A 1047311-nucleotide genomic window follows, 5' to 3' on the forward strand; every position below is an offset into this window, starting at 1 on the left:
CTTTAATAACTTATTTGCCAATAATAGTACAAGTTAATTGCTTAAAGAGAAAATGATGACTATTACATTCATGCTCTAGTGCTCCAAAGTGATGATTTGTAATTATCTGTGGGATAGCTGTAACAAGAAGCAGTAACTCAGATGGGTGGATGGTAATGTAATGCTTTTCTGAAAGAACTGCTTTCTCAAGTCACCACCACCTAACTGCATAGGGTGAGAACTGCCACCTGACTTAATTCAAGAAATTAGTACAACAGCACTTTGTTCAAAATTAATGACACTAAAACATAATGTCAATAGTTATGTTAATATAATCCAATCATATTTATGACATTCATGTGCACTGTTATTTGACCTGTGGTAGTAATTGAAGGCACCTTGAATACTATGATCTATGTGAACGTAACTGCAGACCACCTACATGCCTTAACCATATTCCCTGACACTGAAGGCACCTTCTAGCAGGGTAACTGTTTGTGTCATAAGACCATAATCATACTAAAATGGTGTGAGAAATGTGGTAGTGGACTTCAGTTGATGTGTTGGCCACCAAACTGACCTGCCTGGAAGTCAATGGAACACATTTCGGATGCCGTCAGGCATGAGTATCAAGCCCACATACCATCGGCCTGTAATTATGGGAACCTCATGACCAGTGCATAGACATCTGTGGCCACATGCCTCCAAGAACATACCAACATCTTTTCAAACCCATGCCAGGCAAAATCACTGCTGTATTGCATTCCAGAGGTGGACCAACATGCTATTAAACATGTGGTCACAATGTCACGATCCATCAGTGTATATTGCTGTAACTCATCACTGCCTTAGCTTGATGCTGCTTCCCATAAATAGAAGCCTCAAATGCCCTGCCCTGATTAAAAGAGGGGACTTTTTATTGTTGCAATGAACAACTCAAGATATTGCTATGTTTTGTTGTTTGCTTTTGGTTCTCTTAGAACAGAAAGTTTTTTGCAGAGGCCATCTATGTTGAATGAGAAAACATATACATTTATTTTTTGAAATGGTGTTTTATATAAAAGTAGTTGCAAAGAGGAATAGTAGATATATGAAACTGTAGACATTCTACAATTTTACTAGTATTTCGGCTCTGATATAATTTAGAGATATGTCTTAGCAATAAAGGTAATATTTAAATATGATTAATATTCAGGTGATTAGGAAAAGAAATAAATTCACAGTTAATGAGGTATTTTACCGATTTTTCTATGTCAACACTCAAAATTTTCTGTATGACAAAAGTGGGAATAGAAATCATGATGATCTCATTGCAGGCAGATGTGAAGATAATAGTGTATGGTGGAATATTTAGGAGTATTATTTCTATGCTAAAGAACTAACCACCTACCCAGCCAATAATTGGAGATTTCAAAGCAAGACACACATGTCACTTACAGTAGCAAAGAGATATTCAATGTCTTGCATTTGAAAACCCTGGATTCATAAATAAGAAATAACATAGCATGTTTCAAAAAGAGTCATCCCATTTTTCATGAATAAAGCTAATAACTTGGATTGAATTTTAACTTTTGTATAAAAACTAGAAGTTTACCTCTGCTTCAGCCTGTTGGTGGTGCAGCTAGCTCATTCTCTGATTTATTGCCCAATGTGTGTTGAGTCAAGATGGTGATAACACAGCAATGAAAGGCATGTTGCTCTCTCTGCTTCAGAATTTGTAATTTAGTTACAGCTGTGCAGCGTCCATTTTATCGAGAGTATGCCACAGCACCTCTTCACTGCCTCAGTGATGAATCAGCTGCAGAGAGTGTACAGGTCTCACATTGCAGCACTGGCCTCCAAGTTAGCCCGATCTCATGTTATGTGATTCTTAAACAATGGAAAGTCTAGGATGAAATAACAACAGGAAGAATTGAGTTGCAGACTGGCACAGTGAAAAAGAATGCTAGGAATATTTCAGCTGTCGGATGAAATTCATCTTCAGATGTAGAAAACACACACACACATTTGCTCATAAACAACTTGCACACACATGGCCACTGCATCTGGGCATCAAGTGCCAAATGTGAATGACACTGGTGTGAACAAGATTCTAATTGGGTTGAATAGTGGAGGTAAGTGAGAGGCATGGGATTGGGATGGGGAGGGACAACAGGGTGGGAGGGGGGGGGGGAATCTGCTATTTCTGCAGGGATGTGGTGGGGTGCTATAGTTGAGTCAGTGTAAATCAATACCTGACATTTGCAGTGAGCTGGGCATGGCAGCTTAACGAGCCTACCTCAACCGATAACATTATGCAGTTTTGTAAATGTCTCTATGGCAATGCCTCAGGGAGGGAAGAGGAGAGATATAGAGGAGAGAAATGCTGAAAAGACTATGTAGATGCATTGGTGGGTTAGAAGATGTCTGTAGTGCTGGAGTGAGAGCAGGGAAGTGTATAACCAGATAGAGGACAGGAAGTAGTGTAGCATATGTTGTATGGAGAGTTCCCACATGAACAGTTCAGAAAAGCTAGTGTTGATTGGAAGAATACAGATGGCACAAACTGTGAAGCAGTCATTTAAGTGAAACACATCTCTTTGGGTAGCGTGTTCAGCTAATGGATGGTCTAGCTGTCTCTTGGCCACAGTATGCTGGTGACCATTCCTGGAGACAGACAGCTTGTTAGTAGTCATGCCCATGTATAATACAGTACAATGGTTTCAGCTAAGTTAATAGACTACATGGTTGCCTTCACAGGTAGCCCTGCCTTTGTGGGGTAGAAGATGCCTGTTACAGGGTTGGAGTAGGTGGTAGTTGAAGGGTATGTGGGACAGGTTTTGCATCTGGGTGTACAGCAAGGATATGACCCAAGAAGCATGGGGTTGGGAGCAGGGTTGGAGTAGGGACAGACAAAGGTATTGAATAGGTTGGATGAGTGGCAGAAGACTGCTGTGGGAAGAGTGTGGAGGATGTTTCACATTGTGACTGTATAGAAAGAGCTTGTTGTGGAATGGGTGACAGCTGCCAAATTGGATGAATTGTTGGCAATTGGTAGGTTTGATCTGGATGGAGATACTGGTGTAGTCATCCTTGAAGTGGAGATTACCTGCACCTTCCTATGCTAAACAATTTATAGGTCATCTAGAACAATCCTTCCTAACAATCCAGAATCCTCTAGCCGCTCAATGGTTCAGATTCACTGATGACATCTTCATGATCTGGACGAATGGTAAGGACACTCTATCCTCATTTCTCCAGAACTTCAACACCTTCTTCTCTATTTGCTTCACCTGGTCTTCCTCAGCACAACAAGCCAACTTCATTGATGTCAATTACCACCTCAAGGGTGGCTACATCAGTACCTCTGTCATCATCAAACCTACCAACCACCAAAAGTACCTCCACTTTGACAGCTGCCACCCATTCCACAACAAGAAGTCCCTTTCATACAGTCTAACCACCCATGGCCTTTGCATTTGTAGTGATAAGCAGTCTGTCTCCAAATAAATATGTCAGGGATCTAACAGTGGCCTTCACAGACCAAAATTACCCTCCCAACCTTTTCCAGGAACAGACGTCCCATGCCTCATCTCACTAGTCACCTACACTCCACCATACATCCATTGTCCAGCCAAAAAAGAGCATTCCTGTTGCAACTCAGCCCTACTCCACCCCTGCTTCCAGTGTTTTGCCTCATGGCTCATATCCTTGTGTGCCTACAAGAGACGCAGTAAAATGTAAACTCTGTAAAAAGTATAGATACACTTTGAAATAACTGATCTTTTGTTTTCAGTTGTTTATCTTTTCCATTGCAACTGATATCACAACATATATATGTGCATTCACAGTAGTTTCCTTTGCGTGTTGCTAAATAATTAAAATTGGTGAGCCCAACACATTTGTGAATACACATGAATCCTTCCAGTCATCATCCCAATTTTACTCTGACTATTTAATAGGTCTTTAAAGGAAAGGTCGCCATCAAATGACACCAGTAAGCAAATATCACATGAGGTAGTGAAAATACCATCTTTCTGGTGAAAAAATGTAAATATAGGCAAGTGGAGACCCAATTTACTACCACTAACATTAGCAAAGAGATGACAATGTATCATTACAATGTGGGATCACTTGATAACAGAGTTACTGAACTAATTCAGATTTTGTGTCCAAACCATTACCAGACTTAAGAAAAACATATTATCACAGAATTTGAAGAATCAGAATCATAAAAAGCTAAAAAATTACTAACCAATGTAGACCTAGGAGACAAAAAGATATGTACTTTGCTCCAAGAGATGTGTATTCTAGCTGACATGCAAGTAACTGATGACATTTTAAGAGGTATATTTCTTCAGTGACTACCAATCAAATGCATGTTCTATACTTGCAGCTAATCAAGATGTAAGTATCAATGCAATGGCTTCTGTAGCTGACAAAATTGTAGAGATTACAATGCCCAATCAGTTTATAAATAACCTTACAAGGTGACAGACTTTCTTCCCAACTGGAAATATAGCTTTTGGAACTAACGACCCAGGTTCAGGAAAAAAAATATAATACACACATGTGGTGAACAACTATTGAACCTCAAAATATGCTTCCAAAGAAGATTTCCATGACCATTTCTTCTCATAGGTGTTTGCCAACCAATTGTTGCTACTGATCTCCTTAGCCATTGTCGTCTGTTGCTTGATTCTAAACCAAAAATGTTACTTGACCAAGAAACTTTAATCACTAGTACAGGCTCTGCAAAAGAATCAACTGACAGTTTAGATTGACCTACAGCACAACTATCGAGACTTTCCAAAGAGACATCATGACATTCTCATGTAGAAACTTAATTTCAGTTTTCCTGAACTTGATGTGCAATACACAATCACAACATGACCTCCAGTCCATGTACAGATCAGACACATGTCATCAGAAAAATTAGTGCAAGCAATTCTTGAATTACAGGAGATGATCAAGCTTGGCATACATCAGCCTTCTAAAAGCTGCTGGCCTAATCTTCTCAGTCTATTCCAAAGAAAGATGGAACTTGGCATCCCTGTGGATATTATAGAGCTTTAAATGCTGACACACTGCCAGACCCTATCCAGTACTCCATTTACAAGATTTCAACTGCCAGATCTCCAACAGACCCCCCCATGAACCATGGACCTTGCGTTGGTGGGGAGGCTTGCGTGCCTCAGCGATGCAGATAGCCGTACCGAAGGTGCAACCACAACAGATCTGTTGAGAGGCCAGACAAACATGTGGTTCCTGAAGAGGGGCAGCAGCCTTTTCAGTAGTTGCAGGGGCAACGGTCTGGATGATTGACTGATCTGGCCTTGTAACACTAACCAAAACGGCCTTGCTGTGCTGGTACTGCGAACTGCTGAAAGCAAGGGGAAACTACAGCCGTAAATTTTCCCAAGGACATGCAGCTTTACTGTATGATTAAATGATGATGGCGTCCTCTTGGGTAAAACATTCCGGAGGTAAAATAGTCCCCCATTCAGATCTCCGGCCGGGGACTACTCATTATCAGGAGAAAGAAAACTGGTGTTCTACGCATCGGAGTGTGGAATGTCAGATCCCTTAAATCGGGCAGGTAGGTTAGAAAATTTAAAAAGGGAAATGTATAGGTTAAATTTAGATATAGTGGGAATTAGTGAAGTTCGGAGGCAGGAGGAACAAGACTTTTGGTCAGGTGAATACATCGTTATAAATACAAAATCAAATAGGTGTAATGCAGGAGTAGGTTTAATAATGAATAAAAAAATAGCAGTGCGGGTAAGCTAGTACAAACAGCATAGTGAACGCATTATTGTGTCCAAGACAAACACAAAGCCCACGCCTACTACAGTAGTACAAGTTTACATGCCAACTAGCTCTGCAGATGACGAAGAAATTGAAGAAATGTATGATGAAATAAAAGAAATTATTCAGATAGTGAAGGGAGACGAAAATTTAATAGTCATGGGTGACTGGAATTCGAGTGTAGGAAAAGGGAGAGAAGGAAACGTAGTAGATGAATATGGGTTGGGGGGAAGAAATGAAAGAGGAAGCCGCCTGGTAGAATTTTGCACAGAGCACAACTTAATCATAGCTAACACTTGGTTCAAGAATCATAAAAGAAGGTTGTATACATGGAAGAAGCCTGGAGATACTGACAGGTTTCAGATAGATTATATAATGGTAAGACAGAGATTTAGGAACCAGGTTTTAAATTGTAAGACATTTCCAGGGGCAGATGTGGTCTCTGACCACAATCTATCGGTTATGAACTGTAGATTAAAACTGAAGAAACTGCAAAAAGGTGGGAATTTAAGCAGATGGGACCTGGATAAACTGAAAGAACCAGAGGTTGTACTGAGTTTCAGGGAGAGCATAAGGGAACAATTGAAAGGAATGGGGGAAAGAAATACAGTAGAAGAAGAATGGGTAGCTTTGAGGGATGAAGTAGTGAAGACAGCAGAGGATCAAGTAGGTAAAAAGACGAGGGCTAGTAGAAATCCTAGTGTAACAGAAGAAATATTGAACTTAATTGATGAAAGGAGAAAATACAAAAATGCAGTAAATGAAACAGGCGAAAAGGAATACAAACGTCTCAAAAATGAGATCGACAGGAAATGCAAAATGGCTAAGCAGGGATGGCTGGAGGACAAATGTAAGGATGTAGAGGCTTATCTCACTAGGGGTAAGGTAGATACTGATACTAAAATGTAAACTTTCACGGCCGGAAATATCATGTTCATTATAATTATCCGGGCTGTTATGCCGTGGTCGGTTGATGAATTCTGAGGTGATTCCCAACGTTTCGTCTCCGACTGCGGGAGACATCTTCAATGCGGTCCGTAGCTTGATGGTCCAACACACACACTGGCTCGCTACTGACTGCCGCTAAATTCCGTGCCCGCGGCGTGACGTCACGTGTTTTGAAAACGTCAGTGCAATTGGCCGCTGTCCGTCGCCGTCGATCGCCGTTGCCATTACCCAGTAGTGGACGAGTGGTACACATCTTCTTTAACACCGGCATCCATATACCGTTTAATTTGACGCCCTCCTCCTTTCGGTTGAAATTATTTGAGTGTTTAGCGATTTCGATTGCCTCCCTGTAGAGCCTTTCGTAGTATCCGCTCGTGGCCGCTAGTACTTGCGTCTCCTCGAAACGAATATTGTGGTTCCCTGGCTGGAAAGCATGCTCCGCAACAGCTGATCGTTCCGTTTCTCCTCTTCTACAATTTCCCTTGTGCTCTTCGAAACGTTTAGAAACAGTTCTTTTGGTGGTACCCACATAAACATCACCACAGCTGCATGGGATCCTATACACTCCAGATTTTTCCAATGGTTTGCGAGCGTCCTTGGCAGGCCTAAGGTATTCCTGTATCTTCCTGGTGGGCTTGTAAATTACGGTAATATTCCGCTTCGTCAAGATCCGCCCTATTCTTTCCGTTACATTTTTAACAAACGGCAGGAAAACCTTAGATTTTGCAGTAGCCTGTACGTCAGTATGATTTCTGCGTGGCTGCCTCAACGCACGTTTTATTTCGGCGGACGAATATCCGTTCTTCGTTAGTGCATTGTGGAGATGTTCCATCTCAGCGTCGAGCAACTCAGGTTCACAAATATTTCTAGCTCTGTCCGCTAACGTCTTGATAACACCCCGCTTCTGTTGTGGGCGGTGGTTCGAATCCCGGTGCAAATAACGGTCCGTGTGCGTGGGTTTGCGGCACACTGAGTAGCCCAAACTACCATTTTCGTTTCTAAACACAAGCACATCGAGGAAATGTAGTTTTTCGTCTACCTCCTCCTCCATAGTAAACTGAATTCTTGAGTTTATACTGTTCAGATGTTCGTGGAACCGGCTTAGTTCCTCCCTACCATGTCTCCACAACACAAACGTGCCATCCACGTATCGGAACCATATATTTGGTTTCTTGCTGGCAGTACCTAAGGCCTGTTCTTCGAATTTCTCCATAAAGAAGTTTGCAATTACAGGACTTAGTGGGCTTCCCATAGCTACGCCATCCGTTTGCTCATAAAACTGTTCATTCCACTTGAAGTATGTGGTCGTCAAACAACACTTAAACAGCTCTAAAATATCGGCAGGAAAAATTCGGTCCAGCTGTTCCAATACATCATTAAGTGGAACCATGGTAAACAGCGATACCACATCGAAGCTGACCAATATGTCCTCCGGCTGGACCACTATGCCATTCAATCTGCTGATGAAATGTGTCGAATTCTTTGTATACGAGTCCGAACGGCCCACATGTGCTTTTAACAGCGTAGTCAAAAACTTGGCTAACGAGTAGGTGGGCGAACCAATGGCACTTAGTATCGGTCTTAACGGAACATTTTCTTTATGAATTTTGGGCAATCCATAAAGCCTCGGTGGTAGCGCAACCGAACTGCAGAGACCTTTCTGTACACTCTCTTCAATGGAGGACTTTTTTATTAACCGCGACACAGTTCTGAGAACGTTGTTAGTGGGGTCCTTATTCAGCTTCCTATATGCTTGCGAATCCAGTAGATCCGTAATTTTTCGCTGATAGTCGGCCACATCCATAACCACCGTTGCGCTTCCTTTGTCAGCTGGGAGAACCAAAATACTGTCGTCGTCATTCAGCAGTTTTAAAGCTCTTCTCTCACCCACAGTTATATTACATTTCGGCGGTTTTGCATTGGCTAATATTCTCACTGTTTCTATACGGATTTCTTCAGCTGTTACAGAATCTACACTGCGAATTCCTGCTTCTACATTGGCTATAATTTCTTCCGTGGGCACAAAACGCGGACTAACAGCAAAATTTCCTCCCTTGGCAAGCACAGATGTCTCATCGTCAGATAACGAACGTTTGGACAAATTTGCTACCTAATCAGACTGTTCGGCATTTAGACGTTTCCCGGACCGTTATCAATTTGTCCAAACGTTCGTTATCTGACGATGAGACATCTGTGCTTGCCAAGGGAGGAAATTTTGCTGTTAGTCCGCGTTTTGTGCCCACGGAAGAAATTATAGCCAATGTAGAAGCAGGAATTCGCAGTGTAACAGCTGTAACAGCTGAAGAAATCCGTATAGAAACAGTGAGAATATTAGCCAATGCAAAACCGCCGAAATGTAATATAACTGTGGGTGAGAGAAGAGCTTTAAAACTGCTGAATGACGACGACAGTATTTTGGTTCTCCCAGCTGACAAAGGAAGCGCAACGGTGGTTATGGATGTGGCCGACTATCAGCGAAAAATTACGGATCTACTGGATTCGCAAGCATATAGGAAGCTGAATAAGGACCCCACTAACAACGTTCTCAGAACTGTGTCGCGGTTAATAAAAAAGTCCTCCATTGAAGAGAGTGTACAGAAAGGTCTCTGCAGTTCGGTTGCGCTACCACCGAGGCTTTATGGATTGCCCAAAATTCATAAAGAAAATGTTCCGTTAAGACCGATACTAAGTGCCATTGGTTCGCCCACCTACTCGTTAGCCAAGTTTTTGACTACGCTGTTAAAAGCACATGTGGGCCGTTCGGACTCGTATATAAAGAATTCGACACATTTCATCAGCAGATTGAATGGCATAATGGTCCAGCCGGAGGACATATTGGCCGAAGTGGCCGTGCGGTTAAAGGCGCTGCAGTCTGGAACCGCAAGACCGCTACGGTCGCAGGTTCGAATCCTGCCTCGGGCATGGATGTTTGTGATGTCCTTAGGTTAGTTAGGTTTAACTAGTTCTAAGTTCTAGGGGACTAATGACCCCAGCAGTTGAGTCCCATAGTGCTCAGAGCCATTTTTTGGAGGACATATTGGTCAGTTTCGATGTGGTATCGCTGTTTACCATGGTTCCACTTAATGATGTATTGGAACAGCTGGATCGAATTTTTCCTGCCGATATTTTAGAGCTGTTTAAGTGTTGTTTGACGACCACATACTTCAAGTGGAATGAACAGTTTTATGAGCAAACGGATGGCGTAGCTATGGGAAGCCCACTAAGTCCCGTAATTGCAAACTTCTTTATGGAGAAATTCGAAGAACAGGCCTTAGGTACTGCCAGCAAGAAACCAAATATATGGTTCCGATACGTGGATGGCACGTTTGTGTTGTGGAGACATGGTAGGGAGGAACTAAGCCGGTTCCACGAACATCTGAACAGTATAAACTCAAGAATTCAGTTTACTATGGAGGAGGAGGTAGACGAAAAACTACATTTCCTCGATGTGCTTGTGTTTAGAAACGAAAATGGTAGTTTGGGCTACTCAGTGTGCCGCAAACCCACGCACACGGACCGTTATTTGCACCGGGATTCGAACCACCGCCCACAACAGAAGCGGGGTGTTATCAAGACGTTAGCGGACAGAGCTAGAAATATTTGTGAACCTGAGTTGCTCGACGCTGAGATGGAACATCTCCACAATGCACTAACGAAGAACGGATATTCGTCCGCCGAAATAAAACGTGCGTTGAGGCAGCCACGCAGAAATCATACTGACGTACAGGCTACTGCAAAATCTAAGGTTTTCCTGCCGTTTGTTAAAAATGTAACGGAAAGAATAGGGCGGATCTTGACGAAGCGGAATATTACCGTAATTTACAAGCCCACCAGGAAGATACAGGAATACCTTAGGCCTGCCAAGGACGCTCGCAAACCATTGGAAAAATCTGGAGTGTATAGGATCCCATGCAGCTGTGGTGATGTTTATGTGGGTACCACCAAAAGAACTGTTTCTAAACGTTTCGAAGAGCACAAGGGAAATTGTAGAAGAGGAGAAACGGAACGATCAGCTGTTGCGGAGCATGCTTTCCAGCCAGGGAACCACAATATTCGTTTCGAGGAGACGCAAGTACTAGCGGCCACGAGCGGATACTACGAAAGGCTCTACAGGGAGGCAATCGAAATCGCTAAACACTCAAATAATTTCAACCGAAAGGAGGAGGGCGTCAAATTAAACGGTATATGGATGTCGGTGTTAAAGAAGATGTGTACCACTCGTCCACTACTGGGTAATGGCAACGGCGATCGACGGCGACGGACAGCGGCCAATTGCACTGACGTTTTCAAAACACGTGACGTCACGCCGCGGCGCAGGGGCGCGCGGACACGGAATTTAGCGGCAGTCAGTAGCGAACCAGTGTGTGTGTTGGACCATCAAGCTACGGACCGCATTGAAGATGTCTCCCGCAGTCGGAGACGAAACGTTGGGAATCACCTCAGAATTCATCAACCGACCATGGCATAACAGCCCGGATAATTATAATGACCAAGGTAGATACTGCCTACAGGAAAATTAAAGAGACATTTGGAGAAAAGAGAACCACTTGTATGAATATCAAGAACTCAGATGGAAACCCAGTTCTAGGCAAAGAAGGGAAAGCAGAAAGGTGGAAGGAGTATATAGAGGGTCTACACAAGGGCGATGGTACTTCAGGACAATACTATGGAAATAAATGGAAAAGGTTGTAATGAAGATGAAATGGGAGATATGATACTGCTTGAAGAGTTCGACAGAGTACTGAAAGACCTGAGTCGAAACAAGGTCCCGGGAGTAGACAACGTTCCATTAGAACTACTGACGGCCTTGGGAGAGCCAGTCCTGACGAAACTCTACCATCTGGTGAGCAAATTATATGAGACAGGTGAAATACCCTCAGACTTCAAGAAGAATATAATAATTCCATTCGCAAAGAAAGCAGGTGTTGACAGATGTGAAAATTACTGAAGTATCAGTTTAATAAGTCACAGCTGCAAAATACTAATGCGAATTCTTTACAGACGAATGGAAAAACTAGTAGAAGCTGACGTCGGGGAAGATCAGTTTGCATTCCGTAGAAATGTTGGAACACGTGGGGCAATACTGACCCTGCTACTTATCTTAGAAAATAGATTAAGGAAAGGCAAACCTATGTCTCTAGCATTTGTAGACTTAGAGAATGCTTTTGACAATGTTGATTGGAATACTCTCTTTCAAATTCTGAAGGTGGCAGGGGTAAAATACAGGGAGCGAAAGACTATTTACAGTTTGTACAGAAACCAGATGACAGTTATAAGCGTCGAGGGACATGAAAGGTAAGCATTGGTTGGGAAGGGAGTGAGACGGGTTGTAGCCTCTCCCCGATGTTATTCAATCTGTATATTGAGCAAGCAGTGAAGGAAACAAAAGAAAAATTCGGAGTAGGTATTAAAATCCATGGAGAAGATGACATTGTAATTCTGTCAGAGACAGCAAAGGACTTGGAAGAGCAGTTGAACGGAATGGATAGTGGCTTGAAAGGAGGATATAAGATGAACATCAACAAAAGCAAAATGAGGATAATGGAATTAAGTCGGGTGATGCTGAGGGAATTAGATTAGGAAATGTGACACTTAAAGTAGTAAAGGAGTTTTGCTATTTGGGGAGCAAAATAACTAACGATGGTCAAAGTAGAGAGGATATAAAATGTAGACTGTCAATGGTAAGGAAAGCGTTTCTGAAGAAGAGAAATTTGTTAACATTTAGTATACATTTAAGTGTCAGGAAGTCGTTTCTGAAAGTGTTTGTTTGGTGCGTAGCCATGTATGGAAGTGAAACATGGACGATAACTAGTTTGGACAAGAAGAGAATAGAAGCTTTCGAAATGTGGTGCTACAGAAGAATGCTGAAGATTAGATGGGTAGATCATATAACTAATGAGGAGGTATTCAATAGGATTGGGGAGAAGAGACGTTTGTGGCACAACTTGACTAGAAGAAGGGATCGGTTGGTAGGACATGTCTGAGGCATCAAGGGATCACCAATTTGGTACTGGAGGGCAGCGTGGGGCATAAAAATCGTAGAGGGAGACTAAGAGATGAATACACTAAGCAGATTCAAAAGGATGTAGGTTGCAGTAGGTACTGGGAGATGAAGAAGCTTGCACAGGATGCATCAAACCAGTCTCAGGACTGAAGATCACAACAACAACAACAACATATCAGCTTCTTATATATATTTCTCCGAAGGCCAACAGAAAGATATTCTCATCATGATTTAACTTTTTGTATTCCTATTTATATAATATTCTTGTTTCTAGAGCATGAGATGAAGAACATATAGTGCATCTTGAGTGACAAGATAAATTTCACTTTAACAATAAAGAGGGAAAATGCTTTTTTGAGATATTCTTGAGTTATGTGTCTTATCAAGGCATTTCACCAATATAAGAAAAAGTGAAGGTTGTCAGATAGTAGCAGAATGATGCCATTCTTTAGGATTGGTGAATTTCTGCAGATGTATGTTACCACATACTGCAGAAATCCGACAACCTTTGTGTAACTCGTGCAAGAACACCAAGAAGAATGATAACAATACTGTTACATGGACTGACAAAACAGACAAATCATTCAAGAAATCAAAAGAAGAAATAGCTAATCCAACTCAGCTTGCTCATTCCTCAACAAAGCTATCACTAATTTTGTTGGTTTAAGCTTTGAACTATTTCGTAGGTGCTTCCTTACACCAAATGCAAGAAGTAACACCTGTGCCACTTGCATTTTTGTTCAGGTCTTTCACCAACACACAACATAACTGTAGTACCTATACTACAAATTGTTGGCTGAATACTTGGCAGTCAACCATTTCCATTATCTTTTGGAAGGCAGAGAATTCAGAATATTCACAGACTACAAGCCAGCAACATTTGCCTTTTAACAGCATAAAAAAAAAAAGAAATAAAATAAAATAAAAAAACAGCACCCATGTAACCATGCCATCTGGAATTTCTCTGGAAGCTGACAACAAATATTCAATACTTTCCTGGAGGGGAGAATTTTCCTGCTGATACAAGTTCCGGAGTTGCAGACAATTATGTTGTCAGTCAGCATTTCATATGGAGATATTGTTAATGCACAAAGCAGTGACCCATAACTGTTCCTTAGCATTTTTAATAATGTTGTTACGTAATGGATCACAGCTATATGCTCCTCCATCATACCACCATCAAGTGTTCCAAGTATTACTTTGTTTGGCTCACCTTGGCATCAAGGATACAGTAGACTTGATTCAACAGTGCTTCATCTGGCCTTCACTGAAACAGGATAATTTGTAATATATTTATGTGAAACATGTAATTACATGCAAAGCAATTGGTAACACAATACAACAGTATACAATCTAAATTTACTTTATAACAGGAACTTAAGAATGTAGTCCAAATTATTTGACATAATAATACTGTAGATTTTAGTTTCTACAGAAGGCTATAGAAGCACTGCTCAACGAGCCACAATGTTCGATGTTTTTGAATGTCTCTCCAGTTATTACCTTCAATTCATTTGGCAGAGCATTGAAGTATTTTGCTCCATTAATATATGGACTGTTTGCTGTTGTTGTTGTTGTTGTTGTTGTTGTTGTTGTTCCCCCCTCCCCGTCTTCTGTTTATCATATGGTAATTTTGCACTTGTCTAGTATTGTGATCATGAATTCCTGCATTACGCCATGTATATTTCTTATCTTCTACAGTTAATAGTATTGTTTCAAACATACACATAGAATAGATAGTCAGAATTTTAAATTCTTTAAACAACCCCTTACATGATGTTATAGCATATTTTTTGCCTAATATTTCCAATGCTCTCTTCTGGAGTTTAAATACTGGGGCTACATGAGTTTTGGAAACCCCACCCCACAATGAAAGACCATATTCTAGAAATAGATGTATTAAACCAAAATGCATCATCCTCATTGTTTGGTTATTGACGTATGGAGCTATTCTTCATAAAATATATAGGCTAGATGACAGCGTTACACATACATTGACAATTTTTTGTGTCCATAGTAGTTTGCAATCTACTCATATACCTAGGAATTTACACTCACTGCAGATTTTCCCTAAAATATTACTATCTTGAGAATCAATACAAGTTTGCAAATCACCAACATTGAAGGGGACTACATTTGATTTTTGTAAGTTGACTTTTAGACTGTCATTTTCAAACTTTTCCTTTGCAATATCTATATTTTTTTTTACCTCTATGCTGAGATTAAGAATACCATTTCCCCAACAAAGGCCTGAAGAGTCATCTGCATACATTGTAATGAAGTTATCATTTTTTACTATATTTGGGAAGTCATTAACATAACATATAAAAAGGGAGGGATCAATTATCAATCCCTGAGGCACTCCAAATTTAATATTACTGACCCTTGATGTATAACTTTTTAATGTTTCTCCATTATTATGTGAGATTGAGGAACACTGTCTTCTGTTCTTTAAATATGATGAGATGATGTGCAATAGTTTTCCATTGTGAGCAACAGCGTGTGTTCGCTGTCAACAAGCAAAATTTCAAAACAAACAATCAGTGCTTGTGGAGCTTTCAGTGAAGCTGACAGACATTTATGACATATACACATTGATTTAGTGGAACCATTACCTTGCTCTCAAGCCTTGACCTATCTCTTAACACTGATCGTCAGGTTTACACACTGGCTAGAGGCAGTTCCACTGAAGGACATATCTGCAGAAAGTATTGCCGGCACACTCTTATTATCAAGTATCACATGCCTTTTAAGTCCCAAAAAATCACCCTCACTGACAGAGGGTGGCAGTTTAAGTGTCAACTGTTCACTTAGCTCATAAATACCCAAGGTATACACCACATCAAAACCACTGCTTATCATCCATCATTGAACAGCAAAGTTGAACATCATCGTGTAAAGACAGCATTAAGAGTGCAGCTTTCAGATGACAACTTACCAACAATTTTAATGGGTCTCCCAGCTTATGTGATTCCAGAATATAAGGCCATCACTACAGAAATTCCCTATGGCATGACAACTAGACTTCCAGCTGATTTATTTGATCCTATATTAGAGCAGTGTGACATTCCAACTTCCATTTTTAACTTAAACCAGCAAGTGGAGTTGCTTAAACCAATAAATGTTCAACTTTATATTACAACGTCTGTCCTCAGCCAGCCTGGACTTGTGACACATTCTCTTGTACCCATGAGATGATGCAAAGACAAAACCTCTACAACCCATCTATAATAGACCATATCTGGTACAGTACATTCTTGATGCTCCAAAAACCACTCTGTTATTGAAATACCTCATAGTCAGAAGATCATATCCTCATCAGACCCAAGCCAGCCTTTCTGCTGAGAGTATGGATCCCAGATGACCCATGTCAGCTTCATGTAACCAACCAGCTCCAGTCATCAAAACTCCAGTGTCATAAGCCAATCCAATGAGCTACATGATCTAGATGTACAGAGCACTTCCCAAAGGAGTACCTTAATGTAAACTTCGTAAAAATTTTAGATACACATTAGAGAAACTGATCTTTTGTTTTTAGTTGTTTAGTGTTTACATTGCCACTGATTTTAAAGAATATATGTGTGCATTCATGGGGGTTTATTTCATGTAGTGCTAAAAAACAATTACTTTTACAAGAACCTACATCTGCAACAGACCCAGATGCAACACCTGTCCCATACATACTCCCACTACCGTTTATTCCAGTCCCATCACAGCCATCTCCTACCCCATCAAATGCAGGGCCACCAGTGAAAGCAGCCATGCATTCTGTCACTTAGCTGAAACCACCATATCACATTCTATGTGGGCATGGCAACTAATAAGCTTTCTGTCCACATTAATGACCTCCACTCTACTGTGGCGAAGAGACTGCTGGACCACCAGTTGCTGAACATGCTGCCCAACATGATGCATCTCACTTAAATGACTGCCTCACAGATTGTGCCACGTATTTTCTTCCCACAAACGCCAACTTTTGTTAACTACTCAGATGGTAGCTCTTTGCATAATATATCCCTTGTTCCTGTAACCCCTCTGGGCTCAACCTTCACTGGTTCCTGTCCTCTACCAGCCTATCCCCTTCCCTGCTCCCAGTCCAGTACTGCGCACATTTTCTGTCCTGCCATCACACCTAATAGCCTTTTCTCTCCTCTACTTCTCCCTTCTTCCTCCCCCCACCCCCCGTACCCCCATCCTCCCTCACCAAACCAACCTCCCTTTTTGCACCTAGCAATCCTATCCTGTCCCCACCACATCATTGTTTGCTCCTGCAGGCAACACTAGCATCTTCCCCATTCCTACCCTTCTATCCCTCTCTCTCCTTGCCACATGCCTTTTTTGTTATCTTCACTACCCATCCCAGCTGCTGCTCAAGTCAGAGGCAGTCGCAGTTGAGCATTGATGCCCAGAGACTGCCCATTTGTGTTGAGTTGTCATGTGAATGTGTGTGTATATTTTGTACTTCTGAAGAAGAACTTTGTCCAAAATCTGAAATATTTCTAGCCTTGTTTTTCATTGTGCCTCTCTGTGACTCAACACCTCATCTTTCCTTTGAGTATCAATCTATCCTTTCCATATTATTATGTGATCTTTCTTTTTTCCTTTTTTTTGGGGGGGGGGGGAGGGGGTGAAAGACTGTCTATTTGCCTCCCCTTCCAACAACTTTGAATTAACTGCAACAACACATAGAAACAGCAGCTAATTCAGTTAACTCCATACATGATTGCAAAAGTATGGGATGAGTTTGACTATCATTTAGATATATGTTATGCATCTAGTGGAGGGCACATAAAACATGTATAACAGGTAAGTGGATACTTTGCTCCTAAGTGTAAAAAGTACCCAAAGGTTGTATGTGCATGGCTCTGAGCACGACGGGGCTTAACTGCTGTGGTCATCAGTCCCCTAGAACTTAGAACTACTTAAACCTAACTAACCTAAGGACATCACACACATCGATGCCCAAGGCAGGATTCGAACCTGTGACCGTAGCGGTCGCGAGGTTTCAGACTTTAGCACCTTTAACCTCTTGGCCACTCCGGCCAGCATATGTGCATGCAAGTAAGACATTGTACCCTTGTGAAACTTAACTGTCTTTTTGAAAAAAAAACTTTGTTGTCCAATGCATAAGTTAAAATGTACCCATCTTTCTATCTTCATTCATGAAGAACATACAGACCTCATGAAATGGGATGAATCTTTTTGAAACACCCTGACTGTTTTTTAAAAGGTAAACAAAATGAGAAAATTATACAGAAACTTGTTTGTATTTTATACCTGAAATATTTTATATTTTTCAGTTATTACTACTCTGTAAATACTTTAGGATTAAAGGAGGCCACTCATACAAAAGCAGAAACATTGAGTTGACAGTAGGTACACACAAAAGAAAGGAAACCTGCTAGCTTTTGGTGTTACCTCTGACAAATTAGATTGAGCCCAGGATGATCATGGGAGCAGAGGATGAGGAAACTGTTGTACCATGGGTTACCTGAGACTGAGGCCAGGATGATCATGGGAGCAGAGAATGTGTTCCTAATATCCCAAAACTCCCAAAACCTAGTCTGGTTCAGGGTCATTGACGATATCTTCATGATCCAGACTCAAAGCCAAGATACTCTGTCCACATTCCTTCACAACCTGATACATTTTCTCCTATCTGCTTCACCTGATCCTCCATCACCAAACACACCACCTTCCTGGACATTGACCTCCAACATCCTGATGGCTCCATCCACACCTCTGTCTACAGTAAACCCACCAATCACCCACAGCTACCATCCCTTGAACATCAAAAAATCCTTCCCATACAGCCAAGCCACCCATGGTCATTGTATCTGTAGTGGCAAGAACTCCCTTGCCCAGTATGCTGAAGGCCTCACAAAGGCCTTCACTGACAGGCAATAACCCCCCAAACCTACACCACAAACAGATTTCCCTGCCTGTATCCTCAATCACCCCATATCCTCCCACCACCTGCCAAGAATCCACTACAAAGGAGCACTCCAATTGTCACCCAGTACCAGCCTGCACTGGAACAACTGAACCATGTCCTTCACTAGGATTTTGATTATCTCTCATCCTGCCCAAGATCCTTCAGACCACTCCTAAAGTGGTGTTCTGCCACCCACCCAAATTACACAAAATCCCAATCGATCCCTATGCCATTCACACTCCCAACCCCTTGTCAAAGAGATCATATCCCTGTGGCAGACCAAGGTTCAAGACCTGCCCAATCCACATACCCAGCACCTCCTACTCCAGTCCTGTCACACACTAATCTTACCCCATCAGAGGCCAGGCCACCTGTGAAAGCAGCCAAGTCATACACCAACTCGGTTGCAAACACTTCACATTCTTTTATGTTGGTGTGACTACCAAGCAGCTGTCCACCAGGATGAACGGCCACATGTCAAACAGTTGTCAAGAACTAAGTTAACCACACAACATGTAGCTGTGCACAACAAGCTCAGTTCCAATGGCCTCTTTACAACCTGAGCCATCTGGATCCTTCCCTCCACCACCAGCTTCTCTGAACTAGGAAGATGGGAGTTATTCATACAATGCATTCTTCACTCCTGTAAGCATCCTGGCATCAATCTCGTGTAACCAACTGTCTCCACACCCACTACCCTTCAGTTTTCCAGTTCTTTATCTTAGCATTCCTTGCCAGTTCACAACACCTTCAGTGTGTGCCCTTCCCACTCGCTGCTACAATTGTGCCAGCTCATGTACCTGCCACCCCTCCCTCCTGCATTCCTAGATAGCAAACTAGACTTCCTCTGAGCTGCTAGCCACCCACCTACAGTCCCCTGCCCCTGCCTTCCACCACCATCTCCCTCTACCCACCCCACCTGGCATGTGCGCTTGCACGCTCATCAAAGGATAACTCCAAAAACTAGCAAGTTTTCCTTGTTTTCTCTGTGCCTATCAACAACTCAACACTTCTGCTTCTTGATGAGTAGTGTCCTTTAACCCTAATGTATTTACATTCTACAAGGACTTTCTGTAACATTTATATTACTCACTAACATGAAACATGCACTATAGTAAATACTACAAAATTAATCAGTACCATCATATCATTAACTCATTAACATTTTAACCATCATCAGTAATTGTGAAGGAAACTGGTTCAGGCTTTCAGTAGAACTATTTATTATTCTCACAGTTACAAACTCAGAACCATCAAACTTGTGTTTTTTTATGAGGAGAACACACAAGACTACTCTCCAATATTCTGTTTCTCTGTCATGGCACTAGTCTCATCGACAGGAAAACCCTTAAATCCCCAGTCTAATCCTACATCCAGTCATCCTGACATTCATCTGACTCAGTTGATGAGTAGTACTTGGCCAGGGTTGCATCAGTTCAGCACATGTTGTTGTTGTTGTGGGATCCTCTTGGTGACCACCATCTTGGCCCCCCCACGTCATAGGAATCATTTCCTCTAACTTTTGCAACTCATTAGGGAGCTAGATTCTTGGCCTTCAGCTTTAATTTTGGTCCAGTTTGTGTTCATTTTTATTGCCAGAAGGTCGCCAACTTTGTACTTGAAAGATTTCTTTCAAAATTGGTTGAAGCTAGCACAGTTTTCTTCTTGCACCTTGCTGATTTGTGGCTTACCATCCTTCTTCAAATGAATTAATAAGTTGTTCTAATAATTTTGTGATGTGAAGGTCAGTCTGTCTTAAGTTCAAATGGTGTTTTCCAATACTGTTGCAGTATGTTGAATTCATTTCACATTGAACCGATAGTACCACCTTATACCATTCATCAAAGTTATCAATGCTAAGATTAGCAATGATCACAGCCGAAGGAGAATTGATCCTCTCAAACCATTGGCTTACAGAGTCCTGTCATTATTAAAATGTTTTCATTTCCTTCTGTAATACAGTACTCCTTGAATTGTGGACATGTAAAGCAAGTCCCTCCATCAGTAATTACTTGGACTAGATTCCCAAAATTAGTTTTCTTTAATTCCATCTTAGTATTTGCATCTGCTGATTTTGTAGTTTTTATACAGCTAGGTAAACTTGATATAGCCACATAAACTTTGTGAGTTGATTGAAGTGGTCCAATATGATCCATGTATACAATGGCTCACCTTCTTGAATGAGGGATGGAGGAAACCTTCCTTCCTTCCTTCCTGCTTTTTTATTCTCAATGAAACATTTTACAAACTTGAAATTGATCTTTTCATCTTGTCAGTCCAGTCTGGAATATAATAATCCTCTATTACTTCCTTTTCAGTTTGCTTAACTGCAAAATATCTGAAGTGCAGTACTATGTGCAGCATAATGCTGCATGTAAGCGATAATTATTTTAATGATTATCTTTGGAGCAATCACTGAGTTATGCTTTCTCTTTGTTTTATATATGTGTTATTCTGTTGTTGAATGTGCTATTTAATGGAGTCTTATGAGTTAAGGTTTACTTTCCTTATGTTGCAATAAAACTAATTATCTAGTCCTGTAACAATTGGTGGCTCCGACGTGATCTCTGGTGGTCACTGATGTTAGATTTGGCAGTCATTAACGCTTTGCATTGTGCTAAGTATGTACATCCACAACAGCCACATCGGGCATCTTCCGCACCCCAGTTCATCATAACTCCATGATGTCAGACCTGCCACCAACTCTAGACGTGTCTACTGGCACAGTGAGTACTCACATGACAGTAAAGCTGTCACAGTTTTGGTAATAGAAACCTGTGCTGTGATTTGCCCAACTAGAAAGTCAGTTTGTGTTTGTACATATAACTGCAGACGATACGAAGTACAGTTATGTAGTTGCTGCACTCAGTGAAGACATGGGCACAGAAGTGCAAGACATTCTGGCACAACCACCAAACACTGTCCATTTCTTTACCATCAAGAAGGCCCTGATTACCCAGCTCTTGCAGTCCAAAGCAAAGAAATCAGAGAAACTACTCCACACTGAAGAGCTAGCTGATCACACCCCATCACAGCCAATATCCGATTGTGTACAATGGTGAGCACTGCAGTCAGTGACAACATTCTGCAGAGTATTTGGTTACTGCACCTGCCACCCAACATGCAGAAGATATTGACAGTGTGTGCTGGTGATCTAGATGCACTCACGCAAACTGCGGATCACATAGTGGAAATGTATCCATCTGCGTGTGTCACAAGTGTTTGCTCTCAGCCGCAGGCAGATAATCCCTCTCCAGGCTATAAGCACGGGTTGCCAAGTGCATCGTGCAAGTTTCTGCATTACGGACCCAGACTGCCAGTCACCAATCTCGCCGCCACCGCTCACTGGGAAACTGCAGCTGCTCACCTTCATCAGCAAGAGTTTGTCAGTACCACCGACGGTACGGTTCCGAGGTGTGGAAGTGAAGCCCTCTGTGCAAATGGCAAACTCAGCAGGAAGTCAGTGATCATGGCCACTGGCTCTCCAGACCAGATGACAGCTGTTGACTATTTGTAACAGAATGTGGCACAAAGTTACAGTTTTTGGTAGACATTGTGAGGGTACTGATGTGTAGTATATGTAAGTGGTTGTTCTTTGGAGGGCGACAATGCCCAGTGCCGCAGAGAGTCGCAAGCAGAGGCAGTTGTTGAGAATCTGTGAAAGGTGTAGGCTGCGTAAGCCAGAGGCGGTTCCGTAGCAAAGGATTTATCTCTATGTTTAATAGTAGTGGCACAGAGTTTGAATAATAGTGTGTTTATGTTTGTGCAGTGTGATAAAGGAAATAAATTAAATTTTACCAGTTCTTAATGTACCTCTATCAGTTAGTACCACACCATTGCATTTAACAATGAATGAATTCTCTATATACACGGTCAACTACAACAGGAGGATTGTAACATAATAATCATTAATTAACCCATATAATCTCCAAGGAGACAGGAGCTTATATTTGGCGACACGAGTGTCGGACATCGATTCCTTCGCAATCTTCGGATCGTCGAACAAGACGGCACAACAAACAGTGAGTGAAGCAGCAAACTGTGACCACAGCGCTTCGTTTCTAATTGTTATCCACGTTGCACAGGAGAAATTAGGAAAGGACCTCTGAACTATGTTAGAGACTGTGATATTTATAATACGATCTTTTAAATTAAGTGTTGGAACTAATTATTAACGGACAGTGATTTTTGTGAACATTGTTAACATGGCGGACACAACACAAAACAACAGTGAAGTTATTAATGAGGAGGGACAAGTTAATGCCTTAGTCAATGTAGAATGCGAGTTTGCACTTGAGAATACCACACTTAACGTAACGGAAGATAGTGGTGTAGTTAGTTTCAATTCAACGACGCCTAGTCCAACACCAGTGAGTAGTCAACAAACAGGAACGAGTGTTAGCACTAACGATTTGATAGTGTAGATGTTGAGAGAAATCAAACAGGAAAGTAGGAACACCAATGAACAAATAAAGAAATTATCAAACACAATGGTTAACTTGCGAATTGAGCCCACTAATTCACTTAATCAGAAACATAAGGAGCCCCAAAAGGAGTGTGAGACCAAACATGAAGAACTTGAAAATAAAATGCAAGATCTTAATACAAAAGTTAATGAACAAGGTAAACAATCGAGCACGTTAGTTAACAAAGTTCAAGAAACATTTAAAGCTCAAAATGATGAAATTTTTAAAATTAACAGTACATGTAAATGCAACAAAGAAATAATTCCAGAATGAGATTTTCACTCTGCAGCGGAGTGTGCACTGATATGAAACTTCCTGGCAGATTAAAACTGTGTGCCCAACCGAGTTCGAGTCTCGGTCGGGCACACAGTTTTAATCTGCCAGGAAGTTTCAAAGAAACAATTGTTAAGTTAGTTCAAGGTGTACAGATGCAATGTACTGAACTGAGTACCGAAGTAGGAGAAATTCACCAAAAGGTAATGTCATCCGAGAATGGTTTGAAGAATGTCAATAAAGACCTTATACATCAGGAAATCAAGGCAGCATCACGCGAAGTTGATAACAGTATGGTTAACGTACCTCAAGTTATTGTAGATAATGGATTGAGCATACGCAACTTTCAAGATTACGATCCAAAACAAGGTATCCATGCAGTTGCCTTATTAAGCAATTTAAACACGCGTTTCCAAGACATTATACGGAACATGCGAAAATTGATACGTGCATTAGCCACATCAAAGACGAAGCACATATCTTGGGCATCAGTGTTTCAGAAAATTATTCACAGTACAAAGAATTTGAATCTGCGTTCTTAAGTAAATTTTGGTCACGAGAAAAACAATGGGATGTAAAATCAAAGATTCTTACACCGCCGAACTATGCAAGACATTATGGAACAATGCGTGAATATATGCAGAAATTTGGGAACGACAATGCCTATCTTGATGATCCGGTCAAGGAAGAGGAATTGATGTTAATTTTGATACAGAAGCTATCTTTCGCGGTACGTGAAAAGTTATCACTCACTCCAAAATTTAACATGGAGCAGACCTGCCTTATGATCAATAGAATTTATGTACTTAACCATGAACGCGAACAGCGTGAGAGAAATAATGACTATCGTCATTCGCGTGGTAATGGCCCACTGCGACAAGAATTTATGAGTAATGAAAGACCAAGCAGATTTGATAGAAGAACAAGAAAGGAGCCCACAGCGTAATCCACAGGAACATGGACCGCTAAACTAAGTCAAGTTTCGAAGACGACCCGCTCCGAAACTCAAGTTACATGAAATGGGTCGGATGTAGCGATTAACGCAATCAAGTGTGAACGAGTAGATGATATTAAAGACGATTTGTATCGAGAGGATGAAAATAATGATCAAGAAATCTTAATGCCTTTTGTAGAGGTGGAGGTATGCGGAATTATTGTGGACACACTACAGGACTCAGCGAGCGAAGCGAATGCAATTTCAGAAAATCTGTTTTCACAATTAAATAATCTGGTGGCATTTCCAACATTCCCCATGAATGGCATATGTATTGTCAGTACTGTAGGTAATAGAAGCAAACCCATTAAAGGTCAAGCTCTATTGAAGTTTAGAGTCGATTAAGACGAGTATGAGCAGACCGTATTAATTGTTGGATCTCTTAATGTTGGATTAGTTCTTGGAATTGATTGGTTGAGTGAAATGAGGTGCAGTATTGAATTTGAAAAGGGTTGTCTGCGGACAAGAATAAATAATGTCAAGAAGAAGATAATGTTTAAACGATTTATTAATGAAGAAAATAAGGGCGCTGCGTGCGTGAAGATGAGGCTAATGCATTTCCGAGGAGAAGAGGAACTGGCGACTTATGATGATTCTGAGGAAGATCCTGCTCTGCGACAGAAGAATAATGATGAAGATGCTCTGACTGGTATTCGAATCAAGATTCAGATGTCAGTGAACTTGACGGAAGCAAAAAGAGAGGAATTAATGGAAGTGCTGAGACACGAAGTTGACCTGTTTTCAAAATTACCTGGATTAATTAAAGGATGTGTTTGCAAAATTAAAGTCAAGGAACATGAACCATTTCTCAGCAAATTGTATGCAATACCTTTAGCGAAGAGAGAAGCAGGAAAAAGGAAGCAAGCCCATGATAAAATAGTGAAACCTATCATGTACAAGGTTGGAGATCTGATCCTAATTCGGACACACACAGTCATCTAGTGTGAATGAGGAGATAAAAGGACCAGTCACGGTTAGAAAACTGGTTCACCCAAATTCAGTGGAGGTAGAAGTGATTAAATCAGGCAAATATCATAGCCTACAACATGTTCAGAACATAAAGTTATATAAGTGTCCTGAACTATCACAAGGAAGTGTCAATTAGTGAACCGTGTATAGTTATAAATATGCTACGTTACTGATGGACAAACCTTTGGACAATAGTCGGTGGCTATCGTGAGATGTTGAAGACTGTAGTTGGTAGCTGCAGTGAGTGCATTTATTCTCTGTGTTTGATATCATGTGACTTTCTCTTATGTCCTGTGACAGGCGCAGCAGTGGACAACGGAGCGACGCTTGTAGCATGTGTTTTGGTTTTCAGGAAGCAGGCAACAGTGCACAGCTAAGCACACAGCATGTTAGTTACCTCACACTGCCGTAATGTAATTTTATTGTTTTCATGCCTGACTGCCAACGACCTTCAACGCCCGGCGTGCTACGGTTTGGGGTGGAGGAGGTGGCTGACGTCACGAACAGCTGACTGGCATCCAGCACTTGTCAACATAATGGGAACGTGCCACTGACGAACCATACGGCGGAATGCGGTGGTTCTTTGTGTGCATAACAACAGCTCCTAGATCTTCCTGTCTCCAGTGGCGTCAATGTCACTCTTCTCTTGCATCAAATGTTGTAACTGCGTGTGACGACCAGCTCAACACATAGGACAGTGATAAAAGCAGAGTAACAAGTGCTGTGTTACGTATAGTGCTTGTGAGACCTCAGCAGCGACGATGGCACTCCCCCTAGTGACATCATGTGAAGTTCTGCTCAGCTTATAGGTAGGGCCCCAAAGCAGAGTACCCAATATTTCCTTATGGTGTGAAAAGTGCTCAAGCCAACAAAATGTCTTTTGTTTATAAATGATTCACTCAATGTAACTTGGTTGTGAATGGAAAATATTTTTTTTTAAAGGTATGTACTGATTTTTGTATAAGTAGTCTGTGTGCTGTGTGCCAATTCACAAATTTCAATAGTTAATTGATAAAATGTTTTATGCCTGTAACTGTAGTTTTGACAGATGCATAGTGTCAATGCTTTGGTGTATACAGGTTTTACATTTGTATTAGGTTATTTAAAATTAGGCTCATTTATTCAGATTCCATTCCTTAGTGTCAATTATGTTCTTTACTGTGATTCATGCGTGTAATTAAGAGTAACCTTTACTAATATGCTTGATATCTCCAACAAAAGGGAAACTGTGTCAGTCATATTATCTTATCTTTTTTACATTTTTCTTGCTGATTAACAGACAGTTAGTAAATTATGTGTAAAGTTCTTGCTGTCATTAAATAATTTTCAAATTGCTATACTCATTGATCATGTTTTATGTGCGTGGAGATAAGGTTAATTAACATTAGTTATACCTTGAGTCATTTGTTCTCAGGGTCAGATACCTATTGCAACTACTTTGACATGAAATACTAATTAGTGTAATTTTCAAATTCTGATTTTTTTGTTGTATAACTTTCACTAGGACTTCTGAGTCCCCTCAAAAGGTAACCTAGCTCTAGTTTTGTTTTGGTGGGGATGTGAAGGTACTGGTGTGTAGTATCTGTAAGTGGTTGTTCTTTGGAGGGCGACAATGCCCAGTGCCGCAGAGAGTCGCAAGCAGAGGCAGTTGTTGAGAGTCTGTGAAAGGTGTGGGCTGCGTGAGCCACAGGCGGTTGCGTAGCAAAGGATTTATCTCTATGTTTAATAGTAGTGGCACACAGTTTGAATAATAGTGTGTTTATGTTTGTGCAATGTGATAAAGGAAATAAATTAAATTTTACCAGTTCTTAATGCATCTCCATCAGTTAGTATCACACCATTGCATTTAACAATGAACAAAGTTTCGATATACACGGTCAACTACAACAAGGGGATTGTAACATAATAATCATTAATTAACCCATGTAATCTCCAAGGAGATGGGAGCTTATAACATGAGGGCTGATGTCTCAGTCTATCCATCCACCCATCTGCCATGACACACCTGTGATGACTGTCTCCTTTTTTCCATCAATGGTTCTACAATAACACCATACAGTCAAGTCACTTTCATGTCAAACTTAGGCTTATGATGATAATTTGAATGGCAGTTCATCATTGCAGAAGTGACATACCCCGTACTTGGTACGGACTTTTAATCCCTCTATGGACTCCTGCTTGACCACCATCACCAATGCCGTCTCACACTGATACCAACCTAACAAGCCAAGGTGGAGTGCTTTGTGTGGAAGACACAGCAGTTTGCATGATTACTGGTGATTCTCTGTTCATAGAGCTCCTCAGTCAGTTCGCAGAGATCACATGTCAGACACCCACACTGGTACCTGTACAGCACTTGACAGTGCACTGTATTTTGACTACATGTGGACCACCACTTCGTGTTTGACCATGCCACTTGACGCCGCAGAAACTGAAGACAGTTAAGCAAGAATCCTCATCAATGCTTGCACTAGGAGTCTGTCACACATCAAGTAGTAGCTAGTCATCTCAACCACATATGGTCCCAAAGAGGAATAATGGGTGGCATCAGTGTGTCAAGTGTAAACAGCTAAATGCAGAACCATTCCAGACAGATATCCAGTACTGCAAATCGAAGATTTTACGTTCAGTGTCCATGGTGAGCACATCTTTCCTACATTGGTCTTAGTTTTTGCGTTCTACCAGATACCTGCAGCACCAAATGATGCTGCTAACTTCGCCATGTGCACACTGCTTGGACTATTTCAATTTACCTAAATGCCTCTTGCAGTTTGTAATGCTGCCCAAACATTTCAACAATTCATGGATGAAGTCACGTGGGACTTAGATTTTTGTTGTGTGTATATCAAGACATCTTGCTCACATCAGACTCTGAGGCAGAACACCTATCACAGTTATGACACTTGTCTACATGCAAGTGGCCTGCTCATCAACCCATTGAAGTGCATCTTTGGAGTAGCCGAAGTACAGTTTCTATGCTTTCAATGCACAAGGCATACGGCCACTGCAAGGGAAAGTAGAAGCTATACTTAATTTTCCACAGCCTACAACAGTTAAATAATTATGATGATTTCTTGGCATAACAAACTTTTGCCATGGGTTTGTTCACAATCATGCCCTAGCTGCAGCACTGCATAAATTCTTGCATGGTTCGCTGAAGCGAAAGGACAAACTCAAGTGGCATAGTGAGGTCAAGTTGGCGTTTACCAAGCTGAAGACTGCCATCCCAGAAACTACAGTGTTAATGCATCCAGTTTCGGGTACCTCTCACCTTGATGGTTGACGCATCTGCCACTGCAATTGGTGCTGCACTGCAACAGCAAATAGTCAAGCACTGGCAGCCCTTAGCCTTTTTCAGTAAAAAAGTTATCACCATCTGAACAGAATTGGTCCACCTATGATTGCAAGCTGCATGCTGTCTGTGCTGGTATGAAGAAGTTTTGTCACATGCTGGAGGGACAGCAGTTCACTCTCATCACAGATCACTGACATGTGCTTTCCATCAGCATCCTGAGAAAGTGTCTCCTCATCAGCTATGACATCTCGACTGTATAGGATAGTTCATTACCAGTATTGCTCATGTTGGTGGAGAACTGAACATGGCAGCTGACACTCACTCTTGGATCGAAGCAATCACTGACGCATTTGATTTTGAAGCTCTCACCACAACGCAACAATCAGATAGTGAGCTATGAGATTTGTTAGCACAACCGTCAGGCCTACAGCTCTGCTGTATTAAACTGCTAACATCAGCTGCGCTGCTCTGTTGTGACATCAACACTAACAAATTGCAACCGTTTGTGACTATTGACTTTTGCCAACAGACAATGGCCTCTTTACATAACGTGTCACATCCTGGAGCACAAGCCACTACCAACATGGTGAAGCGAGCTTTCGTCTGGCCAGGCATGAACAAAGACTGCAAACAATATGTGAAACAATGTGTGCCCTGTCAATGAAATAAAGATAGCCAGCACTTGAGGTGACCTCTTTACATGTAGCTTCCTCCAAGTCACAGAGTTGAACATGTCCATCTAGAACTCTTATGACCTCTCCCACCACCAGAAGTATACACCTACTGCCTTAAAGAGACTGATTGTTTTGCACATTTGCCTGAGGTGTTCCCAATTGCTGACACTACTGCCAAAACTGTTGTGACTGTATTCTTCTGTGGATGTGTTGCTCATTTCGATGTGCATCTATCAATTACAACACACCAGGGAAGACAATTTGAGTCATATCTGTTCAAAGAACTTACCGTCCTACCGGGTACAAGGCACATTAGAACCACAGCTTACCACACAGCAGGGAATGGTTTAATTGAATTCATGCACTGCCAACTGAAAGTGTCACTTCGATGTCATGACTCACAATGATAGACAGAGAGAGTGACCATCATCCCTCTGGGTGTCCATGCATCCCTGGAAGGTATCAAAGCTGAATGTTAAGTCAGTTTTGCCAGATCATGTAACAATTCTCTGTAAAGCTGTAACTTTAAGTAACATAATTTTGTAGGTAATGTAATGTACTATTTTAGACTCCTGTAAACTGTATATTTGTATTGACTTATCCCATATCAGTTGTACAAGCCATTGTACTGATTTGATCTATGGGACAAATAATAAATAAATAAATAAATAAAGACCTGAAAGCCACAGCTTCAGAACTTGTTTATGGCCAGCCGATATGACTGCTTGGTGAGTTCTTTTCCAATGTGCCAGACGACTGCATTGACCCGTCAGATTTTGCACAAAAGCTGCATACACAAATCCGACAACTACATCCCATTGTTCCAAGGGATCAGCAGACCTGTTGCCCTTTTGTTTTGGATGAGCTACAGGAGCGACATCATGTTTTCATACGGCACGAAACAGTATGCAAGCCACTGTAGCCACCCTATGATGGACCTTACTGTGTTATAAGTAGTAAAGACACGACATTCAAAGTTTATGAGATGGGCACGCCATCTATCACTGTCAACAGGCTTAAACCTGTTTTTCACACACCCTATATTTGTACGGACTCATCTTTACACCACAACTTGACAAACACTCCAGCCGCGTGACTGCCAGTTACAGATCAGCTGCAACAAACATGTGAGTCAATATCCAATATGCCATCAGAAGCCTGTGCTTGACCCATTGTTACCTGATCCAGATGACACATCCAACTCAACATAAAATATAGTTGACACTAAGATGGAATTGGTGGAGTGCAGTTTCAGGTGCAGAGTAACACTACATGAAAGTAATAACTATTTTAGTGATTATCTTTGGTGCATTAACATACTTACATTTTCTCTGGTGCATTCACAGACATGTGTTTTATATATGTTTTACTCTTTTGTTGAATGTGCTATTCAATGGAGTCATGTGAGTGTTTCCGTTTTTATGTTGCAATAAAGCTAATTATCTAGCCCCACAACACGTCCTTTCTCTGAACAAGCTTGATGACCTCATGAACAAGCTTGATGATTTCACATTGAATAATGCATGGGACGACTAAAGTCCCTCTTCTGTCACAGAACTTGAAAAGAATTCCTTCTATCGTTAAAAAGTTTTTATAAGACCATTCTTTTATAATGCTCTTCATCGCTGCCAACCCATCATCCTTCTCTTTTAGATTTCATTTTAGCTATTAAACCATCTGTGAAGCCTAATAGTACACTTACTTAAGGTATCTACATATTTCATTCTAGAACTAGATTGGTATTCAATGATGTAAGAATACACTTCCAAGATTAAAGCCATCTCGCTATTCTTGGTGACAAGTTCTTTTTATCCATAGACTTTTGAAATGCAGTGCAGTCCATCACAATTTTAAAATGTACTCGTAGTAAATACAACTGGAATTTCTTTAATGCATTAACAACAGCTAAAAGTCCATGCTCATAAGTACTGTATTTTTCTTCTTGAGGTGTTTTTTTTTTTTTACTCATATATGAGACCAGGTGGAAAATGCCATCACTTGGATATTTTTGTAATAATACTGCTCCAAAACTTTCTTTGCTTGCATCAGCATGCAGTTCAGTTTCTTGTTGTAGATTTTTAAAATTGTAATAGATGACAGGATATCTCTGAGCATCTTGAATGTTTGCCTCTGCTCTTCTTCAAATGTATATTCTCAATTATTCCTCACTGAATCACTCAGAGGTTTGGAAATTACAGAATAATTTAAGATGAATTTCCTAATGTATCCTGTTAATCCTAGTAAATTATGTATTGCTGCAGTAGAGTTCAGTTCTGGAAAGTTTTTAACAGCTACTGTCTTCTCAGAAGGAGGTCAGATTTGCCCACACTGTGTAACATACACAAGAAACTCAACTGTTCTCTTCAAGAACGGAAATTTTGCAAAATTAATTTCCCAGCCTTATTCTGATGTAGACTCAAAGAAGTTCCCTCTACAAAATTTTTGGGAATTACAGTTGACAATAAGGTCCAATGGAGACAACATAAAGACACTGTCTGTCGTAAATTAAGCACTGTAATATTTATTATGAAATAGCTTGCACATTATGCTAACTAAAGACTTCTGTGTACAGTGTACCATGCTCTACTTGAACCATACTTGCAGTATGGGAACATTGTTTGGGGAAACTCTGAGCAGACAAAAAGAATTTTTGTGTTGCACAAAAAAGTGCCATTATGACTATTTTGAATAAAAAACAAATGAACTCATACAGAACTGCCTTCTATAATCTAAAAATATGTATTTTTCAACCAACATACACATACAGAACAATAACAAATACATTACTAGAGAAAAATGCTGATGTTAATTCATATGACACAAGAAATAAGGGCCAGTTAAGAAATATACAACACAGACTGAGGCCTGATGAAAAAGATCCTCATTACTCAGATGTACAAGTGATAAAGCATCTTCCTAATAGTCTACAGGACTACAGTGAAAAGACATTCAAGAAATTTCTAAAGCATTACTTCAAGGAAAGAAAATTTTATATACATTTAGCCTACTCAGGTATTTCTCTTTTTGTCACAATGTTTAAAATTTCTCCTTGTGCCACTCTGAAACTGTTAATCAGCGGTTAAAATGTGAATCCTCGTCATACACCAAAATCAAAGAAATGTTATACTTCATTGGAAGCAAAATGATGCTGAGAAAAGTTCATTGTAAATGACATAAATTAACTGCATTGTTACTTGGTTACTAGATTTCAGACAGAGTCCCCAAAACTTGTAGAAAAGCAGTTCTAAATTTCATGTAGAACTGTGTATTATCCTCACAAACTCTAATACTGAACAAAATTTAATTTGTTTCTCTGTGAACACACAAAACTAATCTCCAGTATTCAGTTTCTTCGGAGTGTCACCTATTTCATTGGCAGGAAAACCCTGAACCCCTTTCCCCCTCCCCATCCAAATCCCGTAATATCATCACTTGTGTTTCCCTCATTACGTGCCTCTAATGAAGTGAAATCTTCATGATAGACAGACAGGACAAATATCAAGAAATCCAACATACTTATTTTCCTTACGTACCAGTACGCTACAGGTACTATATTATTGCAGTGTTAAAAATTGTCCACAGTAACCTCCGTTAACAGTTTAAATTCAGGTTGATTGTATAGCTTATCTTCATTAAGTGTGATCTTACAGATGAGAAATTGTAGTTTTGAATGCTACAAGCAGACCAATTGAATAACAGGGTATTCATCATCTTTCATTGTTTTAGAATCACAGTATTCCATTCCATAGACAACAAAAGCATTCCTTCTTAGATTTGTGTAATTGTATTCTTCCAACTGAATAGTATGCATGAAACTCCATGTTTAAAGGAAATTAAATTAGGCTTTTCATCTAATTGTTTGATGTAACAACGTACGACGTGTGAAAGAAGAAGCAAAAAGTGTACCTAACATCAGAAAGGGCATGTTGAACTTAAAAATCTGCTTAACATAAATGCAAACAACTCTTGAAGATTAAATAAAATAAATAAAGTAGAAAGAAAGATACTGGAGAAAGTAAAGCTACAACGGCAGGCATGAGTCACATCTGGCTAGCTCAGTCCTGTTCTGACACACAGTTTTAATCTGGCAGGAAGTATAATTTTGGACTGATTTTCACCTAATTTTCAGAAAAAAAACTATTGATTAAATTGGTGACATCATCAAGCTATTCAATGTGTGTTTTTCGGAAAACATCCACAAAGCTCTGAATTTTACTTGCTACATGAACTTATGTCACTGTTGTACAACTATTAACTGAGACACTTGTGCAGGCTTCTGACGAGAGTTGCTTTCCACATGTGCATAAATGAGAAATGTTTTACTGAAAATGATGCAAATGGGAGATCTAGCTCAAAATCTGGAAAAACTGAAGTGGGATAACCACCTTCAGTTAGAAACTGGAAGGTCTTGCAGATTTTCCAAGGTGGGTAGCCATAATCTTCAAAACCATTTTGAGCTGCTTGAGTTTTTTTGTAGATGGGCCTTACCACCAATCATATGTGCCCTGTGTAAAAGGACACTGAGGACACCATTGGTCTGTGCACAGGACAGTGACAGCTGTCTGCTTGCAGGTACAGATCAGTATGTGTCAGCTTGCAAAAGAAACGATGTCCACAGTGCCATCAGTAAACTGGATGTTCCCATAAATGGCACCCAGATGGATACATCCCTTGGATGTGCAGTTGGCTCAACCTACTAGTATATAAGGTGGATGGGAGCACTTTTCCATCGGTCTTTATGGTTCACTTCAAAGATTGCTGGATGGTTTACAGTTGAAATATTAGCAGAAGACTGCTAGTGGTTTTAAGATCATTTGATGATGTAAATTTGGAACTTGTGCATTTTTTAAAGAAATTCTATTTAAACCTAACTAACCTAAAATATTGGAGTGGGCATAGTGGGGGTCTTGCCCCAAGAAATTTTCTATATTTTAGATGAAAAATTGTGAGTTTTAAAGTTTTTTAAGCATTTCAGAGTCATATGAGCAACAGTAGAACCCCGAACACTGGTCTCTTGATAACTCAAGCGAATATTTACGCCCAGAATATTTTTTTTTAATCGCGCGCCTTTCCGACAGCATCTTACTATAACAGGCACCTATTTTCGTGCATTTTGTTCAAATGAACTAAACTTGTATTCCTGTTAGGAAATTATTTAATCATTAGTTACGCTTAAACAATTATTATTTAACAAAAATAGTTTTTTGTACTGAAATCTAACATTTTGTGAATAAATCTCACGGTTTTAAACATAACAAAGAATTGTGCCGTATTTCGGCGAAATACTTGTAAATTACGATAATCTTAGAGTCTTAGCTCAACTCTGGAGCGAAAGAATAAAGTATTTATAATAAGATCCTATCAGTAGTCGCAATTGGCGACAATAATCGAATGATTAATTCCTAACAGGAATACAAGTTTAGTTCATTTGAACAAAATGGAAGAAAACAGGAGCCTGTTAGCGTAAGATGCTGTTGGAAAGGCGCGCGAGTAAAAAAAAAAAAAAAATAGAACAAAACATACATAATAATGATACGTCGCTCACATTATTCTGGGCGTACATATTCGCTGACTTCCACTGCAGTTCACTGACTTAGTGCTTAAATTATATCGTTAAATCTTAATACTTCAACAGAAAAAGAAAATAGTATGTCATTACGTCACGGGCAGGGCACAATATTATATCGCCCCCCGGACGGGAATTCAAAAACTATTTTCAATATTTTGAAATTACTGTTCATCTTTGTTAGTAATAGATTCTCTGATTAGTTATTGACAGCTATCAGATACTTCAATTCATCACAATTATAGACAGGTATCACATACTTCAACTCATCATAGGGTTTACGTTCCCTTTTCAATGTCCACTGTTTAGCCTCCACTGGCTTCCTATCACTATCATGTGCACCCTCATATTTTGATTACGGTTTTGTTAAATTTCGACAGGCTCACCCATTGGAGGGTCCAGGAAAAACAAAACCACTTAAAAAAAAGCCCCCATGAACCGTCTACTAGCTATGTTACAATCAGGTTTTTATGATATTTTCAAATAGTAGTTAGACATTGCATTTGTATTGTATTCTATGTTAACCAGGGGGCTAGAAACGACGGAGAAGCTCTGTCCCCACTGCAACCGCAGTGGTCCACAACCCCACGACGACTACCGCAGTCCACTTCACCCCTCCACTGCCCCACACTGAACCACTCTTTCAGGGTTATTGTGCGGTTCGGCCCCCGGTGGACCCCCCCCCTCCCCCCCATGAGGCGTTTCACACCAGACGAGTGTAACCCCTATGTTTGCACGGTGGTGTACACGTACACGGAGAACTTGTTTGCACAGCAATTGCCAACATAGTGTAGCTGAGGTGAAATAAGGGGAAACAGCCCGCACTCGCCGAGGCAGATGGAAACCCGCCCAAAAACCATCCACAGATTGGGCGGCTATTCAGACCTCGACACAAGTCCACCAGGCGGATACGTGCCGGGGACCAGGCACTCCTTCCCAATCTGGAAAGCCGTGCGTTAGACCGCGCGGCTAACTGGGTAGGCAGACAATGCATTACTATTGAGGTTTTCAATATTTTTTTTACATTGATATTAACAAACATTTAGTTTGCACTATTTGGAAGTTATGCTTTTATAGAATATTACCAGGTAGTAAATATTTAAAGTCAATTCGTTGAACAAGTGTTCGACTATGCTGATATCTTATGAATCCTTAAATATTCCAAATTAAATCTCAATTAATTACTTTATCACAGAATAATAAATATACTTTTTGCTATTAATGTAATATTAGTACGGAAAAGGATACTCCTCTGGATTATGATTACACAATACATCATAAATTGTAAAAGGAAAGATCTTAAATATTTCAACAAAACAGTTGCATTAAAATTTGTATTACTGTGGATTGTGTGTGTTGTGGTCTTCAGTCCTGAGACTGGTTTGATGCAGCTCTCCATGCTACTCTATCCTGTGCAAGCTTCTTCATCTCCCACTATCTACTGCAGCCTACATCCTTCTGAGTCTGCTTAGTGTATTCATCTCTTGGTCTCCCTCTACTATTTTTACCCTCCACGCTGCCCTCCAGTACTAAATTGGTGATCCCTCGATGTCTCAGAACATGTTCTACCAACCGATCACTTCTTCTAGTCAAGTTGTGCCACAAGCTCCTATTCTCCCCAATTCTATTCAATACCACCTCTTTAGTTATGTGATCTACCCATCTAATCTTCAGCATTCTTCTGTAGCACCACATTTCGAAAGCTTCTATTCTCTTCTTGTCTAAACTATTTATCATCCACGTTTCACTTCCATAGATGGCTACACTCCATACAAGTACTTTCAGAAACGACTTCCTGACATTTAAATTTACTCGAAGTTAACAAATTTTTCTTCTTCAGAAACGCTTTCCTTGCCATTGCCAGTCTACATTTGATATCCTCTCTACTTCGACCTTAATCAGTTATTTTGTTCCCCAAATACCAAAACTCATTTACTACTTTAAGTGTCTCATTTCCTAATATAATTCCCTCAGCATCACCCGACTTAATTCCATTATCCTCGTTTTGCTTTTGTTGATGTTCATCTTATATCCTCCTTTCAAGACACTGCCCATTCCGTTCAACTGCTCTTCCAAGTCCTTTGCTGTCTCTGACAGAATTACAGTGTCATCGGCGAACCTCAAAGTTTTTATTTCTTCTCCATGGATTTTAATACCAACTCCGAACTTTTCTTTTGTTTCCTTTACTGCTTGCTCAATATACAGATTGAATAGCATCGGGGAAAGGCTACAACCCTGTCTCACTCCCTTCCCAACCACAGCTTATCTTTCATACCCCTCGACTCTTACAACTGCAATCTGGTTTCTGTACAAATTGTAAATAGCCTTTCGATCCCTGTATTTTACCCCTGCCACCATCAGAATTTGAAAGAGAGTATTCCAATCCACATTTTCAAAAGCTTTCTCTAAGTCTACAAATGCTATAAACGCATGTTCGCCATTTCTTAACCTAGCTTCTAAGATAAGTCGTAGGGTCACTATTGCCTCACGTATTCCAACATTTCTACGGAATCCAAACTTATCTTCTCCGAGGTCGGCTTCTACCAGTTTTTCCATTCGTCTGTAAAGAATTCGCGTTAGTATTTTATTAAACTGATACTTCGGTAATTTTCACATCTGTCAACACCTGCTTTCTTTGCAATTGGAATAATTATATTCTTCTTGAAGTCTGAGGGTATTTCACCTGTCTCATACATCTTGTCACCAGATGGTAGAGTTTTGTCAGGACTGGCTCTCCCAATGCTCTCATTAGTTCTAATGGAATGTTGTCTACTCTGGGGGCCTTGTTTCGACTCAGGTCTTTCAGTGCTCTGTCAAACTCTTCACGCAGTATCATATATCCCATTTCATCTTCATCTACATCCTCTTCCATTTCCATAATATTGTCCTCAAGTACATCGCCCTTGTATAAACCCTCTATATACACCTTCCACCTTTCTGCTTTCCCTTCTTTGCTTAGAACTGGGTTTCCATCAAAGCTCTTGATATTTATGCAAGTGGTTCTCCTTTCTCCAAAGATCCCTTTAATTTTCCTGTAGGCAGTATCTATCTTACCCCTAGTGAGATAAGCCTCTACATCCTTACATTTGTCCTCTAGACATCCCTGCTTAGCCATTTTGCACTGCCTGACGATCTCATTTTTGAGACGTTTGTATTCCTTTTTGCCTGCTTCACTTACTGCATTTTTGTACTTTCTCCTTTCATCAATTAAATTCAGTATCTCTCCTGTTACCCGAGGGTTTCTACTGGCCCTCGTCTTTCTACCTATTTGATCCTCTGCTGCCTTCACTATTTCATCCCTCAAAGCTACCCATTCTTCTTCTACTGTATTTCTTTCCCCCATTCCTGTCAATTGTTCCCTTATGCTCTCCCTCAAACTCTGTACAACCTCTGGTTTAGTCAGTATATGCAGGTCCCATCTCCATAAATTCCCACCTTTTTGCAGTTTGTTCAGTTTTAATCTACAGTTCATAACCGATAGATTGTGGTCAGAGTCCACATCTGCCCCTGGAAATCTCTTACAATATAAAATCTGGTTCCTAAATCTCTGTCTTACCATTTAGTATCTCCAGGCCTCTTCCATGTATGCAACCTTCTTTCATGATTCTTAAACCAAGTGTTAGCTATGATTAAGTTATGCTCTGTGCAAAATTCTACCAGGCGGCTTCCTCTTTCATTTCTTAGCCCAAATCCATATTCACCTACTATATTTCCTTCTCTCCTTTTTCCTACTCTTGAATTCCAGTCACCCATGACTATTAAATTTTCGTCTCCCTTCACTACCTGAATAATTTCTTTTATCTCATCATACATTTCATCAATTTCTTCATCATCTGCAGAGCCAGTTGGCATATAAACTTGAACTACCGTAGTAGGCATGGGCTTCGTGCCTATCTTGACCACAATAATGCGTTCACTATGCTGTTTGTAGTAGCTTACCCATACTCCTATTTTTTTTATTTATTATTAAACCTACTGCTGCATTACCCCTATTTGATTTTGTATTTATAATGATGTATTCACCTGACCAAAAGTCTTGTTCCTCCTGCCACCGAACTTCACTAATTCCCACTATATCTAACTTTAACCTAACCATTTCCCTTTTTAAATTTTCTAACTTACCTGCCCGATTAAGGGATCTGACATTCTACGCTCCAAACCGTAGAACGCCAGTTTTCTTTCTCCTGATAACGTCCTCTTGAGTAGTCCCCGCCCGGAGATCCAAATGGGGGACTATTTTACCTCCGGAATATTTTACCCAAGAGGATGTCATCATGATTTAATCATACAGTAAAACTGCATGCCCTCGGGAAATTTACGGCTGTAGTTTCCCCTTGCTTTCAGCCGTTTGCAGTACCAGAACAGCAAGTCCATTTTGGTTAGTGTTAAAAGGCCAGATCAGTCAATCATCCAGACTGTCGCCCCTGCAACTTCTGAAAAGGCTGCTACCCCCCTTCAGAAACCACACGTTTGTCTGGCCTCTCAACAGATACCCCTCCATTGTCGTTCCACCTACGGTACGCCTATCTGTATTGTTGAGGCACTCAAGCCTCCCCACCAACGGCAAGGTCCATGGTTCATGGGGGGTACTGTGAATTAACAAGGTCTTAATAATGGTACTTAAAACTTTACTGCGTATAGTGTATTATTGTGGGTATTTTATTTTTCATAACAGCTTTCTATTTAATTCTTCATGTGGTGGGATGACGAATAACTTGATTGAAGTGTTGGTTGAGGTGATGGAAAAAAATTTCGACGCAACGGAACGGCCGCCGGAGGGGACAGTCAGGTAGAGTTCTCGCCCCCTGGATGTAAGTATTAGGTCCGAATGGGCCTGCTGTGGTTCACCGACGGCTGCTGACTGTTACTTTCATCCTTCGTTCCTCGGACAGGAGCACTTGCATTTCTTTGGATCGCGGCCCGTTATGGGATGGCAGATCGCTGTAGGTAGTCATGAAAAAACCCGAATACATGTTTTAATAGCTGTATTTGTAATTTATCGTCCTGTAAGGTGTTTTATTAGGCAGGTGCCGAGTCCTGTATCTTGCCGTTCTTCCATAATATTTCACAGAATGTGGAGCGCGATTAATAGCTGTTGCGTGCGAAGTCCCTCCACAGGCGGTTCGGCAAACATTAGCTGGCTTCGCACGGCGCTGCGTAAACTTTTCAACATTGGTTCAGACGACGCTAGCGGCGGTTTGCGAGTTTTCATGCCAATGCAAGAACGTTGACTCAATGTTCCGACAACACACACGAAACATTGTCTTTAACAAGTCGAGAAGATTTTCAGTTCCCGGGCGGGTTCTGTCCTATCAATCAACTTATTTGCGGTTTTGGTCGCAGTAAAGCGCATAATTAAGATATCACGTTCTGTCTGGTTGCAGTTTATGGCCACTGAATGAAGCACTTCACACAGTTCGCATGCAGTGATGTATGGGGAAATGTCACCAATTGTCGTGTCTTGGAGAAAAATCCCCACACAAAACCTGACGTGGTATCACTGTTCACTAAATAGCATTATCCTACACACAGTCCGTTGTGACAACCATTGCTTTTTATATATGTTCCTGTAGTTCCAACACAGTTCAGAGAAAAATACGATGACGCTCTATTTTAAAAGTCTGAGTCAACGTATTCACTATGGACAAGTTTTATAGTCACAATATCTACGTATTCTTTGAAACACAGTTCAGCGTTGTGTACATTTATTTATACTCGCATCGGAGGTTCATATACTGAATTTCGCAGTAATGGTCACTGATCAGAAGATCATGATGACTGTCCATAAAGAATTATTGAAATTAGAAGCATAAACTTCTCAAAATTCAGTTAAATGTAATCATTTATATATTCACAGGAAAGAAAGCATAACTTCCTTTCTCATTCAAATGATACTCGTTGCTCGGCCAAGTAGAGAAAATCTCGCGATTTTACGTCCCACTTACGAAAGTAAAATTGCAACGAAAATTAGTAAAAAAGCTATTACATATACATCAGAGGGATGTATAATCTAATGGTTTAAGCACGGTAACACCTTTGATTCCCTGGAGACTGTCTAGCCTAGTGTTTTATATACATACATTGAAAATAACACATTAGCACAAAAATCGAAATTATTTCAAAAAATGGTTCAAATGGCTCTGAGCACTATGGCACTCAACTGCTGAGGTCATTAGTCCCCTAGAACTTAGAACTAGTTAAACCTAACTAACCTAAGGACATCACAAACATCCATGCCCGAGGCAGGATTCGAACCTGTGACCGTAGCGGTCTTGCGGTTCCAGACTGCAGCGCCTTTAACCGCACGGCCACTTCGGCCAGCGAAATTATATCATAAATAATTGGAAAAATGATGTTTACTATTCATTAAGTGAGTCAAAGTTTGAGTTTACTCATTGACTTTGTAAATAAAGTTCAAAAGGTTTCTTTAACTTTATTTCTGACATGACTAGTTATTCATATCCATCAAAGCAATAAATAACGTTTGAAGAAGTTCTCTTTGAAAAATTATCTTTGATTACTGAATGAAGTTATTTACTTAACTAATTCAAAAGGAAAAACTTATAAGCTAAATACTGAAAGAAAGAGATTCACATTAGTTATACAGGCTTCATGAAATCTATATACAAGTCACATACCTGGTAAGGTTGTTTACATACCAATACTAAAAAAATGGTTCAAATGGCTCTGAGCACTATGGGACTCAACTGCTGAGGTCATTAGTCCCCTAGAACTTAGAACTAGTTAAACCTAACTAACCTGAGGACATCACAAACATCCATGCCCGAGGCGGGACTCGAACCTGCGACTGTAGCGGTCTTGCGGTTCCAGACTGCAGCGCCTTTAACCGCACGGCCACTTCGGCCGGCACTTACCAATACCAGCACACATTAAACAAAGATCGTTACTTCAAGTGGGTAAGTAGTACTTTGTCTACTAACGTTTGATCAAGCGTAATACTTATTTAAATCTATCTGGTTGTAAAGTCCCTTGACTTCATCACTGAACGGTATTTCCAATAGCTTCCTTCATGTGGATTTACGCTGTTACAAAAGGGTCTGCGGGCAAGTGCTCTACCGACTGAGCTACCGAAGCACGACTCACGCCCGGTCCTCACAGTTTTACTTCTGCCAGTATCTCGTCTCCTACCTTCCAAACTTTACAGAAGCTCTCCTGCGAACCTTGCAGAACTAGCACTCCTGAAAGAAAGGATACTGCGGAGACATGGCTTAGCCACAGCCTGGGGGATGTTTCCAGAATGAGATTTTCACTCTGCAGCGGAGAGTGCGCTGATATGAAACTTCCTGGCAGATTAAAACTGTGTGCCCGACCGAGACTCGAACTCGGGACCAACTGAGCTACCCAAGCACGACTCACGCCCCGTCCTCACAGCTTTACTTCTGCCAGTACCTCGTCTCCTACCTTCCAAACTTTACAGAAGCTCTCCTGCGAACCTTGCTGAACTAGCACTCCTGAAAGAAAGGATATTGCGGAGACATGGCTTAGCCACAGCCTACAACTTAGAACTACTTAAACCTAACTAACCTAAGGACATCACACACATCCATGCCCGAGGTAGTATTCGAACCTGCGACCGTAGCGGTCATGCGGTTCCAGACTGAGGTGCAATCACTTTGTTGTTGTCTTTAACATGCATTATTTCCAGACGATACTCTTGTAAAACTAGGGCCCACTGTTCGAGTCGCGTGTATAACAATTTACATGATAGCAGAAAGCTAAGAGCCTGATGGTCACAATATATTCGTATACGTTTCCCATCCACGTAATTGTGAAACTTCTTTAAGGCCCATACAACAGCAAGATTCTCAAGTTCAGTTACCGGGCATTATTTCCAGACGATATTCTTGTAAAACTAGCTCCCACTGTTCGAGTCGCACGTGTAACAATTTACATGATAGCAGAAAGCTAAGGGCCTGATGGTCACAATATATTCGTATACGTTTCCCGTACACTTAATAGTGAAACTTCTTTAAGGCCAATACAACAGCAAGAGTCTCAAGTTCAGTTACCGTGTATGCCATTTCGCATGCTGACAAAGTTCTGCTCGCAATTCCAATCATTTTTCAAAATGGCTCTGAGCACTATGGGACTCAACTGCTGAGGTCATTAGTCCCCTAGAACTTAGAACTAGTTAAACCTAACTAACCTAAGGACATCACAAACAGCCATGCCCGAGGCAGGATTCGAACCTGCGACCGTAGCGGTCTTGCGGTTTCAGACTGCAGCGCCTTTAACCGCACGGCCACTTCGGCCGGCTCCAATCATTTTTATATCGGTCTTTTCTTCGGTTTTAACGGTTTGGAACAGACACGCCCCCAAACTGCAAAAAGAAGTATCAGTTGCAATGCAAAAATCCTGAAGCATGTCCAGATGATACAATAACTTTGCATTTACAAGTGCTGTTTTTATTGTCGAATCCAGTTTGACATTGATAATTCCAGATCCAAGAATTATTCTTCTGTAGAAGTGATAAAAGATTTTCTTCATTCAATAATTGTTTGGGTACGAAACGTCAGAAAAACGAAGCAACTCTGAGAAAAGACCTTAGCAGTTTTTTGGTTGTTGGTACAGCGAAGTGTTCAATAGCGTCCAATTTTCCAGGCTCAGGCAGGCATATAATTCCTTCGGGCAAGATAATGTGCCCGAGTAATTTTATCTCCAATCTCCCAAATTTGGATTCGGATAGGTTGGCAGTTATCCCCGCTTCGTTGAATTTGCGGGAAATGGCTGGCAGTATCTCAATGCGTTCATCCCGCGTAGCAGTGGCTACTAACAAATCGTCTATGTACGTCATGACTGTATTGAGAAGCGTGGGGCCCAGAACCTTGTCTAATGCTGCAATGAAAACTCCCGCACTGACGTTCAAGCCAAAGGTTAGTACCTGGAATTGGTAACTGAGTCAGCAAAAATGAATGCAGTGTCTTTTCTAGACTTTTAGCTTCATAGAATTTGCCAGTACGGTTATCGGAGATCAAGGCTCGAGAGGAAACGAGTGCCATAAAAACGTTGTAAAAGTTCCTCTAAATTTTCCGGTCTGGTTTGGACTGGTATGATAATTTTGTTTATGTTTCGTGCATCAAGCACTAACCTTATCTTGCCCCCAGTTTGGATACCGCTAAAAGGGGACTAGAATATGGGGAGTCCGATGGTTCGATTATTCCCCAGTCTAACATCTGACCTATTTCCGTCTTTACAGCCTCCTTTTTACTCCACGGTACGGCATATGATGCCCTACAAAAAGTTTCGTGTGGGGTAACCTCCATGTTATACACAAAATTCTTTATGATGCGAGGTTTATTAGTAAATATAGGCATATAATCTTCAATGAGATTTGCGAGTTCTTCCTTCTGTGTTTGGTTCAGATAGGTCGACTCTGAGACTTTTGCTAAAATTGTTTCTGAATTGCAAGGTACTGCTGCACTGTTAACTTCCGACTGCAGAAATTCTGATGTCTCGCAATCCTCAGAAATATGGAGTATTCTTGGGTCGACCAATTTAACAATAACATTATGACAGTATCTATATGCATTTGGAGTCCTAATTAACTGTAGTGCAATTCTTTTGCCTTTGTTTGTAACCACGCATTTTCCCGTAGGTAGATCAATCTTTGCATTTCTACCCCGTAGAAAATCCCATCCCAGGATGCAAGGAACCAATAAATTTTTAATTAGTTGGAAGTGGCACGTAAGTTGCTCGTTTTCTACATAGCACCTGTTGCTCAACTATCTGTGTGGTAGCTCCTAATGCGCCAGAAACTAGGCAATTTTGCACGGGCAATATAAGTAATCTCTTTAAGCGATTAATTTGGTCGAACAAGGTCTGATTTATGACACTGTAAGTGGTAGCAGCATCAGTGATTGCTTCCACATTAATATCACTAATAGTGACCATAGTTGCAGCATGTACTATGTATTCATCGTCATGTTTACAGACATCAATTTCTTCTAATAATTCATCCCTGATGTCGGCACCGTCGTTGTAACGTAGTCCTTTCAGGTTAATTTTTGGGTTACCTCCGCTTTAGATCCGGCCCTGTTCGGAAGGACGTTCAGAACGGTCGGCTCTAGTTTGACTGTTGCTGTTGGCCGGATTGTTCTGCGACTTCGCATACTCGCGCCGTAGTAGAACGACTACTGTCAATAAGATTTTGACTGTTCGTGCTTGGAATGACGGGCACAGCTTGCATTATATTCGGCGTCTGGTTACCGAACCATAAAATTGGTTGCTGGTCTGACCATTGATCGCCGTTATTACTATTTGGGTATTGGTTCTTGTTCCGTTCATTTGTGTTTGACTGATTCGGAGGACCATTGTTGTTGCACCGTTGATTTCCATTCGGCTCTTTCCATGGTGTCGTTTTATTGTGGTTAGCGTCATGGTAATTATTTCCATTTCTGAACTTGTGCTGACGGTTCGTGCCATTTCCCGAGTTACTGTCGCCATAAATCCATTTATGGGCTACATAACCGGTATTCGCATCATTCGAAACATGGTTCGGATTATTGTTGTAACCAGGCACATTCGTTTCGTCGTATTGACTTTTCCTGTGCTGATTACGTTTACTCTGTTCATTACTACTCGGATTATCAACACTGTGACAATTGTTGCAGTTATTCATGAATGCTTGGTAGGAATTTGTGTCTTCTTGGATTATGTCTAAGGAGTCGATCACCGAAAGGAAATGCTCCAAATCTTCATCTGGTGCATTTCTCCCTAAAGTTGATCGGTAATTTTGTCTTTAATATGCGTAGTACTTCTTTGTGTGAGATACGCTCAGATCAGTATCTCGTTTTCGCAATATATCGTTCAAAATACACTCCTGGAAATTGAAATAAGAACACCGTGAATTCATTGTCCCAGGAAGGGGAAACTTTATTGATACATTCCTGGGGTCAGATACATCACATGATCACACTGACAGAACCACAGGCACATAGACACAGGCAACAGAGCATGCACAATGTCGGCACTAGTACAGTGTATATCCACCTTTCGCAGCAATGCAGGCTGCTATTCTCCCATGGAGACGATCGTAGAGATGCTGGATGTAGTCCTGTGGAACGGCTTGCCATGCCATTTCCACCTGGCGCCTCAGTTGGACGAGCGTTCGTGCTGGACGTGCAGACCGCGTGAGACGACGCTTCATCCAGTCCCAAACATGCTCAATGGGGGACAGATCCGGAGATCTTGCTGGCCAGGGTAGTTGACTTACACCTTCTAGAGCACGTTGGGTGGCACGGAATACATGCGGACGTGCATTGTCCTGTTGGAACAGCAAGTTCCCTTGCCGGTCTAGGAATGGTAGAACGATGGGTTCGATGACGGTTTGGATGTACCGTGCACTATTCAGTGTCCCCTCGACGATCACCAGTGGTGTACGGCCAGTGTAGGAGATCGCTCCCCACACCATGATGCCGGGTGTTGGCCCTGTGTGCCTCGGTCGTATGCAGTCCTGATTGTGGCGCTCACCTGCACGGCGCCAAACACGCATACGACCATCATTGGCACCAAGGCAGAAGCGACTCTCATCGCTGAAGACGACACGTCTCCATTCGTCCCTCCATTCACGCCTGTCGCGACACCACTGGAGGCGGGCTGCACGATGTTGGGGCGTGAGCGGAAGACGGCCTAACGGTGTGCGGGACCGTAGCCCAGCTTCATGGAGACGAATGGTCCTCGCCGATACCCCAGGAGCAACAGTGTCCCTAATTTGCTGGGAAGTGGCGGTGCGGTCCCCTACGGCACTGCGTAGGATCCTACGGTCTTGGCGTGCATCCGTGCGTCGCTGCGGTCCGGTCCCAGGTCGACGGGCACGTGCACCTTCCGCCGACCACTGGCGACAACATCGATGTACTGTGGAGACCTCACGCCCCACGTGTTGAGCAATTCGGCGGTACGTCCACCCGGCCTCCCGCATGCCCACTATACGCCCTCGCTCAACGTCCGTCAACTGCACATACGGTTCACGTCCACGCTGTCGCGGCATGCTACCAGTGTTAAAGACTGCGATGGAGCCCCGTATGCCACGGCAAACTGGCTGACACTGACGGCGGCGGTGCACAAATGCTGCGCAGCTAGCGCCATTCGACGGCCAACACCGCGGGTCCTGGTGTGTCCGCTGTGCCGTGCGTGTGATCATTGCTTGTACAGCCCTCCCGCAGTGTCCGGAGCAAGTATGGTGGGTCTGACACACCGGTGTCAATGTGTTCTTTTTTCCATTTCCAGGAGTGTACTTGCGCAACTCCCTTTTTCGGATTGCACAGTTCCGGGGTATAAACTTCCTTTCGCAAACGTTCTTGGATTCCTGTGGACCAATATTTTGCGAGGAAAGCTTTTTCGAATTCAGCGAGCATATTGCATAGTTAAGCGGTTTCGCTGGGCCATAGTGCCGCGTCACCGGTGATGTGTGACATCACGAATTGAATCTCTTGATATTCAGACCAGTATCTGGGTAATATATTCCTGAATGCGCGTATAAATACAATTGGATGAATGGACTTCTTGTCCTCGGCAAATGTTTGAAAATGGCGATACTTGAGTAGACTTTGCTCAATCTTCGCTGAATTCATTATACGTTCGTCTTCGTAATTAGCTTTTGCTGGCGACAAGTCGGGCGTTTGGAATATTCTTTGATTCCCAAATGTCGTTTTTCGTGCATTGTCGTCGTTCGGCGGTTGCATAGGAAAACTGATTTCCGTCCTGCCGTCCGTCGAAACGGCTTTCATCTCCCGTCTCCACATAGGGATTTCTTCGTTTGGTTCTTTTTGTTCGTCTCGCGCATTGTGCGCGGCGTCTGAATTCGCTTGTGCGACAGAACGTATTTCTTCCCGTAAGCTGATGGAACACGTGAGGCAATACTAAGCTTACGACTTATCTTAGAAGAAAGATTAAGGAAAGGCAAACCTACGTTTCTAGCATTTGTAGACTTAGAGAAAGCTTTTGACAACGTTAACTGGAATACTCTCTTTCAAATTCTGAAGGTGGCAGGGGTAAAATACAAGGAGCGAAAAGCTATTTACAATTTGTACAGAAACCAGATGGCAGTAAAAAGAGTCGAGGGGCATGAAAGGGAAGCAGTGGTTGGGAAAGGACTGAGACAGGGTTGTAGCCTCTCCCTGATGTTATTCAATCTGTATATTGAGCAAGCAGTAAAGGAAACAAAAGAAAAATTCGGAGTAGGTATTAAAATTCATGGAGAAGAAGTAAAAACTTTGAGGTTCGCCGATGACATTGTAATTCTGTCAGAGACAGCAAAGGACTTGGAAGAGCAGTTGAACGGAATGGACAGTGTCTTGAAAGGAGGATATAAAATGAACATCAACAAAAGCAAAACGAGGATAATGGAATGTAGTCAAATTAAATCGGGTGATGCTGAGGGGATTAGATTAGGAAATGAGGCACTTAAAGTAGTAAAGGAGTTTTGCTATTTAGGGAGTAAAATAACTGATGATGGTCGAAGTAGAGAGGATATAAAATGTAGACTGGCAATGGCAAGGAAATCGTTTCTGAAGAAGAGAAATTTGTTAACATCGAGTATAGATTTAAGTGTCAGGAAGTCGTTTCTGAAAGTATTTGTATAGAGTGTAGCCATGTATGGAAGTGAAACATGGACAATAAATAGTTTAGACAAAAAGAGTATAGAAGCTTTCGAAATGTGGTGCTACAGAAGAATGCTGAAGATTAGATGGGTAGATCACATAACTAATGAGGAGGTATTGAATAGGATTGGGGAGAGCTTGACTAGAAGAAGGGATCGGTTGGTAGGACATGTTCTGAGACATCAAGGGATCACCAATCTAGCACTGGAGGGCAGCGTGGAGGGTAGAAATCGTAGAGGGAGACCAAGAGATGAATACACTAAGCAGATTCATAAGGATGTAGGCTGCAGTAGGTACTGGGAGATGAAGAAGCTTGCACAGGATAGGGTAGCATGGAGAGCTGCATCAAACCAGTCTCAGGACTGAAGACCACAACAACAACAACGCGCTGTACAGCGTTGTCAACGGCAACATTAATTTTTGCATCAAGTTCCGTCTCTTTAGTAGTTATCCAATTGGATATTCCAATATTTATTTGCCTTTTGTGAGATTCTAGCTGTTCGTCTAAAATCTTTTGGTTATTTATTTTGAGATTTGTAATGGCAGATGTTAAATCTTCCACATCCGACTTTATTGCGGAATGCGAAGTTTGTAGATTTTCAAAATCACTGTCCAGTATATTAACTTGGCTCAAAATTGGTGCATAAGGTTGCTTCATATTCAGTAACTCGGACCTGATGTTTCCTAGTTCGGTTTTTATTTCATTTTTTAATTCTTTATCTCTCTGGTCCTGTTTCTTTTAGCGTAAACCTTCCCTTTCTTTCTCCCGCTCATCGTGTTCGCGACCGTGCGATTCCAACTTTTTCAGGAAAGCAGAAACCAGGTCAAGTGCAATACTGTCTTCCGTCGTTTCATTAGATTGATCCGTATCCGCTGCAGTTTCATTAATCGCAGTGGTCGGACGACCGTTTTCGTTATTTGTGCGATCTCCTAATTCACGGTGGACATGTTCAAGTCCGGGGTTTGATTTTCTAACACATTTGCAGTAAAATCTATGATTGATTCATTTACATATACCGCTTCATTTTCGAAATCTGATGGTGAAGCCATGGTTTCAATTGGTAAATTCTCTTTTTTACCGACTTTGACCATAATATGAAATTTTGAAATGTTAATACTTAACAGTTATATACGTATATAAATAACAGTAAATAATATTAATACAATAAATAATTTTCCTGACTACGATGCTCTTTTATCATTGAACGACCAAATCGGCCATTTTATGTTCTCTACCTTCATATGCAAAACAATCTTACGTCGATTTTTGCAAATTTGGATTTTTCTTAACACACCTTTCCGAAATCACTGAGCCAAACTACGACTAACTACGGTTTCACTTTCTGTAGAAAATCAAAGGAAAATAATGCTACAGAAGAAAATTACGATCTTGACAGAACAAAAATTCATTTGAATGAGTTTTTACCTTAAAGATGTACAATTTGTCGTAAATAGTATGGTTGATTACTTCCACGTCATGGTACAATGAAATAGAAACACACATTTTGCATTAGTAATTGCAATTCAGATTTTTACATAAATTTATTCTTACGTTGTGGCCCCACGTTGGACGCCAAATATACTAAAGCATTAACTACGGTATATTATAGATGTGGGTGGATATGATTATGGAATTATGGATATTTATGCTTCGGCTAACGTAAATTGTAATGGATGTAAAATAAATTTAAATATATTCATATATTTGTAATAATTCAGCAGTTGAAAAAATATTTCAAACTAATTATGTCTCAAAATAGCAGATTGACGAAATCTCAAGTTCTTATCGTAAGTCGTACAAATTAGCATTTTGTGATTATTGAGCAGAATTTCTTCAACTTAATGTATCCCAATTGTTCTTGATTTTTTATTTTTAAATATGAGCATGAGACTGGTTATTTTTATTACTTAAATATCACACACAACTATTGGTACGTGGATTAATTAGAGGTATCACTTATTATCATCAACTAAAAGTAAATGAATTAAGTATTTCACATGCCACTTTTTAGTTTTTAGAACAAAAATTATTTTTATCAGAAAGTGCACACAATACAATCGAATGCATAAGACAATCACTTCACTTCTTAGTTTATTCTGCTCTTTTTTACCTTTTATTGCTTGAAGTGAAGACGAGTAGACCTGTAGCGTGCTGAAAAGCGTTTAATTTGTGTTTTTGTAATCTCAAGGAAATTTCTAACTAGCTTCTCGCCTCGCGAGAGCTTCAGAATGATTTAATTTAATCTCGTGAGCATCGCGTTGCCATCGTAAGAAAAAATGTAGTATAAAAAAAATATATAATATTCATAAATTGTGATTGCTACTACGAAGTGAAAGTAGAAATGTTAAATTAAACAATTATCATTTAACAAAATAAGTTTTTTTACTGAAATCTAACATTTTGTGAATAATTGTCTCTGTTTTGAACATAACAAAGAATTGTACCGTATTTAGGCAAAATACTTGGAAATTACAATAACCTTAGCGCAACACTGGAGCGAATAAAGTATTCATAATAAGATCATATCAGTAGTCGCAATTGGCGACAATAATGGAATGATTAAATAAATTCCTAACAGGAATACAAGTTTAGTTCATTTGAACAAAATGGAAGAAAATAGGAGCCTCTTAGATGCTGTCGGAAAAGATCAAATGGTTCAAATGGCTCTGAGCACTATGGGACTCAACTGCTGTGGTCATAAGTCCCCTAGAACTTAGAACTACTTAAACCTAACTAACCTAAGGACATCACACACATCCATGCCCGAGGCAGGATTCGAACCTGCGACTGTAGCGGTCGTGCGGTTCCAGACTGTAGCGCCTAGAACCGCTCGGCCACTCCAGCCGGCTCGGAAAAGATCGCGATTAAAAAAAAAAAAAAAAAAAAAAAAGAAGAGCAAGAAAAGACGGGCGCTCGTTCTTATATAGAACAAAACACAGATAATAATGATACGCCGCTCACATTATTTAAGTGCAGGCTCTTGTGTAATGTACTTTCTTACACAATGCATGTTTTTTAAGACCAGTCGTTTTTTATTTGCGATATCGGCTAACATATTCAAGTGTAAACGCAGTCTCTCAATGTCTAGGTCATTTTTGAAAAACTCGGTTGATTTTTCCAAATTTGTTTCACCTCTATTTACTAAAAGCAAGCACTCTTGTACAACTGCAGTGACCTGTGTGAGTCCAGTTGAAGCAAACCGCACAGTAATGCAAGATTGCACCGTTTCACAAACTTCAATGTAATTAGCTTTGTAGTGTTCCTTTTGGGTTTTGAAAGTGGTCGGTGAGCCGACTTCGCTGTTTTCATACTTCTTTGGTACACTTCGATTCCGAGGAAGCGAAGGATCATCAACTTGTGAAGGTTAATCTTTTAAACACAATTCCCAAAAGTGTTCAAAACTATCACGCCTTCCATTTAATATACAAATCAAGCCATCATATATTTTTTTCCAGGTCAGCAACACTTAGATGAGGGCACTGAATTTTTTCGCTGACACCCACTACTAGGCTCATGGCATGACAATAAAGACGTAAAAAGAAATAAGTCTTGAATTGTAACATTGACTCGAGGTAGCCTGCACATTTGTAACATGCCTCTGTTTTGTCCTCTCCAGAATATGTTTTAAAAAACTCTAGAAGTTCTTCAAAGTTTTCCAATATTCACAAGATAAGAGTACTAGAAGCTCGCATAGTCCATCAATTCGAGCAAAGGGGTCGAAGACCAGCTTGGTCGTTGGCACTCTCAGAGTGTATGCCTCTAAAAAGTCCCATCCTTTTGTTGGATTCCCTTGCTGCATTTTTATTAAGTCCTTGGCTAAAACAATAATATCCCTCATAGACGTAGGACGGCAGAGACTGTCTACAACTGCCAAGTCTAAACTGTGAGCAGTGCAGTGCAGTGCACATAACATGCTTTTGGTTGTATATCCAAAACTAACTTTTTTAGTCCTTTGAACTTACCTTATATCCGAGTCACCATCATAGCACTGTCCTCTTAAGTTATCCATTGACAAATCAAGACGAGCAAAAAAATTTTAAAACACTAAGCAGGGTTTGTGATTCAGTGTTGGGGGTCTTGTATAAGCCAATAAAATCTTCGTTGATGATTAAGGAATCATTGATAGTATGAATACAAAATGACACTTGTTCTTGAATCGAAGAATCACTTGTTGCATCATTCATAATAGAAAAACGTCCAGTCTTCTTGATTGAAGCCAATACCTTTCTCAACACAGACTTTCCTAGTACATCAATGATCTCGTTTTGAATATTGTGAGATGTCCACCTATACTCCAAACGCCCTAACCAATCTTTAAACTGAGGTATGTCATTCTTTCGGAGTTCCAACAACTGAAAAAAATTTGAGTTTACATCTTCGTGCCCTCTAACTGCTAATCCTTGTCGGCACAGAAATTGCACGGTAGTAAAAATTGTCCCAAGAACTAAACGGCCTTTCTTCATATCACTATCTAACTGTTCTTTCAATATATATAACAGAGGGGAACATTCCATGTGGGAAAAATATATCTAAAAACAAAGATGATGTGACTTACCAAACGAAAGCGCTGGCATGTCGATAGACACACAAACATACACACAAAATTCAAGCTTTCGCAACAAACGGTTGCTTCGTCAGGAAAAAGGGAAGGAGAGGGAAAGACGAAAGGGTGTGGGTTTTAAGGGAGAGGGTAAGGTGTCATTCCAATCCCGGGAGCGGAAAGACTTACCTTAGGGGGAAAAAAGGACAGGTATACACCCGCGCACACACACACATATCCATCCGCACATACACAGACACAAGCAGACTTTTGTAAAGGCCTTTACAAATGTCTGCTTGTGTCTGTGTATGTGCGGATGGATATGTGTGTGTGTGCGAGTATATACCTGTACTTTTTCCCCCTAAGGTAAGTCTTTCCGCTCCCGGGATTGGAATGACTCCTTACCCTCTCCCTTAAAACCCACATCCTTTCGTCTTTCCCTCTCCTTCCCTCTTTCCTGACGAAGCAACCGTTGGTTGCGAAAGCTTGAATTTTGTGTGTATGTTTGTGTTTGTTTGTGTGCCTATCGACATGCCAGCGCTTTCGTTTAGTAAGTCACTGGATATATTTCGTAAACCACATCAAATACTGACGAACCGATTCCACAGACCGAACGTGAGGAGATGGGCTAGTGTAATTGTTTAATACAAACCATACAAAAATGCACGGAAGTATGGTTTTTAACACAAACCTACGTTTTTTTAAATGGAACCACGTTAGTTTTGTTAGCACATCTGAACATATAAACAAATACGTAATCAGTGCCGTTTGTTGCATTGTAAAATGTTAATTACATCCGGAGATATTGTAACCTAAAGTTGACGCTTGAAAACTCCGACGTTCAGTTGCGTGTTGTGACAAACACGGGCCACGGTCGGCGAGCAGCATCTACAGGGACATGTTTACGATGACGACCGTGTTTACGAGTGTGGCTGTAGTGCACTATTGTGGTTTGGTCTAACTGTCGCAGTGTCCGCATGTAGCGCTTGCTGCTATTGTTATTCTGCATTCGTCTCCGCACGTAGACCAACTGTAGTACACCGTGTTACCAGACGTCTGCGATAGTGTAGTGTTGTAGGAACTGTGACCATGGTGTATTCGAACTCTGAAAAGGCGGAGATTATACTCATCTATGTCGAGTGTCGACGAAATGCAGCTGAAGCCTGCAGGCTGTATGCAGAACGGTACCCGGACAGAGAGCATCCAACGTGCCGCACATTGCAAAACATCTACCGCCAACTGTATGCAACAGGTATGGTCTTAGCACGCAAACGGGTCCGTAACAGGCCCGCCACAGGAGACGCGGGTGCAGTTGGTGTGTTAGCTGCTGTTGCCATGAACCACACATGAGTACACGGGACATTGCGAGAGCCGGTGGACTGAGTCAAAGTAGTGTCATGCGCATACTGCATCATCACCGCTTTCACCTGTTTCATGTGTCGCTACATCAGCAATTACATGGTGATGACTTTAATCATCGAGTGCAATTCTGTCAATGGGCATTAACAGAGAATGCGTTGCAGTTCTACCTGTTTACTGATGAAGCGATTTTCACAAACCACGGGGCAGTGAATCTACGGAACATGCATTACTGGTCCGTGGACAATCCTCGCTGGCTCAGACAGGTAGAGCGACAGCGACCGTGGACTGTAAATGTATGGTGCGGAATCATTGGCGACCACCTCATTGGTCCTCACTTCATTCCAGGGGCCCAAACAGCTGCAACATACATTGCGTTTCTACAGAATGATCTGCCAACGTTGCTCGAAAATGTCCCACTGGAAACGCGTCGACGTATGTGGTATCAGCATGATGGTGCACCTGCACATTCCGCAATTAACACTAGACTGACCCTTGACAGGATGTTCGACGGGCGTTTCATAGGACTTGGAGGACACATAAATTGGCCAGCCCGTTCTCCTGATCTTACACCTCTGGACTTCTTTCTGTGCGGTATGTTAAAGGAGAATGTGTACCGTGATGTGCCTACAACCCCAGAGGATATGAAACAACGTATTGTGGCAGCCTGCAGCGACATTACACCAGATGTACTGCGGCGTGTGCGACATTAATTACGCCAGAGATTGCAATTGTGTGCAGCAAATGATGGCCACCATATTGAACATCTATTGGCCTGACATGTCGGGACACACTCTATTCCACTCCGTAATTGAAAACAGAAACCACGTGTGTATGTGTACCTCACCCCTCATGGTAATGTACATGTGCGTCAGTGAAAAAGACCAATAAAAAGGTGTTAGCATGTGGACGTAATGTGCTGTTCCAGTCTCTTGTGTACCTAAGGTCCATCACCGTTCCCTTTGGATCCCTACGTAATTCGGTGCTCTCCGATACACACGATCGAACAGCGGAGGAGTGGTACTCAAGCGTCAACTTTAGGTTACAATATCTCCGGATGTAATTAACATTTTACAATGCAACAAACAGCACTGGTTACGTATTTGTTTATATGTTCAGATGTGCTAACAAAATTAACGGGGTTCCATTTTAAAAAAAAAATGTAGGTTTGTGTTAAAAAACATACTTGCGTGCATTTTTTTATGGTTTGTATTAACCAATTACACTAGCCCCTCTCCTCACGTTCGGTCTGTGGAATCGATTCGTCAGTATTTGATGTGGTTTACGAAATATATCCAGCGGTAATGTTAGGTGGCTCACCCTATATATATATATATATATATATATATATATATATTAGGAAAATTGTAATAGATTTTTAGCATTTGCCTCTTTGCAGGTTTTGCAGTAAACTTTTTCGATCGACGCTTCATATTCTAGCCATGTATATTTGATCAACCAAGACTTCTGAAATGATCTTCCCTTACCGGATTGTCCAGGTTTCGGCCATGAACGGTTCTCGCCTGAAGTCGGCGAAGCAATTGATGACACAATAATTATTAGAGGTTGCCTTGCAGTTTAATCAACTTCCAAACGCGCCTTTTTGGTAACAAACTTATCCATTGCAAATTTAATTCACAAAACACTAAGAGACTAAAGTAAACGAATAAAATATAGTCATATAAAATAGTCCACTAGGGACGAAAGTCAGAACACTAAACACGTCTGCAGCATGCACTGAACGAAACTATCCACGCTGAATGACTGTGACAGCAGGGTGGACTTTATACAGCCGCGGTATTGTAATGTCTCGAAGCATCAAGGCGACGCGAGGCGGTGGGTTCCAGGCGCTTCTGCTCCAGTCTTTTTGATGTCGCCGCGGCCACAGTGCTGTCCCGCCGGCGCCAAACATTACCCAAAGGTACGCGCACCGGGCAAATTCTAAATGTGTACTATCATTATTCACACCACCCATTTTCAGTTAACCTGCCTACTGCTGTAATAATTATTCGTCTTAACTTATTACTGAATGTATTTGAAAAGGTAAATAATAATAATAATAATAATAATAATAATTTTACTGTCGTTCAGCTGATTACAGCAATAGACAAAGTCAAGAGCATATATTTCTACATAAACTACTAGCCTATATCGAAGTGAATTGGTTTACATAAAATAGGTACACGTTAGAATATAGTATTTTCATCTTCAAAGAATTCATCAATGGAGTAAAACGGATTGTTCACTAGTAGCTTGTATAATTTAGCTTTAAAGATATTTACAGGCAGTTCTTTACAGTCAGCACTTAGTCTATTAAACATCCTTAGTCCAAGAACTAGGTAAGAGTTATGCGATTTTGATAATCTATGATATGGTACGTCTACAGATGTTCTGTTTCTAGTATTATGGCTATGAATATCACTTCTCAACACAAAATTAGACACATTGTTTCTAATGTACATTAAAACATTGTAGATGAATATGTTTACTACTGTAAGACACTGCAATTTAATAAACAGAGGTTTACAATGTTCTGTTTTATCAGAATCCGTTATTATTCTTATTACTTTCTTCTGTAAAAGTAAAATGTCATTTACATGACAGCTACTACCCCACAGTAAAATTCCATAAGAGATGATGCTTTGGAAGAAGGCAAAATATGCTGATCTCACATACTCATTGGGAACATGTCTTTTTAAATTTCTAATTAGATAAATCACTCTTGAAAGCCTAGCCAATATATTCTTAATGTGTGGTTCCCACGTCAATTTATTGTCAATAGTAACACCTAAAAATTTAACAGTTTGTAATTCCTGGTAGTTAGGAATCTCTCTGAGGCTAAAGTAAAGTGTCTGGGTTTTGGTTTCATTTAGCAAGAAGCCATTAGCTTTGAACCATAATGAGGACTGAGCAAGGGTATTTTCGGTCAGTGTTTTCAGTGTACCTAGATCAGAGCTTTTATGTAGAAAAGTTGTGTCATCAGCATATAATATTGTATGAGATTTTATGAATAAGGGCAGGTCATTAATCATTAGTATAAACAGTAAAGGTCCAAGCACCGACCCTTGAGGCACTCCGCACCTAACATTAACCAAATTTGATTTCTCCCTACCAATGCACACAACTTGTTGACGATTCTCTAGAAAAGACCTGAACATATTTATACTGTTGTCATCAAAACCATAGTAAACTAGCTTATTCAGCACAGTGTCATGCTCTACACAGTCAAAGGCTCTGCTCAGGTCACAAAATGTAGCCTGGGCATAGTCCCTAGCCTCGAACACATCTAGGACTAATTTTACGAGGGAGTCCATTGCATCTGTTGTGGATTTACCTTTCCTAAATCCAAACTGTTTATCACTAATTATATTTAGTTTACCCAAGTAGGCACTAACTTGCTCATACATAATCGTTTCTAAAATTTTTGAAAAAACTGGGGTCATGGATATAGGTCTGTAGCTAGCGGGACAGTTCTTTTCCCCTTTTTTGTATATGGGCACAACTCTAGAAATTTTTAGTATGTCGGGGAACTTACTTTCAACTAGGCATTTGTTAACACAAAAGGTTAAAGGATAAATCACACAATCAATAACATCTTTCAACAAATTACATGACATATCTTAGTAATCAACACTAATTGAAGGTTTGAAATTTTTCACTATTTTTAGGATATTATTTGGGCTCACTTCTGTGAAAGTGAAGGTGCTTGGGGGAAGCTTTTCAAAGCAGCTGTCCATAATACTAAGTGCATTTTCAGGTGGTTTGATTATTGAACTACTAATTTCTTCAATAGACTGAATGCAATATTTATTAAATTCTTCTGGGGTAATGGTAATTTCCTCTTTGTGTTTAGTGTGTGCAATGGAGTTTATTACACTCCAGGCCTTCTTGCATTTATTGTTAGATTTTTCAATGTTTACTATGTTATGCAGTTTCTTTGCTTCATTTATTGCCTTCCTGTACTTGCATTTAGCTTTAGCATACAGGTCTTTATACAGTTCTGATTTACTGGTTTTGTACAGACTAGAATACAGCATAACAGTATTTTTCAGTTGCCCTAACTGTGGAGTATACCATTCCTTCGTTTTCCTTCTCTTGTAATTAGTACTAATATTCACTATACATTTTTTCAGAGGGATGCTATTTTCAAATACATTTAAAAAGATGGAGAAAAACTTTGTGAATACAATATCAGCTGAACAGTGTTGAAGCCTAATAAAACATATGTCCCAACTGAAATAAGTGAGGGCATGTCTAAACCTATCCATCCTCTCTCTGCTCACTGGTCTAGTAATCACAGTTTTAGATTCTGGTTTGGTGCAGTCTGAAGTTACATTATTAAGACTAAGATATACTGCATCATGATCTGAGAAAGGGAAACTAATTACATCAGTGGACATACAAGTTCTCTTAACATTTGTAAATATATTGTCTAGACAGGACGAGCCTCTGGTAGGTTTGCAGTTAACATAGTACAGGTTAAATTGTCGAAGCACATTTTTGAGCTCTGTCACAGTTTTTCTGTCCTGCAGGACATCAAAACTTGAATTGATATCCCCTCCAATGACAACATTGTATTTTTTCCATTTCGGTATACATATGTACATTAAGAGTTCCTCAAGTTTCTCCAGAAAGATATGGGGGTCACCACTAGGTGGCCTGTACACTACTACTACCATTAGCTTAAGGTTCTCAATTACTATACCTGACATTTCAAAATGCATTTCATCACAAAGGGTATTGAGATCTATCCTGCCACAGTTTGGTGCGAGAGGTGTTTTTGCATATATTGCTACCCCACCACGTAAGTGCTGTTTTCTGCAATAGCAACTACGTAGTGTGTAATCATCCAATACTTTGTACCCAAGCTCATCCTCTTTACACCAATGTTCACTTAAACATAGAATATCTATCACGTTTTCATTTGAAAATTCGTTGACAATTAAGTTTTTATCTGCCATGCCCTGAATATTGAGGTAGCATATTTTAAACTCTACTTTAGGCATTTCTTTTTTTGCGTATTCTCTTAGTTGACATGACCTACTGTTACTGCATGAAAGTTGACCAGGTTGTGTCCTTATGTTACTAGAACACCCAACCTGGTCTATGCATACAAGTTTTTTGTCATCTCAGTTGAAACATAATCCAAACACATTACTGGTCTTTTTTCCTTCTCTAGCTTATCCAATACTATTCCGATAATTGTATCACTTAAAACACGTTTACCTAGATAACTGAAATGTTGACCATGCTTGGTATGCCATTCTCTGCTACAACTACTGGTGTTAATTAAGGAAACATTCCTAAAGTGCTTACAGATAGCTTTGTACTCCTTGTTTGTCTGCTCCACTTCCTTATTCACACATGACCACTGGGGCAAATCATGTCGATGTGGCACATTAACAACAATCACGTTGGTGTGGGTTAACATTCCGAGAGTCTTCTTCAGTGTCGAAGTAGCAATCTTCCTTTCGTTTCTGCTGACGTCGTTTGCTCCGGCCATTACCACTACCAAGTCTCTGTCCGCGAGGACTGTGCTTTCTTTCTTGATTGATGTTGAAACATCTCGTAAACCAGCTCCTGATTTAACAGTACCTTCTATTTCAAACTCGTTAATCACACGAGGTCCGCTTTCCGTTAACATAGCTGCTAGTCCTCTGGCGTAACTGTCTGAATAAATCTTGATTTTACGTTTTTTCTTATACCTTCCTTGGCTGTTCGCTAAATTTTGAGAGTCCTGCACCACCTTATCAGATGAGTGTGCTGATACAGTTTCTATGTCATCTGTGTTTTGAAGCGAATTATATTTGTTATTTAATGGTAACACGAAGTCCTGCCTATGTTTATTGTTAATATGTTTGTAAGCGCCCCCCTTCGATTTTACAGTTACCCATCTACTGCTAGGCCTGTTGTGAGCCGTTTTAGTCGTAGCTTCACTTTCTGGCAATCCTTCCATAGGTTTGGGGATATTAAGACATACCTGATGACCAATCTCTTCCAATTGAAGCTTGAGTCTTCTGTTTTCATCACTCAGAATTTTTGTGTCCTCTCGTAGCTCAGCAATAATTAACAACAGATCATTTTCAGAGGATGAAGCACCGATTTTCACATCTTTGGTTTTTGTTTTACCACGCCATTGCTCCTACTTTTGTGGATTTAGTTCATATTTCTCGTACAGTATTTTTAATTCGTCCTGTAAGAGTCCAATAATTGCAATATATGATAGATTTTCCTTTTTGATACTGTCGGTCTTCCTTGCTGCATCACACGTACACGTTTCTTGACCATTAAGGGATGCAGCCCTTTGTTTACAATCCGCACAGTTCCACATAGTCGCACAATTATCGTCGCTTCTCAGTGAAGGATCAACCTTTCCGCAACGAAAATGAAATTTATGGTTACACTGGACACAGACGAAGCCACTTTTAACAGGTTTCGTGCACTTTTTGCAAGATAGACACTGTAAAACACTATTTTCGCGAACTTCTTTACAAAGCATAATATAACTAATAATTTTCTTGAATTATTGGGGGAGGGGGCTCTGCACCCCAAACGAATTTTTGAGGGGGCTCGGGCACCCTCAGGCCCCATGGAGTCGACGCCTGTGCTGACTGGTCATGGAAATTCTTATTATTCTTATTACTGACAGCTATACTTGACTCCTTTCTCACGTAGATGGTTAAAATTATCAGCCACAGCAAATTTTTTAACAGTGGAAGGATTAATGTTTTTGAAGATGACAGAAGTGGCCATCCATCTGTAGTCAGCAACAAATTGGAACATAAAACTGACAAAACATTTTGTGAAAATTGCATGTCACAATATCTGAACTGTTGGAAAACTTCCACAGATTTCTTGGTGTTTTGCAAGAATTCATGACTAAACTATTGGGGTACAACAAGTTCTGTGCTCTTTGGGTTACCAAACACCTTCTTGTAAAGACAAAACTCAAAGGACGACTGCTTCTCTAGACTTTCTTTTCCATTACTCTGTGGAGGAAGAAAGCCTATTTAATGCAACCATTACCGGTGATGAGACACTGTCTTCCTACGTTAACACAGAGAAAAAGTAGCAGTCAATGGTAAGGGCCCACACCACCTCACCCAAAAATAAGGCACACCAAACTATCAGCCACAAAATTTGTATATGTCTATTGTTTTTCTTTTTCCAGTGGCGTGGTTGGAGGTTGGTTGGGGTTGGGGGAGGGGGGGGGATGGTAGATGGGGGGTTAAAGAAATCTTATTTGAGGATTTTATGAAGTGTAGAAAGTCAAACAAAACTGAAGCCTACTGTGAGACATCAAGAAAACTAAGAAGAGCTATTCCGAATAAGTGACACAGTCTCTTATCTATAACTCATGTTTTTGTGCTATACTCAGTGCCACATTATTCAGCAAACATGAAAAGTTGTTCAATCCGTTAAAATGGGACTTATTTTAACAATCCCCTACAGCCTATATGGGCTCCAAGTGACTTCCATCTCAGTATGCACATGAAAAATTGCCTTGGCTCCCAACATTCTGATTCCAGTGCAAAACTTCAACATGTTGTCATGAGGTTGCTGCTGTTTCTGACACCAAAATGTTATGCAAAGAGAATCTGTCAACTCATTAAGAGGTATAATAAATGCTTAACTCTGAATAATGATTATGCAGAGACGTAATGCAAAGGTGTAGTCAAAGATTTTTATAATAAATTTGTTTTAATTATTCCAGTACTTTATTTATAGCATTGCTGAGGTTACATTACATATGGCTGCCATAGTATATTTTATGGATGGTAATGTGTGAGTATACGAATGGAAAGGAAAGTGGTTGTGTCAAGAAGCTCAAGAACTCTCAAACTGTATCCTCAAAAAAGTTAGATTAATGAGATAATAATCAAATTTTTTTATTACTATTATGTCTTACAGACTTATTTTGGTTTGAGAAGCAATCATAGAATGTGCTTTAATCATTACCAGCCATAGACTGGCGATTTTTTTCTTTTAATCTGTTACATCTTACAGTAAACACAAGGTGTTTCGACTGCTGGCCCAGTTGAGGAGCAGGCTGAGTAAAAAATAAAGCTTTGGGCTATTCATGGTATTCTGATGAATAATATACACTGACTAACAAAAAAAGTGAAGCAACCAGAAGACATAGTCATAGGGCAATGCAGCTTTATACATGTACACTCTGCTGGAGGGTACGTAAATGGCTAGAGATGCAATTACTGAGACAGGTAACACAGTCACCAAAGTGCACTAGTGTCATTTATGTTTAGCATTATCGTCAGATCAGTAATATACATAAAGCATGAGAACATAGTCACATGTTGAGTGATGACTGTGAAGGACAAGGAGATGCCACATACTTGTGTGAGACAGCATTATCAAGCATTTGACAGTTTGAAATGTGCCTAACAGAGTTTCTTTGGCCAACTGGTCCAGTCGTGCAATATCCATATTTTTGGGACATTCAGATGTTACAGTAAACTGATGTTGGGCTGCATAGGAACAGGAGGGCAGGTACAATCATTGTCAAGATTCTGGTTGAGTACGCCTACCACCACAAGGGAGCATCATCAGATTGTTCACCAATAATATTGTCAACATCTGTCACGTTTTTGCATGATGCTCAGTCCCACATGCCCAGCAAATACAACAGTTGTCGAATCAGTTAAAATGGGATTTATTTTAACAGTCTTCCTACTGTCCACATGAGCTCCAACTGACTTCCATATTATTGTGCAAGTGAAAAACTGGCTTGGCTCCCAACACTTTCAACATGCTGTCATGAGCTTCCTGTCATTTCTGACACCAAAATTTTATTCAGAGAGAATTTGTCAACTCAATAATAGATATAATAAAGGCTTAACTCAGAATAATAACATATGACACTTCACATTTGTGCTGGCCATTTGAGTACAAGTAACAGGCTCCATACAACATTTTGTGTCATCACATACCACAGTTCGGACACTAGCAGCAGCTGCACTGGGCAATTACTGTCACATCCATAGACTGCCATTATTAGCACAAACCAAATGGCTTGTTTGGAGTGGTATCATAAACCGGGAGCATGGACCGCTGATGAGTGGTATCACATTGTGTCCAGCAATGAATTGCAGTTCTGCAGTATCCCAGACGACCATCGTCAGTGAGTATGGTGGTGATCTGGGGAGAGGTCCCATTCTTCCAATGTTTTGGAGAGGCGTGGCAGTGTTACTGCTGGCATCATCGGGTATGACAAACGATTTTATATTCCGAGCATCCACAGCTGTTGAAAGGTGTGATGTTAGGAAGAACTCTGCTCACAGCTGGTAAAATTGTTGTTTATTAAAACGTGACCAGTTATGTGGCTTTAAGCTGCACCATCAAGTGAACAATGTTAAAAGATCATAGACATACCCATCGAACTGAGTCAAAATTAATTAATTATTCAATTATTCAGAGAACATCATCAATACTATGGGGAGTGAAAGAAGTGACCTATTCTTTAAAATTTGACTGCATCAGTATGACACAGGGCAGCTCAGTGTAGGGCAAGGCAAAAGTGTCTCTTACGAACAACAGAGAGACTGACTGTGTGATGCTGAGGTACTCCTGCCAGCAGCAAGCTCCCCAAATCTGCCCATGAAAGGTGTTGGGGCCAGCTCTGATGTCAACTCCATCCTGGAGCCAGTATCCAAAATATCAAGGATCAGTCACAACAGTTAACAGTTGTGAATAGCTTCCCTCAAGAGAAGAAAACAGCTTTATGACACCCTTCCCCACCAAATCAGGACACTCATCCAGGCCAAAGGGGTTGCAATGTCAAACTTATATTCTCTGTAAACTTGACTTGATTTTGTAACCACTGAAATAACATCACATATCCTCCCAAACCATGAAATTTCATTCCATTCTCTTCTCCCCTTCTGTTTTGTTAGGCAGTGTATGTGCGAGCTGGCTGGTAATCACCACCATACATTGTACAGGGGGGTGGTGGTGGCAATCATTAATTTATTTGTCCATATTAATACCAACATAAAAATGTGTATCAGGATAGTGGTTAGAACTGATATGAAAGTCCTGGCACGTGCTCTAGAATCAGACCCACAAAGTGTCATGGGCCCAAATGAGGAATAAGCAAACAAATTGATAGAAACCGAAAGATCATCATGGTTCTTATAGTATTTCATGAATGTCCCCTGAAATAACCTGCAAGGTTGTAGTGAAATCAATAGATTTATTCTTGATATCGTAATACAAAGCACTCTTCGTAAAGAACAGTGCGTGTACTATCAACAATACTATGAAAAGGACAGATTGTTATTCTCCATAAATACGACGCATTGAGTTGCAGACAGGCACAACAAAAAACCTGTTACACACTGAGCTTTCAGCCAAAGCCTTCTTCAGAAAAGAAGAGAAAACACATTCACACAAGCAAGCACACTTTGCGCAGATATGGCCACTTTGTCCCGCCGCAGAAGCCAGAGTGCAATGGTCTACTGTCAAGCTGAAGCAGCAGTCTCGAGTGGGGTGAAGAAAGGGGAAGGATAGCAGGATGCAGGATACAGGATGGGAGGGGGTGGGGGGAGGAACCAGCACTTCCTGACAAGAGTGTGCAGGGACAAGACGGTGGCTGCCTGGCATGGCATCGGGAGGCTGTGGAGGAGAATGGAATGGGAGCATGGGGATAGGGGTGAGGTGGGGGGGGGGGGGGGATCAGAATAGGAGAGCAGAAAAGAAGTGAAAAGCTGGTGGCATTTGCAGAGAGCAGAGCACAATAGGGGGGGGGGGGGGGGCATGAATTTGGAGGAGGTGATAGACCAGAGATGGCAGAAACTGTTGGCTGGAGGGTGTGGGGGCAGTAGGTTAGCTTAGGTTGAAGCCGGGATGATTTTGGGAGCAGAGAATGTGTTGTAAGTATAAATGCCATCCACAAAGTTTGGAAAAATCTGGTGGTGGAGGGGAGGATCCAGATGTTACAGGTTGTGGAGCAGCCACTGAAATGAAGCACATTATGTTCGGCTTCATGTTGTGCCACAGGTGGTCCACTTTGCTCTTGGCCACAGTTTGGTAGTGAACATTCACCCTGGTAGACAGGTAATTACCGTATTTACTCGAATCTAAGCCGCACTTTTTTTCCGGTTTTTGTAATCCAAAAAACCGCCTGCGGCTTAGAATCGAGTGCAAAGCAAGCGGAAGCTCTGAAAAATGTTGGTGGGTGCCGCCACAATTAACTTCTGCCGTCAAATATATGTAGCGCTACACAGGTATGCTTTGTAGGCACAAAGATAAATACTGGCACCATAACCTCTGCGTCAGTAAATAAATTTTAAAAAAAAGGTAAAGATGAGCTTTTTTCTCCGCCTCGAGTTACGACCACTGCATTTTCATACATTATCCAACGAAGTAAATACAAATTCCGTATTGTTCATCTCTGAATGTAGCAGCATTTCAATGCACTACGAAAATCCGACTGGCAAGACTGTTTGGAATGTTTGTCAACATGTCCAACTCTATATTCTGAATTTTTTCCTACCTGTGAGAAGAGATGGTTGCTAATAGGAACCAACTTTTATGAATTGTGAATCACATGCGGTATTCTCTTCACCATAAGAATACTACGAATATAAACATTTTGCCATGTATTGTTTCATGTTTGCTGCTATCTCATTTAAATCCTGTTTACCTAATAAACTTCGAAACTAGAGTGAGACAACAGCAAACGCGGAAGAATATACATATCATGTCATGTTTGTATTTGTATTATTCTTATTCCTAATAGTGATACAGTCAGAAGTGAAGCACGGCAATTGACTAGATTTTTTAATCTAAGGTGATTCTAATTTCTGTGCAGAATATAATGTACTAAAGAGGCGCCTGCAAAGATTTTCAAACAGAGAAAAATTTTCACTAAGCTCTCGTTCAGAACATCTTCTATCATACGTAGTCTATTATTTGGTTCTTGTTGATCTTTATCAAAGAAAGCAGCAGTGTAAGTAACAACAAATAGCAGTTTCTTGCCATTGTTTCGCTAATGAGACGATTCCTCTCTTCTTTTTTTTTTTTTTTTTAAAATTGTAAGCGGCGGTAGCGAGCACAAAAGCAAGCCATGCCGCGAGCGGCGACAGGCCGTAAACACGCACTATCAGAATGCGACAAACAATGCATGACACAGTACAGTAATGCATTTTCAGCTTAGAGTGACATAAACACCTATAATAAAGAAATCGGCGCTTATCAGATCAAAGAAAAATAAGCAATCAATTCAAACCAGACAAAGCACGTGAAAAAGGAAGGGCACCCGTATAAATACGGATGGAGCGCCTGACGCATAGCAATGGCTACCTGGTAAAGCTTAACTGCTAAGCCTACGACTCGAACCAAACTACTGTAGCTGTATCGTCATTCATTCGACCTAAATTGTATCTCATATTTCAATGGACCAACTTTGTTTCGATTTGGAGATGCGGCCTAAAACTTTTCTCTCCCCTTGAATTTCGAGTCTCAAATTTCAGGTGCGGCTTAGATTCGGGAAAATTTTTTTTCCTTGATTTCGAGTCTCATTTTTCAGGTGCGGCTTAGATTCGAGTGCGGCTTAGATTCGAGTAAATACGGTAATAGTCATACCAATATAAAAAGCTGTGCAACAATTGCAGCTTTCACAGGTGGTTGGGCCTCTGATGGTGGCCTGCGAAAAGACTGGAGTAGAAAGCACTGGGTAAGTGGATTGGGCAGGTCTTGCACCTGCGTCTTCCACAGGGATATGATCCTTGTGGCAAGAAGTTGGGATTGGGAGTGGCATACGGATGAACTAGGGTGCTGAAGGTTCACTGGGCAGTCGAGCATCACTTTAGGATGTCCCTAAGTTCAGAGCATGATGACAGATAATCACAGACCTGACAAAGGATGTGGTTCAGTTGTTCTAACCTGGGTTGGTGTAGGGTGACGAAGGGGGGAACACACTTGTAGCTTGTTGTTGGGGGTGGTGGGAGGATTGGGTGTTTTTGGGGGTATGGAATGGGAAACCTGTTTGCAGACTAGATCTGGGGGTAGTGACTGGCTCTGAAGGCTGTTGTGAAACCCTCAGCTTTGGGCAAGAGAGTTCTTTTCACTGCAGATCTACTGCCCCCTGCTGGCCAGGCTGCACAGGAGGGATTTTTTGGTTTGGAAGGGATGACAGCTGTTGAAATGCAGGTAATGTTGGTGGTTGATGGATTTAATGTGGACAGCGGTGTGCATGGAGCCATCAGAGAGGAGGTGGTCAATGTCCAGGAAGGTGGCATGCTGGGTTGGGGTGGACCAGGTGAAGCGGGTGGGAGAGGTGATGAGATTGTGAAGAAATGAGAGTTGGGTGTCTTGGCCCTGAGCCCAGATCAAGACAATATCATCAATGAACTTGGGGTTTTGGAAGGCTCAGAAGGTTTCCTCTAGATTGTCCATAATAGGTTGGAATAGGAGGATGCTATGCAGTGCCCTTAGTTGTACTGTGGATTTGTTTGTAAACCTCCCCTTCAAAGAAGAAACTGTAGTTTATTAGGATAAAGTTAGTAATGTGTATGAGGTGTATGTGTGTAGTATAAACTGCGTGTTATTCACTTCCTTTTTGCTATCTGTAGATCTCCTGAACAGGAATTTGTTCCATCGTATCCATTTTTTTTTTAAATTAAGATTTTGGTCACATTAATTACAATATAAAGTCAAAGTGAATCTTCCATGCTTGTCATAACAAATCAACAGAAAATTAGGTCATGTGAAACACCACCACTGCTGTGTTTCGAGACAGCAGTTCTAACTCTTACAATTTGGTGTGATCCTTTGGAGTTAAACTATTTACCTCAATACCTTCAAGCAAAATTCCCATCCCAAGCAATGTGTTTCAAAACCAAAATTCTACTTTCTTGTGTCAAAATCCAAAGCTTTAGAATCCATTCCTGTCACTTTGCATGTTAATCAGACTTACTCTGAAATGTTTTTCCATTTCATACACTTCAAATAACAGTCATTGGTTTACATCAGGTTCACATGTGCTATCTTTTTGCCAAACTGCCATCTCACCTCAGTGTAGTGAAGCAATACATTCTAAACTTTTGTAACTGAAAACTTTGAGAGTTATATGTAAATTAATAGTGATAATATGGAAATGAGGATTTATTAAGCTACCTGCAGCAGACAAATATGACAACACACAATGAAATAAGCAGTTGTGGCCGGGACTAACTAGTAATTCCTAACATAACTCCAACACGGGTGAGTATAGGCTTCCACGGCCATTGCAGTATTCAATAACACTTTGCCATATACATGACCACATTGTCATGTTCTTCTACAGATCATTTCAGCCACTGGTGCAAATGTTCTACATCATCAGGGTGGTAAGTTGACTAAAAAGTACACCACCCTGAAGAAGGCTATTTACAATGCTGTCAATCAGAATTTATTTATTTATTTATTGAAACAGCTAGTAGGTTATGAATTTAATGGAGGAAAGGAGGCAGGGGTGAAATTGATATCATGAAAGAATCAGAGGCAATATTAGGCTAACAGCTGATTAACTGTGACAGATTCAAAGGAACAAAGTTTGAACCAAATCACTGCCAGTCAACCATTTTGTGATACTGCTATACATTAAGCAACTACCTTCTACAGTCAATAAAATCAAATTAAAAAGCATTTTGTGCATTTTCACTTAATGTAAATTCATATTTCATTTCTGTGAAGACCTATAACTCATGAATCTTATCAGTCTTCTGTACGACATATAACTTGACTCAATACTTAGTCCAGTTAATACTAAATACTCAATATTGAGTAATGACAGGTAAGTCATCCTTGTATCACATAGAAAATTATGCAGGGAGAACGTACAAACCATTTTTAAAACTTTTATTTCACAGTAAGATATTACATACATGAGATTATGACATGATCAACAATATTATGTACATCATTTAAAATGACATTTCATCATTTTAACAAATTTGTAAATGCATCTCTATGTAGCTTTCCCCTCACTTGTTTTTTCCAAGCTCCGCGGCACGTTTTGTAGCAGCTTCAACAGCCTCCATTAAGGTGCTCCTGTAAACAGAATGTGTGTTAAAAATGTTTTCTCAGTACAACAAACCATTAAGTCACACAGTGAAGCTAAGAATGAATATTCCCACAAAACAGTTTTTTGTGAACACACACAACATGAAGGCAAGAGATACTCTATGCACAGAATTGTTCTCATTACGATACCTCTCCAACAAATGTGGCAACAAGTGATTATAATATTTTTAAAGGGGGAAAAAATCTTTAATATCATGGTACTATTTTAGCATAGTGGGAGACTTTAGTTTCTCTTGGCATGTAACATATTTTAAACAACTTATAAGAATGCAGCCAGTTAATGTCTTTGTCAACTGCCAATATTTTGAAAGATGAACAAGCCGTCATTTGCAAGGCCCAAATCCAACAAGAGAGTGCTGTGCAAGGATATTTAAACCCTTGGTAGGAGCCTAGCTGGCCAGAAATCATAATATAGCATATGCCGAAAGACAACAAGCACGCCATAAACAAAGTGCCACCACACACCCCAAAAATTGCCCATATCGGAAGCTAAGGATGACCCTGACCAAGGCAACATTCTGCAATAACAAATTTTCTCAGACATTTTAAGTGTGTGTAACTCTTGCACTCTGTACACAGGTCTTCTCCAGTCCCGATGGCTTTGGCCAATGTATGACATGCCGCAACTGCTTGGGATATGCCAAACCAAGGTCATCCTTTACAGACCCTGAAATGACCCTAATTTTAGATAGTTAAAAATGCACTTTACATCATTTTTCTGCAGAATACAACTGCTCTTGATGGAAATTCTATTGAAGTAGGACAAAACGGCAGCATTAACATCTCATTATTTTCATCAGTCACCCAATATGTGGTTGGTCAATAGAGCACTGTGTGTGTGTGTGTGTGTGTGTGTGTGTGTGCGCGCGTGTGTGTGTGTGTGAGAGAGAGAGATATGTCTTACACTATAAACATTTTTGCAGAATGCAAACTTTCAATGTGTGAGATTATTTAGACCCTGTGAACCAAGGTACAGTATACCCCTTCATGCTGAGTCAGATGGTGACAACTATCAGCCTGAAGACACAAAGTAGTACGAGTTAGCTTCCTATAAATGGCATACCTTAATATACCATCAAATTTCCTTCTGATCAACATGTCAAGGAAAGGAAGGTGGCCATGAGTCTGATATTTTAGTTTGTTCTGATGTGACCTCTCTCTTCACTCACTAAAAGTAACCTATTTCAACATGAATTGCCTACCACTTACTTTTAATCAATGACCAGTTTTATGAGCTGAAAGATGGAGTTTCAGTGGGGTGCACATTGTCACCTACTAACATAGTTATGGAAGACTTTGAGGAACATGCCCTGGAGTCATTGCCATGAAACATGTATGCTTGTGTAACTACGTAGATGAAACTTTTGTGGTTTGCCTCATGGCAGTGAGATTGAGAACAGTTTTTTAGAACACTTGAATTCAATCCAGCCAAATGTTTGTTTCACTATGGAGGTGAAAAAGGTCAGCTGATTTCCATTCCATGGTGCGTTATCGGGAGAAAGGTTGATGATACATTTCGACATGCTGTTTATAGAAAGTCAAATCTGATTTGTATCTTTAAGGTGACAGTTGTCACCATCTCAGGACCTGAAAGTTTATCAGATGAGTCAGACCATCTTGCCATCACTTTTCTCCAGAATGAAAAACAGTGAAAGACGCATGTTGCGTGAATCACAAAGTGGCACTTAAGTCTATGGTCTCTTTGGCTTATGCAAGTAGCATGTTCAACAGGATTGGTCATATTTTGTGGAAACTCCCTGTGAAAAGCATTTTTTGAACACCATCTTAGCTTACGGCCCTTTTGGAGTCTGTAAAGGTGAATGTCTACCTTATTTCATGTAGTTGTGGTACATAATAAATTTATCAGATCATCATGTATAGAGCATGAGCATCACACACACTTACAACATCCTAACAATTCTGCTGCTAAAGAACACTGAATGGGTAGCAATCATTCTTTGGAATGCGACAGCGATTCTGGTGTGCATTTCCAACTATCAAGCAGGCAGTTGAGACTGAGGCGTTTGCTTAAATTCTGTTTGGAATCCTGCTCTCTCCTTGATCAAACAATAGAGGAATAAAGTTTATCATTGTTCACCCTTTGGTAACTAATATTCACTATAAACAACTACTGACATTGCCACATTTCATTGTGAAGTGGCACTAGTTGTTTATGATGTGTGTGTGGGCTTTCTGTATATGCCATTATATTTTTCTTGGTCAGTGAAGCCCTGTCCAGGATTTAAACATCTTTGCACAGCACTCTCTCATTGCATTTGTGCCTTGTGAAAGACCAAGTGATCACCCATCAAAATATTGCCAATTGTCTAAGATATCATCCAGCTGCATTCCCGTAAGTTGTTTTAACATTTGCCAGCACGTTTTTACATCAGTAGAAATTGTTTAGGTCATGCAACAGTTCAATGCAGTAAGCTTATCTAAAATTCTTTCAGAAGAGATGAGGGAGCACTGCGGAGGAATGCATGCCTGAAGAATTGAAATTCTTTTATTACACTCACTCTCCCTCTCCCTCCCCACTTCTCTCCCTTTCCTTGCCTCAGTCTCAACCTCAACCTCTACCTCCACCCCCCCCCCCCCTCCCTTCCACCAGTCGTGTAAAAAAATTGAGAAACTTACCAGGTACAAAACTTTATTGTAAAATAAAAGATCACTGTAAGCACTGAGTTTGGTATCCATTGCTGAAAGAACACTGTAAATGCTAAAACAATAACAAACATACCAGAATCTTCTGTGGCCTCACAAAGCATTTCTACTTAATAACACTACTCAACAGCCATTTTGCATCTGGGATGTGATACATCAACTAGTATGTATTTTGGTGTGTAGAATCCGAATATATCTTTCAAAATGTTCTAACATGTACCATTTTTGAGTTTTTAAACGTTTTTTATCTTTCGTATTCAGTATTTTGCTTTTTGCTGTTCTTCTGTTTTGATGTTTAACTGTTCGTTTTCATTTCCAGAGGAGAGCTAGAAGATCTACAAATCGTCAGTAAATGGTTGGTGTGGTAATCCAGTGGTGTGAAAGAGATCCTCAGTGAGTGTTTCCTGTGAAAGATAGTGCAAACTTTTTCTGTTTAAAACTTACACTAAGAAAAATGGCAACTAGTAAATCTCATTGCTGTCTAATCCACCCCAACAACGTTCGTCGTGTGTGCGAAATTCACTCCAAAAGCCCAAATAAAACCAATCACTGATTTGAGTGAGAAGGCATATTGCCTGCATAACCTGTACTACAACCTTAACCGAGTCATTGAAAGGAAAACACCAAGCCATGCCATTCGCTGTTCTGATCGTGTGGTGTGAACCTGATGACTGTTACTTCTGTCTTACAAATATTTTGGGACATTCGAGCAAAACTAGACATAAAATAAAGTATCCAAATGTATCTTCAGTGCATTTGGCTGTGCCCTATTATGAGGGACTGCCTGTTCCTGTCTGTAACTTGAAATCCATGGAACCAGACACGATGTTAAGTGAATCAGAAAGTGTTGAACATATAGAAGAGTACTGTCCTCAATATCCTGACACTTCGCCTCAGTTCTTTAATCAAAAGGAATTGAACGATTTGGTTCATGAACTATAACTTTTGAAACAGCAAGTTGAACTCTTGGGGACGAGACTGCAACAACGGAACCTTCTAGCTCCAGGGACAAAAATTTCCTGTTTCAGATCAAGAGGTGCTTCCTTCGCTCAGTATTTCGATATGCAGAATTCAATGTGTGTAAGTAGAGACGTCAATGGTCTGATGATGCAGCTAGGTGTACAACATTATCCACAGGAGTGACAACTACTTATTGACTCCAGTAAAACCAACTTGAAAGCAGTACTACTGCATAATGGCAATGCATTTCCATCGGTACCTTTGGCTTACACAGCAGAAATGAAAGAAACTTATGAAACCATGGCTTTCCTGCTAGAGGCAATCAAATATAAGGATCATGAATGGCAGCTTTGCTGTGATTAAAAGTTGTTGCACTCCTTACAGGTTTACAGGCTGGATTCATGAAATACTGCTGCTTTTTTTGTCTTTGGGACAGCCGTGACACCAAGAACCACTATACAGTCAAGGAATGGCCTTTAAGGAAGTATTATGTTCATGGTAATGTAAATGTGAACAATACCCCCTTGGTTGAGCCCGGTAAAATCATTTTGCCTCCCCTTCATATCAAGATGGGCCTTATCAAGAACTCCGTAAAAGCTCTGGATAGAGAAGGTGAGGCCATCAATCACTTAAAAGAAAAGTTTCCCAAAGTAAATGAGGCAAAACTAAAGAGGTATATTGGTTGGACCACAGATAAGAAAATTTCTGAAAGATCCAACCTTTGATACCAAACTCGCAGATATCAAATTAGCTAATTGGTCTTTTTTTTAAGCAATTGTGCAGGGCTTTTTCGGTAACAGAAAAGACAAAAACTATGTTACCATTGAGAATGATCTGGTGGACAACTGTAAGAACATGGGGTGTAGAATGTCACTTAAAATTCACTTTTTACGTTCTCACCTTGATTTCTTACCGGAAAATTTGGGAACCGTAAGCAATGAGCATGGTGAACGCTTTCACCAAGACATTCTTGCCATGGAACACCATTACCAAGGCCATCGGAATCCTTTGATGATAGGTGACTACTGCTGGGATCTTGTTAGGGAGAGTGATGAAATGGCAAACAAAAGAACAGCTCCGTCACAACATTTTTCAAAAACCAAAGACGATTAAAGGTGAAAATATCTTCTGAACTAATTTTGACTTTTTATTGGCATCATGCCCATATATACACACAAAATAGTATTTATTTCAAACATTCTGAATGTGTATTTTTGTTTGACTTAATTGTATCAATTTTCGCTATTATCATTTTTTTATTCTGCTGTGTATCTAGGAAATGCGATATCACAGAGAAAAACTGATTTTACCAGTGTACTCAGCACCCCAAAATTAGGTAAATCCATCCATTTACAAACCAGATGCAGAAAAAAAAGTTTAAATTTGTTAATTAGTGTAATTCATGCCTTGTATATAACAGGACTAAAAACAAGAAGAAAGAAAGCAACACAATTCTCTCCTACAGAAATCTTAGTACTAAATGGGAGAGTTTATGACTGATGAACTGATAATAGTAAGGCACTCACATCATTCATACTCTTATGGGATGCTAAACTCCCATATTTAATATTTTCCAGTGATTTATAGAATTTATTTTCCTTGAATAACTCAGTTTTCAATATTACATCAATGTTAGGCTTCTATGTTGCCAATAAATATATTTAAGTATGAATCCTCCTTGTTGTTGTTGTGGTCTTCAGTCCTGAGACTGGTTTGATGCAGCTCTCCATGCTAATCTATCCTGTGCAAGCTTCTTCATATCCCAGTACCTACTGCAGCCTACATCCTTCTGAATCTGCCTAGTGTATTCATCTCTTGGTCTCCCTCTATGATTTTTACCCTCTACGCTGTCCTCCAGTACTAAATTTGTGATCTCTTGATGCCTCAGAACATGTCCTCCCAACTGATCCCTTCTTCTAGTCAAGTTGTGGCACAAACTTCTCTTCTCCCCAATTCTATTCAATACCTCCTCATTAGTTATGCGATCTACCCATCTAATCTTCAGCATTCTTCTGTAGCACCACATTTCGAAAGCTTCTATTCTCTTCTTGTCCAAACTATTTATCGTCCATGTTTCACTTCCATACATTGCTACACTCCATACAAATATTTTCAGAAAAGACTTCCTGACACTTAAATCAATACTCGATGTTAACAAATTTCTCTTCTTCAGAAACGCTTTCCTTGCCATTGCCAGTCTACATTTTATATCCTCTCTACTTTGACCATCATCAGTTATTTTGCTCCGCAAATAGCAAAACTCCTTTACTACTTTAAGTGTCTCATTTCCTAATCTAATTCCCTCAGCATCACCCGACTTTATTCGACTACATTCCATTATCCTCATTTTGCTATTGTTGATGTTCATCTTGTTGTTGTTGTTGTGGTCTTCAGTCCTGAGACTGGTTTGATGCAGCTCTCCATGCTACTCTATCCTGTGCAAGCTTCTTCATCTCCCAGTACCTACTGCAACCTACATCCTTCTGAATTTGCTTAGTGTATGCATCTCTTGGTCTCCCCCTACGATTTTTACCCTCCACGCTGCCCTCCAATACTAAATTGGTGATCCCTTGATGCCTCAGAACATGTCCTACCAACCGATCCCTTCTTCTGGTCAAGTTGTGCCACAAACTCCTCTTCTCCCCAATCCTGTCCAGTACCTCCTCATTAGTTATGTGATCTACCCATCTAATCTTCAGCATTCTTCTGTAGCACCACATTTCGAAAGCTTCTATTCTCTTCTTGTCCAAACTATTTATCGTCCATGTTTCACTTCCATACATGGCTACACTCCATACAAATACTTTCAGAAAAGACTTCCTGACACTTAAATCTATACTCGATGTTAACAAATTTCTCTTCTTCAGAAACGCTTTCCTTGCCATTGCCAGTCTACATTTTATATCCTCTCTACTTCGACCATCATCAGTTATTTTGCTCCCCAAATAGCAAAACTCCTTTACTACTTTAAGTGTCTCATTTCCTAATCTAATACCCTCAACATCACCCGACTTAATTCGACTACATTCCATTATCCTCGTTTTGCTTTTGTTGATGTTCATCTTATATCCTCCCTTCAAGACACCATCCATTCCATTCAACTGCTCTTCCAAGTCCTTTGCTGTCTCTGACAGAATTACAATGTCATCGGCGAACCTCAAAGTTTTTATTTCTTCTCCATGGATTTTAATACCTACTCCGAATTTTTCTTTTGTTTCCTTTACTGCTTGCTCAATATACAGATTGAATAACATCGGGGAGAGGCTACAACCCTGTCTTACTCCCTTCCCAACCACTGCTTCCTTTTCATGTCCCTCGACTCTTAAAACTGCCATCTGGTTTCTGTACAAATTGTAAATAGCCTTTCGCTCCTTGTATTTTACCCCTGCCACTTTCAGAATTTGAAAGAGAGTATTCCAGTCAACATTGTCAAAAGCTTTCTCTTAGTCTACAAATGTTAGAAACGTAGGTTTGCCTTTCCTTAATCTTTCTTCTAAGATAAGTCGTAAGGTCAGTATTGCCTCACGTGTTCCAACATTTCTACAGAATCCAAAATTATCTTCCCCGAGGTTCGCTTCTACCAGTTTTTCCATTCGTCAGTAAAGAATTCGCGTTAGTATTTTGCAGCTGTGACTTATTGAACTGATAGTTCGGTAATTTTCACATCTGTCAACACCTGCTTTCTTTGGGATTGGAATTATCATATTATTCTTGAAGTCTGAGGGACTTTCGCCTGTCTCATACATATTGCTCACCAGATGGTAGAGTTTTGTCAGGACTGGCTCTCCCAAGGCTGTCAGTAGTTCTAATGGAACGTTGTCTACTCCAGGGGCCCTGTTTCGACTTAGGTCTTTCAGTGCTCTGTCAAACTCTTCACACAGTATCGTATCTCCCATTTCATCTTTATCTACCTCCTCTTCCATTTCCATAATATTGTCCTCACAAACATTGCCCCTGTATAGACCCTCTATATACTCCTTCCACCTTTCTGCTTTCCCTTCTTTGCTTAGAACTGGGTTTCCATCTGAGCTCTTGATATTCATCCAAGTGGTTCTCTTCTCTCCAAAGGTCTCTTTAATTTTCCTGTAGGCAGTATCTATCTTACCCCTCGTGAGATAAGCCTCTACAGCCTTACAGTTGTCCTCTAGCCATCCCTGCTTAGCCATTTTGCACTTCCTGACGATATCATTTTTGAGATGTTTGTATTTCTTTTTGCCTGCTTCATTTACTGCATTTTTATATTTTCTCCTTTCATCAAATAAATTCAGTATATCTTCTGTTACCCAAGGATTTCTACTAGCCCTCGTCTTTTTACCTACTTGATCCTCTGCTGCCTTCACTATTTCATTTCTCAAAGCTGCCCATTCTTCTTCTACTGTATTTCTTTCCCCCATTCCTGGTAATTGTTCCCTTATGCTCTCCCTGAAACTCTGTACAACCTCTGGTTCTTTCAGTTTATCCAGGTCCCATCTGCTTAAATTCCCACCTTTTTGCAGTTTCTTCAGTTTTAATCTACAGTTCATAACCAATAGATTATGGTCAGAGTCCACATCTGCCCCTGGAAATGTCTTACAATTTAAAACCTGGTTCCTAAATCTCTGTCTTACCATTATATAATCTATCTGATACCTTTTAATATCTCCAGGGTTCTTCCATGTATGCAACCTTCTTTCATGATTCTTGAACCAAGTGTTAGCTATGATTAAGTTATGCTCTGCGCAAAATTCTACCAGGCGGCTTCCTCTTTCACTTCTTAGTCCCAATCCATATTCACCTACTATGTTTCCTTCTCTCCCTTTTCGTACTACCGAATTCCAGTCACAGATGATTATTAAATTTTCATCTCCCCTCACTACCTGAATAATTTCTTTTATCTCATCATACATTTCATCGATTTCTTCGTCATCTGCAGAGCTAGTTGGCATATAAACTTGTACTACTGTAGTAGGTGTGGGCTTTGCGTCTATCTTGGCCACAATAATGCATTCACTATGCTGATTGTAGTAGCTTACCCGCATTCCTATTTTCCTATTCATTATTAAACCTACTCCTGCATTACCCCTATTTGATTTTGTATTTATAACCCTGTAATCACCTGACCAAAAGTCTTGTTCCTCCTGCCACCGAACTTCACTAATTCCCACTATATCTAACTTTAACCTATCCATTTCCCTTTTTAAATTTTCTAACCTACATGCCCGATTAAGGGATCTGACATTCCACGCTCCGATCCGTGGAACGCCAGTTTTCTTTCTCCTGATAATGACATCCTCTTGAGTAGTAACCTACATATGCCTTTTTTCTCAGTTATGTTTAATTATCATTCATCATTGGTGTAAATATGACTGTATGTAATTTCTTTGAAATAAATTCTAATTGTTTGTTCTCTTATTGTGGTAGCATGTCATTTTTGAATAGCTGTTACAAAGATATCAATCCAGTACTCCAATAAAACAGTAATGCGCTTGGTATATCTAGATATAGGATTGTTCCTATGTCAAAATTAGAAGTGTCACTAATATATCCAACATATAATGCTTTTGTTTTTGATACTAAAAAATGGCCTAAGGCTGCAACTGTACAATGATACATGAAATAAAGACAATAGCAACTGGAGGTACCATGAAACCATTCACAAAATTCATCACAGTGGCAGACACTGTGGCACTGAAAATCTTCTCAAAATCTGACCCCTACAGAAGTCTCAGTCTTTTTAATCCCAAATAAAGGTTTTGTTAGTTATTTGTATGTTGCATGGATTATATCTCTCACTGTAAAGTGGAATAAGTCTGTCTTCCCAATTTCAGTACACTTTCCCAATAACAAATGGGCAAAATTCTGATTATTTACACAACTGTCTTAAGCAATTCTTTCTTAGGTACTGTGTTTTATGCACTAATTGCACACTCCAAGAGATATTTGTCATGACATGTGATGGGAATAACAGAACTGATATAAGTCACTTGGTATATGAATTTGAAGTGACCAATATTCACTTGTTTCAGGTCATTACCAACCTTAGCCCAATGTACAATGTAGCATAAACTGATATCGTCACCATATTGTGTTGTCTTTGCTGTGCTAAATTTTGTTTTGTGTGATGTTAACTTCACAGCTCAACTCTTATTAAGTCAGGCTATGTTGGCAGCAAAAGGGTCTTCAAGGAGTATGCAAATAATATACTAAATATCTCTCTCGGTATCCCTCTCACTCTCTGTAGCAGGGGTAGACAGGGAAACGGATAGCAGGTAGAGATGCGGGAAGATGCTAGTAATGTCTGTGGGAGCATGCAGGGACATAGTGGGAACAGTGGACAGCTAGGTGCAGCATTGGGAGTCTGTGTAGGGGGGAGAGCAAAGGGAGGGGAGAGAAGGAGAAAGGACTATGACTATGCAGGTGCACTGTTGGGATATAAGGTGTTCGCAGGACTAGAGTGGAGTGCCTACCCTGCTGCACACCCCAAAAAAAAAAAAAAAAAAAAAAAATTGCTGCTCACGCAACCACAGCTGGGCCATGGCACCCGAAGGCAACAGTGTTTATGTGTTTGTCAATTATGCTTGTATGAATGTATGCGAGTTATTCTGCCTATGTCTGATGAAGGATTTAGTCAAATAGCTGAAAATACCTAGCAGTCTTTTTTTATTGTTCCTGTCTGCCATGTACTACCTCCTCTATATGTTGAGTAGCTAGCTATTCTTTTCATATTATTATTATTATTATTATTTCTTTCTTTTCTCAGACGTTATGTCTGGTCAAAAATGAAAAGTGACGCGGACCTTGATCAAGCGTGACTTCCTTTTAACTGTACGGTATATGTTATATTGCATTTATGAACTTTCGGGTGATTGAACATGTATCAATAATTACGGATTTCTGTAGTTGTATATATAAGTTTGGATGTAGCTGTATTGCATTGATGTACTGGTGGATATTGTGTGGTATGACTCCTGTAGTTGATAGTATAATTGGTATAATGTCAACTTTATCCTGATGCCACATGTCCTTGACTTCCTCAGCCAGTTGGATGTATTTTTCAATTTTTTCTCTTGTTTTCTTTTGTATATTTGTTGTATTGGGTATGGATATTTCGATTAGTTGTGTTAATTTCTTCTTTTTATTGGTGAGTATGATGTCAGGTTTGTTATGTGGTGTTGTTTTATCTGTTATAATGGTTCTGTTCCAGTATAATTCGTATTCATTATTCTCCAGTACATTTTGTGGTGCATACTTGTATGTGGGAACGTATTGTTTTATAAGTTTATGTTGTAAGGCAAGCTGTTCATGTATTATTTTTGCTACATTGTCATGTCTTCTGGGGTATTCTGTATTTGCTAGTATTGTACATCCGCTTGTGATGTGATCTACTGTTTCTATTTGTTGTTTGCAAAGTCTGCAATTACCTGTTGTGGTATTGGGATCTTTAATAATATGCTTGCTGTAATATCTGGTGATTATTGTTTGATTCTGTATTACAATCATGAATCCTTCCGTCTCACTGTATATATTGCCTTTTCTTAGCCATGTGTTGGATGCATCTTGATCGATGTGGGGCTGTGTTAGATGATACGGGCGCTTGCCACGTAGTGTTTTCTTTTTCCAATTTACTTTCTTCGTATCTGTTGATGTTATGCGATCTAAAGGGTTGTAGAGGTGGTTATGAAATTGTAGTGGTGTAGCCGATGTATTTATATGAGTGATTGCTTTGTGTATTTTGCTGGTTTCTGCTCGTCCTAGAAAGAATTTTCTTAAATTGTCTACCCGTCCATAATGTAGGTTTTTTATGTCGATAAATCCCCTTCCTCCTTCCTTTCTGCTTAATGTGAATCTTTCTGTTGCTGAATGTATGTGATGTATTCTACATTTGTGGCACTGTGATCGTGTTAGTGTATTGAGTGCTTCTAGGCCTGTGTTACTCCATTTCACTACTCCAAATGAGTAGGTCAATATTGGTATAGCATAAGTATTTATAGCTTTTGTCTTGTTTCTTGCTGTCAATTCTGTTTTCAGTATTTTTGTTAGTCTTTGTCCATATTTTTCTTTTATTTCTTCTTTAATATTTGTATTATCTATTCCTATTTTCTGTCTGTATGCTAGATATTTATAGGCATCTGCTTTTTCCATCGCTTCTATGCAGTCACTGTGGTTATCCAATATGTAATCTTCTTGTTTAGTGTGTTTTCCCTTGACTATGTTATTTTTCTTACATTTGTCTGTTCCAAAAGCCATATTTATATCATTGCTGAATACCTCTGTTATCTTTAGTAATTGGTTGAGTTGTTGATTTGTTGCTGCCAGTAGTTTTAGATCATCCATGTATAGCAATTGTGTGGATGGATATGTGTGTGTGTGCGCGCGCGAGTGTATACCTGTCCTTTTTTCCCCCTAAGGTAAGTCTTTCCGCTCCCGGGATTGGAATGACTCCTTACCCTCTCCCTTAAAACCCACATCCTTCCGTCTTTCCCTCTCCTTCCCTCTTTCCTGATGAGGCAACAGTTTGTTGCGAAAGCTTGAATTTTGTGTGTGTGTTTGTGTGTCTATCGACCTGCCAGCGCTTTCGTTCGGTAAGTCACAACATCTTTGTTTTTGGATATGTTAAATAATTTAGTTAGATGTGAATGTGTTGAGGTGAACTTCTTTAGCCAGAAATTTGCTATTTTATCTTTTCCAGGGTCTTTCCAATTGTGAGTAGAATTAATTGCTTGGATGACTTCATGTTGCAAAATTATCACTTCAGGCATTTGTGGTATCATCTTGTATGTATCTATTTCTGCTTGTATCCACCGTGCATGCCTGTTAAGTTGTACTGGGTTTGACCATATGTTGCTCCAGAAGTGTTCCATGTCTGTTATGTTTGGTGGATTGTCTATTTTAATGTGTGTGTTATCTATTGTCTGGTAAAATTTCTTTTGGTTTGTGTTGAATGTTTAGTTTTGTTTCCTTCTATTTTCACTTTTTTTTTGTATTTTCTAAGTCGTTTGGCCAATGCTTGTAATTTCTGCTTCTTTTCATCTAATTGCTCCATCGCTTCTTGTTGTGAGATTTTACCTAACCTTTTTCGGTTTTTTTTTTCTGACATTTCATTTCTTATAAATTGTGTTAGCTGTCCGATGTCTTTTCTCAGTTTTTCTATTCTGATCTGTAGCCTGTGTTGCCATGCTGGTTTTGTGGGTTTCTTCTGTGTGTTGGTTGGTTCTGATCTCTGCCTAGTGTGTATATTTAGTGTAGTGAGTGCTCCTATATAAACCAGTAGTTGTAACTCTTCCATAGTTGTGTTTTCATTTATTTTGTTGTGTATGATTGTGTTGATAGTTTTTATTGTTGTTTCGACTTGTGGGTTATTTGGCGGTCTATGCAAGAATGGTCTAATGTCCGTATTTGTGTCTTTGTATTCTATATATTTCAGCTGAAATTTTTCATCTGTATCTAACATGTGTGTCACTTCGTGTTCTATTTGTGCTTGTTCTGGTGGCTGTCTTAAGATTTCGTTTTCCTCTGACTGTTTAATTGATGCGTGTTGTTCTTTGTTTGTTTGCTCTGGGATGTTTGAGTCCATTACTCTATTTTCTTCTTCTTCTGTTTGCACATTATTTTGTTCTAGTATTTGTTGAACTTGTTGTTTGATGTTTTCTAATTCTGACTGGGGTATCCTGTTATTTTTGATTATTACACGGATCTGATCAGCTAGTCGTTGTTCTGTTAAAAATTTTAATTCTGGGTATCTGGTGATAAATGTTGTGTATACTTGTGATCTGTATCCAGTTGTGTTGGTTCCTAGATTTGTTGCTTGGTAATAACAGACCATGAGGTGTCGATTAACTTCATCTGACCATCTCATCCTCTGTCTTTGTTTTCCTTCTAGGGTGGTTGCAGGACGCATATCCTGCAAAACACCTCTATTTGGATTTAAATCATTTTCCAGTTGGCTAGCAGTGTCGTTACCATTGTGGGCGGGCATAGGGTTCAAGCGTCGTCCCCGACCGCTTGTCCGAGGCTTCTTTAGTTCTGTCCAGAACCAACTAATCACAATAAAAGGGGGGGTTAGCCCTATTAGTGGTTTGTTCTTTTCGTCGCCTTTTACGACTGGCAGAACATACTGGAGGCCTATTCTTTTATTATTATTATTATTATTATTATTATTATTACATTCTGGATTTTCCACTGAGTGCATCCCGTGTGTGCGTGCATAAAGCTGCCAAGTAGGTGGTTAAAATTTTTTATGGCTAAATCCTTCATTTCTTTCTGGGCTACATTAAGGTAGTTGGCTATCATGTGCTCATGTGCTAGAGCACACTGTAAATATCACATTAAAATTATGTCTTTCCTCTTTGAATGCAAATTGGAAATCACACTAAAATTACACCATTTCTCTTCAAAAATATGCAAATAAAATGGACAGTATGTTTTGCAGCTCTCTCTCCACAGTGATCAGAAACCAGTGTTGAGTGCTGACACGATGGTCAGCTGCACTATGCTCAACTCAGAGAAGAGAGGCAGCAGTATTTTAAAGTGTTAATGCTCTGAAGTGACGTTATCCCTTCTGGCACTACAAATGAACCTTGCCCACAGCATCAGGTCAATATTTTTCTCTGAAACTGCATGTAATGTACTGTGCAAGTATAGAGAATGAGTAGTTTTGGAGGAGCAATGTTAAACAATAAACTGTAAAATTTAAATATATTTAAACAGTTCAATTTATAATATAAAATTAATATCTTCACTTTAACAGTATTATGAAAAGGATAGCTGCTACCCACCACATAGTGGAGATGCTGAGTTGCAGATAGGCACAACAAAAAGACTGTCAGAAAGTGAGCTTTCAGCGAACAAGGCCTTCATCAAGATCAAGAAAAGGCATCACACACACACACACACACACACACACACACACACACACACAAAACCACCACAGTCTCCGGCTGCTAAGGCCATACTGCGAGTAGCAGCACATAATGGGAGAAACAACTGGTTGGTGGTGGTGGTGGTGGTGGTGGTGGTGGTGGTGGTGGTGGTGGGGGTTAAGGAGAAGGCTGGGGCAGGGAGGGGGAAGGATAGCAGGCTAGGGGTGGGAGATGGCAAACTGCTGCTTATGTGATCATACAGGGACGAGCAGGAGAGAGGCTAGGGCAGCTAGGTGCAGCCGGTTGGTTGGTTGGTTTAAAGAGAGAAAGGGACCAAACTACGAGGTCATCAGTCCCTTGTTCCTAATAAAACAATGCCACAAGGGTGAGAAAAGAATGGACAAAACATATAACACAAAACGGAAAGAAAGGAAAAGCCACAAGAATGAAGGGAAGGCAATGAATACTAAAAGGAATAAAAGAGGACAATAAAAGAAGTGAGAGACACTAGAAACAGAAGGGAGTAAAACATGAAAGCAGATTACAGTGGCTGGCCAACCATGAGAATAAAAAGGGAAAGCCAGCCACTCTGCAACACATTAAAACCTCCACCCTAAAAGCACTAGGGTGGAGGACACAGAGGTACAAAGGATATGCCCTAAAACCTACATAGAAGTATAAAACCCACTCTCACAGATAAAATGTAAAACTAAAGCTGTGGTGGAGGCATTGTCACTGAACACCGAAGGCAGGGTGCTGGGAAAGTTAAAAGTTGGCCGCAGAGCGGTTAAAAGTGGGCAGTCCAGCACGAGGTGGAAAGCTGGCATTTGGGAGCCACAGCGACACTGGGGTGGGTCCTCGTGATGGAGTAGGTAACCATGCGTTAGCCATGTATGGCCAATGCGGAGCTGGCAGAGGACAACTGATTCCCTGCAAGAGGCCTGCATGGAAGACTTCCATACGTTCATAGTCTCCTTAATGACATGCAGTTTGTCGTGGGCGCTGTTATGCCATTCCGTCTCCCAAAGCCGGAAAACCCTGTGGTGTAACAAAGAACGCAGGTCAGCTTTGGAGATGCCTATCTCCAGAAGAGGTTTCTGCATTGCCTGTTTGGCCAGCCTGTTGGCAAGTTCGTTGCTGGGGATTCCGACGTGTCCTGGGGTCCACACTAACACCACGGAACAGCGGGACTGTTCCAGGGCATAGATGAACTCCTGAATGGATGCTACCAGAAGGTGGTGAGGGTAACACTGGTTGATAGCTTGTAGGCTGCTCAGTGAGTCAGTACACAGGAGAAATGACTCGCCAGGGATGAGGCGATGTACTCAAGAGCACAAGATATGGCCGCCAGCTCGGCAGTGAAACCACTGCAGCCAACTGGCAAGGAGTGCTGCTGAACATGTCCTCCATGAACATATGCGAAGCCTACGTGACCATCAGCCACTGAGCCGTCGGTGTAAATCACTTCAGAGCCCCGGTACACGTCAAGAATCGAGAAGAAGTGACAGCGGAGAGTGGCGGGGTTAAAGGAGTCCTTAGGGCCATACAAAAGGTCCAGACGAAGCTGCGGCCAAGGCGTACACCATGGAGGCATATGTGAACGGCCCCGATCTGGGCCGCCGATGCGGGAGATGGACGGCCGCAGGCGGGAAAAGGAGACGGTAAATTGGATGCTCAGGGGAACTATGAATGTGTGCTGCGTAACTGTGAGCAGTTGTGCACGTCTGATCTGCAGTGGAGGGACACCAGCCTCCACCAGTACACTGGTCACTGCACTTGTCCTAAAAGCTCCTGTCACTAATCAAACCCCACAGTGGTGCACAGGGTCGAGTAAATGCAATGCTGAAGGTTAGACGGAGGGCGGGGTGGGGGAGAAAGACTGTGGGTGTGATGGTGGAATAGAGGGCTGTGTAGTGCTGGAATGGGAACAGGCAAGGGGGCTAGATGGGTAAGGACAATGACTAACGAAGGTTGACACCAGGACGTTTACGGGAACATAGGATATATTGCAGGGAGCTTTCCCACCTGCGCAGCTCACAAAAGCTGGTGTTGGTGGGAATGATCCAGATGGCAAAGGCTGTGAAGCAGTAATTGAAATGAAGAACACAGCATTGAGCACTGTGCTCAGCAACAGGGTGGTCCAGCTGTTTCTTGGCCATAGTTTGTCGGTGGCCATTCATGCAGGTAGACAGCTTGTCATGCCCACATAGAATACAGCACAGCTGTTGCAGCTTAGCTCATAAATCACTAGACTGGTTTTGCAGGCAACCCTGCCTTTGATGGGATTGGAGATGCTCGTGACCAGACTGGAGTGGGTGGTCGTGGTGGTGGTGGTGGTGGTGGTGGTAGTGGTGGTGGTAGGGTGTACAGGACAGACCTTGCATCTAGGTCTATTCTACATTGGCATGACAACCAACAAGCTGTCTGTCAGCATGAACAGCCACCAACGAACTGTGGCCAAGAAACAGCTGGACCACCCTGTTGCTGAGCATGCTGCACAACACAATGTTCTTCATTTCAGTGACTGCTTCATAGCCTGTGCCATCTCGATCCTTCCCACCAAAACCAGCTTTTCTGAAATGTGTGTACTCTCCCTGCAATATATCCTACATTCCCATAACCTCCTAGCCTCAACCTTATCCATATGGCCCCTTCCCTGTTCCCACTCCAGCAATACACAGCCCTCTAGTCCACCAATGCACCCACAGTCTTGACTTCTCTCCATTTCCACACTCCCCCCCCCCCTCCCACCAACTTCCGTATAACCTCCTGACTGCACCTAGCTGTCCTACCCTCTCTCCACCTCGTCCCTGTATGTCCCACAAGCAGTACTTTACCATCCTCCATCTCTACCCTGCTATCATTCCCCCTCCCCACCCCAGCCTCCTCCTCACTCCAACCACCCAGTTGCCTCTTCCATAATGTGCTGCTGCTCACAGCCAGGGCTCAGCAGCCAGGGACTGGTCGTGTGTGTGTGTGTGGGGGGGGGGGGGGGGAGGAGGGCGTGGTATGCATTGTCTATTTCTTATTTCTGACAAAGACCTTGTTGGCCGAGAGTGCACTTTCTGAGAGTCTTTATGTTGTGCCTACATGCGATTTAGCATCTCTGCTATATGGTTATTAGGAACTTAATATCATGTTCCTAACACTGTTATATTCCGTACTGGATTTTCCATTGTCTGATATATTCAACTGAGTATGGTTACAGTTAAGTCAGACGGTTACAAGTCATTTCTCCTTCGAGTATTTCTGAATGATACTGTTGTTTTCAAACAAACAATAATTGCTAACAACAAACTTCATTAGGGAGTAAATGTACTGTGGGCTGTTGTCAGTGTGCCCAATTGCTTAAAGAGATGCTTACAAGAGCTCCTGAAGTGGACACATCATGTTAATCCTATTACATGCTTCTGTGCAACAGACATTTTTGCCTGCCCTCTCCTCTAAGCTGTGTTACCCCAGAATATGATGCCAAACGACATTTGTGAATGAAATTAGGAAAGGTAAGTCAATTGTTTGACATTTTCTGCTCCACTATCTCTTATTATCAATAATGTCAAAGTTGCAGAGCTTAGACATTTAATAAGCTCTGTAACATGCAACTCCCAGTTCAGTTTCTTATCAGTAAAACACACACAAATTCAGAATATCAATTTCATTTATTAGTTTACTTTCATGCATTGTTTCTAATAGTGTGGCCAGTTCTTGTGTAGTACAGAATTGCATGTCTTCTGTTTTATTGTAGTTCAGTGCCAGTTCATTCACAGTGAACCAGCTATTAATTTTCTAGTAAATATTATTCACTTTTTTCACGAGCAGAACTGGGTATGGAAGGAGTGACCCATTTTACAACTCTTGGAAGCAGAAATGCCAAACACTGTCAATGAGCAAATCACTTGCCAAAGCAGGCCAATATTCGCTCACTTCACATCAGACTTTGCTTAATGAACCCCCGTGTCAGGGCAGTTAATTAGACATACAATTTATTCTTGGTCTTCTAGATCAAAATAGGAGTTTTCAGAGGACCTCACATTTATGTCCCTTTATGTGGTGAATGATTTACCAAGAAGAATAATTCACTAACAAGGACAATGGAATGAAGATTTCTTTAAAAGAAGTTAGGAAGAACTTTGTTGGTATAAAAATGTAGCCCAACTATGCGTATTTGACTGGAAGAATGATGGCTTTTCACAAGCTTTGGATTGCACAGGTGTGATTATATATTTTCTCAACAGTACTCTGGTTCAACTCCTGGCTACACTGAGGCCATTTCTTTGAAAACAAAGTATTACATTAAGAGCTTCATACTGTGGAACATCATTATACAGGATAATGAAACAAGAATATATTGGATGACTACTATTGATGCATTAAAATAAAAGTACCCTGAACAAGATTACAAACATAAAAGCTGGAAATGTAAATTTTTACATGGACAGTATGTCTGCACATTTTCTTCTCATTGCCTTCATTATGTTTATATTAATTTCCTATTACCATTCAGACTACAAGAAAATACAGATAATAACAGACACATCTTATTACTTCAAGAATACTAGTAAAGGAAAACACTCGCCACGGAGTGGCTGCACTATTAGTCTGAGACACACATGCTGAATATCAAGATCTGACTGGTGGCACAGTTGGTGGGGCACGATTCTATAAGCCGTCGGCCAGCCAGTAGATTGCACTACGGAGATGCCGTGCACGCACCTGAGAGTGAAGGAACCTGCGATATCCATGGCACGCCATACCACTGTGCACCCAGGTTGTGGGTGTGAAATCTTACGTGGGCCACTACAATTGTAATAAATAAATCTTTCATACTCCAAACAAGTTTCTTCCATGTGTCCTTGTTTATTAGGACAGAACTGCTTATTTTTTAAATAAAGGAAGGAAACCTCTTATGTGCTGATAGTATTATAGTCAGTCTGTCAAACAATTACCACAGTGGGGGAATATCTGAGGTTGTATTGCAAACAAACAACAGATTGTGCCAAAACTGACTCCAGATATTTCATGTCTTGAACCAGTTCAAAACAACTAGTTCATAACAGAGGTATGGTATCAACATCAAACTTTTATTCCACAGTGTTACCCATTCATTTAGTTACTTCTGTACTAATACAGCTAACAGCACTGAACTGTGAAAACTGAATCTGTGAATGTGAAAGCTTTGTAAAAGCGTTTCCAACATTAGCTACTACTGTATAATAAGTGATTGTACTGCCAATATGATTATATATTCAACTGTATTACATGAGAGATATGTTGAAATTTATTTGTTCTCTTACTGATGTTTGAAGTACCTGCATCATCCACATAAGTAGCTGCTAGAGGAGTTTTCTAGACTTTTTTGAAACTGGGTAAGTAATATACAAGTCAGATTACACCACATTAGATCAATTTCCTCTCTCTCTCTCTCTCTCTCTCTCTCTCTCTCTCTCTCTCTCTCTCTCCCTCCTGTTCAACATACCTGACACCTCCCTTCTCCAATGCATGGATACCACAAATTGTAGTACCTCCAGGTGAGCACACTTCATCTTTCAACTGCCCTGGATGCTTCCCTGTCTCTAGCACCATTTTCGCAGCACCTAGCACTGTCTGAGAAGCAAACTGTGTCGCCATAGCTCGAGGAACACCCATCTTCACTGCACCATCAGATAATGCTTCAATAATGAGGTACACCTATTAAAAATGAAAGCCTTAGTATGTGATAACATATAAAAAATAGACATCAATAACTTTCGTGAAACAACTAATTAAAATGACAATCCAAGCAAATATTTACACCCTAGTATTAAGAAACAATGACAGTGACTAAGCTATTTACTTAAAGCTGGCACCATGTAGGGGCATAGGTGTGTGTGTGTGTGTGTGTGTGTGTGTGTGTGTGTGTGTGTGTGTGTGTGTGTGTGTGTGTGTGTGCGCGTGTGTCAGCATGCACACGTGTGTGTGCGCACTGTAGCTTGTCAAAGGATAACTCGAAACCTAGCACGTTTTCCTTCTTTTGTATGTGCCTTTCGATGACTTGACATTTCTGCTTCTCACTGAGAGATCTCTTTTAGTCCTTATTTTTTAAGTATTTACTTGAAGTAAAAGGTTTATGTAAATGTTAACAACATTTTAGCAATTTAGTATTGTTTTGTGAAGCACCACAATTAACCCAAAAGCTGTGCACTCTGCTCCGCTAAAGAAATTGAGTCCTCAATAATCGAAGCTGCAATCTACTGACGTTGGCACTCACAACTGAATTAGTGCTGCAGAAAAATATGTATAAACTTACAAAAATATTAATTTGTTATTCTCCACAATTTAAGGAAAATCTGCTTGTTTTATGAACAATCAATTTTGTAAGGTAATAAAAACAATGCAATATCACAAATACTTACAAATTTTTAAATATATTTAATTAGTGACTGATCCAGGAAAAACCTAGGATACTGAAAGTACTGAAGCACTGCATAAGAAATGGGGAAAAAGCTGCAGCTGTTCTTTTTGCGAGTTTGAATGAATGAAAACATGATTGGTGAAATGAGAACTTCCTTCTGACATGCTCTTCTTAATTAACAGAAGTCTCCTCTGTAGGAAGAAAGTGTATAACCATGTTATGTTGCTGGGTGAATTTCAAAATAGAAGAGAATCTTCACTGTGTTTGTATACTTGTTTTTTGAAATGTCATGATCAATGTCTTGTTCTGAAGTTAATAAATTTGCACAGCTAACAAACTTTTCAGTTGCCAACTGAATTGAGAGCTTTATTAGCTTGTCATTTTCCAAGAAAGAAATATGAACTTAATCCACCATCACGCTATTTCACTACCATCATTATACAGATATATAAGATGCGCAATGCCGAGATTATTTCTCACACAATTGTTAATAACATAGTTGCACCAGCAACAGCAGCCTACTCTCTAAGCACTTACCAATGCTAAACATCATCACAGGGCAACGCAAGTGTGGTACACAGAATGCTATGAATATTAGAGATCAAGAGCAGCAGTGTTGATCCACAGCAGCAGCTTTAAATCAATAACTTATGTTAAATTTTAATGTGACCTCTCTATACAGGTGTTTCTACATTCTTTGGAAAGGAATGTGGTATGGTGTAATAGTTGGCCTGACACAAAGTATCTCCTGTAATATAAAAATATGCACTTACTATCTAACATAGCCTCCTTTTATGTCAGGGTACATCAACCAACATTTTTTCCCCAGAGGATAAATTCCCTCCATGAAGTACAATTATGGAAGATGTGCAAAATGCTGATCTATGACTGCCATAATCTCTTCAATAAACTAAGAAATTTTCAAAGAAAAATTACTGCAGATGCAGCAATAGGTGGAAAAGAAAGTGTCAGCTCTGGAAAATAGGCTGGACAATCTGCAGCACATCAATGGTGCTAGAAATATTACTGCCACATAGCTAGCGGTTTACTGTTGATACAGCTTAATGCGCCAATTTCTCAAATACTTAAAATAAATTTGTACTACAGACAATTTAATGAGCTGTATCTATGAATTTCAAATGAGTGATATCTGGAAATTGCCCTTATGTATGCTTACAGTATAATGCCAGCTGATGTAGTACCTGTCATAGAGCAAATAAATGTAATGTAATGTAATGTAATTGGATGGATAAAAAAATTTACTCACCAAGTGGCAGCAGACCACCACCGCGATCAGATTAAAAATGATTTAGAAACAGGGGTAGAAACCAAATGTGCAGTAGTTGTAGAGGAAAAACTGGTAAAAGTAAATAAAAATGTAGATTCAAAATTGGCTGAAATAGAGGAAAAATTGGAAGAGGTATAAAATCTAAAGCAAAGTGTAAGTGGCAGTGGATCTGATTCTGACTGTAGTTGTAATGATGATAGCAATGACGAATCCGGTAGTGATGAAAATGGAGTATTTGAATTTATAATTGATAAGTAGTGCAATGTATTAAGTAAAAAAAGAATAAAGGAGGATAATGTTAGGCCTAATGAAGAGTTAGAGAATGGTAATGAGAAACAGAGCCATGCTCTCTGTCGTACGACTGTGTCTGATGATAATTTTGGTAAGCACGATGATAAGTTTTTGCAAGGATAGGATTAATGAGGATTTGTTGTATGAAGAAGATCATATGGTAAGTAAAAATGAAGTGTAGCCCACTGTAATAACAGCAAGGGTACAAGAGATACATGTTAAGTGTTTACTGGACAGTGGCAGTGGCAGTGACTTGACTGGCATTTTACAGGAATTTTTTGAACCTATTATCAACACAGACAGTATAGTAATAACGCATGTTTCTGGAATAAAAATTGTTGGTGTTACTGGTAAGCTACCAATGAGTGTGGAACAAGAGGTACTATTAACCGTGGAATTGGCACGACAGCTGTTGGACTGCAATTTCTTGGTAATTCAAAATCTCAGCATTGATGTAACATTTAGGACTAATTTCTTGTGCAATTAGCACAAGGATTCAACATTCTGTGTTGGATTCATTATGAGGTGATAATGATTACCCCAACTGTCTGTCTCATTTTTCATGTTTCCCGAGGCAGTCAAACTCTTCTCCTACCCTATCTGTAGTTTTTAAGTGAATCGGAAACATTCTTTCTTTGACTGCCATGTGATTTTGTACAGCAGCATACACTATCTACCCATAGAAGTGTCATGGTACAGCCTTTTCTAGCATTAAGGAATTACCACTGTAAACATAGTCACCTGGAGTAATGTGTGTGGAAAGAATAAGCAAGGTTTGTAAATATATCGCCCTTTAGGCTAGAATCCTACGTAATTCGATGGAATACGTGTAAGAATAGTTTTTCTGAACGATAATTTTGTCTGATCAGTAATGAGAGTTATGTTTGCCTTGGCGTAAAGATCTGTTACTGTGGAGTGTTTTTCAGTAGAATCAATTTTGCAGTAAATAAGTAGAGCAGGTGTTTATTTATTAGATAATGAAACAATAATGAAATAATAAAATAATGAATAATGTTAGGGTCTTAAAGGTTAGGAAGCCTGTCTCTGCAGTAGGGATATTTTTCGAGAACGCATTCCACTAGCTAACGAGGTAAGAAACGTAAGCAAAATAATTGAGCTGACAGACACGACTAATGAAAAAAAATAACTGTATTCAAACAAATTTGGTGTAACTGTGTTGATCTAAATTTTGAACTAGGCAATGTTGAGTACTGTGTATGTTGTGTAATTCATGACACTGCAGCTGAGAATGAGAGCTTAATATAAAGAGCATTATTTTTGTGAGGTACGAGTGATATAAGGCTGCATCATTGGATCAATAGGTTATCTGAAAACTTATTTGTATTCCGAGCGGTAATACTGGAATGAAGAAAAGTAATTTTGCTGATCAACCGATAACGGTGGTGCTACACTGATGTGAATATTCTGACAGGTAAACTATTTGGTAGCAATTTTGTGAGGATTTAATTTTCTGGTTGAATGAGAGTAATACTTAGAGTTGAGTGGAGAAGTAGGTCAATGATTTGGTACTATTACCATTCCCTTCATTTTGATTTGAGCAGTAATTAAGTTACGTGATGGTGACTATTCTTTTTTTCATAATGTAATGATCAAGAAATATATGCTACTGCACATCTTGAGTTTTTACTAGAGGTAATGCACACATTGAATTTTTGTTATTTTGCAAATAGAAAAGAAACCTGAGTCTTTCAGGTTTAACCAGTTTCAGACAGTTATGACTTAAAGAGTAATGTTTTGTAGTGTAATGTGCACTTGATTTAAAAAATTTTCCAGTCCACACCTTTTATACTATAGCAAAATTTATTGCTAATTATTGTAATGTTATGAGAACTATGTATTTAATTGTGAAGTAATGACTACCATTTTTGGTGTGAAAATTTTTTTTTTTAGGTTAAAGTTAGAAGTAAAAATAAGTGTACTAAAGTAGGATTTTTGTCTGAGTTTTTCATGTACTGTGGCAGAGGAGAACCATCTCCAAGGAACGTGATCGCAGTGCATTTCCTAACTGCCACTTGGACCTGTTGAAGGCATGGACAACTTGGTGAGAGAATGTGTAAAAGCTCATTGAAAAAGTGAAAGTGCTTGTGAAAATTACTAAACACTGAGCAAGTGAAATTTTTTGTCTAAACATGAACTGCAATGTGCAGTGTAATTTAACTTCTTTGCTAGCGATGAGGATTAATTTTTTGTTAAGCAAGACAGGACTCATATAAAATGACATGTATCTTTAAATGTAATCTTCGCTGAGCCAAAAAGGACATCACTTATGATGAAGATGCATAAATTTAGTTAAAAGAGTAACTTGTGGATATTTTATGTAAATGTATGATACACTGTATGTAAATATTTCGTATGGGGATTTTCATATGGCCAGTTCACATAAGTATAAATTTGATAAAACATATGTACTGTAGTTTTTGATAAGATTTTTTTTGTGTGTGTAGATTTTAAATTCAATTTCTGGCATCACTTGTAGTCACTGAATTGCCCAGTTAGCTATTTCCAATACCTATCTAGTCAATCCAATGAGAGGTCGATGTGACGAGGCAAGCTGGGATAATTTTTACTTCCCCTTTTGTTTTATCATCTGCCTCCTATGAATTCATTTTATTCTTAACTATTTACCATTAACATACATGAGCATAGTCTGCATTTTCATATAAGAGAAAGGCTGGCCCTCAGTTTTAAAGAATTTAACATCAGATCTAATTTAGTGCTTGGTTTGAATATAATAGAGGGAAACATTCCACGTGGGAAAAATATATCTAAAAACAAAGATGATGTGATGATGTGACTTACCGAACGAAAGAGCTGGCAGGTCGATAGAAACACAAACATACACACGAAATTCAAGCTTTCGCAACAAACGGTTGCTTCATCAGGAAAGAGGGAAGGAGAGGGAAAGACGAAAGGATATGGGTCTTAAGGGAGAGGGTAAGGAGTCATTCCAATCCCGGGAGTGGAAAGACTTACCTTAGGGGGGAAAAAGGACAGGTATACACTCGCGCACACACACACATCCATCCGTGTGTCTGTGTCTGTGTATGTGCAGATGGATGTGTGTGTGTGTGCGCGAGCGAGTGTATACCTGTCCTTTTTTCCCCCTAAGGTAAGTCTTTCCACTCCCGGGATTGGAATGACTCCTTACACTCTCCCTTAAGACCCACATCCTTTCGTCTTTCCCTCTCCTTCCCTCTTTCCTGATGTAGCAACCGTTTAGTGCTTGGTTTTACGTATGTAATTGATTTTCTAATTTATTTTAACTATTCCTAGTTAGTATCTCAAAAATGAGATCGACAGGAAGTGTAAAATGGCTAAGCAGGGGTGGCTAGAGGACAAATGTAAGGATGTAGAGTCTTGTCTCACTAGGGGTAAGATAGATGCTGCCTACAGGAAAATTAAAAGAGACCTTGGGAGAGAAGAGAACCACTTGTATGAATATCAAGAGCTCAGATGGCAACCCAGTTCTAAGCAAAGAAGGGAAGGCAGAAAGGTGGAAGGAGTATATAGAGGGTTTATACAAGGGCGATGTACTTGAGGACAATATTATGGAAATTGAAGAGGATGTTGATGAAGATGAAATGGGAGATAAGATACTGCGTGAAGAGTTTGACAGAGCACTGAAAGACCTGAGTCGAAACAAGGCCCCGGGAGTAGACAACATTCCATTAGAACTACTGATGGCCTTGGGAGAGCCAGTCGTGACAAAACTCTACCATCTGGTGAGCAAGATGTATGAGACAGGCGAAATACCCTCAGACTTCAAGAAGAATATAATAATTCCAATCCCAAAGAAAGCAGGTGTTGACAGATGTGAAAATTACCGAACTATCAGTTTAATAAGTCACAGCTGCAAAATACTAACGCGAATTCTTTACAGACGAATGGAAAAACTGGTAGAAGCGAACCTCGGGGAAGATCAGTTTGGATTCCGTAGAAATGTTGGAACACGTGAGGCAATACTAACCTTACGACTTATCTTAGAAGAAAGATTAAGAAAAGGCAAACCTACGTTTCTAGCATTTGTAGACTTAGAGAAAGCTTTTGACAACGTTAACTGGAATACTCTCTTTCAAATTCTGAAGGTGGCAGGGGTAAAATACAGGGAGCGAAAGGCTATTTACAATTTGTACAGAAACCAGATGGCAGTTATAAGAGTCGAGGGGCATGAAAGGGAAGCAGTGGTTGGGAAAGGAGTGAGACAGGGTTGTAGCCTCTCCCTGATGTTATTCAATCTGTATATTGAGCAAGCAGTGAAGGAAACAAAAGAAAAATTCGGAGTAGGTATTAAAATTCATGGAGAAGAAGTAAAAACTTTGAGGTTCGTCGATGACATTGTAATTCTGTCAGAGACAGCAAAGGACTTGGAAGAGCAGTTGAACGGAATGGACAGTGTCTTGAAAGGAGGATATAAGATGAACATCAACAAAAGCAAAACGAGTATAATGGAATGTAGTCAAATTAAATCGGGTGATGCTGAGGGGATTAGATTAGGAAATGAGACACTTAAAGTAGTAAAGGAGTTTTGCTATTTAGGGAGTAAAATAACTGATGATGGTCGAAGCAGAGAGGTTATAAAATGTAGACTGGCAATGGCAAGGAAAGCGTTTCTGAAGAAGAGAAATTTGTTAACATCGAGTATAGATTTAAGTGTCAGGAAGTCGTTTCTGAAAGTGTTTGTATGGAGTGTAGCCATGTATGGAAGTGAAACATGGACGATAACCAGTTTGGACAAGAAGAGAATAGAAGCTTTCGAAATGTGGTGCTACAGAAGAATGCTGAAGATAAGGTGGGTAGATCACGTAACTAATGAGGAGGTATTGAATAGGATTGGGGAGAAGAGAAGTTTGTGGCACAACTTGACTAGAAGAAGGGATCGGTTGGTAGGACATGTTTTGAGGCATCAAGGGATCACAAATTTAGCATTGGAGGGCAGCGTGGAGGGTAAAAATCGTAGAGGGAGACCAAGAGATGAATACACTAAGCAGATTCAGAAGGATGTAGGTTGCAGTAGGTACTGGGAGATGAAGCAGCTTGCACAGGATAGAGTAGCATGGAGAGCTGCATCAAACCAGTCTCAGGACTGAACACCACAACAACAACAACAGTTAGTATCTTTTGTTATAGGGTGAAACCAGTAATTGTTTCATAACTTCAATTCTATTGTTGATGTATAAACAAATATAAATTCTGTACCAATTATAAACATTTGGGGGAACAACTAATGGTAACCTTAAAGGATCTATTTGGCTCTATTCGAAAACATGTTGGCAAAACCAGCCCTTCATAATTCAGTAATTGTACTTCCTCAAGCCATTTGTCAGCCAGAAAGTACGTCGACACCGAGGACAAACAAATGAAGAGACAAATCAGGCGAACATTGTCACAACATATAATAGTTGTGGCCTGCACTAACAAATCTTGGCTAGCACAGGAGAGTTAATCTAAGTATCAATGGTACCATAAAAAATTGTTTGCCATTTGCAGTACAGTTTCATAGATACTGAAACAAAATACCACTTGTTAAAGACGACTGCACAAGATTAACTCATCAAATTTCTTTATCTACATTTAGTTAATATGAAAAATATTAATTAATATGAAAAAGATTATAATGTAACTGGACAGAAAAAAATCTACTCCCTAAGCAGTAGCAGGAGAACTCTCACATTCCTTCTCATTCCGTCTGATAAGTCTCCTCAGACCCGGGGTTCTGGGTTACTTTTCTTGAACTCTACCTCTTTTCCTAAACCTCACCAGTCCTTTTCCTTCACTCCCCTTCATTCCCCTTCAACTCTTCTGCTGAAAAGAGGAGCGACAGGCTCCGATAGCTTACATAGGATAAAACATTTCTTTATACGTGTGTTCTCCTGTCACCACTTGGTGAGCAGATTACTTTTGTTGAAATAGATTATTATGTTATACATACATATGCAGGCCCACATCCAGACAGACCACCAGCAGCATCAATCAAAGATTCTGAAATTTCTTGGCAAATGCCTCCAGTAGAGAGCATCATTTTCACTACTTCTGCATCCTTTTTAGTAGCTGTTGTGCCACAACTGAAAACTAATACATTAATTCTGCATTAGCAATTATTCAAAAATGAATCTTGTGCAATTACAGAGAAAATAGTGTCGGTTTACTTTTACATGAGTAAGAAAGGTAATAATTTCTATGGGGAAAATATAAAGGCAAAGAACTGCTTTACACAATTTGAGTCACCTAAGCTGTAAACCTTTCTGTAATCTGGTAAGTACCAGTAGTATAGAAGAAATTACTTTATTTTGATAATAGGAGTGCTTTGTTCCTAATAATTAATAGATTTATATCTTTTGGAGAAGTTCGTGATTTCATACCCAGTTAAGGAAATAAAATGAACTGGCTAGGGAGAAAACTTGTTACTACACCGCTGCAGTACCACTATAATAGGGATGAAGAAGAAACAGAGTTTGTAGTTTGACAGAACTTTATCATACATGAACACATAAGGCAAATATTTCTCTAAAAATGGATTTAATTTATTTTTGTCAATTACAATTTGTAATTAATTACAAAATGATTATGTTGCTTCATGATGAACAAGTGGGGCGGGTGTGGGGGGGGGGGGGGGGCAGACCTGAGCACAGCAGTTTTGTATACTTCTTTGAAAGCGAGCCAGCATGTCCAAGCATCATATTTAGCCAATAGTCAACAACTACAAGAAGATGCCACCATTCTGCTTTCATTCCTTGTGATCATTATTTAAGATGCTGTACTTGTAAACTGAAAATTCTTTTACTACACATGTTAAACTGGTTAGCTGCTTTGTGTATCTCATAGGAGAAAAGTGAATCACAGACAGGCAAAATGAAAGAAAATTGGCCAGGTGCGAGGTGGACTCATGCAGTGAGGGTTCCGTACAAACTTAATTATCTATATAGACAGTTCATCCGTTCCAGGAATCGAGATCTCTACCATTTATTCCTGTTACTGACATTTGATTTTGCAAGACAACAGTCTCACGGGTTGCAAGATTTTAGTTAATGTTTTAATTTTAATAATATAAATGTGACAAAGTCATGCAGGAGGCAGGCAACCATATCACTAGCTCTCCATTCAGGCTGACTGAGTCGCAATAGTGAAAGTCAAATATCATGCAATGAATGACTGTATTGTTCATATGACGTGTTTCAGAATGTATCCATAGTTAGATATCCAGGAGCAATTACTAGACATAGATATGGTGTTCCAAGTTGTATATGAAACAAACATTCACAAACTAGACTATGTGCAATAATTGCTCTTTGATACCTGATATCGATAAATTCTGAAATGTGCCATAAAACAATAAGTCATTCATTTACTTTTACTATTGTGACCTAGTCAGCCTGAATGCAAACCTTCCGACTGTTTTAGTTTCAAGTGTGAAGTCAGATAACAAATTACAAAAGAAATATGTTTTCTCATGTGATAATTACAAATCAACAATTTTCAGATTTTTTCCTTTGTTTTTACTGTGAAACCTTTCTTCTTGCCAAATTTAATGATTCTAGATAAATGGGAAATAGGTTTTGTTGAATGAGTTTGAAAGAATTAATATTTGTGACATAAATGACAAAATCATTTGATTGCATTTACTTGGAAGCTTCATGTTCTACACTCACAAGAGACCACAGATCTCATTAAATGACATAAATTACAACTTGATACATTTAATCACTCCTGAGAGAAAGATTTTTTTAACCATACCAATGCACTTAGCTTACACAGAAAGAAAACTTTCATCTCACTAGCAAGGGAGGGAGTTGGGGGGGGGGGGGGGAGTGCACCATCCCTAAGTGGCAAACCTTTTTAATTATATGGTAAAGCAAAGAAATGAATGAAGCAGCCTCCAGCTACAGTACCAATATTTTTGAAAGATCTCTTGCTTAGCTTTTATTATAGAAAAAAATTAAGATTCTTACATACAATTATATCGTTCTGCGATGCTGGTTGCTGGAGCAGACACATACATTTGTTTTTTAGCTCTAGGCAACATCATATTATTTCAAATAAGTTTTTATTTTCACTAAAATAATCAAGGCGACTGTAAAAAACTTTTAATGTATTAATTACAAATGTGATGGATCATGATATAAATGAAATTTAATAATCCTAAAGTTTTTGTGCCACCGAAGGACAGAGACTGACTGGATGTTCTGGACAAGGAAAAAACAATGGAAACAAGACAAGCAGTAAAAACTTTATTTAATTTCCATCCAGTCAGATTGCTTTCACGTAGAATAGGAATCCACAGTTCCCAACAAAGGGGAACACAAGATAAGATACTAACATACACACCACGAACAATTTGTAGAATATATGTTTTATGTAGTATATTAGGTAATTTTCAGCCAATGTTTCAGTACAGTAATTAAAACTCCTTAATTCATGCTTTTCTAAACTTAAAAGAAAACAGATTGCAGTAGGAGAATGGGGAACTAATTTCCCATTAAGGATATGTCACTTTGTCACATATAAATTAAAGGCACGATTAATAATTTAGTCAGTCTGTTCTAACATCCTAACTACGGGGCATGCAAAAGTTGCACCATGATTTCAAAACAATTCATAACTTGGAAATTATTACTTATAGAGAATTGTGGTTTGTTGTAAAACATTTAGCAGCTTTCAAAGTTTTTCCTTATTCCTTTGTCGAAGATTTTACTTGGAATGCAATAAATTGGTGACAGACCAGAAGAAGGCACAATGTGGCATCTGGTATGCAGAATTCAAATCTATGACAATGGTAATATGAAGTCATCCATGTCAGTATGGGAAGGCATGATTGGCAGAAACAAAGGAACTTTAAAGAGACAAGCAGTGTCAAAGAACATCCTCAACATGGACATCGCCATATGTCTCAAGCACATATTGGCAGAGTGTAATCTGCAGTTCAATGCAGCCCCTACAAAACAATTCATCGTACATCACAAAAATTGCAGGAAGTGCTGAATGACATTTTCTGAGAGGTGGATGGGTCATGATGGTCCCATTGTATGGCCCCCTTGCTCTCCCAAAGTCACAGGCCCCCTTGCTCTCCCGAAGTCACACCGTTACACTTCTTTTGTGGTGTTTTGTGTACACAACACTAGTCAATGACATTGTTCCCTTCATGCACGAATCAATGAAGCAATCAAAACTGTCACTGCAGCAATGCTGTCTTGCACATGGGCAGAATTCATAATACCATCTTGATGTTCTACAAGTGACAAGTGGAGCACACACTGAAATTCTAGCATAACAGAAAAGAAATTTGAGGGCTGATAATTGTTTTACAAAAATACATGATGTTTTACCTCTACAAGCTTCGATGATTTTCTGAAATGATAGCAGGATACCCTGTATATTTTTACTGATGTGAGAGATTTACCTGTTGCACAACTTACGGTGACAGCTTTAAGTGATCAGCACAAAACCAAACCACATGCATGTGCAATTACATCTAAGCTAGCATTGAAGATATAGAAATAGTACTTTGGTACTGGGACAAGTATTGAGCCTGAAAACAAGTAGTTACAGATAACCAAGCATGAGGGTGTTTAAGGGCTGGCTGGATGCTGGAGAGGGGGCACAATTTCGAATCACGCCAGAAGTACGTGGTAGATTATTCTGTATGGTGCATCAGCTGCATATTCAAGTTGTTACTTTCAGTTATTAATATGTATGCCCTCATAAACTGCGAAGTTTTTATTGCTGTGTCATGTTTTGGACTCTTAACTTTGTTCACAGAAGTTTTGTCGAGTTTACCAAACTTTTAATACTTCCTAGTTGTGGGTGCTGGTTGAGTGCTAGTTTTTCCAAGAGTTAGCAACAATTGGGGTTTTTATACATAAAGGAATTACAGACCTTGGCTACAAGCGGGCATTGATTGAAATCAAAGGGGAAAGTTGAAAATCTGTACCACCAGGATTCAAACCCAGGTCTCCTGCTCACTAGGCAGATGCTCTGACCACTGAGCCATCGGGACAGAGTGGTCACTGCAGCTGCACTGTCTATCCTAGCAAACCTCCCATCAGATCCAAATTCTCAACTTATCTACACACTACAAATATACTGTCCCAAGCACATTATCCTCTTGACTAGCAGCATTAGTTTATTATTAAGTATGGAGGTACCCTGAGTGTCACACGAGTGTGAACTTCTTTTTGATAATTTCATCAGGCAATGTGTCAGAGGATTGGTGCTGTCCTTTTTTTATTTTGCTGCATGCACATGTGAGGGTTTTGAATAGCTTCTTTAGTGTTGTGGGAACCAATTATTTATTACAATTTACACTAAATATAAAAAAAAATTATGCCTAGCCCTCCTGAAGTGCATGGCAGCCTGTACTTTTGTCATATTTTATGCCACTGTTCTCTGGGATAAACTTAATAATTAAGTCTATGTTAGTTTCTGACAATTCCGGTTAATTTGAACCACTGCATTATTGCAGCTTATGTAACAATGTCACAGGAATCTCTTCAATATGTCAAGCTGTTCTTTCTCCAGTGACCACAATTTTTTTTTTTTTTTGGCATTTGTGCTACCAATGTAATTTTAAACTGTGAATATTTATCTTAAAATTGACTTCTTGTTATTTTTTTAAAAGTGGTTATTTGGAAACATCTACACATCAAATTTCCTGTCTTATGTATCTACTAATTATGAGAGATGACTAATTATCAATGCTCTGGTAGAAACAAGAGTTGAATAATTACCATCCACAACTGATCAGTCATACCCACTACCAGATCCTACTCTTCCAAAGGGTACATGTGACCAGCCTAATGTCACTATGTACAATTAGCATAAGTGAAACATTTCTCCACTACTTCAAATGTGATTGGTGTCATGCAGCTCCATCAAGATGGAGTGATATCAGCCAGGTGTAACTTTTGTGTATCAGCAACTTTTATTTGATATTAAATTATGCATAAAATAGCAATCTCTCTCTTGTACAAAACAGACACACATTATGCTACAAATATAAGTACTAACTCCATTTTAAAGATTTTGAGCAGCTATTTCTACTGAAATTTCAGTTATCGTTTATTATATAGTCCAAGTTTTGGCATGAACTGTTATATAATAAAAGCTTGGAACCTAAAAACAGCTAATTTAACATAAAACTGATGTTACAGCTTGATTAATCTTATGTAAGACAGCCAATACTTGAGAAGAAAATGTTTCATGAAATTTTCACAAAGTGTTGAAGAGCTTGAGGATAGTGAGCAGAATACAATATAATATCAATTGTCTGTAAGTAAACACGCAGATGGTCCAAGGCAATGCATACCATAAATCTAATAGCGGTAATTTCATTAAAAGATGATATAGAAATTTTATTATTGTCAGAAATACAGAATCACATTGTGATAATAGTAAAACTTGATCAGAGCAGAATGTGTAGAATTCGGAAATCTGCCCAACCGTTGAAGTATTTCAGTCCCGATGCATTCAATGCACTTTCATATGCTAATTTTTTGTATGAAGCGGAACATGCCTAACACAAAAACAGAATGCAAATTTTAAGACTTGATTAATAATTCACTGTGTAATGCAGAAAAAGAGCTTATACTGTACTACCATATACAGTATAACTTAGTTATTCTCAACTCTACAAGTACGCTAGTTTTAACACAGAGACTGTACAGCCCTGACAATGCTGTTAAGAGGCACAAAACCAAGGAAAGAGGTTTGGTGGGACATCAAACCACGCAGCTCTGTGCAAAAATGAACAAGTTATGTGCAGTGTTGGCACAGCAAAGGAAACGGTTCATTGGTGAGCACTCCGTTAGCATTTCTCATTTTCCATTATGATTGACACACATGGGCCGACACTGAAACATTGGTGCACACCTATGAACACTCCACTGCAATCTGCATGAATGAGTGAATGAGGTGGGTGTTGTTCCATTAAACAATGATTTCACCCGGAAAAGTCAAGCACTTAAAGGAAATGCACTACCTGCATTATTTCCTGCAAGTTTCAGTTCACTAGTAGCACTTAAAGTGATAACATGATGCCAAACAAAAAGTGAGTTGCTAATACCTAACAAAAAGGTTAAGATAACGGACACAAGTGAGAAAGACAAACTCTCTCCACATGAAATAATAATGTGTTTAAGATGTGGTAAAATACAAGTTTATGATACTTTAAGAAACATGGATAATACACGAGATGAATGGATGAAAGGGGACAAAGAAATGAAAAGGAAGATGAATAAAAGGGGAAATGAAGAAATTAATGAGATAATGTGGGAATGGTTCAAAAGTGCCTGGGTAGAAAATATACCTTTGTCTGGACCCATGTTGCAGATTGAGACACTGAAAGACCTAAATTGCTTGTAAATGTGGAGGTGAAGGCTTCCACAGGATGGCTGGACAGTTTCAAAGCTAGGCACAACATTGTGTGAAATGATGTGTGCGAGGAAGCTAAGGATTTGCAGGAAAGTGTAGCAACAGAATGGAAGACAATACTATACAATCTAATTTCAAATTATGACCCAAGAAACTTGTTCAGTGCTGATGGAACAGGACTGTTCTCGTGCACTGCCTTCAAAATCTCTAGAAATTTGAAGAGAAAAGTGCACTGGTGCAAAAATGTCTGAGGAAAGACTCACTGTACTGCTGTGTAGAAACATGTCAGGTGAAATGGAGTAGAGCTGTTTGTGATTGGAAAGGTGGATAAACATGTTGTTTCAAAAACATAGACATCAGTAGGTTCCCAGATAGATGATGAAGCAATAAAAAGATGTGGATGGTGAGTGGTCTTATGGAAGATGGCTGATCTCTTTCAATGCCAAAATGAAGAAAGGAGATTGTGAAGTTGTTCTTTTCGTAGACAATGCAACCTGCCACCTGAAAGTCAAAGTTAGTAAACGTGAATTCAGCTTGGTTCCCACCAAATTCAACCAGCTGTTGCATGCATAATCAATGTTATGCAGTTTGCAGCATGCATCAATTCACCCAAGTTTTGGAACTATTGTATGGTGCAAAACATTGAGCAGAAAAAAAATAATTTCAGTTTTGAACAGGTAATTCAAACAGATGAATACACTAAGCAGATTCAGAAGGATGTAGGTTGCAGTAGGTACTGGGAGATGAAGGAGCTTGCACAGGATAGAGTAGCATGGAGAGCTGCATCAAACCAGTCTCAGGACTGAAGACCACAACAACAACAACAACAACAACAACTCAAACAGGTTTCCCTCCTCGATATGTGGCAAAAAAACATGAACTGTAGCACAAATAAATGTCAAAATAATATTATGTACACACAACATTAACGAATTTAAAGTTAGAATAAAAATACAGAAATGCCATATTGTTCATGAATTAATGTAAGTCTAGTGTTGTATTGTACAATATACAGTAAATGAACACCTACTGTACAGGAATGAAGGTAAATAAATACATAAATAATTACAAATTTACACTTTTATTCACGATACCTGACATTTTATGTAGCCTACTGAATTATGCGTGATCCGGAAACTTGCCCAATTTGGGCAATTATTTTAGTGCCATGCGATTCCGTTTTGAGCAAGTTTTACTGGAATAATAATAAGAAGAAGAAGAAGAAGAAGAAATTATGTCTCATACTATTTAAAAAGAAATCACTGAGTATATGCACTATCTGAACGGAAGTATCAGGACACCTACTAGTGGGCAAAATATGGAGGTGGTGTCCACCCTTCACCTTTATGAAAGCTTTAACTCTTCTGGGGACACTTTCAATAATGTATCTGAATGACTGGAGGAATGGTAATTTCTTCCTCAACAGGTGCTGAGGTGTTCTGTTGGGTTCAGGTCAGGACCCTGAGTAAGCTAGCCTATTTCAGCAATGTTATTGTCTATGAACTATTGCCCCAGAGATGTTGCTTCATGACTGGTATTGATTTAGGGGTGGTTGTTCTTTCGCATTTCCATTTCACAATCACATCACCAACAGTCGACTTGGGCAGCTTTGGAAACGTTGAAATCTCCCCAATTGATTTGTTTCTCAGAGGACATCCAATGACTAGATCACATTCAAAGCCAATAAGCACTCCTGATTGACCCATTCTGCTGTTACTGCTTCTCTACTAACAACACAATAACCCCCCCACCCCCAATCTTCCTTTATACTGGTAGGTCTACCTCTTGCGATAGCTGGTGGTCTACTCTACATTACAAAGAGGTGTCCAGATACTTTAGTTCAGATAGTGTATAGAGCAAAGTTTTCCAAACTTCTACACACTCATTTGATTGTTCACATTCAAGCCAGCATAAAAAACCATTAATACCTCTAACATTTGTATTTATCTTTTCATGTTTCTTTCAATACATTAGAAATATACCAATGCAAAGCTACATGTTATGCCATTATGAGACAAACAGCACAAAATAATGACACCAAACAAATGGCAGGAATTAAGAATGTCATTCGTCTTAACACCCAACAGAGCAAAAACATTCTTTTTTCCACGAGCTGTAATATATAATTCACAACTGTATAAAAGAGATAATCTCTTCACTCTCTCTAAGCTTTAAGGACTTGCGACTACTTAAGTTAAAATACCCTCTCCCAATTTAATTTTCACTACAAACTTTTGTCTTTGCAGCACCATTGATCAAACTCTTGTTATCCAGTGTACCATCCAAGCATTTAGTCTAATTCTGGTTATTCACTGTTGGACTACTTTCCATACGGGCCTGTTCTCCCCACTTTTTCCTACACAATAAAGTCCAACAACTTATACTTTCCTAAGTATATACAAAAGATAAGAGATTACAATCATACCCGAACAGCCTGCTCCAACTAGTACTGGTGTGTTTGGCATCACACGGATGACACGAGCATCTGGCACAATCCTATGAATTTTCTGAAAAATTTATGCTGTGTTACAGATGAGTCGACGCAATGAAATGTCAACATATGCAAATAAGATTATAACAAGTGAAAGTAAAAGATGTGACAGATAATGAAGAAATAAGACACCTGTTTTCCATTTCATCATTTAACGACACCAGAAATTTCTTTCCTCAATGCACTGAAGTGTCACTTTGTCTTTGATTTCTGTCCGAAACATATTTCTCAGCAGCCATTTTCACTGGGTGTAAATGGGTCTCCTCCTCATAACCTGACAAGTTTACATATCACATGCTGTTGCTGGTTCATAAAATCACCTATTCTTAAGTAGTAAAAGGAGAAAAACTTAATGGGCAAATAGCACTAAGAAGAGATGTTATAGTGGAAACAAAGGTAGGTAGGCTGTAATTGTCACAAAAGGGTGTCAAATGCGCTGAAACATAAAACTGAACTACAAATGTGTGAAACACATGGCGATGCTACTTACATTGAAAAGCATGCAATAAACTCTCCAAAGCAAAATTAAAAATCTTAGACACAAATGATATCAAACAAATCTTTGGATGCAAGAAAGAAAGGACATTTGTAACTAATAGATCAACAATCCTACATTCAAAATAAATAAAACTATGTTTCCAAACACAGTATAATAATAACTGTACTACTTCTATAGAATGTGCATGGGCAGATTTAAGTCGGTTCCAGTTCTGACAGGATTCAGTGTTTCAGTTTGTGAATTCATCTACTACATTCAAAGCAATATTACTTCAGCATGTTGCACTGAACTCTGTAAATGTCAATTTCCTACACATGTGTTTCACACAAAAACAAATAATTTTCAATACTTTTTGAAGAGCAGCTTTTGCCACAAAAATTTACACACATTAACATTTCTAAAAATACCACATTTTATATCAAAACCTAAACCTTCTGTGCTACTGTGTTTTAGAATACCACAATCACTTGTGTTGTAACAGACGTCTCATAGAAATACTTTTCATAATTTTCCACCAATAATCTTAACAAAAACAATGTACCTATCTTCATTATCGACCTGCTAGTACAAAATCAAAAATGAGCAATATTTAACAACCAATTGCACATTTAACTAATATTTACTAATGATTCCCTTTTTTTTAGTTTAATGAGTAACTGCTGAGGGCATTTAATGGGGGCTCTACCACACATTTTATACTGCCTGAGACCACCCGTCGACCTGTGTGATACCAGGGATGAGGTAGACCAAGACAGTTTTATGGGTGCCTGCCATGCGGTCTGCTGAAGGGCTCATCGTATCTCTCAAGTAGAACACTGGTTCTGGTACCACTTATAGACAGACACCTCAGACGACTACCACAGCAGATACTCAATCCCCCTCTCCTGTGTATAGTATTCATTTCATATGTTCCTGAGTTATGCTCCAATGTCATCCCCTTTTCATTCTTATCACTAAGGGATGTAGACTGTGGTTCTTAACCCCACAGAGCTACTTTCTACATAGTACGTACTGAACCATTCAGAGACAAGGCAAGCTGGTTTGGATACCAACAGTTTCCCTATACTGTATCAGGCATAGTAATGTGTTGCGTTTTTGGTGTTACCACGTTTTTGTCCACCATACACTGAGGTGACAAAAGTCATGAGATAGTGACATCAGCGTGTATAAGCTGACAAGGAAAAAAAATAAATTTCCATGTTTCCCGGTTAAAGTACACTTTTTCCCAGATAGAAACACACATTTTCCTAAGTGAAAATACACCTTCTCTGTGTTAAGTGACAGTACTGTAAAACTAATCAATTCTTTGAATGGTACAGTTTTTATATACCACTTGCCGGCACTTTAGGAAATGAAACCTAGCAAAAATATATCACATTTTGGAAAGATCTTTGCTGTGCAGCAACATGTATGCAACATATTTTTGTATTACAAAAGTATAAATACGAATTCCACCAAACACAGCACATTAGTTTACGAAGCACTGAAATACAGATTGTGATGTGCTTTTGTCAAGAAATCATAGCTCATGTCACGTTATCTCACCAGAAAATGAAAGTAGCTATTCACAACATACGACACTTATGTGCGCACGGTGTTTTTTTGTTGTATATGGCACATTTTCTTTGCAACTTAAATGTTACACTGGCCTTTTTCTCTCTTTTATGTTTTATTGATGCAGTATTATTCTACAGTAGTGGGCTAAAGTAAAATTCTTTGTTAGACTATCAGCTCCTACCAGCTGAAATTGCAAAAATTTAACTCAAAACTAAGACAATTACAAAATTCCTGGAATTCTAAAAAAATTCCTAGGTTTTTCCTGGTTTTTTCTCCGATAAAGAACTTCCCAGTTTTTCCCAGATTTCACGGTTGTCCCAGCGCATATACACCTTGGACATGTACATTTAGAAATGACGGTAGTATCATGTTCACAAAGTACAAAAGAAAGCAGTGCAGTGAAAATTGGCAGCATGACAGGAACACGGAATGGTTGCTGGAGCTGGACCCATGGGACATTCCATTTCAGAAATTGTTAAGGTACTCAATATTCTTAGATCCACAGTGTCAAGAATGTGCTAAGAATACCAAATTTCATGCATTCCTTCTCACCATGCATATCGCAATGGCCAGCTGCCTTCACTTAACACCCGAGAGCAGTGGGATTTGCACACTGTTGTCAGTGCTAACAGACAAGCAACACTCTGCAAAATAACCACAGAAATCAATGTGGGACATATGACAAACATATCCGTTAGGACAGTGCAGTGAAATGTGGTGTTAATGGACTATGGGAGCAGATGATCGACTCGGATGCTTTTGCTAATAGCACAACGTCACCTGCAATGTCTCTCCTGGGCTTGTAATTTCATCAGTTGGACCCTAGACAACTTGAAAATCTTGGCTTGGGCAGACGAGTCCCAATCTCACTTGGTACGACCTGATGGTAGGGTTCAAGTGCTACCACAAAGCCATGGACCCAGGTCATCAACAAGGCACCGTGCAAGCTGGTGGCTATATAACGGTGTGGGTTGTATGTACATGGAATAGATTGGGTCTTCTGGTCCAACAGAACAGATCATAGACTGGAATGGTTATATTAGGCTACTTTGAGACCACCTGTGGTCATTCATGGACTTGATGTTCCCAAACAATGGAGTTTTTATGGATGACAATGCGCCATGTCACCGGGCCACGATTGTTACCAATTGCTGGACAATTTGAATGAGTGATTTGGCCTCCCAGATCACCCTACATAAATCCTATCGAACATTTATGGGACACAAACGAACGGTTAGTACATGCACAAAATCCTACTCCAACAACACTTCTGTAATTATGGTTCAAATGGCTCTGAGCACTATGGGACTCAACTGCTGAGGTCATTAGTCCCCTAGAACTTAGAACTAGTTAAACCTAACTAACCTAAGGACATCACAAACATCCATGCCCGAGGCAGGATTCGAACCTGCGACCGTAGCGGTCTTGCGGTTCCAGACTGCAGCGCCTTTAACCGCACGGCCACTTCGGCCGGCTCTGTAATTATGGATGGATATACAGGCAGCATAACTCAATATTTCTGCAGGGGACTTCCAACGACTTATTGAGTCCATGCCATGTCAAGTTGCTGCATTATGCTGGGCAAAACGAGTTATGACATGATATTAGGAACTTTTGTCATCTCAGTGTACATACCATACATCATTTTTATAAGATATAAAGATGGCAAGCAAATGTTTCTAAATTTTTAATATGTTGCTGCCAGGCAGAAATTTGTGAACCTGTGTTTTTGGTACATAATGCATGGAATGAATGACCACACAATAATTAAGTTCTCTCTGATTCACCTAGAAACATCCTGAAAAAAACTGAAGACAACAGTCTCAGCAAGAGGTATATACATTTTCTTGAATACCTTTTGAAATGAAAATTGTTGATCAACTCATAAGAGCAGAATACACTATCAGCAAGGTTCCTACAAACTTAAGCTATGTGCACAATAATGAAACAATGCTTTTACAATTAACAGCAAGCACAAATTATCATTTCAGATACTTTTTTTCAGATTCATTATTAGCTGTCAAAGCAGCATTAGAATCTGAGTATTTTATACTTTGCTATGAACTTAATAATGTTGTGTATGTGCAAAAATATTTTTTCCTTCCACTGTGATATTTTAGCAATGGAAGACAAAACGCATCAATTCTTACATGTATATAACAACACTTCTAAGTTATTGTCAAGGATTGTAAATCTATTGCATAACAATCTTGACACTACTATAACTAGAGTGAAAACATTTTTCTTCTTGCTTTACCATTGACTATACATTGACGACAATGACAACAATGATGATGATTATGATTATAATCAAGCATTAAAAGGGGCTAAAGTACTGAGTTATCTTTTTCTCAGCTCATAGGAAAAGTGACAAAGAGACTTGTCAGCTACAGGGTCTGTGACCATGTCATTGCAGATGAAAACATGAGTGGCAGTAGCTCTCTAGCAGGATAGTTAGAAGTGAGAGGAGAACACAGGCAGCTAAAAACTAACTAGTCACTGAAGGATACACTAAGAAGGGTCATCACAACAGGAGTACAACTAAAGTGAGGCAACAAATTAAAATGAGGTAAGGAAATGCAGACAGTGTGGACTGGAGAGCTAATTATCTTAAATAGATAGATAAATAAAATAAACACAAAAGTGTAAAAATATATGACAATGCGGAGGGAGAAAGAAGCCTGAGACCACATGGGGCACCTGCCACAGCAAGAGGTACTCTGTCCACAACCAACCCAGACACCAAACATGAAGGTTTGTTAAATTTTGTTGTAAAATCTGTTTTCCCTCTGGAAACTTCGAACTTTGATAGCTGCTAACCCATCATCCACAAGTATCTAGGTAATGAGGTAAGCAAGTTGACAGCTCTTCTCAAACCAGCCAGCAGACCATACTTGACAAGAATACGGGCGGTCGTGAGAGGGCTACCAAAGCTGCGTTGAGGTGAGTCTTCCATACACTAAAGGAACCTGTGAGTAAGTCTGTTGTGGCCTACACACAGTCAGCACAGTACGATGGAAACTTTCTGAGAAACCTGAAGAGAAGTATGCCATACTTTGGTGGTGCTCTCAATTGCTCTCAGCTTGTTGAAGGTTGTGGCAGCCTGCCATCCCATATCCCAGGTTTTTGAAATGTGATGTCATAGTTACAATCTTGAGTCTGTGCCTGGTACTCAAAGTTTGTCTCCAGTGATATACAAGTTTGACTCAAGTAGTTGCTTATTTACTTAATTAGTCAGCAAGTTCATTTCCTGAAATACCCACATGGTTCAGTGTCAAGATGAATGTTACTGTCGTACCGGAGTTGTGGTTGTCAGCTAGTAGATCTTGGATGGTAGCAATCAAAAGGTTTCTGGGGTACTGTGATATGCCTGGTATACAGCTCATAGACTCTCTACAAACCAGGAAGTCCTCTGAGGCGAGATTTTTAAGGTACTGCAGAACCCATGATATGGTGTCCAATTCTACAGTTTATACACTCACACACTCTGCAGAGAATACTTCTCGTGCCCCTCGTGTGTGCAAAAGCAACTGCAGAGAATACATCTCGTGCCCCTTGTGTGTGCAAAAGCAACTGCAGAGAATACTTCTCATGCCCCTTGAGTGTGCAAAAGCAAAACTGGCCCAGTCATTATTTTCAGTCCATTCATGCAGATACTTGTCAAATACGGATAGTCAAAGAGAACTGAACAGAACAGGCATCTGAGAATGGTGGGATCAGCATTTTTCTTAGGGCCTCAAAAGAAGTCCATCTGAATCATAGGACTGGGTACATACCACAGAGGATGCCGAGAGGGGACTCCATGATCACAGACATGAGTGGACTGTTGGAGGTCCTTGCATAGAGCTTCCAATTGTATTCCAGTTGGTCTACCCATTTTTGGGTGATTCGTAAACAGTCTGAACTGCTGGTTGTGAAACAGAGTTGAATAACACGAATGGGTACGCTTCTGACAGATTGTGTCAGCATAGTTTGCCAGTTGCTGGTATCTGACCCTCAGTGGTGGCATACCAGTTTCCATCTGTAGACTATCTACAGGGCTTGTACCAAAAGCTCCAGCTGTGTTGGACAGGGTCTAACAAGCTCAGAACTGACGATGCTGTCAACTCGTAAGCAATACATTGTGACATGTGGAATACAATCAAAGCATTTTAGAACCACAAGAGAACTGTGCAGTCTGTGCACCATGTACTGGTGAGAAATTTGAGGGTATAACATTTCCCCATGCAAATTTGCCATGAGCTGACATACGTGAGGGTAACCATGTTAACTTATTGTCAAATATGAGACTAAGAAGTTTACAGTTTAAATGACTTCAAGTAACTGATTACTGAGGTAAAGTTCTGGGTGTGAGTGCACAGTCCTGACTCTACGAAAGTGTATGACTCAAATTTTCATGGGAGAAAACTGATACCCTGATTCATGGCCCAGTTATGTACTTTCTGCAAGGCCCCCTGAAGCTGACTCTCTGTGGTGCACCACGATGAAGATCTTTAAGACCAGCAAAGATTGTCCATATAGTCATACAATGATTGTGAGACCGATGATCCCATTGCAGCCATGATGCCACTGTGATGGCAAATAGAATTATGGTCAAAACTGATTCTGAGGGACCCCAGGTCCCTGCACACATTTGTCACTAAGAGCCTGTCTGGACCCAGAACAGTCATAGGGACAGAGAGTTCTGGATAATAATGGGTAAGCAGGCCTGGAGTCCCACTTGTGCAGATCAGACAGAATGTGATGGTGCCAGGTGGTATTTTACACCACCTGTACATCAAAGAACACAGCAACCAATTGTTGGCAATGTGTGAAAGCACTGCGCACTGCAGATTTCAGACAAATCAATTGGTCTGCAGAGGATTGGAATGCCCTTGAGCCACTGAAATTGCGATAAATTTCCTTCGACTTCCAGCAAACAACACGTGTCCACAGTTGACCATTTTTTTGAATAATTTTCGCAGTCCATTTGTTGGAGAGATTGGTTAATAATTAGTAAAAATTTGTGAGTCTTTTCATGGGGAGTAATAATACTCTCCCACCACTCGGGTGGGGGGTGGAAGGGGGCAGGGGTTGAGAGGGGATGGTTATCGGGGGGAGCGGGGGGGGGGGGGGGGGGGGGGGGCAGGGAACTCCCCTACCTGCTAAACAATGAAACGGAAAACCTCAAGAACATGTTTTATGGTGTCATTGCTAAGGTGTTTAAGGATTTGATTACGGATTTTATCGAGTCTATGCTCAAGTGCTACAGAACTCCAATTCACTAAATTAACACTGTGTGATTCAAGCATGTACATGGACAGATAAGTAGTTCTAATTTGCCATGCACATCCAGGTCAGGAAGTTAGGACGGTAGTTACTGCATCAGGGTACACGCACGGACAAACCAAATTCGTGGATTTTTCCCCGATTTCCTGGTTAAAAATGCACTCCCCCCCCCCCCTCTCTCCCTTCCACATGAAAACACACTTTATCCAAGGTGAAAATACACTTTTTCTGTGTTAAGCAACAGTATACTTTCCCTCAGAGCTGTAAAACATGTCAGTCCTTTAAATTTGTAAAGGTTTTATACATCAGCATAGAGCTTCCCAGGAACTTAGAAAATGAAACACAGCATAAAAACAATTTCTTTTGGAAAGATCTTTTATGCGCAGCAACAAGTACACTGTGAATTTTCTTATTATTGAAGTACAAACACGAAATCCAGCAAATACAGCGTATTAGTTCCCTAAGCACTGACATCTTAACTGCAATGTGCTTTTGCCAGCCAATCATAGCTTGTGTCACCAATCCTGCCAGCCAGTGACAGCAGATATTCAGAGCATAGGACACTTGATGTAGTCAGCCAATGACAAAAAAGTAGCATGAATATATGAATAGTAAAAGTTAATGGTTTAAATTAATATACATATAGTACAACAACAAGCAAATCCTGGCTTTCAGATGTAATACCAGTCCTTTTTTGCACGTTACCCTTTGAGATATAGCAAACACAAATGTGCCAGCAAAATTTTAAATGGCTGGTCTTTTGGGCTAGACATTTTTCTAAGTGGTTGGTCCTCAAAGTGTTAAGAACTGAAAGAAAGTCAAACACTTTGTGATTTAAGAAATTCATCGTACATTCTCACAAGTAACATAATTCATCCTGTGTCGGAGGAAATTTACTTTGAAAGTGATGCTTCCCAAAACACCATTTGAAATATTTTCCCTGACCTGTTAGAAATAGGTTTGTTTCAACAGTTGCCAGAGAACACCAGAAAACAGACATTACTACAAATGCGCAACTACGATGACACAGGAAGACCTTGTTTGGTGTCTGCTCTGCTCATATGCCTTTCAGTGCATTAGTGTTTGGAATTTCGTGCATAGCAGGGCACCACACATGACCATGTGCAGCACTGCAGCATGCTGTTCGGAGAGGACGTACATAGTTATTGTGCTTCAGGTAATAGTTTTATCATATCCTATCCAAATAAAGAATGCAAAATGAGAAAGCAGTCCTCGCCATAATATTCATTTCGTAACTGGACTTTAACATATATATATTAATTTTTTTTTTTTAAATTATGCTCTGCAGTACTGTTATCTAGCATTTCCAATCACATTTACACCCACACAGCACTGCAAAAAGCTAGTAAGAATGAATACAAATTTCATGCAAAAACAAAAAACAGTTGTTTGTATATGCCAGAACTAAGGACAATAAGTTTTTCATGACTTTTTCAAATGATATAAAATATTAGCAAAGTTATCTGTAAAGTCAGGAAACTGTAACTGGCAGAGCCTTGTGGGGAGTTACAATGATAAAACACAATGTGCTGCCAGACTTACAAATTACCGAAGAATGGCGTTCTGTAAATTTAAGATGTAAACAATACAAATTAAGAAATAACATCATGCCTAGAGAAGTTATTGAAAAATATTGTCTCTCACAGATGGTAGATTTGTGAAATTCTGCTAAACCCACCTATATATTTGTAACAAAACATTTTATTCAATACTACTGGCCAAATTTGCTTACTTAGTCATCTTCTAACGAACACTGACATATGTTTGTATGCATATAGCATTAACAGATCTTGCATCATGTCATAAAAGAAACAGGACATCAGAATACTCCACGAGCACTGGAATTTCGTAAACCATACTAAAATACATAATTTGGCTTAATGTGCACATTTGTATGTCCAGATTCACACTAAAGTAGGCCCCTGTCTGGTATTATGCTTTTCAGTGTGGTTCAGGATGCCAAATTTCTTGGAATACCAATACCATTATCTCATATTTAGTTCTTTATTATGGCATTATACCCTACGTGCCAAAAGACGAAAACATGCACTTGAAATTCTGTTAACAGTTGACACTAGCCAGTAATGTGGAATGAGACATTGTTTCAAATAAATTGTCTGCCTCTGCAGTGAAGATTAATAAAAGCGAAATTTCTTTAGCAAACCAACAAAAATAACTTCATTGCCCTGCAAGATGATTAATGCTCGATTGCCAATAATATGGAAATAATATAAAATATGAAAACCGAAACCAACAACATATTTTAGTTGTCCGTAATTATATGATTTATTTTAATCCACTTGGTACCTCCCAGCCACAGAAATCTCTTGTTTTCATTTGACATGAGAGCTGTAAATGAAGAGGAAACAGCAAAATCATGGAATGTGAACACAGGTTACATGGAGACACTAGTATCTGGCTGCTTGCTGCTACTGCTTATACAGCTACACTTCAAGTAGCCAGAAGCTAGAGGAGGCGCTGTTCATAAGCAACTCTGTGAATGCTTGTGAGCCAGCTGGTAATAGATCAAATGAAGCTAGCTACTGTAACAGTTGTGATGTCACACTCATTGCAGGCAGTTTCTTGTTATGAAGTTTCTTGTTATTAAGTATTGCATAGTTCTCTCCTAAAGCCTTTGACACATTTTACTGTCTGCATACACTTGTGTGTGCACCATGTTTTGTTGTAAATGGCACATTTTGTTTGCAATCTTAGGTTTCATTTTGGTGTTTCTCTCTCTTTTATGTTTTATTGCTACAGTATTATTCTGTACTAGTGGGCTAAAGCGAAATCCTTTGCTAGAGTAACAATCTTTATCAGACAAAATTACAAAAAATTTAACCAAAAACTCAAACAATGAAAAATTTCCAGTGTTTTAACAACACCCTGGATTTTCTCTGGTTTTTTCACGGATTTCCTGGTTGTCTCAGGCCGTATACAAACTGAGCATGTAGACAGTTTGACAAAATGTGCCACAAAACTTTAAGCAATGACTGCAGGATCAGTACAGATGTCGCCATTGAAGGAGATGCCAGGAATTACTGTGGATGGTGGGTGGCCACATATGTGGTGTTTAGTGCATACTCGGGATCATGGAATGCAGGCTCTCACAGATGATACACAGTAGAAACTGTGCCTTTACTCAAAGTCTCCTGAATGCTATTAAATGTTGTGCAGAAAGATGGAATTTGTGTTCTTGGAGAGCCTTTTAATGCTCTCCGATATCCACAGCTATTTCTTCACACCACCATGGCACAGGTTTCCTGTGAGAATGGCATGAAGAATAGGGTATAGCAGCATCTGAAGCATGTATAATTGTGGTAATAGTATCTTGTACCACTCCTTTGATATCATCATGGTGCATGTTCCATTGATCCGTGATCTGAGAAAGAGAGAGTGATTGGAAAGTGGTTGCTGTCACAGAAGTGGCCATGGATAGACCACTGGATCAACAGTGAAATGCTCAGGCAGCAGACAGTAAGATCTATTATATATGTTCCATTGGCCATACTGAAATGTGTTGCAGCTCCAGTATAAAGCTGGGAGACTTCCAGTTCTGTTCCGTTATTTGGCCCCTGCTAGATGTGCTTTGCTGCCCCACAGAGGATTATAGGCTGGAGCCTAGATGGAAGCAGCTGTTCCAGCAACTTCACCAGCTCCTGATACAGTATAGATCTGTCTGGAGGTAGATAGTAACACATACTGTTACCCTGTTACCCTGACAGGAAGACACGAACAGCCACAGCTTCTCAAGCAGAGGTTAGCAGCATGTGCTAACGGAAAGTGCCCGAGACTTCTCTAGATGCCCCCTCAGTGCTACTGCGATTTTTACACTAGGATTTATAGATTTCAATAGTAGGGAGTCAGATTCCTAAGAACTGTGGCACCTGAACTGCTACACGACTACATAATACATAGCCATTAGAGTTTCATCCAACAAACATCAGACTGAGATTTGAGAAAGCAGTGAATGGGAAACAGGAGTATAACCTACCTTAATGCTGAGTCATCCTCCATCTGAATTGAGAGCCTTCATTGATATTCAAGGGCTCAAGCTCTGGGGTAGGGGGACTAAGACGACGATACACCAGAATTTTATTATTTACCCTGTAATCTACCCTCCTTTTCTCTGTATAGTTTCAGTTTCCATGAGACTTCTCCTGTCTTGACTTCTGGGACAGGAGTACAGTTCTTTTTTATGACTCACAGCCTGTCGCTCAGTCAGTCACTGCAGTAACTGGTTGGTGGTAGACTGCTGGTCTGTTTCATCCTGGAAGGGGACACTTTGGCAGGTGTACTCTTCCCTGATCATGCCAGAGGAGAGTAAGGCACCTCTGGCTGCACTGATTGGGTGGTTACCACCAGTGCTGTGCATTACAGGTTTGAGGGAGCTGATGTCCCCTCCCTCAACGGAAAAACTGGCACTTGCATGTGTCTAGGGCCAGGAGTGTTCTTTTGAATCCACACCATTGTGCTAGGTGTGGTTTCAACACAACACTTAAAAATAGGCATTATATGGCACATGTGGAATCATTCAAACTTTTTCTTAGCATCTTGATAAGAAAGGACGTCAGTCTATTTTATATTCCTTGAAATTTAACATGTGGGAGAATGAGGTGGCGGAATTCTGGACAGTTTTCACATGTAGAGGCTGTTCACAAGGACTGCCTCATGCACTGTCCTAAGCCCCACAAGTAACCTCATTAGTGTAGGAGGAGAACATATGTCCAAACCTCTGGTACCTAAAACATCCCAGAAGAGGAGGAAAATGTGGCCTTACATCATACTTCCTCAGCTAAAATATTTTCATCGAAGGCTAGGATGAAAGCTCCAATGTATGCCGCATTACCCTTAGGTCCTATCTGGATGCGACGAATAAAATGGACTCCACACAACTAAGTCAGCATCAAGATCTTCATTTGTTTATAATGTCAGGTCCTGATGGAAAGTGACTCTGGAATCCTGTTCAGCTTGCTATGAGGAGAAATGGTAACTGGCGTATCCCCAAGCTTGTCACAGGTCTAACATCCCTCTCCTTGTTTAGCATTCAGTGTTTTGATCAACAAATATCCATTTCTCTTCTTGTATATTGCAGCAACATCTCCAAACCAATCCTCAACATTTTCATTTTCAATGAAAATCCATGACTTCGTTGTAGCAAACAATTCTGCATCGGTTCTGGAGCTTACCAAGAACTGGGCAGTCTGTCCACCTCCATTTTTCCTTTCCTGACTCACGCCAAGGCATGGCCAAAGATGGAAACACCATGGGGTTGTAAGCTTTTGCGTAAAAATATTGCTTTGTATCTGCTGAGACAGCGTTGCTGGCACAGATATGGATGTGTGTCATTTTTTTCATCGAAGATCATCCACCCTGATGCCACTCACTCCGACTGGAGGCTCTCCCAATGGGCACCACCCTGCCACAGCACAGGCTACCTGGAATAGTAGCCACTGCCCATAGTCCCAGCACCCTGGAATGGCCAGGCACTTACTCCTCACATACATGAGGATATTACAGCTCTGGCATCAACAGTGTAATCCCTGCATTATCAGGGGGCTACAACTGTGAGGATACATGATAACCACCCACCTGCCCAAAACAGATCAGCTACAGTAGTAGGTGCAGAGATCACAGTGCATGATGGGCAGATTGTCAATGTAAAAGCATCATTAGGTATAGGACTCCTTTTATTCACCTCTTATGACAGGCAAGGAATAATCGCAGATCGATTCTAGTCCTTGACACAGCAGGACTGACTACACATTCTGCAAGGATTTATTACCTCATACACTACTGAAAACACAAATAGATGCTCAGTACTGCCGAGTTACACAAAATAACAGTTGAAAAACCATTAGTTTTTTGTTCATCACAAAACGGACTGAAATGCACAAATAATTACAAAGGAGTGGGAGAGGTCAGCACCTTAAACATGAAAATAACCGATTTGAGATTTATGCAAATCAGTATTAGCCGAATACACAATGAAAATCCACCTTACCTCCTCAAGTACTTTCAATGGCACGCCAGCCAACAATGAAACAAAGAGTTTATTGCTGACCGGTTGTTTCAAAGTATTTTTTATGTCCACCAATGCTGCATCCAAGTAAATTGGTTTCATTGCGAGAAATATGACATCAGAATTTTCCACAACACAACCTGGAAATGATTGAAATAACTGTCAGGATCAAATTTTTCTTGGAAAAAAAAGTTTCTATGTCTTACGGGAATGTAAAATGTTCATAGTCATAATTTTCATGTATTACCTACAATCTCCAAAAATCAAGCATGGATAGTTAAAGGGCATAAACTTTGATCAAAGAACAAATACTTAAAATTTTATGTTGTTATCAAACAAAATGACACAAACATTGCAACAGTGTTTAATTCAGTTAATCTATGTTTTTCTTATCACATACCAAAATAATACGATAAATGATTTTTAAAAATGAAGTTGTAAGGAAACAAGACTCCTATTAAAAGGATGAAGACAACAACTGGTAATTATGTCACAGCAGAGATTTGACAGAAAAATTACAACAAATCAAACTAATGGAATGGAATCAGGAAATTTCTATGGCACAAAATAATAATTTTTACCCCTTTTGCACCTCATAGCTCATAACAATGTCATTTATTACATAACTCCAGGTGTGTTCCCTCTGAACATTAATCATTGGAATGCAATATTTATAGTAACAACACTTTTTTCACATGATTTAATTGTCTAGAATGAATTACCATCTGAAAAAAGCTGCAGAAATATTCCGGCAAATCTTGAAAAGTTTTCAAAGACATGTAAAACTAGACAACCAGCTTTAAATACTCAAAATACAAAATTGTGCACACCATAAAGCACAAAAACACAGTGTCCTATGACTACAATACCAATGACTAACAAATAGAATCAGTCAACTCATACAAGTATTTGCCTGTAAAAATGTTCACGAATATGAAATGGAATGACCTCGTGGGCTCAATTTTAGGTAAACCAAGTGGCAAACTGATTTATAAGAGAATACTGCACAGCGGCACTTATGCAACCATTCTTCCAGTGCTCCATATGCAAATCTAATGGGAAGAAACCCTACCACAGTACAACAGGAGTACCCTCCACCACACACTTCATAGTGGTTTGCACAGTATGTTTGTAGATGTTGATATTGCTATTTTCTTTGTACATTTTTTTAAAGCGCGATGTAAGGGAAAAATGTAGCCAGTGTAAAGAAAGAGATGGTTTGCAATATACTTTTGTATCCTATTGTAGCGATGCAAAGGGGCACCGAATTTGTTGTAAAAGTCTGCAAATTACTAAACGAACAGTATTTTTCAGTACAGGTATTTCATTCATTTCAAGCAAGTGTTGATTCGTGTTGTCATCATCCAGACACGAGTTGACTGTGATCTTGACCCGTTATATCAAACTAATAATTTCTCTCAGGCGATAAAACTTTATGGATTATGAAATACAAGTGCTTGAAGTTTATTCAGAATCAGAAATGTTTGATTAATAATTACATGCCATAATTTATTTGTTTAATATAAAGGTGTTTTGAATTTTGCATGCATAAAAAAGTGAATTTATGTGCAGCTTTTACTCTGAGACGAGTTATCACTTAGAGTGCTAAAAGTACAGTTCACTGATCTATGTGGTTAATTTTATTTTGTGATCTTCACCCAAATGGAGAGTAAATCCAGTTTCATTTAAACTTTACATGAGATAGACACATCACGTTATTACAGAAGAGTCGTTTAGCCCATTAGGGAAAAATGAAACCTGCATGCTCGATTTGAAATATGTTACACGTCGGTGCGTAATCGAGCTGTCCAGTAAATTGCATACAGTAGTTTCAAATGCAGTTGGACTTGATGCACGAAGTTGGAAATTAATTTTGAGTCAAGTGCTGATTTTGAAAAGAAAATGAACTGAAAGTTTATTCAAAATATCGAGGTCCAGTTTTAATTGAGACATGCATCACCTTCTTGATTACGTTGCCTAGCATCACTGTAAACCAGCTTAATTAATTCATTGTGACATATTAAGGCCCATTACACACACAAAATGTTACATGAAGTTTGCTGACTGTATGAGAGTATAAGAGTGTTTTTCTTTCCATAAATGCCAATAAACTGGCAGCTTCAAAAGTTAAATTATTAACTGTTGTGTAACTTCATTGATTGTCCTACACCACTACGGAACTTGTATCATGTCTCTTCACAAGAGATGTCAAGAAGCCGGAATAAACAAGAAGAAAAAGACTAAAGAAGAGGTAGCATCGGTATACTGTCCTAGAATTAGTTCAAATGCATGGAACTTATACTAAATAGGTCTACTAGGGGTAAAGAACATATATACAAAAGGCCAGCATCTATGGTGACAGGTTTGTATGACCCGTGGGAGTGTCACAGACATGCCGTAAAACCTGAACTGGCAGATGTTTAAAAATGGATGCCAGCTATCCCATTAATGGTTAACAAAGTTTTGAGAACCAGAATTAAATGGGGTATCTTTGACTATCGTTTCCAATATGGATCGAGACAAGACGATACTAACTGCCATATGCATGGAGACATTTAAGGATTTAAGGAAGCATTCTTCCAGTGTTCCATACACAAATCGAATGGAAAGAAACCCTAACATGGTAACCTCCACCACGCACTTTACAGTGGTTTGGTCATATGTATTTAGATGTTTATATTGCTATTTTTTGTGTAAATTTTGTTTAAGTGACGCAAGGGCTGAATGGATGAACTCCAATGACACATTTAAGGAACCAAACTACTAAGTCACTGGTCCCTCCATCGTGGGTTTGTCGAATCAATAAAATACTTCTAAACTGAAGAAGGTGGACAGGTAAAATGACCATTAGCATGTTCACTGAGGATAGAAAATGTAGAAGGACATAATAAAAACAGCTATAAAGGACAGGTAAAACCTGTATTGTGGGGATATTATGCTGACCAAAAACAGCCGAAAGCTTCCCAGGATGTGTCATGAGGTGAGAGCCACACTTGCGCATCCGACTGGCAGCCCCAGTCATTATATAAAACTGATCAAAAATAGTAGAAGTAAATAAGATAATGTCCTTATATCACATTGCCTGACAAAAAGGTCAAGAATCCAGAAGAGGAGGAGGAGGAAACTAAATGAAACTTCATGGGTTGAGATAGCAGGTGATGCTTCTTCAATGATTACAAAATTGAGTAAAATTTACAAAAAGCTTGACAGTATCAGCCTGCATACAGTATGACATTGCACCCCCTTTGACTTGAATGCATATACTAATTCTTAAGTTTGTTTCATCCTCTCTTGAGGCAAACTGGCCCACAACTGTTTTAATAGGTCCTTAATATACTGGATAATGGCAACAGAACAGAACTGATGTCTGAGCCGGTCTCTCGTGTTCTACTAGGGACAGATCTGGGTACCTTGCTGGCCATGGGAGTACCTCAACTTTGAGCAGACAGTTCATAGAGAGACGCCTCATGGGGACAAGCATTGTCCTGTTGAAAAACGAGCCCCGTGATAAAGTCATATGAGAGATAACACTCGAGGATGAAGGATGTCCGAGACATGCCGTTACGCTATCAGAGTTCCCTCAATTACTAACATCTCTGACGCGGAGTCTCATCCGATGAAACCAGGAGTAACACACTGCTGTGCTTCTCCGTAAGATTGGAAGACTAGGATCTCTTCCCAGGTCACTCACCGACAATGGTCATCCAGTGTAGTGCAGAACTGCATTTACTTTTAAGCACAATGCAATGCCATTCATAAGCATTCCACTCTTCCCAGTCACGGCACCACTCCAAATACAGACTTTTGTGTCTCACGTTAATGGTAGCGTAGACATAGGGTGGTAATTTTCTAGTCAGGCTGCTGCTAATCTCCAACCAATGATGCAGGATGACACAGAATTTTGCAAGGAGTCTGTTACTTGTTCTCAGGTGGGGAGCATAGACTTGAAGGTTTTACAGTGAGCTCGGTGCATATTACAGCAATCCTCACTTGTGGCAGTATGACTTGATGGACGAGAACCTTGACTAAGGATATGCCTGCTGTCACATCCTCATGCCGTCCACCATCGAGCCACTGTTATTAAGTCTAGACACTTCACAATTTGACTGGCCAGCTAGCAGATACTTACAATGAAGCTCCTTTCAGTCTCTATCGGGTATGTTAACAATGTCTCACACTAATAAGTTGTATCTCTGTCTCCATCACAATGGTCCCTTATATACCCTCCCAGGCCTACTAATAATACTAAAAGTGTATGACACTAATGCACTCTGGTGGCCAATCTACCTATCTCACAGAATTGCAACTGTAATGATTTCCCACTCACTATGAACTGTACTGTTATAACATGCCATTACTGTTATGCACTGTTTCTGATGTTTGTGCCGATGAGATGCCTTCTTGTTTTTGGCAACTAATGTTTTTGAAGAAACATCATGTAAAAAAGGCCAGTTTCATCAGCACTGCACAAGGCATCACAGTTAGATCTTCTTTCTCTATTATCACCTTTCCCCAGTGACAGTCAGCTGCCGCTTGCCATGTCATTTTTTCCAGTTTGACAGCCAACCTCCACTTGCTGCATACAAGTTACTGGCACCAACTTCTTTGTTAAATACAGCTGCTTTTTCCTGTATTATCAGGTCACTGGAATTCCTTTGCTGTGTTTTATGAACCATCTGTAAAGAGGAACATCCAGTCCTTCATTCTCACTCTACCGCATAGCCTTCCATTATGCCAACTCACTCTCCATCTGGGTTGCGTACCATCACATATCATCATCCTTCTTTTTGATGTCATATACAGTTGCTTGTCCAGCAATGTACTGAGCAGCAGTGACTTTATGCTACAAACCTTGGTTCAACTTATCTAAAATTGCAGGTTTCTGCTTGAGATCTAGCAAAATGTGTTTCCTTTCAGAAGCCATGCTACTGAACTGCAAAGAAAGGAACAATTTCAAATACATATAGCACTGTTTAACATTGTAATTAACTAACCACACTGTTGCGTTGCGTGCCATCATTCGTGGTTGTGCATGTCGTTGAAGCTAGAGTGACTAGAGGCGATGTGTGGGCCAGATTACTGAGAGGACAGTCTACTGAGTGTTGGATTAGTGAGAGTTTAGTGTAACAAGATGAACAAAACTGGATAATAGAAAATTGTAGTTTCCGAGCAGACTTTACCTCATCAGACAATATCACAAAGAAGCAGCAGAACACTGCAAGATGTAGTCTTTTACAGCAGTTAGCTAGTTAGTTTTGTTTTAGGGCGCAAAAACAAATGGAGTCAAATGTGCCCATGTCAGAACTGTAGAAAAAAAAAAAGAAAAAAAGAAGAGCTAAAAGTGACTACACGTTAAGCCCAATCAACAGAAGGAAAGACAGCTAAAACCAGCGACTTGAAACAGGGTTGACAGCTCACACGTCATTTGCTCAAACAGCCGATAACTCCCACGGCAAATAAATGAGAACATAAGTAGTTAAAAAGTGGGCATTCCATCAGGAAATGATGAACCATCAAAGATTGAGGGCGATGAGCACAAAGTGGTGGGGGAGCACCACTTAACAAATGGTGATGGCTAAAGAGATAGTGCCCAATACGGCGTCCAAGCCACTGGGAGAGGCTCCATTCCCCCGGAGCTTGTTCCCATGAACGGAAGACAAGTGGTGATGCCGAAGTGACACCACCTGCTGACAGCCGACAACAAAGAGATTATTGGAGGGAATGGAAGAACTAGCAGGCCGAGGTACAAGAACTGCATCCTTGGCAGCAGTGTCAGCGGCCTCATTTCCTGTCAGACCTATGTGACCAGGAAGCCACATAAACATCACAGGGGCTCAATCAAGCATGAGCAAGTGACGGCTTTCCTGGGTCTGTTGCACCAAGGGATGGACAGTGCATGACACACGGAGGGTCTGAGAGAGTTGGAGCAGATGACATAACTAAAAAGCCTGTATCTCTGGATGTACTGCATGGCCTGATACAGGGTGAAGAGCTCTGCTGTAAATACTGAGTAGTGTTCTGGAAGCAGATACCAAAAATTGTAAGTGCCAATGACGAAGGCACACCCAACAATATGTTCACTGTCAGTCCGAGAGCCGTCAGTGTACATGACTGTATTATCACAAAGTTACATGCGATGGTCGGTAAACTTATGGTGATAGAGCAAGGCTGGAGTAGTGTCCTTAGGAAGAGAATGCAGGCCAAAGTGAAAATGGGCCACCACACAAAGCCAAGGTGGTGAAGGGTTCACATGGTATTGGGAAAGTGGCAGGTAGCGTCAAGTTAAGCTGCTGGAGCAAGAGCCAAAAGCAAACTCCAGGAAGTAACAGAGAAGAGGGATGTGCCCAATACTGGTGATAAAAGAAGTCATCGAAAAAGGAGGCATAGGATGGGTGGCCAGGAACGGCAGACAAAAGGCATGCATACAAGAGAAAGTCACAGCAGTATGACAGAGGCAGTTCAGCAGCTTCTGCATACAGACTCTCAACCGGGATAGTGTAAAAGGCTCCAGTGGCCAAATGGATGTCACAATGGTAGTTAGTATCGAGGCGGCGTAAGAGGGACGGGACATGCAGATGCATAAACGAAACACCCATAGTCTAATTTCGAACGGACAAGGGACCAGTGGAAGCGTAGGAGGGTGGTCCAATCCGCTCCCCAGAAAGTACCGCTGAGGACATGTAGCACGCTGATGGATTGTGTACTGTGGGCAGCCAGGTAAGACACAGGGAAGGACCAAGAAAGTTTCCTATCGAGCATGAGCTCCAGGAATTTCATAGTTACAACAAACAAAAGAGCAACAGGAGAAAGATGTAAAGATGGTGGAAGAAACCAATTGCACCACCAGAAAGTCATACAAATGGTTTTGTCAGTGGAAAAACAAAAGCAATTTTCTTTGCTCCTTGAGTAAAGATGATCAAGACCTCACTGAAGACATCGCTCTTGAAGACTAGTCCGTGGAGAACTGTAATAGATCACAAAATCATCAACAAAAAAGGAGCCAGAGATGCCAGGCGGGAGACAGGCCATAATAGGGTTTATGACAATAGCAAAGAGGATGATGCTCAGGATGGAACCCTGAGGCACATTGTTTTCCAGGATAAAGGTATCCGACAAGGCAGAATCCACACATAACTTGCAAGGTCAGTCTTTTAAAAATTCCTGAAGGAAATGGGGCATGTGGCCAAGCAAGCCCCACATGTAGAAAGTACGGAGGATACCAATCCTCCAACAGGTGTCAAAGGTTTTTTCCAAATCGAAAAACATGGTCCCAGTATGGTATTTGAACAGAAAACCATTCATGAGATGAGTTGACAAAGTGACGAGATGGTCAACAGTAGAACAGGAAGCTCGAAATCCACATTGTGCAGTGGTTAGTAAATTACAAAACTTGAGCCACTACACCAGCTGGCCACCATACCATCACCTTGCATTACTTGGCTTAGGTATGGGTATGACAGTGGCTTCACGCCAGTGTATGGGAAATGTGCCCTCTGCCCAGATGCGATTGTACATATCAAGGAGAATGTGCTTGCCTGAAAGAGAAAGGTTCTGCAACATCTGAATGCCATGGGGCAGAGGATCAGGATGATGTGAGAGCATGATCTACCTTCCTCATAGTAAAAGCAGCATTGTAGCACTCACGATTCTAAGAAGAGAAGGTTCTCACCTGAGCTGCCTCTACTCATTTCTGATAGAGCAAGGCAGGATGATAGTGGGTGGAGCTCAAAATCTCCAGAAAATAGCAGCCCAAGGTGTTGGAGATAGCATAAGAGCCCACTATGACATCATCTGCTATGGTCAGACCCGAAACTGGAAAATGGACCTTGGTCCCAAAGATCTGTCAGAGGTGACCCACACAATGGAAGAGGGAGTGGAACTGTTAAAATAACTAGTAAAATAAATCCAGCTAGCTTTTTTTGCTATACCAAAGAATGCGATGACACTGTGCATGCACCTGTTTATAACAAATGTAGTTTGCCATCATTGGATGAGCACATCTCCATGCGAGAATTGTGTCGCAGCATGCCTCTGTCCACCAATGGACCAGGACATGGCACAGCAAAGAGGAAGTGCAAGGATTGGAATTTTCTGCAGTGCTACGGGTAATGTGTGTAAGATATTCTACCTGGTCATCACAACTGGGGAAATGTTGTTCATCGAAGGTTGCCAGGGAGGAGTCAAGCCTCCAATCGGCCTTAGAAAGCTGCTCCAGTCAGCCTCAGAAAGCTGCCATTTGGGTGTGCATATAGGTGGATTAGGAGTCAGCAAACGGATAGACTCAAGAAATGGCCACTCGAGTACATGTTGGAGAGAACAGACCACTCGAGATGATGGGGAAGCTGGGCAGTGCAGAAGGAGAGGTCCAAATGGCAATAGGTGTGTGTGGAGCCTGAAAAGAACGTGGGTACTCCCATGTTAAGGCAGATGAGGTTAAGTTGATTGAGAAGGTCAGCCAAGAGGGCACCTCTTGGACAGGTTCTGAGAGAACTCCAAAGGGGACGATGTGCAAGAAAGTCATCGAGCAGCAGAAAAAGATGAGGGAGTTGCCCAGAAAGCTGGAGGATTTCTGCCCAGGTGACACCGATTCACAGTGGGATGTAAACAGTACAAATGGAAAAGGTCAAATGAGGAAGGAAAATGTGTGCTGCAACAGTTTGAAGCTGTGCAGTGAGGGATATGGGTTGACTGGGAATGTCATCCTGGATGAGCAGCATGACTGCCCCACAAGATGGAATGCCAGCCTCGGTGGAAGGTCAAAACAGACTGGGAAGAAATTTGAGAGTTCAACGTGGTTGTGAGGATGCAATTTTATTTCCTGGAGGCAAGGCACAAGCGGACGCTGCAATTCAAAGAGCAGCTGTAGGTACTCTTTGTTGGATCAAAGGCTGCGAACGCTCAATTGGAGGAGAGACATGATATAGGAATGGGGAGGAGGGAAAAAATGAAAAGGGTGTCACCTCAGCACCTGCCAAGTACCAGCCTTCAAAGACTCACTGCTACAGGGCTCAGAGGCTGGAAGTTCCTGCTCCATAGATCTAAAGAGGCATTGAATTCTTCTTCTGTCAGTCTGTGGAGTCCAGGGCAGAAAAAAGGTTGGCAGTGCACACTGGCGACACGGAGGTCGGCCGGGTGAGGGTATCAAATGGCAACAACGTCACAGGGGATCTCCAACTCGGCAAAGGAGAAGACCGTTTCCCTTTGTTTGATTCCTTGAAGCTTTTCTGGTTTGCAGAGGAAGACTCAGACATTTGTTGGCTGGAGGGACTAAGAAGTCTTCACAGGAGTATTCCTTCTGTCCTTTTCACCTTGCTGGTTGTGTAGCAGCTGATTTCACCCCGTAAGGTGAAAGTTTGGTGGCTTGTTGCACAGCTGGAGGAGGAGATGGGGATGCTACTGTGACACTGGGCGACTGCAATGACACCCTGATCAGAGAGGTACATTTGGATTTCTGCCTCAGTCAGATCATCAAGCAGCCTAGCGTAAATAACACCACGGGAAGAATTCAGCATTTGATGAGCCTCGACACGAACAGGACAGCCGTGGAAGAGCTAAGCTACAAGCTGTTGTTGTGCTTAAGAATCAGACGTAATCTCCAAAAGCAAATTGCCATTCTGTAAGCGAGAGCAGGATTTCACAAGTCCAGAAATTGCACCAACACCTTCCTGAATAATAAATGGATTTACCATGCCAAAGGACTGACTGCCTTCAGTACGTGAAAGCACGAGGAACCATGGTGCAGCTGGGAGGGTCTTTGAATCATTAGTCACATTCCGTTCATGTTTAGTAGATGTTGACTGTGCAGAAGAAGATTTCATTGCGAGAAAATCCCCCGCGATGGCCAGTGTCTCTGATGGACGCACCTCCTACCTAGCCCCCCCCCCCCCCCCCTCAGAGGAGGACACACTTGCCTTCACACCTCAAGTCACACCTACCGAATACCTGACAGAGGGACCAATTGGCAATTTGGGAAGGTAGCTGCCCAGGCAATCACCCCTTCCTCGGCCTGACCTGTACCAGGGGGTACGCGTAAAATAGAGCTGTCGAACCAAGGCTGGGAATTACGCATTACCCAGTCACCCATTATGCATCACACACGTGGGCCATCCTTCAGAAGCGCACAAGGAGGAAGAAGAAAAAGAGGAATCTCGAACAACAAAGCAGAAGCAAGATAGGAGAAGTGGAATAAAGAGGAACGAAAAACGGTTGAGAGAATGTTCTGATATCGGCTACTGAAAATGCAGAACACATTCCCAAAAACATCCCAGACATATTCCCCAAGGGAGGGGAAAAAGAACAGTAAGAGGATGGACATGCAGCACAGAAGTGAAAAGATGCTGCAAAGGCTGGGGTCCCGTGGTAGCCAAGCATGAACCAGCTGAAGAGCGGCGAGCCCTCTGGGGAGTAGCTTGTTAGTGGTAGCTACAGTATAGCATACTTTTCATAACTCTGCAAGTTGTTGGGACAGAGTCTTCCATAACTCAGGACCTGGTATCTCTCATTCTAAGAGGTGCTTTTTGGTAGCATCCTTGGCATGATCTGCAAGTTTGTTCAATGTACCTGCAAATGGGTGAAAAACTTAAAAGTTTTATACAATAACACAAAAGCTCAGTGACTAACATTTAAAAATTTAAGAATCATTGACCTTCCCTTTCTTTCTTTCTTTCTTTCTTTCTTTCTTTCGGAAATAAAGAAGAGCAATGGCTAGGAAAGATTATCAAGACCTATAAATGTTTTAACATGAACTGATAATGCCCAATGTTATGGCATTAGCCCAAGCAGGCCACAGCAGCCATACAGGTAGCTTACCAATTACGGAATTCCAGTGGCCAGCCCTCTAATATTGCTACCTCGGAATCCTTCACTCTGCAGGCTGCCTAATGATAGGCTAGGTTGTGCTACACCATCATGTGGGTCAGTAATTTTCAGGCATACATGGCAGTAATTCCACCTGGACGAGTATACCTGGGGATTCAATCCAACCAAAGATCACTTACATTGGAGACTTGTGTCCACAGCCCATAGTCTAGTGGCTAGCGTTGCTGCCTCTGGATTACAGGGTCCCAGATTCGGGATTTTTCTGCCTGGGGACTGGGTGTTTGTGTTGTCCTCATCTTTTCATCGTTGTCATCATCCATGACAGTGGCTAGATTGGACTGTGCAAAAATTGGGGCTTTGTACAGGCACTGAAGACAGCGCAGTTGAGTGCCCCACAAACCAAATATCACCACCACCACCACGTGTTCAACCCAGGCCAGGCCCAGCCCAGGTAGCCGCCTCCCAGGCTACCAGCAACAATTGCAATTGCCAATTTCTTCATTGCGAGCTGTGTTGTCATGGCCTACCTCAGCAAGGTCACTCTGCCAACCGCTGCCAGCATTGCAGTTGATGCATACCACCACCTCAGTGCCATCTGGCCACAGCCGCTGTGAATAAAAGCTATTTATCTTCCAAGAGCATTCTCTGGCTTCACTGTTGCCATACTCCTGGATTACCCATTCCCTGAGGTTACTTGGCATCCAGATGGCCATTATCCTATCCTTGGATGACTACATAGTGGTCAGTAACCCATATCAGCACATTTTATGTCAGAAGTGCTGCTGGAAACCAGCAAGTGACATTGCAGGTAATCAGCTTATGACAACACTTCAGCTTAGTGAGTGCAATGCACTATTTTTTTTCACATTTGTGATTTTGCCATTTGTATTGGTACTGGTATTGTAGGCACAAGCCTTGCAATTTCCATACCAGTGGTAGAGAAGGTTACCATGGCAGAGGTAGTTCAGACATTGCTAAACCAAACAGATGCAGGCAAACTATGTGCAACCATGCAAGCAGCTAGAAGCATTAATGGAGGACAGGAGGGAAGAATCCTCACCCATTGTGTCAAAATCCTTCCTAGAGACTCCCTTCACTAGTTGGGAAATTAACCTGTCTGGCATACCAAATTAAACATTCTAGGAAATTTCCTTTGAAGCTGTTTGCAGCATGCTCTATTGGATTTGGTCAAGACCATGGCACAGTATCACAAGCCTCAGACAGTGCCTAATCCAGCTCTCAAAAGGCAGTTGATGACTCAGAATATTTTGATCTAAGTCCAACTCACTCTTCTCTATAGCTGTGCAATAGTGGCAGAACACTTTATCGTGGCTGACAGTGGTAGTACTCATCGCATAATGCTCTGTCATTGTCCGGGGATTCTTCAGGTATTGTTTGGGGACTCCCTTATTTCAGCACTGCTGTTTAGGTAACTGAGTTTACCACCAGTCTTCCTGTGAGGCTTCCCATACTTCTGTAGAATGCGTAGAGCAACAGAGAGAGAGTCCAGGAATGCACATCATGCTCTTTCTTGCTCTGCTTGATTATGTGACTAGCTTTGGCTTTTGCTACTTCAAAGGCTTTGAAATTTTCTGATGTTGAGCTGCACTTAACCTGTTGTGCTACACACTTCACGCCAACTGCTGAGCAGCATGCATCAATTCACCAAGGTACATGCTTGCTCCTTAAATAATGAGATGACTTTGAGATGGATAAGTTGGCGGCATGGTGGATCACACATGTGATGTGATCCACCCATCCCTGGGCACTGCCTCGGTGTTCAAACACAACCAGTCAGGCGAACAGCATCCATTTAGCTCTGCTGAACATCCATCTTGGTGGCTTCCTTTCAAATATTACTCCATTTGCTAGGTGGATCTGGAGTGAAAAGGGTCACACGAATAAGGTTAATAGTAACCTCGCACTGAGTAGAAGCTGTGGGGCATGCAGAGCAAAATGAGATATCTATGGCTGACGATGACCCAACAGCAGCATTGAAATGAGTGGGATTGCCCGCGATGAGGATGCACAGCTCCTGAGACATCATGAGGCTCTCTAAAACACCATTCCTGGGTCAAACAGAGTTTGAGCCCCGTAATACACTGTGGGCCTTGAAGTCTCTAAGTAGGTGAAATGTTTGAGGGAGTGTTCCATAAGCTCTCCGAAAACCTCAATATACCACACCCTGTGGTGGTAAATACAGATAACAGATGGTAATCTGTTGACCTACATGAACTTCAATTGCAACAACTGCTTACAGGTCAGTAATCAGGGACAGAGCAAATTGGTCCTTTCCCCAGTCAAGTCATCCTGCATAGTAGGGTATAGCCCCACAGCATAGGGGTGTCAGCAAGTTTCAAATGTGTTTCTTGTAAGCACAAACGTAGGGGATGTTCCTGTGCTTGGAGTTTCAGTTCCTAAACAAGCACCCTGAATGCACTGATGTTTCACTTTAGTATGGGAGCCATTTTATCGGCGAGATTTTTCTTTCACCCTATCTCTCCATCTGAATGGAGATTCTGCAGTGGGTGGAGGCTTAGTCTGGAGGCTAGATGGGTGCCCCAGGCAGACATCCCATTCCACTGTCTCTGAGGGAGAATCATTAGAACTGAAACTCCCTGGCAGATTAAAACTGTGTGCTGGACCGAGACTCAAACTCGGGACCTTTGCCTTTCGCGGGCAAGTGCTCTACCACCTGAGCTACCCAAGCACGAAACATCCCCTCGGCTGTGGCTAAGCCATGTCTCCGCAAAATCCTTTCTTTCAGGAGTGCTAGTTCTGCAAGGTTCACAGGAGAGCTTCTGTAAAGTTTGGAAGGTAGGAGATGAGGTATTGGCAGAAGTAAAGTTGTGAGGACAGGGCGTGAGTCGTGCTTGGGTAGCTCACGTGGTAGAGCACTTGCCCGCGAAAGGCAAAGGTCCCGAGCTCGAGTCTCGGTCCAGCACACACTTTTAATCTGCCAGGAAGTTTCATATCAGCGCACACTCAGCTGCAGAGTGAAAATCTCATTCTGGGTCATTAGAACTGTCATACAGAATGAGATCTACATGGTCTGACAATTAATGACCTGTCTTCCAAGGTTGATCCTTCCCTTTTGGCTCGTTTGTCAGAGGAGCCTTGTGAGAAATGTTTATGGCAGTTGTAGTGGCATTCCTGGCCTTTTTACTGAAGTCTGCCTGCCAAGATGCCGGAAGCTCTACAATGCAGCAACCGTGGCCTTTTTTGATATTCTGGGAGGAGCTACAGGCTTTGCAATAACAGCATTACTGCAACAGTATTTACAGATGCAGTTATTAGTGTTAGCACTATTAACCAACGTTGCATAGGGACATCGGCTTTCTGAACAGGCTTTTTGAGAGCTCAAGTGAAGGAAGTCTGTAAGTGGGAGGTTGCATTGTTTTATAGATTTTTTGCCTTGTCATACAGAATACACTCTGTTTTTAGCTCCTGTATCTTCCTTTCTTCAAGGCAGACACTGCAGTCGTAACTCCAGACAAGGTGATCCCCAGAGCAATTAATGCACTTCTCAGGTGATGAGCACCCATATGGGCACCCTTACAACATTTGCCGCAGGTGGCTTCTCCCTTACAAGCTACAGTTATGTGCCCAAAATGCTGGCATTTAAAACAGTGCATTGGGTTGCGTATTAGGCCTCAGTGTAAATGAATGAAACCTGCCTTGATATGTCCTGGAAGCATTATGCAACTGAATGTAAAAGTAAAGGAATATGATTCCACCAGTTTTCCATCTACTCTCTTCATAATAATTTGCACATCAAATACCTTTGCTAAACTCCAAGGTGCTGCACGTAAAGTTCAAGGTGATGTGTAGCTCTGTTTCAAAGGCATATTCCCCAAGGCATATAGCTGGGTCAATTTAATATGACACTTTCTGCAGCGCCATTAGTGCCAAATTTATTCTCAAGGCTTATTATGTGTTTGTAGACTGGCATGCAATGGCGACGTTGACGATACACACATCGACGAGGCATAGTGCTTCAATGCTGTAGCGGACAGAGCTCACAGAGGAATGGTTCCACTGGCATGCACTGCCTGCTTATATAGGGAGCAAACGACCTTGGTTATGTAACGCAGCTGATAAGGGACTTAGACTCTACAGGCACCAGCAGGCGGGCGTTATCCCGTACGTGCGCTGTAGGTGTTATAGCAGCACGCGTCTGCTGGTTCGCCGGCCTGGCGCCGAGACAAGCGGGTTGCGTAACCAGCAAGCTAAGCGCCCAGCGGGCAGTGTGGCACTATGCTTGATTAATTTTTTCAAACTGTTGCATCCTTGGGCCCCCGGTTCGCGATGTACGCTCCCCAGTTAATGGCTGACGCTACAGATCACACTTCATTAATAATTATAGTACAGGGTTACATCACCATGACATCTCAGTCGGTGAATGATTCCAATCCAGGTAAAGAGGCATTCTCACATCGGACAACAGCTAGAGTAAACCATCCACTTCCAGTACTCCCTGTGCCAGCATCAAGACTGAAATTAACTCGACATCCACGGAAAAAAATGGGTCCATTTAATATGCCACTTTGTGCAGTGCCATTAGTGCCAAGTTTATTCTCCAGGCTTATTATATGTTTGTAGACTGGCATTGTGGAATAGATGCTAAGTCCCAATCTAGACCTAGTTATGTATATAGTAATATGCCTTTTACATTGTATACCCGCTACTGTCGTAAAGTTTGTAATGATGAAAAAATACATGTATGTATGAAAGGACTTGGTGTACTTGCTGAAAATGTAACTCTAACTGGTGATGTAACACTGTACTATAATTATTAATAAAGTGTGATCTGCTCAGTGGTTGATGATGTCAGTGGTCAGAGATTAAGGAAGCAAAGTTAAAGTTCTTATACATGGAAAGCCGTATGGGACTTAGTCTCTGAAAAATTAAATTGTTAATAATTTGGTTATAATTAAAAATCGCTTGATAATAATAAGACACCTGCTTATTAGTAATTGCATGTTTCACTTAAGTGAAAAAAAGTTAAAATATAATGAGTTTGAAATTTGACGTTATCCCGTACGCGTGCTGTAGGTGCTCTAGCAGCACGCGCGTACGGGTAGGACCCACCAACCCACCCCCTACAACCGCCCACCCTGCCATTGCACAAAACATCATGCTGTTGCTAAATAATCATCATGGCAGCCAGTATAGTAAATTTTTAGCTGCGTACTGCTACCCGTACGCGCGTGCTGCTAGAACACCTACAGCACGCGTACGGGATAACGTCAAATTTCAAACTCATTATATTTTAACTTTTTTTCACTTAAGTGAAACATGCAATTACTAATAAGCAGGTGTCTTATAATTATCAAGCGATTTTTAATTATAACCAAATTATTAACCAGGGAACGTACATCGCGAACTGGGGGCTCAAGGATGCAACAGTTTGAAAAAATTAATCAAGCATAGTGCCACACTGCCCGCTGGGCGCTTAGCCTGCTCATTACGCAATCCACTTGGCTCGGCGCCAGGCCGGCGCACCAGCAGACGTGTGCTGCTATAACACCTACAGCGCACGTACGGGATAACGCCCGCCTGCTGGTGCCTGCAGAGTCTAAGTCCCCTATCAGCTGCGTTACGTAACCAAGGTCGTTCGCTCCCTATATAAGCAGGCAGTGCACACCAGCAGCCAGTTCTGCCCACAGCAGCCAAGCATCTCATCATTTTACAGCACACCTTGAGATGGAGAGCCTTTTTATGTAGAGATTTGTACCATCCTCGCAATCTAGATGATTAAGTCAAGTATCCATTACCATGACACACAACATTCCACCACTGTGCCACACTGTGGTCACTGAAGCACGTCCAGAGTTTACAGTTACAGAGGACTTGTGGCACTTACCAGTCCTATCTTAGGATACCTGAGTTCGCCATCCAGTGGCCAGAAAATGAATGCAAAGGTGCTTTTTAGAGTGACTTGGAGGGGGGCAGAGGCCACAGGTGGCTTTATCAAAAGTATTGTGGACACAGAAACAACTAGCAACACTTCACGATTCATTAGCATTTTTCGAGCATTAAAATCTGGGCAGTGAATGGTATATTTAGATGACATAAACGTCTTTGCAAAAGGGATGGAAAAGCATGTCTCAAGCCTAAAAGAAATCTTTAAGCATCTGTACACGGCACATCTAACTTTCAGTGTGGAGAAATGTCACTTGTGCTGGAGGAAATGCAGGACTGAGGGCATTTAATTAATTGTGTGGGTGTCCTAAGAGACCCCAGAATAATAAAAGGCACACGATTTTACAACACCACATATGGAAAAGGAACTGCAGCTTTTCTAGCATCAGTAAATTTGTATTGGAAGTTTGTACTACAGTTTTCAGAAGTTGGATGGCAGCTAATTCATATATTAAAAAAAGGAGTAAAATTTCAATAGCCAACAGAGTCTGAAGAAGCATTCAGATTACGGATAAGGTATTGGTTTTCCAAAATTATGAGAAGGAATTTGTGCTGTCATGTGACACAAGCAGTTATGTGCTCAGTTGTGTATTGAGCCAAGATCTAAAAGGGGCAGAACATCTGACTGCCTATGCATCACATTTGATTTAAACAGATCACAACTGAGAAGAAATTTTGTGTTTCATATACGGTTTAACATACTTTTGTTTTATTTATATGAAGGAAATTTAAAAGCCATTAATTTTATTTTGAGGTGATACATCAATCTGGTAAAAAACACAGAAAGGCAGGTGGCCTCAGTGGAAAGGTAAGTATGGTATGAAAGTGTGTCACACCGCTGCAGAGTGGCAGAAAGTGCAAGCTCAGGTGCCAATTGCAAGCTATTTGCAATGCAACCACAATTCATTGTGCACAAGACTGCTGTGTATGCAAACAAAACTCAGACCTGGCAAAGTATTACCTACTGTGTTGTGGAATGCAGTATTAAGACAGGGCATGAGGGTTTGGAGAATCCTGGAATGGCACATACTCAAGCAGTATTGGTGGCAAATATGGAAGAGGTTGTGAGACAACATGTAAAAGCAGTATACAATGCATGCAATGTGCTGAGTTAAGTCACTAACATATTACATAACAGCCATTACCAGAAGCCAATAAACCATTCAAGATGATCAGACTGGACATTTTGGATTCTTTTTGGCAAATCCCAGAGGGAAATTATTATTAGTTAACAACAGTAAATTACCAGAATGAGATTTTCACACTGCAGCGGAGTGTGCGCTGATATGAAGCTTCCTGGAAGATTAAAACTGTGTGCCCGGCCGAGACTCGAACTCGGGACCTTTGCCTTTCGCGGGCAAGTGCTCTACCATCTGAGCTACCGAAGCACCACTCACGCCCGGTCCTCACAGCTTTACTTCTGCCAGTATCTCGTCTCCTACCTTCCAAACTTTACAGAAGCTCTCCTGCAAACCTTGCAGAACTAGCACTCCTGAAAGAAAGGATACTGCGGAGACATTGCTTAGCCACAGCCTGGGGGATGTTTCCAGAATGAGATTTTCACTCTGCAGCGGAGTGTGCGCTGATATGAAACTTCCTGGCAGATTAAAACTGTGTGCCCGACCGAGACTCGAACTCAGGACATTTGCCCGCGAAAGGCAAAGGTCCCCCGGGTTCGATTCCCGGCGGGGTTAGGGATTTTCTGTCTCGTGATGACTGGGTGTTGTGTGCTGTCCTTAGGTTAGTTAGGTTTAAGTAGTTCTAAGTTCTAGGGGACTGATGACCATAGATGTTAAGTCCCATAGTGCTCAGAGCCATTTGAACCATTTTGTATGTTCCTTCAGGATAACACAAATTCATGGAGCACTGGGGTGGCTATATCACTATATGGTTGCTGACTGACATTCAGACACTGTTGACACATGACAGGTACAGAACTAATTTGGAGACTGATTGGATTTCAGTCCAGCAGTATGTCAACAGTTAGGTGGACAATTGATTCTGGTGTCTTGTTAGTGTAGTAATTGAGGGTTTGTTTTTGCTTAGCAACAAACTTCAGATGGCAGGAGATCGTGTTTGTTTCTTTTATGAATATAGTGTGAGTAAAGTAGCACATTTTCCGACTGCGTGGACACAGCTGTGGCCACATTTTTATTTTTGGAAGCAGCAAATGCACAGGAAACAGGAGTCTTTATAAAGTTGATCGAGAAATGAACTGTTATGGAGGGAAGGAGGGAAGGAGGGAAAGTTTGTTTAATTGTGTGTTGGCTAGACACTTGTATGGATTGATGACAGCAGAGAAGCTCAATCAGTCGGTGAGGGAGCAGGCAATGGTGTGTCCTTCCATGGTAGTCCAAACTGACAGGGGCACACATGCAATGAAACATTGGGGGGGGGGGGGGGGTGAGTGCTGATGCCAAGGCATGCCATGAGGCATGCTTGTAACCAAAGCATACTTTTAAAAAGTAGGAGCACATTGGGTATACCCTGTTTATCACTACTAGCTACAAGCAAGGGTGCACAAAGGGGGCAGACCAGTTACAACCACAGGACACTGGTTACTGCTGAACAAAATCCAATGACACACCTGGGGACCAACTTTACACAGCTTCCCATGGCAATATGAAGGACTATACTTTTTGAATTTACATATTCTCTGCCATATCAACCCACGATCCTTTTTAAATCTTACCATCAAAAAACCTAACCTACCTGAATGATAGCCTTGACACTATCATAATAAGTTCCTTCAAAAAGCTAACAGCAGCACACAATGCACACATTAGCCCAGAACAGTCATTACACAATATTCAACAGTATTGCAATGGGTACCAGTATAAGGCCACAGTAATGGGAACCTCGTCCTCTGGAATATTCTTAACCTAGGTTCTCATTTGCACTGCCTATCTCCAGTTCACTGGAGAACTAACTGCCCTACTGATCTCCCAATCCATTAGCTGCCAACCCAATGGCTCGACCACCAGGTGTGATCCGAGTGATTTGCACCAAAAGAGACTATGCTGTGAGTTCCGACTGAATAAGAGGAATAGAGAACAACCTGTACCCATTAAGTGTGGGCGACTAGAGCTGTAAATACAATAGAATCATTTAATTTTAGTACATTCACCAGTTCAGTAGCAGTCCAGAATTTGGAGGAACGAATTCTTCCCAAGGGGAGGAGGAATTATGGCACTGGCTCAAGTGGACCATGGCAGCTGGACAAGAGAGCTGCCAGTTACGTAATTCCTGTGGCAGGTAATGTAATTCTACTACATCAGCATACTGCACTTGCAGGTTGCCTTATAATGGGCCAGGTTGCTCCACTCCAACACCTGGGACAGCACTTTTCAGGAGTACATGGCAAAGAGTGGGGCTTTCCAGCCCAACACCACCAAGTGGACAAATATATCTGGTTGTCCAGCCGAGCCAAAGATCATTGCACTGGAGACTTGTCTCTCATTACTTGAAGTTAGACCTGTTACATCATACTGGGCCTCCAACACATCTACCTCTGGCATCGTGCTACACTTCAACTATGACCCTGACTTACTCCAGCCTCAGCTCTAATGCACTCTCCACACCAGCTGGCAGCCTCTGCAAGCTGCACCTACTACTGGATCCAGTCATAGGACTGTTAGCACCCACTAGCCAGATGCCCTCAGGTGTCTAACTGGAACCATCCCAGAGGGAACCACACATCAGGGCCTAGCACTCCATCAAGGCTGACTTTGGTGCCAATAAATGCTTCCAAGAGCATTATCTGGCTTTGCAGCTGCCGCAGACTCACAGTTACCCACTCCTGAGGTCACCCATATTCGACATCCTGATGGCCAGGCCACCAGCCTGTTGTAATTGGGTGACTATGTAGTGGTCAGCAACCCAGACTGCTACACCAGATCCCGTGTTGTGGCTTCACCTTTCTATTTCATCTTTTACAGTTCATTATACTTTTACTGCACCCATTCACACTATTCGCAGAACACAGTTAAGTTTCAAAAATATACATGTTGTTTTTTATGCTTACATCCATATTTGACACCATACTATCGTCGTTTTCATCTTCTTTTCAAATATTTCAAAACTTTTGTCTAATTAATATATTCTCTGATTTATGGCACTCCCTCTTCCTAACCTCTCTCTTCATGCCCACAGAGTAAAGCAAAATGTAATCTCATACATAGGAGTGAGTAGACTACTTCAAAAAAAATAAGACAATTTACATGAGAGCAACATAGTGAGCACTTGTCTTTCTCCTCATCTGCCAGATCTACATGGTACCAAAAATGGAAAATGAGGTTGCCCTGACTTTAATATTACAGCTTTTGCATCAGATACAGGCCAAGAATTACCAACTGAGTACGTAAGGCAATATGATCAAGAAATAAAGGGAAAACAGAGGAATACAATGTAAATGCAGTGATAAAGAACTGTCACTGCTAAAGCAGGATAATCAGTCTTTCTTAAAACTGTTACAGCTTCAGAATTTGTCTTTCACTCACTGCTATACAGTCATACCTGGAATTAGCTCCTACAGCTGAGCATTGATCTATTTTATCACACACCACAGACAACTTTAAGCTCCCAACCAAGGGCACTAAAATTTAAGTTAATTCCAAAACTTCATCTACTTCTGAGCTTAAATATTAGTTGCCTAAAGATCATGTGGCTAAACATTCCTTAGATATCTTAACACGTCATGACTGCAAAATTTACTGTTCTATTGAAATTCCCTTACAGATTAGGCTTTCAGATAATCCAGCACTGAGAGTTGATCCCAGTTACTTATCTGTCTGTACAAGTAAATGTTAATCTTCTTTATCAACACATTTCATACAGGCTTAGAAGAAATTTCATCTCACTGGTATCAATTTTAGGGCTTATCTTTTTTATAAGTAACATAACCAAAAAGTAACAAAAATGTCTTCTCTGGCTGTTAATGAAAGTTCTCTTAACACAGTTTATAAAATTAAAATACATATTGTTTATCTATGGCAGACTTCTTTTCATCCTGGAAAAAATATTCCATCCATAAATAACTTCATAACAACTTGAGTTAGTAGGGTATTAGCTGATACCAGATTCAAAAACTATCCATTTTCACAGATGGCACCTGTGTTACTGAAAAATCCACGATCACCAGATTTGACTAGCCACCAAATTTCAAGCTTAATTCACACAAAAGCGTGTTTTGTGTGCAGCAGAAATCCCACTTGAACACAAGCAATGAAGAAATCTGTGCTCTCTCTCTCTCTCTCTCTCTCTCTCTCTCTCTCTCTCTCTCTCACACACACACACACACACACACACACACACACACACACACACACACACACACACACCTTTTTTAAGCTATGCAGCCACTTTATCTGGAGGAATCCCAACTCATAAAACTGCAGTTACTGTGAAAAGTACAATTACTTAAATAATGATGAAAAATGAAAAACTGACGCTCATAAATTTTCCCTTCAGGACAGTTCAGAACATGACAAAGCAAAAATCACAACATTCTAACCATGACTGAAATGTGATACTGGTGAATCCTCTTCATATCCCTCTTCCAGATCTTCATCTGTGTCTTGGTGTGCAGCAGAAACCCCATTTGAACACAAGCAATGAAGAAATCTGCGTCGTTTCACTGAAGCACAATGATCATTATACAGTTGCTTCAAACTGTTCTGCACATTTTGTGAAAGACTCAGAAGCTAATATAAATCTTTGTTACAAAATATAAAATGTGTCAGCTTAACAAAATACAGAAGCAACACAACTAGGAAACAATACCGAAACTTCATCACTTTTATACTGTACTGATATCAAAAAGAAACAGTCAAAGCTGAATTTCTAAGGGGTTCCCCTAAAAATAAACAAACTGTTCAAGTCAAATGTCGGGTTAGTTTGTGAACATTTACAACTTTCAAAGTTTTCATACAATCTAAATCTAACTCTCAGTCTTACACTGATCATTTACAACTATTTACTGTGCCCATACATAATATCCTGGCTACAGACACCTACAAGTGTGGGTGAATTTCAATTTTTGTGCTTTAGAAGTTTAATTAAAATCTGTTCTAGTGAATTCTTTAAGGAAGCTGGGAATAAATATCAATCACTAAGACCCTTACACACACACACACACACACACACACACACTTCATCTCTGTGTTTTATCCTACAGCTTTGCTTCTTCATTTCAGGTTTTTGTTTTCTTCTTTTCTTCTAATTACTTACTATAAAAGTCATTAATATTCAACATCAGATGAATATTCCACACAGTTTGGGTTAAGGGGGCTGTAACAACAATACACATAATCTGTTGTTTAAGCTGTATTCTGAATTCAGGAACTTCTGGAAAGAAAATGTATGTGATCTTTGTAAATAGTTGCTTCCTCATTCATTCTGACAGGATACCAAAGGAAACAAATTGATCAGCTCTGTAGCACTCTACATTCTAATGGCAAAAAGATCAAAATAGGTTTACAGATGTCGTGAGGACAGTGGTAAAGTATAAAAAATTTGACAGATACAAGGTGCTCTCAAGTAAGCCACACTGGTTTACCTCACCAATTGTAGAGAAATATCTTAACATAATATACTGTGTCCAAATTATAAAAATAGGACCTACATAATAAATCTAAACAAAATATGGATTTGGTTTTACAGCCTTATACGAAGAATAAGTGACTCCAAATGGATAAGGCAAAGATGTCCTTGCCGGTTAGCACTCTAAAACACGGGATCATTGTCATGACCACCCAAAGGAATTAAATGCGTCTTCAATATCTTTGATTTTAGCCCAAACATAAGAATATTTTAGTGCATTGACATTAAAAATGATCTAGAGGAAATGGGCATACAACCAGAAGGCATACAAGACAGAAACATCCTCAGAAAGGTATAGTGACGTTTGGGACTTCTGATATGAGGAACAGCAATCAGTGCAAAATTGTTAGATAAGTGCTGTGCTACAATGTGTTGATGCAAAACATCTGGCTTCGACAAATAAACAATAAATGAGAACATTTGTCATGAGGATTTTAAGCTTACTGTGGCTCTCAGATGGTCAGCTAACAAAATAAACGATAATGGTGATGACAGTAATAATGCTGCTTTTGCTCTTCCATGTGGACATGATGTAAACTATGCCTGGAGTAAAAATGAGGAGGCAAGAACAAAACACATGCGAGAAAGAGGAAATCACACCAGTACATAAGAGGTGACTTTGACAATGGCATCAACAACCTTATCATATGCAATGCATCAAGTACAAGCAAAGCACTGGCAGAAGAGGGGCTGTACACAGTAATCTAATGGTTGCAAAGAGCAAGTCATCAAAGATTGTCATAATAGAGCCAGCAGCAGATAAAAAATTAATTTTAATGGCCTACCTAGATTACGAAAAAGCTTTAATTTCCATGGCATATACATGGATTTAGCAGTCCTAAGGATTTATAATAAGAACTGTTCAACCATCATCACACTCTTATCCATAATGAAGTGTTGGAGGACACATCTACGTATAAAAGGCAGGAACAAAACTACAATACTGAAGGAAATTAGGCTTAAGAGGCAAAAATTTCAAGAGGACAGTTTAAGCTCATCAGGGATGACAAAGCATATATCTCAACACAAGCACGCCATTTGGCTCGGACTTGCAAGAACCACATATCAACGTCTTTGTCCCACAAGATTTACAATTGGCTGTTAAGTCAACTAAAGCTATGAATCCATCCTAAGTAATTCCAAAGCATACAGCTGACTTATCTGATGTTAGAGATACTGCTGAAACATTGTTGCCAATGTACGCGTGTAAGATCTCCAAATGCAGTATGATCAAAGTGCCTCATATGCATCCATCTCAAATACCTATTAAACAGAAGAAAGATTGCTATTCACCATAAAGATGACATGCTGAGTTGAAGATGGGCACAACAAAAAGATTGTTACACATTAAGCTTTCAGCCAGAGCCTTCTTCAGAAAAGGAAACACACACACACACACACACACACACACACACACACACACACACACACAGGCGCATGCGTGCAAGTACACCTCTCACACATGCACGAGTGCTTATCTCCAGCCAGGCTTAATGTGTAACTGTCTCTTCGTTGTGCCTGCTCATAACTCAACATGTCATCTTTACGGTGATTAACAGACCTACCTGGACTTTCCATTGTTCCAATAGTTACTAAACATTCTTATTCTGAAACAGGAGAATGAAAAAATATCAACACATTCAAAAGAGGAAAGACTATGGCTGACATATGCCCTGCTGTACTTTATCTGAGAGACCTGCCAGGTTTATTCATTAGAAAACAACAACATGTTGACAATGTTGCCATTTCTTCTTCAACAGCACAAGGAGTTTTACAGTAAACTTCACAACATCTGATCCCAAGAATGAAGTGGTGTACGAAACGTAAGTCAATACTGACGGACCTTTCTTGCCCCGTGAATTTAATTTTGTTATTCTTTTGTAAAAAATTTAAAATAAACGTGATATGGTTGCTGTTACAACAGTTATACTAGTTGCAGAATCACTGCCATATTACTGTCCTTGTGTTACCACAAATAAAATTTGGTGCCTCTGTATTAATGATACTCAGAACCAGTTCCCTGTTACTCAGTAATTTATTTATTTTCTAATTTGTCTGATTTTTTTTTTGCAATGATGAGATGGGCAGCAGCAAAATTCTGTGTGTCTTAACCTCATCTCAATTTTTTGGATACAACCAAACTATACACAAAAGAGTTACATTTTTTTATTCTCTCGACATTTAGATGTTTTTCCACATCTGCTCTTCAAGTATTTAGGCATGCTCCAAAGAGGACAACTACGGCATAACACCACAGAAACCTGTCACAAAATATATCTTCCTGACTGGCTCACTTTAGAAGTCTAAACTTCTCACATCTGTAACTGGATAACTCGGGAAGCAATCCAGAGCAAAACACAGGGAATTCTGTCAAAGGTCATCCATCAAGCTAAACCAGCAACAGCATCCCAGATAAGAAAGGGGCCAGGAAGCCAACAGCTGCATGGAAAGCAACATTGGCATTGGAGCAGGATTTTCTCATTCCAGGAATCAATAGGAATACATTATGTGCTGCTCCATCTACCAGAAACATGTGGAACAGTAGCTGGGTCTAAAGACGATAAACTTTACACTAAGATGGTAATATGGATTAGAAAAGACCTGCGTGGGAAACATGCAATCTCAGGCATGCAGAAAGAAAAAGATTTCTAATAATGACTTAAGTTACATCATATGTGTATCCTAAATGGGATAGGAACAGGAGATAGCTGTAGGAAGTACAGCGAAACCATATGACATTACATACACATGTAAAACTCTGGTGCACTCCTATTTTGAAAATGCACGAGGTAGCCAAAATAATATACCATAAATAGGGGCACTAGCCTCAAAACAATACATACGGTCCTCTCACAGTTTTATGAAATACAAGTTTCATAATTTCCTGCTGTATAACTCATAAAACAACCATTTTCAACTGAACTAATATACAGATGAACAACAAAGCTGAGGAAATTGTCTTTCACCTAGCCATTTCTGTTCCCAGCACACACAATGTGTAAACCACCTGCAATAAGATGGCCAAATACCCAGCAAATGAAATGTGGAAACATAAATTTATCACATCGACCCAGTGGTAATACTGAACATCACATTAAACCAAAGCAAACAGTGAAAAAGTTTACAGAACACAAGAATGCATACATTCCTTTGTCAGCAACTGTACAAAACTTGTTACTCAACACCTGCAGAATAGTTCAAGATCTCTGAGACCATACTAATAACCTTTTTAAATGATCATCACATTGTCAATAGTGTTTCAAAATAAGCAAGTTAATAAATAATAATAATAATAATAATAATAATAATAATAATAATAATACAAGTATTATGGCCTTCAGTTATACACATCAGTTTTGCTCCTCCACGTAGTCTAATGTTATTTATTCACATTCCATCAGATTCTTGTTTCAATCTTTCCTTTCATCTTGGAATCCAGTTAAGAACTTCCTTGTTCCTCATATCATCCTACAGCTTGCTTACATGTCCTACCCACCTGCACTCATAATCACATCTTCCACTCCAGCATGTTTCCAGACCCATTTGTGTGGTTTTTTTTGTGACTTTCCCAGCAACTCACAATATTCATCTCTTCATGGCTCACTGAGCAACGCTCAGTTTCTGAACGGTTTTCGCATTCAAAGTTTATGTTTCTTTACCATAAGTTAAAATTGACAATATACAGTAACTCAAAAATTCCCTTTTCAGATACATTTAAACAGTTTTGAAAACCCTGTTTAGTTTACCTAAAGGGCGAAGTTGCACTTACAATCTCAGTGGCTTTTCTGGTGCAAGCTGCAGTTGGTAACTGTTTGTGCATTGAACGATACAAAGTGGACATGATGAATCATAAGTTGGGTAAACAGACAAGATGGCAGAACCAATGACAAAATAGCATTGATAAATGTCTTCATCATGTTGAGTGTATGAAATTCTGTGGTAGCATAATGCAATATGCTGTGCAGAATGCTGTTGTATAAACAAATACTTTGTACAGTTAAACTGTAATCTTAGGTTCTTGCCTAACCACCACCTTGGAAATCAAGACTTTCTGAGAGTACCCCACAAGGTTTAGAAACACTCATCAAGCTACGCTGCAAATCACTGCATCACCACAACCAGTTTTCATATGCTCACATTCACTGGCTTTGCCACTTCGCAACCAAACTAACATTTCAACCCAACCTAGACCTCAGGCTAGGCTACAGATCACTGTGTCTCCACAGTCAATTTTCCTCCAGTCACATATGTTGGCTTTGCCAACTCACAACAAAACTAGAACATTGTAATATGAAACAGTATACCAAGAAATTGTGCTATATCCTAAGAAACAAACAATACTACAAACAAAAAAAATACAAAACCAGTAAACAACCTCAACCTATAATAGCCACATCAATAATCGTCAATCTCTCACTCTCCGCGTTGAAAACATAGGAAATCAATTAATACCTTCCTCCAAAACAAGTCATTAAATTCAGCCATTCTCACTAGCTACCACATACTATCACCCAATTGGCTATGACCTATGGAAATGAAATGTCAAGATCAGCACAATGTGGAAGAGCCACAGACACCATAAGAGCATTTCAGCCAACTAAAAGCACTCCAGGGCACATGTGCTCTTCTGTTTATTTCTTTCCCTGTCCATCCAATTGTCTTCACATATCACACATACAAGAGTTCATCAGCAGGATTTATGGCCACTGTTAATTTGTATTACTTTCTTTTTGATGCTTTAAATACACATTTTAAGTCTTGTCGTAATTTTAGGCCTACTTTCAGTAATAAGTGCTTCAAATCATCTTTGAAATTTATCTCTGGTAAAAGCAAACAGTATGACGTTGTAAGCAAAATGCATCTGGTTAAATTGTATTTCATGTACACTTGGTAAAATCCTGAAAAGCATGTACGATTTCCTGTCTATTGTTAGTTTCTGTGGCGTCTGCCACAATAACTGATGAAATCTGTGTGCACCCAAACAACATGAGTGTGTTTTTTCATATTCTTACGTTATTTCTCTTAACAATTATCACTCTAGTGTCACTGCCTCTCTGAGACATGTCTAAATATTTTTATTTCACTTCTCATGGTCTCTCATCCTCCATTTACAGTTCACTGTAAGTTCTCAACATCTTTTGACGAGTTGCCTTGTTCCAAATGAGATTGTCTTTTCCTTTTAGTTTTTTCATACCTAAAACATCTTTTTAGTGCATTTCCTCAAATAATTGTCTTTTTGTCTCTGTTGATCTCATTTTCATTTTACAGAATTCTGAACTTGTTAATCATTTGGTATGATGCAATTTCCATTGTCACTCAAATTCTTATTTGTTTTTCTACTTTGTACCTGTTCTACTGTGTGCTTTCCTACTTTGTCAATAACTCACATACAAAAATTTGAACTTAGAAAGTGGTTTGAGACTGTTACAGGCTGCATAATTTCTTTACCATCTGATGACACATGGTTTGAAATGTAGTCCTACTTATATTCACATTGTTTGCGACTTATGGTTCTAGTATCACTTTTGTTATTCCATCCCTGGTTTTTCTTTTTGCAACCAAAATGTCAAAAGATAAAATACACTGCTAAAAACATAAAAGTTTTTATCTAAGTTTCTCACAAAGTCAACAGAGAAACTTTGGAAAGTTCATTACTACACCCAAATTCTAAATACGCAGTAACAAATATAATCATCATATTAACACTTTCAGATGCAAAATTTGCATATTTCTGTGTTATTTGTTTGAAGGTTTCTAAATGTTTAAAATTTTGCTTGTAACTTAACAAACTTTTAATTGTAGATGTTTGCCTACACAAAAATTTTAAATGAAACAAATTTGTTCTCTGTAACTGGTAACAGTACTAAATGTATGATACTGCATTTGTTGCACATACTCAATGGTTGAATGAAGTTAATTGCTACACTAATGAACTTTTTCTTATTATCTCCTTCAGCAAATTATTCTATGGAACATAGTCAATGAGAAAGAAAGAAATTCAAATTGTTTGAAATGTGGTATTACAGGAGACTGCTAAACATCAGTGGGTTTGAACGAGGACAGAATGAAGCTGTTTTACAAAGAAACAATGACAAAAACTTAAAACGCACAAATATAACTAATCACAGAGAGAGAATGGTAGGGCACATAGTACATCATCAGGTTTAGCAAAGAACAGTAGTTAGAGGGATGGTGGAAGGAAAGAATCACAGAGACAAGACTGAATTTGAGGATACAGGAGAGATAGATAATATGTGATGCACCAGCTACTGATGTGTAAACAATATCTGATACATGACAGGAATGGAGAACTTCATGAAATCACTCTCAGAACTGATGACTGAAACAATGATCATTCATGTTTATAACACTTATAACAAAAAGTTTCTATAGTTTAGTACCATTTTCTGTTGTAGTGTGCGTCCCAAAGTGAATCCAAGGCCCTTTGTTTGTATTTGAGGGGGACGATACATAGATGTTGCTTGCTTTCAATAGACCTGCAAAAAAAATTTTAATAAAATTTTATCACATAAAAATAAAAAGGATACTAAGAACACAGTACACACAATGAAAAGAAAAAAGAATGAATTTTATGAATAACCTGGAACTGAAAATTAATTCAAGTCCAACAGCTGTACGGTGCAACTGATACATATGTCCACAAACTTTCAGGCCAACAATTTCTTCTTTTGTACATGAGGGGAAAAAAGGAGCAAGTCTAGCTTCATTTCGTAACTGACGTATAATGTTTAAGTTGCAGTTAGCTTACTTTGCTTAAACACCCAATACCATGCATAGTATGATAGCAAAAAATCTCCTATTGTCAAGTCACATTAGTACAGGAAAAAAAAAAAAAGAATAGAAGTACAGTATACTCTTCAGTACTCTCCGCATGTCAGGATTGCAGTAGTCACAGAATGATGACTCCCTTCAAGGTGCATTTCTCTGTGGCTACATACTGACATGCCTTTCCACAAGTTGTCGTTATTTTGATCAAACTTATGCTACACAAGCCATGTGGGTGGAGTATTTTGTGCTACTGGAGAAAGCCAGTGAAAATTTGCTTCCCTTAATCTAGCCTTTTCCCTTCCAGTATGTTTGCTACATCATTTTATGCCACTAACTTGCAAAAAATTACACATCAATAACTGTTCCCATAAAATAATAAGAGGGTTTTTCACGAAGTAAACTTCGTTTTCATGAAGCACTGGAAGTAGTAAGATAAGAAAACAGCCGCTACTGAGACTCAGTATGTGCAGAGATGCAGCACTGTGAAATTCACTCAAACCGAGTATGACAATTTAGTAACCAGTCAAATGCAGAATACTTCATATAATATACTTTTTAGCTGCAAAAAAGTCATAGTTATTGACATTCCTTTTGAATTTGTGCCACACAGGCATTGAATCTAACACAAAAGGGTACGGTGCATCAATCATGTCATTTGTTCAGGAGTGGAAGGACAAATGCTTATGATGGTGACATAAGTGGACATGCACAAGCAGTTGGCAATGAACTGGTACACAGGAAATTGCCAAAAATGTTTATGAAAACTATTATTTCACAAGGTTCAACTGTCAAAAAACTTCCAGCATATTTTTTCTGAGTTGTTTACATATGACTGATTAAAACAAAATAGCTTAGCCTACTACAAGTTTAGTGCTCATTTGTTGCCAAAACCCTTTATCTGTGAATCACAAAAACTTGGCTGATTCTCAGAGCTTTCTTCTTTATAGCGGTGTGCTGCATTTTGGTTTCATTCGCTCACAATGAGAGAGCCTTCAGGGATGTAAACTATGTGAAGTTAAACACTGGGGAACACATCAATTTCTGTAAAATATACTAATAATATATTTTGACATTTGTTAATCTACTCACATAACTATGGGCATTACTTCTAGACCGCTTCATATACATGCATGAAAATTGCAAAAAAACATACTTTAAAAACTCAGTGCTCCAGTTCTGAAATTTCTAAGCTTCTGCTCTTGTCAACTACTTCATACTAAGCATTTATGTATTATTAATTATTTCAGAAGATGCTATCAGCTTTCCATAAAAAGGAAAAATTAAAAATCCGTGTAATATGAACAGAACAGTTAGCCAAAATTTATCAAGTTGTCTGTTATCCAAGACATGTTATATGAATTTACACTGCGGTTTTAGTTTTTATGAAGAAAAGTGTATTTAAATATAGCACAAAAATAAACTTATCACAGCCTTTATCTGGGATTCACATACTAGGCTTCGCCAGCTCTCTACCAAATCATCATCTTCCAACATAACCCAGACGTCAGGCTACACTTTAAATCAGTTTTTTCTGAAATAAAGTGTGTAGCGTTATGTGGAAGAAAATGGCAGACACATCAGAAACATGTCATTCTCAAATAGGACTTTTGGGCATATGGGATAAACATGTTTCAAAATGCTGCATAACTGTATTTCTTTCCATGAGAATATGTAAACAGGATTAAATAACAAAAATGTTAGATGGCATATAGGGTTCACAACAGTAGTCACTGTATGCCTAAGGTACAGATCCTCAGTGTTTACCAATTTAATTAGTAGACTCACATATCAAGCAGATTACATCTACAGCCATACTCTGCAAGCCACCTGGCGGTGTGTGGCGGAGGGTACCCTGATTACCTCTATCGGTTCTCCCTTCTATTCCAGTCTCGTATAGTTCGTGGAAAGAAGGATTGTTGGTATTCTTCTGTGTAGGCTATAATCTCTCTGATTTTATGCTCATGGTCTGTGATTTGTAGAAATGGGCACTAATTTTCCCATTCAACTGCCTCTGAAACCATCTTGTCGTTTTTACATTATGGTTCGTTTTCCAAGGGAATCGTTCATGGCTATGGGTACAAGCACTACTAGAAATCTCCTTTGTGTGACAATGTGATGAACCGACAAAACGTGCTTGTAACAGGATGTCCCTATATTGTTGTAGCGTGGTCGAGATGACAGTTTTACAGAAATCCTTCATGTATGTATACGATAACATTTGCTATCCTCAAATTGTAGACACAAAATTGCGGAAGGCGTCATGTAAATATTGTGACAGGCACAATAAAGGTGCTTAATTTTCTATACAGTAGACTAAAGCATAACCAACTGAATATTATGCTCACTAATTCTATAGCTTAAAAGTGACTGCTGAATAAAATTACCAGTCCGCAGGAGTGCTCCTCCGATAGCTTGTGCCATATTCCCGGCTCCCACGAAGCCAACCTTTCCCACGCCTTCAAGTGTCTTGCCTGCATCCATATTCTCTTGATATGAAAAAAATCTATTTAAGGAAAGGGAGACTGTCGCCGCAACGAAACACCGACAATAACAAGAAGCTAGATCAGCGGGGCTCCTCAGACAGTACCATCAGAAAACAATATGACTCCCACAATTCCCGTTCACAATATGCACCGTTACAATAAATAACAATGATGGTACTGCCACCACCTCTTCCACACCGGTAAAACGGTACACGAAACTGTCATAGCAACCACATGTCAATTAAATATACAGCGGTCTGTTTGTCATCCCCTCTACGACTCTGGTTGGCTATCTCTAGTGACGTTTACTTAGCATGTAAACACGTCAATGCCACCGATAAGGAAAGATGGCGGCGTGTTTACATGATCTTGTTAATCCGCAAGACCATGGTCCAAGTTGCTAATCGCACGGTAAATAACGCGTATTTGATGCCAACGAAATGTCTTATATGTCGCGAGAAAGTGATTAGATGTGTTAGACAATATATAGTAATGCAAAAATAGTGTAACTCAGGTTGTTTTGCCCAAAGGACAGTGTGTGGAGTTATGTGCTACAGGTGCGAAGCAGCTGTGGCATTGTGTGTGCAAACTTGAATTAAATGCCTTCGATTAAATCTGTCAAGATATAGATACTGTTAAAGACTACCCTACAATTTCGGAGAAAATGATGCAGTGCCGGATTAAACCCGTAGAAAATGCTATTGGGTTATTCCATGTCAAATCAACCAATTGTACTACACGATTTGAACCATGACCGCTCAGATTTGGACGAATTTTTTTCAGGTAATGTACCCACTAACACTAGTTTAAATTTGAGATTTCAAATTTTTCTGACCTATGATTTTTGAGTTTCAAGGGTTTCAAAATCAGAAAAACCTCCGTTTTTGATCAATCGATGATTGTTTTAAAATGATGTAGCTCAAAAACTATACAACCTAGAGAGCTCAAACTTGCACCATTGTTTTCCTCTATAAATTCCCTTCAATTTGATATGTAACATGACTATGCTACCTAAATATGAACATTTTAAACTATTCCAAAAAAACATTTTTTGAAATTTCCAAAATACGTACCCTCGGATTTTTTTTTATAAAAATTGTATGTGTTGTCCAGTCTAACTGACTAAATGGATGCAAAATTTCAAGATGGGATCTCAATGGGTTCTTGTATAAAATAATATTTTACTATCGCAATACACACTAGTGAGGTGAAAAGCAGACTATTTCTACGCTATGAATACTAAGGTAGGCCAATGAAATTCTAACAAACTTAAATTATTATGTTAGCCTTTTTATGCAACATTACCCTCTTATTCTTTGTCAATTCATTAAATGATATAGTGTTGTTTTAATTTAATGTTCATGATTCTTTTAACTATGCATCAGAAGTTCGTGAACACATTTTAATTGGTAATATATGTGCTAGTAGTTAAAATTTTCAATAAAGCCACTCACCCTCATCCTTAGTTGTAAATGGCAGAGATTATCTTTTTCTTGGTTTTCCATGTGTTATTTGTAATCATTTACAACAAGTTCCTTATATTAGAAATTGGCATGTAAGTAATTTCACATGGGAAAAAGATTAACTTATTGATATCTGCATGGATAGAACTGCATTTCGAATACCAAATGGTATTTACAAAGTTGATACACATTGTATTTATACAGCTTAGGGTTTAGTGAGGGTAAGTGTAAAATAATTTAAACATGCTTCTTTTATGACCTTTTATGATATTTTTCCAAAGCTTGGAAAGACAACTTCATTTCTTTAGCACTTAACATGTAGGTTCTTCCCGTAGCTGTTGTTGGATTCGCTGTTTGTAAAAGTGTGTTTCCTGGGACATCTACTATATCTGATGGTTGTGGATAGTAAAAAGCCTGGGCTGGACCCTTTGGGTGTAAAAAATTTACTCGGTACATGTCATTGTATTTTTCTTCAGTGCATCCAATCCACCTAGAGTCATCATATGCTACTGTCACAAAACCAGCAGTAATATGTGACGGTGTTATTTGGTTCAGTGTTGTCACATATTCAAGAGACTCACCCACACTAAAATGATAAGGCTTGACAGTAATTTTACTCTCTGTGCAGGGTTTATATGAGTGAAACTTTTGTGTTCCCACAATCGCTTTTGAGTCACTAAACCGCGGAAGTAAGTATTCTTTGACAGTTCATAGTCCTCTATTGTGCAATATTCATACTGCAGATGTTTTAGTTTTCCCTCCCATTTATAATATATGATGAAAGGATGCAGTGTAGCTTCCCTGTTACATCAAGGTGGCCATAAGTGGGGTAGTGGCCAAAACTAGAGCATTGACCCTATATGAAAATCTCACGTTTTTTTATAATAAAAAGAGAATGTCAAACAAAATCGTAAGATTCGTAAGTTATTATTTTTTATATATTTTATTCTTGCATTAAAATATCATTTAATGAATTAACAAACAATAAGAGGGTAATGTTGCATAAAAAGGCTAACACAATTTAAGTTTGTTAGAATTACATAGGCCTACCTTAGTATTCATAGCGTAGAAATAGTCTGCTTTTCACCTCACTAGTGTGTATTGTGATAGTAAAATATTATTTTATACAAGAACCCATTGAGATCCCATCTTGAAATTTTGCATGCATTTAGTCAGTTAGACCGGACAACACATATAATTTTTATAAAAAAATCTGAGGGTAAGTATTTTGGAAATTTCAAAAAATGTTTTTTTTGAATAGTTTAAAATTTCCATATTTAGGTAACATAGTCATGGTACATATCAAACTGAAGGGAATTTATAGAGGAAAACAGTGATGCAAGTTTGAGCTCTCTAGGTTGTATAGTTTTTGAGCTACAGCATTTTAAAACAATCATCGATTGATCAAAAGCGGAGGTTTTTTTGATTTTTAAACCCTTGATACTCGAAAACCAAAGCTCAGAAAAATTTGAAATTTCAAATTTAAACTAGTGTTAGTGGGTACATTACCTGAAAAAAAATTCCTCCAAATCTGAGATATCATGGTTCAGACTATTAGTTGATTTGAGATGGAATGACCCTATTTGCTTTACGCCTTAAAGTTTAGGATAAAAAATAAAAAGCAGTTTACAAAACATTTCTCAATTTAATTTCTGCAGACTTAGAGACAATACTAGTCAAATCAATGCCTCTACATAAATCACAAATGAATGCTTCTATGCAAATCACATCCTATGTTCATTAAGGGTAACGCGCACTGGTTATTGTTATCACTGTGACTGTTTCATCACACTTGTTGAGCCTGTTGATATATACGTAGATGCACACACAGAACACCAAAAAATCGGAAGTGCAAGACCCGTGTTAAAGGCCCGAAAACTGGCAAACTTATTTGCCACATGCACCCTTCCCCAGCCACGGATTTGTCAAACAAGCCCTTACACGTAGAAACAATGTTTGTCAGTTTCACTTCATTTTGAAGTAGATGCTGTTCATATGTGTATTTTGACAGTTGTAAGAATGGCCACAAATGCTGACAAAGCAGTCCTGGCAATGACTTTAATATTGTGTTTAAAGAAGAAGAAAACAAGACCTGGTCGAGAGAGATTTATCCATATATTTATAAGTTCGGAAATATTTTCTCCCAGAACCCAATGATTACAGCAACTTTCTTCGAATGGCCAGTAAAACTTTCAAACTCTTCTTAAGGCCCTTGTAAAAGAGGAAACTTGTCTGTTAAATTCGCTTTTGTCTAGCAACAGATGCGTCAAACAAGCCCTTACACGTACCAAGAAAGTTTGTTAGTTTAACCTTACTTGAAGCAGACGCTTTTCAAGTAATCTGTATTTTGATGCTAAAGCGAATGGCTGTAAATGCAGATAAAGCATTTCGAACAATGATTCTGGACCTGTGTCTAACGAAAAATAGGAAAACAAGACGATGACCCAGAGAATGGCTTAAAATGAGAAATATACACATGAAAACCTAGTAATGGAAAAAAGAACATATGTCATCGATTTTTTGCGGATGGTCGGTGAAGCGTTCAATAACTTGCTAAAGAGTTACTTCACATTCACCATGAAAATGAAGACACAAGTACTTGCCCCTCTAATGTCAGTTGAAATGCCATTTATTTTATTTCATTGCACTCCCGATCGTATGTTATACGTAAAATATTGCTTCTGTTCATTACCTCTTACTATGTAATACATGGCTGGAAAAGATGTGATACTTCTATACCATTTTCATAATTGTGAATGCTATTTTGTTTTTATACTTGATTGTAGATTACATAGTGTAGTTGTGGAAACTCACGACACAGTTAGACAAATGGTAATAAAATATTTTTTCACTAAACATATCCGGCCAGTCACTGAAACAAACAACGCCTACCATCTTGTCAAACTCTCCTGTCAATCAAAATTTCTTGCAAACAAGATATGTGCTTGGCAAAAACAGCACCGAACACGGTCAGACGTTCGCCAAACATGTTAGTTTGCCAAATTGTTTAATCGTGTAAAGTGGATTTTTGGAGACTAGGTTTGATTAAGCAGCTGCTAGGCTGCTACTTCCAAGCGCTAAAAAGACAGGCTTTCGAGCGCACGTGCAGCTACTGGAGCAGTCAAGCACTGTATATATATAGTGCAAGTTGAACAATCCGCCATTTTGAATCCCACGCTGAAGGCGCGCGTATAAGCACTTACACATTTTAATATGTTCTTAAGGCCATCGAAAGTACATTCCTTGCGCAGATAATATTACCGCATAGCAAATTTATTGGCTTAAATGTGACTTTAAGAGGCAGGCAAATTAAAGGGGTAGCTTAGACGAGTATTTTGCGATGTAATACATTCATCTACGTTCCAAGGACTGGAGGAAGATAGGGTTTAACGTTCCGTCGACATTGTGGTTATTAGATCTGGAGCACAAGCTTGGACTGTGTCAAGGATGGGGAAGGAAATCGGTCTTGTCCTTTCAAAAGAACCATGCCGGTATATGCCTGGAGCAATTTAGGGAAATCATGGAAAACCTAAATCTGAATGGCCGGTCACAGGTTTGAACCATCGCCCTCCTGAATGCAAGTCTAGTATGCTAACAACTACGCTATCTTACTCAGTGTCACTTGTGTTCCATGCAAGTCATACATTGCTGTTCTAAATATTTACCAAGTACAGTTAAAATGTTTTACCAGTATTGTGTTTTCTGATTTATATATGGTGTGTCTACTTAAGTTTACAGTAAGGAAGAGTTTCATTCATAAACAATTATGGAATAATGTTAAAATGGCCTGCAGTGCTTTATAAGATTTCACATAATTTTTTTCTGCTTACTTCATTTCTGCCAGCCTCCATAATTACTTGTTTCAATTGATATTATACAGATTGTTCCAGCTACTCTGGCATCTGCAATAACTTTCTTCATTTTTGTGTTACGAGGCACATTTAACAATTTTTTTTTCTCTGATGCCCTGATACTCTAACCTTTAAATTGTTTACTTGCAACTTTCTTAACATATTCTCATACTCTGTTTAAGTTGACCCTAAGTAATAGATGATAACACACTGAGGAATCAATCTGGGATATTTTGAACTTATTGTAACTTACGGATTAAGATAGTTCATTCACCAACTCATGGTTCTCTTATATATGCTTTCTCTTTGGCTGTCAACTGGAAGTGGAGGATTTGGCAAATCGAAAAGAGTAGGTATATAATTCAGTTTCAGCTGCTTCTTGTTGTCTGCCCAGTTTTGCTCAAGCTGGCTTTCTTCAAATTGGATGTGGAGTAATAAATGCAAATGTTAATACCAAAAAGTTGTGGTAAAGTACTATTAATTTACTACTTCTTTATAATTAACAGTTCGTTGGGATTACTTCTCGTTTTATACAGTTGCTGTAGATAAAATCAAGAAAAGTAGCTTACTTTAAACTTACAGTGTTCTGTCATGTTATGTAAACAAAACTTTCAGAAAAATTAAAATAAATGCATTGGTTATATATATAATTTCATTCCCACTGCTTTGTGAGCACATCTATTTCTAAAACAAAGAAAAAAAGCTTTTATACCTTCATTACACATGTAATGCTCGATTTTGGTGTCCAGTTTTGGCGCCTTAAATTTACAAGACACCTGTTACGCCAATCTATATCATATCTGAAGGAAACTGATAACGTTATAGCGACTGTGTCTACTGTTATCTGAGCAGCTTGGAGCTGTAAAACAATAAAATTAAGCAACATCCGCTGATTGACTTTCATATGCTACACGAAGCTTGCGATACTGTCTTCGGATTGGGATTCAAAATGGCGGATTGTTCAGCTCTGTATATCTAGTGCTTAAGCAGCTACGATGACGTAGAAATCCGTGTTTGGCCTTTACACTGCTTAAACGTTTCTTGTCCCATTTCTGATTAGATTCCTATGTATAGTGGTGAATAAACATCTGATTTGAATACCTTACTATTAACAATTAAGTGGAAACATGAAATAGCGGAAAGTGGGACCTGCAATAGCTTCGAAACGATTGAATAACGCGCCACAAACAAGTCACTTGAAGTGTACCCCGACTCTAACTAAGATTGCTATGCGCATGTGCAAATTTGACAACTTGGCAGCACTGTAAAAATTTTTCCAGGTAGATTCTGGCTACTTGCTCTCGCTGCTTATTCACCAAACAACCACATTCCAAGTAGTGAGAAGCGGAAAAAGACACTGATTATACGCGATTTCAGCTCTGTGCGTGCACGTCAATCTGTCTGGTGGCTGCTTAAACAAATGTACTGAAACAGGGAACGACAGCAGCGCTTCAAGTGGTGTGGCTGTGAACCTTGTATACGAGAAATATGCCTAGGAAATCAGTATTCTTGCTTTTCGAAATACAAGTACTAGATGGCAATATTTTTTCATTTATACTTTACGGTTGGATCTGGTAGTCTGGTGGTAAAGTACTTATTTGTAAAACCCAATATTGCAATTTCGGCCATGTGGCAGTTATCAAGTCGAAATTATGTTACTGATTACGAAATTCTTGTGCATATTGCACTCTTTGAAATGCAACGTAAATATATTGCTCATAATCTGCTTAATTTTTGCTCTCATCTGTAGTATTGGGTGGAGAAAATGATTCCCTATCTGCTTTCGTTTCATATGAAATAGAGACCAGTTTCATCATATGGTATTCTGTGGGCTTGTGTCTATTTGTTACTGCTTGTGGAGACTGTTCGATTTAAATGCTTGTATTCTACGTTATTGCTATTACCATCCGTTTTTCATACTCTCACATTTATTGCAGGCCACCAAAATTTTCATTGACTTCTGCTAAAATGGACTATTTGTACTACCTGTTAATAACGTGTGAAAAAATTTGCGTAACTACTGTCGCATATATAGCATTTGCAAGAATGCTCTAGTCTCCAAGACTACGAAGAATAAGGGCTTTTCATCTACATCCATATTCTGCAAAATGTGTTCAAATGTCTCTGAGCACTATGGAACTTAACTGCTGTGGTCATCAGTCCCCTAGAACTTAGAACTACTCAAACCTAACTAACCTAAGGACACCACACACATGCTTGCCCGAAGCAGGATTCGAACCTGCGACCGTAGCGGTCGCGCGGTTCCAGACTGTAGCGCCTAGAACCGCTCGGCCCATCCGGCCGGCCATATTCTGCAAGACACTGTAATACATAGCACTTCAGTGGCAAGAAGCAACACCATCCAAAGCAGAATTAGATACTCATTCTGTGGCAATATAAAATAATGTTGAATACCAATGTCAAAACCCACTAACCTGTGAGAAAGTGCAGAGAATGGATGCAAACAACAATAATGTAGAATATGAGCAGAATAGTTACAATGCAGTTCATACACACACAAACACACGCACACAAAACATACATGTAGAGTGCAAATATTGTAATGGAACAAGTTACCAACAAAATAAAAAAATGACACCACAGTACTCTATCAACAAAAGTAACTTCTGTTTTACACAAAATAAAAACAAATTTATCATCATTTACACCATTCAATATTACATATGCGAGAAGAATTCAATGAGAATATGAGTACCATATTTACAATGCAGTGGAAGAATAAAAACCAACCCATAAGAAATGGACTGTTAGACCTGTAGCACTACAACTGGTGTGGCAGTGAACCAAGGCTCTGTTACCATAGGTCCCTACATGGATCTTACACAATGTTGCCAGATCCTGTGACTTGTCAGAACATCTGATTTTTCGTGTTCTGTATGAAATACGGATTTTCCTCTGAAATTTTCTGATTTTGAATTTCTCTTTATAAATTAATTTTTAATGATGCAATACACATTATTACATAGATTGCATAATACCAATATCTCCTGCTTGTACTTGGTAATCGCTGATAATCGGAATAAAACAAAGCCAGTTGCAGTTGCGCACCATTTCGTTTTATTGAAAGTTTCTCAGTTTCGGTGGTTGAGCATTAAATAGTTAAATATGGATACAAGTAGTGATTACAATGCCTCATTGAGAGTGGTAAGAAGTAAAAACACAAAATATTTGCACGAAATATAATAAGGAATGAGAAAATGATACACTTTTTTGTGGGTGATTAAGTAAAAGTAACAGAGGTTCTTTTTTTTTTTTGTTATTGCTTCAAGTCGTGACCAACACTTCAGTTTCATATCCAGGAAGAGTGATCTGAAAAAACATATCACAGTGGAAAAAAAATGAAAAATAGTACTGCTGTCGCAAAACAGCTTAAATTAACTGAAACTCCTCCTGTGACCATTAAAACCAAAACAAGTAAAAGTGTCAAGCAAGATCAAATATGCTTCACTAGTTTTGTTTGCAAATGTAATCCACCAACAAGAGTAATCGAGACGTTTCCCAATCTGACAAAAATAGTGTGCCCAGATTATGAAACTGCAAGGTATATCAGATGCAGGAGAACAAAATTAACAGCCATTATAAAGAATGTGTCTGGGAAAGAAAGTCTGAGTTACCATGCTGAACTTCTCAAAAGAAACACATTTTCCCTAATTGCAGATGAGTGCACTGACAAGGATTGTATAAAGCATTTATGTATGGTAGTTTGTGCAATGACAAATGATAAAATCAATGATGAATTCCTTGGACTTATTCCTCTGAATGATGCTACTAGCATTGTTACATTTTTAATGACCATGACAGACCATGCAAAATAAACATGGTAGGTTTTGCTGCAGATGGTGGAAAAGTAATGATGGGAGCCCACAATTCGTTATGTTCATAGCTGAAGAAGGACATTCCACATCTTTTCACAATGAAATGCATATGCCATTCAGTTAAACTGTGTGCTTCCTACGCATGCCTCAAACTGGGTTGCACACACACCATCCATTTCTGTCCACATGTTCACTGGACTTTTTTCTTCCATTTCTACTCAGGTGTCTGTCCCTGCAGTTTGTAGTTTTTATTAATGTTCACCCTGTATGCAAGAGATTTCATTTTGATGACAATATATTGAAGGATTTGGAAGGTCTTGGCCCTAAAAATGTAAAGAACAAATCTGCTTCATCATTTACTAGACTTGCACCACAGTTTCTGAATTTAACTGGACACAAAGAATTACAATAGATAGGAACAGAGTGAAGAAAGCTGCGAAATACTGATGCTAACATTATCACCACAGTTCCAACACTGTTCTGGATTGTGGTTTGAGATATAAAGGGGACAGATATAACTCTGGAAACATTAGTTCTCCATCCCCTTTCAATTTTAATATCAGTGTTCCACAGCTTTTTCCTTTCTGTGGCTAGTTGTTGTAATTCTTCGTCTCCCAGTATATTCAGAAACTGTGATTCAAGTCCAAACAATGATGAAATACACTTGTTTTTAGTGCCGAATTGGCAGTACTTCATAAATACGATTTTAAGAATTGATCAGATTTTGTACAACAATTTAAAAATTAACGCTGGCCAGAAGGCGAGCAACAGTGACTTACACTTGACTTACTAGATCCAGGCCCTTACAATAGATGGTGGGGCCGGTTTAGAAAATACTTCAAGTGGTATTTAAACAGGAGAAAGCCGAATGACATACCCACAAGCGAGACTCACCTAATTCAGATGCTAATCAGCCACATGCCTGTACATGTGAGAGAGAAGATGATGGTTAAAGAGTGGAGGAAATCGGATGTTACCTTAAGTTATCTTCAACAATTAGGAATTTTGAACAAGAATAGACAAGGCAAATGCTTTTTGGGGGAATAAAGATGAGTTCAGTAGAGACTTAAATTTCGATCAAAGGAAGAACAATGACAAGTGTAACTGCTATTGTCAGGTGAAAAGGCACAACATGGAAGTTTTCACAAAGAGCAATGTTGGACTTAGTTCAAAGATGCGCAGATTGCAAGAGAATTTAGTTCTAGTGGTAAACGAACAACCATTATGGTATGTTATTATCGAAAATTTGGAAACTGAATGGGCCCCAAAGGGAGGACCAACCTCTGGGATGCCCTAGTATGAAGAATCTCAAACCCGTCATCATCATTTAGTAGAATGTTACGACAACAGAAATCGGCATGGAGATTTATCGTATGAAAACAATCGCTTTATGAGGAGCACAACTAGAAAGCCTCATTTCTGGAAGCGACTTTAGTATTCTTGTGAAAGAACGATATCATTTATAAGGAAACGGTGATGTCATCCTAGATTAACCATTACACGAATAATAATTATTGGAATTATAGGGCGCAACAGTCAAACTATGAATACAGAGGTTTTCCTTACTCTTCCTATTATTAAGGAAATGTTTACACATTCTTCTTGTAATATGTAATCTGAAAACATCGATACTAGTACGAACGGACTGGCTTCATAAGTATAAGGCAGCATTAGATTTTTTGAATTTCTGTGTGACAACACAAAAGGGTAAGGACAATATCACAATTGATTTATAGACCCAGAAGTCTAGAAACCATGAGTAGAAATTTCACTATCTGTGAACTTACTGGTGGAAAAAGAGATTAATGAGTAGAGTGTTTATGTGTGTTATTCTGTGAATAATGCTGCCTTAGCAATCAAGACAAAGTTCAATGAAAACAATTCTTTGTCAACAGAAAAGATAGAAGAATTAAAACCTTTGTTGTTAGAATTCCACCTAATATTCCCTGAAAAACCAAGGTTTATTAGAGAATATGTATGCAACCTAAAAATTGAGAATCGTGAGGCATTCTTCTAAGATTATATGCTATACCTTTAGAACTAAAAGAAACAACTATAAGAGAGATCGAGATATTGGTTACCAAGGCATAATTGAGAGATCACATAATGCATTTAATAGTCCATTATTAGCGGTAAAGAAAGCAGGAGTAATGTGCGACTGGTTTTGGATGCAAGGCTGCTATATCATATTATCGAAATTGAAAGAGGTCACCCTTTTCCAGTGTGTGGAGAAAACACAAGTGAGGGGTGTATTTCAGGAGATTCGTTACTTGATTTACATAACGTTTTCGTGTGATACTCAAGCACTGCAAATACGTTTTATTATGAAGAAGGATCATCATAAGATGGAAGTGTGTGTTTTAAGTGATTGACTCCTGTAAATTCTTAAACAATTAATTTGATAGGGTAGTGCATACTTCACCCTATTTTTGATATCGAAATAGCGTCAGCTCTCTCTTTGTCTCCAGCATCAGCCAATAGGAACACAGTATTCTGAGGAGAGACGAAAACCTCCGTCTGCGTGTTTTGAGACGTTGGTTCACACATACAAACAGGGAGTGGACTCTTGAGAGAGACTGAGACAGGAAGTGAGTCTGGTATTTCCAGATCAACAGAATGCTGCCACTTGATAATTTTGTTTGGGGGGCATGAGATCAAAGGAGGCCTATACCCAGTCTGTGATCGGTGTATTTAGTAATGTGGCCTCTAATTAGGACACTGGTTAGTTTGGACCTTCGTGGCGGCGCCTTGACGATAGACACAAACGCGTTATACCCCAAACAGAGGGTACTATACCGTACTTCTTTCCATTCATTATCTGTAGACCACTTTTTGCAAGGTTTAACTGTCAATGCAATATGACTACTGTATGTTTCTCGATCTGTACAAAATATTTGCTACAGTTCGACTCAACTGTGACCAACAGTGCAGGGAAGTCTGGCGGTGGTAAGTGGTATGTTACAGGAGTTGTCTGCTTGAGAGGGAGAGAGAGAGAAGAGAGAGAGGATGTATTTCAGCAGGAATTTCTTGGGTATCAAATATCAAAGGATTACCGCCACCTGAAGCTTTTGTTCAGGGGATTAGTGCAACTTCTGGTCTGTGCATTGCTCAAGTCGTCTGGCTGTGTGGCAGCTGACGTGACCAAGGTCGCGTGGATCCTGAGCAGGCTTCATGCTGCCTGGTGGATGGTGGATGGCACGCACTTCGCAATAAAGAGATTTTTAACAGTGTAATTACGTGTGATGAGTATTTCATATTCCTTCCTTGATAGGAGCAAAGAAGCGATCGATTTGATTAGTTTTTTCCGATGTATCTTCCAAGACCTGCATCTTCCCAAAAATCAGAGGCTGATGAGCAAGAGAGATCTAACACATGCAAATTGAATTTTATAAATAAACACTACACCCTTTGCTGTGTAATTGAATTCCCTGTCATGAGATCTCTCCTCTCCAGGACAGATTCGCCAATTTCAAGGTGGGATGGGTGGTAGGGGAGGGCTAGCGGATTTACCAGAGAGAGAGGCTTTAATTAATTGATCAGTTTAATTAATTAGTAAATCAAATTAATAATGGGGGAGGGGGCTATTCGAATAACTTATGCCAGGAAGTGTAATTGTGTCAGTGATGGAGAAGTGGGAGGGCTAGAGGTTTCCAGAGGCACTGGGAGGAGGAGAGGAAAGGGGAGATACAAGTTAGGTTTCTCATTAGGACCGATTATCCCCAGGGGGTCATAATCCACTTAGCAGAGCAATAGATTAAGGACCTGTCAGTCAAAAGAAAACAATAGGTTTACCCCTGAATGTATGCTAGACCCTGATGTAGGCAACATGCGTTAACAAGGAGCTTGAGTGAAATTGGTTATACATACTCACTCTGCTTACAAATGCCCGGTATTTTTTCTTTCTTTGTAGCAGCTGGCCATGTCTGGAATGTGTTCGTTATTTTCTCTCTCTCCGGCAGCACCATCCATGCAAATGCCATGGCTTGGGTACTGGGGATGGCGAAGCTTGCTTCAGCAAAGCAGGCTCAGTGAGGCATGCCTTGCCAGCAAGGGCACCACTAGTCACTGTGCGGGAAGCCGTCAGCTCTCCTCCTGCCAGCCCTGTTGCCGCTCCGCCACAGCCCCCAGAGCCACCCAGAACCAGTCTGGTATCCATGGACCACCCTCGGTCTGGCAAGCAGATCAGGCCTGCAGCTGCAGCAGCAACCGGGCTCCTCGCACTGACTCAATACTGAAGCATCTCCTCCTCCTCCACCACCACCTCATCCTCACAGATCTTGCAAGGTACGGCACATACCCCTCAACAACTCACCATAAGCTGCTTCCTCATGTAGTTGTAGTTACAGTATTAGTAATAGATATGATTCTGTGGCTAGCGGCATTTCTGTCTCCTGTACGTTTTGTGAAGGACATTGTATCAGTGACATTATACCATAGTTAGATGATTGCAGACTTCTTTGAGGAGCGAATCTCGTTCACAATGGTCGAGAATGCGCCAGGAGGGTACCGCAACCCTGTTGAGTTTCTAAGAGTGTGCCTTCCTGTCATGGAGAAGCAGCTCCTCAATGTCGTTAATGATCCACGGTGTCTCACCATTAAATGTGGTGCAGTGCTGTGCATCAAACTCTCAGACCCTGCCAAAGTTTCCTCTGGCATTGAAGAGTCAAGTCTTCATTGTCTTTGGATGGGGGAGGGGGTGGAGGGGAAGGCACGATAACGAGGAGTACATCAATCGCCTAGTGGTTTCATGAGTCCACCTTGAGAGCTATAATGGCCCCGTTTTCCGAGATAGAAGTTAGGGGGTCAGCTAAGGCACTTACCTGAATACTACACCTGGACATCCATACAAATGTCTATGATCCGGTAAATGGAGTGTCCAGTTATGTAGAGCTCCCTAAGGATACATCTAATAATGCCGACAATAAAACCTATCAGTCTTGTTTTGCATTGTCAATCTGGCTTGTGAAAGGAATTACGAGAAAATAGTGCAATGCACAACTCGATACGGCAGATACCTTGACGTACATAAATGTTATAACTTTGATAGTATTGAGTTCCTCCAGGATATACCTTAATTTGAATACCTGGAGAAGCAAAGCAAGACAAATGATCAGGACAAGTATATAGTCATCGGCCCCTTCTGATTCTCAAAATTTATTGGTGAGCGTAAGATGCGTGCAAACATGCTCTTATTCTTCAGTGAGAATATCCAATTATGTTTAGGTCAAAGACGTGTCGCAACTCCTATTCTCTCAATTGAGTAAACATGAGCATATGGAGCATATTTGCTTAAGGTCCCCCAGTGCCTTTTCCTCAGACAAGTGACTAGCAAAGCATCTAGTAGACCACGTTTCCAGGGGCCTGGTATGTGTTGTTATGGCTACTAAGAAAAATAAGTTCATAAAGTTTAAAAATGCACAGCATCAGGAGTGATGCCTCTTTGTAGTGAACACCGACTTTGAATGCCTCCTCGCTCCTGTGACCCTCTTTGAGGTGACCCTACAGTCTCACATACCACCATTATAGAAAAACACGTACCATATGCAGCAGCGTACCAAATTCTATCATCCTACAATTCAAGTCTTAACTGTTACAAATCTTATGTCGGGAATAATCCTGCCTTTTGGCTGTTCACTGAGCTTAAAACTTTCATGGGAAGTTGATAAGATTTACTGTGACAACGTTCCCAAGACCAAATCAAAGGAGAATGAAGACGTGTTCACTATTGCGGCTGACTCTCATATTTGTGGGCTGTAGTTAGACAGAAAAGCGGCAACCCCTCGCAGGGACCACTGTCATCTTATGGGGAAGTTCTGTGGCACAGCTCAGAATATTTGCAATTTGAAATACCAGCTACCAAGGCACATACCCATTTTCTTCCACAATTTAAGCAGGTGTGACGCTCACTTTCCTGTTGGGCACTTGGCTGATTTCGGCTGGAAGAAAAATCAAGTCAGTGTACTACCTGCGAGAGTTGAGAAATATATTTCATTTTCCAAATGAATTACGCCGAGAATTACGCACCACTTCCTTGACACGCCACGTTTTATGCAGACACCAATCCAGAAACTTGCAACTCTATCTCAGGAGGATATGCATATCACTCGAACTGCCTTTCCCGCCGAGGTAAAGTTTCAACTTTTGACTAGGAAGGGGGTCTTCCCATACGAGTATGTGGATAGTATAGCAAAATTCAACAAAACCAGGCCACCTGACATAATAGCATTCTCCATCCACCTTACAGGCGATGCCATGACGGATGCAGAGTACGAGCGTGCCATGAATGTCTCATTGGAATTCAACATCTCCACTTCAGGAGAGTATGCACTGCTTGACATGGACGCAGACGTGCGCTTGCTTGCGGCCGTTTTCGAGAAATACCTAAGTCTGTGCATGAGCACATATTCTCTGGATCCCATCTTTTATTACTTGGCACCTCGGCTGTCTTGGGACACAGTCTTCAAGAAAACGAAGTACAGCGGTGAATTACTGATCGATTCTGACGTGCTTCTTTTCTCTGAGCCAGGGATCCGTGGTATACTTCGCCAATGTGTCCATAGGCATGCCAAGGCAAATAACCCACAGATGGGTCACAGGTTCAATGCATCCCTTGATTTGAGTTACGTCATGTATTTGGATGTAACTAACTTACACAGGCACGCCATACAACGATCACTATTGACTGGTAGTTTCAATGGGCGCCCAAAGATGAATGCAAGAGATTGGGTGGAAAAATCGTGGAGGGTAAGGCGAGTGATTCTGATGTAGGGTATGTGGTGGAGGCAGATCTCGCATAACGTGTTGGTTTGTTTCATGCACACTCCGATTTGCCACTGTGTCCAGAGCAACTAGTTCTCTGAGAGACTCCATCCCAAAACTGATGACAATGCTGGGGAATAAGTGGAGATACATTATTCGTTATCATTATCTGCAGCAGTGTGTCAGCTTGGGGATGGAGCTGGTTTGAATCATCCAGGCTATCTCCTTCAAGCAGTTCCCCTGGCTGAAGGCGTATATTGATTTAAACACGGGGCAGAGAGGTTCCATGACACATGACTTTGAGAAAGTTTTTTATAAATTAATGAATAATTCAATTTTATTGATAACAAAGGAGATTTGAGGGAATGGCGTGAAATTTTGATTAGAACCGAATGGGATGGGCGCTATGGAGTAAGAAAATACAACGCCAGACCAAATTTTACGTATGTCACCATATTCAATAAGAACTTTGTTGCTGTAGAGATTGAGAAGACTGCAGTAGGGTTTACAAATTCTATTTATGTGGGGATGTGCATCCTAGGTCTATCCAAAATCCACACAGATCACTTTCATTATGAGTTCGCGAAAACTCATTTCACAGATCCTAAATTACTTTATATGGATACAGATTGCTTCATCTATTGGGTGGAGAACTGTGTGCCATATGATGTAACAAGGTACCACACCCTCCTAAATGGCCAATAATCCTTACGGTATTATTCCACAGAACAAGGAGGTTGTTGGCCTCATGAAAGATGACGTGAATGGGTTGCCCATTGTGGAGTTGGCAGGTTTACAATCAAAAATGTTTGCGTATTGCACACTGTAAGGCGCCACCCAGAAGCGGACTAAGGGTGAGCGTCATATAGCCTGGAGAGCCCTTTCTATCGAAGATTATTTACAGTGACTGTACAGTGGTGTTCATGGTGCTGCACTGCAGCCACTTCATATGGTACAGCAAACCAATATTCAGTGGAGAGGACACAAAGTGTACACTGTGCTGCTGCCTAAAATCGACCTGTCGCCTCATGATGATAAAAGGGTTATCTGTGATGATTACTCACTTGTAGCATAGGAAGTGGTGGGGGACTCTGATTTAATGACAGGGAGAGAATGAGTGTGTGTGCAGAGTAATATTGCCCTTTTATCATAGTGTGGGTAATTGTGTGTGTGTTTGTGTTGTGTAAATATTTATTTATTTGTTTTCTATGTGCATGTGTATGTACACACACCATGTGTGTAAAAAAGCATATATATATATATATATATATATATATATATATATATATATATATATATATATAGGGTGAGTCACCTAACATTACCGCTGGATATATTTCGTAAACCACATCAAATACTGACGAATCGATTCCACAGACCGAACGTGAGGAGAGGGGCTAGTGTAACTGGTTAATACAAACCATAAAAAAGTGCACAGAAGTATGTTTTTTAACACAAACCGACGTTTTTTTAAACGGAACCCTGTTAGTTTTGTTAGCACATCTGAACATATAAACAAATACGTAATCAGTGCCGTTTGTTGCATTGTAAAATGTTAATTATATCCGGAGATATTGTAACCTAAAATTGACACTTGAATACCACTCCTCCGCTGTTCGATCGTGTGTATCGGAGAGCACCGAATTACGTAGGGATCCAAAGGGAACGGTGATGGACCTTAGGTACAGAAGAGACTGGAACAGCACATTACGTCCACAAGCTAACACCTTTTTATTGGTCTTTTTCACTGACGTGTACCTATATATATATAGGGTGCGTCAAAAAAATGTATACACTCTTTGAACTGTCATAGACAATTTATTTCCCGTTCTACAAGATTAAATATCTGTGAGAAGGCAATGTTACGTTTCTTCAACAGGTGGCAGCAGTGGCAAGGAAGTAACTACAACATGGCGGATGTGCGTTTGAGCTTTGAAGCGCGGAAGCACATAATTAAGTGGTACTGGAAGTTTGAGAATATAGCTGCAGTTCGAAGACAGTGGAGAAGTGAGCGTGGTACTGAACCATCTTCAAGGTTAACAATTACACGTCTACGAGACAAATTCGAAATTCATGGAACAGTGTGGGATGTTGTGGGGCGGTGTGTGTTAGGAATTATATGATTGCTGTATAAAAGTTTGAATGTAAAATCAGTTCCTATTACTTTTAATGTTATTTATGCTGTCTTTCGCCGTTCTCAACACTGGCTCTCTAATTACACTTTAGCAACCAGAAAGTGATTAGCAAAACGTGAAGCCTGTAATTAGAATTCCTAGTGCCCACTTCATCTGAGAATACAATTATAGCTGCAGCTTATAGCTCTGAAGAATTAGGAGATTGTCCGGGATTTATAATCAAAAATGATATTCCAAAATAGTTGAGTATATTCTGAAAGTCACAGATGAAAAACACAAGTATCCATACAACCTAACTAACAGAGCAGTTCAGAGTCTAATGCGCTGATGCAACTATAAATGTCCGAATTAAATGTTAAAATGAATGCTCGCCATAATTTGATGATTAGGTTCATCAAACGCCACGCTAAATAATGGTAGAATGTCTGTCCCGCGACGGCACGTGAAAATACGACAATACGCAAACTGAAGCTAGATAATGAAAATCATCCCAGAATTAACACTTCACCTGAAAATGATTTCCTGGTTACGCGCATCTCGAGTAACTGAATACGGCATCCGAGGCTGTTTGTAGCAGTGATACCGACGCGACGCGACTCCCGACACAGATGGCGTGTTATTCAGCGTCTGGAGAGAACTGGGGCCTTACTTCCTCGTGCAGCGTTCTTATATATAAAGCCGCGGTGCGGACGGCTGAGGGAACGCCTGATCAAATCGGCTCTCCCGACTAGCCGCTGGGCTAGTAATGCACCACTTTAAGTTACCTAATAAATCATAGCTTCTCTTGCTGATGGCCAATGAAGCTCTTAATTTAAATGTGCATTCAGCACGCGGGTAAGTATTGATAATAAAATTTTGACGTGGCTAAGTTAAATATTTTGGGAGAGAGAATTAATTTAATTACACTGCACGCAGTAGACGAGCTCTGAACTGGCCCTTTGGAGATACGCTATCGCTATAATTTTATAGGTATTCAAATGAAACTTTTCACATCTTCATAGCTATAGCGGATCTCTAACCTATTTAAATCTAAACATCCTAGCCTTATTTATTAGCCTACTTAATCTATCTTGCTTCCTTAAGTTTTGAGACGAAAACCAGAAAATCATGAATTTCCACTAAAATTTTAATTTGTGAAATCCAAAGTACTGTTTTTATTAAATAATTATGAAAGATGAATTTAAATATAAATTTTGAAGTCTCTAGCTCTTTTCTGTTGCGCCAATTATTTTTACAGAAAAACGTCCAAATTTCGAAAATGACTTAAGTTATGGAACTGATATTCAACACACATTAATTTAGTATTACTCCTGACATGCTAGAAAAGTTTTAGGTAATTTGCTTGATTTTTAAAGTATTGCGCAACATTTATGACGTCAGAGCTAGTTACAACGGACTGGGCTGGCACACAATGTAAAGACTGATGTGAATTTATTACAGCGTGAGTAGGCTGCTTCCCTACAATGTGCATAAAGGTCGATCAGGGCGACCTTGTACAGGTACAAGTGATGATTCCACAACTGCGGTCTTGGAACTGTTTCAGCATTCGCCTCAAAAATCTTCAAGGCAAGCGGCACGTGAAAGTAATGTAAGTGCTAGTAGTGAGTTACGCATTCTGAAGAAAGGCAAGTTTCGTGTGTACATTCCAAGGCTGGTGCAACAGCTAAGTGACGACGATCCAGATCGAAGTTCAGAATATTGTGAATGGTTTCAGGAGATGGTGAGACGTGAACCGGGATTTATGGGTAGCATAATTTGGTCGGATGAAGCCCAATTCAAACTCAAAGGAACTGTCAATAGGCACAATTGTGTGTACTAGTCTGAAGATAATCCTCACATTACAGTTGACAAGGCTGTGAATTTGCCTGGTGTAAATGTGTGGTGTGGTTTGTCTGCAAGGGGACTCATTGGGCCTTTCCGCTTTGAAGGTACTGTTACTGGAGAAACGTACCTAACAATGCTTGCTGACTCCATATTCCCTGCCATTCGTGGATTATACGGTGATGATGAGTTTTATTTCCAACAAGATGGCGTCCCGCCGCACTATCATAGGGACATACGAGCATACCTGGATCACAATGTTCCAGACCAGTGGATAGGACGCAGGGGACCAATCGAGTTTCCTGGACGCTCTGCAGACCTCACGCCGCTGGATTTCTTCTTATGAGGTGCAGTAAAAGATTAGGTGTACAAACGTAAACCACGTAACCTGGACACACTTTGGAATGAGATTCAGGCGGTGTGCACAGAAATCTCATTGGACACTTAGGTACGATGTATGGAATCAGTGGTGACTCGTACTCAGAAATGTATTGATGCTGAAGGCCACCAGTTTGAACATTAATCACATTTGCAAAGTACATTTATTTTTCCAATTGGACTTTAAACTTTCCATTTCCAGAAATTTAACATTGTAGAATGGGAAATAAATTTTCTATGTCGCTTCAAAGTGTGTATACATTTTTTTGATGCACCCTGTATATATGCACACCATGTATGAAAAAAATGTAAAAAATGTTTTAAAAATGTAAATAAAAGCACAAACAAAAATAAATTTGTGTTATTAATTACTCATACACAGCATATTGATCTGTGTAAATATATATATCTATGCACCATGTGCATCATATAAACAGAACAGTTTTTAAGTTTCACCTGCTGCTAGCTGTCCAAGACTAATTAGTTTCTAAGTATACACAGAATTACTGTTCAATCTGTGCTATTGGGATTGTGGAATTTAGTTATGGTTGTAAAAAAGAATCTCCGCATTAGTTTTTAGCTCGTATTTATCAAAAAGCTGCAAAAAAACATCCTCACCCAATGCTACTGGAAAAAAATTGCAAAAAATATACTCATCCAATGATATTCTTGTGGTGTGTAAATTAAAAGTATCTCTGCACTGAAATAGCAGAGTCAAATTGTTTCTCAAGAACTGAACTGCATCTCAAAAATCAAACTGCATCTGTTTGAATCGAATAAATGAAAAAATTCGTTACCGTATATCTTTCTTGTTGTTATTTACAAGAAAAACACTGTCCCCTATTGCACTGTGTATAAATAAAGGATGTGCTCGCCTTAAATGATACTAGCTTTCCTGAAGTTATGTGCTATTAAGGAGGTGAAGTTCAATATGGAAGATAACAAAATGTATGGAATGGTTATATAGGATTACCCCTCTCATGCAGCATGAATTGGCTTATGGGAGCAGAAGGCATGTGACTGTGTCCACTTCCAGAGACACATAGCAAGCATGCCTCAAATTATATCTCCTGTTCTTGAAGAAAACCACAGACATAGTATCTGCATAAAACTGTATACTATCAAAGGGGGGGACAGGATGAAGAGAAATCATACTCAGGTCGAGAGGTAAAAATTCATTTACTTCTCATCAAACTGAAAATAGCTTTACATTTTCATAAGCAGACGCTGCAAAATTATTTTCACACATCTTCTTCTTGAGTTGATGGAGAGCAAGACACTCATAGAATTCCAGGTTCTTGAATAGCAGCAAATTTGGAGATCTGACACATCCATGAGATCTTCTCCTTTCCCTTCATGTACATGACGGTATCCATGTGGTCGAGTAATCGAAGTAACATCACCATGTCTTCACAGCTTATGCCAGGATCACCCCAGTGAATTCCATGGTAGAGATGTATTAACCACTTTGTATTCTTCTGTGTTTTAGTACACCTCAAGTGCTTGAAAGACCTTGGTGATGCAATGTTTGCTGAGAATGTCTCTAATATTTCAGCACCTTCTGTGTACATTACAGATGCAACATGTTTAAATATGAACCCTCTACTCTCGTCATCATAGAAACCCTGAGTATCTGCAACGATGTTCACAGCTTGATGTAGCATTGTGGAATGCTCTGGGTACGGCGCATCACCTGTTCATTTATACCACTCCTTGCATACCAGCAGTTAATCATACTGTCATACAGAACTAGAGCATCTGCTGCAGTGTGTTGCAGAAAATTGTCTGTAGATTCAAATTCAATTCGTACATCTATAGGTCCAGATTCAATTATCTCATTCTGTTTTGAGAAGTCTATTATGATGATTGGTGCCAGCTCTTTAGATTTCCGTGGACTGAGTAGACATCCCTTCGCTTCATAGTATGAAGCATCGAACCTTGCATACATGTGCTAGACTGTACACATTTGTGTTCCATTGCAGGTGTAAATTATCATGGGGGTAGAATTAAAAGTTCAGGTAGACACTGGCATTAGTTCACTTGCAGTGAACTTGGTGGAATCATTTGCTACATTCCATCTTCTGTTGGTCTGAAACGCAGGTATGATGAACTTGGGCTTCTCCAGCTGAGAGGAGATCTTAATAGACCACGTTTGTCTGCTTGCAGCCGGTAGCACTGGGTACTTGAAAACCTCCCATGAATGGAGGTAGAAGTACACCTACATTCAGAACTTTTAGAAGCTTCATACGCTGCTCGTCCAATACTGTGATGTGTGGCATCTTCCATATTGTTTTATTGATGGTGATCTCGTTCTCTTCTTGAGCTCCTTGAATGTATGAGCTGTTATCTGTTTCACTCCATACCAGAATAATTTCCTGTTCAGTATTCAGAACAATTTGCTACATGTCGTCAAAGTATCCCACAAGCAATTTTAAAGGTATACACTCAGTACATTTCTTGTACTCTTCTACTGTTCTATCTGGTGGCTCATCAATGAATCATCCAGCATTTTCTAAAATGTTCAAATCTGAGTGGGAGGCAGAGAGATACGTTTGAAGAGTTAATGTTATGCCTACATTGCGTGTATGGTCACTCTCGACCCTGTCATATCTCATGAAACAGGAACGCTAAAGCATTACATGTAAGGTTCAGTGCCACTGTAGCAGTACCATCCCTTTTCGGAAGTGATCCATCAAGATATATGAAACTCTTTCATGGGACGGTTAAGCGTCTTGGTGTTGAATGACAATCCTATCTTCATCATTCTTGTTAAATATGGTTGATGCATGATGTTTATGGGAGAAATATTTGTGGCATGTAACACACTCATCATATTTCACTGGGCTAGTTATATTGAACGACGTCATTGCGCGTCTTCTGACCTAATGATTTAAAAAATTCGTAGTTTGCACGTTATTATCTCCTTGTTGTTCCATTGTGTAGGGCCCCATGTGTGTTGTGCTCTTTGGTTTTATACCTTACAGCTAGATCTGTATTTGTAAGCAGTCTATCTGGTAGAATAGCTAACGGACCTTTTTTATCTGAGACCTAGTCCTTTTTTGTATGGCTTTGGGCATAGTACTTTACCGATTGCTCCTCCTTCCATCATACGGTTATGTCTTCTTGCTTCCTCCAGCTGCTCCTGGGAGCTCTGTGCGATATTCACTGTTCTGGCAACATCCGCAGCACCACCAACCAGTGAACCCATTGCTGAGAGACCTGCAAGGGCAGGAATGAGGAAGGAGATAAAGTCTATCTTCAAAATGGTTCAAATGGCTCTGAGCACTATGGAACTTAACATCTGAGGTCATCAGTCCCCTAGAACTTTTAGTACTTAATAGGACATCATACACATCCATGCCTGAGGCAGGAGTCGAACCTGCGACCATAGCGGTCACGCGGTTCCAGACTGAAGTGCCTAGAACTGCTCTGCCACACTGGCCGGCGATAAGTCCATCTGATGTCTTGTATATCGGCAGATGCTTATGTGCTTCAAGCGGTCATTTATGCTTCAGAGCACTTTTAGCTGCATAAATCACTGTCAGGATGTAGTTCTTTAAGCTCTGCTTCTTCTTCATCATCGTTATCTCCTTCTTCTTCAGTGCACGGCGTGCAGCGTTCATATCTTGCTTGAAATTCACATCCAAATCCAACTTAATTTTACCATGCATGGTTTTATCAACTACAAATACTGCAATGCGCCGTCCTATCCCAATATGCTTCTTCACATGTATTGTCTTGGCTTTATCAGCTAAAATTCAATCTGCAGTATGACATCCTGGGAGATCTTTACATTTTGCGTATGCAGTCTCATGTTCCAGACACGCCTCGCCAGGCAGATTAATCTCCGTATCACCACGAGCAAAACGTTTTCGAAACTTTGTACCAGGTACACTGTAATTATACCATAGAACATGCAATTCGACAGGAAGTTTGTCCAGAAAACCACAGCCTCCTACAATGCGTCTCCTATCATGCATGTTATGCTACTGTGCTGGTTGTGCTATGTGCATCCCATTATACAGCAAATCGTCAGCCCAAATCCAGTTGTTTTGTGTTGCAGGAAAACCAAGATATTTAACTAGTGCTCTACTGCCTCGACGTCTTATGACACAGTCTATGAGAAACACAAGTGGTTCTTAGCTCTTATGCATTTCCTTAGTGTAAAGTCATCCAGGAATTTCGGTGCCACTGCAATCCTTTAAGACGTAAACTCTGAGATGTGTTTTCTGCACTTTGGAAACTGTGAATATCTCACTCGAGCAGTTTAGGAGGTATGACTTCTCAAATGCTGTCCTGTGTTTTGAGAGACTTACTAAATAACCCATATTAAATTTCCGTTTTCGTGGACTGATCATTGTTATAGGATAGTACATCGTATCCATGAGCCCATTATCACAAACATCGATTGCTCTCATTTTTATTGTGCCATGTCTGGTTCGATTATATTGTACAACTATTTCTGGGCAGATATCTATCCACTTATATGAGCCGTGAAGATTAAAACGCATCCACATTTGATCTTTCATTGTTCAGTTCAAATGTTCCTCGATACTCTCCTTCAGGTGGGTAAACGTTGAGCGGTGATGTATTCCAGACCACTGCATCATGGTCTTCAAATACCTATTGTAAAACTATCCACCATGATCAGTTTGGAGGTTGTCCAGGCATCAATTCATTCGTGTCTGCAACAAATGCTCAGACACCTCCACGACATTTCTCCACATTTTTGGTTAAAAGGTAATGTGCAGGTAGATTTGGAGGATGTATCAATAACCATTAAAGTATATTTGAATCTATTACTCTCATGTGAATATTCCATCATATCTACAATATCTGCCAGCCATAAATCATCCAAACCTTTAATCATAACATGCCTATGAGGATATGTTTTGTTTATTTCCCAAACTACTGTCTCCATACTCATTCGATTACATATCTCTCTCTAAGCTCTGAAATTACTGACACAACCTCAATCAAATTAGCGGTATTGCCAGCAGCAGCTGATGCCATGAGCAGTCCTATCTTGTTGGTGTTGCTGTAGTATATATACTAAGGGTGCTGGTTGCTGACTCTTTTACTCTGAGCCGGCCGCGGTGGCTTTGCGGTTCTAGGCACTACAGTCCGGAGCTGTGCTGCTGCTATGATCGTAGGTTCGAATCCTGCCTCGGGCATCGGTGTGTGTGATGTCCTTAGGTTATTTAGGTTTAAGTAGTTCTAAGTTCTAGGGGACTGATGACCACAGCAGTTGAGTCCCATAGTGCTCAGAGCCATTTGAAACATTTTTTTTTACTCTGAATGTCAATACCGTCACACCTGCCATATGGACTGTCTAATAATAATGGTTTTATAATATTTCTGTGTTTCACACTGCATTAGTTTCATGCTGTCTGTGTACATCAGTCAATTGTATTATTTCACCATACATCTCCAGATCTTTGGGTGAAAATTTTGCTGTTTTGGAGAGTTTTAGGAAAATTTCGTTCAGTAGACCTGGTGTTCACGGGAATTCCCTATCGCCAATCTGTATTGGTTTTTCATTTAAAGCTATGTGCTGCATACCCAACATGTACAGTTTTTCACCATTGACACTGATTGTTTTGTCTGCCCTTTCATCACTATGACAGTTAATGAAACTGGCAATAGCGTCATCATCGTCGTTGTGTAATTTCATTGAGAGCTCATCGAGAGATCAGTAACTGGTTTCAACATTTCTCTGAGTGTCTTCTCTCATTCCCAATTTTCAAACCTTAGCAACTGTAACTTCTCTCGAACAGCCTTCCGTGCAGTGATGACCTTACACTTAGTTGATATCTTTACTTTCGAGAAACAGAAATTTTCCATCTACATACATATGCATTCTCTGTCTATGCACACCTATCCTCTGGGGCTTAATACCTGACATATGTGCAAACTTGCTATATACTGAGCAGGCTACTTTACAGGCTGCAGCTTATATAAATTTCACTCAACTTTTACAGTTAAGTCATGTACTTTCTTTTCAATTCCATCAACCTTTAAAGCTAAGTCATCTATTTTCTTTATCAGAATGATGTGAGTGTATGTTTCTGGTTCCTTAACCCTAGCATCCACGTAGCTGGTCAGTCTCAGAAGGGTCTGGGCATACGTCTCTAGCTCTTTAACTTTACATTCGAGAAACTGAAATTTTCCATCTACATACAGACGCATTCTCTGTCTATGCACACCTATCCTCTTGGGCTGAATACCTGACATATGTGCAAACTTTTCTCTGGTTTGATGTATACTAACATATAACTTTTTTCATAGCTGTATATATAGAAACTCCTGGAAGTTCCGTCTATACCTACCATCATTCAGCTTTCTTGATTTATCATTAACAAGAAACCCATACTCTGTGTGATTCCAACAATCTGCGCATACGGCGCCAAATGAAAATGATGGGTGCAATAGCTTCATAAGTAAAACTAAAAATTACCATGGAAAGTGCATAATGTGCGCAAAAATATGTAGTTATTGTGATAATACTTGTCTGACGTGCTATGTTACTAAAAAAATTGATAAAAGAAGAAGTGTGAACACTGAAAAATACGAAGATGAACTTGTGTGCAGCATCAAAGACCAACACGGAACATTTGCAAGAAAATGGAATGTATTCCCACTGCTATTGTGAAAAAAGTGCTGACAAAGGAATAATGTGTCTAAAATGTGAAACAGTTTACCACTATAAGTGTGCAAAGGTAAGTTCAAAACGAAAGACTTGGTACTGTTTGAATTGCTGTAAAGACGAAACGCACGAAAATGTAAACAGTAAAGACACTAAAGACGATATTATAGCGTTTCTATGAGATAAAATTCGTGGGTTGAAGCTAAAAAATGATGAACTTAAACAACAGTGCGAATCTCCATTGTACAATGATGCAGGAACAGAAAATTTGACTAGTAAAAATACAGGCGACAGGACCAACAAATACTGTCGGAAATGCCAGAAAACTGAGAGAAGTGGTGTTGAGTGCACCGAATGTGGAGACATATTTCATTTTCGATGTGGAAAAGTAGATCCCTCACTAAAGGGACCATAGATAACCTTAAAAAAACTGGAACTGTGACGACTGTAGATTGAAAACTATTAGGCCTAAAGTATGTAACATACCCAATTATAATGGACCTGAAGATAATGAAGTTCACACAAACACATCTGAAGCCAAACACACAACATGATTGTGGCACAAAAAGCGCAGACGTATTTAAATCATCGAATAAAAACCACTGCAAAAAAATCTTACAGGAACCCAGATTTGATGGTGCCTGTTTGGAAATTGAATAAAACAAACAATGTATCAAATGCAACAGATAAAGAACAAGATGGAGCACAAGGTCAAGAAATACAATGAGAAAAAAGAACACACATCAGAACCTACTCTGATGGTTTTGGAAGAGGAATGGCTATAAAAACAAAGACCCTGAAATTAAAAAAAAAAAAAACATTAGAATTGAATTCATAGTGCAACCTGGAGCAACATTCAACCAGATCCTCACCAACACTGAAGATTGCAGCAATTTGTCAAGAAGCGACTCTGCAGTTCTTATAGGTAGTTCCAATGATGTATACCATAATGAAACAGCTGCAGCAACAACTACTCTGAAGACTACACTGGGCAGGTTAACAAACACAAATGCTATATTATTTAAAATACCTCATTGTTACAATTTAATTGAAACATCATGTGTAAACAGAGAAATAACCAAAGCTAACAAGTATTTTCAAACAATTTGCAAACAGTTTAAAAACGTAATGCTTTTAGATATTAATGAATGTATCCATGAACCTTGTGACAATTGTAACTGCTTGAGAACTTGCCATACAAGACATGGTTAAGGCCTAAGTGGAATAGGAAAGACACTGCTGGCCCAAAAAATACTTATTATGGTAATTAACAAATTATCTTGTATCAGCAATTTGGAACATATGTCTCAAAACTCAGAACCAGATCAGGGAAATGTATAAGGCTGACTATGCCTGAAATGTATCAGACTTGGTCAAAACCTGAAAGGGACACCCAGGTGAGCTGTGCACCAAATGTAGGTGGTTGGACTTTGCTATATCAGAATGTAAAGAACTAGGCAACAAAATGTGTGATCTGGAAGTAATTTTAAACTGTAATCTTAAGAAGGTTTCTGTACTGTGTATCAGTGAGCACTGGCTTCAGGACACTCGCATTTGTGGAGCAAATATACCAGATGTTAGACTTAATAAGTAGCTTTTGCAGGGAAACACATAAATGTGTAGGTGTATGCATCTATGTTAGAAGTAATATTAAATCTAAAGAGGTAAAACGTAGGAAGGAGAAGTGTGCAGAAAAAGATTTTGAATGTTGTATTTGTGAACTTGCAGACTGTCAAACTATCATTGCTTGCATCTATAGGTCGCCATCAGGTGACTTTACCCAATTCTTATATAGACGATCTTTTAAATGAATTGAGAGGCAGGTCAAAATGCACAATAGCTCTTGGTGACTTGAACATTAATTTTAACAAAACTAATAAGAACAAGACACAATTATTAAATCTGTCAATACATACAACCTGCAACCTACTGTGCGGGAAATTACCAGATATGGGGAAGGGTCTGAAACAACACTTGATCAGATATTTACCAACAAACAAAGCTTTGAGTACAATATTGAAGTAAGAAATACAGGCTTTTCTGACCATATGGCTTTAAAAATGAAGGTAAGGAATGAGAACAATAAGAACTGCAGTCACTGAAAAATATGTACAAAGAAGACTTATTAATGCAGACAACATAAGGGTATTTAATAGTACACTAAAAAGAGTTCGTGGGGCATAGAACAAACTGATGATGTAGACAAAAAGTAAGACAGTTTTCTCAGTGATTATAAATATTGCTGCGATGTAGCATTCCCGTTAAAAAGAATTAAAGTCAGTGAGAAGACAAACACATGGGTAACCCAAGGGATTAAAAAATCACCAATCACCCTTGGAAACCTAAGCAAACATGCTAAAATAAATACAACAATAAAAACATAGTATAGGAAATATAGAAGGGTCTATAGGAAAGTTTTACGGGCAGCAAAAAGCCTGAGCAATTATTCATACATTTACAAGAGAAGCAATAAATCAAAATATTAATATTGCTTTCAGGACAGGGGTGTTCCCATCAACACTAAAACTCTCCATAATAAAGCCACTTCACAAAAAGGATACTACAGCTGACATAAATAATTATAGGCCAGTGTCATTATTGTCATGTTTCTCTAAAGTAATTGAGAGAGTAATGTATGAAAGGCTAGCTGACTTCCTGAATAAAAATAAATTATTGACTAATGCTCAAAGTGGGTTTAGAAAGAACAGATCCACAGAAATGACAGTCTTCCAATTCATGAAAATGGTCCTAAACGCCTTGGACAAGAATAAATTAATATACAGGATATTCTTAGATTTATCCAAACAGTTTGATCTAATCAGCCATGACTTATTGCTTATGAAACCAAATTGTATGGGGTCAGGGGACTTGCCTTCAAATGGTTCAAGTCTTACCTCTCTGATAGAAAACAGAAAGTACAAATATGTCATGAAGGCAAAGAGTATCTTTCAGACTTCAAAAAAAGACTAGCTATGGAGTGTCCCACGCTTCTGTGTTAAGCCCTCTGTTGTTCTTAGTGTACATAAACGATTTGCCAAACCATCTGACAGTTGCAGAAATGGTGATGTTCTCTGATGACACTAGCATTTTTATAAACGGATACACCAAGGATAATACACAGGAGACTGTCTCTAGATTAGATTAGATTAGATTAATACTAGTTCCATGGATCATGAATACAATATTTCGTAATGATGTGGAACGAGTCAAATTTTCCAATACATGACCTAATTTAACAACATAATTAAGTTAATATAACACCTTTTTTATTTTTTTGTTTTTTTATTTTTTTATTATAATTTTTTGTTTGTTTTTTTCTTTTTTTCTTAATTTATATCTAAAAATTCCTCTATGGAGTAGAAGGAGTTGTCATTCAGAAATTCTTTTAATTTCTTCTTAAATACTTGTTGGTTATCTGTCAGACTTTTGATACAATTTGGTAAGTGACCAACGAGTTTAGTGGCAGTATAACTCACCCCTTCCTGTGCCAAAGTTAGATTTAATCTTGAATAGTGAAGATCATCCTTTCTCCTAGTATTGTAGTTATGCACACTGCTATTGCTTTTGAATTGGGTTTGGTTGTTAATAACAAATTTCATAAGAGAGTATATATACTAAGAAGCTACTGTGAATATCCCTAGATTCTTAAATAAATGTCTGCAGGATGATCTTCGGTGAACTCCAGCTATTATTCTGATTACTCGCTTTTGTGCAATAAATACAGTGCAGAATTACCCCAAAATATGATGCCATATGAAAGCAATGAGTGAAAATAGGCGTAGTAAGCTAATTTACTAAGATGTTTATCACCAAAATTTACAATGACCCTTATTGCATAAGTAGCTGAACTCAAAGGTTTCAGCAGATCATCAATGTGTTTCTTCCAATTTAATCTCTCATCAATGGACACACCTAAAAATTTTGAATATTCTACCTTAGCTATATGCTTCTGATTAAGGTCTATATTTAGTAATGGCGTCATACCATTTACTGTACGGAACTGTATGTACTGTGTCTTATCAAAATTCAGTGAGAGTCCATTTACAAGGACCCACTTAGTAATTTTCTGAAATACATTATTGACTATTTCATCAGTTAATTCTTGTTTGTCAGGTGAGATTACTATAATTGTATCACCAGGAAAGAAAACTAACTTTGTCTCTTCATGAATATAGACTGGCAAGTCATTAATATATATTAAGAACAACAAAGGACCCAAGACTGATCCTTGTGGAACCCCATTCTTGATAGTTCCCCAGTTTGAGGGATGTGCGGATCTTTGCATATTATGAGAACTGCTTGTTTCAACTTTCTGCACTCTTCCAGTTAGGTACGAATTAAACCATTTGTGCACTGTCCCACTCATGCCACAATACTCGAGCTTGTCTAGCAGAATTTCATGATTTACACAATCAAAAGCCTTTGAGAGATCACAAAAAATCCCAATGGGTGGTGTTCGGTTATTCAGATCATTCAAAATTTGATTGGTGAAAGCATATATGGCATTTTCTGTTGAAAAACCTTTCTGGAAACCAAACTGACATTTGTCAGTACTTCATTTTTACAGATATGTGAAGCTACTCTTGAATACATTACTTTCTCATAAATTTTGGATAAAGCTGTTAGAAGGGAGATTAGACAGTAATTGTTGACATCAGATCTATCCCCTTTTTTATGCAAAGGTATAACAATAGCGTATTTCAGTCTATCAGGGAAAATGCCCTGTTCCAGAGAGCTATTACACAGATGGCTGAGAATCTTACTTATCTGTTGAGAACAAGCTTTTAGTATTTTGCTGGAAATGCCATCAATTCCATGTGAGTTTTTGCTTTTAAGCAAGTTTATTATTTTCCTAATTTCAGAGGGAGAAGTGGGTGAGATTTCAATTGTATCAAATTGCATAGGTATGGCCTCTTCAATTAACTGCCTAGCATCTTCTAATGAACACCTGGATCCTACTATATCCATAACATTTAGAAAATGATTATTAAAAATATTTTCAAATTATGACTTTTTATTCGTAAAGTTTTCATTCAATTTGATGGTAATACTGTCTTCCTGTGCTCTTGGTTGACCTGTTTCTCTTTTGATAATATTCTAAATTGTTTTAATTTTATCAGAGTTGCTGATTTCAGACATGATACACATACTTCTGGATTTTTTAATAATTTTTCTTAATATAGCACAGTAGTTTTTATAATGTTTGATAGTTTCTGGGTCACTACTCATTCTTGCTGTCAGATACATTTCCCTTTTCCGGTACAAGATATTTTTATACTCTTAGTATGCCATGGTTTGTTATATGGTTTCTTACGAGTATATTTAACTATTTTCTTGGGGAAGCAGTTTTCAAATGCATTTACAGGACAGTAAATGAAACAGGAAAGTGGTTTAGCGATAATGCTTTGATCACAAATAAGGATAAAACGGTATTGATGAATTTCAGTAATATTAAAAGTAAAGCTAGAAGAAGAGTAAAAGCTGAGTTAGGGAATTATGTTATTGCACAAGCTCCATACACAAAATTCCTAGGTATATGGGTGGATGAGCACTTGAGATGGGAAAAGCATCTAGAAGTTTTGAGTAAAAAACTAAATAAATGCTGCTATATGCTAAGAATGCTTTGGGAATGTTGCAACACTGAATCATTGCTGTGTGCCCATTATGCTTATGTGAACAATTTGCTTAGATATGGTGAGAAATACAGGTATGGCAAAACTAGCTTTCAAACTTCAAAAAAGGGCTATTAGAATAATGAAAGAGATTCGCTGCAGAGTGTCATGCAGGGAAATATTTAAAGAATTTAAAATAAAGACTCTTCCTAGCTTATATGTCTATGAATGTGTATGCATTCTGAAAACTCACCAGGAATTTTCAACATAATATAATCAGGTTCATAGCCATGAAACACGAAACAGGGATGATTTTCACAGACATACCCACAAAGGAGCGCTCTACCAATGAAGTGTAATCTATCAGCCCAAAATTCTTTTTAGCGCCTTGCCTTCTACAATAAAGAAAATTAAAGAATTTCATAAATTCAAGGTAGATATTAAACAATTGCTACCATCACAAAGTTTTTATAACATTGAAGAATAACTGAATATGGGAAAGTAATAGTATTTAATATACTGATATAAAATATTTGCATTTATTATTGAAGACTTTTTGAAACAAATTAAATATAAGGAACTATTCTGTAACTGACCACAATCATACAATGTATATTGTTAATGGATGATTAAAGAGATTGAATGACATGTCAGTTCCTACCTCCACCTTGTAAATGGGTTCTAGATTCAAATTGTTTTGTCTGAAAACTATAATGAGATTAAAATTATTCTTCACCAACTGTTTCGGTATTCTCGAATATGTCTAACTCAAATAAAATATGTAAACAGCCATATGATGACCAAAACAGAAGTATTGTAGGATTTGATCTAAGTTTTCAACAACAACATCCTCAGATACAAACATTGTGTTTGGCTTTACTTTTTCTGGTGGGGAATTTGACTGCTATGACTGAATGTATGTTACACCATCTATACCCTGCAAAATCTTTTGCAGCAGCTAGTACTAGAGCTGAAACAGTGTTCATGAAAATACACACACACATGCTCCAAGCAGACTCCATCCGGGTGTGTTAGTAGTGACATGAGAACATTTGACTTGCCACAGTTGGATGGACCTACAATTATCACTCATTTATCACCAGGTGGGAGTATACTATTCTTCTTCTTTTTCTTCTTCCGGTCTTCTTCTGCACCATCACAGGTCTAGTCACTTTCAACAAAATCCTGATACTTCTCCCACCCTTCCATGATACCGATCACATCAGGATTTGGTGTGCAATGGGCTTTTATAGACGAATGAACACTTGTAATAGTAATATATGTAACCAATATAGTACAGTCGTCTTACTGACGGAGCTACCACAGTTACTTTATAATGAGAGAGTTATGAAGATGAACAAAGAAATAATACACAGGATATATATATATATATATATATATATATATATATATATATATATATATATATATATATATATATATACACAGGGTGGTCCATTGATCGTGACCGGGCCAAATATCTCATGAAGTAAGTGTCAACTGAAAAAATTGCAAAGAACGAAACTTGTCTTGGTTGAAGGCGGAAACCAGATGGCGCTATGGGTGATCCGCTAGATGGCGCTGCCATAGGTCAAATGGATATCAACTGTGTTTTTTAAAATATGAACCCCCATTTTTTATTATATATTCGTGTAGTACATAAAGAAATATGAATGTTTTAGTTGGACCATTTTTTTCGCTTTGTGATGATTATCCCATTTTACCAATGGCCCTGGTAACCTTCCTCTTGCCCAGACAAGTCATGGTCCGATGTTAGGATGTAGTGCTCATGTGCAGGATAATTTGGCCATTTCGCCATGACACCACATCTCTAAAATGCCTAAAATTAAGGTGTGTATATGTAGCATTAGTCCACTCACTTCCAGAATACGCGATTTTATTGATTTCGCTCAGTGCTCATTTTCGGGCACTTTTTCTCTAATTTTATGTATTCTCAGTCAATTTCCGTGATTTTACTAAGTTTTCGCACTTTTATATATTTCATCGTATTTCCTTCAATTTTACGTATTTAACTTCAATTTTTCGTGATTAAGCCAGCTTTTCCTCTAATTTCACCGATTTTATGTCATTTTTCATTTCTTTCAAAAGATTTCCGTATGTATATGGTGATATTGCTGGCATACCTATGTGTAATTTGATTTTCTACAAGAACTTTTGCGCGTCTTATACACCATCCCACTAAAGAATACGAAGTCTACCTCTCTTCCTGATAATCCACCTGCATGCATTTTGGATAGGACGATCATGAAAAGTATAGTAACAGTCGATTTGTACCTGAGAGAGTGGTGATTTTATTATGAGCTTAACTGCTGGCAGTGTGCACCTGCACTTTCAGTCTGTTAACAGACACCCCGCATTATCATCTATACTCAGTGTCACAGTATTTGTGCGGAAGACCACTTCATTGAGAAGCAATATGATACCTCGATTTATAAAACTTGTATAGTTTTTAATATCGGTATCATTGGAGATACTTGTATATGCCTGTAGAACCAAAACCGCTTATTATACAGGGTGACAGTAACACACTCATTGTGATTGTGTTTTTAATACTTGATCGTATATAAGACGACTACTTCTATCTTCCTAAGATACAATGGTACAACTCTCAAGAAAAACAAATGGAGCATGTCTGTCCATCCCACAATATTATTTCGACCTATCTGCATTCAGTTACCGGCAAAGTATTATACTAACTAGGGAACACATGGTAGATTCACTGTGAACAGCAGACTTATAAAGTATGTGTTCTGATGTAAATTTACTGGGGTCAATGTTCCGACATGTGTAAACAAAATGATAATGTACAGTCGTAAGGGGGTATGGATTTGACGTGGAAAACAGCGATTTCAGTGCACCAATAGCTGTAAGGGCTATGAAACATTTTACATGGAAAATTATGACAGTCATAAGAAGGATATAGATACTGATATTTCCAGAACTGCAGCCGTCAAGAGGAGATATTTCCAATACTTCGCTCAGGGTCGAATGTCATCAGGTTGGGGCTGTAATCTTAATATTTAATTGTAATTACAGTGATAAATATGTGGTTTGTTTCATAGGACGACACGGTTTGGCATGCTGGGCGTGTGGCAGAGATAGCCAATGGGCACTCGCCATTGTGGCTTTAGAACATCTCCAACTGGCAGTTGCAGGACATCGAAAATTCACCGAAAATTCCAGCCAGTTTTCTGTTTTGCAGGACAGTGCTTCGAATTCTGAATCTGTTAGACATACTATCTGCTGTGTGTCTGTGCTTTTTTTTCCTTTCACGATCTGTTGTGGGTTTCGAAAAATGTCATTAACTTTTAAACATGTAATTGTTCTGATTTTCCCGTTTGTGCTGAGATACCTGTGTACAAAAAGTGAGAAAATAAAAAATAAGTGCCTTAACATCCCTGACTCCAGCAACAAATATAAATAAGTAAGGAGAGGGGAAGGGGAGAGAGAAGCAGGAGGAGAAGGGACCTGGTCAAGGAAAGCCCATAATGTCAACTAGGGGGCAGTAAATAAGAGATCAGTTAATTAATTTGATACCAATTTGGTATCAAAAGTGTCCCAGAACGAACTTTGCCCTATTACTGATGATATATTAGTTATAACAAAAACTCTGGAAGAGCATATTGCTGTATTACAAGAACCAAGAATTATTTTTAAGGTAAAAGGACAAACCTTCAGGTGTAAAAAACACTTCCTGGTCCCAAAGAATAGAAAGCAGTTAAAGCCTTCTTCAGAACGGACAATTTCTTTAGGTGTTTTCTGTCGGGAATGGATCTGACTAATGTGAATTTATTACCTCTATTTAAACATAACTCAATATGACACTGGGGAGAAGTGGAGAAGAACATTTTTAACCATATAAAACGTCACTTAGCCGGTGTAACAGTTCTGTTTCACCTAAATTTTGCTCAGGACCTAATAGTGTCCACATATGTGTCATATTATGGATTGTCAAGTGTGGCGTCTCAAGGAGAGTTAAATGATGATACAGGTTCACATCGCCCCATCACTTTTGTAGGTTTTTTTTAATAAACACGAAAGACGTTGTAGTGCTGCAGAAAAGGAAACATTTGTGATAGTGTGGCGTTTTCAAAGATCCCATGGGCTACTATCCAGATGGAAAACAGTAGTATCTGCAGTCCACCAAGCATTTATTGCACAATAGGTTGTTGAGATGGGTGCTTTGTCTACAGGGCATTAATTATGAAATAAGATTGTTATAGTTACAGAGAGGCATAGAACAAATAAGACGTTCGCTTTCTAGCTGATGAAAATCATAATAGAAAAATGATACAACATACTAACTCTATTGGGTTTGACCAAGTGTGAGAAAACCAACTAGGGAAGATCATCCAAAACCTTAGGGAACGGAAGGGAAACAGTAACAAACAATACCTGTGGTTACTGCATAATTATTTACTCTACTCGAAAGCCTCTAAAGACGATCGATTGTGGTGGATCTGTATACCTAACTCCATAATTGAAGAGCTAATCACATATCTCTATAAGGGATATGAGCATTTGGAATAGGAATGTGTATAAAGAGTCTTGTGACGTTCGTTAAGAATAAAACCGTCTTTAAGCGATTGGTGTTTCAAAATTTCTAGGTCTTCAAAGATATCGAGCCGGAGACCTTTTTTCTCGGAGTGTAGGACACTGGCATCTTGCACTTCTTTGGGTTTACGGTTTGTGATTAACAAGTGGCTGGCAAAGGATGAATTATAAATATTAGTAACCTTTTTTCTAGAAGATGTTCTCTAAATCTTACAAATATAGATCGCCCTGTTTGTCCTATGTAATAGGCTGGACAAGAGTCACAAACTATTTTATAAGCTCCTGACTTTTGCAAATGAGGCCGTGTTGAATCCAGATTGTGAATAAGATTTTTTTCTAGAGAATTATTGGTGGAAAAAGCTACTTTGCAATCATATTTGTTTTGCAGAAGACGCTGTATTCTGTAAGAGAGAGGTCCAAGATATGGTATAGAAATAAAATTTATCTTTTCATTTTGGTCATTAATGGAAATGCCCAGAGTGGTGATTATGTTCAAAATGTTACATACCATGGTGGTTTCATAGCCATTATTCATTGCAATAGCTTTGATCAAATTTATTTCTGATTCAAGATTTTCATAGGATAAGGGAATGGAAATACCTCTATGGACAGCTGATGGAAAAAGGCTTTTTTATGAGACTGGGAGTGAGTTGAAGTAAAAGGTATTATTCGATCAGTGCAAGTTTCTTTGCAGAACATATTAAAGGAAATTTTGTCACCTTCTATTGTCAGAGTAAGGCCGAAGTAGTGTAGCTGCCTGAGTTCGTTTTCAACCTTGCAGGTGAAAGTAATTTTTTCTTGAAGTTCGTTGAAAATTTTGCAAAGGTTAGAAATCCTGGAGTTTGGTCTCCTATTGATAATCAAAATATCGTCAACATATCTAGAATATGAAATAATGAATAAGGCAGCAGCTAAAAGTTTTAAAGTTTTTCTTCTAAGGAATTTATAAAAGTGTCTGCTAGGATTCCTGCTAACGGTTTTCCTAATGCAAGAACATCAAGCTGTTGATATCACTGTCCATTGAACTCGAAATAATAATATTTAACTACGATTTGAAGCAAATTCATGAAATCAGTTATTTGTTGGTCAGAAATGTCTTTTTTGAAGAGCTGTAATTTTTTTTCTGCTACGTCCAATGCTGTTTCACTGGCACATTCGTATACAGCTATTTAATGTCGAAAGAAATTAACCAGTTTTTATTATTAAAAATGTTACTTACTAATGGATATGAACCCAACATAGAAGGTAACCTTTTTTAATAATAAAATGAAGAATAGAACCACCACTCTGGGCGTTTCCATTAATGACAGAAATAAAAAGAAACATTTTATCTCTATACCCTTTCTTAGACCTTCTCTTACAGAATACAGCGTCTTCAGCAAAACAAATATGATTAAAAAAAATTTTTACACCAATAATTCTCTAAAAAGTAATCTTATTCACAATCTGGATTCAATATAATCTCATTTGGTCAGGAGTTTATAAAATCGTCTGTGACTCTTGTCCAGCCTATTACATAGGACAAACAGGGCAAGCTATATTTGTAGATTTAGAGAACATCTTCTAGGAAAATAGGGTACTAATATTTATAATTCATCCTTCGCCAACCACGTGTTAATCAGAGACCATAAACCCAAAGAAGTGCATATGTGAGTATCCTACGCTCCGAGAAAAAAGGTCTCCAACTCGATATCCTTGAAGAGTAAGAAATTTTTTAACACCAGTCGCTTAAAGACGGTTTTATTCTTAACAAATAATTGCAGTTGCTTAATAAAAACTTCTTTTACAGTATACAGCCACTACTTTTAACTGCCTGATTTTTGGAATTTTCCTCACAGAACCGTCGGGAATGTCGGCTTCCCTTATTCATCCGTTATTGTCAGTCTTCTACTTTATTTAAAACTGCCTATAAAAATCCTGATTTACTACTTTTGCAAACTGTCATATTGCCTAATATACGGGTACTATATGTTACTAATGTATAGCTACAGCTGTGTAATTTTGCTCTTAATGTAGATGTTTATACGTTTGTCATTGTGTTACTAGATGGTACTACTAATCTTCGTGTCCTTCTCATGGCAGAGTTAGCTACATGCCATTTAGTGTGATGCCCTTTGCTCTGTGTATGTGCTGGTATTAGCCAGCCACAGCAGTTAACTTGTGTTGCCGCTTGCAACTATGATTGTATTATTCTGTGATCACTATCTGTTTTTATATCATGACCTATATTTTTGACTCATCGAACAAAACCATGTCATTCGACGATAGCACTGTTGCTGAAAATTTAAAACTTGTCATGGGAATTCATGTAAGTACAGCTTTCAGGTTTTTATTTGAGAATTCTTACATATGTAACCAATTGATGTATATTGCCTGTACCTTATACACACAACTGGCCATTAAAATTGCTACACCAAGAAGAAATGCAGATGATAAACGGGTATTCATTGGACAAATATATTATACTAGAACTGACATCTGATTACATTTTCACGCAATTTGGGTGCATAGAACCTGAGAAATCAGTACCCAGAACAACCACCTCTGGCTCTAATAACGGCCTTCATACGCCTGGGCATTGAGTCAAACAGAGCTTGGATGGCGTGTACAGGTACAGCTGCCCATGCAGCTTCAACACGATACCACAATTCATAAAGAGTAGTGACTAGCGTATTGTGACGAGCCAGTTGCTCGGCCACCATTGACCAGACGTTTTCAGTTGGTGAGAGATCTGGAGAATGTGCTGGCCAGGGCAGCAGTCGAACATTTTCTGTATCTAGAAAGGCCCATACAGGACCTACAACATGCGGTCGTGCATTATCCTACTGAAATATAGGATTTCACAGGGATTGAATGAAGGGTAGAGCCACGGGTCGTAACACATGTGAAATGTAACGTCCACTGTTCAGAGTGCCGTCAATGCGAACAAGAGGTGACCGAGATGTGTAACCATTGGCACCCCATACCATCACGCCGGGTAATACGCCAGTATGGCGATGACGAATATACGCTTCCAATGTGCGTTCACCGCGATGTCGCCAAACACGGATGCGACCATCATGATGCAGTAAACAGAACCTGGATTCATACGAAAAAATGACGTTTTGCCATTCGTGCACCCAGGTTCGTCGTTGAGTTTACCATCGCAGGCGCTCCTGTCTGTGATGCAGTGTCAAGGGTAACCGCAGCCATGGTCTCCGAGCTGATAGTCCATGCTGCTGTAAACGTCGTCGAACTGTTCGTGCAAATGATTGTTGTCTTGCAAACGTCCCCATCTGTTGGCTCAGGGATCGAGACGTGGCTGCACGATCCGTTACAGGCAAGCGGATAAGATGTCATCTCGACTGCTAGTGATACGAGGCCATTGGGATCCAGCACGGCGTTCCGTATTACCCTCCTGAACCCACCGACTCCATATTCTGCTAACAGTCATTGGATCTCGACCAACGCGTGCAGCAATGTCGCGATACGATAAACCACAATCGCGATAGGCTCCAATCCGATATTTATCAAAGTCGGAAACGTGATAGTACGCATTTCTCCTCCTTACACGAGGCATCGCAACAACGTTTCACCAGGCAACGCCTGTCAACTGCTGTTTGTGTATGAGAAATCGGTTGGAAACTTTCCTCATGTCAGCACGTTGTAGGTATCGCCACCGGCGCCAACCTTGTGTGAATGCTCTGAAAAGCTAATCGTTTGCGTATCACATCATCTTCTTTCAATTAGTCAACAGTGCGGCCAGACGTTACTCACCAACGGCCGTACTAGACCGGAAAAGTCGGCAATTGCGGAACACTGCCTGAATACAGGACATCGTATGATTTGTGAAAAGACGGAAGCTTTATCCCTGGCATCATCTTCCTGGGACTGCGTCATTAAGGAAGGAATACATATCCGTACAGCCGATGATCTCATCAACAAGGATACGGGATTTCAACTAAGCACAGCCTGGAACCCTGCATTGGCTGCTATTAAACCACGACGCGAAAATCAAGATTCTTCGATAACAGACCCGTCATTACACTGGCCTAGTACGGCTGTTAGTGAGTAACGTCTGGCCGCACTGTTGGCAAACGCAGCGTACAGCACACGTGAGGGGGAGCCGCTCTACGATTTTCGGCAGAGTGAGTTTGAATAGGGCAAATCACTGCGCATGCGTGATTTCCGCGGCTGCGCGTTCTTCGCGCGCATGTTCTAAAAACGGGGCTTCGGTGTGTGGATACCGTCAGTCGTACCTAGCCACGAGCAAGGTTGAACCACCTGAAGATGTCGGACAGTTGCTCCGAGGAAATATTGTGGAATTTGCTCAACGTGATCCGGCGGCAAACCCGTGAAGACTATTTACATACCATGATACTGCTGGCGCCCATTGCAGAACTGTCCACTACAGTCACAGTCCAGCTACCTGTTCTACTTTGTTCCAGCCACTTCTGGTGGCGTGGTGCTGTGCACTGGCTGTGGTATAGCAGTGAAGGCTTGGAACAATGTGCGTTTTCAGGTGAGGTGTGCACCTCAGTTCACATAGTAGAATGTTGGCCACTTATCTTGTACAGAGATGCCCATGTGATTCTTTTTCCTGAATCTCCGAAGAGCTGAGCATTTAAAATCTTCAAGAGTTCTTTCTCCACCACCTTTGGCGTAAACAATGTTGTCTTTATGATTATAGATTTGATGCGTTGTCACCATTTCTTCGTACCGTAGTACGCCATCGTCCCACCATTTTCAGTGATGATTGTAGGTTAACCAGGTTGCTGTCTGGCGAAACTTGGCGATTTGCACTGTCCTAAATGCTTTGAGTGAAGCGACGTATGTTCAGAATGTTGTCAAAAATCATCCAATGTTTTCAAATGCAAGGAATGCAACATCTGTGAACACGAACTATCCACACTCGCCATACACGTCCGCGACAATGCTTATACTTTGAGGTGCCATCGTGGAGTATCTCTGGCGTGTAACAGTACCACCACATTTATACTATTTGCTGAACAGTTCGCGTGAGAGGCGAGTAGTTAATAATACAATCGTGCAAAAATAATACGAGGGGGTACTCAAAAAGAACTAAACTATATATTTTCACATTGATTACAAAACAACCGTATCCACTTCAAAATACTCTCCGTTACAACTAATACACTACTGGCCATTAAAATTGCTACACCACGAGGATGACGTGCTACAAAAAATGGTTCAGATGGCTCTGAGCACTATGGAACGTAACATCAGAGGGCCGGCCGAAGTGGCCGTGCGGTTAAAGGCGCTGCAGTCTGGAACCGCGAGACCGCTACGGTCGCAGGTTCGAATCCTGCCTCTGGCATGGATGTTTGTGATGTCCTTAGGTTAGGTTTAACTAGTTCTAAGTTCTAGGGGACTAATGACCTCAGCAGTTGAGTCCCATAGTGCTCAGAGCCATTTGAACCATTTTGTACATCAGAGGTCATCAGTCCCCTAGAACTTAGAACCACTTAAACCTAACTAACCTAAGAACATCACACACACCCATGTCCGAGGCAGGATTCGAACCTGCGACCGTAGCAGTCGCGCGGTTCCGGACTGAAGCGCCTAGAACCGCTTGGCCACCGCGGCCGGCTGACGTGCTACAGACGCGAAATTTAACCGACAGGAAGAAGATGCTGTGATATGCAAATGATTAGCTTTTCAGAGCATTCGCACAAGGTTGGCGCCGGTGGCGACACCTACATCGTGCTGACATGAGGAAAGTTTCCAACCGATTTCTCATACATAAACAGCAGTTGACCGGCGTTGCCTGGTGAAACGTTGTTGTGATGCCTCGTGCAAGTAGGAGAAATGCGTACCATCACGTTTCCGACTTTGATAACAGCTCGGAGACCACAGCTGCGGTTACCCTTGACGCTCCGTCACAGACAGGAGCGCCTGCGATGGTGCACTCAACGACGAACCTAGGTGCACGAATGACAAAACGTCGTTTTTGCGGATGAATCCAGGTTCTGTTTACTGCATCATGATGGTCGCATCCGTGTTTGGCGACATCGCGGTGAACGCACATTGGAAGTGTGTATTCATTATCGCCATACTGGCGTATCACCCGGCGTGATGGTATGGGGTGCACGTCTCGGTCACCTCTTGTTCGCATTGACGGCACTTTGAACAGTGGACGTTACATTTCACATTTGTTATGACCCGTGGCTCTACCCTTCACTCGATCCCTGCGAAACCCTACATTTCAGCAGGATAATGCACGACCGCATCTTGCAGGTCCTGTACGGGCCTTTCTGGATACAGAAAATGTTCGACTGCTGACCTGACCAGCACAGTCTCCAGATCTCTCACCAATTGAAAACGTCTGGTCAATGGTGGCCGAGCAACTGGCTCGTACAATACGCCAGTCACTCCTCTTGATGAACTGTGGTATCGTGTTGAAGCTGCATGGGCAGCTGTACCAGTACACGCCATCCAAGCTCTGTTTGACTCAATGCCCAGGCGTATCAAGGCCGTTTTAGGACCAGAGGTGGTTGTTCTGGGTACTGATTTCTCAGGATCTATGCACCCAAATTGTGTGAAAATGTAACCACATGTCAGTTCTAGTATAATATATTTGTCCAATGAATACCCGTTTATCATCTGCATTTCTTCTTGGTGTAGCAATTTTAATGGCCAGAAGTGTACATTTGTCCCACTGGTGCTTCCACTGTTCAAAACATTTTTGTAGTTATTTTTAGAAATGTCTGACCACTCCTCCCTCGTTTTTTCTTGACTTCTTTAATGTTACCAAATTGGTGTCCTTTCATGCCCCTTTTTATGCGTGGAAATAAAGAAAATGTCGAAAGAAGCCAGATCAGGCGAGTAAGTTGTGTGGGGCAGCGGAACCAAGCCATTTTAGCCAAAAACTGTCTAACAGAGATGGCTGTGTGTGCAGGTGCGTTCTCTTGGTGGATGAATCAGTCTCCTGTCTGCCACAAATTGAGTCTTTTTTTATGAACACTGTTGCGCAGTTTTCATACTACTTCCAAATGAAAGGTCTGATTGACGGTCCGACCAGGGGAAGCAAACTCTGAATTAACTACACCCTTGGCATAAAGAAAGAAAATCAGCATTGTTTTGATGTTTGATTTGACTCAACGACATTTTTTGGATTGGGTGACGATGACGTCCTCTATTGGCTTGACAGTTGTTTTGTTTCTGGGTCGTAACCATAGCATCATGACTCATCACCCTTGACAGAAAATCTGGATCAGTTTCAAGCTGTTGTTTCGAAGCACGACATGTTTCAACTCGGCGTTACTTTTGATTGTCAGTTACAACCCAAGGAACAAACTTGGCAGCACCCCTTTTCATTCCCAAATCTTCTGTTAAAATTCGCTGAACGGAGTTCCAAGATATCCCACTAATCGCTGACAGTTGATCAATTGTCTGTCGCCTGTGAGAAGAAGCTCTCGAGATTTTTTCAATATTTTCGTCGATTCGGGCAGTTGATGGACGTCCAGAATGTGGTTTGTCATCAATCGACATGTCGCCTTTTTTAGATCGAGCAAACCATTCACTTGGTAAGCTGTTTTCAACAACAGTTTTAGTAGGAAACAAAATTTCACAACTGCACGTCGTTCACCTAAGCTTGCCATCAAAAAAGGAAAAAAAGAACAAACCAGCGCTACCGAAAACAATAACTGTAGGTGAATAGAACAAGACAGATAGACTACGTAGGCGGCACTGAACTGCAATGAGTTGCGCTATTCACGCCTAGCAGCTACTACCCAAGCTCAGCCCACTGCAATGTTATTCCTATCTTACATATGCCACTGTGTTACATATGCCTCTTACATATGCCACTCTGTTTGGTGGGAAATTGCCTGGTGATTCAACTTCAGTGTAGACGTCTATAAACCGTGCGACTGCTACGGTCGCAGGTTCGAATCCTGCCTCGGGCATGGATGTGTGTGATGTCCTTAGGTTAGTTAGGTTTAAGTAGTTCTAAGTTCTAAGGGACTTATGACCACAGCAGTTGAGTCCCATAGTGCTCAGAGCCATTTGAACCATTTTTTAGACGTCTATAGGACTTGTCTTGATACTTCCATTATGCTTCGAGCAATCAATCACAACAACTGGTGCTAATTCTTTAAAATTCCCAAGTCATCGCCCTCATAGTAAGAAGATCATAAACTCGAGTACATATCGCACAGTAGACCGATATTGACATTGTTGTAGTCACGTTGAAGTTTATCGCATGGGTAATACACTGAATTCAGGAACACTTTTGCAGTGATTATGTTACAGCTATCGAATAGTCTGGAATCCTTAGTCATTTTCCCTCTCCTGTCTGTCTGCAGCCCCGGAATAATGAATCACCATGTTTCTAGTTGATTAGCTGTCTTAATCGCCCAAGTACGTCTGGAAGCCGTCGGTAAAGCTGGATACTCACAGCGTTCCCACAAAAAGAAATTTAATGGCACTTAAACTCTAGAATTTAGCACAAGTTAGAGTTTCAGGTGGGTCTCATCTGGTACAATAATGTGAGGTGCTTTCCACACTAATTTGTCCAAAACAATTTAATTTTCGACAGCTTGCGCTTATTGAATGTACGCTTTATTAGTAGAGGAACAGAGTATGATGTGGTGCATTTTGTTACTGCGAGTTGCCTACATCAGGGGCAGGTATGCACTCAGAGGCAGTCCTGTTATTCTGTTAAGTGCTTTTAAATGTCACTCCCATTTCCTTTTGCTTGACAGGTACTTAACCTATTGTTCCTCCCTCCCCCTCCCCCTCCCCCTACCTCCCTCGATGCTACAGGTAGACTTTCGGGTCTGAGTTACTGGAATTGGCCCCCTCTCAATCTCATCAATTTGATTGACTACTTAATTACATTGATCAATTAATTAACCTCTCTGGTGGGAAAGTGCCACACCCCTCCTGGAGGGAAGTTCAAATTCCATGAGGACAATGCAATCTCTACTAACCTAAGAAAACGGTGGGAAGATAGGTCACATTGACTACTTAATTAAATTGGTCAACTAGTTAACCTCTCTGGTGGGAAAGTGCCACGACCGCCCCCCCATCCGCCACGCCCCCTGGCGGGAAATACAAATTCTGTCAGATTTTCGCGAGTGCCACGCCCACCTGGACTTGGAAGGAAATAGTTAAAGGCTCCACCACGATCCTCAACCAACCGCTACATCCATTTAAAAGCCCATGCTGTCAGGCTAACATGTACTAACATGCACTAACGTGTACTAACGTGCACAATGCATTATGTCACCCTAAATGGCGTCCATGGCGTCACTGATGACGCAAGGGCCACACCCCCTGCCACACACCTCTGGCAGGAAGTTTGAATTTTGGTTGGAATGTGCCACCCCCCCCCTCCCAGGCAGGAAGTTCAAATTCCAACAGGACCTTGCAACCACTACTAACCTAAGAAAATCGCGGAAAGGTAGGTCACATTGACTACTTAATTAAATTGATCAATTAATTAACCTCTCGGTGGTAAAGTGCCACGCCGCCCTGGCACGCCCCCACTGGCAGGAAGGTCAAATTCTATCAGGACAATGCAACCTCCACTAACCTAAGAAAATGGTGGGAAAAAAGAGCACTTCCACTGACCTAAGTTATCCGACCACCACCTTTTCGTAGGAACGACAGGAAAAATACTCAGTTGATGGATTATTTGGAGGGTATTCGATGGCTCTCTATTGAATATCGTTTACATAATTTAGACAATGTATGGAATATATGGAAAGGGTATATTTTTATTTATAAAAAAAAATTCAGTTTGTGGAGGTTGAATTTCTGTTGCTCTTCATTCTCTGCTGTTTGGAAACATTTAGGTCTTGCAAGAAGCAATTACAAGGGCGGGCAAACATTTGCATAAGCTAATGTTCAGCGCTAGTACTCTGGGTGTCTTTACCTAATGTCTGGCCCTTTGTTCTGTTAAGTGGTTTTCCATGTCACTGCACTTAAACTATTTTACCACCTTTGATACGAAATTAAGTAATTAGGTATCTCCTCCACCATTTTCTGGTACACTTTTCGAATTTAACATGCTTTTGAACACAATTTCTGGTGCATCCTTCTGTCACCCACACCCTTAAACTATTGTACTGCATTTTACATAAAAACTATGCAAATTAACGTATTGTTCTGCACATAACCTGCTCTTCTGCTCCAAGTCACCCACTCGCACACTCCTTCCCGTTAACTACTGTACCGCTAACACAAAATTGATTTTTAAAAAAATTATGCAAATTAATTAAATCTGTATTCTTTTAATTTGCAGCATCCTATTGGTTGGTGAAATCGATCGAATATAGTTTAAACAAAAGACTGATAATAAAAAACACATCCTTCTACTCGATGCCCGACGCCGACGCCGCCCCGCCCCCGCCCCCGCCCCCGCCGCAGCCGCTGCCGACGAGAACCACTGCCGGAGGCAACACAGCGTGAGCCATCGCTATCACACCGCTGCAGGTGAAATCCAAGTCTATTTTCGTTTATACATTTATAATTCTTCGAGTGTTGTAGTGACGTCACTGAACTCCAAGGAGCGCTAACGCGATGACGCATAGCTGTGGTATGGTCCTAACTCCGAACGAGATGTTCCAATGCTCCCCAGAATAGCACAGGGTGCATTGTTCCTGGTGATCCTTTCGCTACTGTTTTCTGCAGACGAGACTTTCAGCGGTAAAATTATTTGCACAGATCGCTAAATTGCACTTACAGTTAAACACTGCAAAAGTTATCTACAATTATCAAATACATACAAGACTCACAAGAATATTGAAAGCCAAGAACATATTTACCAGTGTAACTACAATTAAATGTTACGACTGCTGCTACAGTCTGACATCGATCGATATACAGGTAATCTCTCCTCTTGACGGCTGTAGTTCTGGAACGAATATCAGTATCCATAGCGAACTCTCGCAAATTGAATAGTGTCCCAAAAATAGTTAACGTCCCCGCCTTTAGTAGGTGTTTTCGTGATGTCTCGGCTTCTATGCGCGGAAATTCCTGCCCTAACAGAACCTGTTACGAAAATAGCGCAGAATAACGTGGCAGCCCGTCCATCACGTGTTACCCTTCCTGCTTTCAACATACGCAAACGTTCTCACCGCTAAAAGCCTGTGCACGCTCGCGAAAACACCGTTAATCATAAAAGCATTCTTGTTGTTTGGAAAGAGAGCACTCTCTAAGCACAGACGAGGAAATCAGAACAATTACGAAAACAGAATTCGAAGCACTGTCTTACAGAAGAGGAAAAAAATGGCCGGAATTTTCGGTATCCTACAGCTACAGGTCTGGAGATGTCCTAATGCCAGAATGGCGGATGATCATTTTCGCGGTACTTCTCGATATCAAGCACTAGGCGGCACCCTACCGATCGCTAGCGCAACATAATTCCCAAGATATAGACTGGAAATTATTTCTCTACAAACCCCAGACTTTAGCGAGGTGCATAGTGCTGTAAACCACTGAGAAACTAGAAACAAATAGAGCAAACTGATATTTGAACTCTCGAACACCGATGTCGGTGATGTGAAAGATTCCAAATCACCCCTATAATTTACAGGCCAACTAATTGTAAGGTCTGCCCCATGTCTAGAGAACAGGTAAACGTATACACTGATATACAGAAAACAGAGCAAAGCACTCCAAATGTGGGCGTGACTGGGTACAATCGAGTACGGTGCTACACTACGGCTCCCGATCAGTGTATTTGGGCCTGGTGTTGGCAGTTGTGCTATATTTACAAGGAATTTTAGAACACTGAATGATAGGTTATGTCATGGTCGCATGGATAGACCTGATATAAAAAAAATCGATAGAATTGTGATAGATTATGGGAAATAGGTATAACTTGACCGAAATGCAGAGAAATGCGGGGAAATTGAGGAAGTACTTGCGTATCTTCTGCTTCACGCAGAAGCGTTTGTACGTGGGGGCAAGTATGCGGCAACAGGAGCAATCTGAGGACACGTCGACATGGTAGCGAAGGGACCCAGGGTAGCATTCACTTTTTTCTCCATCGAGGTAGCATTCTACTATATGTTTATTGAGGCACCAGTGATACACGCGAGTTGACTACTGTAATTCCTGCTTTTCAGGAAGGTAGAGAACCATCCGCCTCTAAACTTAAAGGATAACATAGAGTGGACAGGGTGATTGATTGAGATGGAGCTGTAACGATGTACGATTTAATGGTAGACCGATGATGCATTCTAGAGAGTGAGGGTAAAGTTGCTACAGGTCAATTTTTCCACTGTTCTGTCAGGATGCATCAGTCGCATGAAATAGCCTGCGTTCGACTCGTATACAGCCACGTGTTCTGTATGTGATTTAAAGCACCGTCTATTTGCGAACTTTAACGGTAAACCTCCGCGTCATCAGAGTAATTCCATCTCATGTGTGGTGAAGCGTGACATAATCCTCTAAACGAACTTTGATTTGTGCAGTGAACTCCAGCCCCCTGTCGCATCTTGGGTGTAAAATCGCGATTTCAGCTTCATAACTAAGTTAGCGATAGGTGCTTGTGAGGCACTGCAGTTCTCGTGTATACGTTTACCTGACAGATGTGCTGTTAACAGAGTTAGTGGCGGAATGACTTGTAATAATCACATGTCGGAAGCTGCTGCTATGCATTTATCTGTTTCCTTGTAAGAGGTGTTCCCCGTTACTGACGATCATTTTATATAGGGCTGAGGCATGCATACTACAATTTCTGAACCGTGATCGGAATTGAACGGTGGTCACTATACATCTCTGGAAAGCTATATTGTGCTCGTATCACACAGAGCCAATGTTTTAAGGGAGTACTTTTTTTATTTTACGGTTCGATAACATAGTTTATCGTAGAGATACATGGAAGAAGGATGTATGTCATGTGCTTGAAACATATTTCTTACATTGGGATATTATCAGCCCTACATTGCATACGAGCGATAGGTCGGAAACGCAAGCGATCTAACATTATAGCACATTTTAAGTGCAGAACGTTGTAGCCTTAGGAGTGCGTCTGTGTTTATGTTCTCTCTTACCTATACCCTCCAGGTAATGATCCTGCCTCTGGGATAATACTTTAAAATTGATAGCTTGGTTGATTCACTTAAAAATGCGTCGAACTCCATCCATCTGGAGCTCCATCGTGCACAAAAATCATGCATTTCTTGTTCTTCTTAACTGTTTGCTATTACATGACGACACTTTAAAATAAGTTAATATACATCGATAAGGAGTGCTAACCTCCTCGACATGGGCGCATCTCGACAAATATTGTGCATTTGGATGGGTGACGACTCGGCAGGCTTCATTCATTCACGAGACGTCGAATCTAGCGGTTTACTTTTGGTCGGTTGCAGATTAAATCGGTATCGGTGCTGCAGGGCGGGTGGTCAATGACAGTGTGAGAGGGGGGAGGGGGGGGGGGTCTTCGAGTGTCTAATTTTACCCTAAGACTGTGAGAATGCTCTGTGACTACCATCAGCATAGAGATAGATCATAAATTAAGTACTATGCTCGAGGTGTTACAAATATGTAGAGTGTTGTCTGATGTACTTTGATCATGTATGTGTTCGAGAATTAACAATGAATGGTCGTTCTGCACAATAATCTATTCACATTCACAATCATACTCGCAAAGTAATGTAAAAGGGGTGGTTTAGCTGTGATACTGAAATTGGGGGCCATGCTATCACATCATTGGTCAGTGTTGAAATTACTGTAAAAGTGTTAAAATTGTTCACACTATCAACTATGATGTTTATTATTAGAGTATATCGGTGGTGTCTTTTCCATCCCATCCGTCCGCTGACATGCTGTTGATTACGAAATAATGATTGAGTGACAATGCTTGTTTGAGGGAGAGTTTTGGTGGCTGGGCTATACCTTCTGGGGTGGATAGCACCAAAGCAGTAATCACGTTCATGAATGCAGTATGATGAATGAGTGGAAATGGAACGTAGAGTTATCAGCTATTCCGTCAGTGTGAGAGATAAGTCTAAATGTAGAGCTCGTGAATCACCTTCGGACTGTAATTTGGAGACTCTACACAATGCGAGCAAACTCTTCCTTTCCTTATGTTGTAGGTGTCTTTTATTTAAAATCGTCCGATGTGTGGCATGTTATAGTATCAGCCCTAAGAACGTGATTTACACCGTGTAAGGTCTAGTTTCCTGCGAAAGCCCATGGATCAGAACTTCTTAATGTCAGTTTAGAATCTGGCATAGGCCTCAAAGTCGTGGCAGAAAAACGAAATGTTTGGCAGTGTACAAACGGTGTTAGAAACAGTGTTTCAAACAACTAAACAGGACCACAGGGGGCGTTTCTTGCGATTTACAGTATAGTACGTGGGATACGATCATTCTCCTAGAGTAGAGGTGAAGAAACTTTAAACTAACCTCTGTAGAGTATCAATACGTGTGTATTTAATAGGTTCGTTCCACACAGGGAGCAGTAGCAGCAGCTGTTTGACAGGTAAATTCAGTGAGGGACGAAGTATGCCGTTAGGAATGCTTCGCTCTGTTTCTAGACAGGTTGCAGAAGGTGGTGGATATGGCTTTGTCCGACTTCTGCTCACTTCTGACTTAAAATGGAATGATCACATGCGCAAAGCTGCAGAAATGGAAGCAGTTGCAAGATGTGTAGGGACTAAGACCACGTTGGATTTTTACTGTAGCAGATAGGTTAGAGGAAGGTGACTCGTTTCGAGATATGAGAGCGCGAGAAATATGATTAACTTGTGGCTGTGATCCAGCACAGGTATGTGGCTGAATGGGAGGACCTGATTCCAAATCATAGACATCATTTCTAGCGGATAGCGTAACACTAGAGGTGTGAAAAGCTAGAGTACATTTCTTACGACCTCAATAAGCATACAATTTACTGCTGTTTGTGATCCTTCTCAGTCAGTCATCGCCTTTAACTCAGTGCATATATAACGGAATCTCTGACATGGTATCGACACAAAATATGGTACACATACCAGATAAATATCTAGCGGCTTGAGGGAGTTGCAAATACCGGTCACATACCGCGTTCCTTAGCCGAATGACTTCCAAAATTCACCGATTTTATCACGAGGTTGTATCGTGGGCTACGTGTTGGTCTGATAATACACATTCCTACGATCATCGTCTCGGTATTTGTCTGGACAAAAAACCACCTCATTCAGAGGTAATGTCATACACAGATTTATAAAACAAGTATATAACTTTTAACATGGATACTAGTGCACACCTGTAGAACCGTGACCGCTTGTGGCAGTAACATACAGTAGTTGTTGCGATCTGGTTTTTTTAACATCTGACCCATTAAGTCTATCTTTCCAAGACAGAGTGGTACCACTCGCAATATGTCGACCGATCACTGATTTTCTCTCAGTATTGTTCAGTATCGTAGACACTGAGTTATCGACGAATTATTATACTTAGCAGTAATAGGAGATGGGTGATTGTGTATCGAGGTGCGTATTCGCTGGACCATCGTTATTCCCTCCCATGTAAATTGTTCGGTTGACTGCTTCTACACATTTCGCGCCTTTATGTAGTTGAGAGAAGGTCGATTGTGGTGTGTGCATATAGCATGTGGAAGACACGTTTGCCTGTTCTCTAGACATGGGACAGACCTTAGTTGGCCTGTAAATTATAGGGGTGATTTGGAATCTTTCACATCACCGACATCGGTATTCGAGAGTGGAAATATCAGTTTCCTCTATTTGTTTCTAGTTACTCAGTGGTTTACAGCACTATGCTCCTCGCTAAAGTCTGCGGTTTGTAGAGAACTAATTTCCAGTCTATATCTAGGGAATCGTGTTGCGCTAGCGATCGGTAGTATGCCGCCTAGTGCTTGATATCGAGAAGTACCGAGAAAATGATCATCCGCCATTCTGGCATTAGGACATCTCCAGACCTGTAGCTGTAGGATACCGAAAATTCCGGCCATTTTTTTTCCTCTTCTGTAAGACAGTGCTTCGAATTCTGTTTTCGTAATTGTTCTGATTTCCACGTCTGTGCTTAGAGAGTGCTCTCTTTCCAAACAACAAGAATGCTTTTATGATCAACGGCGTTTTCGCGAGCGTGCACAGGCTTTTAGCGGTGAGAACGTTTGCGTATGTTGAAAGCAGGAAGGGTAACACGTGATGGACGGGCTGCCACGTTATTCTGCGCTATTTTCGTAACAGGTTCTGGTAGGGCAGGAGTTTCCGTGCATAGAAGCCGAGACATCACGAAAACACCTACTAAAGGCTGGGACGTTAACTATTTTTGGGACACTATTCAATTTGCGAGAGTTCGCTATGGATACTGATATTCGTTCCAGAACTACAGCCGTCAAGAGGAGAGATTACCTGTATATCGATCGATGTCAGACTGTAGCAGCAGTCGTAACATTTAATTGTAGTTACACTGTTAAATATGTTCTTGGCTTTCAATATTCTTGTGAGTCTGGTATGTATTTGATAACTGTAGATAACTTTTGCAGTGTTTAACTGTAAGTGCAATTTAGCGATCTGTGCAAATAATTTTACCGCTGAAAGTCTCGTCTGCAGAAAACAGTAGCGAAAGGATCACTAGGAACAATGCACCCTGTGCTATTCTGGGGAGCATTGGAACATCTCGTTCGGAGTTAGGACCACACCACAGCTATGCGTCATCGCGTTAGCGCTCCTTGGAGTTCTGTGACGTCAGTACAACACTCGAAGAATTATAACTGTATAAACAAAAATAGACTTGGATTTCACCTGCAGCGGTGTGATAGCGATGGCTCACGCTGTGTTGCCTCCGGCAGTGGTTCTCGTCGGCAGCGGCTGCGGCGGGGGCGGGGCGGCGTCGGCGTCAGGCATCGAGTAGAAGGATGGGTTTTTTATTATCAGTCTTTTGTTTAAACTATATTCGATCGATTTCACCAAGCAATAGGATGCTGCAAATTAAGAAAAACTACCCCATACATGTGAAGAATACAGATTTAATTAATTTGCATAATTTTTTTAAAAATCAATTTTGTGTTAGCGGTACAGTAGTTAACGGGAAGGAGTGTGTGAGTGGGTGACTTGGAGCAGAAGAGCAGGTTATGTGCAGAACAATACGTTAATTTGCATAGTTTTTATGTAAAATGCAGTACAATAGTTTAAGGGTGTGGGTGACAGAAGGATGCACCAGAAATTGTGTTCAAAAGCATGTTAAATTCGAAAAGTGTACCAGAAAATGGTGAAGGAGATACCTAACTACATAATTTCGTATCAAAGGTGGTAAAATAGTTTAAGAGCAGTGACATGGAAAACCACTTAACAGAACAAAGGGCCAGACATTAGGTAAAGACACCTAGAGTACTAGCGCTGAACATTAGCTTATGCAAATGTTTGCCCCCCTTTGTAATTGCTTCTTGTAAGACCTAAATGTTTCCAAACAGCAGAGAATGAAGAGCAAGAGAAATTCAACCTCCACAAACTGAATTTTTTTTTTATAAATAAAAATATACCCTTTCCATATATTCCATACACTGTCTAAATTATGTAAACAATATTCAATAGAGAGCCATCGAATACCCTCCAAATAATCCATCAACTGAGTATTTTTCCTGTCGTTCCTACGAAAAGGTGGCGGTCGGATAACTTAGCTCAGTGGAGGTGCTCTTTTTCCCCACCATTTTCTTAGTTTAGTAGCGTTTGCATTGTCCTGATAGAATTTGACCTTCCTGCCAGGGGGGCATGCCAGGGGTCATGGCACTTTACCACCAGAGAGTTGAATTAATTGATCAATTTAATTAAGTAGTCGATGTGACCTACCTTCCCGCGATTTTCTTAGCTTAGTAGAGGTTGCATTGTCCTGTTCGAATTTGAACTTCCTGCCTGGGAGGGGGTGTGGCACTTTTCCACCAAAATTCAAACTTCCTAAAAGGGGGGTGTGGCAGGGCTTATGGCTCTTGCATCATCAGTGACGTCACGTACGCCATCTGTGGTGACGTAATGCACTGTGTACGTTAGTACACGCTAGTGCAAATTAGTTCACGTTAGTACATCTTAGCCCAACAACATGGCCTTGTAAGGGGATGTGGCGGTCGGTTGAGGATCATGGTGGAGACTTTAACTATTTCCTTCCATGTGCAGGTGGATGTGGTATTCGCAGAATTGATTCTAAGTCCAGGTGGGTGTGGCACTCGTGAAAATCTAACAAAATTTGAATTTCCCACAAGGGGGAGTGACAGGGTGGGGGTCATGGCACTTTACCACCAGAAATATTAACTAGTTGATCAATTTAATTAAGTAGTCAATGTGACCTATCAGCCCACCGTTTTCTTACGTTAGTAGAGGTTGCATTGTCCTGATGGAATTTGAACTTCCCGCCAGGAGGTTGTGACACGTTCCCACTATATAGGTTAATTAATTGATCAATTTAATTAAGTAGTTGACCAAATTGATAAGAGTGAGAGGGAGCCTATTTCAATAACTCAGACCTGAAAGTGTACCTGTAGCAGTGAGGGAGGAGGGGGTTGGCGGAGGGGGATGTGGTGGGGTTAACAATAGGTTAAGTGCCTGTCAATCAAAGTTGGCTCTGAGCACTATGGGACTCAACATCTTAGGTCATAAGTCCCCTAGAACTTAGAACTACTTAAACCTAACTAACCTAAGGACATCACACACACCCATGCCCGAGGCAGGATTCGAACCTGCGACCGTAGCAGTCCCGCGGTTCCGGACTGCAGCGCCAGAACCGCACGGCCACCGCGGCCGGCGCCTGTCAATCAAAAAGAAATGGGGGTGTCACGGAAAAGCACTTAACAGAACAATAGGACTTCCCCTGAGTGCATACCTGCCCCTGATGTAGGCAACCCGCACTAACAAAATGCACCACAATATATTCTGTCCCTCTACTTTTATTATCAGTTGCACTTTAGAACGAAAAGCAGTTCCTGTTTAACCATGAAAATGGCTCTCTTATTGTTCTCAAAGAACCCCATAAGAAGTTTGAAAGGTATGCACATACTTAAGTGATGACTTATCGATCCGTCAATGAATCGTCTTGCGTTTTGTAGAACATTCAGGGTCAAATCTGATGGGGGGACATAAGTTTTGAGTGTTGTATTGATTCCAGTGTGTCTTGTTCGCTCGACCTCAGTGCCATTAAGTATATAAGCTATCTCTTGAAAAAGATAGATGAACACATTACCGTACGCATTAAGTCCCGATGTTTCTGCTGGAGTACTTCCATCGTTCTTCATAAATGTGCCTTCAAAGTATAAGAAATTACTTCTTGGAATTGTTAACTCATCTTCACGCTAAATCAATATTCGTATCTCTATTACTGAACGTCTCCAAAGCAAAAGGCTTGTGAAATATGTATTCCTGACGAGTGATTCGTTCGTCATATTGAACTGGTGTTGTTTTTTCGAGTGGTGTCATAGCGAGCTTTCAATCCCATCGACATGAAGAACTCATAATTCTGACATTCTATCGCCTTGTCCTTTTGCTGCAGAATGGCATACTGACTGGTACATGAGTTGTTTTATACCTTAATTCCTTGATGCTGCTGCTTCTAATAAAGACATATCACAATCTTCTGTCCTCAAAAATCAACAAATGTCCCTTCCTGAACAATGATGTTCAACTTGAGATAGTCTTATGTCTGAGCAGTCACAGGGAGATATTTTGGACTACTGGGAAGCTCAACGAGTTTGTCTCTAGGTGCCACTGCAGGAAAGAACCTGCAAATGCTATGTACGTATCAACCGATCATTGATGTACGAATTTGTACCGATATTACACTCGACACAGATCGAAGAATGTCCATTGGTTGATCTGACATGTAAATTTTCCCAGTATTATTAGTCAAAACCCGACTCCTCGAGAAACCGAGTATTGATATATTGAACCTTTCCGGTTAAGTTCTATTGTATATTTTGTCGCTTTTGTCTCTGTTTTAATTGTATTAACGTTTGCACATAAGTGAAATCCTTTTACAGGTCGTTTTATAGTTGCACTTAGATCATCACTGTCATACAAGCCACGAGAAATCCTCACAAACTTGCCGCCTGCTAGGTGAAGTGAATTGTTCGCCACTCAGTGATGTTTAGAATGCTGTTACAGGTTTCCAGACTAATCAGTGCCACATATCGCTCACCCTTTCTTAGATGTATTGGGTGGGTGGAGGGGGGGGGGGGAGGTGGCGGGGGGGGGGGGGGGGGTTAGGGAAGTAATTTGAACTCAATATAGACGAGCGCTCTTTTAAAGTCAGAGTGTGTGATATGACATCTCAGGTTCAACTGACTGGTGATACGCATGCTGCCTGTTTTTATGCATTTGCCAAGAGGCTCATTACATAGACATGCCCACAGAAGTATGAATCAAAGCCCTTGGTAGCGTCAAAAATTGCGATGTATTAGTGCATTTCTTCCGGCAGGTGTAAATCCCCATACAAATCAAAATATAGGGTATTATTCTATTTGCTCTTAACATACTTATCATACGCAGCCCCGTGCATTCCAGATCCTCCTGCAACGTCTAAATTTACAATACCACCCACCTTGAATTTCCAAATCTTATTCGGTAAAGTATTCCACATAAACACACCATGAAATCTTGGTATTTTAAGTTTCTTGACGAATTTAAGCGGATCAGAATTGATAAGTGGTCTTTTAGGTAGTATAATTACAGGGCTTTTTTTAATAAATGGCCCAATCCCTCTCTTATATAGTTTTAAATATAGGCCTTTACAGCCTCCATCGTCCTATTATGCCTTTTAGATTCTGTAACTACTCATGAGCGTTTTGAGCATTCTTCACAGTTCGGCCTATGGCTCCACCTGCGAGTAACCCAAATGCCGATAGCCCCACTAATGCCGGAATTAGAAACAGGATAATTCCACCAGATCTCGTAGGTACTAGGAGAGCCCTAGGTGTTTCAACATGACTTCTTCTTATACCTTTCTGCTTCTTCTTCATGACGTTTTTTGCTGCTACCGCCGATTGCACATAATTTTTTAAACCCCTAGTAGGTTTTTTTCTTCTTCAGTGCGATATAAGCTACATTCATTATTTGTGTGAAATTTATTCCAGCATGGAATTTAAGTTGGTAAGCATTGCTTTATCAACTGCTAATGCCGCAATACGTTGTCCTACACCTGTATCCTTCTGCGGCGCGTCTGCTTTGCCTTATCGGCTAAAATTCGAAGTGCAGCCGGACGTTCTACCAAACTTTGATATGCAGGGTATGCTAAATCATGCTCATTGCGTTCCTCGTCAAGTAGATTAATCCCCTTATCACAACGAACCAGACAGTTTTTCAATTTCTTTCCAGGTCCGGGAAGATGATGCTCGACTGTCAGTTTATTTGGTGATACACTTTCTACCACTCACGATACTGTACTCCACTGTCTGAGGTTTGCACGCCCTGTTGTACAGCAAATCACAAGAGTTCACCCAACTATTTCGTGATTCTGGAAAGCCAAACCATTCACTAACGTTCTGTTCCCATGACACATTGACACGTTTTTTAAGAAACATGTTCTGTTCTAAACTTTTCTGTGATTCTTCTGTATAAAAACTTCCTGTGATTTCTGCACCATGACTGTCCTTTAAGACGTAAGTTCTCAGGTTTTTCCTCTGTACTTTGGGCATTACAAGTACCTCCGTTGACCGGTTACGAAGGTAAGGCTTATCAGAGCTTTGTATTTGGAGGAAAGAAGGGAATAAGATTAGGTTTACCGTCCCGCCGACATCGAGGTCACTAGAGATGGAACACAAGCTCGCATTGAGTCAAGGATGGGGAAGGAAATCGGCCGTGCCCGTTTAAAGGCACCAAAGTGGCATTTGCCTGGAGCCATTTACGGAAACCACGGAAAACTTCAATCAGGATGGTCAGATGCGGATTTGGAGCGTTGTCCTCCCGAATGCGAGTCCAGTGTGCTAACCACTGCGCCACCTCGCTCGGTTTGTATTTCGATATACACACCTTACTTTACTTTTTCGTGTCCGGAGATTTGTTTCAAAGCCTTCCAGCCCAATGTCGGGCCAAGTCCAATGTTTCTCTCTCCTCAGGCCATAGTTCGTCAAGGGTACACCTTGTGGGGGGCAGACGGAACACTGTAGAAGGTGTTCCATATCCTGAACTTCACCACAGTCGCATTTGTTGTCTCCTTCGTCCTTGAAGCCCCATTTGACTAGGTTTGCTTTAACTGGTGCTACGCCTGTTCTGATGCGGTTCAGTGTTCTCCAAATCTTCCAGCTTGATGTACTGCCGCTGGGTATTTCTCGTGAGGCAGGGTAGTACTTCGGAGGCTCGTTCAATTCACTAGAGAGAAATCTCTTGCGGGATTTAAGTCTGCTACGTCCACGTGAAGAACCATGCAGCGGGTGGCGCTCGTTGAAAATCTGTTTAAGTTTTTCTGTATGTTCGTGCGCAATTGTTCGGGATTCAGGATGTGAGAATCCAGCTGCTTTGTATATTTTCCCAAGTGGAGAGGGTTTCATGCATCCTGTTGTTAGCCTGCATGTTTCATTAAGGACTGTAGTGACTTTTTTGGCATGTGTTGATCGGGACCATACAGGGAATGCATATTCTACCGTGGAGAAGCAAAGTGCTTGAGCAGTTGTTCGTAATATAGTCGGACTAGCTCCCCATTTACTATTCGTCAGTTTTCTTAAAATATTGTTCCTGGCAGCAACTTTTTGGCAGGTTTTTTCACAGTGATATCTGTACGTCAGTGATCTATCCAGCGCGACACCAAGGTATGTTGGTTTGTTCGTATGGTCCAGGTTGTTGCCATTCCAGGTGTCGTTCAGCTTCCTGTTTGCCTGTTTTGTGCGGAGGTGGAAAGCGCTAACCTGTGTCTTAGATGGATTTGGTTTGAGGGAGTTATCTTTATAGTATTCAGACATTACGTGTAGCGAGTTTTCTAATTTCCCTTCTACTTGCTCGAAGCTATTTCCTTGCGCTGTAATGGCCAGATCATTGGCATACAAGAAATGGGTAGTACGTTCCGGTGTTGGTTGATCATTGGTGTATAGGTTAAATAGTAGGGGGGCCAGCACCCTGCCCTGGGCGAGACCGTTCTTTTGTCGACGCCATCGGCTTTTTTTCCGTCCAGCATTATATAGAACTGTCTCTTTTGCAGCAGAGATTCAATGATTTTTGTGAACTGATGATCCTTAAATGTACAGTACAGTTTTTCCATGAGCTTTCTGCGGTTGACGGTGTCGTATGCAGAACTTAATAATGTTTTTTTTAATAATATTTTTTATCTTGCTTCTTTCCTTCTTTTTCCTTTTTTCTTTCAGTCAGTACGAACTTTGTTGTAGAACCTCTTATTTACGTGTGGTAATAAAAATTCATTTAGACAGAATTAAGTACATTTAAAATTACGTGAACTTAGTCAACCCTCTCATACTGATAAATTCATATTAACTGATTAAGAATATTTAGTTGAGAATTAAATCCTTTACATAATTCGGCCTTGGCACACATTTTCTAAATGCAGTGGTTTTTTTAAAATATTTACTGAATTCTTTCCTGGCGTTAGCTATGGAACACAAGACTGTCTCTATTAGCAGAAAATGGTTAAATATTGCCAAGCCGACGTTTAATTATCATTGATAAAACACATTTCACTATACATTTAAGTTATTTGAAAGAACCAAAATTGTTAAATTTCAACGTTAACTATCCGCCTATGAATGTACAAATGTGAAACTAGTAAATAATTCCGTCAGTCTCAGGATCGCTTCTTAATTCACTGCTAATTTTTATCTGCTCCCGATTTACGGGTTTGGTTAATTTTTCTTAGCGGAACAATTTTTTAAATGTGCCGCCGCTGCAAATCGTTCGGTCGCGGCACAGCCCAGCAACACCGCTAAAAATGCTGAAAATTCTTTAAAGAAATATTATAGATGACATGGGCAAGCTAATTTACATTAGTAATACACACTTTTGATAAATTATAATGTATTTAGACCACAACAATAATTCAATTTACATTAGTTTGTAATTTCTCCTCTAATGGCGGCTAACTCTAGCTACAGACAAAAGAAGTCTACCCATTCATAAAATGCTACGTCACAGGTTCCTCTCACTTTCAGCGCTCCAGGAAGACGACAAAGAATACACACTACGTGGTGCTTTTTATACTACTGCTGACCATTAACATCTCTTTGTAATCTTACAACATTATTTTCCTCTGTGGCTGAATTTTACATTTTTGCTATCGCAGATATTGACACATTTCGCAATTACGAGTATAGAAATATTACAATCATAAATACATCGAGAATATTACTACAGAAAATATTACAATAATAACGAATGTCCTTTACACAAAATTAAATAATATTTTTTGTTAAATAATTACAGTATATACAAATTGGTTCATAGCGGCGTATATAGTACAATTAAATTTTAGTTTATTAATACTGTGAGTGTTGCCAGGGAACGTTACAGTACACATCTCACACGGACTGACACAAACGTTCTTCAGGCTCGGCAACCCTTCAATTTATTACACTGAGTAACCTCAGAAGGGTTTCATTGGCTTCTTTCCGAGCTTACCTTTCCTCGGTATTTACAGGAGCGGACTTTTTAACTCTTGTAATGTTTTCTGAACCTTTACAGTCACTGTAAAAACCTCATTGATCTTTGTGTACATCGTATCAGTATAGGACTGATTGTATTCTATATCATTCAGCTGCTGCCCCTGAAATACACCTTTCGTAGCTGCTGCATTTATAATGTTTTCCAATTACGTTAAATTTGTCTTCATTGCTTACTCACTTCTCTGGATTCTATCATTCAGCTGAGATTCACCATTCGCACCCGCTGCCTTGACGCCGATATCCAATTCCGTTAATCCTGCGTTGGTATTCTCGATTTTTTACCAATATGTTCCCAAATGCAGCCCATAAAAACTGGATTTTCTGGTGCTCGTATCTCGGGTTCTATTGGTGATTGTGAGGTACGCTCAAGTGTTTTGGATAGCCCTTCGGCTAGGGATTATTTTTATATCCAACATAATGATCGTCCTAGTGACACTATCCTACAGTACACGGTCAAAATATGAATATTACACACTTCCTTCTGCTTGGGCAAATGGACCAAATTGGCTGGTTCTTTTTGTATTTGATGTGGTGTACGGTGGACGTGATGGGACTTACGGAGGCACCATTAGTTCCTGGGTGGTTCCTCGGAAAAAACCCAAAAAACATTTCTTTTTCCAAATGTTTGCCACTAACAGTTGACCAAAAGCCAGCCAAGAATTCCAAGACGGCTATGCACAGCAAATGACTAATACTTTTACGATATATTCCTAATATCCCAGACTGGAACAGCCTTGAAAATTTTCTTGATAACTTTATCCCTTTCCCAGGACAGAGGTTCAAAATTACCCTACCCGTAAACGTAAAATATGCTCGTAAAAAATTAAATAAATTGATTGATGACGGGTATACCAGTGATAAACCCAAAATTTAATTAAACTGACGGGTATACATCTCAATAAATGAATGAATGACAGATGCATTTGCGTAAATTCATGGGCGATTCCTGAGAAAAGCCCAAAAACAGCGTTTTTCACCATTTTTTCGCCGTCAGCAGTGGACCAAACGCCAGTCGAGGATACCAAGACGGCTATGCACAGCAAATGGCTGTAATATTTACGACGTGTTGCTAAGATTCCGGTCGCGAACAGCCCTGAAAATTTTCAAGGTATTTTTATCCATTTCCGAGACACACCCTACTTGTGCAAGTAAAACAAACACGTAAAATGCGGCGTGGAGCGGAAACGTAGTTTATAAAGTGACGTAGCACGGACAAATATGATGTAAAAGTGTCTCCGTTATCATCAGATGGGTTCTGGTAACTCCACGTTGTAGTACTAAAGCACATACAAAATCTTTTCCTATGTAAAATCCGGTCTGGAGTGCAAAATCAGTTTTTCGTAATTTCAATTTCACATAAGTAAACTATCAAAATTTTGCTGAACTATCAAGTTCTTTTCATGTAAGTGACATGCCCAGCTGTGGCAGGGAAAAGAAGTGAACCAGCGGAAATATGCTCCTATTGGAACATCAAAAAGGAAAATATGCTCCACTTTATTAAAAGATACCAGCTACCACGTTCTGCCTTCATCAGCACCTTCAAAAATTTTCGCAAAAGTATTGGCGTGCAAACATGTTCACACTTTTTTATCTCGAGAGAGAAGGAGACAGTGGCAGCGGGAAAGAGGTGAAAAAATATTAAATACTCGAAGATAATAGACACTGGTTGTGACATAGAAAGAGCAAAGGAGACAATGGTAGTCTGAGAGAAAGAGGGACACAGGTGCAGTGGAACGTAATATACATTGAGAGAACAGTGCTAGGAAAGGAGTGAAGGAGACAGTGCCAGCGGAAGAGGAATAAAGAGGGGGAGAATTTGAAAGTAGGTGACAGCCAGTGATAATTAGAGACCGAATCTATGACAATGACAACAGGGAAGAGAGAACAGTGACACTGAGAAGAGACAGCAGCAATGCGAAGGAATGAATGATATAGTAGCAGTAACAGAGAACGAGGGGGAGACAGTAGTAACAGGACAGAACAAAGGCGACTGTGGCAGACAGACAGGAGACAGTGTCAACTGGGGAGCCACAAAGAGATAATGACAGTGAGTTACACCGAATGACCGAGTGAGTATGAGCAATTGGGAGCGGATGGCTATGAACAACTTTCAGCAATGGACTAGTGGGTGTGAGGAAGTTACAGATAGGAGAGCTTAGGGGAGTGAGACATAATTTGCATGTTAAAAAGAGTGTAAATATGTTCGCATGGCAATATGTTTGGGAAAATTTTTAAGATGCTAAGGAAGGTAGAATGAGGCAGCTGGTACCCAACTTTTCAGTCAGAGTTTTTTTAATAAAGAGAAGCATATTCGCCTTTTTTGTGCCCCGACAGGAGCATTTTTCCGCTGGTAAATGTATATTTGGCTTGTGCTCCATCCCATCTGGATGAGCATACTCCATCTGTGCGAATTTGTTCTGAGCTACAATGTACTGATAGGTTTATGATTTGGTACACTGCCTTTTATGCGGAATGGCATCAAAGTTTCGTTTATATCGACCATCATTCAGTATCGTTGTTTCATAAATAATCAGAAATCCCTACTGCGAGTTATTCCAGCGATCCCCACCTTTGGTGACGAATTCGTTGAATGACATGTCGGTTGTTACATGGGCTTGGTAAATATGTTTCAAATACAAATTGTACTGTTTGAAAGCTAGAATAAGGTTTGCATTATCCCTGACAAACTGCTTTGGAATCCTTGAGTTTAAGTCTGGCTCATATAAAATATATCAGCTTGCATATGACGACCAAAGCAGAAATATTTCCTGATCTCATCCTGGTTTTCCAATGTGATGTCATCAAATATAAATACACCATTTGGCTTCACTTTTTGAGATGGCGGAGTATCACGGCTTTCGCTGAACGCAGGGTAAGTTATACCTTCAACGCCGTGCAATATATCCTTCAATAGCTGATATTTTGTCTGAAACAGGGTGTACAGAAAAATGTGTACATGTTCATAGTGGACCCCATCTTGATGTGTCAATGCTGTTAAAACTAGATAAGTCTTTCCATAGCGCAAAGGCGCTAAAAATGAAGCACGTGTACTATCAGGAAGTAATGAGGCATTCTCCTTCTTCCTGCTCTGGTCTCCAGCATCATTATTGCAGGACTACTCAGTTACCACAAGACTCTTGTGGAGGGGATATTTCGTTTCCATGGCGCAACTAGATGCCCACACTGGCATACAGGGTGTTTTATAGAGAACATTCACGTGGCACCTAAACTTTTATAAACAGTTACGAGCTGTAGGGTATATAAACAGAGTTAATTACGAGCATAGTTCTGTGCCTATATGTGGTCCACTTGGCTCATACATTTCCATCTTCGTTCAGGCGCAACAAGACTCAAGCAACTGAGGGATCGTTTCTTCCGATGGACACAAAGTACTGGGAGCAGTCTCTAACAGCTTACTCCGCAATATCTCATAGTGTCAGTGGAAGTACAGTTGACACCTTAGTCGGAAGTCTACAGCATAATTTATAAAATAACTTGTGTGCATTAGATTCTTAAACGTCTGTTCCTACATTGTATGCACTCTCTGCTGTTAAATACAGGGTGATTCAAAAAGAATACCACAACTTTAGGAATTTAAAACTCTGCAACGACAAAAGGCAGAGCTAAGCACTATCTGTCGGCGAATTAAGGGAGCTATAAAGTTTCATTTAGTTGTACATTTGTTCGCTTGAGGCGCTGTTGACTAGGCGTCAGCGTCAGTTGATGCTAAGATAGCGACCGCTCAACATAAAGCTTTTTGTGTTATTGAGTACGGCAGAAGTGAATCGACGACAGTTGTTCAGCGTGCATTTCGAACGAAGTATGGTGTTAAACCTCCTGATAGGTGGTGTATTAAACGTTGGTATAAACAGTTTACAGAGAATGGGTGTTTGTGCAAAGGGAAAAGTTCTGGACGGCCGAGAACGAGTGATGAAAATGTAGCACGCATCCAGCAAGCATTTGTTCACAGCCCAGGAAAATCGACTCGCAGAGCTAGCAGAGAGCTGCAAATTCCACAATCAACTGTATGGAGAGTCCTACGAAAAAGGTTAGTTATGAAACCTTATCGTCTGAAATTGGTTCAAGCGCTGTCTGCAGCTGATAAGATTAAAAGAATCGATTTCTGTGATTTTATCCTTTCGCAAATGGAAACTGATGAATCTTTCGTTTCAAAGATTGTGTTTAGTGATGAAGCAACTTTCCACACTAACGGGAAAGTCAACCGTCACAATGTCTGTATATGGGGCACTGAGAATCCGCGGGAAACAACTCAGTATGAACGTGACTCGCCTAAGGTGAACGTTTTCTGTGCCATTTCAGCCAATAAAGTTTTTGGTCCCTTTTTCTTCGAAGGTGTTACTGTAACTGGACTACAGTATCTGGAGATGTTAGAGAATTGGCTGTTCCCTCAGCTCGAACAAGAAGCACAACAATTCATATTTCAGCAGGATGGAGCGCCACCACATTGGCACTTATCTGTCCGTAACTACCTGAACGTCAACTACCCGAGGCGATGGATCGGCCGCCAGGCAGCCCGTGACAGAGCACTTCATCACTGGCCTCCAAGAAGCCCTGATCTTACCCCCTGCGATTTTTTCTTATGGGGGTATGTTAAGGATATGGTGTTTCGGCCACCTCTCCCAGCCACCATTGATGATTTGAAACGAGAAATAACAGCAGCTATCCAAACTGTTACACCTGATATGCTACAGAGAGTGTGGAACGAGTTGGAGTATCGGGTTGATATTGCTCGTGTGTCTGGAGGGGGCCATATTGAACATCTCTGAACCTGTTTTTGAGTGAAAAAAAACCTTTTTAAATACTCTTTGTAATGATGTATAACAGAAGGTTATATTATGTTTCTTTCATTAAATACACATTTTTAAAGTTGTGGTATTCTTTTTGAATCACCCTTTATATTAATTGCTCCAGGGAAGTCTCCTTCTATGATGCATGACCTCTCAGCATTACTGACGGTGAGTGAACGTTACTGTGGAACAATGCAGAAAAATGCACTGAGACATCACATAAGCGATACCGTTCATCCACAGTCAATAAGACTTTAGCGTCACAAAATCGGTGATTTTCAAATACACTCCTGGAAATTGAAATAAGAACACCGTGAATTCATTGTCCCAGGAAGGGGAAACTTTATTGACACATTCCTGGGGTCAGATACATCACATGATCACACTGACAGAACCACAGGCACATAGACACAGGCAACAGAGCATGCACAATGTCTGCACTAGTACAGTGTATATCCACCTTTCGCAGCAATGCAGGCTGCTATTCTCCCATGGAGACGATCGTAGAGATGCTGGATGTAGTCCTGTGGAACGGCTTGCCATGCCATTTCCACCTGGCGCCTCATTTGGACCAGCGTTCGTGCTGGACGTGCAGACCGCGTGAGACGACGCTTCATCCAGTCCCAAACATGCTCAATGGGGGACAGATCCGGAGATCTTGCTGGCCAGGGTAGTTGACTTACACCTTCTAGAGCACGTTGGGTGGCACGGGATACATGCGGACGTGCATTGTCCTGTTGGAACAGCAAGTTCCCTTGCCGGTCTAGGAATGGTAGAACGATGGGTTCGATGACGGTTTGGATGTACCGTGCACTATTCAGTGTCCCCTCGACGATCACCAGTGGTGTACGGCCATTGTAGGAGATCGCTCCCCACACCATGATGCCGGGTGTTGGCCCTGTGTGCCTCGGTCGTATGCAGTCCTGATTATGGCGCTAGCCTGCACGGCGCCAAACACGCATACGACCATCATTGGAACCAAGGCAGAAGCGACTCTCATCGCTGAAGACGACACGTCTCCATTCGTCCCTCCATTCACGCCTGTCGCGACACCACTGGAGGCGGGCTGCACGATGTTGGGGCGTGAGCGGAAGACGGCCTAACGGTGTGCGGGACCGTAGCCCAGCTTCATGGAGACGGTTGCGAATGGTCCTCGCCGATACCCCAGGAGCAACAGTGTCCCTAATTTGCTGGGAAGTGGCGGTGCGGTCCCCTACGGCACTGCGTAGGATCCTACGGTCTTGGCGTGCATCCGTGCGTCGTTGTGGTCCGGTCCCAGGTCGACGGGCACGTGCACCTTCCGCCGACCACTGGTAACAACATCGATTTACTGTGGAGACCTCACGCCCCACGTGTTGAGCAATTCGGCGGTACGTCCACCCGGCATCCCGCATGCCCACTATACACCCTCGCTCAAAGTCCGTCAACTGCACATACGGTTCACGTCCACGCTGTCGCGGCATGCTACCAGTGTTAAAGACTGCGATGGAGCTCCGTATGCCACGGCAAACTGGCTGACACTGACGGCGGCGGTGCACAAATGCTGCGCAGCTAGCGCCATTCGACGGCCAACACCGCGGTTCCTGGTGTGTCCGCTGTGCCGTGCGTGTGATCATTGCTTGTACAGCCCTCTCGCAGTGTCCGGAGCAAGTATGGTGGGTCTGACACACCGGTGTCAATGTGTTCTTTTTTCCATTTCCAGGAGTGTACTTCCAGAGGCTAGGACTCCCGGTCGAGTATCGTTCTGACGCTGACACATGTTCAGCCTTTGTTGTTTAAATTTTAGCTAACGTTAAACAACATAAATACATCATGTGGCAACTTCACTTCACCGGGTTTGCTATGCACCTCAAAATTTAGCCCATTTCCTGTTCTCTCACGATTAGGTGAGCTATTCATTGATCATTGTTTATATACATTTTTTACAATAATGTGTGCATTTAAAAAAAAAACAGAGTATAAAAGACGGATAGGCTTGCTCTACTGCCATTTCGTCGTCAGATTGAACAAGGCAATGATCATTTTGGAGTGACTGCTCGTCATTAAATGAGGACTCTGAGTGCATATTTGCAAGTCAGATCTGCCGCTGTGTCGGCCATTACATCGCTATTTGGGGATAATAGTGAATGCACAACTTAGATGTATACAACAAGACGACTTACCCCTTACGTTCTGGGTATTTCTGAATATATTACAACGATTCAACTGGAGGGTTATGAATTCCAATATGATGATCATGACTAGCGACCTGCGAGTGCCTGTTCCATGTTCTAATGAAATGCTTTCGGATGTTTACAGGAAACTTTCCGAAAAACGTAACAGTTTAAATGCTGTAGACTATTACCTGTTTCCGACATAGCTTATACCTCTGCTACGTGACATTCACACAGATTTAAGTGACTGCCTCACATCTTTAAAATTGATATGCTTCTTTCTATGTATGAACCCTGTTATAAGCATTATGAGGTGAGTGCACGATGTCAGTTTCATGAGCCTTCACCCGTTAAGGTACATTGTGTTGATTGTAAAACAGAAAATATTAAATGATTTTCTTCCACTAAGCATGTTTATTTCAATAGTATGTGCAGAAGCCACAAATCTTATTTCAATGAGAGACAGTTGCACCTCGATCACTCAGTCCATTGCTGTCATCTGAGCCACACACTCATATTGTGGGTGGGCATTTTGTCAGGATCCGATATACCACTTTCCTACAGCTTCCACTAAGGGAGCTTTATATCTGACACTCAATCAGTACTGATTGAAAGTGCACAGTCAAGAGATGGCTGTGTTCTGGCAGTTGGCAGTGGCATCCCTGTGGGCGGCTCTGGCATCACAGAGGGTAGTGGAGGTGGGGAGGGGGGGTATGGTGGCAGAGGCAGCGCATGAATGCTCTGACCTCGCTATGAGAAAGCTATATATTTCTTTAAATATGTTCTTGGATAGCAAAAAGGTGGGGAGGAGAGGGGCTGTGAATGAAACAACAACTCTTCAGGTAAAAAGCATACCATTCTTTATTCATTTTTAGGTACATAGCATAGTGGCAGCACGAAATATGGAAGAAGACTGCTGTATGTAGGCCTTAAACACATCCTGTATGGCTTTTAGCGCAACAGGCAGCATTACCCACAAAGGAATTCCCTCTGTGAACTCTTCCTCTACATTCTTTACAGGTACTACAGTTACACATTTTGGGACAGGAGCATACAGAAATTTATACACTGCTACACTTTGTTCATTGTACTATTATTTTTGTTCAAGTAATCTACAAACCCATAGTAAGCAGTGTTTACATATGGCTGCCAATGTCACAATCTTTCTGTAGTGATCGTTATTGCACAGTTGCATATCATCTAATTTCACAACACTTGAATGGTTTATGTATATATTTGGACCCTATGAAGCTAATTCTACTGTGGCTTCACCATACAGACCACCTATAGTGCTTTATCTCCTAACATTTGAATGTCAATAGGTGTATAGGAGGGATCACACTCATCCATCAGCTTATTATTTTCATAACGCATCATACTGCTCATATATTCCCACTCTTACCATGGATACTGAACTTTGAAATCAATTTTTTTGTGTGTTTTCGATTTCAATAACCACAGTAAAGTCATTATCTGGATCCAGGTCCACATTTACTCGTTTAGATCCTCACACTAACGTTATATGTGCTTCCAAACAGCAGTACTCCTGATGGGGGCCTGCCTGCAGTTCTGCAAGCTGTGGCAGCTGGTGCCACTGTTGCAGCTATGCTGGTGGTACATTATAGTTGAACGAAAATGGCTGCTGCTTTAGTGGTGCACCGTAATTGAAAGATATGACTTTCATTAAATTGGGAAGCCCATCTGTGGGCTGCTACTGTGGCAGTGTGGCCAGTTGTATGTGGGTGTCCTCCATTCTAGTACCAGTGTTTCAGGGGTATGTTATGCTGCTGGAACAGTAAAAAATCATTAGTATCTATGTTTGTTAATAACAACAGTAGTAATTATATTATTGTTTTATTAGGTACTTACTTTCATATCTAACAGTCTTATTCTTCTAGTGTCTGTGGTGCTGACTGGTAGCTGCTGGTGTTGGTGTTTCATCATTCTCTCACTATAAAATTCAGACCTCAAATGATGGGCACTCAGGTCACTGCATTCATAATATAATAAAGGGAGGGGAATGGAGAACTTGATACCTTTTCATCCATTGGTTTCCTGTCATTTTATATGCTCCCATTGATAGGGGGTTCTCGACATTTTTATGTCATGTAACCAGCATCACACAGTTGCCTAAGGCTTATGGTGGTTCCTGTGAGTGACCTTGATCAGTTCCCACAGCTCGTTGGTAGAAAGGGAGTGTGGGGGGGGGGGGGCTCACCAACGAGCCCAAGTGTGGAACTGGTACCAGATGTGTAAATTGACATCAGATGTGATAAGATCGACATATTGGCTTTAACTCTCCTTGATAACCTACTCATCGATATCTTGGCTTTAACTCTCCTTGATAACCTACTCATGTTAGCATGTGAACTGATGCCATATGCAGATTTTCATTGTTGACTCAGAAGTTACTAAACAGTTAATTAGACTGGTAGTATCAGGTGCCTCAACGGTGTGTGCCATTGCAGAAACCAAACTAAGTGTGTGGTGTTGTAGAATGCAGTATTAGACTTAGTTGGCTGTAGGATTCTAACATTCTCAAGTTACCCATAAGAGTCCTAAAATGTGTTGGAAACCGAAAAGTAGAAACAACTACTTTTCCAATGCCCCAAGCAGTTCATCGTACAATAACTGCCTTACTGATATTTAATACCTCTGTGATATACTCAGACAGGTCCTTACACCCCAGAATGCAGTTTTCAGCCTTGAAGAGCCTTACTAAGATTTTGTGGAGGCCCATAGACGAGTTTACCAAGATCACACCCTATCCTCACCTAACATACGTCGAGACCCATTAGATTCCTGCATATAATTACTATGCACTGCAGATCATTTATAAGTGAACTGCAGGATATCTTAGAGGAACTAGGTTTCGATGTGTTATTCGATGAACATTATATGAAGAAAGACCGCAATGGTTAGGCAACAGAATAGCAAGGCAGCAGCCTTCACTCTCAATGATAGCTGAGTCATGAAACAAGTCGTGAAACAATGCGACCAACATGCTGTTACATTTGGGGTGTGTACCATACAATTCAAGTCGATTATTACTTCCATATATGTATAACAATCTCACTTGATTCATCCAAATCAAGAGCTGTATGATGGTGGTGCATATCACAGAAGAGCAGCCAATGCCAACACTAAGTGGATGCATTGGCATGACAGAACGATATGCAAATGGAAACAGTGCAGCATAGTACCTTTACAAATAGATGTAGTCAGAGATCAATATAAAATTTTCCCTGTTAATCGGGCAACAGATAATAATACTACATTTTGAGAGGTTAGGAAGCACATGACCTCTAAATTCCATATTCTCATAACCTTTGATATCAGAACTATAAGTGAAAAGTCTCTAAATAGTGAAGGTGGTATGGAACTGAAAAGCTAGTATTTAAAAAGACCTAACTGCAGTGCATTTATTGGAGGAATACCTGCTCCCAACCAATACCATTTACTTGAAAATGTAAACTTATTGAACTTCTTCAGTGCATGCACACAAATCACACCTTAAAGAAGTTGTGCAGGCCAATTTCTGAGACGATCTGGAACCGGCAACACCGAGGAAGTACCAGCACACACTGGGAAACGGCGAAAGAGACATAAGGTTGAACAATACTGTAATCTTAAAACAGAATTTTCGAGAAACTAAGATCGAGTACTGGAATATTTTTAAATGATGAATTGAAATGTGATTAATGGGCTCAGCTATACAAATTTCTTTCTGATAACATTATGGGTAGCACCATACTGTCCACCCTTCCAAAGATTGATGGAACAACGACAAGTGGCTCTAGGGACTCTTTGGTAGATGACTCTTCAAACACAATGACCATCAGTCAGTGCTAGGAAGAAGTAGTGGTAGCAATAACCACGCTAAAATGTGGCAAAGCACTGTGTTCAGATAGTACCTGTGTGGGCTGGGTCCAGATAGCATCTGTTTGGAGGTGATACAAAAAGCAGCTTCAATCATAGTGTCATTTTAACCTGTCTGTCGAATGAGGCACTGAGACAGAGAAGTGCAGACATGGGAAACAGCACTTGCAGTTAAAGTAAAGAAAGGCTTTGATAAAGATCCCACAGAGCTACCGATCTACAGCCCTATCTATCTAATAAACACCATAGCAAACACTCACGAGTGGCTACTGTGCAACAGTCTTCAAGAGCACAGGGAGATCTGGAACTTATCCCATGCCACTTTGATTTCCAAAGAGTTAAATCAGTGATATCATAAATCAGGCTCTCCAATTTCCAGACAAGGCAAACAATAAATGCTGTTCAGAAATTAAAACTGATATTGTAGAAGCCTTTGACCATTTATGGTGGCCTGCAGTGGTGGCCTAAGATGTCTCATCATCCACTATGCGTTTGTGTCAGTTTCATTGGCCACTATAAAGGTCTCACAGCTGAATGGCTTGCTGGGCAGCATAAGGTATTAAACAAGATTGCCAATGGCTTATATAGGGCTCAATATTAGGACCACGATTGTAGGACATGACAACTAGGCTGCTGTTGGAATTGTTTGATGGGATTGATGAAGCAGATAGATTTGTGGCTTATTCTAACAATATCTTGACGGTGCCCTGTGGTTTCAAGACGGAAGCTTGAAGAAAATGTGAGTCATGTGTTCTCAAAGACGTAGCTCTTTTGCAGAAGCAATATATTAACAATCCCTGCCAATAAGATTACATATATGTCGGTTAAGGGTAGATGTTGTCTAAAGCAGACTCCAACCCATATGCTACGCAGTACCCTAATTACTCATAGTCCTGTCTAAAGGTATTTAGGTGTTTTTCTTGACGATAGAAGAAGTTTTTCAGCACAATTAGACACAGTATGTCAAAAGGCTAATAAAAGCATGCATGAAACTGCCAGCGCCCTCACTGTCAGATACAATTTACGTCAGAGACTAATACTGTAGACTCACTCTGTCTGATATGACATGGAGCCACCCTAAGATGTGCTCAGTGAGAGGTTCTCATAATGATGATGGAAGCATTTAGTGCTGTACCAGCAGAGGTTCTCATCGATCTTTTGGAAGTATGTCCCATTGACATCATAGTAAGACATATTACTACAACAGACTGATTACAACCAGATAGATAAGGTACAAAATATTATATATTCCAGAAAATATAATAAGTCAGATCTTCGAAACTGGACATTTGACAAATGGTAGTGGGATTTGGTCAGTATAAACACAGGATGCCATGTACACAGTCCCTTCAGAACATCAGAGAGAGGCTACAAATTACTCTTAATAGATATACAGTTGATTTTACGATAAGATGCGACACAACAAGCCAGTACTTATATGCAATAGTAAACAGGCCATCAGCATTGTGTGACTGTGGTGGTTTAGGATCCTCTGTGCATGTGGTTTCCCACATCTTCTGCATATGGAAACAAGGAGACATGAATTCTTGTTTTATCTGACATTTGGTCCATAAAAGCTTATACTTACGTACCACTTTGTGTGTTGGAAAATATCGAGACAGAATGTAGTGGACAGTTTATACAGTCGGACTAATTTAGGTGATTGTTGTTGTTGTTGTGGTCTTCAGTCCTGAGACTGGTTTGATGCAGCTCTCCACGCTACTCTATCCTGTGCAAGCTTCTTCATCTCCCAGTACCTACTACAGCCTACATCCCTCTGAATCTGCTTAGTGTATTCATCTCTTAGTCTCTCTCTACGATTTCTATCCGCCACGCTGCCCTCCAATACTAAATTGGTGATCCCTTGATGCCTCATAGCATGTCCTACCAACCGATCCCTTCTTCTAGTCAAGTTGTGCCACAAACTCCTCTTCTCCCCAATCCTATTCAGTACCTCCTCATTAGTTATGTGATCTACCCATCTAATCTTCAGCATTCTTCTGTAGCACCACATTTCGAAAGCTGGTACAAAATTTTTAAACTTTGTTCATTCGTAGAGAAACTAAAATATTAATGATACATAATTATTCTGCATGATACAGGTACTACCAGTATTGTTTTCTGTGGTAATTACTTTAAAGTAATCAGTGTTGTTTGGAAATCTATGTAACACAAATCAGATGATCCTAGCTAGCATTTTTAAATATAATTATCAGACGAGTAAAGCTGAAAATGTGTACATATTCAGCTAACTGACTGGCAGCACACTTTCATGCTACCAAATGTGCCTCGCACTTGTCCCTTAAATAAATGGCAGTATAATCACCACTCTCTTTCAAATTCTGAAGGCGGCAGGGGTAAAATACAGGGAGCGAAAGGCTATTTACAATTTGTACAGAAACCAGATGGCAGTTATAAGAGTCGAGGGGCATGAAAGGGAAGCAGTGGTTGGGAAAGGAGTGAGACAGGGTTGTAGCCTCTCCCCGATGTTATTCAATCTGTATATTGAGCAAGCAGTAAAGGAAACAAAAGAAAAATTCGGAGTAGGTATTAAAATTCATGGAGAAGAAGTAAAAACTTTGAGGTTCGCCGATGACATTGTAATTCTGTCAGAGACAGCAAAGGACTTGGAAGAGCAGTTGAACGGAATGGACAGTGTCTTGAAAGGAGGATATAAGATGAACATCAACAAAAGCAAAACGAGGATAATGGAATGTAGTCAAATTAAATCGGTAATGCTGAGGGGATTAGATTAGGAAATGAGACACTTAAAGTAGTAAAGGAGTTTTGCTATTTAGGGAGTAAAATAACTGATGAGGGTCGAAGTAGAGAGGATATAAAATGTAGACTGGCAATGGCAAGGAAAGCGTTTCTGAAGAAGAGAAATTTGTTAACATCGAGTATAGATTTAAGTGTCAGGAAGTCGTTTCTGAAAGTATTTGTATGGAGTGTAGCCATGTATGGAAGTGAAACATGGACGATAACCAGTTTGGACAAGAAGAGAATAGAAGCTTTCGAAATGTGGTGCTACAGAAGAATGCTGAAGATAAGGTGGGTAGATCACGTAACTAATGAGGAGGTATTGAATAGGATTGGGGAGAAGAGAAGTTCGTGGCACAACTTGACTAGAAGAAGGGATCGGTTGGTAGGACATGTTTTGAGGCATCAAGGGATCACAAATTTAGCATTGGAGGGCAGCGTGGAGGGTAAAAATCGTAGAGGGAGACCAAGAGATGAATGCACTAAGCAGATTCAGAAGGATGTAGGTTGCAGTAGGTACTGGGAGATGAAGAAGCTTGCACAGGATAGAGTAGTGTGGAGAGCTGCATCAAACCAATCTCAGGACTGAAGACGACAACAACAACAAAGGAAGCCGAGACACTCGTGCATATGATGAGATGTAATACAAAACATAAATAGCATGGCTGCTCCTTATTTAACTACAACAACAAAAATAATAACATCTGACCTATGACACTTGCCTCAAACAGACAAAAAGCCTTACATTTATCTCTTCAATACATTAACCCTACTTAGCCCAGATATCCAATGTGAATTCTAAGCCAACAACGAAACACATACGAAACCTATAGTAGTTTTGAATGAGATCTGTCTGTATTAGTGATGCATTGATGTACAAAATCTGCAAAGCCTTTACAGACAAATTTTATTATACAAAAGTCGTTCACTTGTGGCTACATGTTTGGTGACAATAAAAATATTCATCTAAGCAACTGAATGCTCACTCTGCTAGAAATTCCTATTCTATGCCTGATGTAAATGATCATTTCATGGGGCTAATTTCACTAAAATAAATGCCAGATGTGTGGAAAACACTGAATTCTAAATAAAAATATGAACAACTTGACTTTATCAATGGATTTAGCACAATGAATCATTTAAAAGCAGTGAACTAAGAAGACCACATGATAATCAGATTTTTGTAATTTTTTATATTCATGGTGTTTGAAATTCAGAACTCAAATATCAGTTTCCCAAAGTAGTTACTCGCAACTCGCAAAAAATCTCGAGGAGATCGACTCTGAATTTTTCCGAGCATCTCTGATACCCAAAATTGCAGTTGAACGATGTATAGGTAGCGAGGGTTTGTGGTAGAGTGCTTACATGCTGTAAGGGGGGGGCAAGTAAGCACAAAGATGAGTGTTGAATGAGCATTTCTATGAAGAATAATATATAAAAAGATCGAAAAGACAGTAGCATTATTATGTTTTTGCATTTAGTTGGAATATGCGTCCTTACAATATACAATTTGTCAACTAAATGCTAACTAATAAATATTTGTCACTTTTTATGGAAAATTCTGATTTCTAATTACATATTACATGCAAAAATCCAGTTTTTATAACAGCATAAAATCAAAAGTGTCAGTCATCTACAGAAGACTGTTAATAAAGAAAGTTTAAATTTTAAAAAATTAACAAATAGGCCTTTTTCCATCTTTAAGTGTTTCATGTTTCATGGAAATGAAGTATAGAGCAATGTTGAAAAAATGAGGGTTGGAAATTAAATAGTGGCAATTATTTATTCACAACCGATACAAACGAGTTACATGATTGCACCTGTTACTGACCCTCCAGGTAGTCACCAGCATTGTGTAGAACCCATTGCCAGAGATGTGGAAAGCGTAGTATACCATTAGCAGACCCTGTTCTATTGATGGTGCGAATGGAGCGGTCTACTGCCTGTCGAATCTCTGGAAAGCCATTCGGAATCAAATCAAAGTCACAAGGACTTAAGTCCAGGGAGTATGAGTATGGTGGAAGGTACAGTACTTCCCAGTCCCATCGACCGCTGTATGCGCCCGCACATCGTTGTGCAATATGATGGGTGGGTTGCACAGAAAGTGTCACCACTTCTTTCGCAAAGCTGGTCGCAGGTGATGCTCCAAAAACGAACAGTAATACTGTGCATTGACAGTCCGCCGTGGAGGAGCATAATGCTTTATGATAACGCCATCACAGTCGCAGACAAGAATCCCCATAACTTTAGACCGCTCCATTCTCACAACCAACATAATAAGCTCTGCTAACGGTATACTATGCCTTCCACATCGCTAGCAGCGGGTTCTACACAACGCTGGTGACTACTTGAAGCACGGTAATAGGTGCAAACATTTAACTCTTTTGTATTGGTTGTAAACAAATAGTTGCCACTATTTAAGTTCCAACCCTCGTATATCACAGTTAGGAATCAAAACTGGGTCACTCACATGTCAGGCAGGAACACAACCATAGTGACATGCAAACCTTATGAAAAACTATGTTGCTTTATATTATTAAAGACATTAAGACACTTGGAAAACTTCAAAGTCGATTTTCTCTAGACATTTATAGAGTTGTACATGGAACTGCTTTGGTAGACTGGTATCTTAGTTCTGAACTTCACATATATAAACACAAAAAATACAAAAATCCGATTGCCATGTAGTTTTCTTGTAAGTCAAATGCAATTTGCATCAATAACCTTGAAAAACAAAGTATTTATTTCATCTATTTTATTATACTGAAGAGTCTATATATCAATGCCACAGCTTCCACTAGACGTCATCAAGGTAGTGCGAAACTGAGAATTGATACCAGATACCATTTCACTACAAAAAAATTTCAGCAGTTGTAACAGGAGTCTTCAGTTTCTTACACTGAGAAAACAAATAATAAATCTGGTCTAATGGAACATATCTCAGTCGCCTTCATTTTGCTGATAACAGTGCTGTGTTTGCCTCTTATGCAAATAAACTTACTACAGCTAGTTTGAAAGTAGGCATGAAAGCCAATTTCAGTAAGATTACAGTAATGTCTAATCAATACTTTGAAACGAAAATCATACAATTAGTAATGAAGTCACAGTACCTGTTAAAGAGTATTTTATTTAGAACAGATGAAGACAAGGACTGAGTAGGCAACAACAGAATATTTAGAAAACTGAAAATGATATGTAATTATTTTGGTAAGTTGACTTTCTGACACATCTTCCGATTTGGCTGAGATGGCGACCTGGTACAAAGGAAGTATCTGATACTAAAGAAAACATTTAGGAGCAGTATGAATGTATGTAGTTGAAGACAGTTATGTATGGATTTGTCAAAGAGATCCTTTAGTCTTGCAGCGAATGGGAAATTACTGATCATGTGTTGCATGCATTGTAGACTCTCTTTGATAAAAATGTTAAGTCTACTTTTATTGAAAATCATTTGCTCATTTCTCGTAGTGGTTTGCAATAGAGTGCTGTCAACACCATGTCATGTCAGGATGAACTGTCCCATTAAATTTATGAGTGAAATTACTGTTTTACATATACAGATTTTAACTGCTGCATTACATGTGCATGTAATTGCTAGAGTGACTAGATACACCACATAATGTAGGGATGAGCTGTCCCATTAAATTCATGAGTGAAATTACTGTTTCACATATACAGATCGTAACTGCTGCATTACATATGCATGTAATTGTTAGGGTGACTAGATATTTTTAATACTATTAATTATATCTCTTCTTCCGAGGTTGTAAATGGCTGTTTGTGTTAGCAATGTAGGCAGCTATGGTTTGAGACAGACACAAATAAGTTATAATTGTGGTAGTGTTACTTTTTATGTACTTGTGTTTCATACATTTATCATGTGCAAGTAAACTCTCCCACGTGTTTTATGTTGTGATATTTGCCATTTTATATGAATTATATGTGTCGATTTTTAGTGTATTTTATTCATATTAGTTTGGTACTTTTGTTAGCAGTAATAAAAAGGAACTGTGTATGTTCTAAAACTGCATGCCATCATTTATGAAGATACCTAACAGCAAGCCACATCGCAAAGGAAGATGGTGTTACCTAAATTGTGAACAGCCATTGGCTGAAGCCAGGAGGCATGGCAGTCTGCCATCTTTTTGAGATCAAAACAAGGGTGTCTCCCTTAAAACCCTGTGTGAAACTTGCCCTCTTTACTTAAAGCCACTGAACTGACACTCACACCTTAGCATATACTTAGCTATCACATACTTTCAAGGAGGAATGCTCGTAATCAGACATTTGAGAACTTAAGTTGCTGATGTGAAATATAATTTTTTAAGCTTTGACTACATTGTGCCAAAACAGCCAAGTGTTTTAAGGTGAATTATTAGCTATAATAGTTAACAGTACAAATGGCGTAAGATCCTTCTGATCATTTCATTACCAAACCATCCAATTTTCAGAATGTAAACATTGAAATGACGCTTTTTAATCAGAAGAACATGCCATTACTGCATGAAAATTACTGATTGACCTTCCTGATTGAGTTTAGGTATAATTAAGGATTATCACTAAAATCAAAAGCGTACATTTAATGTCAAGTAAAGTATATCTTCGATTCTCTCCCTGATTTTTCTCCCATCTAAGAATTTTTAGGCCATTCTACACGCTACCAATATCATCTGACACTTTTGCACAGTCAAGAACATATATTTCAGTCGTAATTTTAACCTACTATTATAACGAGTAGTGCACATACAAGTATATTCAGTTGTAATATCTGTAAAAAGGAATTTGAATAACAGATGAGTTATACACTTAATTATCGCTTTATATGCAACACAAAAATACCCTAACACTTTGTGAAATTAAATCTTTATTTCACTTTCACAAACAAAACAGACTTACAGCTTATTAACCACTGTGTTTTATCACAACTCTAGTCACTGTCCTTCAAAGAGAATTAGATTACTGTATTTGCATTTACTTTTGTACCTATGACACTGCATGAGCCATTCTTGACTGTAATACCAAATGATTATCAAGTGTGTGGTGTCTCATGTGGGTCTTCAGGTTCAGAATAAATTTTGTTTGAATGCCTACTTATAGCTTCCTTAACCATTAAATCAATATAACTCTGTGCACATACATAATGTATCACTTACGAAACCAGATGCTCCAGTTCGCTACAATTTAGTGTTCTAGATTGTCGCAAGCAAGTATCAAATACAAACCTGACATAATCATATAATCTTGTGGACTAAAATTTAATGTAAAAGACCTCAAAGCTGAGTCACATTTTGTAAGAACGACAGGAAATGTCTTGGGAAGCTAATGTGACAACACTTCATATACACTTGATATAATGCTGATCACTGAAATAATCTTCAGCTATGTAATTCTTCTTCTGCACGGCTCTAATCACATGGCTCAAACGACTTTCCCCACCCTAGGCGACAATTTGGCTGCTGAAGAAACTTGATTTTATTTCTGTTTTTCACGTTTACCTCACACACAATGTACAATTTTCTCTGGAAATGAGTAACAATGTCGTGAGGCTGTGCATGTTGACAATGCTATAAAACAAATATATGCATAAATTGGCATTACATTTCAAAGCTTTTTATGCACATACATTATCGTTAGTTTCTGGAGCAGCAGTTCCCAAATTAAGAAAACTCTTCGAACATTAAAATTAACTCAGAGCCGAACAATGATGTATGCATTAGAAACAATTAACACAAAGAAAATTTTAAATGTATAATTTGTCTCCTAGTCACAACAGTCACTTGCTGGGTTATGGAATGTAAACATTTAAGTATAATACACAAGGCATATATATCTGCTGTGACACCAGCTGTCAACAGCAATGAAAACAATTTAACAACAGATTCTGTTAAATCAATAGGTACCATACAATCACTTACGAAAAATTTGCTTAAAATTACATTCTATATGTATAAAAGAAACGATTTAAAAAAGGCGAGGCTCTGATGCTAACACATGGCGTTGAAATTCGATAAAACTTAGCTGAGTGGAAACGCTCTGAAGATATTGTGCCACATTTTACTTATATGCTATATTTCGCTGCAAATCATTGATGCACAAGCTTTTCCATGCATTGTCCTTCATCAGTTTGCATACTGTAAACATAAGAGGCGAGGAGTGAAAACATTCAAACCAATAGTTCATATTTAGACTAAAATTTTATTTTAGCTAAAGAATTTACCTGTAGAAAGTAAAAGCAGACTCTCTGCCTCTCCCCTCCTGTTTATGCATCTGCAGGTAACACTAGAAACCATTTTTACACTGTTTTGCGTTCCTATTTCGATGAATAAAACTTCAGTACAAACACACTAAGCCCAATGGTTCGATCGCAAACACACACAGTATTACACATCAATAGTAGTAGTTGTTATAGTAGTAGTAGCTTTATTCATCTGTAGATCTCTTTTTACAAGGATATAGGACATGACAAAGTATTTACAAATTGAGATCAATTTAATATAAGCTAATTCCTATATACATATATTTACAGACTTCTAGTTACAGATAATCATTAGATTTACTCCTGCTATACAATACTTTTATTATAAATAACTTATTAAATATTGTAATGCCACATTGTTCACTCATATCTCACTATCAGTCACTGCACACACTACACACACATTGTTTCATAACACTTCTCTCACTACACACACACACACACACACACACACACACACACACACACACACACACACACACACACACACACACTGGTGATCTCTGGGCCATTTTCTGTACCGCAACTTCACATTTGCTATCCTGAAAAACTGAGGCAGCATCCCTCCATAATGAGTGAGATGTTGAGCTCTGAAAGAGGAAGACTTGTTAGTATTGTGCTATGCATAGCTTGGGGGTAAGTATTTCTAGAAAGGAAAAAAGAGGGAAAAAACATAAAGTGAAGGTGCTATGTGGAACGATGGATATTTTATAATCATATTATTATTATTTATTTGTATAACATTATTTATCAAACCCTTACTCTGTTTTAGAGTAATCCTTCAATGTATAAAATGTATTGCATAACAGTTACTTTTTAGCTGCCTTTTAAATAAGTGTATTTTGGCAATTTCTTTAATCTGTCTTTGTAATTTATTGTACAGTATTATTCCTTGGTAAAAAATGCTGTTTTGAATTTTATGTTTATTTTCTTGGTAAATGTAAGTTATGTCTATCTCTTGTTGTATGGTCACAGACAGAGCTGTTTGTGCAGTAATTACCAATGTTATTTTTTATGTGTACAACTGACTGGTAAATGTATTCACATGGAGCAGTTAAAATCCCCAGTGTTCTGAACAGATCTTTACAGTGACTCAACTATAATTTTTGGTTATTATTCTTATAGCTAGTTTCTGGAGTTTCAAAATTATGTTCATATTTTGTACATTTGTTCCCCTAAAAAAGAATGCCATAGCTAAGAATTGAGTGTACATGTGAATAATATGTAACTAAAAGACACTGCATGCTACACACTGATGATAGGATTCTAAGGGCATAATATGCTGATGACATTCTGTTTGAAAGTACCTTTGTGTGTTCACACCACTTCAAATGAGAATCAATATTCATTCCTAGAAATTTTGCATTTCTTACACAGTCTATAGAGGTGCCATCTACATTTAATATAAGATTGTCATTTTTCCTCTTCGAACTGAAATTCGTGGCATTAGTTTTCTTTATGTTCAATGTCACTTTACTACTTACTGACCAATCATAAACTTCCTTGAGAGTTTCATTTGCTTTCTCGGCAAAGAGTTCTCTTGTTTTCTCAGTGACTATAATATTGCTGTCATCAGCAAAGAGGATTTTTTCACCATGAGTAACACTACTGGGAAAGTCATTGATGTATATCAGGAACAATATTGATCCTAATGTGCTACCTTGTGGAACCCCTGTATTAATGTATTTTGATTCTGATAAGTGTTTTACTAAATGTTTAGATCTATTTGTACCCTATCTTTTAGGTGTGATCGAAACCAGTCATTAGCTTTCCTCTTATTCTTAATGCTTCTAATTTATTTAATAGAATCTTGTGGTCGACTGTATCAAACGCCTTAGAAAGATCCAAAAGTATGCCCGTGACACACTCATCTTTATCAAGAGCATCAAGAACAGCTTTTGTGAATTATACTATGGCTGACTTTGTATTTTTGCCACTTCAGAAAACAAACTGTGATTCGCTTAAAAGATTGTATTTATTCAGGTAATTCATTAGTCTATCTTTCATAATTGCTTCTATTATTTTTGAGAAAGCTGACAGCAGGGAAATTGGCTGGTAATTTTCCTATGTCTTCTGAATTACCTTTCTTAAGCAAAGGTACAACTCTTGCCTGTTTTAACTGCTCTGGAAATGTCCCTGATGTGAAGGGTTCATTTATTATATTTGTTAAGGGGCCTTATATAATCCCTACGCATTGTCTCAGTACATGCATTGGTACTTCATCTAAGCCTACTGACTTTTTATTTTTTAGATTTTGAACAATTTTATTGCCTTCACTCTCTGTGATTGGAAGTAACATCATTGTATTTAGTGCAACATTATTTACAGGTGCTATATTTGTTTTGGGGAATTTTTTCTGTAACTTCTCTGCAATACTTGAAAAATGCTCATTTACGTAGTTTGCTAAGTGCTGTGGATCATTTATTACTTTATGCCCCTCCCTTAGCAGTATGTTATCTTGTGTTTGTTTGCTTCCCTGTTTCCTTTTTTATAACATCCCAGACTGCTTTGCCTTTAATAAATGATGACTAACTGAAACTCTCAGCTGCCGACAGGTGTTGTTGATATATCTCGATGTGGACAGCTGAAAATTGTGCCCTGACCGGGACTCGAACCCGGGATCTCCTGCTTACATGGCAGATGCTCTATCCTTCTGAGCCACCGAGGACACAGATGAATATTGTGACTGCAGGGACTTATCCCTTGCACGCTTCCCGTGAGACTCACATTCCCAACTGTCCACAATTCTACTAATGTAATGTACTTTATAGACATTTGCCCATTCACTCATTATTCGCACATGCTTTGGCGATTCCCGTAAGAGTTTGGGCAACCTGTGCGCATTCGCACAGACGAAGGTCAATGCCTTTAACTATATATATATGAAGACAGTAACTGTTCTCGAATGAACAGATTACTGTTGTTGACCGTGCAGCTTTTCCCTGGAATAAATGATGACTAACTGAAACCCTCAGCTGCGGACAGGTGTTGTTGATATACCTCGATGTGGACAGCTGAAAAGTGTGCCCTGACCGGGACTCGAACCCGGGATCTCCTGCTTACATGGCAGATGCTCTATCCTTCTGAGCCACCGAGGACACAGATGAATATTGTGACTGCAGGGACTTATCCCTTGCACGCTTCCCGTGAGACTCACATTCCCAACGGGTTTCAGTTAGTCATCATTTATTCCAGGGAAAAGCTGCACGGTCAACAACAGTAATCTGTTCTTTCGAGAACATCTACTGTCTTCATCTATATATGCTTTGCCTTTATTCTCTGCATTATATATTATTTTGTCATGGAATGACTTTTTTGTAGCAATCAGCACCTTCCTATAGATCTTTTTGTATCTATGATAGAAATTTAAGAATTCTGGATCATTGCGAATCTTTTTCATGGAACTGAGGTGTCTAAGTGTTTGGGAGGACTTCTTAATACCTCCTGTTATCCATCTGTTTTTGTGAGATGTTGACACAGACGTGCATACTTTTGGAAATACCTTTTCGAAGTTCAGTTTAAACAATGTGGAGAATTTAGAGAATTTCATATTCACATTGGTTTCCTTATACACTTAATCCCAGCTTTGTTTTTCTAGTTCTTTTGAAAAATCTTTTATTTTGATTTCTGATAGATGTCGTTTGTAGGCTCGTAGTTTAGGGAATGATTCGATGCCTGACTTTACTGTTGTTATTTGACAGAGATGGTCTGATAGTCTAAGATCTTTTACAGCTACATCACACTTTTTCCTGTCCATATTTGTGGCCACATGGTCAATTACTGCTGAAGTCGTTGTGCACTATTGACCAATAGGGACATGCCAAAACTTTGAAGGATGTTTATGAAGGTGCTGCTGGATTCATTTATGATGTTAGTGTTGATGTTAATGTTCCCACACAGAATTATGTTGACCTTTGTACTTGAGGCTTTATCTAGAACTTCGGTTAACTTACTGAAAATGGTTCCCACACTACCACTGGGAGATCAATACACACTCAAAATGATTAATTTCTTGGTGATATCAGGCCCTGTTAATTCAAGAGCTGTTATTTCAAAGAGTTCCTCTACACTTACGGAACTGAGGTCATGTCTTGATTTGAACTGTGTTCCTTTTCTGTTATAAATGCATGATCCTCCACCCCTTGAAGAGTTCTGCAGTAAACGTTTGCCTTTTCATACAATGATAATACTACATGTTGGATTTCTGTGTCTCTACACCAGTGCTCAGTAATACAAACTACTGTGCAGTAAAGATTGGAGCTCAACTTCTAATGGTTGTACTTTAGTTTATATTGATTGCATGTTTTGATGGAGGATTGTTAGGTACGTGAAATGCCCCTTGTTACTCTTTCCAATGGTTTGTTTTTCTTTGTGACATCTAGTATACATGATGTTTGAGGTGTTAAAATCTGTCTTGTGAGTGACTGTTTCAGTATTTTTTTAAAGTGCTGGAGATACTCTTTATGCAAGGAAACTTGTTGTCTGAATTTATACTTTAAAAGACATACTTTTCCTACCTGTAACAACAGGTATTTGACCATGTGTGGCCCAAGATCCACCCCCTATACTTTCATGAATGAGCTGTACCAATCTTCCCTTCCCAGTCCTGTTTAGGTGTAGGCCATGCCTAGTGAAACCCCATCTGTTGATAGCTCGACAGGGACCAGAGAAGCATGAGCAAAGTTGACTGTCGTCAGAGCCATCCCTAACTCCACATTGATTCACCTCACAGCTCCATCAAGGTATGGTCGATCATGACGCTGGAACAGCTCAACAAAGTGTACATTGGTGTGGTGAGTCAGGGAAGCTATCTTTTCCAGGTCACCACCTTTGTCATAAGCCTCATCCCTATCCAAACTGTTTACCACCCCACACACTTGTAAAGTACTTACATAAAGACTCTAGGTCCTCTATCACATGACTTAGCCCTGCATTTGGCTTGAAGATACTGGTGGCCTGGCACGCTGCCCCTAAACTTTCCTGTAACTCAGGGCCTACACCTCGCCCATGGCTACTATCTAGCAGCAGCACTTTCTACTTCCTAACACTTTGTACATTCCTAGGCTTCTTAGCCTCGGTTGAATTATGCTGCACATTTCCTGCTCCTCGTTCTACCTGAGGCTCTTCTCCACTTAATTCTGGCAGTGGTAGATACCTGTTTTTCGTTTTGATGATAAAACTGTCAGATCGCGTTCTCTTTCTTCCTATCCTTCTACCAGCTGCCAGTTCCCAACCACCCTCCTCCCCGCTATCTCCCTTGATCCTTGTGAGTTCCTTCCTTGCTTCCACCAACTGTGCCTGAAGGGTACAGATTTTCCTTTCATGTTCCCCAATCAAAATGTTCCTACCGCATACTCTGCAGTTCCAGGAGAGAACCTCTTCTGTTCTCCCAACATTCTCCCCACTGCATCCTCCCCAGTGAAAATATTTCCTACAAGATTGGCAACAAATCCCTCTACTCACTAACTTATAACAGCTCCCACATTTCTCACTCAAGGTCAGTTTCGAAAGAATAATTTAGTTTAAAGAAGGTTTTAAATTTGTCAAGGACACAAGATTCGCTGTGTGTAAACAAAAAACGACACCTAGGTCTTATGTGCGGTGGTCGTTTTTTGTACTGATTTAGAGATACAGTGACAGATGCCTAAACATATGGCGACCTGCGTAATTCGCTGGCTGCACGTTTTCAGCATTAAAGCCCATTCCACATGGGACGTATGAGCTTGCAAGATTACCCATGATGCATCATTTCTGCCAGTGCCTACCATGTAGACGAGGCAACACGCACGAAATTCACGCCTACGATCGCTAGACAGCGGAACAGGATGGATGCCATAGATCATATATAACATAGCCCGCGTATGTCCCTATCTCTGGCGTGTTAAGGTTTGAAACCAACATCTAAGCCACGTGACTCGGGGCAGAAAACCAAGCTCCTGTCTTTACACACTGTGTGAAGTGGAGCTGATAGTTAGTTTTTCCCATTTATAGCTGAAATCAAGCATTTTGATTTTGACAGTTCAACGAAGTGTAGTACATGTGTTACATATGCAGCAGTGCAGTTATCGTAGTTTCTCTGACATCCCTGATAATAAACCAATAGCTATCGTTTTTAGTTGTGGTCAAGTTGAAACGTATTGGCAGTTCTTTTTAACAAGCGACAGAATAATTCTTGTTTAGTGAATACTCTTTTTTGGCACTGTGAATTCTTGTAGTTCACCACTTCCACAGGAGTGGATGACAAAATAATAATTCCGCATGCATCATTAGTTTTCTAACGATTCCACAAGAATGTGTGTGAAGTGTTATACACTTTTGTAAGAAAATTCGTTTATGTGTGTAATGTCAGGTATTTACACAAAATAACGTTTTCTGAATCCAGTACAGATACCAGAATGATATCATGATAAGAAGCTTAATATATTACAAAACGTTGATTGTACTTGTGCAGTGAGCTGTATATTAACAATATGTCGTCTTAAAATCCTAGTCAATCATCACGTTTTGCATCCAAAGACCAACATCCATCCTAACTTCAATTCATGGAAACACCTCTGCAAATATTTAGAAATACACACATCAAAAAAAGTTTTGCATCACCTCCATTCCAAGAGTTCTAGAACCTGTGGTGAAAATTGGAATAGAGATCAACATAATCATCATTTCTGCCCTTTTTATCGCTCATAAAAAACCATACGTTGCATGTTGTACCACCAAACAGCGAGACCCTCAGAGGTGGTGGTCCAGATTGCTGTACACGCCAGTACCTCCGATACCCAGTAGCACGTCCTCTTACATTGATGCATGCCTATATCGTTATGACATACAATCCACAATTTCATCAAGGCACTGTTGGTCCAGATTGTCCCACTCCTCAATGACGATTCGACGTAGATCCCTCAGAGTGGCTAGTTGGTCACGTCGTCCCTAAACAGCCCTTTTCAATGTATCCCAGGCATGTTCGATAAGGTTCATGTCTGGAGAACACGGTGGCCACTCTAGTCGAGCGATGTCGTTATCCTGAAGGAAGTCATTCACAATATGTGCACGATGGGGGCGCGAATTGTCGTCCATGAAGACGAATGCCTCGCGAACGTGCTGCTGATATGGTTGCACTATCGGTAGGAGGATAACATTCATGTATTGTACAGCCATTATGGCACCTTCCAAAACAACCAGCGGCGTACGTCGGCCCCACATAATGCCATCCCAAAACAGCAGGGAAGCTCCACCTTGATGCACTCTCTGGACAATGTATCTAAGGCGTTCAGCCTGACTGGGTTTCCTCCAAAGACGTCTCTGACGATTGTGTGGTTGAAGGCATATGCAACACTCATTGGTTGAAGAGAACGTGATGCCAATCCTGAGCAATCCATTCGGCATGATGTTGGGCCCATCTGTACCGCACTGTATGGTGTCGTAGTTGCAAAGATGGATCTCGCCATGGACATCTGGAGTGAAGTTGCGCATCATTCTGCCTATTGTGCACAGTTTGAGTCGTAACACGACGTCCTGTGGCTGCACGAAAAGCATTATTCAACATGGTGGCGTTGCTGTTAGGATTCCTCCGAGCCATAATTCGTAGGTAGCGGTCATCCACTGCAGTAGTAGCCCTTGAGCGGCCTGAGCGAGGCATGCCATCGACAGGTCCTGTCTCTCTGTACCTCCTCCATGTCTGAACAACATCACTTACGCTCACTCCGAGATCCCTGGACACTTCCCTTGTTGAGAGCCGTTCCTGGCACAAAGTAACAATGTGGACGCCATCGAACCGCGGTATTGACCGTCTAGACGTGGTTGAACTATAGACAACATGAGCCGTGTACCTTCTTCCTGGTTGGCGCTGCTCATGCATGGTTGTTTACATCTTTGGGTGGGTTAAGTGACATCTCTGAACAGTTAAAGGGACTGTGTCTGTGATACAATACCCACAGTCAATGTTTATCTTCGGGAGTTCTGGAAACCGGGGTGATGCAAAACTTTTTTCATATGCGTATTTCCCTTTCACAATTGAGATTATCATCCTTTTGTGAAGTGTGTATAGTCAAAACAAGACTTCTCTGGGCATATATTCACCGAAGAGCTGTGATTTTGTTGCTTGTAAACAGAACTGGCAGTGCATCACCCAGCCACACTTAAAAACTGTTACCATCGCATTCATGTTAGGAATTTAGGAGAAATCAGGTTAACTGCACTACTACATGTGTAATAGCAATAAGGCGAATTATTTTCTTCTTAAATTAAATCAATGCTTCATTTCAGCTATAAATGAGGAAAACTGTGTCAATTCCACCCCACACAGTGTGTAATAATAGAAATTCGGCGCCCTGCTCCAGTCACGTGACTTAGATATTGGCTTCAGTGTAATGACGTCACGTACAGTCTGCATTATCTGTGGTCTATGATGGATCTTATTCTCACGTGTATGTAGGTCCTTCACACATGGGCAAACGACCAAGTGGGAAGCACCTCTGGCAAATGGCGCGAAGTTCTATGTGAATTGTGTACCTCGCACCTGCTCAGCGAAGCGTAATACAGCAGATTGTTCGTCTCACAAAAGTTAACCCGGAAATATCTGCAATTTTCGGTAAGTATTATTTGAAGCTTTATCTCGGTTACACAATTTATCAAAAGCCATTCCTCTTCAGTTGTTGGAGCCCATAAGAAAGTAGAAATGAAGTGAAAGTTTTAACTTTTTTTATTTAGTAATACAGGAAACAAGTGCCTTCAAATACTTATCCCTCAAAGAGTCATGGATTTCACACCAAACTTCTATTATCGCTTTAGACAGACTCGAAACTGATATACGATGTGCAAACGACAGACTCTTGTAAGACTCGTCAGTCGTTAGAAATCGCAAAGTAACTGTTCATATGGAAAGGAATAAAATACGACAATTTTCAGCTAGTATCGTTGAGCAAACAATCGTATGAAAAAATATACATAAAAATTTAAAGTCTTGTTTTCTGATTGGCGAAATTGCTTGTCTCAGGGGAACGTTGGGCTCTATGAAGGATGACAGCTTGTCGAAAAAAACTGCATCCATTCTCACAAAATGTTAAACTGTAGTGGATCCTCCAGCCTTAACTCCTTTATCAGTAAGGATAAACAGTCCTTGTCCCCTTTCCTGCTTAGAAGCCACAGCCGAATCCAGCAGCTTCTATTTTTGCCGCGTCTTTATTCCGATTTATTTCTTTATGATGAAAGCCGCAGCTACGGTAATAAGACCAAGGCGATATCTTCTTTCATCCTTCTGAGCCTTGTCTTCTGAAAGAATTTAAACGGCTTTTATAACGAGGGTGTTTACACATCTGAGCGACGTGTAGTTTCATATAAACTGCGTGGAAACAATTAAATGCAGCACCGTAGTGACCATCTAAAGTACAAATAAATGTAGTGCCCTTAAAAATGATATAAAACACCCGAAAGTCTCGAAAGTGAACTAAAGCCGCCAATTCACCTGCTAGAAGATGTCAACAAGCACAGCAAACGAGTAAAGCAGAAGACGTGCCGTATAAAGGCTTTTTTGTGGTTGGACGTTATCCCGCTTGTAGTGCTGCAGTAGGCAACGACTTTCTTGTGAGATTCACACGTCTAGTGTAAAACGGGTTTAAGGATTCTGATTCTTGCGACTAAATCGCTGGCGTCATGTACTCAGTGATTATTCTCTCTCTGTTATGATCTGTGTGATTCATCTTTGGCCAGCGCAGTTGCTTCAAAATTCCACTGCAAGATGGCGAAAGTGTCGCGTCTGTGTAGCTTCGTGTGACGTCACGGTCAGACATGCAGTAGTTTTCATGTTCAAATCTGGGTAGGGTGTTGGGCTGAAAGTTGCAGTTAGTGTGTGGCTTCGTTTTATTGTGATTTGTTAGCATAGTGCAGTTTCGAACGTATAATGAATTGTGTTTTTTACTCGTGAGACGTCATGTTCCGTTGCATACCAATATTTAAAGGGTGTAATCGGCAGGTTGAATATGTTGACAAGCGTCACTGTTCACTACCGAATGTCCCCGAAGACATCTTGCGATACTCACGGAGTCTGGAAGAACTTTTACTCGATGCTAACCATATCCGCGATCTCCCAAAGGTTAATATCATTAGAGTTACGGCAAATAAGTAGGCAGGAGACCTATGTGTTATACAGAATGGTGGAGTCATAAAGTGTTTCTTGTTTCAGAACTTTTTTCGTCTGCATCGACTGAGAAAACTAGGATTAAGTGACAATGAAATTCATCGGTTACCTCCAGATATACAGAATTTCGAGAATCTTGTGGAATTGGATGTTTCCAGAAATGGTAAGTTTGATTAAGAATTCTCACGTTCGAAGTGTTTATGTTCTCTTACGCACAGGTGTCACTATTATCGGCTTGTTTATGTTTTGGTTTGGCCAAAAAGACAGTGATTCCATGTCTGCTCAATAGCATCATCCGTTTATTTTTGTTAGTTAAGAATAAAGACCGACAGTAAATAACTAGGTCACATAATAATTGAAATTTGATCCCATTTTATTTTATCATAGATGCAGTTGAGCCTTTTGTAAGCAGTAAGCAATTTTCAATACTGATGATTACACATTGGAAATTTGATTATGTTGTACTACCGATTGCTTCACTATTTATCTTTGTGACAATGGTGGTGATGCCTAATGCGTTGGTGTAATGACGGATTGTTAAATCCTGTCGGCATATAACTGCGTAGTGACATATTACACACAGATTTTCGTTATACGTCGCAGTATGATTATCCTGTATAACAGTAGTTTTTGGTTCATCATTCATGGTCAGTGTTTATGTTTTTAACAGTATTTTCCCTGCCATTAATCACTTCTCAACACCCCTGTACAATATTTTGTTGGTGAGCCGTAAATGTACGCGTGTTTCAGAACAATACTGAAATGTTGTACAGTTGTTTGTTAATAACTGACCTGTTTGGCAGCCTATAGTGCTTACGCTCATATTTTGTGACACAAAACTTGTAGTTTTGATGTTCAACTGCATAGTGTTGTGTTCAATGACATTTGATACTTTTAACCTTAGGATATCATACAGTTTACAGACTTTTGCTGCTGTTGTTAGTTAGGCATACATTAGGCAAGACTTGTCACATTTCTTCAAAATTACTCCTATGCACCTAGTCAGGCAATGGCATCTGTGTAATATTTCTTTGCCCAGTGACTAAATGTGATTGTAACAGTCCTTGAATTATCTGAAACTTCAAACTAATGCCAGATAGTGGTGTTCGATCTTCTGAACATGAAAACTGAAACTCCAAAGTTCTCTATCATGCATGTCTGGTGCAACTCTCTCTCTCTCTTTTTCTCTCTCAAAATGAAGTAGCTCTTTCTTCCACAAGTGACATGTCACATGCCTAGCCATATTAACGATCCAGTCAATAGGAAAAGTAACTCCTGAATTCTGAAAATCACTTAGAATAATGATTTAGGTGTATATTCATTTATATGATACATGAAGACTATTTGCATAGTGAGGGTAACTGCTTGTGAGAAAAGTTGTAACACATGTATGAAAATCAAGATAAAATATGTTGACTCCATATCAGGGAGGGCCACCACAGGACATCAAGGGTAGTGCAAACTGACAAATCAATCTTGCTGACCCACAGTAGAAAATCTTAGCTGGTGGGCACTTGAAGAGAGATGCCAAATATTTTATAAAACTTCTTTTTTCCATCAACAGTGGACGTACAATTATTAGAAAAATATTAGAGAAAACATGTACTACTGTATTGGTCACTTAGTGTGCTCACTTTGATTTATGAACACCTAACTTGGCCAATACAGATCATCTCACCAGTAGTGGATTTTAAAAGCAATTGGCTTGTTCTATTGATCTTTTGCCATAAAGATCAAAGGACAGATGTTAAGACAGACCCAGCTCTGGGTAACAGTTAATTGATGACAAATTTCAATTTGGTTACATACTTGTTCTGCCTTCCCAAACTGCAAGACAAGTCCAAAAACGAAGAAAATTCGTGATCTGCGATGGCATTTGACTGCAGCAGGGCATGTACAGCCTAATTTACTAAGAAAATTCACTTTGTAGTCTGCTAATAGATATATAAAAGTTGTTTGTGTCATTCATGTGGAAAGTGTACTGTGATGGCAAAAGCATTGATATGCAACAGATTTATCTGAAAAATTCATGTCTGAATCAGAATGTGTAAAAGCAAAATGGTGTATCAAGGATTTATTTTTATTTCTTTGATAATATTGTGGGCTGTAGGCATACTGGTAGCCTACACATTTCCTGGGAGAATGTTGTTGCTCTCTTCACCTGTATTGAAATAATTCAGTCAAATATTGTGAGGTTGTAGGTAGGAAAGATGATGCTGGTGAACCCTAAAAGTATTCTGAACATTTACTACAGTGACCCAAATTGGGAAAATAATTGCTTCATTCGCTGATATGAATCTAATACAGACACAATGCAAATTCAAGATTTTCACACAGGCTGTATTGCGAAAAGAAATATTTTATTAGGGACAATTCCAACTGCAAAGCCTTTAGAAAATTGTTTATATCGTTCTTTCTTTATTGAGGCTATGGTGCCTGGCAAGCAGAAAACTGTGAATAATGGTCCTTACCATCAACTGTTTTATAACCACTGCCTTGTGTGCTAGTGCTGAAATGTACAATGTTTTAATTTGATGAACCTATCTCATTCTAGAAAATTTTCATTGGGCACTGATGTTCGTGACTGACATTTCCTTTATGTAGTTTGTTCATGTTAGTGAGTCATTTGTTACCAGATGTTGTCGAGAACAGCTGCTTAGTTTATGACTTAGTAAGATGGTGACCTGTGAAACATGAGCCCAACTTTGAATTCATTGCAGCCAAATTGTTTAATTTTTTTCTATCGTTTGACTGAATATGTCTGGTTACTTTAACAAGACTGTTCTAATGACAGTAATGCTATATTGGTGTAATGTGTCTTCTGTTGGCCAAAGAAAGTGTTCAAAGTTGCCTGCAGCCACTCTTTTCTTGGTCATTATGTAGGTACTCACAGGGATGAAGTTGGTCGAAATATTTATTGTAACAGAAAATGAACACAAGTTTGATGAAAATATTTCACATTATCCCCAATATTCACATCCACATTGATTTCATCTGAAAGATTTTTGTGGCAAACTGATGATGGGTGCATGATGCAACTTGGATACATTTGTGTTGTCCTGTTTGAAAATAAATTATTAGCAATGAACATAGATAAGGCCTTGAATGAAAAATTTAATAAAAGAAGGCCATATTGTCACCAGAAGAAAAGGTCTTCTTTTATAATTTTATTCACAAAATAAATCAGAGATCATATATCTTTATTGCTGTATATTGTTTCAGCAGACAAAAAATCAAATTGTTTTGAATTTATTTATTGTAAACAACAAAAGATGCTTTTGTATTTTCATGAGGTTTGTAATGTTGTGTGTTTTCAAAGACTGCTTCATTATTATTATTATTATCATTATCATCATCATCAACTCACATGAGTTATTTGTGCCATTACTAAGCACATCATCAGTGGTCGCATCCTGATACAATAAACTTGTTAAGCCACGTAAGTACAGGGTGTACATAAAGTCCGGGAACACTTTCAATTATTTATCGCGCAAGAACCAAACATTGTACAGATACCATACTCGTGTCATTTTGAAGGGAAACCCTGAAGGTTTTTGTTTAGGTATGGAGCGAGCTTTCCGTGTGTTGGGAGTTCGACAAAAACAAGTGTGCTACAGCTGTTCAGCGGATGTTTAAAACCAAGTACAATAAGAAGCCACCAAAGGAAGGCCATTTACCACTGTGACAACAAATTCGTTACGAGTGGTTGCTTGTGCCCGCCAAAGAGAAGTGGGAGGTCCCAGTGTGAGTGGATGTGGAGCGCGTACGAGAGACATTCATAAGGAGTCGAAAGAAATCGGTGCGTCGTGCATCCCATGAACTCGAAATAGCTCCAATGACAGTGTGATAAGTCCTGCAACAGAAGCTGTCTATGAAACCTATCAAATTGGAGCTAGTGCAGAAGCTCAATGACGACGAAAAAGGCAAACGCTTTGAGTTTTGTTCGCAGTTGCAACAACTGAATGAGGATGGCATTGTTGATCGCTTAGTTTTTAGCGACGAAGCCACTTTTCACACTAATGGGGAGGTGAACAGGCATAATTGTCGAATCTGGGGTACAAAGCATCCACACGAATGCTTTGAATTTAAGCGTGATTCCCCAAAGGTAAATGTTTTTTTTTTTTCTGCTTTGTTACGTCGAAAACTGTACGGGCCATTCTTTTTCGCCGAGAGCACTGTCACCGGATATTCCTACTTGGACATGTTGCAACAATGGCTTATGCCTCAAATGCAGTGTGACTCTCCGTTCATCTTTCAACAGGATGGGGCTCCGTCCCATTTTCATCGTAAGTTCAAGGGTACCTTGACATGGAGCTGCCACATCGATGGATCGACCGTACTACATAAGGAGACAGCTTTTCATGAAATAGCCTCCTGGATCACCAGATCTTATTCCGTTTGACTTTTTTTCTGTGGGAACACATTAAAGATCTGGTGTATGTACCGTCTTTACTACCTGATGTAGCAGAGCTCCTGGAGAGAATACGGGAAGCGCCTGCCACAGTGGACTTACGCCATGCTGGGACGGGTATGACAAGAATTCGATTACCATATTGACGTCAGCCGGGTCACTCATGGTTCGCATATCGAATGTTTGAAAAAAAAAAGTTAGTTTCTCTTCAAAATGCAGTACGTATGGCATCTGTACAATGTTTAGTTCTTGTGCAATAAATAATTGATAGTGTTGCTGGACTTTATTATTTACACCCTGTATAGAGTGGTAAGGGAGTTCCCACAAACAGATATAATATGGCTTCTCAAATGAAGTTACTATGAGTGTACTTAAATTTGCTCATAGTTTTCAGTGTAAAAGTTCTGATGTACCTAACAAATTACATCGACGTCATTACATCATTTTAATTAGGATGTATTCACTAAATGCGAAAATAAAAGTATTCTTGAAAATGAATGATTATTTATAACATAAGCAAGTCCTGAAATATGCGGGCAATATTTCGGAAACTACAGCTATATTTGCTCAGTTTTAATGTTTACTTTTCTCCAAATTAAGACTAACTTGTGTCATTTAACATAAATTATTGTTACAACATATTGCCTATACAAAACTGTCAGATGACATGTCTTGAAATTCGGAGCATTAATTGCACGGTTGCGTGTAGCTAAATAGATACAGAGAGTGGAGAAGCAGAAGAGTGTCGTGACACGCTGTCACTGGTATTTTCGTTTTCCTCTTCTTGGGAGCCCCTATAATTCGATAAACCTTTCAACGTTGACTTTATTTCCACATGCCAAAATTTGTGTTTCAAAATTAGACTCCTTTTGTTCGCTTATTTACCCTGTTCATGAAGAAGGCTGGTATAGTGTGATGGATGTGCAGGTGTCAGCCTCAAATCTGTGATTCCGAGCTGTAGTTGTCTTTGCCAGTGCATTGTGAATTATGATTGTGGTTTGTATTCCATATATTATTTTCCTGTATTATGTTTCTTACATAGGTCGAATGCACAGGCGTACCGCACACTAATTTGAGCCATTCTGAATACAATCATTGAGACGTTGTAACTAACTTTCGAACTGTTAACACCTATACTAAGCGTAGGGTTTACTTCGCAGTTGTGCGGCACACATAGGTATTATCTCGATGCACTCCTACAGTTTTAAGATCAGCAAGGAACGAATTTCATACTTTCTGGCTACACGAAGCTCAAAGATGCTATGACAATGAAGCGGAGCAATTACTTCTTTCGCGGAATGAAACAACTTTGGCGTGTCTGTTGGGAGTAGGCCGTACAAAGTTATAACATTCCCTGCTGCGCTCATATGCCATCCCAGAACTTTCCTCATTTTCGCGCTTTTCTTGGCGGCTTCGGGAGACAGTGCGAATATATAACGGAATTGCAATTTTCATCAACCACATGTTTTACAGAGCTGGGTCTGTTTTTTAACAACCGACCATTTATTTCACTTTGGTAAACTTGCATGGTAAACGATCAGGTCCTGCTTAATTGGCTTCAATTATTTGTGTGACATGTCTTCAGATATAGTTTGTACTCTTCCAAAAAGTTAATCAGATTCTTTATAGAATGAAATATTGGGAGATTACTTGACTATGCTAGGATTTCAGCTTGGCCTTCCTGGTGCCCGAAGTTTGTGTCCAGATCTCCCCCTTTTCGGGTGTTATGACTGGACTGTTTATCGTACCGTTAGTCGCATAGCCTGGATATATACTTAGTCGCATAGCCTGGATATATACACGATCATTCACTACCAACAGCAGTTGGTAATGTGTGGGAAAAATTATCTGATCGTTCCTCGCGTTTTGCCCCAAACTGGAAGCACTGACACAGTGAAAAGAACAGTGCCGATCACTAGTAATACACACACTATTGCGGAGTGTGTTCAGAGGGTACTGTTGTTTTCCCACAACGGCAAGTCATGGCCCATTTATGCGAATGGAATTATGAAGGAACACACAACATACACCGCTGATACTACCTGAGATCCTTGGCCCTGCATTGCATAAACTTCTTTCTTAACGATAGTCCCCATTACTGCTTTAAGATTTTTTATTATTGTTATAATCAGGAACACTGTAAAAACTCAGTTGCCTGAAAGTTTGTGCAACTATTGGTCGACTTATTATCGCACCCGGGCTTAATCAGACGAAGAATTGGAGAAACCCAGATCAATTTTATAATAATTTTCCCTTCACTAAATTTCGAATACTAGTCATCTTGAGATTGTTTAAATAATTCACTACAACCTTGCCCAGTAAATATTGACAAATTGGCTGTTGGGATTGTCTCGGGTTCTTCGGCCGACTTTTGTTTAATAACTTTCCTGATGTTTCGCTAGCACGAATGGCTGACATTGTAAAAGCTTCACCCTTCATTGCTCCTGCTGGTGGTGGTGGATGAAGCTTCGGCAACGCCAGCCACTCGTGCTGCGAAACGTCACGAATTTATCAAACGAATGTCGGCCGAAGAACCCAAGACAGACGCCAACAGGCAATTTGTCGACAAGTGGCCAAGAAAGCCTTAACAATTCAGTGTGTACGGTTTACTTCTCGTTTTAACAGCGAAATAAAGAAGGTTGTATACGTGGCTGAGACCTGAAGACACCGGAAGGTTTCAGATTAATTATATGATGGCACGACTCAGGCGTTGTTGAGAGTTTAAGTGAGCGTAGGCAACTATTGACTAGAACAGGGGAAATGGAGTAGAAGACCAATAGGTAGCTTTGAGAGGTAAAATAGTGAAGGCAGCAAAGGATAAAATAGATAAAAAGACGAGGCCTGTTAGAAATGATTCAGTAATACAGGAGATAATCAAGTTAATTGATGAGAGGAGAAAAAATAGTACAGTAACTGAAGCACTCGAAAGGAAATACAAACGTCTAAAAATGAGATTGGCAGGAAGTGAAAAATAGCTAAGCAGGAACGGCTAGAGGACAAATGTAGTGATTTAGAAACATATATCACTAGAGGAGAGAGAGATGACCCTACAGGAAAATTAGACACCTTCGGAGAAAAGGGAAGCAACTGTAAGCAGCTCAGATGGGAAACGAGTCCTAAGCAAAGAAGGGAAAGTTGGAAGGAGTATATAGAGGGTGAACATGAAGTCAATATTCTAAAAATGGGAGAGCACGTAAATGGAGATGAATGGGAGATGTGATACTGCGAGAAGAATTTGACAGAGCATTGAAAGATCTAAGTCGAAACAAGGCCTTTGGTGTAGACAACATTCCTTCAGAACAATTGATAGCCTTGGGAGTGCCAGCACTGACAAAACTTTACCCTCTGGTGAGCAAGAGGTATGAGACAGGCGAAATACCTTCAGACTTCAAGAAGGATATAATAATTCCAGTTCCAAAGAAAGCAGGCGCTGACATGTGTGAATGTTACCGAACTATCAGTCTAACATGTCATGTTGCAAAGTACTGACACGAATTCTTTACAGAAGAATGGAAAAGCTATTATAAACCGACCTCAGGGAAGTTCAGTTTGTGTTCCAGAGAAATGTAGGAAGACTTGAGGCAATACTGACCCTGCAACGTACCTAAGAAGATAAGTAAAGATGGACATACCTAAGTTTATAGCATTTGTAGACTTAGAAGAAAAAGCTTTTGACAATGATGACTGGAATATTCTTTGGAATTCTGCAGGTAATAAGGGTAAAGCACAGGGAGCGAAAGGCTATTTACAACTTGTACAGAGGCCAGATGACAAAGGAAAGAAATGTAAGGGAAGTAGTGGTTGAGAAGGGAGTGATAAAGAGTGGCAGCCAATCCCCGGTGTTATTCAGTCTATACATTGAGCAACCAGTAAGGAAACCAAAGAAAAGATTGCACTAGGAATTAAAGTTCAGACACAATAGATAAAAACTTTGATGTTTGCCGATGGCATTGTAATTCTGTCACACAGCAAAGGACTTGGAAGAGCAGTTAAACAGAATGGATAGGTCTTGAAAAGAGGGTAGAAGATGAACATCAACAAAAGCAAAACAGGGATAATGAAATGTAGTCGAATTGAATCAGGTAGTGCTGCGGGAATTAGATTAGGAAAAGAGATTTAGGGCCGTCCGTCTCACCCTCTCTGTATGCAGACGACTTCTGCATTTCGTGCTGCTGCACCAGTTTACTGGTGTTGCTGAGTGGCGCCTACAGAGATTGTTTAAATAATTCACTACAACCTTGCCCAGGAAATATTGACAAATTGGCTGTTGGGATTTGTCTCGGGTTCTTCGGCCGACTTTTGTTTAATAACTTTCCTGATGTTTCGCTAGCACGAATGGCTCTGGAACGGTCCGGTCGTTCAGTGGTGTTGTGTGGCTCTCAAGACACGTCGGAATCCCGGGCAACGAACTTGCTGACAGGCTGGCCAAACAGGCTACACGGACACCGCTTATGGAGATCGGCATTCTAGTAACTGACCTGCGTTCATTTTTACGTTGCCCGGTTTTTCGGCTTTGGCAGACGGAATGGCATAGTCTCAGTACGCAGAACAAACTGCGTGCCGTTAAGGAGACTACGAATGTGTGGCAGTCCTCCATGCGGTCCTCTCGCAGGGACTCTGTGGATCTCTGCCGGCTCCGCATTGGCCACGCTTGGGCGACCCAGGGTTACCTCCTGCGCCGTGAAGACCCGCCTCACAATCACTGCCGATGCGGCGCCCGGTTAACAGTGGCCCATATTCTGGTGCACTGTCCCACTTTGACTGCCCTGCGACGAAATCTTCGGCTACCGGACTCGTTGCCGCTAATTTTATCTGACAACGCCTCATCGGCTGATTTAGATTTACGTTTTATTTGTGAGGGTGGGTTTTATCATTTGATCTAAATTTTAGTGCATGTCCTTTGTTCCTCTGTGTCCTCCCCCCTAGTGCTTTTAGAGTGGCTGGCTTCTCCTTTTTATTCTCACGGCCAGCCAGCCATGGTAATCTGTTTTCTCGTTCTAATCTCTTCTACCTGTTTCTTGCGTTTCTGTGGTTTTCTTCTCCCCTTTTTTTCCATTTAAGTGTTTGTTGTCCTTACGTCGTTCTTGTGGTTTTTCCTTTCTCTCCATTTTGTGTTGTCAGTCTTGCTGGTTTTATTCTCACCCTTGTGACATTGTTTTATTCGGAACAAGGCACCGATGACCTATCAGTCTGGTCCCTTCACCCCTCTTTTAAACCAACAAAAGGAGATTTAAAGTAGTAGAGGAGTTTTGCTGTTTGGGCAGCACAATAACTGACGATGGCCGAAATAAAGAGGATATAAATTGTGGACTGGCCATGGAACGAAAAGCGTTTTTGAAAAAGAGAAATTTAACTTCGAATATAGATTAAATGTTAGGAAATCTTTTCTTAGAGTATTTGTACGGAAGTGAAAAATGGACGATAAACAGTTTAGACAAGAAGAGTATAGAAGCTTTTGAAATGTAGTGCTACAGAAGAATGCTGAAGATTAGAGGGTGTATCATACACCTGAGGAGGGGGGGTACTGAATGGAACTGAGGACAGAAGAAATTTGTGTCACAACGTGACTAGAAGATGTGATTCGTTGATAGGACACATTCTGCGTCATCAAGGGATCACCAGATTAGAAGTGGTTGGGGGGGGGGGGTAAAAATCGTAGAGATAGACAAAGAGGATAATACATGCAGCAGATTCAGAAGGACGTAAGTTGCAGTAGTTATGCGGAGATGAAGATGCTGGCACAGGATAGAGCTACATCAAACCAGTCTTCAGATTGAATACTACAACAACAACTACGACAACTATCTTTATCAAATTCGAATAATCTGTCTTCTCTTTTTAATTCGATCTCTGCCTAGTCTTTGACGAGAACAAAAATGTATTTTTTTTTTATGGCTTTCAGAGGCCATAGTGCTGAGCACAGACTAAAATGCAATTACCGTACATTGTAGTTGAGAAAAATTGTATTATATTGTGGAAAATTATTTTCTAGTGATTTTCAGCTCTGATTATTAGTCATACCTGTGAAATCCAATCGGTTGGGTGAGGAAAGGAGGGAAGTCTTTGTCAGTTAGTTGCGGGACACTGAGCCCTTACAGACTACCCTCATTTTGCAGAGAATGTGATATTTTCCTTCGCTGCTGGCAGCCACACACAACCGTATATTATGTTTATGCAGTGAACAAAGAAATACTTTACGAAGTCGACACTACAGGGGAAAATTAGAGAGCACAACTGTTGCGAAATTGATTTCTCAATCGGAATCTTGTCATTCACAAGCATCAGATCATAAATCAGGATCAGTGGGGAGAATTGATACGTCTATTGCATAAACTGGAACAGTTCTGTTGACAATAACTGCAATCGTACCATCGCGTCTGGAGTCTTTGTTCACGCTGTGTTAGCACACGGTTTTATTACTTACATATGTTTGTTTGTCGGACAGGTTTCCTTACGACACAAAGAAGCAACTGCTTGCCATATGTTCGTTCTGTATACTGTAGTTGGCTATGGTTTTGTCATGACGGTAAAAGAACCCAGTCAGTTACGTGTTCCTCTACTGCTGACGCCGTTGCCCTTCATGCAGCCCAGAGAGTTGACAAATGTACTTGGCGACTAATGAGAAGTAAATAGTGGTCCAAGACCAAGCAAATAATTTCTGGTCTATCGTCGTGCCTACAATGGCCCTTTTGCTATGAGACACAGAACAGGTATCTCTGTAAGGTACCGTCATCGAAAGTAAGAAGAAAATCTCTATGATTGTGTAAAACCAGTGGGTTTCTCTACATGAAGGCCCTATTTCAATAGTTGTGTAGCTCCAGTTTTGTTCATTTCGAGATACTGATGGTTAAATGTAACTGAGTGAACAGCAGGAAACGGTAAACCTTTCAACAAGCAATGGGCTGCAATATTTTAGGTATCTCATTCATGGAATTGTCATCAGTCCGTTATATTTATGCCTCAGTATCCCGAAATAAAATAAAATTCAAGGTGTGCCATTATTGAAGTAAGGCCTTCATATACAGGGCGACCAAAAACAAGTAGTTCACAAACTGACATCTCACATTGGGCATGCAACAAGGATCGGTAATCACACAGGAGAACTTTGGGATCGCTTGACACCACGAGACTGCACTGAGGCCATGCGAGGGCGTTGCTGTACAAACACGAGCAGAACACACGCAAACCGTCGCTATTCACGCCGTGGAGCTTTGGGAGTAACATGGCTGGCCACTGTTGTTGTTGTGGTCTTCAGTCCTGAGACTGGTTTGATGCAACTCTCCATGCTACTCTATCCTCTGCAAGCTTCTTCATCTCCCAGTACTTACTGCAGCCTACATCCTTCTGAATCTGTTTAGTGTATTCATCTCTTGGTCTCCCTCTACAAGTTTTACCCTCCACCCTGCCCTCCAGTACTAAATTGGTGATCCCTTGATGCCTCAGAATATGCCCTGCCAACCGATCCCTTCTTCTAGTCAAGTTGTGCCACAAACTCCTCTTCTCCCCAATTCTATTCAATACCTCCTCATTAGTTATGTGATCTACCCATCTAATTTTCAGCATTCTTCTGTAGCACCACATTTCGAAAGCTTCTATTCTCTTCTTGTCTAAAGGCCACATGTAGCGCGAAATGGCTGAGGTGTATTTGATTTATGGCGCAGCCAACTGCAGTGGGCGAGAAGCCGTGCGATTGTGTCATGTGAAATACCACGATCAAAAGGTGTCGTAATCCTGTATCGCCAACTAACAACACAAACAGTTGCGGCGGAAGGGAAAGGAAATCGGCCGTGCCCTTTCAAAGGATCCATCCCGGTATTTGCCTGAAGCGATTTAGAGAAATCTCGGAAAACCTAAATCGGGATGGCAGGACGCGGGTGTGAACCTTCGCCCTCCCGAATGCTAGTCTAGTGTGCTAACCACTGCGCCACCTCGCACGGCCCGTCACCAAGTACACCAGGTGTATCCTGAGCCACTGATACGCCCCAACCGTCCGTCTGGCGCCTTTTGCATGACGGTTTGCATCCGTTTCATTTCCAACGCGTCTAGGCTTTGCAATGTGGGGACTACAACAAGCGCATGGGATTTGCGCGTTGGTTTCTGAAGGAATCTTCTACAGACCAAAGCTTTACAGCGGGTGTCCTCTTCACAGACGAAGCTGCATTGTTACTCGAGGGTGTGATGAACGTTTACAACTTGCCTACGTAGGCGCGGATGTGAACCCACATGCTACAGGTATCCATGCCCCAAAACGCGCATTTGCCCGTAACGTGTTGGTTTGCATCGTGAGGGTCTGTTCAATTGGGGTGTACACTCTCGGGCCGACTTGATGGTCGCACATCTCTCGTATTCCTGTGAGAGATTCTGCTGGCCATGCTGAATGATGTCCTCATGACTCCGTCGCCGCATTCGATTCCAGCACAGAACGCCCGCGCATTTCAGCAGACAAGTGAGAGCACGTCTGCAGGCAACCTTTCCCAACCGGTGGATGGCCGAAATGGCCAACAGCTTGGCCACCACCACCCCGATCTGTCACCAATCGTCTGAAGAGAAAAAAAAAGAAAAATACTTTGAGCATCCCCTGTAGTTGGCGTCCACTTGTAGCATATGACTAAATAATTGCAACTCCATTTAGTAGCCCCGGATGGCATTTGCGACCCCCCCCCCCCCCCAGTTCCTGTGTTGTATGCACTACGAGCAAGAGAGGGCTGCATCGGTAGCAGGGTCTTTGTGGCGTGGACTAGGTGGTTTTTTCAGGTTAGAGGGTCTCGGGGAAACACAGAAACGGCTTCAGTCTCAAAGAGTGCAGATCGAACAAGGAAGAACGCAGATACAGGAGCCATAGGTATAACAGTTGTAAGTTGTTGTAGCTGTGTAGGGAAAATACCAGAGCTCAAAGTGCTAATAGAAAACACTGATGCTCAAATCGTTATAGGCACTGAAAGCTACCTAAAGCCGGAATTATTGCGAAGAACCCAACGGTGTTCCGAAAGGATAGACTAAACACAGTGTGCGGTGGCGTCTTTTTTGCTGTTAGAAGTAGTTGATCTTCTAGAGAAATGCTTACGTATGTCACCTGTCTAGAGTCGTATCTAAACGTTTCAGGGGTCCTATATGACTCCAACTGCGCACTCCCCGCACCATTGCAGAGCCTCCACCAGCTCGAACACTCCCCTGCTGACATGCAGGGTCAATGGATTCATGAGGTTGTCTCCATACCGGTACACGTCCATCCGCTAGACACAATTTGAAACGAGACTCGTCCGACCAGGCAACATGTTTACACTCATCAACAGTCCAATGTCGATGTTGACGGCCCCAGGCGAGGCGTAAAGCTTTATGCCGTGCAGTCATCAAGGGTACACGAGTGGGTCTTAGGCTCCGAAAGTCCATATCGATGATGTTTTGTTGAATTATCCGCACGCTGACACTTGTAGATAGCCCAGCATTGAAATCTGCAGCAATTTGCGGAAAGGTTGCACTTCTGTAATTCTCTTCAGTCTTCGTTGGCCCCGTTCTTGCAGCATCTTTTTCCATCCGCAGCGATGCCGGAGATTTGATGTTTCACCAGATTCCCGATATTCACGGTACGCTCGTGAAATGGTGGTAAGGGAAAATCCCCACTTCATTGCTACCTCAGAGATGCTGTGTCCCATCGTTCTTGCGCCGACTATAACACCACGTTGACACTCACTTAAATCTTGATACCCTGCCATTGTAGCAGCAGTAACCGAGCAAACAACTGTGCCAGATACTTGTTGCCTCATATAGGTGTTGCCGACCGCAACGCCGTATTCCGCCTGTTTACATATCCCTGTATTTGAATACGCATACCTATAACAGTTTCTTTGGCGCTTCAGCGTAGTAATAGCACGCGTCTACGTTCATAGGTAGCGTGCAGCCATGTCTCAAATATGTGGTGGTTAAGTTTCCGAAATCGGACTACAGATGTTCAGTCCTGTCACATATAGAACGATGAGAGTTCTTTTGGTATGATGGCCAGTTTCTTTCGGTGGCTTTCGGAGCGTAGATGGCGTCGACAAGACCGCTGAACTCTTAGTAAAATATTTGGATTTGAGACGTACAGCTGCGCCAACAAGAGCGCAGTGCCAGCTGAGGACATGGGTGCTGTGGCATGCCGTCTGTTCGTTTCTTAGTAGTGGCTGCCGCCGTTTAGTCATGTGCTTCCAGTCGGCGCTCAGCTCTGCTGTGTCCTCAGTGCGACGTCTGGCGGCACAGATGCCGTCCCGCGGGTGGTCGCGTTAGTGTTGCACTGTGGACTTTCTGAAGCAGAGGCCTGTGATGTCATGGTCACTATGTGTCTCATCGTGTGCCACACAGTTATTTTGATCATTTTCAGTTCAACCAAATGAGTTTGTGCGTTGATTCAGCTCTGTCGATGAGTCTCATTACCCATATACTGCCAGAAGTGAAACAGCAATTGGTGAACCCAGTGACACAACGCCAAGAAGGAGGACAAATCTTTTTCCTGTGCTCTAAAGGTTATAGTCAGTGTTTTCGGGAATGTAAAAAATGTTTTCTCATTATTAAATTTCAAAGGGCGAAACAGATTTCAGCGAATACCATGCAAGTCGTGTGGACCAACGGCCTGAGAAAAAACGTCGTATAAGGAACGTTGCAAAAGAAGAAAATCATATTTCTTCAACACAATGCACCAGAACACGTATGTCCTGGTAAATTGAAAAAGTGGTCATTTGAAGCAAGGAGTTGTCGGAACATACCTTCTGTTAGCTGTATTCTGTGTGCTGTCTTCGCACATGGAGTATTTTATGGCTGGAAAACGGTCTTAGTCCAATGAAGAGGTCGTTGTTGTTGTTGCAGTCTTCAGTCCGAAGACTGGTTTGATCCAGCTCTCCATGCTACTCTATCGTGTGCAAGCCTCTCCCTGGTTTCCCTCTATGATTTCTACCCCCACACGCTTCCCTCCAGTGTCCAACCAACCGATCCCTTCTTTTGGTCAGGTTGTACCACAAATTTCTCTTCTCCTTAATTCTATTCAGTACCTCCTCATTAGTTACGTGATCTGCCATCTAATCTTCAGCAGTCTTTTGTAGCACCAAATTCCAAAAGCTTCTATCTCTTCTTGTCTACACTGTTTATCGTCCATGTTTCACTTCCATACTTGGCTACGCTCCATACAAGTACTTACACTTAAATCTATACTCGAAGTTAGCAAATTTCTCCACAGGAACGCTTTTCTTGCCATTGCTAGTCTGCATTTTATATCCTCCGTACTTCGACCATCATCAGTTACTTTGCATCCAAAATAGCAAAACTCATTTAGTACCTTACGTGTCTCATTTCCTAATCTAATTCCCTCAGCATCACCTGACCTAATTCGACTACATTCCTTTATCCTCGGTCCCAGGGGAGGTTCGATTCCTCCCTCGGGCATGAGTGTGTGTGTTTGTTCTTAGGATAATTTAGCTTAAGTAGTGAGTAAGCTTAGGGACTGGTGACCTTAGCAGTTAAGTCCCATAAGATTTCACACACATTTGAACATTTTTCCATTATCCTCGTTTTGCTTTTGTTTATGTTAATTGTATATCCTCCTTTCAAGATACTGTCCATTCGGTGCAACTGCTCTTCAAAGTCCTTTGCCGTTTCTGCCAAAATTGCAATGTCATCGGCAAATCTCAGTTTTATTTCTTCTCCATGGACTTCAATTCCTACTCCAAATTTTTCTTTAGTTTCCTTTACTACTTGTTCAATATACAGATCGAATAACATCGGGGATAGGCTACAACCCTGTCTCACTTCCTTCTCAACCATTGCTTCCCTTTCATGCCCCTTTACTCTTGTAACTGCCATCTGGTTTCTGTACAAATTGTAAATAGCCTTTCGCTCCCTGTATGTTACCCTCTGCCGACTTCAGAATTTGAAAGGGACTATTCCAGTCAACATTGACAAAAGCTTTCTGTAAGTCTAGAAAAATATAATGCTGTATAAACGTAGGTTTGGCTTTCCTTAACCTCTCTTTTGTGAGATGTAGGGTCAGTATTGACTCGCGTGTTTTACTTTTCTCCGGAATCCAAGCAGATCTTCCTAGATGTCGCCTTCTACGAGTTTTTCCATTCTTCTGTAAATGATTCGTGTTAGTATTTTGCAGCCGTGACTTATTACACTGATAGTTCGATAATTTTCACACCTGTCAGCACCTGCTTTCTTTGGAACTGGGATTGTTATATTCTTCAAGTCTGAAGGTATTTTACCTGTCTCGTACATCTTCTTCACGACATGGAAGCGTTTTGTCACGTCTGACTCACTTAAGGTTATCAGTAGTTGTAATGGAATGTTGTCTACTCCCGGTGCCCTGTTTCGACTCAGGTCTTTCAGTGCTCTGTCGAACTCTTCACACAGTATCGTATCTCCCATTTCTTCTTTATCTACGTCCTCTTCCATTTCCATAATATTGTCCTCAAGTACATCGCCCTTGTATAGACCCTCTATATACTCCTTCCACCTTTCTGCTTTCCCTTCTTTGCTCAGGACTGGTTTTCGATCTGAGCTGTTGATATTCATACCGGTGGTTCTCTTTTCTCCAAAGGTCTCTTTAATTTTCCTGTAGGAGTATCTTACCTCTAGTGATGTATGCTTTTACGTCCTTACATTTGTCCTCTAACCATTCCTGCTTAGCCATTTTTCACCTCCTGTCAGTCTCATTTTTAGACATCTGTATTCCCTTTCGCCTGCTTCTTCATGTACATTTTTTATATTTTCTCCTTATTCAGTATCTCTTGTGTTAACCAAGGATTTCTACTAGCCCTCGTCGTTTTGCCTACTTTATCCTCTGCTGCCTTCACTATTTCATCTTTCAAAGTTACCCATTCTTCTTGTATTGTATTTTTCCCTTGTTTTTGTCAATAGTTTCCTAATGCTTCCTCTGAAACCCTGTACAACCTGTGGTTCTTTCAGTTTATCCAGGTCCCTTCTCCTTAAATTGTTGCCTTTTTACAGTTTCTCCATTTTTAATCTGTAGTTCATAACCAATAAATTGTGGTCAGTCCACATCTGCCCCTGGAAATATCTTACAATTTAAAATCTGGTTCCTAAATCAGTCTTACCATTATATCACGTATCTGAAACCTTCCAGTGTCTCCAAGGCCACTTCCACGTATACTACCTTCTTTCATGATTCTTAAACGAAGTGTCAGCTATGATTAAGTTATGCTCTGGGCAAAATTCTACCGGGCACTTCCTCTTTCATTCCTTTCCCCTAGCCCATATTCATCTATTATTTTTCCTCCTCCTCTTTTTTCCCACTGTCGAATTCCAGTCCTCCCATGACTTAAATTTTCGGCTCCCTTAACCATCTGAATAATTTGTTTTATGTCATCATACATTTCCTCAATCTCCTCCTAATCTGCGGTAAGGGGAATGTTTTGCGGTCCTTCCTGTACCAAAAGCTAGGACGAAACAGAGAAATGTACGAGTTTGTGCGTTAACTCGAAAAGTGGATACGTTGAAAAGTAATTTTTTAAAACATAAAAGCACAATATCTCTCTGCCTGCCCCATTAACTTTCCATCTTAACGTCTTGCATGAACCATACAATTAATCACAATTTCTTATTAAATTAGCTTTCGTTGTTCTTTGTTTACAAGTAAGGAAAACAAAAAATGGTGTTAAATTTTTTGCAGTTCTAGATGATAATTGGTTCAAACACCAAAATTTTCAGAGTGCTGCTTTGGCCTGCATGTTGATACTAGAAAATGATGTGATATGTAGTACTGGCAGAATAAAAGAGCAGTGACATGACATTCTTCGCTGTGGTTGGTCGTTGTCGGATATCGGCGGACTACTTCAGAGAGAGAGAGAGAGAGAGAGAGAGAGAGAGAATGGGAGAGGGTGTTTTGGTGGGGGGGGGGTGGAGGGGGGATGGCACGAGAGCCGCGCGGCGTGTGTGCAGACAGACTGGTGCCGGCGCTGCGCGGCGGCTGCCGCCTTTGATCGAATTAGAGGCGACAGCGGCAGCATGACGCCCCCGGGTGCGCGCTCCCTCACCCGGAAGGGAAGGGAGGATGGCTGGAAGGCGGTGCCGGCGCACGTGCGCCTCGCTTGTCTGCACGTGCACACCGCGAGTCCTCTGCCAGCTCGTCACTGTACAAGAGCTCGTCGCGCTCGCATACCGCTACTCCCTTTGAATAGGTACTCTAGTAATAGCGCCTAGCTGTTACGAGGCCATTGGCAAAATGGACTGCGTCTTCCCACGCTAATGACCCGTTCGGTATTGTTCACAGTTGGGTCACTTTATGTATCCGAACAGACATACAATTATCGTTATTCACTAACGGTAACGCCAAACATGACTCAACATACAGTTTTCATAAGTAATTTCGTAGTACTTGAGCAATTTTTAAGCTATGTTATAAATTATATTTCCATTTTTTTATGTCTGCAGTGTAGTTTCGGTGCAGCTCATGCTTTCCAAATTACACATTATCGCGCCAAATGCCACACATATGTAACTTTTTGTTATTTTTTCTTTAAGTGATAGAATATCCTGATGCTGCAACGTTAATAATTGGCAGTCGTATTTCACTCGTAGTACGTTTTATGGGGTTCATCATTGGAGATAAATAAATTATAGGGCTAGGGCTTAATACTGTGCACAAAAGTCCAGTTACAGAAATGAGTGAAGACTGTTACTTCTGGCATCAGTTGCTGGTGTGCACAGGTAGAACCAGTCAAGTAATGCCCTTGCTGTGCCTCGGTGTTTCCACATCCTGCATTTTTTAGTTCTTTAATTATATGTGCCTCAAGATCGCTTTTACAGGTGGGAATACGCAGTGTTTAAATAAATTAACAAAGAACTTTTCGTGACTTGCAGCTCCAAAATCAGTCACGAAAAACCAGGATCAATATGGTAGTTTGTTGACTGGTTCTGAAATAATTACCATCATTTGCCCCTGTCTACTAACACAATTTTTTAAAAAGAAACTAAATCAATATCTCCAAAGGAGATATTGATTCAACTCACCAACTATAATTATTTACGTGTCTTATACTGCAACAGTGAGACTGATGATACGTTAGAAGCTAGCCAAAAATAGAAGTTTCGCGTTATTTTTGTATTGGCTGACCAAACTACCAAATTTACTTTCATTCAGTAGTAGGGATTTCCTAGAGTTTAAAGCGCAGTCGGCCGAGACAGTCTAGAACGTGCGAGAGTTTCGTCCCATCCTCCAGTCACGAACTTAACTGGAGCCAATTTTCCACGGCGCTGTTAAGAAAGATTGCTAGAGTCCGGTGTTGCCGTCGGCGTAAGTAGTCTGCAGTATGTGATATTCACTTTATTTCGATAATTCCGGACTGGTCTGCCTTTTGGGGAAAAATCATTTTCTATAGTACAGCTGATCCAATTTCATTGATGATTTAAACCCTCTCAGATAACCGTTGAAAATCTTTCCTGAAGTTTTAAACATGTGCGTATCTTTATTTTATTTTTCCCCTCTTTTACAAAGAAAGTTCAATGAGTTATGCAAAAGATACGTGACTTGAAATTAATCAGCGCCAGGAACTGTGTGTTCCAGAGTTACCCTTCCAGGGATTGAGTAACTTCCCTTGCTTTCACCGTAACTCTTACCACTCGGCTAGTATTGGTTGCTGCCCGAAGACAGATTATTTTCGGAAGTAATGTTTAATGTCTTATGAAACATTTAAGCATGCAGGAGACGATAATATGGCATGGGCTACATTTAGCATCTGACAAGTTTACCTAGCCTAATTACTTTTCATCATCGTTATCTGTTGCCAACCAGCGTACAATATTTGTAAAACAATGAGTAGTGCTGCAATTTGTTTACTATGCCGTAGGAAAATGCTGTGAAATCTGCAATCCATTCATTTGGCTGGCGGTCACTAGGTGTTTCTGTAACATTCTCGGATCAGCGCACTTTTTTCCTCGTCTATTTCTTCGTACTTTCCCGAATAACAGGTCAGTTGTCAGCCGTTACTAATTTTATGGCCCCTCACTGTCGAAGCAGTCAAGGAAAATATCTGTATATTCATACTTTTCAGTGAGTTTTTGGCTCCATTGCCAACTATTCTAAATCCTTAAATCGTAGACGCGAGTGTTTTGTGAAATTAATACTTGTTCAGTAAGTTACCAGTGGTGTAAACTACCAAAGAGAAAAAGCAAACGCCCATCCCAACCAGCAGTACTATTATAATAGACAGTATACTGTTTCGACCTGTGTGCTGTCGTTGAATGGTACAGGGTGGGCTTATTGTCCGTAACACCCCAGGAAGGTGTATTCACGTCTTCCCTGAAACTTCCGTGAGCAAGCACCATACCACAAATTCGTTGAGCGTCCTGAGCGACAAACAACGTGCAGCGGGCCTTCAAATTAAAAGTGTTTAGCGTGACCCTCGCATCGTTATTTACCAGAAAAGTTTACCTATAGAGCTCTGCCCAACAATCTGATTCATTAGAATCTCAGATACTTTATTGAATAATTCGATAAAACATAGTTATCTTATGTAGCGGTTTGTTTTCATTTGGCAAATACATTCTGCCGTATCTGCGTGCTGCTCGAGGAGTTAAGTCGGTCGCGAGACGCTGTGAGCTAAAGGGAAGCGTTGATCGATAGTTGGGAGCGGAGGGCGCACGCGAAACTTGCTCTCCCCGCGCGCCGTGTTAAATATTAATGGCGGCAATTTAAGTTCTCCAGGCCACCTAATACAGTTGAAAGCCATTCTTACTTCTCAAGATGCCAAGTACATGGTGCAGAGCAGGGCAAATTTCTCTTCTGCTGGAAAACATTTCCTTTTAAAAGCAATCGCGAAGTCGCAGCTTTTTTCCCATTCTCTTTTGTACAGTGACACCACCTGCGAAGATTCTCTGGCATGTACTGCACTTAAGAGTTTGTGCCGGTGCTGTATGTGAAGATTTATCTACCAGTCATTGAAGTTGAATATTGCTCCTTTCTTACGGCCTTTTCTGTTACCTCTGTTTACACTAGTAACATGTCACATTATGTATGCTTTTAGGATTTAGCTATATGTAAAGAAAAAGAAAGAAAAGAAAAGAAAAAAAAACTGTATCGAAACTTGACGCTCAATCAGTTTTCGCCTTCAAATAACATGACGCTGAACCTTAACTACTGTACAGTTACCACATGTGTTCCAAATATTTGGCTAGTGTTTCGGGCATTGCCAAAGTACTACTTCTCCTACTTTTTTCCAGATATGTTTTACAGGTGATGCATTTGGTGACACCAACATGTCAAGTGTCTAAAATTTCAGTGGTGTGTCTTAATCGGTTTCTTGGTGAATTGTATTGTTCTGACGGGACTGGAACTCTTTGTGGACATTACGCCAGCCACACAGGAGGCAGTGAAAAACACTACACATAAACATACGTCACCTTCATCTTCGCTGACAATACCCACACCTTTTCAGTGATTTTACATTGAAGTTCCAATGCCTAATGTCACCACATGGATGAAACTGACAGTCACAAACTATCCGACAATATGTGTAACAAGAAAAACGAGTTTTGGAAGGCCCTCTTCCTGCTCCTAGAGGATATCACGTATAACGTTCAAATGGCTCTGACCACTATGAGACTTAACTTCTGAGGTCTTCAGTCCCCTAGAACTTAGAACTACTTAAACCTAACTAACCTAAGGACGTCACACACATCCATGCTCGAGGCAGGATTCGAACCTGCGACCGTAGTGGTCGCACGGTTCCAGACTGTAGGGTCTAGAACCGCTAGGCCACTCCTGGTGAAACACAGAACGAGCACTCGGAGGTGTATACACACTAGTGTACATCAACGCCTTTAAAGAGCAAGTATTTACGAACACTACACTCCAAGCAATAACCATTAGAATAGAATTGAGAATGACAATCCATAGTATCTACATTCTCCCTGATCGAATTACTTACAGTCAGATTGAAGACCTAATTTAAACAGTTAGTCCCGCCTCTCATTTTATTGGGAGATTTTAATGCCCATGAAGACATGTGGAGCATCGAGATAAGACTTTAGTAAACGCGACTACTAGACAGACTGCTCAAAGATCTTGATCTCTAATGATAACTTCGGGAGCCCCAATCGAGTTGAGCACCGGTTTCTGTTTTGTAGTAGACTTGACAATCTGCAATCCTGACCTCGCACCTATGGCCCAGTGGAATGTTCAGGAAGACCTTCGCGATAGATTATTATATCGGCCGCAAATTTACAACCCAACGATTGTTTACCACGTTGTTCAGTGCGAAGAGCCATCTGGAATACTTTACCCTTAAAACATAGATCACAATACATACAGAGACGAGACTCAATGAAGTAGTATAAAGACGCAGCAGAAACGGTCACCCAAACTGCGAGCTCGAAAGTACCATTCTCCTCGTGTCATCGTAGATGGAAGCCTGTTACATGGTGGTTCAGAGAGGTCTCGATGGCGTTGGAGAACGACGCAGGGGCTCTACAACGTCATAGGCGCCATTCCTCGACCAAAAATTTAATTTTATTTAAAAGTTCAAGGGCAAATGCGCTTTTCTTAGAGGCAGAAGGAATGTTGTGAACTATGATCATATCATACGAGGAAGCTTGCGATTAGAGAAACCTTCCTGCACCACAGACATTGGATTTTAGTAATTTTTTGATTTGACAAGTTGTACGATATGTCTCGTTTTACTGGCTCTGCACCAGTGAGATTTTTCGAGGTTTTGCCTGTCTTCATAGAAAACTTTTTATCACGTAGACTGTATAGAGATAGGATGGGTACGACACTTAGTAACCAATACTAGCAGGAAAATAACGTCCCACAATCTTCAATTTTAATTCCCACACTATTTGCAGTTGCAGTAAACGGTATAATAGACACGGTAATACATAATCTTACCAGCATTTATCTCGATTATCTTTGTTAATGTTTTAGTTCCGTATCAGTTTTGTGTAGCAAAACAGCAGCTGCAGACAGATATACGAAGACAAAAAAATAGGCGTTAAACCATGGATACCGATTCTCACTAAATTACGCATCATTCACTTCCATAGAATACGGTCTGCCCATCCACATCCACAACTATACCTGTAAACAAGGCTATTGAAAGTAGTGGACCAATGCCATTTTGTATGATTTCTTTTTGATGATAAACTTCCATGGTTACCGTATATATAACAACTCAAGACTTCCAGCATGTTGAAACTCTATATTTTTTGCTTGGTAAGAGTTCCTGGGATGCGAATCTAACAATTTTATCCCGTTTGGACTATGAGAGCACTGTTCGTGGGTCAACAACACCGTATACCCTAGAAATATTAGACCGTGTACACCAGAATACAGTCGGTTCGGCAGCTGGAGCTTTCTGGACGAGCCCTGTCGATAGCCTTGTTGTAGAAGCGGGAGAATACCCCTGCAGAAAATACACTGACATGTATTTAACTGCGCAATAATGATTAATCAAATGTCAAACCACCCCAGCCATCTCACTATATTTCGCAATTCATGACTAGCAGCAGTAAGACTACTGGAGGAACTAAACGAGAACCTGTATGCAACATCACCAGCCGCGAACGCCTCCAAGGTATATTCACCAACCAGTAATAAGAATGGATCTATGATGCGGCACCGAAGATAATACAGCTCTCGAATTTTATCGCTGTGCATTTTATTCAGTCATCCAAGAGCATCCACATTTTAATCTCCTTTACACAGAGAGCTGCAAAGATAAGGAACTAGTCGACTGTACACACGTACTCAACGGGAATTAACGAGTGTTCGAGAGGACGGAATTTCAAATGCGTGCACGGCCAAACAGATTTAGGTTTTCTGTAATTTCTCAAAATCGCTTCAGGCAAATGCCAGGATGGTTCCTTTGAAAAGGCACAGCCGATTTCCTTCCCAGTTCTGGAAACAGTCCGAGCTTGTGGAACGCCACATTGAAAGAATAAGAAGACAAACTGTGGTAAATTACTATACAATCCGATAAATTGCGGACTGCCAAACACAACACCAAGGTATGGCAGACTTCGCTACAGAGCTCAAGAAGGGAAGGTATTGCTTTATGCCGTGCCAGAATTGGTCATTCCAGAATAACTCAAGAGCTTCTAATACGATAAGTAGTACTTTCGCAATGCGTCTGTGGAGAAACACTAATGGTTAGCCATAATCTCAAAGATTATACAGCTACCCAAGACATGCGACGTCAAAGGATTCAAGGACACAACCTGCCAGAGACAGTAGCAGATGATGAGACAGTCATAAGCTATGTTCTACACTTCCGACGAAGGACTTGATAGCACAGTATGATTTAAAGACAACACCGTTATATGTAGGTTTAGGGGGCGAGAGGGTGGGCCTGTCGCCGCCGATTTGGCCTCTTGGCGCCAACCAATCCGTTCTTCGCACTTGAACCCGCTGTGGACGACAAGTACATCTAATTCTATCATTGGAAGTAAGATGTTAACTACATATAATATGCTTTCATATTTACTTTCACGCAATGAGAGGAAAAAAAAGGCTCGGATCTACGTCTTCGGACGCCATGAGACGATGAAGAGGCTAAGAACCACGTAGTTGAGTCTCTCTATATTTGCAGTCATCATCATCATTATCTTTGCACCAGTGCAGTGGCATTTGGAGCGAACGATAACGAATATCAACATGTCTCCGTATATACTGTAATTTCTGTAATATTTTTATGGTCACTAATCGTCATATACGATGTAGGTAGCAGAAAAGTTGCGCAATCTGTCTCGAATACCGGTGAAGATGTGTTGGATTAGATTGTTACTGACGCAATTACGTGTAAATCTGATATTGTGAGAAGTGCACAATTTTGCTGCACTATTTTTACCTGCAATGACGTTTTACTGTTTGTTTTTGTTGTTCCGTTGTAGGCCGTTTACAAGACTCACTGTCTATAATTGTTTATGTAATCTGTATACCGGTTAGGTGGACTACATCGTATTGAAATTTGTAGCTATGAGGAGGACAGCGTGACGGACGTATGAAGCCATTTAATAGTGGGTGTGCGGCTGTGACCTCAGTTCGCTGGCTGGCTTGCGAAACACGCGGCGTGACGTCACCGGTAAACAGGCGTGCCGCGGAATGCCACGGCGGCTGACGTGGCTGCAAGGGTTCGCTCCTGACATTGGCCAGCCAGTCGTCATCACGTTCTTCTCACCGTCTGGTTGGGAATGGCTCGTGAAGGTTGCGTTTTTACGTGTTCATGGAACATTCTTGAGGGTTTCCCTTTTTTATTTCATTATAATCGATATATAGCTCGTAATTACAGATAGCAGCTTCGCAAATTTGTGTGCATGAGCATATCACTTGTGGCCAGAAAGCTACTCAGTTAAATTGGTAAATAATTCTTCTGTAATTATAACGCTTTGAAATGCAGTCTGAACTAGTATAACTGTTTTGTAAAATATAGTAAAAATGGTCGTTAAAAATAAGTTAACATTCCCAGTTATAAATTATTGGCTGTGTCGTAGTTTACTGTCGATTAAGCATCTTTTTACGTTGGTAGAGTAATCGCTGCAGCGCGTCAACGAGGTGCTCCGCGTCTTTTCTCAATTATAAAAACTTGTAATTATCGAAAAATGTTATGCCATGGTTTATACGTTTTGGCAACTTTTTTAATTGAAAACAGAGGAGCCACTTTGTTGCGTCTATACGAAGACGGCAGCGACTGCTCGTAGAGAAATAGTCGTAAGAGTAGTAGGAGGACCGATGTTTTCTGCATTACGCGTCGAAGAGCTGTCGTAGCTTAATTGCAGCGCTCTTTGTCTCTAAGAGATCTAAACATTAGACCAAACTTTTTTTCTTGTCACAAATTGGAAAATCATGTATTCAAATCCACCCAAGTTCATTGGCAAATTGACACACATGCAGTAGTTACGTGTCAGTCTACCGATCCAGAGGTGGTCAGTTCACACATTCGATCCAGTGATTTTACATCACGTACCGCGTCTTTGACCTCTGTGTAATTAATGATTTGTAAACGTGAAAAACGCCGAGTAGCACCGTGGTTCGAAGTCCATGTTGAATTGTATGTCCCCTGGTAATTGGCTAGGCAAGTTAGTTCGAAGCAGTGAGGAAAGGAACAGCATACCACTTCCAACGGGACGATGCGTATTGAAGCACTCTCGTGTGGAAGCCAAACTTCGGGTTATGGGCGGGTTAAGCTTTTATGGCACATGATATCGCGATAGGGAATCAGAACTAATTCAACAGTAACAGTGATTTCCGTGCTTTGGGGCACAAAAATAAGGCATTTTAGTATCTCTGAGTATATAATTGCTTTAGTATAATACGCATCCTTAATTTCATGAACCCATGGAGTAAAGCTGTCAGACGTCTTGAACTTAGAATTCTTCTTCTTCGATTGCTTACTTCAGTACTGACGACAAGAGACAGTTTCTGAAAGCGAATTTGTAACGCTAATTGGTTGTAAGTGCTCAGCCGTTTCAGGGCTGCTAACACTGGCCTGTATTGTATCCCGATTTAGAATCCTTACTGGCAACGGTTCCAGTTTCTTGCCTTGCACATACCGTTGTAGGCGCAGAGCCAGACAACATTCTGTTTATCAGAGGGAAATCATAGGAAATTCCGTGTTTTACTCTGGTATGTTACTGAAGTGACTTGTAAGTCAGGTCGAATTTTCGTGTATGAAATACTGCTGTAAAAAGAGCCACTTTAGATTCTGCATGTTATTGTTGCTCTCGGCAGCGTTTTATGAAAACAATAAATTACTACGGTGCATGACAGTTGCCAAATAGTCAACTGTGTTTGACTTCAGTAATACAAGACAGCTACTCGTAATTTTAACAGTTTAATAATCCGTTGTGCGGCGGCGGTTAAAGAGAACGAAGCAAAGCATAAAATCCTGTGACGTTATACTGATATTTCTGTAACTAACTGAAATGCAACGCAGTTCATGTAACTTTGTGTCTGCTTGTTATACTTGCTTCCCTGGGAAACTCAACGTAACTTCGTAATGCAAACGTACTCAAAGGTGACAAAAGTCATGGAATACCTACCAATATCGTGTCGACCTCTTTTTGGCCGGCGTAGTGCAGCAGCTCCACGTGGCATGGACTCACGTCTTTGGAGGTCCCCTGCAGATTTATTGAATCATGTTGCGTCTGTAGCCGTCCATAATTGCGAAAGTGTTGCCGGTGCAGGATTTTATGCGCGAACTGACCTCTAGATTATGTTCCACGACGGGCGATCTTGGTGCCCAAATCATTAGCTCGGATTGTACATAATGTTCTCGAAACCAGTCGCGTTCAATTGTGGCCAGGTGTCATGGCGCATTGTCATCCATAAAAATTCCATCATTTTTTGGGAACATGAAATCCATGAATGGCTGCAAATGGCCTCCAGGTAGCCGAATATAACCATTTTCAGTCAATGATCGGTTGGTAAGATCAGAGGACCCAGTGCATTCCAAAACAGCCCACACCGTTATGGAGCTACGACCAGCTTGCACAGTGCCTTGCTGACAACTTGGATCCATTGCTTCATGAGGTCTGTGCCTACCATCAGCTTATACCAACTGAAATCGGGAATCATCTGACCAGGCCACGGTTTACCAATCGCCTAGGGTCCAACCGATGTGGTTTCGAGTCCAGGAGAGGCGCTGCAGGCGATGCCGTGCTTTACAATTATTCGCAAATGCCACTGCTCCCGATCGTTAAGTGAAGGCTGTCGGACACTGTGTTGTCCGTGATGAGAGGTAATGCTTGAAATTTGGTAATCTTGGTATACTCGTAATACTGCTGAGCTCGGATTATTAAATTCTCTAACGATTTCAGAAATGGAATGTCTCGTGCTTGTAGCTCCAACTACTATTCCGCGTTCAGAATCTGTTACTGCCCGTCGTACGGCCATAATCATGTCTGACACCTTCTCACACGAATCACCCTGAGTACTTACGACAGCTCCGCCAATGCACTGCCCTTTTGTGCCTATTGTACGCGATGCTACCGCCTTCTAAGTATGTGCGTATCGATATCCCATGACTTGTCGCTCCAGTGTATAAGGTTCTCGTTATACAACTACCATTAAAATGAAATTTTTGTATCAAGAAAGATCACGCTTTCGTTTATTATAGCCACCCCTCCACACACACACACACACACACACACACACACACACACACAAATTGGCAACGCTTGGTTGGAGATAATGCTGAAATGATTCTCAACGCACATTTCTCCCAAAATCCAAAACAGGTTCTCGACATCATTCTTAGATTTGTTGTGACTACACTCATCTGTGTGTAAGTATACAGTTATTGGATCTCACATGAAATAGAATCTTATGAAAATGATTTGGATCATGCTTCTTCAAAATGAACATAGTCCGTTTCCTAAACCCTAGCGTCGTACATGGGAAAGTGCATGTCGAAGGACCGTTTACAGTCTATTGAACGTGTGATGCACTTCTCGATACAACGTAAAAGGTGAAACATTTTCTACGACAAATGATACGTCTAGCATTATCTCCAGTCCAATAAAAATGTTAAGTTAGTGTTTTTTTCCAATATGTGGTGTAATCTTGTTGTGTTTGCTATGCTGCGTGAGAAGTATTGCCTTGGTTCCATTGCTTTGATTTTCTTGAGTTACTTGTTGAATTCTGTTTCTTTGAAACGATAGTTCTGTGGTAGTTTTGTAGAGGAATCCTCTGTTACTAAAACTAGGAAGATTTAGTCTTTCGTCGTGGGTGATTCTGCTGATCGCCCCATTTATAACAATTTCCACACATTTGCATTTTATGATTATATGTAGGTTCTTTTTAAAAAGACAAGTTTCTTTTGCATTCTTTACTTACCCGAACTTGGGGCTGGTCTTTAATTCTTATGGCTGTTAACCAGAGTGTTCATTCGTACGAATAGTGGGCAATATCTGAGTTATGCTTCTATATTGGTTTGACGTTCTTGTTATTGGTATTTTGGTGCACGAGTCATACGTTAGTACCATTTCTGACAGCGTATTTGGTTTGTTGGGTGAGCCATCTGTCTATATGTGTGCAAAATATCAAAGTTCTTCTATAGTTTAGCAAAGGGAAGACGTTTATGTCTTTTTCTTGGAAGGACCATAATCCTCAAAATGACATTAGATCAGTTAATCAATTGTTAGATAATATCCATGAGTATACACCTGCAAATTGGGCATACTTACCATGCAGTGATAGTAAAACTTCACATACAGCAACAATTTTTCCTATCTTCTATGATGTCCTTGTTATCAAAACTAATACAACTAAGTAAAAAGTTTTCTGCTATGTCCCATTGTAATTCAAATACGTTCCATCCCTCTGTATCCCATCAGTCTTTGTAATGGAGGTTTGGAAGTTCTTATGTGTAGCAGAAAACCCAAAAACGCATTCGTATCCATACGGTCTGAATTTTGGGTATCACGAGATCCGTCAAACAACCGACAGATTTTCAGAAAGTCCACACAGCAAAGCCATTTACTAATTAATTAGATTAAATGCTAATTAATTCTGTCAGAGATGTTTCTGCATTAGTCAACCTAAAGGTCCTAGCTTATGCGGAATTGTGATAGTGTCCTCAGAAGGATACTTTTCATTATTTCATAGCAGCTCTGCTATCATTTGCAACTGGTTTATACAGCGATGAAGACAAACTTACTAACTAGATAATAGTATTGAAAAACGGCAAAGGTTAATGAGGCGTCGGATCCACGATAAAGTACGGAGGAACACAATGTTCGCGTCGGATGAAAACACGCCGAACTAGGAAACGTGACGGCGACGGGTGTGTACTTACACTCCACGAAACAAGGAGCAATGAAGGAATCGCCGCGCGCTTTTACGAGTAAATGTGCTGTAGTATGTCATTATATGACTGTAAATGAAAGCAAAATTAACACTAGTGCTGCTATTTTGCATTTTAAAGAAGTCCCTTTACATCATTCGAGAGATGTATATTTACTTTCTTGTTGCTTAATACTTACGGGAAAGTAATCTAGAAAGTAAAAGCGAAGTAATAAAATATATGCAGGGAATGAGAAGACTTTCATACCACCCTGTACCTAATTGGATACTACCTGGGAAGACGGGGTTGATGAGATGTTTACACTGATAAGCCAAAACATTATGACCACCACCCACCGCGACATTGGATGCCGCCTGGTGGCGTTGCGGGCACGTGTCGCGGTAACAAAAGTATGTAGGCGGAGCAGAAACGGACGTGGGATCCCCCCAAGTGAAGGTATGGGCTGCAGATGGGGAAATCAATTGAGATAAACGACTTTGACAAAGGGCAGATTATTACGCAGAGCCTGGGAACGAGTATTCCGAATAAGGCGAAGCTGGTCGAATTTTCACGTGCTACTGTCTTGAGAATCTACGGAAAGAGGTAGGTGGACAGTGAAACTACCACTACGCGGTAAGTTGTTGGACGTCCACGACTCTTCGCAGAACGTGGTGTTCGGAGGCGTGTCTGCTCTGTAAAGTAGGATAGATGACGAAAGAGCACAATGCTGGTGCACACACAAGTGTTTCGGTGCACATTGTTCATTGTACATTGTTGAACATCGAGCTCCGCAGCAGACCACCCCTACGCGCTCACATGTTGACTCAATGATATCGCCAGATACTATTGCGGTGGGCATGATACCATCGGGATTCGACTGTCGATCAAAGGAAACCTGTCCGCTCTTCGGGTAAATCACATATTTGCTACACGAAGTTGTTGGTCATCTCCACAAACGCCTTCACTGGGTGAACAGTTGCTCGAAACGTGCAGCGCGCCACGGACGCAGGCTGGTGGGAACAGTATTATGCTATGGGAGATACTTCCCTGCGCTTGCATAGAAACTGTGACAGTAATCGAAAACACGCTGACAGCTGCGAACCACCGACGGCGATGTCATTTTTCAGCAGTTTGGACAAGAAGAGAATAGAAGCGTTCGAAATGTGGTGCTACAGAAGAATGCTGAAGATAAGGTGGGTAGATCACGTAACTAATGAGGAGGTATTGAATAGGATTGGGGAGAAGAGAAGTTTGTGGCACAACTTGACTAGAAGAAGAGATCGGTTGGTAGGACATGTTTTGAGGCATCAAGGAATCACAAATTTAGCGTTGGAGGGCAGCGTGGAGGGTAAAAATCGTAGAGGGAGACCAAGAGATGAATACACTAAGCAGATTCAGAAGGATGTAGGTTGCAGTAAGTACTGGGAGATGAAGAAGCTTGCACAGGATAGAGTAGCATGGAGAGCTGCATCAAACCAGTCTCAGGACTGAAGACCACAACAAACAACAACAATTGTCAGTGTCTCGTAGCCAGAACCGTGCTACAGTGGTGTGAGTAGCATTATAATGAACTTACGTTAATATCTATGCGACCAAATTCGACAGTGTAAATCCTGTGGAATCTATCTGGTTCGCTATCTGGTGCCATTACCGTGCACGAAAATCAGCGGCCCGTTATTTACACGAATTATATGACGACCCGTATGTAGACATCTGAGGCCACTTACCTCCAAACAACTACTAACAAACTGTCGGATCCCTGATATGCAGAATCTGTGATGTATTTCGCTCCAAAGACGGACGGCCGAGCTATTAAGGTTGGTCATAATGTTTTGGCTGATCATAGTATTTTCTTTTGGTTTTACAGGCTTTCTCATTTTCTTACCGCATTATATTTCGTGGTAAACACTGTGTCACATAAGTTCGAAAGCGGAAACATTTGGAGGCCACCTTTCCAGTATATTTGTAATAGCCCTGTAGTCCTGTTTGCAAAATTCAGCCTTTCGGGGAAGAGAGTGTGTATTTGATGTAGGTCTCCATAATTCACTTCACGGTGCAGTTTCGTATTCCTAATTTTGTTCGTATCCCTGTCCGTTTTACCTTTACATTCCATGCACGTCCACTGTAGATGCGTATATTGATTGTGAAGAGCGTCAGACTGTTTGATTTTTCACCCTCTTTGGTAAGCATAATGGCTAGCCGTCGAGAGGACATTAAACTTTAATCAAAACCTGATACACGTTACGTAATGCCACTTGCGTATTCGTTGCGTGTGGTTGTATTTCTGTACAGCGCATGCGCCTGAGCGAGACAGCAGTTGGAGTAGCGCGGTTGCAGGTGACGGTAGACCTCTCTGCGGTGCTTGCCCGCCTGCACAGAAGGGGCTTCGCTGCTTCCGCCGGACGAGCAGCCTTGGTGTACGACATACCTTTCCCAGATCGCTGGTGTCCTCCCCTGTAGCAAACAGGCTGCTTACATGTGGTTCATCGGAATCATTTTCTCACGGTACGAAACGTTAGGCTGTATAATGACATCAAATACCATGCGTTCCTATCGCAGTACATAACTGTCAAATTCTTTATCACTCGTTACCACCGTATTACTTCCGGCTTGGTGGTCTAGCGGTAAAATGCGTGCCTGGAAATGGAAAGGTGCAGGAACGAACCCCGGTCGGACCACGGATTTTTCATTCTGCGTTTTAATTTGGCCTCCACATCTCAACGACGTGTGGAGTCACCAGGAACGACACATGTTTTGGATTGCATTTGAAACTGTAGATGCCGTTTCCCCGGTTGGATGACTGGGGTAGCGTGGGAACCTGAAAGTTCCCGAAGGCGCGTCTGTTTGAAAGACTTGCACCAGATCACTGAGCCACAAGAAGTTGTTATTACCACCATATTTAATCTACATCTACATTCGTACTCTACAGATCACTGTGAAGTGCATGGCAAAGGTTACTTAGCATGGTTCCACATGCATGGCTTTCTTCCCGATCCAGACGGCAAAAGAGCGCGTGAAGGGTGGCTGCTTAATGCCTCCGTGCATGTCAGCAAGTCTAATGTTATCTTAAAGGTCGCTACGGGAACGACTCGTAGGGGTGTGAAGAATATTTCCAGATGCTTCACTTAGTACAGGTTCATGAAATTTTATAAGTCGGCTCTTGCGAGATAATTGGCGTTTGTGTTCAAGAGTCTGGCAATTCATGTTTTTCAGCATTCCGACTTTTTTGAATCGTCCTTTCCAATTTCTTTCGTTATCACTGTCCGTAGTTAACCTTTCGTTATCATGAGTCTGTTTGAACTTAGACTGGTCGTTACTGGTAGTTTCCATTTAAATTCTTCACATAGCTTTTGTAATATATTAAGAATAGGTTTAGTACGCACATAAAACAATGGATGCATATATGAAATAAGATGTACTCCGCATAAGAAACTCTTGTGCAACAAAGAATCAGAAATTCTTCCGCAGAACGTATAATTCCCGTGTCTTCCGCGGTCAGTGCTCGAAGCAACTGAATTGTATAGTCACAACTCAAGAATCGCATTCACATCGCACACCACACACAACACAATTCTGAATACATCCTGTAGGATGTGACGAAGCCGTTTCTCCCTGAAATCCACGACTGCTAGTCAATCGACGTGTACAGAAAAGCTTGCGTGAGGTATGCGACAGAAGTACAAGCAGAAATTAAGCTGTGTGTAGTTCAGCTGGTAATAGTCTCGAATGGAGTCTTCAATCTCTCAGAAAGTTTTAAGACTGAACTCTATTTGCTTCCGTGTCAGGGCAATTCAAACAAAACTTGGGCACATCCTCCGTACGCTTAATCCCAAATCACGCGTTAACACTGTTTTGGTGACGTTTATGTTTCTTTCAGCATTTTCCGAAGCTCTTCAATCATTCGGTTATAGTTTTGCTATCGTCTTTAATTCAAAATTTTGTCGGTTTTCTCCTGCATTCGTTATCCTTCACTGCCTCAAACTTCATCAACAAAACCTACACTGAGGTGGCAAAAGTGGTGGGATACCTATTCATATCGTGCCGGACCTCCTTTTGCACGGCGTAGTGAATCAGCTCTACGTGGCATGGACTCTAAAAGTAGTTTGATGTCCCCTGCAGAAACAGAGCCGCGCTGTCTTACGCGTCTTGTCATTGTCCGCATGGCTTCCCCCGTCGGAGGTTCGAGTCCTCCATCGGGCATGGGCGTGTGTGTCGTCCGTAGCGTAAGTTAAAGTTAGATTAAATAGTGTGGAAGCTTAGAGACCGATGACCTCAGCAGGTTGGTCCCATAAGACCTTACCACAAATTTATATATAAAAAAGAAGAAATAAAGAACCATGCTGCCTCTATAGCCGTCTGTATTGCGAAAGTACTGTCTGTGTAGGATTGTGCACGAACTGATCTCTTGATTATCTCCCACAACTGCGATCTGGGTTGCCAAATTATCCACTCGTATTGTTCAGAATGTTCTTCGAACCAGTCGCGAACAATTGGAGCCTGATGCCATGGCATACTGTCATCCATAAAAATTAAGTAGTTTCTTGGAAACATGAAGTCCATGAATGGCAGCAAACGGTCTCCAAGTAGCGTAATATAACAATTTCCAGTCAGTGATCGGTTCAGTTGGTCCTGAGAAACCAATGTGTTCCATGTAAACACAGTCCACGCCATTATGGGGCCACCATCACCTTGCACAATGCGTTATTGACAAATCGGGTGCATGGATTCCTGGGATCTGCGCCACACTCGGATCCTAACATCGGCTCATACCAGATGAAATCAGAACTCATCTGAGCCCATTAACGCCAAATTTCACCTCTCTGTCCTAACGGATACGTTCGTCGTTCTCCCACATTGTTTTCAGCGGTTATTTCACGCAGTGTTGCTTGTTGCTTGTCTATTAGTACTGACAACTCTGCAAACGCCGCTGCCCTCGGTCGTTAATTGAAGGCCGTCGGGCATTGCGTTGCCTGCGGTGAGAGGTATTGCTTGAAGTTTGGCATTGTCGGCACACTCTTGACACTGCGGATCTTGGAGTTCGGAAATGGAATGCTCTAGCTCCAACTACCGTCGTGCAGCCGTAATCACATGAACCACCTGAGTACAGATGACAGCTCCGCACTGTCCTTTTATACCTTGTGTACGCGACTCTACCGCCATCTGTATATGTACATATAGCTATCTCATGACTTGTCACCTCATTGTAATGACTGTACTGTAGGGTTCAAACTGGCTGCTTACACGCTTTCAGGAGAGGTTAATGGAACCCTAATAAAGGAAAAAAAAATTCTATCTGTGAATTGCAGACTGTTGTCAAACTCTCCTTTTGTCCTTACATGTGATGGTTGTATTTACTGATAGCATTCCTTTTAGACGGAAATTCGTTAACATTGTTTGTAATCGCATTGTGCTCAGATTGCGCTACATGGAATGTTTGTGTCCATTGCACTGTTTGAAAATAGCGGTTGTCATTGAGTTCCAGAAGTGTTGCCTTTTTTTTTTTTACATATGGCTCAGAATGCTGACGATGACAGAAGCTGTTACGATCAACCTAAAGACATTTGAAAGAAAAATGCTGCTAAAACTTTATGGGCCTGTGAGAGAGGCAGATGATCGGCGAGTAAGATATAGCCATGAAATGCAAGAGCTTATACTAGAGAAACATATGATAAAATTTGTTAAATTTCAAAGAACGTGTTGGCTGACATTATCAACATAGATATCCGTTGATGGGAGAAACAGAAAACAGAGATATATGGAGGCAGATTGTTGAAGAAGCTAAGGGCCATCAAGAAGCAGCAAATGTTGCTATTTAAATATGCCATCATCGTCAATCAGCAAAATGACATCGGTTGCAGGAATGACCCTCCTTGAGATTTTCCCATGCGTTACTGTCTTCAGGTGTAGCCGTCTGTGTTACACCTGTATATATCGTAGTGTTTGTCCACCAGTCTCCAGTTCATCGGCGTTTCGGTCTTCCCGATCTCGTAGAATCATGCAACTTCCTGTCCATCTGACATTCATTCTACTGGCTGCATGTCCCGCCCACCTACTTTTCATTCTCATTACAGTCATCTATCACTGTTCCATTTGTTTGGTTTCCTGTCTTTGTTGGTAAATTCCAATATGTTTTTTTTCATTACTCGCTAAGAAGATGCCAATTTTTGGCTGGTAATGCGCACTACTTTCCGTTAAACTCTGTTTAGTTTACCATAAACATTTCAGCCCAAGTTTACTTTTTTTGCCGTCCATCCAATATGTATGTTCAACTCCCCGAAATAGGAAAAAAACCACCAGCTAAGCTGAATTGTTTGTACTACATTCTTAACTGCCCGAAATAGGAAAAAAAACCACCAGCTAAGCTTCATTGTTCGTATTACATTCTTTTCGATGTGGTGATACATTTACTCTAACTGTAATAGATTTTAAAACCTACTTTCAACATCCTCTGTTAACTTCATTCATTTGCTGTTACAGTTCATTTGCGATGGAGACAAACAGTACAATGTGATGAACAAAACGAAGTGAATCACAGGTGTTCAATGAAAACGTATTCGTTGTCCGTTTATTCAGTTTGAGAATATGAAACTTCGTTTAGTACTGCAACAGTTCTGGTGATATCGGTTCTTCCTATCTGGCATATCTTTAGATCCTGAATTTTCAGTTAGCGTCATAAGTCGAATGCAGTCTGTACTATTGACGTACATATTTTTTCGTATGATAACGTAAGTCAAATCATTGCCTCGTACTTCGAGGACCGTTTGTACAGCTTCTTTTGAAACTGAGTCAGCAGCTAACGCAAAAACTGAGAGCCAGGCGAAGTGGTAATTCAACGCCATTGGTCGGTTCCGCTAATTTCGTACACGACTTCTTGCATTTGGTATACACCCGCTGTTAAAGCCAACGTGTACCTTTGGATTTTTTATTTATATTTTATTTTTTTGCATTTGGTGTTAATTTTAAGTTACAGTGTTAGGATATAAAATACTCATCATAAATTCCACAAGCACACAAAATAATATAAGAGCAGAAAACTGTCTGAAAAGAGCCATCCAGAATCTCGGGGGCCGAAGAGAATTCTTGGAAAGTTTTAGTTTCACAATTCAGTATTCGTCATGTCAATTATTTATCTGTGAAGCAATCAGTGGTGGCATTGGCGCCTTTCACTGTTGTATAGCCGATTCGTAGGTTAGCGATGGAATTTGAACCGCGAAAATATTTTAAGAGAGTCTTGCTTTATCGTTAGTACCCTGTGTATGTAATAAACTGCGGTTTAAAAGTTTGCAGCTTGTATCGTTGCATCCTCGAGTATGAACTCGCATATTGAGCGTGTGTTTTGAAAAGCGTGATGTAACAGTAGAATTACTAAAAGTCGGTAGCGGTGTTGTCCTGCATGAACCAGAGCAACTGCTCGTGGATTCGGAGTTTGAATTCTGTAATGAGCAAACGCTATTCAACAATCAGTGATTGGCGGCTCCAAGTACATGTGAAGCGAAGTGCAAAAAGAAAGCAGGAGCGTTTATGCCACGCGTTCAAATTAGTTTTCGACCTGAATAAAGGTGTGAATAGGGATTTTGTGTTAGTAGCGTGTGAACCGCAAAAGAATTAGTGTTGAACTGTTAGAGGGATGTATGCAGGTAGACTTGGAAACAGCCTTATTCTTCGGACAACTTCTTGTTATGTTGTTTCTGCTCACGTAACAGAAAATGTTTGCTTAGCGGAGCATTGCGCACGCTGAAGGAACTCTGTCTCGTAATAAAAGGAAAAATCTCTCATGAATTGCTGCCCTCCCCCGCCCCCAACCCACCTACATACGTTATTCGTTCTCAGTCCAGGACCACTGAGACTATCGCTTGTCATTAAACATCGCACGAATGTTTACCAACGCCAACGTACTTTCGAAGTTCCCATGCGCCATAATTTTTGTTGTGCTATTTTTTCAAACAATAATAGTAAATGTCATCCCATAGTTATTAAAGTATACGTCCTTATATGATGTAATAAGATGCATGTTTGAAGAAATAACAACCGTGATGGATTGTACCAGGTAGGTTTTTCTCTGTTTAAATCAGGTGGTGATGTGAAGCGCTTTGACAAGTCGTTGCCTAGACAAACAGTAAAACGCCAGCCATCAGCACGTACCGGTGATTAGACGTCTGCTGGAACTTAATGAAACGCCTCCGTAGTTGGCGCATGTAGTAGTAGCTTCGTTTCAGGCTTGGCCAACTGGCAGCGTGTGGGCATGACAAGTCTGGCACACACAGAGTACTGGCTGACACGTTATCCAGTTCTCAACAAGGATGCACTTGTCTCATTTACAGATGCCTCATTTCGCCCTTGCGTATAATTGAGTGCAATGTTCCAAGAAAAATTGTAAGATAACTAGCTTGCGCACCTATTTGCAAAGTTTAGATTGTTTTACTGCAGCTTTCTCTTTTATGCGCAGAGTGCGTTTGATAAACCTGTGTAACTTAATCCTGACATCCTTCACGACTAAAGATATAAATTGTCAGTATTAGAAATATGTGTGGCTGTCTGTAGTTATTCTTATGACAGAGCTGGATCCACACCATCAGTTGCTGTACTTCAGTGTGCACTGGACTGAAGGCACCTTACCCACACTTGATATACAACTTTTTTGTGGCAAGTGCAGTATGCGAATATGCGAGCGTTTTATTCGTTCATTATCTGTGTAATATGTATTGAGTTATTCCTTTTTAGGTCACCGCATACCATTCTATCATAGTCTTCATTGTAACTCGTATGTTTCATTTGTTCATGAAAGAATATCCTTCAATTTCCAGCTCTTAAGGAGGTTGAAGACACCATGACAGGATTGAGATATCAGCTAGCGATGTTTCGGTCCATTTGGAAACCGTCTCTGCCATGGAACCTCCAGTCCGGCCCAGCAAACTAGGCCTTTGGAATCTCAGACGTTATTCACCCACCTGTGCTGAGGTGGTTTCAGTTTCCCACACTCAGCTATAGAGAGCATGGACTTCCTTGTACTTTGATTTCTATGTCCACAGTAATTACTGTCTAATTTGCATTATGTCTTTGGTGTCATACGCTTGTCATCACTGTCTTCGCGCCATCATTGTGTATCTCAAATAGTTCATCTGACGTAGAATAAGAGATTAATAGAGCGCCTCTTTAGATAAAAGGAACGCAAGAAGTAGAAAAACGCATGCAAAGCATTGTCTTGCTTTCTATTTCTGTGAACAGTCAAACAACGTCCAAAAATTTGTGTTTCAAAATTTGGTTCCATAGACTGTGTTAAATCACTCCCTGCTTTCAAGTTACTATAACTTAATTAACAATTATGTGCCTGTATCGAAATTCAGTAATTGCACAAACTAGGTTTTAGATACTTCTAGCTTCATGTTCAACGGTGATTGTTTCGTGTTGCTTAGTATTAATGATTTGATGTTTTCGTAAGTCGGCAGATCTCCACCCATCAAATGATTAGCAGTCTGTTGCATCACATTGTCGGGCACGGGTGTGTGTGTTGCCCTTAGCACAAGTTAAAGTTAGATTAAGTAGTGTGTAATCCTAGGGACCGATGACCTCAGTAGTTTGGTCCTATAGGAACTTACTACAAATTTCCATAACATTGGTGATTATACACCAATAAGCCAAAACATTATGACCATTGCCCACTCATGGCTCCTGGTGGTGTTGCGGGCATGTGACGCAGTAAGGAAAGAATGTAAGCGGAAGAGGGACGAATGGGCAGACGTTATAGTGAAGATATGGGCCGCGAATGCGGAAATCCACTGACACTAGCCGTTTTGACATCTCATCACAAAACTTAGAGTTCGGAGGATCCTCCACTACGTACTCCATGATAGGCAGCGATCTGTGGTATATCTGACGATAGAGCACAATGCCGGTGCAGGCACAACTGTTTCGGAGCACACCGTTCAAAAGCCATTGTTGAACATGGATCTCCACATCGCACAACCCCTACGTGTTCCTGTGTTGATAAAAAGACATCGTCAGTTATGATTGCAGCAGGCACAGTGTCAAGGAGGATTCACCGTGGATCAATACAAACGTGTCGCCTGTCGAATGAATCACATTTCTTGTTACACCAGGTCGATGGTTGGGTCCTTACACGCTGATATCCAAACGAATGGTTGAACGAAACGTGAGCCACACCACAGATGCAGGCCGGTAAGGGCAGACTTATGCTATTGGGTACATTGAGTTGGGCTTCCATGGGATCAGCAGTGAACTACGTGAACATTATTGCGGACTTCCTGCATCGACTCATGCTTGAGGGAATGACATATTCCAGCAGGATAACTATCCGCATTGCAAGGTCAGAATCGTGCTACTGTGGTTTGAGGGGCATTAGAGTGAACTTATATTGATTTCTTGGCCAGCAAATGTGCCTGATCTGTACCCATTGAAACACACATTGGGCGCCAGCTGCCTTCCCGTGAATCACTGTCCCATAATTTGCGGGAATTACTTGACCTACGGGATACATCTGGTGCCACGTACTTATGGAATCCTGTCAAGGACTTGCGGAATTCATGTCAATCAGAATTTATGTTGTACTGTGTTTGAAAAGTGGATCGACACGCCATTATATATGTGGTCGTAATGTTCTGGCTTATCAGTGTATGGGGTAGGCATGCTGTCATTTCTTCTTCATGTAATTGCCCTTAGCGAGGCAGGAATTATTTTATAATATAGGTGCATTTGGTTCCCTTTCGGAAAGTACGAGGGTTACTCCAAAAGAAATGCACACTTTTTTAAAAAAATCCATCTTTTATTCTACATGTTTGAAAGTTTTACAGTGTGTAGATACATCCTTTAGGAACAATATTTTCATTTCTCCACATAATTTCCATCCCTCTCAACTGCCTTACGCCATCTTGGAACCAGCGCCTGTATACCCGCACGGTAAAATTCTGGACCAACCTGTTGGAGCCACTGTTTGGCAGCGTGCACAAGGGAGTCATCATCTTCAAACCTTTTTCCACGAAGAGTGTTTTTCAATTTCCCAATGGAGCCAGGTCAGGACTGTAAGGCAGGTGTTTCAGTGATGTCCATCTGAGTTTGGTGATCGCTTCCATGGTTTTTTGACTGTCAACATCCTGGGAACCCACCTAGCACAAACCTTTTTTAACGCCAACACTTTCAGTATTCTGCAAACACTTCCTTTCTCTATCCCAACGTAGCGTGACAATTCGTTCACTGTGATGCGTCTGTCAGCAATCACCAAGTCGTTAACTCTCTGCACATTGTCTGGAGAGTCTGCAGTACGAGGCCTGCCGCTGCGAGCACAATCCTCAATATTGTCATGCCTGCTTTCATCACGTAACCTGCTTGCTCACCGACTAACTGTACTGCGATCGACAGCAGCATCTCCATACACCTTTTTCAACTCCTTGTGGATCTTTCCCACTATCTCGTTTTCACAGCACAGGAATTCTATGACAGCACGTTGCTTCTGACGAACGTGAAGTGTAGCAGCCATCTTGAAGACATACTGTAACGGCACCACTCACGGGAACAGGTTGAACTAAGTTTGAAAACAAACGAGAAGGATGAATCTACACACTGTAAAACTTTCTCACATGCAGAATGGAAACTGTATTTTTACAAAAATAGCGTGCATTTCTTTTGGAGTGATCCTCGTATAAATCATCGCTAGTGATCACATACTGCTCACATAAATCCGCATTATTACTACGTTGTCAATACAATGAGTAGCTTTCGATGTATTGCTTATGCCTCACCTGGCATTATGATTTTGTTACTGTTTGCTACCGTTACTTAAGAGCCGAAAGTGCGTTATTTTAGTGCGTTAGTGGTGAACTTACAGTTGTCCTTAGCAGGGAAGTATGTGTTACGTCTCGAATTTGTATTTTGTTGGGTAGCAAAGAGTAGTGCAGTGTTATATACACTGCCGGGAAAAAAATAGTACAAATGGAAAGACGACGTAGATTTTGATATGATGATGGCATATGCCATCTAGGGGATAATAGATGTACTGATAATTGAAACTTCCTGGCAGATTAAAACTGTGTGCCCGACCGAGACTCGAACTCGGGACCTTTGCCTTTCGCGGGCAAGTGCTCTACCAACTGAGCTACCGAAGCACGACTCACGCCCGGTACTCACTGCTTTACTTCTGCCAGTACCTCGTCTCCTACCTTCCAAACTTTACAGAAGCTCTCCTGCGAACCTTGCAGAACTAGCACTTCTGAAAGAAAGGATATAGCGGAGACATGGCTTAGCCACAGCCTGGGGGATGTTTCCAGAATGGGTACTGGGTACTGATAATTGTTTCGACGTCGTCCGCCGTCAGATAACTTAGTGGCGTACATACCAGAGCTCCATGTGTGTCTGCTTTTAAATGGGATTGCTCACAGCTAGATTATTCAGTGTTCGTGCAAACGTGTGAAAGAAGCAGGCAGTCATGCCATGGAGACGCACTCGTCCTTCCTATAGCCAACCGAGCGAATTTGAAAGGGGTCAAATTGTGACCTTCCGAGTGGCGGGATGGCGCTTTCGGAAGACTGCCACACAAGTTGGACGTGCTGCGTCAGATGTGCAACGATGCTGGTTTCAGTGGCCACATGAACATTCCCACACCCGTGGACGAGGTTATGGACGTACACGAATCACAGACGCCCGCCAATATCGTCGTATTGTAAGGGCAGCAGTGTCAGATCGTACAGCTACCACAGCACAGATAAGAGATCTTGTGAGTGCAGACGTGTCAACACGAACTGTTGCGAACCGATTATTGTCGGTGAGACCACGGGCGCACAGACCTCTAGCCCGTCATCCACTCACGCCACAGCATCCACATGCGCGGTTCGACTGGTGCCGCCAGAGGATCACTTGGAAGATTGGATGACGCATTGTGGACTTCAGCGATGAAAGCAGATTCTGCCTGCATGCAAGTCATGGTCGTTTGCGCGTACGATGTAGACTTGATGAGTGCTGTTTCGAAGAGTGCATTCGTCGAAGACTCACGTTCACCTTTGGTGTTGCTAGAGGGAACGCTAACCAGCAGTACGTGCAGAATACGGTTCTCGCAACAGGAAGGAGATGTGTTCCAACAGGATAGTTTTCGACCACACACTAGCCGTGAAACTCACTGCAAGACGTGTAGCAACAACGATCTCTGCATTTGTGTCTTGTCGATCACGTGTGGGGTATGATTGGCGAAAAGTGACTCGTGCGACTCATCCAACAACTCTTACAGAACTAAGTGAACAGGTCGAGCAGGTGTAAAAACGTATCCCAGGACAGTATTTGCCATCTGTACAATAGACTGGGTGCCAGAGTCAGCCCCTGCTTTGCCACCGGTGGAGGCTAAACAACGTGCAAATATGGATATTCCAACATGTGTCGACACCAGGTATCTCAGAACCGCTTGTGGTATTGATCTGTAAATGTAATCATTTCATGTACTCCATTTGCACTGTTGGAACAATAAATCTTTAGTGAATTGGAAATTTCTAAAAGGACGTAAAAATTTTTTTGTCCAGCTGTGTTCGTTAAATGCATGCTTACAGTGGATGTTGAACAACAGTCGCGTACGATAGCTTTCCATTGGTTGCTCTCGCTTTCTGGAAACTGATGCTGTTGCTTGCCATCAGTTAGTTCATAGCTTCTGCTCGGTATTTTTCCGGGGTGCTGCCAGTGCACATTGCGTGGTGGCCTGTTGACTGACAGTCGTCCCTACTGTTCCCTTCAGGGCAGTTAGGATACCGCTGTTTGCTCCCAAACTGTTTGCTGCTACGTCTGCATCTTAGAAATGTAGAGCGCTGCGGCGCTACTCAAATATACATCCTTACTGCGCATCGTACGGAATGAATTGCACGTCATCCAGTCGCTATTTAAAGTGAGTTACGACAATGTACGCAGTGTAATCTCAAACATCATTTGTATCTCTCAAAGAAACTGTAGTTATATAAATGGAGTGAAGACTGCGGTGTACGTCATTGGTCATAGTCGGCTGGTTATATCTTACTCTTGTAATATGCACATGTGATGCTGGATAGCTGATTGGGTGTTGGATTACGAATCTTAAGACTCAGAATTCAGTCGATGTTTCATCACTTCGCTTCCTTCACCTTTGGTTATGAATTTCTAATGTTTAAATGCAAAGTCTCACCGTGGTTCGGAGCTCACGTTAAACTGTAGGTCACCCTGATAACTAGCTGAAGTTCAGGAGTAGGAAGAAGTCAATGGCATACCGCTTGCAGCAGGGCCAAGCTCAAAACAACGTTTTTTTAACCTTGTCTTACGACATTATGATAAATTACTTCGTACAGTCTGATTAGCTGGGATGGCATGCAGTATAACATTCGTCTTATCTTATTGCGTCCGCTACTAGAGGTCACGGACTGTTTATTACCTAACTGGTTTCAGTGTATTCTGTCAGTGCCTTTTGTTTGCTTTCAGTATGTACAAACTATTTGACGCTGTCGTGCAGTGAATAAAAATTCACTACGTTTTTTTCTGTGAGGTAGCTATACATTTGTATTGTTTCTGACGCTACAGCTCGCAGAGTCGCATTTCGCGTTCTCTCTCTTTGCTCGATACCCTCCTTGCAGGAGCCACAGAATATGATTGGGGGTACGAGAAATGTTGTGATCTTATTCCTGTATTGAGATTGCCTGTAACTGCCAGATACTGTTTTATTATGCAGATCACTGTATTAGGCACAGCTGTGTGCACGATAATATGTCTTTCTTTTATGCTTGCACTCAATCGTCTTTTAGCGAACGTTGTAGACAACTACTAATAGCGAAGGGAAACGTAGAGGAATACACCCTGTGATTCCGACAGTTCGTCAGGATACCAGTCAGAAGGTATGAAGAGGAGCTAACGTAACCTTTCCAGTGCAATCATGGCACATATGAAATTGCATCGTGGCCATTAACAAGATCTATGTCGACTGGAACTGTTTCACGCCCTTCTTTGTACATGGGGAGATGAAGAATATAATTATGAACTTCGTGCTGGTAATACAGGGCGTCCCAGAAGTCTTGTTCTGATTACAAACATGCATAAGGCAGAAAATATGAGACATAGACATATCTTTTATCTTGAAGTGCAGGTAAAATATTCAAGTTTTGGTGCAAACACACACACACACACACACAAATTCTACGTATAGCGAATGTTAGTAAAAAGTTTTTTCTTCACACGGTTCTGCCACTAGGAGCGTTGGCCGTAACACCGGGTGCATTCTTGATTCGTAAGACGTCCGCGTGGGCGGCAGAGCAACGACCGATCGGTCGGCTGCTCGCTCGGGCGCGAAGCTCTGCACTCAGCGGTGCAGCGCCGCTCCACAAGATGCACCGCTGCCTTCACTCATCGCCACGTCCGCGCCCCTAGGCAGGCGTCGCCAAGTCCAAATGACCGGGACGCTGGAACTGATCGTAATTTCCATGTGCAGTTCTATATGCCCTCTGTAACACGGTGACTTCTCGTGGATTTACGTAGCAGTCATGATACCCAGGATGTCGGATGCTCTTGAACTAGATGCAAATTTTGTTAAAAACAATTTGTTTGCTTCCGTCTCGACTTTATCTCTGTTTTCATTAGTGTTGGCATCGATTCATTAAAGTTTAGAGTTGCTTCAAATGAATTAGTCCGTGGCTCCCTGATATCAGTAAAATTATGGGATGCTGACAGTTTCTCTCTCTCTCTCTCTCTCTCTCTCTCTCTCTCTCTCTCTCTCTCTCTCTCATATTTGTTGACCGTCTCCTGGGATAGCAGTGCCTCTGGCAGCCTCCCGTGCAGGCGCGGGGCGCCGTTTTCCCGCCTCCTTCACCCCGCGGGCAGGTGAGCGGCCGCCTAGCAGTCAGTGACCTCCGCCCGGCCCGGCCTTCTCGGTGCGCTGCAGAGCAGGTTTCTCTAACAGCGCGACGCCCAGGCTCATTGGTGGAGGCATACGACTCGTATTCACGAGCGGCATCCTTCTGCAAACAACAGACTGCGTGCAGCACTACTGCAACTACCAGCTTCCTTCCCTCATCCTTTACCACATGGAGCCCTCTAATCAGGACACGATCACCGTCTGGTAAATTTTAAGCGAAGTAATGCCTCGCCAGGATTTCAGACTTCTGCTGCTTTCACGTATTTTTATTTTGTTCCAGATTTTTCCACGTGCTGTTATTTACATTCGTTATACGTACCATTCATCAGCGACGTACTGTATCAAATGATTACCACAGATTTGTGTTATGACTTAAATAATTGTATTGGGTTGGTGCATAAGTTTGTAGCGTTTTTCCATAAGTCTAATGAACACAACAGTTACACATAAGAGACTTTAGTCATAAATCTATATTCTCCTTCACTGTTCACAACAGTTTGCCAACGCTGCGGTAACTTTTCGATTCCGCGACTGTAGAAAACATATCCATATGGTTTTGAGACGAAGAACTCGTCAAGCTATGTTCCGATCGCATTTTCATCCGGAAAGGGAAGTTCCTTGAGAGTTGTTCGATAGAGCGCGGAAAAGCTGAAGATTTGAGGGCGTAAGATCAGGTGAATAAGGTGGGCGCGGGATGACTTCCCAACCCATCTCCTGTATGTTTTTTGTCGCTGCAGGAGAATGCGGGTGGGCGTTAACTTGGAGTAGCATCGCTTCACGCACTCTTCCTGCTCGTTGTTCTTGGATTGCGTCTGCTTTGTATGGGCTCAACCATTCCTTCCTTTGTCTTATGTTATCATAAAGACATAATTTCTCGTCACCAGCAACGATACGGGGTAGGAATGGTCGGTGTTGTTCATGAGCCGGTTGATGACTAGCAAGCAGAGATATACATATGTTCAAGCGCTGTTTTTTGTGATTTTGGCTTAGAGCACTACACCCGATTTTTGAACATTCACCACTGCATATAAATGTCGCACGATGGTGGGCTGATCACAGTTCATCACATTTGCCAGTTCTCGAGTACACGTAGATCGTTCTGGATTAATGCTTTGAAAGGATCTTCATCAAACCCCTATTGTCTCTCTGAACGTGGAGAGTCACTAATGCAAAACTTCTCTCTTCAAAACGACAAAACCATTTTCTTGTAGTGCTCTCTGTGCAACGACATTATCGCCATACACGGCGCGAATGTTTCTGGCTGCCTCCGCTGCTGTCACCCGTCTGTTGATCTCAAACAGAAGAATATGTCGGAAATGTTCCGATTTCTCCACTTGGCACTCCATTTTCTAGCGTCCATAGCTCCACTCACGATCTCCAAATGCCACTATGACAATTTGTAAACTCGAATAGCAACAGTGAACTACAAACAAAAAATGACAAGCGATAAATACACCCATAGCAACCAGATTACAGACATTCTAGAAAGTTATACACCAACCTATTATTAAAGAGTACAATTCGTTATGAAATAACCGTTTTTTAATTTATTCACATTTGATGATGCTGAGTTTTGTTGGGGAACTGGTGTTAAAGATTTCTGAATGCGAATATATAACACAGAGTTACTTCCTCGTTGCCATACAACAAACGCAGAAATGACATATGATTGAAATAGCTTCTCCTCGAGTCGCGCTAACGAGTTAGTGTGTGTGTCAGAAGTGTAGGTGACCGGGGGACACATCCGGAGCATTGTGGTTGCGTGTTGTCTACTGCTCGTCCAGACCGTAAACCACGATATTATGGGACTGCAGGTTGCAAATTCTGGTACTTGGCGGCCTTCCTGCCGTCGTGTTTCATGCCATTCTTCATTCCAAGCGTTATATGCCCTCCGTTTCTGTCAGGGATAAGTGCCAATTTGGTATTGTATCCTTTGCTAGGCGGCCACGTACTCATTTTGTTGGAACGATTTGTGGGATGGAATCCAGCAAAAATTCACTTAAGTTCTTTATCGGTGCAGCTGGATTACCTTCTGCGTTCGTAGAGTCAATGTTGTTGTCTCCCAGTATAGCTAGGGTGTTCAGAGCTGATCGTACACTTAGTCGGACATGATGAAAAAACTTGCTCAGTCCATCAGCTTAACGATTTGGAGACCTGGTGGGCGTGCCGCTGCCTCCGCTGTACCCATGTGTTCAGTGGGAGGGACTGTGACCTTTCTGCGTGGAGACCAGGCCAAAAGAAGGCGCTACCCACTTAGGCTGAAAATATCTAATGAACCATATCAATGAATATTTTTGTCGACACGCCGTATAGCTTAGCGGGCAGCGCGCTAACCAGGGAGGCGGGGGAGGTGAGCAACATGCGGAACGCGCGGAGGATTAAGGCCCATTTCCAGGAAAAGCGACCAACCTGAGTAACTTTTAAGCCGTCTTTCACTCACATTTAGGCAAATGCTGACTTGGTTCTAAATCTCTGATTCAGAAAATACGACACACAAACGGTTAAAAAAACAGTAACACGCGAAATTATGTTCACATGCATTTTATAAAATACTTTACGGCTGTTGAACGTCACCTAATGGAAACATTACAGAGATGGTTTTAAAGAATACAAATTAATTAAAAATCGTCACTAAAGAATAGAATGACGGATGATAGCTTCGTGTATGAAAGGGTTTAGAAGTCAGCCGGACCTGTAGTATTATGAGTGATGTATGGAAGTAACTCACTTGTGTTGGAGTAAACACTTAGGCTAATTTTCCCAACGAGTAGTGTGGCCGCTTTCCCTCATCTGACTCAGTCGGCATCAGTGGTTCGCAGCTGAAACTATCAAACGGAAAGTAACACTGACGAATAACACTTGTAGGCCAATTTGATATTGTAAAAATTTAATTAACGGAATAAATTTCGTCTGTCACACACAGACAACGATGATGGCGTATGTTAGAATTAGTTTGCCCACTTCTCGACAGGCAGCAGCATTGTTCAGTGCAAAAAAAAATGAAATTTGTCACTTTTGCGACACAAACAACTTTGATGCTGACGGAGGGTGTTGAGCACCAAACCGACCAAAAGGAGAACAAATATGTCCATTATTGAGCAACTAAGTATACACAGGCGCCTTTCTTTCTGTGCCAACCAAAAAATTCTCCAGTTCTTTGGCCGTATTGTGAATAGAGTAGGAGGAACTCCAGAGAAAATAATCGTGGGATAGAGGGGAAGAGCTGCGAGCAGGGGGGTAGATCAGATCAATGTGACCTCTGGTCTACTCCTTCAGGAGGCTCTAAGCTGGTAACCGTTCGAGATGGAAACGCCTGGTTCGTGGGCCACGATGCTCGCAGTGAGCGCGGCGACTTATCATGACGACAGACAAACACGTTTATTCCACGATTTAGCGTCAGGATATGCTCTGGCGTACACGTTAATCAAGAATTGTGGATATAAATGTTCATCTCTTTTTAAATTTTTCGTATGAAATTTTAGACTTGCGGAAGTATATAGTATCGTAACTCACACATACAACTTAGACGGACATAGCGAGGTTTTTGTTCAGCTTATATTCGCGAACAAAAAGTTCCCTGTAAGTTGTACACTCAGTCTGACGCTACGAGTTTACTCTCGTGCCAATCGAAAAAACTTGATATATTGGCCGCCGCAGAGACTGCAGCAGGAGTGGAGCGCCGGAGCGCAGCGCCGTCAAACTGGCAGCAGCAAGAGGCCGTTGACCCGTGCCCGTCCGGTGCAATACGGCAAGCGGCACACCGCGACCACATCCCAGCGGGTGGCCACGCGGAAACCACCCCCGTCACGGTGTGTCTGCCCTTTATCTGGCACGGCAGGAGGCAGTTCCTCAGTTTCTTATGAAAATCATCTTAACTAATTCCGGTGGAACGTCCAACTTTTTTCCCAGACGACAGAGTATGGCAAATATTCCCAGTTACAGAACGAGTGAGTAATAAGAAAGCTGGTTCTCAGTGAAGCTATGCTTTGTATATCATAAGGAGAACTGAAAGACAGTAGAGACTGAGCTCTGCTATGACGGTGTTTTATATTTCTTTAAGTGCACTATTTGCAGAATTAATGAAACCTTAACTGCGACGAAATAACTAAAGAGGAGAATTTGTTAAATTAGAGAATTTCCACTTGTTTCTAAGATATTAGTTTCATCGTCAGGAACGCAAATTGCAACAACGTGACCACGCTAAAATTTTTAATATAATATATGTAGAAAGAAGGAAACAGCTCTCCACATAGGGAAGATAAATATTATAAGGAAGTATGTACGTGTGTTTTACAGGCGTCTTTATAGTTGGATTAAAAACTCCTTACTGTATTTCCGCACGTGGTATAGCCGGTATTGTAACTGGCGTCCAATAAAGATTACCTTTTCCAACTTTTTCTTTTTCCTGTAGGTCGCAGTTTTTACCGCTCTTCGATTGATTTCATGCAGTTTGCAATCCAAATGGAAGGCGATCGGACTTACAATTTTTGAAACCTACTGGAGGTACGTTTCAGTAAAATGAACAAATTTTTTCATGAATTATTCAGACAAGCACTGCTAAGCGTGCAGCTCATACGAGAGCTCAAAAATGATGACAGAAGGTAAAAGACGAGCGAAAGTGCTAAGTTTGTCAAGAGTCCTTTGACCTGTGTTATGTCTCGTAGCTTTCCTGCACTTATTTATACAACGTAACTATAGATTGTCAGAAAAAACTGTTTTTATACCACTCCTTGCACCATTTGTCATTACAATTTTCATCTCATTTTTCCTGTGCATAAATGACATCACAACTTCTACAGGATCGCTTGGTGTGTTTTGGCGGTTGCCCTATTGTCTGCGTTAAGCCATCTGAGACGGCAGTATTAGACTGACGATATGATTAGCAAAGCCGGAAGTCAGTTCAGAATTTCGAAATCAGAACTGCTATTTCACCGTTGAATACCCCTCTTTCGATGGCACCATTCCAAGGAACTCTATCAGCTATTATCAAATGAGCAGCATAATCTATGAGAGGACTTCAAAAAGTATCTTACACATCATTATGGCAAGCCAAGTAACTTACATTGAATGCTGCACTACAATGAGAAGTGTCTGTATATAAGAATCGGAAAGCTCTTCAAATCGTCCAATTCCTCGACGATAGAAAACTGATTCTTGGTGGAGGAGCCATTCGAAGACTGCTTTTTGGAGTACGCTTCCAATTTCTGCGCCATTTGTCTCACACTGTGATGATGAACCCTGTTACCCGTCCTACAGAACAACTCCCTGTGCAGGAAACGCGGAACATATACTTTTTCTGACAGCGCACCGCTCATGTTGTGCATCGGTATCAATGTGGGACTACATGGGTAGCTTTCTAAAGTCGGTACGTGCTTGTAACTTAAAACGTGACGGTTCGAAACTCGTAGCGTCGTTATTTGTTCTCAATAAATAGCGTTATTGGGAGCGTTTTTAGTTTATTGTAAGAGTTAACCTTTATAACTGTAAATAACACAGCTATTAGCATAAAAATATTTCTATCTCTTTGGAATATCAGTTGGTCTAAAATTGTAAAGTAATACTTCCTATTCCGCGTGTCTGCAATGTAAGTGGAAAAAACTGGTTCATGGCATTTTATTAGCCTCACGGCTACACAAAACTAACTCTAACTGCGATGACCAACGGCAAGTTCTTTGTGCCGTTAGGCGTATATGTCCTTACACTAATACGTTTTAGAAAGCCAATGCCTTACCAATTGTTGGACATACATTTGTCGGGTGAATGAAATGGTGGACACACAAAGAATATCGCAAGATCTGCCTGAAGGGTCGATCCTCAGTCGAATATCATATGCCATGTAAAAAAAGATAGGTCTTTCATCAGCCCGTAAGTTGGTTTTGAACCACACTGTTTTCGGAATATCTTCGTAATTTTGTGATTTGTTCCAGGAGTATTTGAATAAGAGGACACACTAAGATATACAGCACGACAAATGTTCCACAGAAACAAAAGTAACGTAGCGTGCGCTCCAAGGAAGTGTAACAAGGTCGTTATTCTTTTCAATATACGTAAACGATTTATCGGATAACATCAGCAGCACAAGAAGATGGTACGTGGAGGATGCACAGGAAAGTAGCGCCGTTGAACGAAGTCAAGGAACTGCAGGAAGACTGACATTATTTCTAATTTATGTGAATGACAGCGCTCATTTAATGTGGATGAAGACAGTACCTAGAAGAAAGAGAGAGAAGTGTTAAGTATCTAAGTACAAGATTAGTGGCGAACATCTAGAGCGAGTCACATCGTGTAGATATTTTGGAATAATGGTACTAAGAAGCAATATGAAAACGTAAAACGAATATTAGGGAGTGGGAATGGAAGAGTTTGGTTGTGGAAAGGCTCTGGAATGTGAAGGACACATGTAAAGCAAATATTTATTTATTTGCTATTTTCTTTTAGTCTGTTATACGGAGTGGCACACACAAAACTGGCCCCTGTCGCGAAAGGAATATGAATGAAGAAAATCAACGTACATCATCCTTTGTTACATTTTTATTGTACAGTTTCATTATTAACCATGTAATTAACAGTTTAAGTAACAGATTTACTGTTATTAGTTTAATAAGCATATTTTAGAAAGCAATTTAAAGTCTGTGTTCAACATGTTCTCCCCCAACATCCAAGCAAAGTTGTGCACGTCGAAGCATGATAAGGAAAACACTTTTCAGTACTCTTTGAGGAATGTTCTAAATTTCTTCACGTATGATGTTTTTCAATGTGCCGAGCGTTCTGGGATCGTTGCGGTAGACTCTAGCCTTTAGAAATCACCAGAGGTAAAAGTCACATGGTGACAAGTCGGGAGAGCGGGGTGGCCACAAGCCCTTACTAATGGTCCTCTCTCCTGTGAAATCAGTAAGGACAAATCCGATGTATGAGAAATTGCCTCATCTTACTGGAAATATGCACATTTTTCGTTTGGCGTTATGAGCCGAAAATCCATTGTAGAGTTGCAAGTAAACGTGTGTTGACAGTTTCGTTGAAGAACAATGGCCCGATAATTCTGTTACCAGTTCAGCACACCATACACCAAATTTTAAATCGTGTAACAGCTTTTGCAGTGTGCTATGGGGATTCTCTGTAGCCCAGTGTCTTGTGTATTAACGTAACCCGACAGATGAAACCAAGCTTCATCCGTCGAAAAAAAGCAGATCGGATCAAGATTTCCCCCAGCGACATCTTCCAGCAACCAATTACAGTAATGTGTACGGTTACTCTTGTCCGCTTCTTTTATTTGCTGAACAACACTCATGCGGTAAGGTTTCATTTTTAAGCCATGAATGATGCGTTGACATGACCTGCGAGATATTCCACATTGCTGTGATAATCGTCGTGTTGACTTGTAGGGACGTATTTCAATGCGCGCCGTCACGTTTGCCATAACTTCAGGTGTACGTACAGTCGATGCCTTATTTCTCTTTGAATTAACAACACTGCCTGTCGAACGCCACTTTCTCACTAGATCCTGAATCGTTGATTTTGCAGGAATATTAATTTCTGGAAACTTTTCATGAAGTGTCACGAACAACTTGAATGGATTTAGACCGCACATATTCTTCAACAATGAACACACTTTCTTCAATGGAGTAAGGCATGACAGTGAAATAAACGGTTTATAACGACTACTTTCCGTATGAACTACTTACACGCTAAGGCTGTTGGAAGGTGGCAAAGCAACTGACAAGCTAGTAATGCTACTCACGGGCGATCGCATACCGGTTCGGGCCAGTTTTATGTGCACCTCTCTGTATATATAACAGAACAAGCCGAATGTTGCACATGGACTGGAATGAATAATGCACATGATTTCAATTTTGTTAATAGGAACTAAGCATTATGCACGTAAAGCAAATAGCATACAAGACATTGGTGTGACTAATTCCAAAATATTGTTCCAATGTTTGGTGTCGTTATCAAGTACGCAGGACGTTAGTTTAAACGATACGAAAATATAACAGACACGCTCCTAGAACTTAAATGACAATACTTGGAAGATAGACGACTTTATTCTCTCGATACACTGTTAGCACATGGGTTCGAAAATGGCTCTGAGCACTATGGGACTTAATATCTGAGGTCATCAGTCCCCTAGAACTAGAGCCACCTAAGGACATCACACACATCCATGCCCGAGGCAGGATTCGAACTTGCGACCGTAGCGGTCGCGCGGTTCCAGACTGAAGCGCCTAGAACCGCTCGGCCATACCGGCCGGCGCATGTGTAGGGAATTTGTATTCGAAGAAGACTGTACTACGACCATTAGACTGCCTTCAAAATACAACTCGCACAGTGATCCATTCAACAGCAGTAGTTGTCAGTTGTAACGATTGATAAATTTCATATTATTAAACATTTATGATGTACACTGAGTAGCCAGAACATCATGACCACCGATCTCATACCGGTAGAAACCCATCCAGGCGATAGCAGCGGCACACACACACACACACACACACACACACACACACACACACACTGTGCTTGTAGCACCAGTGACCTTGCTGTCCGTGTGTAGAATGGGGAAGACGTGCGATCTATCTTAGTTTGGCCGAGAGCACCCTGTCATGCCACGGAGGCTCGGCACGAGCATTTCGGAAACTGCACGACTTGTGGAATGTTCGAGGAATGCTGTGCTGAGTGTCTACTTGTGTCGAAACCAAGGTGAAACCACGATGGGGTTGGGCGTCCACGGTTCAGAACGGATGTCGGACGTCGTAGGCTGAGCAAACTGGTAAAACAGGACAGGCGGCTAACTGTGGCGGAGCTAACATCAGACTTTAATACTGCGCACATTACAAGTATGTCTGAACACACAGTGCACCGAACATTCCTAACGATGGACCTCCCGCAGCCGGCGACCCGTGCATGTGCCAATTCATACCACGCCGTTGGCGACTATAACTGTAATGGGCACATGACCATCGGCACTGGACGTTGGCTCAGTGACAGAGCATAGCATGCCATAGTCTGATAAATCTAAATACTTTCATCATGCCGATTGGAGGGAGCGAATCCATCATTTTCGAGGGGGACAGCTCCTTGACACCTGTACTGCCGGTCAGAGACAAGCTTGTGGTGGCTCTATTATGCTCTGGGGAACATTCATGTGGGCATCCATGGATCCACTGGAGCTCGTGCAAGGTACCATGACATTTAAGGAATATCATACACTGGTTGCAGACCTCTTACAGCCTTTCATGACGATAATGTTTCCCCAACGGCTGTAGCATTTTTCAGAAAGATAATGCACTGTTTCACAAGGCCAGTAGTGCGATGGAGTGGTTCGAGGAACTCAGTGGCGAGTTACAATCTATGTACTGCTGCCCCCCCCCCTCCCCCTAATCACGCCAGATCTGGAACCGACCGAACACATATGGGATGCGATTCAACGTGGCGTCAGACATCATCGCCCCCCTCCCAGGAATTTACGAGAATTAGGTGACTTGAATGTGCCAACGCACTCCAGCGATCTACCAAGACCTCATTGCTTCCATACCACGACGCATCGCCGCTGTTATCCGTGCCAAAGGTGGACACAGCGGCTATTAGATAGGACGTCATAATGTTCTGGCTGATTGGGGTATATGTTTCATATTTACAAAAATTGTTTCATAGAAGTGCAGTCTCCGGTATGGGAAATAAAGTCAGGTGTCGCCGCATAATTTCGCAGACAGGCCATTGACTTGATCTATGGGTGTAGAAGCCTCGGAGCGTGCGAGGGCGGCGCGTGATGGCACCAGGAAACGGAAGCGGACCGTTAGCCGCTGTGCTCCCGCAAAAAGCTGCGCGCCTCGCTGGCGCGTGTCGCGCGCCAGCCGGCGATTGGCTTGCTGCCTGTCACCGCCGTGCCTACGGCGCCTTGCATTGTCCAATGCCTCTGTGCGGCCACGGTGTCATGCTTTTGTTATAAGTGGGGTAAATGGATCAGATCCTATTTACTCTCAAAAATTTCAGAGCTGCCATTCGAACGCATTAATGCTCTTACAATCAGGTGACAGTATTGCGATATTATTCGTTTCTTGCTTCAGATGTGCTGCGTCAGTTATTAGTTTAATAACACCATAGAGACATGACTGATACGTGGAAAAAAAAAAATAGAGAATGAGATGGGCGAACTGTCACAGAATAAGATTCGTCGGGGTCAACTGGAAGTGCTACATCCGCGATGTCTGCGCTGCGGGGCTCAGATTTTATTCGAAAGTGATTGAAGAAAATTAGTGTCCTTAGCGGATGGATTCACAATTTGCTTAGCAAATGAGACTAGTAATGTTATTGGAGTTCGTCCTTCTTCCCACTGTTCGTCTCTCTCTCTCTCTCTCTATCTCTCTCTCTCTCTCTCTCTCTCTCTCTCTCTCTCTCTCAGCTCAGAATACAGTGTGTTAACTTTGTTGGCCGATGAGATCCATAGCTCTGAGTCGGTAAAAGTCGAAAGCGTGACAGTACTGTTAGAGATAGTCCATGTTGTTTGCTGTGTTATACTTCCCTAGTTCGTATCGTTTCCTTTTGTGGTGATGAGTGTACGTACTTATTGCAGTACTCATTGAATCTGTCAATACTTAAGACAATTTCAGTTTTGTTTACGAACAACATTTAAGCGATGTTTATGCGCTTGCGTGATTTCTGCTTTCGCGGTACCATGAAATAAACGTCATGGTGCCACTACTGTGGAAGCAGACAGGGCTTGTCCACCGACACAGCTCCTCACCCCGTGGCGGTCTCTGTGTGGGTCGATCTCGCTTGCTCCCCTCCCAGCAACAGCGCCCCCCCCCCCCCTGTAACGAGTGACCAAAAATTGACACTTTGTGCGGGTAACTAGGCTATATCTATATATAAAAAGCAATGTCCTGCCTGACTGATTGACTCATCATCGCCCAGCCCAAATCGCTAAGGATAGAAGCTTGAAGTATGGAGAGGACGTGGATCTTGTACAGTAGACATCGTTTATGAAGGGATTGTGCGAAATTCCATTCCTAAGGAGCTGAAATGGGGATGAAAGGCTTTTAAAAATTATGTCGCTATTAAGAGAATTCTGAAGCTAGAACTACGAAAATTGGCATTTAGTTTCTCAGCTAGAAAATAAAAAATACGTGTTTAAACGTTTTTGGATATTCAACCATTAAGGGGGTAAGTAGTGGATGAAAGTTTTTTTGAAAATAAAAAATTGCTAAAGAACTATTAAAGGATTTTCAAGGTTACATATATTAAAATTGCTATTTGACTGCACGGTTAGAAACAAAAACAAAAATGTGTTCTAGTGTTTTAGTGTTTCTGGAAATTCAACCCTCGACGTAGTAAAATATGGGATGAAAATTTGTAAGAATATTTCGTTACATTAAAAAAATTTTAAAGCTAAATTTATGAAAATTGGTATTTCACTTCTCGGTTAGATATAAAGAAATATTTGTTTGTAGATGAAAGTTGCTATGGAAGTAACTCCACAAGAACGCAAAAGGTATGATTAACAACAGCTTTGGACTCCAGCTACCAGAATCGCTTTTTGGTCAGAAGTACATTTGGAAAAGACAATGTTGTATGGCCATAATTAGCGTGATAAACTTAGAAAGTGTTGCAATTTGTGAACAACATTAAAATTCGCTTAAATAAGAACAGAAAATAAAAATCTGTGCAGGCCATACAGTTTACGCGAGCGAAGCAGCAGCAGCCGCTAAGCCAGTCAGATATATGATGACTGATAGTATTGTACCTAATCTGGGCTTGCGAGAAAGAAAAGGCACTGCACTCGCAGACAATTCGTTCATTTACGGTTAGCGATTTGGAACAAACTGCACTGAAACACTTGTCCTACTACAGCATTTGGTTTGAAATGCCTTTTCGTCCTTATAAATCATTGTTACGAAATGATGCTTTACATTCGTCTTTTACAGTGGTAAATCATTGTTACGAAATGCTTTACATTCGTCTTTTACAGTGGGCACACTGTGAGAACAAGGGTAGGGTGCAATGTTATTTACCAGACAAAATAACAAAAGCCATAAATCCCAGTTGAATGTTAGACGTTTTGAAACTAGGGCATAAAACTAAAGTTGTTCTAATGTTTTATATCAGCATGTATAAATGATACCTTAACAAACCTAGCTTACAAGGTTGCTTTTTAAATACTTCAGAAAAAAATATCGACGTAAGATTATGTTCCGTAATTTACTGTATGTAGTAAGAACGGCGCGGTGTCCTCGTGGTAATCGGTTAGGTGCTGACTACGTTGTAATATTTGTGTCCCTATTTGACATAACGTTGTACCTGACAAGGCATTAAGTAGGTCTGTACAGTCCTCTACACTTAAAATGTCGGACACATGCAAGAGATAATTAGTGGAGAGAGTAGCTGTTGTTGAAGAAAAAGAAAAAAAAAAAAAACCTCACCAGCTCCAACCATTTGCAGTGCAGTAAAATGTTTTGCGAGTTAGGTAAACTGCCATACATCAGTTATCTATTTCATGAGCCCCACGTTTTTCGTTTGAAATTTTATTAAGTATTGTCACATCTATTGAAAATTCATAAGCACAGATTTTCAGGACTGTATAGGATTAAGAGAAGTTATTTCATACTACACTCCTGGAAATGGAAAAAAGAACACATTGACACCGGTGTGCCAGACCCACCATACTTGCTCCGGACACTGCGAGAGGGCTGTACAAGCAATGATCACACGCACGGCACAGCGGACACACCAGGACCCGCGGTGTTGGCCGTCGAATGGCGCTAGCTGCGCAGCATTTGTGCACCGCCGCCGTCAGTGCCAGCCAGTTTGCCGTGGCATACGGAGCTCCATCGCAGTCTTTAACACTGGTAGCATGCCGCGACAGCGTGGACGTGAACCGTATGTGCAGTTGACGGACTTTGAGCGAGGGCGTATAGTGGGCATGCGGGAGGCCGGGTGGACGTACCGCCGAATTGCTCAACACGTGGGGCGTGAGGTCTCCACAGTACATCGATGTTGTCGCCAGTGGTCGGCGGAAGGTGCACGTGCCCGTCGACCTGGGACCGAACCGCAGCGACGCACGGATGCACGCCAAGACCGTAGGATCCTACGCAGTGCCGTAGGGGACCGCACCGCCACTTCCCAGCAAATTAGGGACACTGTTGCTCCTGGGGTATCGGCGAGGACCATTCGCAACCGTCTCCATGAAGCTGGGCTACGGTCCCGCACACCGTTAGGCCGTCTTCCGCTCACGCCCCAACATCGTGCAGCCCGCCTCCAGTGGTGTCGCGACAGGCGTGAATGGAGGGACGAATGGAGACGTGTCGTCTTCAGCGATGAGAGTCGCTTCTGCCTTGGTGCCAATGATGGTCGTATGCGTGTTTGGCGCCGTGCAGGTGAGCGCCACAATCAGGACTGCATACGACCGAGGCACACAGGGCCAACACCCGGCATCATGGTGTGGGGAGCGATCTCCTACACTGGCCGTACACCACTGGTGATCGTCGAGGGGACACTGAATAGTGCACGGTACATCCAAACCGTCATCGAACCCATCGTTCTACCATTCCTAGACCGGCAAGGGAACTTGCTGTTCCAACAGAACAATGCACGTCCGCATGTATCCCGTGCCACCCAACGTGCTCTAGAAGGTGTAAGTCAACTACCCTGGCCAGCAAGATCTCCGGATCTGTCCCCCATTGAGCATGTTTGGGACTGGATGAAGCGTCGTCTCACGCGGTCTGCACGTCCAGCACGAACTCTGGTCCAACTGAGGCGCCAGGTGGAAATGGCATGGTAAGCCGTTCCACAGGACTACATCCAGCATCTCTACGATCGTCTCCATGGGAGAATAGCAGCCTGCATTGCTGCGAAAGGTGGATATACACTGTACTAGTGCCGACATTGTGCATGCTCTGTTGCCTGTGTCTATGTGCCTGTGGTTCTGTCAGTGTGATCATGTGATGTATCTAACCCCAGGAATGTATCAATAAAGTTTCCCCTTCCTGGGACAATGAATTCACGGTGTTCTTATTTCAATTTCCAGGAGTGTATTTAGCCACTTTTAAAAACGTTATATTGAAAGTGTTTATTCAAATCTTTATTTTCTACTTTTTAGTCTTGCGTACGTGAAATTTTTCAATCGTTTCTAAACATTTTGATGAGATTACAACAGATATATGTAGTAAATTTCAGGTTTCTTTAGTTTCTCTTCATCTGAGACAACCGATCATCCTCCGTATATCTCGCGAAAAGACCGCGAAGGTACAAGTTTGAGAGATTTGAGCTTACACGATGGTGTACCGACAGCCGTTCTTTCCGTGAACCATTCGCTACTGCAACAGGGAAAGGGGCAGATGGCGCAGGTACACGGGCTACACTCCGCCACACACCAGACAAGAAAGAGAGTTGTTATTGCATTTTCATTCAGTTCTGAGATATGTTGTAAGTTTAAAGTCTCTATCTCATCGGAAAGTTATTTTAAAATCAACTGCAAAATTTATACGTGTCATACAGACAAGAAGGCGACCTAATGATGTGTTCAAATGTAACATGCAAGATCGTCATCCGGTATCCACACCGCTAAATAATAATCTAGTATTAACTCGTCAAATGAACCGAAAGAAAGAAAGAAAGAGAGAGAGAGAGAGAGAGAGAGAGAGAGAGAGAGTGGCCGGGCAGTTCTAGGCGCTACAGTCTGGAACCGCGCGACCGCTGCGGTCGCAGGTTCGAATCCTGCCTCCGGCATGAATGTGTGTGATGTCCTTAGGTTAGTTAGGTTTAAGTAGTTCTAAGTTCTTGGGGACTTATGACCTCAGAAGTTAAGTCCCATAGTGCTCAGAGCCATTTGAACCAGAGAGAGTGAGAGGGGGGGGGGGGGGGGGGGGAGCACCATGAGGAATTCCCTATACATAGAAGCCGTTGGTAGTCCAATGTATGTGCAGGTATTAGACCAGGTCTTGCATATGCTATTGGAGTGGGGAGTCGGTTTAATAGCAACCCAGGGGTACCTTTCGGCAAGCTGTGAAAAGAATCCACCAATTTGTAAAGGGAATTGAAGATTTCATACTACAATTGTTTGAAGATGTAGATAATGAGATCTCAGGATACACTTATGCCTACCGGTTTGGGAACACCGCAGTTTGAAAATCGACCACCGGTTTCTTGTATATGTCACAAGGTGCTGTTATTTCATGGAAAAAAAAAACTATAATAGCTCTGTCGACTATAGAAGCAGAATACATGCCTGTCTTGGAGCATTTTGGCTGCAACGGCTACAAAGAGAAATGTCCTGTTTCCCAAAAGAGGGTCCAAGTTCTTGTGCGACAACAAAGGTTCAAGTGATCTGTCAAAGGCAAGTGGACAGAAAGGTTGCAATAAATAGACACCAGGCATCATTTCATCAGGGGGGGAAAAAAACTAACTTGAAAGAAATGATCGTGGAGCAAATGTCGGCGAATGGAATTGTAGCGACGGACGAGTGTAAATGATGAGTGGATGGTGCAGTAGATGATGATCACTGTTTGCAGCAAGGGATCATTATTGTGGCGGAACTTTCTTCCTTGTTATTCTTTGGTTTATCATTGCTGTTTGTTAGATGGTTACGTGAATAAAGCACGAGAAAAATCGCTTAACAGTTTCGTTCGTTCGCTACTATTATTCTCGCTAAAGAATGTTAGCAGACATAATGAAAAAGCCGCAGCCAAGTACCAGACGTCATCAACGATAAGAATTTGGACTACAGAAATGAAACACTAAGAGGTATTGCCTCTAGTGCAGATGTTGTAAATTATGAATTGGAATCCATGGCTCTACTAGAAAATCACCTTTGGTTCCGTTGCTACAACCGTTGCCTTGAACGCTTTTTTGTATGTGTTCTGTGCCTGTACGTTTTGTAATAGTTCGTTTTGCATTCGTTTTGTAAGAAAATAAACCCTTACTTCTTCAGTTTCACCTACAGAAAATGTTCAAGGATAACTAGGAACTGACAGATGTCGTGGACCATCTCTATGAAGACTCAGGAACAGATGGTTCAAATGGCTCTGAGCACTATGGGACTTAACATCTGAGATCATCAGTCCCCTAGAACTTAGAACTACTGAAACCTAACTAACCTAAGGACATCACACACATCCATACCCGAGACAGGATTCGAACCTGCGACCGTAGCAGTCGCGCGGTTCCGGACTACAGCGCCTAGAACCGCATGGCCACCACGGCCGGCAGTTTCAAATCGGAACCGGTTTTTTATTTATGGTTTAAAAACAAACACTTGAAAAATTCCATTTTAATCGCAGTTTCACAGAACAAAACAAATGTGTTGCATAGGTCCATGGCTTCTGTAGATCTGCCAAAGATGACGTTAATGAACTAGGCAAAGTTTTCCCGTCTCACACAGTAGATGGCGACGAGTGCCTGCACTAGTGTTTGGCAGGAAGGGTTAGCTTTAGGAAGCGATGCAACCCAGTGAACAGCACAGTAGGCCGGGCAGCGGGCATCCCCCGCGGTCACTGCCACGCGCTGGCGGAGCTCACTTCCTGTTATGGGTTTCCGCCGCCTTCTCACCATCATCGTTCTCTTGGCTGCCAGCCTAGCGGCATGCTCACAGATTACATCTCGCGTTCTTCGGCGCGGGAAACTGCTGCTTGTCTCAAGGGAACCAACTGGCTAGAAAATAGTTTGCTGGTCATGAAAATAACGAAACTTTGATTAATGTGCGCATATAGTATAGAAGTAAATGCATGATTAATAAGTTTCGGTGTCGCCGTATTCACCATATCAGCCAAAACTTTACACGGAGCTGCTGGCGTCTCTTGACATGCAAATCTCTCCGAAACGCACGACCGGATGTTTTCAACCGGTGAGAAATTCAAAGAACATGCTGGACAAGACAGCAGTTGAAAATCCATGTATCGAATAGGTCAGGACAGCGCAGGCAACGTGAGGCCGTCTGCTTTCTTCTTGGAAGCCAACGTCACTTAGACCTCGAAGATGGGGCAGAACCAACAGCCGTAACAGGTCTGAAAAGTAATTGTAGCTGTCCAAATTACATACTATCCAAAGCAGAGGTGATCGTATTGTGTAACCAATGGCATCTCATGCAATCACGTCAGGGGTCTGGCCCGTGTGACGATGACTGGAGTCTGGACTCGTTCTTTGTTCTCGGAACCTACACACATGGGTGTGTTAATGACTCTATACGCAGAACCCGAAGTCATTTGAACAGGCGGATCTGTTGTCACCCCAATGTACAGTGTTCTGTCGCTGGGCGCGCAACTGTCGGCGCCTTTCTCTACTGCCGCTGCTGCGTGAAGGGCAGCCGCAAGAATGGTCGCCGCGCTTACCTGTTCGTGGTGTTCCAGACGTCGTAGCATTGTCAATGTGGATACTCGTCTTGCGGCAAACAAGCAATTTTCTGACTCTCAGCAAGTGACGGGCCTGTACGATTCTGCACGACCGAAGGAACAGTATTCTCTCCGGCGAAATCCGCGCGGCTCCCCCCTCGGGCATGGTATGTGTTGTTCTTAGCGTAAGTTAGTTTATGTTAGATTAAGTAGTGTGTAAGCTTACGGACCGATGGCCTCAGCGGTTTGGTCCCATAGGCTCTTACCACAAAAAAAATTCGGGCGAAATTCGCACTGGGTCATTGAGGTCCTGCAAGGCGTGGAATATAGCTGTAATGAACAAAGTACTCTCATGACAGCCGTGGGATGCGGTACTGCAACGTGAGCAGTAGTATCGGTGGACGGCAGTTGCAATTTCGATAAGTCATCTAACACACAATAAACTGGGACGGATGTTAAAGTTACACTGCGCTTGGGCTTCGGCTCAAGGTTGTAAAGGTATTGTCGGCTATGTCGTCCATTGTATGTGGAAAATACTAAGAGAATGTGTTTTCGCGAAATAATTGAAGGCTGCGAAAAGCAAATGAGTGCTAAAGAGCGTAACGGGCGCCGGGAGTTGAACTTTATCAATAGCGGCGCGTCAGCAAAAGAAATTATATGGTTGTTGGAGTCCAGGCAGCGAGTATGCATAACACCACAGTTTGCAACACCTGAGGAAGTCGACTGAGTGGGAAGTCGAAGTATCGTGCAGATATAAGAGAATAAAAAATTACGTTGTGGATGCTCGAAAGCACGTTGCTAATCACCCTTCGTGCCCATGCTGTTCCCAAATGCCTGACAAAACGCCCCTTCGTAATCCTCAAGAAATTGTAACTCTTTGGTTAAACAAGTTGACAGAAGCACACAGCTCATGAGGTGAAGCTCAACTGTAACACACATTTTGACGTTCTTCGATAGGGCTAGTCTGTAACAGCAGAAAAGTTACTTCCCCGAAACAGTGGATTCAGCTTAACGTTCTACGTGGCAGAGTTTTAAATCATAATAAAGGGTCATTTCAGTATTAAATGAATCGATAAACAATCTAAGTGTTTTAAGAAATGCCTACCGCAGAAAAGAACGGATTACTATCGTTTCACCTGGAGGCTATTTTATCCGATGCTCCACGTGGGGTAATAGATATGGAACGTTTGAATATAGTTTTAAAAGTGGGGGCTAGACTTATTTCCGGTTTACAAGACCGGCGTTTTTTATATTTTCCTTTATTGGTTGATTTTGGTTGTTATTATTTTATATTTTATGTGTTTATAATTTTGGCTTTTTTAGCATTCATAGTATTAATTGAAACAATTAGAAATGTAATTCGACCTGGTACACTAGCAGTACGACTTACTTAATACAGCTATTCTTCTAGCCTCAGGAGTAACTGTAACATGAGCACACATTAAAATGAGCAGAAAAGTGTTTAAAACCTAATGAAGGTGCGTGCAAGAATTTTTTTTATCAGTATCTGCCTATGGCGAAAGAAATGTCCATAACAAGGTTGTTCGTCAAGAACGGATAAGTTAACTAGTGATTTGTATGAGTCACTCCCTTGTGTTTCTAAACGAGCCTTAGATTACAGGTAAAATTCCAGCCCCTTGCCTCGTGGCAGCGACAGTGCCGAGCAGTAGTGGTTGTAGCAGCAGCACAGTAGATGGGTCGGAGGGCCGCGGTAACAGTGGTAGCCGGGAGCGGGTCAGCAGGAGGTCGATATGGGCGGCGCTCCGGCACTGCCTGCCTACAGGTGGCCGCTCCGCCGGAAGTCACACAATGGAGCGCCGAGGCCGCATTCCGGACAGCCGCCCAGCTGGCAAGTAGCACATCCCGTGCCGCCAGGCGGCGGGTCCGGAGCACTCGGATCCAAAAACTGGCTGCATTTGTAGCTGCACGCTGCCTTTTACCTAGTTCGTAACTCGACAAGAAGAGAGCTGGTTTGCAAAACAGAAGGGGGGGGGGGGGAGCTGTACGCCGAAGCTGCTGAGAACTAAGGCATTTCTTTGGCAAAAGATCAGCGTCCTCTCGCTGGTTGAAATAAGGGATTGGTTCAGTAAGTAACTGTGTTAGAAGGAAGATGCGTTACTACTAATACCACTACCACTACCACCACTAGTTGGTGCTCCTAACTTTTGTCGCTAAAGTAAAGACCTGACCACATCTGAACGGGACCAGGGGAGATGTTAGCAGTCCTTGAAAAAGTGAAATTATTGTGAAAGTGCTAAATTTGACCGTACCGCTGATAAACAATAACACATATTGTGGAGAACTGCCCCCTTTACTTATTTATGGCTCTGAGCACTATGGGACTTAACTTCTAAGGTCATCCGTCCCTTAGAACTTACAACTACTTAAACCTAACTAACCTAAGGACATCACACACATCCATGCGCGAGGCAGGATTCGAACCTGCGACCGTAGCGGTCGCGCGGTTCCAGACTGTAGCGCCTAGAACCGCTCGGCCACCTCGGCCGGCCTCATTTATTTATAAGGGGTCTATAGACTTTGGCGAAACCACACAGTTAGTGTCTCTGGTTGTCATTTTGTAAATAATAGTGTACCTGATGTGCATTTTCAACTTTTTGCGGCGTAGTGAATAGTCTATTAAATTTCTGGCATGCAGACGCGCAAATAAAATTTCTTCCACTGATATTTCGGCCGCGTATCGTCCGGCCATCCTCTGAGTGAGACGCGTAAACGAAAATAAAGCGATTCATTTGGTTACTTTCTATTGGCAGCCATTTCAGTAAATTGTGATTAGTGATTTTCGCCGAGATGGGAAAACATATGACGACGTAAAAGCGAAACTGGATGCTGTTTATGACAGAGCTAAATCAGTAATGACAACAACTAGACATTAGTGCAGTGAATTTAAGCGTGGTTGAACATCTGGTTTTTTTTTAATGAGGATAGCTCCAAACGCTCGGCAGAATGGTTACCGAAGGAATGACGGGAAAAATGCCAGGACGCGATTCTCGCTCATTGTCGTACGGAAGTGTACGAAGTAGCGGGGACCGTAGGTTTTTCGACATGAATGTTAGTTACAATGCTGTACATGATAAGTTGACGATGGACAACAAGCAGGGTGGGGCTTTCAACTGCAAAACTTACGTTTGAAACAATTTAAGCGAAATCCGAAACACTTCTTTCATAGATTTGTCGTCCTCGATGAGGCATGGATAAATCATTACAACCCAGTGACTGCACAATAGAAGGAGGAGACTGTCCCAACAGCCGGAAAAGTTACGACGCGATCTTTCTGGGTGGGATGGGTGCCGATGTCATAGAATTCACAGGAAAAGATAAAAAAAAGTGATCGGCCAGTACTAGCAGATTGTCAAGTGGTCGCCCCTATGCGCTTTACACCGTCATAGAGAGCATTCAGACTACCCGCTTTACACCATCATAGCGAGCATTCAGACAGGGCGCAATAAGCCACTTGCCACTGATACTAAGAGTTCACTGGTATTTGCCCATGGCGCTTTGTTTACGTAAACATTGTCAAGCAGCTTTGTGTTTCTGTCCACTGCCAAGGGTTGGTCGTTAGTATACTGTATAATAAAGGCAATATGTGCGTGTTTTAACGACTTGCTGAGTTGGCCACAACATTGGGACTGTTCAGCTAATGGTTATTCACGACAAATAAAAAAAAACAACTGAAGCTTAAAATGTAAACTTCAGAACAGGTAACAAAATAAAATTGCGACTTCACCACCACAGGAGAACAAATATTGTTAAATAATATAAAAATTAACCCGTAGACAGATATTTAAGATACAAACACATACAACCGACATAATCTGCTGAAATTCTTTACAAGCTTAGTGAAAACTAGATAAAAATTATCTTCCTTGGTGAGTAGAAGCTTTAAGCCTTAAATTCCACAATACTATCATTCACGTCCGTTATTAGCGCGCATAGCCTGAGCCTCATTCGACTTGCTGTTTGTAATATCGCACTGCAAATTATGATCAAATTCTACTTCGTTCCGAGTACAGGCAAATACTTGAAGCACAACACAACATTTTATGACGTCTTCTGTGAACTCTAGGTAGACCATGAATGTTGACTTACATGCTTGTATGTATAAATTTATTACCAGTGCTAATAAAATTTTCTTCTTTGTTTTTTAATTTGAAGAATTTTTTAGGATATGCTGGAAATGTTCCTTCAAGGCAGAGGAAAGCTGTTAATCGTGAGATCTAATTTTTTTTAGTGATACCAATTCTTCCTCTTAATATTTTTCATTTCTTCATAATGACAGCGCTTCCAGAAATCGCAGCTACTTAGTCTACGGGGATAGTTTTGTCGATGACGTTTTTCCAACAACGCGCCGACAGGCGGCAGTTCAGATACGCGACATTACTTACCGTGAGCGGGACTCTTTGAGCGAAGGCTGCCTGCAGCAAGCGGCGCACTGCATCCAGATGCACGACATTCCGTGTGAAAGTGGTCTAAGTGCGAGTATTTCAAGGTCGCAATACTAGCACCTGAAAGAGTTCGGGCGGGGCAGAATGATCGGCATCCAGGAAAATGGATATCTCATAACTCATAATGCTGATCCGGCAGATGTGTGTGAAACGAAGAAGAAGAAGAAGAAAAAGAAGAAGAAGAAGAAGAAGAAGAAGAGGAGGAGGAGCAGCGTGGTTAACAGGGACTCCAAGGCACAGGGCATGCAGTGCGATGACATCTCGTATTGCCCGCATAGCTGTAATGTATTGTGGAATTTTGTCTACAGCATTGTCTCCATGCTGGTGCGCTGTAACGGCCATAACCCGTCTGTGTCGATGATTTGACGAAGTCTGCTGCGGTACAAGGGTAGCACACTAAATTAAATTAAGCTTCTGGACAATTACTGGTTACAAAATGTGGTGCCGTGTGGTCTTGGGTTGTGCTTAAAGTCACGACAGCCCCTACATCTACACCAACTCTCAAAAAGGCTAATAAAATGAAGTGTATTTATTACAAATAAACACTAGACAGATAGCATTTGTAGTGTCCGGAACCCGAAGCCTACGTTAGTGTGCGGCATAACGAGGTGAACAGACGTCCAGTGTGTGTGGAGTACCATTGGATACAGAATGCTGTCACGACTCCTACGTGCTTAGGTATGTTCTGAACAGCTACGAATACATCTAGGAGATTCAGAGCCCAAGTGATAGCTTCATGTGTCATATTTCAGCAGCGCTGTTCCCAGACAGAAGCGAGACGTGTGCAAGTCGTCTTCGAAGCGAGAATATTTTGTTCCAGTCCTAAGAACATGTTACGCACTCTGATTCTCCTAAATACAATAAAACTTGTGCTACGTTAACTATCTTGACCCAATCATTATTTCTGCTGATGATTGTCTACGGAATTTCCGAAGTACTCATGTCATTATCGAGAGTATTAATCAACATTTTGGTCGCGAGCGATGCTCCTTAAACAGCTGCAACTATACCACCACTGTTGTTGTTGTACACTAATCAGCCAAAACATAATGACCACTGCCCACCGTGACGTCGAGTGCCGTTTGGTGGCGTTTCGGGCACGTGACGCGGTAACAAAAGTATGTAAATGGAGTAGACATGGACGGGGGATCACCCTTGCTAAGATATGGGCAGCAGATGGAGAAATCCATTGAGATAAGCGACTTTGACAAAGGGCAGATTGTTATTACACATGGCCTGTGAACGAGCATTTCGAAAACGGCGAAGCTGGTAGAATATTCACGTGCTACTGTCTTGAGCATCTACGGAAACATGTAGGACAGTGAAACTATCACTCGGCGCTAAATGGTTGGATGTTCACGAGACTCTTCACAGAACGTGGGGTTCGGGGGCTTGTCTACTCTATAAAGTAGGATTGATGGCGATCTGTGGCACCTCTGCCGAAAGAATACAATTCTGGTTCACGCACAAGTGTTCCGAAACACACTATTCATCGTACCTTGTTGAACATGGGGCTCCACAGCAGACTACCCCTGTGTGTTCACATGTTGACCCAACGACATCGTCAAGTACGATTGCAGCGAGCACGGGACCATCGGGATTCGACTGTCGATCAATGGAAACGTGTCGTTTCCTCGGGCGAATCATATTATGGCTACACTAGGCCGATGGTCGTCTCGGGGTGAACGGCGGCTCGTGCTGCGCGCAATGGACGCAGACTGGTGGGAGCAGTATTATGCTATGGGAGACCTTTTCCTGCGCTTGCATGGAACCTGCGACTGAAATCTACATTTACATCATACTCCGCAGGCCACCTAACGGTGTGTGGCGGAGGGTACTTTCGGTACCACTATCCGATTTCTCCTACCCTGTTCCACTCGCGAATAGTGCTTGGGAAGAATGATTGTCCGCAAGCTTCAGTATTGGCTCTAATTTCTCGAATTTTCTCCTCGTGTATATTGGTGGTGGTGGGGGGGGGGAGGTATTATGTTTTCTGACACCTCCTGAAAAGTGCTGTCGAAATTTCAGTAGTAAATGTGATACACAACGCCTCTCTTGTAACGTCTGGCAGTGGAATTTGTTTAGCACCTCCGTAACGCTCTCTCGCCAGCTAAACGATCCCGTTACATAACGCGCCGCTCGTCCTTGGATCTTCTCTATCTCCTCTATCAGTCCTGCCTGACAGGGATCCCAGATAGATGAACAGTACTCAAGAATCGGACGAACAAGCGCCTTATAAGCCACTTCTTTCGTGGATGAGTTACGTTTCCTTAAGATTCTTCCGCTGAATCTGAACCTTCTGTCTGCTTTTCCCACTGTCTGTTTTGTATAGTCATTGCATTTAAGGTCGCTCTGGGTAGTTACGCCTAGATATTTTACGGCAGATGCTGTTTCCAGCTGTTTGTCATCATTAGTGGCCGGCCGGTGTGGCCGAGCGGCTCTAGGCGCTTCAGTCTGGAACCGCGCGACCGCTACGGTCGCAGGTTCGAATCCTGCCTCGGGCATGGATGTGTGTGATGTCCTTAGGTTAGTTCGGTTTAAGTAGTTCCAAGTTCTAGGGGACTGATGACCTCAGATGTTCAGTCCCATAGTGCTCAGAGCCAGTTGAACCATTTTTTGTCATCATTAGTGTAACTGTACAATAGTGGATTTCTTTTCCTATGTATGCGCAATATGTTACATTTATTTACGTTCAGGTTCAACTGCCAGAGTGTGCCCCATTCATCAATTCTCTGCAGGTCGTTCTGCAAATTATTTCTATCTTCTGGCCTTGCTACCTTGGTATAGACAATTGCATCATCTGCGAATAGCCTTAAACAGCATACGACGCTTTCTACTAGATCATTTATATAAATTGTAAACAGCAGTGGTCCTATCACACTTCCCTCCGGATATTACCTTTACATCTGTCGATTTAGTTTCGTTAAGAGCAACGTGTTGAGTTCTATCTTCAAGAAAGTCTTGAATCCAATCGCAGGTCTGCTCCGATGCTCCGTAAGCTCGTTTTTTTTGTTTTGTTTTTTTGTTTTGTTTTTTCATTAAACGGCAATGCGGGACGGTGTCAAATGCCTTATTGAAATCAAGGGACACGGCATCAACCTGAGCGCCGTTGTCCACTGCGCTATAGATATCATGGAGGAACAGAGCGAGCTGAGTTTCGCAGGTTCTCTGTTTGCGGAATCCATGTTGATATTTATAGAGGTGTTCATTTCCCAAGAACGTCATAGTTCTTGAGCAGTTCCATAATTCTACAACAGATTGGCGCCAACGATATAGGTCTATAATTGTGTGGATGTCGTACGGTCCTTCTTAAATACGGGAATGACCTGCGCTTTTTTCCAGTCGTTAGGTACCTTTCGTTGCTCAAGTGATTTACGATAAATTTCTGTTAGAAGGGGAGCAATCTCTTTCGCATAATCTACGTATAATCTTATATGTAGTTCCTGAAGCCTTTCCACTACTAAGCGATTGTAGCTGCTTTTCAGTTCCGCGATCGGTTATCTCAGTATTCACCATTTCGACATTCGCACGACTATTGAAAGGAGGGACAGTGTTACGATCTTCCGCGGTAAAACAACCGAATTCAGTATTTCGGCCTTCTCTCTGTCATCTTCCGTTTCGGTGCCGGAGTGGTCGCTGAGAGAATGAATAGATGATTTTGAACCACTTACTGATTTTACATACGACCACAATCTCTTAGGGTTTTTACTAAGGTCGGTTGGCAATGTCTTACTCTCAAAATCATTTAACGCTTCTTCCATTGCCCACCTTATGCTCATTTTCGCTTGTTTCAGCTTTTGTTTGTCACCTAGGTTTTTCCTTCTCTTGAATCTGAGATGAAAGGCTTACGTAGCGCTTTTCTACCATGGCTATTAAACCATGGATCTTTCCCGTCCCTTAAAACCTTACTGGAACATACATGTCTAGGACATATTGAACGATGCCTTTGAATTTTTTTCATTTGTTCTCCACATCGTCGTCCTCATCTCCGAATATTTGATGTGACTGCTGAGATATTCTTAAATTTGTATCCTGTCACCCTTATTGAGGAAATATATCTTCCTACCTTTCTTAATACTCCTTGTAGGACCCGTCATCATAGATGCCGTCACAGCCTTATGATCACTGATGCCTTCCTCCGCCTTAACTGATTCGATAAGTTCAGGTCCGTTTGTTGCCAGGAGGTCTGAGACGTTACCTCACGAGTTGGTTCTCTGTCTGCTCCAGGTAATTTTCGGACAAGACATCCGGAACAATGCCACACGGTTCCCTGTCTCTGCCACCAGTTTTGCTGGCGTAACACTCCCAGTCTATACCTGACAAGTTGAAGTCACACCCTATTACAACGGCATGTTCAGGAAAATTACTAATGACATTCTGCAAGTTATGGGGTCCCGGGTTCGATTCCCGGTCGAGTTGGGATTTTCTCTGTCGGGGAACTGGGTGTTTGTGCTGTCATCATTTTATCATCATCATCATCATTTGTGAGAGTGACTAGATTGGATTGTGAAAAAAAATGGACTGTGCCAAAATTTGGACTTTGTACGGGCGTTGATGACAGCGCAGTTGAGCGCCCCACTAACCAATAATCATCATCATCATTCTGCAAGTTCTGTCTAAAGCGCTCTACAATTACATATCCTGACCCAGGTGGTCTATAAAAGCATCTGATCACCATTTTTGACGGTTCTTTGATAATCAATTTCACAGATTAATTCACATTCGGAATCCGTGATAACCTCGATAGATTTTATCGAATTTTTTACTGCAATAAACACGTCGCCACCATTGGCGACTAACCTGTTCTTAGGATAAACATTCCAGTTTGAACTTCGGATTCCGTTGTCATTGACATCTGGCTTCAATTAGCTTTCTGTTCCAATGCTATCTGTGCATTATAACCTTCAATAAGCGATACTTATTCTAGTACCTTTCCTTGAATGCTCCTGCAGTTTACTAAAATCATATTAATCTTTTCTATCTCTGATCTGCGAGGACCAAGATTCTATGAGGTTGGTGTTGCTGATTTAACAGGCAAATCGTCTTTGCTCCCAAGGGAGGAGTCTAACCTAAAAAAAGCCACATGTGCACGCCACACGTACTCCGCTAGCCTAGTAGCCGCTTCCTGCGCGTTGTGCACGCCTGACCTATTAAGGGGGAACCCTACAATTCTGCACCCGATAGCGGAGGTCGAGAAATCCGCATCCGATACCGTTGCAAAGCTGTCTGAGCCTCTGCTCCAAACCAGAGGACCGCGATCAAACCTGAGTACGTTGCTACAAATAGACAGCTTAGCCTGCACCCCTCGTGCGTAGCTAGTTGCCTTCACCAAATCAGCCAGCCGTCGAAAAGAGCCGAGGATGGCCTCAGAACCCAAGCGACAGGTGTCATTCGTGCCACTACATGCAGCCGGTTGCACCCAGTGCGCTCGATAGCCGCCGGCAGGGTCTCTTCCATATCACGTATGAGACCTGCCAGCAGACATACCGAATGCACACAGGAATTCTTTCCCGCCGTGCCTGCTATCTTCTTGAGGGGCTACATCATCCACCTAACATTGGAGCGGGACACGCTGACAGCTGCGAACCACCTGCATTCCTTCATGCTTATGTCTTTACCGACGGCGATGTCATCTTTCTGCAGTATAATTGTCCGTCTCTCGGAGCAAGAACCGTGCTACAATAGTCTGAGGAGCATTATAATGAACTTACGTTGACGTTTCGATGACCAAATTCTCCTGATGTAAATCCTATGGAACAAATATGGGTCTCTATTTGGCGCCATCATCGTGTACGCAAATCAGCGGCCCGTTATTTACGCGAATTACTTCGTCTGTGCGTAGACATCTAATGCCACATGTCTCCACAAACCTACTGACAAACTGTCGGATCCCTGACACGCGGAATTAGTTATGTGTTTCGTTCCAAAGACGGTCAGACTAGCTGGTCATAATGTTTTGGCTCATTAGTGAATTTGCACATTGATACGGACAACTTGCTGTCGAAAAAGGTAGAAAGTGTGTCGTACAAAACATAAATTTATGTAGTAGTAGTAGCTTATGTATGCTAATGTATTTCTTTAATGTGGGTCAGTTGTGGACAAAAATGTTATAATTCTGTAACTGATTAGCTCTTGTATGTATGTTTACCAACACCATTCTGCCCACACAGCCATTACTCATCTTCATGCAGGCACACTTACACAAGTTTTTGGTTACATCACTGCACGGTAACTAACAAAACAAAGAACCGTCTCAAGAAATTTTCTTTGTACGAAAACCATAACAAATAAAGCACACACAATCTCTTAGAAAGAATAAAAGCAGTCTGTGGCCAAATCCATTGATGTTTTTACAATATGCGGCGGTTATTCCAACATGCGTACTATGCCTCTTTTAACAGTCAAGTAAGAACTTATTGCACAGATAATTCATATTGCACAACAACCAAATATTTCATTCTAAAATTACGACGTCCGAGATTCATGCTGCATGACATGTGGATTGAATTAAGTTTCTAATTTCTGTTGTGGTCGCTATTAACATTTATAAGGTATTTCGCTCAGTCTTGAAATTCTTGTCGTTGGTGGTATCTTCATAACTGTGGTCTTCTGGTTACTGTTAAGATGTCTCAAAAGATCCATTGCATGACAAAAAGAAAGTGAAGAACCGAGAAGGGTTGAAAAGGTAATCATGTTACTTAAGTGAGCACAAAATCGAGTCAAATTTGGAAAGAAATTGGACGTTTGAGCCCACTTTCGAGTTGTGTTCAAAAAGAATCGGGCATTTTCATTTTTTGGAAATAATTTTATTTTTCTATATTTAAGTTATCTCCTTCAAAGTAGTCCCCATTATATATTACACATTTATGCCAGAGTTTCTTTTAGTCCTTGAATCACTTCTGGAACTCGATCCTTGCGATAGCACTTAATTCTTACAGCCACGTGCTTCTAATCTCAGCTGTGCTTTTAAAACGACGGCATAGCAAGACTCTTTGTGTTTAGGAATAGAAAAATGTCACATGGAGCCATATCTGGCGAATATGGAGGCTCGAGCATCATAACAGTGTTGCTTTTTGCCAAAAATTCACAAACAAGCAGTTAAGTGTGTGTAGATACTTTTGGAAAAAAAATTTTGTTGTCTCGTGTTTCATACCTAAAACATCCGATAAGATTGCAGGGCATGAACTTTGATATGCCAAAATCATGAGCATCTTTCATTTTTTCCACGTTTTCATCGGTGGTTGTTGTGCTGGGGTGTCCAGAACGCTCGTCATTTTCAGTGTCTTCACGGTCATCTTGGAAATGCTTATACTACTCTTAAACCGTCGTCTTATTCGTAGATTCACCAAGATTTTTAAAACTTTGTTACATTTTACAGCAAAATTTAATGCAAGTTCTCTGATACATTTTTAATACAAATCAATAATCGCCAACCGTAACCAAACAAATGTAACGTTGTTGACATCTGACGACAGACTGAACATCCGTTATGGCTACCAGTGCACAGAGACGTTCAAAACATGTTTACCAACACAACGAAAAAAATTACAGTTCTCGATGCTTCTGGCATACACTTCACATTATGAAGTTGCACCCCGTCTGGCCTGAAAGCTGATTCGATTGGGAGGGGTGTCGTAAAGCTGTTGAATGCTTTCCTGAGGCAAGTGACCCACAGCAGTTGTAACTGGTCATTTATATCCTGGACACTGCTACTGGGACGAGGTTGAGTACAGTCCTGTCCCACCCATTTTGTATCAAGCACAGATCTGGGATCTTGCTGGCCACGTGAGTACCTCAACATCACTCAGACAATAACTTCTGGGTGAGCTCCACAGTCTCAGTAAATTTGAAGGACATTATTCCACCTCGCTGTGTTTTATTTTATTTGCATTAGTTTTGGAAACTGCCCGTTCTCAAATGCCTGTGTAGGTGATTACTGTGTTTATATAGCGCTACACCCAATGTAGTTTCATAAGTTCCGTGTTTTAGCTCTCATTTTTATGGTGTGTTACGATTATTAGATGCGCTTCAGAATGGTCACTGCCCGGAACTAGTAGCGCAGATAAAATAATTTAAAACACAGACTGGTCGAACAGTTCATGTCACCAAGACAGTTCGTAGACGTGCCATTTGCGACGAGCATTGTTGAGAAATGATATCATGGTACTGTTGCATGAGAAGAGATGACACAGAAAATAGTGATACCCAAGGGCTCCTCAGACTGTGGCGCAAGCAGCAGACTGCTCTGCCTTTCCAAAATTAGGATCTCTCCCCAGGTCGCCGCCATACTTCGCCATGGATGATCATCTGGGGTACTGCAGAACCGTACTTCATCGCTGAACACACTGCGACATCATTCATTCAGCAGGCCATGCTTTCCGGTCTCGGCAACACTCGTGAGTGGCCGTTTGTGTTAACGGCAACTAAGCATAGGATGGTAACTCCAAAGTCCGACAAGCTGCTGGTCTCCGACAAGCTGCTGTGCAGGATGACACAGAATGTTGCGTTCTCGGACGGCAGGCGCAGATGTGCATTGGTTACGACGTCCTTGTTGCTCATTGTCGCTTGTGGTAGTTAGATATGGTCAATCGTAACCTTGACAAGTGTTTCCATGGAACTACAACATCGGGCCACTGTCACATCCGAACGGCTCACATATTTCGGTATTGTATGGTTCGACCAGCCAGGCAAATGGAAGCACACTATTAGGCTCCTTTCAGACTGTCAAGTGCTGATAACGCTGTCTCAGATGACTACGTGTCGTCTCCGTGCCGTTCACAGTGATAACTAGACGTCTGACGCTGGTCACGCCCCTTGTAATACACTACTTAGCCTGGTAACTGCACTAAACACGAGCAATACTAATGCACTCTCGGTAGCCGTTCACCCTGTTACAGAGAATTGCAAGCGTAATCATTTACATTCCCGCCGACTGTGTGTACTTGACATCTGATCATGTGTTAGTGGGCTTAACTGTTATTTTGTTTCCAGGCAGTGTATGTCAATCATTATTGCCATTACGAGAATGTTGCGGACAAAGATTTCAGAAAATGAAATTGCCAGCTAGCTACGTGCCGTGTTGTGACTGATACGCGCTTTGTGTGTGTGTGCGTGTGCGTGTGCGCGCGCGCGCGATATTCGAGTGTGCGATATTCGAGTGTGCGATATTCGAGTGTGCGATATTCGAGTGTGCGATATTCGAGTGTGCGATATTCGAGTGTGCGATATTCGAGTGTGCGATATTCGAGTGTGCGATATTAGAGTGTGCGATATTCGAGTGTGTGTGATATTCGAGTTCAGATTAAGACTACTATAACAGAACCATTATTAGCTGCCGAAAATAAAGGGGCCTTGGAATACTAATTTCTTAACCTTCCAATGCAGAGAATGTCGTAAGAGGACGACTCCAGCATTTGAAATTTTTTCGGTAACATAGCGAAGTATGATGGACGGCCACTTAGCTATGGCCAGCTAGTCGGAGCAAAGCACAGTAAGGTGTAAGAAACTTGTATGGAAGGAAAGATAAGGAAATCAGAAGTATTTTGTGTGAAAAAGAGACTCTAGTTGTACACCTGACATCTTAGCAGATACGAAAGAAGTTGGACGTTCTAGAGAAGTGCGACAATCAAAACCTGAGCACCGCAAATCATTGGAGTCAACATGGAATGGTGATACGAGTGATTTCCTTCCGCCATCCAAACTAATTGGCTTTGTACAGCAAATCATTCGAGACTGTTTTAGTAATTTCTGGATTTCCAGTTATTGCGCAGTTGAGGAAGGAAGTGTGTGCTGGTTATGGATTTCCAGCAAGATGACTTTTAGCATAGTTCTTTAAATTTTGTTAAAGTGAGTGTATGCATATTTTAAGAAACGGTTAATTTTTGAGGAGGAACAAGCTACATTAATTGATATTTTCTGTTTGAGTCTGTATCACTAAAAGCTGTGTTGTTCTTTTGTCTATTGTATTACTAACTGATGAAAATCATTTCTCTTGCATTTATTTTCATGTTTTTTTCTGCGAACATTCCAAATCATTCGAAAACATAGTAAAAATGAACATTCAAAAAATTGTAAAAATATTAGTATGCAACACTAAAAACTACTCTCGAATACTCTTAAACACTCACCAGTACTCTTGAATCCAGAAGTGTTCAACAATGACCTGATTTGAAACAAGGTACTATGCCAGTCACTTCGTTATAGAACACAGAGAACCTTCTAAAAAATTCTAAAATCCAGAAGATTCAGTAATATTTTAGAACATTCGTTCACATTTAGAAACAACATAGATAAATCTCGAACTTTTTTCCCGTGAAATATACAATGCTGCGAAAGAGACGGAAGATGCCCTTGTGATCAGCACTACGTGATAGCGACCACTTCGCTCAGTCACATCTCCAGAAACATAACAGCTACCACAACCACTAAAGTACACAAGTGAATCAAGGGTAGCACCTGACACGAGAAACAGTGACTGGCGGTGAGTGGGTATACATCGGACCGTGAGATAATCGGAAAAAAAAGTCTCTTGAGTTGAAACGGCAGTTTGGAAGATATGAGTGGAATCCTCGGAATAAACACTGTTTCGGCTATAACTTTTCCTGATACTGTTTTTGTTTCAATTATGTTGTTTGATAACTGTTCACGACCAATTCTTGTTTTGAATAATTTTTAAATTAATATCGTCAAACACTTCATTTCCTACTGCTAAAATCGATCTTTCAAGTAATTAACTGTAGTAATTTTGAGCGATGTTTGGAAAAAAACTTGTATTAATTCATTTAGGCTTGTGACAGTGTTACATAAACCATTTTTAAGTTGAGTTTGGCTGTCACAACCAATTGAGTGAGTATTCCTACAATATGGTTAGTTGCTTCTTCAATGGAAAGCTGAACTCTCGTATTTGTTCATAATTGACTTCTTTGGAACAACGATTTAACTGAAATATATTGAGATCGTGATACAGACCACAAAAGTGTTTTAAATAGCTTTTTTCAATATAAACGAAATACTGTAGCTTTAGAATGTATGACATGATCGCGTAATGTGTAAGAATTAGTGACTGCTTTGGATTTCATTTAAGTCGTTCCAGAAAAGTCATAAGTTGTACTTCCCTCACACGAGCCCAAAGAAATAATTTCTTCAAACATGCATTGATTTCATCTGCTGGAGTTGACTCTATAACAGGTGGAAGTGTTCGTTGAAAATGACCAGAATATATAAGAAGCAGTGCACCTCCCATTAATTCCGTATTACCTCGGGAGATCTATAACATTTTTGAACATTCAGCATGTTCGGACATTCTAGAAGGACCATTCTGGCCATTCTCTTTTTCAAGCTGCTCCGTCGTCTTCCCATAGGGAGTCCACTGGTGGGATGCCCTCTTTTGACACCCGCGTCTTCGAATCCAATCTCTGCAGTTCCAAGCAAAGTCATCTTCGTGAATGAGGAATGGAGGATTACCACACTATAAAAACTCCATGGGGCTGTGGGTGTGTGTGGCGGAGTTACAGCAGCTTCCACGGAAAGACCACGCGTACACGTTATGTCGTCGCGAGTAAATGATGCCCTCTTGACGCAATCATATCTTCACAACTAAACCCTGCAGTTAAAAAAATCTTTCTTCGTGGGGCTGCGAAATTCATGTGCGAAGTTTTGGCGACACACACACACACACACACACACACACACACACACACACTTTTATCGTACAAATTTATTATAGATCTTTCGTCAAATAAATCTCCGTGAAAGTTTTCCACCATGTACTTCCTGGATATTCAGTTCGTATTCACGCAAATGTGTCAGTTTGAATATTAGCCGAATTATTTTAGAGCTCCTGGACTTGAAGGTAGGGCGTGTATGCATTCGGAATTTCTATCTACAAACCATAAATGTTGTTTGTAATTAAGTGAAATGTTGAGTTTTACTTTTTGATTTGAATTGTTTCACGCTTTCACAACCCTGTTGAAAAGTAACTTCGATTTTATGCTATAGATATATTCGATTCCTCTTTCTGTCTAGTAGAAGAGAGAGATAACTGGGCAATCAGCTAATATATGATGGTATGTGGAAATCTCCCTTCACGATTTCTTAGCTTGACTGCAAGCATAAGTGAGGGCTACTTACTTTTTTCTGTGGGTGAGGAATATACTAAAATTTATGGAGAACACGTTTGGTTACAGGATGCCTACTATTCTGCGGAAGTCTCACACGAGCTTTGTTAGTTTTGCTGGGAGTATCGCCAGTTATACACTGGTGTCCAAAATTAAAGAAACAAACGGAAATTTTGCAACAGTATAAACGGATGATAGTGAAGGAGAAACAATGTGAAGAATACAGAACATAAACAATTGCAACATGCATAACGGTAGACAAAAATGTTCTTCGTTTTTTTGCAACTTAAGATTTGCATACACATTCCGACAACTGGTTAATGTGCTGAGGATGGGGTGTGATCACCCCTGGCAGCAGTACAGAGCGGACAGCGAAGGGGCATGCTGTGACTGATGTCATCAATCTCATGTTGAGGCAATAAGCCCATTTTTGCCGCCGATCAGATCGAAAGTCTTGGAGAGTGGTTGGTGGATGCTGACGTGATGCAACCCGTCTCCTTAGTGCATCCCAGACGTGCTCTATGGGATTCAAATCGGAAGAACGAGCAGACTACGCCATGCGTGCAATATCTTCCGTTCTCAAGAAAACATCAACCACCTGTGTTCTATGAGGGCGAGCATATTATCATCCATCAGCACCCGACGACAACCGCACATGAGGGCCCAAGATCTCGTCACTGTACCTGACAGCAATTAAACCTTGTCGATTCACCCGTACAATTTCATAAGAGGTGTTAGGGTGCTCATCTTAATACCTGCCCACTCGATTAGGAATCCTCCTCGATACCGGTCTCTTTCCACAAAAACAGGTCTTCGACAATGAAGGCTACTCTGCCAATGCGTTCTGTACACCCTTTGCCTCGATACAACACGTCCAGCGGATGTTGTGAGGTCAGATGCCAGTTGCCGTGTAGTACTAAGGCGGTACCGCCGTGCCCTACAGCCAATTAATGGTATTCTTTCTCTGATGTCACACGTGGTCGGCTCTGCTCTGGTCTTCGGGATACAGTTTCGGTCTCTGTAAACTGTCGCCACATCCGAGAAAGAACAGAACGATTCACGTTAAGCCATCGGGCCACATCAGTTTGCTACTGCCCTGCTTCCATTCTTCCTATGACCCTCCACCGCAGTGTGTTTGGTAGGTGTCTTCCCTGTGCCATACAGCACCGTCTGTGACCATGTACACAGCAATTGTGGATGTGAGACTAACCCACAAACACTACACCGTTTGACAGGTGCGCTGATGTGGTTGTCCGTGGACCAGAATTGCATCTTCTGTGCAGAACACGTTCGTACGGGCATCAGTTGACAGTTTGTATGATTGTCGTGAATTAGACACAAGATGGGGAAATAGTGGTTTGTTGCTTTAATTTTGGACATCTGTGTATTTAGCTATGTAAGTGAGTTGGCATGATACGTAACATTGAAATATCATAGTCGGCAGCCGCATCTTGATATAAAATGAAAAGTGGCGGGGACAAATTTTTACAGGAAAATATTGTTTCTGGGGACAGCGAGTTGACGCGAATATTCTGTTTAGAGTGGTAACGATCATAAAATTTTAAAACCGTGGTGGAAGGTATTGAAAGGCAGTTGCAGAGAACAAAGTTTACAATTACTACACTCACTCCTCTACGAGGTAGTCAGTGAAAGAAACTATCATAGGATAATTTTATTTATCATGTTAACCATCCTATCACGGGACAGATCTGTTATCAGTCAGGTCAGGCTCGTTTGGTAATCTTACTCACTCATTTGCTACACTATCAAGCCACACATTGTACCACAAGAGTATACAGAAAATAGTTTCATATCACGATAAATGACTTAACAGTTGAAATATTCTGTAGACAACTGTACATAGTAAGCGTAATTGTTATTAGTATTTTTCTATTTTTCTGTTTTAACGAAACAGGTACGACACAATAGGGGCGAGTATGGAAAGCGGGTTTTTGCAGTAAGTTTCAGAGTGCGGTAAATGCAGGTTGTCGTTTTAGGTGCAAATAGAATGAGTTGTGTTAACCGACCGTTATGATTTTAACCTGCTCTTTAACCTATTGTAGCTTCAGTAAAGCTCTAATAAATGGTGCTACTGGTGACGGTTGCGCTGTTGCAGCTGTGAGCAGCAAATGCAGTAGCTGCAGCACGTGCGTGAGGAGCAGTGACACCGAAAGTCGCTTGTACGTGTAGCGCAGCGTGGCTGCACTGGGTGTGCGCCGCTCCTGGCCGTCTATCGACGGGACTCTGACGTCACTGGGTCGCCTGTGACGCCGCCGCTGCGATGACGTACGGTGGGGAGGGCTCTTCTCTCTCTCTCTCTCTCTCTCTCTCTCTCTCTCGAGATTGCATTCCCTGTTAATCTCGCTCTGCCTCACTGACGTCAGTACAGAGCAGCGGGTGAATGTAGACGATGGACCCAGTCGGTTGGTTGAAAGCCTTAAGCCCGCTATCACAGGGTAGCCGTGACGTATGCCACCTGAGTCTAGTCCGATGGATATCACCATTTGAGCATGCGTTATCTGCATATCGGGGTTTTACACACTAACCCAAGCAGAGAGCCAGGACTGGATTATAACAAAATATCTCAAATATTTTAATATACTAAAAAATAGTTTAGATCAATACTTACTGCATCGCTTAAGCATGATATTCAAGAAACTGCAGTTCAGAAAATTCATGATTTGAAAAGAATTTGCCCAAATATTTGAGAAGCACTCGTCTCATGCAATTAATTTAAGAGCTTTAATAGCTACAAACTTTCACAACTTTGACACAGTATGAAATCAAAGTCTGCCCTCACTGTTATGAGGCTTAGCCCTAAGATTGTGAATACTTATCTGCAGAATATTGCTATGCGAGTATGTAAATTTTTTTTTTTTTCATTCGAGAAAGTGTGTCCTTCTGGGTTTTTTCTTCCTTATTACAGCGTCTTTCTTGCCTGAGTCAACTTCCTGTGGTTTGCGTGTCCCACTTGTAGACTCACAAACCGTGTCAGATTTGCTGTTCGTAGCAGCTTCAAAATGGCTCTGAGCACTATGGGACTCAACTGCTGAGGTCATTAGTCCCCTAAAACTTAGGACTAGTTAAACCTAACTAACCTAAGGACATCACAAACATCCATGCCCGAGGCAGGATTCGAACCTGCGACCGTAGCGGTCTTGCGGTTCCAGACTGCAGCGCCTTTAACCACACGGCCACTTCGTAGCAGCTTCTGTCAGCTTGTGGCTGGCCACGTTTTCTTGGATGGAATCAATCCATGTGGGCCAGCGCCCCAGGAAAACAACATAAGCATTGTTTGTAATTTGTTAGTTTATTGTCATTTTCGCACTTTGTTTTCATTCTACCCTATTCTCCGTAAATTAGATGGAAAGTTATGCAAATTAATGTATATAAAAACATAAACGCAAAATGTTGTTTGGGGGGGGGGGGGGTTAGTAGGGGTGGTTATCATGATGCGTATGACGCTGCCCCCTTCTCAAATCCGCTATCAGCCGAACATGAAAACTGAAACGCATGACTCATAGCCAAATAATACGACATTTAGATATCTCCTCATTAAAAAGAGCCAGATTACACGGTTGTCGAAAAAGATTTTACCACTTATACGGGATTGACTTTTGTTTTATTACTTTTATTATTTATTATTACGTTACTGTTATTTTATTTTACTATAAAAACACACACTACGTAAATTCCAAATGAAGCTGGTACACTTTTTCGACCTGTACTCCTTGATGCTCAGTGCATGTACAAAGTTTTCATCTTACAGACCATAGCTCGTTCACACATTTCCGTACGTAGAGCGGACAACTTGTTTTATGTGTTCTTTAAGGCCATTAATGTCGGTAGGTCTGCAGCACACATGCGTTTTTTCACAGTTCGCCATAACCAGAAATCACGTGGAGTCAAATCGAATGACCGTGGTAGCCAAGCCCAAGATCCACCTCATCCAATCCAGCGTCAACCAAATGTTTCATCCAAGTGATGTCGAACCTTGAAGGAATAATGTGGTAGTGTGCCAAGATGCTAGAAGTAACCTGATGTTACTATACGGAGGGAAAGAGTGTCAAAAACAAAATTCTGCAACATATCTAGATAAGAATCTCCCGTCACAGTCTGATCCATAAAAAAAATCTGGGCCAAGAACTTCAAACTTCAAAATACCGCACTGTACGTTACCTTTCGGAGAGGATCTAATGTGCTCTCTTAGTTAAAGGGGATTGTCTGTACTCTAGATGACGCACTTGTACTTATTCACGTTGGCATGAAGTGTGGCTGTTTCCGACATAAAGAACTCAGCATTAGGGTCTGTGTGCATCATTTCCAGTAACACTACTGCAGCTCGTTCACCAGCAATTTTATCGGCGTCAGACAGAGCCTGCATCATTTGAATGTGATAAGGCTTCGTTCCCAGATCTAGATGGAGAATTATGAGACACTTGTCTGCGCGATTGCTGTTTCCAGTGCTAATCTCGTTCTTGAATCTCCTGGGCTCCTAATAATTGTGCTTTTGAACGTTTATGATACTATCTCCTGTTAGAATACTTTGTGGACGTCCACTGGTTCCTTCGCAGTCATTGGTCACAGACCTTGTGCTCACTAATTTCTCATGCAATCCAGAGAGAGTTAAACGGCTTCGCGGATCCTTAACAAACCATTGTTGAAATTTTTTTCTTACTATTAAAGCTGACCGAAACCCCTCCATCCAAGCTGCTACCTTCCTTCTCTTCCAACGTAAATCTGGTATCCACCTCTAGTCTGCAACAAAGTCAGATTTAAAATTATCTAGCACCATATGGGTGGTAACACCTTTTTGACAACCATGTATATCAGATTAAAATGACGTTTATTCTGTTCTAGTAGCTGATGTTTTGTCGAGTCTGAATCTCCAATAAGAGTTGAAAGAAAAGCAAGAGAAATTGTCTGCGATAATCCGTGGCTGTTGCAATAGTCCGTACATTCATAAGTTTATTTTGGATGTACATATCGGGTTTCAGACTTCCTATACATGTTGCTGATGATCGTACGCTTCTCTTTCGTGTTTATTTGGTGGAGTGCATTTGAATATACAAGGAACATGATTTCTGTTAAGAAGCGCAGCAAGACTTCAATCATTTAATACATTCCCTCACTTACTCCGAATAATTCACACTGCTTATTATGTCACTCAAAGTTATCCAATTTTGTCAGTGTAGGCAGGCATATTTAAACAGTCAACAGCGATGAGAGACCATTGATAACTGGTAACGAGGTTACTTTCAGCGGCACGGATAGTAAACACGGGATATTGTAATAAATGTGTATGGTGCATTGGACATCCAACCGTATGTCCGGAAACAAATACTTATTGAGAAATGGGCGATTGTTCCATGGGGACAGAACAGTCAGTATTGCGTTGTATTGCTACATTCCTGTTCACATTTATTGCACATTTCATATTGATTGAGTTCGTCCTCAAACTGATAAGCTCTCGTCAGACACAGCACTGGAAACTGCCATCATCACCCATCTCGTACGTATCGTTTTGAGGTTGTGCTGGGGTCGGAACACAGAAGTGTGTGTAAACAACGGAAATAGTCTTATTGTTCTACACAGGAAATGGCAGACATGGTGTTCCGCTGTGGCTTAGGCGTAGGCGGTAATCGACAGACATACGCCTCGTGTGCCAAACGACATCCTCGACGGCGCATTCTGTCTGGGAGGGTTGGCCCAACAAGTTGCAGACAAGGGTCCGGGGCAGGGCAGTAAATTTCGCGCGCCTGATACGAATGGGTGAGTGTCACGACGAGATCATGACGCTAAAACAAGAGCTGACATCATGCTCTTGCGCGATCAATTCTGTACTAGCAGTTACTGTACCCGTATCACGTACAGCTTGTTCAAGCTCTCAAGCCACTAGGCCACCATATAAGTTTTGCCAGTGGATTGTAAATAGCAGCACTGGAGACCCACAGTTCTCTGTTTGCATTTTCTCTACGGATGAAGCGAGATTTAGAGTTGGATAATAAATTACCATAATAACCTCATGTGGATGGATGCAAATCGTCGAGTGGTCGTAGAAACAGGGCATCGGATTCGGTTTAATATCATTGTGTGAGCAAGAATTGAGTCACATCATCTAGGGCCATTCATTTCACAGGGTTGATTAACAGGTGCTCTATATGTGCGCGACAAACTATCAGTGTTGTTAGAGAACGGTACTATTCCAGAAAGACAGTGGATGTTGCTTGTGCACGACGCGTCACTACCCCATTTTCTACCTCTCGCACGACAATGCCAAGCACAAGCGTTTAATGAGCAATGCGTTGGTCGACGAGGTCCAGCAGATGGCCTGCTCGTTCATCTATCCGTAGATGACTGTCCATGGTGAACATTTGAAGACCGTGTATTCCACACCCATTGAGGACGCGCACGCGTTACGAAAGTCTCTCCCGTACATGAGACCAAATTTTTGCGCAGCCAACCGTGTTCGCACGAGTTCGCGATTCCTTGAGTGGTAGTAGTAGTAGTAGTAGTAGTAGTAGTAGTAGGACGAGGAGGGAGAGGCTAAAGAAAAAGAGAAGAGAACGAATGGTAGCCACATGAGAAATCACTGTAGTATCAACTAATGCTTCTCTGTCTACGTGACATATTGCGCCTTATCTCAAAAGAATTTATTTCTGCACATGTATTTATGGGACTACTTCTTGTTTTGACTAGGAATCTCTACTATAAGAATTGGGACAGAACTGAAAAAAAAAATACGTATGTTTGAAGTGAGAAGGGTTAGTGGTCTCGAATGGAATTACAGGTCAGGCTGATGAGCGAAGTCGAGTATAAAGACAGAAGAATCAGTCTACTTCGACAGCTAGCACAAATAACCGACAGAAAGGCGGCTTTGAGTCTCATGAGGTATTAGCGAACTTGTTTTATAGTCTTGAGAGTAAAATAATCTGTATAACGTTTTTGTCTAATTCTAACTAGATCTTTCGGCGTAATCAAATGACCTTAAGATTCAAAAGTAGAACACAAAAAGCAAAACCCATAATTAATAACCGTCATTTGCGTTATTTGTAGTGATATTTGAAATAAATGTGTAACTACTAGGTTATCAGGCTACCAGGATATCTATTACAGGAGGAGGTTGCTGTGAGCGACGTCAGCTGGCGAGAGTCGTTGCAAGTGATAAATCATCACAAGCTCGACGATTGTATGTGAAAATGTCAGAAATTAGGATAAAATGGTAGAGCTAAATCTTACACGTGTTACTTTCATAATTATCCTTGGAGCTTCTGATGATTTCTCACTTGAAACGACACGAATCAGCTGACTTTGGTGGTAGGAATCATCCACCTCCTATTCAAAACGAAATTTTCATTCTGTAGCGGAGGGTGTGCTGATATGAAATTTCCTGGCGGATTAAACCTGTGTGACGGACCGAGGCTCGAACTCAGAACATTTGCATTTGCCTTACCCGCGAAAGGCAACTGTCCCGAATTCGAGTCTCGGTCCGGCACACACTTTAATCTGCTAGGAAGTTTCATCCTCCTCAATGTTCTTCAACGTTGTACATTTTGTTACATATTTATTTCATGTAAATAATGTGTATGGTAGTAGGTAATAATAATGGATTTTTCTTTACTTTATTCTGCTATTAAATCTGAAGATGCCCTTATTCGGTCTAAAGCAAATAATTGAAATTAACTGCGAGTTTTCTTCATGTTGTCAACCTTAAAAGTTCCTCCAAGGCTGATAACCTCGTTTGATGAGGATTTCAGACGCTAAAGAATCACATCGTTTTATTTTACGAGTGGTACTAGCAATACAGAAGGGTAAAAGCCTTGCTCGTTTGACTAATTGGTGGTAATTGTTAATAGTGTTCTCTTGAAATGGTAAATATACTGTGATGGTTGGTTGGGTTGATTTGGGAGAAGAGACCAAACAGCAAGGTTATATGTCTCACCGGATTAGGGAAGGATGGTGAAGGAAGTGCCCGTGCCCTATCAAAGGAACCGTTCCGGCATGTGCCTGAAGCGATTTGGGGAAATCATGGAAAACCTAAATCAGGATGGCCGGAAGCGGGATTGAACCGTCCTCCCGAGTGAGAGTGCAGTGTGCTAACCACTGCGCCACCTCGCTCAGTCATACTGTGATGTCAGATCTGTTGCAGTAAGCTTTGCGACGACTGCATAATTTTCAGCTTGCATCATTTGAAAAATGGAAATGCGTCACTTCGATGACCATAGATGAAATTAAACTGCAGAGACAAATTGTTTTTCTTACTGACAAAAAATAATTGCAATGTGTGTGTCTTCTAAACATTTTTCAAAAAATTGCATAGTTACCTACAATAAAGATAACCTATTACAAATACTCTGGTAGAGCTTTAGGACCAGATTAAATATCTGTCATATTGATCGCGCAAGTGTGTGTGTTTCTCGGGTTTCGCAGACAATTTCTTTCCATAAGAGGCAGCACAACGTTGATTGATCATTTCAATGCTTGCTCGCCGAAGCACTTCAAATAGCGCTATTGTTTATGATCTGAAGAGTTATGAATCGTAGCTTTGGTTGACAGGTCTATTGAGCTTCGTTTTGAAGGCTAAATAAGATTTCTTTCTGCGCCAGAGCCTCCTCTTGTTTGACTTTTCCCTGCTACAAGTTACATCCTGTTTCTTTGGATCACACTTAGTGTGGCACTGCTCTGTTCAAACCAATCTATGTTGGGGGTAGCAGTGTGTACTTAGAAATGCGAGGAGACAGATACAAATCGCTCTGTACTGTTTATGTAAGATTTTTCAGTATGTACTACGGTATGAAATTATTCGAAGGTTCATTTTCTTTTTTACAGTAATGACTTTTTTTTTGTAAAGTCCGCTGATTCTGAAATACTCAATATATTTCTGCAGCCCATTTTCCTTTTCGCTTCATTTTCTGCTGAGACTCGCATCTGATGAAACCGATTAGCGATGCTGAAAGGCATTTGTATCGAGGAATCCTGGAGTGATAGTATTTGTCCTTAAAGCTGTCATCAATTGGAAGGTTGGTTTGAACTCAGCTTTTCTCTACCGGACATGGTCCTCTTGAAAGTGACATGCCCTTGTTCCCAGCTGCCTTTGAATTGACTTACCCAGCCAGCTATAAGGAGATCTAAAATTTAACGTGGAGTACGAACAATGTTGCAAGTTGGCTTTTTTTCACATTAACAAGCATAGTCGGAGGTGAAAGAAATGCCAAATGACATAAAAATCCTGAGTCACAGGAAACTGAACCCCAGACCTTTAAATTCTTAAGAAAATAATGTACGTGTCATGCCAAATTAAACGCTACTGAATGTTGTATGTCACTTTCTGTTAGCTACATGCTGTTAAATTTCTCGACAGCCATCTCCGCCATGTTTTAAGTTCTACAAAAGTGAAATGTTTAGCCGTTAACAAACGTTGTTACCGAGCTGGTAGATGTAAGATCGCCTATTTGAGCTATCTTAACCTCAATGGCTGCGTCGTCGGGCACGCTGATTGTAAGGGCGAAATGATGTGTATTGTCTAAACGAGGGTTTCTTAAACTACGTGGGAAGTGAAGTAGTTCTTCGCGAAAAAACTCTGAATAACATGGCTGTTCTTCAACATTGACGATACTATTTTTTAAAAATTTTATTACATTTTCTGTGTAATGAGTTGTGATCTCAAATAGAAGTAATCACCGAATGAAACACGTTTTCTTTTCTCTTTTTAAAATGTTATTAACCTTCAAAATAGCCGGCCAGTGTGGCCAAGCGGTTCTAGGCGCTTCAGTCTGGAACCGCGCGACCGCTACGGTTGCAGGTTCGAATCCTGCCTCGGGCATGGATGTGTGTGATGTCCTTAGGTTAGTTAGGTTTAATTAGTTCGAAGTTCTAGGGGACTGATGACCTCAGAAGCTGAGTCGCATAGTGCTCAGAGCCATTTTTAAACAGTTTCTTGGCTTCTTTATATGGATCCCAGAGGAAGGTTAATAAGCTCTCGTGCAATATTGTTACACACTGCTGGATGCTTCCAGGCGCAGAGAAACACGAGGCGGTAAAGCGGTATATCGGTGATATTAAAGGATAAAAATTGCATTACGAACAGCTCACAGTATTAACCGCGCAGTGCGTCCAAAATGGTCCTAGTAAATAGTGTTTAGTAAAAGACAGACCAGGCTTTCAAGCGTCGACTAATATAGGTGTCTGATACAATTTTGTGAATACTTCGCAGGCAGCTTGAAGCACCCCATCAAACGAGGGTTGGAACTTAAATAGTGGCAACTATTTATTCGCAACCGATACAAAAGAGTTGCATGTTTGTACCTGTTACCGTCCTTCAAAGCAGTCACCAGCGTTGTGTAGAACCCGCTGCCAGCGATGTGGAAGGCGTAGTATTCCGTTAGCAGAGCCTGTTCTGTTGATAGCGCGAATGGAGCGGTCTACTGCCTGTCGAGTCTCTGGAACAGTTCTGAAGCGAATGCCACGAAGTGGTTCCTTCATCTTCGGAATCAAATCAGTCACAAGGCGAGTATGGTGGATGGTACAGTACTTCTCAGTCCCATCGACCGAACGGAGCAGCCACAGCTTGTGCTGTATGCGCCCGCGCATCGTCGTGCAAAATGATGGATGGGTTGCGCAGAAAGTGTCGCCGCTTCTTTCGCTAACCTGGTCGCAGGTGATGCTCCAAAACGAACGGTAATACTGTGCACTGACGATCTGCCGTGGAGGAAAAAATGCGTTAGGATAACACCATCACAGTCGTACACGAGAATCACCATAACTGTAGACCGCTCCATTCGCACCATCAACAGAACAGGCTCTGCTAACGGTATACTACGCCTTCCACATCTCTGGCAACGGGTTCTACACAACGCTGGTGACTACTTTGAAAGACGGTAACAGGTGCAAACGTGTAACTCTTTTGTGTCGGTTGTGAATATATATTGCCACTATTTAAGTTCCAACCCTCCTATGTTGGGCGATGCAACAATGAGTTGGAACACCTCATTTGCAAACAGAGCGTTTTTATTGAGAGAAAATCTTAAGACAATAAGTTGTTCCCACCGGGAGTGGTGTACATCAGGGAATGTACACGGAGCTGAGTTAATTTTATGAGAATAAAGATATTTGGCAGCAGAGGTGGCGGTGACTGGCTGACATTATGAAAACCCACGTCTAAGATTGTCGCTGTTGGACCAAGACAGCATTGCCAGATATCCGACCACAAATTGAAACCACGTCAAACTATGGTACAATCAAGTACATTATTGTAAGGGGGTCTAAGCGTTGTTCTTTTGGTATATTGAAATAGTGAGTTGGTTTAGGTCTAAAGAAGTGGAGCCTCTGAGTGTCTCCTTTATGGCTGCTAACCGTTTTGTATTACTGAAATACAACAGCACTGTGTCCCAAATTGGCGAGAGTAGTTAGTGAGCTGAGAATTATGTGCAGTTACTTAGTTGGATGAGAATAGGATAGAAAGACCTGAAGCGGCCTAGTAATTTTTGCTTATGCACAGTAGGGTGGCGCCTTCGAAAAGGTGTTCATTAGTGTTTTGTGGAGTAACCGTTTGATGAAAGCTGTAGGTTTATATGAGAATGAAATATTTAATTCGCTTAGAACGGTAAAAACTTTTGTATTTAAAATTAAAAGAAGAACTTTTAAATAAATAGCTAGCAACCGTAAGTGCCTATAATTGAATTTTGAAACGAAGTGGCTGATTTTACAAATACAAATAGTTACGAAAGAGTATTTCGTCATTAAAATTTCGAGTCTTTATAGTACCAAAATATTAACGAAAAGAGATTACTTTGTCCACTAAGCTCGGATTTGAATAAAAATAAGAAAATAAAAGTTTGAGGGTCCATATTTGTGGCTCTAAATGCATGAAGTTTTATTAATTACGTGCGTTTTAGCTGTTCACTGTAAATACAGTCGTTGGTGAAAAAGATCCCGATATTTGTGACATTCTAGCAGCAAAATCAGATTCTTTAGAGTTATACAGTCAGTTTACTAAAATAGTTATCAGGTGTGTAATATTCCGACTGAGGGGACTTAGTTTTTTTATTTAAATTTCGTGATGACTGGGTGTTGTGTGATGTCCTTAGGTTAGTTAGGTTTAAGTAGTTCTAAGTTCTAGGGGACTGATGACCATAGATGTTAAGTCCCATAGTGCTCAGAGCCATTTGAACCATTTTTTAAATTTCGTTACGTACAGAAAAGTAAGGCCAGAGAAATTTGCTGGCGCGAAATTGCAATAATAAGAGGACAGCGACTTAAAAATGTTATCGGTAGACGCAAGATTATCGCTTGGGCATGATAAATGCGTACGCTCACGAAGCAAACGCTCACCAAAGAGTAAAGAAATAACTATTCAGCTATTTATGTAGTAAATCTTGACTAGTAATAAGCCCTCCTTACTTATTTCTATGACGTACACGGGAAATAACAAAATGCTAATGCTGCATTGCCATATCAAGCAGTCAGTCACCGATTGAATTCACGAAGCTTAGCTCCCTGAGCCTATTGGTTATTCGTTGCGCTAATTGAAAGTAACATCAAGAAGAAAGGGAACTCAACAACATGACACGTACATCCAGTATCATGGCATGAGGTTTCTAGAGATGAGTTAAACTCCAGCGGACGATGTTCATGGTTTGCAGTCAGTCACTGCATGAAAGTTCTTCATACGGCCGACACTAATACTAAGAACGGCAAGGGAACTGTCAGTAACAACTAATTGCAGCTGTCATAAACCTAGTCATGTCATTCATGACGTGGAATTGGCGGCATTTGCAACTCTGACAAGGACACACGTATTACGACAGATTTAGGTTCGACAGCAAACTGTGTAGCTTCTCATTAGCCAGTGTGCGTCACTTAGACGAGGGAAAGATTAATCTCTGACATTCATAAACAGCTTGCATTGCGGCGTGATACTGTGAGTTGACACACATACAACGTTTTCGTTGAATGAAAGTCCACCTTAAAGACTGGTGGAGGGTGAGTGCCATAGTGCCTTGCCGTCGAGGCGTTAAACGCTCTACTAATACGGAGCTGTGCCGTTTGGTAATTGCGTGTATCACCTCTCACACTGCTTCCAGTAACGCGCTGTGGGTCGTCAGGACGTACAGAGATGCTCTCTCTAATACGCGCAGCTATATCCTGAGAACTCTCACACAATAATGATGGAGAACCTAATCGCGTGGGACGGTGACAAACTCGCCTTTTCTTAGCTGCATCAAATCTTTAGATCAAATTCTTGGGGTCTATTGGAGAACGGGATACAACCCGTCAGCTTTGACCAATGGCGTCAGAATTTGCCAGAGATCATTTATTACACAGATGTAACAGCTGAGAGGAATGTTCAGAAACAAAGGAATACAGGAGAGAAAAAATATGGTAGGCATATATCAAGGCGATGTATCCTGTTCTTCAGTTGACCATATTTAAATCACATCACTGTTAAATATGTCGCTTTTGTAGTATAGCTAGCACCAATATCCCGTCCTTCCGTTGAGCTGTATATGTCAACTGAAGTACGGGATACAAATTTTTACTTAAGTCCGTCTTTTCGCTTCAGTCTTGCTAGTATAGACTCGAAAAAATCGTAGTGATACTAGTGCTGGGAAAGGGAAGAAGAGCAACAGCTGCAAATCTTTTATTACGTACTGCAGTTGTCGAATATATATATATATATATATATATATATATATATATATATATATATATATATATATATACTCTCCTGGAAATTGAAATAAGAACACCGTGAATTCATTGTCCCAGGAAGTGGAAACTTTATTGACACATTCCTGGGGTCAGATACATCACATGATCACACTGACAGAACCACAGGCACATAGACACAGGCAACAGAGCATGCACAATGTCGGCACTAGTACAGTGTATATCCACCTTTCGCAGCAATGTAGGCTGCTATTCTCCCATGGAGACGATCGTAGAGATGCTGGATGTAGTCCTGTGGAACGGCTTGCCATGCCATTTCCACCTGGCGCCTCAGTTGGACCAGCGTTCGTGCTGGACGTGCAGACCGCGTGAGACGACGCTTCATCCAGTCCCAAACATGCTCAATGGGGGACAGATCCGGAGATCTTGCTGGCCAGGGTAGTTGACTTACACCTTCTAGAGCACGTTGGGTGGCACGGGATACATGCGGACGTGCATTGTCCTGTTGGAACAGCAAGTTCCCTTGCCGGTCTAGGAATGGTAGAACGATGGGTTCGATGACGGTTTGGATGTACCGTGCACTATTCAGTGTCCCCTCGACGATCACCAGTGGTGTACGGCCATTGTAGGAGATCGCTCCCCACACCATGATGCCGGGTGTTGGCCCTGTGTGCCTCGGTCGTATGCAGTCCTGATTGTGGCGCTCACCTGCACGGCGCCAAACACGCATACGACCATCATTGGCACCAAGGCAGAAGCGACTCTCATCGCTGAAGACGACACGTCTCCATTCGTCCCTCCATTCACGCCTGTCGCGACACCACTGGAGGCGGGCTGCACGATGTTGGGGCGTGAGCGGAAGACGGCCTAACGGTGTGCGGGACCGTAGCCCAGCTTCATGGAGACGGTTGCGAATGGTCCTCGCCGATACCCCAGGAGCAACAGTGTCCCTAATTTGCTGGGAAGTGGCGGTGCGGTCCCCTACGGCACTGCGTAGGATCCTAAGGTCTTGGCCTGCATCGGTGCGTCGCTGCGGTCCGGTCCCAGGTCGACGGGCACGTGCACCTTCCGCCGACCACTGGCGACAACATCGATGTACTGTGGAGACCTCACGCCCCACGTGTTGAGCAATTCGGCGGTACGTCCACCCGGCCTCCCGCATGCCCACTATACGCCCTCGCTCAAAGTCCGTCAACTGCACATACGGTTCACGTCCACGCTGTCGCGGCATGCTACCAGTGTTAAAGACTGCGATGGAGCTCCGTATGCCACGGCAAACTGGCTGACACTGACGGCGGCGGTGCACAAATGCTGCGCAGCTAGCGCCATTCAACAGCCAACACCGCGGTTCCTGGTGTGTCCGCTGTGCCGTGCGTGTGATCATTGCTTGTACAGCCCTCTCGCAGTGTCCGGAGCAAGTATGGTGGATCTGACACACCGGTGTCAATGTGTTCTTTTTTCCATTTCCAGGAGTGTATACACACACACACACACACACACACACACACACACACACACACACACACACGATCTTCAATTAATGTGACCAAAACTTCCTTCGTTCGATTGGGAACTACTTTAAAAACTACATGGTCACATTCTTAACCTGAAACTACAGCCCCCCCCCCCCCCAAAAAAAAACCATAATCCTACCGGAGGTTCTCCCGCGTTCTACTTCCTTTTGCCAAAATTCGACTCGTCGATTTCGACTATAAACCCCCCCCTCCCCCCAACAGCCCCCTATACTTTAAATATTATCCACAAATTTCCCTACAAAAAGAGTACCAATCTACAACTGTACGCTCGTTCGTACGACATTCATGCACACACAGCCACATAGGATACCTCAAACACCAACAGTGCGTAATTTCTATGATATCCCTCAAGGCGAGCTTAGATTTTCAAACCATGTTCCTCGTCTTATTGGACCGCCACGACCGATCTTTGCTGCAGCGCTATACGAATAAGTCGTGGTTACGGCGAGCGGACACACTTGTCAGGCGCATATGTTCGCCGCACTCATGATATCGAACGTAATCGGCAACAAGAACATACATTTGTAAAAATCGAATCGTGACCATCAGGTCTACGCCCATAGCCTTCTTTAAATCATCCAGATTAATTTCAATACTAATGAAAGCGAAAAACTAAAAATTCTCCTAAAATAAAAAAAAAACTATTAATCCAAATATTCTCAAACTCACTAAGAATGAAATTAAGTACCGAATGAATTGCAAACAACCAATTACTTAAATCAATGCACAAGAAAAAAAATTACGCAATATCTAGGGTTGTCTTCTAAAACCGCATTCAATTTTTTAATGTACAATGATGGCGCTCATCCGCAGCAGACAACAGATTTATTATCTATGGCTGGAAAGTAAAAACATTAATATCTATGAGCAACCTATGACGTCATTGGTCAAAGCCGACGGGTTGGATCCTGTGCTTCAGTAGACCCAATTCTCGTGTACATTCCATCCATCAAATAAGAAAAAAATGCATCTACTCTGAATTTATATTTTTAAAATTAGAAGCGTACACATTTTCAACCGCAAGGCTAATAACACGTTCTGTGGTGCACGAAAACTGTTAAGAAACACTCGTTATTGATAAATGTATTGATATCTTTCGTATTCTAGTTGTGTTCTGTTTACTCCGGTACTCTAAACTCTACTTAAATACACTCCTGGAAATTGAAATAAGAACACCGTGAATTCATTGTCCCAGGAAGGGGAAACTTTATTGACACATTCCTGGGGTCAGATACATCACATGATCACACTGACAGAACCACAGGCACATAGACACAGGCAACAGAGCGTGCACAATGTCGGCACTAGTACAGTGTATATCCACCTTTCGCAGCAATGCAGGCTGCTATTCTCCCATGGAGACGATCGTAGAGATGCTGGATGTAGTCCTGTGGAACGGCTTGCCATGCCATTTCCACCTGGCGCCTCAGTTGGACCAGCGTTCGTGCTGGACGTGCAGACCGCGTGAGACGACGCTTCATCCAGTCCCAAACATGCTCAATGGGGGACAGATCCGGAGATCTTGCTGGCCAGGGTAGTTGACTTACACCTTCTAGAGCACGTTGGGTGGCACGGGATACATGCGGACGTGCATTGTCCTGTTGGAACAGCAAGTTCCCTTGCCGGTCTAGGAATGGTAGAACGATGGGTTCGATGACGGTTTGGATGTAACGTGCACTATTCAGTGTCCCCTCGACGATCACCAGTGGTGTACGGCCAGTGTAGGAGATCGCTCCCCACACCATGATGCCGGGTGTTGGCCCTGTGTGCCTCGGTCGTATGCAGTCCTGATTGTGGCGCTCACCTGCACGGCGCCAAACACGCATACGACCATCATTGGCACCAAGGCAGAAGCGACTCTCATCGCTGAAGACGACACGTCTCCATTCGTCCCTCCATTCACGCCTGTCGCGACACCACTGGAGGCGGGCTGCACGATGTTGGGGCGTGAGCGGAAGACGGCCTAACGGTGTGCGGGACCGTAGCCCAGCTTCATGGAGACGGTTGCGAATGGTCCTCGCCGATACCCCAGGAGCAACAGTGTCCCTAATTTGCTGGGAAGTGGCGGTGCGGTCCCCTACGGCACTGCGTAGGATCCTACGGTCTTGGCGTGCATCCGTGCGGCGCTGCGGTCCGGTCCCAGGTCGACGGGCACGTGCACCTTCCGCCGACCACTGGCGACAACATCGATGTACTGTGGAGACCTCACGCCCCACGTGTTGAGCAATTCGGCGGTACGTCCACCCGGCCTCCCGCATGCCCACTATACGCCCTCGCTCAAAGTCCGTCAACTGCACATACGGTTCACGTCCACGCTGTCGCGGCATGCTACCAGTGTTAAAGACTGCGATGGAGCTCCGTATGCCACGGCAAACTGGCTGACACTGACGGCGGCGGTGCACAAATGCTGCGCAGTTAGCGCCATTCGACGGCCAACACCGCGGTTCCTGGTGTGTCCGCTGTGCCGTGCGTGTGATCATTGCTTGTACAGCCCTCTCGCAGTGTCCGGAGCAAGAATGGTGGGTCTGACACACCGGTGTCAATGTGTTCTTTTTTCCATTTCCAGGAGTGTAGATCTCTTGTTGTTCCTCAGCGGATCAAATAAATCCTGAAGCTGTGTAATACGAAACCTGCAGAATTTCTATCACGGAGCCCTACAAAGGCAGTTGTTGATGTTTGTAGCTGAACTACAGTAATTTTTACGTATGTGTGGATCACAAGGAAATTTGTGCCCCCACGTATCTCTAAAGAAATTTGAGCTCAGCATTAAAGCTTTGTTGCTGACTTAACTGTACTTCAAATGCTCCTTGTTTGAACCATGGGTTGCGTGTTATTTTATGTTGCACTATCGAAGCCTTGTGATTAGTTAACGCTGCTCAGATCAAGTAAAACATACTTCTGTTACATTTTAAAACAAGATTTCGGTTAAATCGTGAGGTATTAACACGATTCCTGTTCCGCGGGCGTTATTTCGCATGGATGTGTGCGATGTCCTTAGGTTAGTTAGGTTTAAGTAGTTCTAAGTCTAGGGGACTGATGACCTCAGATGTTAAGTCCCATAGTGCTTAGAGACATTTAGAGCCAATCTAGTAAGAAATTTGGGGCCTTTTCATAGCCGCAGTTAGCTCATGAACTTTCATAGCACATTGAGTACATAAAAAGAATTACTGTCTCTCTGAAATTAAATGGGGAAAATATAGCAAAAAGTATTACAAGTAACAGCCAGGGAAGTACCAGGAACTTAAGATTCCACCACTTTCGATTCGCTGTCATGATTATAGATATATCTCTGTTAGATAATAAATTCTTAAGCGCTTTTTGTGTGTTTTTTGTCTTTTACATTGTAAACAGTTCTAACATTCTGTTTTTGTTTGTGGTTTCAGGTGAGTTGTCCATCATTCCTGTTCAGTAAGTAAATACTAATCCTCTCATAAGGAGAGCCAGCGGATGGTTGCATGTTGTTAATAATGATTTGTGTATTAGTTACTAGGCATCAGATTGCCTTTTTCTGACTACATATGTGGTTTATAGTTAATGGGATCTATCATAAATGCCCTTTGTTGCTAATGTTATTGTTTATCACTTTGCTGGATTAGTAAACTCGGATATCAATAAAAGTGAGGTAGATGGCTCTTGAAGCCACATCAAAGGAAAATTCGTCATTGTATCTTTTCAGTCACTTACATAATTCAGAGAGTAGTTCAGCATTCCGCTGGAAAAGCATAGTTATACCTAAGGTCGTACGGAAGGCAGCCTTTAAAACGAAGAAAGGCAGTGAGCTGTTTCGTCAAAATTTAGTCTGAAAAGTAACAGCACAGCAACTTGTGCGTTGTTAACTTTGTCACAAAGGACGAGAGGATATCAGCATTTTGATGAAAAGCACGTGTTTAAATGGTTTGTTTTTATTGCGTTGAAGTAAAATTAAGTTTAAAAAGTACTGCAAAAAGCAAAGCTGATAAGCGTAAATGAATCATAAATATGGAGATCAGGAAAGTCAAAACATAATGAAAATGTAGTTAAATTTTTATGGAGATTGGCCTTCTTCGTCAAGGAGACAGAATGGAAGCACCGAAACTTGTGGTGAGTGGAGACAGGTCACATTAAAACACCAGGGACGGAGGCTGTTGTGCTAACGTCACATTTATGCTTTCATATTTTTCCTCAGCGCGTCTTTTTGTTTACGGCTAGCAACGTTCTGTTTACCAGCTGTAGTTACTTGTAATAATCTAATTTCTTTCGTATTGTGAATCTTTGCTGTGAAGATCTTTCTGTGCAAAAAGTAATGCAAAAAGTAATCCACGATGTTTAAGTACTTCTAAGTACGGTTCCTGGACTACGACATACTGTTCCGGACACGATGGCGATCAATTTAATTTTGACAGTTGTTACGTAGTTCCCTTTCGTACCTTAGTTAACAGCGCTTACATTAATGCTATTGTAGTCCACGAATCCGCTGGTCGTTTTAAGATGGCGGCTCAGCGTACGGCAGAAAGTGGCTAATCGGGATCTACACCGGTCGTATTCCAAATTCCTGCCCGAAACACTTCTGAAATTTTAAGTGGTTTTGCGAAGCCTTTTACGGCAGGTACATGTTCAGGCCCTAGTAAGTTTTTGATCCAACCAAAATCCTCCCTGACCCGAATAAGCGTCCTCTGGTGCACGGAGACAGTCGTGAAGCAGGCTGACGGGACAGGACGTCGTGGGGATCGCCGAGGACAGCGCTTAGCCGTTCGGCAGTGGTGGGCCCGCGAGTTGCCGGCTGGCCGCCCCTCTGTGCGCGCCCGCGGCCTAATTTCATTAGTGGCTCTGTTTAATCGCTTTAATGTATTTACTGTGTCTGCCCTGAAGGGTGCGTTGCGCCGCACTGCACTCGAGCCGATTGCGGCGGCAAGCGCCGGACCTCAACATGTGCTACCAAAGACATGTGTGTCAAGCTCTCTCAGAAGACTCCTGCAAACGCCATCGTGTTATGCATGTTAACTGAACCTTGACTGAAAGGTTTACACTGCATCTGCCAAACTGCGAAGAACTGCGTTCTCACGAAAGCTTGCTGTGCTGCAAGAAGGTGCTCTTGTGTGTATCGCTTGGAGAATGTCAGTTACGGAGGGTTGAATGAAAAGTAATGCCTCCACCTTTCGTTAATTTGGTTTGGGTAGGAATATTTTTATAAATCAAACGCAGAAGTAATCCTTAGAAAGTGATCATAATTACCAATATTCACTTTTCCACATAATAACCAGCCAATTGGATACATTTCTGCCAACGACGAACAAGTTTTTTGAAGCCGTCACGGAAGAAGTCGACACACTGTTTCCTCTACCACATTCTCACAGTTCTCTCAACGTCTTCATCAGAAGCTTAATGATGTCCTCGCAGATCGTCTTTCGTTATTGGGAACACATGGAAATCAGACGGTGCTAAATCTGGACTGTATGGAGGATGCCGTACGGTGGTAAGATTCAGTCTCTGAAGTTCTGCTGTGGCGGCACGTGAAGTGTGTGGTTTGGCATTGTCATGCTGCAGGAAAACATTTCCCTTTTCCTTTCGGACCCTTGTTAGCCGTCGTTCCAGAGTTCACAGCTTTGTGATGTAACGCTCTGAATTGTTCCACGATCAAGGAAGTCAACATGGATAACACCAACTGCGACCCAGAACACTGTAGCCATGATTTTTCCAGCTGTAGGCTGCGTCTTGAATTTGTTTTTCTGGGACGAGTATTTGTGTCGCTATTCCATAGATTGACGTTTTGTCTCCGGGCCGTAATGGTGTACCCACGTTTCGTCTCCTGTCACAATTGAATGGAGAAAGGTGTCACATTCATCTCATAACGCGAGAGGAGTTCCTGGCAAATTTCAAGTTTGTGCTCTTTCATTTCAGGAGCCAGGATCCGGGGTACCCAGCTTGCACAGATATTCGGATAGCCAAGCAAAGCAATAATGTGACCCACACGTTCTTGTGATATGCCAATTGTGGTTGCAATTTCTTCTCTCTGAGTGATACGACGATCGTCCTGAATCTATCTGTCAACATTTTGCTTGTGAAACTTGGTGGTTGCTGTCACAGGACGTCCAACTCTTTGTTTGTCATGCATGTCGGATGTTCCCGCCTCAACATCTTTAAACTTGCTCGCCCAATAACGCATAGTACTCACATCAACACAATCACCATAAACTGCTTTCATTTTCTGATGAATCTCGTTTCGGGTGACATCTTCTCCTGTCAAGAATTCAATGACTGCACGTTGCTTAAATCGCATTGACCGACCGTCTGCGTAGGGTTCCACACTTTACACTGTCAACAACACAATCGTTCAATGCTAAGGCCTCCCACGAACTGGAGCAGTAGAGAAGGGGCTACGGAACAAGCCAGTACATGGCGCATACCGATGCTGCCAACTGTTGAAGAGTTACGAAGGTGCAGGCATTATTTTTCAGTCGACCCTTGTAGCACAGTGAAGTTATGGATAACGTTATCCCACAAAGAAAAAAAATAAATTACTTGGCCGTGTAGGCGTTTGAGATTGTGTTCCGTGTAGGTGCCGCTACAATTGCTCGAATTATTTCTCTTTGTAGTTCTTTGTGGCTCACATTCAAATTTATTAAAATTCCTTGGCAATTCACATTTTCATTTCAATAACCCCACAGTAATTTTAATTTCAACCGTTCAGCCCACCATTCACTCTTTCAGCCCACCATTCACTCTTTCAGCCCACCATTCACTCTTTCAGCCCACCATTCACTCTTTCAGCCCACCATTCACTCTTTCAGCCCACCATTCACTCTTTCAAGTCTTCAGCTCCTCACAGCGCTTTAGAGAGCCGATACTATCGAAGTTGTAGAATTTATATCTTCAGCTGTTTCCTCGGTAACATCCGGCGGCAGATTAATATACGTCCGGAGTTTCTTGCAAGGATATTAACAAGGTCGTGTGTCCAGCAGAGATCAGAAATGAGCTCCGTATGCTCGCTTTAAACTCGCCAGTGAATCCTGTGACGTCATGTCTGAACTCGCTGTCTGTGTGGACCTTCAGCTCCGGTGTCTCCGCAGCTGCCCGCTCGTCTCGCTCAGAAAGGAAAGCGAGTACACGAGTTTGCAAGTATGACCTCGGCCTCGCGGCAGTCCCGCTACAACATGCAACCATTTTGAAAGAAATTTCCGCCATTGAACTGTAAATTACTATTTATTTCATACAGTCACGTTTCCGGCTTTATAGCCATTCTCAAGTGCAAGTCGAAATGTCACAAAATGTCCGACCTACCTAACGACAGAGGCGAGTATATTTCTATTCAGTGAATGTCTAACAATTACATTGACACACACACTTAAGAGGTGTTACCAAGTCTGTAACGACAGTACCAGAAAATGTGACCTAAGGATGAAGTGTAATCTCTAAACGGTGATTAATTATTAAAATAAATTATGGATGTGAATTATAAGGTACCAAACTCGCTGTTAGCCCATAAATGGAAGTTACCGTGGCCAAATGATTTCAGAAATGGCGAGCTCGCAGGGATATAAGAGTGGCGCTGTTCTGTGTCCAGTTTTCGTTTGGCGCAACACATGAGTTTTCTCGTGGTAGAGTTTGTTTGTATTGGACGAAATTTGTATGTTTTTCGTCTGGGGCGTGAACTACAGCGTGAAACTTATTCCAGATATCACTCCTCCTTTAATGGAACACATTTGCAGTTGTGTAGGTAGCATCACTTAATTTTCGTCTTAAACCCTCCACAGTCTCGCAAGACACAGCTTTGTTTAAGACCATCTGATCCCGACAATCGGTCCTTTCCGCATAATACATTTGTATTTCCTCCAGTGCTTCCACATTACATCCTCAAGGACACCGTAGTTTACTTTTACAGCTTATTCCCTGAACTGCTCCGTTCGAGTGGTTTTCTCCAATATATCGCAGTCGATTTTTTGCACCGATCGGTGTCCAGTCAGAGCTCGTGCTCTGCCTCTTATGCTCTCTATATCGATCGGGCCAGATCTGCCTTCTTACAACCTCATACTGCCATCACTGGTGAATTTACCTTATAATGCGATTCTTCAGTCGAAGTAGGAGTGTGTAGTGAGCAGCCACCCTTTTCTGGACTATCGTTTCTCTATAAGGTATCAACACTGCAGAGATAGCGGGCGACTTTAGATTTAGAAATCTCGCGTAGTTATCACTGTTAGCACCTTAGCGTTGGACGAGGGTCGATCCGAGACATTTAGTGTAGAATTGTCATGCGAGGCCCTGAACACGGGGAATTTCGTAACATGCAATCAGTTTCAGGATGAATTTTCACTCTGCAGCGAAGTGTGCGCTGGCATGAAACTCCTGGTAGATTAAAACTCTGTTCCGAATCTAGACTCGAACCCGGGGTCTTTGCCTTTCTTGGATAAGTGCTGTACCAACTTTTCTTTTTTCATTTTGGTCGGTATTGTTCGTTGCGTTCGGTCTGGGCGGACGTGATATGACATCCGGTCAAATTGATTGTTGATTCCTTTACTCAGATTTTCTTTATTACAAAGGGCAACCAGCCTCTGACCGAAAACGCTGAGCTACCGTGCCGGCACTGACTGAGTTACCCAAGCACGATGGGTCGTGAGTCTTGCTTGAGGAGCTCATTTGGTAGAGAGCACTTGCCCACGAAAGGCAAAGATCCACAGTTAAGAGTCTCGGTTCGGCACACAGTTTTAATGTGAAAGTTTCATGTATTCAGTTGTTTTCCCGTGTTTTTGCATCGGGTTTTAAATTAGTACTGTATTTTGTCTGATATTTCCTACATACAGACTTTGGAGTGATAGTCTTTCTGTTGTAAAGAATGAATGAGTGTACTGACACAAGACAATATAGGCATAACTGTGGGCCGAGGATCAGCGACCTGAAGAAGAAGAAGAAGAAGAAGAAGAAGAAGAAGAAGAAGAAGAAGAAGAAGAAGAAGAAGTGGTGGTGGTGGTGGTGGTGGTGGTGGTGGTGGTGGTGGTGGTGGTGGTGGTGGCCGCGGCAGCGCCAGCAGCTGTAATAAAATCAAGATAGTGAAGATAGTATTAATAACTTGTAATAATTTATACATGAAGACAGAACCTATCACAGCATCCATTAAGAAGAGACGATTGTTATTTTACGGTCATCTCATGAGAATGGACGGTGATCGACTAACAAAAAGAATATAGAATTTCATCCCATTTAAGAAAACAAGGCCGAGATGGTTCGAAGAATGTGAAAAAGATCTTAGGCAGATTGGTATTTCAAGGAAAGAAATTCCTGACAGGAACAAATTTAGAAGATTCGTGAACAACTACCAAGGTTTTAAATTGCCACCAGCGTCCAAAAGACGGAGATGACCGTTGTCCGAAGAGCATAAACAGGCACTTCTTGATAGGCTCAAAAGATACTGGCAGGAAGTCAAAGTAGGAATAAGAACAAGACCTAGACATTAAAATGGAATTGGTTGTTACCACGCAGTCCATAGAGGCTCAACTCGATAAAGAAAAAAGAAAAAAAAGAATAATGCCTGTTAATATTATAGAGGTATATTATAGGCATAGTAGTTGCTATCAGTAACCCTCATCTCCGATTGTTTATAGAAACGAATGTATAAAATAGCTACATTTTAAGATCAACTAGTTTTTCACGCGTCTGTATGTTTATGACGTCATATTACCTTAACTGTGTCTCGTACAATGATATAATTTTGCTGGTATGTTCACTAGTATATGCGTATAGTGTTTGCAAAATGTTTTGAAATAGTCAGTAGTACAGAAGGAATAAATGAAAATGTCATTTCCTGATGAGGAGGTTGTATTCCCTGAACAGTGAAAATGTAATAAGTGTTTAACTTTCTTCCCCTTTCATCATTTTTTTTTTTTTTTTTTTTTTTTGCAATGTCAGGGAGATAATTTCGAAAATGTTTGAAATTACCTGTAAAGTTTCTTGAAAGTGCTGCTCTCATTCTCAAATAGTGGATGAACATAATATGGGTAATTTGCGAGCCATGAGTTACTTTGCCTCGAGGCGTCTACACAGTTTCCAACTTGCCTTATTTAAATTCAGTCAGTTTCTTAAATTTCGCATGTGGCCTGTAGACCATAGTTACAGTCTGGTCCACGAACGATGGCGTTTCGTGCATGTCGAGGCACGGACGGGAATGGCATTGCTGACCATTGCAAGCGACAGTTACGGTACACGCGTACGTGTGCTTTCCGCTTGAAGGAAGTGTATATCCAGCAAATTCTCTCTCTCGCTTGCTTATGTAAAATGTATCACTACCATCAGAGGTGACGACTCGCAACAAATGAAATATAAATTCACTAAACAACTCGCCACAATCACGTTTAATGCTCGCATTAACTACGGCATTCACAGCAGAGCGCTCAGAACACTACTGAACGCTCATTAGCTGTCGGAGTAGCGCGACGTAGGTAGGCAGAACAAGCCTAAACTCGACCGCCATCGTTCGTGACTTACAGGCGCCACTCAGCTGAGGTGTGTAGAAATGTTTGCCTGTCACATCGGCGCCTAGGAATCAGTGAATTCTATCCCAGTTCAGGGACATTTTTGAAGTACCCATCAAAGGTGCGCGGATGGCACCGAGGGTGCTGCCGAACAGGGGGGAGGGAGAGGGGGGCGGACTCTTTAGAGGGGACTTTTGTATGGAGAGCGAATGCTTTGACATTTGTACGGAGCACAGAACACTTTAGGTAGTGGACCGTGTGTTCCCGAAGTAGGGTACACCGGTCTTTCCGCCGTTACCAGCGACGTATGCTGGGAAAGTTCCCTGTCCCCGCAGCAGTTCGTAGTAAGCGTGGCGTTCTCCCAGAGTTCAGTACTGCAGTTGGCCTCTGGCGAGTAGTGTCCCCTGTTTTAATTCTGAGATAATGGAGTTCAACGAGACCGCCAAAGGAAAGCCTTTACTGATTTACAACGAGCATCAGTATGCAGTGGACTATACATACAAGAAGTGGCCTACTGGCGTTGTGTAAACCTTAAAAAGAATAAATGCAAAGGAAGACTATCTACAGGAAATGACTCAGTTTTAAGGGAAAGTAGCCATGTTTGTTTTTTAGATGAAGCAGCAAATGAAATGCGAAAATTTTCGCTACTTAACAAGTCTGCAGCTACGAGGCTACGAGTGTGTCGATGTTTAGACTTATATGTCCATGCTGCTTTTTTACGCATTGGAGAGAACGAAATCCACCCATAGAAGCTCACTGACAGACTTCAACTTTCCAACTTGTCTTCGAATTAGCATTAGGCGAAAAGTGGTATCAAACATTGATTCTTTGGAGAAAACCAAAATAATTAATATTTAGTGAAATTTTGTGTATTCGTGTTTAACATTTAAATAAATTGGTAACGAAATATAAGTCAGTAAATTTAAATTTCGTCCTGAAATGATAGCATGAGGCTGCAACAGTCGTAAGAAATACCATGTTTCTTACTTAGCTGCCCACGTTCTACGCATCATCAAAATATTAAAAGAAATGTTTAATTTCATTGTCTCATTAATACAACACTCTTAAAAATAAATTTGCCTGTAAACGTGTTAATGATCCACCATAAAGCGATACATGGTTGCTGAACTGCTAAACTTCTTAGTGCGCCTGTACCTGTGAAAAGCCGGTTCGTCCGGCAAAAGCCCCAGGCTCCGTGCAAATGTTATTCTGTGCAAGTGTTCCAACCCCTTACGGGGACGCTTTGCTGTTTTATTCTTGCATGTGTCAATGTCGCCCCCCTCCCCCTGATCACGTTACCGTACCACAGCGTCACAAGAGAGCGCGAAACAGCAGAGCTGAAAAAGCATAAACACCCTATGCTACTTCAGATTTCTTTGAATGGTTCTGAAAGGTCTATAGTGTTTCCACACTGTATACCAGAACAAACATTGCGATCTTACTGCGTTGCAAACTGTCCAGATCACGTTAATGGGGTTGCAGTCTCATGACGTCCTTCGATAAGGCTTGAATCGCCGGTGGTAGAAGTACTGTCAAAGGTTGTCGGGAACGTCGTCCTGTAGCTCATCGCATTGCGAACAGTGTTTCGGACAGCGAAGTGTGTGGTAATCAACTCCCCAATGTGTTATTGACGCCCCTTACGCGGCATCCAGAGGTCTTCTGGTGTCGACTTTGAGTGGCAACGTGCGTCTGATATGGTTTATTTCGGACACCCATAAGGAAACCGCTTGGTTTCAGCGCTGGGCGTTGCGAATTCTACTTCCATCGCAAAGGCGTTAAAAGAAGGTGAAACGTGGGTAAGAGAGGGTGTGGCGACCCTCCCGTCATGCGACATGTCCACGGTGGCGTTGAACACAATTGTGGTGGGATTTGGTGCCAATGTGACATCATTAACGCACCTTACAAGTAACAGCTCTGTCCTTTTGTCCGCATGTGCCGACACCTTGCTGTTCAGACAGCACGAATTTGCTGTTCAGAGCACGAAGGTGCCCACGCTTGTGCTCCAGTACAATGGAAGGTTGTAGGCACCTTTGAGACAATTTCAAACATCTGCGTCTTATCGGGAGACAGTTACGAGATTTCCAAAAAGTGAACCATTAATTTTCTTGTGCATTGTGGTTTAAATAGACTGAACGTATAAAAACTGTACAGCGATTTTCTGTAACGTGAAAGATCTCCCGACTGAGAGCGGTAAACGATGCCATAGGGTAATTGCAGGTAGGGTAGCATATAGACAGTTATCGAAATGTTAGTGACAGTGGCAGAATTAACGAAAAGTAATATGATAATTATTGTAAACTTACACAATTTCTGTGTGTTAGACAGGCAACGCAGGAAGTTAAGTTTTTCTCTTCCATTGGAGCACAGTGACATATCTGCTGTAAAATTCTTGCCTTCAACAGATAGATGAAACTTGTGGTGGTGACGGATTTTATCTGCCTGGAATCCGTCTCAGTTCGTCACCAGTGATGGGATCTTTTCACAACTCGAGAGAATTGGGTATTCCAGTAATGTTCGTACGGCAGCTACTGAGTATTCAGCAACCCAACATGCATGTGTACATATGACGAAAGCTGACGGTAGTCCCTCCAGTTAGCATGTAATGTAATTTAGTACAGCTGTATTGTAGTAACAGTTATTTAACATAAGTGTGAATCTTTTGTTATCCTTTTTGTTTCATTTTTAGAGTTAGCGACAAAATTACGAAATTCGCACACAGTTATATACATTAACAACAGAAGTGAAGAAAACGGTGAAATTTTTGTGTAAAGATTTATCTGAAGTTAAGAAATAAAATATATTAGAGAAACATTGCTGTCCATGATTTCGGGCATTATTCAAAGGCGCATCAAACGTGTCTGTCATCTCATTTATTTCTTACTTTTAGGATATCGTTTCACAAAAGATTTGACCATTTTTCATTTTTTAAATTTTCGAGTTTTTTTCATAAATCATGATCGTTCTGCACCTCATGCGCTTTCCTCGCGTCTTCTGTACTCGAAATGTCCCGAGTATAGTACTTGATTCGAAGTAAGCCATTTGGACAGTTAAATATCGTACCAGTGTAACATTATATGCGCAAAATAGTTAGGCGTTAAAAAGCTCATCATTTTAAAGCCTATTGCTATGTAAAACGAAAAACCAGCCAAAGTTGGAAATTTAACTTTTTTTATTTACTCGATGACTAGTTTCGGGCCGGAACCCATTTTCTAATCATCCTACAGGACTGAAATCCATCTTTAAACACACATACATGTATTACCAAATTTTTAAACAAATACAAAAAATACATACAGTTTCAAAACATAATAAGTAGTCAGAACGATGTTTGCAAAACTGTATAATCATGTCAAAGTATATATAAGTGTTACGAAGTGCAAATGAACAATTACAGCGCGCAGAGATAACTGGTAGTCTACTCCTCCTGTCGAAGGAAACCTCGGGAAGATGGCGCAATATCAGAGTAGAGGAATGTTTTTATTAAAATATTCTCCAACCATACAAAATACAACAGGTCATAGAATAACAGTACAAGTCAACGGTAAAACTAATATCTAAAAACACTGAACTGTAAAACACAGCATCGCCGCATAGGGCGCGTATGACAAAGCTGTATGCCATGTTGGCACATGAAAATTATTAAATATGAACCACAACAGTGGTATTAAAAGAAAACGAAATAATAGTACATTAAAAAAATCTTAATCATATCCAACCCTTTACAAGAACAAAAACTATACCATAAGAAACTTTATGAATACACTAAGCAGATTCAGGATGATTTAGGTTGCAGTAAGTACTGGGAGATGAAGAAGCTTGCACGGGATAGAGTAGCATGGAGAGCTGCATCAAACCAGTCTCAGGACTGAAGACAACAACAACAAACTTTACAAAATATATAAAGATAAAACAGTTTTTCCTGACATTTCCCAGGTACAAACAAACATTAAACCACAAAGTTGTCTTTCACAAAGCACCAAAAATGTACTTGCCATCCTGGGGGATACATGGCATAAACACACTCATGGGCCCATGGAGCGGCAGTAGGGTTGTATGGGGAAGAGGGGGGGGGGGGGGGGAGAGCATAGAAAGAGGGTCAAATAGGCAACTTGACAAGAATGTAAATAACATATCAGTTGTAGTAAAATAGACTTACTGAAATTGGACCGTAAAAGACTATCTGCCATTTTTATAATCAATTAAATACTATCTACCATAGACCAACGGATTCAACAGAGGAACCAGAAACACATGGTACTCAGGAGTAATCAATCGTACAGTTAATATATGCTAACAAAAAAGAATCCGAACACATTTTTAAATTTAGTGATGAAGCCTACACAGTGAACCAGTAAACAACTTTGCTGTTTAATGTCTGTCTGTACCTGTGACATATCAGGAAAAAAAATTGTTTTAGCTTTATATGTTATGTAAAGTTTGTTATGATAAAGTTTTTGTTCTTGTAAAGGGTTGGATATGATGAAGATCTTTTAATGTCCAGTTTTGTTTTCTTTTAATACTAGTGTTGTGGTGCACATTTAATGACTTCTACGTGCCAGTATGGCATTCAATATTATCATACGCGCCGTTTGTGGCGCTGCTGTGTTTTAGTGTTCACTGGTTTTAAGTATTGGACTGTTTTTGGTAAAGATTTTAAAAGTATTAGTTCTATTGTTGTATTTTACTGTTATTGTATTAATTGTTGTATTTTTTGTGGTTGGAGAATATTGTAACAAAACAAAAAAGGTTTCCTATGCCCTGAGGTTCCCTTACGGCAGCAGGAGTAGACTGTGTTACCTATATGAACTGTAACTGTTAATTTGCACTTCGTAACACGTATATATTTTGACATGATTTTGTATTTTCTTGGAAATACCGTTTTGACTGTCTGTCACGTAAGTCTTGAAACGATATGTTCTGTATATTTGGCACGTGTTCCAAAATTTGGTAATACATGTATTGGACATAAGAGTGAATTTGGTTTTCTTTCCAATAGGATAATTTGAAAATGGGGCCCGACCTGAAACTAGTCATGAGTAAATAAGCAAAGTGAAATTTGCAACTTTGGCTGCTTTTCCGTTGTATTGATAAACGTAAGTTGCAATTATTCTAGCATGCTGGAAGTTAGCGCCTTATTAGTCTTCCTATTGTCTTCTGTTCACGAAATGCCCTACATTTAGCCCTTGATTTGATAGTAGTCTTTTTTGTTACGTACATATCACACCAATACAACTTCTTATGCGCAAAGTAACGAGTCCTTGAAGAGAGAAAATTTTTGACACTTTGCTTACATAGTTAGCAGCAACTGCTTGTGAGATATTTCAATTTTCCCTCAAATCAGTAATTTTTTCTTAGTTACTCTGATAACTTTCAAGTCATCAAATATTTGTATGCAACATTAGATCTCACACAGCTCAGTTTGATACCCCTTCTGTCCATTTTCCACTCTCTGTTTCACTACGAAAATTCGGACAAAAACTCATGAGTAATTTATATGGAGATTTGTTTCCACTCCGCTCACACACTTGACCAAAACCACGTATAAACATCCAGTAAAACACTTTTAAATAACAACAGCTGCAGTATCACCTTAATCCAGTCTCATCAATATAACGAAAAGTCCAAGTTTCCCAACCACACGACTGCTTCGGAGCCAGTTTAGTGTGGATCCAGCAAAATGCATAGCAAGCACGCATCGGACATTCTTTCGCCCCAAATCCTACTGTTTTCGTGCTACTTCACTGCAGTTAAACTTGATATCTTGCCGTTTCCAGCTGTTAATTATAGCAACAGGTCTACCTGTCGCACCTGAAGTTCAGTTTAGTGAGCGAGATTACTCGCGGAAGGTTGAACCCCGAAAGTTTAATTATTGGATTATCGACGTGGAAGAAGCCTTGCCGAGCTGCAAACGCCTGCTTTCTTTCCAGGGAGCTTCGTAATTGCAAGCACTTACTGATAGTCTGATGACGAAACTCTTAGGCTGGTCGGCGTGTTGTGTTGTTACACGAACGTTGAGGGTAACATCTTGAATTAGCGAGAATTCTTATCTTGGTTAGTACCGGAACACACTGAAGAGCGGTAGTCATAAATACAGTGGATACTTAACGTTTCTGCGACTTCCCTCTAGTTTGTTTAGGCCAAATTTTGATTATTTGAGCCGCATACCGTTGTGAGCCGCGAGGTGAAGTACTGTAGGCTACGGGGGAGCTGTCCGCGCTTAGTTACTAGCGGCGCAGGCGCAGAGTCTGTGGCGTGTCGTCCGCACCACGCCCCCCCCCCCCCCCCCGCCCTCACCAACATGCCACACTGTGTTTGGCTGCGGCCAACTGTACGTCCGGCGCGGCGCGCCAAATTGGCTTCGGGGTGCGCGCTAGGGAGCCGGCTGGCTACTGGCTGTCCGCCGTAAGATCGCGCCACCAAGTAGTAGGCGGAACCGCCTCGCAAGCCGGCACTATATCACTGCTTTGCTGTGGCTACCAGGGATCATAAATGAGCTCCGTATAGTCGCTTTTATGTCAGCTGGTATAATGAAGTCATTTCCGAACTCGCCGTCTCCGTAAGCTCGGAGAATCGCACGCGAGTCTCTGCTACTACCCATTTAAGAGCTAACTGAGTCGTATCGGGAGCAAGTGGTTTGGCCAGCGTAGAAAGAAGAGGAGGAGGAGGTAAGTGTTTAACGTCCCGGCGACAGTGAGGTCATAAGAGGTGGAACACAAGCTCGGATTAGGGAAGGAAATCGGCCATGTCCTTTGGAAAGAATCATCCCGGCCTTTGCCTGAAGCGATGTAGGGAAATCACGGGAAACCTAAATGCGGATGGCCGGACGCGGGTTTGAACTGCCGTCCTCCCGAATAAGAGTCCAGTTTGCTAGCCACTGCGCCACCTCGCTCGGTACGTAGGAAGAACAGCGAGTACACTAGTTCGCAAGCATAACCGAGGACTCGCGGTATTGTCGTTAAGTTAGCAATCGTTGGGCACGACTATAATATTCAGTACAAAAACTGATCGATTAGCAGTGAATATTGTTTTGTTTACAACTATACGTGATGGAACCCTGTCGGTTCACGCAAGGCTATTATACAGGGTGATTCACGAAGGTATGCAAACATTTAATATGTCATTCTACAAATAAAACTTCAGAAAAAAGTTCATATAAACATAGGGCCGCAAATGTTTAGTTACGGAGTTACGGCTAATAAAAGATTTTGCCTGAAATCCAGCAACTTTGCTAATATGAAGTCATCGCAAAACTGTCCAAGGTTAAAGTAAAGCACGATTTCAATTTATTTTGTTGTTACTGATCTGGTGAATCTAATAAGACACGTCCCAGACGTATATCTGCAATAGTTCTCCAGAACATCCAGAGAAGCTAAGACGTAATTTCATGAAATTTTTAATTTATTAACTACTTTGTCTAATTTGTTTTTTAAATTCCAGACAATCACAAAAAGTTTTCAACGGAAGTTGCAGGCAATTTAATTTTGGGAAAATGAGGAAAATATCGTTAACTGAAACGGTAGGAATGTGTTAGATCATCTACTTTTATTAATACCATAGCACAGGTGAGTTCATGTTAAACTGAAAAAAAAACAAAGCTCAATGTTAAGGAAATTATACAGTGCACATACAATTTCACATACATTCACAATAAATGTTCAAAAATGCCTCCACCGAGTTCAGTGCATTTAGCTGCACGTGTATGAACAGATTTTGTTGCTCGTTTCAGATTTACAAGGTGGTTTTTAATCTCGTATGTCACATTCATAAAGCGAGCAAGTAATGCAGATACACATCTGGGACATATTTTATTAGATTCACCAGACCAGTAACAACTAAATAAATGGAAATAGTGCTTTACTTCTACCTCGTACAGTTTTGCGATGGCTTCATATTTAGCGAAGTTGCTAAATTTCAGGCAAAATCTTTTATTAGCCTTAACTCCGTATCGAAGCATTTGCAGACCTATGTTTGTATGAACTTTTTTCTTTAGTTTTACTTGTAGAATAATATATCAAAATATTTTCACATCTTCGTGAATCACCCTGTATTTCAATCTTGGAGTTTCCAAGTGGCCATCATATCTCCTCTGTGGATTCACTTTCTTTCCTCAATCCACTGTTTCCCTGTTTTGGTGGTGATTTCATTCTCTGGAAGTACTTCCCATTTGCACTTTTTTACTCTTACGAGTTTACATGGCGCATTGTCATCCATAAAAATTCCGTCGTTGTTCGGGAACATGAAGTTGATGAACGCCTGCAAATGGTCTCAGAGTAGTCGAACATAACCTATTCGGCACATTTCATGAATGAGCTAAGCTCTCGCACAGACTGGCTATAAATGTCGACTTTTAGAAAAATTGTTTCCCAAGGAAACAATAAGAGAATAACAGTAGCAGTATTTCAGGTGCCCTGCATCACGCTCCAGGACCAATAGCGACTCGCGATATCAGCCGGCGGCACGTGAAGGCCGCCCCAGCACGTGTCCGTCGCGCGAACCCAGTCTCCTATTTCCACGGCAACTGCCGGCGAGGTGCAGCTCGTCGCTAGGAATAGCGTAGCGTAGCGCGACCCACAGCTCCCTGGCACTTGGTCGCACCGCGGCGCCACCGTCGCTGGAGGCTCCACCCGGGCATAAGTCTGTTTCATAGGAGCGACAGTGTGATGAAAATCGACTATTCCTGCTTGGTGCGCGTCACATCTAAGATAGTCAACTAGCGTCGTTAGTGAGTTAGTGACGTCATTGGCAATTCATTGTGTCGAGTGTAGAATTCTAAAATCCTTAGTAGGCTGAATGAATATTGCACACGCGCAGAAGGGGACAGTTGCTTCGTCTGCTAATATCAGACATTAAAACCAATTACCGCTAGGTTCACTCAAGTTATACGAGTAGTAATGAATTTTGTACTCTTCTGTTTTCTACGTCTACGTGATAACAAGGCGTTCACAATTAAGTGCCTGGCAAAGGTTTCGTCGAATCACATTCAAGCTACTTCTCTAACTTTACACACCCAAAAAGAGCGCGGGGAAAACGAACGCTTCAGTCTTTCCGAGCAAGCTCTGATTTCTCATATATTACTATGATGATCATTTCTCACTATGTAGGTGGGAGCCAACAGAGTATTTACGCATTCGGAGAAGAAAGTTTCGTGACTGAAATTTCATGAGATCATCTTGCCACAGCGAAAAAGTCTTTGTTTTATTGATTGCCGCCCCCATTCACGTATCACACCCGCGGCGCTCTCTCCCTTATTCCGCGATAGTAAAAAACAAGCTGCCCTTTTCTCGAATTTTTTCGGTGTCCTCCGTCGATCTTATCTGATGCTGGTACCACACCACACAGCACGACTCCAGAAGAGGCCATACAGGCGTCGTGTAGGCAGTCTTTTCAGTAGTCATGTTGCATTTTCTCAGTGTTCTGCCAATAAATCGTAGTCTCTGGTTTGCCTTACCCACAATATTATCTGTGTGATCGTTCCAACTTAAGGATTACAATTACGAATAACTTAAGTATTAGTTGAATTTGTAGCCTTTAGATTTGCGTGTTTTATCGTGTAACCGAAATTTAGCGGATACGTTTTGGTACTCATATGGATTACTCCACACTTCTCATTATTTACATTCAGCTTTTCGCACCATACAGATAGTTTGTCTAAATCGTTTTGCAATTGGTTTTGAATTCTTGAGGACTTTACTAGACGCTAATTTACAGCATCATCTGCAAACGATCTGAGAGTGTGGCTCAAATTGTCTTCTAAATCGTTTATGTGAATCAGACACAGCAGAGGGCCTACAATACTTTCTTGGAGAACGCCAGATATTCTTTTCTACGCCATGACTTTTCTTCATTTACTACGGACTGTGACGTTTCTGTCAGGAACTACGAATCCAGTGGCACAGCTTACACGATACACCATAGGCACGCAGTTTGATTAAAAGTAACTTCTTGGCAACTGTGTCAAAAATCTTCAGAAAATCTAAATATATGGAATCAATTCATCACCACTCGATAGCACACATTACTTCATGAGAATAAAGAGCTAGTTGAGTTGCACAAGAACGATATTTTCTGAATCTGTGTTGAGTTGTCTGTTAGTAGAATGCTTTCTTGGAGCTATATGTTCCAGAATCATACTACAAATCTACATTAGTGATAAGGGTCTGTAATTCAGCGGATTACTCGTATTTCGTTTTTTGAGTACTGATGTGGCCCGTGAAACTTTCCAGTCTTCAGGTATGGACCTCTCGACGAGCGAGTTGTTGCATTTTATGACCACGTGTTTACCACCCTATGGGCCCGGGGATTACAATAGGCCCGAAGTATTCCTGCCTGTCGTAAGAGGCGACTAAAAGGAGTCTCACACCTTTCGGCCTTTATGTGATGGTCCCCTGTAGGATTTGACCTCCATTTTTCAAAATTTTCCCGAAGAGCGAGCCTATTGGGAAAGGGCGCCTTACATGGTGCATCGTGTCCATCGTGCATAGAGATCTTTATCCCACTTTCTCGTCGTGGCATTGTAGTCCCGCTCATCCTCCATCTCTTGGGCGAGGACACCTTCCTGGGTGCGTTTTCCTCCACCCACTATGCAGTGTGGTTTTCTGCGCTGACGATGACCATGGAATTCTTTCCACCTCATATCCAGCACGGTAGCCAGTCCGTTGTGGTGGGGCCGCCATGTACCCTGCTGGTTGCAGCCCCCTGACTACGCAGGGATCACTCTGCTGATGCCTGCGGCGTTAACTCCCCACGTATGCCAAGGAGTAGATGCCCGTCACCTTGGGGCATTGGGACTCCCGGCAATGGCTATCCTGCCAGGTGGCCTTTGTTGCAGCTGGGTGGCACCCGTGGGGAGGACTCCTGGTCAGAGTGGGTGGCATCAGGGCGGATGACGCGCGATGAAGCGTACCACGTCATCACTTGCTGGTGATGAAACGCCAGCAGTCTCTAAGCGTTCCAAGTCTTAGTACAGTGCAAGGAAGTATGATCGTAAATCGTTCGTCTCCCTGGCCACACCATGGGAGGAACACCAAGCTAAGGATGGCAGCGAACCTTATTCGCCCAGGTACCTCGTATGTACGAGAGCTGATGGGACTCCTTTGTCTCGATGAAGCCTCAGTTCTTTGTAGAGCATTTAGAGGACAAGTTTGGGGAGGCGGAGGACTTTACAAAATGCGATCATGGTCGGTCTTGATAAAAACGCCATCCTCTGCTCAGTCATGGGCATTACCCGCTTGTGACAAGCTGGGGGATGTTTCCGTTACTATCATGCCTATAAGAGCTTAAATATGGTCCAGTGTATTATATTCCACAGGGGCCTTCTTTTGCAGTCTGACCACGAGCTGCGCGCCAACTTACAGCGACGAGGAGTTCATTTCGTCCGGCGCGCCCATCGGGGTCCAAGGGATATCAGGCTGCCACCGGTGCCTTCGAGGATTACACATTACCCTAGAAAGTCAAGGTGACGGTCTACCGCTGTGATGTCAAGGCCATATACGAGCTTTGGAGCATTAATAGTGGCAACTATTTATTTACAGCTCATACAAAATAGATAGGTGTTTCAAAGTTTTACTGACCTTAAAAGTAGTCACCAGCGTTGTGTATAACCCGTTGCCAGCGATGTGGAAGTCGTAGGATACTCTTAGCAGTGCCAGTTGTGTTGACAGTTAGAGCGGCGCGGTCTATTGCCCGACGAATTTGTAGCAGTTCTGAAGCGAATGCCGCCAAGTGTTTCCTTCCATTTAGAAATCGAGTTGAACTCACGAGGGATTAACTCAGGGGAGCGCAGCAGATGGTATAGCCTTACCAGCTCCATCAGTCAAACAAATCAGTAACATCTTGCACTGTACGTGCTTGAGCATTGTCCTGCAAAATTATGGTCAGGTCCGCTTATCTGGATGCTGTCACTGTCGGCGTCTTACCGTTCTTTCGGAACCAGTACGTTATCCTAATGACGATCCACTCACTGTAGTGGAGACGTATCGATTCTTAGGACTGGTTTTCGACGCCCGATTGACTTAGCTGCTTTACCTTCGTCAGCTTAAGCGGAAGTGCTGGCAGCACCTCAATGCCCTTCCCTGCCTAAGCAACACCAACTGCGGTGCAGATCACTCTACGCTGCTGCAGCTCTACGGAGCCCTTGAATGGAGAGGAAGTGACAGCGGAGAGCGGTGGGGTTAACGGAGTCCTTAGGGTCATGCAAAAGGTCCAGACGGCCGAGGTGTACACCACGGAGATGAACGTGAATGGACCTCAAGTAGAGGTGGTAAAAGGAAGGACTCCAGTTTGGAGTACGCGAACCGCAATCGGGAGCCCTGACCTGGGCCACCGATGCGGGAGATAAGATGCCGCGGGTGCGAAAAGGAGACGTTAATTCGGATGCTCCAGAGAACTACTAACGTATGCAATGTAACTGGCGAGCAGTTGTGCACGCCTGACCTGCGATGGAGGGACTCCAGCCTCTGCAAGGACGCTGGTCATCGTATTCTAAAAGCTTCTGTCGCTAGGCGAACGCTACAGTGGTCCACTGGGTCGAGGAAACGCAACGCTGAGGGCGCCGTCGAACCGTAAACCAGACTCCCATTGTCAAGGCGGGATTCTTGTCTCAGGACTGAAGACCACAACAAACAACCGGCCTAGCAGCAGCCTGTAGGGCCGTCTGTCTCCGCTTATCCGGATGCTGTCTCTGTCGGCGTCGTACCGTTCATCCGGAACCAGAACGTTATCCTAATGACGATCCACTCACTGTAGTGGAGACGTATCGATTCTTAGGACTGGTTTTCGACTACCGATTGACTTGGCTGCCTCACCTTCGTCACCTTCAGCGGAAGTGCTGGCAGCACCTCAATGCCCTCTGCTGCCTGAGCAATACCAACTGGGGTGCAGATAGCTCTACGCTGCTGCAGCTCTACAGAGCCCTTATTCAATCCCGCCTTGGCAATGGGAGTCTGGTTTACGGTTCGACGGCGCCCTCAGCGTTACGTTTCCTCGACCCAGTGGACCACTGTGGCGTTCGCCTAGCTACAGAAGGTTTTAGAACGAGTCCGATGACCAGCGTTCTTGCAGAGGCTGGAGTCCCTCCATTACAGGTCAGGCGTGGACAACTGCTCGCCAGTTACATTGCATACGTTAGTAGTTCTCTGGAGCATCCGAATTAACGTCTCCTTTTCGCACCCGCGGCATCTTATCTCCCGCATCGGTGGCCCGGGTCAGGGCTCACGATTGCGGTTCGCGTACTCCGAACTGGAGTCCTTCCTTTTACCACCTCTACTTGAGGTCTATTCACGTTCACGTCCGTGGTGTACACCTCGGCGGTCTGGACCTTTTGCATGACCCTAAGGACTCCGTTAACCCCACCGCTCTCCGCTGTCACTTCCTCTCCATTCTTGACGTATTCCGGAGCTATGAAGTTGTTTACATCGATGGCTCAAGGTAATGTTGGCTCCGCCTATGTCCATAGAGGCCATATTGAACAGCATTCCTTGCCCGCTGGCTGCACTGTATTCACTGCAGAGCTTGTGGCTATATCTCGTTCACTTCAGTACATCCGTTCCTGTTCTGGTGAGTCGTTTCTTCTCTGTTCTGACTCCCTGAGCAGCTTACAAGCTATCGACCAGTGCTACCCTCGCCATCCTTTGGTAGCGTCCATTCAGGATTTCATCTATGCCCTGGAACAGTCCCGTCTTTCAGCTGTGTTTGTGTGGACCCCAGGACACGTCGGAATCCCAGGCAACGAACTTCCTGACAGGGTGGCCAAACAGGCTACGCGGAAACCGCTCCTGGAGATCGGCATCTCTGGAACTGACCTTCGTTCTGTCTTACGCCGCAAGGTCTTTCGACTTTGGGAGACGGGGTGGCATAACAGTACGCACAACAAACTGCGTGCCATTAAATAGACTGAAATTGTGTGGAAGTCTACCCTGCGGGCTTCTCGCAGGGAATCAGTCGTCCTTTGTTGGCTCCGCATTGGGCATACGTGTCTCACACTTGGTTACCTCTTCCGTCGCGAGGACCCACCTCAGTGTCGCTGTGGCTCCCAAATGACAGTCGTCCACCTCTTGCTAGACTGCCCACTTGCAGCCGCTCTGCGGCGGACTTGTAATTTTCCCAACACCCTACCTCGGTTTTAGGCGACAATGCCTCAACAGCAGCTTTAGTTTCACGTTTTATTCATGAGGGTGGGTTTTATCATTTGATCTGAGTTTTAGCACATGTCCTTTGTCCCTCTGTGTCCTCCACCGTAGGACTTTCAGGGTGGAGGTTTAAATGTGTTGCAGCATGGCTGGCTTGTTCTTTTTTATTCTCATGGTCAGCCAGCCATGGTAATCTGCTTTCTTGTTTTTAATCTCTTCTCCCTGTTTCTTGCATGTCTCTGTGGTTTTCTTGTCCTGTTTTGTCCATTGTAGTGTTCGTTGTCCTTCTGTCGTTTTTCTGGTTCTTCTTTTCTCCTGTTATTGTGCCCTACGTCTTCTTTGTTTTCTTCTTTCCTTTGGGTAATTGTTCTACTGGGAACAACGGACCGATGACCTCGCAGTTTGGTCTCTCTCACCCCTTTTCAACCAACCAACCAACCAACCAACCAACCACGTGTTTAACAGCTTATTTGTCCGATTTGGAACGAAATACATCACTGATACTTCTTATAAGGGATTCGACAGTGGGTTGGTAGGTTTGTGGAGGTATGTGGCCTTTGATGTATACGCACAGGTCATGTAATTCGCGTAAACAACGGGCCGCTGATTTGCGTACACGGTGATGGCGCCCGATAGCGACTCAGATGGATTCCATGAGATTAACATCTGGCGAATTTGGTCGCCGTGACATTAACTTGCGTTCGCTGTAATACTCCACAGACCACTGTAGCGTGATTCTGGCTCCTAGAGACGGTCAGTTATAATGCTGAAAGACGACATCGCCGACGGGGAAGACATAATCATGAAGGGATGCAGGTGGTTCGCAGCTGTCAGCGTGTCGTCGATTACTACCACAGGTCCTGTGCAAGCACAGGAGAATGTCTCCCACGGCATAATACTGTTCCCACCAGCCCGCGTCCGTGGCGCACTGCACGTTTCGAGCCGACGACCATCGACCTAGTGTAGCCATAATGTGATACATCGGAGGAGTCGACAAGTTTCCATTGATCGACAGTCGAATCCCGATGGTCCCGTGCCCACTGCAATCGTACTTGACGATGTCGTTGGGTTAAGATGTGAACACAGAGGGCTGGTCTGCGGTGGAGATCCATGTTCAACAAGGTACCATGAATGGTGTGCTCTGAAATACTTATGCGTGCACCAGAATTGTAGTCTTTCGGCAGAGGTGCCGCAGATCGCTATTAATCCTACTTTACAGAGCAGACAAGCCTCTGAACCCCACGTTCTGTGAAGAGTCGTGGACATCCAACCATTTAGCGCCTTGTGGTAGTTCCACTGTCCTACCTGTTTCCGTAGATGCTCAAGACAGTAACACGTGAATATTCTACCAGCTTCGCCGTTTTCTAAATGCTCGTTCACAGGCTGTGTGTAATAACAATCTGCCCTTTGTCAAAGTCGTTTATCTCAATGGATTTACCCATTTGCAGCTCATATTTTCGCTAGGTTGCCCGCAGCTTGACCAGGCGGCATCTAACTTCGTGTGGTGGGCAGTGTATGATTACTAAGTATGGAGCTATTGTATCAGCGTACTCTTAAAGGAACCTTACTCTTACACACTCTGGAGCGGAGGTCCTGCCTTTCTTAAGTGTCTTAAGTTGCTTCGCTACACCAAGGATATCTATTACAAAGTTACTCGGGTTGGCAGTTGTTCTTGATTCGAATTCAGGAATATTCACATCGACTTTGGTGAAAGAATTTCGGAGAACTCTATTTAGTAACTATGCTTTAGTGGCATTGTCTGTAGTAACGTCACTTCAATTGTGGAGTGAAGGTGTACTTTACATTTCTTTGGGTTTTCGGCCGTATTTCGAGACAGTGTTTCGTTGTGGAAAGTATTAAAAGCATCTCGCATTGAAGTTCGCGCAAAATTTTGAGCGTGTGTGAAACTTTATCAATCTCGGAGATTTTGCTCTCTTTTAAATTTGTCATACCTTTTTCGTTTCTTCTGAAATAGTGCTCTGTCCTGTTCTGTGTACTATGATGAATCAGTACCATCTCTTATTAATTTGTTTGTTACATGTCTGTCAATTGCCGTCGATACTATTTAAACCACGTTACGCTTACGTAGCCACATTGGTAGCAGTTGAGACTGTCTCTTAGGAAGGCATCAAGCTAATTTTTATCTGCTTTTTGAAACCTATATATTTTGCATTTATTATTAGTGTATTTGGATGTTACGGTTTACGCTCTTGATACAACGACCTTGTGGCCACTAATCCCTGCATCCATCATAATTTTCTCTGTTTGTTCAGGATTATTTGTTGCTAAGGGATCTATTATGTTTTCGCGCCTGCTACCAACTTTATATATTTTTGTCAACATATCGTTGATAGATTGAAGCCACCAGGAACTATAATTGCATGTCTGGGGTACCTATTTGTAATGAGACTCAAGTTATCTTTGAACTGTTCAGCAACTGCATCATCTGAGTCGGGGGGTCGGTAAAAGGTTCAGAATGGTTCGAATGGCTCTAAGCACCATGGGACTTAACATATGAGATCATCAGTCCCCTAGACCTAGACCTGCTTAAACCTAACTAAGCTAAGGACTTCAGAGCCATCCATGCCCGAGGCAGGATTCGAACCTGCGACCTTAGCAGCAGTCTGTAAAAGGAAACTATTGTTAATTTATTCCACTTGTCATGTATAACCTGTATCCATATTAACTCGCAGGAACTATATACTTCAATTTAACTAAAAGATAAATTACTTCTGACAGCATTAAAACACTCCACCACCTGTATCTAATCTGCCCTTTCTGAACGCGCTATGCCTTTTGTAAAAATTTCAGATGAGCTTATCTCAAGCTTTAGACAGCTTTAGTATTCATAACGACTTGAGCTACTTTCTATTAGCTGTTAGAGCTCTGCTTCTTTTCATACACGGCTACGACACACTTTTAGACTGATTCCCATTCTGTAGTTTCCTGAGACCTTCAAATAGAAAAAGGAACTGCCCAGTCGCCTCCACAGAGCCCCGCTGCCTGTGTAGGCGCTTTCTGAATTTAGTGGACCCCTGACCAAAACCCACCACCCTGTGGCGCAAGTCTAGGATTCTGCAGCCTATATGGTCGTAGAATAGTCTGAGCCTCTGATTTCAGACACACCACTCGGCTTTGTGCCAAAGTCTTCGTTGTGTATAAATAAGAATGTAGATACACAAAAAACGTTTCGATGAAAATTATTTCAATGGCACAAAAGTCATGAAGGAGAAAACTAACATTTTATGTTATTTAGCACTTAGAAAAAAGTAATATACAAAGGATAAAATAAAAGTGTACCTTCTAAATAATGTTTTGTGTGTTTGTATTTATTTTATAAAGCAAATAAACGTTGTTTTCAGATGTTTGAACGAGATTTTGTTCTTTCAGTTCTCAGCTGTGTGGAGCAATTAATACTCATCCTACAGCAAGAAAACCCACTATGAATTTTGGTTTAGTTATTACTAGACTCCACTTCTTTGCTAGTTCCTTAATGCTGTTACCATAGTCAAACTTTTTGTAATAGGTACTTGTCCCTCATAACCCTAATTTTCACTATTCAGGTCCCAAACTGCGCAGCAGATACCACTCACAACACATGCAATTTCGGCGCCTTTGTGTACAGTAAAACGATCACCAGCGACAATCGAGTTTCGTTACAGGAAGCAGTAGTAGACTAACTTGCCGCCAGTGTTCAGTAGAGAAAAGAAGTCGACCTTGTAAAACAGGGGCTTTACTTGCAGCTGCTTGGTATAAGCGTAACGTTTCCTTGTTGCAGCTGATCTTACCAATGTAAACAAAATACCCGTCCCATGTTCGACACCATCAGGTAAAGCGTAAAAGCCCTTCTCATGCAGGCGGCACCTGCGCGACTGTTTGAATGGATGTGGATTTGAAATAGTTTTAAAAGGTAGTTACATATGTGCCTTCCATGAAGTGCATCATTTGTGTTCTTTGCTCGAAGCACATAGTGGTTGTTTCTCATCTTTTCCTCCCCTCCATCCCCTCTCCTTCACGCTGAGGACCGCTACATAACAACCGCGGTACCCCAACGCAGGCACCGGCGTGGCAGTACGGTAGGAGGCACCGGCAAGAATTAGCTTATGAATATTTTGCAGTTGGTGACAGCATTTTGTCGCTGTGAAGAATTCTGCGTAATTTTTCCCCGTATTTTGTCATATTTTTGCTAATTTCTTGGCGTTTTCTTTGCTGTAAATTCCTATATTGTAATTTTCTCACTCGTTTTCCTGGCAAATAGCATTTTCTTCCTGTCGTTTTTCTTATGCCCGAAACATTTTTCTAGCTGCAAATGCATTGATGCAGTTGAATTAGGGACGTGTTCCTCGTTACTTACAAATCATGCATATAGAACACTTACGCAAGATTCAAATTTATCGCAGATTCTGTATCGAGCATCAATTACAAATTGAGATCCTCTTGCACAGCATTGGCTCCAACTGTAATGACATTTTTCCTTTCCTCCATGTACTCTACTGACCGTCCTGATTAGTATTACTCAGTAGTAGTACTAGTTAAAATCTCGATTTCTCTTGAGTATACCAGTTTGCCTCTACTGTTGTGGAAAGTACTCTAGCGTAGTCGCAGAAAGCTTAGCTTCGTGGTGCAATGTGCTTCGTTGGAATCTTGGTCCTCTCATTGTTTCACGTTTCTTCTGTTAGCTCAGAGTCAATAGAGAATTCGCTTACGTGGTTCTACAAATAAAACTACGGCCTGCTCTTTTCCTCAAATATTGTTCGGTTTGGCAAGTGCGCACTTCCAAAATTATGCCTCCACTTTGCAAAGAAGTGTACTCTTTATCAAAACTGCTTGGTCGATTAAAGCTGTGTGGTGGTCCGCGGCCCGACCCGAGACCCTGAGCTTTCGAAGGGCTGTGCTGTTCTGATTGACTGAGTCGTCGTAACAGCTTCAAGTTTTCTGTTTCTGCGGAAATTCCCTTCCTTCGAGGATTGCTATTGTAGCAAAGAATGCAGAAGTGCTTCTTTCCAATAATAGTGCCTGGATAGCTCAGAAGGTCAGAGCTTTATCTGCGGAAGTTACCCAAATCGTGAGGTACGACGGAACACACAAAGCAAAACAAATGGTTCTCACATTTCCAGGTAGTCGTGTGAGGGAGCCAAGTACTTGCTCAGAACACAGACGATTTGTACCGTCTTGGGATGACTGCATGTCGTAGACGTATATATTGCTACAGTAACCGGGAAAACATATAATCAGTCACCGAACGAGATTTTTGAATGCTTCTCACTTGCGATACCTTTCACCCTGAATCACTGCTTGCGGCTTCTACGTGACAGCAGACGTTGGAAATTAAATTTTGTCGAAGTGAAACATGGCCTTTACTGATACAAATGCGATCTGATAAGTATCCGGACCATCTATTAAAGGCCGTTAATATGGGGTATGTCCACCTTTTCGATTTCTTGAAATCTGTTGGACACTCTTACAATGAGGTATCTGAAAATCCTAAACAACCAAAACCAGAGAGTGTGGTGATGCTGGACGCGGGTATCTGGAGAGAAACTGACGTTCTAACTCATCCCAATGGTGTTTAGTTGGGTTCGGGTCACGACTGTGGGAGGTCAGTCCATTTCAGGAAGGTTAGCGTCCACAAACCATTCCCTCACAGGGACAAATGCGCTATCACGTTGGGACAGTCAGTCAGCCTATACTCTACGCTAAACACAACACTGTAAAATGCGTTCATATTTTATCGCAGTTAGCGTTTTCGTAAGAGCAATAAGGAGACCACATCCCAAGCAGGAAAATTATACGTATACTCTAACACCACCTCTTTCTTCCGTATTTCACTGTTGACACAACACAATGTGGCAGGTAACGTTCTCGAGGCATTCGCCAAACCCAAATCCTTCCAACGAGTTCTCTCACGGTAAAGCGTGGTTCATCACTCCAAATTATTAGTTTTCAATCATCCACAGTCCAGTGGCTTCGCTCTTTACACCAATACAAGCGTCGCTTAGCACTGGCCACTGAAATTAGTGGCGTGTGACGAGCTGCTCGACCCTCGTCAATCTTCTTAACTCTCTATGCACAATCATTGAGCTAGCTGGATTGCTGGTAGCGCTTTGTCACTAAGTAATAATCCCTCCCGCTGATCTCAAGCGATTTTTTTTTTTACAATCACCCTCCGCAGTGCTCGACTGTCACTGTCCGTCAGTACATGACGTCTGTGTGGTCTTGGTTTAGCTGTGGTTGTTCCCTCGCGTTTCCACCTCACACCCACTTCACCAGCAGTCGACTTGGACAACTTTAGAAGCGTTGAAATATTCCTGACGATTTTATTACTCACGTGACATACAATGACTAGTCCATGACTGGACTCGCATTCGGGAGGACGACGGTTCAATCCCGCGTCCGGCCATCATGATTTAGATTTCCCGTGTTTTCCCTAAATCGATTTAGACAAATGTCGGGATTGTTCCTTTGACAGGGCACGGCCGACTTCCTTCCCCATCCATCTCTAATTCGACGAGACCGATGACCTTGCTGCTTCGTCTCTTCCTCCAAATCAACCCCAACTAGTCCATGTCCGAAGTCACTGGACATGAGTAAGAAGAAAATGTGTTCATTAATGTTAACACTGGTCATGTATACATGTACTTTGAACTGACTCGTACCACATCATTTCGATAAAAGAATCGTCCAAATGACGTACGGAACATGTAACTAACGAACCAACCCGTTCTGCTGCTACTGCTTCTTTACTCATCAAACAATACTCCCCATCTCCTTTTATACCGGCGGGTCCGCGTCTCGTGACATCTCGTGGTCAATTCCGATTTAATGTGGATGTACAGATACTTCTGATCACACAATGTGCGATTATAAACTAATAGTTTCGTAGAAGAAGTAAATCATTTACAATACTCGCTCATTCATAGCGCCTTTCGATGTAATTCTTTGCTGAGCCTGAATATCGCCTGTCCCCTTTCCCATACATTTATTCACTCATTCATCTACTTATCAGGTTTGTTCACAGCTCGTAGTTTCGGTGACAAAAAGCCATTTTAAAGCCTACCTTTTGGTGTTGTATCAACAAGAAGCGCCACTTTGTTCAGGTATAGCTTGTTACAGAAAACGTATCTGAAGTAGTACAACACGTGCAAGGGGCGGTATGTCTTGATACGTTTTTCAGTTTTCACCAATTACCTTACCTAGTTCTTAGCGCATTTTCAAGTTCACAAGTTGTAGATTATATTATGTAGGTTATTCTGAGGTTATGACTCCAGAATTAATGATCGAAAGCTCTTCGGAGCAGCATCAAGTGAATCGGCGATTTTATCATCACATCATCATCTAGTATTCCCCAAGTCAGCATTCAATTTCCTCAACACATACTGATCGTTATAGGAATGAATGAGGTATCGTTAGAAAGATTTTTTTAAACTGCTTCTGATATTGCATGCCGATTTTGCGATAAAACTTACTATTTGTGGAAAATTTTAACATAAGACACTTCTAACTATCATAGGCAATAGGGCATCATAGACGCCCAGGTTCTTCATACCTATAGTTTCGAAGCTAACTTATTAATCGAGAATAAGAGACTGCTTTTTCATATTGCCTTATTACAGATACCAATCTATTTGTTGTAAAGTGCTTATTAACTGGATAATTTGTTCACAGTGCTGTAAAAGATAATAAACATGGCCACTGCGGTTGTCCATTATCTCTGCCCGTTGTACAAGTTGACTTTTTAAAACGATTACACTTTCCGAAACTACAAACATGTTTGTCATTGTCGCGTTGAATCGTGATTTCGGTTCTAGGCGCGCAGTCCGGAACCGTGCGACTGCTACGGTCGCAGGTTCGAATCCTGCCTCGGGCATGGATGTGTGTGATGTCCTTAGGTTAGTTAGGTTTAAGTAGTTCTAAGTTCTAGGGGACTGATAACCACAGCAGTTGAGTCCCATAGTGCTCAGAGCCATTTGAACCATTTTGAATCGTGATTTACCCATTGCTACTACGGCCTAACCTACTTATTGTAATTGAAAATGTTTGTCGATATAAAGTTATAGATCATGCGGCCCTTCTGACAATCCCCGATTTCTGCTCGTCATAGACAGCGGGACTAATATTCCGGATGCAAAACACATCTTTGAACACAAGGAAATGTGTATACCAGAGTATATCAAATAGCCATAACTATTTCACGTCGTTCGGTTCATTTTTAAATATGTTTTCTTTTCGTTCTTGTACCTACCACTATCCGAAGACTGCACTTATTCCAAATACTGTCGTTATTTAAATCGATAAAAGTGCGAAAGTTTCGTACTGGTCCCGTGATTATTATTATTATTATTATTATTATTTATGAATTCTCCCAATAACGGAAGACATTAAGCAAATGACATTAAGCAAATGACAATCAACTTTTTTTCTGGTTCTTCTTGTTGCTCCAATAGATCTTCATTCTTTTTGAGAAGGCTTGCTTTCGCTCTTCTGACCACTTCGGTCTGTACTGTTTTTGTTTTGGTTGCTCTGGTAAAACTTTCCACTTCTCTACTTTGTGCTTAAAAGTATCTCTGTCTGAAATATCGGTTGCTGTTATATCCGCGTTGGTGAGGTCTTTTCTAACTTCGATCATCCAAGGTGTTGAAGCTTTAAGTGAGGTTACGTAATTTATTAGCTTTCTGGTCAAACGGTTTTCTGGTAATCTGCTAAGATGACCAAAGAATTTCAGTCGCCTTTTCTTAAAATCAATTTCTATGTTTGAAAACTTTTCTGTTGTTTTGATTGTTTGCAGTCTGTAGCCATCTTTAGTCTGTCTCGCTCCTAAAATTTTCCTAATGATTTTTCTCTCTTCTTTTTTGATGTCTTCGAGTTCTCGCTTTCTGTTCAGTACTAGTGTTTCACTTGCATAGAGGACTGTTGGTTTTATGACGGTATTGTAATGCCGAATTTTAGTTTGTCTTGACAAGGATTTCTTGTTGTAGAGGTTGTGGACTAACCAGAATGCTTTTTTGACTTTTTGTAAACGATTTTGCTGTGATACTATTTCTTGGCCTGTTGGTTCAATGTATTCTCCGAGGTACTTAAAATACGGGATTCTATTGATTTTGCCATATTTTGTTTTTAAGCTTGCAATTTCTACTTTTGAACATAGGAATTCAGTTTTTTCAAATGAGATTTGTAGCCCAACTTTCTCAGCACATTCTTTGAGTGTGTCAATCTGTTTAATGGCGGTCTGCTCATCCTCCGCTAGTATTGCTAGATCATCTGCAAAAGCGAGGTATGGAATGTAAAGATTGTTTTTGGAAAAGCCAAGTGAAATTGGTTTCCAACACTCATTTTTCCGTAGTTGTTTCTCCCATTCCTCCATAACTTTGTCAAGAACGATGTTGAACAAAAGAGGAGAGAGTCCATCGCCTTGTCTCACACCTGTCTGAATGCCGAAGGGCTCCGAAATTTCTCCCATGAATTTTATTTTAGACTTCGTGTCAGTTAGTGTTTGTTTTATTAGTTCTCGTGTCTTGTAATCTAATCCCCTTTCTTCTAAAATTTGAAATAATGAGGGTCTATCTATTGAATCGTATGCTTTCTTAAAGTCTACAAATGTGCATACTAATGGCTTTTGTCTGAGAGCTCGCATTTTGACTATGGTTTTGAGGTTAAAAATTTGTTCTGGGCATGACCTGTTTGTTCTAAATCCTGCTTGGTATTCAGATAATTTTGATTCTATTATTATTATTATTATTATTATTGTTATTCTTTACTTTCTCAGACGTTATGTCTGGTTAAAAATGAAAAGTGACGCGGACCTTGATCAGGCGTCACTTCCTTTTAACTGTATGGTATGTGTTATATTGCATTTAGGAACTTTCGGGTAATTGAACATGTATCAATAATTACTGATTTCTGTAGTTGTATATAGACGTTTGGATGTAGCTCTATTGCATTGATGTACTGGTGGATATTGTGTGGTATGACTCCTGTAGTTGATAGTATAATTGGTATGATGTCAACTTTATCCTGATGCCACATGTCTTTGACTTCCTCAGCCAGTTGGATGTATTTTTCAATTTTTTCTCCTGTTTTCTTTTGTATATTTGTTGTATTGGGTATGGATATTTCGATTAGTTGTGTTAATTTCTTCTTTTTATTGGTGAGTATGATGTCAGGTTTGTTATGTGGCGTTGTTTTATCTGTTATAATGGTTCTGTTCCAGTATAATTTGTATTCATCATTCTCCAGTACATTTTGTGGTGCATACTTGTATGTAGGAACTTGTTGTTTTAAAAGTTTATGTTGTAAGGCAAGCTGTTGATGTATTATTTTTGCGACATTGTCATGTCTTCTGGGGTATTCTGTATTTGCTAGTATTGTACATCCGCTTGTGATGTGATCTACTGTTTCTATTTGTTGTTTACAAAGTCTGCATTTATCTGTTGTGGTATTGGGATCTTTAATAATATGCTTGCTGTAATACCTGGTGTTTATTGTTTGATCCTGTATAGCAATCATGAATCCTTCTGTCTCACTGTATATATTGCCTTTTCTTAGCCATGTGTTGGATGCGTCTTGATCGATGTGTGGCTGTGTTAGATGATACGGGTGCTTGCCATGAAGTGTTTTCTTTTTCCAATTTACTTTCTTCGTATCTGTTGATGTTATGTGGTCTAACGGGTTGTAGAGGTGGTTATGAAATTGTAGTGGTGTAGCCGATGTATTTATATGAGTGATTGCTTTGTGTATTTTGCTAGTTTCTGCTCGTTCTATAAAGAATTTTCTTAAATTGTCTACCGTTCCATAATGTAGGTTTTTTATATCGATAAATCCCCTTCCTCCTTCCTTTCTGCTTAATGTGAATCTTTCTGTTGCTGAATGTATGTGATGTATTCTATATTTATGGCATTGTGATCGTGTAAGTGTATTGAGTGCTTCTAGATCTGTGTTACTCCATTTCACTACTCCAAATGAGTAGGTCAATATTGGTATAGCATAAGTATTTATAGCTTTTGTCTTGTTTCTTGCTGTCAATTCTGTTTTCAGTATTTTTGTTAGTCTTTGTCTATATTTTTCTTTTAGTTCTTCTTTAATATTTGTATTATCTATTCCTATTTTTTGTCTGTATCCTAGATATTTATAGGCATCTGTTTTTTCCATCGCTTCTATGGAGTCACTGTGGTTATTCAATATGTAATCTTCATGTTTAGTGTGTTTTCCCTTGACTATGCTGTTTTTCTTACATTTTTCTGTTCCAAAAGCCATATTTATATCATTGCTGAATACTTCTGTTATCTTTAGTAATTGGTTGAGTTGTTGATTGGTTGCTGCCAGTAGTTTTAGATCATCCATGTATAGCAAATGTGTGATTTTGTGTGGGTATGTTCCAGTAATATTGTATCCATAATTTGTATTATTTAGCATGTTGGATAGTGGGTTCAGAGCAAGGCAGAACCAGAAAGGACTTAATGAGTCTCCTTGGTATATTCCACGCTTAATCTGTATTGGCTGTGATGTGATATTATCTGAATTTGTTTGGATATTAAGTGTGGTTTTCCAGTTTTTCATTACTATGTTTAGGAACTGTATCAATTTAGGATCTACTTTGTATATTTCCAATATTTGTAGTAACCATGAGTGGGGTACACTATCAAAAGCTTTTTGGTAATCAATGTATGCATAGTGTAGAGACCTTTGTTTAGTTTTAGCTTGATATGTCACCTCTGCATCTATTATCAGTTGCTCTTTACATCCTCGCGCTCCTTTGCAGCAGCCTTTTTGTTCTTCATTTATAATTTTGTTCTGTGTTGTATGTGTCATTAATTTCTGTGTAATGACTGAAGTTAATATTTTGTAGATTGTTGGTAGGCATGTTATGGGGCGATAATTAGCTGGGTTTGCTGTGTCTGCTTGATCTTTAGGTTTCAGATAAGTTATTCCATGTGTAAGTGTATCAGGGAATGTGTATGGGTCTGCAATGTAACTGTTAAATAATTTAGTTAGATGTGAATGTGTTGAGGTGAACTTCTTTAGCCAGAAATTTGCTATTTTATCATTTCCAGGGGCTTTCCAATTGTGCGTAGAATTAATTGCTCGGGTGACTTCATGTTGCAAAATTATCACTTCAGGCATTTGTGGTATCATCTTGTATGTATCTGTTTCTGCTTGTATCCACCATGCATGCCTGTTATGTTGTACCGGGTTTGACCATATGCTGCTCCAGAAGTGTTCCATGTCTGTTATGTTTGGTGGATTGTCTATTTTTATGTGTGTGTTATCTATTGTTTGGTAAAATTTCTTTTGGTTTGTGTTGAATGTTTGGTTTTGTTTCCTTCTATTTTCACTTTTTTTGTATCTTCTAAGTCGTTTCGCCAAAGCTTGTAATTTTTGCTTCTTTTCATCTAATTGCTCTATTGCTTCTTGTTGTGAGATTTTACCTAACCTTTTTCGTTTTTTGTCTGATATTTCATTTCTTATAAATTGTGTTAACTGTCCGATGTCTTTTCTCAGTTTTTCTATTCTGATCTGTAGCCTGTGTTGCCATGCTGGCTTTGTGGGTTTCTTCTGTGTGTTGGTTGGTTCTGATATCTGCCTAGTGTGTATATTTAGTGTAGTGAGTGCTCCTACATAAACCAGTAGTTGTAACTCTTCCATAGTTGTGTATTCATTTATTTTGTTGTGTATGATTGTGTTGATAGTTTTTATTGTTGTTTCGACTTGTGGGCTATTTGGTGGTCTATGCAAGAATGGTCTAATGTCTGTATTTGTGTCTTTGTATTCTATATATGTCAACTGAAATTTTTCTTCTATATCTAACATGTGTGTCACTTCGTGTTCTATTTGTGCTTGTGCTGGTGGCTGTCTTAAAATTTCATTTTCCTCTGATTGTTTAATTGATGCATGTTGTTCTTTGTTTGTTTGCTCTGGGATGTTTGAGTCCATTACTGTATTTTCTTCTTCTTCTTCTTCTGATTGCACATTATTTTGTTCTAGTATTTGTTGTACTTGTTGTTTGATGTTTTCTAATTCTGACTGGGGTATCCTGTTATTTTTGATTATTACACGAATCTGATCAGCTAGACGTTGTTCTGTTAAAAATTTTAATTCTGGGTATCTGGTAATAAATGTTGTGTATACTTGTGATCTGTATCCAGTTGTGTTGGTTCCTAGATTTGTTGCTTGGTAATAACAGAACATGAGGTGTCGATTAACTTCATCTGACCATCTCATCCTCTGTCTTTGTTTTCCTTCTAGGGTGGTTGCAGGAAGCATATCCTGCAAAACACCTCTATTTGGATTTAAATCATTTTCCAGTTGGCTAGCAGTGTCATTACCATTGTGGGCGGGCATAGGGTTCAAGCGCCGTCCCCGACCATGACGGCGCTTGTCCGAGGCTTCTTTAGTTCTGTCCTGAACCAAGTAATCACACTAAAAGGGGGGTTAGCCCTATTAGTGGTTTGTTCTTTTCGTCGCCTTTTACGACTGGCAGAACATACCGGAGGCCTATTCTTTTCCCGGGCCTCCACGGGGTTTATTATTATTATTATTATTATTATTATTATTATTTCTTTCCTTTCTCAGACCTTAGGTCTGGTTCGAAATGAAAGTGACGCGGACCTTGATCAAGCGTGACTTCCTTTTAACTGTACGGTATATGTTACATTGCGTTTAGGAACTTTCGGGTAATTGAACAAGTGTCAATAATTACAGATTTCTGTAGTTGTATATATAAGTTTGGATGTAGCTGTATTGCATTGATGTACTGGTGGATATTGTGTGGTATGACTCCTGTAGTTGATAGTATAATTGGTATAATGTCAACTTTATCCTGATGCCACGTGTCCTTGACTTCCTCAGCCACTTGGATGTATTTTTCAATTTTTTCTCCTGTTTTCTTTTGTATATTTGTTGTATTGGGTATGGATATTTCGATTAGTTGTGTTACTTTCTTCTTTTTATTGGTGAGTATGATGTCAGGTTTGTTATGTGGTGTTGTTTTATCTGTTATAATGGTTCTGTTCCAGTATAATTTGTATTCATCGTTCTCCAGTACATCTTGTGGTGCATACTTGTATGTGGGAACATGTTGTTTCATAAGTTTATGTTGTAAGGCAAGCTGTTGATGTATTATTTTTGCTACATTGTCATGTCTTCTGGGGTATTCTGTATTTGCTAGTATTGTACATCCACTTGTGATGTGATCTACTGTTTCTATTTGTTGTTTGCAAAGTCTGCATTTATCTGTTGTGGTATTGGGATCTTTAATAATATGCTTGCTGTAATATCTGGTGTTTATTGGTTGATCCTGTATTGCAATCATGAATCCTTCCGTCTCACTGTATATATTGCCTTTTCTTAGCCATGTGTTGAATGCGTCTTGATCGATGTGTGGCTGTGTTAGATGATACGGGTGCTTGCCATGTAGTGTTTTCTTTTTCCAATTTACTTTCTTCGTATCTGTTGATGTTATGTGATCTAAAGGGTTGTAGAAGTGGTTATGAAATTGCAATGGTGTAGCCGATGTATTTATATGAGTGATTGCTTTGTGTATTTTGCTAGTTTCTACTCGTTCTATAAAGAATTTTCTTAAATTGTCTACCTGTCCATAATGTATGTTTTTTATGTCGATAAATCCCCTTCCTCCTTCCTTTCTGCTTAATGTGAATCTTTCTGTTACTGAATGTATGTGATGTATTCTATATTTGTGGCATTGTGATCGTGTAAGTGTATTGAGTGCTTCTAGGTCTGTGTTACTCCATTTCACTACTCCAAATGAGTAGGTCAATATTGGTATAGCATAAGTATTTATAGCTTTTGTCTTGTTTCTTGCTGTCAATTCTGTTTTCAGTATTTTTGTTAGTCTTTGTCTATATTTTTCTTTTAGTTCTTCTTTAATATTTGTATTATCTAATCCTATTTTTTGTCTGTATCCTAGATATTTATAGGCATCTGTTTTTTCCATCGCTTCTATGCAGTCGCTGTGGTTATCCAATATGTAATCTTCTTGTTTAGTGTGTTTTCCCTTGACTATGCTATTTTTCTTACATTTGTCTGTTCCAAAAGCCATATTTATATCATTGCTGAATACTTCTGTTATCTTTAGTAATTGGTTGAGTTGTTGATTTGTTGCTGCCAGTAGTTTTAGATCATCCATGTATAGCAGATGTGTGATTTTGTGTGGGTATGTTCCAGTAATATTGTTTCCATAATTTGTATTATTTAGCATGTTGGATAGTGGGTTCAGAGCAAGGCAGAACCAGAAAGGACTTAATGAGTCTCCTTGGTATATTCCACGCTTAATCTGTATTGGCTGTGATGTGATATTTTTTGAATTTGTTTGGATATTAAGTGTAGTTTTCCAATTTTTCATTACTATGTTTAGGAACTGTATCAATTTAGGATCTACTTTGTATATTTCCAATATTTGTAGTAACCATGAGTGGGGTACACTATCAAAAGCTTTTTGGTAATCAATGTATGCGTAGTGTAGCGACCTTTGTTTAGTTGTAGCTTGATATGTCACCTCTGCATCTATTATCAGTTGCTCTTTACATCCTCGTGCTCCTTTGCAACAGCCTTTTTGTCCTTCATTTATAATTTTGTTCTGTGTCGTATGTGTCATTAATTTCTGTGTAATGACTGAAGTTAATATTTTGTATATTGTTGGTAGGCATGTTATGGGGCGATATTTAGCTGGGTTTGCTGTGTCTGCTTGATCTTTAGGTTTCAGATAAGTTATTCCTTGTGTAAGTGTATCAGGGAATGTGTATGGGTCTGCAATGTAACTGTTAAATAATTTAGTTAGATGTGAATGTGTTGAGGTGAACTTCTTTAGCCAGAAATTTGCTATTTTATCTTTTCCAGGGGATTTCCAATTGTGAGTAGAATTAATTGCTTGGGTGACTTCATGTTGCAAAATTATCACTTCAGGCATTTGTGGTATCATCTTGTACGTATCTGTTTCTGCTTGTATCCACCGTGCATGCCTGTTATGTTGTACCGGGTTTGACCATATGTTGCTCCAGAAGTGTTCCACGTCTGTTATGTTTGGTGGATTGTCTATTTTAATGTGTGTGTTATCTGTTGTCTGGTAAAATTTCTTTTGGTTTGTGTTGAATGTTTGGTTTTGTTTCCTTCTATTTTCACTTTTTTTGTATCTTCTAAGTCGTTTGGCCAATGCTTGTAATATCTGCTTCTTTTCGTCTAATTGCTCTGTCGCTTCTTGTTGTGAGATTTTACCTAACCTTTTTCGTTTTTTTTCTGACATTTCATTTCTTATAAATTGTGTTAACTGTCCGATGTCTTTTCTCAGTTTTTCTATTCTGATCTGTAGCCTGTGTTGCCATGCTGGTTTTGTGGGTTTCTTCTGTGTGTTGGTTGGTTCTGATCTCTGCCTAGTGTGTATATTTTGTGTAGTGAGTGCTACTATATAAACCAGTAGTTGTAACTCTTCCATAGTTGTGTTTTCATTTATTTTGTTGTGTATGATTGTGTTGATAGTTTTTATTGTTGTTTCGACTTGTGGGTTATTTGGCGGTCTATGCAAGAATGGTCTAATGTCCGTATTTGTGTCTTTGTATTCTATATATGTCAGCTGAAATTTTTCTTCTATATCTAACATGTGTGTCACTTCGTGTTCTATTTGTGCTTGTTCTGGTGGCTGTCTTAAGATTTCGTTTTCCTCTGACTGTTTAATTGATGCGTGTTGTTCTTTGTTTGTTTGCTCTGGGATGTTTGAGTCCATTACTGTATTTTCTTCTTCTTCTTCTTCTGATTGCACATTATTTTGTTCCAGTATTTGTTGAACTTGTTGTTTGATGTTTTCTAATTCTGACTGGGGTATCCTGTTATTTTTGATTATTACACGGATCTGATCAGCTAGTCGTTGTTCTGTTAAAAATTTTAATTCTGGGTATCTGGTGATAAATGTTGTGTATACTTGTGATCTGTATCCAGTTGTGTTGGTTCCTAGATTTGTTGCTTGGTAATAACAGACCATGAGGTGTCGATTAACTTCATCTGACCATCTCATCCTCTGTCTTTGTTTTCCTTCTAGGGTGGTTGCAGGAAGCATATCCTGCAAAACACCTCTATTTGGATTTGAATCATTTTCCAGTTGGCTAGCAGTGTCGTTACCATTGTGGGCGGTCATAGGGTTCAAGCGTCGTCCCCGACCATGACGGCGCTTGTCCGAGGCTTCTTTAGTTCTGTCCTGAACCAACTAATCACACTAAAGGGGGGGTTAGCCCTATTAGTGGTTTGTTCTTTTTGTCGCCTTTTATTATTATTATTATTATTATTATTATTATTATTAAGTGAATGTAATGTTTTCCTGTGCTGCATTCTCAGTAGCAAATCCACACAGCTATGCTTACAGGACTGCGTTTTCTATTTCCAGCACGTGACTTGGTGAAACAGAATGAACAGAATGTAGAAAGTATGTGGCCAGGTCGCAGTCATTAGCGGGACGAGAATGCGTTACGGTCTCAGTGTAAAATAGAACCACAAAATGCAACCGTTTGTATATACTTGAGTGGAGCAGGAAACATAGAATGGTCTGCCTTTTATGCACGTGCGGAAAGCGAGACCGTTTAACCCAAATGTTTTCGTACATTCCACAAACTGTGGGAGAAATACACTGTCCAGTCACATTGTCACCACCTGTCAGAAGTCTAAATAACCACCTTCTGCAGTGCAGACTGCAGCGAAACGTGCAGGAAGAGAGTCAGTGAGGTTGTGGAAGATACCGACAGTCATGTAGAACGATGCCGACTCGTGCACCGTGGTCAGCTGTGCTAGGTTTGTTAGTTGAGCATCCATTGCTCGAAGACACGGTCGAGGTGGTCCCACAGAGTCTCGATTGGGTTCAACTCCGGAGAATTTGTGGCCAGGGGAGTACGGCAAACTCTTCCTGGTGCTTTTCGAACTACGCACTTACACAGCGAGCTGTGTGACACGTTGCATTGTCCTGCTGGTAGATGCCATCATGCCGAGGAAAAACAAACTGCACGTAGGGACGGACATGGTCCCCCAAATATAGATGTAGATTTGTGTTGATCCTTCGTGCCTTCCAGAATGACATCATCCAGGGGATGCCACGAAAACATTCCCCAGTTGATAACGCTCCCTCCTCGTTGCTGGGTGTTTGCTTCCAGGCTTTTCATGCCATACAGGCCGACGGCCACCTGTTCCAAGGAGAAGACGCGACCTGTCGCCACTCGGTGGACGTCAGTTGCGATTGTAGCGTGCAAATTCAGCCTTCGTCGTCGACGAACAGCAGTAAGCATGTGTGAAGAAACCAGGCCCCTGCTGCGGAGGCCCATACGTTGAGGAGACAGGTGGTAGCCACTTTGGATACTCTGGACGGAGAGTTGCTTAACGGTTGCACACTTCCATTCGCCCGTACACATCTTCGCAGCCATTATTTACCCCTCCCCTTTCCTTCTGACACGTATGGCCCATGGTTATATTTTAACCACGGCGGCGTGCGAAAGTCTTACAAACTTACTCATTTATGAAATGCTTCCACGCTTGGCCCGAAAGCCAATGTTAATGCCCATTTGGACGTTAGAGAAATCGCTCCGTTTCTGCATTGCGAGAACGAGTGCACTGTTTTCTGCGTGCCCCGACATGCTTTATGTACCCTTCACTACTGTTGCTGCTACCGCCATCTGCCGTCTGTGAGTAGTTATTGCACGTTGACATCGAACATCGGCGACGGTCACATTAATGTGATTGGACAGTATGTGTCGTATGATCCTCGTCAGGGCAGTCTTGCTATAGCGGTACCGCGCACTCTTTGTTTAGTTCGTCTCAAATAAGAAGTGTGTTCCACCACGCTACCTTTCCGAAGCAAGTTAAGCAATATAGCGCTCGCATGCGCACTCATTCAGTATACGATTTTACTATATAATTATACCTACTACATTTGGGGGAGGGGGGCATCTAAGCAATCTTATAGTTTGCAGTAATTGAGAGTAATAGAACAGTAAAATTTAAGTAATAGACATCAGTATTTCAGTTTTTTTTACTGCTTTTACTGTTGAACAGTATTTTCAAATACGTTTTATGTCTTTGAGTACAAAGAATTATTTCTACAGTTGCGCAGTTACTGTTTGTTCAGATGTAACTGTTATTACGTCATTGCTGCTTTTGGAGAGGTACACTGATGTGTAACACAATGTAGTAGTAGTATGTGTTTGGCAATCCGCAATCGACATTGTAGAGAAATATTTTTCTTTAATGCGTGCAAGAAAAGAAATATGTCACAAAGAGCATATATCAGAAACTTTTGAGTTTGCACTGTCGCGGCCTGTCTTTCGCGTCGGCAACTGGTTCTCCGTACTGATTGTTAACTTTCCCTTCTGCAGTACGAGAGAAATGCTTTAGTAATTTTGGTTTCTATTGAAACAATTTTACAAATACACTGAGCGGTAAGCGTCGGTTTTAATGAGAAACGGATACAAGACAGCAAACTATAAACCGAATGTGTCACTGAAACTAGCACAAACACGTAATTGTCTGCCCACTTGCGAATAATCTTTAACGACACATATGGAATTAACATGATTCGTATCCGGTCGTGGAGCATAATTAAATTATTTATTTCTGAATATGTGAAAGCGATGTTATTTTGCTTCACTGAAGTGTAGGAAGCGCTTCGTTTTCAGTCTCATCAGCTGCTGACGATGACGCAATCCGCGGTCACGCAGTGAAAACGGAGAAAGTTCCCCAGGTCTCCACATTGGCATCCTTAAGTACACAGGCGTATTTTGTTCTCTGTTTCTGCTGAGTTCTCTGCACATCTTGCCACAGTCGAGAGAACGTTCAGTAGAGACAGAAAACGAATTATTCACGAAGTGCAGATCGGCACTCTGACCTCGAGTATCCTATGCAAATTCAATAATAGTCGAGCCAAGAGGATTAAGTGTCGGATCGCGATGAATAATCGGACTGACCCACATTAAAAGAGCTCATATTAAAAGGACTGTGCTTTAAGACCTCACGCTATGCAGTCGGGCAATTGGCTGGAATATTGGCCCTCCAGGTTTATATGTTCCTTAGACTAGTAAATTGGTGGCAGCTAGGGATGGCAGTTGTCGCTGAAATAACCGGTTTTCGGTTATACCGGTTTTGTTTCATCTCCAGATTAATCTGACTATTGAAACCCCACAAAATAACAAGTTTCTTAAATGTCCTAGTTTCGAATCTTTATTGTTATTATTCTCAGTAATACGAGGTGCGGCTAGGAAAAAACCGGACTGATGCTGGAAAAAAACATTTATTTACAATTATTTACAATTTCATGTTATCTCCTTCAATGTACTCTCCTCCTCGGTCTCTACACCGCTCCATACGAATTTTCCACTGTTCATAGCAATGCTCCAGATCATTTTCGGTAAGTCCATACATTACTTCCGTCGCTTTTTCTTTTACTGCTTCAACAGTCTCAAATCTAGTTCCTTTCAAAGCTGACTTGACTTTAGGGAAAAGAAAAAAGTCACAGGGGGCCAAATCAGGTGAGTAGGGTGGATGATCTAAGATGGGAATGTTGTGTTTTGCCAAAAACGTCTTTACTGACAACGCACTGTGAGCTGGGGCATTGTCTTGGTGAAGGATCCATGACTTTTTTCTCCACAAATCGTTCCGTTTTCTCCGTACTCGCTCACGTAGGGTAGCCAGGACGCTAATGTAGTAATGCTGATTCACTGTTTGTCCCTCTGGTACCCAATCAATGTGCACAATCCCTTTGATGTCAGTTTTTGTTGACAATGGTCTGCCAGTGCGAGTGTCATCACTGGTGTCTTCGCGGCCATCTTTAAATCGTTTAAACCACTCAAACACTTGTGTTCGCGATAAACAATCATCGCCGTACACTTGTTGTAACATTACAAACGTTTCACTTGCAGATTTTCCTAGTTTGAAACAAAATTTGATGTTAACACGCTGTTCTTTCTGCACACTCAACATTTTCCGACGCACAGACAAAACGTCAACTACTTAAAACAGACGCCACGGGCAGACTGAGTGCAGGAGGCAGATGAAACTCGAGCAGTAGGCGGAGCGAGAGTCACGTGACAGGCCACGCGACTTTCAGCCTTAATGCATTCGTTTTATTGTTTCACCAGTACTAGTCCGGTTTTTTTCTAGCCACACCTCGTACACGTACATATCGAGCCAAGACTGAAATATTCTGATAATCCCTCAGACTTTTTTTTTTTTTACTTTATACGTTTCAAGATACGTACAATCAAAATATTAGTTAAAATAGGTAAATAAAATAGAACAATCCGTCCACCGTTCTCTGCTTTCCTCAAAAAGTTGCAAGGCTTTGAAAGACACGCCCCGGGACAACCGGGAAATCCTAGAAAAACCAGGAATTTTTTCATCCGGGACAAAACCGGGAAATAACCGGCAATTTTTCACTATTTTAGTTTTAACTTAAATTTCTGTAAAAGAATTTGATTTTAGCCGCTACTGCAGAATAATACTGCAGCAATAAAACATAAACGCGAGAATAACATCAAAATAAAACTTAAGTCTCAAAGAAAATACGCTATTTACAACAAAACAGTGCACGTGCATTCGCCTGTCGGCAGCGAAATGTGTCAATGCCTTTAAGACGAAGACTATGCAATATTTCGTAACAGTAAAATGCTTTAGATGAGCGTGTTGTCACAGCTGTTTCGTTTCTAACAGGTCGTGGGAAAATATTGCGAATTGTGGTTTGAGAAGCGTTGTTACTTAGTAAATTTCCTTTTACGGAAGACGAATTATGTTACGTGTGAGAATGTACGATGATTATTTCAGTTATTTCATAAATTACAAATTACGCAATAACAATGGCTGAAACTATAAGAATACTTAAAAAAAAGTGCAAATTGAGTTCTTGAGCAATTTGACACCTAATCGGCTTTTCTATGGAAAAGTTGAAGCGCTTGACGAAGTATGCATTCAACCGAGTAACCCATGAAATGCTCGGTACACAGCAGTAAAATTAACAATCGCGCCTGTCAGAAATATTCAGCTGCTACAAATTAATCTGTGCTCTTCGGGTACTGCCCTAACCACACTCTCTGAAAAAAATTTGAGACCAATGTAATGTGTGAAAACTTAGCCTTCCTTGCATGTACATGTTGCCACGCATTAGAAGTCGTTACAAAATGTGTTGTCTTTTGCTAGGAGTGCCGGAAAGTTCAACGCCTGTGTATAAAACCTTTACCATTCAAAGGTTGATAGTTTTACAGCTCTGAGGGAAAGTATGTTTTCACTTAACACGGAAGAAATGTACTTTCACACGGGGTATAGTGCATGTTTACACGGAAAAAGTTTATTTTCAACCAAAAAAGCGGTTTTTTAGCCGGGAAAAATTCGGGAATTTTATTGTTGACCGCGCAGACACCCTGTATAAAAAACCACCAGTGTTCATCTGTTGATTGTAATTTTATGACACTCGGTGCAAAAATCATGTTGAAATCAAGGATCATGTTAATATTTGGTAATTACGAATAGTCAGCGCTAAATGATGGAAACTGAGGTTCGAGAATTTTATTTTTCATTTTAAGTTGTCCGTTTCCAAGGACTACAGGCAGATAAAGGCATATTATGCAGACACATGCAGCAGATAGACTACTAAAAATGATAATAGGTAAAACACACTCCTAATAAAAAGAAAAGAGTGACGCACGGCGAAGGAATTATCCGAATAGGACGGCGGAAATCAGCAGATGTGATGTACATCTACAGACAAACGTATGATTACAGTGTCAGAAAAATTAGATGATTTATTCGAGAGAGGCCGGTCATTGTGGCCGAGCGGTTCTAGGCGCTTCAGTCTGGAACCGCGCGACCGCTATGGTCGCAGGTTCGAATCCTGTCTCGGGCATGGATGTATGTGATGTCCTTAGGTTAGTTAGGTTTAAGTAGTTCTAAGTTCTAGGGGACTGATGACCTCAGAAGTTAAGTCCCATAGTGCTCAGAGCCATTTGAACCATATTTGAGAGAAAGAGCTCAGAATCCTTAGTTGGAGGGCCCTGCTCATAATGCTCCCAACGTTCTCAATTGATCAGGGATCCGGCGACCTAGCTGTCCAATATAGGGTTTGGTAAGCACGAAGACAAGCAGTAGAAACACTCCCTGTTTGTGATTGCATTATCTTGCTGAAATGTAAGCACAGGATGGCTTGCAATGAAGGGCAACAAAACGTGGCGTAGAATACCGTCGACGTACTGCTGAGTTGTAAGGAAGCCGCTGGTTGTCGGGCCCTGTGGCGGGTGACAGTCAGGTTGGTATCCCACCGCTGTCCTGGGCGCCCCCAGACACGTAATTTTCCTGGAATCTCATTGACTGGAGTAGAATTTTCTTCAGTGATGAGTTCCGCTTCGAATTGAGCCCCGATGGCCAGCGAAGATGTGTCTGGAGACGCCCCAGGAGCTGGTGGGATACCAGTTTGACTATCTCACGACATACGAACAACCAGGAGTAATGATGTGGGGTGCCATCTTTTTCATAGCAGGCACCCTGTGGTGTTATCGTCCGTGGCAACGTTACAGCACAGCAGTGCGTCGACGGTATTCAAACCCTGCTTTGTTGTCCTTCATAGCAAGCCATCCTGTGATTACATTTCAGCAAGATAATGTCCGCCCGCACACGGCGAGAGTGTGTACTGCTTGTCTCCACGCTCGTCAAACCCCACCTTGGACAGCAAGGTCACCAGTTTGCTCCCCATCTGAGAACATGTGCGGTTTGCTCCCCAGCTGAGAACATTTGAAGGATTATGGGCAGGATCCAACCAGTTCAGTACCTTGACGATCTGACGCGTCAGTTGGGACAGAATTTGGCACGGTATCCCTCAGGAGGACATCCAGCAATCCTGTCAGTCAGTGCCAAGACGAATAACTGCTTGCGTAAGGCCCAGAGGTAGACCAACTAGTTATTGACTTGCTGAGTTTGAGAAGCTCTTTCTCTTGAATAAATCAACAATTTTTTCTGAAATTGTAAATACATATACATCACATCTACCGATTTCCGTCCCATTCGGATAATTCCTTAGTGGTACACATTTTTTTTTTTTTTTTTTTGCTTAGAGTGTATGTCATATATTTCAAAATAAAGAATTTAATACTCGTACATAAAATTTAAAAAAAAGCGCTTCGTTGAGTTCAGAGTTAGTTTGAGAAAGGGGAAAGGTATCATCGCACTACATTATGTGAGGTGGATCGGCGTTACTTCAGTGCAAGTTATATCTGAAGGAAGTGACAATTAGTATTTTAAGAATAGAAACAAGTGAGCTGATAAATATAATTGCTCACAACGCAAATATAAATGCAATATTTTAATTTTAATAGATAACTTGCGTTCATTGAGTTGTAAGTATTTAGCTTTTTTATGATGGCTGTCTTATGCAATGGCGCCACAACTTCGGTGGAGTGAGTAACATGATCTACTTGTGAGTGAGGCAAGTGTCTTCTTAGACTATAAAAAGCAATGCGTTGTTTAGCGTCACATCCCCCCCCCCTTTTTCAACAACCCTCCCCCACCCCCGTGAATAGATTATGTACGTATTAAACATTGAATACTGTTAATCTCTTAAACATGATTGATTGGCAATTCACATAGTACAGCAGATGTTAAAATCGTGCGTTAAAACTACTCTAAAATATAACTCTGAATGAACATCCAATAATTCGCTGTAGCTGTATTTATTTAAGTGTACTTAAACACCTGTTGTACTGTTTGAATTGTCAATCAATTATGTGTAACTGTTTTTTGATGTGGCTTCCCTAGCTTTAAAGTTATCTCTTTAGGAACGTACGTTTGAAGTATTTAGTTAAGGTCTGTCTTTCAGTTCTTATGATAGGATTCAGGAAATTAGGTAACTTACTATGATAGCGAGAAGTTCGTGGTTTTCGAAAAGAGTGATCAGCCTTTAATGAAGGAGAGGGAGTAAGAGATCTCTATCGATATAAGATTGGGGATGTGGCAGAAATCAGTCTGTGTCCATGTCTCCAGCAAAGATGGCGAAGGCGAAGAATACAAGCGTGCTGACGGCGAGAGCGGAAGATCACAATTGATAACTTCCCTACATCGTCTCTTATGGATGGTGGTACAAGTTTTTCATCATGATGCAACCACAGAAATAAATGTCAAGTTATTATCCCAAGTTTATAGCTTGGCAATATAATTACAGGTACTACATTAATTAAATTTATCCTCGTTTCCAAGCGACATTGTGGGTTATTGCAGTATGTTGAAAGTTGAAGACGAACATTGTGGGTGTTTTCTCCTTATATGATGTCGCAAGTTTGTTGTACATCCTCCCGTTTGTAATCTTTTAAAACAGTTGGGTATTTGCGCTTCATTGCTGCCGCATTTCATAAAATACTCTCGGACTGGGGACGGTACCATTCTGTAGTAGAGCTGATGTTAGAGACGACGACAGCGCGAAACTACCGTATACACGTAGATCAGGTGGGGGCAAGTCTTGCACACTGCTCGCACACGCGCATCGTGTTATAGGTCACGCCACACGGCATAACGTACATACTTCAACGCTTCAGCAATGCTGCACCGATTCTTAATGTCGTGGACGTTGCTTGTTTGTAAGTGTCGGCATTGTTATTAAAAACTCTCTGATCGCTTCTCCCATTTTCTACAACTACTCAGTATTTCAAAGCAATGGAAATTTTACGAGTAACATCTCGTTTTTTAAAGTTTTATTTAAAAACCAAAAATTTCAGCACCGCTTCTACGACAATTTGATATACCGGTTTTTACCTGGTTATTATAAAAAAATAAGTTGTTAAAACTAAGACTACACAAATACCGAAAAATATCGGTTACTCGGACCTAATACACCGGTATCGGTTTTAACCGGTCGGTCTTTCCCCTCCCTAGTGGCAGCTCGTCCATTCGTAAGACTAGGTATATGTTAAAGACTGCAAAAAATGTCAGTGCTATGATCCTGGCCGAAAAACAGCAGAACATCGTAGGAAGTCGTGGGCCCACGTTAACTCAGTAGGCTGGATCAAACATTCCAAGCAGTCACTATCAGTGTGATGTAGAAACTAACCAAAAAAGGCACAAAATGATTTTTTTTTTTTAATTTTATAAATTCGCATACACGCATGACGATTCAAATGCCGTTTAGCTACCGCGCAAACTTACGGATGATTGACATTGAAATAATCATTACCGTTATTGAAAAACGATTGGAACTGTCTATAACGAACAAGACACCGGATGTTTACGGACTTCCTATTACATTTTACAATGAATACCCTGAATAATTAGCTCCCCATAGCGGGCTGATATTTATTGAGAATCTGTCGCCCAGTGTACAGGTGACAGGAAAAGAGCAAGTCTCCCCCCCCACCCCACCCCTCCCAAATCACAAAAATGGTAAAAGAATGAATGCATGACATTACGTGGTCGTGTCATTACCGTCCGTCTGTTGCGTCCGAGGTGTCGGTTTTGTGTAAATCATTATGCATCTAGGAATACAATCGAGGGAGAAAATGTGACATGAGCTACCAATATTTACAAAATGTCGCGCGTAAAATCAGAGATTTTTTCCGGAGCTCGTACCTCGGGTTCTATTGCTGATAGAAAGGCAGGGCCAAATGTTTTAGATAGTCCTTAGTCTAGGGACTATTTGTATACCACCAGAAGAATCGCCTTACTATAACTATCCTTCAGTACAGGACCAAAGTTTGAATGTTACACATTTCTTCCAACTTAGGCAAATAGAGGAAATCAGTTGGTTCTTTTTGCATTAGATTGGTTTAAGGTACACTGTAAGGGGTTTGCAGAGGCACAAATTAGTTCATGGGCGGTTCGCGAGAAAAGCGTTTTCACAATTATTTTTGCCGTCAGCAGCGGATATCTAAATAACTAACCGCAGCAAACTGCTCAAATTTTAACGTTATATTCTCTATACACATTTATCTAGAAGTGCTATCTTTCCGTTTTCAAAGAAAATCTTTATCTTTTATCGAGAAACACCCCAAAAGCTCGTTTTTAGGGTACCGAAACCCCGCCGCGGATTCAAAGGCAGCTATCCACAGCAAACGGCTGCAATTTTTTCATGATCTATTCCTAAAATCCCGAACCCAAACAGTCTCGAAAATTTTCTTGGTATCATTATTTGTCTCTGAAAAACAGATTCAGATTTACCCTACTTCTACACTTAAAATCCGGTGAGAGACGAAAACGTTAGTTTATAAAACGACATAGCCCGGAGAAGTATGCTGTAAAGTATCTCCGTTATAATCAGAAAGGTTCTGGGCACCCCATGTTGTAGTACTGAAGCAAAATTTTTATGCTCGTAAAATCTGGTATGTCGTGTAAAATTAGTTTTGCGTTATTTCAATTTTACAGAAGTAAACTATCAAAATTTTACTAACCCATGAATTTCTATTCATATGAGTGACATGCCCTACTATAGCGAGGAAAGAACGAAACCAGCGGTAAAATCGCCTGTAGGAGCACAAAAGAGCCGAATATGCGCCTGTTTAAGAGACTGACTGAAAAGTGGGAAACCAGCTGCTTCATTCGTCCTTCCTCGGCACCTTTAAAAATTTCCCAAAAATTTTTGCACACGAATATATTCGTCCTTTCTTATGCTGAGAGAGGAGGAGACAGTGGGACTGGGACAGGAATAAAGAGAAGGAGAAAGTGGGAATGAGTGAGAGCCGGTGATAATGAGACAGTCTATGGCAATGGCAACGAAGAAGAACAGGATAGTAGCAAATTTTTAAAGTTTCAGAGGAAGGTAGATTGAGGCAGCTGGTACCCCGTTTTTCAGTCGTTTAAACGAGAGCAAATGCTCCTTTTTGTGCTCCGATAGTATTTTTGCGTTGGTAAACAGATACTGACAATGAGTCTGTCCGTCTTTCAGTATTTAAGATGATATTCTGAGCTCCAGCATACAAAACTGGCGGAAACTGGAGTTAAGTAGATACATTCCTTGTTTGTGGTTTTCCAAAAAAACATTCATCGGTGTATCCCGTGGTAGACTAATAACAGAAATACAGAGGACTTTGGTAAACACAGGTTTGGCTCGAAAAAGTTGTCTCAGAGAACCCGGTACGTTAAATTAGACTAAGAATATTCAACGAAAGTGTCGGTAACGTCTTGAGTGTATGAAAGAATAGTAAAATGATCACTAACGCTCATAAATGATTCATTAGAAGATAGTTTCGGCAGCACATATTGTTTCCTGATGATGCTGTTGCTCAAGTAAAGCTTGGTCGTTGAAGGATTACAGGGAAAAATACGACTTATTATTTACCCTTACTATGGTTAATTTGATGTTGATAAACGCAACAGTGCAATCAGTGCTCAAAGATAAGAGAAAGAACTCAGTAATATCGGGCTACAAGGTTAGTGGTAAAATATTGGAACATGTTTCGTTTAAGTATCTGGCTGTAAAACTGCGATGTGATCTGAAATTGAGCGAATGCAGCAAGTCAATAGTAGGAAAGCTAATTGAAGAATAGATGTATTGAAGAGCAATTTGCAAAAGTGGTTGCTTTTTCATTTCTCCCACATGGAACGTTGGAAGGAATACATCTAGCTTGGGGTTAAAGAAATCTATTGTTCTGTTCCCATTTTTAAAAAAGTAAACGTTTTGAAAACAAAATTGAATTCGATGTACATGTATAAAGCTAGCTACTGTTTGCCAATGTAGAAACTTGAGACTCGGCCGAATAATCGAGCACGTTAACGCGACGCGTCCTGGACTTGGGGAGGCGAGCCCGACCCATGTAGAATCAACGTGGATGTGTTTTAGGCGGTTTCCTCCACCCCACTAGATGAATACCGGACTGGATTGGTGCCCACGATCCGCCTCAGATACACGCTATGCAAACGTTTGTAAATCGTTATCACACTTGAATACACTATTAACTCCAAACGCAGACAGATGGAGTACGTGGATTCCGAACTGGGAATGAATAGGAGACTGATGACCTTAAATGTTTAGTCACTTCAGCAGTAGTAGTAGTAGTAGTAGTAGTAGTAGTAGTAGTAGTAGTAGTAGTAGTAGAAGAAGAAGAAGAAACTTCGGAAGAAGTGGTTACGCTTCTATCTTTAACTGAGACGTACAGGATTAAAACCGAAGCAGCAACGGAAAAGAACAGTTCTCAAGTGGGTTTTGAGGTCGGCCAAATGTCGTGATTCGATCACCACAGACATGAAGTATTGGCCTACCGCTATATTTGTGGTGCTAGAAATACCTCCCCTGTGTCGAACACCGAAAGTAAACTACCGTAAGCGTAGCAGCAGTCTTTGAGCGGTGTTGTTTGTATACATACAGTAATAGCAGCTGTGGCCTCGTTCCGCGACTCCCGCGGAGAAGGGATTGGAGCCAATCACGCAAAAATCTCGCTAGTTACGATTGATAGAACCGTGCTAAGGCTATGTACTGCACTTCGCGATCACCCTCAAATTAGGGCATACTTTCTTTTACAAGACATTTAGAGGAGATGAATAACAAAAAACTCAAGACTGTAAGCTGTTTTGCATTGAACGTACGTCAAAAAAGGGATCTTATCTAAAGTAGGTTGATCTCGGTACAAATAAATCTGCACATCGACGTAAAAAAGAACGTTCGGTAGGGAGTAAACACAGCAATTGGGACTGACCTACGCGACTTGAAATTATTATTTTCAGCACAGTAATGTGCCCATATCTGCGAGAATATTTGTTATAGTATCTTATGTAAATATTCGCGAGTTAACTTTCAGTAGGTTTTCGCGACTTACGCGAAGTACATTTGAGGATAGGTCCTTAAACTGGCCCATCACCGTGTACAGTCTCCCGTGATGTAAACACTGAAATATAACACAAACTAAAACAATTATCTGTGTCAGCCACTTTTAGTTTCTTCCTCGATACGTTACAAGAGCCTAAACTCTCAACCTGAAGTGGATCAATGCATTACATTAAAGTTTGCCGGATGTATCTAGTTGTCTGCCTTAACATTAATTTCTGAGGTGTCCCAGAAAAAATAACACTGAGGCTTGTGGCATGTCGAAGGAAACTGTTAATTGTCGACCAAAGAAAGTACAGCTGCAGATTCGTGACAGAGGTATACTTCTGTCGAAAGTATAAAAATAAGTTATTTGAATAAAACAGGATTTTTTCCCGTTGCTCAAAGTAGCGTGGAAGAAAAGAAATTCTATCATATCCATACATTTTAGATTGGGTCCATTGGTCTTAGATGAGCTGTGGGAGGCTGAGGAATTAATTCGCTCCAAATGGTCCTTGCCAGCCAGAAAGCTATAGAAGCGACACATTGTTAACATTGGCTGCGTCCACTGTACACATATCGGTGCTTACTGTTTAGCGTATGGCAGACACACACAAATGACAATACAGTTAGTTAAAATTGAAATAATTATAGTTGAAAACAAACATCTAACATATTTATGTAGGCCACTGCATCTGCAATCGCCATAAGGAAATCTTCAGGTTTCCCTTCATAAGATGTCAGAGGGCTTTCTTCTAGGACGTGTTTAATGGTTTGGATTTTACCACATTCGCAGAAGGGCGTCGATTTCTTGCCCGATTTATGCAGGAAATAGGCACATCGAATTTGCTGGGTCCGTACGCTGTTCAAAGTTGACCAGGTTTTGCGTGGTAACTCAAAACTCGGACTCTTTTCGGTAACACATGGAATTTCGTTACCTGCTTTGTGGTCCATTATTGATGCCAGGCTTCAGTCAAGCTGAATTCTTTCTCTGTGGCTGTAACTGTTGTTTTGATAGGGGGCTTTCTGGGTCGAAGGCGGCTATGGGTGGAGTATTCAACATTCTGATGTTTTGGTAGGTTATTCTTGCTCAACATCTTCTTGTACCCTATCGTGAGTGCGTTTATACGACCCCAATTTGGCGGTGGTATATGGTTCAGTACTGGGAGTCATTCCGTAGCAGTAGATTTGATGACTCCTGCGATCATTCCCATTGCGTCATTGAGTTGAGCACCAATTTCATGAGTGTGAGGACTGTTAAGCCACAGTGGCACACAGTATTCAGCAGTTGAGAAGCAAGGCTCAGAGTAGATGAGCGTAGGACAGATGCTCCCCATGTTGTTCCACAGAGCTTTTGTATAATATTGTTCCTCAATTTTAATTTCTCTGCTTTTTTGTTATATACTCTTTAAATGCGAGATTTCTATCGAGTGTCACACCAAGCTCTCTTTTGGCAAATTTGTTGTTCAGATGAAAGAATGTAACCCCGGATAGCGCTAAATGAACTAGCAAATGCGGTCAGACAAACCAAGAAAGGTTCTCCTGACCACGCAAGACATAAAACTGTAAACCAAGCGATCAAACAACAGTTCTTCTAAGAACTTATCGAAAAAGACATCTTGGACCTTTGGTACGAATTTTCCAAATAAATGGAGAGGGCATCAGCTACTCTAAGAGTCAATGTTTATAGAAACTACTGAAGGAAAATAAAATTGATCTGGTCGCAATTCTGGAAACACATTGTAATACAGAGGAATAACTTCGGAAAAAAGAGACAAAATACCTGAATATATGAACTACTTCGTGCCACGCACCATCATATATATGCATCGCAACTTAAATCCCGTTAAAAAATGGATCGACATTGAAACTAATATATTACAAGCGGAAATCAGTTACATCATTCTTACATTCACAACTCAACACTAACACATTACTGCTGTACCTGGAGAGGTATATTAAATAACTGTTAGTCCTCTGTTCGTTATTTGCTGCTTCTTTTGTTAGTAAAGAAAATGTTAGGTTAGGTTAGAAGTGATGGTATGGCATTATTGGCCGGGATCCGTCTGGGGTTGTTCGGCTGCCTGGTGCAAGTCCTCTTATTTGACGCCACTCTGCTGACTAGCGTCTCGATGAAGATGAGACGAAATGGTTTGGACAACAAAGACGCGTAGTCCCCTAGCAGAGAAAATCTCCGACCCGTCCGGTAATCGAACCTGGGACGCCGCGATCTAAGGGCAGTGGAGCTAACCCGTAGACCACGAGCTAATAATGTTGTACGCATATTGCGAAGTAACAATTGTCATATTGGTTTTTACGACAAAGCGAGACTAATTTATTTGATCTGGTTTTAATCTTGAGAAAACCTTAAATCGAAAGGAAAATTCTAATGAGTCGCAGAAGAAAATTGTCTGAAGTAGTAAACTGCACTTAAATACACAACTGTTTTCATTGTTAATTGTAAAAGAGATGTCCGCGTTCAGTTGGACAGTGACACATTCGAAACTTCTGATACACAGTCATCGTTTCTACACAGTCCATCGCCGCAGTTGGATTTCAAATGCTGTTTTTTTTTTTATTTTTTGGAGGTTTATATTCTTCGAAATTTCAAAAAACATTAATTACTACGCCTTCTACCAAAACTGCTAAAATTGTTTTGGTGTAATCAGACTCGGTCACCTCATATATCTACTAGCTAACTCGTTGAAAGTTTACGCTAGTCCGAGGGGACAAATCATGTTGAAGTTTAAAAGGGAGAATGCCAGAGGGGAAGTGATATCACGTACTTTTTACCTTTTTTGTGTTCAGTACAGCCATCCTTACGGAAGATGATCACACAAGACTCCATTCAACATTTTCAATGTACAATTATGAGAGGAACGCAGAATATTTACGATACACGCAGAAATATCATAGAATACTCCATATGGTTCATATTTTAACTTCACACACTTGCAGTGACTAATTACGTTTATATGGGTAATAAATGGAAGCGGTATATTGAGAGTGGGAAAAAAACCTCTCAAGCCTAGTTGACACGCTACATCTTTGTCTAACGTCTAGTTTTTGAGATGGTAGACCCTGACCACAGATTTTACCGGTGAGTAGATTTTTAAAAAGTTTCAAAGATATTACCAATATGCACTGTGTTGTGTAAAACTAAATGACGACAGTAACTTTCGCGTCACTGCCAAGTAACACAGCTTAACGAAACTTAGACCATACATAGAAAGAACTGCTACAGTGTAAATGCGCAATGAAATGCGCAATGAGACGAGCAAGAATAACACTGTCATTCAAAGCCAATAACTACTCTGAAGTCACCGCGATTTATGAGGATTCCGTAGACATACTAAAAGGCCGGATATGGTTCTTAAAAGGTGTGTGATCACCACGGACGTTGTGGTTCAGCGTTTCATTCCTCCACCAGTGCGGTTGTCAACTGCTAGATGGTCGTTGGTGCATATGGACGCACTGCACTACGTCTCTCCAAAGCATCCCACACGTGCCCAATGGGATTTAAGACGAGGGAACGGGTAGGCCAGTCCATTCGCCGAATATCCTCTCGTTCGAAGAGCTCGTCCACCTGCGGTGTTCGATGATGTGTCGCGCATTGTCGTCCAGAAAAATGAAGTCAAGGCCGAATGCATCCCTAAAAACGCGCACGTAGGGCAGAGTACAGTGTTGCAATACAGCTTGCCGAAGAGGGTACCGTGCTAAAACGGTATGCCTACAGTACCATAACACCTGGACTACCAAACTGATCACGGTCAACAATGTTTCTGGGTGCTTTACGATTCCCCGTACTCGCCACACGAAGGTACGTCCAGAATCTCTACTCAAGACTAAATCTGTACTTACTCGAAAACAACATACGACCCTCGGACTCGGTCAAACACCTGCGCTCTAACACCATCGCTGATGTCCGGATGTTAGCGGAACACAACGTATTGGTCATCGGGTAAAAATACCATCCCCATACAGTAGTGCCACTATAGAGAGTGAGACTGCGTGCCTTGCTGCTCTGTTAAATGTGAATGCAATTGCATCCGCTGTTTTTATGTGGATCCCTTCTTGCCTCTTGCACCATGTAGCGGTCATACGGTGTTGTAATTGATCGTGTTCGATAACCTTATCCTCCTCTGGGCAGCAATACTTGCGGTTCTGAACGCTCCCCAAGCAAGTGAAACAATGCTGTGGACAATACAAAATGCCTGCCTGAGCTACACTCGTCGCACTTCGTCGTCCTTCCAGTTTCCCTACGATCCTTCTGTGTGTGAAGTCGGCCAAATAATGTATCAGGGCCATGTTGTAATCAACACCACCATTACAGTGCATCGTAATGCTCACTGACTGGCACACACTGTCTTGTTCCGGTTCCTTCAATGGCTTGTGTTTCGTGGCCAGCCATATTTAGCACTGAAGTCACATTGACCTCTACCATGTGACATCAAGCTTTCCGTGCGCGACTGGGAAACCTCTGTCACTTTCTCCATTTCCGTAGTTGTTAATGTGTTCTATTACAATAACTACATCGTCAGTAAGTTTTGCGGAGCAGTGTAGTCTGGCCGTGGCGGAAGTGGAGGAACTCGGGCTGCTGATTTAGTAATTTTTTCCAACGTCACGACTAGATACAGAAATTACACCAAACGTTCTTCTGAATATCATGACTGTCACTCAGCGGCGGGACTTTTCCGTAAGTAACAGCGCCATCACTAAACTGTATCACAATGCTGCCCACTCTATCCCACAGGCCCGTTCATATATTGAAGAGTAGAAGCGGTAATGCCACAGCTCCCTATAGCATCCCGGATGTCGCGTTTGAACGAAAGCTCGTCGCCCAGGACAACGTATTTGATTCTGTTACTCAAAAAGTCTTAGAGCCATTCACATATTCTGGAACCTAGTTCGTATGCCCTGACCCATTTGACAGAAAGAGGGTAATAGCTTGCATATCATACGATTAACTGTCGCATTATCAAATTGTTTCGTTGTTCATTTATTTTACGGGCACGGAGATTAAACATCCTCTCAAATACTGTAAAATCTGATTTTCCCCATCTGTTGTCTTGGTGGAATAATAATGTGGACTTTATGGATTATGCGGCATCGGTGATCCTGTAGATCATCTTGTATCGAGCATAAACTGTTGTAGTTGGACGTCATACATTTCCGTTTAGAGCCAGGATAATTAGAAAAGCTTCATCTTCTTGATGGAAAGAAAAGCTGGGTGAGCAGTGGAGCTGCATTTGATATATTGAATGAGGATTCTTGTGCTTCTGGATGTTGCAGTTGATGATTTCGGTCCTGTGCTGCCGATGTCAAGTGCGCATTCAATGGCGGTAATTGAATGGTGCCTAAAAACTCGTCGAATTCACGTTAAGATATACGATCGATAACAGTAGGGATACCTACTAGGTTATTCCTGCAGTGCAGTGTAACATGACGAACTACAAAGGAAGGTTTTTGCTTGGTGGAATGGTATGTCGTGTTTTGTCACAAACTGATTTAAGACCCTTTTTTACAGGATCTGTTCGTAACTTTTTCACCACGAGGCAGACAGTGTGCTCAGTCTTGCATTGTTCCTGTGTCACTTATTTGTTTCCAAGTGTGTTGACATTTTACGGCAATTTCACTGTTTTGTCTCTGGAATGAAAGGAATTACTTAGTACATTGTGCCAAGAATGTAGACAACGTGTGATGTAATCTGAGAGTTAATGTTAAAATACACGACTGGAGTTTTGTAATACTCTCTAAATCATCACGGATCACTTTCTTCGTCATTCTTTCAACCTGCACTATTCTGGTGACTCAATCTTCTACATAATTTGTTTTGGATAATCAATAAGCTTCACATATTTACCGTGGGTGCGAGAATGTAGGCTTTAATGTTGTTTTCTGACAACGATGTCGACTGCAGTAGGCGATTTTCGGAACTATGTAGACAGTTTCAGTTTTTAGTTAGTTTCTTGTCATCGTGGAGAATTGATTTACTGGAATTATTGTGTGGTAGGCGTTTGAGTTGTCGTATACCAACTCGCTGCATATTTAAATAGAATTAATGTATCAGTAACACGCAGTCCGAAATGCCCTCTACCAAATGAACTGATGCACATTCCAATTTTCCACTTAAATATAAAACACTGGTTAACAGAATCTTTCTTTTCGTCGTCTAACTTGGTAGGTACTATAACATGTGACTTAGTACGTTACATGTTTCTCTATTTAAAGATCCTAACGTACGTACAATGAATAACGCAGGGAATGAAACTTAAGTTCTGAAGGCGTCATTAGAAGTGGCTGTTCGTAGTTGAATTTGATTTTGTTCATTAACTTCCATACATGCTCTATTTGAGGTCGTGCTCAATGATCATTTGTTGAAACTTGTTACGGCGTGTTTTCCATATTAGACCGTATAAAGCTGCTGCTAATTATTGTGTTACAGAGCAAGCACATGATTCGGCGGTGGTAGTGGGACCTTTGGCAAACGGTGCTTGCCGGTATGTTTACACAAATTAGCACGTTGTCGGAGAGGTGTGCGTTCTTGGCGTGACACACATCAGCAGCACTCTGTAATGCCACTTCCTTGCGTACATTCCCACACACTGTGGCGGGACTGGTCGTAGGTAACCGTTGGGCTTTCACGGCTGCTCAAGGGTGTGACTGCTTTCTACTATGGTGTTTAATATACTTAAAGAGTTTTTGAGATAGTTTGCTGTTAGCAGTACACCATGAACAATAACAGAAACGCTTGCGTAACAGCCAAGGGTAGAACGATTAAAGGTGTAAAATTGCTAGAAGACAATATTAACATGTAATTCTGTAGTTAGGTTCTTGTTGAAAGATACACGTTACAGGTTAAATTAACAATGATTGGAGTTATTTTGGATGCACAGTCTGACGCTACAATACTCAGTATACTAAATTTGTAATATGTGCAGGACTTTATAATAATTATATTATAATTATTGTTAATTCTTATTTTGAATGGGGAGCGACTTGGTTTTCCAAGTCACTGTAGTGACGTATGAATCTATTTAGTATGCATATAGACTTCTCTACAGATTTTGACGTTCCTTTCTGTATTAAGCTAGCTGTTTTAGGAAAAATTGTATCGCAGTAGAGACCCTCAATAAAATTTCCGAAGTGTGATTTACGTACCTTTATGTACAGTTCGACAGCACTTTGTATTTCGGTGTATGTGAGATCTACCCTGTCGGGTTTTTGTTATTGCAGAAACAACATAAAACTAAATAATTTCGGAACCAGGTTTTCCCTGGTTCGCCAAGTACACATTATGCTGTCAACTGCCCATTAAATGTCTCTGAACATAACATGAATAGGATGGCGGTCATTGACGCGAAACTCCAGTAACACTATTCTAATAAGCAAGGTAATATTAGAAAAGGTATGAGCTTCGATCCTGCCTGTTACAGGAGGACCTCGATGTGGAATACGATAACGCAATAGTGCGACGTGTCAGTCAGTGAATAATTGGGCCCGCTCCTCTTTCAATCTTAGTTTTTGCGAACTCGTGTTGGAATCACAATCTAGAACAGGCAAGTCGAAACATCGACGCAATAGTGAGTCGGCAAACCGATTAAACGTACTTGCCATTAAATTGAAATACTTGTGTTGCAGTCATGTAATTGGAGTAAGTGCGGTGGAAATGAGTATCAAACAATATGCTTGTGTAAAACCACCTGATAGTGACACTTAGCGAAGAAATTAATCTTAACGTATCTCTCGAACTCTTCCTCCGACCTCAGTTATGGTGAACCTTTCGTAACATGTCGCGATGCGTGCACTTGATTTCTGAACAGAATAGTCTCGAACAGACGAGGACACGAAAGTTATTCGAGGAATCGGAATTATTTCTGGAGTTGTTGCCAGACACATTTTAGGTGGCGGCAAGAATGCGAGGTTGGTATGTGGCGGTTTGTCTATCTGCTTGTCGTTATTTCCGGCTGTGACGCAGCAGTCGGGAGCTGCGTGTGTCTGCGGCGAGGCCCACATTGCGTAGCTGCGGCACGAGGCGCACCGATAAACCGTATCAGCGCGGCAACCCGCCTCCCCAGGCAACTGACACAGCCCGGCACAATGCACCGGCCGCGCCGCGGCGCGACGTCGCATCGCAACCGGATCTCTCGACACAACTGCTGCAGGCCCTGTTCACAGCACGTCTCCGTTTGTTAAGGAAAAGGATCGTACCAAGTTCCGTAACAGTTAAGACTACTCTACGAATGCTGTTAACAACTAAAATTCTGCCATCTTTTTTTAAAGCAGTGATGAAGCAGAGTTGTTTCGTGTTACAATTAGATATTGATTTTCACAGATATAAAAGTTGCGGAAGAATTTCACTAACTAGAATTTGCATTGAATAACATTATACTCCTGTCATTGAAGTGATGGCTTTGTTTCCTGTCAGGTTACTGGGGATGTTGCTAACTGAACTTGACAGAAAAAGGGAAAACTTTCAGACAGTGGTCCCGGAATATTATAGTCGAAGGAACTGTATTTTAAAAATTGAGGAATTGTGCGTAGCCTACTAACTGACGAACAGCACTAATGGGTCCGATGAACGTAACATTAGCATCAGCCGGACTGCTCATCTTAGTAATGTCACGCATCGCATTCGAAGAGATAGTGAGTGTTGGGTAGAGGTTTAATTTGGGACAACGGCGGTTTGTTTAGCGCTAAGGGACGTCATGATCTCTACTCCCCATCTTGGTCAAATACAGGCCAACATTTCGTTGCATCGCCATTGTGTTGGCAATGTCGACTACAGAGTTCGGCGTTAAAGTGCTCTCGACTGGTGACAGTAATACAGCGCGATTTTCCTCCTCTTGGTTTGCAGTTTACTTATCTCAACCAATGTTATCTAAGGTTAGGCTTTCCAGTATCTGTGATCTAAAGGATCATCCTACAATCCCTTATGTTAAAATGTAGTTGACTGTCCGTTAGGTACACACCAGATGCTCTCTAAAATTGCGCAGGAATCTTGGGGGTACCGATTTGCCGAAAGCCCCGTTTCATTCAAGCTTACCAATGAGTACCCCAAATAAGTTTGAAGAATAGCGTACAAATAATTTTGTATTTTCGTTTTCGGTAACAGTATATACGAGGGCAGTTCAATAAGTAATGCAACACATTTTTTTTCTGAAACAGGGGTTGTTTTATTCAGCATTGAAATACACCAGGTTATTCCCCAATCTTTTAGCTACACAACACTATTTTTCAGCGTAATCTCCATTCAATGCTACGGCCTTACGCCACCTTGAAATGAGGTCCTGTATGCCTGCACGGTACCATTCCACTGGTCGATGTCGGAGCCAACGTCGTACTGCATCAATAACTTCTTCATCATCCGCGTAGTGCGTCCCACGGATTGCGTCCTTCATTGGGCCAAACATATGGAAATCCGACGGTGCGAGATCGGGGCTGTAGGGTGCATGAGGAAGAACAGTCCACTGAAGTTTTGTGAGCTCTCGGGTGTGAAGACTTGTGTGAGGTCTTGCGTTGTCATGAAGAAGGAGAAGTTCGTTCTGATTTTTGTGCCTACGAACACGCTGAAGTCGTTTCTTCAATTTCTGAAGAGTAGCACAATACACTTCAGAGTTGATCGTTTGACCATGGGGAAGGACATCGAACAGAATAACCCCTTCAGCGTTCCAGAAGACTGTAACCATGACTTTACCGGCTGAGGGTATGGCTTTAAACTTTTTCTTGGTAGGGGAGTGGGTGTGGCGCCACTCCATTGATTGCCGTTTTGTTTCAGGTTCGAAGTGATGAACCCATGTTTCATCGCCTGTAACAATCTTTGACAAGAAATTGTCACCCTCAGCCACATGACGAGCAAGCAATTCCGCACAGATGGTTCTCCTTTGCTCATTATGGTGTTCGGTTAGACAACGAGGGACCCAGCGGGAACAAACCTTTGAATATCCCAACTGGTGAACAATTGTGACAGCACTACCAACAGAGATGTCAAGTTGAGCACTGAGTTGTTTGATGGTGATCCGTCGATCATCTCGAACGAGTGTGTTCGCACGCTCCGCCATTGCAGGAGTCACAGCTGTGCACGGCCGGCCCGCACGCGGGAAATCAGACAGTCTTGCTTGACCTTGCGGCGATGATGACACACGCTTTGCCCAACGACTCACCGTGCTTTTGTCCACTGCCAGATCACCGTAGACATTCTGCAAGCGCCTATGAATATCTGAGATGCCCTGGTTTTCCGCCAAAAGAAACTCGATCACTGCCCGTTGTTTGCAACGCACATCCGTTACAGACGCCATTTTAACAGCTCCGTACAGGGCTGCCACCTGTCGGAAGTCAATGAAACTATACGAGACGAAGCGGGAATGTTTGTAAATATTCCACAAGAAATTTCCGGTTTTTTCAACCAAAATTGGCCGAGAAAAAAAATGTGTTGCATTACTTATTGAACTGCCCTCGTATTACGTTCTTTTCGTTGTAGGTAGAGAGTAAATCCGTCTCCTGCATCTGAACGGATGTATGTTTTACTGACGTTAGTTTGTCAGCTTAGCCTCTAGGCTTTTTAACATTCTGGAACGAAAGTGCAAGTTGCTGTCTGAACAGCAGTGTGAAGGTTTTCGGAAGTGTACAGGTAATTTCTTTTTTTCATCAGTTAACTTGTGTGCAGTTATAGAACTGATTAGGTACATCTGAGGATATTTTAGTACCGGCAGTAATCTTATGTAACGAAGCGACAGAAAATATTTTTTTCCCTACACGTTAATACAGAATTTTGTTGAGAGAGTTAAGTATCGTATTCATTCATAATGTAAAGGGTAGCAAGAGTACAATACTTAAACATTAGGCTTGTATTGTTCTACCCTCAGAAATTCATAGCTGATGGTATCTTTGGACTAAAAGTTTTTGAGCGAGTTATTTACTATTATTGAACTATTTGCATCTGATGTAAAAGTTAACTGCTTTGTTAAGGACCTTGGTTTTCTCCAATATGGGATTCACATAATCTAAATTAACAACTACTACGTGCTACATTGTGAAAGTAAATGACATTTCATCATACAATATATTAAAATAGTGTTTTATTTGACGTGAAAAGTCAATAATGATTGTAGATGTCCCTCTCTAGACCATGTTTTAAATATTTTACTATCATCAAGAAAGAGCAGTTCTAATTATCAATGAAAATTACGTGGAAGAACAGCTGTTGGTAGTGACTGCAAATAAAATATACGCTGTTCCCTGTCTCCTGCTCTACTTCCAGTTCCCTCCTCCCCCCCCCCACCCCCACCCCTTCTCATCAGCTCCCCACCCACCAAGCTCGATCCATCCTGACTTACCAGGACATGAAGTAGTAAGAGTTTTAAAGTCGACGCATTTCTGTGCTGCTTAACGAGCGACATATTTAGGCACCGTTTAAAGCTCGTGTGGCTCCTGTAATTAACACAGTGCAAGTTCGACGCTCGGTTAACGTTAGAGAGAAGGCTACTGACAACTGAGCTGTTTGTTTCCTAACAGCCGGCAACTTGTGTAAAAACAGCGGGTGGCGCCCTCTACAACGCATTAGCTGCAATTACCACCTGCGCCGTGCGCCCTGCTTTCCACAGTAACCAGCAGTTCTCTATTACAGGGTCAGCGTGCGTCTGACTGCTAGTCAAATTTCCGTTGTTAGCGAGTATAATGAAAACTTTAAAGTTTCGATAAAAATAAGTAATATATGGGCATTCTTCAAACTAGGAACTGTCAGTGGGATGCAGACCGACGGGACCATATGTAGGCGTTTCAAAACCGATGGTAAGACATTTCTTGCGAAAATCGTCACCGTCAAATTAGCTTTCCCGTTTCTCACTAACGATCACCGTTGTTGAAGAGTCGCTAAACCTCATTCTTTTTTATTTTTCGTTCCTTCCACCACAAGCCAGAAACAAAGAAAACTAGTGTGAATGGCGCCCTCCATTTTCGAACGAAATCGAAGTTTGGGTCACAAATTTATACCGGAATGTTTATACGGATACGCACACCGCACACTCAGTTACGAAAACAGGGGCTTGATATTTGAACACGACATGTTCAGAATGAATAGTGTCGAAAGTGCGGCTAGATGATTTAATTTAATAAAATAGCAGTGGTACCTGTACAACAATTTCAACCATAGAAGACACGAATTTTGTCTTCCTATCAGAATCAACAACTTGAAAATATTACCGTTTGTTTTTATTCGTTTTTCTCCCAAGTGTGGATTTAAACAAGTACCGGTAGTTAGTAGGTAAAGATTAGTAGATCTTCAGTAGAATATAAAGTCCTTATTCCTTTTGTTTTTTGCCTTTTGCTTGGATGCGGCTTGCAGATGTTCTGTATTTCGTCCTCACTTATTATTGTCTTTTAAAAGATGAGACATTGATCTTGCCCTGACGCCCTTCATCAGAAATGTCTTACTGACGTCCAACTGCCTTTATTTCTTTGTCAACTGTGGTATTACTTTTACTCTCCACTCGTTCTCTTGTACCTTCTGCTGACCTCCGTGGTGTCTCGCTAAGTATGCTGTGCTCTAAAAACTTGGCCTCGTGATCACAAAGTACTTAAAAAGATACATGGTATGAGACGTGGACTTCCGTCATCTTCAGTGTCCGCCATACGTAAAGTATTACAGTATCGTCATGTGGCCGTAGCTTACAGATAAGCCACGTGTCTTGACTGAAGAGCACTCACTGGAGTTACTTTCAGTCTCGGCTGCTGCGTCGGGCACTGCGATGTGGCATCTTTATGTATCAGGCTTGGCTGTAACATACGCAACATTGGTCGCCACCATTCCTAGACTGTGTAACCATAACTCCCTGTCTCCGGCTGGTCTTTATCAGGACCCTTTGGTCTGACAACGTCACTACGTATTATAAATACGTAGAGGAGAAGGTGGGTAGAGTGGTCACTCTAAGGGAAATTTTATTTTGACCAAACCCATGGTTATTGCTAGCGTGTCGCTTATATATTGTGAACCTAAATGTCATAAGGTATCACGCTAAATTTTTATAACTAAAAATTATATGATGAACGCGATCTATTTGCGTTTTTCTGAACCCTTACATAGTGGTCACTCATCCCAACTTAAAGAAGTAAAGTGGACAGCATGCCTCTTCCGAATAAAGTAACGCTAACGGCTTAGCTGTTCTTGGGCTAAACTGTCAACGATTTCATCCACATTAGGCCTATAAAATGTGAAGAGGAGGCTGAAATTTTCTTGTACTGTTTTAAGATTATAAAAAAGTCTACATTAGCCTTGTTAGAACCTTTGCTGTCTAGCCGTAGACTTCGTAGGACTTATATATCAGGGTGCTATCTTTGCCTGTCACCTCCGTATCTTTGTTAAAATGATTCTGTATTTTGTTCTACTCTGCTAACTGATATGATCTTCAGGTCGTACCCCTGCAAATTCATAAAATTACGTTTTCATGTTACAAACACAATAAAGGATTCGTTGTATTTGTTCTTTATTAAATGCACTCCATAAGCTTTCCATAATCTTTTTAGCACTTAACCACTCTTGTTTTTTTTTTCGATCTCTTTTTTTCAACTATACGTGTAACATGAAATTGTTCTGCTGCTGTAGAAAAAGGCATTTTTTACCGCTTCGTTCGCATTTTCCATCGCAACAGGGTCCCATATTTGTTGCTTTGATTTCCGAACGTATTTTGTACCCATCTTGATTTTTCTATGGAGCCAAATATAACAGGACAGAGACACCTTTAAATAACATTAATTAATTACTTCAAAATTGTCGCAAAAGTATACAACGACGGATTATAGCATTTAGTAATCAATCTGTAGTAGCCTATGATGAGTAATATATCTCAGTAACTCTCTTGGGGGGTGAAAATATTTAAAAAATGAAGTGTTGTGAAAAATGGTCACCTTGGTCTCTTCCCGACGAGTAGCGTGGCCACCTTTCCCGATCGGTGGTGCCGATAAGAGAAAAGCTCTTGAATTATTTGAAACCATATTGTGACGTTGCATTTTGTGACATCTTCTAAGTCAACACAACTCTTATAGATTTTTGATCTTTAATCATTGTACTAGTAATTATGTAATTTATTGTTAGGTTGTTGAAGTGATAGTACATAGCGTCACATCGTCACATCTTGCCGAAAACTGAGAGGAACGCTTTTTGCCACATTAAGCGCGAACTCTTCAGCAGTAGGCAGCTGGTCGTCACTTAAAGCAGTCATAATATTTATGTTTTTCATCGCGTCTAGTTTAGTTTTTAATCACGTATTTACGTAAGTGAACAGCTATTTTATAATTTTCATAGTTGCCCTCCATTTATTTACTTTTCTTATGTATTAGCGTAGAAACTCATATGTAATTTTACCAGTAGATATGGCTAGAGAATAGTCTTGTTGATGTAACTGCAGTGTCGCCTGCTGTCTGCTAACCTGAAATTTTCGTTGGAAACTGTGGTCGGCTTCACACAACTTATGCGAGTGTAGCCGGTGGTTGAGTGGCGGAGCAGTCTCCATACGTTTCAAAAGGATCTCTCAACTGCGTCGCAGAGATGATGTTCTTCTGTTGCATACGTGGTCCGAAGAAAACACCAATCTGGCATCTTAAGGTCACATGATTTCTAGCTAGCGAGTCGTGTCCAGAAAAGAGCTATTTCGCGAGGAGAGTGGTGTACGGAAATGGCCAAAGTGCTAGATTCAAACTAGTAACGAATAGTATCGAGGCATCGGTTCCTGCTGATTGCGAATCAGTGGTTTCCACTTCGCGGAGGTCTGCGCATTCACAGAGGAAAGGAAGGGTCTAGTTAAAGGCAGCCCGAACATTAGCATTATGGCTCGATTTGGAAAATATCGTTCAGGGAAGCAGAATAATTCAACATTCATTTGGTGTTTACTTTTGAAGGAATAGTATGTCACTTAGGTGGCCATCGCTGGACCAATCGAAACTACGTCGTACAAGAAGCCACAGATCGTCGATCACGCCGCTTACATCATCTCTCTCTGTGACCCGGGCCTATTCTCAGTTCATTTCAGTGACCAGAGGAAGTAATTAAAATAGCTAGTCACATTCGTGGCGACTCAGCTCAGACGACGTTCCTTGGGCTGATCGGGGGATGCAACAATGGAATGCTCGTAAACTAGAAAGGAAATCCGAATGGTAACAGGCAACAGTCGTAGTCGCAACTTGTGAAACACGTTGCATCATTTAAATATCTAGGCCGGAGAAGTCTAAGACCCTACATAACATGTGATAAATACGTAAAATCAGTGCTAGGGAAAGATTTGTTGGGAGGACGAGGATTCTGGTAAAAGACGATGTATCTGCTAAGGACACAACATACCATATGGTAGTGCAGTCTGTTGTAAGGGTGCTGCTCCAGCGCATAGTCCTATAACGAAATAGGCGTGAAAGGAGACAACGAAGGAATTAAGATATGCGCTGCTTGGAGTCTAACAAGTCAGTGCTCCCATAAATAAACGTTGCGAGTATGCTCAGATAATTAAAGAAAAGTCTTTCAGTGAATGGCGACGTTTTTGTCACTTCATTCTGTTGGATAGACACCAGTTAGTCGAGGAAATGCTACCAATTTTGCGATTGGCTACGAGGAAAAGGCAGTGAAGATTAGGTCTTGTTTTAAGGCATGTCGATAGTTGCTTTTTGCTCATTCCCGTATTGAATGCACTAGGACAGAAAAAGCTAATATTGGTACCAATTCCATTACGGCATTGTTATACAATGGCTTTTGGAGTACGTTGGAAATTAATGTATATACTTGGTATTTGTTTTATTTTTATTTACACGTCAAGTTCCGTAGGACCAAATTGAGGAACAAATCTCCATGGTCATGGAACGTGTCAGTGCATGGAATTACAACATAAAAGTAATAACAGATAAAAATAAATGTTTAGGAACCCGAAAAAAGACGTTCCATAAGTTTAAGTAAACGCAATCAACAATACAACAAGAACAGCTTAATTTTTCAAGGAATTCCTCGACAGGAAGAGTGACCCATGAGGAAACTCTCCAGTTTCGATTTGAAAGCACGTGGATTACTGCTAAGATTTTTGAATTCGAGTCTTAGCTTATTGAAAATGGATGCAGCAGAATACTGCGCATCTTTCTGCACAACACTTAAGGAAGACTGATCCAAATGCAGGTTTGATTGCTGCCGAGTATTAACTGAGTGAAAGCTGCTTATTCTTGGGGATAAGCTAATTTTGTTAACAATAAATGACAGTAAGGAAGAGGCCAATGTCAAAATACCCAGACTCGTGAACAGGGGACGACAAGAGGTTCGCGAACTTACACCACTTATGCCCGAACCGCCTATTTCTGAGCCAAAAATATACTTTTCGAATAGGAAGAGTTACCACAAAATATACCACCATACGACATAAGCGAATGAAAATAAGCAAAGTAGACTAATTTTCGTGTCGAACGATCGCTCACTTCAGATACCGTTCGAATAGTAAAAATGGCAGCATTAAGTCTTTGAACAAGATCCTGAATGTGGGCTTTCCACGACAGTCCACTATCTATCTGAACACCTAGAAACTTGAACTGTACAGCTTCACTAATCATATGCCGATTCTGTGGAATTAAAAGTCAGGTTTTGTTGAATAATGTGTTAGAAGCTGTAAAAACTGAGTCTTACTGTGATTTAGCGTTAGTTTATTTTCTACAGGCCATGAACTTGGGAACTGCACTATTTGAAATCGAGCCAATGTTGCACACAACATCCCTTACTACCAGGCTAGTGTCATCAGCAAAAAGAAATATTTTAGAGTTACTAATACTAGAGGGCATATAATTTATATAAATAAGGAACAGGAGTGGCCCCCAACACTGATCTCTGCCCCCCCCCAACTTGACCACACCTCACTGAGACCCCACATCACAGCCATTCTCAACATTGTTAATAATGAGCTTTTGCTGTCTGTTACTAAAGTAAGAGGTGAACCAATTGTGAGCTACTCCCCGTTTTCCGTAATGGTCCAACTTATGGAGCAATATTTTGTGATCAACACAATCAAATGCCTTAGTTAAATCAAAAAATATGCCTAGCGTTCGAAACCTTTTGCTTAACCCAACCAGTACCTCAAAGAGAAAAGAGAATATAGCATTTTCAGTTGTTAAACGACTTGCAAAGCCGAACTGTACATTTGATAGCAAATCGTGTGATATAAAATGATCAATTATCCTTACATATACATCCTTTTCAATAACGTTTGCGAACACTGATGGCATAGAAATAGCTCTAAAACTGTCTACATTACCCCTTTCTCCCTTTTTAAGAAGCGGCTTTACTACTGAGTACTTTAATTGTTCAGGAAACTGACCATTCCTAAAGGAAAATTACAAATATGGCTAAATACAGGGCTAACATGTGCAGCACAGTACTTTAATATTCTGCTAGGCAATCCATCATATGTCCGCAGCTCGTGGTCGTGCGGTAGCGTTCTCGCTTCCCGCGCCTGGTTTCCCGGGTTCGATTCCCGGCGGGGTCAGGGATTTTCTCTGCCTCGCGATGACTGGGTGTTGTGTGCTGTCCTTAGGTTAGTTAGGTTTAAGTAGTTCTAAGTTCTAGGGGACTGATGACCATAGATGTTAAGTCCCATAGTGCTCGGAGCCATTTGAACGAATCCATCATAACCATGAGAGTCCTTAGTCTTCAGTGATTTAACTATTGACTCAATCTCTCTCTTGTCTGTATCACAGAGGAGTATTTCAGACATCAATCTCGGAAAGGCATTTGCCAAGCAAGTTATATGATTACCTGTAGAAACTAAATTTGTATTTAATTAGCCAGCAATGCTCAGAAAATATTATTGAATACTGTACAATATCTGATTTTTCAGTAACAGAAAGAATTTTACTACAAACTGACTTTATATCGTCGACCTTGTGCTGCTGATCAGACACTTCGTTCACAACGGACCATATGCTTTTAATTTTATCCTGTGAAGTAGCTATTCTACTTGCATACCACATTCTCTTTGCCTTCCTGATGACATTTTTAAGCACGTTGCAATACTGTTTGTAATGGGCTACTGTAGATTGATTGTGACTAGTTCTAACATTTTGATAAAATTCCCGCTTTGTTCTACAAGATATCCTTATCCCATTAGTCAGCCACCCGGGCTGCCTATTACTGCTAGTACTCCATTTAGAACGTTCTAATGGAAAGCAACTCTCAAAGAGCACGATAAATGTGTTAATTAAAGCATTGTATTTATCATCTGTGTTATCGGCACTATAAACATCCTGCCACTCTTGTTCCTTGACAAGGTTATTGACAAGGTTAAAAAAAAAAAACAATATATTGCTGTTGGATTAACTTTCCTACATTGTTTGTAATTAAATGTGACATTTGTTTGAGTACTAAAGCCTTTTAGTGTTAAAATTTGTTCATCATGGTCTGAAAAGCCATTCACCCTTTACTAAAAGAATGCCTATCTAGTAATGAAGAATGAATAAAAATATGGTCTATGGCTGTGCTACTGTTCCCCTGCACCCTAGTTGAAAAAAAAAAAAACACAATCTGCGTCAGATCATAAGCCGATGTATCACTCCGCACGACAGAGATCTTCTTCAGTTCCATTCTTCACTATGTGAAAGCCGGTGTTTTCAGAATAATATGGGTAACGCACTTGCTGAGGCCGTCTGTGCGTGAAAACATATGGCAGCAACAAAGGCCTTCCCCGAGGTATGGTGACAGCGCAAGTGCCCTTTGGGAATAGATTAGATAGCAGCTTATAGGAAATACGCCACAGCACCACGTTGGGATAAAGTCGTGCATGGCATGCACGTAGTGTCCTTCAGAAATACATCGGAGTGCTGCAAGAGACTTGTAAACAATACTGTTTAATATAAGTATATCGAATGAGTTATATCCTTATACACGTGTTTGGTACTCAATGTCCCTAAATTTGGCGTTTTTTAGGACAGTTGTCATGGGATGTTTTGACTGCATTCATAGACATTTTACCTTGTTTCACCGTGAAACAAAATGTTTTAAGGAGTGTGGAATATACTGGAAAATTCAGTGTGTTTATCAGACTTTAAGTATTAATAATAGAAACATTCACAAGAAAATAACAGGTCATATACGAGTAAGTCCCGTACGTCACTCAGCGTAAACAGTTGATAATCAAGTTGTTTTGCAAAGGAAATGAGAATAGCTGTCTTTTATATGAATGTGTGGATGCTGTTCTTTCGGACATGACACCACACATTCATGTGAAAGGCATCTTTGCGGGTGTAATTACCAACTCCCTAGTAAGCAGGATATCCCAGGTTCGCGTCCCGGTCTGGCACACATTGACACTCATCGCTACTGATTTCGCATAAAGTTTCGATGTAGATGATACCATTAGTCCCTTCCCTTCCCACCATCTCCGCCTTCAATTACATAATAGTTGCCTTTGGTGCAAAATGTAAGTCAGCTCCCATTTGCATAAAAATTATCGCAGAAATCAGTGGGCTTGCTTACAGTAACAGCGACCGTTCCTTAGGGTGCCTTTTCAATAACAACTCGTATTTTCCTTCACCTAAACGTGCCTTAAAAGCAAATTTGTTTCACTGTCGACATAAAGAACATTTTCAACGTTTTGTAAAGCAAATTAATTTATAATATACGAAAAGTGTGTGAGTAGATGGTAATCTAGATTTGTAATTTACCTGTACCGACACTCATTTCTTCCGCGTGTTGTTTCTTAGAATGCGTGAGCACGACTTTTAAAGTTTTATACAGGCTTCAAAATAAATTCTGTACGGGTTCCAAACATTGGCAGACCCATCTCATATCTGACTATATATGCAAATGGAAATACGTGTATCTGTCTCCCACTTCCTCTAGTCTGTAGTAATATCAGTTTGATCGTTCAGAAGAAGAGGAGAAAAGTGAAATTGGTCAGAGGAAAAAGAAAACAAACTTGCAGCCACAACAGGAAAATTTTGCTTTCAGCATTTTTTACTGCATTTGCATGAATTATTACAACTTCAGACTGGGAATGTATAGATGCTCGTGGTTTGGAATTCTAATTAATTCTAGTTGTCATGGAAACCTAAAAAAGATTTATGGCAGGGGCACTTTAGTCGAAAATTAAAGAAGAAAGAGTTTTAATGTGCAGCCAACAATGAGATTATTATACATAGAGTACCAACTCAATTGGGAGAAGTCTGAACGAGACAACCGATCATGCATTTTTCAAAGGAACCATTTCAGCCTTTGCTTTCATCTGTTTAAGGAAATTAAGAAAGACTCAAACCTGTATGGCGAGATGTGAATTTGAACCCTGCTCGTCTCTAATTCGAATTTAGTTCCTTAGCCGCTGGTTCATCACACTCGCTGTAGGGTTGTGATGGACTGAAAAATTAATAGACGGCATTGGGAATAGAAAATAAGTGTGCAGGTCCGCATTATGTTGACCGGAACATGGGCAGAGAACTACACAAATAATACAGCTCTTTGCAAGTATACACGACAGTTTAACAAAACAAATAAGACTGTATCAGCTCCTGTTATTCAGGCGCAAAATGCCTATTGACACACAAGACAATTGAAAGGAGGGAAGAGATTTTGATAATGTCTCTGATATTTGCCGTGTATCACTTTAGGAACTCTGGGAGGTGATACACTATTACTGCAGACATATAATTTCAATTTTTGTACTGTTTCCTCGACCTAGTGTAGTTTTGCAGCTATCAGAACCCAGGCCTATATTAAAGTAGAGCTATCTGATAAAGGAAAAAGCTACACGGGTTGGACTCATGATTAATCAGAGTTGTTGCGATTCCTTTTCCGGTATAAAACTTTCGGACATTAAGTAAGTTTACTAACAATCTGATGCGTTTCGATTGGCGTATACTGTTGCATTTGGGAACGTTGGGGGAGCAGCAGGGTACACCAAGTTTTCTTAAGATAATGAAACAGTGTCAGATAAAAATGAAGTCTTACAGTAGAACGTATTGTCCATGTTTATGTGAATGACCGCCGTGTTTGATTTTAAATTGTTATGGATTAGCTCAGAACCCTGGGGGGAATAAAGTTTTTAGCATTACGGAATGAGCGAGAACCACGCTGTGAGGGATGAGGGTGTGGCCTGGGACGTTGCTGATGACGAGTGAGTACTCATTAGTGTGCCTTCAGAGAGCGAGAGATTCGCTTTGTGACCCGGTTGATGGCGGGCATTCAGAACCCGCACAAAGCCCTGGGATATGACAGCAGCGACGAATGAAAGAAACCTATATTGCGTAGCTAGTCAATAACGGGTCACGTCAGAAATGTTCGTGCCGCTGGGCCGCTAGGGGTTGGAGAGAGTCGCTGCAAGCTTATCTACATACATTTGAGTAGTTAACGAAATAATTGCGAGCGTGAATCTCCGTAATGCTGCAGGGCAGGCAGAGGCTGTTGATACTTACATAAATGAAGTTCTCAATGAGGATAAAGAATGGAAGACTGATGGCAAGATCTCTGTTGTAGACAGTGTTGTAAACTTGTTGATTGGAGCGTCCGCCTGTAACTGGGAGGACGATGTTTATAAAGTGAAGCGCAGATAAAAAAGACAGCTCATAGGTAGGAAGCTAAAGACTAATAAGGAAATCGCGAGACTAGTAGTAGGATACACAATGAAACGTAGTATAATGTTTGTAATAACTCTAGCAATAGCAAGCATAGGAAAACTGTAAAATTGTGACAATCTACGTCCACTCATACTGAAGTATTGGAAAAGTGTCACAAATGAACAGTATAAAAAGTAACATCGGTTACTGGGAAAATTATGGTATTCGACGTACAACATTTTTTTATAAATGTGAATGTATCAGCTACGAGCTTATGGAGAAAAATAAGATTTTACCGAATCTGGCGGAACAGAATTCCTTGAAAGTCCTGTCACATGTCGACACAGCTTGGTTTGTGCACATTAAATATGTTACAGAGAACATTAAATTCGTATGAACGGCTTGTAGTGTAGTTATGTGCGCAAAAGCATTTAAGCCATAGAAGGTTGACAAATAAAAGTGAGTACATTTTATCAAGACAGGGGAGAAATAGTATATGCTAAACTAGAAGTAGCGTTACATGTTCTGGATCATTCTAAGTTCCGATTTTCAACGGACTTGACTTCCTTTATAGTCGAACTTTAGATTCTGGTACTGAAAATATAAAAGATGACTGCATGTCATCTCATCCATGTTGCACTGGAACACAATGTAGCAATCAATCCAGTGGTAGTTTTAAAGATTGCTTAACTGAATTAGTACAGCGGAAATAATGTGATGTTAATAACCCAGAAATATTCCGTATGACTGACACAAGGTTTTGCGGACATCAAATTTTTGGTAACTACTATAAAACTGTCTTGTGCTGGGGGTGATTAGTCTTTATTAATGAAATGAAACTGACAGTTCTCATTGACTGAAAATAATTCGAAATAGGTCCGTAGAGTGGACGACATTCCCTCAGAACTTTTGAGAACCTTGTGAGAGCATGATGTGCAAGAGATGTGGTGCAAGCGAAATACCGTGAGATGTCAAGAAGAAAGTAATAATTCCAGTTGCAAAGAAAGCAAATGCTGTCAGGTGTGAATATTACCGAACTATCAGTTAGTAAGTCATGGCTGCAAGATACTTGCTGGAATTATTTATAGAAGAATGGAAAAACTGCAAGAAGCAGACCTCGGGGAACACCAGTTTGGATTCCGGAGAAATATAGAAACTGCGAGGCAATATTCATCCTACGACGTATCTTCAATAGACTCAAGATAGGCAAACCTGCGTTTGTAGCACTTGTAGATTTAGAGAAGCTCTTCACCGTGTTGACTGGAATATGCTGTTTGGAACTGTGAAGGTATCAGAGATAAAATAAACACAGCGAAAGGTTACTTACAGCTTGTACAGAAACCAGACAGCTGTTGTAGAGGTTGAGAAGGAATTGAAACAGTTTGTAGCCTATCCCCGATGTTAATCAGTCTCTAAACTGAGCAAGTGGTAAAGAAAACAGGAGAAATCTGGAAAAGCTATTAAAATTTGTGGAGAATAAATAAAAACTTGAAAGTTCGCCGATGACACAATTGTCAGACGGCAAATGGGTTCGAAGAACAATTCAACGGAATGGGTAATACCTTGAAAAGAGGTTATAAGATGAACATTGACAGAAGTAAAACAAAGGTAGTTGAATGTAGTCGAATTAAATCAGGCGTTGCTGACGGCGTTAGATTGTGAAAGAGACACTAGAGGTAAAAGAAAATTTTTGCTGTTTGTGCATCAAAATAACTGGAGATTATCGGAGTAGAGATGACATAAAATGCAGACTGTTAATAGAAAAAGGAAGCAGTGGTGAAATACAAAGCTGTTAACATATTTGTCTAGTGTTGAAATGTGGTACTGCCGAAAATGTGGAAAATTGTGTGGGCAGATGAGTAACTAATGAAGTGGTACAGTACTTAATTGGGAACAAAGAATTTTGTGGCACAGTTTGAGAGAAGGGACCTGTCGTTAGGAGACATCATGAGTCGTCAAGGAATCGTCAGTTTGGTATTGGAGGGAAGTGTGTTAGATAAAAATTGTAGAGGGAGACTTACGGAATAAATACAGTAAACAGATTGCAGTAGTTATTCATAGATGAAGAGTCTTGCACAGGATAGACTAGCGTGGAGAGCTGCATCAAACCAGTCTTCGGAATGATGATGAAAACGTCAACGGCAAATTGATATGATATGTGTATTAAATTGCATTAACTTGCTTAACCTACCGGCACGTTGGTTAGAAAACGGCGCTTGTGTCCTGTAGAATCGTTTTACAATTCCGAGCATTCAATTTTAGGTTCTCCTTTCTTTCCTCAAAATACTCCATACGTACACTACACTAGGATTGTTACTTCTAATAGGCCATGTCCGATCTCCTGCCACATTCTTCTGAAATTGAGCTGATTCTCTCTCTCTCTCCCTCTTCCTCCCTCCCTCCCCGTCACCCTTTCTCATGACGATGCTCTAAAAGCTAACCCCCAGTGCTTCTTTTAACTGGAATCACTGCAGCAAATCAGATAAGTGCCGCATACGTTCTACGACGAAATGTAGCTGGAGCGATGTGCCTTTTTACTTGTAGCGATAGCTGTGTTGTAAAGTCTGGACGCGGATTAAACAGCCAATGTCAGCTTTCTTCATGACCACGTTACCCTGTATTTTCAGCGGTACGCTATAAGAGACTATGTTCCGTATTAAGATAAATAACGTTTCCCACATCGGCGAAGTATTCAAATATACTGCCTGTGGGATATAAAGAATCAATCCGGTTCTTCTGTTATATATATCACAAAGGTTTTTGAAAAGCAAAACTGAACGTGCGTCAGACATCGACTGCTACTGTAAACGGCTTATCATAGTACCGCCATTTTAGAGTTTTTGGATACAGTCTTTCTTGTAATCTTTCACAATAAACATCCGCAACCTAGTTGATACGTGAACATTGAAGGGCCATATAAGTAACTGCGGGACTTTATTTCGAATAATTGTGTATTTGTAATGTAGGAGTTTAACATATGACTGAGACGTAGATTTGTACCAGTGATGTAGTAACAACCCCGAGAATTACGTGTTAGTTACTGCTTCCAAGGCCCATGTAGCGAACTTGCCTAAAGGCGAACAGCTCTCTGAAGGTAGCTGAATTCAGTCGTGTTCCAGGAAGAAATTTTCACCTAAAAAATTTGGCTGGCAAGAAGGGGATGTACTGCTGTTCCCATAAATCTTCCGTAGGGTATCTACGGATTTAGCAGAGTGTATTTCACCATTTCACTGTAGAATTACACATGCAGAAAGTTTACCACACAACCTGCCAAAATATCGTTCTGACTTAATGCTTACAGACAAAGCCATGAAAACTGTGACAGCAGGAGCTTTAGAAGTAACTCGTTGACTTACGTAGGCGGGAAGGAATTTAGCGACAATTACCCAAGGTTGAGCAGATTTGCGGGTGTTTGGCGAGAGAGAGAGAGAGAGAGAGAGAGAGAGAGAGATTACGTTGCGCAGGTAGCGTGCGTGTAGGTGCGCCAGGCCGATGAGTCAGCGTGGGCGTGGCCTGGGCCTAGCCCGCCGCACTCTTACGCCGCTCACGCGGAGGCGCGCCAGCGTCCGCGAGCCGCAAGGCCACGGCGGCCGGGCTCGCGTTTCAGTGCGGCCCGCCACACCAGAGATCAGCTATTAGTGGGTGGGACTTGTGTACCTGGCATCATTAAGGCGAGCTGACTACGTACAGCTGCTGGGCTTGGGTAGAACGCGGCGTCAACTAGGAAAAGATAAGAAGTGGCGTTAAGCGACAAGAATCGCAGACTATGCGGAGTATTCATTAGAATATTTGTCATTGGGGAAATAACTGCTGCTATACCACATGGCCGAGAACGTGTTTTGTCGATTGCAGGCTTATTATCGGCCTCAAAACCGTGCTCGCCAAGACTGTCATTCTCAGACACATTGCAATCACTTTATGATAGGGCAGAATAGTGCACACTTTCTGCACTATATCCACGCAAATAAAGTCGCTGCAGCTTGTAGGCGCCCACGCTAGAGACGGCTAATGCTTTCCTCCAGGACTTCATTACTCGTGTTTCGCGCGCACACAGGACAGTTTCCTCTTACCTCGCCCAAAACCATTCTTGATATAGATCACCTCGTGGTGCGTCGATAGTAAAGTGGTTACGAAGCTTTTACCAAACGACTTGCCACCGAATGAACGCTACACGCAACTCTATGCAGTGGAAATCCTTACGCTATGTTCGACGAAGAGCCTTTCATTACCTGACCATATCATCAACGACGATATCACACTGTCGCTGAAAGTGCATAAGTGATCGAAACTGATTACAGACGATCACAAGGACGACTTCGCCAGAGATGACAAGGAACCAGTACCAACGATATAAGAATTTTTGGTCTCTAGAAGCACAACAGTTTGAAAGAAGTGAATGCCGGTAAAGGTGGAAAATGTTAAAATGTTGAAAGTAGGTTGTTACACTTTTGATACAATCGTTGACCAACGGTATGACTAATAAAATGACATTTTGACTAATTGCAAGAAAATGCTGTCTCGTACTATACTCTGAGAATTGTATACAACGGAAAGATGTTGCCCGTTCTGTGACATTTCTTATCTCTCGGCCTACTGTTTATCCCATAGTACCGAAATTGTAACCCTTTCTCTTCAAGGGACATTTTCGGTACACAGTAATGTCATTATCCTTGAAAGTAACATTCCATGGAAGTTTCCTGACAGAGTGTAGTTATTTTTTTCTGAATATCATTAAATTCTACGTATTTCACAAAGGGGGCGTTAAGCCACGTGCTGAAAGAATGCTATTTAATTTTTCCGTGGAGCCAGCGATGCACATTACGAAGATCATTTTCTTATACTTGATTTATCACCAGGGGGGCACCAACGTTTTTCAAGAGTTGTTTTTTACCTGCACTCCTTCTCGAAGACAAGTTTCTTGTTCTGTCCCTCTTAAGGCAGCTTTGTTGTTCTCAAGAGTAAGTGTTATCGTTTTGAATTTAAACCGCTGTGGTGTTAAAACGAACCTTCAAGTTATAATACCATTACATTTCTTCGCTTTTGTGTTTCCGGACAGGTTGTCGAAATATGTGGAAAAGACGGATTCACCACTGGGCTATATATAGGTCCTAGTGTACAAGGAATTAATTCGGTGCAAGCTCCTTCATATTAAACTATCTATTAAATAATGTGAATTGTCCCGTCAGTATGTTGTTTACTGCCTGGCAAGCATGGTCGTGTCCATCATGGATACGAAGTTTCTTTGTTCGTTGCCTGAAATCTTTGCCTTGTTTCCCCTTTGCAGTTCATATGAAACGCTTATAATGTTGATTTTTTCCTCTCTGGGGTTATATTTGCTGTTATTATGTCTGGTAATCTTATACTAGAGCTCTTTTAATAATAACAGTTCATTATCTTTCCGACCTCAGTCAATTTTCAGCACGCTCTGTGGTATCTAGAGATTTGCACCTGCGCTTGACTGAGGGCTACGAGGTTGCAGTCTACCATAATGTACTGAGGTTAATTTTGTATTTTGTGAAATTCCTTTCAGCTACATATATATGATATCACGACTTCAGTATTTTGTCCGGGAATATTGGATGATTAAAAAGAAAAAAAGTAACTATTGTATAAGGGAATAATTGTTATATAAAATATCGTGCAAAATTTCCAGTTGTATGTTTTCCATTGCGCTGCAGTCTTTTCAGTCGTTTTTCTTAGTGCGACGATTATTTACAAGTGTTAATTTTTGTTACTTTATTTCCTCGCAAACCGTCGAGGATTTTTGTTTATAAAATTGGTAAAAGGTAAAAATCAGACCTTAACGTATTAATATGTATATGTTTTTATAACTAAGTAAAATATTCATCTGAAGTTGCGACTGAAAATTTTTGCCAGGACTCAAACATTACTGGTTTTTTCACGAGTAGGTCCTTTGATGTTATGCTGCATAAGCACACTTATGTACCAACTCCAGTTTTCAATTTCATTCGATTTTTCCGTTCTGTATGCCGAACACTTAAATCCAGAGGTGATTGTCAACGCGATTACTGCGATAAATAGGTCTCACATTAATTATGGTTTCGTATTCCATATATAGTGTATTTATAAAATCAAAATGAACCAGACGTCAGATACGATTGTGGAAGTTGTTTTCGAAGAAAATACAGCCCTTCTTACATTTACTCCTTGAGTTTCTTATTTCGTATCTGCAGTAGGAATTATTTGGCATGTAACTAGACATGTACTTGGCCTGTGCAAATGGATTCATCACATGACAGAATCCTCTCCTGTGTTCTGTCGCCCCAGTGGCACTGGCACGTTGTGCATACGAGTCGCAGCCGTTATGCTGTCTTGCCAAGGCCGATGCGCGATTGTTCATGGTCTGCAAGCACCAATGACAGGTCTTCCTGTACACTTCCGAGGCTACATAGCCAGGAGCGCGAGAGTTCATTGTTCTCCTGTCTCAATTCTCGTAATTTCTGAACGTTGCTGTTGCGTCGTGAGAATGAGTTCAGTGTTGGACGTTACAGTTATAAATACAACATGCAGTTGGCGTCAGTAAACTGGAGAGATCTGGAAATGTAAGGGCATGAGTTTTGTTCCTCAGATTTTACGTAGGGTAACACAGGAACATTGGATAATCGCTGGTGGAACAATAATACAGTTACCACCAAATTGGACGAAGCACCATCGATACATCGTTGCAACATCACGAATCTTCTGAAAAAAGTTTTAAAATAGCCATCCACTGCATTGTGTCATTGATGCTTGGCGAAAACCAAAATATAGGGATTACAATTTTTATAGCTGTTCTGCTTATTACTTTTTATTTATTGGGTTTAGTGCTTGTATCTTTCAGGGAGCATCTGCCTAACGTTAACCAGAACTGTTTACATGTCGTAAAACGTACAGTCAACGTGAAACAGGACTAGTTGTATGCAGTAAAACGAGGCACTATTCTTTCTTTGTTGAGTGATAAGTCATAAAGACATGGAACATGTGGTGGGCTGGAGCAGATGTCTCAATCTGTGAAACAAGCTTTCACAACATAAAATTTCAGCCTCACCGTTATTTTCGCTTGTTATAGAACATTATCTCTACGTATAAAGTGAAAATGCAGTACATTTTAGTTCTGTGTGGAAAAATAAAATGTTCGAAATAAACCATAAGTATTTAAACACAACTGTATTTGTGATTCACATACGTTATACATGTCAAATCTCTCCTAATTTTAAAAGCCTAAAATCGTTTTGCTATACTGAAAAAAAGGCAAATGACAACGTAAGTTTAAGATTAGGGTAATAAGATATCTCATGAGTGTCTGGTTGTAGCACAGATACCGGTATTCATTCGACTGTTGCAGAAAATCTATTACAAACGCAAGATATCATTTACATATGTTTAGTGCTTTATGTGGATATACAGCCTGACCAGTCGAAGTGTACCTACAGCGGCAAAGTCGTGCTGCCTAATCTGTATAGTTGGTTGTACTGAACATAAAAAAAACACTGTGTGGGTACAAGAGAATAGGGCACGAAAAAACATAAATGAGACAATTCATTTCAGTGTCATTAATTACATGTAATACAACGTTGTGACGCAGCTAAATTATTTCCACAGCGGATGTACATTTAAAAACTGTATAACTTATTACCTATGTGTCTCGTTGGGGCCTAAGGAAACGCAACATGTAAATAGTTCGTGCTGCTTTTTATGACATAGAGTTCGCAAGTCTTACGTTTTCGACTGTAAGGACAGTTTCAAATTGAACGTTCTGCAAAAATCATAATACGAAGTATCTCATTATGGCGTGCACGTTCATGTTTGTTCTGTTTTCTAACACACTAAAGAATAGGTTATGGGGCACAATTAGTATAGACTCGCGTCCAAGTGGGTAAGTTACCAGAAGAAGCGAAGGAGGAAGAGTAAAGTTTAGTTAACTTTTCAATTTGCCTTTTTGTGGTGGTGAAGAAGGGTATCTCTCTGTTATCAGTTAAACTTATCTTAAATGTACGGCATATATAGTCAAACGATATTGATACTCGATTGGCGTTATTCAAACGAAAATAACTCTGTTCGATTTGACCCTTTCGCTATTAAGTGACTGGTACGTAACTGCTTGACGCTCAGTTCCCCACGACTTCGTTATCAGAGCGAGTAATGGTCAGCCTCTTGCGCAGTTTCGTGCTGTCCGTTGCAAACTCATTCTCCGTTGTTTTGTACCCCGTTTGAAAGAAACGCCAAGCGAAGCTTTTCAAGTGCAAAGAACTCGCTGCATGCAACTATTCCTTACAGATAACCTTAACATTGCCGCTGACATTTGTTTCTTGTCACTTGCTATCCGTACGTCTAGCGCCAAAGAATACATCATTGACAGCTCTTGCTAGTAACTGCGACTGCTTACTATTAAACGTATAATGTTCTACATGAAGAGTTAAATATGAGTATTGAAACCATCTTCTTACCACTAAACAGGTAAATCTTCACGGCCATATCACATTTAATGGAACAAAGCGTACGGCCACCCTTACAGATATGTTGGTAACAATATTTTAGAATTTACGCAGCTTTACTGACAGACATCTACAAATTCCTTTCTTTGTAGCGTATAGCGTGCTAACCTCCGTATGGGCGCAGCCAGACGAGGTGATGTAACTATGATTGTGACGTGGAAAGTAAAGTTTGTATGATTGAACATACTGCCACTGTCAGTAGTGCTACAAAAGTTTTACAATAAATAACTTCAAGCCGTATGTGGCAATTTAATTTCCTTAATCAGTCAAATTGTTCTTTGATCTGTGGTGACTCACCCTCATTCTTCCCTTAAACAGGCACAACAAATTGTTCGTTCGTCGATTTGTGTCAACAGGATCTAAATTAGGTTACCTTCCATTCGGAAAGCGGTTGCACTCAGCGACTGTTACATTGACTTGTAAATTATAGATTGCAGCAATCAGTCGTCCTTTTTAAATTTTATTATGCGGATCTAGATTTCGGCTAGAAGCTAGCTTGCTGCAATCTGTAATTTACAAGGATCTTAAGTCTAACAAGGGGAGGCCGCCAATTGTGAAATTCAGATTCGATTCATGCTGCGCATAATAAAAGCTCATGGCCAGAGATGTAATGTGGCAAAGCACCAAGATGCACTTCTCAGCCGCTGTCGAGAAAATCGACAGTTAAAAGAAACCGTTGCGGTGAAATACTCTCTACGATTAATAATTTTCTACAGCGTCGTGGCGCAGCGATAAGCGCTCGGGTTCGTAATCCGAAGGTCGCCGGATCGAATCTCGCGCCATGCAACCCTTTTTTTTAGTATTTGTTTTTTGTAATTCAAATGTATACATATATGTATATATAATTCTCGGCAATCAGTTGCAACAATTATGCATATAATAAGTTGTTGAAAGCCGTTTGTCATGGAAAAACTGGCGACTTCGACCATCATTATGTTTTCCGCAAACAAAGTTGTATTTCACAAATGTTATTAATTGTCTCCATAATGTTAACCACGTATAGTTAACGGAAGACATAGAAACGGTATTCCGAAACGAATACGTATAGCGTAAGTCAAACGTTCGAATTAGAATAGAGACCCCACGAACACAAATTCGCTGTGGCAGGTAGGAATATAACTCCGTTACTCGCTCGTTACACTTGAAGGACAGATGTTGAATGGGCCGAAACGAGCCCCGCATAACAGCGTAGTTGCCTTCTAACTTCGAAAGAAGGTAGATGCGGTCCCTAGCGCAACTTACAACATCGTCGAAAATCAGTGCGGACGGGAGAGAGCTTTGGTACACCCTGTTAAAAAAACGGAAAAATGGAGGCGGTACAATTGGAGAGCGATCCGCCTTCACCAACATGCATAAGCAATTCATTAATAGTTTATATATATGAATTCGTAATAATAAAAAAAATTGATGGCGCGAGATTCGATCCGGCGATCTTCGGATTTCGAACCCGAGCGCTTACCGCTGCGCCTCGACCCTGTAGAATATTATTAATCGTAGAGAGTATTTCACCGCAACGGTTTCTTTTAACTGTCGATTTTCTCGACAACGGCTGAGAAGTGCATCTTGGTGCTTTGCCACATTACACCTCTGACCATGAGCTTTTATTATGCGCAGTATGAATCGAATCTGAATTTCACAATTGGCGGCCTCCCCTTGTAAGTCTAAGTGAATATTGCATTTGAATTTATAAGCGCTTGTGCAGCTTTAAGAGTACGTGTTCATTTTAGTCTTTGCATAACTGTACCGCCGATCTCAGGATCCCAATCAGATTCGTAATTCCTGTTTCCATTGTTGAAGTTCTCAATGGATCTGTATCTCTATATTCAAGAGGCTTTCGTTACTTCACCAAATTTGCGGTTATCGTGATTAAATTATGCCGTCCATAATGACTCCGGCACATTACATTGACTGTTGTGCCGAGGCTGTACGACACGTCGTGTTAGTGCTTGTGATTCAGAAAGAGTAAATATTTTTTGGTCGTGGAGTGGCTTCAGGGATCGTGGTACGCTGCCCCCCCCCCCCCCCCCCCGCCCCCCAGTTCCGCCGATCCTGTTAAGGGATTTCGCCTCTACATTACTGGCTTCGCCTGCAACTGCTGTCTCCCTGTAGACAAATTTCTGGTATTCATGTGCGTTCACGATGTCACAATGTTGTTGTTAGGCTAACTGCGACAGATCTACTCTACTTTCTTTCGGCAGTTTGGGGAAACAGGAAACGTCGCCAAATGCAATCTATATTCCGTTCTCCAAACAGCAGTACCGCAATACTAAGTCCTTACAGAAACTTAAGCTCAAGCCTTAAAGGACTCAACTGAGGTTTTTTTTTTTTTCTGAGAAGGCATATGCTATAAGACTTAGATGTGATTGTAATCTGGTAGATTTTTACAAAATATTTTTTGCCTTGATCTAGGTGTTTTCCCATAGAGATAAGCCTCAAGCCTGATACTATGTTAGGTCTTGTAAATTAAATAAAGTACTATGTAGATTTTGTTGAACATTTTTTAAAAAACTGAAATACCATTAATTTCCAGATTTATTTAATGCGGAATCTGCGAGAGAAACTTGTGAATAGGATAGTGCTATGCTCGGCGGTTTAGCATCTAATTTTTACCTGCAGTGGACATCAACTGTACCTCCTGTATGTAAAAAATAAATCATTTTATACACTCGAGAAATTACAACAAAAGTATTGAAATGTTCCCTATGAAGTTGTACCATTGGAGTGTTTAGGATCCGCACCAAGCCCGCATCTCGTGGTCGTTCGGTAGCGTTCTCGCTTCCCACGCCCGGGTTCCCGGGTTCGATTCCCGGCGGGGTCAGGGATTTTCTCTGCCTCGTGATGGCTGGGTGTTGTGTGCTGTCCTTAGGTTAGTTAGGTTTAAGTAGTTTTAAGTTCTAGGGGACTGATGACCATAGATGTTAAGTCCCATAGTGCTCAGAGCCATTTGAACCATTTTTTTTGATCCGCACCAGGTTGGTTTAAAGGAAGGCATAGAAGTAATTCACAGACGGGCTGCTATGTTTGTTACCAGTAGGTTGGAACAACACGTAAGTATTGCGGAGATGCTTTGGGAACTCAATGGGAATTACTAGAGGGAAGGCGAAGTTTTTTTAGAGCAGCTCTATTGAGAAAATTTAGGGAACAGTCATTTGAGACTGACTGCAGAACGATAAGAACTGCCGCCAGCATACATTTCGCGTAAAGACCACGAAGATGCCAGAAATTAGGGCTTGTACGAAGGCATATAAGTAGTCGTTTTTCCCTCGCTCTGTTTGCGAGTGGAACAGGAAAGGAGATGAGTAGTAGTGGTACAGGATACGCATCGCCACGCATCTTATGGTGGCTTGCGGAATATGTATGTAGATGTAGATTTAGAAGAGTATTAGCTGCCACCGTGTGCGTAGACTTTGCAATGTACGACGCAACTACTTCTCCATCTTCAAATAAAACACTTACAACCGCAAGAGGGGAGGCCAGACATGACAAAGATCGTTGAATCGTTTGAAACAGGATGACAGGATCACTACCCTTGTTCTGACCCGCGAGACAGGTTTGTCAACATTACAGTTAATGAGGCAGTTTGAGGTGTTGACTCCTCAGGATAATAGGTAGAAGCACTGCACTCAAGTCACACGAATATAAATAAACAAATTTCTACACAAGAAACGTAATTTACCGCTTTAACCAAACTTAAGTATGTTAATTTCCTCGACTATAATCTCTTTCCACCTATTCGGGAGAACGACGGTTCAAATCCCTTCCAACCACCCAGATTTAGGTTTTTCACGATTTCCATAAATCTCCCCAGGCAAATGCCCAGATAATTCCTTTGAAAAGAACACGCCCAATTTCCTTCTCCATCCATCCTAGCTTGTGCTCCGTTCGTAATGGCCTCGCTGTCGAAGGGACGTTCAACTGTACTCTTCTTTTCCTCTCTGCTTAGCTATTAGATCTAGAGCTTAACGTATGTCCTTTGCCGAAAAGTACTACACACTTGATTACAACATAAGGTGGAGAAACTATGATAAGGACACCCCAAAACTTATCACCTTTTCGAACGTTGGCCCTAACTATTTGGCTGAGATGTCTAACGTTAAACAATTAGCAGAAGCTGTTATGGACTCCATATCCAATCACCAGCACGTTGACAGAGTGACCGACTTTTACCTCGATAACGAACATAGGGTTCCCACTTGGAAAACTGACGCCTAGGCCGTCTCCAAAACTTCTACATTCGGCGTACTCAAGGGATCTTCCCGAAAGGTAGATATATTTCGGCTTGAAATATTTATATATTTGTTATTACGGAAGTTGTTTACAGCCTTGATTGAATTTTCGCTTTCTGATTTCTAATATAGTTTTAGCATTTACAATAATTGTCGAAGTAAAATATTAAATAAAATAAGGAAAAAATTAGCCAAAATCTTTAAACCAGGCCTATATGTGTTGATTATCTGCGCTACCATCGCAGCAGATTGCCTACTGGCAGTTTCAGATCTTCACCACTGGACCCATCAGGATTAAGCAAGTTGTTTTCATCATGAAGCCCCTGTCGTGGAATTGTGTATATATAATCTGTGTGCTAACTTAAACTTCTATGCGAGTTAATCCCAGTTCGATGCTACACCTCTAGAACCGGAATTCCAAGAAACCCATATTATCTCCAAACTGTGTCGAATCCAAAGAATGTCACAACTGAAATGGAGCCACAGATGGGCAAGCGCCGTCATGAGCAGTCCCACTGGCGTCATTCAACTGGTTACTGAAAAGGAACCTTTCACGTCTGCCAATGAAACGGACGCATCTCGCGAGTACTGGCCGCCGAAGACCTATCTCTGACCGTGGTGACGCCCAGGCCCATGCTGCGGCGGACTAAATCGCTGCTCTAAAATAACTCTCTCTCTCTCTCTCTCTCTCTCTCTCTCTCTCTCTCTCTCTCTCGAGGTATTTTGAACATTTTAGTGGACGATAACTTAGTTGTTTAACCTCAATCTTTTGGCGGATATGTCTGGCACTAGGTCGTAAACACGCGCGAAAGTTTTCTGTGATCGAAATATTGCTTCAGATAGGCGATATTACACCTAATATTTATTTCCGGTATTGTCAAACAGCCCTGAAGATATCCCACTGAAAGATAAGAGGAGAGTCTGATACAGGAGCTTCCAGACTTGCCGATTCGCAAGAAGTTTGAAACGATGCACACGTGCTGCGGCTCGTTTGCGCGAATCTTTCTTAGAGGAGTGGGTCTACAAACTCTCACGGCTCTCGTTACTGAAAATGTTTGTTAGCATTAAATTCCTTAAATAAATTGATATGGCTGCCTTTACCATATCGTTCTTCTATGGTTACTGAAATCCTTACTTAGACTATCTCTACGAATGATCATCGCCACGCATAGATGCCATAATTTCCTGTGACACTATGAACACTACTCTACCAAAGCCATGCAGCTTCCACACCCTCTGCTTAATGATTTAGTTCGCTCAGTATTGATTGTTACTCCCTTGTAACGCCTGGAAAGTAGCGGTTGTCGCCAGATAGTGTTGCTGCTTCCCATAGCTGGCTCTTTGCAGCAGCACTTGTTCCGGCTTGCGAGTACGCTTTTGGACATGTCGGCTGGTCATGGTTTTCCACGAGACTCCAGAAAGGAAACGGAAATGTATGAAGTGAGAGCATACTGGGAGCCCCGACCCAAGAAGGTCAAGGCCGGGACTATTCGTGCCGGGAACAAATGGCGACTGTGTTCTGGGATCAGGAAGATATATTGCTATGGATTTGCTCCTTCCCAATACGACCCTCAGCAGTGCTCGGTACTGCAGTCCACCGCACCAACTCCGCCGACGCATTGAACGGTCGTCAAGGAAAATGGAAGCTCTGGCTTTGTGCTCAAACACGACACTGCGGCAGCTTGCCAGTCGCTAGACTATTGCCAACGTGCATGAACTAGTGTTTGTGCTGCCACAGCCTCCATATTTGCCGGATTTAGATCCTAGCGACTATACCCTGTTCGACCCAACGAAAGAGTTGGGTTAGAAGTTCACACCAGTGACAAACTTCATGCATTTGTACGCCAATGGAACCGGGATACCCGCGAAGAATGGATTTTTATGAAAATACGGAAACGATGGCAAAATGCATAGACATTGGCGAAGAATATCTATAATATAATCTGTATTCGTTTTTCTTTTTTTTTTTTACAGTAAAAGTGATTCCTGTGAAAAACAATGTAGTGCCAGTTGTGACCTTGTTTTGTTGGTGCCCTATGCTGATGGAGTGTGTGCTAAAACGAAAGGAATTTAGCCCTGTAAGAGATTGGTTTAGGACGAAGGGCGTCTGTTTGCTGACGGTAGCAGTACGTGTCACGCGGCGCTCGGCGAGCCCCTCGCGTGCCGTTACAGCGCGGGTCTTGCCGCCGCCTCTGCTTCCGCCTGCACCTTGGGCGCTGCCGTAATGAGGCCACAGTTTCTAGTGGCGGCCGCTAATTGTGGGCCCCATGCGCCGTCGCCGCCGCCGCTGCCACTACCAACAAAGTTGCTCGCCAGCGGTCTGTCCACTGGCCACGGCAAGTACTCGGCAAACGGCGCCTGTTTAAATACCAAGCGCGTCTGTCAGCACTGGTCGCAAATCGAGCAAGTCTCGAATCAGTTCCTAAGGCAAGGTAGAATTGCACACCACGTATTCGGCCTGCTTTCAGTAAAACAAAAGCCACAGCCCTGTAAAGCACTGTGTTAATGAACTCGCAAGGAAATCTATCGATATAAAATCTCGGAAGAAGTCTTTAGAAACTTTTATTATTTGAGGCATTTTGAATTTATTAATACGGTTAGAACTGCTAGTCAAGCTGCAGCTTGAAAGCATCCCGTTTTTCCTTCCATCCAAGAGAAACAGTCACAGCATTAGGCTTTATTTGTGTAGGGCAAAACGTAAGCAGGGGTGGTACGTCAGTGATTAGAATACTCTTTACGAACACTACTCGCAGTGTGTTGGCCCTGAACTGGTGTCCAGGAGAACCGAGGTGCATAGTCCAGTTCAGCAATTGTGGTTCAGGTTTTCGTCGTTTACATAAATCACTTCTAGCGAGTATAACTGCAAATACTTGAGAGAGTGCGTGGGGGCTCGATAACACCTATGAAAGCAGTCTGTCTTATAGTCACCGTAGTGGTATTTCCATAAAACGTTGAAAGTTGAGTCAGCTGCTATGGATGGTTCAAATGGCTCTGAGCACTATGGGACTTAACATCTGAGGTCATCAGTCCCCTAGAACTTAGAACTACTTAAACCTAACTAACCTAAGGACAGCAAACACATCCATCCCGGGGCAGGATTCGAACCTGCGACCGTAGTAGCTGCTATGGAACTCAGCACTACAATTATACGTTCTTCTGTTTATTCCCCTGAACGCGTATCAAACGTTGTTTGAGATTAGTATATTAAGGTAACATTACTGAAAAGAACTTCGATTCTGTGACCCCTGAATAGTTCTCTCTAGAGCAGGGTTTGCTATCTGTGTTCAGTGGAACGCGGGTGTTCCGCGGGAAGTGAATAAGTGCTCCGCGAAAATGTATTACTAATGTGGCGGTTTTTCCGACATTATCACAGTACTTTTTATTTGTTTAAATTTTATGATTTCTGTGTTATGATTTAAAACTGAAGTACTCACTGAATAAAGAAGTTTTTCTCATTTTTTTGACATTTTACTGTTGTTGTTGTGGTTTTCAGTCCTGAGACTGGTTTGATGCAGCTCTCCATGCTAATCTATCCTGCGCAAGCTCCTTCATCTCCCAGTACCTACTGCACTCTACATCCTTCTGAATCTGCTTAGTATATTCATCTCTTGGTCTCCCTCTACGATTTTTACCCTCCACGCTGCCCTCCAATGCTAAATTGGTGATCCCTTGATGCCTCAGAACATGTCCTACCAACCGATCCCTTCTTCTGGTCAAGTTGTGCCACAAACTTCTCTTCTCCCCAATCCTATTCAGTACTTCCTCATTAGTTATGTGATCTACCCATCTAATTTTCAGCATTCTTCTGTAGCACCACATTTCGAAAGCTTCTGTTCTCTTCTTGTCCAAACTATTTATCGTCCATGTTTCACTTCCATACATGGCTACACTCCATACAAATACTTTCAGAAACGACTTCCTGACACTTAAATCTATACTCGATGTTAACAAATTTCTCTTCTTCAGAAACGCTTTCCTTGCCATTGCCAGTCTACATTTTATATCCTCTCTACTTCGACCATCATCAGTTATTTTGCTCCCCAAATAGCAAAACTCCTTTACTACTTTAAGTGTCTCATTTCCTAATCTAATACCCTCAGCATCACCCGACTTAACTCGACTACATTCCATTGTCCTCGTTTTGCTTTTGTTGATGTTCATCTTATATCCTCCCTTCAAGACACCATCCATTCCGTTCAACTGCTCTTCGAAGTCCTTTGCTGTCTCTGACAGAATTACGATGTCATCGGCGAACCTCAAAGTTTTTATTTCTTCTCCATGGATTTTAATACCTACTCCGAATTTTTCTTTTGTTTCCTTCACTGCTTGCTCAATATACAGATTGAATAACATCGGGGAGAGTATTCCAGTCAACATTGTCAAAAGCTTTCTCTAAGTCTACAAATGCTAGAAACGTAGGTTTGCCTTTCCTTAATCTTTCTTCTAAGATAAGTCGTAAGGTCAGTATTGCCTCACGTGTTCCAATATTTCTACGGAATCCAAACTGATCTTCCCCGAGGTTGGCTTCTATTCGTTTTTCCATTCGTCTGTAAAGAATTCGTGTTAGTATTTTGCAGCTGTGACTTATTAAACTGATGGTTCGGTAATTTTCACATCTATCAACACCTGCTTTCTTTGGGATTGGAATTATTATATTCTTCTTGAAGTCTGAGGGTATTTCGCCTGTTTCATACATCTTGCTCACCAGATGGTAGAGTTTTGTCAGGACTGGCTCTCCCAAGGCCGTCAGTAGTTCCAATGGAATGTTGTCTACTCCGGGGGCCTTATTTCGACTCAGGTCTTTCACTGCTCTGCCACACTCTTCACGCAGTATCGTATCTCCCATTTCATCTTCATCTACATCCTCTTCCATTTCCATAATATTGTCCTCAAGTACATCGCCCTTGTATAGACCCTCTATATACTCCTTCCACCTTTCTGCTTTCCCTTCCTTGCTTAGAACTGGGTTTCCATCTGAGCTCTTGATATTCATACAAGTCGTTCTCTTATCTCCAAAGGTCTCTTCAATTTACCTGTAGGCAGTATCTATCTTACCCCTAGTGAGATAAGCCTCTACATCCTTACATTTGTCCTCTAGCCATCCCTGATTAGCCATTTTGCACTTCCTGTCGATCTCATTTTTGAGATGTTTGTATTCCTTTTTGCCTACTTCATTTACTGCATTTTTATATTTTCTCCTTTCATCAATTAAATTCAATATTTCTTCTGTTACCCAAGTATTTCTACTAGACCTCGTCTTTTTACCTACTTGATCCTCTGCTGCCTTCACTACTTCATCACTCAAAGCTACCCATTCTTCTTCTACTGTATTTCTTTCCCCCATTTCTGTCAATTGTTCCCTTATGCTCTCCCTGCAACTCTGTACAACCTCTGGTTCTTTCAGTTTATCCGGGTCCCATCTCATTAAATTCCCACCTTTTTGCAGTTTATTCAGTTTTAATCTACAGGTCATAACCAATAGATCGTGGTCAGAGTCCACATCTGCCCCTGGAAATGTCTTACAATTTAAAACCTGGTTCCTAAATCTCTGTCTTACCATTATATAATCTATCTGATACCTTCCAGTATCTCCAGGGTTCTTCCATGTATACAACCTTCTTTCATGATTCTTAAACAAAGTGTTAGCTATGATTAAGTTATGCTCTGTGCAAAATTCTACCAGGCAGCTTCCTCTTTCATTTCTTAGCCCCAATCCATATTCACCTACTATGTTTCCCTCTCTCCCTTTTCCTACACTCGAATTCCAGTCACCCATGACTATTAAATTTTCGTCTTCCTTCACTATCTGAATAATTTCTTTTGTTTCATCATACATTTCTTCAATTTCTTCGCCATCTGCAGAGCTAGTTGGCATATAAACTTGTACTACTGTAGTAGGTGTGGGCTTCGTATCTATCTTGGCCACAATAATGCGTTCACTATGCTGTTTGTAGTAGCTTACCCGCATTCCTATGTTCCTATTCATTATTAAACCTACTCCTGCATTACCCCTATTTGATTTTGTGTTTATAACCCTGTAGTCACCTGACCAGAAGTCTTGTTCCTCCTGCCACCGAACTTCACTAATTCCCACTATATCTAACTTTAACCTATCCATTTCCCTTTTTAAATTTTCTAACCTACCTGCCTGATTAAGGGATCTGACATTCCACGCTCCGACCCGTAGAACGCCAGTTTTCTTTCTTCTGATAACGACATCCTCTTGAGTAGTCCCCGCCCGGAGATCCGAATGGGGGACTATTTTATCTCCGGAATATTTTACCCAAGAGGACGCCATCATCATTTAACCATACAGTAAAGCTGCATGTCCTCGGGAAAAATTACGGCTGTAGTTTCCCCTTGCTTTCAGCCGTTCGCAGTACCAGCACAGCAAGGCCGTTTTGGTTATTGTTACAAGGCCAGATAAGTCAATCATCCAGACTGTTGCCCTTGCAACTACTGAAAAGGCTGCTGCCCCTCTTCAGGAACCACACGTTTGTCTAGCCTCTCAACAGATACCCCTCCGTTGTGGTTGCACCTACGGTACGGCTATCTGTATCGTTGAGGCACGCAAGCCTCCCCACCAATAGCAGGGTCCATGGTTCATGGACAACATACAGATTGAATATCATCGGGGAGAGGCTACAACCCTGTCTCACTCCCTTCCCAACCACTGCTTCCCTTTCATGCCTCTCAACCCTTGTAACTGTCATCTGGTTTCTGTACAAATTGTAAATAGCCTTTCGCTCCCTGTATTTTACCCCTGCCACCTTCAGAATTTGAAAGAAGAGTATTCCAGTCAACATTGTCAAAAGCTTTCTCTAAGTCTACAAATGCTAGAAACGTAGGTTTGCCTTTTCTTAATCTAATTTCTAAGATAAGTCTTAAGGGTCAGTATTGTCTCACGTGTTCTCATATTTCCACAGAATACAAACTGATCTTCCCCGAGGTCGGCTTCTACTAGTTTTTCCATTCGTCTGTAAAGAATTCGCGTTAGTATTTTGCAGCTGTGGCTTATTAAACTGATTGTTCGGTAATTTTCACATCTGTCAACACCTGCTTTCTTTGGGATTGGAATTATTATATTCTTCTTGAAGTCTGAGGGTATTTCGTCTGTCTCATACATCGTGCTCACCAGATGTTAGAGTTTTGTTTGGACTGGCTCTCCCAAGGCTGGCTGTAGTTCTAATGGAATGTTGTCTACTCCCGGGGCCCGGTTTCGACTCAGGTCTTTTAGTGCTCTGTCAAACTCTTTACGCAGTATCGTATCTCCCAATTCATCTTTATCTAACCTTCACAATAAACAAGGTTTCCCTTCAAATTCCCGGTATTCTCAAAGCTATCCGTCAGAGGAAGAATTGGGAATCCCTGCTCTAAATAGTGAGCTACTTACGTTCTGTGATAAATACCCTCCCAAACCTCAAGAATTAACGGCAGCTGCACTTGTATTTAACTCTTACCAGAATGCAACAGCTTGTTTAGTCCATAATTCGATGTAAGGATCCTCTATTAAGCCCGTAAATAGTTGTTAGTCAGATTTTATTTATAGCTTTGTCAAAAATTTTTAATTATTCCCTACGTATTCTGAGCAATACATTTTGTGCAGCTGGTAATTATCTTAAGAACCACTAAAATCTGCTGATCAGAGAAACCTTTATTCACCTCCAGACTCCATCAATCTATCATCACCAGGTAACATAAAATTATTTCCGTCAGCCTCAGTTGTTGTGTTCGTACTCTGACGTCAAAAATGGAATAAAATATTGAAACCGCCAGTAGTAGAATGTATTATTACGGCCAACAGTGAATTGCTATAATACAGTTAAATAACCTTAATAACCTAGACATTGAACACGTTCCATGCTAGGGTGTGCAAGTGTATTTCATTGTAAGCGCTTGGCGTGTCTTAAGTATAATTTTCTTCAAACAGCGGAGCAGTTCGACCACGCTCTGCCTCCAGGCTGGTTACTTCACGGAATGGGACGGGCCTGGCCCGCATATTAGTAACAGCAGATACGGGGGCAATTGGCACACAGCAATAGCCGATAGCATCCTTATTTATGTTCAGCACTGATGTTTCATTTATTGCCTGCTCTACCCTGTGTCGTAATGAGTCTACAGCTAGGAAGAAAATTTCTCACTCCAGACGATACTCGTGCGCGTTAATATGTTGAAAGATGACCAGGAAGTCTTGTGGCGACAGTGAAATTGAAAATCACGTTGATAACATTAGCAGCAACACATTTCGTTAACAAACTAACGTTTCGTAAATCATCGATATCTGTGTGTCAGACCACTAGTTATTTTGGATATGGTTGTAGACCAGAGTTTCATAAGCCGTCGTTGCCGTGGGGGAAGGAGGGGAATCAGTTAAAGGAAGTAAGGCATCATATTAATTAGTAATTAATGAGTTGTAAGCTAACGTTCGATTGTTGTTGTTGCAGTCCTAAGTCCGAAAACTGGCTTGATGCAGCTCTCCACAGTTCTCCGTTCTCTGCAGGCCTCTTCGTCTCCCAGTAACTACTATAGCCTAAATCAATTGTAACCTGCTTACAGTACTTGTCTCATTGGTCTCCCTCTGCTGTTCCTAGCCCCCACACTTTCTTCCAGTAATAAAATGGCGATTACTTCGTGTTTCAGAACGTGTACTATCGACCGCTCCCTTCTTTTAGTTAAGATGTGCAACAAATTTCTTTTCTCCCCAGTTCTGTTCGGTACCTACCTATTAACTAGAAGATCTGCGCATCAAATCTTCAGCGTTCTTCCGTAGCATCGCATTTGAAAAGCTTCTGTTCTCGTCTTGTCTAAACTGTTTATCGTCCATGTTTCACTTCCATACATAACTACACTCCACACAAATATCTTCAGAAAATACTAACATTTAAAGCAGTATTCGATGTTGACAGATTCCTTTTTTATTTTTTTAGAAATGTTTGCCCTGCTGTAGCCGCTCTGCAGCTCTCTTTTTCGACCATCACAAATTATTTTAGTGCCTAAACAACAAATCTCATATACTTTTTTAGTATCTCATTCCCTAACGTAATACACTCAGCATCGCGAGCCTGAATTCGACTACATTCCATTACCTTTGTTTTGCTTTTGTTACACCTTATTATCCTCCTTTCAAGATACTATCCATTACGTTCGTAAATTACTCCGAAATTCAAACTGAATTTCCCTGAGGTCGATTTTATCAGTTTTTCCGTTCTTCTGCAAAGAATAGTGTTAGTATTTTGCAAGCAGTTCGGTAATATTCACAGCCGGCCGCGGTGGCCGAGCGTTCTAAGCGCTTCAGTCCGTAACCGCGCGACTGCTAAGGTCGCAGGTTCGAATCTTGCGTCGGGCATGGATGTGTGTGATGTCCGTAGGTTAGTTAGGTTTAAGTAGTTCTAAGTTCTCGGGGACTGATGACCTCAGATGTTAAGTCACATAGTGCTCCGAGCCAGTTGAACCATTTTTTAATATTCACGTCTGTCAGCACCTGCTTGCTTTGGAATTGTAATTATTATATTCTTCTTGAAGACTGAGGTTATTTCGCCTGTCTCTTACATCTTGCACACAAGATGGAACAGTTTTGTTATGGCTGATTCTCCCAAGGCTGTCAGTAGTTCAGACAGAATGTAGTGTACACCAAGGGCATTTGTATCGGCTTAGGTCTTTCAGTGCTCTGTCAAATTCTTCTCGCAGTACCATATCTCCCTTCTCATATTCATCTACGTCCTCTTCCATTTCTATAATACGAGATCTGTTCAAAAAATTACGGAACATTCGAAATTTCGCGCCAGTGGTGTGTTGGAGCAAACTGTGGTTGACTTCCCTGCACACGCGTGTTTAATGTGTAACTGCCGGAAGTTTCACTGTTGTATGTTTAGTTATTGTCCAGTGCTATATTGAGTAGAACGTTATGTCGCACACTTTGCGAATTTTGAGATGGCAGAGTTAGAGGAGTAACACGCTTGCACTAAACTTTGCGTGAAACTCAGGAAAACCTTTTCAGAGACACACCAAATGATGCAGGAAGTCTACGGTGATTAGTGCTTAAGCCGCACTCGGTGTTACGAATGGTTCACACGGTTTGGAAATGGCCGGACGGAAGTTGAAGACGACCCTCGTTCAGGACGCCCTTTGACATCTACCGACGACGCTCATGTCAGAAACGTCAGTGAAACTGTGTGTGCCTGTCGAAGACTGACTGTCCGAGAGGTTGCAGAAGAATGTAACATTTTAGGTGGATCATGTCATGAAATCCTGACACAGCACCTTGCAGTGCATAGTGTTGCCACCAAGTTCGTTCCATGGCTTGTGAGTCAAGACTAAAATTTTTGAACCGCGCAAATGAGAGCGAGATGTTTCTTAATTCGTCTGGAAATGTTCTCCAAGACCAAGAAAAGCTAGTCATATCAGGTCAAATGTCAAAGCCATGCCGATAGTTTTTTTGACTTTGAAAGAATAGTTCGTCATGAATTCGTGTCACAGGAACAAACTGTTAATCGATAGTACTATCGGGACGCGTTGCCAGAAAATGCTGCGTTCACTATTTCATGTCTCAAAACTACCTGTTCATCTTGTACTGTGTTCTTTCCTCCTGTTTCGATCACTTGTTGCTAAATGGCAATTTTTATGGCTCATGGGGCAAAAAGTTCGATTTGTGATTCGCAAAGGTACAGAAATGTTACGGCAGTCCTACGAAGATACTCCAAGAAGAGCCACTCTTATTAGTTTGAAAGTGAAATATATTATCCTTGCATTTGAATGTATAAAGGGGTAGGGGACGATCTAAAAGTTTCCGTTTGAGGCCGTTGTTGCAGTTTATAAGGAACATAGCTCGACTCTGACGTGGTTGTATAAAAGTATGATCATAAAGTAACGAATTTTTTAATAACTTTTATTTATTCATCAACGGCTATGTCCTCTACAAAGTAGGAGCCCTCAGATATAATACACTTGCGCCAGCGCTTTTTCCAATCTTAAAAACACTTCAGGGAATCACTTTTCGTTATGTAATTCAACACATTCAGCGATTCTGTTTTTATCGCATCAATGGTGGCAAACGACGTCCTTTAATGATTCCCTTCAGCCTCGGGAATAGGAAGAAGTCGCAGGGGGCCATGTCCGACAAATACAGTTGCTGAAGCAACATAACGGTTTTGTTTTTTGCCAAATAAATCTCGAACAAGCATTGAGATGAAGAGGGGGGCATTATCGTGATGCAATTTCCACGAGTGGTTTTGCCTCGATTCCGGTCATTTCTTCGGATTGCTTCATGGAAACAGCGCATAACTTCCAGGTCTTGTTCCTTATTGACCATACGAACATAAGGCAGGAACTCATGAGACACTATCCTATTGTAATCAAAGTAAACAGTGAGAAGAAACGTCCCATGTGATCGAAGTTGTCGAGTTTTTTTCGGTGTTGACTCTTCAGGCGGTTTCCATTGAGACGATTGCGCCTTGGTTTCGGCGTCATACCAGTATACCCAGTATAACCTTCTTTAGAAGTTCTGGACCGTTGTCGACTTCATTCGGCATTTCCTAAGCTATATGTACGCGACGTGTTTTTTTGGTCGAAATTCAACAATTTAGGAACAAACTTTTCTGCTACACGTTACATTCCCATCCTGTCTGACGGTGATTTTCCGGAATAAGTTTGTTTACTTCTTCCACATTGGCGTCAGTAATTGATATGCTGTGGCGTACAGGGCGGTCGTCGTCTTCAATGTTTTCTCGAGACGCTGTGAAACGTTTATACCACTCGTAGAACTCTTGTCTTCGTCATTGTAGATTCTCCGAAACCCACAGTCAACATTTCGAATGCGGTGCTCCACTATATTCCATTTTTTAAGAAAAATTTAACGCAAATTCTTTAATCTGTCTTTTTCAGAAGTAAAAGCTCGCCGAGCACTCAAAAAACCTTTTCGGCTGTCAACAATAAACTAAAAAATATTCAAAACGGCTGAAATGCAAGCATACTTCAGGAATATGTGTACCAAAAAGATAAAAAAAGATTTGAAAATCGTGTGTATGAACCCCACACAATTAAAAAATATCGCGTTCCTTTTTTATCCTACTTCGTAAGCACAGACATGCGTGAGATTAGTGTGTCATTCGTGTCTCTCTGACGGGCGTGCGGTAAATGCCAGAAAAGTGTACTATGGCGACGTTATTACGAAATGCGACCAAACAGGACCAACGTGCTGCTATTCTTTCCTTGGCCGCTGAAGGACAGCCATCGTAGAATGAAGACGGTGTGTGGGGCAGCATGACTTGTCGGAAACCGCGGTAGTGGAATGTCGCTGCTTCATGATAACGCACGTCCCAATTATCGCAAATGTCGTAACGCAAAAGTTCCGCTGTCTCAAGTGGGAGACACGTGAACGCCCGCCATATGGTCTTGATCTCTCTGCATGGGATTTTCACGCCTTCGTGCTTCCAAAAAACGCCCTCGAAGCGTTGACGATTCCTGTCGGACGCGAGGATGTGCAGCAGGCAGTCACGGACTTCACCCAGCAGGACACGGTGTCTTACCCAACGGGTATCTTCAACCAGATGCATCGGCGGGATGGTTGCCTCAGTGCCCACGGCGATTTTATCTGATCGTCATACAGATCATGCACTGGACGGTCTTCAAACGGAAGTTTCTTTATCGTCCCTTGTATAAAGAGTAGCTATACTAAACTTGAAATAGATGCTGATATTATTTTACAAAATTGTCAACGTTTTGAATACATTTCAGGAAGTGCCTCTGTTGAAAACCTGAGTTCAGGGCTACTGAATTTACTTACTGTTGAATAAGAACCAGCTTATAGAGTTTAGGACGGTGTAGTAGTATTGCAGGTTTATAAAAGTACATACGCGGAAAGGATATAATAATTATATTAGAAAAATTCTTTGGTTAAGTCTGGATAATAGAATGTCGAGTTACTGGCTCGTGGGGTAGATTGAAGAGTCAGCTGCACTGAAATAATCTTCGCACTCTGGAAGAGCTACAGCAGAAAATTGAAAACTTTATTGCTACTTTCTCTCAGGCAGTTACGGACTTCTTCAAGTAGCATGACACCGTCTTTTACTAAACGGGTATTTTGAACCGGGTGCGCCGGTGGGCAGTATAAATTGCCGAAACTCATCCTCATGTCCCGCCCTTGGCACAAATTTTAATTTATTACTTCAGCTTCTGTCCTTATCGAAGATAAAGTGGAGACTCGTATGTTTCCAGGAAAATGTAATTCCATCAGATCAATTAAGTTCGATAGCTAGTGCAGCGCTGCATCGACGTCAACGGTGGCCATTTGCACCCTTTATAACTCGTCTAATTTTGCATTAAGAAATACATTATCAAGCGAGGATAACTTTTTTTTTAACGTGGACAATTGCCAAAGCATTATAATTCATATCTTTCACATCTTGTTGTACAGTTCAGAATACTGTCGTTAATTTTTAAATCGATATCATTACCGTCCAAGCACTGTAAGACTCGCTGAGCATCAGTATTTATGAAGTTAACGATCCGATTAAACGGATGTTAATTGTTTGTTCGTCCATGCAGAGCTCGTCCTGTGCATTTAAGAAGTTAGCGATCCCGTTAAGCAGGACTTTAATTGTTTATTTGTCCATTCAGAGCTTTTCAGTGAAAAAGTCCCTAACTGTGTGGTATCGCCAGTGCAAGCATTATTATTATTATTTCTTTACTTTCTCAGACTTTTTTTAAGTCTGGTTAAGAATGGAGTGACGCGGACCTTTATCAAGCGTCACTTCCTTTTTGCTGTACGGTACATGTTATATTGCATTTAGGAACTTTCGGGTAATTGAACATGTATCAATAATTACGGATTTCTGTAATTGTATATATATGTTTGGATGTAGCTGTATTGCATTGATGTATTGGTGGATATTGTGTGGTATTACTCCTGTAGTTGATAGTATAATTGGTATGATGTCAACTTTATCCTGATGCCACATGTCTTTGACTTCCTCAGCCAGTTGGATGTATTTTTCAATTTTTTCTCCTGTTTTCTTTTGTATATTTGTTGTATTGGGTATGGATATTTCGATTAATTGTGTTAATTTCTTCTTTTTATTGGTGAGTATGATGTCAGGTTTGTTATGTGGCGTTGTTTTATCTGTTATAATGGTTCTGTTCCAGTATAATTTGTATTCATCATTCTCCAGTACATTTTGTGGTGCATACTTGTATGTAGGAACGTGTTGTTTTATAAGTTTATGTTGTAAGGCAAGCTGTTGATGTATTATTTTTGCGACATTGTCATGTCTTCTGGGGTATTCTGTATTTGCTAGTATTGTACATCCGCTTGTGATGTGATCTACTGTTTCTATTTGTTGTTTACACAGTCTGCATTTATCTGTTGTGGTATTGGGATCTTTAATAATATGCTTGCTGTAATACCTGGTGTTTATTGTTTGATCCTGTATTGCAATCATGAATCCTTCTGTCTCACTGTATATATTGCCTTTTCTTAGCCATGTGTTGGATGCGTCTTGATCGATGTGTGGCTGTGTTAGATGATTCGGGTGCTTGCCATGAAGTGGCAATTATTATTATTATTATTATTATTATTTTTATTATTATTTTTATTATTGTTATTAAATATTTGTGTCATTCATTCTGTACGAGAATCCTAATGTATTTCGTATTTCCGTTTCAGGTAAGCTCCTATTATCACCGACGGTCCCTCAATCTACATAATCGTAAGTGAATAGGTGCCAAGGATGAGTGTTCACATAAAGCTTCGTTCTGTGATAGTTTTGTTTCGGAATATTACTTTCTCATCATTTCACAAACATCATAATGAGGAGGATTTGAAGAGCACATTCACAGTGAGGCTTCTTTTATATGGCTCTGAGCACTATGGGACTCAACAGCGGAGGTCACCAGTCCCCTAGAACTTAGGACTACTTAAACCTAGCTAACGTAAGGACATCACACACATCCATGCCCGAGGCAGGATTCGAACCTGCGACCGTAGCAGTCGCGCGGTTCTGGACTGCAGCGACTAGAACCGCTCGGCCACCGCGGCCGGTGAGGCTTCTTTATTTAATTGCAATTTGCTTATCACATCCTCACTTTTTTAATTGTTGCTTGTGTTGACAAGCTAAGTTGGGGCAATTATTCCGGCTTATGCGTAAAATTTCTTAAGTGTAATATCATGTATGAGTGTGATGAAAGCGTGTGTTTAGTTTATGGTAATGTGGTGGTGGTAGAAGAAAGAAGACTCAAATCTGAACTTTCTTCTGCGGAAGCACCGAATTGCGCTGTCCTTAACATTTTTATGAGCTTCCAGATTTCTGTCACTCAGCCCCAAATTTCGAAAACTTAATATGCGTTTCCTAATAACAGGTACCTTGTTTTGGCTGTCTTTGTAGACAACCTACCAGTCTTGAGTTTCTGTAGTGTTACATGACTCAAGAAGTGCGCCCGTGGACTGACGATGGAGCATTTGACAGTGTGATGTTCGGTGTTTCAATGTAAGTTTTACCCCTTGCATTTTTTGTATATTACACTTCCGGAGGGGAGAATAAGTCTCACAGAAAAAGTTGTTCATAATTTCCTTCCATTTGCGTCGAGTAAACGAACGACTCTAGCTATTCGCTCCCAATCACAATATGGCATACTGACGTCTTCAGTCGGCTTATACTTCTCTCGGGAGCGCTACGGGTTCCATAACAGGCGTCAGCATCATATACGTCAGTAATATTACACACATTTCATCCCGTATTAGTGATGCCCAAGCATTGCAAATTTAAGGATAAAATGACAGAATGTGGTGTCACATGTGTAAGTTGCCGAAATTCATCCTACTATCATTCACATTTAACACCCAGAACACTCATTTAAATGCACAACTGTTTGTTGTAGCGATTAAATGACAAACACATGTAATTCCTGAACCATGCGAACTAAATGTAACGCAGCCTTTCAGACGCTGATAGGGCTATGTAAACTTGGCTCTGAATCAGTTACTTCAGCTAGTTTTCTTATTGTGGACTTTTTCTTCTGTTCGCTTGAATCTTAATAATTGCCACGTCCGTGCTGTGCCGAGGGTCACGAGCTGAAAGCACCGTCCGACCCTATCTCAGCAGATCAGGGACTGGAGAGGTCCTCCGGAATTCATCTTTTGAATGTTACAGAGCTTTTGAATTTCGTGCTTTCAAGTATAATTTACTGTGGAAATTCTTATTTTTTTCTTTCATCTTAACATATTTCATCAACTTCCCATCTGTACAAGTTTGCGATTCATTAAACTACTTTATACGTAAATAGATAAGATTATAAATCTACAGTTTTACGTGCTTTCTACTTGGGTGCACATGTGATTGTTGTCTTATGAGCATATGAAATTCGTTGACTTGGTTTTTAACCGTAGCTATATATGGCAAACCACCTCCGCTTGGACCTTGCCTAGTCAGCGGTGCGGGCCTTCCGCATCGTCCCCTACGCTCGTCTGAGTATAGGACATCATCATCATATGTAATAAAATTTCATAATGGAGGATTTTAAGAGTTGTGCATCAGGTGGGGTAATCATATCGTACGGTCGCAAAACGGGAGCGACTTAGTAAGTAAGGCAGTTAAAAATACTTACCCGTTGAAAGTAATACTTCAGCGCTGAAAAAGTGCATGGGTGGAGTGTAGCGTCCTGCATCCATGCATGCAATGTCCATAGCAATCGTTTTAGTGTTGAGTGGGCCCTGCAAGTAGGCACTGCAGCCTGTTTTCGGAAATACAATATGAGCCAATAAGTGAAAGGGTCAGTTACATTTACTATTGCGAGATTAATCAACACAGACATTCACGTCGCCGTTCACTGCGTAAAGGCTGTGGTCTGTCCTGCGGCTGGATTGTAAATTACTTTCCATTACAACTTAAGCTGCATTTCTACAAATCTCTTCACATTTCACTGAAAGCGCATGATTACAGCGGACCTATCAATCTCAAAGGAATATTTGGTGAGGTTAGTTTTACACTTACCTGTAGTTTGCTCAAGGTAATCACTAGTTTAGATTGCAATGAATAAGTAACTAAAGTCATCATTACGCTTGCGCCACGATAAACATATCACGGGCGGACTGAATTGAGGGTGGTGCGGTTTCACACTTACATAATCTCTTTTATCCAATAAAAATAAATTTGAAGTAATGTCAGGTTTGATCCATTTTCTGCTTTTGTGCAAATGGCAAGTTTTTTCATTAGAACGTAAACTGTCAGTTTTGAGAGTACGTTATCATTAAGTAAAGTAAGACTTTTACATGAAGCCCATATTGTAACGATTGTTTACCGATATCCTTAGAACAGTCAATATTCACATTTCTGCGTTAAAGGCAAAGCTCGATTACAGACATTTCTGTTGCACCGTGTGTTGATATGGGTCAAAAAAAGTGGCATATTTGTTCTTTTTCCTACACGCCCACACAGATAGTTTTCCTTGATATGGATGTCTACACGTCCCTGAGGAGTGTAGACATCCCGAGCTATTGCGAGTTATTATTTTCCGTACTTTCATCATTGACGTTGATCAGTAGATTAGGCTTAGAAATGTATCGGTAGGTGAAAGTACAGGGAACGTGGAACTGCAAAATGCTGGTCTGCCGTTGCCCCTGAAAGGTAACGAGTGGTCGAAGTGTAAATGGAGCTTTCCTATTATTTTGCGACAGGAAATGTGGCTTCTGAATTGTCCAAACATGTTTCACGACCTCACATCAGTAATCACGACTAGTTCTTTAGTAGCGGCAGTAAATATCCATTGATATTCCAAGGAAGAGGACTGGCCCATTCAGTGTCTTCCGAATTCGTGTATCGTTGAACCTTTGTAGAAGATGCGTTTTGTAGCCCTCAGCTTAAAGTTATGTCCTAAGCTAACCACAACCACAACCACGTGATGTGCAGTGTAACCGAGAAAACGGCGGTCAGCAATCTGCGGCAGAACTAAAACCAAGATCGCTTTGTTCTCGCAATCATTGGTTACCTGAAACTATCCGCGTTACCGAAGGACGGACGGTGTTCATTGGCACTTGGTTGCAGATTATAAGCGACACAGGCAGTTTCCAAACGAAAAAGAACGATAGGAAGAAAAGCAAGAGCAAGTGAAGTTAGTACGATGGAGAAAAATGACGTGGCAAAGAATTGGAGATGAAAGTTACATTTAAACCAATTAATTGAATAAAAATCACAATCAAATTCTTTTTATTAAATTTAAAAATAAAAAATTCCGCTACATTTGACAAGATGCGAACATATGACCTAAACGTCAGGTAAGTACGCTAACCATCGCGCTACGCCACAAAACTGCGTAGAGTGGTTATATTTATGACTGGTGTCCAGTCGCAAAGATGAATTGCAGCCTCCAAAAATTCGACTTCACGCAATGTCGTGCGAAGCTTACCTAACGTGAACCGATCTCTGTGATTATGGCAACTGTAAGGTCACGCTGAATCGCATCTTGTGCGGATGTATTCAGTGGTGTTTGGTTAGTGCTGTGTGTTTCATTAGCATCAGTGTGTGTTTTTCATTAGCATCGTTGTGTGTGTTGTTTTTAGTGCTGTTATTACGTGTAACGGAAAAAAAATAAGTGTCAGACCCATGATTCGGGATCCAGACATGTCAGGAAAGACTGCCGGACAAGGAATTGGAAGTGAAATGACCAATTGTGGCAGTTTGGCTGCGGCGAACGGTTCAGGCGTGACGTTGAGCGCTCTTATTTGAGGAAAACAGCTACAACGCGTGAAGTGTTAACTATCAAGTAATTTTAATCGTGCTGTAGTAACCAGTAATCATTCAAAATGTGTGGTATTGAAGGAGCCGATGCCAGCACGTGACAGGTATTTGGCTGCGGTCGGGTTATGTATCGGGGGGTGTCAGGTGGAATGACTTCACGGTGTGTTTGCCTTGTATGGGGTATGCGGCAGGTGTGGAGGCGGCCCGTGGCGCTGCAGGCTGTTCGCATTGTCCACAGCGGCTGGTCCCGCCGCGTGTTTGTCAGCAGACTTTTGTGCGCCTGAGCGCGCGCCACTCGTGAATAGCGCTGCGCCGGCCACAATGCCAACCGATACCGGCCCGGCCACGACCAAGCCGCCGCTGCTGCTGCAGCAGCAGCAGCAGCGCAACCCCTCTCGTCTCTTGCCGCCTAGATGCGCTGTTTTACGACCAAGGATGCCGCCAGAGAGCTTCACAGCTATTTTTTGGGGTACTGTGCCTACTCTCATCTCCAGGGAGAGTCTGTGGATTGTACGACACCAAGCATTTTATGGCGTTGAACAGTTTTCAGAAGCGTCCATATTCAGTAGTTCATACAGGAAATGTACTTTCAGAAGCATCTGGAGTAGCTTGCCCGTGTGTTCTTATTCAAAATTGTGCAGACCACAGCTCAGTGGACCGTGGCAATTGGACTTGCTATAAACTAAAAAAGACTACCTATGCAGCGTATAAAAATAAAGAGAAGGCGGAACACATGCGTTTAGAGGTGGATGAATGGATGAAATGGTACTGGAAGAATGAGAATCCACTAGATACTTAGGTATTACTGTCAATAACGAGCTGAAATGGAAACAGCATATTAATTCTGTCTATAAGAAACTCTGGCCGTGCGGTTAAAGGCGCTGCAGTCTGGAACCGCAAGACAGCTACGGTCGCAGGTTCGAATCCTGCCTCGGGCATGGATGTTTGTGATGTCCTTAGGTTAGTTAGGTTTAACTAGTTCTAAGTGCTAGGGGACTAATGACCTCAGCAGTTGAGTCCCATAGTGCTCAGAGCCATTTGAACAATCAATTATAAGAAACTCAGCTCCGTCATTTTGATAATGGGGCAGCTATCATAGTATACAGATAAACAGCTTCTATGCACAGTATACCATGGACTCTTTGAACCATACCTGCAGTATGGAGTGATAGTCTGGCGAAACTCAAACATCCAAAAATAAAAAGGGTGTTCTCATCACAAAAAACGCAATCAGTGCCGTATTAAGAAGAAAAACTTATGAAACTTGTAGAAACTACTTCAAAAGACGAGGCACCTTTTACATCCTGTAGTGTATGTCACAAAAGATAGTGCAGACTGGACTACAAAAGCTAGTGTACACACCCACAAACACGGAGGAAGAATGACATACGAATCATAACCCACCGACTGGTAATGCTTGAAAAAGAACCTCAACACTCGGATATCAAATCACTACGAAGTCTGCCTAAAACCTGCGTGACAGTGTACATGACTCTGTTTTCATAGAACCCCAAAGAAAAAAGAATTTTGCAGCGTTGAAGAGTACTTATCGCATTACATTTGTATATATTATTACATATAATCAATGATGTTAAAAAATAAGAAAAATGGGTTGGGTTGTTTGGGGGAAGAGACAAAACTGCGAGGTCATCGGTCTCGTAAGAAAAATGGTTAGGAAGTATGTGATAATGAAGGTGTCCTATTTTTGAGGCTCCTGTATTACGTGTACATTCAATGCACTCCCTGTAATCCTACATGATCAAGTAAAATTCAGTTCAGTGTGGAGTATCTTGCGGTAATTAATTTTCAGCAGCAACGGGAATGTTCCAGCTGTGTGAGGCCAATCCAGTGGAACTTTTTAGCACCATTGACGATCGCAATATGGATTTCAGCTCTCGTAATAGCACCTCTGTGGATGGAACACTCGTTTTGTTTATTTGATGTAAGGATCGTATATATTATAACGAAGTCACTAGCGGATATCAGACGGCGTTGAATTTCTGTTAATACAGAGAGAGGGAGAGGTGGGGATGGGGAAAGCTGAAATAAGATTCACACTCGCATTTTGAATGAAATATTTAAAACAAAAGGAGTGGTTAAATTCAGTTTGTACTCAATGATCGGAACTTACGTACTGTTGTAAACCAGCGTTTTGTCGTTTCTGCGATTCGGAGTATTTCTGTTGAGTTGATGAACTGTTAATTTTTGATTGTGTTGTAGCGCAACATCATATTTTATCACGAAGTGCATATTTTATGATCCCTCAATTATCATTGAAGTCTAATAAATTGTCCAGAGACACCATTCTTGTGGACCTTAATCATGTGCTTGAGGGCCATTACGCAAGAACATAACACTTGCATTCCGAACAAAAATAGTAATGTGTAAAAGTAGTATCTGTGTGCTTCCACCAGAATCGTTAGATACCTCGCTGACCATTAGCATTAATCATTCTCGAAATTGCTTTACATTTGTACACCATGGAACCGCCCAGCGACGGAATACTCGTGATGAGCGATGTGCCAATTCAAGGAAGACTTTCTTAGTCCGTGTCGCCTGGCCACCAAGAGCTGTTGTAGGACGATTGACTCACGGATCCAGTTATATGGCCGCTTCCGTGTATAGCGATTTTACGAAAGTGGGGCCTGAAGATGGCATCAATGTAATGCCGAAACTGGTAGCAGCATATAAAAGTTCATAAAATAAACTTCTACAAATCATACGGCTGTTGGTAAATTATTGCATCAAGAAGTTCATGCCAGCCGTCCCACGATCCATAATGGATCAACGAAGACGTTCATTTTAGTCACTGCCTTTGACCGTAAGTTTTCACGTGGTAGGAGAAAATCCATGCACTGGACTCGCGTTCGGGAGGACGACTGTTCAAACACGCTTCCGGCCATCATGATTTAGGTTTTGATTTCCATAAGTCGCGTGAGGTAACGTTACAAAAAAATCTCTCCCTCCTCCTCATTCTCCTTCAGAAACTCCAAGCAAACAGAAAAGCAACGAACCATTAATAGACAAATAAAAGTATTACTTTAAATGCTGTTCTTGATACCGAATGAAACAACTAGTTTACTGTTACCAGTAACTGTTTATTTCCATAACGCGTTTCGAAGGCTTAAACTTGTTGTTTCATTCGATGCAGATAATACTCAGATTTCCCAGTGCGAGATTGGGTAGCGAAAATTTCGCCCCCCCCCCCCCTCTCTCTCGAGGTAAATCGGTCAAGTACTTTACAAGATTTTTGATAACATCGTTTATCCTTTCAGTATTAAATATGTATTTATATACAATGAAGAGCCAAAGAGACTGGTACACCTGCCTAATATCGTGTAGGGGCCCCACGAGCACGCAGAAGTAGCGCTGGAGGGAACTGTCACCATGAATCCTGCAGGACTGTCCATAAATCCATGAGAGTACGAGAGGGTGAAGAATTCTTCTGAACAGCACGTTGCAAGGCATCCCAGATACGCTCAATAATGTTCATATCTGGGGAGTTGGGTGGCCACTCAGGGAGTGTTCCTGGAGCCACTCTGTAGCAATTCTGGACGTATTGGGTGTCGCATTGTCCTGCTGGAATTTCCCAAACCCGTCGGAATGCACAATGGACATAAGTGGATGCAGGTGATTAGACAGGATGCTCACGTACATGTGACCTGTCAGCCGTATCTAGACGCATCATGGGTCCAATATATTTCAATTGCTCACGCCCCACACCTTTACAGAGCCTTCACCAGCTTGAACATTCCCCTGCTGACATGAGGCAAAGTATGATGTTAAGGTGGTTATGGGGGATTTCAATGCTCAAGTAGGAAAAGAAATCGAATACAGGAAAATAGGTGGTAAGGAGAGGCTGCATGAAGTTTCTAATGATAATGGTATCAGACTAATTGATCTTGCCATGAGCAATAACATGATTATTAAAAGCACATGGCTGCAAAGGAAGGATATAAGGAAAGTTACATGGTGCTCCCCAGATGGGATCACAAAAAATCAGATTGATTGCATACTCATAGACAGACGACATACTTCAGATATTTTAGAAGTTGATAGCTTTCGTGGTGCAGATGGAGATAGTGATCATTATTTGGTAAGAATCAAATAAAGAAAGAGGATAGCCAATCCTAGACAGACCAAGAAAGCTATCATGCCAAGGTTTCATGATACCAAGTTAAAAATGATGAAAATAAAATATAACAGTATAAAACTATCTTGACAGATAGACTTAATGAAGCCGAAAAGTGGGCAGGAGAGGATATTGAAGAAAGATGGGAAACCCTTAAAGGAATATTACATGAGACAGCTGAAACTATAATGGGCAGAAAGAAGCAATCGAGAACCCAGAGCTGGTTTGATGAAGACTGTTGGAGGAAGATAGAAGAAAGAAATGAGGCAAGAAAAAGAATGCTGCAGAGGAGAACTAGAGGTACTGTAGAAGAATATTAGGAGAAGGGAAGGGAAGCAGATAAGGAATGTAGGAGGAAAAAGAGAGAATTTGAAAAACGGTGGATCGCTGTGAGTTGGAAGAGAGATATACTGCTCAAGAAACAAGGAAATTCTATATAAGAGTTAAAGATGTAAGGAGAGGATTCCAACCCAGTTTTCTTTAAAGATAAGGAGGGAAATCTGATTGGAAGAAAATAGCAGATTTTAGACAGATGGGTAGAGTGTTTCAATGACCTACTGAATGCAGAATCGGAAAACGAAGGTGGGTTTGATGCTGGTATGGCAGAAGAGGTGGAACAGGAATTAAACAGAGATGAAGAGCACCAGGGATCAGTAGCAGAACCCACACTGGAAGAAGTTAAAGTTAGTATCAAGACTCTTAAAAACAATAAAGCTCCGGGAGAGGAAAATATTACAGCAGAAATGATAAAATATGGTGGAGAAAAACTAGTAAGGATTTTTTCATGAGATTATGGTGGAAATATGGAGTAAAGAAAATATGCCAAAACAGTGGAGTACAGCAATACTCTGTCCTATACATAAGAAACGTGACAAAGCTGACTGCAGGAATTATAGAGGAATTGCACTACTCTGTATAGTATATAAAGTATTAGGAAAAATCATGGCTGGGCGGTTAAGAACGTATGTAGAAGAGTATCTAGGAGACTACCAGTGGGGTTTCAAAACTAATAGATCCACTACAGACCAGATTTTTACTGTCAGACAGAGCCTTGAAAAATGTTAGGAGTACAACATTGATGTCGACCAGCTGTTCATTGACTTCAAACAAGCTTATGATAGTATCAAAAGGGATCAACTTCGGAAGGCAATGCAAGAGGCAGGAGTCGCAAACAAATTATATATATGACTTTGAGAAGAACAGTATGCAAAGTAAAGATCGAGGGCACTTTATTAAAGGCATTTGAAGTTAAGTTAACCAAGGACTGCGGCAGGGTGATGTGCTCTCCATTAGCCTGTTTAATGTCGCCTTGGAGAGTGTAATGCGAAGACACTAACCAACAACCATGGAGGAACACTGTTTAATAGAATGACTCAGGATCTTGCATATGCGGATGATATTGATTTGTTATTCAGGAGGAAACGGGACCTGGAAGAAAAGCTTGAAAAAGTAGAAACATACGTTGCGGAGGTGGGACTGACAATCAATCAAAGACCAAGTACATGTTAACATCTAGGAAAAGGTATAGTGAAAGAGAATGAAGCATGACTTTGAACGGAAAATAATTTGAACGCTGTGAGAGCTTTAAATATCTTGGGTCACTGGTAACTGAGAATAATAATATGAGAGAAGATATACATGCAAGGATTGCAGCTGGTAACATGAGCTACTTTGCACTGGTTAAAGTGTTTAAAGCAAGGAGCATTAGTAGGAATCTGAAGCTGACTGTGTATCGTACAGTAGTTAGACCTGTGATGATGTATGGTTCCGAGACCTGGACTGTGACACAAAACGATGAGGAGTTGTTGCTGAGATGGGAAAGGAAGATACTTAGGAATATCTACGGGCCAGTGAATGATAGGGATTTTTGGAGAATCAGAAATAATTAGATCAGAGAGTTGTACAACAAACCAGATATCGTGACTGAAATGAAGAGTAATAGACTACGTTGGTTGGGACATGTAGAAAGAATGGTGGAGAACAGCACAGTCAAGAAAGTTTTCAAAGGAAAACCCGGTGGACGTCGTATAAGGGGCAGACAAAGGACCAGATGGCTAGACAATGTGTAGGAGGACTTGAGAAGGATGGGAGTGAGAAGATGGAGAGCCAAGGTAGCCAGCAGAGAAGAGTGGGCAGAGGTTGTCCGAGAGGCCAAGACCCTACAAGGGCTGTAGCGCCATGGAGTAGTAGTAGTAGTAGTAGACATTGTTGAAGAGCTTGATAAGTACGGAGCTACGTAGATGGTTGGTCTAGGCTTAAAGAATTTATCCAACAAAACCACTGTTCTGTGATTCAGTAACAGTGCTTTTTATGTTCAAATGACTGGATGGGGTTTTGGTTAGTGAACATCCGCAACTGAACTGGATGATGAGATTGAAAATATCCTCTTCAATTGCGATTTCGTTTTATTAAAAACACAACCGGTTTCAGAAAATGACATTTCCATATTCAGTCATCTGCGAGGTGGTCGCAGACTGCGGACGCCAGACTGCGGTGTGAAACCAGCGGACATGACGGTGTGGTCCGTTACGTCCGCTTGTTCCACAGTGCAGTGTGGTGTCCGCAGCATGCGACCACCTCGCAGCTGATCTAAATTTGTACACCTGAAGATAGGACTATAATTTTCCGACACCGGTCGAGTTTTTAAAGAAACGAAATCACAACTGAAGCGGATATTATTGATCTTTTCGTGAAATAATTGGTTTTGCCATATTTTCCTGTTAATGAAAGAGTGTGCAGCTCTATGTCCAAGAGGCTGTGGCACTACAAATTGAAATGTCTAGTGTTCAGTACTCAACGGGATCGTACGACTTTTTTCTGTCCCTCGTGGCTCCGCTCACATTCGGCGATGGTATGTTTAATATGTGAAAAAATGCCACGTCGGGCCGTGGTTCGAAGTCAGTTGAAAATGCGGACTAAGCCTAGTACCATTTCTTATAAAACACTGCCTTGATCAATTCAGCTTTCTTGTTGACGACAGCTTTACCTTTAAGATAAGCGAAAATGTCACCATTAGTTATGATAGATACTTGGTTTCCCCAATCTCCAGAAACATCCACCCGTTACCTTCCACCATCATTTGTTCAAAAATTCCTTACTTTCTTCGTATTAGAACTGAAGAGATACTAAGATAGTGCATATTATTTGGTTTTTGTGAAGATAGCAGACATGTTGCAAATCCTCTCAGCCAACAGCTTTCGAAGCAGTGCTGTGGAAAGCGGACCTTCAAATTACAGTGCAGACACGAGACAGCTCGGAAATGGTGAGCAGAAGCCATAAATTTCGTTCTTCGACGACATACGTTATAAAGGTTTGCACGCACTGGTGGAAAATTCCTTCACCATTGTCGCATTTCAGTGTCGCTCTCATAAACAGTCAATAAAATTCTTCTGTGTCTGTGACCGCATTGTCAGTGTGTAAAAGCTCCGACTTTTCGGCCATTATTGCAAGTGACGTTCCTGGGGATTCTTTTTTTCTATTTTTTTTAACTGTTGAATGAGAAAAGGTTAGTTCTTACACATTGGCGGAACAAGCTGTTATTCAACACCGATTGGCTATATAGGACGAGGAGGAGGGATATTAGGCATCCTTTACTGGTGTTTTGATAATTTCTTTCCATTGGTGGAAAAAGACGTTCTTGAGTATTGTTTGCTTTAGCTTAAAGCGAACTTCAGTCAAGAACTTTTATTTCGACCAACGAAAAGAAATAATGAAAACACCAATAAAGGACCAAACTGTTTTCATTCAGCAGTTAACAATAAATAAATAAATAACCTGAAGAGGGCCCTTGCATTAGTGGTCGAAACGTCGGAAGTTTTACACATTGACAATGCGGTCACAGACCCAGAAGAATTTTACTGACTGTGGCAATGGTCGTTGCGTTTACATTCAGCGTACACTTTGGTCATACGTCGATACTGCGATCTAGTGCATGAAGAAACGGAATAACAACTCGCTAGGCGCTCTTAGCTGGAGACTAAATTACGGTAGACGTTTTTCCTCACCACTGACATCTCCAGTACAGCAATAACCGGTTGCACAAAAACTTGTTTTTGTTTTCCACCCATGTGCTTCATAACGGAGTCTAAAGAAGAAGGCGCGACGCGGAGGGGCAAGGCTGCAGCGCCACCCGCCATTTCCTAGCAGCACCAGCGCTGATACTGCTTCAGTCGCGGAATCCACCATATCTACGTGCTGAGGGAGCTATAGTCTCCCTTAAAACGTCAGCATACGACGTTTCATGTCCTCAGTTGCAACCTGGTAGCGAAAAGTATCCACGGTAGCTCTTCGCTCACAGCAGCGATAGAATATCTCTTTCAACTGTTATCTGCTACAAAAATCACGTAAAAAATCTGGAGGTCACATACGGCATAATCTCTGTGGTGTATCTGAGCAAATAAGAAAAAAAAAAACTATTCTAAAATTTAACTACGGCCACAGCAAACTTTTCGCCGTGTGAAAGTTTCCTATTTCGAAACTGGTAGGCATAAAGTTTTCGCAGCGGAAGGAACACTGCATTGGTGGGGGAGGGGGTTAGTTGTTGTTGTCGTCTTTGGTGGTGGTGGTGGTGGTGGTCTTTGTCTTCATTCCAGAGACCGGTTTGGTGCAGCTCTCCATGCTCCCTCTTTCATCTCCGAACAACAAAAGCAAACCTAGATCCATATGAAAATGCGTACTATATTCCTTCCATGGTCTCCCTGTACTGTTTTTACCCCCAACACTTCCCTCGAATACTATAGAGTGGGGTAAGACTGCGCAACGCTTATGTCATCCAGCAGTGGGCTACTTTGCAGGGCATTTGTGTCTGACCCTTCGTTGCCCCATTTTGATTGTTGTCCTGATGTTAACGACTGTGCAGTACGATAAGAAATGCTTTACGTTATGTTCCTATAAAATTTTATGTTTCGGAAATGAGTTATATCTCAGACAATAATGGGCTTACGAATTTTATAATTATTCCATTGTGTAGTACGATGCATTGTCAGTCTTGTGATACATTAACACATCGACATTCCAACAAAGCGTTTCCATGTGCAGACGAAAGCTGCAGTCTCGTACTCCAGAAATGATGGAAACTGCAAAAGAGGACTCGAAGCATGCGAAGTCCTAAACGATAGGTAGCGAGGGAGCCTGACATAAGTGAAGCTGTCCTCAGAAGTCGCCTTACTGAGGTACAAGGCCCAATCAAGTGTACTTTTATCTCTAGATTTTTGATTTTGGAAACTCTTGCTTACGAAAAGATAAGCTTAAAAGTAATACTCCTATCCCTACATTTTTCAGGGTTTTGAGGTAAACAGAGAGGGAAGATTCGGAAGAACTTTTAATGATGAGCAGCAGCATCAGCAGCAGGAACTCGCCGAACACTGCAGACCTTTGGACAAATGTTGCTGTGGTATGACACTGAAAGATTTCAGATTAGTTCGTGACTTCTCTGAGAGGAATACTATAAAAACAAAATTTGAAAAAAAAACCAGTAAGATTTCCGGGAAAGAGTGGGCTTATGATTTCATACAGAAACGAAACCTTAGCCTTTGGATCCCACAGAAAACTAGTCTTGGACGTGTGATGTGGTTAAACAGCAAATGAGCATGATCTTTGATCTAATTGAGAGATATAAATTTGAACCTCGTCGCATATTTAACATGGATGAATCGGGGATTACAACTGTTCCTAACAAATTACCGAAAGTGATTACAACATGCGGCAAGAAGCACATAGTAAAATTGCGTCAGGAGAAAGAGGTCAGCTGACAACGGTTGTATGTTGTATGGGACGTGGGGGATGATGGAGAGTTTAATAATGGTGTCCCTCCTGGGCCACTAATGATGTGTTGGGGCATTGGAAATATCAACTCAGATCTATATCTCATATGACTACAAAACTGAAGCATTCACAGTTGAAACTGGATCTCTCCAGAGCCAATGTTCGCAGACGTCTACAAATGAATCACAATCAGGACCAAGTACCTACGTTTCTCCAAAAGTATTAATTCCTTTGCCAAGAAAAAAAGTTTCTCAAAAAAGACAGAAAAAAGGGAAGAAGTCAAAAATAGTATCAGGAACCCCATTCAGGAAGCAACTGGAATCCAATTCAGTAGACCAAGAAATAAAGAAACCAAAGAGGAAACTGTTTCATTCAGATCAAGCAAACAAAAAGAAATCAATGCAAAACTTAAATACGTCGACGGAAAATTCAGACTTTTCACTCTCAAGGCTGTACTGGAAAGTACAATAATCCACCAACAGAAAACTGTATTAAATTTCTCAATTGGGAGGAGTGGTGGCATGTATCCTGCTCTTGTTATGAAGGCTCTGGAGACTATTTGTGATCGCTTTTAAACAGTTTTTACTCCGATTGGAATATTTTTGCAGGTTTTTGTTCACAGGCACCAGAGTTAATCATTACATGAAATTTTGTATCAACAGTAACGGTTATACAAACTAGGTGTATTATGCTTATGTACGCTATAAGTTAAATAAAGAACAACAACTGAATGGCACATATATTTTTCTCATTTAATAATGATGCGCAAATTTACCTCACTAGAAACGTGCTCTTACCCCACGGTCGGGTAAAACTGCATATTTAATCATTTTTTCATAATGTGGGGCCACAGTCATATCTCTTTAAAGTCAGTACTCTCATTAGACTTGTTTATTTACAGTGTTACATTTACACTTACACAATGTCCGAAAGAACAGATACCATCGGTGACCATGCAGCTCGTTAGAATGAAATTACAATGAAATGAACACCCTTAGCTGCTTACAGGCGTTGACATACGTCAACGGGGACAGATGAAAATGTGTGCCCCGACCGGGACTCGAACCCGGGATCTCCTGCTTACATGGCAGACGCCCTATCTATCTGAGCCACCGAGGACACAGAGGATAGCGCGACTGCAGGGATTTATCTCTGGCACGCCTCCCGCGAAACCCACATTCTCAACGTTTTGTCCCGCACTACATTCGTGTTGCCGATTCCCGTAAGAGTTCGGGCACTGTTTGTTCATTCGCACAGAAGACGACGGTTAAGTGGCCGGTGAGCCTTAACTATATATATACACTAAGATGGTATCTGTTCTGTTCTTTAGGACATGTCCGAAATTTTTTGTCTGTTATAAAACTCGTAAGGTCTAATGCTTGCTGTCTGGGGAACCCTGTGACAATATTGTAATTTTCGCTGCATCTTTTAATTTTGTTATCGGTCCCATCAGTAACAAACGTGCATGCGCTTAAATTCCTTTACCGTGTGTTCTTTATCGTCATTGGTACTTTAAGTTACGCTCTAGAATGATAACCATAGCAATGAATATCGACCTCACTTTGGACATCGCTCTGGAAGGCAAAGCCAAACCACTTACTAAACATAGGCAATTACAGGATCGTTTATTTATTCTGCTGGTTATTTACAACAGCGGTGGTTGCTGGTATAAGACTACAACCTTTCGAAACATACTGGCTAGTCGTCGATGTTATCTTTAAATACTTTGGAATATTTACTGATGCTTTGAGAAATCTAAAAGCATGGGAGTACGCTTATGGAAGCAGCAGCTGGACGACTTCGCTGATTATCATATTTTGCCTTAAAGAATTGATTAAACAGTTGCGCAGTTTGAAAGCATGCAATGTTCTACATGAAGAGACTCGCTATATCGCAGAAATACTGCATGGAATTAAATATATGTGAGGCAGTCTTCAGACAATCGTATTTCATCTTTAGCTTCGCATATTTAATTAAAACCTCTTTCTATCACTCCAGAAGACAGTCGGAAAGTGGACTGTAAAACCATCGACTTTGCTTCGCAGCTGTAGTTGTATCATTGTTGTTATACTAATTTCCATGTACTATCATGAATTACTTAACTGAATGTTACTAGATTGACTGTAATAGACGCAAGAAATAACATTGTACGTTCATTTGTTAGTGACTCTTTGTGCATTGATTGTGTTGTCAGAACGCCGAAACACAAAAGTTGGTGGCTTTGCAGGTAGCTTTCGGAACGTCGTGTTGATAAGATAAAGCTCACCCCTCCCGCGTGTTGTATGTTTACACTCTTTGTGCTGCCTGTCTGCGTTTTGTATAGTGTGCGATTCGGATGTGAAGACATTAATCAGCTTTAAAGCAGATAAAAATTTTGTGTTGACGTAAATTAGGTTCACACTGAAGAAAGTTTTGCCAGATTGAATTTTCAGTTGGCCGTGAGGCGCACGCAAGTCTCTCTGTTGTTAGACTAGCCCACAAATGGCAGAGGTCCATGTGTAAGTGCCGGGTCAGCGCAACGTTTTAATCTATCTGGAAGCTACAGTAAAGAAAGTATGTTACAAAATGAAGAAGGAAGGGAATTAAAGCAAGTAGCATCCGTGTAAAAATAGAGTAAACAAAATTAATTTGAGTGAGAGACAAGGAAACACATCTGTGAACTTAAAAAGCATGGTAATTACTTCTGGAAACGAAAATATTGCTTCCTTTAGTCCAATTTAATTTGCAGTCTCTGCTAACTACACTGCGCAAAAGAACTAAAGGGTCACTTCTTTGGAAGAGTCATTTTCCCCCGTTGCGACGTAGAAGTTTGAAATTTGTCTCACAGGTGCCTGTAACTTTCCTCTGTAATGGTGCAAAATCGTGGCGTCATCGACGTCACCTTCGGGTATGGCGACACTACAGACAGCGAGGTGCCGATACATGATGAAAAAAGGCCAGAACTCCGAAGTTGACGGGGAGGTGGTGTCACATTGGCCTCAAATTTTATCATAATTCTTCCCAGCGTCACACACCTCGTTACCCACATCTCACCCCCCTTCTCTTGACGCCTCTGCTGTGGTGGTCAGAACAGTGATAGCCAGCGTTTAAATCACGCGGTTTTCTTATGGATGACCGAGGAAAACATTCCAGACACACTGACTCTCAGAATCGACACGAATATGACTCAAAGAGGTGGCTAAAGGGCGTCAATGAAACCACCCATTCCCTTGGGACGATCAGTTACGCAAATATCGCGGTTGAAAACTAAGTTTCCTATGGGATGTGCAACAGGACGACGTCCTTGACAATCTTTGCCACAGCTGACACCCTTCGGACGATACACCGCTTGCCTAAGAGCAATATGAGGCTGCAGTCCTATTGAACTTGGTTTGATACCCTTCGTAGTGTCGTGCAACTGCAGTTTTGGCTCTGGTATACAGGGTGGAACCAGTAGGGCCGACGAACTTTGAACGTGGGACGTAATCTGAAGCAGTAATGGTTGTGTTTGCATTTTTCAACCTTCCTGTTTCATGGTCTCCTGTCGCGTGATCAACGGGGGTGGGGGTGCGACACTGACATATGCGTGAATAAAACAGCAAAGGGTCCTCCGAACCCCCCCCCCCCCTCTCTCTCTCTCTCTCTCTCTCTCTCTCTCTCTCTCTCTCTCTGCCCCCTCCACAGTTAGGCAACACCCTCGGTGCCACCCACGCGTCTTTGTTGAGCATTTTAATAATTTACTTATAAAGAGAGAACCCGTGACCGATTTCTTGGTGTGTGTGGGCAAGCAACCCCTCAAGCACCACCCAGATTCCGCATGCCTGCAAACAAGCACTAGAGCAGCAGCGTAGGAATCCGTCAAGGATTCTCTCTGTACATTTTTAAAGTGCTCTATAGAAAGGTCCCAGAACTGCTCTCATTAATAAACGGTCACAACGCCCATATAGTACTAGGGACAGAAAGTTGGCTGAAATCAGACGTAAACAGTAATGAAATCCTAAACTCAGATTGAAATGTATACCGCAGAGACAGGCTGGACAGTGAAGGGGGAGGCGTGCTTATAGCGATTAGAAGTGCAATAGTATCAAAGGAAGTTGACGGAGATCCGAAATGTGAAATGATTTGGGTGAAGGTCACGGTTAAAGCAGGCTCAGACATGGTAATTGGATGTCTCTATAGGCCCCCTGGCTCAGCAGCTGTTGTGGCTGAGCACCTGAAGGATAATTTGGAAAATATTTAGAGTAGATTTCCCCACCATGTTACAGTTCTGGGTAGAGATTTTAATTTGCCGGATATAGACTGGGAGACTCAAACGTTCATAACGGGTGGCAGGGACAAAGAATCCAGTGAAATTTTTTTAAGTGCTTTATCTGAAAACTACCTTGAGCAGTTAAATAGAGAACCGACTCGTGGCAATAACATATTAGACCTTCTGGTAACAAACACACCCGAATATTTGAAACAGTTAACGCAGAACAGGGAATCAGCGATCATAAAGCGGTTACTGCATTGATGATTTCAGCCGTAAATAGAAAGATTAAAAAAGGTAGGAAGATTTTTCTGTTTAGCAAAAGTGACAGAAAGCAGATTACAGAATACCTGACGGCTCAACACAAAAGTTTTGTATCAAGTACAGATAGTGTTGAGGATCAGTGAACAAAGTTCAAAACCATCGTACAATATGCGTTAGATGAGTATGTGCCAAGCAAGATCGTAAGAGATGGAAAAGAGCCACCGTGGTACAACAACCGAGTTAGAAAACTGCTGCTGTAGCAAAGGGAACTTCACAGCAAACATAAACATAGCCAAAGCCTTGCAGACAAACAAAAATTACGCGAAGCGAAATGTAGTGTGAGGAGGGCTATGCGAGAGGCGTTCAATGAATTCGAAAGTAAAGTTCTATGTACTGACTTGGCAGAAAATCATACGAAATTTTGGTCTTATGTCAAAGCAGTAGGTGGATCAAAACAAAATGTCCGGACACTCTGTGACCAAAATGGTACTGAAACAGAGGATGACAGACTAAAGGCCGAAATACTAAATGTCTTTTTCCAAAGCTGTTTCACAGAGGAAGACTGCACTGTAGTTCCTTCTCTAGATTGTCGTACAGATGACAAAATGGTAGATACAGAAATAGACGACAGAGGGATAGAGAAACAATTAAAATCGCTCAAAAGAGGAAAGGCCGCTGGACCTGTTGGGATACCAGTTCGATTTTACACAGAGTACGCGAAGGAACTTGCCCCCCTTCTTGCAGCGGTGTACCGTAGGTCTCTAGAAGAGCGTAGCGTTCCAAAGGATTGGAAAAGGACACAGGTCATCCCCGTATTCAAGAAGGGACGTCGAACAGATGTGCAGAACTATAGACCTATTATCTCTAACGTCGATCAGTTGTAGAATTTTGGAACACGTATAATGTTCGAGTATAATGACTTTTCTGGAGACTAGAAATCTACTCTGTAGGAATCAGCATGGGTTTCGAAAAAGACGGTCGTGTGAAACCCAGCTCGCGCTATTCGTCCACGAGACTCAGAGGGCCATAGACACGGGTTCACAGGTAGATGCCGTGTTTCTTGACTTCCGCAAGGCGTTCGATACAGTTCCCCAGTCGTTTAATGAACAAAGTAAGAGCATATGGGCTATCAGACCAATTGTGTGATTGGATTGAAGAGTTCCTAGATAACAAAACGCAGCATGTCATTCTCAAATGAGAGAAGTCTTCCGAAGTAAGAGTGATTTCAGGTGTGCCGCAGGGGAGTGTCATAGGACCGTTGCTATTCACAATATACATAAATGACCTTGTGGATGACATCGGAAGTTCACTGAGGCTTTTTGCAGATGATGCTGTGGTGTGTCGAGAGGTTGTAACAATGGAAAATTGTACTGAAATACAGGAGGATCTGCAGCGAATTGACGCATGGTGCAGGGAATGGCAATTGAATCTCTATGTAAACAAGTGTAATGTGCTGCGAATACATAGAAAGATAGATCCCGTATCATTTAGCTACAAAATAGCAGGTCAGCAACTGGAAGCAGTTAATTCCATAAATTATCTGGGAGTACGCATTAGGAGTGATTTAAAATGGAATGATCATATAAAGTTGATCGTCGGTAAAGCAGATGCCAGACTGAGATTCATTGGAAGAATCCTAAGGAAATGCAATCCGAAAACAAAGGAAGTAGGTTACAGTACGCTTGTTCGCCCACTGCTTGAATACTGCTCAGCAGTGTGGGATCCGTACCAGATAGGGTTGATAGAAGAGATAGAGAAGATCCAACGGAGAGCAGCGCGCTTCGTTACAGGACCATTTAATAATCGCGAAAGCGTTACGGAGATGATAGATAAACTCCAGTGGAAGACTCTGCAGGAGAGACGCTCAGTAGCTCGGTACGGGCTTTTGTTAAAGTTTCGAGAGCATACATTCACCGAAGAGTCAAGCAGTATATTGCTCCCTCCTACGTATGTCTCGCGAAGAGACCATGAGGATAAAATCAGAGAGATTAGAGCCCACACAGAAGCATACCGACAATCCTTCTTTCCACGAACAATACGAGACTGGAAAAGAAGGGAGAACCGATAGAGGTACTCAGGGTACCCTCCGCCACACACCGTCAGGTGGCTTGCGGAGTATGGATGTAGATGTAGATGCTCGACAAAGGTGTGCACGTGGCACTGAGGCTGTTGACGAACTGTAGGGGTCTTACAGGGACTCTGCCGTTTTATTATTTATGCACGTGTCAGTGGAAGTTATATTCCACAATACAGCTTCTAAGTCCGTGTTTACTGTGAAGAAGTTGATATACTTACAAATTGAGAAATGAGACGCCAGGTAAATGGAAATAGCGACATAGGAAGTGCGTGTGCTGCCTCCTTTGCTGCCCAGCTAATATACCTTGAAGTTCTGTTTCGAATCTCCATTACTGTAGTCCAGATGAGAATAAAATCCAATGGCTGTTGACCAGATTACATCATAGCGGGTGATACAAAATGTGCTGACATGTTTTAGGTTCATTTCCTTGTAGACACAGTGAAGGTTTGAGATGTACTTGGAGAAGATCGGCAGTGCAAACACTAAGTTTGTGCGCATAGAAACTCTGAGACAACGGAGAAGGTGGTTCGGTTGAACCTACCGATACTGGACTTGGTTTTGACCAACGTCATGATGATTTGGCCCATGGCGTCACACGCGCGCGGGTAGATAAAATATTGACGATATTTATGTGCTTTTACATTATTTCAGAAAATGTAGGTCTTTGTGACTAACAGATTGTTAGGATAGCCTGGGGTATGTTAGGTTGGAAGCGTCTTGGTGAAAACAGCGAATGTGAATTCGAAGAACGGTGACACATCTCTAACGTAGCTGCAGGTCTAGATTAAATTGAAAGGTTAGTTTGGTTCTGAGTGGTGAAACCAACACATTTAATGTCTGTAAGTATTTGTAATTCGTGCCACGTTGCGTATTTTATGCATATTGGATTTCTGCGAGTAAGTTAACGCTATTTAGATGTTGACATGGATCAAAGCAGACCCATGATATCAGTAGGCTCTGTATTCCATGAAGGCTCCTCTCGTATTAATTTAATCGAGAACACGAATTAAAGCATAATGACATTCATCGCTGCGGCTTTGAGTAAATGTTGGACATGAACTTTCAGTTGGTAGACGATCTGTACGGAGCAAAACTTCCGAGGTTCGGAATTTTACTCATACATGACACGGCATGGAGGCCAAGAATTTTTTATACGAAGATGTCGACGTGTAAGATTTCGATCCTTATATGCGAGGGAGTTAACAGCTTGAGAGTATGTTCGCGCAAAAGCCTTTTGGGGTTACGTGAAACGTCTTAGCCAGCGTATACGCAAAATTATATCTGTTAACCGAAGCTTCTTCCTCTGTTGCCTTCTCGAACTCACGGCGAGTAATTTATTGCATTTGGCATTAATCTAGTGATTTAGTGTGTGCGAAAAAAATTGAGTAGTGTAATGATACGATTTGGTAGTCTCAATACAGTAAGTTGAGCGGTAGAAGGTCAGGTAGCTTCCACCGTTTACGTTTTAAACTTTCCTTCCATTTCTTGTAAGATGACATTGATTTTATTCGAACGTACTGGCGAGTCATTGTTCAGTGAACTATGTGATTGTGGACACCAGCCCAGCAGTAGAGCAATAAGTAAACCACGTTTAATCGCAAAGTCGTCGTTTTCTTGTTCAGTTCAGACACTAAAGCCCTCGGCACTGGACTACATTACTGGCCTAGTGTGAACCAGACCTTAGGCAGATAGTGTGAACGAGACTGTAAATGTTAGCGCGTGAGACGCCATTTTTGTGTCTTGCTACGCTAATTGGTTAATAGTTTCGAACGTTAGTAACCATTTGGAACATAATATCGATATAAAATTTTGGCCGGTGTCATCCTTTTGACGGAAAATTTTCAACATTCCGATGTATGTAATTACTAAACAGATTTTATTAATCATTATTGTTAGTACGTTATCTTGCACAGAATGCAAGTAAATAATAAAATAATCTGTTAGAGTCTGGAGTGATCACATATTACTGTTCTTCAGTAACATTTATTATTAGTCTTCTTCGTGTATCCAACAGTGTGCAGAACAAGTGATGACTGTTCAAACCAGAAATCACTAACACATAATTGAACAATGCTCTTTAGACGGGCTGAAAATGCAGTTGTTAAAGCTGATTTACCATGAGATTATTAAGAATCTCTTTCGTGTGTCTGTAAGCTTTTCGTTGCGTTTCAGCTATCGTAAGTCTTTGGAATAAAATCAAGGTCTTACGTAATCGGAAGTAATGATGTCCTATTTCATGTGTACAAATATCGATCACACAAATTAGTACCTAAATTTCAATTCTGCTTAGTGCATATTTCGTCCACGGTCAGTTTTTTTTACCATGTCATCATATGACAAAATTGCATTTCATCGGTTGCCGGAGGTAACATGTATCATGTTATCCACTGATAACGTACATATGTGAACACTGATTGTCTGGCAATGAGTTGAAATGAGACACTATCCTTGCTTCTTGCTCCATACAAATGTACTTAACCTTCGACATTGCTCTCTAAGACACTGGTGAAACAGGACGCGGGTTGGCTGGGTACGAATAGTGTGTTCCTTCTCAGGCAGAGGTCCCCTGACGGTTGCAAGGCGCCACGGTTGCTGCCCTGAACCTGCTCTATGTCAGGGGGCGTGGTGCCTCGTGTCATCCCGGTATGCAGGCCCCTCTCTCCTTGCCGGTAACGTTACAAGAAAAACCTACATGTTGTCTTGCTGATGTTATACCGGCCCTCACACTGCACTTTCTAAATGAGTGGCGACATGGTGTGCGTACAAGTGCAGGCAGTGTGTGTGAAATACAAAAATCGCGTTGCCTTCTTCCAGATCAGGACATCATACAGTAAATCACATAAGAACGATAGTCATAAAACCGACAAAAGTGTCTATTACGTGTATAGAGCACAGTGCTTGCTACCTGAATGCATGAACGTCCTGTCTCCTAAAATGGATGGAAATCGTTACGGTTTTCATCATCACGTAGTACAATTCATTCGAAAGAATTTAGGGTTAGTCCAAAGGTGTCTGACGAGACGGAGTGAAACGTAGAAATTCACACAATGTCTCAAACTTTATTGCAAGTAGCTCCAGAATCAATGTACAGGAACAGTTGCAGACTGGTTTCCCTGGAGAGAATTTGTGCATCTGCATGGTGATAAACGTACCACATGGATTCTCCATTTAAATACTGGAAAATGCATGCTTACATTTAAATCAACAGTGAATTGTATGTACGGATGCATGTGGAATATAGAACTCAGGTCTCGACTTTTTTTCTGGAATTTGTTTCATGCCAGTTCGCTAGCTACCTGCCTGTTTACACAGGAGTGTAGTCTTGACATGCCGGCAAGGGGTCAGTACCTACTTATCAACAACGATTTCGTGCAGATTTACGGTGTATTTAGGGCTTGGCCAGAAATGAAAGTGACCGAAGTGGGAGCTGTACATAGCCATGCATTATGGAAAAAGAAAAAAATGCCTTTTTGCCGCTGGTCGGGCGAGGCATCGGTTATTTATGTTAGCGTAGTTTCCAGGCTGCGGTTAGCGCAGCGAAAGTAGTGCAGAATCCGGGAGCGAGTCCCTCTACCGAAACGCGTCTTAATTTTCAGATTTTAGCATCATTTACACTGCAAATAAACAGAAATAATGTTCAGTGTGTTGTTGTTGTCTTCAGTCCGAGGATTAGGACTCCACGTGTCAGCTTTCCTTCTTTGCATAGGGCTGGATTTGATCTGAGCTCTTTATATTCGTATAGCTGCGTCTCTTTTCTCCAAATGCGTCTTTAATTTCCGCTCTTGAAATATGATTCTGAATCCTTACATATGTCCTCTAGCCATTCCTCTTTAGCCATTCTGCACTTCCTATAAATCTTATTTTAAGACGTTTATATTCCCTTTCGCCTGTTTCATTTACCGCATTTTTAATTTTTTCCTTTCATCAGTTAAATTCAGTATCACCTGTGTTATCCAAGGACTTACACTAGGCCTTGTTTTAGATACTTGATCGTCTGCTGCCTTCACTATTTCATCTCTCAAAGCTACCCATTCTTCATCTTCTTTATTCCTTTCCCCTATTCTTGTCAGTCGTTCCCTTATGCTCCCTCTGAAACCGTTTACAACCTCTGATTCCTTCAGCTTATGCAGGTCCCATCTCTTTAAATTCCTGCCTTTTTGCAGTTTCTTCAGTTTTAATTTGCAATTCATAACTAATAAATTGTGGTCCGGGACCACATCTGCCCCTGGGAAAGTCTTACAATTTAAAACCTGGTTCCAAAATCGCTGTCTTACCATTAATAATAAATCTGAAACCTTCCGACGCCTCCAGGTCTCTTCCACGTACGTACAACTTTCTGTTTGATTCGTGAATCAAGTGTTAGCGATGGTTAGATTATACTTCGTGCAAAACTCGGCCAGACGGCTTACTGTTACATTTCTTCTTCCCCCTCCCCCTCCCCCCAGTCCGTACTCACCTACTATTTTTCCCCCTCTCTTCCTTTTCCTGTTATCAAATTCCAGTCCTCCATCACAAATTTTCGTCTCCCTTATTAGATATTTTAAGTATTTCAGGGTTGATGATTTACATGTGTTGGGTTGATTTCACCGTAAAATCAAGAGAAAGTTAATTTTTTCGGCTCCTTCCACACTTTGCAAACGACGCGTATTTTTAGAATTTTGTGGTTGTTTTAATGTTCCTGTAGAAAAACAAACTTGGTTACGAAACTTCGTGGCAGATTAAAACTGTGTGCCGGACTAAGACTCAAACTCGGGACCTTTGCCTTTCGCGGGCAAGTGCTCTACCAACTGAGCTACCCAAGCACGACTCACGCCCCGTCCTCACAGCTTTACTTCTGACAGTACCTCGTCTCCTCGTAGAGCACTTGCCCGCGAAAGGCAAAGGTCCCGAGTTCGAGTCTTGGTCCGACACACGGTTTTAATCTGCCAGGAAGTTTCATATCAGCGCACACTCCGCTGCAGAATGAAAATCTCATTCTGGAAACTTGGTTACATTGATAAAAGGTTCGACCTCATCGCACATCAAACCACGCGTAATGCATCATTAGCGAGGATAGCCGATGTGGAATATATTTTGATGCAGTCTCCTCGTGATGCGGGACGTGGTTTCTTTTTCTCTGTTGATGAAAAAACAAGTTTTGAAGATTTTTTCAACAAAATCTTTACCTGAAGATAAAAATACAGATCGCACGTTTGCATTAGACGACTGCATTTGGGGGGCATCACTTTAATGCTGCACGATGGCTGCCCTTCTCGATCTTGGGGAAAAAAAAAATCGTCGTAAAATTGTGGATTTCTTTGTGTACGCCACGACTCAGTTAAGAGACGAAATTTGTTCTTCCGCACGTAGGACTTCATCACACCAATCAAAAAACTTGGTATGCAATTAAAACTCCGTATAATGATTACCAACACAACGATAAAACCTGGTACAGCGATAATTTTATATGGCCCCGGCTGATTTCCTGCATGTACTATGTTAATTACCCCTCATTACAACGATGAAGTAAATTTACCAACACCATGTTACGACGAAGATAAAATTTCCTACTTATAAGAAGCTCACTATAGCGGTAGGTATTGTTTATTTAGCTACTAGACTTTCGGCGCTTTATTTCCAGAAGCTTCGCTACATACTACAGTATTGTATTTGTTCTGGCGGTAAAGAGAATAGCATACAGCTGCGAGGGAGCTGTGCTGAGCGGCAAACGCCAAAGAGCAACTTTGTTTGAACGAGTGTTTCGCTTGTTTATTGTCGAGCTTCAGTAGCAGAAGTTTTTTGTTGGGCTTATACGCTGCTTATCTCCGTCATTTTTGCAGTCTGTGAATGTTTTTAGTTGATGTAAACGCTTTGGACTTCGCTAAGATTTGGGCAATGGCTGGAACTGGGAAACAGGGTTGGAGACAAAAATGGAGGTTTTCAAAGACATTGATAACGGATTGAAACAAGTGGACGTAGCAAGGAAGGAGGGAATTGCACAATCAACATTAGCTACATCCCTTAAAAAACGAAAAGAAATGGAAGAAAGTTGTGTTGATGGCAAATTTAACCCTTCAAGAGAAAGAACGAAGACGGCTGCCGCTGACGATGTGGACAGTGCTACTCTGCGGTGGTTTAACCCTTAACTCTCGAGGTGACTTTTCTGTAACGTATACCACGAGGTGGGGGTCTCTGGGACCCCAATGTTTAATCCGAAGATTAAAGGCGAAAATCATTTGAAGTTTTTAATTTATGGTATATAACATTTATTTTTACAATTATTTAAGTCTTGTTTAAATGCTTCTAGTTTATTTTATTGCGTTAAACAAACCCTGCAGCATTTTACTATTTACCACACAGAAGCACATAATTTTGTTTGGTTCTTTTAAATAGTACACATAAATAGACTATTAGAGTATTGAATTTTACATTCTGAATAATTATACAGTCTCTGTAGCAAATTTCCAAATAAAACTAAATTCCAGGGTTTAAAGTTGCGCATAAAAATTCCATCCTATAGGTACAAAAAGAAAGGCTCTCAAATTGACATGCATTTGGGAACTACATTTTTATCACCACTCAGAACACATTCGATGTTAACAGACACTTTAAGTATTTCATTGAAGAAACAGACAGATCCCCGTCACAATCTTCCTGAGGTTCTTCGTCTGAATGATACTTTTGTTCGATAGCAGAACTGTGATCACCGGCTAATGTAAAATCGTCGTCGTTTTCGTTTCTTTCTTGATCTACATCACTGACGCCTTCCTCCATAGACCGACTTACAATTTCATCAAACTCGGGAAAGTTAAAAATGACACATTCGTGCCATACATTTTTAGCTATACGGTACTGTACTGAAGAAAACAGTTACGTAGTTCTAACTAGGCGCGGTCTAGGAGATTCCAACGCACATCAATAACATGTGTCAACAGTAAACACACAAGGCGATAAAGCAACCGACAACATAACATCTTAGGTTTGGCATTTTGAAGAGGCTGGGGGGAGGGGGGGGTGTTATAGAAACATTCCACCACAACTGGCGTTATAGGGCAACTTCCAGAATTTTCGCTCTCAGAGACCACAGCTCGAGAGTTAAGCGTTAATGAGATGCGTGCGCAGAATGTACCAATTAATGGTCCGTTGATATGTCAAAAAGCCTTAAATTTCGCAAATTTGCTTGTCGGCTCTAATTTTAAGGCAAGTATCGTATGGTTGCAAAGATTTAAGGACAGACATGGGATCATTTTTAAAGTGGTTTCAGAGGAAGAAAAATCAGTACCATTCGGTGATGCAGAATTTTGGAGGAAAAACACCATGTGTAAACTGTTACAAAAGAGAGTCCTGGAAACTTGTGCAGTGCAGATGAGACGGGGTTGTTTTATCAACTGATGCCAGAGAAGACGATGGCCTTTAGAGAGAAAAGTGTAAAGGAGGGAAGCAGTCTGAAATACACGTAACTGTTCTCTGCAGCAATACGTCAGGGGGAGACAAACTGATACCACTGGTGATCGGACGATCAGCAAACCCACGGTGCTTCAAAATATAAGAAGCTTACTAGGTGAGAGGGTACATACATTTTATTTTACCGTTCTTTAATTTATAAGTTCATTTAGTACAGTATAGCTTCAGCTGTAAGGTTTTGTTACAGTCGTAAATGTGATTTCTTTTATTGCCGCCAATTACAAGGCAAATCGAAAAGCATGCATGACGTCTACTCTTTGTAGTGAGTGGCTGCTTTCGCTTGATAAAGAGGTGTCAATGACGAATGAGAAAATTGCATTGCTGATGGATAATTGTACTACGCCGCTAGAGGGCTCCCGAACTGTAGCGGGTAATGTGGCGGTGTATAACGTTACTATGTCAATGCATGAGAAACATAGTGCTGTAATCGAGCTTCGAATTCGAACAGTTTGTCCACGCGTGGAGCACTCTCTCCAGCGACATGACAGTGCCAGATCACAACTAGCACTGCGACATATGCAACAATCCTACGCCTTGATTTCCCTGAGTTCGATCATCCCGACTTTGCACCATTCGATTTCATCTGTTACAAAACTTAAAGAACACCTTCGAGGATTTTGTTTGTTAGTGACGAGCCGGTGACAGCAGGTGTGAGGTTGTAACTCCCATCAACAAAGTCAAGCATTCTACAATGACGCTATCAACAAACCGGCCTCTCGTTGGGAGAAATGTGTTCGTCGCCAAGGTGACTATGTGAGAAATAAAAAAAAATGCGGTGACAAAAGTCATGGGATACCTCCTAATATCGTGCCGGACCTCCTTTTACCCGGGGTGCAGAGGACGTGGCATGGACTCAACAAGTCGCTGGAAGTCCCCTGCATAAATGTTGAGCCATGCTGTCTCTATAGCCATCCACAATTACGAAAACTGTTGCCGCTTGAGGATTTTTGTCACGAACGCATCTCTCCATTATGTCTTATAAATGTTAGATGTGATTGACGTCGGGCGATCTGGGTGGCCAAATCATTCGCTCGTAATATCCGGAATGTTCTTCAAACCAATCGTGAATAATTGTGACCCGGTGGCATAGCATATTGTCATCCATAAAAATTCCATTATTGTTTGGGGACATGAAGTCCAGAAATAGCTGCAAATGGTCTCCAAGTAGCCGAACATAACCATTTCCAGTCAATGATCAGTTCAGCTGGACCAGAGAACCCAGTCGATTCCATGTAAACACAGCACACACTGTTATGGAGCCATCAGCTTGTCCATTGCCCTATTGACAACTTGGGTCCATGGCGTCGTGGGGTCTGCGCCACACACACACACACACACACACACACACACACACACACACACACACACACACACCATCAGCTCTTACCAACTGAAATCGAGACTTATATGACGAGGGCACGGTTTTCCAGTTGTCTAGTGCCCAAACGATATGGTCACGAGCCCAGGAGAGGCGCTGAAGGCGATGTCGTGCTGTTAGGAAAACCACTCGCGTCGGTCTTCTGTACCATGGCGCATTAACGTCAAATTTTGCTACACTGTCCTTACGGATGCTTTTATCGTATGTCCCACATTGATTTGTGCGGTATTTCACGTAGTATTGCGTGCCTGTTAGCGACCAAGAGCAGCGACGATTGCGTAGTGTTGTCATTGTTAAGTGCAGGCCGTCGGCCAGTGCCTTATGCGCGTTGAGAGGTAATGCCTGAAATTTGGCGCAGTGGATCTCGGAGTATTGAATTCCCTAACCATTTACGAAAGTGAATGTTCCATGCGTTTAGCTCCAACTACCATTCCGCGTTCAAAGCCTGTTAATTCCAGCGGTGCTGCCATAATCACGTCAGAAAGATTTGCACATGATTTGTTTGGGAGCAAATGACAGCTCCACTAATTCACTGCTCCTTTATATGTTGTGTAAGAGAACTACCGCTATCTGTATATGTACATATCACTATCACATGACTTGTCATTTCAGTTTACATAGACACGAAGTATAAAGACGTAGAAATTTAACAACGTTCGTTTTATTTAAAAAAGCTTTAATGGTTTCCATATAAAAACTTTTCAGGACGTCGTCGTAAACAGTTGCTCTTCGTGTTCACGAGTTGTGGAAAAAATGAAAAACTGCTCAACTTGAATCGGAACAGTGCGAGAGCAAGGGGAAACTTTTCTCAGTGCACTTGGCTTATTTATTACACAATTTTTACCAACATAACGTAAAGAACACTTGACACCAACGTAATTTTTGTACCAGATGCAGATATTTTCTCCGCGTCGTTAATATTTTCCGCGCTGTATGCTATTGTGCCAATCCGGCGAGGATACGAACATAGGCGACGAAAGATGACACTGCCGTGTGATGTCGTTGATGTGCAGTGACTTACCATCTGACGAATACCTGTAGGTGTGTCCGAAACACGGGTAGCGCCGCGGCAGGGCGCGAGGCGGCAACAGGCGGAAAGGTCAGGGGGCGGTCCGGGCGTTCAGCCCAGCTGGGGCAGGGCCGCGGCCGCGCCCGGGACGGCTCCTCGCACGCGAAGGCGTGGCGGGGAGCTGGCCGGCTCTGGCGACGTATCTCTTTGATTACTCATCTGAATATGTTTCAGACTAATATTCGTTTTAACTTTTCGCTTGCATTCGTGACTACCATTTGAGGCATAGTGATTTTATGAGTTGGTTCTTCTCCGAGGACGTCAGAATGTAGAATTTTGGGAAATGTTATATCCTCGTGTATTGTGACCATTTGGAGAGTGAAAACTTCCTCTGTAGTAACCAACATAAATTCCACAAACAACGATCGTGCAGAACTCAACTTGGCGCACAGACTGATGTCAGTGCCATGCTCTGGGACTATTAATGTTCACAATACATATGAATGGGAATGGGAATGGGAATGGTGGGAATTTAAGGAGATGGGACCTGGATAAACTGAAAGAACCAGAGGTTGTACAGAGTTTCAGGGAGAGCATAAGGGAACAATTGACAGGAATGGGGGAAAGAAATACAGTAGAAGACGAATGGGTAGCTCTGAGGGATGAAGTAGTGAAGGCAGCAGAGGATCAAGTAGGTAAAAATACGAGGTCTAGTAGAAATCCTTGGGTAACAGAAGAAATATTGAATTTAATTGATGAAAGGAGAAAATATAAAAATGCAGTAAATGAAGCAGGCAAAAAGGAATACAAACGTCTCAAAAATGAGATCGACAGGAAGTGCAAAATGGCTAATCAGGGATGGCTAGAGGACAAATGTAAGGATGTAGAGGCTTTTCTCACTAGGGTAAGATAGATACAGCCTACAGGAAAATTAAAGAGACCTTTGGAGATAAGAGAACCACTTGTATGAACATCAAGAGCTCAGATGGAAACCCAGTTCTAAGCAAAGAAGGGAAAGCAGAAAGGTGGAAGGAGTATATAGAGGGTCTATACAAGGGCGATGTACTTGAGGACAATATTATGGAAATGGAAGAGGATGTAGATGAAGATGAAATGGGAGATACGATACTGCGTGAAGAGTTTGACAGAGCACTGAAAGACCTGAGTCGAAACAAGGCCCCCGGAGTAGACAACATTCCATTGGAACTACTGACGGCCTTGGGAGAGCCAGTCCTGACAACACTCTACCATCTGGTGAGCAAGATGTATGAGACAGGCGAAATACCCTCAGACTTCAAGAAGAATATAATAATTCCAATCCCAAAGAAAGCAGGTGTTGACAGACGTGAGAATTACCGAACAATCAGTTTAATAAGCCACAGCTGCAAAATACTAACGCGAATTCTTTACAGACGAATGGAAAAACTAGTAGAAGCCGACCTCGGGGAAGATCAGTTTGGATTCCGTAGAAATACTGGAACACGTGAGGCAATACTGACCTTACGACTTATCTTAGAAGAAAGATTAAGGAAAGGCAAACCTACGTTTCTAGCATTTGTAGACTTAGAGAAAGCTTTTGACAATGTTGACTGGAATACTCTCTTTCAAATTCTAAAGGTGGCAGGGGTAAAATACAGGGAGCGAAAGGCTATTTACAATTTGTACAGAAACCAGATGGCAGTTACAAGAGTCGAGGGGCATGAAAGGGAAGCAGTGGTTGGGAAGGGAGTAAGACAGGGTTGTAGCCTCTCCCCGATGTTATTCAATCTGTATATTGAGCAAGCAGTGAAGGAAACAAAAGAAAAATTCGGAGTAGGTATTAAAATCCATGGAGAAGAAATAAAAACTTTGAGGTTCGCCGATGACATCGTAATTCTGTCAGAGACAGCAAAGGACTTCGAAGAGCAGTTGAACGGAATGGATGGTGTCTTGAAGGGAGGATATAAGATGAACATCAACAAAAGCAAAACGAGGATAATGGAATGTAGTCGAGTTAAGTCGGGTGATGCTGAGGGTATTAGATTAGGAAATGAGACACTTAAAGTAGTAAAGGAGTTTTGCTATTTGGGGAGCAAAATAACTGATGATGGTCGAAGTAGAGAGGATATAAAATGTAGACTGGCAATGGCAAGGAAAGCGTTTCTGAAGAAGAGAAATTTGTTAACATCGAGTATAGATTTAAGTGTCAGGAAGTCTTTTCTGAAAGTATTTGTATGGAGTGTAGCCATGTATGGAAGTGAAATATGGACGATAAATAGTTTGGACAAGAAGAGAATAGAAGCTTTCGAAATGTGGTGCTACAGAAGAATGCTGAAGATTAGATGGGTACATCACATAACTAATGAGGAGGTACTGAATAGGATTGGGGAGAAGAGGAGTTTGTGGCACAACTTGACCAGAAGAAGGGATCGGTTGGTAGGACATGTTCTGAGGCATCAAGGGATCACCAATTTAGTATTGGAGGGCAGCGTGGAGGGTAAAAATCGTAGGGGGAGACCAAGAGATGCATACACTAAGCAGATTCAGAAGGATGTAGGTTGCAGTAGGTACTGGGAGATGAAGAAGCTTGCACAGGATAGAGTAGCATGGAGAGCTGCATCAAACCAGTCTCAGGACTGAAGACCACAACAACACAACATATGAATGAGGTATTAGATAACGCCGGAAGTTTCATGATCGTTTAGCGTATCACGCTGTTGTATACTGCTCTAAATAATTAGGGGAACATGACTTGGAGCGTCTCCCACACTGCATTGAGCAATAACTGAGAACAGGGTATGTTACCAAATTATACCTTTATCTTTCACAGATGAAGTACGTAACAGAACATTATTACATCCTCGATCGTTTATATAAAAGAACTGAAATGTTCGACAGGTGTCAAAAACATCCCATCATCATGGGTGCATTTCACTAGACTTTGAGAGCTTCAGCAACATACCGAGCGAGGTGGCGCAGTGGTTGCACACTGGACTCGCATTCGGGAGGACGACGGTTCAATCCCGCGTCCGGCCATCCTGATTTAGGTTTTCCGTGATTTCCCCAAATCGCTCCAGGCAAATGCCGGGATGGTTCCTTTCAAAGGGCACGGCCGACTTCCTTCCCTAATCCGATGAGACCGATGACCTCGCTGTCTGGTCTCCTTCCCCAAACCAACCAACCAACCTTCAGCAACATACATGGCTTCCGTGAACGTTTATCGCTGCCTGACTCCTACGTGGCATGCTCCGTGTAGGTCTGCGGAGGTCACACTGGGGTATCTGCTCCCATTCTTCAATGAGAGCCCAAGAGAGTTGGAGTGTCTGTGGCGGAACATGACGACCACGCACATATCTGTCTAGCGTGTCCCACATACACACGATAGGTTTAGGTCGGGACTTATTGTCGGCCATTCCATTACTTCAGTGTCCGGGCTTCGCAAGCCATCCCTGCCGATGCCCGCCTCATAGGCCGTGACATTAGAAGGAATTCAGGACTACCAACGTATGCAGAAATCACCACATGGTCCAACAGACTCTGTTCGTGTACTACCTGGCGGTAAGGCGACCATTTTCGACGACAACATCGATATGGCTGTCAACACTGAAACCTCCGCACATCATCACAGAACCTTGGAATTCCTATCGTTCTCTTGTACAACATTAGGCAGGTACCACTCACCTCGGGTCTCTGTACACGAACACGGCCATCACCTTGCGTCAGAGGATATCTGAACTTGTCTGTAAATAACACGTTTCGCCAGGGTAGTAGTTTCCAGTTGACATGGAACTGGAGAACTGAAGGCGAGATGCAAGGTGATATGTCTAGCGGGGGTACTCGAACAGGAAGTCCGGGTCATAAGGTTCTTTTTCGTAACTTGTTCCTTACTCTCTAATTGGACACAGCGGCTATAGTGGCCCTTCAGAGATCGTCTTGCAATGCCATGGCGGTATCGGTACGACGCCGCAACGATGAGACGGACAGACACCAGTCTTCACATGGTGTTGTAACGTGTCGGCGACCATGTCCTACTCGCCTTTTGTACTGACCTGTCTCCCTGTAGCGTGTCCACAGCCTGTGGATGACACATGGAGAGACATTGGTATCTGCAGCAACACAGCAAAAAGTCCATCCTTTTTGGAGCAAACAGACCGCCCTTGCAACTTGCTGTGCAGTAAGATGTGGCATTGCTTGTGATTGGTTGAATACAGTATTCACAAATGACAGCTGCCATCTGTATACCTCACAAGAAAACCTTGGGACACCGGTAATTACTTCCTTCCGAGGGGCCACGTGACACCGTAATGCGTAACACAGCCAGTAGATAGCGAATTATTTTAACTGTTACTTACACTGAAAGGGAAGATCTCAAGCCATCCAATAAGATCACAGGTACCGCGTACCGGACGTTGATGCACATGTACCCCTAATTCTTTTGAACAGTGTATATAGAGTTCGCAATGCTAGAAAATTGTAGCGAAATGCAGGAAGACCTTCATAGAGTCGGAGCTTCGTGCAGAGGTTCGCAGTCATGTAACATATTGCACATAATTAGGCGGAAAGACCGGTTATTGTGTGACCATCGGAAGCAGTCACACCCATAAAAATCTAGGACTCACGCGTACGGAGCGATTTAAAATGGAACGATCACGCAAAACTTGTCGTAGGTAAGATAGAAGCCAGGCTGAGATACATTGGAAGAATCCTAAGGAAATGTAATCCATCAGCAAAGGAAGTAACTTGCAAATCATTCTTTCGACTAGTACTTGAGTGTTGCTCATCAGTATGCGATTCGTACCAGATTGGAGTTATGGAGGAGGTCCGAAAAAGAGCAGCACGTGTCGTTACGTGTTTATTTAATAAGCGCGAAAGTGTCACGGAGATCATCGGTAACTCTAGTGGCAGACACTGAAGAGAGACGTTCTGCATCACCGTGCGGTTTACTGTTAAAGTTTCGAGAGGGTACGTTCGTAGAAATGTCTAGTAGTATATCGCGTTTCTCCTAAATATAGCTCGCGAAAAGACATAGATAAAATTAGAGCAATTTCAGCTCACACAAACGCTTGCGAATTCGAACGGAAAAGGTGGAAGTGATAGTGGTACATAAGTACCCCACACCAGATGGAGATGTAGATATAGAATAAAAGGAGTGTGCGTCGAAAAATAAATACATTTTAAGTAAATGAAATGGTGGTCCCCTGCAAAGGCTAGAACACAGCGTTCATAAAGTGAAAACAACGGAAAAAACATATTTGCTGTTTGTAACTTTCTTGGTTAAGATCGGTGATGTTACAGTAAATTAAATCGTTGCGTCTTGTTTTGTGATAAATTTCAGCATCGTTTCTCAATTAGCGTATGGTTGCAGTATCCTTGATTTGCCACTCAAGGTCCAGTTAATCCACCGAACAGTCGTGCTGGAACACAGTGCATACTGCCACAGCGTGATCTGTTATTTGTTGTGGTTGCAGGTTATGGCTTTGGTAACAAGGTCCAAAATACATCTACATCTACATCTACATCTATACTCCGCGAGCCACCTTACGGTGTGTGGCGGAGGGTACTTATTGTACCACTATCTGATCCCCCCTTCCCTGTTCCATTCACGAATTGTGCGTGGGAAGAACGACTGCTTGTAAGTCTCCGTATTTGCTCTAATTTCTCGGATCTTTTCGTTGTGATCATTACGCGAGATATATGTGGGCTGTAGTAATATGTTGCCCATCTCTTCCCGGAATGTGCTCTCTCGTAATTTCGATAATAAACCTCTCCGTATTGCGTAACGCCTTTCTTGAAGTGTCCGCCACTGGAGCTTGTTCAGCATCTCCGTAACGCTCTCGCGCTGACTAAATGTCCCCATGACGAATCGCGCTGCTTTTCGCTGGATCATGTCTATCTCTTCTATTAATCCAACCTGGTAAGGGTCCCATACTGATGAGCAATACTCAAGAATCGGACGAACAAGCGTTTTGTAAGCTACTTCTTTCGTCGATGAGTCACATTTTCTTAGAATTCTTCCTATGAATCTCAACCTGGCGCCTGCTTTTCCCACTATTTGTTTTATGTGATCATTCCACTTCAGATCGCTCCGGATAGTAACTCCTAAGTATTTTACGGTCGTTACCGCTTCCAATGATTTACCACCTATGGAATAATCGTACTGGAATGGATTGCTGCCCCTATGTATGCGCATTATATTACATTTATCTACGTTTAGGGAAAGCTGCCAGCTGTCGCACCATTCATTAATCCTCTGCAGGTCTTCTTGGAGTACGTACGAGTCTTCTGATGTTGCTACTTTCTTGTAGACAACCGTGTCATCTGCAAATAGCCTCACGGAGCTACCGATGTTGTCAACTAAGTCATTTATGTATATTGTAAACAATAAAGGTCCTATCACACTTCCTTGCGGTACTCCCGAAATTACCTCTACATCTGCAGATTTTGAACCGTTAAGAATGACATGTTGCGTTCTTTCTTCTAGGAAATCCTGAATCCAATCACAAACCTGGTCCGATATTCCGTAAGCTCGTATTTTTTTCACTAAACGTAAGTGCGGAACCGTATCAAATGCCTTCCTGAAGTCCAGGAATACGGCATCAATCTGCTCGCCAGTGTCTACGGCACTGTGAATTTCTTGGGCAAATAGGGCGAGCTGAGTTTCACATGATCTCTGTTTGCGGAATCCATGTTGGTTATGATGAAGGAGATTTGCATTATCTAAGAACGTCATAATACGAGAACACAAAACATGTTCCATTATTCTACAACAGATTGACGTAAGCGAAATAGGCCTATAATTATTCGCATCTGATTTATGACCCTTCTTGAAAATGGGAACGACCTGCGCTTTCTTCCAGTCGCTAGGTACTTTACGTTCTTCCAGAGATCTACGATAAATTGCTGATAGAAAGGGGGCAAGTTCTTTAGCATAATCACTGTAGAATCTTAAGGGTATCTCGTCTGGTCCGGATGCTTTTCCGCTACTAAGTGATAGCAGTTGTTTTTCAATTCCGATATCGTTTATTTCAATATTTTCCATTTTGGCGTCCGTGCGGCGGCTGAAGTCAGGGACCGTGTTACGATTTTCCGCAGTGAAACAGTTTCGGAACACTGAATTCAGTATTTCTGCCTTTCTTCGGTCGTCCTCTGTTTCGGTGCCATCGTGGTCAACGAGTGACTGAATAGGGGATTTAGATCCGCTTACCGATTTTACATATGACCAAAACTTTTTAGGGTTCTTGTTTAGATTGTTTGCCAGTGTTTTATGTTCGAATTCGTTGAATGCTTTTCTCATTGCTCTCTTTACGCTCTTTTTCGCTTCGTTCAGCTTTTCCTTATCAGCTATGATTCGACTAATCTTAAACCTATGATGAAGCTTTCTTTGTTTCCGTAGTACCTTTCGTACATGATTGTTATACCACGGTGGATCTTTCCCCTCTCTTTGGACCATAGTCGGTACGAACTTATCTAAGGCGTACTGGACGATGTTTCTGAATTTTTTCCATTTTTGTTCCACATCCTCTTCCTCAGAAATGAACGTTTGATGGTGGTCACTCAGATATTCTGCGATTTGTGCCCTATCACTCTTGTTAAGCAAATATATTTTCCTTCCTTTCTTGGCATTTCTTATTACACTTGTAGTCATTGATGCAACCACTGACTTATGATCACTGATACCCTCTTCTACATTCACGGAGTCGAAAAGTTCCGGTCTATTTGTTGCTATGAGGTCTAAAACGTTAGCTTCACGAGTTGGTTCTCTAACTATCTGCTCGAAGTAATTCTCGGACAAGGCAGTCAGGATAATGTCACAAAAGCCTCTGTCCCTGGCTCCAGTTCTGATTGTGTGACTATCCCATTCTATACCTGGTAGATTGAAGTCTCCCCCTATTACAATAGTATGATCACGAAACTTCTTCACGACGTTCTGCAGGTTCTCTCTGAGGCGCTCAACTACTACGGTTGCTGATGCAGGTGGTCTATAGAAGCATCCGACTATCATATCTGACCCACCTTTGATACTTAACTTAACCCAGATTATTTCACATTCGCATTCGCTAATAACTTCACTGGATATTATTGAATTCTTTACTGCTATAAATACTCCTCCACCATTGGCGTTTATCCTATCCTTGCGGTATATATTCCATTCTGTGTCTAGGATTTCGTTACTGTTCACTTCCGGTTTTAACCAACTTTCCGTTCCTAATACTATATGCGCACTATTTCCTTCAATAAGAGATACTAATTCAGGAACCTTGCCCTGGATACTCCTGCAGTTTACCAATATTACGTTCTATAAGTAATGCAACAAATTTTTTCCGAAAGCAGGTTTTTATTCAGGACTCCAGTACGCCATATTATTCCCATTCTTTTGGCTACAATACCATATTTTTCAACATAATTGCGACGGCCTTACACCTTCTTACTGGGAGGGCCTGTATTTCGGCCTGGTGCCACTCTACTGGTCGAGCTGCATCAATAACGTCCCCATCATCCCCGTACTGCTTCCATTGGGAGCATCGTTCAGTGGGCGATACACAAGGAAGATGAGAGAGTTGGGCTGTAGGGTGGATGAGTAAGAATAGTACAGTGAAGTTTAGTGAGCTGCTCTCGGGTGCGCAGAGTTCTGCGAGGGTTTGCGTTGTCATGGAAGCCTTTTTCTTTTTGTGTGACGACGGACACGCTGAAGTCGTTTGTCCAGTTTCCTGACGGTAGCACAATACACTTCCGTGTTGATCGTTGCTCCATGAGGGAGACATGAAACAGAACAATCCCTCCAGAGGCCCATAACACTGTCGCCACGACTCTATCGGATGAGGACACAGCCTAGAACTTTTTTTTTCAGAGGAGATGTGGTGTGGCGCCACTCCACGGATTACCATTTTGTTTCCAGTTCGAAATGATGAACCCATGTTTCATTCCCTGTGATGATGTTCGGCAAAACATTGTCACAGTTACTCTCGTAACGCGCGAGCAATCCCGCACAGATGGCCCTTCGTTGCTCGTTACGATCTTTAGGCGGCAAGGAACCCAGCGGGCTCACACATTTGAGTACCCCAACTGGTGGACTACTGTGACAGCACATACAAGAGGTCTGTCCAGTTGAGCAGTGAGGTACTTGTGATCCGTCGGTCACCTCGAACGAGAGTGTCCGCATCCTCCAACATTGTAGGAGTCACAGCTGTGCGCGGCCGGTCGGCACGCGGGAGATGGGACAAGTTTGCGCCACCTTGTTGCGATGACGGACAATCGCCGATCGACTCACCGTGCTTTTGTTCACTGCCAGATCTCCGTAGACATTCTGCAAACCTGGTTTTCCGCCAAAAGAAACTCGGTGACCGCTCACTGCTTGAACCGCATCTCCGTTACAGAGTCCATTTTGGAGACTACGTGTAGCGCCTTCGTGAAACTATAGAGGCTGGAGCGGGAATATTCCACTATGTCCCAGAACAAATTCCGCATTGTTTCAGCTGAAATTGGCCGAGAACAAATGCGTTGCATTAGTAATTGAAGCCTCTCGTACACTGCTTAACAGTTAAGGGCTCCTACATATTCATTACAGCTAATGATATAGTACCCCTATTGAGAGTAAAATCGTTCGCCGCGGCGTTATTAGAAGGCTACCAAAGTCAACCGATATTTCCCCATTATACTTTGGACGTTGCTTTTATACCTACAAAAATTGAAGCAAAGAAAGAATATTGCCTACTCACGGTTTAAATGTTCGTTTTTTGTTAAAGACGACACCATATCAGTCTACGTTAGCTACATAAAGAATTAAAATTGGTGGTGACTTAAATGCGCAAAAGTTGTTCAATTACATTTACCAGAAAACGCCAGGTCATTCTGTAAAATGGTCATTTGAATCTTACTAATTTCTCTCTTTCAATTTTTTGTGCATTACAGACCATTGAGAATTGGGCGTCCATTTATCCAACGGTTTCCTTTTATCTCGACATCCTTTCCGTTTGAAATGCCTCATATAGATATTTCAACAGATGAAAGAGCCAATAGACACACCTCCTTGTCATGTCGTGTAATTACTTTGTTTACTAAAACTGTTTAGGGTGTGAGTTACTTGTCACTTTCACGTGCGCCATTGTTGCAGCTACATCAAAACAAGTCTGTGCAACTTTCCGCGCGCACTAAATAGGGAGACACCTGCAACAGCCGTACGCCTGTCAGCGATTCTCTCCGTTTGGTTGGTGCTTTGTTTTAATACACTCCACTGTTACGAAATTCAGTTTTTCGTACGCATTCAAATCTGCCTTTGCGCTAGCCCTTTGACAAAGTGATCTAACGAGAAAACACATTGAATTTGAACAGTATTAACGTGTATTTATTTTTTTAATTTTCCAGGCTGTTAATTACGTGGTTTATAAAGATAGAGCGAAGCTAATTAACTGTGTACAGCACCTTACAATTAAGAACAACAAGTAAAAAAAAAAAGAAATGCGAGTCAGAACAAAACAAAAGGCTACGTTCATAGTTCCAACGAAAACATGTTGAAGAAGAGGGGTGATTCTGGGACCTTTGATATGCTTAAGCCGTCCTGATTGGTTTACGAACCGGTTTCATAAGTAAATAGCTCGTTTCGACGAGAGCAAATGAAAGAACTCTGAAATCTCGAGCCTAAATGTGCATTCATAAAATCTAACATCTAACGTTTCACATTTCTTCATTATCCACCTGCCAGTCATCGTATGGTGCGGATCCGTGTACTTCCTTCTATGGTTCACAAATTTCAGCTCCCATCGCATCCGTTTTAGACAGCGAGTGTTGTTCATCGCAGCAACAATAAAATGTCTAGCTGTGTCACTCTAATGCATTAGCCCACAAGCTCACAAAAGTGAAGCAAAAAACGCATTTATGAAGGAAAGGAGAAGTTCCTTCACATTACAATCGGCGGAGAAAAACTACAAGCGTTGTAGTTATGCATGCAACGTTGTTATCTAAGTTTTGTAGACATAGACACACACACACACACACACACACACACACACACACACACACACACACATACATATCCATCTAAGGTTTGTAGACCTATACATACCCATTTATTTCCATTATTTTGTAGCCATAGGGTACTGGTGGACGTTAAGATAATGAATGAGGTGGTTTTCCGCAAATCGACGAGGAAAGGAATGTATAGAAGACACTGACAAGAAGAAGGTTCAGTATGTTACGATCTAGACATGACGGAATAACTTCTGTAGCACTGGAGGGAGGGGGAGTGGGGGGGGGGGGGAGAGACTGTATAGAGTAGAAAGTGCAGAAGACAGAGATTGAGATACGCCCAGCAAATAACTGAGCATGTATGTTTCAAGTGCTACTCTGAGATGAAAAGTTTGGCACAGGAGACGAATTCGTGGCGGGCCAGCATCAAACCAGACAGAAGAAATGAAGACTCCAAAAAAAGGGAACTAATGAGCCACATTTTCTTACGTTTTATTATTATTATTTCAGTTAAAATGGTGAAATTGAAATGGAAACACCACAGCAAGGGTTATAGAGGAGAAATTAAAAAAAAAAAAAGGCAAACTGAGATTAGGTGATCCAGGGAAAAGATCACCAAAACGCAGTTCCACTTGGCCTTGATTTCACCACATGAATTTCTTAAAAGATGTTTTAATACTAAGACGTATCCACAGTTCACTGCCATTCGAAACAGAACGAGTGAAGCGGATGGGATTATCTCAAGCATTTCACTTTTCAGTGAGTTTGTATCAGTAGATGAAGGTCTTCTGAAAGGTGTTTATTACCTCCAGTCGATGAACCATTTCCACTCTAAAGTACCGCATATTAAAAAAAGCCACGTGTCGAAGAATATCGACAAGGAGTTCATCTCCTTGTCGATATTCTTCGACACGTGGCCTTTTTTTAATATGCGGTACATCAAGTAGCCTTGATGAAGGCACACCAGATGCAATCTAAGGTAACGACACTTTTAACTTTCTTAAGCGTCTCAGGAGCGTAATAAACGCTCTTCTTATTGGAAGGCAAATATTTGTAAAACTCGGAATACAAGAGCTTCTGTATAATGTACGCGCTGCAGTGAGTTCTATGCAAAGTTTACCTTAAAGATAATATTCACCTTATTTTATCATAATTCATATTTTTTCTTCTGCTCTTAAAGTCCTACGAAAACACCATGGATCACTGTATTGTCAAAACAACGCCAGTGAAACAGCTGTCAAAGAATGGGAATTCTATTGTCCATGCTGATCAACGGACCATCGAAGAAAAAGAAGACAGACGCGCATTTCTCACGATTTACACTGCTTTTAACTGTACGAGGATGCAACACTACACCTGCATCGGTCGATAGCATCTCGCTTACCGGGCCTCTAGTGATTGAGGCTCCACTATATCCGCCCACTACTGTTAAAATAGAAAAATCGAAATGGAAACGCCGTAGAGACATGTATTTAAAAATGTGGCAAGGTGAGATCAGGTGATCCGAGGAAAAGTCAGTTAAAGGGGCGTTCCAAATGGCATTGTTTTCATCACAAGAATTTAAAAAAAAATGCTAAGAGCTGTGCACTGTGTTCTTTGAAAGTGGAGATAAAGCAGTTAGTTACAACTTGTAGTACAGATTCTCCCATAGGTAGGGGAAATTCGTATCTTGAGTTTTCTGGACGTGGATGATGGAAGTCATACGAGGCTCCGATACTAGGTCTGCATTGATCGGTAGTAATTCTCTTTCTCTCTCTCCTCTTTTTTTTATGCAGTCTTTGAAACTAAGCTAAACTAGTGCGATCTCCGTCGGCTTGCGCTCGCGGCATTGACGCCATTCAGTAAATCGCATTTGCAGGGTGACAATTATTGAACTATAGGAAGAAAGATAAATTAGGTAAAAACTACGGGGTGCACACACTTCATGCAACATGTAAACGTCACTACAGATATTCGGATTTAGTTTATGACATGTTCAATATTCCTGCCATGATTGACGATGATGTGGCGCAGACGAACATAGAAATTTTTCACGACCCGCTAGAGTCGGAACATCGATGCTGTCGATGACCTCTTGAATGGATGTCTTCAACTTAGCAGTGGTTACGGTGTTATTGCTGTGCACCTTGTCTTTAATATAGCCCCACAAAAACAGTCACATGTGTTCGGATTCGGAGAATATGGCGGCCAATCGAGGCCCATGCCAGTGGCCTCTGGATACACCATAGCCAGAGTGCGGTCCCCAAAGAGCTCCTCCGGACATGCATCACGCTCCTGTTTCGATGGGGTCGAGCACCGTCTTGCATGAACCACATATTGTCGAAATTATGGCCAGTTTGGGTAATGGGGATGAAATCATCTTCCAAAACCTTCACGTACCGTTCGGTAGCCCCGACTGGTAGCCTTGACTGGACATTGCACACCACACCATACCACACCACACTGTCGCCCATTGAGGATGAAGAGACGTCTAGATTGCGAAATGGGGATTCTCAGTCCTCCAAATGCGCCAGTTTTGTTTATTGACGAACCGATCCAAATGAAAGTGGACTTCGTCACTAAACCAAACCATACATGCACATACTAATTCCCATCGTACCCCGCGGCCGACTGTGCACTTTGAACGTCCTAACGCAAGCCGTTAAGAAGTTATGACGATTTTACTTCATATAGTTCAATAATTGTCACCCTGTACTTGTCAAAGAAGACGGATATAACTATCATAACGATTTCAAAAACTCTTCCGTGCTGTTAGCTATATTTGACTCGCAATAATGTATGGTCTGAAACGTAGCGAACCGTAAGCTACACGCTATCACATCTTCTCAGTTCAAAATGTGTAAATCAAGTACACGTGTTTAACAAATAGCGGTTTCGCCATGACCTTTGGAAATTCTGAAAAAGGATATGGTTTATTAAGAAGCTAAGAACCCTCTCTGACACGTGTGAAAAGAAAAAAAGATCAGACTTTTAAACCGAGTACTTCCTTCAAAATCGAGTGAGGAACGTTACGCAACTAAAACATCAAGCGACATGAAAAGTAGCAGTTTTCTTTTTTCACATAGAAAGTAAAGCATTTGAAAAAGTAACTTCAAAAGAACTACGTGACTTAGTATTATATAACTTCAAGTGTTTCTACATCTTGGAAATCGGAAAAGCGGTTTTCCCCCCGTTTTTAAGCAGTTGTCCGTCCCAGCCCGGCGCGCAGTGCGAACGCTCAGGTGTGAATGGGATCACTCGTGTGCAGACGTTGAGAGGCAGGCATGCACTTAACATGCATGCCTCTACTTCCGTGTCGAACAAACCAGGCGCTCGTCGACTACGCGCAAGGCGCACAGGTGTAATCGCATCTTCACAATGGTAACCCATTGTCGGACTGTATACTGACATCATAGTAAGGTAATATCTGAGTCATTCAATGGAGACTCTTCTGTTGAACTAGTGGTTATTATTGGCGTTTTCGAAAGTAAACTCAGTATATTGTTTCCCTTCATTACAATTATCTACATTTACATAATAGCAACCTTTTCCCTTTTCTGTACTCATCGTTTGTAGAAGCCGCTATTGTAAGCATCTTATCATTCTGCCGCAGTAAATACTTTTTCATTGTCTTACTATTTGACAAAGAAAAAGTTAATTGGAAACGGCAAGTATCCTCCAGTTATGTTCAGTTGGGTCATTTCTTCAGCTTTCAGATCTCTCCTGCAATAATTATTTGTAAGTATGGAAGTCAGTTTTTAACTTTCAGATATACCTCAATTACCCCACCAGTTATTAAGGTAAATATTTATGAGCACCGATACCCAGAAAATAACGTGTTTTGTAGTAAAATAAACATCTGTTTGCAAAATGAAACATGTATTTTGTATATTTAATTTATTTTTCTAAAATTATGCTAACATAGGTCTGTTGGGCGCGATTTCTGAAACGATTTGTTAGTCAAACTTTCCTGTAATTCCGTAGATGATATATCTTTTGGAACGTGTTCCCACAGTTAGGTAGCATGATACGACAGGCGCTTGTATCCGCTTTTCAGACGGCGAGTCTCAAGAAAAGCGTAGTTTCTAAGTTGCTGCTTTGGGAAGTATATTATTGGTTCTGTGGAAACATGACACGATTCAAAAATAGTTTTATAAAGGAGAAATCTCAGATATATAAGTAACGAAATAATGACGGTATCTTAATGATGACGCTGACAATGTTACTAGCAGTAGCGGGATTGTGTGCGAGGAGACATCTGAGATGACATCCAGTGCAAGGAAGCTCCAATCTATCCGAGGAGCAGAATTCTGGTCCAAATCATTATTCACAATCCCATTATGGTTCTGTGTGTACCATGAAGACATTCCTTTAGTAACTCAGTACCAGACAGTCTTTTGAAATTGGCTTGATAATATCCTTGGCCGATTTTAGCAGACTTCCGGTTTTGTATACAAGAATGCTCTGATCGTTAACATATACTATATTTGCACGAAGTGTGTGGTCCCTTTGATATCATGGATGTATATTTGCACGAAGTGTCTGGTCCCTTTGATATCATGGATGTAAAATTTGAAGATCTGTTGAAATACACTCCTGGAAATTGAAATAAGAACACCGTGAATTCATTGTCCCAGGAAGGGGAAACTTTATTGACACATTCCTGGGGTCAGATACATCACATGATCACACTGACAGAACCACAGGCACATAGACACAGGCAACAGAGCATGCACAATGTCGGCACTAGTACAGTGTATATCCACCTTTCGCAGCAATGCAGGCTGCTATTCTCCCATGGAGACGATCGTAGAGATGCTGGATGTAGTCCTGTGGAACGGCTTGCCATGCCATTTCCACCTGGCGCCTCAGTTGGACCAGCGTTCGTGCTGGACGTGCAGACCGCGTGAGACGACGTTTCATCCAGTCCCAAACATGCTCAATGGGGGACAGATCCGGAGATCTTGCTGGCCAGGGTAGTTGACTTACACCTTCTAGAGCACGTTGGGTGGCACGGGATACATGCGGACGTGCATTGTCCTGTTGGAACAGCAAGTTCCCTTGCCGGTCTAGGAATGGTAGAACGATGGGTTCGATGACGGTTTGGATGTACCGTGCACTATTCAGTGTCCCCTCGACGATCACCAGTGGTGTACGGCCAGTGTAGGAGATCGCTCCCCACACCATGATGCCGGGTGTTGGCCCTGTGTGCCTCGGTCGTATGCAGTCCTGATTGTGGCGCTCACCTGCACGGCGCCAAACACGCATACGACCATCATTGGCACCAAGGCAGAAGCGACTCTCATCGCTGAAGACGACACGTCTCTATTCGTCCCTCCATTCACGCCTGTCGCGACACCACTGGAGGCGGGCTGCACGATGTTGGGGCGTGAGCGGAAGACGGCCTAACGGTGTGCGGGACCGTAGCCCAGCTTCATGGAGACGGTTGCGAATGGTCCTCGCCGATACCCCAGGAGCAACAGTGTCCCTAATTTGCTGGGAAGTGGCGGTGCGGTCCCCTACGGCACTGCGTAGGATCCTACGGTCTTGGCGTGCATCCGTGCGTCGCTGCGGTCCGGTCCCAGGTCGACGGGCACGTGCACCTTCCGCCGACCACTGGCGACAACATCGATGTACTGCGGAGACCTCACGCCCCGCGTGTTGAGCAATTCGGCGGTACGGCCACCCGGCCTCCCGCATGCCCACTATACGCCCTCGCTCAAAGTCCGTCAACTGCACATACGGTTCACGTCCACGCTGTCGCGGCATGCTACCAGTGTTAAAGACTGCGATGGAGCTCCGTATGCCACGGCAAACTGGCTGACACTGACGGCGGCGGTGCACAAATGCTGCGCAGCTAGCGCCATTCGACGGCCATCACCGCGGTTCCTGGTGTGTCCGCTGTACCGTGCGTGTGATCATTGCTTGTACAGCCCTCTCGCAGTGTCTGGAGCAAGTATGGTGGGTCTGACACACCGGTGTCAATGTGTTCTTTTTTCCATTTACAGGAGTGTAGTACATTAAACTGTTCCCTTGGGCATATACCAATACTGTTGCCACATACAATAAAGGAAATATTTACGTGAGCCAACCTTGAACCTTCTTACGAATGCATGAATTTTTTCCCCTCCTGCCGATAGCGTCAGTTGCTGGCAAGCAGCAGTTAAGTGAGGAAGTGTGTAGTGCTAGCGTCGGTTTTTAATTGCAAGGGAAATGACAACAACTGGAGCAGCGCTGCTGCTTCAGATTTTGCCAGAAACTGGGCTACAGCCAGCTGGAAACCATTCGGAAGATTGAGAAGGCTTTCGATGACGATACAACGGGTTTCACACAGATTAAGGAGTGGTACAACCGGTTTAAAGGCGGCTTCACATTGGTGGAGAGTGAGCCACGCGCCGGTCGGCCATCAACATGCCGAAATGACCTGGTCATTGCCAAAGTGAACGCGTTGGTTATGCAGGGCCGTCGTCCGACTATCAGAAAAATTGCGGAAGAGGTGGGCATCAGCACTTTTTCGGCACATTCCACTGTGACCGAAGATTTGGCCATGAAGAGAGTGTCGGCGAAATTCGTGCCGAAGTTGTTGAAGGCAGAGCAAAAGCAACTTCGTGTTGGGAGTCTCACAGGACATGCTGGACTTCACGAACAGTGGCTCCGACTTCTTGAACAGCATAATCACTGACGAAGAGTCCAGGGTGTACTGTTACGACCTGGGAACTAAATCCTAGTCGTTGAAGCATTTCGCATCACCAAGACCAAAGAAGGAGAGCCAAATACGCAGAAACATCAAAGTGATGCCGACTGCTTTCTGTTACTCCCGTGGTTTTGCGCATCACAGGGTCAATCACCAGAGAGTACTACAGGGATGGCCTCCGTCGCCTACGTGATGTTTGCGGCGCAGGAGACCGGACTTGGGGTCTACAGGAAATTGGCACCTCCACCACGACAATGTTCCAGCACATTCCTCGCTCTTGATTCTGACTTTCTTGGCGAAAAACCAGATTCCCGTGTTTCAACAGGCTCCTTACTCTCCTGATATGGCTCTACTGCGACTTCTAGCTGTTCCCCAAACTCAAGAGGCCATTGAAAGGAACGCGATTGCAGACAAGAGAGGACATGATGGCAGCAACGCTAGCCGAGCTGAACTCCCCAAGGGAACTAATTTTTGACGGTGATTAGGTATCCAACGCACGAGGTAACCTAGTTTTTTTCCGGTCAAAGGTCGGATATTTATCTAACAGACCTCGTACACTGAGGTGACAAAAGTCATGGAATACTTCCTAATATCGTGGAGGACCTCATTTTGCCCGGCTTAGTGCAGCAAGTCGACGTGACATGGACTCAACAAATCGTTGGAAGTCCCCTGCAGAAATATTGAAGCATACTGCCGCCTACAGCCGCTCATAATTGCTGAAGTGTTGTTGGTGCAGGATGTTGTACACGATCTCACCTCTCGATTATGTCCCATAAATGTTAGATGGGGTTCATTTTGGGCGATCTTGGTGGCCAAATGAGTCGCTCGAATTTTCCAGAATGTTCTTCAAACCAATTGCAAACAATTGTAGCCCGGTGACATGAAATGGTTGTTTAGCTACATGAAGTTCATAAATGGCTGCAAATGGTCTTCAAGTAGCCGAACATAACCATTTCCAGTCAATGATGTGTTCAGCTGAACATCCCACACAACATAATGGAGCCACTACCAACTAGCGCATTGCCTTGTTGACAATTTGAGTCAATGGCTTCGTGAGGTCTGCGCCTCACTGGAACCCTACCATCAGCTCTGACAAACTGAAATCGGGAGTCATCTGACGGGGTCACGGTTTTGCAAGCGTCAAGGTCCAACCGATATGGTCACGAGCCCAGGAGAGGCGCTGCAAGCGATGTCGTACTGTTAGCCAAGTCACTCGCGTCTGTTAACGGCAAATTTCGCCGCACTGTCGTAAAGGATACGTTCTTTGCACGTTCCACATTGATTCTGCGGTTATTTCACGCAGTGTTGTTTGTCTGCTAGCACAGACAATTGCGCGCAAACGCCACTGCTCTAGGCCGGTAAACGAAGGCTGTCGGCCACTGCGTTGGCCGTGGTGAGAGGCAAATGTCTGAAATTTGGTGTTCTCGCCACACCCTTGTCGTCGTGGACCTTGGAATATTGAACTCCCTAATGATTTGCGAAATGGAATACCCCATGCGTCTACCTCCAACTACTATTCTTCATTCAGTGTTTGTTAATTGCAGTTGCGCGGCCGTAATTACATCGGACATTTTTCACACGAATCACACGATTACAGATGACAGCTCCACCAATGCGCTGACCTTTCCTGCCTTATGTACGCGATAGTACTGCCACCTGTATATGTCACATCGCTATCACTTGACTTTTGTCACTTCATTGTACATAGCAAGAAGCTACATTTTGGATGATTCTGCGAGGATCCTAAACTCGTGAAATTTTAACATAACGCCTCTCTTGTCGCGTTTGTCTCTGGTGTTGGATGATAATCTCCATGACAAAACGTGCAGTCTATTTTGCAAAAAAAAAAAAAAAAAATGGTTCAAATGGCTCTGAGCACTATGGGACTTAACATCTATGGTCATCAGTCCCCTAGAACTTAGAACTACTTAAACCTAACTAACCTAAGGACAGCACACAACACCCAGCCATCACGAGGCAGAGAAAATCTCTGACCCCGCTGGGAATCGAACCCGGGAACCCGGGCGTGGGAAGCGAGAACGCTACCGCACGACCACGAGATGCGGGCAGTCTATTTTGCAGTAATTTACATGTTTCCATAAGGTACTCCCTAGCGAGTAAGACACTTTCGTGGATAAATAAACTCAAAAGTATGTAGAACAGCAAGCCAAGTAAAGTGAAGGTTACAAGAGCCAATTTTTAAGGCTACAAATTCGTAGTTTTTTTGTTTTCATTCTAAATACATTTATCCTGTGACTGGCATTTTCGCAGATGATGATTCCGTAGGAGAGTCAGTGAGTGCAATCGCCCGCGATATGTCTGCGTCACTGTTTGTTTTAGATTTTGATATTCTCAGACCATATCATCCACTTGAGTCTCTTTGGCAAGCTATTTTCATTTGTATACTATTTCAAATCCTACTGACCTATATACCGAGAAAATACTGACATGAGATATTTTTGACGAGATAGAGGAATCGCCATTTTTCTTTCCTGCATTTACAATATATTTGATTTTACTGAATCATTCTTGAAGACTTCACATAGAATTCGCTGCTGTTGACTACGGGTTTTCTATGTTAGTTACAGAGAGGGTTACATTAGTACCATCAGCAAATATGGATGGTGTTTAGGAACTCCTATATTGGACATTATCTCCAAAACAAATTACCGTGTAGATATCAAGACAGTTACAAAATTTAAGAACATACATAGTTGATAGCGCTTCCTAGCAATAGCGACGAGTGCCCACAACGCTTTGGATAATGTGGAGCAAGTTGTCGCTACAACCCGAAACAGAAAATGTCAAGCCGGCCGAAGTGGCCGTGCGGTTCTAGGCGCTGCAAACTGGAACCGCGAGACCGCTACGGTCGCAGGTTCGAATCCTGCCTCGGGCATGGATGTGTGTGATGTTCTTAGGTTAGTTAGTTTTAACTAGTTCTAAGTTCTAGGGGACTAATGACCTAAGAAGTTGAGTCCCATAGTGCTCAGAGCCATTTGAGCCAGAAAATGTCGAAGTGACGTTAGTGCAGCGCTGCGGAAGCTACAGGTGGTGGTCCGCAAGCCGTGGGAGTAGGCAGCTAGCGAGGCAGCGAGGGCGCTCCTGTAGTGACATTACGGACGAGCCAGACAGGCCGTGGCGTAACCACGCCATACCAGGCGCTGGGAGCAAGAGGAGGAAGTCCGATCTGAGTAGTGGTGTGTGTTACCGTGCCGTGGGTAGATGTGCCAGGAAGTCCTCTCTCTTCTTGTGCGTAAACGTTAGCACCAAATTTTATGTGGTCTAATCTCTCGATAATGACATGGGACGTAAAAATGATTACTTATTCAGTAATAACGTGATATCTTTCAGAAATAATTATGGAAAAGGAACGAAGTTTGTAACATACTAATGTAGACATACGCATCCCATACTGATTTAGAAACATGATTCGCTTATGCGAAATACTCATCCAGATGCTTAGCATGATCACATCGAAGATAATAGTTTACAGTAAAATTCTCAGCATCCCTGCCTTTTGTAGTTCATGTAATCGATTTGCACATGAAATTAAAACATAGACATACAGAGCGTAGTTTTATTGCTAATTATCAGTCCTGATTACATGGAATGTACGTGCTTCCATAAAGTCAACCATATTTACTTTAATCATCCAGAAGATGCAGGTTTAGATTCCACCTCAGACTGTCTTAGTGTTTGCATATGTGTAGGATAAACACTGGAATGCGTTTCAGCATAGCAATATGATTAGAATGTCCACTAGCAGCAAATGCTATTTGCTGAGGATTATCTGTACAAGTAGCAAAAACCCTTCTGGTCAAGATCATGATGACAGCACTTCCTAGCCTGATCTGTTCATACCTTCTAAATCTGATTGGACTTGCAATCCAATTACACTATTTCGTGTCTCCTGCGTCATGGATACTCCAGGGCCATGGGGTAGAGTGTGGGAGTGGATCAAGCGACTACAAACAGCATGCTTGTGTTTATTTTGTTGCATGCCTGGTGTTACTCTGCACACTAGAGGAGGAAATTTAGAGGCTTATTTTTACTAAACTATCAACCCTAATGTCTATGAAAAATGCGAGGAGGACTTCGAAGCGAACAGTACGTCCCAACCCATCAACTGTATGTAGGAACGGTATGTTACTGTAACATGGATGGTCTTCGTAATGTATCGATGATTTTGAAATCGTTTTTAGTGGAAGTAAGAAACGTGATTTAATTAAATAATGTGGACAGTCTAGACTTTGGACCTCAATCCTTACTTATCGCTGTGCGTGTGCACCCTCTGTAATAGTAAACGTCTTACTATACATTATTTTATATGAATATACTGTATCAACAGGACTTGTTTGTGTAACCGATTTCCACACTAACTAATTAAACTTGTAGACAGATCAGCAATATTTTGCATTAGACCCCCCACCTGTCAAAAACAGTATAGTCAGTTATTCATATCGGTAGCATAAATCTGAGTAAAGACCCAAGATGCAGCACTTTTGGTCATTCCGTTCAAGTGGTTCCGTAATTGCAATCCACTTAAACTATTTATGTGTGTGTGTGTGTGTGTGTGTGTGTGTGTGTGTGTGTGTGTGTGTGTGTGTGTGTGTGCGCGCGCGCGTTGATACTCCAGGACGAGTTGTAGACCATGTGATTTTTGTGTTTTTTTAAAAAATAAGCGTGCATGACGGTAATATGTTAAAAAAACGTACGGTCATGACAGGAGCTCGCAGGCTGGCAGATAGAGCTATTGAGAGGCCTTCAGTTCAGCAGCGGCAGACATGTATGTTCCACAACTGATACTACCGGAGAGAACAATCGAAAAAAATAGTTAAAAGTAAGATAAATTATTTTAAAAATTAGACAAACACTGAACAACATTTCAGATGCTAATTAAGTCGTGTAGATACAATGTGTGCTACCTGTGTTTTGCACAGAACCCCTCTATCAGCAAACTTCTCAGGATTTATCTGTAGCAGCGTCAATATGTAATCCGTGTGTATCACTTTTCATGTGTGGAATCACACCATTTCACACTGCATCCAAATAATTTAGGATTCCAAATACATATGGCTTTCAGCTCCAATGTTTTGGGAGAGGTAGAATGCACCATATTTCCACTGTTAAACCAGGGGAAACGGTAAATTTATTTATTTATATTCCGAATAGTGTGTTCTCTCTCCCAATAGAGGCAAGTCGAAAATGTATTTAGAATCGTAAGGTATTTAGATACAGTGTAAATAAAAGAAAGGCGGTACATACTGATCACATATTGACGCTTCTTTAGATGAAATCATGAGAAATTTGCTGATAAAGGATAAAAGGGCTCTTTGCACAATACGGGTAGCACGCATTTTATCTACATGACTTATATTCCTCCCCCCATGAACCATGGACCTTGCCGTTGGTGGGGAGGCTTGCATGCCTCAACGATACAGATAGCCGTCCCGTAGCTGCAACCACAACGGAGGGGTATCTGTTGAGAGGCCAGACAAACGTGTGTTTCCTGAAGAGGGGCAGCAGCCTTTTCAGTAGTTGCAGGGGCAACAGTCTGGACGATTGACTGATCTGGCCTTGTAACACTAACCAAAACGGCCTTGCTGTTGTGGTACTGCGAACGGCTGAATGCAAGGGGAAACTACAGCCGTAATTTTTCCCGAGGACATGCAGCTTTACTGTATGGTTAAATGATGATGGCGTCCTCTTGGGTAAAATATTCCGGAGGTAAAATAGTCCCCCATTCGGATCTCCGGGCGGGGACTACTCAGGAGGACGTCGTTATCAGGAGAAAGAAAACTGGCATTCTACGGATCGGAGCGTGGAATGTCAGATCCCTTAATCGGGCAGGTAGGTTAGAAAATTTAAAAAGGGAAATGGATAGGTTAAAGTTAGATATAGTGGGAATTAGTGAAGTTCGGTGGCAGGAGGAACAAGACTTGTGGTCACGTGAATACAGGGTTACAAACACAAAATCAAATAGGGGTAATGCAGGAGTAGGTTTAATAATGAATAGGAAAATAGGAATGCGGGTTAGCTACTACAAACAGCACAGTGAACGTATTATAGTGGCGAAGATAGACACGAAGCCCATGCCTACTACAGTAGTACAAGTTTATATGCCAACTAGCTCTGCAGATGACGAAGAAATTGAAGAAATGTATGATGAGATAAAAGAAATTATTCAGTTAGTGAAGGGAGACGAAAATTTAATAGTCATGGGTGACTGGAATTCGACAGTAGGAAAAGGGAGAGAAGGAAACATAGTAGGTGAATATGGATTGGGGCTAAGAAATGAAAGAGGAAGCCGTCTGGTAGAATTTTGCACAGAGCATAACTTAATCATAGCTAACACTTGTTTCAAGAACAATGAAAGAAGGTTGTATACATGGAAAAATCCTGGAGATACTAAAAGATATCATATAGATTATATAATGGTAAGACAGATTCAGGAACCAGGTTTTAAATTGTAGGACATTTCCAGGGGCAGATGTGGACTCTGATCACAATCTATTGGTTACGAAATGTAGATTAAAACTGAAGAAATTGCAAAAATGTGGAAATTTAATGAGATGGGACCTGGATAAACTGACTAAACCAGAGGTTGTACAGAGTTTCAGGGAGATCATAAGGGAACAATTGACAGGAATGGGGAAAAGTAATACAGTAGAAGACGAATGGGTAGCTCTGAGGGATGAAGTAGTGAAGCAGCAGAGGATCAAGTAGTTAAAAAGACGAGGGCTAGTAGAAATCCTTGGGTAACAGAAGAAATATTGAATTTAATTGATGAAAGGAGAAAATATAAAAATGCAGTAAATGAAGCAGGCAAAAAGGAATACAAACGTCTCAAAAATGAGATCGACAGGAAGTGCAAAATGGCTAATCAGGGATGGCTAGAGGACAAATGTAAGGATGTAGAGGCTTATCTCGCTAGGGGTAAGATAGATACAGCCTACAGGAAAATTAAAGAGACCTTTGGAGAAAACAGAGCCACTTGTATGAATATCAAGAGCTCAGATGGAAACCCAGTTCTAAGCAAAGAAGGGAAGGCAGAAAGGTGGAAGGAGTATATAGAGGGTTTATACAAGGGCGATGTACTTGAGGACAATATTATGGAAATGGAAGAGGATATAGATGAAGACGAAATGGGAGATAAGATACTGCGTGAAGAGTTTGATAGAGCACTGAAAGACCTGAGTCGAAACAAGGCCCCCGGAGTAGACAACATTCCATTAGAACTACTGACGGCTTTGGGAGAGCCAGTCCTGACAACACTCTACCATCTGGTGAGCAAGATGTACGAGAAAGGCGAAATACCCTCAGACTTCAAGAAGAATATAATAATTCCAATCCCAAAGAAAGCAGGTGTTGACATATGTGAAAATTACCGAACTATCAGTTTAATAAGCCACTGCTGCAAAATACTAACGCGAATTATTTACAGACGAATGGAAAAACTGGTAGAAGCGGACCTCGGGGAAGATCAGTTTGGATTCCGTAGAAATGTTGGAACACGTGAGACAATACTGACCTTACGACTACCTTAGAAGAAAGATTAAGGAAAGGCAAACCTACGTTTCTAGCATTTGTAGACTTAGAGAAAGCTTTTGACAATGTTGGCTGGAATACTCTCTTTCAAATTCTAAAGGTGGCAGGGGTAAAATACAAGGAGCGAAAGGCTATTTACAATTTGTACAGAAACCAGATGGCAGTTACAAGAGTCGAGGGGCATGAAAGGGAAGCAGTGGTTGGGAAAGGAGTGAGACAGGGTTGTAGCCTCTCCCCGATGTTATTCAATCTGTATATTGAGCAAGCAGTAAAGGAAACAAAAGAAAAATTTGGCGTAGGTATTAAAATCCAGGGAGAAGAAATAAAAACTTTGAGATTCGCCGATGACATTGTAATTCTGTCAGAGACGGCAAAGGACTTGGAAGAGCAGTTGAACGGAATGGACAGTGTCTTGAAGGGAGGATATAAGATGAACATCAACAAAAGTAAAACGAAGATAATGGATTGTAGTCGAATTAAGTCGGGTAATGCTGAGGGAATTAGATTAGGAAATGAGACACTTAAAGTAGTAAAGGAGTTTTGCTATTTGGGGAGCAAAATAACTGATGATGGTCGAAGTAGAGAGGATATAAAATGTAGACTGGCAATGGCAAGGAAAGCGTTTCTGAAGAAGAGAAATTTGTTAACATTGAGTATAGATTTAAGTGTCAGGAAGTCGTTTCTGGAAGTATTTGTATGGACTGTAGCCATGTATGGAAGTGAAACATGGACAATAAATAGTTTGGACAAGAAGAGAATAGAAGCTTTCGAAATGTGGTGCTACAGAAGAATGTTGAAGATTAGGTGGGTAGATCACGTAACTAATGAGGAGGTATTGAATAGGATTGGGGAGAAGAGAAGTTTGTGGACCAACTTGACTAGAAGAAGGGATCGGTTGGTAGGACATGTCCTGAGGCATCAAGGGATCACCAATTTAGTATTGGAGGGCAGCGTGGAGGGTAAAAATCGTAGAGGGAGACCAAGAGATGAATACACTAAGCAGATTCAGAAGGATGTAGGTTGCAGTAAGTACTGGGAGATGAAGGAGCTTGCGCAGGATAGATTAGCATGGAGAGCTGCATCAAACCAGTCTCAGGACTGAAGACCACAACAACAACAGACTTATATTAGCGTCTAACAGTAGTGATTGGTGTTGGTCTAATTTTTAAACCATTTATCTTAATTCTAACCATTTTTTCGATGTTCTCTCCCAAAGTATCAGTTGCTGGAAATAGACTGCTTTCGATATATATACAGTTGGGAGGAAAGTTAACACACACTGGAGAGACAGAGAAGTCGGGAAATGCTATTAGCTTTGTTTCTGTCCATCCCTCATCGCTATTATATGGAACGTTAGATCTGCCGTTACTGAGTTGTTGAGGCTTCTCAATAGCTCTACCTGCCAGCCTGCAAGCTCTTGTTCTAATCCTACGGTTTTTTTATGTTTAAGATTTTACTGTCATGCATGGTTATTTTTTAAAATAAGCAATTACAATCTTGTTATATAATGGACCTGGAGAACGTTAAAATGATTTTCCTCCATTATCACGTGTTTTGGTGTGTCCAGTGATACTATTCATACAAGAAATTCGCATCCACTATGTCTCTTGCTCTGTGGTATCCATGTCGCAGCACACATACAAAATATAGTTTAATTGGATTGCAATTATCCCACGCGTAGAGGGTATGTCCAAAAGAGCTGCTATCTTGGGTCTTTACTCAAAGGTTTTTGCTACCGATACGAATAATCGACTACACTGTGTTTGATGGGTGGAGGTCTAATGCAAAATCTTGCCTATCCGTCTGTAATTTTAATTATTTAATGTGGAATTTGATTATACAATGTTGTGCTGTTGATAAATTCTTATCAATGTTTCACTTCTACAGAGGCTGCACAAGCTCAGGCGTAAGCAAGAATTGAGGGAGGGCAAAAGTCTAGACTGTGCATATTAGTTCGTCAAAAACACGCGTGTTGTTAGTACTTGAAACGATATCAAAGTCGTCTATACATTATAACGGATGACCCTCCATTCTAGAGTAACATTATAACGTTCTTCTATAAACTTGCCGGGAGTTGTACTGTTCGTTTGGGAGTGGCGTCTTGCATTTTTTACTGACACCAGGGCTGATAGTTTAATAAATGTACGCCTCTAAATTCTTACCCTTGGTATGTTTTTTTGGTCTGAAGAGTAACACTGTGCATAAAAAATTGCATGTTGCTTGCGTTGCCGGATCCACTCTCACACTCTACCTTGTGGCCATGGGGTATCCACGTTACGTGCAGATTGAGAAGGTATGGCTGGAAATGTTGTCACCATGATCTTTACCCGAAGGTTTGTGCCACTGGCACAAATAATCATCATAAGCAAAAAGCATTTGCTGTGGTGGAGATTCTGATCATATTGCTACGCTAAAATGTACCCCATTGTTCGTCCTAAACGTATACAAATTCAAAGAGAAACTGATATCTAGTTTTTTATATGTTTATTGTGGTATTTAACATTTAAAGTCGTTGCAACAGCGTATTTGTTGTTAAATAATTTGATGCGGTAATTTACAGTGAGAATACACAGATTACGTAAAATAGGGAAGAACACGTAAAAATGGTTAAATTGTGGAAAAATACGAATATTTGTAAACAAAAACATGAAAAAAGCGCAAAAATTGCAGAAAACACCAAAATTTGCTGAATAATATTGGAAAATGGAGTATGAGACTACATTCATATCTGCTTCCGTGAGGTCTCTACTGGTGCCTCGAATGACGAATAACGCGTAATGTTAAATGTAATTTGTTATTAACAAATACCCACACCCTCGTCCTCTCCCTATATCTTAAGCAACACGACTGAATGTAATCATAATAACATTAATTTGTTAGTAACAAATAACCATACCCTAGTTCTCTCCCTATAGCGCACAGCTCAAGAATGAAGCCACCCACACAAGTGCTCTAGTTATAAAACCAGGTGGGGGAGGGAACGGGCTTCCCACCATTTTAATAAGTTCCCATTAGCTGTGATGTGGGACGGGTTTGCCACCATTTTTATGCCGTACAAGATCATGTGACCGGTATCGGGAGTGCCGAAACCGCACAGGTAGGACAGGGGTTCCCCTTGGTAACATTGAATAATTGCCGGTGGTGGTGGTGGTGGTGGTGGTGGTGGTGGTGGGGGGGGGGGGGGTGAGCTCGAACATAAGTAGCCTAAGCGTGTAACCCGACAGAGAAAGACCTTATCAGTGATTTTGAGAGATCATCGTTACTCAGCTAGAACTGGCCTTGGATATGTACTGTCCTTTTAAATCACGTTATCTGCCCCCATTAAATACCATTATCTTGAGGTAATCGTCCTTTTAAATCTAGAACCGACACTAGTACCCTATTGGCCTCGAGGAAGCGACAAAGGGGAAGTCTGTTCCTTCTGTCTTCCTTTTCTTTCTACTTTCTGTACTCCCAGAGAACTTATATGTTCAGTGGGTAAGTATGAAGTTGCAAATCAAGAGTTTGGCGTCAGTTTCCAGTTGTATTTCCTTTACACTTAACATGTCTATAGTTTCTGGTAGTATGAGACTGATGACCTAAGATGTTAAGTCCCATAGTGCTCAGAGCCATTCTGGTAGTATGAGCAATGTGACAATGATTTCACACAAAGTTGCCAGCAAAAGAAGTGACAACCCAAAATCGCAGGCAGCTATAAATTCGGTTAAGTACTGACGCGATTGAAATATAACATGTATTTTTTTCTGATTTTTATGAGAAGACACGGAAGAGGAATTATTTTCTACAGTATTACTAATATTAATGTTCATGTCTGTATTCTAGGCCTGTTCCAAGACGAACATGAAAGCTTTTCTGTAAATAAAATAAGATGTTATTAGATATAGATACAAACATTTTCATCGTCTCATGACAGGGAAATTTTTGCTGATCGTAACTGTAACGGGATGGTCAAGCTGTAGACATTGTGTGCAAAAATGCGTACGTTTCGATTCCGTGTTGAGTTAATACAGTTTTCTTTGTTTCCTTGTCGTGAGAGACATTATAATCCTCTATTCAGATGATTTGCGGTTAATGGTCCTCAGTATACGTGACGGTTTGTAGGCTGTAAATCCACGAAGGTCACTAGCGGTTACAAGTATCATGATAATGTAATGATGATAACTTAATCCCATGACAGTCAATCATTTGGGCATAAATTGCCAAGTCATCTACAGAATGGTAGTATTCGCAGCACGAACACGATTTTCGTATGATTGTATTACAAAACTGTTATAAGGGGAGCATTGTATTACAAAATTGTTATAAGGGGAGCAAAACGAGACGATCCACCGTCTTTCGATTATTCCAACACTGGTTGGGCACCATTCAGACTAGCTCTTGTATAGGATTTCAGATCACCAGGCCCTAGTTTATGAAAACAGTAGGTGATCATGACGCATATCCGTTCCGTATTATCATTCAGGCCGCTTTGTTCATGAGCTATGCTTGGTATTCGTGACGGCGTCTTTGCTTTTGTAGAGGCAGGGAATTTCAGAGTCGGAGGCTAGGTCGCGCTATGACGTTGCTGAGTACACCGCGCGCCAATGGATAAAACAGATTTCCTGATATCTGAGAATGTAGTAGGCGTGTGGAAACTGGCCGTTGGCGTGTAACGACACTAGCCAGTAAAATGAACTTGTGTTCACAACAGGGCAAAATCCTTTCTGAAACATGCTACTGCGATTCCTATATAGAAAGAATGTCAACGTTTCGGCGCAGTTTTCGGAAGGGTGTACTGCAAAGAAAACGGGTGAGCGTCAACAAGTAGTTCCGTGATTTTCGACTCAGCCGTTTAGCGTTTGCTGATGAAAATGTCGATCGTGACTGGCAGAGTATAATAATCGGTTATTATGCACAGCGAATGGTGTTACAGTATAGGCCACATCTCCAAATACAGTGACGGACCAAAACATGATTAGGTGCATAACAACGCGTTGCTCCATCTTTGGAATGCAATACAACAGCGATCCCGCGTAGCATGGATTCTACAATACTTTGGCAGGTTTCTGGAGATATGCGACACTAGACGGCTACACACAGGTCATGTAATTCACGTAAATTACGAGCCGGCGTTTGTGGGCGGTCCCCTGGCTACCGAAAGGCGTCCCAGTGTGTTCCATCTGGTTCAGGTAAGGCGAATTTGATGGCCAAGACATCAACTAGAGTCCAGTATTGTGCTCTCCAAACCACTGTAGCCCGATACTGGTCTTCAGAAATGAGCAGTTATCGTGCAGGAAGATGCCTTCGCCATTGGGAAAGGCGTTGGACATGAAGGGATGCAGGATGTTCCTGTAGTCCACAGCTGTCATGATGCATTTGGTTACTCCCACTTGTCCTGTGGAAGCACCGGTAAATGTCCCCTATAGCATAATACTCCTGCGTCCGTGGCGTGGTGTTCATTTTCAGCAATCGTTTGCGTGGATGAGAGTGAAATCGGACACGAAATGTGGTTCATCAGACTAGGCGACACGTTTCCATTGATCTACGGTCCACTCTTGGTAATCCCGTACCCACTGTAATCGTAACTAACAATGTAGTTGGAACATCATAGACACACATAGTGGTTGCCTGCTTCGGAACCCACTGTTCAGCAGTGTACACTGAACTGTGTGCTCCAAAAGGCTTGTACCTGCACCAGCATTGTTCTCTTGCCATCAGATGTGCTACAGATCACTACTGCCTATCCTGCTTTACCGAACAGGGAAGCCTCCAACCTTTACGTTTTATGACGGGGCGTGGACGTCCAACACTTTTTCGCCTTCTTGTGGCTTCACCGTCCTTCAACCACTTTCCATAGATATTTTGGAAAGTAATGCACAAATAGAGGACCACGATTGCCGTTTCTGAGATGCTCTTTTCCAGGCACTGAGCCATAACAAGCTACCCTTGTTTGGAGTCGCTAATTTCAGTGGATTTCCCAGTTTGAGGTCCGTATCATTGTTAGAATAATTATCCATTCCTGAATGAAATTTTCTCTCTGCAGTGGAGTGTGTGCTGATATGAAACTTCCCGGCAGATTAAAACTGTGTGCCGGACCGAGACTCGAACTCGGGACCTTTGCCTTTTGCGGGCAAGTGCTCTACCACCTGAGCTACCCAAGCATGACTCACGCCCGGTCCTCACAGCTTCATTTGTGCCAGTATCTCATCTCCTACCTTCCAGACTTCACAGAAGCTCTCCTGCGCAGGTACCGAGTTTGAGTCTCGATCCGGCACACAGTTTTAATCTGCCAGGAAGTTTCAATTATCCATTTGTCTCTTCTCTGCGCATCACTTAGTTTCATGGTGGGCAGAGGTCACAAGTTTTGGCTTGTCAATATATATCAGCTATCAGTATACAGTGGTTATGTTTCTGTAATAGGTTATGGTTGGATATGTTACTGCAGACATAGATGGATTGAGAAGAGTTATAGCCGACTTGATGCTTCCCAGTGTACTCAAATTGTAGGTACTGTTAAAATCCCACAACTATACCATTTCCAGCAGAAGCAGCGTCCATTACACACGTCAGCTGTTGCTCAAAAGTGCTCTGCAGAACAGAATACAATACTTCTTTTCTACTGACCACCGGCATTGGACTCCAGCTCCACTGAAATCATATGGGTGGGAGCGAAGTGGGCCATGCGAGAAAACTGGCGTGATTCCTCTCCATAAATCCGCAATGAAAGTAGGAATGTCGCCTTAGCTGTCGGGAAGCAGGTGGCAGAAAATGTGAGATTTATTACTTGCCTCGTAGACACCCTTCCTTGTAGGAGGCAAATGGTCATTGATGTGGAAGTCCTTTGGATGGGGTCTCAATTGATAAGCAAACTGCGTGCTGTACAGTTTTGAGTCCATCTCATGACTTAGTGTTTTTTCCAAGTCAGAAATATTAGGAATGACGCAGAGCAGATTTCCTTTTATTTTTTTTTAGAGGGTGTGTTTTTCACGATGATTGTAAATAAGTCTAAATTACCTCAGTTAAATTACAAATGTCCTTTACTTGCATGAGCAGTACTTTACAGTCTGCAGTGTGATTGATTCCTGTGTTATATGGCAAGCAGTTCAAATGTCAGTCGCCTCCACTATTAAAGAACCACTTTGTTCAAACCTACCTAAGAGATTTGGTGATGTCGCAGTACCTGTGTTGTTAATAAGAATGATGATACTTCAGAAGTGCATGCATATCTGAAGGAATGGGCACTGCAGCGACTACAGCCTTTATGAAATACACGAAATTTAATCACAGTTGTGAATGCAATCAACCTTGAGCTATATAAGGGAATGACGACAATGAAAATTTGTGCCAGATCGGGACTAGAACCCAGATTTCCTACTTTACCTGAATGTTCACATCAACTGCTTTGGCTATCTGTGCAAGACTCGTGCCCAAACTCAAACTTCTGTATTTCTATGTTCATGTGTTGCAACCAGTACTCGTATGCATATTATGTAATTCCCATACAGGGGAGAACATTTAAATTAAAAGTTGCTGCCTGGTATCAGTGGATAAATACAATATTGCAGAGCCAGCGCTGTCGGGAAGAATGATATAACATTCCTATGGACATGCAGGCATGTTTTGTTGATTTTGTATTTGAAATTTAATAATTTTCTGTTAAAATGGTATTTAGATTTGGACAGTGGTGTCAAATGGTTTGGTTGTTGCCGTCTGATATTTTTAACTACGATAAAAAAAAATTGTATTTAAACGCCAACTGAATAAGTGAGTGAAATGGTGTGAGAGTGATTGTGTAAAATGCGTGTTTTAATAGTGAATTAGGATAAAACTTTAAAATACATATAAATTTTCGTATAACATAACATGTCTAATACCAGTTTGTATATTGACACAAACGGAATACTGTACCACTGTTACTACTACTATTTCTATTGCTGCTGCTACGTATTACAACAATGATATTATTTTCTAAGTGTCAGTTTAATGTTCTCCAAAAATAGACAGTAAATCACCAATGGATTACGATGACATCCAGTGCTAAGAATAGTATAACCTGTTTTTATTGCAGACAATTTAATGATTCAGTGTACTATTAAAAACTGTAAGTTTCTTGAGCTAGCAAATAGCATGGACTTCTCTGATGTGGCTAGTGAAAGCTACTTTTGAATTAAGATGCCTCCCCCCGAATGGGAATTACATAATATACATATGAGTATTGCTGGCAACACATGAACATAGACATTCAGAAGTTTCAGTTTGGGTGTGAGTCTTGCACAGATAACCAAAGCAGTTGAGGTGAACATTCATGTAAAGTAGAAAATCTGGGTTCTAGTCCTGATCTGGTACAAATTTTCATTGTTGTCATTCCCTTATATAGTTGATTGCATTCACAACTGTGATTACATTTCATGTATTTCATAAATGCTGTAGTCGCTGATGTGGCTAGTGAAAGCTACTTTTCCAATGTTGAAATGCATCAAATACAAGTTGCTAAAGCAATCTACAGTAGACAGTTTGTGGCATCAAAGCACGTAGGATAAGAGATATCAAACGTGTGTTTGTAAATCATCCTACTGCGTTAAAATTTTGTTACAAAGAAATCATACATTTATAAATTAAATCTCCCTTTTTTTTAATTTATAAATTACGTGTCAGCTAAGATTGTGGACAACTTGACATAATGGCACTACTACTAACAGTAGTCTGATGAAATGCTACGGATTTGCTGTTGCTGACACTGATGGGTGTGAAAATTGCGGCTAAGCGGTCAGTGTAAAATGAAAATTTACTATTAACACTTCGACAGTAAACAAAGTAGCATAAATATAGTCTTTTATTTTATTTTACTGGTAGGAAGGAGAATAAGGATTTAATATCCCATCAGTTGAGCGAGGGAGGGAAGAAAACCTCCCACGTCTTAAAGTATGTGGCCATTTTCTTGAAAGCTGCTAAGTAAAGCTACATTTTCCACACTCTCATTTGTGCAAACACTGAGCTGGTCACCGATCTCCATCCCAGAGAAAGATATACAGATAGTTAAAATATGATAACACTAAAAAGTTTACATGATTCACAGATAAATGGGCACACGAGTTCCCTACCTGTCGTCAACTGACAACTTTGGTGACAGGAGGGGCATTGAGCCACAAAATTATAAAAAGGAAATTTGCCAAATCATGAAAATAATAAACCCCGTACTGTGGGATAAGTGCTAGTAAAGAGGGAGAGGTTTAGGGTAACCATAGAAAAGGTAAACTCAGGATAGCTGAATTGAATATTGGCCTCTACGTGAATACTAGTTCATACACTCAGTCAGTGTGCCTCCTCTCTCAGTTTTACTTTCTACGTTTAAGCTTTAGTGCCATATGTAATGTAATTTAACTAAGTGAGCGATCAACCTTCTGTTTCAGACATTCCTGATATTCCTGAAAATATCAAAAATCTTCGAGCACTACAAGTGGCTGATTTCAGCAGCAATCCCATACCCAGGTAACGTTCACTGCGTTTGTTTTGTTTAATGTAGTGTTTGATCTAAGCAAAGAAGTTTAGATGGCTGAAGAAACTGTGATATAGGAATAAAGAACAAGATTTGGCACACCATGCTGTAGTGTTATCCGAGAGCGTATACCCCTATAATTGTCAGAATTTTTTTTTTCCTAAGCGCATATTACATTGTCAAAGATCTTTGATAAATATATATAAGGCAAGAACATCCTCTTTCTTTTATGAAAGAAAAGAGAAATATTTAAAATAATTTTGGGAGAGTGTAACACAGCTGTAAGGTGGTTTTCTGGTTTGAGAGACTGCTCCTGTCAAATTCTTCTTTTCATTGAGGACAACGTGCTTACATGATGAAGTGAGTTATACCACTCTGAATGGTCCAAAGTGTAAAACAGGCAACATTTGCCTTGTTCAAACAGTCTGTGCAGCTGTGGAGTGATTGCTCAACTAATACTCCAGGAGCAGCTGAAGAATAGCATTTGCCTTACTAATTAGGATGACATATAATTAGAAAATTTGAAAGGTGGCTCAGTATTTGACTTTCCATGGGCAAAGGTGAAGGAGATTCCACTTTACACCTGTTAACAAGAGTTGCCTTGTTGCTGGAGACATTACTGCCTGAAAATACTGAGAAAGAAAAGAAAGAGAATTGGCAAATACCACATTTTACTTTCTGAATAACAAGCTGATATATATGTTCACTTAAGAAGACATTCATAAGATAATTTTACAGTTCAAATTTGAAACAGTTCTTAGAATGGAAAGCTCCCCTGCTGAAGTAATGGATTTTATGAAATTGGTTTCAATGTTCCTGTCAGTAAATGACATCTCGTATAAGAAAAGGGGCCTTGGAAGAAAACGAGAAATATATCAGATGAGGGAAGGGCAGATATTAGAAATAGTGAAGTTATGGCCTGTATGTTGTACATACATAGTGAATTGATATTTGAGAAGCTTTTAGGCAGATGGTCACAACACATTCATCGACACCATTATTGATTTGAGATAAACATCCACACAAAATTGATAAATACTGTGGTCTCACTTGCTGCACACCCACATCTAACAAATACTATAGCGCCGATTTGTGTTACGCATGCTTATGGCAGTCTCTGATGTCTTTACTTTGTAAAGTTGTGTTGCGGAGTGCATTAGTGAAGATACTAGGGCCAACTGCCTAAAAGTGTACTGCTGTGGAATTACTCACATTTTAGTAGTTGCTGTGTAAGGTAGTGGAAAAATGGTTAAATTAAAGGCATACAATGATGATTTCAAATGGGTAGTTTAATATAAGTCCATTGATGTTCTTAATGAGTTACGTGTGCCAGTGACAAATTCTCATTGACACTTCAAAGTACTATGTATGTATTGCTTAAAGGCAAACTGGCAGTAAACCTTACAATGTGATAAAATGCTATAATGATGTAAAGCAGCATAATAACAAGATACCTAGGTGAATTCTTAGCGAATAAATGGGCTTTGCATATCACATAGACCAAAGTTGATGGACAGGAACATCATTCAAATAGAGAATTTCGGATTGCACAAAAGGTAATTGTGGCGGTGGCGGTGGCGGTGGCGGCAGCAGCAGCGGTGGTGGTGGTGGTGGTGGTGGTGGTGGTGGTTGCTGTTGTAGTCATGTTGTCAGTTGCTAGTACAATAGCTTTGTTTTTATGATTTATGTGATGATTATGTCAACTTTGGTTGTCTAAATCAGAGACTCTTGCTCATTACGGAAGGATCTTGAAATAAGTGTGTACTGTTGTGTCTTATTGTATTTTTTAAACTTCAGTTATGTGTTAAGGTAACAAATATATAAGGTCATCAGTGTAGTGAAACTATTGGCAATGTATTTATAGATAGCTGGGAGAGACATAGAAAATGAGAAAATCGAAAATAAAATGTTCATTCCATTTACGAAAGTTCTTTCATAGAGGAAAATCCAGAGATAATACCCACATTTAATTTGCATACCACATCAAAGTATATTGCTTGGTTATCATTATCACTAACACCCATGAAATAGCTAGTATCTACCAATAGGAGATTGCAGCTGCTCTAGACGAGTTTGGAACTGTAATGTATAGAGCTGGTCAGTGGTCGCACTTATCCAGTAAGTCAGGATTCAGTGTGGTGCACTGCCACCAGTTACCTGCAGTCCTATCATAGGAGACAACGAGGAAATGGATGAGACTGCCATTTGACAAAAGACAGTAGATGAACATTGAGACAACATGTGTTTTAATAATTACACTTTTTCTACAGAGAAACTGGTGTGTTGAAGTTTATGTACTATAGATTCATGGATTCTTCTTGCACAAGTTCTTTACTGAGAACAGTGTTTGTAATACAAAAACAGTTTTGTTGTAGGATCAAAATGGAGACCCAGTGTGACAGTTTTTGAAAAAAAAAATAATTAAATAAATAAAAAATAAAAGCAAACTTAAATTTTAAAATTTTTATTGAATTATTTTTGAGAAATTCTGCAGTTAATGGATGATTTTATTGTCTGTCAAGATGCGCGTATTTGTAAAATTGAAAGGTTTCAGTTTTGACAAACCATCTTCAGATCGGAGTATGTTTGCTACTACAGTAACCTTTCAATATCTGTACACAAAAGTACATGCTTTGTCATAGGTATTGTACTTGGTGTGACAAGCTTAATTGCTTATAGAAACTGACAGATTACTCTTAGAGTCAAAGTAGGGGATGGACAGCTCAGTTCAGTAAAAGTTTTTGCCTACAGCAAGACATACAACAACAGATATTCAGTGTAGAATATCTCACATGTTTGACATTTTGAATAACAATAAAATCCTCTTGAACATCCAGCTGCATTAAGTGGCAAACCTCTTGACACAGCTGGAAGCAAGGGAGGATTTTATCAGTGCATATCAGCACAAAACCATACATTCGTGTGTTTCGAAAATTTTTTGATATAGTGAAGATGGGACTGTTGCATTGAAATTTTCTGTAGGGAGCTGTACAAAGACTCGCGTCCAGTAGTCTTGCTGTCATTCCTGCAGCATCAGTTCCAATGTTACAAAATTAGAAATCATCTGTTAGACACATTTCTTTAGAATGAGTTACATTTTGACCTTAGCTTTTGCTGTTAATAAGGTAACATTTGCAATAAAAGCCTGGGTTTTTGTTCTTTGTTGAGGGTCTGTTAAATATTCCACTCATACGTTGAAGTTGATGCAGAAGAGAAGCTAAAGAGTTGCAGATTTATGATTCCAACTTACTGTTATATGTTTGTAGAAATGGACGAAATGAACAAGTTTTTCATGATATCACCAGTTCCTCAAATTTTATTTATTCCTGTCATTTTTTTAAAATAAAAAGTATTGCTTTTGCTGCAGGGATAATATTACTGAATAACACAATTTTAAGTGTCACTGATGTGCATATATGTACCACCATATGTTTATATCACACATGGCTTTCAATGTGAAGACATTGTAGAGATGAGTTATCTTGAGATAAATTTTCTCTGCAATTGCAGATTACCCCCAGGATTTGTGCAGCTTCGAAATTTGACAGTTCTTGGCCTCAATGATATGTCTCTCACAAACCTGCCACCAGATTTTGGAAGGTAAGATACTAAGTCACTTGTTATCCAACTTGTAAATGAGTTCTACTTATATTGCCTATTCTTCTATAAGGCACAAATAGTGTGCAGGTGAAAGAATGTAGGTAATCAACATTAGGATATATTTATTACTGTAGCATGAATGAAACTTCAACAGAATGACTGTGGCATTCTGAAGCAATTTTTCATGCCATGTACTACTTGTACTTGGTCTTCAGACAAGGATGACAAATTGTAAAATCATTGAATCGATGCTGCAACATGACATTTCCACTTGATTTGGTAATATCATTTTTATTTTAACATCTGTGGTTTCAGAAAGTTCTGTTTATTCCTTTGAATTTATCATTTATGTTTCTATTCTAACTGTATGTATTGGGAGCTGATAGGTTTACAGTAACCATTCAACCTCCACCCAAGGCATCTGTCTTATGTACCACTTTCAGTAAAATGCAGCAATCATTCATAATTTTTAGTTGAAATTGGGACTTAAATTTGTTGTACTTGCTTTTAGACCAGGTTGTTATATTTTTGGAACACGTATTCCACTCTCAGATTGGTGTGAAACTCTCACATCACAATTTCAATTTATTACATTGTATATACTACTGAGAATACCCTGTAACATATTGTTTAGTACAAATCCCATAAATATAATTAGAATTTGACTGGATTATCTAGTATGTACATATTTGTTTAAGCACTTGTCTTGCAAGGTCATAGATGGAGAGCTAGATGTGATGCAATAAATAGACAGTGAGTTCTTGGTAGTTGCTTAAGGAAAACCACGCATTGTGATTTAATACAATGCTGTCATTCACTATGAATGACATAAATTGAACTAATTGTTGCTTGGTGAGAGAAATTAGTATGGTATAAGAATTATTCGAATTGGTAACATTCTTCTTAAGAAATAAGCTGCTCAAGTCTACTGTTGGTGATGTGATTGTGAAGGGGAAATGCAAAGAAACTACCATAACTAAATGAAGATCAGGCAGTCGTCATATACAGATTGATGGAGACCGTCAAGTGTTTCTGTGATTGGCTATAAAACTTGCATTAAATCAACAGGAGTACTAACTTATGAATTCTACAATTGTCCGGATACTTTTGATTTTATGGTGTACTTAATTTCTGAATAAAAGTCATTTACATAGTAAAAGGAGTGGGGAAAAATTATAGATCTTCATTGTTCCTTAAATAAATCATTTTAAAGAGTATTGTATTTGATTTCAGCTGTTCTTGTCATGAATTTTTCTGTGTATCCCATCAGGAGAAGTAATTGCTTACCTCTCTGTGGCTGCTCTCGTGTATTTACTATTTATGCTGAAGCTTTGGTATATTATTGTAGCTGCTTTGTAACTTCTCTTCTTTACAGTTTGGTGAGCCTACAGTCACTTGAGTTGAGGGAAAATTTGCTCAAATCGCTTCCAGAATCCTTGTCTCAGTTGTCTAAGTTAGAACGCTTAGACTTGGGTGATAATGAGATAGAAGAATTGGTAAGCTACTATGTCTTCTGTATAGTTTTGTATTGTAAAAACATTCATGTTTAGTACTATATTCTTCCTCTCCCCCTTTTCCTTTCACGTGTTCTTTATACAGTGTGTTTCTACCAAGCTGTTAATGTCAAGCTTGTTCTTTAGCTGTTTAAGGCATCATTATTCTTTTGCTCCCAAATGAATGTGTCATTTTGGCTAAGGAGCAAACAGCAATCTACACCACTATGATAAAAGTATAAAATGGGCCAGGAAATGTAGGTTTCTTTCTGTTTGTGTAGTTCACACTGTCGAGTGCTTATTTTACTAGTTTACCGAGAATGCAGGAGGTATCATGACTCAGTGTCCACCAAAAATAATTCAGCACCTGCACAAATATAGTTGCTGGAAGGGTGCTGAAATATTGTACGGAGAGTAATACCACGTCCTAGGTGAGTGACAGACAGTGCATGTCACCTTCAGGCGATAAAGAAAACAGCACTGCAGGTGTAGCTGCAGGAGAATCCTGCATAAGTGATGTTAATGGTGCGTCCCCTGCTAGGAGCGATGTTTGAATTCAAACTTTACCACGTGCGACAGGCTTTGGTGAGTGTGTGTTCATAAAGTGCATTTTTACTCAGTATCCAGTACGTCAACATATTTCGCTGAATTATTGATACCCAAAGTGTGGAAGAGGTTTACTTTATGGGACATGAAGTAAAAAAATTAGCACAACAGATTTATACTGATGAAGAGTGGAAAACTTTGGTCAGGGCAGTGGGCTGAACAAGTGAGTATTGCTTTTATTCACTTCATTTCTTTTTAAGTAGAATAATGCAATTTATGTTACTCCTGCATGTGATGAAAGTTCATTTTTATTTCCTACACCTGTCTTTCAATTAAAGTACATGCATTTATGTCCAACTCATTATTGACTCTTCTGATTTTTCAATTTTACTGTTGGAAGAAAAGAATGACGTGTAATTTTTTTAAAAACATCAGTGAGAACTACTGCCAGAAACATGTACATTAAGATTTTGCCTTTGTGTATAATGAGAGAGAATGCGTAGCTGTAAGGAAAGTAAAAGCTAACATAATACCATCCCTCTCCCTCAGTTATTGTAATTTGTATATGGTCATCATTTTCATCATCATCATCATCATCTTGGACAGTTTCCAGCCTCTGGCCAGCACCGTATGGAACATTTCTTCTGGACACATTCCTCTACTCTTTTCAGCCATCTGTCCCTTGGTCTTCCTCTTGGTTTCTTTCCTTCCAGTTTCATCTCATGTATCCTCGTGGGTATCCTCTTCTCCTCTATTCTCTTAACATGTCCATACCATCTCATCCTTGACTTCTCTATCTCCTCCTGTAATGGTTCCTCCTTCATTAACTTTCTGATCCTCTCAATTCTTAACCTGTCTGTCTTTGTCACTCCAATATATGGTAAATGCACATAATATTCCTGCTAACTTGTGACTATGGAAAGTAATGTTCCTGAATTTCCTAGTTACTGGTCAATACAGTAATGCACAGCTATAAGATATATTTCTTTCTTTCTTTTTGTGTAACTTCCTGTCACAGGTCCTATCACCATCTTTGCAAGAAAGTGTGGTGTACATGGCACAATGAGACATTGTCAACCATGTGGGCTGAGGTTTATTCAGTTACCTTTAACAGAGTGAGAGGAGGAAAGTCTCCTAGAATGCTTACCACAACTGATTTCGGAATGGAGAAGAGAAGTTACTGGAATCGTAGGACATAAATGTGTGCAAACACTTAAGGATTTAATTTAAGAAAAATTTATTTCCCAATTCTTCAGCCTTATTTGGAGAGGTGTCGTGCAGTGGCTTCATATCTTTGCAAATCAATAAGTACATCCTCTCATTATGTATGTTTGTCCTTTCCAATAACTATCTATCCCTGGGTTCCCGTTTCACTATCACTGATGAGCACTCTCTTGTTCCTCTTCATGTTCTGACACACAGAAAATATCAACTATTACTCATTGCTAGTACTAGAGAAAAACTTTGCAGAGCTTATTCTGTATTAACAGGCAGAAAACTCAAGATGATGATTGTTACTGGATATGTGTCATAAACTCAATTGTTGTCCCATGAATGTGTACAGACTTCTCGCGATTCTTACTACAGCAACATCGAGGCTTGACTGCAGTACTGCTCTTAGCTGCTTGCTGGTTATCACTGCCTTGGCCCTGTGCACTGGCTTTTTATGTTCTTGTTTTTCAAGGACTTTTGAGCGAGTTTCACCCATAGAGCTGTTTCCCATTGCTCTTCCAAAGGCTGTTTCAAAGAACTTACCACAACCTTCCAGAAGGTTCTTGAACATTCTGACTGTACTCTCGAACATTCTGACTGTACTCCAGTGTCTTCTTGTTGCCTTGGTGCCTGAGGGTGTTGTTCTTGCCTAGCCATTACAGCAACACCGTTGCTGCAGTGGGTTGTCAAAAAGTTTGGGTTCATATGGAGCATTTGCCTACTTCCTGATGTCTGCCTGACACCACCCGTAATAAAGTTCCTCTCCTTTCTTTGCAGCCATGTCACTTCTTACATTATTAAAATTGAACAGCCATAATAGTCATCAGTTTTACATGTCCTTTTGTTTTTGTGTATTTTGTAAACATAAATAATATAACCACTGGGATTGGAAATGGTCATGCTGCTCAGTATTCTTAAGAGGGAGGGGAGGGGGAGAGGGAGTGGGCTGGAGAGAGAGAGAGAGAGAGAGAGAGAGAGAGAGAGAGAGAGAGTTTGTTTTTGTAACAACAAAACAAATATTTTTTGACAACATAATTAGATAGATAAAAAAATCTACTCACCAAGCGGCAGCAGAAAACACAAATAAAAGCAAGTCATAATTAGACAAGCTTTCGGAGCAAGTGGCAGAAGCGTTGAAGGGGAAGAAAGATGGGTGAAGGAAAAGGACTGGAGGTATCTAGGAAAAGGGGTAGATTTCGGAAAAGTCACCCAGAACTGCGTGTCACGGGAGACATACCATTCAGGATGAAAAGGAAAGACTGATTGTTGGGGACTGCACCAGACAAAATTTGAAAACCTGAGAGTGTGAAAGTGGAAGACAGGATAATATGCAAGACAGAGATTACTGCTAAAACATCGTGTACGAGTCAGTAAGAGAGAGGCAGGTAAGAAAATGAAAGATATATAAAACTAGAACAGAGTGAAGAAAATAGTAAGTATTCTCCTCCACCTTTAGGCTCTCTGGTTTTCAAATCTCATCTACTCCTTTCCCTAGACCTCTCCAGTCCTTTTCCTTCACCCCTCTTCTTTCCCCTTCAACCGTTCTGCCTGAAGGAGCCCAGCCCTAAATGTTTGAGTAATTATAACCTTCTTTTATTTGTGTTTTCTGCTACCACTTGGTGAGCTGACAGTGTGTTTGTGAACTGTAGTAGGTTGTCTCATTAATTTGTGGTTTTCAGGTATGCTGTAGTAAGTTTACATCTCTATTTTACTATTAGTGTAATTAGTATGTCATATAGTTCATTTACAATGTAATTGGTCAATAAATTCTGACCAGTATCCTTGAAACACGTTGTTCTTCATTCACCAAAGAAAGATTTTTCATATTCCACTGTAAAAGTTATAAATCAAGTACTTCCAAGTACATAAATCAGTACATTGATATATAAAAGTGTTTAAATTTGAATCACATTAAGCAGTATAGGAGGAATAAAAAAATTGATTCCAAAGCCACAGAGAGAATTTTTTCTTTATTCTTGTCTATCTGGTTTCAGGGAATGATGCAAAAGCAGAAAGTAAGTAATTAAGAGATGCTTTTCGAAGAGAGTTAAAGATGAGACCAGAACTTTGCCCAGGGGATGTGCAGCTGCTATTGACTTAGAAAAGGGTGGGACTTTGAGACTCTTATGTTTTTGAAACACATTATGACACCCAGGGACAGTGGATCTAACATTGCTTTCAAAATTGCATTGTTACAAACATGGCCACCAGTTACACTGAAGTATCTGAAGGAGACTACAACAGAAATGTAGTTGACATATCGTTGAATCGGGTGTACGGCCAGTGGTCTGCGTTTTCCTAATACAATATTTCGACGTTTTCCTCAGGTGCTTCCTGTGACTGAATAACAGGCTGACCGTGTCCCGTATTTATGTCTGGACGGTGTCTGGCATTCCCTACACCATCCTCTCCCGTTGCTACCATGTCAGTTGGTTGCCAGATGTTCCATCTTCTGTCCGCACCCGCTTCCACTGTTTTCCCCGGTGGCGGCCGTTTCATGGCGTACCCTACTAGGTCCGCGCCCGCGAGGTGCGTTCCTTGCACTATTGACAGGCTGCATTTGCTATTGGTGACCATTTAAACTTTCTCCAGCACCCCTGTCATTCTCCAGGTCTTGTGTTTTCTTCCGTTGTTTTTGTAATAGGTCCAAAGCCAGGTTCCATGCCATGATGAGTTGGTATCTAGCTTCCCGGTTTATCAAGTTCTCTGTCATCTTGATTTCAATTGATTCAGTGATGATGCTATACCAAAATTTGGGGGTCTGAGATAAGATTCTGGTTTTATCATAATTCATGGTGTGCTCAAGTTCCAAGCAATGTTCTGCTATTGCCGATTTAGTGGCTTGTCGTACCCTGGTTTGCCTTTGGTGCTCTTTATATCTTATGTCAATGGTCCTGGTGGTATGACCAATGTAAGACATACCACATTCACATGGTATGTGGTAGATACCAGGTTTTCTCAGTCCCAGATCACCCTTAACTGTTCCAAGAAGCACCCTGATCTAGTTCAGTGGGCAGAACACACTCTTAATATTGTGCTTTTTCAGTATTCTGCTGATCTTAGCAGCTACAGGTCCTGCATACGGTAGAAAGGCTACCATCCTGGTCTCTTCTTTTTGTTCTTCTCTCTCAGTATCATGCCGTCTGGAGGGATGTGTAGCGCCTTGCAGATGTCCCTTGTTGAGTATCAGTTGTCTGCGAACACTTGCTGTAGGTGTTCTAACTCTGCTGCCAAGCTGTCCAAGTCGGACAGTGTTTTGTCTCGGTCAACAAGTGTTCTCAGCACCCCATTCTTCTGTGCCAGATGATGGCAACTGTCAGCCTGTTGGTGTAAGTTGGTTGGTGTGTGTGTGTGTGTTTTTTCTATACACATTATGGCCTAATGTGCCGTCTGTCTTCCTTTTCACCAGGACATCCAGGAAAGAAAGTTGACCATTATTTTCTATTTCCATTGTGAACTTAATGCTGGGGTGTCTCGAATTCAGATTATCAAGAAATTCGAGCAGTTTTTCCCAACCATGTGACCAGATAACAAACATGTCATCAACGTACCTAAAAAAAAAAAGGTCGGCTCATAGGCAGCGGTCATAAGTGCCTCATCCTTGAATCTCTCCATAAATATATTTGGCAAATAAGGGACTACCCATCGCCATAGTGTGTATGGAAAACCTACACACACCGACTTATACCTACAGGCTGACAGCTGCCATCATCTGGCATGGGATGCTGAGAACACTTGTTCAGTGAGCCAAAACACTGTTCAACTCAGCTTGGCAGCAGAGTTAGAACACCTATAGCAAGTGTTCGCAGGCAACGGATACTCAACAAGGGACATACACAAAGCGCTACATCCCTGCAGACGGCATGATACTGAGGGAGAAGAACAAGAAGAGACCAGGAGGGTAGCCTTTCTACTGTATGCAGGACCTACATCTGCTAAGATCAGCAGAATACTGAAAAAGCACAATATCAAGAGTGTGTTCTGCCCACCAAACAAGATCAGGGCACTTCTTGGAATGGTTAAGGATGATTTGGGACTGAGAAAACCTGGTATCTACCCTATACCATGAGAATTCGGTATGTGTTACATTGGTCAGACCACCAGGACTGTTGACATAAGATGTAAAGAGCACCAAAAACATACCAGGCTACGACAAGCCACTAAATTGGCAATAGCAAAACATTGCTTGGAACTTGAGCACACCATGAATTATGATAAAACCAGGATCTTACCTCAGACGCCCAAATATTGGGATAGCGTCATCACTGAATCAATCGAAATCAAGATGACAGAGAACTTGATAAACCAGGAAGCTGGATGCCAACTCAGCACGGTGTGGAACCCAGCTTTGGACCTATTACAAAAACAATGGAAGAAAACACTAGACCAGGAGTATGACACGGGGGCTGGAGAAAGTCGGAACGGTCATCAACAGCGAAAGCAGCCGCTCGACAGTGCGAGGAATGCGCCTGGCGGGTGCGGACCTAGTAGGGAACACCATGAAACGGCCGCCACCAGAGAAAACAGCGGAAGCAGGCGCGGACAGAAGACTGTACACCTGGTGACCAACTGACATGGTCGCGCTGGAGAAAGCCGGAACGGTCACCAACAGCAAAAGCAGCCTGTCGACAGTGCTAGGAACACGCCTGGCGGGTGCGGACCCAGTAGGGCACGCCATGAAATTGCTGCCACCGGGGAAAACAATGGAAGCAGCGTGGACGGAAGACGGAAGGTTTGGTAACCAACTGACAAAGTTGCAGCAGGAGCGGACAGCATAGGGAATGCCAGACACCGTCCAGACATAAATACGGGACACGGTCAACCTGTTGTTCAGTTACAGGAAGCACCTAAGGAAGATGCCGAGGTACGGCATCGAAATATTGTTTGAAAAACGCAGACCACCGGCAGCACACCCAATTCAATGAGATTTTACAAAATTGTTGGTAAAGTCTAAGAAATTACAGAAATTTAGTTGTGCACACTATTTGGCTGTATTAAAAATGAAGTTTCCCACTGCTCAATTACATGTTTTCCTTCAGACCTTTTGGCACAGAGCCACTTCTACAAAATTTCGGCCAACTGATCTAGTTTGGGCTTTTTCAAAATTTCTTGTGATTAACTGTCTTTTAATGCAACTGTCTGTGAGGCAAACTTGTGAAGTTGACTTGTATTTATTGATTTTTTATTTTTTATTAATATCATAGGTAACATGTTCATGTTTCACATTCTCTTTGTTTTGAGAAGTGCTTGGTTGACTATTTTAACAATGACATTGAAGAGTGCTAATTGTGATTCCACTTTAAAACACCAGTTTTTAATCACTGTAGACAGCTGGTGCATAACAGAAGCTGTCTGAAAGGTAACTGATTTTTTTTTAGCACTAGACGACTTGAAATTGTTGACAACTGCTGAGTGCAGCCGAATTCTGCCAAATGCATCTGAAATATTCTGTATGTATAAAACAGTGCCAGATTATTGAACATGCCAGACTGCCCAATGCTGGGTTAATGGGCTTTTACTGTATTGTGTGTGTGTGTGTGTGTGTGTGTGTGTGTGTGTGTGTGTGTGTGTGTGTGTGTGGGCGCGCGCCTGTCTTTCAAGCTGATAAAGCTTTAGCTTTGTAAGGTACTAGAAATATACTTCGAAATGGATCTGCTGTGTAACATGAATAGATTGAAACTTAATAAACAAGAAGTGATGGGACTGTGATTGAATGATATTGTCATCTCAGTTAAAAGTTTTGTAGCTCAACAGAACATTTTGTGTAATATACTGACTACACAGTGGCTGTGATCATATAGAGTATTTTATCAGCTGGATATCTTCATGTGTTTTGCGTAAATGCACCAAGAATTTCAGTTTTTGAAGCAGATACAAGTGAATGTACAGTAAACTTATCAACTGAAGTATTTAAAAGAGAGGTAATTGTTGCACTGTATAACCTCTCTTTTAAATATTTCAGCTAACAAATTTTTATAGAACAATTTCCAGAAGTCATGTAATGATAGCAGTGTGACACTATGAAGTAGCTGAGAGTAAAAGCTTTTTGATGAATATAAATTGAATAATGTTAAAAAGTCAAGGTAAACATATCAGTTGAATTTGTTAAGTATTGAAGAAGCTAGTACAGTTTCAGTGAATAAATTGTAATATATTAGTGAACATGTACATTTATACACAAATTGGTAAGGAAAACATTTGATGGGTCTTCTTAATGGTAGTCACAATATACACTATTTATTCACAGTTTCAGACTTGTAAAAGTAGTATGTTTTAAATTGGATCATGTCACATTTAGTAATTGCTTTCAGTTGCACCACATATTTCTCTCATTCAAAATGAGATTCTGTCAGTCTTCTGCTATAAGAATTTATCAAATTCTTGTTTCGCAGCTATTAAGGCATTGAAAATTATTATTAGCTTAACTTAGCGTAATGCAAGCACCACTAGTGCAGGTTTGGAATGACGAATTGTTAAGGAACCACAAAAAAATCTAATGTTAGTGATTTTACATGTTGTTGTGGTCTTCAGTCCTGAGACTGGTTGATGCAGCTCTCCATGGTGCTCTATCCTGTGCAAGCTTCTTCATCTCCCAGTACCTACTGCAGCCAACATCCTTCTGAATCTGCCTAGTGTATTCATCTCTTGGCCTCCCTCCACGATTTTTACCCTCCATGCTGCCCTCCAGTACTAAATTGGTAATCCCTTGATGCCTCAGAACATGTCCTATAATCCCTTGATGCCTCAGAACATGTCCTACCAACCGATCCCTTCTTCTAGTCAAGTTGTGCCACAAACTCCTCTTCTCCCTAATTCTATTCAATACGTCCTCATTAGTTATGTGATCTACCCATCTAATCTTCAGAATTCTTCCGTAGCACCACATTTCAAAAGCTTCTATTCTCTTCTTGTACAGCTCAAAATGTATTTATAACTTGAATGAACAGACATTGTTCAGTGCGTGTTGGCTCTTGAAAATTGATGGTCAAAAAGAAATGCTTGATCAGATGGTCAAAAGGATCTATTCTCAGACTTTTGTATTCAAAGAATTTGCTCAGTGATATTTGTGGCTGCAACACAAATTGAAATTGTGAAAATTTCTGAAGATGCCTCTGGTTGTACATTTCACATATAGCATTCCTTTCTCACCTTATTTTCTTAATTAAGGCAAATTTGGCTGTTGTATTTCCCAACAAAAACATTCATTGCTTTCGTGTTGCATTAAGTCAGCTACATGACTCAAGTTGTAGCAGGAGTTCGACGCTCGCTTGCAGGACTGCCAAGCCTGTCGACTGATGCAGCTGCTTATAGCTGGAAAGTCACACATCCAGACGTAGTACACTGTCAGTTGCTTACATCACTTATGTAAGATGGAGCCTAAGGGGGTCAACAACGCGATGAGTGGAGTGAAGAAATATGCGTAGTAGTAGTATTGCTCATGATACATATTTCAACTCCATCTGCAAACAGCTTCACTCTTGTATCATGTGTGACTTCACCAACCAATTAATCAGTTGGATTGCAGAACATGCATAGAATTCTATCACTTTGTTATGATGTGACCTCAGAACAATAAGTTTGTTGAACTCTGAGCCACAATATGAGGTGTGATCAAAAAGTAACGGGAATTATTTAATTTTGCAGGCTTTATAAGTCCAATTTTCAAATTTTTTTGTCTATACGATCGCAGCCACTGTGTGGTCAGTATATTACACGAAATGTTCTGATGTACGTTTGCATTTTCAGCTGTTTTTAATATTTATTTTATTGTTGACTGGCAGAAAGGTTATACGTATTTTAAAGTGCTCGGTGGTTGTTTACTTTTATAAAAGGAGGTCAAAGAATTTGCTTGAAAAATGGAATAAAGTGCAGCACAACATTTGAAATGTTGCTGTGGCTTTTGGCAAATATACTATGAATAAGACAATTAAAGATGGCGACCACCATGCACATTGTGGCGCATAAATTACTGATGACATTGTGGAAGAAGTAAAGCAAATGGTTCTGAAAAATCATCAAATCACCACCATAGAAGTTTGTGATGGTGTCAGTATATCCTTTCTCATGCTAAGCAATTTTATTTATTTTGGTTTAATTTTTTTTAATATTTTGGGCAGGAAACGTGTAGCAGCAAAGTTTGTTCCAAAATTGTTGAATTTCGACCAAAGAAGACATTGCATAGACATTGCTCAGGAATTGATGAATGAAGTCGACAATAATCCAGAACTTCTAATGAAAGTTGTAATAGGTGATGGAACGTGGTTATGTGCACGTCAAAATCAAGGCCCAGTTGTCCCCATGGAAACTGCGTTCAGAGCCAAGACTGAAAAAAATTTGACAAATTCGATCTCGTGTGAAAGTAGTTCTCAGTGTTTTCTTTAATTACAATAGGATAGTGCATCATGAATTCCTGCCTTATGGTCATATGGTCAACAAGGAATACTACCTGGAAGTTACGTGCTGTTTGTGTAAAGCAGTGTGAAAATGACCAGAATTGTGGCAAAACCACTCATGGAAACAGCATTGCGATAATGCTCCCACTCACGCTGCAATGCTTGGACTTGATTTTTTGGCAAGTAAACGAGCAGCAACATCTGCTGCATCAGTAAGAAGAATTACTCCAGTAGCAAGGGCAACTGCTGCAGGAGGAGGTCACTACTTTGCACATGAAATTTCAAGGATATCAGCAGTTACTTCTTTACATCAGAAAAAATTTGGTCACAGCCAAGCCACCAACAAAGTCGTGTTAGATGAAAGGCCAGGCACTGTAGTGATGGACCATGTAAGTCAGCTGCTACCGTCCTGCAACAATAAGACCAGTGAACTGCAGCTGCATTGTTTGTGGCATACAGATGCAGAAATATATCGTGTGGCTTTCGGAGCACTGTTGCTTTTGACTGATGACCCAGCCCTGTGGTTCAGCACATTGAGAGCCGTTTCACTGCTCGTGGCATAATATAGGATGCATTATGACATATTCAAATTGTGACTCTGTTAGACATGCTAACTGCCTTCAAAGTAAATGATGGGCCCTCGAAGTGCGTAAAGAGTGGAGCGATCACCCAACATCCCACAAGGAAAGTGAATTTACTGCTTCTTGCAGTTTCAGCAGCACACATTCTTCACCCAGACCAGCTTGAGAGGAATGTTTGTACCACAGACCCTTTGGAGGCAGGGCATGGTGAAGCGGATCACCATGCTTCTGGTTGGGAATTGTGATTGCCAGCTCTCAGCAGTCAATGGGAATGTTGGGTGGTATAATTTTCTAGCAGGATAATGCCTGCCCACATGTTGCCAAGGTTCTTGAGACTATGTTGCAGAAGTTTCTCGGGAAAGCCCTTATGTTTTCTCCATTCAGTCCCAGTCTGTTGCCATGTTATTTCCATATTTTTAGAGTCCTGAAGAAAAATGATTTTGATTTGCTTTGAGCAAAGAGATTCATGCCTGGGTACGATTATGATTCTGTGGGCAGCAGGAAACATTTTACAATGTAGGCATTGACTGTCTTGCCTCACAGTGGGATAACTGTATTAACAATTATGGCTATTATTTTTGAAGTAATAAACAATGTACCTACTGTTCTTATATCTGTCTTTTTTTTTCATTTGACTGCTCTTTGTACATTGGAACATATCATTTTGCCACAAATGGATGCCAATCTCATGTAATTTGAAAAGTGTTATACAGCCAAGGTGGATCAGCTACAACTGGTTATAGTTTATTAGTGATATTGCTTTCTAAGCCTAACAAGTTGAGGTGACACATCAGGTTAGCTTGAATTTTATTGGTGAAATCAGCATTATCATTTCCATAGGCAGAATCACTCAATAGATCATATGTTTTACTTTTGTAGTCCTTGCTTAACAATACAAGTATTGCATTTTCTTTGTCAGTGGTTAGTATTACTATGCCCTGTATCACATTGTAACACTGCCTACAGACACCAATGAAAAGAAACCAGAATATATGTTCCATACATTGGTACCATTTCCAAAACAATTAATAGAATTACTGTTTATTACTTTGTGAGAAAGATAAAGTAGGATTCCAAAAACTGAATGTATTGTTGTGCAGGTATATTTAATAGTCTGCTTTAAAGACCATGCTGACACTCCGATTCAAGTGAGCAAACTGTTTGTTTTTGTCTTTATATGTATAAGTGATTTTATCCATTGGCTTGTGAATTTGTGAGATAAAAGTCCTTGTCTGGCGTAGACTACTTTAGTTAAACGTGTCATTGAACATTAGCCCTTTGCTTTTATGTTTTAATGATAGAATCTCTCTTCACACCAAGAATGTGATCAGGGTGTTGCATTTCCAATCCCCACCCTGCTGTCATGTTTTGTGGCAATTGTTATTCGTCTATTGTATCTTTGGTGGTGATATGATAGTTTCTGTGAAACCAATTAGTGTGTAACTGTGTATTTAGCCATTCCTAATCATCAGCTAATCCAGAAGAGACTTCCTTATCTTACCCCCTGCTTGCATATCAAGTTGATACTGTATTAAAAACTTTTTAGCTGTTTTGGAGCTGTAAAATGGGATGGATGGATGGGGTAAGGAAAAAAATGTGGAAAGGAATTTGGGGGGGTGGGGCGAGGAGGGGGATGTAGGTGTGCACATTACTTATGTGGACTGTCACCTTTATTTCCCAAGTACTTTCAGTGCAGTGAACAAACTTGTCCAATCACTTCCATGAAATTCTGGTGCTTGGAACTGTAGTCAACCCAGAATTGAGGGCTTAAATGATTTACTAATTTAAAACAATACGAGAGAAGGAAAGTTGCTACTCACCATATAGCGGAGATGCTGAGCCGCGGCTGTGAGTAGAAACTTTCCTTCTCTCGTATTGTTACATTCCATCCTGGATTTTCCATTGTTTGATTTACTAATTTAAAACATTGAGAAGCAAACTATTTATAGGAATATAGGAAGAAATGGCAGCCACTAGGTATGATGTCAAAGTGTTATTAGTTAATGTGACAACCAGTTTCAGGAATAAAGTTAATCATAAACAAGATTAAAGCCCATATTAGAAACAGCATAAACACAAAAAATTGTTAGCATAACATAAATAATAGGCAGAAGGATTATGTTGTCCAAAATGTTTAATCATGATTGAGGACATCGAATAGCAGTGATATGTATCTCTTATACCTGCAGTTGCATAATATTAGAATTTTTTATTAATGATATAAACAATGATGTTCTTACTTATGACACATTATTGTATTATTAAGTGTCCTTTCAGTGTTTGGAATGTGCAGTCTCCTGCTGCGTACATAAGAAAGCAGTTGATTTGGGTAATGTGTTTACTCATGCCCTGTATTGTATATGGCTAATTTATTTCTACACTTAATTGTGTTGTTTAGTGTCTGTTATTTGCTCAATATTTTTGACAATTTGATACTACTGCTTTTTATTTGCTTTTATGCTGATGCCGTGTTCGATATAGGTTTGTACATTGTTTAGGAACCACTTTTAATATTATGAGTTCTTGAAATAGACTGAATAATTAATTAAAAATGCATTTTGTGGCTTAGGTGTTTAAATGAAACAGTGGCTTCTCTATATAGGCGTAAATGAAAGGAAATTATGGTGTCAATTATGTCTGAAAATTGTTACATTTCCGGTTAACAAGTATCATGGACAGCAAAGCACCATTGAGAAGTGTGTAAAAAAGGCAAAAACTGATAGTTTTATGAACTGTAAAAGCTGAGCTTGAATATAAGCAGTACTGTTTGTATATGCTATTATCATTGTTTGTCTTTCATGTAATTAAAAAAATACAATAACTTGATTATGTGCGACAGATCTGTCACATTAATTGTGCTGATTAAAGTTGGTGGACAAATTACACTGAGGTTGTAGCATCTCTTTGCTGTCTCTCTTTTTCTCCTCTCGTCTTTCTTTTATTAAATGTATTGTTTTCTTGATTTGTTTAAAATTTCTTGAGACATTGTTGTAGAAAGTAAACATTTTTTTCCTCTGTTGTTGACTTTTGGCAAGATATTCGTGTAAGAGATGTATTGATAATTATTCTGCGCTGGATCAGTACTTCTCTGTATCTAATGAGTAGTCCTAAATTGCAAGTCTTTTATAGAATTCAATTATTTTAATTGTTGATGCTCATATATTAATTCTCTGTGGGTTTTCAGCCACATCACATTGGTAAACTTCCAGCACTACAAGAGCTCTGGCTTGACCACAACCAACTACAGCATTTACCACCAGTAAGAAAAACAAACAAAAAGTACCCATTTATCTTATGAGGCAAATAAAATATTCTGTATTTTCCTCAAACTTTGTCAGAACGAGTGTTACAAATAACAGAACTTTAACCATATTGAATATGTGTCATTAATTACATCCACTAGTCTTAAGCTAGTCTAATTAACAGATTCCATTAATTTAATTTCCAGATATCTGCATAAGATTTACTTTTAACATAAATATTAATTTTAGTTAAATTTCTTTCAACGTTGCTACATAGCCATGTGCATGTATGTGCATGATTAGTAGAAATGGAAAAGACCACACAAAGAAACTCGACATATTATGTGGTTGGGGCCCCAACATCCTCAGACAATACCAGAACTTGGATAATCCGAAAGGAAAATAAAAGAAGGGGGATCAAAGGTCTTACATACATACATACATACATACATATGGTTTTGGGAGGAAAACATTAAATGTATGATTGTAATAGTAGTAATGTTTAAATTTATAATGAACAATTACTACACTGCCTGACAAAAAAGTGATGTACCCAGCAGGGGAGAAGAAAACAAAATGAAACCTCATAGTTTGAAAGAGTATGTAATGTTATAGTAGTTGTACAAGATTTAGTCAAATTTGCAAAGAACTTGACTGTGAGAGTCCACTTGTAATTCTGACATTGCACCCCTTCTGACTTGGATACAGGCACTGATAAGGTTGAGAAGGGTGTCATGAAGCTGCTGTATCCTCTTCTGAAACAGGTGGCCCACAATTATTGTAGCTGGTCCTGGATGTCCTTCATACTGGCGCTGGGGAGTAGAAGTCTGAGCTGACCCCAAATGTTCTATTGGGGACAGATCTGGACATGTTACTGGCCACAGGTGTGCCTCAACATCACCCAGACAGTCCATAGAAACGTGTCACATGTGAATGAGTGTTGTTCCATTGCAAAATGGCAACACAGTACCGTCACATGAGAGGTAACACATGAAGATGCAGAATATATGTGATGTACCATGGTGCTGTCAAGAGTTTCTACAGCCAGTGTCAGCTGTGGTACCAAGAGTAGCACTGCTGTGCCTCTCCAAAACAGTCAGCAGTCCATGCTTCACAGTCACGGCACTATTCCAAACACAGCCTTGTGTTGTGCAATTAGCAGCATGGGGTGGTAGTTCCCCACTCTGGCTGCTGCTAATCTCCAACAAATGATGCAGGGTGACTCAGGATGTTGCAGTGAGTCCATTACTTGTTCTCGGATGGCAGACACAGATGTGAAGAGACCACCATGTGCTTGGTGAACAGTATGGTGTTCCTCCATTAAGATGGTCAGACATGGCCAACTGGAACCTTGACAAAAAGTATGTGTGGCCTCATAATCCTATTCAGTCTAACATTAGCCCTTTGTCACATCTGAAAGCACCACAAGTCTTGGATATTGCACAATTCCACCCACCAGCCAAATGAAACCCACATTGAGGGACACTTCCAGACTTTGTCAGGCATTGATAACACTGTCCCACAAGTGTATGCGGTATCTCTGTTTCCTCCATAGTGATCACTCAATATCTGATGCAGTACCCCTTACATGCCCTAGCTTTACCCAGCCAAGTAACAGCCCACATGCACTCTGGTGGCTCATGTACCTGACAGAGAGAATTACAATTCTAATCATTTATATACCTGCTAATAGTGCGTATGTGTACATTTACATTGGCATCTGACCATATCTTCCGGGTGCTCCACATTAATTTTGTCAGGTGTGCGATTGGTTGTGGTAGTAGTAGTGGTAGCAGTGCAGCAGTGGTGGTAGTATGCAAGTGTCACTGAAGGAGGCAGAAACCTACTTTTGTCTCTGAAACAATTTTCACTGGAGCACTGTCGTCACCACTGGATTCTTCGTAAAATTTTATTTTGACATCACCCGTTTTGTGAGGCATGTCTTCCAGCTGGGAGGAGTGTTCTGTGCTATTGTCAGGTCCTTAATTTCATCATCCTCTGTATTGTTCAGCAAGCTATTCCTCAGTCATTGTAGGTGGTTTCTTCAAACTGGCATGAAAACTTCATATAGCATGTTTGATGTTGATCCTGTGAATACGGTTTTCCAAAGGCATATGTCACTGTGATTAAGGAGCAGTTCTTGAAGGAGCAGTTCTTGAAGCAGTAGTTCTTGAAGGAGCAGTTCTTGAAGGAGCAGTTCTTGAAGGTGCAGTTTCTGGTAATGTAATTTAAAGGCTTCAGTAACTCTTTAGCATGAGTGAATTAAGCTTGCAATGTTGGGTTGTGGGGATTTTGCAGTTGTTTTTTAACTGAGTTTCCATGGTTGAGGTGGACTATTGCACAACCAGAGAAGAACTTTCCTTGGCACTATATTAGGTACAAGGGAATTTCAGCTTACAGAACAAACTCACCATAAGAGAGATCTGCTGACAACACATTTTGGTGTTCTGGACAGGCAGATTTTCAGGGGTCATATATTTGAGATCTCGGCTAGTCAGTTTTACTAATGTCCTTAAGTGGTAAGCAGTAGATAGCTTGTTACACCCATGGCACTCATCATTTCGTGAGACGAATGCTTTGGATAGCCACTTTTAAAAATTCAAAGACATCTCTCTGTGCTATGTAGTTGTTAAAATGTATAAAACTCTTTCTGTACCAAATTTTGAAATTTTTCACGAAAATACGCAGCAGATTTTTACCCCTTGATTGTAGCTGCCATACCTCATAAAGTTTGGTATCCAGCCAATCTTCCTTTGTGAATAATATTGCATCATAACTAAACCATACAGAGAGCACCTTCATCTTAGCAATATTTATGGACCTTGAAATGCACCTACTTCTAATGTGCTGCAGTTGGAACTAGCTGCCATATCTGCTCCTGAGAAAGTTGCCTGGTTCATTATTTTAGTAAACAAGAATGGCTGTGAATGCTGCCAAACAACTAATACTGGAAAATGAAACAAGAATGGTTCTGTTGTCCTGTAAATAGACATTCTGTCCATTACATCAACAGAGTAACCAATAGCACTGTTAAAGCAGGATGAGAAATTATTGTCTCTTTAATAGGTGTTAGTAAGGCCTTATATGTTTAATTGCACTGGAATGGCAATATTAATGAATCATTTATTGTCAATAAAATGCATAAAAATTGAATAGGAGGTTGATGGTCTCCTGTTAGCCTTGGAAAATTATGTACTCACTAAATTCCAAAAATACCTAAGGACAGTGGAAGATAAAATCTGTTCATTTTAACCTAGGATAATTGAAAGCTTGTGTAATAATTATTTTGATGATTGGGTCTCTAATTTGTGTTACTTACTTACTGTAATAAACACTGAAAGGGTTCAACCAGTGAACTATTTTTTTTTCCTAACAGGAGATAGGCAACTTGAAGAAATTAGCTTGTTTGGATATATCGGAGAACCGACTGGAAGATCTCCCAAATGAAATTGGTGGTCTGGAGAGTCTCACGGATCTGCATTTATCACAGAACATGATTGAGAGTCTACCAGATGGTCTAGGGTATTTACAGAAGCTTACAATTCTTAAGGTTGACCAGAACAGACTGGTTTCATTGAACCCCAATATTGGAAAGTAAGTATTACTAGAGTACTTGTAATTGTTGGGAATTGTGGTCAATGGTTTTTTGCAAAATTGTAAAAAAGGATGAAAAAAATTGTAAACTATTAAAGGGGGCTTTAAGTGAAGTTTTGCTAAAACCGTGTGTTGCATAGTTTCTTTCCTGCAATGTGCTCTGAAATAATACTTACCTTACTTAATTTCTTCCAAGAAAACCTCATTCAAATTACGTAGGCTCTGTTGTGTGTGTTAAAAGCCCTCGGCGTTAATGCTTCATACCTCAATTTGTATGTGTATATACTTCTACAAATAGTGTTTGCTACTATTGGTGGCAAATCTTCTTGCAATGTAGAGAAAGTGTTAAAGACGAGAATGATGAATATGAAGACAAGAAGGTAGCGAAAGAACCACACCAGCAAGACAACTGAACTAAAAGATCCAGAAAGAACATATGTAAAAAAAAGTGAAAATGTTCACTAGACACAAAAAGCTTAGTCTGAAACACAAAGATTGCACCTGAAACTTGCTGCAGCTTTGTAGTCGCATTTTGTCACAATACTGAAACAAGATGTATACACCCCAGGACAACCGGGAAATCCAGGAAAAACCTGGGAGTGAAAGCTGGAAATGTTTTAGAATTCTAGGAATTTTTAGAGTTCTAGTTTTCAGTTAACTTTTTACAATTTTGGATGGTAAGAACTGATAGTCTAACGTTCTGAAAACCACACTGAAAAACTTAATATCAGGTTGTGGCCTGCTTCATTGTGAATCTGGACATACGAATGTGCAGTTTAAGCGAAATTATGCAGTTTAGTATGGTTTACTAAAGTCCAATACTCTTGGAGTAGCCTATGATGTCCTGTTTCTTTATGACATAATGTAAATTCGTATGAACATACGGGCTTCCTAAGTCATTGTAGTCCTGCACATACAGTGATGCTTGTTTCCTGACTCTCTCTGGCAGCTGCTGAAATGAACCTGTTTCTAACAGGTTGCGGGAAAATATTACAAATGGTGGTTTGAGAAGCGTTAGTTTCAAAGTAAATTTCCGTTTACGCAAGATGAATTATGTTATGTGTCAGAATGTTAGATGAATTTATTAAGTCACAGAGCAGTCGACTCCCATTCAAAACTTAACACTTCGAGGAGCAGACGCTTAAAAGAATTTCGAACCTAGAAGACCTGACATTTATTCATTATTTAAAATATGACTGGCACATCTGTGTGATGTAGTGTAAAGTGTAACACACACAAAATGACCAATATTATATGTATACTCTATATATACTGTGTATATTAATTTAAACTCCTATATGTTGTTGTTGTTGTTGTGGTGGTCTTCAGTCCTGAGACTGGTTTGATGCAGCTCTCCATGCTACTCTATCCTGTGCAAGCTTCTTCATCTCCCAGTACCTACTGCAACCTACATCCTTCTGAATCTGCTTAGTGTATTCATCTCTTGGTCTCCCTCTACGATTTTTACCCTCCATGCTGCCCTCCAATACTAAATTGGTGATCCCTTGATGCCTCAGAACATGTCCTACCAACCGATCCCTTCTTCTGGTCAAGTTGTGCCACAAACTGATCTTCTCCCCAATGCTATTCAATACTTCCTCATTAGTTATGTGATCTACCCATCTAATCTTCAGCATTCTTCTGTAGCACCACATTTCAAAAGCTTCTATTCTCTTCTTGTCCAAACTATTTATCGTCCATGTTTCACTTCCATACATGGCTACACTCCATACAAATACTTTCAGAAATGACTTCCTGACACTTAAATCTATACTCAATGTTAACAAATTTCTCTTCTTCAGAAACGCTTTCCTTGCCATTGCCAGTCTACATTTCATATCCTCTCTACTTCATCATCAGTTATTTTGCTCCCCAAAGAGCAAAACTCCTATATACACTGTGTATATTAATTTAAACTATAGGCTTTTCCTATTTGTGTTCGTGCTACTTAACGGTGATGTTGCTATTGACTGACAGCACGTGGCCTAAGCTCTGAAGATGTGCTGTCATCGGCTGGCGAGATCACGTGATATGAGCTAATATTGGCCTACAATTGCACATCACAATCTCGATTTCAGTGCTTTGGAAACTAACGTCCTGTGTTTGGTGGAATTTGAATTTATAGTTTCGTAATACGAAATCCTGCAGCAGTTATCACCTCCCAATTTTTGTTCGCTGGTTCCTGTCCCATCGGTCATTCGGAGTTTACGTTGGCAACATTTTCAGTGGACCCAGAGAATGGTGTACCTGTCAGGTCTGTACTTAGTGTCCCTTTACCTGTCACTATTAAACGATTTGTGGCCTCTGTCAGGCCATTGGTCACCCGTGCTGTATGTGGACAATTTCTGTGTCTAGGATAGTTCCCACTCAGTGACCTCTGTGGAGCGACAGCTCCATGGTGCTATTTGGCATGCATCTGTGTTGACACACGTTTTTCACACTTTAAATCATGGGTAGTGATTTCCTGTCATTGTGCTGTGGTCTATCCCAATTTGGAGTTGTACCTGGGTGCCCAATGTCTGATCGTGGTCCCCCAGTTCTTTTTCTTGGGTCTTCTTTTTGACAAAAACCTTACTTGTTTACTCTACATCCGCATTCTGAAGATTAGCTGTTTCAATAAACTCAATGCCCTTCACTTTATTGACAACACCTCTCATGTCATCGATCATTCTACTCTTTTCCGTCTTTATGGGGTCTTAGATCTGTCCCTTCTGGACTGTGGTTTCAAATGTATGACACAACGGCCCCTTCTACACTGCCCATCTTGGAACTGCTCCACCATCGTGGTATCCATTTGGCCACTGGTGCTTCTCACACTAGCCCTGTTGATAGACTTCTGATTGACACTGGCAGTCCCAGCTCCTTGTTTCATTTGCCATTGCTGTTTGCTCTTTCCCTGCACACCCCTCCCACTCTATTCTTTTTATGACTTTGTGATGTCGCCCACCTGCTGCCTGCCCTCCGGTGGCATTTCTGGTTGGGCCCTGCCTTGCTTCTCTCTGCCATGATCTCCATCTTCCCTGTTTGTTCCGTACTCAATGCTCTTTCCCGAATACCAGCCCTTTGGTTAGCTTCTTGGCCCCAGATTAGGATGATCTCTTCCAGGGTCCAAAAGACTCCATCATGTTCTGTTGTTTGTTCTGCTTGCTCTTACAGAAGTTCCAGCGTGTTGTTATTTTTTACACTGATGGTTCTAAATCCGCCAGTCACATGGTGGATTATGCCTTCAGGTCTTCTGGTAGCAAGGAATGCCATCTCTTGCCTGTTACATGTGGGGTGTTTACTGTGGAACAGATAACCATATAACAGGCTCTTTGGTTTTTAAATGGTCCTCCTTCACCTGAGTTTCATTGTAATGACTTGATGAGCAGCCTTCAGCTATTAGCCAAGGTTTTTCCTGCCACCCCTTGGTGTTTGCCATCCACCACCTTCTTGCTGATCTTGACCATGCTGCTTGTTCGGTTGATTTCCTTTGGTTTCCTGGCCATCCAGGTATCCCGGGTGATGAGCTTGGCAGTCATCTTATCTGGACGGGGGTTGGGATGGGGCTACCACCTACCACCGTTCACCATGTGACCTCTCCAAGGGTGGATTTCCAGCTTCACATCCAATTCCTTTTTTCTCAGTTGTGGGCTAACTGTTGAGGGCCATCCCCATTGTCTAGTAAGCTTTGTGTAATCCAGGGGACTCCTATCATGTGGTGTTCTTCCCTCTGCCTCTCCCAGCAGGAATCTATCATCCTTTGCCGTCTCTGTATCAGCCATACCAGATTGACACATGAATTTTTACTTTGTGATGAGTCATCACTCTTTGTAGTTGGTGGGGACCCCCTCATGGTGGTCCATATTTTGCTGGACTGCCCCCACCTTTTGCCCCTACGTTCTAAATATGCCCTCCTACTCTCCTTGTTATAGGTGTTCGCAGATGGGCCTCCTACAGCTATGTCCATCCTCATATTTCTTTGCGGAAGTGATTTGTCCTCTCAGATTTAAGTACCTGAATTTCTTTCCAGAACTGGAGACCCTTGGTTAGTGTTGGCATTGGTTTGGGATGCCTTTGGCCTTTCCTTCACTCTGGTCAGGTTTTCTACCCCTTTTTCTGGTTTTGTCTGGTCATTTGTGCTGTTTTGTTTCCCCTTTTCTTGTGTCTTCTTCTCCTGGCGTTTTGTCTTGATTGTATCACAATCAAGGTATGGTGTGGGACAAGGATGGGTTGGCAGTAGTGCTAGCATTCCATTGCACATAGCACATTGGGGGCACTGTGTGCTCTTGCCCCCTCCCTGCCTCTCCTTCGCCTGATGATCCTTCTTAATCTTTCTTTGCCCATTTTCCTTTCCTATCAACTGGACTGTGCTGTTGATGTTGATTCACCCTTAGTATCTGGCACATTGGGTTGTGGTACCAATGACCTCCACTCATCAAATCAACCAACCAACCCCATCTACCCCAAAGTGGGATGCACAGGCAATTATTGTGCATTTGTTTATTGTAATACTCCATTTTTGCAAAGTATGACTTCTACAACACAGGAATTTTAAAAAGTTGTGATGAAATAAACTGCCAGAAAAGACTTTTTTTATTATTGTTTCACATAATAGGAAATTAGGAAGTGACTACAGTTGATAAAAATCTTGGGAAGAGCATATGAATGGAGTAATTACAGGCAGCTTCACTTCTCATTCATTGACCTCGCCTTCTGTTGGTGTTGGGGACATTTGGAAAGTGTCTTGAAAAACTCACTATATCCTGTAGGAATGTGAGGTATGGCTGTAAAATAATGGGACTGATGCTGTTGTAGATTAAGTACACATGTGCCATAGATGAACAACCAATAGCTGTGCAGCGTGAAGCCTTCTCAGTCAGTGCATCATCTCTAGTGTCTGGAGACAAATCATTGTAGCCGTGGCCTTAGTTTGTGCAAGAGCTGTTTCATTGTTTCGCCATAAAATGATAATTGTAATAAAAGAGCAATGACTTGTCTCCAAATTTCACATAAAACTTGAAAAAACTATGACTTAAACCTATCTGTTACTAAAAGAAGTCTTTGGAAAAAGACTGTTCATCATGTACCCAAGTTTACTGGTTCAGGCATTTGCAAGATGGCCTAGTAGAGTCATACGCAGAACGCCATTCAACATAAAAAAAAGGACAAAAATCTTGAAAAAGTAGGTAATCTTGTTGAATCTGACCATTGATATTAACAAAGAATATGTAAGGCAAATTTTACACAACCAGTTCAACATGAAAGAAGTGTTCGTGAACCGGTACGGAAAATTCTCCTGATCGAATAAAAAGCAGCTCATGAAAATGTTCATACTAACACTTTGAAAACCATTGAAAATGATTCTAATTTCTTGGAAAGAGTGATAAAATGTGACAAATGGTGGTTTTTCCTTTATGATCCAGAAACTAAGTGCCAGTCCAGGCATTGGAAGGGCCCAGCTTCACCAAGATAAAAAAAAACCTCAAGTGAGAAAATAAAGATTCAGAGCGATAATGATAGTTTTTTATATTCATTGAATTTTATATCTTGACTGGATTCCTTTAGGTCAAACTATTAATGAACGTTACTGCCTTGAGATTCTTGCTCAAATCCATGAGAAAATAAGAAAAAGTGACCCAAATTGTGGAAGAACAAGTCATGGATTCTGCATCAAGACTGTGCACTGACTTGTATCACATTGTCTGATGAAAGAGTTTTCTGTTGAAGTAGAGCCCCAGTGTTAGACCCACCCACCTTATTTGCCTGACCTAGCATCATATGGTGTTTATCTATTCCACAAGCTCAGATCTGCATTAAAAGGTAAAAAATTTCGGTTCATTGAAACAGTGAAAGAAAAAATGCAAGTGTCATGAAGCAGCTCTCAGAGAGAGACTTACAGCACTGTTTCAATTAATGGAAAGTTTGCAGGGAACATTGTAGGGATAGAAGAGGGGAGTATATTGAGGGTGACAGTTATTAAATATGTATTTTTTGGAGTAAAATGTTTTACAACAATAGTCTTGTTATTTTACAGCCACACCTCATATGTTGTCAAATTTTTTGCAGATTATTGGAGGACTGCCATTGAGATATGCTTTATCATCAGTAGATTCTGAGGGATATCGTAGCATTTAAGAGAAAACGTGTGCTTGTCTAGTCCATCCATCAGCATAGTAATAAGCAACACTCATCCATTTCATATCTGATTTGTGTTCAGCATGCTTCAACTTGGACAATTGAAAAGTAATTTTATTTTTCTTGGGAATACCTCTTTCTGCTGTTTCATATGATACACACCTTTTTATAGTGCCTGGTCCACCATTTCTTGAAAACAAAAATACCGTCTGAATATGCTACTTCCGTGGGTCTTTTTCATAAGCTCACAGCTTTTCAAATTTGATTAGGTATGCCATTTTTGCATATTGTAGTTCAATTGAACACACAAAAGGTAAAGAAAGGGAAAGCATCAAAGAAAATGTAATTGCAATTTGAAGTAGTGTGTTTATCTTTTTAGCTGCAGAAAGCTTAGGTGATAACCAAATCATGAATGTAAGATGGAAGTAGAATCTTGGTAAAATGTGAGGGGTGTTCAAAAGGAAACGTGCAAAACAACACTTTGTGGTATAATAATGTACTGAAAGCTCTGGTTGAGAATAAAGAATTACTTATGAATAAAGGAAAGGTAGAAGTGCTGCGTCATCGACTGATACGCCAGGAAAAGGTACAGAGCTTTGCTTTGCTAGCTGTTGGAGTGCAGTACCTTTCTCAAGCTGTAGGAGAAACACACACACACACACACACACACACACACACACACACACACACACAAAACAAACTCACTCCCCCCCCCCCCCCCCCCCCCCTCTCTCTCTCTCATGCACTTGCCTGTCTCCTCCCTACATTGTGATCAGTCAATTGCCAGGTCTCTCCTGGCCCACGGTGAGTGTACTGGGATGAGGTGGGGGGTGGGCTGAGAGATTGAGAGAGGTGGGAGGCAGGAAGTGGTTGGTGGCAAGCATCTAGCAGCTCATGGGAAAGTGGGGAGCCGTCCATGGGCTGGCTAGAGGTGCAGGTAGAGGAGGCAGGTGGCAGATGGCTGGGCCTGTGATTTCACAGTCTAGGGTGCAAGATGGCAGCACACAACTAGTTGACACATATTGAGCGATGGCAATGGGGAAAGGGTTGTGGTTTTTGTGTGTGTGTGTGTGTGTGTGTGTGTTGTTTTTTTGTTTTTTTTCCCCCCCCTCCTATAGCTTGAGAAAGAAATTTCATGCCGAAAGCTAGCAAAGCAAAGCTCTGTATGTTTTGTTGGTGATGCAGTGTTTCTGCTTTTCAGTGAATTGGTTCTTTTATTCATAAATAATTCATTATTCGCAACCAAAACAATGCTTTGGGTATTGTTGGTCTTTATTCAAAAGTACTCACCAGAGGCCTGAACATAACTATCCCACGGTTTCATGAGCTGAGGGATTCCCCATTTCCAGAATTCCTGTGGCTGTGACATGAGCCACTCCTTTACTGTGTCCTTCAGTTCATCATCTGAGCTGAAATTCTTCTGAGATGGTTGTTCAGCAGGCCAATTACATTTAAGCTGCAGGGCAATATGTGCAGGGCTGGCCCCTATTCTGTATCTTTCCGCCATTTTGCTGATCGGTTTGGTACACGAGCACACCGAATGGTCTTGTTTTCGAAAGAGAGCCCCAACGTTATTCTGTAAGCATTTCGGAAGCAATGCCGAACTGCCCTAGTGAACAGAAAACAGTTCTCAGTTCTCCTCGTACCAACCAATCAAAAGCAATCTGCCTCAGATCCGTGCATTCAAGCTGGAACGCCACAGTGACATGAACTCAAAAGTGGCTAGCAGCCGGCACAGAAAAAACGGGGTTTCAGTACTTAATACTGTTCCAATTTTGCTGACCGCGTGCTTCCATGAATGCGTGATAACAATAGAATATTGACGGTGTTCTGGAAACTGTCATAAATGTCACATTATGTCATTTTATTCTCATTCACATCGACGTCTTGTTTTTGGTTTTATGTTTCAGAATATGAGTTAGGAATGGAGTGTAGTACCACATTGTACAGGTACATCTATAGAAGAATGGAGTGTAGTACCACATTGTACAAGTACATCTATAGAAACACCTGAAAAATTGTCATTTTTTTTCTGTTTTCCGTCATTCCTTAGTTGCTTCAAACTTCATGGAGGTACATTCCCTCTACTCAACTAATTGAAGGCAGTTTATTTATTGCCATACGCGTTTTGCTTCCTTTATTTGTGATGACGCTTCACAAATGAAAGAAGCGAAATGCATATGGGAATAAACTGCCTTCAATTATTTGCGTAGATGGAGCACATCTCCACGAACCCGAAAAATTGTTTAAAGAGAGTGTCAAAGAATAAGATGATGCATAGAATGTGGTTGTAACTCGCTCGCAGAGATCCAAATGATAAAGTAGCCTACTTCCCTATATGATACATCAACAATTTTGCTCATAAAAACAAAATTTAAAAAAAATCACCTTTTCAAGAGCGTGTGGCGAGTGTAGCTATAGAAGTTCATTGTAGTTTATAACATGCACCTGATGAATCAAAATGTTTCATATATGGTGGTATAGTCTGAAAATACTGTGGCGGGAATTTTTCATCTCTGTCTACTGTTGGTAAGGATTCTATCGCAAACAGATACTTGTGACAAGGTACGTATTCAAAAAAAATGGGGAATTATTTGTGACAAGAAGTAGTATAAATGTCACTGTCAGTAGTTCTTGCACAGTACTTTCATCTTTCATTTCTTAATAAACATATGGAAGTCACAAAATTGGAGATACTTATTACTGAGAAAGCACGCTCTTATGTGTAAATTACAGCGAGTATTTCAGAAAACTGCTTAACTTTGACGATTAACGAAGTCTCAGAATGTGTTACAAACACGAAGAAGATAAAATATTTTTGCATCCTGCAGTATACGAACCTATGTCTTTTGTCACGGCAGTTCATTGCTTCATTACTACAACTCGTTATTTTATATAATTCCATTCGAGAGAGAGACAGGCTGACTTCATTGCCAAATGATGCGGGGGTAAGCCGTAAGTGCATAAAATTTTGGATGGTTTCCTCTAACAGGCTTCATAAAATTCCATTGCATTGTTACTTAAAAGTTTTAAATGCATTTTGATAATTAATAAATAAACCATTTGCAGAAAAGAGTATGTGAAGTCACTAGTAATTTCAGCTAACACTCAAGATGTATACGTAAGCAGAGCTGACTTTTGAAATTTAATGATTTTTTAAACTTTTAATTCTAACAGGGGAAGATAGTCTATTATAAACTCACTTTCCACACGGACGCGTCCTTGTTTCTTCAGTAACACAGTCACTAGATCCGAAACTAAAATCACTTAATATGTTTAAAATAACAAATTCTAGGTGTAAATAAACCACACCGAACCGAACAAGGGGGCCATACCGAAATTCAAAACCGATCAGTATCAGGTCTCAGAAGCTTACTGAATAGGAATGTCGGATATATAAACCAAAATTGATGTCACTACTAAAGCTAACCCACTGCACCGATCGGTATGAATGATACAGAATAGAGCCCCAGGCTGTAGGGTGGGTACTCAAGCTGCTTCCACTTGTACATGGCCATTACACTTCGTGTAATCTTGGAGATGTATGGATGTGCCTTCCCATGGAGCAGAATCACTCCCTCAATGAGCAACCCAGGCCTTTTGCTCTTGATAGACTGGTGTAGTCTGCAGAGTGTCTCACAGTACATGGCACTGTTAATGGACTTTCCGTGCTTGAGGAATTGGACATCTGACATCGAAAAAGACGGCGAGCATCACCTTGCCCGCTGATGAGGATATAGCTTTGATTTTTTAGGAGGATGTGATGACACTACATTCCCGTCCCTAGATGTCTAACTATGTTATCCCAAAGCAGCATATGCAAATTTCAACTGATTTGGTTGTTACAATGTTTCGTACCTTTCATATGAACACTCCTTATATTAAGATGAAGAAAGCTCAGAAAAGTCCTGTGGTGTCTTACTTCCTGAAAGAAGACGTGCTCATGTCACCGAAGAACCACTTCTACATCCTTTGCATATGCTCCAATTGCTGCTGCAGACACACCTTGTGCAGAATTTACCTCAGTGAATGTTGGGGCTATTTACCAAGTGCTTTGCAAATGTAACAAACTTACTTGCTTCTTTTTTCATAAAAGATTATCTTCCATTTTCTGTGAAATGTGACTTAGATGTTTGTTTGTTAGATGTGAAAACCTTCAGGAACTAATCCTGACAGAGAACTTCCTAATGGAGCTCCCAGTAACAATAGGAAATCTGATCAACTTAACAAATTTAAATGTGGACCGAAATATCCTGCAGAGCTTGCCAGTAGAAATAGGTGAGTTTTATCAATTCCATAACTATTCACTATTTTTTTAGTTTGCATTCTCCATCAGTGCTGTTTTTTGGCTTAACTTCTGTTATGAAGTAAGAAGTGATACAGTTCCCTGCATTTTAAGCACACTTAGTAAAGCATGATCATATATTAAAATAATACTTCATGTGGGTTTATGATGTTACAGTTAACATAATATTTTACCTGTTCATTTATTTACAGGACGACTGTCACAGCTTGGAGTTCTTTCATTACGTTATAATAAACTGCAATACCTTCCGTCGGAGGTCGGAAACTGTTCAGAACTTCATGTATTGGATGTTTCTGGAAACAGGTAATTGGCCCATCTTTTCCATTTCAGTTGTTTATTCATACCACACCTGTAGAATGATAGAATCTTGAAACATTAAACCAGTCATCAACTTCGAAGTTGGTTTTAGCACCATGATAATTTACTCATTGAATGCCCATTGGAGGTGATAAAGCTGTTAGCTTTGCTGGGTGAAACGCATCACCCTCCTGGCTATGAGGTGTACTTACAATGCAATACGCAATCCAATTATCATTGCAATGTGGGAGCACTGTAACAAATATGTGAGAAAAGGCTCTGCACGGGGAGGTCTTTGTTTGAGGTAGGAATTTGGGTAAAAAGTTTTTAGTGTAGCTCAGACTAGCAACTATTTGTACAGCCATTGGAACATGTCCCCCCCCTGCGGGTCCAGGGTAAGAATAGGCCCGAGGTATTCCTGCCTGTCGTAAGAGGCGACTAAAAGGAGTTTCAACCGTTTCAGCCTTCAGTGATGGTCCCCCTTGGGGTTTGACCTCCATTTTTCAAAATTCTACAGAAGTACGAGCCTTTTGGGGAAGGACACCTTACGTGGTGTACCACTGGTCCTCAGTGCACTAAGACCTTGGCACTCAGCATTGTAACGGCGTTGTCACCATACCCACTATTCCTCAAATTGGGCCTAAACGCCTGATGGGTTGTACAAGTTACGCCCATAGTGCGTCCCCATCTGCACCTACGATCATGATGGACTTTCCATGGCACCAGAAATCCAGCACAGTAGCCAGCGCGTTGTGGTGGGGTCGTCATGTACCCTCTAGGTTGTAGCCCCCTGACAACACAGGGATCGTACTGCCGATACCTGAGCTGCACCCTCCCCACGTCGGCCAAGGAGTAGATGCCCGTCTCCTTGGGGCATCAGGAGTACCGGCAACGGTCATCCTGCCAGGTGGCCCTTGCTGAGGCTGGGTGACGCCCGTGGGGAGAGCCCCTGGTCGGAGTGGGTGGTATCGGGGCGGACATTTCGCAGATGAAACGTCAACACGTATCAGGTCGCTCTGCGGCCGAGTCTTTCAAACGGAAAGGTACTGTCTCTAGTTCCGGTTCTCCTGCCCTTTCCCTCTTGGCCATTCCCTGGGAGGAGGGACAGGCCCGCCGGCTTGGGGCGAAGTACTTCCCCCGCTATTTGGTCTGTTCTCGAACCGATGGGGGGACGTTCGCCACCTCCAAGCCCATGTTCTTTGTTCAGCACATTGAGGACATCTTCGGGGAAATCGAGGCTCTCAGTAAGATGCGTTCGGGGTCCGTTCTTATAAAGACCACCTCCGCCACACAGTCGGCGGTGCTCCAGGCGTGCGACCGCCTAGGGGATATCCCAGTGTCCATTGTCCCGCATCTGGCACTAAATAGGACGCAGGGGGTTATTTTTCATCGGGACCTCCTGCTGCAATCTGATGAGGAGCTCAGGGCTAACCTGGAGCGCCGAGGCGTGCATTTCGTCCGGCGAGTCCAGCGCGGCCCCAAAGACCGTCGCATCGACACTGGGGCCTTTATCCTTGCCTTCGAGGGGGACGTTCTCCCGGAGAAGGTAAAGGTGATGTGCTACCGGTGCGACGTGCGACCTTACGTCCCGCCTCCTATGCGCTGTTTTCGGTGTTTGCGCTTTGGGCACATGTCGTCACGGTGTGAGGCTGAGCCCCTTTGTGGCGATTGTGGACGTCCTCTTCGTGAGGAACATACATGCACCCCACCACCTCGGTGCGTTAATTGTCCTGGCATCCACTCGCCTAGATCCTCAGACTGCCCCGCATATCAGAAGGAGAAGAAGATACAAGAACTCAAAACTTTGGATCGTCTCTCTTATTCTGAGGCCAGGAAGAAGTATGACCGCCTCCATCCCGTGCCGTTGATCACTTCGTTTGCCTCAGTTGTGTCCCCTCCTTCCGCGGTATCCTCACCCCTATCCTGTCCCCCCTCCGCCTCCTCCTCCCCCCATCCGGGGTCTCTGCCTCCGCCTCCCAAATCCCTCCCTTCCAAATCCTCCTCCCCCGTGGCCCCCGCCCCCTCTGCCGCAGGAGCCACCCTTCCTCCTCCTCCTCCTCCCCCCCCCCCCCCCCCCACGCCGCCTGAGAAGCGATCCTCTTCTCAGGCGTCCATCGGGGAAACGTTCCGGACCCCAGCTTCCGAGGTCCGGCGTTCCAAAATGGACCCCACGCGTGAGGACCTTCTTCGGGTGCAGCCCACCACCCCTATGCCTCCTCGGACTTCCAAGAAGACCCCCAAGAAGTAGTCTCTATCCCCATCTCCACCCCAGCGCGTTTCGTCTGACGCTCCATCCGTGAGTCGCTGCTCCCGGCCGTCCTCAGTTTCGCCGGGACGCTCTGCTGCCAGGCGCTCAGCTGGCCTCTCGTCGGCAAATGATGCTGCCCCTCCTACACCACCAGGGACAGCGGCCGCAGCTGGCGACGACTCGATGGAACAGGATCCGCCTCCCGCCGGTTGTAGCGTTGTTCCCTCGAAACCTGGCCCTCCGTGGGCGTCGAGGTGACCAGCTCTTCCCCCGTCTCGTTCCCCCTCTTTTTTGACTAGCGATGGCCTTGTTACATTGGAACATAAGAGGTATTCGATCTAATCGGGAGGAATTACAACTGCTCCTCCGCCTGCACTGTCCGCTCGTCCTTGGTCTCCAGGAAACCAAGTTGCGCCCGACTGACCGTATTGCCTTTACCCATTATACCTCGGAGTGGTATGACCTCACCCCTGTGCACGGTATCCCAACTCATGGTGGGGTCATGTTGCTCGTTCAGGATGATGTCTATTACCATCCCATCCCATTGACCACCCCATCCAAGCAATAGCTGTCCGTATTACTCTTTCTGCTTTTACTTTTTCAGTTTGTATCATCTACACTCCATCGTCATCCGCTGTTAGTCGGGCTGACATGATGCACCTGATTGTTCAGCTTCCCCCGCCGTTTTTATTGTTTGGCGACTTCAATGCCCATCATCCCCTTTAGGGCTCTCCTGCATCCTGTCAAAGAGGCTCACTCTTGGTGGATGTCTTCAACCATCTCAATCTTGTCTGCCTCAATACTGGCGCCCCGACTTTCCTCTCGGACTCTACTCATACCTACTCCCACTTGGACCTCTCTATCTGTTCTACCACTCTTGCCCATTGGTTCGAGTGGTATGTCCTTTCTGACACCTATTCGAGCGACCACTTCCCCTGTGTCGTTCGTCTCCTGCACCACACCCCATCCCCACGTCCTTCGAGCTGGAACATACCGAAAGCTGACTGGGGGCTTTACTCCTCCCTGGCGACCTTTCCGGACCACGATTTTCTCAGTTGTGACAGTCAGGTCGAATACCTCACGGCTGTTATCATCAATGCTGCCGAACGTTCCATTCCTCGTACTACCTCTTCTTCACGTCCCGTTTCTGTCCCCTGGTGGAACGAGGCTTGTAGAGACGCTATCCGTGCTTGACGACGTGCTTTACGCACCTTTCGCCGCCATCCTACGTTGGCGAATTGTATTGGATACAAACGACTCCGAGCGCAATGCCGTAGAGTCATCAAAGACAGCAAAAAAGCTTGTTGGGCCTCTTTCACCAGCTCCTTTAACAGTTTTACTCCCTCTTCTGTCGTCTGGGGTGGCCTGTGCCAGCTGTCGGGCATTAAGGCCCACTCTTCGGTACCTGGCCTGACCTCAGGTAATGAGGTCCTCGTTGATCCTGTGGCTGTCTCCAACGCCTTCAGCCGGTTTTTCGCGGAGGTTTCAAGCTCCGCCCATTACCATCCTGCCTTCCTTCCCAGGAAAGAGGCAGAAGAGGCTCGGCGACCTTCCTTCCACTCGCTGAATCTGGAAACTTATAATGCCCCCTTTACTATGCGGGAACTCGAACGTGCGCTTGCACTGTCCCGGTCCTCTGCTCCGGGGCCAGATGCCATTCACGTTCAGATGCTGGCACACCTTTCTCCGGCGGGCAAAAGCTTCCTTCTTTGTACCTACAATCGCGTCTGGACCAAAGGTCAGGTCCCCATGCATTGGCGTGACGCCGTCGTTGTTCCTATACCCAAACCCGGGAAGGATAGACACCTTCCTTCTAGTTACCGCCCCATTTCTCTTACAAGCTGTGTCTGTGAGGTGATGGAGTGCATGGTTAATGCTCGGTTAGTTTGGATTCTTGAATCTCGACTGCTACTTACCAATGTGGTTTTCGTCGCCGCCGCTCCGCTGTTGACCACCTTGTGACCTTGTCGACATTCATCATGAACAACTTTTTGCGAAGGCGCCAAACGGTAGCCGTGTTCTTCGATTTGGAGAAGGTTTATGATACCTGTTGGAGAGGAGGTATCCTCCGCACTATGCACAGGTGGGGCCTACGCGGTCGCCTGCCCCTTTTTATTGATTCCTTTTTAACGGATCGAAAGTTTAGGGTACGTGTGGGTTCCGTATTGTCCGACATCTTCCTCCAGGAGAACGGAGTGCCTCAGGGCTCCGTCTTGAGCGTAGCCCTTTTTGCCATCGTGATCAATCCAATTGTGGATTGCATTCCATCTAATGTCTCAGGCTCTCTCTTTGTCGATGACTTCGCGATCTACTGCAGTGCCCAGAGAACATGCCTCCTGGAGCGCTGCCTTCAGCGTTGCCTATACTCATGGAGCGTGGCAAATGGCTTCCGGTTCTCTGAAGAGAAGACGGTTTGTATCAACTTTTGGCGATATAAAGCGTTCCTTCCGCCATCCTTACATCTCGGTCCCGTTGTTCTCCCATTCGTGGAAACAACTAAGTTTCTAGGGCTCACGTTGGACAGGAAACTGAGTTGGTCTCCACATGTCTCTTATTTGGCGGCCCGTTGTACACGTTCCCTTAATGTCCTCAGAGTTCTTAGTGGTTCATCTTGGGGAGCGGATCGCACTGTCCTGCTTCGCTTGTATCGGTCCATAGTCCGATCGAAGCTGGATTATGGGAGCTTCGTCTACTCGTCTGCTCGGCCATCCCTCTTACGCCATCTCAACTCCATCCACCATCGGGGGTTACGTCTTGCGACCGGAGCCTTCTACACTAGTCCTGTCGAGAGTCTTTATGCTGAAGCTGCCGAATTACCATTGACCTACCGGCGCGACGTACTGCTGTGTCGGTATGCCTGCCGGCTGTTGTCTATGCCCGACCACCCCTCTTACCAGTCCTTCTTCGCCGATTCTCTCGACCGTCAGTACGGGTTGTATGTGTCTGCCCTGCTGCCCCCCGGAGTCCGCTTCCGTCGCCTGCTTCGACAATTGGATTTTGCCCTCCCTACCACCTTCAGAGAGGGTGAGAGCCCGACACCACCTTGGCTCCATGCTCCGGTTTATATTTATCTCGACCTCAGCTCACTCCCGAAGGAGGGTACTCCGGCTGCAGTGTATTGCTCACGGTTTGTCGAACTTCGTGCTCGACTTGCCGGTCACACCTTTATTTACACCGATGGCTCCAAAACTGTCGATGGTGTCGGCTGTGCCTTTGTCGTCGGGGCCGCCACCTTTAAATACCGGCTCCTCGACCAATGTTCCAGCTTTAGGGCTGAGCTTTTTGCTCTCCATCAGGCTGTTCAGTATGCCCGCCGCCAGCGCCATTCATCGTATGTACTCTGCTCTGACTCACTCAGTGCTCTTCAGAGCCTTGGAGCTCCCTATCCGGTCCATCCCTTGGCTCAACGGATACAGCAGTCCCTCCATTCTTTCGCTGATAATGGTTCTCCTGTCAGCTTTCTGTGGGTTCCCGGACATGTAGGAGTGCCTGGGAATGAGGCTGCGGATGCTGCAGCCAAGGCTGCAGTCCTCCTGCCTCGGCCAGCCTCCCATTGTGTCCCGTCATCTGACGTTCGTGGGGATGTTTGTAAGAGGCTTGTGTCATTGTGGTGGGATGCTTGGTCATCCCTCCAAGGAAACAAGCTCCGGGCAGTAAAACCGCTTCCAACTGCTTGGACAACCTCCTCCCGACCATCTCGGCGAGAGGAGGTCCTTCTGACCAGGTTGCGGATTGGGCATTGCCAGTTTAGCCACCGCTACCTGCTCTCCGGTGACCCAGCCCCGCTGTGCCCTTGTGGTCAGGCATTAACAGTGCGCCATGTTTTATTGTCGTGTCCCCGCTTTAGTCAATCTCGTGTTGTCCTGTCCCTGCCATCTACTTTACCGGATATTTTAGCTGATGACGCTCGAGCAGCGGCTCGTGTTCTGCGTTTTATAACTTTGACTGGCTTGTCCAAAGACATCTCACCTTTTTACTTATTTTATCTACATCTTTGTTAGGTCTTTCTGGTGTCCCCCCCCTCCCCTTGAGTTTTACTAGATTCCCTGTGCTCTAACAACAGTGACTGGGCGCTAATGACCTCAGTAGTTGAGCGCCCTTAAACCCCACAAAAAAAAAAAAAACATGTGTCTTACTATAGCTGTGTTACAGTTTATTAAGCAAAGTTGGAATGACGAACTGGAGCTCGCACCCAGGCATATTGTGTGAGTCTATTAATCCCTTTGACATAAGTTTTAATTGGGCTGAAATTAATGCTCAGCTAATGGCACTGTTTATATGTACACAATTTGGATTTTACATGAAAAGGGGAAAAAATTCTGTGAGGTTATTGATGTGTCCCACTTCCATACATTAAACTTTTATGAATCAGTTCAGACTTTGCATGAAGTTAGATAAATGGATAAAGTCAAAACAATTCCAACCCCCCCCCCCCCCCTCCCCAAATTAATCATGTCTGTTGTCATGGTACGATGATTTACAAGTTGAGCTAAATGCAGCTGTAAAGTTCATTTTTATGCTTGGAAATGGTTTAAACTGAATCAAATAAATAAAAAATGCAGTTCTACAATTAATTCAGATTCTAGGTGCAGAAAACACTTTTTTGTGCATTCTTTTACAAATGCCACTTGTGTGTTTGAAACTCGTGCGAATTGGTTCAAATTTTGCAATAATGTAGACAAGTACATGTTATTCATGGCTGCCCTGTTGTTTTGTGAAAGCTGTATCTGTTGCCACAGTATAAGCAACATGGTTAAAAAAACCAATACCGGATCAGCTATCGCCAGAGTCAAGAGAAATATACATCAGTTGCCAAGCTGTATGGCCTAATGCCACAATTGTGCTACAGTAAAAGTGGGGAACCAGAATGAAAGATGCTCCTTTCATAGCACAAAAATGGCAAATGTGTCCTATGCATTGTTAAGGATTTAAAAGAAGGGAACTAGCTTTCTGACTTATCTGGCAGTTTCAAATACTTATAAATCAAAACATCTTGGCATATTAAAGCTTTTTTACAAGTCAGTCCTACTTCCTGCAGTCCAGTGAGCGCTCTTAAGTGCAAGGTGTAGCACACCTGCATTTTACAATGTATAGGCTAAAGTCTCTGATCCTCTGCCCCAAATACAGATGATTCACCAGCCATAGTAAACAGTATATATCATCATATGGCTGAAGAGCATATGTGTCAGCTAAAAAAGTTTTCCTGGAAAGAGGGTGGGGGTTCATGTACAATCTCTGGGGGTAGATTCAGTCCTGGGAGAACACTAAAGCAGTTTTGTTGTAATTTCTGGGGGAGGTGTTTTTTCCCTTTTCCCCCATATCTCGAGGAGACAATTTCTCCCCAAAACTCACACCTATTACGTGCATTGTGAGGAGTGTAAAAACAAGTAATAGACTTTCGTGTGCTTCTAGAGAGTGGGATGCATCTACAATAGGAAGTGCATTTATTGTAGGAAGTATGTCAGAGTGGGGATGCTTCCATCCTAAACTTTAATGACACATTGTGTCATATTGCACAACATGACAAATGATGGTATGTGTCATGTTGCACGACATGACATCATGTTACTTAACTTTACACGATATATTATGTTGCGTGACATGGATACTAATGCTAACAAGTGAAAAAACACACACGTCAGGATGTTTTGGTTGAAATATCTTTGAAGTTGCATTATAAGTCAAAAAACTAGCTCCCTTCTTTCACATTCCTAACTCCATTGAGGACTTATTCACCTTGCTTGGTAGGAGCGTTTTTCATGCTGGCAATAGTAGTAGTTACTTTTTTAACACATTAAAACCCAAATCAGTAATAATCCATTTCTAAAGCAAAATTAACAGGGTTCTGCACATCTGTTAGACCAGAGTTAGGCTGTTAAAATGTTGAATAGAGGATGAACTGAAAAAATTGATGATGAATTGCAGATACAGCTTTTAAATGGAAAAAAATGTATTTATGGTGACAGTTAATTTTAGTGTATATAGAAATATGTCAGTCAGTTTTATCATTCACCAATGAATATTTTTTACATCACATCATGATAGTGTTGTTTTGTGACATAGTTGTGCTACAACATATGTTGAATTCCAGGTTACAGTATCTGCCATTTTCATTGACAAACCTGAATCTGAAAGCTGTGTGGCTGGCAGAAAACCAAGCTCAACCAATGCTGAAATTCCAAACCGATGTGGATGAAGAAACAGGTGAACAGGTTTTAACTTGTTTCTTGTTGCCTCAACTTGAATACCCGGAAAACGCTAATGCAGGTAAGCATCAAATTATATTAAGAGACATTGGTGAAAGAAATATCAGTGAAAATGAGTCTGTTGCTCTGACACTGCAATTAACTCATTATTTACGTTTTTGAAGTGCAATTGGATCGGTAAGAATAAATAATTTGCTGTGTGAATTTTCAGTAATTTCTTATTTTCATATTGTTGTAAATTGTAAGTTAATAGAAAGATCTCTAGTGCTGTCTGTAGAGGTAGAGAAATGTGATAAAAGAACTCCTAATTTATTATTATGCTGGTAATAAGTCTCTCTGTTTGAACAAAAATGAAACAGTGTGAAACATCAAATATTGAGCCTTGTTTTGCCTTGATCAAGCAGGAATTATTAATTAAGTTTTGACAAAACAGCTGATAGTGTGTCTTATATTTTAGAATACTTGTTGTGATAATGTAATTATTTATCTTGTTTAGTGCCATCGGACATACATATATGATGATGCGCATTGATAAAAATGGCTTGCATATTTTTAGAACCCATTTTATGCCACTTATTTTTGTTTAGAAATACATATTCTTCTTCTTCTTCTTCTTCTTCCTCCTCCTCCTCCTCCTCCTCCTCCTCCACATTACATTTTATAAAAGGGTCATTCTACATATCACACACAGATTTGTAATTCATGAAACTGTTAACATACTGGACAGTATTCTTGAATTTTTAGGGAATTGTTGCTTTTTTTGTATTTGACATACTATTATTCTTTTATGTACCTACTTAGCAAGACATTTTGCTCTGTGTCAGATAATGTTAAAGAATAATTTAAAATTTGAAAGCTTCATTCTATAAACTTCTTGTTAACAGGTTAAAAAAATGAGCTTAATACTGTAACTTCCCTCTTATTATTTGATTTATTGAGACTTTCATATGGTGAAATAAGATCACTGTTAAACTTCATGAACAATATTATGAAACCAAACTTACTTATTCCATACTTGCATGTCAAATTTTTCTGGATGCTACGGTACACCTGAATTAGTGCTGAAACAAAAGCTCATGAGGCATCCAGTTGTCAGTGACTGCAGTAAGCCTCTAGTAGGTATTTGTATGTTTGTTTTACCAGTTAAAAAACAAAGATGCTGTTACTTACCAAACGAGAAAGCTTTGGTAGACAGACACAATAAAAAACACACAAACACACACACAAATTTCAAGCTTTCGCAACCTAAGGTTGCTTCATCAGGAAAGACGGAAGGAGAGGGAAAGACGAAAGGATGTGGGTTTTAAGGGCGAGGGTAAGGAGTCATTCTAATCCTGGGAGCGGAAAGGCTTACCTTAGGGGGGAAAAAAGGGACAGGTATACACTATCGCGCGCGTGCACACACACATACCCATTCGCACATATACAGACACAGGCAGATATATGTAAAGGCAAAGAGTTTGGGCAGAGATGTCAGTCGAGGCGGAAGTACAGAGGCAAATATGTTGTTGAATGACAAGTGATGTATGAGGGGCGGCAACTTGAAATTAGCGAAGGTTGAGGCCTGGTGGGTAACGGGAATATATCATCTCTTCCCGTTACCCACCAGGCCTCAACCTCCGCTAATTTCAGATTGCCGCCCCTCGTACATCACTTGTCACTCAACATCATCTCTGCCTCTGTACTTCTGCCTCGACTGACATCTCTGCCCAAACTCTTTGCCTTTACATATGTCTGCCTGTGTCTGAATATGTGCGGATGGATATGTGTGTGTGTGTGCGTGAGAGTATACCTGTCCTTTTCTCCCCCTAAGGTAAGTCTTTCTGCTCCCGGGATTGGAATGACTCCTTACCCTTGCCCTTAAAACCTACATCCTTTCGTCTTTCCCTTTCCTTCCCTCTTTCCTGATGAAGCAACCTTAGGTTGTGAAAGCTTGAAATTTGTGTGTGTGTTTGTGTATTTTTTATTGTGTCTATCTACCAGCACTTTCTCATTTGGTAAGTCACAGCATCTTTGTTTTTTAATATATTTTTCCCATGTGGAAAAGATGATGTAACTTACCAAATGAAAGCGTTGATACGTTGATAGAAACAATAACAAACACACACACACACACACACACACACACACACACAAACACAAACACAAACACAAAATTCAAGCTTTCGCAACCCACGGTTGCTTCATCAGGAAAGAGGGAAGGAGAGGGAAATACGAAAGGATGTGGGTTTTAAGGGAGAGGGTAAGGAGTCATTCCAATCCCGGGAGCGGAAAGACTTACCTTAGGGGGAGAAAAGGACAGGTATACACCCGCGCGCACACATATCCATCCACACATATCCATCCACACATATACAGACATAGGCAGACATATATAAAGACAAAGAGGTTGGGCAGAGATGTCAGTCGAGGCGGAAGTACAGAGGCAAAGATGTTGTTGAATGACAAGTGATGTACCTGGGGCGGCAACTTGAAATTAGTGGAGGTTGAGGCCTTGTGGGTAACGGGAAGAGAGGATATATTGGAGGGCAAGTTCCCATCTCCAGAGTTCTGATAGGTTGGTGTCGGTGGGAAGTATCCAGATAACCCGGACGGTGTAACACTGTGCCAAGATGTGCTGGCTGTGCACCAAGGCATGTTCAGCCACAGGGTGATCCTCATTACCAACAAACACTGTCTGCCTGTGTCCGTTCATGCAAATGGACAGTTTGTTGCTGGTCATTCCCACATAGAAGGCTTCACAGTGTAGGCAGGTCAGTTGGTAAATCATGTGGGTGATTTCACACGTGGCTCTGCCTTTGATCGTGTACACCTTCTGGGTTACAGGACTGGAGTAGGTGGTGGTGGGAGGGTGCATGGGACAGGTTTTACACGGGGGGTGGTTACAAGGGTAGGAGCCAGAGGGTAGGGAAGGTGGTTTGGGGATTTCATAGGTATGAACCAAGAGGTTACGAAGGTTAGGTGGACGGCGGAAAGACACTCTTGGTGCAGTGGGGAGGATTTCTTGAAGGATGGATCTCATTTCACGGCAGGATTTGAGGAAGTCGTATCCCTGCTGGCGAGCCACATTCAGATTCTGATCCAGTCCCGGAAAGTATCCTGTCACAAGTGGAGCACTTTTGTGGTTCTTCTGTGGGAGGTTCTGGGTTTGAGGAAGTGGCTCTGGTTATTTGCTTCTGTACCAGCTCGGGAGGGTAGTTGCAGGATGCGAAAGCTGTTGTCAGGTTTTTGGTGTAATGGTTCAGGGATTCGGGACTGGAGCAGATTTGTTTGCCACGAAGACCTAAGCTGTAGGGAAGGGACCGTTTGATATGGAATGGGTGGCAGCTGTCATAACGGAGGTACTGTTGCTAGTTGGTGGGTTTGATGTGGACAGATGTGTGAAGCTGGCCATTGGACAGATGGAGGTCAACGTCAAGGAAAGTGGCATGGGATTTGGAGTAGGACCAGGTGAATCTGATGGAACCAAAGAAGTTGAGGTTGGAGAGGAAATTCTGGAGTTCTTCTTCACTGTGAGTCCAGATCATGAAGATGTCATCAATAAATCTGTACCAAACTTCGGGTTGGCAGGCCTGGGTAACAAAGAAGGCTTCCTCTAAGCGACCCATAAATAGGTTGGCATACGAGGGGCCATCCTGGTACCCATGGCTGTTCCCTTTAATTGTTGGTATGTCTGGCCTTCAAAAGTGAAGAAGTTGTGGGTTAGGATGAAGCTGGCTAAGGTAATGAGGAAAGATGTTTTGGGTAGGGTAGCAGGTGATCGGCGTGAAAGGAAGTGCTCCATTGCAGCAAGGCCCTGGACGTGCAGAATATTTGTGTATAAAGAAGTAGCATCAATGGTTACAAGGATGGTTTCTGGGGGTAACAGATTGGGTAAGGATTCTAGGCGTTCGAGAAAGTGGTTGGTGTCTCTGATGATGGATGGAAGACTGCATGTAATGGGTTGAAGGTGTTGATCTACATAGGCAGAGATACGTTCTGTGGGGGCTTGGTAACCAGCTACAATGGGGCGGCCGGGATGATTGGGTTTGTGGGTTTTAGGAAGTAGGTAGAAGGTAGGGATGTGAGGTGTTGGTGGGGTCAGGAGGTTGGTGGAGTCAGGTGAAAGGTTTTGTAGGGGGCCTAAGGTTCTGAGGATTCCTTGAAGCTCCTCCTGGACATCAGGAATGGGATTACCTTGGCAAAGTTTGTATGTAGTGTTGTCTGAAAGCTGACACAGTCCCTCAGCCACATACTCCTGAGGATCAAGTACCACTGTCGTGGAACCCTTGTCCGCCGGAAGAATGACGATGGATCGGTCAGCCTTCAGATCATGGATAGCCTGGGTTTCAGCTGTGGTGATGTTGGGAGTAGGATTAAGGTTTTTCAAGAAGGATTGAGAGGCAAGGCTGGAAGTGAGAAATTCCTGGAAGGTTTGGAGAGGGTGATTTTGAGGAAGAGGAGGTGGGTCCCACTGTGACGGAGGACGGAACTGTTCCAGGCAGGGTTCAATTTGGATAGTGTCTTGGGGAGTTGGATCATTAGGGGTAGGATTAGGATTATTTTTCTTCGTGGCAACATAATATTTCCAGCAGAGAGTACGAGTGTAGGACAGTAAATCTTTGACGAGGGCTGAAGGTGAGGCCTTTGGATAGGACAGAGGTTTCGGATTGGGAGAGAGGTTTGGAGGAAAGGTTAACTACTGAATTGGGGTGTTGTGGTTCCAGATTGTGTTGATTAGAATTTTGAGGTTTTTGGGGGAGTGAAGCTGGAAGTGGGAGATTGAGTAGATGAGAAAGACTGGGTCTGTGTGCAATGAGAGGAGGTTAAGGTTTGCTGGAAAGGTTGTGGAGGATGAGTTGTTTTTCTGGAGGTGGGAACCCAGGAGATTGGATAGTTTTTTGAGGTGACAGGTGGCATGCTGTTCTAATTTGCGGTTGGCCTGTAGGAGGATGCTCTGAACAGCCGGTGTGGATGTGGGAGAGGAAAGATTGAGGACTCTTATTAAGAATAGGAGTTGACGGGTGTGTTCATTGGCTGAGTTGATGTGTAGGTGAAGGATTAGGTGGGTGATGGCAGTGGATTGTTCAGTTTGGAACTGGTATAGGGACTGATGGAAAGAAGGATTACAACCAGAGATGGGAACTTTTAAGTGTGAGGCCTTTGGGGGTAATGCCAAATGTCAGACAAGCCTGAGTAAATAAAATATGGGAGCGTAATCTGGCTAGGGCGAAGGCATGTTTGCGGAGGGTATGTAAATAAAACTTAATGGGGTCGTTGTGGGGATGTTGTGAGGGTGACATGGTATTAGAAGGTGGAAAGTGTAACATGAGGCTGAAATGAAAATGAAAATAAAAATTTATGGGGAGAGATAAAGGAGAACTAGAAAGCAACTGGAGGTTTGGTGTGAAAAAAAGTCGAAAAAATGTTAGTTAAAGCTGAGTTAAGTTGATCCTGTGGTGAACTTGGGTTGGTAACCGACAATGTGCACAAAGGTTAGGTGGTTGTTTTGCCTCCAAAACACGTTAAAGGGTGGAGAAATTCGGGAAAATTTCGAAAAAACTGCATGTAAATGTATTAAAAGGAGTGGTTTTGTGGTGGCAGATAATGAAAATGAGGCTAACAATTGTTTGACGAAGAAATAATGACGTTAAAACCTGTGGGAAGCAGCTAAAAATGATCAGTTATGTGGGAAAAACAGAAATGGAAATAAAGCGAAAGTTGTTAGAACTAGCCGAAATGGTTTTTTAATAGGTGAAAGGAACTGTTTGTGAACTGGGATGGTTGATTTTATTGCAGCGGTAGTGTTGAAAGCGTAAAAATTTTTTTTGGTTATGGTTTGGAAGTAAGTTATGCATTATTGATTATATATAGGCAGGAGTATATATAGGCAGGATAAAATTAGATGGTAGATTACGCTAAAAAGGAGAAGGTAAATAAATAGTCTGTACTCGCCAAAAGCAGAAAATGTGAGAAGGCGCAAGATAATAGATAAAATATATTTAGAGTATTAGAAGCAAGAACTGCTGCGGTGTATATCTTTGGCATTCCTTCATACCTATCTGTATCAGTAATTTTTTTCTTTGGCTTTATTAGAGTAGAGGCTCTCATGTTCCAAAAAGTACACAGTTAACTTTAATTTATCTGTTGTCTGTTGATCAGCTATAATTTCTGTTATTTGGGAATTATGTGTTTTACACAATTAAAAGCACTGCCCAAGTCAGTGTAATAATTCTGAATAAGATCAAGGGATAAAAGTAGTAAGAAAAATTCTGGAAGAATGTAAATAATTGAGGAAAGGATACCACTCACTGAATAGCAGAAGTGTTGAATTGTCTAGAGGCACAGAAAAAGGAGAAGGAAAACTTTGCTAGCTTCATAAACAAACAAAAATTCTTTGATGACTTGAAGTACAAGGAAAGGTGCATGCACGTGGCACGGATCAATTTCCCCCCCCCCCCCCCCCCCCACACACACACACACACCTGTGTGTTTCTTTCTTCTGAAAACTAGCAATGTTCCCATTCTCTTTTGTGCATGCCTCTCGACACCTCAATGTTTCTGCTATTTGGTGAGTAGTTTGTCTCCTTCACTCCTAAATTATTTATGTGAGGCCACAAGATGTCATATTGCTACCACCATCACCACCACAAAACAATGTTTGTTTTTATTGGGTCTGTTCATACTAGAAGACCTGAATTATTTCTATGAACTTTGAATCATATTTGCTTTTTGTCTGAGGAACAATAGTGTCCTTATGGATGAGGGTAGGGGCTAATGACTGCATTGTTGCTACTGCATTTTATTTTCTGTCAGTCAACATAGACAAACTAATAACTGCATTCTTCAGTTCACCTTTTCCTACTGCATACACACTTACAACTGGTTAGTTCAAAAACTTGTGCAAGTTTCAACTTAAAAATATAACCAGTTGATACTGCTTTGATAATGATGCACTGCATTTCATTTAACCACAGGCCTGTAATGCTAAGTTTTTGAAAAGTGGTACTTTGTATTTTTTATTGACTGGTTTTGTGCTCTTCAAATGAACAAGAGCGTCATGCAAATGTATACTGAAAAAGATACAAATTGAGATAATACGGAAAACTTACATTCACATTATGTAAAGTACATATTCTACTTACAGTATGGTGACTTACATTTAAAGTTGGGTGACAGCATTAACAATTACCTTTAAAGTTAGCTGAATTTGTAAAGATTAATTTGGCTGTACTACAGTATTTAAACTTAAGTTTAAAGTACGGTAGTAAATGATGACATTGATGAACGCCAAAGATGAAATTGACTGTACAGCAGTACCTGTAACTTCCATGGTATAGTCTATCCAAAGATAATTTACAACTATAGAAAATGAAAGTTACATTTTAATTGCCTCTTTTATGGGCGTGTATCTGTACGTATGTGCGTAGCTTTCGAAAAATACGAGAACATCTGTAAAAATTATTATACGTTACACAAAATACATATTTAAAAATGTCTGTACAAAAATACATTCAAAACCATTATTTTTAAAAATATTTCTGTTAGTTTGATAAGGCAGGTGGTATATTTTGGTTCCTATCTACAGAACTTCATCAAATAACTGAAAGGACCCATGTAAATTAAATTAGTTTTGTTCATTCAGAATTTCCAATTCTTTTAAAAAAAAAACTTGTGACTTTTTTCAAAAACTTAGTTTTCTTAGTTTTAACAGTCTCCCCGTGCAGACAATGCCTGCTCTCGGAAAAAAAAAAAAAAAAAAGTCCTGTAATACGTTCATGACATGATAGATTGAAGAAGTATGTGTTGTTAAATTTTCCATTCAGACCTATTTTCCCCTTTTCCTTCCTTTCCTATGCATCGTTGCTTCTATAACAATTACTGTTCCATTCATTCATGTTTTAATACTTAGGGCACTTTGTTTTTTTTCAATCTCTATATTTCAACTCTAAATTTGTGGAGAACTATTTTTGAACTTCTTAAATCATCTCTTGCATTTTGCTAAAATGTATGTCGTTCTAAGAAACAGCCTAATTTGTTACGCCCTTTCTGGTTAACACAATTGCTGAAAAACAAACAACACCAACTGTTCTTAAAGAAAATAAAGAAAAATTTTTAATGATATCCAGAATATATAGTGTACTTAACTATATGTCTACCTTCAGAAAAATCATCAAAATGTAATTGTGGGTAATGTAATACGATAATTTACTGGCGTGCATGTGTCCTCCCATTGAACTGAGTGAAGTGTTTTTGTTGTGTTGTGTGTGTTACATTTGGTATGATTGATGTGACAAACAGGTTTTACTTATGTGCTAGGAAGTAATGGAAAAAAATCCTTTCATTTCTTTTTTGCTGTAACTGATGTTGCTACTGTATCTATCTGCTTCTGCATACCTGTGAGAGTTTTGCATGAGCTTGCCTGTTTCCTTGAAGTATTGATGCACTGATTCACTGTGGTGTCTTACTACAGTGCCCTGAAGCAACATATTTCTGCGCCCTCTTAATCTGCATATTTTAATTTGCTGGGGTTCAGTAACTATTTACTTTTGGATGTAATCTGCAATTACAGTATGGAAATAACTTTTAAAAAATAATAATTTATACATTTAAAGCATTGATAGATCGCATAAATATTTTAAGTTCCTACAGTATTATGAAGTTTCAGATGTATGGTATATTTAGTAGTACTTCTATACAGTTGTAACAATACGAGAGAAGGAAAATTGCTACTCACCATATAGCAGAGATGCTGAGCCACGATAGGCACAATAAAAAGATTCACACACTCGTAGCTTTCGGCCATTAAGTCCTTTGTCAGCATTAGACACACGCACACGCACACACACACACTCACACTCACTCTAGTGCAAGCGCAACTTGAACACATCTGCAGTCTCAGAGAGCTGTAACTACACTTGCAGAGTGTGTGTGTGTGTGTGTGTGTGTGTGTGTGTGTGTGTGTGTTGTGTGTGTGTGTGTGTGTGTGTGTGTGTGTGTACTGCTGACAAAGGCCTTAATGACCGAAAGCTGTGTGTGTGTGTGTGTGTGTGTGAATCTTTTTATTGTGCCTATTGCAGCTTAGCATCTCCACTATATGGTGAGTAGCAACTTTCCTTCTCTCGTATTGTTACATTCCATCCTGGATTTTCCATTGTTTAATTCTATACAGTTGTGATATATTCCATATACGCTGTTTCTCAATATGCTGAAAATTTTACTGGAATGCTGTCTAGGGATGCACCTATAATTTATATTTAAAACCTCTCCTCGTGATGTTTCATATCAACAACTCTGTGGATTATGTTTTATAAATTTCCTACATTGGAAAAATGGAGTCACAGTCATAATGCATCTGTTAAACGAGGGAGGCGGGGAAGGGGCAGCACTTGTAGTTTCATTAGTGGTTCGTGTTAGCAGTTCAGGTGTGATACGCTTCAGTCAGGTAACTAGCGCATGTCAAGGTCTGGACAGCCACTGAATTAATATCTTTTTTTATTTTATTTTATTTATTCATTTCTGTCAATCAGTAATTTCTCTGTGTAAGAGACATGCTAACATGCTTGCTAAAGAATTTTTAAATTTTTCTTGCTTTTGGTCTCGTACACATCCTCTTGTGTTTTGCTTGTATGTTCTATTCATTATTGATTTCTGGTCTTTACACAAGTATGGCAATTATTTCCCCAGAACAAATGAGAAACTTGCTTTCTTGTTCATAATTTGCAATTAAGTGTGTTGGTAATTTATGTTAGAGTTTTTCTTCTATTTCACTTCATGGGCTTGCTTCAAATAATATACTTTTCATATGCCTGATGCTGCTGCATGCTACACCCACCTAACTAAACTGACAAGCCTTTGCCAGCAATATTCATTGTTGATGTAGTTAAACTTCTATTTTAACTTCTCAGGTTTCCTCCATTGTTATGACATGCCCCTTTATTGTAACATTCAGAGCTTCCTAATCTTTCATAGATATTGTAGAATAATTACTTGCAGTGCTGGTATTAACATTTTTATAATGAGTTATACTTGCTCCATCAGCTAGAGACTGAAGTATTGTCATTGTTCTTGATTCTTTTTGAAGAATAAGCCAATTATTTAATTGTTTACAGAATAATGTAATAGACGTCACAGTGGTGCAGTTGTCTTGATCTTCCAAATTACTATTTTTCTGTTGAGAAATATGTGTTAGGAACTGAATTATCATGCCAATATTTCATAAAATTTCAAGAGAAATCTCCTGCTGGAAAGTAGTTGGAAACACTTGCTGGACTGAGCACTGTATTTGAGAAAAGTTTTATGTGAAAACTTAAGGCAGCATAAACAGCAGTGGCAATAATTAGTTTTACTCCTGATGAAGATGATTGAGGTCGTTGTTGAAATGTTGACACACCCTTTACAGTTAACATGGCTAGATCATTAAGGATATTTTGTAAAAGATGCTGTGGACTGCGTACCAAGACCTTACTTTGAGACTGGAGTCTGTTATACATTGACCAAATTGTCATAACTTTGAAAGAATACTTAATTTCACACAAACTACACACATATATGGGACATTACAGCACATTAGTCTTGCAGAACAGTATACACTCAATAGATTTTGACAAAATGAAGATGTTGGCCCAGAACTTCAACATCAGGGCCCCAGCCCTCTTAGTATACCGCTGAATGAGGCAATCTCTCTCTTCATCACACAGGTGCTCTTGGAATATATGGCAGTATTTGTGGGAGAGTAGTGAAGCAACAATAACTGCAGCTACAGCAGATAAATGCATCTGGTAATAATAATTTTCAAAATTTAGTTCAGTTATTATCACATAAAGAATGTCGGTAGAAATTATGAAACGTCAATGTAGTTTAAATGCAGATGGAAACAAAGGCAAGATGTTTGAACGTCATGGAATGGAGAAGATTGATGTTGTGTTAAATTTTATTTTTGTATCTATTCCCAATTTTACTGTGTACATTGTTCATGTGACCTCTCACCTTCTTTCCATCCTCTCGTCATCTAAAAAATTTAAAAGTTTTGTCTTCAGTCTTTTGTTAAGTTATTCCTTTGTATTTCTGCCAGTTAAAATACCCCCTCATCTGTTCGTGTCTTGTTTTTCATACAATTTTTATGATTCTTGTATTTGGCATATTACTATAACATAGAGCTATTCACAAGTGAAATTACAAAACTGGAAAAAATATTAAATTTTTATCAGTGTGAATTATTGTTGGATGTCTTAACAGCTACAGTAGGGTTCTTGACTTTGAGTATAGTTTTCAAAGGGAAAGTGATAAATTACTCTCAGGTTTATCTCGGATGGCAGTTCTCAAATATTTGATTAACAGCATCTCTCCTGTAGTTCAAGAAAGCCAGTGCATTTTTTTATAGAAGTGTTGTCTCTGATGGCTAATGGGCACACGAGTTCCCTTTCTTGTTCTGTAAAACCAAAGGACAACATTACACATAGATAATGTCTGCAAAATACTTGCTTCCTCCGTTACTGTTTCCTGTTATAAACACTGAAAGACGGGGTAGTTCAGGTTTAATTAAGAGTTTCAGTATTTTGTTAGACTGCGAGCAAAATAAATAAATAAGTAAGTAAATAAACAAATAAATTTGCGGTCACATACGTAAACATTCCAGATGCTACTATTAATACAAATAATATTCCTTAACGAAAATGTGGCGGCATTGCACCAACAGATATGCTCTGGAATCAGCAACATAATGAGTTTTTGTGGCATAAGAATCACATTACTAAAATAATACAGAACAGTTGTGAACTCTTTCACAGGCCAAAAGAAGAATGAGTTGGCTTCTGTGTTTCATGTGGGAAATGCCTGAACAATGGATCGTGTGCAATATGATGCGAGATCAGACAGTATACATGTTTCTAGAATGAAATTTTCACTCTACAGTGGAGTGTGCGCTGATATGAAACTTCCTGGCTGATTAAAACTGTGTGCCGGACCGAGACTCAAACTCAGGACCTTTGCCTTTCGCGGGCAAGCGCTCTACGGACTGAGCTACCCAATTACGACTCTCGTCCCGTCCTCGCAGGAGACGAGGTACATCCCGTCCTCACAGGAGACCAGGTACTGGCGGAATTAAAGCTGTGAGGACGGGACGAGAGTCATGCTTGGGTAGCTCAGTTGGTAGAGCGCTTGCCCGCGAAAGGCAAAGGTCCTGAGTTCGAGTCTCGGTCTGGCACACAGTTTTAATCTGCCAGGAAGTTTCAGTATACATGTTTGTTTCCAAATTTTAAGAACATAAGTTGTGGCAGAATCTGAACTGGTTTAGTCATATGTTGTCCATTTAAAAATTGAAATGTTTTTTGGATGACATTCCAGTCACTTTTTGTGTCCAAAAGCAACACTGGTAATATGAATGAACATAAGAATGTAAAGGGCAAAACTTCTCTCTCCACCCAGAAAAGGCTGTCTCTTCATCATAAAAACACACTTAATTTTGGATGTAGTCCACATTTTGGTCACCATACCTGAACATCGAAAGATATAGATTGCAGTGTTTATTCAGAAATGGAGTTGCATTGGGAACTGCATCAAACCACCACCTCCATACAACATTTTCCAAATGAACTGCTTCCTTCCATGTAGTACAAATCTATGTGCTCTACAAAATACTCACGTACGGCTGCCATATCCTCTCTCTTGAGCTTTTGGTTATGTTCCAGTTGCAAATTTCCATATATGTTGGGAGTATGTGGGGAGCAGGCTGCCAAAGTTGGTGAATAAGGCTATATTGGAATAGCACTTCAACATTGAACGAAACTCGATGTTTGAGACTTGAAATGGTCTGTGGAACCATATAGTTTAATTTGTCTAAAACACCTACACTTGGGTTTCAGGCAGGATCCCCAGTTTCATTCAATGCTGCACTGGGATTCTGGCACAGTTGAAGAGCATCTGCAATGCTATTTGAATTTAAGGGGAATACCAAATGGACTGAGGTGTGAACAGGAATTTGGATTGAGAAGCGAGGTGTGCTAGGGTAGTCCATGCAGTTGTGCAAAGCCACTGTGCCTATGTAGCATATGGTGAGCACATCTTCGTACTGAGAAGGAGACCTGTTTTTGAATCTGGGCCTTAGTACAAATTTTAGTTCATTGCTTCAGTCTGCATATATACATACTAACTGTTTGAGACCTGAAAAGATCTTTGGAACCATATAGTTTCATTTAATTTAAAATGTAGATGTGGTACATCAGCGACTGAACATAGTTATTCTTTTTCTTCCTTCCTTCCATCCATCAGATTCAAAGAAAGTATGGCCAATAGACCTAAAGCCTAAATTTAGCATTGATTCTTACACTTGACATGTCAATCCAGGTGATTTTTCTTTCACAAGATAAATTAGTCTGGAAACAGTGCCTAAGCATCAAATCTTTTCAATTTCTAGCTTCATCTGTGTCTTACATTTGCCTTTTCCATAAAATTATAGTGCAGGTTGTATATGCTTCAATTAAGAAATCATAGATATAGAACTTTCTGTATGTGAAATGTAAACATTTAATTTTTTTGTTACACTAGCTTTTGAAGCCTTTCTGCAAATTAGCTTTGCATGTTCATACATTTTGATTGCTTTTGCTCACATTGCAATGCTTGGTCATGTTTTGTGTTCCTTTCTCTTTCTGTCTCTTTGTTATAGACGCTTTTTATGATGGGCGATTATATCGTTGTGGTATTAAGTTTAGTGGTGAGGATCTTAATGAGACGAGTGATGGAGAAGCTAACATGGCTTCTGTCTCACCACCAGATCATCAACGGGAAAGTGATGATGATGGCTGGGAGGAACGAGAAAAGTCTAGAGCGCACTCTGTCAAATTTACAGAAGACCTGGACACTGAACTGAATAAAGAGGTATGGAGCATGTTCTATGATAAAAAAAAGTCTGATAGTGTTTAGTTTATGAAATTTAGAATGTCACTAATGAGCTATCGACAGTCATTTTGAGAAAGATGATACAAAACATAATAAATGCAACTTCAAAAACAGTAAGCAGCCCTGCGTTAATTCTAAATCTTTCAATGTGGTTTTGGATTTTGTGTGTTTGCCTATTGTATTGAACTCCCTATTGAGATGGACTTTGTGTGGTTGTGTATTGTACTGAAGGATTGCTTGCAGTTTATTAATGTTGTAAGTCCATAAGATCAATAGCAAATGTTGTAAAATGTATGATTGGCTAGAAATCTGTTGTTTCTTTCCAAGTATCTTTCAGGGAGCACTTTCATACGAAAATTTAGAGCTTTGCTTGACTGCAGCATTTCAGGTATTTTTAAAAAATTCTTTACAGATGTTGGTCTATAAAATGGTATTCCATTTTTGAGTATCCAGACAGGTAAAGTTTTTGATCAAGACTTAGGTTTCTTATTTCATTTTCTTGCATGTGAAGGAGGCTTCCACTAAGAAGAACACTTGACTAGGTACAGTAGCATGACAAGAAAGTGTGACAAGTGTTTGTGCAGGCTGCTGCAGACATGACAGAACATGAAAAATTTGCACAATGCTTGTCATTTTGTAGACCACTTGCCTTTTTTCCTTGAATTGCCTATTGATCTGCAATGTAAAGAGTGCTAAATTGCTAGTTTCACTATCCTTTCTGCAAAATAAAAGGAAGGACTAATCTGGGTCATGCATCTGCATCTACATCTATTCTCAGCAAATCATTGTCAAGTATTTGACAGTGGGTACATGTTATTGTATCATATATTAAAATTTCGTCCCATTCCATACACAGCTTGAGTGGGAAGAATGGCCGCTTATGAGGATCCACATAATTTGTTATTTGCCTAATTTTATCTGTACAATCTTTAGGCTGAAGTATGTTTATAGTTTGTGCTGTAAAAGGAGATTCTTTAAGTTTTCAAGCAGTTTCTCATGATTTATACAGGATGAAAATTATTTAAACTGACGTATTCTGGGAGGTTGCATGGGACACCAGAACAAAAATTTTGTCCCTAATGTCACAGTTGCCTGTGAGCATTTTTTAATCTGGTAGAGGGTGTAATTGCTCTCAGAACTTGTGCAGTTGTGCATAACATGGGCACAAATGTAAGGAACTTTGTTCATGAGCAGTTGTTAATCCATTTCATTTGCATTGTGTGCACAACCTGGAACCAGATGATTATCCACTCGGAGCACAGTTTTCGCAGTGATACCAGGAACAACGTCAGATGCGTCATATATTTTCGTTCTCTGTGCTGTTTACAGATGAAGCAATGGTTGGGCATGTTGGTGTTTCCAACATCAACAATTCACATGTTTTGAGCCAGGTAAGTCCACATGCCACATTTACTTGCAGTCATCAGTTGCAATTCTATGTGAATGTGTAGTCAGATGTTGGTGACCATTTGATTGGGCCATATCTCCTACGTAGGTCATTAAATGACAGGCATTATTACAATATCCCTGCTAGAGCATTACCAGAGTTTCTAGATGACATGTCACTCCCTATAAGAGAGGCATGAAGAGGCGCTGGCACATTTTGGTTGTCCTCTGCCTCAGTTCTTGAACCGACAGTTTCCAGAAAAGTGGATTTGTATTGGTGGTCCTATACCATGGCCTACTCGATTCTCTGATTTGACCCGCTCTGAACATTTTTGTTTGTCAAGACATTTACAACCTGGTTAACAAAGCCCTATTTGAATCAGAAGATGATTTGGTTGCCCTGATAGTAGCAGTAGTCGCCGGAATTAAGGACATTCCTGCAGTCTTTGTCCGTGTTACACAGTACATGACCACTGGTGGAACCTCTGTTTACAAGTCAGTAGAGTATTTTTTTAACCTTTACTGTAATTGAAGAGTGTTGTGTTAATTTTTTTTTTGTCTCTTGATAACAGAGAATTAAAACTTTTGTCTGTTTCTTTTTTTATCCTCACAGGCAAACATTACTAGAAAAAATGTTTTCATTGTACCTTGCTATCTCCGAGAGTTCCTTAGTGTAATTAATTTTCATCCTGAGAGAACTTTCTGTATCAGTTCAAAAAAAACCCGCAGGGAGATATAACATTAGAGACAAATATTTGTTCCGGTGCCTTGTGCAACTTCCCAGAGTTTTTCAGTTCAAATAATTTTCACACTGTATCACAGCTTCCTTAGTGTGTGTGCCAGCTAGGAGTTTTCAACATTTCTGTTACACTTTGTTCTGTTATACTCACTGAAACAAGCCTCCAACTTTTCATGCTTCCCTCCTTTGAATGTGCTTGTTGCTGCCTTTTAATGTGATTTGATACAGCCACAGTTAATCTGATGTATACAGTTGCAAGATATTCATTTATGGTTGGTACAAGTATTTTTTAAACAGTCTCGTCAGAGAAATGGTTTCACAGCGGTTAGCAGAATGGACTCAAATTAGGTGAGGTTCAAATACTGATGTGGCCATGCATGTTTAGATTTTTCTTATTTTCACTAAATTGATTAAGGTGAAAGCTGGAATGTTTGAAAGGATGTAACTAATTTCTTTTCCCGTCCTTGATAAATCTGAACTCGTGTTGCATCCCTTTAACCAACCTTATCTTTAACAGAATGTAAAATCCCAATTTTTCTTTTACTTAACTTCGCCTTCCTACAGCTTTACCTCATCAGAGCAGAGGGAGACAAACAATGAACTGCAAAGAGATTAACAGCCCACAGTTTTCTATTTTATTGCACGGCTTTGTTCCGTCTTAACATTAATTGTGTCTGACCTGCATTCAGATTTTCAGATTCAAATGAGCAGTGCCCAGGGCACATCCTCTTGTGTGTTTATTTCAAATAAAGTAACAGTGGTTCTATGGCTCTGCTGTGGAATAGTTCTCTCTCTCTCTCTATCTATCTCTTTCTCTCCCACTCCCTCTCCCTCTCCCTCCCTCCCTCCCTTGCCGCCTCCCTCCCTCCCTTTCCTCCTCCCCATCTATTTATGTATTTCGTATTTATCTATCTCCTCCCCCTCCCCTCCCCTTTCCACACACACAAACACACACACACACACACACACACACACACACACACACACACACACAGAGTAATTTATGTTAGAGTAGATTAGATTCAGTATTTGTTCCAAAGACCCAAAAATTAGGTGATTCTCTTGGGTGAGGAACGTGTCAGAGAGTATAATATAAAAAACGTAGATCATAATACTCACTTCCCTGATTATTTGTCCAAAGGTTGTCAAAAGATGTGAATACATTATAGCAAACTGAATTGCTGATATTTACAGAATGAGACATAGTTAAGAATTTTTATAAATTTATCATGCTCAGTTGGTAGAGCACTTGCCCGCAAATAGGCAAAGGTCACTAGTTCGAGTCTCGGTCAGGTACACAGTTTTAATCTGCCAGGAAGTTTCACCACATGTAACTAATTCCCAATCAGACCAAGACTGAGTGCTTATTCTACATGTATTTCTCAATGGCACCCTGTGTTTCCTGTTAGGAAAACTCGAACCATTTCACAACACTGCAGGTGACACCATAAGATTCTAATTTACTTAAGAGAATGCTGTCATTCACACAGTCGAAGGCTTTTGACAGGTCACAGAAAATGACAGTAGCCTCTAACTTGTTATCTAAAAATTAAGTACATTCTCACTGTACGTGTAAATAGGCTTCTCTATATTGGAACCCATAAGGAACCCAAGCCGTGACTTGGACTGTATATTAGTTGCAGTCAAATGCTTAAGAATATACTTGAACACAACCTTTTCAAATATTTAAGGCCATTTGGTGGATTGTGTGCCTGGTTTAGATATTATCAATATTTCTGTCACCATTTTATTCAAACCAATGATTTCACACTGGAAAACTGTGTGCGTTTTTGTAAGATCTCTCTGAACAGCCGGTGATTTCAAACCTTTTGAAGTTTGTGTTTATCGTAATTAATGTTTTTTTATAATTTTTACATTGCCAGTCAGAAGAATTGCTACCAAGAGATTATTATATAATATATATATTATTTTTCAGACACCTTTTGTACGCCAGAATACTCCTCATCCAAAGGAATTGAAAGCAAAGGCCCATAAACTTTTTGCCAAAGGAAAGTTGCCAGATGGAAAAATGCCTCATGAGAATGAAGTAAGTATTGTTTTTGTTCTTAATTAATATTTCTGCAACTCTCTCTTGTATGTGTTGGCACCCTACGAATTACAGGATGTCACAAAAGTTTCACATGGTGAATTTTAGAAGTTTTCATAAGTCATTTTGTGGCATCTGCACTGTTATCCTCTGCATTCCAAGTTCATGAAATAGAGAGAATTTCTCTTGTCTTCCATAATCTTTTAGTCACATATTCTACAAAAGAGTAATATTGTACTGAAAGAAAATCCAGGGATATGACTATGGTGGAAGCTGTTTTGGTAGCCTATTTGTTCACCAAACTACACATTATAACGTGATTTGAATGGTTATATTGTTGTCTGGCACACATTATACAAATGCATGGTGTTCGTTCTTTTGGACATGTCCTAAAGGACAGACAGCATGCATTCGTATAATGGATTTACCTCAATGGGCAATGAATTAACTTGAGTGCTGATGCACAATTATGTTCAACCTCCTGTGGGAGTCCCAAAGTAGTGAGCATGGAGGACAGGAACAGGGACTATGGATAAGTGATGCTAAGTGGGGGTGTGGGTTGGCCAGGAGGCATGCCGAGATAGTTCACAAAATTGCAGTAGACGCTGTGTCCTGATGGCACAGTGGTTAAAGCAACTGCCTAGTAAGCAGGAGATACCAGGTACGAATCTTCGTGCACCACACATTTTCACTCATTGCCACTGATTCCACATAAAGTCCCAATGCAGTTGATATCAGTAGTTCCTTTCCTTTAATTTCCTTCCCTCCCATCACCTACCCCCACCCCACTACACCCCACCCTTCCCCATCACCTTCAATATACACATTATCCTGTTCTGTAAGATGGTTGTTAACAGTTTTTATAATTGCTCTTACGTGACTGAACCTCAACATTAACATCTCATGACTTAATAGGAGGGAACATGTTCTGTACCATGTGCTTGGTTTCTGCTGCTGATTTACCCAAATTTAATTTCTGTCATCGTTTTCTGCCTCCTTTGTACTCTTCTCCTGCCCATTTTTCTTTTGTTGGCTTCCCCTCCCCTCCTGCCCATCTTTCTTTTGTTGGCTTCCCCATTTGTAAGACTAATTTTTTCCACTTTCTGTACCACTCTAACGTTATGACTTCAACTAACTTCAAATTTTCTTCTTTAGATTCTTTTTTCAAATTTTTCTCCACCATAGTCCATGATTCATGTCATCTATACTGTTACTTTCAGACTATCTTTGTCACACACTGTTGGCTCTGCTGTAAGTAACGTCAGTTCCCTGTTACTGGCTGTTGTTGCTGTACCACTGTATATTTACCTCAATCTGGCTTGCTATCACTCCTTGTCCTCTGATGCTAAGTGACATTTATACTTTATATATGAAAAGTCCAGTTCCATCAATCTTATCATATCTTTTGCTGGCTTGAGGAACCTTTGCTTCTCAAATACTGCCGTGGTGGCGGTCACACGCTCGTGCTGTAGCCAAGTATAAGATGACACTGAACATAAGATGACCTCTCTGTGTTTTTTAAACGTGTGTGTGTGTGTGTGTGTGTGTGTGTTTGAGGATGGGAGTGAGTGGGAACGGGGAACCATGCAAGCACACATGTGCACATCTCATTTACCTAACAGTTAGGGAAAGAGCCTTTTTTGTCTCAGTTCAGAGGATAAAGGAAAATGTAATAAAAGATACTCATTAAGCCTGCTGAACCTGTGCTGAGCAGGAATATGTCAATGTTGCAGGACGGAAAACATCCAGGAGATAAGCAGACGATGGAAAGTGAATTGCAACAGAAAGATCAAAATGCCATTGCAGAGAATAATGTTGCATCAGATCAAGAGGAAAGCAAGGAGGTATTTGTTTTTATCAAGAATTAACTATGATTGCAGGGAAGATACGGACTTAACTTTTATGTCAGAAGTATCGTTGTATATCAAGTTTGCTTCTAGTTATTTAGTTATGTGTTTACCTACAGATCCTTTTGTAGTATTTGACATTTAGCATTAACAGAAGGAAAAGTGTAATCATAAATTTCTCTAATTCTTACATCCAGGCATGGGCCAATTGCACAAGGATTTAAACACCAGGTACAGTACTCTGTGGTGGATACCATGTTTAGCCAAGTATTAAACAACCCTGTATACAACACGACACCCTTTCTTTAAGAGACTTTTTTGAGAAAAAATTATTTATTCCGGCTAATCAGAGTTATGAACTGTTTTACAGAGACGAAGTATCTGTCTAAAAAGAAACATTATAACAACTCTGTGTGTCATTTATTGTTTGTCTACATTTTGATAAGACCTACAAAGGCTATCATCTGTGGCATCATCTTTTCATCATCCTCATTATCCTAATAACACGGCTCTGAAGGTTATATCTTTGTTGTCACAAGCATTTGGCTATTTCTTCCGAATTTGTAGCTTTTTGTGAGGTTGGGGTTATGGTGGGTCTTCAGAACACAGTTGCTTTTTCCAAATACATAGAGTATTTCTTCATTACTGTCGTGCCTCATGGTGAGCGTTGATAACATTGCTGTATGTAATACCTAATTGTGCCAGTGGTCCTCCGATATAAACTTTTAACCATCTCCTGCAGAAGTGTATACTATTGTTGAGTATTTGTCCAGTCCTCTCAATTCAGACTTCAAACTGCAATTTAGGTGTCACATAAAAGCCAAAGTTCACGTTGGATATTTCCACAGTTAGCAGCACAATGAAATTTGCTATGCGCTTGCTACTCCCCTCGCCACAATCATCGTAGTTTTCAGCCAAGCTGGTGTTACTGTTTACTCTCCAACCCTTCCTTAGTGCTGTGCTGGAGTAACTGTAAAACATGGACTGCAATTTCTTCTGTGGTACAGGTCATGTACAACAATGGCAATTAATACATAAATAATGGATTGGAATAACAATTCAGTCTAATTCCTAAATTTTCACTCGTCCAGCAATCTAGTGACATCTATTGGTACTGTCTCCTTGATGGGTCTTGCTGCTGTAATTCATTCTGCCAGGACCAATTACTGTCAATTTAATGTATTTAAGTAGAATAATTAATTTTTGAAAATATAATGTAATTGGATAGATAGAAAGCTTACTGACAAAGTGGCACAGGAGAACCACATTTAAAAGGTATTATGTATGGAAGCTGGAAGCTTTCAGAGGGTTCAGTGACTCCTCCTCTTGGTAGAAGAGTTGAAGGGGAAGGAAGAGGTTGAAGGAAAGAAACTGAGGAGGTTTAGAAAAAGGGGTAGAGTTCAGAAAAGTTGCCCACAACCTCGGGTCAGGGGAGACTTACCGGATGGGATGAGAACTCTTTTCTTCTCGTCCTGTCTAGTAAGTCTTCCCTCACATGGGATTTTGGGTGACTTTTCTGAGCTCTACTCCTTTTCCTAAACTTCACCAGTCCTTTACCTTCACCTCTCCTCACCTTTCAACTCTTCTGCCAGGGTCATTGGACCCTCCGAAAGCTTTTATATGTGTGTTCTTGTGCAACCACTTGGTGAGTAGATTTTTTATCTATCCAGTCAGTTTAATGTGCTTCATTTAATTTGTTGGACATTTAATTGTGGATTAATTCTCGTATGTGTGTCATTTGAATGTTACTATCTTGTCCTAAAGCTGGTTACAGTAAGAGCTGGTAATGTTTTGACGTACACTCCTAACACTTGAAAAGCAACAAAATTTTCATTTGCAACCCACCTGGTAAATCATTATAATCTCTCTTAAGCAAATAAAATATTGACTTGGTTCAGAATCCAGTAATGTTTTTTGAAGAGCAACATTTTCACCTTTGAGTGTTACCTTCACTTACAAAGCAGCAGAAGGGCTTATACTGGTATCCACGCATGTTTCACAACTTCTATTGGAAAACTGTTCAAATACAAGAAGAGTTTGTAAGAGGAACAAATTTAATGCTGTTTCCTCCTGCTTTTACAAAATTGTCAAATTTTAAGCAGAGGAATGGATTGTTGCAGTAACTAGTTCATAATATCTCACACATCCCTTGCACTAGCAGCATCAGTCAAATATCATGTTACTGTTTTAGCAAGGTCGATATTGTAACAAGTGATTGGGTGTATCGGCAAATCTTGAGCTTGTTCATATGCGAGTATCATTTGCCCAACTGTACACTTCTGAATTCTTCAAAATAAATATGCATTGACCTCAGTAGCCAAAGCTTCATTTGTAAATGTAAGATGACACCCTCATTAATCTATTAAACAATGTAAAAATGTTGATCTCCATAGTAGTAGTTAAATCTGTGTATATAAGACAACATTGTATTTTGTTACTAACTAATTTGGGGAAAAAATCACCTAATTATTATGTAAATATGGTATCTATACAAACAAAATAAACAACAAATGTCAAATCTAACTTTTCCACTAATAATACATACTTCATCACAGATTACATGTGTGCTTGTACACTCTCCTATTTTTGACTGGCACCATTAACTGAATCAGCAGCCTTCCTTAATGAAGCAAGAGATAAGCGCATGAGATTCCAAGGTTTCCAGATTATTCTGAGAAATTACATTGCTGAATCACAAAAATATTTTATTATTTAGTATCTTACATATTTAATAACTCATTCTTGTTGCTTTATAAATAATACATGATTGTCTACCATGCATTATTTGGAAAATCCAGGATGGAATGTAACAATATAATAAAAAGGATAGTTGCTACTCACCATATAGCGGAGAAGCTCGGGGGGGGGGGTTAGCGGAAAATGACAGAAGTAAAAACACTGGGTGTATTGGTGGAATGAGCGCTGTGTAGTGCTGGAATGGGAACAGGGAAGGGGTTAGATGGGTAAGGACAATGACTAACGAAGGTTGAGGCCAGGAGGGTTACAGGAACCTAGGGTATATTGCTTGGAGAGTTCCCACCTCTGCAATTCAGAAAAGTTAGTGGTGGTTGGAAGGATCCAGATGGTGCAGGCTGTGAAGCAGTTATTAATCCACCAGCTGTCGGATTCATCCACTACAAAACTTGCCTCTGTGCCCCTTTCTAGAAATCCAGCAGGATCTCCACTCTCTCTTCAAATCCTTATGCCTAACCAGAACCTGTCCGCAAAGTCCATCTCTCTCCTCACCCTAACACTCCCTGCACTCTTATCGTCTATGTGCTTCGTGAAGTCCATAAACCACCCAGGACGCAACAATTGTGGCTTGTTACTATGCTCCCACTGAGAGAATCTCTGCTCTCATAGACCAGCATCTTCAGCCTATTACCCACAATCTACCCTCCTATATAAAATATACTGACTATTTCCTGCACCGAATCTCCACAGTTCTTGTTCCTTTACCACACAGTGCCCTGCTCATCACTATTGATGCTACCTCCCTTTACGCTAATATCCCCACTACCTTTCCCAGTGCCCGATTTATTCCAGACCAACCACCTCCTTCCTATTTGCTATGACCTATTGCATCCTCGCCCACAATTACTTCTCCTTCAAAGGCGTTACCTACAAATTAATCTGGGGTACAACTATGCCAACCATTTCATGGGCCATCTAGAGGAATCCTTCCTAAACACCCAGAATCCCACCACCCCTCACCTGGTTAAGATTCATCGATGACATCTTTGTGATCTGGAATGAGGGTTATGACAACCTGTCCATGTTCCTCCAGAACCTCCACACTTTCTCCCACATTTGGTTCACCTGTCCTGCTCAACCCATCAGGCCACTTTCCTCGATGTTGACCTCCACCTCAAAGGTGGCGATATCAGTACCTCTGTCATATCACACCTACGAACCACTAGCAATACCTCCACTTTGTCTGCTGCCACCCATTCCATTCCATACCAAGAAACCCCTTCCATATAGCCTAGCCACCCATGGCCATCACATTTATAGTGATGAGTGGTACCTCTCGGAATATACCGAGTGTCTGACTGAGGCCTTTACATATCGTAATTACCCTACCAACCTTCTACAAAAAGCGATCTCCTGTGCCTTATGTTTAGTCACCCAACCCCTCCGGAAGTCCCATCGTCTGTCCACAGAGAGCCATTCCCCTCGTAACTCAGTACCATTTAGGACTGGAGCAACTGAATTAAATTCTCTGCTAGGGTTTCGACTACCTCTTGTCTGGGCCTGGAATGAGAAATGTCATACCCACTATCCTTCCGACCCCTCCCACAGTGATATTTTGCTGCCCACCAAACCTATACAATATTATCATCCATCTGTACATAACCTCAGCTCCCAACCCCTTGCCTCATGGCTCATATCCCTGTAATAAACCTAGATGAAAGATCTGTTCCGTGCAAACCCCCACCTACACCAATATGGTCACAAGCATCACCTATCCCATCAGAGAAAGGACTTCCTCTGAAACCAGTCATGTGATCTACAAGCTAAGCTGCAACCACAGTGCTGCATTCTATGTGGGCATGACAACCACCTTTCTGTCTGTACTCATGAATGGCCACTGACAGTCTATGGCCAAGAAACATCTTGATCACCCTGTTGCTGAGCACACTGCCCAACACGACGTCCTTCATTTCAGTGACCGCTCCACAGCCTGTGCCATCTGGATCCTTCCCACCAACACTAACTTTTTTGAATTGCGCAAATGGGGACTTTCGCTGCAATGTATCTGATGTTCCCATAACCCTCCTGGCCTCATCCCTCATTAGTCATTGTCCTTATTCATCTAGCCCCTTCACTGTTTCCATTCCGGCACTGCACAGCTCTCTTTCCACCAATCCACCCTGTAAACTCTCTCCCTTGCCCTCCATCTAACCTAAAGACAGCACCTAGCTACCCTAATTTCCACCTTTTCCCTGCAAAATCCCAGCAGCACTTTGCCAACCACAACCCCTACCCTGCTCTCACTCCCACTTCCCCATCCCAGCCTCTTCCTTACCTCCACTAAGTTGCCTCTACCATAATGTGCTGCTGCTTGCAGTGTGGTGCCAGCTGTCAGAGACTGTAGTTGTGTGTGTGTGTGTGTGTGTGTGTGTGTGTGTGTGTGTGTGTGTTCGACAGAGGCCTTGTTGGCTGAAAGCTAACTTTCAGACAGTCTTTTGGTTGTGCCTTTCTGTGAATCGGCATCTCCGCTGTATGAAGAGTAATAACTATCCTTTCCATTATATTGATGCATTATTTGAGGCATACACTGTAACTGCCTTCTAAATATTTCAGTTTTAGCTTGAGCTCTTTAATCTCTCTGGTCTATTTGTTGTGCAGTACAATTACATAATTATTTTGTCAGCAAGTGTACTTCGAAGACTTCTAGTTCTGCGATTATAGCTAAAGCTGTTAATGTAATAATAACTATGTTTGTACTTAACATGAATAAATGTTGAGAAACATGCTCACATGGTGCAATTGAATACCCATATCTTTAAACGACTGAATGGAAAGGGTAGACTGCTACTAACCACATAGATTAGGCATTGAGCTGCAGCCAGTCACAGTGAAAAAGAATGCTAGAATTTTCAGCTTTCAGACTGTGTCCTTCATTAAAACTAGAAAACATATGCACATTCACACAACAACTCAAACACATGACCACTGTCTCTGAGCTCTAAGGCTGAGCAGCAGTCTAGCTTGGGTGGGTACTTGTGATAAGGAAGAGGAGGGGTAGCAGATGTGAGGGGTGGGGGAAACTGCTAATGCTGCCTGTGGGAGTGTGCAGGGACGTGGTGGGGACAGGATAGGGCTGCTAGGTGCGACATCGGGAATGGGAATGGGGGAGGGGGGTGCAAGGAATGAGGAGGGGGGCGGAAGGTGGAGGAGGGAGGGAGGTGGAGGAGTGGGAAGGAGAGAGGAAAGAATTAAGGAAGGAGAAAGGGCTATGTACATAAGTTGGTAGGATGACAGGCGTGTTGTAGTGGGAGCATGGTAGGGGATAGACAGGTGGTGGACAGGGACTAGCAAAGGTTGACGACAGGGCAGTTATGGAACAAAGAATTTGTTGCAGGGAGAGTTCCCATGTACACAGTTCAGAAAAGCTGGTGTTGGTTGGAAGAAACTGGATAGAATATGCTGTAAAACAATCATTAAAGTGAAGTGTTGTTTTGAGCTGCTTCACTTAAGAGACTGCTTCACAGCCTGTGCCATCTGGATTCTTCCCACCAACACCAGCTTTCTGAATTGCACAGGTGAAACCTCTCCCTGCAACATATTGTTTGTTCTTGTAACATGCTCAGCCTCAACCCCTCCCAGCCCTACCCTCTAATTACTTACCCCATTTTCTCCTGCCATTCCAGTACTCCACAAGCCTGCCATCCCACCAGCATACATACATATAAGGGGTGATTAAAAAGTTTCTATTTGAGGGCATTGCAGCAGCATATGTACAACAAAGTGTGATTTTGTTGTTGGGTTATAAGCACAGACACATAGGCAAGGGATTAGTGTGGTACTCATGTCTGCGTGTGGTAAATGCGGTAAGATGAACTACAGTGACCTTATTAGCAAATGTGTTGGAACAGGACCAACATGTTCTTATTCTTTTCTTGACTGTTGAACGACAAACACCATTGGAGAATGAAGAATGTGTATGGGGCAGCTTATCTGACAAAAACCATCATTGTGGAATGCTGCTACTTCATAATTACGTATATCTCCATGTCGTAAAGTTGTAATGCAGAAGCTACACCAACTCATATGGGAGACACTCGAGCACCCATCGTATAATCCTGCTCCCCCCATGCAATTGTCACCCCTATGGCTCTTGTTTGAACAGGCCTTGAAGGACCATCAATGCCTATGTGACAAAGATATGTATCGGGCAGTTGCGGACCTCTTCATGCAGCAGGACATGCTGTTTTACCAAACTGGTGTCTTTGACGTAGTGTGTCATTGATATGATTACCTCAGGAACCAAGGTGATTTTGCTGACAGGCATACAGATTCTGCACTGAAAGGCCTTCGAATGGAAATTTTTGATCGCTTCTTATAGTTCTTTCCACTTCTCTATTCCTCTCCTCCAACCCCTGCCCTGAATCATAGCACCCTGTGCTGCACTTAGCAGCCTTATTCCTATCTCCACAAAGCCCTCGCATGCTGCCACAGGCGGCACTATCATTTTTCCCCCACCACTACTCAGCTATCCACCCCCCCTCCCTGCCCCCACCTCTTCCATACCCACACTGCCTGCCCTAGCTACATTGCTGCTCAGGTCAGACACAGTTGCACTCGGGCCTTTGCGTCCAAAGATGACAGTGGTTATACGTGAGTGACTTGTGCTTGCGTGGACATGTGTACTTATACTTCTGATGAAGGACGTAGACTGAATGCTGAACATTTCTGTCACTCTTTCTCATTGTGCTTGTTTGTGTCTCAGTGCCGCCTCCATGTACTGAGTGGCAATCTGTCAGTTCTAACCAGGAACACAAGGAAACACTCAGCTGTAAAAGAGGTCAAATTTACTGGGTCATGGAATTACATCAAGCGGAATACATGAAAGTAGTTCACATGCATCAACCACATTTAAAAAGTGAGGGCCAGGAAGCCATTGTGTGCCCGTATAAAGATGCTGTCAACATCTCGTGATAGCAGATCTGGTTACAGCTGTTGTTGACTGGACTGCCCCTGGTAGCCACCTTGGGTATTTGCAGGTGCACTGTTTGAATTTTGGTGTGTTTGAATTTTGGTGCACACCACACTTGCTGTACTGGCACTACTTATGTCTGTTGTACATGGTGGGTCTGTTGCGGGGAGAAGGACCAGGCATTGCTGTCCAGATAGCTGTGACTGAAGAGACATCCAGGGCGTCCTTGGCGGTGTGGGAGTGGCAGCCAAAGGCAAGAGAAGTTCCTAATACACTCAGACCAATGTAATACAGATTAAAGTGAGTGGGACAAGGGCACCACTTCTGACCCTGGTCCTCAGGGTGACCGGTAGACAGACCCAGCAACAGAGGTGTGGGAGCCGTTAAATGTCGGAGTCCATGATGAGGTATGTCAGCATGAGCAATGACAATGGTGGAATGGAGAGGACAGACTTGTGATGGAGACCTAGCTTCCATCCCCACTGATAGCAGTATGTGCTCATCGCAATGCAAGGTGCCAACACCTTCCACAGGAAGCAAACCCACCATTGGAACTGAAGAAGTCCCGACTGCTGGTGTAGGTGGGTATAACCAGCCCTGTGTAAACAGAACTGGCAGCACTGGGGGATACATGCTTTCAGCAAGAGGCTGTGCAGCATCTGCAGTTGACAGACCCACAGGAGCTCAGTAGAATTCTTGTCATCATTGTATATGAACTTAAATAAAATGGAAATCTTCTGTGTTCTTCCATATCTGTCTCTTTTAAGTGTTCAGACAAGGTGTTCCACCTTGCCATTCAATTTCAGTCGGAAGAGAGGTGCTAGGACATGGTGAAAAGCATTGTGAGTACAAACGTCTTGGAAAGATTGCACCACATACTGAGGACTGTGGTGTGAAACGAGCATGCAAGGCAAGCTGTCTGTGGAGAATATCTTTGAGAGGTATGTCTGCTGTCACAGATGGGAAACAAACAGCATAAGGAAAAATGAGAAAAAGCATGAATTGCCAATAATCAGAAAGTGTTAAGAAAGGATCAGTGAAATCAGTATGGACTCCTTCCCAAGGATGTGTAGAGCTGATGGTATAAAAAAGAAGTGCACGGTGCCACATGCTGACCCGAACATTTAAAGCAGGCTGTGACAAGGTGTTCCACCTGCCAGTCGATGTCTGGCCAAAGCACCTGGTGGTGTGCAACAGTTATGTGCGGAGAAACTCTCACTGCAGAGCCATTGGAACCACAATGTGGGAAGTAAACCCTTCTGCTGACAGGAGAATAAAGCCATTCCAAGAGGGAGAAGTGATGAAACAACACACAAAAGCTCTGAAGTGGGTCCGATGCCTGGCCCAGCAGACGGTCGGGCCACCCATGTTGTATCATGCTAATGGACTCGCCACCACAGCAGAGGTAATACGAGAATTTGTGATGGGGAAGCCATTGCATATGCCTCACCTCTGTGTCCTGTTGAAATCAATGGAATTCCTGCTGGTGGTCACAGGAGGGGTCAGGGCATCTGCATTTGCATGCTGCGGCGTGGGATGGTAATGGATCTCATAGTTGTACCAGGGCAAGAACAGAACCCAATGTTGGGGATGATGAGTGGCTTTGTCTGTTGTGTACACCAACAGATTGAGCAGGCTTAAGATGGGAAATGAAATAAAATAAAATTTTGCAGCATTCAAGAACACATGAAGGTTTTTTAAGTGTAGACAGTGGCACATATGACATTTAAGAGATGGATTAAATACAGTGGTAATATGTGGTAAACATTTAACAAAAACCAAACTGTACAATGTGTAACTTCAAAGTTAATGTTAAACTAAGAAATAAAATGAGAGAACAGTTGTGCACTGTATGAATATAAACTAGGGAACACAGTATACTTATGCTGTATAGTAGTAAAGTGAACCTACTAATTGGAGGTCAAAATTACATGTTGTTCCTAGATAACTACAGTGTCACATATTGACAAACAATTAAAATGTAATGCCAATGCCTGTTAATGAGTTGAAGCAAAACCGTCACAGTTGTATATTGAAGAGTACTATAGGAAGGTAAATTGTTTGTGTTGTCACAAATTTAATGTTACTTTAAAATAATATATTAATCACAGATTCATAAGGTACCACCTGTGAACCAAACTGTGACAAATTCCCTCTGTGTAGGAAGTGTCAAAATATCATATGGAACAAGTTGTAACCAAAGTTATCGAGAAGTGGAAAGCCCTTATACAGGATAGGACAGAGGGTGATGTGATGTGTTCAGAGAAACAAACTGGCAAAGTGGACCAGAAGTGAAGAATGAATCTACTTGTCATGTATTAAAGACAGGATTGTGGTGTGGATGATATAAATCCACTTATGAGGGCAAAAGTTATGAGCTGAGTATCCAGAAATGTGCTACAGATCTAGATACATATAATTATCTGTGTCATAATTTACCCAAAATATGAAAGGAATATGTCAAAAGGCAATGTCATTCGAGGTAGACAAACAAATGTAAGTAGATCTATTCCTTTTATGTATTTTTACATCTGCGTAGTAGACACTCGTTTGTCCACCTTTACTGACATTGCCTTTTTACGTAAAACTTGGCCACCTGAACTTGATACATTTGCAGTAGCTGTTTGCGACATTGGCAGAATTTGTCGTGTGCAGTGACAACATGCGTGCGCTTATGGTGATAGGAGAACAGCAAACTACACGTATTGTCAAAAGAAAGCAACACTGGTTCTTGCAGAGGATGTGACAAGCACAGTAAGTGATAAATACGAGAGGGTAACCACAGTAAGAAAAGAGCCTTACAGACCTCCATGTTGATCACCGATAGTGCCACAAGATGTTAGTGAAGCTGCTTCTCATAAACATCCCAGCAGCCGGTGGCTGAGCCTTTGTCAACCATAGCCAACAACCATTCCAACAAGGCCATTTGTGCCTACTGCTGGAGTAAAGCATGTGTTGAAAAACCGAGTGCAGAAAAACCACATCAGGAGCCACTGGTGTTGTGCTGTACGTGCACTGTGGGCCTGACGATCACAGTCAGTGACTGGGATGCCACTTGTGGCTGCCTCGCATAGTTGCAGGTGTGCCGTTTGAATGATAATGTGCAGAAACTTGCCATGGTGACCTGAATTGTGCCTGATATAGGTGGTAGATAACCATTGAGTTACTGCACTACCCTTTCCATATTGTTGTTGTTCCATTGTCGACTTTCCATTGTTCCTTTCTTGAAACAAGTGTTTGTAATGAATCCAATTACTATTTTAGTCAATCTTTTTAGGGCTCTACATCATTGTTCATTCATTCCACTTCAATTGAAAGTTCACACACACACACACACACACACACACACACACACACACACACACACACACACACACACACACAATATGAGCATACCCGAGTTGCCCTGTAAGACCCTCAGTGCTTCATGGTGGTTAGGCAAATAGCTTTAGTGTCACAACAAAATTTGAAATATACGGGGAGAGAGGAGACTGTAAACATTGAAGGTAGCTCAAAGCCAATGACGGGGAGAGTCCAGTCTGGATTTGATGCTCCAGATGATGACAGGCAACAGATACTTCTTTCCTCCCCCATGATCCTGTTGGCTACTTACAATGTTGCAAGTTCCATGGGAACAAACAACCTTTGTTTGAGTAATGATTCTATTTGGTGTGTGGGCTGCAATGAATTGTGCTTGAACATTGCAAATGAAAATTTAAGAGAAAAATTAGAATTAAAAAATAAAAATATGTAATACCCCATAGAATGATTGGACAACCTGCATAGTTGTCACTCTTATTCTGACCACTAAGCATTTCCTTCTTCTTCTTTTCATTTGGGTCTACTTACGAACATGGGACTTATTTAGATTCTTTACTAGGGTCTTCTGTCTCTTCTTTGCCCAGAAAGCTTTCATTTTCTGCCTGTGAGCAAGCTTCCTCTCCTCTGTCCTCTTTGGTCTGTTGGTTCCTGTGCTCATTTCACTACTAAGGGACACTGGGATTACCTCTTGTAGAGAAATCTGTCAGAATATGGACTGGTCTTGTATGATGGTTTCTAATGGAATTTAAAGTTGCTCCAGGTTATATTTCCCTTTGGTGATACATTTGTTCTTTCCCCTCTACTTGTCGTGGTGAAGATCCTAGTCATGAGCCTGCAGTGACTCAGGTCAAATGTCCGTAGAAGGCCAGTTACATTTTCTTGATAGATGTGATTATATCTTCTTGGAGATGGTACAGTTCACTATTGTCTGACAGTGTTAAGTGCTATCTTCTTCTCTTATTCACCCTAGTGTTCTCTTTTAGGGTTTTTCATTCCATGATCACTAGTTTCCTGAGTGGATCACCTGCTCATCAAGAGGTGTTCAGAAACATACAGTACTAATAGCCTTACTGTTGAATTTTATTGTTTGAGATTCTTAGATAAGTACTTGGAGATACAAATGTTCATGCAGAAGTGGTAGACCCTCTCCAATGTGGCACATCTGGTATCTGTTGCCAAGTTCTCACTCTCATTTGCCGACCCAACTGTCCTAAATGTTTGACTATTGGGACTTTACGAATGGTGGTGCCTTCCAGTGGAATTGCAGACAGGGCTTCTTTTATGTTAGTAATTAACTCAGTCTTTTGTACACTGACTTTCAAATTGATCTTAGCTGCATGCTGTAGAGGCTTTGTAGTTGGCGAGGAAGCTCCTGTATATTGTTGGCTAACGAGACCAGCTCATCTGCAAAGGCTAGGCAAGGTACATTGAGGTTATCTTCCTCGTATCCAATTTTTATTGCAGTTACCAATGGTTGTGTGAAAGTCCTTTCCCCATCACACAATTAAAGAGGCCATCACCTTGTGTAACTCCTGTTCAAACGGTTGTACTCCTAGAGAGAGACCCCTCTAAATTTGATTTTGAACATGGTGTTCCTCAGAGTGGTCTGGGCCAGTCTGGGGGACTTCTCATCTAGGTTCAGTTCTCGTATGGTGGAGATCAGGGTCTGCCGAATCCTATGCCTTTTGAAAGTCCACTAGAATGGCTTCACAGGGATATCCACTGTGACTCTTGTATTTAAGGATGGTCTTATTATATGTTTTTAGTTTCATAGTGTTTACCCCTCTGCAGATGTAGTTCATGCTTTTTCTTTCCTGTGTGTTCAATGTTGGTTTTCATTGCACATTTATCAGGAAACTTCCTTGAAGGATTTCTTTGCTCTTTCTGTACCAGGTATTATGGTGTTTATTTGTTATTATGTTGCTGCTGCCATTGAGAAAGGTAATTTCTTCCTACCATGCAACATTTCTGGATAGTCATTGCTGTATATAAAGAACAATATTATTCCAGCAGTGTTATCCTGAATAATCCTTACCAGTGTAAGTATAATTGTTTCTAGTAGAAGCATAACACTTCTTCCTTTTTTTTCTTTTTTTCTTTTTTTCCCCAGAAAAGTCATTGTTCTAAATAGGGACCTGAAAAGTTCACGTTTTGTGATTAATGTGAATATAGAGGAAAATGTTTCCTCAAAACAGAAAACACAGTGTTACCTAATAGGTGGTGTTTCATATCGATTTGTATCGAGATGAACTATTTTTCAGCAATTAAATATTGAAAATGTAACCAATTTTTGGTCACTGGTTTATCACTTCATCTAGTAAACCCCAATTAGAAAAGATAATGTATGTATAAACATGTGTGCAAAATGAAAAGTGCACAAATCAATGACGTGTATCAGTGCACCCAATGATCTGGTGCCAAGACAATTGCTGGTTGTTGAATGGTTTGTATAAGATGCATGCCACGTAATGCAACTTGGTACTCAGTCGTGGGACCTATCATCTGAGAACAAATAAATGCTTGTGTATGTTTGTTTGCTGAATCTCGGAGGTTGGTTTAAAGTGGGCTGACATAACAGTTTTAGGTAGTGGGTGATTTGAAATTTAGTTACATTGAAAACTGCTAGAGAGAGGCCCTGAGCTACCTGGTTAACAATACCCTGCCAACGTTTAACAAGGAATTGAGCAGTAGTTATTCCCCAAACCTGGGTTTTGCTTGTTGTTTTCTTATTTTGAAATGAGTGAAAAGACTAAACCTTGTCCATCATGGATTTAGATTAAAACCCTCACAACACTAGAAGGGATCAGAGATTCCTGTGACAATGTTTCAGTTCTACTTTTGCAGATCATGGTTGTAGGCTGTTGCACTGCGAGAGAGAGGCAGAGTTTTTTTTTTTTCCCTGCACTGCTCCTCCCTCCTCTAGCAGTCTGAATTCTTGTTTATACTAGTGGCCGTCTACCAATATACAGTTTCTGCACTCTGCATTAAAAGGACCAGAAAACAAAACCTGCTGTGCCGAAATTCCTCATTCAGCATGTGAATAGTTATCATTGTTTACTTCTACACTAAGTGCCTTGTAAGTTCTATATTAGTGTTTCTCAAGTATGGGTTGCACGGCTATATATGCCCATGAAAGGTAACAATTAAGATTCTGCAAATTTTGTAATCATTGACTTGAGCAGGAATAGAAAAATAATGTAATGACACAGCTTAAATCGGAGACACATACAGTTCACTGCAGGTAACAATGTGCTGCTTCTCAATGAAACAGTCATTTGTTCATTTAATGTGTAGTATTATCAAGGTATTTAAACAATAAGTTTTCTATGAACTTACAATTGCAGTTTCTGTGTAACAAGCAAAACCTCTTTCAATTCAGTCGCGCTCTCTCTCTCTCTCTCTCTCTCTCTCTCTCTCTCTCACTCTCTCTCTCTCACACACACACACACACACACACACACACACACACACACATATACACGTACACATACATACATTCTCAGCAAGTACACAGTCAATATGTTATTTTTAGGAAATGATGAGGCCAGGAACAACAGTGCAGTCTGTTCTTCCCACTCCAGCTACAGCACCTGCATCTGTCTCTGAGGCAGAGCCAAGTGCAAGTGAAGGACCAGAATCGGTGACTGTGAGTGATGCTGTGGAGCTGCGTGAGCACAGTGAGACTGATGGGGAAGAAGTACTTACGGAAGACCAAGTAAGATAGGCATCAGTCTCTTTGTTGCCTGCCTCAAACCCCCCCCCCCTCCCTGCCCCCCCCCCCCTGTTGCTTCAATACACAAACCCAAATGTAAATTGTAATTCTGTAGACATGATCCTTCTAGTTATTGCCTCCCCCGTCTTTTTGTAAAACTGTTCAAAATTCTCATAGGTGGTTGTTCTGCATGCAGGGGAAACATGCATTATAAATGTGTTCTTTACAACCACTATGTTTACTACTACTACATCAAGTGATTCAATGAGTCATCCATATTGTTTCATCTCAGTTATTTGCATTATAACTATTTACTGCACATCTTTTGAGGTAAATGATTTAAAGTTAAATACGACACATATAATATAGAACATTATTTTACAAAATATATCTGCACCTACTGTAATAACTTTTATTTGCTTATTGAGTTGCAGATTATTTTTGCGCTTCATGTTGCATTATTTCACACACAGTAAAATTTGTTGAGGACAAGTATACATTATAGTAAATGATAAAAGAATTTATGTGAACAGGATGACTATGAGAAACATGTTGGCTTCGAAGTGGAGGAAGAAGATAAAAGTACGCGGCCCAACAGGTTACATCGTAGAGACACTCCTCATCATCTTAAGAACAAACGCATAAATGCCCAGTTGGATCAAAGCAAAGTTGCCTCCCTTATTGCTCAGGTAGTTAGAAGAACAAATTCATGTTTGCTCAATATTTTTAATAGATTGCTTACAATCCAGTTAATGTATTATGTACTAAGTAATAAATTACTCTTGCTACTCCCCCGTTTTTTTGCTTCTTCTTCTTCTTCTTCCTTCCCCCTCGTCGTCCTCCGGGTCCTAAAGTGGTTGCTGCATCCTTCATCCCTGTTGCCTTATGCCTCAATCTCGCCATTCTTCCCCTTCCTCTTCTATCCATCTTTTCTCTCATTTTCTTTCTACTTGTTAGTTGCTCCATAATCTACTTCTACATTTCCTTACTTTTGTTACTGTTATCAGCAATATTGTTTAAAGTTTTACTCCTTTCACTTGAATTAGTAAAGGCTTAATAACATCACCAGCAATTTTATGTAAACAGTAGGTGGTTGTTGTTGTTGTTGGTGGTGGTGGTGGTAGTAGTAGTAGTAGTAGTAGTAGTAGTTGTTGTTGTTGTAAACACTGACCAAATCACCCAAAGAATTAATCCTTAACTATTTAATTCACTATCTGATACCTGTCCCTACAAGCACCAAATAGCAATTGTTTGTATGTAGAGATTTTATTCCTAAATCAATATATCATCCCCATCTCTCTGCAGTTTTGTGCCTTTCAGCATTGTGAAAAATTCCTTGTGACGGCATAAGATTACCAGCAGTTCCAAGTTAGATACTAGTAATTTCAAATTAACAATTGCTTTTTTGTTTATAGAAATTTGTCCAAAACAAGATTTAAAAGAAAGTTTTATCATCTAAAAACTTAGCTGCCAGTCCATTGCATACACCATGTCAATGGATTGACAGTTGCTTCATTTCAGGCAAATAAGTCTCGCAATAAAGAAAAATTGAATTAGTAATAGCATTATAAATTCACATTCAGGTTACAGGTATAATTATGCAGCTTAGAAATACACTGTAGTTAAGTTACAAAATTAGTGATTTGTACTCGCAAAACCTTTTCAGTGATGATCATGGAGTCGTAGGGTCTCAGCAGACAAGAGATTTCTCTCCAGGAGCACCTGTAGAATGATTACATTCAAGTAGTTGAGTACTGTATTGTTCCAGTGGGAGGATGGGAGAGACTTTCAGTGGGAGCTATAACTACTTCTTTATTACAGACTAATTGAGATTTGTTTATATTTTTTGACCCAAGTATAATTGCTGTTATTTCCATATTAAAAGGCAAAGATTTTACTGTTATATAAAATATCAAGTTTCTTGTTATTTATACTGCCCCCCCTCACACTCTCTCTCTGTCTCGCTGTGTGTGTGTGTGTGTGTGTGTGTGTGTGTGTGTGTGTGTGTGTGTGTGTAAACACGTTTGCATTAGAATATTCATCCTGTATTCATAAAAATTTAAATACCTCTCAAGCTGAAGTTGGTGAAAGAAGATAGCACAAGTATTCAATGCTGGCAAGTAAACTGATATGTAAGTGACACAATGTATTTGTTTTCATGCTTATCTGTTTTTGTTTTATCTGTTACAGGCTATCAGCAGAAAGAAGGATGATGAAGTAGATAAGGGAACATTCTACCCAACACCACCAGAGTCGATAGGTGATCATAGTCAAGGTATGGTTGTAGATACTGTTAGGTCTGACATTCTTTGGAATAGTGAATCATTTGTGTACCATTTTCTTGGGAAGTGTGATATGCTGCATTTGTTTGTGCAGATAACATTATCTCATACTTCAAATAAAACTCTCACGGAGTTAAAGATGGGGAGCTAAAGTTACCGTATATTAGTTGTCTGTCGTGTTTCATATCAACAGCTATTATTCTGTGTTGACATTACTGGCTGAACAAGTAGTGCAACTATGTTCAGTTATATTAAGAAGAAGGAGAAACAAAGAAGACACAGAATACAGGCTTTAATTGATGCTGAGAAGAGGGGTAGTGAAAACTCGCTGAAGGAAACCAAAGACTCATTAAAAGAAGCTAAGAAAGCCAAGAAAAATGTTGGCGAATTTTCTGTGAAAGATGATTCAATTGCAGAAAAAGCCTTTGAAGCTTCGTTAGAAGAGAGACATAAAATTGAGGCAGTTATTGATGAGATCCTGGAAAGAGGAAAAGGGTCTCAAGAAGATGCAAAAGCTCAACATATTGAGGAAAATCATAATTCAGTGTCAGAGGTGAAACTGAGAAACATTTTGTTATACCAGGACCAAGGAATATCACATTTTGACCATGTTAATCATAATGAAGTTGTATCCCATATTTCACTTTCAAAAGATTGGCCTGCTAGAAGACATGAACTTTCTTCTTTACCAGACACATTGTTATTAAAAGAGGAAATCAGTGCATCTAAAAACCAAACAGTTCATCCTGTGTCTCCAGAAGGACACGGTACTTTAGTCAGTAACAGTTCACATAGGATAAAATTGTGGAAATTCTCAGGTAAGTAAATAATGTGCAAGTTTTGTATTGTAATTGTGTAATTATGCAAGTCTCAGTTTGTTGTTTGTAATCAGCTTTTAATATTAACATAGAAATAAAAAGCTGTTGTAGCTTATTGTTAAAGAAAATGACAACAACTAAAATACTAGTAGTGCTGCCATTAGGGGGAGGGGTGTGGTAGTGGTGGTAAATATTATTATTGCTGCTGCAGCAGCAGCAGCAGCAGCAGCAGCATTTGCATTAAATTTTGATATGAGTTATAGGAAATGAATGATGTTAGATTTTGGCATTGGGCATTGCAGTAGCTGTTTCAGTTGGCATTGAAATATTTGTTGGTATAATGCTTCTTGTAAATATACTTTTATTTTATTACTGTAATTTTTTTACTGTCACTATGTGCACGCACCTTGCAGCCAGTATCATATTATTTCAATGGTGCATTGATAGAAAAAACAAATTTGTAAAGGTATATATGGAGTATACAGTCATTGATAACAGATTATAACCATACAGTCCTAGATGTTGATATTAAATACAATTGTTTTTGATTATTTAGGAAAAACACACAAATAATCTGCCATATTTAGATCTTATTGCAATGAGGTTTTGTGAATAACACTTAAATCCTAATCTATTCCCATTCTATGACACTGTACATGTGACCTCATGAAATTACCACCGTTGCAAATGACATGTCTAACTGAGGACTGTTAAAAAAGGCTGAACTGGCTGGGAACCATCACATTTAGTACACCTGGCTTGCATCTGCATCCTCTGACATCTAAATATTCAGAATAAAGTATCACCAAGCAGGCTTCAAGTGCATTAACTTGGGTTTGTTTATTTGGCACCACTTTGATAAATCATTTGATGTTGATAACAAGCTCAGATGATAGTGTAATAGATTTAATTTCATCAACAATTACTCTGTTATCAACAATGTGGATGACTCTTTGATTGTGATCCATACGTTTAGGAATATAGGCATTAAAAAGTTCTCATGCCTACATTTGCATTCATTTACATGTTGATGATTTATTTGAATCCTAGTACCAGTATTAGAAATTTTAAGAATGTCGTCTGTGAATGGTGACTAAGAGCCGTAAATAATCATAGGGTGAACGTTATTTGAAGGAGGGAGAAAACACACAAACTTAAGCAGTGTGGAAACTTAATTTTGTTTCTTAAAATCTTAACATGAACTGTATAAATGGAAGAAAAATGTACACGCAGTACAAAATATATGCCAAAATGAAGCTCATAAAAGCGTGAAAGAAGATTATTGAAAAGGTTTAAAACTGCTTGTGAGAGTCAATGCACCATTACTGATGGAGGTCTAAGAGATTGGGCGCTCTCAGTTGTGAGTGAGATGAACATTACTGATTTCCAGACTTCTTCAACCTGGTTAAACAAATTAAGGAAATTATACAGAAGAGGAAGTCTCAAAATAATGCAGTTTTTTGAAGTAAAAATGCTGAGGTGGTGTCATTAGTAGGCAGTACTATAGACAAATTCATGGCTTCTTTTTAGCTCCTAAAATGCTATGTATAAATGTCAATTAGTCAGGTTTCGGGCAAGAGTTGCATGCCAATTAGTCAGGTTTCAGCAAGGACTGCATGCAAACAACACTTCATCATTCTGAGTGAGAAAAAGACAAGAGTTGCATATGCAGTTGATGAATGCTACTAAACATTTGTATACAACAACACCAGTGATAAGTATCATGGATTACTGTTTCCGCAGCTTTATATCTGTTTTCGGTAGCCTCAGGGCAAGCTATGGCAAAAAATTAAAACATGAGACTGTTTGGTTTCAAAAATTTTGTAATTAATTTCAGTTTTCAATACTGCAGCCAAGATGTCTTCTTACCAGTTGCAGAAAATAATTCATTGCTTTTGTTGCACTCTTGGTGTGGGCATAATGGCCTCTCTGCGTTCAGGAGGTGGTTGAAAAGACTGTTAATGTAATTTGGGTTCCATGCATCTATAAAGAAATCTTTCGATGATTAAAGCGTTTTTCGGATTTTGGAAAATTATGGATAGTATAATTTCTGGTAGTTCAGTGTCATTTCAGGTTTATCAGTGTAACATTATCGTTGACCTTAAGTCATTGTACAGTGTCAGTTTGCATCATCATGTTTTACTAATTTCATCAAATGTGTTTTTGTCATCCAGTACGCAATTCACATTTTTGTGACAACTGCAGGGAATGATCTCAAAGATCGTCATAAGAACCATACCAAAGGAATTTTTATAAAATATTGATGTCAACAAATTAAAATCTTTTTAGGCAACTTAATACATTGCCTTGATTTTGATTCCTCTTCCAGTCACTTGTGGAAGAATTGCTTCTGCAATAGTATAGCTCTCAATATGAACTGCAAGTTATTCAAAAAATTAACCATTTTAGGCATTTTTGGTGTGGTTTAAGTGCTTAAAATTCATGTGTGTCCTCTTCAGACCTCGCACTATGCAGCACTATGTAGTCTTGTTACGGCTTCGTCTGCTTATTCGCCAGATCATGCTCTAGGCAGGAATGGCTGTACAAACCACTGTTATATGCAATTCTTCATTCTACAAAATTGAATGAATTTAAAATAGTTTTCTTAAATGTTTGTGGTGCACCTTAGTAGGTAACATTTTGACAGTGCATTGGTGTATCCTTCCTGTGTGAAAAATTTCAGTGTAGATTTTAACATGTCAGATAGGACCAAATTCTTGAGAGATCATTCCACTTCATACAATTCCAGCCATAATCAGGGAAAAGTATCTGAAGAAAACCATGAATTAACAGTGAAAAACGGAAAACTACAATGATTTCAATTTTGATGCTAGAAAAATGTTGTCTCTGTTCCCATCCCTCATTGGTTACGTGACAGTATTGTCACATTGGCTGCATTAACTGATGCATTGCTAGTGGAGAAACATCACTGTGACTGCCACTGTCTCTGATCCAAACGTTAGTCAGAGGGAACTGTTAACATGAATAACAAAAACTTCAAAATCTAGGACATCAAATAATTTGCACAATACAGGGTGATTCAAAAAGAATACCACAACTTTAAAAATGTGTATTTAATGAAAGAAACATAATATAACCTTCTGTTATACATCATTACAAAGAGTATTTAAAAAGGTTTTTTTCACTCAAAAACAAGTTCAGAGATGTTCAATATGGCCCCCTCCAGACACTCGAGCAATATCAACCCGATACTCCAACTTTCCCGGGTTCGATTCCCGGCGGGGTCAGGGATTTTCTCTGCCTCGTGATGGCTGGGTGTTGTGTGCTGTCCTTAGGTTAGTTAGGTTTAAGTAGTTCTAAGTTCTAGGGGACTGATGACCATAGATGTTAAGTCCCATAGTGCTCAGAGCCATTTGAACCATTTTGAACTCCAACTCGTTCCACACTCTCTGTAGCATATCAGGCGTAACAGTTTGGATAGCTGCTGTTATTTCTCGTTTCAAATCATCAATGGTGTCTGGGAGAGGTGGCCGAAACACCATATCCTTAACATACCCCCATAAGAAAAAATCGCAGGGGGTAAGATCAGGGCTTCTTGGAGGCTAGTGATGAAGTGCTCTGTCACGGGCTGCCTGGCAGCCGATCCATCGCCTCGGGTAGTTGACGTTCAGGTAGTTACGGACAGATAAGTGCCAATGTGGTGGCGCTCCATCCTGCTGAAATATGAATTGTTGTGCTTCTTGTTCGAGCTGAGGGAACAGCCAATTCTCTAACATCTCCAGATACTGTAGTCCAGTTACAGTAGCACCTTCGAAGAAAAAGGGACCAAAAACTTTATTGGCTGAAATGGCACAGAAAACGTTCACCTTAGGCGAGTCACGTTCATACTGAGTTGTTTCCCGCGGATTCTCAGTGCCCCATATACAGACATTGTGACGGTTGACTTTCCCGTTAGTGTGGAAAGTTGCTTCATCACTAAACACAATCTTTGAAACGAAAGATTCATCTGTTTCCATTTGAGCAAGGATAAAATCACAGAAATCGATTCTTTTAACCTTATCAGCTGCAGACAGTGCTTGAACCAATTTCAGACGATAAGGTTTCATAACTAACCTTTTTCGTAAGACTCTCCATACAGTTAATTGTGGGATTTGCAGCTCTCTGCTAGCTCTGCGAGTCGATTTTCCTGGGCTGCGAACAAATGCTTGCTGGATGCATGCTACATTTTCATCACTCGTTCTCGGCCGTCCAGAACTTTTCCCTTTGCACAAACACCCATTCTCTGTAAACTGTTTATACCAACGTTTAATACACCACCTATCAGGAGGTTTAACACCATACTTCGTTCGAAATGCACGCTGAACAACTGTCGTCGATTCACTTCTGCCGTACTCAATAACACAAAAGCTTTCTGTTGAGCGGTCGCCATCTTAGCATCAACTGACGCTGACGCCTAGTCAACAGCGCCTCAAGCGAACAAATGTACAACTAAATGAAACTTTATAGCTCCCTTAATTCGCCGACAGATAGTGCTTAGCTCTGCCTTTTGTCGTTGCAGAGTTTTAAATTCCTAAAGTTGTGGTATTCTTTTTGAATCACCCTGTACTTTGTTGTTTCTGAATTGTCTCGAGAAAGCTTTATGTATTTAGATAATAATAATTTACTAACATACATTTTGTTAGTAAAAAAACTAGCATTTTCATGAGGAGAAATGGACTGATTGCATCAAAAGATGTCTTTCGGATTTATTTCCCAGTACAGTATTTTTAACCTAATGTAGAAAAATTGTGTAAATAAATTTTTGTTGTACAGTTTGAAGTTAAAGCCTCAGTTGAAAATCTGTTGTGGAAGAATTACAGTTAAATATCTGGTTTATTAACATCAGTTGGCAGACCGAACTGCTTCGTTAAACTGTTATCAGACATGGGCTGTGGAGTATGCAGTGCCATTTATGTGTGTTTTAGACGGCCAGTTGTTGAGTTGGCCCAAACAACACATTTTTCCATCTTTTTTACAAGTCCATCTATACTCCACAACCCACTGTATAGTGCATAGTGTAGAGTACTTTGTACCAACAGTATAGACTTTCCATCCTATTCCACTTACGTAGTTAGTGATGGGGAAAAACGACTATTTATGCTTCCATCCCCCTCCGCTAAGTAATCCTTACCTTATTCTCACAAGATATACAGGGGTGACATCAGAAAGCCCACACACACGTGTCCTTGAATACAAACATGCTAAATTTCCACAAAAGGGTTTTCTTGAGAACTGTCATCTTTGTTTCAAGAATACCCATTTAACTCCCCTGAGTGTCTCTCTTACATATTCATGCATTTTTATTTTGTTTTATTTATTTATTTATTTTTAATATAGTATAGACCCCCTCCACGCTCACACAGGCATGATAGCCAACACAAAATATATACTGCCATCTCTGCATATTGGTTAATTTTTACCAAGTGAGGTCTTGCAGGATGTGGGTACTGCAATGTTTGTGTACATTTATTTACAATTAACCATTAATATGTGCTCATCTGGAGATAGATTGGGCCGGAAGTTGAACAAAGGGTAGAGGAAAAAAGTGCCAAGGAAAGAGCCAAGGGAGAAAACTTCTGTGATAGTTGGGTTGGATTATAAGAGCAGTTGTGGTTTTCTTGCTTCCTGTGACAAGTCATGCAAGTGTAGGCTTTGTTAGTAATGGGTATCATGGAGGCGGATACCTTTGACATTGTGGAGCAGTGTTACGCGGCAGCTGCAGTTAGGTGCTGGTATTGGCACCTCAGTCAGCTTCATCATGCCTGTAACAATTGGGTCCATCATCGTTTACTGTCCGATAGGGCACAGTGTAGGGTAGTGTTGGCAGTTTGTGCATTAGTGTGCAAGTTTGTCAGCTTCCCTGCTGTAGCTTATTGATTGGCTTTAATAGCAGCTGGCAAATCCAGTCAGTGTTGCTGATTTGCAGCGGTTTGCCGATTTTGTCACTTGTGAGTGTATGTTAGCTCACCTTAGGTGGCTATGCCCTAGGTAGTAGTGTCTTTGGCCGCTTATGCTTCCACCTATGGTTGTGATCATAGTTTCCCAGAGTATGGACGAAAGGATTGTTCGAGTGTCTCGAGTTCTGTGTAGTCGTGTGGCGAGTTTTTTTGAATACTTCCTCAAGGGCTTCAGGGCAGTATTCATTGTGAAGATCAACAGTGCAGGTTTAGGGTGGAACATGGAGTGTTGCTAATGATGCGTAGCACTTTGTTCTGTACAATCTGCAGGCGGTGCAGGAGTGTAGGAGTCGCGTATCCTGAGGAGGAGTTGCGTACAGCTTCAGAGGTCTAATCAGTGTAATTTACATGGACTTCGACACCATCCTATTCAGCACACTTTCCCTGTTGAGTCTTGGGCCAAGCTGTTTTTGTTTGAGCCTCACGTGCGCTCTGTTGGCAACGTATTCTATGTGGTCCCATGTCTCATCTGACATGCTGCAATAATTAAAAAGGCTGATGGAGGATTTTCTTTTAGGAATCTTGGAGTTTATCCTGACACCTTTTTTATTAAAAAATTATTGTAATCGACACACACTCTACCACCTGAGTGGCCATTTCCATTGTATAGTGCAAAGTCTCCACTATTTAGTGCAGATTCCAGAATGTACACCTGAGCTTGTCACAGGGGAGATGAAACCACTGGCTTAGAACCTCCAGACCAGAGGGCTGAATGATGCTGCAAATCAAGATATCTGCAGAGATCCCATGGTTAAGGATAGGTGTCTTGTCATTTTTGCTAGTGTGTGGAAGTAAGAATGACCTCAGTGCCCACGTGATAGAAGTCATTTGTGTCTAGCTGTTTCAGAGACGAAAAGAACTTGTAGAATTAAGTCAAAGACTAGGTTGTGCTTATGTAAAATCTGAATTATATGTTAGATAGTATCCTTTGTTACCAAAGGTGAAAGGGAACAGATTGGAAGTCATGACGACTCCATGCAACACAAGGTTAATGCCTCTGGTAATGATCGGATTGTTTGTCAGATTCACTGTTTTCTATACATGGATTTGTCAAACAAGCATGCAGGCATACCAACAAAGTTTGGAAAATTTAACCTCCTATTTGAAGCAGCTGTTGCGCTACATGTATGTGTTGCAAAGTATTTTGACCCTAATGAGAATGGCTATGAAATCAGATGAGCAATTCTTGCGTTGACTTCAGCACTGAGTATAAAGAAGAAAAAGAAAACAAGATGCTGGTCAATGGCGTGCGTATGCGTGTGTGCGTGTGTGTGTGTGTGTGTGTGTGTGTGTGTATTTTATTGCACTCCCACTTGTATATTGTGCATAAGAGTATTGAGTTTCTTCATAGCATCTTTGTGTGTAATATACTGCTGAGAGAGAGGCAACACCTATACCACTTTGGTAATTATCAGTGCCTTTTTTTCTTTTTACCAATATAGTCTTTTGATTGTAATTTGCACAATTGTGGAAATTTGAAATAGTGTGTGGTAAATTGTGATAGAAATGCATTCTCACTGAAACGTGTTTGTCAAATCAGACGTCAATCAGACTTTCTCTCAAACATGTCAAACTCTGTCTATGTTTGACAAAAACATCAAACAAAGCTGCACACTGCCAAGTAATTTGACAGATTACAGTAGTTAAGCTCGACAGATTCTTTGAACGTTTACAGTGGCCTTCAGTGAGAGAATTTTTATGAGATACTTTGGCAAAGAATGTGAAAACCAGCAAGAATCTTTGTGACTGAAAATGAGTCATATTTTCTACATATAGCTGCTGTTATGGGTACCAGCCTTCAGAGTTGATAACTTTGGAGAATTTGGCCTGAACATTATTTAGTGAGCTGTACTGTTTTTAATTTCTTTAATTGTACTGCAGTTCTATCCTATTTATGGTTATCCAATAATGCTGTCATATGATAAGCTGGAATCATTTTGTTAATATTCATGATGGAAATAACAGAAATACACTTTTAATTGACATAGTACAACTTGAGAGATACATTAATATGTTTTGTGTACAGTTGTTTTGATTGGTAATTGACTTTGTTCAATATACGACTTTTTAGATCAAGATGCTAACATTGAGGTGCGTGAAGAACAGTATGAAATTCACATAGAAAGGACATCAGCTGGACTGGGCCTGTCAATTGCAGGAGGAAGAGGTTCCACACCTTTTAAAGGCAATGATGAAGGCATATTCATCTCACGTGTAACGGAGGGGGGTCCAGCAGATTTGGCTGATCTGAGGGTAATATCTGTGAACTCTTTCTATCAAGTCAGACCTGCAGTATCCTTATTTTAAAGAATCTTGTCCATGGAAGCATTATTATCATCAATGAATTTATTAAACCCCTCTTATAAAAACATAGCAAAATTTGTGTAGTGTTTCATTGTGTACTACCTAAACCTCAAGAATTGAACTGGTATGTTAAAATGAAAAATGAGTAGAAGTATACATATCTTTGTTCTTATGTCTATTAATTTCTTTTTTTTTTGTGCAGGTTGGTGACAAGCTCGTTAAGGTTAATGGGCATTCCCTTATTGACGTAGATCATTATGAGGCGGTGGAAGTACTGAAAGCAGCTGGAAGTCACCTTGTTCTGACGGTTGTAAGAGATGTTCCGCACCTTGTTCCTGTTACGGGTACCAAGGTAACATAACAATGTAATTTGTTAAAGAAAATAATCAATTTTTGAAAATATAATGTAATTGATTAGAAAAAAATCTACTCACCTCATACAAAAGGTATTAAAATTTGCAAGCTTGTGGAGCCAGTGACTCCTGGCAGAAGGTAGAGTTTGGAGAAGTCACCCAGAACCCGGGTCAGGAGAGACTTATTGGACAGAATGAGAAGGAAAACTTTTCCTCCAACCCTCATCCTTCCCCTTCAACCCTTCTGCTAGAACAAGGGGCCACTGGCTCTGAAAGCTTGCAGATTTTAATCTCTTTTTGTATGTGTACTCTCCTGCCACCACTTGGTGAGTAGATTTCTTATCTGTCCATTTACATTACATTTAGGTTATTGGTTTCTTTGTGTAGCTTATATTGAGTACTGCCTGTGTCTCACACTGTTAACTTTTGCTACTTGCCACTCGTGATGCTATCTTGTTGATTTGTGCACTGGTTTCCATAAATAAAACAAAACCAATAAAAATTAATTAAGGTTCTGTGTTGAGTGTAAAGATTTAGGATTTAGTGGAAAAAACTATTAAAATAGGGTACTATACAAACAATGTTCATTCAAGTTTGAAACTAGTTTAAGATGCACATATTAGAAGTAGCAGTTTGGTTCAGCACAAGCAGCAGTATTATCTTACAACATTGTGTGGTGATGTTAATGATTGTCTCTACAAGCTTAAAGGAAATATTTGTCGTTTCTATTGTGAAGAAGCTTTATGCCATTTAGGCTGAGGGACTATGCTGGCTACTTAATTTGCTATTGTGAATGTGTCAGAAAATTTGAGCAGGTAGTTAGTGAGTAAATCATTGAGGGCAACATTGTAGATCACGTAGTACCTAACAGACCTGAACTTTTCAGATCAGTAAACATTGAGGAGGGAATCAGTGTACATAATATTGAGATAGCATTGATGCTTCTGGTGTTACAAAGAATGTTAAAAAAAGATACAAAAACATTTTTGGTTAGCTGGAGTTACAGAATGCAAACAGCTGCAACAGAATGCAACAGCTAATATTCAGATCTGAGGATGAAGATGTAAGCCCGAGTTCATTGTAGAATGTGTCTTAGACAAGTTTGTGTCAAGCAATTATGGGTGGGAGGGAAAAGACGCTCTGTGGTTGAATAGCCATGTCAGAAAGTTGCTACCAAAGCAAAGAGAACTACCGTTTCGATTTAAGCAACGTCAAAGCCTAGTTGACACACAAAAGCTGAACAAAGCTAAAATAAGCGCAAGGAGAGCAATTAATTGTTCTTATATGAAGTGAGTAATAAGAGGAAGATGATACAGAGGAAACCAAAATACTGAATTTGGCCTTTTGAAAGTGTTTCACCATGGAAGATCGTAATAAGTTTCATCTTTTCTGTATTTGCACGTATGCTGAAATGACTGATATTGAGATCAGTAATCACAGAGTAGAAAATCAATTTAAACTGCTCAACAGTGGAGAGGCGTCAGGGCTGGATAAGAAGGCTATGAAATTCTACAGAAATTACGTGAAAGAACGTGTTCTCGTTCAATAAGTAATTTCTTGTTGATTTCTAAAGAAACAAGTCATGATTACTAAATAAACAAGGTGTACCTACTGATAGGGAAAAGACTCATATCATAGGTCTTTGTTGGTTTAAAGAAGGGTCGACAGACTGACTCCAATATTTACAGGTGTATATCATTAACACAAATCTGTGTAATTGTGGAACATGTTTTATGGCCACGTGAAGTTTTCAGAGTACAAAATTCCCATCTATAAAAACCAGCATGGATTTCACAAACAGATACTGTGAAACTTGGCTTGTTCTGTTTGTCCACAAGTTTCGGAGAATTGTAGACATCGATGCTCAGGTTACTGTGTGTTTCTTGAATTCTCGAAGGCATATGATACAGTTCTGAGCTGTTGTTTAGAGAACAAAATAAGAGCTTACTGAGTATCAGACTAAATTTGTGATTGGGTTCAAGACTTCCTTACACATGAAACACAACATCATAATCAGTAGAACAAAATTTATGAAGGTGAAAGTAAGTTCAGGAGTATCCTGAGTGAGTGTTAGAGTCATCATGGCAGGCCAATTTATATTAATGATCTGGTGGATGAGGTTTGAGACACAATGAGGCCACTCATGATTGAGTGTGAAATGCAGAAAGACCTGCTGAATGTAACATATTGCATGTAAAAAACGTGAAGAGTTTGTCACTGGTAGATTGTGTTATTGGTAGCTAATCAATGGAAACAATAACTGCTGTAAAATGCCATCTAGTGGGTGGACCATGTAAAACAAATTGCAGGAATAGCGGATTCCAGGCTGACATTCGTTCAAAGAATCATAAGCAACTGTAATTCATCCACAAAAGAAGTGGCTTCTGTAATATCATGATACTGTTAACACCAGCATTCATAGTCCTGCTCCAGGTGGAATCATGGGTAATATCTAATTTGACTATGTTTCTTTTAATGGACTGTTATGTCATATATCTAATTTCTTCTTTTACAAAGCTTTGTTTATTGCAGTTACTTTTTTTATTTCATGCGAGTTGAATGAGCCACGCTGCCGGGTCTGGTATTTGGCTGCTGCATAATATGTAGGCCACTGTTGGGCAGGCCAAAGATGTTGAGAGTAGCAGCTCCATGATGTCTTAGAGATCTCTCTCTCTCTCTCTCTCTCTCTCTCTCTCTCTCTCTCTCCCTCCCTCTCTCTCTACCTCCCCCCTCCCGCATGTGTTCCTGTAATGAGTTTAACCTGGATTTTGTTGTATCTGACACTGCAGACTAGAATATCTTTATTGTTTTCTCTGTATTGGTATTAATTGGGATAAAATGCTCAAATGTTATAACTGATTTAAGTCTGAGATTATTTTAATTTACGGCAATAAAAGCAGACTGTGGAATAACTGAATGTGTGATGTGTCTCATTTGTTTTATGTTATGATGTTTTAAATGTAGTGACACAAATAATCAACAAGTCTAAAGGAAACTAAACTTAACATTCAGAATTTTGAGTTTTAGTGGAGTCGGATGACAATAAGAATGATTTGTTCATCAAGCAAGGCATGGACACTCACTTAATGCTACACTACGTGACACACATTCATACATACATACAAATTTGTATATAAACACTGAATTGCCTCAATTAAAAATTGCTTAATTTTGAAGACACTGCTGAGTAACTATAGTCCACAACTTGTTACTTTTCTGCTGTAATCCAAATTACACTCAGAGAGTGACGTTGGCTCTAGATATTTATAATGAAATATGTGTATCTATCTATTATAAAATGGCACTTTTGTGAATAGGGTAATTGCCATCTCTGTTTCAGAATTTGAATAAATATGAAATTGCATATGATTGTCACAGATAATTTTCAATGAGCTTAAGCAGGCAACATTTCCATAATTTCAGAAAAGTAAACATGAGGGGGAAGCGACAGAGACAATTAATTACTTTATCAGGACCTTGCCATTTTTATTTTCTGTGTTCTATGGTTTGATATTACTTTGTCAGAACATTGTTTTCTACAGCATTAAGGTGGTTTGAGTGTGAGCTTTTGTGAGGACGAACTATGTGAGTATGTACAAGGACAAACTCTGTGAATACATAAAACAGTATCAGGGAAGGGATAGAATGTTACTCACCACAAAAATGACGCAGTGAGCTGCAGAAATGCGTAACAAAAAGGAATGTGTGTTTAATAAAACTGCATAAACATGTAATTACTTATTTGACTTCATTATTTGCATGTGGCTTGGGCAAAATAATACTTGCAGATCCTCTGATTTTCTCTGGTCTTAATGAAATTATATTTTGTTGAGCAGGTAGTAACTTTCTGTTGAAAGATACTAATTTTGTAAAATTTGAGTTAATTCTGCGTTATTGCTTTTCGTATGCATCAAGGGCCTAATTTATGGAAACCAGTGTTCTAATGTGATTATAGGCTACAATCAGATGATTTCATGAGGTATTCATGAAGCAAATGAGTTTTTAAGGCTCAAAATTCAAGTGATTTGCTTGAGTCTGTGAAGGTGCTGATTGTAGATGGTAGAATATGAATTTAGCTTGTTCTTGTACTTCCCGTGTCAGTCTGCTGCCAAGAGCAAGTCTGGCACATTCTGCAAGATCTTGAAAATACAATAATGAGTAGGGATCATCAGTTTTGGTGTGCCTGATAATATGAAAATGTAACATTGAAGCTACAAATTCAGCACTTGCACCAAGCAAGGCAGTATACTGGTTTAGGAGTTGAGGATCTCTGTTCGAACTCCTGTCCAGCCATGAAGATTTGAATGTTCTGTTGTTTCTGTATGGGAAGGCTGTAGCGTTTACTGATAGGAACTAACTTACAGCTTGGGCAATTATACAGATCTGTCTGTCACTACAACAGTTAGTTCAGGTTTTTTTTTTTTTTTTTTTTTTTTTTTTTTTTTTTTTTTTTTTTTTGGGGGGGGGTGCAGTTTCACTTCATAACCAACTACACCAAAAGCTAGCTCCAAGATATATATAATTCGTGACAATGTATCATAACAAATCATACTAAAAGACACGTTTTGGAGAGCTCTTTAATGTATTGTATGTTAGCATCACTGCATGCTTAATGCTTTTCATATTTTCAGTTCTAATTTTGAAGCACTTATTGTTTTTGTGTGGTCAATCCACAGCTATAGAGTTCATAAAAGAAAACAGTGATTTTTTTGCATTGTCATAGATTTTGTCAGAAGGAAACTGTGCAGCTGCCATGTTGATTTAAGTGTTTGTGAAGGTAACACACCATATTTGAAGGTTTTGTATTTATAGTTGTATACTACAGAAATGTTTGTTTAACTGATGCGTTACAATAAAGGCCTCTCCAATACATGACATTTTTAGTACAATTTGTTGTGCTGAACTGTTGGAAAATGTGATGTCAGTCGAAAAACATGTTACCACTAATTTTTAAGCGCTCCAGTTAGTAGCCTTAATAGGTAGTTACAGCGAAGGAATAGCCTCTTAAGACACATTAATGCACATTCTGCGTACCTTAATTCATTTGTTTATAGATCAAATCATCTCGTCTCCATTTCTTCACTGCAAAATAGTCATACCATTTCATTATAATTCGGATGATCTAATAGTTCTTATTCAAGAGAACACATTGCAAGCACACATTATCTGCCTTCATTCATAGTATCAAACATTGGAATATCCAGGATGGTTTGTAACAATATTATGAAAAGGGAAGTTGCCATTTACTATGAGTCGCAGATAGGCACAATAAAAAGACCGTCACAAGTAAGCTTTCGGCCAACAAGGCCTTTGTCAAAAACACACACACACACACACACACACACACACACACACACACACACACACACACACATTCTCTCTCTCTCTCTCTCTCTCTCTCTCTCTAATGCAAATCATACGTACGTGTGTGTGTGTGTGTGTGTGTGTGTGTGTGTGTGTGTGTGTGTCTTCTCATTCATAGTATTTCACAGAATGTTTTCACCAGTTTTAGTGTGGATGACCAGTGTTCTGCCTCTCTGGTTATCATTGGGAAGGTGACTATTATCTGCAGTAGTTCAACACTTTCAGGAAAAGCCTCTGTCAGGTTGTTTTCCGAAAGTAAGTTCCAGATGATCGAAGCGTCTGATGTCTTCAGTAAATTCTTTTTGCTGTACAACACATTTAGTTCATGGCATTAGTCTGAAGACAGTAATTTAAACAAATTAACAGATAGATATTTACAGTTCTTTTTCTGAGAAAACAGTTTGATGATCTGTAAATAACAATGTTTCAAATAGCAGTGAAACTGCAAATTATCATTAAAACAAAATTGATCACTGATTGGAGCTGTGATGCAGTCGCAGACATCGCATGCTCATTCTTATTTCCTCCATGCATTTGTGAATCTCTTTCTAGGAAGCGACATGTTACTGTATTGTAGTACACTCTAACTGCAGATTTACAAACTTCTTCCTGCAGCACAAAATGAAAAACTATCGTAACATTAATGTTAAATGTTGATTATGATGCTTTGATGCATCATTAGAAATATACAGAGACAGGGCTTCAATAGCAAAGTTTCAGTCACTGTATTCATTCTGTGTTGATATAAACAGCAATGTAAAAATCAAATGGATGTTCATAGAACACTCATGGTCAACGGACAGAGTCTTTTAGGATGCCCATCAGAGCTGTACTCTATAGAAACTGTGCTGCCAAACCTCTGCTATGTGGAGTTAACTGGCATTTCAAGGCACAACCTTAAAACTATCTACTATCTGTTTGAAAAGGTCACTCAGTATCAACAATGCCAGAGACGTTTGTCATTATTTAAATCCATGAGAGAAATATTCGAAATGTATTGTGACAATTTAAATTCTGTAATACATTATTGTGATATTTATTTCAATGTACATTTTGGAGTCTCCGCATCAAAGTCTTTAACTAATGCAACATGCCTGATCCGGATGGTTTATTTCAAAAGGTCACGTTCCTGCTTCTTCCACATCCTTGTCCAGTTAGAACTTTTCTTTTTCTTTCTAATGACCTGTTATTCAATGGGGCATCAAAAGCATAATTTCATTATCCTAAACATTCCATTATTGGTTAAAATTTTAACACATTTTTCAAAATTGTATTTAAAGATCAGATGGAACTCTTTGGAGGTTGAGTGGACTTAGCAGTAGGCCATTTTCTTGATTTAGCGAGTGGAAATTTTATTCAGTGAAGGGCTGAAGACCTGTTTTCTAATTTGCTGCTAAGAGCTCATCAGGGATCTGGATTGTGTAGCAAGGAATCTTGACAATTTGAATGGGGTGTTGTGAAGGGAGGCGAGGTACCCAGTGGAGCAATGTATTTTTGTGGAAGAGGCCTGCTTTTCCAATCGCCATTTGATGGTTGGCTTGAAGTATGCATTTAATAAACACATCAGTATTCCCACCCAAAGTTCCATTTCTGTCCATCTTCAGTGGGTGGCGCCCTCGCCTGATATTTTATTTTTGTAGTGAGGTCATGTAAAATCCATTGTTTACACTCATCATACAAAGACGTTTGTACACTTGAAGCAAAAAAGAATTGTCAAGTTATAGCTCGCATACCCAATGCTATGCTAGATAAATCAACCAGAACTTTAGAATTTTAGTAAATCAATCTATTGACAATATGGGTGGTCATTTCCCAGATACATTTTCTTTAATACGTAATTTTAAATTTCGAATTATTCAGAAACACACAAGAGGGAAATATATAGCTTTTATTTAGTTTTATTTGTTTATCAATTCGGCAAGTCTCTTTGCCCCACCATAAAATGAGTGTGGCTAAGACTGGCTAGGTTATCACAAATTCATAAATTTCAACTAGATAAGTGTGAGGGCATGGCTGGGAGGGTGCGTGATTTTTTTATATGTGTGTGTCTGTGTGTGGGGGGAATTGAGTGGTGGACGATTTGCTACTCTTGTCGTACTAGTAGTTGAAGTTAACCCTGACTTGACTAGCATGTCGTAGCCTCATGTAGGTTTATTTTCCACCTAGAGATAATGATTTCTGGAACAGCTGTTGGTCATCATCATCCATTTGACATGCACTGTTGGATAAAGTACCACCTCCATGTAATTTTCATTGCAATCATAACTGTGTTTCACTGCAGTTTGTTCCCTGTTTTATTTCTCTCTCCTGTATCTCTCTATAGTTTGCAACATGTATATAACAATTGCTCATTGAGCAGTCTTAAATTTTCAAGTACTTTTTGTAAGGTTAAGCCTCATTGTTATAATTAGCTTTAGTTTGAGTTAATATTTTAAAATTTAATTTTTTATTTTCAATTTTTGTCTTTCCTATTACCACTTGTCTTGGGATCATGTGAGCCACTGCTGCTTGGTAACTGAATGAACCACTGCATAATTCGCAGGAAGTTTATAAGAAAATTTGAAACAAACGTTTAATAAACTCCCTATTTACTATTATATATAGAGTAAATAATACTTCACAGTGCAACTTAGTTGTAAATACATGTAGCAGAATAAAGTGTGTGCAGCGTGGAGGACTTTAATTTTAGATGCGAAATTCTGGTGTTTAATATGCAAATTTTATGCATAAAATTGATATCTAAATAAAGCAACTGCATTCTTCAGGATTAAAGGAGACCAATCACCGAAATGGAGGAGTGCAGTTTCCTACAACTTTTATAGCAACTGCTTTGTCATTGATTAGAATCTCATTAGCTTGGTGTCTTTAATGCAGATTTGAACTTAGAGTAACATACAGATCAGTTTATAATAGTTCTCTCTCTTTCTATCTATCTATCTATCTATCTCCTGTTTTATGTCTTAGCTCCCCTTCCCTGTGTTTCTATACAACAACATAACATTTAAGAGAACGTTTTAAGGGTGTATTTAGTCTTTAATCTAGAAATACCGAATATAAAGAGTTAAAAGATTTTTGTGGGATGCTAATAGTTGCTAATAATTGGTTTATAAAATCTTTATTTTTGATACTGAAATTCTCGTGTTAATTATTACTGCTCATAGTCGCTTGTACTGGACCGTTATGCTCTGTTGTGCTGTAGGCTGGCATAGCATTTTATATGTATTTTTCATGAGCCAACCATCACTTAATTTTTAATAGTACGTCTCACTAATTTCTGTTACAGTTACCTGAAACCATCACAGCTACACCAAGTCCAACACAGACACCTGTTGCGACACCAACACCAATAGTAAGACAGCCTTTGGGACCAGGGTCCGTGTCGTCTAGTGCGAGTGCAAGCAGAGCGCCAAGTGCAGCATCTCATGTGTCCAGCTACGACACAGCAACAAGCCATGACCCTGAGCAAGAGATCAGAACTAAAGTAAGATTTTCTTTACATTAGTTTTTGGTCAGTATTCTTTACAAAATACATGATTGTTACATTACCAGTACTATTGTCACATGTTGGAAATTTTCACATCTGTAGTAGTAATGAGGAAAGTGTGGTGGTAGTATTACTCAATTAATTAGTTGTTCAAAAGATAAATTCAGAACAAAGATTATGACCATTGTGTAGGTGGCGTCATGTTTGGAGGAGTCCAGGAGCATTTTAGTGAGTTTTGGATTATGAAATTTACCCTGCCTCATGCTCGAAGTTGGCATACATTTGTGGGACCATTCCTTGACTTGGCACTGGGGCTGGCTGACGTTGTAGAAGAGTTCATACCGATTTAAAACTGCCAGCTAATGACACTTTACCAGTGTTGCCTACAGCAACCAATAGGGAATATGGGTAGGACATCACATGTGGCTCCGGAGGTTGTGGGCAGTGTGTATTTCAGACTTGGCTCCCTTTCCACTTTCAACTGCTGCTTCTACACCATTACCATTCCTTGCTATCCTATCCTGTTCTGTTCTCTGGAGTTAAGTTCACCATTAACCTAGCGGTGATGACTCCTCTTAGCAACTGGTGACAATGGTCATATCCCAGGTACGGAATTATTGGATGTTTTTACATCAATCATTTACCTGTTATCATTGAAAGTTACACTTATTCAATGCCTGATCCCTCAACTTCCCCTATGACCCGCAGATCATGAAAATAATATCAATTGAAAAGTAATGTCAGATGTGAAACCCATTCAAAACATGAAGAATGTGGCATACCAGAGGAATATCATGTTCTAATAGAAATGGTACAGAGTATCTCGTTTTGTTGGAAGTTATGTGGAGAGCTTCTACTGAACTTCCACTCTGGGACATTTTATGCCACAGAACTGTCCTTCAGTTACACTATTGTGGAATTAAACACAACAGATTACTTACATGCAAATGACTAATTTAGACCTCTAGCAGTGAAACTGAAGTTGATACAATGTATAATTTTCTAAAATAACTCTTATAATCTCCCACAGAAATTAATCACATTAATAAGTGACCAAGGAGTAGTATCTTTTGAAACACAGATACTATTTAAGATAATGGCAGATAAGAAGGGTGGGGGGGGGGGGGGGAGAAATGATGACATTGGACATGAGTACATCTGAAAAGACTGCGTACGCTATCTTGTGCGCCCTCTTCTGGTGTTTCATGTGGGATCTGCGTCAGATTGGATCGAGGAGGCAGTTCATTTCGTATTATCATGAAATAGGGGACAATTCATTTATTAAAAATATGACCAGTCTCAGCCTCTAATAATAGGCCATCCTCAGATAATACACTACAGCGATAAGAATTAAAAGTGCTGATTTACATAGGGCAGTCAGCAAAAGGAATATATTCATAAGGTATTGAAATTCCTGTTTTTTATCCATTTCTATGTACATTTTAAAAATGAATGTTCAGATCTTACCATACAACATATAAATCGCTTCCTGTTGGCTGATATTGATGTCGTGCATCTCATGCGTGCGCTCATTCTTTCTCTTTAACCCATGGCTGCTCAGCCATGAGTAGCAATTTTGCGATTGGGTTCAGCACAGCTGTCCAAAATCTCATCATCGTCAGCCGGATGGGTCTTTTTAATGTTTTCTGACTCTGCTATGTAAATCAGCACTTTTAATTTTTATTTTTACGGTGTGTTATATGAAGAAGGCCTACTGCAAGAGGCCAAAGACCAAAATGATGATCTAATAGAAGATAGGTAGATGATGCTGGGAAATGTGTAGGAGGAACATAGATACCTATCGCTAATGACCATAATACATGGAAAAGTCATGAGGAATGCTTTATCCAGTAACAGATGTCAAATGGCTGATTATGTTGACTTTAGTTGCTGGATTTGACGACTTTTATGTGGACAATCCCATTATTCATGTTCTTCACTCCATTGAATATATTCATTGGGCTAGGAAATTTCTTGTTTCCGTGAGTGCAAAGAAAACTGACCAAGTGTCCATAGCAAAAGGCACAGCAATGGTGCCAAAGATGATTCTCTTATCTCACAGTGGGGTAATGTATTAACAGTTATGGGGACTACTTTTGAAATAATGTACTATTTACTTACTTTCCTTCCCTTTGTCTCTTTCCATTGGACTGCTCCTTATTACCATTCCCCCAGGAAGTAGTTTATATTGTCTGTGTAAATTTTTAAGATTTTAATTTAGGATGTAAAAGACTTTCATGTTAAGAAAATTGTTACCAAATTATAATCTGCAGCACTTGACAAGAAATTAAAAATTCCCATTATTTGCTCAGTAACCACCAGTATTTGCCTACAAGCAATTCTTGATTTTCAGAATTTCGTGTTTGTTGAAGTGTTTAGTATTTGTGAGTAAACTGAGGTACTGGATTTTCTGTTTCTGTTTTTTCAGGCATATACAGCTAAGAAAATTCCTGAACCAATACAGCCTGTCAAGAATGCTGAAGTTCGTAAGCAAACAGTGTATACCACACTGATTAGGGACCAAAATGGGCTGGGCTTTAGCATAGCAGGTGGTAAGGGTTCACCACCTTACAAGGATAATTCAGATGTAAGTAATGGCAATGCAACTTAATACTAATTCCTGAGATGTGTGCGTGTATGTGGATGTGAGTCTGAAATCATCAGTAATTAGAGGGAGGGAAATGTTGTAACATCAGCACTTTGCATTCCGTAAGGCAGACAAAGTGAATCTCCATACATTCTTACTTAAATTGCCGCCACCTGGGCAGTGAGCATGTTACAGAGATTTTCACAAGTCTCTTTGTGGAATCAATGAGGCCACTTACCAACAATTAGTGTATACATGAAAACAAACAGTGCGCTTTCATTCAAATATATTTGCATAAGCATCACAATACAACATTTTGTATTGTTAATTATTTGAAACTCTTCAGGGTGGACTGTTCAATGTCATTTCACTTGAGTTATAAATTCACTTTCTTCATCAAAATTATTGTCACACTCGTTTTCACTTAGCTCTAGTCTTTTAGTCGGAAAGGACTGTGCATGAAGAATTTTTTGCCTACTAACTAGAACCTAATAATTACAACTTTTCTCTTAACACAACTGCTACACTTCAACAGCGAGTTAAAACAGGCTTCCCTAGATGGCAATACTACACAGTATTGATGCCGCATACAGCCAGATTCATGAATGGATCATGTGGAGCTACAAGAAAATGTATTAGTTGAGGCTTAACATTGGTGTGGAAAACAAAATTCACAATGTTGAGAGCCACTCACCCTTGGAATGGAAAGAGTTAAACACGAGTTTCCTGAAAATATGTTTCATCAGTTTGATTCCGTTGCCATCTTTGCACCTGACTACTTGTATTCATCTCTTACGAAGTGTTTATTTTAAGTAAGCATCAAATTGATTTCACTTTCTTTGTGATACATTACACAGATTATTTAGACAAATGACATCAATTTGAAATTCAAGGTGACTGCTAAAAAGTATCCACAGATCAAAGGAAACGTGTCGGCTCCTCGCATGAATTGTATATTTGCTATGCTAAGTTGCTGGTCATCTACACAAATGCTTTCACTTCGATCAACAGTGGCTTGAAATGTACAGCATGCCACAGATGCAGGCTGGTGGAAGCAGTATTATGCTGTGGGAGACATTCTTCTGCACTCAAATGGGAGCTGTGGTATTAATTGAAGACACACTGATAGCTGCGAATCACCTGCATCCCTTCATGCTTGATGTCTTCCCTAATAACGATGTCAGCTCTCAGCAGTGTAATTGTCCATGTCTTGGAGCCAGAATTGTGCTATAGTGGTTTGGGGGGCATTATAGTGAACTAATGGTGATGTCTCGGTGACCGAATTCAGTTGTTGTAAATCCTATGGAACCTATCCAGGTCACTATGGGGTGCAGTGATAACATACACAAATCAGCAGCCCATTATTTACACGAATTACATGATCTGTGCATACACATCTAATGCCACATACCTCCACAAACTTACCAACCGTCGGATCCCAAATACACAAAATGAATTACATATTACATTCCAAAGACGAACATTCAAGCTATTAAGTAGGTGGTCATAATGTTTTAGTGTACAGACTAAAAGTTCAGTCATTTCAAGAGTGACACTGTTAATCTTTTATTTAAAGATTGTTACAGAAATTCTGAAGAGCTTTTCGTTAATGGAATAGTGAAAAAAAAGTGATCATATATAATGTGGAATGATTGACATTAGACAGAAGGCTACCATAAGCAGGATAGTGAAGCAGCTTTTTAAATTCATTTGTCAAATTTATAAATAGCTCAGGAATGGTAATGAAGTAAATTGTGTTTAAATTGTGGTCTATTGTTACACATCCAGTTGTTCTGTTTTAGAATGATTTAAACAAATCTGATGTTGATTGAAACAGTAAATGTATTAACCCTCTGCCATTGGTATTGATTTCATGTCTGTATTTACTTTAACAGGAAAAGCCTTTATATTCTCAAGTTAGAAGTTGAATCAATCATGACTTTGTTGCGTCTATAGTTCCTGAACATCCAATGCGTCATTATGTTTTACAGTTTCATGCACAGCATTTTAATTAATTTATTCCTGACATACTCCAGTTTTTACTGGCACTTGCTTCAGAATACTGTGAAGTACACACAAAGCTAGTGGGCGAGCAGATTCTGTGGTTATAATCATAACTTTGAATGAGGTGCACAAATTTTGTTAAGTACGTTGTTGTTTTTACAGGCAATTTATATATCCCGTATAACGGAAGGCGGTGCAGCCGAGAGAGATGGAAAACTTATGGTTGGTGACAGAGTAATGTCAGTAAGTACTCCGATTGGTTATGGGTGTTGAATAAAATTAATGATTGTAATGAGACACAGTTTTTATAAATTATAAATGAAGACGTATCATAGTTTGTGATGAAGTGGGTTGTGTTTCTAATTTTTAATCTCATGGTCAGGATAATACAAGAGGAATTCAGAAATTTAGCAGTAATGTAAATCATTTATTGTTAGTGTGGGGAAAAATGAAAAGAACCTGTTACTTTTCCATGTCTTTGAAACATGTTGTGTGTGCAGCTTATTAGGACTTTTTTATTTATTTTATTTTTTTTTTGCTTTGTCTGTGTCATTCTGTGCAGGATGTATTTTACACAGAGAAGTGAACTTATTTTTGTTAGTCCATGCCTCTGTCAGAAATGCTTTGGGTTGCTATCATTTTAATCTCTGCTGCTGTATGCTTGTGTGAGTGTGAATGATTTAGTTCTTTCTTCAGTGGAATAGTTCTTACCTCTCTCTGTCTTCCAGTATAGTGTATAAAATTGAAGCAAAAGAAAAGAAAAGAACTCTCCATTTGTAGATACATGTTCTAAACTTCATGCTTTGTAGATGCATAACTTTATTCCAAATCAGTGAACATAATTGTAAATTAGTGGCTGATAAAAAACAGCACAACATCTTTTGCTTATCATTTGAGGAATCTCTGTAGGAAATACTGGTATGCCTGAAGACTGACTGGTTGTCATAATAGCATGCTGGTGAGAGGACTCAGTCTAGTGTGTCTGCCCACAGATAAACGGTGTGGACATGGAAGGAGCTCGGCATGACCAAGCAGTGTCCATGTTGACTGGTCTTGAGCGGTTTGTGCGTCTGGTGGTGGAACGAGAGGTGTTGGTTCCCTTGGGCAGCAGCCCCTCACCCTCCCCAAGCCCAGGCTCCGAGAAATCCCCACGTGTGTTTGGAGTGCCAAAACCGTATACAGGACTATACAGTGCAAACAGTTACATGGCAAACAGACCTGGTTATGTGGGATATCGCAGGGCTGCTGTGGAGCAGCCAGTATCCAACACTGCACCTAACTATGGTAGATTGCCAGGACTGAGGAACGATCCTTCACCACCTACATCGGATGTGGTGAGAAAGGAAATGAAGATAGAAAGTGCATCATCACCTGCAGAAAGTGGTACAGAAGTGCTGCCAAACCACGTGCCTCCATCAAAACCTACAGAACCTCCTCGACCAGCTCCACGGCGCCTGAACCAGCCGTCTGTGGCTGGCAGCACATCATCGGAGCAGCCCCCTGTACAGGTACTACCCAAACCTTTAACCAGTGAGGATTTCCAGGCTATGATTCCTGCCCACTTCCTTCAACCTCCGCCAAAGCCACCAGGTCCAGATATTGCTGGCCCTACTGTCGTTGTGACAATAAAACGACCAGAGACACCATTGGGTGACATCAAGTTTCCCCCTGCCCCAACCACTCTGGGTAAAGTGACAGAGACCATCACTAAGAGCACCTTCACGGAGACGGTCGTGACCAGAGTTACGGACAACAAGGAGATCCGGCCTATTGTTACGGAGGTTAGTGCAGTGCTGAACTGTGTGGGAGGCTGAAAACTCTTAGTGGATTGCAGTATTCCTGTTAGACGTCACTAGATATATTAGTAATTGAAGGATCATATTTGCATCTGACCGATTTTACTGTGCTCTAATAATGTTAATACATTTTAAGTGCACTGTAAAGTAGACACTATTGATCATTAATGGTTATGCACACATTTTAGACTGTTAATGTAATTTACATTCATTGCTGTAATTAGTATTGTTCTGCAGCCAGTCATAGACGATCACAATCTTTTTTCACAAATGCTTGCCATATGAAGTGTGTAGTGCTCTCGTAGTGTGATACATCGGCCATTTGAATAATTTAAACACACATACCATTATTTCTTTGTTGATGTCTTCCTCAGAATTCTGAACAAATTTGTACTGTGAAATGATTTTTTTTTTTTTTTTTTTTTTTACAGCGGGCAATTACTGTGTAAGAAATGTTGCTGTTCGTTCAGTTATTGATCTGAGAACTTTTTAAATGTATAAATTGGAAAAGTTCTTTCTTGAGGATTCATTCTTACAATGTGCATGTTGTGAAGTTTAATTTCCAATGTCAGATCCTCATCATAAATTGAGTTCTGATTAGCTCCTCTGTTTATTATGTTCACAGTTTGGCTTGCCATTTAATTCAGATTTCCTCCATTTAAATACATCCTACGCATCTATGAAAACAGGCTGTGTTGGAGTTTCTGTTAACCGAAACATTTATTGAATTTTTCCTCCAGTAGGACATTTATGAGGATTAGTCATAAAGTTTTTGATTATCACCTCAAAACAAAGTAGCAGGAGTGACTATTTTGTTTCTTTGCAGAGATACTACACCAAAGTAGCTTTGGATTTAGTGTGTCTACAGACTTTTACCTGCTAATAAACAAAAAATTAGTAATGCAACTTCTCTCTCTCTCTCTCTCTCTCTCTCTCTCTCTCTCTCCCCCCCCCCCTCCCTATATATATATATATATATATATATATATATATATATATATATATATATATATATATATATACAGAGGGAAACATTCCACGTGGAAAAAATATATCTAAAAAGAAAGAAAGTGATGAGACTTACCAAACAAAAGCGCTGGCAGGTCGATAGACACACAAACATACACACAAAATTCTAGCTTTCGCAACAAACGGTTGCTTCGTCAGGACGACTGCATCCTGACGAAGCAACCGTTTGTTGCGAAAGCTAGAATTTTGTGTGTATGTTTGTGTCTGTTTGTGTGTCTATCGACCTGCCAGCGCTTTTGTTTGGTATATATATATATATATATATATATATATATATATATATCTAAAAAGAAAGATGATGAGACTTACCAAACAAAAGCGCTGGCAGGTCGATAGACACACAAACAAACACAAATATACACACAAAATTCAAGCTTTCGCAACAAACTGTTGCCTCATCAGGAAAGAGGGAAGGAGAGGGAAAGACGAAAGGATGTGGGTTTTAAGGGAGAGGGTAAGGAGTCATTCCAATCCCGGGAGCGGAAAGACTTACCTTAGGGGGAAAAAAGGACAGGTATACACTCGCACACACACACATATCCATCCACACATACAGACACAAGCAGACATATTTAAAGACAAAGAGTTTGGGCAGAGATGTCAGTCGAGGTGGAAGAGTAGAGGCAAAGAAGTTGTTGAGAGACAGGTGAGGTATGAGTGGCGGCAACTGGAAATTAGCGGAGATTGAGGCCTGGTGGATAACGAGAAGAGAGGATATACTGAAGGGCAAGTTCCCATCTCCGGAGTTCGGATAGGTATGTGTTGGTGGGAAGTATCCAGATAACCCGGACGGTGTAACACTGTGCCAAGATGTGCTGGCTGTGCACCAAGGCATGTTTAGCCACAGGGTGATCCTCATTACCAACAAACACTGTCTGCCTGTGTCCATTCATGCGAATGGACAGTTTGTTGCTGGTCATTCCCACATAGAATGCATCACAGTGTAGGCAGGTCAGTTGGTAAATCACGTGGGTGCTTTCACACGTGGCTCTGCCTTTGATCGTGTACACCTTCCGGGTTACAGGACTGGAGTAGGTGGTGGTGGGAGGGTGCATGGGACAGGTTTTGCACCGGGGGCGGTTACAAGGATAGGAGCCAGAGGGTAGGGAAGGTGGTTTGGGGATTTCATAGGGATGAACTAACAGGTTACGAAGGTTAGGTGGACGGCGGAAAGACACTCTTGGCGGAGTGGGGAGGATTTCATGAAGGATGGATCTCATTTCAGGGCAGGATTTGAGGAAGTCGTATCCCTGCTGGAGAGCCACATTCAGAGTCTGGTCCAGTCCCGGAAAGTATCCTGTCACAAGTGGGGCACTTTTGTGGTTCTTCTGTGGGGGATTCTGGGTTTGAGGGGATGAGGAAGTGGCTCTGGTTATTTGCTTCTGTACCAGGCCGGGAGGGTAGTTGCGGGATGCGAAAGCTGTTGTCAGGTTGTTGGTGTAATGTTTCAGGGATTCCGGACTGGAGCAGATTCGTTTGCCACGAAGGTCTTCGTGGCAAACGAATCTGCTCCAGTCCGGAATCCCTGAAACATTACACCAACAACCTGACAACAGCTTTCGCATCCCGCAACTACCCTCCCGGCCTGGTACAGAAGCAAATAACCAGAGCCACTTCCTCATCCCCTCAAACCCAGAATCCCCCACAGAAGAACCACAAAAGTGCCCCACTTGTGACAGGATACTTTCCGGGACTGGACCAGACTCTGAATGTGGCTCTCCAGCAGGGATACGACTTCCTCAAATCCTGCCCTGAAATGAGATCCATCCTTCATGAAATCCTCCCCACTCCGCCAAGAGTGTCTTTCCGCCGTCCACCTAACCTTCGTAACCTGTTAGTTCATCCCTATGAAATCCCCAAACCACCTTCCCTACCCTCTGGCTCCTATCCTTGTAACCGCCCCCGGTGCAAAACCTGTCCCATGCACCCTCCCACCACCACCTACTCCAGTCCTGTAACCCGGAAGGTGTACACGATCAAAGGCAGAGCCACGTGTGAAAGCACCCACGTGATTTACCAACTGACCTGCCTACACTGTGATGCATTCTATGTGGGAATGACCAGCAACAAACTGTCCATTCGCATGAATGGACACAGGCAGACAGTGTTTGTTGGTAATGAGGATCACCCTGTGGCTAAACATGCCTTGGTGCACAGCCAGCACATCTTGGCACAGTGTTACACCGTCCGGGTTATCTGGATACTTCCCACCAACACCAACCTATCCGAACTCCGGAGATGGGAACTTGCCCTTCAGTATATCCTCTCTTCTCGTTATCCGCCAGGCCTCAATCTCCGCTAATTTCCAGTTGCCGCCACTCATACCTCACCTGTCTCTCAACAACTTCTTTGCCTCTACTCTTCCACCTCGACTGACATCTCTGCCCAAACTCTTTGTCTTTAAATATGTCTGCTTGTGTCTGTATGTGTGGATGGATATGTGTGTGTGTGCGAGTGTATACCTGTCCTTTTTTCCCCCTAAGGTAAGTCTTTCCGCTCCCGGGATTGGAATGACTCCTTACCCTCTCCCTTAAAACCCACATCCTTTCGTCTTTCCCTCTCCTTCCCTCTTTCCTGATGAGGCAACAGTTTGTTGCGAAAGCTTGAATTTTGTGTGTATATTTGTGTTTGTTTGTGTGTCTATCGACCTGCCAGCGCTTTTGTTTGGTAAGTCTCATCATCTTTCTTTTTAGATATATTTTTTCCACGTGGAATGTTTCCCTCTGTATATATATATATATATATATATATATATATATATATATATATATATATATATATATATATATATATATATAAAGGGAAACATTCCACGTAGGAAAAATATATCTAAAAACATAGATGATGTGACTTACCAAATGAAAGTGCTGGCAGGTCGACATACACACAAAATTCAAGCTTTCGCAACAAACTGTTGCCTCATCAGGAAAGAGGGAAGGAGAGGGAAAGACGAAAGGATGTGGGTTTTAAGGGAGAGGGTAAGGAGTCATTCCAATCCCGGGAGCGGAAAGACTTACCTTAGGGGGAAAAAAGGACGGGTATACACTCGCGCGCGCACACACACACATATCCATCCACACATATACAGACACAAGCAGACATATTTAAAGACCAATTTAAATATGTCTGCTTGTGTCTGTATATGTGTGGATGGATATGTGTGTGTGTGTGCGCGAGTGTATACCTGTCCTTTTTTCCCCCTAAGGTAAGTCTTTCCGCTGCCGGGATTGGAATGACTCCTTACCCTCTCCCTTAAAACCCACATCCTTTCGTCTTTCCCTCTCCTTCCCTCTTTCCTGATGAGGCAACAGTTTGTTGCGAAAGCTTGAATTTTTGTGTGTATGTTTGTGTGTCTGTCGACCTGCCAGCACTTTCATTTGGTAAGTCACATTGCGCTGGCAGGTCGATAGACACACAAACACACACACACACACACACACACACAATTCAAGCTTTCGCAACAAACTGTTGCCTCATCAGGAAAGAGGGGAAGGAGAGGGAAAGGCGAAAGGATGTGGGTTTTAAGGGAGAGGGTAAGGAGTCATTCCAATCCCGGGAGCGGAAAGACTTACCTTAGGGGGAAAAAAGGACAGGCATACACTTGCGCACACGCACATATCCATCCACACATATACAGACACATATATGTGTGGATGGATATGTGCGTGTGTGCGAGTGTATGCCTGTCCTTTTTTCCCCCTAAGGTAAGTCTTTCCGCTCCCGGGATTGGAATGACTCCTTACCCTCTCCCTTAAAACCCACATCCTTTCGTCTTTCCCTCTCCTTCCCTCTTTCCTGATGAGGCAACAGTTTGTTGCGAAAGCTTGAATTTTGTGTGTGTGTTTGTGTTTGTTTGTGTGTCTATCGACCTGCCAGCGCTTTCGTTCGGTAAGTCACCTTCATCTTTGTTTTTACATATATTTTTCCCACGTGGAATGTTTATACTTTATGCATTTAACTACTATAGTGGCCACATATATCATTCTGCATCAAATTTGGAGTACTGTGTCTAGTTGTGGGTTTGTGGTTTTAGAAACTGAAAGACAGATGTAACTTTTACAACCTAATAGTGATCCATTAACAGAAACTTCTGACTTAAGTAATTTTAAAGTATTGCAACCAGTTGACAATCTCATACACAGTACTTTTCAAATTCTTGAATGTAAAAACGTCATCAAATTCGTAAATTTTAAACATAGATTCAGTAGACAGCATCTTGTTATACACAAAGTATTAATTATTAAGTTGCAAAGTACATAGGCCATGTGTATTCAGTGAACTATACCTTTATGTATGTTCTCTACAGTGAGTGATACTGCAGCTTGTGCTCACAATGTTGTTTTCTGAAGCAGGATCATGTTCATGTTCTAAACCTTTCTTCACACCTCTTAGTGCTGCCAATTTCTCAAATTTATAGCAAACAGTGTGAATCTGTATGTCTTACTGCAGAGACATACTAACAAAACAATTTGCCTTAGAACTTCAGTACACTTCTCCCAGTACTTCAGTCCCTTTGCATAATTTTCTGCTCTAGCTTTTGACAAAGAGGATTTCGGTTTTTTTCATCCATTTTCTTCATCCAAAATTATATCATTACTTTCAGAAGTATTTGTCAAGTTGACAGGACACGCCAGCGTCGTGAAATTACTGTATAGTTGATTTCTAAGTTGTCCACTAAGCTTATCACAAGATCTTTCAATTAATTTTTCAAGATTACTTTCACTATGGATGTCTTTTCGTTTTACTCATGCGGGGAAAATTTTGACGCTCTCACTACTCTCATATTTTTTAGAGCACCATTTTGTAACAGCTAAAACATTCTCCCTAACAGTACTGATTACTGTCTGTGTATGTAAGTAACTCTTATCAAAGAAGATTAACAGAATACATCAAGAACATTCAATAAACACATACGGGATTCTTTGTTGAATTGCTTAGACAGCACAAATGTCTTGTAGAATTAATCAAAAATCTTGGATGGGAGGTAAAATGTTGTGTGTCACAAACGACTTGCAGATACAATTTTGAGTGTTTTGATTAAAAGGTGGTTTCCTACAATGGATATAACTTCTATTAATGAACAAACTAATAAGATAGAAAGTTGCTGCTTGTGGATTATTTGAGGACATTACTGATTGCTGCTCTTCCTGCTTGCAATTCACAGATAAAATATGTGGATAAAATTACACTAGTGCACTGTAAAATCCAGGATGGAATGCAACAATATTATGAAAAGGAAAGTTGCTACTCACCGTATAGCGGAGATGCCGAGTCACAGGTCGGCACAACATATAATCTGTCACAGCCTTTGGCCCAGTAAGGTCTTCATCAAAAACAAAAATACACGCGCGCACACACACACACACACACACACACACACACACGCGCAACTCACCTACACATGACTGTAGTCTCAGGCAACTGAGGCTACACTGAGAGCAGCAGCACCAATGCATACTGGTAGCAGTGACTAGGTGGGGGTAAGGAGGAGGCTGGGGCGGGGAGGGGGAGGGATAGTAGGATAGGGGTGGCAGACAGTGAAGTGCTGGAGGTTGGATGGTTGGCGAGTGAGAGGTGGTGAGGGGATGGCGGAAAAGGACAGAAGTAAAAAGACTGGTGTAATGAGGACTGCATAGTGCTGGAGTGGGAACAGAGAAGAGGCTGGATGGGTGAGGAAAGTGACTGACAAAGGTGGAGGCCAGGAGGGTTACGGGAATGTAAGATATATTGCAGGGATAGTTTTCCACCTGCACAATCCAGAAAAGCTGGTGATTGTGTGAAGGATCCATATGGCATAGGCTGTGAAGCAGTCAGTGAAACGAAGAATGTTGTGCTGGGCAGTGTGCTCAGCAACAGTGTTGTTTCTTGGTCACACTTCTTCGGTGGCCATTCATGTGGTTGTCATGCCTATATAGAATGAAGCACAGTGGTTGCAGCTTAGCTTGTAGATCACATGACTGGTTTCACAGGTAGCCCTGCCTTTGATGGGATAGGTGACGTTTGTGACTCGACTGGAGTAGGTGATGGTGGGAGGATGCATGGGACAGGTATTGCGTCTAGGTCTGTTACGGGGGTATGAGCCGTGAGGTAAGGGGTTGGGAGCAGGGTTTTTTTAGCGATGGATGAGTGTGCTTTGTGGTTTCGGTGGACAACAGAATACCACTGTGGGAGGACTGGGAAGGATAGTGGGCAGGACATTTTTTCATTTCAGGGCACAATGAGGAGGAGTCAAAATGCTGGCGGAGAATGTAATTCAGTTGCTCCAGTCCTGGGTGGTACTGAATTACGAGGGGAATGCTCCTTTGTGGCCAGATGGTGGGACTTTGGGAGGTGGTGGAAGACTGGGAAGATAAGGCACTGTCCAGCCACAAAGGAGCATTCCCGTTGTAACTCAGTACCACCCAAGACTGGAGCAACTGAATTACATTCTCCATCAGGGTTTTGACTACCTCTCATCGTGCCTTGAAATTAGAAATGTCGTACCCACTATCCTTCCCACTTCTCCCACAGTGGTGTTCCGTCATTCACCGAACCTACACAATATACACCTTACCTCATGGTCATACCCCTGTAATAGACCTACATGCAAGACCTGTCCCATACATCCTCACATCAGAGGCAAGGATACCTGTGAAACCAGTCATGTGATTTACAAGCTAAGCTGCAATGACTGTGCTGCATTCTATGTGGGCATGACAACCAACAAGCTGTCTGTTCGCATGAATGGCCACTGACACACTGTGGCCAAGAAACAAGTGGACCACCCTGTTGCTGAACATGCTGCCAAACATGATATCCTTAATTTCAATGACTGCTTCACAGCCTGTGCCATATGGATCCTTCCCACCAACACCAGCTTTTCTGAATTGCACAGATGGGAACTTTCCCTGGAATATATCCTATGTTTCTGTAATCCTCCTGGCCTCAACCTTCATTAGTCCTTGTCCTCACCCACCTGGCCCCTTTGCTGTTCCCTTTCCAGCACTATACAGCCCTCATTTCATGATCACACCCAGCCTTCACTCCTATTCTGCTATCCCCACGACCCCTCCACCTCCCCACCTCACGCTTACCCTCCATCTAAACTGTAGCATTTCACTGTCCACCATGCCTTCCCTACTATCCCTCCCCCTTCTCAACATAGCCTCCTCCTTACCCCCACCCAGTTGCCACTCACATCATTCACTGGTGCTGCTGTTTGCAGTGTGGCCTCAGTTGCCTCTGCAGTCATGTGTGGGTGAGTTGCATTTGCGTGCACCTCTCTCTCTCTCTCTCTCTCTCTCTCTCTGTGTGTGTGTGTGTGTGTGTGTGTGTGTGTGGGGGGGGGGGGGTCTATTTTTGACAAAGTCTCTACTGGCCGAAATGTTTATTTGTGGCAGTCTTTTTGTTGTGCATCTCCGCTACATGATGAGTAGCAACTTTCCTTTTCATAATATTGTTACTAATGCAATGTTAAGTTTATGCCACACACTGCATAGTGACTTGTAAACTGCTGATAGGCATATCTACTGATTCATGATTTTGGATCTGCAGCAGTGCCTGTTATTCTACTGTACAATGAACAGTACCAAAAATGGTTATTTAAACAAGCTTTCTACAAAAGCAGTGCCAAAATTATGTACTTTCAGGTACTGTGAGCAAGTGGAGCAATGATTGCAGTAATAAATGGAAGCCAATTGTAGCATAGGACTTTCAATGTTGAAACATTGAAATAGAAACAAAAATTTCTCTACTAAATAACTGCATGAGAATAGCAGTGACTTGTTTTGCAAGGAAAAAGTACATATGTGTTTTTTGTCAGTTTTCTTATTTATCGATTGTAGTAAGAATAGAATGATGACTGTCATCACCTTACATCTACTTCGTACATTGTGAATACTTGCTCACCAAACACCCATTATAAATCTACAGGAGTCAAAGCAAGGGGAGTAGTGTAAACATCTGCAAAGAGAATGTCAGACAGTGAAATTCGTACACACTATTCTTCCAAATTTTGTTTAATGGAATATTAAAGGTTAGATATGGAGTGGTTCAAGAGACTGGGACTAGTTGTTACAATTTTTTTCAATGATTTTTGTACAAGTAGGTTTTAGAGGTATTTTAATGCAAATATCATAATAATGTAGCACTATTGTTCTATATTCACTACATATTCTTTTCCCTTATGCTCAACTATCAGGAATATCAATGACTTGCGGTTATTTCCAGTCATTCATACTGTGACTATGTATCCCACAAGGGGGCATGTTGGTATGGAGGTTGGGATAAGTTGTTACAGTAGTATAGCCCATTAAGGATTGATCAGAATGTTATGGTTTTGTATTATTTATTATTGTTTCTTTCTCCTACACACAATTTATTATCGGTGTTATAGAAAGGTCTGGTTTTTTCTTTATAAATTGCTGGAAATCTGAGGTTTCCCAAGTGCCCCTATTCTGATCAAGTAACTTCAGTTCCAGTTTCAGAACTGCAGTTCTTGCAGATGTAATATTTATAAAAATTTGCACGATAGTCATCAGCCTATTCTCCACACAAAGTTCACCAAAATCATTTTGCTGGTTGTATTGATAGGACTCGACACACTCAATACAGAACCAGTCGTCTCCTTCGTTAGATGACCTCTCTTGTCACATATTTTTCTTATGCTTATTTGTTTTTGTGCTTATTTTCTCTCTTGCACTGAGAGATCAGTCTTTTCATTGTATATTGTCATATAATGAAATTTATTCCATATTTATTAGTAGCCTTCCTCAGTGAAGAACGAGCTATTAAATCTTTTGCCAGTTTTGCTACCTGTTTCTTTGACAGTGTGTCCCTATTTGTCTTCATTTTGTAGTTTCTCATTTGTCTTCAGAAGAAAAATGGGTACTTAGAAACTGCATGATGTAGCAACTAGTCCCAATGAAGTTGTAATAAATTGCCCCATACGTCACCATTTCACATTTGGTTACAGATAAGCATCAATTTTCAATTGTAGAGAAATTTGAAATGTTTTATCTTTTACCTGAAGTTAAGACTTTTACATGATACAGCACTTGGGCTGATATACAGAAGGGCTACATTGGTTAAAATAATAACAATAATAATACTAATACTAATAATAATAATAATAAATTGAGAAGAAGAGAAGAAAAATTATTAACAGATGGAGAAGTTTCCTCTCGCAGTCTGTCTACTACTAACAGCTCACCCTACACTTATCAGCGGAATGGTATTATCAGGTGATACCATCTACTGGAAGGAAAGTACAGTGTTACCAGCGGTTAATTCAAAATTCACATGTAACTTTTGCCCTGGTCTCCCCTAATAGTTCGCGGAGTGGGAAACCCACATACATTTATCGAAAGTAAAATAATTCACAGTGTAGGGATGATATTTATTGTTATTCTTTTTTTATCTTTTGTTTCTCCTTTTTTATGTTAGAGTCTAAATATTCACAAGTGTGGTAGTAAAATTGTACCATCAGCAACTATATTGTGAACAATATTACAATACTGATGTTGAGTGGTGTTTGCCATGTTACGTACAGTTTCTTGTCTTACCCAATGTTGTTGTGGTTAGAAATTGCATTGAGCTGAATTTTTCATATTTTGAAACCACAGGCAAATGACATAACATGTTTTACCCCTGCAGTATGCCTTGCTCCATTTTCTTGTTCTCAAAAATGACCTAAATGAGAAATCTTTTTCACTATACTAAAAAGTCTGCCCATTTATTAAATGTGCCATGTTCCACGTTCTGTCTCTGTGCTTGATGCCATACTTGTAATTAGTGTTGCTAATTCTTTGTAACTTGTGAAAATAGCTTCATATTTGCACAATGTCTGCGTTTTTACAGTGACTGCTTGTACATAAAATATTCAAGATCCATTGAATGTAATGTAAAAACTCTCCTCCAATAATATAATAAAACAACACAGAAGTGTTTGTCATGTACATGTTAAGCTTTCTGTCCCGTCTTGTAGGGTACACATCGCAGTTGTAATTATTTGTATAAGGGACTACTATGTTGTAAGTTACTTATTTTATGTACTATTCTCCCTGCAGCTACATAATTATTCAACAGTATTCAGCATATTCTTTGGAGTTTCTCCACCAATAGGTAACTCCTTCCTCAGTACATGACTTTGCGTTTTTCTGCCATAACAAAATCTTTTCATCGTTTGTTTTTTGAAATTAAATTGCAGGGAACGTATTGCCGTTTGTTATAAATGTAGAATCTCTGGTTATTATGACGTAACAGTTCACAGTTAGGCAGTACAGTCATCATTAAAATTACATTTGTACCACTGTATGCAACCTAAGTTCTGAGAGAGCATTGCTTTTTTGCTGTTTGTGGTATTGTAACTAAAATGTTTGTTGAATTTTGAATATTGCTACTTTGAAGAATGTATTTAATTGTTCACACACACACAAGTGACAAATCTTCAATTCTGGTTTAACTGCAGTCTCGGCAAGCTGTACCAAAATTAGTGTCCTATACTTCAAAGTGGCATTTAAATACAAATTTGGAAGTTTCCTCTGTGGTGTCTTCATTGTGCATAAATTGCTAATGGTTTAGTAATGCATATTTCTTATATGCAGAACCGCATAATCAGTGTCTTTCTGTTTTATAAATGGAGAGGATAATTTGTAGTAGATATCTTTAGTTTCTCTGTTGCTTCAGAATTGAAAACAAATTTCGAGATAGTTCACATATGAATTATCAGATGTCAGTATCCAATGGGTGCAAAATAATTTTGACAGATGAGCACGTTGCAGTGTACTTGATGATGGCAACATGGTCGTTTGCCAAAATAATTTCGCCTGTTCACTCATGATCAGTTTCATTGTGAATTACGCTATGAGAAATTAAAGAATCATGTATTTCTGCTTGGTCTCCACTAATTACTCTGGTCAGACATGGAACTGTTTGAGTGCAAAATACATATAATCTAATTTGACTTTTCCTTTCATATTCTTGAACAAATACAAGGGTCATCAACTACAACTGCCCAGTATCTCTTTCAAGCCACTAACTCTAATTGCTGCCAAATAACACTATAGTGCCCTTCCAATAATATTTTGTATATAGCCTCAAATATGTTCTAAATCAGAAAACCTCACTCTGAATGTACTTGGTTGCATCCAACTTGTCTTATGTTACAGTCCTTACATACTCTCTACAGAGACTCACTGCTGTAACATTGGTGAAACAACAGAATGGTGCAATTTCTTTGTAGAATTTGTTATTTATGATACCATTCATTGGTTTGCATGTAGGTCACTGCAAAGAGCGAGCATGTACACATTTGGCAATGTGGATGCAGAGAGAGAGAGAGAGAGAGAGAGAGAGAGAGAGAGGAGGGGGGGGGGGGGACAAAAATGCACAGAAACCAATGAAGTGTATGTTGTATTTTCAGATAATTGACTGTGTGACAGAAGTCTGTGTGGTCAACCAGGGTCATTCATAGAGTACTTCCTTATCAGAATATAAATAATTTAAAACTGTAACTGTGTGAAATATTATACTGTCGAAGGAGCTTTAGTTGTCTGTTCTGCCTTAGCGTATAATTTCATGAAACATTTAGTCACGTGTTACGGCACAGTGGTTGACTGCAGTGTACAAAAGAACTTTGGGATAGATATTTAACATGAAACAGTGAATGATAGTCAATATGACAGCTAGAGACACCAGTTAAATTAAGTAAAATATTTAAATAACCACCAGTATGTTCAAGAACTGAATTATGGGTGTTTTGATTTTATTAGGATATAATATCTGTGTAATGTCGGTATGCAGGACTGAACCATGCTGAGCATATGTATTTACCATAAGTATTCTTTGCATGTTCTGATTTGTTTGACAAAGATAATGTGTGGTTCTGTGGTATGGGCAATGAGAGTTCATCCTTTTAAAGGAAGTTCTCTGCATGCAAGGAAGATCATCTGGTGGTGGATGCAGATAAAAAAAGAGCACTAACATTTGTTGCTTGTACAACATGCAGCAATGGTAGACAGTCTTTTTTGTACAAATAGTTAGAGATAGCTTTAGGGGAGTCAGCTGAGTTTTTTGAGTACCATTATATTTACCCAACTTCTCAAACATGAAGAACTGGATAGAACACATGGTGGTCAATATTGTGGTCCAAATGTATGACAATGGTAGAATTTTGTTTTCAGTCATGCGCACGTTATGCAGGGGATCAGCTTGATAAGAACAAAGGCAAAAATTAGTTCAGTAGCTAAGTATGTGACTGTTGTTCTACTAAAATAAGAGGTAAGGTGAGAAGTTCCCATGCGAGCACTGAGATAGTATTTCCCTCCTCCTGCTCCTCACCAAATAGGCATAATGTCCATTCCGGCTTCATCCAAGTTTTGCTCCCATCTTTTATGAGGTTTTCCAGTCTCTCATGATCCCTTAGGTCTGTATATACATGTTAAATTAAGAAGTTTCCTTTGTCCAATACTTCTGGGATGATCTTTAAATTCCTTTTCAATTTCTTCAATTTTGTTGTAATTGTAACATAATTTACTTCTGTTCTTATCTCATGATCATTTATTGTCTACAACCTAGACCGTCCTTACAGTTTTGTTATAAATGTTGTTTACTCTATGTGGATATGTTAAAGAGTGTCTGTCCTGAGATCTACATTTCACTCCCATGTGTCAGAATAGGTATGGCCATTATCTTATGAAACTTTATTCGTGTGTCTTTCGTTGTCTTTGTTGTTTACCTTCTGCTGGTGCTGCCAAATAAAAGTGTGATGCGACCTACCATATTTCTACATCTGTCCAAACTTTTTGACCATTTCCATATTAAAACCATTTCACCAAAGGTGCACACATTCCCATTATGTGAACTGTCCTCTTGTGTTAAAAACCTTCTTCCTAACATTGGCAGAAGTGCGTGTTTATTTAATACTTTCTGATGATAGCGAAATTCTGTTTCTTACATTCTCCCATCTTCTAATGCATAAAATCGGACTTTGTAAAATTGCCTCACTCTGTTTCTGATCTTGCAGTTACAGTTCTCTCAGCTTCTTGACATATACCATATTTACCTGATTATAAGATGAAGTTTTTTCCCAAATTTGTCGTACAAAAAAATACAGGGTTGTCTTGTATTTACGTGGGTTGACTTGTATTTACGTGGGTTGACTTGTATTTACATGGGTTGACTTGTATTTACATGGGTTGACTTGTATTTACATGAGTTGACTTGTATTTACATGGGTCACCTTGTATTTACATGGATCACCTTGTATTTACATGGGTCACCTTGTATTTAGAGATGAAGCTTTGGCTATTGAGGTCACATGCAGATTTATTTTGAAGAAATCAGAAGGCCAGTGCTCTGCAAACAGTATTCGCATTCCAACAGGCTCGAGATTTCCTGATACGGTGAAGAGCGTGATTCAGTATTGGCACTGCTTGAACAATAATGTGACACTGACTCACGTGGTGCTAGTGCAAGAGATATGTGAGAAAGTGTGAACTAGCCACTACAACAGTCTATTGCTGTGTTTAATCCTTTCAGACCTTAATTTTTTCTGGAGTTAGCAAAATTTTTATTTATCTGGTAATGCTCTTAGATGATTTTTTAATGATTTTAGATGCAAAATTTATACAAATACCCGTTTTCAAAACATACTTTGTACACTTCGCATCATTTTATGGAATCAAATAACTAATTATGAAATAATCACTATTTTAATAAATGATCAAATCATTGTTCAATAATTGCAAAATAACAACTACAATATTCAAGTATGCAACGGAATATAGTGAAGCAACCACATGTGTGTATTCCGGTGGTCATGAGTTGCTGTGCACTGCCACATTGACTTGCTGGTATTCTAATATTGATGCCCAGCAGTTGGCAGCACTTCTGCATGATGAAAAGATTGAACATTCACAAATGGGTACCTCAGGTTTCCATTGGGAAACAACAGTTATGACTTAGTAAAAGTTAATGTACACAATTATAGCCAGAAATCTGAAAGAATTAAAATTTGACAATTTTGCTAAACACAGGAGGAAGCATCATTAAATTCTATCATCTTACAAACTTATGTCATATTTGAACAGGTTTGCAATAAACATTCTCATACATGTATGGAGATCATGGACAAACATTAATGTCACTTTTTAAGTAAAAGTAACATTCAAAACCAGAAATGTTGGCCTTCAAAAAACATTATTTGATTCAGAACCCAGACCAATATTTTATTTGGTTATGAGAAGCTGTAATTATTTGCTAAGTGGGTTGCAATTGAGAAATTCAGTTTCTGTTCACATATTAGAATACAGGGCAAAATGACACTGGCTTTAATCAGCTTTAGAACATGTTGGTCACATTCAGATAAACAAGAAGGAAAATTAATCCAAAATGAAATGTCTGATAAAGATAATAAATCATATTAAACTGACTGAAATTGTTATCGCAAGAATAAATTACAACGACAAGACCCGTTGTGGTGATAGTACCAAAAAGATGTCACTAGATTGCGGGACAAGCAAAAGTTTGAAAATAGGACTGAATCATAATTGCAATCTCTTTTTTTATGTATTAGTTGGTGTTGTTACATATGACCTGTACATGAGAAGATACTACAGTCTGTTTTCCACAGTTGCTCAAGACCAGCACTACAGAAGGGTTGGAAGGGTAACAGTGACACCAGCTTGGCTGAGAGCTATGATGACCTCAGGGAGGAGAGCAGTGAGGAAATCACAAATTTTGTCATGTTGCCAACCATGAGAATCTGTAGCACATATTTTGGCTTTTTATGAACATCTGCCAGGTTTAAACTACAGTTTGCCTGAATCCATATGTAGTTGAATCGAACTGACTTTAAAATTGGACGATACTCAACAGCAATATTCATTGTTGCAGGAGACGTAAAAATTTATATGGGGACCAGTGACATACTTGTTTCTTGCTGCAGTGTTGTCAATGCTCCCATGGCATGTGATGGGGATGGAAGGGTGTGTGGTCAGCTGGTTCTACATAGCCAGAGAGAGAGAGAGAGAGAGAGAGAGAGAGAGAGAGAGAGCAGCGGGCAGGCAGGCAGAAATAGAAACATATACAGAAGAAAAATCCAAATATTTGTGACAAGGAAGAGATAAATTTCACAGCTGCGCTGTTAGGAAGATGTTGATGACAATGACAATTAAAAATAGTGGTACCACAGACTATGGGACTTGTAAGCAAAAAGCTAGAAAAGACAACAGTCTGAATATTTATATAAAATGTTTCTTTTTGTTTATTTCCCATAGTATTATGAAAATGTAGACAGTCCATAAATGGCATAAGTTTAGAATATGTGTAATGTTAATTTTTTGGCAGATCTTACATGTCAATAAAAAATTTATAATTTTGATTAGTCAGAATGTGTTAAAAATAAATTTTTCTCAAAGAGTCTCTTAAAAAAGAAAGGGTGTCATCTTATAGCCAACTTGGGTAAATATGTTATCTCCTTTGCAGGATATACAATTGGTCCAGTGATCCTCCAGCTTTCTCAGTCCATCAAAAAAATAGGTTCTGTCAAACTCTGCAAAATACTTGCTGACTGATGACTGTTACTATCACTTCCTCATTTGAAGAAAATTTCTTCTCAGCAAGCCAAAGTTTAAAGTTAAGAAACAGAAAGTAGTCACATGGGGCTAAGTCTGGTGAATAGGGTGGATGAGGAACCAATTTAAACCCTGTTTCATGCACTTTTGCCATTTTTATTGCATTGTCCTGGTAAAACAGCACTTTTATGCATGCCAACTTCAGTCTTTTTGGAGCCAACAAAATTTTTAGATGATCTAACAATTAAGCATAGTAGGGTCCATTTATGGTTCTGTCTTTTGCAAATAATTATGTGGGTTTTCTGTGAGAATCCCAAAAAACCAGTCGACAAAATGGTCTTTTTCTTCTTTGGTGCATTTTCACCAGCCTTTGTCCATTGTTTTGACTATATTGTGTAATGACAAATCGATGTTTCATCAACAGCCACTAATTGGCACAAAAAGTTTTCTGGATTACAATTAAACATCACCAGACATTATGTTGAAGTGTTGTGCAATAACCACTCAAAGACAGCACATGGAGCACTAGCAGTGGAGGGTATATGAAGTGCGTTCAGAGGACACAGAAAACAGTGCACTCATTGTTATAATAAGGAAAAGGAACGATTTATCCGATGCCAAAAAGGACATGATTATTGGCTTTCAGGTAAAGGGTGCAAGCACTTCTTAAACATTTAAGTTGTTAAACTGTTCCCATCTCATCTTGGTTAAAATATACTATACATTGCAAAATGGCGCTGTCAGAAACCAGCTCCAAGGCACCTGGGGAGCACCATGGGCCATAGATGATGGGCGAATGTCAGTTGCATAGGTGTGTATGGGTGAACAGACATGCAGCTGTTCATCAACTGGCCTCCCAGATGCACCAAGGGGCTAACAATTGTATCTCCTCAACGACCATTTAGTGCATGTTGCTACTTATGGGCCACCGCACCTGGTTCGTGCACCCATTCTAGCTTCTGTTCATCGACAGTGAATGTTGGAGTTTGCACACTAGTACTGCAAGTGGACATCCACAGAGTGGTGACAAGTGAATAATGATTTATGTTCCATCACCAAGAATTCTGAAAGGAAACATCATGCAACAGTTGTTGGAAGGGTCTAGGCCAAAGGAGGGAGCATTATGGTCTGGAGAATGTTTGGAAGGCACAATGGATCAATATAAGTCACCTATTCTTCAGGACCATGTCCACCACTCCTAGCAGTTTGTTTTTCTTCAGCATGATGGCATCTACCACCATGACAATGCGACGCGTAACACAGCTTGCAGTATACATGTGTGATTCAGAGAGTGTCAGGATGAGTTTACTGTACTCCCCTGACCACTAAACTCCCCAGATTTAAACCCAATAGAGAATCTGTGGGACCACTGTGAGCAGGATGTTTGCGCCATGCATCTTCAGCCTAGCACAACTGGCCACCGCACTAGAGTACCTTGTCCATTATACTATTGTGTTACATAGCAAGACATGTAGTTACCAGGCCTTTACCATTGTTTCATTCTCTAGATGATTTGTTTTCACTTGAACTGCAGAGTTTCATCCATCCTTTCAAAGAAGCTGAAAATAGAATGTTGAAAGAAGATACTGTGACCTCAAATGCTATAATATCATTACATTCAAAGAGAACATGAGATGAAATAGTAAAGAGAAACCAACAGGGCCCTGTCTCAAAAGAATTGGATAATGAGATGACATTTCGGTTTTATCATGTTGATACAGGTTGTGTAATAAGAGTCAAGTGTCAGTGTGATACAGTATATTGTTGTGTGTGTTTCATTTGTATTGACAAACTGGCATACATACTGTGGTTGAACTAATTATAAGGAAACCTTATACAAGATGAGTACCACATTTTTTAAATTCTGATCAGTGGCCAATATACAAAAGTTCTGGGCAGTATTTGCACTATTTTAAAAGTAACGTTCATCTAATGTGCCAATGCATCACTGTGGATAAAGTAAGAATACATGAAAAATGCGTGGTTTGAAAATTGAAAATGTCATGGCAAAGTATCTGCTCACGAATGTGCCTTTACAAAGGGAAAACTGAATGATTTGAATTATGAATTGTGGTATCGTTCACCATATCCACCTGTTCCCATATCTAAAGAAATTTATGGCTGGAAAGTGTTTAGTGGCCAATGGTAAGGATATGGCAGGTAAGATAAGTGTTCTGCTGAGCATCCAGATTAAAATATGAGGGATGCAGTTTACTTGCAGAAAATAAGGTATTCTTGACCTAAAAACTCAGTTGTTCACTTTTGGGCTCTGAATTTTTCATTGTGCCTTCAAATTTTGAAAACACTCAAATTGTTCATGAGGAAGATTCAGTTGGGAAAACTGTTAACACTACAAAGAGAAGGAATTTCTGGGCACTACTTACCTTCAGGGCATAAAAGTCTTGTTACTGCCCACAGGCACATCTAAAAATATGGAAACTGTTTTATAAGTGGAAAACACAATATTGTGTGTGTTTTATACTCTGTAGTCTGGTGAAAATGGTTGATTAAATAAATTCATCCTGAAAACACACAATATTGTGCTTCTCATTTGTACTTAATGTTGCTGTACCAAGAAGTGATAGAAGAATCAGTTAACACGACACTATTTCAGTTTAGGAACTGGTAATTCCTTCCTCTGGAATGAGGGACAAGTTGGAAATGAGAGACACGTCATTTAAACCCCACGCTGAGAGGAACCCAAATGTTGCGAGGACAAGAGGAGGCAGTGATGAATATGGAGGTATCTGAGAGAATAGTATATCAAGATATACTGTTAGTATACCAAGACATGCCCTACCCCACCCTACTCAGTTATATTTAAACCCATGATAGTTGCCTTGACATCCTATCGGCTCTGGTGCCTCTCCCTTCATCTCAGTCTCCCATGGCCCCTTGTTCTGTCAACAGGTGGGTCTCTCTCAACCTAGTGTTTGAGAAAATTGCCCTTCCTTTCCAACCTTCCAGTCTTTCACCCCTAACAGTTTTAAATTAGGTATCTGTAGGGAGTCCTAAGAACTTAGACTTGTTAATGTAAATACTGGGCACCCATTCTCTCTTCATGTAATTTCGTGTTGTACAGAAATTCATATAAAATGGTAACTGCTTGAACTTATTTCCTTATCTCAGTTTGTTGTGCTTCACTGTTCACTCAGTTGTTGTATTTACAACAATAGTGTAAAATAAAAGAGTAAAATGCAATGACATGATGAGCAACATTTTAAATTTCACTGTTATGCTTTGGCTGCTAGGCATTATGTTTAAGCTGTAGATTTTGTACATTTTACTGAAACTGATCCACATTACAATGGAAAACTTGAGGTCTGCCATTGTCTTAATAAAATTTGCAAACTTGTTATCTGTTTGACATAGTGACTAAAGTGGGGGAGGACAGAGAGGTGGTGGTGGTGGGGAGGAGGAGGAGGAGGAGGAGGAGGAGGAGGAGACCGAGGGGTGGGGTGGTCTTTTCAATGTCACTCTCTAGTTTAATGACCCTCCTGTTCTGTCATTGTGTTTGAAGGTAGCAGTTGAGCTAAGATACATATAGGAAAGGAGTAGTACTGTGTAATAGCATATGGTACATATGTGAGCTTTATAAATAGAAATACCAGAGATTTCCTTTTTCTCCCCCACACAGTTGCATTTAAGGCTACAATTTTGTCACTTTCCCTTGATCGTGTGGGTTGTTCATATGTACCGATAACTGCACATGCCTTATAAAAGCTTGAGCACAGTGTGTTTTAAATTTTAATTATGGAAGAATTCATAAAATGAAGATTATTTATTTGGTTGCAGAACATGTTATTGTAGCAGAAACCAGTAGAAATCCACTGGAATTTTCAGCCTCCCAGACTCAGCACACTTCATTCTTTATTGTTTTATGTCATTGAGCATAGTGCACCACATATGCAAATGGTATTCAGTGCGTGGCACACGTGCGTGCGCGCGCGCATACACATACACACACACACACACACACACACACACACACACACACACACACACACACACACACACACTTATCAAAGGTTCAGTGCAGTCTTAATAATAACAATTGGATATAAATTTAAGAAAAAACGTATTCTATGAGCTGATTGCCCTGGGCATTACAGTTCCATATTGTTACCCTTGTTCTTTGGGCTAAATTATGACAGAGTGGTCACTGTTGTAGTGGCTTTCATTTGCTCCTCACACAAAAAAGGTAGAATTATAATAGGTAAATACTTGGAGCTGTCCATCCTGTTACCATTATTTTTCTTTGGTGCATTATACATATAATATGCATGCTATAGTTACGTTACGTATCAACATCTATATTAGATGATAATTTAATTTAATCCCTTAACAAGAGTGGTGCAGTAAGCTCTTTTAAATGTTAATCTTAATGGGAGAAGTAAAAATAATTTTTCATTGTTTACTATAGTGGAAGTATGACTTGGAATTATTTTGTTTGCTGTGTTCTAGCTTTTATTATTACATCTGGTACTAAGATAGCATGCATGCAATTATTATATGCATGAACATCACACACACACACACACACACACACACACACACACACACATTCTGTGAACCAACAAAGTAATATAGATTAATTTTGAGTAAGTTTTGATTGAGTAACTACTTGAATACTTTACTGGTGACTTATGGCATTAAAGTTCTTAGGTTAGTTATTGTTCATGGAATTCTTGGACTTCAAACAAGAAAAAGAAACCATTTTGAAATTGTGGTGTGCAAAATCTAATGGATAATAAATAAAAACAATTTATCAATATGCTTGCCTAGCCAAATACTTTCTACTCTCTGTTGCTTCTGCTTCTGCTGCTCGTGGTGGTGGTGGTTGTGCTGATTTTTTTTTTTTTTTTTTTTTTTTGGAGGGGGGGGATAACTTTGGTAGCATGTGGTAGTGCATGCACTTACTTGGGATAATGCATGCTTGTTATTCTTTCTTGGTATGCTACTATTTCAAATGGTATTTCATACACACTTTTTTATAGTGCGTATGCATTTCAAAATTTTATTTGTTCCACAAGTATTGTGCAGTAATTTGTATTTCAGAACTGGGTAACAAAGCAATTCTTCAGGCTTTTCCACTGCTCTGTTGACATCTTAAGTTGTTAGGTGTTCTGCCATATATCCGTGTTGTCCATGTATAATATTTCAGCAACATGATTCATTTGTCTTCATCAGGTGCTACCTGAGACCGCTAGTCGAATGGAATGGGTCCAATATTTATACCTCTGTCTCCCCCGCTTCATGGTCAGTTATAGGTACTCCCTCTGCAGTTTGTGCTCACTAAAATGAAATGTTCCGTCTTTGGCTTGGCCACAAGCTGGCATTCCATTTTTAGTCTAGTGTGCCTGTCTGATCTGGCATTCTGTTTTTGGTGTGGGGTTTGTTCTCCATGTCCATATTCTTAGTTCTTCTTCATGGTTAGTTATGCTGCTCCAACCATTGCATTTCTAGCAATTTCATGCAGAATCTCACACTTCACTGAGTTGGTGCGCAGTGTTGTGATTTACATTTTGCACCACAGATGCCATTAACATCAGAGACATACCTGGCTGAGATAGTCAACCAAATCAGCCACTGCCAAGCACTGTCTGAAACTAAATCATACGTCGATCTATGAAAAAAAGTGGTTTCTGGCACAGACCCGCAGATACTGTGACTGTTAAAAGGGAGTTGATAGAGACAAAGGTAACAGAAAACCTCGTGAATCGGGGCAGTGGGTACTAACTCAGCAAAGTCTGGGATATTACACAGGAGATGCTAAAATGCAATGAATGCAGCAGCAGCAGCAGAACTCAACCAAAGGAAGAACAGAGACCTAAGGGAAACACCTCAGACAGAGTACCCGGTGCAAAAATGAAACACCAGCTCGTGACTGGGCACACCAAATCAGCAATCTTTTGTAGCACCTGATGAAGACATGAAGTCGCTCTGCTGTGCATGGAAGACACTGATACCTGGCAGAACACCCGACACCTCAGAATGTCAACTTTGTGAAGACCCCCCCCCCCTCTCCCTCCTTGTCCTCCTCTCTCTCCCTCCTTGTCCTCCTCTCCCTCCTTGTCCTCCTCTCCCTCCTTGTCCCCCTCTCTCTACCTCCTTGTCCCCCTCTCTCTCCCTCCTTGTCCCCCTCCCCCTCTCTCTCCCTCCTTGTCCCCCCTCCCCCTCTCTCTCCTTCCTTGTCCCCCCTCCCCCTCTCTCTCCCTCCTTGTCCCCCCTCCCCCTCTCTCTCCCTCCTTGTCCCCCCTCCCCCCTCCTTGTACCCCTCCCCCCTCTCTCTCCCTCCTTATCCCCCTCCCCCCTAACAGGTTGAATTTTTGTTTAGACTTGGATGGAGGTTTCTATCTGTCATCAGTCTCGATAAAATTGATCTGACGTAGCACGCACATTTGCGATTTTGCAGTGCCAGTGATAAAGCCAGAGTGATGTATCCATTACATTCCTCATATTTCATAAATGGTTTCAGATATCAAAATGAGATTTTGGCAAATGATACCACACAAAGAGGAGAGTATTTTACCGTATCGTTATTATGTAAAACTTCATTATTTACTGTGTTCTTCCAGTTAAACTACAGACTTTTTTGATGAAAGAATGTAATACTGTAGAACAAAAGCAAAGTAGCAGTTCTTATTTAGTATATTGTTGCTCTGCCAAGAACTGACAAAAAATTCAATTAACAAAGGATGTAATTTTTAAGGGCCCTCAATAGCTGATTAAATGAGAAATGCTGTGGGTTTTGGAACAACGTGTATGTGGACATTACACATTGTTTTGTACCAAGGATGTGGTTTTTCATAAGTTACTGACTTTACTTTTACTGAGATCATCAGTTTATAAACTTAATTAATCACTGTTTCAGAATTCTCAAGCTGTTGTGTCTGCAGAATATGTTATGAGGTGAGACAGTGCAAACTCCGCTGTGTTTTGGCAAAAGAAGCAAATTTTAATGTGCCATCCAGAGAAATGTGTAGGTTTTACTCAAAATTCGCCACTCATGACGCCTATTTGAAAGTTACAAATGGTTAACAAGCCAAGCAAAAATAAATTTCTGCATTTGTGGTGGAATTGTTTTCAGGCACGAACGAAAGCAGAGCTGACAGTAGATCTTTTTGAATTGTCACCGTGCAACTGTGGGCATGGAGGGGTGCCACCTAGTGTTTACAGAAAAAATGTGAGCATAGGCCTCAGTTTAGGAGGACACTTCCCCTCTAGTGATCGACATTTCCCCCAACAGCGCCTGCCTGCAACTCCCACCACAACTGCTCTCCCCAAGCTTGTCCTGCCACCTGTGCATCTAACAGCCATGGCATTCTTCCCGGGCTATACTTCGGTTTTGTAAATGAAGCCTTGCAGAAATGAAAAAAGGGCCATTTGCTATAACTTTGTGAAACACCTGTGTGTTAGTGTAGATACTAATTATCTTCCCCAAGAACTCCTGAGGATTTTTTTTTATTATTATATTTTGTTTAAGCTCCAAAATTATTAAGTATTTTTCCTGTATCTCATAGCCCTCTTATATTAAAAAAGGGGAACAAAGAACTAAACATTATTATCGATATCTGTATGATGTGTGTGAGAACTGACATTACCAATACAATTTGTGGGGGTAGTGGTATTTCATCTAATTACTTATAATTAGTCATACATTTTGTGTTTCATTAACACACATTACGGTTATATAGGAATCTGCATTCAGTTATATAAGTAACATGCATCTTATCTTTAAGTAAGAGAAGCATCAGTGTGATAAGTTTGAAACATGGCGCATTTAATGATTGGCTGGCAGTGTAACTGCGAATTTTGTGCGTCTTGTGTTACGGCATTAACTGTGTAATGAGCAGATATAGCTGTGGGTATTTTATTTGTAATGTAATGCTGTTATGTTGCTAACAAAGGAATTAGTTATTGAGAAGAAGTTGAAACACTCTCATTTGTGTTTGATGACGCCATAAATTGATGGTTTGTCTAGAAAGTTTTTACATCATCGTGACATTGCTGACCATGATACTGTACGTGTACCAGAAGATGTTGCCGTGGTTAGAGGACTCCTCAGTTTGTACACACACTTCACAATTAATAAAATATTCTGCCTATTATGCTGTGGTCAAATGGATTTCACTTTAAAACCTGATGTTTCATCTCCATCTGCAGAGGACATTTTCAACGGGGACCATAGCTTCGTTAAATGTCCAATTCCCGCCCTGGGTCACTACTGACTACAGCAAAATTCTGCTTTCATGAGCTTCCACACTGTGGTGTGACATCACATGTTTTGAATATGTGAGTGCAATTGGCCGTTGTCGACTGCTGTTGTCTGCTGTTACTATCATCCCATGGTGGAAGCCTGGTATACATCATCTTCAGCACCAGAATCCAAATTTTATTCAATTTCATACCCTCCTCCTTTCTACTGAAATTCCTGGGGCATATCACAATCTCTATGGTCCCTCTGTACAACATTTTGTGGTGTCAGTTTGTGGCTGCCAGTACTTTCAGTCCTATCAAAATGAATGTGGTGGTCTCATGGCTGTAAAGCATGTTCCACAACAGCCGATATGTCAATCTCCCCCTTCTGCGATTTCCTTTGTGCTCTCCGAGTGGTTTTTTGACAGGTCTTTTTGTAGAAATCATGCACACCTCCCCACAGCTGATTTTAGGTGAACTTGTATCCTCTCTCTCTCTCTCTCTCTCTCTCTCTCTCTCTCTCTCTGTGTGTGTGTGTGTGTGTGTGTGTGTGTGTGTGTGTGTGTGTGTGTGGTGGGTCGTCAAGCTCTTTTCATATCAGCGAACAAAAACCTTTCTTGAGCAAGGCATTGGTGAGATGTTTTAATTCTGCGTCAAGCAGCTATGGTTCCCAAATTTCCCTTGCTCTATCTGCCAATGTTTTTATGATGCTTCACTTTTGTTCTGGGCGGTGGTTCAAATCCTGGTGTAGGTAATGGCCTGTATGTGTGGGATTTTGGGAAACCATGTGACCCAAGCTACCAACTTTTTTTCTTAAAAACTAGCTCATCAAGAAAATTTAATTCTCCGCATGCCTCCTCTCCTTGCTAAACTCAGTCTTTGGATTGATCCCATTCAGATGTTTCTTGTTCACAGTTTCCAATGCCTGCTTCTCGAACTTTTTCGTAAAGAAGTTCGCTATAACCGGACTTAAGGGTCTCCCCATACTAACACCAAGCATCTTTTCATAGAACTCTTTGTTCCATTTGAAATACGTGGTTTTTGAGGCAATATTTAAACAGTTCTCCAACATCAGGAGGAAAAACCTGATTCAGGTGTTGCAACACTTCATTGAGTGGACCCATAGTGAATAGTGACACCACATCAAAAGTAACTAATATGTGCTCCAGCTGTACCACTATGCCATTTAATTTACTGATAAAATGTGCCGATCAGCTCACATATGGGCAAAATAATGGTGTCAAGAACTTAGAAATCAAGTAGGTGGGCGAACCATTAGCACTCGCTATAGGTGTTAAAGGAATATGTTCTTTTTGCACCTTCAGCAATTCATAAAGTCTTGGCATTAGCGCAGCTGAACTGAACAGATGTTTTTGAATGCTCTTTTCGATAGAGGACTTCTTTATCGACATTGTAACAGTTTTAAGAACTTTGTCAGTGGGGTCTTTTACTTAGTTTCCTATATGTTTTCTGATCTAATAAGTGATTAATCTTACTATAATACTCGGTCACATTCAAAACAACCATTGCATTTCCCATGTCATTGGGGAAAATAACAACACTGTTGTCCTCATTCATGCATTTTAAGGCATTCCTCTGGCCCACAGTTAAATTACTTTTTGGAGGTTTTTTCACTTATTCAGCTTCTACGTGGATTTCATCAGCCGTGACCTTGTCCACACTACAAATGCGTGCTTAACATCTGGATAAATAGATAACCGTGCAGGAAGTGTCTAAATGGTGGATCCTCTTATTAGGTTACAAGGAACGAAATTTCTTCTTCTGTCTATTAGACGCTGTCAACTTACGCTTCCTAACAGTATCGTGCAACAGTCAGTCATTTCTATCCCGGTCACCACTACACAGTTTATTGCAGATAGTAATATGAGAGACATTAACTTACAGCCTGTGCTCAAGTGCTGGTGAAATTGAAATTTTTCCTGTCATTCATTAAGGATGTGACTGACCGCATAGTAAAAATCTTGAAAAAGCGGAACATTATGGTAATCTACACACCAACATGGAAGGTACAAGATAACCTAAAATAAGCTAAGAATGCTTGCCAACCACCAGAAAAACCTGGAATTTGTAGGATTCCATGTAGTTAGGGGGAGGTGTACATGGGTACGACCAAAAGAACTACCAAAAAATGACTCGAAGAGCACAAGGGCAATTGCAGAAGAGGGGAGATTGATAGATCAGCTGTTGCGGAATGTGCTTTACAGCCATTAGACCACCACATTCATTTTGATAGGACTCGTGGTTTACTGCACAAATTTGTAAAGCAAAGTATACATATGTACATAACCCTGTTGCTTTGTCGTCAAATTATGTGCGGTGTGTTTAATAGTGGCCTCATGTGGTGCAAACCATTGACATACCATAGTGTGTGTAACCAAAGTATATAGTAAATATAACGATGTTTTTGGGTGCTGTCTTTAGACTCCAGTGCAGTTTGATTCTATACAGAATTATGATTGCATGATTGACAGTGGAGTTCATTGATTTGAGTGACTAAAAGGTTAAGGCCCATGGTCTAGGGACTGCGTCTATGGCTTGTAATCAAAACATTCTGGGTCCCAGGTTCAGACCCAGCCACTACTTAATTCCTGAATAAAAATCATCAGCAGTGGCAGGCAAAGTCTTCCGGTGTAAGGAGTTGCCCTCATTCTGCCAACAATCTTGTCCAAGAGGGCAGAGAAAAGGACAGTTTTCATGTCAATCTTGTGCGCTTGGGGTGGAAATTTGCCTTTAAAAGGTGGAAGAATCAGCAATGATAAAGGGCATGAGAATATGGAAGGCAATAGACACCACAGCATGAATGACGTACAGTGTGTATCCACAGGACATGTGGCCTGTAATTGAAGTATCACAATGATCTCTCCATTGGAAAAAAGATTCTAGATTAGTCCCCCAATTCAGATTTTCATGAGGGGATTCCAAGAGGGAGGTAACCATGAAAAAAAGATTGAATAACTGATGGAAATGTGACGTACTACAGTTCGGATATGTTTGAATGTGGCATGGAAGTTAGAAAATCTAAAAATGGGAATTCAAAGGTGCAATCTAGATGTAGTGGGAGTCAGTGAAGTAAAATAAAAAGAAGACATGGATTTCTGGCTAGAAAAATACAAGGTAGTATCCACAGGAGCAGGAAGTGGTGTAATGGGAGTAGGATTTGATATAAATAGGAAAGTAGGACAGGATGTGACTTACTGTGAACAGTTCAGTGGTAGCCCTGTTGTCATCAGAATTGACAGCAAACCAGTGCCAACAATCCAACAACGATAGTTCAGATGTACATGCGGATGTCACTGGCAGAAAACGAAAACTTCAGAGAGAATGCGAGGATACTGAATGGGTTATTCAGTATGTAAATGAGATAAGCTAATAATCATTGGGAATTGGAATGTAGGAGAAGGAATATAAAAAAAGAGTTACAGGATAATATGGGCTTTGTAGTAGGAATGAGAGATGAGGAAGAATGAGTTCTGCAATAAATTTCAGCTGGTAACAGCAAATACATTGTTCAAAATGCAGGAGGAGGAGGTATACGTGGAAGAGGCCTGGAGATAAGGGAAGTTTCCAGCTGACTTACATCATGACCAGACAAAGATTCCGAAATCAGATATTGGATTTAAGAACTGCCCAGCAGCCAGTATAACAGGTATAGAAGTATGAAACCAGAATTTCCATGTAGATGGTGATAATCGTCAGTGTAGGTCCTGGAAGACTGTGTCTGCAATGCCATATGCTCATTCTATACATCGAAGAAGCAAAGACACAAATAAAAGTGGGTTTAAAATTCATGGTGAAATGGTATCAGTGATAAGATTCACTGACATTGCTGTCCTCAGTGAAAGTTAAGAAGTATTTCAGGACAAGTTAAATGGAATGAACAGTCTAACGAGTACAGAATATTGATTGAGAGGAAACCAAAGAAAGACAAAAGAAATGAGGCCTAGCAGAAATGGGAATAGGAAGAAATTTAACATCAGAATTGGTGATCATGAAGTAGATGAAGTAAGAAATTCTGGTACCTGGGAAGTAGAATAACAGATGATGGATTTAGCAAGGACGACTTAAAAATCAGTTTAGTACAAGCAAGAGAAGCGTTTTGGTGTCAAACATTGCCCTTAATTTAGGAAGAAATTTCTGAGACTGTGTGTTTGGAGTACAACATTGTATGGTAGTGAATCATACACCGTGATAAAAGCAGGTAAGAAGAAAATTGAAGGATTTAAGATGTGATGCTGTCATAGGGTATTGAAAATTGGATGGACTGATAAGATAAAGAATGAGAACGTTCTCTGCAGAACTGCTGAAGAAAGGAACATATGGAAAAGAGTAAGCAGAAGAAGAGACAGGATGATAGGATGTGTGTTAAGACATCAGGAACTAACTACTGTAGCACTGTAAGGAGTTGTAGAGGATAAAAACTAGGGGGAAGGCAGGGATTGGAACACATACAGCAAATAAGTGATGATGTAGCACGCAATTGCTGCTCTGAGATAAAGAGAGTGGCACAAGAGAGGAATTCATTGTGGGCCGCCTTGAACCAATCTGAAAACTGATGAATTTTAAAAAAAAGTGGTGCACGTGTGTAGTTAAACACATGGCAGAGCAAAGTGTAGTAACAAGAGGCAGTGCAGCATGTCATCAGCACATAGCATCACTCTACTGCATCTGTCTGTAGTGTGCCTGTTAGTAAGCACAAACAATATTTAGCATGTTAGTTTAGATGTAGTGATACTGTTTTACCACTGTAGTGCTTTCTATACACAACATAAGGCTCATACCAAAACGGTGGTGTATACAAAATTTGCTGCTCTGACTGTAAGGCTAGCTACATTGGACAAGTGGGAAAGAATTTTGAAAAGTGATATAAGGAGAAAACAGACCTATAAAGAAAAGACATAAGAAGCTCATCCATCTTTTCAGTTCAGTGTATACAAGGTAGTCACCTTGTGCATCGTATTGCAAACAGTCCTAATAATTTTTCAGGCAATGAAGAAGGTATGCTTTATGAGCATAAATGAAGAAATAGAAGTATATGCCTATCTGAAAAAAAATCCAGGGAAATGACACTCAACAACCATTGTGCACTAAGAAAAACCAATTACCTGGAATTTTGCTGCTCTGTTTTTGACAACTTTCTTTAAATGTACTCCTCAATTTCATAGCTGCATCTGCATGTTGGTAAACATGTTCTTGTCAGCAGTTCACATTACATGCAAGACAATGCTGGCACGTGTACAGTGGCCCAAGTTTTAATTTTTGGCTGCACACAGCAGAGGAAATAACTAGGCAATTGACATGGATGCACCATCCACTGCAACTATTTTAGAATTTTATTAAATATAATTTTTTTTCCTTTTCATTGATAAAGCATGCAATTTGGAACTTTGAACACGGTAAAATATAACCCCTTTTAAAGCTGAAGCATTCCAATATTTTTATTGTTACACAGTTTTTATGATCGTGCCACACCAGTTTTTCGTACAATATCATTGGACATATCACTTTTAAATCCACTCGACTTTTACTTTAGCAATCATTTGACATTGCTTCACAACAGTGTAATGTAAGATATATAATTTTCTGCACTTATGTTGTATATGGATGAACTTGGTGCTCTTGTTCTATTATATGAAATATTTATGTAGCCATATTATGCATTAAAATTGGCAGATTGAGATCCAGTTGAAAACGGTCTGGATGTAATGACTAAAACTGCTCATTGACTTAGCTGCAGTGGCCTTTCATTAAAATTTTGAAGAAGGCTGCAGAGACTAAGAGAATGATTGCCCTAGACATCCCAGCACATTGTCAGCTGATGAACTTGTAGATGATGCAAAAGAAATGATTATGAACAGTTGCTGAATCACAATCAGAAAATTCAGTGATGAATTTGACACATCAGTTGGTTCACACCATGAAATTTTTTGGATAGTTTGGAATTAAATGTTTGAGAGCAAAATTCGTTCAAAAGTTGTTGAATTTCAGACAAAAAAAATCTGCGGATACAAGTCAAGTCAGGATCATTAGATGAAGTAAATAGCAATGCAGAACTACAGAATCATATTGTGACAGGTGACGAAACATGGGTTTATGGTTATGACGTTAAAACTAAGACTGAATCGTCTCAGTGAAAACATTCTGGTTTGGCGATACTATAAATAGCTCAACAAGTTTGGTCAAATGTGAAGGTTATACTCATTGTGTTCTTCAATTTTAACAGCGTAGTGCACAACAATTCTTGTTACGAGGCCAAATGCCCAACAAGGAGTTCCACTTATAAGGTCAGCACTGCCTGCGTGAAACACTCTGAGAAGGGGACGGGGGAGTCTTAAATTTGTGGTAAAACAATACATGCATTTTGCACCATGATAATGCATCTGTTCACAATTTGTTGCTGTTTTGTGAATTTTTGCCTAAAAACAATCAGTGATGCTTCTCCACCCTCTATATTTACCAGACATGGCTCCATGTGACTTTTTCCTGTTTCCAAAAATAAAGAAAATTTTTTAAGTCCTGTCATTTTATAAACATAGATTAGATTAAAACACATCTGAACAAACCGGTTCTTGATGGTTGCCTGCAGCATATATTTTAATGTTGGCTACAGTTAGATGTCCAGAGTTCATGCACTGTGAGGTAGTTATGAGTAGTGTCTCAGTATGTCCTGTATTAAGAGTATGTTGTACTGTAAAAAGGATACGTTAAGCTGCAGACAGTCACAATTAAAAGACCCTTACATAACGCTGTGGGCCATAGCCTTCATCTGCAAAAGAGAAACATACACCATTCATACACACAAGACTGCCAACTCGAGCATTTCGGGCCGGAATCAAGATGTGATGTTTGGAGTCAGGATTGCATAGTAGAAGTATCTTGTGGAGGAAGCTGAGGTGGTTCTGGGATGCCTGTGACAGGGAGATGTGTTTTTTGCAGTACCAGGTTTGTGAGGGGCACGGATTGGCAGAATCTCAAAAGGTGCAGGTCATTGTGAAAGAGGGGTGGGATCCAGAGAATGGAATCTTTATGGTTTGGCTGTTTTGGAAGGATGCCATGGTTTAGGCATCATTTGAGAAATGTGGGACTGGGGTGTAGCCAGGGAAAGAGATACTTTTCTGAACTGGTGCATTGTGGCAGGAATGGTATAAAGGTTGTGAGAGGAGCTAGATAAACAAAAAGCCACACGAAAAATACATTAAGACATGCAGAACCACAAACATGTATGCAAAAATATACACAGAAATGCTTGAAACCACATAAAAATACACACAAATATGTTAAAAATGTACAGAAATGTTAGAGAATAGGATTTTTTTTATTTGTGTGTGTGTGTGTGTGTGTGTGTGTGTGTGTGAGTGTGTGTTGTGTTGTGCGATAAGGGAAGAGAGGGCGAGGTGGGGATGGGTTAGGTCGAGGATCAAAAGTGTGTGGCATGGGCAGGTGTGGAAGATAAAATGCTCAGGATGAGGGATGAAGTAGGATCAGTAGAAATAATTATAATTATAACTATCGGAGGAAAGAATGTGACATATCAGATATTGCATCAACATTGTTGATAGTGTGTGTCTTGGGAGTAGACTCAATTTGGAAGGCAGTGAATAAACATAGGAGAGAAGAGAAAGAATGGACACTGAGAATAGTAATGCAATAGAGAAGAGTGACAAAGGAAAACGTCACAGGGTTGTAGGATGGAAGAAAAGCCGTTCTGAAGAATCAAACAATGGAAACTCCAGGCAGGAATATCAACAATTAGGAAAAGATGATTAGTACTAACCATAAAGAAGACATGTTAAGCTGAAGACAGGCACAATTAGAAGACACTTACATAAAGCTTTTGGCCAAATACACACACATACACACACACACACACACACACACCATTCATACACACAAGCAAACACACCTCTTGCACACATGACCTCCAACTCCAGCATCTCAGAACGAGATGCTGGTCATGTGTGCATGATGTGCGCTTGTTTTTGTGTATGAATGAATGGTGAGTGTTCCTCTTTTGCTTATGACGGCTTTGGCCAATAGCTTTATGTAAGTGTCTTTTAATTGTGTCTGTCTGCAATTTAATGTGTCTTCTCTACAGTAAGTACCAATCTCTCTTTCCTACATAGTTGACTTTCTTACCTGGAGTTTCCATTGTTTGAAACTATCACAAAAATTGAACTGACATTTGTAGATTGAGACCACCAGAAATTTCCACTATCACAATCGTATTCAAATGGAAACTGGATTCTTTGTAAAGGCAACATTTTCCAATCCATCATGGTCAAGTGCATTTTATTACACTACGGGAAATCATGGTCAGGGTAGGGGAGTGTCTCTGGCAGGCTACAGAATTGTATGTGATGCATGCAATTAATATTGTTACCATCTGTTTCTGGATGGTGTACAATGAAAATATTAGACCTGCTGGAGCTTGTCAATGAATCAGATTACACAATTTTTGGTCATCTGGCAAAGATAACTAGAGCCCAGTTGCTAGTTTGTGCTTATACACACTTACTAGCTGTAACAGGTTGTGTCAGTCTGGTCCCAGTGGTGTACGTGTTTAGTAATGCAGTGAAATGATGACCCAGCTTGTGTAGTTATATAATGCAAGTTTCTAAGCTTTAATTACCAACTAATCACTCAATGATGGTATAAGATGTGTGGTCCTACATTTGTCCAAAGGTGAAATAGCTCTGCTACATGCTAGGCCCTGTTTCTTGCATTCTTATACAAGAAGGGATAGTGGGACATTCATGGCCCCTGCATGTGATAATTTATAATTTCTCTTGGCATCATGCTAAGAATTGGACCATGTGCATGTGATGGAACCTACTGGTGTGTTTGGCAAGGAACTGATAACTTCTTGGTGGAAGGGTTTTTATTTTTCACAGAAACACAGCTAATAATACAGTTTTTGTAGAAATAAAAAAATAGTGTGTTTATGTGCATGCCTTCCTCCATAAGTATATTTTTATTCTTCCAGTTAAAATTTGTTCAGTATTTCAACATCTTATGTAACACTTTGTGTATTACTAAACACCTCTGTAGTGCCGTAGTGTAAATTTCTAAGAACTTTGCATTAGTACAGTTGTATTGCGTATTAGAAGGTTTTTATACCAATTTTAGTAACACAGGTCCATTTATTTCTGCCTGTATTGATCTACTTTGTTCTTGGGATCTCTTCGTAAATATGTGACAGTTTTCTCATGACTGTTAGTTGTTCTCAGTTTGTATTATGCTTTGAACACAAATGTTAAAATTTTACTTCTTTGGAGATGTCACCTAAAATGGAGGTAGGTCATTGCTATGATAAGTTAAGCAACTTATTTCTACATGTGTGATTCCTTTACCCAACCCACACCTCTCTACTATGCAATAGCCAGTTCCATTGTGTAATTTGTTATTTTTCATACTCATTACTTAAGAATAAATAATGAAACCTCGAAAATGCTGTAAACAATTACTGCTTATTAGCATTAATGCCTTTTATCTATATAATCATGTTTGTGTTATGTGAAATGTGCTTGCTAATCTACACATTACGAATACTTAGCTACTGAGTTAACATTCCAGCAGGTTGAGGAACAGATTTCTTCACCATACCTAGACCAAAATACAGATGAGTAGGTATTTTACTTCATACAAATTGAAATGTGCAACGTTAAAACAGTGAACACATTCTTTTGAAATGCTCTAACAGAAGTTAGATGGTTATTACATTGTTCATCATTGAGGTAACATAACCAGGTTATTGCTCACCCTTTTCCACCTACAGTATATGTTAGTAGTATCTTCACTTTGTACAGAACAGTATTTGAGTTACCGTATAACATCCCATTACTATCTCAGCTGTGACTATTTAGAGGTGTTTCTCTTTTGAGTATCATGGCTCCATGTGGAGAATTGTCCAGTAATTTGCAACACAATTTTCATCTGGACAAAGGTAGCAATGGAATCCAAGAGCACAGAAGATGTGAAAAATGGAAATCTGGAAATTCATTGTGGAGCCCATCATTGGAATGCATGATATTGAGATAAATGGTGTCAGTGCTTAAGACATGAGAAAGTTATTCAAGAAACTTTGAAAGAGGGTACTGCAGATATGTGTTATACCATTATGTTGGTAGCAGGATTACAGATACGTTATATCTTTTGTAGAAAATCCCATACTAATGTAGAATGATTACTACCCTCACGTAATGTGGATTTTAAATGACTGCCTATGAGAGGTTGACCAGCTGGTTTCGCCATTAAGTTGGTAACGTGTTACATTGACGATACGACGATGGGTTGATAACACTGATAAAAAAGCAAAAGTTTCATGAACAATTCAACTTACTTCTTGACATATTCTCCTTTGAGGGATATACACTTGGTCCAATGATCTTCCAGCTTTTTCATTCCGTGAGAAAAATAGGTTCTGTCAAACACTGCAAAATACTCATTGACTGCAACTATCACTTCTTTATTTGAAGAAAATTTCTTCCCCTCAAGCTAAAGATTCAAGTTAGCCCAAGTGACTTCTTTCTCTTTCCTAACTCTGGTGAATAGGGTGAATGAGAAACCAGTTCCAAGCCCAATTCATGCACTTTTGCCTGTGTTATGACTGATGTGTGGGATGGTGCATTATCTTAGTGAAAGAGCACTTTTCTGTGTGCCAACCTTGTTCATTTTTCAGCCAGTGCTAGTTTAATGATCCAGCAATGAGGTGTAATAGGGTCCAGTTACGGTTCTGCCTTTTTCAAATAATCGGTGAGGGTTATTTCTTGGAAATCCCAAGACGACAGTGGCCGCACCTACAAGCTGACAAAATGGGCTTCGCATTTTTCTGTGCACTTTCACCACCCTGTGTCCATTGTTTTGATTGCTGTTTCAATGCTGGTATGTAATGATGGGTCAAAGTTTCACCAGCAGTCACAAGTTTGCACAAAAAGACTTGCAGATTTTGCAGTTAAACAGCACCAGCCTTTGTGTTGAAATGTTGTGCCGGATGCACTTTCGGTCAGCTGTGAACATTCGCAGCACCCACTGTGCCCACAGCTTCTTCATAGCCAATGCTCCATGCAGGATGTTATCCACTCATTCAGTTGAGATGTCCACAATCCCAGTGATCACAGATTTTTATTCGGCAGTCTTGCATTGCCATATCATGGATTGTGTCAGTGGTTTTCTTTGTGGTGTGCACTTAGTTGTTGCTGCTTGTCCAACCAAGTTTCAGTTCATTAACATAATAGTAAATGGTCTTCCGTGATGGTGATGGTGCAGGTGCAGAGTTCACATGAACTTCATCTAATTCTGTTCTGATTTGTGCGGCAGTATAACTCTTCAAATGAAAATGTTTAATAATAGCACAAAACTCTGTTTTCTCCATTTTAAATCACTGTCAACACACTGACCAGTTAACAATGAACTGTATGTTGTTGAAATTCTTGTAATAACCGTCTTACCAACCACGAAGACGCAACAGGAATGTTTGATTCTTTCATGTGAATATACCAGACTTGACAGAATTCTGAGCTTGACAGAATATCACAGTGTTTTTTTTTTAATGCTGTGTGCACCTGTTAATGCAATCTGTATAATTAATATGGTAGGTGATGTTGCTGTACTTTCTTTACTCTCCTTGGGTTGTGTCCAGGCAGTTTTCATTGCCCTTTATGTGTGATATGGGAATTCAAGCAGGATATTTGGAAATATTGCACAGACCATCCCACAAGCAAGTATTAACAGTTTCAAAGTTCTCTTACTTATTATTCCATCTGGCTCATTTCTTCATAAAAATGTATTTATCGGCTTGGTGATTTTAATGTAATCAGTGCTGTATTTCTTCTTTTCCTGCCATTGTCTATATCATTAAGTTAAAGAAACCTTTACAGTTTTAGTGTGTATTTATTCCCATGGTTTGTTGAATGTTCTTGTACTATAAGTCTTTGCAAAAGGCTGAAAAAATACACAGGCATTTCTATAAGTGCAGAGTTGAATTAGTATAAACGAACAGACATTCCCCCCTCCCCCCTCCTGTTTCTGTTTTTCCCCCACCCTCTGAAAAGTCTGTTTTATTTCCCTAAGTTAACTTCCCACTTGTGTTGTATTATTTTCCTTGGTAACTGTGCAGGCCTTCCTGTCACCTGCTATGTGAATGGGCTATGGATTGTTTCATTAATCAGAATGTGTTACCTACAAAATATAACCATACAATCATTTTGTCATAAACCATTATTTAATTTTTAAAGTTACCACAGTGGTAGGACTAATTTGCGAATATTTGTGGTCAGGTTCAGTATTACGTAACTTGAATAAAACTAGATAAAGCCTTGCACTTTACTGTAGCATCACTATATTGTGTGGGGAAACACATTTTTGTTCACCAATGTATTGTTTATCCAGCTATAATGAATATTTGAGATACAGGGGTATTTTGACTTTTAAATGTTCTCTTAGATTGCACAGTCTAAGAATGTTAAGCTTACAATTACTGATAGATAACATACAGCTCCGTAGAAAGATTGAAGATGCTTTGACAAAATATGAAACATAGTCAGCTGTTTGATGATGGCAATAGTATCTCTTAGCCAGAAAATAATAATGTTGCATGTATAAGAGTCTATTGCACTAATTCAGTAAACAATGTATTATGATAATAACTAACAGACTAGTCAAGACATTGGTGTAACAGAAGGAACCTGACTCTCACCAACAGATTCTCATTTAAAATTTGAAAATTAATACCAACCAATTTACATTTGCAGTTTGCACAGTCCTTTTGCACTTACACACACCTCTTCCATTACAAGTTCCTGTACATGCGGGTATGCAGTTCCAGCAATGTCCACTTAATCACTCAGTTAGATCCAGTTTGTTATATATTTTTCTTAGAATGAGATGAGTGTCTGCATTATCCAGACATCAACATTTGTCACCTTTGTTAATAACCAGTTGGTGAAAGGGTTTTTTTGCTTTATTTTGCTGTCATCATATACTTGCGCATGTCATCACAGAATGTCTGATAAGTCTATTCTCTTCATCAACTCATTCCACCAAATCCATTGCTATTTCTCTCAGCTAGTCACTCACTCTTCACTTTATCTTTGGCATTGTTCTTTGAGAACTGAATAAATTTACCATCTTCTCATTTAATCCATTGATACTCCCATTTCCTTATGAAACTTAGAGATTCAACTGTCAAATTCTGTTGTTCTCATGTTTCAGTCATTAAAAACCTATATAAATTTCCAGAATTCGTATCTAGAGACCATTTCACTTCATACATTATTCATCAGTCAAATGTTGAACATAACTAACTGCTAAATGCTCATGATATAAATTCATGTACAGAACCAAAACATTTGTGTGTCATATGCACAAAAAGGCAATATTTAACACAGTTTTGGCTGGAACATATGTAGGAGATTTGATTTTTGAGTAATGTGTTATAGACTATTGGAAGTGGTGGAGAATGTATGCAGAGAGGAAGATGAGGTTGAACACAAATGTTTTGTTAAAAACAACTTAATGTGAATGTAAAAAATGGTGTTGCATTCATCGGTGTGCTCTGTGTGCTAGACAAGGATGTATTTAGCAAGAATGAATAAATTTCAGTACACAACTTCACTTGCACACCCAGCAAATGGACCTAATCACACTTCAAAGGAATCTGTGATTAAAAATTAATGTTCATATAACTGTATAGTACTTAATGCTGATAGCTTGCTGCTGAAATGTTTTGTGCCAATAAATACTGGTAAAGAGTGACAAAAGTAGAAAAACTATTTTATAAATTTTGTAATCCAGTCACTGGTTTCAATAAATTCCATACAACATGGATAAATTTAAGTGTAAGAATGTGTGATACAGTTCTGACCTTTGATTAATCTTAACACATTGACTGCCACATGAGTGAAAAATTACTTAGACAAATTTATTTTTTGGCCCTGTGAAGTACCTAAATAAAACTCGTGGACACATTTTCACTTAAAACTGTGTGCTGCTGTGGCAGCTCACAGCAGCATGCTGTGGATCTGTCTTACAGCAGATCATGGCACCAGTAATGAATCATGTTTGTGGCCTATGGTTTTGAAGAACACAAAAAAAGTTAAAGGTACTTGAAATCATGAGTTACATACACCTCACATGGCTCAGTCAGTTGGACTTACCTTTTCTGTATTACTTATTTACTTTTACATATTACTTAAACTGTTCAATGTAAATTGCATACAATTTTTGTTTACATACTCCAACTGACAATGTAAAAAAAATTAAACTGCAAAAAATGTTGGTATCAGTGCTTTGTACTGCACTTCTGACGCCTGTACATGCTGTGCTTTGTGAAAACTCATTCTGTACAAAAATACAAGTCACAGGTCTTACATTTCCATGCAGTTCTTTTTATTTTGATAGATTGCTCTCATCTGTGTTCACACTTCATTATTTCACAGCACGCTGTACGCCTGAATCTAGCTGTTTCAATGTTCTCTTTAAGTTTCACTTGCAGACTCAACTGGTAAAAATTCGCCTGAGTTGTTATTATATAATGATGCACTATATTTCTCAGTTATGTCTATAACATTGTCTACAATCTTCTTCAAATGTCTTTGTTCATCTTCATAATGTCTACAAGACATTTTCTTGCTTCTCAGTGTCACTGGATTATAGCGGAAACAATATCAAAATGAAGATTTGTCACAACGAAGGAAAGCAGTAATGTGACTGTACACAAATAATATTATGAAATTAGAGATTGACAGAAGTACCATTCTAAAATTGTTAGCCACACAGTAAATGACACTCTTGGCGTTGTTACTATGGTGCCACATGAGTCATATGTAACTCTCATAAATAACTGTATTGTAAGGGACTAATTTGAAATATGTCAACTTATTTATAGATAAATAGCTTATTTAGTGCAAAATAAAGTAGAAAATGGAAGAAAAGAAACAAAATGGCTCCTGGGGTTTGGTAACCAAAGTGTGCCATGGCAGCCAGTGTGTTAAAGATAAACTGAAGGAAGTCAAACCCATATTTCTACATCTAGAAGCAGCTTTTAACAATGATGATAATAAATTTTTGAATCTTTGAAATTTGGAATTTGGTACGGATAAAATACTACAAGCTAAAGATTTTTATACGCAGCTTGTATAGAAACCAGTGTGGAGGTATGACAGTCAAAGGACATAAAAGTGAGGCAATAGTTGAGGAGTGATAGTTGAGAAGGGGTGAGGAGTATTGTAGCCTATACATGATATTGTTGAGTCTGTACTTTGAGAAAGTGACAAAGGAAACTGTGGATAAATTTTGAAAGGGAATTAAAGCTCAGTGATACAAAATAAAATCATTGCTTAGCAATAACATTGTAATTCTGTTGGAAATATCAAATTACTTCGAAGTAATGATAGTATTTTGAGAAGACATTATAAGATGAACATCAAAATGTGAAACAAGGTGACCTTGAGGGAATTATGGTAGGGAATTGACACTGAAATTAGGACAGAAGTTTTGCTGTTTTGACAGCTAAATAACTGGCAATGATTGATTGAAGCAGAGAGGATGTAAAATAGCCAGAAAAGAGTTCTTGAAAATAAAGAAAATGTTTTGTGTTAGAAAGTATTTGTCTAGAGTGTAACCTTACAGAGAACTGAAGTGTGGACTATAAACAGTGCAGTTATGAGGATAATAGAAGCTTTTGAAATGTGGCACTACAGGGGAATGCTGAAAATTAGATTAGTAGTTAAAGTAACTATTGAAGAGATACTGTAATGAATCAGAGAGAGAAGAAATTTACATTACAAATTGGCTAAAACAAAGGATTGATTGACAGGACATATTCTGAGGCATTAAGGAATATTAAATGTGATGATATAGTGCTGGACCAAAGCTTGATTACAGTGTGTTTGTTCAATTGGAAATGTATTTTGATAGTTATACAAAGCTAAAGAGACCTGTACGTGAGGGATAGGCATGGAGAACTGCTTCAGAGTAGTCTTTAGATGGGATCAACAGCAACTACAACAACAAAAAGATGCTGGCATTATGCAAACACTTTAATGTGGCAATTTTAGATGGAGATATTTTCAACTATGTTTGTGTAAGATAACGCTAGAGGTCAAGCTAGAACTACCATGTTTACATGACCGCCAACCCCAACAAATAGTTACACTGTAGCTGTTACCAAAAGCTTTGTGTAGTCCCTTTTGCTTTGTGCTGTGTTTTGCCTTTTGTTTTATTTTGTTATTTTTTTGAGTGAAGAGACTAATCCTGGTCCATGACAAGGTTCGAGTACAACCCTCACAACACCAGAAGGTATGCATTATCCCAATGACCATTATGTCATTTCTGCTTCAACAGGAATGAAGAAGACTGATGTAGGCTGCCAATCCTGTGTGCAAACCAGTCCTCTCCCCTCAAGTGGTCAGAATTCTCGTTTTTTTTTGTGGTTGTGGCCGATTGCCACATTATAGTGTCTGCACTTTAGCAAACGAAGGAATAAGTGCAAGAAAATAAAAGGTCAACATTCAATTAATGAGATGGTCATTGGAGACAGATCAAAAGTGGTGGTTGGATGAGGATGGGGAAGGAAAATAGCTGTCTTCTTTTTAAAGGAATTATCCTGGTATTTGACTGAAGTAATTAAGGGAAGCTAGAGAAATCTTTAATTGGGATGGTTTGATGGGAATTCGAATCCTCTTTTCCTAATTTGTAAATCTAGGTTCTTAATCGTGGTGGTGGTGGTGGTGGTGGTGGTGGTGGTTGTGGTTGTGTTTGTAGTTGTGGTGGTGGTTGTGGTTCTATTTACATACTTATGATGGAAGTCCCCTATTGTGGTAGAAATGGTAAAAATTAAGTATTAAATGCCACTGTAATCACAAAAAAGAAAACACCATTTTTCAATTTATAACCTAATTTAATATTGATCCTTGAATAATTGCTTTATGTTATTAAATTCTTATTTTCTACAACCACTGCTTTGATTTCTGGGTTGCTTTCATAATCTGCTCATGGGTTTCTGTCTGTAAATAAACTCTGATTCAGAAATATTAAAGAACTAATAACTACTTTGAATGTGGTAATACTAAACACACAAAACCTAATTATCACTTTACCTTGATTTTCTTATACACATCTTAAAATCAGTACACTAAATATTAGAGGCAAAAATAGTGTGTAAGGATATATTTATGGGAGGTTAAATTTGCACTCTATTAGAATAATATGTACAAAACATTCAAAAAGAAGGTCTTGTATACTGCTCCCCCACCCCCACCCCCCATCCCTCTTTGCTCTTGGGGTTCAGTTCTCATGATTATTGTGTGTGTTGCTAACAGAAAGAAACAGATTGCTAAGCAAATTGTAGGCCAGGTTACAGAATAAAATGAATGCTAAAGTCTATTTCCTCTGCAGCAGTTTCATTTGTCGTTGATATTATTGCAGGAAGTTGTGCTGCATAAAGAAGGTGGTTCACTGGGATTCAGCATCATTGGTGGGACTGATCATTCATGTACTCCATTTGGAGCCACTGAGCCAGGAATTTTTATATCACATGTAAGCACTTTTTTATTTTAATTTATTACAGATACTGATATGAAACTTTCACAGTTCCTCATATACATCTGCAGTAAACTTTCTGATCTTAATTGAAGTGTAGTTATCAATTTCATGTTTTAATTTGAACATTCAATGTTCCTAATAGCTGGTTCCTGGAGGTATTGCAGCACAGTCAGGGAAGCTGAGAATGGGTGATCGTATTCTAAAAGTTAATGGCGAAGATATTACCAAATACACTCATAAAGAAGCGGTGATGGCACTTTTGAAGCCTGGTGATGAAATACATCTTACTGTTCAGCATGATCCTTTGCCAGAAGGTTATCAAGTAAGTGTTAGCTTTTGTGTGATATAATCTTAATGGTAGATGGATATTTTTAGAATAATGCCAGTAACATGTTCTTACTACCATATGTTTACTTCATTTACAAATCATTATTTTGACCTGTCAAAAGATATATCAACAACTATGTCACAAATGATTTCTTGTCCATTGGAAATTTGATTTTCAGAAGCTCAAAAAATAATTGCAGGACCCTCATGGCTTGTTTGATTAATCTTGTTTTGATCAAAAACTTTTACGGTATTCTTTTTGATCACAAGGAATCATTATGCTCAGCCACTTATGTAATGGAGGTAAAGTAAACTTGCATTCTCACTACAATTCAATAGTGTGTGTTGCATCTCCAATTCTGAATGAGACAATGTGGTTTGTTTAGTCAGTCAGCATGTCTCAAATGGTTGTTCGTAGCTTAGACTGTGCCAACGTCATCACTTTACAGGAAGAATGGTTATCAGCATGTGAAATTGTTCCCACAGTGGCGTCATTCAGACGCCAGCCACTATTGAGAGACACAGAACATTGAAGCACTCCCTTGTAGTGGTTGCCAAAGGTCAACACTGAGAGCTGCTGATCACTTTACTTGATGACAGTAACTCTGCGATTGATGTTTCAGTGAGTCTATTGGTAGAGACACGGCATCAGCAAATCCTGGCTGTTCTGCACGTGCAGCTATTGATGGCATGAGCATCTGGCGTGTTGTGTATGAGCTGACGACTCCACTCCCCACCACAGACATCTATCACTCGCAGAGTCATTTTGATTAGTTAGTTAGCATACCTACAAATTATGACTTGTAGGTTCCCTAGGAACAGCAAAAGAACTGCCCATTAGCTTCATGGAGGCAACTGGGAAGGCTCTCCTTCACAGACAATATTCATCAGTCTCTACAGTCTCCATAGTATCAATTTATCCTCTGCGTAGAATAGTGTGGAGGGAGCCAGATCACATTGCATGTCTCAGGTATGCAGTACCACATAAATTCATCTGAGGCAGGCGATCATGTATCACGTAAGTTCAGAAGAGAAAGGGTTTCAGTCTACATCTACAGGGATACTCTGCAAATCACATTTAAGTGCCTAGCAGAGTGTTCATCAAACCACCTTCACAATTCTCTATTATTCCAATCTCCGCGGAATGAATGAACACCTATATTTTTCCGTACGAGCTCTGATTTCCCTTATTTTATCGTGGTGATTGTCTCTCCCTATGTAGGTCAGTGTCAACAAAATATTTTCGCATTCGGAGGAGTTGGTGATTGGAATTTCGTGAGAAGATTCTGTCGCAACGAAAAACGCTTTTCTTTTAATGATGTCCAGCCCAAATTCTGTATCATTTCTGTGACATTCTCCCCCATATTTCGCAATAATACAAAACGTGCTGGGTTTCTTTGAACTTTTTTGATGTACTCCGTCAGTCCTATCTGGTAAGGATCTCACACCGCGCAGCAGTATTCTAAAAGAGGACGGACAAGCGTAGTGTAGGCAGTGTCCTTAGTAGAACTGTTACATTTTCTAAGTGTCCTGCCAATAAAACACAGTCTTTGGTTGGCCTTCCCCAACATTTTCTATGTGTTCCTTCCAATTTAAGTTGTTCTTGATTGTAATAGCTGCGTATTTAGTTCAATTTACGGCTTTTGAATTTGACTGATTTATTGTGTAACCGAAGTTTAACGAGTTCCTTTTAGCACTGATGTGGATGACCTCACACTTTTCGTTATTTGGGGTCAACTGCTACTTCTCACACCATTCAGTTATTTTTTTCTAAATCATTTTGCAGTTTGTTTTGATCTTCTGATGCCCTTATTAGTCGATAAATGACAGTGTCATCTGCAAACAACCGAAGATGGCTACTCAGATTGTCTCCCAAATCGTTTATGTAGGTAAGGAACAGCAAAGGACCTGTAATTTTTCCTCCTATCTATGTAGTTCTCAATTCGTTCGAGCAATCAGTCATTCATAATATGAAACACAGTCATAGCTTATTCACTCAAAATGATTCAGAAATTTTACTTGTTAGAATGAAATCAGGCGATGATTCTTCTTCTCTGGAGGCTCGTGCTTTACGGCAGTCTGCTAATCTGTACAAATAAAATGCCTCGTAATTTTTGGGAGCATTGTATGATCAGTCGGGAAACCTCAGATCAAGCGGATATTTGGCTTTGATGAAGTTTAACCTTCCGAAGAAGTAATGAAGCTCTTGGATTATTAAATGCAGGTTCGTATCCAGTCTTTCAGAAGTTCCCTTCTGTTTAACAACTACGCAATATATCGATGAATATCATTAATTCTCAATTGTCAAATACACGAGCAATATATATATATAATCTCCCTTTTAATTGTACAATTTTGTCTCAGTTATCTTCTACATCTACATCGACATCTACATCTACATGACTACTCTGCAATTCACATTTAAGTGCTTGGCAGAGGGTTCGTCGAACCACAATCATACTATCTCTCTACCATTCCACTCCCGAACAGCGCGCGGGAAAAACGAACACCTAAACCTTTCTGTTCGAGCTCTGATTTCTCTTATTTTATTTTGATGATCATTCCTACCAATGTAGGTTGGGCTCAACAAAATATTTTCTCATTCGGAAGAGAAAGTTGGTGACTGAAATTTCGTAAATAGATCTCGCTGCGACGAAAAATGCCTTTGCTCTAATGACTTCCATCCCAATTTGCGTATCATATCTGCCACACTCTCTCCCCTATTACGTGACAATACAAAACGAGCTGCCCTTTTTTGCACCCTTTCGATGTCCTCCGTCAATCGCACCTGGTAAGGATCCACACTGCGCAGCAATATTCTAACAGAGGACGAACGAGTGTAGTGTAAGCTGTCTCTTTAGTGGACTTGTTGCATCTTCTAAGTGTCCTGCCAATGAAACACAACCTTTGGCTCGCCTTCCCCACAATATTATCTATGTGGTCTTTCCAACTGAAGTTGTTCGTAATTTTAACACCCAGGTACTTAGTTGAATTGACAGCCTTGAGAATTGTACTATTTATCGAGTAATCGAATTCCAACGGATTTCTTTTGGAACTCATGTGTATCACCTCACACTTTTCGTTATTTAGCGTCAACTGCCACCTGCCACACCATACAGCAATCTTTTCTAAATCGCTTTGCAACTGATACTGGTCTTCGGATGACCTTACTAGACGGTAAATTACAGCATCATCTGCGAACAACCTAAGAGAACTGCTCAGATTGTCACCCAGGTCATTTATATAGATCAGGAACAGCAGAGGTCCCAGGACGCTTCCCTGGGGAATACCTGATATCACTTCCGTTTTACTCGATGATTTGCCGTCTATTACTACGAACTGCGACCTTCCTGACAGGAAATCATGAATCCAGTCGCACAACTGAGACGATACCCCATAGGCCCGCAGCTTGATTAGAAGTCGCTTATGAGGAACGGTGTCAAAAGCTTTCCGGAAATCTAGAAATACGAAATCAAGTTAAGATCCCCTGTCGATAGCGGCCATTACTTCGTACGAATAAAGAGCTAGCTGCGTTGCACAAGAACGATGTTTTCTGAAACCATGCTGATTAGGTATCAATAGATTGTTCCCTTCGAGGTGATTCATAATGTTTGAATACAGTATATGCTCCAAAACCCTACTGCAAACCGACGTCAATGATATAGGTCTGTAGTTAGATGGATTACTCCTACTACCCTTCTTAAACACTGGTGCGACCTGCGCAATTTTCCAATCTGTAGGTACAGATCTATCGGTGAGCGAGCGGTTGTATATGAGTGCTAAGTAGGGAGCTACTGTATCAGCGTAATCTGAAAGGAACATAATCAGTATACAATCTGGACCTGAAGACTTGCCCGTATCAAGCGATTTGAGTTGCTTCACAACCCCAATCTCGGAAGATGTTTTCTGCCTACCACCGGTTTTGAACAAGTATTTTTGCCAACGTATTGAGGGAAAGTTGAAGTCCCCACCAACTATAACCATGTGAGTGGGGTATTTATTTGTTACAAGACTCAAATTTTCTCTGAACTGTTCCGCAACTATATCATCGGAGTCTGGGGGTCGGTAGAAGAAGCCAATTATTAACTTAGTTCGGCTGTTACGTATAAACTCCACCCCTACCAATTCGCACGGAGTATCTACTTCGACTTCACTACAAGATAAACCACTACTGATAGACACAAACACTCCACCACCAATGCTGCCTACTCTATCTTTCCTGAACACCGTCTGAGACTTCTTAAAAATTTCTGCAGAACTTATTTCAGGCTTTAGCCAGCTTTCTGTACCTATAACGATTTCAGCTCCTGGGCTTTCTATTAGCGCTTGAAGCCCAGGGACTTTCCCAGCACAACTACAACAATTTACAACTACAATTCCGACTGTTCCTTGATCCAAGCACGTCCTGTATTTGCCATGCACCCTTTGAAATTGCAGCCTACCCCGTACTTTCCCGAGGCCTTCTAACTTAAAAAAACAGCCAGTCCACGCCACACAGCCTCCGCTACCCGTGTAGCCGCCAGCTGAGTGAAGTGAACTCCTGACCTATTCAGCAGAACCTGAAACCCCACCACCCTATGGCGCAAGTCAAGGAATCTGCAGCCAACACGGTCGCAAAACCGTCTGAGCCTCTGATTCAGACCCTCCACCCGGCTATGCACCAAAGGTCTGCAGTCGGTTCTGTCAACGATGCTGCAGATAGTGAGCTCTGCCTTCGTCTCGTAAGCAAGACCGGCAGCCTTCACCAAATCAGATAGCAGCTGGAATCCAGAGAGAATTTCCTCAGATCCAAAGGGACACACGTCATTAGTGCCGACATGTGCCACCACCTGCAGCTGGTTGCACCCTGTGCTCTTCATGGCATCCAGAAGGACCCTTTCCACATCAGGAATGACTCCACCTGGAATGCACACTGGATTTCTTCCCCTCCTTAGCCGCCATATCCCTAAGGGGCCCCATTACACGCCTAACATTGGAGCTCCCAACTACCAATAAGCCCACCCTCTGTGATTGCCCAGACCTTGAAGACTGAGAATCATCCTCTGAAACAGGGCAGGCAGCTGCATCTTGCTCAGCGAGAGACAGTGCCTGAAACCTGTTTGTCAGATGCACCGGGGAGGCTTTCTGATCAGCCTCCAGGGACGTCTTTCGCTGCCTGCCACGTCTTGGAACGACCTCCCAATCAACAACAGGCGAGGGCTCAGCCCCACTGCGGGCAGCAACCGGGACAACCACAGTGGCAGACCGATCTGGGGACAGGCGGGACGAGGTTGATATCCTCGTGATACCCAAGTCCGGCTCCCCACAGTGGTGCCCATTGGCAACAGCCTCAAGCTACGCGACCGAAATCAGCACCGCTTGCAGCTGTGAGCGAAGGGATGCCAACTCAGCCCTCATCCGAACACAGAAATCACAGTTCCTGTCCATTCTAATCGATGTTGAACAACAGTTACTGAAACACGAGTCAGTGCCGAGATAACGCAAGGGAAGCAGGCAAAGAATGTATTAACTAACCTGTACAAATGCCTTAGAAGAAAAATCTTAGAAGAAAGATTAAGGAAAGGCAAACCTACATTTCTAGCATTTGTAGACTTAGAGAAAGCTTTTGACAATGTTGACTGGAATACTCTCTTTCAAATTCTAAAGGTGGCAGGGGTAAAATACAGGGAGCGAAAGGCTATTTACAATTTGTACAGAAACCAGATGGCAGTTATAAGAGTCGAGGGACATGAAAGGGAAGCAGTGGTTGGGAAGGGAGTAAGACAGGGTTGTAGCCTCTCCCCGATGTTATTCAATCTGTATATTGAGCAAGCAATAAAGGAAACAAAAGAAAAATTCGGAGTAGGTATTAAAATCCACGGAGAAAAAATAAAAACTTTGAGGTTTGCCGATGACATTGTAATTCTGTCAGAGACAGCAGAGGACTTGGAAGAGCAGTTGAACGGAATGGATGGTGTCTTGAAGGGAGGATATAAGATGAACATCAACAAAAGCAAAACGAGGATAATGGAATGTAGTCGAATTAAGTTGGGTGATGTTGAGGGTATTAGATTAGGAAATGAGACACTTAAAGTAGTAAAGGAGTTTTGCTATTTGGGGAGCAAAATAACTGATGATGGTCGAAGTAGAGAGGATATAAAATGTAGACTGGCAATGGCAAGGAAAGCGTTTCTGAAGAAGAGAAATTTGTTAACATCGAGTATAGATTTAAGTGTCAGGAAGTCGTTTCTGAAAGTATTTGTATGGAGTGTAGCCATGTATGGAAGTGAAACATGGACGGTAAATAGTTTGGACAAGAAGAGAATAGAAGCTTTCGAAATGTGGTGCTACAGAAGAATGCTGAAGATTAGATGGGTAGATCACATAACTAATGAGGAGGTACTGAATAGGATTGGGGAGAAGAGGAGTTTGTGGCACAACTTGACCAGAAGAAGGGATCGGTTGGTAGGACATGTTCTGAGGCATCAAGGGATCACCAATTTAGTATTGGAGGGCAGCGTGGAGGGTAAAAATCGTAGGGGGAGACCAAGAGATGAATACACTAAGCAGATTCAGAAGGATGTAGGTTGCAATAGGTACTGGGAGATGAAGAAGCTTGCACAGGATAGAGTAACATGGAGAGCTGCATCAAACCAGTCTCAGGACTGAAGACCACAACACACACAAATGCCTAACGACTGCGCTACAATCTGCCTGAATTTATGATTACAGTAACTAAAACTCGAAATTACACCTCCTATACGAAACTCTCACGCAATTTAAGTAAGAATCTACGAAGTAACCACTAAAGCGCGATGCTACAACTCTCAAATACTATAATACGTCCAAAATTTATGAATTAAACAATGCAAGTACCCAAAAACACGCAAAGAAATTAAGAATTAAACTATGTAACAAGTAAGTAAGCTAGGGGTATACGACTTGCTGCTGCAGCTGCTTATCCAACGGCGGCAGAATTTTACTGTAGAGAGTATGGGTAACATGTTAAGATAGTAAGTTACGAGAATACCTAAGCTGTCATAAATCTCGATAATCAGATTACAATTCTTCAAACCAAGCTCAGGCTAATCGGCACGAAGACAATCTCGGAAGCTTTTTCTTCTAACAACCACCAGAGAGAGTACTCCAAAGAATAATTATGCGCTCATGGCATAGCTGTTGTATGAAACTACTTTGTGCATGGATTCTGCGAGTATGGAGATAGAAAATTAGTAAACATCATTCAAGGGTAGAATTGTATCAGAATAATTCATCAAATATAAAGAGATATTGCAATTGCCCCTGGCAGTGAGCAAAATTAATGATGATACACTTTGTGAGCTAACAGGAAAAATTTGTTGGGTTGTTTTTCAAAAGAGGAATATTTTGAATTTATAGAATTTTACTGTAGAGAGTATGGGTAACATGTTAAGACAGTAAGTTACGAGAATACCTAAGCTGTAGCTTTTACATGTACCGGGGTATACCCGCATCCCGAGTACATAACCAGGGAAGATGTAGATTGGTGTAATTACGAAAAAGGTCTACCCATTTGGGAACTGGCCTTCACAGAGAAACCCTGGAAGAATAGACCCCAGCTCAGGTATTAAAGAAGATAGGGAAGCCTAAATCCAGTAATTTTTAAATATATAGAAGCTCCATAGATTAGATCGAAGGAAAAGTGCCTCATAGCCGAAAAAAATTTTACAATATTGCTCAAAAAAATTTTCAAAATTCTTCTTTCGACGATGTAGCCGGCGATCTCGTTGTGAAGTCGATGGAACAGGAACACTGGGTACGGACAGCGGGTAGGCGACGTACAGCGTTCGGTGGAGGCGGCACGGAGGACAGGCGATGGCTTATGGTACAGGATAGAAGCTGGTAATGTGCCGTAGAAACAGAAAGATGATCTCAGGAACAGATGGTCAGGGACGTGAACGTGGAACAGGTTTAAAGTGGAATAAGAAAAGGTTCTGACTGAATAAATCCCTGGAAGAGAGTGGATTAAGGCAACGAAGTCCATATTTCATCGTTGAACTCAAAATTGGAGTGGATTCTTATATTCTTCCATCTGTACTAGACTGGAACATCCATCAGTCCTGACAATCGCGTTTTTTTAGTCCTCAATACCAAAGTTGTTTTGCATTACAACTGCTGATCGTCCAAAACATTGCCAAATAGACTGTGGGCATTTAAATCGAATGTATTCCTCTCAAATTTTATATATATATATATTTTGCAGGTGGAAGTAGAGCATTGAATCTGTCCGAGGATTGCTTTCAGTTACGAAATTATGGATAAAATTTAAGTTTACACCTGGTGAAAAATTTTAAACATAGGCATATGACACTGACTCCACAAAAGGAATAATTTCTAAAAAAAATTCTCTAAAAAAATTTTCATTATTCTTGTAATTAATTGATTTATAGATCCACCTGCAAATAAATATCATTAATGATGACGTATGTTCATTTAACAAATCATCCACTCGCAGAATCTTCTTCATTCTCTCATGAACATTTATGGAAATATATTTCAACAATTGTGTCCATAATATGAAACACACAAACTGCTATTCTTAAAATGTTAATTAATATTCTTAAATTAATTCTCCTGGTAGAGAAGGCATAATGAAAAATCTAAAAATTATAATAATTTTCTCTCGCGCAACCAGAGAGTTTCTTCAATTGTTTGTAGCAGTGACATTATCGACTGTTGCTTCATGTTTATCATATGTCAATTTCCGTTGTATTGCCTTTTTAGTTAAATTGACAAGTGCGAGTCGAATCTTTTCCTCCCATTTTAAATTCTGGTCTTCATACTTTGGCAGATGGTTTATCCAGAAGTTCTATTCAATCTGACTAAACATAAGCTCTGTTGGAGTAAAGTTAGTTGAGGTATGTGTCAGATTATTAAATATTTGTTCAAATTCTGACAAATAATCAGCCCATGATGTTTGTTTACTGTGACAGTATGTACGCATAAATCTGTTTAATTCTCGGAAAACTCGTTGTATGGGACTACCTTGTGGATGGTAACATGACATCAAAATTTGTCGAATACCAAGCTGTGTTAATGTTTGCTTCCATTTAAATCCGGTAAAAATTCTGGCATTGTCTGTAATTATGGATTTCGGTAAACCTACATGCGGAAGATAGTCACGCACCAATCTCACTACAACAGCTCTGGCAGTAGCACACTTTAATGGATATAGTTTTACATATTTTGTAACACACGCCAAAGAATTCAACAATGAATTTGACTCCTCCTCTTGATCGTGGGAGAGGGCCGCAGATATCACACGAAATTAACGCCCTTGGCTCTCGTGGAATAATTGAATGCAGGACATGCTTACTACTTCTATTATCCGGTTTTGCCTTTTGACAGAGTAAACAGGTTTGTATTGTTTGGTGCACTTTTCTCCGAATATTTGGAAAATAACAGTATGCTCCTATTTTATTGGCACATTTAATTACACCAAAATGTCCCCATGATAAGTGGGTAAACCAAATTAATTTTTCCTCATATTCCTTCGGGATACATACACACCACCGTGGATTATTGTCCTTCCCACATCTGAAGAATAATACTCCATTTACTAATTTATAATGATCTAAACTAGCCCTTGAATTTTGTTGTTCGTTTAGCTGAATTATCTTCTTCCATCGAGGGTCTTTTCGTTGTAAATTTCCCATATCTCTACAAAGATGTACATAATAAGTCTTGTAGATATTGTCCTGCAACAGTAATACTGGAAAATCCGAAGTATTTACTGATTCTATTTCCGGCCTTAAACCTTCTGGGGATCTTGACAATGCATCCGCAATAATATTTTCTTTGCCAGACACATGAATAATTTTAAATTTGTACTGTTGTAGTGTCATTGTCCAACATGACAGTCCGGGATGTAATAATTTACATGTTTGCAAAAAGGTTAGTGGTTGATGGTCACAATACACAATCGTTTTCGAACCATATAAATAATAGTTAAACTTCTTGAATGCCCAGATAACCGCAAGTGCTTCAAGTTCTGTGGTTGTATAGGCTCTTTCACAGGGCGATAACACTCGACTAGCAAATGCTATCGGGCAGAATGTTGGTACCCCTTTTATTTTCCTTATTTGGAAGAGACAAGCACCTAATCCAACATCCGATGAATCCGTGGACAGACATAACTCACAATTCATATCAGGGTGATATAATAAGGATGCGTTAATGAGTTGGTCTTTAATGTCTCGAAAAGCTAGTTCACATTCTTCAGTCCATTGCCATGGCACATCCTTCCGTAGAAGCCGATTTAATGCCTCGGAATTCATGGCTTGAGCCTTTATGAAACGACGGAAGAACGATGCCATACCTATAAATCCCTTCAGCTGTCTTTTATTCCGTGGTGATGGAAAATTTCGAATTGCACTTATCTTCTTCTCGGTAGGCGGGATAACTTTCGCATCTATCATATGTCCTAAGAACTTAATTTGTGGTAAGGCAGAATGAGTCTTTTGTAAGTTTACTGTAATTCCGGTTTTCTTGAAAACAGCAAAAATCCTTTCCAAAATATGCAAATGCTCTTCCCATGTTTTCGTGGCTATTAATAAGTCATCAACAAACAGTTATACGACTATGCAATTCTGGTCCAAGAACATAATGCAACGCTGAAATAAATATTCCGGCACTAATATTAAGTCCAAACGGGACAACTCTAAATTGGTAACTTCTCCCAGCATAAATAAATGCGGTATATTTCCTAGATGCTTCATCCATTTGGACCTGCCAGTACGAACTTTTGTCTGCTTGTGTCTGTATATGTGTGGATGGATATGTGTGTGTGTGCGAGTGTATACCCGTCCTTTTTCCCCCTAAGGTAAGTCTCTCCGCTCCTGGGATGGGAATGACTCCTTACCCTCTCCCTTAAAACCCACATCCTTTCGTCTTTCCCTCTCCTTCCCTCTTTCCTGATGAGGCAACAGTCTGTTGCGAAAGCTTGAATTGTGTGTGTATGTTTGTGTTTGTTTGTGTGTCTGTCGACCTGCCAGCACTTTCATTTGGTAAGTCACATCATCTTTGTTTATATATACCTCTCACCAGTCACAAGGGGTAGTTTTATGAGCCAGGATCCAACAACCTATTACTCAGCCCTAGAGTCAAATTTTTGGCGATGTGTTTGTCTTTAAATACAGAAATGTGTGAGCATACTGCACCCACCTTGTGATATATATATATCATACAATTTCGTCTCAGTTATCTTCTGTCATAAATCTCAATAATCAGATTACAATTCTTCAAACCAAGCTCAGGCTAATCAGCACGAAGACAATCTCGGAAGCTTTTTCTTCTAACAACCACCAGAGAGAGTAATCGAAATAATAATTATGCGCTCATGGCATAGCTATTGTATGAAACTACTTTGCGCATGGATTCTGCGAGTATGGAGATAGAAAATTAGTAAACGTCATTCAAGGGTAGAATTGTATCAGAATAATTCATCGAATATAAAGAGATATTACAGACCTATAACACTACATTGCGAAACACGAGAAATCACTTCTGTTTTACTTGATGCCTTTTCATTAATTACTACGAATTATGACCTCTCTGGCAGGAAATCACAAATCCAGTCAAATAACTGATACGATATTCCATAAGCACGCAATTTCACTACAAGCCGCTTGTGTGGTACAGTGTCAGAAGCCTTCCGGAAATCCAGAAACACAGAATTCATCTGAAATCCTTTGTCAATAGCACTCAACACTTCATGTGAATAAAGAGCTAGTTGTATTTCACAGGAATGATGTTTTCTAAATGCATGTTGTCTGTGTTTCAATAGACAGTTTTCTTTGAGGTAATTCATAATGTTCGAACACAATATATGTTCCAAAATCCTGCTGCATATTGTCGTTAATGATATGGGTATGTAATTTAGTGGGGAAAAAATGTGTTTGTTGTTGTTATAATACATTGTCACACACCTCTCACCAGTCACAAGGGGTAGTTTTATGAGCCAGGATCCAACAACCTATTAATCAGCCCTAGAGTCAAATTTTTGGCGATGTGTTTGTCTTTAAATACAGAAATGTGTGAGCATACTGCACCCACCTTGTGAACTCCCCCTTCCAGGTGGCTGGAGTCACATGGAATAGACTGTGTTATTTGCTTCCCAAATTAAGTATTCTTGGGACCAGTCGAAACTTGTAGGTCATCGACCAGTCGAAACTTGTAGGAAATCATCACAGATACCTTCCCCATACACTGTATGACCTCGGATTGTGAGACAGACTTGAGCAACAATGTCTTGGTTACTTCGCAGATAGCACGTGAGTGAGGTTCTAAACTTATTAAACTGCACAGTGTGGAGCACCACAGTACTTGGTGTTTCCCAGCAGCAGATTTTGTTTTCGCAGATGTGCAAAAATGTGCATTTTGCATGGACTGCCATCATTTTGGTTATTATTTAGATTTTATCTCAAGTAACAACAATATTATGCCGCCCAGTTTTCCATTGTTTTATTTTGCAGTAGAGTGGGAGACACGCACACACATACTTGCACAAACAGGTGTGAGCGGGCTTCACACACACACACACACACACACACACACACACACACACACACACACACACACCTGCCCTTTAATGCAAGACCACAAATGTTTGCAGGTTTGCTGATTGTGTAATACTTTTTTGAGAAATTCATTGAATGCCTTTTCATTTTCCCTTTCCCTTTAGAGTCATGCAGAAATGTGGATTCAACACATTCACACTCACAAACACACCACTATATGTTACAGCCAGGCTGCTTCACAGATTGTCCTTAACTTGTCAAGCTTACAGAAACAATTAACAATTGTGTTCAGATACATGCATATCTGTATAAAGGTTTTTTATATAAGGAGGTGAATGAACTCCTTCGGAGAATGTTTTTGACAGAATTCAGTTGAAAAGCTGTTTAAAAATTTGCAGTGCCCAAAAACCACTGCTAGACATTGATGAGCTGATGAAAGAAAAAATTAGGAACTTTAATTAAAAACAGTATTTTTCTGGTTAATACGGAAACATAATGGCTCTGAAATAAATGTCACTGTAAAGTTCATGTGGAAAGCTTTCATTCATTCTAAGACTAAGAACTATTATGTATCTGTATCATGATTCCCCATTTTATTACTAAATTGGGATATTAAAAGCAAGACGAGCATAAATAGATGATAAAATTTGTTGTTTACTGTAATTAATATTGTTATCTTCAGAAATAAAATTACTGTGTGTTCACATAGAGGAATTAATGAGGAGTGCCTTCCTACAGCGTGGTATCTCCTGTTTGTAACGTGTGGTCTTTGAATGCAAGTCATCCTTTCCACCTTCTTATCGTGGCATTATCTTCTGCTCATTATGAGCTAGTTACAGGCTCACAGCTCATCTGGCCAGAGCCAATAAAATGGCTGCTCTACAATTTGTGTTAACCACTTTCCTGGCCTTAATTGATGTTGACGAATACCGCCATTTGTCTTTTATGTTTTCATTTTACATTCAAAAGTGAGATAAATGTAATTTATGTAATCCCATCTTGTTTGATGAATAATTAGAAATGGTTAGTTGAAACTTACATGAATACGATGTACCAGCGTACTAATGTTGTAGTTGCTAATACAAAATATATGAAACTGCTGTACTATGCTACTGTGTACTGTATGTAGATAAATGCTTTATTTACATGTACCTGTTGTCTTCAAGTAGTTTTCACAGTACTGCAGAACCCAATTCGTATTCACTTGAAATGTTCCATGCTCTCTCTCTCTCTCTCTCTCTCTCTCTCTCTCTCTCTCTCTCTCTCTTTCCCCCTCTCCCCCCCCTCCCTCTCTCCCTCTCTCTCTCTCTCTCTCTCCCCCTCTCCCCCTCTCCCTCTCCCCCCTCTCTCTCTTTCCCCCTCTCCCCCCTCTCTCTCTTTCCCCCTCTCCCCCCTCTCTTTTTCCCCCTCTCCCCCTCTCTCCTCCTCCCCCTCTCTCCCCTCTATCCCCCTCCCCTCCCCCTCTCCCTTCCCCCTCTCCCCCCTCCCCCCTCCCCCCTCCTCCACTCTCTCTCTTTCTCCTCCCCCCTCTCTCTCCCCCTCCCACCTCTCTCCCCCTCCACCCTGCTCTCTCTCTCTCTCCCTCTCCCCCCCCTCTCGCCCCCTCTCCCTCCCTCTCTCCCTCTCTCTCTCCCCCCCCCCTCTCTCTCTCCCCCCTCCTCTCTCTCTCTCTCTCTCTCTCTCTCTCTCTCTCTCTCTCTCCCCCTCCCTCTCCCCCTATCCCCTCTCTCCCCTCTCTCCCCCCTCCCCCCTCTCTCCCCCCCTCTCTTCCCCTCTCTTCCCCTCTCTTCCCCTCTCTCTCTCACTCCCCCTCCCCCTCCCTCCCTCCCAATTTTTACATTTATTATGGTGTCTTCCTTTCACTACATTATTTATAGTATCATGTTCAATAAAAGTGTTACCAGCAGTTCCTTTTTAATCAGAGAGAGAATTCTGTAGAGTAAATTACTTTCATAAGTTTGAGCCTCTTTATAGTGATATGAGTCCAACTTCTTATAATTCATGCACGTGCCATGTGCAGTTGTTGCCTTGGCAGTGCTTCACGAAGTGACACAACTGATAACATGACCATTTCCGTAGGCATACAGATGATCATTTGCTGCAAAAATTTTTACGTATTTTGTATCCTGTATAGAATACAGTCATTTGAGCTTAATTATCTGATTTAACTGGATTTAGAGTTTGTAATTGCTTCCTCCCTCTCCCTATCCATTGATATATGTATGGATACTAATATCACATTTTACCTCAACTTGTTGTGAGATAAAGTGTATGACATTGTATTTTAAAGTTAAGTTGTCCGGATAAGACAGAGCATGGAAATAAAATACTTTCTGACAGTGACACTTAGAAAGAACCAACAATGAGAGTATTGGCATAACTCTGATAAATGTGCTACCTGCCATCACAACATTGAACCATGCTGTTATCTTAACATGTCATGTTTTGCCTAATTGTGCAAATAGTTACAGTAGTCAGCACAATGGAATACTGGAGTGTCTTCTGCTCACATTGAATGTGCCCAACCAGGCTCCATGTTGTGCTAGTGCACTTTCCCATGAGCTTCAGTTCGATCTTTCCTTTAACTTGTATTGAATGTCCAGTGAAAGGTGATTTTGGTGTATTTTGGGCATTTTAGTATCAGTCATTTAAGTGTCGAAACCATGAACAAGTGCTGATGGTATGACATTGGTGTCATTTACAGATCTTCATTAAATTAGGTTATCAATGCCAAGCAGTGGAAAATTGGGGATTTGTTGCACTTGTTTGAAAGTTTCATTACTTTAGTCTTCAACAACCTCGATTTGGTAGTTAGAAGCCGTATCAATTGCCAAACTGAAATTTGTTAAAGATATGTACTCATGTTTGTGGTTTGTTAGTTAAATCACTGGGACAAATTATCTTGTGAATTTTCTTTTTGCATAGTCAGTGGGCTTTGAAACCAATATGTTCTACAGATACAATGTTCTTATGAATTAAATAATGCATTCCTGTAACCGTTATACTAAATGCAAATTATTACTCAATAGTAAATGAAAGACTTGAAGTAGGACATATGAGGGTGTGCTGAAAAGTAATGACTCCAAATTTTTTATGTAAAAATTCTTAAAGCTTTTTAAATAAATCAAACGTTATTAATGTTCTACATCTTTCTTTGTGATGTCTATATATTTGCAGTCCTCTGCCACTAGAGTGCTCTGAAGGGTAGCGTGTAACATGGCGATGTGCAACGTAATGAACACGGTGTATGAGAAACAGCAAGTTGTAATTGAGTTTCAAATTTGAAAAGTTTGTCCATACATGGAGCACCCTCTCCTTCAGCACACATTGCCAGAACACACACGAGCGCTGTGACATCTACAACGATTTGATGCCTCACTATCGTTGATCATCCTCCATAGAGTCCCAACTTGGTCCCATCTGAATTCATCTGTTCCAAAACTTAAAGAACACCTTCGAGAACTTCCCTGTGATAGTAATGAAGTGGTGCAAACACAGGTGATGTGGTTCCATCAACAAAGTCAAACATTCTCTTGTGACAATAGGAAAAAACTGGTCTCTGATAGGGAGAAATGAGTTGCTCACAAGAGTGACCAATTTGAGCAGTAAGTATGTAGACATGAAGAATAAAGTTGTAGAATATTAGTAATGTTTATTTTGTTCAAGCTTTGAGTTATACACAAAGTATTTGGTGCTTTACTTTTCGGCATGCCTTCATAACTGTCCATATTTCTTTACATAAATTTTAATCAGGAAAAAAAAAAATGGGGGCGAGAGATAAACACAATAATGCAAAATCTTGTTTAAATATGCAAATAATGGAAAGGCTACAGGCACCCACTTAGCTTAAAACTGAAACATTGAACTAAGATTGAAATCGTTGCTAAGCGTGTGGACAATGTGGGGGTAACATACATATTCTCTCTCTCTCTCTCTCTCTCTCTCTCTCTCTCTCCCTCTCCCTCTCCCCCCCTCCCCCTCTCCCTCCCCCCTCTCTCCCTCCCCCCTCTCTCCCTCCCCCCTCTCTCCCTCCCCCCTCTCTCCCTCCCCCCTCTCTCTCCCTCCCCCTCTCTCCCTCCCTCCCCCCTCTCTCCCTCCCCCTCTCTCTCCCTCCCCCCCTCTCTCTCTCCCCCCCCCTCCCTCTCTCTCTCTCTCCCCTCTCCCCCTCTCTCTCCCCCTCTCCCCCTCTCTCCCCCCCTCTCCCCCCCTCTCCCCCCCTCTACCCCTCCCTGCCACCCTCCCCTCACACACACACACACACACACACACACACACACACACACACACACACACACACGCCTCCCCTGCCTGAGCTGTTCAGTGAGTGGTTGCATTTACTCCAAAATAAACACATGAAAGGAAACCATAAGGTGAAAGGAAATACACTGGCAGAAGGGGACAGTGTTACACTGTGGAGCACCATTCCTTTATTTATCAAACTTTGGAGATATATTCCCTTCTTAACAGGCATTAAACAATTTTCCATTTGGAACTGATGTCCACCATCATCATCATCCCCCCCCCCCCCCCCTACTGCACCCCGTCCCCTCACCTCCCAGTGGTTGCACATACATTGTTGCATTTGTTGTGGCATGGAAGTAAACAGCCTTAAAGAATTAGTTCCTATGCCTATCTCACAATATCCCACTGGAACATGTCATTCGGTAACCTGGTCAGGGTTTACCATTCTGGTGAGCATTCAGTCTCCCATCAGCCATTAATGAATCAGTCTTTTTGTTATATCCAATAGCTCCTCACTACATTATTTCAGGATTTGGAGAGGTGTGGGTCCCAAGAACTGCTTTTTCCTGTGATCTTTCATCAGGTTGCATACAGACAAGTCTTTTTCTAACTGATCACCACAAGTAAAAGTGAAGCTCATTGCTGGACATCACATAATGACACTCATTATCCCAGCTGAGTATGCCTCTACACCATGCCAGTCTTCGTTGTCTGTGATATGGTGTCAGCAGCAAACAACTCTTGGCAGCTGGAGATCTCAATCCTGCTTTCAGTAATTTGCTCCAGACAATTGGTGGTGCCACACTGCCTTTAACTGGTACCAAATTTCAGCTGTTGTCATCTGCCTATTTATCAGAGCATCAGACAACCGTAAATTCTTCTCACAGTGTAGCCCTTTGGGAAGGATCCATGCCGCCGCCCCTTACCACATTTTGTTCCTCATCACCACTCGTTTTGTAGTCGTTAGACTACAGCTGTTTGTCTGTGATGCTCTCCTGTCAATCATGCCAGTGACTTGACTTTCTTGAGTGCAAAGATGGTGAGAAGCTGTGTGTATTCGCTCTCTGAGCAAGCTGTTTTGTGACGTACACCTGAAAAGTTCCAGGAGCATTAGATGCACTCAATCACTATCATGTACTACACTCTTCTTTATACATAGAAATGACCTCTTTCGTACTGAAAATAAGCTTGCATGGTAATGAAATTTCAAGAAACGTATGCTTTAAGCATGGAAACACATGATATGTTTGGCAGTGTTTGATCAAGGTGTTCACACTTTCCGTTTCCACCACTACAGAATACAGGGGAAAGGAAAGTGAACATTGATGTGTTCTCATGTAAGACAGTAGACGTAGTGGAACTGAAATTGTGGAAGAGAGGTATCTGGGTGGTAATGATTTGAAACAAGAAAGGAAATGAGCGACTTTGACTATGTAGCAATCCGAGGACTGATGTGCGGAAAAAAAATCACAGCACCAAAAAATGATTAATGTAGAATAATAAAATTTTGGGAATACATTTGTCTAAGTGCCATGTGTAAGTGATTCGGTTAACGTTGCAAGTTCACAGGTTAATGTAAGTGAGAGAAAAGCCATTGCAAACATGAAATGCTATTATTTAATAACTGGTGTAATCGCCAGTATGTTGAATTCGAGCATGCAAACATCCATGAATTGCGTCACATGGGTGCCGGATGTCGGATGTAATTTATGGTACAGAGTTCCGTGCCTATTACGCTTGCTCCGTCAATACAGGGGTTGATAATGCTGGCCATGAATGACACAGGAGTAGTTGATGTCTCATATGTGCTCGATTGGAGACCGATCTGGTGATCAATCAGGCCGAGGCAGCATGTTGACACACTTTGAAGCACACTGGATTACAACAGCAGTATGTGGGCGAGCAATAGCCAGTAGGAAAACACCCGATGTGGAGTTCTGTTCATGAACGGCAGCACAGTAGATTGAATCAGCAGATTGACATACAATTTGCAGTCATGGTGCATGGGATAGCAATGAGTGAGTTTCTGCCGTCACCCAAAATCGCAACCTAGACCTAACTCCAGGTGTTGGTCCAGCAGGTCTAGTATGCAGACAAGTTGGTTGCAGGCCCCCAACTGGCCCCTTTTTAACCAAAACACAACCATCACTGGCACTGAGGCAGAACCAGCTTTCATCGGACAACACAGCAGACCACCACCCGGCCCTTAGTCTCACCTGATACTAAAGAAGTCAAAGATGAAACTTCCTGGCAGATATGGGGTCAGTGGTGCGCACATTACAGTGTGTGAGGCTCGGAGCTGTCCTGAAGTAACTGATAAGCAACTGATGGCCATCTGGAGCCCCCTTTCTCCTTGTGTCATATGTTCTCATGACCACTGCTGCCAGCAGTCATGTACAGTGCCTACATTTCTGCCACGTCTTCCTGCAGTATTTCAGGAGGAACATGCAGCTTCTCATAGCCCTATTACACAACCTCATTTAAACCTGGCGAGGTGCCGATTTATGTCACCTTTGTTGTTTGAAGGCATTCTTGATCAACATCAACTCACCTTGTCCAGTCTCATGGCAGTTACAGCCTACATTTAAAGAAAACCTGATTTGCATCCTCACAGTGACACTACTTGCACTGCTCTTTTGTGACTGTTTCAAAATTTGAATAGGCGTCATTTTTGAGATGTAGAAACACATCTACCAACTTTCATTTATGTCGGAGAACTTCTTCTTGGTGTTTCAATTTTTTTTGTCTGTTATTGTATTTGCAACTTAATGGTTAGTTCTGAACATGCTAATTTGGAACCAAAATTTTGATTTCTATGAAATAATTTGAATGAGTTTGCTTTTCCCTATTTTGAATTTTTATTGAGGAGTGCAGACATGAAAAGAATGTTGCACGTGACATATAAATTGGGATAAGAAAAAAAAAGTTTCGTTTTATGGCCAATTTAGGTGGTTTTTATATCCAGTATTGGTGTTATATTTTGATGGGTCATTTTTCAAGTACCTTATTATTTTTATGGTTGTATTTTTTGTTTTTCCGTGTTAGGTTGAAAATTATATTACACTTATCAGTCATATTACATTATTGCATCACTTATTACTTTATTTACATTATTGTAAAAAGAAACTGTAACATTGACCTTCTTAAATGCAATCAGTTAAAAGAAATAATGGCTCTGCAACCATATACTGTGGAAAGATTTTCAAACAAAATCATTGCCATAACTTCAGTAGACTTTTTCGAGACATTATGCCACAAATTAGTCAACACTTCCCTGCAATGTGAAAATAACTGCTTGGAATGTATATTTGAAAATGTAAGACAAACTACTTTCAGTTCTACAACAGCCATTTGACTGTGTCTACATTTCCTTCTTTCATGGGAAGTTGCTTTTCCACTAAATACAGAATATGTAGACTGCTGGAACCTGTCACCCTCGAGGTATAGCTTTTAAAAAATGTTAGAGATGACAGTTTTATCCAGCAGTGTCACATTTCCTGACACCTCTGCACAATAAAGCACACTACAAATGATTCATTTAGGAGAGGTGTGTAATGTGGTTAGTTAATTAAATTGATATTTTGTGAGATAATTGGAAGTAGGGTATTTTTGTTTCATGTCGCATCTAGTGCATGTGTTCTTTATGTGGGAAATGAATGGTAATTTTAAGCATATACATGAATTCAGTCTTGAGAAAAATGTTTGTATCCAATTTCAGTATTAAATAATTGTTACCTATTGGTAAACTACTAACTTGCAGATCAACAACATTTACATGGAAATGGGGGAAATGCTAATTTTGCAATGTATCATGAAAACTGTGTGTGAGATAATGCATTATTTTCAACACAATTTTAATGTCCCTACCTATAAATTAGGAAAAAGGTGTTATATATTTCGAACTTCTTACCTCCATAAAAAGAAAAAAATAGCAGCTTCTTAACACAGTGTGTTTTGCCGCACACTTTTAACACAACAGTAATTGTGTGTGTGCTGATGGTTCAAATGATAAACTCCTTGTATAGTTGTAGTTGAAGTATTTAATGGGCAATGGCACACAAACAATACTGAAAACATCACTAAGCTTTTGGACCATGTCCTGCTCCAGTGACTACACAGGCCCATGACCCCCCACCCCCTCCCCATCACCACACACACACACACACACACACACACACACACACACACACACACACACACTACTTTGCCTTGTCAGCTCAGTTACTTCAATGGGAAATTTATTGTTGAACATAGTGAAAGGTGCATCAAGACATCAGATGTTGCATGAGCTGCTAACAGCAATAACAGAGTTATGCAATTTCACTAATAGCCCATGTATCTTGATTTTTTTATTGTGTTATATCTGGTTTTTTACAAACAGCCATGGAGAGAAAGTTATTGACAGATGAATTTTCCAAATATTATTTGAAGGCATGTTTGAAATATGGGATATGAAGTTACATTAATGTCCAGCTGATTTGCAGAGTCATGTAAAAATATAAACAATGTCAAATTAAAAGTACAAAATATTGAACTCTTTGTAATGGAAAATTAAGACTTGACTGAAAATAAGTCATTAACATTATTTATTTTGTTGCTTTGTTTCTTCAGTACATGGTGAATATTTTTCCATCTTGGTTGATCACTGTTTTTCTGTAATACTGAATGTGTGGGTAATGTAGGTAATGTGCTGGACTTGTTTCCGAAAGAAATAAATCAAATTCCTCTCTAGCCATTCAGAATTCATTCTTCTAAGCTTTTCTGTGTAATGTGTTGTCTTATCTCTAATGCTGTTGATGCCTACATGTTGTTAAACTCTAAATTTCCAATGATTGAAGTGACATAATGGGTAGGGCTCTACACATAAAGAGAAGATTGAGGTTTTGAATGAATTCTCTAAATCATTTTAGATTAATACTGGGATCATTAATTCAGTAGAGGCTTTATTTAATTTCTTATACCATCCTTGTTCAGCTGAGCTTGTTATCTATTTCTGATGTTGTCAGTATCAATAGGGAATTAAACTGTAACCTGTCTTCCTTTCTAAGCTTCATTTATATTTCTTTTTGCTGTGCAGTGATTATGAAGAAACTTGTTCCTAAGGTCTTGCTGGTTAATGTTCTTTTGTACGAAACTGTCATCCAGATTACTGTTCAAAGTGTACATGAATTGCTTATTTTTTTGTGGCATCTTCTAGTTCTGCAATGAAAAGAAAATTTTAGTTAATGTCAAGAAACAGCATTAGTCTTACAGTTCCCTTTTTTGATAGACTGCTTGTGGTTAGCAGACAGCTTGTGCTAAATTATTTGAAGACTAGCTTTATTATATAGTTATTTGACAATACTGCTTTTGTAACAATTGGTTTGCTTTCGCAGTTATTAATATAAATGTTCCAATTTTTTCAAGCTGCTTGAGATTGAATATATACCAGTCACAGTAAGTAGAAAGCTTTTGCAATGTAGCAATTTAGTACTGATATAGATACTCTATTTTCTGATTTTCATGGAGTTCTGATAAAGAAAGCAAAATCCGTGACAACTTACTATTTCATACATAGGGCATACTGCCACCATAAAGCAAAGTATCATGTGCAGTGACCCATAATTTTTCATTGGAGTCTTGTTGGATACATTCTGAACAATTGCTAAGCCTAATAAATTTGGTTGTTAATTCTGAGCTGTGAGTGACTTCCATCCTTATTATCATCGGTGGTTAAAAATTGATTGTGAGAATATGCCTGTCCCCCGTTATACATAAGTATGAGGCAGGAACCATTTAGACTGTAGCAAAAATGGACTTTGTAAATTGGCTGTCTATGGAAACCATGACCAGATCACATTGTCAGATCAATCCAACAAGTGTAATGGTAGCATTTTGTTTCCAGTGCCTGCTTTCCACCCTGTATTCAGCAATAACAATTTATCTTAAAAGTTCTTGTTACCAAAAATTGTTTTTGCCCCCTCTTTTATAAGGAAAAGGAATTACTGTAGTAAATATTGTGGATAGGATCTATGTTTATTGGTACTTAATCTTTTACTCATTACTGTACTGAATTCTGTCATAACTGACTTATGTTGTTCTCTCTGTCTGTGGTGGCACTGGATGGTCCATAACTTTCAACTATTACAGTTTGAACAGTCTGGCCAATACAGTTAACACTGCATTTTCACAGAATTTAGTACATGCCAGATATCCTGCGGCCTAAGTTGTCTTTTGTCACTGGTCTTTGTTGACACCTTGAATTACCGTTTCAGCACGTTTCACCATGTGCAACTGATTACTATTGCATTAGATCAGATTAATTATTCATTCATTCCATAGGCCCACAAAAGAGGGGATCCTCCTGGGTGTGGAACACAGATAAACACATTACAAAAATGTAATAAGAAAAACTTGACTTTCATTAATTGTAATGATCCTCAGTGAATAAACAGTAAAATTGTATACATGAATTAAAGTGAGACTTCTAAGATTTACAGGTTTAATACTTAACTCTGCTTTCATTAAATCCATCATTCACACAGTAGCTAGTTACTTGGCTATTACAACCAAGTATTGCCAAACATAAAGTATGTTATTCATTTCAATGCTCCTCAGTTAAGAACAGTCAAATTATGTACAAGATTTAAAATTGAACTTCCACTATTTACAGACTTAAGACTTATATCTGCTTTCCACACATCCATCGTTCACACAGTTGGCAGTTACTTGGCTGTTATTAAAATGGTCTACTGCACTTGCTGAGAAATTCATGGATGGAATAGGAGGAGTTAGTCACCAAAAATTCTTTTAAATTATGTTTAAATTGTGCCTTGTCAGAAACTAAACTCTTAATGGTTGCTGGTAACTTGTTGAAATATGCATTGCTGAATACTGGACTCTTTTTCTGGAAAAGAGTAAGTGATTTTAAATCTTTATTTATATTGTTCTTATTCCTAGTATTGATACTGTGTACTAAGCAGTTAGTTGGAAAAAGAGATGTATTATTTACAACAAACTTCATCAAGGAATAAATATACTGAGAAGCTGTGGTTAGTATGCCCAATTCTTTGAATAGGTTTCGCAATGATGATCTTGGATTTACACTACACATTACTCTTATTATACTCTTCTGTAATCTATAAATTTTTTCTCGGTTTGTGGAGTTACCCCAAAATGGAGTGAAAATAAGCAAAATATGCCAGTTTTTTAATATTCATATCTCCTATGTCTGACATCATTTGCATTGCAAACACAGACTTGTTTAGGCATTTTAGCAGTTCGTTAGTGTGTCACTCCCAACTGAATTTATTATCGAGGTGTAATGCCAAGAATTTTACACTCTCAACTTCTCCTATTTCCATGTCGTCATATTTTATACACACACTGGAACGAAATCTCTTGGAAATTCTGAGCTGCATATAGTGGGTCTATCCAAAGTTTAATGACAGTGAATTGGCTATGAACCACTTATTAATGTCAGTAAACATTTGATTAGCTGCCCTTTCTAAATTTATATTTGATTTACTATTTATTGCAATGTTTGTATCATCTGCAAATAAGACAAACTTGGCATCTGGTAATGTAACAGATGGCAGGTCATTAATATACATAAGAAAAAGTAGTGGATCTAGTATGGAACCTTGGGAAACACCACATGTAATTTCTTCCCGGTCAGATGATGTCTGATTGCCTACTGCTGTAGTGTTACGTAATGACACATTTTGTTTTCTATTAGTAAGATGTGACTGAAACCACTTTGCAGCACTACCAGTGACGCCTTTATATTTTAATATACTTAAAAGAATGCTGTGACTCACACAGTCAAAAGCCTTTGACAGGTCACGGAATATGCCAGTTGCCTCTAATTTGTTGTCTAATGAATTAAGTACATTTTCCCTGTAAGTGTAAATAGCCTCCTCAATATCAGAACCCTTAAGAAACTCAAATTGTGACTTTGACTGTACGTTATTTTCACTAAGGTGTTTAAGTAGATGCTTGAACATAACCTTTTCAAATATTTTTGAAAAAAGCTGGCAAAAGCATATGATGCTGCAGTGTAGAAGAATTGTGGACTGTATCTTGGTTTCCTCAATCATGTCATAGCTCTTCCTTGATAGATAATGGCTCATGTAATATCAGTCTTTTTGTAACTGCTTATCGTAATACCTGCTTAAGGTATTTCCGTTTGGACCCAGAATTGTTTTTGTCTAATATAGTTCTTGCTCTGTAAATTCATATGTTTAAGGCACCCTTCTTCTCTAACAGATGAAAATTTCTCACATTTTGGTAAAAGTTCATGTATGTAGGTTTCTGACACATAGAATGGCAGAGTTATTTGTGCAATTTAGACCTTTAAAACTCAAGATTATCACTTCCAGAATGTGACTATTTGAAGTTTGAATTAGAACATTTTGGGCAGATGTTTACAAAAAACATTTATAATAAGACTGACTTACACCATCATTTAGAAGCCAGATACTGAAAAAGACTTCTGACACTCCTGAAAAAAGTAAGACACTATCCTTACTTCTGTTGTTCTGTAATGCCACATAAGGCAACATTGGGTGCATAGGTTTAATTCGACGTTCCTTCTACAAAAAAAGTATGCCCATATGCTATGACCAGTTAAAGATATGAGTCTCAGCTTTCCTGAAGTGTACCACATCTTGTTTATACATGTGTAGCATTAACTATGTTGGTCAGACTATTCAAATTGTTGCTGTATAGTGCATGGAAGGTGAATGCCATTTATGACAAGGTAAAATGCATAAGTCAGCAGGTATGGAGCACAGCCTTAAAAATGACTGATAGACGAAATTTTGAGGAACATAAACTCTGCTCCACACTACTTCGTACAGGACTTTCTTAATTAAAGAGGTGTTGATAACTTAGAGTGGCAGAACTGTAAGCGGGTCAGGACACAGTGTCAAGCTAGAATGGCTGTAAAAAAAAAGGATATCTGAAATGTAAACAGCTGAATGGCAGTCACTGTTTGCTACTGTTTTGATTAGTTTGACAGTTTGTATCCCATTGTATTCTAATCACTAGTGTCCTTACATATCCAGTGCGCTAAGTTGACCATTGCTATTTCCATAAGGTTTACATCTCTACTTATATATGAAGGACACTAAAAATATTGAAGTCCGCGATGTTTTATGTTGATGGTGATGGACAGTTCTCAAAGTCTACAGTTGCAGCTAAACTGCAGCACCTTAGTAACAGAGATTTTATGCAATATGTGCAGTGTTTTATGAATGTGACAGTAGACTGAAGTATTTATTCAATAATCATTTATTTCTGCAGGAACTACGAATTGTAAAAGCTGAAGGAGAGAAACTTGGTATGCATATCAAAGGTGGTCTCAGGGGTCATAGAGGAAATCCACTTGATCGTACTGACGAGGGTGTATTCATTTCCAAAATAAATTCTGGAGGTGCTGCTCGAAGAGATGGAAGACTGAAGGTGCGTAGTATTTATTATGTAAATAAAGTAACTAATGAGAATTCCCAAATACTTAGGTAAACCACCACCCACTTTTTTTGTGGTGTGTGACCGTTATAATTTTTCTAAATGCTTTAGGGTGCGAGTAATTTTTGCATTCCTCACTATCCTATCTTTGTCTGTAATATTATCAAGTTCCTAGTGCTTCTCACTGTGTGCTTCTCTTCACCTATGACCACATTGAGTCTCTCTCTCTCTCTCTCTCTCTCTCTCTCTCTCTCTCTCTCTCTGTGTGTCTGTCTGGAAGACTTCTGACTTGGTAACTACCTGGTGTCAGTGAGTGTTTGCTACCTTCCTGCTTATTTGCAGGTGTAGGCTGCATGCTAACAGAATTAGTACAGACTGTAGGCTCTTCAAGCTTCTTATACAGTGACAGTGCAGCACTTACAAGTTATCATTGCAAACAAGGGTAGCCCAGCTATCCTGCTCTCACTGTTGCACATTGTAATTACCCTTTTTCAAATCTTATAAAAATGTGACATGGAACAAAATGGTTAATAACTAAAATAATGTAACAAAGGCCTCTAATGAGGATGGTATTTATTGTTAAGGTGTAAAACATGAATACGTGCATTTGGTCCAGACAAATAAATGAACACGATTTCAGAAAAATTGGATGGTTTATTCAACAGAAGCAGCTTTTCACAAATTGAGCAAGTCAGTAAGCGTTGGTCCACCTCTAGCCATTATGCAATCAAATATTTGGTTTCACATTGATTGATGAGTTGTCAGATGTCCTGAGGAATATCATGGCAAATTCTGTCCAATTGGCAACTTAGTTTGTCAAAATCCCAAGCTGGCTGGAGGTCCCTGCCCATACCACTCCAAACTTTCTAAGTTGTGCAGAAATCCAGCTACCTTGCCAAGGTAGGGTTCAGCCAGCATGAAGACAAGTAATAGAAATTCTCACCATGTGGAAGTGTGCATTACCTTCATGATATGTAAGCCCAGGATGGCTTGCCCTGAAAGGCAACAAAATGGGTTGTAGAATACCGTTGGCATACTGCAGTGCTGCAAGGGTGCCGCAGATGACTACCAAAGGCATCATGCTGCGAAATAAATGGCATCCTAGAGTACCACTCCTGGTTGTCGGGCTGTATGGTGGATGACAGTCAGGTTGGTAAACAATCACTGTCTGGACTGTTTCCGTACACCTCTTTGCTGGTCAGTTCTAAGCAAGACTTATCACTGAAGACAGCTCTACTCCAGTCAGTGTGATTCCAGGCCATAGACACGTCTGGAGATAATTGTAGGGAACTGCAGGAAGACTTGCAGAAGATAAACACTTGGTACAGGGACTGGTAATTAACAATGAACATAAAAAAATGAACATTCCTAGAAGAGTCAACCAGTAATTGCTTCCTATTATGTATATCTCATGAAAAGACCATTGAGGTAACATTAGAGAGACTCTTAGTTTGCATAAAGGCTTACCAGCAGTCTTATCTTCCCGTGAACCATTCGCGATTGGAACAGGAATAGTAGAAAGTGATAGTATTACACAAAGTACGCGCCACCACACACCGTACGGTGGTTTGCTAATTATAGATGTAGATGTAATCTCACATGTAATTCTCTTTCCTCTGCCATCTCATTTTCTTTATGTTGTCCCTCTTATTTGTTCATTTTGCGTTACTTGTGATAATTCCTTCAACCTTAATCACCATTAAATATACACCCTGCAGTGGTATACTTTATGGTTGTTCATGGTTTTTTGAGAGATTTATGTACTACCTTCAGTTTTTCTACATGTCCTTAGCAATGCTGGTGTTGCCAACATGACTAAACATTGACACAAATTCAATTGAAACAAGTTTTGGGTTAATTATGCAGTGTTAAAAGTAATTGTCACAACCTATTTTTCAGTGAAAGTTTAAGTGCTGTAATATCCGTTTTGCCAAGTTTCTACACTTCCATCTTGATATGTTCTTATTTGAACTACTTCATTAATTGCTATGTTAAGACTTTGTTTCAGTGAAATGTATTAGTAGCAGAAATGTGCTTCATTAGAATGTAGCTGCAGTAGTAGTAGAAGATTATTATTATTATTTGATTACTTTCTCAGACTTTTTAGAAGTCTGGTTAAGAATGGAGTGACGCGGACCTTTATCAAGCGTCACTTCCTTTTTGCTGTACGGTACATGTTATATTGCATTTAGGAACTTTCGGGTAATTGAACATGTATCAATAATTACGGATTTCTGTAATTGTATATATATGTTTGGATGTAGCTGTATTGCATTGATGTATTGGTGGATATTGTGTGGTATGACTCCTGTAGTTGATAGTATAATTGGTATGATGTCAACTTTATCCTGATGCCACATGTCTTTGACTTCCTCAGCCAGTTGGATGTATTTTTCAATTTTTTCTCCTGTTTTCTTTTGTATATTTGTTGTATTGGGTATGGATATTTCGATTAATTGTGTTAATTTCTTCTTTTTATTGGTGAGTATGATGTCAGGTTTGTTATGTGGCGTTGTTTTATCTGTTATAATGGTTCTGTTCCAGTATAATTTGTATTCATCATTCTCCAGTACATTTTGTGGTGCATACTTGTATGTAGGAACGTGTTGTTTTATAAGTTTATGTTGTAAGGCAAGCTGTTGATGTATTATTTTTGCGACATTGTCATGTCTTCTGGGGTATTCTGTATTTGCTAGTATTGTACATCCGCTTGTGATGTGATCTACTGTTTCTATTTGTTGTTTACAAAGTCTGCATTTATCTGTTGTGGTATTAGGATCTTTAATAATATGCTTGCTGTAATACCTGGTGTTTATTGTTTGATCCTGTATTGCAATCATGAATCCTTCTGTCTCACTGTATATATTGCCTTTTCTTAGCCATGTGTTGGATGCGTCTTGATCGATGTGTGGCTGTGTTAGATGATACGGGTGCTTGCCATGAAGTGTTTTCTTTTTCCAATTTACTTTCTTCGTATCTGTTGATGTTATGTGGTCTAAAGGGTTGTAGAGGTGGTTATGAAATTGTAGTGGTGTAGCCGATGTATTTATATGAGTGATTGCTTTGTGTATTTTGCTAGTTTCTGCTCGTTCTATAAAGAATTTTCTTAAATTGTCTACCTGTCCATAATGTAGGTTTTTTATATCGATAAATCCCCTTCCTCCTTCCTTTCTGCTTAATGTGAATCTTTCTGTTGCTGAATGTATGTGATGTATTCTATATTTGTGGCATTGTGAGCGTGTAAGTGTATTGAGTGCTTCTAGGTCTGTGTTACTCCATTTCACTACTCCAAATGAGTAGGTCAATATTGGTATGGCATAAGTATTTATAGCTTTTGTCTTGTTTCTTGCTGTCAATTCTGTTTTCAGTATTTTTGTTAGTCTTTGTCTATATTTTTCTTTTAGTTCTTCTTTAATATTTGTATTATCTATTCCTATTTTTTGTCTGTATCCTAGATATTTATAGGCATCTGTTTTTTCCATCGCTTCTATGCAGTCGCTGTGGTTATCCAATATGTAATCTTCTTGTTTAGTGTGTTTTCCCTTGACTATGCTATTTTTCTTACATTTGTCTGTTCCAAAAGCCATACTTATATCATTGCTGAATACTTCTGTTATCTTTAGTAATTGGTTGAGTTGTTGATTTGTTGCTGCCAGTAGTTTTAGATCATCCATGTATAGCAAATGTGTGATTTTGTGTGGGTATGTTCCAGTAATATTGTATCCATAATTTGTATTATTTAGCATGTTGGATAGTGGGTTCAGAGCAAGGCAGAACCAGAAAGGACTTAATGAGTCTCCTTGGTATATTCCACGCTTAATCTGTATTGGCTGTGATGTGATATTATTTGAATTTATTTGGATATTAAGTGTGGTTTTCCAATTTTTCATTACTATGTTTAGGAACTGTATCAATTTAGGATCTATTTTGTATATTTCCAATATTTGTAGTAACCATGAGTGGGGTACACTATCAAAAGCTTTTTGGTAATCAATGTATGCATAGTGTAGCGACCTTTGTTTAGTTTTAGCTTGATATGTCACCTCTGCATCTATTATCAGTTGCTCTTTACATCCTCGTGCTCCTTTGCAACAGCCTTTTTGTTCTTCATTTATAATTTTGTTCTGTGTTGTATGTGTCATTAATTTCTGTTTAATGATTGAAGTTAATATTTTGTATATTGTTGGTAGGCATGTTATGGGGCGATATTTAGCTGGGTTCGCTGTGTCTGCTTGATCTTTAGGTTTCAGATAAGTTATTCCATGTGTAAGTGTATCAGGGAATGTGTATGGGTCTGCAATGTAACTGTTAAATAATTTAGTTAGATGTGAATGTGTTGAGGTGAACTTCTTTAACCAGAAATTTGCTATTTTATCATTTCCAGGGGCTTTCCAATTGTGAGTAGAATTAATTGCTTGGGTGACTTCATGTTGCAAAATTTTCACTTCAGGCATTTGTGGTATCATCTTGTATGTGTCTGTTTCTGTTTGTATCCACCGTGCATGCCTGTTATGTTGTACCGGGTTTGACCATATGTTGCTCCAGAAGTGTTCCATGTCTGTTATGTTTGGTGGATTGTTTATTTTAATGTGTGTGTTATCTATTGTCTGGTAAAATTTCTTTTGGTTTGTGTTGAATGTTTGGTTTTGTTTCCTTCTATTTTCACTTTTTTTGTATCTTCTGAGTCGTTTGGCTAATGCTTGTAATTTCTGCTTCTTTTCGTCTAATTGCTCTGTCGCTTCTTGTTGTGAGATTTTACCTAACCTTTTTCGTTTTTTTTCCGAGATTTCATTTCTTATAAATTGTGTTAGCTGTCCGATGTCTTTTCTCAGTTTTTCTATTCTGATCTGTAGCCTGTGTTGCCATGCTGGTTTTGTGGGTTTCTTCTGTGTGTTGGTTGGTTCTGATCTCTGTCTAGTGTGTATATTTAATGTAGTGAGTGCTCCTATATAAACCAGTAGTTGTAACTCTTCCATAGTTGTGTTTTCATTTATTTTGTTGTGTATGATTGTGTTGATAGTTTTTATTGTTGTTTCGACTTGTGGGTTATTTGGTGGTCTATGCAAGAATGGTCTAATGTCTGTATTTGTGTCTTTGTATTCTATATATGTTAGCTGAAATTTTTCTTCTATATCTAGCATCTGTGTCACTTCGTGTTCTATTTGTGCTTGTTCTGGTGGCTGTCTTAAGATTTCGTTTTCCTCTGATTGTTTAATTGGTGCGTGTTGTTCTTTGTTTGTTTGCTCTGGGATGTTTGAGTCCATTACTGTATTTTCTTCTTCTTCTGATTGCACATTATTTTGTTCCAGTATTTGTTGTACTTCTTGTTTGATGTTTTCTAATTCTGACTGGGGTATCCTGTTATTTTTGATTATTACACGGATCTGATCAGCTAGTCGTTGTTCTGTTAAAAATTTTAATTCTGGGTATCTGGTAATAAATGTTGTGTATACTTGTGATCTGTATCCAGTTGTGTTGGTTCCTAGGTTTGTTGCTTGATAATAACAGAACATGAGGTGTCGATTAACTTCATCTGACCATCTCATCCTCTGTCTTTGTTTTCCTTCTAGGGTGGTTGCAGGAAGCATATCCTGCAAAACACCTCTATTTGGATTTAAATCATTTTCCAGTTGGCTAGCAGTGTCGTTACCATTGTGGGCGGGCATAGGGTTCAAGCGTCGTCCCCGACCATGACGGCGCTTGTCCGAGGCTTCTTTAGTTCTGTCCTGAACCAACTAATCACACTAAAAGGGGGGTTAGCCCTATTAGTGGTTTGTTCTTTTCGTCGCCTTTTACGACTGGCAGAACATACCGGAGGCCTATTCTTTTCCCGGGCCTCCACGGGGATTATTATTATTATTATTATTATTATTATTATTATTATTATTATTATTATTTAAGAAAATTCAGCAATCAAGATAATAATGGCTTCATGATGTAGACCTTCATTGTGAAGTTTGTCATTAACACCTGATCATACTTTTAAAAAAAATAACAGGTACAGTTGTAGAACAAAATATTGTTTCCAATTCACTGCTGAACCTTCCATATAAATAGAAAAGGATGTGTATTCTTATTTCTGTATTTGTTAAAAAATGTGATATTTAGTAAAATAAAATTTTTAAAAACAAATTAACACCATCTTGCAGTGCATAGAGAAATTTTTTTGTAGCTAACACTGACATGTTTCCTCTCTTAAAAATAAATTGATTGATAAAATCAAAAACTTTCAGTTAATTGGCCTTCACACTTTACTGTATAAATGTATTTACTTAGATTTTACACACTTCCTTCATCATTACTGTATTGTAGTAAATACTGAGCATCACCGAACTCATTGTTTTTATTTGGCTCACCATTTCTTCTCACACTTTTGTCCTTTTAGTGGAGGACAAAAATGCTAAGCATGTAAACTATTTTTAGACTGTGCTCCAGTGTTTCATCACTGGTGTGTGTAATAGGGAAGTGAAAGATAGATAACATTAAGATTAATGTTGCCGTACAGGTTGGTATGAGACTGTTGGAAGTCAATGGGATATCACTGCTTGGAGCTTCACATCAGGAAGCTGTGAACGTACTTAGAAGCTGTGGCAATGAAATAAACATGGTTGTGTGTAAAGGTAGGTGCAATTGTCTCATTATACATAATATCACGGTGTTTCATTGTTAGTAAGGAATAAGTGAATTGCGTTGTTATAAATTACATTAAGAAATAGTTGTCACTCAGATTTCTCCTGCCAAGTTTTATTTCAATTTAACTAGACCAATTACATGTGTAGAAAAATATTCGGTGACTTATTTCATTTATAATAATAATAATTATTATCAAATTCTTTTGGTTATTATTGCGCTTAAAAATCTTATAGTGAAAAAAATTGTAATATTAAATTCACAAAATTTGTATGAACACACAGCTTAAAAATGTTGGTAATATTGTTTCTTTTTACTTTCTTGTTCTATGGTTTTAGAACTGTTGTAGATGTCTAAATGTGTCTGTACTAACATTGACGTTTGTTATTTCTCTGGAGTATAAGCAATATTTGTTAAGTCACTTGCTAATTACTGTCTTGTTGTTCTAAGCACAAAGTAAAATGATGGAAAAAAAATCACACCACTGAAAAATAATTATGTGGAGTAATGAAACTCCAGACTACATTTGCTTAGGTAACATATTTAAGTGATTAACATTGCAAGATCACAGGTTAATGTAAGTGCGAGATAGCCATTGCAAATGTGAAATGCTGGTACATTAATAACCGTTATAACTGCCAGAATGTTGAATGCAAGAATGCAAATGTGCATGCATTCTGCTGTACAGATGCCGTATATCGGTTTGTGGTATGGAGCTCCATTCCTGTTGCACTTGGTTGGTGAGTTGAGGGTGTTAATCCTGTTTGTGGATGATATTGGAGTTGCCATCTGGTGATGTTCCATACCTGCTTAATTGGGGACAGATCTGATGATTGAGCAGACCAAGGCAGCATGTCGACACTTTTCAGAGCCTGTTTGGTTGCATCAGCGGTATGTGGACGAGCATTATCTTGTTGGAAAACATGCCATGGAATGCTGTTCATGAATGGCAGCACAAGAGTTTGAATCACCAGCTTAATGTATAAATTTGCAGTTGGACAACCACGAGAATGCTTCTGTTGTCACACAAAGGTGCACCCTAGACCATAACTCCAGGTGTAGCTCCAGCGTTTCTAGCATGCAGACAGGCTGGCTGTAGGCCTGCAAATGGCCTCCTCCTAACCAACACATAACTATCAATGGCCCCAAGATAGGTCCAGCTTTCATCAGAAATACCACCACCCTGCCCTTGAAAGAGCTCTCACTTGACACCACTGAATTCACAACTGGCAAAGGTTTGGGGTTGGTGGAATGCACTCTACACGGTGTCAGGCTTGGAGCTGTCCTTGAAGGAACTGATTTGTAACAGTTTGTTGTGTCACTGTGGTGCCAACTGCTGCTCATATTGCTGCTGCAGGTGCAGTATGTTGTAGCAGAGCCATATGCCGAACATGATGATTTTCCCTCTCGATAGTGCAGTGTGGCTGCCTGTAGCCCAGTCTTCATGTGACCGTCCATTCTCGTGATCACTGCTGCCAGCAGTCGTGTTGAGAGGCTACATCCCTGCATTATCACAGAAGGGGGAGCCAGCTTCTCGATAATGGCGTCTTTGTTGTCCGAACGGCATTCTTGACTAACATCAACTTGCCAAGTCCAATCTCAAAAGACAGATAATGCTCACAACCTTTAAAAAATGTATTTAAAGCGAATCTGATTTGCATCCTCATAGTGACACAACTAGCACCAATGTTACATGTCTGGCGCGAAATGTTTATACGTCGCACAACTCCTTCGTGCGTCTTCGTCCCCCCCCCCCCCCCCCCCCCCCCTTCACCATCAATGTGTTTTGAGACTTTCTCGTTTTCGTATGGGTAATGGTGAGTTTTTGTTTTGCCCTTAGTGCATAACAAATTCTTTGTCCTCTGTGGAAATGACCCTATATTGTTAATCACAGAATTCCTCTGGACTGTAGTATAGTGAAGAAAGTAAAATTAACTTTCTTAGCATTAAAAGGAATTTCTTCATGATCATTATTTTATTTTATAATAAAAATTAGTTTTGACCTGTCTTTTGTTGTTAATTTTGACCTGCCTTTTGTTGTAGGTTATGATAAAGCAGAAGTTGATAGGCTTCTTGCAGAAGGCAAGCTCACAAGGGATTCAAAGTCAGTTTCACACAGTGTGTCAAGCCTCGACAGAGACGATGATGATTCAGCAACAATACGTAAGGTACATTGCTGTCCATGTGTCTTTCTCTCATTTTTATTCAAATTGATGATACAGTTGGTTAATTTTTGAGCTGTATCATTGCTTCTTTTTCTGGGTTATATCCTTCATTTTGAATGATCTATATTCCAGAGTAAATGTCATTCATAATGAAATTGCTGCCATGTTGCAACTACTACCACTGGTGGTAATGTTGATTGTGTTATGCCTCCTTCTGTGTTCTTAAATAAAAGATAATTTTGTGCTTGTGTACAGGATATCATTGTTCAGTTCTAAATTTTACCAAGGCATGCAATAGTGGAAAAACATTTTGAAATTATTGGACTCATTAGTATATAAAATGAAACCTTATAGTAATATTATGTAAGGTCCAAGCTAGGATCACGTGATGTTGCAATGAAAAATACAGGTAATAGTTTGTGAATTAAGCTTAAATAGCTTAAGCTGCAGTAACATTGTTTATAATCTTGGTAATGGAAAATTGTGGGTATAACACGCATTGGATGGAGTAAAGGAGCAACTCACTACACAGTTGAGGCACTGCTTGTTTGATACAGGCACAAACAAGAATGTAAACATTACTAAGATATTGGCTAATGTCTTTATTCATAGAATAAATGAAGTTTTGAAATGCCAGTGGTAGTGGTGGGAGGGGAGGGAGAGGCCCAAGCAGAGATTCTAGTTAGGAGGATTGCTGGACCAAAGAAGGTGGTGTAAAGAGAACAGTTCAGTTTTCATCTACCTAATTCAGAGAAGCTTTTTATTTATTTATTCTTTTTTGTTTTTGGGGGGGGGGGGGGGGGAGCTGCCCAGATGGTACAGGTAGTGAAGCAGCCATTGAATTTCAGAACATTGTGTTCAGCAGCGTGTTCTGCCTCTTGTGCAAGGAGATGGGAACAGGGGCGGCAGAACGATAGAAAAGGATTTATAATGCATTGTGTGGGCACCACACTTTAATATTGGGATGAATGAGAAAAATTGTGGCCGAGACTGTTCTTCATTTCTGGATTGATGAGAAGTATTTGAAGCCCTATAAAAGGTTGTTAATGAAGACAAGGGTGATATTGGATGCTCATGGGAAAGGGTGATTGCTCCTTTAAAGCTGGTTCTTGGAGGTAGTTGGAAAATTAGGCATTTACGTGGATATGTTGTGGGATATCCATTGGCAGCCTATGTTTGAAGGGTAATGCCTATTTGTGAAGTCTTTAGAAAGATCCAACATACTGGGCAAAGAATTGCTACACATTGGAAATGGGCCACCAGGGCTGGCCAGACTATGTGAGAGAGACTTTTTTAGTGTGAAAGGGATAGCAACAATTAAAGTGAAGGTACTGTTGATGGTTGGTGAGCTTCATACAGACAGAACTTTTTGTGCAGACACTGGAGAGGCTTCATAACAAGGATCAGACGAAATGGATTAGGAAAGGTGTTGAGGCTGTGTTAAATTGTGTAACAGGACACTGAACTCGTATTTGAAAGGAGGAGGATTCGTATCTCCATCCAGCCATTCAAATTTAAGTTTCTGTAGTATCCAATAATGGGTTTAGACAAATGCAGGGATGGCTAAAACAGTTACATAACATGTTTGTGGTTATTGTTTTAGGATGATGTATCATGTTTACTCACTACTTTTATCTCTATTTATTTATTGTAGAGGTACTTTGATTGGTAAATTCCCAAAATTTTGCAGGCCATTTGAATTGAATAGTGCTAATATAATGAAAGTTTTGAAAATTTGTACAAAGGATCAGTGTTATTGCAGGAACAAGAAATGAAGCAGGAGCTGGTGGAGTGGGAACGAGAAGAACAGGAAAGAAAGGAGAAAGAGCTGGCTCTTCTCCACAGCAATGATGCCGTCGTTTCAATGGATGATGTGCGGGAGAAATCTACACCAGAAAAGGTTCTTATTATTATAATTGAACATTCCCCTGCAATATTGAAAATCTGTTCCAGGTTTCTGAACCATATTCCATTAGCTTTCTAGTAAGAAAGTTGGCAAGCTTTCACTGTGTTCTCATTTTAAATTGTTTAGTCAATTATGTGCAGTTCATTATCCTCATTTCAATTAATTTTTAGTTTTGAAACTACTACATTTGTCAGTGTCTTCTTTACAAGTACTTGTGTCTTCAGCATCTGTTAGTATCCTTTAACAATACATGTTATTACCCCTGTCTTCTCATACACAGATTTTACATATCCCAAGTATTGTGTATTTATCTCAACAGTTTTGGAGCTTTGGTAGTCTTTATTGTATGTTGGAAGAGTGATCAAATTAAACAAGATACACTTTGACTACCGCTCATTAATTTCAATACATACAATAAATGACATCTAATTATCTGTAGATAATGTCTAATACTGTGGGTACAGTTGAGGAAGCAAAGAAATAGTACAACAGTTGTACACGTCATGATTTTTGTTTGTGATCATCGAGATACAATAGTATCCAACAAACAATGTTGTGTACATAAACATTATATACCTATCTGGTATGCCTATTTGCCGATGGACGCTGCATTTGGTGCACCTGTGTTGTTCCCTGTAGCGATGTGATGTCCGCAGCGAACGGCAAGCATTGCTACGATACATAATATGTGATTCCTGCATGTCAATTCCTTCATGACACTGGAGTGTTCACATCACTAGTATGGCTCCATGAGTAGAGATATCCAGTGAAAAAACGTGCTGCAATTGTAGCACTTAGCCAAGCAGCTTTATCTGTTCGCCAAATTGTGTAGTGTCTCTATAGGGGGAGTGCAATACACCTTTAACCACCAAAAGACAACAGATACCAATAAGGACATACCACGACCAGGTGAACCTCGTAAAACAATTAAAAGTGATGATAAATATAGCAGAATTACCAGTAAGAGAAATAAATTCAAAACAGCGCTCCAAATTTGTGCATAATTGGTAGATATTGTAACTGTAAAAAGGAGACTGACTGAAGTCGGCTTGAAAGGGTGTATCACAGCAAGAAAACCCTTCTAAGGTCCATAAATAATCAGGAGAGACTTGAATGGGCTAGAAAACATCGTAATTGGACATCGGAAGATTGGACGAAGGTGTTACTCACTGATGAATCGAAGTTCGAGATTTTTGGAACCAGAAGGAGAATATTTGTTCAATGATTTGTAGGGGAAAGGGTAGCCCAGCAGTGTTTTCTGCTTACAGTGGAGGTTCTGTTATGGTTTGGGGATGTTTTGCCGTAGATAGAGCTGGCAACATTGTGAAAATGGAAGGATGTAAAGATCAGGAGCAGTACCATCGCATACTTCAGTATCGTACAATACGATGTGGATTGTGCTTAATAGGGAAAGGGTTCACCTTACAACAGGATAATGACACTAAACATTGGTCGGCATGCTGTATGAACTACATTGCATCAAAGGAAAAACAGAAAGTACTGAATGAAATGGTCTGGGATTGAGTGGACTGACATATCATGGAAGTTAATGTATCCAGCAAGGAACATGTCTGGAATGTTGTTAAGGATGAGTGGAATCATATAGATTCACGATACCTACAAAAACTGATTGACTGCATGCCTTGAGTTTGTGAGGCAGTCGTTAAATCCAAAGGAGGATACTTTGATGAAAGTAAAATATAATGATCGTGATTTTATTACATTTGTGGAAGTTAATATAATTATATTTTGTGAGAAATAACATTTGATTTGTGTTATACACATTGTATTGAAATTAATGAGTGGTAGTGTATCTTGGGAATCAAATGTCACTTCTACGCTGAAAATAAAGGGCTATCTGCCATCATTGATAATTTTTCCCGTTCAAATGTTACAATAGATTACCATTAGTAAAACAGAATGAATTTTTTTTAGCATAACAGTTACTGCATTTGATTTTATGTAGTTAGATACTACATAAACTCAAAAGGTGACAATTAGTAATGGTCTCTTGGTGTTACAACTATTTGGTGAAACCAAGTTTGAAAGTGTAAGGAAATGACATTTGTTGCCACAAAATGAATAACCATCATTGAATATTAGATGCACTAACATATAGAGCAACAGGATTGAATTGTGTGTGTGTGGGGGGGGGGGGGGGGGGGGGAGAAGAAAGACATTGTAGTTGCACTAGAGATGTCAGAATTTTTTGAAATGCCAGTGAATGTTGGAAGCAGTAATTTCTTGTGGAAGTTCTATGTGATTGTGCTGGAAAATATACAATTTTTAAAATCTATTGAACTGGTTTATTGACAAATAGATATTACTAGTACTATTCACTGTTTCCTCCCTTTTAATCCATCTTCACTTTTCATCACATGCTAATACCCTGTGTGGAAAGAAGCTAACATAGTGCCTGTTATTCATTCTCATAACAGTAAGATGGAAAGGATAGATTGCTTCTCACTACACAGAGGAGATATTGTGTTGCAGACAGCCACAGTGAAAAGGGAATTTTAGAAATATTTCAGTTTTCAGTTGAAGCCCTTCAGAATTCAAAACACACACACACACACACACACACACACACACACACACACACACACACACACACACACACAGCAAGCAAGCAAGCACACCTCACACACACATGACTGTTGTCTGGCAGCTTGTACTGAAATGCAACTCTCACTTAAAATGGTAGTAGCAAAGTGGGGGTGGCAAGACAGAGGAAGGTATAGAAGGGTACAGGTGAGGGGGGAGAAGAGAGAAAAGTGCTGTTTGATGGAGAATGAAGGGACTAGGTTGCCAACAGTCACAGTGCCGTGAGGCTGTGGGGCAGGGAATGGGGAGGGGGGGGGGGAGCAAGAAATGAGAGGGGGGGGAGGGGAAAGACAGGTGGGAAATTTGGCAGAGGACAGCACACAGAGAGGGTGGGAGATGAGAATAGGGGATGTGGTGATAGGACAGAGGGTGGAAACTTTAGGGTGGAGGCTGTTGGGACAGTAGGTTACTATTGGTAGAGGCCGTGATAATTTCAGCAGTGGAGAATGTGTTGTAAGGATAACTCCCATCTGTGCAGTTCAGAAAAGCTGGTGATGAAGGGGAAGATCCAGACGGCTTGGGTAGTGAAGCAACCATTGAAATCAACCATGGTACATTCAGCTGTATGTGTGCCAAAGGGTGGACTACTTTGCTCTTGGCCGTAATTTGGCAGTGGCCCTTCATACAGGTGGACAGCTGGTTGGTTGTCACACCAATATAAAAAACTTGCAGTGATTGCAACAGAGCTGATATTTGATGTAGCTGCTTTCATAGGTGGCCCAGTCTCTAATGGAGTTGTAGAAGGATATGACAGGACTGGAATAGGAAGTGCTGAATGGGTGGATTGGGAGTGGCCTAGGATGGACTACAATGATGCGGAGATTGTGGGTGGGCGACAGAACACTACTTTGTGGCAAGGGGGGGGGGGGGGGTGGGGATGATCTTGTTTGGTAGGATGTCTTTCATTTCATGGCATGTATGTAATCAGAACAATGACGAAAGATGTGATACAGTTATTCCAGTATGCAGTGGTACTGGGTGACGAAGGGGGCACTACTTTGTAGCTAGTTCTTGGGGGTGGTATGAGGATTGGACATGTGAGGGGAAATGATGTTGGAGATCTGTTTGCGGACTGGGTCAGGGGGTAGTGCGTGTCTCTGAGATCCTCAGGATACTGGGCAAGTGTGTTCTTGTCACTGCACAGCAGATATGCTCTCCCCAACTGGCCAGGTTGTATAGGAAAGTTGTGTGTGTGTGTGTGTGTGTGTGTGTGTGTGTGTGTGTGTGTAAGTAAGGGGTGACAACTGTCGAAATGCAGATACTGTTAGTGGTTCGTGGATTTAATGTGGACAGAAGTGTGGATGGAGCATTCAGAGATGGGATGGTCTGTGTCCAGGAAAATGGCACACTGGATGGAGGAGCACCAGATGAAGTGGGTGGGAGAGGTGTTGAGGTTGTGAAGAAATGAAGGTAGGGTACCTTGGCCCAGTGTTCAGACGAAGAATGTATCTCCAATGAACCCGAGCCAGACTATGAGGGGTTGGGAGTTTTTGAAGGTTGGGAAGTTTTTCTCTAGATGGCCCATAAACAGGATGCGAGTTGAAGCCTTAGGCCCTTCTCAGAACCTGTCCCACAAGTCCATTTCCGCCTCATTCCTATGATGCCCCGTGCACCCACTTCCATCTGAAAGAATTTTGGCCCTCATTGACCAACACCTCCAACCAATTGCCTGTAATCTCACCTCCCACATCAAAGATACCAACCACTTCCTTAAACAACTCTCCACCATTCCAACCCCATTACTTCCTCGATCCATACTCATCACTGTTGACGCGATTTCCCTATTCACTAACTTCCATCATGTTCATGGTCTCACCACTATTTCTGTCCTTCAGGCCCCATCCCTCTACTTCATTCCTTATACACCTTGCTAATTTTATCCTAACTCACAACTGTTGCTCCTTAACCTGTTTACAATGAGATGACACAAGTCATGGGATAGTGATTGCACATATACAGATGGTGGTAGTATTGCATACACAAGGTATAAAAGGGCAGTGCATTGGCGGAACTGTCATTTGTTCTCAGGTGATTCATGTGAAGATGTTTCCCACATGATTATGGTCACATGATGGAAATTAAGATTTGCGTGCGGAATGGTAGTTGGAGCTTGATGCGTGGGCCATTCCATTTTGGATACTGTTAGGAAATTCAGTATGCCGAGATCGACAATGTGAAGAGTGTGCTTAAGACACCAACTTTCAGGCATTACTGCTCACTACAGACAACTCGGTGAACAATGGCATTCACTTAATGACCGAGAGCAACAGTGTTTGTGTAGAGTTATCAGTGTTAACATACAAGCAACACTGCATGAAATGACTGTAGAAATCAATGTGAGACATAACAATCTACATCTACATGATTACTCTGCAATTCACATTTTAGGGCTTGGCAGAGGGTTCATCGAACCACAATCATACTATCGACCTACCATTCCACTCCCGAACAGCGCGCGGGAAAAACGAACACCTAAACCTTTCTATTCGAGCTCTGATTTCTCTTATTTTATTTTGATGATCATTCCTACCTATGTAGGTTGGGCTCAACAAAATATTTTCTCATTCGGAAGAGAAAGTTGGTGACTGAAATTTCGTAAATAGATCTCGCCGCGACGAAAAACGTCTTTGCTTTAATGACTTCCATCCCAACTCACATATCATATCTGCCACACTCTCTCCCCTATTACGTGATAATACAAAACGAGCTACCTTTTTTGCACCCTTTTGATGTCCTCCGTCAATCCCACCTGGTAAGGATCCCACACCATTAGGACAGTGTGGCAAAATTTGATGTAAGTGGGCTGTGGCAGCAGACAGCCGATGATAGTGCCTTTATTAACAGCATGACATTGCCTGCACCACCTCGCCTGGGCTCATGACCATATTGATTGGACCCTAGATGACTGGAAAATTGTGGCCTGATCATATGAGTCCAGATTTATGTTGGTAAGAGCACATGGTAGGTTTCAACTGTTGTGCAGACCCCATGAAGCCATGGACCTAATTTGGTAACAACGCACAGTGCAAGCTGGTGGTGGCTCCAGAATGGTGTGGGCTGTATTTACATGGAATGCACTGGGTTCTCTAGTCTGACTGTACTTATCATTGACTGGAAATGGTTATGTTTGGCTACTTGGAGACCATTTGCTGCCATTCATGGATTTCATGTTCGTAAGCAATGATGGACTTTTTATGGATGACAGTGTTCCGTGTCACCAGGCCACAGTTGTTTGCATTGTGTGTGAAGAACATTCTGGACAATTCTAGTGAATGTCTGGTCACCCAGATTGCCCGACACAAACCCCAATGAAGACTTTTATGACATAATCGAGAGGTCAATTTTTGCTCAGAATCCTGCACCACCAACACTTCCGCAATTATAGATAGCTGTAGAGGCTTCTTCAGGGTACTCCCAACAACTTGTTGACTCCATGCCACATCCATTTGCTGCACTACACCAAGCAAAAAAAGGTCCAACAAGATATTAGGAGGTATCCCATGACTTCTGTCACCTCAGTGTTGTAACAAGCCTGATAGCAGGAAATATCCTGTAAATGCTCAACAAATGTCTGTAATGAACACCTGTCATTTAGTATGGACATTTTTGTCTTGAAAATAATGGATTTTGTAGCTTCAATAAAATGTCTCTTACAAAATGAATATACTTTGGTAGGCTCATGTGTTCAAGGGATCTTAGCCGTGCCTACTTCCATGGAGCTCTTTTCTCTGCGCTTAATGTTATCTTCTCAGTTGACGAAAGATCCTCCTCATCTTCTGAAGTCAGAAGGTCCTTAGATATAGAATACTGTAAATGACACTGTGTTCCTTCAGTTACTCTTTGCAGAATCTATGTTAACTGCAGAGAGCCTTCATGACTTTTAACACAGCTGCAAGTGTTACTTCTTTTAGTACAACACATAAAAGAAAAGAGCCAACTTTACCTATAGATAAAGCTGGGAACAAAACCACATAAATGTAACAAACAACCTTCTTCTTGCTATCATACGTGCCCAGTCAATTGTCAACAAATAAATTAAGAGAGAAGGGAAAAGGTTTACAGGGAAGGAGGGTGGGCTGGCCGGCTTGCATGCTTTGATTGCCTCTCTGTATGATGCTTACAGAAAACAGAAGATGTGTGTAAATTTACAATCTTTTCCTTGCCATCTGACTGAAGAGGAGACGGTTCTGTAAATGCAATATTTCAGTGACTTACAAAAAGATTTATTTATTTTGGACCAACAGCAGTGCAAATTTGTTTTAGGCTTCACATTTGGTGTTAGTCATTTGTTTTGGAAATTATTGCAAAGACTAGTAAAATTCTTTCCACAAATTCTGTACAGAAAATGATGTCTCTTTCCAACTAACTCAAAATATAACCACCCAAATTAATGGTTATGTATACTGCTGGTAGTACTGTTGAATCTGGTGAACCCAAAATATGGAATGAGAAGTGCACATATTTGTGCCTATCCACTCACTTGAAACAAATGGTAATTTTTCTAGCATTATATTAAAAAATTCTCATTTCAGGTTCTGGATGTTGTGAGAGCAGCAGGACTGCTTGTTAGCAAGCCATCAAGCCCAACAGAAATGATAGCACCAAAATCACCTGGAGGGCCAAAATCGGATCTCAAGACCACCACTATCGTAATGAGCAAACATACACTAGCCCCCCAGCCAACAGCGGTAAGTTAGAACTTGACTACTTTTCGTTATGTATAAGAGGCATGCAAGCTTACTGTCATGCTCAAAAGTTTTAAATTAAGTGTCTAGAAATGCATTTGTCTTTGTGGATGATGATGATGATGATGATGATGCATGTTCTTTAATGTCATCTATCCATCTTCAATTGGGTTGTCATCTCAATTTTTTCTTCTCTCATGAAATCTTGTGAAGAACTTCCTTGTGCCATCTATCATCCATTTGCCTAGCTACACGATCCATTTAATCTTCAGTAGAGTCATAATTATCTTTATGTAGCATGGCTTTAAAGTAATTTGTGAATCACTAGCATGTGCATACAGTGTTTTCTTGCCACCCAGCTGCAACATAATTAATAGCAATTAAAAAATAAAACTTCAGAGATAAGAATAATAAATGCACTTTGTGGAATTGTTAATACGATCCAAATGAGCTTCTTAAAATAGTTATTTAAAACCGTTAGAACTGAGATCTCTTTCTGACTTATTATACACATCACAGAAAGCTGGTACCTTCATACTTATCCCTGATACTTTTCTTTTCTTCACTGCCACCTGACTTGAAACTTGTATTTAAATTGCAAATTATAGGAGAAGAAAGCTGCTGCTCTAGAGACAGGCAATATGTTCTGAAGGCTATTTCCATTATTATTTTTACATATAAATCTTTCCCATTTTAAGGTAGTTATCATTAGCTAGTTATACAGCACCAGTCCTTCAGTGGCAAATAGAACATACAAATGCACATTAATAGCTATTTGTACACTCCGTTGGGTTGGTTTTAAATTCTTGTTACTTCTTATCTTGAGCCATTTTTTAAAGTAGGACATGTATAAATGCTGTCACTATCTGAGAAACAAACAAAAATTTTCAGTAAGATATTATGTCATGTTATATACAGGATTATTATATCAAATAGAAGTGCACACACACACACACACACACACACACACACACACACACACACACAGAGAGAGAGAGAGAGAGAGAGAGAGGGGGGGGGGGGGGGGAGTGCTTTGAGGATAATCAGCTAAGCTGCCTCAAGTCCTGTTGGGGTAACGGTAATTTAATTTATGTTTTGTCTCCTTTGTCCTATTGTCATTTAACTATCTACTCAGTTTTAATTATTATTATGCAGTATATATATTGTGTGTTAGCATTATTAACTTCGTAGAATGTTATTAAACGTATTTCTCGAATTTTTGTTCACTTGTTCCTCATGTAATATTTGCGGTCCAATGATAATTTTCATATGCACAAAGATATTGCATTACAATATTTTGTTGTTGCTGTTGCTGCTGCTGCGGGTTTTGGTGTTGTATTCTTCAGCTCAAAGAATGGTTTCGTACAACTCTCTGCAGTAGTCTTTCCTTAGGCATACTGTCCTCTACCTTTTTGTACCTGCCAATTTCTTAGCATTTCACCAGGAAATAACTAAAGCTACATGCTGATTTCTTGGTAGTTTCTTGGAGTTAAGTTGGATGTTGTGTAATTTGTTGGCTCATAACACATTGCTGCAGTTCATCACAACATTGTTGTTTGATCTCTTAAAATGGACTGAACTATTCACGTTTATTCTTCTGGGTAAACTAAATTGTTCCGCACTTTCGAGTTTTATCAATTCTTTCTTTGTTCCAGTAGCTGTGAAACTGAAGATTTGTGAATGTACTGATCTTTTTTAAGCAAATTTTGCTTCAAATGGCATTGAGATTAGTGGCACAAATTAATTGTAGGAAATGCTTACTCAGTCATAGGAGCTGTATTATGAAAATTTTTTAAAGGATTTACTTAATGGAATTTTCTATTATAAATACAAGCAATTATTTACACTATTGTATCAGTACTGGTATTAATTACAGTGAGCAGTTCACCTTAAACCATACCTCTGCCTCTTTATGTACTGCATGAAGATATTGTTACTGCTTTGTAAATTATTTTACTATGGATTCACAAAGAGTATTCTTTTAATTCTATTTGTGGTATCTTTGTTGTTTATTTACTAGTTGGCAACACTGAATGTAAAGTCATTCCTGAATAGCACACACTTATTTTTTTTTACTATCCTTAGAAATAATGTCTCTATTTATAACAAAAGTAAGTAGCTATTTGCTTGCAGAAAATAGACTAGGTATGGATGTAAATACTAATGTGTAAATTGACATTTTAGTAGGTTTGAAAAATGGGTATCAGCTGTATGTTGTACCAAAAATGTCTGGATGATTTCCCAGTATACACATATGAGTCAATTGGTGGTTCACGGCTTTCCCTCTGTGTTTCTTTCCCCTCTTTAAATCATGTTAATAGAACTATTCTTGGAAGTAAAAAGTGGAACCACTATTATTATTGGATATGTCCACAAGGTGGAAGGTAAATCAGGGTTGCCACATATTTTGGAAATGAGGGAATTTCAAACACATCAGGTGGCTGGGTGCAGCTGAGTACACGCGCTGCTTCCCTACTCCCTCATTACTACTGCTTCACTCGTTTCTACCGCTCCCCTCAGCTTGCAGTCAGTGCTGCCACCACTCTTACTGCTAGCCTAGCAGCTACCGATGAGACACAGGGAGGCATGAGGAGTGGTTTGTTTGGATCTGATTCTCAGAGACTGTAGGCACAGAGGCCAGAGACAGTGGTCATGTGTGCATGACTTGTGTCTGAGTGATTGTGTGAATGTGTGTGTACTCTCATTTTGTGTCAAAAGCTATGGCTGAAAATTTAGTTGTGGAAGTGTAATTGTCTTTTCTATGTGCCTGTCTGTGGCTCATCCATCATCTTTACAATGAGTTGCTACCAGTCCTCATCATTATTGATCCTCAGTGTATTTGAACAAGTTATTTGCTGCATGAACTGATGACCATGGTCTCATTTCACCAACATGCTGTATGTGGCTCATGAATAGCTGGCCACATGAGTGGATTTCTGCAATGGGCCAAAACTGCAGGCCATATCCGTGGGTATCTGTAATGAATCAGGCCTACCGGCCTGAAGCCATTGGGTTCCCCCTGATGTACAGGCACTGCCCATTGGATCTAGTCTCACTGATCTGCCCGCAGGCCAGGTCTGTTTGTGTGTGCAGTAATGCAGTGGATTTTCAGGTTTTATCCATGGACCCATGGCTGCGGTGCTCCTCAGCAGGCCAGAGACCGTGGGCGATGGATTTCAGGAATTGTGACTGTCTCACTGCAAGTACATTGTACAGTGCGGCTTTTTATACACATTTTATTTGTTCTAGTACATTTTGGCACTTCAGAAGTACTTTATATGTTAGAAAGTAAGGACAGCAAGAAGAAGAAAATTGTGTCAGTTGCAGGCAGTTCGTACGGTATTACTCATATATTTCTCAAAAGAAAAATCACAACATAACTGTAAAATAATAGATATACTACGTGGGTAATAACTTACAAAAACAAACATAGTAGAATCAACATTTTATTGGAGGTCACCTACAGTGTTGGTGTACACAGTTCCCTGCCTTTATACTTTTTTCAAGAGGCCTACCTTTTCCTGACATTATTTCTCTAATCATTGAAGGTACTTTAAATCCGTCTTGTGACTCCAAGGAAATACGTATTTTTATCTCCAAATGTGTTTCATTTTATTGAAATAAAATAACATCAGTGGTCTTAATGAAAAACATACCATTTGGCTTGCTTTCTCCACCTAAAAAAAAATTCATTGCAAAAGACGTTGGTGTCAGTGCTTAACATTTTCGCTCCCACCAGGAAACACCATCTGCTTGCAAGTTCTTTATATATTTTCTCGTTTACACTTTTGTTTCTTGTACTGTAACTTATTCTTAACTTACCCTTGTAAAAATATTATGAAAAGGAAAGTTGCAACATACCACATAGCGGAGATGCTGAGTCACAGATAGGCACAACAAAAAGACACTCACAATTAAAGCTTTCAGGCATTAAGGCCTTCGTCAACACACACACACACACACACACACACACACACACACACACACACACACACACACACGACTGCAGTCTCAGGCACCTGAAACCACAATGTGAGCAGCAGCACCAGTGCATGATGGAGTGGCAACTGGGTGGGGGTAAGGAGGAGGATGGGTCAGGTAGGGACTGTGAAGTGCTGCAGGTATGGAGGGCAGGGAGGGTAACAGACAGAGGTGAGAAATAAAAAAACTGGGTGTGATGGTGGAATGACAGCTGTGTAGTGCTGGAATGGGAACAGGGAGAGGGCTCGATGGGTGAGGACATTGACTTATGAAGGTTGAGGCCAGGAGGGTTATGGGAAAGTAGGATGTATTGCAAGGAAAGTTCCCACCTGCACAATTCAGAAAAGCTGGTGTTGGTACATATGGAGCAGACACTGTCATTGTTCTTACACACAGCCTAATTGTTCAACACTTGTTCCACAATTAAGATGAAGCATTGTTGTTGTTCTGACCAACACAGGTTCCTTGTCTGAAACTTGGCCGTGGACTGACTGTCTCGTGGCCAAAAATCAGGCCCTTATAACCATCACAATAATAGGTATTCAAACTAAACATTGTTCAAAGTTTAATTTGCAGAAATTATAATTAAAACTTAACTCATTAAATTAACTGAATACATTGAAAAATTCCGTCTTTTTACAGTATCTTCTACTATATGAGTTAAGCCGAATTATTTGTTTAAGTCATGAAATTAACATATATAGTTATGCAAACAATACTTTTGAAAAATCTGCTAATTACTTTGGAATTAATAAAGGGTTGGTTTTGCTAACATCCTTTTCGACTAAAGCCAAATAAATATTTTAAGAATACTAGCATTTTGTCTTCCAGATGTTCATAATTATTACGGGATTTATATTGGTTTATATGTCAACAATGGAATTTATGTTAAGAAACAATTACTGATTTCACCCTATAACAAAAGATACTAACTAGGAATAGTCAAAATGAATTGGCAAAACACTTACATACCTAAAACTAAGCACAAAATTAGATCTGGTGTTATATTATTTAAAACTAAGGGCCAGTCTTTCTCTTTCATGAAGATGCAGATTATATTTATGTATGTTAATGGTAATTAGTTAAACATGAAAAAATGAATTTAAAAAGGCAGATGGCAAAACAAGAGGGGAATTAAAATTATCCCAGCTTGCTTCATCACATCCTGTGAAACCATTCATGTGATCTACAAACTAAGCTGCGACCACTGTGCTGCATTCTATGAAGGAATGACAACCAACAAGCTGTATGTTTGCATGAATGGCCACTGACAAACTGTGGCCAAGAAACAAGTGGACCACCCTGTTGCTGAACACGCTGCCATTTCAATGACTGTTTCACAGCCTGTGCCATATGGATCCTTCCCACCAACACCAGCCTTTCTGAATTGCGCAGGTGGGAACTTTCCCTGTAATACATCCTATGTTACCGTAACCCTCGTAGCCTCAACCTTTGTTAGTCACTGTCCTCACCCATCCAACCCCTTCTCTGGTCCCATTTCAGCACTACACAGCCATTATTCGACCACCACACCCAGTATTTTTATTTCTCCCCTTTTCAGCTACTTGCCTCCCCCCTCCACCCCCACCCTTCCCCACCTATCCCCTGCCCTCCGTACCTGCAGCACTCCACTGTCTGCCACCCCCACTATACTCTCTCTCCCCCTCACCACCCCACTCTCCTCCTTATCCCCACCCAGTCACCACTCCCATCATGCACTGGTGCTGCTGCTTGCAGTGTAGTTTCAGTTGCCTGAGACTGCAGCCATGTGTACTGTTTGTGTTGTGTGTGTGTGTGTGGTCTATTGTTGACTCAGCGTATCTGCTATATGGTGAGTAGCTACTTTCCTTTTCATAATATTGTTACTTTCCATTTTGGATTTTCCATTGTTGGTTTTACTTACCCTTGAGATCTCAAAATGTGTCAGAGAAAAATGCTAAAATTTGTGTGGAAATCGGGGAAATATGAGGGAATTTCACTTAGGGAAACTTGTCCCAACCCAGTAGGTGTATGGTACATGGTCAGAAAATCCATGCTTTTGCCATTATTTAATAAAATAAGTCTTCAGCCATGGAAAAAACAGTGAAGTGTCAACATTGAACAGGAAGCTTTAATTAAGATAGAAGCACATTGAATTCACAATTCACCCACAGAAAAAGGTTGTATTTTGCATTCATTCTCATTAGATAACAACAGCGAACACCCACCATTTGGACTGTTGACAAAGTAGTTTTCCACAGCAGTCATAGAAATAAATTCATTACATGAATATATTTCATGTAGAAAGAAGGAAAGAAGGGGAGAGAGGAGGTAAATTTTACTTCTGTCAATATAATTAGCCACTGCTGCTGATTGTTTTATTCTGGTATGTGATGTATTTTAGATTAGGAATTAGCATTTGCTATGAACCAATTGTTTGCATGTGCATCTAATACTGTTGCTCTGCTAGATATTGTTAATGAGAATGCTACTGTCTTCACTTGCTTTAATAGCTTCATCAGATATGATACTTAATATAAAAGACCACAGGTAAAAATAATGAACCCTTAATTCTGAAATATTCTCTATTCTTTCACGATTGTTCCCTTTCCTTGTATGCCTTAGCTCGGGGGTCTCCAAACTTTTTAGTCCGCAGGCCACATTGACTCCTCCACGAAGTCATAAGGGCCAAGATCTACCTAGTGGGATTAAAGTACCCTAGCACTCCATGATTACCGTAATGTTAGGCGAAAGGAAAGATGAAATCGCAAAAATCTATGGTTGTGGGAATAGCTAGCACTGAAACGAACTACGATTTGTATTTAATTACATAATTTTGATTGGTGGACGTACCTGACCGAAATTCTGGCATATTTTATTCTGGCGAATTTCACCGACAAAAAAGTATATCACTGCACATTCTTCACGAAAGCGTCCTGCAAAGTTAACGAAATCTCAAAATCATTGTTGGCAACACTATTACTGCAAGACGTAACAGAGGTAGAGTGTGTCAACGCATTGTTATTTCAAGCGGCGCAACAATAAGTTCAGTTATGTAGTCTTGTAGCGAGTAGCAGAGCCAATGTCGCGTTGTATTGGTCGCGATAGACCTCGAAACTCAATTGTTGGCAGTATAGGTACCACCTCAAATATTTGGCGGGCCGAATACCGGAGATGTCCAGCCAGCTAACTCGGGCCGGTTTGCCGGCCCTCGCAGGCCGGTTTTGGCCCGCAGGCTGTAGTTTGGAGACCCCTGCCTTAGCTCATCACTGTGTCACTGCAACCCATCCAGTTCTTTCACTATCTTTCTGCTTTTAATATTGCAGTAGGGCACAGTCAGTTGACTCACATTTATTACATTAGCAAATTGGATTGCTGAAATCTAGGTAGTATAAATAAATTGTGTGTGTGCGCACACACACGCCAGTTTTCATACGAAGGTTTTGTGTAGGTACTAACAAAACATGAGCATGCCATTTTTTATTTGTGTGCTTTATGTTTTGCTAGCCTGGCAGTTCCAAATTATAGATGTAATCATTAGTATTGTAAAATTATTGTCTTGTAATGGACTTAATTGTTTTGAGTGTATCTAGTTCAATAATATAAACTAAAAATTTAGCAAAAACAGGGAGAGACAGTCGAAAATGAAAATCCCAAATATATGTAGATGAACACATCTGTATGTTATCATATGATTGTCTTCCATTAATTATTTACGCATACCAAATTGCAAATATCTATCAAAACACCAGATAAATGAATTAGTTTATTCCTTCTCTCTCTCTACATGTTTTAGTAAATTTGCAATTTTTGTTTTTGACTGTCCTAAGAGTATAATACTGGGATATCAAGAGTTTTTGAAGTGAGTTGCATGTGTAAGTAACAAAACCGTCTGACAGTATGTGTAATGTGATTCAGTAAAGATAGTCATATTTTTACCTGTAGAATATTGTGTATTAAGAAGTTGAAAACTGCAACTCAAAATAAATGTGTGTTTCACACATTAGAAATGTATGATCATAATTGTTTGTGACAGCTTCATATTTATTTTGGGTTTTTGAAGAATTGCACATTTGCCATCAGCTGTACAAATTTATTATTCATTTTCTACTGGTTTTGGTCATAGCAACCATCTTCACAGGAGGAAAAAAAGCTGTACATTGGATGGATATGCAATTTAACTTTCTGCTGGACAAATTGAAAATGAACAAATTCATAAAATATTTTCAAAACCACACATAACAGGCCATGATTTCGAAACCAGCACAAAATTGGCATAATTATGATTAATCAGAACTATCATAGATGTTGTAACATGTTAACACCTTAATGATTGTTCTGTTTAATCATAGTAAGTCAGTTTTGTGCTGGCATTGGAAACACGGCTCTGTAAATATTCTATGAGTCCCGTGGTTTTCATTTTATCCAGTGGAAAGTTGAATAATTTATCCATACAATGTCCAGCTGTTTTCTTCCAATGAAGACGATTGCTACTACAAAAACTGGTAGAAAATAAATAATAAATTTGTACAGCTGATGGCAAACAAGCTGATCATCAAATTCCTCACAGCTGTATTGAGTCACGTCATTAAACTATTTTGGACTTTTATCATGCCCTGTGAAATAATATTGTAAATACATCTAAGAACAAGGGATATGTAATCCCAAAATTTGAAAGATTTTCTGTATATAATCATTATTGGCATTTTTTTTGTGCATAATTATTTTATAAAGGATCCTTGTCATTGTCCTTGTCCTTGTGCATAAATGAAGTTTGAAAGAGAATTTCCTTATTAAAGTCTTTCAGAAGTTACAATTCAGCAGATGCTCCAAAATACTTGTGCGTCTGTAGCTCCCAAATGCCTAAGCTTAGAGCTTATTTTTTATTATTACTAGTTATAATAATAATAATAATAATAATAATAATAATAATCCCCGTGGAGGCCCAGGAAAAGAATAGGCCTCCGGTATGTTCTGCCAGTCGTAAAAGGCGACGAAAAGAACAAACCACTAATAGGGCTAACCCCCCTTTTAGTGTGATTAGTTGGTTCAGGACAGAACTAAAGAAGCCTCGGACAAGCGCCGTCATGGTCGGGGACGACGCTTGAACCCTATGCCCGCCCACAATGGTAACGACACTGCTAGCCAACTGGAAAATGATTTAAATCCAAATAGAGGTGTTTTGCAGGATATGCTTCCTGCAACCACCCTAGAAGGAAAACAAAGACAAAGGATGAGATGGTCAGATGAAGTTAATCGACACCTCATGTTCTGTTATTACCGAGCAACAAACCTAGGAACCAACACAACTGGATACAGATCACAAGTATACACAACATTTATTACCAGATACCCAGAAATAAAATTTTTAACAGAACAACGACTAGCTGATCAGATCCGTGTAATAATCAAAAATAACAGGATACCCCAGTCAGAATTAGAAAACATCAAACAAGAAGTACAACAAATACTGGAACAAAATAATGTGCAATCAGAAGAAGAAGAAAATACAGTAATGGACTCAAACATCCCAGAGCAAACAAACAAAGAACAACACGCACCAATTAAACAATCAGAGGAAAACGAAATCTTAAGACAGCCACCAGAACAAGCACAAATAGAACACGAAGTGACACAGATGTTAGATATAGAAGAAAAATTTCAGCTAACATATATAGAATACAAAGACACAAATACAGACATTAGACCATTCTTGCATAGACCACCAAATAACCCACAAGTCGAAACAACAATAAAAACTATCAACACAATCATACACAACAAAATAAATGAAAACACAACTATGGAAGAGTTACAACTACTGGTTTATATAGGAGCACTCACTACACTAAATATACACACTAGACAGAGATGAGAACCAACCAACACACAGAAGAAACCCACAAAACCAGCATGGCAACACAGGCTACAGATCAGAATAGAAAAACTGAGAAAAGACATCGGACAGCTAACACAATTTATAAGAAATGAAATGTCAGAAAAAAAACGAAAAAGGTTGGGTAAAATCTCACAACAAGAAGCGACAGAGCAATTAGACGAAAAGAAGCAGAAATTACAAGCATTAGCCAAACGACTCAGAAGATACAAAAAAAGTGAAAATAGAAGGAAACAAAACCAAACATTCAACACAAACCAAAAGAAATTTTACCAGACAACAGATAACACACACATTAAAATAGACAATCCACCAAACATAACAGATGTGGAACACTTCTGGAGCAACATATGGTCAAACCCGGTACAACATAACAGGCATGCACGGTGGATACAAGCAGAAACAGATACGTACAAGATGATACCACAAATGCCTGAAGTGATAATTTTGCAACATGAAGTCACCCAAGCAATTAATTCTACTCACAATTGGAAATCCCCTGGAAAAGATAAAATAGCAAATTTCTGGCTAAAGAAGTTCACCTCAACACATTCACATCTAACTAAATTATTTAACAGTTACATTGCAGACCCATACACATTCCCTGATACACTTACACAAGGAATAACTTATCTGAAACCTAAAGATCAAGCAGGCACAGCAAACCCAGCTAAATATCGCCCCATAACATGCCTACCAACAATATACAAAATATTAACTTCAGTCATTACACAGAAATTAATGACACATACGACACAGAACAAAATTATAAATGAAAAACAAAAAGGCTGTTGCAAAGGAGCACGAGGATGTAAAGAGCAAATGATAATAGATGCAGAGGTGACATATCAAGCTACAACTAAACAAAGGTCGCTACACTACGCATACATTGATTACCAAAAAGCTTTTGATAGTGTACCCCACTCATGGTTACTACAAATATTGGAAATATACAAAGTAGATCCTAAATTGATACAGTTCCTAAACATAGTAATGAAAAATTGGAAAACTACACTTAATATCCAAACAAATTCAAAAAATATCACATAACAGCCAATACAGATTAAGCGTGGAATATACCAAGGAGACTCATTAAGTCCTTTCTGGTTCTGCCTTGCTCTGAACCCACTATCCAACATGCTAAATAATACAAATTATGAATACAATATTACTGGAACATACCAACACAAAATCACACATTTCCTGTACATGGATGATCTAAAACTACTGGCAGCAACAAATCAACTACTCAACCAATTACTAAAGATAACAGAAGTATTCAGCAATGATATAAACATGGCTTTTGGAACAGACAAATGTAAGAAAAATAGCATAGTCAAGGGAAAACACACTAAACAAGAAGATTACATATTGGATAACCACAGCGACTGCATAGAAGCGATGGAAAAAACGGATGCCTATAAATATCTAGGATACAGACAAAAAATAGGAATAGATAGTACAAATATTAAAGAAGAACTAAAAGAAAAATATAGACAAAGACTAACAAAAATACTGAAAACAGAATTGACAGCAAGAAACAAGACAAAAGCTATAAATACTTATGCCATACCAATATTGACCTACTCATTTGGAGTAGTGAAATGGAGTAACACAGACCTAGAAGCACTCAATACACTTACACGATCACAATGCCACAAATATAGAATACATCACATACATTCAGCAACAGAAAGATTCACATTAAGCAGAAAGGAAGGAGGAAGGGGATTTATTGACACAAAAAACCTACATTATGGACAGGTAGACAATTTAAGAAAATTCTTTATAGAACGAGCAGAAACTAGCAAAATACACAAAGCAATCACTCATATAAATACATCGGCTACACCACTGCAATTTCATAACCACCTCTACAACCCTTTTACATCACATAACATCAACAGATACGAAGAAAGTACATTGGAAAAAGAAAACACTACATGGCAAGCACCCGTATCATCTAACACAGCCACACATCGATCAAGACGCATCCAACACATGGCTAAGAAAAGGCAATATATACAGTGAGACGGAAGGATTCATGATTGCAATACAGGATCAAACAATAAACACCAGATATTACAGCAAGCATATTATTAAAGATCCCAATACCACAACAGATAAATGCAAACTTTGCAAACAACAAATAGAAACAGTAGATCACATCACAAGTGGATGTACAATACTAGCAAATACAGAATACCCCAGAAGACATGACAATGTAGCAAAAATAATACATCAACAGCTTGCCATACAACATAAACTTATAAAACAACACATTCCCACATACAAGTATGCACCACAAAATGTACTGGAGAATGATGAATACAAATTATACTGGAACAGAACCATTATAACAGATAAAACAACACCACATAACAAACCTGACATCATACTCACCAATAAAAAGAAGAAATTAACGCAACTAAGAAAACAGGAGAAAAAATTGAAAAATACATCCAACTGGCTGAGGAAGTCAAGGACATGTGGCATCAGGATAAAGCTGACATTATAATGATTATACTATCAACTACAGGAGTCATACCACACAATATCCACCAGTACATCAATGCAATACAGCTACATCCAAACTTATATATACAACTACAGAAATCTGTAATTATTGATACATGTTCAATTACCCGAAAGTTCCTAAATGCAATATAACATATACCGTACAGTTAAAAGGAAGTCGTGCTTGATCAAGGTTCACGTCACTTTCCATTTTTGACCAGACATAACGTCTGAGAAAAGAAAGAAATAACAATAACAATTATTATTATTATTATTATTATTATTATGTATTTGACCCAAATTACTCTAACATATCACAGATACACATCGGATAAATTGTATTACTCTGAGTGGGGTACGGTAGTGGTTAGCACACTGGACTGGCATGTGGAAGGACGATGGTTTAAACCTTTCTCTGGCTATCCTGATTTAGGCTTCTGTGATTTTCTTAATCTCTTAAGGAAATTTTTGGGGTGGTTGCTTCAAAAGGGCATGACCGCTTTCCATCTCCATCCTTCCCTAATCCGAGCCTGTACTCAGTATCTATTTACCTCAATGTTGATGGGACATTACACACTAATGTCCTCCTCCTCCTATAAATTTTATTGAAGTTGCTGTGATTTTGGTTCAGACTGTTTTTACTGACCAGTGGCTATTGGAATTAATGTCTGTGCTTTTATCTATCTTTACAAACACTTTTTCAGCCATCAAAGCTTAATTTTCTGTCAAAACAAATGTCATTTTTTTAGCTTTAAATCTTTTTTTTTCTGAGGAAGGAGAGTGCAGTACGTTAGGGGATGGGTACTGAATTTGTGGTTACTCAGATTCTCTGAGTCCAGCGGCTTCTTGAATTACTGATTCTTACCCTCTTAATGAAACTGTGAAGCACTTGTATGATACTTAGCTGAATTGGAGCTGCTGCCATTCAGAGAATCTTCTTGTAGAAGTATTCATGTAGGAATAGTTAACAGCCAATCAGTTGCAAAATGGAAGGTTTATAAAAAAAACCTTTACCATGGTTTCAGCATTTATAAAAACATTGTCTTCAGAAAGAAATATTGACAACATAGACAAGAGAATATTTATTTTATTGTTGTCACATACAGTACTGAATAGTGCAAAGAACCAACGGCTTTGTCAATCCAGACAAGTAAAATCTTTGTTTTGAAGCAGAGTTTTGGTATTTTCATCTTCTGGCAAAGTAAAAAATTTGCTGAAACTGCACTTAGGTGATTTCTAAACAACAATTAATCAGTGCTGTTCACTGAGGAATGAGAAAAACTTTATTTATAAAAATCAGCAGCTCTCTTTTTTTCTTTTAATATAGTTTACAGACAGATGTTTCCATTTGCTGGAGACGATGACTGAAAAATGACAGAAATGTCGCTTTGAAATTAGTTCATTTTATTGGAAGAATGTAAACACTTTAGGAGGAAAGAGCCCACTCACCAAAAAGGGAAAGTATATGTTTTGTCTGCAGGCACACCCACAAAAAGTGTGTGTGTGTGTGTGTGTGTGTGTGTGTGTGTGTGTGTGTGTTGGGGGGAGAGGGGGTGGTAGGTTACTCGTAAAGTATTATCAAATCAGTTACACATACAAGAGTATTTGCATATGACAAAGGCCGACCATGGGTAAAGATCTGCATGTCAGTGGCCAACAGGTACAACATTTCAGCGAGTGACCACATTGCCATCAACTGGACCACTGATGAACTGGCTGCCTAGAAGCTGGTGTGGGCCTTTATGCCTTCCCTCCACCCCCACTCCACCCCTCCCAATCTGTTGACATGTCACTCCATCAGCAGTCAGTGCCCTAGGATACATGCCAGCAGCATCTCCGCAGTTGCTCTGTCTGTGTTTGAAGTCAGGTGGTTGTGGGATATCTCCTTTCTCTTCTTTATGGGATTACTAAGGATTTACATCCTTACTAATGATGTAACCACTATCACAGTTGATTAGTGGTTCCCCTACTCAAATCTCTGTGGATTCCTTAATGACATAGTCTCAGAAATTAGACATCTGTTTCATAACATTAGTATGATTCTAATTCATTCTGTGTCATTTCGATTGGCTGTTTTCTGAGACTGCTGATTGACTAGGCTCCTGCAGTCTTCTATACCACTGGTATTCTCTGCAATGACCATTGACAGTGTCAACTATCTGACACACAACAGTACACAATACTGCAGCAGCCTAACATGTCGGATGTTGTGGAATGTTGCCTATTGGAATTACATTACTATCATACTAAGTTTACAATGCAGACATCTTAACTCCTTGGACTGTGTCATTAACGAATATATTGAGATTCAACTAGAGGGACTGCTAATCATTTGTGATAGTGGCTACAGCCTTGGTAAGGCCTGAGCATGTGTACTTAGTCAGATTAAGAAGGGGAAGGAAATATCCCACAGTGAACTGACTTTGACGACATGGAGCAACAGCAGAGACACAACAGGCACAAGTCCCCGGGTGCAAATAATGGACATGACAGTGCACTAGCAGGAGGAGCAGCACTCCTGTGATGGCAACATGGTTGCTTCCCGATATATTGTGCCTGTTGAACACTGGCATTCAGCTGTTCTCCCATGAACTATTTCATCATGAATTATGCCAAGAGAAGTTGAAGAATCACGTGTTTGCACATGAACAATATGATGTGTATGCTCATTATGTATGATCATAGCATGCTTCACAGCAGTACCATTAACTAACAGAACATTTAATTGAAGCATTGCTCAATGTTGACTTGTTATGTACATTTTTGCCTGTGCATTGCTTCGGAAACCACATATTTCTATAAACCCCCCCCCCTCCCACTCCAAAAACAAAATAGAAAAGGATGGTAGTGTTGCAACATTGACTTCTTATAGTATCTAACCGTCAAGACTGGATGCATTTGAATTAAAAAAAAAAAAAAAAAAAAAAAAAAAAAATGTGGGCAAATTAAGCTGAAATTTACTGCAGGGTGTGCTCCTATGGTTCTTCATACATCATTCTGTGAACTGAATGTAAAGATATAGAACTGATTGTCTGTCTGAAGTGAAGTTGTATTCTGTAAACTTGCTTTGTGTATCAGAAATTAAAATATTTTGGCCAAGCCTAATCATGAGGGTTTTGACTGGAAACAAGCTTTCATTCTTATAGACATGCTTCTGCCATAAAATAAGGAAATAGCACAATGCAGAGAGTAATTTAACTGTTACCAACATTACTAAAAGAAACACGGAAATATTGTTACTGGTCATAAGAGTACCAGAAATGTTTTTATTTTCATTTTTGTTGCTGTCTTGTGACTAGTGTTCTGAATTTTAAATAATCTTGTCATGAATCAAACATGGCTGTTGAATGTTGTCAATATATAACTCTGTATGTAAGAAATAAAATATGTGCCTTTTATATTTATACATGATGTTCAGTACTTTATACAAAATGTAAATAATTTTATCAATTTCCACTCACAGGTACTTGTAAATATTACTTCTTCAGTTCTTACACCATTGTTGTTGTTATACATTTAGTTGATATTGCATGTCCTCCAGTTTGATAAGCTGATAATTCCTGACCGCATTCTGTTGGTTTTTATTTGTTGCATGTTTGTGTTGCATCGCTAATTGCCTTAGTGTGCAAAATGTTCTTAATTTAACATGTTATTTGCGAATGTAAATTATGTTTGTTTCTGTTTTTATTTATTTATTTTTATAAAAGGTAAGGCCTAAAGTCCTTGTCATTCATTGCTTCAGTTTGAGATATCATTTTAAAATGTAGTGCTGTTAGAACACTCAAAAAGGATCAGATTTTTTGCACAGTTGTAATTTTTTTCCCGTCAAATTCTATTAAACACTTTATGTACTCTTGTAATTTTGTGCTTATTCCAGAATTCACCACTTCTCTAGCATTGAACTTCAGTGAAATACCTCCAATGAGGTAATTGTACTTTTACATTGTGAACTTTTAGTGTTTTGAAATCAGAAAGTGCTACGAGAATGTGTTAAACATGTGGCTGTTGGGTTCATTCTAATTCTCGTAAGTTGTTACAGACTCAACGAACGTTTTCACTGTGCATTTAAGAGAATAGCACCAGATTGCGGGAGACTGAGTACATTCAACTTCGAAGGTTCCTTTGTTCTCGTGTGAAATGAAATTGTCAAATTTTTAAGACGTAATAATGGAATGAAATCATGTTGAACAAATCCTATCCAAAATCTTACCTGTTTAGGTAAAAACTGGACTCAGTGTTGTGTACAGATTTAATTATCCTGCAGCTCTCTTGATTGGCCTACACATCTGTTATCCAATAAGTCTCTTTGGTGTAACGGTATAAGTGGCACCATAGCTATTGTAAATAGACATTCCTCTTTTTTTTCTTTTTGTATTGGAGGGATTGCTGTTTATATATACAAAAAAACACAGCAGTTACTTACTCTGATTAGCAACTGTAATTTAAATCATTTTGCAATTTTATTTATTTCATAAACATCATTACATAATAATATCTCCTACGAATCAAGGATATTAAGATTGAAGAAAGTTGTTTGGTCATTCCATACATGTGTATATATTATAACTGGGAAATAATGTCAACAGTGAAGTGAATGTGTACTGATTAAAGCCACATTATGCCAAACTGATTCATATGTAGGGTGCAGTATGATGAAATAGCACAACAACTATGTCAAATGATCACTGATTATTTCCGTGTCCTCTCTCTCACTTCTTGCTTTCTTTCTAGATGAATTTTATAATTCCTTTACAAACTTTCTTTATTATCTCTTCAACAGGATGTTAATTATAACCATCATTGCTGTCTTAAATGAAAGAATTTCAGCAAATTTGTCAACTGTGCATAGGAACTGCAGGATAGCTATTTTTGCAGAATATTGAAATGTACTAAAAGGAAGAGCCATTGACAATTTTTTAAAGTGCAAGAAGTAAATTTATAATTTATCATGTCAGTATTGAGGTCACTAGATGGACCATCATCTTTGTTGGGCAAGGATGATGCAAGGAAGTTATCGTGACCTCTTGGGAGGATTTTTTTAATCTGTTTTAGATATTTTTTTGTAGCAAGATGACAGAGATTAAGGAAAATGAATTACAATTTTGAAACAGTGTAATTAAAATTTTGAAACAGTGTTGTTGCAGAATGACATTTCTCAGTATGCAACTGTCATCAAATGCTTCTTCTTCCCAGTGTAATTGGTTATGTTTATGGTTACCTGGTAAACACTTCATAAATGTTGTTATGGCATGATCTGTGTTATTGTAGTTTTAAATAATGGTCTTCACATACTCTGTCTTTAATGTAATTCTCTTTCAACATATAAAATTGTTGACTGCTGAAACATAGCTGTCATTTCCATTTCCAGTTTGAAGGAAATAAATGTGCTCTCATTATATAATATTTTTGTGAACTAATATCAAAAACAGTAATCTGTTGAATTGATTTCCTCATAATAATGTTTGGTATTGCATTTCACTAGATGCATTGTTTAATAATTAATGAATAATGCTGGCTGCAACAGAATAACTTCAGCTTAGAAATTTGAAAGGGAACTTATGTCCCATTGCTGATGCATGGCACACCTCAAAAAAATCTTTTCCATTTTGCCTACCACTGATCTGTAGAATTCTAACTGTCATAAATCCATGGAATGTTGTTCAGAAATCATCTATCACTTCGGTATTTATAACTTCATCAACATTTTGTTATCTTTGTTTTATTAATTAACGTTCTCTAATTTGTACCAATGAACATTCATCAGGAATTTGACCACTTGAAAGTTCACAGTTTGTTGTTGTTGTTGTTGTTGTTGTTTTTATTGCAGCAGCAACAATATTTTGTTTGAACACTGGTTTTATGCAGCCACCAACACTGTCCTGTTAAAGTTCGTTTATCCATGCATAAATACAACAGTTTATATCAGTTTGAAATGGCCTACTTTGATCATAGTGTGTTCTTCCACTACTATTTTTATCTTCCACAGGTCCCTCACACTCCTCCCTCATGTTATCAAGATAATTGTACTAACAATGTCTCCTGTCAGCCTATCCCCACTGTAAGTGAAATTGACCCATAAAGGGCTTTTCCACCCAATTTGATTCAATGACTTTTTGTTAGTTACTAGGTCTACCAATCTGATCTTCCACATTGTTCTGTAGCACCAGTTTCAGTCCCGTTATTCTTTTCACACTCCAAACTAATCCCTACAGAAGAGACTGCATAACACTGAGATTTACTTTAGATTTCGAATAAATCTCGTTTTTCCAGAAACACCTTTTTTTCCCCTCTCTGTTACCAGTCTGTACTTCATATCCTCCATTTGACCATCATCTGTTATTTTGCTGCCCATATAGAAACATTAAATTCCTGCTTTTAGTTTCTGATTTCCATGTGTAATTATTGTAGCACTGACTAATTTAATTCAGCTGTACTGCATTAAATTTGTTCTACTTTCGTTGATGTTCTTCTTATAACCTCATTTGAAGATACCACTCATGCATCTGATCCTCTAAGTACTTTTAATCTCTAATAATGTGTTGATTAAATATCATAGGGGATGTACTGCAACCCTGACTCACTCCCTTCTCAGTTCATGTCCTTAGACTTTTACAGCTATAGTTCAGTTTGTGTATGGCATTGTAGATGACCTTTCACTGGCTATATTTTATACTTGCTGCCTCAATAGTTTCAAGGAGTGTTTTACAATCACAAGTGTCAGGCGCTTTTTCTATTCATACAAATGATTCGTCGTTCTTGGAGTGGTCTGGGAGGATAAGTTGTTGGGTGAGTGTTGCTTTGCATATTTCTACATTTTTTTGGATTTCAAACTATTTCACATACATTGTTTTCTACTAGTGGTACCATTCTTCCATAAATAATTCAAATTAGTATTTTGCTCCCCCGACTTAATAATGTGATTGTTCAGTCATATTCACAGCTGTCAGAACCTTCTTTGAAACTGTTATTATTACATTCTTTTTGAAGTCTGGGTGTATGCTGCATGTCTCATATCTATTGAGGATGAAGTGGAATAGTTTTGTTATGGCTAGCTCTGCCAAAACTCATATTAATTCTGAGGAAATGTTGTCTACTTCATGTGTGTCATTTTGTTGCAGGTTATTCAGTAATCTGGCATATTCTTCTTGCAATATAATGTAATTGATAGATTATTATACTGTCAAAAAAATTGATAATTTTCGTTGTTACATTCTTCTAGCTGTGTCGTATCATTCTTCTCATCTTCATCTGTATCCTCAACCCTTTCTTTCCTTTATGTATCACTTCTGTATATTCCTTCTAACTTCCAGCATAAAATTAATTTTGAGTAAGCCAAATGTCAGACTGAGATTGATTGGAAGAATCCTCAGGAAATGTAGTCCATCAACAAAGGAAGTAGTCACAAAACAAATTGAATATTGCTCGTCAGTCTGGAATCCGTACCAGATAAGATTGATAGAAGTAATAGTGAAGAGTCAAAGAATAGTAACGCATTTCATTACAGGTTAATTTAGTAAGCACTAAAGTATGATGGCGATGTTAGCAAACTCCTCTGGCAGACACTGCAAGAGAGACATTCTGTATCACAGTTTGGTATACAATTAAAGTTAAGGTAGTGTACATTCTTAGAAGAGTCAACCAATACATTACTTCCTGCTAAGTCTGTCTCATGAAAAGACCATGAAGATAAAATTACCAGAAATTGTTCTTGCTGCAAACCTTTCACGAACAGAAAAAGGGGGAAGTGACAATGATACACAAAGGAGCCTCCACCACAACCATATAGTGGCTCATGGAGTATAGATATCAGTTAAATTTAATACCTTGTGTTTCATATGCTGAGCTTTGTCTTGTTTCCTATTTATTTGTTTTGTTTCCTACTTCTTTGTCTGTTGGCTGTAGTGTTTCATCTCTCACAGTTACCCATTCATCTTCTATTTATCCATTTCTATAGTTTGTCTGTTACCTAATTCTCCCTTTGAAAATCTTAAAAATCTGTAGTTTCAATTCATGTAGGCCCCAACTTCTTAATTCTGTACCTTCTTTGCCATTTCATCAGCTTTAATCTGTGTTTCATAACTAGAAAATAAGTTCAGAATCCACATCCAGTCCTGGAATTGTTTTGCAGTCAACACCTTGTTTCCTATCTATCTGAAACTTTTCAGTTTCTCCGGTCTCTGCCATCTGTACATCTTTCTGGCATGATTTTCAAAACAAGTTTCTATGTTGATTATGCTGTGCTCTGTGAAAACAAGTGATTTCCCATTTCACGCCTTTTCACCCATTGCACATTTTCTTATTATTTTTCATTTTTTCCTATTTCCACACTCTACCCCATCACAAAGAAATTTTTGCCTCCTTTGTGTACCTAACAATTTATTTTCTTGTAAGTTTTTAAGAATGTAGTCATCATCTCAAAAGAAGTAAGTTTCTGTTAATACTGTGTTGGATAATGGCTTTGTGTATAAATAAATTGGCATTTTAATCTGTTCACTGTCTTGTTCATAGTAGTTCACCTACATTCATATTTTTTGTTCATTATCAGAGCTACACTAGCATTACGTCCAACTGAATTTATGTTGATAACATTCTACACACTGAACTGTAGGTTGCCAATTCTTCTTCTTCTTCTTCTTCTTCTTCTTCTTCTTCCTGACAGTTTCCCTGAGTGGTCCCAGTGATGAGATCTGAATTGGGGGACTGTGTTAACTCTGCAGTGTTTTACCCAGGAGGATGTGTTTATTATCAGATGATATTGTAGGTTTCCATATTCTCTGAGAATTTAGTGGCTGTTGTTTCACTTTACCAACAAAGAGAAATCATGTTGGGTAATGTTGCAAGGCAATGTTAGGCATTTTCCAGACTTTTGCCCTGCATCTACTGAGCAGTCTGTTGACCTTATTTGGGTATCATATATTTGTTTGGCATCTCCACAAACACCCACCCAACCTCGTTGTACCAACAGTTTGATTATCTGTATCACTAAGGCTCACAAACCTCTCCACTGTGGCAAGATCTATTATTCATGTCTGGGGATACAAGGTGTCAACCCATGGTGCGATGTTGAGTCATTTCATTATATTTCATGTAGAGATCACAAGAAACTTAAACATGAAAAATCTGTACCTTTTGGTGTTGTCCGGACTACATTAGTTTTTCTTCCCTTGGAACAAAGTTTCATAGTTTAAAGTATTCCTCAAACTGGTACATTTTTAACATGATAGATGAAAAAGTGGAACATGTGAGAGTCTTAACAGTTCATTGTTGCCAAAAAAAGACAAATCTGTGGTGTGATGTTTGATCAGTGTTTGTTATATGCCTGTCATTCTCATTGTATATTATAATGTGAAATACTCTGCATTACATTTACAAATCATGTTCTTCAAGTCTTCCTCAAATGTACTTCTTTGCATCATTCTTGCCCAGTCTTATTCGATTAGTATAGAAAAAAAAAAGAAAAAATTAACATTCTTATACAACAGATGTTAGTTTTTATCTATCTTAAGCAATATGTAACAATTACTGAATTTCAGTTTAATTGTATGACTCCTTTTTTACATACAGATTTTAAAGTATACTTGTGCATTCTATTAATAAGTGAATCAAAATGGTATAATGCTGAGTGTGTGTTTTTATGATGTAATGAGTGCAGGCTTATCAGCTTGCTCTAGTGTACCAGAAACATAATTGTTCATATATTTTTATATAATGGTAAGATCAACAGTAATATCAAAAGTAGTAAGCAAACAAGAGAGCTGGTGGTTCTCTCAGACTTTAAAGACTGTATATATTGTTTAAAACTATTGTGAATGTCTGTTGACTTGTTTGTCTTTGCCAAAAATAAATGGACGTCTCATGCCAAAAAACTGAGTGAGAGGAGAACCACTTATATTGTTTGTATGTTGCAGCATATGTACTTTGTATAATATAGTGCAAAAGACTTCATTGATCAAAGATGTTTGTATAGTTGCTATTATTATATTGTCCGTCTTAACTCGTGGGATCACTTTACACAAGACCAAAAGTTAATATTATCTCCTTTAAACACTTTTATGTAGATATTTTTATGGTGTTGTCAGTATGAGTGATAAGTGTAAAAGTTTAACTAGCTGGTAATTGTTTGTTTGTTTCGAATGTTATTGTTGTATTGGCTGTGGGATGCAAATGTACCTCATTATATATATTTTTTGTTAAACATCTGACATAGTGTCATTTGATTGTTTATAAGACAATACATTTTGTAAAACATTAAAATATTTTATTCTACCATTCTATTTTTTGTTGTATCATAGTGTGAACTATGGATGGCTTGCATTTTCAGGCACTGTAATGTGTATGATATATATACACACAAGATGTATGTGACACTGATAAAACAGGAAACATTTGAAGAACTTCTTTTTGTTGTGTAACACACTTAATACAGCATTCAAGAACTAAATAGGCTCACTGTGTGTGTGTGTGTGTGTGTGTGTGTGTGTGTGTGTGTGAGCGTGAGAGAGAGAGAGAGAGAGAGAGAGAGAGGAGGAGGAGGAGGAGGAGGAGGGAGCAGGGCAGGGTGTTAAATTATTTCGGTTTGCCTGATATTGTCGGTCTCTTGTGTCATGTCATGAAGCCAAATAACTATTTCAGGAAATCTAAGAGCACAGGTTAGTTGTTTTGCTTAGAGGCAAATATAAATTTTTTGTCGTGCAATGCTACAAGTGGTAATCAAATGCACATGCCACTTCCTGTCATGCACATTTAAGCAGTGCATTTTCCCCCTTTGCCTGTCCCCTTGTTTTCCATTCTGCCTTGTCCATCTAACTTTCTGTAGTTTCAATGTGATATTGCTCTGAGTATTATTTTTCCATCTTTATTGTGAAATCATAAAATAAGAGCAGTTACCAGTGTTGCCATTAGGCCACTTGATTAATTCTGTTATTGTGAAAGTAATCCAAGTATTGTTGCTATGTGAAACATTTCTAGCATTTAAATTGACTCTCAGAAATTGTACTTCTATGTTTCTCTATGAAAAGAAATGAAGGGTATACGAAGTTATGAAGTTTACAAGGATGGGAGAAATCATGAAATTGAATTTGTTTTGAATGTACATGAGCACCAAGGCAGTCACACTGTGTTCAATACCTTCATAGCTTTCTTGGTGCATTTCCACCCAAAAAACATATTAAAGAAGTTGAATGCCTGTCTATTATAAAAAGCCGTTTTATGCCGTTTATAATAAAGAACACAATGTGCTGTACTATGCAATAAAATGGTTATAGTTCTTTCTCATTATATTCTTTCTAGCCACTACTTCTGTGTACCACCTAATATTGTTTAGGTCAGGATCAATCATAATTTCTGTCGTTTTCATAACTGGTAATATCTATATTGCCACGACACATTTCATTTGTGGATAACTAAGAGAAGCAAATAATATGAACAAAATATTATTTGACAATCACTTCATTTGTGCCATCCCAGTCCCCAATTAGCTCAAAACATCATTACTATTCTGCTTTTCTGTTCTGTTCAATTTTTACAACAGTTTAATAGATTTTTCAGTCGTGTAATGTGGAAATGAGTTTCACTGCTAGATACTATTGCTTCAGTTGACAGCTGTTTCCCCACTTTATAAATCCAAGTTAAATCTTTTACTGAAGCGTGTGTGACTTTTGATATTCTGAGACTGAATGTGAGAAATTAGGGTTAATTAAGTGGCATCTATAGAGCTAGGTTGAATCTTCAGTAAATCAACAAATATTTTAATATCCTTGGCTTTGTTTTATTTCTTCTTGTAGATCACTAACATATTTACCATGATTTTGACTGTTGGTGTTCCTTTCTCTACAATTTGCCGAATTTTGATATATTTACTCAGGACTGTAAAAGTGATAAGTGCTCCAGATGTAAATTTCAGTCTGCCTTTCTATACAGAGAACAAAACAGAAAATGACTAAAACAGATGTTACAATTTTGGGCAGATTCCAGAAGATCATGACATGAGCCGAGGTATATTTAGTGATTTTAGATTAACTGTTACAGTTATATTTATGTGGACAAAGTAGTGCCTTTTTCTTAATGTTTTACACTGGCAATACCTTCTGTCTGAGCTACAGTTGCAAAACCCAAGATTAATTTAACAGTTGCAGTGTCCATGTTAGTGAAAATTGAACCTCAAAGCAAATAATTACCTGCTCTCTAAGTGAATATATTAATAGTAGGGCTTGAGAATTCTAGTTTTACAATAATGGGATTAACAGTTTTATTTAGTTTTGTAGTTTTTCATTAAATAAAAACCTCATTATATATTAGAAAATGCCGATATTTGTTGTTTTACATGCATACTACTCAATAAAATGCTTTCTCTATGCCGTATGCTATACATCTGTAAAGAAAATAATGTCTGAATGAAACTAAGTTTCTCTCTTCATTTGGTTCTATTTCTCTCTTCATTTGGTCAAATGTTGTCTTTGCATCAGAAGACGTGTAGAACTGAGAAGGTTGGTACAATTTTAAATTTTTGGCACAGTTTTGAGCATGACAATCTGTTTAGCATGCCTCCTCTTGCTATTGTACCCACATCCTAACTTGTTAATAATAATAATAATAATAATATTGAGATTTTTTTATCATCCCCCTTTTGATGATTTATGGTGTTAAAGAGTTCTACTACATGTTATCTTTTTTTTTTTTTTTTTTTTTTTGCCACTAACATTTCAACCCCTTACCAAATATTAATTCAATTTCATTATAGATGATACAGACACTTGCAATGTAACTGTACTAAGTTTACCTTTCAGTTTGAAATATGTAAGTTTTATTGTCAGTGAATTTGAGAAAAATTGCATCTTATTCAGGCTTGTGCATGATTCAAGAAGTAAGTGTAAAGATTACCAAAACTCTCTCTTGCATTTCACTGTTCCTGCCATCCACTTGTAATTTGTGTTGAAATTTGTTCCTTCTTGATGTTTAATTGGTTTTCTTCATTTTTCTGTACCTGCAACATGCATAATAGTGTCTGACTAACAATTCAAGATGGCTGTCAGTTAAAGTTTATTTTCTTCTTTTCTTTCCATTTGATTTTTTTAAAATACAATTTTTTTAACTTTTTACTAAAGTGAATGGTCCTGCTTTTGTTTCACATGGTCCATATATCCTTAGATTTATTTTAATGAGCAAATTATCATCAATGCTGTTCAGCAGGATTTGCCACACATTTTCTTTTGAAGCTCTGCAGTTCATTTCAGGCCATTGTTGTTACTTACTGGCAAATATGAACTGCAGCACATGAAACTTTGACTGTCATGCGTCTTGAGTAGTATGTAATACTCTTCTTTCAAAGTAGCTAGTGAATTAATTATTATATTTCTGGTATTGGTTTATTCAGCTGCTCCAGAAGTCTGATGCTACCTCCACTACTACCCTTCCTCGCATGGGCCCTAGCTCGCCTGGTCTTGGTCAAGGTGCCACTCTGCATTATGCTACGTTATCCCAACAGACAAGCAATAGTACTCCAGCTGCTTCTGTAACTGGAAGAAACAATTCCACTTCTTATGTCCAAACATCCCCTCATCCAAACACTCCTCCTGTAGTGCAATGTGAACCAGCTACTTTTCCTAACCAGACATATCCTTCTATGCCTTTATACAGCCGCTATTCCACACTTCCTCCTAGCAATAACAGTGAACGAGTTGACAGTGAAGGCTTCTCCTCAGTGGAGGACTTGCTGGATCCCATTGCTCGCAGCAAAAAGCCTAATGCTCGCCTTTCATCCAAGAAGACTGATGCCATTGAGGTGGGTCTCCATTTTTGCTATGGCTTGGCAAAGTACTTTCTACTGGATAACACATGGAGCAAGTTGATAAAAATAGTCTTCTGTACTGAGCTTTACTAGTTTCTGATTAATGAGGTTTATTTAAAAAGTTCTTACTTTTGTTTGCTGTTTGTCATGAAGAGATTATTTATCTTCTTTATGCTTATAAATAAACATTGGTCTCTTATCTGCCCCCTCCCTCCTAACACATCGTCTCCCTCCCACCCTCCATTACTCTTTATTGCCATCTCCCGTGACACCTTCTCCCTGAATTTCCTTCTAAATTTTCAGCATGCTATTAAACAGAGTATTATTAAAAACTAATGCCCTTCTTTTGTACGAAGGTACATGAATAATTGTTACTCTCTTGCAAACTGTACTGTTAGCTAATAATTTTGCTACTGTTTTGTTTCTTTAGGCAGTGAACAATGCGGTTGCTAACAAAACTTCTGTGAGCGATAAGATGAAGTTTTTTGAAAAGGCAATGGAAGAACAGCATCAACCTTCTCCAAAACCAGGTAAAATAATTTCTGTGCCACTTTTTGTTTTCATTCGTCCAGTATAGTAAAAGTCAAACAATGGAAAATCCTGGATGGAATGTAACAATACCAGAGAAGGAAAGTTGCTGCTTACCATATAGCGGAGATGCTGAGTCACAATAGGCACAACAAAAAGATTCACACAATTATAGCTTTTGGTCGTTAAGTCCTTTTTTTCAGCAGTACACGCGGGCACGCGCACACGAACACACACACACACACACACACACACACACACACACACACACACACACACACACACACTTCTGCAGTCTAGGAGAGCAGTGTGGTTTCAGCTCTCTGAGACTGCAGACGTGTGCAAGTTGCGTTTGTGTGCATGCGTGTGTGCGCATGTGCGTGTGTGTGTCTACTGCTGACAAAGGCCTTAATGGCCGAAAGTTATAATTGTGTGAATCTTTTTGTTGTGCCTATCGCGACTCAGTATCTCCGCTATATGGTGAGTAGCAACTTTCCTTCTCTGGTATTGTTGCAATATAGTAAAAGGATTGACGTGTGTCATATGATACTTTGTTTTTGAAAATATTGTACTCGAAGTGTGATTAATTGGTCATGGTTTGGTTTCGTCCCAGTGACATGCATGGAGAGTGAAATGGCCAAATTACGTTGAAGAAAATAAATTTATTACCATTCTATAGAATGACTGATCTGTTCTCATATGGAGCAAGGGGAAAAGTGCTGCCTGTATTCCTTGATCTTAATCTCTCTTACCTTAATCTCATAGTCCCTAAATTAGATGTCTTATGCAGGCATATAACTTTTGCACAGTCTTTCTAAAACACTGCTTCTCTAAATTTATATAGAAAGGTTTTTGCAAGAAAGATGTCTTTCTTCAGTCAGTGTGTCAAATTAAATTCCCTATGCAACTCTATTACAATTTTTTATGGGCCCTATTGTTCTCTTATAATTTTAGTAACACATTTATGAATTCATTTTGTCATATGAATTGTAGGGAAATTTTTTATGTATTGTAGGGAAATTTATTGTGTGTACATATCAAGGAAATATAAAAGTTTGTGTGTTAGAGAAAATGGTTATGAACTGATTTAAAGAAGAGTACTGAGAGGTTACGTTCTTCCCACCCCTCCTCACTGCTTATCAGCAAACAGTACTAAATGAGGAGGAAATCTGGTGTTTACCAAACACTAAATGTTTGAGAAACATTGTGTATTATCAAAGCAAGGTAGGAAACATGGCAACTAAGAAACTGAATATATTTCTAATACTAGTGAGGAGAGATTCCTAAGGTGGGATTGACTTTCACAGCCATTTACATGGTGGTGTAGGTTAGGATACCAAGTATCCCATCCTAAAGCCATTCACATTGATGGGTCCTTGTTTATGAGTAAATGTCAAAAAAAGAAAAACAAAAAAAAAAAATTAAGCCTGCTACTCTACAGCATTATAATTAACACAATTCTTATGACTGCCATCATAATATACTGGATATCACACTAGACTGGTAAACCGAAGGTGGTGGGTTCAAATCCTGTCACATTCCTTCATGGTGTTTTGTTTTTGAAATGACTTCCATTGTTATTTTTTTTTCAGTATTTGGTTCAAATGCAATGCTTTTAAAATTCGTAATCCTTTGCCACATCATTTTAAACATCACACTAACTTTTTTGTTTTTTCTCATATTGGCTTCCTGCCATTGTTTTTTACATTTGGAATCTTTGTCCCCCTGGCTTTAATTATTTTTAGAAAATTTTATATCATAATATTTGGTTGTTTAAAAATACCAATCAAGTGACTTGGCAACAACAAGAAAATAGTCATCAGTATTCATTTTGTTGTGAAACAGTCACAGAAATTTATTTTTCTTTATTGGATGTACATTTTTTTTTTGGGGGGGGGGGGTGTTAATTGTCGTATAGACATTTAAAACACAATGCATAGCATAAGCCATTCATGACATTTCTTCATCAAAATCCTCCATTCTTTTGTCATGACATTTGTTGGTTGCTGAATTTATGTTGTTGCACATTTTAAATGCTGCACACACATGGAACAAATGCAAGAGGAAACATAAAATGAGAAATAAAAAAGAACTGATTTGTGATGGGTAACTGCAAATCGACCATGATTTAGAGCCCAATGAAGAAATAAGGACAAATAATGTTAATATGATGATTAAAATTACATAGCGGTTTTTAAAAACAATACATTTGATGAATCAATTAATTAAAGAAAAATAATGATTGAAGTAATTTTAAGGAGAAAAGGCTAATTTCTTTTTCATTGGTTACTGGTAAAGCAGGACCCACCAGGGTCAGCGGCTTCAGGATGTCATACCTAGTATCCTAACATACACCATCATATAGGTTGTTGAAAACGTCGATCCCAGTACTGGAAACATCTCATTGTAGGACATAAGATTTTATTTGTGAAAATTGTGTTTCTGTAATGATTATAAAACTACAGGAAAAGCAGATTTTTCCCATTTCAGTAGCCTATGTAGAATGAGACTTTACTAACCATCTGCAAGTTGGAACTGACATGGGTGCGATTTTGTGGAAATACCATGATGATGTGCACACAAATGCACCTATACAACGAACAAAGAACAGTTTTGTTGCAGAGTGTGCCATTTGATGTCCGATGCTTGGTGATTAACGCGGTGAAACGTGGTGTGATGGTCATATCTGACTAGAGAGTATGCTACATTTTACCTGAGTAACTAACTGTGTGAAAGTTTTCCACATGGTGGGTACAACATTTGTTCATTGATGACTGCAAACAAACAAGTCATATTTTCTCACCTATGTTTGGACTGTTAAAAAGGAACTTCTGTGTATGTTTTGCATCAGAAATGAACCAGCATTGAAAACAATTGGTGAAAGCTGGCTGCCTGGCTCTAAGAAAGGCAGCCATTGACTATCTGTTAAAAGTATCCAGATGCTCACATGAAATGCAAAATTGACCACTAGATGTCGTAAAAGGCAGACCTGCCAGTATAAAAGCAGGTAAGGAGTCTTGGTTTGTCAGTAGAGAAGCAGGAACAGCAGAATGCCAGTCAGGAGAGCTCACTGACTTTGAACATGGATAATCATTGGAGAAATTTCGACCCTTCTAAAACTGCCCAAGTCAACTGTTGGTGATGTGATTGTAAAACAGAAATGTGAAAAGAACAACCACTGCCAAACCAAGACCAGGCAGACCTCATGAACTGTAAAGAATCGGGTGAAATCAGCAGAAGGAATCTCTCATGAGTTCTGATGTTCTACCAGCAATCCTGCTAGCATAATGATTGTGCATAATGTGTTAAAATTAATGAATAGATATGGTGGTCGAGCAGCTCCTTGTAAGCCATACATTTGTGTAGTCAGTGCTAAGTGACACTTGATGTGGTTTAAAGAGCGATGCCACAGCACAATGAATGACTGGAAATGAGTGATTTGAAGTTATGAATCACATTATATCATGTGGCAGTTTGATGGCAGGGTTTGAATTTGGCAAATGCCTGGAAAAATGTTACCAGCTACCGTGTGAGGAGGAGATGTTGTTATGGCATGGGGGTGTTTTTAATGGTCAAGATGTGGTCCACGTGTTGCAGTTAAGGAAGTGCTAAGTGAGGAAGGATATGAACACATTTTACAGCATTTTGTACTGTGAAAAGTAGGGAAGCAGTTCAGAGACAATGATTGATTGTATCAATATGTTGGTGCTTCGTGTCATAAAGCAACATCTGTGAGGCAATAATGTGTATACAATAACATTCTTGAAATAGGCTTGCATGCCCAGACCTGCATGACCTGAACCAAATAAAATGCCTTTGGCATGACTCAGAACATTGCCTTCGCTCCGGACCCCAGCGTTTTTCTCTGGTATCGGCTCTTGAGGAGGAATGACCTGCCATGTTCCACAGACATTTGGACATCTCATTGAAAGTGTCCCCTGCAGAGTTAAAGCTGTCAAAAAGGCAATGGATTGGCACATCCCATATTGATGTCCAGATACTTCTGGTCAGATAGTGTGCGCCAAAAGCTTATGGTCATTATTTTTTGGGATGTAACAGGGATTATTCTTACTGATTAGCTAGTATAAGAAAAATTTTCTGTATGAATTGAGTGAGAAAGCTCATGAATATAAGCCAATACTGACAAGACATCGTTAATCCAATGCATCTGCGAACAAAGCTGCTGTAATATCGTCCACTCTGCTCATCAAATTTGTAGAAGAAGTAGTAGTAGTAGTAGTAGTAGTAGTAGTAATTTATTCCCCAGTCAATCACTTTTAGGTGGACATTGGACTTGTCGTACTACCTTTTATGAACAAGAAACATAATTCATATATATGGGCATATACATAATTACAGATAAGTTTCAGAAGATTGGGACAGGTTGTTGACCATGGCCTTATAGTAGGAAATATTCTTGCATCTGCCTGAAATTTACCTAAAATCACAGAAAACTTAAGTCGGGATGGTCAGATGCAGATTGTAGCCTCCATCCTCCCAATTATAAGGTGTCTTCGCGGCCATCTTTAAATCGTTTAAACCACTCAAACACTTGTGTTCACGATAAACAATCGTCGCCGTACACTTGTTGTAACATTACAAACGTTTCACTTGCAGATTTTCCTAGTTTGAAACAAAATTTGATGTTAACAGGCTGTTCTTTCTGTACACTCTACATTTTCCGACGCACAGACAAAACGTCAACTACTTAAAACAGACGCCACGGGCAGACTGAGTGCAGGAGGCAGATGAAACTCGAGCAGTAGGCGGAGCGAGAGTCACGTGACAGGCCACGCGACTTTCAGCCTTATTGCATTCGTTTTATTGTTTCACCAGTACTAGTCTGGTTTTTTTCTAGCCACACCTCGTATTCATAATGTTATTGTTGCAGTGTGTACTATCTACTCTTTCAGCTTTTTAAATGAAGTTTCTAGAATTTTTCATTTTCTAGCACAAGTTTTGTGTTATTTGATTATCACAATGTGTTGTACAGCTTGCCATTTATGTTTCTGCCAGGCGCTTTCATTTTGACAAACTCGCTCTTTGGTGTGAGCAATGGGGACATATGAACACTCCAGCGATTTACCTGAATGTGGAGGCAACCAAGGCATTCTTGTCATTCTTGAACATCTTTATGGAAAGCCTTGGAGGATATCCCAGCTTACAATGCTAAAAAGCGTTTATGTACTTTTCTCTGCCTTGAGAAATAATTTTGAGGCTCAAGATTACTTCTCGTGTCACTTCATATTTCTAAATGCTAATCTGTTTTTTTGAGGAATTTACATTACTTTTTTATCATTCTGTGGTAAACTTACGAGGTAACTGAAATTTGTATTTATGTACCTTTATTCTTTTTAAGGATAACAACTCCTGTAACCTAAACAAGATTTTTAGATATGTCTCTTCTAGAATATCTTATTAGTCTATACATTGCTATTTTTGCACTTTCCAGTAGGATATATGGTATTTCCCGTAGGATATCGGCCATTTCAGTGCTCTTAACATCCACTTAGTTTCTTTTCTAAATATTCGAAATAAAACTCTACATTGTACAAGAAATGGTAATTCATAATGTCCCTAATGTCCTGTCAAAATTTGAAATGCCATCTCGCCACTAATTGCTGTTCACTTTTTAGACATTTATCATTTCTTATTTTACTCAAGGCGAATATTCTATTCAAGCAGCTCTGCTCTCTTATCTTCATATGAACTTCTAGGCATATTTGATCTTGTTAGAGTCAGCAGTATGATATTTTTGGAGTGATCAGTATCCATGGATTTGTTTGTGAATCTTTCCTTCAACTTGTAGTTGGTGAGGGCTGTTGATGTATTGGGAGATGGCATCAACAATAATGAACAGGGTTCCAGGTGGTAATGGGGTGTGGATGGTCAAAAGTAGGTGAAGATAGTGGTTAGTATCAATGACTTGAGCGGCTAAGCTTTGGGCAGTTGGTTGGAGGTGGTGGTGTCATCAAGAGTGGAAGTTTCTTCAGTGGGAGAAAAATAACCCTTCTTCACCAAAAGATCCCTCCCGTGTAGCCTAGCCACCCATGGATGGCGTATCTGCAGTGATGAGAACCCCCTTGCTCAGTATGCTGAAGGCCTCAGAAAGGCCTTCGCCGACAGGTTATACTACCTAAACCTAGTCCACAAACAGATTTCCTGTACCATATACTCACATGTCCCCATTTGCCTTGTCACCTAATCTCACCCTGGACTGGAACCACTGACCCACATCCTTCAGTAGGCCTTTATCTCGCATACTGTCCTGAAGTGAGGGACATCCTTCCCGAGACCATTCCCACCCCTCCTAAATTGGTATTATGTCACCCAGCCAACTAGTCCATCCCTATGCCACTCCAACTCCTAATCTCTTGTCACAGGCATCATCATCCCCATGGAATACCATGGTGCAAGACCTGCCCAATCCAGCACCACCTACTCCAGTCCTGTCACAGGCTTATCCTACCCCGGGCCACCTGTGAAAGCAACCATGTCATATACCAACTCTTCTGCAAACACTGCACAGCGTTTAATGTTGGTATACTATCACTCAGCTGTCCACAAAGATGATGGCCATCACCAAACTGTTTTCAAGAACAAAGTTGACCATCTGGTGGCACAACATGCAGCTGAGTGCAACATGTTCATTTTCAGTGGCTGCTTCACAACCCAAGCCATCTAGATCCTTCCCTCCTCCATCTGGTTCTTTGAACTGCGTGGTTGGGAGTTATCCTTACAGCAGATCCTCCACTCCCGTAATCGTCCTGGCTTTAATCTCAGGTAACCCACAGTTCCTGCGCCCTCCACTCTACGGTGTCTCTTTCCTCCAACCAAATCAGCCCCTCCCAATTCACATCACCACGTAGCCTTCAGCATGTGTTGTTTCCCACCTGACACAACAACTGTATCTGCCACCCCTCCCTCAAGCATTCCTAGCTGTCAATCTGGTCTTCCTCCAAGAGGCTAGCTCTCAACCCCAATCCATCCCCTCATGTATAACAATAGGTGAGTGATTGCGAAAGCATAAGGTAATGCAAGAAAATTTCCTAAGAATGTGGCTTCTTTTTGTGATCCAGTGTTTGCTGTCAGATTTTTGCACAATTACACAGAACAACTTGCCTTAATCTTACCAGGCAGAAGTAGCACTGTGTGTTATGCAAATTTAAAACTTGCACCATCAAGTAACTGTAATACCAAAATTTTTGAAACTTAATATCTACCCAGTAGTAGTTGTTATGAAGACTAAATCAGATTTTTGTGCATTTCATTAGAGGAATTTCACATCTGGAACTGCTATAGATTTAGTGCCTGGAGAAACTAAAGTGAAATATTGAGAAAATGATATCCCATCTACAGAATGTTGCAAAAGAAAGGAAGTTTTATAAGGAACTGTCAAAAAGGCTAAGGAAAATTTTGAAGGTAGTGATAAAACTTGTCTACACTACAGTTTCAACTTGGCCCAGCATGTTCACATACTCAGTAACCCATTTTAGCGTGGACCTGTTTATTGTTGGCACCATTCAGAATTTAAATATTTGGTTGGGGCTGTGTGTGAGCATGTAAACAAACAAACAAATTAGCTATGCCTGGAAAGTGTGCAGACTGCAAAAGGGTCCAACATCATTGTTTGTCTTTTCCACAGTTTTTGTAAAATGGCAGTCGTGAAGAAGAAAGCCTTCATTTGTGCTGAAAGTTGTCCAGGACTAAACAGAACAATATCTTATTAGGATATTGTCATTAGAGAATCTGTGATAATAAACACAAGAGAATTGTTTTGTCATTTAAGCCAGTAGGCCTCACCAAATTTGTGTGTGATTGGGCAAATGTCCCTCATGTCTCTTTCATACAAGAATTTCCTGAATGCATTGAGAATTTTACACCTAACACACATGTTGACTCCGCTGTTGCTGTTGGCAAATGAAAAAGGTGAAGTTGCTGTGAATACATATATCTGCCTAAATTTCTTGAAGAGTAGTAATGCTAACAAAGCACCTCAAGTAAATGGAAATAACCATTTTGAGTACGTTAATTATAGATGCAGTGTACAATGCAAAATGGACATTGATGTAAATGAACTTGAGCCCTGCACCTTCCCTGAAGACAATGGGCCCCTTGGGCTTCCTTCTGTATTAATTACAGCAGGAATGATAAGACAACAAAAATATTGCCTGATTAAAAAGGTCAGGACATATTGTGAATAAGGATAAAAAGACATTAAGTGCCATGAAGTAGAACCAGAACCACAAGTCAGTGAGGATTCTGAGGAAGAACCTGACTAACCAGGTATTCTAGAACCAAAGAACAAGAGATGAAAATGTTCTTCATAAATGATTGAGAACTGCTTCAGACACAATTGTTTAGAAGTATAAAATCAAATAGTTTGGCCACAATAAAATATGGGATCTCAGTAATCTATCTTAGGGTTTTGTGAATTCAACATTTTTTTTTCTGGCCTCCTTAATGGCTCCAAAATCAAAACTGCTTACAAAACATGCCGTAATGTAGAGCAAAAATATTAGTATTTTTAAAAGGAAGAAGAAGAACGTGGCAAAAAAAAAAAAAAAACACCTTCAGTACAGTGTCCATTAATTTTTCTCAATTTGGTACCAGGTTTTTGGTTTTAAATTTAAGTGCCTTGTAATGTGCTGTAGGTCTGAAGGAGTTAACCACTTAACTTGTAATGTTAACTTCAATTACTCTGTAGGATTTGACAATGGCCACTTTTAGGTTAATCTGTATGTGGAGATGCTGAGTTGCAGATAGGCACACCATGAAGACTGTCAGAAAAAAGCTTTCAGCCAAACAGCCCTTCATCAGAATTACTTAAACACACACACACACACACACACACACACACACACACACACACACACACACACACACACGACCACAGTGTCTCTCTCTCTCTCTCTCTCTCTCTCTGTGTGTGTGTGTGTGTGTGTGTGTGTGTGTGTGTGTGTGTGTGTTTTTTTTGCCTAGTTCTGATGAAGGCCTGTTGGGCCAAAAGCTTTGTTTGACAGTCTTTTTGTTGCGCCTATCTGCAGCTCATCATCTCCTCTATGTGGTGAGTAGCAGCTATCCTTTTCATAATATTGTCAATTTTTGCTCTTGTTTACACTTGAAGATCCAAAGTATTGACATTGCAAGATAAAGAACCTTAGTTCTCTTTGAGGCACATAAGCTGTACTTGAAGAAATGAATGTGCCAACGTGTAATCTGTATTTAGTGAACATATGTCAACATTTACATTTTGAACACACAGTATAACAAACATTCATGAAAGTGATTTCATGAAAAACTGAAGTTAAATATTAGCTTTCTTTATCATAAAAAATATTTCACATCATATTGTAAAGACTGCATGAAGCTGCTTCTTCTAGACAAAGCATGTTGATCATAAAATGCGTGTAAAATTTGCTGTGGACGAACAGACACCGTAGTTCCTTTGGGCTTGGCCTGCAATGCTATACCTATCCTTTTCTGTTCAACTTGAAACAGCCACCCATGTCTGCCATTTGCAGTCACAGACAGAGTCCAAAGCTTATTTCTATGTACAAAAAACAATCATATTAGTTATAGATTAAACTGTCAGCAAAACAAAAAAAGTAAGAGGAATCATGGTTTTTGTCCAACAGGAAGATATTTGATTATTGAATGTAAATATTAATGGTGTGTGTTATAACCATTTTGTCAGTTGAACTGAAAGAAAAACAATTAAAATATGAAAGTAAATAAAACATCAATATGTTTGAAGTAAATCAGCATATTGTCATCTCCCAAAAAACAGTGTGACAAATGAGAAGGGAATTAAGGAAATTTAATTATAAAGCTAGATGAACAGAATTATAAGAGGTATCATGAAAATAGATTAAAAGGAAAGAAGTAAGAAACAAGGATGTCCTGGATTATAAAATAAAAAGCAGTGCTATGGAGAAATGAAAGCTTTAATGTATGTCAGGGATTTTGAAAAAGGTAATGAGAGCGGATGGGAATATTGTGGTTATGTTCAAGGAAATATGGCAATGTGAGAAAGGTGATGAGCATAGGATTGTATAAGAAAAAGAGACATCAGATAGACAAATGAGAACATTTCCACATAAACCCAAAGAAGTCATCATGTGCTGTTATTTCTTGTTGATGGATCTAAGTCAAGATGGTGTTCGGTCTGAAGACTGGTTTGATGCAGCTCTCTGAATACTCATTGTAATCTACATCAACCTGACCAAGCTTCCTGGAGTCAAGCCGTGGTGACCATCTACAATTTTTACCTCGTCCTCTTTTCTCTCCATAACCATACTGTCACTTGCATCACAATGTGTCCTATCGGTCAGTCACTTCGTTTAGTCAAGTTGTACCCTGAATTTCCTTTCTCCTCGATTCATTTTAGTGTTTATTTGTTAATTACCCAATCTAACCATCATATCTCCATCATTCTTCTGTAGCACCATTTTTAAATCTATTCTCCTCTCATCTGTACTATTAATTGTCCCCATTTCACTGATGTGTAAGTTTACACGCCAGAGAAATACTTCCAGAAAAGATTTTATATATATGATGTAAACATATTCCTCTTCCCAGAAAAACCTATCTTGCTATTGACAGCTTGCATTTTGTATCCTCTTTAATTCCGTCTTCATTTATTTTACTTCTCAAATAGCTAAACCTACCTACTACAATGTCCCAGTTCCTGATCCAATTCCATCTTTACTAGATTTACTTCAACCACATTTCATAATTGTATTTTACTTTCGTTTATGTCCTATTGTAACTTCTTTCTAAGATGCTATCAATTTGAATAAACTCATCTTTCAAGCCATTTGATTTCCTGACACAATTGTAATGTTATTGACAGAATTATAATGTCATTGTCAAACTTTGATTTTTTGCTTCTGCTCTCTATGCTTTAATTCTTTTTCCACATTCCTCCTTGGTTACCTGTCCTGCTGGTACAATGTATAGATTGAATAAAATCTGTGGTAGGCGACAACCCTGTCTCTCTTTCCCTTCTTAACTACTGCTTCTCAATTGTGTTCTTCAGTGTAAGTTGCAGATATCTTTGTACTCCCTGAATTTTATTCCTGCTACAATCAGAATTTCCAAGAGTATATTTCAGTCAACATTATCAAAGGTTTTCTATAAATCTACAAATGCAATGAATGTAGGTCAACCTTCCTTTGATGTATCCTCCAAGATAAGTTATAGGGTCAATATTGCATCTTGTTCATCTAAATTTCTCCAGAAGCCAAACTCATCTTCTCCAATGTCAGCTTCTGTTAGCGTTTCCATTATTTTTTGAATAATTTGTATTAGCATTTTGCAAGCATGATTATGAAACTGATATACTGGTAATAGTCACACCTATCAGCACCCACTTTCTTTAGAATTGAGCTTATCAAATTCTTCTTGAAATTGGAGGGTATTTTGCATGTCTCGTATATCTTGAATACTGGATGGAACAGATTTATCATGGTTGATGTGCCCCATATAGTACCAGCAGTTGTTGTTGTTGTTGTTGTTTTTTTAAAAAAAAGACGTGTTGTTGAGTCATAAACTGATATTCTGTGGAAGGCTGATGTGAATGATTCACATAGGTTTTCATTGTGGACCATCTTCCTAATGCAAGGCCAGTGGGTATTAACTGTGTGTGCAAGGGCTGATTTATTATTATTTATTAGACCTGAGTCGAAACTAGGCCCCGGGAGTAGACAACATTCCATTAGAACTACTGACGGCCTTGGGAGAGCCAGTCCTGACAAAACTCTACCATCTGGTGAGCAAAATGCATGAGACAGGCGAAATACCCTCAGACTTCAAGAAGAATATAATAATCCCATCCCAAAGAAAGCAGGCGTTGACAGATGTGAAAATTACCGAACCATCAGTTTAATAAGTCACAGCTGCAAAATACTAACGCGAATTCTTTACAGACGAATAGAAAAACTGGTAGAAGCCGACCTTGAGGAAGATCAATTTGGATTCCGTAGAAATATTGGAAGACGTGAGGCAATACTGACCTTACGACTTATCTTAGAAGAAAGATTAAGGAAAGGCAAACCTACGTTTCTAGCATTTGTAGACTTAGAGAAAGCTTTTGACAATGTTGACTGGAATACTCTCTTTCAAATTCTGACCACGGCAGGGGTAAAATACAGGGAGCGAAAGGCTATTTACAATTTGTACAGAAACCAGATGGCAGTTATAAGAGTTGAGGGGCATGAAAGGGCAGCAGTGGTTGGGGAGGGAGTGAGACAGGGTTGTAGCCTCTCTCCGATGTTATTCAATCTGTATATTGAGCAAGCAATAAAGGAAACAAAAGAAAAATTCGGAGTAGGTATTAAAATCCATGGAGAACAAATAAAAACTTTGAGGTTCGCCGATGACATTGTAATTCTATGAGAGGCAGGAAAGGACTTGGAAGAGCAGTTGAACGGAATGGACAGTGTCTTGAAAGGAGGATATAAGATGAACATCAACAAACGCAAAATGAGGATAATGGAAAGTAGTCGAATTAAGTCGGGTGCTGCTGAGGGAATTAGATTAGGAAATGAGACACTTAAAGTAGTAAATGAGTTTTGGTATTTGGGGAGCAAAATAACTGATGATGGTCGAAGTAGAGAAGATATAAAATGTAGATTGGCAATGGCAAGGAAAGTGTTCCTGAAGAAGAGAAATTTGTTAACATCGAGCATAGATTTAAGTGTCAGGAAGTCGTTTCTGAAAGTGTTTGTTTGGAGTGTAGCCATGTATGGAAGTGAAACATGGACAATAAATAGTTTGGACAAGAAGAGATTAGAAGCTTTCAAAATGTGGTGCTACAGAAGAATGCTGGAGATTAGATGGGTAGATTACATAACTATTGAGGAGGTATTGAATAGAATTGGGGAGAAGAGGAGTTTGTGGCACAACTTGACTAGAAGAAGGGATCGGTTGTTAGGACATGTTCTGAGGCATCAAGGGATCACAAATTTAGCATTGGAGGGCAGCGTGGAGGGTAAAAATCGTAGAGGGAGACCAAGAGATGAATACACTAAGCAGATTCAGAAGGATGTAGGTTGCAGTAAGTACTGGGAGATGAAGAAGCTTGCACAGGATAGGGTAGCCTGGAGAGCTGCATCAAACCAGTCTCAGGACTGGAGACCACAACAACAACAACAACAACAACAACAACAACAACATTAGATTATACCCTCCTCCCTCTTTCCCATCTTCCACTTAAAAGCTAGAATTAATAACTTGAATGGGAGCACATGTTGTGATAGAGACTAAGGATGAATTCATGTATTCAATTGTTTTAGTGTTAGATAAAATAGACCTACTGATAGGAAGCTGCAGCTGCCATTGTGAGGATATGAAGGCCCTCATTTCACTGTGTGACTTCCATGAAGTGTATTTTTGGCACAAAATTTATGCCATGTTTACACATGCCATTATGATTAATTTATGTTGTCTGCCTGCAAAAGTGGTAGAATATTGAATCAAAGAAGATACTATGCAGTGTGATTGATTAATTTGTTCATCGTTAAAAGTGAACCGTGGTAATTTCCGTGCTGTGTGTGCCTCGAACAAAGTAAGTCATGGAAGTATAGAATTTATGGTCTAATGTGATGAGCATATAGGATGGCAGTTTGTTAGTAAATGCACAGTAGCAAGAAAGATTGTACTATATGATACATCAGCCTACAGCTTAATTCTGATTTCCAGTGCTTGTTCAGTGATGCCTGTTTCGCAACTTAAAGCAGGATTTGCCAAAGGAAGTACGTTAGCTGTAAGGGATTTTTGATTTGAGCCAAAAGTTACTGGAATATTATGGCATCAAATTTCTATGATATTTTTAAGTGTCTTACACTGATTGAGGCATGAGTGGTGGGATTAAGGAGGAGGCATGTGGCAGGGAGGGAGAGGGAGAGGGAGAGGGATAGCAGGGTATGCGGGAAGCCTGATGTAAGGGGGCAGTGAGGGGAGAGAAGTAGAGAAGGGGAAATAACTTGTAGGTGTGTTGTCAGGATAGATGTGCATAGTACTGAAGTGGGAGCAGGAAAGGGGATAAGTAGGTGGAAGGCAGGGTTTAGCAAAGGTTTAAGCTTGGGGGGGGGGGGGGGGGGGTTACGGGAATGGAGGATATGTTGTTGGCAGAGTTCCCACCTGCGCAGTTCTACTTTTCAGTCAGGTAGGGATCAGTATCTCAATTCAACTCTGATCATTTCCATACCAAAATTGTACTTCACTGGTGCTAATCTCATACTATAATGCTACGGAACTATTTACCATCAACAAAAGTGTGGTGTTCTTAGTGATATTAACAATAGCTTAGTTTTTAATCTCCTGATAGAATGATTTTCTGCTATGCTATTGCTCATGAGCTTCTTCCTTTGAGCTGCTTACTCCTCCTCTAATCACATCTGTAGCACAGTTTTAGTTCTGAGGTTAGCATATGAAACAAAAATACATAAACATATAATTAACTGGCAAAAAATTAATCACTTACTATTGACCTGTAATTGAGTGTGGTGTCATGGTCTTTCTTGTGACAATACTCAGCCTACTTTGGCACATCACACCTTTCCTGAGCCAGTACTCTGTCTTAAATGGCCTAATCATTTATAAGAAGTTAATTCTATTCTGCTTGCCTTCCTTCTTTCCTTACAATGTCTTCTGCTGTATTTGTTTTTATAAAACATGAATTGTGCTAAAACTAACAAATTTATTCTTTTCTTTTTTTACATTTTTACAGAGAAGGTCTTTAGTTTCCTGAGCCAGGATGAGGTAGAGCGAATGAAACAAGAAGAAGGTACTGTAATCATAGTTTAATCGTCATTTTTGTTGAATAATAGATATAGACATTTACTAATTTCTCATCATTGTTTTTGTGCATTATCAGTAGATAAGCAGCTATCATTAGTGCTTAAATAATGAAGCTCCATTCATGTGCGTACAAATTAAAACTACAAAATATATCACTATATAGTTAGTCAGAACAGTGTAGCCATACAGGTGTGTGTGTGTGTGTGTGTGTGTGTGTGTGTGTGTGTGTGTGTGTGTGTGTGTGTGTGTGTGTTGTTTTCTGTGTAGTTCTGAAAAAGGATTCATCCAAATACTAGCAAAGCTCTCTGTCTTATTTATGTGCCTTGCAACAACTCAGTGACTCTAATATGCAGTGAGTTATTACCTCTACTCATTAAATTATTTCCATTCTGTGAGGAGTTCTGATACTGTACTGACATATTTAATACATTTTTTCCATTTTACAGTTCTAGTGGGAGTAGTTCATGTGTAATAAGTGAAGGAATTGTGAAAATTAGCATGTAAATAATTTCTCAATAATTTTAATGTTAAGTAAATTTTCTGCTGTTGTTGTACGTATTCCCACAACAAATTTTCGAACACGTCCTTGAAATTTGTCACGATGATCGTGTACAGTTGATGGAAGATGAAGTATTTCCACATGACCTGTTCAGTTAGAATAAATTATTTATGCTGCACTGTTTTGTTGACCAAATTAAACAATAAAAATCTATACAGGCAAACTAGATGTAATAGCATACTCACATAGATATACATAGGTGTTTACATACAATGGATGTGGTCATATCCTTGTGATTATATGTCAAACAGTAACATCTCAGTGTATGAGCAGGCTTAGCATTTTCTCTATAGTTGAGCACAGCAGTCAGTACAAATTACATAAAAATTGAGAGTTACCACTTCTGTGTTAGGTAGTTTGACCGTAAAGGATATATAAAGCAGCATGTTGATAAATCTGGATGTTTTCATTCCACAAATAAGAATACATTAAGAATGTGGTATGAAACAAACATGGGAAGGAGAAGTTCGCAGTGGTGAAAGTTTGATATCTTCATTGAAGATATGAAATTATCAATCACTCAGTGCATTTATTTTATGTTGATACTAAATTTGACATAAGTTAAACATTTTGTATGTTCAGCACAAAATTGTATATAATTAAAAAGACGTGCTTTTGAGATGCAAACATTTCAGTTGTGTATTATTTGCCAGTATAAAAGAAAAGATTGATTTTTTTTTAATTCTGGGGTAACAACCAAAACTGATCTTGGAGCAAAAACATATTATGATCAAAGTTTCTGATTTATCTTTGCATTGTTTGTTGTTAGTGATTAATTTCAGCCCCCTTCTCCACATATCTCTAAGAATTTACAAAACAGTTCTTATGATTTGGCCAATAAAATTTCTTTCCATCCACATTGAGAAAATCTGTAAAACCTATGTGAAAGTTTCATTGATGCAAATTGACCACCAAAATGTACTAGTGAGACTAAGTAAAATTATTATCTTCCCTTCAACATAGTCACCAAAATAAGAGCAGTAGCTCAAATGGATCAGTACTGGGATACAAAGACTAGTAGAATGAAAGATATTATCTGAACATTGAGACAGAATCATTTAGAGGGAGCATAGGAAATACTAAATGACGCATGTTGAATAGGCATTTGATTTCTGTTACTTATAAACAGGATATTGCACTGCTCTCTGACTAAATTTTATAGTGACAGTTCAAACATAATTGAAGTTGCAACAAGCAGAGCATGTTTCTTTCGAGAGATGATGTTCTTTGACACTTCACTTAATATATTCATTGTAATGAACACCTCAGCAGATCTTCTTCTCGGGACAGACGGCTGCATCGATCTTCACGATACTTCTACAGTACCTGTTTTCAGACAATGCCTGCAAAACCACATGTATTTTCATATGAAACACATCCAATAATTTAATTTAATTGGATAGATAAAAATTCTACTGACCAAGCAGTGGCAGAACATGCACATAAAAGAAGGTTCTAATTAGGCAATCTTTCACAGGCAGTGGCTCCTTTTTCAGGCAGAAAGGTTGAAGGGGAAGGGAGAGGGGTGAAGGAAAAGGACAGTAGAGGTCTAGGAAAAGGGTTAGATTTCGGCAAAGTCACCCAGAACTGTGGGTCAGCGGAGACTTACTGGACGGGATGAGAAGGAAATACTGATTGCTGTGGACTGCATTGGATGAGATTCGAAAACCTGAGAGCATAAAGGTGGAAGATAGGGTAATATTCAACCCAGAGATTACTGATTAAACATCATGCATGAGTTAATAAGAGTTGAAAGCTAAGTGCGTTGTACATAAGTGGAGGTGGGAGAGGGAGGGGTGGTAAAAAGTAGATGTGTAAGACATGAAGAAATGCTGAGACGGAAGAATTTAACATAAATTAAGGCCAGGTGGGTGATGAGAACTGACATGTTATTGAATTTCTTACCCCACCCAAAACATGCACCCCTACATTTTTCCTTCTTCCTAAGATCCACAAACGCAATCGTACTGGTTGTCCTATAGTTGCTGGCTTCAAAACACCCACCAAACATATATCTGCGTTAGTTGATCAGCACCTCCAACCCATATTACAAATACTTCCCTCCTTTACCAAAGATACCAGCCATTTCGTAGATCATTTAAAATCCGTGCCCATCCTACTCCCACCACACACCTTGCTTGTCACCATTGATTCTCCTCCCTCTACACCAACGTCCCCCATGTACATGGTCTGTCTGCTGCTGAACATTTCCTCAGTCAGTGCCCACCTGATTCCAAAACTATGACATTGTTCCTACTCACCTTAATCAGCTTTGTACTTACCAACAACTACTTCACCTTTGAGGGGCAGACACACAAACAGATCAGGGGTATGGCCATGGGAACCAGGATGGTGCCTTCCTATGCCAGTCTTTTCATGGGTCACCTGGAGGGGGCTGTTGTGGGATCCATAAGCCTTTTTGGCTCCTGGTTTGGTTTAGATAAATTGATGACATCTTTGCCATATGGACTCATGGTGAGGCTGACCTCTTAAAATTCTGGGATCTCTAACTATATTTTCCCAATTAAACTTCATATGTTCCTATTCTGAATCCCATGTCACTTTTCTTGATGTTGCTTTCATTCTCACCAAAGGTCAGCTACACACTTCTGCCCACATTAAACCTACCAACAGACAACAGTACTTACATTTTGACAGTTGCCAACCTTTCCATATCAAACATTCCCTCCCATACAGCCTTAGCATTCAAGGCAAACATATTTGTTTAGGTACATACTCTTTACAGCAATACACCATCATTCTCATCTCAGCCTTCACTGGACGTAATTACGCCACCACACGAGTTCAAAACCAGATTTCCCGGGTCATCACATCCAACCCTGCACTGCTGATCCCTCCAAAAAACAACTTCAGAGTGCGCCACTGGTCTGGAATGTATTAATCAGCTACTTTGACAAGGCCATGACTTCCTAAAATCATGTCGTGAAATGAAATCCTTCCTGTCTGAGAGTTTGCCCACCACACCTATAGTGCATTTAAAATTAGTTGCTACTTTTGACATTTCACTCAGTGGAGGGGATGTGACGCCTTTGCCCAGGTAACACCAGTGGTAAGCAGGCTTTCCCTACTCCACCGCCAGCGCTTCGGTTGGTAAAGTGCCTCTGTTACCACACCGTGGATACCTACTACCATGTGGTGTCATGCAATAGATGCTTCTAAGTTCGTAATCTCTCATTGGTGTGTGCTGTTTTCTGGCGCTGAAGTGTTATGCCATCCATCATCAGGTATTGTGACCAATTGTATTGTGTTGGATTTGTATTAATAAAAACAGTGCACCACATCTGGAAACGCTATATTTACAATGAAAATAGATCTTGAGGACACATTCAATGGCTTTGAAAATAATGTTCTGCCACAAAATATTCCTCTGAATTCGACAATATTAATTAACATTGCGCCATACCAATCTGTTGTGATGGATAAAGCTACAACAATCCAGTGGATGAAAGCGTATATTTTGCTCTGGGTACAAAGAAGTGTTCCACTGGATAAATTTGAACGTACCATGTATAAGGTGAAGTTAATGGAACTTCCACAGTACCAGGTTGACAAACTGGCTGATGTTGAAGGGCATAGTTCAGTCAGGTTTCGTCCGTATCACATTAATTTAAATCCGGATGAGAATACGCTCAGTGAGAATAAAATGCTGAAAAAAGAAGCCATTTCAAGTGTTGCACCACAGGACAGGTCTCAAGTTGTCATAGAGTTGAGGAGAGATGGTTTCACGAAGGCCTATGTCGAATTTTGAGTAATACGTAACTTCTCTTGATGCCATGTTAAAATCTGCTTCTTTTCTCAAAACAGAGCATAGTTTACCAATACACATCTCATTAATATTCTAACACAGTTGAAATTGCGACAGAATCATGAAATAATATGTTATTAAACTAGTAACTGATGGAAATTAGTGTCAGTAGTTCATGAAACAGCCCATTCTCAGAATAAAATAAACGCTTGACTTTACTTACGCTGTCACAAAACCCACAGCCGTTCTCATTTCACCAGCTATCGATGGTCCTTAAAAATTACATTATTTCACTGAAAAAATCAGTAATTGCTTGATTATTGTGACAGATATGAAAGTTTTGCATATTAATTATATAGCAAAATACTGTGCTCTTTGTGTGCTATCATTTGCCAAAATCTCATTTCGATACATTGAATGGTTTATTTGATAAGTGGGATTCATAATTGTTTCTTTCTGAATTTTTCACTGGTGTGTGCTTTCATGACGGAGTGGTTTACTTACATTCCATTTCTCGAGACTGCAGACAGATCCCTTCAAGTTTAAATAATAATTCAGTATGTTTCTACATTTCATATGAGGCAACATACGACCTAACACGCACGAAATGCAAATTCATAGCGATCCTTATTTTTCACTGTAAACCTTAGGAATTTCTTGCAGTAATATTGAAATATCACAAAAACATTAACGTAATGATATGCAGTTCATCATGAAGCTGCAATGTGCGAGAATCAAATGTTTTTAGCTGATAGTTTCTTTACAGTCATTTGAGAAAGATCACAGGTGGGCCAGCTTGTGCAGCTTGCTGTTCACGCAGTCAGCTGCCGATGCACCCAGCTCACGCTTGCAACTTGCTTCCCTCCTCTCATTCCACACTGAACTGTCAAAAGTCGCAACTAATTTTAAACGCACTGTAGAATAACTTTTCATCACCTTTCCAATCTCCGCAAAATTCTAGTCAGACCCTATGCTCCATCTGCACGCATCTCTCTTACCTATGGCTCCTACCCCTGTGACTGTCCCACCTGCAAGACTTGCCATATGCACTCTCCTGCCACTATGTATACCAGCTATATAACTGGCAAAACATATACTATCAAAAGGAGAGCCACCTGTGAAATGACGCGTCATGTACCAGCTGTTATGTAAACACCGTTTGGCCTTTTACATCAGCGTGACTACCACCAAATTATCAATTAGGATGAATGGGTATAAGCAGAAGGTGCATACTAGAAACACACAGTATCCTATTGCAGAGCATGCTCTACAACATGTCGATCATGATCTTGGTGCCTGTTTCACCACACGTACCATCTGGATACTTCCCCTAATACCAGCTTCTAAGAAAACGGCAGGTGGGAACTAGTACTACAACATATCCACCAAAATCTGGAAGCTGTTTATTTCTCATTGCAGAATGATTCCATGTATGTAGGTAGCTGTTTATAAATTTGCTTTATTCGGGCACTTTCTTCTTGTAATACAGCAGTTCAGATCTCTGTTTTTGCTACAAAGCAGAAATGTAAATAATGATCATTCCTTCCATAATTTTTCTTGCATTTAGTACTATCTGTAATAAATGATGGAAGAACAAGTATGATAATGAGTGGAAAGATGTGCCTTCAATTATTTTTATTGAGCAAGATGCAGAAATTAAGAACTGGATTTATATTGAACAGTAGCAGCATTCAAAACTTCCCATCCTGATATTTATCCGTATGATCTCTAACGCACTAGAGCAGACTGGTCGAGTGATTCCCTAAACAGATTCGTGACCAATTTCCTTCCCCATATTAGTCTCATTTGAACATACTGATGAAACAATACAGTAGATACATATTCTGGAGGAACTGGGTTCAGATTCTTTTTCAGCCATCCAGATTAAAGTTTGTTATTGTCTTCCCGAATTGTTTCCGGTGAGTGTTGTGATGTTTCTGTAATAAAGGTCTCAACTGAATAATTGCCTGCTCCTGACCTGATCAATATTTGTCGTCTATTGCTAATGGCCTTGGAGTAACGTTGGAATCTAATTTTCCCACCATATTTATTTTCTTAAACACGTTAACAACAAAGCAAGTGACTGTATTTGCTAAAAAATGTGTAATAATGACTGCATGATGTTGGCTATATTTCCTGGCAAAACACCAAGATGGAAGGAAGGAAGAAAGAAGAGAAAAGAAGGAAGAAAAATAAGTACCTGAATGGTGGAAAGCATGGGTATTGGAGTTCAGTGTTGGCAGTGTAGCAGATTAGATATAAATTCAAATAAAATTATTATGCAGTTAAAGCTTCTAAGAAAAGATGTTTTCTCCACTTCACAGAGAAGAAAATTGCATCCTTGTCAAGACATGAACTTAAGAGCTGGACACAGCTGGATGATGGAGATGATGATGATTTTGATGATGCCTTACAGGAGAGGTGAGAAATAAATCTTACTTCATCAGTAGGTGATCTAGAAGAATGCATGTAGTAATGACCTTTTATTTGAAATTGAATGTTTCAGTGTTAGGTATTAAACAATTACATAACTGAAGATATGCTACAATTCCTCAGATAATTGTCCTTTTAACACTAATACTACTAACAATGTAACTATTACATTCACCACTAATCTAGTTATTAAATTTGAACCAAAGTATTACCACATAGGCTGCTCATAAATTCCCTTTATTCTCTTATTTTATTATATTAAAATAACATTTCAAGACACTGATTGTCCTACAGAGGAGAATTGTAGATAATTATCATTCCTTATGTAATTTTTCCTGCATGTAATAATACTTGTAACATTTTCACATGGCCACAATATTCCAGGGAGAGGACTGTACCTTCGTACACTGCTTTTACATTTTCCTGCATTCATCTTGCTCATAATCTTGGAAGGTAAACAGATTGATGAGCCTCCACCGAAAAATTTTTCATTTATTGTGCTAGATCTGCGTGGAGAGAGAAAAGGTTACAAACAAAAAATCTGCAAGTCAGAGTTTTGCCCTCATATCATAGACATTGACACGGCACTGTCTAATAAGTATCATGCACTCTTCAGTGGTAGTTGCACATTTTCGAAATACAGTGAAACCCCCTCTTTTACGCTTTTCAAGGGACTTGTAAAAAATGGTGTAAAATGCAGGAAAATGGAAATTTTGGGAAATAATGTTTTATACTGTAAAAGTTACATATAGGATACCGCCTTGCACATTATGTATCATATATGTAGATAACAGGCATCAAAAGACTTTCAGGGACATGTTTATTATCTAATGAAGGTTTATTATCTAATAAAAACCGCTGAAGTAATTGGGACTTATAACTGTCTGGGAAGTAGGAATGTTTGACTCAATTTCACATGTCATAATTGATGTTTTTGAAAGCCAAAAACTGTCATTCATTATTTAAATAATGAAATACTGCACTACTTATGTATTGTTTCACGCTTAGCGTGACACACACACACACACACACACACACTATCACTCACATTGTTTGTGTAACATCACAAGAAATACATAAGTGAATACTGCACTTGACAACGAGAATAAATTTTTGAAACACAGTTTGCTCAGCATGAATAAAACACGTAAGCCGCATTGTGTTTAAACTAAAAACATTTGAGCATTGCAAAGTGAATGACGGTGTCAGCTAGTGCTCCAAGTGGCCATACACTGAAACACGCTAAATATGGTTTGACAAAAGGTCTCACGATGATCACAACAATCATGAAACTGCATTTGCGCAGTAGAGACAGTTTGGAAATGATTGTGATTGGTCACAATCTGTTCACTCGAATGAGCCTAGTTATTGCCATCAGCGACCACGCCAGGTAGAGCTTGGCAGTGGCAGCAGATAGGGCACAAATTGTTCAAACTTTTACACGTTTACCAGTTCAAATCCACTGAGTTGAGTGCATTGGTATCGAGAAACTTAACCACATAATGTTTGTAAACACTACGGGATGGCCAGCATCATTTTTTCTCCACAGACATTTTTTGTAATTCTTAAATACAGGGAAATGATAAATATGTTGACGCAAAATTGGGTACAAATTAACATCATGGGCATATGAAATTTGATGAGACCAACAAAAAATATTGTAAACGGTGGAAAACTTTAATTCTGGGAATGTAAAAGCAGGGTTATATTGTAATTTCATGTGGCTCATTGGGCCTGGTGCAAGTCTTTCAGTTGGACACCATTTGGGCAACTTGTGTGTCCCCAAAAACACCCTTGTTATCCAATGAATGATCATGGATTAATATGTTGTTGAAAGAGAAAAGGCTAAACCCCAACAAAAAGTAACAAAATCAGGGGTAATGCACACTACTGTGGAACGTAAAATAGTAGCACACACATTGGAGAGATGAGAAAGAAAGCAATTTTGTCCCCTTCCCTCCCCCCCCCCCTCTCTCCCCCCCCCTGCCCCCCCCCTCTTTTTTTCCTTTTTTTTTTTTAAAAAAAAGAAATAATAAAAAATCTTCAGCAGTGTGTAATATGGATTTAGTGAATTGAATTTGCATGGGAATGGAAAAATTAACATCAGTTTGGAACAAATCGAGTGAATTAAAATGTTTAGATTGATAAATGCTGCTGAGGAGACTACAATGGAAACAGTGGTCAAAAGGAAACACTTTGTTTGATGATCTGTGGATAACATGTTTTTAGAAACCAACAAGATGACACAGAAACTGATATTACTTTCCACATGCTTGTGCTCATAAAGTGCAAAATGTACCATTCTCCAAATTACAAAAGTACTATTTGTATTCAATTAAATTATGGGTATTGATATGAGAGACCCAGGAAATGGGAACTGAAAAATAGTGCCGGGTATTTTGTTTGTTAGGTAACCGTGACTTGATTTTCATAAGCACTGTTAGTTAATTTTAACCTGCATGTAACTACTTTTACTGGAATAAGGTGTTTGCATACCAGTGGAATTGATTGCTGCAATGTGGCATACTTGATCAGTTCTCCTGTCACCCGTGTATATTGTCTTGATATACTATCTTCATTGACGTGCTGACTTGCAAAGCATCAAGGCCTAGCAGAATTTTGTAAAAAGGGAAAATATAGTCATAACTGATTTTAGAATATGATTCAGTATACCTTTGATACTTTTCTTTTTCCCTACATTTCATCTAGTCTCACATCTATTTTCTCTCCTTACAGTCTTTTCTGTCCCAGCTATGTTATCAACCATGTTGTGTTCCCATACTTGTTTACTGTTCATTTTTGTTTTGTTTTGCTATGGTTTTCCTGTGACTACTGTTGCTTATGATTCTTAGTTTCATCATACCTCTCGTATAATTCATCTCAGCTTCGATACTTTTCCTTTCCTCCACCAACCCTTCTTCAAGAAACATAATCTTTGCTACAGCAATCTGTCTCCAAATGTGGTGGCTCCTATTTGGTTCAGTAATTGATTGCTCTGTTTGTGTACATGCAGTCTGTATTCGGTACGCATATGTTCTCTTTAGCTTCATGTAGGTATTTCTTGGTACCACAATTTTCCAATGGTTACAAGAAAACTATGTTTTTGGATGCATTCTCCTCACCCCCTTTCTTTATAAAATATTTGTCAAAAAATGCTTCTGAATTTAGATTGCAGAATTTGTAAATAACATGTCAGAAGCAGTTTACATAAGCAGTATATATTTTCATCCAGAGTCATCAAGAGTGTTTCGGGAGCCAGTGCTGCTGGAAGTATCCACACAGCAAAGGCTGAACGAAGGCTGAAGGAGAAGCTGCAGCAGGAGGTAACTACTTGGATACTAGAATATTATTTAGAATTAGTTCATGTAGCGATTCTGCATAAATAGCTCTGTACCTTGAGCAGGTGCACCAATTTTCATAACATGAGCGGGAGCACTGCATACTCCTTGTACTTGTAAAGAACAGCTGTCTTTATTGTACCAAGGTAAACATGCAAGAGCAAAAACATAGTTCAATCTTAGATTAATTACACAATAATAAAATAAACCTTCATAATATACACCAAAGCACTGTTTTATTAAATCATAATGAAATAAACTTTCATTAATCAGTCTGTTGCTATGGTCAGGTGATATCCCACATCCCAAAGTAATGACAAATGCCCCACTCGAAGCCTTAAACAATGCATCAGATCCTAGCCAACCTCTTATTTGATTACTCATTATCTCGTACAGACAATTGCTTCATTGTGGGATTGTGATGCTAACTTGTAATGTGGATCATTTTCTTGCATGGATAATACATTTTTTATGACATAGCTTGTTGTTTATTTTATTTTACTGTTTCTCTTTTGGACATATGACAGCACAATTTATCACTGTGTTAGCTGAAGCTTGCCATTGTGAAACAGCAAAGTGGAAAACAATGTTATTTGTGTTTGGTGCACTTTATACACATGTGCACAGCCACAAGGATTAAAATAGTGCATTTCCTGCACAGTTTTTATGGTTTGTAATGGCCTTCAGGGAACCACTCAAAGAAAGGTGCAATATCTGCATAAAAAGTGTAATGTCTGTGTATAATAAACAAATTTGAAGTATTCCAGGTTTGATGCCTTATATCTGATTGTAATCCATTAGTGTTGTTATTACAACTAACCTAGTGACTTCATAGGAAACCACGTTGGATTTAAATGTAATACTGAAAGGCATTGCTGCATATCAGTGACATCATAAAAAATGATGAGAATAGTGATATATCAAATTATTGTCATTTGAATTCTCTCTAGGGAATTCGTAAATAGTAAATCATGTATTTATCTTTAAAGCTGAATTACTACTTCATATTACTGTAACTGTAGCAACTCAATTTTCAGCACTTAGTCACCATCATTAAAACATATTTCTTTCAAATTAATTTCCATCTGTTATCCTTTAATTGGTGTCTCTTATTTCAGACCATAATAAAGTTAAACTAACGGTTTATAAGCAGTGTATTTGCATAAACAAAAGCAGTACTTATACTGACAGTTATTTCATTTTCTACAAAATTGTTCAGGCTTTCGTGGCCACTTGTTGACAAACTGCCTATTGGCTTCTGTCTTGGGTTCTTCGGCCGACGTTCATCTAATGATTTTTCTGACGTTTCGCCAGCACGAGTGGCTGGCATTGTCAAAGCTTCACCCTCCATTGCCGTTGGTGAACTGGAGCCGAGCTCGCGGGCGCAGACTATATGTACCTGACGCGCCAACGTCCAAGGGCTTCTCCGCGGTCATTTCCAGTGCGGTTCTCCTCTTGCTACCTGCAACGGTCGTTTGCTGCAGTACGGGAAGCCAGGATCCGTTGACCTTAAGGCTTTCCTCTTTCTTGTTCAAACTGTTCGCGTGTTTTTGTATTTCTACAGCTTCTCTGAACAAGCGCGTGTGATAGTGCTTCTCTACAGCCAGAACTTCCGTGTCGGCGAATTTTATTACGTGGTCGGTCTCATTCAGTGCGTGCTCTGCCACGGCCGATTTCAATGTCGCTTACGCTCGTTGATCCTGGTGTTGATGGATAGTCCAGTCATTCCGACATAAACTTTTCCGCATGTGCATGGTATACGGTATATTCCCGACATTGCAAGTGGGTCTCTTTTTTCCTTCGCCGATCTAAGACACTCTTTGATCTTCCTTGTCTGTTTGAAAATCGTCTTTACGCCATGTTTGCGCAATATACGGCCGATTCTGTCCGTCACTCTGGGAATGTATGGCAGAAAGGCCGTACCCGACATTTCTTTTTCTGGTTCCTTACTTCGCCAAGTGTTTGGCTCTGTTACACTTCTAATATAATTTTTGGAGTACCCATTGCTCCTCAGGACAGTTTCCAGGTGTTGCATTTCTCGTTTGAGGTGTTGCGGCTCACATATTCGTCCTGCTCTCGTTACGAGCGTACTAATCATGCCTCTTTTCTGGCTCGGGTGGTGGTTTGACAGATTGTGCAGGAATCGGTCCGTGTGTGTCGGTTTTCGATACACGCTGTGTCCCAGGTTTTCGCCGTCCCTTGTGACCAGCACATCTAGAAATGGCAGTTTCTTGTCCTTTTCTACTTCCATGGTAAATGTTATGTTGGCATGGAGGCTGTTAAAGTGTCTTAGGAAGTCACCGAGCTGTTCTTCACCAAGGCTCCACACCATGAAAGTATCATCAACGTACCTGTACCACACCTTAGGTTTGCAAGTCGCCGAGTCCAGTGCCTGTGCTTCGAATTGTTCCATGAAGAAGTTGGCCACCACCGGACTGAGAGGACTACCCATGGCCACGCCTTCCAGCTGTTCGTAGAAATCTCCATTCCACGTGAAATAGCACGTGGTGAGACATGCATGGAAGAGCTTTCTGATGTCCTGCGGGAAAATGGAACCGATGTGCTCCAGAGCGTCACTGAGTGGCACTTTCATAAATAACGAAACAACATCAAAGCTGACAAAGATGTCGTTTGGTGCAAGTTTGTTTCTTCAGCTTCTCAATGAAATGTCCTGAGTCCTTAATGTATGTTCGGTCTTCCCCACGTGTGGCTGGAGCAGAGAGGCCAAGTGTTTTGCCAGTTTATATGTCGGTGATCCAGGAGCGCTAACGATCGGTCTCAGTGGAACGTTGTTCTTATGGATCTTGGGTAATCCATACATCTGAGGTGGTAGGGCTTCTGTGTTGCACAGGTTTCTCTGTATGTCCGCCGGCAGAGAAGACACCTTGATTAATCGATTCGTATTCCGTGTGATACGCTGCGTCGGATCTGCGCTTAGTTTTCGGTACGTCGTCGGATCTAATAGGTCTCGGATCTTTTGCTCATTATCTTCGGTCTTCATTACGATGGTCGCATTCCCCTTATCAGCAGGCAGTACCAATATACTCTTGTCAGCGTTGAGATTCTTAATGGCTTGTACCTCTTCTTTCTTCAGGTTGCAAGCTGGTGGTTTTGCTCGGCGCAGTATCCTGGCTGTTTCCGTGCGTATTTCCTCTGCCCTTTCACAAGGAAGGGTCCGAATGGCTGCTTCTGTGTTGGCAATGATATCCTCCATAGGTATAGTTCTCGGGATGATAGCGAAATTCCCTCCTTTTTGAAGGACTGACACTTCCTCTTCGGTCAATTGTCGTTCAGTGAGGTTGACCACTGTGTGTGACGTGTCGGGAATCGCCTTGTCGGTCTGCTTCCGGCATCTTTCAAACTTTTTCTTCTGTCGCTCGGTGCAGCGCTCGAGTTCGTTCTGCATGCTCCTGTGAGTGATGCTGTCGTTCTTGTCCCAGTCGTCTCGATGCATTCTGCTACTTAGTTGATAGAAAATGTCCAGAAGTTCCTGATCCGTTCTTGCCAAGTCTCTCCGTGTTGTATGTATTCGCTCACGAAGAAAAGCTCGTTCCATTCTGTCTTAGATACGATGTGCTTGGGCGGTAGTGAATAGGCGCTTACACCTCAAGAACTTCGGTGTAGCACATTCATCTCGGCACTGTGACAGAAAGGCGAGAGAGGACATCAGTCGCGCTTTCTTCTTCCGTCGTTGGTCAAGGCGTCGGTACAATCTGCAAATCTCCTCCCCGTAGAGGCGTAATGCAAAATTGTTCAGGCTTTCGTGGCCACTTGTTGACAAACTGCCTATTGGCTTCTGTCTCGGGTTCTTCGGCCAACGTTCATCTAATGCCAACATAACATTTACCGTGGAAGTAGAAAAGGACAAGAAACTGCCATTTCTAGATGTGCTGGTCACAAGGGACGGCGAAAACCTGGGACACAGCATGTATCGAAAACCGACACACACGGACCGATTCCTGCACAATCTGTCAAACCACCACCCGAGCCAGAAAAGAGGCATGATTAGTACGCTCGTAACGAGAGCAGGACGAATATGTGAGCCGCAACACCTCAAACGAGAAATGCAACACCTGGAAACTGTCCTGAGGAGCAATGGGTACTCCAAAAATTATATTAGAAGTGTAACAGAGCCAAACACTCGGCGAAGTAAGGAACCAGAAAAAGAAATGTCGGGTACGGCCTTTTTGCCATACATTCCCAGAGTGACGGACAGAATCGGCCGTATATTGCGCAAACATGACGTAAAGACGATTTTCAAACCGACAAGGAAGATCAAAGAGTGTCTTAGATCGGCGAAGGAGAAAAGAGACCCACTTGCAATGTCGGGAATATACCGTATACCATGCACATGCGGAAAAGTTTGTGTCGGAATGACTGGACGATCCATCAACACCAGGATCAATGAGCATAAGCGACATTGTAGGTTGGGGCAGGTGGAGAAATCGGCCGTGGCAGAGCACGAACTCAATGAGACCGACCACGTAATAAAATTCGCCGACACGGAAGTTCTGGCTGTAGAGAAGCACTATCACTTTGCGCTTGTTCAGAGAAGCTGTAGAAATACAAAAACACGCAAACAGTTTGAACAAGAAAGAGGAAAGCCTTAAGGTCAACGGATCCTGGCTTCCCGTACTGCAGCGAACGACCGTTGCAGGTAGCAAGAGGAGAACCGTACCGGAAATGACCGCAGAGAAGCCCTCGGACGTTGGCGCGCCAGGTACATATAGTCTGCACCCGCGAGCTCGGCTCCAGTTCACCACCAGCAATGGAGGGTGAAGCTTTGACAATGCCAGCCACTCGTGCTGGCGAAACGTCAGAAAAATCATTAGATGAATGTCGGCCGAAGAACCCGAGACAGAAGCCAATAGGCAGTTTGTCATTTCATTTTCTGTTGTTGCTTTGTATGTCTATGGAGGTACATAAGAATGGAGTACTTCATGGTTCTCCTTGGCACTCCATATGGTGCTGATATTTCAGTGTGGCACTTATTGAGCTCTTGGTTCCTTTTTTTTTTTTTTCATAATTACATTTCAGATAAAGCCATCTAATGATGATGAGTTGACAAGATTTTGCCTACCTTGCAATTTTGTGCATCCTATTGGTAGCACAACAGTAATTACATTCAGTTCAAGTGTATTTGTTCATAGTGAGAGGAAAATAAAAGAATTATTGTTGTTTTCAGGAGCAACAAAATGCCTTCTAAGACTTCAAAGGATTATCAAATCTAATTCCTGAATTCTTAGGAAAATTATTTTAATGCTTTTTAAACTAGCTGCAACCACCTGTACATGGAGTAGAATTTTTGTCACAATTTTTTTAATACCTTGACATGAAGTATTTTGGTGTTTCATAATTATTATTTTTTCTGTATTATATCTTTCTGCTAATCATCACTAATCTTTGGACTCATTGCTGAATGTCGGGACCCCTTGAACCAAGTTTTTCGTCCCAGAGAGCCACCAGATTCTCTTGGAGACTGCTGAAAATTGAGCCTGGAGATGTTTTTTGATTTGATCTATCCACAGGCTCACTGTCTCCCCCTTCATCTCTTACCCCCCAGTCTTTCCTTCCATGATTATTTTCTCTCTCTCTTCTAAAAATCTGGCCAAAGAACTTAAGAATATTTTGGCTAATACGGGATGAACGGCACCTGGACATACTATATTTCTCAATAATGGAGACACCAGTTCGTCTTTCACACACAGCTCAAATACATCTATACACCACTTATCTCTGGCCTTAAAGGTCCATTTTTTGCTAGCGCAAAATAAGGTAGAAAACATAGTTTCCCATCAGTTGAGATGTCTTTAGCCCTACCATAAAGAGCTTTCCTAATGATATGTCCATGCCATGTACCTGGTTCTTCTGTAGTAGTTGTATTATTTCTGCTTCACACTGCTGCTGGCTTGCCTGAAATTGTGTATATAGATGTGCAAGCAGGTTTAGGGGAGCCACTCAACACTAAAGGCTGTCCTATGTCTGGTATGAACAGTTATATTGTGAGACGATAAGAAAATTGCAGGTTGCACTGTTTGCACACTAAGTTGTAGCTGTTGATACCAATTAACATACTTGCTAATAAGATGAGAGGTCATAAGTATCATTCCCTTATTATTGTATTTATATACATATTATATTATTACATGACAGTATTCTGTCTGACATAATAAACACATAGGCTAATAATTAAAAAAACAGTGAAACTCCTCTAAGTTGAATTCAGTTACTAAGTGACCAATGCAAAAAATTACCGGTGGACAATCAATAAGCAGGAGTAATAAGAAATTTTTAAATTAAAAACATATCACTATATGGGAAAGAAGAAACATAATACATATGTACCCTTATGTAGGAGGGGACCGCCAGTACCCCTCTGAAATCTATACTACTGAATACTCTTGCCCCATGAAGCTTTTGGAGGAACTGTTCCAAATTCTTAAGTCTGTCTCTTTCTGGAATAATAATTTTATTCGCTGGAAATGCATACAATTCTACTGTGACATCGCCATTCCTTTTTTCCACAATGAACAGTGGGTTGTTATATTGGCTAGTTGACCTTTCTGTTACTCCCATCCGCAACATTCTCTGAAGCTCTTCTTCCACTGTTTCGCGTTTCGATTGAGGTATCGCATAGTGCCGTACATAAAATGGTTATGTATTGAGTTCTGCCTGGTACTGGTTTACAAGGAGGTTCCTTCTGAGTAGTTTGGAAGTGCAAGCTGTATTTGCCAGAGGGCAAGAGGAAATAAGTTTTCAGCACAGCTTTTTTTTATGTAGGAATGCTCACCATTGAGTCTGAGTGGACACAGAAGAACCATCTGTCTTTTGGATACCCAGTACCCAGTTGCTGAGCTTGCTCTATTGCATGACTCTAGGGACGAGAGTGCATTCTGCACCACACGGGCCATTTGGGTGCGTCCACTGTCCTGGACCTAAGCCCCATTAACAAATGCCCTCTGTGTTTCCAGTTCATTTATTTACATTTTATGTGTATGTACTATTTCCTAATTTACACAATAATCTATGTTACCAGATTGCTATCCCAGAACCTAGTACCAGATGCAAGTTGCCTGTCGGAGAGCTTCCAGGATAACAAAAATTTGATTTTCAGTATTTTGGGTAGTTATTGACACAATCTAAAGATTTAATATGCTGTTATAAAACACTCATTAAGAGGTGTAACCTTATGTTTAAATTTAGCACAGGACCATAGATATTATTGTTAGAAACTGCGCATTTGTCTTCAGGCAGTGTAGGTTACAGTGTACAAATATCTGGTCTTACATCCATCAGCATTTGACAATGAGAGCACTCCACAACTTCCAACAGATTGTACATATAATTTTAAATCTTTATAAAACTTTTTCTCACCGGCACCCCCTCTGCAAAATGATGAAAGGAAAAAAGTTTATCAGTTACTATAGTTTCGCTGTTCATGTTTTAAACCTGCTACATCAGGTGTGACATTTTAACTTACTAATTCTGTACAACCGACTCGCTTCATAACACAATTTGCAGATAGCACCGACATGTACCATTGAATTTACCTGCAAAATCATAAACATTGAGATGTGAGATGTGTGAAAACTTAATTTGCTTAAAACGAGGTGCAGATTATCCAGACTGTATTCATCCCTTGTTTCTTAATGAGAGCACTTGGTGAGGTCTGACAAATGTTAAGCATAATTTCAAACCTTTTCTAAGCGGTTTTTTTTTTTCTCACTTACCTGCTTGAAGACAAATATTTAACATGTTAACGCATTTGTGAAATGATCAGATATTTGAAGCTGTTGTATACATGGGAACTTGATTCTTTAAATATTCGGGGTTTTAGTATTATTTACTCTATTTATATGTTTTTTAAATTATTGTAATCACTCTTTCCTCCTGCACCCCCCCCCCCCAACCCTGTTCTCTCTCTCTCTCTCTCTCTCTCTCTCTCTCTCTTCCTTCCTTCCTTCCTTCCTTCCTTTCTGCCCCCTTCTTTTTCCTTCCTTTTAGGTACAAGTCATGATCAATGCCATTGGCAGTGCAAGGTTGGTTAACATTATATCTTTTATGTCACTTTCTGATGGGTATAGTGTAACTAAATTATATAATTCTGTTGTGTACTACAGCAAAATTTGGGAAAAGTAAAGAACAGCAGATGAGGAAACAAAAATTTGAAGGTACTGTGCACAGTCTCAGACCGAAAGTCAGCACTCAGAGTTGCTTTTCACTTCAGGTGTTACACGTTTCTAACAGCACTTTTGTGTCATTTAATTTCTTCTTTGAATTATTTTGAAGTACAAAAAGTGTAACAAAAATAAAACAGGAAAATATACTACAAAATCTTGTGTTTAAAAACTCTGGAACTACTGACTGTTTTGGTTGTGCTTAATGTAACAATAAAATGTGGGATTATTCGTTACTAAAATACCACTGCTATTTAATGAGTGGATATTGTAATGTACTCACTGAGTGAGGGAATAAAATTAATCCCTTAACTTAAAAAACAGAATTATCGTGTTTTTATTGTTTTGACAGAAACCTAAAATCCCGAGTATACTCGGACAACATAAAAGATTTTCAAAAAAAAAAAAATGAAACCTTGCTTATAACCATTTCAGTACTAACAGTTAAGTGTTCTGTTGTTAGAGAACGCCTGGTACTACATTTGTAGCCTGACTGTGTGTTTAGGTTGAGGTTGGGCCACTAGATTTGTCTTTAATGTTCGTAGCTTTGGCTACTCTACAACAAAATGTGTGCTTTTAGATACTCCTCTGTATTGTTATCTAGACAGTGCTCTCGAAAAAGGATGGATATGGTAATCCAGAGTTTGACATTGAACTTAGCAGCTCAGAACGTGAAGAGGAATGTGATGCTACTTCATTAGAGACTGAAAGTGACAGCATTTCGTCAGTTCAGTGACGAATGCTTGCCAGTGGTAGAATATACATACATCCACTGTGCTTCAGCCAGCTCATCCAAGATTTATGTTCATGGGACACCATTGTGAAATACACGGTTAGACTTCGTAGCTACACAGAAACTTATGTAAATCTTTTCTTTTCTGCAGACATCACACACATAGGGAAAAGCCAGCCAGACCCTCTCCCCCCTCCACCTCCCCCCGTCCTCTCTCTCTCTCTCTCTCTCTCTCTCTCTCTCTCTCTCTGCCCCCCTGCCTGCCCACCCCTCTCCTCCTTTCTTTCTAGGTAAACCATTTCACTTCTCTCTCAATTTAGTTGCTGCAGTTGAGTGAGTAGTTCTAATTTGTTACATTTTTTGTTTTTGTTTCCCAAATTGTTCCAGCTTTGTCTATTGGTAGAGATGTGTCTTTTCTTTTATCTGTTGTACTGAAGAAGTAACAATTGCCGTTGTGTATTATTAAGTCATGAAGTCTCCCTGCAGTTAACATACCTTCTGTGTAGAGTAACTGAAGGAACATAGTGTCTTTTATAGTATTCTATATCTAAGGGCCTTCTGACTTCGGAAGATGAGAAGGATCTTTCACCAGCTGAACAGAGGGCATTAAGAGCAGAGAAAAGAGCTGCATGGAGGCAGGCACGGCTGAAGTCCCTTGAACAGGTTAGTCTATGAAAGAGTATATTCCTTTCGTAAAAGACATTTTAATGAAGCTACAAATTCCATTATTTTCAATATGAAAATGTTCAAACCAATGTGACAGATGTTCATTACTGACATTTGTTGAGAGTTCACCAGACATTTCCTGCTACCAGACTTGTTATTAGGTGCAGTTACATGTTGATATTATTTCAGCACACTAGTCGATAACTCAAGGTTGGTTACAGAAATCAAAATTTTAGGTAATTTGCTGTTTTTGTTAATCAGTGTGGTTTGTAATGATGTTAAAGTGTTGCACTTCCATATCCAGCTGTATTTTGCCAATTTCTGCTCCACACTGCTTCATGGTTGCAAACATGATAATAGTATTGCAGATTTGGTAGCAGATAACTTATAATATTTGAATACAATCATGAATAAATTTACAGCAGTATAAATGGTAGTAAATTCTTTGCTGTTTTTTTTTTTTTTTCTACAAGTTACCGACCACTGCATCAGGGTGAAGTAAAAGAGTAAAACCGTAAGATTCATTGCTTAATATAATTGAGTGTACTGTTTTATCTCATATATATCTCTTTTGTACTGTTGTAGGACGCATTACAGGCTCAAATGGTCATTAAGAAAATGAGTGAAATGATTGATGCCAAACCTCAGATTTCTGATACCATTCCAAGAGGGAGTAATGGCACTGATCAAGATAATGAGAACAATACAGAGGTATGTGAAGTTTTGATTTTTTGGACTGTCTTGTTTTATTTTATTTATTTATTGGGGTGAAGTGGTCTAAAGCACACATTATAAAACAAACAAATGAAACTGTCTTAAATAAATGAATACAAACAAAATACGCATTCTGTAAGTTGTCATTGTTTTACCATAACCATTGTTTACCATAACCATTATTTTAATGTTCCGATTGACTCTATAATGCTGTGTGTTAACAAACTGTTTAATGTAAAATAAATGTCTAATTGTGTTGCTAAATTTCACATATTGCTATTACCTTTTGAGCACATCCACCAGTGTCTTCTTTGCTTTTTTGAAAGAGGCTCTCTGTACCATCTGCATTGTGATTCTGCTCTGAAACCTTATTGGCCTCAAATCATGTGCTCCTCTTATTCGCTGTTACGTGAGAATTTTTTCTGGTAACTCATTTTGGTGTATACCTTTTTGACTTTCGCAGAACTATCTATGTTTTTTTTTTATTACAAATTTGTGGGTAATCTTTGCCATTCATTTGGAATGTGTGATAGGAGAACAACAGCTTATTTTTTTTTTTTTTGATGCCATTATGGGATCGTTCTCTTTGTATAGGTTCTCATTAGGTTGTGGGACAGGCTAAATTTTGAGAGATCTTCTATTCAACTCTTCCTGTTGTAGGTCATTCTGCTGGTTCATTCCACTTACATATTTATACGTATTGACCTAAGTGATCTTCCCATAATCCATACTAATACATCATTTGAACATTGCAAAGCAATTGAAATTGAATGAGCAAGTGAGGATTGTGCTAGGGAAGGCAAATGGTTTGCTTTTGTTTATTGGGAGAATTTTGGGAAAGGAGACCACATATGGGACACCAGTGTGACCTACTATTGAGTACTGCTAGTGTGTTTGGGATCAACACCTGTCTGGATGAAAGGAAGACATGAAGGCAATTCAGAGGTGGGTTGCTAGATTAGTTACAACATGCAAGTATTATGGAGATGCTTTGGGAACTGTAATGGGGAATCCCCCCAGGGAAGGTAAATTTCTTGTCGAGGAACACTACTGAGAAAATCTACAGACCTAACAGTTGGAGCTAACTGCAGAACGATTCTACTGCCATCAGTATACATTTCCCGTGAGGAACATGAAAGTAAGATATGAGAAAATATGATGGATATGGAGGGATATAGACAATAGATGGTCATTTTTTCCTCTCTCTTTTGTGAGGGGAGCAGGAAAGGAAATGATCAGAAGTGGTACTGGTACAGGGTACCCTCTGCCATGCAGCTACAGTGGCTTGCGGAGTATGTGTGTAGATGTAGATGTATCCTCGAAACAAATAATATCACCTTTTCAGCATCTTCCTGAATTTGTACCTGAAGGGCACCAATCTCGTAACCACTAAGATGGGGGTGTGAAGTTCTGTCTCAGTATTCGCATCATATAATGCTAGAACTGGAGAAGGTGTTAGCACATCTTTAAGGATAAGTAAAGATGTTTCTCGCACCTCTTTCCAGGAAAATTTCTTGTCTCCCTGCAGTAGTTCTGCCAAGGGATGTGCCTTGGTACGTAAGTCCCTTATGAATCACCAGTAGTATGAACATACTCCAAGAAAGCTTAATGCAATTTTTTTTTTTTTTTTTTTTTTTTTTAAATTTGCTGGGTACTTGGAAAGTCAGTGTCTGTTATTATTTTCTCTGGATCAGGTTATATTTCTTTGTCATTCACTAGATGTCCCAAGATTTTTATTTGTTGGACGGCAGAGAGTCACTTTTTCAGATTCAGATGGAAGCATGCAGTCCGAACACACTTCAATGTAGTTGTAGCAGCGTAGATGTTCTTCAAATGTCATTTAAAAAAAATGACAGTGTCGTTCACATAGCAAAGATGTATTGCCAATTATAAGCACTTAAGTGGCTGGAATGTTACATAATCTGCACAGCATAACTTTGAACTCACAGAGGCTGTTAGAAGTCGTGAAGGCAATGGTTTCCTGGTCAGTCTCATCAGCCTTGATTTGCCAGTAGCCTGACTGCATGGCAGTTGTTGAAAACTACTTTGCTTCTCTAGAGTGTAATCATTCCATGGCAGTGGGTAGATATCTTTCTTCACAATTTTGTTCAGTTATTGGTAGTTGACTCAGAAATACCGTGTGCCATCATTCTTCTTCACAAGGACCAAGGACACTTTGAAAGTTGTTATGAAGATGGTATCTGTTCTTTCGGACATGTCTCAAAGAACAGATACCATCTTCATATAGTTAAGGCTAATCAGCCATTGACCTTCTTCTTCTGTGCTGGATGCACAAGCATTGCCCTAACTCTTAAGGGACTCAGTAAGATTGTCTGCTGTGAGTAATGAGTGTAATGGGCAGGGGCACTAAGAATTTAGTGTGTGGACATTAAGTTGGGAATGTGAGTCTCACGGGGAGCTTGCAAGGGATAAATCCCTGCAGTCACACTATCCTCTATGCCCTTGGTGGCTCAGATGGGTAGAGCGTCTGCCGCGTAAGCTGGAGATCCCAGGTTCGAGTCCCGGTCGGAGCACACATTTTCAACTGTCGCCGTTGATGTATATCAATGCCTGTCAACAGCTTAGGGTCTTGATTTAATCATCATTTCATTCTTTGAAAGTTGGGTGATGTCATCTTGCAGTACCTTCCAGAATGTAATATTCACTCTGCAGTGGAGTGTGCACTGATATGAAACTTCCTGGCAGATTAAATCTGTGTGCTAGACTGAGACTCGAACTTGGGACCTTTGCCTTTTGTGGGCAAATGCTCTGCCTACTGAGCTAACCAAGCATGACACCTGACCTGTCCTCACAGATTTACTTTCATCAGTGCCTCATCTCCTACCTCCCAAACTTCACTGAAGCTCTCCTGTGAAACTTGCAAGACCAGTGCTCCTGGAAGAAAGGGTGTTGGAGAGACATGGCTTAGCCACAGCCTGAGGAATGTTTCCAAAATGAAATTTTCACCTGTAGCAGCATGTGCACTGACATGAAACTTCCTGGTAGATTAATACTGTGTGCCAGACCGAGACTCGAACTTGGACCTTCACCTTTCATGTGCAAGTGCTCTACTAACTTGCAGTATCTTCTTTACTTCCTCTGAAATTATCTTTCATTTAGCTGGCAACATGCAGTACGAACACTGGCTATTTTGTGTATGATATGCAGTGTTGTTAAGCTGTTTTATCATGGGACTGTCTTTTCTCTACTCACTATTTGAAAGTATCTGATAATTGGCATAGAATGTGTAATACTTTCAAACATTGTTCCTTGTCAGACCAGATTCTATTGGTAATTTGATAGTAACTTCCTCCACTGTGTTGTCTGTAGTGATGGCAGTGCATGATTTTTCATCAGTGCCTTTAAGCTGCACTTCCTGGACTGTTTAGATTATCTCTATGCATATATTTGTAGGGATGAATCATACCTGTTTGTGACAGTTAGTGATCCAGAGTTCTGCTTGACTACCTACAATGATATGCACCCTGCTGACACACAGATTTTTTTGAGAGTGTGAGTAGCTTTTAGCTTTCAATAAAAACTTCACAGTTTAACTGAGCATCTAGATGGACAACTGGAACTTACGTAGAAAATGGCAGCATAAGGTTGTCTTGAATGGCTGGGTTGTCATTTGATTACTGTGGGACAAGTCTGGGTTGGTATTGTTCATTCTCCCTGGTGGTAAGGATTGGTGCTAAAGATCATTAGACCTTGTCTTCAGCATCTTCTATTATCCCCTGACGTTTGGGATCAAATTCATGCTGCTATTTCTTGTGTTCTCCCTCTACAAGTTTTGGCTGTTATTAACTACTGTATCTCTTGTCTAACTGCCTGGCATATGTGAAAGGCGAGGTCATGGTGATCTTCCACAACTGCCATAGTGATGACATTTGGGAGTTGGTCATTCATCTTTCGTCCGAATCACTTCTGTTGCATATCCTGGATGCACTGGCTCCACTAGATGAATTTCTCTGTTTTTGCGACATGTTTTACCAGAAAAGCTGGTAGAGATCCTTCGTAACTCATTTCATCAAGGTTGAGACTTTGTCAGCTTCTGTCAAATTCAGATTCGCATTGTGGCATAGGGCCAAAACATTCTGTGACCCTTTTCTTCAGATGTTGTTCTGCTACTTGCAGACTTGCTGTTGATTGTCACCTCACCAAATGTTTTCTTCAGTTAGTCTGGAATTTATCCCAGATGTTGAGCTTATCTTCGTCGTTCTTGAACCAGTGCTTGACTGTTCCATGTCAAGTAAAAGTTCAAGTTTGCCAAATGCATCATGTCATCCCACATGTTGTACTTGGCAACTCTGTCACATCCTTTCAACTGTTTCAACATGTCCTGAGCAGCATCTCTGGGTAATGCCAGTAGTTGCGTGACATGCAGCTGATGTACCGTTTTGGAATGCTTTGGTCTTCTGAATGTACGAGGGGCATTTGAAAAGTCTGTGCAAAAATAAAAACAACTTATGTGTTTGGGGTATACCTTTTTTATTTCTCGACATGGTCCCTTTTCCCTCCCATGAACCATGGACCTTGCCGTTGGTGGGGAGACTTGCGTGTCTCAGCGATACAGATAGCTGTACCGTAGGTGCAACCACAATGGAGGGGTGGAGGGGTATCTGTTGAGAGGCCAGACAAACATTTGCTTCCTGAAGAGGGGCAGCAGCTTTCTCAGTAGTTGCAGGGGCAACAGTCTGGATGATTGGCTGATTTGGCCTTGTAACACTAACGAAAACGGCCTTGCTGTGCTGGTACTGCGAACAGCTGAAAGCAAGGGGAAACTACAACCGCAATTTTTCCCGAGGGCATGCAGCTTTACAGTATGGTTAAATGATGATGGCATCCTCTTGGGTAAAATAATCCGTAGGTAACATAGTCCCCCATTCGGATCTCCAGGCGGGGACTACTCAAAAGGACATCGTTATCAGGAGAAAGAAAACTGGCATTCTACGGATGGGAGCGTAGAATGTCAGGTCCTTAATCGGGTAGGTAGGTTAGAACATTTAAAATGGGAAATGGATAGGGTCAAGTTAGATATAGTGGGAATTAGTGAAGTTCGGTGGCAGGAGGAACAAGACTTGTGGTCACGTGAATACAGGGTTACAAACACAAAATCAAATAGGGGTAATGCAGGAGTAGGTTTAATAATGAATAGGAAAATAGGAATGCGGGTTAGCTACTACAAACAGCATAGTGAACGCATTATTCTGCCCAAGATAGACATGAAGCGCACACCTACTACAGTAGTAAAGGTTTATATGCCAATTTGCTCTGCAGATGACGAAGAAATTAATGAAATGTATGATGAGATAAAAGAAATTATTCGGATAGTGAAGGGAGACATAAATTTAATAGTCATGGGTGACTGGAATTCAATAGTAGGAACACGAAGAAAAGGGAATGTAGTAGGTGAATATGGATTAGGGGTAAGAAATGAAAGAGGAAGCTGCTTGGTAGAATTTTCCACAGAGCATAACTTAGTCATAGCTAACACTTGGTTCAAGAATCATGAAAGAACGGAGAGCATTAGGAAACGATTGACAGGAATTGGGGAAAGAAATACAGTAGAAGTAGTATGGGTAGCTTTGAGGGATGAAATAGTGAAGGCAGCAGAGGATCAAGAGGGTAAAAAGATGAGGGCTAGTAGAAAACCTTGGGTAACAGAAGAAATATTGAATTTAATTAATGAAAGGAGAAAATATAAAAATGCAGTAAATGAAGCGGGCAAAAAGGAATAAAAATGTCTCAAAAATGAGATCGACAGGAAGTGCAAAATGGCTAAGCAGTGATGGCTAGAGGACAAATGTAAGGATATAGAGGCTTATCTCACTAGGGGTAAGATAGATACTGCCTACAGGAAAATTAAAGAGACCTTTGGAGAAAAGAGAACGACTTGTATGAATATCAAGAGCTCAGATGGAAACCCAGTTCTAAGCAAAGAAGGGAAAGCAGAAAGGTGGAAGGAGTATATAGAGGGTCTGCACAAGGGCGATGTACTTGTGGGCAATGTTATAGAAATGGAAGAGGATGTAGATGAAGATGAAATGGGAGATATGATACTGCATGAAGTGTTTGATAGAGCACTGAAAGACCTAAGTCGAAACAAGGCTCCGGGAGTAGAAAACATTCCATTAGAACTACTGACAGCCTTGGGAGAGCCAGTCCTAGCAAAACATCTTCCATGTTGTAAGCAGGATGTATGAGACAGGCAAAATACCCTCAGACTTCAAGAAGAATATAATAATTCCAATCCCAAAGAAAGCAGGTATCGACAGATGTGAAAATTACCGAACTATCAGTTTAATAAGTCATGGCTGCAAAATACTAACGCGAATTCTTTACAGGCGAATGGAAAAACTAGTAGAAGCCGACCTCGGGGAAGATCAATTTGGATTCCTTAGAAATGTTGGAACACGTGAGGCAATACTGAACCTAGGACTTATCTTAGAAAATAGATTAAGGAAAAGCAAACCTACGTTTATAGCATTTGTAGACTTAGAGAAAGCTTTTGACAATGTTGACTGGAATACTCTTTTTCAGATTCTAAAGGTGGTAGGGGTAAAATACAGGGGCGAAAGACTATTTACAATTTGTACAGAAACCAGATGGCAGTTATAAGAGTTGAGGGACATGAAAGGGAAGCAGTGGTTGGGAAGGGAGTGAGACAGGGTTGTAGCCTCTCTCCGATGTTATTAACTCTGTATATTGAGCAAGCAATAAAGGAAACAAAAGAAAAATTCGGAGTAGGTATTAAAATCCATGGAGAACAAATAAAAACTTTGAGGTTCGCCAATGACATTGTAATTCTATGAGAGGCAGGAAAGGACTTGGAAGAGCAGTTGAACGGAATGGACAGTGTCTTGAAAGGAGGATATAAGATGAACATCAACAAAAGCAAAACGAGAGTAATGGAATGTAGTCGAATTAAGTTGGGTGCTGCTGAGGGAATTGATTAGGAAATGAGACACTTAAAGCAGGAGATGAGTTTTGCTATTTGGGGAGCAAAATAACTGATGATGGTCGAAGTAGAGAGGATATAAAATGTAGACTGGCAATGGCAAGTAAAGTGTTTCTGAAGAAGAGAAATTTGTTAACATCGAGCATAGATTTAAGTGTCAGGAAGTCATTTCTGAAAGTGTTTGTATGGAGTGTAGCCATGTATGGAAGTGAAACATGGACGATAAATAGTTTGAACAAGAAGAGAATAGAAGCTTTCAAAATGTGGTGGTACAGAAGAATGCTGAAAATTAGATGGGTAGATCACATAAATAATGAGGAGGTATTGAATAGAATTGGGGAGAAGAGTAGTTTGTGGCACAACTGGACTAGAAGGAGGTATCGGTTGGTAGGACACGTTCTGAGGCATCGAAGAATCACCAATTTAGTATTGGAGGGCAGTGTGGAGGGTAAAAATCATAGAGGGAGACCAAGAGATAAATACACTAAGCAGATTCAGAAAGATGTAAGTTGCAGGTGCTGGGAGATGAAGAAGCTTTCACAGGATAGAGTAGCATGGAGAGCTGCATCAAACCAGTCTCAGGACTGAAGACCACAAAAACAACAACAACAGTCTCCTTTTAGACTTATACACTTCATTCAATGCTGTTCTAATTTGTTGATCTCTCCCGAATAATAGGAATTGTCCAAGTCCGCAAAATAGCTATTAGTTGCTGCAATAACCTCCTCGTTTGAATAAAATCTTTGTCCCACCAGCCATTTCTTCGAATTGGGGAACAAATAGTAATTCGAGGGAGACAAGTCTGGAGAATAGGTGGGAGGTGAAACGAGTTGGAATACTATTTCCATTAATTTTGCAACCACAACTGCGGAGGTGTGTGCTGGCGCATTGTTGTGATGGAAAAGGACTTTTTTGCAGTGCAATCGCCGGCATTTTTCTTGCAGCTTGGTTTTCATACGGTCCAATAACGATGAATAATATGCATCTGTAATAGTTTTTCCTTTTTCCAGATAGTCGATGAGGATTATCCCATGCGAATCCCAAAAGACAGTCGCCATAATCTTTCCGGCTGAAGGAATGGTCTTTGCCTTTTTTTTGGTGCAGATTCTCCCTTGGTAACCCTTTGTTTAGATTGTTCTTTGGTCCCAAGAGTATAGTAGTATATCCATGTTTCATCCACAGTGATGAAACGATGCTTAAAGACCTGCGGATTCTTCCTGAATAGCTGCAAACCATCCGTGCAACACTTCACACAATTCCGTTTTTGGTCAAGAGTGAGCATCATGGAACCCATTTTGTGGATAGCTATCTCATGTTCAAATGTTTATGGAAAATATTATGTACCGACTCATTCGAGATGCCCACAGCACTAGCAATGTCACACACCGTAACTATTCTGTCATCCGTCACCATATCGTGGATTTTATCAATGATTTCTGGAATCATAACCTCCACAGGGCGTCCAGAACGTTTGGCACCTCTTGTGCCCATATGGCCACTCCGAAAAATTTTGAAACCACTTATAAACTGTTCTAATCGAAGGTGCAGTCACGATAATGTTTATCAAGCTTCTCTTTAGTTTCCTGAGGCATTTTGCCTTTTATGAAGTAATGTTTAATTGCCTCACGAAATTCTTTTTCGTCCATTTTGTCGACTTTCTTGATTCACATGAATTCCAAACACAAAGAAATAGACCAATATGGCTAAAACTTGGTGTGCGTTCTTCCCAAACATGCTACTAACCAAACAAGACCTCGATACGTGCCGGTAGTGCCATCTCTGGAACTTTGTGCGGACTTCTCAAATGCCCCTCGAAAGACAATGGGAATGATGTACTACTTGTATTCCAGTTCCTGGCCATGTAGGTGACAGCTTTTCCATTTACTGATTGGAGACAGGATGATACAGAGGTTTTGAAGTACTTCCTGCCTACACCAAACAGGGACACATCTTAACCACACTAGAGTCCAAATTCCAAAGCAGAGTCATCAGTGAAGTACCAAAATTATCATCGAAAGCATGTCTATCATGAACACCATCGATCAGCGATAACAGAATGGAACTGATTCCTGGATGTCAGGTGCTGATATTTGTACCAACATCGAATATTACAGACTTTACTAACATCACATAGATAAGAAATTTGGAGAAACTTTGAAAAATGGAAATTATTGCTGGTGGTCAGGTTCGAACTGGTAACCCAAAGCACACCAGCTAGTGACTCCAATCCACAATGTCTGTAGCAGGGAATGCAGCTGTATGCTTGATAGAGAGGTCTCTGTTATTCGTAGTCTGATTCCAAATTTTTGCCTTCTCTCAATATTATTTCATCTAAGAGTTTGTTATGAAAGCTGATACAAACATAGACAAATTGAAGACATTTCTGTAGTTCACAATATGTAACAAAGCAATTTGACAAAATCTATTCTACTGATTGTGCATTGCATATTCATGAATATGTAATAAATGCTTATTGGATGACGTTCTTCATGGAACTCCCAACATACTGCAGAAGAGGAACCATCAAATTTGAACATAGTAAATTTTGCATTGTTCCTGTGCATATGCTGTAGTGGAGAACGTGAAGTGGACATTGGTTTAATCATACTGCGTTCCTCTCCTTGTTTACAAACACACATTATTGGCTTGTCTCTTATAAATGAAAATACTTTCCATCACCTGAATTTAAATCCAGTAGAAGCGGAGACATTATTTGGTGGAAACCAGGTTTAATAATTTTTGTTATATCCTTGATAAGGATAGAGCATATTAATAGCTGTGTCTTTACTTTTTTCATACCCAGTCTCCTAAGAGTAATGTAGTTTCTTTGCAATAGAGAACAGAGCATGAAAAAATATCTAAGTAATATTATCTTATGTAAAACAGCAGTTCAAATTTAACACACTTTTTTATAAGATAGATTGTTTTCTTTTGGCATGAAAAACATGAGTTAACAACATATTTATGTTACTGGGAGTGCTTGAAGGTACTGTGTAAGAAAATTCTCTCTCGGGTTTCCTCTTTACTTATTGGGATGGTGTCAGAATGTAATGTTCTCGATTATTGGATGTGTTAATTGATTAACATTTTACTGTTTTACATTTTTGTGTTTGTATTCACTGCAGTAATGAACATTGACACATTAATTAGAAAAAATTAAGTAATGGAGATGGTAATGCACTGTCAGTTGATGTATCTGTTCTACTTTTCAGGCAGCTAACAGTGTTAATAATAATCTGTGAGTAAGACACTTTTTGTGCTTCACTTCCTACAGTTAAACATATTTATGACTTGCATTGCAGATACCTATAGTGTTGCCCACCAGTGAACATAACTTCTTAGCAAGGACAACCTGTGCTAGCGTCTTTTAGAAATGCCATTTTGGAGCATCATTGTCTTGTTTTTTGTAGACTTATACTGAAGTTTTCCAGTTATAAAGTGACAGATTTTATATTTTTTTCTTTTTTGTGAAAATATAACTCAAAACACAGTTGCTATTTCATTTTTAAAACCCAGAATTTATATTTATTGGACCATGTAAAATTTTATTACAGCATCTGTATAGGCAGTAAAATGATAGAACAACAGAGCTTTGTAGATGATTTTCAAAAGAGATTAGTTTGTGAATCTCATAATAGTTGTTTAAAATTTTCACAACTGCCATTTTTCATTTTGAGTACCATTAGCATAGCACTATTGCATTGAAGTGTAATCATATTGTGAATGTGCTTTTAATTTTCACATGTTCTCAAGAGTTGTTATGAAGCAGTTGTGAAAGTTTGTACATTAGCTGCTTGAAAATCGTATGCATTAATGTTGAAACAGTTTAGTTTTAAGGAATAACTTGACTAACCTGCTCGAACCTGTGTCTGCCCTGGTAGTTGCGCACAGCTTTACGGCCCTCTAGTGACGATTTTCCTAAGTTGGCCCTGCGGGCCAGAGAAGGTGCAACAAAGGTGCGTGAATCTGAGAGAGTAGTCGGGGAAAAGGTGACAACACGAACAGAAGAATACATAGATGAGCAAACAGGCGAGGTGAAAGTTCGCACCGTAGAATATGTTGAAAAGCTGATTGAGCGAGAGGTACATGAGAAATCAGACCACTTTGTAGAGCATGGAGCACAGCATTATATTCCTATATTTTCCATTTTCTAACATTGAGTGGGAATGCTAACAAATCTGTCTTTGCTCTAAATGCACATCTTTCTTCTTTTTTTTTTATGCAGGCGTGCATATGTAGACATTAGGCACCTTCTTTCTTGCTTATCATTGTGACTTTTTTATTATATTAAAAACAAAGATGCTGTGACTTACCAAACGAGAAAGCGCTGGTAGATAGACACAATAAAAAACACACAAACACAGACACAAATCTCAAGCTTTCGCAACCGAAGATTGCTTCATCAGGAAAGAGGGAAGGAGAGGGAAAGACGAAAGGATGTGGGTTTGAAGGAGAGGGTAAGGAGTCATTCCAATCCCGGGAGATGAAAGACTTACCTTAGGGGAAAAAAGGGACAGGTATACACTCGCGAGCTCACGCGCACGCACACACACACACACACACACACACACACACACACACACACACACACATATACATACACAAGCAGACACATGTAAAGGCGAAGAGTTTGGGCAGAGATGTCAGTCGAGGCGGAAGTACTGAGGCAAAGATGTTGTTGAGTGACAAGCGGTGTACGAGGGGTGGCAACTTGAAATTAGCAGTTACCCACCAGGCCTCAACCTCCACTAATTTCAAGTTGCCGCCCCTCGTACATCACTTGTCACTCAACAATGTCTTTGCCTCAGTACTTACGCCTCGACTGACATCTCTTCCCAAACTCTTTGCCTTTACATATGTCTGCTTGTGGCTGTATATGTGCGGATGGATATGTGTGTGTGTGTGTGTGTGTGTGTGTGTGTGTGTGTGTGTGAGCGAGTGTATACCTGTCTTTTTTTCCCCCTAAGGTAAGTCTTTCTGCTCCCGGGATTGGAATGACTCCTTACCCTCTCCTTAAAACGCACATCCTTTTGTCTTTCCCTCTCCTTCCCTCTCCTTCCCTCTTTCCTGATGAAGCAACCTTGGGTTGCGAAAGCTTGAAATTTGTGTGTGTGTTTGAGTATTTTTTATTGTGTCTATCTACCAGCGCTTTCTCGTTTAGTAAGTTACAGCATTTTTGTTTTTTATATATTTTCCCATGTGGAATGTGACTTTTTTATTACTTTTTTATAACTAGTAGTTTCAAATTGGAATGAACATTCTTTGAGATTTAAAGTAGATTCAACTAATAATTGGATTTTACATCCAGTTTTTCATTCATTTCATTATTTGGAATTTCTTCTTGATGGGCACATTCATGTCTTATTGTAGAATTCATCACACATCACCATAATCAGCAGAAAGCTCAGAATGTTATCTGAAACATTAAACATAGCAGCTTGTTACAATATATATATATACACACACACGAATATAATAGAGGGAAACATTCCACGTGGGAAAAATATATCTAAAAACAAAGATAATGTGACTTACCGAACGAAAGTGCTGGCAGGTCAACAGACACACAAACATACACACGGAATTCTAGCTTTCGCAACCAACAGTTGTTTCGTCAGGAAAGAGGGAAGGAGAGGGAAAGATGGAAGGATGTGGATTTTAAGGGAGAGGGTAAGGAGTCATTCCAATCCCGGGAGCAGAAAGACTTACCTTAGGGGGAAAAACTGACAGGTATACACTCGCGCGCGCGCGCGCGCCCACACACACACACACACACACACACACACACACACACACACACACACATCCATCCACACATATACAGACACAAGCAGACATATTTAAAGACAAAGAGTTTGGGCAGAGATGTCAGTCGAGGCGGAAGTGAAGAGGCAAAGATGATGTTGAATGACAGGTGAGGTATGAGTGGCGGCAACTTGAAATTAGCGGAGATTGAGGCCTGGTGGGTAACGGGAAGAGAGGATATATTGAAGAGCAAGTTCCCATCTCCGGAGTTCGGATAGTTTGGTGTTGGTGGGAAGTATCCAGATAACCCGGGCGGTTTAACACTGTGCCAAGATGTGCTGGCCGTGCACCAAGGCATGTTTAGCCACAGGGTGATCCTCATTACCAACAAACACTGTCTGCCTGTGTCCATTTATGCGAATGGACAGTTTGTCGCTGGTCATTCCCACATAGAATGCATCACAGTGTAGGCAGGTCAGTTGGTAAATCACGTGGGTGCTTTCACATGTGGCTTTGCCTTTGATCGTGTACACCTTCCGGGTTACAGGACTGGAGTAGGTGGTGGTGGGAGGGTGCATGGGACAGGTTTTACACCTGGGGCGGTTACAAGGATAGGAGCCAGAGGGTAGGGAAGGTGGTTTGGGGATTTCATAGGGATGAACTAACAGGTTACGAAGGTTAGGTGGACGGCGGAAAGACACTCTTGGTGGAGTGGGGAGGATTTCATGAAGGATGGATCTCATTTCAGGGCAGGATTTGAGGAAGAAAAATGATCCTAATCCTACTCCTTATGATCCAACTCCCCAAGACACCATCCAAATTGAACCATGCCTGGAACAGTTCCGTCCTCCGTCGCAGCGGGACCCACCTCCTCTTCCTCAAAATCACCCTCTCCAAACCTTCCAGGAATTTCTGACTTCCAGCCTTGCATCTCAGTCCTTCTTAAAAACCCTTAATCCTACTCCCAACATCACCACTGCTGAAGCCCAGGCTATCCGTGATCTGAAGGCTGACCGATCCATCGTCATTCTTCCGGCGGACAAAGGTTCCATGACCGTGGTACTTGATCGTCGGGAGTATGTGGCTGAGGGACTGCGTCAGCTTTCAGACAACACTACATACAAACTTTGCCAAGGTAACCCCATTCCCGATGTCCAGGCGGAGCTTCAAGGAATCCTCAGAACCTTAGGCCCCCTGCAAAACCTTTCACCTGACTCCATCAACCTCCTGACCCCACCGACACCCCGCACCCCTACCTTCTACCTTCTTCCTAAAATCCACAAACCCAATCATCCCGGCCGCCCCATTGTAGCTGGTTACCAAGCCCCCACAGAACGTATCTCTGCCTACGTAGATCAACACCTTCAACCCATTACATGCAGTCTCCCATCCTTCATCAGAGACACCAACCACTTTCTCGAACGCCTAGAATCCTTACCCAATCTGTTACCCCCGGAAACCATCCTTGTAACCATTGATGCCACTTCCTTATACACAAATATTCCGCACGTCCAGGGCCTCGCTGCGATGGAGCACTTCCTTTCACGCCGATCACCTGCCACCCTACCTAAAACCTCTTTCCTCATTACCTTAGCCAGCTTCATCCTGACCCACAACTTCTTCACTTTTGAAGGCCAGACATACCAACAATTAAAGGGAACAGCCATGGGTACCAGGATGGCCCCCTCGTACGCCAACCTATTCATGGGTCGCTTAGAGGAAGCCTTCTTGGTTACCCAGGCCTGCGAACCCAAAGTTTGGTACAGATTTATTGATGACACCTTCATGATCTGGACTCACAGTGAAGAAGAACTTCAGAATTTCCTCTCCAACCTCAACTCCTTTGGTTCCATCAGATTCACCTGGTCCTACTCCAAATCCCATGCCACTTTCCTTGACGTTGACCTCCACCTGTCCAATGGCCAGCTTCACATGTCCGTCCACATCAAACCCACCAACAAGCAACAGTACCTGCATTATGACAGCTGCCACCCATTCCACATCAAACGGTCCCTTCCCTAGAGCCTAGGTCTTCATGGCAAACGAATCTGCTCCAGTCCGGAATTCCTGAACCATTACACCAACAACCTGACAACAGCTTTCGCATCTCGCAACTACCCTCCCGACCTGGTACAGAAGCAAAAAACCAGAGCCACTTCCTCATCCCCTCGAACCCAGAATCCCCCACAAAAGAACTACAAATGTGCCCCACTTGTAACAGGATACTTTCCGGGACTGGAGCAGACTCTGAATGTGGCTCTCCAGCAGGGATACGACTTCCTCAAATCCTGCCCTGAAATGAGATCCATCCTTCATGAAATCCTCCCCACTCCACCAAGAGTGTCTTTCCGCCGTCCACCTAACCTTCATAACCTGTTAGTTCATCCCTATGAAATCCCCAAACCACCTTCCCTACCCTCTGGCTCCCATCCTTGTAACCGTCCCCAGTGTAAAACCTGTCCCATGCACCCTCCCACCACCACCACCACCACCACCACCACCACCTACTCCAGTCCTGTAACCCGGAAGGTGTATACGATCAAAGGCAGAGCCACATGTGAAAGACTGTGATGCATTCTATGTGGGAATGACCAGCAACAAACTGTCCATTCGCATGAATGGACACAGGCAGACAGTGTTTGTTGGTAATGAGGATCACCCTGTGGTTAAACATGCCTTGGTGCACGGCCAGCACATCTTGGCACAGTGTTACACCATCCGGGTTATCTGGATACTTCCCACCAACACCAACCTATCCGAACTCCGGAGATGGGAACTTGCTCTTCAATATATCCTCTCTTCCCGTTACCCACCGGGTCTCAATCTCCGCTAATTTCAAGTTGCCGCCACTCATACCTCACCTGTCATTCAACATCATCTTTGCCTCTTCACTTCCGCCTCGACTGACATCTCTGCCCAAACTCTTTGTCTTTAAATATGTCTGCTTGTGTCTGTATATGTGTGGATGGATATGTGTGTGTGTGCGCGCGAGTGTATACCCGTCCTTTTTTCCCCCTAAGGTAAGTCTTTCCGCTCCCGGGATTGGAATGACTCCTTACCCTTTCCCTTAAAACCCACATCCTTTCGTCTTTCCCTCTCCTTCCCTCTTTCCTGATGAGGCAACAGTTTGTTGCGAAAGCTTGAATTTTGTGTGTATGTTTGTGTTTGTTTGTGTGTCTGTCGACCTGCCAGCACTTTCATTTGGTAAGTCACATCATCTTTGTTTTTAGATATATTTTTCCTACGTGGAATGTTTCCCTCTATTAGAACTATATATATATATATATATATATATATATATATATATATATATATATATATATATATATATATATATAAAAAGAAACATTCCACATGGGAAAAATATATTAAAAACAGAGATTCCATGACGTACCAAACGGTAAAGCGCTGGTAGATAGGCACAATAAAAGACACACAAACACACACACAAAATTTCGAGATTTCGCAACCCCCGGTTGCTTCGTCAGGAAAGAGGGAAGGAGAGGGAAAGATGAAAGGATATGGGTTTTAAGGGAGAGGGTAAGGAGTCATTCCAATCCCGGGAGCGGAAAGACTTACCTTAGGGGGAAAAAAAGGACAGGTATACACTCGCGCACACACACACCTCTCCATCCACACATATACAGACACAAGCAGACATATTTAAAGACCAACTGCCAGCACTTTCGTTCGGTAAGTCACATCATCTTTGTTTTTAGATATATTTTTCCCACGTGGAATGTTTCCCTCTATTATATATATATAATGTATTAGCACTACCAGAAAATGAACGGGACAGAGTATCACTCACCAATATATGAGCAATAATTGTGAACTGAAGAAGAGAATTAAAATTTGTGCTGCAGCCGGGACTTGAACCAGGGTCATCTTGCTTACTAGGCAGATATGCTGACCATTACACCACCACATTGTGTAATCTTCACAGCTATTCTTAAATTAAATTTTCCCTGAGATATTTAAGTTTCTAATTTATCTACGATAACATTGGAAGCTGAAGAAGTGCATTTAAATATGTGATGCGGTATTTGACTTGGGTGATTCGTGCAGCTATGTTGACTATAATGCTGTGGTGGTGTAATGGTCAGCATATCTGCCTAGTAAGCAAGAAGACCCAGGTTCGAGTCCCAGCTGCAGCACAAATTTTAATTCACCTCTTCAGCTTCTAATGTTGTTGTAGGTAAATTAGAGACCTAAATGTCTCAGAGAAAATTTAATTTAAGATCTATAAAATCACATGTAGTGCAGCACTTCCTAATTATGTTCAATGCTGGGGTGCTATTCCAATGTCAGAGAGCGCTGGTAATAGTGACAATATAAGGGGAGATGTGAATTGGAGTTTGTGTTGGGGAATGTATTTGACTTCAGTAGTTCGTGCAGTTATGTTGACCATAATGCTGTGGTGGTGTAATGGTCAGCATATCTGCCTAGTAAGTAAGATGACCCTGGTTCAAGTCCCGGCTGCAGCACAAATTTTAATTCACTTCTTCAGTTCACAATTATTGCTCATATATTGGTGAGTGATACTCTGTCCCGTTCATTATCTGGTAGTTGCTAATACATTCACATGGTTATAGTACAATAGTGGCGTACAGGTATCATATGATCAGTACCTTGTACACTTAAACTTGCAACCACTTTAAAATTGTATCTACTCCAGTTTTATCAATTTGTCGAAAGCTTCTGAATATTAATGTTACAGAAATGGAATGCTTCACATTTGGTAACATTTGTCTCTCTCAGAAAAATTGTTATGTACCACCTACATTGTAATAGAACTATAATTTGTAAAGCCCAGTTTTCCTAACTGTCCTTAATGTAGGATACATCCAATAATTAATGAGCAAAATATGAAAACAAACAAGTAGAAAATGAAGTTCCTCATAGAGGGCAAACACTTCAAGCCATATCTCCAAATGAGTAGAAGAATCTGGACAGTGGGAGTAAGCTGTATACCATCACATGGGCTTAGGAAAAAATAAAAGCAGAAGAAATCAGGATAAAATAGCTTTCTGAAGGAAATGATTTTTACATCAGGCATACATAGCCAAAAAACAACTAATAAAGCCCTTTATATGGATGGTAGACGTGGACTTGTTTAGTGGATGAAAGGAGGTGGTCGAAAACTTTGAAATCTGGTGTTCCATAAGGATGCTCCAAATTGCATGTTAGTTAAGATGCCAGATGAAGCAGTCCTTCAACTGATAAAATGCCAGAACTGTGAGAGATGATTAAGATGATGATGAGATACATAAATGGGCACACTCAGATACTTGAAAATCTCTTCCACACTATGTTGGAAGGTGTGCCAGAATATAAAAATGCAAGAGGCAGGCTTAGAGTACATCCACCGTAATGCTCAATGTCTGTGTTGTTTGTAGAGCTTCTGCAAATCAGTCCTACGGTTGTGAACTTGGAAGAACAACCCAGTGTGTGATACGAAGTACTATGTTGAGTGATTCCTAGAACAGAGGACTTAATAAACATTTTCCATTTGCTGGACAATTTTTAAAAATATTAATGAAGTAACAGGTGAGTAATTTCTGACATTTGCAAATACCAATAAAACAGTGGCAAAAGTGGAGAACCAAGGAACCTCACCACTTAGTAAAGAAATTTGTCCTATCACCATTTGGATTTTAACTTCTGTGTAGAAGAAGGAAATACATCGACTTCATGAAATGATATGAAATGGAATTTCTGCTTTGTCAAACACCCTATTCAGTTAGTAATTGTACCTATGAGGTGTGTGCCTCTAAAGTGCCTATGAAAGAAAACTGAAAAGTAATTAAAGATTCATAAATCAATTTGTTTATGATACCACATTTAAATCTATATTCTACAGGAATCAGTGCAACTAGCTTTTTTTCTATTAAACAAAGTATCAAAATAGAGCAGAATCAAACAAGACATGAAAATGGTCTGAACTTTATTTCCTTCAAAAGATAATAACAGATTAATGCTTGATCAATACTAATAAGCAGTCTGAGCATTTGATATCTCATCAACAGTGAGATGTTTAATTAAATCACAGGCTTGGCTTGCACAAAGATGTGAATGGTTATTTCTTGTGCCCTCAGCTTGCACAGAGATGTGACTGGCTATTGCTAGTGTACTTCTTTCAAATGAACCAATGTGCCATTTGTGGGAAGATGGATGGCTGTATATAAGTTGAATCACTGATCTCCTGACAACAAGTGCAGTGCCTTAATCACTATGCCACAATGCTTAGTCTGTTATAAATGAAACAACTATCTGAAGTCTTATAAATTTATGGAGACTGTAAGGAAATGAAAGAGGTGAAATCTTGGTTGGAACCTTGGTGAAAGAGGGGAGACACTTAAGTGATAGTCCCGATATGTTACTCAGGTTGGTTAAATTTGTAATTTTCAAGATAGCAGACAGTAAGAATGGTATAGTGATACCAAACTGGGCGTGCATACTCTTGTGTGAGAGATTTCTATTACAAGCAACTAGAGATGAAGAGATGGATACACAAAAGCCTGGAAAACCATTGATAAGACTGCTGACATGTGGTCTTCAGTCTGGAGACTGATTTGATGCAGCTCTCCATGCTACTCTATCCTGTGCGAACCTCATCATCTCTGAATAACTACTGCAACCTACACCTTTCTGAATCTGCCTACTGTTCTCCTCCCTTGGTCTCCCTCTATGACTTTTACCTCCCATACTAATCTTCAATACTGAACTGGTGATCCCTTGATGTCTCAGAATGTGTTATGTCAACTGATCCTTCTTGTGGTCAAGCTGTGTCACAAATTTGTTGCCTCCCAATTTTATTCAGTATTTCCTCATTAGGTAACATGATCGACCTATCTGATCTTCAACATTCTTCTGTAACACCACATTTCAAAAGGTTCTCTACTGTTAACTTAGGAGAAAGAAAAAAAGACTAATGACTTGAGAGAAATAAACTTGGCACAATAAGGAAGCTACCAGTCAAAAATGAAAGAGCTCCTTAGGAGGAGCAAAGCTGTAAGCCATGTGAGGTAATGTGTGCTACTCTAGTTAATGCAGTCTTAAATCTCATCAAATTTAATATGCTCATTAACAGTTTTGACTACACATATAACTGTGTATTTATGTAATTATGTTATATGCTTGAAGTCTTTAATTTTTGAAGAGATCTGTGCAAAATGTTTGATAGCTAACACTAGATATAATTGTAATAGCATTCTTCTCTATTTCTAAAAATACCAACCCTGTAAATTAATGTAAATGGGCAGATTAAAAAAAATCTACTTGCCAAGTGGTGGCAGGGAACACACACACACACACACACACACACACACACACACACACACAAAAGTATTAAACTTTCACAAGCTTTCAGAGCCAGTGGCTCCTTCTTCTGGTGGAAGAGTTAAACAGGAAGGAAGAGGGGTGAAGGAAAAGGACTGGAGAGGTTTAGGGAAAGGGGTACAGTTTAAAAAATCACAAACCCCTGACCCGGGGTTCTCGCCTACGTTTCTAAACTTTACCCCTTTTCCTAAACTTCTCCAGTCCTTTTCCTTCGCTCCTCTTCCTTCCTGTTCAACTCTTCTGCCAGAAGAAGGAGCCACTGGCTCCAAAAGCTTGTGAAAATTAAATCATTTTGTGTGTGTGTTCCACTGCTGCCGCTTGGTGAGTAGATGTTTTTAATCTGTCCATTTACATTATATTATCGTAAATTAGGTTTAAGCAAAACATAACTCCATAACTCATTAGTGAACGGAAATATACAGAATGAACTAATTTATCCATTTTTAGGTAAACTGTAGCAAAAATGTAGCACACTGCAAAAGTAGCTGAACGAGGGTGCTGCATTAATACTAGGGAGTGGATTGTCCAACAATTGTAGTTTCAAAGACTTAATACTAGCTACTTCTTGTTTTCATTTTTTGAGTGGACTTTTTTATAACTTGAGTAAATCTTTGAGAAATACTGCATTGTATGTAGTGAATCTTGTCTAAATTGAATGATGGCCCATTAGTCTTGAACCATCTGTTGTTTTCAGATATTTCATTAGCTGCCTTTTCAGTAAGAGGGCTGGTACTACTTTTTATTCCTTTAGTTATACCATCAGCAAAATAGATTAAAAAAGACGTTTAATCTTAAAGACATGTGTTAGCCTTGTTTACCTGCTTTGGACTGCCTTGACAAATATGACTTAATAATGGTCTAACAACCTTTAGCATCATCCTTGATGCTGGCATAAAAACTGAAGTATGGAAACTACAAAAGATGAATAATATAATACACAGTCAATGGTATTTTATTCTTTTAAAAAGACTATATTCATATCGAGGATATCTGTGAGGATATTCTGGCAGATAATCAGCTGTTTGCAGGCTGATTCATCACAAAGAAAATCAAATCTAGTCTTCCAGTAAAATGTAACTTCATCTGGATCCTGGACTGTCATCCAATATCCAGTTTGTTTTACAGAAAGAAACTTTGTGTTATGTTGTTTCTTCTGTGGAATTCCCAGCATAATGCATTTCATCATCAACCAATATGATTTCTTTGAAGGACATCCACTACGATCTTTGCAACTACTTAATTCAAATAAAAAATAGTGAGAGAGGGCTAATCTATTGCACAGCACATTCTTAGATTTTGGGAAGCTGTGTGATGGAAATACTTAACTGAGGAAAAATACTGTAAAAGGATTCTAATAACTTTATGAATTGTTCAGTTGACCTCTGTTCAAGTTTCCCAATGACAGTTGGATGGTGTCGCCAATAATGTTCATCTCATGGACACCACATCAGATTTAAAACAGGTCATACCCTGGATGTCAGTGCACAAGAGTGATAAAACTATTCCCTGCTTCCACTATAGGTGAAATATAAATGACAAATGAAAAATAAAATGTATATACTTAGTTCTAACCTACAAAATGGCAACAGCATCAGCAGAGGATTGCAGTAGCCTATATCCAACAGAATGAGTTCCCAGCTGATCTGTGTTACTAACCAACCTTGTGTACAGCTGCACTATATGAGAAATTAACCCAACTCACTTTAAGATGGATATCTACAGGACACGTGTCTGCCTTGTTGTGGTATATGCAGACATGTGTTAATAAGATTTAAAAACAGTTTGTGCTATTTTCAAATTGAAGAGCAATCTTCATACACCAGTTACTTGGAAACACACTAGGAGGTTCTGAGACTTCTGTATTTTGTGAACTTGATAGACGAGTGACTTCAAAGCATCTCTGTTGGTAATAAGTGTTTTGGAAAAACCAAGAGACAACAAAAAAGTTTACCTACATGAAAATATTTAAGAATTAAAAATATTTAAAACATAAATGAGAACATTTGCGTACTTGATTTTTAGTATCAGTCCAGTGGGCTATATAAATAACAGTACTGACAATATTACTTCCTGCTAACACCCAAAATTCCTAAAGTCAGCCACTGAGATTCGTACCAAACTCTAATTTAGTTCATACTATGTACTGTCATCCGCCAGAACAGGCATAAACATTTCTTAAAAGGAACACCAAAACTATGGAACACTGAAAAAGCATAATTGTGAGTAACTAATACCTGTAGTTTCTGTGGGAAAGATGGTAGACTGTTAGTTTGTCATACCAAGGGTTCTCAGTTCAATCTCCAATGAAGATCATTTTTTACTGTATCATCTGTGAAAGTGTTGTATGGGGACAACATGTTTATGACATGTAAAAGGGCTGTTTGAAGTTCATAGCAATGTTTACTTGGCAGTCTGCTTTCATGACATTTCTTTCAAAGTAGTAGACCTGTAGAGTACATTTGTAGTTTCACAGAATATACAATCAGAACAGAAAATAAACAAACAATTCCATCACTTGTGCAGAAGTAATAGTAGTAGTAGTAGTAGTAGTAAACAAAATAATAAGATCAATAAGAAGCACATAACATTCAAAAATGATTGCAAACCCGCCGCCCCGCTCCCCAATGCACACAGTGTCATTCATTCATTCATTCACGAACAAAGGCTTCACAATAATGGTTGTATACAAAGAATTGTATGAAGCAAATTACTTTCATACACCAATCATATTCAGTGAATCCCACATTTGTGTCCATCCTGCAGATTGCAGAATGAAAGCTTGTGTCTGAAACATAACTTTGTGAAAGTTTCAAAGGGTCTGGGTGTATCAACAAGTTAGCCATTTTCTTCTATTCATAACCGCGAGAATTATAGAAAAGTGGAGAACACAACTGGCTGTATGTGAGGGACAGCAGTTTAAGGAGATTATTCCATTGTTGCAGACTAATGTCTTCTGAAGAATCTTGAGCAGCATCAGAAATTTTACGAATCGTATGCTTGTACATTCTGATTAAATGAAGATTAAGCGGTTGACAAATTGAGGTTGTGTTTGTTGGAATTACATGAATTGTGCTTTTGTCTCTTCTGGTAGATTATTTTTTACGTGCAGGTCACGAAGAATGCTGGCATCTTTGTGGGGCTTGCAAGAATCTAGTATTAGCAGAAGTTTCTCTCCACTGATTTGTTCCACTACCACTTCTTGTAGAAATGTCCTCAACAGGTCTTCGGTCGTTTTGCTGGAGTAGAAAGAGTGGACAATTAAATTTGCTGCTGGAAACATGGACTGACATGTAGGAGTACTCAAAGAGCAAGGCTCTTGAAGGACATGAAACAGCTTTAGAGAAAGTTTCCCCACTTGTGAAACCAATAGAATAATTGAATATAATAGAGGGAAAAATCCCACGTGGTAAAAATATATATAAAAAACAAAGATGCTGTGACTTACCAAACGAGAAAGTGCTGGTAGATAGACACAATAAAAAACACACAAACACACACACACAAATTTCAAGCTTTCGCAACCCAAGGTTGCTTCATCAGGAAAGAGGGAAGGATAGGGAAAGACGAAAGGATGTGAGTTTTAAGGGAGAGGGTAAGTAGTCGTTCCAATCCCGGGAGCGGAACGACTTACCTTAGGGGGGGAAAAAAGGACAGGTATATTGGCGAGCGCGTGTGCACACACACACACACACACACACACACACACACACACACACACACACACACACACACACAGACAGACATGTTATGTCTGCCTGTGTCTGTATATGTGCGGATGGATATGTTATGTCTGCCTGTGTCTGTATATGTGCGGATGGAAGTGTGTGTGTGTGTGTGTGTGTGTGTTCGCGCGTGCGAATATACCTGTCCTATTTTCCCCCCTAAGGTAAGTCTTTCCGCTCCCGGGATTGGAATGACTCTTCACCCTCTTCCTTAAAATCCACATCCTTTCATGTTTCCCTCTCCTTCCCTCTTTCCTGATGAAGCAACCTTGGGTTGCGAAAGCTTGAAATTTGTATGTGTGTTTGTGTGTTTTTTATTGTCTCTGTCGACCAGCACTTTTTCGTTTGGTAAGTTACAGCATCTTTGTTTTTTATATACAATAGAATAATTGTGTACATATGGGTTGTTGAGTAAACAGACTGTACAGTTCCTATAATATCTTTAGAACCTTTACTTCCAAGAGTGCGGCCCACAGTCATCTTCTTGTTGAATCCACTTTCGTCCGTGTTGTAGATATTTGCATCTGTGTAGGCTGTCATGAGTGCATGAGTTGCTTGTTGCCAGTCCTCTACCATTTTGTGGATGTCATTTCTGTTGTGGTACATTGTCACTGTAACAAAAGATATGACTACGGCTTTCAATATTGTATTTACACTTCCAGCACAAGACCCAACTGTCACTGCCATCAAATCTAGGTACGTTTAACTGTCCTGCTTTTGTTTTTGCCCACATTGATGTGTATACTGTGAACATACTGACCTTCCTGGCGATGGTGTATGAAAGTCTCCATCACTTGTATTTTAATATGTTCATACTTCTGCTTCACAGACATTAACTCTCCACTTTCCCACTACTGTTTCCATTCATACAACATACACCATGCAGGACATCTAGTGCAAAATCTGTTTTTCATTGCAGACATTGTGTGATGTGCAAATATTGGAGTTGGATTTGGCCGCTGTTTGATGTTAAACCAATATTTGAGCATTTCGATTTTCATGTTTCTTGAGTAAAACACTTCCCCTTTTCTCCTTCTGGACCATTGCTGGTCAACCCTTCTGGCAACGACATTGGAGACATCAGCTCTAGCCCATTACCTTGGCCACAAAACAACAATTCTAATCCACTTGGTGTGCGCTCATTGATATCTAGTGTTTCCTCTCCCTTGATGTTCATCGCTTTCCATTGATCAGTTACAGTTGCTATGCAACAGTTCAACGAGAATGTCAATAACATTCTATGAAGTCATATTGCGCAACAACAGTACCTGTAATGTGCCGACTGCCTAGCAACTGCAGACCCATTTGTCTGTGCGTGCACAAACACAAGACTTGAGATACAACACGCGCATCTGATGTATATGGGACATTACATTTGCAATCAGTTGTTGTTGTTGTTACTATTAATATTTCTGTATGTGTGATGCAATTGTTTCTTTATTCTGTTGTTCTGATTATTTATGTTTGTTCTGTGAAACTACAAATGCACTAGCTGCTTCGTCATGAGTTGTGTCCGTTCTGTCGCACATGTCCAACAGAACACCACACCTATCTTTACAAACGTATTCTATAGGTTTGTAACAATATGGGAGAAGGAAAGTTGCTACACACCATATAGCGGAGGTGCTGGTGAGTCACAACTCTCCTTCTCTCATATTGTTACATTCCATCCTGGATTTTTCATTGTTTGATACTCTATAGGTTTGCTACTTTCAACTAATAAACTGAAAGCAGACTGCCAAAAGAACATTGTCACAAGCTCAGAAAAATGCTTTCACATTTCAGGAAAATGGTGTTGCATATGACAATTTCACTTGTACACAGCTGCAAAAAATTGTCATTAGTGGGGTTTGAATGCAGGACCTTGGGTACGACATCATCATCCTCTGCCAACTCACCCACATGAGATCTAAAAAACAATCACTCACAGTTATGCTTTTCCTGTGCTCCGTAGTTCTGGTGTTACTTTTAATTACTGGTTAAGCCTGTTGTAATGGACGACAGCACGAAGCATGAACTAAATCAGTGTTTTGGTTGATACTGTATCAACATACAATGTTTGTTACTGAACTGAGTGTCTGACATCTGGAGGTTTGGGTGTAAGAACTTGAAACCAACAGCGTCATCCCCCCCCCCCCCTCCCTCCCGCCCTGTCTCCCTTGCCTGTTACTCCCAGATAAAGCTATAGGAAATCATGTAGTCACATTTAAAATGCAAAATAAAATGGTGTACATGGTGAGAATAAGTGTTAAGTCCCCTGTTTGTTCTATGTAGGAAACTTGCAGAAAAATGGAAAAAAATTACTAATAATAAAATAAAAACCAACCAAAAACAGTGAAGAAGAAAACAATAATTCCAAAAGTGTAAATAGTGACTGGTTGTTGCAAATCCTCCTCCAGTAACGTACTCACAGTCATCTACATCTACATCTACATCTATACTCCGCGAGCCACCTTACGGTGTGTGGCGGAGGGTACTTATTGTACCACTATCTGATCCCCCCTTCCCTGTTCCATTCACGAATTGTGCGTGGGAAGAACGACTGCTTGTAAGTCTCCGTATTTGCTCTAATTTCTCGGATCTTTTCGTTGTGATCATTACGCGAGATATATGTGGGCTGTAGTAATATGTTGCCCATCTCTTCCCGGAATGTGCTCTCTCGTAATTTCGATAATAAACCTCTCCGTATTGCGTAACGCCTTTCTTGAAGTGTCCGCCACTGGAGCTTGTTCAGCATCTCCGTAACGCTCTCGCGCTGACTAAATGTCCCCATGACGAATCGCGCTGCTTTTCGCTGGATCATGTCTATCTCTTCTATTAATCCAACCTGGTAAGGGTCCCATACTGATGAGCAATACTCAAGAATCGGGCGAACAAGCGTTTTGTAAGCTACTTCTTTCGTCGATGAGTCACATTTTCTTAGAATTCTTCCTATGAATCTCAACCTGGCGCCTGCTTTTCCCACTATTTGTTTTATGTGATCATTCCACTTCAGATCGCTCCGGATAGTAACTCCTAAGTATTTTACGGTCGTTACCGCTTCCAATGATTTACCACCTATGGCATAATCGTACTGGAATGGATTTCTGCCCCTATGTATGCGCATTATATTACATTTATCTACGTTTAGGGAAAGCTGCCAGCTGTCGCACCATTCATTAATCCTCTGCAGGTCTTCCTGGAGTACGTACGAGTCTTCTGATGTTGCTACTTTCTTGTAGACAACCGTGTCATCTGCAAATAGCCTCACGGAGCTACCGATGTTGTCAACTAAGTCATTTATGTATATTGTAAACAATAAAGGTCCTATCACGCTTCCTTGCGGTACTCCCGAAATTACCTCTACATCTGCAGATTTTGAACCGTTAAGAATGACATGTTGTGTTCTTTCTTCTAGGAAATCCTGAATCCAATCACAAACCTGGTCCGATATTCCGTAAGCTCGTATTTTTTTCACTAAACGTAAGTGCGGAACCGTATCAAATGCCTTCCTGAAGTCCAGGAATACGGCATCAATCTGCTCGCCAGTGTCTACGGCACTGTGAATTTCTTGGACAAATAGGGCGAGCTGAGTTTCACATGATCTCTGTTTGCGGAATCCATGTTGGTTATGATGAAGGAGATTTGTATTATCTAAGAAAGTCATAATACGAGAACATAAAACATGTTCCATTATTCTACAACAGATTGACGTAAGCGAAATAGGCCTATAATTATTCGCATCTGATTTATGACCCTTCTTGAAAATGGGAACGACCTGCGCTTTCTTCCAGTCGCTAGGTACTTTACGTTCTTCCAGAGATCTACGATAAATTGCTGATAGAAAGGGGGCAAGTTCTTTAGCATAATCACTGTAGAATCTTACGGGTATCTCGTCTGGTCCGGATGCTTTTCCGCTACTAAGTGATAGCAGTTGTTTTTCAATTCCGATATCGTTTATTTCAATATTTTCCATTTTGGCGTCCGTGCGACGGCTGAAGTCAGGGACCGTGTTACGATTTTCCGCAGTGAAACAGTTTCGGAACACTGAATTCAGTATTTCTGCCTTTCTTCGGTCGTCCTCTGTTTCGGTGCCATCGTGGTCAACGAGTGACTGAATAGGGGATTTAGATCCGCTTACCGATTTTACATATGACCAAAACTTTTTAGGGTTCTTGTTTAGATTGTTTGCCAATGTTTTATGTTCGAATTCGTTGAATGCTTCTCTCATTGCTCTCTTTACGCTCTTTTTCGCTTCGTTCAGCTTTTCCTTATCAGCTATGATTCGACTACTCTTAAACCTATGATGAAGCTTTCTTTGTTTCCGTAGTACCTTTCGTACATGATTGTTATACCACGGTGGATCTTTCCCCTCGCTTTGGACCTTAGTCGGTACGAACTTATCTAAGGCGTACTGGACGATGTTTCTGAATTTTTTCCATTTTTGTTCCACATCCTCTTCCTCAGAAATGAACGTTTGATGGTGGTCACTCAGATATTCTGCGATTTGTGCCCTATCACTCTTGTTAAGCAAATATATTTTCCTTCCTTTCTTGGCATTTCTTATTACACTTGTAGTCATTGATGCAACCACTGACTTATGATCACTGATACCCTCTTCTACATTCACGGAGTCGAAAAGTTCCGGTCTATTTGTTGCTATGAGGTCTAAAACGTTAGCTTCACGAGTTGGTTCTCTAACTATCTGCTCGAAGTAATTCTCGGACAAGGCAGTCAGGATAATGTCACAAGAGCCTCTGTCCCTGGCTCCAGTTCTGATTGTGTGACTATCCCATTCTATACCTGGTAGATTGAAGTCTCCCCCTATTACAATAGTATGATCACGAAACTTCTTCACGACGTTCTGCAGGTTCTCTCTGAGGCGCTCAACTACTACGGTTGCTGATGCAGGTGGTCTATAGAAGCATCCGACTATCATATCTGACCCACCTTTGATACTTAACTTAACCCAGATTATTTCACATTCGCATTCGCTAATAACTTCACTGGATATTATTGAATTCTTTACTGCTATAAATACTCCTCCACCATTGGCGTTTATCCTATCCTTGCGGTATATATTCCATTCTGTGTCTAGGATTTCGTTACTGTTCACTTCCGGTTTTAACCAACTTTCCGTTCCTAATACTATATGCGCACTATTTCCTTCAATAAGCGATACTAATTCAGGAACCTTGCCCTGGATACTCCTGCAGTTTACCAATATTACGTTAACTTTTCCTGTTTTTGGTCTCTGAGGACGGACGTTCTTTATCAACGATGCTGATGTTCTCTCTGGTAAGCCGTCAGGTATTTTATCGTTTCGCCCAAGGGGGGGTCCCTCTAACCTAAAAAACCCCCGTGTGCACGCCACACGTACTCTGCTACCCTAGTAGCTGCTTCCGGTGTGTAGTGCACGCCTGACCTGTCTAGGGGGGCCCTACAGTTCTCCACCCAATAACGGAGGTCGATGAATTTGCAACCATTATAGTCGCAGAGTCGTCTGAGCCTCTGGTTTAGACCCTCCACACGGCTCCAAACCAGAGGACCGCGATCGACTCTGGGCACTATGCTGCAGATATTAAGCTCAGCTTGCACTCCGCGTGCGATGCTGGTTGTCTTCACCAAATCAGCCAGCCGCCGGAAGGAACCAAGGATGGCCTCAGAACCCAAGCGGCAGGCGTCATTCGTTCCGACATGTGCTACTATCTGCAGCCAGTCACACCCAGTGCGTTCAATAGCTGCCGGAAGGGCCTCCTCCACATTACGGACGAGACCCCCCGGCAAGCACACCGAGTGCACACTGGCATTCTTCCCCGACCTACCCGCTATTTTCCTGAGGGGCTCCATAACCCGCCTAACGTTGGAGCTCCCTATAACTAATAGGCCCGCCCTCTGTGACTGTCGGGACCTTGCCGGAGAATCGGCCACTGGCCCAACAGGCGAGGCATCCTGTGGTGGCTCGTAAACGATGTCATCACCACTAGGAAGCACCCCGTACCTGTTGGAAAGGGGTAAGGCAGCTGCCACGCGGCCAGATCCCACCTTCGCCTTTCGGCCAGGCACGCGCGAGCCCACCACTGTCCGCCATTCACCCTGGAGTGATGGCTGACCGGTAAGATGCTCACTGCCGGAAGACGCAGCGACATCAGGGGTTCCATGTGATTCCAAGGCCACCGAAGTAGGCATAGGTCTCACCACAGTTGCCCCAACGCCACTACGAGCCGACGCCTGCGCCTCGAGCTCGATGAGCCTAACAGACAAAGCCTCCACCTGCCCCCGAAGAGTGGCCAATTCTCCTTGCGTCCGCTCACAACCACCACAGTCCCTACACATGACTATGTTTACCCTACTCTATACGGTGACAAATTCCCAAGATAATCTTCTGATGAGCTACTCTGATAATCAAGAAACACTCACTGAAATACGAGACGCGAAAACTACGCTAGGTTTTCCCAGAAAAACTATTTAAAAGCTAAGCACAGCAAATAAGTACAAAATAAATTTCTCTCCTAACGATCAAGAACTGTTAGTTTCTATGCAGAGCAGATAAACACAAATAGAATCCCTTCCTTAGTGGAAGGTCGTAAACAAAATGCAAAATAAACGCTTTATACAAACAGTACTCTCTGCTGCTGGTGCTCTCGCTCTGGCTGTCACAAGACAACTGCTGATTCAAGTGACTAGTGGCTAACTGCTGCGAAACAAACAAAAGACGGTTTTAGGGCGCTTTCTGTTCTAAACGATCAAGAAAACACTAAGAAATCTAACACGAAAACTACGTAAAGTTTTATCAAGAACTGTTAGTTACTATGCAGAGCAGATAAACACTAATAGAATCCCTTCCTTAGTGGAAGGTCGTAAACAAAATGCAAAATAAACGCTTTATACAAACAGTACTCGCTGCTGCTGGTGCTCTTGCTCTGGCTGTCACAAGTCATAGTATTCCTAAATCTAATAGGGAAAATATCAGGTCTGAAAGTGAGCACACACAAAGAAAAGAGATACCTCCAGGGAACACAACACTAATACCATGTAATCTCACCTCTAGTCTCGATAATGACAGCTCAGTGAGAGAGTGTGCCTGAAAGTTTCTTCAGGTATGACATACCTAGATGAAGCTACTCATTGATGATTAGATTCCATTGCACTATGAATTGCAAGAATGTCAATTGCTACATTCCACTTGCCATTATAACTAGTCACACACATTTTCTGAGAGATTACGATCAGATCATTTACCAGGCCAGATGGGGTACAGTTGAATGTTCATCAAACCAATCTTGTGAACAAGTCTTTTTGCCATTTTGGAAGATAGGAGTATTCACAGTATACTCATCATCAAGTTGTAGCACTTAGTCACTGAGAATGTTGAATTAAACATCCTGGTTCATGTTCATGGTAATCAAACGAGTAGGCCCAAGTCAAGGTTGAAAAACACCCTCTCAGCATTGAAGAACCATCTCTAGGTGCTACTACACTCTTCACACACTGTGGGGTAAATGTCTCATTGGGTCACCAGTGCACTTAACATTTTGCCTCATTTGGAAAGAGGCAAAATCATGACTTGTCAAACTACACTTCACACCTCCTTTAAATTACTGTCCAGTTTGTGTGTTAGTTGGCTCATTGAAAACACACTGCTGTATATGCTTATGTGAACAATGACCTTTCGCAACATACTGACTCCAAATGTCTGATAGAATTCAGTTCTGTTAACAGTGTTCATTCAAAAGCTGGTTGTGATAGATCTGTATTCACTAATTGCAACAATTTCTTTCAGATGTGAAACGAACAGTCATTGTCAAGGTGAGACACTTGTCTCTTTCTCTTCATAAGGATCATTCTAGGACTACTGTTCTTATGCTTTGTTGCATGACTGTGGAGTTGTATAAATGTCGTGTGTGGACACATTGAACTGTCAACTTCATACATCTACAAACTGAGAAGCTTCATTCATTTTGTGATAGTAGGCATGTCCAAACATGATACCTCCTCTCTCCCTTTCTGTCACACCTGTACATCGACCCTTCTTATGTGTTGATTATTTACAAGTGATTGGCATATACAAACGACTTCACTGCCAGTGGCAGGGGTCATGACAACCTAATACAGCTCTCCAAAGTGACAAGAGTGCTCTTTTAATTGGGTGACTAATATTATTCTGTTCAGTAAGTACATTACTGTCTGTTGGTATGCTGCCATGTGCTATAGCTAGTGTGTTTTGTATGGATGCACACAGGGGCACACAAAGTGAGGTAGGAAGTTTGAATATTGACATAGAATACAATTTCATCACCCAACAGTACTTGCAGTTTTTGGTCGTCAGAGCTTGCACCTCTGTCCCCTTCCCTTTATTGTTTTGTGGAGAGAGAAGGCATTTGATAGTAGTATGACAATCTGTCCATCCAGATGAGAATACTGATTGATAGGTTACTTGACAGTGACTCACATTGGGTATCGACCTATCTTCCAGTTACGTAATAATCAACTATAACAACACAGATTCAGCACTAAATAACACAAGCACTCAAAACCTTCATCCATGTAATACTGCCACTCAGTTAACACCCCATAATTAGTGGAAGGTATATACGAGGGCTATCCACAAAGTACATTACGTTTTGGAATTAAAAATAAAGTATTGGAAATTTTTTTTTATTATATACAGATGACAGCCACACTTAAATACTACTTTTCTACATAGTTGCCATTTAAATTAAGGCACTTATCGTAGCGATGGACGAGCTTGGAAATTCCTTCATCGTAAAATTCGGCCGCCTGCGCCTTCAACCACATGGTTACCTCTTCTTGAAGCTGTGGGTCGTCATCAAAACGCTGCATAGCCAACCACTTCTTCATTGCTGGAAATAAGTGGAAGTCGCTCGGTGCCAGGTCGGGACTGTACAGCGGATGAGGAAACAACTCCCACTTAAAAGATTCGAGAACTTCACGAATGGAATTTGCTGTGTGGGCCCGGGCGTTGTCGTGAATCAGCAAGATTTTTGAGCCCAACTTTCCCCTGCGATTGTTTTGTATTGCTCTTCTGAGGTTGTGCAGAGTTTGGCAATACCTTTGAGAGTTTATTGTAGTGCCTCTTTCCAGGAAATCCACAAAAATCACATTTTTTTCTGTCCCAAAAGAGGTAACCACGTGGTTGAAGGCGCAGGTGGCCGAATTTTACGACAAAGGCATTTCCAAGCTCGTCCATCACTACGATAAGTGCCTTAATTTATATGCCAGCTATATAGAAAAGTAGTACTTAAGTGTGACTTTCATCTGTATATAATAAAAAAAATTTCCAATGCTTTATTTATTTTTAATTCCAAAACGTAATGTACTTTGTGGATAGCCCTCGTATCTACAAGTCATCTAATAATTTAATGTATTGTAAATGGGAAAATAATTTTCATTAATATTGAAGCCAAACTGTAAATTGCCTGTTGTGGGAAGAGGTTTGACATTGTTGGGCTGTGCTTTAGAAAAACTTTAATTTTTATATACATGTGTTTGTGGAAGAAGTGTATGTTTTATCTTTGATTAGAAATATTATACAAATTGTTCATGATAAAATAAAAAAGTAAAATATCTGTCTTTCAATATGACTTCCTTCTGTTGCTCCCTTTTGTCACAAAGGCTGTGTATAACACACTTTCTACCCTAACCTTAATGTAAGTGCTTTTGCTTTTTGGTATGTAACTGTAGAATAGACATGGGATTATTTCTGGGCATGACATTGCATGATTTTGGAGCAGAAGATTGGCTATTGTGTTATAGTCTGTAATAAATGAATGAATACTGACTATTGATAAGAGCTGTTGTTTGCATGCTATACTAATTTGACTTTAAATGTGGTAAAACTTTGCAATATATAACATTAATATGCAGAGAATATCTAATAGTTGTTTTCTGGGAGCTACATGTGTTGTTATAATGTAATGTAAGAATCAACTGACTTTCAATTTGTGGAATATGTACATGAGTAGTTGTACTGACACCCAATCCTCATATTCATTGATGAAAGGTATATAAGGTGGTTGTTGACTTTTATTTGCAGCAACATTGCCATGATTTGGTGCGAGTAACCCAGAATAGCTGATGACATAAAGACAACATAAGTACTATGACCTGAAAATAATATGACATCCTATTATTCTGGAGTTCTCATTGCTTCTTATGGTGCATTTATCTAAATATACCTAATCTGTTAGAATACTTTACTCTTGATTTTCCCTCCAGTGTGAAGTTCAGGAATTGTGAAATTGGAATATGTGTACTGTTTGATTGGATATTAACACAATTTTTGTATATCACAGGATTATTAATAATAAGAATAGTAATTAATTTAGCTCTATATTACAATATGTTATAAATAAATCATTTGCATCATAAATTGAAACAATGAACTGTGTTTCCATATTTGATATGTCACATTCAAGAATTTAATTTACAGCTTCAGTAATATGAAGACAATAAAAGAAATTGGAAAAACTTTATGATGAGATGAAATGAATTATTCAGTTTCTTAAGTGAAACGAAAATTTCACTGTGACTGGTTTTTTTTTTGGGGGGGGGGGGGTGATGACTCCTGGAATTCATTTGTAGGAAATGATGATGAAGGGGAAGTGTAGAAGATTGTCTGGGGAAAATGAATGAAAGGGATAGCTGCTTCCAGAATTTTGCACAGAGCATGATTTGCACATTGCAGACACTTTATTAAAGACTCATAAAAAAAGGTTGTATATGTGGAAGAGGACTGGAGACACTGGAAGATTTCAGATGTATTGTATGGATTTTTGGAAATTACTGTAACAGACTTCTAGGACTTATAGAGGGGTATGAGTGCATAATATTTTGAATAGCAACACATGTCTGGAAATGTACAATTTACATTCTACAGTGGTATCAATACAGATGTGTAACACATCCACGTCTGCTGAGGGAAAGAGAAAAGTCTCATAGTTGCCTGTCCCGATATGCAGTGGGTGGACAGTTTGACGTGAGCTATGTCAAATGGTCACCTGATATCACTTACAGGCTGCCTTACTGTGAGACCTAATCAATGCCTCTGTGGCTTTGATTCATGTAAACGTGGTTTGGGTTACATTTTCAGAATACACAGACTTGTTCCTTGTGTATGGCAAAGCTCGCAGTAATGAGAGAGCTGCTAGGTGGCTGTATCATGAAGGTTTTCTGCAATGTAGAATGCCATTACACAAACGTTTTGCCCAAGGTATATAGTGTGTGCTGTGAGTGTTAGCCACAGTATCATCAGGGATGTTCTATACGAGTAACAATTACATCTGTACCACTTACAAAGGGTACATGCCAATGCATGTCATTCCTGCACTGTTGCATCAACACATCCCAGGTTCCACGTCGAGTTCAGTTCACAAATGAATGTAAGTTCACTAGCATCTGTGTTCTGAATTTTCAAAACAGCCATGTCTGGGCAGATGAAAACCTTTGTGCCATGCATGTTCGGGGATTTCGACACCACTTTGGTATTGACACGAGGGCATGTATTCTGGATGGTCATGTGATTGGGCCATACTCCAGCTAACTGGTCCTGTATACATGATGTTCCTATAAAACATGTTGGATCGGTTCTTGGAAGGTGTGCCAGGAAATGTAGATTCAGCATGATGGTGCACCACCTCACTTTTCATGAATGGTTTGGTAACATCTCAACAGATGCTATGGTGTAAGATGGATTGGTCAGTGTTGTCAAATCATGTGGCTGCTACGATCATGGGGTTAACTCCTGTGGACTACTTGTGAGATTATATGCAAAGTGCAATTTACAAGACTCCTGTAGAGACAGAGGAAGATCTGATGCCACATGTTCTAACCACTACACTATAAATTGAAGAGACATCAGGTGGGATGGAGAGTGTACTAGAAAATGCTTCGTAGGTACAATTTCAGTAGCAACCTTTGTGATCACCACATCGAGCCACTGTTTTAATGCTTCGGTGCTCTTCTGTATGTACAGTATGCTGGGTTCTGTTATGTTTCAAATGATGTAAACATGTAGTATTTAAGTTTTAATACTATCAAATGTGCTTAAGTGAAAAATGGATGTTGAAATATTAGCTAATAATTGTACTGCATCATGTCTAATTCAATTCCTCAAGCAGACGTGAATGAGATAAAAATCTTAATCGAAACTGTCGTAGAATGGAAACGGTACATTTCCAGACATGGGTTCCTATTCAAAATAATATGTACTCAGTCCTCTCTGTAAGTCCTAAAAGTTTATAATGGGTATTTCCAAACACCCTGTATAAGGGTAGGACACAGATTCAGAAACTAGACTGTAAACTGCAAAACATTTCTAGCAGCAGATATGGATCATAAGGACAATTTATTAATTACAAAATCCAAAGTAAAACCAAAGAAATTACAGGATTGTTGGATATTAAAGGTATTGAAATTGGATAAGTTGAAAGGGCCAGAGGTGAGTGTTTCGGAAGAAACATCAGGCTACGTTTGATTGAAATGGTGATAAGAATACAATAGAAGACAAATGGAGAACTATGAGGGATGAAATAGGAAAGGCAGCAGAGTTTCAAAGAGCCAAAACAACAAAGCCAAGGAGAAACCAATGGAAAAAAACCATGAGATACTTAATTAATGAAAGCAGAAAGTATAAAAAATGCTGCAGGGTAAAGAAAACATAGGGGTCTTGAAAATGAGATTGACAGGAAGTAAAAAATGGCAAACCAGGAATGGTTAGAGAAGAAATAAAAATCCATAGAAGCATTCATGACAGTGAGAAAGACAGATGCCACTTATAGCAAAATGAAAAATGATTTTGAGGCAAGAGAAGCACCTTTATGACTATAAGAGGTTAGGTGGCAAGCCAGTACTAAGCAAAGAAGAGAAGGCTGAAAGGTGGAAGTAATATATACAAGAGCTATTGAAGGAAAGAACCTTGATGACACTGTTACAAAAATAAAGGGAAGTAGTAGATGTAGATGATGATGATGATGATGATATGGGAGATGTGATATAGCAAGAATAATTTGATAAACCACTGAAACAAGGCCCCTGAAGTAGATTAAATTTCTTCAGAATTATTGAAATCTATGAGCAACCCAGCCATGATAAAATTATTCCATATGATGTGTAAGATGTATGAGACCAAAACACTGCCATAAAGTGTTTTGGTCCACTATAGTGGGCAGCATCCAGTTGTTGAGAGACTTAAGGTCTGAGAATTATATTATGTTTTGTGATGTACTTTATGAATATCTCACTATTTCAATGTTTTTTGGCCGTGGAGAGTTTTCTTGAAGGTGTTTTGAGAAATTTTTTCTGCTTATTTTCCTCCATCTTTAACACACAAAACATTCAAGAATAAATATTGTGTATCTACAAACAAGTACAACAGTTTGAAGCACAATAATCATATCAGTAGCTGGTTTAGAGACGTTGAAAAGTTTGTGTCATTGTAATTTGGCTCAGCATTACTCATTCAGTCGATCTAAGTTCAATGTTACATAGCATAGCAAATTCGTGAACTGGGTTTTCTGGATCCCATTACTGTGAGGGACTTTTCCATGGTAGGAGTACTGAACGAGGTTGCACTGTGCCTTGTGATGCCATTGAGGAGCTACCTGATCAAAGGGAGTTATTCTGAGGTCAAAGTATCGACAACAGCCTGAAGTGCGGTGAGCTGACCACGTGACATCTGTACCGCAACCAGTGATGACGACGATATGGTGGGCTGTCAACTACCACATAGTCTTCAAACCTTGATTTTGGGGTTTCCTTTTTTCTATTAGTAACTGTTAATGGCTCAAGTTGAGGGGGTATAAAGTGTAGGCTGGCAATAGCAAGAAAATTGTTTATGAAAAAGAGAACTTGGGTAACATCAATTATGAATGTAACTGTTAGCAAGTGTTTTCGAAAAGTATTTCTCTGGAGTGCAGTCTTGTACAAAAGTGAAACACAACAGTTGAGACAAGAAGAAACGAAACTTTTTGAAATTTGGTACAATGGATGAATGCAGAAGATGAGATGGGTAGATCGGATAAGTAATGAGGAAGAACTAAATTGCAACATGGAGAAAAGAAATTTAATCCAAACTTCACTAAAATGTGGGTTGGCTGATAGGACATATTCAGGGGCATCAAGGAATAGTTTATGTGATAATGGAGGAAAGTGTGGGGGCTGAAGGTGTAGAGGAAGAGTTAGGCTTTTCTACCATAAGAAGTCTCAATTTCTTGTAAGGAGCAGTAGTTGTGGAGAAATGAGAAGACTTTCACAAAACCAACAAGCCTGGAAATTTGCAACAAACCAGCGTTTGGACTGACGACATCAGCAATAACAGCAACATTAAATTACACTTAATATATATATATATATATTATACTGCGAAGTGAACTCATTACTTGGTTGTGGCGGCACACTACCTTATTTATGCCTGATAGACAGGGAGGAGAGGTAATAATAGCATACATATCAGTAATTTTACAAGTGGAGCACTGTCACATGCTACACATCTGTAAATCTCACTGAATGAAGTGCCCATTTAGAACAAGAACAGAAACAAGACTTGCAGTATATCGTGACACTTCACTAGCATAATCTATAAAACTAACAGTCCTAATGATATCAGTATTTTCCATAGTTGTGGCTGTTGACTCATCATTTTCTATTTGTTCTGGATGATAGTGCCTATGCTTTGTTCAAATCTGTGCCTGAGTGTGGTTTCAGTTGTCTGAGACTGCAGTTGTGTGTGTTAGTTGCACCTTTCCTTCTCGTATATTGTTACATTCCATCCTGGATTTTCTGTTGTTTGGTTTTTGCTTGCTGATGTTATTATATTTTTGTTTTCTTGTCCATCAGGCTCTTCTCCAGTAGTCTTCATACATGTTTTTGGCATAATACTTGGCCTTTCTAGTCTTCTTGTGTTTCAGCAGATGATGTTGCAGCTGCATAAACAGACTGGCAATCTGGCCTAATGGTTAGCATTTTTTGTGTAATAATGCCTAGTTCACACCACTGGTATATTCCGACGTGAACATGTTGTTAGTAGCAGTATATCAGATAATGGCAAGGACTTCAGAATTTCTTCCACTGGTAAAAAGGAGGGAAAATTGCGAACTCGATGCATATCACCATGCCTCCTCTTGCCCCTATCCCGATACATGTTCACTGAAATAAAGATATAGAGTTAACACTTTAGGGAATAACAGATTGCTACTTACCATATTGATGACACATTAAGTTGCAGACAGGCATAATTAAAAGACACACAAAGCTTCAAACAAGCAAGCTTGCTTATGTGAATGAATGGTGTGTATTTCTCTTCATCACCAAAGCTGTTATTACAACTTTAAATTAAAAATGTTCTTTCTTTTTCCATCACATTTCAAGAATATATTTTCCACACTAGTTGTAGTTTGACATTTGATGTATTTTCCTATCCTCAAGCACATTGTGTGGCTGTGGTGCTCTAGTGGGTAGAGCATTAGTCTCTGGCCCCAAAGGTCCCAGGTTCAGTCCCAGACACGAGCAGAGATATTTCCTCCTTCCAGTCCCTCCACCATTGTTGCAAGCTCACACAGCTTGCCATCAAATTGAGTACCAGTGGCAAAAGGCGGCTGGGGCAATGGGCCCATCATCCTCACCCTCCTAGTGCCTTGGTGAGCAAGATGATGTACTCCACTAGCAGTCATGCCAGAATCCTATTCACAAGGATTTTGAGTGCCACAGATATAAGTGTAGTGACAACTCATATCAATCCTACATATTACTCTTTTCAGGTTACATTATCACACTCCTTCGCAAAAGTTCTTCCCGCTTCCTTTATGACACAACCTTTATGATTTTAATCTGTATTGTGAGACGTCGGCACACTTGTAGGATGGAATGTGGATCTAGTAATGCTCATTGCCACATCCATGAAGGTGTTTCACCTTGCTAAAATGCAGTGACCACTGTCCTTTGTTGAAGACACTCGTAGCCCTCAATATGGTTCTCCATGTGCACAATAAAATAGAGCCAGCGCACAAGTTTGAGTATGTTTACGCGACAGATTACTTTACTTTATTTTCGTACTGTGTAAATTACTTTTGTTGAGAATATAGTTTGTTGATAGGAAGACTTAGGAATACACCTCACTCCCTTGGCATCATATCTATCACTACACAGCCAACTGTTTCTCTGGATTTCAGTGGTACTCATTCTTTGAAGATAAATGTGGTACTTGTGAAACACAGTGTCAAAGTTATCTTTCCCTCTCCTGTGCATGGCCTTTTAAACTTTAAGGCAAGACTAGGCAAAATTTTGGGGGTGGCAAAGACCGGAGAAATTAATTTCAAATCAAATAGTAAAAAAATTGACCATATGTGGAGAAAAAATGGAAAGAAGAAAATTAAAACAGAAATGACATAACACCACAATTATCCAGATGACCTGGTTCGATGCTTCGCCATGTCTTCCATCAGTATACCATAGTCCAAATTCAAGGAAACATTCATTGGGGCCAGACAATAGTTTTATGCTTTATTGGTCCAATTTCTTGTAATTGAATAAAATGAGTAATTGGTGCCAAATTTGTTTGCACTGCGATATTCAATTCTAGTTTAAAATGTTCAGTACGTTCTTCCTATTTCAATTATTTTGGGAAATTTCAAAAATTGAGGGGGAAAAAAGAGATTTAGGGCACTTGTTGTCCTCAGTCAGTTTTCAAGGAATTGAGGTTAAAGCATGACAATTGGTGAATCTGGTCACCTTAGTTTGACAATTAAAAGTGTAGTAGGAGGTTTGCATTGTTGTGTCATTGGATGTTGGTGTTGGTGGAGGGGGAGGGTATATCGCGGAGATGGACGGTAGTAAAAAAGAGGGTGGTGGTATTTTTTACTTCCAACCCTTGTGTGTAATTTTTTAGTTCTCATCTAGGGTGGCAAAACATCTAGCAAAGGCCCTGCTCCTATGAGGACGTACAGCCACACTCAGTTCTGTAAAGGGCAACTTGTTGCTCCGTGAGACAGGTATGCGCCTGACCCCTTGTGGCAGTTCACATAGTGGCCAAACAACACAAACAGTTCATGGGAGATGAATTGAGCACCAGTGTTACACGTATCTGCTACACTCAGGCAAGTCATTGTGTACAGATATGCCATTCTGTAAACTACAGCAGCATAAAGATTTTAGCTTCCAATTCACCATTCAAGTTGCACAACATTTAATAAATCGTGATGGTGGTTTTAATTTTGACAAGATATGGAATCTGCCTCAGCGATACAGATAGCCGTACCATAGGTGCAACCACAACAGAGGGGTATCTGTTGAGAGGCCAGACAAGCGTGTGTTTCCTGAAGAGGGGCAGCAGCCTTTTCAGTAGTTGCAGGAGCAACAGTCTGGATGATTGACCGATCTGGCCTTGTAACACTAACCAAAACGGCCTTGCTGTGCTGGTACTGTGAACAGTTGAAAGCAAGGGGAAACTACAGCTGTAATTTTTCCCGAGGGCATGCAGCTTTAATGTATGGTTAAATGATGATGACGTCCTCTTGGGTAAAATATTCCGGAGGTAAAATAGTCCCCCATTTGGATCTCCGGGTGGGGACTACTCAAGAGGACGTCAGTATCAGGAGAAAGAAAACTGGCGTTCTACGGATCGGAGCGTGGAATGTCAGATCCCTTAATCGGGCAGGTGGGATAGAAAATTTAAAAAGGGAAATGGATAGGTTAAAGTTAGATATAGTGGGAATTACTGAAGTTCGGTGGCAGGAGGAACAAGACTTTTGGTCAGGTGAATACAGGGTTATAAATACAAAATCAAATAGGGGTAATGCAGGAGTAGGAATGTGAGTAAGCTACTACAGACAGCATAGTGAACGCATTATTGTGGCCAAGATAGATACGAAGCCCACGCCTACTACAGTAGTACAAGTTTATATGCCAACTAGCTCTGCAGATGACGAAGAAATTGAAGAAATGTATGATGAAATAAAATAAATTATTCAGATAGTGAAGGGAGACAAAAATTTAATTCTCATGGGTGACTGGAATTCGGTAGCAGGAAAAGGGAGAGAAGGAAACGTAGTAGGTGAATATGGATTGGGAGTTAAGAAATGAAAGAGGAAGCCGCCTGGTAGAATTTTGCACAGAGCACAACTTAATCATAGCTAACACTTGGTTCAAGAATCATAAAAGAAGGTTGTATACATGGAAGAATCCTGGAGATACTAGAAGGTATCAGATTGATTATATAATGGTAAGAGAGAGATTTAGGAACCAGGTTTTAAATTGTAAGACATTTCCAGGGGCAGATGTGGACTCTGACCACAATCTATTGTTTATGAACTGTAGATTAAAACTGAAGAAACTGCAAAAAGGTGGGAATTTAAGGAGATGGGACCTGGATAAACTGAAAGAACCAGAGGTTGTAGAGAGTTTCAGGGAGAGCATAAGGGAACAATTGACAGGAATGGGGGAAAGAAATACAGTAGAAGAAGAATGGGTAGCTTTGAGGGATGAAGTAGTGAAGGCAGCAGAGGATCAAGTAGGTAAAAAGACGAGGGCTAGTAGAAATCCTTGGGTAACAGAAGAAATATTGAATTTAATTAATGAAAGGAGAAAATATAAAAATGCAGTAAATGAAGCAGGCAAAAAGGAATACAAACGTCTCAAAAATGAGATCGACAGGAAGTGCAAAATGGCTAAGCAGGGATGGCTAGAGGACAAATGTAAGGATGTAGAGGCTTATCTCACTAGGGGTAAGATAGATACTGCCTACAGGGAAATTAAAGAGACCTTTGGAGAAAAGAGAACCACTTGTATGAATATCAAGAGCTCAGATGGAAACCCAGTTCTAAGCAAAGAAGGGAAAGCAGAAAGGTAGAAGGAGTATATAGAGGGTCTATACAAGGGCCAATATTATGGAAATGGAAGAGGATGTAGATGAAGATGAAATGGGAGATATGATACGGTGTGGAGAGTATGACAGAGCACTGAAAGACCTAAGCCGAAACAAGGCCCCGGAAGAAGACAAAATTCCATTAGAACTACTGACAGCCTTGGGAGAGCAAGTCCTGACAGAACTTGACTATTTGGTGAGCAAGATGTATGAGACAGGCGAAATGCCCTCAGACTTCAAGAAGAATATAACAACTCCAATCTCAAAGAAAGCGGGTGTTGACAGATGTGAAAATTACCGAACTATCAGTTTAATAAGTCACTGCTGCAAAATACTAACACGAATTCTTTACAGACGAATGGAAAAACTAGTAGAAGCCGACCTTTGGGAAGATCAGCTTGGATTCCGTAGAAATATTGGAACACATGAGGTAATACTGACCCTACAACTTATCTTAGAAGCTAGATTAAGGAAAGGCAAACCTACGATTCTAGCATTTGTAGACTTAGAGAAAGCTTTTGACAATGTTGACTGGAATACTCACTTTCAAATTCTGAAGGTGGCAGGGGTAAAATATAGGGAGCGAAAGGCTATTTACAATTTGTATAGAAACCAAGTGGCAGTTATAAGAGTCGAGGGGCATGAAAGGGAAGCAGTGGTTGGGAAGGGAGTGAGACAGGGTTGTAGCCTCTCCCCAATGTTATTCAATCTGTATTTTGAGCAAGCAGTGAAGGAAACAAAAGAAAAATTCGGAGTAGGTATTAAAATCCATGGAGAAGAAATAAAAACTTTGAGGTTCACTGATGACATTGTAATTCTTTAAGAGAGAGCAAAGGACTTGGAAGAGCAGTTGAACGGAATGGATAGTGTCTTGAAGGGAAGGTATAAGATGAACATCAACAAAAGCAAAACGAGGATAATGGAATGCAGTCGAATTAAGTCGGGTGATGTTGAGGGTATTAGAATAGGAAATGAGACACTTAAAGTAGTAAAGAAGTTTTGCTATTTGGGGAGCAAAATAACTGATGATGGTCGAAGTAGAGAGGATATAAAGTGTAGACTGGCAATGGGAAGGAAAGCGTTTCTGAAGAAGAGAAATTTGTTAAATGGGAAGGAAAGCGTTTCTGAAGAAGAGAAATTTGTTAACATCGAGTATAGATTTAAGGGTCAGGAAGTCGTTTCTGAAAGTATTTGTATGGAGTGTAGTCATGTATGGAAGTGAAACATGGACGATAATAAGTTTAGACAAGAAGAGAATAGAAGCTTTCGAAATGTGGTGCTACAGAAGAATGCTGAAGATTAGATGGGTAGATCACGTAACTAATGAGGAGGCACTGAATAGGATTGGGGAGAAGAGGAGCTTGTGGCACAACTTGACGAGGAGAAGGGATCGGTTGGTAGGACATGTTCTGAGGCATCAAGGGATCACCAATTTAGTATTGGAGGGCAGTGTGGAGGGTAAAAATCGTAGAGGGAGACCAAGAGATGAATACACCAAGCAGATTCAGAAGGATGTAGGTTGCAGTAGGTACTGGGAGATGAAGTAGCTTGCGCAGGATAGAGTAGCATGGAGAGCTGCATCAGACCAGTCTCAGGACTGAAGACCACAACAACAACAACATGGAATATGGCCCTTACTGTTATAATTATAATTGCAGACACATTGAGCACTTTCACCACCTGTCACAGGAGTGTTTATCTGTAAGGTATACTTCTTTGCTGCCACCTAGAAGCTGTGCCATGGGCTCACATGTACATTTCTGCCACAGTAGAGCCTTCTGAGGCTGTACATAAATGAAATCTGCCAGGTGGATAATATCACCAGTAACACAAATATTGCCACAAGAAGCAACATCCAATTCCTAGCATCATACCACAAACATGATTACATACCTCCTGAATGCCTCATCTGAAGATGGCCCTGAAATGCACAGAAACTATTTAGAGATAAACAAATATTGACTGCTCAGAGTTATCTCTGTTGATATTTCGTATAATATTCAAATACAGTGGTCTGAAGTATCCATAATGTACAATCTTAATTTATTCATAAATCCAAAAATACGATCTTGTCTTCCCCCTTTTTCTCCTTTCCTTTTAATTTGGGATGTGGATACATATTTACAGCCTTAAAACTTTAAACAACCAAAGTAAAGTTACTGATAAAATAAGAGAAATATGTAAGTATCTAAACCTGAAATTTCTGTGACCAAAGAAAAGGTGCAAAATCGAAGAAATAGATAAAGGAAAGTTTTACAAGTTTCTGAGTATTAAATGTTCCTTTCATGCTGTATGTGTGTAGATTCTGATTTAGGATTGTAATTTCTCATTTTATATTCAGTACAGAATTCTCATTCTCGAAACATTATCTACACTTATAATTTTTATTGCAGTGCATCCACATTTCGTTTGAGGTTGCTCTGTCGTAGTTAACCTATTCCCAGACAATAGAGTTAATAGCAGGTCCATTATTTTTGGTTAGTAAGTGTCCAACTAACCAAAAATTTTGAATAAAATCCAGAAAGAATCAATAAAATGCGTATTTGTTGTATTTTATCAAATGCGCAGTGCATTCACGTTTACTCAAGTTAGAAGAGTCATATTCATATATGAGTGTGATCTGTTTTATTACATTTCTTCATGTGTGTCCACAGTTGCTAGTCTCTGTTCATATGTAATGCCATACGCTAAATAAATAAATCTTCATGTGCAGATGCACAAACTAGTTGTAACTTCTAAATGTTGAAATCAGTTTCAAAACCACTGTAGACTGTCAGCTTTATTATGCAAGATGCCTTTATTCCACAGTGTATATACAGGTTGTCTCTCCTATGAGTTGCCAGGTGCATTTCCTCTGATATTTTGGCAGGTATTTGCAATTTTGCTTCTGCAATGTGTACCTGGAATTAGCTCAAACAATACCACTCATCACCCAGTGTCAATGGAAAGCACATGGTTTTCTTTCTTTTTTCACCCTGTAACAAATGAAATGATTTTTAAAGTGGCATTTTACATGCCCATTTGACAGAGCAGTCCGAAATTAGTCTAGTGCAATATTTGTTTTATCGATGTGTATTAACAGCATCAGTAAGACATGAAGAATAACCAGTACTCTGGCAGTGACATCACTGCTCTGGCCTGTGCTGACAGCTACCACCACCATGCAGAAGCACTGCTCAGTCGCTGCTGGAGTACTGATTCTTCTTTGTGTTTTACTGTTCCTGTTAATAGGTACCGATGACATGAATGACACAATAGATTAGTTTGGGACCACTCTATAGAATGACAGTATAAAATTAAGATTTAAAAATAATTTTGTTTGTATTGGGATACAAACAAATGCTTTCCATCAGTGCTAGCCACTGTATGAGAGACATGATGAGCAGAACTTGGTTGGTCTGACTTGAGCTACATAAATAAAATTGCAGATATCTGCCGAAACACCAGAGAAAACATGCCTGATGACCCGTAGGAGAGGCACCCGGTATATATCACATTACTGGGCAGTTTGTCTTTTGCCATCTTCAAATGTGTAGCATTGGTTACACGTGTATCATACTTAAAACCTATTTCATGCTACATGGTGACAGATGTTTGTTCCCATGCACAAACATCAAATGTTTATGTATATGGTCTTACACATTGTAAACTGGTTCCAACATGTCTTGTAAGTAAAAACATTACTAACAGCTTACATCCATGTCCTCTCAAATTAATTTAACAGCTCCATGTGTCCTTTTGTTTCCTCGTAGATAAACCTATCTGTTAACAGCAAGCTAGCTGTCACTAGTGTTTTAACTTACATGATATGCTGTATAATGTGCGATTGGAAGCAGGTTGTGATGATGTGCAGGACCATATACATACAGAGCAGTCAAATGAAAATGAGGTAGATGGAAAAAAGTAAGTAAAATGTTTATTTGTTAAAAAGTAGTCACCATAATTGTTAACATATTTATCCCATTGCCTTCATGGAACAACATTTGCAGATGCCTACAGAACCATGATTGTACCTTTGTTCTTACTTGTTGAACAGCAAAACAGTTGCTCTGTAAACTTCTGGCTCGTGAGCCCCCATATGCCCTGCAAGAATTATCAGTTGGAAGTTAGAAAGTCACTGTTTATAGGGCATCTGAGTGTGTGGTTGTATTTCTAAGAGTTGGCTACGCTGAGAGTGAGCTTCACCCAAGGCACAGCAGTATCTCATGTTATGTGTTGTGTAAACTTCTGGAAAAATCTCAGAAATTAAACCGAAGTTCATTTAGCACAAGTCTGAAGTTAAAGTTCTACAATTGTGACCTAGCTAAATTTCGAGTGTAGATCACTTACAAATAACTATGGTAAACTTCTTTGAGTTCAGAAAAGTTCACCTGTTGCAAAATAAAGAAAGTACATAAGTAGAAAATATTTCTGAATATTTGCTGGCAACATATGTGAATATTAAGTCTCTTAATTCAATACCTAGAAAAATTCCGACACACTTGAGATGTGCTCTGCACGTCATCCATACATGTTTACTCTCCCAGCCTTCAAAACCAGCTGTCTACGAGTCCGAACAAAGCTGCCTCGCACAAAATGGCTGCCCCTATTTAAGGCCTTGCTTTTATTTGAGTCAAACGCGCAAACTTTAGACTTCTGCAGTAAGTGTGTCGATGTTATCGTGCAACAGAATGATGCCGTCTGTCAACATTCCTGGTTGTTTGGACTTCATTGCATGCTTCAGTTTTTGCATAGGGTCTGTGTGAACACATCTACCATACAGTCCCAGTCTCTTGTCATGTGATTTCCAAATTTTTGGAGCCCTGAGGGAAGCCATTCTAGGCCATCGATTTGAGGTGCATGCCTGGGTATAATCATGGTTCCATAGGCAACATAAAGCATTTTAACATGAAGGCACTGACCTTCTTGTCTCACAGAGGGATAAATGCATTAACATTTATGAAAGTTACTTTTAAAATAATAAATTATTTCTTTTTTTTCCTGTCTCTCATTTTCATTTAACTGCCCCATATACAGATGTTGAATATTTATACTTGAGGACAAGCGTCTGAGTCCACATAGCACAAAAGAGGTTCTAAATGCTATAAATATGAAAATGCCGAAAGACTGAAACTGGCCGGTGATGTGTAATAAAACTGACAGTATAAAGTGGTTTTCCAAAATGGCTTCATCATTTAAATTTTATTAAATATTCATGTAACACAGAACAATAACTATTTTGTATTTCTTCTGCATTGTGTCATATTATTTGTATGTTTTGTTGTTGTTTATTAGGTGGAGACTTTAAAAGAGAAGATAATTTCCTTGGAACTTTCTAATCCTGAAAATGAGGAGACAGGTGATGGTGATATGAATGGAAATGAAGAAGACCCTGAGGGTGAAGAACTACCATCAAGCCCTACATCACCAACACCATCAGAGGAAACAAATAGTGCTACAGGCAGTATGAGAAAACGTAGGAGGAAAAAATCGAAGAAGAGTAAACATACATAACAACTGTACATTGTGAAGCATTCAAGATGTTAGTGTTTTAAAATGTGTACAAATTATCATCATATATATTTATATTTCTGTTATTTAATAAACGTATTAGAAGACACTAAGTGAAACTAGTTGATGAACAGGAATGAAGACACATCCCTTTTATACACATTTTTGTTATATCAATGTATTATCTCGGTCAGAACATTGTTTGATCGAGGCGACTGATGATCAGCACCATTAAACTTTCACTTGAATTATCAGTCATTCCAGTGAAAACGTATTTTCATACAACATGTTTTTAGTGTTAAAATTTTGGATAGTAGCCTCTTGAAACATTGTGTTTTAGGTCATCACATCACAGAATTTTTCATTGATTCTGCAGCTCGGTTTCAGTGACCAGTCAGTGCATTTTGTAGTAAACCATTCATTGTTATGAACTTTGTACTTCTGTATGATTCATTCCTTGGCAATTTCTTTTATGCTTGCTGCAACTCCCAGAGTTTTCGCACCATTTCTATTAAAAGTTGCTAATGCATTGTCTGATATTTAATTGTATAGCGACGTGGACACAGTTTTAACATTCTGTATATCTGTAGAACATGCTTTTATATTCACATGGCACAACACGCTCTGATACTAGGGTGATACATATTAATTGTACTGTTAATGTGATATAATCATTGGTCTGTACTGTATATTACAATCTTAACTTGTGTATTTTGTTAAGTGACATTGCTTTGAAGTATCTTTGTAAAGTTACTGGTATTCTGTTTCAGCAAATTTATTATATATAGGCTAAATCTTATATTAATGACTGAATCTTCCCAAATGCACCTTTTTTATGTAAGCCCACAGAACTATTTGTAACCGAGGATGCAGAATTAGGTCTTATTTTCATTTTTCATACTTTTATTATTCCCAAGTGGATGCATTTAACACACATCACACATTGTAGTTTTAATACATTTTTAAAATCTCACAGAAGTTTGATATCTCAGAGAGAGAAATATAAATATATTTTTGTTTACATAATGTGAATAATGTACATAAGGAAGTTGTAGTTTGGATGTTATTTAATACAAATGTTTGTGGCAGCTGATTAACAAATTTATGTATGTTTGTAAGTATGTGAAAAATGTGGAGTCCTACATTTTGGATGCTTGAAAAATGTTTACAGAAATAACTGTGAAAATTGGTGCCTGCAAGAAAGTTGCATTTCACGGTGGAGGTTTCATGTGTTACACAAAATGTTAAACTATGGAAAACTTAACTGTGAAATGTATATGATAATGGACTCTTCTTTATAAAGTCCAAATTAAAATGTTGAAGTACAGCTATGTGTGAGTGGTTTTTGAAGGCGTTCTATTTTCGATTAATCAAGATGAACCAAAACCATTGCGAATTTTTGTATTCAGTAGTGCAGTATTTAGTTATTCATGAATGTGTCCATAACAGACATAACTCCAGTATTTCTGAAATGTTGTACAAATAGTTATTTTATTGTTATGCAATGTGCCACACACTTTGAAAGTGTGACAGTGCTGAAAGAACAGCCCTTATGATGATGTCCAAACAGGAAGGTGCAAATGCAGTTTGTAGATCTTGTGTTATTTTTGTAGGTAATAGAAGATGAGCACTTTTATAACTATTTTTCTGGTGCATTTTTGTAATGGAGTGATTGTCAGAAAACATCTGGTGCTGTGTTTCATCTGTATTGTATGTGGTTACTTTGGTTTCATTTATTGAGCATTCCATTTACTTTCATTCCATAAAAAGTGAAATTAGTTCCTCTGTTTTGTGCGAACTAGAATTTGTGTGGCACATATGTATGTATGTTAATATTTTATGTTCATATGTATTATATTTTTTACTTGCATCTCCATCAGTGATTTAAGTCAAATTTCTGTCTCCCTCTCCCTCTCTCTCTCTCTCTCTCTCTCTCTCTCTCTCTATCTATCTATCTCTCTATCTGTCTATCTATCTATCTCTGTGTGTGTGTAAATGATATTGAGAGCATTACATTTGGTCCTGTTTGTTGCTATCCAATACTTGTGCACCTCTATATCCGATGCAATGTGGAAAAAGTTTGTATTTTCCCATTACTATCCATGGTGTTGGGATTGTGAAATACCACCCTGTTTCCGTTGATGTTTGTCTCCTTGATGTCATATTATTTGTATTGAACTGTTTGTTCAATTATATTGAAATTTTATTACCGGAATTTCCCGATTTCTCACACTATTGATTATATCATTTATTACTCCTAACTTCAAACGACTTTCCTCCTCATGATTATTATAACATCTGAAGATTAAATTCACCCATCTGGTGTACAGATAATTTAAACTGAGGTGATCATTAGATTGTTAGTACTTTCATGGAAAGGATACACAAACTATTCACATGAATCGTGTTATTGAGTGACTGGAAGCTAGTCAGCCATTTTGTTCCTTGTCATGGGCATTGGAGATCACCCAATGATAAAATTCTGGTATCTTTGCAATAAACACCAAAGATATCACTATGGAAACAAACAAGAGAGAGCACAACATAAAATAATAAACAAGCATCTTCCAAAGACTTTTATAGAAACCTATAGAAACCTTGAGAGTTCTTAGAATTACATCTGATATATATTAACTTATTAAAGCAGCATGTATGGTTAATAACTGTATATGCTTGTAAATACAGAGCTACAGTATGTGACAAGTGAATAATTTCCATAAAAGATTATCGCCATATCAAATGTTTTGGTTAAAATGCTGTAATTTAAGGTATTTGAGAATTTCCCATAGGTTCAGTGACCCCTTGGTTTAAAATGAACATATTGGCCACTCTTACAAATAAGCTGGTATATCAGTTCTTTAGAGTGGGCATCCTTGTGTGCATTGTAAAGAATTCGGTCCAGATTGAAAATGAGTTTCGTTTCATGCAATACATAAAGATAATGATAAAGAACTGTAGATATTACTCATCATACTTACTTTTACTAATGTCATTGAAGGAGACTGGAATACTGCTACTACTACTACTACTACTACTACTACTACTACTGTTATACCAGAGCCAAGGTACCCCCTGAGGGCCGGCAACCCATATTACACCACAGAGGACAAGGTTGTCTATGCCCAAGGCATACCAAAAGCACTATGGTAAACACCCGCTATTTACATACAAGATAATGGAAACAGACATTCCAAGCACTACTTCCTGCAGGGGGAGTTCAAGCCACGGCCTGCAGGAAGTATCACTACGCCAAACCCTGGTTGGCTGGAGACAGCTATTTAGGGGCTAGCCCTGAAAGGCAGTTCACGCTGGATGCCGTCCTCGTATACTGCGGCCGTTGAGATTATGTCTTCATCTCTGAATTGGACTGTTACGTGCGTGTTTTACCACGAACCTTTGTGGAAAATTAGAAGTGAACTTTTGCGTGCCTCAGTTAGGAGACTTTTACTGGCATTGTTATTGTTACCTTTCGTTTGTTCTGTCATCAACCTTGTGAACTTACATCAATAAAAGTTGTGTTTGTGAAAATTTGCGAATTGTCAGTCACTACTACTACTACTACTACTACTTTTAAGGGGGCTTCCTCTTCATGAGGGAATGAATTTTAATATGATAAAGGTCCAAACAATTAGTATATTCCTCAATGGTAATGAAGGCAGAGAGAATGGATCTCAGTATGGTGGAATTACCGGAACAGGAAACACTATCAACAAAATCCATTTTGTTTCACACTTGGAGCAAGCATTGGAATGTGGTTGTTGTCTGTGTACCAAGAGGAGTGGCTACAGATTTGATGTTCCAGGAACCTAAAATCTGTGAGCTTAAACCATAGTGAAAACAGTGGATAAAATATTGATTATGAGCAATCACAATTCATGAAAACAAAAACATCTTTACTCCAGATGGTACCCAATTGACGCACTGACAAATGGCAACCACGCAGTTGGGGTCTGGGGGACCTGGGTTGTCACAATCACAGAGAAAAATTGAGTTCTTGGGCACACTATCGGCAAAGAAACATCCATACATTGGTACCTTCAAAAATAATGCCCTAATTCAACTGGGAAAAATACACTGGCTCATTTCAGAACTACATAAACAAAAGATAAGATACAAAAACATCAGAAACCATGCTTTAAAGATGAGAACACTAAGCTTACAGTAACTAACATATCTTAAAGAGAGAAAGGAACAAGTGAGACAGAAGAGATGCCGTCCCATTTTTGTGTATGGATATTGTTGTGAACAAGTCAAAGAAGTTACACCTGAAACCACAGGATCATGAAATGTGCATGCAGTGTGTGGATAAGAATTACATACTGATTAATTCACATACTCCCACAAACAGAGCTAACAAGAAAGCTCCTGAAAAGGTTGAACAATTTAGGACTACACTGGAGAAGATTGTGATGAAAGTTCCTGATGAAGACAAAATAATTCTACTACGTGATTTCAGTGAATGTTTTGACAGAAAAAAAAGGTCAATGAACCATTGGTGTAACTTGATAATCATGTTGATCTCCCTGAGGAAACACCTGTGTAAGCAATAGACTTGGAGATCACCCATACAATTGCTGGATGTCTTATCAAATTGATAAAGCAGCCATTATGTATCATGTGCACAAAGGAAGTCATGATGTACGAGTTTGTAGAAGTGCGAACATCAACTAGTATCACCATCTTGTCTGTATCAAAGTTACATTTGAGCAAAAAAGAACGTGCTGCAGGAGAAAAGTCACCTAAGACTGAAAACCTTTTTGAGATAGAATAGCAAGTAGCAAAAATTAATGAGAGCCAGATAGGTAACAGATGAAAGAACAACTTGATGCTACTGGAAATAACTTCAGAGGACACAAAACATGTGACTTATACTAGATGTTTAGAGGAAAGGTCCATGGATGCACATTACAGAACCTTTGCTTCAGAAACCAGGGTGGTAAACTCACTTTGACAAATCATGACAACTATACTTTTCTGTGCTACTCAGTTGTCCAGAACCACTCTCAAGGTTTCCCAGGGAAATATCTTTTATACACACACGTAACCAGAATCTCGATAACCTATCAAGGAATAAATTACAAACATAGCTTCAGAATGCCATCTGGGGAAGACAGCATCATTACAGAATTATTGAAATATGCACACACACACACACACACACACACACACACACACACACACACAAAATGAACTTGCACAAATCATCACGGATATTTGGATGACAGAAAAGGTGCCTGAAGTATGGAAATGTGCACTCGTACATCTACTCCACAAGAAATGTGACGGGACAGACCTAAATAAAACTACCTCTCTCATGTACACGATATGCTCGCCATGTTTACTTTAAAGAAAAAAGCACAGCTTGCATGTAAGATCAGCAAATACCAAGCAGGTTCTCAATCTGGGCATTTGTGGTGCCAATCAAATCTTCAACTTAAAAACAATACTGAGACAGACAGATCATCAGCACTTGCATCTACTTCAAGAAGACATACGACTCGGCTGACTGACAGTCTCTTTCTCTGTTGACTGACAGTCTTGTTTTTGACATTCTAGATGGTGAAGAACTAGACCCAAAGACAGTAAATATCATCAAGTAAACAATTACAAAGTCAAAAATAAAATGTATGTGATAAATATCAGAACACTCCAATTCACTCTCATCCTAGATAAAATCCTTATGGAATGGAAAAAAGAATTAACCAACCAAAATCTGCAGAAGGCTTCTCAGCTTGGACAAACCAAGGATGACATTAAGATCGCTTCCCAATTTTTCGTAAGATGATTTAGCCATACTAGTGTACAGTGAAATCAAGCAGTCGAATAGTCCTCAAAGAATGTGCTGAAATAGCTAGACTACAAATCTCTTTTGTAAAACTCAACTGTCAAAAATAAAATGTGAAGCATGGGCAAATCAAGTGCCAGACACTTCAGGTATCATGATGAGAGAACTAACAGAGCTTGAAAAGGGAGCATAGTGAGTTTGACTGCAGAAACTAAGGAAAGTTTACAGGATAATCCATGACATCTACAAGTAGTAGTGTACATCTGTAGATACAAACGTTAGATATCACAACATGCCCATGAAACTTGAGACTCTGTACACGAGTGAAGCATTAAAGCCACAAGGAAAAAGATGATCTTTAAATCTCCCTGAATAAGGACCCAAGGATTATTAGGAAAATTCTTGGCCCAGAAAAAATGGAGGATGGAACAAACTGAAAATCTAGTAAATAGCAGGGAAATCATCAAACCTGGCAGTAGACTTCGGGAAATGAAGACTAAAATTTTGTGGACAGCAAACCAAGTGGACTGAAGAAAGAAAAACAATCACAGAGTGAGAATGAGAGCAATGTGGAAGAGGAACAAAATCTAAAAGCACTACATGATGAGTGTATGCACTAATAATAATAGTGGTAGTAGTAACAGTAATTGTAACAAAGGTTGTTAGTATTTTCAGCTTTGACAACTCCTACACCTACACCTATACCTTTACCAATATGTGTATTTTCCTCCTCTTGTCGCCCCCCCCCCCCCCCCCCTCTCTTCCTGTGCTATGGATGCTACTCCAATTTTGTGTTCAAATATTTTTATATTTTTATATTTTGTGTTTTTCAAAAATATATTAAATCAATATGTTCTAGATTTTTTCTCTCCGTATAAAGTGGCAACATGCACATTCAATATTTTCTAATTGAATTTGCTTGTTTTAGCAATGTTTCATGAGCTGTGCATAGTCTGAGCGATTTTCAATTCAGATTTACATTTAAAATTCAATTTTTCAATTGAACAAAATTTACCACAGAATTATATTTTTTTTTCCTTCCTACCTTCCTTCCTTCCGCACCCTTGATATTTAGCATCTGTATTCGGGTGAACAGTGGCTAGCAGTGTGACTCGGGCACCTGCCAACCCCCTCAGTGTCAGCAACTGGCAGTGGCTATGTTCTGCTGCCAGTTTTCTGGATATCTCCGAAAGGGGGAAAAAAGCATTAGGAGAATTGTAGGTCCAAATTTAATAACCTTATTATAATGATACTAGCTTTTTTTGTATAATGAAGTAGGAATATTGCGTACACGTGTAAGAGTCTTTTCATGGCAAAAATATTGCACAGCAAAAGATTTACTGTCCCATGCATTAAGAGTTCTTGCACACCCCACTTTGATAATTGAATAAGCAACACACTACTGTATACTACGTAATATAGTAGAACTCCAGTTAGCCAGATGACTCCGGTCCAATCCGCATAATCAGACATCTGGATAATTGGATAAATTACAAGAACAGGTCATTTCTTAAAAAAAAAATCTTAATTTGTGTATACATGCTACTGTAATGTTAATTTAGTGACTACAAAACAGTGTTGTTTAAATTTTGTACAGTACTGTACTTACATGCAGTGTCAGTTCTTGAACATATCTACATCTACATCCATACTCCGCAAGCCACCTGACGGTGTGTGGCGGAGGGTACCTTGAGTACCTCTATCGGTTCTCCCTTCTATTCCAGTCACGTATTGTTTGTGGAAAGAAGGATTGTCGGTATGCTTCTGTGTGGGCTCTAATCTCTCTGATTTCATCCTCATGGTCTCTTCGTGAGAAATACGTAGGAGGGAGCAATATACTGCTTGACTCTTCGGTGAAGGTATGTTCTCGAAACTTCAACAAAAGCCCGTACCGAGCTACTGAGCATCTCTCCTGCAGAGTCTTCAACTGCAATTTATCTATCATCTCCGTAACGCTTTCGCAATTACTGAATGATCCTGTAACGAAGCGCGCTGCTCTCCGTTGGATCTTCTCTATCTCTTCTATCAACCCTATCTGGTACGGATCCCACACTGCTGAGCAGTATTCAAGCAGTGGGTGAATAAGTGTACTGTAACCTACTTCCTTTGTTTTCAGATTGCATTTCCTTAGGATTCTTCCAATGAATCTCAGTCTGGCATCTGCTTTACCAACGATCAACTTTATATGATCATTCCATTTTAAATCACTCCTAATGCATACTCCCAGATAATTTATGGAATTAACTGCTTCCAGTTGCTGACCTGCTATTTTGTAGCTAAATGATACGGGATGTATCTTTCTATGTATTCGCAGCACATTACACTTGTCTACATTGACATTCAATTGCCATTCCCTGCACCATGCGTCAATTCGCTGCAGATCCTCCTGTATTTCAGTACAATTTTCCATTGTTACAACCTCTCGATATACCACAGCATCATCTGCAAAAAGCCTCAGTGAACTTCCGATGTCATCCACAAGGTCACTTATGTATATTGTGAATGGCAACGGTCATACAACACTCCCCTGCGGCACACCTGAAATCACTCTTACTTCGGAAGACTTCTCTCCATTGAGAATGACCTGCTGCGTTCTGTTATCTAGGAACTCTTCAATCCAATCACACAAATGGTCTGATAGTCCGTATGCTCTTACTTTGTTCATTAAATGACTGTGGGGAACCGTATCGGAACGCCTTGCGGAAGTCAAGGAACACGGCATCTACCTGTGAACCCGTGTCTATGGCCCTCTGAGTCTCGTGGACGAATAGCGCAAGCTGGGTTTCACACGACCGTCTTTTTCGAAACTCATGCTGATTCCTACAGAGTAGATTTCTAGTCTCCAGAAAAGTCATTATACTCGAACATAATATGTGTTCCAAAATTCTATAACTGATCGACGTTAGAGATATAGGTCTATAGTTCTGCACATCTGTTCGACGTCCCTTCTTGGAAACGGGGATGACCTGTGCCCTTTTCCAATCCTTTGGAACGCTACGCTCTTCTAGAGACCTACGGTACACCGCTGCAAGAAGGGGGGCAAGCTCCTTCGCATACTCTGTGTAAAATCGAACTGGTATCCCATCAGGTCCAGCGCCCTTTCCCCTTTTGAGCGATTTTAATTGTTTCTCTATCCCTCTGTCATCTGTTTCGATATCTCCCATTTTGTCATCTGTGCGACAATCTAGGGAAGGAACTACAGTGCAGTCTTCCTCTGTGAAACAGCTTTGGAAAAAGACATTTAGTATTTTGGCCTTTAGTCTGTCATCTTCTGTTTCAGTACCATTTTGGTCACAGAGTGTCTGGACATTTTGTTTTGATCCACCTACCTCTTTGACATAAGACCAAAATTTCTTAGGATTTTCTGCCAAGTCAGTACATAGAACTTTACTTTTGAATTCATTGAAAGCCTCTCGCATAGCCCTCCTCACACTACATTTCGCTTCGCATAATTTTTGTTTGTCTGCAAGGCTTTGGCTATGTTTATGTTTGCTGTGAAGTTCCCTTTGCTTCCGCAGCAGTTTTCTAACTCTGTTGTTGTACCAAGGTGGCTCTTTTCCATCTCTTATGGTCTTGCTTGGCACATACTCATCTAACGCATATTGTACGATGGTTTTGAACTTTGTCCACTGACCCTCAACACTATCTGTACTTGAGATAAAACTTTTGTGTTGATCCGTCAGGTTCTCTGTAATCTGCTTTTTGTCACTTTTGCTAAACAGAAAAATCTTCCTACCTTTTTTAATCTTTCGATTTACGGCTGAAATCATCGATGCAGTAACCGCTTTATGATCGCTGATTCCCTGTTGTGCGTTAACTGTTTCAAATAGTTCGGGTCTGTTCGGCACCAGAAGGTCTAATATGTTATCGCCACGAGTCGGTTCTCTGTTTAACTACTCAAGGTAGTTTTCAGATAAAGCACTTAAAAAAATTTCACTGGATTCTTTGTCCCTGCCACCCGTTATGAACGTTTGAGTCTCCCAGTCTATATCCGGCGAATTAAAATCTCCACCCATAACAATAACATGGTGGGGAAATCTACTCGAAATATTTTCCAAATTATCCATCAGGTGCTCAGCCACAACAGCTGCTGAGCCAGGGGGCCTAAGAGACATCCAATTACCATGTATGAGCCTGCTTTAACCGTGACCTTCACCCAAATTATTTCACATTTCGGATCTCCGTCAATTTCCTTCGATACTATTGCACTTCTTATCTACATATGACAGTAGTATCTGTTCCCGAAAGAACAGTTACCGTGGTTGACCATGCAGCTTGCTAGAAATGAAATGATAATTAAATGGACACATCTATTAGGCGCACTGCGAACATAGTGGTGTTGACATGTTGGGAATGTGGATCTCACGGGGAGCGTGCAAGGGATAAGTCCCTGCAGTCGCGCTATTCATCTGTGTCCTCGGTGGCTCAGATGGGTATAGCGTCTGCCATGTAAGCAGGAGATCTCGGGTTCGAGTCCCGGTCGGGGCACACATTTTCAACATGTCCCCAATGAAGTACATCAACGCCTGTTTGCAGCTAGGGTGTCCATTTAATTATCATTGCACTTCTTATCGCTATAAACACGCCTCCCCCTTCACTGCCCAGCCTGTCTTTGCAGTATACATTCGAATCTGAGTTTAGGATTTCATCACTGTTTGTCTGGTTTCAGCCAACTTTCTGTCCCTAGTACTGAATGGACATTGTGACCGTTTATTAATGAGAGCAGTTCTGGGACCTTTCTATAGACACTCCTGCAGTTTACTATTAGCACATTAATATTATTATTCCCTGTTGCATTTTGCCTACTTCTACCTTGCCGCGTCTCAGGAGGCGTCTTGTCGGGCCCAGGGAGGGAATTCTCTAACCTAAAAAACCCACATGTGCACTCCACACGTACTCCGCTACCCTTGTAGCTGCTTCCGGCGTGTAGTGCACGACTGACCTATTCAGGGGGACCTTACATTTCTCCACCCGATAGCGGAGGTCGAGAAATTTGCACCCCAGATGTCCGCAGAATCGTCTGAGCCTCTGGTTTAAGCCTTCTACTCGGCTCCAAACCAGAGGGCCACGATCGGTTCTGGGAACAATACTACAAATAGTTAGCTCAGATTCCACCCCGCGAGCGAGGCTTTCCGCCTTCACCAATTCCGCCAACCACCTGTACGAACTGAGGATGACCTCCGAACCCAGACGGCAGGAGTCATTGGTGCCGACATGAGCAACAATTTGCAGTCTGGTGCACCCAGTGCTCTCTATCGCCGCCGGCAGGGCCTCCTCCACATCTCGGATGAGACCTACCAGCAAGCAGACAGAGTGAACACTGGCCTTCTTCCCCGACCTTTCCGCTATTTCCCTAAGGGGCTCCATCCCCCGCCTAACGTTGGAGCTCCCAATAACTAATAAACCCCTCCCCCCATGTGCCTGCTCGGACCTTGCTGAAGGAGCGGCCACATGTCCTCTGACAGGCAGAGCGGGCGATGCCACACGGCCAGCCTCCACATTGACCCTCCGCCTCGTGCGGCGCGAACGCCACTGAACCCGCCACTCCCCTTTCGGAGAGGGTGGCCCAACCGCGCCCGGTACCCGCGAAGATGTCTCGACAGCGGGGACAGTGGGTGAAGCATGTAACACCTGATGTGTATCGTGCGACGCACCAGACTCCCCACTGCCGCTACACTCCTAGGCACCTGCCTGAAGACGGCTGACCGCGGCCATCAACACGTTCAGCTGTTCGCAAACAGTGGCCAGCTCCTGCGTCCATACACAGCAGTCACACATCCTATCCATCCTAAGAAATCAATTTACTGTAGAAAGTTAATCAACTTTTAACTAGACTGCTAATTCACTAAAGGCGGCTGATAGTTGACTAAACTGTGGTTGCTAGACACTTCTTGTAGAAAACAATGAAAATAGCACTACCTGTCTCTGGACTGTATTGAAAACAAACACTAGCACTACTGGCACTATGGTTGACTAAAGGGACTCTCTCTGACTGTATTCAAAACAAAAACGAAATGTATGGAACACTAATTTCTAGCACTCAACAATTAAAGCTTCCTAAAAGCAAAAACACACGGAAGAAGAAGTGACAAGTAAGAAAAATACAGTTAATACTTAAATTAACGTAGCTCGCTGCACAGCAGACGGCAGTTACGACGGTCGGAGTCTTTTGTTTTGTTGTCTTCATTGATTTTGTACAGCCATGTCTTGCATCCACTTGTCAGTGAGTGTATATGGTCACACTCAGGCTGCTGCTCCATTTATGTTAGTGCAGTGTCAAAACACAAACGCATCACCAGCTGATGGTCCCACATCTGTTTCAGTGATAATGTCATCGTCCTGTCCATCAGATTCTTCTCACACTCTGAATGATTTCATTGGCACTGAGAATTTGCAATCCAGGGTGTGAAGAATCACAAGCAAGCCTCTTGCTTGAATCCTTTGCATTGCAACCAGAATGTCCAGGAATTTTCAAAAGGATCTTTGTTATGTCCTCAACTGATCCTGTGTCCTCTTCCACTTATCTTTCTTTCTCTTCCTTCTCACAGTTCTTCTCTTGCTCTTTGTCTCTCTGTACCTCATCTTTTGTTGAAATGCATTTCAGTTTATGCCAGGCCTTTTTAAATGAGAATGTTGTCACCAAATTCCATGCTTCCGCCAAGATATAGGAGCAGTCTTTTAAATTCAATTTTTGTTTTTGAGCCTCAATGCCATCTCCATTTCCATCTTCTGTCAAAAACTTCATCAACACTGCGCTCTGTAAATTCGTTTCATAGTTGCGATAACCGATTGGTCCATTATCTGCAGCAAACTCATTACATCTGGCAGGAGGAAGTGCATTTTGAAACGTCCATCTTCTCTATCAAAAAGGCTTTCTGTGGGGATAGGGGTGTGCATTGTCCAAAATTAACATCACCTAACTGCCTTCTTTCTCTGTGGCTTTTTGGTATTTATTTACTTCAGATATGAAAACTGAATTGTACCATTTGCAAAACAAATAGCAGCCATTGAGGTCTCTGGTTGATTCTTGTAAAAGGTGGGAAGATTTTTAATGTTTTTGAAAGCTTGGGATTTTTCAGTTTTCCTATTAACAGAAGGGGAATTTTGTGGTTTCCCATAGAGTTAGCATTATTCAGCATGGTAACACTGTCTTCACTAACCCTACGACCAGTATTGCTAGTTTCCCCTTTGGAAGCTAAAGTTGTTTCAGGGAAAGCCTTCCAAATAAGGTCTGTCTTGTGTGTTGCATAAAAATCCAGGATCATAAGATTCTGCTTCAATTTTGAAGTTTCAATAAAATTTTCTGCAGCTTTTGAGTCTGGTCAACTCATGAATAAAGTGCCTGGCCTTGAAGTCAAGTGGCCAGTCATTGCTTCCTTTAAATGAGGACTACCTGTTGTTTTTCTGGGCTAAAAGTTTTGCTTTTTTGCAATCAGCCAGCCTGAAAGAAGTTTTTCTATTGCTCTTCTCTATAAACTCTCATCTTCATTTTCAAGCACAGACACAAAGTTTAAAATTGAGGACTTGTTTTTTCTTATGTCTGAAACTGTTGGTGTTCCCTGGCTAAACATTTCAGGTAACTGTTTACAACTCTTAGCTTTGTCCAGTGGTTCAAGGATTTTTATTTTGTCTGCCAATGATATGACAGCGCATTTCCTTTTAGAAGACCTACGAGGTGTGTGATCTTTCATTTGCTCACAAGTCTTCAACGTGTTCTTGACCTTCCAAAAACGATTTGTGCCTGTGAAAAACTTGTGCTCTTGATAAGGAATGTTCTCGATGGGTATCTTTCAAATTGCCAAAGGTCGTACTTGTGGATTCCCCAAGTTTAACACAAAACTTGTTGGCATAACATTGCCCTATATTTTGCTGTTCCATTTTCATAACACACAATGAAAACACAAATTCACTGATGGCGCTCTAAAAAGTCATGTGTTGGCTGTACGGAGCCGAAACTCCTGAGCAGCTGGATGGGATGAACACACCAGTCTCACAAGTAGAACAACACGGCATTGCCAGACTGCTAGCAGTGTTGTGCTTTTCATTATTTTTCTCATGCACCTTGTATGCCACTAACAAGGGAACCTCCCCATCGCACCCCCCTCAGATTTAGTTATAAGTTGGCACAGTGAATAGGCCTTGAAAAACTGAACACACATCAATCGAGAAAACAGGAAGAAGTTGTGTGGAACTATGAAAAAATTAAGCAAAATATACAAACTGAGTAGTCCATGCACAAGATAAGCAACATCAAGGGTAATATGAGCTGAGGAGCACCGTGGTCCCGTGGTTAGCGTGAGCAACTGTGGAACGAGAGGTCCTTGGTTCAAGTCTTCCCTCGAGTGAAAAGTTTAGTTTTTTATTTTCAGACAATTATCGAAGTTCAAGCACTCACACATAATCAACTTCGCTCTCCAAAATTCCAGGACATGTTCAGATTTGCTTGGACATATGCAGGATTTGACGGTCTACACACAGAAAAATTTGAAAACGTTAAAAACATGTTTTGACAGAGCATGGAGAAAACTGTGCGACTGTGAAATTTTGCATTCATTTGTTGCAGTTTATGTGACAAACTCTTATGTTTTCATCACTTTTTTGGGAGTAATTATCACATCCACGAGAAAACCTAAATCGGGGGAGGTAGAAGAATCTTTTCACCCATTCGCCAAGTGTACAAGTTAGGTGGGTCGACAACATATTCCTGTCATGTGACACACATGCCGTCACCAGTGTCGTATAGAATATATCAGATGTGTTTTCCTGTGGAGGAATCGGTTGACCTATGACCTTTCGATCAAATGTTTTCGGTTCCCATTGGAGAGGCACGTCCTTTCGTCTACTAATTGCACGGTTTTGCGGTGCGGTCGCAAAACACAGACACTAAACTTATTACAGTGAAGAGAGATGTCAATGAACAAACGATAGATCATAACTTTGCGAAAATAAAGAAAGTAAAATTTTCACTCGAGGTAAGACTTGAACCAAGGACCTCTCGTTCCGCAGCTGCTCACGCTAACCACGGGACCACGGCACTCCTGACCGTGTATTGGCCTTGATGTTGCCTATCTTGCACATGGACTACTCAGTTTGTATATTTTGTTTATTTTTTTCATAGTTCCACACAACTTCTTCCTGTTTTCTCGATTGATGTGTGTTCAGTTTTTCAAGGTCTATCCATTGTGCCAACTTATAACTAAATCTGAGGGGGGTGCGATGGGGAGGTCCCTTGTAAGTAAATGAAAATACACACACACAGAGAATAAAACAAAAGACACAGAAGATGGAGCATATAGCCTCGTATCAGTGTATATGTTAAGGTCACAACACACACCAATGTAGACCACATGGTAGGATGGGCACCACCAACGCAACAATATCCATATTGCACATGCTAGATTCATTCTCCCTTCAATGAACCACGGACCTTGCCATTGATTGAGAGGCTTGTGTGCCGCAGCGTAGGTGCAACCATAATGGAGAGGTATCTGTTGAGAGGCCAGAAAAACGTGTGGTTCCTGAAGAGGGGCAGTAGCCTTTTCAGTAGTTGCAGGGGCAACAGTCTGGATGATTGATTGATCTGGCCTTGTAACATCAACCCAAATGGCCTTGCTCTGTGCTGGTACTATGAACAGCTGAAAGCAAGGGGAAACTACAGCCGTAATTTTTCTCAAGGGCATGCAGCTTTACTGTATGGTTAATTGGTTGATTGCCTCCTCTAGTCCTCTTCCAGGTGCAGCAGAAACAAACCTGGTGTTCTATGGATCGGAGTGTGAAATGTCAAATCCCTTAATCAGGCAGGTAGATTAGAAAATTTAAAAAGGGGAATGGATATGTTCCCTTAATTGGACAGGTGGGTTAGAAAATTTAAAAAGGGAAATGGATAGGTTAAAGTTAGGTATAGTAGGAATCAGTGAAATTCGGGGACAGGAGAAACAAGACTTCTGGTCAGGTGAATACAGGGTTATAAATATAAACTCAAATAACAATAATGCAGGAGTATGTTTAATAATGAATAAAAAATAGAAACATGAATAAGCTACTACCAAAAGCATAGTGAACACATTATTGTAGCCAAAATAGACACGAAGCCCGTGCATACCACAGTAGTAACACAAGTTTGTATGACAACTAGCTCGGCAGATTATGAAGAAACTGAAGAAATGTATGATGTGATAAAACAAATTATTCAGATAGTTATGGGAGCTGATAATTTAATAGTCATGGGGGACTGGAATTCAATTGCAGGAAAAGGAAGAGAAGGAAAAGCAGTTGGTGAATATGAACGGGGGGTAAGGAATGAAAGAGGAAGCCACCTGGTAGAATTTTGCACAGAGCATAACTTAATCAAAGCTAACACTTGGTTTAAGAATCTTGAAAGAAGGTTGTATGCATGGGAGAGGCCTGAAGACACTGGAAGGTTTCAGATAGATTATATAATGGTAAAACAGAGATTTAGGAACCAGGTTTTAAATTGGAAGACATTTCCAGGGGCAGGTGTGGACTCTGACCACAATTTATTGGTAATGAACTGTAGATTAAAACTGAAGAAACTGCAAAAAGGTAGGAATTTAAGAAGGTGGGACCTGGATAAACTGACAGAACCAGAGGTTGTAGAGAGTTTCAGAGAGAGCATTAGAGAACGGTTGACAAGAATAGGGTAAAGAAATACAGTAGATGAAGATTGGGCAGCTTTGAGAGATGAAATGGTGAAGGCAGTGGAGGATCAGGTAGGTAAAAAGATGAGGGCTATTAGAAATCCTTGGGTAACAGAAGAGAGTTTGAATTTAATTGATAAAAGAAGAAAATACAAAAATGCAGTAAATGAAGCAGGTGAAAAGGAATACAAAAGTCTCAAAAATGAAATTGACAGGAAGTGCAAAATGACTAAGCAGTGTTGGCTAGAGGACAAATTGCTTTTCACAATATATATAAATGACCCAGTAGATAGTGTCGGAAGTTCCATGCGGCTTTTCGCGGATGGTGCTGTAGTATACAGAGAAGTTGCAGCATTAGAAAATTGTAGTGAAATGCAGGAAGATCTGCAGCGGATAGGCACTTGGTGCAGGGAGTGGCAACTGATCCTTAACATAGACAAATGTAATGTACTGCGAATACATAGAAAGAAGGATCCTTTATTGTATGATTATATGATAGCGGAACAAACACTGGTAGCAGTTACTTCTGTAAAATATCTGGGAGTGTGCGTGCAGAACGATTTAAAGTGGAATGATCATATAAAATTAATTGTTGGTAAGGCGAGTGCCAGGTTGAGGTTCATTGGGAGAGTCCTTAGAAAATGTAGTCCATCAACAAAGGAGGTGGCGTACAAAACACTCGTTCGACCTATACTTGAGTATTGCTCATCGGTGTGGGATCCGTACCAGGTCGGGTTGACGGAGGAGATAGAGAAGATCCAAAGAAGAGCGGCGCGTTTCGTCACAGGGTTATTTGGTAACTGTGATAGCGTTACGGAGATGTTTAGCAAACTCAAGTGGCAGACTCTGCAAGAGAGGCGCTCTGCATCGCGGTGTAGCTTGCTTGCCAGGTTTCGAGAGGGTGCATTTCTGGATGAGGTATCGAATATATTGCTTCCCCCTACTAATACCTCCCAAGGAGATCACGAATGTAAAATTAGAGAGATTCGAGCGCGCACGGAGGCTTTCAGACAGTCATTCTTCCCGTGAACCATACGCGACTGGAACAGAAAAGGGAGGTAATGACAGTGGCACGTAAAGTGCCCTCCGCCACACACCGTTGGGTAGCTTGCGGAGTATAAATGTAGATGTAGATTTAGAATGTAAGGATGTAGAGTCATATATCACTAGGCGTAAGATAGATACTACCTACATGAAAACTAAAGAGACCTTTGGAGAGAAGAGAACCACCTGTATGAATATCAAGAGCTCAGATGGAAAACCAGTCCTAAGAAGAGAAGGGAAAGCAGAAAAGTGGGAGGAGCATATAGAGGGTCTATACAAGGGTGATGTAATTGAGGGCAATATTATGGAAATGGAAGAAAATGAAGATGAAGATGAAATGGAGATGTAATACTGCATGAAGAATTTGACAGAGCACTGAAAGACCTAGGTTGAAACAAGGCCCCGGTGGGTAGACAAAATTCCATTGGAACTACTGATAACCTTGGGAGAGCCAGCGATGACAAAACTCTTCCATGTTGTGAGCAAGATGTATGAGATACCTTCAGACTTCAAGAAGAATATAATAATTCCGTAAAGCAGCTATCGACAGATGTGAAAATTAGTGAACTATCAGTTTAATAAGTCATGGTTGCAAAATACTAACACGAATTATTTACAAACTTGTGGAAAAACTTGTAGAAGCCGACCTTGAGGAAGGTGAGTTTGGATTCTGTGGAAACACTGGAACACGCAAGGCAATACTGACCCTACGACTCGTCTTAGAAGATAGGTTTAGGAAAGGGAAACCTATGTTTCTAGCATTTGTATACTTAGAGAAAGCTTCTGACAATGTTGACTGGAGTGCTGTCTTTCAAATTCTGAAGGTGGCAGGTGTAAATACAGGGAGCAAAAGGCTATTTACAGTTTGTAGAGAAACCAGATGGCAGTTATAAAAATCAAGGGGGCATGAAAGGGAAGCATTGATTGAGAAGGGAGTGAGACAGGGCTGTAGCCTATCACCGATGTTATTCAATGTGTATATTGAGCAAGCAGTAAAGGAAACAAAAGAAAAATTTGGAGTAGGAATTAAAATCCATGGCTAAGAAATAAGAACTTTGAGGTTTGCCAAAGACATTGTAATTCTGTCAGAGACAGCAAAGGACCTGAAAGAGCAGCTTAAAGGAATGGACAGTTACTTGAAAGGTGGATATAAGATGAACCTCAACAAAAGCAAAAAGAGGATAATGGAATGTAGTTTAATTAAATCAGGTGATACTGATGGAATCAGATTAGGAAATGAGACACTTAAGGTAGTAAATGAGTTTTGCTATTTGGGGGAGCAAAATAACTGATGGTGGTCAAAGTAGAGGGGATATAAAATGTGAACTGGCTACGGCAAGGAAAGTGTTTCTGAAGAAGAGAAGTTTTTTTAAAACTGAGTATAGATTTAAGTGTCAGGAAGTAGTTTCTGAAAGTATTTATATGTAGTGTAGCCATGTATGAAAGTGAAACATGAACGATAAACAGTGTACACAAGAAGAGAATAGAAGCTTTCAAAATGTGGTGTTACAGAATAATGCTGAAGATTAGATGGGTAGATCATGTAACTAATGAGGAGGTAGTGAATAGAATTGGGGAGAAGAGGAACTTGTGGCACAACTTGACTAGAAGACAGGATTGATTGATAAGACATGTTCTGAGGCATCAAGGAATCACCAGTTTAGTATTGGAGGGAAGCGTGGAGTGTAAAAATCATAGAGGGAGACCAAGAGATTAATGCACTTAGCAGATTTGACTGAAGACCACAACAACAACATATTCATTCGTCACTGCAACATATTGTCTTTTAATATATTTGCTGCAGATTGATTTTAGAATGATAAGAAATATACATTGTACTCTATACTGTAATAACTATCAAACAAACCACAAACAGTACAAATTTCTTTTCCTCAAAGCGATCCAGATAATTGTTGAGCCAGATAGTTGGAGTTTTAGTAATTAGAGTTCTACTGTAAATTCCTTATAGCACCTGCTGCCACTTTTATCATTTTCTGCTCAATGTACCATGACTGAATTACCCAAATAGTATGGAAATTGGAAATTGGTGATGCACATGTACGGACAAACAAGTAATTACAGTTTCACAAAAATTGGACGCTATATTAAAGAAAAACAGCTTCACAAATTGAGCTAGCCAGTAACATATTTGTCCACCTCTGGCCCTTATGCAAGCAATTATTAAGCTTGGCATTGATTGATGGAATTGTAGGATGTCCTCCTGAGGGATATCATGCCAAATTCTGTTCAACTGTCTCGTTAGATTGTCAAAATCCCAAGCTAGTTGGAGGGTGTTGCTCCAAACATTCTCAAGTTGGGAGCGATCCAGTGACCTTTCTGGCCAAGGTATGGTTTGGCTAGCACAAAGACAAGCAGCTCTCGCTATTTGTGGTGGGTATTATCTCCCTGAAATGTAAGCCCAGGATGGCTTGTCACGAAAGGCAACAAAACAGGGCTTTGGTTATCGTCGATGTACTGCTGTGTTGTAGGGTGTCATAGATGACAACCAAAGGGGTCCTGCTGTGAAATGAAAATGCACAATCAACCCTTATTATCAGGTAGTATGACAGGTGACAGTTGGGATGGTATGCCACTGCTGTCTGGGGCATCTCCAGACATGTCTTCACTGGTCATTGGGGCTCAAACTGCCATTTTGGTGTACAGGGGTCAATGGTAGTCAGTGTAAGACGTACTGTGAGCTCCCTAATTTCTGTGAGGTGCATATTGATGGTCATTGTGGTCATTTAAACACCAGTCGCATGTCAGATTGATAATAATGATTAATCCATGGCTCTAAGTGCCTTTCTGACAAATGCATGATCTTTACATTCTGTTGTCTCTCTGGGCCAACTGCTTCCTTCTTGATGCTGTGTTCAGCCATGGTTCACCCGTTCCTGCCAACATTTTCCAACAGTGGCATCACTCCTATTCAAGCGTCAAGCTATTCGCTGATTACTCCAACCATCTTCTTTGAGCCCAACTATATGTCCCCTCTCAAATGCTGACCTCTGCATATATTGTTCATGCGCCTTTCTCTGAGTATGTGGAAAGAAATTCTCAGAGGCTTATGGCCTGGTATCTACATGTTGACTGTTTACTACCCTTGCCAGCTGTGCAGTGAAACTCCACTGCACTGCACTGCCACAGACTCATCCATCAGCCGCCAAAGTTTACAGTTTCAAATTTTGCATCAGTACCTGTATGAATCAATTTGTGACCTCTTTGTATAATAATCCCTTCATGGTGCTTTTTTTTAGTATATTTCTCAGTTTAAGACAAACAAGTCAAGATACTTTTAGACAAGAGACTGTTTCTATAATGTGAATGTTTGACATTGTCAAAAGATATAATTCTTCGAAAATATGTTTCGTTTTTATCATAACTGGTATTTGTTTTATTTTTATTTTTGTTTTATTAGCCACTTTTGTACTCATAACATTTTTCTCTGTAGGGTCTCAGAGAGGGATGGCATATGAAGGTACAGCTTTTTTCGTGATACATAGTTATCAGAATTGTTATATCACAGAACTGTATAAGGAGTCTGAACATGTTACAGAAACTACTCAGTTTTCTTTTTTTTTGCAGTTCATCTCTGTGGCGTACCCACTGAACTGTACAGTCAGTACTCATTCCTAAAAATTTTATCACAGTTTCTTGTTTTATTTCATTGTCACCAATTTTTATTGGTTCCATGAGAGCACAGTGGTTTTTAGATGTATAGAAGAATATACGAGCTGTCTTGCTTGTGTTAAATAGGAATTAATTCTTGTGCAGCCAGGACATGAGCCTATTAGTTGTGTCATTAATCTTGTACTTCATTTGCAGTGCTGCATTAGATTGAGAGAGCAAATTTATATCATCTAGAAATAACACAGAAGAAGTATTTGGATGGTTTAATATAAGGTCCCATTACTGAGCCTTATGGGCTCCACAGCTTGTCAGGGTTCTGTTTTTGATTGGTAAGATACAATTGAAACCATCAATTTGCTTTACTTTTGATGTTGTATGTTTCTAGCTTCTGAAGCAACAGTGTGAGATTTATACATCAATGAAAAGTCCAGAAGAAAATACCTCCTGATTGAAGAATCTAAGAATGCCATCAGTGAGGCAGAAAAATGGATGTAAAATTCAAAATGGTATTAAGTTCAGCAAATCATGCTTACTGAGAAAAGTTCTAGGTGACTTGATCCCTAATTGTAGATACAGCACACAGAATGTAAATAGGGTGGTAATTGTTTACATCATGACTGTCCCACTTATTGAAGACTAGAATTACCTTTAAGGTCTTTAATAAGTTATCCTGGATTTTCATCAGCACCATATACTGGCTCTTACTATTTTGAATGCCTGTTATTTAGATGCTAGTTTCAGGAAAATTTACTGCTTTGATGATGGGTTTGAGTGACTACTGTTACAGTGATCTCTGACAGTAGATTATCTTCAATCTTAGGAAAATGTGGTCAAATAATTTTCTCATCTGATTTCCATCTGCAATATTTGTTTCTTTTGGTGGGAGGAAATTCAGGTTCATTTGATACCCTTGACAATTTCCTAAAACGATTTATTCATTTTACATGAGTTTACAATAAACTAATGGTTTAAGATCTCCTTTGCTTGTGATATGACTTTACTGAGGATCTTTTTATAAGTCTCTTTGGCAATTCATGTCATTGTTTTATTTGCTCGGTGAAGTTGTTCGTTGGTTACACAGGAGGTGATTGTATGTTAAGTAATCCATCCTTTGTATCCATTGCTTCTCAAGGGCTTTTCTATATGTCTTGTGAAAGGAAAGGTCAGTGTTCATGTTTAAACAATTACACAGATTATCAACAAATTCTTTTACTTTCCTGTCAGTGTCGCCTCTTGTCAAGACCATTCTGAGTGGTTGTCAAAATAGGATATCACAAAGGATGCAGACACAGATGGGATGCAAGAGTGATTTTTTTTTTAAAAAAAAAGAAGAAGAAGAAGAAGAAGAAATGCAGTGTAAAATTAACCAAGAGAGATACTTTTCCAGAAGAAATGCAGTGTAAAATTAACCAAGAGAGATACTTTTCCTTCCTCACAGTTTCCTATCTTATGTTACAAGAGGAAGCCTTCACTTGATCTATGACTGCATATGCATGCTATTGTCACAGAGTCATTTCATCCATCTAACATCACAAATAAATAACAACTACTGAACAGATGTCTACTGAGCAAGACTTATGTGGCAACAGTGTGGTTGCTTCTCACAGCTGTCTTCTACACAGCTTTGTTCATCTTCAACAACCGAGTTATTGCTGTTTCACTACAGTAGTTAGGATTTCAAAGGTCTCTGAATAAGTACTGAAGCTAATATGCAGTTTTGGCTTCTAATTTCAGCTAGAGTGCTTCAAAGTATCGAACAGAATAATAACTAAAATGGAAAATAGCTGTCACATATAACACACTTTTTCATCCAGTTTTATTTTTCTATTAGAAAATACCTTGGATGAAAGACCAGCATCTTATCCTGAAAAAGTGTGCAGCAGATTTCGGTGCAAAATATAGCACAGATTTTGATACAGGTGAAGTAGTTATCAGCATAGCTGCTTTCAAGTTTCAGATGAAAGAGCTGATGAAGAATGACACAGTTTCCCATTTGGATATTTTGAAGGTTTTTATTTATTTATTTATTTATTTTTATTTAAAGGTTGGTTGAGAGATGCTTATCCAAACATTGAAATAGCTTTGAGGATATTTAATACAATGCCAGTGACTGCAGCATATCGTGAATGCACTTTCATCCTATTAAAAGCAATAAAATACAATTTAAGATTGATTACAGGTGAAGCAGACTGTCAAATTTAGCTGTATTGTCAACAGAATGTGACACATCTGCTAAACTTCATTTCAGTGATGTAATCAATGAGTTGGCTTCACTCCAAGCACGAAATTACAAAGTAAAAACCACAATTCATAGCATAGTATATTTCCACAACTCTTAAGTTACAGCCCATTTTGAAATTACTAATTAATAATTTATTGTGACCAAATGAAGACTATTCTTTATGAAACATCACACTAAAACCAGTATACAGTAGCTGCCATAAAGAATGACGTAGAGTTTGTAGTGTGCAATAGTTTTCATCAATATAGTTCATTAATGGATTTTTTTTCAATACTGCTTCATTTTTATTGAATCAAATTGAAGAAATGCAGTTTTATTGATCAAAAGGGGGAGAGAGGTGGGGGGGGGGGAGTTCAGTTTTGGCAGTTCTGCCAGGGGTACAGTATTAGATTACATTCAGTTTTCGTTCCATAGACCCAAAAAATTAGATGATTCCTGTGGGTGTGGAACGTGTCAGAAAGTATAACATAAAACATTTCAATATAATTCTTATTACTCTGATCATTTGTCAGGAGATTGTCAAAATAGGTGAATACAATACAGTAAACTGGAACAGCTAATATTTACAGAATTAATACATTGTCAGAATGAAACACTGTTATGCAACATTAATAAATTTATCATACACAAAGTACCTAATCTTGACTGTTGTGACCAAGTGCTGTCAAAACTGAAATCTAATAGACGTTTTTACTTAAGCTGGCCTAACAGTCTCTGTTGAGATACTCATATGTAGAATAGGAGGAGATGCCCATCAGAAAGTCTTTCAAACTCTGTCTAAACCATGCTTTCTATCTGAAACCAAGCTTTTAATGGTTGATGGCAATTTATTGAAAATGTGTTTCCTGAATACTGGACCCCTTTTTGGACCAAGGTAAGTGATTTTACGTCTTTATGTAGATTGTTCTTATTCCTAATGTTGATAAGTATTGATACTATGTATTTAGCTACTGGTTGGAAATAAGGAATCAATATACTGAGAAGCAGTGACTAGAATACAAAGTTCCTTGAACAGGTTTCTACATAATTTAAGTCATTATTCTTATTACACGCTTCTGCACACTAAAAACTTTTGCTCGGCTCGATGACTTACCCCAGAATAAAATCCCGTATGACATAATAGAATGAAAGTAAGCAAAGTATGCAAGTTTTTTTAATATTTATATCTCCTATATCTGACATCATTCTCACTGTAAATACAGTCTTGTTTAAGCAATTCTGTGGTATGTCCTTCCCAACTGAATTTATTATTGAATTATAATCCCAAAAATTTAATACTGTCAACCTCTTTGATCATATGTTATACACATGCTGGAAGGAATTGTCTTAAAGGTTCTGAACAGCATATGGTGGATCTTTTCAAAGTGAAAATTTGATTAGCAGCTATTTCTAAATCTCTACTTGACTTGCTGCTTATTGCAATGTTTGTATCATCTGCAAACAAAACAAACTTAACATCTGGCAATGTAACTGATGAGAGGTCATTAATATACACAAGAAAAAGCAATGGACCCAAGATGAAACCTTGAGGGACACCTCATGTAATTAATTCCCAATCAGATGAAGACTGACTGCCTACTGCACAGGTATTTCCCAATAACATCTTTTGTTTCCTTTTAGTTAGATATGACTTAAACCATTTCACAGCATTGCCAGTGATCACCTTGGCATGGCTCTACCTCTTGTTAAACATTTTCCCACATCTCATGCTTCAGCATGTTATTAATATTAAACTACTGAAATCTTTCTACATCTCTTGTATGTGATACTTGGTAACAAGATTCTTTTTGGGTCTGTGTGTTTCTCTTATATTTTAAACAAGAGGTCATTGAGGTCAGAAAACCCAGTGAGCAAATTCTGTAAACTGACTATGGGTTTAGAGATAAGATAACAGATATGGCATCAGTGAATGGAAGGGCGTGGGTGTTAAACTTGTGTGCACATTGACATGTTTTATCATATGCTTAATAGATTATTTAAATCTGTTGATTAATGAGACTGAATTGCAAAGTTTACACCATATCAGCAGAAAAGCATTAAAGCAAAATAATGGACTACGCTTTTAAATGGAACAAAAGCTTTCTGACTCTTCATTGTCTTTTTAAATAACAGCTATGTAAAAAATAATCCAGTCATGAGAAAAGGTGTCATCCACATGCTTAACTGTAGCACTTCAATACCCCCACCCCCAAAATAGTATCAAAAAGTAAACTCTAATTATGTGTATCATTCTGAATCATTATCATTATGTAACATTTTCTTGCAATGACATTTATGACTATTCTGATTCAGTGACTTTGTTAACAAGTCCCTTTGATTTTTATCCACTGAACTGTATCAAATGTCAGTTACTCCATACATTACTTTCTCCATGATGAAATTTTGTTTTATGGCAATATGTTTTATTCTTCTTTTATCTATGTGCTGCTTGATTATCATGCCACATAAGCGCTGACTCTCCAATAATTTCTTTCAGGTCAAGGCTCGTCAATGACACACCCTTCCATACCACCTCTCTTGTGCTGGCTGCCATTGATACATATTCTGCTTCCATTGTGCTCAGTGTAATTGCAGTTTGTTTCTCACTCCTCCAGTACATAGGAGACCCTACTAGCATTATCTTTTGTGATCATCTACACAAGTAGCCCAGTCAGCATTGGCAAATGCTTAGGAGTGTTTGACCAGTGGGATAATATTTGAGTTTATAATGTGCTGTTTCCTTTATGTACCTTAGCACCTTGTTGCATTCAAATGATTCATGTTAAATCTTGGACAACTTTGTTACCAGGAAACCTATGTTTGGTTGAGTATTCTGTGAAAGCTAAAGCACTCCAAAATAATCTTACAAAATGGAAAATTTCTGTCTTCATCATCATGCTTCTCATCAGGGAAACTGATTTTCATTTCCATTGATGTCTCAGCTCTCTTAGCATTTTGAATTCCAAATTTGTCAGGTAGTCAATTAAGACTGACTGTTCTTTCTGTGCTGTTTTCAAATTTCACTCCTAACATGTTTGTCAGCATGCCCTTGGGCTTGATTTCAAAGCAATTTCCTAGAAGACTTTTCACTTTTTGTCTCATCTCTTCATTTTGTGTAAATGTAAAGATGCCATCCACATATATTAACAGAATATCTTTTCATTCCTTTGCTCTTAATTTGTGTAAATGTGGATCTTTATCATTTAGAATAAATATCAATTTATCTAATTAATTATTTAAATGGTCTTTCCAGCATCTGCCACCATGTTTCAGTCCCTACAATGACTTGTTTAACTTGCAAAACCCCCATATATAGACTTGTTTAACTTGCAAACCAAACTTTCTTAGCCCTTCTTGCAAATATACATTTTACTTTAATTTGCTACGCTGATAGGTGCTCTTCAAATCATACTAATCAATATGTTTGTTTTTCTCAACACTGACTGCTATCAATAGATGAGTTGTTTCAAACTTTCATACAGGAGCGTAAATCTCAGTATAGTTTAAGTCTTCTACTTGACTAAAAACACTTGTAACTAAACAGGCCTAGAGAATTTGCTTCTCACCAATTGTCTTCTTTTTAAATAGCCATTTGTTCACTACTGGAATTACACCAAATGATAGCTTAACCAGTTTCCAAGTATCATGATTCTTCAGAGGCTAATTTCTTCATTTATTACAATGTCCATTCAGGTAACTTATAAGAATTAACTGTTTCATGATACGATAATGTTTAGTCATTGATCCTTCCTCACACAATGTTTGTTGTGCTTTCCCTTTGGAACAATGTGTCATTGTATGGTATTAGCTTTAACCCACTTTCCTTTTTATGTCCTTCCTTGACCTGCATCATTCATAAAATTCCCCTTCAGTGCTTGAATCTTTTCTTTCACTCCTTTCTACTTCAATCAATTATTCCTGTTCTGTATTTGCAGTTTACCATTTACTATTAAAAATTATTTGAAAGTACAGTCCCTAGATTCCACAACCTATTTTGTTTCTGGCCCCTGAATTCTCTGTTTATGGCCATGTAGAGAGTATACAATAAGAATGCCTTTTTCTGTCCTCGTGGATAATTTAGAATGACTTAATTGTATGGGTATTGTAATGAAAACTTTGCATTCTATCACAGATAAATGTCGTACACCAGGTTTTCTACCTGTCCACATTTCATAAGGCATTTTTTCATTGTTGTGGCTATTCATAACACCATTTCTCATGCATGTTGTAATGTCGTACATCACTTCACCCCAATACTTCTTTCGTAATTTGCTTCCTAATAACTGCAAGCTTATCATATCCATTAATGCTCTGTTAAGTTGTCCAACTATACCACCATACTGTGGTGTACACATCACAGATACTTCACAAGGAATTCCTTCAAATCCACAGAACTGCAACCATTTGTGCAAACAGAATTTGATGCCATTGTGAGTGCTGATTCTCTTCAAGTATTTACTGGTTTATTTTTCCATTTGAATCTTTCTTTTTTTGTATTCTTCAAATACTTTATCCTTATTTCTTTTTAAAAGTGCAGTAACATCCATCTACCAGTATCATCCTCTCATTAAATATCTATTGCTTCCTAAATTTGGAATGTCAATAAATCACATAAAGTTCTAAGGTGGTTGCCCATTCCTTTGTGATACAGTTTTTGAATATGCTCTTTATGTTGATTTACATACTAAACAGTCATCTAAAGGATTAACTTTGCCTTTTGTACATTCTTTTCTCTGGTCTGTTTCCTTTTTTATCATGTTGTTGATTGTACTTATTGATATGCATTATTCAACCATGCCACAAATGTAGTGATTTTGTGTTAAATTCATTATTTCTCAATATGTTTATTGATTTCTGTCATCTACATATGGCTTCTTATTTATGTAATACTAGCCTTTTACCAACAGCTTTTCCCACATGCAAGAACAACACATATATTGCTAACATCTCCTCCTCCCACCTCTACCTGTCCGTCTCCTCATCATGCCTCTCTCTTTCCATCTTCTTCTTCCCCAATCTCTCTGCCCGTCTCCTCTTCGCCCTCTTTTATCCGCTCCTTCCCATCGTCTCTGTCTATTTCCTCCTCCCCCTCTGTCCATCTCCTCCCCCTCCCCCCTCTGTGTTCATTTCCTCCTTCCTCTCTCCATGCTCAGACATGCTCATCTGCTCGTGTAGCACCTGATACTCGTTCCCGTACTATCCACACAACTGGCGTGTTATGCAGGGCAGTCTAGACATCAGGGTCATCCCTGCCCCACCCCGCCCATATGGGAGCTAGGTGGTTCTTAAACCCACAGAGCTTCTTCCCAGTTAATAAGTAGAATGTACTCCATGTTGAGTTTTAATGCAGGGTCTTCCAGATTTACTGTAAATCTTTATCAATGATAACCTTTTGATTGCTTTCAGTAAGATCCTCACATATAATAATGTGCGGTCGATCTTTTAGGTATAGATTCTAATGCCAAACTTTTGTTAACTCGTTGCTCTTACTCTACTGTTATCTTTTCTCACAGCTTCCATTTTATTGCCATCTGCTAAAGGAGGAGGAGGAGGTTAGTGTTTAACGTCCCTTCGACAACGAGGTCATTAGAGACGGAGCGCAAGCTCGGGTGAGGGAAGGATGGGGGAAGGAAACCGGCCGTGCCCTTTCAATGGAACCATCCAGGCATTTGCCTGAAGTGATTTAGGGAAATCACGGAAAACCTAAATCAGGATGGCCGCAGACGGGATTGAACCATCTTCTTCCCGAATGCGAGTCCAGTGTGCTAACCACTGCACCACCTCGCTCGGTCATCTGCTACAGTTATGTTTTCAACTAAAACATTTTTATCAACTAACTTGTTATCACTTTCGATGTACAGTATGTTAACTGTAACTTGGCTAGTGCTAGAGTACTGCATCTTGAGGTTGACCATGATGTCAGTCTAATCTAGTTTCATAATGGTGGATTCCAATAAGCGCTTTGTGTGTGATAAAGAGTTTCAGTTAATAAAAACTTTGTAAGCATATATCAGGCCAGTAGCTTTTAAAGAAATAATGAATCTTTTTCAGGTCCTTGCATCCTCCCAGATGGAGCAATAAATTGTAAAGAGAAAGAGTGCTACTGATTGCTTCGAAAGTTCTCTATAAAATGATCTGAATACTTTGATTACGTTATTGCATAAAGAGGAATATTTGATACTAGTCATCTGCTTTGACCAGTGACGTAGGAAACATGTGACAAATGTCATAAACAGCATGGTGATTATACTTTGATATGAGTAGAGATTTTTCAGACAGGTCTAAGCTAAGTTACAACCATGGTTTTTGCTTTAGCATGTCACCTTCCAATCTGACCTAGACATCAGACAAAGCTACATACATAAACTGCAAAAAGTGCAAAGGGTTAAGTCTATATCTATAGCCACATACATATACCGCAGGTCACCATATGCTCTATGACAGAGGTTTACCTTGTGCCACTACTAGTGATTATCCTACACATTCAAGCAATACTCCAGAATTGCTTGTACTAGTGTTATGTGCTGTCTCCTTTACAGATGAGCTATACTCTCCAAAATTTCTCCCGATAAACCAAAGTTGACCATTTGCCTACTCTACTACTGTCCTTATGTGCTCATTCCATTTCATGCAGACCAATGACCTCAATCCTTATTATCAACCCACCACCCCACACATGGTGCATATTGTCCAGGAAATTGAACAGTGGAGGGATTGGTAGAAAACAACGAACTCGGTAGGCACTAACATGATACCGAAGTGAAATAGGCAGAAACCAGTGTGAGAACAATGTTAAGATTTACTCGCGAGCGTGGTACATAAACTGAGTGTTAGCCACAGTAACCTTGATCGTGATGGAAGGAGGGAAGAAGATGATACTAGATGGCAGCTGCCACTGGCACTGAGGTTAGAAGATGACAGTGTGTCATCACGAAGCTGTGTGGACCAGCGAGACACCTACAAGCAGGAGCTACTGCAGTAGGCGATACCCACCGCCATCCTCACAACCACATCTGCTGCTGCTGCTGCCAGCATTACGTCATGACACGTTGCATCACATTTGCTCGTACACCACACTGGCACCATTCATCGAGGTCAAGCAATTCAGTTAATACATGAATATTTAAAGCATTTTTAGTTGCTGCTAATAGGCTACTAAGAATCGAGAACTATGTGAAAGTTAAGACGGAACCAGTCTCTAACAATGAATCCTCAGAATCAGAAACAAAGTTTAATGAGAAACGTCGGAGTGTGATTTGTCAAAAGTAGAATCTGATTTGGATTCCTATGATACTGCAAAGTTAGAACCAGTTCATGAAGATGAAGTAATTGAAGTTGAGGTCGAAAAGGAAAAGGTAGAATTAATAACATTATCAGATCATGAAACTGATTTGACTTATGATAATATTACAATATTATTATTATTATTATTATTATTGTTGTTGTTGTTGTTGTTGTTGTTGTTATCATCATCATCATCATCGTCAACAACAACAACAACAACAACAACAACAACAACAACTTGCCACCCCATAAGTGGCAGATTAATCTCAAGAAAATATTTTTTCATCAAAGAACAAACACTTCATTGATCCAATCACAAAAAAGATCACGTGTCACCAAAGTCTTATAGTTGGATCTCCCCATCACGTTTAACCTGCTCTTCTGGGCTTTACACTACTTGAAGGCTTGTGGGGTTCCTGAAAGGTAAACAAGCAGTGGTTTAATTTTCAAATCAGTGCTCACACTCGCACAGAATAGCAGTGTGAGATGGTCTTTAATTGGCTTCTGACCAGGCAATGCATTCTCCTATGGTGTTATAAAGGTATGATTCAGCATATTTTTCCAGACCACATGTCACAAATAAAAACCTGTTGTGGCAGATAACCCTCAGAATCTATGAACATCTTGAAGTTGCTGAGGGAGTTCTTTGCTGCCTTTGTGTAAAAGCTGGCTGCTTCGCAGTGCCTCACAACACTGTGGATAACAGTTCTTCTCTTAAACTTCTTGAACCGCCCATGCCTTCCCTTAAACACATCTTGGGCAACTGATGATCCTGGTGCCTTTTTAACAAGATCAGTGAAAATCATTCTCACCATCTCACAAATGACATTCTCGTTAATAGTGTCACCTTGCAATTGCTTTTCATTTATCCATATAAGGAGCAAACTTTCAACATCGTCCAGAATATAAAAATGATGTTTAGATACTTTTGTCAGCCCCTTTGAAGCATCTGTCTCTTGAATATTGCCCTTGTTCTTGAGGATAGTGCAAATAGTTGATGTAGATCAATTGTATGAACATGCTAAATCAGCAACACTCAAACCATGTTCACGTTTTTCAATGATTTTACATTTCATTTCTAAGGTCATTTTCTTTCTCTTATGGTCATCATCATGCGGCTTTATCTTCAGGAAGGTTACCTATGATGGTTATTCAAATTTGCACACAAAAAAGGACTGGGTCAATACACGTTTAGAAAAATTTGTGATAACAAGCTGCACTAAGATGGTAGCAGAAAGAGAACTAAACCCAGACTGCAGTATGCATTGAAGACATTGTTCATATGCCACAGCAAACAATGAAAATGTTCATATTGTTGAACATTTCCCCCATCATAGGCAAACGGCTAGTGACATCACACTAAATTTTCATTACTCATTATGCAAAACATTGCTTGTTAAGTGAGTCACTTTTTCAGAATTTGTTTCGTGTGTTATGCGAATTGCTTGTTATGGGAGGTGCTGATTAAGTGAGGTTCTTCTGTGTACCTAGAGTTAAGATTGTTTGCAAATGTGTCCGAGTTCCCTGTTCTTACAACGAATTATCATATTTTTTATTTCCCATCTCTTTCAGGCTCTGTACTGCTGTTTCACTGATTTGTGATACATCAAACTCACTGTTACTGCATAACTTATGTTTATGAGTACATTAACTGTACTTAAACCAGATACTATATCTCGTAAATGAAATATTGTATTGTACCCACTGTGATGGCAAGCTATTTGTATAATGAAAAGTTTGTAACTGTGCAAGTATTTTAGTCTCTCCATGCATCATTTGAGCATGAACATGTAAACAGGTATACTGTATACTGTTGTTGTTGTTGTTGTTGTGGTCTTCAGTCCTGAGACTGGTTTGATGCAGCTCTCCATGCTACCCTATCCTGTGCAAGCCTCTTCATCTCCCAGTACCTACCGCAACCTACATCCTTCTGAATCTGCTTAGTGTATTCATCTCTTGGTCTCCCTCTACGATTTTTACCCTCCACGCTGCCCTCCAATACTAAATCGGTGATCCCTTGATGCCTCATAACATGTCCTACCAACTAAGCAACCAAATTAATCTTTGTAAATACAAAAATTATGTAGTTAACTGCAGCACTGAATTCTAAACTTGCTTATACATGTGGTTATTATTCTACTATTATTCAGAGATTTTAAACCACACATACACTTACTTGGATTATGCAATGAAGACTTGCAAATACAAATATATTGTAATGGTACTAAATACTTAACTGATTTGGAGACTGTAGCTGGTTTGTACAGCCAAGATTCAGAAATGAAACACCTATTTGCACTACACCTACATAACACTCAGTATACAAAATTACAAACTATTAGTACACACTTCAAGGAAAGCACTCTTACAACTGAAGATACATTCTCTCTTTTGCTATCAAGGAGATCCTTGTAAGAGCAGGCAAATGTCAATTGTTATTATCACAATATATGCTTATGCATTTGAATACCTAGCTATGTAAGTGTAAATGCCAAGAATGAATATGCATGTCACTGAAAGAGTTTTAGAAGTTCAAAGAATTCAAATTACATTTATAGAACTATCCTAGTTAGTCCTAAATGATTCACAGCTTTTTGAGACGTTGAATTTACATGTTATGGAGGACTACTGAACATTTATATGGATTAAAGTTACCTGTAGTAATATATTTCACACATACCTTGCACAAACAATATACACACAAAGATCCCCAAACAATATACACACAAAGATCCCTAAATGACCACTAGATATTTAGCTAACAACCCATTTATTATCTGTAAACACATCTAATAAAAATATTCAGTACTATTACTGCTTTGACAAACAATGTTGTACACTAACACAAATTTTATGCAAGTTGAATGTACAGATTTATATGCATACATGCAACCACAATATGTGCTACACTAATATTCTGACCAACACTCCACATATTACTTGAATTACTAATGTCATGCTATGAATTCCTGCAACTAATTACACAACTATTACACTGAGAAAATAAACAGCTGTCCTATTTACCTACAATTTATGAGAGCACTTTTTTGTTGAATGGAGAAGGATTAATTAGTCATATCTGTTACAGCATAGGAACTAGTGAATACATGAATTTATTTAATATTTGTGATGGTATAGCAGTTATGGATGATTCTGTTTGGAAGTGATATTTGCCCATGTTATTTCTGGCTATTCCTACCCTTATACAAATGGTGACATACTGTTAGAACAAAATATTATTTAACTTATCCTGTACACTACATTGCCTGCATAATTATAAAATCATATTAATATATATCTATGCTATTGTCAAATTTATTATTTGACAAATCAAATGTCCATCTTGAAATGAATAACTTAAATAACAGCATTTACTGAATTTCCCATCAGTGCTTGGCAGAACATGATAATAATATTAAGGGTCGGCGAGCAGATGCGCAAAACTATAGACCTATATCTCTGACGTCGATCTGTTGTAGAATTTTAGAACATGTTTTTTGCTCGAGTATCATGTCGTTTTTGGAAACCCAGCATCTACTATGTAGGAATCAACATGGATTCCGGAAACAGCGATCGTGTGAGACCCAACTCGCGTTATTTGTTCATGAGACCCAGAAAATATTAGATACAGGCTCCCATGTAGATGCTATTTTTCTTGACTTCCGGAAGGCGTTCGATACAGTTCCGCACTGTCGCCTGATAAACAAAGTAAGAGCCTACGGAATATCAGACCAGCTGTGTGGCTGGATTGAAGATTTTTTAGCAAACAGAACACAGCATGTTGTTATCAATGGAGAGACGTCTACAGACGTTAAGGTAACCTCTGGCGTGCCACAGGGGAGTGTTATGGGACCATTGCTTTTCACAATATACACTCCTGGAAATGGAAAAAAGAACACATTGACACCGGTGTGTCAGACCCACCATACTTGCTCCGGACACTGCGAGAAGGCTGTACAAGCAATGATCACACGCACGGCATAGCGGACACACCAGGAACCGCGGTGTTGGCCGTCGAATGGCGCTAGCTGCGCAGCATTTGTGCACCGCCGCCGTCAGTGTCAGCCAGTTTGCCGTGGCATACGGAGCTCCATCGCAGTCTTTAACACCGGTAGCATGCCGCGACAGCGTGGACGTGAACCGTATGTGCAGTTGACGGACTTTGAGCGAGGGCGTATAGTGGGCATGCGGGAGGCCGGGTGGACGTACCGCCGAATCGCTCAACACGTGGGGCGTGAGGTCTCCACAGTACATCGATGTTGTCGCCAGTGGTCGGCGGAAGGTGCACGTGCCCGTCGACCTGGGACCGGACCGCAGCGACGCACGGATGCACGCCAAGACCGTAGGATCCTACGCAGTGCCGTAGGGGACCGCACCGCCACTTCCCAGCAAATTAGGGACACTGTTGCTCCTGGGGTATCGGCGAGGACCATTCGCAACCGTCTCCATGAAGCTGGGCTACGGTCCCGCACACCGTTAGGCCGTCTTCCGCTCACGCCCCAACATCGTGCAGCCCGCCTCCAGTGGTGTCGCGACAGGCGTGAATGGAGGGACGAATGGAGACGTGTCGTCTTCAGCGATGAGAGTCGCTTCTGCCTTGGTGCCAATGATGGTCGTATGCGTGTTTGGCGCCGTGCAGGTGAGCGCCTCAATCAGGACTGCATACGACCGAGGCACACAGGGCCAACACCCGGCATCATGGTGTGGGGAGCGATCTCCTACACTGGCCGTACACCACTGGTGATCGTCGAGGGGACACTGAATAGTGCACGGTACATCCAAACCGTCATCGAACCCATCGTTCTACCATTCCTAGACCGGCAAGGGAACTTGCTGTTCCAACAGGACAATGCACGTCCGCATGTATCCCGTGCCACCCAACGTGCTCTAGAAGGTGTAAGTCAACTACCCTGGCCAGCAAGATCTCCGGATCTGTCCCCCATTGAGCATGTTTGGGACTGGATGAAGCGTCGTCTCACGCGGTCTGCACGTCCAGCACGAACGCTGGTCCAACTGAGGCGCCAGGTGGAAATGGCATGGCAAGCCGTTCCACAGGACTACATCCAGCATCTCTACGATCGTCTCCATGGGAGAATAGCAGCCTGCATTGCTGCGAAAGGTGGATATACACTGTACTAGTGCCGACATTGTGCATGCTCTGTTGCCTGTGTCTATGTGCCTGTGGTTCTGTCAGTGTGATCATGTGATGTATCTGACCCCAGGAATGTGTCAATAAAGTTTCCCCTTCCTGGGACAATGAATTCACGGTGTTCTTATTTCAATTTCCAGGAGTGTATATAAATGACCTAGTAGATAGTGTCGGAAGTTCCATGCGGCTTTTCGCGGATGATGCTGTAGTATACAGAGAAGTTGCAGCATTAGAAAATTGTAGCGAAATGCAGGAAGATCTGCAGCGGATAGGCACTTGGTGCAGGGAGTGGCAACTGTCCCTTAACATAGACAAATGTAATGTATTGCGAATACATAGAAAGAAGGATCCTTTATTGTATGCTTATATGATAGCGGAACAAACACTGGTAGCAGTTACTTCTGTAAAATATCTGGGAGTATGCGTGCGGAACGATTTGAAGTGGAATGATCATATAAAATTAATTGTTGGTAAGGCGGGTACCAGGTTGAGATTCATTGGGAGAGTGCTTAGAAAATGTAGTCCATCAACAAAGGAGGTGGCTTACAAAACACTCGTTCAACCTATACTTGAGTATTGCTCATCAGTGTGGGATCCGTACCAGATCGGGTTGACGGAGGAGATAGAGAAGATCCAAAGAAGAGCGGCGCGTTTCGTCACAGGGTTATTTGGTAACCGTGATAGCGTTACGGAGATGTTTAATAAACTCAAGTGGCAGACTCTGCAAGAGAGGTGCTCTGCATCGCGGTGTAGCTTGCTCGCCAGGTTTCGAGAGGATGCGTTTCTGGATGAGGTATCGAGTATATTGCTTCCCCCTACTTATACCTCCTGAGGAGATCATGAATGTAAAATTAGAGAGATTAGAGCGCGCACGGAGGCTTTCAGACAGTCGTTCTTCCCGCGAACCATACGCGACTGGAACAGGAAAGGGAGGTAATGACAGTGGCACGTAAAGTGCCCTCCGCCACACACCGTTGGGTGGCTTGCGGAGTATGAATGTAGATGTAGATGTAGATGTAGATGAAATAAATACATAAACTAAAGGAAAATATGAAGGACCTTTATGTGCTGTTCTGAGAAACAGAATTGCAGTACTTCCTAACAAAATACAAAAGCACCAGAAAGACATACTGGGAATCCCTGCAGAGACTAAAAGCACTTCATTATGCTGAACAGATAAGAAAAACTTGTAACATTAGCAAAACAGCCTGGCATATTGTAAACAAAGAATGTGAACATAGAGAAAAACCAGGCTGCAGCAACATTGCATTAGAAAAAATGGAATACTGTTGAATGAACCAAAGTCTGTATGTGAGGCCTTCATTAAATATTTTAATAAGGCATGCAGAGAAGAAAAAGATGAATCAGCCCTGAAAATAAACACAGTTAAAATAAGTAATTCATTTTTCCTAAGGAGTGTAACAGAGTTTGAGGTCATGAATATAATCTCAAAACTCAAAGTAAAATCATCATGTGGCTGGGATGACATATCGTACACACTACTTAAAGAATGCAAAAATGAGTTAATAAAACCAATAACACATCTAATTAACAGTTCAATTGGCCAGGGGACCTTTCCAGAGCTTTTAAAAATCACTGAGATACAACCAGTGTATAAAAAGGGGGCTATCACAGACATAAATAACTACCGGCCAATCTCTTTGAATTCAACACTTGGCAAGCTGCTTGAAAGAATAATTCTAGATCAAATGGAATCCTCCTTCTGTAAATACAAACTATTAAAAAAACATAACATGGGTTTCAAAAAGGGCGATCTACAATAACAGCATTAGAAACTTTTTTTCCATGAACTACTGAACAGGCTGGATGAAGGAAACAAAGTTATAGGGACTTTCCTAGATCTGTCTAAAGCATTCGATTCTGTGAATCATGTAGTAGTGTTATCCAAGTTAGAAAATTACAGGATAAGAGGAGTAGCTCTAAAATTACTAAGTTCTTATCTCCGTGGTAGAAGATAGTGCACAAAACTAAATTATAAGAATGAAAGTAAGATCCAAACAGTAAAGTCAGCATACAGAACTCTCAATTGTGGAGTTCCCCAAGGAAGTATACTTGGACCATTCTTGTTTATAGTATATATTAATGATATAACACAGCCACAAAACTCCAAACTAGTGAACTGTGCTGATGATACATCTTTTATTAGCTGGGGCTTTTACAGAATGGGCAGCATTCCAAAGCAACAAAGAGAACTTTGAAATGATCACAGAATATCTAACAGTGATTAAGCTTACACTGAATAAGGACAAGACAGTAGTAATAAAGTTCTTGCTACATTTTAATAATACTCTAACTCAATCACTTTCTACAGCTGAAACATCTGACAAACATAAGTTTTTAGGCATATTGATTGATGAACATCTCACTTGGAAAGAGCATATCAGCTCCACTTGTAAAAAGGTTTCTAGTAATATTTACTTACTAAAACGTCTTGCAAATATAGTAGCTCCCCTTGTCCTTAATCAAGTATATTATGGGTTAATACACTCACTCTGCAATATGGGGTCCAGGTCTGGGGTTGGGCACCCACTGTCTATATGGATCGCATTTTGAGGCTTCAAAAGAGAGCAGTTAGGATAATTGCTAATATAAGCAAACGCCAGTCCTGTAGGGACTATTTCAAAAATTATAAATTACTGACTGTTTACTCATTGTATGTATTTAAGACGATAATGTTTGTAAAAGAGAATGAGGAAAATAGTGTAAAGAGGAGTGACATCGATAATTACAATACTCGAGCCAAAAGTGACTATCATAGGATACAGACTAACAAGAAAGCTACAGACCACAGTCCATATGTAACTGGGAGACAATTCTACAATAAGTTGCCAAGAAATATAAAGCAACTCCAAGGCAATCTTTTCAAGAGCAAGTTGAAAAATTGGTTAGTAGAAAGATGTTTATACTCATTAAAAGAATTCTGAGCTGCAGTACTGTTAGTTTATTCTTTTACATACTGCAGTATATTAGTGGTGGTATTGTTATAATTGGCTAATTAATGTATATAATCATTATATGTATGGAGTGATATATAATGTGCTAATGTGTTTATAACATTATTGCATGGAATGATATACAATGTGCTACTTGATGTATATATTCATTCTTGGAATGACATGATATTGATATAATTGTACAAAAAATGACGATGTCCAAGACTGTAAAGTTAACATGGACAAATAAACATTATTATTATTATTATTATTATTATTATTATTATTATTATTATTTCTTTACTTTCTCAGACGTTAGGTCTGGTTAAAAATGGAAAGTGATGCGGACCTTGATCAAGCGTCACTTCCTTTTAACTGTACGGTATGTGTTATATTGCATTTAGGAACTTTCGGGTAATTGAACATGTATCAATAATTACAGATTTCTGTAGTTGTATATATGTTTCGATGTAGCTGTATTGCATTGATGTACTGGTGGATATTGTGTGGTATGACTCCTGTAGTTGATAGTATAATTGGTATAATGTCAACTTTATCCTGATGCCACATGTCCTTGACTTCCTCAGCCATTTGGATGTATTTTTCAATTTTTTCTCCTGTTTTCTTTTGTATATTTGTTGTATTGGGTATGCATATTTCGATTAGTTGTGTTTATTTCTTCTTTTTATTGGTGAGTATGATGTCAGGTTTGTTATGTGGTGTTGTTTTATCTGTTATAATGGTTCTGTTCCAGTATAATTTGTATTCATCATTCTCCAGTACATTTTGCGGTGCATACTTTTATGTGGGAACGTGTTGTTCTATAAGTTTATGTTGTAAGGCAAGCTGTTGATGTATTATTTTTGCTACATTGTCATGTCTTCTGGGGTATTCTGTATTTGAGAGTATTGTACATCCGCTTGTGATGTGATCTACTGTTTCTATTTGTTGTTTGCAAAGTCTGCATTTATCTGTTGTGGTATTGGGATCTTTAATAATATGCTTGCTGTAATATCTGGTGTTTATTGTTTGATCCTGTATTGCAATCATGAATCCTTCCATCTCACTGTATATATTGCCTTTTCTTAGCTATGTGTTGGATGCGTCTTGATCGATGCGAGGCTATGTTAGATGATACGGGTGCTTGCCATGTAGTGTTTTCTTTTTCCAATTTACTTTCTTCGTATCTGTTGGTGTTATGTGATCTAAAGGGTTGTAGAAGTGGTTATGAAATTGCAGTGGTGTAGCCGATGTATTTATATGAGTGATTGCTTTGTGTATTTTGCTAGTTTCTGTGTGTTCTAGAAAGAATTTTCTTAAATTGTCTACCTGTCCATAATGTAGTGAACATAATAGAGGGTGGTACTTGATCGTCGGGAGTATGTTGCTGAGGGACTGCGTCAGCTTTCAGACAACACCACATACAAAGTTTGCCAAGGTAACCCCATTCCCGATGTCCAGGCGGAGCTTCAAGGAATCCTCAGAACCTTAGGCCCCCTGCAAAACTTTTCACCTGACTCCATCAACCCCTGACCCCACCAACACGCCGCACCCCTACCTTCTACCTTCTTCCTAAAATCCACAAACCCAATCATCCCGGCCGCCCCATTGTAGCTGGTTACCAAGCCCCCACAGAACGTATCTCTGCCTACGTAGATCAACACCTTCAACCCATTACATGCAGTCTCCCATCCTTCATCAAAGACACCAACCACTTTCTCGAAGGCCTGGAATCCTTACCCAATCTGTTACCCCCGGAAACCATCCTTGTAACCATTGATGCCACTTCCTTATACACAAATATTCCGCACGTCCAGGGCCTCGCTGCGATGGAGCACTTCCTTTCACGCCGATCACCTGCCACCCTACCTAAAACCTCTTTCCTCATCACCTTAGCCAGCTTCATCTTGACCCACAACTTCTTCACTTTTGAAGGCCAGACATACCAACAATTAAAGGGAACAGCCATGGGTACCAGGATGGCCCCCTCGTACGCCAACCTATTCATGGGTCGCTTAGAGGAAGCCTTCTTGGTTACCCAGGCCTGCCAACCCAAAGTTTGGTACAGATTTATTGATGACATCTTCATGATCTGGACTCACAGTGAAGAAGAACTTCAGAATTTCCTCTCCAACCTCAATTCCTTTGGTTCCATCAGATTCACCTGGTCCTACTCCAAATCCCATGCCACTTTCCTTGACGTTGACCTCCACCTGTCCAATGGCCAGCTTCACACGTCCGTCCACATCAAACCCACCAACAAGCAACAGCACCTGCATTATGACAGCTGCCACCCATTCCACATCAAACGGTCCCTTCCCTACAGCCTAGGTCTTCGTGGCAAACGAATCTGCTCCAGTCCGGAATCCCTGAACCATTACGTCAACAACCTGACAACAGCTTTCGCATCTTGCAACTACCCTCCCGACCCGGTACAGAAGCAAATAACCAGAGCCACTTCCTCATCCCCTCGAACCCAGAATCCCCCACAGAAGAACCACAAAAGTGCCCCACTTGTGACAGGATACTTTCCGGGACTGGAGCAGACTCTGAATGTGGCTCTCCAGCAGGGATACGACTTCCTCAAATCCTGCCCTGAAATGAGATCCATCCTTCATGAAATCCTCCCCACTCCACCAAGAGTGTCTTTCCGCCGTCCACCTAACCTAAGTAACCTGTTAGTTCATCCCTATGAAATCCCCAAACCACCTTCCCCACCCTCTGGCTCCTATCCTTGTAACCACCCCCGGTGTAAAACCTGTCCCATGCACCCTCCCACCACCACCTACTCCAGTCCTGTAACCCGGAAGGTGTACACGATCAAAGGCAGAGCCACATGTGAAAGCACCCACGTGATTTACCAACTGACCTGCCTACACTGTGATGCATTCTATGTGAGAATGACCAGCAACAAACTGTCCATTCGCATGAATGGACACAGGCAGACAGTGTTTGTTGGTAATGAGGATCACCCTGTGGCTAAACATACCTTGGTGCATGGCCAGCACATCTTGGCACAGTGTTACACCGTCCGGGTTATCTGGATACTTCCTACCAACACCAACCTATCCGAACTCCGGAGATGGGAACTTGCTTTTCAATATATCCTCTCTTCCCGTTACCCACCAGGCCTCAATCTCCGCTAATTTCAAGTTGCCGCCACTCATACCTCACCTGTCATTCAACATCATCTTTGCCTCTTCACTTCCGCCTCGACTGACATCTCTGCCCAAACCCTTTGTCTTTAAATATGTCTGCTTCTGTCTGTATATGTGTGGATGGATATGTGCGTGTGTGCGAGTGTACACCTGTCCTTTTTTCCCCCTAAGGTAAGTCTTTCCACTCCCGGGATTGGAATGACTCCTTACCCTCTCCCTTAAAACCCACATCCTTTCGTCTTTCCTTCTCCTTCCCCTCTTTCCTGATGAGGCAACAGTTTGTTGCGAAAGCTTGAATTTTGTGTGTGTGTTTGTGTTTGTTTGTGTGTCTATCGACCTGCCAGCGCTTTCGTTCGGTAAGTCACATCATCTTTGTTTTTACATATATTTTTCCCACGTGGAATGTTTCCCTCTATTATATAAAAACAAAGATGATGTGACTTACCATACGAAAGCGCTGGCAGGTCGATAGATACACAAACAAACACATACATACATACAAAATTCAAGCTTTCGCAAACAATGGTTGCTTCGTCAGGAAAGAGGGAAGGAGAGGGAAAGATGAAAGGATGTGGGTTTTAAGGGAGAGGGTAAGGACTCATTCCAATCCTGGGAGCAGAAAGACTTACCTTTGGGGAAAAAAGGACAGGTATACACTCGCACACACACACATACCCATCTGCACATACACAGACACAAGCAGACATTTGTAAAGGCAAAGAGTTTGGGCAAAGATGTTGTTGAAAGACAGGTGAGGTATGAGCGGCGGCAACTTGAAATTAGCGGAGGTTGAGGCCTGGCGGATAACGAGAAGAGAGGATATACTGAAGGGCAAGTTCCCATCTCCGGAGTTCTGACAGGTTGGTGTTAGTGGGAAGTATCCAGATAACCCGGACGGTGTAACACTGTGCCAAGATGTGCTGGCCGTGCACCAAGGCATGTTTAGCCACAGGGTGATCCACATTACCAACAAACACTGTCTGCCTGTGTCCATTCATGCGAATGGACAGTTTGTTGCTGGTCATTCCCACATAGAAAGCTTCACAGTGTAGGCAGGTCAGTTGGTAAATCACGTGGGTGCTTTCACACGTGGCTCTGCCTTTGATCGTGTACACCTTCCGGGTTACAGGACTGTAGTAGGTGGTGGTGGGAGGGTGCATTGGACAGGTTTTACACGGGGGGCGGTTACAAGGGTAGGAGCCAGAGGGTAAGGAAGGTGGTTTGGGGATTTCATAGGGATGAACTAAGAGGTTACGAAGGTTAGGTGGACGGCGGAAAGACACTCTTGGTGGAGTGGGGAGGATTTCACGAAGGATGGATCTCATTTCAGTTTGTTCTGTTAAAAATTTTAATTCTGGGTAACTGGTAATAAATTTTGTGTATACTTGTGATCTGTATCCAGTTGTGTTGGTTCCTAAGTTTGTTGCTTGGTAATAACAGAACATGAGGTGTTGGTTAACTTCATCTGACCATCTCATCCTCTGTCTTTGTTTTCCTTCTAGAGTGGTTGCAGGAAGCATATCCAGCAAAACACCTCTATTTGGATTTAAATCATTTTCAGTGTGTCTAGCAGTGTCATTACCATTGTGGATGGGCATAGAGTTGAAGCGTCGTCCCCAACCATGTTAGCACTTGTCCGAGGCTTCATTAGTTCTGCCCTGAACCAACTAATCACACTAAAAGGGGGGTTAGCCGTATTAGTGATTTTTTCTTTTCGTCGCCTTTTACGACTGGCAGAACATACCGGAGGCCTATTCTTTTCCCGGGCCTCCACAGGGTTTATTATTATTTTTAGGAAAACACGTCCTAATATTCTGCAAAATTGCATTTATTTTCTCACAAACCAGATTTTAGCTTCTCAGGCCATCTTTAGGTGACAATTGAATGTAGCAAACACAGATAAACGTGATGTATTACTTACACAGATATCATTTGTACAGATAATAAAAAAGTGATAAAGAGTTCACATAGGATATATAAGAAAAATATTACAATGATTACATTTAAAAAAATAGGGGGGGGGGGGGGGTGAACAAAGAAAGTTTTTATACAGAGATACATATAATAAAGGATGAGAAGTAAAATGAATGTACACTTTGATAGTTTAGTACTTGGCTGGCATTCTGTGCCATGTGTTTGTTGATTTCCATTATTTCTAGTAGGGTCATCTTTCCGCTTCTTTTGGATGGTTCTGTGCTAGAAGATGACCAGCAAAGGTTGAATATTTCTTTTTTAATCACCAGCTTCTCTCAGTTTCATATAGCTCTGCCTGACTGACCAATATACCGTTTTTTTTACAAAGCTTGCAACTAATCTTATATATACCAATCTGTGACAAGGGTTGCATTTTGTCTTCACTCTTGAATATTTTTTATATGTTATTGGTGTTATAAAATGCAGATCTATAGTTGTGAGACTTCAATGTTTTTGCAGCGCTGTCTGCATTGTTGCCAAGATATGGAAATTTGTACCAGGCTTTGAAACTAACAAGTGATTGTTGTTGGCCAGAGTGCAGAAGTGGTGTAATTTTATTCATTTTCTATTTTTGTAGAATATTATCAATCAGGGCAGAGCTATAGCCATTGCTGGAAGCAATTTGTTTGATGATCTTTAATTCTGTTTTAAAGGCTGATTTGGATAGTGGAACAGATATGAGGTGAGCACCATTGAATGGAAAGCTGCATGTTTGTGATTGTATGGAGGCTGGGAGCTTGCAGGGATTATGTATCAGAAGCTACATTTCTTCTGTAATAAATAATAGATCAAAGTACGACAAAGATACTGTGAAAGCTTTCCCTTATTGGTTGTCACCAGTTACAATATATCTGAAAGAAACAAATGCAAAGTTTTCTCTTATTAGTTCTTACCAGGTCTTGCCATTTCCTATATACTCATAAGAAATAAACATGAACTACCTATTATTAACGTCCAACAGTTCCATTATATTCAAAAAACTGTTTAAGCAGAATATAACCATTGTTGTAAGTTACACTATTGTGAAAGCAATACTTACACAAGTTAATACTCAGTGAAACAGAGTTGATTACATGCTATTTATATAAAATTCACATGTGCACACACTTGGCTATGCACATACATAATTCCACAAAAAATGATGAGAGTAAATTGTTATCAAAGGATGACAATCTGTAAGAAATATGATATTGAAGCTAATACGAGGGTTGCAACTTAAATAGTGGCAACTATTTATTCACAATTGATACAAAAGAGTTACATGTTTGCACCTGTTACTGTCCTTCAAAGTAGTCACTAGTGTTGTGTAGATCCTGTTGTCAGTGATGTGGAAGTTGTAGTATACCATTATCAGAGCCTGTACTGTTGATGGTGCAAATAGAGTGGTCTACTGCCTGTTGAATCTCTGGAACAGTTCTGAAGCAAATGCCACGAAGTGGTTCCTCCATCTTCAGAATCAGATAAAAGTCACCATAACCTGCAACCAGCTTTGCGAAAGAAGTGGTGACACTTTCTGTGCAACCACCCATCATTCTGCACGACAATGCCTGAGTGCATATACAGCACAAGCTGTGGCTGCTCTGTTCGGTCCATGGGACTGGGAAGTACTGTACCATCCACCGTACTCCCCGGACTTAATTCCTTGTGACTTTGATTTGATTCTGAAGATGAAGGAACCACTTTGTGGCATTCGCTTCAGAACTGTTCCAGAGATTCAATAGGCAGTTGACTTTTCCACTCACACCATCACCAGAACAGGCTCTGTTAACGGTACACTACGCCTTCCACATCGCTGGCAATGGGTTCTACAAAACACTGGTGACTACTTTGAAGAACAGTAACAGGTGCAAACAAGTAACACTTTGGTTGTTGTTGTTGTGGTCTTCAGTCCTGAGACTGGTTTGATGCAGCTCTCCATGCTACTCTATCCTGTGCAAGCTTCTTCATCTCCCAGTACCTACTGCAACCTACATCCTTCTGAATCTGCTTAGTGTATTCATCTCTTGGTCTCCCTCTACGATTTTTACCCTCCACGCTGCCCTCCAATGCTAAATTTGTGATCCCTTGATGCCTCAAAACATGTCCTACCAACCAATCCCTTCTTCTAGTCAAGTTGTGCCACAAACTTCTCTTCAATACCTCCTCATTAGTTACGTGATCTACCCACCTCATCTTCAGCATTCTTCTGTAGCACCACATTTCGAAAGCTTCTATTCTCTTCTTGTCCAAACTGGTTATCGTCCATGTTTCACTTCCATACATGGCTACACTCCATACAAATACTTTCAGAAATGACTTCCTGACACTTAAATCTATACTCGATGTTAACAAATTTCTCTTCTTCAGAAACGATTTCCTTGCCATTGCCAGTCTACATTTTATATCCTCTCTACTTCGACCATCATCAGTTATTTTACTCCCTAAATAGCAAAACTCCTTTACTACTTAAAGTGTCTCATTTCCTAATCTAATCCCCTCAGCATCACCCGATTTAATTCGACTACATTCCATTATCCTCGTTTTGCTTTTGTTGATGTTCATCTTATATCCTCCTTTCAAGACACTGTCCATTCCATTCAACTGCTCTTCCAAGTCCTTGGCTGTCTCTGACAGAATTACAATGTCAACGGCGAACCTCAAAGTTTTTACTTCTTCTCCATGAATTTTAATACCTACTCTGAATTTTTCTTTTGTTTCCTTTACTGCTTGCTCAATATACAGATTGAATAACATCGGGGAGAGGCTACAACCCTGTCACACGCCTTTCCCAACCACTGCTTCCCTTTCATGCCTCTCGACTCTTATAACTGCCATCTGGTTTCTGTACAAATTGTAAATAGCCTTTCGCTCCTTGTATTTTACCCCTGCCACCTTCAGAATTTGAAAGAGAGTATTCCAGTTAATGTTGTCAAAAGCTTTCTCTAAGTCTACAAATGCTAGAAACGTAGGTTTGCCTTTCTTAATCTTTCTTCTAAGATAAGTTGTAAGGTTAGTATTGCCTCACGTGTTCCAACATTTCTACGGAATCCAAACTGATCTTCACCGAGGTCAGCTTCTACCAGTTTTTCCATTCGTCTGTAAAGAATTCGCGTTAGTATTTTGCAGCTGTGACTTATTAAACTGATAGTTCGGTAATTTTCACATCTGTCAACACCTGCTTTCTTTGGGATTGGAATTATTATATTCTTCTTGAAGTCTGTGGGTATTTCGCCTGTCTCATACATCTTGCTCAACAGATGGTAGAGTTTTGTCATGACTGGCTCTCCCAAGGCCATCAGTAGTTCTAATGGAATGTTGTCTACTCCCGGGGCCTTGTTTCGACTCAGGTCTTTCAGTGCTCTGTCAAACTCTTCACGCAGTATCTTATCTCCCACTTCATCTTCATCTACATCCTCTTCCATTTCCATAATATTGTCCTCAAGTACATCGCCCTTGTATAAACCCTCTATATACTCCTTCCACCTTTCTGCCTTCCCTTCTTTGCTTAGAACTGGGTTGCCATCGGAGCTCTTGATATTCATACAAGTGGTTCTCTTCTCTCCAAAGGTCTCTTTAATTTTCCTGTAGGCAGTATCTATCTTACCCCTAGTGAGACAAGCCTCTACATCCTTACATTTGTCCTCTAGCCATCCCTGCTTAGCCATTTTGCACTTCCTGTCGATCTCATTTTTGAGACATTTGTATTCCTTTTTGCCTGCTTCATTTACTGCATTCTTATATTTTCTCCTTTCATCAATTAAATTCAATATTTATTCTGTTACCCAAGGATTTCTATTAGCCCTCATCTTTTTACCTACTTGATACTCTGCTGCCTTCACTACTTCATCCCTCAGAGCTACCCATTCTTCTTCTACTGTATTTCTTTCCCCCATTCCTGTCAATTGTTCCCTTATGCTCTCCCTGAAACTCTCTAAAACCTCTGGTTCTTTCAGTTTATCCAGGTCCCATCTCCTTAAATTCCCACCTTTTTGCAGTTTCTTCAGTTTCAATCTACAGTTCATAACCAATATATTGTGGCCAGAATCCACATCTGCTCCTGGAAATGTCTTACAATTTAAAACCTGGTTCCTAAATCTCTGTCTTACCATTATATAATCTATCTGATACCTTCTAGTATCTCCAGGATTCTTCCAGGTATACAACCTTCTTTTATGATTCTTGAACCAAGTGTTAGCTATGATTAAGTTATGCTCTGTGCAAAATTCTACAAGGCGGCTTCCTCTTTCATTTCTTCCCCCCAATCCATATTCACCTACTATGTTTCCTTCTCTCCCTTTTCCTACTGACGAATTCCAGTCACCCATGACTATTAAATTTTCGTCTCCCTTCACTACCTGAATAATTTCTTTTATCTCGTCATACATTTCATCAATTTCTTCATCATCTGCAGAGCTAGTTGGCATATAAACTTGTACTACTGTAGTAGGCATGGGCTTCGTGTCTATCTTGGCCACAATAATGCGTTCACTATGCTGTTTGTAGTAGCTAACCCCCACTCCTATTTTTTTATTCATTATTAAACCTACTCCTGCATTACCCCTATTTGATTTTGTATTTATAACCCTGTAATCACCTGACCAAAAGTCTTGTTCCTCCTGCCAACGAACTTCACTAATTCCCACTATATCTAACTCTAACCTATCCATTTCCCTATTTAAATTTTCTAACCTACCTGCCCAATTAAGGGATCTGACATTCCACACTCCGATCCGTAGAATGCCAGTTTTCTTTCTCCTGACAACGACGTCCTCTTGAGTAGTCCCCGCCCGGAGATCCGAATGGGGGACTATTTTACCTCCAGAATATTTTACCCAAGAAGACGCCATCATCATTTAATCATACTGTAAAGCTGCATGTCCTCGGGAAAAATTACGGCTGTAGTTTCCCCTTGCTTTCAGCCGTTCGCAGTACCAGCACAGCAAGGCCGTTTTGGTTAATGTTACAAGGCCAGATCAGTCAATCATCCAGACTGTTGCCCCTGCAACTACTGAAAAGGCTGCTGCCCCTCTTCAGGAACCACATGTTTGTCTGGCCTCTCAACAGATACCCCTCCGTTGTGGTTGCACCTACGGTATGGCCATCTGTATCGCTGAGGCACGTAAGCCTCCCCACCAACGGCAAGGTCCATGTATCAGTTGTGAATTAATAGTTGCCACTATTTAAGTTCCAACCCTCATATAAAGTTATCAACTGAATTGTATATCACACTACTGATGTAGTACAAGCTAAAAAAATTGCTCTTATTGTGAATAGACAATAGTGTTCCATTGAATATGTTACTATTTACAAAACTATTTCATGACAGTAAAAACCTATTGCATTTCATCAGAGACGAGACTACTCCACATTTTCTATATGGCAAAATTACTTTTGTTACATAAGGTACACAATCTTTTTAATGATAACTACTCTGTGGAAGGTCTTGCCATGTCGTGTACTTACACATAATGTCATATACAAATATTAGTTATATATTTGAAGAAACAAGTTCAGATGATTATTATTTATTTATTTAGCAGCTTTGGATATACCTATATGGATCATATCCAACATCATGTTTGAATTGTCAGTTTAACATAATAATGATCATATACACAACTTAATTATTATCTGTGTATATCAGTTTTAAATACAATAGCATCATACAAGGAGGAGGAGGAGATTAGTGTTTAATGTCCTGTTGACAACTAAGTCATTAGAGATGAAACAAAAGCTTGGATTAAGGAAGGAATGGGAAGGAAATCAGCTGTGCTCTTTCAAAGGAACCTTCCCAGCATTTGCCTGAAATGATTTAGAGAAATCATGGAAAACCTAAATCAGGATGGCTAGATGCAGGTTTGAACTGTCATGCTCCCAAATGCAAGTCCAGAGTGCTAACCACTGCACCACCTCACTCAGTAGCATCATACAAAATTATAAATTTTTGCCTACTGCACAGTCTACTTATACACATTTTATTTCTATTCTGCCACTCATAAGAACACATCTTGAATTTACTATGTATCTATCTGTGCACATTTAATACCATTACACTATATGTGTATTTATAATTTTTTTTGCATTTAGTATGTATTCATTGACTGAATAGAAAAGACTTCCTATAAGCAATAGTGTTGGTGTTTACTTAAATTTCTCTTTCAGGCTAATATTTGAAATATGAGATGGTAAACAGTTGTACAGTTTGCATTTTCAAGTTTTTACAGTGTAATGAACAGCCCATTAAATTTCGGGCATGCAGCCACGCAAATAAAATTTGTTCCACTGATTGGAATTGAACAGTTTTATTGCTATATAAACATTACTTCTTTCTGGTTTAGTTGTGTTATGTTCTGGAACTTTATACTGTTTCTGGTCACATGTTTATGTATATTCTCATTTTTATCGGATTTGTTTTTATGTTCCCATGCAAACAGTAGTATTTTATGTGTGTACATACTTCAAAAAGTTAAACTTTTATGTTTCTTGAACAATGGATTACAGCTATCTTTTCTTCTTTCATTAGTCATTATTCTGATGGTTCCTTTTTGCAGTTAGAAAAATTTCTTTGCATCGCTTGACTGACCCCATATTTCTGTTCCATAGGTTATGATAGCATTAAAATGTGAAGAATACACCATTCACATAGCATCATCTGTTACTGGGCATTTAATGTTTCTGATGGCACATATAGCTGAACTTAGCTTGTCAGAGTAGCAACATAGTCTTTCAACAGTAAATAGTCATCTATGGTGAGTCCTAAGAAATTTGTGAATTGAACTACATTCCTATTCAGTTCTTGCAGTTGTGGCAGATCCTCTATTCTCCTTCTGCTATTGTTCCTAAATAGTATTGTTTTAGTTTTCTCTTTATTGAGACTTAGCCTGTTGGTTCCAAGCCACTGAATTATAAATTCATGTATCAATTTCCTTTTTGTTAGGCCTCATTTACATTTGCACAAATGGTTATGCTAGTGGTATCATCTGCAAAAAGAATCATTTGGCTTTCAATATTAAGAGGTAAGTCATTTATATATCTCAGAAGCAACAAGGGTCATAATATTCTGCCTTGTGGTAAACCATGATTTATTTGTCGAAATTCTGATAAATACATCTTTTGTTTGAATTGTATGTCTACTTTTTGTTTCCTTTCTTGCAGGTATGATTTATTGGTACGAAGAGCTGTTCCTCTTATCCTGCAGTGATCAACTTTTTGAAATATCATGGTCAACTAGGTTTAAAGCTTTTAATAAGTCACAAAATATACCAAGAGGATTTTTGCCTTGATCTAATACCTCTGAGATTACATTTTTGCATTTGTAGGGAGATTAGCATCACTTGTCAGAGAAAATGATTTGCAGTCTTGTCTCTGACAGTTGATGATAGCAGTTCAGTTTGCTCAATGACCTGGGTGTGTTATGTTGTATATTCTTGTATGTATCAACTTTCTCTAAAATAAAGTGTGCCATGTACTCCATACCATTGTGTTGTCTATCGTTTGCTTTCACTATATACCAGAGTTCCACATTGGGGACCCCAAACTTCGAGTGAATGCTAAAATAGGGCAAATTCGCATTGCAACAACATGGCCATCACACCTCCATAGTGTTATGCTGATCACAAATTTCTGTGATCTCTTGTGCCCCTTGCTATTGACAGATATGAACAGTGTTCTGTATGTTGCCCAAGTGATAAAAAATGACAGTGGCACTTCTTACACTGCAGCCTTGTTGTAGATCACAGAGGCACAACAATACAATGCAATTAACAATCCACTTATTGACTTTATTACAGACTCTACCAGTTAAATGTCTACTCTGCATTCCATCAACATTTCATGACTTGGACTACCAATCTGTGCCAACTGCATTGTGGCCCGCACCGGATATGTGTCCACCTGATACACGAGTTCAAATCCCTGGTGCAGATGACTTTACTCGCCACAAGTAACCAGTCTCTCGACGTTCACCTGCCCTGGCCAACTGCATTTTCACCCCTTCTCAACATAGGCACAGCATCAACAAAGCTCCCAACAAGGGTACGGATATGCACACTGTATTGCCACATGCGAAATCTCCTGCAGCCACTAATAGTTGCCAAGTGCTCCCAGCCCCACCCACTGCTGATGTCACAGTAGCCACCATCCCTGTGTTTACAAAACAAACTTGGCCCCAGCTGTTACTCCACATACATTGGCAGCCACGCACATGCAGTCTCTCCTCTGTTGGTACCGTGCCCACTTCGGCGACACTGTGTGCCTCTGTTGTCAACTTTGTCTCTACCCACTCACTTCACGGCCTGCGGTAGACACCCCTGAGCCCCGAATGAAGCGTAAGCCACCTCGACACACACAGAGTCATCATCTGACCACAGGCTTCCGATGTTGCTCCGGACAACCATCCGTATGTCCTTGACCACATCAGCAGGCTACATTTCCTGTTTAACACTGGATAACAGATCAGCATGGCACCTCACACACCTGCCTTGCCTACATCTGAAGACCAGTGCCTCCACTTGACTGATGCTAAGGACTCTGTAGATTAAAACTGAAGAAACTGCAAAAAGGTGGGAATTTAAGGAGATGGGACCTGGATAAACTGACTAAACCAGAAGTTGTACAGAGTATCAGGGAGAACATAAGGGAACAGTTGACAAGAATGGGGGAAAGAAATACAGTAGAAGAAGAATGGGTAGCTTTGAGGGATGAAGTAGTGAAGGCAGCAGAGGATGAAGTAGGTAAAAAGATGAGGGCTAATAGAAATCCTTGGGTGACAGAAGAAATATTGAATTTAATTGACGAAAGGAGAAAATATAAAAATGCAGTAAATGAAGCAGGCAAAAAGGAATACAAACGTCTCAAAAATGAGATCGACAGGAAGTGCAAAATGGCTAAGCAGGCATGGCTAGAGGACAAATGTAAGGATATAGAGGCTTATCTCACTAGAGGTAAGATAGATACTGCCTACAGGAAAATTAAAGAGACCTTTGGAGAAAAGAGAACCACTTGTATGAATATCAAGAGCTCAGATGGAAACCCAGTTCTAAGCAAAGAAGGGAAAGCAGAAAGGTGGAAGGAGTATATAGAGGGTCTATACAAGGGCGATGTACTTGAGGCCAATATTATGGAAATGGAAGAGGATGTAGATGAAGATGAAATGGGAGATATGATACGGCGTGGAGAGTATGACAGAGCACTGAAAGACCTAAGCCGAAACAAGGCCCCGGAAGAAGACAACATTCCATTAGAACTACTGACAGCCTTGGGAGAGCAAGTCCTGACAGAACTCAACTATTTGGTGAGCAAGATGTATGAGACAGGCGAAATGCCCTCAGACTTCAAGCAGAATATAATAACTCCAATCCCAAAGAAAGCAGGTGTTGACAGATGTGAAAATTACCGAACTATCAGTTTAATAAGTCACAGCTGCAAAATACTAACACGAATTCTTTACAGACGAATGGAAAAACTAGTAGAAGCCGACCTTTGGGAAGATCAGTTTGGATTCTGTAGAAATATTGGAACACGTGAGGCAATACTGACCCTACGGCTTATCTTAGAAGCTAGATTAAGGAAAGGCAAACCTACGATTCTAGCATTTGTAGACTTAGAGAAAGCTTTTGACAATGTTGACTGGAATACTCACTTTCAAATTCTGAAGGTGGCAGGGGTAAAATATAGGGAGCAAAAGGCTATTTACAATTTGTATAGAAACCAAGTGGCAGTTATAAGAGTTGAGGGACATGAAAGGGAAGCAGTGGTTGGGAAGGGAGTGAGACAGGGTTGTAGCCTCTCCCCAATGTTATTCAATCTGTATATTGAGCAAGCAGTGAAGGAAACAAAAGAAAAATTCGGAGTAGGTATTAAAATCCATGGAGAAGAAATAAAAACTTTGAGGTTCGCCGATGACATTGTAATTCTGTCAGAGACAGCCAAGGACTTGGAAGAGCAGTTGAACGGAATGGACATTGTCTTGAAAGGAGGATATAAGATGAACATCAACAAAAGCAAAACGAGAGTAATGGAATGTAGTCGAATTAAGTCGGGTGATGCTGAGGGAATTAGATTAGGAAATGAGACACTTAAAGTAGTAAATGAGTTTTGCTATTTGGGGAGCAAAATAACTGATGATGGTCGAAGTAGAGAGGATATAAAATGTAGACTGGCAACGGCAAGGAAAGCGTTTCTGAAGAAGAGAAATTTGTTAACATTGAGTATAGATTTAAGTGTCAGGATGTCGTTTCTGAAAGTATTTGTGTGGAGTGTAGCCATGTATGGAAGTGAAACATGGACGATAAATAGTTTGGACAAGAAGAGAATAGAAGCATTCGAAATGTGGTGCTACAGAAGAATGTTTATTTATTTATTTATTTATTTATTTATTCCATGTGATCTGATGGTACACAGTGTGTTGCAGGTATCGTAAAATGTCATTTAACATTGTTAACATGTATTAATGTAAGCCTATAGTATTCTAATGTATTATATTGCTCAATGTTTTCAATTTAGCACAAACAGCAAGATTACTGTTCTAAGTATTCATTTACAGAGTAAAAACAGTGGCACAACAAATATGACTTCACCGCTTTGCTAAATTTTATGTTGTCTTCGATGGACTTAATACTAGTGGGAAGATTGTTGAATAGTTGGAGGCCCATGTGGAAAACTCCCTTTTTACACAGTTGAGTGTTTGAACGTATAACTTGCAGGTTTGCATTTTTCCTGGTGTTGTGTTCATGTATTTCATTATTTTTTATGACTCAGGGGTCAGTTGGCACTATATGTTTTCTGAAGAATTTTAGAGTCTCAAGAATGTAGAGGCAAGGCAGTGTAAGGATTTCTAACTTTCTGAAGATGGGTTTGCAGGAGTCTCTGGGTTTGCTCCCACTAATAATCCTCAATGCTCTCTTCTGGATTCTGAATGTGCTCAGAGCAGTTGGAGCATTTCCCCAGAATATTACACCATATTTTAGGTGGGCTTGTATATAAGCGTAGTATGCACTGGTTAATGTTTTCAGGCTAGCACATGTTTTCAGTACACTCAATGCATAACAGCCAGTACAAATCCTGGCATTTACCCTTCCTGTATGTGTATTCCATTTCAGGTTATCTTGAACCCACAGACCTAGGAATTTGAAAACAGTGTCGGTATCTATTGACTGGTTATTTATAGTGACAGATGGCTGAGAGGAATTTGCATTTTGTGTTGTGTGGAAGTTCATGGAAGCTGTCTTTTTGGTGTTGATAGTTAATCTGTTGATTTTTGCCCAGTTGCTGAGTTGATCAGTAGCCACGTTCACAGCTTTTTGCACCGCCTCTGTATTCTCCCCTTTGAGGAGTACAGTTGTGTCATCAGCAAATATTATTGTTTTGTGTGCATCAACATTCAGGCTCAAGTCATTAATATACAGGAGGAAAAGTAGGGGTCCCAATACTGAGCCCTGTGGAACACCTTGCTTTACAGTTAATGCTGAAGATTAGATGGGTAGATCACATAACGAATGAGGAGGTACTGAATAGGATTGGGGAGAAGACGAGTTTGTGGCACAACTTGACTAGAAGAAGGGATCGGTTGGTAGGACATGTTCTGAGGCATCAAGGGATCACAAATTTAGTATTGGAGGGCAGCATGGAGGGTAAAAATCGTAGAGGGAGACCAAGAGGTGAATACACTAAGCAGATTCAGAAGGATGTAGGTTGCAGTAGGTACTGGGAGATGAAGCTTGCACAGGATAGAGTAGTGTGGAGAGCTGCATCAAACCAGTCTCAGGACTGATGACCACAACAACAAACAACAAGGACTCTCCTATTGCCATTAAGGATATCCTGACACAGACTCTAGACCTCAGCTTCACCACACCCTTCATGTGGTCTTTCATCATCACTGATGTTACAGAGCTACTCCTGGGTGCTGACTTCCTATGAGCCTTTCACCTGCATGCAAATGAACTCACCTACGTGCCTCCTGACCATGCATGTGACAGTGTACAGACCTCGGCTGCTTCACTGCCCCGTGCGATGATGCCGACACTCCTTCACCCTCAGCTGTGCCCACACAATGGTACTGACAAGAGTGTGTGGGCTGTGCTCACTGCTTAATACACAACTGTCAACAGCATATGGATATGCGAGAGACACTCACCTCTGACAGGACAATGCATCCTACACAGGCACATCCAGGCACCACAGGCAGAACTTGTAGAGGCTCACTCCACCCTCAAGTGCCCCCATTTTTTCCTCACCTACTGCCTATGCTTATGGACCTGCACCTGTAACCCAACATCCTAAGTTTCCTGTTGCTGCTGCCCCGCCTCACCATTTACCCAGGTTAGTACATAACCTGTTGCTCATTCTGTGCCCATTCCTTTGCCATCTGATGTCATCTGTGCCATGCTCGCACTTCTGCCGCTCTCCTCCCCCACCCCTGCATCCGTGACAGACAGTGGCTGCCACATCACCTCGGTGCCTGTGCAGTATGGTGCCTCTTGCTCTGCACCCACACAGAACAGCCTTACCCCCACCCTGACCATGCCTGCACAATATGCCACTGCACTTGGAGTTGTTTGCCACACTGTGGCCAAACCTCTGATGTCATTTCTGCTGCTCAGGGCACTGACCTCCATGCAGCTTGCACTCACAATCTCTCTACCAATGGCTTCACCCCACACGATCTTTTAATTTTGTCAGCCACCAACAATGGTTCGGTGCACCACATTAACAACACACCTGGCCTGCTGGTTAGTCAGCACCCCAGATGTCTACCACCTGACCACCTCCAGACCATTATAAACTGGCATCATTCGCCCATCAGATACAGCTCGGCCTCACCAATCTGCCCTGTCCCTACGAAGGACAGCTCAGACAGACTTTGCAGAGATTATCGTGCCTTGAATACTCATACACTCGTGGACAGTTACCCAGTCCCTAACATCCTAACATCTTGCTGGTGCTAGTGTTCAATGTAATTGACTGTAAGGAGTTGTATCTGTTGATACCAATGTTCAAAGATGATAATCACAAGTCTGCCATAACCACACCTTTTGAATTGTTTGATTTCCTTTTTATGCCTTATGGGCCAAAAGCACTGTGCAGACCTGGAAATGCTTTATAGACAGCCTGCTTTTTAAATTTTCCTTTCTTTACGTGTATCTGGACAATATCCTCATTTTTTTTCACTGGACACGGATTCTCATTCCGCCCACCTTGAACGAGTTCTCAGCAATCCCTAAGCCAATGGTGCAATAATCAACACTGACAATGTCAACTCTGTCATGTGCAAGTCACCTTCTTGGGTCACATTATTAATGTTTCCCACGTCCACCCAACTCCTGAGAGCACAGAGGTGATTGATAACCTACCACCACCATTCAACTATCGTGAACTCTGCTGTTTCCTCAGGATGGTCAATTTCTATCACCTTCACTTGCCACATGCTGCTGCCCTGCAGAAAACCTTAAAACAGGCCCTCAAAATCAAAACTCCAGTGTGTCACAGGAATCTCATGTGAACCAAAGACATGCAATATGCCTTCCAAGCAATCAAGGATGATCTGGTTCAGGAAGCCAACTTGGCTCACCTGATTCCAGAAACTCCCCTGTACATCACTGCTGATGCTATTGATTTTGTGATAGGAACTGTCCTTCAGCATGAAGGCAATGTCTTCAATCAACCCTTGCTCTTCTTTTCCCATAAGCTGACTGATGCACAGTACACATGGTCAGCTAATGACCAGGAGCTACTAGCCATTTACAAGGTCCTGTGGCATTTCAGAGAAGATATTTAAGGACACCTCCTGGTCATTTACTTGGATCACAAGCCCCTAGCTGACACAATCTGTAGCCCACCCAAGGACAAGAGCCTCTGCCATTACCGTCACCTCGAATATATCACACAATTCACTATGGATGTCCATCATGCGAAAGGCTCAGACAACATAGTCCTGACTACTTGACATGCATCAGTGCCATCTTGGCCACGATCAACTTTGACAGGCTCAGTAGGATGACCCTCAGCGACAGGACCTCTCAAATGATGCCTCCTCCACCCTCATCATTGAGCCAAAGTTTATCCCTGGTTCAACCCACCCTGTCCTCTGTGACACGTCCCAGGGGTGCACCCTGATATTTCCACACTTTGTGTAAATTCATAGACATTCATTTATTCTGTTACCCATTATGATCATTTACTCTGCAAAGAAAATTATTGGACATTCCTCATGGTATTTTGTCATTAGTCCTTAGCTTACACATCTCATATAGTTTTTCATAATTCTTCATTTTGGTTGTAAATATGTTGTATATAGCTTAGTATTTAACTAAATCTCTGTGTACATATATCAATAGGTTCCTTAGTTATTAGACAGTAGATGTATTTGTGTAGTATTTCCATTTACTTTGTATTTAGGTTAGGTACATATTGCATTCCTATTTTGGTTGTACCTATGGTCAGTGTGTCACGGATGCACACATGTCAATGTCTCCTCTCCAGCTACTGACGTCAGCGTGTATTGTTGAATGTGGACAGCTGAGACATAAGCTAATTTTGTTTATACTTTCACTTTGCTTGAAGCAATGTATTACTTCTCATTATTATTAATTTTTATGCCTACATGTACAAATCAAAAGAATTACTTATGCCTATACAAATTACCTTATCTTAAAATACACTCCAGAAGAAAAATTACACTTACAGTTATGTACACTATGTACAATCATCTTGCAATAAAAAAAAAAGGTGTTACCATGCTTCGTCATTCTATAAAAGCTTTTATATCTTTGTGAGGGTGGAGACCCTTGTCTCTCCCTGTTTTCTCATAGGCTAATCTGGATGTCCCAGGGTGTGGTATTTTGGAAATTACATATGATCCTGAATAGAGTCATTGCCATTTCTTATTCAATTTGCCAAAATTTGTTGATTTAGGGTGCGTCCGTAAGAGGACTCTTTGCCCTTCAAAAACTGTGTGACACATTTCAGTTTCTTGTTATAAATTTTCCTTTTATACTTGGCTCTGTTTTCTTGTATAACCATGGCTTGTTTAATTTTGTCTTGTAGTGTCATTTCTGCAATGGGTACTTTTGGTATGGCAACTTCCACTCATTCGTTTGTTTTGTTTAGAACATCAATTTGTTAGGTGTGAAACCTGTTGAAGAATGTGGAAGGTTATTGACAACTTGCATGAAAGGAGTTATGTATTCTACCCATTGGGTGTGTTTGTGAGGGGTTAAGTCCTAATAAACTGGTTAAATTCTTTAAAGACTCATTCTACTTGGCTTGCTTCTGGGTGAAAAAGGCTCACTAATATGTGCTTTATGCCCTGTGAGGTCATAAATTGTTTCCACTCTTGCCCAACGAAATATCAAGCATTATCAGTTAGTAGTATCTTTCGTTTACCTACTCTTCTCAAATAGTCTCCCTCAATTCCTTTTCTGATATTTATGGCTGTTGCATTTTTAATGGAATACATTTTGATTATGTTTCGAGAAAATATCATATAGTGCTACTATGTATCTTACTCCTCCTTTACTTCTTGGGTATGGACCAGCTATGTCCAGGGATACTATATATAGTGGGTTTTTTGTGAGTATTGGGTGTAGCTCAGTATATTTTGAAACAATGAACTGTTTTGATTTTTGACATATTGCACACTTTCTTAATACCTGTAGGACAAGACTTCTCAAAATTGGAAAATAACAAAGTGTTGCAATTTTTTCAGTGCATTTGCTCACTCTATAATGTCCCCATACTTCATGTGTGTGTCTTATACATTCGTTGATATGATCTTAATGAATACACGCACACCATTGATCAGATTTTTCATGTTTCCTATTAAACAAAACGCCCTTGTACTCCTGATACCACTTACATACCTTTCTCTTCATTTTGCTTAAGGTTTTGCACAACTTTACTCCATCTGCGATCTAGCTGTTGCATGATTTTCATTTGCATACAAAACTTACGGTAATCACACTGTTGTGTTTTACCTTGCATTAATAACGTTTTGAGTTCTGCATCTTGCTCTGTTAATTCACCAAATTCCTCTAAACCTTGTGGTAGCCTGGACAAGGCATCCATAATAACATTCTGATTTCCTTTAATGTATATGACCTCAAAATTGTATTCTTGTAATCTTGTAAATATAGATACCACCTTGCTAATCAACGGTGTAATAGTTTACATGTTAAAAGAAATGACAATTACTGATGGTCATAGTAAAGCTTGGTATTCTTGCCCCACAAAAAATATTCAATCTTTTTAAATGCCCATATTACAGCTAAACTTTCCAATTCTGACACACAGTAAAATCTTTCTGCTTCTAATAATATGTGACGAGCAAAACTGATGACCTTGGGTACTTCCTTACCTTCTTCCTCTTGATCTGGAGCAAGTATGCCCCCAGCCTGTGAGATGAGGCGTCTGTACATAGACAAAAATCCTTGGACATATCAGGGTGGCTAAGAATGTTTGCACTGACTAATGCCTGCTTAATGTTATTAAAGGCCTCCTGACACTTATCATCCCATAACTAAAGCCTATTTTTTCATAACAAGTTGAGCAATGTGTCACTGTTCATCAGTTGTTGTGGTATGAACTTACGAAAAAACAAAACTAATCCTAAAAAGGCTTTTATTTGTTTTTTTATTCCTTGGAGCTGCATATGGCATCAAGTTTTTTCGGATGAGGTATTATACCTTGTTCTGACACAACATGTCCTAAAAATTTGACTTGCTCCTCACCAAAACTAGATTTTTTAAAAATTGGCTGTTACTTTGTAATCTGCAAATCTTTGAAGCACCTGTTCAATGAGCCTGATATGTTCTAACCAAGTTGGTGTAGCTATTAGCATTTTGTCTAAATGTTGTTGTTGTGGTCTTCAGTCCTGAGACTGGTTTGATGCAGCTCTCCATGCTACTCTATCCTGTGCAAGCTTCTTCATCTCCCAGTACCTACCACAACCTACATCCTTCTGAATCTGCTTAGTGTATTCATCTCTTGGTCTCCCTCTATGCCTCAGAACATGTCCTACCAACTGATCCCTTCTTCTTGTCAAGTTGTGCCACAAACTTCTCTTCTCCCCAATCCTATTCAATACCTCCTCATTATTTATGTGATCTACCCATCTAATCTTCTGCATTCTTCTGTAACACCACATTTCGAAAGCTTCTATTCTCTTCTTGTCCAAACTATTTATCATCCACGTTTCACTTCCATACATGGCTACACTCCATACAAATACTTTCAGAAACGAATTCCTTGTCTAAATAAACAGTGACTTTGCAAACTAATTCTGGTCCTAAAACTTTGTCCAATACAGACGTAAACACTTCTGCACTTATGTTCAGTCCAAAAGATAGAACATGGAATTCATAACTTTTGCCACCACAAATAAATGGTGTATATTTTTTACTTTCTTCATGGAGCTTTATTTGCCATTAGAACATCTTGAGAATGAAGATAAAACTAAATTCGTGGCCTGTAGGAAAACATATCAACCCAATATGGAGTCAACTTTCAGTCTGAATTGATACATGTTTGAAAGAGTTGATAGCTTCAAGTATCTTGGTTCCACAGTCACTTGCTTTAATGACATATCAACTGAAGTTAATATTCGGCTGATATCAGCAAATAAGACATATTTCGCCTTGAGTAATTTATTCCAGTCAAGACTCCTCAGCTGCCCAACAAAATTCACTATTTATAAAACCATTGTTAGACCAGTTCTCACTTATGCTTCGGAAACATGACCCTTGACGGAAGCCAATGCAAGGCTGCTTGATGGATTTGAGAGAAAAGTTTTGAGGAGAATAACTGGCCCTGTGTATCAGAGAACAATGGAGGAAAAGGTACAATGCAGAACTGTACACTATATATGCTGATGCTCCTTTAACAAAAATCATATGATCAGGAAGGATAAGATGGGCAGGTCATGTGGCAAGAATGGAGGAATCTGAGATGATAAAGATGATACTCTTTGGTAATCCAGGAGCACGAAGAGGGTGAGGTTGACCTCAAGCGAGATGGCTGGATGGAGTGGAAGAAGACCTACGGAAGCTTGGATGCACAAACTGGAGGAGGGTCGCATGTGACTGTGATGGATGGCGGAAGCTTGTTGGGAAGGCCAAGGTTCATCCTGGACTGTAGCACCACAGAAAGAAAAGAAGGATATCTTGAGATCGAATGTACTGAAATATTTTGTATTGTAAAACTTTAGGAGCTGTTCATCCAAGTTGTCTGGTCTTATGCGTACTGGTACTATAATCCTATTGATACCTCTAGCATCAAGAACTAATCTTACAGAACCATTTGGTTTGCTTACTGGTAGTACTGGACTACAACAGGGTGAAAATGACGGTTGCATGATTCCCCATTTAAACATACGACTGATCTCTTCCCTTACTGCCTCTCGTTTTGCCCGTGGAATAGGATATGACATTACACAAAATGTCTCATGCGGACAGACTTCAAATTTATATTCATAGTCATTGATTCCTCTTGGCTCCTTACTGAAAACATTGGTATACTTAAATAATAAGTTAGAAAGTTCTTGTAGTTGCATCTCATTTTGTATCTGCTCTACCACTTTGTAACTAACCTCAGTGTTTGCTTCTTGTTCAGTATCTGATTTGTTTGTGAAATATACAGCTGGAAAGGAATATTGTACTATTACTTTTGACTCTTGTTTGTTTTTGTTACTTTCATCAGGTTTTTTGACTAAATCAATAGAAAAAATCTGATCCTTTACATAAAAGTGGCATTTACCCCTGAGAGCTCAATAGTCTGGGGCTTAACTATGACTGGTTGGTGTTTTCCGATGGCGTAGTGTGACTTAGTTCATTACTTGGAGTAATTTTATTGAGTTGCACCGTGTGTGTGTACTTCGCCAGTTTGTGTCATTAACTGCTGTGCAGTTATTCTGCTGTCCAAAGGTCAGCTGCAGTACAGCATAAGGCATGGCATTCTTGCCGTGCATTGGCATCTGCTGCGGCTGACTGTTTCTATTCATGTTCAGTACAGGGCCTTGTGATGGTGAACTGTAATTTGCCGTGTATTAAAATTACCCCTGTTGTTTTGAAAATTTCTTTTAAATAGTTTGTCTTTCCCGTTCCCATTACTGTACTTGTAACCTCTAGATATATAACTTTGCTGTTGTGTGTACCATCCTTGCTGTGTGTTTAGATCATGTTTTACTGACTGATATACATAACTATGTTGTTGTTGTGTTGCTCTATTCGGTACAGCTCATTCCTCATAGATTAAGTCGATAGAATCAAGAGCACTGACAGAAAATGTTCAGTGTCATGCTCTGGTGTTGTGGCTAATTTTTCTCTTATGTGCGATGCTAAACGACTTTTCAAAATTTTTAATTCATCTACCTTGATATTGGGTTCATCCAGTAGCGTGTCTTGTTCAGGTATTTTTCAAAGTATCCACATAGACTACCATATTTGCCATTGCACAGGGTTAAAAACCTCATATCTGAGTCTTTCTTGCGCTGCCTCAGACCAGTATTTGTCAAGGAAAGCTCCTTCAAATTGGATATAAGTGCTGCAACCTTTGGCCACTTCAGTTGTCCATAAAAGCACATCACCTTGCATACATCCCATGACAAATCTGATTTTCTGTGCTTCTGTCCAGTTGCGTGGAAATACATGACAAAAAGTACTGATAAATACTATGGGATTCATTCTTTTACCTTTGGTAGTGAATGTAGGAAATTGTCGATGTCTCAGCAAATCTTTGTCTGCAAAAATAGTTGATAGACACACAGCATTTTCAGTCATATTTATGTTGTTATTGTAGTTACCTGTAATTACGGCTAGTAATTGTTCATGTATTGGAGTTGTGGGTATGTTTACCTTTGGCACTCTACAATTGTCACTGGTACCTGCTGTGGGACTCATGACAATTTGTGGATGGATACCGACAGGTTGTGGTTTGTTCACTGTAGCCTGGGTATTATTTACATTTACATATTTCGAGATCCGGTAATATTTTCTTCTAAAAGATTGTGGATCCTATCTTCTGCGGCTTGTACTTTAATGTTTACCTTGTTCACCATTTCATTTTCTTTTTTTCTGAATAGTCTTTTCTACTACATCAATGTATAACTTGCAGTAGGTTACTAACTTCTCTGCAATGGTATTACCTTTAGCTAATGTACCTGCTTCAGCTTGACTAATAATATCATGCAGATTTTCATTGATCATCTCTCTCTCCTTCTTAGCACATACTGAGTCAACTTCTAATGTTGCTATCCTTAAGTGTTTTAACTCCGTAATGTTACTGTTAGCTTCAGAAAGTACTTCATGCTTTACCTGGCTTTTCATATCATTCAATTTTTCGATTTCAGTGCGAAAATTTTTGGTTAAGTCATCAAACTTCTGTGAGACCATTTCTTTCAAATCCTTGAATACTTGTTTTTGTTCTTGTTTCATTGTATTTAGATCTTGTGTAACAGTGTTTTGTTGCTGTTTTACCATGTGCATATCTTGTTTTGTTTCACTGATATTTGTATTGATACTATATAATTTTGTGTTTATGTTGGGTAATAACTGCCACAGCAGTGCATTAGCTGTACTACTGTGGTTGCTGTCTTCTGTACTTTCCAAGTTAATGTTTTTATTGCGAACAAGTGGTGTTTGTAACGTGTTGTCAAAATTCATATTGGAATCACTCTCCAATGTTTCATTCATGAGCACTATGTTGCTCTGGGAGACGCGTGACATTGTCTCGACAGTTGTAAACATTGTGTCATCAGGGTTGTTCTGCTGTGCAGCGTCGCTATCATTTGTTACTCCTACGACACTCATCTCTGATCTACTTTCTGCAGTAGTCATGCATGGCACCTGAACTTCAATAGTTTGATCACGCAATTCTACACCATCTTGGCTGACTGCATTTTTGCTATCGCTATCAACAATGGGCATATATTTTTCAGCCATGTTATATGAATATGCAAAAAATAGAAATTTAACAAAAATGTTAAAAATTTCATACGCTAATTATTACACTTGATAAACTTAATTTTAGCAATGTCAAAGCCTGTTTTATGTCTATTATGATGTGCAGACTATTGTACTGCAATTCTTTATGTTTTTCCAACAATATGTATCACACTGAAAAATTTCTATAAATTTTTGGCAAATAAAATTCAAGGAAGGGAATAATGAGGAAAAGGTTTCTACCCACTTCAAGAGAGGTGCTTCCAAGCGTAACCATTCAAGCAACTTGCATAGCTGTCCTACCTTTGCTGAGTTGAACAAAATAGCTTTCTGTTGAAAAATTTTACGTAACCTGCATCCAATTCTTATTCCTTTCCAAAATTTCTCCTCAATTTTTGCCTATTTGCAATACTTGCTCCCCATCATGATTCATGCAAAGAGAAAATACAGACAATTAGTTTTTATGATTCATAACAATGTCATAGAAATTTCTTATGGTAACAATAGTTAACAAACACTACTCACAACTGGTGCCCTGAAGTCCTGGCACACAGGTTGACAGTTGTGTTGTGTTGTATTAAAAATAAATAAATAAATTATTATTACTAAATATTAATGTGAAAACACATTTTGTAGGATATAATACAATTGCATTATTAGAAATGTCCTGTGTTTATCTGAACTTTTCTTGGCTATTGGACTTTGCTTACATTTCAATTGTAGTTGCAGGTAGTGAACTCCGAGAACACCGGCGCTTGTCATAATCAAGAAAATCCTCCTTATATGGTTTTCACTTCACTTCAACAAATAAAAAAATACTTGATACTGTTGTTCAATATACTATTATTCATGCACACATATAATACATAGTTCTCGTAATACTTCATACACTCCTGGAAATGGAAAAAAGAACACATTGACACCGGTGTGTCAGACCCACCATATTTGCTCCGGACACTGCGAGAGGGCTGTACAAGCAATGATCACACACACGGCACAGCGGACACACCAGGAACCGCGGTGTTGGCCGTCGAATGGCGCTAGCTGCGCAGCATTTGTGCACCGCCGCCGTCAGTGTCAGCCAGTTTGCCATGGCATACGGAGCTCCATCGCAGTCTTTAACACTGGTAGCATGCCGCGACAGCGTGGACGTGAACCGTATGTGCAGTTGACGGACTTTGAGCGAGGGCGTATAGTGGGCATGCGGGAGGCCGGGTGGACGTACCGCCGAATTGCTCAACACGTGGAGCGTGAGGTCTCCACAGTACATCGATGTTGTCGCCAGTGGTCGGCGGAAGGTGCACGTGCCCGTCGACCTGGGACCGGACCGCAGCGACGCACGGATGCACGCCGAAACCGTAGGATCCTACGCTGTGCCATAGGGGACCGCACCACCACTTCCCAGCAAATTAGGGACACTGTTGCTCCTGGGGTATCGGCGAGGACCATTCGCAACCGTCTCCATGAAGCTGGGCTACGGTCCCGCACACCGTTAGGCCGTCTTCCGCTCACGCCCCAACATCGTGCAGCCCGCCTCCAGTGGTGTCGCGACAGGCGTGAATGGAGGGACGAATGGAGACGTGTCGTCTTCAGCGATGAGAGTCGCTTCTCCCTTGGTGCCAATGATGGTCGTATGCGTGTTTGGCGCCGTGCAGGTGAGCGCCACAATCAGGACTGCATACGACCGAGGCACACAGGGCCAACACCCGGCATCATGGTGTGGGGAGCAATCTCCTACACTGGCTGTACACCACTGGTGATCATCGAGGGGACACTGAATAGTGCACGGTACATCCAAACCGTCATCGAACCCATCGTTCTACCATTCCTAGACCGGCAAGGGAACTTGCTGTTCCAACAGGACAATGCACGTCCGCATGTATCCCGTGCCACCCAACGTGCTCTAGAAGGTGTAAGTCAACTACCCTGGCCAGCAAGATCTCCGGATCTGTCCCCCATTGAGCATGTTTGGGACTGGATGAAGCGTCGTCTCACGCGGTCTGCACGTCCAGCACGAACGCTGGTCCAACTGAGGCGCCAGGTGGAAATGGCATGGCAAGCCGTTCCACAGGACTACATCCAGCATCTCTATGATCGTCTCCATGGGAGAATAGCAGCCTGCATTGCTGCGAAAGGTGGATATACACTGTACTAGTGCCGACATTGTGCATGCTCTGTTGCCTGTGTCTATGTGCCTGTGGTTCTGTCAGTGTGATCATGTGATGTATCTGACCCCAGGAATGTGTCAATAAAGTTTCCCCTTCCTGGGACAATGAATTCACGGTGTTCTTATTTCAATTTCCAGGAGTGTATTTAAAATCACACATCTTCATCACCCTTGCACTTGTGAGAGAGAGTGTAAAAACAAAAACCTGTACAAATAATTGAATGCATATTTTTTTTGTTTGTCTGCACCTTACCGCACATTCATAATTAACATCTTTGTTAAATCTTCTGGTCGATTGGTGTTTCATTTTTTATTTTTTAATAAATAATAACTTTACGATATCCTGGGAGTTTTTCATCATGTACCCACACAACCGCCACTACCACTGTTGAAGCCTCCGCGCGTGATTTATTAACCACTTTATTAAGAAAACTGCAAACTTTATAGTGGGTTAAAAATCACGAAATTTCTAAACAAATTTATTTTTCCACTCCCCTCACCGGTGCTGAGAAATGCAAGGTGTTTCTTTTGGAAGGGAAGAGAGAGTATGTCTGATATTGTAGGCACTAGCAGTAAAGCCACTATTACGCAACTTATTGAACTGAAATGCTTTGTCGGCCAATACTAGTGATACTATTACACATATTACAAAAAAGGTCAGTTTCTTTAGTAACACTGTGTTGCTGTGGTTGCCATATTGAGAAATTTGGCCTTGAGTGCCACTTTGCTGATGTGTTAGCAAAAGAACCCCTGGCTATATCTGAAGGATGCTTCATGCTGTCCTTTTGTAGTCCCCAAACACAACTAATTTATACAAGCACACAGCAATACCTAGAGACTAGATGTCTGAATACTTCTTGTCATACACTTCAATACATTTTATGCCTCAACTGGCAACTACTTAATTTTTTTGTTTATTTGACACATGTGACTCTATGGTAAATAATTAACAACTGATGTGCAGTTGCTTTTATTTTATTTGGCTAGGGAGCAACCAATGCATTTGTCACAACACCCTATAAATTAACCTTCATACTACCGTTCAATATTTTGTACAAAAATGCAGGTAGGTTTTAATAAGTGTAATTTCAAATGAACAATGCAGGAAAAGACAGATTGGTACTTACCATAAAGAAGACACATCAAGTTGCAGACAGGCACAATTAAAAGACACTTACATAAAGCTTTTGGCCACAGCCTTCATCAGTAAAACAGACACACACACACCATTCACACACACAAGCAAGCACCTCATGCACACATGACCACCAACTCGAGCATCTTAGGCCGGAACACAACTATCATGTGGGATGCAAGCAGCAATGTGGAGGGACTGGGAAGGGGAAGGGATAGTAGGGTACAGGTGGGGAGAGAGGCAAACACTGTGTGGTGGAGTTTGCAGGGACTACACTGCCAACAGGTGCAGCATCAAGAGGTCATGGAGCTGGGAGGTAGGGAAAAAAAGGAGCAAAAAACGAGAGGAGCAGGGAAAGATAGGCGGATGCATTGGCAGATGGCTGCAAATAAACAGGGCTGGAGATGAGAATGGGGAGAAGATAGGACAGAGGGTGCAGAAATTGTTGAGTGGAGGGTGTGGGTACAGTATATTATCACAGGTTGGGGCCGCGATAATTGCAGGAGGGGAGAATGTGTTGTAAGGATAACTCCCATCTGCACAGTTCACAAAAGCTGGTGGAGGCGGGAAGGATCCAGATTGCTTGGATAGTGAAGCAGCCGTTGGAATTAAGTGTATAATGTTTAGCTGCATATTGTGTTACAGGGTGGTCTGCTTTGCTCTTGGCCACAGTTTGGTGGTGGTCGTTCATCCTGGTGGTGGCCATTCATCCTGTTGGACAACTGGTTGGTAGTCATACCAATATGAAAAGCTGTGCAGTTATTGCAGAAGAGCTGGTAAATGACACGGCTGCCATCACAGGTGGCCCAGCCCCCTGATGAAACAGGATAAACCTGTGACAGGACTGGAATAGGGTGTGCTGGATGGGTAGATTGGGCAGGTTTTATACGTGGGCCTTCCACAGGGGTATGATCCTTGTGGCAAAGGGTTGGGATTGGGAGTGGCCTAGGGTGGACTAGGATGTTGTGGAGGTTGGGTGGGCAACAGAACACCACTTTAGGAGGGTGTTGGAAGTATTTCAGGTAGGATGTCCCTCATTTCAGGGCATGATGATAGGTTATCAGATCCTTGACAAAGGATGTGGCTCAGTTATTCCAGTCTCGGGTGGCAGTGAGTGATGAAGAGGACACTCCATTATGGCTGGTTCTTGGGGGTGGTGGGAGGATGGAGGTGTGAGGGGTATGGCATGGGAGATCTGGCTGTGGACTAGGTCTGGGGGATAGTGCCTCTCTATGAAGGCCTTGGTGTGAACCTCAACATAGTGAGCAAGGGAGTTTTTGTCACTGCAGATGCACCATCCCGGGGTGGCCAGACTGTATGGAATGGCTTTTTGGTGTGAAAGGGATGACAGCTGTCAACATGCAAGTACTGTTGGTAGTTGATGGGTTAATGTAGACAGAGGTGTGGATGGAGCCACCAGAGAGGAGGTCAATGTCTAGGAAGGTGACACACTCTGTTGAGGAGGACTGTGTGAAGCAGATGGGAGAGAAGGTGTTGAAGCTGTGAAGGAACGAAAATAGGGTGCCTTCGCCCTGAGTCCAGATCACGAAGATCGTTCTCCCTGCTCCACAACCTCCTGATGTTTCACCTGTTGGCAGTCTAGTCCCCGCACACTTCACGAGACAGCGTTCATCTCTTTCTCTCTCCATGTATACACTACTATCCCTTCCCCTTCCCCTGCCCCTCCAGATTACTGCTAGCATCCTACATGATATTTTCATTCTGGCCCGAGATGCTGGAGTTGGTGATCGTGTGTGCATGAGGTGTTCTTGCTTCTGTGTGTGAATAATGTGTGTCTCTCTTTTACTGATGAAGGCTGTAGCCGAAAGCCTTATGTAAGTGTCTTTTAATTGTGCCTGTCTGCAACTTGATGTGTCTTCTTTATGGTAAGTAGTAGTCTGTCTTTTACTACATTGTTCAGTTTCCTACCTGGGGTTTCCATTGTTTAAATTTCAAATGATATTCACAACTCACTTGGATTTGATTTAAAATAAATGAAGCTTATTGATTCCCATTTCTGGTTGAATTATCACAGTGACACAATTAATGCCTTTTGCATTTACTGACCAGAGCAGTGCATCAAATTGATTATCACGTAGTTCCAGTAAACTACCAAAATTGTTTTGAAGTACAACCACTTGTGTTCAAGTTGCTAACTAGCTAAACTCACTAAAATATTCTAAGCTGCAATCTTTCCAACACACGAGAGTTATCAAAAGTTTGAAATACCTGCCAACTTGCAGAAATTTACAAGTCTACACAAACTTTCCCAAGTTTTTGGTGCCGATCCATGAGATTTTGACAAGTCCCCAGTCTTCTACTCAGCAAAATTCCCAAATTCCCAAAACTTTAGGTCACGACTCACTGATTGCTCATATACACATTTGACTGCTCTGTTCCAGCTCTTGAGATGACTCTCCAGATCAAGATCGCCACCAACTATTTAAGGCATTGGTCCGTTGGTGTGAACATTTTTGTACAATATTTTCCATAAATCTTAACAGACGTTTATGTTATACTTAACATATATACAATACACAAAACAACACAAAAATTTTCTTGCTTTGCGATAATTTCTTTAGTTTTTTTGCTGAGTCTTTGAGTTTTATCATAAATTATAGTTTTTTTCTGCGCAAAAGTTCATTTACATTAATATGCTGTTTAAAAATTATAAAAATATAGACAGAACTTCATAAATACCTCAGCCTAATTTACCAGTCTGCTGCTATATTTATCAATTTATTTTTATTTTGTGTAAAACTGGCATTTTCACAGCTCTGAATACGTATCCTGGAATATATTTGAAATCATATAATATTTACAAACGTTCCATTGGTATGGTGTGATAGGCTCCTTACTCTCCATCTGGTGACACATAGTTTATCAAAATATTAGAAAGAGATCATTTTTAAAATTTTAACTTTATTTAAAGAATCAAACAATGGAAAATCCAGGATGGAATGTAACAATATTAGAGAAGGAAAGATGCTACTCACCATATAGTGGAGATGCTGAGTCGCAGATAGGCACAACAAAAAGATTCTCACAATTATAGCTTTCGGCCATTAAGGTCTTTGTCAACAACAGTCAACAATATATATACACACATGACTGCAGTCTCAGGCAACTTAAACCAAACTCCCACTTCTGTGTGGTTTCAGTTACCTGCGACTGCAGAGAGAGAGAGAGAGAGAGAGAGAGAGAGAGAGAGAGAGAGAGAGAGAGAGTGTGTTGTTTGCAAAGGTGACTCAGCATCTCCGCTATATCATAATTAGCAACTTTTCTTCTCTAATATTGCTTTATTTAAACAACATAGATGTTAAATAACTCAAAAACTGCTGGTCTGATTGAGGAATTTTTACATGCACACACTTATCTTATATTTCCCTTTCTCTGTAAGCACTTGGTTGTTTTATGACAGTCTTGGATCAGGTTTTACAGTATTTTAGTAATTACAGTAGTTCCTCATTTCTACCATGGCTACCAGCTCCTCCATACTCACCCCAATGGCCAAATGCCACTGGACTTTTCCAAATGCTGAGCCAAACTGACAGTTTATCTCCAGTACGTAGATGCGCACATTTACAATTTATTTATTTATTTATTTATTTATTTGTAGAATAATATGCATTGTATGGATGTTGTCAAACGTTTGTACAATATATCTTACTAGCATAAACATGCCTCTTACAGTATTTATAGCTCATTCAGACAAACATATCATAAATTGTTAAATAGTACACTGTTTATGAATGTTAAGTTACTGTTTAGATTAGATTAGGTTAGCTTTACTTTCATTCCAATTGATCCGTAGTGACGAGGTCCTCCAGGATGTAGAACATGTTAGAAAAACAATAATGCATGACAAATATTTACAACTAAAACAAATAAGCTAATGTACCTTCCACAGAACCCAAGTGGAATGATAATCATTTTGTTTTTGTTTTTCTCTTTAATGAACAGTATACGAAAGGACCATTTTACAATACTCATTTACTAAAATCGCATTAATGCACTGAATTTAAAACTTTAAAAAATGTTTTATTTATTTATAAGGTCATAAACATATAATAAGATAACATAACTACTACAATACTTATTTACAATGAACACATCACTGCACTGAAATGATGCAGAAGTTAGACTATGGAGTAGAAGAAGTTGGCCACCAATAAATCCTTTAGGCTTCTATTAAACTGAATTTCATTGGTTGCTAAGCTTTTTGCAGCTGCTGGCAAGTTACTGAAAATGTGTGTTCCTGAGTAATGCTAACCTTTTAGTACAAGATCAAGTGACCTTAAATCCTTGTGAAGATTATTCTTATTTCTAGTATTGATTCCGTGATCTGAGCTGTTGGATTGAAAAAAAGATGTATTTTTAATAACAAGTTTCATCAAGGAATAAATATATTGGGAAGCAGTAGTTTGTATTCCTAGTTCTCTAAACAGGCTTCTGCAGGATATTCTTGAGTTCACACCACATACAACTCTTATTGCACGTTTTTGGACCTGGGAAACTTTAGCTTGGCTTGATGAATTACCCCAAAAAATAATCCCCTATGACATTATGGAGTGAAAGTAAGCATAGTATGTCAGCTTTTTCATTTTTGTATCCCATATGTCTGACAGAATTCGCATTGCAAATAGAGATTTGTTTAGATGCTTCAGCAGTTCTGTGGTGTACTCCTCCCAGTTGAATTTATTATCAAGTTGTAGTCCCAAGACTTTAACACTGTCCAATTCTTCTATCTGCTTGTCATCATATGTTAGGCATATACTTGTGGGACACCCCTTACAAGTTCTGAACTGCGTGTAATGTGTTTTTTCAAAGTTTAGTGACAAAGAATTGGCTAGAAACTAGTGATTAATGTCCAAAAAAATTTTATTAGCCAATCTTTCTAAGACTACACTAGATTTGCTATTTATTGCAATGTTTGTATCATCGGCAAACAAAACAAACTTGGCATCTCGTAATGTCTGTATCATCGTCAAACAAAACAAACTTGGCATCTTGTAATGTTACTGATGAGAGGTCATTGATATACACATGAAAAAGTAGAGGCCCTAAGATGGAACTTGTGGGACCCCACACGTAATTAGTTCCCAGCTGATTGATGCCTGATAGCTTAGCATGTCTCCTTCCTAATAAGACCCTTTGTTTCCTGCCAGAGATATAAGATTTGAACCATTTTGCAGCATTTCCTGTCACACCATAATATTCTAATTTACTTAAAAGGATATTGTGATTTACACAGTCAAATGCATTTGACATATTACAAAATATACCAGTTTCCTGCAGTTTTTTGTCTAATGAATTAAGTACATTTTCACTGTAAAGGTAGATAGCCTTTTCAATATCAGAACCCTGCAGAAATCCGAACTGTAACTTTGACAGTACCGATATGTTATTTGTAATAAGATGGTTTTAAAAGACCAATTGTACATTACCTTTTCCAAAATTTTTGAGAATGCTGGTAAAAGTGAAATTGAATGGAAATTTGACACTATTTCTTTAGATCTCTTCTTAAACAGTGGCTTAACTTCAGCATATTTCAACCATTCAGGAAATATTCCACTGATAAATGACTGGTTACTCAGATAGCTTAATATGTTAATTATCTAAGAATCAAATTCTCTAATTAACTTTGTTGATATTTCATCATACCCACCCGATGTTTTTGATTTTAAAGATTTTATGATGGGCATTACTTCTGCTGGGGTATTAGCTGGGGTAGTGAGGGTCAAATTCCTATTATGGAAGTTACGTGAAATGTCTGGTCTGAGGTATCCCATGGCAGCATCTACAGAACCTAACAACCCCATCTTTTCAGTAACAGTTATAAAATGTTTGTTAAAAAATCTGCAACACTGTACATGCCTGTCACCAATGCACCGATGTATCATTTACTCTTAATGTTATTTGCCCCTCTTCATCTGTGGTTCTACCAGTCTCCTGACATGACTGTTTTTCCTTGTAATATATTTGCTTTGATGTCCATATTACCGTCTTTAATATTTTGCAGTATAGCTTGTAATGTGCTATAGCATCGGCATCCGAACTGTTTTGGATTGGCAGATACAGTTTTTTTTTTACAAGATACCTCTATTCCTTGAGTAATCAATGGCTTCTTTGGAGACTTTGCTCTAACGTTGGTTAGTTTTGGGGGAAAATAGTGTTTAAATAAGGTAAGCACTTTGTTAGAAAAAGTGTTATATTTTTCATTCATGCCATGAGCAATGCAAACATCACTCTAGTGTATGTATCTGAGGAGTGACCTAAAATAATCAATTTTTGGCTTATTGATTACCCTCTTGAGTTCAGATTTAACAATTTTATACTCTTTTCAGTATTAACATTTAACGGAAAAAACTGCACGTCATGGTCTGAGAGGCCATTGACTATTGAATTTGAAATATAATTTTATTCATCGGACTTTTCTATATGGATATTATCAATGGCTGTTTGTGTGCAATTGGTTTGTCTGGTTGGGAACTTCAGAGTGGGAATTAAGTTGAAGGATGGTGTTAGTAAACCAAATAAATTCATATTGGGAGAGTCGTTAAGTAAATCTACATTGAAGTCATCAGCAACCACTATTTCTTTGTTTTTGGTTGTTAAATGGGCCAGTACAGCTTCAAGGTGGTTTATGAACAGATTAAAGTTACCTGGGGGTGCTCGCTATACACTTAATATTGTGAGGGGATACCTGTCTACAATTATTTTAGACATTCATTTACAGTGTAATAGCTGTTATTTTGTAAGTCTTTGGGTAAACGTGTGGAGACCATTAGGTTCGTTCAATCGACACTGTGTGACACGCGAACATGGCATCCATCTTCGCACAACGTGGCTGTGCAAGATGACAATACAGATGATGATGAATGATATTCTTATAAAGAAAGGGGAGAAAAGGCCAGTACTTTTCTACATAAATATGGAAATTAAAGGATGGGAAGAAATCAGTCGAATAATATTTTCAAATTCTCTGACAACTTGTGTTTGTATGGGACAGACAATCTCATGCTCGTATTTTTGAATGTTAATGCGGGTAAAATGCGAAGCAATTCATCAAAAATTCCAACTCTCATTCGAACTATTAAAAAAATATTTTGTTGATGCAGAAGTTTATGAGACACTGTGTAAAACTTTACACTTATTACCTTCCAATCCTACTGTTCTTTTTATGATTTTTTTTTACGTCTCACGAGTTCGCAATTAATGACCTCTTGAAAATCGATATCGACAAATGGTGCTTGGATTAAAAAAAAAAAAAAATTGTGACTGTCATCTTTCGTGAGCGAACTCCATTTTAACGACGTGACATGACAAACTATTTTGTCATCATGAAGCAAATCATCCATGCCCCGAAGCTAGCTCGCTGCGCTTTAGAAGCATGTCTCTGTCATGCGAACGCCAACAAATGTTTAAAAAATAAGTTCTAGTAATTGGAATTACAATCTCTGTATACTTATTCACACACAATTTCATTAATTTTGATCCACGAACCCTCAATATAATAGTTTGTCAAAACGGCAAGGTATGAAGTAGTGACTAGGCACGCAGTCTGATTCGTTTATGGGGAGTGCAATCACGCCAGATCCAGACGATTTCGAACACCGACAGTTGTGCAGTACTTACGGGGGATTGCTAACTGCTACAGTTTAGTTCAAATGGAAAACTGTCACGCGTCATTAAAGGGAGAAAATAACACCCGGAAATTGTTTATGTACACTTTTCTTTCCTCTGAAAATACAAATAGAATCGATTGAGCGTAATAATCAAAACCATATGCGCGTTTAAAATGGCACAGTTTATATTTAGTTATTTACATCTGCATCTGTCGGAAGGGAAACATTCTACTTTCAACCTTGTCGTACAAGTGCTTTATCATTGTAGTTGTCAGTAATGTTATACATTCGTGATTACTTTATCAGTTGCTTCTCCCACCAGCGTGTGTGTTCGAATGCGTGTCGACGGAAATATCTTTACCGCCAACAAAATCCTTTGGTATCTTCAAAAGGCCGGAGTGAAAAAAAGTGACGGTGACAGTAAACCGTAAGGACTAAGGAGTAAGAATCGTCTTTGTGACCGTTTTTGAAGAGTAAGAAAAGTCGGGAGACAGTGTAATTTATGCAAAGGACAGAAGATGATCTCCTTTAGTGAAAAATTTCTTCGCGTTATCGTAAGCGTTAGTGTGGTGTTAATTTCTAGATTTACAGTGACGTTCGCGGCGAGCAGTTTAAAACCTGTAGATTACACCGGTGACACATTCTCTGATGTTCAGAAAACAAATCATTTCGTCATGTTTTATGCACCATGGTAAATTTTACCTTTGCTATGATGTGTGTTTACTGTATGAGAGGCAGAAACAGTCGAACTGTACCTGCTAATTATGTAACTTTTGTAGTCATATTAATAATGAGGAAACATAATGGTAATTGATTCTTGGGATTTGCCTTAAGATGCTAGCGTTCTGTAAGTATGCCGGAACATGGCAAGTGAATAATCGTCATTTATTGGTTGTAGGTGCGGACACTGCAAAAACTTGGCCCCCACATGGGACCAATTGGCCGAAAAGTATCACAAGGATGACAACAGTGGTTTGACGATAGGAAAAGTTGACTGCGTAAAGGAAACTGCGTTGTGTTCAGAACAGGATGTAACAGGTTATCCCACGTGAGTAGACCTATATTTATATGTACACGGGCAGTGTTGGAATTACTTGGTGGGGCATAGTGGCAAACACCTCACAGTCCATTTATTCTCTTGAGAATTTCAGCAATCAACCACACTTCAAAAACACAATATTCACAAGTATAATACTAATATAAGTTTAATATTAGTACCATATCCAACACACAGCCTCAGTGTGATGCAGAAAGGAGTGAGTATTTGCCATAAAAAAATCTTCGACCCTCTATAAAAGTTGCTTAGAGTAAATCTAAGGCAGGTGAATTTCATTACTGAATTGTGTCTTTGCTTGAGGGAAACGAAATGCCCATAAACTGTTTTGTGTCACCCTCATGACTCCATTGTTTTTTATCTGAAACTTCTTTTTCAGTTGCGTTTTGACATAGCCACTTTTACCCATAGCCATTTGTATAATGAATGTAAAACCTACATTCTCAATCCATTCAATAGTGTATGCCAGTTTCAAATGAGTGCAAGAGGATAGTTTGTGTATTCTGTTCAGTCTTGACTTGAATCTGAGGGTAATTTTAAGCTTAGATCATGTGTGTGTTATACCTTCAACGCCTATCCAGTTGGTATTCGCCACAGAAATGCCGTTTGAATGTCCGACTCTGTCTTAAAACACAAAATGTGGAAAAATCTGTCTCACAGTGATCACCTGCAGTCAACAGTAGCACCTTTTGACAGCTACATGGCTTGTATGTACCATGACAGAATTGCAGTTTATTCCATAATACTCCACTTCATCAGTAGGCTGCACAATTTTCTTTTGCTTCCTTTAGAGGTTTTCTAATGTTACTGTGGCATATGGATTTCAGTGAGTACAAGGACTGCAGACAAGTGCATGCAAACAGATTAGTTGGATGGTTAGTTGATTAATTTTGGGGAGGGGACCAAACTGCGAGGTCATCTGTCCCATCGAATTAGAGAAGAATGGGGAAGGTAGTTGGCTGTGGCCTTTCAAAGGAACTATCCCGGCATTTGCCTGAAGTGGTTTATGGAAATCACGGAAAACCTAAATCAGGATAGCAGGACGTGGGTTTGAACTGTTGTAGTCTTGAATGTGAGCTTGCATTATAGCTCTGGCTGCATCCATTTTGCTGTGGAGAGTACAGCACAGTGGATTGTGCCCTTTTCCTGTAGAATCTCTGTTGTCCATTTATTGTTGAGCTCTTCTCTATTATTGCATAAGAAGTTTTTAATTGTATGCCCAGGTCTTTGTTATGGTTATACATTTTCTTCGTTTATTAGGAGTTTCTGATTTTTCTTTGATGAAGTAAGTAGCTTGAAATTTACTGTAATCATCTTCGAATAAAACACAGTTAGCGATACACAGAGGTCAGTGTGAATCAGCTCTCTCAGTTCAGAAGCTCTCTTCCATGTGCCAAATGGATGCTTATGTTATTTACCATAAATACAGCCTTCATAGAGCTCAGTCCAATCTCATGTTTATGCCTAAGACCTTAGCGATAAGATCTTGATATGTCACTTATTTTGATATCCAATTCTTTCATAGTACAATTGTAATAAGTTTTCTCAACTGATTTCATTTACTGCAGCAGGAATAATAGGTTTAATGCTTCTCATCATTAATTTAAATAGTCCTCCATAACAATCATGATTGCCAACTAGTTTAATGACTTCATCAATTTTAAAATAACATGTTTCTATTATGAATAAAAATGTACTCTTTGGATTTTTATCTTGTGCTGCCCAGACAGACAATGATTATTTTTAATTTTTGGTACGTACCATACATCACTCAGAGATTTTGTGCCACTCTCCATGAACTGCAGCTTCCGTTATTATGCTGCGCATGTCAACAGTATCACCGCCATCTGATGTAAGTGCATGTGTTACAAAAAATGGTTCAAATGTCTTAAAAAACTGTCAGTATTGGTGATATGACTTATCGCACCATTATCTACAAACCAGCTACTGGTATCATGTTGAGACAACATAACAGACATTTCAGCGAAGATAATCATGTTCGTATTTGGAGTTTCAGCAGCTTCCAAAACATTATTTTTCTGAGGCTTTTGTGGTTGACCATCCGCAATCCACTTTTGGCCTGTTTGATCACATGTATTGTCTTCTTGTGATAATGACAAGCAGTTTTATTTTTCTATTGTGCTTATTTAGAGTGTTGCATCAGTTCATTACTTTATAGTGCCTCTTGAGACATAAAATCTCCTCCTTTACTTGACAAAGCTTTCTTGTATGCTCACAGTCGAGTTATCATATTATCAACAGTCTTATCACTTTTTGACATAAGCATCCAACTTGTTTGAATGAAAAATATTCAGCTGGTAGTATGCCAAAAGCTTTACAAATTGAAAATAAATAGAGTAATTGTGGATTATTTTCTACATATTTGACCATTTTTTGCATGAAATCATTCTACATATTTATCAACTTTGATGTAACAGTTGCTGCATCATCATAAGAATTTTTTACAAAGGTAAAGAACTTTATCTTCAGAAACACCATCAAACAATTTATGCAATTCTGCTCATACGTATCAAGACGTATTAGGTGCAACACTGCCGTTACTTCTCGAGTTGTATTAAGACACATTATTTTCTGCACTGTTTCCTCTGTCATATTTGAAGTCAATACAACTAATTGCTGACAGCCGTAAGATAATTATTTAATTTTTAATTATTTTTTATTTTTTTAAGCAATGTCATCTTCGGCATCATATTCTACAGTCTTAACTAACCTACCTTCAATAACATAAAGTGCTTCAGGAAAACTGTGTAGACAGATATTTGCTTGTAGACAGATATTTGCTTTGTAGTTCCATGTATTCCAGTTCATTTGGCCTTCCAGTAAACCATTGTGTATGACTCTTGTCGAATCTATTGTCAAAATTCATAAACTGACTTCAAAACTTACACTGTGATGTACAAAATTCACAGTACACTAATTTCAAAACTTAAACTTCATTTGTGTATGAAACTTTCACTTTAAATTATGCAGTAGCACACCTGGGCCCATAACCTGTTAGATTATTAAGGAATAAAACAAGTTTTTCTTAGTTCAAAAACAGTGGTTTATTAAAAGTGTACACATTAACACTTTGTCGGTTTCCGGTGACCAGAGGGAGCGGTGTGGTTCTGGTGTGACAGACTCCCACTCCCACTTTATTGTTGAGCTTATGTGGAGTTGTTTTGCTGATCTTCTTTTCAGGATAGCTGGCTGCGATTGTCTGCCCAACTTCTTCTCCGAAGATAAGACACTGTTTTGGAGGAATTTTTTATACTCTTGAAATAACTCCATCCACTCAGGATACTTTTAAACCAATCTCACTGTATTTTCACTTCCACAAACAAGACATCATATAAATGATTCATTTTTTGTAAGGCCAACAATTACCAGTCCAACAGATACTCTTGCATACTTTATAACAAATACAATTTATAAAGCTCTAGCAAGTCCATCCGAACCTCACGAAAGTAAGTGAATAAGTAAGTGTCTTTTCAGCTGTTCTCAATAATGACTGACGTAGCACTATCACACAGTACGACGCATTTGCTCCTTGTGCTGGGCGTGTAACTTCTGAGGCAAGTTCTGCGAATACCTGCCTGTGCCATCAACCGTCCGATACATACCAGTGCTGCGCGCGCGCGCACACACACACACACACACACACACACACACACACACACACACACACAATCGTGGCGCAGTAGACACAGTTCCACTTTCACACACTCATCTTTAAAATAACACGTGTTCGAAATAGTGGAAATACAAGTGTCTCTAGAATTTAGCCCCAAATTCTCAATGCCTTACATATCCCTCCCCATAGCTCGAATATGCAATATTTTATACATGTTTATTATGTAAATCAATATCATATTCATATAACAATAATTTATACTTCGATCAGTTTGCATGACATTCCTTTTAACAATTGTGTACTTAATCTATAGCTCTCCTTTTTTTCCGTTTTACTACCATTATAAAACTTGAGCCTTTTGATCAATGTTGGCGTCAGCTCTTTCAAAATCTAAAATTCATGAGGACAAGAATTTTTCTGCTTCCTGTTCCCTTTTCCAATCGTAAATTCCAAGTGTGCATGATCCATTCGTATTCTGTTGTTTGCTCTTACTTTGCTTGCTACTTTTCCTAAGTATGTATTTATTCCTTACTTATTACAATCTGGAGTAACTCTGGGTAAATGAAGGTGCTCTTTTTGACCCTTGTAACTTCACACAACAATGCGAGTGGAAAAGAGAATTCAAACTTACCAGAATAATCTCTACAAAATGTGTGAGTTTTGTCACTATCCTGATCTTTTCCATTTAGGCACAGTACCTGTATCATACATACGGGTTGATGTTATGAATTCACTCCCTCCTTCCATTTTGGTAGGTATGCCTCTTTAAACAAATTCCTAATATACTATGGTACAGGTCAATCCCCTTCTTGGTGCCCCTGCCCGCACAACATAGGTCAGCCCTTCTCGGGTCTGCCTGCCTGCCCTTTTGTATCCAATCAATGCTGTGTGCGCCCTCCTCCTCCTTCCTGAGTTGGCTTCATAGTCCATTGCCCTAGTATACATCTACACTCATTATAGTTTCAGCTCTCTGAGACTGCAGACGTGTGTGCAAATTGCGTTTCGTGTGTGTGTGTGTGTGTGTGTGTGTGTGTGTGTGTGTGTGTGTGTGTGTGTATCTACCTCTGACAAAGGCCGTAATAGCCAAAAGTTTTGATTGTGTGAATCTTTTTATTGTGCCTATCGTGACGCAGCATCTCTGCTATATGGTGAAAAGCAACTTTCCTTCTCTGGTATTGTTACATTCCATTTTGGATTTTCCATTGTTTGATCTTTATGTACACTATAATTCAAAACTACCTCCTAGAAAAACTAAAACTCTACTTTACCCTTCCCAGTGGCTTCTCAATACTCTCTTTAACACCTTAGAGTCCTTCCTTACTCTTCCAGTCCTAAGTTTCCAATAGACACCATCTTTGGAAATATTATTTAATATACTCTTTCTTACGCTCTACTTGTCCCACTAGTACAATTTATCAGAATAGTTGTTAGACTGACATCAGATCCGAATCTATTTCTGTACACTTAGGTATACGATGTAGCATAATGAACCACAATGTTTACTGTCATAACAACCATGAATACTCTTAGTTCTTGCATATATAAATATATCCCTGACATAACCTGTATGTGTTGGGGAACCATCACCTCACATAACAATGTGCACATACCCATCATTATGTGCACAATTTTCCCCCGCCAACACATGACGGTTCTCACATTGTCTTTTTTGTTTGTGTCTTTGTGTTTCATTTTGTGTATGTGTGTGGGTAGTCGTGTAGCCTGATTTTCGGCCTGTTTATGTAAAATAAGTTGAAGGTTATAGAAAACCACAGAAATTAAGGAGGACTTCAGCGACAGAATTGTGTGCATATGGAAAGAGCGAAAGATAGACCGGTACTCAGATGAGAAGTAAGAAAGCAAAAGATAGAAATGGTTTGTTAAGATCGAAGAAGTGAAAGAAGATAGCCCCAAAGACAGGAAACCCTTCCCACCCCCCTTCCCCAGGATCCCTACTTCGCCGGTACTTGAGTGAGAAGCCGGAGGAGGTATGATGTTAAACGTCTCCTGCAGAGCGGACATTCTCGCCTTCACCTTTGAAGTCTCCGAAGAAAGATCTTGGCAATTCCTATGGAAAGGCAAATGGTGAAGAATCAGTCACACTTGTCTGTGAGGGTTGTCTGAAAGGTGGAGTGTGTGTGTTGTGTTAGTCATGTATGTACCTACACTACCCAACCAATACAAAATTTATATAAACCCTCCCCATTCACATCACATCTCACAAAAGGTATAAAATATTCAGTAGTAAGTAGAAAACTATGTATCATATCATCACAAATATATAATTATTCATATTACATCGTATCATATCATTCGCGTCATTTCTCACAAAGGGTATAAAATATTCAGTAGTAAGTATCATATTATCACAAATATATAAATATTCATATTACATCGTATCCTCCAATAGTTTAGGCCAGAATCAGACCTAACTATATGTTGGTTGGCTAGGCAAAAATATGATCTAACAATCTGTGTAGACTGCATCGGCTTTTGTCGACACTACAACCGAGAGCCCAGGACAAATCGTGAAGACCAGCAATGGCGCCTCTGGAATAACCGAGGACGAAGTCATAAAATGTCCCAGCAGGTATAATTTTTTTTATCCATTGCCATCCATGAATTCCTCTGCACACAGGTCTGTAAGGGGAAACTGGTGAAGAGGTTACATTCAAAGACTACTTTTGGCAAAAATAAAACCTAACTATGATCGGATTCAAGATCCTTGATGACTAGAGCGGAGCATGCTGTCAACTCACCTTTACATCAAGACTAGAACGGAGCATACTGTCAGTTCACTTTAACATTGAGATTAGAGCAGAGCATGAATTTGACTTACATATTATGAGGCATTACCAAATGCTTCATTCTTGACTCGATATAACAAATCCATCAAGGTGATTATATAACTGGGGATCCTAGCGCCCGTAAAACAAGTAAGGCTGCGTATAATGACAAGATCACTTACTGCTACCTCCACAAGAAGCAGTATAACCTTGATATCAGTGATTTGCTGCAACTCTTGCTTGCCCGCCATGTCAAGACGAGTATGCTGAAGTACTAAACTATATGACAGTATAAGAGGATGAGAACAGAATACGACTTGAAGAGAATTCGGTGTGGGAAATTGAATATGGAAGTAACACCAAACCCAACTTGGGAACCGACAGTCATCACTCCGCCCTTTAACACAGAATGTTAACATACCTGGGGAACAGGTGTGACTCCATCCGGATCCCATGGATCTCATATTAACCTCATTTGAGCAAGTGCACACCAGTACTTCTCGTTAAATTTTGTGTGAAAGTCTCCCCACAGCTAAACAATTACCCTTTCACTAGGAAACACGACATTAAGTAAAGTTATTCTATGTTCTATTCTGTCCTGGACAAGTTTGAATTGTTTTCATGAGTCGTCACTAACATTGTTATTATCATTAAGTTTGGAAAAAGCAACAGTCGTTTCGTTTCCAAATATTATACTCTCGGTAACTTCTCGATCTATCAACTCCTCTACCTGTTCCTCCAGACCATTAATATTTATGGTCTCTGAGGTTGCTAGCTTTTCCTTAAAATTTCTCTCCACATCATGTACTCAAGTGTTGACTCCTGCAATTTGTGACTGGTCAAGAGGGATCAGTTTATCCTGTCTTTTGATGCTATCTTTCAGGGTGTGTAGTCTTTGTTTCATTGCATTGAATGTAACATTACATACATTTTGAAAAATTCCTAATTTTTCATTAAATTCAGACTGTATATAGTTACACTTGTCTTCAGTACCAGATTGTAACTTCTGGGTTACCTGCTGAAATTGATCATCCTGCTTTTGGTTAAAGTCCGTAAACATTTGATTTATTTGTACAGTTAAAGAATTACTTAATTCATTCTTTAAATCTACTCATAAAATTTCCATTTTATCATTTGACACCTCAAATTTAGAATTTAAAGCTTCACCCTGTGCTTCTAGTTTTTCACTTAAAGTTGTACTTACTTCATTTCTCAAGGACTGAACTTGAGCTGGTGCAGCTGCACTTTGTCCCTCTATTTTTTCCCTTAATTAAGCATTTTGAGCATTTAGTTTTTGTCTTAAAGAAGTTGAATCTGCATCTAATTTTTCACTTAAAGAGGAAATTTGAACAGTTATTAAATTTGCTAATTTAGTCCAATCTGGGATCTCCCTACTGATTCTTATGGCCTTGCCCGGTTCGGAAGTTTCTGTAGGGAGTTGTTGCTGCTCCATATTTTTATTCTTTTTTGACCGTGCGATCATTAAAAAAAAATCACCTCTGTCCTTAGCTCACCTGGCATAGTGTTTTATTCTGCGTCGGTGAGGTGTAGAACTGGCACCGGTGAATAACACGGATGCCGGTTGCACCCAATGTTGGTCGCGACGTTGGCGGGTGCGAAGTCAGCAACTCAAATGGCAACCAACAACAGTGGCAGGTTACTGCGTCGGCGGCTGCTGGTTACTGCGTGTGTGAGGATTGCTTCCTTTCCACACCCAAATCTTCTTAATTGTCTCCTACGAACTAATTTCTCCACCTTGTTATCAAGGGTTGCTATGGCAACTCTCAACTTCTTGTCTCAATTACTCTAAAAAATTCCTCCTTTTCGAGTCCTGATCACTCTGGTCGTCACGTTCTGGCAGTTTCCGGCAACTAGAGGAGCAGTGTGGTGCTGGTGTGCCAGACCCACACTTCCACTTTATTATGGAGCTTACGTGGAGTTGTTTTGCCAATCTTCTTTTCAGGATAGTCGGCTGCGATTGTCTGCCCAACTTCTTCTCCGAAGATAAGATGCTGTTTTGGAGGAACTTTTTATACTCAGGATACTGCGTACACTCAGGATACTTTTAGACCAATCTCACTGTATTTCCGCTTCCACAAACAAGACACCATATAAATGATTCATTTTTTGTAAGCCCAACAATTACTGGTCAGACAGATACTCTTATACTCTTTATAACAAATACAATTAAATGTCATTCAACTTACTAAATAAGACTTCACGGCACAAAACTTCATCAGTGTGCTATAGAGATAGGAAGTAAGCCTTTTATGCATGCATCATTGTGGACCAGCTTATTCCTTTTCATAACGAAGACCAGATAAATTGGCTGTACTAAAAAAAAAAAAAAAAAAACAAACACCTTACTTCTTAGTTTGCGAGTTCAATTCCACAGCTGCAGCTGGAAGAAAATACAGACTATTTAATGAACTGCGAAAAGCATTAGAGAAAAAAATTGTTACTTCAGTACTCTTGTCATTACTGCTTCGGAGAACTGGGCTATGTCATTTAAAAGAAAATCTTAAACTCCAATATGAAGTATTGTATCAGCATTATGTCTTTCTTTTGAAGAAGGGTAAATAAATGTTTCTCACGCCCATGAGCTCAAATATCATATTGTTAAATAACAACAGCTACACCATTGTTTAATTGATAATATTGATTCATGTTAATGTATTTGTACAACGAAGGTACAGTTAAGTAAATTAGCCATAGTCTTTTTGGGCATATGGTGTTATGGTATACATTAAAATATTTTCAGTTAACATGGGAAGGCCAAATCTGAATTTAAGTTTAAATGTATATTCTGATAACATATGAAATTATCACTAAATAAAAAATAATGCATTGACAGCATTATTTGGTTTTTAACATTTGAGGTTTGCATTACAACTTAATAACAACTCCAACTACATATCATGTGCTGGGCTTACCATTAAAATAAAATTTATTGTAATATGCTCCCACTGGAATACCATCAGGAATATTGGCAAGCACATCAACAAAAAATGTACAACTAACATAATATTTTTTCCCTCAAACCAAAGAGATTTGATTTTTTATAATGAAAATTTGTTTCAAAAAAATTCAGCATTGTTAAGATATCATTAAATAGCCCATACTTTTAAAACTAATGAGAAACTGAATAAAATGGTACAAATTTTAGTATGTCAAATACTTTTGTTGATGGGGCTTTGACAGGATGCTGAGACAAAAATGAGAGCATTCCTGAAAAAAATCTTTCACCCAGTAGCTGTGTGCGCTCTCTTGCTAACAGATTCCAAGTTTGTACAAAGCTGGAACCTGACCCAGGATCCTACTTTTTGTGAGCAATACATTTATAGACTGAACTATCCAGGCACAACTCATGACCTGCATTCTTCATCTTGCCAGTACCTCTCCTACCAAATTGCTAGACAAGGTGGTACTGACACTGGACATACATTCTGGAGAATGGATTGAGTTTCTCTGTGTTGTACCAGATCTTTCACTAATGCCATGATGAATCATCTGAAAAGGACACAGCTGAATTCCCGAACTTTTTTCCTCCATAACAAACTAGGAGTGCGAGTTGCGATTCATGGCAGGACAACGAAGTATGTTAAGAGCATTGCCTGGAACAGGCAAGGGAACAATTTTGAATACTTGTCCAGCTTGCATTTTTTCATCTGCCGAAGTTGTAATTTACAGATTTGTTGACAAAACTGTAAAGAAACAATTGTTTAGTTTCCATCATTTTCCCCCCTCTCCTCCTCCTCCTCCTCCTCCTCCTCCTCCTCCCATGGCACACAACGCTTTTATGAGTACATGCTTGGCCAACATGGGGCCCGAGACCTTGCAGTGCATCTTCCATTTCAGTACTGCAAGCCCATTCTTCTTCTGTTCCTTTTTTGCCTTTGCCTATCCATGGGGATGGTATTCTTGGTACCAACCACATTTGGATTTTGTTTCTGATTTTGGACATTCTCTTTCTTTCTTTCTTCTGACCCTTGCACTCTCTTTCATTTTAAATGGCCTCCATTGTTCAGTTTGATGTACCATTCCCTTTCGAAATTTTGCAGAAGTGTGGATCATGCAGGGATGGTCACCCTTGGTATATGTTCCACCTTTGTGAATTTTTTATCTTTGCACCGTTCCTGGGTTGCAATGGCAATATGCCAAAAACCCAACTCGGGAACCATCTCACTGTCTGTGTGGTGGGGGTAATTAAGAATCTACATGCTAGTAGCCCCTGACCCTGGAAAGTCCGACACATGTCAAGGAGTTTGTGCCCATTGTGGCTGGGGAACGGGGATTCTAGGCAATGGATTACTGGCCAGGTAGCCAGTTTTTGAGACTGGGTGGTACACATGGGAAGAGCCTCCATTCAGAGTGGAAGGCACCATGGTGGATGACTTGCACATGAAGCAGATTGAGCTTCCTTCCACTGGTGACTGCATGGCTCCAGCAGTCTCTTCTGAAGGAAAAGAGTCTTCCACTGTAAAGAGATACGTCCTCAAAATGTTTCCTTCCCTAACTACACCATGGGAGGAGTGCAGGGTTGAGAGACAACTACAAAATACTAACTTCAATATAATTTGCTCTAGGACTGATGGGAATTACTTTCGGGCCACAGAGACATTATTCTTTGTTGAACAACTTGAGGACAGGTTTGAGGAAGTAGCAGCGATCTCGAAAATGGAAGAATGGATCAGTTCTGATTAAAACTGCGTCCCTTGCTGTCGCAAGTGCTGTCTCCCCCCCCCCCCCCCCTCCCCTCCATAACAGTTTCAGTATGGTAGAGGGTATCGTCTTCTACTGTGACCTTCTTTTACAGACCTATGATGCATTACATGTCCGTTAGGAGTGATGGAGTGTGCAGTTTGTCCAACGTGTACCAAAGGACAATAGGGTTGCTACTGCACTCTTTTCCATCTAGTGCTTCAAATGCATGAGATTCGAGCACGTGTTCTTGCATTGTAAAGCGAGCCCTGTCCATAGGGATAATACACATCAGTTGCACACAGATGTTCCTTATGCACCTCCTCTTCTGTCTTTGTCCACTGCGGAGAGCACCATTCCTCTGTGTATGCAACTGTAACATCTTCCAATGAGAAAACAAAAATCCAGAAGTACAAGACTGTTGACTGACTCACCTGTCAATTGGTCAAGAAGAACTATCATTGTTTGCACCCTGCACGTGTGATGATAATATATGCTATGGCAAAGATGACAACATCCTCTCTAGCAACAGTAGCCTTGCCCTTTGTGCCCTCTACATTAGGTCCCCAGGGCCACTCAACTACATCTACTCACTTTGGGAATGTTGACGCCCCTCCTGTCAAGGATGTCAGTCCCTAACCCCCATCTTGACAAGCATAACTTTCCTCTGGCATATGTTGCCAGGAAGAGCTCCCTAGGGATGTGTCCCCCCCCCCCCCCTCCCTCCCACCTGCTGCCCCCACGTTTCATTTAATCTGCAACTGGATAACAGCTGATGGCTAAAGGAGCTACAAGCTGCCTGATCATAGGATTTCATGGTCCTTCTCAGATTCCGAAACTAAGGCAGACAACCCCTCACAGACATCGAAATAATCTAAGAAGAAGAAGAAGAAGAAGAAGGACAAGGACAAGTAGTAGTCCTTCAAGAAGGAGAGACCGACGGCCCCCATGCCATCCACGCTGTATCTGAGGCAGAGTTTGTGTTGGCACCTGTGGCATTGCATTCCCCTTCACTACCTGATTCGGAACCAGTGTGTATTGATGCTGTATCCTTGCAACTAGTGGCATGACCTGCTTTGTTCATGCTACCACAGGATACCAGTAGTGTGGTTCCCCAGTGGAACTTTATTACTGTTTCCACTGCTTGGCTGCGCGTCAACAGAAGTTGTGCGTTTCCTCTACTTTCTGCATTGCCACCAAGGAAACTTAGTTTCCAGCAATGCAAGCCCTTCCCTCCATGGCTGTCAGGTCTATTTTAAGAAATACTCTGAGTATGAGAGGGTATCAAGCAAAATCTGCATCTACGTTCTGAACTCTAGTCTACGGTGAACACATGCCACTTGATACATGTCTGGAGGACATCTCTGGATTTTACTATCTGCGATGTGTATCTCCCTCCTGCTAGTGAATTGCCTTGAAACTCATTCTCTGCACTGATTTCTCACCTCCCCTCAACCTTCCTAATTTTTGATTACATCAATGCCCATAACCCTTTGTGGGGTGGAACCGTTCTAATGCTTTGGACGATGATTTAAGTGTGAAGTAGATATACTAACTTCCACTCCTTTTACGAGATGACTTACTTGTTATCCGCAGCCGATCTCTTTCGCCGGCTTCTGGAATCTTTTTAAATTTCTTCTCTGAAGAGTGATTTTAGGTACAGGAATAATGAAAATTCTCCCTCTACTTGTGAAATAAGTAGATACTCAAAGGTTACTTTTCATCAACTAACGCTATATTAAAACTTCATACAGAACATAATTCTCACTTCTCACATAAATATCTGACTTCTTGTAAATCACTCATATCGTCTCATGTCAGAAACAAAGTTAATTACATTTGCAAAGGAGTCGTCTTAATAACCATGACTCTATCACAGCATTCATAAAATACGTCTTGCCTCTAGCAAGACTGGAATAATAGTATTTTTTAAGAGTTTCTTCTCCATTGTTCTTTTTTCACTAACAATAGCCACTGACACCATTATCACAGAGTTACATAAATACTCCATGGTCCTCTCATACGCACTTTCACTAAAACTTCCATGGATCGCCCGACAGGTACTTGTCGGTGCCGTTCAACTGCCGCGTCAACATTCTTCTTGTGACTAAATTTCAAACCTGTGCACACAAACATGTGACACGCAGTAGGTAGGATTCTGTCATCCCATACTCACATTTAAAATGTCGTGTGTTCGAGATGGTAGAAGGCCGAGTGGTTATAGAATTTACATCGAAATTCTCAAATTGTTACATATCCCCCCCCCCCCCCCCCCCGCGCAATCGGACATGCGATATTTTGTACATAATCACTATGTAAATAATATCACACATAATAACAATTTCATATTTTAACAGCAATTTTCTTTCAATAACTGTGAATAATCTTTCTTTTACTACTGTGCTATTCTCTCTCGTAGATTAAAACTGAAGAAACTGCAAAAAGGTGGGAATTTAAAGAGATGGGACCTGGATAAACTGACTAAACCAAAGGTTGTACAGAGTTTCAGGGAGAGCATAAGGGAACAATTGACAGGAATGGGGTAAGAAATACAGTAGAAGAAGAATGGGTAGCTTTGAGAGATGAAGTAGTGAAGGCAGCAGAGGATGAAGTAGGTAAAAAGAAGAGGGCTAGTAGAAATCCTTGGGTAACAGAAGAAATATTGAATTTAATTGATGAAAGGAGAAAATATAAAAATTCAGTAAATAAAGCAGGCAAAAAGGAATACAGGCGTCTCAAAAATGAGATCGACAGGAAGTGCAAAATGGCTAAGCAGGGATGGCTAGAGGACAAATTTAAGGATGTAGAGGCTTATCTCACTAGGGGTAAGATAGATACTGCCTACAGGAAAATTAAAGAGACCTTTGGAGAGAAGAGAACCACTTGTATGAATATCAAGAGCTCAGATGGCAACCCAGTTCTAACCAAAGAAGGGAAAGCAGAAAGGTGGAAGGAGTATATAGAGGGTCTATACAAGGGCGATGTACTTGAGGCCAATATTATGGAAATGGAAGAGGATGTAGATGAAGACAAAATGGGAGATACGATACTGCGTGAAGAATTTGACAGAGCACTGAAAGACCTGAGTCGAAACAAGGCCCCGGGAGTAGACAACATTCCATTAGAACTACTGACGGCTTTGGGAGAGCCAGTCCTGACAAAACTCTACCATCTGGTGAGCAAGATGTAAGAGACAGGTGAAATACCCTCAGACTTGAAGAAGAATATAATAATTCCAATCCCAAAGGAAGCAGGTGCTGACAGGTGTGAAAATTACCGAACAATCAGTTTAATAAGTTATGGATGCAAAATACTAACACGAATTCTTTACAGAGGAATGGAAAAACTGGTAGAAGCCGACCTCGGGGAAGATCAGTTTGGATTCCGTAGAAATGTTGGAACACGTGAGGCAATACTGACACTACGACTTATCTTAGAAGCTAGATTAAGGAAAGGCAAACCTACGTTTCTAGCATTTGTAGACTTAAAGAAAGCTTTTGACAATGTTGACTGGAATACTCTCTTTCAAATTCTGAAGGTGGCAGGGGAGTGAAAGGCTATTTACAATTTGTACAGAAACCAGATGGCAGTTATAAGAGTCGAGGGACATGAAAGGGAAGCAGTGGTTGGGAAGGGAGTGTGACAGGGTTGTAGCCTCTCCCCGATGCTATTCAATCTGTATATTGAGCAAGCAGTAAAGGAAACAAAAGAAATGTTCGAAGTAGTTATTAAAATCCATGGAGAAGAAATAAAAACTTTGAGGTTCGCTGATGACATTGTAATACTGTCAGAGACAGCAAAGGACTTGGAAGAGCAGTTGAACGGAATGGATCGTGTCTTGAAAGGAGGATATAAGATGAACATCAACAAAAGCAAAACAAGGATCATGGAATGTAGTCGAATTAAGTCAGTTGATGCTGAGGGAATTAGATTAGGAAATGAGACACTGAAAGTAGTAAAGGAGTTTTGCTATTTGGGGAGCAAAATAACTAATTATGGTCGAAGTAGAGAGGATATAAAATGTAGACTGGCAATGGCAAGGAAAGCGTTTCTGAAGAAGAGAAATTTGTTAACATTGAGTATACATTTAAGTGTCAGGAAGTCGTTCCTGAAAGTGTTTGTTTGGTGCGTAGCCATGTATGGAAGTGAAACATGGATGATAACTAGTTTGGACAAGAAGCGGATAGAAGCTTTCGAAATGTGGTGCTACAGAAGAATGCTGTAGATTAGATGGGTAGATCATTTAACTAATGATGAGGTATTCAATAGGATTGGGGAGAAGAGAAGTTTGTGGCACAACTTGACTAGAAGAAGGGATCGGTTGGTAGGACATGTTCTGAGGCATCAAGGGATCACCAATTTAGTATTGGAGGGCAGCGTGGAGCATAAAAATCGTAGAGGGAGACCAAGAGATGAAATACTAAGCAGATTCAGAAGGATGTAGGTTGCAGCAGGTACTGGGAGATGAAGAAGCTTGCACAGGATAGAGTAGCATGGAGAGCTGTATCAAACCAGTCTCAGGACTGAAGACCACAACAACAACATTCTCTCTCGTCCTACTTGAATATTAAGCCATGAGCATTCACTCAAGGTTTTAGTCAGTTCTTCACTAGTATTTAGGAATTGTGAGGATTCCTTCTTTATTTCAGGAATTGGGAGGACTCCTTCTTTATTTCCAATCGTGAATTCAAGGTGTTCATGACAAATGAGTAAAAATGAAACAATGGAAAATCCAGGATGGAATGTAACATTTGAGTAATCTATTTCTGTTCTCATCTTTTGTACGTCCTTTCCTTAGTATGTACTATTCTTTCTGTTTTTTGTAGCTTGGAGGAACTCTGGGCAAAATGAAAGTGTTCTTTTGGCACTCGTAAACTTACATGAAATGTAATATTGCTAGTGGTGCATAGAATTAAAACTTTCCATAATAATCCTTATACAATTTTGTGACTTATGTCACAATACTGTCCCTTTCTTTTAGGATCAGTACCTATACCTTGCTTGTGGGTTGACCTTATGAGACCACTTCCTCTTTCTATTCTGATAGGCATGCCCCTTTATAAAACATCCCTATTTTTTAGGCTACAGGTCTCCTATCTCTGTGTAGGTACACCTGCCCTATATCCTTTCTTTGTGTACTATAATTAAGTATACTCTGGTAAAGATACAAATCTATTTTATACTTTGCATTCAGTTTTTAATACCTCACTCAATCCTTAGAGCCCTCCTCTACTTCTTAACTTCTATACTCTCAGTAGATAATATGTCTACATATACTATTCAAGTCCCACTATCCTACAGTTCATCAGAGTACTTATTACACTGGCTTTAACAGGCTTTTTAGTCTGTAATTTCAATGTTTGTGTCTAAATGTATTTTTATGTGTATGCAGATGTGTGTTGGTGTAGTCTGATTCTTCGGCCTTCATATTGAAGATAAGATGTAGGTCATTGGAAGCCACAAAAACCAGGAAGGACTTCAGCGATAGAAGTATATGAATATCGAAAGAGGGAAAAAATAGATAGGTCCTCAAATGAGAAGTAAGAAAGGAAATAGATAGAAATGGTTGCGGAGAAAGAAGACAGCCCCAAAGACAGGGAACCCTTCCCACCCCCTTTCCCCGGGATCCCCATCTCGCTGGTACTTGAGTGAGATGCCGGAGGAGGTTTGGTGTTAAATTGTCTCCTACAGAACGGACATTCCCACCTTCACCCTTGAGGTCCCCGAAGGAAATCTTAGCAACCCTATGGATACAGCAAGTGTTGAAGAATCAGGCACTTGAAAGGTGTGGTGTGTGTTTCGTGTTAGTCATGATTTATGTGATTTCGTAAACCATGCTTTTATCCACAATACCCACCCCTTTCAAAACTGATACAAACCCTCCCATCTACATCACATCTCATAAAAGGTGTAAAATACTCTTTACAAAATAGAAACTTTATACAATCTGGTATCACTGTTGTTTCATTAGTCACCTCATATTATATTATCCATAAATATAATAATCTATTCAATTTTATTTTGTCTAGGTATCACTTCTTTTTGGTGATTCTCTTAAATAAGTCTCTATTGTCATATCCGGTTTTCTAAGCAATAAGATTATAGGATAGTTCTAGATTTTAAAGGATAGATGACAGAATAGTTTAAGATTTTAAAGGAATTCGGTGCAGAAAAACTATTTTGGAAGAAACACTGAAAACACTCTGCCCGTTAACTCAGACCGTTAATGTCCATGGGGGATAGATGACTCTGCCCAGGTCCCATGAATCTGATATTAACTTTTCTTGTGCACTGGCAGACCAGTATTTCTCTTTAAACTTCTTTTGTACGTCTCCCCACTGCAAATCTGTCACCACTTCACTAAAGTGCGCGTCATTTATGTTGGCGGCCAAGTTTAGGTTCGTTCTGCGCATCTGACGTCACAAAACACAATCAGCCAATGAACAGAACGACATTGCCAGATCTCGACTGCAGTGCAGAGCATGGACGAGTGTCTCCAGTTTTAGAAACGTTCAGTCGTAAATAAAGTAATAGAACAAAAGCAATGTCTTGATAGCACACTTTCTTTTATAGGAAGTTTGGGAAAAGCATTCATTATTCCAGTTGCTTCATATTCTATTAATTAATTAAACCAAACAAGCAATAAGACTCCTAATTCAGGCGATAGCAAGGAAAGATGTTTGTATCATCCTCACAAACCGCTTTTTCACAATAAAGAACAGCTGTAATTGTTTATTTCCTATTGTACTTCTACGAAGCATGAGTAATTCATACTCATACCAACAGTGTTTGTCAGCATTTTGTAGAGTCCTCATGGAGTTTCATTGCCAGGCGAGCTGCGTTAGCGTAATGGAAAAGGTGTTGAGCTACTAAGCGAAAGGTTATGACTTCAAACCTTGTGCAATGCATAATACTTTCTTTATTTAAAAACAATATCGAAGTGTCTTACTTCACGAATTTTATTCGTTTGAATGCAGTTTTTTGAAATTTCTTGTGCTTTGTCTCTTCATTAATCCTTTCACTGCTGCAGACACGTGTTCCCCGCATTCCGCGCTGTGCGCGATTTTGTCATCACTGCACTGCTCACCTGTGCAGACACATGGTGTTCCCACTGCTTTGACGCACTTATCATTCGATTTCACAAAAACTATTTGGCCCAAAAATTTGATTTTTACACACCTTCTTGACTGATACATTCCTCCCCATAAATGACTAAATTTTGTTTCGATGTTCAACGCAGTTATTGTGCAGCATTAAATGTAGTAAACCATTGCACGAAATTTTGAAGAGTCCATACCGTATACTTTCCGTATGGTCGATTTTAGTTGCCACAATGTTGAGAATGAAATGTGGACAAGATACCTAAATTTCATATAACATTTGCTGTATAACAATATCTCATTTAATTTAAGTACCACATAGGTGTCATATGTAATATTGAGAAATATTCCGTCTTACGCGACTGTAATAAAAGTTTTATTTACACCAGGCGCTTTTGGCTTTATTTTAAAGCACTTCCATCAATGAAAGGTATGGCACATACACAATGGTACTCATGTTCTCTTTCTTGTTTTTGTTCCACAGTCGCAGTTTTACCAATGGTATTGAAATATATTCCTCTTCTGCAAATGTAATAAGCGACTTATTTAGACCAGACATGTTTCTCTCTTTTGAAGCATCTTCAGTGGACAGTATTTTGTCTCCTCCATTGCCAAGTCACCTTTCGTAGTTTTGTGCTGCGGTAACACAATATTCAACGTTTGTGTCGGATGATCAGTGTTTTAGCAAATAAATGCTGTTTGTGTGTGCCACACACAAAAATTATATTTGACATACCTCAGAGCACTTCACTTATAGACGGTGTATTCAAGTCCTAATGTTTTTGTAAGTTCACAGTTTAATGTATTTTGTCTACCTCCTTTTGATTGATTGAAGTGCTCTAAAATAAAGCCAAACGTGCCCGGTGTAAATAAAACTTTTGTTGCATTGAACATCGAAACAAAATTAAGTCATTTATGGGGGGAAGGTATCACTCAAGAAGATGTGTAAAAATCAAATTTTTGGGCCGAATAGTTTTTGTGGAATCGAATGATAAGAGTGTCAAAGCAGTCGGAACACCATGTGTCTGCACAGGCGAGCAGTGCAGTGACAAAATTGCGCTCAGTGCGGAATGCAGGGAGCACATCTTTGTAGCAGCGAAAGGGTTAATGCGGCCGTGATGGCTTTACTTCATGAACTGCGCGCGCTCCCCCCTAAACGTAAGCTTGCGAACTATGCTGTACTATGGCGCTGCTTCTCTTGATGCATGCGTCGTGTGCAACTGGCAACGCAGCAATCTCCTGAGTCTGGGTGGGAATGCGCGAGCCGCCAAGATAAAATAATTGAACTATAGTTAACACAACATTAGGTGACGTTACCCATTTTTCTGCTTTGTCCTGGATAAGCTTGACTTCTCTCCACAGGTCATACACTCCTGGAAATTGAAATAAGAACACCGTGAATTCATTGTCCCAGGAAGGGGAAACTTTATTGACACATTCCTGGGATCAGATACATCACATGATCACACTGACAGAACCACAGGCACATAGACACAGGCAACAGAGCATGCACAATGTCAGCACTAGTACAGTGTATATCCACCTTTCGCAGCAATGCAGGCTGCTATTCTCCCATGGAGACGATCGTAGAGATGCTGGATGTAGTCCTGTGGAACGGCTTGCCATGCCATTTCCACCTGGCGCCTCAGTTGGACCAGCGTTCGTGCTGGACGTGCAGACCGCGTGAGACGACGCTTCATCCAGTCCCAAACATGCTCAATGGGGGACAGATCCGGAGATCTTGCTGGCCAGGGTAGTTGACTTACACCTTCTAGAGCACGTTGGGTGGCACGGGATACATGCGGACGTGCATTGTACTGTTGGAACAGCAAGTTCCCTTGCCGGTCTAGGAATGGTAGAACGATGGGTTCGATGACGGTTTGGATGTACCGTGCACTATTCAGTGTCCCCTCGACGATCACCAGTGGTGTACGGCCAGTGTAGGAGATCGCTCCCCACACCATGATGCCGGGTGTTGGCCCTGTGTGCCTCGGTCGTATGCAGTCCTGATTGTGGCGCTCACCTGCACGGCGCCAGACACGCATACGACCATCATTGGCACCAAGGCAGAAGCGACTCTCATCGCTGAAGACGACACGTCTCCATTCGTCCCTCCATTCACGCCTGTCGCGACACCACTGGAGGCGGGCTGCACGATGTTGGGGCGTGAGCGGAAGACGGCCTAACGGTGTGCGGGACCGTAGCCCAGCTTCATGGAGACGGTTACGAATGGTCCTCGCCGATACCCCAGGAGCAACAGTGTCCCTAATTTGCTGGGAAGTGGCGGTGCGGTCCCCTACGGCACTGCGTAGGATCCTACGGTCTTGGCGTGCATCCGTGCGTCGCTGCGGTCCGGTCGCAGGTCGACGGGCACGTGCACCTTCCGCCGACCACTGGCGACAACATCGATGTACTGTGGAGACCTCACGCCCCACGTGTTGAGCAATTCGGCGGTACGTCCACCCGGCCTCCCGCATGCCCACTATACGCCCTCGCTCAAAGTCCGTCAACTGCACATACGGTTCACGTCCACGCTGTCGCGGCATGCTACCAGTGTTAAAGACTGCGATGGAGCTCCGTATGCCACGGTAAACTGGCTGACACTGACGGCGGCGGTGCACAAATGCTGCGCAGCTAGCGCCATTCGACGGCCAACACCGCGGTTCGTGGTGTGTCCGCTGTGCCGTGCGTGTGATCATTGCTTGTACAGCCCTCTCGCAGTGTCCGGAGCAAGTATGGTGGGTCTGACACACCGGTGTCAATGTGTTCTTTTTTCCATTTCCAGGAGTGTATATGCCCTTCCTGGTATCAATAAGTTTGGAAGAAGCAATAGGCGATACATACCTGGATGTTATTCTCTCAGTGACTTTCCAATCTATAATTTCTTCAACTTGTTCGTCAAGACTACTTACATATGTGATATCAGAGCTTGCTATTTTCTCTTTGAAGCTTCTTTCTACATTGTCTACTCATGTACTTACGCCTGTAATTTGCGACTGAATGAGAGGTGTTAATTCATTCAGCTTATCTGCATTCCATTTTAAAGTTTTCAATCCCTGCTTTACAGTATTAAACATTACATATATTTTCAAAAGATCCTAACTTTTCATTGATTTTGGATTCTACAGTATTACATCTGTCTTCAAAGTTAAATTCCAACTTTTTTGTTAGATCTAGGAAATTGTCATTTTGTTACTTACTAAGGTCAGTAAACATCTGGTTTACATGACTGGTCAAGGAACTAGCCAATTCATTCTTTAAATCTATTTTTAAATTATCTACTTTGTAATTTATTGCATCGAATGCAGTCTTCATACCACCCATGCCTTCACATAGATTACTAAATTCTTTACTTTGTGAATTGACCTTGGCATTTAACAAACCTAAAGTTTCACTCTGAGCCTTCAATTGAGCATTTAATTGAGTACTTAAAGCTTCACTCTGGACATCTAATCGAGAATTCATTAAGTCCAATTCTTTCCTTAGAGTCTTATTCTGAGCAGTTGAAGCTGCACTTTGGGCTTTGATTAGATTTACTAACTCCGACCAGTCAGGCATTTCTTTGCTGACTTTCATAGCCATGGCTGGTTCTTGGGTTTCCTCAATTTGTTGTATGTTATCCATATTCTTGCAAGCTTTAGATCTTGTAAGCATTTAACTAACTTTAAGTATGATAACTACACTAATAAAGTTCACTGAACAGTTTGTACCACTTTGTACTAAAACAATAAAGTTCTGCTTTATGCTCACTCGGTGGAGAATTTGCGCTGCGTCGGTGAGTGGATGTGGAGACAGGTCAGCACTGGCAAACAGCAACTGGTGCCGGCGGCGTCGGATGTTGTTTTCCGCGTCTGCATCCCCGCGATGTGAGCGAGAGCTCTACACTCCACGCACCGGATCTTCTTAATCGAAGTGTTCTAGGCATATTTCTTCTTAGAGAAACACACTGGAATCTTCTTCTTCTTCTTCTTCTTCTTCTTCTTCTTCTATTTCTCAATTCAAAATTTTGCTCCTTTAAACATTTGAGCATGTTCCGCTGTCTCAGAGTAATTTCTTTGTCGTATTTGGTGTAGTTGCTATGGCAACATACAACAGCTTCTTTCCTCGTTTTTTGGTCTTAGAATTCCTGTTTTTTCTGTCCTGTCATGGTCGCCACGTTCTAACGCTTCGGACAACAATTTAAGTGTGAAGTGGATATACTAACTTCCACTCCTTTTATGAGACGACTTACTTGTTATCCGCATCTGATCTTCTTCACTGGCTTCTGGAATCTCTTTAAACTTCTTCTTCGAAGAGTGATGCTAGATACAGGAGTATTGAAAATTCTCCCTCTACTTGTGAAATAAGTAGATACTCAAAGGTTACTTTCCATCAACTAACATATATTAAAACTTCATACAGAACAGAATTCTCACTTCTCACATAATCATCTGACTTCTTGTAAGTCACTCATATCGTCTCACGTCAGAAACAAAGTTGATTACATTTGCAAATGAGTTGGCTTAATAACCGTGACTCTGTCACAGGATTCATAAAATACGTCTTACCTGTAGCATGGCTGGAATAATAGTCTTTGTTAAGAGTTCTTTCTCCACTGTCCTTTTTTCACTAACAGTAGCCACTGACACTATTATCACAGAGTTACATAAATACTCCATGGTCCACTCATACGCACTTTCACTAAAACTTCTGTGGGTCGTCCGACGGGTTCTTGTCGGTGCTGTTCGACCACCTCGTCTACATTCTTCTCACGACTGAATTTCAAACCTGTACACACAAACATGTGATGTGCAGTAGGTAAGATTCTATCATCCCACACTCACATCTAAAATATCATGTGTTTGAGATGGTAGAAGGTCGAGTGGCTATAGAATTTACACCGTAATTCTCGAATTGCTACACTGTGACCACTGGCCACAACAAAGTTATCGAAAACTTGCCCACACAGCTCGATCTGTGTCTCTTCGATATTGGTACCTGTGCGCACTTCATTGTAACACACAGCTATTATTCTGCCATTGGTCTTTCCATTTGCAGCTTGGTCTTACTCTCCCCACCTATTGAAATCTATGATAACCCGTGTGACAGTGATCACTTTCCTATTGTCCTGTCCCCCTCCTCAGTGTCATTCACCTGGATGTCTGCCGAGATTAGCTAGGAATGATGCTGACTGGGTATACTCACCTCTGTCACTGGCCTTAGCACCCTGACACATATAGGTATTGATGCAGCTGTCAAGAGCACAACCACAGACATTCTATCCTCAGCCAACTTCACGGCCCTCTACTCCTCCCTCGCAATCCCCACCCCCTCCCTGTTGGAAGACAGTACATTGGTGGACCTCCAAAATTGCCATGGCCATTAGAAATGACATAAAAGCTGATTGATCCCATAAGTGACACCCATTGAGGGAGCAAGTTATCACCTTCAAATGGCTCCATGCTTGGATGCCGCCTAATGAAACAATGGAAACGAGAGTACTGGGAACAGTATGTTACTTTCATTGGACTACATAACCCCCCTCAGGTTTGGCCAAAGATTTGATACCTCTGCAGACACAAGTCCTCCTCCACCTCCCTCCCTCCTCCCTCAGGTGTAACTGGTGTCTCCGTGAATGGTGTTGTGTACACTGATCCAGGTGCTGTCTCTTAACATTTTGCTTTGTGTTATTCCTGAGACTGTGTGTCTGAGAATTAGCAACCTACGTTTTCTGCCCTCAAACAGCTGGTGGAGTGAACTCGCTTGCCTTTCACTACATGCCACCTGAAACCATACAATGCTCCGTTCAGTGGGTGGTAATTCCTCAGTGCCCTAGCCCTTTGTCCTGACACGGCTCAAGGTCCAGTTCATGTCTTTAGGCAAATGCGGAAACACCTGTTTGATGGATTATCAATGTCACTTATGTAGGGTAACATATCACTTGGGTGAAGTGATGTATTGCAAGCATTATTCGAACTGATGAATTGTAAATTGACCACAACCTAGGAAGATGGAAGATGGAAGGAGGATACAGGAAGTAAAGAATGAAACACTGTAACCTCCGCATGAGTTAACTGCTTAATTTTCTGGAAAAGTTTCAGTCCACAAAGAATATTACCCACAAAGAAAGGCGATTTGGTCATTGTAGTTTACCTCAAATTTATGTTGGAAGGATTCAGTTAAGTTAAAGATGTGGACTGTATGGCAACTTAAATGTCGGACTTCATTTCTGAGAGACTGTGGGTTCATTGATACACAATAAAAGGAAATTATCTGATAAATTAGCATTTCGTATTACACCATTGGCAGGAAAGTCCCACAGCCAAAGTTTTGCATCTCCATTCACACAATAGCTGCAAATGAAAAGCCGATAACTACATACTATTAATATAAATGGGTATGCTCTCAATTTGAATAAATTGACCGTAAGTGTTCAGTGAATTCAGTATATTATTAGTTAATGAGACTAATCTATTGATGCGTACATAGTGGTAGTTGGAACAAGAAAGATAGCGGGAGACAGCAAGGCTTCTCCTTGCTGCTCACAGAAAAAAATGAAGGATGTGCCTTCCTTTATTTTTAGCGATCTTATTGCAGTTAGTTAAATATCAGTAGTGGATTCTTTGATCCATTTAAAAATGTTACATATAGAAGACAGAAAAAGAAAACTAGAGAGAATGATGATTGCTGCTCTAAAAAGTTTATTTTCATAATGAATTAGGTATCCTCCTGTTTGGATGTATGTTTTGATGCTTAGTATCTGCATGCTGGGACAACAATAAACCTTGTGCCGTGTTCATGGTATCTGCTCAGCCGGTTTATTCTACATGTACATCTACATGTACATTCATGGCAGAGAGTGTGTCCCTTTGTATCAGTTATAAGGGTTTCTTCCCACTCGATACGCATATGGAGCGCAGGAAGAATGATCGTTTGAATGCCTCTGTGCGTGCAGTAATTATTCTAATCTTGTCCCCGTGATCCGTATGTGAAGTGATATGTTGGGGACTGTGGTATATCCCTAGAGTAAACATAGCCATAGGAACTTCATTAATAGACCTTCTCAGCACACTTTACATCTATCTTCAAGAGCCTTCCAGTTCAGTTCCTTCAGTATATCTGTGATGTTCTCCTACGAATTAAACAAACCTTTGACCATTTGTACTGCCCTTCTCTGTACACATTCAATATCCCCAGTTACTCCTCTCTGGTATGGGTCCCACACACTTGAGCAGTATTCTAGAACCAGTTGCACTAGTGATTTGTGAGCAATCTCCTTTGCAGACTGTTAGCACTTCACCAGTATTCTAGCAGTAAACAGAAGACTACTACTTGCTTTACCCATAGCTGAACCTATGTGGTCATTCCCTTTCATATCCCTACAAAGCGTTACACCCAGATATTTGTATGAGTTGGCTGAGTCCAACAGTGACTCATTGATGTTATAGTTTTTACGTTTTATCGTTTTGTGAAGTGCAAAATTTACATTTATGAGCATTTAGAGTAAGTTGCCAGTCTCTGCATGGTGTTGAAATCTTATCAAGATCTGACTGAATATTTATGCAGCTTCTTTCAGATAGTACTTCATTATAGATGATTGGATCATCCGCAAAAAGCCTGATTTTACTGTTAATATTGTCTGCAAGGTCATTAATATATAACATGAACAGCAAGGGTCTAAACACACTTCCCTGGGGCAGGCCCGAAATTACTTCTACATTTGATGATGATGATTCTCCATCCAAGGTAACATGTTGTGTCCTTCTTACCAAAAACTCCTCAGTCGAGCCACAAATTTTACTTGGTACCCTATATGATTGTACTTTTGACAGTATGCTTTCAGAAAATCAAGAGATACTGCATCTACTTTATTGCCTTGATCTAAAGCAAAGACCAATGTGAGAAGAGTGTGAGTTGGGTTTCACACAATCTATGTTTTCGAAATACATACTGGTGGGCATTGAGGAGGTAATTCTGTCCAAGATACCTCATTGTGTTTGAGCTCAGAATATGTACTAAGATGCAACAACAAATCAATGTCAGGGATGTTAGATGGTAGTTTTATGGATCACTTCTACTAATCTTTGAGAGGTCTATGATAAATTATAGTTAGAAAAGGGGCTAACTCTGCTGCCTTTCAGTATAGAATCTGACAGAGATTCAGTTGAGGCCTCTAGCTTTGTTCAATTTTAATAATTTCAGCTGTTTCTCAACACCACTGAAACTAATACTTATTTCATTCATGCTTTCAGTGGTACGAGGATTAATTTGGGGCAACTCTCCTATGTTTTCCTTTGTAAAGGAACATTTGAAAACGGAGTTAAACATTTCAGCTTTTGCTTCACCACCCTCAGTTTCATTTCCTGTCTCATTCGCTAGGGACTGGAACAAACTTTGGTGCCGCAAACAACCTTTACATATGATCATAATTTCTTTGAATTCTGTGAAAGATCGCTTGACAGTGTTCTGCTGCAGTAGCCATTGAAGTCATGATGCATTGCTCTCTTGACAGCCAAATGCATTTCATTCAGCATATCTCTTTCTGTAGCCTTAGTCTTTGTTTTACATCTATTATGCTGTAATTTCTGTTTCCTTATAAGTTTCTTTCAGTGATTGTTTACCATGGAGGTTCCCTCTCATTATGAACTGTTCTATTGGGTACATATCTGTCCAGTGACAACTATTCTTTTAAATGTGAGTCAGAGTTCCTGTAAATGCTTCCGCCCTGTGTTGAAAATTTCAAGTTTCTCATTGAGATATGACACTACTGATTTTTTTTATCTGGTTTACTGGACATCTATACCTTTCTGCTTGGTTTAGTTGTCATGCTCACTGATAACAGTTCCATTGTAGACATCCTCAAAGAGGTCTGGTCTATTTGTTGCCATTAGATCCAATATATTACCATCATGAGTGGGGTTCCTACCTACCTGTTCTAGGTAGTTTTCAGAGAAGGCATTTAGTACAGTTTCACTGGATGTCTTTTCACACCCAATGCTAACAGAACTGTAATTTTCCAAATTAATTGTTGGATGAGTAAAGTCTCCACCAATGATTATAGTGTGATTGAGGAACTTACATATAAGTGAATTGAGGTTTTCTCTAAAGTTGTCCGTTACATCAGGAGATCGGTCTGGTGGGCAACAGAAGGATCCAATCATCATTTTATGTAGACCCCTGATACTGAGTCTTACGCAATCAATCTCACCTGCAGCTTCAATCTCTGTCTTGGTGGATTTGAGTTTCTTGTCTACTGCGACAAGTACACCACCTCCATTTTCCATTTGCGTATCCCTTTAATGTATAGTTAATAAATTTTTCCCAAATACCTCACTGCTAATCAACTTCAGGTTTCATCCAGCTTTCTGTACTTAGTATTATATGAGCTTCACTGCTTTTCGAGAGCACTTCAATCTCTGGCACTTTGTTGTGAATCCTTCAAAAGTTCACTGTTAGGATTTTAATACTCTCATCTGTGGGAGGCATTTCTTTCAATCTTACACTGATACTTCTAGCTTTCTGAGCTCTATCACTATCTTAATTGGATGGATAGTCACCTGATTCAAAAAATACGTTGTACGCAACCCACACAATGTCAGCTAACTGAGTAGCAACTTCTGACGTGTAGTGCACACCTGAACCATTTAAGAGGACCCTACAGTTCTCGACACTATTGTGAAAGGCCAGAAAGTCACAACCTAGCTTGTCACAGAACCTTCAAAGTCTGTGGTTCAGTCCCTCCACTCATCTCGGGACCAAAGGGCCACAATCTATTCTGGGGAAATGGTGCAAATTGTGAGCTTTGTTGAAACTCGGAGTGCAAGGCTGGTCTTCTCAATCTTCTCTGCCAGTCGCTGGAATGACCCAACAATGACTACTGAGCCCAGATGTCAGTCATCATTTGTTCTGACATGGGCTACAATTCCAATTGGTTGCACTCTGTTTCCTCAGTGACTGCCACAATAGCCCCTTCAGCATGTTGAATGAGGCCCTCAAGCATTCACACAGAGTGCATCTGTTGTCCTCTCCTTTCCCCTGCAGTCATTCTCCTAAGGGTTACCATCATTCACCATTTGTTTGAGCTTCCGATGACTAATAGACCCCTATCGTTTCGCATTTGCCTCCTCCTGACACCAGACAAAACAGGTGAAGTGAGTCCCATTTTCCTGTTGTCAGTTTCTGTCTTGGAGACACAGTGTGTGCCATAGAGGAAGAGTGGCCTCGACAATGCCTAGGACGTCATGGGCACAAGCGAAAACTTGTTACATGGGTACACTCAATTGAAACCCGTTATTTAAGATAGACCATTTTTAGATTTTCTCCTTGTCAATTTTCTGCAACTTTCCAAACAATATATCAACTGTGTAATGTACAATTATTGAAAACAAGAGTAAAATATGTGAGGCACTGTTAATGAGAACTCTTGCATTCATTTAGAGAGCCGGATGATGGATTTATACTCTTAATTTCCAGCAGTAAGTGTAGCACTTTGAGAAAAGAAGTTCAATCAGAAGAGGTTGGCAAGTGTGCTGAAATAACAAGGTGAGCCAGATTAAATAACAGGAAGTTGTAGCTCCCAATCAGACTTTACTTTGCCACTCAACAGCACGATAAAGCACCAGTGGGGCATTGCATACAGCAACTGTCGACGTCAACCCAGAACAGATATGGATAGAAGCAAATAAAATTTAAGAACAACAAATAGTAAACTTAAATGTGAAATTTTAAAGAGAATTTGTGAATTTTGAATGTGCAGATTTGAAGGATTTAATATGTTATCAGTAGCAACGAAGATAAACAGCCAAAATTACACTGCAGTGCATAAATCAATTGGTAGCACTGCAAAACAAGACTTTTGAAGAGGTTTGAATAGTTGACAAATAATTATTATATCCTTCGACTACAGTTAGACATTGGATCAGCATTGTACATCTAAGCCATTTTCAATCACACTGGGAGTGAGGATGAATTCCCATCTCAGTGGCGAGGACGTGTGGTTGCCGTAGCACCGTAACTGGGTAACCACCCCCTTAAGATGGCCAGTTATTGTCCAATTAGCCTCATTAAACTGCAAGTTGCTTGAATCTACAGTGATCCGGCAGCTATGTTGATACCTTGAGTCTCAGGGCCTTTTGGCTCCGACTTAGAATGATTTTTTCCAATGCTGTTCTGCTGCTGACAATTTCATCTGCTTGAAGTCTGCAATCTAGGTGGCTTTTGCCTGCCGACAACACCTTATTCCTGTCTTCTTAGACTTGCAAAGGACTTAAGACTCTACATCGCGTCATCACATCCTCATCACTGCACTTGAGTGGAGTGTCAGAGGCCAGTTTGACTCTTGTCAGTGTCAGAGGCCAATTTGACTCTTGTCTGGCTTATCATCACACTGTAGTTTCTGGGGTCAAGTTGGTGCTTCCTACAGTACCCTCCACTGAACAAGAGAATGGGTCTCACAGATCTCTGTATTGAGCTTGTCCCTTTTTTTGGTGGCTATAAATGGTCTACTACAGCTGTGGTGTTTTCAGTGTCACCATCCTTGTAAGCTGACGATGTTTGCTTTTACTATTGTGTCTCAACTGTGGATGTTGCTGAATGCTGACTACAGGGTGCCATACAAAAGGCGCAGTCTTGTGCTCTCACCCATTTCTGTCAGTTTACGGCCACCAAGACCGGACATTATACTGTTAGTCTTCAACCAGAACTATACCTCGGCGACCAGTTGCTCGATGTGGCAGAGTCTTATTGCTTTTTTGAGACTGTAATTTGATCCCCAGTTGATGTGGCTTCTGCGTCTTCCCTGACTTAAGCAAAAGCGTTGGTAATAATCTTTGCTGCCTCGGTAACATGCTTCTGTGGCTGTACATAGCTCTCACACTGTCCCATCTTGATCATGGGAGTCTTGCATATGGCTCAACATCCCCTTCAGCATTACAGATGCTGGACCCGATACAGCATTCTGGGGTCTTTGATTTGTGACAGGTGCCTTTGGACTAGCCCTGTGACCAGCCGGCTCATCGAGGCTGGGGTCCCTCCACCATGGGTCAGGTGTAAATAACTGCTGTTCAATTATGTGAAATGCATTTTTTCCTTCCCTAGCATCCGAACTATCATGGTATTTTTGCAGTCATGATCACAGTTTCCCTACAGTGTCTTTACTCTGGACATGACCTTCCTTCGCAGTCACCTCTTATCGGAGTGATCGTGTACGGCATAAGCTGTATCACTTCAGGCAGGGGGCTACCTTCATAGTCTCGGATGTTATTGAATTTAGCATATGTTAAAATTCAGGAGTAGGTAAGAAACACACATTTTTTTGTTTTCTCAAAAAAAAAAAAAAATCCCTGCCCTGAGATACAGGCCTCCAAAGATGCCATGGCAACACCATTTTAAAGATGCAAATTTTGAATTTTTTTAAAAAAATGCTGTATCTCTATAACAGTTCTAGATATTTTGTTAGAGTTTTTTTTATTTGAAAAATAATTGGTTTATGATTACAATGGTATCCTCCATTTGGACATATCTGTGGAAGTTCATTTACTGTTGCCTTTTGAATTTTTTTATAATTTACAGAAAAAACAAATAAACATTGTAATAAAGAAATTGGTAAGAAACTACTTCAGTGAAGACATCCATTACCCTAGAAAGTAAAAAAAAAAAAAAAAATTTAAAAGTAAAACGTGTCCAACTTAAAAGTAGAACCTCTCCATTACAGAGAATAGAAATTAACAGAAAAAAATCAAAATTTTATGGATTGGCATTTTTGAAAAATAAAAAAAAAATTCCGTAAATTTAAAAAAAGTTCAGAACACTATAGTAAAAGAACTTGGACAGATAAGTCCAGATGGAGGATTTCTTTGTAATCATAAAGCAATTATCTTCCAGAGAAAATAAAACAACAAAGTATCTAGAACTGTTCTGGAGATACAGCATTTTAAAAAAATTTTCTGAAATTCACATCTTCAAAATGGTATGTGCTGTGTATTCTTTGGAGGGCCGTATCTCGGAGCAGAAATTTTTTTGGAGAAAACAAAAAATATCTGTTCCTTACATAGTCCTTCATTTTAACATATGCTAAATTCAATAACATCCGAGACTATGAAGGTAATATTTTTTCCTAGCCTGCCTGAATTGATATGGACTATGCTGTACGCTCCCATGGTGTGTACTCTGGTCCTCAGATCAGGGGAGGGGAAGTCATAACAAGGCAGTGTGGCTGGGTACATAGTTTTGGTGGAGTTTCCTAGAGCTGGCATTGTCTGGTTTGATGCACATGACTTTTTTCTTGTCCTTTTCTCTTTTTCCCCAGCTTTGTGAGCACCTTCATGCTCTGTGTTCAAAAGTTTACATGCGTCTCCCACAATCTTCACCTTTTGAGTGTCCAAAGTGAGCTTAATTGTCAAAGTCATCCCAGCTTTCCAAAAACACCTTGTGCCAAATGGTGTCCCATTTTAACAGACATTTATTGGCAAGTTCCTGCTCAATCATTGGAAATGTTTCAACAGTGCATTTTCCAAGTTAATGACAGAATTTAATCATACCATATGTAGAAGTATGAAACCAGAATTTCCCTATAGATAGTGCTAGCTGTCAGTGTAGAACCTATGAGACTGTGTCTGCAGTGCCATCTGCTTCCTGTAACAGGTGATGACGAATGTCAGTACACAATAATGCAAGTTCCAGACATTGGGATCTGTTTCAAACCTGTAAACATTACAGTTTTGTACCTACAAACTATGATTTGCGGACAGCATTGGTTTTCTGTTATCATTTTAGAAAACTGCTGCAGAATCACATTGAATGCTTATCAAAGCTTTCGGCGAATGTGCTCTTGGGGAAACAGTGTTTTGAGTTGTTAAAAAAATTCAAAAGTGGTGATTTTGACATGAGAAACGATGAGCGTGGGAAACCACCAAGAAAGTTCGAAGATAAAGAATTGCAGGCCTTGTTAGGTGAAGATGATACTCAAACTTGACAGGAACTCGCAGAACAATTGAATCTGAAGGCTGTTTCTCTTTGGTTGAACGCTACGGAAAAGGTGCAGAAAGTGAGGAAAAGGGTTCTGCATGAACTGAATGAAAGACAGCAAGTAAATTGAAAGACTGCTTGTTAAATGCTGCTTACCACATAAAAAGAAAGTCATTTCTCCATTGAATAGCGACAGGTGAAGAAAAATGGATATATTTTGAGAATCCTAAGTGCTATAAATCATGGGTGAATCCAGGCTAACCATCAACATCCACTGCAAGACCAAAACGCTTTGGAAAGAAGACAATGCTTTGTGTTTTGTGGGATCAGAAGGATGTCATCTACTATGAGCTGCTAAAACCTTGTGAAACCATTAACACTGATCGCTACCAACAGCAAATGATGATTCAAATCGAGCATTATGTGAAAAACTACCGGAATATGGAAAAAGGCAACATAGTAATATTGCTCCAAGATAACACACCATCACACCCAGCAAAACGGGTCAGGGAAATGCTAGAGGCATTCAGTTGGAAAATACTAGGCATGCGGCTTATTCTCCAGACTTGGCTCCTTCTGATTATTGTCTATTTGCATCACTGGGACACACTTTCACTGAACAATGCTTCAATTTGCATGAAAATGTACGAAAATGGCTTACTGATTGGTTCATTTTTAAAGAACAACTTTTTTTTTTTTTGGCTTGACATTCATAGCCTGCTGGAGAGGTGGGAGAAATGTGTAAATAGCAATGCAGATTATTTTGGTTAAAATATTGTTTCAGTTTCAAACGACGGATGTGTAATTATTGCAATCAAATTCCAGTTTCATACTTCTACACCTGGTATACTGTTGTTCAGATGAATACTGCATTGTGGCTGGAATGAGACAACCAAGGGACTCATCTTCCCTCTGAGGGAGCTTGGAGGAAACTAGGGTTAGCTGTGTTTGTAAGTTATCAACCTCCACAAAGCAGCCTGGGCAGGTAGACTGCACTCTGACCAGTAGGAACATAGAATAGAACTGGTGACATTACTTTCTGGACAAGCCTTGTGTGTGAGTGCCACATGTCTTCCCGAGGGTAAGACAGAGAAATTGGTCATCACGCATACGCAAATTATGATGCTGAAATATATAATTTGAGTTAGTGTAATTAAAATGTTATAGTAAAATATTGTAAATTCTGTGCAACAGCTTTGCAGCAAAGTTTAAAGATTTGTTTCATCAGACAATAAAAAGGTTGGTTCATATCGTGTAGTTTTGAGTTCTAGTGGAACTGGTAACAGTGGATAAGTGATGGAACAGTTTAAAAAAAAATCATTGTGTTACTAGTAAAGAAAAACTTGCGTACAAAAACATTCTGTTCAGGAGATTTCAGAATTTCTGTCAATTAGAACCTCAAAAATTCAGGGAGCTCTTTTGATGGAATAAATTCACCACCTGGACAGAAAGCAGTTGTCTTCAGCTTTGGAATTTTTTCATGATTTGAAATCCAGGCATATGAAACACATGCTTTTCTAGGCACCAGAAAAAAGTACTTGCGTATTCATCACTAATTCTGTCTTTGAGCTTTTCTTGAATTAAAAAAAAAAGAGTCTTGTGTTACACATAACTGAGGTAGGATTATCAGTAGTCTCAACTCAAGGTCCTACCCACAAGACTGCACAAACCTCCAACTGTGGATGTTGTGGGGAAAACATGGGTAGCTTCAGCCTTAATTGATAGTGGGTGTGGTAAGTAAACCGTAAATTCAGCAGAAATCGGTAATGACTCCTGTCTGGGATAGTGCTATACTGTACTGATTAAAAGTACATCCATTAACTTCTCTGCAAAGACTAAAATTTTTCTAATGTTCTGCTCTAAATTACATTCTTATTCTTCTTTCCACATCACCTGTAGTTGCTATTTGCAGCCTCCCTATTGCCACAGAATCCTGATTAGACACTACATGCCTTACTAACCTAGATTGATGTACTACTTCATACTGTATTCTCATCATTTTCATGACTTTACTCATAAAAAGAATACACACATTAAAGATTCAACAAAATAGGTGTGGAATTAGTGTACTTCGTCACATGGGTAATGTAAGTTCTGTACCTCTGTGGAATGACTAAAGTAATGTGCTGATCTTTCTCGCCATTGATTACTTGACATTTATCTCATCCTCACTCCTCCTCATTTACTTTTTTGTGTTACTGTTACATAATTTATTTTGCCTTTTTATCCTACCTTCATGAGGTGTGACTTTCTTGATGGCAGCCGGCCGGGGTGGCCAAGTGGTTCTAGGCGCTACAGTCTGGAACCGCGCGACCGCTACGGTCGTAGGTTCGAATCCTGCCTCGGGCATGGATGTGTGTGATGTCCTTAGGTTAGTTAGGTTTAAGTAGTTCTAAGTTCTAGGGGACTGATGACCTCAGAAGTTAAGTCCCATAGTGCTCAAAGCCATTTGAACCATTTCTTGCTGGCCTAGCTATTCATTTGGTTTCTTTGTTTCCTGTGTATCTCATTTTTCTCTTTTTCTGTCATTTATACCTCTAGTTCCAGCCAGTCCACACTTTAGCTCATGCTTGCAGACACATTCTTCTGCCACATGTAGATTCTCACGCATTCAGATCTTCTCTCTTGTTAACATGACATTGTTTCCTAACATGACATTGTTTCCTGCTCTTGTGTATTCCCGTTGACCAATGTTCTGGATGACTTTCTTAGTGAATAGTGACTTTCTCTAAATAGGAATGTTTTCTTTAAAAGAGAAAAAATATGAACTAAGATTCCAGTTTAGCAGTTGTAGTCCTTGAGAAAGTTCTGTTTAGTTCCTGCATATTGGCTCTTTCAGTAACATTTCTTTTAACCAGATTTGAGAGGGTATCTTCTAATATTTGCAATTAAACTGTCTGCATCTATGATACAGTGTTATATCAAAAGATAGCAAAATGATCATCAGTTTTTATTTTTTGTCTTCTCTTAATGACCATTGAGATGCTTTGCCTGTTGGATTAATTGTTAAGTTGGATGTAACAGTTACCACATTGTCTCTGTCGCAAATTAACATTATTTCAAAATAGATGTACAAGGTGTTTCACAATTCCTATTACATGCTTCTAGGGGCTGTATAGGGTGCTTAATAGACAAAATTTTGAAAAGGAACTCATGTCTGGAAGTATAACATTACATATGTGTAAGTTTAAAGACTGAATAACTTTCAAATATACCACTTCACGGTATGTGCACAAACTGAGATGAAGGCATAGTCATCAGTCCCTGTTGTAATTAAGACATTGCATATCATTTTAGTCCAATTACAACAACAGCTGAGAGAAACTGGTAAGTTCACAACTGGCAGGGTTGACTGTGGTGCTCCATGGGCACACCGCACTGTGGACTTTGCAGAGGACATCCTTTTGTTGTGTAAAGGAGAACCCGATGATGAGTCCTCGAAACATTGCCCATACCGTGGGCTCCTGTAGAGCACACAGGTGAGAGCTCATTATCTCTACTGTGTGTGTACCATGAAGTGGGAGATTTGACTGTCATCTGATCTTCTAACTTGTTTTACATCCAAATGGTACATTTTCGGTTGTGACGTTCCTTAACAAAACTTTATCTATTAAGTCACCTCTGCAACCCCTAGAAGCCTTTAATAGGAATCGTGAAACACCCTGTACGTTGTCTGGTGAAATAAAGCTCTCCAACAATTTTCCAATATCTTAAGGGTGTATAAACAGAATGTTTTCAAATAAATCTTGTTGGTTTGTGCTTGTACAAAGTGTCATCTCTTGTGCAAACCATCTGTAAAATTTGATGTTGTAAAATTTTGAAGATATATCAGCCAGGTATTTCTCAAAATTCCAGTGCTGTAGATTCCCCCAATACCAAAAGTGTGCTGTTAATGGTCTCTGATAAGGCTCTGCCTGAGCAAAATTTGCCTGAGGAATCCCTTAAGCAGATGCAATGTCTTTTTCTTAACTTTTCTCATTCAACACTGCTAACAGATTAACCAGGACCAGGTGCACCTATGTATAAAGTGCACCAACAACAGATAAAATTGTTTTGTTCAGTGTTGTTTCACAACTGCGAGCCCATAGCAATTCCTTTGTTATTGCTTCAACTAACACAGTTACAGATTTTGTTGTCAGGTGTCCAATTGAGCAGCAGTTTATATAAAATTAAACAGCAAGCTAGGTGAGAAAAAAATTTATGACCCAGGGAAGAAAATGACACAGATTACGAGCTAGCAGCACGATCCCACAAAGAGGCCATTGTCTACGAGATGATTACTAATGAAATAAGCAGTTGGCTGGGATCTGATGCAACTGCACTCCTTAATGATTAGAGCGGGTCATTGTTGTGTGTAACACCTGCCCATGGCAACAGTGAAATATAATGAGAGCTTTTTTAATGAAACGATGCTTTAGCTCGTTGTTGTTGTTGTTGTTGTTGTTGTGGTCTTCAGTCCTGAGACTGGTTTGATGCAGCTCTCCATGCTACTCTATCCTGTGCAAGCTGCTTCATCTCCCAGTACCTACTGCAACCTACATCCTTCTGAATCTGCTTAGTGTATTCATCTCTTGGTCTCCCTCTACGATTTTTACTCTCCACGCTGCCCTCCAATGCTAAATTTGTGATCCCTTGATGCCTCAAAACATGTCCTACCAACCGATCCCTTCTTCTAGTCAAGTTGTGCCACAAACTTCTCTTCTCCCCAATCCTATTCAATACCTCCTCATTAGTTACATGATCTACCCACCTTATCTTCAGCATTCTTCTGTAGCACCACATTTCGAAAGCTTCTATTCTCTTCTTGTCCAAACTTGTTATCGTCCATGTTTCACTTCCATACATGGCTACACTCCATACAAATACTTTCAGAAACGACTTCCTGACACTTAAATCTATACTCGATGTTAACAAATTTGTCTTCTTCAGAAACGATTTCCTTGCCATTGCCAGTCTACATTTTATATCCTCTCTACTTCGACCATCATCAGTTATTTTACTCCCTAAATAGCAAAACTCCTTTACTACTTTAAGTGTCTCATTTCCTAATCTAATCCCCTCAGCATCCCCCGATTTAATTTGACTACTTTCCATTATCCTCGTTTTGCTTTTGTTGATGTTCATCTTATATCCTCCTTTCAAGACACTGTCCATTCCATTCAACTGCTCTTCCAAGTCCTTTGCTGTCTCTGACAGAATTACAATGTCATCGGCGAACCTCAAAGTTTTTACTTCTTCTCCATGAATTTTAATACCTACTCCGAATTTTTCTTTTGTTTCCTTTACTGCTTGCTCAATATACAGATTAAATAACATCGGGGAGAGACTACAACCCTGTCTTACTCCCTTCCCAACCACTGCTTCCCTTTCATGTCCCTCGACTCTTATAACTGCCATCTGGTTTCTGTACAAATTGTAAATAGCCTTTCGCTCCCTGTATTTTACCCCTGTCAACTTCAGAATTTGAAAGAGAGTATTCCAGTTAACGTTGTCAAAAGCTTTCTCTAAGTCTACAAATGCTAGAAACATAGGTTTGCCTTTTCTTAATCTTTCTTCTAAGATAAGTCGTAAGGTTAGTATTGCCTCACGTGTTCCAACATTTCTACGGAATCCAAACTGATCTTCCCTGAGGTCCGCTTCTACCAGTTTTTCCATTCGTCTGTAAAGAATTCGCGTTAGTATTTTGCAGCTGTGACTTATTAAACTGATAGTTCGGTAATTTTCACATCTGTCAACACCTGCTTTCTTTGGGATTGGAATTATTATATTCTTCTTCAAGTCTGTGGGTATTTCGCATGTGTCATACATCTTGCTCACCAGATGGTAGAGTTTTGTCAGGACTGGCTCTCCCAAAGCCATCAGTAGTTCTAATGGAATGTTGTCTACTCCTGGGGCCTTGTTTCGACTCAGGTCTTTCAGTGCTCTGTCAAACTCTTCACGCAGTATCGTATCTCCCATTTCATCTTCATCTACATCCTCTTCCATTTCCATAATATTGTCTTCAAGTACATCGCCCTTGTATAAACCCTCTATATACTCCTTCCACCTTTCTGCCTTCCCTTCTTTGCTTAGAACTGAGTTGCCATCGGAGCTCTTGATATTCATACAAGTGGTTCTCTTCTCTCCAAAGGTCTCTTTAATTTTCCTGTAGGCAATATCTATCTTACCCCTAGTGAGACAACCCTCTACATCCTTAAATTTGTCCTCTAGCCATCCCTGCTTAGCCATTTTGCACTTCCTGTCGATCTCATTTTTGAGACGTTTGTATTCCTTTTTGCCTGCTTCATTTACTGCATTTTTATATTTTCTCCTTTCATCAATTAAATTCAATATTTCTTCTGTTACCCAAGGATTTCTATTAGCCCTCGCCTTTTTACCTACTTCATCCTCTGCTGCCTTCACTACTTCATCCCTCAGAGCTACCCATTCTTCTTCTACTGTATTTCTTACCCCATTCCTGTCGATTGTTCCCTTATGCTCTCCCTGAAACTCTCTACAACCTCTGGTTCTTTCAGTTTATCCAGGTCCCATCTCCTTAAATTGCCACCTTTTTGCAGTTTCTGCAGTTTCAATCTGCAGTTCATAACCAATAGATTGTGGTCAGAATCCACATCTGCCCCTGGAAATGTCTTACAATTTAAAACCTGGTTCCTAAATCTCTGTCTTACCATTATATAATCTATCTGATACCTTTTAGTATCTCCAGGATTCTTCCAGGTATACAACCTTCTTTTATGATTCTTGAACCAAGTGTTAGCTATGATTAAGTTATGCTCTGTGCAAAATTCTACAAGGTGGCTTCCTCTTTCATTTCTTCCCCCCAATCCATATTCACCTACTGTGTTTCCTTCTCTCCCTTTTCCTACTGACGAATTCCAGTCACCCATGACTATTAAATTTTCGTCTCCCTTCACTACCTGAATAATTTCTTTTATCTCGTCATACATTTCATCAATTTCTTCATCATCTGCAGAGCTAGTTGGCATATAAACTTGTGCTACTGTAGTAGGCATGGGCTTTGTGTCTATCTTGGCCACAATAATGCATTCACTATGCTGTTTGTAGTAGCTAACCCGCACTCCTATTTTTTTATTCATTATTAAACCTACTCCTGCATTACCCCTATTTGATTTTGTATTTATGACCCTGTAATCACCTGACCAAAAGTCTTGTTCCTCCTGCCACCGAACTTCACTAATTCCCACTATATCTAACTTTAACCTATCCATTTCCCTTTTTAAATATTCTAACCTACCTGCCCGATTAAGGGATCTGACATTCCACGCTCCGATCCGTAGAACGCCAGTTTTCTTTCTCCTGATAACGACGTCCTCTTGAGTAGTCCCCGCCCGGAGATCCAAATGGGGAACTATTTTACCTCCGGAATATTTTACCCAAGAGGACGCCATCATCATTTAATCATACAGTAAAGCTGCATGTCCTCGGGCAAAATTTCGGCTGTAGTTTCCCCTTGCTTTCAGCCGTTCACAGTACCAGCACAGCAAGGCCGTTTTGGTTAATGTTACAAGGCCAGATCAGTCAATCATCCAGACTGTTGCCCCTGCAACTACTGAAAAGGCTGCTGCCCCTCTTCAGGAACCACATGTTTGTCTGGCCTCTCAACAGATACCCCTCCGTTGTGGTTGCACCTACGGTACGGCCATCTGTATCGCTGAGCACACAAGCCTCCCCACCAACGGCAAGGTCCATGGTTCATGGGGGGCTTTAGCTCATATTATTTATTTTATCATTGTTTGATTAAACTAAGATTAAACTGTGATTTTGCTTATACATGTTTACCTTGGCAACATAAAGACAGCCATTCTGTAAAAGTGTATGAAGTGTGCCGTATGACCACTCGTCATGAAAAATGGTGCACCTGCTCAAGGGTTAAGTTGGACTTTCAGATAAACCAATATAGATTGTTGCTCTGTAAAATGAAATTGATTCTCGAGTTCTTGTCCGGTCAGTCTAAAGATTAAGGGAAGTAATGAATAACACAGTGTTGTATGTGACCAATGTTGCCAAACTTGGACAGCAGGAAAAAATAGTAAAAACTAGTAAACGTTTCATACCCAACTAAATGTTTTGATATTAATAGTCAGCATATGACTCATATTTTCTATAGTCTAGTTCATTACACCAAAGTTACTCTTTCTGTTAAGTAATTTTTGTGACAGATAATGAAGTTGAGTATTTATCCATCAGTTTGTCCTAAATGGAAACTACCAGGGACAAACTTCACTGATATGAAATTTCTCCAGCAACACTGTAACTTCTTCAGCTTCCATTATGATGTAACGTTCCACATTGGAAAAGTGGGATTTACATGACAAACTAACTACTGAAACTTGAAATAGGCCAATCAGATACATCGTGTCAGATACAGTGCTCAAGAAGTTCCACTTGTTTATTTAGTAGCTCCTTTGTTGTGTAATTCCTCTCTTAAAAATAAATAGTAGCATACCCTCTTTGTTATTATTAATATTTGATTTTCATAAAAATTATAGACTGAGTAACTGAATGTTTTATCTGTGTAAATAATAGTCCTTTTATACCAGTTGCTGAAATGGTTTAACACTGATCATTGGTTCTCATTTTTAATGGGTAACCTCATTATTAAACAGTTTCCTTTTCTGCTTTCCAGTTTGAAATTTTTCAAGGCGGGTGAAAATGAAGGCGTGAAATATAGAGGAGCAAGAAGTTTGAAAGCTTTTTCGACTTTCGTAGAGGAGCAATTAGGTATCACAGTCCAGGTAACATTACCATTATTTATTTTACAGAAAGGAAAATATCAATACTGATTTCATAGCATGTTCATATACAGGATTGAGTCATTCTCTGATTTTTGTACATTATTTTTGAGGATACTGAACTTAAAAGAAGACCAAGTTCCCATTTCTTTTCCTTACTGAGAAGAGAAATGTGCATTGGGCTAGTTTTTTTAACGTCATATAAATAAGCTGATGGAAAGTACTTGTGGAATGTAAATAATTTGAGGAATAATGGTAACACTCACCAAATGGCTGAGGTGCTGATTTATCGATAGGCTCGTAAACAAGACAGAACTGTGCTAGCTCTTGGTTGAATCCTCCTTCAGAGCTAGAATGCACGCATGCACATGCACACACACTTGTACAGTTACATTGCCCTTACACATATAAATTCATCAAGCATGAATATAAATTAAGGATCTAGGTATGTCCACATCTGTATTTCGCAAACAAACAATGCTGAAGTGTGTGGCATAGACAATACATTGTGGGCTTATTCCTATTCCATGTGCATATTGAGCATATGAGGCATGTTTCATTAAATGTCTCTGCCCCATTGTAATTAGTCTAACCTTGTCACTGTGGTCTGTGGGAAACAGTACATAGGCTGTTGTAGTGCATTCCTAGATTCTTCACTTAATGCTGAATTTTGAAAATAGGTATGTAGGCTTTTAGAAGAACAGTTATCGTCTATCAGGTGTCTGCCGTTCAGTAAGTTTCAGTACATCTACAATGTTCTCCCTTGGCCAGACAAACTTTTGATTATACATGCTACCTTCTTTGTAAATGTTCAGTATCCCTTGATGGACTATTTGGCATAATGACAGTACATAATTTAACCTGAGAATAACAAGAGAATAGTAATTAGGAAATAAATGTGTAAAACCAAAAATGTGTGTCCCTTAAACATGTGTGAAACATCAGTGGGCTTAGGAAATATCACTAAAGGACTTTATATTGAAATAGACAAGATGCTTTACAAGTCTATAGTACAGTAATTTCTCAAGGGTGTCACTGTCAGCACAAGACATTGTGTGGGCTGAAGATAGCTCCACAACAAATCAAGGATCAGAACCGTGCTGGAGGCAGTGGAAACTTGCCGTGCAAGTCAACAGCTATGTCAGTGGACCCTGCCCAAACCATGCATTGCATGCACCTCCCCATGACAGTTGTTCACACTGTTCCACAACAATAACCCCACCGGCTCTTCTATCTCCATCATGATGCCCACTGGTGGTTATACTATATTCCTCTCTCCTGAAAGGGCCATGTAGGGCCAAAAATGGCCAGGCTTGGGCCGTGACCTCTGGTTGCAGAACCGGAGAGAATACCGTAGACCCGAGCAGTAGACCAATCGCTGAAGGAGACAATGCCGTTACCACTGGTTCCACTGGAGGACAGCAGGTTGCAGATGTGAAGGCAACAGTTGATCCACTGGCACCAGCAGAAGCAAGTCCACATCCACCGGAGGAGGAGGAGGAGGAGGAGGAGGGTGATTTAAAGTCCACGGGCTCCACATTAGGAGACATAGGAGCGAGCCTTACTGGGGCTTGGTGAAGGGAGAAGGGAGGGGGGCAGGGCAGGGTGTGAAGGGGAGGTGGGGTCCTATGGGGAAGCACACCACTGCAAGTGGGAGCCTGCACCTGGAACAGTGTTGCTAGTAACACTGCTGCCCAGATAAATGGAAGACAGCGATGATGATGAGCCAAATGGGCGTGGGTGTAACTTACTTGCATGTCGCATCAGCTGCTCCTGGCTGTTATCCAGCACAAACAACTTCTAACACATGCTGAATACCATTGGAAACATAAAAGTCATGAAACTCTTGCGACCCAAGTTGGTGACCTTTATTGGACACGAATGTCCTGGGTATCCCTCGATAGCAAAGATGACCTACAACATGTGAACAGTGGTAATCAGCTATATGGAGGACAACTTTGCCACATACAGAAAATTTGATGAAACATTAAAATCCAACAGCCACATAGTGCCCAAAAAAAGGACTTGTGTAATCAACATGCACTCTGTTCAAAATGTGCTCCAGGACTGGCCAAGAAGGAACTGGTGCCATCTGGTTCTGTGTATAAGCCTGCTCCAGATGTTCAATGACATGATCAATCACTGACCAGTAGATGTGACGTTGTACCCATGCCTTCATATGAAATGTACCCCTACCCCAGTGCAAAGCATGCAGCAGCTGGGATATGCGAGAAAACTCAGTGCTGAGGAGAGCGGAGGGGAAAGGGGGGGGGGGTAATGATGATGACCATTTGAAATGATTATTCCTCTTGTGGCAAGCACGAGTCGATCATTTAGGAAGAAAACATATGCCACACCAGTGATATAGACCTGATAAAACGTGCTGCAGCCAATGGGTCTGGACAGCTGAAACACTTTTCTGTTAAAGTGGGTCAGCGGCCATGGTTGTCACAACCTCTCACACTATCATTGGCAATCTTACAGGATTTGGTGCAGAGTGTCATCCAACACGAACACGAGAACCTCCCGCTGACTGAGCTCTGGATCGGCAGCTGCGATAGTGCATTAGCATTTGCTCGCTGGGCACTGGGGCAGTAATGTATGTCGTAGCAGTGATTACTGAGAAAGAGGAGCTCACATCTACCATTGGTGGGCAATCTTGTCTGGCAGCTTGGAATGAGGGCAAGTAAGGAAACCAGTGGCTTGCAGTCAATGATGAGCAGGAACCATGCCCCATGAAAGAAAATGTGAAACTTTTTAATTTCAAATAAAATAGCCAGCTCCTCCTCTTCCACCTGTGAATAGTTATGCTGTGCCATGGAAAGCATCTTTGATGTGTAAGTGATAAGTTGTTTAGAGACACCAGGGTTTCTGATGGGACAGAACCACACCAATGCCATACTGCTATGTGTTACAGGACAGAGTTAAAACTTTATCCAGTGTAAAAGAAGCCACAAAGAAAGCAGAACACAAACACTGCTTGAGGAACTGAAAAGCTGGTTGACAATCTGCAGACCAGACAAATTTAACATCCATTCGGCAAATCTATTAAAAGGACGGAAGAGGTGCACAGCCTGTGGAATGGACTTAGAATAAAATGAAATCTTAAAAAACAGAAGCTCCTGCAGGCTCTTGGGCACCAGCGGATAGATGATGGTTTTGATGTATTCATCTGTAGAGACAAGGCCAACTTAGATAAGCATAAGTCCCAAAAAAAATTCACCTTGGATTGAAAAAACTACACTTTTTAAGTTTGCAACAAAGACCATTCTCCAGAAGGTGTTGAAAACCACCTGTAGGTTTTGTAAATGGTCCTCTTGCATGGAGCCCATCAAGATAGTTTACGCGACAGGGAATGTCCTGAATCAATTGCCCCAAACAATGTTGATAAATTCTTCATGCAGATGAGATTCTGAAAGGCACGTGATTTAACTAGTAAAGCCCGAAGGATCAAGAAAGTCTGAGAAGCTGCGTCTAACTGCAAGTACAGGTATTTATCACACAAGTTACAACTCAACTGCAGTGCAACTGTCAGTGGTGTCAACATACGGTGACTTGGTGGGTGAAAGTTGCCTAGAGAACCCTATGGGGGCACGAGGGGGCCGTTCACCTTCACACCTAATTTTGTCACATGCAAGTTCTTAGAAAGGATGTCCCTTACCTCTGCTTTTGGCTCATGTGATTGTTCATTCTGGGAACATTGGCTAAAGAAGTGAAACTTCCTAGCAGATAAAAACTGTGTGCCGGACCGAGACTCGAACTCGGGACCTTTGCCTTCATGGGCAAGTGCTCTACCATCTGAGCTACCCAAGCATGACTCACACCCCGTCCTCACAGCTTTACTTCCGCCAGTACCTCGTCTCCTATTTTCCAAACTTCACAGAAGCTCTCCTGAGAATACTGCAGAGACATGGCTTAGCCACAGCCTGTGGGATGTTTCCAGAATGAGATTTTCACTCTGCATCAGAGTGTGTGCTGATATGAATCTTCCTAGTAGATTAAAACTGTGTGCCGGACCAATACTCGAACTTGGGACCTTTGCCTTTCCTGGGCAAGTGCTCTACCATCTGCTAGTTCTGCAAGGTTCGGAGGAGAGATTCTGTAAAGTTTGGAAAGTAGGAGACGAGGTACTGGCAGAAGTAAAGCTGTGAGGACCGGGCGTGAGTGGTGCTTGGGTAGCTCAGATGGTACAGCACGTGCCTGTGAAAGGCAAAGGTCCCGAGTTAGTCTCAGTCCGGCACACAGTTTTAGTCTGCCAGGAAGTTTCAAAGGAGAGTTTTTTGTGTTTAGTGGAAGGCTTCGAATTTTGCACAACTTCATGCAACTGTGCTCTGCCGGACAATAACACAGTGGCTTTGTCCACTGGTTCAGTGATATGCCTTATGTGGCAGTACGGCGAGAACCAGTGCAGGTAATTTCCCCAACTTATGTAGACTCATTGAAACTTGCAGGTGGTTGGTGCTGGTGGGCGCCTGGGGAGAAAACTGCATGGTGGGCACATGGCCTACCACCTGCATGGCATGGGTATGAAGCAACTCTGCTTTCTGGTTTAGGGACGCATGCATCTGCTCATCCTGCTGCTGCTGCTGCTGCTGCTGCTCCTGGTCCTTCTTTAGGCGCAACTGTTTCTGCCAGGATTGCAGAAATTATGGGTTCATGGTGACCCAAAATGGTAAAAAAATTCAATCAGCAGATCTGGCTGTACCATGCATTGCATGTGCCCCCATGGCTGGTGTCTGCACTTTTCTGTCCTGATAACCACACCAGCTCACCTACCTCCATTGTGATGTCTGCTGGTGAGGATACTAAATAGTCGAAAGGTAGTTCATGAATTCTCCATGTGAATACGTCCTGACATAAAGAAACATTAAATATCAGAGCAAAGTCATTGTTTAATTGAACTGAACATTACTTTAAAAATTTGCGCGCGCGCGCGCATGCGTGCGTGAATCAAGACATGAGTGGTGTGCAACACATTGCAAAATGAAGTACACTATATGTTCTTCAGATTAACAGCACACCTGTAGTGATGGGAACAAAACATGATCAGGTTTGAGCGTGTGTGTGTGTGTGCTCTGTACTTAAGAGAAGTGTATATTCTGAATTTATTTTGGAGTTATCTCTAATGGCTGCTGTGTTTCAGGACAGTGAAACTCAACCTAAGGTACCTGAACCAGTTAGTGGGCTTGTAGAACTAACGGAAGACACATTTGAAGACCATGTGGCGAAGGGTAGACATTTTGTCAAATTTTATGCACCTTGGTGTGGCCATTGCCAAGTAAGTACATGTATTTTAGAAGTACAGAATCTATTTGTATTTCTGAGTATAGAAGCTAAATGAAAAACAAAAAGTAGCAGTGGGTGAACATTATTATCCTCCAGCGGTGGTTTAGGAGGCTGTTTTTGTTTATGATAAGAAAGTTTATTGAAGCTTTATAATATTGATGGTAATAGGTCTGCATACTGTAAATAAATCTCTTACAAATTTTAACACTTTTCATCTACAGTTGTCTGCAATATATTGACCACGTCACGATAAGTTCTGCTTGGGAATCTGAATTATGTAATAAGTAAAAAATATATCATATGAACATGAAAGAAATATATTAGCCTGTAAATGACTCTTCCCATTGCCTCTTGTCAAACTCAGATGTGTCTTACAAAGTGAATGAAAGAAAAATGGAACTGTTAAGTCCCAAGGTTTTTGGTGCCCAGCTATGGATGACGTAACTGACTCCTCAATCAGGAAGTATCAGAACTAGAGTATGTTTAAAAAGGAAATTTCAAGTAGTAGTGGAGTTAGGTTTACTATTACAAGGGCAGTTGAATGAGTGTAATGCTTTCACACCTCACCAAAATTAGGTCAAGTGGTGGGACACTGTAACCTGTGAGGGAGGTTTTGAAAATTAACCAATCATTGAAACAGTGACATCACTCACGTGAAGAACAGAAAATTTGGCTGTATCACTAACCTCTTGTAATATTGACAAATTTCATTTCCAAGGAAATATAAATTGAAAGCACATCTCCGTAAAATCTGATAGATATGTTGACTAAATGTATGTGTCCTCCATTAGGGTCACCTATAGAAATAGGTGTACTGTCCAAACCAGCTTTCTTTTTTTACAGACACTTCAGATTTATCAGTGAATAAGTTGTTTCATAATGGTGCGACTGGCCAGTGTGACCGAGCAGTTCTAGGCACTTCAGTCTAGAATCGCGCGACCGCTACGGTCGCAGGTTCGAATCCTGCCTCGGGCATGGATGTGTGTGATGTCCTTAGGTTAGTTAGGTTTAAGTAGTTCTAAGTTCTAGGGGACTGATGACCTCAGAAGTTAAGTCCCATAGTGCTCAGAGCCATATGAACCATTTTCATAATGGTGCTCAAGTCTTGCACTACACAGGATGTCCCACAAGTCTGGACCGGGCTAAATGTCGTGAAACTGGTAACGGGTGGGAATGGGGTGGATGTGGATAAAAGTAAAGGGGTGGGGGAAGCATTTTGGGTGACCTGTGAGACCAATCTGCCATCTGCCATCTCGCTATCCACCACATTGGATTTTGCTCACATTTATTCAGTGGAACGGGGGTTGGGGCTCATGTGATACATGTTTTAAGGGTAGAATTTGACGAGAAGCATAATGGTGAAGTCTTTTTTGCAGTACTTTTGATAGGTAAAAAGTTATGCACCATTTGTTATAACGTGCGTAATTCGTCATGAATCAAGACATGAGTGGTGTGCAACACATTGCAAAATGAAGTACACTATATGTTCTTCAGATTAACAGCACACCTGTAGTGATGGGAACAAAACATGATCAGGTTTGAGCATGCTGCATGATGATGAATTGCATATGTTATAACAAATGATGCACAACTTTCTACATATCAAAAATATTGTGAAATGGACTTCACCATTGTGTTTCTCACTTCCACCAGCTCCCCACCCCTGCGCGCGTGCGTACGCTCTCTCTCTCACTCTCTCTCTCACTCTCACTCACACACACACACACACACACACACACACACACACACACACACACACACACACACACAAACAAACTCTGAAGAAATGTGAGCTGAATCCAATATGGCGGCTACCATTATGGCAGAGCAGTTTCACAGGTCACACAAAAAGTTTCCCCCCACCACCTTTTCCATATTCACCCCATGCCTGTCTCTTACCATTTTCATGACATTTAGCCTGGTCTCGACTTTTAGGACCCTTCACACTATCACCCTGCCTTCCTCCATTGGAAATGAGCAGAGGAGGTGGTTCGGATGATACTCTTCTGTTCTCTGAATTGTGAGTGCTACAATGCCGTCTTTACTATGAGGGAGCTCGATCATGCTCCCAGTTCCCAATCCTCTGCCCCAGGGCCAGACGCTGTCCATGTTCAGATTATGCAGCACCTTTCTCTTGTGGGCAAGCACTTTCTGCTTAATACGTACAACCACATCTGGGCAGAGGGCACATTTCCCGGACTTTGGTATGAAGCCACTGTCATACCCATACCTAAACCCAGTAAGGACAAAAACCTTCCTTCTAGCCACCAGCTGTGTTTGCAAGGTGATGGAATTTGTGAGTCATACCCAGCTGGTTTGGTGGCTCGCAGTTTATAAACGACTGCACAGTGTGGAGTTGGAGCGTGCCATTCTGCAGTTGACCATCTCATTACTTTGTCCACCCATGTCATGAATGGTTTTCTGCAGAAATCCAAGACTGGTGCCATGTTTTTTTGAGACGGTCTACGACACCAGTTGGAGAACTGGTATACTCCGTATTCTTTACTTGTGGGGCTTCGGTGGCTGCCTGCCCTGTTTCCTTTAGAAATTTTTAAAAACCTGAGTTTTCAAGGCGCATGTGGGTTCTGCCTTGTCGGACACAGGAAACAGGTGTGCCTCAGGGTTCCGCTTTGTGCGTCATCCTCTTGGTTATCGCCATTAACCCTATAATGGCCTGTCTCCCGCTGGGCATCTCCGGCTCCCTCTTTGTTGATGATTTTGCCATCTATTACAGTTCTCCACAGACCTGTCTCACTGAATGGCATCTTCAGTGATGTCTTGATCATCTTTATTCCTGGAGCATCGAGAGTGACTTTTGTTTTCCAACTGGCAAAATGCTTGCCGTTTGTCTGCCATGTGTGGCCACCCATCATATGTGTCCTTGTTTGATGATTCCTTTGATTTGCCAGTGTGGAACGCACCCCTCTTCTGTTATCTCCTGGAATTTGCTTTCGGCACTTGCTCCAGTATCTTAACTTCACACTACCTGCAACTTCTCCGGTGGGTGTGAACCCTTCACCACCTTGGCTTGATGAAGTGGCCCATGTTAACCTGGGCTTTCATTCGCTTCCTAAGGACACTACTTCAGCCTCACTCTATTACCTTCAGTTTCACTACCTTTGCATGGAACTTCGCGATAGTACCGTTGTGTAACTGATGGCTCTCGGACTGACCGTGGTGTATGCTTTAGTCACTGGTGCCCATGGCTTCCGGATCACTGCTCGATATTTACAGCAGAGCTCTTTGCCCTGTATCAGGCCATTGAGTACATCTGGTGACACACACTTTTCAATTGTGCCCTCTGCTCAGGCTCTCTCAGCACCCTTCAAAGTCTGTGCGCGCTATACACTGCCCATCCCTTAGTGCAACGGGTCCTGGAAAACTGTCACTTGCTTACTCTTGGTGGAGCTACTGTGATTCTTAAGATACACCTCCTGCCCCACCTGGATTTGCGTGGGTTGCCTACCCTTATTGTAATGCAGCTGCTCCCGGCGATGTACCAGCCTGATGTTTCTGCTTGCTGCCTCCCAGTTGACTTTAATTTCCTCCGGGTTGACCTGCTCTGGCAGCAGATCATTAAGCAACCACAAATTGGACAAGGGAGAATTCAACGGGAAGGAAGACATTAATTTAGCAGGAGAAAATTTATGCGCTTCGTGGTGAGCGGTATTAAAAGCAGAAGATAACCAGTGGAGAGACAAATCCCACCGTCGTTGTGACCCAGAATGGCACGCGATGAGTGCGGACTTTAAATTCCTATTGATTCTTTCCGCGAAGGACAGTTGGGGATAATAAGGTATAGTGGTAATATGAGAAATCCCCCGGTCAAAACGGAATTGTTTAAACTCTTTAGAAAGAAAAGCGGGGGCGTTATCGCTCACTAGCATCTTTCGTGGGCCAAAGCTAGCAAAAACCCTTTCGAGATGTTGAATACTAACACTAGCAGTAGTACCGCTGCTAGCAATTAACCACACAAACCTCGTGAAGGTATCCACCATGACGAACACAAAGCGATTGCCTCTCTGGGTACGCGGTAAGGGACCCAAATAGTCAATATAGTTTTTATCTATGGGTCGAGATTCTCATGTAGATTGCAAGAACCCTTTCTTGGGCCCAGTATCCGGCTTCGCCATCTTACAAGACTCACACCCTTTAACCCGCACAAGGACCAGTGAAAATATTTGAAAACTCCAGGCACTAAACTCCGCGGTATGCATAATTTAGGAACCTTATCGCGGTTAGAGCGAAAGCAGAGGAACCCCCATTCCAAGGAGTAACCCAGAACATTTTCACCGGCACTAAGTCTATCTATCAGGGTTTGCAATTCGGGGTCCTGTCGTTGTTCCTCCTTAATGTTACTGAATAGAGATGGAATTTCAGTTAACACTGCCATATTATAGGTGGCTACCTCCAAATGATAATCCCCTTCCTCGATTTGAAACATGCGACTCAAAATGTCCGCCACTTGATTCTGTCCCCCTCTAATATGACAAACATTGAACTGGAATGCCGAGATTCTCGCAGCCCAAAGTACTATTCTTCCTGTCTTGCGTGGCCGATCAAACACCCAACTCAGGACCTGATTGTTAGTTTCTAAACGAAACTGACAATGTTCCAAGTAGAATTTATATTTTTCCAAGGTGAATATGACCGCCAAAGCCTCTAATTCATACACCGAGTACTTAGTCTCAGCTGGTGACTAAGCTTGTGATGCGTAAGCAAGAGGACGCCTTTCCCTGTCCTGCTCCTGCAGCAAAACAACCACCACCCCTACGTTTGACGCGTCAGTTTGAACAATGAATGTATGATTGAAATCAGGGATCCCTAAAACTGGAGCGGCACTTATTGCAGCTTTCAAGGTGACAAAGGCTGCCTGTTGGGAGTCACCCCCACACAAACCTTTCGCCTTTCCTGCGCAATTGGTTAATAGGCGCGGCCAGTGGAGCGAAATTCGGTACGAACTTCCTAAAAAAAATTCACCATGCCGACGAATCGCACGGCAGCCCTTTTATCCTTAGGAATCGGAAAGACATGAATAGCATGCGTCCTGCTATGATCAATAGTTACTCCCTTGCATGACACAATATGTCGCAAAAAGGATATTTCGTTCCGGGCGACAGTTACCTTGGACGGTTTATTGGTTAGACCTGCCTCTTTCAGTCATCCAAAAACCTGACGTAGATGTTCCAGATGTCATCGAAGTTCGCGCTATATATGACAACATCGTCCAAATAGTTGAACACAAACTTGAATTTAAAGTCGCCTAACACCGAGTCTAACAGGCGTGATAAGACCGCCGCACCTGTTGCTAGTCCGAAGGGCACTCTATTAAACTCAAAAAGGTTGTAATCGGTACTAAATGCCGTTATCGGCTTCATTCCTCAGCCAATGGTACCTGATAGTACACTTGGTTCAAGTCCAGGACAGTGAAAACTTTGGCTCCCACGAACCGAGCAAAACAACTGTGCAAATCTGGGAGAGGAATAGACTCCAGGACAACCTTCTGATTTAAAGCACGGTAGTCAACCACGGGTCTAAACCCTTCCCCATGGGGCTTGGGCACAAGAAATATAGGTGCTGCATAAGGTGATACGGAAGGGCGAATGACACCATTCTCCAGTAGCTGGTTAATGATTTTATGGAGTTCCTGCATTTTGCGCAGAGATAAACGATACAGAGTTTGCCACACTGGAATCTGATCAGTAAACTGAATGCGATATTAGATCTTATTAGTGACCCCCAAGCCGGTCGGTCAACACCTCCGGAAATTCATCCAACGCCTCTAATAATAACCTAGCCTGTTCCTGAGTAAGATGGTCAACATTAACCTTGGCCGGCTGTGCCTCGACTCTACACACACCAGCCCCCAACCCATGAGGACAGAAATGAAAACTAAGCTCAGGTCTGAACTTGAAGTAAAAACTTTTGTTCACATAGTCTATTACACACTGAGTTAATTGCAAGAAATCACACCCCAAAATGAACCCCACAGATAAATTTTTAACCACCAAACAGACAAGTGGCAAAGAGAACCTTTGAATGCCAAGCTTAAAACGTGCCTTGCTGACCACTTCAAGGGTTTGCCCACCAGTGGAATAACACACATGATTAACAGTGCTTAATTTCGGCAACTTAGGCAAGCCTTTGTAACGTTCATACCAATCATGATCAATCAATGAAACATTACCACCAGAATCTAACAAGGCACAAATAGGTTCACGTCCTAGGCTAGCGTAAGCATATGGAAGCTGCCCGCCTTTCACCGCACATACTCTACAGCATCCAGGAGGGAATTTCCTGACCAAGGCAGCACGCTCCCATTTTTGCTGGCGTTAGCTGTTCATATGCCAGCGCTTCGGTGTGGTACATTGCTTAACAAAATGACTGGACTTCCCACAACGGTAACACAAGGCCTTGCCTGCGGAAGTTACTTGACTAGACTGCACCTTCATGTGTCATTACCGATGGACGTATTGTCGTTAAATCTTAAGTCTCCCCTCTTACAATCAGCATAACGCACACTTTCAATAACAACCTGCAATTTATCTAAATCAGAAAACGATGTTGGTTTTTTTGCAAACAAGATTCTAGATCTATCCGCAGGCTTCAAACCCTCCAAAATGTGCGCCACTGCCTTCTCTTCAGATATTTCAACACACAATGCGAGTATACTAAGCCGTACCTCACTGAAGTAATTGGCAAACGTTTCGTGTTCAGCCTGCATACGGTACACATGTTGATCCACTAAATCCTTCAACTCGCGACTGCCCAAACACCTAGCCAGTAACAACTTCCTAAAATCCCACAGTGAATAACCACCTTCCAGAGCTTCCGCAGTTATTCTACCCAGACGCCCTACCGCCAGCAGATAAATCAACTGCAAAATTACCTCACAATCAACCTGTAATACATTAGCTTGCTCATGGAGTTTTACTAACAGCCACAATAGATATACCAAATTTTCGGTACTGTCTACTGACAAACTAGTTACATCTTTAAGGATAGCCATAAGGGGATTCGGTAATTTGCTAAAAGGACTACTAAATTATTGACCCTGTTTTTCTTCATTAGTGTTACGTCCCCCATCTTGCTCATCGTCACGCCAACTCAAACACAACATTTGTTTTTCTAGTAACCCCCCAACCTCGTATGTTTATCGGACAAGACTTAAGCATCGCGACAAACATCTCTAATATCACGGACACTTTTTGCCAAATGATACAACACCGCCTGCACACGACAGATTTGACTACGAGATAGGTAGGCAACTTCAAAGGCTGATTCACCGTCGTGAAGCTCGCTACGTAACTTAGTACAAAATGCAACAGCTTGACTCACCTCACCCACGGTCTCACTGGTAATAATTACCGGAGCAGTCAAGGCAGCACGTAGGCGCTGGCAAAGTTCCGCCACAGTCCCTTCTATCTCTTGTCCTCTTATAGCCAGCTCATACTGCAGGCATGGTTTCCTGAGACTTGCCACACCAATGACGTTTCTAACTGCTGGAGCATCCATACTGAAACAAGATACACCGCCAACAGTACCCACACTAAAGATTTTAAATACAACAGCAAAATAACAGTATGACTATATTAGTACCAGTGCAAGCTGTAACCTCTCCCCCGTGGGGGGGGGGGGGGGGGGGGAATGCAACCACGCTCTGCTACCAGTGATACGTCGTGGTATGGGAAAACTTAACCAAAACATAAGGTAAGCAGAGCTCAAAGGCTGCAGGGAGTGAAAGCATAGACCCAAATGAGGTTACAGTTTCAAACACAATGTACAAAACACAATAAAAAAAATTTTAAACTCCAGGCCTGAAGGGCCGCTGAACATTCACAACTGTAATGTCAGAATGACGACCTTAAGATTCAACATAAGGAGATAATCACGGTCTGAAGGACCCAACACTTTTGATTAATTATTGGCCAACACAGTAAGTTACTGAAAGGAATGACTTTAATCATTCAGCCAGAAGAGCCAATGAAATATAACCACAAATGCTGTTTTGATAATGCTACAAGAATGCAAAACGAACAGTTAATTTACTTCGTCCAAAGGAGCAGTAAAGACCAAAAGACAAATTCATATACCAAAGGTTTTTTTTTTTAATGAAACAAGCTAACAAGATAAAAATAATAACCAAAAAGGGGTAGTGATGTCGCCACTCGGCCTTAAGGGCCTGAATATCAGTAGTAATAAATATTTGAGAATGGTTGAAGTTAGTGAGTTAGCACTTAAAACCAGCCCGTGCTCCTCACCACTAGGAAAAATTTACAATTCGCTGTGCTAGGACTGCCTGCTTTAATCAATATGGCACAGACCAGCAGAACAACTAGAAACTTCACCAACATGGCAAATCGTCCACATAGGACATGACAGCAACTCTCTATAACACACAAAATAAAAATTACTAAACATTGAAACACATGGTTCAAAATATAACACCTATCTAGGCAGGAACTGTTAATGACGCCCACTGGCCTTCGTAAATCTTCGACTTAGTAAATGTGATGGCCATTACTAAATAATAATACCATTCAACAAATTGTAAAATACAAGATCGTTATTGCACTGGGGTCAGAATAAAATTTCAACCACAGATAATATTTTAGGTTCAGTTATTAAGGCACAGAGAATTAAAACTCTTTTTTAGTGATAGTTACACTTGACAATATAACAGCAGATCATTGAATCGCGATTTCGGGCACGCCTGAGCCTACTAAAATTGCGAAACTCCATGGCATACCACCTTAGAGCAAAACACACCCGATGACACGGGCAGAATTTGAATGCGACACATAAAGTCAAGAAATTCTCACCATTAGTCCAGAAGGCAGACAAGCATTTGGCAACAGGTTGCAACCAGCACCAACTCAAGTGATGCCAATCGCTCCAGTTCTGCCATAGCAACGCGGATATGCCACGTCAACAGTTGCCACGCTGAGCTTCCTTATCGGACAGCCTGTCCAGAACGACTGCCGCTGTCCTGAGTACACACGCTCGTAGCAATGACGTGTGTTCACAGGAAGTTATACCACCTTTCCCTCAACATCGCGCTGCCACCCAACCGGAAACTAAACTCCCCGTCTCACTTCGGCAGCAGCACTCAATACTCTCGTCGTTAGCAGGTCTCCCCACAGAACGCAGCGCCCTCCGAAATTTAAAAGCAAACGGACCAATCACGGCAGAGCAAAGCAAAGGTTCCGGAAGACGACACACCACACCTAGGCAAAGATGAAGATGATACGGTTCAGTGATGTTTATATGGGTTTCTGGTCATATTGATCTGCCAGGAAACGAGGCTACAGACGCTGCTGCCCAGGGTGCAGTCCTCTTACCTCGGCCCACTAGTTTCTGTATTCCCTCCAGTGATCTCTGTGTTGCCATCTGTCGGTAGGCGGTGTACCTTTGGCATCACCATTGGTCCTTCCTTCATGGGAATAAGCTCTGGCTTAAGCCCCTCCCAGCGGCTTGGATGACCTCCTCTCGACCCTCCTGCCAGGAGGAGGTCATTTCAACTATGTTGTGTGTTGGGCACTGCCTTTTTAGCCATTGTCATTTGATAAGTGGTGCTCCCCCACCACTTTGTACACATTGTGCCCAAGTTTTAACTGCCCTCCACTTCGTGATGGGATGTCCTTTTTTTAACCATTTACATCCCTACTTGGGTTTGCAGTTTGAGTTATTGGCCATTTTAGCAAAAGACACGCAGGCTGTCAACCGCATTTTACTTTTTGTTCTTCAAAGCAATATGGCGAAGTCCATTTAATTTTTAGTTTTGGACCTTCATTTCTATATGATATCTTTTGTAGCCTTTTCTCCATGTCCCTGTTTTTAGCTGTCTTCCCTTAGTCTATGTCATTTGGGATTGACGTATAGTCGTTTTTAAATTCCTCTCTGTCTTCGTGTTCTATAGTTTTGACATGATCATGTATGACCCCAGTTGTTTTAGCACCCTGAAACAAAACAAAACAAACAAACAAAAAGAACCACATCCCTAGATGCCAACATCCCTCATGCCCATGGTCTTGTCGCTGTTGATCGCTTCCTGTCCCAACGTCCTTCTGACTCCAAACCCATTATCTCATTCCTTATAAACCTTAGTAACTTTATTCTAACTCACAGCTACATTTCCTTTGAAGGGAAGGTATAAGAACAAATCCAGGCACAGCTATGCGCACCCACATGGCACCTTCCTATGCCAACCTAAATATGGGCCACCTAGAAGAAATCTTTCTAGCCTCCTAAAATTCCAAACCCCACCATCTTGTTCAGATTCATTGATGATATACTCATGATCTGGGCTCAGTGCCAAAGACATACTATCCTCATTCCTTCACAATGTCAACATCTCTATCCCATCCACTTCATCTGAACCTCCTCAACCCAGCATGCCACCTTCTAAGACATTGACCGCCTCCTCTCTGATGGCACCATCCACACTTCTGTGCACATTAAACATGTCAATCACCAACAGTAGCTGCATTTTCACAGATGCCATCCTTTTCCACGCCAAAAAGATCCCTCCCACACAGTCTGTCCACCTGGGAATGCCATGTTTGCAGTGGCAAGAACTCCCTTTCCCAGTATGCTGGAAGTCTCACCAAGGTCTTCACACACAGGCACTATCCCCATCCACCTGCGGGTCCGGGGGCTAGAATAGGCTGGAGATATTCCTGCCTGTTGTAAGAGGCGACTAAAAAGAGTCTCTCACTTTTTGGTCCGATGAGTTCATGTCCCATTCTATGGTTTGACTTGCCACTTTCAAAATTCCACAGTAGTGCGGGCCAGATGTGGAAGGACGCCTACATGGTGCACGAATTATCCATAATGCCCTTAGATTCGATCTCCTGAATCTCTTGACATGGCTTTGCACCTCCACCCGCGATTCAACTATTTGGGCGAGGACACTTTCCGGGGTATGTCATCTCCTTCCATTGTCTCCTGTCCTCTTTTATCCTCATGACAATATTGGATTTCTCTGCACCCAATATCCAGCACAGTAGCCAGTCTGTTGTGGTGGGGCCGTCATATATCCATTTGGTAGTAGCCCCCTGACAACACAGGGATTGCACTGCTGATGCCTGAGCTGTAAACTCCCCTCATATGCCAAGCAGTAGATGCCTGCCTTCCTGGGACATCAGGACTCCTGGCAATGGTCATCATGCCAGGTGGCCTTTGCTGTTGCTGGGTGGTGCCCATGGGGAAGGCCCCTGATAAGAGTGGGTGGCATCAGGGCAGATGACCCGCAATGAAGCGGACTAAGTCATCTCTTGGTGGTGACCGTATGGAACGAGCAGTCTCTAAGAAGGGCTAGATCAAATACAGTGCCGAAGGGTATACCCTAAATCAGGGGCGGGCAAACATTGCACGCGGCTCATGAGCGCACAGCACTGCACCTGTGCTGCTCGCGTGCAATCGTCGACCGGGGCAGTGGCGACAGCCGGCAGTTTGCGGCAGTGTAGTACCAGGCTAAACTGCGGATGTTGATGCGAAGTGACCACTACGAAGTGAACGTTGTATTTCAAGAACCGGAAAATGCGGAGTGAATCAAGGAAACGGAGAGGTGGAGAGATTTGCTATCTTTTAAAAAGGAATGGGAAAATCATTTTTTCTTTGACCAAAAACGTGAAAATTCGAAATGTTTAATATGTGGCAGTATTCTCTCTGGCCAGCGGAAGTTTAGTATTGAACGCCATTATAATAAATTTCACAAGGACGAGTACAATTTATTGTCGGATTCTGAGCGGATGGGGAAACTGACTGAGCTTAAGAAGATACTAGATGAATGTGACGTAAGTTGCTGCTGTCACGAGAGACCTGCGACATTCTTTCGTCATGTCTCTCATCTAACTGATTTAACATTTTATGGAGCACTGTTTTGAATTTTTCAGGACGACAACAATGATAGTCCAGCGATACGTTTAAGTTATAAGATTGCGCTTAATATAGCGAGAGTTGGAAAACCATTTGCTGAAGGTGAGTTTATAAAGGAGTGCATCAGTGACGCTGCGGATTTACTTTTCCCACTGAATGCAAATCAGTATCGAGCTATCATTCTTTCTCGGTGGACTGTGAGTCGTCGTATAAGTACCATGACAGGTGACGTTTACCGTCAATTAAGGAGTGCAGTGCAGGAGTTTATTGCATTTTCCATCGCACTTTATGAGTCCACAGGTATTTCACACACCGCGCAATTAGTGATTTATGTCCGCGGCGTGGTCATTGCTCTACACATAACAGAGGATTTTTTAGATATGATATCTTTAAAAAGCACGACTACCGGTGCAGACATCTTAAAAGCCATTGAAGAAGCTGTCGATTCAGCTGGCTTAAACTGGGAACGTTTGGTGTCAGTGACAACAGACGGAGCACCTGCAATGAAATGGGAACAAACGAGATTTGTTGGATTACTAAGAAAAAAGCTACAGCATACAGAAGAATCATTGTACAGCATCCACTGTATTTTGCACCAAGAAGTACTCAGTGCAAAAGCAGCAAAACTGGGGGATGTCATGCAAGTGATTATTCGGGCAGTTAATTATTTGAGATCCAACGGGCATACACATAGACAGTTTCACATATATTTAGCTGAAATTTGGAAAGAGTACGGTGTCATACCATACCACAATGAAGTCCCTTGGCTTAGCCACGGTAATGTACTCAAAAGATTTTTTGAGCTAAGAATACCAATAAATCAGTTTTTAAAGGACAAAGGAAGGTACGACCCCAAGTTAGAAGATCCAGAGTGGGTTGCCGACCTTGCATTTTTAGTGGACATTAACGGACACATGAATGCATTGAACCCAAGTTTGCAAGGAGATAATCAGCTAATTTGTGAAACGGTTGCAAAGGTGCAAGCTTTCACTAGCAAGCTCGAGCTGTGGGAATGACAGCTCTAGTCAGGGAACGCAGTGCATTTCCCTACTCTGTCTACTGTGCGAGAACAGAATTGCAAAGAACATGTTTAAGTACTTAGAACAATAAAAGAGGAATTTCTCAAGCGATTTGGGGGTATATCATATTTATACCAAGCTGTTGAATGGGTCTCAAGAACATTTGCTGTTTCTGTAGATGATATTCATCCCAATTTGCAAATGGAATTAATAGATCTACAGTGTAATTCTCGTCTGAGAGACAAGTTCCTTTTGGCAAGACGTGTAATAGACTTTTATCACGACTTTCCACAGCAAGTTTCCTCATCTCCATCCTGAAGCCGCAAAGATAATGTCAGTGTTTGGCTTGACATATGTTTGTGAGAGCTTTTTATCTGTTATGAAAATTAATAAGTCTCGGTTAAGAGCAAACATCAGCGATGAAAATTTACGTAACTGTTTCCGTTTGTCTGTATGCAGAAATTTTGTTCCAGACATTCTACGTATTGTAAACTCCACTTGTGATAATTAAATGAAACGTACCGTAGCTAATAGGTACTCTTTCAAATCATGATTTCTTTCAAGCTTAATCCTTCATTCAATAAAGCAAGCTGGGAAACCAAACACATTACAGAGGAAGTAGACGATATGGTAGGGAGAGGAGAGAAGCGGGTGGCCAGCTTGCTCCTGTGTGCGTACAGAACAGCTGCTAACTGCATGCGTGCAAGTGCACTACACACGTGCAGGATTCCTGCCCGCCCCTGCCCTAAATCATTTCCCTCCCTCGCTACACCATGGGAGGAAAGTAGGGCTACAGAATGGAGAGAGCCATATTCACCTCGATTTTTAGTCTAAAGACGAACTGATGGGGACTCCTTTCTAACTATGAAGCCTCTATTTTGCGTTGAACACCTTGAGGATAAGTTTGGAGAAGTGACAGTGCTGTCAAAGATGCGAAATGGCGCAGTCTTGATTCAGTCAGCATCCCCAGCCCGATCCCCAGCATTACTCGCCTGTGACAAGCTGGGTGATATTCCTGTTTCCGTCACTCCCCACAAAAGCCTCAGCATGGTCCAGGGGATCATTTTCCATCGCAATCTGCTCTTGCAGTCTGACAATGAGCTCCACACCACTTTAGAATGTCGGGGTGTTCGTTTCATCTGGCGAGTTTACAGGGGAGCCAAAGACAACGGGGTTGCTACCAGTGCCTTCATCTTGGGCTTTGAGGGTGATTCATTGCCTGAAAGATCAAGGTGATGGTTTACTGCTGTGACCTTAAATCATATGTCCCTCCCCCTATGCGGTCCTTTAAGTGCTGGAAGTTCGGGCACATGTCTTCCTGCTGCACTTCCAGTGCCACATGTCGAGACTGCGGATGTCCACTGCACCCAGACACTGCATGTGCGCCTCCTCCCACTTGCACCAACTGTGGAGAGCACCACTCCCTGTGCTCGCCAGACTGCCCAGTACTCCAAAAGGAGCAGAAAATCATGGAATACAAGACCCTGGACCGGTTGACTTACACAGAGGCTAAACATAAATTTCAAAGATTACACCCCATTCAGTTGCCGCCGACATATGCCATCCCAAGTGACAATGGTTCCTCACTCTGTACCACGAACAGTGGGCCCTCCGAGCCACCAGAATACATCTGCCCCCTTGATAGTAAGGGGCAAATCTTCGTCTGTGGCTCCCAAAGCACCTACTTTGGGAGCAAGCCCCTCCCCCAAATGCAAACTGCAGGGGACATTGGTCCCTTCTCACTGCTGGAGAAGCAACATCCTCCTCCGGGTCCTCTCACGTGGAAGGGGTTCCTTGGGCCCCTCTCTCCCAAGGTCTCTGCTAATGCCATGGTGGGCACTCGCCAGTGACTCAAGGAGCCAAAAACTACTGATTGAAGAGCTTTATGGTCTTCCTCCGTGCCTGAAGCTGTTTTGGAGAAATTTTCCCAGCAAGCTCGTAAAGAGAAGCGAGAGAGCAAGCAAACTAAGAACTCTGCTAAGAAACAGGACCCTCAGGTGGCCCCATCACCACCACTCCCTATTAATTCTGCATCTGAGGATGCAGTGGAGAGCTTAGCGTCCTTGCAGACTGGGATCTCACTGCCTCATTCACCATAGAAATGGCTACAAATACTCTGTCGGAGGCAGCAGGTGACCCTGAGACATAACCTGCCTCCTTTCGCGCCTCCTGCCTTCCCAGCATCGTGATAACGTTATCCTGCAGTGGAATTGCGGCAGTTTTTTCCACCACCTGGCTGAGGTATGGCAACTGTTAAGCTTTACACCTGCTTTCTGCATTGCCCTACAAGAAACCTGGTTCCTGGAAATGCAGAACCCTGCCCTCCACGGCTATAGGGGACATTACAAGAACCGTAGTGACTATAATAGTGTGTCAGGTGGTCTCTGTGTCCTGAACTCAGTATGTAGTGAATCTGTGCCCCTCAAACCCTCTTGAAGCTGTGGCTGTCAGGATAAGGATGATGCAGGAAATAACTGTGTGCAACATGTATCTTCCTGCAGATGGTGCAGTGCCCCTGAATGCATTGGCTGCACTAGTTGATCAGCTCCCTAAACCTTTCCTACTTTTGGGAGCTTTTAACACTCATAACCCATTGTGAGGTGGCACCATGCTTACTGGCCGAGGCAGAGATGTCAAAATTTACTGTCACAACTCGACCTCTGCCTCTTAAATACATGTGCCCCCACACCATTTCCCCGTCTTCCTGACATTGCCCCAGTGTCAGGCCCACGGACACCTGCCCAGATGAGCTTTAAACAAGGCAGACTGGGAAGCCTTCACCTCTGCTGTCACCGTTGAATCTCTGTCATATGGTAACATCGATGTGATGGTTGAGCAGGTAACTACAATGATCATTTCTGCAGAAGAAAACACAATCCCTCATTTTTTAGGGTGCCCCGGCGAAAGACAGTCTCTTGGTGGTTGCTGGAAGTCACTGAGGCAATTAAGGAGTGTCAATGAGCTCTACAGCGACGTAAGCGGCACCCTTCCCTGGAGCATCTCATAGCCTTTAAACGGCTCCGTGCCCGCTTTCGCCAGTTTATAAAAGACAGAAACAGGAGTGTTGGGAGAGATACATCTCGACAATTGGGTGCCATATGTCACCTTCCCAAGTCTGGGCAAAAATCAAATGAGTTTTCTGGTACCAGACCCCAACGAGTGTTCCCGGTGTTTACATAAATGGCGCGTTATCTACTGATGCAAATGCGATTGCCGAGCACTTTGCCAAGCACTATGCTTGCGCCTCTGTGTTGGAGAATTACCCCCCAGCCTTTTGCACTCTCAAGTAGTGAATGCAGGGGAAAGTCCTCTCGTTCACTATACGCCACAGTGAACCCGACAACACCCCATTTACAGAGTGGGAGCTCCTCAGTGCCCTTCCACATTGCCCCACACAGCTCCTGGGCCAGATCAAATCCACAGTCAGATGATTAAACATCTCTCATCTGAGTACAAGCAACATCTCCTCATGATCTTCAACCAGATCTGGTGTGATGGTGTCTCTCCATCGCACTGGCAGGAGAGCACCATCATACCAGTGCTCAAGCCCTGAAAAAACCTGCTTGATGTGGATAGCTATCAGCCCATCAGCCTCACCAACGTTCTTTGTAAGCTACTGGAACGTATAGTGTGTCAGCAGTTGGGTTGGGTCCTGGAGTCATGTGGCCTACTGACTCCATGCCAGGGCAGTTTCCGCCTCGGTCGCTCTGCCACTGATAATCTTGTGTCCCTCTAATCTGCTATCGGAACAGCCTTCTCCAGGCGCCAACACCTTGTTGCCGTCTTTTTTGATTTACGAAAAACATATGACACCACCTGGCGACATCATATCCTTGCCACATGATGTGAGTGGGGTCTCAGAGGCCCGCTCCCGATTTTTATCCAGAATTTAGTGTTGCTTCATACTTTCCGTGTCCAAGTTGGTGCTTCCCATAGTTCCCCCAATATCCAGAAGAATGGGGTCCCGCAGGGCTCTGTATTGAATGTGTCTCTAATTTTAGTGGCCATTAATGGTCTAGCAGCAGCTGTAGGCCTGTCTGTCTCACCCTCTCTGTATTTGTGCATTTCGTACTGCTCCACCAGTACTGGTGTTGCTGAGCGGCACCTACTGGGAGCCATCCACAAGGCGCAGTCATGGGCTGTAGCCCACAGCTTTCAGTTTTCAGCCACAGTGTCGTGTGTTATGCACTTCTGTCAGTGTCGTACCACTCGTGCGGAACCAGAACTTCACCTTGCTGACAATCCCCTCACTGTAGTGGAGACACATCAATTTTTAGGGCTGGTTTTCGACACCTGATTGACTTGCCTTTCTCACCTTCGTCAGCTTAAGTGGAAGTGCTGGCAGCACCTCAATTCCCTCCACTGCCTGAACAACATCAACTGGGGTGCAGATCGCTCTATGCTGCTGCAGCTCTACAGAGCCCTTGTTTAATCCCGCCTTGACTATGGAAGTCTGGTTTATGGTTCGACAGCGCCCTCAGCATTGCATTTACTTGACCCAGTGCATCACTGTGGTGGTCAACTAGCGACAGGAGCTCTCAGGACTAGTCCAGTGACCAGCGTCCTGGCAGAGGCTGGAGTCCCTCCATTGCAGGTCAGGCATGCACAACTTTCGCCAGTTATGTTGCACACGTTCATAGTTCTCCTGCGCATCTGAATTATCATCTTCTTTTCGCACCCATGGCGGTTCACCTCCCGCATCGGTGGCCCAGGTCAGGGCTTACAATTTTGTTGTTCACGTCCGTTCCCTTCTATCTGAACTGGAGTCCTTACCTTTACCATCTATACTCAGGGTCCATTCATGTACACCTCCATGGTGTACACCTAGGCCATGTCTTCGCCTAGACCTTTCACATAGCCCAAAGGACTCAGTTCACCCTGCGGCTCTCCTCTGTCACTTCCTCTCATTGATTCTTGACATGTACTGAGGCCATGAAGTGGTTTATACAGACATATCGATGGCTGATGGTCACGTCGGCTTCGCGTATGCCCATGGAGAACATATTGAGCGGCATTCCTTGCGTGATGGCTGCCGTGTTTTCACTGCAGTGCTGGGTGCTATATCTCATGCTCTTGAGCATATGCGTTCATGCCCTGGAGAGACATTTCTTCTGTATACTGACTCCTTGAGCAGCCTAAAATCTATTGACCAGTGCTACCCTCGTCATCCTTTGGTTGTGACCATCCAGGAGTCAATCTGTGCACTGGAACAGTCTGGTCATTCACTGCTGTTTGTGTAGACCCCAGGACACATCGGAATCCCAGGCAACAAACTTGCTGACAGGCTGGGCAAACAGGCTACACGGAAACTATTTAATGGAGATCAGCATTCTGATAACTGACCTGCGTTCGTTTTTACGCCGCCAGGTTTTTCGGCTTTGGGTGATAGAATGCCATAGTCTCCGTACGCACAACAAACTGCGTGCCATTAAGGGGACTATGAATGTGCGGCAGTACACGAGCGGGCCTCTCGCAGGGATTCTGTGGTTCTCTGCCGGCTCCGCATTGGCCACACTGGGGTAACCCATGGTTACCTCCTGCACCATGAAGACCTGCCTCAGTGTTGATGTGGCGCCCGGTTAACACTGGCCCATATTCTGGTGCATTGTCCCACTTTGACTGCCCTGTGACGAAATCTTTGGTTACTGGACTCGTTGCCACTAATTTTATCTGACAGTGCCTCATTGGCTGATTTACTTTTTTGTTTTATTCATGAGGGTGGTTTTTATCATTTGACCTAAGTTGTAGCGCATATCCTGTCCCTCTGTGTCCTCCACCCTAGTGCTTTTAATGTGGAGGTTTTAATGTGTTGCAAAGTGGTTGGCTTCTCCTTTTTATTCTCATGTTCAGCAAGCCATGGTAATCTGTTTTGTCGTTTTAATCTCTTCTACCTGTTTCTTGCGTTTCTGTTGTTTTCTTCTCTCCTTTTATCCATTTAAGTATTTGTTACCCTTCCGTCGTTCTTGTGGTTTTTCCTTTCTCTCCGTTTTGTGTTGTCAGTCTCGTTTGTTTTATTCTCACCCTTGTGGCATTGTTTTATTCAGAACAAGGGACCGTTGACAAAGCAGTTTGGTCCCTTCTCCCCTCTTTTAAACCAACCAACCATTATCCCCACTTTCTAGTCCGCACACAATTTTTCACACCGTTTCCATACACATTCCCAACGCTCCCATCACGCCCAAGATCTGCCAGAAAAGAGTGCCCCCTTCCCTTTGTCATCCAGTACCATCCCAGACTGGAACAAATCAACTTCATCCTTTGTCAGGGCTTTGATTATCTATCATCATGCCCTGAAATGAGGGATATCCTACCCAAGGTCCTTCCCGCCCCTCCTAATTTCGTGTGCTGTCACCAACTCTACCTCCACAACATACCAGGCCATCCCTATACCACTCCCAATCTCAACCCCTTGTCACAGAGAACATATCCCTGTGGAAGACCCAAGTGCAAGATCTGCACAATTTACACACCCAGCATTTCCTGTTGCAGTCCTGTCACAGGCTTGTTTTACCCCCTCAATGGCTGGGCCAACGGTGAAAGTGGCCATGTCGTATACCAGCTCTGCTGCATTCATTGCACAGATTTTTTTATAATGGTACAACTACCAACGAGCGGTGCAGCAGGATGAACGGTCTGTGCCAAACTGTGGTCATGAGAAAAGTAGATCACTGTTCGTGGTCAGAGCTGATGATGGTAGTGGTCATGTGTGCATGAGGAGTGCTTGCTTGTGTAAATGTGTGTTTTCTTTACTGAAGAAGGCTTTGGCTGAAAGCTATAGTGTGTAACAATCTTTTCGCTGTGTCTGTTGCAACTCAACAGGTCATCCTTACAGTGAGTAGCAATCTATCCTTTTCCTAATGTTGTTATTCCAACCTGGAGTTTCCATTGTCAGATTATGTTTACCTACCAACTCGGATATATTATTGAGTCTTTTTTTTTTTTTTTTTTTTTTTTTTTTTTTTTTTTTTTTTTTTTTTTTTTTTTTTGCAGGTAGTGTTTCCTTTAGTTTGTTTGTTGCTCTTAATCTCACAGGGAAAGTAAGAGTTCATTATATTTTGGACTTCGACAGTGTTGTGTGTTCCTTGCATTTTTTAGTAGTTTTTAAAGGTTGCTGTAGAGTTTTCTTTGTTACCTTTATCTCATTCAGTGTCATTCCTGCAGTAGTGAACTGAAAAAACGTTGACAATAAGTTCAGCAGAGGGAATAAGATTTGAAAGTTAGCATAGCTGCAACTTCCATGTTTCAGGAATAGACAAATGATTTGTAGTGTCAGTTCACAGCATTTGTAAGAGCCCAACTAAAATTGTCATTAGCATTATCTCCAATGTGCATCGCTTCTTAAAAAAAAGTAATTCTCATTCCAAAGACTGTTAATTTCAAGCATTCACTTAGGTAAGGCTCTGAACACAGCAGTGCTTTTGTAGGCCTTTCTCTGATCTGACTTGGGTTTAGAGCTGCCTATAGGTAAATGTGGACTCTGCTCTACAGTATAGTTGCGAACTTCTCACGTATGCAAATCACTGTAAAGGTGAATGGATCCATAAGTATTTATTTATTTATGTCTTTATGTATGTAATTTTTTATTTGTGTATTACTATATTATCAAACCAATTATCGTATTTTTTAAAAGGGTTGTACTATGTATACTTTTTCAAAAGTTTACACTATCGCAGTTGTTTCATTATTCAACCAGTTTACAATTAACGGTACTTTAAGACTACTAAGGAACGAGGAAAACAAAATGAGAATTGATAATACCAAATTAACTGCTAAATGAAATTAAAACAAGAGGAGGAAGTAAGCATGAGTGACATCAGATGAGCTCACATGCTAGCTGGAATCTGCTCCTTGTGTTAATAGCATTGGCTGTATCATTTATTAGTACAAACATCATTTGATGCTGTCTGTATATACTACCAATTGCTGTAATTTCCACAGTTTCCACTGAAAACAATAATTTCTTAGGATATTTCACCCTCATCACCACTTGTGTTTTTCAAGTCAACAGATTGTCAAAACAAGTTAAAAATATTGTTTTGCGATCCACTGCCTAGCATTCAGGTGCCATCTGCTATGCTGCCAGTGGCTGTTGACATCGCAGTGGATCGCGCCATTGGCTTAGCAGTGATCATGATGAAATTGGTGATGCAGGAGAAGGTGACACACTGCTGCCATTTGTTGAGTCTTCCAGCATTGCTGCAAGTAACATTTTACTAATTACATCATCACTCAAACTTTCACTTTCATTATCACTTGCACTGTATGTGTTGCATGCTCGGAACCTATTTTGCAAACTTGCCTGATTCCTACAGAAGTATTTGCTGTACAGTTAATAGCAAATGGCATCTATCATGCTATTCACAATTTCCCACAAACCTGGGTCTTTATAACTATTACGTTTAATCAATATTTTGGAATTGTCTCTGATCAGTGTGGATTGTAGAATGGACAGCAGATTACAGTTTGATCTGGGAGAATGAACCGCTTGGCTTTGACGTACTTCTGACTGTCAGTCTTGGATTTTTGACTCATTGACCAAGATAATGGATGAGACTTGCAACTTCAATCTGTACTAGATGTTTGTGAATATTTTATAGACAAACCAACTACTATCAGACTAGTTCCAGTCACTTTGCCATGTTTCACATACCAGTGCCTCAGCTGGAATTTTGTGCAAATTTGTTTAGGCAATACCTATATCTTGCTCTTCTTGAGTTATTTTCTAGTAGCAAGATATATTTGAGGCAGTGTCTATTGGAAATTAATCTAAAAAGTAGGACAGTGATTACTGTGGTGGATCCGCATGTTTCAGTAAGCATTGTGAGTTAACCATTCAGCCCTCTGTATGATACTGAGCATGGCAGAGATGGTGCATTTAAGCACTGCCTGTGAAGCCTGGTGACTGCTATAAATAAGACATTGTCATAGATTCTGATTGTCAGCAGTTGTATTCTGTTGGTAGCACTCCTGTTACTATTACCTTATGCATCACTTTGGCTGCATTGATAATGTGCTGCTCGATGTTTATTTTTTTGTGTAGATGAACCCAATGATATGTACATTTGCCTGCCTATGAATAAGGGGAACCTTATCTATATTTATTCTTTGGTAGCATTTATGTTGTGTTGTTAACAGATACTGACAGTTAATTGTCTATTCACTACAGCTGCTGCATTCAACCAATATCTGTACTTGCCTTCTGTTCTACCAGCAAGTCACCTGCTTATGCTCATCCATAAATGTGCATATGGGTTTCAGTGCATATGTCCCAAAAAATTTGGGACACAGGTCATCTCCTGTGGGTAACCCTTGGTGTAATGCATTTGCTAGCCCTATTATCCCTTGTGGTCTAGTGGCTCCAGATCACGGGGTCCCGGGTTAGATTTCCGGTCATGTTGGGGACTGGGTGTTTGTGTTGTCTTCATCATCATCAGTCATGACAGTGGCTAGATTGGACTGTGTAAAAAGTGGACTGTGTAAAAATTGGGACTTTGTACGGGCGTTGATGACCCCGCAGTTGAGTGCCCCAGAAACCAAATCTTAGACACCAAAGTACAATGCTTTGGTACTCTGGAGGTGCACAAATATGGCCGGAGGTGCCTGCAGTGTTGACCATTTGTTCCAACTGAATCTTTTAGGCTAAATTACGTACTAATGAGAGACCAAAAGGCATTTAGATCAATCGATTTTTGAAATTTTCTGAACATTTCTACTATTGTAAAGCAAAATCGATGCACATTCTGTGAGCGTTTCCGTAAAGCATGAATCATAAAGATGGAAAAATAATGTTATTCTTTTCTAATTTAAAAAACCTGTACTAACAATCTCAAACACTGGAAAATTCAGGATGAAGTAATTACTATATTGTGAAAAAGATAGATAGCTACTCCTCGCCATACAGAGGAGTTGGCAAGTCACGGACAGACACAATAAAAGACTTCTAAACAAGTAAGCTTTGAGCCAAAAGGTCTTCTTCAGAACACACACACACACACACACACACACACACACACACACACACACACACACACGACGACTCTCTCTGGCTGCTGAGGTCAGACTTGTCTGTGGCAATTAAAAAATATTTGCAATGAAAACTGGATTTTTGTTAGCAGTAAGTAATTAGAAATAAGAAGACCCATTTTTTTGCATAAATGACAGATACTTGTTAATAAGCATGTATTTGACTAATTTTGTATGTAAATGACATAGGTATTTAAAATGAACACACAAAGAAAAAAAGGACTTAAATGAGTTGTGAACTTGTGATACAGAATTACCAGTCTTGAATGCTATCAACTTTTTTTCATCTTCATGCAGTTTACGTTTCACAGAAGTGCTTGTAGGTCATGCACCTTTGCATAGTAATGACTCGCCCAGGATCGAACCCAGGCCCCTTCCCTGCAGGTAAGTATTCTACCACAGGGTCATGCTGTCTGTCCAAAAAAAAAAGTGACAATGCCTTAGGGTATTAAAGACATTCAGAAAACTACAAAGTTGATTTTCTCAATAATTATTGAGAGCTGTATGGGACACCTTTGCAGATTGGTATGTGGTCCCCTTGTAAGCAGAGCACTAGTGTTATCAAGGAAAATTTGCACCAGTTAAGGCCCCAAAACTCTCTGCATCCCTGAAATAGAACGTACAACAATGTTCCTAAACTAATCCTTGCAGTAATAAGCCAAATAGGGATATAATACTTAAAATCTTCTAGGGACCCAATTTCAGACTTCTTAATGGAGTTTTGTAACATTTTGCAATCCTTTTTGGTTTTAGGCAGTCATTGTATAGTTCCACAAAAAGTATATTACTAATTCAAAACTTAGAGGAGAATGCTGACACAACTGTTTGACACACAAGCATCTTCAAAATTTACTGTTAGTCTATGATGATATGTCTCATCTGTGCAGTGTTGCAGTGTATATCGGCGAGGGACTTACCTAGTAGAAATTTTGCTTTTTCATCTCCATTCTTGACTTGTACTTCCAGCCTGTAAAACAGTTGGCGAAATCATTGGCATATTAATCATTCCCAATAAAAGTTGCATGATCCACATCAAATATCTAGTGCAACCTTCAAACAGAGGTAGTTCTCACAGTGCTCCTACTGTACCTTGAATGTTACATTGTTGGGGTCTTCAGTCCGATGACTGGTTTGATTCAGCTGTTTGTGCTAGTTTACACTGTGTGAGCCTATTCATCTCTTTGTAACTACTGAAATGTTTCCTAGATTATCTCTGTGACGTGTTTTGTGGAGTAGTGCAGTATGTTAGTAGTCGGGTAGACTGCTAATGCCAAAATGCCTTCTTTTCGTTACCCATGTGTAAACTTAGAAAAGAAATTTATAAATATAATCTCTCTCTCTCTCTCTCTCTCTCTCTCTCTCTCTCTCTCTCTCTCACTCTCACTCTCACTCCCCGTCCGCCCTCCCATCCTCTCCAAATCAGCATTGAGTTATACCGTGTGTGCCGCATATTGTTTTGCTTCTCCTTTTGACATGCACTAAAAACCTGACAAGAGACTACTTCTCTGCACACTAGTAAATGAAAGAATTTTCTTCTTAGAAACCACATATAACAGAACAGCTTTTTACACACAGGAAATCCTTCAAACTGTTCTCCATCTGCTTGACAAGTACATTTCAACATCTTTTGCAATGAACACAGTTAAAATACATAGCAGCCCTTATCTCAGACTCTTCTTCTTCTTCTTCTTCTTCTTCTTCTTCTTTTTTTTTTTTTTTTTTTTTTTTTTTTTTTTTTTTTTTTTTTTTTTGCAATGTCATGGGCATCGTCTTCTGTGAAGGCTGGTGCAACTTTGAGGCTTGGAGGAAACATTAAGAGCAGCAAGTATGGGCAAATGCAAGCCACTACCACTGTTGCCCCATCTAGTAGCAACACAGTCTCCCTTACCATCCAGTCAGCATGTGCATACAGAAAAAATTCAATGTTCAGCATGCATGTCCAGCTTCAAGTGACATTAAATAAAAGCATTTCAGTATTCAACACTTGTAATTCGTAAATCCTAAATACTTTATGCAACACATCACTTTAACAGAGTTGTATGTTACACTATACTACACCACCTTTCATCCATTTGAACCTGTGTATTCAAGACTTGACCTCCCTTTATTCAGTTTTTACCATCCACACTTTCTTCAATTACCAAATTGATGATTCTATGATGCCTTAGGACTGGCTGCTCTGATGTTGCCCCATAGGCTGCGGGCACTTCTTAGCTCGTCTTCAGGCAGATGCAGCTAGTATAGCCCCTGATGCCTGTATTATGTCTATGCACATGTGCAAGTTACTTGGCCACCCTCGCCCACATGCACTCAACCGTTGCAATACATTTGTCTATGATATGACCCAGCTGCCTGACTGCCCACACATCAGCTGTTTGGCCACCCGTGCTTGTGTATCTGCAGCTGCCCACAGATGAGCACTTGAACTGGATCAGCTGCTGTAGGATATTTCCTATCAACCGGTCCCTCATATTTTTTTAAAAAGTAAAGTTGTGCTACAAATCCCTCCCCCTTCCCCCGATTTTATTCAGCACCACATATTACTTATCCCATCTAAACTTTGACATTTGTATGCAACACCTTATTTCAAAAGCTTATATTATCTTCTTTTCTAAACCGTTTATCACGTGTGTTTCACTTTCACATAGGGCAACATTCCAGATAAATATCTTCAGAAAATACTTCCTAACACTTAACTTTGTATTTGATGTTTGTTTTGTCAGTTGTTTTGCTGCCCAAAAAGCAAAACTTGTCTATTGCTTTTCGTGTCTCATTTCGTGATCTAATTCCTTCAGAATTGTTCGATATAATTAGACTGCATTCCAATACTGTTGTTTCAGTTTTCTTGATATTCATTTTATAACCTTGTTTCAAGTCACTAGCCATTCTGTTCAACTGCTCTTGCAAGTTGTTTATCACTGTGGTTTACTGATAACATTATAATTCTGTCAGTTTTTCTACCAAATTAGTCCTTTGTCTCCTTTACTACTTGCTCAATGTACATACAGATTGAATCAGATTGAATAATACTGGAACATACCGCAATCCTGTCCCACTCGCTGCTCAACCATTGCTTCCCTGATGTGTCATTACACTCTTAAAACTATAGTTTGTTTTCTCAGCAGGTCGTAGATAATCTTTAGTTGTCTATATTTTGTCCCTATTACCTTCAGAATTTCAGAGTGTGATTCACTCAATATTATCAAAAGCTTTCTCTAAAATTGTAAATGCAGGTTTACCTTTCAACTAACATTCAGCGTCAGCACTATGTTCCTGCACTTATATGGAACCCAAACCGATCTTTCCAGAGATCAGCTTCTACCAATGTTTGTATTCTTCTGTAAACAGTTAGTGTCATCCTTTTGGTACCCTGAATACTCCTGCTTTAAAGGCAGCTTTCTGTTCATAGTGGTGCTGCAACAGAATGTTCCATTCCTGGGGATATAAGCAACAGCAAAATTGCTGAGGCTGGCCAACGTCTGAATCAGACATCTTTTTATTTGTAGTTTCACACATACCTGCTTAGCCACAAAATCATTCATTTTATTTTAATTTATACTTAACACTTTCACGTATTCATCTGGCATATAAAATGCACACTCTGATTGTAATGCACACTTATTTGTATGATTCTGTTGTTTTTGTGTCCAAATTTCCATTTACATTTGTGTGAAAACACGTATTTAACGATTCAGAGTAATTTGGTTACTAGTTGGTATAGATTGTGTGCCTACATATTTTTCATGCAACTTGTGGTTTGCTTTTGATACTAATTACTAATTTCTAGTTTTACTTGCAATGTGTATTGCTAATTCTTTAATGACATTACAGGTAATGTTTTATTGCAGTGAGATGAGTCAAAGTACATTTATTTTTATCTAATTTGCCACACAAAAATCTCTTTGTCGAAATATACTTTCCATACTTAAGTGTATTGTATACCAAACCAAATATTTTATTTTTTTAACCCATTTTGTGACATATCTTTTTATGTTCTGAGTTAACGTGTTGGACCTGAAAGTACTATGTAATTTAGCTACTTAGTATGTGGCTGTTACTTATATCTTTTTTCGTATATTTCTTTGAGGATATGCTCTATTTATTCCATAACTATAACTGTGGAAGCACCAAAGTGTTCAGGGGAGAACGCTTTAACACCAGAGAAATGTGGTCACAAAATCTCGACATCTTGTAAAACACTCCATTTTGCCTTTTGTTGCTAAAAATTATCATAATACCACAGCGTGAACATTTGTGATGCCAATTATTTTACTATTGGGTGCAGCCCAAAAATAAGTTAATGTTGTTTCAAATTAAAAAAAAAAGTGCTAGTATAACTGTGAACTATATGGTTTCATTTTTACCCAGAAATTAGCTCCGACGTGGGAGGAACTTGCCAAGTCTCTGGAACATGACACATCTGTTGTAATTTCGAAAATTGACTGTACAGCCCATAGATCTGTGTGCAATGATTTTGAGATCAAAGGGTATCCAACCTTACTATGGATTGAGGATGGAAAGAAGGTAGGTTCTGATATTATTAGTAAATATTAGTAGTGTGCATTTTAGTTTTTCATAAGTTAAACCATTTTCCTCATTTTGAAAACAATGAGCTATTTCAACGTATAAGGCAAATCACCATTATGCGCTAGCAGCTGATAAAAGAGCAATTATATAAAGTCTGATATTTATAGAAACAGAAAAATATATATGGGTCTCTAGCTTTCAGATTTTTCATGCAGTTTCTTCATAGAAGAAAGTGAAAGATTAGAAGTAAGGGGTAACACTAAGGTAAGAAGATGTTGGAGTTAACCAAAATTGAATTAGGAAACGTGTAAGTTGAAGAAAGGTGTAAAAATGTTAACAAAAACAGGTACCAACACTGTCACCAATTCATCAAAATGAATATATACACTCAAAATGAATTGTAGGGCAGAAATACAAAACAATATAGAAGGATTGAGAAAGCAATTTTTTTATTTATTTATTTATTTTTTTTTTGTTGGGGGGGGGGGGGGGGAGATGATGAAGATGCAAAACTTTGGACAAAGAAAAAAAAATGATTAAGTTTTGGAGTGAGAGGAAGGAATATCACATAGAAAGAAAAGGGGGTAAGGCTACTGAAAAATATGGAAAGGTAAAGAGATAGAGATGAAGTGGATGGTAGAGGCTGGGGGTTTGTTGGAGAAGCATTTTCCATCCCAAGGGTTGGAATGGGAGATCAAAATTATCTGACGTATGAATATTAACATACCCAGCAACGAGACATTGGGTGTTACTTGTACGAACAATTTGTGTTGTAAAAACTGATTCTGATTGAGAATGTCAGTAGTAGTGTTCATGTGACAAGCTTGTTCTCTTTAATTAGTCAGTTTTGTAGGGGTGTACATACGCATGACCTTTCTAGTAGCAAATATTTAATTTATAGGAGATATGTAGAGTTTTTATTGCACAGAAGTAATTTTCATGCACAATGAAAAGTGTAAATAATTACAGGGCTTGCATAAATGTTAATGTGACAACTGACAATGACAAAACTGTAAACTGACACACACACACACACACACACACACACACACACACACAGTTTCTGGCATAATGGTATAAGTCAGATTTTGACTAAAATGAGTTAAGCACTGTGTTACACAGTAGAAACAGCACTCTTTTGGAAGGCATTGTGGTGTATCTCTTTGTATGCACAATAGCGTCAGAAATGGCACTGCAAATTGTACGTGTAATAATTTTTATCATACATGTTATGGCAAAGTGAAGTAAGTCTGACATGCATCACAATGCCCATCCAACACTGGGAAGTTCCCTTTTCTACATTTTTGTTATTGTTATTTCTCTTTCCTGTCTCAGACTTTATGTCTGGTTGAAAATGGAAGGTGACGCAGACCTTGATCAAGCGTGACTTCCTTTCAACTGTACGGTATATGTTAATTGCATTTAGGAACTTTCGGGTAATTGAACAAGTATCAATAATTACAGATTTCTGTAGTTGTATATATAAGTTCGGATGTAGCTGTATTGCGTTGATGTACTGGTGGATATTGTGTGATATGACTCCTGTAGTTGATAGTATAATTGGTATGATGTCAACTTTATCCTGATGTCACATGTCTGTGACTTCCTCAGCCAGTTGGATGTATTTTTCAATTTTTTTATCCTGTTTTCTTCTGTATATTTGTTGTATTGGGTATGGATATTTCAATTAGTTGTGTTAATTTCTTCTTTTTATTGGTGAGTATGATGTCAGGTTTGTTATTTGGTGTTGTTTTATCTGTTATAATGGTTCTGTTCCAGCATAATTTGTATTCATCATTCTCCAGTACATTTTGTGGTGCATACTTGTATGTGGGAACGTGTTGTTTTATTAGTTTATGTTGTATGGCAAGCTGTTGATGTATTATTTTTGCTACATTGTCATGTCTTCTGGGGAATTCTGTATTTGCTAGTATTGTACATCCGCTTGTGATGTGATCTACTGTTTCTATTTGTTGTTTGCAAAGTCTGCATTTATCTGTTGTGGTATTGGAATCTTTAATAATATGCTTGCTGTAATATCTGGTGTTTATTGTTTGATCCTGTAATGCAATCATGAATCCTTCCGTCTCACTGTATATATTGCCTTTTCTTAACCATGTGTTGGATGCGTCTTGATCGATGTGTGGCTGTGTTAGATGATATGGGTGCTTGCCATGTAGTGTTTTCTTTTTCCAATTTACTTTCTTCATATCTGTTGATGTTATGTGATGTAAAAGGGTTGTAGAGGTGGTTATGAAATTGTAGTGGTGTAGCCGATGTATTTATATGAGTGATTGCTTTGTGTATTTTGCTAGTTTCTACTCGTTCTAGAAAGAATTTTCTTAAATTGTCTACCTGTCCATAATGTAGGTTTTTTGTGTCAATAAATCCCCTTCCTCCTTCCTTTCTGCTTAATGTGAATCTTTCTGTTGCTGAATGTATGTGATGTATTCTATATTTGTGGCATTGTGATCGTGTAAGTGTATTGAGTGCTTCTAGGTCTGTGTTACTCCATTTCACTACTCCAAATGAGTAGGTCAATATTGGTATAGCATAAGTATTTATAGCTTTTGTCTTGTTTCTTGCTGTCAGTTCTGTTTTCAGTATTTTTGTTAGTCTTTGTCTATATTTTTCTTTTAGTTCTTCTTTAATATTGGTATTATCTATTCCTATTTTTTGTCTGTATCCTAGATATTTATAGGCATCTGTTTTTTCCATCGCTTCTATTCAGTCGCTGTGGTTATCCAATATGTAATCTTCTTGTTTAGTGTGTTTTCCCTTGACTATGCTATTTTTCTTACATTTGTCTGTTCCAAAAGCCATGTTTATATCATTGCTGAATACTTCTGTTATCTTTAGTAATTGGTTGAGTAGTTGATTTGTTGCTGCCAGTAGTTTTAGATCATCCATGTACAGGAAATGTGTGATTTTGTGTTGGTATGTTCCAGTAATATTGTATTCATAATTGTATTATTTAGCGTGTTGGATAGTGGGTTCAGAGCAAGGCAGAACCAGAAAGAACTTAATGAGTCTCTTTGGTATATTCCACGCTTAATCTGTATTGGCTGTTATGTGATATTTTTTGAATTTGTTTGGATATTAAGTGTAGTTTTCCAATTTTTCATTACTATGTTTAGGAACTGTATCAATTTAGGATCTACTTTGTATATTTCCAATATTTGTAGTAACCATGAGTGGGGTACACTATCAAAAGCTTTTTGGTAATCAATGTATGCATAGTGTAGCGACCTTTGTTAAGTTTTAGCTTGATATGTCACCTCTGCATCTATTATCAGTTGCTCTTTACATCCTCATGCTCCTTTGCAACAACCTTTTTGTTCTTCATTTATAATTTTGTTCTGTGCTGTATGTGTCATTAATTTCTGTGTAATGACTGAAGTTAATATTTTGTATATTGTTTCTAGGCATGTTATGGGGCGATATTTAGCTGGGTTTGCTGTGTCTGCTTGATCTTTAGGTTTCAGATAAGTTATTCCATGTGTAAGTGTATCAGGGAATGTGTATGGGTCTGCAATGTAACTGTTAAATAATTTAGTTAGATGTGAATGTGTTGAGGAGAACTTCTTTAGCCAGAAATTTGCTATTTTATCTTTTCCAGGGGCTTTCCAATTGTGAGTAGAATTAATTGCTTGGGTGACTTCATGTTGCAAAATTATCACTTCAGGCATTTGTGGTATCATCTTGTATGTGTCTGTTTCTGCTTGTATCCACCGTGCTTGCCTGTTATGTTGTACCGGGTTTGACCATATGTTGCTCCAGAAGTGTTCCATGTCTGTTATGTTTGGTGGATTGTCTATTTTAATGTGTGTGTTATCTGTTGTCTGGTAAAATTTCTTTTGGTTTGTGTTGAATGTTTAGTTTTGTTTCCTTCTATTTTCACTTTTTTTGTATTTACTAAGTCATATGGCCAATGCTTGTAATTTCTGCTTCTTTTCATCTAACTGCTCTATCGCTTCTTGTTGTGAGATTTTACCTAACGTTTTTCATTTTTTTTCTGACATTTCATTTCTTATAAATTGTGTTTGCTGTCCGATGTCTTTTCTCAGTTTTTCTATTCTGATCTGTAGCCTGTGTTGCCATGCTGGTTTTGTGGGTTTCTTCTGTGTCTTGGTTGGTTCTGATCTCTGCCTAGTGTGTATATTTAGTGTAGTGAGTGCTCCTATATAAATCAGTAGTTGTAACTCTTCCATAGTTGTATTTTCATTTATTTTGTTGTGTATGATTGTGTTGTTAGTTGTTGTTGTTGTTTCGACTTGTGGGTTATTTGGTGATCTATGCAAGAATGGTCTAATGTCTGTATTTGTGTCTTTGTATTCTATATATGTCAGCTGAAATTTTTCTTCTATATCTAACATGTGTGTCACTTCATGTTCTGGTGGCCGTCTTAAGATGTCGTTTTCCTCTGATTGTTTAATTGATGCGTGTTGTTCTTTGTTTGTTTGCTCTGGGATGTTTGAGTCCATTACTGTATTTTCTTCTTCTTCTGATTGCACATTATTTTGTTCCAGTATTTGTTGTACTTGTTGTTTGATGTTTTCTAATTCTGACTGGGGTCTCCTGTTATTTTTGATTATTACACGGATCTGATCAGCTAGTCGTTGTTCTGTTAAAAATTTTAATTCTGGCTATCTGGTAATAAATGTTGTGTATACTTGTGATCTGTATCCAGTTGTGTTTGTTCCTAAGTTTGTTGCTTGGTAATAACAGAACATGAGGTGTCGGTTAACTTCATCTGACCATCTCATCCTCTGTCTTTGTTTTCCTTCTAGAGTGGTTGCAGGAAGCATATCCTGCAAAACACCTCTATTTGGATTTAAATCATTTTCCGTGTGGCTAGCAGTGTCGTTACCATTGTGGATGGGCATCGGGTTGAAGCATCGTCCCCAACCATGACAGTGCTTGTCCGAGGCTTCATTAGTTCTGCCCTGAACCAACTAATCACACTAAAAGGGGGGTTAGCCCTATTAGTGGTTTGTACTTTTCGTCGCCTTGTACGACTGGCAGAACATACCTAAGGCCTATTCTTTTCCCGGGCCTCCACGGGTTTTATTGTTATTATTATTATTTTTATTATTATTATGTAGGAACATTATCAAAATTGGTGTGAGGAAGTTTTTGAATTATAAGACATATATTACATACATCACTGCACGTAACTATACTCAAGTATTGTTAATTTAAGGAGAAATTCATGGTACCCAGGTTGCCACAAGTTCTCGAACTTGGGGAATTTTAAATGTGTCAGGGAATTATTATTAAAAAAAAGGAAAAATCCCATTTTTGTCTCAGTAGATGAAATGATATGTTTACTGAGATGTCATGCATTGTCACTGGCTGGGAGTAGCTGAGCATCCAGTACAATATTCTCGGAACCTTTTACATTTTGAATTGTAATATCATATTCCTGTAGGAACAGCATCCATCACATTAACCTGCTGTGCAACAGACTACTACTCCTGAGAAAGGATAGAGCTTGATGATCAGTACAAACATGGATTTCTGATCCCCATATTAGTGTTTGAAGTTTCTGAATACTCCATACAATTGCCAATAGTTCTTTTTTGGTAGATATATAATTTAATTCATGCTTAGTTAGACTACGGCTAGCAAAAGCTATGGTTCGGTGTGCTACATAGTTTAGATCCCACTCTCTTTGAAAAAGTTCTGCGGCGATACCGTATTCCGAAATTTTAAACGCTTTGCCCATAACCAGATGATGTAATATGGGTGATTCAACAAGCGCCCTTTTGATGTTTTCAAACACGTCATTTGCCCCATGGTCCCAAATCCACTGTACACCCTTCCTTAATAAACGTAAAATTTTTGGATCATTCAGTTCTTGACCTCTAATGTACCGTCGATAGTATCCGGCCATTCCGAAAAATCCCTTCAACTGTTTTACATTTCTAGGATGTGCACATTGTTTAATTGCCTTGATGTGTTCAGGGTCTGGTCTAATTCCCTGCACCCCTACAATATGACCTAAAAACTTAAGCTCTTGACATGCAAAATATGATGTAGATAGCTTCCATCTGCCCTATCCTCATAAAGCATGTTATGTATGTTGTGTGTTGTATACTTTGACCCATTGATTCCTTAACAAATCTTATATCATACTGAGATGATCATTGGATGAGTAAAGATAAATAAAATAAAGAAACAGTATGTGTCAGGTGTACACATCAGACGTTTCAGTTCACGACATTAACTTCATTGCAGATGCAACAGATTTTAGTGTCAATGATGCTTTACATAGTAGAGCTCATTGAGTGATTTGAAGCCATATATGATGAAATAGTCACTAGTGAAAAATGATACCTGTGACATTGTGGAGAGACCAACAAATGAAAGGGTAATTGATTGTAGAACTGTTTTTGAGGAATAAATACAAAAGTGTTGGATTTTTGCTGAGAACAAAAGCAAGAATAGTTGCATGAATATTCAATCAATGGCCTAGAGTTGACTTTGTGGAAACAATTTCTCCATTTGCCAGAATCGAATCATTTAGTTTACTCGTGACTGCATTTCTCAGTGGTGGAACTGGCACAGAAAAATCCACTGGACAGCTGGATTCACTGGTTGTATTCTCACAAAAAAAATGAAAAATGTGGAAAATATAATTACGCGATCATGAAGGCAAGTGACACGCCCTCAACAATGAAACCTGGTGATAAAGCATGGGAACTTATAAAGGCCATTTATGGGATGCACCAAGCTGGTTGACAGTAGAGTGGCAAGTTGAATGCAACCCTAATATCAGTTGGAGTGCAACGCCCCAAAAATGAGATCATGTTTGTCCGTAGAAAATGTAGGGAATCGTCCAGTCTTCCTACACATTTATGTAGATGACATAATTACTTCAGCAGACTGAGAAAGGAAAAAACAAATCAAGGATTAGTTATCTGTGAGATTTGATGTTGAGGATCTTGCTGCCATAAGGTGATATCTGGGTATCAAGGTAAATCAGTCTGTTGACAAAATTACATAAAGTAAAATTGACTGTATCAGAGAAGTCCTACACCAATTCAGACGCCATTGGTATTTGGAAGCAAGTTGTATTCAAAAGCTACAAATACAGAAGGTGGCTCTCATTATCCTTTCAGAGAAAAGATTGGAGCATTGATGTACATTGCCATTGGTGCTTGGTTCGACATGCTATGCAGTCAGTAAGCTAAGCCAGTACAATAACATCCGTAATTTTATTCACTGGCAAGTGGCTAAGCAAATCCTTCAATAACTGAAAACAGCCGTAGACACAAACTGACCTACACCAAGGATAAGAGAGGAGTCTTCAGTTTCACAGATGCTGACTGGGGGAGTTCTGATGCTAATGGAAATCGTATACAGGCCCAAACTTCATCTTATATAGACCAGCAGTTTATGATGATCATGCAAGCAGAGACCTGTTGCTCAGTCTTCAGCTGAAGCTGAGTACATAAGCCTCATGAAAGTAGCAAAAGAAGCAATTCACCAGTCTACATTCATGTAGGAGCAGGGGTTAGGGAAACTGTCATACATCATTGTGTTGAGTGACAGTCAGCTGAAAAGTTAGAAGATAACCCAGTTTTTTTTAAACTAAAAGACAAAGCACATTCATATAAAATATCCCTTCATACGTCAAGCTCTATAAAAGTATCTGCTGAAACTTGAATATTAGCCAACAGAAAATTTGACGGCAGATGTACTAATGAAGGCTCTTCCTGCACCAATGCACGAGAAATGTGTTGAAGGACTTGGATTTAAGTCCTAGAGCTACACACTTAAGACTCGATTTTTAATTTACAACTGTCTGTCAAAAAATTGAGGGTGTGTGTTGAAATTCAAGTTTAACCATCATGTAATATCATGTATGTCCATAGACACATTTTCAAGTCTGTTGTTCTTAGATGTGTGTTATCCTTAATTGTTTGGTAATTACGTGTCATGTATGTGTTTTCAAAGCACATCCCAACAATTCCAATGGAAACCTCGTCATTTTGCAGAACCTTGAAAAAGGGATCCTTATGAATATGATAGAAATATGGAACCCTACTCAAAATTGAAGATAAAAAATCTTGAATGGAAAATATGTGAATGACTTATTCGTTCCCACAACTAATAAAGATTTATAAGTAAATAATGTGTCTATATATAAAGAAGCTGTGACTTACCAAACGAGAAAGCACTGGTAGATAGACACGATAACAAACGCACAAACACACACATAAATTTCAAGCTTTCACAACCCAAGGTTGCTTCATCAGGAAAGAGGGAAGGAGAGGGAAACACGGAAGGATGTGGTTTTAAGGGAGAGGGTAAGGAGTCATTCCAATCCCGGGAGCAGGAAGACTTGTGTGTGGAACGTGCCTCCTGGACGATATGATGGGTGAAAACTCCGGAGCAGCATCCATAGGCGTCGTGGACCTGGGGGTGTGCTCCAGCGAGATGGGTCCCGGAGAAAGCGGCGTCGCGACTGGGGCCGGTTCCGGTGTACTCGGAAGCGGTAGTGACGTCGGCTGCAGCAACACGCCCGGAAGATCGGCAGCAGCGACAGGACTGGCTTCTCGGGCTGGTGGAGACGAAAGAAGGGGCGGTGGCACCGGCGTGGCCACCACTCGTGGGCGCATCTGGTCGTAATGGCGAACAACCATGCCGTCGTCCGTACGTATTTCACAAAGCCGGCGGCCGCGAAGAGCCTTGACCACCGCTGGAATCCATTTAGGGCGAGATCCATACCCTCGTGCCCACACGTTGGCGCCCACCGAGTATTTTCCCGCACTAGGGGAAACAGTACAAGGCCTGACAGGGTGAAGCAGGCGCAGTAGAGTGCACGGTTGGCGGCCATGCAAGAGTTCAGCAGGGCTGCGATCACCCAGAGGCGTGAAGCGATAAGAACTCGGAAATTGCAACAGAGCGTCATCTGTGGAAAAATCACTAAGGAATTTTTTCATCTGGCTTTTGAATGTGCGGACAAGGCGCTCGACCTCCCCATTTGACTGCGGATGGAAGGGCGGTGCTGTAACATGATGAATCCCTTGTCCAGTACAAAAAGCACGGAAGGCCTGTGAAGAGAACTGAGGGCCATTTGTCCATGATAATCGTGGATGGAAGACCTAGCGAAAAGATTTTGGACAAAGCCAGCGTCGTCGCCGCAGTGGTGGGCGACTGACATCGAACAACAAACGGAAACTTCGAGAAGGCGTCAATCAACAGTAGCCAATAAGTGCCGAGGAAGGGGCCGACAAAGTCATCGTGCACCCGTTCCCATGGCTGCGCCGGATCAGGCCACGGAGAGGGCATGGGACGGGGTGCAGCCAGTTGTTGAGCACACTGACCACACGCAGCGACCATGTGGGCGATGTCCGAATCAATACCGGGCCAATAAACGTGCCTGCGGGCCAGGGACTTAGTCCGAGAAATCCCCCAATGGCCTTCATGCAATAGTCTGAGAACATCTTTGCGAAGAGAGGCGGGCACCACAACCCGTGGAGATGCGCCAGCCGTGGCCAGAAGAACAACAGCGTCACGAACGGACAGACGAAGGCGCAAGGCATGGTAGTTGCGAAGGGGATCCGATGCCCGGCCCTTGGTCCTGTCCGGCCAACCCCGTTGAACAAAACCGATCACCTGACGCAGGACCGGGTCCCGCGCAGTAGCCGACGCAACCTGCGAACCTGTAAGTGGAAAACCCTCGACCGCACGACGTTCTTCCTCATCAATGTGGAAACGGAGTAGTTCATCGCGATCGAAAACCGAGTCGGGGCCCATCGGCAAATGCGACAACGCGTCAGCGTTGGCCTGCTGGGCCGTGGGGCGATAGTGGATCTCATAGTGAAAACGAGACAAGTATAAGGCCCAACGTTGCAGGCGGTGAGCTGCCTTATCCGGAAGCGACGCCGAGGGGCTGAACAGAGAGACCAGCGGCTTGTGGTCGGTGATGAGGTGAAACTTAGAACTATACAAAAAACGCTGAACTTTTTTAGAGCATAAATGATAGCGAGCGCCTCCTTTTCGATTTGAGAGTAACGCCGTTGGGCATCGTTGAGGGTCTTGGAAGCATAGGCGATGGGTCGTTCCGACCCATCCTCATACCGATGGGCGAGAACAGCCCCTAGGCCATACTGTGACGCGTCAGTCGCCAGAACCAAATGCTGACCCGGACGGAATGTGGCAAGACAAGGCGCCGACTGCAAATGCGCCTTCAGGCGGACAAACTCCTGCTCACACTCGTCGGACCAACAGAAAGGAACGTTTTTGCGTAACAGCTGATGCAGAGGATGAGCCACCGCCACCGCCACCGCGGATGGAATGAATTTGTGATAATAAGCAATCTTGCCTAGAAACGCCTGAAGTTCTTTGACCGTAGACGGCCGGGGTAGAGCGGTAATGGCCGCAACGTGCTGATGTAGAGGACGTATACCCTCACGGGACAAGTGGAAACCAAGATACACAATGGAGGGTTGGAAGAACTGTGACTTGTCCAGATTGCACTTCAACCCAGCCGAATGTAGAACCCGAAACAGGGAACGCAAATCGCGAAGGTGCTCCTCAGTGGAGGCCCCCGTGACAACAATGTCATCCAGGTAGTTGATGCAGCCGGGAACGGAAGCCGTAAGCTGTTCCAAAAACCGCTCAAAAATGGCCGGCGTGCTAGCGACGCCAAATGGTAACCGCTGGTACTGATATAACCCACAAGGAGTGTTGATGACAAACAATTCCTTAGAAGAAGCATCCAACGGCAACTGATGGTACGCCTCTGATAAGTCAAGTTTGGAAAAGAACTGGCCCCCAGCGAGCTTGGTAAATAACTCCTCAGGACGGGGAAGAGGATAAGTGTCAATGAGGCTCTGAGCGTTGACAGTGGCTTGAAAATCACCACACAATTGCAGACTCCCGTTTGGTTTAGAAACCACCACGATTGGCGATGCCCATTCGCTGGAGGTAACAGGGAGGAGAATCCCTGAAGCTGTTAACCTGTCTATCTCAGCCTTGACAGGCGCATGCAACGCAATCGGAATAGGGCGTGCCCGGAAAAACTTAGGGCGAGCTGTAGGTTTAAGAGTAATGTGAGCTTCAAAATCCTTGGCACGACCCAGACCAGCAGAGAACACGGACGAGAATTCAGAACACAATCCATCCAGCTGTTGATACGGAATATCCTCAGATATGAGGCACACATCATCATCATCATCAATGGAGAACCCGAACAACTGGTAAGCATCATAACCGAACAGGTTTTCAGTGCCCGCATGATCCACCACATAAAACGTGAGGGGCCTAACAACAGACTTGTAGGCAGTGGAAGCATCAAACTGACCAACGATAGGAATTTTCTGCTTATTATAAGTTCGCAGATTTCGCGTAACGGGAGACAAGGGAGGGGAGCCCAACTCCAAATATGTGCGAAAATTAATGAGAGTTACTGCACAGCCAGTGTCCACTTGCATGCGAATGTCTTTATCCAGAACACGAACAGTAACAAACAACTTATTTGTTTGAGAAAGCACACAGTTAACATCCATGTTCAATGCCTCGTCCTCTCCGACAGGAACTTTAGGGGACTGACACACAGAAGCAATGTGGCCTTTTTTCCTACATGAATTACACGTGGCCCAACGTTTTGGACACGCGGCCCTGTCATGCTGTACGAAACAATGGGGACAAGAAGGAAGTGCGGAACGAACCTGCTTCTGTGGTTGCTGTTTTCGCTGCGAGCGTGGCGACCCAACGCGACATTGTTGACACGAGTGAACCGCTGCCACATCGTTGTTCCCCTGCGAAACAGGCAAATTGTCCGTATCGAAAGTGGTCTGTACAGCGCCGACATCACACCACGCATCTATTTGCGCACCAGCAGCGTGAGAGACTTCAAAAGATTGAGCGATGCTTAGAACTTCTGACGACGACGGGTTTGGCAGTTGTAAGGCACGTTGCCGAACCTCTTTATCAGGAGCAAGCTGTAGAATAGTGTCCCTAACCACTGAATCAGCATAAGACTCATGATGAATGTCCATGACAAACTGACATTTCCTACTCAGACCATGTAGTTCCGCCGCCCAAGCCCGGTAAGTTTGATGGGGCTGTTTACGACACCGGTAGAACGCCACGCGGGCGGCAACGACGTGGGTGTTTTTTCAGTAATAGTTGGACAATAAGTCACACATTTCTTGGAAGGACAGAGAGGCAGGTTCCCGCAAAGGGGCTAACTGAGATAGCAGCTGATAGATCCGTGGGGAAATCCAAGATAGAAATAACGACTTGCACATAGGAGCGTCGACAACGCCGAAAGCCAAGAAGTGTTGCCGCAAACGCTTCTCATAATCCTCCCAGTCTTCAGCGGCCTCGTCGTAAGGAGGGAACGGAGACGGAGAAGAGGAAGACAGACGATGAGTAAGCGATGTCGACAACGCCTGAATAGCAGCCGTCAGCTGTGTTTGTTGTTCAATGAGCGCTTGCAGAAGCTGTTCCATGTCTGCCCCGACACAAACACACAAGTCCACAACGCAGAAAAAAAAATATCCGACCTCGTCGCCAAAAAGTGTTATAACCTTTAATCACTAATAAATTGTGTGGATATACAAACGTAGAAACAATAGCGAGTTACATGCTACCAACTCCGTATCTGTCACTCAACTGCTGTGCCGTGACATGCGGCCGGCGCCGTTCATAGCTAGGTGGCGCTCCCGTGCTCAGCCGAGCTGCGGAGCGCCTCTATCGCCGTGTTTGCGTACTGACATAGCGGCACTTTTAAATCTCGTGGCACTGCCACAACAATAATAGCTCCACTTTCTGCCACCAGGTGAAAATATAGCTCTGTAAGCAGTCACAATGCAGGAAAAAGGGAGGAATATCAAACACATGATAACAGTGGTTAGCTCATTTATTAAGATATGGTCCCAGCAACATGTTGCATCCATAACACTGAACTGTTGCTTCGCAGCATATCCAGTGTAAACAGAGCGATACATTGCCATATGCTATATTTCAGATCGGGAAGAGTCTGGATACATCCCTGATAGATACAATCTTTAAGATGAAAATAGTGGTGTAGACACAATTGTGTTCATGCAGAGCTGGAATCATGTGTTTCACAACGACGTTCTTATAACATGCTGACGTCACTGTACACCTAATGGGCCTGTGAGGTGTTGTCTCCTTGAAGAAAGACCAAGAATGATGCAGCTTGTGAAACCATACCACATAGTTACATAAGCTGAGCTTATTGGATGTTCCTGCTCAACACGTGGTGGAGTAGAACTCCATGTGCAACAGTTCTGTGCATTCACATCACAATGCAAAGTAACATGTGCCTCTCAATCCAAAGAACATTCTCTGACCACTTGTCATCTTGGGACTTCATTTAGTGCACATTCTGAATCTTGTGTGTATATCAGTGTAAAATGCACTGCAAAATCTTTTTGTTAACCAGGGAGGAAAGCATTCCTGTGACACAGCTGGAGCACTGGTTGCAGAATTTGAGATATGTGCTGCACGATTGGCTATAGCTACAGTAATTTCATCGACGACTGCCAAGGGAGTGGGTTGCTTCCCTCTTCCTGGTGCACCAACTAATTAACCTCTTTCTTCAGAGTTCTTGATCATATTCTTTAGCCCATTTTTTTACATGGGCCCTCTTCACAGCTCTGTTGATGATATTCATGCAGTGCAGCACTGCTGTTGCTTCCATTCTACTAAAACAACTTTTCAAGCAGTGCCTAGTCTTACTTCTCAATAACCATTGTGTTTTGTACTGGAAATTTCAACTTTCTTAACCCTTTACAGCAACAAACACTTCACAAAAGAAATACACATTGTCAAGCGAAAAACAGAATACTGATGTCAAAACAGGAAGCATTTCACATTCTGGTGGCAGACAGTGGAACTATTATTTGTTCATCATACAGTGCGAGTACACCGATTAATGAACATACCTACAATGTTTCAGTGTACTTCAATGTTTACAACACAGACTGCAGCACTTGGAACACTTGTCAGTTTAATTATAACCACCCAGCACGTGCCATCTCATGAACTTCCAAATTCATGTTAAGTATCAATGTAACAGTTTTCATAATGTTTACGTCATAGTTAAACACCTCGAAGTATGGTGAAGAACATACAGTTTACTTAATATCTACTGATACTGAAACTAAGAAACATTTGCGTGGAAACTAAAAATAAAAAAATATGGTATTAAACTTGGGGATCTGCTGGATGAAGTTTAGAAGTCACATGGAGTTTATGCTTTTTGGGACAGCTACATTTTAGTATATATTTTTTGAAAAAAGGTATGAATAGTTTCCTTTTGAAAAGTGTGAGAAACCAGAAAAGATGCCATGCAGTATTTTTCTTCATAAATGTTGTCATTTTAGTGATTCTGCTCTCTACTTTTCAAGGTGGATAAATATCAGGGACCGAGAACGATTGAGGAACTGAAGGCATTTGTTTCAAAGATGGTTGGCTCAGATGCTTCCCAAGCAACAAGGAGTTCTGATGTACAAGACTCTTCCCCAGTTGTATCCTTCTCAGGAGAAAATTTTGAACATGGTATCGCTCGTGGACTAACATTTGTAAAATTTTTTGCCCCATGGTAAGTTTTGGTAGGCACTAAGATGTTTTGCTTATATATAAACAACAGTTTACCACTTATGGTGGCAGTTCATCTACTTTTTTTTCCCCACATTTTAATTTGATTATGTGCTCTGTTGGGATTTAAGTAAATTTTGCAAGTGTGCCCTAGGAATATAAAAGATTAAAAAAAAAAAAAAAAGGTGTTTTTTTTTTTTTAATGTTGACGAAACTTCAGTAATGATATGTGATGATGGCTATCAGTACAGAAGCAAAACTAATTAGGTATTGATTTGTTGTTTGAAAATTATTTGTGTCGTGAAAGGCACTGCTTCACCAGAAAGTAAGTGAAATGGGGGGGGGGGGAGGGAAAGACGACTTTTGAGTGTGTGAATGAATGATTCGTAGCTTGAGTTTACTAACTTGGACGCACTGTTGTATGGGTGAGATTACTGTGTAATTTAGAATGTCAGCAAATACACTGAATTATAATCTGATAGCAAATATTTTACAGTGGTGAATCTGTAAAATCAGTTCGAGATTTCAGTGAATGGTTTGAGGGACTTCCTTGGTCAGAGAGGTGACTAGCTTTCAGTGCTGAAGTTTATATAAGTTTAATGCTAATGTCCTTGAAACTATTGTTAGTTGTGCATGTTGTTTCTTCCTCAGTGTGAAACCTATATCTTAGATGTATGCTTAATGCCTTTCCTCTTGTGCTCTGCCAGGAAGAAGCCATTGAATTCGGTCGCCAACAACTTTGTGTTTGCTAATGTTCTGCAGTGGTTTAGTTTTGTTCTAATGTTTTCAAAGTGACCTCATTGTCTCAATTTGGCCATCTGGTCACCTTGTACAGTGTCCAGATTTGCAGGGCATTCGGATGTGGCAGTGGTCACATGGTGGACTGCGTGAGAATGTGAGGACAGGCATACTCGCCAAGATTCCGTTCAACTATTTCTAACCACCAAAAGGGACTATTGTGTACCAAGCACATCGCAACAGCTTCACATCTGTGCCTGCTATTCAAGAACAACTAACAGACTCCCTGCAACATTCCGTGTCATCCCACACCTCTGGCCAGTGACGGGCAGCAGCTGGACTAGGGGATTATTGTCCCGTGCATAGGCTACGGCTGCCATGAACACAACAACAAAAATAACTGCATTTGGAGTGGTGCCAGGACTGGGAGACAAGGACTGTTGATAAATTGCATTGCATTGTGTTCAGTGATGAATCTTGGTTCTTCAATATCCCAGATGACCATTGTTGGCGAGTATGGAATTGACCTGGGGAGAGGTCTCATTCTTCCAGTTTTTTGGACAGGCACAGTGCAGCTACTGCTTGTGTCATGGTATGGCGAGCTATCAGGTATAATTTCAAGGCAGGACTAATAATGGCTGAGGAAACTCTGATGGGACAACAGTAAGCCACAGACATTCTTCATCCTTGTGTTATCTCTCATGCGACCATATTATGATGCCAGAACAGTGCTCATCCACACATTGCCTGTGTCTCTGTGAATGATCAGCTTGATCTTTTGGTACTCTTGTGACCCACTAGATACCCAAATCTGTCCCTGATAGGACATGTGAGCCCAGTGCAGAAATCAACTCTGTCCCAATGCCAGTGTCCTAGATAGCGAAGACCAATTAAGCCGTTACGGGCTAACTTGCCTCCGAAGAGGACACAGTGGCTTTATGACAACCATCCCAATTGAATAGTGCATGCATCCAAGTCCGAGGGGGTGTAACATGATACTGATAAGTGAGCTCTTACTGCCAAGTTCTTTGTAAATTTGACTCATTACACTCACTATAAGTGTGATTATGAGTCTAACAGTAATGGACACTGCAAGATTTGTCTTCTTTGATATATTATATCTCCGAAAAATATCCTCTGGAGAGACATTCGTCCATGAACACAAAAGAACTTAATCAAGTACAGGGAGCAGGAAGCTAAGAAGTGCAGAAAATTGTGAAATCATCATGTTAGTTGAGGTAATTCTCTTCAGTGGCAAGTTTTATATGCAATACAATACTATCCTTTGGATAGCAGCTTTGCAGACCTGCTTGTTGGAATATTTATACATAAACTAGAACAACAATTCTTCTAAACTCATCCACAATTTGCATACAAAATTATTTATTATAAAAGATATGTGGATAACACAATAATACTTTTTAATGGCTCAAGAGAAGATCTTAGTAACCTAACAGATGAAATGAAAAGATGCATCCAAAGTTCAAGTCCACAGTTGAACATCTGACAGGGAGGAATTGGTGATAGCTTTTGTGTTGTACATTGCTGAAAAGGTTTTACAAATGGATCTCAATGAACAGTTAAGGGATTTACATTTGATAGCTAAAATCACTCCATAAAATCCTTAACAAACAGGCTGACCAACAGAGAATACTCTTCCAGAATTTTCAAGACATCATAGCACTAAAATAGCTTTAAAAAAAAAAAAAAAAAAAAAAAAAAAAAAAAAAAAGACAGCAGTAACACAACTTATAAATGTTGTTATTGTATCAATACACAAGCAGTAATTCAACTCTTGTAAATACCAACACCTTCCTTTGTTCATTTGTGTCTGCCATGTTTGTTTGTGATGTATTGATTCTTTTATTCATGGAACAACTATTTCACTCTATTGGTTAACTTGTAATTGGTTTTTCTTTTTGTTATTTGATATGTCGGTGGGTCCAGTTGCATACACATCTACAGCTTTCAGTAATCACCTACGTCTGTTACAAGCACTAGTAACTCATTCATTGGTTAATGATATTGTAAATATTTCACTAAGTTTATTTATCTGTTACTTGTTGATCAATATATATTGTCATTGTATGAGCACAATTGCAGATTGCAAAGTTCACTTAAGTTCATTGTCTATGATGAAAATATTATTTCTGTAATGTCATGCATCTCAGACAAAGATCACAATATGACAATATGATATCTAGCACATTTACTCTCTCTCTCTCTCTCTCTCTCTCTCTCTGTGTGTGTGTGTGTGTGTGTGTGTGTGTGTGTGTGTGTGTGTGTGTGTGTCAGCTGGCTATAAGTTACTGGAATTCATTTGTCATTAGTACTATGAAGCAGTACACTGTAAGCATCTTAAAAGAAAGGGCTTCTCATTTCGTAAACATTTTGGTAACTTGTACATCAATTTTCATTGTTCTCTCCTGTATCATGATGCTAGCATCTAGCTGCACATGGTCCAGAGAATAATGTTCCTTTAACACCTCCATCAGACAATGAGTATGCTAGTTAATCAAACAACAAGACCACTCACCGAAAAGCAGAAGCATTGAGTCGTCCACAGGCACACACAAAACATAAAGAAAACTTGGTAGCTTTTGCTGTATCCCTTTTTTCAGCTAGAGAGCAAATACACGGCCAAGTGAGCCTATGCTCCAACATGCCGCCAGCTGGACACACGATGACACTGCTTCATTTTGCAGGTGAACTAGGTTGAGGTGGGGATAATGTCAGTTGAGGAAGGAGGGGGGGGGGGAGAGAGAGAGAGAGAGAGGAGACGGGGGGGGGGGGGGCAGGGAGAGGGGTGGACATGGGTGACTAGCGGCTCAGAGGCAGGCAATCAGTTTGCTGGCTAGGAATGTGGGAGATAGAGGTGGAAGGTGCACAGGCTAGGCACGTGATGCATGGATGTCGGAGCCAGTCAGGAATGGTGCATGCTGAAAGTTACGGGGGAAGGTGAATTGGGAGGACATAGTACGATGGAGGGGGTGCGGGCAGAGTGTTACTAGGGATTGAGGCCAGGATAGCTCAGGAACAGATGATATTCTACCTCACCTTTCCTACTAATCATAAAATATATTGTATCACATTTAAAAAAGTAAAAGTTTGCATATAACAAAAATGTACCACTGAAACTACTCTATACACATTTCAGCCAACACTTGCACACAAATATACAAGCTTATAAACCAATATTGGCCCTTTGACATGATATGAAAATTATATTTAGTCCCTACTGTAGATATATAGACCTTGTGATATCTTAGTAGCATGCATAAAAATGAAAATGCCCTATAAAGAATTAAAATATTTTTCAAGGTGGCAAACTAAATAACTTGCATAAAGGTAAAAATTACTATCAGGCAGTTAGGTTATTATATGTGAAATGCTGATCAATTTTAATGTAAGCAAAACTAACATAAATATACTCTCAAAACTGGGACTAACGAATTTAAGAATCTTTCAGCTATTAATCTGAGTGTTACTTGAAGAGGCACGCTTTGTAGTGTACTGTTACTGCTTTTGTCCAGTTCACAGTACACAGCACATTTCGCACAGGCAAGTAGCATCTTATGTTTCACTCACACCCTGCACTTCAGTCTAATTTACAGGGTGAGCAAAAAATGTCTTGCCCTGATTATAATATTTTGTTATAGAATAACCGTTTGACATAATAATTTACATTTGATGCCACTACATAGGTTAGTGTTACTAGTTTTTTTTTTTTTTAAAAGACCACTTACGTTAGTAAATCTCAACGTGTGCTCCCTTGGTAGCTCGGAGAATGTTGAGTCGGTATTTCAATTCCTGCCAGGTCTTTCGTAACATGTGTTCTGTCACAGTACACACAGCAGCTTGTATCCTAGCATTCAGTTCGTCGATGTTAGCAACTGGTGTGATGAAGACTCTGTCCTTGATATAACCCCAGGAAAAAAAGTCAAGGGGCGTAATGTCTGGAGAGGGGAGTAATGTCCGGATCTGTGGATTGGAAGGAATGGTCCAACACACTGGCCACCCCACTCTCCAGACATTACGCTTTTTTTTTGTGTGTGTGTGGGGGGGGGGGGGTGGCTATATCAAGGACAGTCTTCGTCACACTAGTTGCTGACATCGACGAAATGAAGGCTACGATACAAGCTGCTGTGGGTACTGTGACAGAACATGTTACAAAACACCTGGTGGGACCTGGAATACTGCCTCAACATTTACGAGCTACCAAGTGAGCACACGATGAGGTTTACTAATGTAAGTGGTCTTTAAAAAACTAGTAAAACTAACCTATGTAATGGCATCAGATGGAACTTATTATGTCAAACAGTTATTCTGTTACAACTTTTTACAATCAGGGCAAGACTTTGTGCTCACCCTGTATATCTTGACTTTGTCCAGATATAAAATAACTTACAATTAAATAATGCGAAGTCCAGGTTGGAATCCAAACAATTATGAAAAGAATAGATTGCTACTCATTGTAAAGATGACAAGTTGAGTTGCACAACAAAAAGACCAAAGCTTTCTTCAGAAAGGGAAACAAAAACACACACACACACACACACACACACACACACACACACACACACACACACACTCTTCACCTCATGCCACACCACCACTGTCTCTGAGAGAAGCAGCAATCCAGAGTAGGATGAGGTGGGGGTGGGGAAGGGGGAGGGTTAGTCGTGTATGGACGGGGGCCAGGAAAAGGAGTCAGCACTGGCTGATGGAGTGTGCAAGGATTAGGCAGCAGAGGACTATCAAATGCAGTGTCGGGGGGCTGTGGGGAATGGGGAGCAGAAGAGGAGAGGAGCAAAAAAGGAGAAAAAGTGGGTGGTCATGTTGGCAGAGAGCAGCTCACAAAATGGTTCAGATGGCTCTGAGCACTATGGGACTCAACAACTGAGGTCATCAGTCCCTTAGAACTTAGAATTACTTAAACCTAACTAACCTAAGGACATCACACACACCCATGCCCGAGGCAGGATTCGAACCTGCGACTGGAGCAGTCGCGCGGTTCCGGACTGAAGCGCCTAGATCTCTCAGCCACTGCGGCCGCCTAGCAGCTAGCAGCTCGCAGTGAGGGTCAGGGGTCAGGATACATGAACTGGGAGGAGGTGATAGGACAGAGGGGACAGAATTTGTTGGGTGGAGGGTGTGAGGACAATAGGTTACCATAGGTTAAGGCTGGGATGAATTCGGGATTGGAAAATGTGTTGAAAGGATAACTCCCATCTGCACAGTTCAGGAAAGCTAGTGATGGAGCAGAGGATCTGGGTGGCCTGGGTTGTAAAGTAGTCATTGAAATCAAGTTTGTTATGTTGAGCTGCATGTCATGCCACAGTGTGGTCCACTTTCTAGGCCACAGTTTGGTGGCGGCCGTTCAGCCTGGCTGACAGCTGATTGGTAGTCATACCAGTATAAAAAGCTGTGCAACAGAGCTGGTAAACAACATGGTTGCTTTCATGTTTGGACTGTCCTGTGATATGGTAAGATAGTTCTGTGACAGGACTGAAATAAGAAGTGCTGGGTGAGTGGATTGGACAGATCATTAACATGGGTCTTCTGCAGGAATATGATCCCTATGGCTTGGGGTTGGGAGTGGCATAGCAATGGACTAGGATGTTATGGAGATTGGGCACATGACAGAACGCTCTGAGGAGTGGAAAGGATCTTGGGTAAGATGTCCCTTATTTCAAGGCATGATAAAATCATAAAGCCCTGATGAAGGATGTGGTTCAGTAATTCCAGTGTGGGGTGGTATTGTGTGACAAAAGGGGGGGGGGGCACTCTTTTGTAGGTGGCTCTTGTGGATGGCGGGAGGATTGAGGGGGGGGGGGGACTTGAGGAGCAGTGTGGGGAAATGGCATGGGAAATCTGTTTGCAGAATAGGTCTGGAGGATAGTGCCTGTCTGTGAAGGCCTTGGTGAGACTTTAAGCATACCTGGAAAGGGAGTTCTTGTCATTGCAGATACTCTTTCCCTGGGTGGGTAGACTGTGTGGGAGGAATTTTTTAGTGTGGAAGGGATAGCAGCTGTTAAAATGCAGCTTCTGTTGGTGGATTTAATATGGACAGAAGTGTGGTTAGAGCTGTCAGAGAGGAGGTAGTCAACATCCAGGAAGGTGGCATGCTGGTTAAGGAAGACCAGGTAAAGTGGATGGAAAACAAGGTGTTGAGATTGTGAGGTAGTGTTTATAAGATGTCTCGGCCCCAAGCCCAGATCACAAATACATCGTCAATGAGTCTGAATCACACCATGGATGTAGGGTTTTGGCAGGCTAGGAAAGTGTCCTGTAGATAGCCCATAAACAGATTGGCAAAGGAGGGTGCCATGTGGGTGTCATTGGCTGTGCCACAGATTTGTTTCTATGCCTTCCCTACAAAGGAGAAGTAATTGTGTGCTACGATAGAGTTTTAAGTTTTATAAGGAATGAGATAGTGGGTTTAGAGTCTGAAGGATGTTGGAAGAGGTAGTGTTCAGTAACAACAAACCTGTGGGCCTTAGGTATGTTGGTGTATGGGCAGGTGGCGTCAACAGTGACAGAATAAGATGTAGTAGTTAAAGGGGTGGGAATGGTTGAGAGTTGGTGAGGAAGTGGCTGGTATCTTTGATGTGGGAGGCTTGATTCCAGTCAGTTGATTAGAGGTGTTGGTCAGTGAGGGCAGCAATTCTGTAAGTGGAAACGCAACCATCTGCTACAGTGGGGTGTGTATGATTCTTGGGTTGTGAATTAGGGAGCACAAAGGTGTGTATGCAAGGTTTTGTAAGAGTTAGGAGGGAAATAGATTCAGAGGAGATGTCCTGGGAAGGTCTTGAGGCTTTAAGCGGGAACTGGAGGTTATGTTGGATTTCTGGGATGGGATCACTCTGGCAAAGTGTTTACATGGAGGAGTCAGACATTTGGCAGAGGCTGATGATTGTGCTCCCACTGAAAGTATTTCAGCCCTCATTGATCATCATCTCCAACTAATTGCCTGAAATATAACCTCCTAAGTCAAAGATACCAACCATTTCCTTCACAGACTCTTTACCATTCCCACTCCTTTACCTCCTGGATCGCTACTCGCCAATATTGACACCACTTTCCTATACACCTCCATCCCTCATGTCCAAGGTCTTGTCATTGTTCAACACTACCTCTGCCGACATCCTTCCAACTGCTGACCCACTACCTCATTCCCTTTGAAGAAAAGGAATACAAACAAATCCACAGTACAGCCATAAGTACTTGCATGGCACCTTGCTATGCCAATCTGGTTTTGTGCCATAGAGAGGAAATCTTCCTAGCAGCCCAAAGCCCCACATCCCTGGCCTGGTTGAACTTCACTGATATCATCTCCATTATCTGGACTGGAGGCCAAGAAGCCCTATCATTCTTTTACAACCTCAACACCTTGTCTCCCATCGACTTCGCCTGGTTCTCCACTATCCTGGACGTTAACTTCCTCCTCGCTGATGGCTCCAGTCACAACTCTGTCCACATTAAAACCACCAACAGCACTTACTTTTTGATGGCTGCCATCCCTTCCACACCAAAAAATCCTCCGCATAGAACTTGGACACCTGGGACATTGTATCTGAAGTGACAAAACTTCCTTGCCCAGTGTGCTGAAGGTCTCACGAAGGTCATCACAGACAGGCACTATCCCCAAGACCTAGTTCACAAACAGATTTCCCGAGCCATATCCCCATACACCCCAATCCTCCCATCACCCCCAAAAATAGCTGCAAAAGAGTGCTCCTTTTGTCACCTTATAGCACCCCAGACTGAAACAATTGAATCATATCCTCTGCCAGGACTATGATTATCTATCATCATGTCCTGAAATGAGGGACTTCCTACCCAATTACCTACCCACCTTTCCTAAAGTGGTGTTCCATTGCCCACACAGTCTCCATTATATCCTAGTCCATCCCTATGCCACTTCTAATCCTAATCCCTTGCAACTGATATATCTTTGTGCAAGACCTGCCCAATCCACCCACCCAGCATGTCCTATCCTAGGCCCATTATAGGCACATTATACCCCAACAGAAGCCTAGCCACCTGTGAATGCAGCCATGTCATATACCAGCTCTGCTGCAATAATTGAATAGCTTTTTACATTGGTATGACTACCAACCAGCTGTCCATCAGGATGAATGGGCACTGCTAAAGTGTGACCAAGAACAAAGTGGACCATCCTGTGGCACAATATGCAGGTGAACATAACTTGCTGTGGCTGTTTCACAACCCGGACCATGTGGATCCTCCCCTCCACCACCAACTTTCCTGAAATGTGCAGATGGGATTTGTCGTTACATCACATTCTCTGCTCCTGAAATGATCCCAAACTCGACCTACAGGTATCTACTGTCCTCAGCTTCCACCCAACAGCTTCTCGCCCCTCTATCTTACCACCTCACCCCAGTTCATGTCCCCTCACTATCATGATGCACTGCTCTCTGCCATCACAACCACCTGTCTTTTCCCTTTTTTGCTTCTGTTATTTACTGCCCCCCACCTAGTCCATGCATGCTCCACCAGGCAGCACAGACTCCTGCTCCACCCCCCCCCCCCCCCCCCAATACCAGGTCATCCGTCCCCCTTCCCCCATCCTTTCTGGATTGCTGCTTTCTGGCTAGAGTGATCAGAGATTATAGTTGTGTGTGTGTGTGTGTGATATATATATATATATATATATATATATATATATATATATATATATATATATATATATATATATATATATATATATGAGTTTGGTTGTGTGAATGTGTGAGGGTTTCCCTTTTGGATGACGGTTGTTGACGAAAGCTCTGTGTAACAGTCTTTTCGATGTGCCTGTCCACAACTCACCGTGTCATCATTACTTTTCATAATTGTTGAAATGACATAAAAGTGTATTTGCTGAGGAATTCAGAGTTGATATTAGAAATTAAGACTGATATTGATGGATAATATTTATAATTGCTGTTTCACACAGAGAATTACTTTAAGCTTTGTGTGAAGTTACCAAAGAGTGTCCTCATTACAGAATACAAATTGCTTAATTACTTGCCTGCATTTTGCAGCATGTCCATTGATGGTAACAAGGTGTAAGTATTATTATTGCGCAGTTACAGTTAGACTATGTACATGGAGAACAATATTATTACTACATGCAGCCATCCTCCAAAAGACCATGTCAGAAATTTTCCATCATTATATGAGCGGGATGTGGAAATTTCAATTCCATGCTCAGTGTTCCAGTACAGTTCCAGAATGCCTTGATTTCAAATGCTGCTTTTCCCCCAGGCCTCAACAGAAACAGCTACAACAATATTTTTGCCATGGTGTGTCACTCATCTCTTCTTATAGTGTATGCTTAACCAGTGTTTTTATATGGCAAGTTGTTTCGCAGTTTAGCAAATAAAATTTGTATAGTGTTCTATTCCAACTTTTTACTCATATTGTAGTGTACGATTAACATAAACATATTCTTAGAAGCTACAAATTATTTGCTACAGAAAGAATCATTGCTTCTTTAAGTATAATATAACATTTAAAAAAATAGATTAAGAATGCTTGGGCAGAAATGGCATTAATGTTTGCTAAGTGAACTGATTTTATGATGATAAAGTATGCTGTTGCCATAATAATATATTGTGTCATTACACATTGACCAGGCTATTCAGAATCTTATAGCTCAGTCTGTGTAGTCTATTCAATGAGAACTGGGATGAAACATATTGAACACCTATGAAAAGGTATGAAAAAGCTTTTTGAGTTTTCCATTCACCAGAAAACAAAGTTCATTGTATATGTTCATTAGTTGTAGAAAAATAGATGTGCCAAATCAGATGATTCTTTTTGATACACCTTGTTCTTCCATACTGCTTCCTTGCTCTACATCTTCACCCTCTATGTTGTGCGCTTGAATATGTTCCACTACTACCGCAGCTATTGCCCGAGGAAACTGCTGATATTCAATCAGAGCTGACTGTGCGTGTGCAAGCGCATGTGCGCGTATACACACACACACACACACACACACACACACTCTCTCTCTCTCTCTCTCTCTCTCTCTCTCTCTCTCTCTCTCTCATTCTAAATGTTATCCACTTCTTTGTAATGTTGCTTTCATCTCTCAGTGTGAAGAAAAAGATTGAGAATTGTGAGACTATATTTAACAAGCATTTAACTATTTTTAATGAATATTTAAATTCTCCATTGTTAGTGTGTGCTTTTTTTAAAATTATGTATGCCTATCTGATGTAAATTATCTGATTATTGTTGTTTAACTGTTATGTGTGTTTACCATAGCAAGTATTTGGCATTATCACTTGACTGTCAGGTTTAGCTCACATTTTTTAGTGTTTTTATACTTAGATGACTAAAAGTAATTGCAGTGTTTGATGGCTGGCTGTTGGCTCTGTTGTAAAGAACAAATCATAGGTGGTAAGGTCCTTTACACCATTAAACAGGTTTGAAACAAAAACAGCAAAGTTCCTGTGACATTGAGACAAGATGGTTTTTACCTCTAATAATGTTAGTATAACACCTTACTATTTTCCACGTGGACGTTAAAAAGATGAGAATGTAACAAAAATATTATTGCCAGTGTTTGCAATTACAGTTGCTTGACAGAATTCCTGTGTATTGATAAATCTTCAGTTCTCTTGATAACAGATAAGTTTCCAGCTGTGATTGTGCTTTATCAAAGGAGAAAGATTTCGAGGTGCCTGGTAAATCTCTATCATAACAGACTAATATTGCAGTCAGATAATCTATATTTTTACACTTCTCCTTTACTCCAGGTACAATGGAAGTACATGAATTACAATTCAACTTAAACAAAATTAACTTCCAGGACATTAGAGAACAAAAAATGTTACTTCACGAAGCACAAAAACTAACATTTGCGTAAGATAGCTGGCTTGGAAATAAGTTACTGAAATTTACATTCCGTTGGCAATAAAATAAAGAAAAAGAACTTTGGATACAGCAGAGGAAGTGGCACAACACTTCAAGGTGGTTGATGGTTAGCCTTGGAAATGTTTCACACTCACTTCAGTTATCCAGTAAAATCTTATTAACACTTTCTCAAACTGCATCGCACAGTTTTAAATTTGTCTTTTTGTTTCCTTGTACTCATAAACTGTATGAATTAATAGTTCGTGGTTTGCAGTTTCACATTACTTTAAGTTGTACTCTGCAGTCTGTTACTGTTCTCTCTGTAATGTGAGATGAAAGATTATGTAGCTAAGTTTTTGTTGTGACGTAGCTTGCAAATCATATGATGATCTGGAATAAATATTTTGCTACGCAACCAAATGTGCAATGTTTTGAAAATTCCTGACAGATGAAAATGTTTGCTGGAGTGAGATCTGTCTTTCACAGCCAATGCACTGAATGAGTTAACTGTCCAGGGATGGCTACCACTCTGCCCTCGCAGCTTCAATTCTGTTAGTGCATCTGTCTAACTTCATAGGGAACGTGCTGCATACATTGCTGGATTAGCACTCTAGAATTGAAGCTGCGTAGGTGAGTTTTGCCTGGATAGCCCAATTAGTAAGAGCAAAACCCGAAAAGGCAAAGTAGTATTATTCAAAGCCTAGTCTGGCACACAATTTTAGCATCACAAAATTTAATGTGAAAACACCTACTTATGGCCTTTGTATCTAATTAATGAGAATGTGATTAAAATGTTAGTATCTTCATTTTTGTCACTTATGATTTCATGACCACTGATACAAGTCACATCTTTCCAACTTAAATTGTTCCTCGTGTGTAACTTGTTTTTATTTTATTTCCCCCCAGGTGTGGTCACTGCAAAAGATTGGCTCCTACATGGGAGGAGCTGGGCAAGAAATTTGCATCTAACTCACTAGTCAAGATTGTGAAAGTGGATTGTACTTCAAATTCTAATAAGGATTTATGTAATGATGAAGAGGTAAATTTAAACTGTTCTTATATTTGTTTGTATGGGAATTTTCTACTGTCGTTGTTCTAAGAAATGTTTATCTCCAGACAAACTTTACTAGGTTGCAACATTTGTATGACAGATTCCTTTCATGATACACAATTCTCAACAGACTTCCCTGTTTGTAGAGAAAATATTATGGAAAATTTTTGTTGCCAGAGGCCTTATTAATGTTCCATATTTGTCACACTTTCATTCCCAAATCTGTCCCAGTTTACACATTGAAAATTTCAAGCCTATAATTTCTTGTTTTCTTGGCATGTAAATGTTCTTATAGTCATAAAACAATTTTGCAAAAGTAGGAAGAGTAATTTGCCTTTAATATTGCTTCAGCGAAGAGTATTTCAAGATAAGTGTTGAAGAAGTGAAGTTTGTTTTTGTTTTAGATGCAGCTTTTTAGTCAGTTATTTGATTTTTGTGTTTACTCAGAAAGTTACGTATAAATAAGTGGTACTGTATGAGACATAGGTGTCAAAACCATATTTTAAACTGAAAAGCATTTCCAGTGGCAGTTGGGGACGCTAAACATAATTGGTTGGTAAACTGCTGATTAAAATTGAAATTTGCAGACAGGCTAGGAATTAAGGAGGTGGGATCTGGACAAGTTGAAAGAAGCAGAGGTTTATGGGAATTTCAAAGAGAGCATTAAGCAACAATTGCCTGAAACAAGGACAAGTAACACAATAGAAAACAAATGGATAGCCTCGAGAAATGAAATAGTGGAGACAGCAGAGGTTCAAGTAGGCAAAAACACCTTGCCCCAGAAAAATCCTTGGACAACACACAATATTCTAAACCTAACTAATAAAAGGAAAAATATAAAAATGTGGCAAATGAAGCAGACAAGAAAGATGTACAGACATCTAAGAAGGAGAATGACAGAAAGTATTATGTTAGATTATAATGACTTTTCTGGAGACTAGAAATCTACTCTGTAGGAATCAGCATGGGTTTCGAAAAAGACGGTCGTGTGAAACCCAGCTCGCGCTATTCATCCACGAGACTCAGAGGGCCATAGACATGGGTTCCCAGGTAGATGCCGTGTTTCTGGACTTCCGAAAAGCGTTCGATACAGTTTCCCACAGTCGTTTAATGAACAAAGTAAGAGCATATGGACTATCAGACCAATTGTGTGATTGGATTGAAGAGTTCCTAGATAGCAGAACGCAGCAGGTCATTCTCAATGGAGAGAAGTCTACCGAAGTAAGAGTGATTTCAGGTGTGCCACAGGGGAGTGTCATAGGACTGTTGCTATTCACAATATACATAAATGACCTTGTGGATGACATTGGAAGTTCACTGAGGCTTTTTGCAGATGATGCTGTGGTGTATGGAGAGTTTGTAACAATGGAAAATTGTACTGAAATGCAGGAGGATCTGCAGCAAATTGACGCATGGTGCAGGGAATGGCAATTGAATGTCAATGTAGACAAGTGTAATGTGCTGCGAATACATAGAAAGATAGATCCCTTATCATTTAGCTACAAAATAGCAGGTCAGCAACTGGAAGCAGTTAATTCCATAAATTATCCGGGAGTGCGCATTAGGAGCGATTTAAAATGGAATGATCATATAAAGTTGATCGTTGGTAAAGCAGATGCCAGACTGAGATTCATTGGAAGAATCCTAAGGAAATGCAATCCGAAAACTAAGGAAGTAGGTTACAGTACGCTTGTTCGCCCACTGCTTGAATACTGCTCAGCAGTGTGGGATCCGTACCAGATAGGGTTGACAGAAGAGATAGAGAAGATACAACGGAGAGCAGCGCGCTTCGTTACAGGATCATTTACTAATTGCGAAAGTGTTACGGAGATGATAAACAAACTCCAGTGGAAGACTCTGCAGGACAGACGCTCAGTAGCTCGGTACGGGCTTTTGTTAAAGTTTCGAGAACATACCTTCACTGAAGAGTCAAGCAGTATATTGCTCCTTCCTACGTATATCTCGTGAAGAGACCATGAGGATAAAATCAGAGAGATTAGAGCCCACACAGAAGCATACTGACAATCCTTCTTTCCACGAACAATAAGAGACTGGAATAGAAGGGAGAACCGATAGAGGTACACAGGGCACCCTCCGCCACACACCGTCAGGTGGCTTGCAGAGTATGGATGTAGATGTAGATGTAGAAAGTGCAAAAGGACAAAACAGGAATGGCTAGATGAGAAATGCTAGGCTGTAGAAGTGTTAAAGACTGTGGGAAAGACTGGCAGTGAGCATAGGAAAATTAAAGAGATAAGAGAAGCACGCATAAGAGTATTAAGAGCTCAAATGGCAAATCCATACTAAGCAAAGAAGGGAATGCTGAAAGGTGTAAGAAGTACATAGAGGGTCTATATATAATGAAAACAAATTTGAGGACAGTGTTACACACAGAGCAGAGGAAGTAAATGTATACTCATGTAAATATTACACTATGAGTTCTGTGTTTGCTTGAACCTCATTGGATTTCGTTTCATGTGGAGCAGAAGCCAATCTGTCTTCAGTACAGTCAAGAATGATAATATGTTTTATGCTGCATGTTATGCATACATTGGCTCAGCAACAATACGGGACAACAGCTTTAACTTGGAAAGCACTGGCCAGCCACGTGGTCCAACTAACCTGCAGTGATGTGAACAGTTGTAGTAGACGTAAAAAGAGACAAGTAGAGAACAGTGTAGCCTTGAATGTCATTTAAGTTTTGAACAGAAGGAAGTAACAGTAAAACTGAGGCAATTGCTTCTTAGGTGATCTGGTGGAAAACATACTCTCGATCTTAGCTAACATAGCACTGTAATTAAAAACAAGAATGATGAAAATTCCGGAATTTAACAAGGGTTATTTTTCTGCATGAGTTATGTGCAGCATAAAAGAGCACTGCTGGGATTTCACCATGTAGTTAAATATTGAAGCCACTGAAAGTATTACAGTCAAGTCATCTGGTAATCTCTGAACTTCTTCCATATCGGACTCTGAGGAAAGCGTTAAATTTCAGTACTCGTATGTTGACAACGAGGCAATCAATGACGGAATCCCAAGCCAACATTTCCTCCTCCTCCTCTTTTATGACATGCTGTTCTGCATTTCAACATCGTTTGGCACTGACGTATCACAAAGCCTCGTGCATTAGTTCCAGTGAGTTTGGCAGCTGAAATATCTTGGTTTTTCTCGTGACAAATCCCTTAACTTGGCTCCAGGTAATTCTGTTGGGTTCAGATTACAGTGTCAAGTGTAAACATGCATCATTTGTACGGTATGCTAGACATAGAGAATATTGTTTACCGTGTTACTACGATGCTGATCACTATGGCTCGTCTGTGACCGCATCTGTCCAATAAAGTGGTGGGCATATTCAAACAAAAGTATTCGAGTTTTCATTAAGTTTTCTAAAATCCAAAATCTGTAACAATCTTTTATAATATATCGTAATTAAGAACGTGAAAACCAGAATTCTGCGTGTGATATGTAATTACAAACCAGAAGATATGCATTTTTCTTGAAAAAGTGATGGTTAAGTATGAGTTACTTACCACATATTTGATAAATTTCGTATTTAAATGGAATAAAAAAATTGCTAATTATAACGGGGTTTTGAACCACTGCCCACCATCCCGCTTGATTGTCAGTCTATGATGCTACCGACTACGCCAAGATTACAATTATAATTGCGCATGTTATATTTAATACATCACATCAAAGCTAATTTTTCTCTGTAAAGTTGCGAAAAACATGAAGAATAACTTCTTTTTAGCCATTAATGCTGTTCTGCGTGCACGTTTCACTACAAAGCAGGAAGCAGTGTCATCCATTTTCGCGGCGCATTTTAACAACGAGCACAAGTAGCACACACATAAACTGTGACTGTACACAATTTTTGAAATAAAAATTATGTAGCTAAAGCATGGCGAAGATAAACTTTTATGGCTGTTAATACATCAGAATGTCTTGAAGTTTCTTTTACAGTGACATAGTAATGAAACATCTAATCATAAGTTGGACCTCCTTCTATGAGCAGAACACAATCAGTGTACGAGAGCTATGGGTGTTGACCAATCATCATGTTTGTTTACATCAGGTTTATTCTTATGATGAATGGAGTATAGATGTGGTAGGAGATACGATATCACGCTTAGAATTTGACAGAGGTCTGAAAGACCGAACTTGTGAAGACAACATTCCTTCAAAATTGTTGGCAACTTTGAGAAAGTCAGCCATGATGATACTACTCCACTTTGTATGAAAGATATATCAAATGGGCAAAATATCCTCAAACTTCAAGAAGAATGCAATTGTTCGTATTCCAAAGAAGGAAGGTGCTGACAGGTTTGAATATTACCAGTCCATCAGTTTAATAAGTCATGGTTGCAAAATACTAACAGAACTTTCTTGTCATTACATGCTCGACTAGCGTGACTCCCTCCAAGCCATTGCAATGCTGCAGGTTTACTCTTTGACTGTATCAATTCTCTGACACCATGTATTTTGTTTTATTATAAATCCAGTCATGGGCCACAAAAGTTCATGAATCAGGTAATTTCTTTTGGACAACAATGACCATCTTAAGACCAAAAAATAATAAACGTACAAAGATAGCATGATGCACAATGTTTCCAAATTATGTAAAACACAGATTCAGAAATCATTATTAGTGAACATAACATTTCTGTTCCTGAGTACATCTTAGTGTATGTACTACATAATTTGTGCCACTGCATGTATAAATGGTACAGTCACATTATTCAGCCATACAGGATTCATGACAAAATTAAAATTTGAGTACTGTGGACATCATTACACCTTACACGTTGACACTTTAAAGCCACGAAGAATAATGCCTGATGAGTGACATGTCTGCATTCTGGCGCACTAAATGTCACTGCTGCATGTTAGTTCACATAATTAAAAAAAACATTGTTTTTAATTAATTGCACAAAGTCTTTCCCATAGAATTTAGTGCAAATATATCTCAAAATGCAGACAACATTGTCATATATTATGTAATAAAATGTAATGAAGAAATAGGCTTTAAAAATATACTGTGTTACAAAATTACGTAGCATCATTACACAACGTAATCAATCGTTAAAACAAAATCTTCAGCTCAAAATATGCAATGCTATTGCATTTAAATTATTTAACAACAGGTTTGCAGCTTACCAATAAAACACAACAAATATTTTTTAAATGGACAGACTGCATCCACACAATCTACTCATGAATGGGGAACGCAAAAACTGGCTCATAATTATATGCAACGAAATGATAAACATTTGTCATTAGACATAATTAATGTATTTGTTATGCTTACCATTCATTCATATGAGCTGCAGATGAACCAATAACTTGTAATTAGGAAGGAGACCTTAAAAAAATCCAACACTATGTTAGATAATCTACTATACAGTTATAGAATTCAACTGGTAAGGAAAACACTAGGTCTGCAGTTTGCTATTGAAGTAGACAAAGGATTTTTTAGCAAAGAGGCTGTGCTTACTAGTTCTCTCTGTCAAACGGGAGCATACGAAACTGACTTACAATAATATACAATGAAATATACAGTAATATTCAACAAACACTACAACATAGTCAGTGCTAATGTCCTACATATCATCCAGTTATATGAGCCACAGATGCAAATGAATACTTGTAAATTGAGGCTCCAAAAATATCTAATATAAGTTGCAAAACATGCCCAACAGTGAATTGGTCAATACTTCAATACTTATGCAGTCTGTACATCAGAATAGTTGAGTATATGTTCAAAACACACACAGTGGTCAAAACCTAGTGAGATGTACATATATACAACCTGTGACACAGAAGGTTCACTTAAAATATAATAGTTCCAAATGGCACAAAGAAAAATTAAAAGTAAAAAAGAGCTAGAAAATGTAGATATGTTGTAAAATATAAAATGACCCACAAACAGAAATTAGAAGTAAGTAGGAAAACTACAGCCAATAAGAGTTACTGTAAAAACCCACTATGTTTGCTTCATGGCTGCCACCTAGAGGAGAAAAGCCACTTGTAAGTTATATTTAATGCTCTGTGACATTCCATGTGGCGTACGTTATAGCAACATAAAAATCTCAAAGATTAGGCCGCTGCCAGAATTTCTAATGCATTCTTAAGATTCATTTTATATTTGAAAAGTTTCCCAAACTAAAACATGGATTTTTGCAGAAAATTGTCAAACAAACCAAAATATGCACCCAGTTGCAAAATGTTTCTGCTCATTAAGCACCGTATTGAGCTGATTTTCCTTACATTTACATATCTCTAATGCCTCTAGTAGATAAAGGATGCGGCCCTTTGGCGCTTTGTGAAAGATGAACACACTATTTTGTGTGCTATCGAACTTGTGTCCACTCTCAGATAAATGCATATGAAGTTCAGACCCGTTCTGTGGTCCCAAGTGCTCTCTAAATCTTGCATAGAAATATCTATTAGTAATGGTTAAATTGACCACAATCAGTTATATATACTCCTGACTGATATACTCGGGCCCTGAAATCTTTGCTTCCCTTTCCTATGTTATGTCTGATTCTCAGTCCTATTATATTACTTACCTGGTTTATTGTTAATTTATGTTCGGACCCCACATCTTTCTCAAAGTTTTTTCAGATTGTGTGAGCCATATTAGGAATGTCGTCGTCCACCCAGAATAGTAGCCAGTCCATTTGGTGGGGGGATGGGGAGGGCGCAGGGGTGGTTGTTCTTCAGGTACCCAGACAGTGGTAGCATTTGACCATGCTGGGATCACACTGTTGATGCCTAAGGTGTTACCTCCCTGCACCTGCTGAGGAGTATGTGACTGCTTATTTGGAAGCAAAGGACTCCAAACACTGGTCATTATGCCCGAAGGTCTGTGCTCTGGCTAGGTGGCACACATAGGGAGATCTTTTGTTTGGAGTAGGCAGCATCATGGTGGATATTTGGCATTGTCAAATGGTGGTCATGGGGCCGCAGCAGTCTCTTCAGACAGGCCAAAGTACACTGCTGATAATTACGACCCTAGGAACTTTTCCTCCTCTGCTGCAGCAAGGAAAGGGGGGGGGGGAGATGACAGTGACCTGCTGTCATTTATTCCCTTCATTTCCTGGTTTACAACTAAAAAGGTAGTGTCTATCTCTATACTAAACCACTTTTTGTGAAGAATATTGAAAATGTATTTGACAAACTATCTTCTCTTAGCAAATTGCAAAGTGGTTCTATTGTAATTAATATTACAAATTTTACGCTGACTGTGACATTTCTTACTTGTAAGTAACTTGGTGATGTACTTGTTACCATCACACCCTGTAAGAACCTTAACATGGTACAGGAATTAATTTTTCACTGAGACCTAATGCTGCAAGCAGACAAATAACTATGTGAACACTTGGAGAGGTGAGGAATCCACTTCATGCTTCTTGTACATCCAGGCCTACAAGAAAGAAATTAAACACCAGCATATTCATCCTCACTCTTGAGAGGGATTTGCTGCCAGAAAAATATCATCATGCATTACTGCAGTACTGGGAAGCAGTATTTCCCAACCCTGATTTAGTGTTTTAAATGCTAGCCTGATTATTTCTCTCACCTTTTTTTTACCATTGTCGGTCCAACTGAAGTCAGTTACGATTTTAGCTTACTCACTTCTGCCATTATATATCTCCTAGCTAGAAGGAAATCTTTACTATGATACTGTTCGCCAATATTATATGGGATCATTCTTGCCACAGATGTCCCTGTGACCTTTGTCTGCTCTGACCTACATGCCAGCCCAAGCCATATACTTTACTACATAAATTATTTTTTAGCTCTTGCATAAATATTGTCTTTTATGCTTCGATTTTACCAGTCCTATGCACTTTCATAATCTGATCAAATTTCTGCTGGATGTCACTAACTCCATATAAATTACCTCTTGACTGTGGGACTGATCACACCGCTGTTTAGTCCCTTTAACCCCCAACCAACCCAACACAAATCATTTACAGAAGAATGGAAAAACTGATAGAAGTCAGTTGCGGGGAAGGTCAGTGTGGTGTGCGTACTGTAAGACCTTCGCTACACACACCATCAGATTATTTGACTTGTCGCTCTAACGAAGCAGGCGAGTGTCAGCAATATGTCTCGTGATCTTATTGTGGCATGTTTATCTTCTGCCGTTAGGTCAGACGATAGAAATGCCACTTGCATGCTTAGAGTAGCAGATTGACGGTGACCAACTTTAAACAGAACTTGATTTATTTTCACACACATTTATTAAAATAATAAAAAGCATAAACCTTACGTAACTTGATTCTGGATGCTATTTACAATTGACTATCTGAAGTTCCTTTGGTCTTGGTACGTTAATCTTATTCTCACATATCTCTGATACTTGGCAAAGTGTCTATTCATTTATCTTCATGGCTATGTACAGGAATATGGTAATCTTATTAGGTGCAGACTGAAACTTGACTATAGACTGGTACAGACAAATGCAGACTGGTACAGACTAATGCAGACTGATTAATCGGAGGTCTGTACACTCGTTATAATACCTCGCGCATTCAGGTATCACTGCACGAATGTGATCCGCGAGGAGCAAAGGTTCTACGTTAGCAGCAATCTCATTGGCTGTGTTACATATCGATACGCGGATCGGCGGAAGCAGAATTTGGTCCGTCTCTAAGGCAGCGCCATCTCGTAGTGCGGAGACGGACGAGCGCTGCGCCTGTGCTGTTGTGCTTAGCGGGGCGCGCTCTAGGGGGAAAGTTGTGTATGCGCTGACTATGTGGAACTATGTACACAACAATCAGTTTGGATTTAGGAGCACTTGAGGCCATACTGAGCCTAAGACCTGTCATAGCATGTAGCCTGAAGAGAGGCAGATACATTTACAACATTTGAAGACTTAGAGAAAGCATTTGACAATGTTGACTAGAATACACTCTTTGAAAATTTGAAGGTAAGAAGAGTAAAATACAAGCAGCAAAAGGTTATAAATAACTTGTACAGAATCCAGACTGCAATTAAGATAGTCAGAGCACAAGAAAGGTGGTGGTAGCTGAATGGGAAGTGAGATGGGTCTGATACCTATTCCCAGTGTTGTTTGATCCGTTCATTAGGCAGGCAGTAAAGGGAACCAAGAAGTAGTTTGGAAATGGGATTAAAGTTCAGGGAGGAAAAAACATATAAACTTTGTGGTTTGCTGCTGACATAATAATATCAGAATTGAAGGACTGGGAAGAGTAGTTGATGAGAATGGATACTGCCTTGAGAATAAGTTATAAGATGAAAGCAGTGGGCAGTAGCAAGAAGAGAGGTTACTTTGAAACCTGTAGAATGGGTGTTACTGAAATCTGTGATTATTGGACGTTGAACGGAAATATGCTTATTACATCTTGTGGTTATGGACAGATAGGGTGTGGTACAGCCATTTCTACGAAGTTCATGGTTAGTAAATGTTACCTACCCTCCAGTACTGTAAACTTGGGGCATACTTCTTCAACTAATTTTGGGAAATACAGTGGATTATTGTGTCTTGGTGAGGGGGAGAGTACTTGGCCTAAACATCAGGATAGTGAAGATGGCACAAACACCTTTCAAAAAATTGCTCAACCACAATATGAGCTGTGTATTGGTAGTGTGGACTGGTGTAAAGCCGAAACAGTTGCTAACCACTATGGCACCTATAGCATCACAGTTGGAATAGATTTCTGTAGATACCACTGGGCCTGTCTGGATTGACCACTATTCCCCTGGCTACTTTCAGAATGAGGGTGGAATGTTTTGAACTATTCTCTTTGAACCTCCATCGAGTTGGATGTAGTGCTGATCAGTATCTGCGTCCAGCTCTCAAACAGAGCTCAGGGGGATAGTCATCTTGAAGATGTCTCTTCTAAAATGGGGACTTCTCATAGTAACAGAAAACAATTGGGTCAAAATGTTCTGGTCATCTTGAAAAGAGGATGGGTGATAAATTTTCCCTTTCTACTTAAAAAGAGATATTTGAAGGAATGAAGAGGCTGTAATTTTATGACACTTTCAAATGGATTTTTTGCAAATTGAAACTATAATATCCGTTTGATGTGTAGGTTGGGTGGGTTTGCACCACCGCTTTAGTAGGAGCTTTGATTATCTCTCATCATGCGCTGAAGAGAGAGACATCCTACCCAAGATCCTTCCATGCCCTCCTGAGTGGGCATAACAAGCTCAGTTGCAGTAGTTCCTTCACAGCCTGGGCCATCTCGATCCTTCCCTTTGCCACCAGCTTCTCTGAAGTACGCAAATATAAGCCAGTAAAATTAACTCCACAAAGGTAGTTGCTTTCCAAAAATTAGTGGAATTATGAAAATGTTTTAATCACTCAAATAGGCCTCTGGTATGAATAATCTGAGTTTGACCTGATTTCTGAGTGGAGCTTCAGCCATGACCAAAGAAAACCGCAAAAATTTAAAACTCCCCATCCCCCCCCCCCCCCCCCCCCAAGAAAAAAAAGTCTTCCTGAACAAAATGTTTAATGGAAAAAGCCAAGGCAATGTTACCAAAAATGTAGAGCATTAAATTCTGCATCTATATTGATTGCTGTTTAACATTTCCCATCAGTTTTTCATACTTTTTCAAAAACACTGGTTTCGGCGCTATAAAATGTGTAGTAACTGAGAATTGGCTGATTGGATGCAAAATTTTATAGTACAAAAATTGTAGAATGTCAAATCATGTTTTCAAAAAGTCAAAGAAAATGCAAAAAAACCTAACTAGTAAATAAATATTGCCATTATTCAGTTATATGTAAAGTGGTTAATTGCCAACATCAATTTTCTAGAATGAGATTTTCACTCTGCAGCAGAGTGTGCGCTGATATGAAACTTCCTGGCAGATTAAAACTGTGTGCCCGACCGAGACTCGAACTCGGGACCTTTGCCTTTCGCGGGCAAGTGCTCTACCATCTGAGCTACCGAAGCACGACTCACACCCGGTACTCACAGCTTTACTTCTGCCAGTATCTCGTCTCCTACCTTCCAAACTTTACAGAAGTTCTCCTGCGAAACTTGCAGAACTAGCACTCCTGAAAGAACGAATACATATCAGTGCACACTCCGCTGCAGAGTGAAAATCTCATTCTGGAAACATCCCCCAGGCTGTGGCTAAGCCATGTCTCCGCAGTATCCTTTCTTTCAGGAGTGCTAGTTCTGCAAGTTTCGCAGGAGAACTTCTGTAAAGTTTGGAAGGTAGGAGACGAGATACTGGCAGAAGTAAAGCTGTGAGTACCGGGCGTGAGTCGTGCTTCAGTAGCTCAGATGGTAGAGCACTTGCCCGCGAAAGGCAAAGGTCCCGAGTTCTAGTCTCGGTCGGACACACAGTTTTAATCTGCCAGGAAGTTTCATATCAGCGCACACTCCGCTGCAGAGTGAAAATCTCATTCTGGAAGCATCCCCCAGGCTGTGGCTAAGCCTTGTCTCCGCAGTATCCTTTCTTTCAAGAGTGCTAGTTCTGCAAGTTTCGCAGGAGAACTTCTGTAAAGTTTGGAAGGTAGGAGACAAGATACTGGCAGAAGTAAAGCTGTGAGTACCGGGCGTGAGTCATGTTTCGGTAGCTCAGATGGTAGAGCACTTGTCCGCGAAAGGCAAAGGTCCCGAGTTCGAGTCTCGGTCGGGCACACAGTTTTAATCTGCCAGGAAGTTTTGTCAACTTTCTACTTTCGTTTGAATGGTTTCTTCCAGTGTTCACTCTTATTCACTTACTTTTCAGTACCCTCATTCTGTGCCTATATAGATATGTGGAAAACACAAAAAAACTGTCTTTTACAAGTGTTTGATACCTTTGAAAACACAGTTTACTTTGAAAAGGCAGATATCCCTTCAGATGGAGGATTTCTGCCACACAGTGTTGCATGGGAGGCAAAATTGACTATTTCCTTCCATAATTACAAAGTATGTAGATTACATCAAGTGTTAATATGGCAGAAAGGTAAAGATTGTGTTTGGTGGATGCCCAGATTTGAGAAGTGGCAGGAGCACGCAATCAGCTGAGCAAGTGTGCAGAGACACCAAAAGAACTGCATCAACTGTCACGTTTAATGAAACATCAATAACCACAGCAAAAGATATTTTTTGTCAAATGAACAGGGCCTCATTGATTTACTGATTGCACAATTTGAGGGTGAGAACTTCAGTATTAAGCAAGCTGTTGAGGGTGCCAATACTGTAACTATAGATACTGATTTTGACATTGCTCAACACTCTGTTGTTATTGAGAAGGACGTTAACCTTTCTGCAATTCTGTCCACTGAAGCCTGCCAAAGGCAGAACGTGACATAGTCTACAGCCCTCTAAATTTCGAGTTGTCTCAGGTGTTGAAAACATGCCTCAGTGGTTGCGATACAACTTTGTCGTTTTGCAGAAAAGGAAAACCTAAACTCCCTAAAAGCATTGGAGACAAAAAATGACTTACAGAAAGCAGCAGAGATTCAGCTGCTAACGAAGCTGATGAGGCTTGAAGTAAGTTTGTAGTAGCCCTGTAATGGGAAAAGGAAACAAAGTCCTTAAATGTGCATCACTATCAAATCTATAAAAAATGTATATCAAAGACATCAGTCTACCGCACCTCTTTGTCTCCTACAGAAGCAACTGTTTGAGAGCATTCCCAGAGAACATGTTTGCGGGTGCAAGCTTGGAAAAACCGCCCTCTAGACTTGCTGGAATGGTGCTGAAAGGCCTCAAAGTTTGGCCTCTTGGCAGTTCTCATCACCAAAGAGCAGCATTTGCAGAAATGTTGAAAGCCATTGACAGCACATGTGGCAGGGTATGCCATAGATGCTGTTCCAGCAGGGAAAACAGCATTGAGTCCACCACCAAGCTAAACCTGCAGCAGTGTTCCAAATGACATCCCCATTACTGACATTAATTACTATGACATAGGTAACAACATTTTGGAAGAAGGAAGAACAGAGCCCATCAAAAATGTAAACACAGAAAAAAATGGAAAAATTAATGTTAATTGGACCCTCATCCTCCAAGGATGTAAAATCAAGAAAAACTGATTGTACATTGCTGAACGTTAATTTTTAATTGCAAGATATGTTGTTTTTTTGTATTACTTTAACACCATTTTATAGAATCATATGAAACTTAATTTATTGTTAACTGAATAAATTTTCTTTATTCCTAATAAAACAATAATAAGCCTATTTATTTTCACTAATGCCCTTGCAAACAAACTTATTCTATATGTAATACAATGTATTAATATTATTCTTCTAATTTCATAATTTTCAAAACTATTATCTCAATAAGATGTAGGTTAGGGATTATGTAACAGCAAAAAAGTAAGGAAAGTGGATACTGGAAAAATTTCATTCAATGGAAAGTTGATATTGATCGTTAACCATGTCATTTACGTATAATCGAATAACAGCAATATTTACTTACCAGGTAGGTTTTTTGTCTCTTTCTTTGACTTTTTGAACACACAATTTGATGGATTTTCTATAGGAAATTTTAATCAAATAGCAAAGTTTTGTGTGGTTTTCTTTTCATCACAACTGAAGCTTCACTCAGGAATTGGGGCAAACTCAGATTGCTCATAACAGGGGCCTACTTGAGTGGTTAAAACAGTTTCCAGAATTCCACTATTTTTGGAAAGCAGAACTCTTAATTTTCTTGGCCTAATGGGAGTTATCTTTTCAACACATCTGTCACTCCCATAATTGGCCTCGCCTCAGTCTCCGTAATCCTGCTGTCCCCATACTCTTATCCAAACAGTTTCCCCTACCTCCATCCTGTCACCTCCTCCCAGTTAACTTCCCCCATTTCAGCTCTGTGCATGTGCATTAGGCTGCTGGCAACTGCTGAAATGAACCAAATGTAAGTAGGTATGACATCATGCTCAACAAAAACAGTTTCTAGTTAACGAGTATTGTATCTTTGTCCCAAACCCTTTGACACAACTTGCTGTTGGCAGACTCTTGTGTGTGCACTGTTTTTGTTGTTGTAATGACATCTTTTTTTTGTAACTGAAATCTTATTTTGTTGTTTCGCTCTCGTTTATGTTTTAATGCTGGAGCATAATTCTGTAGCTGCAGACTAAATAAAAGCAGCATAAAAAGGGTTACTCTGAAAGCTAGCAAGTTTTCTTCCTTTTTTGTATGCCTGTGGATGACGCAATGCTTCTACTTTTCAGTTAATAATCTCCTTTATTCCTAAACTACTTAAGTTCTATGACAGCTTCCCTGCAAAATATTTTTTATGAACTCTGCAATTATATGATGATGACTCAAACTTGGGGGGGGGGGGGGGGGGGTGGAGTGAGCATCTTCACTGTACTGTATGTTGGCATGATAATGAATTCAGTGTCTGTGATTCAGAAGTACAGGAGATCTTTAAGATACTTCAGCAAATGATACATTTGAAACTTTGAAATAATAATTACTTCATGTATTTTATTTGTTTGTATGCACTGCTAACCACTCATTCAGCAGGAAAATCAGTCAAATACAAGACACCCTCCTTCACCTACATATTTTAGAAATGAGGTGATATTCTGCTGTATACCAGAGAAGCCTAGAATTCAGGGGCAGTGAACTGGTTTATATAACAATCTTCAGGGTCCTTGCACAGTATCTGCTACATGCAAGGATCTAATTGTTGAGGCATAGAATCATACTTCATTGTAAGGAAAAGTGGCTGGAAGTGAGAGACAACCTGTTGAGGTTGGTAAAATCTGCTATCTGACCATGGTATAGCTCCTTTCAGTTTTCATGATGATGTGAAGTTCTCTTAACTTGCCTCTACATTGGACACTGCCATCAGATTCATATATTTATCCTACAGGATTGCCAACTGCAATGGGATGCCTATGACACAATACTGTATGTACACCAGACATATGAAGAGCGTTTTCTGAAGTGATACGTTCCACTTAGGGGCAAATATAGTAAACACACCAAACACATTATCAAATTTTGTTAACTACCTAGCTTCTACCAAGAATTTAATAGGTGTAGTTCAATAATTTGACTTTCTCACTACCAACCATTACAGGTATCTCATTTTTAACTGGTGACACTGTTTTACCAAATTTTTGTACATGTTAATATTTTACATGTTTTTATTGTTTTATGATGGGTGTTTTATTGTACTTTTTGATTGTGTGTCTTAGTAGGTATTGTATATAGTATGGGGGCATAAATCTTTGTATGGAGGAAATAATAATCCAGCTACCTGGCTGGCTCCACAAACAACAAATTAGGAATGCTTCTGCTAAAATGTCATGAACTTTGGACAGTGACTTAATTCCCATTGATTTCAAACCTGTGTCATCCTTCCAAGCATAGACAGAGTATGAATAATCTTTGTTCTGCATTTGGCAAGTTTGAAATTGCCCATTATCTTAACCTTCAACTCAACATCCATTTTGTGTTCTCAAGCCAAGTATGTCCAACAGCATTCACTCACACTATAGATAATACCTGTAGGGAATGCAACTATGATATCAGATGAGATGTGCTGTACTGTTGTTACATCCATGCACATTGGTATAAATTGATTTTCTTCATGATTTTCTTATTTTTCCATTCTTGCCTAGTTTGATCTGTGAATAATTGTAGAGGACTGCTGATAATGAATCTCAAGGTGTGTGTGCCTCAGGACAACCAGGAAATCTGGGAAAACCTGGGAATTTTTCGTTGTTTTAGTTTTCAGTTACATCTTTGTAGTTTTGGCTGGTAAGAGCTGATATTCAAAAAATGAATTTTATTTAGTCTGCAGTTACAGAATTATGCTCCAGCATTAAAACATAAACGAGAGAGAAACAACAAAATAAGATTTCAGTTACAAAAATAAGATGTCATTACAACAACAAAAACAGTGCACACACGAGAGTCTGCCAACAGCAAGATGTGTCAAAGGGTTTGGGACAAAGATACAATACTCGTTAACTGTTGTTGTTGTTGTTGTGGTCTTCAGTCCTGAGACTGGTTTGATGCAGCTCTCCATGCTACTCTATCCTGTGCAAGCTGCTTCATCTCCCAGTACATACTGCAACCTACATCCTTCTGAATCTGCTTAGTGTATTCATCTCTTGGTCTCCCTCTACGATTTTTAACCTCCACGCTGCCCTCCAATACTAAATTGGTGATCCCTTGATGCCTTGGAACATGTCCTACCAACCGATCCCGTCTTCTGGTCAAGTTGTGCCACAAACTTCTCTTCTCCCCAATCCTAATCAGTACTTCCTCATTAGTTATGTGATCTACCCATCTAATCTTCAGCATTCTTCTGTAGCACCACATTTCGAAAGCTTCTATTCTCTTCTTGTCCAAACTATTTATCGTCCATGTTTCACTTCCATACATGGCTACACTCCATACAAATACTTTCAGAAATGACTTCCTGACACTTAAATCTATACTCGATGTTAACAAATTTCTCTTCTTCAGAAACGCTTTCCTTGCCATTGACAGTCTACATTTTATATCCTCTCTACTTCGACCATCATCAGTTATTTTGCTCCCCAAGTAGCAAAACTCCTTTACTACTTTAAGTGTCTCATTTCCTAATCTAATTCCCTCAGCATCATCCGAATTAATTCGACTACACTCCATTATCCTCGTTTTGCTTTTGTTGATGTTCATCTTATATCCTCCTTTCAAGACACTGTCCATTCCGTTCAACTGCTCTTCCAAGTCCTTTGCTGTCTCTGACAGAATTACAATGTCATCGGCGAACCTCAAAGTTTTTATTTCTTCTCCATGGGTTTTAATACCTACTCCGAATTTTTCTTTTGTTTCCTTTACTGCTTGCTCAATATACAGATTGAATAACATCGGGGAGAGGCTACAACCCTGTCTTACTCCCTTCCCAACCACTGCTTCCCTTTCATGTCCCTCGACTCTTATAACTGCCATCTGGTTTCTGTACAAATTGTAAATAGCCTTTCGCTCCCTGTATTTTACCCCTGCCACCTTTAGAATTTGAAAGAGAGTATTCCAGTCAACATTGTCAAAAGCTTTCTCTGAGTCTACAAATGCTAGAAACGTAGGTTTGCCTTTCCTTAATCTTTCTTCTAAGATAAGCCGTAAGGTCAGTATTGCCTCACGTGTTCCAGTGTTTCTACGGAATCCAAACTGATCTTCACCGAAGTTGGCTTCTATTAGTTTTTCCATTCGTCTGTAAAGAATTCGTGTTAGTATTTTGCAGCTGTGACTTATTAAACTGATGGTTCGGTAATTTTCACATCTGTCAACACCTGCTTTCTTTGGGATTGGAATTATTATATTCTTCTTCAAGTCTGAGGGTATTTCGCCTGTTTCATACATCTTGCTCACCAGATGGTAGAGTTTTGTCAGGACTGGCTCTCCCAAGGCCGTCAGTAGTTCCAATGGAATGTTGTCTACTCCGGGGGCCGTGTTTCGACTCAGGTCTTTCAGTGCTCTGTCAAACTCTTCACGCAGTATCGTATCTCCCATTTCATCTTCATCTACATCCTCTTCCATTTCCATAATATTGTCCTGAAGTACATCGCCCTTGTATAGACCCTCTATATACTCCTTCCACCTTTCTGCTTTCCCTTCCTTGCTTAGAAGTGGGTTTCCATCTGAGCTCTTGATATTCATACAAGTCAGTCTCTTATCTCCAAAGGTCTCTTTAATTTTCCTGTAGGCAGTATCTGTCTTACCACTAGTGAGATAAGCCTCTACATCCTTACATTTGTCCTCTAGCCATCCCTGCTTAGCCATTTTTCACTTCCTGTTGATGTCATTTTTGAGACTTTTTGTATTTCTTTTTGCCTGCTTCATTTATTACATTTTTATATTTTCTCCTTTCGTCAATTAAATTCAAATCAGGATTTCTATTAGCCCTCGTGTTTTTACCTACTCGATCCTCTGCTGCCTTCACTACTTCATCCCTCAAAGCTACCCATTCTTCTTCTACTGTATTTCTTTCCCCCATTCCTGTCAATTGTTCCCTTTTGCTCTCCCTGAAACTCTGTACAACCTCTGGTTCTTTCAGTTTATCCAGGTCCCATCTCATTAAATTCCCACCTTTTTGCAGTTTCTTCAGTTTTAATCTACAGGTTATAACCAATAGATTGTGGTCAGAGTCCACATCTGCCCCTGGAAATGTCTTACAATGTAAAACCTGGTTCCTAAATCTCTGTCTTACCATTATATAATCTATCTGATACCTTTTAGTATCTCCAGGGTTCTTCCATGTATACAACCTTCTTTCATGATTCTTAAACCAAGTGTTAGCTATGATTAAGTTATGCTCTGTGCAAAATTCTACCAGGCGGCTTCCTCTTTCATTTCTTAGCCCCAATCCATATTCACCTACTATGTTTCCTTCTCTCCCTTTTCCTACACTCGAATTCCAGTCACCCATGACTATTAAATTTTCGTCTCCCTTCACTACCTGAATAATTTATTTTATTTCATCATACATTTCTTCAATTTCTTCGTCATCTGCAGAGCTAGTTGGCATATAAACTTGTACTACTGTAGTAGGTGTGGGCTTCGTATGTATCTTGGCCACAATAATGCATTCACTATGCTGTTTGTAGTAGCTTACCCGCATTCCTATTTTCCTATTCATTATTAAACCTACTCCTGCATTACCCCTATTTGATTTTGTGTTTATAACCCTGTAGTCACCTGACCAGAAGTCTTGTTCCTCCTGCCACCGAACTTCACTATTTCCCACTATATCTAACTTTAACCTATCCATTTCCCTTTTTAAATTTTCTAACCTACCTGCCTGATTAAGGGATCTGACATTCCACGCTCCGACCCGTAGAACACCAATTTTCATTCTCCTGATAACGACATCCTCTTTTGTAGTCCCCGCCTGGAGATCCGAATGGGGGACTATTTTACCTCCGGAATATTTTACCCAAGAGGACGCCATCATCATTTAACTAGAAACTATTTTTGTTGAGCATGATGTCATACCTACTTACATTTGGTTGATATCAGCAGTTGCCAGCAGCCTAATGCACATGCACAGAGCTGAAGTCGTGTATGAGCAGTGCCTTTTCCAGCTTCTGGTGACATGAAGCACAGTTGTTAACTGTATAAGCAATAGCATCAAGCAGCCAGAAGGCACCCAGAAAAAATTTTTCTGGCATTTCCAGGCTTCCTGATTTGCCGACTTAATTTTGCTGTTTTCTCTACATTTATAGCACTTACGTCAAATGATGATAAAACAGATTTCTGTTGCCGGGAGCTATAAAGTGAATTAAAATACATTCACATAATTACGGATGACTAAAATATGTTTCAGCTCTCTGATTTTATTGTATTTCCACATTATTGGTAGTGAAGCATTAATCAGCTTGCAGAACATTGAAGTTATTTTTGTCGGTTAGCTAAAGAAAATTTGGCTTTTATTAATCTTTTCCATAGAGACAGTCTATTTATTTGAAGCAAAGTGTTGCATTCTATACTATTGGCTAGTTTCAACTGTTTACTGAATTTCAAGTGCACATTTTCATTTTCTGGCATTTATGGAAGAATGCCTTAGTAAAGAACCAAACATGAGATAATACAGCTATGGGTACTCCAAGAAAATTGGTATACTGGAAACCTTAATACTAGGTAGGGGCCTGCTTCAGTGTGAATCTGGACCTACGAATATGTACTTTAAGCTAATGATGCATTTTAGCATGGTTTACAAAATTCTGATGATCTTGGAATATTCTCTGATGTTCTGTTTATTGTATAACATACTGTAAGATCTTTTAATGCTATATACAAATGAACATACATAAATGTTTGCTTTAAGATGACTAAGGAGACCAGTAGTGTTAAATAATATGTTTTGTTTCAAACATATTGACAGCTTTAGCAGAATTTTGCAAATCTGCATTCCATGAAACACATTGTTTTTTTTATCACAAGACATATTCAGCACATGTCTGGGACCACCTCTAGGCTTGATGTTATTTCTTAATTTGTGATGTTTACATCTTAAATTTACAGTGCGCCATTCTTCAGTAAATTATAGACTTACCGTGTACCATGTTTTATGCTCATAACTGGGTGCTGGCCGGTGATAGGAATGGGGAGGAGAATACTGTTATATTAGAATTTCTTTTGGGGTAATTGTTTTAACACAAATAACTTATATCACTTTATTTTTCAAATTAAAAAAAAAATCTATATTCAGATATAATGGAGTGGTAGTTGTGATTGTCTGGGAGGCAGGAAAATGGAAGTGTTAATAATATGCAGATATTTATTGAGTGTTTTAGTGTTGGAGCAGATACTTTTACCAAGGATTTCTTAAGCTTTAGGGAAATGAGCATTTGACAAGAACAAAATGACTGCAACAATGTGTCCAGTTTGACCAATGTCATCACTTCCATATAGAGCACTTGATTCCTTACAGCTTAATAATTCAGTGCTAAATGAATCTGCTCAGATACCAGATTCCTCAGTACTTAAATCAGTAACAACTCCCAGGCTTTCCTGCAACGTACTGTATTGACCTTGTCTGTAAACAAATTAAACAACAGTCCCCTCCTGTCAACATAGCCTGTACTTCCATAAATACAGTAGCAACCCCTTAGTTTCCCATTACCATCCAGCCATTGACTGCTTTGGAAAGTTGTTCTGCAAGGAATAATTTATTCACTCATTTATCTCCCCTAAGATGCTCTCGTCTTTCCTCTATTCTTCTGTTATACTGTTCTCTTTTTACACTATTTCTGCACATCTATCACATTGAATTGTTGTATTGTTTCCATTCATCATTTTCTCTTCTTCATCTACTTCACACTCTGTCCTTCCCTATATCACCTCTGAACTGAAACTAGCTCATGTTTTACTATCTACTATGTTTTGTGCACAATAATTACACTGTGTCCACATATTAAAGCTTTTATTTTTATTAATTTGTGTTAGCACTGAGGTTTATAGACAAAGAAAAACTTATCTTCATACCATTTTAATCTCCTTTTCTGTTTCCAGGTGGATGGTTTTCCTAGCCTCTTTCTGTACAAAGATGGGAAACGGATAGCAGAATACAATGGTTCACGTACTCTGGATGACTTATATGAGTTTGTATCTAAACACATGCCACATGATGAGCTGTGAAATAAGACTGATGTATTAGACTAGATATGTTAAAGAAGTACCAAGCTGTACACTTGATATTGAGAGTGGTATCAACATTAATCTTATTTTTCTAGAATACATGTCAGTTCTGAATTTTATTGAGTTGTTATTGATATCCATAGTGTATAGGTGTTTACTTGATATCTGAAGGTAAATTGAGCTGCTGCAACAAGAAAATAGTTTTGGTGGTACAAAAGTGATAATTATCCCAAATAAACAAGTAAGAAATCACTTGCCAGTTATTATACACTGAAGAGCCAAAGAAACTGAGCCACCTGCTTTTATCATGTAGGGGCCCCACAAGCACGTAAAAGTGCTGCAACGCAACGTGGCATGGACTCGACTAATGTCTGAAGTAGTGCTGGAGGGAACTGATACCATGAATCCTGCAGGGCTGTCCACAAATCTGTAAGAGTATAAGGGGGCATCCCAGATATGCTGGATAATATTCATCTCTGGGAAGTTTGGTGGCCAGTGGAAGTGTTTAAAGTCAGAAGAGTGTTCCTGGAGCCGCTTTGTAGCAAATCCGGAGGTTGGAGGGGGGGGGCTGTTGAATTGTCCTGCTGGAACTGCCCAAGTATGTCGGAATGCACATTGGGCATGAATGGATGCAGGTGATAAGACAGTATGCTTACATACATGTCACCTGTCAGAATCATATCTAGACATATCAGGGGTCTCATATCACTCCAACTGCACACTCCCCACACCATTACAGAGCCTCCAGCAGCTTGAACAGTCCCCTGCAGACATGCAGGGTACACTGATTCATGAGGTTGTCTTCATATCTGTACACATTCATTCGCTCTATACAATTTGAAATGAGACTCGTATGACCAGGCAGCATGTTTCCAGTCTGCAGGTCATCAAGGGTACACGAGTGGGCCTTCGGCTCTGAAAGCCCATATTGATGATGTCTTGTTGAACAGTTCACGCGATGACACTTGTTGATGGCCCAGCACTGAAATCTGCAGCAATTCGCAGAAGGGTTGCACTTCTGTCACACTGAACAATTCTCTTCAGTTGTCATTGGTCCCGTTTTTGCAGGATCTTTTTCCAGCCACAGCAATATCAGAGATATGATATTTTACCGGGTTCCTGATATTCACGGAACACTCATGAAATGGTCACACATGCAAATCCCCACTTCATCGCTACTTTAGAGATGCTGTGTCCCATCGCTCATGCACTGACCATAACACCACATTCAGACTCACTTAAATCTTGAGAACCTGCCATTGTAGCAGCAATAGCCAGTCTAACAACTGCACCAGATGCTTGTTGTCTTATATAGGCATTGGCAACTGCAGTGCTGTCTTCTGACTGACTGTTTACATATCTCTGTATTTGAATACACATGCTTGTACCAGTTTTTTTGGTGCTTCAGTGTACATACACTGTAATCTGACAATCTGAAGATAGTTAACCTCCATACCCTGTCCCCAACATGAAGTGCCAAAATACAATTTGAATAAATACCATGGTGTTTGAGATGAGGGTACAGTAATTAATGTGTCACTGGTAAGTAGGGTATCTCATTTTGTAGAATCTCTGAATTTGGATCTAAATCATAGTATCAGGGTTGTGAAACAAAAGGTTTCGCTCACTATTGCTTACAAAAAGTTAAGGACACTGATTCATAACAGAGAAAACTGGATGTGAACTAATATTGATTGTGCAGTTGGATTGAGGTGTCACTCAACTACATGTCTGCTTGCGTAAATACGTGTTCAGCAAACAGAAGGCACCAACAGACTGCAAAGAGGCCACTGCATGTTGTTATTTTGATGTCACACCTGTTTTCAATCTGTCTTCCCTTGGGTTGGTTACTGTGTGAATGATTCACATGCATGGAACCATGATTGTACCCAGGTATGCACCTCTTCATCCAAAACAAATGTCTGTCTTCAGGGCTCCAAAAAATATGGAAATTACATGGGGAGGGATTGGGACTGTACACAGGACATGTAAGGACTTTCCAGCAAAACTTATGTAGCATAATCAAAACAACCTAGGCAACATGTGGGCAGGCTTTATTGTCTAACAGAATGATGCTATCCATCGACATTCCTGTACATTTCAACTTGATAGCACACTTCGGTTTTTGTGAACTGTCCACATACCACTGTGCATTAATTGTGGCACCACGTTCCAACAATTCAATGAGCAGTGAGCCTTTGGCAGTCGAAGAGAAAGATCATCATGACTTTCCCAGAGCTGGCATTCCCGGATTGGAATTTTTTGATGAAGGTGAATTTATGTGCTCCCTTTGCTGGCCCTGATGTTTGTTCTCTTCTGCTGCTTTGTCAGGCTGTGGGGAACCCTCCGTGCATAGATGTTTCGGAAATTCAGCTGCTCTGTTATGGTGACATGAGCAGTACCATGATTGATGCCCAACATGAGCCGAATGTGTTCCACCATTCATTTCTGATGGCTGGTCCACTGCAGCAGCGAGAGAAGAGATAATGACATGATGAGCTTGTCCTGGCCATCTGAAGTCTGTCAATGAGACCCGGCCTTCTTGAAATCGTTCATTCCATCCAAAGGCATGTCCACATGATGCACTGTGTTTGGGGATGAATTTCATTTCCTAACACCTCTTCCACAGCCGAAAATCATTCCACACCTTGCTGTTGTTCTTTCGTGGTTTCCATAGTGAAGTTGGTTAAAGCAACTCACAGACCTCGTGTCAAGCACATATAACAGACGAATGGTACAACAGTGAAAGTCTGCGGTATTCCTTCATGATACCCAAAAGAGGGCACTACAGTGGACTTACCTGCAAGTATTAACAATGCCCGCACCATGCTTGTTGTACAGTTTGTTTCATTTTCATTTGACTGCCCCCTATACGTCTTAATTTCTTAAATAATATCACAGCTGAGTATGAAGTACAGCAAATTCAGACCTAATTTTATTGTTTTGGCCATGCAGTTATTACAACAGAAAAAAGTAATACATGTAACTCCCCCTTGATTAAGGACAAAATATGGCTCAGGTACAGTCTTAAACTAGAATGATTCTAAATGTAAATAACAATAATCTACTTGTTATCGTACAGTTTTTGGCATATGTGTGAGGCTTCCGGAGATATCGTTTATCTTGGCTGCATTTTGAGATAGATAAATGTGGTCACTAATTTACCCTGGAAAATGTAGGTGCATTGCTGCATACAGATGATAGAGGAAGGTAGTCTGGTACCCCAAAATGGATAGAAAGAAAGGAAACAAAATAGAGTTTGTGTAATGAGAACCTAAGAAGAATCAAACAATAGAAGCCCAGGATGAAATAAAATAAATATTATTAAAAGGAGAGATTGCTACTCCCAATATAGTAGAAATGTTGAGTCGCAGACAAGACGCGACAAAAAACTGCTAAACAAGTAAGCTTTTGGCCCGAAAGTCTTCCTTTGAATTAGACCACACACACACACACACACACACACACACATGCACAATTGTTTCACCCAGGTATTTATTTGAGTTGAATTACACAGTTGTGACTCACTGATATTGTAGTCATAAGATACTACATTTTTGTATGTTTCATGACATGTTTAGTTTTACGGTTTGAAACATCTAAAGAAAGTTGCCAGTGTGAGTCACTTTCAAATCTTATGATGATTTCAATATTATCAAGATTGCGTCATGGATAACTGCATCGTTTCTGCATTTTAGGAAAACGGAAAGCCTCACATCTCGACAGTTGTCGGATGTTTAGCCTCTCTCTCTCTCTCTCTCTCTCTCTCTCTCTCTCTCTCTCTCTCCACATGAAGGCTGTGACCATCTTATTGTTCACTGTCTAGCAACATTGCCCATATTTGTAAGCTAAATAAATTGCAACTCTTTTTGCCTATCAAGTACAACGAGTAATGCTTGATTTACTTGAAATTTTGATAGGAAAACCTGCATTTGCCTTATTCCTGCCATGAAATGTATAGTCACGTTACTGTACATGTCATTGTGCTCACCAATAACAATACTTACAGTACCATGTACAGCTGATACCACTTATACACTCCCATATAGGTGCAAAACATTTTTGTAAATCGACATGTAATCATACTGTATTCACTTCTACATTTTAGCTCCACTGACGCCGTCTGCACAGCTGTTTCATGAAGGTCTCTACTAACACCATCTAGCGTGAGAACCCTGCACTACCTCTACGTGTGGCAGCACCCTTGGAGTCCGGTTTCTTTTGGGTCCCCCCCTCATATACCTCTGCCTGATGTCAATTCACCACATTGGTGCTAGCTGGGCTGTCCATAGCAAATGGGACATATCGCTGCATAAACTGCTCCAGTAACAGTGACCTAGGCTCCAAAATGACCCTGAAACAATTTATTCTTTTACCGTATTTACTCGAATCTAAGCCGCACCAGAAAAATAGAACTTGAAATCAAGGGAAAAAAAAATTCCCGAATCTAAGCTGCACCTGAAATTTGAGACTCGAAATTTAAGGGGAGAGAAAAGTTTTAGGCCGCACCTCCAAATCGAAAAAAAAGTAGGTCTTTTGTAATATGAAACACAATTTAGGTCGAATGAATGACGATACAGCTACAGTAGTTTGGTTCGAGTCGTAAGCTTAGCAGTTAAGCTTTACCAGGTAGCCATTGCTATGCATCAGGTGCTCCGTCCATATTTATATGGGTACCCTTCCTTTTTCATGTGCTTTGTCTGGTTTGAATTGATTGATTATTTTTCTTTGATCCGATAAGTGCCGTTCTCTTTGTTATAGGTGTTTACGTCACTCTAAGCTGAAAATGCATTACTGTACTGTGTCATGCATAGTTTGTCGCATTCTGATAATGAGTGTATACGGCCTGTCGCCGCTCGCGGCATGGCTTGCTTTTGCGCACGCTACCGCCGCTTAAAAAAAAGAGGAATTGTCTCATAAGCAAAACAATGGCAAGAGACTGCTATTTGTTGTTACTTACACTGTTGCTTTCTTTGATAATGATCAACAAGAACCAAGTAATAGACTGTCTATGATAGATGTTCTGAACGAGAGTTAGTGAAAAATTTTCTCCGTTTGAAAATCTTTGCAGATGCCTCTTTAGTACATTACATTCTGCGCAGAAATTAGAGTCATCTTAGCTTTAAAAATCTAGTCAGTTGCCGAGCTTCATTTCTGACTGTATCACTATTAGGCATAAGAATAATACGAATATAAACATGACGTGATAGTGCATGTGATTCACAATTCATAAAAGTTCCTATTAGCAACCATCTCTTCTCACGGGTAGGAAAAAATTCAGAACGTAGAGTTGGCCATATTGACAAACATCCCAAACACTCTTGCTAGTCGGATTTTCGTAGTACATTGAAATGCTGCGACATTCGAAGATGAACAATACGGAATTTGTATTTACTTCGTTGGATAATGTATGGAAATGCAGTGGTCGAAACTCGAGGCGGAGAAAAAAAAGCTCGTCTTACGCCTTTTTCTTTTAATTTATTTACTGACGCAGAGGTTTTGGCGCCAGTATTTATCTTTGTGCCTGCAAAGCATGCCTGTGTAGCGCTACATATATTCGACGGCAGAAGTTAGTTGTGGCGGCACCTATCAACATTTTTCAGAACTTCCGCTTACTTTGCACTCGATTCTAAGCCGCAGGCGGTTGTTTGGATTACAAAAACGGGGAAAAAAGTGCGGCTTAGATTCGAGTAAATATGGTACTTATTTATTTATTTTTGGGAAATTTTTCCCATACTGGTTTAGTTCGTAAACACAAATCATAATAGAAATAATTTTAAAAAATCATTTTCACGTAAACTTCACACTCTTAAATAGTTGGAATCTTAAAAAGTTTTCCTTGGTTTTGTTGTCTCTTGCTTTTTTATTTTTGTAGGGCATTTTAACCTACTAATTTATTTGGAAAACACACAAATTTTACAAACAATACAAAAAGGACTAATTACCATAATCTTTGGACCATTTAAACAGTGCAGTCATGCAAAGTCATTCCTGTATGTGGTTTTCATTACTACAGCTGATGCATATTTTTGGTTGTCCCGAGCAGTCATCGCAAAATGTTGTAACTTTCTTGGTTTTGTTGTCTCCCGCATTTTTGCTTTCCTCAGCAAAAATCCTTTTGTACCACAACATGCAGTGTCACTAAAATTTTCTTCCTGGTCCCTCAATTTTTCCTAAGTATGGTCTTTTTTTTCTTGATGGAGGCTTGGTACAGGCAGCATATCCACATAACTGCAAGGCAATGGACTCTTCGAAAATTTGAAATGACATTCTTCTCCTCAAAGTGCTCTTTTTACGATGCAGAATCCAATTGGGAAGTCCTGCTTTGTTTGGACCAATTGTTCCACAGAGAGGCATATTTTTATCTGACAACTTATGCCATAGAGAAATGCTTGTATAGAAATTGTTAGCATAATGAATGAAACCTTTTTCAAAAAGAGGCTCAAAACATTTTCATAGTGATAACCTCAGCTTGACCTGCATCTTGCAGTGTGTCATCTTTCCCTTGGTAAATATGCAAGGCAAAAGTGAAGCCTTCCTCTTTACAAATTTTGTGCAACTTTACATGATACTTGTGAGACGTGGTGTGATTTACTACCTAAAAATAAATCTTTCTCTCCAAGGAATCATAAATCCATCAATAACCACATCTCTTCCAGGGGTTAGAGTATTTTGAAAGTTACTCTGCAGATGTTTAACTAATACAGTACTTTGTATGTCGTGTCATTTACATTTCTAGGGGCATCATTGTCAACAAAATGTCAGGAAGGTAATAAAACTAGAAACAGATCATGTGACATAGTGGCTTTTATAACTTTATTTTCATACAGCGAATTGTTTGACCAATAAGCTGAAACTTCTGTGATCTCATTTAACCCCACAATTAGCATTATGCCAATAAACTTGTCTATTTCATCCTCAGAAGCTTCAACCCAATTGACTAGACAAGATCTTTTTTTTTTTCCTGGCATGTTACTGTGCTGCATACCTCGTTTCTAACACCACCATTGTTAAACATGTCTTATGTAAACATCAGAAGGGATGTCAAAATTGGTGGATATATTACCTTCTGTATCCCAATTAAGTTGTTATATTTTGCCTATTTGGTTTTCAAAATGGAGTATAATTTTCGCCAATGCCATTACAATTATCAGAGTTACATACAGTATCATGTACCTCATCAGGACAGGAATTATCACCACTTATACACTCCTGGAAATTGAAATAAGAACACCGTGAATTCATTGTCCCAGGAAGGGGAAACTTTATTGACACATTCCTGGGGTCAGATACATCACATGATCACACTGACAGAACCACAGGCACATAGGCACAGGCAACAGAGCATGCACAATGTCGGCACTAGTACAGTGTATATCCACCTTTCGCAGCAATGCAGGCTGCTATTCTCCCATGGAGACGATCGTAGAGATGCTGGATGTAGTCCTGTGGAACGGCTTGCCATGCCATTTCCACCTGGCGCCTCAGTTGGACCAGCGTTCGTGCTGGACGTGCAGACCGCGTGAGACGACGCTTCATCCAGTCCCAAACATGCTCAATGGGGGACAGATCCGGAGATCTTGCTGGCCAGGGTAGTTGGCTTACGCCTTCTAGAGCACGTTGGGTGGCATGGGATACATGCGGACGTGCATTGTCCTGTTGGAACAGCAAGTTCCCTTGCCGGTCTAGGAATGGTAGAACGATGGGTTCGATGACGGTTTGGATCTACCGTGCACTATTCAGTGTCCCCTCGACGATCACCAGTGGTGTACGGCCAGTGTAGGAGATCGCTCCCCACACCATGATGCCGGGTGTTGGCCCTGTGTGCCTCGGTCGTATGCAGTCCTGATTGTGGCGCTCACCTGCACGGCGCCAAACACGCATACGACCATCATTGGCACCAAGGCAGAAGCGACTCTCATCGCTGAAGACGACACGTCTCCATTCGTCCCTCCATTCACGCCTGTCGCGACACCACTGGAGGCGGGCTGCACGATGTTGGGGCGTGAGCGGAAGACGACCTAATGGTGTGCGGGACCGTAGCCCAGCTTCATGGAGACGGTTGCGAATGGTCCTCGCCGATACACCAGGAGCAACAGTGTCCCTAATTTGCTGGAAAGTGGCGGTGCGGTCCCCTACGGCACTGCGTAGGATCCTACGGTCTTGGCGTGCATCCGTGCATCGCTGCGGTCTGGTCCCAGGTCGACGGGCACGTGCATCTTCCGCCGACCACGGGCGACAACATCGATGTACTGTGGAGACCTCACGCCCCACGTGTTGAGCAATTCGGCGGTACGTCCACCCGGCCTCCCGCATGCCCACTATACGCCCTCGCTCAAAGTCCGTCAACTGCACATACGGTTCACGTCCACGCTGTCGCGGCATGCTACCAGTGTTAAAGACTGCGATGGAGCTCCGTATGCCACGGCAAACTGGCTGACACTGACGGCGGCGGTGCACAAATGCTGCGCAGCTAGCGCCATTCGACGGCCAACACCGCGGTTCCTGGTGTGTCCGCTGTGCCGTGCGTGTGATCATTGCTTGTACAGCCCTCTCGCAGTGTCCGGAGCAAGTATGGTGGGTCTGACACACCGGTGTCAATGTGTTCTTTTTTCCATTTCCAGGGGTGTATTTAAATCTGATGAGGATCTTGAATGCTAGGGATTGTAAGCTGGATCATTGTCAGGCACAGTAGAGTTGTTGTAGTCACTGGAGTCTCTCTTATTTAGGTAGCAGTTAAGATAGTAGCGTAGTCTCTCCTCATCTAATTGAGTACTACACCTTTGTTTTCTTGTTACTGGCATCCCAGAGGTGGATGGATCCCTTTAAAAAGACTCACAATTAAAGCTTTCGGCCACTAGTACTTGTCGGCCATAGACGACATGTGCGAGCATGCCCCACACGTGCGCGCACACACACACACACACACACACACACACACACACACACACACACACACACGACTACGGTCCCAGTTGCCACAGACTGCAGGTGTGTGTGTGTGTGTGTGTGTGTGTGTGTGTGTGTGTGTGTGTGTGTGTGTGTGTGTATCTTCTATTGTTGACGAAGGCCATCACCTGAAAGCTTTAAATGTGAGAGTCTTTTTGTTGTGCCTGTCTGTGACTCAGCATCTCCGATATATGGTGAGTAGCAACTTTCCTTTTCATAATATTGTAAACATTCAATGAAATTTGATTACAACTGGTGGCCAACCATAATCATTATGAAAGATAAACAGACACCTCATAACTATAAACAGTATTTTGCTATATACCTTAAAGCAGCTATTATTGTGTGCTAGCACTAACAAATGACCGTGTGTGTATTTTAAAGCAACTATTCTCACCTGCTAACACTTACATATGATGGTGTGCGTATTATAATGTATAGCAAGAAGTGACCCGTTTTTTGTAGCATTTGGTGCTAAAAATCTAGCACAACAATTGTGACACATGGTGACATGAAAAATTGGGAACCAGAATGAAAAAGTGTTATAAGGAAGCAATAACATAATGAATTATCTTTCTCGTGGTAAATAAATATATACCTTCGATAGAGCGCAGCAGCAATTAGTTGCTCCCCCCCCCCCCCCCTTTTTTTTTTTAAGTTTTATTACGCAACTCCAGATTTAGTTCCCTGTTGGTCGGACATCATTTTTTCAAAGAACTGTGACTGATGCCAAAACAACAACAGTGCATCAAGTTTAAAAAATAGTGCATTGATAGTGGCTACGCACAAGCCGAAATCGGGATTTGAAAAGAGAGAGAGAGAGAGAGAGAGAGAGAGAGAGAGAGAGAGAGAGAGGACAACTGATCGATGCGCTATCATTTATAAATTACATAACAGTTGATTGTAAAAAGCTGATGAGGTGTGTCTAAATTACAAGTCCATAAGATTTGAATGTGCAGTAAAGGGAAATCTCAGAACTTGCAAAAATAGGAATTTAGAATCCAGTGCAGTTGCCAGCCTAATTATTCATAGAGCAAAACACAAAGCTACTGTTTAACTTACACACTGGAATAGCAATGTGTGTTAAATCCACTCCAGCACAGTAAAAATTTAGCTTTAAATTATGTAGTTATTGAAACACGGTTGAAAAACTGACCGTATGCTTTCTGTTTCATTTATTGTTAAGGTTGCATACACACAAAAATGCACTGGTAGACACGACAAAGCTTACAGGCACAATAGTTTACAATTTTGTTTTTGTAGCAGTGCTTGACTCAATATAGTCATCAGACTAGAATTTTTTTAAAGCCTAGATAACGCTCCAGGCACATACATGTTGTTAATGTTAAACACGGCTGGATAACAATTCTGATCCCTTTTATAATGCCATAGACAAACCAAAATGTAGATTATACAATACGACACAACTGACACAGGAATAAAACATACGCTGTAAATATTGGTCATAATTTCAATTAATGTGTAAAATTTAGTTGCTGTGTCATTTAAACAGTACTTCTCTGTTTTGTGATTTTCAGTAGTCTGTGTGATAAATGAAATTGAAGTCTTTGAAATTATCCTTGCACATTATTGGACATTCATCTGTGTTAATGAAAACAATGACTTGGGTACATATAACTTTAAACAGACACTTTTCTTCAGACTATAATAGAAATAGACAAAATTGGGAAGCCATTCATCTCTCTAAATGAAACACTTAATTCTTGAGAGGGCATGCCAGTTTTCATAACACAAGCAGGCGCACGGCGTACTTTGTACGCATTTAAAGACGAGCTGTCTTCATGTTACCAAGGTAAACATGAATGAGCAAAATCACAGTATCATCTAAGTTTAATTGAACAATGATAAAATAAATTTGCATTATGTGAGCTAAATCACTATTAATTAAGCACTGATAAAATAAACTTTCATTGTATCACTCAGTCGCTGTGTACAAGTGTTACCCCTCAGTAATGACCCACTCAGAGCATTAAGCAGTGCATTTGCATCAGATCCCAGCTAAATGCTTATTTGGTTACCAATTATCTCATAGAAAACTGCCTGATTGTGGGACTGTATTGCTAGCTTGGAATCTTGGGCATTTTCTTGCATGGATTGTAAAATCTTCCTCAGCTAGCTCCATGTTTATTTGATATTACTGCTGCGCAATTGGATGCAGGACAGCACAACATACCACTGCATTAGCTGAAGCAATAATGAAGGAATAGGTATGGGCACACAATTGTAAAACAACAATGGAATGGCACAAGACAATGTTATTTGTGGTGGGCGTACTTTAGATGAGGAGGTGAGAAGCCAAGGGGTATAAGTGACATTTTCAGAAAAAATGAGTTAAGTGCAGAAATGGGTTTCTAAAATACGTAAAATTATGGTGGCCAAGAGGTACAAGTGCATCTCGTGTCTGGTGCTGCAATCTGGTGGTAGAAAATTTAACTACTTGCAGAAACGTGTGTATTGTTTGGCGACCAAGGGGTATATGTGAAGCGGCAATAATGGTGGTGCGCGTGTGTGTGAATGCAGTGTTACTGTTACGAAGTGAAGTTCATTGTTTCATTGCATATAAGTGATAAAACAAACTTCATTTACTATCTTCCATCAATAAATACGAATATCAATATTATTTTTGTTGTAAATTGGACATAAAATACGAGAAAGAACAGTAACAATGACATCTCCAGAAGGGGACTTTTCTGACAGCTCTGAAGGTGAGTAATTAAGTACACCATTAATATTATTGTCTCATGTTTAAATAAAACACTTCAAAAATATGTATATTTTATATTTAAAGGGAAAAGCTGTTGATATTATTAGCTAGAATGACCCCCCCCTTTTTTTTTAAAAAAAAAAAAGACAATTGCTTTAGACCAGACAGATGATGATGATATTTCATATGAACCAGAGGTAGATAGTGTTGATACTGACTCCAGGGAGAACTCAAGTGATGAAGGTAATTTTCTATAATTGATGCAATATGAGCAGTAAACTAAGTTACAGTTTTGTAAAAAATTTTCCTGGCAGAGTAACTCCTTTCTTCTGATTGATATTTCTCGGTGGAAGTCAGAGTGAATTGTGCTGTTTTCTGCTTGCAGACGCTGCCAAACATAGTAAGCAACTGATTATAAGATTTATTCATTAATTCCACATTCATTAACACTATTCAGAACTACATTACTTTGACAGTGAATATCTGTATAATATTATGCTTTCATGAAGCTTTGTTACTGCCTTGCATCGTTAATTTCTACCATAATGAATTATTAATGTGAAGTTAACAGTACTACACAGAATTCTCCCCCTCATCTTTCCTCACCCCACAGCCATGTTGGTGCATTTTCTTGTTCACATTTTCACCTTGCTGCCCAGAAAAGTTTTAGAGTGCTCCGGCGCATACCTGCACTGCGAGCCTCACTGTGTGAGTGCACCACTCTCCGTACCACGTGAAGTCCGCGGCCAATTGCATTTCCTGCAGAAATGTATTTAAGCGGCCGCACAATGCTGCACCGGCAGTCTGGTACTCGCCGTAGTTAGCATGTGCATCTCGGCCATACTGTGTTCTAGTTCCATGTGTTGAGATACATCCTGTTGTCATTTGTACTGTTCCTTCGTTGTCGTTGTCTCACAATGTTTATCACCTCAGTTCTCACTTGCTTGCCTCGTGTTGTTTCCTGGTCGGTTGTAGTGTCTGTCATCCCCTATTTGTTCGTCTGTCCTGTTTGTTCATTGTTAGCGATACCTCCACTGCCTGGCGGCTTTGCGTCTCCATTTTCTGCCTTGCACCGCTCGCCAGTTGCTCACAGCTATAATAATCACAGTTTATCATCACGTGTTGAATGGGCAACATACTGTTCATGCGAATTACTATTGTGACTTATTGAAGAGGCCATTGAGGAGGAAAATTGCAACAAAAAGACTACACCTTGCTCAAATGGGATGGAGCCTTCATCAGGACAATGCACCAGCTCATCGCGCTATCAAGGTTCAATAAACAATCACTGAATTAGGCATTGAGGTGACACTGTATCAACATTATTCACCGAAGCTGGAACTGTGTGACCTCCACCTATATCCTGCAGTCAACAAAGAGCTTTGGGGTCATTATTTTCAATTTAATCGAGAGCTAAACAATCAGATTTTGGGTGTACTGAACAGACTATCAAAAAGGGGCTTCAGTGGGTGTTTTGAACAATGGACTGAATGCTGGAATCATTGTATTGTGTCCGAAGGAGATTACTTAGAGATCTATAATGGAATTTGAATAAAAGTGAGCAGTATTTTTCACTAAATAAATAAACAAATAAAGCCAATTATGTTTTGACACACCCTCATATTTCTGTCTAACAAAAATTCAAGGTTTACTAAAAAAAATATCAAAGAGGCACACTGTCTATCCCGATGTGCCTTCAGCGGAGTGCCAGTGCAGCATTCTGACAGCTGTCCAGTTCCTTCAAGAACTCCAGATCAAATTCGGAGTAACAGTCAAGTAAGTATTGTTGAAGAAATATTATGTACTACAACAGAAGATCCTGTATATCACTGTGCAAGTGAGTCATCACCGTATTTACTAACACATTCAGATTTAAATGATTTAATGTGCGATCTAAGACTGAGTAAACAAAAGGCATAACCGATTGGTTTGAAATTACAAGAGTATAATCAATTTGACCAAAGTACTAAAATCACTGGGTTTAGGCACAGGTAACATGTCTTTATTTCTTATTTTGCAGCTAACGAAGTGCTGATATTTTGTATTAATGTTACTTGCCTATTGAAGGTACTAAATTTCACCTACAGTTCACAGGCGGTGAAAAAAATCTCGAGGGTGTTTTGCTCCACAGTGTAAATAAAATACTCTCTGTTTCAGCTGCATATGCCAGCTTGAGTAAAGAGAATTATGAATTTTTGCAAAGGATGCTAAATTCATAACAATGCAATGAATATAAAGGGAAAATATGTTGATTTCAAAGTAATTGCTATGATATTGGGAATGCAACAAGGCTACACAAAATACGTATACTTTCTTTGCGAGTGGGACAGTCATGACAGAAATTCTCAGTACATGAAAAAGAAATAGTAGTGGAAGTGGAAAGTGGTAGAAAAGAATGTGCAATGTGAAAGTCTGGTAGCTCCTGAAGGTGAACTACTTCCACCACATCACATCAAATTTGTCCTAATGAAACAGTTCGTAAAGGCCATGGATTCAACAGGCAGTGGATTTGCATGTCTGTATTTGTGGGCCCGCAAATCAATGAGCTGCAGAAAGATGCAAATTTTGAAGCATGTTTAACTGTCAAAGAAAAGAGATCATGGGAGTGTTTCAAGATTGTATCATAAACTTTGTCAGAAGAAGAGCTAGCAACTACAAAGCTATGGTGAATGACATGATCAAAACATATCAAGGTCTGGGGTGCAATGTGTGTCTGAAGGTACCTATGAAGGACCCTCATCTAGACAACTTCACAGAGAGTTGTTGTGACTTATCGGATGAACATGGCAAAAGATTCCATAAAGATATTTCTACAATAGAAAGGAATTATGAAAGGGAAGTGTGTATCTCCTATGCCAGCAGAATATTGCTGTACTATCATTTGAGAGAGCAACAATTTTCAGTACAAGAAAAAAAGTGGCATGCATTACTATATGGTGGCTCATTTTTTATCAATTTTCTGTAACTCCCTATGTGAAATAAATGCTACAAAGCATGATTAATGTGACGGACATAATAATATCATTAAAAAAACTGATGTCTTGAATTTCAGGTAATGTGTTCTGCACTACATCAGAAACGTAAAGAAAAAGAAAATTGAGAGTACTCATCAACCATCCCTGACAGAAATAAACTAAGAATAGGTTTGAATTACACACTCAAAGTAAAACTAGGAACACAATGTATTTTTTCAGAAACAGAAAAAAATTTTCTATTTTATTTTATTTATTTATTTTTCAGATACAGTTCCCCACAGTCGTTTAATGAACAAAGTAAGAGCATATGGACTATCAGACCAATTGTGTGATTGGATTGAAGAGTTCCTAGATAGCAGAACGCAGCAGGTCATTCTCAATGGAGAGAAGTCTACCGAAGTAAGAGTGATTTCAGGTGTGCCACAGGGAAGTGTCGTAGGACCGTTGCCAATCACAATATACATAAATGACCTTGTGGATGACATCGGAAATTCACTGAGGCTTTTTGCGGATGATGCTGTGATACATGGAGAGGTTGTAACAATGGAAAATTGTACTGAAATGCAGGAGGATCTGCAGCAAATTGACACATGGTGCAGGGAATGGCAATTGAATCTCAATGTAGACAAGTGTAATGTGCTGCGAATACGTAGAAAGAAAGATCCCTTATCTTTTAGCTACAATACAGCAGGTCAGCAACTGTAAGCAGTTAATTCCATAAATTATCTGGGAGTAGGCATTAGGAGTGATTTAAAACGGAATGATCATATGAAGTTGATCGTCGGTAAAGCAGATGCCAGACTGAGATTCATTGGAAGAATCCTAAGGAAATGCAATCCAAAAACAAAGTAAGTAGGATACAGTACGGTTGTTCTCCCACTGCTTGAATACTGCTCAGCAGTGTGGGATCCTTACCAGATAGGGATGATAGAAGAGAGAGAGAAGATCCAACGGAGAGCAGTGCGCTTCGTTACAGGATCATTTAGTAATCGCGAAAGCGTTACGGAGATGATAAACAAACTCCAGTGGAAGACTCTGCAGGAGAGATGCTCTGTAGCTCAGTACGGGCTTTTGTTGAAGTTTCGAAAACATACCTTCACCGAGGAGTCGAGCAGTATATTGCTCCCTCCTACGTATACCTTGCGAAGAGACCATGAGGATAAAATCAGAGAGATTAGAGCCCACACAGAGGCATACCGACAATCCTTTCCACGAACAATACGAGACTGGAATAGAAGGGAGAACCGATTGAGGTACTCAAGGTACCCTCCGCCACACACCGAGAGTTGGCTTGCGGAGTATGGATGTAGATTTAGATGTAGAAGAGTATAAACTAGATTGTATTCGCAAGAAATTACCATTAAGTTGTCTTAAGTCACAATTCAGAAGAGAAGTGTAATTTTTGGGACATACACACACCAAAAGAAAGGTTTGCATCACCTCGGTTTTGAGAGTTCTGGAACCTGTACAGAAAATTCAAATATAAATCAACATAAACATCATTTCCAACCTTTTTATTGTTCATGAAAACCACACATTGCATGTTGTTCCACCATATAGCAAGACCTCCAGAGGCAGTGGTCCAGATTGCTGTACACACCAGTACCTCTAATTCCCAGCAGCACATCAACTTGCATTAATGCATACCTGTATTCATCATTGCATGCTATCCACAAGCTCATAAAGGCACTGTTGGTCCAGATTGTCCCACTCCTCAATGGAAATTAGGTGTAGATCCCGCAGACTGGTTGGTGGGTCACGTCGTCCACAAACAGCCCTTTTCAATCTATCCCAGCCATGTTTGGTAGGGTTCATGTCTGGAAAACGTGCTGGCCACTCTAGTTGGGCGACGTTGTTCCTGAAGGTAGTCATTCGCAAGATGTATGCGATGGGGGCGCGATTTGCTGTCCATGAAAATGAATGCGTTCCCAATATGCCAGGATGGCATTCACATATCATTCAGCCGTTATCCTCCCCCCACAAACCATAGACCTTGCTGTTGGTGGGGAGGCTTGCATGCCTCAGCGATACAGATAGCCATACCGTAGGTGCAACCACAATACAGGGGTATCTGTTGAGAGGCCAGACAAACGTATGGTTCCTGAAGAGGGGCAGCAGCCTTTTCAGTAGTTGCAGGGGCATCAGTCTGGATGATTGACTGATCTGGCCTTGTAACACTAACCAAAATGGCCTTGCTGTGCTGGTACTGCGAACGGCTAAAAGCAAGGAGAAACTATGGACGTAATTTTTCCCGAGGGCATGCAGCTTTACTGTATGGATAAATGATGATGGCGTCCTCTTGGGTAAAATATTCTGGAGGTAAAATAGTCGCCCATTTGGATCTCCGGGCGGGGACTACTCAGGAGAACATCGTTATCAGGAGAAAGAAAACTGGCATTCTACGGATCGGAGCGTGAAATGTCAGATCCCTTAATCGGGCAGGTAGGTTAGAAAATTTAAAAAGGGAAATGGGTAGGTTAAAGTTGGATATAGTGGGAATTAGTGAGGTTCGGTGGCAGGAGGAACAAGACTTCTGGTTGGGTGAATACAGGGTTATAAATACAAAATCAAATAGGGGTAATGCAGGAGTAGGTTTAACAATAGGAATGCGGGTAAGCTACTACAAACAGCACAGCTAACGCATTGTTGTGGTCAAGAAGCCCACGCCTACAACAGTAGTACAGGTCTACATGCCAACTAGCTCCGCAGATGACGAAGAAATTGAAGAAATGTATGCTGAGATAAAAGAAATTATTCAGATGGTGAAGGGAGGCGAAAACTTAATAGTCATGGGTGACGAATTCGATAGTAGGAAAAGGAAGAGAAGGAAACGTAGTAGGTGAATATGGATTAGGGGTAAGAAATGAAAGAGGAAGCCGCCTGGTGGAATTTTGCACAGAGCAGAACTTAAATCATAGCTAATACTTGGTTCAAGAATCATAAAAGAAGGTTGTATACATGGAAGAAGCCTGGAGATACTGACCGGTTTCACATAGATTATATAATGGTAAGACAGAGATTTAGGAACCAGGTTTTAAATTGTAAGACATTTCGAGGGGCATATGTGGACTCTGACCACAATCTATTGGTTATGAACTGTAGTTAAAAATGAAGAAACTGCAAAAAAGTGGGAATTTAAGAAGATGGTCCTGGATAAACTGACTAAACCAGAGGTTGTACAGAGTTTCAGGGAGAGCATAAGGGAACAATTGACAAGAATGGGGGAAGGAAATACAGTAGAAGAGTGGGTAGCTTTGAGGGATAAAATGGTGAAGGCAGCAGAGGATCAAGTAGGTAACAAGACGAGGGCTAGTAGAAATCCTTGGGTGACAGAAGAAATACTGAATTTAATTAATGAAAGGAGAAAATATAAAAATGCATTAAATGAAGCAGGCAAAAAGGAATACAAACGTCTCAAAAATGAGATAGACAGGAAGTGCATAATGGCTAAGCAGGCATGGCTAAAGGACAAATGCAAGGATGTAGAGGCTTATCTCACTAGGGGTAAGATAGATACTGCCTACAGGAAAATTAGAGAGACCTTTGGAGAAAAGGGAACCACTTCTATGAATATCAAGAGCTCAGATGGAAACCCAGTTCTAAGCAAAGAAAGGAAAGCATAAAGGTGGAAGGAGTATGTAGAGGGTCTATACAAGGGCGATGTACTTGAGGGCAATGTTATAGAAATGGAAGAGGATGTAGATGAAGATGAAATGGGAGATATGATACTGCGTGAAGAGTTTGCTAGAACACTGAAAGATCTGAGTTGAAATAAGGCCCCGGGGGGTAGATAACATTCCATTAGAACTACTGACAGCCTTGGGAGAGCCAGTCCTGACAAAACTCTACCATCTGGTGAGCAAAATGTATGAAACAGGTGAAATACCCTCAGACTTCAAGAATAATACAATAATTCCAATCCCAAAGAAAGCAGGTGTTGACAGATGTGACAATTACCAAACTATCAGTTTAATAAGTCACGGCTGCAAAATACTAATGCGAATTCTTTACATACAAATGGAAAAATTGGTAGAAGCCAACCTCGGGGAAGATCAGTTTGGATTCCGTAGAAATATGGGAACACGTGAGGCAATACTGACCTTACGACTTATTTTAGAAGCTAGACTAAGAAAAGGCAAACTTACGTTTCTAGCCTTTGTAGACTTAGAGAAAGCTTTTGACAATGTTGACTGGAATACTCTCTTTCAAATTCTGAAGGTGGCAGGAGTAAAATACAGGGAGCGAAAGGCTATTTGCAATTTGTACAGAAACCAGATGGCAGTTGTAAGAGTCAAGGGACATGAAAGGGAAGCAGTGGTTGGGAAGGGAGTGAGACAGGGTTGTAGCCTCTCCCCAATGTTATTCAGTCTGTATATTGAGCAAGCAGTAAAGGAAACAAAAGAAAAATTCGGAGTAGGTATTAAAATCCATGGAGAAAAAATAAAAACTTTGAGGTTCGCCGATGACATTGTAATTCTGTCAGAGACAGCAAAGGACTTGGAAGAGCAGTTGAACGGAATGGACAGTGTCTTGAAAGGAGAATACAAAATGAACATCAACAAAAGCAAAACGAGGATAATGGAATGTAGTCGAATTAAGTCGGGTGATGCTGAGGGAATTAAATTAGGAAATGAGACACTTAAAGGAGTAAAGGAGTTTGGCTATTTGGGGAGCAAAATAACTGATGATGGTCGAAGTAGAGAGGATATAAAATGTAGACTGGCAATGGCAAGGAAAGAGAGGAGAAATTTGCTAACATCAAGTATAGATTTAAGTGTCAGGAAGTCGTTTCTGCAAGTATTTGTATGGAGTGTTGCCATGTATGGAAGTGAAACATGGACAATAAATAGTATGGACAAGAAGAGAATAGAAGCTTTTGAAATGTGTTGCTACAAAGAATGCTGAAGATTCGATGGGTAGATCACATAACTAATGAGGAGGTACTGATTAGGATTGGGGAGAAGAGGAGTTAGTGGCACAACTTGACTAGAAGACGGGATCGGTTGGTAGGACATGTTCTGAGGCATCAAGGGATCACCAATTTAGTATTGGAGGGCAGCGTGGAGGGTAAAAATCGTAGAGGGAGACCAAGAGATGAATACACTAAGCAAATTCAGAAGGACGTAGGCTGCAGTAGGTACTGGGAGATGAAGAAGCTTGCACAGGAGTACATCGGCCCTACATAATCTGCATCAGATGGATACTAGTAATGACACAGAAAACTGACCGTTTGGTTTGTAAGTGGTTATTTACTCATCACAGAAAAAGATGCACTTGCCACAGTATGATTATTTAAAATGTTTAAGTAGTTATATTCTGGAACTGAAACAGTAGCACATACAGACTATAGTCTTATCTTTTCTATTATGAACATAGCAGACTTACCTGGTGGACACTGTTCTTACAAAACTTTAATTTTTCTGCATTATATGTAGGTGACAACGTTGTGCCAGATGCATTAACTCGGCTACCATTAGGTTTCTAAGAAGACAAAGATGTGAAAGAGGTCATTTATCTGTTTATTTCTTAAAAAATTAGTAAATATGAATGTGGGAGTTGGATTGGGCACTGTCTGAGGCTTGTGATACTATGCCCAGTCATGACCAAATCTAATACAGCATACTTATTTTTCCACAAAAACAAGAGATAAGTAATTGTCTTTGTATCACAATCCATTTGTTTCAGTTATAATTACTGGATGGAACATTTTTTTGTAATTATCAATAACTTTTGTAATTGTAGTTGGTGAATTTGCTACATGCAACAATAGATCAGTTGGTAGCAAGAGTAAATAGGACCCACAAGAAATCGTGTGGGAGGTCCAGTATGCTGTAAGATGTTGAGCAGCAGTCTGTTACATAATAAACTGAACACCTGAAACAAAAAATGGCTTTTCATGTCATTTGAGAACCATGGTGTTCTGGCCCATTTTCACTTAAGAAACTTTACAGGAAACAATTGCAGTAAAGCAGTGAAGTCAAGATAAGTTCTGGTCAACATTTATTATTTTGAACAGACCGAGTTATATCCACCATATTTCAAGAACATTTATTTCAGATACCATTGACGAAATCAATATTTAGTAAAGACATTTACTTTGAAATAATTTCTGTTGACATCATTTATCCCCAGCAAGGGTGTTACACAACAGTATGGTGGAACGAACTGGGATAGTAATTTAATTTGGGTCAGAGTGCTCAGGTCAGCCATTTATAACATCAAGACTGAAAGACAAATTTATTTGGAAAGCAAACTTTTTGACTGGACACTGAAGCATTCTGGAATTTAAAAAATGCAAGGATGAGTAAATTGGACTGTAGAACTGAGAGTACAGCAGCTACAGTCAAATTGGAGATCGCGGCAACCGAGGTACACCGGTGGACGAAATAGCAAAATTTGATAAAAGATAACGGGAGACAGTTGAAAATAATGTTAGTGGTGTAGAATCAGAAGGGGAAATAGTAGGTTGAGATGCAGTCAGTATTTGTTCGATTATGAGGAGATATATGCCAATAGTAATCATCATCGTGAGAATTTCCTGCCAGCGAGCTGTCTAGGAACTTTGTGAATAATATGCCTCCATTGGTTTCTGACCTGGTATAGCTTTTCTCTCTCCACTACATCCCATGTTACTTCTCTGTTCTTGAGATCTTCCTTAACTTGGTCTATCCATCTCTTTCTAGGCCACCCAATTGGTCTTCCTGGTACCTCCATCTCCAAATACTGGCATGGAATTCGAGTCGGGTGCATTTGCTTCACATGACACAATTCAATCTCAAAGCACTCATTCTCTCCTCTGTAGTCAATGTCACCTGCAGGTCTCTCCTTACATAATCATTCCTGACTCTGTCTCTCCTAGTTTTTTCTAGAGCTGACCTAAGGAACTTCGTTTCACATGCTTGTACTTGACTCTCTTCTCTCTTATTTATGACACAGGCCTCTAGACTATACATCATGATTGGCAGGAGATAAGTTTTATACATAGTCTGTTTGGCTCTCTGAGGGACTTACTTGTCCCAGATTAGATTTTGTACTTGGTGGAAGAAGCTAGATCCTTTTGTTATTCTGTTTAAGGCTTCTAGTTTGGAACTTCCATCGTGTAATATGATGCTGCCCAGTTAATTGAAGCTTTTCACACATTCAACATTCTCCCCCTCTAGTACGATGTGACAAGGTGTGGGTGTCTTGCTCATTTTCATTGCCACTGCCTTGTTCCTACTCACAGTTAACTAGAATTTTTTAAATTTTGTGCAGTAATCTAGTATCCTCCGAACCTCCATTTCTATCTCTTCCCAAATGGTGATGTCATCAGCAAAAATGAAAGTGTTGAAATCTTCATTTTCTTCTTCCTTGATTTCTTTCATGATTGTGTCCATAAGTGTAATGAAGAGTAAAGAGGAGAGAAACTGCCGTGCTGAACACCTCTCTTTGTCTTAAACCATTTTGATCTTCCACCTCCTACTTGTACACTGCTCTCTCAACCACCGTACAGCATCTGGACATTTTTAATTAATGAATCAGGAACATTATGTTTTTTCAAGCATTCCCATATTTTATCCCTTGGTACACTGTCATATGCTTTTTCCAAATCCACAAATACTTTTATCAAGTCCTTTCCTTTTTCCCAATATTTCTCCATTAACTGACGGAGGGAGTAAATGAGATCTATTGTTCCCCTATTTCTTCTGAACCCATGCTGTTGTTCCTCTAATTGGTATTCTAGTATTTTCTGTAATCTTTATTCTATGACCTTTCCCATTATCTTAAGCATTGTGATAACTGTGTGATTAGTTGGTAGTTGGTGCATTTCTTTCTACTACCTTTCTTGAACAATGGTATTATAATTCTTTTTTTCCATTCATCCGGCACTTTGTTTTCTTTCCACATCACCCCCAGCACCTGATGTAACCATTGTATTCCATGGATTCCTGTGGCTTTAATCATATCCGCTGTCAGCTCATCTACTCCAGCCGCCTTCCCACTTTTCATCTGTTTCAGGGAATTCTCAGTTTCTAACCAAGAGATTGGATCCTGCCCTTCCTCTAATTCAATGACTTCAGTGTCACTTTCTTGTGCACCTTCCCCATTCAGTAAGATTTCTCAAAAATTCTTCATCTCTTCTCTGATACATTCCATGTCCTTGATAATATCCCTATCCTCTGTTTCAATCACTTTTATGTCTTCTCTATCAGATCTTTCACTTTTCAATAACCTATAAAGCAGTTTTTGGTTCTCTTTGCTATCCTGCTCTAGTTTCTGGGTTAATATTTCCCAACTCTTCTCCTGTTCTTCTTTCATAATTCTCTTTGCTTGGAGTTTATTTTGTCGGTATTCCTTCTCCAGTGTTGTCACCTTGTGTTCATCTTTTGGTACCAGGCCCTGGTTCTGATTTCTTTTTTCAAACTCCACATTTTTTTTTTCCATATAGCAATTGTACACATGTGAAACTCTTTGGGGTGAAAATAGATAGTCAAACTAGGCAACAGGATTGGGAAAAACTTGATAAACAGATTAAGAAAGTAGACAAAAAGTTGGGCCAAAAATGGAAAAAACTAGATCATTTGGATAAAAACTTGGAGAGGCAAGGTCAAGCACTAAGATCTATCAGAAAAGAGTTAGATGATGTCAAAGTTGAGGTAGAGAAAACTGCAGAGCCAACTGGGGGATTAGAAGTAAATTTAATGATTTTGAAACATGAAAATGCGGAGCACAGCACATTTGAAACATCTATTACTTCTGTACAAGACAGAACTGAGAAGGTTGAAGACAGACTGAGTGGTGAGACAGAGAACAAAGACAGCAGCTTAAAAATCATACATTCTATGATTAAAAATCAGTGTGACAGTATTAATTTGAAATTGATTGAAACCAAGAGAATATTTAACAAAGAATTGTCAAATGTAAGAAGTGATGTTGGTGCATGTGTTGGTGACATTTCAAATATAATAGAAAAAGTAGAAGAAATTGAAGAAAATGTTACAACTAGAAATTTTTGTAGTAACAATGGTAGTACTTGGAATAACATAAACTTAAATAATTTTTTTTTTTGGGGGGGGGAAACAAAGTCCACTTAGTGGACTTCATTTACCAGCGTAAGGATAATTTTACTAACAGTATGTCAGACAGTTTGAAAAATAAATCCGTAAAGAAAGTTTTAGATGGGGAGGTACTGTCATGGGATAGTCAGAATATACAAGTAAGTACATACATGACTTTTACAGAATTTGAAAAAAATTCTTGAACAAATTTTTGCCTGAAATTGAGAGAGCTAGGATCAGATCAGAATTTTTGAATGAGCCATGTTTCAGATAAGGCAGCATTCACATTAAAGACTTTTGTGAACAGCAGTGTAAAACACTTTTATAAACCATTAGCTGAGATAATACAAATAGAAGGATGAAACCGGTGATTGCCACATAAAGTACAGTGGAGGTTAGTATATGGACCGGATCATTCTATTGAATAATTTTTAAAATATTTTGATAAGCTAGATGTGGCATGGGAAAGAAATGAGAGACGATGGGGTAGGCAGGTAGAACTTAGATTTTATCAGAAAGGGCGATGGCCCACTGACCATCTTGGAGACAGACATAAAAGGAACAATTACCATGATAATAGCTCAGGAGAGATAATCATTGGACTGTCAGATGCAGGAATGATGACAGGAGAAATAATAATTGGAGTGTGATTCTTGAAGTTTTCCCAGCGTACTGAATATTCGATGAGTTTTTGGGATTGCAGCTGGATCATGTTGACTTCTTGTAACAATATTTCTGCTGGCAACCGTCCAGCCATCTTCAGGTTAGTGTCTGCCACCTGGAGATTGCAAGTTTTTGGCGTTGGCTTTATAGCAAAAATTGGCGCGGAAACGCATGTGCATTGGCGGCCGTCACAGGAGCATCCTCTATCGAAATACACGCCCTCTGCAAATACTGTTCTATCTGTGGCGCGCAGGCGCATGTATTGAGATGAAACTACACGTCCACCCTCTGACAGAATGCATGCATGCGTCGCTAAACCATACGTCAGATGTGTCATTATGAATAAACTGTTTTCTTCTTAGGGAAAACAGTACTGATCTATTTTTGCTAATTGCCTAAAACTAAAGGAGGACACTGTTACATATTTGTGACAGTAGACTTATTTTCTAAATTCATTACACTTTATCCAGGAAAGAAAGCTACTAGTAGAAAAGTTGTAACCAAGATTACACAAGACTGTTTTCACACTATTGATATTCCAAGTGCTATTCTTTCTGGTAATGGAAATCAATTAATGCCATTGGCCCAGAAAGGTTTTACAGATGATTACCACTTAAAACACATAATTATTTCTGTTTATTCACCATCTTGCAATACCACTGAAAAATATATGAGGGAGATAGTCCATCTGTGCAGAACTAACATTAGCAAAGATCACTCAAATTGGATATATTATACTGGTTGATTCTAAGATGTACTAAACAGTTTACAACACACCACAACTGGAGTTTCGACATATGGGATTTTATATAATATGAAAGCTGCCTACTTCATCAGTGAATTAGGTGAATTTCCACTGTTTAAGAATATTTCTGCAGCTGAGAAAGAATGCATGGTTAGGAAGACCATGGAATGACACTATAGTGAAAGGAAACAGAGACATAGCAGCAGAGTGGAACACAAAATTTAAAGATTGGAGATCTTGTATTAATTAAGAGTTATCCCAAATCATCAAAGTTATAAAAAGTGGGAGTAAGTTTGTTTTATGTATATGTTGGACCATTTGAAATTTCAGAAAAGCCACATCCAAATGTGTGTAGACTTATCTACCCGCAATCTAGGAAGCTTTATGGAATGTAACACATTGGAAATTGTGCAAATATACAAACTGAACTGATGACTGATGTGCACTAATTTCTTTGTTTGAAACTTCATGGTATACCACACATTGCAGCCTCTCAAAGGGATGCATACTCATGCATGTAGCAAACACTAGGGCCTGAGCCATGTCACATTTACTTCCACAGTAACACATTTCTGATATCACTTTTTTTTTTTTTTTAATTTTTTTTTTTTTTTCAGACTGTCCTTTATCTCTGACTTACACACCTATGTACATACTCTTCTCTATTTGATTTATACACTTTGGTTTTTGAATAGGCAATTACTTCACAGAACATGGAACTTTGATTATGAAAATGTACTTGGCTTTGTCCTTATGCACACATAGTGCTGTTATAACATTTGTACTAGGAACAAATCTGCAATGTTATGATGCGATGATTTTGCTTGCACTATAATATATGAATGTGTGGTGTCAGTTCTTTTTGACATGTCCTCATTGATTTGTGGACTAGATGTAAACTGCCATGTGTCTGGCAAACTACTTGTGCAACCATTTCAGACTTTAACACCTCGCCGTGTGGGATTAGCCGAGCGGTCTAAGGCGCTACAGTCGTGGACTGTGTGGCTGGTCCCAGTGGAGGTTCGAGTTCTCCCTCGGGCATGGGTGGATGTGTTTGTCCTTAGGATAATTTATGTTAAGTAGTGTGTAAGCTTTGGGACTGATGACCTTAGCAGTTAAGTCCCATAAGATTTCACACACATTTGAACATTTTTTTAACACGTCTTACTGTAATGGTATACAATATTGGTCCATGAATAGATTCTTACTGTGCTTGTCTTGTCAAGCAATGTGTTTCAAAACTCTCCGAACTACATACTCAGATAATTAATTATTTACAATTGTAACTACATGTTCAGCACCTATGGCATGGCTTCTACAGTACATGCCTTCAGTGCACAGTTTCTTATAAGTGGAGGTTTTACTTGGCTATGTTGAGCACAATGATACACTGATGATTATGGATACTTTTTTTTACACTACAGTATGGTACTCTGATTATGTGAAGGAGGAGATGATTCTATGTTTGTTTGTTCAGATCACTATTGCATTCAGCTCTCGTACTGTTGTGGATGATGAGAATTGAAAATACTTTACATTTGGTGTTAGATTATGAATTATGGGTTACAGTATTAAGACACAGGAGAGAGATTTATAATGAGGTTGTGAATTACCCTGCTACAGTCTGAGATATGTACTGTTATGTACCAGACTATGCATTGTTTCACATTTCATTTATTTAGATAGAGTGTGTAGGTTTTGTGCTATTGCCTGCCAACATGATGGTTCCTGATTTTTACACAATTAGAGTGAAGGACATGATTCTGGTTTGTGAACTGCAATATATCCTTTAACATAGATGACACATAGCAGTTATGTTCATTGTTGTAGTTATATTCATTGTTAATTTCATCATAAGAAAATGGGAGAATGAAACTGATATAGGCATTCTGACATTATTCTAATGATTACTTATTCTGCCCTTACTAGTGAATACAATGAATTGATGCACTTCTCACCAGAAACATGTATATACATATTTGCTTTTATGAATGGTTTTATTGCCCAGTACTGGAGGAGAAGAGTTATTGATTGTGCTGTGATGAGAAATTTTATACATTAGGAGAAAGTTTGATACACAACCAGGTTTACACATACCAGCCAGAACATTATGACCAACTACCTAATAGCCTGCATGCCCACTTTTGTCAGAGATAACAGCAGTGATGTGTTGTGGCATGGAAGCAATGAGGCCTTTGTAAGTCGTTGGAGGCAGTTGCCATGACATCTACACACCCAAGTCACCTAATTTCTGTAAGCTTTGTGAAGGGGGCGATGAGCTGTGTGATGCCATGTTCAATCGCGATGATTTTGCTTGCACTATAACATATGAATGTGTGGTGTCAGTTCTTTTTGACATGTCCTCATTGATTTGTGGACTAGATGTAAACTGCCATGTGTCTGGCAATTCGATCCTGTCCAGATTTGGTGAGTTGGGGGGGGGGGGGGGGGGGGAGAGGGGGGCAGCACTTCAATTGGAACTCATCACTGTGTTCCTTGAACCACTCCATTGCACTCCTGGCCTTGTAACATGGTGTATTACCTTGCTGAAAAATGGCACTGCCGTTGGGAATCATGATCATGATGAAGGGGTGTACGTGATCTGCAACTAGTGTCATGGTGCCTTGCACAACCTCATCTGTATCCATGAATTCCCACATGAATGTTCCCCAGAGCATAATGGAGCCACCACAAACTTGCCTCTGTCCCACTGTACAGGTGTCAAGGAGCTGTTCCCCTGGAAAACAACGGATTCGTGTTCTCCCATTGACACGATAAAGAAGGCATCAGGATTCATCAGACCATGCAATGCTTTGCCACTGTGCCAATGTCCAGTTCCTATGGTCATGTGCCCATTTCGGTAGCAGTTGCTGATGCCGTGGTGTAAACATTGGCATACACGTGGGTCGTCGGCTGAAGAGGCCCAACGTTAGGAGTGTTCAGTGCACTGTGTGTTCAGACACACTTGTACTCTCCCCAGCATTAACGTCTGGTGTTAGCTCCGCCACAGTCTGCTGCTTGCCCTGTTTTACCAGTCTGCACAGCCTATGACGTCCGACATCTGGAATGACAGATGACTGCCCAGCCCCACAACATCTGGATGTGGTTTCACCTTGGTTTTGCCATGTGCTGAAGACACTCACCACAGCACTCTTCAAACACCCAACAAGTCATGCAGTTTCTGAAATGCTCATGCTGACCCTCCAGACCATCACAATGTGCCCTCGGTCAAACTCAAATAGATCGCGCACCTTCCCCATTCTACACATGGACCACACACTCGCTGATAATGCATGAAGTGTGTTTGTGACTAGCAGTCATTCCTTGCCAAGTGACACTGCTATCGCCTGGATGGGTTTATATCAATAGCAGGTTGTCATAATGTTCTGGGTGATCAATATATAACACAATAGTATTTACACATTCTTTGATACAAAGTTGACCATTCATGTCATTGCACTTTGATTATTCAGGAGCACAGGGATAAGAAATGTACACTCTGCTATTTCATGACCCATGCTATTTGAGTTATGTTTTGAGGAGTGGAGAGAAGAACAGACTTTCTTTTTTTGGTTTTATGTTTGAATCTTTAGCTTTTATTTGTTATGTAACCCTGCAGCAACATCAGTAAGATTTAGGTGTAGTTCACATTACTGAAAGATTTAAATGTAAGGGGTATTAGTTATGTATAAATGTATTTTCTTAAATTGGAGATTAATTAAATAAACTTTTTTTGTTGATTGACACATCTGGTGCACAGCAACTCTACTTTATTAAGAAACAGAAGTTTTACCTGGGCTAGGTATAAGACATTTGTTGAATTCAGAGTAATCATTTACAGTTATAGTGTGCACTAGCACAACTGATATAAACACAACTGATTTATATTACTTACCTTGTGTATAAGATTAATATTCAAATTATGTGATTTTACAAATTGATAGTGTTTATTTCATGTTTACTTACACATACTGGAATCATCAAGTTCAAACAAAATTTACTGATGATTTGGTAAATATTAGAGGCTTTGTAGGGATATTTATTTATTTGTCCAAGAATCATTTTAGTACTTTGTTTGTACATGTGATATAGGACAGTGATAAACCTAGTTAACTTACAATACAGTAGTCATTTTGACTACATTCTTGACATAATCAAATGCATAATAATGTAGGATGGTGTACTACATTTCTTCTACATGTGAGAATAGCAGTTATTAAATGAGATGACATGATAAGCACAACAAAAACTATATTATAAATTGACAATTAGTAAAATTTGGTAAATGAGGTATATTAATTACGATGTTTCATAAATTCAGACACATAATAGAAGCAGTGGTCAAGAAAGAGCTGTTTTAATTTTAAATGCATTTAATCTTGGTATGCATTTAGGTAAGAAGGTAAATGATTATATAACATAGCTCCAGTATGATACACTCCTCTTTTGGATAAGCTTGTATTTACTTTGTTCATGTGTATGTTCATCTTCTGCCTAGTTTCATAATTGTGTCTGAAGGAATTTTCCTTTTTTAAGGTGCTCCTGTTGTGAAATGTAGTATTTCATATAAATACAAGCAAGGTAGCGGCAATGTTTTGAGACTTTTAAAAAGGTTCTACAGGAATCCTTGCATTTACCTTTTTTTATCACCCTGATACTCTTTCCTGTATTTTAAATGTTTTTTATAGAATTTGTGGAATTCCCCCAAAAACTTTGCCCATACATAAGTAGCAACCATATACTACAACAGTACATTGTCAGTACTGATGAGCAACTTGTATTCTGAGTGAGGATCCTAACAGCATATGCTAGTGAATTCAGTCTGTTATTTAAATTGTTCAGGTGCACCTCCCACTTCAGATCTGAGTGAAAATAAATGCCTACAAATTGTGTATGACTGACCTTTGACACATTTTTTTCCTTCGATAATGAAAACAGGGTTTGCAGGATGGAGGTTTTGTGTGGTGTGGAAGTTAACTGCCACAGTCTTTTTCAGCCTCCTGCAGATTTTCCTGATTCTGTGATTTAATTAGAATATTAGTGTGATTCACAAAGAGTGCACTGGTTCCATCATGTATTTTACTAGCCAAGTGATTTATATACAGTAGAAATAGGTCAGGTCCCAGAACTAACCCTTGTGGGACTCCATACTTCATTTTCTCCTCATCACTGTAACAACTAGAAAATTTTTGTGCTTCTCTATATTTGTGTTTTATTTCTGTAATCTGATGACAATTACTGAGGTACAACTGGAACCACCTTTCAGTCTGGCCTCTAATTCCATAATTACTTAATTTATGCAAGAGAATGCCATGATCAATAACATCGAAGGTTTTACTTAGATCCAGAAATACCACAGATACGTGTTGCTTATCACCCACTGCTTTTAATGCTTCATTTAAAGGCAAAATTATCTTGCCAAGTTGACTTTCCAGTTCTGAACCCATGTTGAGAGTCCCTTATCAGCCTCTCTTTATTTAAGAAAACTGTTAATCTTCTAAGGAACATTTTTTCCGTAATTTTGCTGAAGCTTGATGATACTGAAACTGGCCTATAATTAGCATATCACTTTTTGCACCCTTCTTATGCTAAGGTGTTATTTTTGCAGTTTTCAGATTATTTGGAAACACACTACTCTCAATAGATGAATTGACTATGTCTGTTAGTGGTTCCACAATAAATGTTGTGCTAACTTCGATCATAGAATCTGGTATCTCATCAACACCCACTGAATATTTATTAGGTAATTCTTTTAGAATTCTTGACAGTTCCTCAGATGTTGTTTGATACATGACTAATGTGTTTGGATGAATTTTTTGATCTAAGTGCCTGGGTGGCTGTTCATCAAGGTGTATATTTATTAACTGCTGTTCTATATTAGAGAAATAATTGTTGAAAGCACTAGCCACATGTTTGGGGTGTTTTAGTTTATTTTTATTCATATTCAGCTCTATATTATTGTGATTAACCGGACTGGTGCCCATTTCTTTCCTTATAATTTGCCAGGTTACTTTAGTTTTATTCTTGGAATTACACAATATTTTGTCATTTTCTAGTTTTTTTACTTTTGAAATAATTCATGTTATTATTCTTTTGTATCTTTTGAAATGTGTAATAAAGTCAGGATTAGTATTTTGCTTGGAGTACTCATACAGTCTCCTTTTATTTGGACGTGATACCCTTATCCCTTTTGTAATCCACGTTTGTTTTTTGAGTAAGGTTAAACGTAGTTATTTTCTTGAGAAAATGTGGCCATAAACTTATCATATTTCTCTTTGGTATCATTAGTCATACACATGTTTCCAACTTTCACCCTTTAGGAGAGAAGAAAAATATTCCACATTTTTGTACTGAAATTCTTTACAATGTGTCATATTCTACTGGAAACTGAGTGTCCTGAAATATTCATTGCATCAATTTGAGCATTATGATCACTAAAACTCATGTTTACAACTTGTATGTTATAGGCATATTTGAATGTATTTATGAAGATCTGATCAATTATAGATGCAGAGGTTGGTGTTTCTTGAGTTGGTTCAGTTACCATTGCACAGATGTTCAACGATTGTAGTAGACTTATAGTGTTATCTCTGAATTTATTGGATTTTGAGAAATAATTTATTAAAGTCACCACATATAATTATATTTTTCTTGGAAGAGTGAATTTCTTCCAAGAGTTCCTCCATGTAATTGTAAAACACTTTTTTGTCTCCATCTGGTGACCTGTATACACAAATAATAGCTGTATTTTGCCTTGGTAGTTCAGTTCTAGAGAGTCCTATATCTCTTTCACAAGACAGTTTATAGTCTTTAGTTACACTACTGAATTCAATACTTTCTCTAACATATACACTGGTACCCTCATGACATTTTCCTACAAAACATGCTTGCAAATTTGAACTGAGGCATGCATGTTTGCTCTAACATATCTTGTTTGAGGCAATGTTCTGTAAAGCATAGTACAGAAATATCATTTAGGCTGTTTAATGTTATTTCTATTTCATTTAGTTTATTCAAGAGTGATTGAACATTTTGATAGAGTAATTTAAAATTAGTTACAAGGAGTAAATCATTTCTTGTTTGACCACTTACCTCACTATTTGAGCTAGTGTACTTAGTGGGGAAAAATCCTCACATTTTCCAGGGATGGCATTAATGGTGTTTAACATATGGCTTGCTGGTTCACCATATGTGAGTTCTTGCCTTTCTTCTGTTGAAATGTTCCCAATTTCCACCTTTTTTTCGTCCTTTTTCACCCATATGTCCATTAACGACTGCCTTGTTGCTGCATTTGATAGCTTGAAATTTAACCTAGTAAGTTTGTTATTGTGACTTTCTTTGAGCTTATTTTTTGTTATATACTGGTCCATAACTGTTTTTTTGTGGTTGGCACTTTCACTTTGAGACTGGAATTTTTTTATCCGAGTGTCCATTTGTGTATGTTTTCCTGTAACGATACTTGGTTTTTAGTTTTCACCGTGTGTATGAAAGAAGCAAGCCCATCACAAATGAGAATCTTTCCTTGCTTATTTAGGTGTAAACATGAGTTGAATATTCATTTATTTTCAGGTGTTCGATCTCAAAATTCACAGATAATCTCTTCCTACATACACCTGTGGCATGATATTATCTAACATAATGCGATTTACAGATCTGATTTTTTTCACTTAGACATTGTGCGTCATGTCTAAACAGTATTGGATAAATTATTACATTCGTTTTGTGGATAAGTTTAAGTATAGACTCCATAAAATCTATCATGTTCTTTCAAAGTTCTTCCAGAGTTCTTTCAGTGTCATCTGTGCCACCAATAACTATTAATGTGCTGCTAGTGGAGAAGTTATCAGTTAATTTGACCACGTGTTTTACAACTTCTTTAATTGACGCACCACTGAATTTTTTACCTAATTTGCCTTGTTGTATACACCCACTACATATGATATGGAATGATCACATAGGTGGTAAATCAGGTGCTAAACTTCAGTTTATTGGTAAAATACTGGGGAATTGCAATCAGTCCACAAAGGTGATTGTTTATAAATCACTTGTGCCACCAGTTCTAGAAGATTGCTCAATTGCTCATATGAGATAGGACTGACAGGGAATACTGAACATACGCAGAGAAGGGCAGCATGGATGGTCACAAGTTTGTTTAATCCGATCCGAGGGAGAGTGTCACAGAGATACTGAAGGAACAGAATGGGAAGACTTGAAGATAGGTGTAAAATATCCTGAGAAAGTCTGTTAACAAAGTTTCAAGAAAAGGCTTTAAATGATTACTCCAGGAATATAGTACAACCGTGTATGTGTCACTCACATATGGATCACGAAGATAAGACTAGAATAATTAATGCACGCACAGAGGCATTCATACAATCATTCTTCCCACACTCCATATGTGAATGGAACAGGAAGAAACCCTAATAACTGGTGCAGATGGACGTACCCTCTGCAATGCACCTCACAGTGATTTGCAGAGTATAGATGTAGATATGGAGAGATGATATTTTACTTGGAATGCTCTGTCACAGGGAAAATAGAAAACTTACACTGATATGCTCTGTTTGGAAAGAAAATACTTATTTGACTGTAAATGATCTATGTTGGGTAAATATTGATAGCTGATTGTATGTTACACTGAGATTAGAGTAAACATGGAGAAATGATATACAGTAAATTGACTATTTGTATAGGGAGATCATGGAACCATCACTATCTGTTATGTTCGAAGTGAAAAATTAAAATAAGTGCTGTGCTTGCTTACCACAAAAAGAAAGTTAGGAAATATGTTAGTTTTGCCTGCCTCATTCCAACACTATTGAAAAATGAGTTACGTCATGAAAAAAAGGACTAATTTTGAAGTATGTAAGAGGAAGTTGAAAAAGTTTTATTCTATACATAGTATTACTATTTCACATGACCAATTGCTATTAGAGGATGATTGCTGTTTGTGGACTGTCTACAAAGGTTATGTCAAACCTGTGATGGTACAATATCGCAGAACAATAGCCTATCAGAGGAGATAATTAACATTGGTATAATACTACAGAATAAGATACCAGAGGAAATAAAAATTTCTGTGTATCCAATATTTAAAATTAAACTAAGGGCATTTCTAATAAAGAAGTTCTCAATATGTAACAAAAAGTTACTTAAAAATTAAATTTTAAGAATGGGTACTTATTTTTAATTTGCCTATTACTTGCTAAAACTGTGTATTGTTGCAGCTTTTCTTTGACCTGTCCAATATCAATGGTACATTTTGTACTATGTTTTAAAATTCGGCCAATAATAATAATAATAATAATAATAATAATAATAATAATACCCGTGGAGGCCCGGGAAAAGAATAGGCCTCCGGTATGTTATGCCAGTCATAAAATGCGATGAAAAGAACAAACTGCTAATAGGGCTAACCCCCCTTTTAGTGTGATTAGTTGGTTCAGGACAGAACTAATGAAGCCTCGGACAAGCGCTGTCATGGCTGGGGACGACGCTTGAACCCTATGCCCGTCCACAATGGTAATGACACTGCTAGCCACACGGAAAATGATTTAAATCCAAATAGAGGTGTTTTGCAGGATATGCTTCCTGCAACCACTCTAGATGGAAAACAAAGACAGAGGAAGAGATGGTCAGATGAAGTTAACCGACACCTCATGTTCTGTTATTACCAAGCAACAAACTTAGGAACAAACCCAACTGGATACAGATCACAAGTATACACAACATTTATTACCAGATACCCAGAATTAAAATTTTTAACAGAACAACGACTAGCTGATCAGATCCGTGTAATAATCAAAAATAACAAGATACCCCAGTCAGAAATAGAAAACATCAAACAACAAGTACAACAAATACTAGAACAAAATAATGTGCAATCAGAAGAAGAAGAAAATACAGTAATGGAGTCAAACATACCAGAGCAAACAAATAAAGAACAACACGCATCAATTAAACAATCAGAGGAAAACGAAATCTTAAGACAGCCACCAGAACAAGCACAAATAGAACACGAAGTGACACACATGTTAGATATAGAAGAAAAATTTCAGCTGACATATATAGAATACAAAGACACAAATACAGACATTAGACAATTCTTGCATAGACCACCAAATAACCCACAAGTCGAAACAACAACAACAACTATCAACACAATCATACACAACAAAATAAATGAAAATACAACTATGGAAGAGTTACAACTACTGATTTATGTAGGAGCACTCACTACACTAAATATACACACTAGGCAGAGATCAGAACCAACCAAGACACAGAAGAAACCCACAAAACCAGCATGGCAACACAGGCTACAGATCAGAATAGAAAAACAGAGAAAAGACATCGGATAGCTAACACAATTTATAAGAAATGAAATATCAGACAAAAAACGAAAAAGGTTGGGTAAAATCTCACAACAAGAAGCGATAGAACAGTAAGATGAAAATAAGCAGAAATTACAAGCATTGGCCAAACGACTTAGAAGATACAAAAAAAGTGAAAATAGAAGGAAACAAAACGAAACATTCAACACAAACCAAAAGAAATTTTACCAGACAATAGATAATACACACATTAAAATAGACAATCCACCAAACATAACAGACATGGAACACTTCTGGAGCAACATATGGTCAAACCTGATACAACATAACATGCAAGCACGGTGGATACAAGCAGAAACAGACACATACAAGATGATACCACAAATGCCTGAAGTGATAATTATGCAACATGAAGTCACCCAAGCAATTAATTCTACTCACAATTGGAAAGCCCCTGGAAAAGATAAAATAGCAAATTTCTGGCTAAAGAAGTTCTCCTCAACACATTCACAACTAACTAAATTATTTAACAGTTACATTGCAGACCCATACACATTCCCTGATACACTTACACATGGAATAACTTATCTGAAACCTAAAGATCAAGCAGACACAGCAAACCCAGCTAAATATCGCCCCATAACATGCCTAGAAACAATATACAAAATATTAACTTCAGTCATTACACAGAAATTAATGACACATACAACACAGAACAAAATTATAAATGAAGAACAAAAAGGTTGTTGCAAAGGAGCACAAGGATGTAAAGAGCAACTGATAATAGATGCAGAGGTGACATATCAAGCTAAAACTAAACAAAGGTCGCTAGACTACGCATACATTGATTACCAAAAAGCTTTTGATAGTGTACCCCACTCATGGTTACTACAAATATTGGAAATATACAAAGTAGATCCTAAATTGATACAGTTCCTAAACATAGTAATGAAAAATTGGAAAACCACACTTAATATCCAAACAAATTCAAATAATACCACGTAACAGCCAATACAGATTAAGCGTGGAATATACCAAGGAGACTCATTAAGTCCTTTCTGGTTCTGCCTTGCTCTGAACCCACTATCCAACATGCAGAATAATACAAATTATGGATACAATATTTGCTATACATGGATGATCTAAAACTACTGGCAGCAACAAATCAACTATTCAACCAATTACTAAAGATAACAGAAGTATTCAGCAATGATATAAATATGGCTTTTGGAACAGACAAATGTAAGAAAAATAGCATAGTCAAGGGAAAACACACTTAAAAAGAAGATTACATATTGGATAACCACAGCGACTGCATAGAAGCGATGGAAAAAACAGATGCCTATAAATATCTAGGATACAGACAAAAAATAGGAATAGATAATACAAATATTAAAGAAGAACTATAAGAAAAATATAGACAAAGACTAACAAAAATACTGAAAACAAAATTGACAGCAAGAAACAAGACAAAAGCTATAAATATTTATGCTATACCAACATTGACCTACTCAGTTGGAGTAGTGAAATGGAGTAACACAGACCTAGAAGCACTCAATACACTTACACGATCACAATGCCACAAATATAGAATACATCACGTACATTCAGCAACAGAAAGATTCACATTAAGAAGAAAGGAAGGAGGAAGGGCATTTATCGACATAAAAATTCTTTCTAGAACGAGCAGAAACTAGCAAAATACACAAAGCAATCACTCATATAAATACATTGGCTACACCACTACAATTTCATAACCACCTCTACAACCCTTTACATCACATAACATCAACAGATACGAAGAAAGTAAATTGGAAAAAGAAAACACTACATGGCAAGCACCCGTATCATCTAACACAGCCACACATCGATCAAGACGCATCCAACACATGGCTAAGAAAAGGCAATATATACAGTGAGATAGAAGGATTCATGATTGCAATACAGGATCAAAACAATAAACACCAGATATTACAGCAAGCATATTATTAAAGATCCCAATACCACAACAGATAAATGCAGACTTTGCAAACAACAAATAGAAACAGTAGATCACATCACAAGCGGATGTACAATACTAGCAAATACAGAATACCCTAGAAGACATGACAATGTAGCAAAAATAATACATCAACAGCTTGCCATACAACATAAACTTATAAAACAACACGTTCCCACATACAAGTATGCACCACAAAATGTACTGGAGAATGATGAATACAAATTATACTGGAACAGAACCATTATAACAGATAAAACAACACCACATAACAAACCTGACATCATACTCACCAATAAAAAGAAGAACGTAACGCAACTAATCAAATATCCATACCCAATACAACAAATATACAGAAGAAAACAGGATAAAAAATTGAAAAATACATCCAGCTGGCTGAGGAAGTCAAGGACATGTGGCATCAGGATAAAGTTGACATTATACCGATTATACTATCAACTACAGGAGTCATACCACACAATATCCACCAGTACATCAACGCAATACAGCTACATCCAAACTTGTATATATGCAACTACAGAAATATGTAATTATTGAAACTTGTTCAATTACCCGAAAGTTCCTAAATGCAATGTAACATATACCGTACAGTTAAAATTGAAGTCACGCTTGATCAAGATCCGCGTCACTTTCCATTTTTAACCAGTCATGACATCTGAGAAAGAAAAGAAATAATAATAGTAATCAATCAATCAGTACTTTGGGGGGGGGGGTGTTAATGAAATGTAGCAGCTCGTTTTTTATATGATTTCAAAGCTAATTTGAATTGCGTGATCAACTGTTATGTTATTAGGTATATCCCATATAAGTAATTTTGCCTTTTGAACTCCATAATGTATTTTTCAACAATTTCATGTCAAAGTACTCACTAATATTACTTCCATCCATTGGTTGGAACATGTATCGTCAATTTATTTAATTGCAGTTAGGGGTTTCCATTTACGAACAATCAGCTAAGAAATGAGATACTAAATATACTGTAGTTATGTTTGAAACATGATCAACTCTGATAACCACAGGATGATTACTTTTTTCTAACCTCAACTAATTTACCGTATGAAACAATACATCAATCTTTATCAGGAGCATATAACATCCATGAGAAATCATGTGGGAGGCCAGGATGATGTAAGATCTTGAACAGCATTCTGTGATGTAATAAATTGTACACCAAAAACAATAACTGACTTTTCACACCATTTGAGAACCATGGTGTTCTCTGGTCCACTCAAGAAACTTACAGGAAGCATCAGCTGCAGTGGAGCAATTAAATGAATGTAAATTCTGGTCACCTATAATTATTTTGAACAAAGCGAGTTACACTCACTAAATTACAAGTATATTTATGTCTGCTATCATTGAAAAAATCAAAGACATTTACTTTGATTTTTTTTCTGATGACAATATTTATGCCCAGTAAGTCAATTACATCACATTCTGTAGTTAGCCGGGCACAGACAGTGCCGATGTTGTCTGCATTTACACTTTGGAGCACAGTACTGTGTGTGCCATTCAAATGGTTCAGATGGCTCTGAGCACTATGGGACTTAACATCTGAGGTCATCAGTACCCTAGACTTAGAACTACTTAAACCTAACTAACCTAAGGACATCACATACATCCATGCATGAGGCAGGATTTGAACCTGCGACCGTAGCAGCAGTGCGGTTCCAGATGTGTCCCGTTCTAAGGACAACTTAGCAGTCACTATTCACAGAGAATTCCAGTCAAACAGGCATGTGCATAATTACTTTCAGTCATAGTGACAGTATTATAGACAGCCAAGAGACAGTGAAGTTATTTAAATTTCTTTGGATTAGGTTTAGGACATCAAGTGCCACACATCAGACTGTTGCTAAAGTTAAGCAAAGTTTTGTAAGATACTCTTAATAAATGTTGTTGGTTTTTTCTTACTGTGTTGTCACACTTCTGTTCTAGTGCCATCCTGTCAAGCAATTGTTTAATTAGAAATGTTAGTTTGTGTGCTGCCACACATTGTAATGATCTATATTAGGAAAAGTTTCTGCTAGCATGGATGTTTGGGCTGAATTGATCGTAATACTCAGTTACAACATCCCTACAATATCACAACGAAAAATCCGTTTGATCAGCATTCTGGCTAGTGGTTTGCAACACACAACATCTAATGTAATGTGGCATGTGAAGTTGCTACCAGCAGATTACTGTATAATAACAGATTTTTCTTAAAAAAACTGTAAGGGTCCTATGGTGTTATTGGAGACGATGTGACAGGGAAATCAAACACATGCTGTACAAGACAACAACCTGATAATGAAAAAAAAGAATGGGTTTAAGACATCTTTGTATGGGAGATAAGCCATTTTCTTTATAGCCACTAACAATTTGTTGAAGATTAAAACCTCAGTGAAATCATGACTTTAACCTGCAACAAAATCATTTTCTTTAAAATTCTGCATTATGAAAGTTCATTTATTGATTGTATGAAACTTGTTGATTTAAATGCAACTACCACAACTTCAGACAATCTAATTTCCATCCATCAGGTGCATTTTTTCTGATCACTACGGTTATCTAAGTTGTCTTAAGAGAAAACTGTGATCCAAGAACAAATTTGAAAATAATCACAAAATCTTCATCAAATTTAGTATTAAAACTTTTACCCATTGTTCTTGCACAATTTGTCATGAGAAATTCTCAGTGTATTGTGTTCATTGCTATTGCATTATTTATTTTTTACTAACCCTAATTATTTGTCCATTTTGTTTTATCATCATCCTTCAGTGTGACAGATAAACCATTAACTGAATGTCTTTGTATTAATGTAATTGGATATTTTTTGAATCCTTGTTTTGTTGTGCCATTCTGCTGCTATTTTGCTCCTTAAAAATCTTTCAGTGACTGTGTGGCATTCTTTGTATACATGTAAAGAATAGCTGTCCTTATGTTAACTAGGTAAACATGTACCGGTATGCACAAAATCACAGTTTAATCTTTGTCACACAACCAGAAAATAAACTTACATTACATGAGCTAAAACATGGTTTAATTGAACAACAGTAAAATAAACTTTTATGCACAAGTGTTATACCAAAGTAATGACCCACTCAAAGCATTAAACAGCACATTTGCAACAGATCCCAGCCAACTG

At 40.4% G+C, this 1047311-nt stretch overlaps 4 protein-coding genes across 12 annotated transcripts; 2 read left to right on the forward strand and 2 right to left on the reverse strand.

Annotated features, from left to right (window-relative positions):
• Window positions 1-69251: 69251 nt before the first annotated feature.
• LOC126253863 (uncharacterized) lies at window positions 69252-153099 on the reverse strand. 2 transcript variants are annotated; one of them, XM_049955261.1, is made up of 8 exons: window positions 152684-153099; window positions 149912-150007; window positions 142423-142545; window positions 120150-120307; window positions 106735-106816; window positions 97876-98015; window positions 89432-89643; window positions 69252-69460 (listed from the first exon to the last, which is right to left on the reverse strand). In XM_049955261.1, exons 1-8 carry the CDS (start codon window positions 152778-152780, stop codon window positions 69394-69396), a joined length of 975 nt encoding a protein of 324 aa, XP_049811218.1. In that variant the 5' UTR covers window positions 152781-153099; the 3' UTR covers window positions 69252-69393. The 2 variants fall into 2 exon arrangements, with proteins under 2 accessions (XP_049811218.1, XP_049811219.1); XM_049955262.1 differs by lacking the exon at window positions 142423-142545 and having other exon boundaries at window positions 152684-153096.
• Window positions 153100-244033: 90934 nt separating this feature from the next.
• LOC126253889 (protein lap4) lies at window positions 244034-808118 on the forward strand. 8 transcript variants are annotated; one of them, XM_049955263.1, is made up of 39 exons: window positions 244034-244344; window positions 244435-244552; window positions 507671-507749; window positions 511267-511356; window positions 512732-512852; window positions 526766-526840; window positions 530200-530417; window positions 540679-540812; window positions 541032-541143; window positions 549477-549652; window positions 563234-563445; window positions 567528-567638; window positions 569372-569482; window positions 584002-584184; window positions 584715-584870; window positions 586372-586456; window positions 595310-595491; window positions 595745-595894; window positions 604543-604740; window positions 607172-607330; window positions 609497-609577; window positions 610327-611115; window positions 653355-653465; window positions 653614-653793; window positions 675983-676012; window positions 679862-680020; window positions 686532-686646; window positions 688700-688824; window positions 690584-690721; window positions 697864-698019; window positions 723762-724169; window positions 724606-724705; window positions 739438-739494; window positions 746158-746254; window positions 749499-749589; window positions 759067-759177; window positions 759766-759891; window positions 770737-770937; window positions 807794-808118. In XM_049955263.1, exons 1-39 carry the CDS (start codon window positions 244183-244185, stop codon window positions 808010-808012), a joined length of 6126 nt encoding a protein of 2041 aa, XP_049811220.1. In that variant the 5' UTR covers window positions 244034-244182; the 3' UTR covers window positions 808013-808118. The 8 variants fall into 8 exon arrangements, with proteins under 8 accessions (XP_049811220.1, XP_049811225.1, XP_049811226.1 ...); XM_049955268.1 differs by lacking the exon at window positions 770737-770937 and adding an exon at window positions 770068-770093 and having other exon boundaries at window positions 807794-807956; XM_049955267.1 differs by having other exon boundaries at window positions 244035-244344; window positions 610327-610842.
• A 12022-nt stretch (window positions 808119-820140) lies between these two features.
• LOC126259769 (jerky protein homolog-like) lies at window positions 820141-821059 on the reverse strand. Its single transcript, XM_049956814.1, has 3 exons — window positions 820778-821059; window positions 820372-820653; window positions 820141-820233 (listed from the first exon to the last, which is right to left on the reverse strand). The coding sequence occupies exons 1-3, from the start codon at window positions 821057-821059 to the stop codon at window positions 820141-820143; spliced, it is 657 nt and encodes a 218-aa protein (XP_049812771.1).
• A 62987-nt stretch (window positions 821060-884046) lies between these two features.
• Window positions 884047-1006851, forward strand: LOC126253976 (thioredoxin domain-containing protein 5 homolog). The gene is made up of 8 exons (XM_049955271.1): window positions 884047-884399; window positions 884607-884756; window positions 925575-925683; window positions 930824-930958; window positions 958257-958412; window positions 972812-973005; window positions 985521-985653; window positions 1006607-1006851. Exons 1-8 carry the CDS (start codon window positions 884227-884229, stop codon window positions 1006730-1006732), a joined length of 1176 nt encoding a protein of 391 aa, XP_049811228.1. The 5' UTR covers window positions 884047-884226; the 3' UTR covers window positions 1006733-1006851.
• Window positions 1006852-1047311: the final 40460 nt, after the last annotated feature.

This window comes from Schistocerca nitens, chromosome 1 (genome assembly GCF_023898315.1).
Source record: "Schistocerca nitens isolate TAMUIC-IGC-003100 chromosome 1, iqSchNite1.1, whole genome shotgun sequence".
Lineage (NCBI taxonomy): Eukaryota > Metazoa > Arthropoda > Insecta > Orthoptera > Acrididae > Schistocerca > Schistocerca nitens.

Coding starts and splice junctions, on each gene's coding strand:
- LOC126253863 (XM_049955261.1), bottom strand. CDS start 152,780: ATGGATGCAGGCAAGACACTTGAAGGCGTGGGAAAGGTTGGCTTCGTG. Junction 142,546..149,911: donor GCACACTACAACAGAAAATG/GTACTAAACTAT, acceptor ATTGTGCTTCAG/TGAAACGACGCAGATTTCTT. Junction 98,016..106,734: donor AGTTGGAGCAGGCTGTTCGG/GTATGATTGTAA, acceptor TTAATGTATTAG/TTTTCAGTTGTGGCACAACA.
- LOC126253889 (XM_049955263.1), top strand. CDS start 244,183: ATGTTCCGTTGCATACCAATATTTAAAGGGTGTAATCGGCAGGTTGAA. Junction 540,813..541,031: donor GAGCTTGCCAGTAGAAATAG/GTGAGTTTTATC, acceptor ATTTATTTACAG/GACGACTGTCACAGCTTGGA. Junction 770,938..807,793: donor AAAAGCTGATTGAGCGAGAG/GTACATGAGAAA, acceptor GTTGTTTATTAG/GTGGAGACTTTAAAAGAGAA.
- LOC126259769 (XM_049956814.1), bottom strand. CDS start 821,059: ATGATCCTGGATTTTTATGCAACACACAAGACAGACCTTATTTGGAAG. Junction 820,654..820,777: donor TGCTATTTGTTTTGCAAATG/GTACAATTCAGT, acceptor CCTTTTTGATAG/AGAAGATGGACGTTTCAAAA. Junction 820,234..820,371: donor GCATTTCAACAAAAGATGAG/GTACAGAGAGAC, acceptor TGCAATGCAAAG/GATTCAAGCAAGAGGCTTGC.
- LOC126253976 (XM_049955271.1), top strand. CDS start 884,227: ATGATCTCCTTTAGTGAAAAATTTCTTCGCGTTATCGTAAGCGTTAGT. Junction 884,757..925,574: donor GATGTAACAGGTTATCCCAC/GTGAGTAGACCT, acceptor TCTGCTTTCCAG/TTTGAAATTTTTCAAGGCGG. Junction 958,413..972,811: donor GGATTGAGGATGGAAAGAAG/GTAGGTTCTGAT, acceptor CTACTTTTCAAG/GTGGATAAATATCAGGGACC.